The sequence below is a fragment of the Emydura macquarii genome, unplaced genomic scaffold (genome assembly GCF_026122565.2).
Source record: "Emydura macquarii macquarii isolate MOO-44397 ecotype Brisbane River unplaced genomic scaffold, CSIRO-AGI_Emac_v2 contig_1390, whole genome shotgun sequence".
In the NCBI taxonomy this organism is placed as follows: Eukaryota; Metazoa; Chordata; order Testudines; family Chelidae; genus Emydura; species Emydura macquarii.
Window position 1 is genome coordinate 17,934,801 of NW_027131527.1, and position 1,110,011 is coordinate 19,044,811.

General features: G+C 38.7%; 4 protein-coding genes and 1 long non-coding RNA gene across 10 annotated transcripts; 2 read left to right on the top strand and 3 right to left on the bottom strand.

The window, feature by feature from the left end:
* Window positions 1–99,499: 99,499 nt before the first annotated feature.
* Window positions 99,500–101,560, bottom strand: DKK1 (dickkopf WNT signaling pathway inhibitor 1). Its single transcript, XM_067552765.1, has 4 exons — window positions 101,075–101,560; window positions 100,806–100,974; window positions 100,440–100,583; window positions 99,500–100,103 (listed from the first exon to the last, which is right to left on the bottom strand). Exons 1-4 carry the CDS (start codon window positions 101,315–101,317, stop codon window positions 99,853–99,855), a joined length of 807 nt encoding a protein of 268 aa, XP_067408866.1. The 5' UTR covers window positions 101,318–101,560; the 3' UTR covers window positions 99,500–99,852.
* A 10,983-nt stretch (window positions 101,561–112,543) lies between these two features.
* Window positions 112,544–115,787, top strand: LOC137156110 (uncharacterized). The gene is made up of 3 exons (XR_010920668.1): window positions 112,544–112,672; window positions 113,488–113,538; window positions 114,603–115,787. It is a non-coding gene; the product is annotated as an uncharacterized lncRNA (long non-coding RNA).
* On the bottom strand, window positions 112,660–932,141 carry PRKG1 (protein kinase cGMP-dependent 1). 4 transcript variants are annotated; one of them, XM_067552762.1, is made up of 18 exons: window positions 931,876–932,141; window positions 815,852–816,018; window positions 601,462–601,575; window positions 401,703–401,808; window positions 346,891–346,954; window positions 286,437–286,514; window positions 280,324–280,418; window positions 222,441–222,506; window positions 212,809–212,883; window positions 158,890–158,986; window positions 136,462–136,601; window positions 131,963–132,052; window positions 126,177–126,318; window positions 121,779–121,942; window positions 116,463–116,585; window positions 116,308–116,370; window positions 115,071–115,137; window positions 112,660–113,651 (listed from the first exon to the last, which is right to left on the bottom strand). In XM_067552762.1, the coding sequence occupies exons 1-18, from the start codon at window positions 932,139–932,141 to the stop codon at window positions 113,553–113,555; spliced, it is 2,016 nt and encodes a 671-aa protein (XP_067408863.1). In that variant the 3' UTR covers window positions 112,660–113,552. The 4 variants fall into 4 exon arrangements, with proteins under 4 accessions (XP_067408863.1, XP_067408862.1, XP_067408864.1 ...); XM_067552761.1 differs by lacking the exon at window positions 931,876–932,141 and adding an exon at window positions 858,168–858,706; XM_067552763.1 differs by lacking the exons at window positions 815,852–816,018; window positions 931,876–932,141 and adding an exon at window positions 739,169–739,618.
* Window positions 932,142–999,116: 66,975 nt separating this feature from the next.
* Window positions 999,117–1,053,281, top strand: A1CF (APOBEC1 complementation factor). Of its 3 annotated transcripts, none has more exons than XM_067552767.1 (12): window positions 999,117–999,196; window positions 1,010,146–1,010,289; window positions 1,013,884–1,014,018; window positions 1,015,877–1,016,007; window positions 1,017,601–1,017,839; window positions 1,022,556–1,022,720; window positions 1,031,803–1,031,900; window positions 1,033,896–1,034,169; window positions 1,037,055–1,037,263; window positions 1,042,977–1,043,113; window positions 1,046,592–1,046,725; window positions 1,049,705–1,053,281. In XM_067552767.1, exons 2-12 carry the CDS (start codon window positions 1,010,191–1,010,193, stop codon window positions 1,049,854–1,049,856), a joined length of 1,773 nt encoding a protein of 590 aa, XP_067408868.1. In that variant the 5' UTR covers window positions 999,117–999,196; window positions 1,010,146–1,010,190; the 3' UTR covers window positions 1,049,857–1,053,281. The 3 variants fall into 3 exon arrangements, with proteins under 3 accessions (XP_067408868.1, XP_067408869.1, XP_067408870.1); XM_067552768.1 differs by having other exon boundaries at window positions 1,037,079–1,037,263; XM_067552769.1 differs by having other exon boundaries at window positions 1,046,592–1,046,735; window positions 1,049,705–1,049,825.
* Window positions 1,053,282–1,069,811: 16,530 nt separating this feature from the next.
* Window positions 1,069,812–1,104,513, bottom strand: LOC137156238 (putative neutral ceramidase C). Its single transcript, XM_067552959.1, has 20 exons — window positions 1,104,360–1,104,513; window positions 1,101,508–1,101,581; window positions 1,100,656–1,100,805; window positions 1,099,413–1,099,589; window positions 1,098,779–1,098,906; window positions 1,097,522–1,097,599; window positions 1,095,020–1,095,140; window positions 1,092,613–1,092,738; window positions 1,091,886–1,091,972; window positions 1,086,555–1,086,659; window positions 1,086,329–1,086,410; window positions 1,085,569–1,085,684; window positions 1,083,811–1,083,905; window positions 1,082,919–1,082,958; window positions 1,081,956–1,082,051; window positions 1,081,670–1,081,765; window positions 1,080,760–1,080,909; window positions 1,079,562–1,079,621; window positions 1,077,997–1,078,085; window positions 1,069,812–1,070,277 (listed from the first exon to the last, which is right to left on the bottom strand). The coding sequence occupies exons 1-20, from the start codon at window positions 1,104,511–1,104,513 to the stop codon at window positions 1,070,088–1,070,090; spliced, it is 2,214 nt and encodes a 737-aa protein (XP_067409060.1). The 3' UTR covers window positions 1,069,812–1,070,087.
* Window positions 1,104,514–1,110,011: the final 5,498 nt, after the last annotated feature.

A 1,110,011-nucleotide genomic window follows, 5' to 3' on the forward strand; every position in this document is an offset into this window, starting at 1 on the left:
TGTTTGCATCTTCATACGGTACAGGGAGGATTAATAAGTAGTGTGAAACTTGACAGTGTAGTGTTATATTAAGTGCTCTGCATTATTATGCATGACTTCAGTTGTTCCTCCACATGAAATCTATCATTTAAAAACAAACCTGTTGCTAATGGTGAAATTAGTAAAATTACAACAGGACAAAAGTAAATGTTTGCCTTGTTACATGTATTTGATTAAGAAGCCAAATCCCTTTTGTTCACAAAATATTGTTTTAATTGCACAGCTCTAGTAGTTGGAAGCATAGTTAGTATAGTAGTGTGTAAGCACTCCAGCATCAGCCATACATCAATATCTATTCAGATCTCTGTTTGGAAGCATTCAACTTATCTCAGTTTCTGCACAGATGCCTCTTTAACTTTAGAATTCAGACCATCATCTTTAGGGTTTTTTAGGAGTCTTTCAGATTTGATATAAAACCATAGATCTGACCCATATATATTATTGCATATATTCTTGGTTTTAAATAATAAAAAACTATTGTATTTTTCCTTAGAACATGTTTACATTTGGAATGTAAAGGAAATGGAGAGGAATTGTAGAAACTGCCTGAGAAAACGTTTGGCAAGGAATTGAACTGTATTTAAAAGCAGTAAGGCAGGATTATAAATATGTTCATACCCTACTACTTTAACATTGGAGATTTACTTTGTTCATAATTCTTAAACATTTATAAAGAAGTAACCCTTTTTCAGGTGAATTTTAAAGTTCTGTAAACTTTATAACCGTAACACACAGCTAACCAAAGCCAGGCAATGTAATGTTGTCCGGGAAAAACAAGAGATTTCTAGGTTTAGAAGACTGACTGGAGTGAACATTTAATGAAGGCCTATTTCATGGCAGGATGTAGGTCTGGATCCAGTATATGTATCCCAGACATTTCATGATATGAATAGAGAGAACTCATATGGTGAATATTGGGGTTTTTAACTGCCACATTTTGGGCCGATAAAATAATTATAAGAGTTAGTTTTCATCCACACACTCAAATTGCTAGTTCATATCAAAACTTCAGTCCCCTAATGCTACTTATACAAACACAATGTCACCACCAAAAAAGTAAAAACAGGAGGATATTCTAGGGGATAGCAATGGCAATTAAAACTAGCAGCAGGTGACTGGTTATGCCTTCCAGGAATGCACAGAGAAAATAGTTCATAGAAAGTACTGCCTCATAGCTCTTACAATTTTACCTCTTTGTCCTTTTTCTTTATTTTTTTTTCTTCTGATTATTCTGTTTCTCTTCTCTCCTATCCTGTTGCAGCCCAGAGAAGAACCAGCAAAGTTGAGGGGTATTGGCAACTAAAGTCATTTTAAGTCTTTTCAAAAGAGATCATATTTATAGGCAGGAAATATAGAAAATCGTTAATTATACCTTACTGTAATATTAAAATATGTAATTAGTTATCTCATGATCTGGTGATGATTAAAAGTAATTTATAACATTAATATGATCATGTTAAAATGGCAAGTGCCTAGAGCATAATAGAAGCAATGCAACAACAAACTGTATGAATATCATATCCTATACAAATTAAACATTTTTTAATCTTTCAGTTTAGTGGGAGTACATAATTGGCCTTACCTTTAGGTATTGCAAACAGAAATACCATCAAATATGTAGGTTGAGATTTTCAAAGCCACCTAAGGGACTTGGATATCCAAATACATTTAATGGAAATTAGGCAACCAAATCCCCTTATATGACTTTGAAAATTCTACTGTTTAGACTCTCTGTAAACTTCAGAAATTTTCTGTTTTGGCGCGTATTTTGCTTACTGAAAAGGATTGCAGGTTGTATGTAAAATCTGAACTAAGTAACAACTAAGTAAAGTTGGAGGGGAGAGTACAAATATTTAAGGAATGTTCTCTCCAATAAGGGAGGAATTATTTGCTGTGTTAAATTTACTTCAGGATATACAAGAGTCCTTTTTAAAAAGAAGAATTTAGGTTGAATATCAGGAAACACTTCCTGAGCATGAGGGATTAGATAGTGGAATAAGTCACCAAAAGCAAGTGCTGGGAACTCCCTGCTAAAGTGACTTCTTTGTAGGCAAAGCACTAGCAATTTAAAAGCTACACAGATTAAGCTTGGATTGAATAATTTAATATACCTTTTCTATTACTAAGATCTATGGTTCCATGTATACTCCCACAAAACCCTGCCAAGTCTAGAAGGGTTTTTAAACCCTTTTCTAAGGAGTTGAGAATGGCCAGAAAACAAACTGGTTTAAGGAAGATTAGCATCATTTAGCTAGCCAATAGCTTTCTCTCAGACTGCCGTTGTTTCTTAGTCTTTCCCAGACCTGTTGTCTACATCTAACATGGTACATAATTTTTTTTTAACAAAAAAACATTCTCACTATCCAGTTCATGTGCTGCATCCTTCCAGCTAATTCAGGCTGTAACTCAATGTACAGGCCATTAATGCAATTCCTTCATTGGCTGGAGGAATTGCTTTTGATCAATACCCAAATTGTCTTCATAATATTATTCCAGTGTCTTCTGGCTCATAAAAGACTAGTGTAACTTCAAACATGTTTCCTTATGGGCTACCTGGACCTAAGGTCTGAGCATGCATGCCCATGACTCCCCTAACCCAGAGAAGTAGGCATGGAGTAGTGGGGTCTTGGCTCCAAACCCTCTACCTTCCAATGCATCAGCCAGCAGAGCTGAATCACTACAGGGAAGTGATACTTTGCTACTAATAAAGGCCAGTAGCAAATTACTACCCCTCCACTCAGAGCATGGAAAAAGCAGCCCATAGTGAGAACTAAAAAGCCAGTCACAATTTCTGCATGGCACTTGACTGAGCCACACTTTTCAATGTTAAAAACAAGCATATTTCTCATAGCTGCAATACACTGTACACCACTATTCCCAGTTCATGCTGTTGGTATGTCTGCTTCCTATCCAGGTAGTTCTGTCTCCACTGAGGAGAAGACCTTAGGTTGATTGTCTGAAGTGCTGTGTAAGTGCAAAGCAGCTCTGGATTGCTGCAAGCATGGTATGTTTCTCGCTGCTCGCTCTTCTGTGTGATGTGTTGAAAGAATGTAACTGGCCATCTTTTTATGTATGTGACATCATTAAAACGAAATATATCACAGGAGCTATTGCTGCTGTTGAATCAGGGTTTGAATGAGATTTAACGTGGAAATAAATTGCCCCATTTTCCTTCCTGTGTTGACTTTGCTATGCACATTTCTATTTCTAGGTACAAGTCATTTTGCCAGCAAAAACTGCTGCTCAGTTACAGAAACTTCAAAAATTACAACTAAGCTACAAGTAACTCTTCATGCCTTAAGAAACTGGCCCAATAGACAAATAGACAATAGACAAATTTCACTGGTTTCAGTTCAAAGACCAAATTCTGTTCTTTGGATAAATGTGTGCAATCACCACTAGCGTTAACGGATGTCCTGCACATACATTTAAGGGTAGAATGTGTGTGTTCCTAAATATGGCTCATTTTTCACATATTTCTGGTTTTAACATAAATATTATGGCCTACTTGGGATCATACTAAGTGGTATGTTCATATTTTGGTATATGAAGGCTTGGTGCCACAAATGTTCATGGCATTTTACAAACCTACAGAAATCAACATTCTTTGGTTTTTTTCCCCCCAAGGTCTATAATTTTGCACCTACATCAAATTGCTGAAGCGAAATTGGATGCAAAAATAAATAAGTGAGTTTAGTGAGAGTTGTGGTCTAACAGCCAGCACATCACAATCTGAATATACCCTAAATTTAATACACAGTATAATCTATTTGTGGTTTCTTTGAGGTTTAGGGGCTATGTCCAGCCACTTTAAGAACTGAAATATTATCATCTGAGGTTTAGAACTCTTCCCTTTTGAAATGTGATCTATAGCAGACTAGTTTTCACTTAAGTGTGCAACAACACCGTTGAGTTAACTTTTACACCATTGTGGAAATAGGCAATTTATGCTGTTTAACTCTCAGCTTGAATCAATACTTTTGCATTTCATAGTTTTGGTTTGGAACTAGTTCTCTTGTGGCTTTAGTTTTCAAAGATTTTATTTTAGTTTTGATCAAAGCAACATACAAACAACCACTCTGAACTTAGCCAATATATCATGAATAAAACTAGTTTCCATAACTCATTTTGGTTTCCCCCTAAATCAAATTACAGTGGTTAACCTTATTGTGTGGTTTGCATGGTTGGAGGAGGCCTAAAAGTAAACTTCATCACCCAGCAAATTCATGATAATTCACTCTCAAACTTACTGAACTAAAACCAGCTAGAGCATGTTGAGCACGGGAGCCTGTTTGTTTTTAACAGAACACAGCTGACAGCCTTAGTTTAATGATTCATCTTAATAATTACCATGGTAAATTAAAAGATTTGGTCTGAATATAAAAGGCATCTTCACAGCATTTGATGTTTTCTTCTAAAGCAATACCGATTAATACAATGAAGTGAAATCTCAACCACAGTGAGAACCATTAAAACACTGGCTCAGGTCAGAGACAGATGATGATGTGAACTGAGCAAAATTAAAATCTATGTTGTTTGTTAGCCATAATAAAAAGGAAATGTTGGCTTCTGAGTTTTTGATAGTGATGTGTGTTGTTGTTCTACTGATTTCCACATTTGGGGTGAAAGTGTAACTAATTTAGACTTCAAGAGCCAATTTCTCCTATTAACTATGCTGGTATAAATCCAGGGTCTCATTTTGCAGATCAGTGTAACATCACTAATAGCAGCAGCATTACTATGGATTTACACCAGCATAACTGAGCAGAATTTGGTATGAGTGTATCTATTTTTCTGCTCTGATTTTTATTTTCACAGAAATGACGTGCAAATGCCTATTTGCCTGTCCTTTTGCAGATATAAAAACTTTCAATACACATTTTTCAAGGACGATATTGGAGGCTGTGATGAAGGCAACCTGAAAACTTGCCCTCCTTATTATACATATAAAATATAGGGTGTAGGAGGGAGAAAAACTAATTTGGACTAAAACAAATCTCATTTTAAACTATTTCCAATCTTAAAGATAATCTAGCAGGGAAATTCAGTGCTGTCACTGAATCTGGCTTTACCTTTTTTAATCAAATATGTACAGGTATTGTGATATCTCACTCAAAAAGTGATAGCTAGGTATTCAGTAATTGAAAATAATTCCAAATTAAGGCTCCAGATGGTTCTGGGTATTGAGCAAATGTTGTATCCATTTTAAGGGGTACATTGTCATCCTTAATCAGTCTATTGTGCAGCATGACAGAAAACCCATTTCAGTATAATGACACATCCTCCCATCTTTAAAGACATGGCCTCAACTATCTGCTCCTAATTCCCCCAAAGTTCTAAGGCATGTTTCTAATCCAAAATCCCAAGGTTCTACATTGAGTTCTTATTAATAATAATTGGGGTGGGGGGTGGGACAGAGACATACATGGACAAAACTACCCGCTTTTTGAAACATCATTCCTGGATATGGCTTCATGGGTTTTGCGAACACCTTTTCAAAAGGGGTAAAGAGGAGGAAGTCTATCAACCTGAAGCAGAGACCAAGTAAGGAAAATTTCAGTCAGAACCATTAAAGATTGGCAAAGTTTTATAAGCAATTATGAACAGGGTGAGGGGGGTGTTTATAAAGGGAACTGTTCAGTGACCTTAATTAGTTGAGCAAAGTTGAGGCCCTACAATCAAATCAGTCATTTCTCTGTCTGTTCATCTGGAATGTACCAATTTTTGAACATCACATCCAATCCATTCTGAAATTTCAGGGAAGGTTCTAGGGATCAATAGGCAGAACCCTCTTGATTTTGGTGGAAATTGGAAAACCAGAAAAGCCACATTTCCAGTAATAAGACCCATATAGTGCTGCAGGTACTGGCATCTCTAGCATTCCCTGATGCTGCATACACATCAGAGGCAACAGCTTAATAAACAGTTCTCTCGCCCTGGGTGTACAGCTTGGCCTACATAAACATTCAAGAGTAGGAGTCCAGCTGTGTGTGTGTGTGTGAGAGAGAGAGAGAGAGGGAGAGAGAGCTGTGCATGCAGTAAAAAGAATATTTTGGACTTTCCCCAGTATATAGCCACTTCAGAACTTCCAAAACTAAAATCGTTGAGGAAAAAATTCCCTTTTTATAGCCTACTGTCTAGCTGAAAGTGATTTATGTAATGAAAATTCCTGCCCACCCAGTGCACAGAGCAAATGCAGACAGTGCCTTGAAATAACTTCAGTACCATGCTATTTTCAGTAATGTTTAGCTCAGATGTAGTTACTAAGCACAGCAGACAAATATAAAAAGAAATTCTCTTTTTGCAATGGAGGTATGTGGGGAGTGTGTCTTTGACCTTTTTCCTCTTTTCTCTACTTGCACAGCTGCCTACCAAGTGCTTAAGTCCACCCCATTTGCGATAAGCATTTATCAGATGTATAACTTTAAGCATGCGAGCAGTTCCATTGCCTTAATTAGATTTAAGCATGCACTTTAAGGTGAAATCAAGTTACTTTTATTTCTTGTAGCTAGAGGCAACCTATTTTCTGCACTCAGTGACTTCAATAATAGAGAGAGAATTATTGTGGGTCTTTTTCAAATTGTATAATTGGGTCATTCTTAGTATATTATAATAATAGGAAATGTACTTACCCCTTTTTTGGGATGAATACGAGGAAGGGACTTTTGTTCTGATAGGATGATAATCCAACAATGAATATCATAGTATAATTAAGAAAGCTGTTTCATTTGATAGTATCTTGACATTTTTATTACCTTCAGTTCTTGATTGGGTTCACTCTGACCTCCCCTAGCTGCAGATAGTAAGACCTGCTGCCTCACCTTTGAGCAATGGCTCACTTAGGATCCAGTTTTACACCCCTTACTCATGTATATAGTCCATTACTCAAGTGAATGGTTCCATTGACATCAACGGAACTACTTGAATGAATGAATAAATGTTTACAAGATCAAGGCCTTACTTTCATCAAGTGGAGTGGCTATGTTTTCAGTTTATCTTGTAGTACAATCAGGTAATTTGTTTGGATACTCAGCATATTTATCAACCTTTTTACATACAGTATAGATCTAGTTGTTCAGATGTCTATTCAGTGGGATTTTGAAGACACCTGTATGTGACAGGCATTTCAACCTGCTGTATCTTTTAAATAAGACTTTGTCACAAGTTCAATATGATCTATTTACTCAAATTAAATTTAAAATCTTACACACTTCCCTATTCCTTGTCACTCCATTCACCAATTTTCCTGGCTTTTGTTGCTTTTATGTTAACCTGACTAAGCTGTGTGATGTAGTTAATGCTAAAGCTGAGATGTGCAGGACTACCAAGAGATTTCATAATGTATCTCTTCTAGTTCGAAACGCCATAAGAATGGTTTCTCTTCTTAGTGTTCCCAAGCTGTAAACATGTGGTTTTCTTCTTGTGGTTTACTTCCCAGATTAAAACCATGTGGTTGTAGTGGGAAATGCCATGAGAAGTACTTTTCTCATGATATTCTTCAAAAAAGAGATACAGTAGGATGAGCATGAAGAAAGTAGATCTCAAACAGATTCTCTTTTAATGATTTTTATTACATTGCCATGTCTTAGGAGAATGGCTCCCCTACAGTAATAGATCAATTTTAAGGACGAGGCCCTCAATGTTCCATTGTCATTCAAGCAAGCAAATTGCTGTATTTGTACACAGTCCCATTGAAATCTGTACAGGATGGTGATACAGGATGTTGGACTTAAAAATAAAAAGGGAGGGTTTTTTCAGTATTAATGATGTATCGTTTTCCTTAAAAGCATGTGGTCTCTTCATTAGCCAAATTATACTGTACACTAAATACGTTATCTATTTCCTGAGTGTTTATCTGCTAGCTAGAAAAAGTGCATGAATGTTTCATTTGCAACCAACCAGTTTTGGTAAACCAAAATGGCTAATCCTGAGGGTAAAATTTTCATAAATACCAACATGATTTAAGATCCTAACTCCCATCTTCAGAGTCATGCAGGAGCCTAAGTCTCATTGACTCTCTAGGTCACTTAAGTGCCTAAGTAACTCTTGAAAATTTTACCTTGAGCCTCAACAGCAACAAAAGGCTTGACTATTTATTGTAGAGAATGACAACAGTGTGTTCCATAATACCAGAGACAGACACATGATCAAAAATAATGGTGGTTTATCAAAACCATTAAATATGAGTTTGCAAACTTTTTTGTGCAATGCTACTTTAGCAGTCACTCCTCATGCTACATCTTTTGTATACTTTCTTTTCCTGTTGTCCCCCAGAAATTCAGGGGAGACTTCCACTCAGGATTTTCTGTCATGGCTTAGTAATCTTAAAACATGTGTTCTTCAATACATACAGACACTAGCTTTGCATCACTCTATGGCCCAGATATTTAAAAATATTTACACATTGAGGTGCTCAGCAAGGTAACACCTAACTGATTTAGGAGCCTATGTCTCATTTTCAAATGATCTGGCCACTTAGGAGTCTAAAAGCCTTTTGGGGTTTTGGCTCCCATATGCCTACATCCCTTTTGAAAATGAGATTGAGGTTCCTAAATCAGTTAGGCATTGCAATGCTGAGTGCAGGGCTTGTATGTCCAACACATATGACTTACAGTATGGTATGGGGGAAAGAACATCCAGTGTCCTTTGAGTGCTAGGCCTTTAACTCTTTGATCAAGAAAAGCCCACAACTGAATTAGCATAGAAATTGTTTGTTTTTCTTTTGCTTTCTTTTCTCACTCCTTGCATTTGTCAGTCTGCCACTTGATCTTTCAGATTGTTTGCTATTTTCTGAGTTGTAAATTGGTGGATGCAAGGCAAAGAAAGTAATGGGATAGCATTGTCCAGCCCTAAGAGAATGAACACTCTCATGGCACTACTGTTCTTCATTAATTCAGCTAGGAAATGAGTGTTATTCACACTGATTGCAAAACAAAGGGTTGCTGCTACACTTTGAAGTTTGTTAGCATGGGAACTCTATGTATCCTCATTGCTAGTGGGGATAGTGTATATTATAGCATAATAGTACAAACTATTGGTGAGGCAGTATGGGGAAACATAAACAGCCTATGTGTAGTTCACAGTCTTACCAACATGACCTATACAGATTTGCTTGCTTATTATCAGGAAAGATGTAAAGTATATGGCCTAGTTTGTTCTTTCAAGATAGTCCAGAAGAAAACATTTTTCACCCCACGATCATTCTCAGGTAAATTTTCCTGAGTTTCTGTTATACCTCTTTTCTGTCATTATGTCTAAAATGGAAAGAACAGCTCCAAGGGCTACTGTAAAATGGACTTCATTGCTGCTCTGTCAATCAGCAACAGACAGGCTGAAAATGCTATAAGGGATGGCTGTGGTGAGGACTCTTACTCGCATGTTGAGCACATTATATTCAAAAAGACTCTGGGCCAGAGCATACTTCCCTTGAATTTGGCAGGAATTTTACTGTTGACTTCAACAAAAGCAGAATTGGGCCCTTAGTTTTACTGAATGTGCCAGTTACTTTTTGTGTAGTATATCATTGGATATGCTACACATGTTTAATATAATGCTAATTAAACCCATCGTATGACAGATAAAAGCATGGCTTTTTATTGTGCCCAGTCTTTTGTCAAGTTAGCATTTTTTTTTTTTTTTTAAATCTGCAGCCATAAAGATCAAGAACCTTTACATTGCAAGCGAGTGACTGGCACATTTGTTAATATTTATAATATTGCATGATCGTTTCTGGCTCATGACATCATCAGCAGGTTTTATGTATTTTCCCCTTTGTTCTTTGCAAATTGAAATGCATTCCCATTCCCATTCTATAACATGTATTTTGTGCAGGATGACATTCATATTGCCATTTTATATAACTTTGTCCTTTTAGACAGAGTTTGGGGATAGCAAAAGCTAAAAGGCAGTTTTTCCCAGGAATCCATCCTTGTCAGTATTTTATGCTATTTGTAAATTCTACATATAATAAATATTTGTTATAGGATTACAGTTTTCAAGTACATAAAAGGTTGTTACAAGGAGGAGGGAGAAAAATTGTTCTCTTTAACGTCTAGGATAGGACAAGAAGCAATGGGCTTAAATTGCAGCAAGGGTGGGTTAGTTGGATATTAGGAAAAGATTCCTAACTAGCAGGGTAGTTAAACACTGGAATAAATTGCTTAGGGAGGTTGTGGAATCTCTATCATTGGAGATTTTTAAGAGCAGGTTAGACAAACACCTGTTGGGGATGGTCTATAGATAATATTTAGACCTGCCATAAGGCAACAGGACTAGATGACCTCTCATTGTCCCATCTGTCCCACGATTCCAATTCTATATTCTCTTTCCCTATATTTAAATTCTGAAGCTTATTATAAAACTGGCAGTGGGAAAAGCACAGAGCAATATAATTATTTTAGTTGGAAATTTCTATTAAGCTTCTTTTTATATTGTACCATCAATTTTTTCTGGTCAGATATAGCCTCCCTTTCTTACTCCTTCTGCTCTATTTTTTGTAAAGAGGTTATTTAAATTGTTAATTATTAGTATAACTACTTGAACCAATAAAAATTTAAGGATAAAAAATTTATTTCCACACTGTACCTTAGATTCTGTATATTTTCTTATATGCTTATTATTATTAGTTTATTATATTATTTATGATTTATGCAATTATATCTTGTTGCTATACAATAGAGTTCAGTGCGAACATTTAAAAACGGTTACTTACCAAGGTACCTCTTGTTCTGAGGTCAACTGGAGTCTTTTTATGGACTTCAGTGGGACATGGAGTTCAGACCCTGAATGTATTGCCTCCACAGTGCCACACTGTAGGAGCTGCAAGACTATCCACATAGCCACAGAACCTTTCTGAGGAGTAGTTATCACCGAGGACATAAATATGTCCCTTAATGTGACATTCCACAGACTGAGGGCATAACATCTCTTACTCCATAAGCCTTGTATGAAACTGGGCTCCAAAGCAGAGGGAAGAAGTGGCTTTGTGGCCCAATAGCTGCTATAGCTGGGCAGGGGAGGAGGGTCACTTTACTCCACGGGCTCCTGTGGCAGCATATTGTCAATATAGCAGTTCATATGCCCATCTGTGGCCAGCATATGGGATGTAGTGGGGGGGGAAGGGTGTAGCTAGGGCTCCCCTATCCCAGGGGATCCCTAACTGCCCTAAAGGGACTGTAGGGCCATAGGCACTTGGTGTAAATTAGAACTTCTTACAGGCTACTGTTACTTACAGCCAATATTTGCTGTATTATTTCTACCAACTGCATCTGAGGAAGTGAGCTGAAGCCCATGAAAGCTTATGCCTACTGAAATTAAATTTGTTAGTCTTTAAAGTGCTATAGAACTCTTGTTGTTTTTAATGAATGCAGAGAGATGCCTAAAAATGGAATTCATGAAAGCCAGCCAGTTGAGTGGGCAGCCACCTAAGCTTGCTAGTGGGAGATGCCAAGGAGAGGGTTGGGTCCTAATGCTGCTCCACTCAGGGAGTTTGGTGCCTCTCTCTGCATGGGATTCTGAGCTGTGGACCCTCTGTTGGAGTCAGGCACCGAAGAAGTTTCTTGCAAGAAGATGAAGGGGAAGGATGAGGACTTCTCTCAAAAGTTTTAGCCCAGTGGTTAGGGCACTTACCTGGGATGTGGGAAACCCCCAGTTTAAATTCCCCCTCTGCCTAATAAGGAGAAAATATTTGAATAGGGGACTCACCTCTAATGTCCATGCCCTAATCATTGGGCTATGTGCTAGTCTGATGTGAGGATCCCTCAATCTCTCTTGTTGAAGCTGTTCCACTTCGGATAAATAACTAAAGCATCATTGAAACAAAATCATTGGCTCTCCGCACCCTGGATGAGCATTAATCACCAGACTATAGATTCGTTCTCATGCATGAGTCATCTGTCTTGCGCTCTCTCATAATGTGGAACAGCTTCAATGAGAGAGATTGATGGAGACCCGCTTCAGACTATTGCATAACCCAGTGGTTCAGGGTACTTCCCTGGGAGGTGGTAGAGCCCTGTTCAAATACCTTCTATTCCTCAGAGCCCACTTAATGGATCAGGCCTTGCAGGCCAATTAAGTGGAAGAATGCTTTTCTTCCCCTGGTTTCTGAATTGCAGTGGGGCTTAGGCGTCTGAATGCCTGGAATGAGGCAACAGTACAGATGCCTAGAGGCAGAAACATCTGTACCCAAGGAATTTTTACTGTAAAAACCTAGGTACCATGTGAGTTTAGGTATCTACAGAGTTAGGCGGCAGCTGAATGAGGGTTTTGTGGACACCAGTGGTTCCTGATTCTGGGGTTTAGGGACCTAAAGTGGCAGTTAGTCACTTAAATCCCTTCGTGAATCTAGCCCTTAATGACTCCATTGGTTTCACTGAAGTTGTGCCACACTTATAGCAGAATAACTGAGGTCAGAATCTGGTTTGTTGTATTTTAATTATGAAGCATGGTGAACACTTTCTAATTAAATATGACTCTACACTGTAAACGAGTGTTAAATTTTTTTGTGATATGCAAATTAATATTAAAGAAATGCATAGATTCCATGACATCTGCAGGGAGCGGTCCAGGCATGTCTTTAATTATTTTATATGCCGCACACTTCACTTCCTTTTTCCTTAAAGCTGTCTCCTCCAGAGAATTGATAATTATAGTTCAGTGCCTAATTCTATGGTAGTTACAACAATTACAGGTATTATAACTACCATTAAGTTGCTTTAACATAAGCATGTGTCTGATAAGGGATACATAAATAGCATTTAATGTCAAAATGCCATGTCATATTATGGATCTAGTATGTGAAATGCACATATATATTATGAATGAGCAAAAAAGGAACTTTGCATTTCCTGTCTCTATAATTGATATATTTTATAACCAAAGAAATTGATAAGCTGTCAGTTCATATGCTAGTGAGCCCTTCTTTATCTGTGTTTCACAGTGTCTGATCAAAATAAGAATGTGAACTGGCTTAGGTTCAGTGGAAGTGACACTGAAAGACAGGAAAATATCCAGAGAAATGGCTATTGCCATGACACACCTTCTCTTTGAAGTGTTTGATCAAACTTTGCAAGTCTGATTTGTGGTCTTATGCTTTTATTAGATCCAGCGCTGCTGTTGTATTCCCAGGTGGCAAAGCTGGCACTTAATACTCTTTTCATCTAAGACTGGCTGAAAGGCTGTCGTCATTCCCCTCTAATGCTGATCTTGACACAATGATCTCTGTCTTGCAACTTCAAGGCTACATTACTGCAGTGTGCTCTGGTTGGGGCTATATCTTTACAAATGACCTAGATGCTTTGGCTAATACAGAAAGTAGTGGGTCACCACATGAATGAAGTGAGCTCCTGTATTCTACACTAGCTACCTGTCTGTTTCCAAATGCTGTTCAAAGTGCTGGTTATAGTCTATAAAGTCCTAAATGGTGTGTGATCCAGTTATCAGAAAGTTCTCTCTCCCTCTCACCCATCTCAGTGGTTACAGTTGGCTAGATTATTCTTTTTGTTAGCTCCTGGGATTGAATACTCTAGGATCAGCTTCAGGGCATTTGCTTGGAGCACATTCTCTCTGGCTGGCTGCCCAGATGCGGTGTGCTTCCTGAGCAGAATAAGATAAACCTGTTTCACTAGACCTTTACTTAGCTGGTGAGACTGCCACTACAGCAGGGTAGGAAGATACTGTTAGTTTTTGTAAATGTTGTTTGATGTAATCACTGTAAAATTCCCAGTTTGTGAGGTTATGGGTGTCAACTGCAAATCTTTAAATGCACATAACATGTAAATAATAATAATACGCGTTGCTTTTTACTTTATCTGATCCATATTTAACATATTATCTGCAGTTGCATTGAATGCATTATTACAATTAACTTTCTTCTTCTCCCACTAAAAGAGAGCTGTAATGGAAGTGCTTCATGCCAGGACTGAAGTGTGTTAAGGCAGAGCTGTATGTGAACTTGCACAGCACCTGCTTGCTCTGTGTGGTTAGAACTATTGATATGAGGTCCACATTTCAAAAGCGTAGAATTCAGTCCTCTCTCTTTAAATATATATATAAAAAATCAAGAATAAGATCAAATGAAGACTCTCCAAGCATATCACCTTAGCATCTCCTAGAAAATCCTCTTCTTCTGGTTGTTCATTTTGAGCTTTAAGGAAGAAACATCTGGTAGTCTTATCTGCTGTTTGAATTAGGAATTCCTTGCACAAAAGACTCACACCTCCCCTCTTCAAGATCTCTCCCCATGATATGGAGATGTACATATATGAGATTTGGAGAAAATGGCTATAGGAAACAGTACTTTGTAGAAATAAAAGTACTTTAGATTAAGAAAGGAACATCCAATAGGTACTGGAACTATATGTCTGGTTGTGAAGTTTTATTCCAAATCCCTATTATTTTTAAGAAATGAAGTCTCAGTTTGGGGTGTTAGGCATTTCATAGTTTTAGTGGTTGAGGGATGTGTAAACCTTTGGATTTTTATCTGATAGCATTATGAGTTCACCACTACTTATGCCATATTACATTTATATTACTACTATTTTTTTATCTTTATGAAAGAACATAGCATGCATCCTACATACTGTTCTAAAACTCCATAAAATTCACTCTCTCTGAATTCATCAAAGGAAATATGTATGAGAAACTGAACAGGTCAGCAGAGAAGCAGCATATGTTGTCAATTGCTCCTCAAATGGTGTGGTCCAGAAAGCAAAACAAGATTATCCCTTAAGATTACACAATTCCCTATGAAAGGCAAACATGGAAGATTAGCAGGCTTCGGTCAAAACTGAAAGTGTCATTGTACTACTGAGGTAATTTTTTGGGATATTTATGGTTCTGTATGTTCAAATGACCTTTTCAAATGACTGTTGCCCTGGCAATCTGTAAATCACAAAGTGTATTTTTCTTTTTTTTTAATGTCAGAAATAGTCCTATCCCACATCCTTTCCTGAAACACTTTGCATCCTGACATCTCACTGAATCTAAGCATTACTGTCATTTTGAAGATAGTTTTAAATGATACACACTACCCTGCCTGAGTTGTCACTCATTGCTTCAGGCCATAGTGTATTTGCCATACCAATGTTTTGATTTGCACAGAATGTCTTTCTGTGTGGTGTTGGACTAAAAATTCTAGGATTCCTGACCTAGAAGAGAAGAAAAATGAAGAAAAAAAATGAAAATAAATTCTGAAAGCTGTATTCATTCTTTCATAATTGCATACAGGAAAAATCCACACACTCCAATAGGCCCCAGTTTAGGAAAGCATCTCTGTTCAGGAAGAGTGCATAAGCTTCTGCATACATATCATTAAAGTAAATAGGATGTAGACATATGCTTAAGCACTCTTCCTGAATAGGGATATTTTTCTGTTTGTGGGCCTAGGTGCTGGGCTGAACAGGGATGAGCTGAAGCATATACTTGATGTTAAGCACGTGCTTATGAACATTGCTGAATCAGGGCCTAATGGCTCAACAAGCAGACCCTTTGTTCAGGGGACCAGTCCTTACTTACCCAAGTAGTCCCCTAATAATGGAAAGGCTCACATAAGTCAAGGTTTGCAGATTGTAAGCTATTTCTGCCATTTTCACTAAACTATTTTCTAAACCTTGGAACTGTGTCTGGGCCTCTTTTTTGTAAGATCAACAGCAGGTAATAAAGCACATTTCCCAACTCTCTGGGTGAGAACTAAGAAGCTTGTTGTTCTAGAATACACTGTTCTCACTCTTTTTGGGATCATGGAGGTGGCAAGTTAAAATGTGTACATGTTACACACATTAGACGCATAATTAGAGCTATGCAAATATGTGATTTTATTTTAGTTCAGTGGCAACTAAAAACATGTTTCAGGATGACTCGCAAAACTAAATTTTATTAATTTTTTGGGTGAATTGAAAAGTTGAAAAAATTACACATCCTGCTTTGTTTTGATTTTAAGTGTTTTTAACATTTTAACTTTTAAAATAAAATTGAAGGAAATATTGAACAGTCATTTTGAATTGAAATTAAAAATGTCAAAACAAACCATTTTGACTTTTTCAGATATTTTTAAATGAACAATTTGGCGAAACTGTTTCTCTTGTAGCCAAATCTGCATATATTTTTTTTTTGCCCCCCAAAAGTTTTTGGCCAAAAAAATTTCACCCAGCTTTATTACCAATATAATAATGACAATTTCTAGATTGGACATTTGCATACAGAGCTTGTGCATACTCAGCTATGGGTTTCCTATCAGGAATTCAAGATAACTATGTTTTGGGGGGAGAGAATGTCATCAGCACAAATAAAATAAAACTAAGACAACCCGAAACATCTGCAACAAACTACAAAAAAACAAAAAACAATGGTGAGGGTGACAGATGAGATTTTCTTTTCTGTTTCTGGTTTTGTATATATTCTTTAAAGGAACAAAATAGGGACACATGGTTATCATGGATTGCGAATAACATGGGAACAAGTACATGAACAATTTTCTTTTTTAAATGAAACACCATCCATTCCCCCAAGAAGATAAATGTTTAATCGACCTTTCGTTTTCATAATAATGCAAAGGGGGGGGGGGGTTAGGAGCTGTCCTGTCCTTCATGGTGGCAGCAATACCAGTCATACTTCAATTAGCGTGGATCACTCAATATTTTTGCTAAACTCCATATGTATTTTCTAAATAATTTTAGAAGACCAGTCCATCTTCCCTCTAAGTCATTCTTGCTGATCTCAGAGGCCATGTAACAAAGTCACTTTTTAGCACATTTTTGTTGTTCTCACCTTGACCAAAACAAAAAACAATCTCCACTAGTATTATCTAATCCCACTAGGATTCAGCTCAAGTTAGCAACAATTCCAGCATGTCTTTGATTAAGCATTGCAATTTGTTTCCCATATAATTTAACAACATCATAGTGCAAAGATCAACCCACAGGCTTTGAACTAAAACCCTTGAACCTGGTTACTTTCTCTTTTTCAAAATGATATGATGGCCACATGTGGAAAATATTCAATATGTAATCTAGGCTAGAAAGCAATGTGTCTACAAGAATGTGTTATAACAACAGTGTTTCTCAAGCTATTTTAGCAAGAGGTAAAGATTCTTTCAACCGACATTGAACTCCTTTGGGCATTGATAGGCATGAAAATATTGTTTACAGTTTTTAATAGTGGATATACAATTAGTGCCATTAAAATAATGAATGGAAAACTATTTTGGTGCGTATTCACATTAAAGTTCTTTTTATGAACAGTTTTATGAACTGATATTATAGTTAAGAATATGGTCCAAATTATTTATTCAGAAACACAGCTTGTACCTGAAGTCATTCTTCTGAAGTCAGTGGAGTCACTCCAGATTAACACTGGAGAACAGAGAACAGAATTTGGCCTATAGATTAAAGTTAGGGAGGAGAGCCCTATCTGAAAGCTTTCTTGTAATTGTTATTTAGGTTTCTGTGTATGTTTTTGTTAATTAAATGAATATCAAATATTGAGTATTAAAAGATGATGGCCTCTCCTGTATTAGGGCCACTTTATGTTCTCTACTGGGTGCAGAGCAGCATGGCCAGCCATGGAAAGATCACCCTTATATTGAGTGAATTCCCTGCCTCTCCACTTCCTTTGTACCCCAAAATGTACAAATATCACAGTCGGGACTTAAATTATTTGCAGGTCATATAACACTTAATACATTCAGCCAAATTCAGATCTGAATAAAACTGGTGTATGTCCAATGATTTCAACAAAACTGCACCCATTTGATCCATTTCTGAATTTAGCTCCTCATGCCTATGGTATTAACATGTTTATACTAGGTTATAATTAGTTTAGGTTGCAAAGAAACCAATGCTTTTTCAAAAATGAGAATAGCCTTCCAGGAAATGATCTGACCAACTGATTACACTGAGACTCCACAACTTAAAAGAGGATGAGGTGATTAGTGGTGAACCCTGCAGAATGTTTTAATTCTATTTTGTGGCCTTTGCCTTTATGAACTTTCAGAGTTATCTCGAGGAACTTACTTGTCTTACTGCTAGAATACTTATCATTTATTGATTGTGTTCCCTAGATTAAAGGAGTTGTTTCCACTAAGCAGAAGAATTCCCAGTTACATATGGAATCACTTCTGCAGACTGTCCCATTTTCTACATCTCTCCCCTGACTTTGGCAGGAGGTTATTTGAGTTGCACCCATAGTGAGTGTCACAGCCATAGATGAGTACTTGGAACCAGGAAATAAATGTTATGAATTATAGATCTCCACCAAGGTAGCCTTTAATGAGTTAAAACGTTGTCCTCAAACTATTAAAAGTTAGCCTTCATTTTTTTTTTTTCTGACTGACAGATTTTTTTGGACCACTTGCTTTAGTTAATTCTCCTTTACACATTTTATTAATAAAAGGTAAGAACTGATTAAATATTTAGACAATGAGAGAGGCTATAAATATATTAAGCTCTATTACACTAAAAGTTTTGCATGAGTCTATTTAGCACGGCTTACTACATATGAAGATACAAAAACTACTATTAAAAGTTGAGCTAGAAATAAGATCATACAATCATGGTATCACTTTAAATTCAAGCATATCATATTCATTGTCTCTTCCCCTTTATCTATCTCCAAGTGCCATGGAATATCAAATTCCCTTCCCATCTCTTTTGTATCGGAAAATATGTTCTAATGCTACAGTTTAAAATGGGTATGGGCTAGAACCAAACCCCTGTATCCAATCCCTGTCACACAAGGGAAACTTTCTACCTGGATCCAAATTGTGCACCCTAGACTCTTCTAGCTTATTACTATCCATATCAGTTGAAAGGCCTTGATCCTTGGTTGTAGCTGAGAAGTACACAGAGAGTGCTTTGAGTCACCTTTGCCCCTCCCTGTTCCCTATTCCTGGGCCAGTTAGACAACAGTTCACCTCTCCACCCCCCATCTTAAATTAGAGCAGCCTAAGGGACCATTATAGCAGCCAGTGCTTGCTGTGGAGGAAGAGAGACCTGGCCATGTCCTGTTTCCCCTTAGCCCTGAATCCCTACACCACTATTACGTTCAATGAATAGGAGTGTCAGTCACTGAAATGTAGAAAATGAAAGATCTGCACTCTGTATTGCTGAAGGAGAGCAGCTTGCTGCTGTTTGCAGACATAATGGGGAACTTATCCTGACTCCATAATTCCACCATGTTGTAACTACCTAGTGTAAGCCCACTAAGAAAAAATATTTCCTTCTTAATAAAAGTAATTTTCAAAGATGTTGGCCATGGACATGGGGGTTTGGATGAGCTGCACTTGGTGACAACTACATAAGGGGGAAATATGGCTGTATGCTAGATTTGCCACTTTAAATATAACTGTAATTTGTACCCTTTTCTAAGACCTCTATACGAGAACCATGTAAAGGAGCCTTAGGGAAGGTGTACACTGCAGCTGGGAGGTGTGATTCCCAGTGCAGGTAAATAGACACTTGCTAGCTCTGTCTCTTAAGCTAGCTTGCTAAAAATAGCAGTGTGGATGTTGCAGCACGGCCATAAGCAGCTAGGGCTAGCTGCCTGAGTCTAAGCCCCCACCAACACGCGGGGTCCAAACTTGCTTGGCTTGCCCAAGCCGCCATGTGTGCCACAATGTCCAGGCTGCTGTTGAGTCTGTCTATCTGTGCTGGGCATCACGCCTCCCACTGTAGATGTACCCTCTACGCAGAGCCATAGTGTGAAAGAGAGGGGTGTGAATTGTCAAGTGCTCTAACATGTTGCACTCTAGCTGACCTGTGTAGACCCTGCTGATGTGAGCTAAAAGGTGCACGCAGTTTGACGTGGGATAGGCAGAGCCACACATTAGAGTGTGCTACATTTAACACTCCACTCATTTGCACTGGAATGCTATGTAGACAAGCCCTTATGTAAATGAGGACCTTAGTCTTTATCTAAGCAGCTATTGTACTGGGCTTCTTTCCTTTCTCAGAATAGATACGTGTCAGGAAAAGAGACTATATTTTCTTAGTCTTGTTTAGTTACCGTTGTGACCTGTCTGTGCCTAGGGTAGCCCACCTGAAAATGCCAAGGTCAGGGAAAGCTGCAAAAGGAGAGCAAATTCTCCCAACCCGGTGGCTAACACTGTAGTTAGATTCACCAACCAGTCACAAACAGTGCTTCTGATCCCCACAGTAGTTATCAAGAAGCTAAAAACAAAAAGTTACACAGCTCCCTTTATTGCATATCAGTCTCTGGCTCCCAGTCAGCATTTAGGCCCAGTAAAGGGATAAGTTATTTAAAACTCTAGTCCCTTTACCAAAATGTTTTTCTGACCCCAAAGGGTTAGCCACATTGCCAAAACAATGTAAGTTTGGCTCTTACCCAAAATACCACGCTGCCAGCCAATCCTTTAGTAACTAAACTATAGGTTGATTATAAAAGGAAAGAAACAAATGACAAGAGAAATGTTAAATGATCAAAGCAATCAGCTACATACAAATGACTTTAAAATCCATATATAGCAAATTCTCAGCAGAATTGTGGAATTTTCAGGCTTGTACAGTTCCTCTGGTGCACATCAGATGACTGTACATCTGGTGAGACTTGGATGGGTCTCAGTCCTTTGTTTCACAGCTTCAGTTGTAAATGAGTTGATCCAGAACTAGGAAGCAGGAATGAAGACAAGATGGGAATGGTGCAGCTACCTTTTATGTCCCTTCGCCATGTGCCTTGCCCCCAATACAGCCACATAGTCAACGTCACAACTGTCATGTATCCACAAGATCAGTGCTAGGCCCCCACCTTTTGAAGTCACTTAGAGGCACCGTTTCAGTGTGCCACATCCCCAAGTGGTCTCACTCTTCCTTCAGGGAAAATAAATGGTCCCACCACCTCCAGTGGTGAATCTCTGGAGCTTCAGCACTGCTGCTTCACACCATGAGCTCTGTTCAGTGAATCCAACTGAAAGAGACTCCTGCTAGAGACTCTTACGCTAGTATTTACTAGTCAACAGGAACATAGCAGAGGACGTTCTTAGGGTTAAAGCACAGTCCATTCTGGTCATTCCAGAGTAATCCACAAGAGCAACTGTAGTGAACTCCATTTTCAGGTGCACTCTCTCACACTTCCTTCCTTAGCCAGTTCCCAGATGAGATCCCAGACTCCTTCCAGAAGCCAACCATTTATTCTCACACCTCTCAGCCCTCTGTTCTCAAGCTGGAGTCTCTGCTCAGCTTCCTTGCTGAAAGGCGTGGAAATACTGACTCATTGGAGCTTGCATTGTTTTTTTGGCCCCACTGATGAGCTGAGATGGTTTAAACCGCTTCCTTAACGACTTTCCATTCCACTCAGCAGGGAGGTGACCCCCTCACCCATGTGTCTTAATCTTATCTGAGAGCAAACATAATTCTTTTCCCCCCCAACATAGCAATGCAATATATAGGGGAAACTGAGGCACACATGTAACTCACAAAATACTACAGAAAAGTCTCACTTCATCACAGTTACTTAACCACTTCAACATTATCATTAAACAAAATATGTACATGTATAATGCTGCATAGTATCTTGCGGATGTTATTGGAGTTTCTGTATTCACTAATGCCATGCATCTCCGGATGTCATTTATCAAAAACAGATGTTCTTTGTATCAGTAGGGCTTGTAGCAATGTCTATTTAAAGTTAAACTGAGAGCAACTGAAGCCAGAGAGGCATGCTTTGATTTAAATAAATTGGCATTGGAATTAATAATCCAAGTCTAGAGAAAACATAAACAGTAGGAGAAATCTATTCAGAAAAGATTTTTAAATAATAGTGACATCAGTTTTTGATTCAAATATATTGGGTCACACAGAAACCACTCGGCAACTCTTGTTATTAAGAGCCCAAGGTTTTCCTGACTGAGCAAACAATATATAAATGAAGAATAGGGATTTTGAGTGTAATGGTTCTTATTTATGACAGCTAATGGAAAGCTATTCTTCACTTGACGTACAGTGGGTATCAAATGCAAAAACTCTGGCTAATGATATGAGAAAAGGTCTTGCAATGTAATAATGTATCGGCAGAAGTATTAATGAACCTAGGCTCAAAAAATTACAACTGGTAGAAGAAAGAGCATTGGTTTAAAAGTTAGACTTAAAATATTACTGAAAAAGGAAAGATAATGCCTGAACTTTTTCCATTGAAGTGAATCAGAGCTTTACCTTTGCCTTCAACTGAAGTAGGTCTCATTCCCTCTCAGCGCGGCATCAGACCATGGCACAGTCTTGACATGGATATATAAGACTAATAAGTACAGTATTAGTAATACACTAATCATATATTAGTGTAACAATCATCTTAACACTCCTGTTCCAAAGATGTAGTACCAGATTGCCAGTGGGGCTCCGTTGTCATCTTCTTGGGAAGATGATGAAAGTCTGCGTACACTTATGAAGCTCTGGTGACTAGTAAGGCACTGGTAAACAAAGTCAACAAGGAAATGGAAAACTGCCAAAAATATTCACGTTTAGATACCTGATTTGATGGGAAAGTCTCACTAAACTTTTCACCTCCTTCTGTTTGGAAGTCTACGTAGCAATATGGTAAAATATCAAATTTCCAATGAAAAGACAATGTGGCTTAAAAGAAAAAACTCATCTTGAAAGTGTGTGCGTTTTTTTTTTTTTTTTTTTTGGGGGGGGGGGGGGGGAGGGTGTTAAATCTAAAATAGGTATTCAGTTCTGCAGCATATTTCTGTGGGGGTCATTTTAAAACTTTGTCATAATCGTATATGCACTAGGGTGGTGGAAGAACTACACAAAGACACAATTGACATAATAGTAACAGGATAGTTGGATTCTAGATTACAAAAGGCATCATCCACTTAGGGCAAAATCCTGGCCTCTGCTGTAGTAATACAAGAAAGAAAGGAGAGTGCAAGAAACATCTTCTTTGAGCAGCAGGCAGGGTTCCAAACATAGTATTCTGGAGCACTAGAGAGGGGATAAGTTACTGCGGACACTTCCAATAACCAGGCCCTAGCCCTCTATATGTATGCTGCAGTTTGAAGCACGTATTAAAAGAGGTGACGCTCTGCTCCTATGCAAAGTAGCAGTAACGTGGGCTTATCCTCTCTAGCTCCCTTGAGCCATTTTGCCATGTGACAAAGTTGAAAAAATAGCTCAGACAAGAAGAAAATGAGATGCTTCTACATCATTGCAGTTTGAAAAGGGCACTTTGTAAATTACTTTTCCTAGTGAAAATAGGATGCACACTCTTGCTCTCTTTCTTTAAAGGCCAAATTTCAATGAGAATTTAGTCAGTTTAGCCAAATTCACATTTGGTCACTTGCAATTTTGTAATTTTCACATTTTATGACCCTGGTTTTATCTCACTCCTGCCTTGCTTTTTCTTTCTTAATTACCCGTGTTTTGTTTTGTTAATTCATTACCCTCATGTCTGAACTTAGGCCCTCATCCTGCAGTGAGCTCCAAGCAGGCTGTAATCTCTTCTGCGCAGGGACCACTTTTGTAGTTATATCTATAAAACACCTTGCATGCTTTTAACCACTTAAAAATAACAAATGATAACAGCCAAATCATCCCTGCCTGCATGAAAAGCTTCCAGAGGGACTTTTTTAATTTGGAAATCTTTGTGACTTTTAAGGAGTATTTGACTTCTGTAGCAAAGGCCATGGGGCTCAATCTCAAACCCGGTGGATCTGCTGGAACTAGGACGAGCCATGTGGAGACCCTGTGTTCTGCCTTCAGCTGTGAACTCCCAGCAGCACCGCCTCATTCCTTGACAGTTCCAGCCCCATAGGATCAGAGGACATAGTTTAAAACAGTTACATTCACTCCTTCACACCCATACCATGTTCCATTGTATATTTTCATTGTTTTTGTGTGCCTCTTATAGTTCCCCCTGCCCCAACCTAACAAAATGGGAGTAGGGATGTGTTAGTGTGTTTCAATGATGAGGTCCCAGTTGCACATGCACAGCTGTGGCATAATCATAACCATGATATCAAAAGCTGTGACATCATCCTACCTGTGAAACCATCAACATGCTATGACAATATTGAATGGATAATTAGATTTACAATACTTACATATCTGTAAACAGTCTGCACACTGCATGGCAAAGTTGAGTTCACTTGCACCTGACTGACTGAACTCTAGCTGGTCGTTAATGAGAGCTGCAAGTTCTCAGCACTTCACAAAATCAGGCCATAAGTGCCTGGAAATGCAATCACTGGCAAGCAGTGGAATCTGCTTGTCAAACATAAAATAGGACAAATTCATTTTCAGCAGGAAAAGTGACCTATAGTTTACCGCCAAAATGACACAGTTTTTCAGCCAGCAATTAGCCGTTTGCTTTCTGTGCAGAGAAACAAAATTTTTAACTCACATGCAGGTATGCCAGCCTGTGCTGTGATCCTCTCAGAGTCCATAAGGTAAGAGGGATCTACTGGTCTGGAGACCTCAAGAAACCTAGCTGTTCCTGGAAGTGAAGTTGATGGCTTAGTAGTAATACTATGGCGGGGTTGCCAACCTTTCATTTTAGTTTTTACTGACATGAAGATCTGAAGTCGGTTTTTTTTTGGTTTTTTTTTACTGACACGGTAAACTTTTTACTGACATCACTAAACAAGACAATAATGTCACAATATTATAATATCATAATATAATATCTGAGTGAGTGAGTGCTCAGAGCAGGGCCGGGACAGGCCTTGGGGCAGGCACCGGCTGAAGCAGAGGAACTCGAGGGAGCCGGTAGCAGGACTGTTCATGGGGCGGATGCTGGCCCTGGGAGACATGGCCTCCCATGACTCTGGGGTCAGGGCTGCTCCCAGGCGGGGTTAGCAGTGGGGCTGGTCCTGGCTCGGAGCTGGTGACTCGTGGGAGGAAGCATGGTGCAGTGCTGCCAGAACCACCCGAGTCACGTTCTCTGCTTGCATTGGAGATGTGGCGACTGCAGCGGGCTTCCAGGCTGGCAGCGGGGCAAGACGGAGTGCAGGCTGTGGTCAGGTGGTGGGCAAGTGCTGAGCCGCAGCAGGAGGAGGCAGTGGCAGTGGCAGCAACCGCCGGCACAGGGAGCTAGGCAGCACCGGCGGTCTCTAGGGGAGGCCAGCGGGGCCGAGAGAGCTTGGAGCTGCTGCTCTCTGTGGGCTGCTAGGATTCAGAGGTGAGAGACTTGAGGGGTGGCGCATCTTCATGGACCACAACACCTGGCAGACCTCTTGAATCGATCAGGGGGACCCCGGTTCTATTTTTACAGACATTTTTATTTCTTCATGGGTTTACAGACAGCAGTAAAATTGCACATATTTTACTGACTGTCTGTAAATTTAGGGCCGGTTGGCCTTTGAATCAGTATTCAATCAATATTCCAGTGGTGCTTTCATAGCTCCATTTCTTGTTGTTGGTTGAAAATAGTCCAAGTGTTTCCTCCTATATCATTACTTTTTCTGAGGCATGCAATCCCTTTTTTCTTCTCTACTGTTCTGCAGCATGGTATTGCAGGGGCTGGGAGAGGGGTCAATGTGCTCATGCAGGTGTCATCTTTTGGATGAGACATTAGACCAAGGACTTGAATCTTGTCCTCATGAAAGACCTGATGGTACTTTTTATAAGTGTAGAGGGTCCTGGCCATATTCTTTCTCAAATAATTACATCGTTGTATGTCTGCTCAAATCCCTGACATTTCACATAAATATGGTACCACAAAACCCCATTCCTTTGCTGTGTTTGCCACCAAAACATGTGCTCTGCTGAAGTCACTAATGCAGGGGGCTGTCCTAGCACATCCCACTACAGAACTGGGGCCAGACTGCATGATCTTGTTGACTGCAGTGGTGCAGATCAGACCCCAAATGAGCAGAATAAACAGTGCAAATTAAAATGAGTTTGTGGAATGCTTTTATTGTTTAATAATCTAAGGTGGCATAAGTAATGTGGTGTAGGAAAGGATATTTGTTTGTTTAAACTATAATAAGTTGATGTGTCTAACAAATAAAGTAGAAAATAAAATATTCCATAGAAACTTAAGTTACTATGGAAAGTTTCAATATTTGCCTTCAGTATCTAGTATTTAATTGCCTTTAAATTTAGTTTTAATTAGGCTTAAAAGGGCACATTTGAAGCATTTATATGGTACTTATTACAATCCAGCATGCAGTCCCAATTGAATTAGCAATAACTACTAGTCTACGGAACTTGTATGAATAGTTTCAGCCATACAGGAGCCACCGCTATGATGTTATGTCTCTTGTCACTAGCATGTGCCATTGTAAGTCTCAACTGGTGCACATGGTCTGTCTGCTTTCCAACAATAGCACAAACACCCTAGGGAATGGGGAAGCAGACAGCAGCTTTTCTCTTCTTTTCAACAGACACTTAGAGGTCTGTTACTTATTATCTTTTGAATAAAGAGCACAGGTTTCCACAAGCAACTTGAGCTTGTATCAGCTCTGAGATCGCAGCAGATGATGTAGCCACGTCACTTCAGAAAGACAAATTGGTTAAAAGATGAAAACTAAATGAATGCTTTGATATTTGGATAAACTACTTTCTGCCTCCATCAACAGAATCATTTCTAGTGTCAACATTAGGTTCACTAGACAATGTTTGGGATGCACAATGTGAAGAATAGTTTTAATAACATGAAAAGGAAAGGGGAAAGGCTTCCCCAGCTCCACAATAGAAGATGTAGTCCCACCTACCCTCATAACATGTTATACTGGATAACAGAACTATATGTAAAAACTAAATCCACCCAAATAAAACTAGGAGTCACATAAATGTCTCAAGGACATAAGAGTGAACTAGAGCGTGTTGGAAAATTTCAGATGGAACAGTTTTTCTTCTGAAAATGCTGATTTGACAGAATCTAAACATTCTGCAAGAATGCGTTGATTCTGTCAAAACTTTCAATGGAACCCAGTCAGAAAGTTTCCTGTTAATCTGCCAGGCTCCCCGGCACTCTTGTTTCCTCGTAACCCACTGGCTGGCTTGCTCCTCAGACTGCCCGGCTCCCCTGCTGACTCACTGTGGAGTTCGTCAGCATGGGGAGTCTGTGAACCTGAAAGCATATTTCATTTCAGTGTTTCTGAAATGAAATATCACAGAATTTTCAGTATTGCAAAAAAATCCCAGTTTTTTGATTTTTTGTTGAGGTTCAGGATGATATTTGTTTCAAAAACTTGTTTTTCACAGAATGGAAATTCCATTTCTTGGCTTACTGTAGAGCTATCACAAGATATAAGGGCAAACGTGCTCTGCTAGATTTCTCATAATTAAAGAATGATCACTATAAATTAGGCTACAGAAATTGCTGCTCAAAAAAAAATGTCTGTCACACAGTAGCTGGTCCCTGGGATCAGACTGGGACCCAGTCTGGTGCACTGGTGTCAGAGCAGGCAGGCCCAACTGAGTTAATTAAAGGGGGCAGGGCTACACCTGGGACTACAAAGACCTGTCAGAGGGTAGGAAGGGGAGGAGTTATTGTGACAGTCCGTGCCTGGGGAGAAGAGCCACGGCTAACTCCTGTGATTGGCTTCTGGAGCAAGGGACCAGGTGCCCAGAAGGGTAGATGTGGGGCCAGTGTTTCAGAAAGGGAGCAGAGCTGGCTGGGACTGGGAAGCTGCAAGAAACAGGATTACCAGAGACCCGGGAGAGGGGCAGCTGTGAAACCCTAGAACAAAGAGCAAACTAAGGAACAGTTTCTTGATTTTATTCACTTATATTTGAAAAATAAGTCTATTTAAAGGATACTGGGTGGGACAGTGAGTGTTTGGAAGCCGAGGAGAAGCTCTATCCTGTGACAATGAGCATTAGCTTTCATTTCTTATTCTCTTTATCTTCTGACCTTGCAAACATGATGTCTAAATACTCTGCTGTCAGAGGTATTTACGCTGGTGATTGATTGATATATTTTCATATAACACAAAGTTCTAAAAAGAAATTGGTCCAATGTCACAGTGGTGTAAATATGGATCAGTCCCACTATATGTGAAGCTAAATGTAGAAAGAACAATGTCATAGATTTTTAAAATATCATGCATGTTAGTGTAATTCTGCAGAAAGCAATCATTTTGCTATGTCTCCATAATTGAGGTAATGGACAACGCTGTTTCATGGTCATACTGGTTATTTTCAAAGAGCTTGTCATGCTGACTATTAGACCATAAAGAAATATATGGGGGAGAACCATGAGCGTAACACAGTCAGCCCTATCTGAGTTGTGGGAATTTGTTGCTTTTCACATTTTCATTACATGATTTTGATAAAAATATACCTTAAACTGTCTTACTGTAATAGTTGTTTTCTACATTATTCTTCAATGAGAAGTAATGTATAGGATCACTTTTATTAAGGCTGTGTGGAATATTTTCAAATTGCTAGCTCTGAAAATTTGAACTGAGGATAGGTGAACTCATTCTACCTAATTTTAAACCCACTCAGAGATGGGTTCAAAAGTTACTCATCAGCTGGTGCTAGGTTTGTGTTTCCCTTAGAACAAACTCTAAAAAAACAAGGAAGAAGGAAATATCCAGTCAAAAAGGATGTGAGAAGTGGAGCAGAGAATGGGCATAGTGGGAAAAACATGCAAGTCTGTATGTAGAAGGAGCAGGAGGGAAGCATATATACCACTCAAAAAGAGCACCCACTTATGCTTGCCTGCATTTTGAGTGGTGTTCTCCTTTCCCATTATATAGCACATGCTTCCCTTGGGGTAGAAAAACCATGTATGTTTCTTGTGTTTTTGTCCAAAGTGATTGAATCTGGGTTAAATGATAATTAAATAAGTTTTGTTAACTGAAATTAGCAAGCAAACCCTGTGAACTTGAAACATAATTTACAAAGTTCACAAAACCTCAAACACCACAATGTTTTCCCGTCTCTGATTTGAATTGCTGTGGACTCTGTGAAGGACATCTATTAACTTCATAACCTCAGTCAAAGGTCTTGTGGAAGGTATGAGAAACTTGAGTGTAGCGTTTGTAAGTTCCATGTGGTAAAATAGCTAAATTCAGATAGTAAAAGAGTTTTCCTTATAAGCATGATTTAGAAGTATAGGTATTTCTTTCAAAAACAAAATAACAAACAAACAAACTTTTGCCTGAATGTTGGCACATATGGCCTATTCTTACAAGAGGGGAGGGGGAAGCAGAAAGATCCCAGCAGTGAAAAGGGATCTCTGCTCCTCCCCGATCTTTGCAACATCCAGCATAAGAAGTGGGAGAAGGGACTTTGCTGCAGTCCCCTGAAGGCCTGGGGGGAGCAGATGAAGAACTGCAGAAGCTGCAGGAATAGCAGAGGGGAGCGGGGTATGGACGTGCAAACCAAATTGATGCAGGGGTGGGGAAGGCAGAAGTGATGTTATTTTCATTTCTGTAGAAAATAATAGACGCTCTTTTTTTTCCCCCCAGACTACTTGAACCATTGCTAGTTTGCCCTTTGATTTTCAGCAGGTTCACCTGTAGAAGTAAGTGGAGTTTTCTCCTGGCAGCCATGTCACTCCCAGGATATTAGAGAGACAAAATGGGTGAGGTAATATCTTTTACTGGGCCAACTACTTTTGGCGAAAGAGACAATCTTTTGCACTACACATAGCTTTTCATTTGTGTAGCTTGAAAGCTTGTCTCTCTCACCAACACAAGTTGATTCATTAAAAATATTACCTCACACACCTTGTCTCACTGTAGAGTCTTGACATTTAGCATTACAGCATGATTTTGAAGTGGTTAGGTTTTTCTTATGGTCTCACGAAAACACATCTAGTTAACAAGAGACCAAGTTTGTTGTTAGCCCAGAACTACTGCAAAATGAGTCACTTTATGGAAAATGACTTTACATAAAAACAGTTTTGGAAAATCTAGAGACTAAAATATGCCAGGTATTTAAAAGCTCATTAAAACTACAGCAATGCATGTCTAAACTGAAGTAATGGTTCCCTGAAGAAAAGCAAGCTCTTGATTCAATCCATTCAATTTTTCTGAAACAAGTCACCATATATGCAGACCCAATTTTGCAAATATGTTTCATAGAATAATTTCACAACATGTTTTAAATTCTTTCCAAATCATTGTAACCCATTGACTCAAAGATCCTAAGGATTTGTTCCAACATTAACATTTTTTTTTTAAGTTTTACAATTAAAAAAAACAACTTTACACAACTGTACACAACTAAACACAACTAAACTTTACACAACTAAACACATCTCAATGTGCATTGCAAAAGCCCGGCATTGTCTTAGATGCTGTGCTGTTGTCCCTGTCCATATCACACTTCTTTTTATACTTTTTTTAAACTGCTAACTCTGTTGCATTCCTGTGGCTCTCATTAAAGTCCCTGGATCTCAAGGGTGGGAATCATGAGGCTGGAGTCCTTTGCAATTTTTGTAAATGTACCCCAGGAAGTCTAACTCCAGTAATGCAAAACCAAATACATATGAATCCAGTTAGGAATAAGTCTTCAGAAATCCAGGAGATCACACAACATTCAGGGTGATGTAATCCTGCATCATGGCGGTTGGTGCGAGCTTTACCATTGATTTCAAAGAGCACAGGATCAAAAAATTGATCCTCAGCTGTGTCAGTCATCAGCTGAAGGAACATGCACTGGGGTATGGTGAGGAGGAGGAAAAAAGAGAGCAGGAGACTCACCTCAGGCTATGGCTAAACAGAGCTTACACTGATGCAGCTGTGTTTCTGTAGTGCTGTTATTGCAGATGCTCTAAGACCTCAGTGTTTCTTAACCTGGGGTTTTAGAGGGGTCGCAAGTGCAGAGCTGGTATTGGGTGTGGCAAGAAAGGCAATTGCCTGGAGCCACAGGGGCGCCATGAAACTAAGTTACATGCCTCAGCCCCGTGGGGGTGGGACTCAGGCTTCAGGGGTACAGTAGTTTGGAAAGGTTAAGAACCCTAAGTGGACTTAGAGAGTTCTCCCGTCAACTTAATTACTCCAGCTCCCACGAATGGTGCTAGCTGTCAGCGAGAGAAGCTCTGTGTGGACAAAGTGCTGTCCACACTGGTGCTTAGGTGTAACAGATGTTGCTCAAGGCTGTGGCTTATTCATCTCCCTGAATGACATAATTTATACCAACGTAAGCTGTATTGTGTACGTAGCCTGCGAAAGAGGAACATAACAAAGCTGGCTGAATGATGGCCCACGTTCCGTTAAATGTGACCCATATGCCCAAGGGAGAGTAAGTGTGATGTGATACTCAGATATTTAATGCTGCAAGTAATAACATACAAAAAATGTAGCTACATACATTCATTTCCTTCCTCTTGCCTTGGACACACATACATCAGTGACAAGACAACTGAAAGGGTATGAAACACCAATAGAGAAAATAAATTAATATCCAGTGTTTTGTATCACTGCTTTCAGTAGTGAAATAAATATATCAGTGATCTGATCTTGATAGGAATGTGCCAGAGTAAGGAAATAAATATGGACAGTTAATTTTTGTCACTTATCACAGTACTGAAATAAATATATTAATCTCGTGATACTTGAATGAGTCGATGTAAAAGAACATGCACAAACAATGTACTAAATAGTTTACAAATTAGAATCTGCAGAGGACTGTTTATATGTTGGATAGTGTGCAGAGAATAAGTTATGTTAGTGTCTCCAGCAGTGAAACATTTATGACAGCTAATTGATGACAATTCTAATATGTCAATATGTGCGATGGACAATTAATTCTGCATCAATGACTGTACAACAAATAAGCTATTTGTGAGCCACTATGGTGGTGCATTGAAAGTTTACTACTGATTTAATGAGAAATGCACTGTGTTTGTTATACAACTGTAAACATTAAATTAAATCATTAGACAGTTTAGACACCACTTCATTCTTCAAAATCCTAAACAAACAAACAAACAAAACCCCATTATCTTTAATGTTATTTCCTGGTTGCATAAACAGCTGTAAAATGTTGCAGTCAAAAAAACAGACAGGCAAAAGTTTAAGCTTGTTTATAAATATTAACTCTCTTATTTCTACCTAAAAAAAAATAAACCTCAAAATTTACCTATGAAAAAATTAAATATTGAGAGCCAAATTCAGCCTCATTGTAACTGGACTCCAAGTCTAGGGAAGTCACTGATGTTTCACTTACTTATACTAGGTCTGAATTTGAGTCACTGGGCCCAGTTGTGCCTAGTCTATTCAGGTGCATCTTCCATTGGTCTCAGTGTAAGTTGCATCTGTGTAATGGGAGATAGATTTGTCTCTAAGGTTCTGTTCTTCATTTTGTATCATGCAGAATATTACTTCATGGTTACAGAGGCTAAAAACATCTAAAGCACATTTGTGTGTGTGGTAATTCAATCTAGGTTCTGATGCCATGCCTGCTACCATGTATCTGAGCACCTTCCCAAGTTAGAAAATGAAACAAGGAAATTAATGTCTGACTTGTGGTCAAGAGGGGGAATGGAGGCTTCCTTCCCATCCCCTCTGCCAGACCAGGGAAAAAAATCATGTTTAGAGGACACCCTTGTAGTTCACATCTCAAACAGGAGTTGTGTTCTTTGGATCCAGTTAGTCATACACTGAAAAAGGCAACCTGAGCTCCTTTTGATATGCATTGTGTGATGTCAGTTTGCTAAAGAAGAGCACAGCAAACATAATTGTTGTAACACAAAATACTTTATGCAGACACCAAAATAACAATGTAAAATGTTTTCTAAGAAAAAAGCTTTATTTGTATGTATGAAGAATACGCCTACCTAATCAGGTGTGTGAGTTAGGGATGGGTACCTCCATTAGTCTGGCACAGTGATACTTAGACTGAGGCTCATGAGCTGCACCAGTGGCTCTTTAATGTGTCTCCTGCAGCTCTTTGCAGCACATATTAAGACACTATATGATTTAATTATTAACCAATCAGGATGTTTTTACCATGTTATTAACCAATTGTAGTTGATAAAATAATAATACTTGGTCAGTCATTTTGCTGTGAGAATAATATATAGAATATAAAAACTAAATATTTCCCCTGTCATACTGTTCAAATATGAATATATAGTACTGTAGTAAATGGAACAATGAATGCACACTACCGTGGCTCTTTTGGGTTATGTTGCTTGCTAATTTGGCCCCTGAACCACTGAGGTCTGAGTATCACTGTCCTATCCCACCCCCTTTGTTCTCTGGGTTGGAAAATGGGTGAATGCTTGCTATGCCCTCAAAGTGCAGGGAGCCATGGACCTGTAATGTGTGTGCCATTGAGCAGCTGTGCTGTGAGGAAGAGACATCATTCTACCTCTGTAAGAACAGTATATATTTTGGCCCATAAGTAGTATTAAAAGTTGGAGTAATCCCATAAAATCTGAGGTTGAAAAACGATCCTTAACCCACCTATTATGTTGTAAAGTTATCTAATATCCTTTGAAGACATTGCCAGTTCTTACAAACATAAACAATGTAAAAAAGATGGTGTTTCATCTTGAAGTGTGTTTGGGGGGGTAGGGGGGACTATTAATAGTATTTTAATATAGACCTTCAGGGCTAGATCCACAAAAAAATGTAAGTGAGTAACTCCCACAAGTCAGTGGGGTGTGTCTCCCTCAATCTCTGCTATGGAAGCTGTTCCACTGTATATAAATTAATTAAATATTTGCTGGAGCAGGGGAAGTGGAACCTGAATCTCCCACCTCCAATGTGAGTGCCCTAACCACTGGGCTACAGAGCCATGTTCATGCTCTCTCTCTCTCTCTCTCTCTCTCTGACCCAATGATTTATTCATTATTTATACATAGTGGGACAGCTGCAACAGGCAAGCTTGAGAGTGATATAGTCCAGTGGTTAGGGCCCTCTCCGGGGAGAGCTAAATTCAAATACCCACTCTACAACAGGCAGGAGGAATTGAACTGGGATCTCCCACATGCCGGGTGAGTGCTCTAACCACTGGGCTAAAAGGTATGGGTGAAGGACCACAGCTTCCTCCAGTGGAAGCACTTCTTGAAAAAAAAAAAAAAAAAAAAAAAACCTAAGTGCCTAACTCTTCCAGGAGGAGGTTCACAGCAGAGAATCCTAAGCACATATAGGGGTGCCTCCCTCCAGCCTGTATTTAAGCACCTATGTCCATCCACACTCCTCTCCTTGGTATTTCCTATTGGCTATCTTAGGCACCTCTCCATTCAGTGTGCTGGCTTTTGTGGATCCCATTCTTAGGCACCTAACTCTTCCCATGCATTGTACAGGGAATCTGAATGCCTTACTTGAGGCTGTGAATTCTGGTTGGTGGCAAAGACCCTAAAAGTTAAGCATTGCAACACATAAGTCTCTTTGTGAATTTAGTCCTTAGTGATTTTAGTATATCTACCAGCTTCAGGTATGGTATCTGTCATCCCCAGTGTGAGATTTATATGTTATAGGTTTCCCCAGGCATGCCCATAAACTTTGCAAGATTTTAGGAAACTTATTGTCTCCAGCGGAATTTCTTTCATTAAATAAGTCCATTATATAAACTGATGTGATAGTTAAAGCTGCTTGGACAAAGGAAATGAAATTATCAAGTAAAAAATCCTTTTCCTTGAGCACATCTGTTTGTAGTCATATTATTATATAGTATATGTCAGTGGTATTGCAAATTATGTATTATTCCAAGTGTTACAAGCTAAAAACAAACAAAAAAAACCTCACACTGAATTGTCACATACAATTCCTTTCTTACTTAATTTCTCTCTGGAGTTTAAAGCTGGATTATATAGTAGATAATTAAATGCATATTTTCTATGAGCTCTTAAACTGTATGGAATTTTTCCTTTGCCAAACACAAATGTCTATTGTGCTAATTAAGTAAGGATTATTTTTATCATCATTTAAAATAAAAATTCCACCTATTCCTAAAGAACTGGACAAGAGTAAAAAGCTATTTATACATATTGTATGATCTGCATTGAATATGCCAGGAAATGGTCTATATCATATCCTTCCTATAGCTCATTACTACAATATTTTGGAATGGTTCCAACTCCCTTCTGATGCACATTAAGAGATAGCCAAAAAAATTCAGTGATGTCTGAGTGTTGGTGAAATGGGATATTGTCCTTCCACACACTTCATTTTAAAAAAGTAAGCTCAAATTCCTTTATAATGGCCTTCAGCCTTCCAAAAACTTGGCTTCCAGTTTCGACAAAGCTTTTCATTAAGTCATCACCAAAGGAAGAAAACAATGTTTCTTTTTAAAGTTCTGTATTATTTTTTAAATAAGTAGGCTTAAAAGTGCTGTTTTACCACTTAAAATTGTCATATTTCCCATCATCAACTACCTCCATTCTAATGAAGCTGTCACAGTTTCAATTCCAAGGCAGTTTCATTTTGTAATTTAGCGATTTAAGTTAACCTTATAGCTAAAGGGTATATTATCTTTATGTTGCATCTAAAATTCAAACTGGATTTTGAATTTACAAAAGCATGACTCTTTTTTTCACATTGGGGATTTCATTCCATGTGTTGCATGTATTTTTTCTGGCATGTGTCCCATCAGTCTCTGAGCATAAATGCCGCTTTAGTGGTCAAAGATAAACAAGATTTACTTAAATTATTTTTATTTAGTTTGTTTTATGTTCTATCCAGAAGGATTATTTCCATGTAAACTACTGATAATTTCTCTCTCGCTCTTTCTCCTTACGTTACTACATTACGCACACTGTAATACTTCCCCTTCTCTGTGAAACATATTGTGATTCTTATTCCCCTCCATCAGATGGTGAAGCATAGCAGTTGCAGGAGAGGACACACTGAATGACTAGTTCCTTCCTTTGTCTACAATAAATCCTTTGTTCTGTAATGTAAAAATATCACATTACACAACTGAATTCTTAAACTATCATTCAGTTTTAGGGCTGCAGATCATTCAAGACCAATACAAGGGTTTATATTAATATAAAATCAATGTTGAGATTATGGGACATCCAACAAAATCCTACATTTGTAGGTAAGAATGGGACCTTCTCTAACTTGATACCCTTGTCTACACCATAATATTGCACTGCATATACTGTTGTTTGTGACATCATTCATTAATGTGAAATCAATCCACTACATATACGCACAAGTGGAAAAAATAAGCTTTAGGTTCATTTGTCTTGCATTTTGAGCTTGCATTGCAATCTTAAAGTTGGTTGACATTTTCCCTTTCCCTCCTTTCTTTATAAACATAATTTAAAAAGAGAAATAACTCTTAGAAATGTATGAGATTGGTGGATTACAGCAGGCATTATTGTGCAGCATATAAATGCATGTCTACTAAACTTTCAGAGACTGGTTGTACTTAAGGATCTTTAAAAATTCACATACTACAATGGAGTCTCTGGTCTATCAGGGTCTATTACATATCACATACTCAGGAATTTTTATATGCAGATTGGAATTATTAAATAATCCAGTCGACCCTAATAGATATATCAAACTTTAAAACTGCATGTTATTTGCCGTAACTTTTCCCTAAAATCAGCTGCTAAACATTAAATTGTTTGAGCATGCTGCTACTAGCAGATGTGTAAATAATACATTTCAATTAGTCATTTTCACCATAAAACTCTGTGAAAGTTGTCCTATGCTGATAACTTGACTTCTAGCTAAATTAAATGTATTAAAAATATAGGGTGGGATTTTCAAAAAACTCAGCATTGGCTAACTGCTCCTGCAGATGTTAGTGATAAAATTCCCATTGATTTCCATGGGAGCGGATTAGTTAAACTAATGCTGAGATTTTGAAAAATCCATTTATAATAAACAGAACTCCTGAAAGGGAGTCTCTGGCACAAACACAAGAGTCATAAGTGTTCCGTAGCACCAGGAAACGCAGAGTCATAGTTAAAGGCATGAGAGACCAACTGACATGCGGTGAAGCTGTGTGAAACTTTCATAACACAACCCAAAACTGGGTCAAAATTACCCAGTTTCAGCCTTTGCAAACTTTTCAAATGAACCTGAATGAGAATTGCATTGATGTAGGCCAAATTTCAAGCAAACTTCATGCTATTCACAGTTAGGAGAGATTTATGATTTAAGATTAAACTCAGCATTCTTTGAACCTAAAACTCAAAGGGGGCATTAACCCACTTGGACCAAAACAACACAAGTTTTCTAAACTCTGGGAACTGAAACCTATTACGTACATCTCTAGCTGGCAGTGTTCCACAGAGAGGGAATGGCATATCAAAAGGATGAAATTTTCAGTGGCAATGCACAATCCTAAAGAGACTGAGTCTCTGTCTGGAGGTAAGGTTGCAGGCTGGATTATATTAGGCTTTTGAAGAGGCAATAAAAGACATTTAGGAAATGAAGTCCCCAGTGTGCTGATTGTTTACTGCAAGGTAAGAGGGATAATGGGAAGGAAGAGATCCCTCAGTCTCAGCTGACTGACTAAACACTGCCTTTAAATCAATCATCCACCAAACACTTCCAACCGGATAGTCCTAGATATTGCTGCTTAATGAGACTGATGTGTATTTTTAATGTGGCTCATCTTCTTGCTCTGGCAGTTGTACAGATACAAAGGGGAAGGCTGGGGGACTACAAAAGAATTAAATCAATACAGTGAAGTGCTAAAGTAGGCTTCACATTGAAAATTGCTCTCTGCCACACGAGCCAAGACATTGCAAATAAACACTTCCAGGAAACTATTTTTTCTTCAATCACACCAGTATAGTGTGTCTAATTGTGAATTTAACACTTGGGATTTGTAGTAGAATAATAAATAATAATAATAATAAAGAATAATAAATGTGAAGGGCTGTATTATTATCCTCTGACCCCCTATGATAAGTGATGCCTGCTAATGAATATATTGTATAAGAAGTCCAGGTAATATATTCACGCATGCCACAGTAATATTTAATTTACTCTACCTCAGTGAACAACAAACTGGGCAGACCCGTCCAGAACTAATGTGCACAGGCACCTTCATTAAAAGTGGAATGCACATCTTCATATCAATGAAAACCAGTTGTGTTCCCATTTTCCTGTTAGTTCGTTGAGAATGGTATGGATTCAGGGCTTCTGCTTACGTTAAAATAGACATGAACTGAGCTAACCCTGAGGCTTTCCAAATGTGATGAAAGGAGTAGCAGAAAAAAAACCTGAACACTTAACGAGAAAGCACAATTGTATTGAAACAATAAGGTTCTCAAGGGAGCTCTAGGAATTTCAGAAGTAGAACTTTATATGAGGTCTTATTGACTTTAATCTGTGAACCTCTGTACAGATACAACTTCTGTTGTATCCTGAATATGCAGTAAAGGTGTTCTTTCACTGGCTGGTATAATAAAAGGTGTGACCTACAGGAACGCTGGTAGGAGACTAAACTATATTGCAACACGACTCTTAGATACTTTACTTTATCCTCTTTAGTCCCCATGCAGACTACATTACAAGGATTGGTCCAGTATTGCAATATGGATTTTTTTGTTTCCTTTTTCTGAGGTGAGTATCAAAAGAACATAATCAGAGTGGAGGGATTGAAAGTCTGCTCTGATGTGACATCTCTCATATTCAAGACTGAAATAGCTTTTTCAAACTTCTCAATAGTTGTTTTTCTTTTACATGTAGAAGTTCAATATCCACTGCAAATAACTCCAAATCTTTCACTTAAGGAGCTGATTCAAAATGTTCCTTCTTATAGTGTTACCATATTTCAGGTACCAAAAAGAGGACACTTCTGGAGAGGGAGGTACTATTTGGGAGTCTGGAAGGAGTATTTGGGGGTGCAGGGAGGGATGTGTGTATTGGGAGGGGTATTTGGGGGGTACTAGAGGTGGGGGACAGTGCTGCTCTCTGTCACAGTGGCAGGGTGACTGGTGCAAACCCAGGATGCAGTGCCAGCCATCTGTCAGCGCCTCCCTGTGGGATCCCCTCCCCGGGACTGGGAGCTGGTGCCTGGATGGGCCTTATCCAGCAGCTGTGGCTGCACGGGAATGGACCAATCAGCTGTGGATATAGGAAGGTACCAATCCAGAAGTGGACCAGCTGGGGCTCTTTGAACTGAAACATCTGCTTTGCAAAAATTCCGGACACTGCCTGTTGTTTGAAAAATCCACCCAGAGAGAAAGCAGAGGATCAAAAAAGAGGCAATGTCTGGGAAAACCCGAATACATGGTAACCCTACCTCCTTGTTTTCAACAACATCCATGTGTTTGCTTCTGCCTAGTCTTTGCTGGGTTGTTTCAGTAGCTTCTCCCCACTTCCTCTGCTTCTCTCACAGTGGTTTGCTCTGCCCAACTGCCCTCCACAATCTTGCCACTAGAAGTTCAAGCTGTCAGCTGGTGTCACTGTAAACTGGAACAGTTTCCCTGTATCTCTCTGCCTCTCTGGCCTTCCATCTGAAACATACTTATCTTGCCTGTCATGCTACTGACACTTGGAAAAGGAGCCCTGGTTCTTTGCAAACCACTCTCACCTGAGACCTAAGAAACTTGCTACATGAAACATTTCTTACAGGATATATACCCAGAAAGAATAACATGTAAGGTATCTACATAAAGCTTGTAATTTGTCAAGATTCATAATCATTGCAAGACGTACATACATGTAATATTTAAAGAATAATGTATTTATATTGAAAGTAAGCTTTATGGACCTGCAGTAAAAATCAATCACTGGGGTTATGACTCATTCAAGGAAGAGGAAGTTGTCACCCTGACTCAGCTGGTGAGGTAATGCAAGGTTCTGCGGTCTACCCTTGCCACATCCCAGTTTTCCACTGATTGTTCAATGAAAGACCAATGCAAACTAGCAATACTACATGGAGGTGAAAGGAACACTAGAACAGACAAGACATCGCCCTGGCTATTTAAAAAAAATGTTTCCCTAAAGGAATATAGGGAAAGGCACTCTGAGGAAACCCATTAAAGAGTAGGGGGGGAGGGGGGACTTTTTTGAATATTTAGCTCCTTGTCCTTGTGAAACCTGTCTGCTCTGTAACAGACTGAACTTTGAGGAGTGCAGGGGCTACCTATTTTAGGGAAGATAACTACTGAGAAGTGTAGGCCCAAGTTCATGTTTCATGGTTTGGTTTTGTGTTGTATCCATTTGCTTCCATCACTTTCTCTCATTTCTAGTTATACCTTTATTCTTTCCTAAATAAACCTACTTTTGTTTGATAAGAAATGCTCACAAGTGCTGTGAGGTTTACAGTTTCAGGTAAAACTAGTAAAATGGGGTACATTGTACCTTTGGGTGCAGAGGAACTGGAGTTCTGTGAGTTGTCAGGAGCTGGATCTCACAGGAGAATAATTCAAAGGGACTCAAGGATTGGGGTGCACCTATTGTTAACCTGAAAGGCGAAGTTAGGGCAGGCACAGAGCAGAGGAGAATGCATGAGTGGCTGAAAGGCTGGTGGTGTTAAGGAGATGACACCCAGTTACCACAGGAAAGACTCTCTCTCACTGGCTGAATCGGGTAACAAGATGACTCACAGTGCTGGGTGCCCTGAGAACCATCACACCTATACCTCACAATAACTCACATCCAGTGTGACTGTTTGTTGTTTAATCGTTCAATTGCGTAATTTACAGTATTTCTGGAAAGCATAGGTAAGATCATGTTAAAAATAAAGGTATGGTTTCATGGGTGTAAATTAAGTGCTCAGGTAATAGAAGTGGTAGATGTCCATCTTAAATCCCAGTAAATACTCTGGCACACTAATTAATATTTGTTTGTATGGCTCTCAGCATTAGCTGGCTAATGGCTTGTGCTACTATAATATAAATGTTAAATATATGAAATATTATACAGGTCTTGCCTAATTCGGACATCAATGGCATTCAGTATTTCTCAAAGATAAAAATAGTTTCTGAGGCTGATACATTCACCGAAACCAAAGGCAGAGTCAAGAAACTTTGATTTTAAACTCTGTGGGACAGCGGCTGTCTTTGTTTTTTCTTTGTATGACACCTAAAGCGATGGGGTCCTGGACATGACTGCACCTCCAAGGCACTGTGGTAATACTACTAATAATTAATAATACCTTTGCATTTTTATTAATCCGTTTTGCCTTTTGGACCATAGACTCTTGCTCCCATTATCAGGAACACACTTCATTGGAGAAAAGGCGAAGTCTGAGGTTTACCAGATGGGAGGTGGAATAGGCTTTTTAGGGGTAGTTTCCAAGTGTCCCAGCAATAGAATCCTTTGAGCAATAGAATCCAGTGAAGCTCCCTCTCTCCATCATTGGATAAAAGTGGTATTTAGGGGTTCAGGAGGTTTCTGCTTATGTGGTCTTTCCTCCCCTTCCCCATCAAGACGTAGCCTAGAAGTAAAGGGGCCAGACACCTGAGGTGAAATTCTGGCCCCATTGAAATAAATGACAAAGCTCCAATTCACTTTGGTGGGATCATGACTTCACCCCAAATTGTTTCCTCCTTTTGCTCCTTTCTTAACAGCAGACACTGTGTCCCTCTGGCTTCTGTCCCAGTGGGAGATGTCAGCCAGCTCTGCTTCCAGGCTGCAGACATAAAGGCTAGCTGGCTCCTCTCTCAGCAGCAGACATTAAAACTGGCTCCAAGCCCCAGAGACACTTAAGGTCACAGACTCCATCCTTGTGTTATGACATTTCCTGGGGAATTTTTTTTGAAGGTTCATAAATGTAATTCCTGTCTTGTATACAGCTCCATATTCCATTGCAGGATCAATCATGTGGAGAAACTGAAGATAAGATTACACAAATTGAGCTGCTTTTCTTCCTGAGGCTTCTGCTTCTCCACTGAAATGTTTTCCATTTTTACACGTTTACCAACTATTATATTTTCATAGCTTTAGTTGATATATTTAACCATTTTTACATGAGAAGCTTTCTTAAAACAAACCACCTCCCACCTCCACACACTCCATGAAGCTTATTTCCTTGGTTGTTTAAATTGTTTTTTTCCCCTGCCATTCACAAATGTGGGTTTTTTTCCTTTGTGTACCCACTGCCACTTCTAACCTATTTAGATAGCATATACCTCCTCACAACTATCATCCTGTATTCCTGACTGAAAGTCTTTCTTTCTTTCTTTCTTTCTTTCTTTCTTTCTTCACTGAACTCAATAAATCTTGTGTCCATTTTCGTTTCCATTTACTCAACTGAAAGTTTACTTATCCTAATGAGGTTGGTTGTTTTTTCTCACTTTTTTCATGCTTTTAAACTTTTAAGTGGTGTTCCTGTTCCTAATTTTATTTGATTATTGAATGAAATAATTGCTACTGACAAGACCATTTTCTGCTCCATACTGCTTGATTTGAATTCCTCTGATAGTTCAGTTCCAAAAAGTAAATCATAATAGTGAGGCAACAATGCCAGCCCAGACTGAGGGATTTACTTGGGGAAGACATACTTGAATTATTCCCACCAGATAACGTACCAAGAGAATATAGTGGTTTCCTATACGAAGGTTAGCATGCATTTGCAACATCTGTGATGGCATACAGCTCAGTGGAATTAGGAGCACTCTGTTGAGCCATCACTTAAAAATCAATTCATGGTGGTCTCAGGCTATGTTTTTGTTCTGGAACATTAAACAGAATGAAGACATATGTCTGAATTTAAGACATCCTTTTGGTTCTCTATACATATGAGCCAGCCGAGAAATTTGAACTATTTCAAAGCACTAAAAAAGGAATTGCAGGAACATCCTTTGTTTAGGCATATATTTTTAATTATCCTGCCTTTTAATATTCTTCTCCATTTGAGTATAATCAGATAAAATAGATCCTGCTGGGCATTGTCATGCTTAATATAAGTAAGATTGAACATCTGCAAATTTGGCGACACTGTGGCGCATATGATGCACCCGTGGCTGAGCTGCATTCTTATATAATTATAACACCACATGCGGCTGTAATAATGTAATTCTCTGTTTACATTAGTTCTACCACTGATGCTAAACTCTGCTGGGCTGAGGGCTAAGCATTTACACTGTCTGTAATGAAGAAAACCTAAGAGAAAGTGGGAGGGACAGAAAATATCCATCCAATATTATATTTTGTTTTATTGTACATGTAGACATTTAAAGTATATACTGTAGGGTCTGATTTTGATCACACTTACTCCATTGTAAATCAGGAGTAGCACTGTTGAAATCAGTAGAATTACACTAGTGTGAAACCAGTGAAAGTGAGATAAAATTTAGACTCATAATCTCTTTTCCTTCTGTTCTTTTTGTACCACAGGGGCCCAAAACAATGTCAGCCTCCAGTCCTGGAATGATTTGTGCATCTGCTTAACCTTATATCCTGTGAGTAGCTCCATTGATTTTCATGGAACTACTCACAGTGCAATCCTTTGCAAGATTGGGGCAAACTAGATTCTCTCTTATCCCACATAAACCTGATCAGGACCTATACCACACTTTCCAGAGGCCAGGACTAAAAGCCTGATCTGAAATGTGTGTGTAATGGGGAAAGGTCTTTTTCTTCTGGCCTACCATTTTCCCCTTTAACTCCAGTCACCATCAACCAAGCAATTTTTCACATTCTAGGGGAACATTTTATCCTTTCCTATTAGGATAGGAGATGCAAAAGTCATTTTCTTATATTCCCTTCCCAAGAGAATGAAAATCTCAAAATCTCTTTATAATCCTATGTTTCTTACTGGGTCAAATCTTGCATCACCAGTCACTCCTCATGTTCTCCAGAATGTTACTTGTCAGAGATGCAGAATAAGTAAAGAGCTAAATGTACTCTATCAGTTGAGTAAATGCCATGTGGCTTTTCAAATACATTCTTTTTTACCTCCAGAAACTTGGTTCGTATCAGGTTGATTTAAATCTAAATGATTTTGGCACCTGAATCTTCATGTCCAAATTCCATAGTTTTCTCATACTGCATGGAAGCTTTTCAAGAACAGGACCCTTTATCTTGACAGTAATTCACTTGACAAAAGACAAGTTGTGTATCACACAGCCTTCTTAAGATACAGGAAACATACATTTACCTCAGATCCAGCAAGCATGCCATAAGGGAACAAAAAGGTTTTGATGTTATGAAATCCTAATGTTCTTGTTCACACCTGATGATATGGGAAAAATGGATTTGCCATATTAGATACACATGAGCAATATAAACTATAGATTCAGAGGGGTATCTGTGTTAGTCTGTATACAGCAAAAACAATGAGAGTACTGTGGCACTTTAAAGACTAACAAATTTAATTTTTGTAGGCATAAGCTTTCGTGAGACAGCTCACTTCATCAGAAATTGAGTCTCACGAAAGCTTATGCCTACAAAAATTAAATCTGTTAGTCTTTAAAGTGCCACAGAACTCTCGTTGTATAAACTATAGAAATCTGAATCCCTAAAGTTAACCCCAAGTCACTGTGGTTTATAAAAAGGTAAAACCGTTAACTTAGATCAAAGTTCATTTAATTTTACTTTCTATTTATAATTAAGAAATGAATAGGACAGGTACATTTTCAAGTATTAAACAGCTATTTTCTGTGCTTTTTGGGGCAGTGACTATGATTTTTCTGTTTGGAAAGAACCCAGCACACTTTGGGCATTACTGCAATATAAATATTTAATGGAATTAATAATAAATAGTGAGAGCAAAAGAAGTTGCACTCAGCTCTTAAAATCTGTTTATGATAAAACAAAAAAAATACATTGTATCAATTACAAATATATATTTTAAAATATTATAAGCACTATACAAAACCCCCAAAAAAGATTTGGAGCCTGATTTTTGTTGGGATAAATATCCCAAAGTTTATAACTTAATCCAAAATTTCTCTTAACTAGCTAGTCTGCAAAATTTAACTAGAAATGTAATAAGAACAGTCATGATTGTGTGATCAGAAACTTCCTCCTCTGGGTAGGCACAATATTAATTCCTGGTTCTCAAACTTGCTGTGGTGGGGGTTGGTTTTTGTATTTATTTTTTATTGGGGAACAAAAAAATCAATTTGATCCACACTATTAGTGACTTTATGCCCCACTTTCCCAGGACAATTCTATGGTCCATTACAGAAATTTGGAGCCTTAAATGAGACACTTAAATAACCCATTTTATTCGCAGTGTCTCCCCTTATTCCTCCTCTGCAGCAGACCTAGCTGTGGTCTCAGAGAAACTATTCTCCCCAGCCTACTGGGGATAGTAGCAACATTAAGCAGCCAGCAGTAGCAACACCACTGGAACTCAAGCAGCTGTGCTCGCGTCAGTGCAACACCAACACTAAGCCTGCATGTGTAGGGCTCAGAGTGGAGGCAGCCTAAATCATCTAAGAATTTTATGATTTTCCAACTCAGTTATAACTCAGATGTAACTATTCCTACCAGAACTAATATAGTTTCAAATTGTAGTGCATATATTTCAGAAAATGTACTTTACAAATATTTTAAAAATATCTTTGGCATAATATAGATACAGCATGATAGATATCTATGAAAGCTGCACATTTAAATGTATTGAGCATTTTATTATACAAGAAATCTGCTTTAACACATGGCAAAAATTTGCCATTGCTGGCTTCAATTGCTCAGAGAAAGAGAAATTAGAAATGGAAAAGATCTATTAGATCACATCTAGGCTATTTCCCCTGCTAATGCTTCTGAAGGCAAACTTGCTGGCAACACTAAATTCTTCCACCACTGGCAACTTTTATGGTTCTCTTAAAAAAGAAAAGAAAAAAAATCAAATCAATTTTAATTCATAAGAAACTAAACAGCTAGGAAAGGTTATTCCTCAGTGCATCCATAGGTCCCAAACCCTGCAACTATTCATAGGCTTAATTTTTATGGGGTATCAATGGAACTGCGCCAGGAATAAAATTAAGCGTGTGTTTAAAGTATTTGTAGGGTTGGGGTCTTTATAGTATTGCCAACCCAAGTGTTCAAAAGTTGAGTTAGGCCCCAGAATTCATGAGATTGTATGTTTGTTTTAAAATCATGGTTTTAAAAAAAAATTAATTTGGGTGCTCATGGTTTGCCATCTGGCTTTTGAGTGTATTTTGGGGGGTGAAAGGGAATCAGGTCCTCAACTTTTCTCTGCATTCATGAGGGCTAGAAACTTACTCTTTTTAATGGTAGCTGAGATTCAAGTCTCAGCAGCCTAGTGAGTTAAGGAATATCATGAGACTCGGGACTAGAACTTAGTCTTCCTATGTGTTTTATTTAGTGCCTAACACAACAGGATCCTGAAACTGAGCAGTGCTATGATACAAACAATTAATGATCTTCATTACTAAAGCATTTAAAAATACTCCTGCAAAAATACATTCATACTACTGGGATATTTCAAAGGGAACATGAAAGAATTTTTTCTACATGTATGAGCTGGAATCTTCAGATATTAATCAAGAACAAATTAGGGAAATATAGAACTACTTTTCAGGCACCAGCTAGATACTTCTACAACCTCGCTTCCTCATTGTAGTTTAGCACCTAACTATGCTAATGATTGTCATTCACACCATTAAAACAGGCTGTCTGCATTGAAGAAGCATGCAAGAAGTGGAGAAAATGCACAGTATTGTCTAGATGTGCTGTCACACTGAGTAACCCAAGTAGTGCTTAGTTGCAATTTTTTGGTCTAAAGGGTTTTGGTATGATAAAAAGCTTTTTTTAAAAAAGGCCCACTGAAAAATAAGAGTGTCTGCAAAAAATATACAAAAATGGAGATGTGTGCCAAATATATACACCAAATAAGCTTAGAAAGATGAAATAGATCAAAGGTTTCAGACACTCAGTGCCAAAATTCACTCCTGTGCAGCGGGCCAGAAGATGGCCTGTGCATCACTTAAATCCATCCCACTTAAGATCTCAAATGAGGGATTCCAGTAAACCAAACCTGCTCTTCCCTTGTTTTTCCTGTTATGGTACATAATGAAAGATTCATAATTATCTCAACCTTTTGAGAGCAGTGAAGGAAAGCCAACACTGCATTTCAATCCTGTGATGGCAAAGGAGAGGATTTGGAAAGCATGCAGATTAGAGAAATGTTGAATATTTGATGCAGAGTGTTGCTCCTCCACTCTCTGTGAGGACAAATGAGGAACGCACCCAGTCAGCTCACGGATCCACGGGCCCAGCCCATCCCTAGTTTTGTGTCAGATTATTCTCTGTAAAAGCAAAAAAGAAACAAAACCAAAATATTTCAGCTCTGTTCATTCTTACTGACTAAGGGAGAGTCATGGGACTTCCAGATCTTGGAGTGCAATGATTTATTAGTTGTTTAAAGAATAACCATTATCATTATCACTCTCCCCACTCCAGCTCTGCTTTGGATAACAAATAATTTTGGTATTATTCTTTCCCCCAACTATTCATTGCCTCCCAAACTGTACATAACAAAACAATTATATGTCAAGTGCCTTATATTACTTTCAAAAGTTGACTCTGCATAGTGTCCTACCAGAATTCTCCAAGAATGCTGTTAAACAATCCTAGAGTAAATATTCCATTTCTCTAACATTTTTGTGGTGGCAAAGAACAGCTTCTGTGAATGGGGCTGCTCCCTGCAGGCCCACAACTAGTTGTTAGTGAATGGCCATAAATTAAAGGCAGCAAAGCTCAGGAACCACAAGTAAGAGAGACAAATAAATAAATAAAAAGTGAAGTACAGCACAGTTTTTGTTTCTGCCAGGAATGGAAGAGAACTAGGCATTTGATTTACAATGCCTACAATGGGCCAGCTCCTTAAATTTATGGTAGGGGAAGTCCCTGGTTCTAGGGGAATCCCAGCAGGCATTGACCCTGGAATGCTCCTGAAGGTGAGGTTCCATTGCAGTTTCCTCTCAGGAGTTGCAATCTCAGGCTGCATAAAGCAAGTACCAGGGGCAGGAGATGGCCGTTTACTCCCTCCAGAGGAAAAGAGCAAAACTCAGCACAGTTTTCTGTCAGGAGTTTCCTCTGATGTCTATTTTGAGGGGTGGTGATTGCCCCCCCCCCACGCAAAGTGGGGTTTGATATCCTAGCTGCATGGATTTGCCTCTGCACTGCCTCCATGTGGGCCCCAACTATACCTGAGTCCAATCTGGCTCTGCTAGAACAGCACTGGTAGGGCATTGATCCCTACCCTGGTCACACTCTTGAAATGTGAGGTTCCATTGCAAAGAGAAGTTCTACTCAGGAGTTACACATTCAGGCCATATGAGCTTCTGAGAACATTTTTTGTGGGTTGGGATGAAAACAATGTTCATCTTTTGACCCCTATATCCTCTGCTCCCTTTGTGCTTTAGCTCCTAAGTAGACCACATGCTTACGCAAACCACAAGTTACTTATCATTAGGAAATCAAATGCTGGCCCAGAATTTTAAAAGGCTTGCTTTTATTTGGAAATATGTTTCTAGGGGCTTTACAAGCATATTCATTATTCAGACCTATTTCTCACACTGGAAAGATTGTCGGGTCACCTCTTTCTCTAATAATGAAGGTCTTTAAAGTTATATAATCATGAGAACACACAAGCTCCAAGAAGTATTATTCACAGGTAGAAATTAGCAACATTGACATCATCAGTGTGTATTGGTAAACTGAAACCTTTTGACACTATGGTAGTGGGGGGTAAGGGCAATCAAGGCACTCCATGAATGGTACTGTAGGTGCTTACCTATTAAAGCTGGATAATGTACTGTTACAAATAGAAATGAGTGAAATATGAATTTTAATGGATTTTTAAATAGTTCTAATTAAAAAGTTTGAGAAACTATTAATTTATCTTTGAATTAAGTAAATATCAAGGAGATGATAAACAGGAAATGCAAGGTACTGTATAAAAAATTCCTAACCCTGAGGGGTCTGCATTTTAGCTGTTTCTTAAGAGTATAATTATAATTTTTGTGTTTCAAAATTTACAATATTGAAAGGTAATTAGCAGTTTTCAGATATGGATTTTCATCAGTGAGAAACCAGTTCAAATCCCTTCAATGCCCAATGTGCATTCTGATCTAGTCTTTATCTCTGGTCTCTTCTTTGCAAACTAAAAGGCTTTCTAATATGCCTATATGATATTTTCACAAGAAATAAATTAGCCAGGCCACATATTAGCCCGACTTTGTCTACAAGCTATATTAATCTACCTCAAAATACTTTAAACTGCAAATCTCCATGCATGTTAGAGAAAGAGTATAGCCTTATTCATACTGAGGGTATGTCTACACTGACGGTGGCAAATTCACTGCCATCAGGTCGATTTATCCAGATTGACTGAGTGGCAGTGAAGACATGCTCAGTCGAACCAGAAATCGATTTAATAAAACCATCTCCCCGAAAAGCATAGCACTGCGTTGACTGGTATGCATTTCTTGTCAGTGCAGCGCAGTGGAGATGGCGTGCTAAACAGAAGTTACGAAGTTGACGGGAGTTACGCAAGCTACTCTGTGTAGCTTGCGTAACTCCCATAAACTGCTGCTGAATTTCTCCAGCAGTGTAGTGTAGACCAGGCCTCAGTAATACCTCAACAAGAAAGGATGGTAGAACCTATCCTTTTGTTAGTACTCTACTGCCTAATCAAGCCTAGACATTTTACTACATAAGATATTGGACTTCAGAAAATATGCACTGTTTCAGAAGTAAAATATACTTTACCACTACGTGACAAAATAAAGTTCATATGGGGCACAGGAGGGAGGGGGAAAAGGGGTAGAGGGTAAGGTTGTCTGCTGAAGCCCATATTGTTACAGTAGAGATTACTTTTCCCTGTAAAATGATCCTCCACCCTTTATCTCCAACCAGACGCTGTGTTTGTATAAACAGCAGGTAACAAAGCGTCAAATGTTTTGTAGTTTTAAATCCACACATTTTTTTCTATTTCCTTTTAAAATATTGTTCCTTTTAAAATGTCCGAGATGAAAGTTACAAATCATTTAAAAAAAAACCACCCCACACAATTGAATTAAGTCCAGTTAAAAATTGTGGATGTGAAAGCTTTGTGTTTGCTAAGTGAACTAGTCTTTCATCTTCCAGCTGCAGTCTTATTACTCATTGTTTGTTGCTACTAAAGCAGTAAATGTTGTTTGTCTTCAGTGGAAAACCTAGGGCTGTGAAACTTTGAAGTGTTTTCTGTTACTTATTGTCACCTACTGTTCCTGTCAGCAAACTGAGATAAACCTGATGGACTCAAGGTGTCTGGTCTAATTCCTTTATTGACACGTAGTCTTGTCTTCAAACACTTGTGTAAATGAATAAGTGTTGAGATAGTAATGTGTCAGTAATAGCCTGCCAGATAAGTGCCATTGTTTATGTACTGATTCTTGCTTCCTAAGGTCCTAACAACCCAAAAATCTTACAAATTAGCACCTCACTGAGATCAAAGATTTTTGTTTCTGCAATTACCTACTTGTATGGCTGAGCAAATGAGACTCCCTTAAACCGTCTCTGCCCAGCTCAACTCTTATTGTTGCATAGAACAAATGGTAGAATTATGTCCACTATTGAGGAAGAAGTGATACCAAAGCATAACTTTTTTCTGTAATTAGCTATGCAGGTTGCTTTAAAAAACAAAAGGGAACTCCCTTAAATATCGGTTTTCTGCCCTTCCTTCTATTTTAAGAATAGCGGAAAGAAAAGTTCTATAATTGCTCTTAATAATGAACCTCTGTGATCCTTGAAAATGACAGTGGTATTGCTATATATGGAGACAGTCAGACTTCCAAAGCCTTTAATTTCATAATTAGTATGCCTAGCTCCACAGACTTAGTCTGATAAACCCTGTCAGCTAACTTCAGCCTTTCTTGCACAAAATTCTTTACTCTTGCACAGGTCCCCTTACTTTTTTCTCTAAGTGTGTTCCAGAAGCCCTATGAGACCTTAAATGATCAGAATTCCTAAGTATTTGGGTGGGGAGGGAAAAAGTATTGTCTCACAGGATGGAAATAACATTCCATTATATAATGCTGTTCATTTTTCTCCCTGCCTACATGAACATATTATGAGAGAGGTAAATAACTGCTCAAGCTTATGACTACAAATATATTAGCCTAATTACAATTTTAAAAGATTATAGTAACTAAACTGAATTATTAACATGAATGAGGGAATTTGCTTGGTATTCCATAGGGACATTCTGAAATGCCAATGACTGATAAGTGTGCTAGTCAACGTGCTAAAACCAAAATAGGAGCAGTTAAAATAATGATTACCATTCCCCCATAAAAAACATGACTTGTCTAAAATGGTATACACACACACATAAAGGCATCTTTTAACTTGTCGGTCTCTTTGCTTAATCCATATATTTTACACATTAGGGTACATTTGTGATCTTTCTTTTATATTGTGTTTAACTGCGTGCAAAACAAATCTAGGCAACCCAATAAAATGGAGGGAGAAATCAGTTCACTATATTGGAGAAATATGTAAGATACATAGAGAGAGAGGATACGTGCTAGAACTGAAATATCCAACTCACTCTCTGAATTCACTACCTGAATATCAAATTCTTGGAAAAATCTCAAATTCGGTGTTTTATTGCCTGAAGAAAAGAGCTGAAAAAATATGTCCTATGCAGTTGCAACATTCACACCTTTGTCATACTATCACATACACATGTATACACACACTCACATGCCATAGCAGTAAGAGGTATGTCTTTATTATGTGGAGGAGAAGGAATTTAAAAATAGCGACAACAATAATCTATTCCTTTATTATTAAGAACATTCTTTATATCTGTTTTTTGTAATGCTAGTGCTAACAAATTTTCAATATACTAGTTTTCCAGTAGGAATTACAATAGGGCATGGATAAGGAGTAAGCAGAATGTGCTATGTGTCTGTGTACTGTGTTGTGGTAGCCGTGTTGGTCCCATGATATTAGAGAGACAAAGTGGGTGAGTTAATATCTTTTATTTGAACTCCTTCTGTTGGTGTGTGAGACAAGCTTTCACACTTAGAGGTTTTCTTCAGATCACTTATGTAACTATAAGCAGTGCTATATACAAAGCATTATGGCCAAACCAAAGTTAGTATAATTTCCCTAGGCAGTGGTTCTTTCTAACACTAATCTATGATTCTATTAAATAAATGGTCAGTTTTCAGAATGGAGAGAGGTAAATAGTCTTCTAGAGGTCTGTACTGGAACCAGTACTGTTCAACATATTCATAAATGATCTGGGAAAAGGGGTAAACAGTGAGGTGGCAAAATTTGCAGATGAAACAAAACTACTCAAGGTAGTTAAGTCCAAAACAGACTGCGAAGAGTTACAAAGGGATCTCACCAAACTGGGTGACTGGGAAACAAAATGGCAGATTAAATTCAGTATTGATAAATGAAAAGTAATGCACAATGGAAAATATAACCCCAACGATACATATAAAATGAAGTGGTCTAAATTAGCTGTTACCACTCAAGAAAGAGATCTTGGAGTCATTGTGAATAGCTCTCTGAAAACATCCACTCAATGTGCAGCGATAGTCAAACAAGCTAACAGAATGTTGGGAATCATTAGGAAAGGGATAGATAATAAGACAGAAAATATCATATTGACTCTTTATAAACCCATGGTGTGCCCACATCTTGAATACTGTGTGCAGATCTGGTTGCCCGATCTCAAAAAAGATATATTGGCATTGGAAAAGATCTAGAAAAGGGCAACTAAAATGATTAGTGGTATGGAACAGCTTCCATATGAGGAGAGATTATTAAGACTGGGACTTTTCAGTTTGGAAAAGAGATGACTAAGGGGGGATATGATAGAGATCTATGAAATCATGACTGGTGTGGAGAAAGTAAATAAGGAAGTGTTATTTACTCCTTCTCATAACACAAGAACTAGGGGTCATCAAATGAAATTAATAGGCAGCAGGTTTAAAACAAACAAAAGGAAGTATTTCTTCCCACAACACACAGTCAATCTGTGGAACTCCTTGCCAGAGGATGCTGTGAAGGACAAGACTATTACAGGGTTTAAAAAGAACTAGATAGGTTCATGGAGGATAGGTCCATCAATGGCTATTAGCCAGGATGGGCAGGGATTGCTGTTTGCCAGAGACTGGAAATGGCCAACGGGATGGATCACTTGATGATTACCTGTTCTATTAATTCCTTCTGAAGCACCTGGCATTGGTCACTGTCAGAAGATGGGATACCGGGCTAGATGTATCATTGGTCTGACCCAGTGGCTGTTCTTATGCAATCTCCTTCATCATAGATATCCCCATTTCTTCACTGCCTCCCCCCCCAATCATGATCATATTTGAGACACTTTCTTCACTATGGTTTTTATTACATTTCTTGCCTTCATAGTAAGCAATATGAGCTATAGCACAAGCTATATGACTTATCTATCTGTCTCTGTATGTACCTGCCTTTATAAGCTAGAAAACTGTCCTGGAAGCTAAAGATGAAGTTGGAAAGATTTGTCATCATCAAATGCACGTGACTTTCCATAAACACTGGATTATTTTTGTGTGGTTTTTTTTTTCAGTGTATGTACTTTCCCTATTTAGAAAGTCATACAATATATTATTTTCTCAGCATATTTTCCTGTTCAGATTTTAGGATTTATCAGGAGGAAGTAACAGGGTCAGAAGAGTAAGGTCTTGCAAATCCCAAGAGTCTCCTAATCACTTCAGTAGGAAATCCCATAAGACTCACAAGATCTGTTCTGACATCCATGACATCTTGCTAGATTTTGAGTGGCCAGCACTAGCTGTATGTGTGGGACATCTGTTAAGAGGTATAGCAAAGACAGCAACACTTTTTTTCCTGAGACTAAACGTATATTTTTTCCAAAAGCCACTTTTATTTATTGTATACTTAAGATCTCTATGGTAACTTTGCTCTCGTTGCCAATTGTGAAGTAGCAGTGAAATAGAATCACTGTCAAATATGGCTAGAATATCTCAAATGTATCCCACATTCTTCTTTCACTATGAATATATAACTGCAGTCAATGTGGTTTGTGTTGTTGTAAAATGGTCAGAATGAAATCTGTGTTCAATGTGCCTAACTTCCAAAGCAACAACACCAAATATTTCTTTCTTCTTTTCTTCGTTTTAAGGTTATGAAATGACTTCAGGGAATCACTGTAGCAAATTGTGAGTGATGATGCATGAAATGAAAACCTCCTGCCCATTGTGAAGAAACTTTTGTAGAGATTGTGTTGTACTCCTTGCTGCATGTTATATAAACAAACATACATAAAAGATTTAACTCAGGTCCAGTAGACAGCTATTCATCTGAAGACCAAAATGCAAAGAAAATACTTTTAGGGATTTATTTTTATACTATTTTCCCCTACGTTCCTTTTTAGGTGCAAATAAATAGATGGCCAATGGGAAAAAGCCATTTACCTCATTAATTCCTCCTTCTATCTCCTTTATATTATTGCTAAAAATAATATTTAGGTCTTGATAAATGTCTTTACCGTGTTTCTTTTTCTTTTAAATGAGAGGATCTTTCCCCCCTAGTCCCATACAAGCAGTGTTGCCTGCCTCTCATTCTCATGGCTGCTTACCATATAAGGAAATCTGATTTAGCTGGAGAGGATCTGAAACAAGGGAAGGCCTTTAACTAAGGGCTTATCTACATGCTGGCACCATCCATGCTACAAGGATGTGATGTGTAAAGCGCACTAACAGGTTGTGCATTAATTGGTCCATATAGGCCAGGCTGTTGTACATTAAATGTTCCCTAGTGTGCTTTAACAGCATTACATTAAAGCACACTAGGAAATCTTTAGTGTGCACTAGCAGGGTCTACACAAACTAGTTACTGCACAACACATTAGTGAGATTTAAACATCACACCCCCATAGCATACATTACCCCACCATATAGGCGAGCACTAAGCTAAATGCCATCCAAATTGGTAAGGATGACTGCAGGCAAATCATGGTTATTTATTTAATTCATTTATTTATTTTGAAAATGCACCTGATGCTTAAACCAATCTCTAGCTATTAGTGATTAGCATGAGGCATTCAATGGGAGCAGATTATTGCACATTTGCTGTCGGGCATTTGCAACTTCCTCTAAAGCATTTAGTGCTGGCCACAGTCAGTCACAGAATAATGAACTAGATGAACCATGAGTCTGATCCCATATGGCATTTCCTGTGTTCTTGTGTATATCATCCCTATTTTTCTACCTGGAATATAGGAACATAGGTTCTGATCTGCAAAGGTATTTAGGTGCCTAATTCTCACTGATTTCAATGGGAGTTAGGCATTTAAATATCTTCGAGGATCTGGGCTATAGTATCCCACCATTATTTCCTCTAGAAACTTTTCTCAATGTGACACACTCCTAAAACTAATTATGGACATCTTTTTCTAAGATACATATCCTTTGAACCAAACAGTGAAAACCTCAGCGCTGATGAACTATCTAGTATATCTAGCTATCAATTTCTGATATACAAATCATCATCCTATCTAGAAATTATACAGATAGTAAGGAAAACAACATTTATCATTAATTGATATTATACAGAACCAAGAGTATGGGTGGTACTTAAAAAAAGAAAAAGTGAAGACAGTTTTTGTAAAAGCATCATATGCTCCCATCCATCCTTTGTTTGCACCAATTTCTTAAATGGGAATATTTGTTGTCTGTCTCATAAAGATATTCCTGGGTTACATTCTGACACCACCTTTATTAAGGGAAGGCTTGTGCAAAGAGATGGGTCACATATTAAGCTCTACATGACAAGGTTCAGGCACACTCTTATCTTTGTCAGATAGTTTCACAGCTGAGGGTCTTCCATTGAATACACACTGTCCCCAGCCCCTGAGAGCTTCACCATTGACCCACAGATTTCTCGATGAATGCAGTTTTTATGGTGGCCTCTGGAAGAGCCAGGATCTAATTAGAGATTAGAACCTGGGCTTTGGGGCAATGTGCTTTTGTCAGTTTGTCTAATCTAAGTGGAGGACTACTGCATGTGGCACACATTAGAGCTTCCATGTGACATATTAATCACAGAGACCCAGTGTAAATGGGCTGAAAATTTGTATATAATACCTAACAGTTAGACTGCATTGGAGGAGCTTCGCCAGTTAATGTTTCATAAGTAGACAAAAGTTACCAAACTTTTCTATACTACCTACATTAGCACCACTTTTAAAGTGAAATCCACCAGAATGCACTTTTGTATGCAAAATTGAAAATCAGTTTAGGTCAAATTCTGCTTCATTGGATTTAAGAAAAATGAGTGATTTCCCTTTGAACTCAGTCCATAAGAGAAAATTGATTGAAAATGGTTAAATCATTAAGTAAAATGATTAAGTATTCATATTTTGTCACTGTTGCATTCTGCAGTGTCTAGCATGTATGAATGATCTCACAACAATCCGTTATCTGACTTCAGGCCACAGTAATCAGCAAGTAGAACACCAGATGTGAGATTTTTCTATTTAATGTCCTGCTTCTTTTGAAGTGTGAGATTAATGACCATATCAGACTGTTGACTTTACAGAGGCTGCTGTCAGGGCTAACGTCATTGTGAGATACTTTGATACCAGGAGGATGATACTCATGTCTGATAAAAGTTACCAATACACAAAGATAAATTGAACATGCGTCTGTGTTATTAATCTCTACAAACAATAAGACAATATTTACTCAGCAGGATATAGTTTTACTTTGCCTAACAGCGTGCTGAAGTAACTAAACTAATCTTACCACAGTTACTTATATCTCAGATGCACACTGCAAGGGCAAATAAGAAATGGTCTGTGTTTTGAATTGTTAGGAAAACATATCAGCTACGAAATTTGTTTTCTCTCACATATGCAAAGAATGGAACATGGGTAGAAAGAAATTAAATATATTTTTTTTCTACAGTGAATTTAATGTCCCTGAAAGTGGCTCCATTAGAAAATAAAGTGCTCTGTTTATCCATCGAATAGGCACAACATGTATTAGTAATTCTCTAGTGTTTCTCATCTTCAAAGCACTTTACAAACAGTAACTCATTAACACTCAAGTGAGAAAAGTAAACAATTGGCACATGAATACTGACAGGTGAGCTTACCCACACTGCCCTGACAATGTTCCTTAACCATGATCTAGAGAGGGATAAAGGTGGTATTATGTCTTATTTCACATGGGTTAATAAGCAGATGTGGGAAAAAGGAACAGAAAAATAGTGGAAAGTTTGAGAGTTGTTGAAACTGCCAGTCACAGTGATTTTGATTACATTTTTCTGTTATTACTAATATAACTTTAATTGTATGTATTGCATTACTCTTTATGAGACTGATAACCTGGATTTTAAATGAGAAGGAAAGAAATTTTTTAACTGACCAAGGAATAGTTTGATACTGTGCAAATGAATTAATCCAATTTAGTAGTAAGAGAGAGCTCTGGCCCCAGTCTGACCACTAGAACTGTGAAGTCCTCAGCTCCCAGCCTCAAGATTGCTCACAAAGGGCCTTGATCTAGCAAAGCACTTGATCACATGCTAACTTCAAGCTCGTGATTATTCCCTTTGATGGGACTACTCACCTGCTGAAAGGTAAGAACACTCATAAGCACTTTGTTGGACAGGGGCCACGGAGAGTAGGAAAAGCCCCTTTATCTGCTGCTTGAGTCCTTAAGTACTACTGAATATGTCAAGGATGTTCACAGGGGAGTGGGGAATAAAGTCACCACTCTGTCCCCAGTGTGCCTGGTGCCATTGCCAAATCTGTGATGTCCTTGGGGTTCCTTTCAGATCTTTCCCATCTTATTTATGTATTTTTTTTTTAGTGAGAACCTGCACTCATATGGGCTTATTAAGTCCTTTGTGGAGCTATAGTTGTGTGTGTTTCAATTTACATAAGGGTTTTATTTTGTTTGGTACAGTGTATTTACATTTATTCAGTTAACTGCTTCATGCTGTTATATCGAACATATATAAATGTGCATGGGGACGTATATGTATGTGTACATTATAAAAACACACAGACATCAGTAATGATATAAGTGTGTGTGTGTGTGTGTGTGTGTGTGTGTGTGTGACACACACAGAGAATTTAATAGTTTTTCTAAATTAATAGTTAACATAATAGTTTTCTAAATTAAATTCTAGTGGTTGAGCAGGCCACGTTGGGGTTCATAATCTTTTTTTGTCTTGAAAATATGTTCATGTTATTTTACTGGCTTAAGGAGATACTGTCCTCATTTTTAGAAATCTCTATTATGCCTTCAAAGCACAGACAAAAAAATGACAATTTCAAGAATGCTTTATTGCTAGAAATACCCATGGACAGGTGGTAGAAGAGCAACCTTGGTACTTCAGTCTTACCATAATATTCTCTGTCTACCGTGACTCTAGAAGTTAGTCCAGTAACTACAGTCCAGTAACCACAAAGCCAACCATAATACTTAAAGTCTTATTAGAAATTATGGCCAGCTTCTGGACTGTGCCAGCTGCAGCGTGGGGCAAGAAGGTGAAAGGAGGGGCAAAGTCGCCTTTCCACATCCCAATCCAGGAGTGTCCAGCACCGATCCAGTGCCTCAAGATTACTCAGCTCTACATTCATAACAAAGTAACGATTATTCCTGTGAGCAAGGGTTGAAGTATTGAATCCATAGTGCTGTGGGCTTCAGACTATTCCTACTGACCTCGTCACAATACTCCCAGGTGAAAGCCGGAACACACTGAAGTCAGTGGCAAAATTACCATTGACTTCAATGGGTCCAAGATTTCACCCTCAGGATCTGAACTCATGTTACTGAATTTCAGCTGAATATTGTGGTTAACAGCAGAATCTACCGGCTGTCTTTCCACTCCCAATTCAATATTGCTTAGAAGATATCGGAACATATTTTTGGTCTAACACGATTCCAGCAGAATAAAGCCAAAGCAAAATGTGAAAAAGTTAGGAGTTCTGTGACAACCTGAAGTTAGACTAGTCAATTTTTCTATGACCCTCTCATAACACAATTTTAAAAAATATTAATATCAGTATATGGTACACGATACAAAAAAACTAACCCTCCCCTCCAGTGAGGTTGTATGGATAGTAAATGAGACCAATTTGGCCAATTACTTAGTGTTATTTCAGAAAAAACAAAGTTTCTTATAAATGTATCTGTGTCACAAAAAATACTTTCATTCCTCATTCCAAGGAGGTTAGTATTATCCAAAAAATTCTTATATGAAACTTGCAATAAGAAGGTGGGAGAGAGGGGAACAGATAAAAAGATAAGAAGGCATGGAGAGTTGTTGGAAGGCTAGTTTCTAAATTAATACAAGTAATATACCCTGTAAAAGGCATATCATTACAAATGTACAGAGGACAGCACTAAAAAGTATATCTGTAGCTCAGTTTTTCAGCTTTATAAAAACTATGAGTTTGATCTTCATTTACACTAAGGCCTTTGGTCTAATCCTCCTTTACATTAATGCCATTCTAGCAGGTAAAGGGGGCTTCAAGTGGGTGTAAATTGCATTTGGTATCATGTCAAAAAAGCATCGTATTCCCAACGTACAGTGCACAGCACTACAACCGTTCCAATGTTGCCTTTTTAATTAGATAACATGATTACAATATTACCTTCACTCTTCTTAATTTACATTTATACCCACTTCAAGGTCCCATTCCATTGCCAGATCAGCCTAAAGAGAACTTAGTGTGGTGTATCCAGCCCAGTATCTGCAGCATTCTATTGAACTAAGAAGAAGTAAGTGTATATAATATTCTGAGTGCTACATTTTGACATGTCATTTTCACTTCTTTAAATTATAGCTTCATAATCATCCATCACCTGCCAAAAGTCACGGTCTTTCACACTCCTGCATCTGCTTGTCTGAAGGTCATGTCAGAAGGTCACAAAGCAGGCACATGGAGATTTATGAGGCTTTACGTAGCATGTGATGGCTCTGAATAAGTTTGAACAGTCCAGCTGCGACATTTCATTCCATGGACAGTATGAGGGAGAAGAAGCAAGCATGCAGTTCAGTTGCCTTTGCAGAAATTGCTGAACTGAAAAACACTTCAGGCTATGTAATTGTGATCTCTGTGGTTGAGGATAAATTAAAGTTCTGTGCAGGGAAGTAATTTAGGGATTTTTATTTATTTATTAATTTTAAAAGACATAGGAAAAAAAATCAGGCTTTTTTATACGGTAGGTAAATTTCAGGTACCAGAGAATTAACTGCCGGTCATTTAAAGAGCTAGTGTCTTTATAGAAAAACATCCCAAATGGGACTAATGGAAATACTTCTGAGATGATAGCACATGAGAAACTTCCTTATGACATGCCATCAAGATTTTATTTTGAGTATTGACTAGCCAGCTTTTGTAGTTACTTGTGTACTGATCCTATCCACCTGTAGTCATTAGGAGTTTTGCCACTAGTGCAGTGGAAATAGTATTGGGCACTAAAGATTCAACTCTGCTATCTTTACTCTCATGAATAGCCCTCACACAAATGAGATATACCATTTAAATCAATTCATGTGATTTACAAGTGTGAGAAAGGAGGCCCTATGATTTTTAGACCCCAACTTCCCAGTTTACTAGGCCTTCATGAAGTCTCATTGAAGTAATGCAGTGAATTGTGGGATCAGGGGCTCTAAGACAACCCAAATAAAGCTAAAGAAAAATACAGCACCTTTTGTCTTCAGACTGAAGAATGTAAGTTGAATGCAGTTTTAATGTAAGTTAATTCCTTAAAAGTAGACCTGGAATTAATCTGAAAATACACTTTAATATTTTAAAGGTTTCCTTTTAACATTTTGGATGGATGCCAAGTTAAAAAGTGCCAAATCCTTCACTTTGCTACTGCTCTGTATTTATGTATCTATTGATCCACTATGGTTTAAGGAGACTGCCTTTAGTTTCACACTATGCAGGCATGTTCATGCTAAATGTCTGATAACCAAGCTGTACTATTTAAAGAAGAGCATACCTATGCTTTTCTAACTGTCATTTTTTCTAAGTAGTAAATAACAAAGAATTTAAAGGAAGGCTTTCTCCCTGGAATGCGGTTTGTTAAAGAGGATTAAATGTTACTTTCTCCAGGTTTAGATGAAAATATTGTAGGCTTTTTTGTTTTGTTTTTATTTACATGTTCTTAAAATATATAGTTTGTAAAGATCCATTCATAGAAAATAATTTTCTCTAAATTGTTTGAAACACAAAACTTTCTGCTGCAGAAAGTGGCAACTAAATCGAAAAGGTTTTTTTGGTGCACAGTTAAAATTAATATATTTTCATTATACAGAGAATAAGTGTGCAGTAAGTTCCAGAAACTTATATTCAAATGTTACATTGTTCAGTTTCCGATAAAGCGGAACCCCAATCTTGTTAGCTTCTAGGTCAGGAGTGGCCAACCAGTCAGAGATTAAGAGCCAAAAAATAGCTATAGATACCACAAAGAGCCACATTTACCTTTTATGTGTGTGTGTGTGTGTGTGTGTGTACAGTACAGTATAAACACACACATACATTGAAACAATAATTTAAAATAAGACAAAACAATCAAAATGTTTGTTTATTACCTCGTATGTTGCGATTTTTGACTCAGTGGGACTTTTGGCAATCCTTGCTTTCAACTTTCCTTGCTCCAGCAGCATCCTGGCACCCAAAGCATTGAGTGCGAGTATTCTGGGGGCAGCCCCGGGGTACTACTACTATTACCACACGCCCCACAGACCCTGCCCAGGAGCTGCAAAAACAAACAAAGGCCAGGCCCACTCTCTGCCCCAGGCAGCCCCCCATACAAAGGGGTGGAAGACACGAACATAGAAACGTGACTACTACACAAGGGTGTATCAGTTTCACCTGTTCCATGCCCTCACTACCTCCAGCCATTGCGTGACCCCTGGGCAGGGGGAGCCAGGACAGTGCGCACCCCTCCTCCTGCCTAGGTCAGACGCCCCGCATCAGGCCCAGGGGGGTGGGGGGAGGAACGCTCTCCCCTGGAATCCCCTTTGCAAGACACAGCTGGCATGGGGGAGGGGAGTGGGAATTTCCCATTTCCCCAGCGGAGGCCTCACAAATGAAAGTTAAAGTCCCTGGGGGGGGGGGGAGGGTGCCCCTGTTCTCGATGGTACCACAATGCAAATGTTAAATAACAATCATTTGGTACCTTGGACAAGGAAACAGCCAAAGCTAGGCAGTCACCTGATGAAGCAAAGTAAATTCAGGAGAAGGTGAACTTTTATATTAGTGCCTCACACTATAAAATCCATAGAAAGAAAATGTTAATGGCAAAATTACTAAATCTCATTTTTAAGTGGTAGACTTAACAATTAGGTGGTGCATGACTTGTTAAAGTGGCTGATGTGTAAGGTGTCCATGGCTACTCACCTTCCCTTCCTCCTCTCCTAAGCCCTAAAAGATGAATTTGGAGAAACAATGCTCATGCCTATTTTTTCTCTCAGGCAGGGCAGTTTCCACCTAGCTCACTAACAAGCTACCAGGAGCAATCTTAAAGGGCTGATACGACATATAGGACCCTGAAATAGAGTCGTCAGCCAGGAGAGGAGTTGTGACACTGAAAACCCTCCCCATGGAGCAACTGGGCTGGCACCTCTTCAGTATCTCACGGAATGAAACAGTCCCATTGACTTCAGTGGGCATTGGATCAAGTCCTAACTGAACAGTGACCACGTGAAGGGGGAGTGTGGAATTGGGAGTTTCTTTCACAGTCAGAATCATAATATGCAGAAACAGCAGGCAGAAAAGGAATTGTCTGCCCATCTACGTAAGAAATTCACAAACAATTAGAAAAGCTGGCCACAAATCTACTTGACAGGAGGATTTTATTCTTTTCAGCATGAGCCCATGGGACTTTTCAGGGTTTTAGAGGGCTTGCAGAATGCTAAAAGAGACTTTTTTTTTTCCGAATTGATACTCAATAGTAAGTTAGAACATCTGAGTTGTTATGGGATTGAGAGCTCAATAAAGGCTTTAAAAAATCCATTCCTTGAGGAAAGAAGAAAGAAAAACAAGCTTTATGGTCTTGAAATTCAAAGTGTCTTCTTATATTGAAACAGGAAGCATGATAACAGTAGCCATTCTTGCACTAGTTCATAGCAGTGTTTGGAGACAGTTAAAGGAAACGTTTGCAAGAGCCTTCCACAGCAAATCAAAATGTTCCAAAGACACAAAAAGCTTTGAAGGGACCACCTACTATAAACACTATTCCCAAAGACTCCACCATCCAAAGATTAAATGATAAACAGATGAATTTGCAAAATGATATTTTCTCAGCAGTATTGTAACTTTAACTTTCTTCATGTGTTCAACAAATATGCCTTTTAAAATAGCTATAGAGCTGTATAGTATTAACAATCAGTATATTCATTTATATAAAACCCAATGCAGTTCTGAGCCAGTGGTCAGATGCTTAGTGATCATGAATTTCTTGCTAAACCAATCTTCTATTTACCACATATATAATTGTTTTATTTTTGCTGATTACTGGTTTTTGCTTATATTATTATATATCATTGCCATACACATACACATACGATATATTATATCATTGCCATACACATACAACTTTTCACAACTTTTGAAGATCTGTACAACACATTTTGAGATGGACTGTATTTCAACTGGAAAAATGAGCTTTTGAGTCATATTACACAAATTATTAGAGAAAAGCATATAGCATCATTAATATAAATTGCAATATAATAAAAATTCGGGATCAAAGTTCCTACTATGTTCTAAGGAAAAAAAGTATATTGAGAAACATTTCATTTGTTTTGTATAAACCATTTCTACTTCCTCTGCATTTTTCTTCCCCCAGGAGCCCCACTATCATTGCTGGCTTCTGGGATGGGTGCATCACAGGTAGCAAGTGTATTGTGGCTTCTTGTGTTTGTAGCTCTGTTGAGCATGAGATTTCACAGGTCAGTAAGCTTCATCTTAAAGAGAAAAAGTGACTGGCCAGACTTGTAGGAAAAACAGTGCTATTTATAAGATAGAGTTGCAACTTGGGCTTACCAGAAACAAACATGGGCAAAACACCCAGCTACAGATTTAAATAAAAAACACAAGGAAACTCTGTGATCTGGAGCTTGGCTGCTCTCAAGCCAGACTCTGGCTTTACATGCACAGAAATGGTTTCTGAAGAGCAGCTTCACCAGGAGAGGTGTGGGCTTTGATGTATAGTACATAATGTGCATGTTGATTATGGCACTCAAATACTACAGGGATAGGTAGGTACAACAGGAGTGTGCATAGAGGTCCCCATTGTTCACTGTTTATTGTAATAACTATATAATAAAAACGTTTATTAAAAGATCGCTTGTTTAACTAGTCAAGTTAAACAAACCTAGTCAACTTGATCCTCATTTGTAAATTTAGAGCAACCTACTACATATGTGCAGCACTAGTGGGAGGGGAGGGGGGGGAACTGACTGCTCCCCCTTCTTTCTGTGTGTGCCTAGAGTGGGGAGAAGGCTTATGTTATCTGAAAGGTGCATGTTGAAGATGAAACCTGAGCTGGCAGCCCACTGAAAAAGCAATGGGGAGAGGAGTCAGCAGTTGTGCTCCCCTTCCTTAACAAAAAAAAACCCCCAAAAATGTGGTGGTGGTGGTGGGAAGGGGGGCCTAGGGAAGAAGATGAGACCTGTATTCCTAGAATACAGAAAGTGTTTGTGAGGGGCCTGGGGAATAGGAGAAAGATAGATGGAACAGAGCCTGGGCAAAGTAGTCCTCATTTGCACCTCCAAAAGCTGGAAGACTGTTTTACAGAATTTAGATCTAATTGGACTCCAAACCAGGAACACCTAATCCAGTGTTCTTGACCCATGTCCTCTGCCTTCTCTCCTTCCCTTACTTCCCTCCCTCCCAAAAAGGTTAGTTTGTAGCTGTAGTTCCAGAGTAGGCCTAATTCTAATTTCAGTCTATCACATCTATCTGAACAAGGTCAAATTTAATGAAGAATCTGGAGTGCTGCTTTGAAAATGCCAGAAATAAAACTTGGCACACTAATCATTTCAATATCCCATTAAAAATATCAAAGTAACATATACAGAGAAATGTTATAGCTGAAGTGAAAAACAAATACAAGTTGCATGAATTTTACCAACTGTCAGATCTTTGCATGAATTCTACAGCCAGCTAAAAAGACACAAGATATGGATCATGTCACAGCCCAAAAATACCCCAGGACCATTTTGAGAAATAACAGGTTTAGCAAATAAACTGCTTGTAATGCATAAGAGACTAATGTGCCAAAGAACTGAACTGAAGGAGATTTGGGGCTGAGTTCCCTGCCTTTGCTGGAGTCCATGCCCTTTCTTGATGCTGCTAAATCATCCCTTGGGCTCATAAATGTGCATCTGAAGAGTAAACATTTGCCTTTGATTGCACAAAATGCCACAAAAGAAAAAGTCTGCTGAGAAGACCCCCCTACAAGATCTATACAGACACCAGGATCAAATTACACAAATTCAGTACAGTCACTGGTAAAAATCTTTTTTTTTTTTGTTTAAATGGGAATATAAACTAGGAGGATCTCCAGTCTCTCACCCTTTCAACCTGCAGAACACACAGTTCTGGAACTGGATTTATTCTGGGTAGACTTGGTTTAGCACACGCTAAGGGGAAATATTTTGTGAGAGTCTTTGTTAAAACATTGGCAGCACGTTACTAGAAATAAAAAAAAAATCCCATCAAGCTAGAATTACGCTGTACTCTAGCTAGAAGATGTCTTCTTGTCACTTTGTCACAAAGTGTTAGTGACCCCTCCTGCATGCAGGTGGGCTTTTTTCAGGTCACTAAGGCCCAGATCTTCAAAGGTATTTAGATGGCCAATTCCAGTAGAAGTTAGGCACTTTAATATCTTTGAAGAACTGGGCCTAAATGTCAATCTATAGGCAGGCTACAGGACTATAACGCAGACCCTCCACGGCTCTAACTCAGCTCAGTCTCTGAAACAAGGCCACTGCCATTCCAGATTCCATATGGTATGTGGGGGTTTGGGTCACAGGATTCCAGTGCCTCTCTTCTGGGCCACCTACAACCTCTGTGAGCCTATTCTGGGCTTCCATGGATTTCCAGAGCAAAGCTCCCTCTGACTGGACATACAGTCCCACAATTACTCCTAAATTGCTGCAGAAGGCTTTGCTTTGGACCTCTGCACTTTGGGTGAAGGTCAGACACTGAATCAAAATCTGCATACATATCTGTCTTATAAGAACTCTTCACCCAAATACCATGTACCTATCTGTATATAGAAACTACAGCTACTTATAGAGTAACCATGTATAACCAAACTGTCCCCCAAAATCTCTATATTTGTCTGTTAGTCCTGTTCTGACAATATTCATGAAAAAAGTACCTAGATGGTCCTGTGTTCTTACTTGTGTATATCCAAACCACACCTAAAACCTGCATGTGTATTTTACATGTACATTTATCTATATACTTATACTTGCCTATAAAAATCCCTGTACAAATCCAAGATGAAACTTTTTCAAAACATATATTAATTCTTTTCCATCGATGCATTTATAATGTGATTAGTTTTACCAGTTTTCTAAAGCTGGCCTCCGAGAACACATTTCACATATAGAGATAGCCAAGTTAGGAAAAAGAACAGTCCAGCCATAATATGATGTGGGATTGTATCTATACAATTATATTTGGAATTGGTTACTTGTTTAAATAATGAAGTTAAGTTATGACACAATTAGTGCTAACTTGTTCTTCCCTTCACCAATCAAGTAGAATTCATAAAACCATTCATTGCAGCTATAAATTGACAGATGAGGACCAAGTTAACTGAGTTTGTTTAACCTGACCGTTTAAACAAGCAACCCTTTAATAAACATTATTTTTATAGTTATCACATTAAACAGTGAACAATAGGGCCCTGATGGGGCACTTTATGCACACACCTTTGTAATGAAAACCATAAGTAAGTATTATGTATATGGAACACACTGCTGAACCGTTCTTTTTCCAACTTGGCACTTTTAATATATGAAAGATCTTAGATCAGCTACAGATTAAAAATAAACTGTAAACTTCATAACATGGTGAGGAAATAACTTTTTTTTCCCTGCTGTGAGACCATACCTGTATTCCCGTTACCTAATCTCAGTGGCCTGTATTATGGTGAATTTTGAAGGTTTAAGTACATGATTGTGTGTCTGGTGTTAGTTATTGAAGGCAATGCTATCTAATATTGTATATATGTATACTTTCTGAGGATACAAGTACAAGACAGGTGCACTTCCATTATAGACCTGTACTAAAAAAATCAGGTTGAACAGGGAAATAATCAATGTTCCTCTGTCTTGTAAGTTTACAGGTCAACATAATCCTTTTTATCATGCTAGAGTTTAAAATACAGCAGGATGCTTTTATTATTTTTTAGTATTCTAGTAGCATCTAGAGTACCCAAACAGGAATCAGGGCCCCTTTGTGCTAGACACTGTAAACACATATAATGAAAAGAAAGTCCCCACCCCAAAGTGCTAACAATCTCAGGTTCGGATACTACAACATATAGCACACAGGCAGCCTGCTGAAGTCAGCAGGGCTCCACATGGGAATAGCATACTACCTGCAGACTCTGAATTGCAGGATCAGTGCCTATGAATGCCAAACATTCTGTGATGGTTTTTAAGGCTACGTCTTCACTGACGGTGTCAAATTTGCCGCCGTCAGATCAATTTCTCTGGATCGACTGGGCAGTCAGTGAAGAACTGCTCAGTCGATCCAGAAATCGACATATTAAGACCACCTTCTCCAGTGGCGTAGCACTGCATCAGCGCAGTGCTGTGAAGACGGCGCACAGAAGAGAAGCAGAGAAGTTGACGGGAGTTACGCAAGTTTTTTGTGTAGCTTGCGTAACTCCGGTCGACAGCCGCCAAATCTCGGAGGTAAGTGTAGACAAGCCCTAGTCTTCCTGCTGATTTGTGGAATTCACTCCAGACAAAGTCCATCACTGCTCCTACCATAAATTGGACAGAAAATTCTGAATGTCATTCTAGGCTGTAAATCTGGTATTGAAGCATCTATCTTATATGTAGGCCTTGACCTGCTTTTATACAGGACCAGTTGGTATTCTGCAAAGAAATTCCCAACTTTAATTGTTAGTGTTGTCTAAAGAGTCCTTTTAAAGAAAGGCATGTAGTGCATGAACCTGCCCAATGAAGTATTCTTCATGACTGTTTTCTTTTTTTCCCTGCAGAGGCTATGTGGTGTGGTACGCTGCACCACATCATAGGCATAATATATATATTTAAGGGTGTTACATAGTATATTTTCCCCCTTTGATCCCTGAAGATTAGCTCCTTTGATCTCAGAACAGGATATGCAAGGTTAACTTAATCAATGCTTTCTCTCTCTCTTTTTTTAAGTTTTATTCTTCAGATACACCCATAGTTCTAATCCTCTTTTGTGTTTATATTAAATGCATCCATTTTAAGATCTTCTTTTATTTTTATATTCATTAAGAAGATCTCTGGGTGTCACTTTTACATAGTGAGTATGGGGGGGGGGGGGGGGGGGGGAAACGGACTTTAATTCAGGTCTAGCCCACACAAGGACTTTTACAATGTTAACTACAACTGTGTTCACATACAATTGTCAAGCACCGTTTTGCCAGAATCTTACTTGTTTTGAAGGTGAGAAAAGAAAGCAATATTGTAACATTTCTGTTTTTACATTATATCACTCAATCTCTTCCTTCTCCTTGACAACTGAAGTGTCTTGTGAATTAACTATAGTTCTGTCACCCACTGTGCTTGAGAAAAGTGCAAGTTTCTGAAACTGAAGTTCTCTATTGTAGAACTGGTACAGCATGAGCAACGGGAATACCATCTTTACCACGGTAACCTTGATCAGTGTGCTATTCAGTCAACATAGACAATCACACCTCAGTCATAAGCAGGAACATGATAATTCCCATACTGGGTCAGAACAATGGGCCAGACCCTAACAGTGCTCACTGATTGTGCCCTATGCCTGATACTTTAAAATAAGTCATTGAAATCTTGATAAGGGATGATTATCAACAGTGTGCCCGTTTATAAATGTTTCTTCCCAGCCCTGGACAGCTATAATTGTGGTCTGACATTAGAAACAAGAAATTAAAAGGGCAGTCAGCTACACTGCTCTCAGTGACCCAATGTACCTTGTATGGTTCTTATACTGTTACATTGCACACATGCAACAAAATTTCTTCCTGCTGTGAACTTTCTTTTGTAGATTCCAAAACAACATCACAGCTAGGGGATAAAAGGTCAACCTGTATATTCAGGAAATTATTCTGTATATTTAGGAAAATCTTCCTTCATTGGCTCCTAGTTTTCTGTCCCAAATGTAGTCAATTTCTGATGATTAACATGGGAATTTATGCTGCTTTAAATTGTCATATATATATATATATATGTCATGTGTATATATATATTGCCCATTCCATTCCTTTTCTCCTTCATCCATTACTGAAAACCAGCTGCTTTTTGAGAAGTTTAAATATCCTTTCTAGCCAGTGGGATGCAGAAGAGGCTAACAGGAAAGTGAATGACGTAGCTAAGAACTTACTTTTGTAACTAAAATAAAATGATCTTTTTCTAATCATATTAATGTTGGAACTGACAGCTATAGGTGATAGCCTGACTTGTTTAGTTCAACTTTTCTTTTTTATCGGAATAGACTCATAATCTTCATGAAAGGGTTCGTTAAAACCAAGCCAGATTTTTTTTTAATTTGACAAACTGAGCTTCGTGTTCAGACAGCAGATGTAACATCCCAGGCTTTCATCCTTGGAGACAGTCTACGAGACAGATGGAAAATTTGTAAGTAGGCTTGTAAAATACTTAGGAGGAGGCAAAATTGCTTTGAAGATTTCAATGCTTCGTAATGGCTGGTGTGACAGGTATAGCACGTTAGTGACGTACAATCATTTATTTCAGAGACATATGACATTATCAAAGAAACCTCAGTACTGACCAGTGAATCTCAAGAAGATGAGCTGTTTGGTTTAGATAAGACCCCAAAAATTCCAATTCCCTGCTGCCAGGCTTACCTAAATGCATAGAATTTTTCTGCCTCTTTCCACATCCCATCTTCTCCCTTCCTTCCCATGCTCAGTTTGATTCTTTTCCATTCACATAAATGCATTTACAAATTATTTTAGCTTCCATAAATCTTATCTTACACTGCACCCTCACTGATCTTCTGGCTCACCCTACCCTGCAGTCATGCTTCAGCAACTCCTTTTCTGTCCTTTTCATCTTGCATCTCTCATCCTCCAAAATATTTTTGATGATATTTTACTGCACACGTTGCAGGACCTCAGCAAGCCTGGAAGTTTATGCTAGGCTGGCTTTTTCTTCAAGAATTCTTGCTTCCCTGGACTGGAAATACACCCACGCACATGATTTCTCCCCCCCAAACTATGCCATGAAATGAAAAAAGCAACTTAACTGACCCTCTTTAGACCAGCTCTGTAATTCAGCAAACTTTCTGGTATCTGTGATATCACAGAATGTTGCATTCTGGGCATCATACAACAGCTGGAGCTAACTGTTGTCACATTCAGAAACCTCAATAAAAATTAGTGGTAAATTTAGTATACACTCTCCCTACTGTGAATTGAATTTGGCCAAGATCCTCAAAGCTATTTAGGCACCAAACTACCATTGGTTTCAATGGGAATAAGGTGCCTAAATACCTCTGAGGGCTGGGTTCTTAGTTTCTATTAGAATCTTTCAGTTAGTCTTTGGTGTCCATTGGAGGCTAATAGATGTGCTGAGCCAAAAACTATTTGCCAAGTGGAACCAGTTAACCAGTGGTAATCAGTTAGAATTTCCAGTTGGGAAATTTGGCAGATGTTAACTTTTAGCGCTCTCTGTGTGTGGGCAGGGGACAGAAGCCTTTGTGGTCAGTCCTAATTATTTTCATCTTGTTTCGTGGTGGTGGTGAAACTCAAAGTTCAGAGGCTTAGTCGAATTAAATCCCTCAATATTTGTATGTTTCTCTAAATCTTCTTAGAATTTGTTGATGGTTTTCCTCCCTCCCTTTGTCACTTTCCAACCTTCTTTCAACCTAACCAGATCCTTCTCTCTGTCCTTATCCTTTGCTTTCCTGTTCCATCACTCCATGACTTAACTTTTTTCTTTTTGATTTCCATGAAGTTCTCTGCATTTGTCAATATTGCAGTATTTCACTAAGAGCTCTCATGAATGTGACCCTCTGCTGCAATCCACATACTCTGTTCAGATTTCATGGTTTAGGGTTATCCTGGATCATATTCATACTTCTCCTTGAAAGGACAGGGATTTAGGAACAGCAGCCAGTTCAGGTTATCATACCTTCAGGGGGGGAAATCAGCAAAAGTAGGAAGCCTACTAAGGATTGGGGAGATGAATAATGTGGATTCAATTTAGCTAAGTGTTGGACAGTGTATTTTTTCTTGCCCAAGTTGTTCATATTTCTCTGACTTTTGCTGAGCAAACAGTTCTTGAGGATTTTTGTTTCTGGTGTGAAAAACCAGGGCCCCTTTGCAGAGGACTTAACCTAAAAATGATTTCCTATCATAACTGCTCAGGGATTTACTCTCTGCAGTGTAAGAGTTAATGAACTCTCTAGCTGGATTTCTAAAGACAATGAGACTGTCAATACCTCATCATGGTTCATGGGGCCAAATGACTGGCTAAAATGTTTTCAGAATAAGAGTGTTGAACATAGAATTTTTGGCTGATTTTAAGGAACATTATCATGTGTGACCAAAATACAAAAGTGTTGACTACTAAGACCAGGGAAAGCATTGAGAAAATGAAAGTTAGGTTTCTGCATTACATTTTTAAGTGTTCAACAGCCTATACTGGATACTCTGACACACTGTCACAGTAGTAGCCCGAAGCTCACGTAACAATAAAATTGTGAGCCCTGCTGAAGTAGTTTGAGAACCATTTGGGAATCATTTACTTAGTTTGGGAACCATTTACCCCAAGAAGCCATTGATGGAACCTAGTTCAAATGTGTTCATGTCCAGAATTTAATGAAAGGATACCAAATACTTGGCTTGATCAGGTGTGTTCATTTCCACTCTCTCATTTATGTATTCCTAAATATACTGTGTATGCCTTAGAGAACCAGTAACCTACTATCAAGGGACTGATACTGCAACTCCTGTGAGGTGCTGAGCATCTTTAATTTGGAGGAAGTCATGGGTGCTTATAAGCTCATAGGAGATGCTCAGCACATTGCAATATCAGGCTCCAAATAGCAAGGAGAGTTATGTTGTCATTCCAAGTTCCATGAACTACAGTAAGGATCCATCCCAAACCAACTCTTACCCTATGTTATTTACATCATGCTAAGTTTAACTCCAGATCACCGTTTTTAGTTAACTAGACCAGAAAATATTCAAATAGGTTAGAATTTTGCTGACAGCTGGCAAACCTTGGGTAGCTATTTCCTGTTCCTGTTGTTTAGTTTCTTCTCTATGTGTCATAGCTAATGTAGTAGGTTTTCAGCAACTGGCATCTCATGTTCTATTTAAGTTAGAAGATCTATAAGAGAACATAATGCTGCCCTTTTGCTAATTGAAGCCATGGGATGGCTTTGTGATTAAGGCATTGAACTGGGACTCAGGAGCTCTGGATTTATTTCTTGTCTCTGCTACAGCCATTCTATGTGACCTTGGGCAAGTCACTTAATCTTTATATCAGTTCCCCATCTGTAAAACGAAGATAATTATCACCTTTTCTCAGTCCTGTCTATTTAGATTATAAACTTATTGAGATAGGAATGGTGTCATAGTATGAGTTTGTACAGTACCTAGCAAAATGGGGCTCTGACACTGGGTGGCACCTCTCAATTCTACTGTAATATACATGATAAAAATATTGCTGAGACATTATTTAACATATGGTAATAGAATACCTGTATTTATAAACTAGATCAAGAATAAGTATTACCAGTTAGAAGATGTACTTCCTAACATTTCTGCTTTTACTCAGTTTTTCTTTTCTGACTTGTCTGATTTAAAAAAAAACATTTGAAACTAGTAAGAAAATTCAAAACATTTGGTCTCGGTGCTTCTGCATTACCAGTAATAACTATTCCAGATATAAGAGTATGACTATCACCTCTTGTTCATTTTTTCTTTAGAGTTTTCATTTAAAAAATGCAAAGCATCGCTTAATGATTAGTTTAAGTATAATTATAATTTTAGTAACAGAAAATCACCTCTTTTGTAATGTTTTGTGTCCCTCATTGTCATTAGCAAAAACAGGTTGAAAAATTAGCCTAATTTCTATGCCAGTAAGTTGAAAGGTATAAAGTCTACGTGCCCTTGCCCTGTCAATTGAACAACACAGATAAATCATATTTTACAAAGACAGTGTTTTTACAGGAGGTTGAATTCATAGCACCAGTTTGAATTACTTAAATGTCTACTTCTGTAATACAGATTTGTCACATGGTGTTATTTGTATCTTGTGCAAATATCCAAGGATCATTTTCTCACAGCTGTTACTTTCACCTCACAATCACTTAGTCATTACTTAATGTGTGAATTATTAGCAGTTGAGTTGCTTGCCTTCACCTTTTATTAAGCACTATGACTCATTGCATACTTTTACTTTCAGTATAAGAATGCAAAACAAACATTACATAATAGTTTTCCTATTGTGTATGAAATGATTCGTTGTCCAAACACCTTTGAAAATGAGTCAGATAATTATAGGATTAATGTATATTGAATAATGAAACATTCAGAATATAATGGCTTTTGTAAGACTTCTTGTCTGAGTAAAAATTACTTACATAAGTAAGGCTTTCCTCCAAGATCTTGCCCTTATATGGGTTCAATTAGAGGGCTTGAATTTAATTTAATCCAACCACATACTGTTTTATTATGGGTTTTTTTCTTAATATAACGGAATAAACATTTTCTTGTAATCGTCCCACATTCATCTTTGTGAAAGTGCTCACATTTTCAGGACCACACTTTTCAAAGTATCTTGGAGACTTAAGCAGTGCCATTTACAGGCAAGTGCAGGACAGTGTGTTTTCACTGAATTAGTTGTATGCCTAGGCTGGCTGAAAATAAGACCAGAACTCTGTATGAGTAAAGTGTGGGTGTGCACACTGATTTCAGCATCATACACCAAGGGATTTCTTTGTGCTATCCAGATATATTGTCACTGCTTCCCTATATTCCAGAAAAGCCAGAGATCAGAATGGTACTGTATTGCTTTTGGTCCCACGGCAAGGATTACTGGAATAGGGTCTGGGCAATATGACCCAGGCCAGTGATCTTCACTATTTTTCAAGTGAGGTGCTTTGGCAAAAAAAAAAAACCTTCACTGTGGCAGCTGGTGACTCCTGCCCCACTCTGAGGCCCCGCCCACGCTCCACCCCAGCTCCCACATGGCCCCTCCCCCAAGATCCTCCCCCACGCCTCCTCCCCATTCCCTTCCCATTGTCTGCTTTCCTCTCTTGAGCCAAACCACAAAGCCTCCTGGTCCCAGCTGAGTCAGGCTGGTCCCTACCCAGCTCCGCTCAGCAACCCAGGCCCGGGCCGGGTCTTCCACTGTGCCAAGCGATCAGTCCAGCGCCCAGCCCAGGTCCGAGCCCTCCCAAGCAGCAGCCGGGGCTCTCCTGGGCTTAGTCCCCAGGCGGTTAGGGAGGGGTCACAGGAAACTTCCCCCTCTCACCTGGAAGGGAAGTTGGGGCGGGGTGGCCCCTCCACGCGAGGAGGACAGGAGCTGTGGGACACGGAGGGGCTCTCCACGTGGGCAGCGCAGCCCACTCTGCCGGGGAGAGGGAGAAGAGCCGCCCCGCCCCGTCCCGTCCTGTCCGCTCTCCGCCCCCTGCGAGGCGGTGACTGAGTCACTCACCGGCAGGTCAGCGCTGCGCGGGGCAGGGGAGCTGAGGCCAGCAGCTGAGGTACCGCTGGGAGCAGCGGCCGCAGGAGTGGGAGGGAAGCGCTCACCTCTGCCTCCAGGTGACTTGGGGAAGAGCAGGGCTGCAGCCGCACCCCCAGGGCAGCGGTGTTGCCTCCTGGTGGTCCCCCCCCCCCGCTGAGATTCCCCCCCATGAAGAGGGGTGAGCAGCAGGCAGGGGAGCCTCAGGGGGAGGCGGTGACACCACCAAAAGGCAACGCCACTGCCGGGGGTGGGGGCGACTGCAGCCCTGCTGCTCCCCCAGGTCACCGGGAGGCAAAGAGATGCCGGCTCCCGCTCCCGCGGCCGCTGCTCCCAGCAGTAACTCAGCTGATGGCCTTGGCTCCCCCCAGGCAAAGGTGGAAGAAACCAATATTCTGTTGCAGGTTCTGTGCTGGTGTGATGGGGTGTCCAGCCCACGCAAGACTTGAAGGGGTTAAGGTGGCCAGAGGGGCCAATAACTGTCCAAGATGCACGAGGAGGAGGAGGAGCCAGGAATGAATTAGATGAGACTCAGATGGATGGGAACAGGAGGGGCCTGTAGAAAGCCCAGAAGTTGAGCAGCTAGGGGCTGCAGGGAAGTGGTCCCTGGGAGAAGGGAGGTCGCCTGGGGCTATAGAAGGAAGTACTCTACAGTCTCTCCCTGGGAGGAGGGAGTTTGGGCTGGAAAGCCAGGAAAGGCTCAGGGGAAAAGCAGCAAGGGAGGGTGTCCTGAGTTGGAAGGAACCCAGGGTAGAGGGCAGGCCTAGGTTTCCATACCAACTACTTGGAAAGTGGCATAGACCAGGCAGTGGAGAGTGGACTGCCTGGGACAGATTGCTCCGGAAAGGCAAAACTCGCATAGTGACATGGCTGGAGGGCCAAGCTGTGAAAAGGAGCACCTGGAGTTGCAGAGACAGCTTGAGAGACTGCCAGAGAAGGGTGCAGCTCCTCGAAGGAGCTAATCCCTAGAGCAGCCAGGAGGTGGCAACCTAGTGGTGAGTGGTCCTGTGGTAGCTGGGTGATGAGAAGGAATTAAATCGGCTAGCTGGGCCATTCTACTCTCGGTTTTTTCCTGAATTCTTAAATTTTCCTCTGGGTAAGACCCCTCATTAGTAAACAATGTGACACAGTCACAGCACAAGGAAGCTTGTCAAAATATAGCAAATAGGATTTTTGGTCATTTTAATAAGAGTGCTGTGGGTATGGAGAGGCTAGTATGGGGATCAGTCCCAGGAAAGACTGTACATATTCCTCATTCCAGACAAACGATGTAACCATTATGGAGGCCAGCTGCCAGATGCTGTAGGTCTGACTATGCTGTGCTTGGCACATAAGCTGCTCTGCAATGTGACCTCAAGGTACCCAGAAAAGTTCAGACTGGTGTGCTTTTCTTTTTTCAAAAAATGGTGCCTACTATTAGAGCTATAGAGAAGATGCTTTACTTACAATAATGGCCATGGCACAATTACATTACTTTCTAGTCCTAGCGCAGAGTGAGAGTCCATTAGGAGAGTGCTCTGCCATCCTGACAAATAGCTATCATGGCAAAATGAAGGCTAAAATAAACTTTTACATGTGCTAGAAGTGCCGCTGCCAACTCCCCCCTTCTTATCCTCCCCACCAATGGCTGTATCTAGCTAATTCCACCAAGAAGCAAATACATGGGCAGTGGTCAGTGAGACCTGAAAGATAAGTACTGCTACACAATAAACAAATTTGGTTTTGATTTAAATCTTTTTGTCTCTGGTTTGAAAAATGGCCTGACTCGAATGAGCATAAGCCCCATTTTGTTGGCAACCTTCTGTCTGATGCTGTAGCAATAACAGAAAGCTTTTATGTACTCCAGCATGACAAATTATGCACAATGCAGGTTCCTGGATAGCTAAGGAGGCAATATCTGCTACTTAGCTTCCCAGGTCCTTTGGACTCCCCAGGGAGATGACTGATGAAGCTGAGTAGCAGATACCACCTCCTCAGCCACCTGGGAACCTGCATGGCACATAATAAATAAGCTTGGCTCAGGGTAGGGGCAGAGACCATGAGTGGTGGGGGCCTGGGGGAAGGAGGGATGTGGAGGAGAGGATACGTATCTCTCCTCCCATCTATTCTCATGGGCTTCTGGGCAATTTCCCCCTTGCCTTCACCCCTTCACACTTCCCCCCGTCAGCAGGCCTGACCACTTTAGTGTTTTATGGACTCAGTCTCAACCATTTTATTTTCATCGAACCCCCAAAGTAGGTGAGGAAAGCAAAGAGAGACCATAGAAACTGGCCTTGATGAATAGGAGATATAGAGTTGAATCCCACCCACAAAAATCAACATGCTCGAAACAGCTCCAGGTGAAAGATAGTCTACGTGAGATTTTTATATGAAATACATGTCTCTTTTGTCATTTGATCAGAATTTTGTCACAAAAAATGTGTTTCAGGTGCCTATTTTCATGTTTTCATAAAAGCTCTTTTAAAGTCAACAGGGTCAGTCCTTAATTGTGGAATAACTGCAAGACAATTAGAAGTTATATTGTTGAGCACCATGCATCTAACTGAAGTCTCTGCATGTTAACTGGTTTATTTTTAATGTTTGAACCAAGCTCCACATAGGGTATAATCATGTTTATTTAGAAGCAACGTGCACTTTAGTGAAAAAACTAAGACAAGATTGCTTTTAACAAATATACATGGATAGATAATACACAGTGTTTGCTTCAACTCTAGAATTTTGGTTTTCACTAGTTATCCAAATAATTTAAGTTATAATAAGCATTCAGGGCAAGATCCCAGAGCCAGAGAAGCTAATATGAGGGGGAAAGAAGTCCAAGAGAGCCGTCTGTATTTTAAAGAAATCGTATTGAGGGCAGATGTGCAGAAAGAATAGCAAAAATGACAGGCGACCAGCTTGGCTTAAAAAAGTCTTCAGTGAGCTTAAACACAAAAAGGAAGCTTACAAGAAGTGGAAACTTGGTCAGATGACTAGGGAGGAGTATAAAAATACTGCTCGAGCATGCAGGAGTGAAATCAGGAAGGCCAAAGCACAATTGGAGTTGCAGCTAGCAAGGGACAAGTTAGCAACAAGAAGGCGGCCAGGGAAAGTGTGGGCCCCCTACAGAATGGGGAGGCAACCTAGTGACAGATGATATGGAAAAAGCTGAAGTACTCAATGCTTTTTTTGCCTCTGTCTTCACAGACAAGGTCAGCTCCCAGACTACTGCACTGGACAGCACAGAATAGGGAGACGGTGAGCAACCCTCAGTGCTGAAAGAACAGATTCAGGGCTATTTAGAAAGGCTGGACATGCACAAGTCCATGGGACCAGATGCAGCGCATCCGAGGGTGTGGAGGGAGTTGGCTGATGTGATTGCACAGCCACTGGCCATTATCTTTGAAAACTCGTGGTGACTGGGGGATTGGAAAAAGGCAAATATAATGCCCATCTTCAAAAAAAGGGAAGGAGGAGGATCCCTAGAACTACAGAACTTACCTCAGTCCCTGGAAAAAATCATGGAGCAAGTCCTTAAGGAATCCATTTTGAGGCACTTGGAGGAGAGGAAGGTGATGAAGAACAGTCAGCATGGATTCATCAAGGGCAGGTGAGGCCTGACCAACCTGATTGCCTTCTATGATGGCTCTGTGGATGTGGGGAAAGTGGTAGATATGATATATCTTGACTTTAGCAAAGCTTTTGATACAGTATCTCACAGTATTCTTATCAGCAAGTTAAAGTAGTATAGGTTGGATGAATGGACTATAAGGTGGATAGAAAGCTGGCTATATCATCAGACTCAACAGGTAGTGATCAGTGGCTCAATGTCTAGTTGGCAGCTGATTATGAGTCAACAGTGTGTCCTTATTGCCAAGAAGGCTAACGACATATTGAACTGCATTAATAGGAGCACTGCCAGCAGATCAAGGGAAATGATTATTCCTCTCTATTTGGCACTGGTGAGGCCACATTTGGAGTATAGTGTCCAGTTTTGGGCCCCCCACTACAGAAAGGCATGTGGACAAATTGGAGCGAGTCCAGTGGAAGGCAACAAAAATTATTAGGGGGCTAGAGCATATGACTTATGAGGAGAGTCTGAGGAAAATATTCTAATAAAAAAATTGAAAAACCTATAAAATCTTAAATAATACATGATACGTAGGCTGATTTAGTCTGCAGAAGAGAAGAATGAGGGGGGATTTGATAGCAGCCTTTAACTACCTTCAAAGGGGGGTTCTAGGAAGGATGGAGCTAGGCTGTTCTCGGTGGTAGCAGATGACAGAACTAGAAGCAATGGTCTCCAGTTTCAATGTGGGAGGTCTCAGTTGGATATTAGGAAAACTTTTTCACTAGGAGGGCAGTGAAGCACTGGAATGGGTTACCTAGGGAAGTGGTGGAATCTCCATCCTTAGAGGTTTTTAAGGTGAGGCTTGACAAAGCCCTGGCTGGGATGATTTAGTTGGGGTTGGTCCAGCTTTGATTAGGGGGTTGGACTAGATGACCTCCTGAGGTCTCTTCCAAACCTAATATTCTATGATTCCATGCTCCCTTCCCATTTTCATCATTTAGGTGTGTGTGCGTGTGCATTCTTTAATCACTTAGTTTTGGACTTTCCCCTTTCTCTTTGACACTTTAGAAACACAAAACGTTTACATCATTATTTATTTGCATTGTGTTGGTGACTAGAGAGCCCAAGCCCTATTGCATTAGGCAATGTACAAACATATAACAAATAGATGGTTCCTGACCTGAAGAGCTTACAATTTAAGTATAAGAGATAACTGGTGGCTGCACCAAACAGATGGAGCGAGGGTAGCACAATGCAGTAGATGATTGTACTGATCAGCATGCTAAGCAGCAATCACAGCACAACAGTTGCCTAGCCATTGTCAAGGTGTTTTTGTTTGTCTGTTTATTTATTTTGTAACTGGTTTCATGGAAGAGGAGCATTTTAAGGAGAAATGTAAAGGATGACAATGAGATGGCTTTGTGGATTTTACTGGGGTGCTCTTCCCATGTATAAGGTGCAGTGTGGGAGAAAGCACCAAGATGCTTCTTTGAAAATGTGAAAAATAGACATGTAAGAGTGGCATCATTAGATGAGTATAGGTGGAGATGATCTCAGCTGGCAGATAGAATATGGATATGACATAATGGTCTTAAAAGTGAGGACAAGTTGTTTGTGTTTGTTATGCTAGAGAAAGCGGAGCCAGGGAAGGAATGCAAAGAGAAGGATGTGGTCAAAATGACAAATCAAAAAAATGATCTTTGCAGCAGCATTTTAAACAGATGTAAGTAAGATATGGGATATGTCAAGGCCAGAAAGTAGAAGGTTGCTGTAGTCAAGATACGTGTTGATGAGAGGATTAACTATGTGGACAGAGAGGAAAGGCCAGATTTTAAGAGATGATGTTCAAAAAGGAGCAGCAAGATTTAGTTACAGCCTGAATAAATGAATGAAAGAAAGAGAGGGCTAAGTCAAAAGCAATATGCAAGTTACAGGTTCTGAGTGACAGGAAGGATAGTGATGTTGTTCACAATGATGGGGAGGGCTAAAAGAAGTGATTAAAACTTGGCCACATTTAGCTTAAGATGATGGCTGGACATCCACAAGGAGATGTCAGAGATGGGCTGATATTTTAGTTTGGACAGAAGGAAACATGTCAAGAGTGGAGAGGTAGATCTGAGAATCATCAGCATACAGGTGATAGTTGAAATTGTTTTTTGTGAATGAGGTCACCCAGAGTCAGGTTGTAAAGGGAGAAGAGCAGGGGGACATGGACAGATCCTTGAGGGACCCTCACAGAAAGTTGGTGTAAGGATGAGGAAGATCCATTGAATGAAATGGTGACAATGTGATAGAAGGATAATCAGGAAAGGAAAGTCACAAAAGCTGAGGGAGGACAATGTTGAAAGCAGCGACAGGTCAAGGAGGATGGAGTACCAATTCTGAGCTTTGGCCAGGAAATGTCATCATTAGAGAGTTTGCTGAGAACCACTATCTGGAGTTCCTCTCCTTCAGTTCCTCTCTCCAAAACAACATCTGCCCTGTGAATGCCACTGAAATATGAATCTCTCTCTCCTTCTCTTTGTTACTCTAGTGAAGTCATGCCATCTACTATTAGGCTTGTTATCCACACACCAAGAAAAATGTCCCACTTCAGAAAGAGAGCATGTTGCTGCAATCTCATTCTGATATGGCTCAACAACAATTTTAGCTTTGTATTGTTTAAAAAAAAATTTGGTGATAACTTTGTATGATTTTTAGCACATTCCTGCTTGAGATAAAAAGCAGAAACCTAATGACGAAGGAGATAGCTTAAGAGCTTTAAGAAGCTTTCTAGACAGAGGTTACAGCCATAGTTGCTGATCTACTTAAATACCACATCAGTCGTCTTCATTCTACGAATGATAAGGATGGAGATATTGAGGTCATATTTGTACATTAAAAACCTGAAGATAGAATGAGACAGTCACTTCTTTAGCAGGTATGTATTTCAGTTATGGTCACATTCTTAGTCAGCATCTGTTTCCTTAAAAAACTTTAAGAACCTGAAAATCAGCAAAATACAACATGATGTTCCACACATCTTAGCAAAATCAGACCTGCTCTTTCCTGTTTACCTTAGATGTTTTTAAATGTACCCAACATGTTGTTTCCCCAAAATTTGGATCCAAGAAACCCTATAATGGCTTAGGTATGCTAATAGACCAATCACAAGTCTTAATTCTATAAGCGGGTAACAGGAGGTGTTCCACCCTAGGAGATTTACAAGGGTTTACCAGGGGGTTCCATTTAAATAATTGGAAAACTCCCTAGATCTACCTGCCTGGGTTTACTTTTGGGAGGACACGGATATAGCCTTCCGTTCTAAGCTTAGACACTCAGACAGCAATTTCTTCAAAAACAAGATGTCTCTTTATTAAATACTAATTCTAATACAATTTAAATAGAAAATCAACACAGTGTAAAATGAAATAAATGGCTTAAGACAATACAGAATGCTGTAACATAAACTATCAAACTGCAATGCAATACTCATAACACGTATAATCTTCCCTCAACACATATTAAAATGTTAAGACTACTTAACTGTGGTGCAGCATGACAAACATACGTTGCAACATGTAAAGAGAGAGAATCCTTCATATGTATAAAAGCCTAATACAATGTTGCATTAGGGTACCAAATGTATTACAATATAACATACAATTCCTTTATACATATGCCTAAAGTAACATAACCCATTCAATAATACTGCTACAAAACTAACATTCTATGAGTGTTGATCCAGCAGGGTAGGAGGTTATTCAAACGCAAGCATCCAACTTTATTTACAATCATGCGCATGCATTTCTTATCCTAAGAAAAGTTACTTACTTTCTTCCTTGATCAAATCCCTCCATCTCATGTTAGGTCCTTCTGTTCTGTCTGTGCTGCTGCTGCTGTCTTCTCCTAATCATCGGATCGCAACACTCAAGCCTGTCACCTCTCTGCCTTATACACAATTTTTGCCCTTTCCTGATTGGTTGCTTTCTTAATGTCAGTGAACAGCAATTTTCCCTCCCAGGAGTGATATAATTTTCAACCAATCAGTTGTCCAATATGCTAATTAGTTTCACTTGTTTACTTCAAACTGGACCTCCTTGAGATCCTCCTTCCTACCTAACTGACCCTTCCCTTTATTTCACCCAGTCCACCTTTCTACTATTGGTTAGTTTCTTAACTCTTCCATTTCATTTCTCTCTCTCGGCATGACATCATCGCGGCCACCATTTTAGGTTTGTAGCTAAAGTTACTCTAAACTATCATTATTTACTAATTATCAAAAGCCTTAATTCTAAAACTAACTATATTTTTATTCATGCCTAAATATGATATGATATTGTCATCATTTTTGTTATGCTAATTAGAACAGATAAAATCCACCATGTTTTCTCCTCCTCTCTGCCTGATTTTCAGCTGTGTGGCTAAATGCTGTCTCTGGTGCTGATCTCCTTACATGGACTAGAGCAGCTTAAAAATATCTTGTATCAACATAGTGTACAAGTGTATCAAGTGTCATTTGGAGAAAAATAACCTTATTTGGAATAATTTTTAGGAAGATGCTGAGGCCAGAAGGGACCATTATTATCTAGTCTCACCTCCTGTGTAGCACAAGCCACATAACATTGTTAGAATAATTCATAGTCTTTTAGAAAAACATCCAATCTGGATTTTAAAACTGTCAGTGATGGAGAATCCACCATGACTCTTGGCAAATTGTTCTAATGGTTGTTTACTCTTGTTAAATTTATGTCGTATTTCCAAATTATTTTCAAATGCCACCTCTTGTCATGAAGGATGTAACTGAGTGTTTTGAAGAGATGTTCATAAATTCTCTTTTAAATTTTCCATATTGAACTTGTCCCATCTGGTTGCTTCTGCAAAATATACAGCCAAGTTATAAATAAAATGCAATATCTTCAGATACAGTTTTACAGAGAGAGAAAGTTCTAGAATGGCGCTCTAGAAACTACTGAATTGTCCCTACCTTGTTTCAGCTTTCTTTTAATTGGTCATGCTCAATTAGGATTCTTTATATCATCCAGTGGATTTTTCTTATCTGCAACTAGCTTAGAGTTCAACTGAAATGATGTTTAAAAAGACAAAACATACCCAAATAAATACATCAGAATTTAACCTAAAAAAGATTAAATATAATAAAAATGACAAATGCTGGAGAACAAAATATTGGAAAAACATATTCTCCTTCACTCTCCTGGTGAGACGCTAGTTTAGAGATGTTGGTTCTCTTTTAGCCAATGACCTGACACAACCCCATTCCAGCTCTCAAATTCTCTTCCATTATGACATTCTTTACTCCCACAACCCTGAGTCACAAGCACCCAATCTGACTCTACCAACCATCTAACCATCCCACAATACCCTCATGAGAAGCACTCTCCCAATTCCTTTTGTAATTGCCAAACCCACTCAGCCTTCTCCCACAAATCCCTATACCCTCCCTAGCCTAGTGACGTATAACAAACTAGTAGAGTGTGTGATCACGTCCTCTAAGTGCAAGCTCCAGCAAAGATAATTTTGAATTTAGAAACTAGTGCTGAAGCCTTGCTAATAATCTGTGATAAGAGTCATTACTCTTGTGTTTTTCTTCCTGGGAGTTCTGTAGATTCCTCCATCACCTATGTCCTTTAGTGAACTGGAACAGACTACAGAATATCTTTTTTATGGTAAAATGGTGTGAGATACAATGTGGTCCATGCAAAGTGACGAACATAATGGCTGAATAGAAAAAATGAAAGAGAAAAATAGACTTTTAAGAAAGCCACTTGGCTGATATGAAATTAAGCTTCAGAAGATGTTAGAATGGATTAAGTTAGCAAAATGTTTGCCAACTATGTTTTAACTTCCTTTCACTCTATCGTTCCTGCTGTATTCCATCTGTCCCTATTATTCATCAGTGCTCATTCTGCCTCTTGGCACTAGACCCCTTATCCCTGCCAATATGTCATCTGCTCCATCACCTTTCTATCCCTGCCATTCCTGCCACTGCACTGTCTACCCCTTCCTTGGTAAACTCCATTATAACAGCTGACTCTTCCTCTATTATTGCTGTCATTGCACCATCTGCATCTGACTTGCTCTGCCTTTAAACAATGTTTTTGAAGGGGAGTGGGAGCTGCTGCTGATAGGCTTATCCCTCTCAGCCCTAGTTCCTCTACCTCTTCTTTGGCATTTTTCATTTTGTGAGCTTCTCACAGCTTCCTTCTCTAACTCATCTCCAAAATATAAAAAAGTTAAAATAGGAAAATAAATATAAAATATAAAATACACAAATCTAGGGAAAAAATTAAACTGGACAGAACCAATTATGATGGTGACTGCTAAAATAAGCACACGTGGTGTAAAACCCCTGTTCCAGCACAGCGTTTCTTATTAACATTCTTATACTGTGGTCATGAGTATGGTGTAAAGAGAGAGAAGTGTATCTCACAGTGAAAAGGGAAACATGCTCAGTTTGGGAACAGTGACACAAAAAGAGTGAGAAGGGCACAAAGAACTTTTCCCCCATTCACTTGTCCAGGAGTGAGATCAATCCCAGTCCATGTGTTCATGGAGGTAAAGGACCTGAGGACTTCAGTAAAGCTGACAGCATCAGAAAACCTGAATGTGATGGGATAAGTCATGACCCCACTAACATCTACTTTGCACCAAAAAGCAGAATTAAACTGACCAGCTGATGATTTCTCTAATTCCCTGATTTTCCCTAATGGAAGGGGAATTCTAAAATATAGGGGGCAGTGTAGAGGGCATGTTGGGTGTCATGCTATAGGCACATTGAAATAGGGGAAAGGTAGCTGAGTGGCTTTTTCCTCCTACCTTCAGGCCTGTGCTAAGTATAGTTTGCAGAACCTGAGGGTTGGGCCCTGTGTCTTTTAGTCACCTATGAAAACTTACTAGTACAGCAGTCTGCCATTCCCTACATTTAGTAGCACTGTTTTATGAAATGGATGGATCTTTAAAAGGTAGAAAATAATGTACAATAAAATGACATTTATACCGCAGAAGTGGAATATGTACAGTTGCTCTTTCGCAGAATATTCAGGAACTAGTACACAACTTTAAAATGTTAGTCAGAGGCATCTGATACCAATTTAGCAATATTTAGTTTATTAACTTGAATAATAAAGTCAAATGGATCAGCACACAATCAGAAGTTCAAGGTTATCATTAAATACATTGAAATCAGTGAGATTTAGAACATTTGCAACACAGATTGTGAATGTTTTTTCTGGCAGAATTACTGATGCATTTAAAAAATAGCTGTGGTATAGTACTAGTGCCTGTTTGGTAACAGGCTGTCATAATACAATTGAGACCAATAAACTTGCTTAGCTAAAAGACAAGAGATTTGATTAGATAATAAAGACCATAGTTTATTTTACAAGAATTACATGCCATAATAATCCTTTATCTCAAATTGTCTAGAAAAATCTGCCAACCTAAAAATAAGATCCAAACAAGGTTTAGCAGACTAGACAATATCTAAAGCTTTTTTTTTCCTTCTTCAAATAGCACTAATGATAGAATCATATTTTAAGAACCTACCATATAGCTAAGAACAACTGGTATAAGTGGTAAGTTATTTGCACTCTGGAAAGAGAATCTCATATCAAAGCAACTTGACTAGATACAGAAAGATTTTTCAATTAATGGATTTGCAGTTTTGTTTTGTGAATTTACTGGGTGCTTAAATACTGTAAATGAAAGATCAATCTTAATAGCTAGCATCAGATGTAGAACAGCTTGGTTCTGTACAGGGTTTTCCACACATCTCTGTTAATGCACCTCTGCTCTGGACTTCTGGAAAAACTGATACTGCCATTCATACTGCATTATTTGGGGATGTAAATGTGGGGACAGAGGGAAGGCTGGCAAAATTAAATTATTGCTATTGCTTCATCTCTCAAGAAGCCTACTTTTGATCCCAACACCCTTAATAACTTCTGTCCTACAACCAACCAACCATCTCTTGCACTTCAATACTTAACCTCCTAGACTTCAGTGAAACAGCTGATGTTTCTGAAAACAAAAAATGCTGGTGTTTATAGCTCTCTCTTATTAGTACTCTTGTAATGTAAATAAATTTATTTTAAAAGAATTAAAATCTCTTTAACTGCTCTTTGTTTGCCTCTAGGATGGAGTAAGGCTAGCTGAGGTCTCAATCCCTTCTGATGCTGCTCCACTTGTTGTGCAAAATGAAGCATTCGGGACTGTTTCAAGGGAAAAGTATGCCACATTTATTATCAAAAACTAAATTAACAACTACCTTAAGCCTATGCACACACACACATACATATGTGCCCAAACACACCAGAGGATGTTCTGTAGTTATATAGCTACCAGTCCTGATTGTGGCTTGAGGTCGTAGCTTGGGTCCATTGCTGGAGTTCGTGGCTCGTGGCAGCTACCTGGCCAGGGAAGCTGGGCACAAGGAGAGCGGGGTCTTTGTCGGGCGCGCACCTTTGGTGATGTACAGAACGTTATTCTTCCCCAAAGCCTTGCAATCTCACCCAGTCTTTTATAGGTTTTTGACTTTGGCTGTGTCACATCGCTTCTCTGTGACCGTTGATTGCCGGACAATAGCAGACATGACTTTCAGCTCGTTCTTGGTGTCTTGATTAAGTTTTCCTTTTGTTTTCTGGGGTGGATTCTTCTTTTGCTTTTTAGGGATGTGTTTGTACTCTTCAGCCGTTAGGGTGGACTCCACACTTCATCAGGATAAACTGGCAGTTTGGGTCTGGTTCACACATACATACACCCTCCATTCACACCTTGTTCAAATAAGGTTACCTATTCATCTAAAAGTTTAGAAAGAGTTTTGCACAAGATGGAGTACAGTTGGTCACAATGGGATTTTACATTTACAATGTGGAGTATGGCTGAGAGGAGTTCAAATGTTACAGACAGAATTGTGAGATGGTGATTATACATTCTAGGGAAATAATTAATAATAATACCATATAGAGGTTAACACAAATAAGGGTATGAATGAACAAAGATATGAATGAATCTACAGGGTTACAGAATGCATCTACAGGGTTACAATTTTATTCCTACACACTTCCAGACCTCCCTTGTAGGCCTTTCCTTCCCAGCCCAGCAGCTCCCCTGATCACATTCTTCCTTCCTCCCTAACTTGGCCTCCCATCTTCAAAAAAAATGTACCTCCCTGCATAGCTCTGCAGGTTCTCTCTCAACACCAATCACAGCAGGTTCTTAATCCATTTTTTCTGAAAACTGTCTTTTGGAATTGAGAATCAATCTCCTCTTGAGCCCCCCTACTCCTCTCCAGCCTTGGGGCCTGTCCAACAATGGAATAATATACAACTAAAAACAATTATTTTTTACAGCAGTGCTCCTATAAGGCTAGCAAACACACTCCCTTTCTCTCCCCTCATCCCAAGTATCAGGCTTCTCCATGGCCATGTCTTGGATTCACTGCACATCAGCCTTGCCCCTCATTAGAGCACTTACCTGAAGCCCCATCTTTCTTCTTCCCTTAGATCACTCATTCTTGGTTAAGACGGCATCATGATGTGACCTGGGAGAATATCTCTGCATCTCCTCTGGCAACCCTTCATGCTTCTCTTTGACAACTGTCCCTACCTTAGTGCAATATTGCCATTGTAACTTTTACTGCAGTGCATTCTGAGATATTTGCGTGTAGAAAACATCATCACATGAAACTATACTGTTTTCACTTATGAGTAACATAAAGCCAAACCTATGTTTCCAAAGATGAAAGACCAATCAATGTGCTACACCACTACAGGCCCACTTGAGCTGTGAGAAAATACACATTTTTACTTAGCAGCTTTCTGCTCACAGGGACTGTTTTATTTCCATGGAACATTATGGAAACAAAATTATTTTCCTTTGGTGTTGTTGCCATTACAGATTTTTTCACATTACCTTGCTAGCGCCACAGCACTCTTTATCTGTTTTTATTATAGAACAACTATATAAAATACGAAATAGTCAAAATCACTATGGAACTCCCCCTCCACTTGACAATCAAGCACAAGATGTTTTCCAGGCCTGTCATCCTTGTATTTTTACTAATAATTTTGATTTAAATTTTCCTTCTATTAATCCAGTAACATTAAAACAAAAGGTCAAGAGACAGATGTGTTTCACTGACAGAACAGAATGGCTTTACCATTTATTGTGTTGGATAGCTTTCAGTTTAAAATGTAATTCAGGCACCAGTAGACTGGTTGTAAAGTTACATAACTAAAAGATTGCCAGGGCTGGACTAATAGTGTATTAATATCAGTGAAATATAAAATACTTTAAAAAAAGAACTACACAACACACACTTCTTACCCATACTGAAACATTTGCTTTTTTCTGATGCGTTGTTCCTGTTGCTTGTTCACTGATTCTTATCCTTTCTGCTCTTCTCCAACACAAACTGCTTGTCTAGTAACTTCTTTGATGTAGAAAATACTTGAGTTACATAACATATAGAGACTTTTTCATTCCATAATTAATTTTTCATGGAGTTGGCATCTTTTAACTAATGCTTGGTCTGCAGCATTAAACACTGAAAATAGAAAACACAATATGTGTAGACATGCAGCTGCAATAAAGTTAAACTGGGTCAAATAAACTGCCCTGTCACAAGAATTCCTGCATGACATTACAGGATAGATAAAATTTCAGATTTGTTAATTCTATTGCCAACTATCAAAACAAACAACAATGAAACACACATTTAATATGGACTGAAGATCTGACAGTCAGACCAGGATTCAGCTCTAGATCAGAGTTAAGTTTCAGGGTTTCATTTCAAAGATGAATCAGGATTAGGATTTGAAATAGGATTCAAAGTCACCATTATCTATCAAGAGTTCTGCTGTAGTGAATGGTGGAAATCTTACACAATTCATTTTCCTTGTGAGATTTCCACCATCTTGAGAATTTTTTTTAATCTAGAGCCAAATGAAAAATAGGCCCTTTCCCCTTTCGAATCTGACTTGAGTCGTTCAGATCCTGGACTTGAAACTGGCATGCTTATCACCCCCCAAATTTACAGAGGTTAAATTTTGAGATTCTGGTTTTGGCCCATCTCTAATTGTCATATTTCACTGATGGCTCATTCATAGTTTGTCATTTTGTGGCATGCTGATAGATTTATCGTTTACTTGAATTGCCTGCTAATGTATTCATAACACACTCATGGATTTACTAACCTCGGTGATGGATTGGTATATCTTAGTGTTTTTTCATACTAGTTCTCTTAGCATTCAAACATGAACAAGTGTTTCCCTGCTTTTGCCATCATTCATTTTTATCCACTTTTATGTCTAGTCAAGAGGACACATCCTAATTAGACGTGCTGCAATTCTCTAAAAAGGGCCATATTTTTTTTATTTTAATGTACCCATCTCTACTTATGCCCACATTGTATATCACTTGAAAGCTTATTTTATGTACATTTACATGAGGTATGATGTGGAGCTGTAAAGCCATATAGTTGTAGGCAAGATGAAACAATATTACCCAAAATGAGGGTCAGTTTTTGTACAGTTCCAGAAACACTTCAACTATGAACAGGACTATGACTACAGTTTCCTGTTTACATTAATTTCAACACCTTAAAGTGGTGTTTATTGGTCAAAACTGCCAAATGTCAATGTATTATAAGATATTTATTGGTTTTGCATGGGCAAGCATGTGTGCGCGCGCGCACACACACACAAATAATGAAGCTGCTTAGCATATGGCAAAAATGATGAACATTTTGTATTATACTAACATGAAATGTTCCCCATCACATATTCTGAATTGTCAAAGTATCTCACAAGTGATTATAATAGTTTCTATATTTTCAGTTGAAATTTGCTGACAAGGTCTGTCTCACCCTGAAGGTTGTGCACCAGTAGCGTAGATTTCATGCCCATAGTTTGAACTATATAGTGGGTAGATATAAGTGTAAATTAATTCCTAATATAATGCTTTTCCATTTGTAAACTTTTGTACAGAAAACATAGAATTGAGTCTGCCTAGTAGAAGGTTTTGATTTGTAATTATGTACTAGCCTTTGAAATAGTCTAGAAACTAGCTTTTTATTTCAGTGACACTTATCCACAGGTCAGTATTAGCATTAGAGAGGACAATACACTGCCTCTTATTGGGCTTCAATCAAAGTGCATACTAAACAAAAATATCAATCTTGACTCTAAAATGTATATCTAATTTAACACAAGTCTGTATACTTATACAAATGAGAAGTGCTGCTGGTGGTAATGCTAACAATATACTTTGGGAATTTTACCTTTACAGGGAAGTTACAATATATGAAGACAGAAGATATACACTCCTTAAAGCTTACATCCAAGAGAAAAGGACTCTCCACAAATTTTGAAAAATGTATTATTTGTCAAGAAAAATCTAAAGAATATGAAATTGTCAAAAGTCACCAGTGCTGGAAAGAATTCTGTGATGCTAGCAGCAGAAGCTACGAGAGATGAATTATATTGGCTGCTGCTTGATGAGTGTTCTAGTTTAGGTGATGTGCAGCCAATGCTCTATCACAGGGGATGCTTTCAGAAATACACAACCAAGTTAAATTTGGCATATTGTCAGAGCTATATTGAGCCCAGTAAAAAAAAAACACTCTGAATCAGATCAGAGAACAATGTTCACCTGCTTTCATAGACACCAGAGCAAGCACATTCACCAGCACTAAGTGCATTGTTTGCTTGAGAAAATACACAAGAGAGATAGAAAACTTCATATAATAGAAATATTTGAGTGAGCAACCAACCTAAGGAGGCAGAACTCAAGTTGAGATGATGACATGTGCAGAATATCTGTGGAAGGCTTGATTGCAAAGGATGCAGTTTCATTCAATATGACTTTCTTCCTATTTGAGTAAAATGAATCTTAAAGCAAAGCCACCTAATTACACTGCAACAATCCAGTCATCTTATGATGCTGCATTTATCAGCTGATTGAAGAGACAGATCTTACATGCAAGGATGCTACAAAGATATAAAGCTCTACTTTATCTTTATCTATACAAAGATATAAAGCTCTACTTCCTTCTGATGTAGAAACTGCAAGTCATTGCAGTGGAAAAGCACAGGTGAAGTTAGAAAAACACTGTGGTTCTGCAATTTCATTCCATGCACAGCATGGACAAGGCAATTCTACCATTGTTATTGGGCTGCATTGACCCTTAGGTGATGCTATCCATGCTGTTAGTAATCTGGAGAAGGAACTTAATTTGTTTTGTGGATGTTCTTCGGGCGAGTGAGTCTGAAGAACAGCCTTCAAATAAACAAGTGGCTTTGTATGATGCTGCTTCAGTCTTTTGGTCTGAAATGGCCAAAATGAAAGCTTCAGACATTACCCAAAGCCAGGTGATTGTAGTTTGCTGAGGTCAGCTCCTATTGTGCCCCAATTAGTGCAGGAGTTTGACAGATAAAGAGGCACATAATTCAGCCAGAAACAGGTATCTTCCTTCAAAAGGCATTTAAAGCAGATGTCTTTCAGTTGTGTAGTGTATAGTATTCAACAGTTCCTAAATTATCACACCAATGCACATTATCCTTGCTACACAGTTATACCATGAGTCTGGGTATCACAATGATATTAACATACTACAGCTTCATGGATTCTGTATCAATTATTAGGAGCTGAGGCAGTTCATCACTTAATTCTTCAAAACCTGAAGAGAAGAGACTCCAGGAAGGTTTGTTCATTCCATATGGTACCACTTCATGCAGGTGGAAATCTCATCCATGAAGGAGATTATAATATAGACATCAATGTAGAAACCACTGGTGGAAAGAATGTCTTCCTTCAATACTAAAGTCATATTTCAAGAACAGCACGCCTATATTCCAGCTACACAAGAAATATATCACTGAAGCATGGGAAAGAAAAGTCACTTACTTTCCCTGGGCAATCACCCTCTTATGCAATGTGCAGCATTTTAAAAACCTAGAACACATCCAGAACTGACTTGCCATGAAAAATACTTGAGAAAATAAACTCGTCACCTACAAATGAATGCTTTCTGAGGTCTCTGCTCATGTCTTAAGACTACTACATCATGATGTCCTACCAATACCAAATGATGTTGATATTGTTGACACAAAGAGAACTTCAGAGAATTTGCCAAATTGGGAGAGTATGACAGACAAGCCGCAATTTCTGCAACAAGGAAGTTGGCAGCTATGTGACTAGAGCAAGAAAGAAAAGGAAACCCACAGAGACCTGAATAACTTATGCCTGCATCTAGTCATCAAAAAAGACAAGTCACTGGCTAAAATAGTTTTGAAGAAATGTCAAAAGAGCATCTTGACAAACAAAGATTTTGATGTCTTTGCACATAGATAAACCAGATATTGAATCACAATTGCAACATGGATGGAAAACTTCCTGTATTCAAAGGTTTTTTGTTCCATCTCTAAGCACACTCACACCTAGTATTATGTCTTTTACATTTTGGAGACATTCTCTTTTTGGTGCTTAAAACATAAGGGTCACTGTGCAATCAACTGTCTGTAGTCAGAACAATCTTCCGTGCACAGAACTGGGTACATGCCAAGGCAATGAAGACTGTGGTAACCCACGCACATTCAACAGAGATCATAATGTACAAGACAGTGATAATGACAGTTGGTTAGAAACATCACCAGCACTATTACATTTCAATGTAACTGTACAAATTTATTATTAGATTTTGTTTTACCCTTTAGTTTGTTGTGATTCTTGGAGGTCAGAAAGTAATCCAATTTTATGTCTTGAAATAAATCATTAACAGAAACAAATGCAAACATTTCAAAGTGGTCATTGTAACCTGTTGATTGTCCATGTTATATCGGTTTCTATGGTACAGGCACCACTTGAAAGATCCACATCATACCTCATCTTAAAGTAGTCATATAAGCTTTCAAATGATGTAAAAGGTATATTTGTGTAGTGAGATCACATTGCCAACAAAATCGATGGTGTCCACCGCTGCCTAAATGTAGCAAAGTCCTGTCAGTGCAGGTCCCCATGAGACTCTAGACCATTGCCAGCCTAAAACCTGGACCCAAACTTATCCTCAAAAGCAGGTGTAGCTTAAACAGTTCAGCTAACGTAAGTATTAACAGCTGAACTAGCTGAAGAAAGATAAGCCAATAAATGTTGATGTAAACTTTTATAAAAACAATAGGCCTGATTCTCCTTTCCAGTTCACAAATTTTGCACCGTGTGGGCCGGATGTGTACTTTCTATAGCGCAACCTGCCCAACACTGTGGTATTCCCTAATTTTGTATAACTGACACGCTCTCTTTTAAAACAGCTTGTACTCTCAACAAGTCTGCTTATCTTTAATAGAAAGCAACTAAAATAAACCACAAAGTCTGTGAAACAGAAGATCAAAGATCAGAAGACCTGCTGTCTAGAACTGCCTTGCCTATCAGTTTCCCAATTACCCTCAAGCACAATTATAAGCTTTAATTAGGGACACAAATCAGACACAGATAAAGATCAAGTACAAGAAACAGTACAAGGTAAAAGGAGCCACAAACATCACTTTGGATTACCAGAGATGTGGCTATTTTGTTTAAAGAACAAGCATGACTTACTGCACAACAAACAACTATACTTTTACACCTGTGCCTTTCATTAGGAATGAAATAATTAGAAGTTAGACCACCTGTATGAATTTTTCCCAATTCAAATGAGATCAAGGTTCAATTATACAGAGACCTGAATCCAATGAGTGAGGAGAGTAAAAAACAGCTTAAGCAGGTGGGATTTTTTTGGCATTAACAGCTTTCTCTGTAGCCTTACTTCCATGAAGCTTTTCACCTGCTCTCTCAGTTCAGTGCTTTCATGTTTTTGAAATAGTTGCATGCTGTGTGCTCTATAGGATCAACAAACTATTTCTATAAAAATAAATTAACTTTTCCCAACATCATTTTCTGAAATCTCTGTGGGTGGGACTGTGTCAGAAGCAAAAGTACAAAACACTGTTATTACTGTTTCTTCCACTACTGAAGTCTAGTGGAAGTTTTATTATTTTAGACAATAATGTTTTTAATTGTATGTCACACTATTTGTGATACTAACAGACATTAATAGTAATATTGATGCTTGTGCTCCTGATACACTGCTTTCTAACAATATAAATCCATCTGTTAAAGGAGGCAGTGTTGTCTAGTGGCTAGAGCTGTAGACTGGGAGACTGAATTCTGTGTACATCTGTTTAGTTTTTTATTCTTCTGTTCCTGCTTTGGGACTTTATCTCAGAAGATAAACCATTTTATATTTATTGAGATCCCAATAGGAGACACCCTAACTTTAAGTGTGAGTTTGTCCCACTAAAGTCAATGGAAAACATTTCAGTAATTTCCTGAGCAAGGATGCTTCCCTGTATTGGGGCCTAAAATACATCAGAAATAATGTTCTGAAATATAAAAAATAGGAGATGAGGGGATTTCATTATTGACCTATTTGTAAACACTTCTTGTTTATGTAAGCAGAGATTTATCTGGAAAGTAAAAGATTATAACTAGGGTCCTACCAAATTCATGACTATGAAAAAACATGTAACAGACCATGAAATAAATCCCTCCCTTGTGAAATCTAGCTATGGGAGGAAGAGGGAGAGACAGGGTTGTGTGCCCCAGTCGGGAGCTTCTACCATTCCCCAAGCTCCAGCTGCTTGTCCCCAGGGTGGGGAGAGATGGGACTTACTTACTCTTCCCCTACACAACCGCTCTTAGGGGGAGATCAGACCCACCTCCAGGTACTGCGCCAGAGAAGGTTCCCGGAGGTGGAGGTAGGTCCAATCTCCCCAGTGCTGCTGGAAGCGCCCTAGCTGGGGACTCCTAACTGCTAGTCCTGGCCCAGTTGGGGAGGAAAAGGACTTGTTCTTCCCCTGCACAGCCACTCTCGGAGGGAGATCAGACCGATCTCCAAGTAACTCCCTCTGCTGCAGAAAGCTCCCGGGATGCTAAAGTAGAGCCACAGAAGGGAGGGTTACAATCCCACAATCCCCGTACAACAGGTTTTTAGACACCCACCCACAGCCCCTTTTTGGGTCAGGACACCCACAGTTATAACACCATTTCAGATGTAAACATCTGAAAATGTGAAATTGACTAATTTTCAAATCTTATGGCTGTGAAATTGACCAGAATGGACTCTGAATTTGGTATGGCCCTAATTATAAACACTTCAAAAATAAATTCCAGCAGGAAACAAAAGGGGGGAAGGAGCATCAGAAAGACGTTTAGGAGAATGTTTTTATTAAAATTGTATATATCTTTACATTTTATAAGTTCTACTTAGTATACAGTCTGTATATCATGAACAGGGGAGGCAGTCTTTGTAGCGGTTAAACCACAAGACTGGAAATCAGGAATCCTGGAATTTTTCAATGTTGGGTCTGCAAATGATTCACTAGCAGTGAAAATCACCTCTGTGCTAAAAGTCAAGAACTGAAGTAGGACTTAAATGGCTCTTGGAGCTTCTGATGGCCCTCTGCACGGTGGTGAATTTCACCCTATTTGACTTGAACACAAATATATAAATCTCCCTGTGTCTCTGTTTAAAAATGTCTGTAAAGCACTTTGCATTTATATAGCATATTTCTTTTATGTTTCTCCATTATTTTTGCCAGCATATTTTTTGAAAGATAGTAGGTAAACAAAAGTAAAAGGGGGGGGGGGGGGCGACTCTCCTGCCCCCCCCCCAAGCATTGAGTGTTTTTAGCGCTAAAAAATAAATCTTCAAAATAGGAACTATATAACACCAGGTGTTAATATCCTGAGAAATAGAGCAAAAACTCTGAATGAAAAAATGACCCAAATTCATCACTGGTATAATTTGTAGAAGTCAGGGGTGAACCTTTTGGAGTTAGGTATCTTTTGGAGTTGGGTTAGGGAGAGAGGAGGACCTTCATCATAACTAGAAGTCTACTGAAATCGCACATTTTTCGGGGGTTGGTCATGGCATGAATAGCAAATTTTGCAGATGTGAAATGCTATTTATGCCATGACCAATCCATGAAAAGTGTGAGATTTCTCCACAGTGTTTCCCAAACTGGGGTCCCTGACCCAAAAGGGGGTGGCGGTATTGCCACCTTTACTTCTCTGCTGCTGCTGCTGGTGGTGGCACTGCTTGTAGCTGGATAGCGGGAGCATGGCGGCTGTGCCTGGGCGCCCAGCTCTCAAGGCAGTGCTGCCACCAGCGGCAGAAAAGAAGTAAGGGTAGCATGGTATTGCCACCCTTTCTTCTGTGCTTCAGAGCTTGGTGGCTGGAGACCAGATTTCACAGGTGAAACCAGATTTCATGGTCCATGATGTGATTTTCATGGCCGGGAATTTGATAAGACCTCCTACTCGTAACTTTTCATCATGGATCTGCCACCTCTCACATAAAGAGTCACTGGGCAGAATGAGAATGAGAGAACAAGCACACTAGCAACAGAATGCCTCTACAGCCTAGTGGTAAGAGCACAGTCTCAGGATGTGGGAGATGCAGGGTCTACTGCAGCTCTGCTCCACTGACTCTATTTTTAAAAAGTAACAAGAGGGATTGAGGGTGCCCTACATCAGGCTATACCATAGGCTATTGCTTTCACCTGAGAGTTGGCAAATCCTTTCTTCTTGGCCGGTGCAGGGGGAACTTGATGCGAGGGAGGTTTACCCCATCCCTGCTGATTACCCTAAGCACTGGGATAAAAGTTGAGGGAGGTCCTCCTCCCACATGCCCCAGCTGTTTTGTGTGAACCACTGAGCATGACTAAGGGATAAGATTCCACACACACAGGTTAGGCAGCCGAATGCCTATCTTTCTTGGGTTGTGAACTGTTCTGGGGCTTTGGTGGGAGACAGGCATCTAGCAGCAGCACTGTGCATACCCTGAGGCAAAAACAAAGGATCCAAGGGAACTTTTTACTGAAAAAATGTAGGTGCCAAGTGAGTTCAGGTGCCTTTAGGGTTCAGCAGAATTTTCAGTAATTGAAGCCTGAAACTGGGACTTTGGTACCTATGTAACTTTGTGAATCCAGACCTCTAATCCTACACTGATGGGTTCCCTTATAAAATAATAGCATCAAATAAATGCCAAAATCAGTGGGTAACTCATATCAATCTGCCTTGTACGAAGGACTATAGAAGACAGTTACAAGAGTGAGTATGCAAGGTAAAGTGTGCTGTGCCATGCCAATTCCATACACAATTTTCACTTGTACTTCCCTCAAAGTTACTTCAACATTGAGTTACTTTACCACTTACACCCATACTGTCTGAGCATTTTTAACCTACCAATAAAGTCGGTACTCAGTTGAGCCCAATCTGGATTGATTTTTGTACTCTCACCAAGTTATCTTTGTGGCTCAACTACCATTTAATATTACAGTGCATGAAAAAAAAATCCTAGCAACATAATTTAACTATGTTAAGCTCTAGACTGGAAATGCTGAGTTGCTTAGTGAGGCGTTTCAGATACATATTCTCACTGCAACAAATGTAAAAACTATTATTTTACACTAGTATCTTGCATGCTTTTGATGCTAATAAAGAAATACAAAATAACTAAAAATGCTGCCAGCATGCTTCTGAAATTTTGCTGCTGCAGAAATGTCTTTCCCTGGGTTACGATTTAGGTTATAGCAGTAGTAATCTAGATCACAACTGGATCATTTTGCACTCTAAACCACCCTGGATTATTCATAGACTGCTATAAAAGGCCTTAATCTTTCATCTGTATTTATTACTTTGTAAAACATCAAGATCTTGCCCTCCTACATGGAAATGCCCTTACCATTTTCCAGGTGAAACTGAAATCCCTGGGTGGGGTGGCTTGAAGAAGGATAATGTAAGTAAGTACCCAGCCCCCTTCAAAAATTGTCTGCTGTTTCCTCTGCTTCAGGATCCTCTTTCTTCACTCTGCAGCAAGTGGTTTCCTCTCTTCTATTGTATCTTCCTGGGACCCCAGCCTTACATCAGTGGGAACTGTATCTTCCTGATACTTAAAGCTCTGCAAAGGGAGAGAGTATTTCAGTTTCAGAGGTGAAATTTACTACTAAAAGGCAATGTCCTAACAATCCACTTTCCTGTGCTTTTATATGGCCCCATTGGTCACTGAATAATGATCCCTGATGCTATAGACATTATTGGCTGAAGCCCCTTGAGATGAAATTGAACTCACTTCAGTAACATTACAGCCATGTAGGGGAAAGGCTGCATTTCTGCATGTTTACGAGTGCACTTCATAGGACGTTAAAGCCCCTAAAGCTGCCTTCACATTTAATAATGTGTTGCTCCCACACATCCCTGGAGAGGCAGTCACCAAGATTTGGGCTGATTTAGGTTCAGGAGGCAAACAAAGCAAAACCATAACAGTGACCTGAGGGGGAGATTTCTCCTACAACACTTGCAGCCCAGACTCCTGAACACTTCTCACAGGCTGGCTTAAGTTCACAAAAGTAAGACACAGGAGGGAAAGTGATTTGGCACAGCAATTGTGTGTGTTTGGAAGGGTTAGAGAGTAGCTCAATGGTGCCAGTGGCACTCACACCAGCTAAGGCTCTATCACATGGATGTAGGGTTCCAGGAGGTACTTCCAGTTTCTTTGGTTTAATGACTGAGATGCAAACTCCTGAAAAAGACACTGGGAGCTGAACCTAACCAGCAGAACACATTACTCAAGTGAGTGAAGGGGTGATAGCAACAACCCCCCAGTCAGAAAGGAGATGGGGTTTAGCCTGCTCTGGCTTTCTTGAATGCCCTCTTAGTGTACTGATCCCCACAAACAGCTTTGTGATCTGACCCCACCTAGATGTAGAAGTTTATCAAATGAATTTTGCTTGAGGCAACAGGAATTGTTTGTTCATTAAGGCATAGAGCAAACACAGGCAGTGAACTTCAGATCACAAACAAATGCATGGGGGGGGGGGGGGGGACGGGGCGCCTCTACCCATTAACAGCACATACTGCTTAGAATTTATGGTTTCCCTAGCAGTAGAACTCTTGAGGGAAAGAGAATAGAGAACACCACCATTTAAAGAGCTCCCCAACTCATTTTTAACCAGCTCTGGACCGCTCCCTAGGCAGAACCTGAAAAGGTGACATCTCAGTTTATATGCATCTCATTGTTTCTAGAAAGTGCATACCCATTTGGGACATCATGCTGTAGAGCACACAAGATGTTAATGTTATTGAAACACTACTTCAGATAGGTAGTCACTTAGACTAGAGATAGGGAAAAGATCAGTAAGTGTCAGTTATGTTTTAAAAATTATTTATTTCATTTCCACATGGATAATATATAGACTCAGGAAGATATAGAACCAGTGTGTACAGAATGTGTCACAATAGCAGACTAAAGATCATGCAGCACCTTTAGAAAAATTAAAATTCTGGAATATGTACAGTTAAGTGCCACACTGAGTATTTACAACACAGTAATTTACTGCAATTAGTCAATGAAAGTAGTTCCCTAAAGAAACAAATCTTGTACTCCAGCTTTAGGAGGGGGAAATAGAGTACTTAGTGTAATTTCTGAATCTGTACATCCTTAGAGATGAGCTTCCAACAAAAGGCACTGCTCAGAAAACCTCTCCAAAGTCCATCATATTTAGTGTCTTTGGCAGGTATGCAGCCTGGAAGAGTTGGTGGTTGCATAATCTCTTTGTAGTTGACAGGACAGACCTTCTCCACAATAGCATCGCTGGAAGATCTCCAGGCCATGAGACCCTTTCCTTCGATGTTTGGTGCATACTTGGCCTTCCTTAAGGACAGGTTTACAGATCTTGGACCAGAAGTGACGAGCACAGCACAGTCCAGCAGCACAGTCCGAAGAGCGGAGGCAGGTGGTACTTTCCTGACCTGTGAGAAAGTGATTAAAAAGCCTGTCATATGTTGTCTAGACGGCAGAAGTCCAAGAGCAGCGAGTTTAACAAGAGACTGTTTTATATGAGGCAGACTTTGTCTAGGGCTTGTCAGAAAGAAGTAGTCAAGGGGGGGACAGCTGCAGACTCACCACTTCCTGGGCTGGTATTTCTGGCCGACACTTCCAGGTGGACGTGCCTCAGTTAGAGCTCCTTTACAAAGGAGTTTAGTAGATTGCAGGAAAAGGGGAAGCCTTGATTGGGGTTTGGGGCTAACCACTCCATCTTGTTTACACATGCCACTCTCAGAGCCAACAGCCCCCCGACCCCTTACCTTTCAGCTGGTGCAGCCGGGAAGGGGATGTGGTCCTCTTGGGATGCATGTCTGGGATGCCATGCTCATGACTGAAGCTCTCAATGATGATCTCCTCCATCTCCCCGGGTGGGAAGTGCCCGTGCTCGGAGGGCACACACATCCCTGAGAGAGCAGACGGGGGCAGGAGTCAGCACAGCCTAGGTAACGCAGCAGGGACACAGCGCCGCGGCCACTCAACCACGGCGCGGCCAGGCAGGGCGCGCACAGACGCCCCCGGGGACCCCTCTGACCACAGCTATTGCACCTGCACAAGGCCGAGCCGAGGCCAGGCTTCTCCCCCAGCGCGCCCGAGGCCCACACCCCACCCCGCCAGCCGTCGCTCACCGTTGTTGCAGTAGTTGCCCGGGCAGCACATGGCGTCGCGCAAGCAGCGCTTCCGGCGTTTCCTGCAGGCGAGGCAGAGCTGCGGCGCGCCCACACCGCCGGCCCCGCGCGCGGCACTGGAGCAGAACTCGTCCGGGGCGCAGTCCTCGTCCTCGACGCACGTGTAGGGCTGCAAGGGGGAGACACAGCGCCAGTGAGCCGGCGGGCGGGCGGGAGCCGGGCTCAGCGCGCGGCGAGGAGAGGAGCTCCCGCCCCGCTCGGGCACGTACCTGCTGCTGGTGGTTGTCGACGGGTGGGTGCTTGTTGCCCCCCTCGAGCAAGGTCGAGTCTCCGGGCGCGGCGCTAACCGAGGAGCCCCCCGCGCTGCCGCCTGGCGGCAGGTTCTTGATGGCGTTGGAGTTGAGGAGGCTGGAGCCAAGCGCTGCATTCGCCGCCCCCGCCCAGGGGGAGCAGCACAGAGCGGCCGCCAGCGCCACACACATGCGGGCCGCTCCCTCCGCCCACAGCAGCATCTTCCGAGTGGCGGCGGCAGCAGCAGTAGCAAGGAGCGGCTTCAGCCCAGAGGTCGGGTCAGATCCGCCCCGCACGAGGTAACGGCCCCCGCAGAGCAGCGGGGCCCGCGCAGTAGCTATACTCCTAGTAGGCGGGTGGGGGCGCCGCTTGAGAGCGCAGCCGGGAGCGAGAACAGGCGCCTCGGGGTGGCGCCCGGGGTAGGGCAGGACAGGACAGGTCACGTCCCGTACACAGCCCGCGAGTGGTAGCTACCTGCCTGGCTGTTGCTGCCTTTATACTCCTGGGGCTGGTTCGTGGTCCCGCCCCTGGAAGGGGGGGAGGCGCCACAATCAAGGCTGGGATTTCAAAGAGACCCGGGGGTTTGCACTGCTGCCCCCCCACAAAGGCTCCCTGATTGGCCGCGCTCCAAAATGGGGATTTCGCAATCGCCGTGGCAATCATCAATGACTTCCCAGGCAGCTGCTGCTTCCACACGGCTCTTTGCGCCGGCTGCGAGCTCCGAGGAGCGGCTCCCGCTGAGCTGCGCTGCGGGCGCCGGGGGGGGGAGGGGGTGTTGCCTGTTCTGTGGGCATCACGTAGACTTGGTGAATTAAATCCCTCCTTTGTCTCGTGGGCGCTGGGTGCCGTCTGTGCACGGGACACTCGGCCCGATAAGCGTGACCCGGAACCCCGCGTTGGAATTTTGTGTATTCCGCGGGGAAGCCGAACATCAATGGGCGGGGGTAGGTGTGAGTGTGGCGTTGAACGCGGCGCAATCTTTTCCCCTGAGGGCGCTGTTTGATTTGGCGTTTTTCACTGTAAATAATCTACTTTGAACAGAACAAAACCCTTAATTTCCACATCAAACGATGCGTAAGAATGGCGGCCCACGCTTTCTAATTACCCTTTGACGGGATAGTTAGTTGGAGGGAGACTGGCATCTGTCAGGTGCAAATGCGCGCAGGGCGGGTGCAGCCTGTACAAATGTAGGCCGGCGAGGTAGCGTCTTAAACTGTCTAGTTAGTCCCCATAGAAAGAGGTTTATTTTAACTTCCTTCAGCGGTTTGTTTCCCTCAGTTGGCTGCATTCGCCCCCTCACTGTTATGGGCGACGCTGAGCAAACATACAACGGCGATCAAAGGCCGGTAACCGCCGGAAACAGCCAAATAATCATCTGGTCCAAGCCTCTCCCCCCCCCCCCCCAAAAAAAAAATCTAGGTTGATTAGCACATCGTGTTAAGGCGCTGCTGCCGGCGCCTCTGAGCTGTGACTTAGGCACTGGGTAGCGCTCACGGTTCATCACAGCGTGACATAACTGAAAGGGTTAGCCTGGCTCTGGAGTGCGGCGCGAAGTTACACAATAATCCTGTGCGCTAAAGAGGCGCCAGCGCCTCCTTCCTGGGGAGACTTGAATAGTAGCGCTCCAGTGCTTCCCCCTCGCTCCCGCGCTCTAGCCAGATGTTGACTAGCCGCATCAGTGCTACTACGATTGAGTCCGAATGTCATAGCGCTGGTTCCTGAGAGCCTGCCGCCTCTGGTTTTTGGCGGCGTTGTGCATTTAAAAGCCCTGGCGCTGTGAGGTTTCCACCTGCCAGGCAGGCTTTGAGCTACCAAAGAAGCCCGGCCCTTTCCGCGCTTATTGGGCTAGTAGTGCTGTTTGGTGCTTTACAACTACATTGCGTCAGCCCCGTGAGGAATACGCAAGCCATGGTCCCGCTTTGCAGCCTTTCCTCGCACGTTGACGTCAATGGACCTAGTCGGTGCTGCAGGGTTACTGCTGTCATTGAAAGCGGCAGGGCCGCGTGCTGTGAAGTTAAACTTTGCAGGAAAGCTCATCAATAGGAACGAATGAAAGGAAGGTTTGCAATAGCGAGTTAGGGCTTTTCCACGGGGAAGAGAACCGTCTTTGAACAGGCGGCCATGGCTGAGGAACAAAGTGGTGGTGTAGCTGTGTGGTGCCCCAGGATATCAGTGCTCTCGGGGGCGGGGAGGGGGTAATATTGCACAGGCAGAGCTCTTCGCCAGGGCTGGATATTTAGCTACCCATGCTGCAGGCTGAGTAGACTTTTATACTGGAGAGCATAGGGACTCCGTGGTGCTGAGGTCTGAAGAGCAAAGTGGGATGCTGGCTGTATAGGTTGGGGGGCTCCCACTACAGGACTCAGTTCATCGAGTGTTACCGGGATCCCGGTGTTTCGGTAGGACGCTTTAAAGCCGCAAACACTGAACTCAGTGCCCAAGCTCACACAGCGTTGTCACTGCATTCCCAGTTAGTCCCGGCCCTGGCTGCGCGCTCCTTTACGCTAAAGGGCGGGTCATCCCGCCGCTCTGCGCTCATAGCGCAGGGTTTCCCTGCCGCTAGTAATAAAAGCTTCGTGGAAGTGCCCGAGAGACTGGGGCCACCCTGCGGCGCTTCCCGTGACTGGCCCAGCGAAGCGCTCTAACAGCTGGCTCCAAATCAATCACGCCAGTCAGCGCCCGGTTCCCTAAAAGCAGCGCGAGCCGCTGCTCACGCTGTCCGGGGCGCGCTCCATTGCTAAAAGACGCCCTGGCCTTGCACGTCAGTAACATTTCCGCCTCGCGCTTCATTAAGCCGGAGCTGCGCCGGCCCGCACGTTGTGCAGCACTGCAGGGTGGGCGCCGTGCCAGCCCGCACGTTGCACACAGGCCGCCCCCCCTCCGGCCCCACTGCAAGGTGGCCGATGCGAGCGACTGGGCGGGGGACAATGAGCCCTGCCTTAACGCTGCACCCCACCCCCCGCCCAGGGACCGTGAGCGCGACGCCACCTAGTCGTGCCCACGGGCGTAGGCGGTTTGGGTCGCAGCCCTCACGGACTGGCCAGCGCGTCCCGCACGGGGCTGCGTCCGGCGCACTGGCTCGGAAGCTGACAGGGCTCAGCGCCGTCTCGGGGGCCGGGGCTGTGTTTGCTCAGCGTGTCAAACGAGCTTTGCCGAGAGCGCGCTTTGATGAGCGGCGATCAAAGGCGCCGGGCTCCCCAGGTCTTAATCAGCCGTGAGCCTGGCTGGCGGGGGCAACCCGGCCGTTTCGCAGCCGCTGCGCTCAGCACAGCCTTTGGGACGCGCCTGCCTCGCCGCAGATCCGTTCACACGGCAATGAGCGCTGCTGACAGTCCCCGGGCAAACAGCGCCACAGCCCTCTGCCTGCATGAGACGGGAGGGGGCGGCGTGGCATGCCGCTTTTCCTGGGCACTGACAGGCTGGCGGGGAACTGTGGAACGTAACGTGCTCGGCGCCCTCCTGTGGCCGTTCAGGATCAGCTTGCAAACCACCGGGGCGGCTGGTTTCTTTGGAAGCGATGCTCACACTGCGTTGATCAAGGTGTAGCAAACGCCAAATGCTAATCTTCCGCGCTTTAGTAAGAATGAAACGCTCACGTGGCAGGTGCCACACGGTTTTCACCTCAGCACGGCCAGCCCTGAAGGTTTTGTTTTTTTAAAACTTCAAACTGAAGCGCTTGCCTCTCTCACTGGTGCTAATAAACTAAAAGGTGCATCCTAGGGCCCAACCTCTTTTTTTTTTTTAAGTGGCGCATCAGGACGCGTGGCATGGTGTACGTGCCAGTGGGGCGGGGGGGGGGGGGTTGGTAGTATGACCTATCACTGGAGATGAATATTCCTTAGTGTGCGAAGAGGCATAATTGAGGCTGAGAAGGTGGCTGCAAAGCTATCTTTGAAGGCCTGTATAACACCAAAAATCAAGCCTAGAAATGCTCTGTGAGCTTTAGGCTATGAAACAGTGCTAGGTGACCAACAGGATATATTTGACATTTGGGGGGGGGGGGGGGGGGAGGGATTTGGTCTCAATCATTTGTATATGTGAGCAGTTTACAGGTACAACTATTTTTTGTTGCATGTCCCAGTCTATCAACTGTATGCTGCCCCTAGGCGCCTCAGCCTAGCTCATGCACCACCAATAATTAGCATGCTGTCATTGGAATTAGTTTGGCAGGGTGCGCTAGTATCACCTCTGCAGGGCACACGATAATAAGAGTAAACATTTATTTTGTTCCTGCAGTCAGCAGCTCATACACACAGAGGTCAGATTGGTTGAGTAAGGAATTAGTTATCAGGGAGGTGAAAGATTTGCCAATCGCCCCTCCCCACCTTTCAGAAAGAAACTGGAAACCAGCAGGGGGACTGGGTCAAATTGGTATGGTCCCTAAGCATACAGAAAATCTGTTCTCTAACCCCATGTGCTAAAGCAGTTGTGAGGGACTGTTCAAGCAGAGCCAGGGGGCTGGTCCAAAGGCGGGGGCTTTTGTTGGCTCCTCGGATGTCAGTGTATCAGCTGCCATGATACTACTTATTTGTGCGTGGCAAGACTGGTGTTCTCTTTCACAGCTCTCACTAGCCATGCCTTTGTCATTAAGCGTTTGGATTATGTGTACGACTTATGTAAAGGAGACGCTCAGCCTGCCTTTTAACTATGGGGTAAGTTTCAAGTAATTTTTTTGTGTGGATATCCTTAAACTCACATTTACTCTTTATGGCTGAAAGGTGCAACATGCTGGGCTCCATTTGTTGGAGGGGGCAGTGAAGGAACGATCTAAAGCGCCTCCCACAAAAACAGTGAGTGGGAGGTTCAAAAATGCTTTTAAAAATCCCACCCTATATATGGAAAATGAATCAATTAAATTTGAAGACATTTGCCAATGAATCAAATATGGCTCAAAAGTTCAGGATGGTCTGATGTTGAGTGAAGGCAAAAAATTATGTCACAAGCTCACCCAAAGGGCCCATCTGTACTAAAATTTGAGTATTAGCTCCCTTTGAAAGTATTTAAAACAACAGGAGGCAGGACTTAGGATCATAATATGTTTGTCAGACATTTCCACCTGATAGGCATGAGGAAAAAATAAATCTGATACTTTTGTTGAGGAAGTATGCAGACCATTATAAGAAACATGAAAATGGGCAACAAAAAAGATACTGCAACTGATTTCCTGGGACCCTCCATGTGTGCTCTTCACTGGAGGTTACTTGGGATTCCATGTGCCTAACAACAGGGAAACTTTATTAGCATAATTCGGTCCACTGGCAGCAAAGGAGAAAGCCTAATATAGCATCTGAGAACCACAAGGGCTTTATATATTTACTGTTTAATCTATAAACACTGTCTTGAGGATGGTAGCAATAATGTTATGGACCTAGCAATTATGGGCTCCATACTTCAGAACAGTACTGCACATGGTTTCTCCTGACACTAATGTTCAGTGACTAGTGAGTTTCTCCAGCGATTTGAAGGGTCAGGATCCTTGGAGGTTTTCATAAGCTTCGTATAATGGCAGCTTTCCTGAGGGAGAGACATGAAACTAGGTAGTGAAAGACCAGTTTCTGTAACTATTCCTCATAGGATATTTGTCTCCTCTATCGAGAATGAATTTCTCTCTGAGATCCTTTTTTTTTCCACATCAGCAGACAGACTGTAGAAGAGTAAAAAAAGTGCTTGCATTTGGGTGATGCAAGCAACTGATGACGTGTGAAGGTAAGAACAGATTTTCTTACTGAGAATATATTTTGCTTCTGAAACTTGGAAAACCATGTAATAACATTGCTCAAGAGTGGCATCTTTATTGTAATGCAAATCTATTAGGGCCTGACTCCACTCCTATTGAAGTCACCTGCTAAACTCCTCTTGACTTCATTTGAAGTAGGGTTGGGCTTTATTGTGGGAATCACTCCAAGCTACAAAAGGGACTGACATCTTTAATGTGATGCAGGCAGACGTCTATTAAAAGAGAATGATATATCACAGTGGTGGTGGGATAAAATGCATTAGTAGCTGTAGGCAGAGAGTGAAGGGGAGGCTCCAGCAAGGTCTTAATTTTCCTTCCACCTGACCAATTTGCTTAATTTGATCAGATTCCTCTGAACACACTCTGTATTAAAGGAAGTACAATTCATTCATTTTACGCATTTCTGTTACTAAGGTTAGATAAAAATATCATTAACTATCATTAGCATGAAAATATATTAAAAGATGGTTTTGAAAGTAAAATGAGGCAAAAAATACTGCACCGATATCAATGTCATCAAAGCTTTGCAGATCATAAATGCTCATTCCCTTAAGGCTTGGATGTTTGCTTCAAAAGATACAATCATTTAATTAGCACTACAGTACTGACCACCCACACACAATGTTAAAGATACTGTTCTTACCTTGTGCTAGGGTATTGTCAGATCTTATAAACAAAGCAGGATCAGGCCAGGTCAGTACTTGGCTGGATATCCTTCAAAGATCACCTCAGTGCAAGTGTTGCAGGAAGAGGTATAGGTAAGACACTTCTCTCTGAGTCAGTGATGAACCATTGTTGGAGCATGGCCGCTGTTTTTCAGATGAGATGTGAAACCATGATCCTTACATTGGTATAGTCATTAGAGAACCCCTGACTTCATGTTATTTTTAGATTAGATTAGATATATTTAGATTGGAATTGCTAATCTCATCCCTGGCCAAATTCCAAGTCTGGTAATTACATGGCGGCACCCTAAATTTTCTTTGTAATTTTCAACTGAATTCATCTTTACGCCATTTCCTAAATTGTTACTGTAAAAGCAGCTGCTGCATTCTATGTCAGATGTGACTGCACATCAGTATTGAGTGAAGTGATTCTGTATATGGTATCCATTTCCTAGTTTATAGAGCTGTTGTGGTATATTATTAATTTTGTCAATTACTTGTAGCTATTTACATAAAAAAGGCCAGAGTGAAAGACTGTCTACAAACTGCAACATTTGTAGTTACCAGATCGAGAAAATCAGTAATGATATTTTCCCAGTAATTCTATATATATGAAGTTTTGAGGTGGGCTTTCCTTAGAGGGACCTAGAGGGCAGTTTCTCTCACTCAGATCTTGATTTCACTTTCTTCCGTATATGCTTCTTCTAGGCAGATTCAGCAAAGCATTTAAGCATATACCTGACTTTTATTTCAATGAGATTTAGACAGAGGCTGAAATGATTTGCTCAATAGGTATAGGCACATGCTCCTGAAAAGCAGCTATTGCACACATTAAGCTTTTAGCACACAAACTCAGGATCTAATCTTGATATTTTACAAGATCCACATTTACTACTGCGATGACGAGATCAGGCAGTAACACCTCACATCCTGAGCATTGCATGTCACATTTTATTTACAAAGCTGTCTGGTGGTAGGTTTGAAGTGATCCACATATCCCTAGCATATTGTCCATGGTTCATCAGTCACTGAACCTAGACATGTACCTTAGGGGATAGCCATAACAGACTATCTTTTTTCATTTTCCTAGCACATATACTATTTATGGCCAAACAGTATCCTTTGTGATTCAGTTTACTTCTCTGAGAAGTAAATATGTATATTACATGCATGCTGAAAACAAATATATGTAGACATACATAGAAAAGAAGAGGTAGATTACAACCTCTAATTATTGTACACACAGATAAACAGATGGTACCCATAAATACATTTCAGTATGCAATCTAACATATCTTTGATATTCAAATGAAACATCCATCTACAGTTATCAGGAACATCTCACTTCGTTAGCTTAGTTATCTTGTATATATTTTAGAGACATACATGACTGCATTAAGAGTACTCAATCTAGAAGTACTTTCTAACCATTCTTAGATAATGGGTCATCATGTATCATCCTAAAAATAATAAAATATGATTAGATTCTGATTTGAAGTACAATTTGTACAAATCTAGAAATCTGACATTGAAGAACACATCAAAACAGTGTTCAAAAGTAATTATTTTTATTTCAATTCTATAAAGTATACAACAGGCACTCGGCAATTACAGCTGCAGGGAAAATACAGAGCAAAACAAAAGCAGTTAAGTTTATGAAAAAAAGTTCTTAAATCTACATCAAAAGAGTGCAACTGGTCAATGACCATTTGATGACAGACATTGTATTTTGACAAACAAAAAACTCTTTCATGTAGAATCTATTGTAAGAAGAAAACAAAGAAATATAGCCATTAGAATACAAAAGAAACAACCAGTGTAAAAACAGCATACATTGGAATAAGTATGGTAGGCAACTCTGAATGAAATTTCCCTTTGCTAGTAAAGCCTGAAACATTTGAGAAATTGTCAAAGTCTCAGTGCTATGTCTGTTTATGTAGAAGACAGTTACGGAAGAAGAGAACTAATAACACACTTTCAATATTTAGCTTTCTAGGTGTGTTGAGAGCTTGCCTCAGAAATGATTTGCATATACAAGAGCTCATATAAAGCACTGGTCCTGTTTTGTTGAGTGGTGCAACAAGATATTTCTTTTGTAGTCATTGGTTTCACGTTGAGATGTGATTTTGTTTGGTGTAAATTACAGTTAATTGCTAATCATTTTTCTGTGTGGAACATTTGTAATGGAGTTTATAAAATATGATATGTTAGAACTTTACTGCACTATAGTTTAAATCTGCACAGCTTAGCAAAACAGGAATACCTGTATACAGACTGATAGTATGTCATATATTAATTTGACCTGCACGTACATTTATACATTTCACAGAAATGACGCTGTATCTCATTAACAGATTCACAGCTCCGGTACATTTAACAGAAATAAGAGAACAATTTCATCATTTCTGTAATTCATCAATATTATATAATAAAGGCTTATAAATTGTTAGCAGAAAGAACTGTAAAACGCAGCAAGCTAAGAAAGGACAACATTTTGAGGTGTGTTTGTCTTTGTCATGCAGCATAACACCAAATTTGTATTTTTATAGGATGCCATGAATTTAAGGCACTTGCAACAATGCCAAATAGCTAGGTCATGTTCTAAACTATGGGACAGATGAATAAGAGTACAGTTGACAAAGGTCAATAATACTGACAATTATGACATTAATTCAAGTCTACTTTGATCTAAAAACACATAAGAAAAATGAGCTAATAATGCCATGAAACTCTAAATAAAAAGTTATATGTGTACCACAAAGTATCAACACAAAAATATCTATTTACATAAATATTTGCTTGTGGTCCTATTGTTAAATAATAGTTTTATGTATAATGCAGCAGTGTAATGAGTTACAGATCATCTGTATCTTATGAACCCAATCCTAACACACTTGTTTTAAATATGGTAGCTGATTTCTCCTTATGTAAATACATCATCTTTCCATATATTATAAAGGAGGCATAAAGAATAAAATACAGTAAGTAGAAACACAGATGCAATCAATTGATGTGAATGTATATATGTAAATCAAGTATATTAATTATAAATGAAGGAGTGATTCATATACACATGGTAATTTAAGTTATCTAAAATATACTTGATAAAGAAGTTGAATGAAGATTTATATCAAAATAAATTTGTATTTATACACTGCATGCCACATGATTCAGATATTGTATGTAGCACAAGGACAAAACAGAAAGGAACAAACAAAAGTAATTGATAAGCTCATTTTGAAACATTCTTCCTGTAATGTTTTCAGTTCACCCAAAAAATATTGTGATGCTCTTTTCTCTTGGCAATTCTTCAGTTTATTGTAACTGATAGTTGAATCCCAAGTACTCATACCCTAATAACTATTTGGAATTGAGACAAATGATATAGTTTAACAAGAAAGTCAGTTAACAAATCAAACAAGTTTCACTGTCCAATATAGCCACATCACTCCATGTCAGAAAATGGGGGGCGGGGGGATCCAGCTTTAATGCAGAAATAAAATGAATACATTTTTCTTTTTTACTAAGATGACTATGTCATTGTTTTAGCCCTAGTATCTAGTGTCTGCTTTCAGACAGTATTTTAAATCCCTAAGTTAAATGTTTAAAATTAAGTATATGCTATACTTGTATATAAGTAGTTCCTGGTAGATGCAATTATTATTAATTTTTTATGATTGCTTCAAAGTGTACAAATTTTAATGCAATGCCACACATGATTAATGAATAGCAGAAGTAATCTGCAATTATGTTGTGCTGATGATGTTGCCTCATCTTGCAACTGTAAAAATCAGTGAACTAGACTTTTAAAAGGGGCCTCTGCAGTAAGTGAGGCTTTCTAGTCTGCTGGCAAATTGTAGACATGATGTTGATATATTTGTTATTCTACTTAATTGACAATGTTATCTTTAAAATGCTCTATTAAACCAACATATGTCCTTATGAATATGAAAACTTGCTAAAATGTATTCATGGTAGGCATTCCATTACTGATAATCCCATTGTTTGCTTCTCCTGTATTTACAGGTAAAGACAAAAATGCTTAATTAACCACAAAATCTTCAATGGGGGCTTCTCCTGTTGAAGTCAGTGGTGAAACACCCTTAGATTTCAATGGGATAAGATCAGATCATACATTGCTGTGCTTTGCGGTAACAGTTAGCAGATGTTAGTTTTTTGTGGTGACCACTGTGAGTGTCCTAATACATTAGCATTTTAATGGCATACATGATTTGTCACAGTGGTATTGGGATTATCATACTCTTCCCCTAAATTTAGAACAGAAGATATCCATAATAACCATGTGGTAGCAAATGTTGACCTTTTAATGGCATATATATAATAGAACACAACAAATTAAGTCACATATCTTGACTCTATAACATAGTATAATCAGACATGGAGGTCCTGATAAAATCTATGACAATCTCTGAAAACTAAGGCCTCTTATAGGTGTAAGGGGATAAACTGACATTCAGTCTAACACATCTCTGATTAGTCGGTAAATAAGGTTTGTATTTTTTCTCACACCCATGTAAATCAGGAGTGACTCCATTGACATCCTTGAGTTACAGTGGTGTAAGAACAGTGGAAATGAGAAGAGGATTCAGGCCTACAGTATTCTTTTCCCCTCTCTTTCTTATAGCAGTTTGTGGTGGCTTATCTCTATAGCCATCACAGCACCTCACTATAATCACTGAGGTGTCTGTGTACTGCAAATATGCATGCCAGGAGATCAGACAAATATCATGGATCTGTGCTGCTCTCACATTAATTTTCCACTTATGCAGTGTGCCATCAGAATCCCACCCATTATTCCAGACTGATGATTAGGATTCATTGTTATAATACTGTGTATTGACCAAAAATGTTTGTTTAGTTACAGTTTGAAATATAATGATAAAAATATAGCCAGGTAATCTGCAATCTGCCCCTCGGTACTGATATATTTTTAAAGAAGCAGAAAAAGCAAGAATACTATGATGGCTCCCAAATACTACAGAATAAAAGAGAAGATGAAAATGTGGAGACTTAAAGAGCATCACTAAAAATGATGTCTCTTGCTACATATCTCTGAAATGCTTGTTGATTGCTGAACATTCACAGATGAAAGACGTATATAGCACCTATACAGTACGTTACGGGTCTTAGATATTCCTCCTTGGGTTCTAAAGGTAAGAGTTATTTTAAGATCAGTTTTTATTTCTAATAGATAATTAATAAGACCAGTTGGTTGCTGTCATTCTATTTCTAGGACCGTTATTTAAGCACAATTTTTTTATATGTAAAATGAATTATGATTTTTTCATGCAAATATGTATCTGTACCAAAAGAAAAAAAAAAAGATGTTAGTTATATCATGTTCTCAGTTGTATGTGAGAACCGACCCATACCTGCCTTAACAGTTTTCAACAGAATCTGTAGCAGTTGTGCTTTTGTTATCAGTTTAAAAAAATCTGTCAGAAAGAAAAAGGAAAGGTAACATTCAGTCTTGTCATGAATGCTGCTTGAAAAAAAGGACAACTTTTAGCACTGCTTTGACATGAACTCATTGACCAATAGTTTTGTGGTCCTCCTTTGTATTCACACTGGCCTGCAGTAAAAGACCCTACAAACTCGCTTTGAAGTATGGGGGTACCCCAAGTTCTGTACCATAGATAACTACAGTACATAATAAATTATTGTTTGATCCTACTGATAATTTTAGCTGTAAAGTACTAGCTTTAAGTGTATCTTACACTATTATCTTTCAAATTATAATTAGAGCATAGCAAGATATTTGCAGTGATAGAAAACATATTTCTTTACTGGTGAAAAGGCTTTGCTTCAGGACCACCATGTCAACTGCTATTTTAAGTTCAAACATAAAACATGTGAAGAGCACTATTGTCATCTAAGCAATAAGTCCTAATGCCACTGTAGTTACTGTAGCAGCATCAATCAAGGCATCATGGTGACCCCGAGCACTAATCCTCCCCAGTTCCTTCAGTTTTGCTGGCAGCCATGTCTCAGGAAGCTGTCTTCAGCAAGGCAGAAGCAGGTAAGAGAAATACATTAAAAGTCTATATCCCATCCTGAGTTGTCATCAGGTGGTGGTTCATCACTGTCCTCAGGGAAACTGTCGAAATTGCTTGTGTCTGTCGGAGATGCAACCTGTGAAATGATCAGTTAATGTGTTTGCATTACTTGCTTTTGATTTTAACAAAAACTATGTTTTGGTCCTTTAGAAAGACCATTCTTCCAATCTCAAAACAATGCTCTTTCAACATCATTTACTAACCTAAAATATTTTATCTAATGAAAAGCTCACAAGTTTAAATATGACTAGTAAAACCTTTCAAAGAAAAAAGGAGAGCAAATACATTTGTCCCTTGGCAATATTGTCATCTTAATGCTTAGGCTATTTAGGGTGGGTTTTTTTTTTAAATGTATAAAAAAATTAAAATGACTATGCTGGGCTCTATGTGCATTTGATGTAATTAAAAAACTACGGTGATGACAAAAAAAAAGAAAAAAAAGAAAAAAAAAGTCCCACCCCAACAGTTTCCTCAAATCATGAAAATAACCAAAGATATACCATCAAATCATACCCCCACAGTACCCCACCACACCCCAAAACACCAACTATCATCATTCTCCTCCCATACAAAAAGATGTAAAAAGATGGACCTTGCAGCATACCCTGTAGGTCAACAGACAGGCCAATTTTAAACTACAGAGGGCTGTGAATTATAAAGCTGAGGGCCCACCACAAAAGTTCACAATGACAGCTGCCTTTCTTTTATAGGAAAAAAGTGCCAGTTCAAATGACATTTGTTGACGTCCCTGTGCTGCCCTGCTCTTTGGGTGAACGGAATAGCAAAGTGCAATTAAATAAGATTGTTAAATTTCACTCTGATGCTGATGTTGCTGTAGGTGAACAATGGGGAAAGGATTAAGTTGAGTATTCAGTTTCCTTGCAGACTCTGTAGGTAAAGAGCTCCCAGAAGGACATCAGCCTAAGAGCTGTGCTGCAAAAGGAAACTAACTAGTATTGTAGCCTGTTACTTCTGGAGTCCATTTCCCATTAACTGTAACTGACTTGTCTGCAAACTCTTTATACAGGACATGATGGCTGAAAAGAGAGGCACAAAGAGGGATGGAAGGGGAAATAGTGCATAGAGAAAAGCTAGCACAAGAAGAGAAGAGAAAATAGGAAGCAAAAAGGACAGCACAGAGAGGGAAGATGAAAAAAGACAGCAAATGCGGAGAGACCAAAAACTAAGAGAAAGAGGACTCAGTAGTTACATGCTCACCCCACTTCAACTGCTGGGAAGAACATTTCATCACAGGGCCTCCTGATGAAGACTCAGCCACAAGACAAAATGTATTTAACATTTAATAAAAGAAAATCTGTCTTCAGTGACCTTTTTTTTTTTTTAAACTGGTCTTTGGCAAGTATCTTCAGACAAATTTTTCTGTGTGTTACTGTTACCTTTACTAAGGTATAGGTATACTGGAACTTTACACAAGCGATACAAATCAAACCATTCCTGATTGACTAGCAAGGACAGAAGTAAGAAGTTTACTTACACTTGGTATTATAGGAGGCGTCAATGTACCTTTTCTTAACCCTTCCCAGTTAAAGCCCTCAAACCATCTAGAATGTTAGGACAAATCAAGATGTTAGATATACAGCTCAAAAGTCACTGTAACACACAAAACGGAATTAAAATTACTTAAAACAGATTTTTAATTCCTGTAGGCACTTTCTTCAATTTATAGTCATCATTATATTTCTGTTGATCTTATGAAATACATTGTTTAAGTTTTTTTTTTAAATCAAATTGAAGTATGTTCAGAAATCTCATGGTGATATCAAGAGTGATGTAAGCTACACATGATTAGAAAATGGCACTAGATGACATCTTCCTGACTGCTAAGGGTGTAGCCGAGTCAGTCTTCACTACAGCTGTCCTGACAGCTTCTTACCTCCTACAGGGTCTTTGTGGGTCCCACATTCCCAAGACTCTTTATTCAGATCCTCTGGGCCAGATTATAGCTCAGGCTGCTTGCCTGCACAGGATTATAAAGGAGAGTAGCACTGCCCCCCATGCCTGTGTGTGGCCTCCACAGACCTTGGGTCCAGCTGGGCAGGAGCAAAGTGTTGCTCAAACAGTTAAGCAGTGAGTGGCTAGAGCCGTGGCTTCACCACCCAAAATACTGGCCAGCACAGCTGAGCTGATTGAGGTGTGGGAGAACCTGCTCTTGGAGTAAGGAGGAAGCAGTGAAGGAATCATACCACTTATACAGGGCAGAGTGGAAAGGCAAAATCTTTCCCTCCAGTAGGTGCCAGGCACTCGGTGCTCTGTTTTACCAGCTATTTATATGTCAAGTGGAGTGGTGATGGCGCCTGTCACTTAACTACTGACACCAAGCAGAGCAAGTGAAATACCAATCAAAGGCTCTATACTATCAGTTCCAATGGAATGGGATCAGCAGGAACTGTAGTCTTAACCCCAGGGGCAGAGGCACAGTTAAAACCCAAAAGATGACTTTGGAAACTGGTGGCATATGCAAATGGGTTAAAATAGATGGTGACTAATTTTCCATATTGCAAAATGTCATTTGGATGTAAATAACATACCACCCTATTTGCCATCTAAGGAAGGATAGAATAGAGTCTAGAATATGAAAGAACTGCTGACAATGTAAAATAACCTAACATCCAAAGTACAAGTTAGAAGAGAACTGTTATGAAAAGTGTTTTGTGTTTGAAATGAATCATTTTTTCATATGAAAGTAATTGACAGTTGCGAAATACACTTACTTGTGCTTTTGGATATCTTTTACTCCATTTTTCAAGTTCCCTAATCTTTCTGATGGATTATCCCTATAAAGAGAGTGACAGTTGTTTAATATTTTTTTCAGAAATATTTATTTATTTACTCATAAGGTAAAGGTTATTGTATTTAAAGTATTTACCTGCATAGTTTTTTAATTAAATTAGCAGCATTTTTGGCAATCTTCTTTGGAAATTCAATCATGTCAATCCCCCTTAATATGATGTTATATGTCTTCATGGGGTCTGGGCCTGAGAAAGGTGGACTTCAGGAAGTGGGAGGGAGGAAAGTGAAAGTTAAAAGTATGTCTTTAAAAAAAAAAAACTCTCTTAACATCCTATATAAAACAAATCAGAGGAGCTAAATTACAGAAGTAATATTTCTCCTGTGGTCTCAGGAAAGTTGAAAGGCAGGACCATTAAAATTTGATTTTATATCCTTTAGGAAGTTCTCCAGGGTGTTTCCTGCCATCTCAAAAGGCCATGCCATGGTAATCCTTTCTATGGCCAAGAAGTTGTGAGCGTGGTTCTGTCTGGACTTACTCAATGATGCTCCAAGTGTTGGCTAGGAGAGGGCATTAAAGAGCAATTTAAGGCAGTCCTTCCTCTGTATGGCCTAAGCATCCTGTTTCACTAGTGGTCTCAGGTCCTGCCAGCCTAAGCAGCAAGGGGCTGAGCTCAGGTCCCCTGTTTCCTGATTTACTTTTGTATTTGACTTATTATATAATAGTTTTTCAAACAGTGCTGGATGGAGGATGGAATAAATAATCTCTCATTTAAAAACATCTCAGAGAATAGTGACAGATGAACAAAATGCCCTTAAATATGGATGGTACAGGTTGCTCACTTTAGGCTAGATTGTGACTTGGACTACAAACCCACACAAGGGAGTGAGAAATCCCCCTTTATATTTTAATGCAGGCTACCCAGGTCTTGGGTTCAGGTGCATAGCTGTAAATGGGGTTAACTCACCTGCTTCCTCCCTACTGGAAGCAAGTGGGGAGGGAATGTGAGAGGAGGGACTTGGAAAAGATGGAGCCCTTGCTCGATGGCCAGAACAGCTGAGCAAGCACAGAGTGAGGAGTAATTTACTGCTGGCTTATTACCCCCCAAGAACAAGAATGAAGCAAGGGGAGAACTGTGACTCCATGTGTGTGTCTGAGTGAGAATATTTTCCAAGGTTAGTGCACTTTATGTACCACTTAGGGTTGTGCCTGAAGTCACAATCTAGTTGTGTCTGGTGAGGGAAATTCATCCAACACCAGTGGTAGACCCAGACCCATCCTGATAGTTAAATTTTCACTATCCTACAGCAAAAAAGCATTTTATAAAGCTATAAAAAAACTGAAGGGATGTACAATTTATATCCTCGAAGATTCTCTTCTAGCTTAACTGCACATCTTTAGACTGTTAGATCCTCTATGCATGATAAATCTGAACAAGTATCAAAATAAACATCCATCCTTTTTTTGAATTTTATGAAGGAAAGGGCTTACTAAGGCTATTACGTATTTATGATAAATGTAACAAAGCTACGCTAGGGACAGTTCAGGGCATGGAGCCACATACAGAGGGACTTTGCCCTCTGAACCTCTATGATCCTTGGTGTCTATCTGTATATGAGGAGGCTGGGTGTATGGCAGTGTGTGTGTGTGTCAGTATGTGGATCCATTGGATAAAACCCGTTACATAGGCAGTGCACATGGACAGCAGACAATAGTACAGCTCCTGAGGACGAGAAGATTCTGCTCCTTCTAATCCCCTGGAGAGCCCATGTGGAAAGTCCATTAGCTGAGTTTTGTTCAGGAGACCAGGATTTGTTCCTGTGTATTATTTGATCACAGTTTTGTGAAATAAACAAAGAGCTTCAATTAAATAATAAACACAAATAAATAAATGGAAATAAAATGGACAAAGGTTAACACTCCAGCAATGTCTAAAAGAGTTACTAATTGGTAATAATGGGAGATAATTGGGGGGGGGAGGGGGGTTTACAAGATATGTGGAATGCAGAATTTATACATTATTTAAGGGAAGATTAAGGTTTGATATGTTGATAGAAGTATTTTATCAATATATTCAAACATAGGATGACATTTTCAGAATAGATTATGCATCACATCAAAAGAGAATGAATATAATTTATAAATGAAAAAGACTGCATATGGTTTGGAAAGTTAGAAAAAATTACAGAATTTTGGTCAAAAGCTAGCAAAATCTGAAAGATTGTGTGTTTTGAAATTATTTAATCCAGAGGTTTTGTATATTAATTATTTTGAAGTTACATTAAACAGCCTTCAAAGAAATGTATGAGAATAGTATTTTCAGTAGCAAGAACTTGACTAATGAAACATTATACAGAAATGTCTGTACCTTTAGTGCAGGAGTAATTTAAGAGACTAAATGCATGTAGTATTCCACTGATGTACAGTCATCTAAGGATATTTAAGACATAGGACTATTTAAGCTTCCATTTTCTATACTTTGTTTGTAAATGTGTAATATTGTGAAATAATATTTAGTTCTGCATAGATGTCTATATTATTGTATATTTATGGTGTATTTTCATAAGATATATATGTAAGAAAATATCAATTTATTTAAAAATGCAGTTGTTCTGTACAGAAATACAGTGGCTAAAAGTGAAATTCAAATTTGTTATATTTCTTTGAATTTAAAGTTTTACATGAGGACTGAATAAAGAAATTTGGATTGTCTCAATTTGGAATGAGTGAGAATAAGAGTAGACCTGATAGCGATTCTCCCAATAACAAATGGTCTAGTTAAGATGAAACAAGCACTTGCTTCTTCTTGTGTGTAATGCTATATCTGGAGCATTGAAAGGTGACAGGTAACAAAACTTAGAACTGATATGGAAATATATGTTTACATAATGTATGTGGAGAATTCATTTTAAAAAATTCATTCAAATAGCTTTGTGGTGTTTTAAAGGGAACTAGATTGGTACACAAATAACTGCAGCATAGATAGCTATACTAAAGGATACCCTTAATCTGTGTGCAAGAACACCATGTAGAATAGTGGAGATTTAACACACAGGCTGAGGGTAGTATGTGTATCTATGATGCCATATTAGTTCAAACTGGTGCCATGAGAAAGGGATTCTCATGCTTCCGACGTATCAGGAGTATATTCATGTACAACTTTTTTTTCACCTCTTGCTGAAGCCAAATGGCATAAGCCACTATCAGGATATCAGAATTAATTTACCATTATGGCAAATGCTATGTTCCTTCTGTGTGTACATACAATTAATTTTAAGGTATAGATGATGCCATTTTATACTATGGTGATGAAATCCATATAATATTTTGTGGGTTTTAAAAAAAAAAATCTATATATAATTAACAGCATCATATACAACATTTAAGAGAAAATGTTGTTAAATTATAAATAGACTTGGAAGGATTAGATTTTTTTATTGGTAAATGTTGGTGACTTCGATTTCACTATGCACACACAAGTCAACAAAAATATTTCCGTTGATATTTAAATCTATAGCTAGGCAAAACAAGAAAAATGCTGCTTGGGAACAGAGTTTGATTTAAGGAATTTACTTTTGTATATTTTGATGTGATGTGGACCTTTGTATTTTAATAGTTATAAAGCTTTAACTTTTTTAATCTCACACTCGTTATTAAATAATTATTGATGATTTCCCTATTATCTGACCCCCATTTTTTCCCCACAACTGTGAAAATTTAAAATCAATAAAAATAGAAAAACATCCTTACAAATAAACATTGATATTATCCATTGAAATTATAAAAAAAGAAATTATAGGTAACTGGAGTATGACTTAAGTTGACATTAAAAACCAAATTACTCAATGGGATGTTTGCTCTCTAAAGTTTGTTCTGATTGTATAATTTATTTCCTACATCCATTTACAGAACTCTGAAAAGATTCAGTTTGTTGTGTATTTTTAGCAACAAGTGCTGATGGGTGTATTTTCAGTTCTGAATGCCCATAGGGATTAGAAATTGAACCATTGAAAGTGGAGTCCGGGTATACCTTTTTAATGATCTTAGAGTTTTTAACAGAAACTTAATTTTGACCTCTTATCATAATTAAGGGATTTTACTATGCCAGAATTTGTGATGGCAACACTGAGTTTGTACCTAGCTTGTTGAATCTGTTCTGCACCTTCTATCCCAAACATGATTAATACATCATTGCTTGTGTTTTTAATACATTTTTTAGAACCTGTCGGGAACTCTATGTAAACTCTGTGGAAACATTTTAATATATTTCTGAATCATGGAAATAGTAACTTTTTATGTATATAACAGATGCTACATTAAACATTTTAAAATTGTTCAAATGATTCTGCAGAATGCACTAGATAAGCATATAAGTAGCCCCAGTTATACAGTTGAGACTTTCTTTGAAAAAGCTACATTATTTCAATATTAATGGCTCAATTCTCCCCTTATTCTGTGTGTGTAACTCCTATTGACAGCGATAGGCAAAGAAGGAGTAGTTTATGACTTCACACACCATATAAAATATTATAGTTTGTGTATTATAACTTTTGTGGAGCTACCTGTCCTTGATGCCACCCAGTGAACTGTTCTCAGGTCGGAGTGGAAGTAACATTAGCTGTTGACTCAGAATAGTGAAGGAAGACAAATTGCTGAGCATGCCTGTGTCCTGGCCAGCAGGAGGAAGCTAATTAGCTTAGGTATAGGGATGAGACAGGGCCATGTCCCTCTTCCCTCTGCTGCAGAGCTGGGCAGATGCATATGAGAGAGCCTGCTGTGTTCTCCTTTGCCCCTCCCACCCCCCCACTAGCATATATCTCAAATCTTATCCTGAACAACTAAGGAGCATCACTGCACTCTGACCATAGGTTGTGCTTGATGATTTGATGCCTCAGTGCAGACACACTCAGCTCCCTTGGCATTGCAGCCTTGCGTGCTTAATGAGTATGGACAAGAGCGGAGTCCAAGGGGAATGGGGTGACAACATTCATGTGTCACTCTGTTGTAAATTCTTACCTATAATATATATAATAGGAAAAAACTGAAGATGCTGCACTATATCAGGTTTGCCTACTCTCTTTCAGATGCTGCTAACTTCCACTGCCCTAGCATCTCACTGGCTGAATTGCAAGCCCTCCTCCCTACCTCCCATCAAATTCAGATCCACCTCTCTCATTAGGAATTGTGGGGGAGAAGAATGAGGGTAGAGTATAACCATGATTTTGGTGTCATTTTACAGGTGCTTCATGATAAAATGTCCCTTGAGATCTATATGAAAGCTGTCTGTGATTAAACTAATAATGATTAGGTTTAACAGTAAAGTTTTCAGACTGTTGTATCATCACAGATGCCAGCTCTGAGTCTTCCAGTGTTCTAATCAAAGTGACAACGGCAGAAATATTCTGTAATTTGCTGATCTATTTTTATCAGCAGTTACAGTTCCAATTCCCATACCTGCCAGTCAAGAGTTCATACATTAAGATTCCCAGTGACCAGTAGTCTGCTGAAATGTCGTGACCTTTGTTCAGAATGATCTCTGGGGCTACATACTCTGGAGTTCCACAAAAAGTCCATGTTTTTTTTCCAAATCCTATTTTCTTTGCAAAGCCGAAATCAACCTGTGAAAGGAAAGGAATTCCATCAATACAGAAAAATAAAGGACATTTCACTGATGTGTTATGTTCTTCTTAGAGTGAAGCAAAGCAGAAATAAAAGTCTCCTCATGGGAATATTATCATAAACCAGAGCATTCTAGGCTGTTAAAAATAAAACAGACAACCACAGTGTGACATTTTTCCTGAGTTAGCTTTCATAGTAAAAACTGAATTGCTTCTCTTGAGATGAGAAGAGAAAATGACAATGATTCGAACATATCTTGATAGGTGGCTAGTGGTTACTAGATCTGTTCTAATAAGTCCTTGCATCAATGTCGGCTCCATTAAAATGATGTTGGACATTTGCACATGGCTCACATTAAAAAAAAAACCCACCAAACTCCTGTCTGAGTAATGAATTGTTCATTTCAGGTTATTATCGTCGTTCAAAGGGTAGGCACCAGTTTAGAACAGCATGAACAGGTCCTGCTTTGCAATCTATGGTTGCTCTGCTCTTCCTATGGTAACTCATGCCATCTGAGCTACAATTTAAGCAGAGCAAACAATAAGAAAAAATAATCTTTGTTCGCCATATTTCTTCCCCTTTTGGTTAGCACATGGAACCACATCAATGGGGATTTGATCAGGGAGTGGAATATAGTTCAGTGTTTTGAAAATGAAAGTATCTAGGGAGACCCTCAAATTTCACTTTCAATAGAAAGGATAGTACAGTAAAGAAACAAGTTGTCACCCAAATTTACAGTGAAAAGCTAGGAGATGGCGGCACTGTGCTCCAGTTATTCTGCGCTTCTGCAACAACCCACAGAGTGTCACTGCAGCAGAGCATAAATGCTAGAGTAGCCCCAGCAACTGCTATAATTTAGACAGGGACCAGTGTGGTCCCTGACCATCTGTAGGTCACATAGGTAGCATACAGCCACCTGTTGCACCCTGAACTATGCCAAGCTAAACTGAGAATTGGACCCGTGTGTTTTTAACTGCTTCTGAGCATTTAGAAAATTTTGATTTGGAGATAAATCTAATATATAAATATAAGCAGACTAGAATTCATCTTTTTGTGTTACTGATTTGAATGATGGGGGCTGCACAGCAGCTGCCTACAGAGAGCTCCTGAATTCCATTTACATCTATGAGGTTTTGCCTATAAATCTGTTTCTTGTGAGTATCTTTCTGTACACATCTACTCCACCCCCTGACACAACCCATTTAACTCCTAATTACACGCCTGGCATGCCCCCTATCCCAGGGATTCTCAAGGAGGGGTACATGTAACTTTGGGGGTATGCAGAGGTCTTCTAGAAGTACATCAACTCATTTAATGTTTGCCTAGTTTTACAAGAGGCTACATAAAAAGCACTAGCAAAGTCAATACAAACTAAAATTTCATACAAGTTGTTTATACAGCTTCATAGACTATACACTGAAGTGTAAGTACAATATTTATATGCCAATTGATTTATTTTATATTTATATGGTAAAATGAGAAAGTAAGCAATTTCTGTTGTAGGGTGCTGTGACTTTTTTGTCTGATTTTGCAAGTAAGTGGTTTTTAAGTGAGGTGCTATCTGTGACAGGGTGGCAGAGAGTTGGGAGAATGACCCTACCCCACTTGGGAATATCCCTGATATACAGTGAAATCTCCAGAAGGAAGTATTCCAGTGTCATGGGACAGCTGGTTTACAGGGGCCATGGTCACAAACTTTAATCCAAAACATATCAAATGACAGTAAAAACAACCCCATAACACCATAAAGAACTTAATTTTTTGGCACATTTAGAATAAGCTCCACTTAATAAATCCCCTGTCCTGAAAAGGGCCCAGGAAAACAGGTGAGGTTTGAAGTGTGTTAAAAAGAGCACCAAGTCCTGACACAGCTGGATGAAGGACATTAATTTCTAATTTAAGGACCCCTGTCTGAGAATATTCTGCCATCTGTCCTTTCCTATTTACACTAAAGAGCTCAAGTAACTCAGGTGGTTACTACTGCAATGGTATCTGATGGCCTTTAAGGTAGTCAGGACAAAAAGTTTTGTTTCTAACCATAAATATAACGCCTTAAATTTCACCAGGAAAATCTTTGTGTAGCCTGTGCAATGGTGGTCTGTAGGTGCAAGGTACTTTTAGAAAGTAGGCTGCTGCTGCTTTCTGCCCTGACTGAAATGTCTGAATATTTTGAAGCCATAATCCCATTTTGAGAGCTCTGTATAATCCACTCTTGTAGTGACAAAGACATGGATAGAGAAGAGAAAAGGATGCCATCTTCTTACTGAAGAAATACAGAAAAATATTTTTCTGGAGATTCCTAGTGAAAAATGTGTGCTTCACAATTTGAAAAAGTGGCTGACAATGTGATATAAAGCTTGAAGCCACAAGCTGAAGGCATGACTGCAAGCTAGAGATCACCTTTTCTATTTAGATGACATTTTAAAATGGTTGTCATAAGAGGCAGCACTTTAGTTACCAACAGCTGAAACTTCTATTTCAATTCATGAGGTCCTATGACCCTCCCAACCAACAGGGGGAGAGCTCTAGCAGTAATTCAACAGAAGCATGTTGGCTAAGCAAGTGAAAAATATCCTCCATTCCCGTTACCTTCCCTCACAATCACCTGGAAATGTAGGGTTCACAAAATGTTGTGGACAAGAGTGTGGAGACGGAAAACCCAGGATCCAGTGAATTGCTATGTCCCGTTCTGCAAACATTGTGTGTTCCTGAATGATGGTTGCTTGGTTGGCCTACAACCTGAATCCACCATTATTTTTGTAGGTTCAGGGTGAATATTTTAACAATGCCACTGTGCAGGTATTTGCATATAGTGTTCTTGGTTCAAATCAATTTCTGACTAAAATAAAAGATTTTAAAAATACATACTCAGTTCAAACAAAAAAGATAAGCTGTGTATCTGACATGTAACTAAAATACAATATAATGTTTCGGCTAGCATCCCATCTCCCTCTGCACTGAGTGTCTGTAGCATTTTATGCTTACATCCTGTGTACAGGGCGGGGGGTGAGGGAGTGTTTTAAAATTAGGAAGGAAAGGCTTCCTGGGCCCTTTTCCTTTTAGCAAGATGTACATTTAGGGACTAATTCAGTCCTTAATATTTAGTACTCGTGTGTATGTCTGATACTTTTCAGAGAGCCAGTCAGATCTTCAGATCCAGGTTTGTCAGCCCAGCCTCTGCTTTTGCAGGAGCAAATAATGGCATTTAACTATTTAATTTCCTTGGTTGTAGGCACAATCAGGTAGCTAAAAATGTCTAGATATCCACTAAATTGTGAGCGCAAAACTGAAGGCCATCTTCATAAATCTGAGTTACATTTCTTCTGCCTATTAGTTGCCCAACATCGTTAAGCAAATCTATATGAAATCTAATACACATTGAATATGTAGAATTTCTCTGATGACCAATGTAAAGATTTCAAAAAAGGAGTAACAAGATCAGGTAACAAACATGCAAGAACTCTGGTAGAAACGATATTGTTTTACCTCTCTCTCAGATTACTTAGGGTCTGATCCTACAACCCCTTACAAAACCATGCTTAGCATTAGATGTGAGAGTCACTCTCCTGAACTCAGTTACAGACTAAGGGCATTACTTGAAATCAAGTGTATACTCCTGGCTTACACCTAAGCACACACAAGTGCTTGTAGGATTAGCGCCTTCATCTAGAAGCTTAGACTAAAAATATTTAAATATAATTAAATAGGAAAAGACTCATTAGAGCAATATTCTTTATTAGGTACATTTTACCAAGACAGGCCTGAGGATTCAAAACAATTAATGAGAGTAATCATGTCTTGAAATAACAAAATGTGATTAATAGCTCCATAAAACAAAACTCATTATTTCTTTAAATAAACAAAGCAACTTATTCACATCAGGCATTGGTAGCCTGCTAAAATTTGGCACCAGTTGTCTGTAAAAAAAATAAAAGTGATTAATGAGTGTCAGCCAAAAAAGGTTTTGAAATATCTACTGTAAACTTCTGTTTTCACCCTTGTATAGATCAAAATGGTTAGATGGATTTTTCCTAGTTCTCTTCTTTGACCAATTTGTTCTGGGATTGCAATTCTAAATGCCAAGTTTCAGCCAGAAGTACTAATGGCTGAGTTATAAACCCCTTAGAACAGGAGTTCCTGATGGAAAAGACGATGGAGCCTTAACTATACTGGTTTTTTTTTTTTTTTTTTTTTCTGCACAGCAAGAAAATACAAGACATTGTAAACACTCACTAGTTTGGCATAACCTCGGTGATCTAGAATGAGGTTTTCTGGCTTGAGGTCCCTATAAATTATTCCTTTGGAATGCAGATAGGCAAAAGCTTCCACCACACACGCTGTATAAAATCTGGTCGTAGAATCTTCAAATGAACCTCTATAGAAAAGAAAATGGAAAAAGATATGGCGGCCATTCAAACAATTTGCAATTAATGTTGTATATTTGGTTGTACCATTATTGCATATCACTATGATTACAGCAATGAAATAAAGTTTAACAAGAATCAAACTCTGCTATTCATGTAGGTAAGCAAGACCACAGATTTAATACTCTAGATTTTAAGGGCTCAATCTTGCAAAGATGCTAAGCACTCTGGCCCCACTCCAACAAAACTCTTAAACACCTGCTTAAACATATACATAGTCCCACTTCAGCTTGAAGGATCAAGCCCTAAAAAAAAAAAAACACAATTATACTTCAAAATGATTTCTCTGTGAAACCATATTTTTCAAAAAGTTTTGTCTAACTACATCAAGGGATTGTGATATCAAGTTCCACACACTTAATTATTTTACTATAGCCACTCGTTAGCTGCAAGAAGAAACCATACTGTGAATTAGCTATATGGGCATGATAGAGAAATGATTGGGTCTGCTTAGTTTATTGAAGGCAAGTTTATAATTTTGAGATAAATAAGAAAAGCTTCTTTGTTAATGTTGTGTTTATGTTTTATTCACGTGGGAAAAGAGAGGACCATCAGTATCTGAAACTGATCATGAGAATACCACCTATCCTACTGTAGATTAGTTATTTACTCTTTAGCTGCCAAACTAATCTTCTGTATTAACAATTAGGAATACCCAATTACTTCCTCACACAGACTGATTTACTCACTTCACTTGATCTAAATAATACAATTTCTACACCATTCTTTGGATGCCCTCAGCTAACAGGAAATAGCCATTAGCAAACTTGCTTTTATGGATAAAAGCAAACTCATTTCTATTTGGTTTCTACTCATGAGGTTAGCATTTTACCCAGTAGTTGAATTCATATGAAACATTGTTTGAAATCTAGGTTCCATACTTAATATTTATTAAGTTACATTAGACAATTAAACATGAAGTCATTACAAAAATAAATATTTAATTCAAAGGTGCATTTGTGTTATACATCTTTCATATTTACATATGTACAAATTTTGAACTAGATCTACTAAAATGGATCAAAGACTAATGTTAGATACTGTTCAGGACTGAGAAAAAATGAAAAATTATTTGGAATTTTAAATTTTAATTTCAAATTTAGCATAAAATACATTAATATCCTTTTACCACCACTTTGGATACTATTTAAATAAGTGAATACACAGTTATTTGAAATCAATTAGATTCTGACAGCAGAACTGTTTGAGCTCTAAGTGAAATGTGCTTCTAAGCTAGATGGCAGTAGAAGCCACAATTCAAAGAGAAAAGAATGAAAGAATTTCAGACTTCTGAAAAAAAAAAAAAAAAAAAGGAAAAAAAATAAATCCAGACACCCGATAACTTTGGAATTGTAATGCTTTTTAAATATATTGAGGGCAGATAGATTTTTAGAAGAAGCAGAGTTTAAAAAGAATTATAGTAACTTTAGAGATAAAACTAGTAATTTAATTGTAGTTGTTTTCTGCTCCATCTTTCTTTGATGTTTAAATTTCCTATTTACGCTGAGGACAACATTCACTTTACAAATTTAATCAGGTCACATTTCTAATTGTGTGCATAGAGTGTGCGTTCAATTTATCACACGGTTATCTTGCCCTCATATGTGATGTGCCTCTCTCTCTCTCTATATATATATATATACACACACACACACAAAAACACTAAGTTAAAAGAACATTAATGTTTGTAGCCATGCACCACCAGGGGCTTCTCTATCCTGGGCCTGCCTCCTCCTGGCTCACAAACCACTCAGAGACCCTCTAGTTCAGCAATCACTAGTGCAGTTAATTTACATGGTGCAGTCCCCCCACCTTCTAACTGCACACAGCATGGGCTAGCTGCCTCAGGAATGTCTCAGCTTTGGTTGGCTGGCTGGCTGGCTGAGCCCCTACTTACCTTCCACACTCTGGCTTCCCCCCCTTACTTTCTTCACCTAGGCCTATATACAGCCCCTGGCTAATTAGGCCAACAGCTGCTTCCCATTCACCAATCAGGTACAGGTGTTTCTAGCCAGCTCCAATTTACCTGCTTGATTGGGGCAGGCAGGACAGAGGGCTGACTAAAGAGTTCTTGCCCAGCACCCTGTCACATCTCTCTCCCCACCCCCAATCAAACCACCAAGTTCTTCCGTCCATTCTCTCCTCCCTCTACCAGAGGGCTCCCTAAGGGGGAGTAAATCTTCCTTCAGGTGACCCTTGGGGTCCTCCTTTTGGGGTTCAGTCATCCCACACCCACAGAAGTTATAGTGGGTGGGAGGCAGATGGCCCCATAGCTCCACTGCCACTCAGAGGTCTTCATACTATTCACAACCTCATTTCTCCCATCCCCTCCAGCCAGGGCTCAGGATTGATCTCTACCTCTCCGTGGGTACCCAGGGCTTTAGGCTTCTCAAAGCCATCAAGCAGGGCCCGGATCTCTCCCGCTAGGGATTGCATTTGGGGAGAGGGAGGAGGGCTCTGCTGGCTCTTCACTTCTGCTGAGGGGTTTAACCTGGGAATCTCCCTTGTACCTCTTTCCTTACTGCTTCTCCCTTCATTCATGGGCTCCTGGGGAAACTTAATTCCCACCTGACTCATCTTGGGTTTCCTTCCTTGCCTGTTTCCACTGAAACCTGCCCTGGACCTCCCGGGCCACCTGGGGCATCAGGCTCTGTTTCCTCTCATCGTGGACACATTCAAAGTCCAGCTTTTCTCTGGGAATTATCCAGTGAGGCTTCACCAGCCCCCTTTGGACAAGAGCGCAGACTGAGGCAGTGTCCACCAGGCCCTTCTGGGGTTTCCTCCCCACCATCACCAGAACAGTGGACAAGTTCCACCTTTCCCCCCCCTTCAACGTTAGTCCAACCGCAAAACTCCGCCAAGCCACACTCCACGTCCGGGCAGTTCCCTTTTTTATGTCCTGGTCGTCCACACTGCCAACGAACCATCAGTCGGGCTTCCATGAGAGCTCCTCAGCTGTCCTCCCTTCTCTGGCCCTTTTTCAAGGGTGGGATTCTCTGAGCTTTCCCCCCAGACCCTAAGTCCTTATATGGCAGTCCCTCCTTCCTGGAGGAGTTCGCTTCCGTATATTCCTCCAATAGTTTCACAGTGGCCTCCACCATGCTCCGCTGATGCCACCTAACCCAGACCCGTACGTTCTCAGGGAGGCCATTTAAAAACTGTTCTAGGATGAGCATATCCATGATCTCCCGCACAGTCTGGGCATCAGGCCTCAGCCATTGAGTGGCCCAGTCCATTCACTTTTGGGTGAATGCCCAGGGCTGCAAACCCCCATCCACCTTGCCAACCAAAATGTCTAATGGTACTTCTGAGGACAGCCCCACCCAATCCAGGATAGCTAACTTCACCACCTCATAATTCCTGACCTGTTCCTCACTCAGGACCTTATATGCTACTTGAGCTTCGCCCACCAGATAGGGAGCCAGCCACAGGGCCCAGGGCCCTATCTCATCCAGCCCCTATGGCTACCTGCTCAAAAGTGCAGAGGAAAGCATCGCTGTTATCTGCAGGGTCCATCTTGTACAATCTTAAACCCAGCACCAGGTGCCATCCTCCACCATGGGACCTTCTGCAGGAGCTGCTGTTGTATGCTGGCCTGCTCCCATATAAAGTCCTGCAAGCTTTTTCGCTGCTCAGCCTACAGGTAAGCAAGGCCTGCCACTCCATCTGGGGGGATTGCTGAAGGGCTTGCATGACTTTCAGCATCTCATCCTGCTGCTTCACCAGCTATTGCAGGGTCTCCTCGGTCTCTGGGCCACCAACTCTTGTGCTAACTCAGCAAATCCCCCCACATGTAGCTATGCATCACCAGGGGTTTCTCTGCCTCCTCCCAGGTCACAAACCAATCAGAGACCCTCCAGTTCAGCTATCATGGATTCAGTTTATTTACAGGGTGCAGTCCCCCCACCTTCTCACTGTACACAGCTTGGATTAGCTACCTCAGAGAATCCTCAGCTTCTGCACACAGGCAGAGGCTCTGCTTAATTTCCACTTCCTGGCTTCTCCCTTAGTGCCTTTGCCTGGGCCTGTATATAGCCCCACCGCGACTAGTTAGCTGACAGCTGCTTCACATTCACCAATCAGGTACAGCTGTCCCTAGGCAGTCCAATTTACTTACTGCTTAATTGGGGCTGGCATTACAGAGGGCTGGCTAAGGAGTTGCTGCCCAGCACTCTGTCACAGGTTGCAAAGTCAAGCAACCAAAAGTTAGGAAATGCCAGAATTAACATTTCCTGATCAGCTTGTGTATTCCTCATTGTTCATTGGCCTATGCCTTATTTACTACACACTATGCAAATCCTGATTTGATGAGAGAATTAATTAATCACCACATATCTGAGTGCTTCATAAGCATTTATGAATTTATCTATTCAACACCCCTGTGCAGTAAGGGGCTATTCTACTCCCAATTTTACAGATGAGGAGCTGAGACACAGAGGGAGGAATCCACAAAGGCTATGTCTACACAGCAAACACCTGCAGCTGGCCCTTACCAGCTAACTTGGGCTCACAGGGCTCCATCTGCAGGGCTGTAAAATTGTGGTGTAGACATTTGGGCTGAGAGCCTGGGCTGCGGGACCCTCTTGTAGGGTCCCAGAGCTCAGGCTCCAGCACAAGCCCAAATGTCCATGCCTTAATTAAACAGGCCTGCTGAATCAGCTGGCACAGGCCAGCTGTGGGTTTTGAATTGCAGTGTAGACATACCCCTTGAGGGAGGCAGCAGTTTGTGTTATCAGAGGCTGAAACAGGCAGTACTTATGGAACTTTTACTCTGAAAACTTAGGCGCTGAGTGTATTAAGGTGCCTACAGGATTTAGCAGGAATTTTGTGAATTACAGTTTTGTGAAGCCAAAACTGGGATTTAGGCACCTAAACCTAATTATGTCTCTTTAGTGCTTAAGAAGCTTTGTGGATTTGAGCCAGAGACACTAAGGTCAAAAATATCCAGTAACTCCAGGGCACTCATCTACAATGTGAGAGACCCAAGTTCAAATCCCAGCTTCACATCAGGGAGAGGGGAAATTGAACCCAGGTCTCCCACATCCTAGGTGCATGTACTTGCCCTTGGGTTAATCTAAAGGTTATATGGAAGGATACTGCCTCCTCTTGCTTGCTTTCTCCCTTTCCCCCCCACACTCCCAAATATTTTGGATGAAAGTTCAAATCTGAATACACTCTGCCATTTAGGACACGATGAATCAGATCTTGTCTCCTGGCTCTATTATGGATTCTAAGAGGCACAGGCTAAGTGGAAGGGTCTGTAAGGGGGTATGGTAAGGTGGCAGAGTAAAATCCTCAGCTGGTGGAGTAAAATCCTTCTAGTTAGTGTAATTTAGAACAGACCTTAGGCTATTCTAAGTTATGCCAAGGGTCACTTTGGTCCCCGGCCCTCTTCAGGATTGGGGAGAAAAGAAAAAAAAAGAGACCTTCCCCACCTTTTCTGGGTTCGTTGTTAAGCTCAACTTGGTGAGATCCAGGGATCTGGCCTTTAATGTGTGGTAGAGATTGTCTGCTAGGAATGAAGATCTACAATATCACAGTTCACTCTGCCAATTAATTTTCCTTTTCAGATATCAGGTTCCTAAAATTTCTTACCTGTCCCTGAGAATTGTCCAAAGCTCTCCACCTAGACAGGCTTCCATCAACATGTATAAATATTTGCTGTCCTTGAATGTCCTGTATAGCCTATTTTTTGCAAACAAAGAAATGCAATAAAAGTTAAAGCATTCTTTTGGTAGAAAATATTTGTGTGATACTTCATATTAACCATGAACATCACTTACTGTCTTCATTCTATTGTGTCATACTTGAAATATTTCAGCAGAACAGATGCAGTATTTTAGTGTTGAAGTGTATTAAAAGAGGATGATGTTGCTACTCTGGGAACTAAATTTAGGGCATGACATTTCTAACTACTTAGCCTGACATTGCTGCTTCCAAGATCACTTGAAAGAGAAGCAAGACAATATGTATACCAGTTCTTGTAATGAGTAGATCATTTATCCTTCAAAGTAAAGAGTCAATCTGTAGCTCTGAAGCCTTCTTTTCATTTAATAATTTCAAAAGAATGCCACTTCATTTTTGATTTATGTATCACAATTTGCTAATATATTTCATATATCTTAAATAAGAAATATTGAACATCTGGATATCCAAAGATGTTTGTTTCCCCATCCAAGGTGATTGAATATGTGGGAAAATGTGCCTAATGAGATATTGAGGCAGATAACTTGTATTCAGCATGTACTCTATGTCAGGCTTGACCTAAATTCTATGGGAAAACATTCCTTTCTGCAGATTTCTGCAACATTTTTGTGAAGCACACTGGAAATTGTGTACCAGATTCAGATAAATTAAATAAATGGAGTTTTTTATTTAATTAAATATGAAAATAATACAAGGAATTCTATGTTGTATTATTTCATTTGATATTAAACTAAATTAATTTTACTCTGCCCATATATTTTTCATTTTAAAGGTGCTTTGTACTGACAACATACAGCTTCCTCCCAGAGTCTTTCTGGGTGGAAGCTGTACATTTTGGCAGATGGGTAGAGGACCCTTGGGATTTTTGGTCCTGAGAAGGTAAGGTCTTGGAGACAGTTTGAGTTTCTTGGATAAGTACATTAGCTCCCAATGTTGACATTTAAATCACCATCATTAGAATTACCACAGCACTGAGATGAACCACTCTCAGAGCTATTGTTATGCTGGTGTTATTGTTTTGCTATTGTTAGCCTATCATTTCAGGCTCTCTGCAGAAAGAAGCACACTTTGCCATGTCTATTTACACTCAGTTCACACATTTAGAAGGTTTTCTGTGCAACCACATCATATAGAACATTGACTTTAAAAAAACCCAAAAGCTTAAATTCTGGAACACATTTCTTCAGCAATGAGTTGGTTCTTTGATATATCCTGAGACTGCAATTGCATCCATACACAGGCTCTGTATGTGTTAAGCATTATGGGCCTGATAGTCTCAAGTGACTACAATGAAAACAGAAGGTGTTGCAGAATCAAGCAATTCAAAGTAAACATACCTGGAAATAACCTCTCAAGAAGCTGTTGTGTGACACATGCCAAGAGCCAGGGATAGACTAGTTGGATGCTTGATTGATCATGATGCAGTTGTTTAATGCATTAATCTTATTTTTGGAGGCATTTGATTAAATACGAGCTTCGGTAATATGAAAATGTGTTGGTCTCAACATAGTCCCTGTTGGATGTTACATCACTACACCGAGCAGTTTTTCTTTGTTCTCTGTTTGCACAGTGCACAGCACAAATGTCACTTAGGGCAATAATGATAATAATAATAATAATAAAACAACCATCACACATTTTGGCATAACTTCTCATTTGTTTATTTCTACTGAAAAAGTCTGAGGAAAAGCAGTTATGATCTAGGTCACAACTGAGGAGCCCTTCTGACCTGTGTGAGGAAGCTTGCAAAATCTGCCTGTCAGTGCTACTTGTCTCTTGCTTTCATGAGTGCCATATAGAACCAATGTTCTATATGATGTGGTCGCAGAGAAAACCTAAACCTTCTATGAGTGCCAATAGCCACAAAAACCAATAAGTGCTTCTCTACTTGTGAAACATCAGTCTTGATTCACCATAGCTAAAATTTACCACATGTGGTCACAAAGATTAAAATAAAGAAAAATGAACCTCTCTTTTAGATCCTCACTTAAATATTGTAAAATTTTGCAACTTACTTTGACACTTATTAGCTTCAGTACAAACTTGTATAGTCAGTCAAAGTTAGAGTAATTTAGTTAACTACTTATTATGGTTAAGATCTGTGGAAAGGCTCCAGCAGCAGGACAATCTACTGCTAAAAATAGCAATGTAGGTGGGAGGCATGACTTGGGCAAATAGAAAGCCATGTAGGGTATGTATTTGGGTATGTCTTTATTGTACTCGCCTAAGCCATGCTTCATCAGCTACACTGATATTTATATCCGTGCTAGGGGGCCTATCTGAGTATATACTCTACATGCTGCTAAAAGAAGCATGCAGTGTAAATGTACCCAATGTAAATGTACCCAATTTCGGACCAATTTTAACATCTTTAGGTTTACCCATCCTTATAGCAGTCCTGCAAATGGCTCGTTACATGAGAAGCCTTATTTTAGTGCTTTCTTTTCTACTCTGCACTAGACCTGGAAATAAATAGAAATACTTTGCAGTATCTTATCTTATATGAGCATTAAATAAATACAAAAAAGGAAAAAAGTTGATTAGTATACATTTTATTAGCTATTGAGGTCCATGATATTATTCATGTAAAGGCTTTCAGGATCAGGCTTCTAATCTTTGGAATATGTTCTCTTTCAATTACATTAAAATGTCCTTCATGTTTTTAGTGGACATGTTCTGCTAGCTCTGCTGATAATGGCACCTTCATTACATTAGTATATTGATTCAGACAGTAGGTAACACATTCAAAATTTTAGAAAATAATTTGTATGCTGTAGTAGTCTACAAGGAGTACTTGCAATTTCAGTGCTGTCTGAAATCTAGGTAAGAGACATTCTTATGAATCAAATATGAAAGAAAATCAAAGTGTAAAGATAATTGAAGCATTACATAGTGCCACCCTGTTTACTTCATACAATAATTGTTGTGGGCAAATGAATCAAGCATAAGGTTGAAATAAACATATTACAAAGGCAATAACAGTCCATAATAAAATGCAAACATATACAATTTTCCTTTTAATGTATGAATTTAATGTTCATGTAAGATTAAGATACTAGAAAACATTTCCCTTTATCTGATGTCTAATGTAGAGTACAGGAAACGAAATCACTACTCATCAGAATATGCAGGTAATTCTTTGGCAAAGTTATTGTTCCACTTCATCTCAAAACTAGGAGAACCTATTTGCTGGTCTTATAAGTCTAGATCCAGGCACAGAGGAATCTTCTGTGTGCAGCTCTCCTTCCTCCAGAGAGGAAGTAGGGCTCAGTAGCCTCCTGTTCCCTGTTCTTTTAAACCTCACAGAGGCCCCTCTGCCATTCAGGGTCTGCGCAGAGGTAGGAAAGACTAGACAGCCAGAGGGAAAAAGGAGTATGTTAGAGGCACACATCATCTCTGCTCCAGCCCTGTGGAGTTTATCTGGGTAGATAATAAAGCCCCATGCTATATTTTCTGCTGAGCCGCCACCTCTAATGGAATTCAGCTGCCAGGGAGCGGGAGTTCTGCTAAAGGCCAGAGCTAGTGCAAAGGCACAGAGCCTTCCCATGAATCTGAGAGCATTTGCCATGTTTCAGATGGATGTTGCAGCATATTTTGCTGGGGAGGAGTTCTCTGTGAGGCTGTCCTATTGGAGATTTCCTCTCTGTATGAATTTTGCCACAGAGGAAACGATTTGGGCCATAGTTTTATTAATTTACCTAATATGCTAAAGAATATTGCCAATACCTTTGTAATATTTATTGAATGTCAGATTTTTCAACTTTCCAAGACTCTTATAATAAACTTGAATATATAAGAGAGCATCTCACCATGCTGGTTTCCCCTCCCCTCTCCAAATATTCACAATTTTTAAGAGATGTTAGGTGTCAGATAATATAAGTGTGATTATGGTCAGAAAAGTGACTGTGGCCTCTTCTTATGAATTCAGCATCACATCTGCTTATATTTCTGATAGACATTTGGTTTTACCACTTTTTACTTCTGCAGAGCCAATAGAGCTAAGGGATAATGAGCTAGATTCTGGTTTGGCATGTGCATAATCAAAAGACTTGCTGAATATTGTTGACTCTCTGCTACTGCTGTTGGCACATGATCCAAAAAGAGTACCGCTTGACTTCCAGAATCTAGGCTGAGTTTCCAGGGCTGAGAATTAAAAATACTGAGCAGACATGAAGAGTCAACTGAGAGAAAATAAACATGGAACACTATGGTGCCATACTTGCCAAGTTCCTTGACAAAGCTGAACTACAACTAAAAGGTATCTTACCTACAGTGCTTGCAGTACAATTCATGACTGCTACCATTTGGCACTGCAATTTTATAAGAAATAATAGCAAGACTGAGACATTTTCAATTTAAAATGAGTTTATAAAATGTAGCAACAGTACCTCACAATGAAGTCTGAATGAGCCCCCTGCATTATCTGTTTCTCTGAGCGTATGTGCTCCTGTTGTCTTGTGTCCACTATGTGACGTTTCTTCAGTATCTTCATTGCAAATGTTTTGGATTCTTCACTTTTCAATTGGACCTTGAATAAAAGTGGCAAATATATTCATTAGAAGCAGTGCTCGTAACTCCCTAAGAACTGACAATCCGGAATTTTGGATGGGCACATTTTAAAATAAACCAAAATATCTCCCCCCCTACATAGCTCCCTCCAAAAATGTTAGATCTTCTGGAGGATAGAAAATTTATTATATAGGGGATATAAACATAATTAAACAAACTAAAATAAAAATTAACCTTACTCTTAGAGCACTAAAGCTGACTGTTCTTCTCTTCAGTATTCTGCAACCTCAGAGGAACTGACAAAATGACCTTTCTTCAGTTCTTCCACCCATCACAACTATGCTCTATCCTTCTCCCACGTCCTTAACCATTTCTAATCTTATGACTGCACACCGGAACATCCTTTCCCCCAGTGAAATAGCTGCCTCATAATCCTTGAATGATTACCTTCATCAACTGACAGCCTCCTTGCACAGAATCACTCTGAATTTCATGCTCGATTTTCCCTGTTCCTAACATGACACTCCAGTGCAACCTATCTCCCACTCCTGATTTCTAGGGCAAGAGAAGGATTTGGCAGAATGGGTAGATGGGTTACATAAGAGGCCAAGCCCAGGGGAAGGACAGGAGGAGGGTTTGTAGCAGCAAGAATTTATTCAGGCATAAGTTATGACCCATTTCAGCTCCCAAGAGCTAGGAACCCTCCCTTCTTTCCAGCACAGTGCTCCCTAGCTTCTCCTTTAGGAAATTAACCTGCACCTAGAGGATAACCACTTGAAAATTAGCTAGTCCCTATGCCTTAAAATGATACAATTCAAAATAATACACACTTGTTTTAACTCAGTGAATCTGTTCACTGCAAATCAGATTTCTAAACGTGGCATATTGTTACAGAATATACACTGATACATTTGCTACTACATGCTATTGAATTGAAAAGCCATTAATGGCCACACCAGCATTATTTTTATACATATATTGTATTTTTTTCCCTCAAAGCATAAAGATGCTGGTTATAATTAACGTACAACTTTAATAAAATCTTTTTCTATAACTATTATATATCCACTAGGGAATATAGTCCTTGAAAAGTTTAAAAGCAAGAGCAAAGCTAGCTTTTCAGTGGTGCTGCTCTGGCATGTCTTTACTTTTAATCTTGACCTTCAACTAACCTATTTTTCTTGTTAAGAAAACAGATGTCTGTAAAGTTTAGGCATTTTTTTTCTTAGCCTAAGCACAGGAATCACTTAAGATCCCTCAAAACTTCTCCCTGTATACAGTGGGCCAAATTCTGCATTGACTTAACACCCTGTAAATTGATATCAGTATCCATTTGCAGACAATGGAGTTGAATGGTGTTTAAGTTAGAGAATTTGGCTGGATATATTCATCTGCTTTCTACAGAGAAGGACTTACTAGTATGGCATTTGAGGGGCTTTCAAGAATGCAGAATGAATAGAAAGGACCTAACCTGTCTTCTCCCTTTTCCACAAATTAGTAAGGTTTCTTGGAGCTGGCTAGGTGATATCTTATAGTCTAGCAGCCCAAGACAAGGACCAACCAAAAACCTCTCACACTGAACAAATGGAATATAATCATACTACCTGCAAGACAAACTGACATGCACTTAATTATCCTGGGTGCGGTAACTGATTCACATGATCTTTCAACTATGTAGTTGAAAAAGAAAATTGGCCTCCAACCGGTTTCCTTATAACTATCACCAAATAACAGAAGAAACTGATAATTTGCTCACCTGGCCTACTACTTTGCTAAATTCCTCCTCTGGTTACAGAAAGATAGTCATCACATCACATGTGAAGAGTACACATAGCTAATTAATTTTTTTTTCTATAGTGCAGTATGAGGTACAACTGATATTTGGCAATTTTTACAAAACCAGAGAGGAAGCCAGCTTTCATTTTCAGGTTTCATTTTACAACCTCTCTATCAATGCACCCAGGATTTTGAAATGTAGGCCATATCAGAACTCCAGTTTGTCTTTGAGGGAGGGACATAATGTGGCTGCAACACAGCCTAATTTTTATTTTTAAAAAAGTGGGACAACCACATATTCTTGAGAGAAAAGAAAAGTTCTAGGTTGGTCTAAGACAAGTCACCTTCAAAAATTTTTCTAGCCTGCCTTTGAAAACTATAATCTTTTAAATCCTTCCACTTTCTCATCAATCCTTGCTGAGCAGCCATCAAGACACTTTAAATGGTTCAGTTCATGCCAACTGTGTAATAACAGAGGGGAAAAATCTGTAGGTTGATTTACTCAGAATTGGAGCTTTTACTAGAAATTAAACTGACATAACACTCTCCTCTCTAAATCTAGGATAACACATATGGATATACTAAATTTAAACCAAAGGGGAGATCCTCAGCTGGTATAAATGTACACCAAATAGCACTACTTAAAGAGCAACACTTGCCCATATGATTCAGCAACAATGTTTAATAAATGACAATCCATTTTTATACACATAAAAATGTCATCATAAACTCTTGGATTTATTAATTCTACTTCAGAAGTTTTATCTAATGATGACCTGAAACACAGAGATTATAGTTTACATTTGTCATAGCCATAAATCACATTTGCTTGATGCCTCTTGGAAAAAGGCTACAGACTCATGACATGTAGTTTGTGTGACACACTTTAAGATTGATAAATTCTAATGAAATCAAGAAAATCTGAAGATGGATTGAATATCCTTGGATTGCTCAGACCCTTCTGATAACACTTATGAGGGTTTCACTTTTACAAATGTTTCTGTCAGTACTTGCGCTGGAAGCACCTTGTTGTTTCAGACTCTAATTTGCTGGCTTATATTTCTTGCTCTGGGCATACATGGATATGGTGATGTTCTGTAAGTATTCCCATTGCCACTGATACAAGTGGTTAGTTGTCGTGGCTTCGCAATAATTGGGATATATATCCTTAGGTGATTATAAATCTGTTATTAAATTTTGAACCATTCTTTTTTTTTTTAAACCTCTTGGTGTGTCTATACAATTTCAATCCTAGTGTTTGTGGTTTCTTATTTTTTCCCACAGTTTCAGTCCCACATGATACTTCTGGTTTTCCAGAGGAACAGTTCTGCTTCCCACACTGAGATTCGCAATTATTATTTTTACATGAAGCTTATGTTTGCCATCTCATCTTATGAGAGACTGGTATGGTATGGAGATCTATACAATCCACATAAAATGAAGAGAAACATTTCTCATAAAAATAGGGGTGAGGGGAATAGTTCTGGATTTACTGCATGTGGAAAATGAGGGAGTTATGTGTATTTTTTGCAGAGATGCCATATATATACACCACAGTTTAGCTATTTGATATTATTCCACCTGATTGCATAGAGTTAAATCAAAGGATGCTGTTAGTGGGGGAAGAAACAGGAAATGAAACAATGGCAAAGATAAGGTATAGCGTTGTCCAGAGAGTACCAATGGTCCTTGAGGAAACAATGGAGAAATTAATTGATGAACACTCCTAACTGGTTCTAAAGTTTACTTTTTCCAAACCTGAGCTTAGGATCAAAAGGGATATTAAAACCTTAATAATAGTATCCTGAAAGAAGGTGGATTTAGAGGATTGTCAGCCGCTTCTGAGGGAAAGATACTGACAAACACACAGAGAGAGAAATGCCAGCAAGCAGGGTCTCTCTCTCAATCCAGAGATGGAAGTGACTGGGCTGAATGGAACTTACCAAAGCATGCAATGAAACAGTAAGGTTTAGATAAGGGAAAATATGCACATAGGCCTTTTTTGTTTTACTCCTTTGTTGTGTACTATATACCTTTGGATAAATAAATTATGCTCTGTTTTGAAGAATTTGTTTTTGAGTGCCAAATGCAGTTGGTAAACAGGAGGGTTGTAGCCCAGAGATCCAATTTAAGAGAAGTAAGATTGCAGGGTTCCACCCAGACGGGGCAAAGGTAGTAAACCCTGTCCCTACAGGGGTGCACTGAAGAGTGACTAAACAGAATATAAAGCACAGTTTTCACTGTAACTGTGACATTGTGAAATCCAGTTTGCTCTGCCAGGTACCCAAATTGCTCAGTCTCCTCAGAATTATGCATTCAACAAAGAGAAAAACAGCTGCCAACATTAATGATTTCAAACAAAAGCCAGTGCACATCCATGGTGGCACTGCAGGCATTACAAATAGGACTGAAGAGTGACTAAATGGAATATAAAGCACAGTTTTCGCTGTAACTGTGATATTGCAAAATCCAGTTTGCTTTGCCAGGTACCCAAATTGCTCAGTCTCCTATTAGAATTATGCATTCAATAAAGAGAAAACAGCTGCCAACATTAATAATTTCAAACAAAAGGCAGTGCACATCTATGGTGGTACCTCAGGCATTACAAATAGGACTTGTTTTCTTTTGTCATTTATTTTTTACAGATAAAACAAACAACTAATATATAAACAATGGCATCAACAGAAAATCATTGGAAGATTCAATTCAAAAGCTCAAGTACCAGCAACCTCTCTGTCTAATCTGAATCACAGAATTTTGTAAGTTATTTTTAGTGTACCATTTCTTATATGTGAATCTTATTTGTAGGGCATTACTACTGCCTTCCTTCATTTTTAATTTTGACATGTAATAACATTTATAATGATCTGAGTGATTTTCAGATCAATAACTTAAAATTTTATGATGATTGGTAATAACAATAGTTCCTCTTCCTTTACTGGTATGTCATTCTAATAGCATGAACTTTTGCCAAGGGTTATGTCATTTATTTCAAAGACTGTTTCTTTTTTAATGACTGGCTTTAGTGATGCAAGTCACTTATTGAAGGTTCCAAGGAAATATGTGGTGCAAATGCAGTTACTTTGTGATAGAAAAAAAATCAGCAGTTTTCTTATTATCTAATAATCCAATCTCCACCGCCATACAGAACACACAAAAAGCAATAACTAATTAATGCAAGGATTGACCTAAAGCCACAAGACAATTCAGTCAAATTTTCCATTCACATTCCTATCTTACTTTAAATTGCATAGATATTGCAAGAGTTTGAAATCGGTGTGGGATAAATTTGTATTGTAGCTTGTTGAGACACCAAAACAAAACCAGTAAGTTACAGGCTCAGAAGCTTAAATTTGACTCTCCTTCCTTTCTATGGGTTTGCCAGACCTTTCGGAGATGAATCTAATGCTGGTTTTACAGACCTGGAAATGGAAATCCTGAGTTTGTTTACAGGTAAAGTACAGGTAGTGGCTCTGTAAACTTTCCCTCCCTCTTCAGGGAGCCTCAAACCTGACAAGTCTCCATGCCCATTCCATTTTTGGTGTTTCTGCTGTGACTGCCTAATAGTGCTAACGGTGCTGGTTGAGATTATGATATAAACTCCTGGATTGAGACCACCAGCTCATTTCTATTAACCCACTCAACAGTCATCATCTTATGATTTTCAGCCACTATGGAGTTTTCTTAAGCCCAGTGACTTAGGTGAGAAAATATTCATTTTTAATTAACAATACTCTGAATGATGTCATCCCCTAATTAAATCATACACTTAATAGGACTTTTATATATTTTTCAGATTTTATTTTCCTTTTTATTACAATTTTTGAAATGAAAAAACCCCCTCAAATCTCCATATAAAGATCACTCTTGACCAAATGAAACAAGGGTAGCCAAGAACATTTGCCCACAGTTTTGACAAGAAAATGCCACAAAAGACACAGAAGCCAAAAATGTCCATGTATCCCAACTCATCAAAATGCTGGTATACTCAGTAAAAGGTTCATCCTTCTGGAAACCTAGCACAAAAACCTGCCAAAACATTTTTGTAGTGGAATGTATGAAGCAAAATTGTTGGGGAATTTTGCAAATGAGCCATTCTTTTGATTTAATTGAATTTTAAAAACCCACCTTTAAAAACACATCAAATTTCAAAGGCCCTAGAGTAATTGCAGGTTTAGAGGGAGTCTGGCTGGGCAGAACCACATGAGTCAATCACCTGCTCCTGAGGGCATGAGAGTAGCTGAGAGTGTCTACATAAGTCAGCCAGTAGCTGCTATCTCCCTATCACTTCTTTACAGGTTGGAAAACAAATTGGTCATTTATCCTTCCTTCTGCCCTTTTATATTATTCTTTTCAGTCTTCTCTACACTTTTCCTTACACAGACCCTCTTTACACTTACCTCCAAGATTCGGCGGCAGTCGACCGGAGTTACGCAAGCTATGCAAGAAACTTGCGTAACTCCCGTTGACTTCTCTGCTCCTCTTCTGTGCACTGCCTTCACTGCACTGCACCACTTGTGAAGCTGGTCTCAGTACATGGATTTCTGGATCAACTGAGCAGGTCTTCACTGACCGCTCAGTCAATCCAGAGAAATCGATCTGACGGCGGCGACTTTGCCGCCGTCTGTGTAGCTGTAGCCACAGTCTCCACCCCTTCACTGATTAAAAAACATAATATTTAAAAGAATCTTTACACTGCTAGTGAGAGTTGGGATCCACTTCTGGAGACAAGTCCTTTGTTCAGGTCTATGCTGCTCTGAAAACTGAGAGATTAGAACCAAACTAAGCAATGACAATATTCAGAACTCACGTTCACTGACGGGCCCAGGAATCCTCATGAATAGAGTACGTGTGTATCCAGTCCAAGAAGCACTTCATACCTTCCAGTGTGTTCAAAGATCTCCATATTGCTCTGATATCTGGTTCACTACTGCAGTACTCCCTCTAATCTGCACAGACTGAGTAGTAGAATGCAATACAGACTGAACACTGGACCTGGTATTAGAGCAGTCTAGAGAGCTCCTAGTACGAGGAGGAGTGTGTGCACCTATTCTTATGTCTTGTTCAAGGGCCCTCTTGCACTGTGCTTGTTAAAAACACAAAGTCTAAAAGCTATTGTTGAGCACTGCTCCTTTTTCTCTGAGTAATCTCTGATCCCTCTGTTGCAAATGAAATTATTAAGCAGAATTCCTGTTTCTCTTTCTGCCACATTTTCAATAAATATAGTTGCAAACTAAAAACACTGCTGCATTCTACCTGAAATGCAAAGGAAAAGGAATAAGGCAGCGAGTGGAGATAGAACTCATGCTCATATTCCATGCTGAAGGGTGATGTATAAAAATCTAAACTGATAGACAAAATTAGATTAGACAGCTCTGAAGTACTTTTGATTTGTAAGTGAACTGCATCCCAATGACACAGAGTGAGGTGAAACCTAGTTTAAACGTAAAACAATTTACAATGGTAATAGAAATGCTATGAGAAAAATTGTTTCCATTTATTTTCCAAAGTGTATTAGCCCAAACACTACAGTGAATAGGACACCAAATATAGAGATTTGGTTAAAGTGGTAACTGCAACTTTAGTTAGCATACATGAATGTAACAGAACTAGGGAGAACAGTCAGGTGTTTCCTCCCTGCACAAACTACCTGTCAGATTAAGTCCAGGGCAATTCCCAAACAAACAAAAGTGAATTTTTAACACGAGGCTATCCCTTGGCTGCTCATATGAAATCTAACCCATGATCAGCATCAAGCAAGCCCCAGATCCTCATGTGTGTGGGTATGGGTTTAAGTGAAGGAAGTCTCTTTTTGCACCAGATAATGTAGCCCTCACTTTCTAGGCAATGTGCAGCAAGAGTCCAGCTAGATGTTACCCTGATAGTTCCTTGGACTGCAGCACTAAATCTGGCCCTCCTGCTACCTCAGTTAACTTGCATTGGACACCTCCTAGAGTTGCAATAAATAACTATCAATACTACTGTCCCTGTCCCTAGCCAAGCCGCCTGTGTACTTTGGGGAAGATAATTCCTTCCTCCCCGCATTGCAATGCAGGAAAAGTTTTAAAAGGGAGCTGGCTGAAATTCAGAGAAAGATGGAAAATCTAGCAGTAAAAAACAGGAAAGGAAAAACAGAACAAAACAAGGGAAGGACAGGTGGGGCAAAACAAACAAATGGTGCAAATGGTTGTGTATGCCTGGGAAGCACAATATAAGCTGCCCCACACTTGTGCAGGTGCCACTGGGCCAATGAGGTGTCCTCCAAATCCATGAATGGGCCAGTGGTGTGGACACTAAGAGCTGCTGTCCATGCATAAAACTGATACCACTACTCCTCCGCATGGCTGCCAGGCCTCCCTGCCAGTCCAGTCATGCCATGTTTCATTGTGATGAACCAAATCACATCATCATTCGTTTATAACAATATTTTGGGTCACTAATATTAAAGTTCAACACCTTTCTTTTAAGCAAACCTGAACAGACTGGTTACAATCTGAAAATCCATTCATGAGACAAGCTCTTTCAAAGAGAACTTGAGGACATTTCACTGAAATGGGCTTCACTTTGCTGCCAACAGTTATGAATTCACATGACAGCTTCTAACCTCTTAGCTTTGAGAAAATATTACTGTTCATAATGTCTTTATCAGCTTAAGGGTTTTGTGCTCTTTGGCTGTTGGAATGTTTAAAATGACAGTTCAGAGCCTGAGGATTAGAGCCAGAGCCTTGTAAAGATTTTTTGTTAAAATTCATTCAGAAAAAGGTCAAGAGATTTCAATAATTAGAGCAACATCCTTACAAAATTAGTTAGGCCAAGGTGCTAACATTTGGGAGAACAGAAGAAAACAGATCTAGCCTCTCTCACTCTTCTGAATTCTTATTTCATTAGACCTCAGTTGGCTTTTGCATGGCTTACTCAGCTTAACATGAAATGTTTCTCTCCTGGAACCACTCCAAAGTTGCTGCTCTGCTTATGATGTGTAAACTGCTTTAGCTTCCACCACAGTGCAGGCAAAGACTGATTTTTTTAAGGCAGTTATAATTCACACACATTTAAAATAAATATTTTAACCCTTAAAACATTTTTCAGACTTCCAGACAAATGAATGGTTAACATGGAGGGGGGAAAAGGTGGTGGTTGTGGTGGGTGGCAGACTTTATGGGAAAATAGTCAAAGAAACTCTATGATGTATTAGCAATTTGTATGGAATTTCAATGAGAGTTGTAGTGATAAAATGTTAGTCATCCTTCTGAATAATTAACCCTTAACAAATATTTATGAGAATATGGAATAAAGCAGGACCTGGAGTCCTCATGATGTTCTTGACTCTTGTCATAATCTGGTTTTATGGTATGTTACAGAAACTGCACTGGTTTCTTTAGTGAATCGTCTTCTTGGTGTGGATGAAAGTCAAGTAATGGTGCAATTTTCTTTTGCTATTAAACACCTTTGATACTTTTGAAATGCATGTGGACTGTGGCAGATTCACAAAGTTGTTCTTGAATGTCTCTGTTCTTTCTGAGGATTACTACAAATCATATCCTGTTGCTTTTGTTCCATGTGCAGATTATTAGTTGAGGGGGGATGGGCTATGGTGCCTTCAGTATACAGATGAGACTCAGCTCTATTTTTCTCTCATTACCCTGATGGTGAAGTTGCTCATCTTGTCCAGCATCAAGCTGAGATTCAGGCATAACTGAGACCTGGCAGCCTGAGGCCAAAAAGACAAGGCAAAGATAATGTTGCTTAGCTGGGTGAAACAATGAGAAATAATAGTGGAGGTTATATCAGCTTTCTTGAAAGAGGGAATTTGCTTGCCTTTTGTATTTCTGGTTCGCAGCTTGAGCTTGAGAATCAACTGCGACTATCTAGATAGAACCAGTGCTTTTTCCCATCTGCATTGGTAAGATGGCTGTGACCTTTCCTGTTGGATGTGGAGTTGGGCTTCCCTAAAATTATCTATGCCTCTGACACCTCCAGATTGGTGTAGAAACATATGTTTAATGACTGACGTGCCACTCATAGTAATTTGCCAGCTTTATTAATAGTGATATCTTTAGTGTTTAGAGTTTTGTATTCTGATATGAGATTTGCAATTTGAGTGTTTTTTTAAAAATTAAAATTTGAAAAGCCAGAGCTGGTTTTGATGCATGTAAAAGTATTTCCAAATGAAACTTCTAATTGTTTTTGTTCATCCACAACTTTTTATAAGCTACTCTCAGTAAAAAAAAAACTTGCTTAGTAGCTGCACCACTCCTAACTTACTAGCTGCAAACTCTGGAAAAAAAGAAATTATGAATAATAGATGTCCTGGTTTCTAGCTAAGTGAAGATACACAGTAAATTGAATTTGTTTAAGTAAAATGTACAGTTTACTCTAGGCTTTTTTTTTGGTAAACATTAGATCAGAGTGTATTTTTATGGATGTACAGAAAACTCAGTTGTAGTGTTGCACACATTAACTGTAAATGAGCTAGTTGATACTCCTTTAAGGTATCCCTTTAAAGTTGTCTGTATTAGCACAGGTGATACCTCTCAACAAAAAAGATGGGATCAGTTGACACTTAATTGTCTGGAGATATCTTTGTTATTCTGTAATACCGTTATCTTGATATAACAAATCTCAGAAAACTATGATTGCTGAAGATAGGAACAAATGAAATCTACATGCTCATCCTACCATAATAGTAATAACTCACTCAAAACCACCGTTCACCAATTAAAATACAAGTGCTTTTTCTCTCCTACCATCTACACTATTTCCTGCTTTCTGTGGTCTCCAAAATATATATGTTGGACCAGAATAGCAGCAGCTGTCACTGAGCATAGCATTTAGAATACAGACAGGCTAAAGAGAATGCAAGATGAGTTGTCTTAATCCTAACAGCTGACCTGCTGAATGAATGGGAGCAGCAAATATTTTTTCCAAGTAAAAGAGTACGTATTTTTAATTCCAAATGTATTCATGTTGTCTCAACGGGAAATAGTTTTCTCTATTAATAGTACTCATTTGCCTTACAAATTGTGCTAGCAAAATTTTGTGGGGCTACAAGAGGGAAGATATATGCCTCAAAGTATTTTTCTGTATTCACTATTTCAGAACTGTTGGTACAGTTACGTTTTGAAGGCACTCTACCTATTTATTTAAGGCCTGATTCCACACCTTTACTCAAATTGGCCCTAATCCAGCATGTATTTAAGCATGTTCTTAACTATAAATACATAAGTAGTCCCACTGGACTCAATGGGACTACTCATGTGAGTTACTATTAAAGTTAAGTACATGTTTAAGTGCTTTGCTGGATCAGGGACACTGAGCAGCACATTGTCTCAGGAGTAGTCCCATTAAACTGAGTTGGGCTATTCGCAGAGCAAGATATTACTTGGTGTGAGTAAGGAGAGGCAGAATCTGGCCCTTAGGGATTCTGGCTCTGCTTTAATTGTGTGATGATTGATTATAAAAGATAAGTCAGAATTAAGTTCCTGGTGGACAGCAGTATAAATCCAGGATTTGCAAATGGCTTTGTTTCCTTGTCACTGAAAAAGATTAGATTAAATTAAATGACAAACTTTTGTTGTGGAGAGCTCTAAATGTCATATTTTATGCAAGACAATTTAATTTTGAATGCTAAGGAATATGGTAGGAAATCACCTGTAAAATTACACATTGCACAGACATGTGTTCGTAAACACACACGCTAATGATCACATTAAAATTTAATTTAATTATTCATACCCACTTAATCAAATATTGCACTTTGCTAACAATCTTTAACAATGTATTTTGCTTCCAGTACTAAGAATTTATATTCAGACTTTTGATAACATGTGCAAATATGCTGTTACCAGAGGGTAGATATTTAATTTTTTTTCCCAGTATAAACCCTAGAGGCAAGTCTTATAGTCAAAGATGCTGGAAAGAACAGAAGAAAATATGTGAGGAATACATATTGTTCCATGCATAAAATCATTCTAATAAAGGTAACAAAATAAGTGTTATTTAGGTAATATATATTAAAGCAAATAAAAAAATCACATTACTGTGTTTCTTGAAAATAATGTGTTTCTACAATCATTCACACTCACATTTTTACTTCCCATTTTAATTAAGAAATCTAGATTTAAAACAAGTCCTCTTTCTACACACTGTTGTCAGAGCAAACTTTATAACACATTGACTCCCCTTGGAGGTCAATGGGAGTTTTGCCACTGAGACTCATGGAGCCAGGATTTCACTCATTATTTATATTTATTAGACTTATTACTTCCAAATATATTGTTAATTGCAAAAGTTCTCAAATAATTTTATTCATTAATCTGAAACAATTTTTTTTCCAACCTATCAAGGCCAATTGGCAAAAACCAAAAAAACAAATACAACAACAATCAAACTCTTTCTTTCTTATTCATTTTTTCCCTTCCATATACACTCTGGCAAGGCACCTCCTCTGTCTTGCCAGACTGAGCACTTCCCGCTCTGGCGGTCGCAGAGCTGGGGTAAATCAGTCCCTCCCTGGACAGTGTTTTCAAGGTAGGCCTCGGGGCAGGCCTAAGGAAGACTCTTCTACCAAACAAAAGAAACAAATTTACAAACACAGAACAGAGGGGGATACCTTTCCTGCCTCCATTGATGGGGGATGTTGTCCTGTCATTGGCCCCAGAGTATCAGTCCTTCTCCTAAGCCGGCATTCAGTTTTATTTTTTTCCCGTATGGAGAGGAGAGCAGCTTATCTCCCTGCTGCCAGTAGTCTTGCAACAGCTTCTCTCTTCCCTTTCTCTCACCAGAGGAGGGTTTTAAAGAGTATCAGATAGCCCTTAATTGGACTGAGGTATCCCTAATTGACCTAAGGCAATCCTTTCTCAGCTTGTAAGAAAAAAGGCCTTTATCATTCTAGCGCTAACACACCCTTCCACCACCCTCTTGCAACTGTCCAGTCTGACTTTATCACATCACTTACCCACTACAGTAGAGAAAATGAAGCATAAATGTTAGCTTTGAGAGATGTGCTACAGACGATATCTGATCTTTTCAAAAATCCATGTCATTCCTTCTGGGTAAGAGCTTTCATGTAAAAACTAATACCTGCAAAGTGTTTTAATACAACTTTTTCAATAAATATTAAAAACCAGAGAAAGAAAAAATGAAAATTCACTCTTTCTGTAGTATTCAAGCCTAATATGATAGTGTCACTCAAAGCCTTCAGAAATAATCATCCAGTCTGTTGTATAAATATATAAAAAAAAGAGTGACAACATTTTTTTCCAGCCTCACTTTGGGCAGGCTTTCCTTGTCAATTTTATGTGGAATTCTTACTCAGGTCTCTAATATTCAAGTTCTTCCACAGAGCATCATCTTCCTTGCTATTACAGCATTCAGAATGTCCATTCTTTTGAAGGCAGGGGTTCAGCACCTTCCCCGAAAGGGCCCTTAGCTCTTTCCTTACATATGTGTGCGCGCGCACACACACACACAAAGCTTGCTTTTTAAAAACCTTGTATTATTCCTTGAAAACTAAAAAAGTGGGAGGAAGAAAAGCCTGCTTATAGCAAAAACAGAGAGAATTTCTATGCACTTGGAAATATACCTAAATAAGTGTTAGAATCTCACATCTGTCATCCTGTTGGAGTAAAATTAGATTTTTCCCTAGCCAGCTAATTAATCGAGTAGAGCTTCTGGAAATCCATAAAAAGGCTTATTTACAAGAATGCCTAGAGGCTGCAGCAATTTTAATCGCAGTCTAGGAATAATTCCATGGTCAGCTATCTCTTAAAATGTAAATTAGCATGAAAAATGCCCATACTGTCTATTTAAAGCCTGTTTTTTATAGATCCAGTGCAGCAAAATGCTTAAGCACATGCATAACTTTAACCATATGCCTAAGTCCATCCCAACTCAGCAAAGAAGTTAAGCATGTGCTTAACTTTAAGTATGTGCTTTAGTTCAATTGACAGCAATGGAACTTTAGTACATGCACAGTGTTAAACACATCATTAAGTGCTTTGTTGAACTGAGACCTAAAAGACCAGACTAATTTATCCAGCTGTTCACAATTTGGTCTTTACAATCTCTTTGTCCATATGGCACCAGTAACAGGACCCTGTCCTGTTACTGGTGCCATATTGGCAGTGCTTTATACTTGAATATTAAGTATATCAACTGTTCACAACCAATTTATATATCCATGAAGACAGTGGGAAAGATGAGCTTTTCATAGTCAATAGTTTTGACTGACATACAGGACCTAAGAGTTGACTATAGTTTCAGAAATGACATCAAGGTGGATAAGGGTTTCAGTCATATCTGTGATTAGGTGTGGAGCAATTGTACTAATTTTGCAGCACAGCATTAGAAATTGAAGACCTTCTCTTTGTCATTCACCTGGCAAGGTCTCTCAGTGATAGTCCTGCATCTCTGAAGAGAACTGCAGAAATCAATTTACTGAAGATATGTGCTCAGCAAAGGAACTGATTTTTACTCTGTTTGTACTCAATGTCCCTTCATTTGAATCAGTTTTCTTGCAGCTGTGAATCTAGCTGTGTAGCTCTAGATAAACTGATATACTTATTCCAATGCTGGCAAGAATAATCTGCATTTAAGCCTAAAATATGCAAAGTTTGGGGCAGATGGATATAAAAAAGGACTGAAATTAGGAGGAAACCAGAGAGCAAGGATAACAGTAATAAATTAATGAGAAGATATGACCTATGAATGGTTAAGACCCATGATTCTGTATAACTGAAGTCAATGGAAACTTTTCTATCCTATTCCATATAGGTTTTTATACTACACTCATCATCATAGTATCTGAGCACATACTACACATATGTCATGTGTTTGTTCTCTTATCTTCTCCTCAGAAGGAGAAGTGTGTGCAGTGGAGTGAATCATGGTAGGGTGTTGTTTTAACACACAAATATAACCATTGCTATATTAGAGAAGGCAAGGTCAAAGAAATGAGCCTTGCACATGAAGCAGAAAGTGGTGAGATTTGTAATGGTCCTCTGGGGGAATTCATTCCACGGTCTTGGGCCACCTCCAAGAAAGTTCTGTCTCCCACACAGCCTAGCTTTACTCTTGTTATGACACTGTGTGAGAGAGGAATATTTGTTGGCCATGGTCTTCATCCCAAACCTTTTAGATATCCTGGGCCCAGGCCATGGAGTGTTTTAAAAATAAGGACCATGACCTTGAACTTGAATCAAAATCTCTGGGGGTGTTTTTGTCATTTGTGAATGGTGATATGAATACTAACCAACCTTCTGAGGTGTTGTGAGGCTGAATTCATTCAAGATTGTAATGTGCAATTGAGATATTTGGATGAAATGCCTTTAGAAGCACAAAAATATTGCTATCACTATCATCGTTATTTATTAGAGCAATGAGTGACAGAAGAGAAAGAGCAGAAGGCAGCATTATGGCAAAGACTCAAAATGAAATGCTAGTTACCACAGATTAACAGTAAAGTAAGTGAAGGCTTGGGAAAGATGCTGTTGGGGGACAGGTCAACATGTGGTAAACCTTAATGGAAAATGACATGCTATGGGTAATAACTTTCATTTAATTTTTAGGTCTTCCCAAAAGAATGAAAATGTGCAAGATATTTCTCAGAAAATAAGGCAACTATTGCTTTTCAGGAAAAAAAACACAAAAAGACATTTTTATTTTACATAATGTTTCTTTATATTACATATCAGTTTAATGTTCAGCAACTTGACTTCATACACCATATGAGCAGATTATTGACTCAATGGAAGATGCTCAGATACAACGGAGATGAATGGCATGTAAGTAAATGAGTCAACAGGATGATAGATAGATAAATAGCATTGAGGGATTTGCCATTGTAGACTGCAGCTACGCCTAGCCAAAAAGCTCCTTCTTTCCCCCAACAATGAAGTCCTATGAGAATCAACATCATTGTGTGAATGATTGTTTGTTTTTCTGTTAGGTCATATAATTAAAAATCAGAATACTTACTTATCTTTATTTACTTTTTGTTCTCACACCCTTGGACAGCTGTCCAAGGGCCTGGATACCAAGTTGAGGAAGATATTTCCTGGAGTAGTTTCTACCTATTTGGCAGACATTAGCAATTTCTGAATGTAGCTCTGGGAATGCTACAAGGTCTAATATATGTAGATTTTGGGCTGTCTGAACTGTCCTGTTTATCTTTGATATATTTTGGACTAGGAATACTAGACACAATTTCAACTCTTTGCAAATAAGATCCCTTGGCTTCCTATGTCTATTTTACGGTGAGATTTTATGGGTGTTCTATAAACTTGCTTCTGGTCCTATAAAGTCCTACATTCCATCAGGTAGCACATTTTTTGTTGTGAATTCATGGTAGCATCTAGTTATGTGCCTCTTTTGTCTCCCTTTACCATATGAAAAAAACCCCCCTATTATTTGCATGTTTCCATGTCAGTATTGCTCTGGGCATCCTTTCTTCAGCTGAGGGTACTACTACAATGTAAATACTGAATGGAATTAATGGTAATTAAACTTCGTAAACAATGCATGTCAATACAAAGTAAGTTTGAATGCATATATCTATTAAGTATTTTTCAAGAGTGAATGCTCCGGTTACAATTTTCATAGGTTATGACAAACAAAATCATTGTATTCTGTTGTTGCAGCTGCACAGGATTAAAACACTTCCACTTTCACTTTCAGTTTGATGTGAAACTCCAACTCTTTCTTTTCCACCTTAGTGAGGTCCCAGTGGTATCAATATCAAATGTCTATTACTTTGTTAGCTGTTCTTTGTCTTAGGTAGAGTGAGCACTAGTTTGATCACAAGTGTATTGCGCCATATTCTGGATGTACATATATCAGGCAGTGACTGCCAGAGCACTGAGTTCCTAAGTGAATGAGTCAAACAACGTAGAAGCCAACAAGACTGCCAGTAGAAGAGCAAGACAATTAGAATAAATGGAGAGTCCCTTTTACTAGTAAATGGTTCTATGAGGAAGGAAAGAGTTGGCATATGGTGTGTGCTTGATAGAAAAGCATGAGCTTAGTTTGGCTTTTGCTTGACTGAAATGTGCTATTTTTTTTATAACTAAAAATACTGTCAACAACTGGAATAGCAGTGACAACAACTTTGGAGACTTTCTGGTCTCTCTTTCCAATGGAAGTCTACGACAGATGCTGATTACAGAGGAAGTCTAGCTGGAGGCAAAGAAAAAGGACAAAAATGGGACCCATGATGATAAGAACAGTATGGAATAGAGGTCTGATATCCAACAAAAACTGTGCAAACCCCATGTATAACAACACAAGCCTACTGGAAATGTCTAATAACTTATACAGACAACAAAATTACACAGGAAAGACCCCATCACCATATTTAATGGCTAAGAGTTTTCATTGCAGAATATTTTATGTGCCTGCTAGATTTCAGCTTTTTGTTACAAAAGACTCCAAAAAATTGCACTCTAATCTCCATAGAACTGGCAATTAATAACTGACTGTCTCACCTAAGAGACATATACTTGCATCTAAACTTACTCAAGGGATGAACTCTCAAAAGTCTAAAATTCACAGAGGTGTTTGGAGTACCATCCTTATATTTATACAAACCACATCTGAAAGTTAAACTACAAGCGAATGGTAACATTCTTGATATTCAGCCAGGATTTGAATCCCAGACATTCCAATTTCTAACCTCATCACTGGGTGCATTATTGAAGAGCTTAAAGTCACACCTTGGGGATGGGAAAGCTATCACCACAAAAGTTGAGATTAAACTATAAACATTGTTATTTCCAGTCTAGTGCATTTTATTTGATCACTGTTATTCTGGAGAATCACAATAATTATAATGTTTTTGAGCAACAAATTTCATCACTGCTACATGATAACAAGGTTCTTTAACATTTTTACTACACTTACGTAATAAAAGATGGAAATAGATTTCCATGGTACACATAGCATCAGTGTTTTATAGGTTCATATTGTAAAATGTCATATCATATTTTTTTAGACAAGCTAGATTTCTCTGAAATAGACTCAGACTTTAAGGTCAGAAGATGCAATGTGATCATCTGGTTTGACCTCCTGCACAACGCAGGCCACAGAACCTCAACCATCCATTCCTGTAATAGACCCCAAACTGAGTTACTGAAGTCCTCAAATCATGGTTTAAAGACTTCAATGTACAGAGAATCCACCAGCAAGTGACCTGTGCCCCATGCTAAGGAGGGAGGCAAAAAAAAAACCCAGGGCCTCTGCCAATCTGTCCTGAGGGAAAATTCCTTCCTGACTCCAAATATGGAAATCGGCTAAACCCTGAGCATGTGGGCAAGACTCACCATGCAGACATTCAAGAAAGAATTTTCTGTAGTAATTCAGAACCCACCCCATCAAACATCCCATTTTGCCATTATGCCATTGGTCTATTTACCACTAGTAGTCAAAGATTAGTTAATTGCCAAATTTGGCTGTCCCATCATACCATCCCCTATCAAGCTCATTCTTGAAGTCAGCTAGGTTTTTTGCCCCCACTGCTCCCCTTGAAAGGCTATTCCAGAACTTCACTTCTCTGATGGTTAGAAACCTACATCTAATTTCAAGTCTAAACTTCTCGATGGCCGGTTTATATCTATTTGTTCTTGTGTCCACATTGGCGCTGAAACTAAAATAATTCCTCTTCCTCCCTGGTATTTATCCCTCTGATATATTTGTAGGGAGCAATCATATCACCCCTCTACCTTCTTTTGGTTAGGCTAAACAAGCCAAGCTCTTTGAGTCTCCTCTCATAAGGCAGGTTTTCCATTCTGCAGATCATCCTAATAGCCCTTCTCTGCACCTGTTCCAGTTTGAATTAATCTTTCTTAAACATGGGGAACCAGAACTGCCCACAATATTCCAGATGAGGTCTCACCAGCACCTTGTATAACGGTACTAATACCTCCCTATCTCTACTGGAAATATTTCGTCTGATGCATCCTAGGACTGCATTACCTTTTTTCATGGCCACATCACATTGGTGGCTCATAATCATCCTGTGATCAACCAATATGCTCAGGTTCTTCTCCTCCTCTGTCACTTCCAACTGATGTGTCCCCAGCTTATAGCAAAAATTCTTGTCATTAGTCCCTAAATGGATGACCTTGCACTTTCCACTATTAAATTTCATCCTATTTCTATTACTCCAGTTTACAAGGTCATCCAGATCTTCTTGTATGATATCCCGATCCTTCTCTGTATTGGAAATTCCACTCAACATTGTGTCATCCACAATGCTTGTGTCATAAGTGGCAATGCTAGATGATATGATATGCTTGGTCTTTGTGAGAAGGTTAATTAGTTATTCTTTTATAGCCAGCCCATCTAGCAGTATATGGGATAGTGATGACAACTTTTGAAAGGTTTTAAAACTTGAAAAAAACTAAATTAGTTCAAGAAAAATTGTATTACATATGTTCTAATGTGATGAAGAATGATATTAAATCACAAGCTACTATGGTATTTCAAAAGTACTAATCATAATCATGTCTTGGACCACTATGCAATATGCAAAGTGCTAATCATCTATCAAAAACAGTCTTGGTCACTTGTGTGGTTAGATACCTGTTGCAACACAGTACCTGATATGTCCACCTCTCACCCCCACCTAACCACCTGGTGCATCAGCAAAACCTCGACCTGACCTTATTAGGCCATTTCCTCGCCCCTCCTGAAACTGACCTTATTAGGCCATTTCCTCACCCCTCCTGAAACTGACCAGGTGACCGAGAGCAGCTGTCTACGTGACCTGTAGCACAGCCACCCTAACGGTCGGCTCATCACCCAGACAAAGGTTTGTCCTGGTTCAAATACCTCCCCTCCAATCCAGAGCAACCTTGGCTACCTGAAGCCCCTATTATAAAACCGGGGCATGCCCCAGGCTCCGGTTGAGAGAGCTCACCATCTGCCAGACTGATCATCTGGCCCGTCCCTATCTCTCCCACTCCCGACTGACTCCGAGCGCATATCGAATCGTACAAGCCATCTTTCTGTGTTTCTGCTGTTCAGCAAGCTTCTGGGTGTCATGTTGCAGCTCCTTCTGATGCTGGTAAGACGTTAACCCTTTCTCTCCTCTCTCCCTTTTAGCTTTTGTTTAAAACGTGCTCTAAAAGTAATAGCCGTACCCTCCCCCCCCAACCATATAAGTAAAAGGTAATCTAGTTTTTATATTCCTGTTGTTTTAATAAACCCTTAATTTCCAACCGACTCATTATTGTCTCTCAGGGATCATTAACCTGTCGGGTCAATACCATGACTATTCAATGATGTGATGCAACTTTTTTTTTTTTTTAAAGGCCAACTTTTTCAGAATTGGATACCTAAAGTTAGGCCCCTAGATAGCTATTTACAAGCTTATATAAAAATGTCCCGACTGCAGTTTTGAGCCACTGTTCATGCATTTTTGTCAGGACCAGATCTGTGGTTATGGCTAAAGAAGTCCCTTAGTATATGAAATTGGAAAGCTTTTAAATTTTCATGTATGTTTTCTATATTTCTTAATGATTGTTGATTATCAAGATACTTTGTGAAGAGAAAACATCTCTTTTCCAATCAGCCTCCTTCTCCTGGCTGGTTCAGTAAGTACTGAGACAACAATGTAAGTAACTGTAATTATATAGTGTCAATAATTTTGATGTTACAAACAGAGAAATGTGTCATCAGTGAACGAATCCAGAAACGGGCAGGTTGACTAGAAAATAGAAAGCTTCTTGTAGAATTCAGCAACACACTTAGAATTTATTCAGAAACAACTTTATCTTAAATGTTCTGCTGGTTAAGGTTAAATTCACCATCTGAAGAGGATGTCCATAAGGCCATGTGCACACTGAGCTTTCATTCAAGCCTTTAGCATGCTGCTTAGTGGTGAACAGGGTTTTTGCTCTCTGTACTAGGTGGTATTTCATCCACAGTGTATAATGTCCTAATATCAAATTTGTGGTGCTAAATGTAACAGGTTTCCTGATATTAAAGTAATCCTTATGGCATATACCTTAGACACTGAGGTTATAACACCAATGTTGCTGTGTATACTCTTGTTTCTCTATTTAGTCCTGTTTTGCATACTATAATAGGTATTGACTTAAGTCAGATATGTCTTCTGACAAATTTTGTAACCAGTTGGAGGCACAGGCATCATAACTGGCTATGAATAACACAGTTCAAGTTATGTCCTTTTCCATAAATCTTTACAGAATTAGGGTCGTAGAGACAATAATGCCTCAAAAAGATTCACCTATTACAAGCTCCCATTATGGATCATCTTTTGTTAATTTTGAATATAAATCAAAGGCCAAAAACAAAATAAAAACAAACCAAATACATCTTCTCAAAAATAAAACCAAACAAAGAAAACATATATCATTCAATACAAAATGCGGAGACAAAGTTAAGATTGCTAAACTAACAAAAGTCAGGAGAGTCAAAGTCCTCTAATTGACTTTACATAACAGATGAGCTATAATCAAAAGGCACAACTAACTGATGTAAAGGAGAGGGTCACAGTTTTAACATAGAACTTACTGGCTTTTAGCAATTTTCACAAAAATTCCAGTGTTATTTTTAAAATAATCAATAAGTAATAAAAATGCTGATTGATGGCGATACGTTTAACTGCTTTTTGATGATTTTCATGATCCCAGCGCTAAGGGGTTAGTGTAAAAAGAGTGCTTTATCTCTGTCCTTTTATGGAATGGGGACTCCCTTTCATTTTTGTGGCGGCAGCAATAACTCTGTTTACAGCACTGTACATAACTTATAAGATTTCCTAACATATTGAACTGGTGTCATATGTCACGGACTCCTTGCTCAGCATAGTGATATCAACTAACTTCCAGATACTAACATGTCACTTATTCAGTTGATATTACAAATGGATCACTCGACTGATAACATCTCATGTTCTTCCCTGCTTAATCTTTGCTTTTAATAAAAAACTATCCATACATATCAAAATGCAGATTTTGTCTCATTTACATTTCTTCTTTACACATTTTGCAAGCAAAAAACGTTGTGAATTTCTTTTATTAAAATTAAACTACATATTATGAAAAATCTACAAAATTCAGGTTTCTTGCTAATCAATGGCATTATTTGTCTCTGCTTCTGAATTGTAAAGGTCTTAAAACAGGAACAAGATATGTTATTTCAATTTTCACTAATTAAGATTTTAGATTTCTGCTTACATTTTAACATCTGTATGATCATCCATATCATATATTTTTTATAAAATGTAAGCACTGTTCATAGGTAACATAAGATTACACTGGAGGACAGAGACATAATGAATGCAGCCCTTGGTGACAAGATTTCTTTAAAGATAACTGCTTTCACTTTATTCATTCATATTCACTCTAAAATGTAATGCAGTTTTCTTCAGCTACTGGAAACTTTAGAATCCTATAAAGTAGTTAAGTTATAGTGATTCAAGTCCTTTAATGAGGAACAAGGCATTTATCCCAGAACAATACCATTATATAGACACTGAAGTTGTTTAAAAAAAAAAAAAAAAGGTTACCTACCAGTTCAACTCGTCCAAAACCTCCGACTCCAAGGGTGTCGATGATGTTGAAATCGGACAATTTCAGGTTGGCGAAGAAGGCAGCTTCGGCTTCATATCTGGATTTTTTTATGTGAAAAAATGGAAATTTCTTAGAGGTGCAAACATGAGTATTGCATAAGATTGTACCTGAATGGCATGAGTGTGGAACAGGGTTTACCTGTTTAACTTCCATCTTGTCTCTTAAAGTCTGTGTTTGTTCACACTTATAGTTTTGTTGGTCCCAATTTGTAAAGTATAACATCTATTTGCACCTTTTTTCCCCCAAGCAGGAAAACCAAAAGTATCTACAGCATGTCTATAAAAGAAATTTTTTGTATTGTAATTCAATTCCAGTTATCAATTGAATTCTACATTTTGACACTTCCTATTAATCTTCTGCTGAGGACTGTTTTGCATTTTAGTATTTTTGGAAGATAGTCTCGCATATGAGTTTCCCTTATCCACAGGCTGGCAGTCGTTTCTATAAATGTTTATTGAAAGTGGCAAGATCATTAAGGTCCCTGGAGAGAAATCACGGCCAACTTCTATGAAATCAGATCCGATAAGCTGAGGGCTGGTGTGCAAATGTCTGAAATGAGTGACTTCAGACACATACTAACATTCCTAAAAAAATCTCTGCTTCTTTTTACATTTATAAGCTTATTTAGAGCAGAAATTCCCACAGTCCAGAAGCTCTCTCTTTAGCCTGTGTACAAGTGGCTTGCAATAAAAGTTCATAAAGCACTAACTCTGCAAGCATGCAAATCTGACACATGCAAGCCTGCCAAAATAAGCTTCCCACGAATATACTTGTGAATATGAATCCTTTAAAATATCTCCTTGTTGAGGATTATGGTATTTTTAGAAAGGCTTAGAAGGCAGATGGATGAACAGGATCCACCTGCTAATAAACTTTGGACAGGGAGGTATTCAGCTGCCAAAAAAGTTCCCTGTGTATATGCATAGTCAAATGCAACCTTTGACTTTCAGGAACACAGAATTGTATTGAAAATAATGTTGACAGAATTATGAACACAAGCATGCTGGGTAGGAATTGTTTAGCAAGTTTACCAATATACAGTATTTAATTTTATGCTCATATTTTGCATGTAAAGGATCCAAATAGCTGTAAAGTACTATTTCACCATAACATAACAAGTGAGCATGGCTCACTACAGATAAGGTTTAACATTTTCTCATAAAAATACATTCATGATAAAATGTCATAGTGCTATTGATGATCATATATGCCCATCCATCCACCTATCTTTTTAATGTAGCTAATCTATCCATCTAACTGACAGGGCTGTCACTGTATAATCTAATCCAATTCAATAATGGAATATAACTGATTTACTTCCACCTTATTCCCCTCAAACCACTGTTCTTTATTCTTTTTAAAAGTGAAAGGACATTGTGAGGGCAGAGAAAGCAGCAGCCGACCTGTTCCAAGGTAACAGAGGAGCAGAAAAAGAGGCACAGAGGGGGAAAAAAGGAGTGACCATATATAACAAAGACCAAATTAAAATGTAATACAAGGGCAATCCTATCCTGTGGTTTCTGATAACAAATTAGTTGAGTTCTGCTTTATTATTTATAATGTTGTCTGATCCTCTCAGTAACCTTGTGGCTATGGCCATAGAAGTCTGACTGCATCTGCTATTGGGAGCTAATCATTGCTGAGTCTGTTTCGTACTTGGAATAACCTTGCGTGACATGGTTGCTTATTGATCATTTCATACTAGCCATGATGTGCATATTAAACTGATAACGTAAAAACTAAGAGCTCTTGGTAAATAAAAGATCTACTTATAAATCTCCTTATTTCTAAATAACAAAGTACAAATTGTATTAGCAGTTGCAATCCAGTAAGGAAAGATGTTATTTCAGTGTGGCTGCCTGGACCAATTTTAACTATAAAAATATTACAGTTTGTGACTTCTAATTTTCTGAGCCTTTTTGGCTGATTAGCTACATTTAATAGTTTCTAGAAGTAACAGCAGGGCTGAGATCCCGTCAGGATTTTCACCTCAGTGTTGAAACAACTGACAGAATACTTTCCCATTTCCAAGTCACAAAGCATCACATCAGCCATCCTAACTCTGTCCCGGACCTGTGGAAACCCATTTTGTGATGGTGGGGCTGGAAAGTGCAAGACAATGTGGTGACTGAGTTTGTCAAATGAGGAGCTGTATATGCACTAGGCCAAATCATTTATTCCACAACATAGGACACCTGATACAAACTTGGGGAGTGCCATGCTGGCCATTCCCTGATGTCAGAGAGGCATAAGATCAGATAGCCCAGTCCTCTTCCCCAGTCCTGGGAAACTTAATTGGATTTCCCAGTGCTGAGGAATCAAGGGATCTGACATGCCAAGTGCATTTTCCATTGTTGCTAAAGAACAGTTTTTTACAGAGGAAAGACGTGGAATAATATATTTCATTTCTATAATGCCTTTTATGCTGAAAGACGGCAAAGTACTGCATAAACTGTGTACAATTCATACAATTTCATGTACAAGGAGGAAGCCATCCCCAACATTCCAAAATAGCATATGGAGGAACAGAGTGCTCTTTCTAACTCTTGGATAGTCTACAAACTCTCTTTAAAACCCTCAGTACAAAAGAGCATTGTGCAGCAAGCACATACACTTCATCTTTCTGTGTAGGGAATCATAAAAACTGGATGTTCTACTGACACCTTTTAAATCGGGTTTTCTGTCTTAATAAAAAAAAAAGTTTGTTAGCTTAAAATTTTATTTTTAAGCATCTATAATGCAGTACTTTAATTTTTCTTCTTCTTTTTGGCTAATTTTGTTTGATAGCTAGCCTGTCTTCTATGGTCACTAGGTCAGTTCAATGATGGCTGCAAAGCAAATTTTGTACAGTTTCTCAGATACTTTGTGATGGGCATTATAGAAAAGAAAGAAATGAATAATATATATTCTGAAATAAAAATACATGTAAAAGAAAGTATACAAACCAGACAACAATCCTATTATGTCTAACAATGACAATTACACCCTAATTCTGTTTCATTCCTAAAAGTAAAGGTCAAACTCTAATACCATTCAATCTCCAACAAAAGCAGCAGATTCTCATCCTATTCTATTTCTTAAGGAAAATTATTTAGGACCAAATTCTGCCCTTGTACAAAAACTGAAGTCAGTCTGGAATAACTTCACTGAAGTCAGTTACTCCAGATTTCCTGGATGTCAGTAAAAATAATGTCCATGGAAAGCTTTTGGTACATATCTTGGGAGAAAATTTAGCCTCCACCTGTAACAATCAAAGATTTGCATTTGGTTTAGATGTACAGCTCCCATTAACTTTAGCAGGAGTCACATAGTTTAACACTGGGAAAACCTAGCAGTGAAACTCTAATATCATTTAAATAAAATATCACCATGAGAACATGTCTGTTCATCCCATAAATTAGAAATCAGTCCTTTATCCTAGATGCCCCTAATACCAAGGATGTGACTCCAATCTACTTTCTTCTCATACATTTTCATTAATTTGTGTGCCGCCTTCTAAACCAAAAACTGAGAGATATTGGAGTATGTGCTCTCTCAGAAATGGTTTCACTCACACTACTAATGGCAGACAATGGGCAAATATAGTACATTCAAACCATTCTGTCTACAAAGTTGAAACAGATTTCTCGATTTCATGTAAAAGAGAAGGAGCATCTTATAATTTTACCATATATATGTTACGTGAGATTTGTTTAATTCCAAAAATATTCTCCAAAGTGCATTTAGTCATAAAGGATTAGTGAATTAGTGAAGCAGTTCAATGAAATACAGATAAACGTGAAAGTTAAAGATTGTATGTACACAAGCATGTCTTGTTATGGGACGGTTCAAAGAACCAGCTGCTGTCGGGGACACCCAGGTCCTGGGGAACCCAGTTGAGCAGGGACAGGATGAAATGATAGTGGGATGTTTACTACTCATGCTCCAGTGATACCTGGTGTTTTGTACAATCTGAAATAACTTGAATCCTCTTGTGAAAAATATACAAACAAGTTCTGGTAAATATTTCTTAATGATTTCCATGACAGATTCTAAAACCTTTGTCCAGCTGGCAGAAGTGTCTGAGGTAGGTTGTGAGGAGGAGATTATACACTAGATATTTGGCCTTAGAGATGGGGCCTCCAGGTTTGTTTGAACTAGCCATGATCCTTTTTGACCTCTGGGAGGGTTGGTGACAGCCATAACAATAATCTTTAGTTATCTAATTTAATAAAGTAATTAATGTAAAGAGGTACAACGAACAAACCTCAGAAAAGTTCAGAAGTTTGGTTCAGTATCCAAAGATACAAATACTTATCTGAACCATATTCAAATGCTCTTAAATTCTCGGATCTGGATAGCTGCTCAGTGAATTTGAAAGAAATTGACTATACTAAGATTTCTGGTGCTTCTTTCCTTAGCTGGGCTAAGATATATTTCAAGAACAACCTTTCTCATGTTATTGTGCATTTCCATTTCTGGTCCTAGAACCACCAAACAGAGGGCCAGGAAAACGACAAGTGAGAATACAAAGGATAAAAAACCGTAACTGTCTTTTAATTCAAACAAGTTGATGTGTCAAATGTGTAAGTGGGGGTTAGCCTATTTCTTAGTGAACGTGGATTCTCACCAAAGTATTCAGCTGGTAGGAGGTAAAAAAAACATGCCTTACCCAAGTTATCCATGCAAATTAACCAAACTTCTTCTTTTAGAGTATTTTCAAGAATTTAGGCAAGGATTTTCAAAGGAGATGAAGGGAGTTAGGCAACCAACTCCTACTGAATTCTAGTGGGATCTGTCTGCCTAACTCCCTCAAGGTCTTTTGACCTTAGACAAAGATAATATCTCACTGTTTTAACTAGTATGAGAGATTCCCCTTGTCTTTGCAAACATTTAAGTGTATAATCTCCTTTTTCTTGTATGTTTAATGTCCATTTATTTTAGAGAGGGACAGAAAAGGAGGTATTCAGATCCAAATCAAACATAAAACTATAGGTCAGGTTTGATGGTGACAAAATCTCATGAGCTGTTCTACTAAGATTTTTTGCAAATCTGCATGGTAGCAATTTTGCCACCTTACTGTTCTGAAATTTCATGAAAATGGTTATCTTTTTGATATCTCAGAAAACAAAACAAATACCAGAATCAGGCTTCTACTGGTTCTCGTTGTGGCAGGCTCTGTTCTGGGGCTTGTATCCAAATCACTCCCTTCTCAAAATTCAAAAAGTTCTATCCAAGTCAGTGTCCTGATTTTATACCACATTTAGTGTTAACTGAAGTTATATGTTAAAAAAAAGTTGTCAAGGAGCCCTAACCTATAGCTGGTCACCGTGCAGAAATCCCGTTGCACAGAATTTCCCATTAGTTTCAAATAGCAATCACTGAATCAAAAGCTCTAAATATTTGTATAATGTATGTTATGCAGGGAGATTGTGGTGAGAAAAGTTTTTGGCCATTTGCGTAGTATGTTGGAATGTCTACTTTCCAACTATTTAACTAACAGATTGTTGCATAAAACACAAAGAATTACTTTGAAATACATTTCAAGCCCTATTTAAAATTATTTATCTAAAGAGTCACCACAATTTTAATCACTCAGGCTCTCAAAAGAGAAAGAAAATGACAGAAGAACAGAACTTTGTAATTACCCCACTATTTAGTTTTACTGAGCTAGCTAATAAATGGACTAAATGTGTTGGGAAACATTAGACATCTGTTACTAAGCAGTCATCTCCGATACAAAACTTGGCTTCATTCCATGTACACTGCCAACTAGATGTAAATTGTAACCACTTGGGAGCCAACAATAAACTCACTGCAATTAATAAAAATGACTTTAAAAAAAAGAATGTCTGTGCCTTTTTCAATGATATGAATTTGTTTATTCAATGGCTAATTTCTTGGATTTTACATTCCATTTTATTGGCTAGCCAAATTGCTTCCACACTGTAGCTAGTGACAGTGCATTTTTGCAGAAGAAATTTTGGACTCTTTGCAGAATGTTAGATAAATTAGATTTCTAGCATCTGGATGACTGTGTTCAAGTCTGGCCTATAGTAGGTCACATATATAATGTAATATGTAATAAGCTTTGTGATCTCCACATATGTAGTTGGCATAGAGCAATACCACCAAAGCAAAACATATTTCTAAACAATTAATATTGCTTGCTCAGGAAGAGTCTAGAACTGCAATAAGTTAGATAAGGAGTGAGGCACATTGGTAGGACTAGTGTAGAAGGCTGCACAGATCTTACTAATACTTTTTTCTGGCTCCAGGTTTCAACCTGTATCTTAATTAAAAATGACATTCAGGAACACAACCTTAATTTAAAAAAAAAAAAAAGATTTATTCTTAGTCTATCCCCCTCTTTCTAATGGTCAAAAATAATATTTCATCTCTCTATGAGCACTCTGCTTAAAGGATGTAATTTAAATAATCTAGGACAAAGTGAAACAAAAGTTTCTTTACTCTATGCATTGAGACGTTAACTATCTCAACTTTAACATCGTTGAACTTATTTTTATTATGTTGTGGTTTATCACTTCCTACTGATTTTCATGTGCTTTAAACAAAAGCTTTGTAAAGTGGCACACTTGCCACCTTTGATATTAGTTTTCTGCCTCTGAAATACTTATATATGTGTTGAGCAGAATTAGATGTACACTAGTATGATGTGTCTGATCCAAAAAGGGAATGACGCAACATGATTATGATTTATTTCAGAAAGCAAGTTACATCTAATCTCCTCCCTGGCTGAAATCCTGGCCTCACTGAAATTAATGGCAAAACTTTTGTTGATTTCATTGAGATCCGGATTTCATCTCTATAGAATCTTGTGTTTGTGTTATGCAGGGAGCACAAGGAAAGTCACTGCAACTTAGGGTCATTTCTAAGGCCCCAAGATACTTTAATGTGTGTAGGTGTAAATATGTGAATGGTTCCATTAATCACAATAGGACTTGTCATGTGCTTAAATTTACACATGTGCTTATGTAGTTGGGGACATTTTGTAATATGACAAAAACTTCTGTTGTTTTTGATTATATTAAAAATACAATGAATCAACTCCTGCACCAGAACAGTTTTAGGAGGAACTGTTATTCTGAACTGCGTAAAGAAAATTTGTTAGCAAGCAACAGATTCTTTACTGATGGTAATGAACCTGCTTTTTAGAATAAGTAAATTAAAGGCGATAAACTGGTTTAAATTACTGAAAGAATGAATTTCATCTAATGAAATTGCAACTTTGAACACTTAAGAACAAAGGCGATGAAAAAGAATGTATCATCATTTAGATAATACATTTTTTCCCCACTTTTTTGTTATTGGTATAACTGTGCTGTACCTGGTAAAATACACAAACTGCTGCCCTCTCATGGCTTCTGACGGCTATATAGGTAACCTGATACCCCAGTTCCAGGTACATTTTCTGGATTGGATTTGTGTACACCAACTGGTAAAGAGAAGTGCAATTGTATGCATTGGTGGAGTAAATTCAAGCAATGAGCATTCATATTTGTTAGCAATGTAAACATGAGCAACATGTGGTAAATGGTATTATTGTCTCCATTCCCACTGTATTATTGAAGGTCCAATTTTTTTTTGCAATGTAGATTAGGATATTTATTTAAAGGTCAAATTCCAAATACTTTATTTCTACTGTATGTAATTTACCCTTGGAGAATATGGAATTTATGAACGAACACATGGGCAAAAGCAAAAAATAAACTTCTCATATTAGTTTTGCATGAGATCCTTACCTTCAACTATGCCCTGTTTGTGTGGAACACAGACGATAAATCAACTTGCACACCTTAGCCACATTCAGGCAACAGAGAGAAGTACGGAAGATCGACAGAATATATTATAACCAGCATGATCCAGAGCCTGGAAATGCCTGTAAGCAGATTCTTGAGAGGCATTTACAGCAAATCTTTGTGTTTCTTTATAAGGCTGAACAGCTGCAGTGGTGTTGTCAGTCATCCTTTTAGAGCTCCCCACCCTATATGTGGACACCAGTGATCTTCTGACATATGCTTAGTGTGTTGGCCATCTATAATATGCATGCAGCGGGTGGTCTTGGGAATGGGGGAGATGTCCCTTAATGGACCATTGTAGTACAAAAAAATACGAAGATGATATTGATCTTTAAGGACTCAATCCTGCTAGGTGCTGATCATCCTCAACTCCCACTGGCTTCAATGAGAGTTGAAAGAGCTCAGCACGGCCCAGGATTGACACCCAAGTTATCACTAGGTGAACTTAGGGCTGAGGTGTTGAAGTCTGAGTACAACAAGCAACAGCAGTATACTGAATTTTTCCTGAGCGGAAAAAACCCTTGTATAGGTAATGCCTATGTTTTGTATCTCCTACCTCTAGGCACCTGTTAACTGACTTTTTAGTTGCTCGCTCATGACACAAAAATGTCTTTTCAGAAATGAACACTGCCATGAATAAGATTAAAATGTCAAGAAAGAGGCCTTTTCTTCAGTTATTTTACTGACAAATATATAGTAGTACAGAAAAACTGTATTCATTTTTATGGCCCATCAAATCATACTAGTAATATCCCATTACATCAGATTAGTTTATTAGTTCATTTATTTATACAGTATGACAAAAGAGTATTGGGACAAAGTGATTCTAACAAGACACCACACTGTAAGATAAAAATAATGACACACCAAGATTTTGACATCCCCTTATTGCAGGATTGTCATTTTTGTCCCCATCAGCTCCCAGTGCTAAGGGACTGGCCTGTTATTGCTGTGATTCTGAACAGGGCCTTTTGCCCTTTCCACATGCATATGGAACAGGAGGCATTCTAGTATGTCCATACAGCCCATTTTCTGCACTGCATTTGCTGTCATCATGGTAGCCCATATCTACAGGGGACATATATGACCAACACTTGGAATAAAAACAGGTCTTTACTTATTAAAACAGTAACAGACTGGTATTTGCTGCACTCCCAATATAGCACCAAAGAAGCTATATACTTCCTATAAGCTATACACCAATATATCACCCACAAAGAAGAAATCATATTAATATTTCACCTAATCTTACTTGTTCATAAATAATATTAAAAGAAAGGGGAAAATAATATATATTAGTAGGAAAAATATTCTAGAAGAAGAGGATATAAAACCGTTCCTTAGTTCAGGTCTCCTTCTTCCAGACCAAGATCCTTCTGAGGTCAGCAGTGCAGTGGCTTTAATTCCTGGTTTAGCTGCTACCACTTCATTTTACCTTTTTTACTTTCTACTGAAAATCCAAATCAGAGAGATTATATTTGGATTTTTAAAAGCAATGAACAATGAGCTTGTTGTGCTTGTGACAACTATGCAATTGAAAGTTACAGCTTCACAGACAATTGCATGAAAAAGAAAGGTGTTCTTTCTTTTCACGTTAATGTTGCTAAGCCTATGCATTTTGGTTTACCACTTTAAATTTACAGCATACTTGCCTTTAAGGTGTTCCAAATCAGGAGAAATAGCATACCTCCTAGTTTAGATTTTCTAACAGAAAGTGAACATTTGAGTTGCAGCTAAAAGAGACATTAAAGCTATGGCATCACTAACTTCCTCTGGAAGGGAAAGGAGATCTGAAATTAAAAACATAAAGTTAAAAACTAACAGAGAAGTTATTTTTCACTAGAAAAATACTTTATTTATTTTAAAACTACATTACTTAGTGGAATTATTAAGTAATATGCATTTAGTATCTAGGGTCATAATTGGTTGTAATAATTTTAACTTTTTTGAACCATTTTAATACTCAGACAAATAAAAAAGTCTGAATTCCAGGACACTGCAGAGCAGGTATTACAGTGGGGCCAGTTTTACATGGAACTGCCACTGAGTGCATTCAGATTTATATTCAATATAATAACTGAGAACCCTCATCTCCTATCATATACATGCAAAGTCATATCTTATTTCCAAGCTGATACAGTTGTATTTCTAAATGAAAAAGTAATAAAATAATAGCAGCTCCTTAGTAAAAGGATTACGCATATCAGTACTTTACACATATTATGACTAGAAGTTAGTAGGATTATATCAACAGGACCTTCTCTGGATAAACAATGTGTGGAGAGTACTTGATCAGCCTTAATTGAAAGATAAACCTGACAATCCTGCAAATTAAATGAGAAAAATACCCAGAAATGGCTCATCCTCATCATATTGTTTGCTAAGTCGATAACCTACTCTCCTCTGAAGTGAAAAAATACATTATTATTTTCAAAAAGCATCACTGTTTTTGCTTATGTCGGAGTCCAAAATCAACTTGTTGGCAGGAAAAAATGTGTATTAAAACTCTCAAACTCCTCACTGCAACAAGATGTGTTTAAGTTGCTCACACTCTGTTTATTGCAGTGTTACAAAATTCTACCTGCCCATTTGTCAGGAACAAATATGTTTTTTAATGGGCAAGTAAAATGTATTTTTCATTATCATCCTAATTGTAAAGCATGGGGAATGGATTTAGTGTCTGACCAATTTTCACGACAATTTTACAATTGGATAAAAAATAACAGGATTTCATTGGGTCAGTCTGACTGTAAAGATGGATAAGATAAATCCCATGCAAATCTTTGGACACAATATTAATGAGTTTACTTTCAGTCCTCTAATAAAATTGGTAACTTCCTGAAAATGTTAAGCTACACATTTGATCTGTCTGAGAACAAGGGAAATTTTAATTTAATCAGTTCAGACACCAAATATATTTGCAGTAAGAAAATCCTTATGGTACATGTGTTTAACATGTAACAGTATTCAAGTTCTACTCTAGGCTGAGATTTATTGTGCCAAATAAACAAGAGTTCACAAAAGATATTTCACATCAGTTGCTCCTGCTATAAATTCTATAGCTATCATATGGAATGCTATTGCCAGAGGATAGGATTTTCAAAATGCCTTAAGGGAGTTAGGCACCCAATTTCTATTGAAAACCAATGGAAACTTGATGTCTAACTCCCTTAGGTGCTTTTGAAAATGCCACCTGCATTAGTTATATCATGTACTTACAGCATTCAGTGCCAAATTCTGCCTTCAGTTACTCATATAGGCTGAAAAGCCCACCTTCTTTCTTGGGCATTTGGTGAGGAGATGGATTGCTGGGATGGAGAGGTAGTGGGATTGCTGATGGGTATTGATGGTAAGGTTTTTGTATTTTTTCTTGGCCAATTTATTGAGCCTATTGAACTCACTTAGCATGGGGATTCATCTCTCCAATGATGCGGAGTCCATTGAAGAGTTGAAGGGGAGGGTATCAGTCCCTGATTTTAGACTGCCAGAGCCAGTTTAATCTATGATAAATTTTAGGGCAGACTCAAGGGCTGTGTCCTGGCTATAACCAGACCTATGGCTACCACTAGAAATAGCTGGGCTTAGGAAAAACTCAGGGCTCTGCAAGGTGTGGTGTAGAATTGACTATAGTGACCTTTTGGGGAAATGCCTACATCAGAGATATTTTCCAAGGGGCAGTGTGCATACAGTTGCAATGGTGAAGTCTGTATGCAAGGGCTGCCGTGCCCACATGAATTCCCCATTGTGTGTAATGAAATATTATTTGCAGTTTAGTAAAGGCATGAAAACTGAAATTCCACTGGTTCAATGGAACTTTAAATGTCTAACTGAAAGAATACACTCAATAATGTTTATATATGTGTGTGTGTGTGTGTGTGACTGATTAAATAGTCAATATCTTTTCTCTTATTTGGTACTTTTATTTTCTTTAGCGCAAACTCCTAAATAAAATTGACACTGCATCCAATTCATTCATCCAACAGTTGCTTTATTACTTGCAGACTCCAGTATAACCCCTATTTCCAGCAATTTATAACTCAGCCATAAACACGTGATGTCAGCTGGAGTTTGTTTTGCTCTGGAGCCAATTCTTTTTTGCATGTCTATAATTTTTTAAAAGCATCGTGTTGATTTTTAAGAGTGCCAAGCAAGGCCTGGTCTGAGACTTTTGCCACTGGCTTCATAAGAAACTGGACTAGACCCAAAGAATTTAAAACAAAACAAGAAGTTTACAACAATTTCCAACATATTTTTGCACTTCTGATACAGCACAATTCTAGCCCTTACTATGAACTAGGGACTTTGATTATTTTTAACTAAAATTATTAAACAGATGAGCTAAGATTTGAAAATCACCTGTAACATGACATTTTTTTCATAACTTAATAAATACTTTTTTTTAACACTGTATCTTTCCATAATATGAATCAAGGAACATAATGGACATAGAACATCTTGTACACTCTAATGTGTCAATTTTATATACATACTTGTATATACACACCGACGAACATACAAAAACTCAATTTTTGGATGGTAAGGGAGTAAGGATGCTTCTGATAGAGTTCCTTCCTCTGATAAAGTTCTTTTCCCTTACTTGTACTGCTAAACCATCACTATGAAAGGTAATTTTTTACCCTGTCTCTGACTAGCTCTTAAAGCGTCTGATCCAAAGCCTATTGAAGTCAATGGGAAGATTTCCATTGATTGTGGATCAGAGTCCATTCTGGAGGTGTGCAGGTGTGGGTTGTGATAGAACAGTCCTTCGCAGGGTTACTGAGCATGTTGCTTTGATTTTCATGATTAGGGATGGTTAGGAGCTACCTGTTTTGTTTCTCAGGATTTTGAAATAAAATCTGTTCAGAAATGGAACAAAGCCAAACATTTTTTAAATTTCCTGTGAAACAAAATTCTGAAAAAATGTTGTTTGGGGTCAACTGGCATTTTTGTTTCAATAAAATCAATATGTTTCATTCTGATTTTGACTTTTCTCATTGTATATTATAAAATTTAAATAAATTTAAAGAAACATAATTTTGTAATGGAACACTGCAATGCATATTTTCAGTTTTGTCAAAATGGACACATTTCCATGAAACATTTTGCTTTCAATGAATCAGCAAAATTTCTGTTCAGCTTTACTCATGATACAGGAAATTAGTTGAGAGAAGTGGGGCCTGCAAACTGGCAAAGACACTGTGCCCAGGATACATCAACAGCAACTGGCTGGCAGAGATACTGCTTATTAGACACCTCAGACACATTCTGTGCCACTGTCTGGTCCTCAAAGCTGCCCCGCTATCACTTGCTTCTCAATGCTGGTGTTGAGCACTATCAAGTGAGCCATTAGTCCTGCTTGGCAGAAGTTAAAAAATGTCCACTATGCACATAATTTACTTTCACTGGATTACATTTAAGCCTCTGTGCCCTGGCCATAACTAGTCTCAACTCCCTAGAGAGATGTTTCTCCTCTTCCTCAGCCATGCTTGTTTCAACAGGGGTATAGACTCACATTGCAGAGAAATGTGTGGACGGATCAATGATATGCTAAGCCTGCCTGCACAGATGATCTGTACTAACTGAGAGTGCACTGCTACTGCTTTGGCTTTATGAACTTTTTAGCAGTGCACAGTGACCTACAATATCAAGCCTTTAATGGTCTTTCCTGCCTCTTCTCTCCTTTTACACACCAACACCAGAAATCTTTTTGTTTAAAATCTTTTTGTTAAACCCATCCTAATTGATTGCAGCAGAACAACTGACATTAAGAGCTGACACTATTTGAGTCACTTGCAGTTCACTGCAGATTTGTCAGGGGATAGCTTTGCCAGTACTTGTTGCTGAATATTGTTTGCAACTGCTGAATCCATTCCCACTCCTCTAACTGCAGTTAATGGAACACAACAAATATTAAATGCTGACTTAAACCCACAGGTTAAATTCCTTTCTTTTTTTTTTTAATCTCTTCACTTCTCAATGCTGCAGCTTGGCAGCAACTTCCTTTGGGGAGAGAGAAATCCAGGCTCACTAGGGAGGTAAATATGAAGAAGGGCAAGATAGAGATCGAAATAAACTGCATTAGCTAGGGCTTGGCTGATGGACATCATCATTAATATTCAGGGAGAGACATGATTTTAGAGTCCAGGTATTACTGCAGAGTCTTGTGCTCAAAATCTAATTTTTAAATTATTGGAATGAAGTTACATTCTAATACATTCCATTCCAGTTACATTACATCCAAGTATTAGGCTCACTTTTAACTGGTCCCACCTGTCCTCAAAAATCTCATACAAATAATACTGCAGGAAAGGGGGGTAATTCACTAAGCTCCCTTTACTCCTCCCCAGCTATTCATCGATTTTGTCTTTTCTATAATTGAGCGGGCATATGAAAAATAAAATGTTCAGAAGATAAGACCAAGTTTTCCCTCCACCCTCCCATTTCTATAGAAAAAAATCCATAGGAAACAGGTCTGAAGGAAATTAATATCATTTAGATGGATAAAGACATATCTGAAGACCACTATTATTTGCTGTTGCAATGCACCAAATGACATCTTAATTTAAAAGAAATTTCCAGGGAAAAGTACTAGAATCCCTTACAAAGGCAAATGCAAATTAAACGTATTTAACATTGTTACAAACTTTGAGACATCCACAGCCACTCTGAACTTTTGAGGAAAAACAAATCTCTTCCTATATCTTCAATCCTTGTCTTGTGGTTAAATAATATATTCTACCAACCAGTGGGAGTCAGGAAGAGGACCTACCTAAAACAGTGATCTATGAAAATGCTGCTGGGTAGAAGAACTATCCCCACATCTGATTCCTTTAGATGGTATGCCACCTAAGCCAATAGAATTCTAACCAGGGTTTGTGCCTATGAGTTCTGTGGATTTGAGGGAAAGGTGAACCTGATGCAATCTCTTTCTCTCTCTCCCTCTGTCACTGCTGAATCTACTGGAACAGAATTTCTGCTTCTCTGATAGCCTCCTTGCTGCACAACTGAAGTGACGATATAGCCTCTGGTCCATAAAGAATGGCTGTCTGCTATTTTCCCCCATAGCAAGTTTGCCTCCCAAAGACATTTTATTTGAAACTGCTTGAACATTTTCTTATACGTTTAATCTAATTCACCTGGTAAAAACTTCTGTTTCAGGCTGTGCTGAGAACCTGTTTGATCCTTGAAATTAAACCCTGAATACTATATGCCAGTGGTTCTCAACTAGCGTACACTTGCTCCTGGGGATACATACATAAGTCTTCCAGGGGATATATCAACTCATCTAGATATTTGCCTAGTTTTACAATAGGCTACATAAAAAGCACTAGCGAAGTCAGTACACACTAAAATTTCATACAGACAAAATGAGAAAGTTAGTAATTTTTTAGTAATAGTATGCTGTGACACCTTTGTATTTTTATGTCTGATTTTATAAGTAAGTAGTTTTTAAGTGAAGTGAAACTTGGGGTACATGAAACAGATCAGACTCCTGAAAGGAATACAATAGTCTGGAAAGGTTGAGAAACACTGCTATATGCCATGAATAATTCTTATAATTCTATATTATTCTCAATGGGAGATTGTTGTGTACAGACATGAGAGAATTGTGAATTTTGGCTTTAGTCGTGAGATATTTACTTTGATTATGACTCAAGTACTGTGCTCTTTAATGGCAAATCTATTACCTCAAGATTAAGATTAATAGATAAACTTAATGCAAGTGACTGACACCATACATGAAAGAAGAGCAAAAGACTTATTCAAAGGTAATTTGTAGCAGTTGGCAAGGAAAAGGTGCATCTGGTGTTAAAATATTAGCTAACTCCTCCTGAATAAGTAACTTGTAGTCTCAAGGAAAAAGCAGTATAATTACAGCTTCCAACTGGTCAAATCATAGTCATTTTGTTCAGTTAATTCTGTTCTTTTTTGTACTGCTTTACAAAATCTCATGAATTTATAAATGTATTGTATACAGCTAATTAGAGCCAGTGAACTTAAATCTGCTCCTCTAAGCATGTAAACACTTGATGACCCCCTTGTCTCTAATCTGAACATAAAAAGACTGCACTACTTGCATTAGTAAATGCTCACCATGGCAACAGCAATGCTCTGATGAAGAACTTAACTGCTTTTTAAAGAAAAAAATAAAAAAGGAAAGAGAAGAAAAGATCAGATGTCCTCTGCTTCCTTTTCCTGACCTCCTGACATTATATATACATGTCCAACTTACCATGGTCTTCATTAATTACTTATCGATTGAAGCCACACAGGTATCAAGTAATACTGCATGATTGAATTTCTGCTCTGGGAGTGTTATGTGAAACAGCCATATTAACCTGTTCATTGTTTAAAGGTTTTCCTTTACAGGGAAAGACTTACTTGCTAAGGATTGATTCAACATTTAGTAGTCAACCTCCAACCCAGGGTCCCACATCTCAAGAGGCTGAGAAGAGACATTACCATGGGTTGCATAATCTACTATAGATTCCTAAGGAGATCAGGGTTTATAATTTTACTTTAGCAGGTACAAAAATGTGGGTGGGAGTCTGTGGTTCCTGACAAGCTTCCACAGCTCATAAGAATTCCCAAAAGTGCACCAATGAGAATTCTTTGTTGTATTAGGATTTCAGAAGTTACCAAAACTTTATTTCCTACTTTTCAGTCCTTCATTCATTCCACAGATTTAGCAGCATTTCAGTCATTCTGGCCTTGCTGCTGAAGGCTCCAATGGCTGAAATATCAATAGATGCCTGGAATAAATGACATGTGTTTTAAATTTTGGAAACATTTTAAAACCCACAGGGACAGAGTAACACTCTCTCTAGTGAGCTTCTGCAACATCTTCTGAGATTATTAGGAAAACATGGTTTTCTAAAAGAGCTGTTGGTAGCGTTCTAAGTTTCAAAAGGTGAAGCAATTTAAAAAATCATTTAGTGGAGAACTGCAACTATTCAAATTATGACAAAAAGTTTGTATTATACAAATATTTTTGGACAGGCTTGAAATATCCTTTCTGAAGGTTAGGAAGGATATTTGCTGAAGGTATAATGAGAGTCAAACTCTTACTTATCAGTAGTGAGTTCACATGAATATTCACGATATAACATAATCTAATTCACGTGATGCCACACAGAAATCACATACCAGCACTAAATATTTTGCAAACAAAACACAACAAAACCAAAATGGGTGGGGAACATTGTCTGTATCATTTCAATGTTTCTATTTTTGTGTCCCTATTGGCAACAACAAAGTAACTGCGTAGTAAAGGGTAGATTGTTTCTATGGGACACAGTTATGAATCTGGGGTCATGTGGCACTGTGCTCCCTCCAGGAATGCTCATAGAGGGATTATGCTTCAAAAATAAAAATTCATCTTGGAACTTCCTTTAAAGTGGAATGTGCTCACCGCACCCTCCAGCTTGCTCCCTTCCCATGATGTAACCAGTCTCTTTGTAGGCAGATCCACAGAGGATGGTAGGGGGGCATGACATCTATTTCTCAAAGTGCTTTGCTCTTGGGGAAAAGGAGATGGAAGATTTTTCTGAAGTTAGGAGGACATGCCTGGACTCTCTTCCAGAGAGACCGAAAAACAAAAACAAATTGCTTCAGAGGCTGTGGATGCACTAGCGTGAGAATTCTCCTAAAAGTGCTTGGAAAATATATTTTTATTTTATTTTTTTAAAGATCTTTCAGAAGTACCTTCTGGGAGGGTGGGAGCTGGGAGGCAGCAGATTTTATTATATGGATGTACTGATATATAAAGTAGATTTATGTGGGAAGGGGCTTTTGTTTGTTTCATTTATTCTGACAGGGAGATGTGTGGGATGCATTAAACAAACATTATTAGATTCCATATATTTAGCCCTATTATGATACTATTGTGCTAAATCCTCTCAAGTTTATATGATGCTGTAATGATTTGGATACTTGCTATGTCATTATGTTTGTGAACCAATAACATGTCGTTTAGAAAACTAAAATGATGCATTGTGTCTATAGACTATAACATCAGAATCTCTGTTTTAGTTTTCCTTAGGAGTTACTCACTGCTAAATGAGATCACCGAAAGAGTTTTATTTCACCATATCAGAGGCCTAGTGTGGCTGTCTCATGTTTAACTCATATATGAGGATTAGAACAGAAGACTCAAACTCAGTCCTTCATTCTAGGCCTTGTCTTCACAAGGAAAAAAGTTTTTTGTTTTGTTTTTTAATCACATATTATCCAACAAACATGGTAAAATGTTAATGTGGACAAGAGAATTGTAGTTTTCACAAATGTTAGCTGGTTGAGGTAAGCCTAGGGATCCCTTCACCCTTATTCATGCTCCCCTGTGTACTTACCTTGATTTGCTAACATGTAAAAACTGCATACTTCCCTGGTAACTATCATGTGGTAACATTATGGTGTAGACAAGACACTTTATTGTTTTCACATGTTAGCATCTAGATAAGCGGTAGAGAGGAGCCTAGGGTTTACCTTAACCTGGTAACATACTTGAAAATTACAACTGCCTTGTCAACACTAGAATGTTACAAATGTTAGTTACCATGTGTTAGTTAACATGTAAAATTCCTCACCTTTTTCTCTAGCATGAACACACCCTTAAGGCAGAGAAGGGATGTGAGTGTCACAGAAACAAGTGTGCTCATTCTGGAAAGCAAGAAGAAGGGGTAGGGACAGAATGCCCTGTGTCATTGTACAGACAACTGGTTGGTTTGGGAGTCACCTTGATAATCTCCACCGTTGAGTCTTCCTCAGATGATGGTTGAGTAAAGCAAGACTGTCAGCATGTGATTTAGAGTACTGATGGGGTGAGCTAAAGGAAAGGTAAGGGGATCTTCTGAGAAGTATAAAGATGTACAGTAATCAATTTAATAACTCATTATTGTTCTGTGACAATAATTGCTTCTTTGCTGGTTCCCATTCATCAGTTTCCCAGAAACCAATAAAAGCTTCTGTCAGGTACTTTCCCATACTTCCACTGGAGGGCACAAGTGTATTATATCTTCACAAGTAAAATCTAAGCTCATGTCTACATATTTGTTTGTTTAAAATGCTTTAGTCTACTTCTTGCCTCCGGGAGATGTTCTTATATATGATGCAAGCTTTATTTTTGTGTTCTACATTTGCTAACAATTCAATTTTTGTAAACTATATTAGCACTGGCCTTCTAAAGGCATTTTTGTTCCCAACTCACTACTTTGACATTTTCAAGATTAACACAATACACTAAAACATTATTCTATCACAAAAAGAGTTTATTATTTCGGAAATACTTGTATTCATAGATACTATCTAGGAAAATAATGAATTTGTTCTTCTATAAAGAATTATTTTCCATATTTAAGTACATGTGAATATAGATGATGATACAGATAGTGTATTTTCAGAATGTACATACGATTTCTTGAGGAAAAATAAGTTCCACTCCTTTTGTATTTATAAGTTTTAAAATTTGCACTTTTAAGTCTATTTCTTTCACAGTTTAGCCCATTTCCTTTCTCCACCAGATTTTTTAATATTTTATGTTTGTCAGAATGTTCCCATATCAGTTTATCAACGTGGAAAGTACTTTTCATAGGTAACACTGATTTTTCCATTCCTTTGACAAAAAATATCTTCCCCATCTACAGTTAGCAACTACAAAGAGATCTGTGGTGTTAAATTGCTTAAAGTCCTAGAGTGAGGGGCAGCAGATAAGGTTCTATTTCTAACTGTGCCACAGACTTCCTGTGTGACCTTGGATACAACCTCTATGTATCTCAGTTTTTTCATTTGTAAAATAAAGAGAACACCTATAATATAGGGACATTATGAGGCTTAATTAATTAATTATCTGTAAACCATTGTGAGATGGAGCTATAGAATGGAAAATTATTAAATTATAAACTATATTTAGGGGAACCTTACATCCTCTTTGGGTTCTACCACCATCTGACTGCCCTAAAGATCACTGAGGGCTGATGATGCTTAAGGTAAAGCTGTTTGCTTTTTGGAACCTCAGATTTTATGAGGTCAAACTGTTCCACAGACTATGATTCTGGGATGTGTAATGCAGGAGAGGATACCAGTGGCAACTTAACAGATGGCACAAAAGGCAACTAGGCTTGGAAGTACGGTGACCAGACATCCCGATATTATTGGGACAATCCCAATATTAGGGCTTTGTCTTATATATGCAACTATACCCACCCCACCCTCCCAGAAAAAAAAAAGTGTCCCAATTTTTCACACTTGCTATGTAGTCACTTACTTGGAAGGATTAGATTTTTATCTGTGAATGTTGGTAAACACTGATTTCACTGTACATGAACGCTCCGCCCCCATGAAAAAATATTTCCATCTATATTAATTGAAATTTACAGATAGGCAAATTAAGAACAATGCTGCATAAGAACTAGAATTTGATTTAAGGAGTATATTTTGTGTATTTTGACATGTGATGTTGAGAGTTTGTGTTTCAATGGTTGGAAATTAGTTTTTTGAATCTCAACATATACAGTCATTAAATAATTATTGTTTGAGTCTCCTTCCCCACCTAATTTCCCACAATTGTGAAAATTTAAATCAATAATAACCAAAAGGAAATCTTAAATATAAACATCAATATTATCTGTCAAAATTATACAAAACTAAAAATTGAATCCTGCTAACCCTAATAACAACAGACAAGCTCAGCCAGATACTGAAGTAGAATATGAGAAGTTAAAGGAGCTAGCCAAGAGAGACAAAGCTCTACTGGATACTTTTTGATACATTTTAAATGTAGACAGACTGTATTGTAAAGCCTGAAATTCTAGTTTAGGAGAAGCAGGATTATTTTCAAAGAAATCAGTTTTGCTTGTGACATTCTTCCCCCCATTGGACAATATTGTCAGTTGGCCTAACTATAAATAACAGATGCAGCAGAGGGGCTGGACTGTCAGCTGTCAGTTACTGCTCTCTAATTCACTTCCAGACCCTAAATGGGGGTATGGGTCATCAGGTCCCAGGGGCTGCTCTAAACTATGCTAGCTGACTATGGTCCCCTGCCATATGGGGTTTGCCAGAATGCTTCATGTTCTGGCCACTGTGCCAGGGTTGAGAATCTGCCCACCACATTTTAGATATTATGGTGGTTATTATTTCTTTGATGGTTTTCTCTGAACTCCTTCTACATGTCTATGTTTCTCTGGTAATGAAGTCCCTGGAATTGGTTTTGCAAGAATAGTCTAACCAGTCATAGAGAGAGTATTACCTCCATATTCCAGTGATATTTCAGTATATGAAGACTCGAATCACAAGTCCTTTTTGCTCCAATATTTCATTATAAACTCCCATCTAACATACTGTCCAATATCATCTATAAGTCATTTTCAGCATTATTGTAAAAATACATTAAAGTATTTTAAAGTTGGCTCCACGGCTGCTTAAAATGAGGAACAAAACCACATACTCCCTGCCTCCCCACCCCCACACCTCACACACCATCACAGAACTGACCATGTGCATTCACTGATAAGTAAGGAACTTTTTTTTTTAAATATCTTCTTCAGTAAAACTACAACAATATACAAGGTCATTTTTCTACAGTTACTTCCAAGGGCATGAAGACACTTGATATACAGCAACATTTATTCTTTAGTGCAACAAAAACACTTATCAGCCAAAAGGAAAAAAATGACTTTTGGGAAAGAACTATTTAGCCTTACACCTGCCTTTCTTCTGAAGATCATCTTTCTACATTTCCTCTCCATTAATGGGCACGTTGTCACTTGAAACTCCCAGAAGAATTTTAATGGCTTCTACATTTCCTGGTATTAGTAACAGTGGCTTCAAATTAGCTCCTATTGCTACAAGGCAGAATTGAAAATGAATATAAAAAGGGCTGAACTCAGCTACATGTTGAACAAGTATAATTGTAGAATTTTACTGTAAAACATTTTACTGTAAAACACAGCTGACTCCTGATTAATATTAGGGAATACAATCATGTTGTAAAAGGAGCTACAGTCAAATTCAGATATAATTTTTAAGTAACACAAGGGAATTATAATGATACTGAATGTCTGCACTTAGCAAGGCTAAAAAGCACTTACTTTCTAAATAGATATTAATGTATTAGTGAATCTTAGAATAAATTTTTTTTTTCCCCTCAGAGGATGGAATTTATCCCTTTGAAGAGGACCCACATAAAACCCCCGTTCCCAAGGTTCCTATAATAGCCCTGTGTAGGAAGGAGTTTGCTGGCACAGTGACCAGGAAAGGGACTCCAACAATCTTTGAATTGAGCCGCCAGATCCAGTGGCCAGGAATCTCTGCATAGGGTACACAGAGGGACAGAGAATGCTATTGCAGTCCAATTCAAAGGCTGGGATGCAGTCCCTGGCCTTCCCAAGGCCTTTTCCTCTCATACCTTTGGCTTAGTTCCCAGCACAAATCACGTTTACTTATGCTTTGTATGGGTGGGAGTGGAGGTGAATTTCACCCATAACGAATAGCTAGAGTCAAGTGCTATTAAGCAGGCAAGGTCTCTCATTCATTTGTTCTGCACTACACCTACTGAACACACTTTGTTATCTTTCTTTTTATTATGTTTCTCTTCTCCCCTATTCTGTTTGTCTCCTGCTCAGCTGATATAGTGTTCTGCATTATTTCTAATGCTTTCTCAATGTCTCAAGCTAGTATACAATTATTTGTTTTTCTTTTGAATTAGAGTGTAATGCTGTCACAAAACATTTTTCTTTGTTTTTTTCTTGATAATGGCCGTCTAGAAAATGAAGTTCTTAGACAATATAAATACATGTTCCTCCAAATAACAGACTATTAAGTATTGTCATTATACATCCGCTGATACACACACTCAGCATCAAATTTGGAACCAGAAACCAGACTGGAACCTACTAGAAAGCAGTGAATGTTGGGGCCACAGATGCTCCTTTATGGTACTGAACATTTGGACCCAAGGTGATATACTGTAAGTTGTTGCAGATCCAACCCTTCTCCCCCGCAGTTCCTTCCAACTGCTAAAGCAATGCAATTGCAGCCTCTAATTATAGCCCTCTATTTTTTTGTGTTAATGTTTTGTTGAATAGCTTATACTCTCAAATTCATTTGGTTCTTGCTTCATTAGGTAAGATTTTCTTGTTTCTTTTTTTTGTTAGTATTTGTTTCATTGTTTGTCTCAGCATCACTGGGCTGTACCAGTTTTGTACCATCAGTTCCATGCCATTTTTTCATTTGATTCTGGTGATGCATTTTTACAGCCATTTTGGTTTTGGTTGAATATGAAAGAGAGACAAGTTTCAAGTGGATCCCTCATTGCAGAGATAAAATGTCAGTCAATAATCACCACTTGTTTTGATTGCATTTTCCGGGGTAGTGTCACTAGCTTGCTCTGTTTTATTTTTATCTCTGTGCTTGAAGGGACCATGAGTCCTGACTCTGGTCTATTTTGATGGAAGAAGCTTTGATTTTCATTTTGGTGCTTGATTGATATTGGTCCCAGTATCAGGAAAAGTCAGACTCCAGATGCTAGTAATGCCAGGAAGGACCAAGGAGACTAACAGACAAAGAATCTCACTGACTTGCCTCTATCTGCCTTTCCCTAGCTCTGAGGAGGAGTGGTAATGATAAGAGGAGACCACTCCCCATATCCTCATTCAAAATCCAAGAAAATAGCAGGAAGGCTTGGGTCTGAGGGGGGATTCAGCACTGACTGAGACTTTGAAACCAAGCAAACTGAATACTTCAGCAACGAGTTGTTGAGCCATTGGTTTGGAGGAAAGAAACATCTACCAATACCTTGCAGACGGCCATTCTGCATCAAAGTGCCATTAGGGTTCCAGACAGAAGAGTGTGCAAGGGGGGAGGCATGAAGGGGCACAGCTCCCCCAACTGGTGGGGACACAGAATTCCTCCGGATCCGGGGTGGGGAGAGCGAGCACCTCCTGTGGCCTGGGGCCATGGGGGAGAGGTGGAGAGCTTGCTTCATCAGCCACAGGGCCACAGCAGAGAAGGGAAAGAGACAGCTCCTCCGGCAGTAGGGGGCACAGAAAGTGCCCCTCCAACAGTGGCCTAACTTTTATTCCTGTGCATGCCCCTGGTTCCAGATAATGATTATGGGGTTTTTAAGACTGTCCAGCCTCCTTCTTCCAACTCTTCCTCTATATGTCTGAACAGAGATCCCTCACCTATTATTTTATTTTAGGTACAATAAATATTTCTGTTCTGTATTTGGGGGGGGGGGGGGAGGGGGGGAAACAGATGATGTAGTCATGTCATATGATAACACTCTTTCCATTCCACTAGTATCTCAGGAGGATTTTAAACAGAAGCTACTAAAATTAGACATTTTAAAATCAGCCGGTCCAGATAACTTGCATCCAAGAATTTTTAAAAAGCTGGCTGAGGAGCTTGCTGGACTGTTAATACTGATTTTCAATAAGTCTTGGAACACCAGGGATGCTCCAGAAACCTGGGAGAAAGCTTAAATTGTGTCAATATTTAAAAAGGGTAAACAGGATGACACAGCTAATATTAGGCCTGTCAGTCTGATATTAATCCCAGGCAAGATAATGGAGCAGCTGATAAGGTATTCGATTAATAAAGAATTAAAAGGGGGTAATATAATTAATGCCAATCAACATGAGTTTATGGAAAATAGATCCTGTCAAACTAATTTTTTTATCAGATTACAAGTTTGGCTCATAAAGGTAACAGTATTTATGTAATATACTTAGATTTTTGTAAGACATTTGAATTGTTACTGCACAATATTTTGATTTAAAAATTAGAACAATATAAAATGAACACAGCACACATTAAATTGAATAAAAACTGGCTAATTGATAGGTCTCAGATGAATTGTCACCAAGCAGGTGTGCTTCTAGTGGGAATCAGTTCTTGGTCCTGTGTTATTTTAGCATCTTTATTAATGACATAAAATAAAACATAAAATCCTCACTGAAAGTTTGCAGAAGACATAAATATGGGAGGAGTGATAAATAATGAAGAGGACAACTCACCGATAGCAAGTGATCTGGATTGCTTGGTAAACTGGGCACAAGCAACCAATGAGTTTTAATATGGCTAAAAGTAAATGTATCCGTCTAGGAACAAAGAATGTAGGCCATAATTATAGGATGGGGACTTTATCCTGGGAAGGAAGGGACTCTGAAAAAGATTTTGGGGTGGGAGTGGCATAGATAATCTGCTGAAAATGAGCTCCCAGTAAGATGCTGTTGCCAAAAGGGCTATTGTTATCCTTCGATGCATAAACTGAGGAATCACCAGTAGGACCTGAATGGTTATTTGACATCTGTATTTGGCACTGGTCCGACTGCTGCAGAAATACTGTGTCCAGTTCTGGTTTCCAAAATTCAAGAAGGATGTTGATAAATTAGAGAGGGTTCAGAGAAGTGCCATGGGAATGATGAAAGGATTAGAAAACAGGCCTTAAGTGATAAGCTACATAGAGTGAGCTCTCTGAGTCTAACAAAGAAAAGCTTAAAGGGTGACTTGATTACATTGTGTAAGTGGGAAACAAGCTTCTTTCCATTCCTAAGACCCTCAGACTGGCTTCGACTTCTTCCTGAAATATCACTAACTAAATTCCCTAGTAGTACCAACAGTTCACTGAGAAGGCTGGTCCGGACATAACCCATACATCTGCTCAAGGAAAGTAGGCTTTGCAACTTTGCAGACAGAAAATTATTATACTTTCTTAGCTCAATATGACTTTTTCTTATGGCACAAGACATATTAATTTCTTCTAATCCCCCTAATTTCCTGAGTCATCAGGAAAATAGAACAGATTTGAAGTTGTACTGATAGCCTCAAACTGATCTCATCTGGGATTCAGATATTCTAAACCTGACAGAGAGATTTCTTTCCTGCTCCCAGTTTTTCTAGATTTCTTCTCTAGAAGATGGTCAAATTCTCCTTCTAAATTTCACATCTCTAGAACTGGCTGCCTAGATCACATAACCCTGGCAGACTGAAACCGAGTATTTTTTCGAAGTGTAGAAAATCATATTGGAAAGTCACAGACTATGTACTATGCAGCAAAATGGAAATGGTTTTCTAGCTGGGCACTTCAAAGATATCTAAGTTCAGCCTTTCCCTCCATATCTGCTATTTTGGACTATTTGTTATCTTTAAATAAATCTTTCTTAATGCTGTATACAGTCAGAGTTCATCTAGCAATCACATCGCCTAACATTTATTTCAGGGATCTTCAGCATTCAGACATCCTGAGGCTACAAGATTTCTAAAATAACTGATTCACACTCAACATTTATAAATATCTTATCTGAGCATGAGCTACCTTCTTGGGAACTGTATCTATTTCTCAACAAATTGATGGAATCTCCCCTGGAAATTTTATGATAGTATTTACTGCATGACATATCCCTGAAGACTGCATTCTTCACAACAATAACATCAGCAAGGAAAGCCATCGTGGTGCAAGCCCTAATATAAAGTATTCCAGGATAATAAGATGTTTCTACACCCAAGCCCTGAATTCTTATATAAAGTAATCTTGAATTAGCACCAAATCAGTTTAACTGTGTTTTTTCCTAAACATGATACTCAACAAAATCTAAACAATTCATACAGCATTTCTGTCTTCTCCTGTGTTACACATCTGATATCCAGTTTAGGAGGGTAGTATTGCAATGTTTAGCTAAGTAGTTCTCCTTAGACTTGGAACATAGGGTATTATTACCCAAGAATGACAATACTTGAAGAAAAGACATTGCTTACCAGTAACCTTTTCCTCCCCAAATCAAAATACATATAAATCTTTTTGTCAAGTTGATTATAAAATTCCATCTTGCTCTAATTGACAAAGAGTTTAATTAGCAATCTAAAATCCGACAAGTGTTCCGAGCTTTCAGACATACTGTACAGCTTCTTTCCCAACGTATTTACTTTATACAATTCACAGAGCTTGACAATCAGTTCCTCAAATATCTAGAATGTAAAATGCTAGATACTATGGCACCAGAAATATAAAAATTCATATTTTTAAAAGTATAAATATATATACTTTTATATTGAGTCATAATAACCTGAACTTGTTCTTGGCTCATGAGAAGTACCAAATTGATACCACTGGAGCCGAAGTGCCCTGTTTAACCACAAGCAGGTCCAATACAGAGGGTTATAGTCAGTGTCATCAGGGTACCTGAAACCGAACAAGAATTTTTACAAAAGGATTTTCTTCATCTGGCCAGTTGCCATGCAACTCTTTTAGCTTTGCAACTGAAACTTAGCCCACCAACTCATTGAACAGAGATCACTAACTGGCTGTAACATAACTCAATTACTGTTGATCCAGGTGGGACCCAACCCAACCCTCTTAGTCTTGCTCAAGGTTCCCTTTGTCATCAGGATGTGAAGAATGGAAGAAGAGAAAGACCAAGGAAGAGATGAGAGTTGGGAATGGTGTTGGTCACAATTGCGATTATGATGAAAAACCTATAAGAAATAGCGGTCAAAAAACAATCTGTTATTTTCTTATTTTCTTTTTGAGATAATAGGAAAAAGACAGGAATGATGAATTGTTAAAGTAGCAGCAGCTAATATAGCTGTGCGGAGCAAAAAACCCTCTACTTTAACATGTGAGAAAAGAGCAGCTCTGCTATATGCTGCATCAGTGGAATAATGACTAGAACGGTCACCCAGGGCCCAAGAGAGACCCAGAAGTTGAAGAGGCTGGAGAAACCTCAAGTCAGGGTAAACAGGAACAAACAGTGCAAAGAACCAGCCCAGAGAGCAGAGGTTGAGGGAGGGTGAACTGGAGCAGGCCAACCATGAGAATCCAAGGCAGAGGAACACTCACAGGCATTAAGTTCAGAAGGGACTATTATGATCATCTAGTCTAGTCTGATCTCCTGCACATTGCAAATGGGACTGCTGAGGAAGACTGCATCAAATGTGAAGATGAAAGGTACCTCTATCCCGATGGAGAAACACCAGATCACCATCCAGACTGAGTGCCTAGAATAAGATCAGCATGGAGTGGGAGAGACTGCAGTGGGGGGAAAGAAGTTCACATAGGAGAAGGGGAAGGGAGAAGTGAACTAGAATGATTGCACAGCCAGAGGCCAGATAATCTGGTAAATGGAGACTGAAACTACACATCAAATTCCACAGACCACAGGGATAATATATAAAGAGGGGGATAATATAGATGTTTATTTAACTGTGCCTGAAAGGGGTGCACACTTAATCAGGTGGCTGGCATCAATAAAATGTGGTTTCTAGATCCTTTGTTGAATGGTAGGGCCCTGTACACTCATTCACCCATGAGTATTGTTTGGAATATAAGAAGTTTAAAATCACTTTGCTACAAACATTTGAAGTAACTCATGAAACATACAGAAAGAAAATTGAGGGAGCTCAGAAAAAGGGTCTTGAGAATTATTCTGAATTTGCAACTCATTTGGGAGAGTATATAAAGGAATAAATGTATGGGAAAGGGGTTACCATGGCAGAAGAGTGGAGAATCTGCTCTCTCTACACCAGCTTCAAATCAACTCCCTTAAGGATATCTGTCAAAAGCATGGTCATCTCACATATGGTTGCCCTGTCAAGGCACAGAAGTTAGGAGAAGAGCAGGAAATAAGCTGTGCTAGGCCTCCTCTAGAGGGTGAGTCGGAGGCAGTGGGGAAGGAGAGAAAGTTGGGGCAAAGCAATTAGCTGCCCGGGCAAAGCAATTAGCTGCCCATGCAAAGAGAACAGACACCTCAAACACCAGCACATGCATATATATAATTATATATAAGTTGTGCTGCTCATTGACAAGCACAGAGACACAACATCCCCAACATGAGCGGGAAGTACAAATTAATAGGAAACTGTTTGAGGGATGTCATGATACTCAGAAAAATATTTTTTTAAATGTATTAATGGAAATTAGTACAGACAAAAAGAGATCTTGTATGTCACATTGTAATCTAAATGAAGTTTGTATGATTTGAGTCATTACACCCTGAAAAACAGGCATTCAAAATGGAGGTGCTGAAATAGACTTGAATTTATTAATAAAATAATAATAATAAGATCTAGTGTTTTGTAGGCTGTTTTATTTTGAACGTGCTGTACACACACAATCAGTTCTAAGAGAACTACCTAAAGATGTGTTGGGAGACATTTTAAAATATTTAGGGACACTGATGGGAAATAGTGACCTTGATGCATGTGCACATTAAAAGCAAAACTAAATAGTACATGGAAATGTTTCAAGGACAGCTTTATAAATGTTGCTAGTAAGTGCCCCATCAAAGAATAATCATCAGCATCATTACATCCTTCTGCATGCATCCTCTTGAGAGATGCACCAAAAGACATGCAAATCCAGACCTGCTGACTGGTGTCATATTCCTCTTTGTACACCATGAGCTCATAAGAGTACCACTTTATTTGAAATGTGTATAGCTGATATACTCACATTGTTAAATTCACACTTATCCCAAAGTCACTTTGAAATATATGTAACCCTGGGATTTATTTATATAGCACAGAACTGTAAGAAGTGCTGTTAGGAGGTCTTTCTAGTTATTTCATATCAATTAGTTCAGCTAACCTTAGTTTGTGCTTTCCTCACCTTGATTCACATGGCAGATACTGTAGCAGCAGACACTAAATAATATAATTGGATTTTTTTTCTCACAAATTTAATATGTCCTTACCTGGATACAGTGTATTTTCAAGTAATAAGAGATTAATAGATACATAAAACAGTGGGAGAAATGATTATTTAAACCTTATTAGTGCACTGAAGTTTCTTCTAATGAAATAACAATAAAATCTGAAATTGATGATTTGTTTCTATGTTCCCCATATATTTCCTCATCACACAACTATTCTAACATGTAGATAAACATTATCAAAAGCAAAAATATGAAGCTAACCTATCACAAATTCAACTTTACTCATTACACTTACTCTTACATTTAATTTGCATGTATTTTTCTTTTCACAGTGTATACATCTCATGTGCTCATACTTAGATTGTTTCTGGCTGCTATATAATCCTGGGGATTCTGTACTGAGATTATTTATATCTTTGAAGAACTGTCTTCATTTCTTATTCTCTATTGTCATACCAATTCAGGTTTCCATAGAAACTGCGACTAAAGAGTGAAATCGTAAAATACAAATGAACAGGTTTAAACTGACAACGTTGTGTTTCATTAGATATATAAATGCAAACAGTAGGTACTATGTACGTACTGCATTCTAATGAGTAAGCCAGATAATGCTATAATTTACAAAATAAATTAGATACACATTCTCAAGTCTGAAATCACTGAATGCTTACTATTAGCAAAGTGATATTGTTTTTTACAGATTAAAAATTAGACATTTTTATTAATAAAACTTGCTTTCACAAATGAGGGACTGATCCTGCGTTCCTTGTGCACCCACTGACTGCAGTTTATTACAACTAAATATTTGGGTGTGCAGGATTGTGGCAATATATTATAATTTAAGATTTAATCTAGCGTTTTAGAGCCAGATTCTGATCTCACTTGCATTAGTGTAAGAAGTAACACCTGAATGCCAATAGAGTTGACTTCAGCAGAATTACTCTGGTTTACACCAGTCTAAATGAAATCAGAATCCGGGCCCTTTGAAAGAGATTGAACTCTGGAAAAAATGTGTATAAACATAGCATTGTTGGTTCCCTTTTTATTTTCTCTCAATGTCTTCTATATGTTCAGTTTACAATTAACTCCAGCCCTGTAAAATTATTCTAAGATGTGAAAGTCAAGCTGTGCTCTTCCTGGCTTGTGCATAAATCATCAGTAATGAAGATGCTGCACCTGTTCAACCTCATTGTCCTTAAACTCACCCTTTGGTATACTTTAGTAATCCCATTATCTTCATCTGGCTTGTACAAGCGAACTGAGGGCCAAATTTGACATGAAATTAGAACTGAGGCTTTGATGCTGTATATTTTCACTTACATGAATAGTCTTAGATCTGTAGAATTAGCCCTTCTACTCATGATGCACAAAACAAAAAATAATCCAGTTCACTCTCTCATAGTTGTCTTGGTTAGGCCATGCTAATAGAAATGGAATAATAAATTAGTCAATGCTAAACTGCCTTGCATTTAGGCTGGATTCAGGTGGGGAAGATGAACCGAAGATCAGGTTCTCTGTCTGTCTCAAGGTACAGAAAATGCATTTGAGTCAGGAAAGAAAGTTGGTGCAGTTCTTATTGATCTGACAGCAGCCTATGACACTGTGTGGCATATTGAACTGACTGCCATACTGCTGCATGTTATTCCCTGTAAGTAATAACATTCCTTACAAGGAATGTCTAGTTAATTCAAGAAATTAATTAGCAATCAAAGCCTTATCATGCAAGCTGAAAAGAAAATCAGTGACCTTAAACATCTCCACAACGGTCTTCCACCAGGGCCAGTTTTGGAATCCCTTTTATTCAATATATACATGTGACCTTCCTGAAAATGTATGTGAATGCTGATGACATCTGTATTACTGACACTGGAAACGACTTCCATAGGATTAAGGGGAATCTCAGGCCTGGTCTACACTGACCTGGCGATTCGGCGGTAGTCGACGGGAGTTACGCAAGCTACTCAGAGCAGCTTGCATAACTCCCATCAACTGCTTTATTTCCCTTCTGCACGGTGTCTTCACTGCACTACGCCGATGGGAACCACGTTCCCGTCGACGCAGCGCTATGCTACTTGAGGGGGTGGTTTTACTCAGTCAACTTCCTGATCGATTGAGCGGGTCTACACTGACCACTCAATCGATTCAGAAAGATCGATTTGGCGGAGGCGACTTTGCCACCGTCAGTACAGACATACCTTCAATCAAGATATGGATACTTTCAGAACTTACTTTCAGCAATGGAGACTCAGGGTATGTCTATACTGACGGCAGCAAAGTCGCTGCTGTCAGATCGATCTTTCTGGATCGATTCAGCGGTCAGTGTAGACCCACTCAATCAATCAGGAATTCAAGGCAGTAAATCCACCCCCTCAAGTGGCGTAGTGCTGCGCCGACGGGAACATGGTTCCCATTGGCACAGTGCAGTGAAGACAGAGCACAGAAGGGAAGCCTAGCAGTCGACGGGAGCTCTGCGTAGCTTGTGTAACTCCCATCGACTGCCGCTGAATTTTCAGGTAAATGTAGACCAGGGCTAATTCTCAATGAAACCAAGACAATGGTAATACGTTACATATAAACAAACATTTTGTCAATCATCCTGCCTCAACCCATGTCCAAGAACGGCTACTGCCATTCCATCCAATTGTCACATACTTGTGATTAGTACTCAACTCTACCCTGACATACTGACCTCAACTGGAACACATGAAATGAAGACCTCTTCCTGTACCACCTTTATGTGAAAACTATTGGGAATCTCCTGGAGAGCAGACCTTTGGTCCTTCATACTTCTGTATTGACCCTGATGTTTGTTCCAGCTGAATATTGCTCTGCAGTCTGTGGTGTAGCCAGCATACTCAGCTTGTTCTAATGGAGGTGAATTTGGCCACTCTTATTAGTGGCTGCTTGAATTATACACCAATCTCTAGTCCGTATGTGCTAGCAGATATAATTGTGCCAGACCTTTGAGGAGATGCCTTTACTGTTAAGTTTGCCTGGAAAGTTGTAACAGATGAAACCAACCTATTATATCTCCAGTTGACTGATGCCCCACTCTCCGACAGGAAACAATACGTAGTGCCAACTTAAAAGTCTGCTCATATTCAGAGAAGGAATCACACTCCTGTGCACCAGAGTTGACACCATGGCTGATCTCTCAAAACTCCTTTGCTATAGCAGCTCGCACACCCTTAGACTGGAATGCTACCTGTCCTTTACCATACATGGATGATCAGTGCTGCCAGGGAGCTAAAAACTACATCCTTACAGACTGAAAGCACCGGTAGGAAAGAGTTTAACATACAAAATAAATCCAGGAGTCCATTGCTGCACCTGTATCCTTGTCCATATGATCGCAGATCCTAGATCCTTAACAGGCTATTCTCTGGCTCATCCAGAGTTGCTGCAACTAGGCACCAGCATACAGTGACTGTGGAGCAGTGTTGCCAACAATAGGTCATGCAGTGAAAGAGTGCCCGCCTTGACATCTGGGGGAGTGCCTAGCCTTCCTTGATACAGAGGGCTGTCATCTGGCTATGGAACCTGGACATTGAGCTCTGATGTCTGCATATGAGGGAAGAATAGAAGTAGTCACAGGTTGGCTGCCCCTTTAAGAGTGGCCGTGCTCAGCCACACCTGTGCTAGATTAGCCATGCCTATACCCAATTGGCCTTATCAGTTGGGTGATTTCTTTAAAAGCACTGAATATTTTGTTTTTGAGTGAAACCACAGAGTGAGCAGACTTCTGTGGAGGGTCCTGAATGAGGGTCTGCAGAAGATTGTGAGGGAGGCAGAGAGACTGAGAGGTAACCCAGAAGGGAGTGGGAACTGAACCCAACGTGTGGGCTGACGAGGAGCCCAAGTAGGGAAAAACCTATAGGGAAAGTCTCCAGACCCAGCTGGATGAATAACCACCTCAAAAAGTTTATTAAGAGTAAGCAGAGAATCTAAAGGGACTCAAAAAGGGATTAATTAGTAAAGGTACATTGTGGAGGTTAGAAAATGTAGCAATAAAAGTGAGAAATGCTAGAAGTCAAGCTGAATTGGCTCTTGCCAAGGAAATTAAAATATATAGTGTGAAGATTTTTTTTATCTATATAAATACAAAGAGAATAAGGAAGGATGAGGTTGGACCACTGTGCACAGTGGAAGGAGAGGAGATTAAAGATAACCTAGATACAGTCACAAAACTAAATGAATACTTTGCCTCAATTTTCAGTAAAAATGATAATATGGAACATGATCATGAAGGCAGAATGACTGATGGACATAAGTGTATAGAAATGGGAATTACTACAGCTGAAGTGGAAGAGAAACTCAAAGAGCGCTTAATGTTCCCAACTCAGGGAAACTGGATAATTTCCATCCTGATATACTAAAAGAACTGGAACATGAGATTGCTAGTCTGGTAGCAAGGTTTTTAAATAAATCTATCTATTTGTGGGTAGCATTGTATGAATGGCGAATGGCTGACGTACCTATAGTTAAAAAAAGGGAAAAAAAGTGGTCCAGGCAGTTACAGACTTGTTATGTTAACTTCAGTAGTTTGAAAGGCTTTGGAACATATTGTGAAGGAAAGAATTTTTAGTGGTGAATGGAAAAGGGGATATAATGCAACATGGGTTTAACAAAGACAGATTGTGCCAGACTAACCTGATTTCCTTCTTTAGATAAAAGAAATGCAATAAATCTAATATATCTGGACTTCAACTAAAACATTTGACATGACAACAAATGGGAAATTATTAAATTACAGAAAATGGGGATTAGTACAAGAATTAGAAAGTGGATAAGGAACTGGCTAAAGGAGAGAAGGCAAGAGGTTGTGCTGAAAGGTGAATTATCTGACTGGAGGGAGGGTATTAGAGGAGTTCTTAAAGGATTGGTTTTGGGACCAATTTTATTTAATGTCTTTATTAATGGCATTGGAACAAAAGTAGGACTGTTGTAATGAAATTTGCTGATGATACAAAGTTGGGAGGCATTGTCAATACAGAGGAGGATTGGGATAGTATACTGGAAGATCTGGATGACACTGGAGTAACAGAAATGGGATGAAATTCAAGAGCACTAAACAGCCTCCCAATAGGATTTGTGGGGGAAACCAACTTAATTAGTTTTAAGAGAAAGCTGGACAAATTTATGAGTGGGATTTTATAATAGGGTTGCTTGTGATGGTAGGAGGCAGAGTTCAGCAACTCTGGGGGGGGGGGGGGGCGGGGTCGCTTCCAATGTATGTCTTATGTTCCTAAAGCTCATGTTTTATTATCCCAAAAGGAGATTGAAATCAGAGTCACCCAGCCAGAAAGCTGAGACACATAAATCCCGGGAAAGACAGAAAACACTGGGGAGGAGAAACTGAGGCAAGGCATGCCTACAGAGCCAAACTCTGCCAACAGGGGTGCTATAGGGCAGGCACATTCTTTTTCAGAAGCAAAAAATAGTAAAAGAGGAAATTAATATACTCATAATGGAGGGATTCCACTACTCGTGGATTAGAGTAATTCCACTGTTACAGGAAATAAGGTTTCTTCCCCCTTCTTTGAATAATGTCTCCCGCCGCTGAACTGCAGCTGCACCACGCTCTGACTCTATGCGGGGACTTACAAAATTTAAAAAAATCAATAGAATTAAAACTATAGGCCATGATTATCTGGTGCAATAGAGCACCTTTGTGCTTTTCCTCTGGCACAAAGCAGCACTAATCCCAGTGGATATGCTATAAGAGATTCTCCTCTGCATATGGGGATCCTTGAGTGATGCAAGGCATCAAAGGCAGATCTCTACACCACCATCCTCCTTGTGGCCAGTGCAGAGTGATAGACACCGAAAGGGGCATGGATGAGCCTCCCTATCCTCTAGTTATCATCAACAGCCAGAACCTCAGGCCACTGAAAGGTAATGCAGATTGTACGAGGATCAGAGGAGACCAAAGATGTCATAAAGCCATTTTTGACCACCCTCCTTGGTAACTGTGTAAATCGCTTTGTTCATAGCACAAAGCACAGGTCATACTTTGAGGTAACAGAGGCATAATCCCATATGGAGGAAACCCATGAGAAATTTCTTCTAGGTACCAGATAAATTAATCCTTTTATATGTGCTGGTCATGAAAAGATTCTTAGATTTTCATAGAAAGTTAATCAGCTTTTAGGAGTATTCTTACTGGAAGGAAGGACATTCCTGCAGCTAAGGAGGTGGAGTGGAACTCAGGAGAACTAGGTACAATTCCTGCCTCTGCTACAGCTTCCTGTGTGAAACCAATAATTAAGTTTTATGTTGATGAAGTGCACCAAAGCTATGGAGCTCAAAACTGACAACCTCAACTTGGGTATAGAGCACATTTGCCGCACAATTTTCCTTTGAAGCCACCACTCCAGTTTATGTACTACAATACATAGCTCATCCCTCCAATCTGATTGCATGGGGTGTTAGGGCCGTTGGATATATGTAACTGAAGATTCCATGCATAATTCCCTAACCTCCCCTTAATGCCACTTCTCATGTCAGTCTCCATGGCAACAGCACCATAGCACACACAGGATGCAGAAGTTCCCTGAATGGCTACTTAGACTCTTTGTATTGCCTTAGCACAGGGGTCATGTGGAATGGAAGAGTCCAGTGTGGGGCCTTCACCCGTCATTATTAGCACTCAGAGTGTTTTATGCTCTTCTGTTAAAAACTAGTAGAAAATAAAATAGATATTTATGCAGGTCAGGTGCGTGTAGAAACAGTCTTTTTGTTAAAGTCAAAACTTGACATCCAATGGCATAAAGGAAAGAATTAATTATTGACTTCTTGAGTGTTATGGCCCGTGGCATGCCCCAAACTGCTTTTTTTTATGTTAGGCTTTTCTGTTAAATGGCACAGCAGTTGCTGCAAGTCAAACAAACATTTGAATAAGTTTTTTCAAGTTCAAAACAATATCGCAAAATGCTGGAAGACATTCAAAAGGAGTGACTGTAAAAGTGCCCTTTACCCAGTAGGTTGTTCAGCTCTCCTCATGTCCACAGAGGCCATCAGCAACCTTTATGTAGTGCTGTAAGGGATGGGAAATTGCAGGATTTCTACTGTCAAAGACCTCATATCCAAATCGTTATCTATTCTTCTCTCTTTCTCTTGAGAAACTTAACTACTTTGTTCCCTTTCTAAAACCGTCAGACAGTGACTTCCCCAGCTAACAGGCTGAAGGTATATTTAATGTTTTCTTAAGAAAATGATTGATTCTTGTAGAGAAATAGAGAAAAAGTTCCCTTAACATTGCTTCTGTATTTAATAAATTCACATAAGCAACGTTAAAGTTCTTGGATATTTTTTTAAAACTAACTGGAAGAGAAGTTATGTTATGTATAAGACTGTTATGTCCTGTTATGTCCAGGGTGTTCAGCACCAAACAAATTGTCCTTAATTTGCAGAATCAGGTCCTTCATATTCTAATCAGAGACTTAGTCAAGATTGCGCCAATGAAACAATTTAAATGATTTTTTTCAGATGTCAACCTTAATTTGTAGGAAGGGAGCATTTGAAACAGCATGAATTTGCATGCAAGGCTTTCTTTTTCCTGAGACATGAACTTCAGAGCTTTATTTTCTTGCTGATAACATATTATGCAAAATAATGAAGAGTGAGCCTACTGAACATTGTTTCAGTGATTAAATGGTCACCTAAAACTAAACCAAAATATATAGCATTTCAGTTTTTACATACATTTTAAACATAATGTGTAGGCATCATAGGTTATTAGGACATAAAACATCTTTCAGTTAGCAAATCCTGAAATCATGAACTTGAGCCATTCATCTTCCTTATGTGCATGAAATTAGAATACAAGCTATGAAGATACTGAATTTTAAACAGCTGACAAAGAGCACCAAAAGTCAGGGTGAAATGTCTTTTCCCTCCAGCAATAGCATTTACAGGGACTGAGTCAAAACTTTAAAACAAGGACTGCTCCTCACTTTCTTAAATGTAAAAGTAGTCAAAGTCATCTTACCTGACATATTGGCAACACATTTCTAATTATTGGTTCCTAAATGAATTAAAAATACTTGATGAAGCACACAAACTAAATGATATCCTCTACACACACACAAAACCAATTTTCTAAATGAAATAAAGAGGACATGATCCTTTAAGATCACTGTGTGGAAGAAATGCGCCTTTATTAGAAGTCATCTTCTTAAAACAGAAAAGATTAGGAAATCTATCAAATCTTATGATTTAAATTAAATTGAGATATTTGAACATATTAAAATGCATCTGTGGTTTTGATGGAGTTGGTTGATGGTGTATTAATTCACAACACAGTAATTAGAAGTAGGAAATCAAAATTCAGTGAATCCATTTCTTGCCTTGGGTACACAAATGAAATTGATGTTGTTGCACTTATACATACTGTATACGGTTCAACATTTTAATAGGCTAAATAGGTAATTATTTTGGTAGCAATAAAATACATTACCTTTACGGTTTTATGCAAGAAAAGTTTTTTGGTATTGTGTGTTTACACCTGGAAATCTAATTTGAAAAAGGATCCATGGAATGGAAACATACAGTAAGTTAAAAATCAAAAGGTTAGAGTGTATGTGTGTGGGTACGAGGGAGGGAGGGAGAACTGATTAACTCCTTTGACTAAAGCAAAATTTATTTGAAATACAACTATGAACAAATTATCTCATCTTTTAATTTAGATACAATTAATAACTCTATTAAACTTTCAGGGAATTTTATGTTAACAGCCAAGCATATAGGGTAGATTAGATTTTGATGGATTTACTATAAATTCTGCATAAATTTGGTTTTCCTACAAACTCACATTTCATTTTATCTAGATTTTAAAAATAGTTCTAATCTCAGTCTACATACAAAAATTAAAAGTGTGATTAATTAAATTGTGAGCTCAATTTATTACCCTTTCAACAGCAGATGATGAGGAATTGTCAGAAGGAAAGCGAGAAATAGATGAATATAGTACTGTGTTTCATGAATAATGAATATATTTTCACAGCAACACTGTGAGATGAGCAGATTAGCCCTACTTTACAGAAAGGGAACTGAGACAGAGGGATTAAAAGTACCACTAATTTTGGGTGCCTCATCTAAGATAACTAGAATCTGATTTTTCAGCATTATATAATAATTCATATGTTCAAAGCAAAGCTCTCATTGTCCTCAGATGCAGCTAAGAAATCAGCACTTCTCAGATCAGGCCCCAGGGTCCCAAATTGGCCACCCAAAAATGAGGACCACACAATTAGTGATCACCTGTGAGAAGTGTGCAACCTCAATAATGTTCTTTTAGTGTAGCTTTTTTGTTGTAATTTCCTCAGGTTTTAAATAAGCAAACTGAAAAAAAGGCAATATATTGACATGCGCATGTGCCAGCAACAGAACTGGAAATTTTAGATCCACAGCACACATCTTTGCCACTTGAGCTAACTAATGAGGACCAGCACTAGAGAGGGATGGGACATTTGCCAGTGGGTTTCACAGATACTTGTTGACAGCAGATGATTGGTGTGTCTCAGGAATAGAGGTTCCATTCCAGGCTCTGGTGGTGAGTGTGCTCTTTGAGGCACATTCTCCCCAAGCTTCACACCTTCTGCCATGTCCCCTCCAACATGTGCATGTGTCCTAGTCCCGCCTCTTCCCCACATTTGGCTCCTTGTCCCAGTGCTATTCTCCTCACCTAGCCAGTCCCAGCCTTTGCTCCTCAGGCTTCTCATCTTAGTCACAATCTCTTCACCAAGCAAGTGCTAGTCTCATCTTCTGGACTCCTTGTCCCGAGTCCATTCTCCCCTCCCCCCCACAATCCCAGTCTCTTTGCCCAGTCATTATGAATCTGCCTTTATTCCTTAGTCTCCTTGCCCAGCTAGTTCTAGTTCCCTCCCCTCCACAGGCTCCTCATATGATCTGAGTGTCCTCACACATATTGTTTCTCAATCCTCACCAACCTTTTCCCCTCCCTGGCTCCCAGTCCCAGTATCCCTTGCCCCCCCCTTCCCCCCATTTCTGCATCCCAGGTCCCACTCTCAGTTTTTTCTCTCTCCCTTCCCCTCATTTTCCAGACTCAGTTTCTGCCCCCCCAACTCCTTGTCCCAATCTAGTCCCTTAATTGCCTCTTGTTCCCTTTGCATTCCAATCAAGCAGCTTCCATACTGGGGCCCTGTTGGGGGTTATTGAAAGTGCAGGAGAAACAGGCTCCCTGCAGTCAGGTCAAATGCCTGGACCCAGCACGGCTCACAGCAGCCCACAGCTGCAGGAGATGCCTGCTCAGTCCTTGGCTGAAACAATTCAGAAGATACATTCATGGAATTTAGCTGCTAAAAATCTAAGAAGTCCCTACTTCCATGTGCAAACTTCACCAAATTTGGGCAGCATTTTGTGGACATGACAAAAGTCACGTCCTTGACACAAAGGGCATTTCCCTGCCAAATTTCAAGTTCAAAGCATGGGTTGCTAGTGCTTTTTAAAAAAAGGTTGCAAGAAATTTTTAACATGGGCAAAACGACATACTTTTCCTTAGCCTTATTATCTTGGATATAGCTGAATCATTTTGGCTGAAATTTTCAAAAATAATTAACTATCAGCCTGCAGCAAGGACACATGACATGAAAAATTCAGCCCAAATGCTCAAAGTGTGGCAGAATTATAAGCAACTGTAAACAGGCTGTTATAATGTGAGATGTCTGGAACACTTAACAGACAGAGACACCAGCCCTACCTATATTTGATAAATTGCTAGAGATATTAGACAGGTAAAATTCCCACTGATGTCATCTCATTTTTAAATGCTTTAAGTAGACTGAAATTAGAACTACAGGGAAAAAAACTTTAATAAGATACAAAACATTGAAATTGTATTTGAGCTTTTAGGGGGGAAATATGTAAAAAGAAAGAAAAGGATAAACTAAGTTGACTTTGTGCCTTGGCTATTAGTATAATGAAGGTGTCAGTAGGACTCTGTAGTTAAGGTTGTGTTGAATTTTTCACTTAAAGCAGGATTAAAATCCTTCTATTTCACACTTCAGTGATAGAGTTAGTCTCCAAATTTAATGCAATTACCATTGAGGGTCAATTGAATTTGCTACACACTGTTTGGATAACATACTTACTAACTTTTCCAGAGAAAACAATTCATATTCATTCACTTTTAAAAGTTGGACCTAACATACTCACTTCATTCCCCTCCAGCTAAACAACCATGGACACCACAAACTCAAACACCACACACACAGATATAACTATCACACCAGTATTTTCTTTATTTGTTCTAACCTTTTTCACATGTGCTAAGAAAAGCCAATGGATATATGTCAACGTCCATCTGCCATGTACTTCCTCCTCTGATGCTGCACAATTTGCCTCCCCAGGTCTGCCCCTTACGTACAGTCCCAGCACCCTGAATGTACAGAAGATGTCTGGGCAACAAGAAGTCCTGTTCTATGTTTTTCTGCATTTTGATTTCCCAGCCCTGCTCACTAATTCTCCCTAACTCAGAATATGACTCCATTTCTTTGGCTGACTATTCCGATTTCAGGCTATTCATATAGACAGACTGACAGGTAACTCCTAGCTATAGTTTTCTTTCTCTCCTCTCTCAGCATTCTCTTTAATGTCCCCTTTCCCGGTTTTTGCTTGCAGATTTGGGGCCTGATCTAACTCCCATTGGTTTCAATAGCAGTTGGAGTCTTTATAAAGGGAAATAGCAAATGATCCAGGGAATATTTCTAGCACCCTAGCATGTCTTAAATCTGTAGATCCTAAAATGTAACTTGGAAGCATCAGTGAAAAGTTTTGATGATAATGTATTGACAGTTATTAGTATTTGTCATTTGCAGCACTATAGGTGAGCTTGCATTCTACAGAGAAAATAAATGGCCTCTAGCTAGGCTACTTTGTATCCCCTGTACTGCAGAATAAGTCCTAGTAGTGAGAGGGCATTCAGTTAGAATACTCAGCACCCCATTGATCCCTGATAGTGTAAGACCACCTTAGGGCTGATTACAAACTGGCGCAATTTAGAACAGCTTTGAGACTGCTCTAAATTGTTCTGGGGGGCCAACTATACAGCCCCAGAGATTGGGTGAATGAAAAAGTGGCTTAAAGCCTTCCTCAGAAGTGCTGAGCTGAGCTCTGGTATAGAAGAGAATTGCACTGAAGGTCCCTATTCTGAGCTACTATTTGCTCCCAAGATTGTTATGCAAAACTGTAAGTACCTTAACTGGATCAGTACAATATTCTTGGCATTAACCCATAGAAAAAATTGTTCCAGACATATTTTTATATTTATTTGTTTGTTTTTTTCTATTTTCTCCAGAATGCAATTCATGATCTTCACAATGAATGGACCTTGTGGTGGAGACACCTCAATATTGATGCAAAAATGATATTTTACAAACTTATCTGTGCCTTACTGAATATTAGCTACAAGTATGCATGTCAAGAAAAATACCTGCATACATTTTAGTTAGTTATGTTATAAGATATTCAGAAAAAATTGCAAAAGGCTTCTAATTTCTGTTACCCCAAAGACAAGATAACACCTCCTTGGCCTTAATACTATTTATGACATCTAGTGTGTGCTTATACAAACTTTAAAAGGCAGTTCTCCTAACTTTACTTTGCTTTAACGTCTATACTATTTTATTTTATGCTATGTTAAAAGATGAATTGGTTATTAAACTTTTTGCTTTGTACAAAATGTTGAATAAAAGTTTAATTGCTATAAAAATAGATTGTAGCTCTAAAGATCTTGGGTAAAGAGAGAAAAAAAACCTAAGAGAATGGCATCTAAATCAGGACATCTCCTTCTTGTACAGAAGGTATAGATATAATCCTTCATCTCAAGAAAACAAACTTTCTAAAGGAAAATGTTTTAGGAAAGACCTGGTCCTGCATGATAGGGCAGATAGTCCCCACACTAGCAACTAGAGGGTTAATGAGGCAGATTGGCAATGAGGGGGTTTATAAAGGCCTACGGACCCAACTGGCTCTGTCCTACTACACCTGCAACATATGTCAGATGCGGAGAGGGCTTTTTAAAAAAAGGGAGGACACCTAGACCAGTGCAGGGCTGAGCAGAAAGGAGAGCAGACTTCTTTATCTTTATTGGAGAGAAGCCTAGTTGCTGTCCAGATACTGGGTTAGGCTACTGGATGGACGAGTCCCTACTAAAAGGGACAAGCAGACCCTGGGGATTGGTGGAAGCATGGACTGTTCAGAAGCAAGCCTGGAATGGAAAGGTGGGTACCAAAGGTTTGTCAGGCGACCCTGTTTTTAGTTGTGCTTATTTTGTGTTCCTGGTTTCCTTTGAACCTTAACATCCCTGAAGGGGCAGGAGTGAAATGTTCCTTGGCTGGACGGCCAAAGCACTGCTATCTGGGACTTCACTGAGAAAAGCAACTTACTAACAGAGTGAGTTATACCTTGATAGGCCACAAGGGGTCACCGCAAAGGCAACCTGGTCACATCCTTTAAAGAATGTAAGGATGTTCTTTATGCATTAAATTGCAAAAGGACTGTAGAGATGTGTTATCAGAACAAGGAAACCTTCCAGCAAAGTGGGCTTCTAGCAACCCACTTTGCAAGCAAAAGCTTTGCTTGTGTCTTTAAAACTTTAGGAAAAATACATATTGTTGGAAATATTTTAAAAACCTTTTGTTTATTTCTTAAATGTTGAAATGGCAAAAATCTTTGTGAAATGCATACTTACAAATATGTTAGCTCCTAATATAGTTTCCTAAGAACATTGTAAATGATGTAAATGATGAAAATGCTTTATGTATTCACCTGAAATCTAATGACCTTGATAATCTGATTACTAGTACAAGAAGCCATGGAAGTATAGAATATGTATACGAATATGGAATTAAATGATACTGGCAGTGTTCAAGTAACTACCTCACCCAACTCAGGAAAACAAAAATCATCATCCCTCCAAAATTGTTATAGAGAATCAACAACTTCTTCCATAACAATTTACACTAAAGACTCGAAGAAATATTTAATTTTAAATGACTATTTTGAGAATTAAAAGCCTTTATATAAAGAACAGGAGTGTTTGGACTTTTTAAAAACCTTTTAAAGGCTAGTGAAATTAGAAAAATGTCTCAGAAAATTGACTGAATAAAAAGACAGCTCCTTAAATGGCTTCTTCAATGTAAATTACTTAAACACTTCTGATTTCCTAGGATTTATTTAAGGATTGTTTACTTTGCCCATTTATAAACTTGATAAACAATGATAACTGGACAGGATCCACCACCCCTTTAATTATTTTGCCCAATTATAAACAGTCTTAGTTTTCTAAAGATATACTAAGACTTGACTCTCAATAATTTGGGAAATAATACCTTTGTCTTCACTTACCAAGAGAAAAGCACCTCAGCACTGATTCACTCTGAGATGTAATCTCTGTTAAAAGCTCTCCACAGAGAGAAATACAGAAGAGACTGTAATGGAAGTAACCAGTTTATCAATTGTTTTCTGTCATTTGTGTTAGTTTGCTTAATGTTTTCTCTTTCTTTAATAATAAAATGAGCAAGGCTAATAATTGCGATTATTTTGCTTGGCTTTAATCATCGTATACCCTAACATACGTAAAACAACCCCTGTGACTAAAATAGGGGAAGTCACATACCTGTGTTGGCCTACCATTTCTTGTTTCGCTAAACTAAACATTGAGAAATTTTTGGTGTCCAACAATTTAAATTGACCCCTTTCTATTCTACAGCCTTAACCATATAAATCAGTGCAATAAAATATTAATATAGCATCCAGCTTCAAAGTCACTTTTATCTTCTGGTAGCTTTTCAGCCTAACTGATATCTGACACATCTCATTATGATAGCTAAAGCTCAAGATAGCAAGAGGAAAACAGACTGATTATTACAGGAATAGAAGTGTCCTGTTTTTATAAAACCAATTTCATATACACCTTGTGAGTTAAACAGAGCACTCTATCACTATAGAATCAAAGAAATGTAAGGCTGGAAGGAACCTCGAGAGGTCATCTAGTCCAGCCCCTGCACTGAGGAAGGAACAAGTTCACCTAGACCATCCCTGACAGGTGTTTGTCTAACTGTTCTTAAAAACCTCCAGTTAAAGGGCTTCCCTTGGAAGGCTAGTCCAGAGTTTAGCTACCTTTACATTTAGAAAGTTTTTCCTAATATCTAAATCTTTTTTGCTGCATATTAATCCCATTACTTTTTGTCCTACCTTCAGTGGAAATGGAGAACAGTTGATTACCATCCTCCTTAAAAACTACCATTAACATATTTGAAGACTGTTATCAGGTCCCCCCCTCAGACTCCTTTTCTCAGGACTAAACATATCCAATGCTTTAAGCTTTCCTCATAGGTCAGGTTTTTTAAACCTTTCATCATTTTTGTTGAGTTCCTCTGGACTCGCTCCAATTTGTCTATGTCTTTCTTAGGGTATGGCACCCAGAACTGAACACAGTACTGCAGCTGAGAACTCAACTGTGAAGAGTAGAGTGGGACAATTACCTCCTTTCTCTAACATACCACACTCCTTTTAATACACGCTAGAATGACATTAGCCTTTTTTGCAACTGCATCACAATGTTGACCCATATTCAATCTGTGATCCGCTATAGCCCCCAGATCCTTTTCAGCAGTACTATTGCTTAGCCAGTTATTCCATATTTTGTAGTTGCGGATTTTGATTTTTCCCTCCTAAGTGTAGTACTTTGCACTTGTCTTTATGAATTCATCTAGTTGATTCCAGACTAATTCTCCAATTTGTCAAGGCTATTTTGAATTCTAATCCAGTCTTCCAAAGTCTTCTTGCAACCTGTCCTAACTTGGTGTCATCTGCAAATTTTGTGAGCAAACTCTCTAGTTCATTATCCAAGTCATTAATGAAATTACTGAATAATACTGGACCGAAGACAGACCCCTGGTGGGTCCTCCCTAGACACAACTCCCCAGTTTGACAGCAAACTATTGATACCTACTGTTTGAGTACAGGCTTTCAACCAGTTTTGCATTCACCGTTTAGTACCACATTTCCCTAGTTTACTTATAAGAATGTCATGTGGGATAGTGTCAAAAACTTACTTAATTAAGATGTATCATGTCTTCTCCCCTCCTATATATTATGCCAGTAGACTGGTCAAAGAAGAAATGAGGTTGGTGTGTCATTTCTTCTTGACAAATCCATGCTGCTTGTTACTTATTATCCTATTATCACTTAATAATTTGTTCCAGAATCTTTCCCGGTATCTAAGGTACAACTGGTCTATAATTCCCCAGGTCCTCTTTGGTCCAGTTTTAAAGGTACTATTTCTCCAGTCCTCTAGGAGCTCATCTGTCCTCCATGAGTTCTCAAATATAATTGCTAACGGTTCTGAAATTGCTTCAGCTAGTTCCTTAAGTACCCTAGGATGAATTTCACCAGGACCTGCCGACTTGAATACATCTAACTTATCTTTAACCTGTTCTTTCCCTATTTTGATTTGCATTTCTTCTCCCTTGTTGTTAACATTAATTGTCTTGAGTATGTGGTCACAAATTACCTTTTAATGAAGACTGAAACAAAATTAAAATAACCAAGCGTTCTTGATTTCATCGTTTATTAGCTCTCCTTCCCCACTAACAGAGGCCCTATGTTTGTTTGTCTTGCTCGTAATGTATTTATAGAACTTCTTATCACCTTTTATGTCCTTTGCAAGGTGTAATTCATTTTGTGCTTTATCCTCTCTGATTTTGTCACTACTTGCTTGTACTATTCTTTTGTACTCATTCTTCACATTTTGTCCATGTTTCTACTTTTTCATAGTAGAAACTATAAAATACTAGGGTTGGAAGGGACCTCAGGAGGTCATCTAGTCCAACCCCTGCTCAAAGCAGGAACAACCCCAACTAAGGCCTGGTCTACACTTGTGGCTTAATTCGAATTAAAGTCCCTTAATTCGAATTAATTGCTCCCGTGTCTACACTTGCGCATTGTTAATTCAAATTAAGGAGCCTTTAAAATCGAATTAATAAAACCACCTCTGCAAGTGGATTAGTGCCTGAAGCGCATCAGTTAATTCGCATTAGTGTGAGTGTGGATGCAATGGGACTTAATTTGAATTAATTGGCCTCCAGACTATCCCATGATGCCCCATTTCAGTACCCTCCCCCAAAGCAGCCCCGGGAAGATTTAAATCTTCATTTCCTGTGGTGAATGGGTTTAAAATCCAAGCTGCGATCCCCCCCCCCCCCACAACAATCCCGTTGCAGTTTGTCTCTTTAAGGGTTTGAAAGATTTCACCCCCCTCTCCCTGCGTGGTGAATGCGTTTTAACTGCCCAGCAAGCCCTTTGCGGTTTGTCCCTTTAAGATTTGTCCCTTTGAAAGTTTACCCTTTAAAGTTTGTCCCTTTGAAAGATTTCACCACCCACCCCCTTTCCCGTGTGGTGAATGCATTTTAAATGCCAGCAGTGAGAGGAAATTCTTTGCTACATTGTTTCAGTGGCCAATCATAGAAATTGATACTTTCTTAAGAGTTTATTCACAGGGCTACATGTGGATACATTATATCATGCTTTCCATCAGTGAAATGGAAACATTTGTATCACTGTATTAATATACTAACTGACTCCATTGTTATTTATCTTACATTCTACAGACACATGTAGAATCAAAATCAAAGGCAAGCAATATACATGGGGTACTAGGGGGAGCATAAAAGGCAAACAGCATACAGGTGGGGGGGTTCATTTGGTGAAGGGAAAAATCAAAGGCAAGCAATATACAGGGGGTGCGGGGGGGGGGGGGAGGGGAGCATAAAAGGCAAACAGCATACAGTTCTAAAGTAATCCAGGATAAGCTGTGATGTATTTGTCACAGTCAAAATGAGAGCATAGTTCAGCTGGCTCCATGTGCCCTGCAGCAATGGCAATTGGGGGAGTAAAAAAACAGCATGAAAATCCCACATTGCACTGCTTTCTAATTCGAACTAAGGTTGGCCAGTGTAGACGCAAGAAACCAGCACAAACACTGTAGTTTGGACACTCTGCCGCGCTTTCTATAAATCGCTTTCTGTAATTCGAATTAGTGCTGCAGTGTAGACATAGCCTAAATCATCCCAACTGGGGCTTTGTCAAGCTGGCCCTTAAAAACCTCTACGGATGAAGATTCCACCCATTCCCAGTGCTTCATCACCCTCCTAGAGAAAATGTTTTTCCTAATATCCAACCTAGACCTCCCCCCACTGCAACTTGAGACCATTCATCCTAGTTCGGTCATCTTCTACCACTTTTCGTTAGGTTCCTTTTGATTTTCAGGTCAATAAAGAGGGCCAGATGGAGCCATACTGATCTCTTACTAGTCTTCCTATCTTTTCTTTGCATTGGAATAATTTGCTGTTGCACCATTATAATGCTCATGACCATTTAAGCACAATATAAATGGCGTAAGCCTTTTCATGAATAACAACAGCATTAAAATAAGCAACATCTTCTGATTTTAAAAGGAAACTTTATTTTGCAACCCTCAGTACATGCAGTCAGGAATGACCATTCTGCAATATATTCTGATATGGTCTCAGCTTTTAAAATAATTGGATAATTCCAGTCACTTTTTCTTGGTCTTCAATTATATGCCTATTTATTACAGCTATCTTAACAGGAAATCCTATGATATACTTGGACACAAACTAGAGTTAACGGTGGGCTGCAACATGAAAGCAACAAATAATTGAGATCCAGATCATCCCATTACACTCTAAGATCTCTAATGAAAGGAAAAAATCCCACAGTTTGCCAAATACTTTACAATCTATGGCTTACAAAACTGTATTCTATATGGATTTCAGAGTGTTAATATATTTAAACTGTAATAAAATTTTAAGTTAATAAAATGCCAGTAATATACGTCTGCTAACTGCTGAGGCCAAATGAGATTTCTTCTCCACTACAATAATTGATTAGGAGAGTTATGACCTGAAAGAGGAAACTGAAAATACTGTTTTTATAGCATTAACACTCTTTTTGCACTTGTAGGCTACCCTTGTATGTATGCAAATCCTGGCATTGACTTCAGCAAATTAAAAAAATGGCTTTCACATGCTCAAACTGCCCAAACATTTACACTGCCATAAGCCAGAAAATACTTTTCATTATAGAGAAATCCTGGATCTATGAGTAAACCTATTCTTTCAGAAAATACTGTACCTGCGGCTCAGTAAAAATGTCAGGTCCTAACTAAATTATAGTCCTTAATTGGCACATAGGAACTATTTTTAACATGATTTTAACAAGATGATTTCAGCCATGGCTAAAAAGGTTCCCAGACATATGTTTCTACAAAATACACAAAACCAAAGCCCTTTGTAATACATATTGTAGTTGATAACATCCTGATAATATTCACTGCAAAAATCCATGGATTGCCAGCACTTTATACTAAAAGGCCATATTTTCAAATGGTTTGGAGGAATGCTCTTGGTAACACAGGTTGTGTATGTAAGCCCTTCCAATTTGCACAAACAAACTAGGCACTTGCATGGACAGTTGCCCATTTGAGTCTAGGTTCTGCCCTACATGACCTCTTATGAATTGGTGGTGAGCAGATGGGCCCCACAGCAGTTGGAGTGCCCAGAAAGAATTCTCACTGACTTAACTGGAATGTTTCCTAGGTGCTCCCAGTCATTCATTCTGGCAGCCCATTCCACCACCACCACCACCTTCATCTGAGCAAAAAGGTGGAGACAGATTCCACCCTTTACCCATGTGTATAGGGTGTGGCTAGAATGTGCACCTTGGAATTCACAAATTCATTTGTGTACACAAACAGATGCACCAGATCACTGGCAGATCATTTATGAGGGACCTTTGATAATGTGTCCCAAAATGTCCCCAAGTACAATGCATTAAAGCCTACATTTTCAAAAAGCCTAAAGCTTTAAACTGTAAGTTTCCTGACATTCCATGAGTGAAAAACATCCTGTGAGCCTTAACCTTGAAATATTTGTCTACAGCTATTAACACAAACTAATAGCGTGACATTATTTAGGTTTAGTTGAATAGTATTGCGTTTTTTTTCCTCTGAAAAACATCATGTTTGCACATTTCACTGAACTATATTTAAACTATATAGAACTATATTTTAAATAACAATGCCAGAGTAATTATTATTAATAAAACCTAAAGGAAAGAGAAAACATAACATCAGGGAGACAATTAATTCTCAATAGTAAAATAGAACTATATCAGCAAAAATAATAAAAAAATCTTTCACTGAAACGTAAGTCTATAAGCTGCACACAATGAGATTTTGCTAGGAGTAAACTTCAGTGATGAAAGAGAAGCATGTTTGTCTCATGAAAGGAGGATTGCAGCTAAGCTTGGCTGAAAAGTGCTGCAAGGATTTTGGGTGAGCCAAATTCTACAAGACATGGGAGTATAGAGGTATTCTAGGCTCTGGAATGTATGTTATGATTTTGTTTTATATGTAACCATTTGTTCCCAGAATTTCCAATTATTATTACTTGACTTACATGCATTATTAAATAAACTTATGAAACTTTATACTTGAATTCACTATAAACTTATCTAAGTGCTATGTGTGAAGTGGAACAGTGATCTGAGGTGGAACTGGTAAGCTATATTATTTCCTCTGGAACTAGAGAATCTGAATACTGTCAGTGTCCAGTGGACTAGGGGTGGGACACTGCAAGGAGACACTCAAAGGGCTTGAGGGTCGGAGTGTGCCTGTGGTTAACCTGTACAATAACAGCAGGGCTGGTGAGATCTACAGTGGAGTGTTTATGTTGCCGGTGGCGGTAGGGAACTGACATTTGGCAGGCACACACATGGCTTCCGCATGCTAAAGGCAGGTGGTAATGAGGTGCCAAACAATCCTGGGTACCCACAGGGAAGCATCACACTCTGTTCTACTATTAATGGTGTAACAACATTAACATTGATGTAACTATAATATTGTTTTAGCTGATGAATTAGTCAAAGAATTGCTTTTAAAAACTTCTTATTAAAAGGATTATTATTATGCATTTCACTTAAGTAATGATATTTTTATTGATTATATTGTTAAATTTACATTGGCAAGATTAAGTTGTGTGATGAAAGATCTATCCTTTTTAATGAGATATTTTATTAAACTCTTAAGCATTTTGCTGAATCAGGGTAACATTAAGCATTAATTTTAAATGTGTGCTTAAGAAGAATTGCCAACACCAGGCTTACAAAAGTCAAGAGACAGTTTCCCCAAAAATCAAGAGGCTGTCTTCAAAATAATATGATTAAACATCATAAATAACTTTTTATGTTTGAACATTTAGGGTACATGTTTTCAAGCTTTTCCCTGCAAGCATGAGGGCTAGAAACTTACTTTTTCTTTTAGATGAAAACTGATATTCTCATAATCAAATGACTCCAAGACTTCGGGCTTCAAGAAAAACCACCAAATAATATAAGACTTGTGATAAAATCATGACTGTTGGCAACACTGCTTAAGGTCCGGTGACTTCAATAGGTTCAGCACATGCTGAGATGTTTTCTTTAAATATGAGTGCTTTCCTGAGTCAGGGCCTAAGTGTTTGCTGAAATGGGGCTTATAAAAGCATTAATATTTAGTTTAATACTAGTTTAATAATCAAGAGTCATTCTGATAGAATGGATAAATTTACAGATAAATAAAATGTGTTACCAGACCATCTCTACTACATCAGAAACCATATTTATATTTTTCACATTTTTTATTCTTCTTGGATCAATAAATATTTGCTAATTACATAAGGGCATAGTATACATATAAATAATAAAACACGGTGGTTAAAATATTAAAAACTGTTGGCTTTCTGAGTTGCTAAATTCCACTGTAATTTCTATAGCAAGTGATGGCAGACATCATTGTGATACAATATTCAGTTGAACTGAAATTATGGGTGGTCAGCACCTCAGAATAAGGTCCTTAGTATATATAGTTTACAGTGATGCTTGCTGAATTTTTGATCGTTTTAGTGGACCATCTTTGATAGCCCTGATACTTGATGATATAAGGTTATGTAGTAAATCATATTCATTCAAAGAACTGTTGCTTATATACCATAAGCAGTGGAAAATGGGGTGATTCCTACTACTAAGTGACAAAATACTATTATGCAATTTTCAGTTATTGCAAAGCACAGCACTTGCTAAAGCACAACTGTGTCTTATGCTCTCTATGCCAAGTTCTTTCAGATCACAATCTTAAACTTTGAAAAGATAAACCTTTGAAGGCAATTAGATGAAGTTAATTAAGAGCCATTTGAAAAATAATCCAGGTTAAAGTTTCTGCCAAGTAAATTTTTCTCCAAGAGTAATTTTATCTTGTCAGATACAGATATAATAACTGTTGAGTGACAATATTTCTCATTTTACTCACAGCTTTTCAGTCATTTCTATTGTTCTATTCATGCCTTTTCCAGGCAATTGCTTTCAAGAAGTCAAGCAAATCCATATATGGTATTTAATTAATAAATGCTACATCTTTTGAAAGAATAGTTCCTTTATTACCTTTGTAAAAGTAGACAGTAATGATGACTTCTGCTTTTCAAAGTCAAAATATCACTATGAGAAGGGTGGGGGCAGCAATAGCATGATTGATGCCTCTGGCACCATGGGATTGTATGCAGGTGCTAACCCCTGACTTGTAAAGCTGCATGTAAGAACCTAGAAGGTGTGATATCAGCTTGTCAGCTCTTTCTACTGGAAAAATGTCCACCTAATTAAGGTCTCTAACATTAGGAATCTTCTACCTCACCTTTCTTGTTGTGTGAAATATATAGAAGGCAAGCAAGGAAAAGCACCAGATAGAAGTTTAGCAGAATTGACTTTCTAGCTTCTAAAACAGGGGTTGCTCCACAAGAGGCCCAATTCTACACTGCTTTCTCAAGCAAAATATCTACTAAAGAGTTTTGCTAGGGCTAAACAAGCTAAGTGATTATAGGGCCTTAAAAGTGGGCAATAGATACTGAAAATACATTCTTGCATGACATTATGTTGACTTGCATATGGATGTAATTTAATCTCTTTAGGTTTTTAAACCACACCTACTCGAGTTCACCATGGCATCTGAGTAGCACATACTGCATCCCAATAACATGACTTAAAATGACATAAACCTGAGAGGATTTTCTATGAAATGGTGAAAAGAGTGCATCACTTTTTTTCAGCATATACTAGCTGCTAATGAATTAGAAAATGAAAGCTTTACACAAAGGCTGTGTATGCAATAATGGAGTTATAATACTAGGCAAATCCCCACTCCTACTACCATGTTTTCTCCTCACATCATCCCCCTGGAAATCTAAATAGTAGCACTGACATGGCATATTTGTAACTCTCTTTCCAAAGCAATGCTTAGTTGCCTGTGGTTAGTTTACTGGACTACACGTAACTTCCTAAAATTAGTCTTTGTATTAGCTGCTACTGACAATCATAATAAAATTAGGAGGTCTGCCTAGTTATCTGCTGCAAGGTGATCGCTTCTAGTCTGATTCAGCATTTTTTCTGTTCCCCAAATTCTCACTGAGATAAATGAGAGTTTTATTCATATAAGGAATCCAGGATGAAATCCTATGTTTTGTTAAGGAGCCATAATTCTGTACAATGAGAAGAAAAGCAACTTTGTGGAGAAGTGCAATAGGTTAAAAAAGGTGTTCAAAGTGATAAATAGAAAATGTCCCTTCATTCTATTGGTACACTTCAAATTACCTAAATTAATGCAAGACACTGAAAATGGGACACTGACTTATTATATGATAGTTTTACAAGAATTTAAAAATCAAAGTACTTCTAATAAGTATTTAGTTCCTTTCCATTTCTCTCCACAATAAAACCCTATATTCTTCATATAGACTTCTTTAAACCACTAAGGACTAAAGAGAAACCACTATGTATATTTTAGTAGTAGCCTGTTTGATTTTGAGAAGAATCCTAATGTCTAATCATTTCCCTTCCTTAATGTGGTAATGGTAAAGAGATCTGCAAAAGAGAAAACATCAGATTTTTAAACAGTGGCTTCAGTATCTCTTTAATAGATTGTTGACTTAGAACCACTTATGTGTAAAGTCAATATTAACCTTTATCTGAAAAAAAATTGATTTTATTCATTTATTCGGAAGTGTTAAGAGGGATATTCCAGACTTCACAGCTTAATATTTAGGATGAAATCCACAAAGCTAATTATTATGTGCCTAAATCCATTTTTTAGGTGACTAAGTCCCCTCCCGTGACCCACATAATTCCTGCTGAACCCTGTAGGTGCTTAAACTCAGTGCCTAAATTTTTTCCTCTGGGCATATGTACTTCTGGCTCATTCTAGGTATCTGGACACCTACATGGGGTACAGGCAGTACACTGAGATTAATAGATTAAAGCCAAAATCATTAGTTGTCACTTACTTTGCTTTTGCTTCTGCATCTTCATAGGCCTTATTGGAAACATCATCCAGACCTCCAATCAAATGTTTGAAAGAGCTGTAAGAATAAAGTGACATCTTTAAGAGATATGACATTTCCAATATGGAATTAAAATAACAAAAAACATGTTTATTCAGCAGCATGTCATCATCTTGACTTTGATCTATCAATAAGGACAGATGTGATCAGCAGAAGCTGGGAAAGTTCACAAAGAGAAAGGAGTAGAGAGCTAATAGTCTCACCTCACATTTTCAAAGTACTGTTTATAAATGTGTAAGAAGAAATAACAACAAAAATAAATTAAAAATGAGGCCCAATCTTCTTCTTCAAGCTATTTTAGGGACTGATCTGGTTGAACTCAGTGGCAAAATTCCAACTGACAGTAATGGTGCAGGGACAGGCCTCAACAGCAAAGTTCCTCATGAAGTATGAAACTGTCACCCTTTGTGGTGAATCCCATAATGGTATAAAGCCTGGCTTTCTCAGCAACTGTTCCAAGCTTTGAATCCCCTACCAAATAACCAAAATTCACTGCCTTCTAAGTGAAGTAGAAGACTCATTTCTTTGTCTTATCTTTCTCACAATCGCAAGAAAAACAGCAATGAAGAATGTAGGTGATGGAAGAAAAGGAAAAAGAGAAGACAGGAATGAAAGAGTAGACAGAAGAGAAGAGAAGAAAGAGAGAGAATAAAAGAACTTTCCCTTCATACCTACAATAGTCCCAGTTGCCTTAGTGAAGTTGGGAAGAAAAATGTACCTATTTTGGTTGTCTCTTTGCAATACACTTAGGGTGAAATCCTGGCCGCACTGAATCAATGAAATTTTTTCCATTGACTTCAGTGGGGACAGGATTTCTCTCCCATATTCTGTGATGATGGATGAGATATAAACACCTACAAATGATAAGAAAAAACAGATTTTTCAAAGTGTCTGATAGTTTGAGTTCTGCTGTCTTCTGTAAATATGCAGAGTGGCTTCAGCACCCCTACACAATTGTACTCCATCTGCTTCAAGAGAAACATTGAGATGTTTCATAAAGGTGCCAGAATCATCTATTTGTACTGTGAGATTTCATATTGATAGTGGCTCAGATAGGTGGAACTGACGAATTTCACTTTGTACTCTTTACTGAACTAATAAAAAAAATTAAGGATCATCACTGCTGTGTATTTTTTTGTGTTAGATGAATTTCAGAGACCTACATACTGAATATATTAATTAAATATAATGCAACTATGTGATAAGTATAATCGAAGGCACTCAACGTGAAAAACTAAATAGTATACGTCCTTATTACACATTTGCATCACTCCCTTTCCTTAATATGATTGTAATTCATAGAATTTTTAACAGAAAAATACATTTGAAAAATTAGAAAACTTCCACAATTATTTCTAAATGATTAATTAATGCATGTCAGAATTTTTGACTAATCAAGGGTGTTGTATGTCTTCTGGTGATGGCTCCACAAAGGAAATTGTTATAGTTATTCCACCTTAAAACTGAACATCCTGATACTCTTGTAAAAAAGTACATAGTAGCAACTGAGGTGATTATGAATTCTAAAATAAGACTTGAGGGGCAGATTTACAAAGTATTTATTTAGAAGTCTAAAGATGCCGATAGGCACCAATTAGGATTTACAGAAGTGCCTAAGCAGGTTAAATGCAAGTTGACATCTGTGAGAATTAGGTTCTTTTGTAAATTCCACTAGACATACCTTTGTAAATCTGCCCATCAGAAATTATGGTCCTGATTCAGCAAAACACTTAAAGCCAATGCTTAACTTTCAACATGTGCCAATGTCCCATTGGATGTTAATGGGATTTTAAGAAAGTGGCTTGCTGAATAGGGATGGCTTTAAGCACATGCTGTGCTTAAGAACTTTGCTGAATCAGAGATTATATAATCTTAAATAACAGTACACAGTGATATATGCTTCTTAATGCAACATGCTAGGAAGAGGACATACTTTCATACTAATCAATAAAAGAAAATAACTGACTAGAGTTTGCTCCTTGCAGATCTTGTATTTTGAAAAACAGTGTACCAAAACAGTCAAATATGAAGTGATACTGGCCATATTTTGCTCATAATTTCTATAAAATATTAGGCAAAAGGGTCATAATAATGAGAGTTATTTATACCTGTGTATACAGTGCTAATTACCATCAGATGCCCTTAGGCATGACCTTTTGCATAATAATAATCATGATCATAATCATATTACTGAAATATCACACAAACGTACATGAAACACAACTCTTTGGTTTTGCCACTCTGTTGAAGTCAGAATTTTTGAAATTACATGACCTACACCACCATTTACACACAGCTTTGTAAAAGCAAAAGGAACTCATTAACTAAAAACTGAAATGCAAGACTACCTTTGATCTTCCATGAAAATTATTTCCTCCTAAGAATTTTACCATGGAAAGGCCTCAGCAGACTATAATTTTAGCCATTAAGATGTGTCCATGATTAAGATAAAACCTCTTTTCACAAAGGAGCAGGATTACTCAGTAATGTTCCTAAAATATGTATAATTTTGTTCCATGGTTTAGACACACTCAGGTTTGTCTTTGGCAAAGAAATCTGGCCACATACATGGGTACAAACTCTTATCTGGGTAACAGTGAAATCAAAATACACATACACAAAATATTAACAAACATCTTATTAAACTTTCAGGCTATGACTCTAGATCTCAGACGAAATTTGCACAGCACGTTCACTTCTATAAAGATTTGGATGTAAGGTTAGACAAAGGACAGAAAGCTAAACCTACAGTGGATACAACTCGTCCATAATCTAACCCTGTGACATACCCAGAGGCAACTCTGGACCCACCAGCATTGCTGCTAGTGAAGCCTGCCAATCAACCAGATGCCTCTGGAAGTATACCTTTCACAGCTTGGCATCTGTGTCTTGTGCGTGCCAGCTTTATGCCATTAGGGGTTATGAGCACTGGCTAAACCCTTGAAAGAAGATAAGGAGAAAGAAAAGATGAATTTATGTATATTACTGTTTGCTTGCACCACCTATGAATATTTATCCAATAAGGAGCAAGAAGGTGGTGCTGTTGTAATGCCCCTGGTATGTTGTAACACCAACTGCCTGAGACTTACGATAGCCTAGATTGGCTTGACTGTAATTATGAAAATTATTTTTTGTAGTGTTCATGAATAAGTGTTTCCATAGCGAAACAGTAGGTAATAGAATAATAAGAAAATACAGAAGTATTACAAAAGTTAGTCTGCTATTATTAATATTCTATTGAAAAATTCAAACAACACAGCTGGATCCTAAGGTCCATAGGAATAATCTCTTTTTCTTCCATTCCAACCTTCCATCACTGCATCAAACTGTTCATAAGCTTCCGCAGGATTTCAGCAGTGGACCAGGATACTTATAATAATTTTCATCATCTCCTTACAGCCAATTGTCTCCATGAAGAAACCTCACCCCAGCCTTAGGTCTCCTGAAGGCTGAGAGAGGAATGGGCTTGAAAGGTCCTTGTAGAGTATGGTTACTTATTAATAAAACACACCAAAAAAGACCAGTGGTGCTAGGATAGTACCAAATCTGTTTTACTTTCCATCAGGCTTCAACTGTGAGTGAAACAACTCATCATATACAGAAATGGTACAGTCACCCTTTGCTGAAGACCACAAGTTCACAGCCATCCCATCAGAAGTTAAAACAAGAACTAAGGAGAAATCTGTGAAAACAAACACAACATCACCTCCCCCTTTCCTCTGAGCATTTTAATGCAGAGAGAAGCACATTTGGGCTCAGCTGCTGCATTGTTAAAGAGCGGTGGAGGGGACAGCATCGTCATCATGCGCTCCTGAATGCATTGTCTCAGTCGGGAAGTGCTCATACTGCAGTGAGAGGGGCAAGATATGCAGGCTGGCAGGAAGGGAAGGTCATAAGCTCACCCCCTTTTAGGATATGTAGCACCAGCAGCTCATTCCGAAAGCAGGGGCACAAGTGTGGTAGGATGCTTCCTGTACCCACTCCTTCCTCTAAGGCAATGATGCTTACTTTTTTTTTTTTTTTTTTTTTGCAACAATATTCTGTACTCCTCCACTGCTGATATTTATGTTTCAATATAAACTTTTAATCCAGGACAGAGCAGGAGAAACAGTAGAGACACGTAAACATGTTTGAGATATCAAAGTTTCAACAAAAATGACTGAGATTGTGCAAATGATGTTATAGCAGAATCAACTAAAGAAAAAGACAGTCAGCGGAGGAGACAGCTTCTGCTTAAATATAAATATGTCATGGTTCTGTATCTAAGTGTGTTAGGAAATCAAGTAAAATGGATTTATGCTTAAATTTGATACCATACGTTTGAAAATTTTCTCATTGTCACAATCTTCTTTTTGAAGGAAACAGTGCATAACTCTCTTTGCTTTCTTTGCCCAGCAGGTCAGCTTAGCTCTTAACAGATTTTGTTCTTCGATTTTCACAGATATGCGCATGGATTTGTGATGGAAGTTCCAATATTTGAGCTGCTGGACTATTAAAATGCAAAAATAAAGGGAATGCTATTAGCTTAAACCAGGGTCATCTGAGATGTTATTACCAGGACCCTTCCCTTCTACTCAGGGTGTGTCTTCATGCAGCCAGTCCTTTTGGTCAGTCTCCCTGGTTCTGGGTCATCCCATTCACCAGGATGCTCATCCGGGCAACAGGTTGTCTCAGACTCTTAGCTGAAACCAGACTTCACTTACTGAGGTAGAAGTAGAACTCTTCTCTCCTTCCTAGTCAGCCCTAAATTGAGCAGGGCTTCCTCCATTTAACTCCACTCTCCTCACCTGACATTTGCTATAGGTGGAGCAGGGTGAATCCATTTGGGTCCATAGGCCTTCATTAATCCCTTCCTTGCCAGCATGGTGCCTGTATGTCCCATCACAACCAGGGTCTCACTTTGAACTATTTAAGGCCTATTTTGTTAAGACATTTTGCTGCAACTGGCATGTGTAATTGAAGAAGACAGTGAAGAGAAACTGAAACATTTAACTATTCTCTTTGCTTCTTTCTTATTCAGACTCAGAAGAGTAAAATCAATGTCAGCAGAGAAAGTGGGTGAGAAAATATCTTTTATTGTACAGAAGTTGGTCTAATAAAAGATATTACACTTCACCCACTTCTCTCTCTAATATCCTGGGACCGACATGGCCACGACGACACTGCCTTATGTCAACACCCACTTTGTTATACCAGTCACTTAGAGCCAGAGTTGTGAACGTATTTAGGCACATAGAGATCAGGTAGGTGACTAGTGGATTTTCAAAAGTGTCTGGGAGCCTAATCCTCATTGCCTTTGCTTTTGAAAACCCCACTAGGCACTTATCTGCATCTTTAGGCACCCAAATGCCTTTTAAAAACTGCCCTCAGTCCGTCAAATGATTAAGCCTGCTAGTCATTTGGTTAAAGGGCTGACAATGAGGTTGAAGCATTTGACTAAATGCCTAACATTGCTCAACGAATTAACCAACAAAAGGAACAACGATATTATACTTTACTGCATGCTGTCAAATGTAAGGGAGCATCTATCATTCAGTAACTGCAAATGCCATGTAGTATTGTATCCCAAATAGGACTGAATGTTTAGGAGTAGCTGTGGCTCAAGTTTTATTGGCTGTCATATTCCAGCATCTCTTTGAAGCATTCACACCCGCTGATTTTGCAGTTCTTTCACCCTGAACATTACATTTAGTTAATCTTGGGACACCAGAAAGAGATCATTATAAATGTAAATGCAATATAAACAAAAGATGGGTTCATCATAACTTTGAATTCAAACACCCCTACAAATGACTCTTTATAAATAGTTTTTGCCCAGTTTCTGGGGTGGGGGGGGGAGGGGGGGAGCAGATGTCGAAATTCCCTCTCGGTATACCTGATGGGCAAAATATGGCAGAGTCATGATCCACTACATTCAAAAACATACCAAGAATGATTTTTGGATTTCTCACCCTTTCCCTTCTTGCATTTTTTCTACATCAGGATGGTCACAACTAAATCCTCTTCCTCTTCCTTTCTTTAATTTGATTTATAAGACACCTCTGTCCCATACTCAAAATGTCTGTATTATCTATACAATTTTTATACAAAACTTACTCATACAATTTCAAATTGTATCTTTCCAACCTACCCAGCTCATCAGCACTTGTAAGTCTTCTTTCTTAATGCATCCTCATTCCACAAAAAACCCTATATAATTATTTGCAGTGAGCCCTGAAATTTAACAAACTCAGGCTGTGTCAGACTAGGGGCGTAAAGATTTCTAAAGTCAAATTCCCTGCTACATTTAAATTGGATTAACTGTTGAAGTAACACAGGAGGAAAAATCTTATTTCTATTTGATTTAACACAGGACTTCACAAAACATTGGACAATATTCCCTTAGATATACACATGGTGCACCCTTGCAATTGTGGGTAGAATTTAGCCACAAAGAAAAATAAGCAAAGACATCCAACAACTAAAGGAGTACCATAAATGTGTGTTTACACCTAAGCCATACCTTTGATCACAAGAAAATGGAGTTCTTCCATATGACTTGTGGTGCTGAAAATCCCATGTCTAGGCTTTTCAGCAGTGCTGAAGGATTTTGCAAATTCAGAAAAGTGGTGATATAAGCTTTGCTATGTAGTTCACAATTCCCATGAACCTATGGATATCTCTACATCTTTTGGCTCCTGCAACTCTAATACGAGCTGTATATTATTTGGATAGTTTTCTTTCCCACAGGAACACATTTTATTTGTTTTGTTGTGAACTGGCAATTATCATTCAATGTCAAACCTGCTTGCTGAAGGTTTCCAGGACCACTATGTAACCATGCCAGCTGGGCCTGTATTTCACTGTTGGCAGAAAGAATCTCTCTTCTCCAGCAGACATTCTTGTCAGTTTTGCTAGATCAGCACGGATCTTTATGTTACCCATTAGGCAGAAGCACTAACAATATCTCAGCAACACAATCAGTGGTTTCCTTTATGCCGGCTGTTATGCTCATTTGCTCTGTTATTTCAAGTTCTCATTTTACTTTCCCCATCAGGATAATGGAAAGGTTGCCATGGTCTGGTGGGTGGGTTTTAAGGGTGTACTCTCAGTCCCTATTAAAAAAAATACTTTAAATGGCCAGCCTAACACACAGCCTCTCACAACTGAAGTCCTATCACTTGTCTTCTCGTGGAGGAGTAGTTACAAACGAAAAGTGGGAGTTTGACAGGTGAGTGTCTGAAGCCTTAAAGTCAGGCTGCTCAGGACAGGTGGGGCCCTTTAGCTGTTGACAGGTAACTCATGCAGGAGAAGGAAAAATCTGAATTATGTCCTCTCGGGACAGAAGAAATATCTTTAGCATACTGGGCAGCAGTCTTTTATGCTGAGACAAGCAGAAACAATGTATACACTCCAGAGAACCAACTGGATGCCATAGTACCCCATGAAGGGGGAAGCAGTAGCCAGGCTGTGTGTATTGTCAGGCCTCACCAGCCAGAGACTCAGATGTGACTCTAGGTGACATGCTAGATCTTTGTTCATTTTCACCTTGCACTTAAAGGATGGGAATAGTTACTGATTAAGGGTGGCTCATCCAACCTACACATAGCCCCACCAGGGACTCCCAAATTGTGGGGCGGCTGTTTAGCCTTAGTCTGGGAGTTTGCCTGCCTCAAACCTGGCAGGCCTGGAGATTGCAAGCCAAATAATTAACAAAACTTTGTGAGTTGCTACTCTCAGTTTGTCTTCCTTAACAGGTAAAGGCAAGGAGTTGGCCGAATTGATGGTCTGAAGAAAGAGACCAGATAGTCAGGAAACCCAACCCCAAAACTGGGTCTGAGTATAAATTGTACTACACAGATGGTATTGGAAGGAGAAATAGTGTAGGAGTGGTGATTCACAATGAATTTTATAAAATCCCCATCTTCCCAATTTGCCTTTGACAGAAAAAAAATGGAGTCCTCCTTTAATAGTAGGGGTACATTTTCAGAATTGAACATATTTTCAGCTGCATGAACTTAAATTATTTTAATGGAACGTGAATGGCTAACACTTTGCATGCTGGTCTCTGTGTTTCAGAATGTTAGGTTTCTATTATCTTGACCTATAGATCAAAAGAAGTTGCTGAAAATACATTGTTCAAAGACAAACTTTATATAAACATGTAAGCTAATAATCAGATCATGCTGGCCAAGTTAGTTGTTTTCATGCAGAGCACATGTTGCCAGTATTTTTTTGACACTGTGGACACTTTATTGCTTTACAAGGAAACCAAACAAAAGCTTTTTAAGATATGAAATAGAACTGAAGTTGTGAAAGTATGGTAATTCAAGCACAGTTACACAATACCATTTGGCCTAGTTCATGGTATGTTCACTCTCTAACTCTCTAGCACATAGAGCTGTGTTTCACTTGGTATTTTCAGTTCACAGAGGTTTCATACAAACCTTCTTTTGCACTTTGATTTCTTTAGGTCTGAAATAAGGTTGAAATGAACTAACCCTAAACTTGCTTGGTTTGGCCTGGTTTTGGACTTAAACCTTGCAAAACAAGACTTTTGAGTTATTTCCACCCAAACTCAAAAATCTCTCACCAATAGCTGAAACTTAGTCTGTTGTTTACTCTAAACTTGGTCCACATTCACAAACCTCACCAAAACTAATTGGAACATGGCTAGAGTGTAGGATTTGTAATGAAAACTGACAAACTGCCAGTTTTCTCTGGTTTGGGGTCCATGAATCCAGCAGGGTTGGGAAACTTCAAATTAACAGCACAGACCTGTACTACTTTAGCTAGTAGAGTAACTGGGAGCAACAGTAGGTTGTTATCCACAATCTTACCATTAGAGGGGGAAAAGATGCACATTTTGCAATGTCACAGCTATTTGCTAGACAACAGAGAACTATTGAGACTCAGGAATCTTGGGTTCTATTCCAGGGTCTGCAAGGGAAGGTGATCTGTTGGTTGTGGACCCTTCTACTATCACCATCACCCCGTAGCTCTGTCCCCACCATGCACTCTCCACCATTCTCTAATTGATTCAGTCTGTTTCCTCCTAGTACTCCATGCTGCCTAGGTGCCAGGAAGGGAGCATTCAGAGCACAGGAGAAACAATATCCTTGCTCTTACTTCTAGTACCTGGCAGATATAATGTGATAGTTGTTCCATAGTTTTCTTGATGAATATTTGCTAATATGACTGGGCATCATAATTTCCCTTTATACCCAGGAAATGATAAAGCATACTATTTTATGCAAAATATGCCTTGCTTGTGAATGTGTTAAGCTAGCTACTTAGCAGACAGTCCTAATATCCACCATTTGTGTATATTGGCTAGAACCCTGGTACTCTCTTAATTGGATATAAGTTAAATGGTATACAATATACGGGGTGGGGGTTGGTTTGAAAGCATTATTCATTTACAGTTTAATAATATATAATTTTATAAATGTATCACTCAAAGTCATTAATCAATGTTTTAAAATGAAAGTTAAATAACATCTCCCTGCATAATGATCAAAGTCACTAATTAAGAACTGTAATCAGTATCAATTGGAGATATTCAGTATCATATGCTAAGAAAACAATATACTTACTCTCTGTCTATGACAAGACAAGTTACTGCTTCAGCAGCAATGACATTGGCTGTTCTGACATCTTCCCTGAAAGAAAAACACATCTCTTAAGTAACATACAACTTTCTGGTAACAATCTTTATTCTTTAGAGTCATTATTAAAATGTCTCATAAATGAGATTTGTATGTTATAGTTTTATGTTTCATTGATCAGTTAAAAGTGTCCAACAAATTTTAAGCATATTCAAGTTTAAAAAATATTTCATACAAATGAAACAATGGAAATATAATCTCCCTTTGTAGATAAGATCAGATATTCAGTTAGGTATGTGCCATGTTTTTCACTTTCTTAGTGAGCTCTTTGTTCTTTATCAACTATTTACATAAGTAAGTTATCAGAAAATTAGACATTCACATAGATTTTTTTAAAAATACATATATTCAGGACTATAAATCATGTCTTCTTCCAATAAACTACATTTCATCTGCTCCTTACTTCACCTTACATGATCTCATTACTGAAATATAACTGAATTGTTCCAAAGAAGTAATGAATTTTAGGACTAGATTGTCCTGTTTTGTGCATGATATGGAGGTAGGGAGAAAAGGGTTCAGGGAGCTTTCAGTCTCGTGTGTCCTGTACAAGGGCTAAGGCCAATCACAGGCCAAGCATTTGAGTAAGTGCAGAGATTATTTCTTTAGTGAACCCTGAGGAACGGGCAATGCTTGGAATGGGTGCAAAATACAGCAGGCTACATCACACTCAAGGCATGGTTCTCCTCACTGCCCATTAGGGAGCTTGAGAAGGGATGGTGTCTTGTGGAAGGCATAAATTGGGTGGCATTTTCAAAAGCCCTCAGCCTTGGCCTAACTCTTGTACCATTGGTATTAATGGGAGTTTTACCATAGCTGTTAGTGGAATGAGGGTAAGGCCATTGCTGAGCATTTTTGGAAATCCCACTCTTATTTTTAAATCCTTCTTCAGAAACTAAAAATGTGTCATTTCAAACCATACATTCACCTAGAAATACATTCATCCAGTTTACTTTCTGAATCTTCACTAACAAACCCTTTGTATCTTCCCTTGTATATCATTCTGCAATACATGGCTATAGGTAATAACATTTAATTTCATTCAAAGAAGTCCATGACTTGGGTTAAATTCTTGGCTGTTAATTAATCCTCACTAAAGCTTGGAATAAATGTCACCCTAGATGCAATTTGTTTTTCCTTCACAAAAAGACAGTTGAAATATATTGACATTTACAAATTATGAAGTTGCAAAAATACAGATATTTTCATTTTACAGTGATTAACTAAGTCATCATTTTACAGATGAAAATTCATCGGCAACTGAGCTTGATGCTCTCCCTTGATACTGTGCACCCTGTGTAGTCTTTCTAATCTGTGCAAAGTGGATATAAAACTCATTTTTACTCATCAGAGTCTTTTTTTTTAAAGCACACTTTCACATGCACATAAATAATGACATAAAGCAGTGGCAAATCAGGCCCTTAAAAATAATGTATGCTTTACAGAACAGAATATTCATAATTTGGAAAAACTCAGTGTATTGAACAAGGAGATAAGTTTCTTGTCAATTAAAAAAAACCAAACACATGCAAAGTACATTTACATGGTGAATTCATATTCTAGCAGAAGCAGTGAAATTTATGCTGGTCTCTTTATAATACTGTTATGATCTACAATTAGGAAAGCAAAACAATATTAACAGTAGTTTATGAGGACTTAATTATGAAGCTGATTTTATATTAAATTTTAAATCTAAACAATTAAAATTCATGTAATTAGAGACACCTGTATCATTGCCATACTATGAAGCTACTACATTAGATAACTCTTGGGAAATCACACTTTCGTGCAAGTCTCCAGGGTATGGAACAATGCCATAACACTTTCATTATATGGGATTTCATAATGGAATAACTATTACTCTGTGCATCTTTGGAGACACTGCTCAGCCAAAGGGGATGCTGCGGAAGAAGAGCAAGTGCTCCCTTCCTGCAGAAACTGAAAAAGCTGCCTCAACAACACTCTGCTTCTGCTGATGAAGAACAGTTACTAAATAAAAATGAAACAATATCCATTCAGTTGTCTATATACCACTATGGCACGACTGTTTAAAAAAAAAGGAAATAATGCCATTAATATTATGTTAAAAATCTTAAGGTTCTGACCACACCACAACAGGAAGAAATTTCTGATTTATTGTTGCTGTAGCACCACTCATTGTATAATTTCTTTGCTTTTCAGCATTTTGTAAGAACCTTTACATTACTATATTGTAAGTTTTGTGCTTAATCATTTTATTACAGAGTTTATTAAACTGGTGATTCAGTAATCCTGTTCTAGGTAAGAGTAAAAGCCTTTTCAAACCTTCAAAAGCTGATGAAAAAAGTTTAAAATTTGTACTCTTAGAAACACAGAAACATTAGTATAAGTACAGTATAATATGCATACCAAGTTTAAAATACAGTACATATATTGTTCTATAACATATGTACAGATTCATCCCATTCTCTGACTTTCTATTATATTATTTAATGTTAAGATGATAAAAATTGCATTCACATCTACAAACATGCAACTGATTATTAATAAAACTTTAGACATATTAAAATAAAACAAATTCAGTCAATTTTTTTTAAAAGTCTGCCATTTAAAGGTAGCCATTAGTTACAGTGCAGAACAAGCAAACAATCCAACATGAAATTATTTTTAAGTATTGTTTGTGAACACTGACTCTGATATTTTTTCAGCTTCATCACTGGAATCGTCCTCACTAATTCCAGAGAAACAGCACTCTTCATCAGAAGAGTTACTTCTGCCCAGCTCCTGCATCTTGTCCTCTGGACTAGCTCTGGAACTTAAAACTTCTAGGCTTGGAAAAGGTCACAGCTGCTGTGAGGATATCTACTCTGTATCACTGGGAACTGTAAGCAGAGTATATTGCTGAGCCACAAAGAAGCATATAGTTAATGCAAGAAGGCTCCACTGGAACTCTCTCTTACAGCTCTGGTGCAATGTGCCTGCTGTCAACAGACATAGTAGCAAATCCTTTCTTAAGCACATACTTAAGCGGACACCTGTTAACTTGCACACAGGGACAAACTAATCTGCATGCCAAATCCTTTTATTATTTTTTTTAATCAAGCTCAGCAGTTTCATACAATGCCATAAACATATTTCTCTACTCACAAGATCATCAGGATTCGTCTCCAAATTAAGATACATGATAAAATGAACAGAAAATTCTAAAAGAATAAATATGATACAAGTTTCCTAGAACTGTATAAAAGTGTATTGTATCACTATAAAGCAGGGTACTACTGCTGAAATACATGTCAAGAGTCATTTTAGAGGAGAAAAAGAGTGCATCATATAGGTAGAATCCACCTTTTAGAACTGGGTGATAAATTCATTATGTATAGTTCAGTGAGTTTCATCCTTTTCCTGCTGACAAATTTCCTACAGACAATGATTTTTAAACATATCTGTGAATAGTTTCTATGACTAATTCTTGGTCTTCCAATGAATGGCTCATGAATTCAGTGAAGTATTTCATTTGTGAAATTTGCAGTTTTGATGGGAGACATACTTTACATGGTATATTTCTGTTCCCTGATTATATTTACTTATGGCTTGTCTACACTGCCCTGCCGTTCTGATGTCAGGGGTGTGAACAGCAATGAGCACCAAAGTGTGATGCTGTAACTTGCCAGGATAGATGCTGCAGGTTCTAAGAGGTTCCTAGTTCTCATTAATGTAATCCTGCAGGAATAGGGTTGCATTAGTGTGAATTAGGAACCTTTTAGCTTGTGCCTGCAGCCTCCGCACCAGGGAGTTACAGCATAGCACTTTGGTGCACACTGCTATTCACACTCCTGTATTCTGAATTGAATGGCAGTGTAGACATAGACTGTACATTTTTGGGGGGAGGGGCTGTCTCTTTATTCTGGGTTTGTACAGCACGCCTAGCACAAAGGGGTCCTGGCCCATGACTTGGCTCCTAGGTGCTACCATAGTACAAAATAATCAATTTAATGTAATCCTTAAAATAAATTGTACTGAAATGGAATATTTATTCAGTGAATAGTTTGCTTAAAATTTACTGTTGTGTTGCCAGTAAACTCAGTTCTAGAATATTTTCGGAAAGTGAACAGTAAAAATGGTGCAGACAGTTAAAATTCATTTACAAATGTGAAAATGTTCTTAAAATGTTCTGCAGTATTTACCATCACTAATAACTACCAGAGGATTCAAAATTCTCTCTCATTACAGAGAAAGTGAAAAGTGGGTACATGGAACATAAAAAGAGTGCATCTTCAACATATTGTCACACTAAGGGTATGTCTTCACTGCAGAGTTAACTTGAGTTATCCTTACGCAAGTTAACTCCTCTTGAGTTAGCCTAGCTTGAGTAAAAACAGCCACACCATGAAACAAAACTGGAGCTACACAGAGTGATGTGACTAGCAGCACAAAGTGACTGGATTAGCAGCTGATGAGTTGAGCTAACTCGAGCTGTAGCCTGCAGCTGTATCCTCACTGCATTACTAGCTTGGATATCAGAAGCATTAAGGTTTCAACACATACTCCACAACAGGCCAACTACTTGAGTTTCAAGCAGTACTTAACTGGAGATGGAGATTTTTGTATGTGGACGAGAGGTGGGTTAAGGGCAACACTTAAGTTATAACCCCAGCTAATAGTGAAGTGAAGACAAGTCCTGTAAAAAGCTACCTACTAACTAGAGCTGGGCAGGAAATGATTTTTCCCCCCTTCCTGCAGGAGCTTGAGATTTTTTTTTTTGGTCCTAAATTGGGGAACACAGTAGAAATCTTGAAAATTTTCATGCATCGATAATTTAATTTTTTTTCTCTAATTTCTATTTGCTTTGACTTATCTCAGATGACCCATTCTACAAACTTCAAATCAGGTATACTGAAAAGACCTTGATAAGAACTAGTGCAACAGAATCAGTGATGAAATAAGGAGATGTATATTTGAGAAGTTATGCACTAGCAGCTTAGGAACATCATTGTTCTTCCTGCAAATGACTAAATAAGTGCCCTATGACTGGTGAATACCAAAGTTTTCTTTCCTTTTTCGTTATTTAAAAAGTCTCTAAGGGTAAAATTTTCAAAATCAGCTAAGTGACTTAGGAGCCCAAGTTCCATTTTCAAAAGTCACTTAGGAGCTTGAAAATTTTACTTTGGATCTTTTGTATGTAGCAAGAGCTTTCAAAATACAAATCAATCACTAAGGGTCAGATTCTGATCCACCTACTCCAGGTAGTACCGTCCTCCTGGAATAGTCCTGCTGTGGAGAGGGTATCAGATTCTGACCCTAAGATGGTTGTCATTGTAATTTTTCTGAAAATAAAAGTGGAAAAATCACAGCTCATAAGATGGGCTCCTGCCTTTAGCTACTAAAGTTCCAGAAATCAGTTAACTGCTTCTGGCACCTTCTCTTTTTCCCATCCCAAACAAAGGGAGTAGGGATCACTGGAATCTTCATTCACTATAGGCTGTCCAGTGTCCTACGATTTTTGCTCTTAGCTTCAGTGCTAGCCGTGCCATCAGAAAAATGTGTCATTGGCCCTTCCCCAGTACAAAAGCCAATGTAGACTGCCACCACATCTCTTTGGGGAAATGAAGTCCGCTGAGAGTGATATCTCCTGAAGGTATTGCTGCCTGAAGGTTGTTGAAGATCCTAGGAAGTGAGCCTCCACTCCAAGCCCATCCATCACGCCATATTTGGGTAGTAGGGGGAAGAAAAAAGAGGAAATAAATCTAATTTACATTAAACCCAGTGAATATAATTTATGCTATCATATGCCTTATTTTCTAAAGAACTTTTTTATTCTTTGTCACTGAAATACACTTAAGCATAGATCTCCAACTGAACTGTAATGGAGGTAATGTAACTATTCTTTTGGAAACTATCTATGCATAACAAGCCACCACGTAATATTAGCAAAATTCAATTTGTATCCAACAAAGCAGAGCCTCATTAAATCTTGTATAACAGGCAATTACTGGTCACTGGTGTGTAATTCAAAGTCTCCAAGGGACTTGTAGTTTAGGTGCTTCTGAAATGCATCTAGGACTATTTAGTAATGTCCTCTCTTTCAATTCCTAAATGGTCTTTGATCCTCTTTTAAGCTGCTGCAGACTGCTAGACCACTTCCCAGATTACGCTGCAAATCAGGAGTAATTCAGTAGCTCCTAGTCAAATTCTTCCCTGGTTTTAGATGAATTGCGAAGATTGCACTTTTTGTGATTGATTACACTATTAAAAGTATTTCCCCCTATAAACTGGGTATAGGTTTCTAAATATTATAGTTTTCTGCAGACATAAAATGTTTTTTATTTTTTCCTGAATTTATCAAATTAAACCATGGAAGACCACGTTCTTTCACAATGTTGAAAAGAAAAATTTTTTATGATGTCTGCTTAAACCTGTAAAGTTATAATATCTGTCATGTATTCTCATAAAGTAATATATAGCAGTACAGATGCTGGTAAGGAAACCTTGGGGATACATTATCACCTTGATGCCAATGTCTGAGCATAACTCTCCCTTAGCCTAAATAATAGTTATACACATAAATCAGAATGTCATAAAATATGGAAATAAATGTTTATCTAAAACCAGTGAAATATGCAACTTGAAAAAGCTTCAACTGAAATGAAGTATGTTTTTTCTTTAAATCTAAGATACAGAATTAACGTGATTGCTGTAGAAGAAATGTATTCAATGAAATTACAACTTTTGGAAGATGACGAAAGAAATGCAATCCCAGAGACACTTTGGTATGAAACGCCATAAATTTGAAGGCACAGAGTGAAACAACGTTTGAGGCAGCACTATGTATACTGCTATATAATTAGCTCAGACAACAATTCATACCTGCTTTAGAAAAGGAAAACATTTCCTACAGCCCAGCATTTCAGTTCAGTTCCACAACAAAGTTTTAAAGGCATTATTTATAGCTTCCTTTCTTCTACTCATTAAAAATAAGCTTTATGATTCCCTGTATTGGCTGGAAAAATGTACCAACCGCTTACAGTAATTTAGAGCTCTATTCCATCTGGTAGCATATAAATAGTACTTACTCTGGATTGCTGTATCTAATATTTAGCTGCATTCACAATGGATTTCAACTGAAAAGGTTTAGCTCCAGGGAGGATTTTCAGGAAAGAGAGATAGCTGTTTGTGCTTCTTCTGACTGTTGTTATTTTAACACTTCTAAAGTTAAAGATTTGGGGGTCATATTGAAAGAGTTTTTCCAGGAACCCTGTTGGCCCAGCAAGATAACAGGTATTTCCATCAAAAAAAAATCTGCTCTTTCCCTTGCTTTTCTGGAGGTTTCTAAAATCATGCTGAGACATCAGACAGTAACTGCTAATATTACCGTGCATTTTAATTAAACAAAAACCCTACTACAAAGGATGCTCTGAAATCCTGCCAAGATTGTATGTAAGGTCTGTGAATTACCCTTTGTTTCATGACAGTTATGAATATTATTTCATAAAGAATGGATCAGAGGAAAATGCCAGGGTGCTTTTGTTTCTTTTGTTTTTGGTGAATAATGTAAATTAATTCTAGCCTACTAGAAATGTCTTATTTTAAATATTTTATACATAAGCTCTAAAAGAAAAATATGATGATGTTGATTGTATTCATTTTTAATTTGGAATTTATTTGGAAGGCAGTGTGGCCTTGTTGATAGAGCCCTGGACTGGGATTTAGGAGATAAGGGTCTATTTCCAGCTCTGACACTGGCTTGATGAGTGACCTTGGGCTTTTGCCTCAATTTCCCCATCTATGCAACAGGGATATTGTTTCTTATCTCCTTGGTAAAGCCCTTGGAGATCTATGGATGAAAAGCACTATATAAGAGCTAGGTATTATTTATTTATTTTTATTGTGCCCATCTTACATATAAAGGGAATTATACAAACAACTGTTAGCAGTAACTGGTAGAAATTAAACTGATCCTAACTTCTACAATCTGCATTTAGTGATGAGATATATACTTTTCTGAAACACAGGCTTAAAATGAAAAAAAAAGTCAACGTGAACAATATGTGTTGCAATGATTCCCTAAAACTGTTAATCATTGTTTGTGGTAAAAAGCAAGAGGGAGTAAATTTTACTTTCCACTGAAAATGCCCTGAAGCCAGGCCCCAGGAGTTCAGCCTTTGGGGACAGACAGCAAGACTTGCACAACATAATGTAACAGTCATAGCAGGGGAGAGTGGAAAAGGCAGTGGTTCAGATGCCTAGGATACAGGCTATTGAAGACTTTACAGATGATAACCAACAATTTAATTTATACTCAGTTGTAGACTGAGTGCTAATGCAGAGTGCTATGCACTGACTGAGAACTTAGCCGTTATGTGTTAGAAGCACCCAAGAGGCAGGAACACAGAAAGCAGATTGGGGCCTCTTTTCTGTCACCAAGACCTTGTCCTTACTAGGAGAAAAGGTGCAATTTTAACACAAGTTAAATAAATACAGAGAAAAATTTTAATAAAGACAAAGTTTTTTGTAGATTTCTCATGACTTCCCCACAGTTTTCAAACCAGCCTGCTAACCTGGGTGAAAACTACAAACTTCCTTGTTTTCACTAGAATTTTACGTTGTGTTAGTTAACAAGTTCTGAATACACCTTTTTCCCACTGAAGACAAAGCCTAAGAACTAACTCAGCAGCTGTACTTCCTGGGTCTGTTCCAGAAGGCAGCACAATTACCACCAATACATCTGAACATAGGCTGCATTTACCTTACCTACACCCCAAAAAAATCTGTGAATTAAAAAATAAACATGCTTCTCATTTGCAATCCTAATTTCCACTTCTCTGGAGTGAAGCTTCACTACTTCTACTTCTTCCCACAACACACCAACAGCTCAGTGCCCAGATATGTCAACTATACTTGCTGTACCATGGGCAGCTGGTACACCTCCAGATCTTCACTAACAGCTTATCATAACTCAGTCCAATTGGAACTTTAGCAATCTTGTCTCTACATACCTATCTTACCACTGCCAACTAGGCCAACAGAAATCTTGTATCTTCCCCTAGGAAGAAATAAATAGAGGAAATGCCAGCAAAATGCAGAAAACATGATCACCAAAAGCTATATCCAAACTCAGTTCAAACAGTAACCACCACAGTCCCATGGGCTTGCGACAGACAGGACCTGAGCCTCATGCAAACCATTACAAGATTTGGAGTCAATAAGCTTGTCCAGCCGCCTAGATTTGTATTTTCTCTCTCCCCTCATCCTCCTTTTTTTAGGACAGGTAGGTGAGGTTCACACTGAAAATGCTTAGACTAGGGATTTTTCTAATCTATTCCAGAAATTCCATAGTTTAGGATCAAGCACCAAAAATATCTTGCCTCCAACTCCTAAAACTTTTCTTCCTAGGCATTGATAGATACAGCTGTCTTGGTAGGATACAAATGGAAAAAACAATTGCTGATGTAACTTGGTGCCAAACTATTGAGGACCCTGAAGATTGGGATTGGGCCTTGATTTGGACCTGGTGGCCAATGGGAAACAGTTGAGGGCAAGGGGCACAGGCATGATGTATTCAAGAGGCTTTTTGTCTAAATTTGTACAAGCTAGAGTTTATGATTAACTTTGAATGACAGCCCTTGCTATGATACAGGATGTTACAGTAGTCCAGGCTTCTGCTGACAAATGAGGGACCACAGATGCCAGACACTATTCTGAGTGGAATGGGCATAGGTTCTTGGCGACTTGAAGTTACAAGGTGACGTGTCCAAGGTGATACAGCCACTAATTAGCAGAGCCAAAAATAGAACTGAGTTCAGGCTCCCAGGCTCTCTCTAACTATTATGTCATACTACCTTAACTGGGCCTAACTTATTCCCTACTTTCAGGGCTCACAAAGCCACACATCAAGGTGGGGATCAAGTTATTCCTAATTGTGTTTTATTTGTGTGTATATTATTGTCACCATTCAGACACCAATGCTACAAGTGGTAACCCTTACACCCACACAGAAGATGTTTTAAGAAAACTTCACATGGTTAAGTGTCTGTTCTCGTGTGTCTACTGTCTGCAAGATCAGAGCAACACAAGTTTTTCCTCAAAATGTTTATATGACTGATCTGTTATACCCTGGCTTTTTTACATGTTAAATGTTTTGGATCAGATATTTTTTACCACATCAAAGTGACAAACAGTGATTCCGTGTATTAAAATAAACACCTTCCTATACCAAAGCTAGCTGTATTCTTTGGAAAGAATCAAATATTTTCCAATAAAGCACATTTTTGTAACATTTTTTTCCTGAAATTAATTGATAGTTTTAAACTGAGATTATATATTTAAAACAATATTTCTGCTCAAGTGCTAGTTAAGGTAAAACAGTCGCAATAAGATATTGAAGTGTTATTTACAACTCCTTTATGGATGTCAATTACAGGACAAGTTGTGGAAGCTATTTTTTCTGCTAGTGACATCTGTCTCCTTGGCTCACATCAACAACAGCGCTAGTGGAAGGTTTTTTGGGGAGGAGGGAGAACTTTGAGTCTCTTACTGAGATAGGTTGCTGATTACATTCTATACGTCAAGATTTTTCTTCTGATAACTTTAAAAAAATCATTTATTTAATTATCCTTGGAGTTAAATCAATCAATAAATGAAACCACTAGATTCTTGAGTGATGATAGCTAGGCAGAGCTTATTGCACACACTCAGGGCTCCTTGCATTCCTCCATTTCCCCTGCACCTATTAAGGACTGTTGCACTAGCCAGAGTGACCAGGGATGATAGCACCGTACCAGGCATCATGCAGCACAGTTCCATTCCCTCCTCCTCCAACCCACAGTCTCCCTCTGTGCCACCTTCCCAACCATCTCATTTCAGGGATTCCCTGCAACTCCCCTCCCTCATGCCAGGGGTTCTATGTTCCCTCATGTCTCCTCTCCTCTTCCCATTGTCCCCCATTCTCTCTCCCTAATGGGAGAGTGTGAATGAGCCTGGTATTGGGAGGAAGAGGAGAATGTGGGACAGACAGAGCCTCTGGTATAGAAGGGGGGGGCATGAAAATAATAGGGGAACACAGAGGAGTGGGGATCTGAAGAGGGTCAGAAGGGGGTCACACAAACCTCCTGGTTAGGGGGAGACTGGAGATGGTTGTAGGGAGCTGCTGAAATAGAGGCGGATGGATGAGTGGCACACAGGGAGTTTGTGAGGTGGAATGGAGGGATGCAAGGAACCCTGGTGTGTGCCATAAGCTCAGCTGACAGAAGTTACCAACTGTGAAACCCCTTAGTAGTTAAAGACCATTTACAACCATAATCCTGGAGCCTGCTGATGCAGTTGTGCAGCAGATAGCAGTGCAGGAATAAAGATAGGAAAGCACTCACTGCTGCATTTCCTTCAGTGGCATTTTCCTTTCTCAGACTGCAGTTTTACTCAGACACGTCTCAAACCAGCTATGTAAGACCTGGGACTCTGATTTTTCACCCCGCCCCCCATTCCCAATCCAATAAAGCGGAAAATTCACCAGAGTCTTGAAACCGTCCCACTGACAGCAATAGCACTAACCAGGAGTTTGTACTCTCTTAGCCTCCTATGCAACTCAGGTTTTAATTTGGCAGCTCTTAAACCACATAGGTATTGTCTAATTTAGATTTATTTTCCTAAAATATCTCGTTTTCATTTCTTAATTTTTACTGCTTAATTTCTACTTTTCTACAGGTAACCTTAATTTAACTTTAGAGTGTTAATACCATGGCAAGTAAGTTCACAGGGAACAAAATGGGTATGAGGTTGCTTATCCTTTTCTTTATTAGATAAAACATACTTGGGGGGGGGAAGGGGGAGGTTATATTTTTTATCAAAATACTCAAGAAAACCATTGGACCACCACAGTGATTCAAAGTCTAAATGTAACAACTAAAAATCTATATTTCTGAAAAAATATGAATGTGAATGATCCCTTTAATGACTGAGAATTTAACTACTAATGCTTTAATTTCTTTGAGCTACAATTGCACTTCAAAACACAATGGCAACAGTATCCTGAGATTGGCCCAATTTCTATCTAATCATTAACAGTAAAACTTTCACTTTCATTAAACAAACAGAAAGTGGATTCTCCTATAAAGCCTTGGCAATATCTTAACTGATTTGTGAAATGTAAGAAATACATTTAAAAAGAGTCAGACTCAGATAATGAGTGCTGTTGAGTACCAAGTCTTCAGATCTTCATCAACAGATAGCATGATTTCATGAAACATTACTAGCCGCCTAATTTATATCTTTTCTTCTAGTTCAATCTAGAAGATGATGTGGTGGATTCTATGGTCTGGCTAAGCAAGCTGTGTTTGTCTAGTTGACACTCAGCCATAACAAAGCCCTTCCCAGACAAACCCACCCTCAGAGATCTTACAAAGGGGGACTCCTCTATTAGACTCTTAAGATGGCTTGAAGACTTCTTTGCAGTCTTTCCTGGTTTTGCTGGATGACCTCTGGGAACATTTCTATTGTGACGTCTGACTCTTACGTGAAGAGGTGAAGGTGCTGAATCTTTAACAGCAGCTTCCTTTATCCAAAAGAAATTTAAGTTAGACATTATTAACAACAAATGAAAAATCAAAGCATTTATGACTAAAAATCCCTTCTTCTTTAAATTGCTCAACTTTCATTCTCTTGGCTCTTGTGATTTCACTATTTAAATAGTTCTCCTGTCATCCCAGGATCTTCAAAGCCAAGATGGGACCTGGATTTTTAATATAAAATACAAGCAGAAAAATACTTAAACAACAAAAGGCAATCTTTCAGGCTGTTATACATCATAAAGAAGCAAAAGCAGGCAAAAGTTGTTTTTCCTTTGCAGGTCACCTTGAAAAGAAACATATTTTTGATTCACATTCTTTTTAAAGAAGTATTTTATCCTTATATGCACAATTGTGCTAGTTAGAAAAGCAATAACATGGCTCCATTTTACACAAGATGTTGCTTTAACAGCATTACAACGATATATGTGCTCTTATGTTTACTGGGAAGAATGGTTATGTGATATTTGGAGTATAACAGGTTAAAGTCTTTGGAAGTAAACAGAAAAATCTGAGAAAATCCATTTGCTGAAGACTGAAAAAGATACAAAATAGATTAAAAAAAAAATTGAAAGAACCGAAAGAGGTTTCTTATTTTGTTTGCATCAAAGCTAGAAAAGTAGAGGGAAGCTGTTTCTTTGCAGTACTTCCAGCCTTGAGCAACCGCCAGCAAAATAAATTGGAGCATATATGTATATATATATATATATATATATATATATATATCAGAAATTCCCTTATAGATCACCACTATGACCTCAAACCAGAGGCCAATTTATGGAGAAATGTAAAGCCTACCTGTACAGCAATTATTAAACTCCTTCACATTCTCTTAATGAAACAGCATACATACAGTAGATTGTAACATTTCATGCAAATGAAAAATACATGTAGATAATGGTATTAACCACAGAGCTATATTTTTTTAAAAACCCACCTCAGATTGACTCTATTAACATTTGTACAGTATATAGCATGATAGGTGTACATGGCACTTTATATAACAAATAAAGACTGTCCCAGTCCCAATGAATTTACAGTCTATACTGATCACCACAGGACATGTTGGGGGGTGATAACCTGGAAGGGGGAAGAATAAGATTATGGGTCTGTACACCATGTTAATTACAAGTTTAATTTTATAACTATTATTTTTATTTTAGATTACTGTTTAAGGAGAGTTAAAATGATTGTTGTCTGAGGGACCGTGACGGGAAAAATGTGGATTATGAGAAGGGATTTGGAGGAGTTGAAAGCTGCAAAGGATTGGGGAAAGTTACTCCAGGTATAAAAAGAAGGTAGAGGGGCAGGAGGGGACAAAGTGAAGCAGAATTGTCAGTGTGCAGGGTTAATGAGAGTGATGTGACGTAGGCAGGACTCAGGAACAGAGCTGGACAAAACCTTGGAAGCAAGGACAAGGAATTGAGGAGAAAGGGGCTTGTAAAAGGGAGTGATGTAGCAGGTGGAGGTGACTGTTAGTGTCATTTTGGATGAACTGGAAAGGAATAACAGGGTCAGAAAAGCCAAAAAGAATGAAGTTACAGTCATTCAAATGGGAGATAATCCAGATATGGACCAGATTTTGGCAGTATAGATGGAAAGCTACTTTGGGTTTTGGATATGTTGCGAAGGAAAAGGGTAATAAGACTATAATGAGTTGTGTCTGCTGATCATGGCACTGCAGGTGCTCCCTACCTCAATTTCTTTCATATGGGTTTTCTGTCTTTCCTTGGGAGTCACATGGCTCAGCCCTCTTATGGGTAACTCTGAATTCAATCACCTCTTGAGATAACAAAAATCCGAACAAAACCAAAAGTTCCTTTGCTCCACTTAGGTTCCTCATCACTCGCCTTTGGGCTTAGTTCCCAGTCTCTTCTGGCTAACTTTCAGTCTCTCTCTGGCTCTGAAATGGAGGTCTGATGTCCAGACTCCTTCCCTGGAGTCCCTTCACAGTCTCCTACAGACCCTCACTCAGAGCCTTCCATAGATGCCTAACTGCTCTCTGTGGCCCGCTCCCAAACTGAGCTTTCTCAGCCCTTTTATAAGGTTTAGGTGTTTCAAGCGATCACCTGACGCCAATTAGTCCAGCTCCCTCAAGCTGGGAAGCGGGAAAACTAATTGTGTCACAGGTGGGGCTAATTGAACAGCCTCAAGATTTTTGGCTCTTAAAGGGCAAACCGTCCTGTTTCATGGCCTGAGACTGGTCAGATCAATGCTTGGACAAGAGCATGCCAGAGAAAAGCTCAGTGTTGCATGAAGTAGTTTTGTTGATTTAGCAAATGGCACTCTTCTCTTTGGATCATGCAGAATAAAACAGATTCCCCAGCAAGGGGTAAGGAATGCAGAATTATGCCAATGGCTAAAGTTTGGAAGGAACTGAGTCTTGGTAAAGAGAATGTGGTTTCTCTTCTCAGTGAGAAAGAAATGATCAGATATCAGAAGAGGCTGCAAGATCATCCCTAGAATGACAGAGTATTAAGGCTTAAAAGAGAGCATTTTAAACTTAGGATATAGTAGAAATCTCTCCATATTACTTAGTGAGAAAGGCAGAGCTTCTAACAAGAGAATGGATGGAAGCTCCATTTCCTGAAGCGATTAGAAGGCCAGAAAACTAGGTGAGCTCTGGTGGCTTGATTCAGTATATCCTCAGGCATAAGCTTTGCTGGTAGTTATTATTGTACCTGTGTGACCAAGAACATGGAGATATGTGCCAAAACAAAACAACTTCACTGACAAGAAAGGTGTGTTTTATCCAAGCATGTATGTTAGTGGAGACAAGGCACTACAGCGAGGTCAACCACAGGCATGGGGTATAGTACTAACCTCATCTAGCTACCTCAAAGTAAATATTTTAGGTGCCTTTTCTTCATTTAGAATTTTACAGGAAGGTAATTTAAAAAAAACTGCTTTAAAAAAAAGAAAGCCCCTTTCTTCCCTTTTAGGGGCAGCAGAAGTGCAAACCCTTTTCTCTCTCATTACTTTGAGGGGAATGAGATTGTGAACCACATGGGTTGCATGCTATCTTACGGGCTATTATCTAAGAACCAGTTTGTAATGAGAATTACCATAACAGAGAAGGAAGTGACAACAACCCACAATAGTCAGAGGTTTGCTTCCAAACTGACTTCAACAGACCTTCCTTTTAAATTTAAAAAACAGCTACAAGATGAGAAATAGTGTACTAGAAAAAGTACCTCTTGAGGCAGAAATTGAGGTGAGGATTGAGTAATGGAAGATTTGGGGTGATGGTGAAATATTCAAAAAGAGAAAACATACGGGTGACTGAAGGACAGGTATCAAAGGTAGTTACAGTAATTGAACACTCCCATTAGGGTTTACTAGTTTCATATTGGTTTTGTTCATAGATATGGGTAGTTATATTTTTCTTTATTATCGTGTCTGTAAAATAAGCCATTCCTCCACCGAAGTTTCATAAACACATGCTTGAGATTACAGAATGGGTCTTGGTCAATGCTTTTCTAACATGGCTATTTAGGTCAATTCTTTATATGGCTGATCTGTTCTTTCTCTAATGACTTTTTCACATTAAATGTTTTGAATTAGACATTACTATTCTCTTCACGTTGTGGTCTTATAATGGAAAACTGCATTGCTGTCCAATAAAAGATCCTTCCAAAAATGCGCTCTTTGCATTTAACTTTGGAATCACTGTGTCTTTATTTATTAGAGTAATGGATAGTGATATGGAAAGTCTCTTTTCATTATAGTCAAGGATAATACATGTATCCATTTTTCAATTGTCTCAATTAGTAAACAGTATAGACCAGCTCAAACCAGAATCTCAAACTCAGAAACAAAATCCTTACAATTCAGGCAATGTGGATTTAACTCTCTGATTCCAGAATTTCCTCCAACAGTTTTGTTTTAAACAATTAATTTGAAGCTGGATGTGGACTCATTTCTGTTTCTGATTTGGATGCATCTGAAATCCCACAGGAACTAATTGTGATATTTTCTTCACCACTGAATACAATCCTAAATGCTGATTTGGTTTTAAGATTGAACCCTGAGCCCTAGCCTTAATCTAATCTAGATCTAAACATCACGTTTAGTAAACAACACTTACTGGGCCTGATCCAAAGCCCACTGAATCAAATGAAAAGAATCCTATTGATTAAAATAGGATTTGAATAAGGCCTATAATGGTTAAAAAACCTACGTTTCAAAAAGCACCAATAAATGCAGGTGGATGTAGAAACCTTGCATTAAAAACAACAAGTTTTCAATCAAAACCATAAAATGCATTATTATTTATTATTTTCATTACCATAGTGCCTAGAAACTCTAATAATGGAGCAGGACTCCACTGTGTTAGGAGCTATACAAATACAGAACACAAATTTCTTGTACTTGCTATTTTTATTTGAGTAGAGTTACCTATCTATTAAAATACTAGAAAGAAAGCAAATTATAAATAACTAAGAAAGATGTAGGCTATTCAAATCTGTTTTCTCCAAGTACTGTTGTTATTGTGGATACAAGAAAAGACAATTTTTTAAACTAGAACAGTAAAGAGGTGAGCGTTAAAGATGAACAACATGCTTTATCTTCATGATATTTACAACATGAGCCAAATCAGGAAATATTTGTAACCTTGTGAGAAAGTCCAATTCCACCCTGATTTCCAGATGAGGTATTCAGATAAGCAGCATCTGTTATTTTGTAACCTTATCCAAATTGAATGGAAACTGTGAACATTTAGTGGCTCCAGTTCACCTATATTGACTTTGCTTTATTATAATGTGCGTAAAACTAGCTCAGAAGGACTGATTAGCCAACACTTAGTTACCCCAAAGTAATGAAAAGCACAATCTTGGAGAAAGGGGGTGCACATATGTAAGTAATTCTGGACATTGCTGCAGCAATCAACTATGACATGATAAAGAGTAAGAGAGCAAACAGCTGACCGTTTAGTTTCAAAATAAACACTGCTCTGAATATCAGTCCTATACTTTTAAAGAGGGAATGCAAGAAATGAGACCTCCAGGTAAAGTGCCAAATCCCAATAATGTCACCAATATGTGCAGAACACATCCAACAACCAAGCAAATAAAGACTTTTGGTACACTATTGAAAATGTACTTTATTTTTCTTCTTTCAGCTACTGCAACATCCAGCCAGCAATGAAAGACTCCTGCCCTGAGGAGATGCCTCAGCATAAATTATTTTGTCATGTCACAACCACTGAGAAATCTAACAATGTAGGATTATGTAGACCCTATTTTAGAATGTATTGTAATTTATTTATTATTATACTCATAACATAAATAATAATGAAGAATTATGGAATTAATATGCAAATGCAAAATATTTGACTCCTTATCTGCCTCTTGCATACTCCAGTTGTACTCCGTAGTAGTTGTAGAAGAAAAAAATGACACTGGATTAAACACACATGGTTCAACAGAATTGTCCCTTATATTTATTAATCTAAAAAATCTCAGTTGCAAGAACTATTTTATGCTGATACAATTTATATGAGTTTTTTCTAATAATTAATATTTAATTCAATTTTACAACCAATTTTTCTAAAGTATCATAAAGACTGTATGTAACAGTTTTGGTCTCATCTTAAAAATCCTATCCAGGAAATAGAACTGACTTGAAAAGAAATGAACTAGTTTCTGGCTCCAACGGGAGTGCCATTCATTTGACCTACAGGAAATTACGTTGCTGAGAGCATGATATAAGTGTTAAGAGGGCAATTAGGGTTGTCACCTACCACATTCCCAGGAGGAAAATGATGGATTTTCACTCTTGGCCCCATGTCTTACAAACAATGTCTTGTTGATGAATATTATACTAAATTAACACTAACAAAGTAGGAACTTAAAGGAGCTCTTCTCCATTCTTTCAATTCCAAAATATAGGATTCCTTCAGTGCCCTGATATTCAGATTTCCAAACACTGCTAATTTTCCTTCAATCCCTTACCTAATTTGTCCCATTTCCCAATTTATTTTGTGTGGAAAACATTCCCAAGCAATTGTTTCGTAGAATTCTATCAAATTAGTCAAAAAACAAAAAAACAAAAAAGCAAAACTGGCAATTTGTGGAGACAAACATGCCTTGATTTCATTTATATATCTTGTTACACAACAGTGTACCATTATATTTTATCTTTTTAACATATTGGTTTTGGGCAAACTGATTAACAGTTATTTCACTTCTGAATTCATAGGCACTAAGCTCAATTCTGCCCCTGATAAGTGGGATTTTGTTGTGTCAGTAGCTAGCTTTACAAGACATGAATGGCCAAGCACCCATATATCAGGATACAGGATTCAGTGACTAACATGACATAACACACTGTTTTAAGTGGTTTTAAGTGGTTATCATATGTGCTACTGCTGTTTTAAACTATAATACCATTTCAGAAATTTAGTCTTTTTCACATCTGTATTTTAAAAGAGCCAAATAGGTCTTTTTCAATTTGCATTTTAAAATAGTGTCTGATATATTTCAGCCCGATGTGAATGTAAAGTGTTGAGTACTGAATCTACGGAAATAACGAATTTATACTCACAAATCAATTACTATAAGAATGCTAAATGTTGGTGCAGTGATAAGGAAGTCATCCTTCTGGGGTCATTTCAGATGAAAAGATCTTGCTCACTCCTCTCCCTGGCTGTTCACCCATGAACATTCTGCCTTCTACAGCCCCCCCAGGTTTCATTGATGTTTGTAAATAAAACTGGAACTCTGTTTAAACCACAGATGAACCTGAACTGAAACCCTGAATTTAAATACCTGTGCACTCTGAGGAGCTAGTGACTCACACTCAGATTGCTCTGATTATAATCTCTCTCTCTTTGATGGGAAGAATCAGAACTTCAAATAGGAATTGAAGCAGCTTTGAGAGAGCTTGAAAATCCGGACCTTCGTTTGAACCTGGATGTGAAATGTGTGGCTCAAGCCCATCTTTAGTTCAAAATAGATTCCAACTAACAGGTTTCAAAAATGGCTAGTTGATGAGTGTAGATAGGGACAAGCAAGGGGTCTATGCTTGAACAGTATTTTGGAAAAGGGTTTTAAAACAGGTTGGCCTCATCTACACTGGCCAGACCAAATATTTTTGAAAATGTTTTAGCTGAAGTTATGTTTCACCTAGATATACACTGAGTATGTGATATTCAGAGCTGAAGCAGCATTATGTTTTGGCTAAGGTTTAGAGTTTGGGTGTAAACCCCATTAAAAACAGTTTTTGGCTAAAATACAAAATGGAGGGGGGTTTGTGAGAGGACATCTCTTTAAGAGAGCCATCCTTAGGAGCAGGCTCCATCTAGTCTGATTGAGCACAGGAGGTGGAGAGACAAAGAGACTCTCAGAGAGTGCTCATATTTTGCAGATGGTCTAGGTCTTACTTTTAATAGCAAGCCATCTACTTCAGCTTTGTCTGAGTCTCCTTCATAAGAACTCATGAATATTTCATGGTACCAGGAATGGCTGAAGAGGACAAAGACAGCAAATGGAGAAGCTCAGAGACTCAGCAGAGCTCAAAACTCTTCATCAATGCAGCAGACAGAGTTTCAAGCAGCAATTCAGCCTCTCCGTGTTGCAGAGTGGAGCCACTGAGAATAGCAGATAAACAAAAGGTAGCTGTTTTCCTTAATGTAGCTGAACCAGATGCACTAGATGTATATAACAGTCTACAGTTAAACCAGGAAGAGTAGGCTAGTTATGAGACAGTGCTGCTAAAATTAGAGGAATAATGCACCCCGTGCAGAAAGAACAAGATTTTTGAAAGGTACAATATTCATATAAGAACTCAAAAAGACGGAGAAACTTTTTAAGAATTTGTGACTGTTCTCAGACAGCTGATCCAATCATGTCATTATGGAGAGCACACAGATTTCCTAATTAGAGACCAGATTGTTATGGAGATAGAGACATAATGCTTAGAAAGAGACTGATGGACAATCCAGACTTGAATTTAGAAAAGGCAATCAGAATTTGCCAGACATCTGAGGTTACTGAGGCCAAATGGAAGTTGTTGGAGGGAAACCAATACACTGAAACAGTGGACAAGATTAGAACTCCTCTAAGCTACAGAAAAGTGCAGAGGCAAAATAGTTTTGAGAGAGAAATCTGAAAAAAACAAAAACAAACAGAATGAATTTCCAGAAGGAAATATCAGGAGCTACACACGGTTGGTGGCAGAAATGTGCTTCAGCAATGTGGAAAATGCTGCAGCAACTGCAAAAAACTTAACCACTTCAAGAGTTTTCAAGCAGGAACAATGTATGCTTAAACAGAAACAAAGTGTGCACATCCTGTACCACAAAAAGAACACAGCACAAGCACTAGAGAAGAACAATTCTTCATAGGAACTATACATGAAACAGCATCTTAAAGTGGCTAGACTATTACTTTAGAAACAAATGGAACTTTTGTGACTTTTTAAGTTGGACACTGATGCACAAATAAATGTGGTGCCAGAATCTATTATATAGGCTTAAACAGGGGGAAGGGATAGAGGAGGTGTGGAAACAAGACTTATTGGAAAAAAAAAAAAAAGAGGTAAAAAAGATAAGCACTTAGAGTTGGGACCTGATTCCAACTGTTGGTGTGTATGAACTGGAAATAAAGGTAAAAGACATTTTAGAAAGGATAATGTTTGTAATTATGCAAGGTAAAAGAGTACAAATATTAGGGTTGAAAACGTGTCAGACCCTGAGCCTTATACAAAGGGTGTGTTCTTTAGATGGGCGGGGGATCACACACATTGAGGACTAGTTCCAAGGTGTCTTCAACCATCTGTTAATAGAGTGTAAGTTAGAGTTGAGTGAGCCTAAAAGTCCCCATCTTTCTTTATAAACACCAGTCTTATCAAACTTGACTAAGATATTGATTTAAAAAATTCTTACTTTCCACATGGAGATATTTTTTGCAAGTTAATATTACTGTACCTGAAACATCTTATTAAAAATATTTGATTTGAATCAGTCAGTACAGTTTTATCATGTTTATTAGGAACATACATTGTTACTAAATTAATACAAAAGCTAAAAACCAACAATGTCTTGCTAACTGTGCAGGACAAATATATTGAGCTAATTTATTATTGTTAATCATTTGATCAAATTTCATCTCAGTCTTTGTAATCCTACATCTCTATCACTGATTTATATTTAAGTGAGTCATGATGTAAAATTAAAGTCCAATTTTCAAAAATAGATTCCACACTTTCAAGCATCTGTTCCTTTGTGTGCACATTTAGGACACTTACATCTGTGCATGCAGGTGATGAACTTTGTGTGTGTATATGTGTAAATTCTATCACCTGTGCACACCAGTGATAAAATCTCTCAGTCATTCACATAAGTGTTAATGCTCAAATAGAGCATGTATAGATTTCAGTGGGTGCAAAGCTGCATTTGCTAAACAAAAATACGCGCACACCAGGAAGGTTGAGACCTCTCTGAAAAATTCTCTCTTTTCTTAATACTTAGAATATACACTTCTCTTTGGATTAATGCAGTAACTGTTTTCTGAGGTATGTATGAAATCAGATGTGTTGATAGTGGAATGCTGGGATATGGGGAACTTTCTGAAGATGAGACTGCTCAGGATTCTTATCTGAAGTGGTTCTGCTCTGCCCTGCTATGAGGAATATTCCTCAACACAACAAGGGCTCCTCATATGAACTCTGTCTACCTTCTTACATTCTTAGATGATTTATCAGGTCAGGAAGGAATGGCCCATAGAGATCAGCAAAGAGCACACAGTTAAGGAGCAGATAAACATCTTCTATATTCTTTGCTACTAACTCATGCATAGTAAATTATCTGATGTAAAACATAATTGCAAAGATCTCATAATGGTTCTAGTCACTTGCATCCCACTGAAGATTCTTCAGTAGATGTCTGTGACAATCACTTTATTAATTCAGTATCAAGTCTAAATCAAATACAATTCACAAGAAGATATTACTAGGTGAGGTTCTGCCATCTGTGTTATGCAGGAGGTCATATTTCATTATCATAACAGACCGTTTTATGGCCTTAAAAATCTTGGAAGAAGTGGATGTCAAAATATCATTTCATTTCTTTGTATTGTATTTAGTTCCACTCAACAGCAGTTTTAGAATCCAATTAGTTTACTCCTATTTTTAAAAGAGAAGAGATTTCCCAGAAGAAAAGAGTTCTTTAATGATAGCAGTTCCATGACCATCCTCTACTTTCCCTTGTGCTCCATGTTAGCTTTATGACTCGCCCCCCCTTCTCCTTACATTCCTTGGAATGAAGAGAGATCCCCCATATTTGTTTTTAAAGATCTTTCAATGTTCAATGCTATTTGTCACTATCTCAAACATATTTACTGTTCAATTCAATTGCTCAAAAGTATAATAGGAGGTACTCATTAGGAAAGAATTTAGTTTTGGTTAGGTGCATTTGCCACAAGTTATGTGTGAGAAGCATAACACATATTAATGACAAAGATTTATTTGCTAAATCTTAGATTTTTAAAATCTTTTCCTCTTATTTGTTTTCTGTTTGCCTAAAATTTTGAATTCAAGTTTGTATATCAAACCCCATTCCATATATTAATAGCTAGTATGTAGATTTCTTCCCCTTCCCCTTTCTCAGGACAATTAAAAACAATATGCTGAGTCTCAAGATTTTACTATCTGTTACATCAGATTTTACTATCTTTTACATCAGATTGTCAACGAAGGGATTGTAATTGCCTATAATCATGGAATAAAAAAATGCACATTTTCATAGGCATTATTGAGTGCAAGAGAATTCATATAGACCAAACTCATCAACAGCAAGTTCAGTCTCTGAGAGAGCAGTCTTGGCTCAAGCTCAGTGTAGCAAAATAGAATTATTTTTAAATTAATAAACTTTATAACTTCCTACAACATTTATGCTAAGTTTAAAATGCAGCAGTATTTCCATTTCAGTATTTTTGGCTAAATGAGCAGATTTAATGTGAGCATACTTTTATAAAACCATGTTTGCACTGTGGTTTAAGCATATTTTATATTTAATTACAGTCCTAATTTAAGTGGACTATAACTAAGGCCTTGATCCTGCAAGCTATGTGAGAAGTCAAAGGGGCTCTATATTGGCACTTGCGTGCCCATAGGGGTTCACTTGCGTGGTTTAGTTTTCAAGACTAGAGTCTAAACCTTAGTAAAAAGGTTCACACTGCTCTCTTTTTATTCAGGCGCATCCATACTTATAAGAATGGCTGGATAAAGAATGGGTCATATGGTCGGAGGATAAATCAATAATTTATAATTGAATTTCTGCACAAATTATCAGTCTCCCGGATATATTCAAAGGTTTCACAAACTCTAACATTTACATTTCACCACCTTGAGAAGTTACGGAACAATACCACACATTTACAATTTTTTTTCATTTGCTTTTCAGAAACATTTTTCTTTAAAATTTTAAAGAGATTTTAAACCTGATGCATGTTCTTAAATTTCTTACAAGCAGTATCACTTCGTGCTTTTCTTCACTTTATTGAAACAACTGTTTCTGCCTTCTGCTGCATAATTGCTATCACAGTCAAACGGCCCGTGTCCTGTTTCTTGAAGCTGACAGATAATTAGTGAAAAATCCTACATTTAAAGTAAATTCCTTTTGGAGCTCATGGCTTATTGATCATTTATGGGTCAAACTTTGAAAACAGTATCAGAAAAGTCTTATTTCATTAGCCCCCATTTTTCCACTTAGATAGCAGTCTCTACAGGAAGCGACATCCTACTCTGATTGTGCAGATGTGGAGAGCTGATATTGCAGAGGCTGGAATTAGGTTGTAATGAGGCAACTTCTATAATTATATGCAACAGACTTTACAGCTACCGCTTACAGCTGCCAAATTCTAAGTAGCTCTGCGAGTAACATTTCTGTGGTTGTGTGTGCATGAAATGATCAGGCTTTATTGAATTAAGCCTCACCCCCCTTTTCTAGTAATAATAATAATAATTATAATAATAAATTAATGATAAATACCATCCTTCCCCTATTTGTACCTGCAATGTTTTCTTTCCTTCCTTTCCCTCCTTCCATTCAAATATCTCTTCCTTCTTATTTTCTCATCACCATAGTCTCTCTCTCTCTCCCCTATTACCTGATTCTTCTCTCTCCCTTTTCCACTAATTCATTTTCCATGGTGGTTCAGTCTCCTTTCCCCAATTTCTCTCCCTGAATTTCTTTGTTACCCCTCTGCTCTTGCTACCTCTCACCATGGCCACTTCCTGAGGTGGAACGTGCTGTTGCTCAGGGCCAGGAAACAGCAGTATTGGGCACACGTCTCTGCCCACTTGCTGCACTATGCCCTTGCATTGAGAGCACAGTAAGTGATGAGGGAGCTAAAAGAGGAAGCAGTGAGAAGGGGAGAAGAAGAAGGAGGAAGACTGGGCTGTATGTTCAGAAGACCTGAGAGAATCCTGTACAAACCTGGAGGAAAAACTGAAGGGGAAAATCTTGCTCACTGTCTGCATTATCAGGACAGAGTCTCATTTTCACTGGTCTGAGTGACAGAAAGGTCAAATGTGTGCTTGATACTCCAGATGAATGACACTTGAGAGACCTGACTGTTATGGGCCAGATTCTCTTCTAACACCAACTTTATAGTTGTTTAGCTCACTGATTCAGTGGTATACAGTGATGTAAGATGAGAGGAGAACTGAACCCAATATTGAAATGTCCTATTTTCTATATAATCAATAATTTTTTAAAGTATTAATTGTGTCTGTTTGCTTAAAATATGGACAGCATTTTAGTTCATAAAATATTTAATGCTTTATTTTAGAAATGTAAAGAGTTGCATTTTGTAAAAAACCTGAGATTAAAGAGAAAGGGATCCCATTTCCACACGAGGAACAGGAATAGCTCCAAATAAAGCTTTAGCTGGGGCATTGTAACCGTTCTTCACATTAACCAATTCAATGTCTTTCAGTCTTTTGCTGCTAATTGACTATGTAGTCTTAGGAGAGGGAGGGATCCAACCATATAAACTCTAGAGCTCCTGAGCAATTGCCCCAATATTAATTCTTTAGAAGACGTTGAAGATTTGTAACACAAACAGTACCAGGGACCCCAACAGCTGGACTCACAGGTCTCATTAAGGAAGCAGAAGTTGTACTCAGAGATTCCTTTTGCACTGATAGCAAAACGGATCTCAATAGGCCAGATCCTGTCAGAACAGGTCCAATGCCTATAAAGAAATCACTGAAAAATACCTGCTGTACTTTGTACTAGAAAGGAAAGCAGACAGTTGGCTATAAGTATTTACAGCTTAACTCTTTTTTTCATTGGCAAAATATGAATTAGGATTTTAAATCGATATAATATATAGACAAATGGAGCTAAAGCTAACAGAGTAAAGCTAATTCTTTGATTTTAACACCAAATTATCCACAAAATCTCTTAACTATGTAAACCAATTACTCCTGCACGTTACTCTCAGTATTACTGCAATAAATTAGTAGTTCGTTGGAAATAAATGAATAATTCTCCCTATTTGAAACCACCCCAGGTACAAAATAATGCACTTTGCCCTAACCAAACTGTCTTTTAAAAATGTAAAACTACCATAACATATGCATCATACTAAAGATTTTCTAGCAGAAAGCTAGATTTAGAAAGAGTGATTTTGTTGTCCATCAGTTATCATTATTCAAGGACAAATGCACTGAAATTTGTGCCAGTCAGCACAGTTCTCCAAATTACAGCCTTAGGGCATCACTGTGCCTTCATAATCTATGTATGTTACTGGAATTTAAAAATTTACATAATTACATTATTTCCTTGATCAGATCACACAAAATTAGCAAAAGACCACAGGACATAAGGCATCCCTACAGAGGGGAACGTGCCCAAATATGTATATATTTCCTCAAAACAATTATTGAACTTGTTTCACTCAAAGATAGTGGTTGCATTACAGAGTAGCTATTGAACACTAGCGTGATCTCTTACATAGTATAGACATTTTTCAACTGAAGCCCTAATTCCCACTGAAGAGGCACAAATAAAATATGTAGGAACAAAGTTTATGTGAGGAAAACATTGTACATGTAGATTAACAAAGGCATGCTGTAATTTCTTTAGGTGTATTAATGAATGAAATCATAGGGACATTTGTTGCTATTCCTCCTGTCCTTACTCACATTGTAGACCAATATTTGATCAGAATAGAGAGCCAACAGATAGTCATGTCAGAACAGCTTTTGTAAAGGCAATCAAAAAAAGAGCGTGCTGCAAAAATATGCATATATCAAGAGCTACAGAATGGTAGATATAAAAATTATTGCAATGGAAACTGGTATACTATGCAACTTGAAATGGTGTTGCCAGCCCCTCACGGACAACAGTACAGTTACACTTCAACCTATATTTAACCAGAAAAGTCATCAGAGATTGTACATTGTAAGTGTATGAAAATTCAATCCCTTTTCTATAATTGCTTAGGTTTGAAATGCATTAATAACTAAATCTTATAAGAGATCAAAGACTTCGACTGGGAGGAAACTAAGTCCTATTATTGGAGAATCAATTAATTTGCCAAACATGTTAATGAACTGAGTTTCATCTAATTAAATAGCATGAGTAAAGTCTCACACCAAAGACTGGCAAAAGAAAAAATATGCTCTTCTGATTAATTTACAAAGAATTAAACAGCCAGATTAAGAAAAGTTTTGTTTGTTTTTTTTGCTTGGCATGAATTTAATTCTTTTTTAAACCTAGGAAGCTTGGAATAAATGTAAATGAATAAAATTACTACCTTAGGGTCAGATCCTTCACTTCTTACCCATGCAAAATTCTCACCGAAGAAAAAAGGAACAGGCTTCAAATTCTCAAAAAATGACAAAAATTAGGAACTACATGAAGGTAATGCATGCACTTATAGGAGCTAAATGCATGCAAAGACAATTTTTAAGCGCAACTTTTAAAATATTTATTTTATACATTTATAAGGCATGTGCCACATAACATCTGAATGCTAAATAAGTAAAGAATTTAAACATACCCCAGGATTTTACTCCATAAATTATATTTTAATCTTGACAGAGCTCAAGTCAGAGGTGTTTATGCAAAGGTGTCTTAAAAGTTACCCTTGCACTCCCCTCACAACCTCAAAGATCTTTGTCTGGACCAGAAAGAACAAAAAAGGGTAGTGGTTCCTATAAGGGTTTCCCCTCCCATTTTCAGTTGGTGAGCTGGCTGGAGTGGGTGGCCACTCAGGCAAGCCACTGACTCCTGTGCACCCAGGAGAGGGTATGAAAACCCTGTCTATCCAGCCTGAATCTCCAGGGTTAGCAGGTGTCCAGTGCAGATATTTATTCCATAGGGTGTCCAGTTTCCTGATGAGTTGAACCCAGAAGTGAATGTGGAGGAAGGTGTCCTGTGATAATCAGGTTCCACACATCCCAAGGGGACAGGAAAGGATTTGAACCACAAAGCATGAGCAATTGCATCAATGTGTGGTGTATAATGTTATTGTAAATAAAAATATTCCAAATAAGATCTTTTGTGAAAACTTGTAATTTTCTGAACTTGATGGTCATTATGAGATATGTATGCAGACTGTGGTTATGTATATCTAATAGTGTGCTAATGGTACTGCAATTTTAAGTACCCTTTAGAGCAGGAAAAGGCTTTGCTGAAGCCTGTTGAAATGAAACTGACTTCACATGTCCATCCACTGTCCAGCCAGGAAGAGACAATTGATAACTGATAAATGGGGGCAGGTTTCACTCCTTCGGGGGTGATGAACCAGAGGGGAAAAGTCCAAGGGTCTGATAGTTAAAAACTCAGGGTAGATGGACTTGGGAAGATGTGGAACTGAAAGAGACTGTTGGAGTCACCCTGCAAGGAATGGTGGAAGCCAAGGTGAGAACTTTATGCTTGCAGGCTGGCTACTAGTGTCAGGGCTCTGAGCCATAATGGCTAGCATTGAGGCACCAGGGAAAGTCCATGACAGAACCACTTACTGGTCCCCAAAACTTCATGCATCAAAGCTTGGGGCTCCCACTCTTTCCTCAGCCCTTTAAAAACCTCATATGAGGGGAGGATGGTGCAGTCCCAGTAATGGGCTGAGGACCAAGTCTAGAGACATGGGGAGCAGCCTACCACCTGAAGGAAATGATTACAGTAGGAAGGATGACCAGCACTGTATGAGTTACTGTCACAGTTCCCAGATGACTTAATAAAACTGCTTCTTAAATTAAACCGCATCCCTTTCACCTTGTCACTCTTTCTGCATGCCCAGGACAATGACTTTAATGACTTGCATTGCCATTGGAATATTATCCTAAAGGCCACACAACTCTGAAGGGTTTGGAACTTAAGTCAGAAAATTAAATTTAAAAGTTGTGGACAATAGTTAGGAGTCAGAAACCTGTAAAACTACTAACAAAACTGAACGTTAGTGAAGCACTGTCAAGGCTAGTAGGCCTATTATTAAACCTACCAAATTTGTTTTAAAATAAATGCATATTTATGACACCGTTTCCACTAATTAACCTGTCTATTTTGTTTTTGGTAAATAAGGAGAATAGTTGAATATATGAGACAAGCTGCATGCTCACTTCTAAGAACACAGGAAAAGAGAAAAGTATTAGAGTAGTAAATTTGTAAATCCTGCATGCATGCATAAAACAATAGAGCATTTGAGCATGGCATGCGGAGTGACACAACACGTCAGTGTACTGTGTTTAGTGTAAGATTGTTTAGCGGTGCATCAAAGAAAGATATTTAAGCATCTACTATGACAAAGAGATGTATTAAGGTATAGCCTTCTCTTCTACTTGTCTTAAACAGATGCAAACATGACACACTAAAATAGTACAGAAGTTGATCCGTCAAAAGATACCATCTCACCCACCTTGATAGACACAGTGCTCAAATTATATCCCATAAACTATGTACATTTTCTTTAGTGTACCAATAAAATCCTATATATCACTTTATTCAATTTAATGTTGAACTCCCTCGATTCTAATACTTTATAGCTCTGATATTTACTGATATCAAAAAGTTCTAAGAAATGTGTGGAATTTTTTCTAGCTAGGCTTCAAATTCAGAGATATAAGGTATGTTGTCCAAGACATGCACCAAAAACTCTGACTGAAGTCAATGGGAACTTCATACATTAGTTGAGAGCCTTTATAACGGTAAATTAAAGTAGTTTAAAAAATGGAGATGTATAAGGAAACAAAGTTCCTGTACTTCGGAGGCTGGAGAGGGCTGAAATCTGAATCCAAATTTTGTGGCTCGGACTCATCTTAGTTTTGTATTTATGTGCTGATAGGACCAGCTAGAAAATATGTCAAACAATACAAACTCTGAAATGGCCTAATCTACCATAGAGGCCTTGGGAGGTTTCTAGAGTCAGAGTGACAATGTTCCTGTATTAAGATTCAAGGTTTCAGATAATTGGGACAATTTTAGACAATTTCCCTTTCACTTTGATCTCCTTAATCCAGAATCTCCACAAGGGGAAACTATGTTCCACTTCCAAAAATGAGAAAATGAAAGAAGAATAATGTTGTCAAAGGTTAAGTAAGATGTTTCATAAAAAATTCCAACACGTACAGTGTTACAGCTACAAAACAGTTTTTAAAATTAATCTGTATTCCACTTTGACTCTTTGCCTAGAAATAAGATGCCTTTATCTGTAAAGTGTCAAATATCTCACAAAGACACACATTGGGATTAGTATAAAACCTAAACATTTTGTAATTTCTTTGTAGCAGCAGGGCAATAAACCAACAGTACAAAAGAGTCAGATTGTCTCAGTGTTCAAATGCTTTTGAGTCTCTTAGGTAGAATGTTCTCTTGCAAAATGCCAGATGATTAACGTCTCTCTCAGAGACTCTTGGAGCCACAAGCTGTCCATAGAGAGCACTTAGTGTATCTTTTAGTCCACAATTCTGTAGTGTGATTCAGGTGGATTAACCCCTTTGCCCCCCCACAAAGCCCTAGTGAAATCTGTAGGACTCCATGCATGTGCAGAGGTACACCCCTGCACATCACAGTGAAAAACTGGATCCTCAATATTGTAGCAGTTTATGTCTAAACATCCTTCTCTCTCAAATCCCAGACAGTTCTCTCCCTCTCTCTCTCTATATATATATTAAAGTAGTCATATTTTTCCAGTAACAGTATCATTTTGTGTAGGATCCAAAAGCACAAGTTGTACAGGAAGCACATTTTATATATTTTTTTAAAACTTGGAGGCTTTACAGCCGCTTATCTCTTCAAAATACTTGATTTTTGCATCCCATCAATATACCATGCTGTTATCTAACTTCTTGTTGTTTCCAGGTGAGACCAGTTGTGCTGTGAAGGACAGAGGGATAATAGCCTACCAATGTTCGTCAATGGCTCCAAGTGTCAACACAAACATGAATGCAGATAATTATTAAATGGAGTAGTTAAAACAACTAATTCACTTAAATATTGAAATTTATTTCTTTTACATGTTTAGCAGCAGTAGAATTCATTTCATATTTTGCAAGGTACAAGCTGTACAACTGTAAAGGTTTATAAGAGAATTTCTTAAGGAGCAGAGAAAGTCTCTATTCACTAGATCCTATAAGGTACATGTCACAGGCATTCTGGTGGCATCTAGCAAAATTGTTCCACAATATTTAAAAACAAACTTTCATTCTTTGATCATACTATTATATTTATCATATTTGTCTTTTATATATATAACAGATTTGTTAAAGGATGTGATTTTTTTTCTCTCCAAGGTATTTTAAGAGAGGGAGAAAGAGAGAGATGGACCATCTATTTTATACTATTTCTTTTCTGCCAGTAAAGCCTTCTTTAGGTGCAATTCTGTGGATAAGAAAATTAAGTATGAGGCTAAATTACCTGACAGCTAAATCTCTCTCAAAGACTTCCTTTATACTTGCCTGTTTATGAAGGATCCAGTAAACTAGCGAAGACAGCTGCCAGTATTGGGCAATTGGGCAATTAGCTTATGCACAAATTAGTAAATTCTGTGGATTTTTAGCTAGATTCTCTTGCCATCAATCCTCTACTAATATCCTAGCTCCTTCTCAGTCAACTGGGCAGAGTTCATTTCAATGGGACTTCTCACATGCTCAAAGATGAGCGTGTACATAAGTATATGAAGGGCAAATGAGATAGTTGAGAAGAGGTAGGCAGGAAATATAGTTCATGTTAGAAGCTAAACTCCACAATTCCCTACTGTTTTTTTTTACTCCCGCACTACTGTCATGATCTTTTTCACCTTTGTCTCCCACACCATTTCATTTTTTATATAGGCAGGTTTGGTGTTTTTTAAATAAACTACATGTAATTTTGCTAAGGTCATGCTGTACATGGAGTATTCCTCTAGCCTTCAGAGCATGTTAGGACAGCTGCCAACTTTCCTTTGCACACCTCCCATTCCCATATGAATCCTCCTCTTATGGAAAAGTGTCTTTGTTTTTCACCTTTAAAATCTACATTTTATTTTGAAAGAGAAACACTATTAAACATTCATAAACATTTGCATCTCCAGTTCAGGCAACTCAATAATTCAGAGGGAACTATCTGATTTTTTGTATACACATCAATAACCTATCAGCAGTTTTGGCAGTTCAAGTTCCACTGATATTTGGAATCCTGAGAGTCTTTTTGACTCATTAAAGACCTCAAGCAGGTAGTTTCAGAAAGCTGTATTCCACAGAAACAATGGTAGCAGGGAGTTTTAAGAAAATGTAGAGGGCAACTCAGGTGCAGTTTACTTACTGCAACAGAAATATGATTTTCTAAATAGTCTTTTTCATTTAGGAAAGACTGTCACTCCTTGATTAGTTTGTAATTATTGAAGTGGTAATTTATGATGTCTGTTAATAGTTCTCAGAGAACTCTACTCAAGAGGCCACTTTGTATATGAGATAGCCCTGCAAAACAATTTTTGTCAGCTCCTAAATGGGGGAGACAGTATTGGGTTCACAGCCTGCTTGAGGATTTTAATTAATTAATTAATTATATAACCTGATTGTGCTAGGTGCTATACAAAGACAGAGCTCCACCCAAGTGTGAGGTATCATATAGGAGAAAGCATCAGGGCGCTTTACTGAAAATTTAACAAGTGGGATATGGAGGTTGGCATCAATGGCCAATCAGAGGTGGGACTAAACCTTTCGATAGTGAATGATAGATGATATCTATAGATAGGTAGGGTGGGATAGGTCATGAAAGGCTTTGAAAATGAAGACAATCAGCTTGATTTTGTTGCAGCCAGTGGATACAAAGTGAGCAGTGACATGGTCAAAGTGATGGGCTAGGAAAATGATCTTTGCAGCAGCATTCTTAACTGATATGAGCAAGGCAAGACTGCATTTGTCAAGGCCAGAGAGAATGGATAAAGACTGCAGCTGACAGCTACTCTCCTCAGGCACAACAGAACTCTCAATAATCAGAGTAAAGCTCATCTGTGTGAGGGAGAAAACTTTCTCGGGAATGGCCCAAGACTGTGGAATGAACTTCCCCAGGAGCTAAGGACCATCACAAACCACACCACATTCCTCTGTATGTGCAAGATACATGTCTCTGATCTTGCCTTCTGTAACATAAACGCATAGCAACAGGTATAGTTATATAAAAACCCAAACAAATATAAAACAAAAAAAGCCAAGGCCCCCATGCACTACCAAAACAAGACACCCTACTGCATTTGCTGCTTCTCCTGTAGAGAGGATGAGAGAACAAAACACATGACAGATGTTAGTCACATTGCTTAACACACTACTGGAAGGCACTAAGATACTATGGTGATAAGCATGGTATAAGAACCTATATGGAATAGAACAGTAATCAAGATATGACATGATGAGAACCTAAATGAGCTATGCGGGTGGCTAGAAAAGGCTGCATCTTAGAGATGTTATGCAGAAAGAATCAGCAAGGTTTGGATGTAGTTGTGTGCAAGGACCTAGAGAGTGGTCTGTATTAAAGGTGATACACAGTGGTGTTGTCCACAGTGATTGAGAAGGAGATGGGGTGAGAAGCTGGTTGGAAACATTGCAAGCTCTGTTTTAGCCATGTTGAGCTTGCTCTAACAGCTAGACATCCACAAGGAGATGTCAGAAAGGCAGTGTTTGAAGTTGAGAACCAGAGATAAGGTTTAGAGAGAAAAGAAGGTGACCATGGACAGAGCTTTGGGGAACCACCACAGAAAATTGGAGAGGGGTAGAGAAGAGTCCTCCCAAAGGACATGCTGAAGGACAGTAAGAGTAGAAGGAGAACCAGGAGAGGATAGAGGCATGGAAGCCCAGGGAGGACAAGGTTTCAAAAAGAAGAGCATGATGAATTGTGTCAAAGGTGGATGACAGATCAAAGAAGATGAGGATGGAGTACTGGTTCTGTGCTTTAGTTATGAAGAGATCATTCGAGACTTTGACAAGAGCAGTTTCAGTTGAGTGTAAGGGTGGAAACCAGATTGGAAAGAGTCTAGGATGGAATTTAAGGAGACAAACTGTAAATAGTGATTATAGACAATGTGTTCAGCGGGCTTAGGTTGGTATTTAGACAGGTAAATGGGGTCAAGGATTTTTTTTAAGATGGGAGAGAGATTAGGAAATGTTTATATTTTGAGGGGGAGAGCTAGAGGAGAGCAAGAGGTTAAGAAGAAAAGTAGTGGAGGGGAGAGAGTGGGCACAAGGGAGATCAGGAGATGGGATGGGATGAGGATCACTGGAGGGTTTACAGGGGGAAAGCAGATGAGAAACATCTGTGTCTGTGACAAGGGAGAAGGAGGAGAGAATTGTAGGAAAGGAAAGAGTAAGAGAAGGTCTGTTGTAATAATTGGGTCTAGAAATTTACTCGAATTGTAAGCTCAACTGTGAAAAGTGAATAAAAGTTAATAAACTGTCACAATAATCTATAACAATAAATGTTGATTGGAAAAGATGCAAAGGAGAGACAGAGAGACTGAATTAGTCCAAAGAAAAAGGCCAATTGATATAACTCAGGGACTGTGTTAAGATCATGCCTGGTAAAGAGAAAAAGTGTGGTGCCAGAAATCAATGGATCAAATTGGTTCATTGGAAATCAAGCCTAATTGGTGGACAAAATAATGAGGTGATGGGCTATTCCACCCACCCCTCTCCTTTTGAAGTCCTCAGAAAGAGACTTTATGGGGGAAAGCTTGATATCATGAGGCTGTCTGACTGGAAAATGAGAGAAGGGGAAGGAGAGAGTGTCACCATCTTGGCTGCCATTCTCATTGTCTCGTGGAACCCTGGATTTTCCTTGTCCTAATCCTGAGAGATGTCCTTACCGGATAGGGTCAGAGAGAGGAAACCAGATGACATTGCCACCTTCACCAGCTCTGACTAAATCCTGAACTCTATCTGGTATATGAGAGTTTCTCTCTTCCTCCCCCATGTGTCCTTTTCTTTCCCTACCTTATTTCTTCTGTTTCCTACATCTTTCCCTTTTCCTTCTGTCTAATAAGAATCTGGTCTTACCCAGTTAAGATTGTCTTTTCTGCAACACTGGTGTAAACCTGTGACCAGAGGACAACTAAAAGCAATGCCCTAGTCAGCCCAATGCTAGTACAAGCGGCTAATAAGATATGTGCTGTCCCTATGTTTTTCCAGCAGTAAGGTTGCAAGTAAGAGTCAAAAACAGAGACAGAAGCTGAATTTTCAATCTTTGTTTTTGTTGTCTCGTCTCTTTTGTATGTGTTTGTCTTGTTTTGCCTTCTAGGAAATGGGATTGGACTTCAGCAATGACTACTCCAGGCCATCTCAATTAACTTCTGTTTTCCCCACAAGGACAGTTATATACCATCTTTAACAACATTTAAGAGACTGTCAGACAAGAGGTGTTTTTCTTCTTTCTAAAACCTCTTTCCAGCTAAAGGGAAAGGAACAAGGGATGCTGTTAAAATAGAAGTCTTACTTAATACTTTACATTTCAAATGCTTTAACTGTTTTCCCTTCTTTTATGTATCTTTAATAAAAGATAAAAAGGAATTGTAATGGTGTGTTTGCCTTGGTACTAAGCAGGCTGAGATCTCTGTATACCAAACCCTGAACCTTGTTTAAAATTGTTTAATTTTGAACAGTGACATGGTCATAGAATCATAGAAAGGTAGGACTGGAAGGGACCTCGCAAGGTCATCTAGTCCAGTCCCCTGCACTTATGGCAAGACCAAGTATTACCAAGGTCACCTTTATTTTGGGGCCCATATATTGTAGCTACATTAATACAACAGGTGACATCATATTTCCCCAGATTTCTCTTGGAATAAATCAATGAGATTGTGTGCCAAGAGAAAAGCAGAGGCAGGAAGAGAGGAGGGTCTGAGGAGTGAGTCAGAGGGGGTAAAAAGGCAGGTGGGTTTGCAGATGTGAGATTCAATGACGTTGGAGCCATATTGTTATTTTACTAGGAAAATGGCAGAATTTAAAGTGAAGAGAACAAATTTGTAGTGGAGGAAGTCACTGGGTTTCCACTAGACACACTTAGCAGGGCAGATGAAGTAGATAGTGAAGGTGAGCCAGGACTGGGTATTGGCAAGGCAGATCTTGTGATGGGAGAGAGGGGAAAAAGAGTTAAGGGTGGAGTAGAGTATAGAATGGAGAAAATTAACCACCATGCAATGCAAATAAGGGAAATAAAGAGAGGGAGGAGAGAGGGCTGACAGCAGATGAGGAGTCATCAACACTGGAAGCCATAGAAAAGCTGAGTGACAGGGTGAAAAGAAGGGAGACTGATAGGTGATGCTGAAAGAGATCTGGAGATAGTTGGAGGCAGAGGGAACTCAGCAACAGAGATCAGAGAGAGAGAGAGAGAGAAGTGCTTGATGAAGACTAAGTCAAGTTTTTTGGAGAGTGGGAACCAGGGCTGCAAGATGAATGAAGATGTGAGAGTGACGAAAAGTGTAGTTAACAAATTGGATGAGTGTGGGAGTGTGTAAGAAGAGGAAGAGAGAACAGGAAGCTGAAATCTGAGAGAAAGATAGATGGAGAGGATTTAGCTGCGAAAATATGGATTAGGTGCCTTATTTTTATAATTTTGAAAATTTGGACTAACTTTTCTGTGCCTTGGCACCCACATTTGCAACCACTAATGACTCTTCCTATTATTTTTAAATGTCTTTTTTTGTTTGTTCTGTGGGAATTCTCAAACTGAACAACTCTGCATAAATAATATTTCTCTTTACATTCTTCTGCATCTCAAAACCATGTCATCACATTTTTCCTATTTACTAAAATACTTGTTTGACAAGTTTCAGATCAGAAGGTATTTTCCCAACAAGTTAAAAATTTCTCATAATAAAGAATTACAAAAGAAAGCCTGAAAGACCCTGATCTGCAGTAGCACTACTGAGCACCGTTATAATAAACATTACTCTAGGTCATGTTACCAGGTTTCTCCCACAATTTAAGCTATGAAGGTTATAGCTGAACTTGGCAGTACAGCTTCCATTCCACAGACTGACTGATTTACAAAGTGTTCCAGACAATCTACGTAAATCCCACTCTGGTAAACAACAGTAGGTCTTAAAAGAGCAAAGATAAATTGGACTTTAAAATAGAAACCAAAAGCACTATTTGTGTATTTCTAATTATTATTGATAATTGTGTGTCTTCCTGTCAAATGTTAATGTTAATGTCGTAGGGTGACCAGATAGCAAATGTGAAAAATCGGGAAAGGGGATGGGGAGTAATAGGTGTCTATATAAGAAAAAGCCCTGAATATCAGGACTGTCCCTATAAAATCAGGACATTTGGTCACCCTGATTGATTGTCAAGTGTATACAGACATGGAATATTCCCAAATATTTGCAAGGTTTACCTACTTGGGTCTTTTGTGCTAATAAACTTTTGTGGGAGGATTTAAATGAACATTATACCCATGATATATTTATCTGAAAATCAATAAATAAAACCCAGTTGTAAAACATTATTTATTACATTAACTAGATTAAAGGTGACATGGCCTGTGCGCACTGAGTTCTGTTGCTGTTATAAGACCACTATAGAACATTTGGAAGGACATGCTCAGATTTCTTAATTGCTTAAAATAAAATCTGACTTTGTATACTAATAAAACAATTGATTTATTTTTAAACACCAAAACACTAAGGAGGAAATTTTCAGTCAGTCTCAAATTGGTTTCTAAGATCTGAAATGATTCCAGTGAAGACGGCCCGCACACCCTTGCAGAGTCCCACTGAAATTAATGGGGTGCCAGTTGTTGATAGGACACACATCTCTTTATGTTCACATATTGACAAATACCTCATGTATATAAATTGGACAGATATCTCAGGTATATAAATATTCGATGTGACTTTTTCAAGTTTAGAGACTGTAACTGAAAATTTAGCCCTTTACTTTTTTATGGACCAATGCCTCCAACTATCACTGACAAAAACAAGTATCATGAAAGGATAAGGAGAGAAGAATAGACCTGTTTTAGAGTCTTAAAAAGGTAATGACAAGAATTCACAGCAAAACTATATTTTAATATGCTCTTAGTTGTCAAGATATAGGGTGATTCACATTTGATTCAGGAAACCCTTCACTGGTATAGAGGTAGCCTTAAAAACCCATCTTAAAAAAGAGCATAGTACATGAAAGGTGCTGGAATGAAAATCCCGCTTCTCTTGTTCCTCACACCCCAAATAATATGCCTTAGTCCTGATAAGGAAAGGCCACTTTTAGGGATGAGAGGCTCTAAACCTGTCCTTGGCTTCTCTACCGAGAATGCAAACAAAGGTGCCTAAACAGGTGATTTTTTTTGTGATATGGACACCCTTGCCCACTGCTTATTTCAGACAGGCCACCAAGCACTCTTTAAATAGTTTGTGCCAGTCATTTGCAATCTGGGCTGGGTCAAACCATTGATTTAGAAGTGAAAGGCTCCTTTTTCTATTACCAATCACCTGCAAAATGGATATGAACCCATGAAAATTTGAAAGTAATCATTTATATTAAAGAAGATACATTAAATATAGGTGTGAGGAAACATTTATTTAGTCCATGTTAATTGCCATAACTATATTATTGTTTCAAAATGCTTTAGAAATGGAGTTTGCTATGCATTTGTTGTACTGTCAGTCAGTCATACTCCAGTCCCACAAGATAATTCTTTGTAAGACTAAAAGAAAATGATTCTGTTTCCTCAGTTTATAGGTTTCCTTTCTGGCATATGGCTTCTGATGGAAGAAACAATGAGTTATAAGTTGGGTAATCAGTGTAGCAAATCTATCATACAAACATCATCGGGAGATGTCAAGCACATCCATCCACCCACATGATAAGGAGGGCAGTCCATAACCAGATGGCAGGCTGTTTGTTTTTGAGCTCCACTGGGGCAGGACAGGGAGGTCAAGCAGCCTCAGTGATAAAGGATAAGAAAGATTTTTTGATTCATATAATTGTTCTGAAGAGCATACAAGAGCTGATCCAGAAAGATCAGGGGATTGAGATCTGAGTAGTCTATCTGCCAAGAAATGCGTCATCAATACAGTATTTTTTTAATGTGACTTTGAGATAAAATTGTGATATAAACTGTCACAGCAGTTGGCTGCATACATTAATGTGGCCATGGCCCACCCTTCACACCTAATCACTGGAGTACCAATGCCATCCAGGACTTGGAGGTTGGAGACTGGAATTGTCTGGGTTGCACCAGTGATGATATGAAGGGCAGAGTTCATCCCTGAGTTCAACTTGACACAATGATAATTGGAGCCCCGTGCTGCACCACAGAATTCAATGAGTGCAATAATTAGGGCATTGTTTATAGGTAAGATTGGTTCATATGGAACTAATACTTCTCTTTCTCTAGGACCCATAACCCACATAATCACATTTCAACTGTTTACCCCTGCATAATGAATTATGGTAAGTGTGCCCAACTCTAGAAAAAATGTCATTCGAACATATTCTAGGCAAAATACCCATCTCTTTAATAAAAAAAATGAGAATGTGTTGTCCTATTTTTTTATAAACACTTTTGTCCTTTAGCACACGTAGCACGTAGCATTTACATCCCACAATAGTAGATTTGCTTCCCCAATTTCCTTAGAGAGCAATCTCATGTTTGTGTTCTCAGAGCCATCAAGCTTTCCTACTTGCTTGCAGTGACCCAATACATCCCAGGCAGCTTTGACGATCTTTCACATGCCAGATGCAAATCTTTTTTGGGTGTCAGCACTAGATGGAAAAATACACAGGTTCAGGAGCTCTATGGAGATTACAATCCTACTTTGAATTTATTTGTTAAGTATTCCAGGCAGAAGCAAATTCTTAAAACAAGCGTTGTCAAAGGGGATTGTTATTTATAGGGGGTTTCATTACCAGAAATAATTATTTCTTGAAAGGGATGATCTTTTTATATAGACAGAGATCCTGAAATAAGCATTCAATTCGTGAGTAGCTCTTCCCTTCTATTTATATTAATGTTTCTATCCTACAGACACTTTCATATTTAACTTTAAACATGTGACTCTAAGCATGTCCCACTGAAGTCAATCATTGACCTAGGTATGTAGACAGAAGCCACTGTTTCTGAGAGAGAGCACATGCATGTCTATGTCTGGACCTGGTAAAAAATCTTAAAAAAAAAAAAAAAGGATATTTGTCATTAGGTACCATGAGTTGCTTATTAGTTTTGTTATCTGATACAAAATATAGCCAATATCCCCAATGTAATGTCATCAGACCACATCATTTTCCATTAAAATACGTGTTATATTTCTTAATATTGCGGAATTATAAAATGAATGGCAATTTTCTTTAGAGTTAAGTTTATTTAGTTTTATGCTTTCTGAAATTATTTCTTTGTATACTAATAACCTGGTACTTAAAATAAATACATTTGGATTCCAGGATATTGTATTAAGAACGTAATCTGAAGCTAATGTCTGATGCTTCAAATTCCAGGGTTGTGATCTTGACCTAGATGATAGCAGTTTAAAAAGAGAACTAGGTTGCTCAGGGACTGCATGTGCTCCAAGTGGTGTTACAGAAACATATACTTAAAAATATCAAGTCTGTGACTGTATTAACTCCTCTTCTCTGCAGAGTTATCTGGGAAAAACCTAAACAGTATTAAAATTACAAATGTTTCTTTAAAAATTGGATTTTACTGTAAACCTGTTTCATATTTGGTATCTTTTAATAACAAAAATGAGCATCATAGAAATATGGACAAAAAAAAAGAGAAAAAAAATAGAGATTGCTACCTGCTGTATTCCAAGTTTTGTTTTTCTCCATACCATACTCATGATCTTATTAAAATCATTGGTAAAATTTCAGGTATTTGCCCTATGAAAACAGACTCTTTATGTTAAAATGACTCTGTACTCACCTTTCTAAAACACCCAGTAGCTTTTATGAGATATGCTGTAGTAAGACCATACAAAAATAAATGTATCTGACTTTTTGGGGGATAAAGGGTTTATTTAAATTCAATAGAAGAAACAATTTAACATGCTTCTATAAGAAAGGTCCAATTATCTTTGAAACATTTATGTCAACATTCAAAATTCACATTTACATCTTATTCTTTTCATGCTATGTTAAAATAGTAGCAAGCTTGAAATATGGGCAAAATTCAGCCCTGGTGAAGAGAGAGCAAGTTTCCATTGACTGACAGCAGCTGCATCAACTTCTGCTGGGGCTGAGTTCTGTCTGTGAACTTTGGCCCCAATTCAGGAGGCCAACCTTATTTTTGAGCATGTGCTTAAGTAACATTGAATTCAATAGACCTAAGCATGAACTAACCTTTAAGCATATGCTTAAATGTTTACCTGAATCAAGGCCTGAGTGAATAATGACATGCAGAGTTACAACTTAATTCTTTTTCCATTGTGACACATATTGTGATACACATGGTATTGTAGTAAGGTCAAGAACCTGCTTCAAGTCAAATTCTTAACTCTGAGTTTCCTTGCTTCCATTGGTTTATTATTTATTTTCCTTCTATCTTCAACAGTGTGTACGTACGTACACACACACACACACTTTTAATCTACCCTGAAGGTCATTTGTTTCATTATTATACCTTCACCTTGTTTCTCAATGGCCTGATAAAGGTAATTAAATTGCACCCAGTTCATTAACCTTGTTCCTTGAAAAATTAGCATAAACTTACAAAGTCCTTTATTCTAAAAGAGAATCTTAAGGTTCCTTAACAAAAATGCACAATAATTTATTTTATAGAATCAAGTCTATAGAAAATTTTAAGTGATATAGGCTTTCATCTGTATTTTTGCATCATTGTGAAAGTATAATTTTCATAATGCTGATCACTTCCTTTTAGAAACAGAACAAAACAAAAGATAGTTTAATTTTAAGGACTAAAGTAATAAATATGCTTTTCAAGACTAAATTATCTATCTACTATCCAGGCAGTTCCTGTTGTTCTACCAAAGCAATATAACATCAGCTTCATTAGTAACAAAGGCAGAAAAAGCTCCAAGACTAAATTGCCTTGCATTCTTCCCACAGGAGACCAACTACAAAGCAGCCCAGGAAATCCAGAAATCCATCATGACTGCAGTACAACACGCTGCTGTCCTATCACATACAAATATTCTCTTAATTGTCCTAAAGATCTTCTATTTGTTTACTTTTGTAAATTACAAAATTTTAGTAAGAAAACCCTCCAGTGCTGATTATTTCAATTTTATTGATGAGAATAGAGGGTGAAATGCTGGTCCCACTAAAGTAAGTGGGAGTTCTGTCTATGAATTCAATGGGATCAGGATTTCACCTGCAGGATTTGGAGAACATTCAGAATATGTATGGTCTACCAGCTCCTTATTGTGCTACTATTTTGATGTTGCTATGGGATTGTATAATAAAATAGAATTTTGGAAAATTGTTTTTGTAGTCAACCATGTGTATTTCTCCTTCCACATACTATATTTGCAGTGGTGTCCTAATCTAAACATAATGGGCCAGATGATCAGGTGCTGTAAAGACGTAGCTTCACTGATTTCAACGAACATAGCTGATTTACAGCAGATGAGGCTCTCACCCTAAATTGTTAATCTTACACAACTACTATGTAGTCAGCATAGAAAAGAACGTTCAGCCATTCAAGACCAGAGGCTTGCTTATAATAGGACTTTTTAAAAAGAAATTCTATAGAACAATAAGAATATGTTGCATTCAAGTTTCACATGTTCTGGGATTTGTATAACAGAATGAAAGGTATCATTCAGAGTAGGAGCTGGCTGAAATTTTGAAAACCCAGAACATGAGGATTTGACAAAATAGACATTTTTCATGGGTAATTTTTTATTTCAACTAAAATTTCTGAAATTTTTCAACTGGAAAATTCTAAATGAAACATTTGATTTCAAATTAGCATTTCAGCATTTTGAAATGCCTAAAATCTCAAAACTGCATGTGTTCTGCATATATTTTGACTTTGTCCCATTTCTGGATCAAAACAAATACCAAAATACTGGAATTTGCTGCAGGATATAAAATCTATTTTCCAAACAGTTGTACTTCAGAATGCAAGAGATTTAAAATGGACATCCCAAAAGCCCAGTAGAAAGGCCTCACCTGCTCCCTTTCTGATGCCATTTGAAAGGCAGAGGGGAACAGTTATGAGGACTCACCCAGCACTGGCAAGAGACCAGCATATCTGGTGACCTTACTGATCTCCTTAGCTCTGCGTTGCCAGGTTGTCAATTTCATATTCTGCACACTGTGAAAGGCAAACTGCACTCTGGGGTGTGCATTCTCAGAGCACATGAAATTTAAAATTGACTATGTGATCTAATGATTGTGCATTTAAATAACCACACTCTTTTGTTTATTTAAACACACAAAAGCAGCCAGATATGGTTCCCCTAACAACAGACTGTCCTCACCTTATAGAGTTTCACATCCCAGGAAGGTGTCCATGACCCACTCCTAGCTGACAAACCCTCCAATATGTATATATGTTTTATATCCAGCACAAAAGCAGTCACCTTTTAAAACTTAGCAAATACTTCAGGTAACTAAATAACAGTACTTCAATATCTGCAATATTTCCTGGGTACTGACTAGATTAATGATAGGGTATATTGCAAATTCTGAAATAAATTAACTAAGGCAAAAAACCCTACCCCAAACCCAAAACAACCCCCCCACACAAGAGCAATGTTTTGTGAGGGGAATCACCGTACAGTATTTATTCAAATATAACAGTATATTCGTAATAATAAAATAATAGTAATATATGAGGATTCAATTCTGCAGTCTTTTCTCTGGCAAAATCTCAATGCCCACTGTTATATGTTGCTACTCCTACTCTAAAGTCAGTGTCAGTTTTTCTTGAGTAAATACTGTAGGACTGTGCCCTCTCGGTATAGCAATATATAATACCATCTTAAGTATCTGAAACTTTTAGTTCATGGGGTTTGATTTTGTTCAATCATATGTTCAATTAATATCCTGCCTTCTTATATTCTTGTAATATTCAAACTGACATGATTATTTGTTAGTTTCACTTGATTTATATTGTTTTTGAACATTACTTTATTGCAGAAATTAAATGCAGAGAGGCAACTTTATTTCTCTCCTTTTAACAAAACTATATAAATAAACTGTCCAGGCATTTTAAATAGACTGGTAATGGTCTTCTAATGGACTCCTGTCAAAAGGAAGTTTGCTATTTGATGGAATAAATTAAAAATCAGTGATTTTTCTTACAGCATACAGCAAACATTTTATTCACAGATTTTTTTTAACATGATTCTCTATTTTCCTTCAGTATCAAATTATTTTCATTATTATGTATTTTATGTAAACATGCTTTTGAAATGCAAAGTGTTTATTTGAAATTCGGCACAGAAGGCAGACGACTGATAAGACATAAAAGATTGCAGTTTTATCGTTCACTGAACTTCCAGCTCCAGTATATATTCATTTGTTCCTAACTCTTAGTGTAGTATTTACTAATGTTGTTGGACTGGAACACATTATTTTTACTCAGCTTTATTATAAAAGAAATCTACATCTAATTTCCTAGACAATTTCACATCAATCCAAGAAGTCTCGAAGCAAGGCATTTGGGGAAGATATATGTGGCAGCTGAAAAACAATCTCCTGCTTTATACTCACATCACATAAAATAATAGCTACTTGAGACCTTTTAGGTGCCCATCAGAACGGAGCTATTGAATAGGGCTCACTCAAATTATCATTTTCACCTGGTAATCACAGTTTTTCCACTTGAAAACATGGAGATGAAGCATGACAAAAATCCACTGCATCACTGTTAACTGGAGAAGTCACCCACAAGAAAGTTTCAATCAGTGAGGTGTGCCAAAAGCTGGTGGGACTGAAATCTAGGTGACTAAAAGCTATTACACTTAAATAACTTATCCAACACACTAAAAGAAACATGAGAAGGCAAGAACATTTTGTAACTGCTTTAAAGATATCTCTGCTTAGGAAAATTAATCTGCTTAATATCCATGTGGTGAGTCACTTTTATAAAGCAGGCGACATTAAAAAAGTGGTTCCTAAAGCCAAAAGGTAGAAACCCAAATGATTATAGGAGAAGATGTGAACTGGGACAATGGATCGTATGTGTTATTCTGATACTTGTAACTCATCGACATCTCATTGTTTTCCAATTGCTCTACTTGCCATATTCTTTTGTCCTGAGGAAACCTTTAGTATTTTTAGGCCTGGAAGAGAAACTACTCTGTTCTGTGCCAGCTGGCTCAAATCTAAAAAGTGGTACAGCTTTCAGATACAATTATGAAAGTCAACATCATCTGCAAACAGCAGTTGGGTATTAGCTTCATATATCACCAACATATGGATTAGCAAAACACAGATCACTGGTCAAACAATTATTTGTCAACAGAGTGATATTGAAATCAATTGTAGCTATTTTCAGAATACCTTTATAGAAAGGGTATTCTGTGACAAATTCATGGAAAAGTGAGATCTCAGTTTGGCAAATTTCAGTAAATCATTTAAGATGATGGCAATTTAAGCTCCAAATGGGGGAAAAAACCTCATTTACTTTATATCTCATACAAAAAACATTAAATAAGTTTTAACTTAAATAGATATTATCACGTGAGATGACTCTTCAGCTGCCTGCCTATGTAAGAGTAAATGTTTTTGAGAGAGAATGTGTTGACCACATTTTTGAATTTCCAAGATCCTTTTCAGATCTGAACTACATTCCCTTTATAATGATATGTTGATCAGCCGAAGGATATTCTTAAAATCCAAGCAATACAACTTGCTTTGTTCCTCTGACCCCTTTTTTTTGTACTCTGTTCACTGTTTGTTACAGTAGTGGCAACTTAAATAAAGGCACTACAAAGTGACTTTTCCTCTCAGTAACAAAACTATATTTAATTTCCTGCAATCATAAATAACACTGGGCCTGATCAAAAGTCCATGGAAGTCAGTGTGAGTCTTTCGCTTGACTTTAATGGGCTTTGGATGAGGACCTTAATTAAGAAAGCCATAGCCTGCCATATTTCACACAGCATTCAGAACATGAGGCGATGAACTGAAGAAGTTAAGAGCAAAATCCAATATCAGCAACATGTAACTTCAGAGTGCATTCTAGGAAGAATACAAATAGTGATGGATTAGTATTTGCAAAGACTGGAATAATGTTATTTAAGTAACCAATGTGCATTTGCAAAAATGAAAGAATACTAAATTAAAACAAATGGCAGAACACAGTTACTCTGCAGAGACCAGTATTCATTATAGAAACAGGTGATCATCTATTACATAAAAACATTCTGAATTTTGATATTACTAGTTATATACTGTACATGCAGTATTATTCTCCACTTATTAAGTGGACAGTGACGAACTGGGACTAAAAATCGGCCCTGGCATTTAAAGCACACCGGCCCAAGTTCAGGCTATGAGCTGTATGCTAACCCTCCCCCCTTCCCCGGCCAATAACACAGCAGCTCAAAGTAAAGTTAATTCGGTAGGGGGAGAGCTTGCGGTGTCCCATGCCGTGTGCGCGCCATGTACCGAGACCGGGCTGCCCGCAGGCTCCGTGCCACTGGCTGCGATCCCCTGTGCTAGCTTGGGGCAGCCCAGAGGGGCAGTTACACACCGACCTTGGGTGATCAGGCGCATGGGTCCCTGGCTGACTCCTCGGTGGGGAGCAATGACTGGGGAGGGAGAGAGGAGGACAAAGAGGCACACAGCGGGGGGAGATAGGGAGGAGAGGAGGAACCTGTCTGGCAAGCAGCAGCAGTGAGGCGGCTCAGGGAGTCAGGGACACCAGGAGCAGCAGCTGGGGCGGGGGGGAGGGCAAGTGAAGAATGTAATAGGAGAAAAGTTCATGATGGCGAAAATATACTGTAGATGGAAAGTCCTTACATGTTTATCCCTCATTTTGTTTACATGTTGCTTGTCCAAGTCTTCCAGACCTTATTTCACTGAGGGTTTTCTGAACAGGTACTATAGCCTCAGGCCCTGTATTTCATCTGTGCTAGATTTTTTTGTACCATAGTTTCCTCCTTTGAGAAGCCTGAGGTGAGAGTTGTAGGAGCCCTGCATTGATGGAAGTGGGTCCCTTGGCCCAGGCTCTGCAACACAACCAGGTTCCCTGATAGCATTAATAAATTTCTGATGGACTTGGGAGGAGGGGGGAGGGGAGGGGAGGGAAGGGAAGTATAGGAAAAGCCCTGAAAATGTATTTGGAGTAGGAGATAGAGATAGAGTGCCTGTTTATTGTTGGCTGATAAACCTAAACAAAAATGTTGCAATGTTAATAAAGAGGTTAATATATTTAAAATGTTTGCACAGCTCAAATGTGCTGTTTTGTCCAAAATCCAACCACCGTCCAAAAACTTGCTGCTGCTTCTATCAATTTTGTTTTTGTTAAAACTGTGTAGTTTTAACATTCCTTCTTCAGAAATTAAAGCATCTAGGTAAATGTTCCCACTCCTATAGGGCTTGAAGAAGGCATTAGGAGGATGGCCTTTTCCCAACACAATCTATTTGTTGTAGGCGTGGGGTTCTCCAATGATTTCATAATTTGGATCAACTCTTTAATTGGCCCATCGACACCTTCTCTCCTATTCAGGATTGTGTAGATTACCTTCCTTCCCATTTTTAATCATGAGGACCCCTTACAGTCTCATTTCACAGTTGTAAGGCCCACTTCCTTTCCCATTCATGATCATTTGACACCCTTGTGGCAACTGCAGCAATTGCTCACATAGAAAAGCAAATTTATGAAAGTTTAATTTATTTTTAGGTCTCTTTAACACAAATTTAGCAACTGGAAAAAAAGAGCGCCAGCACAAAGTGACCAGCTAGCTCTTCACAGGCCACAGTCTGAGAACTGCTATCATAGAGGGTAGGACTCTTGTGATTGCCAAATGGCTCAGAAGGACAGGGAGAAAGCTCCAGAAATGAACTGAACAATATTACAGCAGCCCAATACAGTGAGTGTTTAGTGTTACAGCTACATTATACAAGTTAATCCTGTCACTGATACTGTCAGTAAAGCAGGAAACAGATGGATTCAGCAATGTACTCTGTTCTGGTCAGGGGTCAGGACTCAGTTTTCCCAGCTAATATCTCCATGTGACAATAGGTAATTTTAACTGTCCACTGTGATCAAATTCCTCATTCTTAGTAAGTCAGAGGCTTCCCGCACCCTTTCCAATAATCTAAGTTCATAACATTGACCAAAGAAAATGTTTTTACTGAAAATAACAGGAGGTAAGGACAATATTAGCCCTGTCAAAGTGTAGCAAAGAACATCCCAGTGGAGAGAACCGGTATGCCATACAGCACACATTGTAGAAAAACAGAGAGGCTAGTTCATTCCTTTCCTTTCCCTTCCAGAATCATAAACCAAATGATATTGTCAAATAACCTGGTCTGAGCTTAGACTAGTGCTGGCCACATATGCACCTGCATGATGACTACTTCCTGGCTACTAGTACATATCAGACTATAATAAAACATTCCAGCAGCAATGTCAAAAATACACAACACCTAAAATAATCAGGTTAATAAGTCGTCAGTTTCTAAGATGTTAATGGAAGATCAAAGTGCAATCAAAGTGTCCAACTATAATTATACGTACTGATATTTAATTATAAGGTTAGTCAAGAACATTCACATGTCTTTATAACAATACAACTGTTCAGACATAACAGAGGCTAAGAGAAATGGCAATGAATTTAGTAAATTAAAACTTGAATTATCTGTCCCAAGAAGTGATTTGTAATAAGCTCCCAACTTGTTGAATTAACTGCCCCCAACGTCTGTGTGTTAAATGAAGGGGAAAATAGGAAATATTTGATAAATATGTGAGACAGAGAACATATGTCTTCTACTGTTAGATGGGAGATTGATCTAAATAGGAAATTGAATTTTATTTATTTTTTAAAAATACTCATTCCCCCACTTGTCTTTCTAGGACATGTTCAGGTCACATGTGAGGTGTTAAATTCACTAAATGGGGAGTTTTGTAAATTAGAAGAGGGATATGAACAATATAGCATTCAACTCAGTTTCACTGTACAAATGACCTCTTTTCTAAGCATTAAGAAACAAAAAAATAGTCAATCCAAGATCAGACAGTTAATTAAACCAAATCAAATAACCTCTGAAAGCTATATAGGATGTCAGTACAGGCAGGTAGGTATGTAAGGGCTTTGGGAAACTAAAGACTGAAGGAAAAGGATGCCAGGACGAAAGGAGTTCAGCTGAAGAGTGGGATAGGAAGAAAGCAAGATGGGAATCAGGTATCTCGAGTGGAAAAGATCACCTTGGGAAAAGGATCTGGTTGGTGTTGGAGAGGGAAAGGAGGTCTCAAAAGTCTTAAATACATTTAAGTTTTGGATAGACATCCACATTCTTTTAGTCTTATCAGAACCAAACTGCTTTGTTTTTTGAAGATTTCACATCTGTGTAAGGAACATGAAAAAGGCAGAAAATAAACAACATTAGAATTATAGTAGGGCTAAGCTCAGTTAGTTCTAGAAACATCCCTAGCAATATTCATGATGTGGGGGCAGATAAAATGAAAGTAAACGCTATTCTGGAATCTGATTCATAATATTGTCTACAGCAGGAGCAAACAAAAATATTATATTAAAAATGAGAATAGAAAAATCAATAGTGCTGTCAATGTTCTAATGCCTTATTGACGTTTCACATATTGATTTTGGTCATAGGTCTTTCATCTATTAGATATTCAGAAAACCTTTTAGGGAATATACGTGATTCTTACATTAATCCAGAAAAACAGCTTAAAGTTTTGATACTCTGTATAGACTATGCCTTTCAGATCTAAAGAAGCACTAATGTTTCTACATGCATTATTTTTAACTTCCCAAAGCAAATTATTCTCATTCCAGGGCAGCTTTATGATTTATTTCCTTCTCTTTTCAAAACACAGGTTCTTATATTTATAAAGATGAATAGGAGTAATTCTGATCACAGTGGTTTGAGTAAATTAAATTGAGGGTAGAAATTTGGCCTAAAAGTTTCTGGGCAATCAAAGAAGAGATTTACCACTGCTACATACATATAAATACTCTTAACATTAACATGAATTGCCCATGTGTACTGATGCGTAATACACTACAGAAATATTTGAGGTCACATAAGGTGGATGTTGCAGCACAAATAATCTTAAGAATGTAGCAGCATACTAAAGCAGGGTGTTGGGAAGGTGGAGATACACATGGAAAACAGTAACAGTTCTCTTGAAAAAAGAAGGTACGCCTACATCTTACAAAAAGACAGAACAAACACATTCACTAATCAAATGGTCTGTGAAATGATTGAATAAGCCAACTGGTTCAATTAGCAAAATAAAATATTTCTTTCACAAAATAGCCAACATCACACACACCAAAATGTCACACCACTAATATAAGTTCCCTGGCCCGGCCTTCTCTGTCAAAAACACAAAAGCAAATCCAGGGCACAAACAAAGACACATCAAAACCCAGTTTAACTGAGCTGAATGGTAGAAAAAGTATCATTATTATTACTATTTATATTATGGTAATATCTATAAACACCAACCAGAGAGAGGCCTCATTATGCAAGGCTCCATACAAACAGTTAAGATAGTAAGATACAGTCAGTGCTCTGAAGACTTTACAATCCAAATAGACCAGCCAGACAAGGTAGAGGAGAAAGATGGAGAGCTGAGAGAGATTAAGTGCTAGTCCAAGGTCACAGATGAAGCTTGTGGCATAACCAGGAACTGAACCCAGATCCCTTGAGTCTCAATTCAGTGCATTAACTACAAATCTAGCATTTCTCGCTCTCTGTTTTGTTTATCTAGATCTGATCTCTTTGTGGAAGGGAAAACACAACAGACAGGATACTATTTCGTAGAGCTTCCTATCTTAACTATGAGCTTCTAAATGGTGCAGCGATAAGCAGATATGGTTCGCCATCCAACTCTTTACATATATAAAAGACTTGTGCAGGGAGCCTTCGGTGTGGTTTTTCAATATGGCATGTCTTATAGTAATTCACAACATTTGCCAAAACTAGTCTCTTCAAATGGGTCATCACTGTACTATATTATGTTTGTAATCCAGTAAATTTAAAAGTATATTTCATTTTAATGTAACTAAACCACAAAAAGTATTTGCAGAAAAATACATATTTGAGTAGGTTTATAAACACCAAAAAAAAAATCATCATAATTGAAGAAGATAAGCTGTAATAGAAGCACAGAAGTGAAAACAAGATACATTCATTTCAAAGAAATATTAGATGGACAAATGAACAAATTATGTTTCTTCATGAGTAACATTTTGTTTTAATAAACCTGTTGGTTTTTTTAATCAGCAATATATACCTCAGTCACAGAACTAGCTACACCCTCTTGTGGTAACAGCATAAAAAATACTCCATTCAAAAGCAATCCACGGATCTATGTATTGATGCAAATATTAAAACAAGCTGTAATTTTCATCTTACGATCTCAAAGATATAATTGAAAAAACTGCATGTTTTTAAAAGTTAAATTCACATATGCTATTTATTTATTTATTTTGTTGCAGTAAGGTATTTGTGTTGATCAGACCAATAACATTCAGTAATTTAATAAGTCTTTTAATAAGTAAACAATAGGAGCTGTATTTTATTCCCAGTTTAAACTTTTAAAAACAGATGTTTCGGTGAGTAGTGGTTACTATTCCTGTTTTTGGTTTAGAGAACTAGCATTATTTTTCTGTTCCTAGAATCATTTGCTTATTGACGTGAATTTGAGAGTAACTGCAATGACTTGAGATTGGGGCTAACATCTAATACTGAAATAGCAGCTGTAGTGAAAAATTACAATTTAAAAAAAATAAGAAATTGTATCACAAATTAAAAAAAAAACCACAATCCAACTAATGACTACTATACCATTCATATTCAGTGTTTCCAGTATGAATAAACACAAAGGATGCTCTTTAATACAATTCTCATAGTATTAGGTAACAAAAATTAAAGTTGTGTATGTATGGCCTTCTTTTGAGAAATACTGATTGGCCCAAACTCCTCATGAAATAATGGGACATACAGGTGGTCAGCACCTCTGAGTACCAGGTTTCTAATTATTTATTTAACTGTGTTCCAATGTATTCTAAAATGTCTTCAGAAAGGCTCAGAAAGTGAGTTTACCTGATCAGTGATAAACTGTGTTTGCTAGAAAGCAGTTAGTTTGAGATAATGCTCTTGGCTCCTACTAATCTCTGAAGGATTTGGCCTGTTATGTTTCACACAAATACACAAAATAGATACTTAAAACTGTAGATCCAAAAAGACATAGTTTCACTAAAGAACCTGCTTTGAGTAGCCTGAATGTAAGCCTATATAACACAAACTTGAACAGTTTGCTAGGGAAGCCTCACTTTCACCTGTAAAGGCTTAAATGGATATAGCATCCATTTCATATATCCATTTCAAGGGTAAATTGCGGGTATGTCTACACTGCCAACTCCAAGGGGGTTGATGCAGCAGGATCTATTGAGCGGGCTGAGAAGACCCGCTCAATCGATCCAGAAGTGCTCTCCGGTCGACACGATTAATCCACCTCCCCGAAAGGAGTAAGGCTGCATCAACTGGAGAGCATCTCTCGTCAATGCAGTGCAGTGAAGACACTGTAGTACAGCAACATAAGTAAGTTGATGGGAGATACGCAAGCTACAGTACTTACACTCCTGTCGACAGCAGTGTAAACCAAGCCTGTAGCTTCAGTTCCATTGCCAGAAATGGGAAACGGTGGCCATTTTGGAGAGGGGGCAAAACTTTGTGAAATTAAAGGCAGAATTCAGAAATTAATGAGAATTTAAAAACTTTGACTTTCACTACAACCTCTATCTAGGTTCTGACACCCAGGCTAAATCTTGTCAATTCTTTCTGCATAACATCTCTAAAATATGCCTTTCTTATCCATCTACACAACTAAAACTCTCATCCAAGTGCTCATTAGACTGTGTCTCAATTACTGCAACATCCTGCTCTCTTACCTTAACAAATACAATCTTTCCTGACTCATATCTATTTAAAATGCTGCTGCAAAGATCGTTTTCCTACTCTGTTGCTTTGACCACATCACACCCCTGTTTGAATCCCTCTACTGGCTTCCCCTATCCTATTGCGTCAAATTTTAGATGCTTGTTTCACTTTCAAGGCCTGTCAAAGTCAATCCTCACTCTACCTGTCTCTCACTATCAAGATGTTAATGTTTGCCTCCATTCAGCCCATGATGCCAGTTTTCACTGCCTACTTCTTAACTTCTCATACAAAGACCTTTGTGCTTTCTCTCATGCTTCCCACAGGGTTGGGAGGCACTCCCGATAAACATCAGCAAAATTACCTCACCTTCAAAACCCTCCTTAACACTCTCCTTTACCATGATGCCTACAAAAAAACTTGTAAGATCCTTGTGGCAGAGGCTATCTTTTTGTTCTGCTTTTGTAGCAGGATAGGATCCTGGTCCATGATTCAGACTCGTAGGCACTATACATAATAATACAAATACATAGATAAATAAATAAAAACACTCAAATATTGTGAGACTTGCATTAAAAATCATGCAAATTGGCAATATTGAAACGTTAACTTAAATTCACAACATGGACATTTCAGGAATCAATAAGTCTGTCAGGCTCAAAATCCCTGGCTAAACAAATTGAGAGCCAAGTCCTTCCTCATCTACCCAGAAAAAGTGTAGCTCCTCACAATTTTTCGTCCCTCCATATAAAAGATTTAAAAGGAAAAATACGTCTTTTTACATGATTTCACTGGAATATTAAAATTAAGGCATGTCTTCCTTCCTCCTTCTTTCTCTCTCCTTCCATTATCTGCCAACCCCTTTTAAACTGAAATATATGGAAAATGAAAAGATGAAGTTGTATATTTTAAGGTACACTCTTTGGCAAGCTCCAAAGAAGAACAGCACAAAATACGTTAATGTCGTCAAACATCAAACAATGATGTTAAATAAGCCTTGATTTAGGAATCGCAGTTAATCTATAGAAATGACACAGCAGTAAAAAGAAAGAGTACAATGGGATATTTTGATTCACAGGTATTAATTGTAATAGGCTGTTACACTATCCTCACATTAGCTTATGGAATAACTATATTTATTCAGTCACTGAGAATTACACAAATATACTGCCTAGCTTCTGGAATAGTCATCAATGGTTATTAATTACCTGGCAGGCTATTGCATTGCCACATGGCATATGAGAATCTAAATGACTTTTGGGATCCTCAGTCAATAAGAGCTGGGAGCTTCAGTGAGATAACATTTTGAAGCTTGCAGGAGGAAGAGGAAGGGGGGTAACAAGGAAGAGAAGTTTAATAAGCATCATATTCTAGAATTACTGACATTTCTTAAAGGGGTAAACTAGTGCAGGGTTTCTCAACCTGTGGATTGGAATCCAAAACTGGGTGACCAGACTGTTTCAAAGGATCGCGTGGCAGCTCCTGTGGTTCCTGTCCCACAGGGCTGGTTGCTCTCACATCCCTGCTCCAGGCACTGCAACCTCTGAGGCCCCAGCACCACTCTGGTTTGGCCCAGCTGTCGTGACTTTGGGAGTCCAGGAGGCCAAATTTGAGTGAGTGGCACTGTAACCCCATAAGCCAGGTCACAAAATCACTTACAAAAATTTGGTCCATTCAGGGGGGTGAGGCCAAACCTGAGTATGCTGCAACCCCAGAGGTTGCAGCACCCAAAGCAAAGAGCCAAGGCCAGCTGGCCCCACAGCACAGGAGCTGCAGAAGCCACCACTGTGTGGGGTGAGTGCTGGACAGGATCTGATCAAAACTATCCCAGGACAGGAATATAACCAGGGCTGGGTGAGTGGGTCAGCTGCACAGGGCACAAAGCCGTGGGGGTGGCTTGGGCTGGTGATGCCTGGGGGCAGGGTGTGGCAGGGTTTGATGGGGGAGCACCATCTCCACCCTCAAAGTCCTCTCAGTGGGCCACCCAGTTTGTCTGGGCTGGGGAGGGCACAACCAAAAAATCTGGGAGGTGGGGAGGAGAGGCACATGACCCGTATGCTCCCCACACATCGTCTCTGGTAGGGGGTGCAAATATGCTTGCTCGGCCCAGGCGCTAAAATGCCTAGTTATGGCTGTGCCCCAGGGCCTCCACCCCCAGACTATTTACTGTGTCGCAACAGGTAATAAACATTTACAAATGGGTCCTGAGGCCAAAAAGTTTGAGAACCGCTAGTGTATCTACCTTATATACACTATGTTCACTAGTGTATCTATACTATAAATTAGAATCCCTTGTATCTTACACTTTTGGAAAATGCTAGAATTCAGCTGCAGATGCTATTTCCCATTGGTATGGTACAAAAAGAGCACAACAGAAAATATAAACTACTATAGAGCTGATTTTAGTGTAATAGATGTTGGCCAGGAAATTGCATTACATTATTTTCTTGCTCCCTGCTGGACTATGTAGATGAGTTCTGCCACCTGCCTGTTGCTAGAAATAATCAATATAAATTATTTGTTGACAAATTTTTAAACTACGAAATACAGCAAAAATTAATTTACAGTGACTATTTCTAGTCCTCTAGTATTTGGGAAGTTTAACTATTACCATAAAAACTATGGTAATTTTGTGACTTGTTTTGTTTCTTTTACTGTGAATGGGATAGTGTGAAATAATAAAGTGTATCATGTGTACTGCTTAGAAAAATAGGTTAATGCACGTCATCATAGGATTAGTATGTCAGCATACATATCTCCAAGCGATCACACAAAATACTTGTTATCCAAATTCCTGCTGTGCAGCAATATGCACAATGAAGACTGCAACTATTCAATATGGTTGAAACAGTAATATGCCCTACTGCTGTTAGTTGTAACTGGACATAATGCATATGAAATTACACAAGAGCCTCAGTTTTTTATTTTTAAACATATTATCCTGTCGGATATATTTTCATAGCACTGGATGAAGTTATTGCTGACCAATTCCCACTGAAGTCAATAGATGTCATATGACTAAAAATTCCAAAGAAAGCTTTAAAAAATTACCTTTAAATGCTAAACTGGTGCAAAGAAAATATCTACTGCTCATCTATTATCTATCTATATTAAATTAATATTCACAAACACGTTTCATAGAGACATGTATACACATCTTGCTTTGAAAACATTATTGAAAAGTGATGTCTACACATTTAATATATAAACATTTGTCAGCTATTTATCTAGCTGCAGATATACTTCCAAATTGTATCAAATTTAAGTCTAGCTACAGCATTATTGAGTTTCCTAGTAAACTGGACCTGCAGTATTGCAGATATGTACACTTTCATTCAAAAAGCATCTAGGTATTATCCTACCTCTAGAAACTGAAAAATATAATACCAATTATTGCAAGATTTCAGGTTAATTTCAGAAGATCAAAGCCATTTTATATTGAATATTTTAATATATACAATTGTTTAAATACCTATTCTAACTAACTAATTCATTTTAGTTTAAGACAGTGAACAAACACAACTGTATTTGGAAATATTTTCTGTTTAATGTGATTGAAAAATAAGAACCAACACTCTGGAGTAGTTGTATTATTAGAAGTTATTTGAGGAGGTGCATTGTAAGCCTCCTTCTATTTCCCAGATCCGTTTGCTTCCTAAAGCAGATTTATTTGGCCCATTGTTGCCAACTCTCAAAATTTTATTGCAAGTCTGATGATATCTGGTGTTTTCTTGAAGCCCATTTGAAAAAAGAAAAAAAAAAAAAAAAAAAAAAAAAAAGGGTTATAGCCCACATGGCTGCAACGAAAAAGCTTGGAAATATGTCCTAAGTGTACCCTAAAGATTAAAAAAAACAGAAGGCAAATTAAAACAACCTCAAATTTATTATTTAAGAGGTTCATGATTTTGGTGGGCTTGCCTCTGACTCATGAATTCTGTACACTTGATATGGGTAATTATGTTTGCTAATTCTCTCTAGATGTCAGAAGGTCCACAAAATTTGGCTTAAAAGGTTCTGGGGCTTTTTTGAGGAAGACTGACTTATGAATGATTGAATGTGGAGGTCTCAGTATGAAAAAGGTTGCCATACAGCTCATATGCAGAGGTAAATTTTCAGAATGAGATGTGGAGATTTAGCTGTATGGTGCCCACTAACATTAACATGCAACTAAATCGCTGTATGTTCTACAGTACATCTATACCTATAAAAAGTGTCTATCATTGCCTTTCCTATTTACCTTTACAATATCATTGAAGAAATGGAGTACTATATTTTCATACTCCTATACAGTATTAACTTGTATAGTGGACTACTATTTACATTTTTAAGTTTACCCCAAGTATTGTTATATCCCCCAAACAAAAAAACTTCATTCCAAACAGTTTAGGTTGCTCAAGTATGTACGCCATCAACATAACTGAAAAGAACAGGCAATCAGCTGTTATGTCCTCACCCAACGCATGAAACATAACACGAGATGGGAAATTTTAAAAATAAGAAAAGCTTATAAGACCTAAATTGCCTGGAAAAAGGGGCCACATTGCGAAGATGAATGAATATTCTCTTATGTTTACAAGTCTGAGGTCTAGATTCAGACATTTAAGTACAAAACAGGGATTTTATTACCAATTTAAGGCCAAATTCCAATTCACTACAGATTGGCTACCAGTGCCTCCAGGATAATGAGTGGGTAAGATTGTTTAGAATTCAGTTCTATCTTCTAGTTGCAAGAGCCCAATGATCTATTCCAGAATTCTATCTGCGGTGAATCACAGTTAAACAGCTCTGTAATTTGCAGCACTTACCCCTGAAGTGCTTTTTCTCCAAACCAATCTCCTTTCCCTAAAGTGCGGAGAAAGATTGGCTCTTCACTGGGTGAATCTTCACGAGTAACATTTACCTGTGGAAAAAACAAAACAAGGATTTATTAATAAAGCCTATTAATTTGGGAATGTCTGAGTCATCTTATGGCACTTTCAATTAATGCCCAGATTCAGGTTCCTATCTGGTTAACTTGATAATTCCTGTATCCTGAACTTCTTTAGAGGCTTGCCAATCACCATTTTAGTTCTGTGTAATCAAGCATACTACTGTAGTACTGTACTACGCGTCCAGTCCCCCATACAAGCCTCTTAGGCCATTCATGGAAATATATAATTATTTTTATTGGGGTATGTATTATTCTTGACAATACTAATATGAATTCTATCCTCTCATTTATATAGTGTTTTAGGCCCCAATCCTGCAACAGACTGTATGAGCACAGGGGTCTGTCTGTATGGGGTCAACTGTTGAACTGGAGGTCCAAATCTTTTGTGTGTGCAAGATGGATTTATTACAGTGTTTTAGGTTATTTTGTCTGGCAACATTCAGTAATTAGGAAACAAGTCTACAAGCTGAAATGAAGAAAGAACATTAGAGGATGACGAACCTCCCTCTTTCAGTCACTGAAAAGGACATGGTCATGGATCCCAAATGCCCATTGGAGCAGAAATAAAGAACTTCCATGCATGTTTAATTAAAAAAATGAAAATAAAAAGCAATGCAATAAAATAAAAAACCATAAACGTGGCTTAACAGCCTTTCCCAATTTAAGGAAAAATGAGGGTCTGCAGCTGTGCCTTGACATATTTTCCTTTGCTGTGAAAATAGAAAAGAATGTTTTGTAGATGCAAAGTTGATTTCCAGCCCAGCAAAAAAATGATGTGTAGTGTGAGCCTGCTGTTGGCACTGATTTTTTTAAAAAAATAGGGCAATAGGAGGTCTTCACATCCACTGGAGATGGAGTTCCAGCATTGGAGATCCTAATTCCTTTAATTTTTTTCTAAAATCTTCTAATTGCGCTTCTGAAGACCATTCCACATTGTATTAAGATAGTAAGAAACCCTGATTTCCTTGTAGTTTGTTGTCTGTCCAGGAGAAACTGGTAAACTCCTAGCAACCCCGGCAAGGCAAATCCTTCCTTGATATACCACTAGTATTAAGGATGATACGGCACACTCCATTAGTCCACCAAAGATTCAGAAGTCCCTTGAAAAGGTGATAGGTAGACCTGGAATCTATATGACCCTCATATGAGGAGCATTTCTTTTCTTTGGGCCTAGACTTACTAGGGTCAAATCTCAATAATGTTTTAAACTGGGCAGAGTGAAAGAGGATGCTGGTCTAAGTGCAACATCCAGTGCAACAAATTTGGTGGGCAGAGGAAAATGGTAACATTTCACCCTTAGATCAAATTTGCAAATCCCACTTGCATTTTGTGGACATCTCAAATTTTCCATATGCAAATTCACAAAGCAATTCAGGATTTCAAACCGTTTAATTTAGTTCTCATTTGGGGGATATGGAAAGCTTGCTAGTTTAATTTTATTGTTAAAACAAAAGAACATTTCCTCTATCTTCTCCTGTCTCTTGTTATGGATGCTCAATCATTAATGAGCACTCAGCCTACAATACACTTCTGCAGTGAGTCATCAAAGATCAGAGGAGGGTAGGGAAAGTCTAAACAGACTGAATAGAACTGTTTGCAGCAGATGGAAAAAAACCTGAGCAAGTAAAGAAAATCTTAATACCTTTTAATCTGTTTCTCTGTGATCCTCTGTGTCTCCCAGAAAAGAAATGCCAAGGGATTACAGAGCTGCCACACAGTTTAAAGTGATGATACACATTAATCACCAGATAATATGGCACCAATCATGCACCTGTTATGTGACATTGCTTTTTACAGGAAAAATGGCATGCAGCAGCATAGTATGGCACATGATCTCACTATACTGACTGAGCACTGAACAGTGCCAGACTACCAGCATGTTATGAGCAGAAGGAGGCAATCTATTGATAGTAAACAATTTATTCACCTCACAGGGTGTCCTAGAGGCTGGGCTCCAGCGTGAGCCCGAACATCTACATTGCTCCGTGGCCCAAGCTAAGTCCTGTGAACTGGAGTCAACTGGCACAGGCTGCAGATTTCTAATTGCAGTGCAGACATTCTCTGGGTGACCAAAGGAGTAAATTGGTGAGAGAAACGAGGCTGGCAGGATTAAGGAATTTTTAGGACCTTTATTGTTCATGTAAGCTAGGTTTTGCCCAAGTTATCACTGCTGGATACATTAAGCTATATGAATATCAGAAACTAGAAACAGCTTTACAACTAATGGTCTCTGATATTATTCAGACCAAGTAATTGCATGCAGCATATGCATGCCCAGGTACATGGCTGCGGTCAGATCCTGACTTGGTTTATTTACCTGTCTAGCCCAGTGTTCAGTTTGGGATGCTGTGTGGCCTTGTTTGTGAAAGGTACAAGTCACATACTTTAATTCATCTCATTTAACAGTTTTAATGCCTGGACTCTGGCACTGAGTTCTGGGAACACAGGCCTGTGCTGTATTGTTGTCATGGCACTGTTTTCACATACAGCAGAGATTTCATATACTTGCCAAATGAATGTATTAAATTTACTGATCTCCACTTTCTGCCAGCCATCACCTTTCACCACCGTCCTCTCTGGAAATCTGTAGTAGTGTGGTGGATGTGCGCACTTCTAGTTAAAAAGGGCACAGTGGGAATCCCTGTAACAGCCTCCATCTCCGATCTCTGATCAAGGGCCTGTGGCCCATTTCAACAAGCATTGTTTTATTTCAGCTGCCTTGGCTAGCCATCAGCTTTCACAATGAACATGGAAATAAGCAATAAAGGGAAAAAAGGGGTCTGCCAAACAGACATTTAGACCCCATGTAGATGTCTGTGTACCACCAGCACAGCTTCTCCATAATGTTCTGGCTTTGTTGTTACTGCAGTGCAGACTGTAGTGATTGGCTGCACAGAAATAGCCATCTGTTTTGCACTCTGACTGGTAAATCTATCAGTTAGGGACCTGGGGACCCTTAGGAATTCAGAGGATGGGGTGTAGCCTGTTTAGAGTACAGGATGATGCAGATTCGGCCAGTGTGTCTGGAGAGGAATGCTCATGTGGGGATCATTTGTGTCATGTTTTTCCTTCTTCAGAGAGGTAAGGAAAAGATTATGATGGTACCAGTTACTCCTGATCAGAAGAAGCTGGAAAAGCATGAGAGTATGATGAGAGAATTGATTGGGGGGAGGGGGAGCAGAGGACAGAGGACAAGAAGGAGGAAGATAACACCAAAGAACTTTCTGAGCACTCATAATAAACGTGTACCCCATGATGTGCTCCATTTAGAAAACCTGCCAGTGACAGACTTATTCACATGGAAAATACACACAGCTTTTTCCCCCTTCTAATGAACATTTGACTTCAGCTGATTGATAAAATATTGGTTAGAGAGACAGAGAGAGTGTGAGCAAGACAGAGTACTAGCTTCAGTACTTGGGAGCTGGCAAGGTCATATGCTCTCTCAGAAGATATCCTGGCATGTGTGGCAGTCATGTCAGAACTAACTAAACAACTCTCTCTTCCCCTCCCATATGTCTGGGCTTTTTGTTGCCTTTCATAATAAAATGCCTGCAATAACCTGTGACTTTGAACACATATAAGAACTGTAAATAGGAGATTGGGATTGACCCTGTTTTCCAATTTCTCTCTCCTCTTTAGATGTTATCTGTTTTTCAGTATGTATTCTCTGCAGTGGGAAACTGCAGTGTGTTCCCTTGAACATTTGCATCCTGCTGTGGCAAGGAGCAATGTGTTTGCCTCGCTTAACAGTATCACATTAAATAGAATGGAATTTTCAACTGGCAAGAAAGAACTGTCAGAAGCTACCAAGATTTTGAAGGAAAACAAAGAGGTTAAAAGCATTTTCCCCCCCTTGTAGATTGCTGAGTAGAGGCTTAGGCCTCAAAGCAGCCATCAAATTTTACTACATGTTCAATAAAAATATAGTACAATGTATTTTATTTTAGTTCAGAAAGACAGCTTAACAGTTCTGTGGGTCCCCATGATTTAAATCTTAACAAAAAAAGAAGTGTTTATTTGTTCTATCTACAGTGTATACATATAGGTGCTATGGCAATACAAATACTAAAAAATAATAATTATATTTAGAGCAAGGGATTAAAATATGTATTTCTGGTTCAAATCTAGCCCAACATGGTACTGACTAAATGTAATACAATAGCTGCTATCATATATTTCATTCCTAGGAGGTATATGTCCATGTTACAAGATGTACCAACATAACTGGCACTCATGTTGGCAGTCTTAGGTTATGTCTATACTAGAAATGCTACAGTGGCAGAGCTGCTGTGCTGCAGCTATAGCGAATACACATACTACAGCAGCGTAAGGGGTTCTTCCATTGCTGTAGTAAATTGACCTCTCCGCAAGGCCGTAACTAGGTCGATGGAAGAATTCTTCTGTCAACTTAGCACTTTCTACACTAGGGCTTAGATAGGCTTCCAGGGGGTGCAAATTTTTTAACACCCTTGAGGGACATAGCTGGGTCAATTTATCTTTCTAGTGTACACCAGCCCTTCATAGATAAGTCAACAGATGAAAGGGCCTGGCCACTCAACTGCCAGCAGGTATTTTAGTGAGGTAGTCTGCACTGTTGCTAAATACACTCTACCCATTCAGGGGATAGTCAGACAGAGTGACCAAACATCTGGGTTTACCCAGTTTGTCCTAGAATCCTGTCCGATTTTACTGCACGTGGCTTTCCTCACTCTCTCTCTTACAATATCTCTTAATGGTTTCTTGATCATTCTCCTACTCTCTTTCCTCTGCTTGATGATCCTCACCACCTCTCTTAATTCTGAATTCAAGTCCAGCTGGGCTTATGTGCAGATGATGTTCTACCGCCTACCTCTCTCTCTAGGTTATTATAGTGCATTTGTCATTATGGTAGCTGAATGTTTCTGAATGTCCCTGTCTGCTGTCAGCCACAATCATTTATCTGAAATCTAGCATGCCATTCAGTATGGGACATAATCTGTACATTATTCTTCTTTATAGCATTCTTAGACTTAAATAGGATGGAGAATGAGAAGATGGGTGCCAAGCAAAACACTAAATGTAGTACATGCCCAACAGGTTATGAAGTCAGCCTTAAGGTAGGGGATTGAGCATGGACGCACAAGCATAGGAATTGGAAATTGGAAGCAAGGGTGATGATAGAAGACTGGAGGGGAACTGTGACCCAAACACCCAGTGACATGGTTCTTCCAAGCATCTCCAAGCCACTTTTCACCCATCTTTTTCTATTTCCCTACTCTCTCATTTCCTGGGCGACAATCTTAAAGTAGGTGTTGAAGATTTTCTTTTTAAAAAATGTGGTGGCCTCATAGAGAAATTCAGTTTTCAGGGCTGTAAATCTGACACCTTTAGTAAGCACAAAATTCACTTACAATACATTATTAAAAGAGAGAAACATAATCTCCCCAAAAAACCAAATGTGCATTTCACCATATTATACCCTTATTTTCTATTGCCTACGACAGTTTTGAACAAAGGTTGTTACTACACGCAATGCATATTTGGAGCTACCTGTGAATTCTGCTTTTGAGAAGAATGCTGTTTAGAAGAACTCACATAAACAGAAATGAGACAAAACCAAAATCCTAGACCTAGATCTCCCTTTGCGGTTGGTCCCTATCTATACAATATACTAAAACAAAAATCCAAACAATCAAGCAAGCAAACAAACAATCCCAAAACTTGAGAAGTTTAGATTTGTATCTGAAGTTTACATCGGTTTTCATGAACCAGAAAGCGTTCATTGTGAGTACATGTAAAACAATGTGTGAGATTTATCTTTTGTGTGTGTGTGGTTTTTTTTTCTTTTGGCCATTCACCCCCACTGACACTGTGCCAAGAAGTTTAATTAAATGTGAAATGTGTAACCTTTGTGGCCCTGCAAGAAAAGCATTGGATGGCAACGTAATCCCAGAATTACATCATCATTGTGCATGACACTTGCTTTGAAGGGGAACAACAACTTACCTTTCCTTTGCTGATTATAAAGAAAGTGTCCCCTCGAGCACCTTGCCTGATAATGTACTCTCCGTTTTCATAGTGTGTCTGTAGAAAAATTAACAAGAACAAAAAGAATCAGACTGTCACTCAGTTTGCAGTCTAACAGTTTCACAAGATAACTCTTAGGGAAGCAGTAAGCCTGAATGAATTTTATCCAAGCCTAACATCTGTCACGATTTAAGAATTACCCTATGTCAAGAAATATAATAGTGAAAAAGAAATAATTTTTGTCTTGCCCATTTTTCTTATTATTTTATTAGTGCCAGCTTTTGTTTGGATGCATTATCCTCAATCTATGTATCCTAATTGAATGAGACACAGGAATTTTTCAGCAGAGCATTCAGTAAAAACAAAACCTATGGTAATAAACAGTTTATAACAATGGTCCTTTTCTGGGTCTTTTTATTTGTGTTTGTGGTGTTCATTCTATTTTATAAGTTGTTAGCGATGACTTTATTTAGCAGTTATTTTTACTTCAAATCAGTTGTATTATTAGTCTGGATTTGTTGACCCTGGTTTATTGAAAAAATTTCTGCAAATATTCTGTCCTATCCAGTCGGAGTGAGTGTCTAAACATGAGCTAGATGAAATTCCTTTTATTACACCAATCAATGTAATAATATCAGGGGTGAATTTAGACCAAGAAATAAAAGTCAGTATGTTAAAAGATAAGCCCCTAAATCCAGGCTCCTAAATAACTAGTCTGACTTTCAGAGGTATTGAGTATCAGCAGCACCAATCGATTACAGATCGATGCAGAGATATGTCAAGTTACAGCATCCCACCTAAAATGTTGACCTAGATCTCCCACTAGTTAAATAAATGGTGGTGGCCTTATCAAGCTTTTGTGATAAATGCAGTACTGATTGCTATCTTCAGATCTCTTGTGCTCCCCTAGAATGCAATATGAACCTTTGAAACAAATAAGCTCTAGTGAACGTGTTATTTGAAGACTGCAGCAAGTCCCAGAAAAGACTGCCAGATCACCTGGGTTCTGAAAGTAGTATATCAGCAGAAGCACAGGAGGAAAAGACCATGACTCAAGATGAAGGAATTTATTTGAAATACTCTAAACCTTCAAAATGGACTGGGATTTGGAACTGTCCTTATTTTTTCGAAAGCAGATTGTTGATCCATCATTTTCACCCTCAGTCTTTTTGATCTCACTTGAACTCAGATGAAAATACTTTACCATGAAAAGGGATATTTTAGGATTCACATAAAATGCTTAATACAGAGGAGAAAAAAAATCTTTGTTTTGGAAGTAATTGATTTAGGAGCTAATAAATATGAAGTAAAATAACTTTGTGGTAGGAAACGCAAGCATTCATGTCTAATTAAACAATAACTCAATTAACAAAGATATTTTATTCATTAAAAAGCAATTAAATTGAGTCTGCAGAGGTTTGTACAATGTTTGCATTGACTGAGCATGACAAAAATGCCAGAGGAAACTGAAAACTTCAGCAACAGAACTCCAATGTCTGAATATCCTTTACAATCTAAAGACAAAAATTAATAAAATGGACATTAATTTATGCTGAGTCATCAATGCTGAATAATTCTCATCACTCTTCACGAAGGAAAAGTCCATGGAAACATGACCCTGGATTCTCTGCAGATGGCCCTGACTTTTGGTGGGTCTCTCATGAGCCTCTGGATTTGGGAGCTGAACTCCCTTATTGCCCATGTGGCAAAGCAGGAAGAGCAACAATGTTCAAGTGGAAACCATGAAACTTTTCAAGAACAAACTCAGGAGTTTTGACTCTCTGATACAGGAATAATTTAAGATGAGGATTATGAGTGCATAAAGTTTGCATAACCAAAAGGGCCCAGTTTTAGAAAATGTTGAGCACCACTTTCTGAAAATCTAATCCCTTCATGGTGCCTCAAGATGGGCACCCAAAAATTGAGGAATGTCACTAATCATTGAAAATGTTGTCCAGAAAGTCTTCTGTTTGGGAAGCTGATCTTCACATTAAAACTGGGGCACTGGATCCTTGCTAAATCTATGAACAGAAAGACTTAAACAAGAGCACCAAGAGAGATGTGACCCTTCCTCAGCCTTTGAAAGGTGGTGGCAAAAGGTGACTGGGACAGTCACAGGACATCTAAACATGTAAGCTTATTGATTTTTTCTAAAAGAGCTTTTTACCTGCCACAAGGAAATATTTCTCTACTGAGCAATGCTCAATTACCAGGTGACATTCTAGTAGCACAGAGGGTACTGAACAATTGCATTTAATCCTAATGCTTCCTATTTATTGTGATCCTTCTAGCTGCCTCTAATCCTTCAACTATCTATTGATCATATCTCTTCAATCTCCTACCCCCCTTGCTCCCTCTCGTATCCCCTCATTGTCAACAAATCTCACTGATTTTATGCTCTTTATCATCTGTCCAACCTTTACTTGCCAGTCTGAGTGCATCATAGTTCATCTTGGATGCCTGACAAACATCTTAAACTCAATATGACAAAAGCTAAACTTAACTTTCCTTCCAAGTTCTTTTGTTTCACTCCTTTTTAATAAATAAATAAATACCTAACTCTTATATAGTGTTTTTATTCATAAATCTCAAAATATTCTACAAAAGAGGCCAGTATCATTATCCCCATGTGACAGATGGGGAAACTGAGGCACAGAGCAGTGAAGTGAATTGCCCAACGTCATCTAGCAGGTCAGTGGCAGAGCTAGACATAGAAGCTAGAACTCGAGACTCATAATCCTGTGGTTTGTCTATTCGGACACATTTGTTCAGTATCAACCTCCCCATTATCAAGACTCACAACTTAGTTGTCATATTTGACTCCTCCCTATTAATTACCCCCCACATTCAGGTTTTCACCAAATCCAGTCTCTTCAGGCTCTCTAAAATATTCTCCTTTCTTCCTTTCCCATCTGCTGAAACAGATGCCTTTTTTACAATAACTTCTTACTTTGCAACTTTGAAGCACTCCACTCTCTAGGCCATCCAAAATACTGTAGCTAAAAACCATCTTCCTCTCTTGATATTCCGATCATTGACTCCTCACTGAATTCCATCGTTCATTGGCCTATATCTTTCCACATCAGTTTCAGTCTTGTTGTTTACAACTTCATGGTTCTACATCACTTTCAGACTGCTTAATTTCATCCCTTTTTTTCCTTACTACAAGCTTTCTCCAGACCTACGCTCTCCCCAATATTTTCTCCCTATAAATTTTTGTGTCTTCTCCTCTCACTCGTGGCTCCATGTCTTTTATTCTTTGTGTTAGGGACCTGAACCAAGAATCCACTAATTTTTTCTCATAATTTCTCACTTTCTATCATTAATCAACTCTGCTCATTCTCATGCTTCATCCTTTTAATTTTACAGTTTCCATTTATTTAGACTGTGTGCTCCTTGGTGCAAGAATCTGTATAGCTATGAAGCTATATAAATAATAGAAGTAATAAATATCCTTCTAACCTTTCCTGTTTGTCAGGAAAGTTAGGATGGTAACATTTGCACATAAGTTAACATGACATGAATTAACCAACAAAACACTTTTTATAGCTGGTTCATAAATGTTACATTACCATTAGAGTTTCAGTTTCATCTACAGAAAACCAATCTAAGGCAGTATAAAAATAATGTTCTAAATGAAAAAGTATGAAAATAAAGTTCTGAAAGTTTTAATGGTAACACATGTAGAAGCAATGAAGTCTAAATTAAAACTGAAATAAAAAAGAGGAAGGAGAACAAGCAGGTTTAATGAGGCTGTCCTGTCCTTGTCACTTACTATGCACGTCAAAGACTTAACAGACTGACACTTCTGCTAGGATTGTTATTTGTCTAGACTTGCACTAAAGAATCTAATTTTAATGGGTCTTCTCTAGTAAAATTTTTAGAGCCAGTCTATTTGCAAAGGGGTCCTTTAAAAACAACAAACATTCTGCATTTATACAATTTTTTTGTCTTCAAAGTCCATTACACACATTAAGTAAACATTCCCAAAACACCACTATGAGGTATGTAAATAATATTAATATCCACATTTTACAGTTGGAAAATTGAAGCATAATGGTTATCTGACTTGTCCGAGACTGAGAAAGTCAACACCAAAGTCAAGATTAGAACTCCAAAGTTTTTGACTTCCAGACTAGGCCTTACTCCAGAAAAGAGTACTCTGCACGGAGACAAGAAAACTGGATCACAGAGAAGTAGTATAACAATTGTATTTTTCAGAGGGCACACCCAGGTTGAAGGAGAGAGCTAATTCACCCTCTTATGCATATTTCTATTAAACTGAGCATTACTTAGGAAAGTAAGGTATATCTCAGAGGAGAGAAAAGATTCCAAGAAACAAATTGATCAACAAATGAATTAAAAAATGTTACTAAGCAAGACATAGGAAGTAAATACATAAAACCTGTTCTTTAACAACACGGTCCAATTTCTGCAAACCCTTAGTCATACAAGTAACCTTTATTCCTGCAAGCAGTTCCAGAGACAAATGGGACTACTTGTGAGATCAAGCATCACTTGTATGACTAAGTGTTTGGAGGATCAAGTCCAGGGTTTATGTATTTTCCCAGATAATCTTCACAAGGCCAATCTGAAGAGAGAGAGCATGTGCATTCACTCAGCACCTCTTCCAGCCACTTCCCACATACTCACTTCCCACATCCAGCCAGCTCAGTCCCTGCCCTTCCTAATTGTAGGCAATCCAATGCCAGAATGCTCTCACAGAGTCTGGGAGAAAGGTCAAAATACTCTGGAGGCAGATGATGTCCCTTCTTTCCACAAAGAGAAAGTTAAAGGGATTACACTGTATACTTCATGCACTATTTCCAGGAGCTAGATAGTAGGTAGTCAGAACTAGACTCCAGTTTGGCAGGAAGCAGGAGAAACTAGAAATGTAGGCTGGTGAGGTAGGCTCTCTGGAGAACAGTACAGCAGCCCAGGTCCAGATAACTGAAGTTAGCTACAAGCTTCCCCTTTCCCTCGCACACATGGGGAAAGGAGAGTCTAAGCTGGGCCACCTAGACAAGTATGTGACAGCTTAGGCCCATGGAGACAGGTCGGCTGAAGAAAACAGCCAAAAGTTGAAAATAGGTCATTGCTGAAAATAATCATTGACTAACTTTACAAACCAAGAACCATGAATGTGCATTTTTGTATACATGAGACAATTGGGATGAAGGTTATTTCATGGAGATAGAATAAATTAAACATGGTTACATAACTGAAGGTGTTTTGCCACAGAAATTGGTCTGATGTTTCAGTGGAATACCTGGAGTTGACAGTCCATGAGTGGCAGAATTTAGCCCAACAAAGAAGAAGTTAAAGTGGAAGTGTGATTATCCCAAAGGATAGTAGAGGTATTACGTGAAAGTAATTGTGGCTCTTCAAAATGTTGTGCACATATGGACCCCACTCTTTGAGCTCATGCACCCCATGCACAGGAGGTCAGAGTCTTTTAATCAGCAGTGTCCACTGGGGCCATTATATACCATCGTGCTACTTGTTCTGAGGGTAAAAAGGGTAGAGAAATCCCAACTAAGTTCCTTCAAAACCCAGAATCCTTGTCTGAAGCCTCTGAGTTTTGAAGTTTTGAAGAAGGAACAGGAAACTTCAGAGTAAGATGACTCCTCTCATGGACTTTTTCATCAGGAACAGTTTTAAATGTGCCTGGCTGGCTTTCTGTGTGTGTTTTGAAAAATACTTTAAAACTGTACACTTGGGGGAGAGGGATATGGTCCTCCCCTAGGCAAAAAAAATACATGATGTGTCCATCATTCAAGGGGAGTGTCCATCATTCAAGGGGATAGCCATGTCACGTGATTCATAAGTTTTAAAACCTGGAAATTTTGATTCAGTCCCTAGAGTTGATTGCCCTAGTACTATGGCAACTAGCTAACAGAAGCCTAACACTATCTTTATTTATTTATTTATGTGCGTGTGCACACACACACGAGCACACATGCAGCAACAGGCTAGTACAAAAATATAAGAAATAAAAGAAAGTAAGTATAGTAACTACACTAACTACTGTATAATGAGAGACTACAGTAGCCAAGAAGACGCTGAGGCTGTTCAGTCTCCCTGATGATGATATGGCACACCTGGTAGCTGAACTTTGTGACTTTGTCCTGACCCAAAACTACTTCAGATTTGGAGACAATCTATACCTTCAAATCAGTGGCACAGCTATGGGCACCCGCATAGCCCCACAATATGCCAACATCTTTATGGCTGACTTAGAACATCGCTTCCTCGAAACTCGTCCCCGAACACCTCTTCTTTACCTATGCTACATTGATGACATTTTCATCATCTGGACCCATGAGAAAGAGTCCCTCGAAGAATTCCACTGGGATTTCAATAATTTCCACCCCATCATCAACCTCAGCCTGGACCAGTGCACACAAGAAATCCACTTCCTGAACACTACAATACAAATAAGTGATGGTCATATTAATACCACCCTATACCAAAAACCATCTGTCCACAATACATACCTTCATGCCTCCAGCTTCCACCCTGGACACATTACACGATCCATTGTCTACAGCCAAGCCCTAAGATACAACCGGATTTGCTCCGATCCCTCAGACAGAGACAAACACCTACAGGATCTCCATAAAACATTCTTAAAGATACAGTACCCATCTGGGGAGGTGAAGAAACAAACTGACAGAGCCAGACGGGTACCCAGAAGTCACCTACCACAGGACAGACCCAACAAAGAAAACAACAGAACACCATTGGACATCACCTACAGCTCACAGCTAAAATCTCTCCAACACATCATTAAGGATCTACAACCTATCCTAGCAGATGATCCCTCACTCGCTCAAGCCATGGGAGGCAGGCCTATCCTTGCTTACAGACAGCCCCCCAACCTGAAGCAAATACTCACCAGCAACCGTACACCATATCACAAGAACACTAACCCAGGAACCTATCTCTGAACAAACCCCATTGCCAACTCTGCCTGCACATCGATTCTAGTGACACCATCACAGGTCCTAACCACATCAGCCACAACATCAGGAGCTCATTCACCAGCACATCTACTAATGTAATGTATGCCATCATGTGCCAGCAATGCCCCTCTGCCATGTACATTGGTCAAACTGGACTGTCACTACACAAAAGAATAAATGGACACAGATCAGACATAAAAAATGGAAACATCCATAACCCAGTCAGAGAGCACTTCAATCTCCCAGGACACTCTGTAGCTGACTTGAAAGCTGCCATACTTCAATAAAAAAACTTCAAAAACAGACTTCAGCAAGCAACTGCAGAGCTGGAACTCATCTGCAAACTTGACACAATCAGACTGGGTCTGAATAGGGACTTGGAATGGTTATCTCATTACAAGAAGTAATTATCACTGTTCACACATTCTCACCTTCTAATCAATCATTGTGAATAGGCCTCATCTACTCTAACTGAATTGACTTTGTTAGCACTTGCCCTCCCCATTGTTGCTTCTTACCCTTGGATGTATATATATCTACTTCCTCCCTGTGATTTCCACTTCATGCATCTGACGAAGTGGGTTGCAGCCCACGAAAGCTTATGCTCCCAGAAATTTGTTAGTCTTTAAGGTGCTACAGGACTCTCGTTGTATACGGACTAACACGGCTACCCCTCTGGAACTTTTCAACCAAAGAGTGAAGTTTTCAGCTGCTTTGGATTCCACCAATAATGTTAGTGGTTTTTATTTTAAGTATTGTAGCATCCATTGCTTGAACCCTATTGTGACCAATGTGAGTCCTGGGAAGTGTAAGAAGTTCAAAAGAATATATTGAGATGTGCCAGATAAGCATGGACTTAAATGGGAGAATCCCTGGACAGTGTTAAGGTGAATTTCCATAACTCTGATTATGCAAAAAACCCAACTTTTTGAAGCTACACCCTGAAGAGAGGGCCATTAACTGCTGAATAGCTGTTCTTGGAGACTGGAGCTCAAAGATCCAAGCTGTATAAAAAAACAAGCCAAACTGGTCAGTCTGGGTTCTTGCTCCTGATTTTAAAACTGACACGAATCAGTAACTAAGTGGGCAAACCCAGTCATGGGGTTTGAAAGACTCGCATCTACCACAGCTCTAGGCTGGAGTTGAGGTGACCTCTGGTAAGCTTTTGGCATGTGTAAGTTATTTAATTTTTATAAATGTTTTTTTCTGTAATGCTTTTACTCTGAGAATGAATGCAGTGTACTTTATGAAGGCTGGCTGGGAACTGGTGTTACAGTTGCTGGACCCCTGTCAGACCTGCTGGGGAAATCACAGTGAAGTGCAGAGATGCAAGCCTAAACTCTTGGTATGGAGTGAGAGAGACATGGGTCTCTGCCCGAGAGAATTGACAGGTGGCCGACAGAAATCTTGAGAGTGTCTCAGAGGAAAACTGGGATGGGAGGTGTCAAAGGTGCAGTGAACCCTGAAACTGTGATACCTGTAAGTACATAACTAATATTTTTCATATTCACGAGAGAGAGAGAGAAGCTATGGACACTCAACTTTTACTTTCAAGGTCTGGAACATTTTTCAATAAGACACAAACGTAAAAGTGATTGAGTAAGTTAGAGGAGTACATTTACAAAAAGAAATATGTCAGGAAGAAAAATATACAGTAATAACTTTTCTCAATGACTGAATGTTCTTTAGAAAAGTTCCACAATCAAAGCTGATTTTTATGGGAAAAGATGAACAAAAATATGCATCTGAATATAATAAATAGTATGAACATATTACAAAAACCTCAAATTCCCATTTATTAGGGACCCTATCCAAAACCCACTGAAGTTAGCTGACTTTAGTGGGCTTTGAATCAGGTCTCTTAGGAGCATGGTAAGAGGAAAAGTAAAATGAAAATGTTAATCCAATACAATAATTAGCTGTTTAAAACTCTCTGGACCAGTTGCTCAGCTGTAGTAAGCCAGCATAGCTCCACCAATTTACACCACGTGAGAATCTACTGCTCTATCTTTATCTCTCTCTTCCTTTCAAATTCCATATCAGATAAACTACTTAATACTTTAATTCTTACTACTTGCCTCAGCCAAAGGTTATCCACATAAACATCAAGGCCCTGATCCTGCAAACACTATTAGATAACTGTAGTTACTGTTCTACATACGTGTTTTCAGGGTCAGTGCCCAAGATTTCACTTTTATAATTTTTTATCAATCTATAGAAACATTTGGAAACATTTTAATTTGGAATGAACACAAGATATTTCTGCTTAAATCCTAATAGGTGATGACCTAATAGCTTCATTTTAAGTAAATGAACATTTTTGCAAATATAATTGGCTTGTTAGAAATAACTGTACAGCATGCTAGAAAACGTTCCTGAAGACCTATCTAATCCAAATGTATTTAATTTATTTAGCCTTTTTATCCTCATATTATAAAAGAAAATAACAACATGCCTCCCTCTAGTAAACATGATTCTTGAGTTCAGAGGATATTATAACAACTTAATAGTACTGGAATGAACTAACAGAATTCAGCATGTGGGAACTATAGCCAGTCTAAGCAACTTTTTGCCATCAACACCTTTGCCACAAGATGTCATCCTCTGCTACTATCTTTGAACACAGATTTCATCTATGTGTTAGGCAGGATCAAAAAGGCAGCTTTACATATCACCCTCAATATAGTGGAGTTCCGTCAGTTTTGTCAATATAGTTAAGGTTGTGACTGAATTTCTGCTATGAAACCTATGGTTTAATTATAAAACACTGATATAAATACCAGTTCAGTCCAGGCTGCAACTTGTTATGCAAGATCTTGGACTGGAATCTTAATAAAAAAGAAAAAGCTCAAGATTTTTAGAGTAATAAAATGGTGGTGGTTGTTCTTAGTTTATAGAGAAAGATGTTAATCTAATGATGTTTAGCAGTAACATTGTACTTGCAACGTTTTAAAAGTGTCTTCTACTTTTTAAGAAAAAACCATCTGATAAAAAATTACTTAAAGAAAATGGCAGTTATATGTCTCAGAAAGTTGGTTTGTGCAGCTGTACTACCTTTCTTAACACTGTTAACAATGTATCTGACTCAGCACCATGCAGCCATATGTTGGGGTTGTGATGAGCCACACTGTATCAAAGGGAACACTGAGGGGGAGTCTGCAAGATTTCTCCCTAAGCTCCTGGATGGAAAGAGCTTGCCCGAGATTGTCTGTACTGCTAGCCAGCTCTCCTGGCTGAAACATGAGGTGTGTGTATTGTGAAAGGGGTGTCCTGAACCCCTCGAGGCCATTCTACTGACCCACAATAGCCAGAATTATAGTGCTATCTGGAAATGACTGGTTTTACCTCCGACATGTTTCCTATAAAAGGTATAAGGGGCAGCAACAGGTGTCATAGAACTAGAGAATCCCCAGTCAGCTAATTCATCCAATTTTCTAGCATCTTTTGCACTGCTGGAGTGGCACAAACAGGATGATGTGGTGTTCAGGATCTGGCTTTAAAACCAGAAAAAACTGCAGCACATAAATACTATTTTCAATGTTGTTATAATGAAGTCACTATTGCTAATATGTCTAACCAAATCATGGCTTTAAAATTAATCCTCACAGACATTGAAACTGCTTTTCTTTTTTTTCCCATGCAAACATATATATATAGATATAGATATATACAGACCTATTTTTAGCTAGGCTCCAACCTGGATTCCAATCTCACAAGCATAATTTTGCATCTCTAATAAAATGCAGACACAATTATGTACCCACACAATAATTTGAACCTGCAATTGCACACATTAAGAAGGCTATTTGACTGTATCGGAATAAATGGGTACAGTCAGATAGGCACCTAAATGGTGGACTTCAGCAGTGGGCACAATTAATTGAATCTGTAGTTCTACATCCACAATTAATTCTGGGGATAAAATTGTCCACAACAGTGGAGGCTCATCTCAAAATGTAGGCCATAAGTCAAAAGTACATAATTCAGAAGATGTATCTGAACCAAACCCACTGATCTGAATACCCTGGCTTTAGGGGAAACTTGAAATAGGATCCAGATCTGAATTCTGAGGTATGGTTCCATTCTTTAGTTCTCAAGTTTTTGATTAATATAATCTCTTTATATATTCAGCATTTAGGGTTAAATCCTAGACCCACTAAAGGAGTGGGAACTGTGCCACTGATTTCAACCTTAGTTTTGTGTAGCTCACATGCACACATTTACCTCTCTACATTCTACCTCCAAATTCTGAGAAGTAGCTTAGTTTTTCCTCTTGTTCCTGAGCCTGCATATCTATTATAAGATATTCTATTTGCAATCGATAGTTGTGAAAGTTATAGTATTTTCAAATATTTGTTTGCATATAGTAATAGAAAATATAATAAATGGACTTGCATACCAAAATGCTTCCTTATTTAGCTGAATTCCTGTCTTGCACCTTCAGTGGCCAAGAGTACACACATAATGCCAGGTGCTTACAGCATTGCCAAAGAAAAAACTCTTTTGCGGGGATGCTGAAAACTCACCCTCGTGATTACGTTTCTGTTCTGATGGAGGTTAGATTTGGTTCGCCTTTCAAAATTTTGGACTGCTTGTCCTTAGAAAACCTCAATAGCTGGTAACCCTGATTTACACAAATGATATCTAAGTATATTTCTAAATTTTCCAAAGAACAGCATAAGGACATGAGAGCTCAGAACACTTGTAAATGCAAAACACTACCAAAACCAGTCTAACGTTAATTCAGTGTTAACACTGCAGAATTAAAATAACGATGTTAGAAAATGCAAAAGGTAAGTCCACAATAGCAACTCGACTGCAAAACCATTGGACATCCTGTGCATGCTTTATGCCTGTTTGTTTTGAATTTAATTTTACAGGTAAAAAGAATAAAAAATGCTTATACTTAATGTCATCATTTAAATGGATGTTTTCAATTTCAGACAACTTTAGTGTTGCTGCTTGACTGGAAATATCCATCTGCAATCATTTTGCTAACAGGGCCATTGCAGATTGGTTACACTGTGATGGCTCTGCCTTCACAACAGAAAAATATAGAAAGTTAAGTTGGTTTTATATGAAAGCTCAGAGTTTGCAAAATATTGTAGACCTTAAATATACAAGATGAGATTTTTTTTTAATTCTCCTCATCCACAATTAGCTATCTCCTGTTCCTGCAGTTATTATTTGGATTTTGCTGAGTTTGTTTTAATGAGACAATTACAATCATCCTCATACAAATTGTACCAGCAGAAGCCCCTGTATCTGCTAGTTTAGGCAGAGATTGTGCAGTGACTTCACAAAGGGGGAGGTGGGAGGAGATTGGTTTTTTTAGAACTCTGTTAATATCTTGAAATGTTCAAGGGTATGCTCTGTGGCGCGGGCGGCTAGTTTAGCCCTCTCATGGGTACGGTGCTCTCTTCGGCCACGACCACGGTGCACCGGGGGGAGAACGGGGGGGGGCCCGGTCCCGCCCTCTGCCCCGGGCCCCGACCCAGGGACCCTATGTGGAGTAGTCTTCAAACATCCGGGATTTACTCCTTCCCTGGGTCGCCTCTCCTTGGCCCCACTGCTCGCCGTCTGCTCCCCGGAACTGGGTGGGGAGGGGTTCTCCCTCAGGCCTGCGTCTTGGGTCCCCGGCCGCAGCCAGACAGGTACCCCCCCCCCCGATCGTCTCTGGTACCTTTGGGGCCGTACTATGTGGCAGTGGTTGCTCCAAGTCCTGTAGCAGCTCCGCTCCGCTCCGCTCCGCTCTGCTCTGCTCCCTCTCCTAACTCCCTTCCAGCTGCCCCTGTCTGCCTGACAGGGAGTCTTTTAACTACTGGGGGCAAGCTCCTTGATTGGCCTCAGCTGGCTTAATTGGCCTAATTGCCCCAGAGTAGCCCCAGCTGGATCACCCAGGGAATAGGGATTTGCTCATTCTGGGGCTAATATAGACCCCCTCTACTACCCTCCTGTAGCCATCAGGTCTAACCCTGTCACACATCCTCCCCCCTGCTCAATCCCACCGGGTTGGGCAACATGGGACGACATGCAGTGAACCCGGGACAAGCCATCCGCATTTCCATGGCGTCTACCAGCCCTGTGTTGTATCGTGAACTGGAAGGGCTGGAGGGACAGGAACCACCGGGTCACGCGGGCATTCTTCTCTCTGTTCCGCTGCATCCACTGCAGGGGTGCGTGGTCGGTCACGAGGGTAAAGTGGCGCCCCAACAGGTAATAACGGAGGGCTTCCATAGCCCACTTGACGGCAAGGCATTCCCTTTCTACGACCGCATATTTCTGTTCTCTCGGGAGCAGTTTTCGGCTGAGGTACATTATCGGGTGCTCCTCATCCCCCACCATCTGTGACAAGACTGCCCCCAGGCCCACTTCGGAGGCATCTGTTTGCAAAATAAATTCCTTTGTAAAGTCTGGGGCGAGAAGGATGGGGTCACTGCAGAGGGCAGTCCGCAAATCCCTGAAGGCTTCCTCTGCCTTGGGGGTCCATCGCACCATGTCTGGGCCTTAGGCCTTTATCAGGTCAGTCAGCGGACTGGCTCGGGAGGCGAAGTGGGGGATAAACCGCCGGTAGTACCCCACCACCCCTAAGAAGGCCCGGACCTGTTTCTTTCGATTAGGCCGGGGCCAGCTCTGGATTGCTTCCAGCTTGCTTAGTTGAGGCCGTATCACACCCCGCCCTACGACGTATCCAAGATATCTAGGCTCGGCAAGTCCTATGGCACACTTGGAAGGATTTGCCGTAAAACCAGCCTGTCTCAGGGTGTTCAAGACTCCTTCCACCTTCCTTAGGTGGGTTTCCCAGTCTGGGGTGTGGATGACCACATCGTCCAGGTATGCCGCGGCGTACTCAGCATGGGGCCGTAGCAACTTGTCCATTAGGCGCTGGAAGGTGGCGGGGGCTCCATGTAGTCCGAAGGGGAGGACAGTGTATTGGAACAGCCCGTCTGGCGTGGAGAAAGCGGTTTTTGCCTTTGCCTCCTCGGCTGGAGGGATTTGCCAATACCCCTTGGTCAGATCGAGGGTGGTCAGGAACCGGGCCTTGCCCAATCGGTCCACGAGTTCATCTATGCGGGGCATGGGGTATGCATCGAACTGTGAAACCTCGTTCAGTCGGCGAAAGTCATTGCAGAACCGCGTAGTGCCATCAGGCTTAGGCACTAACACGATAGGGCTAGCCCACTGGCTATGAGATTCCTCTATGACCCCCAGCTCCAACATTTTTTCTACCTCTGCCTTAATTTCCTTCCTTTTAGCCTCTGGAACTCTGTAGGGCCTCATCGTGACCCTGACCCCGGGGGCTGTGATGATCTGGTGGAAAACCGCTGTTGTCCGACCCGGCTTAGTCGAAAAGACGTCTTGGTTCCGTTCTACCATCCCTGACGCCTCGGCCTTTTGATTCGGCGTTAGGTCAGGGGATATCCTCACTTGCTCGGGTAGTTCTACTGCCTGGGGTAGGGTCATATATGCTTCTCTGGCCTTCCAGGGTTTCAATAAGTTAACATGGTAGATTTGCTCCTCCTTGCAGCGCCCTGGTTGTCGTATCTTGTAGTTGGTTTCCCCCACGGGTTCGATCACTTCATAGGGCCCCTGCCATTGGGCCAGGAGCTTACTTTCCGCAGTGGGTACCAGTATCATCACCTGGTCTCCTGGCTGAAAGCGCCGAACCACTGGGTGGTGGTTATAGTGGACCCGCTGGTCCCCCTGGGCTTTCTCCAAATGTTCCCGTACAATGGGGGTGACTTGGGCTATTCGGTCCCTCATCTGGAGCACGTGGTCAATGATATTCCACCCTGGGGTGGTCTCCCCTTCCCAAATTTCCCTGGCGATGTCCAGGATACCCAGGGGGTGGCGTCCATACAGGAGTTCAAAGGGGGAGAACCCTGTGGAGGCCTGGGGAACCTCCCGGATGGCAAACATGAGATATGGTAGCAAGGCATCCCAGTCTTTGCCATCTCGACTCACCACCTTCCTTATCATGGCCTTGAGAGTCCTATTGAATCTTTCCACAAGGCCGTCGGTCTGTGGGTGGTAAACGGAAGTTCGCAGGGTCTGTACCTGAAGCAGAGTGCATAAGTCCTTCATCAGTCTGGACATAAATGGGGTCCCCTGGTCCGTCAATATTTCTTTGGGTAGCCCCACCCGGGCAAAAATCCTCACTAACTCTGTCGCGATCACCTTAGAGGTAGTATTCCGCAGGGGAATGGCTTCCGGATATCCGGTGGCATAGTCGAGGACAACGAGGATGTATTGGTGCCCCCAGGTCATCTTTTCCAAGGGACCCACCAGATCCATGGCGATCCGCTCGAACGGGACTTCGATGATGGGGAGGGGCACCAAAGGGGCCCTGAAGTGGGGTTGGGGGCTATGTAGCTGGCACTCGGGGCAGCTTGCACAATAGCGCCGAACTTCTTCGTGCACCCCGGGCCAAAAGAACCGCCTCAGGATCCGAGCCAGGGTTTTCTCCACGCCTAAATGTCCTCCAAAGAGGTGGCTGTGGGCCAAGTTCAGCACGGCCCATTGGTGCTTCTGGGACACCAGGAGCTGTGGTATCTTCTCTCCATTCACCTCTGTGACCCGATACAGCAAGTCCCCTCTCAACATGAAGTACGGCCCTGGCCCCCGTGTTTTTCCCTCTACGGGCACCCCCCTCTATCTCTGCCACTTCCGCTCGGGCATTGCTATATCTGGGGTCCTCGGCCTGGTCACGGCCGAAATTCCCTCGTACTGGGTTGAGTTGTCCCAGCTCTGGTAGGCCCGACTCCACCCTTTCCTCCGGGGCGGGGAGATCTAGCTCGGGGCCTGCTTTGGGCCCTTCCTCTCTTGGGTCAGCTTCTCTAACTGCGGCCCGGGTCCGCCTACCTACCAAGGCAGGTTTTATGCCCTGGGACAAGATCCTGGTACCCAGAGCCTTAGCGGCCCTCCTCTCCGCCCTGGTCTTTCGGCCCTTCCCAGGGGCCAGAAATAGATCCTGGGCGAACTCGGAGAATATCAGGGGTTTGCTATCAGGAGGAGCTAGTCCAGTAGTCCCAGGACCCTCCCCTTCTTCCGAGCCCTCCGGGGGAAGTAAAGTTCCAAACCCCGGAAAGTCTCTTCCTATGAGGACGGGATACGGGAGCCGGGGAACTACCCCTGCCATCACCCTTGTGACCTCTTTCTGAGCCTCAATATTCACTGGGACAGTTGGGTAATAGCTAACCGCCCCATGGACACACGTTACTCCCATGCGCTTGGCCTGCAATAGTTGACTACGCTTCACAAATTTCCCTGAAATGAGGGTGATGGCGCTCCCGGAGTCCACCAATGCCAGAGTCTCGACTCCGTTTACTTTTACGGGCCTTGTATACCTATGTGGGGTTAAGGCCACCCCCACAAGGTGAATCAGGCTGCAGGAGTCTGCCCAGTGCCCCAGGTTACACTGCATGGGCTCCTCTGCATTGGGACACTGGGCTGCTATGTGCCCCCACTCCCCACAGGCATAGCACCGGTAGGGGGCTCGGGGTACCACTTTGTCCTTAGGGGCTAGGGGGTTGTCCCCCATTTCCCCTGCCCAGGTGGTCCCCTTCCTTAGTAGCCCCCAGTGGGCCCTCCGTCTCCCTCGTCCTCCACCTGGTCTTCCCCAGGCTCTTGGGAGTCTGGGCTCCAGGAACTGGGATTGGTCGTTTGCCCTGGGGCAAGTCCTCTCTGGCTGCCCGAGAAAAGCCTCTGGCCGTTACCCATCGCTCCACTAGGGCAACTAACTCATCGTAGGATGAGGGGTCATTCTGCCCTACCCAAGCACGGAGGTCTGATGGCAGCGCCCTCGTGTATCGGTCGATCACGAGAATTTCTAGGATTTTCTCTGGTTGGTGAACCTCTGGCTGCAGCCACTTCTGGGCAAGGTGGGCGAGATCAAACAGCTGCGAGCGTGGGGCCTTGCCTTCCTGATACCTCCAGCTGTGGTACCTCTGGGCCCGCACCGCTGCAGTCACTCCTGATCGAGCCAGGATCTCCATTTTCAGTTGGTGATAGTCAGCTGCCGCTGCTGCAGGTAGGTCATAGTAGGCCTTTTGGGCTTCTCCACATAGAAAGGGGGCAAGAATACCAGCCCACTGGGCCAGGGGCCAAGCCTCACGCGCAGCTATCCTTTCAAAAGTAAGGAGGTAGGCCTCAATATCATCCTCAGCTGTCATCTTCTGTAAATACCTGGTGTCCCGTAGTGTGCATGTTCCCTCAGGTACTGGGGCCTGGGGGTTCAGGGTCTTCAGGTGGGCCACCACCTCTCGCAAGAGAGCCCGATCCTGGTTGGCCTGGTTGATCAGCAACTGGTTGGTCTCCTGCTGAAGCCGCACCGATTCCTGTAGGGTGGCCATCTGGGCCCTGGTGGCCTCTTGCTGGGCTGCCATGGCCTGTACGAGGGCCTTTACAACGTCTTCCATTGTGGTAAACAGAGGAAAAGAAATTTCCCCTCGCCCCTTGTGTCATTTGGCTTGGGTTTTTTTTTTTTTTTTTTGGTGTGTGTGTGTGTCTCTCGCTCAGCCGCTGGGCACCCAAAATCCCACTTCCGACACCACTGTGGCGCGGGCGGCTAGTTTAGCCCTCTCGTGGGTACGGTGCCCTCTTCGGCCACGACCACGGTGCACCGGGTGGGGGATGGGGGGTGGCCTGGTCCCGCCCTCTGCCCCGGGCCCCGACCCAGGGACCCTGTGTGGAGTAGTCTTCAAACGTCCGGGACTTACTCCTTCCCTGGGTCGCCTCTCCTTGGCCCCACTGCTCGCCGTCTGCTCCCCGGAACTGGGTGGGGAGGGGTTCTCCCTCAGGCCTGCGTCTTGGGTCCCCGGCCACAGCCAGACAGGTACCCCCCCCCCCGATCGTCTCTGGTACCTTTGGGGCCGTACTATGTGGCAGTGGTTGCTCCAAGTCCTGTAGCAGCTCAGCTCCGCTCCGCTCCGCTCTGCTCCCTCTCCTAACTCCCTTCCAGCTGCCCCTGTCTGCCTGACAGGGAGTCTTTTAACTACTGGGGGCAAGCTCCTTGATTGGCCTCAGCTGGCTTAATTGGCCTAATTGCCCCAGAGTAGCCCCAGCTGGATCACCCAGGGAATAGGGATTTGCTCATTCTGGGGCTAATATAGACCCCCTCTACTACCCTCCTGTAGCCATCAGGTCTAACCCTGTCACAGCTCAGAAATGATTTTTCAATCGCTTTTAATTCTTTTCCCCAAACCTAAAAAACACGCATTTCTTGTACAAAGTTATGTGTACTAAGTTTCAAACTTCAGCCGTTTTTAATGCTAAAAAGGGTGCAAGTCTTTGAGGGTTTTTTTAAATGTGTATTTTACTCTTCCAAAACTCCAAATTCTGAAAGGATTAAATAAAATGAAATAAAATAAAATAGTAAATGAATTTCATCTTTGTTCAAAGACAAAGCATACCATTCCCAGTCCAAAAGGTTCATGACTTGGTGGGCATAAGTATATGAAAAAAGGGATTATAATGGAAACTGTTTTGAAGTCTCAACTGTAAGTGGCCACACCCAACAATTACCATTGTATATGAGTAGATATATAGTTGTTTACAGCACATAAGACACATAAAAGATATTAATTAAGACCTCAAACACCGATATCTCAATAAAAGTAATGTTGACCACTGATCACTGTGCTCATCGCAAGGCTGATATCATCTCCGTACCAAAAAGGTCAAATGAAAAACCCATAACGAGGCTATTTCATTCCTCTTTTAAGAAAGAAAGAAATTGGGTCTCAGAAGAGCCTGATTTTTTTCCTCTCATGAGCGTGTTAGTCTATAAAACTCTTAAAGGGGTGGGTTGTGCTTAGGTTAAAATTAGCAGATGTACATTTATCTACTGAAATCTTTCATCAAATGGCTTTTGAGATCAATATTAACCTTTTGCAATGTAGAAGAACCATCAGCATAATTTACACATAGGTCATTACAAAATGATCCTTGGACCCAGCCTATCTATCCTAAGGTTTTGTATAGAGCCCATCACTGCAATATTTAAGTGCCTTTCTTCACAAAAAAACGAGTTTTCTTTAGGCCTGAATGTTGCAAATGTTTTACAGAGGAAATATTTTACAATCATTGGTCTTGATCTTGTGAGATACAGATATAGCTCCTCTGAAGTGCTCCAGACACTCCCCAGGCGTTCATGGTGCTGAACTCCCCATAGGAACAGTTTAGCACATCACAGGATGGAGTCCATTTGTATGCTAAAAATTTACTGTAATATATTTTGGAAAAGTAATGACATTTCAGTATGGGACTCCACTAAAGCACTCTTGGTGAAATTCACCCCGTGCAGAGTGCCAGCATATAGCCTATGATGCAACATACTTCACACTTGGTGATTAAATCTTTTCCGGGAAGTAGTTGGATTTTTGTGAGAATTATCTAATTTGCAGACTGACAGTCAGAAATAGTGCAGTTCTACTGTGTTATCTATAGTTTTAGTAGCAAGCTGCACCAAAGTTTGACAATAACTATTTTACTGAGGCCTGTATTAGCTTTTTGTGATTTCTGGGACTGAATCTTCAAGTCCTTAATCAGAGAAAACTCCAACTGAAACCTAACGAAGTGAAATAAAATGGCTTAAAAAAGTTGTATACAACACCTCAGCTTATTATGTCTAAGCACATCCGAGATTCTCAGTGAGTACACATTAGAGCACCCATGAGGGAAGGTAAAAGTTGGCACAATTTATTTCCTACATTAAAGAGAAATAAAATCTGACCTCACACTGACTTTCCTCTAACCATACTCTTTTTTTTCAGGGAGGGAGGGGGAAGGAATAGGATGAGCGCAAAGGAAAGGAGGAGACTGGGCACAGTGATCAACACTACTTTTATTAAGACCAGAGTATGAGGTCCAGATTTCTACTCTTGCCATATGTTATAGCAGCTACTCTCTGTGACTCTGTTTCGAAAAGAGTTTCCATTATAACCTCCCCTTTGCACACACTCATAGCTTATAGTTAATGGGAGTTTTCCCTGAGTAGGGCCAGCAGCATGAGGCAAGGTGAAGGACAATCCCACTGTCTTCTCATTGGAGAGACTTTAAGCCTGATTATTTCCCAGTTCTGTTCACACATGGCCAAATCCTGGTCCTACGTGGAAAATCAGAGTCAAAGGGGCTTTGAGCAAGGAACTGCATGAGACTATGGGGAAGGTGCAGAGCACCATTGCACCCACTCCACAACCGCTACCAGAATCTGTGTCATTATTCAGAGGATTGACCCACTTGGTCCACATAAGTTTGAGACTCACTAGCTTTGTCCTCTCAGCACATCTCTGTCCTCTGCCAAACTTTCCTTACACATTGCTGCTACTGAGTACTTATCCATGGCATGCAGGGTGACAACGTCACCTTGCAAAACCTGTTGGTGGCCTCTCTCAACTGTGTAGGAGAATTATGGTAGCTGAAGTATTTTTTCTAGCTCCAAACACCCGTTCTAGTGTGTATGGGAGGCAAAGGGAGCAACCTTTTGTCCATTATGATTATCTGACCCTATTTTGTCATTCAGCAACCTCAGTCAAACTTGTTGTTGCTGTACACTACATCACAAACTGAGAAGCTTTTAATACTCTGCCAATGCTGGGTGAAGCCTAAAGCAGAAGCCTTCACTCCTTAGACGGTCTGGATGATTAAACAAACATCTAAAAATACCTTGTTGTTCTCCAGCTGGATTATTTTTACTTTTGCATTTATATTCAGAACATTTTTAAAAGATGAAAAATAGGTTTTATGTTTAGAATTCCATGTCACACACATCAGCTGCATAGAGGGTGGGCCAAAAACATTAAAAGGTCATATAAGGGGACCAAAAATACAAAGCTAGTTTTGAAGTTATGAGCTTCACACACAGCAGCCAAGTGCTCTGCTAATAAGCCTCGGGTTTGCACCACATACACAGGTGACCATAATGTGGTTGTGATGACAGTTCTGTATGTGTAATTTATTATTCCCATGTTGTATATTTTATATATATATAAAAAAAAATGTTTTATGTTACTGGTGGCTTAAGAAATATTCAAAGGCACATTGACAGGGCGCCAAATCTAAGTAATTTTCAAAATACTTTGGTTTTAGTTCTGTACTTCTCATCACAAACAATTTATTAACTCTTCAGAATGACAACTGCATTACTGATAAAGTATCAAACTTTCTTTTCCTGAAGACTCCTCAAAAACAAGCTCAGAAACTGAGTGTCTTCACAGTTATATTCTTGAGGGATCACATTGCAAACACTCGCTCTTGGCTTTGACTGTGTTTCATTCTTGTGAGCCAAAAGGGTAGCAAAATATACAGGAAACCTAAACTTTGAAGCATTTGAAGGGCAAAATTGTTATAATATTTCACCGCCCTGCCCTGTAAACCAAATTGCAGCGGGTGGGTCTAATTTTTGACCTTACATACATGAGTGTCCCTTTAAACATCAGCTAAGTTTACCCCTTCCCTGCGCCCCAAAACAGAATAGACTAGAAAAGTAAAATATAAGCAGAGGATAGCTGGTATTTGGATAAATGTGGGCTCAATCATAGCCTTTAACATACCATATCAGGGGGCAGTTCAAAGCCTATGGCTGCAGAGAGAACTGTGGGTGGAAAAGTCATACCCACACCTCCTTAGCACACAGGTGAAGTATGCCAGCTATTACATTTCTTGAGGGTTTGGGAGGAGGGAAGTGCAGCATAGTACCTCTGTACACCTGAGCAGCTTAGTAGGCCATTCTGGGGAGACAGGAGGGGGGGGGGAGGGGAGGCCTCACAGCCTGCTCCCTCCATTGTGCCCCAAGGGATGTATGTTGAGGGCAATCCCTGCATTCTTGGAGTACAGTGACCACCTTAAAACTGCACAGAAGACAAAGTTGGTGGCTTCTTGAACCCCTTACTCCATGCACCCAGGTAGCAGCCAGGCACAGTCTGGCCCATGGTGAGGTATTATCATTATGGTTTGTATGAGGCATAAATATTAGGCACAATCTTGCCACTTCAAACTCTCATTAACTTCAGTGGGAATTCTGGTGCATGGAACAACAGCAACTTGGGACCGCAATCTGTCTGTCTGTCTCTCACAGTTGGCACTTATTGCGTTATATTATTGTCCAATAATTTTTTTGGCCATTCAAAGGATTACAAATCCACGGATCTTCCTTAAAAATCAGATTGGTAGCCCCACTAAGGAGGGCCTATGTGCACATTAAGATAAAGAACTATTTTATATTAAATTTTAGAGGACTCATTTTTGTGAAGCTTCCAAAGTAAACATTTTATTTTCATAGTGGTTATCCACGGTGGCTCTCTCGTGCCTTACAGCAAAACAGTGGAGCTAAAAATAATACACATACAGATATTCATCATTCCTACAGCAAGTGATATTAAAATATCAGCATTCACCACCTCAAGTACCTTTAGTAAGTGTGGTGTCTTCCTCAATTTAGGCCCCAATTCTGCACACTTTTACATTATTAAGTTATCTCTTGAATATCAATAGTTCCATTATACGTAATAGGACTATCTGTGGGTAAGTGCAGCATAAGAGCTTTTGAAGATATTGTAGTAATGCAAATGACTGCAGAGTGAAAAATGTTGAGTTTTTACTCGTCGCCACTGCAGTTGTTTTAGCATCTTTCCAAAGTGTGAGTCTGTAATTTAGGAAATGCTTATGTAATCCACAGAAACCGCCCCCAGTAAATGAGTGCTGCAAAAATCACTAACTGTAGTTCAAACAGCTAGTGGTAACTGGTACTCTAACAAATACCTTTTTATTGGAACAAAAGGAGTTGAATGCTCAGATCCTTACATTTGAGAAATAGCACACTTCTCATAATTTGATATCAGTGTTTCCAAGTAGACTAACAAATAGAATGACAACTTATTCATATTTTTCTTTTCTTTAGGTTTTAATGTGCAGGCCAACAAAAGTCTGATCAGAGAGGCATGTCCAAATATTACTCGTTTAAAAGGACTGCTGTGTACAGTGCAAAAAGTCCACCAGATACCAAACAAACAAACCCACAACAATCCCATCAAGTCTAACATTTAAAATACAATGAATGTTCCCAGTTTTACATTCTCACATTAAACATTGCTTTAATTGCATATTTACATCTTTTGGGGCTTGCCATGATACTTCTATAATTTAGGATTCTAACACTGCAACAAGAACCAACTGGATGCCCAGCATGGAGGGGAGTATGCTACACAATGATTGTTGGTGCACTTTTATAAGTATCAGAGCTGAGGCTGGTGTGACCCTAAAAGCACTCCAATGCCAGATGGCACACAGATGATATTTACCCAAAAGGTAGCATGCAGTATGTCATTGAAACACTAAAATCTCACTGATCATTAATATTCTTCTGTGGCATATGCATGGTTAACTCAAAAAAATTTACAGATGTGCTGGAAATATGTCACTAAAATGTGTTTAAACCAGCCATGTCAGAAGAAAGTGGAAAATAGGTTTTCTCCAGACAAAGAAAGAGGGCAACACCTCAGACCAGGTGTGGCCAAATTCAGTGGGCTATTCATTTGTATCAGAGGTTGGAGGAAATGATTATTTACATTGTAAAAATTACCAGCAGGGGAAGAATCAGCATGCAGTATACATACATACACTATGCTTCAGAAGAATACATTTCAGAGGTTTACTGGATTATACAGAAGGGGACCAAACCCCTAAGTTATCCATTTCTTGAAGGAACAAAGAACCCAGCACTTTGATTCTGTAAGGGTGGCTCCTGGCTAGAAAAGACAGACATGCTGAAGAAGTTGTCTGTAAGTAGGGAAACTATCTTGAACTATAGCTGATTAAGTTTCAGTCTCAGAAGCAAGTTTTACTTTTGTTTCTTTGTAACCATTTTTATCTTTATTCTTTCGACTTGGTCTCACTTAAACCTACACCCTTTTATTAATAAACTTGCTTTACTTTTACCATAAATCAACTTGGGTTTGTCAACTTCAGTTAAATTAACAAGTTGCTATGTACTTTCTCTTTAAAGGAGCAGCAAATATAATAAAGTTTTGTGAGTGCTACAGACAGAAGGGCTGAGCACTGCTGACAGATGTCTCTGAGGAACTCAGGAATTGGAGTTAACTGAGGTAAAGTTTGGACAGGAAGAGTCCTGAAGAGTTTGCTGGCAAGGCAGACAAGCTGGTGGGTCAGGGAGCTGATACATAGCTTAGTAACAGCAAAATTCTCTTGCTGAGGCTGAGAGGGATAAAACGATAGTTCACATACTAGGAGCCCAGCAGATTGTCACAGTTGGCAATTAGCTATTTCCCCTTGCTCTCCCCCTTCTTGACAATTATTTCTGATCTCTCTCCTCTTCCCCTCCCTCCAACAGTAATTTCTAATCTTTCAAACCACCACTACACTCCCACCACTACACCCCAGCTCCTGAAAGTGAGCAAGTAGCCCTCCTCTTTTCCACTTCCTGGCTCCTCCCTATCCCTCAGTCTAAGACCCCCCCCATGTGTCACCTTTCACCTTGCCAATCACAGGCTCCTCTTTTCCCTCTTTCACGCTCCACCCTCTTGGGTCACAGGCCCCCCTGTTCCCTATCCACTAGTCACAGGCCAGATGGTCTGTGAAATATCAGCAGACTGGACAGTTCTTCACTCCCTTCGATTCAGCTTTCCCTGGCATGGGTCCTTGGTGCTGCTCCATCTTGGAGAGGCTGCTCAGACTTTTTCAGAAAATCTCATTTATTCTTTGTTCAGGCTTTTTCTTGCTCAGACTTTTTCAGCAAATCTCATTTATTCTTTGTTCAGGCTTTTTCTTGCTCAGACTTTTTCCCCAAATCTCAGATAGGACTAAGAAGGCAGCCTGGGAGCATGCCCTTATCTCAGCTGGGCTTTCAGTGGAGGGAAGAGCATTCTTGGTAGCTGGTGGGGCCCCATGCTTATCCCTCCCCTGGCTGTAATCTATGGTGCCACTGAACTGAAGAGACTGCATAGTGTCAGCATTTCCCTCCCTTGACTGTATTCTATGGTGCTGAACTGAAGGAGACTAGAATCTGCCAGCCCATTCCACTTCCCATCCATCCCTGATGCTCCCCTCTATTGTGATGAAAGAGAGAAGGGAGAAAAGAAAGGCATGAAGTTCATATTCAAATACATTTTTCCCTCGTTCAAGTCTTGCTGTAAACTATAGGTAATGTTTGCATCTGACAGGTTGCATGCATTTTCCTGGGTTCCTGGTTCACTGGAACCAGAACTGAGGCTAGCAGTGATATTAGAAAATGTGAATTCCCTCATCTGATCTATACCAGTTAATCTGAGCTGAACTCAAAAGACATCATTAATAACAAAATGTCCAAGGAGGACAAAAAAGACTTAACTAAAAGAACGGTTTGATAGTAATGGACACAAGCAGTGTCCCAGTGTCCTACTGCTTCACAATTATAGGTCAGAATTTCACCAAGGCTGATTTCAAGTCTAAAACTTTGCACAGTTCTGGTGTAATTATTATAATAAATTTATAGTCATCTAGGTGCTTCTTAATTGTCACTGTTATGGCCATTTGGAATGTCATGGTGCCATTGGGAATAGAACTCAACTCTTCCCCTTCAAATACAGATGCCCCTTTCACTTGAGGAGAAAGAGATCTTGTGTATCGCTGTTAGTATCAAGGCATGTGAAGTACACCTGAGTAGTTCTGGGTCTCTCTATATAGAAATCACTGGTATACAAACAGAGCAGCCAAAACATTACAATATATTTTTGTCTATATGCAGTGTACAAATAGGAGTATTTTTGACTGTATGTTGTGTAAAACCTAATAGCAATAGGTTTTGGAAAGAAATAAGTACATTTTATTGAACAAGCACACTAAGCCAAATATTACTGAGCAAAAGAATGACTGCATTAAGTGTGTGTACACTTCAAGCTTATGGGAGTTGTAGATGGAATGGGCAAAAGGAAAAAGGTGGTGGAGATAGCAGTAGGAGAAAGTGGAAGGTTATGAGGGAGGAGACTCTGAAATGAGGAGAGGTGTGATATAAAACAAGGGTGAGGTAACGGCTAGGCTGGCTATTGACAGCAAGTTAGTTGGGTGTAAAGTGATGGTGGAATTAGGAAATCAAGTAATCAATTAATTGGGTTTGAATAATTTAATTATTGGAGTTAGCAGACAATCACTGTTTTGGATATAATCAACTAGATAGGTGGAGAGTCAAATGAGTGATTAAATTAATTAGGTGTGGAATTCACTGGCAGTAGACTCTAATTAATCAACTAGTTAACCTGATTTAAAAATAGCTGGGGATTAAATCAATAAGCAGACAATTAAGCAAGTGAAAAATAATTTATGAAATGAGACTGTTGCCACTTAGTGAACAAATTGTTTTGGTTGGTACTTGTTATCCATGTTGGAACAATGAGACATCGAGAAAGGCAATCAAGTTCCAATTGTGATTCCGAACAGTTACCAGGAGAAGAAAGTGCTTAACTTAATGCATGAAAATAGTCACAATGGCTTATGTTCTCAAAATTAAGCACAAGCCTTTCAGGATTGATACCTATATCTGTACATTTAATGTCCCATGCCTTCACAGTAAGCAATCAGATTACCCATTTTTAGTCTATTTCCAAATATTCATACACATGACTCAGGATTACAATTGATTAAATTGCTTCATTTTTATACTTTTTCCTACATGAGCTTCTTGCTTTGTTAAAAGTGCTCTACACTTACACTTAACTGATGAGAAAGGAAATTTGGTATTACATTGTATATATGGTACAAAAAATATTCGTAGTCTATATTACAGTTTATGGAGTCTGGGTTCCAGTTTGACTCATGATAGAACATCTCTGTTTTGAAGACCTACAATCTGAAGTCAGACTGCTCATATTTTGCTAGTATCACAGTACTTTCAAATATCCATAGAAGATTTTAGACACCTTTTAGAAATGCACAGCTTGTTTCATTTTTAACAGAAATACTGTCAAAATGCAAGAATGACACTATGACTTTTCTTCAAGCAATGTGTTTCTTCCTGAACTGTTTCCTGAATTTCTCTCATTTGTTTTTCTTTTTATAATGGAAAAATGAGAATGATGGATCACTAATTTTCCCTCCAGAAATCCATAGATCAGTTCCACAAGAATTAAATTGGCAATCAATTTCTTGCAAAGATTAAATCTGTAGTAAACAATGTAAATCAACATATTTTATTGCGTATATTTTCCCTAATTTGTAACAAATTTCTTATGCTTATTCAGACAAATTAGCTGCATTGCCAGGAGGAACAAAACTAATTTTCTAATTTATTACTGTGAATAAAAAAGCATCTTAATTGGAGATATTCAGAAACTCTTTCAATGTCCTGCAAAAAAACGTTTTCTTCTTAAGGTTGGAATCAACAGATATATTCTCCTATTCATATGCAAAAATAACTCCCTAAAATGTCAATGGAAGTTGACCTACAAACTGTTAGCAGCAGCGATACTGAATGGTTTATCCATTTTAAATCAGGTTTTACCTCAACCAATTAATCCTCCCAGTCTAAACAATAATTGCATCAGTTTCTTTTAGTTTTACAGTCCCTCTAGTTTTTTTAGAAGTAAAAACTGCTAGAACTTAATATCTGAAGCATAAGTAAACTTAACACCAGCTATTATGACATATAGGTCTCTTTATGCATCTATGGATTTCTATCAACTGATATAAAATAACATTTTAATTACAAATGTGTTCTGTCAACAAGTGTACAGTGAATAAACTGTAATGTAGGTTTAAATTTTGCTTCAGTTAGATCAATGTAAATCCAGAGTGTTTATTAATATTGATGCAGTTATATTGGTATATCCAAGAGCTGACTTTGGCCCAAAGTGTTTATATTTAATCTGTTACTACTGAGTTGTTTTTCTTTTGGCACCTCATTTGGAACAAAGAAAATTATTTTCATTACATTTCATTACATTTGTGATGCAAACTAAAAGCAGATAAGGTACCTACTAAACAGCAACATTTCTAAATGGAATAAAACATCTGAGGCTGTGTTACAACATTTTTACCAATGACAAAACTTTCAAAATTAATCTAAAAATTACATTACCACAGTTGAGTGAAAATGCAAAACATTCTTGATTCTCCTCTCAAAAAAACAAGAGAAAAATTATTTTTCACTAGAGTCAAATTGTCATTTTGCTATAAGAAGAATTTGCTTTGAATATCTGCTTGGGATAATATATGATTGTGCCTCCGGGGAAAAATTCAGTTTTACCATACAAAACTAAACACAAAATCACCACCAAATCCAAAAAAAAAGCCCATCCTATAGTCATTGACAAATGAATGTCAATCTTGGATTAAGTTAATGTATATTGACAAGTTTATAAATACAAAATACCGCATGAAGCAACAAATGGAAGTTTTATACAGTTTATACATGTCTTTCAGGAAGTGGCCATAATCTTATCGCAGAGCAAATTAAACTAAACCATGCCTCTGAAAATAACCTGTATCAGCCTTTTAGCCAAATGGCAATGAAACATGATATTAAAATAAAACCTTATTATGAATTAAGAACCATTTTCAGATTACTAAAATAGATTCAAGTAGAAAACACCAGCTATGCTATAATAATTAATTGCCCCTAATTGTCTCTTCCAATCTGTTAAACCAGTTAAATGACTACATAATTAATCAGCCCAACTACATGGTTTAAAACTACTCTTTGAGTACATATCCATATCAGATTTGAACAGAAAACAGAATAACAGCATGAAATGTATTCTGGACCCAATCCTGGCCCAAAGTACAATTTCACCAACACAAAGGGGCCATAAAACTACTCTTTACAGGCACCTAAAGATTTTTGTGGCATAGAGAATTCCAAGCCTGATATAAAATTCACTTAACTGCTCCTTTGCCTTCTAGCTATAGAAAGTCATATTTTCTTGTGAATTCCTTGTCATCCCATACATAAATATCTTTGAAATCTGTATGTCAATACTTGGGTCTACAAATATATATACATACAAAGTAAAATGCTGGCCTCATGACATCAATGGCAATATTCCCATTGACTGCAATGGAGCAAGGAATTCACCCACAATGTCACCAAGTAACCATTCCTATAGGTAGGAAAGATCATAAATATCCTTAACATTAGTAAAAGGACCTTACCAAACAATTAGGCACATTTAACGACATTGTTTTATTTACAATCTGCCATGTCCCCAGTAGAAAGGTGGCTCATACAGGTCACAGAAGTAGATGAAGGGGAAGGTACTAGTATGTCTCCCTGAAGTTGTCTACAGATCTCTGAACTGGGATATTGGCATTGTTTCCTTTGCAGCATTGTCAGGAGTTTTCCTAGCAATATCAAGCATTATAGTATCTTAAAGCAAAAATGGGCAAATATGTACATTTTAGGATATCTTTCTGTTAGGGAATAGAATATTAGATAAAATGAATCTTAAGTTCTCCTCAAAATCACATCAAACCTACATTGTTTTTGATCTTCAATATCATTCAGGTATTTTTTCTAAAGATTTCTGCAGCTAGGACTAGAGGCTAAAATACCAAATCATGGTCCTATTCTCAGACCCAAGAAATTAAACATCCAGACTTACCGATGTTAAGTCAAACCAAATCTCAACATTTAGAAGTCTGTTCATAACTAATCTTTTTACATAGCTGAACCTGTCACAGGCATTCTGGGGTATTTGGTCAGAAACAGCTATAGTGTTCAGTTGCTAACGGAAGTTTCTTAGTACAAACTAATGGTTTCTATCTAAACCAAATCACAAATTTTACCTATCTTAAGTACTCATATGTCCCTGTAACAACGTGGCACCTACCTCTCATGAGCACCTCTTCTGGTTGGATGTGAGTCTGCAGTCTTTAAACACTCATGGCTGTGGCATCGAGTTGTAGGCCCAGGGCTTCCTCTTTGGAGGCAATGGTTTCACCCCTTCTGGCCCCTGCTAGGCCATGAAGTATTCAGATCCCCTTGTGGGGGTATATCACTGCCCAATTGTAGGCCACTTTCCCAGTGGCCTATGGGGGAGACCCAGGCCTACTTACTACTGGGTCCCAGGGACCTTAAGAATAGCTACTACACGCCACCATGTCCCTTTCATAAAACTGCTTTCAGTTCCCTGGACCATTTTCCCATGGCCCCAGCCTTCACCCAATGCTTCATGCATAACTCAAGACTCTTGTGTGTTCAGGCTCAGCAGCCAGCCAGGAGCTCTTTCTTGCTCTCTTGGTCCCTGCCAGCACTGAGCTGTCCGTGGTGCTGCAGCTCCCTTTGGCCAGCCAGGAGCACCATCTGCTCTCCTCTGCCTTAAGCGAGGAACTCTGTCTGTCCCTGGCTCTGCAGATCCTTTTTATATGGCCCTACTGGGCCCTAAGTGGCTGCTCCCTGCAGCCTCTCTGATTGGCTAGCCCTTTGCAGACTCCCCCTTATTGGTGGCTTCCTGCAGTCTCTCTAGGCTACTCAGAGGATTTAGCTCCACTGCTCCTTTCCTGGGATGCGTGTGGCAGGACCATGAAGTCTCCACCAAAGGGCCTCTGGGCCTAGTCCATCAGATCACAGTCCCTCATTACTACATTAATGGGGGGGCCTAACAAATTTTAATGTATTTAATCTTCCAACATCCTTGTGAGGTTGGGAAATACTATTATCCACATTTTACAGATGGAGAAGTGAATCCACAGAAAGACTAAGGCCAAATTTTAAAAGATATTTAAGCATTGGTGAACACAGTATTGCAATGCCTAACTTATTTAGGAGACAGTCTAATTTTCAAAAATGATTTAGGCACTTAGTTAGGAGGCAAAATCCCACTGACATTCAGTCTGTAGCAGAGCAGGTACTTGAACCCCAGTCTCCTAAGTCTGAAATTAGTCCCTAGCCACTGGACAATCCTTCTCCAGTTATTACAACAATCTGAGTTATTTAACTGGCTAACAATATTTTAATTAGGTCAGATTTTACTTGCAAAACCATTTGCAAAATCGAAACTCATACAGAGGTGACAGTTTTTATTTAACTTTACTGGAAAATGTTTTTTAATTTTATTCAACCTCTTTCTAAAGTTATGGTCAATTCTACATCCTCTCGTACCTTTACAGACTACCCAAGTAGATCATGCTAAAAGTGGCCAAAATCTTGTCAACTGTGCCTACTCAAGATACAAAGATTTTCTCATTTTTTTCCCTTCCTAGAGGTACAGACACACTGTCTGCTGCATTGAGATCAAGAGCCTTCCTGATACTACAGCTGTGAATTCTGACCTAACTGTGGGAAATGTGAATATGAAAAATGAAGCAGGCTGTACATTATAGCCCCCAAGCATATGGAGTCATCATGGCAGCTAATATTTCATTTCTAATGCTAGACATCTGTTAACAAAGCTGTACACTGATGATGAAGAATCAAATAACTCAAGTCAGGGGATCAAAGTTCTCTTTACTGTGTATAATAAGAGGCCACAGAGAGAGGCTGAACATGATTCAGTCTACTCTGACCCTTGTCTTTGCATCTGGTGTATAACATGTAAGAATGACTAAGGGTTTTACACTGCACAGTTGGATTTTCTTGTCAAATACTAACCTTTTAGTTGACTACAATAAGGTACTAAGAAAATTATCTGTAGATCTCATCTCATTTTCTATTTTGCTTTCAAAATGTTCTCCATTGTTATAAGAACACTGTATATTATTATTTCCTTCTCCCACCAATAAGTTTGTGCCTAGAATTTTCATCTGTGTTTCCATTTGGTAGAGATTATTATAAGAATGACCTCAAGTCAGCTCAAAGTTACAAAGGTCATTGAGCATCTTTGTGATAATTTCAGATTGCGATTGGGTATTAGCGTTGCTCATTTGAGGTTTGACCCTCTTTCCTTCTATACCAAAAAACTTTCACTGGACTCTGTTGGTAGTTTAGGTAAGCAAGGATGCATGGCTGGCCATTTAGTTAGCTTCTCCATCTCCAGATCCTGGCAATTTAGTGACACAAAGCATTTGGGGAAAAAAAAAAAAAAGACAACTGGGATTACCCTACATCACTCCCACCCATCAGTGCCCCTTCATGCTTAGGCTAAAGGTCATGGCAGGGATGTGGTTGGGCACTGCAGCAATTTATGGATGCTGTAACATCCATTGGGTGTTGCTGAAGATTGACAAAGTTTGCAGAAGCCCTGAGGCATCTCTAAATTTTACTGGAAGCCACCCCTGCCAAAAATCAGTTCCAGAAGATAAAAATATCTGGCTTTTTAAAATGTCATGTTTTTTCAGTATTTAATTGAGTATAAAATATCCCTACATTAATTATCACATGTATTTATTTAGCAGGGTAACGTTTCAGCAGGAAAGGTAAATTCCATTTATGCACCGCTGGGAAAAGTTGAAAAGGAATTTTACAGTCTCCTTATTCAAAAGCATTGCCATTTCCTAGGAGTGACCGTTCATAAAGCATTCTAACCTTGCTCACTTAGGGCAAACATCAGTTTGCTTTAATTTTTTAAATTTTTGGTCCACATTTTATAGTGCCCAGGCATTGTTTATGCCTACAGCAATCATAAAGGCTACAAAGTGGGATAAAAAATGCTGAGAACACCCCTTATGGAAATGTCCTATACAATTTTATGAGAATTATATCTTTTGAATAGAGGTTTTAAACCAATCACAGGCATTGGTAGGCCAGGAAAGGGATAGAAAGCTTAATGCATAAGTCTTTTAAGGCCCTCTCCTTCACTGTCCACAAAACAAGAAAACAAATCAACTGGAAAACACTAGGCCACAATTTCCATAGGCTTTCCCTGATTTAACCAACCAGGAGGGGAGAGGGCACACCCTTCTCCTTAGTTCCCCTTTGATCCAGCTCTCTCTTCCTTTTATACCATTTCTTAAGCAGCCACATGACAGACGGGACCTATTAACCTTTTTCAGGCCATAATGAGCTCATCTTGTCACATGAACCAACAACACAGAATCATATAGTAAGGCTATACATATCTATTAAATGTATAGGTTGGCTTACATTTTTTATAGAAAAGATATCGTTTTCTATTACATTTTGCATATTTAAAGACTAATTTCTATAGTCATATTCTAATTGTATACGATGTTTTCATACGAGATAAATCGGATTCAACTGAGGCCAAAAATGGAGACAAGCAATTGTTTCCAGTACTGACATATCAAGTGATGAAAGAAGATGTCTGAATAAAGCAAGCACATTAGGATTCATATTTCATTCCACATGCCTGTGAACATTATTAATGCAAAGCATCCCCATAATGACTGGAATTTAAATAATAAAAAATACAGCTTGATAAGGTTGCTAACGCCAAGTGCAATGGAATAAATGGAACACCAGCAGGAAAAGACTTTGGGCTTTTTTTCTGACTTATATATTGACTGTATTTATGACAGAGTTTGTTAAAAACAATAGTTATAGCTCCTGTTAACTAAAACTATAATCAACCACTATCCACATACAAGTTGGGCTAACTAATTCTGCTGTTTTTTAAACAATGTAGTCAAATTACTGAAGAATGGCATGTATATCACCCACGGTGTGAGAAGTAAGAGAAATTAGGAAAAGCCTATGAAGAATTCCCAGAAAAATCCTATCTGATTTTTGTTAGAATGTCAGTGCAACTTTTGGCAGATCTCAAGAGATTTCTCTTGTTTTTAATAAGACAATTTATATCAGGTGAAAGTTTGGTTTTATTTACAATAAAATCACATCAAGACTTCATTAACACCACCGAATAGGTCAGATTTTCAATATTACTTTATAATTATGTACCTTAAATACATACAATAAAGTTTAGCTGAGGAATGCAAACAAGGCTACAGTACGTGGGTATTTCTACAGTACACCACTCCCATTTTAACAGTGTTTACTATTCAGCAGTGTATGAATAATCCTGTACATATGAACTGAAAATAAATGTCTTCTGTGATGGCAGCAGGCTCTATCTCAACACATCCTGAACAGCTGCCATTCTTATCACTAAAAACACCTAGAATAAATAGTGTACTTTTGAATGTGTCTTTCTAATTCAATTTTAACACAATTTACGTAGAATTAAAATAAACAATACAAAGTACATGAACAGGAAACTGAACTGACAGAATGCAAACAGACCTTATTGTATGGAACCTGCAAAGTTTTTTTTTTTCCCCAATATTTTTTATTTTCCATTAGTTCAACTCTTTTCTTTCAATTAAAAGAGGCTTTATTTTGTAAAGCAGAAACAAATATAAAAACTATTATTATATTTAATATTATATAAGACAATGTAAAGCCAACAATATACTTTTTCAAATGTAAATGTATTGTAAAGTTCATCCAATCCTAATACACCCAAAATTAATTTGCAAACTTTTAGTTGAAGTAACTGATGCTATAATATACAGTCAAATTTTGATTTTCTGTCAGTATATATACTTCCTTCATATTTTTAATATATGAGTATTTTCCAAAATGCATGTGTAATTTAATCAGTGTGGATCTTTGATTCTTTTCCCTTGTCTTCCTTTTGATGGGAAAGAAGGATATGTAATAATACATAAATATTTTAGGGAAGTTACACCCAAAAGATGAGTCTTGAATTTTGTTCCAGAGTTGATAAATTTCGTGGTCATTCTAATTAATTATGGATTAAAGCCATGCTCCAAAACATCTCTGTCTATTATATTCACAAGTCTAAATCCATTCAGCTAAAGCTTCCATTATCCCTGAAGATCATAACTGTCATAGAAGTTCATGAACCGGATGTGAAAGGAACAACCTGATGTAGCCTGGGCTCAGCTCATGGAAGGCTTTGAAGATCAGGATCAGATTCTATAATTTTGTGGATTTTTAAGGCCAGAAGGGTCCATTATCATCATTTAGTCTGATCTCCTCGATAACACAGACCACAGATTTCACACAGTGATTTCTGCATCTAACCCAGTGGTTGACTCGTTCCAGTGGTTGATTAATCTCAATGTTAAACATATATGTGTCTTATTTACAGTTTGAACCTTGCTTACTTTAACTTCTAGTCAAATATCTTACTGTGCATTTGTCTGTGCTAGATTAAAGAGCTATCAAGTATCAGATACCTTCTCCAAGATTCTAGACCTCCCCTCTTCAAACTAAATACATTGAGCTCCTTTAATCTCTGCCGGAAAGGAATATTTTCCAGCTCATTCTTGTAGCTCTTGTCTGAACCGTCTCCAATTTGACACATCACGGGGCTACTATAAGTTGCACCTGACTGCCAAAGAACCCCAGGGACCATTCTTGTAAATGGAGATCACCAGAGAACTTCTGTGCTTCAGTTGCTCCTCTCATTTCCCCTCAATTGTGGCTCTATGTAAACTTTCCCTTTGTTGAAGGCTGAAAGGAGGAGTGGAATCCCAGGTATTTGATGTGAAAAGATAAGAAAACAGGTGGCACGTGGGAACTACATAGGGGTTAGGAAAAAATCCTCCCACAAGCTGGCATGATATGAAGAACTGATACAGCCAGCTGCTCTGTGGCAGCCACTACCACATATGCATTTTGGCCAGGGGCCTCACATCATTGCAGACCCACCCCAATACATTGCATTCCAACCCAGAATTTGTTGTCACAGAGAGCTGATCCACAATGCACAGAGAATGTGAAGTCCCCCTTTATGGCTTCTTCCCACCCTGGGCAATGGAACTATGGTGAATCAGATGTTTTCTGTATTTGTGTACCCTTCACAAATTGGGGCCATGAGGTCAGGATTTGCTCACAGAGAGGTGGGAAAGCCATTTCAAGTGGAGTTTCACTAAAAGCTCTGTACAAACAAACAAACAAACCACCTTGACAAATTCAAAATTTTTACATAATGAAACCTATCTCAAGTACTCTTATGTTGCATAGTGTGAAATATGGAAATACAAAGATTTCAATTTTTGCCACATCACTAACTCCATTTCTAATGCCTTTTCTCCCTTCAGCTGTTTAGTTATGTGGCTATCTATTAAGATGTCCAGTATTTCAAGGATTAAGGGTGACAGTTATTTATGCTATCATAAAAGCACTTTTAAGTCACCACCATTAGTAGAACTATGACATATCAAAAACACTGGATCAGTGCTAGAAAATAAGATCCTATCACTTACACATTCTTAAGAAATTAATTGAATATTTAATATATGCAGGCATTGGTGGTGAGCAAATGGAAAGTTACTAAAATGAGAGCAAGTAAGGGTACTCATTTCCCAAGGCAATAATAAACTGTAAGCAGCAATATACCACCTGCCAGTTGTGGTATATTGTATCTGAACCACCTAATTCTCTGCAGCTGAATATCTAACCATTTTAAAAAGTCTGTTGCTTGATACAGTGCTGAGGCTTAACTTGTTGGAGCACTGCTCTTAAAATCCAATTAATTGCCCAGATAAGAGTTAAAGGTGGGCATCCTAGCATGGAGTGTATAACATCTTTCTGAGGTTTGGTGTGACAGTTGACAGCTATTTCTGGAATTGCTGCTTTTGTCTCCATGAACAGAGGAAAATCAAGGGGACAGTAACTAACTGTCTCACTGCAAAAAAAGTATATTATGGTAAAATCTGCAAGAGTGGTTTTGTTAAAGATACCAGTAGGTGTCACTGTGGGCAATGGTATTGAATGAACTCCATAAGAGAAATAGACGGCTGAGATAGACCACAAAATATACATTACAAATCAATTATTCCTTGTTTCTAATATAGTCACTAATTTTATTTTTCATATTAATGCTGGATTTTAAATACTAAAATGATTCACGTTTTCTTCAACTGCATACAGCATCAGGATGGTAATTTGCAGTAAAACAAATTTTCCACATAAACTTTATTGTTTCTAATAGCTTTGCAAAATAATAAATAATAATAATAATAACCAGGCAAGATGATTAAAAAAATAGCCTCATTTTATTTTCCAAGACATGTGAACAATAGATATTTAGGAACTGCTATTCAAACAAATCAGGTGGAAGAGCATTCTCTGAACAAAACAGGATCAAAGAAGGGTGTATTTCACACTTATTTTCATCTTTGGCATTCACGGATTGAAAATATGAATTAGATATCAAAGTAATAATCCATTCTCATAGGGATAAAATGACAAGACCTATAGAATGGAAACTTCTTAGGAAATGTTATGCACAAAATAAGCCAGGGAAAGTCTCCACAAAGAAGTGAGGGTGAGATAATAAATCGGAATAAGTACAAATGCCATTCTAAACCCTTTTTAGACTAAGATACAAACCAGCAATGGAGTGTTGTCTAAAGTTTACTGCAGGGAAATGGGCACCAAAATTCTTGGATTTTGTCCTGACTATCTCTGGCATATTGTATGATGATGTGTAAATTACATATGAATAGACCTGCAAGGTGTTGAGCAGCACCCTGTGAGGTTCTGAATGCTCTCCAACTCTCATTGACTACAGCAGGAGTTGAGAGCAATCAGCACCTTGCAGGGCCAAGATCTTAATCTCGTTGTGTTGCATTTCACCTAACATAAAGTAAATATAAATATTTACCTGGAGAAAAGACTTCATGTATTTTAAGGACTTTGAGCTCATTGGATGAATAGTGCTATGTATATAGCATAGTGTATATTATTACAAAAGATTTTGTAATTTTGAAAAAATCTGTAGTGGCGTAATCTAACCAGGGAGACTTGTTTGCATTATTAGCCTAAGGTTATTTTCCACAAGGTTATTCAGATGCTTCATTGAATCTTTTCACTAACCCAGCATGTCCAGGTTGAACTTTTCAACTTCATTTTCAAGGCCCTGCACCACATCTCAGATCGCATTTCTTTCTGTGTCCCATAGATTCCTTTATTCCTCTCACACAAACAAAGAAATTAATTTAAAAAGAGTAAGACATTTACTAGGTCTGAGGCTCATAGAATGGTTTTTGGTCTGCTAGTCATGTAGAAGACAGATTGCAACATTCATCTTGGGTTTACCGTTGACATTACCAGAGAAACTTCTTTTAGGAGAATTTGCTATCTTATTTTGGAAATCAGATGTTCTCTGGTGCAAGTCAAAGTGTATAAAGCCTTAGAGCTAAATGCTTGGCCCCAGTACAAAGCAGCTAGAATTTGGCCCTAACAGGACAGCTGGGACATCCCTTCTGTAGGCAACTCACTATGCAAGGAATTTATGTCAGCTGCTTCTGCTTCAGCATAGTGGGAATTCTGCGGCCATGCTAGAATTGGGAAGAGGCAGGAAGGATGAATAACTAGCTCATGCTGTCCTCTTCTGATTCTGGGTGAACAGAATGGCCCATCTTGGGTTGTTTCAGCCCTTTCATTGTAGAGAAGCCTTGAGGCTGCTTTATCTTGTGCTGGAAGCTCAAGTGGTTCGAGGCTGCTCAGAGTTGGGGAGGAAGATGGCAGAACACCAGCTGACCTTGATGATCTTTCCCTTTCAGTTATGCTTAACTGATAGTAATGACATCACTCTTTCCCAGTCACAGACAGATACCCTACCATCAACAAATGCTTCTTTTCCCTTCCGTTCTAATGTCAGGTCCTTTGAAGGGCCAATGAAAGGAAAATTTGCAATTGGAATGGGATGAGAAAGTGAGTGCATCCATCAGACATGATGAAACATGATACTTTGGTAGCAATTAGGGCTGTACAAAACTTTTAGGACAAAATCTGAAACTAGGTTTAATTCTAGAACTAGAGCTGATTTTCACTTAATGTGGAGCACTTTGGGATGTCTTGGTCTGAGCATAAAGGAAGAGGTCAGTGAAGAGGTAGCAGTGGGAGTGAAGTGCCCTTTATGGTGCTCCCCATTGATGCTCCCCACAGACAGGGGAAGTAGGTAGCTCACCTGCCACCCTTTGAGGAGGATGTAGTACTATACCTGGGATTTAGAGGTCAGTAGGCCAGTTGGCCATCCACTGAAAACACCAAAAATCAGAGTGGGATGGAGTTTAATGTGAAGAGAGGGCAAACTTGATTCTCCAAGTAAAACTCGGGAGTTATGAACCCCTGCAGACTGGTGCTTCTAGTTTTTCCTCTGCCAAAATGAAATGATCCAACACCTGACATTTTTGCAAAGATTGAGAATAATAGCTCCTGATGACTGGTGTCTGGAAACAGCAAGAATCCTAGACTCCTTTGGCAAGCAATTAAGAAACAGTTCATTCAGCCTGTGTGTTAGGGTGTTTGATATTTTTTATGATATTGTAGGAAGAATCGGAAAACACAATTTTTATTAACCTAAGTCTGCTCCTGGTGCTACGTTTACCTATGGCATCTAAAGTGTTAACCCTTCACTTGTGACATCATATGTTTTTCTGTCCCCCAATCAACTGTGATATCACAGTAGAGGATAATAATTTTATTTTTGAAATAAGCAGCCAGAGAAAAACTCAAAACAAAGATCCTGGGCCCAATTCTTGTGCTCTTAAATCTGCTCTGTGCATGAAAGGATTTCCCCAGTGTGGAGGAATCCTACACTCGTATAAATATGCCATAACAGCTCCTGGGCCAGTCCCACTCTCCTCAGAAGGTGCAAGGGCAGCCCAAGAGAAAGTGTACAACCCTGTGTCCAGGTGATTCCTGGATGGTTGAATAGAGTCAGGGGCTGTTGGCAACTAAAGTAAAACAAGGCAGCTTTTTTCTGTAATTTATACCAGGGACCAAAAGGTGCCTGTTAGCTCTTAATACCAGTTAGGCCCATCACTATTTGGTCTTGAGTCAAATCCAGTCAAGCTGCACCATAAAATCTGTCCTGCTTTTTTCCTACCAGTATACAGTCTGTAAACAGCAACAAAACTATAGAAATGTAAAAAATGACATAAGCCGAATTGATTCTAGGCAGAATATTTTTTACATTTCCCTGTGAGCCATTCTTAAGGGCCGTCTTCCAAGACCTAACTGTTTTTGCTCTGTTTGGAAGTCATCAGTTGCAGGTTACAGCCTGATGGTTTATGATTGGAAAGACTTTTCTGCTCTATAATCTTGTAATTACATGGCTGTCAGATGGGCTTTGCCACTCTCAGGTTCCCACCCAAGGGACTTGCCAGTGCTCAGCACACCCTCAGGATTAGGCCAAGCAGGAGTCGAGGGTTCTTCATATATTCAGCCCCCGTGGCAGGTAAATCTGAAACCAAACTCTGACTAAATATGACTGGACTCCCTTTGAATAGTTTTTTGTTTTTTTATGTCCCACTGTTTTCCCTTCCTCACACTGTCTGCTTTTTTGTTGCTTCTCTTCACTTGATAAACAGATTTGCTTATTGCTTCATTCCAGCTAAATGGATGTCTGCCTCATCATTAACATTCATTAGCCCTTGGATTTTGTTTCAAGAGTTGATACTATCAAAAGTAGCTCTTCTTTCTCAGTGACTGAGAGGAAAGTCTGCCTGTGATGGGATTGTCAGAAAACTGTAACAAACAGGATGGCCAATGGTAGAAATAAAGGACAGTTCTAGCCAGACAAATTTTGAACTGTCTGCAGAAAATGAGACAAATGTATGTACAACAAGGTATAATTCTTTATATGTTCTGCCTGAATAGAATAAAGAGCTGAAAAATTAACCATGTTAAAGTAATTTTAAATCAAACTACATTTCCATCCAAAGCACAGTTACTGGAGTAGCATGCCCACTTCGGCTGAAATGTGTGGTCATACTCTAAATGTATATTGAATTAGCAGAAAGATCTTAACCTATATAAAATAATTATTATGAGTAGCTAATAATAAATCCTTTAATGGTTACTTCAAGGAGATAATTGTCTGATACACATTGTACGATGTCTCCCTACTACCACCCATCCACATAAATGAGGGATTCCTGAATGTCAGACCTGTGGGAGATTAGAGAAATTTCAGATGATAAAACTGCAAATAATTAGCTAACCCAAGTATGGGGAAATAAAGTGCAAAGCTTGCTCATTGGGGACATATTTACTTAGATCATATGATCTATTCTATGATTATCTGTGACCTTCCTGTTCTGTATTCGCTGAAAAGTTCACATTTATCTTTCAAATTTGTGAAGAGATATCAGTCTGCAAGTATAAACACTAAGTTACAGATTTACATAAATCCCTCCTTCATATTTGTGAATCCCTAGGAACACATCTTCTGAGAATGGTAATAAAAAATAGCAACTTTGAAGATCTTTTTATAGCTGGGTTAGATAGCTTGGGAAAGATGTTTAAGTAAAACAACCAGACCACATCATACAGTAATATATTCCACAAATAGCCACAGTTTAATAAAATCCAGTCCATCAAATGGCAAACACGCATGTTTACAAAGTTGCTTAAACTGGACCTTGTGATCTTATTGTGGAAATTTTATAAATTAGTGTCTTATCACTGAAAAATAACAGAAGGGTTTTCAAATCTGTTCATTTGGTTTTTAATTACTATGTGTACACAATCCTGTTGTAAATATATTAATGAAAACTGAAATACTGCAACTCCTACCACTACAGCATTCATCTTTTTTTGTACTGATGGAAATTACAGCTGTGTCACTCCTGTAGCCTACTAGCTGATGGTCAGCACATAAAAATCTAATAAGTGCCTCTTTCCACCCACTGAGCAGGGAGAAAGGAAATAGGTAATGGGAGAAGGATTTTCTGTGCATGTTTAATGCAGCAGGATACTAATATAAATTGAAGAGCAGTGTGTTCCTAGAATGGACAGTTGAGGAATAGGTTATGCTAAAATACTTATAGACGATGCAAGAATTATTAAATATTAAAATTAAATACTGCAAAACATCCCATTTCTTGTGGTAGGTTTCCATTTTACGGAACTTCTTTTAAGCACTTGATGTTTGTTGTTAAGAGATTCCAAGGTTAGTACGATGCCCGCAATATTTCAATGTGGATTCAGAAAGGAATTTGGTATATTGATAGACTTTAAGGGCATTACTAATGCTGCATTTGATTGACCTTCACTAGGAGAATGGGAAGAAGGAGCAATAGGATCCTCTTGAGGCATCATGTCTCTGAAAGCCAGAAGCAGGAATAATGACTCCAAGTTTGCCGAGTGTGTTTACTTGTGAACTTATGGTTACCAGCTGCCCATGTGCTTCGCCAGTACTGTTCTTTGTGTTTGGCCCCACCCCTACCCAGCCTTTCGTCTTGAGCTCCCTCACACTTGCAATTAAACTATAGCTACATCTTGTACAGGTATGCTGTGAAGGGGCCTCCTGAGCCCTCATCTGCTCTTCTACAGCCAAGCCAGAGCAGCTAATTGTTTGCATTAACTGACTGGTTTCTATATTTGGTAAACATAATATTGTTGTACACATACCTTATGCTGGTTGGTTGTTCTAGCTCCATTTTATAGACTGCAGTTCCCTGCAAGGATGGTCAGACATTCATTGTATATTCTGGAACAACACAGTGAGTGATTGTGTTGCATTGACTGTGTTTGAGTAATCTCAGCTAAAAAATCCAGAGTGTGCCAGCCTTCTGAAAGAACACGTGTATTGGGGGGGAGGGAGGTCTTTCCTTGGATTTAAGATATTTCTCAATAAACTTCAAATGACAATGGAAGATGGAATTCTCTTTGAGTTTCCCTGGAATTTTATCATTCTGCTTCAATAGATTTTATAGTTTGCACTGGACAAATGGAACAAGTTTTCATCAACTAAAATAATAATAAAAAGTTCATTTGCTATGTAGTGGAAAGCTTCCTGAAGAGATCTATCTGGAATTTTCAATCTAAGGCAATCTAATTCCTGAGATATTTTAAAATTCACTCCATGAAAGTAAAGGATGGTATATCTACAGCTCAGTTCCTGGTAGCATTTTTTAAAATCAGCAGAGCCCTCTGATTTCAAGGAATATTTGGAAGAAGTTCTTCATGACCATACGTTTGCAACTTGCTTAAGAATCACATTGAGCGCAGACACTTATCTGAGGTTGATTCACACAAGAAAACACTTAATGCTATAAAGGAAACTGAAGTTGTTGAAAAACATATAGTGGAGATAAAAGTCGGGTTTATCTGTGATCAAAGTTGTTGAGTCTGGATATTTTCAATTGAGAAGTTACTTTCAATAAGAGGAGTAGTCACATTTGTGATCATTACAATAGCTGTAACATAGAGAAAGATGACACATTAATGTTTAACTACCTAAAACAGAGAAGAGGAGAAGCAAATGTATTGAAAACTTTGCAGAGAAGGAGCAAGAGAAAAGCCCAGCCTAACACAAAGTCAGCAGGGGAAGACGTACTAGCATTATCTAAAGAAGACAAACTCAGTCTCACTAAAATGGAGAAGGATAACAGTCAAGGTGATAAAGAACTGCCAATGTACTGCATATAGTTTGATGGAATTAAAACAATAGCTTTTATAAATGGAAAACACTTTGAGATCAAAATAGATACAGCAGCTTGTGTGATCCTGGCCTAAGAATGTTCGTAATGCAAGAGGTACCTTGAGCTGCAGTACAGCTCAACATATTCACCAGGGAGATTCAAACTTTTGGTCACACTGTGGCTTAAGTCCAGTCTGGGGATTATAAAAGCTGACTTGTCCCCTTTGATTGCTTCAGAAAGGGAGCTTCCAGCATTATGCCCAAGAAATATGAATGAATTGTAAAGAACTTAACATAAAATTAACTCTAATGCAGATTACTTGAAAAAACTGACAATATGAAGAGACTTCTAAAGAAGGCACTGGTGTAATTAATTTCAAACTAAACTAGTGTCTGACCTTGACATACTATTCCAAGGTTTTATAAGTCATATACTGATGCACATGATCTGTGTGAAAAATGTACTGATGGAGTATCTGGAACAATCAGAGATAATTAAAAGCAAACAATGAAGTGGTTAGCAGTAATAGTACCAATAATGGAGAAAGATAAATGTTTGGACTACAAAATTCACAATAACCCCATTCCGAGATACATACACATAGCTCCCTCTGATCAAGACATAGACCTCCTACCAGCTTTAAATATGGGAGCATGTTTACAAAATATCTATCACAAGCACTTTTGCAAATGCTTTGAGTACTGACTTGGAAATAAACAACTATTAAAACCCATAGAGGATTATGGATCAAATTCAGTTCACTGAACTCAAATAAATAGTCCTAATGAATTAGAAAAATATGAAAATAAACAAAAATAGCAACAATGTAGATGGCTAAAGCAGTGCCCTAAAACCAGGCAAAGTAAATCCAAAAAGTACTAGATTCAGCATAGTCTGGAGATGAAAATTTAGGGCAACATAATATCACTTGTGAGGTATCAAGTTCAGTGGAACTGAAATCAGAGGGCTCCTGTTCCCTGGAGGGACTGTAATTTACGGGACACCAGTAGAACAGGGAATGCAGGGAGTTAAGCTGGAAGCAATTCAGCTACATGGACAGAGCAGTGCACAGGGTTTAAAAAAGTTGCACTTGTTCAACTTAACTGCATTCAGCTTCTCTCTTTGTAACAAAACATGATGGCAGCATCAGAGCTGTGAGTTCTCTGAAGTGCAGCAGCTGGCAGTGTCAGCCATGAAACTCTGTCTGAAGCCCCGCCAGGGTCCTGGATTTTGCAGACATAAACATAGCCCAGCGATGGACCTGGTGGCAGGAGCAGTTCGAGCTGTACACAGAGCTGGCCGTGCAGGAGGACGACAACAGCTAGAAAGCAAAACTATTATTTTACCTTACTGCCGAACAAAACAGAGGAGTTTGCACCATTTTGAAGATCACCACTGCTTGAAACCTTACACCAGTCTTAGGAGTCCTGGGGAACTATTGCTCCCAAAAGCAGAAAAAAACTGTGGAGTGACACAGACTCAGAGACCAATCTGAAGGGGTGAGGATAGATTCCCATGTTACTGCCTTAGACACACATGCAAGTTTTGACAGACTTGAGTCGGAACAGGGTCATCTGTGGCACTGGGGATCACCACCTGTGGGAACAGCTACTCCGAGAAGGTGATCTCATACTAGACAGATGCTTAGACATGGGTTGTGCAGAGGAAGCCTCAAGATAAAAGCTCTAAGAAGCACAATCCCCCAGAAGTACATGCAGTGAGACAACAGCACAGGAGGGCAGGTGGTTAGGGTTCCATACCCATAGTCAGATACATTTCCTGTGGGAGACTGTATGAATGGATAAAGAAGAAGTGCCCTGCACTGGGACAGCATTGTAAAGAATCTGACAAGTTGAACCATTTTCACAGTGCATGCAAGAGCAGAAGAAGGTCTTAGGAAGATTCAGTCAGACTTGTACAAGGTGATGGCACATCGGACAGCAGTGTGGAACTCATGACTCTCTCCCTGAGTCTAAGAGTATATCAGGTTCAGGATGTCAGGAAAGGAAAACAACAGGGGACAATACCAACCTCCAGGCATGCAACAATGTTAATAAGGAAATGCTCTGTGTGATTGCAGCTTGATAGCAAGACCCCTTGCAATGTGATTCCTCAGGATGAATTGGACATGAACATACCCGTTAAAGAAAGCAGGCACAATCTAATATTGTACAATGAAAGCATAATGCGGCCTATAGGAAAATGTAACCTCATAGTAACTAACCTGAAAAATAACAGACAGTATCACCTGAAGTTTGTGGTGGTGGATGGTAAGCACCACAGACCCCTCTTGAAGAATACAGCAATACAAGCTATGGATCTGATAAGGATACAGCATCAGAATTCTATAGATGCAGTGCAAGAAGGAAAACAAGACATCCCACAGACAACAGAGATTATTTTAAAAGCACAAGAGGATGTTTTCAATGGTGACAGGTGCCTTGAAGGAAAGCTGTGACTGAAGTAAACTCCACAGTGGAACTTTCATGCTGATCATGAATGAAAATTCTAGTGGTACAATGTAGTCCAGTAAGTAAGGAGATCAGAAGTTTGAGAGCAGTTGTAGTATCTGTAGGTCAGTACAGTCTGGGAGGTGTGGCAAATTGCCAGCTTTGCTCGAATGGGTCCCGTGCTTTTTCTTCTTGTGGTAGATCAGGGTGCTGCCTTCAGTCCCCGTTTCTGGGGGCTGGCCACTTCGGTAATGCCTAGTGAGGGGGGAGCGGAAAAGAACCTGGGCCCACCCTCTACTCTGGGTCCCAACCAAGGGGCCCTATGAATAGCAGCTGTGTACTGCTGACAGTGCTCCAGGCTGAGATTCTTTCCCCTGGCCTACTTCCCCCCCGCCCCTTTCAGCTTCTTGGGTTCCCTACCTTCTCTCTTCATGGGCAGGGTCTCTTTCTTGGTCCTCCTGCCAGGGGAGTCTCTCAATCTCATTCCTCTTTTTTAGCAGGGTCCTTTTCCCACAGGCCTCTGTACCTGAGAGGTCCCTCCACCTGGCTTGGACAGGGTTTTCCCTCCTGGTCTTTGTACCTTCTGTGGCAGGTGTTTGGGAGGAAAGCCTCTCTCCCAGCATTCTCCTTCATCTGGTTCTCTGGTTCTCCAGTTAATCACAGAGCTCCTCCAACTCTACCAACAGCTGTCGTCACTCTCTCCTCTATCTGGCTGGAGCAGGGGTTTTTGTCAGGTTCCTAGCAGGGCCTTAATTGGCTCCAGGTGCTCTAATTAATTTGTAGTAACCTCTCCTCAGTCCACAGTGAACAAGGCCCTGATCATTCTGGGGCTGATATCTCTCCCTTTGATCACTCTCCTGGTGTCCTCTGACCCTACTGTAACACAGTGGGCAGCATGGTGGTGGTAAAAAAGCCATCAGGCAAATTATGCATCTGTACAGACTCAAAGCCATTGAGCCTGGCACTGAAAAGATGCCATTATCCACTGCCCACAATTGTTGACATTTTGCCAGAACTCTCCGAAGCCAGGATTTCTACTGCCTGTGATGTGAGGAATGGATTTTGGTACATATGCCTGGATAGAGACCAGCTCGCTGACAACTTTGCAACACTATTTGGTCACCACAGAGGTTGCACATGATGATATATTTAAGCCCAACACCTGGGGTGTTCCAGAAAAGACTTCCAGGAGCTGGAAGGCCAGCCTGGGGTGAAAATAACTGCAGACGATATCCTTATTTTGGTGAAGTGAGGAATGGTACAGAAACTGAATGAGACCATGACATACAACTATAAGCTTTTCTACAGCAATGCAGGGACAAGAAAGCAAAGCTCAACCCAGAAAAAATGTGATTCAAACAGAGTGAGGTGACATTGGACATTTGCTCACAGCAGAGGGACTGAAAGCAAATGCCAACAAGATCAAGGCAATCAGAGACATGTCAGCTGCAGTGGATATGAAAGGGATACAATGCCTCATAGGAATGATAATTTTTCTGTCCACATTCTGTTCACACCTGGCTGCGATAGCCAAACCCATACATCAGCTCAAAAGGCAGGATGTTGAGCGAGACCAGGCAGGTCTATAACAGCAAGCATTTGACCCACTGAAACAAAGGATAATGGATGACCCTGTCCTGGAGTACTACCAACCAGGAGAGCCACTGACACTTGAGAAAGGATGAGGTGTGGCTCCTTTGCAGGAGCAGTTGGTTGCTTACACCATGGAGCACTGGCAGAGACTGAACAGAACTATGCCTGAATAGAAAAATAGTTTCTGACTGGTATTTGGAGTGGAACAAGTCCTTCAGTACATCTATGGCCACACGGTAATAATGCAAACAGACCACAATCACCTAAAGATAGTCATGGCAAAACTTCTTCTTAGTAATCCAAAGCTACCAGTTAGAGATCAGATACTGTCCAGGATGATGACTGGGATTAGCCGATGTCCTGAGAAGGACATATATAATCAACATCAGAGAGCTGGGGGAAGTGAAATTGGGCTGAATCCATTAACATGCTGCACTATCTCCCAGTTTCAACAGTGAAGCTGATGGAAATTAAAGAGGCTACAGAAAACGACATCCAACTGCAGGCAGTCAAAAGAGTGATACTAGCAGAGCAGCCAGAAGACAAAACCAAAGTACCAGTAGGAGCAAAACCATATTTTCAAATTAAAGATGAACCGTGTGTGTAGGCTGGAATGATATTTTGCGGACAAAGAGCTGTTGTCCTAGCCTCATTACCTAAGGATGTCATGCAAAAAATACATGCCTCACACTTGGGAATTGACATCTGCCTTAGACAGGTTTAAGAGAGTATTTACTGGTGGGGAATGAGTACATAGCTCTGCTCCTCGACAAAAGGGTGTGACACCTGCCAGATGTACAATAACCACGAGCAAAAAAAGACACTTACCACATGAGCTGCCCAACCAATAATGGGAACAAGTGGATTTATTTACCTTCAACAGAAAGCAGTAATTGATTAGAGTGGACTAATATTCAAATTTTTGGGAGGTCCATGACCTGCCTGATAGAATAAATAAGTCAATGTTTGACACATTGAAGACCCACTTTACAAGATATGGCATTCCGGACACTATTCAATAAAAGCAACCCCATTTGCCTTAGGAGAAAATCCTACCATTATATCATAGATCAAAGATTTTGGAGATATTGGTTCACCCATTTATAGTTCCCTCACTGATTTCTCCACAGAAATCTACATCCTTTGCTGAGACACATCAGCTCATCCTCAATTTTTGGCTGCAAAATGTGATATCCACTCTTTTTGAAAAAAGCAATAAGGTTATCTCCTTTTCCTCCATCAGTAATCAAGGAATAAGACATAGCTTGACTTTCCAGCATCTCTATTGTAAATGGCAAATCTCTCCCTTATTGTTCTTCACCACACTATTAAATAAGTTAAGATAAATGTTTACCTTTATTTATCTTGGGTTTTCAGATCAGTTTCTCTTTTGTGAGGCATGCCGCTCCACGCTTTCAATCTCACCATCCAAACTATTCACCCAAGGCATTTACCTGTTTGTCATTCTGTGTCTAGAGTAGTGAGTGATGGTTGGGGCAAATCAGACTTTTCACTCAGTTCTCACAGAACAAAACAAGTACGCATGGGTACACTTTAGATAACCAATTCCTGAACGGCCAAAATAGTGTCCCTAAATCATTAACTCACTCAGTTTCTCTGGTTTTCATTTCCTCTGTGCTATGAGGGGCATAGCAATCCCTAAAATAGGAAAACAGCGAGAGTCCTGTGGCACCTTAAAGACTAACAAATTTATTTGGGCATAAGCTTTCTAAGGCAGAAACCCACTTCATCGGATGCATGAAGTGGAAACTTCAGTTTGGTAGGTATATATACACATGCAAAGATGGGTGAGTTAAATCAGAGTGAGGAGGGCAAGTGTTAAAGAGGTAAATTCAGTCAGGATGATGAGGCCATTCACAACAGTTGATGAGAAGGTGTGAATGTCAAAAGAAGGAACATTACTTTTTGTAGTGGGCTAGCCACTCCCAGTCTCTATTCAGACCTAGTCTGATAGTGTCAAGTTCACATATGAGTTCCAGCTCTGCAGTTTCAGGTTGGAGTTTGTTTTTGAAGTATTTTTGTTGAAGTATGACAACTTTCAAGTCTGTTACTGAGTGTCTAGGGAGATTGAAGTGCTCTCCTACTGGTTTTTGAATGTTACCATTCCTGATGTCTGATTTGTATCCATTTATTCTTTTGCGTAGAGACAGTTCGGTTTGGCTAATGTACATGGCAGAGGGGCATTGCTGGCACATGATGGCGTATATCACCTTAGTAGATGTGCAGGTGAATGAGCTCCTGATAGTATGGCTGATGTGGTTAGGACCTATGATGGTGTCAAAGTATATTATTGTATTCAAAGTATTTTATTGGATTATTGATCTTCAAATTTTTGTGACCATTCACCAAATTAACAAAATAAAACAAAACATTAACTGTGGGATAGATATGCATGATCAGATCCACATAACTGTGTGCTCTTTTCAGTGCTCTAGCCATGGACAAGAGAATATTTAAAGAAATCTGTCCCTCTGCTGTGCTAAGTAAGAATGGTTCTATTCCAGCGGCTCTCAACCTTTTTTTCAGTTGCATGCAAGTTCATGAAAGGCTATTAACAAAGGAGTGCAACCTGGCGAATTGAAATTTGTTTCAAAATATGACAAAACATTTAGGAATAATCTTTCCCACTAATAGCCCAGCTCCAGATATAATCCACAGCCTCCTTTGGCAATAAGAGTCCCCATAAACTACAGTAACTTTTTTTGAACAAATGCCATATTTTATCTTTTAGAATTAAAATGGAGAAATTATTTTTGCTGCTGCTGTTCCTAAAAAAGACCCATCCCCCTTATTTACTTGACATTTCTCTCACATCCTGTTTTTTCCTAAGGTCATTATTTAAATACGCTCAAGGCATCATTTTCTGCGCCATGCAGTCATATTAGTGGGTTCTAAATTTAGAAGGTAATTGTGACATGCTGCATTGAAGAGTATAGAACTACAGATATCTCAGATTTGATCCCTTATTCACAAAGAAAGATTATAGGCAGAGCAAGTGCTAAATATTTACAAAACCAGTGAAATACTAAGCACAAGCACTATGTATCTTTCTTGTTCTAATCTCTATTCATGTATAATTTTGTCTAGGAAGGGGACTATATTTAGAATTTCATGTTTCAGTTAAACAAATACTGGAATCATGAGAATTTGTGCTGCATATTAACATTACATAGTACAAAGGGGAAAAAACTGAAGGCTTGATACAAAAGTCTCATATTTACTTGGATCAGGCTCCTAATGAGGAAGAGCTAGGTGAGAACATTGAGCATCTGACAGGAATATCATTAAACTGAGCGATGTAGTTTTTTTCTCTTAACATTATAGCAAACTATGTCAGTAATTCAGAAGCATGGTCCATCTTCCGTAACAAAGACAGCTCACTATGTTTGCTCAATCATTTTCAGATCTTTTCCTGTGTCATTCAGTTCTATCAGCTTTTTTTTTTTTTTTTTTTTTTAAAAAGGGTTAACCAAAAACAACCACCAAAAATATTAACAAGATTTGAAATGAAGCAACTGAAGATAACTATTGTGATCCATGCCTTCAGTATCTTAAAATTAAAACACTGTGATGTTCTGTACATGGTAAGAGCATAAGAATGGTTATATTGATCCACCTAGCCAAGTATGTGGAGTGGACAGAACAGGGCAATTATCGATCTGATCCATCCCCTGTCATACAGTCCTAGTTTCTAGCAATCAGAGGTTTAGGGACAGCCAGAGCATGGGGTTGTGTTCCTGACCATCTTGGTTAATAGCCATTGATGGACCATCCTTTATGAACTTCTCTAATTTGTTTTTGAACCCAATTATACTTTTGGCTTTCACAACATCCCTGGGCAATGCATTCCACGGTTTGACTGTGCATTGTGTGAAAAAGTACTTTCCTACGTTTATTTTACATCTTCTGCCTATTAATTTCAGCGGGTGACCCTTTTTTTTTTTTGTGTTATGTGAAGGGGTAAATAACGCTTCCTAATGCACTTTCTCCACACTGTTCCTGATTTTATAAATCTCTATTATATCCTCAAGTCTCTTTTTTACACTGAACTGTCCCAGTCTGTTTGCTGTTCCATTTCCCTAATCCTTTTTGTTGCCTTTTTCCATTCTAATATATCTTTGGAATAGAGCAACCAGAACTGCATGCCGTATTCAGGGTGTTAACATACCCTGGATTTATAGTGCCATTATGATATTTTCTGTCCCTTTCCTAATGGTTCTGCTGGCTTTTTCTGACTGTCACTTCACACTGAGTGGATGTTTTCAGAGAACTATCCACAATGACTCCAAGATCTCTTTCTTGAGTGGTACCAGCTAATTTAGACCCCACCATTTCGTATATATAGTTGGGATTCTGTTTTCCACTGTGCATCACTTTGCATTTATCAATATGGAATTTCATCTGCCATTTTCTTACCCAGTCACCCAGTTTAATGAGATCCCTTTGTAACTCTTGGCAGTCTGTTTTGGGCTTAACTATCTTGAGTAGTTTTGTTTCATCTGCAAATTTTGCCACCCCACTGTTTACCCCCTTTTCCAGATCATTTACGAATATGTGGAACAGTACTGATTTCAGTAGAGATCTTTGGGGGACCTGCTATTTACCTCTCTACATTGTGAAAACTAACCAATTTGTTTCCTATATTTTAACCAGTTATTGGTTCATGAGGTCCCATCCCTCTTATCCCATGACTTCCTACTTTGCTTAAGAGCCTTTGGTAAGGGACCTTATCAAAGACTTTCTGAAAGTCCAGGTACATTATATTCACTGGATCACCTATGTTTACATGTTTGATGACTCCCTCAAAGAATTCAATAGATTAGTGAGGCATGGTTTCCCTTTACAAAGGCTGTATTCACTCTTCCCCAATATCATGTTCATCTATGTGTCTAATAATTCTATTGTTGTTTCAAACAATTTGTCTAGTACTGAAGTTTGGCTTACCTGCCTGTAATTGCCAGGATTGCCTCTGGTGTCTTTTTTAAAAATCAGCATCACATTAGCTATCCTTCAGTCATCTGGGACAGAGGCTGATTTAAGTGATAGGTTATATATCATAGTTAGTAGTTCTGCAATTTCACATTTGGGTTCCTTCAGAATCCTTGGGTGAATACCATCTGGTCCTAGTGACTTATTACTGTTTAATTTATCAATTTATTCCAAAACCTCATCTACTGACACCTCAATATGGCTCAGTTCCTCAGATTTCTCACAGGGAATGGGTTACTCAACAATTGCCCTGTTCTATACATTTCCTCTGAAGCTCAGGCATGGGTATCTCCTTCACATCCTCTGCAGTGAAGACCAATGCAAACAATTAATTTAGCTTCTCTGCAACAGCCTTGTCTTCTTTCCTTTCTCCTTTAGCACCTTGATTGTCCAGGGGCCCGACTGATTATTTGGCAGGCTTCCTACTTCTGATGTACTTAACAAATATTTGCTGTTAGTGTTTGTCTTTTGCTAGTTGCTCTTTAAATTCTTGTTTGGCCTGCCTAATTATACTTTTACACTTGACTTAACAGAGTTTATGTTCCTTTCTATTTTTCTCACTAGGATTTGACTTCCAATATTTAAAGATGCCTTTTGGTCTCCAGTTGCCTTTTTTACTCTATTGTGGCATTTTTTGGTCCTCTTACTGTTTATTTGGTTTGGGGTCAGAGATATACATTTAAGGTGAACCTCTATTATGGTATTTGAAAAAGTTTCCAAGCAGCTTGCAGGCATTTCATTCTTGTGATTATTCCTTTTAATTTCCCTTTAGACAGCTTCCTCATTTTAGTTTAGTTCCTTTTTTTGAAATTAAGTGTTTGTGGGATAGGTTTCTTTGGTATTCCCCCAGGATGTTAAATTTAATTACATTATGTCCCATTGATTATCATCATTCCACCATGTTTTTGTGATGCTTATTATATCAATATCTTCATTTAATACCAAGCACTCAAGTTCACCTATCTTAGTATTTAGACTTGCATTTGTATGCAAGCATTTTTAAAATTTGTCAGTATTAAGTTGTCTATCTTCATGTGATGTAATTGAATACGACTCTTTTTCACTTGACTGTTTCTCTTCTGTTCCCACCTGTACTTTATCAACATATATCCTATATATCCTATATATTATTAGGCTATAGATAATCCCCTTCAATAAATCCTCCCCTAAGGGTTGTCTCTGTCCAAATCATATGCTCCTCCGCACCTAACGGCTTTCTCTCAGCCCTTAGCTTAAAATCTCCTCTATGCCCTTTTTAATTTTACATGCCAGCAATCTGGTTCCATCTGGTTTACGTAGCGCTCATCCTTCCTGTATAATCTTCTCCTTTCTAATAGGGTTCCTCTGTTCCTAATAAACCTAAATCTCGCCTCCAAATACCATAATCTCACCCACACATTGAGACCCTGCAGTTCTGCCTATCTAACTGTTCCTGTGTGTGGAACTGGAAGAATATCAGAAAATGCGATCATGGAGTTTCTGAACGTTAATTTCTTACCCAGCAGCCTCAATTTCTACTCACTACTTTATGTCAATCTGAAGTGAACAAGAGTTATTCTATTGGTTTCAATATGCTTCATCCTTGTCTTTCCCAGCTGCCTACCACTAAGCATGCTTTCTTCTCCAGAATTCCCTGCCTGTTACTATATATACACAGATCATTAGAAAGCTGTGCTATTTTTTGACAGAAGTCCTTAGCCTTACATTTCTCCTTCTTAAAATAGATGGTGTGGATGGAAATACCACCTCGACCCCTTTCTAGATCAGTTAAGTGCACCACTTCTGTGGATTTGTTTTCACTATTAAAAAATGGTTTTTTTACAGCCTGGGAATTAATGTGTGATAGTTACCTTACTGTAAAATCCTGGAGTAGACAAGGCGCTTGTAGTTTTTACTGCAAGGAAGCTAAGTGACATGCTGACATTATATCCCATGACGAAGGTTGACTTTGTCCTAGTTTACTACAGTTCCTTGTCTTGTCTGGGTTTTTATAGCAGGATATCCTATGGTAAACACACACCTTTTTTGATGGTAAAGACATAACTTACATTGCTCCTTGTTATTGGACCCCTTTATTATCGCTTCCTAAGCAGCACTGAGTGTTCCTCAGGCAGGGTCAGTTTCCTCCTGTTGTCTCAGGGGGAAGTGAACTGATCAGTGCTCTTTTTCCCCTCCCTGTGGCATTTTCTTCCCTCCCTCTGGGAAAGCATTTATTTAAAAATAGCTCAAGCAAAAAAGACCCCTAACAGATATGTTAAAATTCCTTGTTTTTCATGGTCACATGAAAAATGGAAGTGGAAGCTACATCCTAGCAGTTAGAGGATCTGAAGTTTGGATAAAGTAAATTAGTATTTCTACATACTCAGTGATTATCTTTTCAATAACAAATGACTGTGCAGGCATGGAGGCTAAGCTCTGTTCCATAGGGATGTTTCTTTCTCAGTAGCATCTGTAGAACTCCCAGGAGCAGTCACAGATTCTACCAAGTAACCTGAACTAAACCAGCCAGGCTCATGGGAATAACACTTAGTTATCTAAATATATCTGCTTGAAGGGTGCAGGAGTGGGAGGTTGTTCTCTGTCTAATTGCCTCCCATCACTCCAGGCAAGAATTTTTAAAAGTCTGTGTGACCCAAAGATTATTTTTCTCTGGTGGCTGCACAGCTCAGCCAGAAAGTAGAGAGGAATTTGCTGAATCAAAGTTTCTCCCTGCTCTTTCCACTAAAACACATGAATATATAAGGCTAAAATTTCCACTGTCTTCAAGGTTGAAGCCCTCCCCGAAATGTACCTCTACTAAGAGGCCAAACAGACCTTATGGTTATAGGAATTCAGGTAACTTGGGTAGGCCTTGGCATGAGCTATATGGGAGGGTGTGGAAAGAAGGGACACAGAGATAAGATACTGAGTGGTGGTACGAAGTTGGCCTGCTCGACAAGAGATCATAGATAATTTCTGATAGATAGTTTTACTGGTATAATTAAGGGAGAAAGTGAAATTTTGATGTAGCAATAATTTTTCAAACACAGTTTCCCAGTTTACCATAATATGCGGGATGTTTTCATGCCATAAATATTTTGTGAATAGAATTCAAAATGTTGATAGTAGGCAACTCATTTACAGTTCATCACAGAGTCATTTTTTGTTTGCAAAGCACATCAATTGCAGTAAATTGCTAAGCATATTACATGGCTCTTCAAAGTACTTTCTGACATTTTCAAGAGAGCTGATTTAGAGCTCATCACAGATTCCTTTTCTGAATCCAAAGGGCATACATGGTTAAAAATTTCTATAAGACAAGAACTGGTTATGCGTATTATTAAATGAGAGCTGTTTAATACATTTCCTTTTGAAGTTTCCTAAATAGGAAAATACATCTATCTTCCTCATACATTAATTTAAGTGAGGTACTAACTATGCATGATGAGGAAAAAATAAGTGATGCTAACTTTTAATACACTAAGGAAAATGGAAACTCTTAAAACAAAGGCTTCCTATAAAAACATAAATCCCTCAAAAGGAAAAAAAAATGTTCCAGTGTATTTGCATGCTGTGTTTCAGCCATATATTGAAGGACTTTTAACATCTATCTTATCAATAGAACTATAGTGAACCATTTCCTTTTTAACTGAATTTCCCTCATTTTTATACATAATGTTTATGGTCAATCAATATTAATAGCAATTGAGTATTTATAGTTTTCTTGAGTGAAACAGAATTTATCTGGAAAGTAGATTTTATATTGATAGTGGTCAAACACAAGGCTATATAGCTGATGTAGTTAGGCAACCATGGAAAATCTTTACCTTTTCTCTATTCTCCTTCCCCTGACATCCAGGCTTTTGACAGATCCTGTCTCCATTTTTTCCCCCACATCTCTATAATCTGCCCATTCTAGTCTATTCCTACTGCTAAAATCTTGGTTCGTGCCTTGGTTTATCTGTCAATTTGGAGTGGGAAGGGTGGTAAGAAGTCATGGGCTGGCATCCCTATGGAAGTAGTGGTTAGACTGTGGTGGACTGTTTGTAGAGTACAGTTCATAAGCCAGTCTTTGGGTGCCATTTTGCAGGCATAGATCTTGCTAGACATGAGTAAAATTTAAGTGAAAGGTTAAACTGTAAACAAAAGTGGACAGACAGCTTGATTTGAATGAAACTGTAAACAAGGGTGTGATAGATTGAGTGCTGGAGACAGTCTCTCCAGGACTAGTTGAGATAAGTTGGATAACTGATAAACTTGAAATGTAGATAAGGTAAGGACATAAACAGCTGGTTCCTTCATGGTACGTACTATGTCCAAACCACTTAGATTAAAAAAATATAGATGTTCATAGCTAGGAAAAATGTATTAAACTGTATGGTGTGTGACATGAATTGGAACTGTGGCATCACCCTGTACATCTGGACCTGTCCAGCATGGGCATGGATCTGCTCCATGCCTAATAAAGTAACCTGAGTAATGAGCTGAAACTGAACTGAGTTTTTTGGGATCCCAGAGAACTAAATGAAATGTCCCCCAAGAACTGGAAAAGATGTTCTGGATAAGGTTCCTCAGAAGGAATCCCAACATATTTCAGGCTCACAATACACTTATGCAGCATATTTGGCATGTACTGGTCATATTAAAAAGTCAGCCATACTGCCTTTTTGACCATAGGAACTGCATTTTTCATTTAGAAAATATCTATATGTATTATATTTTATTATTACAGATAAACAACCACCAACTGGAAGATGATATGCACATCCACAACATAAAAAGAAAAAAATAGGTACAAGAATCATATAAGGCACAGAAACACATTACTCATCGACAGACTTAGCATGTTCGGCAAACCTAAGGACAAATAACCCAATAAAGCCCAAGACCAGAAAGATCTGCTCCAACACAGACAACCGTGACTTAGTTTAAAGCAACATAAATCAAACCCTGAAATCATAAAGGTACTCAGGTTTTGAAATAAATGAAAAAAAATTCATCTGTGACCAAACACTTTGAAAATGGTAATAAAAACTTCAGTCTCATACATTTTCAAAAATACATTAATATAATGAATTAAGCAAAATCCAGACCAGTTCCTGGTTCTGTTCTAGCCTCTTTTCATCACTTTGGCATCAGAAAAGGGCAGAAAGTTGGTGTGAGCCAGCTAGCTAAAATTCTCTCTCTTTAGGGAGATGCCTAGGGTGTGTCTAGAATGCAGTACCCTCTAATGATCCCCAGTTGTTATAATGGCCCTAGGGGCCCACTCCCAGTTGGTGCAGGTTAAACCTTTGAGGCTGCTCTAAACTATATTGGGTTAGTACCAGAGCAGAATTGACTCCAAGATCAGGGGTTAGGCCCAGCATTAGTAACCAAATTCAATCTGTGCAGATAAAGATAAAATTTACCTAGTTAATATGAATACTTTAGATGACAAAACTACAACAAAATTATTAACAGGGGCTCATATCTGCTCACATTCAAGTCAATGAGCCTGGTTTTGCTCTAACACTGGTGTAAATCACGAGTGACTCCAGTGATGTTACATTAACCTGCAACCACTAGAAGAGAGAAAATTACATGCATTATATTTTGTTAACTGACATTCAATTTCTCTCTGCTAAATAAGTCATTTACATTTTTCTATCAATTTTAAAGGTTTTCATACATGTTGTCATACATGGTCATTTTCTCACTGTCCTCATAACGTTTCCACAATTGCTTTGGATAATGGATAACAAATGCAGCTCCTTGGTTTCTGGGTTTTAACTAACGGTTCTTTTAGAAGCTGTCAGAAAAATGTAGTGCACCTGTGCTCCATTATTCACAGAGTTTCCTAAGAAATAGTGTATTAAATTGCAACATGAAGAGTGAGATTATTCCCTGCCTCACACAGTGCCACGTCAGTCACTTTCATTCAATTCTTGTTAGAATAACAGCTGAGATAAAATACAATTATTTTGCTAGTTCATTTACATATGTTTGATTTTGTTAAACATTAAATATATAGTATTGCAGTAAGTACTACTGGTGATTCTATAGTTTATGAAGAATTTGTTACATGAAAACAAAGACTAGCACAGTGAAAAGCAAAAATGTTTTCTGACCACTTAGGAAGCATGTACAAATTTCTGTTGGAAAGAACTCTAGTACAGACTAGATGTGATTAACTTCCATCACGATTACTTTGATAGAGGTATGTACAGTCTAGCCTTAAATAATTGGCTCCATGCAAGTGACACAAGGCAAACCACTTTAAAAAGATAAAGATATATTCTGCTACCAAAGCATTCATATTATTCCCATTAATGTTGTGCAATTTGTGTTTCTTTTATTTTTTCCAGTTAAGATTCACCTTATTTCTGTACTTCATCTTTTTCTTGATAGCTATTTTCTTATAGAGTGAGAGATCAACATAACATTAAAGAGCCAAATCTTGCTAGTTTTACTCACATATGTAAGATCAACAGAAGTAATCCTAGATAAGTATCCCCATGGATATTTACTTCTATAGTTTTGTGCCTCATTTGTTCATCTTGGGTTCTCCCCCCCACTGACAGTTAATGTGTAGCTAGAAAAATATTTTATTGACTTTACACATTTTCATTTAAAACTGATATATAGAGTTTAATATTGTTAACATGCTCCCAAATATATTAAACTATCTATTTCCAATTAAGCATGTATTTTTGATGTACGCAGCTTAATCTAGCACAGGTTTATTTATGGCATTATGAGTTATTATGGCTATTTTTCAAAATACAACAAACATTTCTCGGGCAGCAGCAAAGGAAATAAAAAGATCCCATAAGTACTTTATCTTTCTGTTTGACAAATATATGTTTTGCTTAGATTTCCAGTAGTAACAGAGGTTGCAGAATTTTCTCACATATTAAATAAAAGAAAGCTAAGGAAAAGCAACATCATATTAATGGAGGTTGCAAAACTAAAAAGTTGGTAAAAAGTCATCTTTTTTTCATGAATTTTTAAGTATTATGACTTCATTATTTTGCAACATGGTTATAAGATTGGCTTTTGTTGGTTAGGTGCTTGTGAAAAAAATCAATCTTTTTTCACATATTGATTTCATGTGTTTAAAGCATACAGATTAAAATTTTAATGGGTATCATTAACTGTGCCTACAATACTCAGAAGTGTGTAATTCTGACATGCAAAATGGGCAGTTGAGTAGGCAAATACAAACTATGCTATTATTTTAAATTAATTTTGTGAGCATAAACCGGAACCCACAAATGCTGTAAGTCCTGTTAAGGAGGCTCGTTAAAAGCATTTCACTAAAGACAACATATGTCTTCTTGCTAGATTTTATATAAAGACTAAATCAATATATAGTTTTTGTAGCCCATGTACAAAGCAGAAGGAAAGTGAAAACAAATTCACACACCAAAAGAGGACTGAAATGGCCTGATTCCTAGAATGTACTAACTGCTTTGGGAGTTGAAGACACTGTACAACTTGTATGCTAAGGCCCTAAATTAGCAGAGAAACTTCCAAGATCATTTTCCTAAATACTAACTGATCTCCTTCTCAGAGTGAGTCAAATCTGTATGCTAAGCCTGGTTTAGGCTATTGGCCCCTGGTGGTGGAAAGTCTGCCAGAGCTTGGGAGAAGTGGAGCAGACTACCCAGAATCCCCACACCATGGAGAGGGCCAGAGTCAGCCAACACTGACCAGAAAGATGTGAAGTGGGCAGTGGTAAAATCCTGACTCCACTGAAGTACCAAAAATCCTACTGACTTCAGCAGAGTCAGGATTTCATCTAGGAAATACATTAATTCAGGATAGCTCCTGGCAGCCCCTGCCAACAGGGCATCTGTTCTATCTGGACACGTCTGCCCTACCCTCCTGTAGTCTCAATGGGAGAGCAACGTACTGTTACCACCCTCCTTCAAGACTGATATTGTCCTCCAGTATTGCTGCCCCAATGAATGCAGAAAGATGGAAGTTTCACTCCATGCCCTTTGGGGGTTTAATGAAGCTCATTATGTTTAAATAATGGAACAGATAACCAGGATCTACAGCAAAACTGTGAAGTTATAAGATCTGAAGAGAGCCTAGAAGTTTTAATTACCAGAGGACCTACAGTCCCTGGACCTCATATTATCCCCAAGAACTAAAATCACTTACCTCTTCTAGGACATCAGCAAGCTTACTGAGTATCTCTTCAGGAAGGCTCTGGAATGTTGGAACACTGTAATATAAAATGGAAAAAAAAACTTTTGTTGAATTAATGAAGTTAGTTTGTTTCATAAAATTAGTTAATCTACAAGGTTCCAGAAGAGCAAAAACAACAACTTTATTATTTACGATCAATATGGACTCAATCTTGTACTGTAGTTCCTATCATCATGACCAGAATACCAATTTTAGCTTACCAAGCATAACTCTTCATGACTGATCATCATAAAAGCAGCATACACAATGCATTCTCATTTCTCTATGTCTCCTGCGGTATAATTTAAGTATTCAGTGGTTACAGGACAGCAAGCCACATGGAATAAACATTTTGCAGCTATGCCTTGCATGTATAAGGTGAAATGTGAATCTCTTCTTGAAAGCTCATATTGGGAATCAGCTAAATTAATCTATGCTATAAACTCTTCCAAGTGCCTTGTCTTTTTGGCTGCCTCTGCTCCTACTTTCTTCTAAGTGCAGCTCTTATGCACACTTGAATGAGTCACAACACCTGGGCCAATATTTCAAACATAGGAACTTAAATTTAGACTCCTAAATCTAAATTTTGGTTCCTAAATAACTAGGCTTATTTTCCAAATTGCTGATCACTCCCAATTTATTTCAGGGAGAGCTACTGAGTGCTCCAAACTTTTGAAAATTATCCCATTTATTTAGGAGCCAAAATCATTAGGAGATTAATGTTAGGCTCTTATTTATGTAAATCTTGGCTCTGACTGGCAGCAGGAGTAAATAAAAATCTTTAAAAAGTGGCACATACCCACTATCACTTGTAATCCTGGGGTCTTTGACATGACCTCTCTCTACTCCCATCACACTACTTTTCCTTTATGTTAATCCTGTTAATTACAGAGTGAGCACAGAGATGTGTTCATATTGGGATTGTGTTTTAAATTGTCTTTTAAACCACTAGAAATAATTTTCATATGATTTTTTAAAGTGTTACAATTAAAAAAACCCCCAGCTCTTTATTAACTTTGATTAACAGAATTTTCCAATGCTATTTTAGATTTAACAGTTAACACTATGGTAAAGGTTCACTGGTAATGATGTTATTTTTTCAATTAAATGCCAATAAAACATGTTAATAGTGATATTAGGTGATTATAAACCAATCATACAAAGTGACATATTAGGCATCTATGTCCTGTTAATTTTACCCACACTTGTATTATAGAGGGGTAACAGATGCAGTAAGTTATGAATAAAATTCATCCTGTGTAAAGGGCTTGCCCAAAGCCCACCACTTGCATTCCACATTAACCATCAAAAGAGAATGTATGTGGGAGATGAGTGGTGTATAGGCCTGGGTTGGGCCCTCTATCCATGGGTAAATTTCACCCTAATTGAATTAGCCATTTTTGCTTCTGTAGATATGTGTTCGGACCTTTTTTTTTTTTTTTAGGTCACATAAACAGAATCCATCCATAGTGTGGAGCACCAACAGAAGGCCCTCTGCACCACAGAAACCTTCCACAAGGACTGTCCTGGGCATTTGCTGTCAGGGAAGCCACACATAGGTGAGCGCATACCCACATGTGGGCACAGATCGTTTCCTAGCAGCCCCATATAGTCTAGTGCGGAAAACCCAGAGGTAAACCAGAGGCAGTCCAAGGAAGGACCAAAGATCCAAAAGTCCCAGTCCCCAATGAAACTGGTTTTGAGGTCTGTGGCCACTATTTCAGCTTGTAGCCTACAGTAGCAATCTGGGATAGGAATGAAAGAAGCAGTGCTGCAGTCCTGAACTCTGGACCTGAGTTGGATTTCTCCTCCCTAACTGTTCAATATTCCATCCATATAAAGTCTTGTTCTATGCAGGTGGTGTGGATACAGTCCAGAGAAGTGCTGGCTGTTTTTGTTACATATCAAAGGAGATACTCATCATCACAGAAATGGGCTCCTGCAAGTCCTCAGTCCTACAAGGGGATGAACCATCTGTAATTCCCATTGCTGTTTATGGGAGTTGTAGCTATACTGTGGACCAAAGTAAAGGGATGGGACAGAAATTACATATTTCCTTTATCTGTAAGTATTCCAGATGTTCAATATTCCAGCTCTACCATTCTCACAAGAAGAATCATAATAAATTGGTAAAGTAATATTTCCTACAAAAGATAGCTATTCCTACAAAAGATAGCAAAATTTTACATAGTAAAACAATCAGAATTAGGACAGAATTTAGTACACCGAATTTTTACTGAAAGTAATTTCCCAACCAGGACACAGAATCTTGTTAAAAAACTATCCTACAATAGAGGGTAATAGATCCATTACAGCCTAAATCATAGAGAAAAGACCTTTATGAAACCTGTCCCTTAAGCAGGTCAGAGAAACGGCTTTGTTTATGGTATATCAAACAAACAATCTCAATGAACTAAAAAGTCCTATTGTTGAAAGCTTAGGGTATTTAAATAAATTAAATTCACAACATAAAAAGATGAAAGGAGGAAGAAATGTTTAAAGCATTATCATTGCTTTATCATATCAATGGAGCAGGTAATTAGACAATTAGAAATGTTAACAAAGCACAAGTCCCAAATAGATTATATCCCAGAATTACAAAATTAATATCTTAGTGAATAGAAAGTCTTTAGAGAGGATTTATGATAGCTCAGAAAGGACGAGGATGCTTCTACATGACTGTAGGGTGGTAATATAGTTAGCTTGTATTTGCTTTGTTGAAGACGCTCAGATACCACACTGATGGACAAGCTTATAAAAACTTAGAATATATTTATGAAACAGGATACAATCAACAGTTATTTATCTGTTAGCCTGAATTTATGAGTATGGCAATGCGAAATGATGATTATGAAGATTATGAAGGTGAATATGATTATGAAGTGTACAACATTATAAATGTATAGTTCTGTATTGCATAGTTAACTTGATTCATAAAAAAATTGTGAATAACAACTCTTCCATAGTTATTATCAAATTGATAGATAGGAAAAAAATAGTTGGATTTCATGAAATTTTTGATACTATATTATATTACAGATTTACTTACAAAGAACAATATTTTCAAGTGTGAGCACCCTCAGTTAAGCACCTGAACCCATATTTAGCCAGCCATGTTTGAAAATTGTGTCTAAAATCAAAAAGAATAATATAGATGAGGACTATAGCATTAGCAAAGAAATAAGAAAAAAGTGATCATGACGAGATATATATATAGTGGAAAGATAGTAACTTGGGTGATACAAGGCTTAATATTAGGTTATTTTTCTAACTTTTTACATACAATGTTTATCAGAAGGCTGTAAGTAGAAAAAATCTATTCATTCTGATTGCTTAAAATTGGAGAAAACAAAGTCTGAAAATACATAAAAGAATAAACATTATTCTGGACATAATGTTAATTTATAAAGAAAGATCTGTTATCTTCAGGAAGAAAAAGAGGTTAGAATGCAAGTTCATAAAATAAGTTCTTAATCAATTCATGCTAATTAGAGGAATGATACCTTTGAGGTCAGGTCCTATTATTGACCACAAAATTCAACAGACTTGCAGCAGAACCTAAGCCCAACCTTTTCCACTGCCTGTTTTCTGTAGATATTCTCTCCAGAGAACAGAAGAAATTTAATATCCGTCTCCTTTTCCTCCAATGTCTGAGGAGCTTTTGAAGGCCAGCGATCTTCTGGACCAGCCACCTGGAAGCAAATGGTAGTGATTCTCCTTGGACTCCAGAGATGGTTTTATGGACCACAAGGTTCTTCTTGGCCAGCCATGCAGAAGCAGATGTAGTCTCACCTCCCACTTCATGGACTCCTCCAGCATGTGGTCTCATCATTTTAGCAGGCTGGCAATGCTTATTGAGGCACATCCATATTTTCATCTGAGCTATTTACAATGAACACTATTTTTTCCAGCTGCCTTAGATAATTATATCACATTTTGTCAATATTGATAAATATTACATAGGTATTTCCTGTCCTAAGAGCAGGAAACGCTGCAAGTAATGAGATGGTGCTACACAAGGCAAAGCTGGAATGCTCTTAAAGGTACTCCATCTATCCCTAATGAATGCTAATGCTCTGTTAGGTTGATCTTTTATTCCTTGCATACTCAAAAATCAAACTGAAATCACGGTTCAAAGAATGGAGATGGAGTCCTGCATAGTAACTATTTTTCAAACTAGTGGTTAAGAATTTGAGGAGTGAAATTGTACATAGCCAATTCAGATGTGATTTCTAAAGGTATGCAGCACACTGATAAAGACAGCAAGAGAAATACTTAATGTTTATCAGTTCAAAAATATCTATAACAAAGTTTGTAAGAGACTATGGATCAGAGCTACTAATTCCATTTTTATGTTAAGTTCATCAGTTTTAATTTCAAGGTTTTATAATGAAAACTGTGCGCTGGCTTCCATAGTTTTTACCTATTCCTCAATTTTTATATGCCAAGTCCTGTGGCCAAAAAAATCTTTTATATATCTTGTATAGGGCTTATAGATTAGAGATTTTGTCAAATTCCAGATCCAGATTGTCAGTTGCTGAGTACCTCCAGCTTCCTTTGGCATCAGTTGTAGAAGTGAGTGCACAGCACTTTTGAAAATATAGCCCCTAGTGTCTTCTCTACATGACATCAGTTCTGAACTGATGTAGGTAACCACAGCATGCACATAAATGACCTTCCTGAAAAGCTTTACACCAACCCCAAATTAACAGATGCCTTTAAGCTAAACATATAAAGCCAGTGGTGGTTTGTAATGAAGAGTTACAATTACAAAATTACAAATGAGTCTAGGAAGCTTGAGTAGGAAGAGCTGCGGCTTTTTAGTCAGAAATGTCAGCATATGAAATGTTGGCACTGATAAGATTTTACACCACTTCTGTAGGGATTTCTACCTGGTTAGTTGTTTGATCGTCCAAGACAGCATCAAGAAACTGAATTTTAACAAAAAAATGCCAATAAACTTTGGTCTTTTACCAATCTGCAGACTATGCTAAGCTTTGTCAAAAGGATGACTGAAAGAATAGATAGCAATTGCTGACATTATTGAAGCCATGATGAACACCAATACTTGAATTCCTTTGGTCTCCTTGATCCACGTGATTTTAGGTTTTAAGTCTGGGGATGGCACAGAGAACTGGATTGGTTGTGTTGGCTGATGATTTCCTTTTGGTGGTGAATGAAGTTCAAATGTTCATGAAGACTTCTGGTCCATCTGCTCTCTTCAGTACCATTAACCACAAAGTGTTGTTTGCTTGCCAATACACCGTGCAGAGTAGATGGGCTTCCCCTTTACCTGATCCTTTCTTTTTGAAAGATCCCAGAAGCAGTATTATGTTATCGTTCATCATCTCGGAGGGCTCATTTACATGGCATTCCATGGGTTTCTATTCTTTGGCCACATCTGTTTAACACATCTATACAAAGAAGTCTTGGATTAGTGCTGAGACACAATCCAGGGAAGGCTGAGAAAATGCATGTAGGCTGAGGAACAAACAGGAAGAATCAGAAAAGGCTGGTTTTGCTCCCCTATTTGTGACCTAGGGTTTATGTGGCTACCAAACTCCTGGATTTTCTGATATCAGCAATACCTAATATTACTTGTTTTAGTGTTACGTGCTTTGCATGGAAGAAAAGAATATAGAAGGCTGCTCACTTTGCAGTGCCTACTAGAGAAATCATACTACACCTTGCTCAGAGACTGGTTATGGCTTCCAATTCCTTCTGGGTGTAATTCAAAGTGCTATTTTTGACCTATAAAGCATTTAAATGGTTTCAATACCAAGAGGCCACCTATCTGCTTGTGTGGTGTCAAAGCAGTTGAGATTAGTTAAACTGAAGTAGGCTGGAAACAGGGTATTCTTAGTAAGGTGACTAATTCCCTTCTCAATTCAGGAAAGAAAAAGTCTATTGATATTCAAAAACGTGCGGCAAGACCTATCTTTTTTCCTATGCTTTTGAAACGTGAGTATGTATAGCATTAGAGTGTGTTACAGATTGTCTTAGTGGGTTAATTAGGAAAGTAAGACTTCATAATTTCTCATTAGTTTATATTTCAATGCATGCAATTGTTGTTACAGTTCGTTCACTTAGGCTACATGGTTAAGGACATTTTAAAACTTAAAATAAATGAATAAGGGAAATAAAATTGCAGTCTGTGTGCATTGCCTGAAACTAATTTTTGTATCAATACGCAGGAATGAGGATCAAAGAATCTTAAGGTGCTTACCCTTTCTTCACAACACTGCAAGTCCCCTCTCCACTATTACCAAAAAGGCAATGCCTTCTGAGCTTAAAGAACTCAAGATAAATATTGCCGAGTAGAATCTGACACTTGATTTAGGTTACTGGCAAAAAACTACATTCTAAAGAACTCAAGCTAGAAATGCCATCCAACTGGCAGCTGTCCAGTTGTCTGTAAGTAGTGTCAAGAAATAAATTGCTGGCGCAGTCATCCTCATGATAAATCATGGCCTTAAAATGAGAAGCAAATAACTTGAGATGAACCTTACTCACTGAAGTCTGAAAACATACATTTACTGTGATCTCCTCAGTCTAGTGTTCCCTCTGCCTTCTGGAACTAGTGGATCAAAGCACCACATCTCACACCATCCAGCTGGTGTCTGCACAGACCTAAAACTACCTTCTCCATTTTTACCTCTGTTCTTTTTAGATTTACTTTTTACTTGCTTACCAGATCTACTTGTAGAAAATACTTTTGAAAAATAATCAAGGAAGTAATCTGTAGAGTATTGGCACCACTTTCCATGGCAAATAGCCGTGTTGAGATTTAGCTTCTACTTTTATTTTAAGGGCCAGATTCTGTCACCGTTACACATACTGATTACACAACTGAAATAAGTGGGACTGCTTGTGGAGTAAAGTACAATCCAATACAAGAAAAGCTGATAGAATCAGGCCCTTACTTCCACAGCTGCCAAGTTCTGTGTTGTTCCATGTGGGACAATTATATATTTGTAAGTAATTTTCATGTAACTATAAACTTCAGATTATGATCAATACACTCTGCTCAAAGCCGGTGTGGGGGGTAGGATATGGAGTTGTACAAATCATTGCAGCTGTTTTTGATGGGAGGCTAGGTGGGTGCATGTGTGCAGGAGGCTGTTTGGAGGTGCTAGGTAGATGGGTGAGTGCTGAAAATTGTCTGGGAGATGCTAGAATGTATGGATTGGTAGGGGCTGCTGTCTGGAGCTTGTACCTAGTTGCTAGGGTTAAAGCAGGAGGCTTTTTCAGGAGGAATCCAGGTGAGGAGGGCTGGATGGTGACTGGGAGCCCAGTGGGGGTGTCCTCAGAGGGTAAGCTGGGGTTTGACCAGGGACTGGGTGCAGGTGTCTGGAAGGAGAATCTGGAAGGGTGGCGAGAACGGGGGCATCGGGATCCAGTAACAGTCCCTGCACATTCTGTCACCACTTGTGCTTGCTTTTGATGCTCCCGCTGCCCTCCACTTCTAGCTGCTCCTTCCCTGCTGTTACCCAGTAGGTGGAGCAGTGGTCCCTGGTATCTGGCAGTAGGAATTGCAGTCCATCCCTGCTGTCCCACTTATAGGTCAATATCTCAGTCAATATCTCAGCTGGGCTGTGGGAATGTGTGAAAGGGCTGCCAAGTGTGTGAGTATTACATTAGATATTTGACTCTTTGGCAGTGCTGTGTTGTGAAATGTCACACTGAAATACATAATGAAAACAATGAAACACGATTCCTCCTTTCAGTCAACGTCACAGATATTCTAGGAAAGGTGGAAGAGGGGAGGTAGTAAATGAGTGCATAATGGCAAAAACAACCCCACAAAAAGATGCATTAAGATTTGATCTGAGCTTTCCAGAGAATCTGTATTTACTCTATAACATTTATTATTGATAAGACAAGGCTAGTCTGCCTGCAACAATTCACAGTATATTTTACTTTGCTTATAAAGAAGCATAGAAAAAAGATGAAGAAATGTGGGGCTCCTAAGCTCATACATTAATTGCAGTTGCATCTGATTTGGGGATCAGTTCAATAATGCCACTTTTAGGAAAAGAGAATTTATTCATTCAGTGATTGTTGCAGATGACCTGCCTGCTGTGCTAAAGCTAAAAAGGCACTAAAATCACTCACAGTCATTCATCTTGAAGAGAATGAAAACGCAAAGGCTACAAAGCCTTTTAAGCTCTGCCAACCAGAACATAGACATTATCCTGATAAATAAACTACTTCCTTTACTGAAAATGGTTCATATTAACTTTTCTCTCCAAAAACAATTACCTAGGCATCCAATAAAGAGTGCAACATGTAGAAAAGTGTGAAGGATGCAATAAAGTAGATGAGCTGCTGCACTGATTTTTGTGGTTAGTAAGAGACTGATGAAAGAAAATAAGAGTGAAAGATGACATTCTTCTTCTTCCAACCATGAACAATTTGTACACCCTGTGGTGAAAATGCCTCCATTGACAGATGGATTACAGTGGCCAAAAGACAATGCTTTGAACAATTATTGATCATTTTCACCATTTGCAGCACACATCTTTTATTATGAAAGCAGTGTGCCTTGACTATCGAATAAACAAACATTGCTCCCCTTTTCACAGGAAAAGAGGGCCCTGATAGCAGTAGAACCGATGTGGGTCAGTTGTAGGTGTGTCATTGGAGCATTTAATTGTTGTGGAAGAGAGTTCGATGGGTGCTTCAAACATAGTGTTATTTTAACTGTACTGGGGGGTTAGGCAGACCAAGGGAAACGTCAATGGATTCACTGCTATGTCCATCCTGTAGTCATTTCACCAAATGAAAGGGACATACTGTAATCATGGGGCACTAGACTCTACTTTTCAACACATGAGTTAATGTAATTAAACACCCTATTTTGGTCAATAGGGTTCTAAGTTTTAATAGGCTGTTTAAGTATTCTCTTTTGTCGGAAGTTAATTTTGTTTTCCTTCTTAAGTCTGTCTTTTACTCTGTCTCCACCTGACAGTGGTTCATTATGAAAGACAGCCCTCTTTCTATATCTCATTTTTAAATCCTTGGGGAGGTAATGCAGTTTTTAAAAAATAGCTGCCATCGTGTCCAAAGGGGGAATAATAGGCAGGTATTATAAACTCATTAATTCATTTCCATGCATTTCCTCGCTAATAATCAAGAAAGACGATTTCTGAGTAACAGTTAGAAACTCTCAGGAGTGGTCTCATTAGTAAAAGGACAGCATTTTTCAAAAGTATCCAAAATTATTGAGTGCCTCAATTTTTGATACCCAATTTCAGACACCTAGGTGTCTCATTATATAGTATGCCTTTTATTTTCATGATCCCCACATTTTAGAGGTCACTCATAAACCAAATTTTCCTGTGGTCTAGTACAATTAGCTGCTACTGTATCAAGCTGGGTTTATCTTTTAAATGCTCCATAAATAATCATGGCTAACTAAAATATAGCCATGAGTAAGGTGGTTTTAAAAGATCATAAAGGAGTTAGGTGCTTAAATCTCACTGAGATCTAATGAACCTTGGGCATCTAACTACCTTAGGCACCCTTGAAAATCCTGACACAAATTGGTAAAATGAGGATACAAAATTGAACTAGATTAGCCAGAATTCCTTCTTATGAGATTCCAATGTACCAAAATGAAACAAAACAAATACCAAAAATGCTTCTTTGTAGCAATAGATTAGATAATGTCATGATGTGCTTTGATTTATCTCTTAGTGTCAGTGGATGTCAAAACTATAAAGGAAAGAAATATTCCTAGGATTATTTCTAAATTTTGTATCTAAAAAAATCATTAAAGAATGGTTAGTTTTTGGAGGCACAGTGCATATGAGTTTAAAGAAATGGTAAGTTAGATATGTATATGTGGCCCACTTGTTATGTTTCCCAAAATTATATGCTCAGTTTAAATTGGTTTAAGATAACATCAACATCTAATCTCAGTCTAACAGATATATCTACTGCACTTGACAGTAAATTGCCATAATAACATCTGTTTTGTAGAGACAATGACAATATTATTTCCACAGTGTACAGAGATGCTATTTGTCATGTTTTCACCGCTTTTATACTATCTCCTGTTTTTGTTGATATTGTTATGCTTTGCTTTTCTAATGTCATTAAAAGGATATTTTCCACCAGTTCACCATGCATTTTATATAGAATTATATATAGGAAAAATGTGTTGAAAAAGGAAAAAAAAAATTAATATTACAAATTCGCTATTGTAGACTCAGGCTCAAGTGCTGTAAATCCCATTGAAACCAAAGGGAGCTGCAGTTTGGTTCAACACTTCATAGAATCATGCTCCTCATTTGAAAAAAAAAAAAAAAAGTTATTTCCCCAGGAAGATCTGCTAAATTGACTGACTATATTATTGGTAAAGCATATTTCAGAAAAAAAAAAGTGTGTGCACGCATGTTAAAAATGACTGCAAGAATGGTCAGAACAGCATTCGTGTTGTAACAATGAATAAAAAGAAAACGATACTTTATAATACTTTTCACACTTGTAACTATTCTTATTGATGAACAACTCAGAACTTGTATGGATTACTCTCAGTTTACACAATTGTACTGTATGCTGAATTACCGGAGAACTAGTTTCACAAATGAACTTGAATTTCTCGCACACTGAACCAGTGCATCTTATGCTAATTAAATGCTGTGTGTAGGGTGACAATAGCAAGTCACATACGAACACAAGCACTGTTGATCTATGTAACATCACTGGTAATGGCCTTAGAGGAAGCTACTCCTCACCAGACAATAGATGGTTTTAAATAGCTATGAAGAAAAGAGGTGTAAAAAACAAGAATCTCTTTGTTCCTTTCCATTGCACTACCATAAAGCAACCAGATTTCTGTAGATGAATCCAAAAAAAAAAAAAAAAAAAAAAAAAGAGATGCTAGTATACAAGTTTGTTCTGAATCTCTAGAAAGTCTAACAGATATGATCATAGACTCATCTGACCACACACTGTCTTTGTGAAAACAATTAATATTTCAACTGGTGTTGCAAGATATCCAAAGTCATTGCTAGAATAATTACTATGCCATAAGACCATTTTAAACAGTGTATTTTAATAATTGATCCTTGTTTGGACACATAGAAGGAATACTGACTTCAAGATTTGCCAGAGGCAATAATATACCAGCAGCAAGTCCCTGACTATTTGAAGAAATGTCAATGTCTTCGCTGTGTGTGCTCATTTGCTGGTTTTAGAGGTAGTGATGGAGCAGATGTTACTGACTTTTAGATGTAATTCAGGACATTTATTTCTATGAACTTTTTAAAAACTAATCAACGGTTTCTCTTCTTAATTCACTGCATATAGCTGCTTTTACTATTAGGACAGATCATGCAAGCCATGGCCTTTAAACAGACAAAACTCCATCTGAAGTTAAAAAGATTTTTGCCTAGATGAAGACTGAGTAAGGACTGCTAGATTTGGTCCACTTTTTAAATAAATTTATGCTATATAACACCTTTTATAAGATTCACAGCACTTTACAGAATTACGAGCTATCACACAAATCATTCTCTTCTAAGGAAGGAGGAAAATTCTTGGGAAAACCAATTTATTCTCCTTGCAGAGAGAGGTTTGTAGGGCAGGCCTATGGTGTGTGGTCCTCCAACTACATCCCTTCTATTGCGAACTATTGCAAAATAGATAATCAAGAAGTAGTGCTGTCATTGATGTGATATGTGCGTCTGCACCCTCCCAAATATTGACAAAGAGCTCAGGAGTTAATGTTGAAATTGTAGCCAATAAATCATACCCAATAATCCAATAGAAATTCTGTAGCTGGTGCTGTTTAGGGAGGTTGACCCTCAGCTATGCACAACCCCTCTGGTTGGACACCACCTGCCAAATGCAAGGAGCCCCAATAATGCAGTGTTTGTGGTCATTTGGGGTATAGGAGGGAATTAGAGCTAGGCAGGCAATGGTTTTCCCATCTGGTGAAAATGTTTGTGATTTTAAATTTTCCAGTTCTGCATCAAACCAGAGACAAAGGCAACCCCCCGCCTCCAGAATAGCCAGTGCTACGGTGGTTAGAGCTTTACATTTTATTTCCAGTATAATAAATAAAAAAATAAACAAAATAACATCCAGCCTTTTAAGATTAGATCACAGTTTTCATTAAAGAAATAATTGGATAAGCTTAGGGCATTAAAATAAAGTTTGTAAATTCAATTGCTTTGAAAACACAATTTAAACACAGCTACAAAATATTACAAATAAATTCAAAGCAAATAAATTGTTAACTGGAAAAATATATGTAAGAATGCCTGAAATGCAATTTAAGTTATGAAATGAAACTCTCCATTCATCTGGTATCAATCACTTTTCCAAATGTTTACTTATTCATTGCTTTTAAAATGGATAATTTATTTAAAGGACATGAAGAACACCCATTCTCACTTGGGTGCATTGCATCCATTTTGCCTAGGCCAAGTCTGCAATTCTCCCCTTGAAAGGAAAAGATGTATATTTTTAAATTCTACCCAGTGCATGCTGTTTTTCCCTATTACCTCACCGACTTCGGCAATACAGATCTTTCAGTTAATATTACACAATTTTGATATTAACACATCAAAACCAAGCAACTGAGTACCATATATAACTGACTATGACAATTATTAGAGAAGCTTTTAAATCAAACAATTCTATTTCGAGTTAATGGATTGTTAGCCTACAGATTACAAAACATACATGTATTTCATAAATGGCTCTCAGCATATGCAACCACTATTTAAATCAATTTCTTTCTGGCTGAGCAGACTAAGAGAAGACTCTTTGATGTCCAATTATATTGCTTTCTCTTGGCTGACCCTGTAAAGTTATTGCTACTTGTTTGTTTCCAATGAGTGGTACAATATAAATGAGTGTTCTGGAATTTTTAATAGGTATTTCTTCAGTATGAATCAATAAGGCTGATATTTAGATAGAAATACAATAAACATAGGAGGTAGCAGTTTATTTAAAAAAACCCAAAACCCAATAAGCCTCCTGTTGCAGATGGGATGTAAACAGAATGCAATCTGATTCTGAAATTAGTCTCCAAGTGCTTGAATGAAGCATACATTACAGGGATATTGATTTACAAGGTATGAGGTAATTACATTCACTTTTCAACACTGATTTTCTGGCTTTGCATGGGTGCTTAGTGGTCTAATTTTTAATAGCCACTCAGGGTATTTATCAGGCTTTTTTATATGGGTTATGTAGTTTAGAAAAATGTTTCATATCCTAAAACATGAAAGATAGCAAGAAAAATGGTATGGCGCCTACAACTCAGACAACCATTCTAAGACTTCACCATTACTACTATTTATTTATTTACATGGCATGGGAGAAATGTTTTATGACCCTTTTCAGAATTAAAAAACAAAACACAGTCCCTGCACAAAAGAGCATATTACCTAATTGGGAAGATACAAGGCTTTTTTCTTATGCAGATTTACACAATACAGTTGCAGATTACTTTTTCATCCCACTCTTCATCTTGTCGGACCCTGGGCTGAATTCTGAAATCCCTCTTTAAGGTCATGTAATGATTACGAGCCACTCCCTCCTTGATCTATGGGATATTGTAAAGCATTGCACCTATTTGTACCTCTTTATATTATAAGCTTTTGGGGATAGGAATTTGGTTAGTTGTTCGACACATTCTACTTATTATAGTGGAGTGTGTACATTTATATTGCTATATAAATATTAAACAGTAATGTTAATATCATGATAAATGGCATGTAATGCAAAATATTAACTCGTTTCATAATAAAGTCTCATTATTATGGTAACAATATCTGAAAACAGCCATAGAGATAACACGTTAGCTAATTATAGTTCTAAATAAATTGGGCTCAACTGTGCCTTTCAGCCACTGACTTCTAATACGGAACGGTTTCTAGGAGGTATATTGCTTGAGGAAATCAAAATGTCTCCTGAAACTGCCAGACATGCAGGGAAAGCCCAGGTGAGCTAATATGCCTCAGAGCCTTTTCTCTTCCTCATCCCTTTTGGGATGTTAGCACTATTAAACAGTAGCAGTCCTTACACACAAGGGAGCACAAAGACTTCAGTTGTGGCTTGCCCCTGCATGGAGGAACAAGGAGGCAGAGAGATTCCTTATGGTCTTTCATCCTTGCACATACTGCATGGTGACAACAGCTGGGCTATAGGGGGTGGAAGGGATGTGCGTTCCTTCCAAACCTCAGTATGCAATCAACTTAAGTCCTGAGAAAGGACTTAATTTTGCAGAGGCATGTATTTACTTTAGTTTACAGAGCTGCAAATGTTATGCTCATAAAATTATGTTGGCAAATGCTCAGACCTTTCAAATACCCTGCTAAATTATTTATCTCAAATAGCCTTTTATGTCACTCCATTCCTGTGCTGGCATTACAAAAAGTATGTGTTTCAATTTGTTAATTTTAAATTTACTATTTACGTTTTAAGTCTCTCATAGTTTTTGTATTAAAAAAAGAGTAGTTTATTGATTTGTGCTATATCTCAGACAATAAGTTCTTCCTTAGCCATCTCTTTACTAGGAAAAATCATTTTATTCTTTGCAGTCACTTGTGATATGCAAAACCACTTAACCTTTAGCCATTTTCATTTCCTGTCTCTGGGTATTTTAATCTCAACTAGATCTTTCTTGATACAACTATAATTCAACAGTACTCCAGATAAGACTGTGCTGTAGCATGTTTTTTAAATAATTTTATCTTTTTTGTATTATTTTCCATACCTTCTTAGATGCAACCAACTATCCTACTTATTTTTTGAACTGCTGATGCACATTTTGTAGGAGCTATGAAAATTTCTTGATTTTTTTCCTGAGAGAATTCTTCTGGCTAGGAGCTCATCATCATCAGTGTATATAAGAAGTTTAAATTATTTTCTCAATTTGCACTACCTTGTATTTTTCTAAGTTACATATCATATGCTACCTGATCTCCCAATTTGATTAAGTCCTTCTGAAATTCTTTACTATCCTCCTTAATTTTCAATAAATTATGTGATTTACAGTTATTAGTAATATCAATAAATTCATTTTCCAAATACAATATTGTCCTCCATGTGTAAGACATACACAAAAGGGGTGCAAAGTGATGCAAAAGGGAGTGCACAGCAGTTGAACATGTGGGACAACCCTCCATGCTAGTTGTCAGCTCCTTTTGACTGCTGCTGCACACTGAGCGGTAGTTTTCAGAGAACTATACACAATGACACCAGGATCACTTTCTCGAGTGGTAAGAAACTAATTTAGACCCCATCATTTTGCATGTATAGTTGGGACTATGTTTTCCAATGTGCATTACCTTGCATTTATCTAAATTGCTGTGGTATGGTGCCAGATCGTTTGTTTAGAGCTGTGTTTTTGCACAGACTGCTATCTGTTCTGTGTTATAGGTGTGTGCTGTATGTTTATACTTAATGGATAATGAAGAATTCTGTGTTTACAACTGGCAGAATCTGCACTTTGAAGCATGTTACATTTGGTAAGCTACCCAGGAGTGCTCATAAGACCAAATGGAAAAAAATAGATTCACATGACCCCCAGGGTGTAATAAAGAGCGAGAGGGGCTGACTCTCAGCGCTCATGAATTCTTGATGGTAAGCCTTGCCCTAATCTTCCCACCCAAACCATCTAATACATCCTGTATACAGGGAGGGCATTGACTACTTAGCACTGTCTTTGATTCGGTTCTCAGTAGTCGATATAGAGCCATAAACTATTATCCTTCTTTTGCTCACAGACAACCAGTGAAAAGCAGAGAGAACTGGACATAATGACCTATCCATGGTTAAGTAGGTTTTGCAAATAGCAGAGGGAGGTACCACATAAGTAGGGACTGCTAGAGAACTGCTCTATCAAGGTTGGGAATTATGGAGCTATATGTATATTTTTACATTCTCAACCTGGTCTATGTCCTGACCATCCTTTGCAAAAGCCCTTGACTCCTGCTGTAGCATGCATGGGATGGCCTTCTGCTGCTCCTTAAGGTGATCAGGGTTAACCAATGGTAACCAGCCTAAGGCATTAAAATGGTGTGAATTCCCAGCTGCCTGATTTGACCTGGTATGATCATAACTAGGAACAGTGTTGCATCCAAATCTCTACATTTTGACCAGTCCCAGTTCAGGACTAGGGTGGTACTGGCAGTGGAATTACTGACTGAATCATTTGTAGCCATCTCTGCACTGTATGCTGCTGGAGTGTAACATCATGTTGGGTTGAATTACTGACGAGAATGCTGACTTTACATGATGATCACCATACCCTACACTGAGTAGTGTCTCTCACAGTTATAACCCTTCTGGACACTGAATCTGAATCCCTGGCTCAAAAATTGTTGGTACACCAGCAGAAAGCCAATTTATTAGTCAGACATTTCAAGTGCATCATGTGATCATGACCTCACATTTCCCTAATCAGACTATACCAAGTTTCCCGGACTTTATGCCTTTAGAAATCATACAATTTTTCCCCTCATGAATGTAGGGAAAAGCCATTTGTTTATACTGACTAAGATAATAAAGAATCCTGTGTTTTTGAAGGACAGAATCCATGTTTTGAAGCATGCTTGCAAATGCTTATAATAGGAATAAAACTGTCACTTGCTGGCTGAACATTAAAAAATCAGCTCTTAAAAGCAAAGGACAAACACGTAAAGTTACAATTTAGATTTGCAAATCTACTAGAAACAGGAAAACAAGACACTAGCCTCCAACTGGATATTCAGCTGTGCAAAAAAACATTTAGCAGGTTCTTCCTTCCCAAATTGGTCTCCTTATTGAAGCTTTTCAGAGTTCCCATAGCTCACTCTTGCTACTAACTATATATGAAGTCCAATTCTGCCCTCATTTTCACAGATGTAATTGCCATTGACTTCAGTAGGAGTTGTGCAGTGTATAAAAGAGTGTAATCAGATCCATAACATAAGGACTGAAGAGATACAAAATGTCAAATCCCACATACTTCTATGTAGCCAGTCAAACATTGCTTGAGTGTTTTCCTGATGACCATATAAAGCCAAACAGTTTTCCTGATTCAGAAAACCACAGAAGTATTTTCTTAAGTCCATCATCATTAGGACAGAACTTCAGAATGTGCTTTAACTTTAAGCATGCATTAAAGTCCCATGGGACATAAGAACAGACTTGAATTTTGCCCTTAATAATGTATTCAATAGAGTTCAACTTTATCCTCCGCAAACATGAAGTACGTAGGAATAGATTTTGCACATTTTTAGTACTTTTTATGCATACTATATTTGTGGGGAAGGGTTATTTTTTCCTGCACAAATAATTTCCCTTTTCCTATAGATGTGTATATCTTCATTTATAATAATAATATTTATGTCTTATATAGCACTTCTCATCAGCAGATGTTAGAGAACTTTACAAAGTAGGTTAGTATCATTATCCTTATTTTACAGATGAGGAAACCGAGGCAGAGAAGGTGAAGACTCTTGTCCTATGTCACCTAGCAGACCAGGTCACTGAGCCAGAAACAGAATCCAGGTCTCCTAAATGCCAATCCAAATACACTGTCCACTAGGATATACTGCATTTAATTTGAGCGTTTACATTTGACTTCATTTTATATTCACTGTAAGATGTGAACTGGGGATGGGTGAATCTCAAAATGTACAGAGGCAATATGTTTATTGCCAGAGCACTAGACTAGCTATCAGAAGACCAGGGTTTATTCCTGGCTCCTCCACTGAACTGCTGAATGGCTTTGGGAAAACCATTTCTCCTCTCTCCCAAGCCTAGTGCAATGATTGATCAGTGACACTGGGAACAATACCATCTGATCAGATTTAATTCTCACTGTGCTTTAGCTCAAGTTAAAAGCCTTCAGGAACATTGAGATTGTTCAGGATTGAAAATTCATATGCTCCATTAACTTCCTGGTGCTCATGGTCCATGTTTACTAAGATACATTGCTAGAAGTTCATATTAAGCACATTGTTAAAATAGTTTAAAACTTTAAAAATTGCTAATACTTTTAATTACACATTCTGGTGTCAGGCAGGTTCTATGGGGAAATAATTTATGATACCCAGCATGACACCACTTTGCAGATACATAATTCAAGTCTTAGCCAACTATTTTCTGATGGTTCCCACACCAGTAGGGACTTTATATAAAACTCTTAATATAAAAATATAATAGCATCAAGATGCAGCTGATATCTTAAAGATAAAAGCTGTCTAGGAGGCTTCTTTACCAATCCTGAAACATTTGAGCATGTGCATCAAGCAAAAGTCACAACTGTGGAAAACAAACTCAGCTCAATATTTTTATTAGCACTGAGTGTAAAGACAAAGACAAAAATATTTCACAATGGATGACATCATAAAGAAAGGGCAAGAAAAGCAAAATCATCATTTTATCAAATCTGTTGTGGGATGGTGAGTTAAGTCATCAAGACTGTATTTAATATATAGCTCCAAACAAGGTCACTCATTATAAATGCTTTCTGCAAGAGTTTATTTTCTGCTAATTATACTTTTCTATTTTTAAATAGATACTTTTTCCTACTTTATATCTTAGCTTGCTAAACCCTTTTAGAGCAAGCTCATTATGTGTAGTCTGTCAGGCAAATAGCCAGATACCAAGACAATTGTAAATCATAACTGAGAATGCATCTAAACATCTCTATCTAATCACAAAAAGCTTTATACTTAACCTTTCTTGTACTTTGCTAATAAAAAACTTAGAAATTAGCAGGTAAAGATGTTCACTTTCGTCAAAGACTTTAATGAAAAAATATGCTTTAGTAAAACAGCAAAAAGAGCAACTTCCTTAACTCTAAAGTCTGCAGTAATAAAAGCATGAACTTGTATTATTTAAGATGTTTTCATTCTGGAAAACAATGTAACAGATTTAAGTGCTATGTCATGCTACTAGTGCAATGACATGGCAGTATAATGCCATCTCCCAGTGCTTCTCTAAAAATCACCTTAGTTCTCTGCATGAATGCGCATCTTTCTCATAGCTGTGAATGGCAGTATCATTTTTTCCAGATAGCAGTATCTGAAAGCCAGCTACCAGATCACAATATATGTTGCTGGCTGCATTCCTTCACCTCAGTTATATTACTACCAGTGTCTCCTGTCGTGGGGAGAAAGAGCCCAAAGGGAATTCCCAGGGTCTTCTATACTGAAGCACATTCCATTACTCTTTTATCTTCTTGACTTTTGAACTGTTTGATATTCCTTCTTCAGTGGTCTTTTAAGAGTACATTAATGGATACAGTCTACATCCAAGGATGTTTCATACTTTGTACAAAAAATAGAAGATCAACATATTATTGCTGTACTAAAATCAAACACATAGAACATTCTCAGAAAGAAACCATGCCAGAGGCAAAGGCATTAAGTCAAGTTCACCTTGGGGTCAGCTACAATTACATGGAAAAAATCATGCACTACTTTCCATAACATTGAAGATAAATGCATGCACTTTCTAAATACGGATTTGAGATGGGAAAATGGACTTTATTATTCCATAATAAAAGGGGATCATAGATAATAACCAAATATATTTTAAAATATCAATTCATGACTACATATTAGAAAATGTTCCAAAAAGCTATATGTACAGTAGGGCAAGTTATATCAACCACCAAGCAGATCTATTTTACATTACATAGGTATTTATCCAAAAGTTTACTAACCGCTACTACTCATCTCAACATTTTGGGTAAAGCCCGGAAAATCCACTTCCAGGAAAATACAGAACAACAATTTGATCTGCCATTCACAATCATACTGACATCTCCAAAGACAATATTATCTATGAGAACTTTAACAGCAATGCAGACATCAGCTCAGCAGCTAAATATTTTGATATACAAGATGGAAAGAAACCTTTTAGCCAAAATGTTTAGATGTTAAATCAATCACATCCATGGTTGACCATCTTATGTAATGCATGATGGCTGGCAACCTTCTCTGAAATCTCACTGATAATTACATTTCTGAGTGACGTTGCCTCATAACATTATGGTGAATTTTAACCTTCTTTACAAGAGAGCTGGCAGTACCAAGAAAAAACTCATGCAGGTGAAATCTCAACTACACCTTTCCCTTCTGGATATATATCAGTATTTCTCAGTAATCCAGAGGTTTTTTGCTGACAAAGCCCAGAACAAGGCTGCTGTTTGGCATCTTTGTGTCTTAACTCCTCTGCAGATAGTCAGGCGAAGGTGTATTTTCAAATATGTTATATTCTGCTCTTTTCCTGCTGTTGCAGATCTAGTCAAGTGCCCCCTCTTGGCCACTCAGACTGCTGTAAGAGGATCCAACCACTGGATCCCAAGTGCTTTAAGCCTCCAGAGTCTGAACAAAGTCTGTGCACTGTCCTTAGCTTGGAATGCTTAGGAACACTCTCAGGGTGTGTACCCTCCATTTAGCATGTCTTCCTGAGACATGAAATCTCACAGCCCAAATGTCAGGCCTCTGGGATCAGTACTAACCCTTCACACACTTTCTGTAGCTTAAACACACCCTCACCCAGAACTTGGGCTGTGATGCATGTAATACAAAACAAAGAGACTTTGCATAGAATTCTACACATGAGAAACACACAGATCTATACAGAAATAAACCCTAAACACATTTCCCTTTCCTCACTTTCTTTACCACTCAAAAACATTCTTTACCACTCAAGGGCATTCTTTACACTGATCCAAGTCCTTTGGGGCCACCCAGAGTTGAAAGATAGCTTGTCTTCTCAATCATGGAGCCTCTCTCTCTCTCCTGGTCAGCTTGCTTTGAGCTTGGTTGGTTCTGTAGCTAAAACTAGGCCTCTCCTGGTATGAAAGCATGCCTGTGTTTTTCCCCTGTCTCATGCTCACATCTTCCTGGATGACTCTGAATCCCTCAACTTTGTAAGTCCTACCACCATAACCTGGTTCCTTTGTCCTAGTAATTTTCCACTCTCCAAACTATGGCTGTTATGGCTGCACTGTGGGTGGTTGGTGTGCCCTGGAAAGCTGCTAAGTTTTGATTGGGAGATGAGTAGCAGGGTTAGGAGTGAGCTGGGTCCGAATGCCAGGAAGTCAGCGTTGGGCACCAAGTTGCAGGCAGATAGCAAAGTTGGAATCAAGCCAGATGTCAGGGACCATAAGTTTGAACCCTGGTCCGTATGACTCTTTGATGCAAATAAACTCTAACATGACACCCAGTGATCTGCTAACTATTATCAGAGTAGGAGCTGAACTCTGACAGAACACCCCAGTCCTGGGTTCTCCCTGCTTAGGACTGCTTCCCCTACAGCACCTGTTCCCTGCTGCTGATCTTCCAGTGACTTGACTCTGCCTGTCTCCTGACTCTTGGTTTTGCCTTTTTGCCGCCTCAGACTCCAACCTCCTGATATTTGACCCAGCCTGACTCCCAACCCCTGCTCTGACTAGTAGGTCAGACCACCACATCCCAGTTGAGGATGCCAGGAAGTCAGGGTCATGCACCAAGTTGCAGGCAACAGGTGAATAGCAGAATTGGGGTAGAGCTGAATCAGAATATTAGGTTGTTGGGGTTGGGCGTCTGATTATAGACAGCAATCAAATAGCAAGGCCAAGAATGAACCAGGGTCAGACATCAGAGTCTAGGGTCTACCAAAAGCAGGGTCTGGAGAGAAGCAGGAATTCAGTTTGTGTTGTTGCTCAGACAGTTCCTCATGCTGGCTTCTTGGTTTAAATACTAGAATCAGCCAACCAGAAGGGTGTGAGGAACTGTCTTCATACTCAACCAATAAGCCTAAAAATGTGAAAAGATTTTTAAAAAATATGTATTATTATTACTATTATTATTATTATACACAGTATTTATATGATAATGGCAATAAAACATTGCCACAGTATTTCACTAAAACCAGGTAAATACACCACACACCAATTGTTCTTTCTCCAAGACTGAATCTTGGATGCAGAGTGCATCAGATCTCTAACTGTAGCTACAGCATCTTTATGTAACCTGGAAACCTGAGTTACACACAATATTCCCTGCTGAAATGTTTCAAAGAATTGTCTAATTGCTTACTTACTAACACACAACCAACTTCAGAGATAAGCTTAATTGTAATGAGAACAATCAGTTCTGCATTTGACCCTTAAACTTTTACAAACATATACAAGATATCTGGTGTCTTTTTTGTTATTCCCAGGCGTCTTTCAAAGACTTTGTGCTTATCTTCAGTCTCAATGTGTTTTTATTTTTCTTTGCAATCAACAATTATCTCCTATCAGATCTTCTATAAAGATTTTAAAATATCCCCTGAGAACAAAACTATCTGAATTGAATATGTTTGATTTCAATTTCCAGATGAAGTCACAATTATTTACACTGCAATCATAGGTTCTTATTGGTTTCACTATTTTAATTTTATTTGAAAGAAAGTAGATTGAGACATGAACTCATCCTTGCAGGGTCTCCATTACAGAAGCCATGACTACATTTTTCTTTGGCATAACAAACCCATCTTAAGTGTTTTCTGCATATTAACAATTGTTAATTCTTGAAATAATCAAACTCTAACACCTTACTTATTCTTTCATGTTTAACTGCTTTTAGCAGAGGTTTATCAAATGGCCCCTGAGGGACAAAGCACTCACCAATTAACATTTTTGCATTAGTATGTTTCCTCTCCAGGTGGGCTATTAGGAATGAATTTCCTCAAGTCTATTAATGGGCATACTGAGCTGTATGATGATCGTGAATAATCTATGATGAGTGATGAAAAAAGGATAAACACTTCTGTATGCAAGCTCACATAGAATACCAATAGTTCTCCTCATCACTAGCCTCCCACCCCCATGTTAAACAGTCTCTCCCAGGAGCAAAGAAAAAAATTGATCAAGTGACTTCCATACAGTCAACATGAATACACTTAGGGCATGTCTACACTACAGCCCTAAGTCAACCTATATTATATCGACTTACAGCCACCACAGTAATTACTGAACTACTGTGGTGGCTAATGTCCACACTATGGCCTCCTTCTGTTGGTGGTGCACGTCCTCACCAGGAGCGCTTCCACCGACTGAAGGGGGGCAGTGTAGGGAGCTGCGAACCACACATCTCCCAACCGGGAACCCAGCTGATCTCCAGCTCTTGGAGTAGAGTCCCAGCTGCTGGGGCTCCTGGTGACTCCACTCCCAGATGCCTGTGCTTCTCACCCCCTTCCACTTGCTCCCTGCCGGTAGCTGATAAGCCTTGAAAATTTCACAGCTCACTGAGTTGTGAAATTGACAAGGCTGCCTGCTCCCAGTGGGGTCCAAAGCCGCCTGGGCTTTTCTCCCAGCTGTGAGTGGGAGTAGGGGAGCAGATCTGAAGCCACCTGGCTTCTCACCCTTGTTCCTGACTGGGAGTGGGAGTGAGAAGCCCCCCCAGTTGTTTTGTCAGTTTCATGGCAGGAGCTGTGAAATTGGCAAGACAGCCAATGTAAGGGATCCAGTGTCTACACAGACACTGCATTGCCCTAACTCTCAAGAAGGTGGAATTATTATGTCGGTGTAGTAGGGCACTTACATCGGTGGCTGAAGGTTTGTAGTGTAGACACTGACATAATAAGGCAGCTTATGTCCACCTAATCGTGTAGTGTAGACCAGTTCTTACATTGTGCTTTCATTTGTGAATCCAGATATCCATATGCGCACTGTAATTCATCACGCTTACAGACAACTATAAATCAAGAAAATAAATTACACTGTGGACACCAACCGGGAAGTTATTCATTAACCCTCAGAAATGTAATTTAGAGCACTATTTCCTCTGGTTTTCCTTTCTTATCTAGACTTTCATCTTGATTGCATTAACAACTTTCATCTTGATTGCGTTAACAACTTTCATATTCACAGCCGGTGGCTAGTAGCGATTACAGATATCATTAGTATATCTTGATTATTTAGATCTCAGAACACAAACTGACTCAAAAATGTACTTACACAGACTTACTCTAAGGAACCACTCAAGAATCAGTTGCAACCAGATACTTAACACTATTAATATTAACAAGGGGGAAGGAATGCAAGCCAAAATACAGAAAGAACAGGTTAAAGATTATTTAGATAAATTAGATGTATTCAAGTCAGCAGAACTGGATGAAATTCACCCGAGGGTACTTAAGAACTATCTGAAGCAGTCTCTGAACTGTTAGTGGTTACCTCTGAGAACTCCTGGAGGACAGGTGAGGTCCAGATGACTGGGGAAAGGGCAAACACAGTACCAATCTTTTAAAAGGGGAATAAAGAAGACCCAGGGAATTGGAGACCAGTCAGCTTAATGTTGATACCTGGAATGATACTGGAACAAATTATTACACAATCAATTTGTAATCACCTGGAGGATAATAGAGTTATCAGGAATAACCAGCATGGATTTGTCAAGAATAAAGCTTGCCAAATTTCATTAATGAACCTAATTTCATTCTTTGACAGGGTTACTGGCCTAGTGGGTAAGAGGGAAACTGTAGACATGATATATTTGGGCTTTAGTAAGGCTTTTGACACAATCCCACATGACATTCTGATAAGTAAACTAGAGAAATGAGGTCTCAATAATGTACTATAAAGTGGGTGCAAAACTGGTTGCAAGACTGTATTAAGAGAGAAGTTATCAATGATCTGCTGTCAAACTGGGAGGATGTATCTAAGGTGATCCTGAAGAGGGCTGTCCTGGGTTTGGTACTATTCAATATTTTCATTAATGACTTAGATAATGGAGTGGAAATTATGCTTACAAAATTTGCAGATGATGCCAAGCTGGGAGGGGTTCTGGCACTTTGGAGGACAGGATTAGAATTCAAATGAGTTTGATAAATTGGAGAATTGGTCTGAAATCAACAAGTTGAAATTTAATAAAGGCAAGTGAAAAGTACTATATTTAGGAAGGAAAAAATCAAATGCATAATTATAAAATGAGGATTAATTGTCTAGGTGGCAGTTCTGCTGAAAAGAATCTGGGGTCATAGTGGATCAAAAACTGAACATGAAACAACAAGGCAGTTGTGAAAAGGGCTAATATTGAGGGGTGTATTAACAGGGCGTGTTGTATGTAAGACATACGAGGTAACTGTCCTGCTCTATGTGGACTAGTGAGGCCTCAACAAGAGTACTACGTCCAGTTCTGGGTGCCACACTTTAAGAAAGAAGTAGACAAATTGGAGACAGGTTTTGAAAACCTTTGAGACAAGATTGAAAAAAATGGGCATATTTAGTCTTGAGAATAGACAACTGAGAGGGGGACTTGATAACAGTCTTCAAATACGTTAAGGGCTGATATAATGAGGATGGTAATCAGCTGTTCTCCATGTCCACGGAAGGCAGGAGAAGATGTAATCAGCTTACTCTGCAGCACTGGAGATTTAGGTTAGATATCAGGGAAAACATTCTAACCATAAGGAGAGTTGAGCACTGGAATAGTCTTTCAAAGGAGACTGTGGCACCCGTCTTTGGAAGTTTTTAAGAACTGAGTTAGACAAACACCTGCCAGCAGTTGTCTAGGAATACGTGGTCTTGGCTCAGCACATGGGGTTGGACTAGATCAGTGTTTCTCAACCTTTCAAGTAGCAAGTACCCCCTAACTTCTGAAAATTTTAATAAGTACCCCAACACTCAATTTTCCACATTGAGAAATACATTTTTCCCCTTTACTGCTGGACGACTGTATTTCTCGTAAAACAGGAGAGTTCTGAGTTCTGCAGTGCTGTGTGGCTGTGGCAGATCACAATACCCTCTGTTGTTTCTCCCCTCCTTCCTCATCCCCTTCCTTCATATAGGAGCAAAGGTCAATGCCAGCCAAACACTATGGCCTGACGGCAGGATCATGTGGTGTTCTCTTCACACAGGCGGGAACTTGTGAGGTGTTAGCAGGCAGTAGCAGCCCATCAGAGCAGATTGCAGCGCTCCCCATGGCTGTCCTTGGGGGGTGCAGGCCTGGGGCAAATCACACTGTGTGGACCCCTCTTAAGATTTTTATACTGGTAAAATCTGGGGCAGTATTAGTTGCTCAGCTAGAGCAGTGAAATTGACAAGCAAACCTGTGGGTAGAGCCCAGCTCCTGGACCGGGCAAGCCACTGGGCTCTCTGTCTGGCTTTCTGGGCACCGGGCTTTGAGCCGGGGAGGGGAGCTGCCACCTGGGCAAGTTACAGGTGGCTGCCGCCTGGCTGCCAGCCTGGGAGGTGGGCGACTGCCACCTGCTCGGGCGGAGGAGACTTCTGTACAGGCTGGGACCTGAGGATGTGGGCAGGCGGCAGGCCCATCTTCAAGCCAGGACATGGGAAGCTGTCTCTTGGCCCAGAGCCGGGGCATGGGTGGCAGCCACCCAGCTGCGAGCCCCGCTCAAAGGGCGCAGTAGGTTGCCGCCGGGCTCCCACCTGGGAGCTGGGACTGGGCAGGAGTGGGGCAGCTGCCGCTCGGCTTCCCAGACTGGGGTGGCTGCCGCCTGGCTTCCAGCTAAGAGGTGGGACCTGGTGAAACCAGCAGCTGCTGCCTTCTTCCCAGCTGGGGTCTGGAAGCCACGGGCGGCTGTCACCTGGCCCCCAGAAACCAGCAGCTGCTGCCTGCCTCCCTTCACAGGGTTTTTTGCTGCGTACCCCCTGCCTGTGTCTCGCGTGCCCCCAGGGGTATGCATACCACAGGTTGAGAAACTATGGACTAGATGATCTCTCAAGGTCCCTATTAGCCCTACATTTCTATGATTCGATCTTCCTACCATTGTTACCCCATCCTACCTCCTCTACTCTTTGAGTGTGTGACCCACCTGTTCTGGCTTGTTTTAGATTTTAAACTCTTCCGTGTAGGGATTGTCTTTTATGATGTGCTTGCACAGTTTCCAACACAACAGGACCCAAATCCTGATTGTGTTTTCTGCGCTATACTATACCACTACTACTAACAACACTGCTAAAACAAATTGGTGGGTGCAGACTTTATTTAGAGCAACCTACTAAAACAGCAACAGTAGCCAACTTGGCCTTCCACATTGCAAAAATGTTCACTAAAACTCCATCGCTTTTGTAGCGTGTTCAAACGAACACGTTGTATAAATGTAATTCTCAAAATAAAGAGATGCTAATATTTTATCACCATTATGAGGCCTGCAAAAGGCTGACATCTCAGTCAATCCAAACTCTTTGATCAGACTTTCTGCACATTTTTGGCCAGTACATTGCACTGTCAAAACAGACATAAAAGACACAGTGGCTATGTCTCATGGCCTTTTAAATCCCTAATCCTTTATTTTACAACAATACCTTTAATCATACTTCAATATTATTTCTTCCCCTCTCAATTCTTAACTCTTCCTTTTTCTTTTTCAACCCATTCTGGGTGCTGAGGACCAGCTGCTGTATCAAATTCCATAAGAAAAGCAAACACCATGCCATATCTCCCTAAAGCATCTTGTGTCTGTCAGCTCTGTCGTAACAGGTCAATTGAGAAAATGAATGCAGATTTCTCTCTTACAATGTCTGTGGAAGTTGCACATAAAGGCCCTCTTCACATTTTCATCAAAAACACTTGGCTAGTTTTGAAAAATAAAAGATTTCCTGTAGTAACTGCAAAGTGCTCAAAATCTCGGACAGAACATTCTCACAAAGATTCACTATAGTTTTAAGAATCTTATTGCATCCTTTCACTGCAAATAGAAGGATAAAAAGGCAACAAATGTGTTCTGTCCCTACTGTGACTATTCCAGGGATACCAGAGTTCTGCTTCTATGTTCACCTTCTAGGATGTCATTTTGAAATGTGAGATGGATTTATGAATCTGAAGCAAGCATAGTGCTATAGAAAACGAGTCAGATCCATAAATTAGTGAAGATACAAAGAGACATAGTTTAAGATTCCCTTAAGGCAATGACAATGTAACCACTGGTGACAGGAGAAAACCCCCCAGCCACAATAGATCATTCAAACTCAATTGTAGCCTGTAGTTTAGTAAGTTCTAAAAAGAGAATGATATCAAACCACAAAAGGAGGATTAGAGAATTACAATATTGACCCCTGCCAGGTCTTCATAAAAATAATCTATTTGATTTAAGCCCTGATGTTGGATTGTATACCTAACCTAGCACTTTTGCAGTAAGTCACCCACATCCCCTTTTCAACTGGATACTAAATGGTCACCATGGCAACAAAGCTCCTTTGGCTTGACCTACTTTGTTTCTTGTGGTGGGCATCAACTGCAGTATTACTTCCCACTGTGGTATTTTGCCTGAACAGCTAATCTTGAAAGGAGAGATCATGTTTTTAATTGCTTCAGGGTAAACAAAGGTACTTTTCCCATCATAGCATCAGGTTGAAAAATTTGTGGCTGCATTTAATAAAACAATTTTTATAATTTGGTTTATATTTTAATAACTATTTTAAATTTTGGGTAACAATAATAAACGTAAAAGTTTGGCATCAATGGGAGTTATGAGTTCTCATCACCTTGGAAAACCAAGCTATACATGCACAGAGAACAACGATGGCTTTTAATGCAGGTGTTAACACAGACACTGCGTATGACAAGCACATTAAATAAGTAAAACAGATGCTATGCATCATCTAAATGAAATGACTTGACAATTTTTATTACACAGGGCCATGTAAGGAACCTTAACCAACTTTAATCCTTTAATTCCTGAGCTTTTTTTAAGGAATGAAAGTTGAATGAAATAAGTTGCTGCTAAGGAGGTGTGGAGAACCAGAGAAGTTGTTCCGCTCATAGTGTAGGATTGTCATATTCCATGTAATTTTATTTAGACCTTTAATTTGTTCAGTTTCAGAGACGAAGTGTTTGGTTTGTAAATACTGGGACAAAGAAATCCCAGCACATGGGAAACTTTTCTGGATGTTATCTAAAGATAAACACTTACTAATTCCAAGGAGGCGGCTCACTAGCATGCCTCCCTCCATTTCCAGCCATTATAACAATGAGAGTCACACACTAGAGGAAAGAACTTAAAGGTCTGATGATATCATCAAAGAGTGGAAAGTTTTGAATCAAAACATTTAATTTATTTTATCCCATTTATGTAGAGTATGTTTAGTAAGGATAGTGCAATACAATTGTTTGTTTCTTTCAACTTTAGATATGCAGATTGTGTAATTTGTAAACTGCCAGCACCCACTGATGTCTCTGCATTGCGTTCCTTTTTAGGTCTTACACGATGGCTCCGCAACCATGTGGAGAATTTTGCCTTAAAGGCACAGCCACTGTATCAACTACTGAGGAAGGGAGTACCCTGAAAGTGGGGCCCAGAACAGAATCAGGCCCTATTAAAACTGAAGCAAGCGGTAATCTCCGCCTCTGTACTAGCATACCCAGATAATACTAAACCATTTGTGTTGCAGTTAGCTCATTCCCCAATGGGAATAGGGAATTTTAAGCCAGGAGGGGACTTCCGGTCAAAAGTCAGTGGCATTTGCCTCTCAACTACTGGAAGGGCAAGAGATTATTTTTACCCCTTGTGAAAAAAAAATGTTGGCATTGGTATGGGCCTTGGGGCACTGGCAATACCTTACTGGTTCTGCCCCAATTATTTTGCAAACGACCCACACCCCTTTTAAGTACATAGTGTCTGGGAAAATTAAAAAAAGGGCATGTATCCAGCCCTACATTGGCTAAATGGACCATAGCTTTAATAAATAGAAATGTGGAAGTCCAGTCACCTACAGCTTCCAACCAGGCCCCATATGCTTTGATTACTGAGGGTGCTGAGCATAATTGCCCTCTCCCTCCAATGGAACCAGCCCTTCCCAATCCTTTTCAGTCTGTAAGTGGATGGGAAGCCATAGAAATTCTACATGGAAAGCCAGAGGTTTAGTTTGTGGATGGATCCTCTTACATGATACAACAATCTCCCAAAACAGGGTACGCAGCAATTCGCTATCCGGATGGAATCCTTATGGCATGAAGCTGCACGCCACACTCTGCACAAGCAGCTGAACTTGTTGCTGTGCATGCTGCATTAATGGGTGCTGAGACTAATACCCCTGTAGTTATAGCCTCAGACTCTGACTGAGCTATAAGAGCATTCTTAGATTGGATGCCCATATGGAAGAAAAAAAAACATGCATAGCTTAGATGGTAAACCCATCTGTCATGCTGGAAAAATTGAAGCATTATGGGAAGCCGGACTGCAACACCAAGCTCCAATCTGGCTACTAAAAGTACCTGCCCATAAGAAATTAGGAGTAATGGAACAATAAGGCAGACAAAGCAGCCAAGGAGGGGGCACAAACAGGTGCAGAATGGCAATCACTCCAATAGCTGTTGCTCGGGAAATTCAAAAGGAATCTGTACCCATTATAGATTTAACAGTTTTGCAGAAAAGTGATGCTACCCTACAACAGTTACTGCAACAAGGGGAGGTGAAGGAGTGGAAAATTGAACAGAATTCAAGTGGTTTGCTTATGGCCAAACAGGGGGATCAAGAAATACCAGTATGGATTGTTCCAACAGGACAACAAGATGATTTAATACAAGCAGTGCATGAAAATGGCCATTTTGGAATAGAAAAAACTTTGAGCCACTTAAAAACAGTAAGATGGTGGCCCGAGATGAAACGAGGTGTGGAACGCTGGGTAAACAATTGCCTAGCTTGTTCAGTAAACAACCCAGATGTTCCTAAAAAGAAAGGCTCACTAGGCCACCAGAGGCTTGAAGGACACTGGAGTCGCATCCAGATGAATTATATGGAGTTACCTCCCAGTAAAATAGGCCATCGTTATTGTTTAGTAATTATTAATCCATTTACCAAATGGGTCAAGGACTTTCCCACTCGAAACAACACTGCCCATGCCACAGCTAAAATACTGGTAAATCACGTTTTCTCCAGATGGGGGCTACCAAAGGAGATTAATAGTAATAATGGTCCTCATTTTATTGGTAAGATTTTAAAATACACCTGTGAAGCCTTAGGCATAAAACAAAAATGGCATATACCATATCATCCTCAAAGTTCAGGAGCAGTAGAACGCACTAATCAAATTTTGAAATTGCTTTGAAAAAAATAATCAATGCTCAAGGCAGAGATTGGGATGCCAAATTGCCCTTGATACTCATGGCTTTGAGAGTAACAAAAGCAGCCTATGGGTATTCCCCCTTTGAAGTTATAACAGGACTTAAGGTGAGATCCTTGGAGCACTGGTGGACAAATGGTCCTCCAGATGAGCTCCAACACAAATTGTCGCAGTTGCTACAAAATATTACACACATACATCAGCAAGTGGCCAATGCACTTGGTATAAATATTAGGAAAATGGATCAGCAATTTGGTCCCATATTAAAACCCCAAGAATGGCAAATTGGAGATTGAGTGCTGTATAGAGTTACAAAGAAATTTGCACATGCTTTAAGCCCACAATGGATGGGACCTGTGTTTATAGTGGATAAAGCCAGTCCCACTGTATATCAGGTAGAAATTAAAAATAAAAAAACCAACATTATATTGGTTTCATTCTTCACAGCTCAAGGCATGGAAAGGCAACACCTAAATTGAGTGTAATGATGGCCAACTCATGTGGTTCTCAGCAGGACCAATAAAGTTTATAAGTAAGGGGAATTATAAAATACCACAGTACAATTCCTCTATTATGCCATATGGTTTGGTAGGCCGCTGAACAACAGCAGATATGAAGATTAAATATATCTTGTAAATAATTGATACTAATTGGGGTCTATAGATCCCGCTTTTGTTTTGTGTTTTGTTTGTAGACAAATCCAAGACAGCACACGAAAGCACAAAATTAAGATATGCAATATAAAAAAAAGTTGTATGGTGTTCTTGCTATTGTTTTATTGTGTGTGTTTCACAGAATCATAGAATAGAATATTAGAGTTGGAAGGGACCTCAGAAGGTCATCTAGTCCAACCCCCTGCTCAAAGCAGGACTAACCTCAGCTATATCATCCCAACCAGGGCTTTGTCAAGCCTCAGCTGTGCTATGTTGGTGTAAATGGAAAAGATGGTGCAATCTCAGACAAATGTTGTGGGATGCTACCCCTGCCCACTACCGTGTGGCTGGGGAAAGATGCTTTGGAGCTTAAGATAATGACTTTTTGTAATTTTGAGGGGCAACTCATAATTAATGTCACCAAAATGAGTACCCCCCCGAGAAAAAGCTGGTTCAGATAATTTGATTTATTTACACAAAGTAAATTGGACCAGAGAGGAACAGAGCAACATACTGTTATGGTGTCAAAATCGGTCTAAAGTAATTTATAATAAAGCTGATTTTAGCTATTACTACATGGGGATATTCCACCTACTAAAGGAAAAGACACCTGTTACTGAAGTAAAGATATACTATCCACAATTGGTTTTAGTTAATCCCTCTGCAAGTGCAGTGATGTTCATAAACACCTACCTGAGTGTAGTTGTACATTGTGCTCCTAAGCCCAAAAAATACAATGTTGGGAACTTGGTGTTAAAAAAATATTATAAGAGCCAAGTACTGGAGACTCCAAAGGTACACCTTGTAAAAGTACATGTAGGCATTCAAAATATGAACATATCCCACCTACATCCCCATTGCGCACCATTTGTAACACCCTTAGTACAAGAATGGCTGCACTGAATGAACATCTGGGTAACACACAATGCTAACACACATGCACGTTCCAAGCGAGACATTGAAGAAAATATTTTGGGAGGTATAGAAGCATCAGCAGAAGTGCTGAATGCAATTAATAAAAAAGTTTTGACAAACAAATTAAGCATCCTAGGCAAAAGCCTTGGAGCCCTATCAGATCCCATAGTACACACACATTCAGTTTTGGGATATGAAAAGAAGTTACTTGAAAATATATTAGTACCCTGGGAAATAAATAATAAAAAAGCATGCCTAAGCCTATTAAATCTCACAAAAATTATAATAAATGCTACCTCCAAAGCTTTAGGTTACATACAAGCACAACTTTGGGATCAAGGAATACGCCAAGGTCTCATCGGACAAGGACTTAGTGGAGTGTTATGGCCTATTAAACACCTAACATGGGGATTAAAAAAAAAAAATGAAACTCAATTGGTTAGTTTACAAAGCTGCACACGTAAAGCCGTGTTGGGATCAAAATCGGAATATATTTGTAAAAAAACTTACACAATTTACATACCCTTGTAAAAAAAATAAATTGAATATATGAAATTGTCAATATGCTTTGTTACCCAATAATAGCATTAATTCTACCATTGTGTACATTGGACAAGATTGTGTTTGTGTACACATGCAATGTACCCAAGTTGTAATTAATGAAATTTATTAAAAAAGGTTAATCCTGCCCAAAACAAATGTTATTGCAATGTTGCTGTATTGGAATTGTGTAATGTAGTTTATAAAGTATCAAAAATATATATTTCAGTTATTAATAGTAAATATTAATGTTGTAAAATATGTTCAACCTGTGATATTGGAAGTCAATACTAATTTGGTACAACGCATGCTAACATATTCAAACATAATAACCCTGCTTTAACACATTCAGGAACAATTAAAGACTGTAAATTTAATAGTTAAACATGATGGGACTAAAGTAATCGAAGTCCTAAATGCTGCAAAAGCTGCCACAAAGCACAGTTGGTGGGAAACCCTATTGGGGTGGTCCCCCACTGCCACTGGGATTTTTAATCTAGCCCTGCATCCCATTGTGCTCGTGTGTGTATTGCAGATAGTTTCTATGATGACTGCAGTGGGACTCTTTTGGTGGACTAAAAGATCCCTAAAGCGACTCAAGGGCCTAAAAGACCCCAGCATACAAGTAAGGCGGCGCTCTGCGATATACCCTGCCAACAAGAAAACACTAATCGTTCGGACCCCGGTTGGGGTGCCTTAAACCATAGTTGAAGGTGTGTATCAAAAAGTCATTGTGGTGGCCTATTAAGTTATGACAGCCACCAAGGAGGGGAATGTTAGAGGCCCAATACAATTTGAGTTGCTTGACCTCTGTCCTACAGGCTTAGCATAGCATTCAATTGCTTGCTTGGCTATTCTGAACCCTGTAGCATGACATCTTTCAGTTGGCAGAGACTGAATAACAGTAGAGATGTTTCAGTTTCTGCATCGCATGGCACATAAAACAAAATACAGATACTGTATGCTTGCAGCTGCACATAGATAACGGTGATAGGAACAAGAAGCTATCCTTGAATGTCTGGGGTACATTGTTTTATTGCCAAGGGGCATACTTTTACTCCACCCCCTCCTATCACCAGATGTTGTTTTGATCACCCCAATTATTATGGTAAAAATGGAATGTAGTTAAGGGTGGAAACCCAATGTAGGTAATTAGCATATATGATAATTAGGTGAAGGTTGTTTATGGAAGGGTATAAGTAGTTACCACTTAGACAAAGGGGGGCGCTCCATCAACACCTGACTCTGCAGGGGGTGCTGCCAGTTGGATCAGAGGCCACTGACTCCCTGGCGGGGCCCCTGAAGAAAGCCATTCCTGTATACAGCCTTCTGAGTGACTGCTTAGCTCTCCAGGCTTAGTGAGTATGATATATTGTAGTTAATTTTAGGCTTTGTATCTAACTAGTATAATTTAAAAAAAGCCTTGCACATTAAACCTTATTGATCTGCAAATTGGGCGTACCGTGTCTCACTGGTATCCACACTGATCACAAAGTGTCCAGAACCAACACAGATGGCATTGTCATTTGAAAAACTACAGATTTAACTTTGCTCTGTATCCACCTTTGATCGGGTACACAAACCTCACAGTGGGGCCAGGTGGTTCCACGCTGCAGCACCTGCAAAACCTGCACAAGCTAGAGACAGAGCTTAAAAAGGAAAACAGCAGCTCAGCATGAAGGCAGACAGTGGGTGGGGGTGGACCTATGATCTTGCTGCTTGAAGCTTGGAGATACTGATCCAACCAAGCCTGCATAGCACCCCAAAAAGCAGGTGCCCATCTGGATCAGAGCCCGGTGGAGATTGTGGGCCCAGGCTGCCCTATCAACTTCTAAAGAGGGGACAATGACAGAAATTTATCCTTCAGCAGGGAACCTAGCTGGGGAAGATCCTGAAGGTGCAAGAGTCCAGACTCTAAGACCCCAACCTAGAAGACAAGTTGTGAAGCCCTTGCTGATTTCAGAAGACATCCACATTTATATGTACCCTGAAGGGGTGGATTTGAACATGTTACCCAGCTGGAGGGCTGAGTTGCTAAAAGGACAGAGCCCCACACAGTGAAGCTATCGTGAGAAAGGTAACGCCACAGTGGAAGCTATAATGAGAAAGACAACCTTAGCTTGACCAGTAGGATGCACTGCCAGTGAGTGTTCCCCTTCACACCACCCAAAGTTTATCCACTGGATTCCAAATCTTATACCCCAGTTCCCAACTGTGGACAACACTGCTCAGGCGTGACTAACTGCCTTTGCACATTTTATTTTATTGGGTTATTTTAAGGTTTTACAATGAAAAATAATGTTATTTTGTTCAGAAATAACAGAGCAATGCAATAAAACTGAGAACACAGAAGAGCTATCACAACATAATAACAGGAAAATAACATTCACACATATATATGCCAAAAAGAACAAAAAGAGAAGATAGCACAGACAAAAAGAAGCCCCAAATGTGACAAGAGGAGACCATACCTATGTAACAATAATCCAGCTGGCTCCAGTGCCTATTTTACTATCACTGCAAGACCAAAACCGAAGCAAATTATGCATTGATATAGAATTTCTTGATTCATGAAAAATAAATAATTTAAGAAAATCTGGAGTTAGATTAAAGCACAGTTTTACGTATCTATTGCTTCAATGGGAGAAGGTTGGTTAACTATACTATTTGGTACTCTTTAAGAATCTATTTAGTTGTCTCACGTGTAGCTTTTTGACATAAGGATCATTTGAACAAAATCTGTTGTCTGCTGCATTGGAATATTATTTTTGCAAGGTGTTTATCAGAATTAATCAGAACAGTGTTAAATAAAGTTTGTACCAGAAAGCAATAAAAATACAAATCTGTAGAATAAACTCCTGACATGTGAAAAATGTGTCTAGGCACAATTCTTCTAATAAGCTAGGGGCCTGAGTGTCATCAGAGTGATTTGTACACGTTCTGGCAAAGTTTAGTTATTTACTTCTTAAAAGCGGGGGGAGGGAAACAAAAATAGAGAGAAAATAAGCTAAATTTTACCAGAATACACACAATACCCTTAAGCAGCCCTAGCCTCCCATTTTATTTGGAAAAGAAGTCATCCTGTGACATAGAATCTCTATCAATGATTGATAATTAGCATAGAATAGACTGCTGTGAAAACAGGCTTTTGAAAGTCCATGAGCTACATCTCTAACAAGAGACAAAGGGATGTGAAATGGATATCACTTAGCAGGCCAAGAGCTGTCTGCCTAGCCAGAAAATAAAACTTTTAAAAGCAGACAATCCAGCATATCTAACAGACATTCCCTTGCCCTCCCCACTGGATGATCTCCTTGATGGGGGAATGCAAATATCTTCAGATATTTATCGTGGATATCTACCTTCAAAGGATGACTTGGGCATAAGAAGGGCATGGTAGGAGCTGTTGGGTGCGGTAATACACCACTGGATAAATAGCTGTTGCACGAGATTGTGAGTGTTGTTGTTGTCGTCATGTTGGTCCCAGGATACAAGAGACACAAGTCAATAAAGACAAGTGTTCCATAAAATGGATTTAAAAATGGTATGTGCATGTATGATTATAAGATTTTATGGGCCAATTTGTATGGAATATGAATTGTGTGGCAGGTGTGGTGATATCTTTTATTGGACCAAATTCTGGTGGATGGGAGGTACAAAAGATGTCAAATATAACAATGAGCTCTGAAACCCCTTTGATTATCAACAAACTGTAGAGTAACCAAGGGCTTGGAAAGCAGATCTTAGGACTGAAAGACAAGAGACCTGGGAGGACTGGGAAAGGAAATGGATCACAGTCAACCTGTCTATGACCAGAGAGGGGTCAGAAAATGAATGCTGCTTTCAGAAAGTATCAGATATTGCCTGTGCTCTTCACTGCAATTACACGAAGGTCAGATTACCCCACTGAAATTTAAAGAATATTCTGATATGAAACGGCTTCTTTGTTTTAATATGATTTTCTCCCTGTTTTTCATTTGACTTTTAATAAGACTAATGATTCATGGATTAGAGCATGGATCATTTTATGCATGCCACCCCAGAAGAGATCAAAGTCTTTTAACTCTAAGGGAGTGCCTGCAGATTTAACACCATTAAGACATCTTTATAAAAGGCATGATCTCATAAAGTGCATCATCGGTGGATCTGTGGTCAGGATAACAAACAGGGAACCACCTATAGGCCAAGAAGGGGATACAAGTTGGAGGTGTTGCCAATGACAAAACCCTTGTCAAATTTTGGCTCCCATTACTTCCCCCATGGTTCTCCCTTCTCCACCATGGCTCACTTCTGTATACCTTTTTCCCATGGCTCTGACTTCTGCCCACACTTTCAGTCCACGTTCCTTCTGCTGTTCCTCTTCTGCCTGTATGTAGCACAGGTTCCTCATCCACTCCCAGCACTCTGTTTCAGGTGAGGGGTGGCAGCAGGTGGGGCTGGCTGCTTGCATTGCAAGCTACAGGTGGGAAAGGCATTTGGCAAAGGGTGGGGAATAGGCTACTTGTCTGACAGCATAGACACTGCCGTGCTCAGAGCACAGCTGCACTACAACCACTTCCTTGCTACTGGTGTTCTGGGTCATTATTCTGGACTCATACCTGTGTAACTGAGTGCAGAATCTGGCCTTGATTGTTTTCAAATAATTATAAAAAAGACCTTGAGAGGGGAAAAAAACAGTCCTTACAATAGTCTTATGAGGAATGTTAGCAAATCGTACCAGCCCCATTTTACCCATAGAAAAGATGATATTGTCAATGGGAGCTTTGTCAGAATGAAGACTGCTCTGTACCAGTTTCTCTAATATTAATATTTAATTATCTACTGAGGGGTGTGGTGAGAGGATTAATTCACCGAATTGATACTAGTTTACCTGAAGTCAGTGAGACTTTTCTTACTAAAGGTTGTACATTGGAGCCTGCTGAACATAATTAAGTCAGCCAATGCCACGCAGCAAGTGACCTGCAAAGCCAGGACCAGAACTCAAGAATTCCTAGGTCGTAATATACTCTGCCTTACCGCAGTAGATTTAGGGCATATTAAAGTTATCTTCAAACATCATCGATTTGTATGTGAATTCATCCTTTCATCTTTCTAGTTAAAGAAACAAAGCCCAAAACCTTTACTAAATTTAATTGTCAATTGAAAAGATAATCTCCCTGTTATATGCAACAGATGTCCACATAACATTATCAGAATTTGGACTATAGTGTCAGCTTGTTTAGTACAATTACTAGAAATACAATCTAACATTATCATCACATTTGCACGTATGGCCAACGTTTCATGGCGACCTATGATTAGATTTAATTTCTTATTTACTAGTATGTCTGTAAATACTCCAGAAACTTACCTGGTTTTGCAGCTCAGACTATTCAGCTGTTCACTGAATCATGACTCTAGCACTGAGAAAACAAAGACAGTATCTTTTTCCGACCCACAAATTCTTGACAACAGCGTTCCTTCTCTAGACATCCCATTAATGATGGGCTTGAAGAGCCATTAAAATAGAGCCCTGGGGCCAGATTCTGTTTTCATTTATGTCAGCATGAGGCCAGAGTAATACCAGCGATGTCAATGAATTACTCCATGCTTACGGCATCAGAAATGAGATCCAGAATTTATATACATTGAAAAGTGAAAATGTTGATATTCAGCATGAAAAGAAGCCATAACTAATGAGAAATAAAAAGATGGCATTGGATTGAACAAAGGCTGAACGTGAGTTGGGGAACAAATAATAATAATAAAAAAACTTCTTGTATAGGATCATGCCCACACATCTGAAAGAAGCCAAAAGCTTGAGTTAATACCCAGATGTACTGCAGTCAGAGCCCTGAGCCCATTTTTCTTGGAAACAAGATGAGTTGGGTCGCTTGATTGCTCACAGCCATTCTTATGTTTTAGCAGATACTCCAAAAGAACTGATATTCATAGTTTTAGCCTTGGTCTACAGCCTTAAAATCCTCTGTGCAAAACTACCACCATTGGTGCTAACACCACAAGAAGGAACATACCTGATAATTTACCATATGGAGCTACTTTGATTTGGTGAAAATTCTGTCTTAATTCTGACTCTGCTTTAGCTGCTTGCTAGGCAGACATGTTCCTCTGTGCACCTCTTTCTAACAGTCTGTGTTACAGAGCTATATTCTGATTACATTTGAACATTTTATGTAGTAATGTCAATCTGACTAAAGATCAAACCTAGTATTTTTACATTCCATATAAATTTGTCCATAAATTCTTCATAGTCATAGATGCACATACTATTTTTAAATCCATTTTATTGAACATCTGTCTTTATTGACTTGTAACCTGTAAAATAAGACAATCTAAAATAGGATACAAATGAGTTCATACATAAACAAAATATTGTGTCTAGCTGGATCATGTTGAGTTTTTTCATATCAGCTGATACAAGAACTCTGATAGGGGAAAATGTACTTGCATGTTAAAAAGAAAAGATTTTTGGTTTGTTTTCCTTTGAAATGTGATGTTGTGTCTTATAATACAACAGTCCCCCTAGTAAATTAGATCTTATCTCAGCGAGAAAACTTGTGGTTGAATAAAGAAAGAACAGTCAAAAAAAAAAAAAGAGTCAAATACTTCAAAATCCTTAAGATTCAGAGATGCCTTATTACCAACTACCACCTGTGGCCTTTGTTGCACAGGCTCTAGTTTCCATTTATATACTCTGAAGTTCTGTATAACAAGCTGTTTTCTACCAGACATAGCTATTCATCATTTTATCAAAGCCCCAAATTGCCCCACTGATGGACATTAGGAAGAAAAGTAACTATCTACCACCTACTTTTTGTAAATTATTTACTGCTTAATTGCGATCATAATTTTAACTATCATTGTCAGACGTGTGTGTAATGGAGCAGGGTCCCAATCCTTTACTGTATACTTGTTAAGAGGCAATGAGTATATATGGAATACAAAGTATTGAATCCTTTGTCTGAAGCAGACTAAATATATATGCAGAGCAACATAAAAAAAAAGAAAGTCAGTCCATGTTAATGGTATTCTTAGCAACAGATAGAGAATCTATAATCAGGCAACAGCAGTAAACACTCAATTACATTAGAATACAAACAATCTGATTTTGTCAGCCAACAGCAGTAATAAAAGTGGAATCATGGGACACCTCAACTAGATTCTGAGATCTCAATATTCAGGGATTCATGTATGTAACTGCCAGTAACATTAAAGTCAGTTATGCACTGAAGTCCCTCCACATTAGGATGAGAATGTAGATCCACCTAAATCTATTAATCAGCCTGTCAAACACAAGGCATACCTAATTCATAGTCAGATTGCCACCTCTAGGTAGGCATGCAATGTGTTACATACATCCCTGAAGATTTAACAGACTTTTTTTAAAATTATTTTTATATAAAATATAAACACATAACAAAACATATAACACACACACACACACACACACACACACCACATTCACAAAATGGAAATACCACACAAAAAACAAAATTCAGTGATCGTTATTTGTAAAACCTGGGGGGGGAAAAAACACAAAACTGAACCTGTAGAGGTCATGCAGGGCATCAATTATTAAAGTGACTAAACAGATAAATAAGAGAGAGCTTAACCTAGGAGCATTGGGGTCTAAAATACACTAAAATGCAAAAGGATGTAATAATTCCATATGTGACCAGACATCCTCATATTTTTTCCAAGCTATTTCTATTAGAGTCATTTTTTTCCATTGATGCAGTAGTAGAGAGCTCACTAAACCAGTCTGTATATGAGGGAGGAATTGCAGATTTCCATTTTCTCAAAATAACTGTTTTGGCCACTAAAAAAGTTCTAGCAATCAATTTCTTAATATTAACTGGTAATACCAACTCATACAGCACCTCTAAAATACACAAGCTTGGAGAAGGAAAGATAGCAACGCTTAAAGTTTTTGAGAGAGTACTGAATATGGTGTTCCAGAACATATGCTTTCTTTGAGAGGTATAGAGAATGTGTGAAAGGTTGACATGTGTTTGCATCTCCAACATTGACAGTGTGTTACCAAACTAGCCTTAAACAAACATTCTGGAGCCCAATAGTAACTGTTGAATATCTTGTTCTGGAAGAACTTCAAGAATAAAGAACATGAAATATCTTTGTCCAGCTATATTCAAAGAAGAACAGGAGACATTTGATATGGTTTTAATCAGCCCACAACTTTATTATTAGATGTCTGGGACTACCCAGTAGATAAAAGTGTGCAGTGCAGGTAACCCCATGTTCATTCAATAACTTCCCGGGGGGCTTTCACCAGCCCCCCCCCTTCCAAACAAGTTCCCACATCCAGTCCATTGCTGGGACCTTATTTATCATCCACTACCCTCGCAGGAGGGTTATAGTGGGCTATAAGAAAGGGGGGCTAGCTCCCTGCTGTACCATTCATAGAAGCCCCAACATCTCTCCCCATTTCCATTCCTTTAACAAGTACCTCCTTTTTAAGTCCTTTATCAATCCATTTCTTAATGTTAACCTATGGAGTACCTGCACTGAACATCTAGCCTATACTTATAGAATGAGCTGCAACATATAGCTTACCTCCCTTCATGCCATGCATGAACAATGCCATCCCTTAACCCGCTGTGGAGAAGGAAAAAAAACCAAACCAAAACAAAAAACAACTCCAGCTAGGCCAAACTGGTGGTAAGAGAAAAATTCCTTCCCAGCCCCCCTAAAAAGGGGTGGCTAGTGCAATGCCCACAGCAGGTTTTGACCAAACCTGGTGTTTCACCACCTAAAGGGGAGGGAGGTGGGTGCTACTTCAGCCTACACCATGTGAAAGGGGGTTTCACCACATGGGTTGCACCTCTTAAACTCTTTCCCCATCCCGATTCCAGGAGATGAGTCACTGTTGCCCCTTGTCTCCTTTTGTAGCAGTTTGACCTCTCTCCCCACCTGCACCCCCACCCCTAAAGCACTGTTCCCTTCATTCAGTGTCCCCTTTCCCCTCCTTGCTTAAAGATGCGGCGCGGTCATTCACATTAAGCCAGCTATTCGCCCAGGTTTTTGCTGTGATAGCAAGATTCCTTTCTTTTTTCCTATTTTTCTTTGAGACTGGGATAGAGAGGGTAATGCAATGCATTAAGCCACCTATAAGTAATTCCTACAAAGTGATTTTTGTTTCCATATTTCTTAGCATGTTCTTCTAGAGGTGAGGGAGGTGACACAGACCAATTGTTCCCTATCATTCTATGAAACCTTGAGCATAGTCGGTGATAGAAGGAAGTGTGAGAAAGCGGTTTCTGATATTAGTTACACAGGTAATCGAAGGAGTTACAGTTACATGCCTGAATCCCTGAATATTGAGATCTCAGAATTTAGGTGTTCTGTGATTCCACTTTTATCACTGCTGTTTGTTGACAAAATCAAATTGTTTATATACTAGTGTAACTGAGTGTTTACTGCTGTTGCCTGTTTATATATTCTACATCTGTTGCTATCATCCTGTATTATCACTCTAATTTTTATTAATCCTTTTTTCTATCCAAACTGTTTAAGAGTGGAGTTGTCTTTGATTCTAAGGTGCAGGTTATCCCATAGTAGTACTAGAAGAGAATTAGTAAAACCAGACGTTGTAATCATCTTAATATGGTGCATGATGTCCAATGTAGATGCAAAGACTGGATTTTTCCTTAGGGGTTTGGGTAGCCTCTTAAGGTATAGAAAAAAAGAGAGGCATAACTAAGCTTTTTTCCTATCTCAAACCAGGCCAATGTGTATACTGAGCTCCTGGAGGGAAATCACCTTATAACAGGAGCATTTGGAAAGCTGGATAATATAGATACAAATCTGGCAAGCCCATACCTCCAGTTGTCCAGTTGTGATAAGCAAGGCTGTTTTTATCTCATATAAATTGCATGATAAGCTTATTTATTCAAGCAAAGAGTGAGGGAGCAGCCTTGAAAGCAACAGGCTAATGACATAAAATATTCTTGGGCAGATATTCATTTTGGCTATTTCCATTCTCCCCAGTAAGGCTAGAGGGAGGAAAGAATTAAGACTTGCTATGAAAATTTGTTAACTTTCTTTATTCAAATTTCTGTGTATGAGAAATCAGTGATTTTTTAAAAATAAAACAGGAACACACAATCCCTTCCCTTCTCCTCACCTCCTCCCCCTTTTGCTGGTGACATATGGGCATTACTGGAGCGTCCCATAAGACTAAATGTTGAAATCATGCTCAGTCAGTATTGACCTTCCACACTTAAAAAAAGAAAAAAAGGTGACACCAACTACTGTACCTCCTCTTTTAATACTGACTTGCGATTAAGAGAACTGGATTATGGCTAGAAGAGATGCTCACTATAAGCACGATTAAGAAATTCTTTACCTGACCACCCTATTCCCACAAGGGAAAAAGAAAACAGAAAAAAAAAATTATTTAAAAGGGCAGTATGAAATTGACAGTTTGATACTCTTTCACAACATTTCAGTTCCACGCCACTGGCTGACTTGCTCTGCGGTTTAGTGAAAACCACCTTAGTACATTCAGCTGCTTGCAAACATAAAATTCCTTCAAAATATCCTCATGTGTACTGACTGCAAACTGATTTAAAGTAACACAGTAAAAACAAACAGAACAGTAAGGCAGGATTTTGTGTGCTCTCTATTTCAGAAATATTTCCTTTCCCACACTTAGACCCAACTTACCCACCACAAAACACATATCATGGTCTCTCTTCAAACTATCCTATAAGGACCTGAACCGGCAAAGTGCTGAGCAAATCCTGAGAGGTTTTGTGGGCTCAGTGGGAGCGGAGAACCTCGCACCTCACAGAATCAGGCCTTTAAACTAAACATAGGTATAGACACAAACATCCCCTACAGAGGTCTGCTTCACACAAATCCTACTCCCAAACTCCCATTTTCCCACTAGGATGGCACAGCCTTCTCTCTCCTTCCCACCAGCAGCCCAACACTTGTAGCCCTTTCTAACAGACATCCAAATCAATCTCAGTCTCCACTCTTACAGGCTCCCTTTCTGTCTCCCCCACATTATGACAACTCATTAACATCCTCCCCTTAAACATCCACCTCAGTCAGTTGCCTATCTCACTCTCACTGTGCTCACTTCTCTCACCAAGACTGGGGCTCAGCAGATCTGGCAGCCTCTTAGCTGAAGCCTGTCAGCACACTCATTACATATTTGCTGTTTGAATTTCAGGCTCAGATGCAGTCTGGCATATATACCGTGTACACAGTAGGTTGTAGGGCTGCTAATAGCAGGTCAGGCTCCTGCACCAGATGTGAAATGGCTACAGAGCTTTCTTCCCAATCAGATACACCAGATATATTCACTATAAGATCCTTAAATACACTGCCAGGAATGGCTGTTGTGGGCTATGGTATACTTGGCACCATCTAGTGGCTCAACTGTATAATACAGTTTAGCATTCCATTACATGGCTTTAAGCTTTACATTCCTACCATTTACAAAATTTTCACTATTATGCTATCTTTAAAATTCAGCATGGAACAGTCCATTAAGTGTCTCTGAATCATACTGGTTTCTAATTACACAACCCGAACAACTTATCTGGCTATCCATTAGTTGCAAGAACTGGCTGTGTTTAGTTTGGAAATATTGAGCCCTCTTCCTATTCTGCATCTGCCATTTGTAGAGTTTCCTCTGTTGATTGTTCTTTCTTAGGAACAAACTGCAGATGTTGATGGTTTCTTTTGAACTAGTGTCAGCCTCAATCACGTATGATTTGGGAGATTAATTCTTTTTCTTTATGACATCTGGAGTTCTCCATCTAGTTTAACATAAATGTTGTCACTGATTCTAGACTTGGCAGTTCTCTAACTGAATGACATCTGTTATAAAAGTGGGGTTTTTTTTGGTAAGGCCTTTTTGTCTTTTTATCTGATTTGGCTACTCTTTTCATGTCTGATCACTTTGGAAATTGGAAAACAATCTAAGTCAGAATAGTAGTTCAGAGTTATCTTCCCCTTCGGAGTTGTGTTGGACTATATCCCGTAGCTGTTAATGATGTTGATCTGTAACTCAGAAGAGCCAGGGATGGATCTTCCAGCTCTAAGATTTTCTTGACTGTCTGTACAACTCTCTCAGTCTCTCTATTTGCTTGTGGGTAATGTGTGTTGCTTTTGATATAATCAAAATCATATTTCATTGGAATGACAAATTCTGCTGCAGTAAATTGTGGTTCATTGTCCATCACTAATTGTTCCGGAATACCAAAGTGAGGAAAAGTACACTTCAGTTTCTCAATAACACTGCACATGTTATATGAAAAATAGTCCACTACAACCAGGTAATGATGTCCTCTGAATTCACATAAATCTGCAGCTAATGTTTTCCAAGATCTGATTCGTAGAGGTGTTCATATCCTGTATGGTTCACCATGGTCTCAAGTTTATTTATACTGGATCTCCTTTCCAAAGTCCCATATCATCAAGTACTCTTAAATTCTTCCAACCTTCTCACTCATACCTTCATGACTTCCATGCTGTTGTTGTTGGTCTTTGATCACAGGCATGCTGAATGCAGAGCTTTTGTCTTTGTAAGCTGTTTCTATGGAGAACTGGCCTATGCAGTTCAGAATACCTCCAGAGCTAATCAAGGCTGGGTTAGGTGATTTCAGCTCTGGGAGAGGATGAAGGTAATTGTAAGTCCCTTTTGAGATGGCAATCACATCTGCTTTTAAGTCAATTTTAAAGTCAATAGTCTTTTCATGAATATTTAGTTTCACTCTCCAGGCAAGCTCTTTATCACTATGTCATTAAACATGATAGGCCCTAGAAACAATGACTCTTGATTGTCTGTAATATTAGTCCACTCCCTGACAGCCTGGGTACGGCAAACAGCTGTAAAATGTCCATATTTTGTAGATTTATTACATCCTGTGCCTTCAGCTATGAATTTTTCCATATTTTCAATATTTATCCTGAAAGGTTTTGTAGTTTGCCTGAAATTTCTTCATAGCCTCATGGCTTTGATGGTAACTTTTAGCACTCATGCTATATCATTTGGCAGATTCTAAACTAATTTAATGTTTTTCAAATTGTTCCTGCCTTTTCTGCTGTGTCACAAGTTCAGACTGCTTTGCCATTTGGATAGTTATGGCTAGGGTTATATCTGTCTTTAATTGGAGTTGTTGTGAAAGGCTCTTATTTGTTAACCTAATAACCAGCCTCCCTATGACATTTTCATGTTTTGCTGTCCCAAAATCAGTGTTCTGACAATACATGCAAAGCTCTTATAAAAGATTCAGCATTTTCACTTGGTTCCTGAATTTTCTAGTGAAAACATGCTCTTTCATAACTCACATCTCTGAGGTATAAAGTATGTATCAAACATACCCAGAACACTTTCACAACCACCTTTATGACTGTCTTCTTTAAAGTCAGAGGATTTAAACATATACTCTGCCTGCTTCCCCATAGCATACATTAAAGGTACCTGAATATCACCAGTTTCCTGGTGACATTTTGTAGCAATGCAAAATCTTGCAAAATACTGCTTTCATGCTGTCTGCGCTAAAAGTCTAGCAAGGCTGAAGTTCTCTGGCATACTGAAGAGTTGTCTGACACAATGATGAGATCCTGCAACCTTTGTTGCATCTGTCCCCAGCCCACTCTTCTGTCTGCAACCTCTTGCTGTTTTTCTTCTCTGGCACTAGTTCTGACAACATGTCATGTACAGCTTGTCATGTAGGTTGGAGGACCTCTACTAGCATGTCAAGCTTCTTTACCAGAGTTTCTTTCCCAGTGAGATACAACAGACATGTTCACTGTAAGGTCCTTTAATGCAGTGCCAGGAATGCTTATTTGTTGATAGTTTAAGGTATGTTACACACATCACCACCTAGTGGCTGAACAATATAATATGGTTTAGCATTCCATTACACAATCCCATGTGGACTTCTCGTACCAGTAAAAACCTAATTTCAGAAATACAAAACTAATATGGGTGCATCTTCCCTTGTAACATTTTCAGTAACAGTAGCTGAAATATATATGAATTATCTAACAGAAAAATAAAGGACTAAGGTCTGCAAAGACATACATCTATGCTTAACTTTACACACTGTGAAGTTACTGGGATTCCTCTTTGTGTGAAAAGTTTTGCATGTACTTAAGTCTTTGAAGCACCAGTGCCTAAATCATATTTTCAGTTTACCTAAGTAAAGTAACATTGAAGTTTGATACAGAAGAAACCAATACTACTTTGAAATACTTGGTCACCCACTTGAAACTGATACTTCAATTTGCTGTACATGAATCACTAACTTTTTCTTCTGAGATTTGCTGACGGCTACACATTTTAGGGCAACAAATTCAGGCTATGAACAATTCTAGTCGATTTCTCTCTTTATTTAATCTATGACCCAAATCCTCTCTCACTTAGGGTCACCATTTCCTTTTTATAGTTTAATGGCATTTAGTTAATAAATTTATGTTTATTTTACATGATTATTCATTTTGTGGTCTTGTGCGTGTGTGTGTACAGTTTTAATTAAAATAAATATGCACAGAACACACAACACAGTTTCACTGGCGATACTTGCTTTTCACTTATGGTGATAATGAGCAAAACAGCATCAGCAGAAATTCATTTTTTTCACTTTCACAAAATTTTGTTGAAAAGGCAATTTTTCCAATTTATGTGCAGAATTTTTCATGCTACTGTAGTCATTAATTTGGCTAAGGTACTTCTGATTCAAATTGGCTTCAATTAGGTTGGTATATATAATAAGTGAATATACTTTAATTGCTAGTACCTCAGTGACTATGTAGATTTCTGTTTGCAATGTTGTTGTAGCCATGTTGGTCCCAGGATATAAAAGACGTAAGGTGGGTGAGATAATATCTTTTACTGGACCAACTTCTGTTGGTGAGAGAGAGAAATTTTTGAGCTACACAGAGCTCTTCTTCAGGTCTTGGAAAGATACTCAGCGTGTCACAGCTAAATACAGGATGGAACAGACTGTTTAGCATAAGTAATTAATAAATATTTTAAGAGACCATTCAAGGTGAAGCACCTCACTAACACTTCTGCAGTCAAAGAACAAAAAAAGGGAGCTTAATGGATTACATTAACAAAAAAGGCAGGTTGTTGTAATAAGCCATAAATTAAGTCTTTATTAATACCATGATTGTTAATGTCTAGCAAAGTTATGAATTTAAGCTTCTAGACTGACCTTTTGAAGGTGTTGTGCAGGTTTCCTTTGAGGATGAGGACAGAGGTCAGATACAGACTGATCATTTTGTGAAAAAAGTGTTCGCCCACAGATGATAAGATGTTTTTGCATTTTATCATTTTTCTGTGAGAGTTCATTCAAAAGTGTAGTGTTTATCTGGTTTCACCCATGTAGTGCACTGGATAAGGTACACCATCTGTTGTGATAGACTCACGTAGGACACATGGATCCGCATCTCTATTGACTAGCTTAGATGGTCCCTGCCTAGCATGGATCACATTCTTAGGCACCTATCATTCTCCATTCATTGTACAGGAAGCGTAGATGCCTAACCTGTGCTTTATGGATTGTGTTGTTGCTGTCCCAGTGATTTTTCTAAAGGTTAGATGTTGCAACATTCTGTGTTGCAAGACCTTGTGTAGATCTGGGCTTAAGTGAATATTTCCTTGTTACTGAAAATCTGCTCAATCCTGCAGTCCTTTCGGAGATCAAGCTTCCAATTGAATTAAATTTGGCCTGAGAAAGGACTGCAAGACTGGGATAAATATCAAGAGAGAGTGCTATAACAGAGTAATAAATATTAAAAAGACATTGCTTTAGTAACATTACAGTGGCGACATTAATGTAGCAAAGCCAGGATATTAAAACTTCTGAATGACATGACATTTCTGAGTTTAATTTTATTTTCTATACTCTGTTAGCATTATACCTTGGGGTTTATTTATGAGAAATCAAGGTTTCGAGTACAACTTCCTTTAACCTTCCTGTCCTAAAGTCAGACTCCTTCCTTTAAAGGCTATAGAGAACATGTATAGTTTATTCTTAGCATCTGTTCCAAACTCTTGGATGACTCAATGTTTACACAATGAACCAGGATATTTAGGCATCTTTCATGGAACATTTAGGCAGTTTTTATAAAAGTACAATATTTACACTTTTGAGACATTCTAGTAAATTGGGACATAGATATTTGTACTACTCTTTAAAATTTGTTTAATTTGACTTTTAACTACTGTAGTCTGTATTAGTTTTTATAAAAGAAGCTGAGTATTCCTGCTATAGTTCAATTTCCATTGTAATCTTCTGTTTTCTCAAGAAAATAATTTTCAGAAATATTTACCTTTTGAACAGAAGTGTCCTCTACTTGGTTCCTGCCTAAAAATAACTTTTTCTTACAGCTGTTTGTAAGTGTTGAGATAATAGAGAAATACGCTTTTACTTTTTAGACACATCCGTAAAAAAATGTTTTAAACTTGATTTTGGTATAGATGTAGTCCTCACTGAGGATAATTATATTAACTTAGTCAATGGGGAATTATATAACTACAAATAAAATATAATATACAGTACGTTTTACTAAATTTCACAAATTAAATATGAAAGAATAAAATCCTTAGCAGACGAATTATAAGAGAAGTTATTGCTGCATATGCACAACTGTCAAAGTCAAAAGAAACCATTTTTGTTATATATATTTTAAACATTAATTAGATTTCTGTTACGTACTTTGGCCCTGATCCTCTTATGAGGCAAGTAGTTTGAGGCTAGGATCTGCACAGAACTCTGACATCACACACAGCAAGCTGCAAACTCAGGGCCAGTGGGGCAGAGCTTTACCTGGTATATGGTCATAGCTCTATTGAAGTCAAGCTGAGAACCTGTCCCTTAGTTTTGAAAATCCATTCCGTGACCACATTTTTATAGACAGACTGTGAACTGCCGTAAACCTATGTTTATAAATGAATAACTGATATAACTTTTACTCTTGCATATTTGCAAATATGAAAATATAGGCTTGATCAAGCCATCCTACTCCCACAGAAATTAACAGTAAACTTCCCATTGACTTCAGAGAGGTCAAAAAGAACAGATTCACAGCATAGTTTCTCATAAATAGCCATCAATTATGAAAGAGAGAGAGACTATTGATTTCTTACCCAATGTATTCTGTAGCTGATATATACAAAATCAAATAAGTTACCCAAACTTTATTTTTAAAATGCACACATACTATGCCCTTCATACATGGTTTCACTACAGTAACTCAAAATGGTACTATTATTAATATTTCTGAGTCATTGGTGTATTTTGTATCTCTTCTTTGTGAAAACCAACAACAAATCATCAAAAAAAGGAAAAAAAAAAAAAAAAAACCACAGAACACAAAACCTTCCCACCATCAGCACTGCAAAAAAGATTATAAATAACATTTATGTCCATGCTGATTTTTTCCTTTTCATTCGGTAAGCATTTATTTTCCCCTTCCTTTTTGGTGATATAGAAACCAGTATGGGTTCGTATTATCTCCTTCTTAGATGCACACAATTTAGGGAAACAGTATGTGTTCATTACTACAGTTTAGAAGGATAAGACTCACAAATGAGCAGAAAAATCTTTCTATATATATATATTCCTATATAATATTTGCTATTTTAAAAAGTTATCATCTGAATAGCATATTACTGTTATACTGGGAGGTGTTAATGGTTGCCATCAATCACAGACCTGATTAAAGTTGATGGTTGTTAGTAAGCACCTTTCATTTAGGCTAAATGAAAGAAGAAATGAAATGCCTGATTTGTGTGGTGATAACTGAAACTATAAAAGCCACCACTCAAGTCCTCAGCAGCATGGTGAGGCCTGAGTAGAAGCTAAACCACATGGTCTGAGGGGTTTCCTGGGGACTGATTGCAAATCCAGTTTAGGGGATGGTGGATTGATTAGTTGCAGCTATGTGCACGAGAGGCAGAAAGCAACTAGAAAGCGAAGGGAAAGTGAGAAGAAAGAGAAAAAATGGTGAGTGTGCCTCTGGTAGAAAGTCAAAAGAAAGAGCTTCTTTTGGGCATAATACTTTCTGGAACTTAATACTTGGATTTCTGAACAAACTTTTGTTTGTTCCTATGGTATTCAGGAAAACAAGACTTTATGTTCATTCTTTGTAAATAAATAGGATTGCACCAAAGAAATATCTGGCTCATATCACCTAATGGAAACACCTGGCAAGGCTCCAGATATTGGCCAACCGCCTGAGGCAGTATGGTTTAAAGTGGGCAATGTTATTTACAGAAAAAGTCTGGAACCCAGTGGACCTGGTGCACCAAATTGTAATAATTTTCAAGTAGGTCAAATTGTGAGTAAAATACTTTCATTTCATCACAAAAGCAAAATGTCTATTACATTTTTCTGCTAAGTCAAACTATGTTAATTAAGATGAAGACTTTCACATTTCATGGCTGTAATGTCACAGCAATGAACTGTAACTTTCTGATAACACTAAACCATAAAATAATACTTTATTACTGAGTTCATGTGAACAGGTTCCACTTGAAAATTTGAATCAGAAGGCTTGCCATTGTGTTTTTTAATTAAAGTTTTTTTTACAATCCATTTAGTAACAAAAGCTATACAAATGAAACCTGCTGAGGATGCCTTCATACCTTCATCTCGGAGATTTAAAGTAAAGTTTCCTTCATTTAAAAAAACGAGGATTGATAAAGCTTGAAACATAATGTTCTATGTGTTTCATTAAAAATAAAAAACTGACAAGTTTATTTGTGTTCAGCTTGAGATGAAAGTGGGAAATGAGTAGAATTTTATGATGTGTGCAAATATCTTATCTCATGCTATAAAAGATAAACATATAGAAACAGCTGCAAAAATGCTAAATATGAACTTTTAAAGAAAAATATATTTTCCTGCTTTTAGCATCATCCCTTAGAAGAATGAAAACACCACCAAAGTCCACCAAACCATAATGGTTCAGAAAGAAGTTTAGAAATAGTATGAGAAAGCTCTTCTCAATTTCTGTCACACACGGTTTGCCATCAAATTAAAGCTGGGCAAGCTCTGTAAAACCTGCATCCAAATTAATCTTGACAATCTTTTAGAAAAAGCTCTATTAAAGCTCAAAGCTTAACAGCTTAACATGTGTAGCTTCTGCTTTGAAAAAAAATAAAAAAGCCCTAACTTTAAAACAGATCTTATAGTCATCTGTTTTTGTAATCCACTAGAATACATAAAGTGCAACATTTAACATCTGGGTTCATGATTTTAGAAAAATCTTCAATATAGTGACAAGTTAGATATTTTGTTTTCTCTCTCAAATAAACTTTTGTAAAGATGATTACATTCCATGCATGGGAAAACCTTACAAAGGAGATGAAGCCTCATGAAGCATAATGAAATGAAGAGATGAATGACACCATGTTTGTAGAAAGAAAAGACAGAAATATACTAAGTGGAAATGTTGAGAGACTTTGTAAATGTTTGTACAATAGAAAGATTAGGAAAGCAGAGAGTTAATTCCCAAAACAAGTATATTATTGAGAAATTAGAGGGTTGTAAGTTAGAGCTATCCACACAGTAAATCAGAAAGAGAACCAAGAAAGTGGGGCAATGAAAAACCTACTGGCTAGACTTTCAGGTAGTTCTTAGGAAGCTGACAACTCCCAGTGTACTCGCAATTCCCTTTTGCTACATATTTTGTCCTACTTAGGAGTTGTATAGCCCAGTTAATTGGTTTTTGATTCCCAATAGAAGATGACTATGGGGGAGATTTTCAAATGCACACATAGCAGTTAGGTGCCTTTTCAGTAGGAGGTAGGTGCCTAGCCGCCATTTGTGCCTCTGAAAATTGCCCCCAGTGAGCTTAATTACAATTATTTCACTCCCTGTCCTTCATGGAACTGTCCCACGTCAAATTTATTGTTAAACTGAGGCACTCTGAATACACCATAAACTTTCTCCAACCTTCTCACTGTGACAACTTTCCTTGTTTGTCTTAAGTCATGCTGAAATATTTCTGTTTCTTTGCCATTGTCTGTGCAACCTTAATTTGGCCCCATTATGGTACAGTCTTTAACTAAATAATCACATACTATTTTTCCACACAGGACTCCTTCTTTCAGAGTCTTTGTTTTTATTTTCCAGAATAAATTCAGTTTACCTCTACACATGTTATGTTGTTGAAATAAAAGGTAAATGTATTGAGTATAGTTTTATAATTGTACACATTTTTTAAAAATGAAAATACATGAAATGTAGGTCAAAAACAAAGTAAATTAACCACATGAAACTGTATAATATAAAATATTAGTGATCTCAATTTTAGCAAGCCCTACTATGGTACAGTATCAAGAAGTACAACTCTTGGCAGATATACCTTTCATCTTAGAAGGAAAGGAAAGGAAAGGAAAGCAGAAAGGCTTTATTTGATATGGTTAAATAGGATAATGTCAATAAAAATGTCTATTCATCAGAAACATTGTTTAGTATCTATTGCATTAATCTTTTCTATTTCTAACACTTTGCATCATATAGGGCATTTCATTAAAAGGATATATTAGAACAAAGATATAAATTATGGTTTATAAATACACTGTAAATAAATTTAACCATAAAATTACTGAAAGGAAACTGAAAAAAATAAAAATTATATAAAATTCATTTATTTTTGGAACAGGCCAAATCCAAGAGTCCATTCTTGCCCAAAACTTTATGTGGAGGACAGAGTACTGATGATTCCACCATATATTTATTCAGCACCTCAGTCAGGGCATCCACTCTCTCACCAGCTCTTTGTATGTGACACAGTGACTGGGACCAGGATTGGAATGGAAATGATTCTGTAGCATTAAAGTTTAATGGGAAAGGTTGTTGTCTGGGAAAAACGTGCAATGAAGTTGTCAGTGATTATGGTGTTACCTGCAATCTGATATTTACCTCAAGTGGTAATTTTTCCAGAAAAAGGACTGCAGGTTTTCGGCCTTTTAAAATTTATTTCATCAACATAAAACTGACTTTATTCTTTATTGCCATAATATACTTAGTTGTTGGGGCATTGTGCATTACTAAGGTAAGGCAGATTTATGATTCTGAGAAATAGATGCAGGAATTGAATCTAATTTGTAAGATTAAATTCGGGTTTGAAGGATAAGACATCTCTTTATGACTCCCTTATGTTAATCAACTGACTCATATACCATAGAAGCCTATACAACGAGCCTTTGTTTCACTTTAGTCTTGCCTTTTGCCTGTGTTTGACAGAAGAACAAAAATGCACTTTAAATGGAAAGATTTCCTAAACAGCATATAAACTAGATAATTTTTCCCTGGGAAGTTAGAATTAATGTATTTTATATGTATTTTCTTTAATGAGGTAGTTTTGAACGACTCATAGAAATGTTCAGTCTTTTAAAATGCAAACTGTGTTTTGATGCAGTTATGATGTGGTCCTCTTTGCAAATGATCATGCAAACTAATAACTTACAATGAGGAGAAATGAACAGTAATGAGACTACTATCTGCAATGTTCCTCCTTCTGTACGATATGGCTTATAGGTGGTTTAGCGACAAATTAGAAGAGATGAGAAGAGGAAACAATCAATACACTGCACTCACAAAAAAACATAAGTGAGGACAGCAGTTTTCATGTATTTTTCAAAAAGTAAACAAGTGCCATACCTTTTTAAAAATTCCATATACTCAGTATGCTTGATGAGGCCTGTCCTCATCATTATTGTTTGAAAACATTGCCGATCAATAGCCCAAAGTTTCACATTTACGAGAGCTGGAAAAAACAAGACAAGGGGAAAATTTAATTAGCAAATCTCAAATGTGAAAAACCTTTTGCGAACTGCAGAGGAAATTAATTATTCATGAACGCATGGAAATTACTAGCTTTTACAAACTTAAGCTATTAACATAAAAGTAATCTACTGGGCAATGGTCTGAACATGCATGATCCAAAAATATATCTAATTGTACTCAAAGATCTCATCATAATATGTGGGTTTTAGGGAAACCTTAGGAAAAACTGTGCCATAGGAAAGTGTTGGAGTAAATGCACATACAAAGTTTTTACAGTGTGTGATGAAAAAAAGGAACAAAAAGGGCTCCATTAATTGCTGTAATAGATTATTTCATACACACTATTACTGACGCCACATGATTTGAGAACTTGTTTCAGATTTATCCATGATGTAGAGGGAGCAAAGTTAAGTAGGATTTGATGCTACTGCCATCAAAGTAAATGATAAAATTTCCATTGGCCTCAAAGGGTTTTTCAAGAACTGTGTCCTACTAGACCTTGATGTTAGAACCCTGTGCCTGTTTTAAAGGGGGAATGTGCTTTGATGAGGAAATTCCCCCAACTTTGATTTCAGTGTTTATAACAAATTTCAATATTTCTCAATCATGGATTATTAAAACACATGATATCTTTTATTGCAGAAGTCCCCAACTAGGGAATGTGAACCATTTGTGGTCCACAAAGCACTTTCATTGGTCCACAAAGAGCTGGCTGGTCTCATGGTGCTGAATCTCTTTCTTATTCTCATCTGTCAAATTGCATTATGAGGCAGTTAAAACTGAATTAAATACTTTTCTTCATATGCAAATGCTGTAGTTGCCACAGGGATGTCCTATAGTAATAAATGAGAGGGGAGAAGGTCTACACAATTGCAAATAGAAGCTGAGGTGACTGTACTATGGCCATGAGACAACATCTGTATTAAAAAGCAGCCAACACTATGTCATTTTTTAAAATCCCTGCTGTAAACAGATTAAATGACCCTTTGCAGAAATTATTTGTGAAAGATTAATAGTGATTTCAGAAAATGTTTACTGAAATGAAAAGTATTATTGTTGTTGCATATTCAGACAACTGTATTGTCCTATGAAATAGGAGTGCTCAGAGTGAGAGAGGAAAAGAAGTTGTCATATTAAAGTTGTATTCTCACTTGAAGTGAAAGCACAGAAACAGGCTCCAAAATGGTTCTGTGAGAGTATCACCTCTGAATTAGTTTAGACAATATGCTGAAATTCCATTTCACATACATTAATTTAGAAACTTGGTTATACAAAAATTTCTAATGGTGCTGCACTTAAATAAGAATACCTAGGTAAGCAGAATTCCAAGTTAAGAGCACCACTTCTACTTTTGCTTTTATGGAGTAACTCAAGCAAACTTCATATCCAGTAGAGAGAGGCTATAGGAAATGGAATTAGGCAAATACAGCAAAAAAGTATTCACAAACATTCTCGTGAATAAAATCCATCAAATCACTCAGCTGGTATTCACACCTCCTTTAATTCACAAACATTCACGTTTGCGAGTTTTATCCACTATAACATTTGTAGAAAGCAAAAGCACCACAAATACTAGCTCAAATATTTATGAGAATATATACTCCTGCAGTGCTGTAGTGGTCATGTTATTTTTTTTTATTATTATTTGCACATTAGATTAATTCAACAAGTATGGAGGTGTGCAGGTAATCTGTGATCAGAAAAAGGGGCTCAAGTCTTCATATAAAGGATAGGTCATCTAACCATCATGAGGGTGAAAAGATTGTATCTAATTTAATTGAATCTAATCTGGCAGCACACACTAAGTTCCTTCATCATAATTATGTGGTCATTGCATAGTGTCATTATGGAGCAAAGTTAAGGTTGTTTGGACGTCCTAACTGCGTACTTCCATATCTGAACATTTTGGATTTTTTTTAAGTTTAAGCTTAACTCTGAATTTCCTTGGTTTATAATGCCTCTGTTTTGAGATAATTACAACTTTCCTGTAATATATTTTGTGTACTTTAAACCATTAGGCCGATTTTATTTAGTTTTTGTTGGAGTTCTCAAAGTAATTTCCGATGTGCTCCAAATTCTCAATTTGGAAGTCTAGTCAAATTTAGCTGAGAATGTGATATGCCTATCTGCTAGGCATTGTTTCTGTTCCTAAAAAAATGCACATTGCTTTCATTCAAAGGCAGAATTGTCAACCATCAATAAGAATATAAAGAGACACTAAAAAATTATAGTGAGCTGCTCAAATAGAGAAATTCTAAAGGAAAGAGATATTGCCAAAACCATATGATGACTCAGAGTCTCAAGAATCAAAATCAAATAGTAATGTGAACAAGAAGCGAGTGTGCTCACTCATGATTTTGTAAGTGCATAGTTCTGTGGACCTCATCTTCAGAGGTGCAGAGCATCCACAATTCCTATGACTTGTGAAAAGAAGACCCTGTATGTTTAGGGTAACCAGGTGTCCCTGAAAACCATCAATACTCCAAAGTTAGGCATTAAAAGGCTTTAGATAAGTGCAAAATAAAATAAATTAAAGTCTCACGTAGACAGAAGCAATTGCTTTATCTGGTCATATTTATTAACAAATACAATAAAACTGCGTCATAATTGCCATTTGCATTCACAGAGTCTGAATAAATCCTGCCCAGACAGCGCACAAAACTGAGAACCTTTGTCTTTATATCAGCCTGAATTTTATGTGTGTGTTCCCTAGGTCATGTCAACAGTAGTGGCTGATTCATCTACTTTTTGGGTGTTTGATTCAGCTAAAAAACAGAAGTAATATAACTCATTTTTGTGGGGGTTACTTGCCTCCTACAGGAAAAAGGGAGGGAATGATTCATAAGGGACTGGGCCCCGGCTGTTTAGCAAATCAACAGAAAAATCTGAAGAATGCCTCCCTCCCTATTCTCCATTCTTTGATTTTATAGTCACTTTATTTCATGCTCTCTATTCAGCAGAATCCTGCTAGGAAACTCATGAGAACCAGAAAGAGGGGTCCTTCTAAAACAGTCACTTTCTTTCAGAAATGAAAAAGTAGAAATCCAAAAATTTAAGTGATTGTCTGGCAATTTCAAAATTGTTTGTATTTGGCATATTGCAAGGCTGTCATTTGTTTTTCATGCTGAGATTTTCAGTTCTTTCATTGAATGAATAGATACTGGTATGGTCCTGAATAGTAAAAATAGTGATAGAGTGGATATGGAATTAATGGATGGACTGTTTTCATACATTTTACATTGGATTAAGAAGTGACTTCAAATTTGGCATTAAGTTTTCCATATTTTCTATTAGAGAGTTAAAAACATTCACCCTCATACCTGTTCCTCAGAAACAACTAGAATTCTTATAAGTGAAGCTATTTTAAGGTGTAGATAAAATGCAAATTAAAGAAAATTAAAATGTTCTGCTATGATAAAATTGTTTGCTGTCAAGCTCTTCAATAATTTGTTGGGGTTTTTTTTCTCTAAAACATAGGCTCCAGGAATTGGTTTGGGGGAAGTTCCATGGCCTGTGTTACACAAAGGTCAGATTATATCATCACAATGGTCCCTTCAGGCCTTAGAATCTACGAAAAACCACTCGTCAGTTCTCAAAATTAAATCGTAGATGAATTTTCATCTATATTTCTTTTATAAAACTTCCATTCCAAATCTTAATTCTTAGAGTGACATGATTGCTAAATTAAAATCAAGCTGAAAAAGTTTTGAAGATAGTAAGGAAAACATTTAAGCAAAATCAAATTTTATACTCAATTGTTAATGTTAAATTACAAGACACACTATTATATAAACAGTATTAAATTACAATCTATTCAACCACCCTCTTTCTCTTTTCCCTTTCCCAAACTTTGGTTTCTGGCTCTTAATTACTTGAACATCAAGACTAGACCAACTGACAACGTCTTCCTTCTGACAACGACAATAGTACTTTGATTATATTAGTTAAGAAAAGCTTTCTTTTTCCAGGTTTTATTGTTGAGGATGAGAAAGAAAAAACAAGTGAACATAACCAAAAACACTGAGAAACTCCCCATCTTAGAGTATAATTAAAGCTGATGTTTAGTGGGTGTACAGCTCTGCCTTCTGAAAGACAATCCATCCATCTGTTAAGAAACTGTTTCTTTTTATACATTCCCTCTCAGAACTTGATTGGGTGTTCAGGCATAATCCTATCTTGCTATTATTCCCTGTACAACTGTGGACATTCAGGCACTAACCCTGCCTTGATATTATAACTGTGGGCAATCTAAGCAGAGAGCAGCTGGAACCAATAGAGCCTCCAGAACATGTTATAGACCTTCATATCACAAGCACAGCTGGCAATACATTTTCATAGATACATAGATTTAAGGCCAGCAGGGACCATTATGATCATCTTGTCTGATCACTTGTATAACACAGGCCATAGAACATCCCTATAATAATTCCTAGAGTATATCTTTTAGAAAAACGTTCAATATAGATTTAAAAATTGGCAGTGATGGAAAATCCAACACGACCCTTGATAAATTGTTCCAATGGTTAATTACCTTCACTGTTAAAAATGTATACATTATTTCCAATCTGAATCTGTCTAGTTTCAACTTCCAACCATCAAATTGTGTTATACCTTTGTCTGCTAGACTGAAGAGCTCATTATTAAATATTTGTTCCCCATATTGATACTTATAGACTGTAATCACATCATCCCTTAACCTTCTCTTTGTTAAACTAAATAGATTGGGCTCTCTAAGTCTATCACTATAAAGCAAGTTTTCTACTCGTTTGATCATTCTCATGGCTCTTCTCTGAACCCTCTTCCATTTATCAATAGTTTTCTTGAATTATGGGCACCAGAACTGGAGACAGTATTCCAAGTTAAAAGTTATCGTGATTCTAGGTTGCAGAATGTCAAAGTACTTTTGAAATTCATATGTCATATAAAGCAATTTTACTTGTAAAACAATGAAAATACTTTCATTTTCTTAGCAGCTTGCTATTCATTTTAAAGTCAATATAGCTTTCTCATTTCAGCATTGAACTAAACAACTGAAGTTTTCTATTCATAATGGAGATAAACTATAATCATGGAGAGGTTAGACTAATCAAGTGTTCCATTGGTGAACTTTCTTCCACTTGAGATAAAAGTAAATCTGTCCAGTAGAAATTTTGTATTTGTGATTAATGTTAGGGTGAACTTTTCCTGGAAAGCATAGGCAAATTGGGCTAGGCTTTTTGTAAGATATGAGTGTACAAAAATGTTAGTTCCTTCACCTTTGGAAATTTTACTAATGTTTCTGTGGCTTGTAGTACCTCAGGAACAATTTAATTAGAAACTCAAAATGTTTCAGTCTGTTGACTTTACTAAGAATTTAGAGCCTCTGAATAATTTTCAGGGGATTGGAGGTTATTCATTTTTAAATGCTCCAGAGAGTTTCCTAAAGGGTGCGTGACAGCCAGAACTATTTGTTTCTTCAAAAGTAACTTTAAAAAAAAAACTTTTTAATTTTATTTTTAATTTTTTAAATGTATTGATGCTTTTAACAAACCTTGGAAATGCATCATGTTTAAGGAAAGAATCCACAATAAAAAGAAAGGCAAAAAACACCATCTTTCATCAGTTTTCTTAATGTCCAAATAACAGCACACTTCCAGAGAGCAATGTAATGGTCTGTGACATTATATACATATGTTCAGAGACATTAGTTTTGTGAATCAAAGAGTTAAAATGTGAGGAAAAGATCCTGTGCCAATAAGCATGCAAGTTGACCTCAGCACCTGTATGAAGACCAAGTGAAGCAAATAAGTACAAACTTAAGGCTCCCAGTGCAGGATCAGGCCCTATCATATTGCATTATTGTAAAACATACAGGATGAAATCCATAGCCCAGCTCAATCAATAGGAATTTTGCCATTGACATCAACCGAGTAAGGATTTCACCCACAGCCTTAAGCTAAAAGAAGGTAATACTATTACACAGGCTTTTGGGTCTTAGTCAGTTTGATTATGACTTTTCTTGGTCTCTTCACCCTTTGCCCTCAGATGTAATTGGCACAATCCAGAATAAAGGATTAGTAAGGGAAAAACTCTGATGGCTGGGTGTAGAGCACAAAGAAGTGTAGGAGGGGGGAAATATGAGGTTGCCAGTAATAAGTCCACAAGGTTGATTTTCCTCTTCTTACTCTTACAGTATGAAAGACTAGAGTTAAAACTTACCTTTGTTTTATGTATCTTGGTCTTCCAAATGAATACATAGCATTTCAAAGATATGGTTGTTGGACAAATGTTATTTGATAGTTATTGTTCAACTGTTACTACTACTATTCTTTGGATATCAGTATGGATATAAAATATATTTCCAGAGATTACATAACCATTTCAGAGAAATTTAGTGTTAAACTATAAATTAATTAATTTAATATTGATCTGTAACTAATGGGATGGACTCTCTTTGGGCCAGATGTGGCACTGAAGGTGAGCCCTAATTTACCTTCCCCCAAATAGGTGTCAACCAATTTACTTGCACAGATCAGGGAAATGAAAAGTCAAAAAAACTAGTCAAAAGAAATATTTCTCCTTTAACGAAGCCCAGGCAAGGAGCACATGTAATAAAAAATCAAAGGCCCAGGGCCCAAGTCCAGATCTCCCAAAGTAAAAGTCTAAAACAAAGTCTCTGTGCTTGGTCAGGTTAACCTTCCAGAGCTAGAAAGAAATCACCATGGCTTGCAGACTTGGCCTGGGCTTCATTCCTTTCTCCTTCCTGTTTAAATAGGTCACTAGGACAGAGCAAGGAGTTGCCTTAATTGCACCCAGACTGTTCTATTTATGAGTTACAGGCTGGCCTTTTAAGTACACTCCTTCACAGTAACTTGTATTTCTGAGCCTTTTCAAGCCTCATTTCTTCTGGTTTAAATCATGCTTCTGATTTTGCCCCTTTGTCTGAAATAATCGCAGCCGAGGGGAGATAGGTAGAATTCTGCCTTTACTCTCATGGACTTGTGACAGAAAAGTCTGGCTGAACATGTTAAAAACAAAGGTGAAATCCCTAATTTTCACTGTTGGATCTGGACTACAGTTCTCCTGAAAGGGTATGTCTACACTCTGAGCTAGGGGAGTGATTCCCAGCTCAAGGAGACATATTCAGTCTAGCTCCAATTGAACTGGCGCACTGAGAATAGAATGTAGCCACAGGCTGTGGGATAGACTAGCCGCTCCAGTATGTGTCCATCAAATACTCTAAGCACATATTCATGGTGGCTAGCTCATCCTTCATGTGTTTCATAGCAGCTATTGTTTATTTGTAGCTAGCTAGTGCTAGTTTGATCAGAGCTACTTTAATATCAACTCAAGCTAGAAATCACACACCCAACTCAAAATGTAGACATAGCCTAAGTCTTACAGACGTAAATGCAAGGAAAGAAGATAAAATGGTGGAGCTAACTGAAAAGATCAAATGACAATGTGCTATGCTAGTGTCTGTCTAAATTACTTCATGTCCTGATAAACTCCCTTTATTGAAACACTGAAATGCATATGAAGAGAAATGTGATGTTTATATTGTTTTTTGGTGAAACTTTCTTAAAAAGGGTATTTTTCTGCCAAAGTCAAAGTCAAATCTCAGAAGGCTCTTTAAGCCCAGTGGGTAGAACATCACAAGATTGAGGACTTGTCTACATGGGGAAACAGCCCAAAATAGCTCTTGGGATGTCCTAAACCCCAAAAAAGCACCCTTAGATGACATCTACACTGCAGCTGGGAATGTACTTCCAGCTTGGGTAAACGGATGTGAGCTAGCTCTGTTCACACTAGCATACTAAAAATGGTAGCGTAGCAGGGGTAGCACAGGGATTTGCTTAGGCTAGCTGCTAAGTACATAGCTGAGGTCCAGTCAGGTTTGTACTCAGATGGCTAGCTGTTACCCTCAGCTACACTGTTATTTTTAGTGTGCCAACTTGAGCAGAGCTAGTGCACATCTGTCCACTTGAGCTGGGAAGCACACTCCTAGCTGCAGCGCAGACATAGCCTTTGCACAAAATAAGAGTGTCCACATGAGGCGCTAGTGCAGAATAATTATTGTACTTTAAATTCACACCCTAGTTTATTTTGCAATAGCTTCCCCATGCAGACGAACCCTTACTGATAAAATACTAATCAGCTGCAATATTTTAAAAGAAACTAAATTCTTGAGGCTGCTCATATAGTACTTACAATCTCTTCTCTATTCCAGTTTTCATTTGCTTAGTGAAGCCTTCAGTTTTTTCAAGGATCACTGAGTGAGTCAATCACAAATAAATCATTACACTAGCTGAATATTTTATTGGAATTGAAACGTTTTCATTGCCTGGGATAGTATATGGGGTTCATGCTCTCAATGCAGCTTTTAGCCTACTGTGACACACAGGCCCATTTATGGATCACTGTTGGGTGTCAGCAGCTCTTGTCAGCCCTGACATACTCACTGCATCTAACACACTGTTGTCATAATCTGCATCTAAAAGGTGGCATGTCATTGGAATACTAATAACTCGCTGATCATTAATATTCTTCTGTGATATATGCACAGGATATATACAAAAAGTCATGAATATGTGCTAGAATTATGTTTTTAAAATGTGTTTGGCAAGCAATGCATAAGCCAGTCTGCTGTAGACAAAGGAATATGAGGGAATAGACAGCATAGCATCTACACCTCAGCAGGAGAGAGAAATTTTTACTGGGGTATAGAAACTGGAGGTCTGAACCTCAAATGATAAGTAATTGAATCAACTGCCTGTGTACAATATTACTGTATTATAAAAGGGTACCAAGTAAGGTGTTTTCTGAAAACTAATACCACACTGGAGATTAATATTGTTGTAAAATGTATGTATGTACCAACAGTACATGAGGAAATATGGATACCTAATGCTTTAAAGTCAATGACCAAAAACAATGGCAGCCCCATTTACACACTAATCAACTGGGGGATGGGAAGTCCACAGGAAGGGAAGAACAGCATGATGATATCCTGATCTGGGGACAAAACAGTAAGTTTGGGAAGATATAAGGAGAGAGGAGAAACCATCTTGACATCCATCACGGGACATACTTCAGTGGCCAGAGCTTTTGCAAGCTGAGAAAGATGGGTTCTTTAATCATGGGGGTTGAAGTCTCTGGGAATGGAAGATTCATAAGGACCTTGAACAAAGACTGTAGCTTCTTAAGTTAGGTTTTAGCCATTCGAAAGCATATTTTTGCTTCTGTTTCTTTAGAATTCTTTCTAACTTTATTCCTTCTAGTTGGTATTACTTAACTTTTCCTTGTTAATGAACTTGTTTTATTTTTTTACCATAAGCCAACTAAGTACTGTACATGAAACAAAGAGTATATTTGCTCCAGTTAATAAGCTCTGATATGCCTCTGTCTCTTTAAAAAGAGCAAACAAACTGTATTATTATTTCTTTGAGTATTCCAGGACACTTCAGAGCTGACAATATAGGGAAAATTCAGGGTTGGGAGCATGTTGGTGTAATTCCTGCATAAGGTAACTGGGTGATAGAGACTTAAGTGGGGATGTTGTGATGTAGTCATGCTGCTGGGGTCAGAGCGCTGAACGAGGGCTGCATAGCACACAGACACTCAGGATACTGTGTGCTTGTATACTATGCTGAAAGTGTCCTTAAAAAGAACCACAGCAGTAGAGTATTTTGAGGCACTAAGGATTAGAGGGTAAGTAGTGACACCACCCCTCACTGGTCTGGACTAAGCCCTTGCACGTGACACCTTCTACATCCAAATAGTTGTTTAAATGATCTCTGAGTGGTGTGAGTAAGGCTATTTAGATAAACAATAGGCAAAATATATATTGAAATCTTCAGGGTCTTTTGGAAGCAGCAAGTTGTAAAACTTTCTGACAGCAATTTAAGCAATTCTCCCCCTCCCCCCCCCCCTTTTTTTTATCCAAGGAATTATTGTGAAATTACTTTGATCTAGGAGAGCTTGGTTTTCAGCTACTCATGTTATATAGTTCCAGAGGGGTAGCCGTGTTAGGCTGTATACAGCAAAAACGAGAGTTCTGTAGCACTTTAAAGACTAACAAATTTAATTTCTGCAGGCATAAGCAAGTGGGTTACAGCCCACGAAAGCTTATGCCTGCAGAAATTAATTTGTTAGTCTTTAAAGTGCTACAGAACTCTCGTTGTTCTTTCATGTTATATAGTTTATATCTTATAAAATAATGATGAAAAATATATGCACCTCTAACTAAATAGAAGCACCATATTAAATTCTTCTGCTTTCCATGTATCTCATGAATGAGTCACCAGAAGACTCTGGATATTGCAGAGTGCTATGGAGGTAATGTACTTGATTGGAGCAGAAAAAGATAAGTAACTACACCCTGAAACATTTATATTCCAATTTCTAATAATGGTGAAAGTAAGAAGATAAGTTTATTCTAATAAGAAATCTGTAGTAGTAAATTGTCATTCAGTATTCTGTAAACAATTTTAATTTGGACAACTAAAGATAAAACTATACTGCAGAGACCCAGGAAAACATTAATGCCCATTTTTTTTTCAGTCATTCAGAATCTACAGTTGACCTTGGACTAAATAAACCAAGAATCTGCTTTTTCATTGTTTCTGCTATTATTAAGAAACATTAATTGTCAGTAACCAAAACTGATAAAATTCACAGAAAGCTATGAAAACAATATACTTATTGCATTCCAGGTACGGAACCTTGCCTCTTAGAGCACATCTACACTGCAGCTGGGAATGTGCTTCACAGCATGAATAAATAGATGTGCTAGCTCTGCTCAAGCTAGAGTGCTAAAAATAGAAGTGTAGCCATCCAAGTACGTATCCAGAGGGTCTGTATTCAGGTGGCTAACCCAAGCTGACACCTGTCCTGCCCCCAGATATGCTCCCAGCTGTAGTTAGATGTCCCTGTACATGTTCAAACCTCTCTAAGCAAAGAGGGGATAAGAGGAAAGGAGAAGGGGAGAGAATTAGACCACCACTGACCTTTCAGTGGGTCCAAAAGCCATTCTGCCAATGGAGGACAGGATGGTCAGGCAGAATCTCACTAAATGATGCACCTCCATATTGCTTCTAAAACGAGGAATTGTTCACGTCAGGCTAGCGTGTGTTGCCAATACTTGGTATATGTGCTGGTATGACTGTGGTGCCTAACCAGCAGATACCCTATCTAACTGCAGCAACACCAGTGGGATTTTTAGCTTCTCTAACAACTGCTGTGCTGGAATTCTATCCCACTTATGCACATTTGCACTGGGGGCTAGGTCAACATCAAATCCCATTATTACTATGCAGCAAAGGGCAGGATTTAGCCTTTTCATTGTAAAGACTTTGCAATAATCATCAAGCCTTCTGAAAGATTAAGCAGATAATCAAGACCTAGATTAGGTTGATCTGGGTTAGTTTATGAGTTATCTTTTTACCCTACCTTTCCATTTTCTCCCTTGAAACTTTAACCCTGTTTGTTTAGTTCTATGAGATAAACGTTATCTCCGGATAGCTGAGTTCAAATATGTCAAAAATGTTCATTACAAAACCATGATACACTTTGACCAGGCGTATCAAAAGAGCAACATTGCTCACTTGGAGCAGTGATGGTAATTGCTGTTCAAACAAGCAAAATGTTTTGTCTATTTTGAGTTGTGCACTTTTTTCAAAAAAGAAATGAAAGCCTATCTTTTGTTGTAGGCACAGCACTGTTAGCTATACTAGGAGCTGTGCAGAGAAGCAAGCACCATGTCTGTCTCTAGGCTTCGTTCTCGATAGTGCTAATGGGCTCATTTTCTTATGGTCTACCTATATTATCCAATCCACTTAAAAAAAGAATTAAAACAACATCCATTTTTAAAAAGCAATTGTGTTTGTCTAATATCTTATTTGTACAAAAAGCTGCCACTTCCAAAACACTGAGAATAAAAAGAGGAAAAAATGAAAAGGGGAAAAATATCTTAAGGCCTTAGCAGTGTCTTGGAAAACCCTACAGAGGAAAAAGAGAAGTGAGTCCTAAACTTGGACTCTAATCCCAATCTCGCTTGTGGCAGCATGTTAGGCTACAACTGAGCACATACTTTTACACATACATGTGCAAATTGCTTGAGGGTTGTTTTAAGCGATGACAGGAGCACTAGCATGCACTTTATATTAATGCATCATGCTACCCTTTTAGGGCTCAGTTTTGCCCTTTTTTTAAAAAAAAAGTACTATTCTGCACTCTAAAGAGGCTCAAAATCACTGTCTTTTGTGTCTTGGCAAATTTGTTTGTGTCAATGTGGCTGTGAACAGAGTTTCTATATTCTTCTTTTGTGCAACTGAGGTCAGTATTTAACCCATATATATATACCCATCTATGAGTAATTATTTAAAGGTTAGTATAGTTGTATTTACTAAGTAAATAGGGGCAGATCCTCAGCTGGTGTAAGTTCTCAAAGCTCCATTGAAGTGACAATTTATATGAGTTGAGGGTCTGCCCCCTGTCTGCTGCTTCCTATTAATTTATCTATCCACTTTAACACAGAGTAGGCCAGATCAATTTTTCATGAGGAATCATGGAAATAGTTTGGCCAGAAATACTGCAGGTATGGTCAGGAAATACAAACATACATACTAAAGACAGAGCTGATAGCTCTGTCTATTATTAATCACTCAACACTTCCCATAATAACATTCTATTTTTAGTTGCTTATAACTTTGCCAAACATTAACCCATTGGGCTTAAATTTTCCATGCTAGGTCTCTGCCTCAGGGTACCTTTTCTTTTGAAAAGTTCAGCTAAAACAGTTCCGCCATTTCTGAGAACCAGGTTGGGGAAAAATACATTGCTTTGCCTGATCCTGTTTATATATATATATAAATTAAAATCTTTACAACTTTTTTCTTGAGAAACTCTGGCACTGCCATGCTTTGGAGAAGGTACATGAAATATGATAGGGATTCTTCTTGGTATCAGATGTTCTTTTCACTGTCCCCATGAAATTAACCTAAATTTGGCTAACTTATAAGTCTAAAAAAAATCATAGTTTTCACATGCTCAGTAGAGACTCGCTAGAGTTTGTTAGCTAATTTCAGGGGATTCTCTTTCTATTGAATGTTCTCCATCCTCTCAGAGTTTCTAAAGGCCAAAGGGACCCCACAAAGAAACTGAGCTTGCTCCATTCCAAGGCCTACAGGAGCTGAACAAGACTTTCTCCACAATTGTTCCTCCTGGCTGTTATGGAACTGGAAACAAGAACTGAGAGCATGGAGACTAGACTGCATCTTCTATACTATCACTGATACTTCCAGGCAATGTCAAGGAGGAACAGGAAGCAGCCACACTGGGATACAGAGATGTAAACAATGGGGTGGGGTTGGGTAGGATATGGGGAAAGTAGGGTAGAAGGAGCTAGGGAGCTAGGAAGACAGGAGCAGGGAGGGCTATATAAATAGAGGGGGAGGGGGCTACAGTAGGGGTTGGAGATGTTGGGTAGAAGGCAATTGGTGGACAGAAACCAAGAAGAATCCCTAATATACTGCACTTGTCCTTGTTGAACTTCATCAAATTTCTTTTGGCCCAATCCCCAATTTGTCTAGGTCACTCTGTATCCTGTCCCTACATTCTAGAGTATCTATCACTCCCCCCACAGCTTAGTGTCATCTGCAAACTTGCTGAGGGTGCAAATCTACTCCATCCTCCAAATCATTAATCAAGATGTTGAATAAAACCGGCCTCAGCACCGACTACTGGGGAAATTCCCTTGTTACTGGCTGTTAACTAGACACCGAGCTGTTGATCACTACCCGTTGAGTTGGATGATCTACCCAACTTTCTATCCATCTTATAGTCCCATTCATCCAACCCATACTTCTTTAACTTGTTGATAAGAATACTGTGGGAAACTGTATCAAAAGCTTTGCTAAAGTCATGGTATATCATGTCTGCTGCTTTCCCACATCCATAGAGCCAATCATCTCATCATAGAAGGCAATCAAGTTGGTCAGGCAAGACTTGCCCTTGGTGAATCCATGCTGACTGCTCCTGATCACCTTCTTCTCTTCTAAGTACTTCAAAAGGGATTCCCTGAGGATCTGCTCCATGATTTTCCCGGGGACTGAGGTGAGACTGACTGGTCTGTAGTTCCCCAGATCCTCCTTCTTCCTTTTTTTGAAGATGGGCACTATATTTGCCTTGTTCCAATCATCCAGGACCTCCCCAATCGCCATGCGTTTTCAAAGATAATGGCCAATGGCTCTACAATCACACCAACCAACTTCTTCAGCACCCTCGGATGCATTGTATCTGGCCCCATGGAGTTGTGCATGTCCAGTTTTTCTAAATAGTCCTGAACCTGTTCCTTCATCACTGAGCGCTGCTCACCTCCTCTCATTCTGTGCTGCCCAGTGGTCTGGGAGCTGACCTAGTCAAAAATCAAGGTTTCTTTAACTCAGTGTCTCCTCTAAAGGAGTCTCTCATAAATGTTTACTTAATTAATGCATTATTGTATTTAAGTCTCTTTTACAAGTGTTTCAATTAAAGTATTTTTATCAGATCAGGCTTTAACACAAGTGGCCTTATGTGATGAGCTAGTTTGCCCCCTTAAGGGGAGTAGTGGCTAGTGGACAGTTGCATTAATTTTTTATGAAAGCTTTCTTTTAACTATTGAGGTTTGAATCTCCATGCTTGCTAATGGTGCTGACACCACATACAATTTAGATGGGATGGAAAGAGATCAGACGAAACATAAAAAGACACTGTTTTAGATATTGTCCTTTCTCTGAGATAAAATACGAGGTCGGAAGAGGTCCCATGGCCTTGGATGCATAGCTATGTTAACAAACTAAATATGGATTAATCTAATCTGACTGCCAAAAAGATAAATTGATAAAAATAAATATTAATAAAAAACTAAAATAAAACATTTTATGTAAGCAGATTTAACACAAAACAGCTTTTTTGCTAGAACCTCTTTGGTCAAAGGGATAGGATATGACTTTGAAGAAATGTATTAAATAAAAAGATTTGTTGCGTAACAGGAAGAATACACAGAAAGCACAAAATCCTCTTGACAAGGTTTTAGCAAATCCAGTTCAAGTATTTTTCTTTGATACAGTGTCAAATGTACAGTTCTGTACAAACATTTTTGTCTGATTTACTAATATTAACTCTAGCCCACATCTTCTTATATTCTTTTTTCATCATCCTTTTTCTTAAGATAAAATTATGTATAGTTTTTTTTTAAAAACTCTATTTCAGTTCTGTAGCCTTATAACTGGCTACAAAAACATCATAAAGCTTGGAAAAGGCAAAGAGGTCTGGAATGAAGTATTGGAGTTGTCTTTGGAGAAATGATTCAGGATTCAAATTAAGGTCAGAATTTCAGTTTGTCTTTCATAATAAATAAATAAGTAAATAAATAGCATAACGCAGTTGATATTTAATTATAATTAATATAATTCATTATTAGACTTATTTTATTCCCTTCACATTAACCACTCTGAAAAATTTGAGCCAGCTCCTCCCATTGAAATCAGTAGGTCTCTGTGTACCATTGAGATAATAAAATGATTATTTAAAGAAAGAAAATAAACTTCAAAAACAAAAACAAAACATACAATCCATCATGTAACTCTACGTATTCTTTAAAGAAAAAATTCTGCCCTCAGTCATACTATAGAACCCAACTGACTTCAGTTGCACAGGTGTAACTGAGGGAAGAATTTGGTCCTGTATCTACAACACATTCTCTGGTTGTATAGGGATGGTGGTGCCAGTTGGCAAAGGGTTCAATGCCCTGTTTCAGCAACTCCTAACAGGCCTGACTAAGTCACTATGCCTAGCACATTGCTTTCATAATATTTATCCATAAAGAATATCATGTAAGGTATAAAATAAAACCTTATGTCACATAATCATTGGATGGATATTTAAGGAGTTGTGTATATGTACAGGAAATATATTTTAGAGTCTGTGTCCCAGGCAAGGTTTGCCTAGGTTCATATATAGATTAAGCATTGTAACTGAACACAGCAGAAGCCCGTTTTGCATATGGAGTCAACACAAGTATGTGAAGACAACTTGGAGCCAGCACACTAGGAAAGGAACCACAGGGGTCATCCTGCCTCTGGGGACAAAACATATAAGAATATATAAGAAATATAAGAAGCAGCACAAGAACATTTTGTTGTCCATCAGTGAGTGAAGAAAAGGGACAGTGCTTCTTGCATTCCTGAAAGGTGAATCCCAGCCCTATTCGTTGGTGATGCTGGGAGATTGCTTTAGGGGAGGAACAACTTTCAACAAGGATTTTATCCTGTTAAAGTTATACTTTTGTTTTATATGTAATTATTTCTGTTTCCAATATCCTTACTTAATATCTCTTGAATCTTTATCTTTGATAATAAACTTACGATTGCTGTGATATTATAAAGAACCTGATCCCGAGTCAAGCTGTACATATGCTGTTCCCTTGGGAACAGCAAACCTGGTGATTTCTGTGAGAATCCAGTGATGGGTTGGATATTACAGGGAGATGTTTTCAGAGGGAATTGAGTGATACGAGTACACCTATTGTTAACCTGAAAGTTAAAGTAAGGGCTGGCAGATCCCTGAGGAGATTGCTAGTATCATGGAGCTGACACTCAATTAAACACAAGCAAATATTCCTCTCGCTGAAGACAATGGGGTAACCCTGAGAAGCCATCACAATGCTGTATTGGGCATTATTTTTGACTCAGAGGAAAGAGGTCCAGCTAGTGAATCACAACTTTCTTCAGTATCTAGATGTTCAGCGAAAGTCCCGCAACTGTGTGTTGACCAGACTCGATCCCCCTTAGCTTCTAAAAACTCTGGACTTCAGAACAGAAGGTGGAATACCTATGGAAAGAATGCAATTGAAGTGCAATTGACTGATGGAAACACTGCAGCTACAGTGAAGTCAATGGCAAAACTCCCATTGACTTCAGGGAGACTGGATTTCATGCATAGTCATGCAGGGTGCAACTCATTATTTAAAAAATAATTTATGAGGACAATTTTGGATTGGTTCATTTCTATGCTGTAAGTATTCAGTACAGGTTTTTTGTTCCATGTTACTTAGGGTCATAGAAGTTGCCTTGCCAGATCAAAGCAATTATTCATGTAATCTAGTATTCTTTCACCAACAATAGTCAATACCAAATGCTTCAAAGACAGGGTCAAGAAATTTCACAATGGGTGGTTATGGAATAATCTGGCCACTGGAAAATCTCAATTCGTGGTTGATTTAGGTCCTCACAGCAGGAGGATTTGTACCCCTTATAAAATGTTAATCTTTCATAATGTGGATGTTCTTACTATCCATATAAATGTCTAAGTCCTTTTTTCAATCCTGCTAACCTCTTGGCTTTAATGATAGTTTGTGATAGTCAGTTATGCAGGTTAATTATACAAATATATATCTTTTATCTGTTTACAGTTTGTTTCTTTTTAATTTCAGTATGTGTCCCTGAGATTTTATGTTGGTAATATGGTATAATTAGAGTATCCCAATTTCCCATCTTTAAATTGATTCTTATTTTACATACCACCAGCCTGTCACCTCATTCATCTCCTCTTTAAAATATATGTCGTTAATCTTTTTTTATTTCCTTCTTATGGAAATCTTTCCATGTTTTTAATTAAACTTCCTTTAAACTGAAAAAATATTTAAGAAATTGTATGTGTGTGTAAAAGATAAACTGAAATAATGACAGTGTAATTAACTAATTAGTAAAGGATCTGTAATGCTCTGTATTACAATACATTACATTAATGCTGCTGTATACTACATTTTGGCTATTCAAAGTGGTGTAAAACCACAAAGAGTATCATAAAAATGCAATTTTAAGCTTATGTAAACTAGTATGGATGGTACCAGAGATACATTAGTAAATGAGAACTCTGCCTCTAGCTTTGTCTAACAACAAATTTTGTAATACTACTGAGAATATATGCTGTGTGCATAGTTGTTTTTTCAAACTTCAGGCTGCACAAATCATTTGTGCAAGTGTTGTTGAAAGAGTAGATTTTTTCCATACTTTATATGAAAATTATGCAAATCTTGTACTTCAGGAAATGATCTCTGGAGATAGAGTAGGTTAGCTAGTAAAACAGTAAAAAGAACAAGGCAAGTACAGTGGATGAACATGGTCTTGAGTCTCTGTTTCATAACCCATGAGTCACTGCTGCCAAGGACTGAGAATAATAAAGTTGATTGAATGTACATTTGGTACCATTAAAATTTTGACACCCTTAGTTAAATTTTCCACAGTATTTGGGGTATTACTTATTCAAAGTATAGGAAATACTTGAAAGAATACCACAGGTAAATTAAACACAGTATTGAGGTATGGTAAACAACAGGAATGAATTCCTGGCCCCACTGAAGGAAACCATTGACTTCAGTTGGCCATGATTTCACTCAAAGACTTTAAAAGCATTCAGTGTAGCTGAATAATTTTGAAAATTCTTTAAGTGATGATGCTTTTGAGCGGAGATATGGATATACTGTAAAACTGTTTCTTTGCTTTCTTCTCTGGTCCCTGCCTCCCAAAGTCTGAATCAACCAAGACAGTCATATTTTACAAAAAATAAAATAAAAATAAATATTCTTTCAAAAAGCAAGAAAACAAAAAATGACTCAGTATCAAATAGGACTTTCTAAACAAGTAGCAGGACACTAAATGATGGCAGGGAACTTGGGGCGAATTTTCAGGAGGTCATTGCATAGACTCATAACTAGTTTGTTTCATATTAGAGTGAAATTAAGTTTTTAAAACATTGTAGTAAAGTAAGTATAGCTCTTTCTCTTAAAGTAACTGTTACTGTTACCCTTGAAACACATAATAGTGTTGAATATTTAAAAGAATAATTGGAAAATACATGGGAGCACACTTTTGTATGAAAGATCATTTTACTCTGTATTGGATTTAAGATAGGAGGAATCAGTCTACTAACTGGATAATGGCCGCTATTACTACTACTGCATTTCACATGGATCACTTTCCTCTAAGGTTGTTAAAGCAATTTATAAACATTAATTATGCCTCACAATACAAGTATTATACCCATTTCATTGAAGGGGAAATAGGCACAGAAATCTTAAGTGTCTTATCTATTGTCATACAGGCACTATGAACAGAACTCAAATTTCCTTACTCTTAGTTCCCTGCTCCATCAACCAGACATGCTTCCCCTCTCATATCAACAAGATGTCCCACCTCATTTAGTATATGCTGTTTTGTAACTCTCATATTATACAACATAGCACTGCTACTTAGAAATGTGTTTGGTGGAAATTACCCCCTCATTTCTTCCTCAAAATAATTACCAGCATTTCATATAATCCCTGCAGAATTGGCATGAAATAGGTTTAATAATTAGTAATTAGGGGTTATATCTGGCCATTTTAATGCTGATCCCATTTCAGCGTACTTAAGCATATGCGTAGACATTCTGACTTCAGTGAGACTTCTTGTGTGCTTAAAGTTAAGCATGTGCTGAAGAATGTGACGTGCTGGGATCTTTGTGACATTCTGAATTTCCTCAATACTGAATCAAGAGTGCTGGGCAACTCAGAGTATCCCTCCCTCAATCCTTACTCAGACAAATCTCTCATTGACTTTAGTGACAGTTTTGTGTCTCCATCATGACTGAATAGAGAATTCACCCATGAATAAATACTGAGAGGACTTTGCTTTGGGATTTGATTAGTGAAGGCAAAACAAGAACATATATGACTAGAAAATATATTTTCCATTTATAATCACCAAAAATGTCTATAAAAAGATCTGGAACATAAAAATAATTATTCAGTTTAACAAAATAGGAAAAAGCAAAATTAATTATATAAACATGCATCAAAAATAATTTCACTGTCCTTTTCAATTCCAAAGGCACTATTTCTGTGATATTTCATCATTGGTTGGGCACTTATTAAAATGAATGACTTGTACAGCCCACTTCCTACACAGCTTATTGAAGCAGATAGACCAGCATGAAGCCATGCGGAAATCCATTTACACAGTTAGACACTTTCTCTTACAATTCTGCTCTGCAGGATACTTTAATTCATGAATAACAACAACAACAAAAAAGCCCCAAAACAAAGGTCTGGTATGACTTCAATATGTATGAGAAACTGACAACTAGCACTTTCTGACAAGGCACTTTTTATTGTTACATCGCTTAAAATACCTCCATTCTAATTAGAGCTGCAAAGATTTATGAAGCCAGGAAAAGAAAGAAAAACTCATTTATTATACACTCTAACAAGCACCAAAACATCATTTTAGTACCTCTCTCAGTTATGGTATGAAAACACTTGACATTACCAGCATACAAAATTTACTACAGGAACTACACAGCTCCCCAGAGTCTCATTCATATTTCCAGTACTTTCTCTTCTAAAATTGTCAATCTTGATGTTACAACAAAGTTAAGATCTGATAGTGTAGTATATGTAATGAGTTTGGCTTTCTAGCCTCCGAAAATCTGATAAAGGCACCAGTCTGAGAAATCACTTTGTAATTGCAAGATTTAAGAAAGGCCTCTGTCCAACAGACTTATTTTCTAATGTTGTGGAATACTGCAGATTTTTAAAAAAAAAAATTTTCATATTAAACAAACATCTACTATGAAGATCGAGTGTTCACTAGGATATGCTCCTATACAGAGATGATCTTTATGTACAAATATAAAAATATGAGAGGAAATATTAACTTCATTGTCAACTTCAAGGAGGAAGTTTTTCTAGCACTTCAACAAAATTAAATCGATTTGATGTTAAAGAAATCTTTTTCTGCAAAGCAAAATGACAAGCACATAAATTAAAGATGAAGTCTTGGCCTGGATGTTAAATGTGGAAAAATTCTATTATATTTGGCAATTTGATGGGATAACCCTCGAGAGTAATCGTAACTTCCGTGTAGTTTAAAAAACAACCATGATATAAAAAACACAGGTAATGTTTGACATTCTAACAACAGGTCCATTTTGATCATGCTGCACTCTTACGGTGTTCCCCAAGCCATGGAACAGCTGGAGAGGGACTTTGAAACAGACAATGAAGGACCTCCATTAGGACAAAACAGCTAGGATGGAAGGGATCACTGTTCTTTTAGCTAATGTTAGCTAACCTAAAGGAAGAACTTTATTTATTGTCATGACGACATACGCTTACAGACTCTGGGCAATCTGTAGAGCATAAATGAGTAAAAATCTCGCATGCTCTCTGTACCTGGCTTTGCTATCAATCTTGTTATACTCAATAAATATCTTATACTCAGGGTAGAACCCCATGTTTTTCACAAATGTGACAAAATTAAAATCAACAGGTAAAATGAAAGAAAATTAAAAAATTGGTATATAACAAACACAAGAAGAACATTAAAAATTATTTGGGTTTTCTTGCAAAGATATTTAAAGAGTAAATAAAAGTTTGTGATTATTGTTGTCTAGGCGCCGTAGTTACCATAGATACGGTCTGGAAGGAAACAGAAGTGTCTCTAGGTGGGTTTGACACCTTATGAAAAGTCACAGATTTTGCCATCAGAGAAAAATGGTTTTAAAATACCTAAACCACCTATTAAACACTGTAGTGAGGAATTTGAGCATGAGAGGGTGTATGTTGCCAACAGCAACATCCTTTAATCTAAGAGTTATTGAATTGTCATGTACAGGAGGAGTCAATGTTACTTTTTTTTTCTGAAACCCATTTATTAAACGAATATGAAAGAATTAGAAATGTCAACTTATCCAATACCGTTAATTTGTGTCTCATGTACCCTGTGGTTAGTGTGGACAGTGAACTTTTTTATAAAGTAAACATTGATTGTAAGCGACAGAACCATGAAAAAAGAAAATGTACAGTATTATTGTATGCTTACTTTTAGTTCTTAAAACTTTTTAAATATCATGGAATAATGCCTAATAAAATATATGTAGTGCCAAATAAAAATGTATAGATAAACTGGAATTTATACCGCTTATATATATATATAGTAATTTGAGGTATTTTATTAATGTAAATGTAATAAAAAGAACAAAATGAAAAAAGAAAATCATGAAATTCCTGAAAAACAAAACAAAATTATAAAAATTAAAAAGAATAAAAAGAAATATTGTCTGTTTGGATGGTATGGCATTCACACCAAAATTACTCAGACCTGGTCCTAGCTACTAGTTAATTATCAGTTTAGGCAGTTAGCCTAAATAATGTTAGAAATGTCATCTCTAAGAAATCAGAAATAAAATGTTAAAAGGTGTCACTACAAATAACCAATTCGTGCTGATACTTAATTGAAAACAAAAGATATAGAAGATTTTGTTTAAATACTACAAGCTCGGAAAGCAACTTCCCTTCAGACCATTACCTGACAGGATGTCATGCTCCCAAATAATGGACACATGCAGAAAGGTGTTTTTTGTCTGCGGGAGAGGGAAACAAGATGGACTAAATTTTCTCTGACTTTCAGAAATTTTTGTCAGAATCTGTTTCTCATCACAGTATATAAACCATTTTGAACCCATCTTTCTTATCACCAGTTCCCCCTTTATCTGCCATCTGTCTCATTGCAGTGCTGAAATAATCGTGCCTTATAAATGGTTCCAAAGTTTAGCTACAAGTCTAATTGATCCTAGCTGGAAATGAAATATCTTATAACAGGAAAAAACATAGGTTTTAAAGTTACAAGGGTACTAGTTGCTGTCATGTAACAGATTCTGGAAAACATTGTTCTTTTTCCATTTCAGTTCAAGCTGACTCAGGAGTTTCTTTGACTGAAAGGCAAATAAGCTTCAATGTGCTCAAATGGTATGAGACTCACCCAAAAATAGCACTATCAAGCGAAGACATTTAATTTCTTTAAATACAAAATTTGTGTCATTTTCAGAAAATTGTTTTCAACAAAATACTCCATATTTTTCTTAAATTTAGATTATCTTTAGTAGAGAGTTTTTAACTCCTTAACCATTGCCATATGAAAAAGGTTTTCCCATTTCCTAAATTGTAGACATCTTTTTAAATGACACAATTTTACACGATTTCAAAAATACGATCTCAAACTTTGTGGCATGATTGTATTTCCCAACAATAAAAAAACGTACTAACTAGAAGCTGCAACTCTCAGTGATAGGAAAAAGAAATATTTTAGTGTTTGTATTTTACAGTATTTCCTTTTCTACCAGCCACTTTGGATTTTTTTTAACATTTCCTTTTCATTTCAAAACAATATTTTGTATAGAGCAGTTCAATAACTTTGTTAGACCTACTTCCTGCAGTCTCAGCTAATAGAGGTTAAAAGTTTTTGCTTCTTTACTCCATCTAAATACATCAATTCTTAAGTCTCACACAAACAACACTATATTAAGGCAGAAGATTTTTCTCCTGAGAATATTTACTGTTTGTAGTAAACACAGGTTTTATTAAAAATACCCCCAAAATACTAGGAACATTTCCTTTAAAATATATAATAAATTGATTTACTTTGCCATTTCTTTAAAATTGTGAGATTTTTAATGATCCCATTAAATCTCCCACCATGGTATTTGAAAAGTCCATTGCCTATGGCAGTCACTTTAGGTTGCCTTAGAAAATGTAATCTAACAGGCCACTCTTGAATATTTAAAGGCTTTGAACTCCTCTCACCTCTTCATTTTCACCTACATCCATGAAAACCTACATCCATGAATTGGGATTGGGTACTGTCAGAAATGGGATGCTATCCCTTTGCAAGCCCCTCCCTCCCCCAAAACACACGCCTTCCAGAAGACCCAGCAGCCTTTCAGCTGGTAATCTGGTAAAAATCAGGCTCATGGGTGTCAAGGAGGTAATGCTGAGGGTCTGCCCATTTTTTGAAGCACAGTTCCACTGCCTAAACCCACAGGGCAAGTTACTGCAGACAAAGTCTGGAAAAATGTACTTTATTTTATGGTGGTGCAAACTTTTCCAGGCTAGTTCCATTGTAAATACAGATCTAGGAGAATCCTTCAGCAATGAGTAACCAATGTGCTGCTACACACCAACCCTTACGTGTATGATGCAATCAAATTCCACAGACTATAAAGGGATGCTTTGTCTGCTTGGGGGAGATGAAAGAACTCTTAAATTACTGCCAGGACACTCTACCCAAAAGAAATTTAGGATGACTTCATGGGACAGAGCAGAAGATACAAATGAAGGTCAACAGTGATACTGTTTAAAACATGATGTTCACGCATAAACTAAGATGGAAACCAAGGAATGGACAATAGATTAAAAAACTCAGCACTAGGTTTTACTGTATTTGGGGTCAAAGCATGCTTCTCATGAAACAGAGTTGGTTTTCATTGTTAAAAAATGTACACTATAAAGGATATAGTTTATAAGGAATACATTGATCATGCTGAAAGAGATAAAGAACTACACCATGAGTACAAAACCACCTTATCTCCTCCATTGGAGAGGCTAAGATCAACCATTCTTTCTTCTCACTCACACATTCACCTACTTCTTATCTCTACTTTCCTATCACCTCAGTTCTTAGCTCTTCTTCACCCATCCTGACAAACCAGAGATGCAAGAACTTTAAGCACTATATGATAGGAGAATTGATGTGGGTTTAATGCTTGGCTGAGGAAAAAAAAAATCACAAAACCTGGAAGTACAAGGCCGGAAATTTACCATTCTCAATATTCATAGACAAATTAATATTTGCATTAAGACTGCAGAGTAAGATACAGCCATGTAGTGACTGTAATGCTTTCAAATAAAGTGGATTATGCTGTGGTGTGCTGAAAACTGTGTAAAAATTACAAGCTGTCCCTTTAAGTTCTAAGAGGTTTCCTGGTCCTACTTGCAGCAGACTCTGAGGAAAGCATGCAAACTGGGTCCTGTGCAGTCAGTCGGCAAAGAGCCAGCCTAGCACAACCACAAGGGAGCAGGCTGTTTTCTCCCTCTCTGTTTTTGGTATTTGTGTGTTAGAGTACTAGACTCTAAGAAATACAGTGGTGCTACATTGCAACCTTCTAGAAAGATAAAAACATAACATGCTCTGATTTCTTTGTGCGTATGCTGGGAACATATACATTTTGAGATAAACTTGTGCCATGTTACTGGTTTTGCCTTCATCTTGTTTGTTTTCTTTGTAACTTGTTTTCTGTTTCAAACACTGGTTAATAAATAGAATATTAAAAATGGTGACTCCCATCTCTTCACACTCACATACACACATTCTCTATCTCACATGCATACTAGCTATGTAAGCATAATTGTGAAAAAGAGCAATGTCAGTTTTAAACCAACTGGGCAAATACAAAGCAGCAAACACTATGACAAACTAACCTGTCAATAAATAGAGGGAAAATGTTTCAGCTTCTTTTTTTTTTTGTAAATCACACTTCACATCACATAGTACTGTTAAGCTTCTAAAAATTAATAATGAATTAAAGTGCAAATGCAAGTATTTGCAGCATATGCTGAACATAATGCTTATTAAAATGGGAAACACAAAAGGAACATCACTCAGTATACCTCTTCAGAAAAAGCACAGTGAGAGGCTGAAGCTTCTGATGAGTACAATAATAGACAGTAGCCCTTTAGAATGGAACAGCTGGTGCGAGTACGATACACAATCTGCCCATTAAAAAAGGCTAAACTAAAACATTGTACATTTTTCTTTCCAGAGAGAGACAGCTGCTGTTAGATACACTTTCCATTGGTAGCCATGTTCATAACATTCAATTGTTTTTCTTATTCCTTTGTTTATTTTACTATTACATGATTTGACAGCATTAACAAGCAACTACATTCAGAAGTCTATATTAAAATATACTCAACAAAATACATTAATATTTTGAGGTAACAACATTAAATAGATAATTGCTTCATTGATAACTACATAATTCAATCCAAGAGTAGTTAAAGTGGATGTGAACTCTTCTGTTGTTTTAAGAAACCATTTCAGTACAACAACTGAAATTGTACTATATTACTGTTTAAACATTTAGTTATTTATTAATGGGAAGATTGTCACTTCTGTGCGGTGGGGTAAGTGGGTGTAAATTTCCTCTGTATCCCTACATCACCTATTCAATGAGTGGGTCCCAGCATGGATGGAAGAAGCTGCTATTCCTCCTCCCAAGCAGGGAGGGAGTCAAGGGCAAGGAAAATGGACAGAACTTTGACTCTACCTCCCCCCAACAAAATATCACTCAAATGAAACTGAACTGGTGCAAAGGAAGAAGTGATCTGTGACTGAAACAGACCAGTAGCTGATTAATTCCCCATTGCATCAAGGGAGGCAGTGAGAGAGAGAGAAATGGGATCTAGTCATTATTCCCTCCCTGGTCTACTCCTGAGGAAGCACAGCTACTTGCTGCTTTTACATAGGTCAGATATTAAATTTATAATTCAGCCATATGACAGAGTTTCTGTATTTCCACTGCATTAATAAGCAAATACATCAAAGGAAAGGCAGTACGTTAGAACGTCATGGAAAGATAGCTTCTTGTGACTCATACATTATGACAGAATAGAGCCGAGTGAAACAGAAGTAGAGAGTAAGGGTTCAAATATACATCTGGTTTAGGTGGGAACAACAGTAGTTAAGGCAAAAGAGTTAGGTTCTCTAAACCAGGCTGAATTTGAACCTCATGCCTAATAGTAAAATTTTTCTTTCTTCATAATAGTGACCATGGTCAAATTCCAGGCAAGGACTATTGCTAAAACAGCTGTGTTTAAGGGAGAAATATGTCTCTTTCAAACTATACAAGCAGACATGTTCCAGATGTGTCTGATGATAACTGATAATGGCAGGTGATAAGAATGATTTTGCAATTATTCCCATGTGAAATCAAACCAACAGGAGTGATGCAACAGAGTGTTCATCTGTGAGTTTCTCTCATTCTGAACTGTTTTCTCAGTCAAGAATTCCTATTTGTCAGCAGACTGGATGTTTGAAGGATTGGAAATAGAATACAAAGCTTTTCTCCTCTAGGTCAATGCTTTAAATCCAACAAGGTCAACGGGGACTGAAACGCATCACCACATCTTGGCTGTTAGCTGGCTTGTGTGAAAAGAGTCGGTGGCCTCCGTTCAGTTGCTGGAGAATGATTGTGCCCACACAACAAAAAAACTCTTTGACTGGTAGAACCCTTATTTATTATTATCATGCATAACCCCAAAGTGTCCTACTTCAGAAGTATTCTGAATTTAACAAAAAGACCATAGATTAAATTGTGAAAGTTGAACTGGCCTACAGGCTGTTTTCTAGGTCAAAATCAAGATGCTTTGCTTGGGCGGTGTTGAGAAGATTTGACCACTGCTACCCACAATGTACAGATTCTGTGGATAAACAAAGTCTGTCAATCAAGCACTTTTCATGTATGCTAACATTCACTTAACACTTTTTTTTTTTCAGAAAAGGAAGATATCTAAAAAAATAATACTTTAAATAAATTACTGATCATTCTGTTGTAGCACAATACAGGAAATTTGCAAATGGCCAAATGTCAAATAGTGATTCTGATGGTATGTTTTGATTTCCTGTCATCCTGTGTTTGTTTTGGTCTTCTAAGAACGTATGTTCTTTGGATTATACTTTCTTTTGTGTTTGAAAAAAGGCTAGTATGCAGTTGACACTACTGCAATCTAAATAAAATATAAATCATACAATAATAAAACAGTCTGGCATAGAAAGAGTCTTAACAGTGCTGAGTAGAGTGGAAGAATTACTTCTTGTGTCTTGCTTAAAAAACTCCTGCTAATACATCCCAGAGGATGTTTGCTTTTTTTTCCCCCCTAACAGTATTACATTGTGGACTTATACTGTAAATTTGTGATCCACTATCAGCTCCAGATCTTTTTCTGCAGTATTCATTCCTAGGCACTCATTTCCCATTTTGTATTTGTGCAGTGATTATTCTTTACTAAGTGGAGTACTTTTCATATCTCCTTATTGAATTTCATCTTATTTATTTCAGACCCTTTCTCCAGTTTGTCAAGATCACTCCGAACTGTATCCTCAAAAGCTCTTGCAATCCCTCCCAGTTTGGTATCATCTGCAAACTTTATAAGTGTACTCACTATGCCATTATTAAAATCATTTATGACATTAAATAAGATATTAAATAGAACTGGACCCAGGACAGATCCCTGCAGGACCCCATTCAAAATTCCCTTCCAGCTTGACTGTGAACCATTGATAACTATTCTCTTAGTACTGTTATCCAGCCAGTTGTCCGCCTACCTTATAATAGGTTAGTCTAGGTTATGTTTCCCTAGTTTGCTTATGAGAAGGTCATGTGAGACAGTATCAAAAGCCTTACTAAAGTTGAGATATATCACATCTACTGATTCCCCCCCATCCACAAGGCCCTGTCAAAAAAGGAATATGTCATATCCCCTTTAAATAAGTCATGTAGGAAAAAACTCTTAATAATTTGATCATTGCACAGTATTGCAATATTTTTTCTTAATGCAGAGGGATATTACTGTGAACCCTAAGAGTTCAAAGTGTACTTAAGCAAGAATGATTCTGAAAAGAAAAGAAAAGAAAAGAAAAGACAAGAAACGAAAAGAAAAGACAAGACAAGAAAAGAAAAGAAAAGGATTTGCATAGGCCTGAAATTGACAGTATACTCATGAATGGAAATAAGAGATTAACCAAAATACTTGTTAGAGCATAGTACTGGGAGTTGTGAGACCTGGGGTAGAGAGGCACTAGCAGCTTTCGCCAGAATCCAAGCAGAGAGCATAAGAAAACTGGTAAACGGACATGACGCATGGCATGATCTTTTGGGGTACTGGAAAATAATCTTTGAGTTATCTGAAAAATAGTAAAAATGTCTGAAGAACCTTAACCACAAGATGTTCCAAACACCTAAACAATAAGCCTGAACCACATAACATTAGACAAGTTGTGGCTGACTTCAGAACAATCAAAATGTCAAGGCAGCAGGTGTGTGGGATGTGGACAAGGTGTGCTGTCTCCTTCCTCCCCCTCCCTTTGCCAATGACCTGCTTGCAAAAAGGAAATGGATTGCTATTGTTGCTGCAAGTGTTAATGAAAAGATAGCGTATAAATATTGGCCAGTCTGATTGTGGAAGAAGAGAAGAGAACCTTCTGAAGTCCGAAGACTGACCTCATCCTGTACTGAAGGAAGTTACAGAGCAGAAGACCCCTCTGGAGCGGAACCTTGACTGCCCATCAAGATCCATCTGGAGATTGTAACACCAGTTTGGTGAACTATAATTTTTGCTGCTGTATTATCATTTATCTAATCTAGGCTTAGCAACTGTAATACCATAGGTTAATAAAGTGTGATCTCTGTATCAGACAGATGTGCTGTGCTCTCGTAAAACCCATTAACGCCTTTTGAACCTTTTTAAACCTAAGTCAGCGAGCTCCCAGGGATTGGAGGAATGGACAGGTTTTTTTTTGTTTTCCTCAGAGTTGGGGAAACCAAGGAAAATACCTGAGCCTAATTCAGTGAGCCCTCAGGTTGGGGAATTTGAAACTGCAGGCAGTGAGCGCTCAGGGTTGGGGAATCTCACCTGCTAACCCAAGGCCAGGGTAACACTGGGTTCCATTCTTTTACAAAACACTATGGCTAGATTGTACCCAGCCCTATGCAGGTACAAGGAGTTTTGTTTACTTCCAACCAGCATGGCTGCCAGACATAATCACAGCCATTGTGCTCCAGAAACCAGTTCCCTCTGCATGCTAGTGCCACTGGCAGCATTAGCCATTCCAAAGTGAGTGGGTGTGATGACTCCCTTCTGTGTCAGCCAGCAGAGCCCAGCCCCACAATGGGGGTATGGGAGGCTTTACTCTATTGAAAAGCTGGTGCAGCAGCCCCATTTTCTTTGTGCTCCAGGAAGCAAAGGGCCTGTCTGCAACACATCATCTTCTGGAGTTCCAGTGGGTAACAGGGCTCTGCACGAACCCTTGATACAAGCTGTGAATTGAGCCACAACCTCTTTGTGCCTCTGTTTGTGTGTATGTAACGTAGGACAACTACTATCCGCCTTTATAAAGAGTTCCAAGATCCTTGGATATAAGATTCTATATAAGTACAAAGTAAAATTATTAATGCTTATTTTGAACAATGAAATCTTGCTACTATACCATCAAATCTAGATTTTAAGAACATTTTATTTAAGTAGAAATAGCTGCTTCTTTTCTTTTGGAAGTCAACGTGTGAAATATGATTTATGAAGAGTTATTTTCTAAGCTGTTAGGTACATATCATATAAATCATAATCGTGTACATTTCATTAGACAAAACTATAACTTTTCATAACATGCAGCAGGAAGTCATTCAGAAAAAATGCAGCTCCTTCTGCTTTCTTTATGGCTGTATGGACTGCACATACACCAACAGCTGCTGATAAAATGCACATGCTCAATAGAAATCTTTTGCTGTTTTATAAAAGCATTATCCCATCCTTACAAATATTTTTTATTTTGATGAAAAAAGCTGCTTACTTAAAATTGGTGGTTGGAGCCTGGAATCCTACTGTACAGAAGCTAATGAAGCAGTTTAATAACCAGTAAGTCCTTTTAAAAGAAAACATTTTAAGCTGCATTTTCAAGAAAACTTTATTCTTTCTAGAATATTTTATTAGTTATTTTCAAATCTCTCCAGTCCTACTCCATCCTCTGACAAACCTACAGTGAGTTTAAATAATTCACATATCACTTGAAGCTGGATCCCAAATGGCACCCATTGAATGAGGTTAACTGTTCACTGGAGATGATTAACCCAGATAAGATGTATATCTTAGTGTCTTAATAATTCTCATTTTTATCATTTAGAATTTGTTGACTGCCAACAGAGTGCTTGCTACTGTATGAAACTGGCAGAGAGACAGCCAGCTAGAATGGGCTAACAAGTACAGAAGCAAATAATACGAATCAGACTTTGTCTAACTGAACTGCACTTCGCATAGGCCTCAAGGTAGGGAAAGGGGAACTAGACACAGATGATGGAGGTGGGAAAACAAAGGTGGCTTTATGTTTCTGGTTTGTCACGAGAATAATTACAGCAGATTCAGGGTCATTATGGTAACCAGGAATAGCCAGGACATGGATATGCTCTGATCCTCTGCCAATGCCAGGGACTACAAGATGAGGAAGGTGTTGAGCTACTATGTCACCCAGGCATTACTCCTACATAGGAAATTGGCAGCTGTTCAGATGCATAAAGTTTCTGGCCCTTTTGCATCATTGGAGTAGTGCAAAGGTTCCTCAACACAGTGAAAAATCAGGCTCAAGATGCTGTGGTTGGCCAGAGAATGGATTTAGTAAAGAAGGATTTTTTTTTTTTTTTTTTTTTAATGATGAAAGAAGAGTGACCTGCTTCTGAGTCTGCTGGATTAAAGCTGACGGTTTGGGAAGAACTGAATTTTAAGTGGCCATTTGAAAGAAGAAAGGCAGAAAGTTTGGTGTTAAAAAGTATTTGTACAGGGTGGCTCTTTTAAATCCAATTTCTAAAAGCTCACATACTTCAGACTATGTGTCCAAGCAAGTCCTGGAGGAGTTCTAGGTCTATTTGTTCCACAACAATATATTGGAGATTGAACTCTTTGTTCAAGATGGAGAGAAGGTATCTTACTTTTTTTAACTGCCTCAGAAGCCAGATAAAACTAAGACCGCTCAGGCTTCTGGAACATCTACTTCACCCGGGCCATGCTCAGTAGATTTATTAATACAGACACTTTTATGCAAACATTAAATGATATCTATGCTTATACAAACTGCAGATTTTGGAATCCCATTTAACTGGCTATGATTGCCTTGTCTCAGGTCCTGTCACAGTGGGCGACTTTTTGATACATGGAGTTGCAATGTGTTTGTTCCCTAAGGGATTAGTCCTGTAAAATGCTGAGGTCGCTGAGCACTCTAAACCTGATCCAATGAAACACTTTGGCATGTGATAACTTAAGGGTGCAAGTGACTTCAATAGTACTATGTACACATTTAAAGTAAAGCACATGCTCATGTGCTTCACTGGATTGGAAACTGCATGGGCTTGGCAATGGGAGTTTAGTTTTGCCAAAAGGATCAGGTCTGGCATGGGGGAGAAGGAGGATTTTCTTAATCTGTGTTTTAAAATGCAGCCAGAGAGTACAGTGAAAACACATTAATAATTAATAACTATGTTTACTAACGACGCCAAACTTGTTCCTCAACATCTCATTTACTTATACAATAAAGGGCTAAATCCTAACCTGTATTTCACTGCTGAATCTTCGTTATGTTGGCCAGGGAGAATTTAATCCCTAGAGTTTATTTTTATTGTTTTCTGAAAGTGTAAATTTGTTTTCTGCTCGCTAAGGCAGCTTGCAAGCGTATTTAGGATGATTTACAATATATATTAAAATGGGGAGCTGGAGTGGCGGGTATTTCTGGTTTTATTTTGATAACATATTACATTTAAATGGTAGACGGATCTACAGTTTATCCAAGGGCTAAGTGTCTTGAGCAGCTGCATTCAATTTATATCATACGGTTTTATCAATTTCTCTTCTATTTTCCTTGTAAAAAATTGTTTAAGGGCATTATTTGATTGACAGCAAACAATATAGGTTACTGAAATCCAATGCAAATTTTCTGTGAATAAGCGAGAACCCCGAGTCATTCTTACTGGGGGAAAAAATACAGCAAATATTGTTCTACCCACACATTTAGTTATTCTAGCCTCTCAGTTTACTGGTTTTCTGCAGTTACACTAGCACAAAAAGCTAAAACCATATTGTTCTGGACACAGCTTGCTTTTGTCTTGTTATTCCAGAAATCTGCTCTTCTTTATCTATAAACTGTAGAATGTATTGGATATCAATGACAGTGGCCTTAGCAGTTTAATTTTGACCTGTTCACTTCATAGTTGTCCAGATTCAACAATATTTTATATTTCCTTGAAAAAGCAAACATAATTGAGATGTGGACTCCTGGTTTTACCTGATTTCATATCTGTGTGTCACATGGAATTAAGAGACAATGCTATTTTTATTTCTTCCTGCAAACAATATGATAGCCATCTTGTTGTCCAAAGGCACAGTCATTTTACAAGAGGTCACATTCAGCCTTCAGTTTACCAAACTTTGGGCCCAATCTTGCAGGAATTCCACACAGAACATGTGCAGAACTGGGCCATGTCTTACTGATTAATGTCAAACTAGTTAATCCAGAGAGACATAACATTTATGCATGTGTATGTTTTCACATGAAACATTCACAAATAGTAGTAGTACAATGGTAGTATGGAGAGAAGCTTGCTTTCTGTTTAGAAAAAAAAAAAGGGGGACAAATTATAGTACCCCAAAAAATTGCAGATTGTTTTCACCATGTGATTCTTATTGAGTAATTGTTGAGAGCGCTAAAATCTTGCAATTACAAATTTCAAAGGAAAATATTCAAACAAAGAAAACAATTTTACTGAGCATTATTGCTATACTAAACCTCAAACAACACACAATGTAGCAAAATAGAAGCCAGTGTTTCTACTGACATCACATATTCCTGTACTGTTCTATAAAAACAAAGTACCTGAATTTGACAGAAGGTAAGAGAGAAGAATCTGTAAGACATGGAATGTAACAATATTTTTTCAGTGAGCTAACTCTCAAGAATAAATCATATGCAAATAAATCAGAATGACAGCTGTTTTGCATTTTAAAGCCTAGAAATTATTTGAACTGTGAAAAGATAGAGACTAACAGAAAGCACATCCTTCCTATTACATAGCAGTATACAGCTAATGCCCCTCCCAATATTTCAGTTGGGAAGATACAGCAGTTTTTCAAAGCCACTTTAACATGTCATGAGCAGATAGCTTTTCTCTGCTCCAAATAACATCTACACAACATTGTAAAATGTCAAATGTACACGCTCCCTGACGTTTGACTTTACTGGTAATTTGAATAATAATAATAAAAGAATAAAAACCTCAGCCTTTGTTTTCCCACCCATGCCACGCTTTTTCTAGAAACCCCTCCCTATTTTTATTCCTAGTTCCTGTTACAACAAAAGCCATGCCACACCACACTTTTTATATTCTGGAGAAATTAACAACTGCACCTGCAAGAATGTGTCATTCAGAAGAATGCAACAGCTTTACAAAGGGTTCTCACTGCTGCTAACAGGGTGGATCAACAGAAGACCCTGGCAATCCTTTTGCGGGAAACCGTAAATCCTGCCACACCATTACAAATGTTTAACGCTAAAACAATGCAGGATTGTTTCTGTTAGTTGATGGACTAGATAACCTAATCTCGCTAACTTCTGATTCTGATATATACATAATCATAATGAGTGTGTCATGTAGATAATTTAAGACCAGCATGGAAAGAACATTTTCAACCGTTTGTTTTCACTTATAGATTCCTTGAAATTGACTACTTTCTCACCTCCTCTGCTGTTGGCATAATTGCACATTTTTTATGTAATGAGGTGAAAAGGATATATTCTGAATCTTTGCCTGGCAAGATGAGAAAAATCTATTTCCTGCCAACAAAGACAGATAAATACTGTAAAAATATCAACAATTTCCCGTTTTTAAAGAAGCCTAAAAAGACTTTCCAAAAACAAGACGTGTTTGGAACAAAGTCTTCTGTCGCAGGACCCTGGTGTTATGCTGTTGTATATTGCCTGGGGAGTTGAGAGAACAATTGTATTTACGTTACTCAGTCTCATTATTTAATATTTATATCATGACAATACAGCAGGTCTGAGCAGTGTTGAGGCCACAGTGTGAGAGGCACAACTGCAATGAAGTCAGTGAGGCTCTGAGTGGGGGCATGGGTCTGTCGATGTGAAGTTTGTTAGAGATTTAGTGTCATAGAAGCAGGCACTCCGCTTGCCTTTGAAGAGCTTACAGTCTAAAAATAAATGTAATAAATGTTTGATAATGAGCAAAACTAGTAGAAAATAAATATACAAGACCAAATTCTGCTCTTACTATAAGCCAGTGGAAATCCAGAGTAACAACTGTCTTCAGTGGAGCTACTCCAGATTTATACGACCGTAACTAAGGGCAGAATTTGGCCCACTGTATGAAGTGAAATTGATTTACATGTTCCAGGTATTCAATGTTTACTATTTCTTAAAACCTTGTTAGAGCGATCTGACCCCATTGAAGTAAATGTCAAAACTTCCATTGGCTTCAATGGGACAAGATTACAGCTTGTAGTTATAATTAAAGTATTTATTTACTTCTCAGTTATTTTCCCTTTTTAACAATTTATTTACATAAAAGGGAATCTTGAATTTCAAAATAACCATTGAAGTTCCATACAGAATATAACTACAGAACTGTCTCTAATGGCAACACTATTATTTTCATGGCATAATAGATGCTGTAGGATGTACAGCTGTGAGATTTATTCTTATTTTGTTTGGTTTATGCTGTACAGAATGTTAAGATACATTTTTGTTCATTTACTGGAAATCAAAGGTATTAGTGAAAGTCATTTTAGTTTAAATGACCCCATGCAGTCCAACTTCTTATTTCTTATAAAACATGTATGGGTCCCTGCTGTCAGATAGCAGATGATTCTTTCTTCAAATGAAATTAATATTGTACTCCTCCAGCAGAGTGTAAAAATGGTGTTAAATTGTGTATGCCAGAATTTTTTATAATAAAGGATGCTGTCATTTCCATGCTTACTTTACTTCATAGTTAGATTTGACCCATACAGCTACTCCCTTATCTTCAGAATTGTTCATTCTTACTTTGCCCAATAACCTTCCATCTGGAAAACATGGGGCACGGTGCAGCATGGGAACCATCAGCCTCATTATTTTCAATGTCTGACATTCACTCTAGAAACCTGTATTTAAACTTGAATTGTGCCCATTAAATTACTAATAATTCAACTATATTTTAAAGTCAATTGCAATTCATAGATTCTTAGCATTGAAGGCCAGAAGGAACCATTAGATCATCTAGTTTGACCTCGAAGTAGTATATCATAGACAATGAAATTTCATGTACTGTTTTTTTCATGTTGAACTTATAATTTGTGTTTGACTGTACAATAACTTGTGTTTTGCTAAAGGATATTTCCCCAAAAGGCATCCAGGCATCAAAAGCAAGAGGTTCTACCAATTCACTTGGTAGTTTGTTCCAATTATTAATAATCCACACAATTAAAAAGTGATGCCCCTAATTTTTAATTTGAATTTGTCTGGTTTCCAGCCATTGGTTCTTGCTATATCTTTCTCTGCTAGATTAAAGAACCCTTTAGTACACTGTATTTTCTCCCCATGGAATTACTTAAACAGTAATCAGTCATATCTCAGTGTTGTTAAAAAAACTAAATAGATTGAGCTCCTTCAGTCTCTTATTGTAAGGCATTTTCTCCAGCCCCAGAGTCATTTTGTGGCTCTCTTCTTCATCCTCTCTTCTTTTTCAACCTCCTTTTCAAAATGTGGATAAATTGTGGGAATGTGGGAACAGTGCTCCAGTATCAGTCTCACCAATGCCACATACCGAGGTAAAATCATCTCTCTATTACTGCTCACTACTCCCCTATTTATACATCCCAGGATCACATTAGCCCCTTTGCCACAGAGTTGCACTGGGAGCCCATATTCAATTTCTTCTCCCCTGTGATCCCTAAATCTTTTTATGGATCACTACTTTCAAGGATACAGACTTCCATTCTGGATGTATAGCTTGCTTCTTTGTTCCTAGATATATAACTTTGCATTTGGCTGTATTAAAATACATTTTGTTTAAATGGGACCAACTTAGCCAAGCAATCTAGATTGTTTCATGTACTCCATGCTTGGTAATAACATGAGAGGACTCCCTCTTTGTAAAACTAAATTGGCTTTTTATTAAGAGAACTACTTCCAGAGATGCTGCACCTGTAGCTAGCATTCAAGATATGTGCAACAGACTGACTTCTTGGTGCTTTTTCCAAACTGTTCCTTCCTGCAATCTATATTTCTACTTCCAAATTTCATGTCAGTTGCTACATCTTTCTTTCCAATAATTGTTGTCAGGTCTTTTGTGCAAGAATTTGCTGGAGCCAAAGGTTATTAATCCATAGCTGATTCTGCCTTCCTATTGCCTTGTGCACACCCAATGGAAGATGTTGCATACTCAAATTCCCACTTGGTGCTGAATTCTGCTGCAGTACACTATGACCCACTGTCTGAACAGTGTGTCAGGTATACTATACCTTGCAAAATGCTCCTTCATTTGCCTGATCATTGTTTTTTACTGAGTGTTCTCCAAATAATCCACCACCCTGAAACTGGAATAGTAATCTACTATGACCACAACGGTAGCTGTGTTGGTTCCAGGATGAGAGAAAGACAGTGTAGGTGAGGCAATATCTTTTATTGGACTAACTTCTGTTGGTAGAAGGAACAAGCTTCAGAGTTTCACGGAACTCTTCAGATCTGGGGAAGGTACCAGCGCGTCTGAGCTAAATACAAATTGGGACAGATAGTTTAACATCAGGGATTCACACATGCTATAGGAGACCACTTAAATTGAAGCGGGCAATCAAAGGCTAGCAGTCAGTAGAGTATGTTACAAATTGCTGTAATGAGCCATAAAACCATGGTCTCTATTTAACCTATGGTTTTTATTGGCCAGCACAGTTATGAATTTAAGTGTGAAGTCTTGTGTAGATTTCCTTTGAGGACAAGGACTGAGAGGTCAGATATGGAATGACCACTTGATAGGATGTTTTTATATTTTATTATTTTTCTGTGAGAGTTCATTTGAGAGGATAGTGATTATCCGGTATCACCACGTTGTGATAGGCATGTGTAGGACCTATGGATCTTGAAAGGTACGTTGTGCAGGGTATCGATCATTGTAGTAGTGGAGATATATCTGCAGGTTTTGCATCTGTTGTTCTGCCAGGGTCTGATGCTGTTTTGAGTTGGTCTGTCCTGGACTGTGGGGAACTTGCTTTAGATGATGAACTTAGCAAGGATGAAGGGTTGTTTGAAAACCAGAAGAGGCGGGTTCAGGAAATATTTCTTTCAGTGTGTTGTCCCCATGGAGCATGGGTTGTAATTGTTTGATGAGACCTCATATGGGTTCCACTGTGGGGTAGGTGGTGACAACTAGATGTACACAGTCAGTGCTGTATTTTTTGTAATGATCCAGGTTCTCCTAGGGTATTTGGGTGGCCTGTTCCACATTGCTAACCAATATTCTGGTGGAGTATCCTTGTTTAGTGAAGGAAGTTTTAAATGTGTTTAGGTGTATATCTCAAACTTTCTCTTTGGAGCAAATTCTGTGGTATATCAGTGCCTTGTTGTAGATAACAGATTTCTTGGTATGTCTGGGGTATTTCTGGATCTGTGGTGATAAGTATGGTGATCCATGGGTTTCTTCTTGTATGTAGTCATTTGCAGTGTTTGATTCTTGAAGCTGATCCTGATATCCAGGAAGTTGATGCTGGTGTAGGAGCATTCTAGAGAGAGTTTGATGGATGGATGGTGGTTGATGAAGTTGTGGTGGAAATCTATGAGGCAATTTAGATTGTCTGTCCAGAGGATGAAAATATCATCCATGTATCTCAGATATATCATTGGCATTTTTCCAGAAATTCTTCCTCGAGGAAGCCAAGAAAGAGGTTAGCATACTGGGGAACCATCCTTATACCCTTAGCTGCTCCCATGGTTTGCACGTTTGTTGCTAAATATAATGTTCTTGTGGGTAAGGAAGAAATGGATGAATTCGACAAAGTGATTGTCTTTGAGGCAGGCAGCGTCAATGGGACACTCATGACTGGCCAGTAAATACACTCCCTGGCTTGTCTTAGGCAAGGCTCAATTCTCAGGACTGAGGCATGTATCCCTCCCTCTTGATATCAATTCTTAAATCTTCTGGGGATTAGTGCTTAATATCATTTAAACAAAATCCCATTTTGCACATACAGCTCAACCTTCAACTGTTAGTAAAGGGCACTTGCTCCTTTCAATCTGACCAACCTTGGAGCATGAATCATTTCACTTCCTATAGCAACCCATCCTATTTGGTGTTTTGTTAGGTTGCCGGGGACCTCGCATCAGATGCAATGGTATTATAGCATATTGATAGGCCCTATCTCCAGTTCCATAGAGCCATCTGCGTTGGCAACTGGGCACATCCCCTTTCTGTGTCTGTCAAGGTTCTACCAGAAAATGCTTTGGGCTGCTGGCTTTGTATCAGTGCTTCTTCTTCTGTCCTTTAGGACTGATGCCTTTTTTATGATTTTCTTTACTCTTTCAAAGGCCTGTTCTTGGGACTCTGACCATTCCCATGCTGCACCACTGAGCGTTAATTATCACAGGCTTGTGATAGGTGTCTACAGGATTTGGAAAGATAGTTGGCCATCCCTATAAATCACTGGACTCCCTTCACATCTTTTAGTCTGGGCATTTCCTTTGTAGTTCAGTTTCTCTGGGTCCAGCTAGAATCCCACAGAAGTCAACAGATGTCTGATGTAGGGAACCTCAATTCTCCTCAGCTTCAACTCATTTACTTTCAGCCCAATATTCCATTCCCATCACCTGTTCAAGAGTTGTTGCAGCTTGGTACCATGCTCTTGTGTTGCCTTTTCCTTGACATTTCCTTCTACTACAATAAGAATCTCATTAGCTACAATATTTATGCCTGAGAGAGTCTGTAGTGCTTGTTTCAGTTTACACTGGAATACCTCTGGCCCTGGTCATTTATATCCCATGGTACCTGCCAAAAGGTATGACAAAAGTTGTTAGGTGGGAGGATGGCTCATCGAGCCCAATATGCCAGAACCCATTATTGATATCACAAACAGTGAACACTTTTGACCTGGAGAGATGAGGTAGTATGTTCTCAGTCACAGGTAATGAATAGTGACTTCTTTTCAATTCTCTGTTCAGTGATTTTGAATCAGTACAGATCTTCAATTTACTTGACAGTTTTCTCCATCCTAATATTGCGACTTTTCAGTATTGCTAGGATTGTGGAGCCAGGTGCAATGTAATTCTAGTAACACTGATAAGCAGCAATATTAGAATGGAGAAATGTGACCAAGTGCTAGCGATAGACAATATTACTATTCTGTGACCAAGTGCTGACTGAGGACATAGAGGCTTTGAATGAAGAGAAAGAGGTCTACAGAATGACTCAATCTATTAAAGACAGAAAGATGCCAGCCAATTGGTCATTGATTTAATAGCAAAGTTACAAATTTGGCAGTTGAATGGCTGGTAGCTTTCTTCTGCAGTATATTTTGACAGTCTTTGGCTCTATTAAAGTCACACTGCAGACATCTTCCTCTTCATTTGAAGTCTCCACATCCTCAGTCATTTCACTTTTTCTTCATAGGGTAGCTGCAACATTGGGATATAAAGGGTTCTGTTTCCCACACCCCTTGTGCCATCACCCACAGGCTGGGTTTTCTTTCTGTCTTTCATGTCATGGGGACTATATCTTCATTCTTAGTTGCTTTGTCTCTGTCCTGTCTTCTGGGTTCCTTAAGTATGACCCTGTGTACTTGTTCCGCACTAGTGGCTGTCACTGTTTTGATCCTTTCCCTGGACAGTTCAGTTGACGATGGTATTTGGAGGCATTTTTCTAGGGTTAGATCTGTTTCTCTCAACAATCTGTCCTGTAAGTGGAATCAAATGTCCCACAAATGATCCTGTCTCTAAATAGTGAGTCTTTTATGTCTCCAAAGGTACACATTGATATTAGAGTTCACAGCTCTGTAACATATTTATTCCCTTTTCTGTTTCTTGATTTCAGGTAAAAAATGCTATATCTAAACAGCCTCTTTCTTCCTGGGATCACAGTACTTACTAAACACCTTTATCATTTGTTCAAGTGTTTCTGCCATAATTCATGGCAATAGTGTCTCATTCACTTCTTATCCTTTTTCATCAATGAGATCATTTGTAAAAAATGCTTGACCTTCATTGTTTCATGTTTGCCCCCCTAGTCAGTGTTGTATGCACAATCCATTTTTGCTTCCCTGCTTGTGCAAAATTATTTGGCTGCAAATCTAGCTTTCCCAGCAGTCTGAGTGCCTCCATGCTGCCTGTTTGCTCTTTTATAGGCTGCTTTGTTTGCCTGTTAATCACACTCTCTTCCTTGCTGTGAATCTCACTAGATTGACGGCCGCTTCCATGTTTCATGTACTAGGTAATAATATCAAAGGACTTCATATTTGTAAAACTAAATTGGCTCTTTATTAAGAGAACCATTTACAGAGGTGTTTCAACTGCAGCTAGCATTCAAGCCTTGTGAATACAGACTAATTTCCTTATGCATCTTCCAAACTCTTCCCTCCTGCCACCTGTCTCTCTCCCTCCAAGTACCATGCAGGGTACTACACAGATCATTCTGTATGACTGCCCCATCCTCCTCCTCATTTACTGTTCTGCCAATCTTTGTGTCATCCGCAAATTTTATCAGCAGTGACTATATGTTTACTTCCAGATCATTGATGAAAACATTGAACAGTATTGGGACTAGCACCCATTGCTGCAAAATTCCACTAGAAACATCCCCATTTGATGATGATCCCTATATATAACTACAATTCGAGACGTCAGTCTGTTCTTGATGCATTGTGTAGTGCTAATTTTTTAATCAGAATGTAATGCGGTACTAGGTCAAATGTCTTACAGTATATTACATCTGCAAAGTTACCTTTATCATACAAACTTGTAATTTTATCAAAGAATGAAATCATGCTTGTTTGAGGTCATAAATGCCATAAAACCATATTGACTGGCATTAATTATATTCCTATCCTTAAATTCTTTATCAACTGAATCCTGTATCAACTTGTCCATTATTTTGCCTGTGATTGTCAGGCTAACTATCCTACACTTAACCCAAGTCATCGTGTTTGCTCTTTTTGAATATTGACAAAACATTATCAGTCTTTCCGTCGCCTAGAATATCCCCAGTATTTCAAGATTTAGTAAAAATTAACATTAGCAGGCCAGAGATCACTTCTGCCAACTCTTTTAGGACTCTTGGGCATATGTTATCTGAGTCCACTGATTTAAAAATGTTTAATTTTAGTAGATGTTTAATATTCTTCCTAATTCCCAGTAATTATCCAGTTCCAAGTAGGGTAATCGCTGTGAAGAGATGTTTAAAATGAGTCAATAGCTTGCTTTTACTGCAAATATTGAGTAAAATATTGAGCTCTTTGGCTGTGAAAATGAGCATGGTAATTATCTTTCACTACCAAGTTTTTCTTATTATATTTTCAGTGTTTGTTTTCCCTTTGTCAGTAGCAGTGGGTTAGATAGGTAACAACCTTAATATGCAGCACCGATCAATCTATTTAGGTGAACATCTCTGCAGAAATTTCAGACCAAAACTAGAATACTGGTATTTGAAGTCTTTTGAAAAGAGCAATATTATTTAATTGGTAGAGGTGCCAAAGTTCAAACAATCACATTTGCAGTGACTACAGATTCAAAAATATCAGTCCTGACTGTTGGCAGCTGCACCATTTCTCAAGCAACCATATCCAGTTTTGGATGAGATTAGTATTGATTTGTTTGCAGTTCCTTATTCCAGTAATATAAATATCTTTATTTAACAAGACTTTTATTGGAAACTCTTTATAAATCACTGCAGATGTTAGCTTTTGGATTCTCAGACTGTTTTCAAGCCATATTACTTTGTCCTTCTTCAGTGTATCTTATTCTATAATTATCAGTATTGACAAGAGAAGTTATTTTTTCCTTAATGCAGTATTTGGAAAATATTTTGTGCCAACGTTATATATAAACTCAGGCAAAATATGCAACAGGAAAAAATAGAACACTACAGTTCTTCTATCCATACTGTTTACAAGTATGAGAAAGGTTCCTAAACTTTTAGGGAGAAAAGCCTCAAAAGGTCTCTTTCAATGTGCTATAAATTACAATTTTTGTTTTAATAATCATATCTTCTAGATCAAGTTCCACCATTGCCCTCTTTCTCTATTTATTTAATACTGATTTCTTTCCAGTTGCACTCATCAGGTTCTCCTAACACATAACACCCACTAAAAATGCAAATTTTAAACAACACAAGCAGATCTTACAAATCTTAGTCCCAAAATACAACCTTGGCTACCATGAGAAAAGTTTGAGATAACAACAGGTGAGTTTTGCAGTTCGCCAAATGTAGGGTCTGGTAAACCAAGGCAAACCAAAGAAAGATGAATTTTAGAGAGAATATATTGTCACAAACCCTTCTAATTAAACCAGAGGGTTGTTAACTCAAGCACTTTGCACAAATGCAGCTGCTGCCATATCACGCAGTTAAGATGCAAACCATTAAAAGCTTTACAGGTCAAAACCAACATCACCAAATTTCACCCCGGATTTAGTTGGTACCCAGTTTAGCTCACGGAGCTAGAGGAGGAAAGAGGTTTGAAGGATAGAACCCTACAAAGCTCATTGTCCCAGACATGTGGGAAGAAAGATAGGATGCAAGGAATGTAGTTTAATTAGACTACAACTTTATTAGCTTAAATCATCTGGGAACTATCCCGCAATAACAAGATTCCTTCCTTAATCATTTCCACCTGGTAGAAGGCTGCCATCAGCCCCCTCAACCCCTCCACAACTGCTCCCAGACTATTGCTATAAACTACCACTCTCCCCTCATAGGAGGGGGGTTAAGGTATTGGGGAAAAGGGGTTCTCTCTTCCCTGTACTAGACATTAGGAGCCCCATCTGATTTCCCAGATTTTTAGAGAATACCTTCCCCGTAAGTCCATTTCCAATACTAGTTTATCAGGGAACAGGTTTCACTATGAAATGAGTATCTGCACTGGATACTTGTCACCTCCTAACCTACCCCACCAGATCCCTGAGCTCCTGATATTGGATGGGGATCAGACTGGAGGAACAGGGTGTATATACCCTCTCCCAGGTGTGCAGGGGCCAATGGTTTTCTTGACCCTCACTGACTCACCCACCCACTAAGGTGATTCCTCTTCCCACCTCTGCCAGCCACCCACCCTCCCAAACTCCAAGGGAACCTTAAAGGAACCACTATCCTTCCCCCCCGCCCTTCCCAATCCAAACACATCTTTGAGGCTGTGTGCACATGCAGGGGGAATCATTCTGATAATCCAAACTGGAGATGACAGATGCACGGGTAACCATGTGGAGGTCCACATCTGCAAGAAAAAGTATTCAGTCTCTTGCAAACTGCAGATGGTAAGAAATGCTCTTCGCAACTACCCAACAAGACCCTTGATTTCAAATTTTAAAACAAGCAGTAGAGAGTCCATTAATCAAACATTATTTATATGTTTAGATACAATTCCTGCCATTTCTTTAAAATATAATTTCTTCACTTACGGGGGTGGGGAGGGAGGGAGGGGAGAGGAGTTATTGATAAAAAGTTTTCCACTGTAATTGTAGCTGTGACAGTCCCAGAATATTAGAGAGACAAGGTGAGTGAGGTAATATCTTTAATAGCACCAATTTCTGTTGGTGAGAGAGACAAGATTTCGAGTCACATAGAGCACCCCTTCAGGTCAGGTCTAGGAAAACTATTCTGAGCATCACAGCTAAATGCAAGATAAAACAGATTGTTTAGCATCTTGCATTTAGCTGCGATGCTAAGAGTACTTTTCCCAGACCTGAGGAAAAGCTTTGTGTAGTGGAATAGCTTGTCTCTCTCACAAACAAAAGTTGGTCCTATAAAAGATATTACCTCCCTCATCTTGTTTCTGGATTAATGAAGTCATCATTAATAGTTTTGTTTATCAAGATTTTGCAGGTGATATGGTAGAGACAGGAAAACTTTTCTCCAACTCCTGCATAGGCACACCACACGTTTCAAAACCTCTTTCTGCCACAGCTGATCCAATTCAGAAGAAGAATTCCACCACTGCTGTTCTAGCAGTCTTCTTTCCCAATTCAATTAATAACAGATCAGCTGAATATTGTAGTCACATATTAGGACAAAGCTAATATGGCAATGATAACGGAGAACAAATGAGTGGGAGTGGTCAGTCTATTTTGATTATTGTATTTCCATTATAAGCCACCATTTCTGTAGGAAGATCATTTCTGCTGAATGCACTAGTTTCAATGAACCATCAGTAGTTTTTGGATGTGTATTTTTGTCCAAATGCCCACTGGGTATAATAAACTGTTAGAGCTCTTCTGAGATAATGCTCTGCAGCAAAACTTGCTACTGCTTGGGCTTCATTGTTTTCTTCAGATTTCTCCTCCTACATTATTTTCTGTAACAGACCATGATACTGCCTGCTGTGTGCAATATTATTTTGGCTGTTCATAGGTTGCCTAAAGAAAGGGCTACAGAATGTAACTGTATTGACTAAGATTTGTTTTCAGAGCTGTGGGCAGAATTTTTAGTTTCAGTCAGTGACTAATTTAAATGAAAATTTAAAACAAAAATGTTTTAACTGCTTCTATTTAACTGTTTTTCCTTACCACTGTTAGTTTTAAATTATCTTTGTTCTAACTTTTTTTAGTGTCAATGTATAGGACAGTAAATTCTGTATGCAAATTGTTAGGAAGTGTTATTATCAGAGTACAAAATTTGACTATAAGGATTAATAGCATAGAAATCCATTCTATGAATAATTTAATTCCATTATTTGCATTGAAATTATTCCAGTATAATATACGATGCTACCTTGGAGAAAACAATGCACAGAAAACACCACATGTACATTTTGTTTGCATAGAGTAAAAAGTATATTCACCCTGGAGAAATTTCCCCTTATCAAAACACAAGTCTACAAAGCTAAATATGTATGTGTGGTCATTTGAAGCTCTGCATCTGAGTAGATTAAAATGCAGAGGGGATCAAATTGTTGTTTTTACATTTACAACCTCTGCCAACACATGAGTAAAAAGTCAAAACTTTTGGTCCAAGAATATTTGCTACTTTTAAGAAGCAAAAACAGATTGAATACAGAAACAGATAACATAAAATTGTATTGTTTATACAACGAAATAAAACTTCTTGTTAGTTTCTAAGGGTTTGTCTACATCGCAATAAAATGCCTGTGGCTGGCCCATGTCAGCTGATTGAGCTCACAGGGTTCAGCTGCAGGGCTATAAAACTGCAGTGTAGAGTTTCGGTCTCAGGCTGGAGCATGTGTTCTGGGCTAACCGTAGATGTTTTACTGCAGTGTAAACATGCAGTCCCTCTCTGTAAAAGCAGCTATGGTGCAATCTATTTTCATATTTCACCTGCTAAGAAATATTTGGCATAAGCATGTCAAACAATAGGGTTTCCTATACTTTCTAGCTACTTTAGATTACTTCATACATTGTAGCATTTCTGATTTTTAAATTCTTCTATGGCTTGTATTTTTCACAATACTCCCCAAATTGCTGGCAGAATTTTTAGCAATTCTATTAGGTAACAAATCAAACTTTTGTAGGACTATTTCAGCATTTATTCATGTGGCTACAGATTCCAAAATTTCTTGCTGTCAGCTATGTGTTGCCTCTCAGAGAACTGACAAGTAGCCAGGCAGAAATGACAAGGAAAGGCAGAAAAATACACTAGCCATTTGAGTTATACAGCATTCTTTAAATAAAACATTTTCACTAATGCAGCAGGGAAAGACATGATTCAGTGGGGTTTTGTAATGTGTTCGACATCTAATTAATAATGAGAGTCCATCTGGGTGCAGTTCAATATTGTCAAATGAAAAAAGAAGCTAAGCAGCTGCACATTGTTCCAGATATTCATTAAAGCAAAAGTGAAACCAGGGAAACTCCATCTACCAAAACATTATCAGACACACTTATAAAATGCTAATATCAGTGTTAGTAGGCTTAGGCGCACTAGAGGAAGAAACTCCTTCAGCATGTGATATAAGGATAATTTATCGACAGTAGTCTAGGCACTGATGGCTGCTCCCCAAACCCAGATTATTTCAGGATGCAACATGAGTGTAGCATACAGTGTAGTACAACATGTAGGCTCAGAAAATACTGACTGTAAATACCAGGGGACCAGCTGGCTGACCCACATATATAGGTATTGCCATAGGTGCAGAACCTATTTTTGCAGACTCTTATCCTTCTATTGCTGGACATATAGGGAGAGCTAGTAGAAAGATGCAATGGTTGCCATTAAAAAGTCAGCATTTGCCAACAGTTATCACATACTGGTAAGTAAGAAATTAGTTCTTCTCTATAAAACTCAGAAGTAATTGTAGTCTTTTAGATACTATCATATAGTATTCATTGTTTAAAGTTTAACTTGTGAATACCTTTATTTTATTAAAGATAAACTGAATTGTTAGAGGTTACAAATTATTTTCTTGCATAAGTATAAAAAAGAGGGTGTCAGGTGTTCAATATAAGAATATTCAACAGCAACGAAGAAGTAGATGTCCTGAGTTACAGCGATTACACATATTGGTGTTGCAAAAGTTACAATAATGCTTTTTAATTAGTTTATTCTATGTGGTCCATCCTTCACAACTCAAAGGAGGCAGTAAATCTTTCATTTTTTCTCAACTGTCTTATAAGTGAGGTTACCCAGGAGCACCTGTAGCTTTCCTCTGTGCAATTCAGTTTGAGGTCATGTCTGTGATAAAGTGGTCATGCATAAACAATTAACCACCATATGGTGTCTAATATCCCAGAGTTCTTTGCTTTTCTAATCTCATAAAATAACTGCAGTATACTGGAAATAGTATGAAACAGTAACTGTTTATGGACGTTGACATTTCAATAGGATGTTCTATAAGCTATTCATGATGGAAAGCTATTTTCTCATACCATACTTACATTATTGCTCTTCAGCTGTGGGGGACAGCACATTAGTGATTACATAAATTTTAAATAGTCTTGAGCCTCCAACAAGCAAGACTGATGACAGTGTCCTACACACAGTGCCTATTGCTTCAGTACTTTAGTAAAATGAGTAACTATTTACTTTACATATATTGCCCACTCCATAACACATGATGACGACAAAGACGGGGAATAATGGAAAGGGAGCCAGACTTGTTCTGCCCAGACTCTCTTGTCTAGCTGAGACTACTTCCTCCAGCCTGTGTACTATATAAGGGTATGAGTAACAAAGAAGTGACTATGGAATGTTTTCAGAAGAACTGCACAGTTGCCCTGCTCTAGGAAACCTTCACTGTCATGTAGGGTTCCATATTATCATCATATTGCTTAACACCCATATGCTTCAGTAGCAATTTTTTTAACTTTTAATGACCGTAATCCACAGTCAAACAAAATGTTTGACCCTTCAATAGTTTGTATTTGTATTTTCACATTAAAAAGTTGAAAAGTTGCTTAAAAATCCATCTCCAGCTCAGGTGCCATCATGGCCCTAAGGCAACCCTGTGTTTGCTGAGTTTAGTAAGCAGAGTGAACCTACTTCAGTCAGTTGTCTGTCAAGTTGCTAAACAAAGTAACTGATAAAAGTGCTAAACACTCCCTTGCGGTTATGCCTCAGAGCATATTTTCATCTTCAGTCAAACAAAGAATACTGTCTAAACCTAAAAACTTTTCTGAACTCTACTCTTTTCTGACATTTTATTCCCTTTCCACTAGGAAAGGAATGAAAAAATATACTGAAGAAATTATTCTCTTAAATGGGCAGCAATGTGACCCCATCTTTCAACCATTTTATGATTCAGCCACAAAACCCATGATTATTATATGGAAAATTTAACATTTTATTAGCAAAGCAATGCATCTCTGGATTATAATTTCCTTGAAACCTGTAAAGAATGAATCCATACAACAGCTAGAAAACCCGGAACTTTTGTGTTTTTCTGTAGTTTGGCTGAGTTCATGCTTAGAAAAAAAAAATAAACAGTATCTTATAATTTTGCATGCATTAAATGGTATTATTAGGTCTGGGAAGGCTCATATTTTTTCCAGACTGATATAGTTCACCATTCATCTTAATCTATTCAACAATTAAAAAGGATTTAAATCCTGAACTGAAATGGAGCAAACGATATATCCAGTGCTATCCTGCAGTACTACGTGTGTACATATATTTACAATCTAATGTGCAGTATATATTTAATAATTAGTCAAACTTTAGCTATTCTACTATGCAAGCCAGCTATCACTGCCATCTGAAATGAAATGGCAAAATGACATCAGATAGCTTCTACTCACTGTTTCTTCAACAGAAAATTAAAATTCATTACTTTAACAAGTGATGGAAAAATAGTTTTCAAATACATCCTAAATTTTCACATTAAGACAATTAGAAATATATACATGGTGAGCATGGTATGGAAACTATGTAAAAAAGTACAGTCCAATAAAGACTATTCCTCACTTTAAAAAAAAGTCCACTCATTTTAAACTAACGTTAGTGTTTGTGAAAGGTGCCAAGTGACAGTGCTGGACACTGAAGTTCTCTGTTTCTCCAGCTTCTGCACCTGCAGCAGGATTGCCCTGTTTCTCTGAGACTTAGACTTTGGGTATGTCTAGAATGCAATAAAACACCTGTGGCTAGCCCATATCAGCTGACTTAGGCTCAGGCTGTGGGGCTATAAAATTGCAGTTTAGACTTTGGGGCTCAGGTTGGAGAAAACTACTAGAAGTTGAATGTATATATGTTTTGCAAAAGCATTTTACCTTTGAGTTCAGTTTTAGCATCTTTCATCAGATTTTTACAACCTGTTTTCTTCCATGCATTAGTGTTATTTTCTGATGACAGAAGACACTCCCTGTCTGTTTGGATATAGCTATTGCAATAGTAATTCTTCTCTTTTATGTGCATGATATATGTAATTAATATTTATACCAAAACCTAGCTTGATTCCTTTGAAGCTAGTGTAGCAATACCAAATTGTTCACTATAGAATTCCAAGTTTAAAGACTTAGATCAAATTAACCTTTAGAAATTTAGCCAAAACTACTTATTTCTATTAATTTTGTGCTAAGATATATAACAGCTTGTCTAGAATGCCAAAGAGCTACCTAAGAAATATTTTTATTTAATAGACTGAATAGAACTTCTAGGTTATCTTTGCTTTAATACATCTGTTTGACTGTTTAATGTGTATATAGTTTGTGTGGTGAAACAAGAAGATATTCCTGATAAGGGGGGTAAAATGAAAAGATTCACCTGAATTTTATTGTTTCAATCTAGCACTTTTTCTACCATTTGGTCTCAAATACAGTAATCACAACTTGCAGCTTCATAAGTAGAAGTGAAGTTAGGGACCTGGGAGACCAGGGCCCACCTTTCTGCAGTTATAGTTTCACATTTAATATTTGCATCATATTTCCTGTTTTATTATTTATCATAATTCTGTATTAATTTACAACAAACTTTAATTCTGTGGCATAACTGACTATTTGAACATCAGTGTTCTTATAATCACAGTAGTTTTGACCTCACTGTTGTAGTGCTATAAAAATAAATAGAATGTCATTAATGTCAGTATTTTTACATAACAAATTCATAATGGCACACTGATGATATATTTTATATAACACTGAAGAACAAATGCTAGTAAAAATAATCCAAGAGAATAAAATTCTGCATAAAATCTGAAGTCGCTGCTTAATTCTTTGTCTCTTCAATGTTCAACTGATACTTTCCACATTCAGTTGCTGTATACCTACAGTAATTTCTATTCAATTATGTTGTCATATTATGTCCTGACTGAGATTAACATAACATAACATGTCCTGACTGAGATTAATTGGAGCAAGATAAGCCTAATGGTTAAACTCCGTTGACTTCTGTGAGAGGCCCTTGATGAGTTAAATATATTTTAGGCAATTTAAGTAACAGAACAGAAATCAAGGACTGAAAATAAACTCCAAGAAAACTACTAACTACATCATTTGAATTTTTCTTTGTGTTTTTAATGAGTTAGTCTTGCTAGAAACCACTGATAAAACATCAAGCATTCAGTATACTAGTGAATAATAATAATAATAATAATAAAAAATCATTCTCACAGTTTGAATGATAATCATTTTGGTCTGTCAGAATGTATCAATACAGACCTTACATCATATTCCAGCCTCCCAAAAATACCTCTTGTGGAAAAGTCATATAGAATTTAATTGAGAATAACACTTTTACATAATTTAAATCAGTTTGTAGAATGCTATTGTAAGAATGTAATTCTCTATGCAATTTGAAGAGCAATTTCTATGTGTTTTCTGTCATTTCTGGCTTCTCATCCATTGGTATCCATCAGGTATTGAATACAGAGATTGATAGTGAAGCTGCAGCAGTATACAGACTGGGAAAGGAAGTCGACTGCAATTGAGAGAGGGAATGCAGCTGAGGAGGTTGGCAAGAGGGTGCATCAATAGGAAGGAGCTCTTAGCACACTATCCCTGGGGTCAGGTTAGGCAGATGTGCTGTGTTTGATATAGCCAGCAGCTGCCATTTTAAAGTATCCAATATTGGTGAATAACTAGTTAGTCTTGTTTCTGTGTTCACTGTCTCAACACCACCATCACTACTCCATTGTTTAGTTGCCTCGTTTGCACTACTTGTTCCTTCACTGCCCTGTTAATAGACTGATACAAGGCCTAAAGAAATCAAGATGAAAAAGCATTCAAGAATATACTTAACTTTAAATGTGAGTAAATCCCACTGAAGTCAATGATACTTCTCGTGTTTAAAGGCTTTGCTGGATTAGGGCCAGAGACCTCAGCACTTTGCAGTAGTGAATCCTAAATGTCAGAATAAGACTTACATGAAGATGAATTGGGTATAACTGCTTGATTCGTGTACAACATGATTCATGTACAAATATAATTATTTGAATTAACAAGACAACTCAAAGCACTTGAAGAAAGCTTCCATTCTATATACATATATATCCAGGTAAAACCATTGTTCCTAACTCTGACACAGAAGGCCATCCTGGGTCAGACCAATGGGCCATCTAGCCCAGTATCCCATCTTAAGGCAGAGAAATGCATCCCACTAAAAATATTTTTAAAATTCCAGGCATCCTTTTGCACTGAAAACAGCTGCACTGCCTACCTGCCAGTTCACATTAGACAGTACATGAATAACATAACAATAATCCCACTCCAAGACCACTAGTAAGGAATGAAGAGACAAGTGACCGTCATCAAACAAAACTATTAATTATAATGTCCCTCCCAAACTCTTTTATTCTGGAAGGAACACATCCACAGCACACTTATGAGGAGGCAACTTTAATTACTACAGTTTGTACTAGCAAATCCCCTCCTGGAGTTCTTCAGCTAGTGAACAGGGGCAGGGAGCCTTTTCTGTTTTGGAGGTCATCTTTTTGCTAACAAGGTTATAGATGCCTTACAGATACCATAGATCTGAGGAAGGATAGATTAAATAACTAGCTAGCTAAAGACAGCTCACACACGCTGGATTTGGTTCAGTCAATAGTGGGGGCTCAATCCCGGAAAACGTATTTACCTTTGTGATTACCTGGATCTGCTCACGTAAGGACAAATCATGGAGTAAGGGATTGCAGAATTGGGGCCTGATTATGATTTATGGCAACATCAGTTATAGACTAACCCAACTTGATTATCTCCAATATTCTACCCTTTCTTTAGAAAGTTTGAATAAAAAATGAGCAACTTTTTTTGTTCATTGTGATTGGGACACTAAGGTCCGATCCAAAGACCACCATAATCAGTAGGAGACATTTCATTGACTTATTGGGCTCCAGGTCAGAAATTCAACACTGTTTGAATTGTCAAACAGGTATTTAGCCAGGACAAGTGGAGTTGCATAACACTCCTGTGTAAAGAGTTATGAAAAAAAGCATATTAGGCTCTACACATATGAAAATGTGTAAATTCTTTGGCTATATTCTTGATTTTAAATAGAAATATGAATCTTTTAAGAATGGAAAAGGAAAAAAAGCATTTTTCCACAAACAAAATTAATAGGTGATTATTATTTCCATTTGATATCTTGAGTAGTCAAGATGTGTAGTACTCAAATTACTTTGCTGATGAGATAGTTATGTAAGTGTTGATCTTGACAACATAGACAGCACAGAAAAGACTAGGTCTCTTCATATAGCCAAGACACTATTGCTGTTGACAGATTATTAAAGTCTAAAAACAAATCTGTGCAATGCATTGAATTTTCTTTATGACTGATTCTATGTAGGACAGTTTAAAAATTGTGATTCAGTGAAATCTCTTTAACCAGAAATGACTACCTAGATTAGTTCTATCAAGAGAGACAAACACACAAAAATTGGCTTCCCAGAATTAGAATTTCACACAGGCAGATCTGAAAAATCTTCCCTGATTGCCTGCCATGTGTGAAAACAGTAGAGAACCGTGCATTCCACATGCACCAGATACTGCATTTCTCACTGCCAGCCAACAATTGTTTTCATTTAACAGTAAGATGAAGAGCAATGCTTAAGGAACAGGAAGACGAGACAAGAAAAAGATAAGGCAATAGATGAGGAAGGTGGGAGAGACTTGTTTTAAAAATCAAGTCTTCTGAGTGACAACCTCCAACACTACTTACAAGGTACTGGGCCAGCTTGCAAACCAGATCTAAACAGAAAAGATTTAACAGTATAACTGTGATATTTTCCCCCACACTTCACAGAACGTCACAGGCCCTTAAAGAACTCTTAATAGTTGTCTTGTTTAAACACAAAATAGACAAAAATGTAAGACCTTGAAAATGGTAAACTCAATTGTATAAAAAAGGATCTGATTTGTGCTAGTTCTTAAATCCAGTTTTCAAAAGATTTATTGAAAATGATATCTAGATAACAGCTTTCTTTTGTTTCAGCTAACTTTTGTTTCTTTTATGCCATTTTTGAACCTTGTTATAGTCAAGTAGGGTGACCAGATGTCCTGATTTTATAGGGACAATCCAGATATTCAGGGCTTTTTCTTATATAAGCGCCTATTACCCCCCAACCCTTGTCCCGATTTCTCACACTTGCTATCTGGTCATAATCAAGTATTGCAAATTAGTCAAATCAATCTCTGTACATTAAGCAAATTACTTTCCTCTTTAGACGAATATTAGTTTAAAATAATTTTTCTTACAAAAATTTTCAGCAAACTATTTAATAGAAAAATCAAGACTTTCAACTGGTTTCATCAAGGCATTACTGAACAACAGTAAACAATGTATTGAAAACACACTTGCCATTTCAGCACGTGGTCTCTTTCAGTCTTTTATGGTCCTAATTTAGGTGTTGGTATTTTTTTGTTTAGAAAAGAAAGTAAATTTGCATAATTGGAATCTTTTATGAAAGGCTGAGGGATGATTTGAGATCCTTTGAATTTTCAACAAACAAAGATGTGTATCTTTTTTCCCCTTCTCCATGGTTTTACATCAAAATAAGCTCAGTCACATTTACTAAAGTCTCACATTATCAAGAGTCAAACACCATACCTCTGAGGAAAACAGGATTTTTGCCATAGGTGTCAATCAGAGCAGGAGTAGATGCCAATTAATGTAGGAGTCCGGACCTGCTTTTGCAGCCCCTACTCAGGCAGAACTAACTTTGGAATAAATAGATTTGCATGTACAGTAGGCTTTTGGATCAGGTCCTTAGAGGAAGACATATCTGAGCTTTAGGGATTCAAAGACAATACATACAGATTTCTTTAACCACTTTATAAACCAAGATACCTTGGATGAAGTTAAACAATCTAGGCATGTTAAACCTGTTTTCTATATAGCCATCTAAACCCAAAAAGGTACATTATTACCAACAAGCAGTTGAGAATTTCTATATTTTCTACAGTTTGTAGGACAGTTCAAAAGAATTATACTTTTTGGGGTGAGAGGGAGGGAGTTACCACATGGCACCATGGGTTAATAACTAGGCCTTAATCTGAAAATGGACTCCACTGCACCCACATAGAGCCCATGGTGAAATGTGGCTCCATATGGGCACAAGGGGCTGCCCAAATGGTGTCTGTTGCAAGATGAGGGCCCTGGTCTTTTGACTTCAATCTATATAGGACACCCTTGAAAACAAATGCATTAGTGTCATCATAATCCCAAGAAAAACATAAAATTCACCATGATTGGAAGTATTTGCTCCAGAGACGCTCTGGACTGCAATAGAAGGGTACTACAAAGTCAATACTAAGATGGGTAGCATTTCAATGTAAAGAAACTGTCACAGCATCCATCTCCACTAATTTTTTATTCTAGCCAGTGTTGCTAGCCCCTCCCTTTTATGAGTACCAAAATTCAAAAGAACTAAATAAAGAGAAGAGGGTCTTGATTTGACAAACAAGCAGTTTAACAGTTGCTGAAAAAGTAGAATGAACTCTGAAAGGGATCTGCTTTTGCACACTAATTTCCATCTATTTTTGAAGTAGATTGTGGAATGGTAAGAAGTTTACTGAATGAATCTCTTTTTGGCGTATATTTATTTTGTATTAATTTATCAAACATGGTGAAAGCCAGAAAAATACATTTTAAAAAAAAACAACTTTTGCTTTTCGGTGGTTGTCAAATTCCATTTATTAAGAGTAAATTAAAATAATCTAATTATTATATATGTTTAATTATATTCAGCTAGTGTCAGAACTGGCAATGACACTGGGAAATTTAGAAACAAATCAATGCCAGCTAACTGCACTCAGATTTTTAACCTTCAATTCTTATACAGCAGGAAATGTGTCCTTCCTTGAAATTGAATCATCTATGTCAAGATACTGTGACATTAATGTCATTATTAAAGAACTCAACTCGTTAGACTTTATTTGCCATGGAATAGAGTAAGGTCACATTTTCCTGTCTTTAAATACAAGAAATTGCTGTTTTCTTTTCAAAGACAATAGTTGCATTCAGATATTTAGATAAGTGCTATCCTGACTATATTGAAGCAGCGTGCCAATGTAGTAATAAAATAGTTTCCCAGTCTCCTAGACTGAAATGGATCTATTTTCAAAAGAAGGACACTTGGCCAATGTGTCAGAAAAACAAAGATCTAAGACATAGTGTCCTACTGAAGAAAGAAAGGTTAAGTTTTTCATAGCAAGAAGAAGAATATTAGATACAAAAATCATTATTGTGTTTCACAGCATCAACTCTAGGTCAGAATTTTTAGCTGTGGCATCACATACCAGATTGATACAAAAGATTTTGAGCTGCTCTATACTGTTTCCTAAGTGAAGCACTGATAAACATTGCTTTGCCACTAATTGAAAATTGGAAAAGAACTAAAATAAAATTAACTAAATTGGTAAGAAATGGAGTAGCAACAGTAGACCTCAATGTTAAGGTGCATGGGTTAAAAAAAAGTATATATTAAAGAAAGAAATTAATTATTCATAGTTTAAAAGTTTGGTAATTTAAGTGTGCGTACAATGTTGGTACATAGCCAAGGACAGTGAGCTGGCCGTTTTAAGCAGTTTGACATATGACTAGTGTGTTGGTAGGCGGCGGAAGTGGACTGAGGTTAGGAAAGGGTCACTCAAAAAACTGAAGGAAGGAGTGAGTCAGACATGCTTAGTCAAAAACTAGGTTGGGTCACCAGACCATAATAGAAATAAACAATATATGGCCAAGAACTGGAAAGAAATCACCATCCCTTGAAAACTAGATGATTTTTAGTCTCTTTTCCCCTGCTCAGTTTCCTATTCCCGTTTAAATAGATCCAACCTAGGGCAAAGGAGGGAGTCTCTGATTATTCCCAGGCTGTTCTGATTGCAAGCTCCATGCTGAATTCACTCCTTTACATAGAGTAGCATTCTACTCCAGCTTAGTTAATTCATCTTGTCCTTTTTGCCAGTTTGGAAACTCTATAAACTTGGAGGCTTAGCAAATTTCCCTGGCAGGCTGCTAATCCAGATGCTAGTGCTAGTTTTCTGCAGTTCACACAGCTCTGAGTATGATAATACTTGAGAACTACCAGTATCAGTTTTCCTTTCATTTCCTAGTGGATTCCTGAGTACTGAAGCTGAGTCTCAGGATCACTGATAACAATGAAAACAAAACATACAGGCAAAAAAAATCAAAACTGTGATTTTTAGTGGAACTACAGAACGTTCTGAACATATTTTCCACAGCCGTATCTGTTATATGTGAAAGGGGATAGAGGGCAGGGAGAGGGAGAAAACAAAAACCCTCTAACCTTTAGGGAAAAAAGTCCTTAAGATTTTTCTTCTCAAATATATGTACCAGCAATCCTTCAGTTAATTTAATATAGAAAGCCAGCATTAAGAAATTTCACATTTCAAGAAACCATTTGAAACTTCACATTTATTTTCTTTAAGAGCTCTTGGATTCAATAGCCTCTTATTATCTAGCTACTTGCTCACAGCAATCTAAGCTCCTTGATATTGTAATACTGTTGAAGTAAATGATGTTTAAAGAATGATATAAAGCACTTATAAAAATGTATTATGTCCTTACATTCCTGGTTCTTACATCATCTGATGTTTGTGGATCTAATAAATGAGTAAATTAATCTAATGTAGTAATTAAAAAGGTGGAAGTAAAATGTGTTACTGAATTATTGGAAAATGGACACTAGATATGAACTCCATAATTAGACAGTAACTCCATAAAAAGGGTTAAAGCTAAGTGAGCCTTGTCAAATACCTGAAGGCATTTGACTGGACAGCTAGGCTGGCTTCTGCTGTCAAAAAGTTGACCTGCATTGGGAAAAGCTCTCTCAAATTTTGCTATTTTTTGCCTTCTTTACTTCATGTAAACAGGTCTTTTGAATAAAATACTGTAATGGGAAATATCCTGAGTCTGGGTCATCAGTTTCTCTCGAGCAAGGAGTTGATGCATTCTAAAGACAACACTACTTATTTGGCAGAAAGGATAAAATTCTGTAACAGGACACATATAAAAGAAGGGAATGGGGGAGGGAGTCCACTGTAACCAACCAGAACCAAAGTGGAGGGTTTGAAGACCAAAAATATTCTGTCTCAGAAATTAGAAGATTCCACAGAAAATATCTGCAAATTTGTAATAGAGAGAAATTTTGAACTGATACATTCTCTGTTCTGTTCCTGAATACCAAGACATGTCAGATATAGAAGGAAAATATGGAATTTTTCACTTCAGTTAAGTCCTACTTACAGGTGTAGGAAATGTCATAAGCATAGGTCATGTATAGTGAATGAATTTCGATGGTCCAAGTAATATTTATGGTAGGCTAGCTGGCTTCAGCCTAGTCTTTGCTTGACATGATGTAGCTTTACTAAAATGTACTAACATGAACTTGTTTAATAATGCTTATAGTTGTTGTGCAGGACAAAGGTAATATTTTGTTTAGGGAACGTACTGTGTTGAAGGACACAGATAAGAAGTTAATTAGTACAACAATACGAAGTGTTCTGCCAAAAAGTCCCTGTATAAGAAAAAAAAAAACAAGACAGTCCCTAAATTGAGTAAGACAATATGATCAGTGTCTGATCAATAGAAATAAGTAATTGGAAATAAGACATGATGACATGAAAATAGCAAAAGTTATGTAAACTGAAACGTCCGCATGCATATTGTATAGCTTATGTAAGAGACAATGCTTAACGTTGACTGGATGATCATATACTAAGGAAAGATATAAATATGCTAGAGCGTAAGGGGATAGGTGGAGCCTTATAGGAGAAGTTCATTGTAACCCACCTATGGAGGAAATAATTTATTAAGACATTTTTTCTGTGTCTATGCCACTCATTGCTTTTATAGTAATTATTGTAATTATAAGCATAAACCCATGCTTTTGGTTCAAATATAGGTTTGAATTGATAAAACTGAATTTCTTGGTGTTGAGTGCGTGGTACTCCTCACCCACCAGGGGAAGCTCATTTGCAGATACTGACAGAAGTGACAATAAAGCTACTGTGACAAAAATCATTTCCAAGAAAAGAAATTTGACCAAATCTCAGGTAGTGTAAATGAGGATGGCTCCAATGAAGGTAACAGAGCTATCCTAATTTATACCAGTGAACTAAAACTTCATAATACTTCAATTTATCTTCTGTTTCTTGGAATAAGTAAAATCTACATAGTCTTGACACAGTTTGAGCTAAGGGATTTAGCTAATCAAAGTTCTTGTTACAGGCATGCTGGCACAAATAGCACTTCACAGGTTATTAAACATATAACCACAGAATCCATATCTTCTTGGTGTTCTCTCCTCTTTATCCATATGAGTCTGGTCCTTATTCTCCACTGTGTTGCATCTTGTGCAGTCATTTGCATCTCAGACTCAGATTCATAGACTATAAGGTCAGAAGTGACCATAATGATCATCTAGTCTGACCTCCTGCACAACACAGGCCACAGAACTTCACCCACTCACTCCTGTAATAGATCCCTAACCTAAGACTAAGTTACTGAAGTCCTCAAATAATGATTTAAAGACTTCAAGATACAAAGAATCGACCAGCAAGTGACCCGTGCCCCATGCTGCAGAGGAAGGCAAAAAAACCCCAGGGCCTATGCCGATCTATCCTGGGGGAAAATTCCTTCCCGACCCCAAATATGGCAATCAGCTAAACCCTGAGCATGTGGGCAAGACTCACCAGCCAGACACCCAGTAAGAATTCTCTGTAGTAACTCAGAACCCACCCATCACAGGCCATTGGTCATATTTACCGCTAGTAGAAAAAGATCAGTCAATTGCCAAATTAGGCTGTCCCATCATACCATCCCCTCCATAAACTTATCAAGCTCAGTCTTGAAGCCAGCTATGTTTCTTGCCCCCACTGCTCTCCTTGGAAGGCTGTTCCAGAACTTCACTCTTCCGATGGTTAGAAATCTTCATCTAATTCCTGATGACCAGTTTATATCCATTTGTTCTTGTGTCCACATTGATGCTGAAGTTAAATAACTCCTGTCCTTCCCTGGTAGGTATGCCTCTGAAGTATTTATAGCAAGCAATCATATCTCCCCTCAGCTTTGTTTTGGTTAAACACCTGTCACATTAAGTGGGGAAAAGAGCATAAAATGCTATCACTATGATTTGATAGCATTTTACACTTACTTTGCATTCACTTTATACAAGAATAAATGACTATCTAAGGTGTAAGACAGTAGAGAATCAGATCCAGTGACTTCAGCATCACTTAAAGTAGGTCACAAAATGGCTCCTGTATATTTCATTTCTAGAATTCAGGACATAGCCTCTATTTAGGAAAATACTTCAGCATCTGCTTCAGTCCAACCCTATTTAGCAAAATATTTCAGATTTGATCTTCCACCAGTGAACCAATGACTTTTGACAATGACCTTTGACTTCAGTGGGAGCTGGATCAGACCCTTAAGCACATGTTTTGTCCCATTGATTTAAAAAGCTTTTCTGAATAAGGATGGTTTTAAGCACATGCTTACATTTAATCATAGGCTTAAAAACTTTACTGAATTTGGGTGTTATTGTCTTTATTTAAACACAGCCACTGAGAATATGGCAAAAATGTATTATTTAAAGCACACATACAATTACAAAAACTAAAATTCTTATAGCATTACTAGTTTTGAACTGGACAGAACATTATCTATGGTTGACAGCAGTTGTTTATAAGAAATCAGAAAGTAGTCACAACAACTTCATTTCTTTTAGGAATTGACATAAATCTGGAGAAGATTTGGTTTGGAATACCAGACAGATAAATGTTAGTAGCTCTAATGTAAATTTGATATATTATATAGTATTTTTAATAAACATCAAAGACATAAGTGCAGTTATAAAGTGGGAAATTAAATGGATAATAGGTTTTGAAAAGTATAGGTGTATGTGGGTTTTGTGAGAGGAAGATTTTATTTAAGAATGTGACTTAGTACCTAAAAAACTTTTCAATTAATATTCAATTCAAATATATTTGATAATAGCTGATTAATTTAACAGCAAATCTTTTAAAATAGAGATTCTGATTTTTTTTTAAATTGGTATTAATGTATTTGTGTGAAAACACAAATGCCATTCCAGCTTAGGAAATTGTTGTGACAGATATGGCAATTTCCTGCAATATCCTTAAAAAACCTTATTGAATTTAGTTTCTTTGGACTCAGTTGTATTAAATACAAAAGCTTATGAATTATTGTGGATGATCAGAGGACAATTTTGAACAATGTGGCAGACAAGAATGGTTTTTAAGGACAACACACGTGAAATAGATTTCCCAGGAAATATCTAGGGGGAGATTAATGCAACATCCCCACCCATGCTTATGCAAAAAAAGCTTCGCCTGGCGGGAAGGGTCTTTGCCTGCTTATCACTTATTGGAGGAGGACAAGATCAAAGGCCCACGCTGTATAAAGGAAAGAATGAACTGTTCGTGGTTGTTCTGGTTCTGAGCTAAGGCCATTATGAATTTATAACCACAAAAAAACCTCTTTGTGGGATTGGAAGGATTGACTCCTACCAGAACTCTTGTGGGAGTGGGGGGTGATCTCTGGAAAGCTCATTAGTATGTGTGCACATTCTTTTATTTTTTTTAATACATTTCCTCTGAAATGCTTTCATTTTAAGAATAAATGTTCTTGCTTAGAAAGTGGTATATGGTAAATTAACTGTGGGAAATTACACTCTTTATAATCTCCGGAGAGAAAGCAAAGCACAGACGTTGGCTTGTTTAGGCAGACTGGCTTGCTGGGAATATCACAGTGTAGGCAGGGAACTGTGTTGCCTGGGAAAAATCATGGTCAGAGGGAAGAGAGACACAGGTTTCGGCCTTAGAAAGTTGATGACTGAGGAACTGGGATCCTAGAGTGGGTCCCCTTGAGGTACCATGGAAAGGGAACACAGACACAGTTTTCCAGAGTTGTGAGAGCTGTCACTAAGACACAACTTATTTAGATCCACCATAGCAATTTTACTCTTCAGTCAGCAAGATAAAAGGAAATGATTACACCAAAGGGTAATGTCTGTTGCAGTGCAGATGTTATCACTAGGATGACACTGTCCATGCTTTCGTTTTGTTCACTGAGAAATTTAACATAATAGGAGTGTTCACTTATACATACAAATTAAAAATGAGGACCACTTGGACAACTCCATACACTGTGTTTTGCTCCTCCATACCAGCTTCATGCATGTGACTTTTCTCCAAGAAGTATCCTTACAGTGGTATAAGTACCAAACTTAACTGCTGCTGTGATAGAAATCATGGTGAAGGAGTTGCTGGTCATTGGTATTACAGAATGGGGCTAAAAATGAAAGTGTGAAAAAGACTCTAAAGCTCCTCAGCTGAACACAAAAGCTGAAATCCTTGATCCATTCAAGTCATAACAAAACTTCAATTGATTTCAATGGGGTCAGGAATTCACCCAATGTTTTCATCTACCTTGCACTGCTCTGTTCACAAAGGTTGATGAATAAAAAGAAACACATCTTGAATCCCGGGAGCCCTATTGCTTCAAAATAAATAAATACGAGTCCTAACTCCTACATTTGAAATTTTACCTCTAGCAATGCGTGGACTATAATCCAACAAGGAAGTATTAAAAAAACTGGAGGCTTGGGTTTTCTGAATTATTATTTATGTAGCCAAGCAACATTAACATTTTGTTACTAAATCATAGCAAAACCAAAAGCTGACAGATATATAAGGAAAAATGTTTTGCTAGACAACATTGTCATGAAGTCACAGAAGCATAACTGTTAGTTTAAAACTGAAGGATTCTGAAACACTAGCATACCTGATTTCCATTTATTTTATACTCTATGAGGAAGCAAGATGCAACAGCTGGAAAATCAGTTGTACAGACTTCTTTGTGACAATATTGCTATGTTACAATTTTCTTTTCACTAGAACTGGATCAATATTTGGAAAGATATTTCCATTAGGTATCACCTGCAAGGACTCACTTGTCAGCTGTGGTATCTAAATTCCAGTGTCTTATATACAAAGCCTACTGAAAATAGATAGGATTTTGACTCTAGATCCATACCACAAGTTTGGATTATAAAGTAATTAATTCAGGACCATTTTTAGGGAATCCACCAAAATCACTCAATAGTTGCAAGATTTCTAATTTCATATTCCTCACCAAAATTAAGCCCCTTTACTGGATTTAAATCAGTTGAACCCTGACAACTATAATCTAGTCTGAAATTTGAAAAGCCTACAGTATTTAACCTCAACACATGAAAAAGTATATTTTATGACAGTTTCAGTAAAACATATACCTCATTTACATAGTCTCTGTTGAAAGCCTGAGGCTTATAATATTCTGAATGGTCTTGAATACTAGCTATGAATACGAATCTTAGAACAAAACAAAGACTAAAAACTTCAGAGTAGAAATATTTTGCTACTTATAAAATTGCATTTTATTATTCATTGATCAAAGTTAAGAATATTAATTCATGCTTTCATCAAAGCATGCAATACAAATGACATGTTAATCTTTGCAACATTCTCATTAAAATATAACATTAGCTCATAATATAGGGAGCACTATCTGTGCATAAATGGAAGTGGTTTCGGTTCTAAATTATATATTTATAGTTTTCATGCACTCTTGATTTTCTTATTAGGCCACAGACACAGTTCAAAAGCCACCTAATAGTAGGTAAAGTCTATAACCTACAACTCCCTGCAAGATCACAGTTAAAATGTGATGTGAAGTTAAAAAAACATGCTTATTTATTGTAAAATCCCTTCATTATCCCCTTTAAACGGTTTCTTGCTAGCTATCAAGTGTTTCAATATTTTTTTATTTTTATATTTTTTAACAATTATATGTCAATGTCCCAAATACTTAATTTTCTTATGTTCTGTGGTTTTCCTTTTCTTTCTGAATATTTCATGGTAACCTACAGGTTTTATACATTTCCAGAAGATATGCTAAGAACTTCCAGCTAAGAACAACAACATTCATTTAATTGTACCTTTCATTCCAAATGGTCCTGAAAATATTTACATACTATACATAGTAAACTTCATGTGTTTTTTGTGTAGAATACAAACAGTCATATCATCACTATGCCTATGCAGGTAAAGGGAAATGAGAGCACCTGCCCCCTCACACATTGGTGTGGTCTACTGACTCCTTGGGAAAAGGCATGCAGGGGCACAGGTGCTGCATGCCTGCTCCCCATCATTGAAGAAGGGCAATGAGGGGCAGGGAAGAGGGCAAATATATCCCAGCATAGCAGTCCGATGTGGGAAATGTCACAATCTGTTGTTGATACAGCCCAGAAGAAAATCAACTCCTTCCTTTCCAGAACAACAGAGAAAAATAAGCCCCATAATTGTCTTCCCAACCAGGAATGCTTGCAGGATAGCACAATTAACATAACAGCCCTTGCTTGAGGTAGTGCACAAAGGCACAATCTAACTCAAAGAGAAGCCCTCTAAAGTCTGGAAATAGAACAGTCGAGATTATCTGTTCAACTTGATACAGTCTTTAATTATATAATCACATAGCATTTTTAACCCCACAAGAATGGTCTTTCATTCACTGTTTAGGAGGAACAATGCTCAGTGAATACAACAGCTATTCAATAATAGTTTTGTTCATATCTTTCAAACTATCACACTGTACTTTGATTCACTGCACACTATATAGTCTTTCTACAAATCCCATTGAAGTCAACAGTGGGCAAACCCTGAATGAGGCATTGGTCTCAGTGACATAGGCCCATTTGCTACACAACCATGATTCATTCACTGTCAAGCAACTTTTCTATTTTACTTTCATTTTGTGAGAAAAACCAAAATATTCCCCCCTCTTCCCTAAAATAGGCTTAAATTGAAAAGGAAATACATTTTCAAGTCTTCTAGTAAGTCTCCACAAAGGTAAAACCAATGGATATTATTTGTATTATTAAACTATGCATATTTAACTATTCATAAAAAATCATCTCTAAACAGTCTGATGAAAATGGGATTAAAATATTTCTACCTGTTGCACACTGGAATAGAATTTTGTCCACAGATAAAGAATCTATACAATGGTAAAAGAAAAACAAAAACTATTTCTCATAAAATTTCCACTAAATTGTATTTGAAAAGAGATGACATTTTTTTAAAAATATTTTGTATAGAAATCATAAGATGCCTGGCTGAGAAACTAACTAAGTCAATTTCCCTTTGAAGAGACTTCTGCATCTGGGATTTAATCCTGTGATATGCTTAGCATTCCTCAACCCATATTGAAATCAACAGCAGTTCAAGAGGCTCATCACCACTCAGGAGGGTCTCAGTGGCTCACATCATGAGATCGTTAATATGTGGTGAATTAGTTTACAAAATATTGTCCTTATAAGCACTGATTTAAGAATCTGACTTTTAGTCTAGAGTTACATTCTTAGTAAATTATTGCAATGTAGTGTTCCTTCACAAACAAATCAAAATGGACTATCCTTAAAGAATCTACTGAGCAAGTTAACCATAGTAGAAAGAAAGAGGCCATGTTTGTATATCAAATTTCGTCAAACTAAAGTATTAACTCTCTGCAGGACTCTCAAATCACAAAAGAAAATAATATTATAATTCATATACAATGTGACACCTTCTTCCCTCCTCCCCATCTCTCTCTATAAAGAAATCAACGAGTCTGCAACTTGATCCCATTAATGATTTATACTATCTAGTGTTTACAAGTATTTGCTTAATTTCCTGCCAACAACTTTTTTTTGGTTTCTGAATTTCTCTTTTAAATCTCCTGACTCCTGAACCAGTTGAACTGTTTCTTGGAGATTCTGGTCTTCATCAACATAAACATCCTTTATTTAATAACAGATATCCCTGGACTAGTAAGATCCATAGCCCACTCACTCTATTAGCTCCCGGTTTTGGATGAAGGAAATGTTACTGGGGCCTAAGCCAAAACTCTCCTAAACCATTAAAAAAGCCTTCCACATACTGCAAAGGATAGGAGTAGCTGATATAAATCATATTCTCTACTGGCAAAATGCCAGCATATAGGATTCCATTATGATTAATAGTGCTAAATTAATATTTTAATAATTAAAAAGTTATATAAACCCAGAGAGACTCCTAAAATTCTCACTTATGTACAAATATTTGAATTTTTACTGTTTATAGTTTTTATGATAGAGAAGCCCAAAAGATTTTGAAACTCACAATGTGAAGAGCTTTAGGCTTATTTTTAACTGATTAGAACTCAGAAACTAACTAACAGAATCACTTGAAAATCTTCAGAAATTCAAGGTGGCCTCAGATTATAAATTGAAAATTTGGGATAGATACACGTGTTCTTCATATAAAAAACAGAGGTTGAATTCTAATGTCATTGAAACTGATTTTTATAAATTTAATTAATTCAGTTATTTTCAAGCTTTGGACCTCAAAAGAGAAACAAGTCATATAAACAATAGTACAGGTTCCAATTTTCTATGATTTCTGCTTACAGTACATTTAAAAAGTGATTATTGAAATCAATCATGTCTACAAATATCACATTTATTAATATTCAAGCCAACTTGAGTGTAAGCCCCTAATTTAGGCAAAACTTTTCACTGAAGTATCGACTCATACGTAAGCTTGAGGAGTTTACTCATATATGGTACTAGAGAGCCCCTGCTAGGATGATGCTGGTTCCACCTCGGCTGCTTATTATCATCTGGGTAAACAAGGGGCCCACCCTGATATAACAGTTGTGCTTCCGATGGCTTGTCTTTACTCACCTAGCTGACGGTTGGATACCTCAGCAGGAATAGGATCTTGTTAGAACTGACTCTCATTTTTCATCTAAGGGTTGGGCACTACAGATGGGATGGACTCGTATAAAAAATGATCCTCCTTGCACCAAAATTAATCAGCCCACTGGATCTTTATTTGTAAAAGCATAAATAGTAGCTGAAGCTTATTCTGTAATTACTACAGACTAGCGTATCAGTACTGTCAACATTTTGTGGATCTCAAATTAATGTTTTTAAATCCATATCGTGAAATATTTTAAATTAAAACAAGACTCTGTTTGAGCTGATAAGAATTATAGAAACATAGAAGGCAATCAGAAAGGACCAAACTTCACCAATGTCTATTGTCCTTTCTGCTAACACAGGAAACTGTTCATTGGCTTGATTCCTTGACCACCCCAAACTGTGAAATTACACAGTTGGGGGCACAATGAATATAGAATTGGGCCCCGAGCGAGCAAAGCCCACCTGATCCTGATCCTTTCGAATGGTATCCATTCAATACTTCCAGGAAAAGGCAAAGTCTCCCCAAGAGTCTCATTGAATCTGTCCAGCAGGAAAATTCTTACTCAGGGTGTATACATAGGATTAGATTGCTAAATTTGGGGGCAGACTAAAAACATTGAATCCTAAATAACTGTCCATTTTTCTTTTGAATGTCATTAAGGGGGATGGCGGTATCAATAACACTTTAGGATATCATCACTTGTGACATTAGATTATTTGAGTAAAATGGGCTCCATTCTCTCCCAACTCAATGTTAGGTAAATTCTTGTTTAACCTGTATGTAAGGCATACACGAAAGGGAAAGCCCAGTGGTTCTGGACAAACCTTTCTATTCCCCTGCAGTGGAAATTCCTGGACACTTCTTATCTTTGCTTATTGAGTGGGAAGAGGAAGCAGAAATTTTCATTTGAGCCTTGTTCCATACACACCACTGAATCTCTGTTCACTCTGTGCTACAGGTATATTAGTACTAACTGAAATAAAGAATTCTGTGCTATCAAATATCAGAATCTGTGTGCAGAACGGCGTTATTTGTGTAACTCAGTTTCAGTGGAGTTGATCCTGATTTACACCACTGTAAGTGAAAGAAGGGAGAATCATGCACTATATTCTTAGAAACTGGCATGAATTTTAGTAATAGCTTCCTCCAGCTGTAGTGTGTATGTTGCATATGATGGTGTGGTGGCCACAAGTGCTAGCAATTAAGTGCTTTCGTATGAATTACTTTCCACATCTATTTTCTTGTCCATATTTACTGTAGTTTTTTGTAATAATCAGGTACCTTGCTTTAGAATACACTCCAAAGTTTCCACATTCCCTACCATTCTCTGAGTTAAAAAAAACTTATGGAAACAGGAGAACAGTTGCTGACAGCACGAGCTTGTAGAAGCCACAAAGAGGATTGTGTTTCATCCTGCTATGCCTGGCATATGGAGCCATCATCACCATTCAACTGTTCTCTAGAAATAAGGCTTCAAACATAGGTGGCCTACATTTCCACATGTACAAGATGAGGCATAATAAAGGAAAAATCACCTCAAAAAGTTTTCCATACTGTCATTATTCTAATGAGTATAAATTAATGAAGGTAGCAAAAGATATTGAACAAATGCACCAGTAAAAAGTCACAACTCTGTAGAATTTGCATACTTTAAAACTAAACTGTGTGCTTCAGTTACCTTTCAAAGATGTATTATGTTTTTAACAAATATTAAACACCTGGAGTAACAGAATGCCACAAACATTATTTGATTGAACACAACATTTAGATTACAATATTAATATTTTGAATTAAATTGACATAAGCAAATCAACCCACAGTTTAGGTCTATACTTTACGCACTGTGTTGTGCCAACATAATGCAGTGCCTGTATTTCTCAGAAGATTTCTGCAGTCTGAGCAGAGATGAACAGGCTGTCTCTTCTTGGACAAGCTATTGTACTGAGCAAAAAACAGCCTGGGTTTTTATTTTATGGAGGAGATGATAGCATTTGAACAGACTGTGTTGGCACCATACTTTCCAAACTGAAGTTAATGTTTCCATTAGGCAGAACAGATTGGTTTATGGGACAAGTGACATACTTTTATTAATTTAAGCAAGAACTGCAATGCAATTTTAATGTAGTTTTTATTACAACCAACCAAGTTACCAGCCTCCAGCCTCAAAGACTGTGTAACTTGTTGGAGGTGCAACCACTCATGCATCAGTATTATAGAATCATAGAAGATTAGGGTTGGAAGGGACCTCAGGAGGTCATCTAGTCCAACCTGTTGCTCAAAGCATAAAGATATCATACAATTTTTGTTCCTTTGCAGGCTTAGGCTTGCACTTTAAAAAAAAATCAAAGGAAAACATAGAAATTGAAATAACCAAATGATCCTCAAAAGCAATGCCCATTAAAGCATATCTTCCTGCAAATTTCATGAAATGACAGGATTTGTGGTAAATTCAAGTCAGTGATGGAAAGCGCTGCCTAGAGTTTTGCTTTCAAAAGGCAAGAACACCCAGAAATGGTTTGCAGGTACTGCACTATGATTCTTAACAACTTCTTTCTACAAAAAAAAATAACAAGAGACTGAACCTCCCTGGTGACCTAATCAGTTGAAATACCAAGAAAAAAATAAAGACTGCAACAAGTAATTCTGTCTCCCTTCCTTTCCCGTTTGTCTGTTCAGGGTTCTGTTGCACTCTGTCTAAATCCTAGATTGAGAGCTCTCTGAAGCAGGGACTGTCTTTCGGTGATTTGTACAATACCCTAATGAATATAAAGAAATAGCACTTTTACCTGGTCTCAGCAAAAGGAGACTCCCCCTACAAAATCATCTTAATCTGCATACAGATGGTCACATGACTGTTTTGACCTGTGTATCTTGTGTTAGATGCAGAGAAATAAAAGAAATAGTCCTGTACACAGGGCTGCCATTTATTGAGTACCCCCTCATAGTCAGAGGTCATTCTATGGTGCCTTGCTAACAATTCCTCCTCTTTTTGGAGCTCTTCTGTTCTATTCACACCAAACAAACAGTCTCACAAGCCCTTCTGATTGGGCCTCAGTCTCCAGGCCCTTCTGGCCAGGCTTTTATTCTATTTTCATTTTCCTACCACAGTAAACCAAAATTGAAAACAACTTAACAATTACCCTGCTGGTCCTGAGTTCTGTCCCCAAAGATCTCTCCTTCCACAGCTTACTGCCTCAGGCAGTCTTAGCAACTCTCACAGCACCCTAACAAGGCAAGGCATCACTCCCGCCAGCTTTTGCCTCATTGTAGTTTCCTGCCACTCTTGCAGTGATCCAACCCAGTTGTGGCTCCTTCATATTCAGGGTTGGCTAGCCCTAGGCCCTCATGCCCTTCAGGGCAAGCCATCTTGTTACAAGCCCCATTGCAATTTTTACAAATTTTAAAAAGATCTCATATAGCTTTCGTTGTATCATATGATGGCACAGTTTAGTGAAAAAGTTTTATTGGCAGTTACTTAGGACATACGCATGAGAATAGATATAGAATACATAAAGAGATAATGTGATGTGGTATAAAGGCTTTATCAACATGAATTTTTTATTGATGGATAATTCTAATGCTGGGTACTTTCTTTACCTTTAGCACAAATATATAGGTCACAATGTAAGCAGTAGAGTCCTAATGACCCAAAATAGCTTTTCTATGCATATAAATGTCATGCATATATGTGCCATGATTTCACATTTCTGTATCTCAAGATGTTTTAGAGTTCGAAGGTGAATAATGACTTGGCCATGATGATCCACTTCGTAGTGACCTCCAGAGTGGATTATTGCTTTTCACTATAGAAATATACACACACACATATACAGACTATATATGAAAAATTAAAAATATTTATCCTTTTAGTCTCACATATAAACGATATATATTTCAGTGTTTTGGATGTTGCTTTAATAGTGATATGACTCAAAGCATACTGTAGAAGAAGGCCAAAATTATCTGTCTCCAGTTATGCTCTGCTGAAACCAGGTATCTCAATTTTCCTGTCCCTAAGCCTTAGAACATCACAACAACTTGACATTTCATAATCTGAGCCGGTTTTCCAGGTCAGCTATTCAATTTCTCAAATCTTTAGTTTCGCATTCTCAGTTAGATTAATGTCTTGTACATTGATCATTATCAGCACATCTTCAATTTTCAATCAAAGCCTTCAAACTTACTGTATTATCTTCTGTAAATATTGTATCCTAAATCACATCCAATTTTCACAGCGTTCTTAAATAACACAGTTTGACAAGTCAAATCCCTACCTCTCACTGATAAAGAGCAATCATGTCATTGTCTTGGCTAGTTGAAGAGGCAAAATAAAGCAACAAAATGTAGCAGACACTGGTGTAAATAAAAGTTCACCCTATGTTCCTAATAAGCAAATGTCATAAAAAATTGCCAAAGACTACTTCTTCCTAATAATAAGAGTATGCAAGGAACCCTCTGCCCTGAATTCTCCAGTTTCATGCCTGTATCAGCTCTGCTGCCTCTATTTCACCTCACCATCCTCCATAAATATAACTCTGGCCTCCTGCAAACCCCAGGGATTTGTGATATTTGAAGGCCTACCCATTGATAATTGTTCCCTGCCAGCAGAATAATCAGATGAAAACTTCATGAAAGGATTGTACGGAGTCTTCCGACCTTCCACTGCCTCCTTCTGTAGTTTTTCCTGCAAGAAGGGGCAATAGAACTGAAACATAGGATACTTCAAGCCTACCAAGTAGCACAAGAAACCTGATACAAAGTCCTTTTGAAGTCTATGTGAGTCCTTCCTTTCACTTCAATGGCTTTTGGATAAGGCCTTATGCTACTACAAGGAGTTTACTATGTTTCTGGCCATCATCATTTTCCATAATGCTATTTGCACAGAATATTTCTGCTTTTCTCATGGTTAACTGTCTCTTTCCCTTTAAATATGGTTTTGGTCCTCTTAGATGTATGATAAATACTGGAAAATGCCCCCCTCCGACCTCTCTGTCAAAGCCCCAAATATTTCAATTCAGAAATACCTTCACAGTGCCTCATGGAAGTTTTCACTCGGGGAGCCTTATGCTCCCATTCTCTTTTACATGCCAGGCTCTTTTCTTAGTGAGCCAAGTGGTGCATCATGGCAGTTCTATGGCCACAGTGCATCATAAAAGATTAATCTTGTTTGGGAAGCTCATAGAGAATGGGGGCACAAAGCACCCAAAACTATAGCTCCCAGGAGGCACCCCATGGCAGCATTTCCAAATACAAACCTTTCCCCTTTTTTTAAAACAAAAAGTCAAAATTTTCTATGGAAAGCAGATATGTTTTTATGAAAACGTGTTTAGTCAGAAGCTAAATTTTCTGTCAAAAACAGATTTGATGGAGAATTTTTATTAGCCCTAATGATAAATCGTCTTAACAGAGCAGAACAAAATGCAGAAAATACCAAAGTACTTAGGAATGTCTTTAATTTCTATGGGCTACATTCCAATACCATAACTCACAATGTGCAGCACCTTACTCCACCAGATCAGTGGAATCACTTGTGGAGTAAGGTACTACCCAACATGAATAGAGTATCAGAATCTGGCTCTATGCATTAAGAGTCTACCTACCTAAGTCAGGATTCATGATCATTTTCTTTTACTACAATAAACATCCTTTGTAATTTAGTCCCTATTTTTATTTAGTTTTTTACAAAAATCAGAGTAAAGCTAATTACTATTGGTGAAACATATAAATATAATGTAAACATAACCTTTATGTTTTTTATTTCTATTCCTCAAAACGTTTTCTTTTTTTCTGAGAATTCTTCTTTTAATATAAACATAAAGGGGAGTGGATTATTTTAGTGTATGAACATTTTTATTTTGTATCCTTTAATGAAAGGTCTTTTTACTCTGAAGTGATAAATACATTTTTAAAGAAACTTAGCATCTTTATAAAAACTGTACAAAAGATGCACAACTAATAAAAAAAATACCCTGGTTTTCCTCATTTTGCTGTGAGCTCAAAAAATAGGCCTAAGTCTCACGTTTTTAAAGCATAAATGTCTCCATTTTTGAGAAAAAAAGTTTTACATCAAAATCATGCAGGTATTTAACTTTACATATTTCTGTCATTTTACATTAAGGAAGCTGTCATTTTACATTAAGGAAAATTTGTGGAGAAACTACCTAACCTAAAAAGCCAAAATACTTTATGTGAAATTAGGATGTTACAGTTGGTATGGCCTCAGCTCAAACTCTGGTAGACACAGGTTCAATTCCTGCTGTGCCACAGACATCCTATGTGATGCTAGTCAAGTCACTTAGTCTCTCTGTGCCTCAGTTCCCCTCTATAAAAAGTGGGAATCATAGAGCCTCCTCATCTCTTAAAGGTGTTGGTAGGATAAACACATTAAAGACTGTGAGGTGCTCAGCTACTATGGTGATGGAGGCCATATAAGTACCTAAAGGTGATAGAAATTCTATAAAACAAAAACTTTGAATTTTGCATAGCTCTAATACATATGAAGTTGTAGGATATTTATATCCCACCTACGTAATAGAGCCCAAAAACATGGGATATTTGAAAGTAATTTTATTGTGCGCAGTCTGTTTCAAACTCTTAAAGAGAATGATGATTGACTTAGGCTCAAATTCGGTCAGTAGAATTTGTTATCTTATAACAGAATATACATGTGGTAATCTAAATTATGGGATTCTCAGTCCCAGAAGTTAAATATAGTTTAATTTTGCTGACATATGCTGCTACTTGGTTCTAAATTTAAAAATTCCAAACAGATTGCTCTATAAGATGTGCACTTTGTGGTGCAAAGTAATTAGACTGGTTTATAATAACCGTTTCCAGACATAGTGAACAAAAATATGCCTGGTCCCAGTGTACCACAGTAGTAGAAGCAATATTGGTTACAGGGAAATTAACTGGGCCATACACTAGCATCTTATATTTCTCAACAAATAGATTTTACAGTTTTATTCAGCTTTATCTAGCCAGAATCCCTGTTTTTATTAGCCAAATTTTATAGGTAATTGTTTAGCCACAGCTTTGTACATTGTGTTACTTCACTGTGATGTGAGTAGTATAATCTATTATTTATCTAAATACAACTTGATTATGATCAATTTTTTATCTACTGGGATGGTGATATCCCTGGGAACAGAGAAAACAACTTTTCCTGCAAATAGCTAGAAAATATGGTTGTAAGGAAATATATACTTATCCCATTATGCATGTGAGAATACTGCCTAAAGAGGGGTGTATATTCTTGCTGATATAAATCTCAGACAGATTTTTTTTAAATAGGGGTTTACATGAACTGTAATAGGGAAATACTTATGTATTTCCTCCTTGTGTAATACCTCCTGAGGGTTACCTAGATCCTGGATGTCAGGTCTGAGACTCTAAGGGCCCTACCACAAGGTCTACAATTAAGATGGTGACCAAAGCCCATGTTATACTTTTATTTTTAATGTGTCATTTCTTTGCTGGCACTTACTTTATTGTCCCGTGTACTGGGCTTTACATTATTTGCCAGCTATTAGTATTATCACTGATGTCTCAAGGGAGGGCACTTTTGGGTCACTCTGAATGGAGACACAAGGCATCAAAAAACAGGATTCAAGAGTCACAAGGAGAGGTGAGAAGCTGCTCCAAATACTGGTGATACCACCTCCTGGGAGAGAAGAAGAGGCTTAAGCCACAGCTCTGGAGAGGATCTACACTTAGATGTCATATTGTTCAGTATAACTGATGAACTTTTAACTCCAAAATAAAGGAGTTTTTTCAATTTTTGTAGGCCTTAGGGTAAATTTATATTATTATTATTCCACTCATCTAATAAATGTTTTATAGAATATACATAATCTCTCTCTGCAATTGCAACTTGTGATGCCTCCAGTAAATACAAAGTTACATAATACTGGATTTAAAGGCCACTGAATACAACTTTAATTTGCAATCAGATATACAGTAAACTGGTATTTTTAGTCTCCACAGTATTGCTAATCTCCATAGAGGACCCACTACACATCCAAAGCCTCGATCCCATCAAAGGAATAGTTGTAATTCATAACTCAGTCCTGAAAACAAACTATTTCCAAAAGATTACATTTACCGTGATGTCTGAGCCAGAGCCTAAGGCATGTCCCCTATGTCTATTCCCTCTTTTCCTATATCTTATGCCACTGCCCAACATCTAGGGAAAAAGCAAAACAACTTCACTCCATAGAATCCTGCTGAGAGTCACACCAAAAAACCCCCACTAAAACACAAGCTGATTCCCCAACTGAAATCATCCTGACCTTAACACAGGAGTTAACCATTCTCATTTTTAATTGTCATCTAAACAACTCATAAGGGAATTCTAAAAGTCAAACTTGCTGTTTAACTTCTAAATCAACATTCTTATGGTATACACATAGGTGTTATATTACTAACATTGAATTGGCTATGGAAGGTAGATTATATGATTTTAGAAAGGCAGTGATTATGCTAATGTAAATGTTAATCTTCCAAGTATGCCCACTATTAACTAGATGTTTCCAGAAGTCCAGGAAGTGTAGTGCAGATAATAAAAAGTATAGTGCCTTCTCTCCAATCTGGATTTGAGAAGATTTGAATTCTCTACTTTACCCTGTAAGAAAAAGGAGAAAACTAAGTCTGGAAATCTTAAATTTCATATTATAATGTTGCCCCAGTGTATTTTTGCCCAGGGTTTCATGTTGTTGTGGTGGCAGAGTGGGGTATGTCTGTATCAAATTGTGAATTCTAATTTGTATTTCAACTTCCATTTTGGATTCTAACCTTCATTTCATAGTATACCTTCTACTGGGGATTAGAACATCTCTTTTGTAGTAGAATCTTGGCACCCAGCTGAATGACCATGGCTGAAAAAGCCATCATAGAGCAATCTAGAGTCATCAACTTTGATTCTCTCTCAATCACTGGCCCATCACAGTAGGACAGTGGAACAAGCCTGACTGGAGGGTCTGGAATTTTATAGATGGAGCATGTAGGCAACAAGGCGAGGGAGGGCTTTTGTGAACAAGACTGGCCATCTACCACCATAGGCTAGAAGATTGGGCTGGAGAGAGAGAAGGCAGAAGGGACTTTGCCTTGCCTGAAAGGCAGACCAGATCTCAGATTCACAGAAGTGGTATCAGTCTGTCTCTCTCTCTCTCTCTCCCTCCCTGGACTGTTTGCTATTTTGCACAGATCTATTTTAATTCTGTAATGCCTTCTAGTAAAAGTGACTGTGTTTAAGAACTTCCTGGCTTGCCTGTTAAGTCTGTAAAGGAATTGATTGAGAAGCCCAGATCACCCACAGCAAAGTGCAACACTGAGGAAGCATGTTTAAGCTTAGGAAGGTTGAGGCACTAGTTAGGGGATTTAAGGTGGGATGCAGAGCTCCACATGCCAAAGAAGGGTGGCAGATATAGGGTCTTCACCTGAGAGTGTGCTTTACAGACACAGTGACCTGGTTCTACCCAGAGCCAGGGAGCTGAGAGGCACATGGGATCCAGTGGTTAGGTCCACTCATAACAGACTGGTAACTGTCTCAGCCACAACACACTGGGCTAGGTTTTGAGAGTTGTACTGCTTGAAGATTAATGGTGTTCTGTTTTTGGAAATTATATGAAATGGTACATATTTTTGTCCTTTATCCATTGTTCTTTTTTCATTCTTTCAGTCAGTTTTCTGTCCACATAATTTTCTTGACCAGGCTAATGTGAATTAGCTTGGAGATTAAGACTACTTGCAACACATCATCATCTTCTTTACTAAAAGCCAGATATACTGCATCTGCTTTGTTTCTTTCCTCCACTAAATAAACCTCTGCCTTCTTATTCTTGCTATAGCATTACAGCTTATTGATCACAGATCCATTAACCTCTAGATGTTTAAGAGCAAAACTGAGGCTGGAACTTCATGGAGGCAGTCAAGTCAGCAGAAGGCACAAAGATCCCCTTCCTCTAGCACACTTGTACAAGGGAAAAAAAACACAATTTGACTGTCAATGCTGGGAACCTGAAGGGTGAAGGACTAGATAGCAACAAGGAGATAGGAAGTGTCTAGGCAATGTGAGTGGTCTTGAGATCCTCATCAGCAAGTGTGAGAAGGGGATCACAGGATCCCAACAGTGTACCCTTCTCCTTCAGGTGTAACAAAATCTGTTGCTTAACATCTTGGAAAAATCATGGCCCGGGTTCTAGGGTGGGTTCAAAATGTTCCATTGAAACTGTTTTTTAGTGGAAAATTGGGTTTTCATCAAAATGAACATTTTTGTGGAAATTATCTACATTTTCAATGGAAAGCAGATTTTCTTTTCTTTTCTTAAAATTAAAATTCCCCAAACCAAAAATATTTATGGCTGGAAAGTGAAAACCTTTTGGTTTTTATATTCAAATATTCTCAAAAAGGCTTTAGTACCTTGCTGAATTGGGGCTGATGACTTCCAGTCATAATGCTGCCTTCTATTACCGTTAGGGTGCACAAGGCCACTCTTATAGTATTCAAAGCAATAGTCTACCGGCTAGTAATTTTCCTTCCAAAAATACTGTTCTTTCTTTTAGTTAAGGGAGAAATTAAACTATGAAGCAATCATTCCCATGGTTACTATTCTTTGCTTTTTTGAAAATTGCTCCATAATTTTTCAAACACTATTGTATGTGATACAGTAAATCCATCAGAAAATTCCCTTAATATCATAGCATGTACATAATCTTGACTGGCTGATTTGTATAAATTCACAATTTCTAATGATTCCCTTACTGATCAGTTATCAAAAGTTATTTTTATACCATCATTTTTCATAGTTGTCTAAACTTCTCTTATTTGAGTTTCATGTTAAATACAGATTTTAATCATCATCAGCTGGATTTGAGTCATCAATCCTTTTAATCTTCCTCATCATTTAATAATGACCTACTCTACTCTCCTTCTAGTGCCTCTGTTTTCCCTCATAACATTACAAAATCCCTTCTTATTTTCTTTGACTCCTTTGGATAGTGTTAATTCATTCTGCTGTTTTTGTTTTAAACATTTCCCTTATCTTTCCCCTGCAAGCCTTTAGTGCCTCTGTTTTATTGTTTAGTAGCTTCTCCCACTGATAAATATCCTCCTTCATACTCTGAGCGGTAGGATTTTGATCAGTTTAACAGTTACATAAGCAAAACTGCTTGAAATGTAATTCTTTTTGTGAATCTCACTTTACCAAAGGGATGAGTTTTTTCAGTGGGTTGTGGGAGATCAATGCTTGTGATTCCAAAGGGGATTTACTACTTTGCTGTGATGTTGGCAGTTGCTACACAGATTCACGCATATTGCAGGCATTGATTTTTTTTAATTGAAAAGTCTAAAGGACAGCGTTTAATACAATCAATTTTAAACTTTTGCTAAGGGAATTGGAATAAACTATAAAACTATTTATGCTTTTCGGTAGTGGTCAACTTCATAACAATTTGTATTAAATTAATATTTGATTACAATATAGAATCACAATATACTATATTAGCTACTAATATGCTGTGGATTTCTAAGAATTTTCTCATGGGGGTTGAGGAAATGCTGTTATTTGCAGAGAAGCAACAGGGCTTTAAAATTTTTGTTTAATGCATAGATGCACAATATATTTTCCACTGTGCAGGATCCTTCTACCTGCTGGGCTTCATTTCAGTTGTGCACAGAGATATCCGGTTGCTCTTGCTCTTACACCACATTGCACCAATTTTGTTCCAAAATATTTTAAACCTGCTGTAAATTGGCCTTTCACTTACAATTTGACACGTTCAAGACTTGTGCTGCTTTCACTCAGAGCAATGCAACTGAACCCTCTCTCTTCTGCTCTTGGCTCTGGTTCACCCCACACTGGCTGCACACTTCCACTACCTTGCATCTTCCCCCATGCTGATACTTTTCCTGCACTGCTCAGGAACACAACCTGTTTCACTGCCCACCGACTCTTCAAGCAACTGCCATCAATGATGCCTATGATTCCACATCCCCTTCCACCTCCAATACGCACACTTACTTTTTCCTGAATTTTCTGAAAGGAAGGAGTTAACATCTGAAATGAACAGATGAAAAGGCAATGAAGAGATGAGAAAAATGTCAGTTAGAGACACAAGATGGGTGAGGCCAACTTCTGTTGGTGAGAAAAACAAGCCTGTGAGTTTAGACAGAGCTCTTCTTCAGGTGTGAGAAATGTACTCAGAGTGTCACAGATAAATACAAGGTAGAACAAATTGTTTAGTTGTAGTTAACACATATTTCAAGGGACCATTCAAGACAAAATAGCCAGTTAAAGCCTGTCTAGTCTCAGGGAAGAAAGGAGGGGAAAATAAACTGGTAGGGGGGATTAGTGGGTTATAGATTGTTTATTTCACTTGACTGTCATCACCAACTGTTATTCTTATGAAATATGTATTCAACAGATTTTAAGACCTTCAGACAAAGAGGGACAATTTTTTGCACCAATACTAAGGTAGCATCCTGCTTGAATATATTTATTGAATGTTTATGGCAACTTCAGAAGCTAAGAAATATTTATATGATCTTTTATGTTCCATGAACTTTCTTGTGGGCTGTATGACAAGGCAACATGCTCATCTGCAACAGCAGATAAAATGCTATGAGAAAAAAAACTAGACTAACAGCAGAAGTCATATTGTAAGTCACTCTGTTCATTGAAAACTGCTGCAACCTACCTAATAACAAATATTATTAGGAGAACCTGACATCTGTAGAAACAATAAACAGAAAAAAATAAGGAAAATAAATATTTATATAATAAAAGTTGTATTCAAATTCCAAATTAATGGCATTATTTTCAACAACAATAACAAGAATTTATTGTTCTGGGCAAATGTAAAGTGAGTGCGTAGCATTTTGCTGAGACTTCTATAAGTGTTGTACTTTTTAACTGAACTTTGACATTCATTGTATTGGAGATTAAATAATAACAAATAGAATGTCAGTAACACTTAGCTATATGGCTATCAATTGGAATCTTTGAAACCAACCAAGAAGAAATCCTCTAAAGCATAAATATGATTTTAGACAAAGTCTAATTATTTATTAGTTGAAATGCACTATTACCAGTCCCAAACAGTCAAAATCATGTCACATCTAAAGAAGCATGATATTAGTTTAATAATTAAAAGACTAAAACATGATAAATCTTTAACTCTATTTTTGTTTGAGTCGTTCAGGTTCACATTTTCTGGGTTTTCTCCACAACTATGAAGGTTAGAACCTTTTCTTTCTCTTTTTAATGAAAGCTGAACTTCTCACAATCTAGGAGCTGTGGGTCTAAGAAACATGCTAAATATCATACAACTTGTGAGAAAATTGAAAGAATTGGTAATATTGGAAGCATAATATGAAAAAGCAGATAAAAGTGAGAAATATCATTCACTTATGTTAGAAACCTTTGTAACAACACACACTATTATACACCCTGGACCAGATTCTGAGTTCTCCAGTTACAGCAGCATAAGTGAGAACAGAACCTGGCTCCTATATCTTTCAGGTCCATTAAAATACTGAATCTTACTAATTTTAAAGAGAAAATGTAAATATGTCATGACATTTAAAAGAAATTAAATGAAAGCACCTTTTAAAATCATTTATACATCTCCCTACAATATTTGTGGCATTGCTAATGCATAAGAACAAGAAAAGGAAACTGATTATGAATAGTGAAAATGACCATCTGAGAGCAAAGTACATTAAATGATTAATGTAAAATTAAATGTATTAAATCATTTCATTTTGCCTTATCTAAAGTATAACAAATGGATATAGGTTAATTTTTAATACACAATTTTTAACTTGAAAGCAAAACCATTACTGTACCATATCAGCCCTCCAAAGATGTTGTGATATGATTGTAAAGCTAATGGATATATATCTTAATGTTTGTACAGCTACATACCAATTGTAATAATTGGAAATAACTCTTTATCTCTCTAGAGATCTAAGATACTTTTATGATCCTTCTCCGCCCCTGCCAAATCCCATATTTTCTGAGCACCTCACAATCTAATATATTTACCTTCCAAATACCTCAAAAGGCAGAGAAGTACTATTATCTCCATTTTACAGGTGGGGAACTGAGGCACACGAAGGGGAGAGGGGAAATAAAAAGCCCTTGGTCCCTTTAAGGATTGCAACTCCCTTCCCCTCCTGGTGGGCACTCAACCTCCTTATGGCCTCTAGGGCTGATTGGTTGGACAGAAAAGTGCAGAGCTCTGTTGGCTCTGGCACACCCAGGCAGAAGGCTTAGATATTCCATCCTCTTGCCTGGGACACCATTCTGCTCTGAGATTTAAAACTCTTCCCACTTACCCACTTTGGGGCTAGAGTAGGACCAGATTTGGGGGCCCTGCTGTAGGTGGTTTAATAGTTGCCTTTTTAGGTCTAGAAAGAATTTTTTCTCCACATTCCCAGAAAGACCTGGAAAGTGTTTTGTTTTGTTTCTTTTTTTTTTTTTGTCTTCCTCTCAACAATCCAGGATCCCAGGGGGTAGATTAGTTGTAAAATTAATTTAATCACAACTTGGCACATTCCCAGAGCTGGTAGACTTTCAACAGCAGTCCCATTCCCTGATGAACCAGAACTGGAAGCAGATTAAGAAAAGGCATTTCCTAAAGGTGGTGAGGAATGGTGGTGGCCTTCCTAATTTCTGGTACAGTGAGGAGACAACCCCTCCTCCTCATCCAATTAACAATTGTACAAGGAAAACCGTGGAATCAGAATCAGGCCTTTTAACAGATCCTCTAAATAACTAGTATTACACACTGTAATTAAACTCTTGTGCATGCCAATAAATTCACATGACTAGTCCCATTGAGATAAATGTTATTAGTCATGTGTGCAAGTGTCTGCAGGATCAAGAACATATGTGTAATTCATCATACATTTATATTAATTATGTATGCACCATCATTTTATCACCACATATCTCCAACACAAATCTATTTTCTAAACATAACTTTCATAAAAAAACCAGCAGGGATATTAATGCAACAGAAGGAAAATACACTGCCGAAACCTTATGTGATAAATCCTCATGTGTACTTGATAAATTTGGATGATCCTGGTTCTCGACCAACAAGCAGTGCCTGTCTTACCTAATGTTTTTGGAATATTTGAAATGGCTTTCTGCTTATTTGCTGCTGAAAGAAAATCATGCTATTTTAAGCACGTGTCAAACCAAGATGTTGCTTTATATTTTCAAATAAAATCCTTTTGGGAATCATCTTTTTCTTTTTTTTCTTTCTTTTGGTCAATAGCACTTAAATGTGCCTGAGAATTACTTCCACACCAAAGAAAGCATTCATTAATTGAAGCACTCATCAGGAAGTCCTTAGCTGGTTGGACAGTTAGCTGTCTCTGCACTAGTCAGTTAAATCTTCTGTCACCTTTGTCAATTTTAAAATGTGAAAGCTACTGTTTTTTTTTTTTTTTAATTTAGCATGAAACAAAAAAAAGTAAGCTGCCACCAACATTTAAAAGTTGTGCAGAATATTTCTGTTGAAATTTGGTTAGAAGTAAATCAGTAACTTTTCTAAAGGAATTAGGTTTTATGAATCCTTGATTAAAAGAGAGATTCTTATGTAATAAGTTAGCAGAGGTTCTGAAAGGGGTCACATAATACTTCTTGCATTTCCCATGTTTAACCTCCTCTTTAAAATGTTGGCACTTGAAAACCTCTTATATTCACATTGAATAGTTAATATAACAACTTGTTTTACTTAGATATAATAAATTTGAGCCAGAACTGCATGGTACTAGACATGCTATAACTGTTCCAGTCAAAGGGAACTGAAAGACAGTAGGTACCAATAAAAAGTGACAATTTAGCCAGTTACCACATGGTAACTGCTCACCTTTGCCTTCTGGCAAAATGAGACACATGTAGGGTTTGCAGAGTCCCCACATGTTGGTACTCTATTACCTGGCCCCTCTAAGCAAAGGAAATAGAGCACTTCACTTGCATTTGGCATCCTGTTGCACAGCTAGGGGACTTTGAAGTGAACTAAACCAAATTAAAGCCACTTTAATTCTGAGTGAGAGTGTCCACAAAGAGGCTTAATGCAGTTCAACTAATGTGCTTTAAATTTACACCTTTTGTTAATTTGGATTAATTTTCCTAAGTGTCCAAGTGTAGACGAGCCCTTTAGAGCAGTCTCAGAGCTGTTGTCAACAGCCCTAGAGCAGTATTTCTCAACAACCAGTCCATGGACTAGCACCGGTCCCTGAGATCTCCCTGACACAGTATAGGAAGCTGGTCCCTGGTATCAAAAAGGTTGAGAAACACTGCCCTAGAATATCATTCCAGACACTGGAGGGATGATTGCCTAGGTATAGGAACACCCTATTTCATATAATCATAGCAATGTGGGGCTGAACAAAACCTCAAGAAGTCCCTTCCCAAATAGAATCTATAGGGGAATGAATCTTCTAGCTTTATGGCTGCCAGAATAGTCTCTTTTCTGTTCTTAAAAAATAACAGTTCAACCACATAATATAGGATTAAAAACATGGGCTACTGAGAAAAACATGATTTTAAGTATTTCTGGAATAGTTATGGAAACTCTCATCAAAAGTATTTAATTCATTCAATAGGAGAGGGGCAATAGTCTTGGTATTAGAGCTGCTTGAAACTCATTTTCCTTGTCTGTGGAAATTCTTATATTTGAAAACAAAACAAAAAATGTTCCTCAATCAGAGCAAAAAGTCAACATTTTCAAACTTCCTGTGAAATTGAAATTGCTACATTTAATTTAACAGTCAAAAATGATTTGGGATCAACCAAAACATATTATTTTAATAAAAATGTAACATTTTAATTCAGTCTTGACTTTTTAATTTTTTTTTTACTTTTAATTTTATTTGATAGTACTTTTTATTTTAAGTATATATTATTTTAAAATAGGATTTATTATTTTAATATTATAATATGCAAAACAATGTAAAATAATTTGGGACTGGTTTCATAATTGATAATTAGTATAATAATTGGTAGAATATAAGAATAAATATATTGTAAGTTAAACATTCAACACAGTCCATTCCAATAAGGTCAAATTTTAAGGTTGAATGAAACATTTTGACCTTGTCAAAACATTTGATTTCTACTTTTTTGCCTAAAACAATGTTTTGTTAAAATCAACATGCTTCCACAGGGCATTTAGATTCTGATGAATTGGCATTTTTCAACAGAAAAATATTCCATCCAAAATTTTTTTGACTAGCTCTAATCAGTATCAAACATCATTCCAACAACTTATATGAAAACACCAAAGTAGATGCTTATCTTCCATTGAACTAACTTATTAAAATATTATCTAACAGGCTATTTTTCAAACAGTATAACCAGCAGACACGTTGTGGTAAGGAATTATAGCATACTGTTGTGGCAAGTTTACTTTCAAAAATTATTTTAAATAGCTTAATATTAAAAAGAAATTTTTATGCTCAGATTTTATATAGGTTGCCTTTATATATACACCATTGTGAAAAAATGCATCTGCCACATAACTGCTAACAGAAATTTTGGATATGTGACATACATGCAAAGCAATACATCAAGTGGCTAATACAATTAGGTGTGCGTAATAACTTATACAGATGATTCACCTCCCCCATTTTTTTTTTAAATTTCTATAGTATTTCTGTTGGGTAAGATTATATTACCATGAAAATCCAGAATTGATATTTGATACACTGACCATTCGGGGTCGTTGGTCACCAATTTACAGGAAAAGTTGGGATCATTTTCTTATCTCTGATGGAGTTCACCCCCTGCTAACAATCCCAGTAGCAGATGATTTATCTCTGGAACTCATAAAATTCTTCAGAGATCTAAGTTATGCTTCTGATTGGACCTGATTACACAAAATGGCAAGTATTACAAAACAAAAATCCTGGTGGAAGATATCCCCAGATTCCTCCTCTTCTCTACATCACATTCACCCCAGGGACACATGGTTTATCGCAGACTAAAGGGGGAACATTTTTGTGGAAGCTCAGTGTTAAAATATTTGTAGCATATCCTAGGTCTAAACACTTCCGGTGCACTGACTCAGCTGGGCTGACCAATGTATTGAGGGTGAGGTGTTTAGCCACAGTTCTGCCAACTCCTTGCCCTGGCTTATGCTGATCCACTAATGAGAGAGAGGGAGCATCAGCCTGTGGTGACTGAATTCCCTGCTATGCTGCTACCCACAATGTACCTAGCTCAAGCAGGGGCATGAAGGGGCTCCTTTACCCATCTGCCTCAGAGCACAGTCAAGGTGACCCTAAAGCATCAGCTTACTTTAAAGTAACATTATGCGTAACTTCTTTAAAATTAGAAGCAACTTTAATCCCTTTTATGACATTGAATTATTTTATAAAACTGCAAAAGTCAGTACTAGCAATATTCGCCAGAACAAAATCTTTGATCTGAGAATCTGGGAGAATCAGATTAATCAATTTCTTCATTTTGAGTCACTTTTCTAAGTGTTTGCTTCTTTTCATATCAAAACAGAAAATAAATCTTTATGCTCCTGGGGAAAGTCGCAAGGCAGTGCATTTTAGAGTGGCTCCCAGCCTACTGTAATCTGTGCTGGATCCGGCATCACAGAATTTGGATCTCTGTATCTAAATAAGACTTTAATCTACTGGATTTACTGGAATTGCTGTTTATTATGTTCTTTTTTAAACTGTGTGTAAAAAACCCCTCAGATATCTTAACATATATTGCTTCCAGCTGAAATTTAAGTATATTTTAAAAGCAGAAGCAAACACAAATACCAAAAAATTCTGCTAAACCAGTGCCCTCCTGTAGTTTCATTTCTGAAAATATTTGCATAAAAAGGGTAATTTCATGATAATGATAACACAACTGAGAAATATTATCTTTTCCCACATTTTGGATGTGAACAACAGGACCATGCTTATATACATGCTAACTATAATGTGTTATGTAAGCATAAAACATTTTTGCTTATTTTCACCTCCAAGTCTGGGTCTATTACTTGCTTCCAAAAATGGTATTGTTTTGATTTTTCCACTATGATGGAAACAATATAATGTAGTACCATGCCAATTGCTTTCAGCCATGAGCTCTATCGCTTAAAGCAGAAAAGACTTCCATGCCTCCATGCTTCCATGACACAAAAAGAAGTGGGTTTTTGCTTGTCTTTGTATATTAATTTTAAAATAGTGTTACAGAATTAAACCTTAAACCCTACGCAACTGGCACTTTTAAGCAGTTTTTAAAATAACATTACTAGACCAACAGGAAGATAATTCAGTCACATTGTATCTTCACTTTAGATGACTGAAATGTAAAGTAGAAAGCTTTTCTATGAACACTTAGTGAAAAAAAAATAGAACGATTGACATCTCAGAACATCAGTGGAGTTATGATCCAGTGCTTCAATTTAAATGTTTCATACTTCTATAAAATGCTTTTCATCCTGTTATCCTACTGGGCTATTGTTTCTATTGGTAAATCATCAAAACACGAGCAAAGGAAACATAGCATTTTCCATCTCCAGCTATCAATGAAGGAAATAACATTAGGTCAAGTTAGTAAAACATCAGTGTAGTTTGGAGAATGTATTTCATTCTAAATAATCTTTACTCACTTGTATTCTTACTTAGTGAAATTATCTCTTACGTTGCATAACTATTTTTGTATCTTCATATCACTGAATGTTATTTGTGAGAAGTATGAATCTATATTAAACTTCCGTTAACATTTCATAGTCAATCACAGCCATCAGTGCTCTATTAGTATCAGATTTACAAATCCTGGCACATGGAAAAAGGAGAGATTTTTACCTGTGGTGTCTGATCTTTGCAGAACATTAATCAAATGAACCAAACTAGAAAAATACCCAATCAGTGGGTGGAACTGAAAACATCCCAGAACAAAATGTGGCTACATCACAATCTGTTATAGCAGTCTGGCCACCATCTTCTCCCGTTCCCTGCATTCAATCCTCCTAGGGACTTTTTAAAGCAATAATAAAAACAGAAGCCATTACTATTCTGTTTACAGTAAATATGTCTCTTGCTATACCATTTATTTTTGGATCTAAAATTTATGCGTTCCGAAGTTGAGAAAAACATTTCTAAAAATTATGTAGACATTACATTGAACTACTTTTACTAAAGCTTGATTCTGTATTTCACTCGATAATGAGGATTAATGTAAATATCAAAATGAAATGACTGACCGTGAATGCCCTTCTTCACTTATGCATAGCTGATCATCTGGCTCATTGAGACATTCCTAAATTACCTAAACCAATTAGGTGCTCAAATATTTTGGTGAGGTGCTCTGATACCACAGGAAAGAGTGTGGCATAAGAGCCTAGATAAAATAGGACAGCATTTCTGCAAGGTTTTCTGCAGCTTGATTAGAGGGAATATGCAAAGTGATTTTCCTCCTCTAGGCTCAGAGGTGGTCATCCTGTCACATCTAGGATGTTAATGTAATAATTCTTTAAAAAACACAAGTTGCCTTAATTACATCTTTGCATAAGGTCTCCCAAGGTGTTTGAGAGGCCAAATACATTAGCTCATGCTCTCCACACCATCCAGTCCCCGGGATCATAAGAATGGATGTGACAGGAAGACAAACAAGGAACAGTGACTCACATACTCTTTTGCAGTTGCAACAAATGCAGTCCCATGTCTTGTTTCTGCTGCTGGGTCACTTGGCTTAGGAGTTGGGGTATTATTGGTCTCATTCTGGAAGTCTAAGTAGCTATTTTCCACTCTCAACAGAACATTTTTTAAAATCCTATGTTTTGAGGATTGGTCTATTTGGAGCCCATGATTCATTAACACATTCCTTTCAGATAAAAGTTAGGCTGCCATATGTCTATGTCAAGGAGTATGATCGCAAAGAAACTAATATTTGCATTTTAGGTTAAACTTGTCAGCCACATATTAGCTAATATGCCTATAAAAGCTGAAGTAAATCAGTGAAATATTTAGAAGAACATCAAGAAAATGACAGGGACAAATACAGGGTCGTGATCATTATGCAGAGCACAAACACTGTTCGTGCCCTGCACCATCAGAAGAATCAAAATACACCGAATACTTAATGAGAAAGGGCAACAATGAGGGTCAACAGAATAGATGGTGAGAAATGAACTTTTCTAGACAACAGATAAATTTGTGATCAAACTGAGATATGTGGAACTAGAATTTGATATTTATAGCCCTCCCATATCATTGACTGCATTAAAAAAAAGCAGAAATATGTGCTGTCTAACAGTGAGCAAAAATGTTCACAATAAAATAAAATTATAGAATTTGTTCTTCTATATATAGATGAGTAACAGGAAGATAAAGCTTCTCGAATGCACTAGCTTAAATCAGAACAGATAGACTAGTATTTGTTACTCATTGTAGCATTTAGAATTTTGGCATTAATATATTCGATCTTCTATATTCTTCTAATTCTTCACAATAAAAACATTATTCCATGGAGTGAAAAGAATTAGAGCAATTGAATAGCATAAGCTCAAATAGTGTGAAATGCATAGTTTATACACATTGTAAGAAAACAATGGCTGGCAAACCTGAATGAGTGAATCTACAAATCCAGTTGGTCACATGAGTTAGGTTGCTATTTATTGTACAGTATTTAGACATATTACATTGCTGTATATTTCAAAACATTTATATATTTATATTTTGTAACGATAAGTTTATTCCAGAGCTACTTTTAGAGACAGAAGGTTAGCAACCTTAATTAATTTTCCCCCCAATTTAAACAAAAACATGAGTTTTTATCATCTCAATATATCTTTAATGTTGTGTGTCCAAAGTATTAAAAGTGGAGAAGAAGATAATCCATGTACTTGGGCATTTTTGGATGGATTTTTTTTCTTTAAAGCTAAATAAATACAGTGCAACGCAACGCAATGCAATGCAATACAATACAGCTTAAAATGGTCACTTGGACAAGGCAAAAGTTCACCAGCCAGGCCAGGAGTAATTTATTACTCTCCCATGCATGTTGTCTAGTCCAAGGGAATGTGTCGGAGGAGAAGTAGTAATACATGTACCCTAGAACAAATCAGCTTAAATATTTGCTGGGAGAGGAGGGGTTAACTGGAACTGGCACTGAATGGGGGACAACATGTGTCTGCATGGGGAAAAGTTGATGGGGTACATATGATCTGTTAATGAAGACATTACACAAGTTGGTGAGCGAATAGGAGATAAATGGATGCTGAGTGTGGTTGGGGTTATAGGATCTATGAACGCTTTTTCAAGAGGTAGCAGAAACTGTCATTTGGGTCAGGTCTAGTTTGGTGATAGGATCCAGTATAGATTCTGCAATAGGCTGCCTTATTTCTAATGTATATTGCAAAAGCCAGCTCCACCTTTAATCCCTTTTATCACCAGTTCATCACATACCTTCTAGCACTTACAAATTTTCCATTGCTGGGGTGCTGGCATATAAAATATGCTATTTATTTACAGGAGGAGTGGGTAACTACTTAATTCATGAGAAAATATTTATTTCAAAGTAGCTCCTGATGCAAGAATTAGAAATATAAGTTTCAAGTTCTAAAAATCAAGTAGGTTTTGAATAATATGAGTAGCCAGAAAGTCAGATATATGTTATATTTTGATTAAAAAAAACACCCAGTAACTCAATCAACCTTGCTGATTAATTTCATACTTCACAAAGAAAGAGACATCAGAGGAAATATGAACATTTTCATTGAAAAAAAATGTTTTTAAAGCAAAAACATGATCATGCCAATATACCCTCCCACAATGATGATACTTGCATTTTTGGGGTCTTTACATCAAAACTGGCCAGACTGTGATGCGCTGGGTTGCTTTGTGAAAATGTTCAAGTTTAAAATCAGGCTTGTAAAATGTACATTCTTATTTCTTAAAAAGTGTAACAGTCTACAGCCGTTTATCCAAACCCCTTCCTTGTCCCTCATGTATCTCATGCTGAGGGACAAGGAAGGGATTCAAATAATGCAGAGGTTCAAATAATAAAGATAAAACTCCTAGGTAGGACTAGAAGGAGGAAGAGGATGAGGAGTCATGGGGGAGGCCACCCTGCTGCTGACTGGCCACTGGGACAGCACAGGGAGCTGTCTGTGGCCCCACTCACCCATTCCTATGATATCGGGGCTGCAGAGGGTTCCCTGTGCTGCTGCAGGACTAGTGACACCCTATTCCTGCAGGTGCAAAGTGCAGGGAAGGCTGCGGTCCTAGCAAGGCAGAGCAAAGTCCTGGCCAAGGGACCTGCATCTTGCACCTACAGGTACTGGGTGTCACTGGCCCTGCAGCAGCACGGGGAGCTCTCTGAAACCCTGTTGTCACAAGAGTGAATAAGCAGTGGAAAGCAGAGACCCCTGGCCAGGACTGCGAGGAAGAGGATGGTGACCCATCAGCTGTGGGGACTACCACCCTCTGCTGCTGAATGGCTCCTGCTGTCTTGATTATCTGAAATCCCAATTTTCTGTATAAAATCTGTGTCTTCCCTGCCCTTTTGATAATCGGCAATATCTGTAAACATGAATGCAAAAATAAAAATGGCAAACAAACTATCCAACTGAACAATCATATTTTGCAAACCTTGAATCAGCAGGTCTTAAATGTTTTACATTATGGTTCTATGTATTTATGCTACATTACCACACCATAGCGTTAAAAGTGTGACTTTCGGGTCTACTGAACACTAAATCTTGTCAATATATCATAATTACAGCAACACCTGTGCTACATAATTTGTATTTATTCAGAGTGACAATTTTCAGAATTTCTTATTACTTATCTGTGGTGCATTGGATCCCTTAGCTACTCGATGGGCCACAGTATAAACAATGAAGAGAAACCAAATCAACACCTTTTATAGGATTTTTGTGTTTGTGTTTCCCACAATTTACTTGAAATCTTGACTGTCAGCCTCTGGCATTTATTTCCATCTTATTAACATTTCTCAACTAAAGAATATAAAAAAAAAGAGTATCATGCTGAACAATTGACTGAGATTGAAGAATAATTGAACTGAAAATCTAAACTGAAACAAGACATAATTAATGAGTATAACAAAGATAATAGGGTAAGGGGGAGGTGAGAGGATGACTATTATGATAGTATCACATTGTTACTTACAATGGTTATGGTTTGATATGATAAAAGCACAGTGTTGAGGGTAGGATGTGTTGGTTTGTGTGGGTGGGTGGAAGGGTCAGTAAAAAAAAAGGAGAAAAATTCAAAACAATCTGCACAGAGGATCTCCTGAAAATACTTTGTACTGTAACTAAAGAAAAACCCAAGATACAAGCCACCACAAACTTTGGTATCCAAATCTAGACACTGTGTCTTGGGCCCATATGTAATTTGCTATTATAACTAAGAATCCCCTCAATATAGTATATTAGAAGATGGAATTTGTGTCTGTGATATATTCAACTGCAAATTTTTTTCCATAGACTTTAAGGTCAGAAGGGACCATTATGATCATCTAGTCTGACCTCCAACACAAGGCAGGCCACTGAACCTCACCCACCCACTCCTATAACAGACCCCTAACCTATGACTGAATTACTGAAGTCCTCAAACAATGGTTTAAAGTCTTCAAGGTACATAGAAGCCACCAGCAAGTGACCCATGCCCCATACTGCAGAAGAAATATACGCAGTATCTTTTTTATATAATGATTTTTAGTTTCCCCTTCAGTTCCTTTATCTATCTTGTTTATTTAGAACGCAATCTCTTAGGAACATGTACTGTTTCTTACTAGGTGTGCCTACGGTGACCAGCACAATAAGGTCCTAATCTCAGCTCGGGCCTCTAATCACTACCAGAATACAAATAAGATGAATTACCGCACAAATAAAATGGAAAAGGGAAACAAAGAACAGCACTGACCCCTTAAGTTTAAATTATCAGCATTATGAAGGTGCAGTTTATAAATGAATGTGCTTTTTTTTTTTTTTAAATCCTCATTCTCAACTTCTAAGGAGTTTTGGTTAAGGTAGCAAAAATACTTATTGGACTATTTTTTGAGGTTTATTTTAGTGCCCAGTAATGTTCATTATCATAGTATTTCAAGTATTAGAGTAGATAGCTCCTCCTCCAGTAGATGGTGCTGTATCTTCATCTTACTGTTAAGTCCTTATCTTGTTATTATATTGTATCTGATGGGGGGGGAGGGGGGAGGAGTAGCGGGAAGTTCAGTCATGCCTGTGTGTACAGGACTTGATACTTGAAGTGTCCCAATATATTTCTGTGCTTCTACAAGTGAGCATTACAACTGGTGACAGAGGCTTCAAGATGGCAAAATCACCAGATAACATTTGCAGGCGATGTGAGGCTAAGGTTACTGGAGACAGAATTGCCAAAGCAGAGGAAAACCACACCAAGAGGAAAATTAGGAGTTGCTGATGCAGTGTAAGGTCACAATTAGCAACCATTTGAATATTGCCCAAATACCTGGTGATATCAATGGCAGAAAAAACACAATGTTGTTGGACTCAGGATCTGAAATAAGTCTGATCTATGGTGAACACCCAGTGCTGAAAGGGAAGAAAATATGTACTACAGAGTTAAATTGGTCACGATCATCAGTCTGAAGACAGCTGGACAATTCCAGCTCCCAATGAACATGGGGGTCTCTGCATACTAAATGGAATGTTGTTGTGGTGACCAGTATTTCTAGTGCTGTTGTATTGGGAGTGGATTTCATCCGAGGGCACCACAAGAACTCCTGGAGTTTTGACAGAACACGTGTTACTGGAAAATATTCAGATACTCCTGCTGCATGTGGGTAGGATAAAGTGTGGATCCTGGTGAGTAATTCTGGGGGCCTAAGAGGTCCCTCTATCTTGCCTACAAGGTAACAGAGAGGACCTGTTCCCTGTGGTAACTCAGAATTAAATTTGGTGAAGTCAGGTCATCACGCAATAATACGCTTAAATAGAAAACACTGCTGAAGTGAACCTGTAGGAGTGTTTGAACCAATCAATATCCAGTCAGGACTGTTGGTTAGCAGACTTCTGTTTCCTGATGGACCAAAGGGGGAGTTTTGGGTAAGAGCAATTAATGTGACTGGTCAGGAAGTGAAGTTAGTGAAAAAAAATCAGACTATGGGTACTGTGTCCTCTGTAGGTAGCCGGTGTCTTAAAGCCTCTCACAGTGGCAGAGATCTGGAGCCATTAAGCAACCCAGTCAGTAAAAGAGCTGGGGTTGATTTGACAGAAGGAGCAGTAGAATGCAATGAAAGCAAATTATTACAACAGCTGTTGTTACGATATGCTACTGTGTTCTAAAGGAATAATGAAGAGCTTGGAAGATACAATCAGGTGCAACATCAGATTGTGCTTTAGCCAGAGTGTGTTCCTGTGAGCCAGTCCTCACATTGGATTGCCCTGACATATCAGGTCACAACGAAAGGAAAATAAGTCACATGCTGGAGGATGTCTGACTGAGCAATCTACATCAGCTTGGGCATCCTGAATTGGAATTGTAAAAAAGCCCAATAGAGACTTGACGATATCTGTTGACTACAGAAAACTAAATTCACAGCCAGTTCAAGATAGCTAGCACTTCTCCACTCAACAGACACACTGCCATGTCAGGGATAAATATTTTAGTAGTTTTAATTTGGAATCTAGATACCATCAGATCAAAGTGGTAGCTGCCTTTGTGACACCTTATGGGCTGTTTCATGTCTGCCTCATGAATGCACCAGGGCCATTTCAGAGGGCAGTAAATGATCTAAGCCAAATTTTGAGATCTGAAGTTCTCCTCACATATTTAGAGGACTTCATTTGTTTCAACAACTGGTTGAAAGACCATACTCAGAATAGTTAGCTTGTTGTCAAATTGGGAGGATGTATGTGATGGAGAGTATGCTTATAAAATTTGAGGTTGACACGAAGCTGGGAAAGGTTGCAGCACTTTGGAGGGCAGGATTAGAATCCAAAATGACCATGACAAATTGGAAAATTGGTCTCAAATAAACAAAATGAAATTCAATAAAGACAAGTGCAAACTGCTTCATTTAGAAGGAAAAATAAAATGCACAGCTACACAGTGGAAAATAACTATGTAGGTGTTAGTACTGCTGAAGAGGATCTGGGAATCATTGCAGATCACAACCTGAGTATCCATCAACAATGTGACGTAGTTGCAAAAAGGTTAATGTCACTCTGTTAAGTTTTGAGTTTGCTATTGACCCTATTGGGAAGTGCCCAAGACCATAGGCAAAGAACAGGTCTCTGTTGGGTGAAAGAACCTAGGCAGGGTTAAAAAGGAGTGTCTTTCTAGTGGTCAGGACTCTGTTGAGTCCTAGTATCCATGATCCTTCTTTAAAGAGCTGAACTGGAACAACCACAAAACAGTGGACAATGCAGAGCTGAGGCAACTTCCAAGCAATGGATGGCACAGAGTCGAGGCAAATTTGAGGTGACAGATGGCACAGAGCTGAGGCAGCCTGGGCTGAGGATGCAAAGAGTGCAACAGCTTACTTAAAGGACTCTTGTGCAGGCCTCCCTTTAAAGCTGAAATCACTTCACCTGGGTCCAGTGGTATAGACTCTGGAGCAGCCCAAGCAGCACTGACTTGCCAGAATCATTGAATTCCACCAACCCAAGACAACAAACTTAGTGGGAAAGCTGGGGAGGATGGAAGAGAGGAGTACATATTAGCCACTCACAACTGTCAGAGGAGGACTGAGGTTTGGACCATTGTTAAGATTCTTGGGGAAGGGGAGAGTATTACCTCATATAAACAACAAAAGATCATCCCAGGCCCCTTTCTATTTCTAAAATAACAATAATGAAAAATGACAGTCAGTAAAAAAGAATGCAGAAACTTCCTTCTTTGTACATGCAACAACAATCACACTGCACACACTGACCTGGCATCTTGAAAATAAGAAATGGCAGATAGGGAAAGGAGTGACGGATGTGATAAGAAAACCTAGACAAGTCAATGATGTGATAGCAACATCACATTGCACAGTTAAACCAAAACAACTTAAAAGAATTATTTATTTACTATGTTTCTTTGGATAACTCAAATGGCTGTAAAATCAATGTTACAGAGTAATACTACATGTACTTATTCTGCAATGTTATCAAATGTATATGTCTCTAATTTTAAAAATAGAGAAAAATTATACAAGTGTTTCTTCCACTTTTGAACAGGAAAAGATGGCCTTTTGTAGTAGTATTTAAAATGTGGTACTTAAAACTAATCTGAGATCTTACCACTGAAAAATGTTGCCCTGGCTGTGATTGATTGCAATAATTCTTTAGAAACTTATATAACATAGATTTAGATCACTTTAAAATTTGAGGACACAAAAAATATGAACCCTGACATCCATAGAACCAATATCAAATACAAAGAACAGCAATATCAAAATGATTTTTGACATCCATGTTAATACAGACACAGTTTTTGTGGTGTAATAAAATGTATAGTAATAAAAATTAGTTATGTAAAAAAATATTACTGACTTTTTCATATTATTGGACAGAGACCAAATTGTTTATGCTAAAAAAAACTGAAGACAACATAAAGAAAATCTAATAAAAGAAAGATGAAGAATGTGTCATTGTACAGTTAATTCTCCCTGAACTCAAAGTGGCTCAGACTGAACATTTACCACTTGCCATAGTTAAATATAAGCAGTATTGTTAGCATTTCCCATCCCAACTATGTAAATGCACTGTGATAATGGTAAATACTGCAGTATTTTACATTATCCAATTTTATTGCACCCACTCTATTGTCCTCCAGCCTTTAAATTCAACTTCCCTGAAAAGTATTTCTGGCCTTACATGTACATATTTACTGTAATACTGTTCATTATTGTAAATAACCATAAACAATCATTATTGTAAATAACCATTGTAAATAACACGGTTAAATGTATTCATTGCTATGCATTCCACTGGAGCATCTGAACATTAACTACATTGTAGTGTGTGCTCCTAAGCATGCTGGCTTTTGTGCTTTTTAAAAGAAATCCAAGACAGACATTTGGTAAAAAGCCAAAAGTATTGGTTACCAAAAATAAAAACAGATTCTGTTGTTATGGCAACTTAACTTTTTTAAAACATTAAGGGAAACTCATCAAGAGTAGCATCTCGTTGTTATAGCAACCAGAATTTTCAAAGTAATTGTATTTTAAGATTTTTCTCTTTTCCCCTCAAGTTTTGCAAAACATTATAATACAATGTTTAACAGGCTCTTATTAAAATGATTGAATATTTTTTGCTTTGGACTATTACAAATGTACAAAATTAGGTCCCAACTGCATAACTCTGTTGGAGTAAATTTTTAATATGTAACCCATATGTACAGTATGTTAATGGAGCAATTATTTCTGATATTTAAGTCTTGCACTAGACCGTTAACTATTCATCCATGTAGAGATAAAGGCTTGATATATCAGTTCTTAACTGATGCTATAACAATCAGCAATGAGTAACTAAGCAAATTACTGGAATCCTGAGATCAGGGGCATTGGAATATGACAGATTAGATACATAAACCAAATTTGTAATGTATACTGGGGATGCAACTAGGAGATGGCCCAGAGGGCCGAGAGCCCCCCTTTGACCAGAGATGTTACCACAAATTCACTGTTTTTCCTGGTTTCTGGTGGGAGAGTCAGGGTGGGAGGGAGAGTTCCATGCCAGTCTCTCTCAAGGGCTAGTTGCAGGAGATGATGAAGAACCTGTGACTGAAGTTGTCAGACACTGTTTGGATTGCAGGATGCTGCTCCTCTGGCCCCCAGCACCTCCCAGACCCAGTTCCCTACTTCCCAGAACCCTAAGCTGTCATATTCTCACGCTACTTCCTTCATCTCTTCTGCTTCCAGGCCTACTCCAGAAAGAGAGATCAGAGCTCGGTGAGAAACTGGCAGGTAATCTTGGCCTGTTCCTTATGAAAGTTCTGGTTGTACCTCTAGCACAGACTCCATTTGCTATAATAAATATCTTACTTCAATTATGTAGCATTAATCCTGAAGGATCCTGAAATTCATAGAATATAACTTCATTAAATTGCTGAGACACAGATTAGAATTTGCTGGATTTTTTAAGTGAATAAACAATCAAAAACAAGAATAATGGATCACAAAATGTACTTTGTCCATTTATGTTGTTTAATTTTAATTATTAACATTAACACACTTCTTAAGCACAGTACTATTAAGGTTTATTGTAGTATATTTTATAAAAATAACAGCAGAATCATAGAAATATAGGGCTGGAAGGGATTTCCATTTCCTGGGCCCACATTGAGGCAAGATTAAATATATCTAGACTATCCCTGACATGTGTTTGTCTAATCTGTTTTTAAAAACCTCTAATGATGCGGATACCACACCCTCCTTTCCAGTGTTTAAGTATCCTTATAGTTAGAAAGTTTTTTTTCCTAATATCTAAGCTGATCTCCCCTGCCGCCAACTGAACAGATTACCTTTTTCCCTAGCCTCAATGGACACGGAGAACAATTGTTCACTGTCCTCTTTATATCAACCTTTTATATAGTTGAAGACTTATGTCCTCTTTCAGTCTTCTCTTCTCTAGAATAAACATGCATAATTCTTCCTTATAGGTAATGTTTTCTAAACCTATTATTATATTTGTTACTCTCCTCTGGTCTCTTTCTGTTTATTCACTTCTTCTTAAAATGTAACTGGACACAGTACTCCAGCTGAGGCCACATCAAAACCAAGTAGAGCATAACAATTATCTCCTATGTCACATACAACACTCCTGTGAATACACCTCAGAATGACATTTGTCTTTTTGCCGCAGCATCACACTGTTTACTCATATTCAATTTGTGATCCACTATAGCCTCCGGATCCTTTTCTGCTGTACTGCCACTTAGCCAGTTATTCCCCATTATGTATTTGTTTATTTGATTTTTCCTTCCTAAGCACAGTACTCCGCATTCATCTTCTTCTGAATTTCATCTTATTGATTTCAGACCAATTCTCCAATTTATCAAGATCATTCTGAATTCTGATCCTGTCCACCAAAGTGCTTGAAATGGTTCCCAGCTTGTTATCCACAAATTTTATAAGCATACTCTCCACTCCATCATCCAAGTAATTAATAAAAAAAATATTGACTACCAATCCCAAAAGAGACCCCTGTGGGACCCATTTGATATATCTTCCCAACTGATAGCAAACTATTGATAACTACTCTGATTACTGTCTTCCAACCAGTTGTGCACCCCCACATACAGTAATTTAATCTAGACCATATTTCCCTTGTTTGCCTATGAGAATGTCATTTGGGACAGTTTCAAAAACCTTACTAAAGTCTAGATATACTATATGTACTGTTTCTCCCCCTATTCACTAGGACAGTCAAGGAAGGAAGGCTTAGCAACAGAAAACTTTTCAGCAAAGATATAATAGCAAAGTGTTATAGCTCGTGGGAAGATACCATCATTATTCAGGATAATTATAAAAAGGGTTCAGATTAGTGAGGGTCTATTGAGTTACATCTGTATAGTCTATCGCACAAGAATAGTTATTTTGCACTTTGATAAGAAAAAACAACATCCCCAAAAAGAAGTATACAAGTCATTGGCATTAAAATGTATTATAATGCCGAAAGAATTTCACATACTCCAATTAAAAAACAAATCAAAACAACAGTATACAAATACATTCCCAAATTTCTATATTCAGCTGTACAATACCTTTTCTACTAACATCATTACTTATCAATTAATGCTTAATACAAGCCAAAGTGGAAATGTCATCATAGATACCAGTGGGTGATGTCTACAGCTGATATTCAGAGGTAATAAAGCACAACATGAAAGTTTCATCACTGGAACTGCATATTTCTTCTAACAAGAGATTTGATGTATTGTCATCAAATAGGCTCCTAATGATTCTTGGCCATAACTCAACATCAAAACTTCTTGAGTATCTTTGAGAATATGCTTTTCTACTTCCCACAACTTCAGTTGTTGATGGTGTTCACTCACTTCAACAATTGTAGCAGGTTATTTTCAACAACTGGATTATCAAAATTTCAGATCCCATCTTATTGCATATTGTACTGTATACAGTTCTCAAACTTGTGCACAACTCTGCAATTAACTGGGTCTTATATGCATATAATTCCCCTTTCTGTTTCTCCTGTTGAAATTCCCTGCCTTTGTTAGTTTCTGAAGATCACAATGCACAATCATGGACCTAGACAGATTCTATTCAGTTAGCATAATGTTTAATAAGCACTCAGGAGGCAAGAACTCACATTTTTCCATATCATTGGAAGCCAATGGAGCTTCTCTTTGTGGCTGGATCACAGCAGTCACAGATTTGTTTATCTTAAGCCAATATTCTTCTTACAGACATGTTAGGCCTTGGCAGACATCTGAAAATTCTCCTACTGGGTTGTCTGTTTACTCTTTATGTGACTATGTAATTTCCAACAAATATATATTTTTAAAACAACTTCATGGCTTGGAAGGTTTTTTAATCCTAATACAGCTGCATTTACTATTTGGAAAGTTAAGTGAGACTTTGTAACATTTATTTTTACTCTGGTTCTGAACAAGGGACATTATATTACAATATAGCACAAATAAAACACTGCAATGTGCACACTGGGACATTAAACCAAAAATCCAGAATGAAAAGTTAAAGCAAAAATTATCCTTAACAGTTGCCTTTTCAATATGGTGAGAAGTTAGCCATATTTTTTAGATTTTTCATTACTTGTTCTCTTTCTGAGTAACTGGTGAAGGGCTGCCAGGTGCAAGTTGTAATACTTAATTATCTTTGTATTTGTATATTTTTCCTCAGTACGAAACAGTTTGACTTAGATTTCTGTACAGTTCCTTTAGCTGGTATATTATGTATTTTCCTTGGAATAACATATAATTGTACTTCAGTTTAAATGACTCTGCCATTAACAAGGGGCCATATTTGCCATTCTGAAGGAGTTTGCTACGGAGCAACTTTAACTATAAAAAGATCTGTGTCAATACCTTGGTGCTCTACAGGCACATACACAGCCTGGATGTTAACTGGGTGACCTACCTTTGAATAAAAGTATTTTTCCATTTCTTTTATGACATATTTGGTCAGATGGTGAACAATGGGGAAGAGGATGTTGCAAAGAGCCTGTCTTTCCTCAGACTTCTTGAGCAGTGCTTAGATGCAATTGCAGTTCCCATCTAGCACCCGCTGGAGGAAGGAAAAGGAAAGAGGCAAGATCATTGCCCACTCACTCTGCACTGGCTGGATTGCTGGCTGGCCATGGAATAGAGTGTATGCTTCATGTAAAGCAATGCCATTCCTTGAACAGCAAGTACATTCTCTGCAGCCCAATGGCAAAAAAAAAAAAAAAAAAAAAGCATTTCAAACACTTGTTTATGCTGACTTTTTCTTGGAAGTTTTTCTAGGAAAATTTAGTGGACTTGGAGGAAGTACTTACTCAGTCTTTGGTTTAATATAATTTTGACATCCTGTAGCATTTAGTAAATACTGAGGAGTCACATTTTTCAGTGAAGAAGGCACAATAATTTTTATTAACTGTATAAGCATTCAATTCAGTTTGCTCAGACCCATTGAAACATCAAGTTCACGCTGCATATGTTCAGATGTTTACATAGGTATTAGCTTACTTATTCCAGTATTAGCATTACAACATCTCATTTAAATTACTCCCATCCAAATAACTTGTGATCTGCCTTTACAGCCACTATCCTTACTTTCCTGCAGTACCATTCTCTGCTGGCTTATACATTTTTTGTTAAAAATTACTATTGGAATAAAAAAAAACCCTCTTCTTTCTTCTCTATCACACTATATTAAAAAAACTACTCCCTAACTCATACACTTAACCGTCTAAGGTTCTTACACTCTAATTTCACATGCTATAATCACTGGCAGAATGCACTGGCATTTAATTGTATAGATCTGAGAGAAACAGGCTACACTGACTAGAAAAGTAGCAAAGCCCTTCTGATTATTTCATAATATTTTTAGTCTTTACATTTATTTTTCTACCTACTGAACATAATCTTGGAAACAATTATTTCATTTTTTTCCTTAATGTCAATCTCTTGTGAAACTTAAGGACATTTTACTTTAGCAGCCAAAAATTCTCGTTAAGTCTTACTTAAAGATTTGAGCATTCATCTTTTTCCTTTATAAAGTTGGAATACAGTATCTTATTGGTCTCACGGGTTATTAGAAAGGAAACTGCTTCCGTAGTTTAAAATATCAGTTTTTTAAAGTAGTTAAACACATATGCCACACTTAAGCAAAGTTGTGTTATGTAAGGAAGCAATGTCATTAACTGTAGTGTTCTTTATCTGGCACACAGTATCATTCAATACAAAGCACTCAACAGCAATTTAAGCCAAATCCAGTGAAGTTCTGAGTGCTTGCAATTCCCAGTGAAGTCAACAGGAATGAAGGGCCTTCAGGCATCATGCAGTAGGTGCTTAGCAATTTACAAGACCCAGCCTTTAAAGAAAAGTGGATACCAAAGTGTTATAAAGGGCTCTGATTGTGAACCTGGCTGCACATTTACACTGGGAAGTAAAGGGGTATAAAGAGCCTTCTTGCACTCTTACGCTTTCGACTTGTATCTTCGGAAGCAACATGGGACAGGGGAACAACTATTGCTGGACTGCTACTCCACCTTCTGCACAGGAGAAGAGGGAGCAGGCAGGCAGGGGCAAGGAGTAGGTGGAGTCTCCACTCTGCCTTACCAGCCCCAACAAATGTACCAGCCAGGGCAGGTAAGGTAGCACACTGCAGGAAGTAAACTGAGTCAGCAAAAGGCTGGAAAAGGGTTCATGGAGAAAAGGGGTAATAAGGACCAAACTGCGAATGAATAAAAAATCTGTTTCTGGGGCAGTACAGTTATAGGATTTCTCTTACTAATGGCAGATTGTAACATTACAGTTTAGCCTGACATATTTATGATGCTATTCAAGTACCCCACTATTTGAAGATGGAGCATTTCATATTATGTAAGCACAATGCTTAGAGGACAACATTGTAGAAATATTGTTTTAAAATACTAAAAAGAATCTATTAAATATCACTATTTCACAAATTAGGAAATTAAGGATAATTTCTGAATAGCATGGTGGCCTATACAGATACAGCAATGGCTTTTAATTAATTTTTTACACTGTATTCCTTACCCATAATTTAAAGATCTATTTTAATCTTAAGCAAAGATCAAAATATATACCACAGTAAACAATATTTTTCTTAAAATCTTTCTTTTTACCAGACCGCAATAAGCCCAATAAAAATGTTTGATTTAAGGAGAACTCTCTAAAACCAGAAAAGTAGCCACAGATGCGGAATCTCCCTGAGGTCATATAAGTCAGCAACACATTAGCCAGCCTATATAAGGCATTATTTTATTTTCTTAAAAGCTCTATCAATTGAAAGCTATGTAGGATGTTGGACAGTCATGAGGGATAAGGTATAGTTGCAGACGAATACTTCATTCATCTCCACACACCGTTAATCCTTCCTTAATAGAATTTAAATTCTTCTTCAGTTGGGATAGTCCCCTCATGTACTTAAAACATTACATAAAGGAGGTGTTTCTGAAAGATATGCTCTAACTCAATGAAAAGTTATGGGTTGGATGCAAGAATTACTGGATGAAATTCTATGGCTTATGCTGTGCCAGAGGTCAGAGTAGTTAATCATAATGATCCCTTCAAACCTTCAAATCTATGAATCCATAACTGGTTATGAACAATACTGAGGGAAGGGAGTCTCCTTCCTATGAAACTCAAATATTAGCCATTGCCAAGTGAGGACAGAAAAAAATCATGTATAAATAGATCTAGATATTGTAATAAGAATGCATTATTATGTCCTGTTGAAGTATGGAAGTTCTATGTTCCCTCCACTGGCCATATAGTTTTCAGGGAAGCAGGCAAAATAACACAAGCATAAAAATTTATGGTGAAAAGTGTTCTCATTCTAAGAGGACAGGTAGATCCTCATTCTATTTTTGTTGTTTTATTCCATTTTATATATACAATATCTTCTGTCTTTAAATGTCTTCCTGGCCAATTCCCAAAAACAGTCATGGACCTGATTATATAACCATGGCCACATTAGACACAGAGATATGGAAGCTAGAAATTATAAAATAAATAAATAAATAAAAAATTAAGCCTATGTTAAGTGGAAAGAAGTAGGTTACTTGAGACTTTTTTCTCATACTCCTTTTTTTCTTTTGACAAGACATCCCTTATTACATTATGGGTTTTAAGAGAGAAGGAATCACATATTCCAGTGTCTTGGACCAAGTCTGATTTAATTGAGGTTCCACAGGATGAAAGTAAGATCAGAATTTGCCTCTGAGTCCCAACTTACTCCTTTGGATTCTGCACATACTCTCATTGAATCCACAGTTCTAACCACATGGCAAGTCAAGTGCTGATCATTTCCCACAATAGGTTATACATGCAAAACTGAATAAAAAGCACTACAAAAATATAATGAATTTGTCAGGATTTCTTCTGTCTTTTCCAGCAAACAGGAAGGGTGTGGTAAAAAGATAAAATATTGTGTCAATTGGAATAGCAGAGAGACACAAAATAATAGCAGTCCTGACACTGGTCAGAAATGTTTTCATTCTTGCTTTGAGTAATGATGACATTTTAATCAATGCAATGTCAGAATGTTGGCCATGATTATTTTATGGTTTTCTGTAGCTCCATTCAGTGACTAATTGGCTGTTCAACTGTTCAAGGTTGAATCACACTGTTCTAAAATGTACAAGCAATTGCATAGATTATTGTAGTCCATATAACATGAGGGTTATTTTTTTTTTAAATACGTGCAGATAGCACACGTTCAGGATCATTAACATTATAACATACATTTATACCACAAACGCTCTCTTGCAAAGAGTTCTTCCTACTCTGTTTCATCCAAACAATAGAATCTGAAAAGAAAATTTGAAAGATCAGTAGTAAGTAAAAGTCAGATTTTACTCATGATTGGACTAAACTGTTTAAATGACAGACTGAAAAAATAAAGATGTCCTTCTTGTCTATGAATGTCCTTTTTTTTAACTGTTCTAAAAAGCTGGGTAAGATTTTCAGCAAGGTTTGAATGTTTCTTCTAAATGTTCATACTGAAATTTTGCACATATGCTCAGGCAACTGCACATCAAATAAACTGATCTATGCATGCAAATGGATGCTCACATAATAACCCAGAAGAAACAGCAACAGGACAGTGAAAGCCACATTGTGTCTGCGTTGCATTGAGGTGATGAGAGAAGGGCAAAAGGGCCATGCCATCCCCCAGCACACACATCCACATACAGTAGAGCTGGTCAGGAATTATTTGTCAAAATGATTTTTCAATGCAGTTCCAACAAACAAAATAGCTTGATTTGGTTCAATACACCAAAATGAAAAGTTTCAATTTGTGAATGTCAGGATGTTTTTTTAAAGAAACATTTAGACATTTCCAAATCAAAATTTTTCTGAACTATTTTCCACAAAAAATTCTATATCTTGACGTTTTCCTTCTTTGAGATGAAAATAAATGACAATATATCAGAATTTCCAATGGGACAGAAATTCCAATTTTCACTCAGCTCTACATACAGGACGCTGACCAAATGCTGAAGCTTGAGCTCTCTGAACAAAACAGAAGGGCTGAAGAGCATGTCCAGCAATATTGTACATGCCAAACATGGTATTACTAGCTGAGTTGATGCTATAACTATGTCATCATCCACCAGTGCACGTGGACCACCTACCACTCAGAGGTTATGCTAAAGACAGTTCATCATGCATGTTCTAAATGTGCAGTAAGTTCTACTTCTGAACACATTCCACTCACGTCTCCCTGAGGCATTTCGGCCTCTGCAATTTGCAGACAAAATGCCTCCACCAATCACTGATAAAACACCACACTTATGTACTCCTGTTAACATTCACACACACAGTGTTCTTCTGGCTGAAAAGAGTAGAATTTAGCCGTAAATCTAGTCTGAACCTATTAAAGCTGAAAAAACTGTTTTGCTGCTTATTTTAATCTGCTCCGCTCAACTACTTTTTAAAAGGTATATAACTGGATAAACTAAATGTCTCTTGTAGGAGATTTTGTATGACAAAATTTAGCCCTCGGTTAATTTTGATGATCAAGTTTTAAGCTACTGAGAATATCAATGCTCCAATTACATACCAAGCAAAATAGACAAAGGACAAGAAATATTTAGATATTTGGTTGCCATTCATTCAATACTCCAGCAAAGTACATTGATGTGCAAAAATAACTCAGTACACCTGTTGAATGTTCTTGTTAATATTGTTTTTGTATATTTTTAACATTTAATAGACATGCCTAGTTTGATAAATATATGTAATCAGAAGTTTCACTCAATATAATCACGAGAAACATCATGTCTCATGTAGCATAAAAAGGTTCACTTTGTAAAATGGTAACACCTTGTTAAATAGAGATATCTGATGATTTTATTACTGTATAATGGTTCTCTAAACAAAAGCTCACTGTTGTTGTAATGATTACCATTTTGTCTCTGATACTTACATGGCGATGATTTGCAAACCTGTTAAAACTTCCTAAATAAATAAATATATTTAAAAAGGGTGACAATATCACAACTATAATGACAAGCCTGAATATCACTATAATGATATAAACTTTGTTCAGACTTCCTGCATGAGAAACAACACAGAGTTCTTATATTAAGCAATGAGTACACCTCAGGTTTAGCTTTGTCAAGTAAAAGGAGTCATTTCCTTTGTGACATAACAATTTTCTCCTCTAAAGAGGAAATGTTGTTTTTAGAAATCTATACATATGGGGAAGATATAATGCAAAGAAGTGACCTTTTATGTTGTATCTTAACATAACTGCTTTTTTCCTGTGTGGTATCACTTTTGTTATTTCTACACTAATATTTTCCAGAATTTTATTTTTAACATGTTGGCTGGCAAAAGATTAGGAAAGAATTCTGGTTTTGCTGGCTAGACATTTAAAAAACAAAAAGAGAGAGAGAGAGAGAGAGAAAATGGAGAGTTCTCAGCTAGCTCCTCTCCCTCGACAAGAAGTACATCCTCTTTGCATTATACATAGTTTTCAGTAACCCAAGAAGCTAAAGTTTCATGGCTGTTCTCAAGCTTTGGTTTCTCACACAACAGCTCAAAATGCTATCTGTTCATTGTGCCAGTGACCAAGCCAGGATTAATATGTTTGGGTAAGAAGGATACTTCATTTTGTGGTGATTGTATTTCTCCAAAAACATACCAACAGACTGATAATATAAATATATTTTTATTGGAGAATTTTGCAATAGATTCTTCACATGTAAGTAAGGTGTAGACAATATATGTATGAGTTATAAAGCAAAAAGGACTACATCCATACCAGCGAGCAAGCTTTAGATGAGACATGTAGAATTTTATGCAGGCATGAGAATGTATTTTCTAGCATTTATGATATTAGCCCAATTTCTTCTGACAAACTGCATGGCGAGGTGGTTTTTTTGTTTGTTTGTTTGGTTGGTTGGGGTTTTTTTGGTATACATCAAAAGAATTGCTATTTAACCATACAACTGCATTAAGTATCAAACACTATTCTCACATGCTGCTATTTCTTTCCATGCTGTATCTGAAGAGAGAAAGATACTTATTCAAATAGGTTTTTAGCACAATTTTGGCATGATGCTTAGCTAAATGACACACCGAGACTTGCACCTCCTGGTCAATGGTTTAAAATCGTTGAGATCATGGAGCTCTTGAATGCTAATTATGACTCTGCCACTGACTTGTTGTGTGGCTTTAATAAGTCACTTAGATTCTGTGTATTTCATTTTCCTCATATGAAACAGGAATATCAATATTTATCAAGCTCAACTGTCAGCATTAATTAGATACTGTTCATACTGTACTTCACAAAAAAAGAAAGCACCAAACAAATGACAGCTATGATTAAATCTATAGTAAGAAAGGGCAAATCTGTTAGAATAAAAGAAGAACCAACTCAAAGCTTAATTCAAACACTGAACTAGACCTTGTGAGGTTGAAAAATGTATTATAATTACTACATTTTGATTATGATTATTATGACTATTACATATTACTTATCACTACACTCCCTATTCCATGTAGTCCTGAACTGCATATGCTGCAATACATTTAAATTGTTCACAAAGCATTTCTAGCCAGAGAAGAAAAGAAGAAACCCTGTCCTCATCAGATTTCCAGCCTAATTTCTGAGGGTGAGGAATTTCAGATTCTTTCAATAAGATATGGATAGGTGTCCAGAGTTTGATTGATTATGAAAACTGAATCTATAAACTTTTTGTGGCTTGCCATATGTTATTATTGATACCATGTGATGGCTGTTTGGTAACTTGTGTGAAATAGGTTAGTTCCTCAATTCCAGTTCTTAGAGGGCCGGTATACTATATTACAAACAATTCCAGCATAACTTACACCGATTTTTATCTATGTTGGTAGTCTCAAAGACAGACCAGGATGTGCGTGGAGAGTCATTTTCATGCAGAAAACAGATCTTAGGTACTTTGGCATAACAATGTGAAGAATCTTGCACTTCCATTACTCAAAGTGGTTTTGTAGAGATCTAACATTAGGAGCTGAGGAAAACAGAACGTAATCCTGTCACTTAACTGGTGATCGATCAATCATAGGTCTTTCTAAAGCTACTTTTTCTTATGACTTCATCTGAACACCGAATTGAAAACCTGAAGAGCACTGACATTCTATATAATTTTGAATGTAAATGATGTTCTAATGCAAAAAACAAACAGTTATGGTGATCTTTCAGAAGCATGATTTGTCTGTAAATGTGCTGTCATTTGGATCAGGTTGATTAGCATTAACACATTAAGTCAACTCACTTGACAGTCTAATCTTTATGTCATTCCACAATGACAAACATTTCCTCTTGGTAATTTGTTTACACTGCAAAAGTTCATACAGAGAAAGGAAACAATGATGCAATAATTCAAACACAGCACTTGAATTTAATATAGAACCAATGATTTTATGTAAAGTATGGAAAATGATCAAAACCCAGAGAAGAGTTTTAACATAAATGAGACAAATGGATCATCTATTTCCCCCAAAATTTGGTAAATATTCCACAGGGAAGTACAAAGAATATATTGGGGTGTTGCTTTCTTATGTTATATTTATGGGATTAAAAAGAAATGGTTAATTCTTTCAACAAAGAAATAACAATATCAAAATAGGAGAATTTCTCTTGGAATATGTTATAGATTTCTTGATATAAAGAGTGCTTGTCTACATAATGAATGCCACTGAATTACTGTAGAAATTTCTGGAAAGACATTTTTGTGCTATTATAAATATGGAAATACTACAATGTAATTAATGGATATATACATAAATATTAAATATTCCATTAATATACAAATGGAATACTACAATTTAATTAATGCTAAAACAAGAAATATACCTTATCAAGCATCTGTAAAATAGTTCACAGAAATCCTCACATGGTTGTCTGACTTATGAATACGAGCTTCATCTTTCTTTCCCAATATTCAGTATCTGATCAGGGGATAGGGAAGAGAAAACCCCATCCCTCAAATTCACACTACCCATATTGCTGAATGACAATGAGACAGTCCACTGTATAAGCTCTGTTCTATCAGGCTGCTCTTCTGAAGTAGATCCTGTGCTCTCCCCACCTAATTTTATCTTGGCACCCATAGGAATGTTATATTCTGAGAGCAGGAACTGAGACCAAAGGAGAAAAGAGAGGAGACATCTTAGCCACATCAGAAGAGTATCCCTCACTACAGAAACAAAAACCAACAAAAACAATTACTGCAGTAATTGGGGAGAAAGAGCTGCTGCCAGAAGTTGCCATAGGATCAGAGTTGAAGAAGAGAAGAATACTGTAAAAAAAGATGCATATATAAAACTGCAGAGGAACCTCTGTAGCCTTCTCAGATACCCTTAAATGAGCATGGATTAGAGTTGTATGAATAGCTGATTTTTTTTCCCAACGGCCATTCTAAATAAATAAAATAACAGTAATAAAATGCTGTAGGTCACCCCAAAACTAAATTTTTTCAAAAATTTTGGTGACCTGAAAAGTCAAAAAGATTTTAATTTTGAGTAAAACAAAATCTTTTGTTCAACCAAAACAAGATTTTTTAAAATGTTTTTATATTTTTAAATGAAATTGAAGTATATTTTGAAATGAAAAGTCACTCAAAATTTTAAAAAATGTTTAATTTAGAAAGTATCCAAATGGAACCTTTCAACTTTTTTGATTTCCCCTCCTTTGCCTTCACCCCCCAATCCAAAACAATTTGGTAAATTCAACATGAATTTACAAAATATTTCAGTCAATTTTAATCCACATTTATTTTGGAGGAAAACAGTTCAGGCCAAAAAATTTCACCAGTTCCTGCCGGGATCTCCTCTGTAAAGAATGTCATTGCTATGTGAAGCCACATGAGTATTCTGGTTACTAAAATCAGAGAGATGGGGAATGGGACTTAACAATAAGGAGGTAGTAGCGACATGTGAAAAAAGTGAGGCATAAGGATATATTAGGGATAAAATTTAACTACAACAACTTTCTTTCCCACCCATATTGTTTAAACCTCACTATAGCCTTTTACCTTACCATAATTTCAAGATGACTGACACCAGCCTCTCTCTGGGAACTGGTATTAGAAAAGGGAGAAAATGGTTTGTAGATGGAAAAATCCAGTTTTGTAAAATATTTTGAAAGGCTTTCATTTGCATGACTAAGTAGTAAGGACAAAACTATGTACACTGCAGCACTTCCAAAATCATATTAATAGTATCTCTATTTATGTCAAAATTCTAAGAAACCTATACCACCCATGAGCATTACATGGGACTCCTAAAACATTAACACAAGTTCCAGGCACTGGTTGAGATCGGGATACCCTGTTCTGTGTCTGTGATTATAGATGTTGTCTTCAAAGTAGTGTTGTTATAGCTGTGTCAGTCCCAGGATATTAGAGAAACAAAGTCGGTGAGGTAATATCTATTATTGGATAACCTTCTATTGGTGAGAGACACAAGCTTTCAAGCTTAGACAAAGCTCTCCTTCAGGTCTGGAAGTTTTCTCCACAACACACCTTCCAAGATCTACAGGCCCTATATATGCCTATCACACCATGTGGTGTACATCATCCAGTGCACTAAATGTCCCAATAGCAACTACATGAGTGAAACCAGACAATCATTATGCTCTTGATTGGATTCACATAGGAAAATGATAAAAAACAAAAACACTGCATCGCCTATGGGTGAACACTTTTCACAAAGCGATCACTCTATATCTGATCTCTCAGTTTTCATCCTCAAAAGAAACCTTCACAATGCTTTCAAAAGATGAGCCTGGGACCTTAAATTCATAATTTTCATAGACACTAAAAATCATGGACAGAATAGAGACACTGGATTTATGGATTTTTACAACAATCTATAACCCATTATCAATCCCCTCAGCTGCCTTTCCCCCCTATGACTGGAAGGGTGTTAATGGGTCACTTTACTTTGAATGGTCCCTTGAAATATGTGTTAACTACGTATGCTAAACAATTTGTTCCACCTTGTATTTAGCTGTGACACTCTAAATAAGTTTCCCAGATGTGAAGAAGAGTTCTATGTAAGCTCAAAAGCTTGCCTCTTTCATCAACGGAAGTTGGTCCAATAAGAGACAAGGTGGAGAGGTAATATATTTTCCAATAGGTGAATGTAGGATAACAGGAGAAAGAAGCCTGCTGTTTTGCTACAGGCTATTGCAGAGATAACTGGAAATTTGATCCTTGGTTATTTAACTTCTGACTTAAAAGCAATACAAGTCTCCTACGATAAAAAAGATTTACATTCTGCTTTTTCATTTAAACCTTGCTTTCTTCTTTGAAAAATAAAAATATTGATCCCAATTATAGTACAGATTTTAAGAAAGGATTGACAGTGTCCAGGTTCATGTCTGTAAAGCTAGGATGTTATAGCATGATAAGACACAGTACAAGATGAAGTTGTTTTACATTCAAAATAAGGAAAGGAAAAATATCAACATTTGTCAAATGGAAAAGGTGAAAATTAGTATGGAAAACATTATGTTAGAGAGAGAAAAGAAACACAACATTAAACACATACCTGAACAGCATCCCATAAAAATACACATAAATTAAGCTTTTTAACCCAAATTACTTTCATACTGCAACTATTAGTTAAGCCGTAGGCTAAATAATGTTGCCAGCTTGGCAGGAGGAGAAACTTTTGATTTATGTAAATGCAGATGCTGTAGAGGCACAATTCTTAGCAACTACAGAGCAGATTTCTTTTATATTTGCTCGAAAGTCATTTTCAAAAACATTTGTTGAGTAAAAACAGCATTAAAATGAAGCATTGGAAAAACCTCTCTATCAATCTCCACTGCCAACAACCAACCTTATACTAGGGGTTCTATTATAGGAACTTTCCTGCCTATCCATGTCAAATCATCTGAATGTTCAGGATTGACAGTAGATCAAGAATTGTGATAGTGATGCAGGGATTTAGTGCTGTTTCATTTTATACAAGGAAATGAGGAGGAAAAAAACAAAAAAACCTCCATAATGCTGAAATTCTTCAATTGCAGAATACCAGTAACTCTAACTCAAGTGGTAGAAACTCCATGACTTCAGATATTTAAAACTTGACATATTTCCTTAATAAATGAAAACAGTTTGATGAGGGCTTTAAATTAAAAAAATTCCCTAAGATCTTAGCAATAGTTAGTTTTGGTAAATCCCATGAAGATCCTAAAACAGCAAATGCTACATGTAAAGGTAAATTTTTCACTGGGGAACACAGGCTGCTTTTTCCACTTTGATATAAATGCAAGATAATCTTTTGTATTTAAGAGTCAATATTACTTTATTCTTCCGTAACCAAAATAATTTAATTTTCAGTTCATATTGCTTGTATTCAGAAAGCATTAATAATTTATCAAGTAATCTTCTAAAATTAAAACACCTTTCAAGATCTGCTAATTAGTTGTCTAGCTATAGCCTCTCAGAAAAAGCTAATAGTTTCTGCTCTTCTAATCTGTGCACTAACAAATACTAATGATTGGCAACATCATAACAGTATGATTACAGCAAGCATGCAGACGACTTTCTCAAATATTAATCTTTGAATGAATTTATAGGCTTTTGTATTATTGTTATCAGCTACATAGGACACGAGGAACATCAATTGATCTCTACTAATTGCTTCATAAGAAAAAAAGACTAAACTTTAGTCCCATAAACTTATCTGTTTGGGGTTGGTAGGAGTGAATTCTCTCATCAACATGCATATAATTTACATTTATATACACAGATATTTGAGGGAGAATAGAATCCCTCCCACCTTGTTAGTTAGCAAGACTTTGCCTTTGAGAGAGAGGCAACTTCCAGCCCCATACTTTTGGGAGCTTAAGCACAACCCAGAAGCGTTGAGGGGTAAGCTCCCACAGGTCTGAAGACACAGACTTCATTTCCTTATGCAAAAATGCAAGCTGTGCAGATGTATTCATTAAGCAAATCACAATTATAAAATGTTACAATACAAAAAAGTTAATTAAAATGTTAGCAATCTGGTATCAAGTGACAAAAGTCACACATATATCCAACACTTAGAACCCTTGCCTTACTATATCACCTCATATTCTGAAGCCTTCAGATCTTATAAATTAATCAGGATCAAGCCAAATTAGTCCTTGGGATGGCAGCTCTCTAACGAATACTGAGATGATACCGAAAGTTTTTGTTTACTCAACAGGTAGCATTCTTTCTTCTGAGTAACTATTCAAGCTATTCCCCAATAGGATATTAAGGAGGAACAGTGCTGCTATATTTCTAGGGAGATGGACAACTGAAGTCTGGCAAAATATGGTCATTAAAGTTTCAATGGTACTCTTTGCAAGAGTACACATTTAGCCATGGTATTCTCACAAAATTCCAATGGAGGTAGCTAAATTCTGCCTACATAAAATCCACTAGTATTCCCAGCCGGACTCATCTTAAAATCTATCTTAATATTCTCCTGTAGGATTGCTGTGCACTGTTAAACAGATGTTATATTTTACCTTAGATTTGACTGAATGGCAATGATGGATGAAGCAATGTTTGTGTATAATTTGCAGATGCTCTTTTACAATATTTTGAGTTCCTTTTATATTAAAATTGATATACATACTGTAAGTGTAACATTAATTTTACAAAATTCTAGATTTCACTGAATTAATGTGAAAGCAGAATGAATGATCTGCAGTTTCCACAAGGGTTCGTGATCTCTTTATGCTCAAGTTTCTTTTCTGAAATGTACATGGGATTTTTGAGTTCTACCTGCAACAAAAAGTTGCCCAAATTCAAAGTAATTTAAAATAGCTAGATTTCAGTTTAAAACAGATTTTTACCAACCGGCTACAAACCTCTGAAAATAGGAATTAGTAATCAAAATGCTCACAGACATTTAATTATAAACCAGATTCCATCAGCGCTATCTAACATCCCTTCATTTTGATTATGCATTCAAAGAATTAACTTTTGTCACTGTCGTGTATACCTCTTTCCTCCTGATGAATACTAATAGAGACATCAAAACCTGGTAAAATTTTTAAATCAGCAGTGCAAGTAAGGAATATTTAAGATCTAGTGAACACACAGGGTTTCTCCGAAACAAAGACGACTCACGTTTAATTGACGTGCAAGAGAATTCAAAATTCTAAAATTATACATTTATTTTCTATAAATAGCAATAGGTTTGGTTCAGATAAGCATCTAAAATTTCAAATGACTATCAAAAGCTTATCTTGACCTCTGCAGTTTAGAAATTAGGCTAGAAGTCTCATGAGAACAGGCTTTTTGAAGAGATTACAGATACTTTCTGGGCAGCTCAATTAGAATTACTGTGAGAATATCTTCTCAATTCATTTTGATGCTTCTGATCTTGACTAAATGCAAAAAATGAACAGGCACATGAAAATGAAAATAAAAATGAATTTAAAACAACATGAAAAAGTTAAAATGTTATGTCTCAGTTTGAGATTTTGGTGAGGGATTGAGTCCATCATTTTACAAAACCAGTTCCCTCATCACTACTAGAAACAGAGTGTGGTGAAAATTTTAAGCAAAAAAATGCAGATTTGATGACAAAGAAATGATTTACAAATTCATGTCATTTCTGCCAAATCATAAAAAGGAAAAAAAAAATTTTTTTGACATTTTTTTAAATGGGACATTGACTTTTTGGTTGAAAATCACTTTTTGGTTCACAATCTCCTTTAATTTTATTTTAATAACCAAAACATTTTTTTTCAAAATAAAACATTTAATTCAATCCAAAATTAAATGTTTGGATACTTTTCAATTCATTGAATATTTTGAAAATATGTATTTTTGTTCAATCTGAAACTTTTTTTTTAGAATTACAAGTGAATAAAAAAATCCAATATTTACATAGCTCTAACTAGGAACCCCCCAATTTTTTTTATTTATTTTTTTCCTGTATCTGTGCAGGAAGTTTAGTATTGTACTTTATTTAAATACAGCACATCAGGACATCTCTTCATTAAATATCATTTATGCATACTTCATTTGCAGTATTGTAGCCATATTTGTCCTAGGATGTGACAGAGACAAGGTAGGTGAGATAATATATTTTATTTACCCAACTTGTGTGGGTGGAAGGAACAAGCTTTCAAACTTCACAAAGCTCTTCTTTAGGTCTGGGGAAGGTAACTGGAGAATCTAAGCTAAATACAAAATGGGACAGATTATTAAACAAAAGGGATTCACATATGCTGTAGGAGACCACTTTGAAGTGGGCAATTAAGGGTTAGCAGGCTGTAGAATGTGTTACAAATTGTTGTAATGAGCCAAAGAACCGGTGTATCTGTTAAATCCATGGTTTTTAGTGTTCAGTTATGAATTTAAGTCCCCAGGTTCATTTTTTGAAGATGTTGTGCAGGTTTCTTTTAAGGACGAGATCTGAGAGGTCAGATATGGAGTCATCACTTTGTGACATGTTTTTGTCCTCAGGTGATTCTCCTTTCCTAGAGTAATTTACACAATGCATCTGTTACTGAAATTAGAAGGGGACTCATACTGAAAAACTATTGAAGGCACTAATAGTCATGTAATAACTGAATATGAGGGACATTCTTTCCTAGCTGACCAAACGTCTTTCATCTGAAAGAAGAATTAATGAGCTGTATTCTCAAAATGATAATCTGCCCCCCTTCCACCTATAGCTATGTAGAGCAACTTTAGACTACAGCTTGATTACTCTTGTTTTGTGGGCACAGGTGAAGGCCCAGATGCTAAGGCACATCAGAGCTCCCCGATCCCTAAGGACAGCCATGTCACAACCATCACAGGTTAGAAAGCCTCAACATTGCTCAAACTGCCATCATTTTGCAACAGTTCTCGAAGAGCAATCACCCCTGCAGGGATTGTCAGGGGGTACTCCAGCCATGTCCCTTTCCATCCCCCATGTCAGGACAGGGTAGCATAGTGATATGCAATGCACATTTCTGCACTGTTAGGCAGTTTTCTGGTCTCTTTGTGGTGCAAAAGGGCTGAAGCAGGGATTGAAGATCTGGTCTGAAAAGATGAAAGGTAACAGAGTGTCTGACATCGAGAAAAAAGTTTGAATGAAGCCTCTTTCACCTGTAGAGCTCCAAAACTTGAGACTTTAGCTTCACAGAAAGGATTTGCTCAGACTAACATTTTCTTCCAAATAGGTTAGCCTAGCACAAAACCAAGATGCAAGAAGGCTACAAGATATTTTTTGCTTGAATACACTGAATAGTTAAAATACATACAAAAAGTCATCAGTAAAATGAAGGGCAATTGAGCAGATGTCTATATTTTTGAAGACAGATTGTTTCACCTCTCTGTTGTGTTTCTGAGAGCAACTTTATGTCTGAACAAGGGCCCCATACACACAAACATTCTTTCCCCCATGTTGCCAAATAAATTAATCTAGGATTTTATTTATTTATTTATTATAAATGCATGAATGTGAGGAATTAGGAGGACTCTGTCAAGTATTTCACATCTTTGTAAAGTCAAACTTCCAGCTCACCAGCTCAGTCAATGACTTTTCTAACCACAATAACCAGATGGTCTTTTAAATAAAGAACCAAAACAAAAAAATTATTGGACTATATTATAGGGTAATTGCTTGCCAATTTTTAATTTCGTTCAATACTTTTTGGCTGGTCTGACTTCATACAAAATAAATATTTTTCAAAACTGGTAAACAAATCCACTATCTGCTGAGATTTGACATGCTATAATTTCAGCCCTGAGATATTGTTTGCGAGAGGCTTTATGCATTCTTAAGGCTTGATCTTCCACTCCAATAGGCAGAGCAAATCCCAATTTATCTAGAAAATAACGTAAAGTAAGCAAGCATAATAGATGATTTTTGAAAAAGATATTAAGTGATGCATTCCCACATATTTCAAGAACTAAGGTAATGCCCCAGACACTAGACCATTGGGCCTTTTATAAAAAAGAACAGGCTCACGATGCTGTCAAAGCAGCAGCACTTCATTGGGGCAGCACAGGGACAGAAGCTACACCAACTACCACAGTGGGGAAGAAAAATGAACTCGGCTCACTCAACCCTGGGCCCAGCTCATAGTGCCCAGAAGCCTCATTTAGCTGTGATAACAACCTTCCCCTAACATCAACTAATGTAGTTAGTCCTATAGCTCAAGTGGTAGCAGTCTGTGTTGCACTGCTGAAGTTTCAGGGCCCAAACCTTTCTGACAATACATGATGAATGCTGGGGAGGATTTATTACAGTAGTATATAATGGAATTTTTTTTTTTTTTTTTTAAAAGTGTAAAATTACATGCAAAAAAAAAAAGTGCAAATTATTAGGTGCAAAGACAAGCACTCAAAAGTAAGCAAATGTCAGATTCTACAGGTTACCCACACAATATTAATTCTATCCTCCTTGTCTGTATGCATTATGATACAGTATTTAATTACATCATCATAGGCTACATTTTCCACAGGACACCTTGCTTCATTCATTGCACAAACTGGACGCACAAAGAGGCAGAATTAAAATAGCACAGGTAACCATAAATCTGGCCTTGTGTGTGCATGATTTGTCAACCTAAATTATTTTCTTTTAATATAGATTTTTGGGTAAATATTTTAAAAACTGGTAATATGAATTGATCAAGAGCAAGTTTACAATGACCTACAAATAAGCTATGATAATCTAGAAATTTAAACCTGGAAAGCAATTGTAATTTGATTTTTTTTTTTTTAATTCACCTGGCATTTCCAGACATCTTAATATGATACAAAATTATTTCCATTGTATTTCTATTTTGAAAATTAAAAAAATCATCAAAAATGACTGAAAATGGACACAAACGTTAAATCCAAAACCACTGACTACTGTCAAAGGGTTATGAAAAAAACTTCTACTGATTTAAAGAATGCTACAAGTACTCATCATGGATCATGGTTCATTTAACAAACGGTTCATTTTCAGCATACAAAATGATTTTGCCTTATGATACACCAACACTCCTCAAAAGAAACTTTTTTCTAAAGCGAGTTAAGTCCACTGAACAAGTGTTCATGAAACACCAGTAGCTCATCTGTTTGCAGAAGGAACTGCTACTACATTTATTTTATAAGAAAATGTCAATGAATATAACTAAGTCAATTGTCAAGATAATTTACATTCACTACAAAGTTCAATAGCAGCAATAAACTTGCAGTGATTAAATACTGTTCAACATGTATTAACTCGTATTTGTTCTATAGTCAGAATCCATTTAATTTTCAGTGCTATCTTCATGGACGACTCTATGGATATATGAGCCCTTAATACATGAGAGTAATTGTGGAGAGATGAGGATGGAAGATTGTGTTGAAAGCTTTCTGAAAAATATCTCACCAATAAAGGTTTTATTTCATATTACAAAAATCAAATAATAATAATAAATGATATTTAGAATTTATATAGGGTCTGACCCAAAACTGAGTAAACTCAATGGGAGTCTTTCCATAGTACCTTCTGTACATGGATCCCAAAGCATTTACTGAAATAGGCACTGATTTTGCGAAGAGATGCTTTATGGCCCCATAAAGTCTCATTGATTTATTGGGATTCTCAGCAGCTGTAAAGGTGTTCCCATTTTTTTCCCACCAACACACAAAGATTTGGGTTGACAGAAATGGTTCATGAATTCATGTAGAATTTGCTGAATTGTTTCCGTAAATATATATTTTATATATATATAGTCTCATTTAGTCAACACATTTCATTTGGACACTTTCTAAATGAAAAAGCTTCAACTCGTTGTTTTGAAAGAATTTTTAATTTAGAATTTGACTTCATTTTTATTAAAAATTGTTTTTAAAAAGGTAAAACTCAAAACCCACCCAACGTATTTTATTTTGGTCGAACAAAACCTTTTGTTTGATATCCCTCCTCTGCAATGTTTTTTTATTTTTTCAGTTTGCCAAAAAAATATTTGTTTCAGATTGATGTGAAATGATTCTGTAATTCACACTGCTCTAATCATAATGCACATGCACCCAAATTAAGGTGGCACAGACTACCTTAAGTCTGTCATTTCCTAATTTTTGTGTACTTCACTTTGTAATGTTAATAATGGTCTTTTCACAAAGATTTTTGTGTCTAATATATATTATGTTTACAACTTGCTATTCCCAGTTGTTACATAGCTGTCTTAATACTACAGTTACACATTCACCATGCTTCTATTCCTCACCCGGCAAAGGGGAATGGGAGGAGATGCAGAGAAAGGAGCTAGCTGGCTAGGAATACAAAATGCGTATTTCCCAAGGACACCCTAAAAAAAGAAAAAAAAGAAAAAAAGGCCGGATTACAGGAAAGACAACTCAGTTAAAATGGAAGGGAGACATCACATTGCAGCCAAACCAACACTAACTGAAGAAGAGAAAAGGTCCAAGAGAATTTGAAAGGAACTGTTATACTAATTAAAAGAGCTGTGTGTTTGTCTTTAGGGATTTCAATTATCAGTGGTTATTTTGAAGAAGCTCTTTTACCCTTGTGGAATGATAAATGTACTGTATATTTATCAAACAGTTGAAATTAGAGATTTTACTTTTTTTGTTAATATAACGTTTTTGTGACTAGGTGAAAGTTATTTCAAACCAAAAAGAACATAGAAGTGCATGTCGGAGTGGATGAGGAAGTTTCTCTCCAGATACTTCAAAGAGAATGATATTAAAGGGGAAAAGAGTAATTTCATATCTTGAAGTTACTGTTCATTATCAATTATCAAACAAGCTGCAGGTACTCATAGTATTCTTGTGAAAATAATAAAAAAGCAGGACACACAATTAAGTTTAATATTTTAATGTAAATTCAGTTCTACAAAATTTAGGAAGAATGACAATTAACATCTTCAAAGTGCTGTACAAATATCAAATAATGAACTAATCTTTACTACACCCATGCAGTGTAGGCAAATGTTTATTCTCTTTTGCACAGTGAAAGCCAATGCACAGAGAAATTAAATAGCTTGCCCAAGCCACACAGTGATCATGTGGCAAAGAGCCATGATTGGAACTTAGGAGTTCTTGGACCTAACTTATGTATTCAGTGTATTAGGACCACACTGTTTCTCTAGTATTGTCTTTAAATAACCCACACCAGTACTTTATATACTGTTAACAACTAAACTGAAAATCATAAAACTTGCCTGTCTGGTTTCAGATGTCATTTTAAACTTGAAGTTCACACCATATAAACAGAGACGCTCTAAAAATTGCTAGGCTTTTGAGAAAACTGCACACAATTGGGAATGAATTTGACCTGATCTGTGGTTTTGCACCAAAATCATAAAGCAGTCAAAACCATCAAATTTCTCCTGAGTTTCATTCTGAGATTTAGGGTTTTTCAAGCAAACCTTATGGGATATGAAACCTAAAGGATTCACACAACCCATCTGAAATAGATCACTTGAGTTTTACACAGCTCAGTAACATATATGCAAGGTAACTGCTTAGATATGAAGTCTGTGTTACATTTTTTTTCCAGCTTTTTGATCTCTAATAGCATATAAATTTGGATACCATTTCCACATCTCATGTACATTATGAATAGCTCGGCAGAAGAGCTCCTCTTGAGAAGAATGAAAAATCCTGACATAATCAAAGCTTATTAGAATTTTTGACATTTATAAACCTGTAGCACTGAGCTATGACCACATTATTCCTTCGATAAAACTACCAACTACTGAATATAACACTGCTTTAACAATGAGCAAAATTGATTGAAGTGACAGCTTTTAACTATGAATCTCACTTGGCCAGCTAATGCAAAGATGACAAAATTTTCAATCCCAGTAATCAGGATTATATATCAAATACTAAGGGCAGTGAGTAGCTTTCAAGTGTGAAGAGATAGCTTACATTTTATACCTGAAGAAGTGCTTCAGTTGCTACCATTGGGCAACCCTTGATTCCTCCAAAAAGTGGGCCTATTTGCTTCCTGCACTTTACCTGCTGCTTGAAAATAAGCAATTGTCTTATTTACATCCTCCCGAGTATCATTTTTATTTTGTCAAGTATTCAAAAACTTTAGCAGTTGAATTGCAATACTATGGTTTAGGGTATTTGATAGGGAAGCCATATATGACATGAAAATTTCTACAGTAGTTTCTCAACCTCTTTAATGTATTTTTCTTCTTAAACTTTCATTATATTACATTGTTAACCATATAGAATATACAGTACCTCAGACTAATTTCTATTTCAATTTACTTTGATACATGAGAGCTAATTGGTCTGATGTGATAATTTTTCAGGTTAGCTACTGTCATGGACTAAAAAATAAATATTTGGTAAAAAGTATAGTGTCCTTTAGAACATCTGATTCAATTTTCAGTTTAAATAAAGAAGTCTTTTCCTTAGTTTTTCTGAAATAATATAATATTGCTAGATATTAGAAGTGGTTGGAACATTATCGCCAAAATATGCTATTTGGTTGAAGCTGAAACATTTTGCAGAGATATACTGGCTTTCACAACAATTTCATTGAAAAGGTTTTTTTGGGTCCAATGTTTCTCTGGTCAATTGTGAATGGTTAGGGGAAGATGGATGAGAATGACCGCACCAAATCTTTAAGTGGAGGGAATAATTCTGGCTGGCCGAATGAAGGGAACAGTCCTTTATGGCTGGGGGGGATGGGGAGGAGAGGTCAAACTGCTGCAAAAGGGGACAAGGGGCAACACTGACTCATCCCCTGGAATCTGGATGGGTGGAAGATTTTGAAAGGGGCAGCCTATGTGGTGAAGCCCCTTCTTACATGGAGCACTGAAAACTGTGTTCTCTCCGTTCATTGTAACAAGCCACAGGCAGTGGCTCGGGCTAGCCTCCTGAGTACAATTTCTTTCCAACCCCTATATTCCATATTGATATTTGTATGTGCTAGGTCGAGCTAAGCTGACACATCTGTTTATCCATGATGGGAAGCACTCTCCTAGCTGCTGTTTAGACACACCCTACGATATAATACATAAAAACTCCTACAGAGTTACATTTACCATGCAAGAAGTAAGAATGCTTACGAGATCAATTCCTAAACCATTGCTAACTCCCACAATTTGATCATGAGTCTCATGATATTTAGTGCTTTTTCTTACAGCCCCAATTCCTGGAGTTTTGTGATTATATGAGAATCTCAGCTTTCATTTTTCAAAAAGAAAAGGTTTCTAGCCCTCATGACTGTGGAGAAAATCTTGAAAACATTAATCCTAAAGGCTTAAAAAAATAGAAGGCAAATAGAAGGAAGCAATTTTTTTTTTTTAAATCCCATGATGTTGGGTGCCTGACTCTTCTTTTTAAATGCTTAGGGCTGGCAATACTGCAATCAAGAACCCAATATTGCAGTTTTTACTCTGGCAAAACCATTGTTGAAATCAATGAGAGTTTTGCCTCAGTAAGAACTCCTGAATAGGGCCCTAAAAATAAAATGACTGTAGTTATTTCTACTACTATTTAAAGAAAGAAATACTATGTGAAAAGTAAAAGCTAATTATTTAAAGGTAGCATATTACAGAGTCTAAATGTATTTTCTACCTAGAAAATGTTCTTGCCATTGTCTTCTATGAGACTATTCCCTGATATACTCTCAGCGCTAGAATCTTAGAAACCACAAAGCATAAAATGAAACATGACAAAAACTCACCTGTTTCTATAGCAACAAGACACTCATGGGAGTACCCACAAAAAAACTAAAAGGAACAATTTACTTTAGGGATTCTTTCTAACACCATACATACTTTGAAAAAACCTCATAGCATTACATCACATGCATTGCACACATGAAAATAGCTATTTTGAGTGGAGATTGTCCTTCCAGAAATGTTGCCCTTAAATTTATAAAATTCCAGTTAGCAGTCTGAATTGAGGGGTTCTGTAATAAAATGGATCCAGAGTATATGGAATCTTAAACTAGATTATTTTCATATACATGTCCATAAACGAAGCAATTAAATTGACCTTAAAGGTTACGCTGCTGCACAGTAACTTCAGTCAAAGGAATTAACATGGAAATTAAGTTACTTTTTATCTTCATTAAGTGTCAGACAGTTTATATAATCCATTATTTCTTTTGCTCATTATAAAGTAATACAAATAATGAATTAAGCTCACAATACATAATTGAGATTCTTGCCAAAAGATTTTAAATGTCAGAATTTGGTGCAATGAAATGACTGACTTCAAACAAAGAACAGACATAGCTGAATGCCAAATGTGCCTTTAATGAAAACGATAAGATTAAATACTAAATTAAGACTTCAGTAACAACATTTTTACTTTTATTGTTACATTGTTATTGTGGATTGTGGTTATAACATGCCCTAGTTGGTAAACTATGGATTTTTTCCCTTAATTATGACATACTCAATATTGTAGCTAAGGTACATCTAGAGGTAACAAGACATAGTTGAAATCCATGAGACTGCTCACAGAGTAACATAAGAATAGTCATACTGGCTCAGACCAATGTTCCATCTAGCCCACTATCCTGTCTCTGACAGTGGCCAGTACCAGAGCTTCAGGGGTATTGTACAGAATAGAGCAGTTTGAAGAGATCCACCCTGTCTTCCCTCCTGGCAGAGGTTTAGGGTTGCACTCAAGTGTGGGGTTACATCCCTGACCATCTTGGCTAATATTTTTCATTGTTAACTTTTTTGACTGCTGCTGGGCACTTGAGCTGAAGTTTTCAGAGCACTATCCATGGCAACTCCAAGATCTCTTTCTTGGGTGGTGTAGGGGGGTGGCATGGTCTGGCTGGGGCATTGCAACCCTTCCTTGGTCCCAGGCTCCGAGGAAGGCCACAGCGCCTCTGCTGCGGAGAATTAGCAGCCGGTTTAGGAGTCTATAGCCCCAGCCTTCCCACAGGAGGGCTGTTTACACAGTCTGTCACCCCAGGCCCGTAGGCAGGGCGGGCAAGCAGTCAGTCTATTGCCCCGGCCCTTAGGCAGGGTGGGCAAGTAGGGTCCTCGGGCCTATAGAACCGGGGACGGTAAGCACTCCCTGGGTAGCGAGGGAAGGGGGGAGGGGGACATAGGCATTTACCACTAAGTCAGTGGGGCTCCCGCCGCAACACGCTGATGGTGGGGTTTTGCCCCTGACTTAGCCATTTCCTATGGCCGTCTCTGGGCCACTTCCTCCCACCCAATCCCAGGATACCTGCTGTCACGCTGTCTGGATAAGGAGCTCTGATTACTCCTTTCTACACCAGTCTCGTGTTGGGGGTGTCAGGTGGGCTGGCTTGAGTGGGGGGGCATTTAGTATATTGTGTGACATCAGTATGTCAGAATCATGATGATTCGTGTGAGATATATCATGTCTGGTACAGTTAGAAGGGATATATTGTGCTGAGTAAGATAATACTTATGTTTATGTATTATATGTAAAATGGAAGTTATGGACGTATTTAATATTTCTGTTTGTGAATTTGGGCTGGCTGGGACACAACCCAGACAGAGAGGAGGCAAGAAAATAGCCTGCTTAATGGCCCATTAAGACACTCACAGTGGCAAGGGACCCAGGAAGAAACCCCAGGCATACGTGAAAAGTTACCAGGATTGGCCCATGTGACTCTGGACTCCATTTTAGTTCTTGTGACTTTCCCCAGGCCGCATGGCCCAGGACAGAGGGTATATAAGATCAAACCACAGAATCTATTTGGTCTATGTTCCTGTCCAGCTGCAGACACACACCTACCTCTGGATCAATTCATCTTGCCACTGAATCAAAGGACTTAGACCCATCCAGATACTGGATGTGTACCAGAGGGAACTATACAAGCCTGCAGCTCCACATTTCTTCCACAAACCTGATGTATATGGACTTTTAATCATTTGTATATCCGTGATTGCTCTAATCCTTTAACATTTCTCTCATGGTTTACGTCTTTCTTTTTCCAATAAACCTTTAGTTTTAGTTACTAAAGGATTGGCTAGCAGCGTGGTATTTTAGGTAAGATCCAAACTTATATTGAACTGGTACTGTGGCTGACCCTTTGGGGTCAGAGGGAACCTTTTTATTAAAGAGCATAGAGTTTAAATAACTGGTCTCTTTACTGGACCTAGTGCTCATTTGGGAGCCTTGAGCTGAAATGCAGTAAAGGGGGCTTTGGGCATTTGTGGACTGACTTCTTGATAACCAGTGTGGGGGAATCAGAAGCAGTTACTGGCTGGTTGGGAAGCCGGGCTTCAGTTTCACCCACCAGCACTGGGAGAATCTACTCTCCTTTTGCAGCCTGCCCTGATCTTGGCATTCTCAGGTGGCTACCCTGGGCATGGAGGGCTCACACCTGCATCCATGTATCTTCCTCTGGGTCACTGGGGGAGGTGGTGAGAGGGCGATGAGCGAGGCCCTCACCATTGATTAGAGGCAGGTCTGGAAACACCTGAGGGTTGTCAGTGAGCGGTAGCTCCTCCAGGTTGCAGGGCCCCAGGGGTTCCTCCGGTCTGCTAGGGACAATCCCCGCCGGTGGGTCTGCCACACCAGACAGCTCCTCCAGGTCAGGGCTGGCCTAGGGGATTTCTCCCATCCGGTGGGTAGCTTTTCCCAGCTACGAGGGTCCGGCATCCCTTCCCCGTCAACAGGGCCCAGTGGCCCTACCCAGTCCTCCGGGCCCAGCGGCCCCCTCCAGTCACTCGGGCCTGGCAGATCCGGCCAGGGTTGGAGGCTCCGGTTGGCGGGGCGTCTCTGCCAAACAGCTGTGGGCCTGGGTCAGGCCTAGGCAGCAGCCTCCAGAAAGACACATCTGCCTCCCACGGCAGCCTCCTCCCCACTGAGCTGCTGGGCTTGTCTTTTATACTGCCTGCCCTGGGCCTGGCTCCACCCCTCTGCTTCTGGGTGACAGGGCCTGCAGGGCCTGGTTCTGTCCAGCGGGGGCAGAGCGACCCTTCCTCGGGCTCAGGCTCCGCGGAAGGCCACAGCACCTTGCTACAGGTGGTAACAGCTAATTTAGAACCTATCAGTATATAAAGTGTAGTTGAGACTATTTGTTTCAATGTGTTTACTTTGATTTACCAACACTGAATTTCATCTGCTATTTTATTGCCTAGCCACCCTATAACTCCCTATAATTCTTTGCTTTGGACTTAACTATTTTGTAATAATTTTGTAGCATCTGCAAACTTTGCCACTTCAGTGTTCATTCACTTTTCCAGATCATTAATGAGTATGTTGAACACTCAGATTCCAGTACAGATCTTATGGGGATCATGCTGTTTACCTCACTCCATTGTGAAAACTAATTAACTGTTTATTCCTAGCCTTTGTGTCCTATCTTTTAACCAGTTACTGATACACGAGAGGACCGTCCCGCTTATCCCATGACTGCTTACTTTGCTTAAGAGTCTCCGGTGAGGGATCTTGTCAAAGGCTTTCTGAAAAATCCAAGTATGCTATATCCATTGGAGCACTTTGTCCACATTCTTCTTGACACCCTCAAAGAGTTCTAATAGATTGGTGAGGCATGGCTTCCCTTTACAAAAGCTGTGTTTACGGTTCCCCTCAAATTGTGTTCATCTATGTGTTTGATGATTCTATTCTTTACTATTGATTCCACTAATTTACTTAGTACTGAAGATAAGCTTACCAGCCTGTGATTGCCAGGATTCCCTCTTGAGCAGTTTTTAAAAACCAGTGTTACATTAGCTACCTTCCAGTCACCTGGTACAGAGGATTGTTTCAATGATAAGTTACATACTACAGTTAGTAGCTCCAGAAATTCATATTTGAGTTCCTTCAGAGTTCTTGACTGAATACCATTTGATCCTGGTCACTTATTACTGTTTAATTTATCAATTTGTTTCAAATCTCCCTCTACTTAATACCTCACTCTGGGACCTTTCTTCAGATTTGTCATCTAAAAAGATGTCTCAGGTGTGGGAATCTCACTCACATCCTCTGCAGTGAAGGTCAATACAAATAATTAATTTAGCTTCTTTGCAATGACCTTGTCTTCCCTGAATGCTCCTTTAGCATTTTTGATTGTCCAGTGGCCCCACTGATTATTTGGCAGCCTTCCTGCTTCTGATGTACCTAATAAAATTTTTACTGTTTGTTTTTGTGTCATTAGCAAGTTGTTCTCAAATTCTCTCTTAGCTTACTTTATTATACTTTTACATTTTTACTACCTGCCAGAGTTTGTGCTCCTTCCTATTATCCTCACTAGGTTTTGACTTTCAAATTTTAAAGGATGCCTTTTTGTTTCTAAGGGCCTCTATTAGTTAGCCATGGTTAGCCATGGTGGCATTTTCTTGATCCTTTTATAGTCTTTTCTGATTTGAGGTATATATTTAGTCTGAGACTCTATTATGGTGTTTTATGCTGCATGCTGGCATTTACTGCATGTGACAGCGCCTTTAATTTCCATCTAACTAGTATCCTCATTTTTGGGTAGCTCCCCTTTTTAAAGTTAAATATTGCCATGGGTGTTCTTATTGTTTTTGGTATTATCCCTCTTACAATGATGTTAAATTTAATTACATTACGGTCACTATTACTGAGTGGTTCAGCCATAGTTACCTCTTGGACCAATTCCTGTGCTCCATTTAGGATTAAATCAAGAATTGCCTCTTCTCTTTCAGGTTCCAGGATTAGCTGCTGCAAGAAGCAGTTGTTTATAGTCTCTAGAAGTTTTACCTCTGCATCATGTCCTCAGGTGACACATACCCAGTCAATATGAAATCAACCATTACTACTACACTTTCTGCTTTTGTAGCGCCTATAACCTCCTTTAACATTTCAGAATCACTGTCACCGTCCTGGCCAGGTGGCTGGTAGTATATTCCTATTGCTATATTCTTTTTAATCAAGCATGGAATTTCTATCCATAAAGATTCTGTGATACAGTTTGTTTCATTTAACATTTTTATCTTATTTCACTATGCTTTCTTTTACATATGATGATAATCCCCCACGAGCATGACCTACTCTGTCGTTCATATATATTTTTTACCCTAATTATTCTCATTCCATGTAGTTTCCATGATGCCTATTGTACTAATATCCTGATTTAATGCCAGGCACTCTGAGTCACCAATCTTAGTATTTAGATGTCTAACATTTGAGTATAAGCGTTTGTACATTTTGTCAATATTCAGTTTTATGCATTCAAGGTGTCATTAGTGAGGTAGAACTTGAATATGGAGAATGAGACCCAGAGTAGATTAATCAAAGCCAAAACCAAACTCCTTTAGCTTTACAGTGTAAAAATAAGTGATTGCCTGTTAATATATTCTACTACTCCGAGAAATTGTTACTTTTTACCTAATGATATTTAATTTTGAATTTCAAAAGCACTGAAGAGCAATATTTGAAGTTATTTAGAACATTTCCCCAAAATATCTTCTTAGATCATCTATATATGTATGCTCTTTCAGGTAAATTGACTATTCTCTTTTAAAACACTAAAAAAGTATCCTGTTATTCAGCTACACAGATTCTTTTAAAAAGTTTTTACAGTGACTGCAGAGCTTTTGAAATGTACTATTTTGTGGTTACTCCTAAAAATATTATTTCAAACAATTATATTGATATGCTGTGGTTGTGATTTAGGATAAAATATGCTTACCTGTATATGTTTCCTAATCTTTATCTTTTCAGATATTGTGTCAACTAATTCTACACCTACCACTGTCTAACAGAAAAAATCAGTGAAAGCAAGCAAACACTGATATGGAGTGAAAATGGAATATGATGAACAACCAAAGAAATATAACATAAAGCAATCAAAAGAAAATATATAAACAATCTGACACTAATACAATTTTGTGAGAGAACATCTATGGAACAAGCATTTTATGAGATAAATTTTGGTAAAAATTTATTTTCCTTAAGTAATAAATATTTAAAGAACTAGATTTTGCTTTTAGAAGCTGTCCCCTACAAGACATGGTACCTAAATTTCACACCCCTAGATGTAGCTCCAGCAGGCACTGTGCCTCAGACATCTTGATTCATAATATTTCACCTGGTTCCTCCTTGCCTGAGGGAGGAGAGGTAGCAATTGTTACTATGCTAGCAACAAATTATGAATCCCCCTGCCTTCCCATGCTGGCTCATCATTCCATCAACCATTTACTCCTGGGATGGATGCAGCACATATCATCTACCTACTTGTGTGTTCCTCAGCTCATTCTCCAGGTAGCCCATGTAGCAATGGAAAGGAGTTTTTACTCCCCCTTAGACATGCATGGGCTTAAAATTCCACTCAGAATCTAGCCCTGAATGTTTTAAGAATACACAGTAATAAACCACACAAGCAAAAGAAACAAGATTCTTTAGAACTACAATGTAGTAACATTGTAGAAAATGAAGTGCCTTTGAAAAGGCTAATGAGAAAGTAATTTGCAAAGTTAAGACAATACAAAGATGGATTCTTGAGACAGAGAAGCAGTCAAAAGGCAGCATGCCATACCAAGGAGGAAGTAGATTTCTTTCAGGAAAGCATGAGCATAGGATGAAATTTTACAAAATAATGTAGATAAATACTTGTAGACTGAACAGAAAAAGTTTACTCACAGTGAAATAGTAGACTGTAGAAAAAGACTTCTAAGGGAAGTGGTATAAAAATTCATTGCCAAAACTTTTACAAAAAAGACTACAACTGTAGAAAATTCACAGTAAGGAAAAATTCTGCCTGCAGGGTGATGAACTAATGCAGATGATGTAACTGATTCCCCCCCGCCCCAGTTTTTTAATATCTATGATCAGGCTGTGCCTCAGAAAAGAACAAACTTTGCAGCTTAACCAATGTTATCATTATGCAGATCAGTAAGTAAATATATCAAAAGGACTGGAAGAGTATGGTAATCATCTTAATAGTAAACGTTTGAGCTATTCTTCCTTACACAAAGAATTGACACAAAGCCAGTCAAGCAAACTTAAAGGGACAGGTTAACTAGAGATTTTGTGTATATATTTTATGCCACATATTAACATGACCTGCGTATAACTCCAGTTGACATGCTGACAGTCTCACTGTAGATCAAGAATATATATAGTATTCTATGTTCCTTAATGAACTCCTGAGAAAAATGAGAAAACACAGCCAGTCTTTCTATTTGATTTTCATTTATCTAGATGTTTGAGATTCGTGAATAATCAAGATATTGACATAATTTATATTTCAAAGAAACTTTGTTGAACAGACAAAGAACTTGGGAAAATCAACCCATGAGAAAGCAAAAAAGGACAGAAGAGTCTTGCTAAATTAGTTCACACCTTTTTTTAAAATCTTAATAGTATAGATTAAAGCTCCTGTGCAAAATGAGTTATCAAATCATTTAGGATTTGTAAATGAAACTTCCTTTGTAAAAATAGGCAAAGATAAACTGGAATTTTGATTTGAAAGCACAAAAATGAAAAACAAAGAAGTCTCTTGATATGCCAAATGATGTACAGTGTTTGCTGAGACACCAACAGGGATGTACAGTTATGGATGCTTTAGGCTGATGTTTCTCCTTTGTCAACCTTTTAATAAAGTCAGCGCTTTTAACAGATGTTAGAGCAGCAACTGTGAAAAACAAAGTCCTTTCTTCTGAACAGGAACAAATATGAGTAGCAGTGATACAATCTTACCCTGGCAGTTTACCTCAACCCTGAACTGAAGAGAGAATAGTTCAATCTTCATGATTCTTCAATCCTTGACATTTCTGTTGAGTTACTGAAAGGCCAGTTGGTAAAGACCAGTCTAGCCTGTAGCCATACCAGCTTCAATTGTATGATCTTGTCAGGTCTCATAAGCTAAAATGGATCAGGCGAGGTCAGCACTAGATTTGAGATTACTAAGGAAAAAGCTCAAGTGCTAGGAAGTGCTGGTGAATTTAAAAGTTAAAATCTTCTCTCTCATTTATTTCTGAAGCTGTGCTGCAAACATGGTGCAAGGAGCTCTGTGCTCTTGAGGCAATGACTTGCAGATTAGATGTAAACTCAAAATCCAGATCAGTTGGGGTCATTAGTGGTCTCCAAGAATACTAGCCAATTTTCTGACCAAAGAGGTTTAGATAAGTGGTAGACCTTCTACTAAAACACCTATTTTCTATCACTTAGCAAATGTAAAATATATACTAAAATCCACAATAAAGTTGTTCAGGCTGCGCATGTGCCACCATCTTTGGGCAAAAAAGGTGTAGATTTAAAAATTTGCATAAAATGTGTCTGAGTGGAGATGCTAATGGTGCAGTGTCCTTCAGTCTAGTGGAAAAGTAGATGCTATGTACATCTCATACCCTTAGAGCCCCCATCCACATCAAAGAAACAGAGATGGAATCCTTAAGTAATCTAATTCTGCTTTAGGCACGTGGGATGGGTGTTGCAGAAGCATACTAACTTCCCCTCCCTCTTCTTACTCCTTCTAATCTTATCCTTCACATTATAAAATGGGGTAAAAAAGAAAGAAAATGGGTTGAATAGAAAAAAAGGAACAGTCTGTATAGAGAATAGAAGAGTAGAATTGGGCAGAAATGGTGAGGTGGATTTTAAATGGGAGAGTTTGAGGGAGTTGGGGAAGGGGGTGCAGATTTCCTCTCTCTCTCTTTGCACACTCCCTCATCTTCCTCCAAAGCACTAACAATTTATTTTACCCCATTAAACGGTCAGTTTGGCACTTCCTTGTGGTCCCTGATTTTTGTTAAGAGGCAGCAGTTCTTCATTAATTCTGTAAGACAGGGTGCATGTATGTTTTCATGACTTAGTAACAGGTTTTGTGGTTAGACTTATTAAAGATACAAAAAATACGAAGCATAGGTTCCTGCCTGTAACAGGATGGCCTGGCCCCTTTTAGGGACAGTCAGCCCTATTTGATTATCAGACCCATCTGGGAAAAGGGTCAGGTAACCCTATAAAGATCTGAGAGAGCTCAGTTGAAGAGGGAGCTGTGGGAACCTGGTGAACTTTGTTGTTGTTGTTGGCCCTGTAGTGGGAATGAGGTGCAAGGCAAAGGCTTTTAAGCCCCTACAGCCTGCTTTGGTCAGGGAAATAGATTTGTTTGTGTTATTTTGTGAGTTTTTTGTTTGAACAGTAAAACTGTGCCCTGAAAGAAAGACCTGAAAAGACTTTGGACATGATGTCAGGGGAATATAAAATAGATATGTCTTGAATGATTAATAAAATACTGATTTTTTCTGGCCCTCCAAAAAAAAAATTAGAAAACTTATCCCTACCTCTGCTTTTCCCAAAATAGTATCCACCTAGGCAGTAAAGACAATAAGAAAATGGTTCACATCACGAGACACTTTATCTACAGACCACAGATCAGCCAAGGCTGGGAGCCCCTATCCGCAAGAATAGAAACTAAAATGGCTAAAAATGAGAGTATTGCTAATCACCAGTCAAGAATCTTTCATATGGATGAAATCTCTTTTCCTCCCTTCCAAACTAGATAAAAAGAACTCCAAGTATCTAAGCAAGAGTGACACCCTGCTTTTCTATACAAAGTGGACCATTGCACATTGTGAGTGGATCAAGAGATTGATGGGAAAGCTTCAAGTAGAGCAAATTAGCAATGACTGGCTGTAAAATTGAAGGCCAAACTAACTGTTACCCCAAGACACGTTTTCACCCCCAAATTATAAACTATACATTTATTTTCATTGTAAGTGAAATATACCACAGATAATCTGTCTTTCACCCAACATTAGAAACTACACATCTGCTCACTTTTTGAGTCAGATCTACATCCTTTTGTATGCGGAAAATGTCTCACTTCATTGTAAGTCCCAAATAATATGAAATGCTTATGTACAATCAAAGAGTATATGGTGTATTTCCTCCAAATATAGAAGATTATAAACCATTATGCAATGATTTTCATTGTAAATAGTTGTTGTGCTCTAGAAGTAATAGGAATTGTCTGGCACAAGGAAGAAGGAATGTTGAATGATGTTAATTAGGGCGCAACATTAGAATATTAAGAGGTTTAAAAGGGGAATCCCAATTGATGGGTAGGGTCTAATAATAAACACAATCCTTGAAATGCATCAAACATAAAAAGCCTCTGATAAAAAAAAAAAGATTGAAGAAATTTGCTATACATCATCATCATCTACTGGATACCAATGGAAGCAGTAGGGAACCAGAGCAGAAATCTGAGCACTCACTTGGCACATGTCCAATGGAAATAGAGGCCAAACCCTGGAAAAGCCATGTGGAAATAACTCTCCCTCATCCCAGGGTCAGGAGGCGGAGAAGTAGTGGTGAAGTTTTAGTTCAAATATTGTATTTCCCCTTCCATTTTTAATATAAATAACTGCAGGTTATCTTGCTGAGTCTCAGTCTCTATTGCAACGCCAAGTAAACATACTTTAGATTTTAACTCCTTTTGTAAATCCAAACAAACTGGCCTAGGAGAGATTGAATACAAAATATTTAAGCAATTGCTTTTGATATTCTAAGCTTCTCCCTGTCAGACCAATCATTCAAACAGTAGTAACTACATTCTTAAAAGTTCCTTAAAGACAAGCTCGTCCTTGGACATTTGATAAATATTAGGCACTGACGAACTGATGATCATAACTAAGTGTAATAAGAACTCATGGTAATTTGTATTGTTCCTTGATGTTACTGCTGAGCCTTGACTCTAGTCTGTGATAATTACTTGCAAGACTGTATTATGACTGTAGTACACACCTTGAACATTGGTTGTGTCTACACTGGAGTGGTGAACTGTTGATAATATATTAATGCGGTTCTGGGCAAATTAATAAATTGTTGGTTGGTTCAGAATAAGCAAGTGTCCTGATTAGAGAAATATTGATCAAGTCAAAAGTTGACCTGAAAAGAATTCAGTGTCAAAATTAGTATGCTCAGACCTCCTGCACTCAATAAAAAGGAGTTATCCTATTAAATTCTATTCTATATTGGTTATAACATTTATCCAATTGGCAAACCTAGTTTGTTAGAATTCAATTTTTAAAATCTAACTGGGATCATGACAAATTAATAAAAATTGACCCCTTTCACACTTGGAATGGCATTTGAACTCCCTAAGATTGGGAGACAGGCTCAGAGGCCTATGCTGTGCTTTGTTTTTCTAAGGTAGAATGATACTTTACAACAGATACAATGTACTGGTTCCTTGTACTATTATCTCTCTCATTTCTTCTTCTGTCTTGACACATTTCATTGTGCAAACACAGAATGAGAAAGAACTATTATAGAGGATACAATACTAACACACATTTCACTTATAAACTTATGTAATGAGAAAATTTATGTTTGGAAGTAACGAGAAACCTGCCATAAAGAGTGTCTTGTTTTCTTTTAGATATTCAGATATTTATCCAACATAATGTATAATACATGACTGTCTCAGGCTGGGAGCTCTTGGAAGCCAGGACTGTCTCTCCCTGTGTGTGTGTGTGTGGACATTGTGTACCTCATTATGGGCTTTAGCAGAATATAAAGAAAGCAATCACCATTTAAAAATATAGCAGTGTGATGTATTACATATTTAAATTGGTTTGGTGCTAACATGTTTGACTACAGTAGATATGAACTGTTAAAAATTACTAATCCAAAGCAGTTTGTAAAATCTCTTTTCTTTTTCTTTCTTTTTTTTTTTGAATTAAAAACCAATCAATTTTCAGATTGCCCATTCAGTACTGATGAATATACTTGATTGCAATACCCACAAACCTTTTATCCATCTAAATATATGGCTTCAAAAGCATGATTTAGCTAGTTCTAGTAGTATGTATACTCCACACTACGTATTCATGGAAAACGCACTGAATGAGGAGAGAGGTATTGTGGTTTACTTAAGTTACCCCTGTGCTCCCAACTCCCTTGGAAGCAGGTTTATGAACAATTTGGGCAGAAAGATGCAATTTAAACAGAAGGTGTTTAAAAAAGCCAGTAAAGGTCCACAAATACAGGAGAATCCATGGAATAAATTAGGAGCATTTATGGGAAAAAACATGGTATTTTTCATAGTGACTACTTTCATAAATCAAGTCTGTCTGTCTCTCTTAGCACAATGAGTCATTGTCCTCTAGTGAAATATCAAACACTTGGGTGATCACATTGCTCCCAAATGGCTAAATTTCCAGGACTGCTGGAAATTCTTAATTTAGTGTGTGGAATTTCAAGTGACTATTTGACATTTTGTTTCACAATCGCAGATTTTATTTTTTTGTATCATAAATTAAATACTTTTCCCCCTGTGAAAATAGTAATTTTCTCATGTTTTTTATGCAAAAATCATCTTTGCTTGAAAAATGGGGTTATTTTTACCTGGAAGTGGACCTGGTTTTGCTTGAAAGATGACTTATCTAACAATTTTGTAATGAAGTATTTCTCACTTTATAAATATTCATGATAAGTTTAGTAATGTGCAAGCTACAGCAGTGGCTCCTAGGCCTGGTCTACACTACAGAATTACTTTGATGTAAGCTGCTTTGCATCGACCTAGTCATGCATCTGCCTACACTTTAATTTGTCCCCCACCAACGTAAGTGCCCCATTACACTGACATAGTAACATCACCTTCCTGAGCGACACTGAGCCATGGTCGATGTATTTAGGTCGATGCAGTATGAGGGTAAACACTCTGTTACTTATACTAACCCTAACAGTCTTCCAGATGCTGTGCCACAATGCCCCCACACTGACCACTCTGGTCACCATTGTGAACTGCACAGGGGTCACGTAGACCAGAAGCCCTACTGACCCATAAAGCCTTGTGAAATTTTTTTAATTCCTTTTCCCAACTGCCCGGCTTTGCAAGCACACCCAGCAGCTCTCCATTATTGAGTGCAGCTGCCCAACTGGCCATGCTGGCTACACACTCCAAATGCACTCCTGCCTGGAGCAGACAAGAGATTGGATCTCCTGGGCCTGAGGGGTGAAGATGCTGTGAAAGCACAGCTCTGAACCAGCTGTAAAAACATCTAAGACCAGGTTGTTTAGGGGATGCAGGAAAAGAGCTATGATGGGGACCAGCATCAGTGCTGCTTGAAAGCCAAGAAGCTGAGGCAGGCATACCTGAAGGCCAGGGAGGTCACAATCGATCCAGTGCTGAGTCACAGACCTGCTGCTTTTACAATACGCTGAATGCCATGCTCAGCGGAGACCCCACCACTGCACCCCACAAAGCCATGGACAGCTCTGAGGATCCTGAATCACAGGCTCCTGTCGTGAACAGTGAGGAGGAGTATGGGGAACAGGCGACTGGGAAAATCCAGCTGTGCAGTGAGCCAGGACCTGTTTTTTGAGTCCACTGTAGTTCAGCCAGTCCCAGCAGTCAAGCATGGGCGGGCCTGATATAGGAGAAGGAACCTCAGGTAAGTGTGTAGACAAATTTTCTATTAGAGGTATGGAACTCCCAAAATAACAGGATACAGCTTTTGACTGTTCCTTAATTTACTCGTGCTAAAAGAGATAGGGTACAACTAAAAGAGGTAGAGTTGCTATCTGCTTTTCATTTTCCTCTAAAGTTAGGCAGTGGGGGCCATGTGGAGGGATGTCCCTTGAATCCTCCTGAGAGATTTCAATGAAACTTTCATGGAGGTACTCTGCAATCCTCTGGCAAAGGTTTCCTAGGGAGGGTTGCCTTATTCTTCTTCCATGGTAGGACACGTTCCCACACCAGTTAATGACAACTTCAGCAGGCACCATTTTGGTACATAGGCTAGCAGCATATGGACATGTGCAGCTTTGGGATGCCAGGAGCAGCTGGGCTCTCTCTCTTTGTCACCCTCGTGGGTGAGACATCAGCTAAAATCACCACTGCTGTGGAAAACGGTGCCAGCATTCAGTGTAATTGCCCTATACTTCTAGATTCATGCAACTGAGCAATTCCCTCCTCATTTCCCTAACTCCTGGCAGGTCATACTCCTCATGGCTGGTTCTGTAAATGGCACTGTGGAGAAGCAATCCAGAAGTGAGAATGTAGTGCTTAAAACTTTAGGGGGGCTAGGGAACTGAGTTCTGCATCCTAAATTTTGCTTTGAGAGTGAATAGACTGCTAACAGTAATTGTATGTGTTTTATCTGCAGCTGCTGCCATTCAAGCCTTCAGAGTCTCCGCCTTCACACCCACAGAAAGCCTGGCCCAGAGAAGGAGGAGAAAGAAGGGGACTTGGGATGACCTGTTCAATGAGATCCTGCAAGCCAGTGGTGCATCAGGGTCTGGAGGATGAACACTGCAGACATCCTGGAGAAGGAAAGAGCGGAGAGGAGAAAGACTCAGGAATTCCAGCAGGAAATGGAGAGGGAGATGCACCAGGACATAATGGGGCTTCTTAGGCAGCAAACACAGATGCTGCAAACTCTGGTGGGCATGCAGATTCAATAAACCGGGGCTCGCTCTAGAGCCCACTGAGAACTCAATATCAGGATTACTGCAGCACAATCCAGACTAGTGGGGCACTGTATCATCCCTGCCTTACAACCTTGGCTGCTTTACCGTGCCTTGCTGTAGTAGCTCCCATCTGGGCCTCTCTCGAACAGCCTTCCAGCATGCAAGCCACACCCCGAGTGTGTGTGTGTAAATGCAGCCTGTCAGTTACACTGTGGCTCTCACCAGCCTTGAAGAATGACCCCAGCACATCCCAGTCCCAGATTACCCTCCAGAAAAACGTACATCCTGTACTGCCCAGTCCTCTCCTGGACAGTACAACTATATTACGTCTGTTATTCCTTTAAGGGAATAAAATGTCATCTTATTTTAAATAGCGTTACCTCGACACTTCTATTTAAACACATTGCATTAGATAAAACAATAAAACAAATGTATTAACTACAAAGACATGGATTTTAAATGAGTACAAGTAATGAGGCATAAAAGTTAGAAATGGTTACAAGGAAAATAAAACTAAAATGCTTACTAGTATCTACTTAAGAAACTATCTTAATTGCAAAGCAAAACTTTCTCCAGCACCAGTTTGGGGCTATGTGAGACTTTTGAACATGCACTCTCATCATCATACAGGGAAATCTTATAACTCCATATAACAACTGACAACTTCCTGGAGGTCATCATGGCTTGAACATCATTGATGACAACAATGTGGCTTGATTTGACCAGATTGCATATGCCAAATAAATGAATACTTCACATACAATGTTGCACATATATTTTATCAGGACAACACTGACCAGCAAATTATCAGTTTTCAAATGATACCTTAAAAAGGCATACCTTGCACAAAGATTATTACAATAGTGTGTAGGGAGTGAATATAGGAGTGTATTCTGTCACAACCCTCCCCATCAGCATTCCACATAGCATCCAGGGTCACTGCACTATCCTTATCACTCTACTCCAGGGGACACTGAAGACAATCACAGTTACACATACACTGACCCATGAAAGCCATGATTGGTGTATATATATATATAGCTGAATCTTCTTTTCCCGTCATAAATTCTGTTCTCTTAATTTATTAAGTTTTATTACATTTTAAATATATTTGTTTTAAAATTTGTTTCTTTTTTTCTACTGAATTATTTTACGAAATAAATGTTTATTATTTAAAACATAACTTATCTTTATTAGTTTGCAACATCTGCTACTGAGTGCTTAGCAGATCTGAAAGCAACCAATTACTTGTTACTGACAATGTGACAACTGAAACGATAAGCCACAAACAAAATTAATAGACGTATTTACAATGTTATATTCCTGGATGTACAGCAATCCCCACAAAATTCCTAACATGCCACGAAAGAGCCAGGCCAGGTAGAGCACACTACAACAAAACACATTACTGTGACTCACTGTTAAAATGGTCCTTCAAAGCCTCCCTGAGCTGTGGAGATCTGCCTTGAGCTCTTTTAATAGCCTTTTTGTCTGGCTGTTCAAACTCAAAAGACAGCCTCCCCCCCCCTTGCTTCACAGATATTATACAGGATACAGCAGGCAGTGATAACCATTGGGATATTTTTCTCACTGACATCTGATCTTGTGAGTAAACAGTGCCAGCATCCCTCCAATGACCAAAAGCACATTCAACTGTCATTTCATCCATCTGGCATTGTAAGTTTCCACAGTGCGATCACCACTGTCTTCTTCATTGTCCGTGCAGCTCTCATTTTTAGTGTCCCTGAACGGAAGACACCACAGAAGACATGGGGCGAGCATGGCACACAGATCCAGGAATATGCCCTATCACATCCAAAAGTTCTTCAGCCACAGCTCATCATCCCAAACCTGCATTACAATGTGATGCCACCAGTCAATACTCATTTCTCAGGCCCAGAAGCGGTATTCTACATCTGCAGCTGCTCCATGAATGCCACAAAAAACCTTGATTTAGTTCTCGCTATGTCCCACAGTGATCTGTTCTCCAAGAAATCATCATGTTCCTCACTGATTCGGTTCTTCTTGCTGCTCTGCAAATACTGCAGATTCATGTGTCCTGTGATTGCAATGCTCATGACAGTGGGATTTTTGGGGGGGAAAAAAAGTACAAAAATTGTGGGATACAGTTGACATTATGGGATGGACATAGTTGCAAAGTGGGAAGTAGACCCCATGTTCTAGTCATCCAGTGTGACTCTTTTCAGCCCCATTATGCATTGCCAAAACTTCCCAAAAGGTAGCGCTTTTGGTGGCAACTCGCACATTAGGATACCTATCAATGGCGCACCATGCTGTGCATCGATAAAAGCACACCCAGGGAGTATGAGCACTGTCGACACAAGGAGCCAAGTATATGTAAGCCAGGTCTGAGTGTCTCAGTGACACTCTCCCTGCTCAGCAGCTGCAAGGGGGGCACTTTATTTGCATGGGCTTTGTATCTGCATGAGTACAATTAAGTATTTAGCATAACTTACCTAGGTGCTGAGCATAATGGGAAATGGTTAGCAGGGCTGGTTTTGGGCTACAAACCACTTTTGTGTTAACTACTGGGGTAATGAAATGTTGTCCTTCAATTGTATGAACAGATGTCAGCAAAACTGTGCTTAGTCTGTTATGATAGAATCTGCACCCTAAACTAAACAGAGCTCCACAAGGGTGGCAGACAGATGTTTCAGCCTTGAAAGGGAGAGGGGGAGAAGTCTCCTGTTGGGAGCACAATGGCCCTGGTAAAGAGCTGCCCCAGGCATGGAGTGATTCTCTCTCCCCATTGTTAAAAGATAGAATCAATGACTCATCTTGGAGTCTTTTGTTTCTTGAAAGCAGGGACATTACCTATATGTCAGCAGAAAGTTTACCCATGAGCTGAAATCACTAAGAGCTGAACCAGTAGAGGATCTGGGAAACCTTGCCTGACAACTAACAGAGCTGAGTGAGCACCAGGCTACTCTGGTGAAAGGCTGGCACAGTCGGTGCCAGCCTGATGCGGTTGGTGGAGAGGCCGGCACAATCGGTGCCGGTGCAGTCAGCGGAGAGGCTGGCACAGTCAGTGCCAGCTGGGTCAGCGATTGGCAGAGGGGTGGGCACAGTCGGTGCCAGCCCAGTGCAGTCAGCGGGAACCCGGTGCGGTCGGAGCCAGCGGTCGGTGGGAAACAGGCGTGGTCGCTGCCAGCGGTCGGGGACTCAGCGAGGCCTGAAGGCGGCAGGAGACAGCAGCAGAGGGGGCCTGGTCAAGCCCATGTCGGACAGGAGCGGCATAGGGGGTGAAGCCAACCCCACAAGGTGGACATTGCAACCGACGCTGGTCAGTACAGGGGGAAGAAGGAAGGGAGAGGCGAAGGACACGCCCCGTACTCTGGGAGGGGTTTGGTTCATTGAGTTCATGAACTCTGTTTGCACTGTTCCCCAAACCAGTGCTGTGTTACCTCTCTTTTCCTATTAAAAGGTTTCTTTCTACACTCAGACTCTGTGCTTGCGAGAGAGGAAGTATTGCCCTTTGGGGGCGCCCAGGGAATAGTGTGTAATTTCCCAGGTGACTGGGTGGGGGCTCGAGCCAGTTTGGTGTTGTATCATTGAGAGGGACCCCTAGATATGGAACCCGGCCCTTGCTGCTGCCGACGCGGTCTGGCAGAAGGGTTACATATACATGCGTATAAACGATGTAATAACTGCAGCAGCTTTATGCTGGTATAACTTATATTAACATAAGCTTGAAGCCAAGACATGGCCCTAGTCTTTTCAAAGCTGAGTCCCCCTTCAGGAAATTGAAATCATTCACACACCCATTGCAATTTCACCATTTGCTGTTAAAAGCCTATCCACCTTATTCTATGCATCTTTCATACATGCCTGTGTGTCCCCAGAAGTGTGTGCCCCACACTTAGAAAAACACAGAGTTATAGTATCAGTCTCTCTAAAGGGCATGTTCCCATGCTCCCGTCTTGTGACAGTAGCTTACAGAGCTTATGCCTTTCTCGTAATAGCTGCAATATAACATGAATATTACATGGGTTAACAATAGTATACAGTAAATCCCTAGGCAATTCAAAGGCCATATGGAAATAAATTAAGAATTTATCAGAATGGAATGTTTATTGTGAGGGAATCTGTAGTACTAGCTGCACAGGCCTTCATTTTCCAGTAGCTTGGGTAATGTGCAGTTCATGAATTGTACCAGCACCTCATTATAAAATTAAATTACTCATTTTTAACAAAGAAATGCAGAAATGGGAATTATTAGGTTAATTATTAATTCTTGGCTCCTCATAAACGAAATAGCGTTACAATTAATTTAAGAAGGCTTGCATGGCTTTTTAGCTTCTCAGCACAATTACGGCAAGCTGCATCATGAGTTTGCAGTTGTTTTTTTTTAATTATTTTGTTAATTAAAAATACAAAAAATGCACCCCAAGAAGTTAAGATGCATTGACAGAAGTAGTATATCAGATTTTTTTCTTTCAAGAAAACAAACCAAAAAGATTAGTTTGTAGAGAATTCTTTTTATGGTCAATCATGAAAGAGAATTTTTTTTCTAGTAGACCTACTACCTATTTTGTCCCTTTGTGAAAAATATTAAATTTAACCCCATGAATTGTTAAATGTAATGAAAGTTTACTTATTTAAGTATCATTTAAAGAGTTACTTTCCTGACATTAACCTGTGAACTGCATTTTACAATCATATCTTTTTACTGCTCAGTATGAAACGTTTGTCAATCATGGTATCTTTTTGGAATTTTCTATCGACTGCATTGAGTTTACTTTTCTAGATCAGTATGTTTCAAAATCATATCAGTGCTTCTTTACTATTTTTAGTAAATTATTCTCCTTGCTTTTACTATTGGCTTTCTAACTCTCCCTCTCTTTTCTAGTCTTAAATCATATTGCCTCTCTTTCAATGCTTCCAAGATCAGCATTGCCCACTCTTGCAATTTATCATGAGTCTCCAGATATTTGGTATTTTTCTTAAAGTTCCATCTCCTGGAGGCATGTGATTGCATGAGCATCTGGGCTCCCCCCATTAAAGAAGGAATTTTCACCTCCTGATTGTTGCAGAGAAAAGCTCAAAAATGTGACCCTTCTTTAAGGTTTAGAAATCAGAAGCCAAAACAAAAAACTCAGTTTATTTATGTATTTATTAAATCTCATGATTTAAGCCAAACTTATGATGTTGGGGCCTGACTCAGGATTTTTGAGTGCTTGTAGTTGGCAATAATGCAATATTATTACTTCATGTCTATCTTTTTCTCCTTTTTTCTAAGCTGTTTTCTGCATAGTATCTATACAATTTTCTTTTTAAAAGGCCCTCAGTCGGAGTTTATGGGTCAGATTTTGGCTCTCCCTTTGCATTTGCAGAAAGGTTGGTGAAAGCCCTGGTGCACATGTGCTGTGAATGTAAAGGAGGTGAAAGTTAAAGCTGCTAGCAGCACCCCAATTACTATAGCATTTGTTATGTTGAAGCTATTTAAGACTATGCTTTAAAATCCTTCCAAAAATGATGATGGTGCAGAATGCGACAGTCTACCTGGTAAGTGACATATCTTACCAAGAGCATATAAAACGGAATTTATAGTGGCTGCTTGCCTTTTCAGCTAGTGTTTGATGTATTTTTTTCCCCTCTATAAAGCCCCAAATGGCCTGTGACCTGCCTATTTGGAAGGCTGTCTTTCTCTACCTGCTTTACTGTCTAGAGCTGTTTGCAGGATGATAACTCCATTTTGTAGCAACTTTCAATATTTCAGAATTGGTTTTCATTCTACCTCGGAACAAAACCAAAATTTTTGAGCATTTTCATGAACATGGAAATGTGCCTAGTGAGTGTGTCACACTCTGTAGTCTGGTGGATGGGCTACCACCCTTGAACATGCAAGACCCAGGTCCAAGTCCCTGCTGTGCCTATATCAGAGCAGAGGTTTTCATCGCAGGAAGATCAGGGATTTCAACTTGAAGCTCCCACTTCTTAAGCCAATATCATAACAACCCAGCAATCAAGTCTCTCTCCCCCCCCCTCCCCCCCCCAAAAACCTGCCCAACGAACGTGTCATGAAAACCCCCCTACATCTGCATTAAACATTCACACTTTGATGACACCGCATATTTTCTTTCTTATGAAAGTGTTCCAACCAGCTCTACTACTGCCACGGCTGTGGTGGCAGAGGAGCACAAGCCTGATCCCCCAGGAGTTAACAGAGGAGGTTGAGAGACCATTCACCGTGAGAGGCCCTCAGCTGTGGATCAAGCTTCTTTATGCTGTTGGGTTGGTGGGGGTGACTGTTTATAGGGGATGGAGATTTGTTGGGGGTAAATCCCACTTACTGGGTTTTGCTAGCAATGGAGTTTTATTGGGCATTGCCACTGATTTTGTTTTTTGTTGTATTGTGTTTTTAAAAATGTCAGAGGCACTTGGTATGGTAAATGGGTGCCTTCGTATATGAGATTAATCACAATAAATAAATAATTAGACTGATTATCCAGAGCCTGCACTGCAGGGAAAGGTGTAGCAGCTGTTGCTTCTGTGTACATTCTGCAGGTATCCCTAGAGGTGTTCTGCATGGATGTTTTCTGCACAAGCTGAATGCCTCCAGCCACTGCTGAATGCCTCCCATAAACCCACTACTTGTCAGTGGCTTTAAACAGTCATAACAGAGTCTTATCATTGAAGTATAATGGACTATTATTAAAGAGGCCTATTATTGCCTCAGCACAGACAATGATTCATAACAAATATGTGTCATGGGAGTACAGCTTTTGGAGGGAGACACTGTATACTGCAGACAAAAGGTCTTAAATGTTAGTGTAATAACTGGAAGGAGGTCCAGTGTTATTGAGATCTTTTGCATTTTGTTATCAAATCGATATCTGCATAACTGATAAATCTCCTGAAGTGTCCTGTGATTTCAAGAATTGGTCCAATAGCTTTCCATTCTCTTCTTTGCTCTTAACGGCCTGTCATTTCTCCTCTGTATTTCGTTCTGTGTAATCTTTCTCAATAAAATTTCACAGCCACACACCTCCATTGTCAAACTATACTCACTAGCACTTGTGAATACATTTAACCTAATTCTACCCCTTCCATCCCATATTCTTGTTCTTTTTTCCTTAGGCAGATTGTGTCCAGTTACAATATCATGGAAATAATTTTACTAGTCTTAAATTATTCCAAGTAGATCAGAATATCTGTGTTCAGTAATATTTCCAGTTCTTGCTTGTTTCCCCATCTTCCTCACATTTGTGCATAGACTATATAGTACATAAACACTGTTCTTCTTCATCTTCTGTTTCCAAACAGTTCCATCTTTTGTCTTATATTTTATATATTGGAAGCTTCGGTGAGAAAATCTGAGGTAGGCAAAAGCTTTTCTGTCCTTCCCTCTTTACTTTGTTAGGCAAGTTGTAAATTGACTCCATCCAGAACCAAGATTAGTATTTAGCCGTTCAAATGTAGACCATCTAATCCAAACAAGCTTTCATCACAGAAGGCACTTCAACCCTATGTCAAGTCCAAATCATTCTCTCTACACCATCTGTACATCCATTAGCTACTCTCCCGATTCTGTGTTCTTTCACTGCTAAGAGAAAAAAAGAAGTCTCTCTCATCACTTGTACCAGATTTCCAGTTTGCCTCCATGTTCCTGAGATAATTCTTGATGATTCCAGGGCCTCAGAATTTGGCATTTCTCTAAAATGCCATTTTTTGTAGCCAGGCACCTCACATTTCGTTTTCTGTGTCTCTGCCTTGCTGAGACCTATCTGCGGAGACCTTGCTGCAGCTATCTTTTGCTCTCCAGCTTTCCCAAGAAGGGGGAGTTAAAGTGGATTACAGAGAATGTCCCAGGCACTGTAATCTGGAGCAAGACAATAAGGGGTCAAAGAATCAGAGCTAGAGCCCAGCATGCAGCCAGGTAACGAGGAGGAATCAAAAATGTAGGCTGATGACAGGAACTGTCTGGGGCGTGGGGAGCCAGGGAAATGGGTCATAGAAGCTGGCTAAATGCTCCCATCTTCTCTACCACGCAGGCTGCCAGGACTACATTGTGACTGCTAATGAAGCCTCAGGAGACATACTGTCTAGAGACCATAACCACTCCCTCTTCCTCTTCCCCAATAAGGATTGGCTTGTTTCATGTTCTACTGTGTGTTTTTGTAGAATGAGGGGGCTGGGGATTTCATGAAGATAGAATAAATTAACATTGCCACAGGGGTGCATGCCAAGGAATTTACTTCTATTGCGCTATAGACTAACTGGGGTCCTGATTATAGATGACGTCATTGTGGACAATAGTCAGTGAGAATTTCACAGAATTCTTCATGATACCTGAAACTCTTATTGGCGTGTCTTTTTTCTAGCAACCAGAAAATGACATCATGCTGTTTATTAGGGTCAAGACGTCTTGAGCTGCTTTTCTTTACTGTCAGGCATATTGTGTCATTTTCTTACTAGCACTTCTCTTTCGGGTCTTGTCTCTTGGTCACTGTGCAAGCTCACAATCTTTTCTCACTCTGTCTTAACAAGGGCTGAATACCTACTGCAGGTATCAAGGTTAAGAGGATCCATATAGCTTTCCCTTCTGCTCTTGTTACAGTTTATTACTCTACCTTGATTACCATTTCTCCATTTATCTTCACTTTCCATTCAAGTGTTATAATTAGGTACTGAGGCCTAATCCTGGTAATAGCAAAACTCCCACTGACTTTGAAAGGACCAGGATATGGCTTTATGTTTTCAGATGTAAAACTGCACTGAGAGTTAATACAATAATAATACTTGACATTTAAGAGTGCCTTGCATTTCTTTCTTTTTTTCCTAAGGGATATTCATGCCTTGTGACTTTACTCAATAGTTTGACCTGGAGTATATCCAACATTAAATGAACCACCCCACCAATAGGGTGAAAAAAGGAGACGAATATCATTAACTGACTCCTACTTCCAGCAATAAAATTCTAAGGTATTTCATATTATTGTTTTGGCTGTTGAACAGAATAATACTGAGCTTGATAAAACCTACCTGTTGCAATACAGTACCTGGTATGTCCACCTCTCGCCCCCACCTAACCACCTGGTGCATCAGCAAAACCTCGACCTGACCTTATTAGGCCATTTCCTCGCCCCTCCCGAAACTGACCAGGTGACTGAGAGCAGCTGCCTCATCACCCAGCCAAAGGTTTGTCCTGGTTCAAATATCTCCCCTCCAATCCGGAGCAACCTTGGCTACCTGAAGCCCCTAGTATAAAACTGGGGCACGCTCCAGGCTCCGGTTGAGAGAGCTCACCGTCCGCCAGACTCATCATCTGGCCTGTCCCTATCTCTCCCGCTCCCGACTGACTCCGAGCGTGTATCGTACAAGCCGTCTTTCTGTGTTTCTGCTGTTCAGCAAGCTTCTGGGTGTCATGTTGCAGCTCTTTCTGATGCTGGTAAGACGTTAACCCTTTCTCTCCTCTCTCCCTTTTAGCTTTCATTTAAAACTTGCTCTAAAAGTAATAGCTGTACCCCCCCCCCCCCCAATCTAATTTTTATATTTCTGTTGTTTTAATAAACCCTTAACTTCCAACCAACTCATTATTGTCTCTCGGGGATCATTAACCTGTCGGGTCACTACCCAAAAGTACATGCACACACATACACACAACGTACACCCTCCACAACTCTCAGCTATAGTTTTCCTTGATCAAAAAAAGCCTTCACTTGTTTCAGTGAGAGGAATTTTTTTTTTTTAATCCCACAGCTAAGGAGCATTTGTTATTTGAACTTTTAATGCCTTCCATGAGTAGCAATGACAGGAAACCATTATAGTGTATGTCTGCTGTGAAAGTGAAAATTAAATCCACAGGTGAAGCATACTCATGGACCAATCATTCTTTGTGGGCTAAAAAAGTGGCATGTCAGACAGGTTAGAATTTTACCTCACCAGCAGCAATGGGCCAGTAATAGTGAAAGCTGATCTTAAGAAACAGTATGTCATTGTAAAAGTTGCTAAATGGCCATTTAAGTTAGAAAAGTGTAACTTGATGTCAGACAGGTAGAGCTGATTTCCCTGACATCCATCATCTATCTTAAGCTTTTAAAATCGGCTTGCCAGTTCAAAGCAAAATGATTTTTGTATTCACTTCACATTTGTGTTCACACTTGTCAGACCCATGATGCATTAACACTGTCTTTTTTCATACATCCAACCAATTAATTTCATTATCTGAGTTGAAACATTTGGAAATGGATCTAGAATGCATTTAATGTTCATAGAAGATAGTAAATAGTAAAAAAGATGTCCCCCCCCAAGAAAATAATCTGCTCATGTGAATTTTAATAAACAAAACGCAACTTATAAAGTATTACCACTATTAATAGGTAATTAAACTATCATTTAAGGTGATAAATGAATCAAGGCTAAGACAAAAACAGTTAGACAAGAAATCAAACAAATTTGGTATTGAGAATTATTTATGATTCAGTACTTTTGGGGAATGCCCAATTAACTCTTTCCCTCTCTCTCTTCCTGGTGGCCCACTACTACTGCTTCTACACTCTGGCTATTATTAAACAGTCACAATCCAAAAAGCACAATGCTCATGTGAAGTTCCGATTCCACACCATTTTCAATTGCAATTTTCCTGAGTTATGGGATTTCAGCCAGGGCTGGAACCAGTCTTGTGATGACACAAGAAGGTCCAGTGCTCTCATGAATTTCAGCCCCATCTCGGAGGAAAACCATCTCTGGATTGGCTGTTTTCTCCACTTGCCTGCCTCCTGGGGAACAGCATCCCTGATGTGGAAGTAGGCAGAGCACTATCCTCCTCCCCACAGAAGCTGATGACATTCTCACGGGAAGAGAAAGTAGATAAGGGAGCAGAAAGAAAAAGTCCAGTAGCTCAGGGTGGCTTGCACCTTCCCTCCCAGCCCATCCTGTGAGAAGCAAGATGGCTCCTCTGTTTCTCCCTTCTCCCTTTCTGTAACACAAAGCTTGGGAAGGGCAAGAAAGGACAAAGGAAATGCAGTAGATTTAATCTACCTGGATTTCAGTAATGCATTTGTTACAGTTCCACATGGGAAATTATTAAATTGGAGGAGATTGCAATTAATATGAATTGAAAGATAGATAAGGAACTGGTTAAAGGGAAGACTACAATGGGTCCTACTGAAAGGTAAACTGTCAGGCTAGAGGGAGGTTACCAGTGAAGTTGTTAAGGATTTGGTCTTGAGATCAAATCTTATTTAACATATTTTATTAATAACCTTGGCACAAAGAGTGGGAGTGTGCTAATAAAATCTGTGGATGACGTAAAGTTGGGAGGTATTGCCTATGGAGGAGGACCAGAATATCATACAAGAAGATCTGGATGACCTTGAAAACTGGAGTAATAGGAAATGGATGAAATGTAATAATTCAAAGTGCCAGGCCATGTACTTAGGGACTAACAAGAATTTTTGCTATAAGCTGGGGACTTATCAGTTGAATGAGACAGGAGGAGAATGACCTGGGTGTATTGGTTGATCACAGGATGACTATGATTTGCCAATGTGATGTGGCAGTGAAAAAGGCTAATGTAGTCCCAGGATGCATCAGGTGAAGTATTTCCAATAGCAATAGGGAAATGTTAGTAGTGTTATATAAGGTGTTGGTGAGACTTCGTCTGGAATACTGCATGCAGTTCTGGTCTCCCATATTTAAGAAAGATGAATTCAAACTGGAATAGACGTAGGTAGTAGGATGATCTGAGAAATGGAAATCTATCTTATAAGAGGAGACTCAAAGAGCTTGGCTTGTTCAATCTAACCAAAAGAAGGCTGAGAGGGAGACATGATTGTTCTCTATAAATACATCAGAGGGATAAATAGCAGGGAGTAAGAGGAGTTATTTAAATTAAGTGCTGAGGTACACACAAGCACAAATGGATATAAACTAGCCATCAGAAAGTTTAGACTTGAAATTATATAAAGGTTTCTAACCATCAGAGTAGTAAAGTTTTGGAACCACCTTCCAAGGGGAGCAGTGGGGGCAAAAAACCTAACTGGCTTCAAGACTGAGCTTGATAAGTTTATGGAAGGGAAGGTATGATAAGACCCCTCCAATGGTACGTAGCCAATCTGTGACGGCTAGCAGCAAATATCTCCAATGGCCTGTGATGGGACACTAGATGGGGAGAGCTCTGAGTTACTACAGAGACTTCTTTCCCAGGTGACTGGCTGGTGGGTTTTGCCCACATGTTCAGAGTCAAACTGATCACCATATTTGGGGTCAGGAAGGAACTTCCCCCTGGGTCAAATTGGCAGAGATCCTGTGAAGTTTTCACTTTCCTCTGCAGCATGAGGCATGGGTCACTTGCAGGTTTAAACTAGTGTAAATGGTGGATTCTCTATAATTTGAACTTTAAATCATGATTTGAGGACTTCAATAATTCAGCCAGAGGTTATGGGTCTATTACAAGACAGCTGGGTGAGGTTCTGCAATGTACGGGTGGTCAGACTAGATGATTATCCCATCTGGCCTTAAAGTCTATAAGAAAGGGACCCTGAGGCAGACCTGGAAGGCAGGTGAAGACTTCTTGCAGATATGTGGGCTCGGGGGGGGGGAGGGAGGAGGGGGGACGATGACAGAAATGACAGAGGGGCAATATTGATTGGGGTGGGAAGAACTGATATGGAGGTTGAGGGTCAGACAGGGAGTTTGCTGGACAGGGATTGGGCACATGTAGGGGTGAGAGATCCTGTATTAGTGGCCAAAATCACCTTACCCAATAATTTGGGATAGTGGTCAAAACATTAATCATCACATACACACACTCAGGATGGGTAGGGAAAGTTCAGCAAAATCAAGAGACTGACCAAAAACCAATATAATCGTAAAAAATATCATCATGATTTTTTGGGGAAATGTCATGTTTTTATAGTGACAGCCTCATGGTTTTTGAGCCTTTGGAGTTGACTATACTGTACACAGTATGGTGGTACAAGGAGCAGATCTGGAGGTGAGTGAGAGAGAGATTGTCTCCCCTAAGAAGAGGGGTATAGGAAGGTCATAAATCTGTAAGAGGATACCTCCAGTGTGTAGAGCTCAACTATACATCAACAAGATATATAACATTTCTCATTAACTCCTTTAGTAATATGTTCATTTTCATTTGGAAAACTACGTGTAACAAATTAGGATGTTAATTTTTATCATTCTAAGTAGTGATTGAAGAAGATTGAAAGAAGAAAGGAGGCTCTCATTACATCAGCCAAAATGGAAATGTTGTTCCCTCAAGCCAGGGAGAGGAGGAGGAGGAGTTTTCTTTCTGCATATTAAAAGAAGGTGGTGGGTTGTACTTCTCCTTCCCCCAACTTTCCTTATTTTACCTCCAACAATAAACACAACACACTGATTTTCCTTTCATGTTAGACTACATTCCAAATAAGTCAAAGACACTAAGTTTGTCCTTTCAAAACTATAACCATTAAAAAAGGGAACCCATATACCCTCAGGGACATGGGAAAACTGGATTCTAGTTCCTACTCTGCCACAGACTTCCTCTGTGACTTTGGGAAAGTCACTAAATCGCTCTGTTCCTCATTTGCCAGTCTGTAAAATGGGCCTAGACTTGAGATGGATGGCATGCTAGGTACTTACCTAAGCCAAGAATCCAACAGAAGTCATCTCTACCCAACCTTGGCATTGGAAACAGGAGATAGTGATGATGACATATACACTTAGAGTTGTATTGTTCTTAAACATTCAGTTTATTCATTTCAGCTCAAATTACAGCATATCTGTAGCAGTAACCACTGCATCCTGCCTATACCACTGCTTTTGATGGAAATCCCATGCATTTCCAGGTCTGAGGAGTAAGTGGTCTGTCTACTCACTGCTGCTCACTTACACATTTGTGATCTCCTTCCCCAGCCCCTGTCTTGGTTTCCAAGTACAATGTCCCTGTGGGATGGATCAGGATGTTTGTATCTGTAATCTTTTTAATATGATCTTATATCTCCTGCCAGTATATGGTCACACTGGGGCATGACTACATTACATGAATCAGTGTTCCAAACAGATTTAATTCTCACTAATGTTTGTCAGAGGAAAAACTAGAGTTTAGCAGTCTTAAGTGGAATTAAGTGTGCTCTCAGAAAGGACTTCACACAAGCTTCACTGCAATAACTGATGCAGCAGATCAGACTTTTACAGACTGTGTTACACCATACCCTTTGCTCCAGTTTACTAACAACCCTTCCCTTACAGGTTGTCATAAAGGGTACTTATTAAAATATAGTAGGAAATATTACTGTTCTGTAAATTGATCTCAATCAGCCATTTGTTAAAAAGCAATCCAGAACTAACTGCTCTACAAAATAGTTTGTTAGGTCAATTCTTGCCAAGTTAGAACATGGAAAATGAGGAGTGCAATTATATGATCAACACCTGAGGAAAGGCAGCCTAAACAAATCACTAATAAACTGGAGAAAACAAAAGGGAGAGAGAGACAAACATGTCAGATTGTTTCATTACAACACAAACCAGACACACTTGGATCCAGAAAATTAAAAAAAAAAGTTTCAAACAGTATTAAATACCAGCTGCCTTAATGATTTTAAGAATAAAATAAAATATTTCAACTACTGTCATTATGATATCGGTAGTAATACTAATACAAGAAATAATGTAAAAATATAAAATAAAAATAATATTTGAAACAAAATTTAGAATATCCCGAAATAAATTTTTTCCCAAACAAATTTTTATTTCAAAATATTTTTCTGTGGGAATATTGGTCAAAATAAACATTTTTTCAAACATTTCTATTTTGACAGAAGCAGCATTTTCCATTGAAAAAAAAGAAGAAAAAATAATTGTATGTTTTACTAGTAGTATTGGCTGGAAATTTTTCCTGTCCCTACTAAAGACAATGAGAGTTTTGCCATTGACTATAATGAAACCAGGATTTCTTTGCTTATCTTTATACTGGTCTGTAACATGCTAACATGCTGTTTATGCTATACAGATAAATACTTTCAGCTTCTAAACTGATTAGTTGTGAACGTTTAATGCCAAAATTCAAATTGCCTCATAAAAATATGCTATTTCTGTTGAAATTTTGCATGAATGACAAGAAAAAAATGTACTTTAAATATGTTCTTTCACATTGAAGCACATCTGCATTGATTCATTAGTTCTTCAGTTCAAAACAAACATTAGAACAGTAGAACAACAGCACAACATATGTATATTTAAGTAATTTCCTTTTTAAAACAAAGTCAAGCCATTCCACCATTGTGAAATATGACATTTCTTTTGAGGATGGTAAACATGGCGTTCCAATGGCAATACAATATTTTTTTTCTTCCTTAAGTCTTGGACAAAATAGGTTGACATCTGCTATGATACAAGGCATTTTAAATGAATGAATGACAGTAGCTATTTGCCTGGCATTGAAACTAACTAAGTAAACGTAAATTTTCCCATTGTGTTTTTTTAAAGGAGATTAATAGAGAACACACACTAGTGCACTGTGGTATAAAGGTTTTATTGGCATGAGTGGGGGTTGGTTATAATGCCTTATGTTGGTGAAGCCATGAATGATATGCAGTTCACACCAGATAAAAGTCATTAAAAACTTTATACAATACTGCACTGTTGTATGTTCTTTACAAGCCATATATTTTACAGAAAACACCAAAAAACATTTATTTACAAAGGTTTTAGGCCATTTTTTGTATCCCTCCATCAGTAAAGCCAAATTCTTTTAGTATCATGAATCTAACTGTGAAGGGAACAGAAAATAGTAATTTAAAAACCTCTTAAAATGATCTAAAGTCTTTATCTATAAATAAGAGAAAGTCTTTATAAAATTATGTCAAGGGACAGAAGGAAATGTTGGGTTCCATAGGAAAGCTGAGAATCTTCCCTTTCCAAAAGCATAAAGATGACAAGATATTAGATCTTAAATCTGTCAATGAGGCAGGAGTGAAAATGGTCTGTAATAGGCCTCACTCTAGTATTATTTTACATTTGGAGAAAAGAGGGAAACATTTTTGTAGTAGGCCTTTTGTGTTTGCACATTTACTTCAGGATTTGAGATGTTAAAAGAAGTCCAGAGGGAAATGGATCATTGGACAGAGTGAACATGTGGCCATCAAAGGTACATAATAAATGCATCACAAGGCTGTCATCACCATAAATGCAGTTTGTATGTGTTCCACATAAAAAAAAATCTAAGAAAAATAAAATTGCTAAGCCAAATACTCAAAAGTTTGGAAATTTCAGAATTAAATTAGTCTTTACATCCATAATTCTGCCCTTTGTGCACATCCATTATGAGACAATCTTTAGGTACAGGACCACATACTGTTTTTTCCACAGGATCTCATTCAGATGCACCCAGAAAATGAGAAACACGCCATTAGGTCTTGTGTAGATTGGGGAAAAGGAGGTGTGTTTTAAAACTTGTGTTAGTCAGGCCTCAATGATGACTTCTGATTGATTCTTCTCTCCCCCTCCCCCCCCGGCGCACCTGTTTTTACTTTGGGGCTCAGGACGAAAATACATTTATTGCATCTGTCATTTTCTACTATATAAATAATTATAATATATTAACTGCATTACCCTTTCCTGCATATTGTTATTCACCAGAAGAGGATAGAATATGAATCACTTCACTTTCTATTGTCTGAAACACTGGCATGATTATATTAAACTTCACAAGTGAGATTTTCAAAGCTGGATACAGGATTTGGATGCCCAATTCCCATTAAAATTTAATTTATTTGCAAACGTAGGAGTGAGTTTAATATTTGTTCTTGGAAAGTTAAACAAGTCTGCATGGCACAAACAATCACAGGCTAATTTTTCCAAAGCGCAAAAAAGTAAGAAGTTCTCTTTTAGCTTGCTATTCATAACAACAAAGAGATGGTCCATTTAAATGAGCAAATACACCATGATCATCCATGTTCTTTGAACTCTTGGCTGGCATGGATACTGATTTACAAGAATCTTCCATTTATGGTACATTTATAAAACATTAAGAAGTCAGCTGTATCATGATTATCAGCTCTCTGCATTCCAAATAGCACAGTTTGTAGTTTATTTCCCCTATATTCTCCAGATCAAAGGTTAATTTGTATAATATCAGGCAACACATTTGCTTGGTTCTAGTCCTAATGGAAATATTTTTCTTTAGTTTCTGTCTTGTATGGCTGAATATTATATAATGTAATGTATTATAGTTACATTCAACAGTGCTGCTATCAGTGACAATCTGGTCTGGATTTTCATTATACATCCTATTTGAAGTGGTTTATAATTTTGACATCAAACCTTCCTCTGTACTTGGATTTTCCATATGAATGCTCAGTACAAGAGGGATTAATTTTATAATTAAAAAATCATGTTTACTGTTTAACAAAATATCATATCAGAAACCTTTTTGTACTTATACCATTTTTAAAGTAATAATATAAATCAGATGTGTCAAAGGTGATTGTTGCCTTTTGTCCATTAAAATCAGAAGAGGTTTTAAAACAACTGATGTAAAAACCTAATATATACCATTCTGTTTGGATAGGTTGTATCTATTGCTGTTGGGTGATGTGATGTGATGTGGTGTGATGTGTGTGTGTGTCAAACCCGTGGTCGTGCTTAAAACATTTAGGCATGTAAAAACTATTAAGAATTTTGGTTTTCTTTTTTACAGTTATAGAATCTGTGTTTTTCAGGAAATACTTTCTGCTTATATGACCTTCTTCACCATAGCATCTTGTAGCCTCACAAATATTAATCAGAGGGATCCTTAGATGGTAAAGAGTGACATAGCTCCATTGAAGTTCATAGGGCTACAATGCTTTCTACTATCTGAGAATCTGACCTCACAAAACCCTTTAAACATAGGGAAGTATCATTATCCCCATTTTACAGATGGGAAACTGAGGTGCACAGAGATTAAGTGACACGCAATGTTCATATAGGAAGTTAGTAGCATAGCTGGACCATTTTCAGATCTTTTTTACTTTTACATTATGAATAACTCTCTCTATGGAACAGGGATTCAGCATGGAAGGACTATCAGCATAATACTCTGAATTGATCTGATCCATTGGAGTGTTTTCACTAAATTCCCTCTTATTCTTTATCCCCCCAAACTGTCTAATGAAAGGAAAACCATGTTTAAAAAGTAAGTACTTTTACACATCCTTTGACTTTCTCTTGGGAAATCTCATTCTGTGAAGCAATATTTTTAATCACAGGACTAATAATAGGATTTTGTAGTCTAACTATGAATCCTAGATATACAATATAACCTTTTCAGGATGCTAACAGAATGTATCCATCAACAAGTGGTTTGTGAACAGCTATTCAGTGAAATTGAGTCATCTTTCTTGTGTAGCATGGATTATTTGAGGGATCTATAAACTTGATAAATTACTTGATAAACTGTATTAGGGACATGGAAAGGTTAAAAATGCAGCATCTGTCAAAAATTCAGGTGGGGTACCAGGAATTTATTAAATGAGAACATTGATACTTTGTACACATGCCCTATATTTATAGGTTGAAGTGAGGATGTGTGTGCTGGCTTATCACCTATGAAAAAAGCAAAGGCTTGCTTTACCAGAATTCTGCGTGGGTTAACTGGCTCAGAAAAAATTCATGCCTCTCTGACACACTGAACTGTTTAAGAGAACTGAGGAGTGTCTACGTTTAAAAGAGCCACAATTGATTGCCTTCGCTACTTTGACTTAAATGGTTTTTGTCAGTGTTTATGATTAGAATCTGGCCCAATGCCTCAGTCAAACTTCCAGCAACTCTCAAAGCCAGTTTCCAGGGAAGCACCTATTATTATTATTAATAGTAATTTGTTAAGCACTGACTGTGTGCTTAACCACATTTAAGAAGTAAACAAAAACAGTCACTTCCCTGGGGACCTTACAACACAAGGGCTACATCTTTCCAACTGATCACCCAGATGCACCTCTGACTTCAGCAGGGTTCCATGCAGGCCCAGAGATGCATGAAGATGTAGCCATCTGCAGTCTATAAGCCTAAAATACAAAGATTAGGTAAATATACATTGGGAGGCCCAGAGGATAGAATTAACAGACTATCAACATTTTAAAAACATTAATATTGGGGAGGAGACATTTATGTTGGGATTTATGCTGATGTGGGTTTGAATTTGTGGGCCTCTCAGGAAACATCAGTTTTCAGGAGGGATTTAAATAAAAAGTAAAAAGAGCCCAGAACACTGGGAGAGAAAGTGGTTATTCCAGGTATATGGAGCAATGGAGAAAGAAATGATGGGAATAGTGAAGCTGAAATCCTTGGCACAGTGGAAGAAGTGAACTGATTTAGGAAATGAAGGGAATCCAGTGGATGAATTTGGAGATAGGAGCTACATGGTCCAAGTGGGACATGAAGAGGATAATATTAATTCAGCACAAGCAGAAAATTCTAATCTGAGATTTAATAGCAACTGTACACGAATGAAATGCACTAGAGGAGTTTGCAGTAGTCTCACAAGAAATGGACTTATTGCAGCCAGTCATTTCCTTGCAAGAATTCATTAGGGAATGTGTGTCCCCTGGGAGATTTAATAATCACAGATTATTTTTATTGTTATTATTCAAGATGTGAGTTTCTTGCCCACTATGGCTTGATCTACACTACAAAGTTAAGTTGATGTAAGTCACTTTGTGTCAGCCTAGTTACGTATGTGTCTACATTAAATTTGTCTCCCAATGATGTAAACTACCCGTTACAGTGACACAGTAATGGGTTGCTTGGAGGGCTCCGACCTACTGTGGTCAACATAGTGCAAGTGTAGACACTGGTTGATCCTATGCCAACCCTAACAGTTCTCCTACAACTATCCCACAATGCCCAACACTGTCCATGCTGGTCACAATTATGAACACTGCCCAGGCACAAAGCCATCCCACCTTTAAAAATCCCACATATTTTTGAAATGCCTCTTCCTGATTGCACATCTTGCAAGCATGCCCTTGTTGTGTGCAACCCAACTGGCCATGACAACTGCACACTCCAGATGTGCTCCTGCCTGGAGTAAGCAGGAGATATTGGATCTCTTGGACCTGTGAGAAGAAGAAGCAGTGCAGGCACAGCTACAGAGCAATCATGGGAAATGCAGACATCTACAAGATGATCGCATGAGGGATTCTGGTGCAGGAATATGATGGGGATCAGAAGCAGTGCTCCGTGAAACCACATGAACTTCAGCCAGCATACCAGAAGGCCAGGGAAGCTAAGAATCAACCTGGTGCTGACATGCTGCTCTTACTTGGAAGAGACCCCTCGTGCACTCTTCAGAGCACCACGGTCACCTCTAAGAAGCCTGAAAGGCAGATGCCTGACATGAACAGCAAGGAGCAGGAGGAGGATGGAAGACATGCAGCCAAGGGGTCCAATCTATGGCTCAAGGCAGGATCTGTTTGAGACTCCCCCACAGCCTAGCCAGTCGAACATGGGCCACCCCACTGCAGAGGAAGAAATCTTGGGTAAGTGTGTGAATGCATTTCCCATTCCTTTTAAACGTTCAGATGGCTCCCAACGCAGTAGGACACGGGTATCAATTTTTCATTAATTTACTTGTACTAGAAGAGATAGCGGTACAACAAACAGAAGTAGAGTTGTCAGCTGCTTTTCATTCCCCTGTAGAATTAGCCCAGGGTGGGAGGGATGGGAGTAGTTTATGTACACAGGGATGTCCCTGGAATCCTCAAGAGAGATCTCAATGAAATTGTCATGTATGTTTGTGGCAACCCTCTCCGATTCTTTCTAGGACCAGCTATATTATTCCTTCCTCTGCGGTAGGACACTTTCCAATGCCAGTCTGCAATGACTTCGGCAGGCAGCATTGCAGTGCACAGGCTAGCAGCATACAGGCCCACCAGCAGCTGCTGTGCTCTCTGTGCCATTTTTACCCACAGGAGCAAGATAGCTAAAAAAACTACTTCCTGTGGAAAATAGCACCAGTGTTCAGTGCCTTTGCCCTGCACAGATATCCATGGAAATAAGGACTGAAAATGTATTGTTTCGCACAACCAAACAATTCCCTTTGGTCCAACCCCTCCCCCGATGCCCCTGCTGGGCCATGCTCAGCATGGCTGTGGATGGAGAACAGTGCTGCACAATAAAGCATTCCAAGGTTGAAGTGTCAATAAGCATGTCTTGTTTAAAATTTTAAAGTAAGGGAAGGGAGTTCTGAAACTTAACTTTTGCTTTGTATCGTGACCATACAGACAGATCACATCTCTGTGTTTTATTTGCAGCTGCTGCCTTTGTGGCCTTGAGGGGCCCCCACTCCACACCCATGGAATGCATGACCCTGATGAAGAGAAAGAAGGGGACATGGGAGAGTTCAGCAAGATCCTGCATGCCAATGCAACATCAGACTGTGAAGAGAAGGCCTGGAGAGTTAATACTGCAGCCAGTATGGAGAGGGAAATAGACAGGAGAAAGCCACAAATGGCTACAGACTCTTGTTGAATTATGGGTTCAACAATCATGTGCTTGCTTCCTTTGCAGTCAACGGAGAACTCCATTTTAGCATCTCTCTATACCCCTCAATATTCCACAAGGCATTGGGGCTGCATCCCTACCCCCTACCATTGAAATGGACATGAATATTCTTCCCCTTTTTAAGTTCTGCTCCATTAATATATTTCCAAAGCTTCTATTGTATTTATTTTTTTAATTGCAATTTGAATTTTGCACTGATTTTGGTATGCAATACACATTTATGTTTTGGTAAATAGTTAATCTTTGTTACTACACAACATATGCAGCAGAATGCCTATCGCTACAGGAAGCACCCTTATTTGTTGTTGTACAGGGTGGCAGAACTCATAGGATCAGTGACAAATACAGCATAAATGTAAATGCACAGAAAAAGGAACCCAAAAATTGTTGGCGCATTAACAGACAGCATTATATTCATAAACTTACACCAAGCTCCACACAATTCTTAACAGCCCACAGAACTTCAAGACCCGGTAGAGTATATTACACCACACCACATTACTGTGGCTGACTGTTAAAGTGATTTTTCAAGGCCTTCCTCATCCACATATTGAGCTCTTCTCAGAGCCTTCTGACTCGCTGTTCGAACTCAGCAGACAGCCACGCCACCTTCACCCTGGCAGCAACTTTTCCCCCTTTGCCTGAAGGATAATATACAGAACACAATAGGCATCTATAACTAATGGGATATTTTTCTCACTGAGATCCGATCTTGTGAGTAAACAATGCCAGCATCCCTTTAATCCACCAAAACCACATTCAATCATCATTCAGCACCTGCTGACCTAGTAAATAAACCTTTCCTTGGTGCTGTTCAGGTGGCCAGCATACTGCTTCATGAGCCAGGGCAGCAATAGCAGGTCCCCCAGGATCACTATTGGTATTTTGACATCGCCAGTGGCAATCTGCTGGTTGGGAAAGAAATATTCCTGCTTGCAGGTTCCTGGACAGTCTTGTGTTCTTAAAGATCTGAGCATCATGAAACTTCCCTGACCAGCCAACTCTTAAGTCAGTGAAGCATCCCTGGTGTTCCACCTTTTTCATAACCATAGAAAAATAGCCCTGCCTGGTTGAAGTACTCTCTGACAAGGTTGACTGGTGCCAAAATAAAGATATGCATACCGTCTACCACCACACTGCAGTTCGTGAGCCTCATTGCGGCAAATCCAGCCACTATGTCCTACATGTTACCAAGAGTCACAATCCTGTGTGAACACTTGCATGAAAATGACTCCCACGGTGCATTGTCCAACTCCAAGATGATTTCCCACTGACTGGCAGCAATCCTGCACTGCAAGCTTCCACAGACTGATCACCACTAATTTCTTCACTGTCAGTGAAGTTTTCATTCTGGTGTCATGGGCTGGAAGGCTAAGGCAAGCTTCGCACACAGATCTAAGACTGTGGCCTTCTGTATCTGAAAGTTCTGCAGCCATTGTTCGTAGTCCCAAACCTGCATTACATTATGATCCCAACAGTCAGTGCTCATTTCATGGGCCCAAAAGTGGCACTCCACCATTAGCAACTGCTCTATGAAAACCACCAATCTTGAAATAGTTTTTTTCTATATCCCACAGCAATGTGTCCTTCAGGAAATCACGCAGTTCTCCTGCTGCAGTTCTCTCTGTGGCTCTGCAATTATTGGAAGATTGTTCATCCTGTGTTTCCAACATTCATAAGAGTGCAGAAGTATATGAGGTCCATGTTCATCTCAGAGACCACCAAGATCAAGAAGTGAAAAAATTATGGGATATGGTGGCATTATGGGATGGAGAAAGTTGCACGATGAGAACTTGACCCATTGCCCCCAGTCACATCTGTGCAGCTCATTTCTGCCCCACCATGCATCGCCAAAATTTCTCAAAAAAGACCATGGCAAGTTGCTCACTGGGATATCTACCCATGGTGCAGCACACTGTGCATTGACAAGCACTCTTGGTTTGTCCATACAGCACTGACACAAGGAGGCATGCGAACAGATGAGCAACCAACTAACTGCAATGGCTTTATGGCAACAACATGTATCAATCAAAGTTTGTAGTACAGATATGGCCTATGTGCTAAAAAGGGTCAAGTTACTCTTCTCCTCTTCTGCATACCAATAGCTTCAGCTAAAAGTAGGATATTTAAAAACTAATGGATCTCAGGAAGATTTCAGTTTCCACAGATGCAGTTTTGTTTTGTTTTTTTTAAATCAACAGTTTTTGTAGTTTTCAAATCTTAAAATCCTGGTTCGTGGTTTGATCAAGCTTTTTAATGAAAAAAATATCCTCGTTTCTTAAAACTGTATTTCCCCTAGCGTCAGGTCGGTTTCAAAAGCACATATAGTCAAAGCTGCTGATGCTGCTAATATACAAATAGCAGCTGCATATTAGGACTAACCATAAGAGAGTTTGCAATAATATAAATGCTTCCTAGCTCGCTTTAGTCTATCATATTGGTGACAGCATATCTCCTGAGCACGCCTCCCACATGAGATAGAAACACATTTTTATCTAACTGAATTTAAAAGGCCAGTATGGGAAAAGAAACAACCAACCTTCAGATCCTGCAGGTTTTTAAATGATATGTTAAAATGAACTGAAAATTAAAAATAAAAAAAAAATAAAATAAAAAAAAAGAATATCTTGAAGTGTGGTTACATTATGAAAAATGTCTGTTCAAATGACATCATCTTCCATATTAGTTATCTCTTATTGATTCCATATCATGTTTTATCCATTTGCAAGTAAAATATGGTTCTTTTGTCAGCTCTGTAAAACCACCGTGGGATCTGAAAGTCAAACTAGGTTCTTTCTCCATTGTGTATCATTGATTGAAATGTCCTTACAATATGGTGAGAAAATTATTTTCTTAGTTGATTATATTTGGTTTGGATTGTTTATCTTAAAAATGTAGACTGAGGAATTGTTTGATTTCAGCATGTTTATGCACATTTAAATAAATCTAAACAAAATCTACAGGTGTGCACTAATTTAATTAAAAACACCATTGATTAAAATGAAACTGATTACTTTCCATGGAACTGATTGCTACCACAGTGGGTTGTTTGAATTAATATATGAACTTATATTCTAAAACTCTTGTTTTCTCCAAATGCAAGAAAGCTCATTCCAAAATACATTAAAAATTCTTTGGAATGAAGACTAGCCTTATGGATAAGATACACATACATTGCATATGTATTCATTTTGGGTATCTGGACAGTTCACATAAAAATGTACATTAGGAAAAATTATTAGGAGCTGGGTTTAAATGTATTTTTGGTACTTTCTGGCTTGTTTGCATTCAAGAGAATATAATTCTCCTTTAAAAAGAATCATGTGTATTTGGCTACCTCTGAGAAGAGGTAAGAAAAAACCTCTCTCTCTCCTTGCATTTTCCCTTTTAAAATGGTTAGACATATGGTGGGATTAACATAACTTGAGAATTTTTAAACATTGAATTTAGTCTAAAGAAAAGAATTAGAAAGCACTTGATTGAGTGTCTGACAATCACAGAAACTACAGTAAAAACTGATCAATCCTTCATTTGAATTCTCCTATACATATATGAACTAAAGGGCATTTGATAAATTTAAAGGGCAAAAAAAGCAGAACTGGAAAAGAGAAATTATCAGGTTTTAGAGTGCAAGAGATAGGAAGCTTCTCCACACTTGATATACAGCATTGAGCAATTGGTTAGGTCAAGAGTTCTTAATTTTTTCCATAGAATCAACTACATCTTAATAAAAAGTTTGTCTGGTAGACTCTTGCCCTTCTCCATTTGTGGCTGCATAGACCACCTTCCTTCCCATTGGCAATAAAATAACTTACATGTGTTAACTACAGTGACTCGTTGACTAATTACATAGAAAGTGTGGAGAGTGAGGGAAACATCTGTATTTTTTTTTAATATTAATATCATGTGTATCACAGTTTACCTGTGTGACTGACTGCATAGTGTTAAATCAAAAGAGGCTATAAAAAGGAAACAATGGCAAAGATACAGTACTATGATAGAGAAAGCCAAGTGTTCTTGCAGAAACAATGGGAAAGCTATTAATTGGGGAATACCTATGGCCTGATTTACTAGGCTGGCAACATTTACTCTTTTCAGACCAAACCTGAAACCAAAGGGATACTAAAACCTTAAAGATGCTAGGCAGAAAGGTAAGGTTAGACGGTTCATCAGCAGCTGCTGTATTTGAGTCTTTAACACAGAGGGAAAAAATGCTGCTGCAATACAATCTGCTTTTCCCACCCTAGATATGGAGGCAACTGGGCTGACAGGGTTAGACAAGAGGAAACAGCAGTATAGGGATTTATTGTTTTAACAGTTTGCTCTGCATGCTATATACCTTTGAGTGAATAAATACTGCTTTATTTTGTGGAAGCTGTTTTGAATCACTTTAATCAGCTGCTAGTCACAGGTCCCAAGAGGTAAAAGATTTACAGGTTCCAAACTCTTTTGGGCCTGTTGTGTTAATACAGTTGGGAAATAGGGTGGCTGCCACCCAGAGATCCAATCTAAGAGTGGTTGGACCACACAGTTCTACCTTTGAGAGAAGTGCAGGAAACCAGGCCTGTCAGTGGAGGGTGCAGTCAAGAGGGTCTGAAGGGGGGTCTAAAATGCAGCTTACTCTGTAACCATGATAGATAGTAAATGTTTTAGCTGTCTTTTAAGGCAATTTAGCTGGTGGAAAAAAGAGATGACAAGTCAGTACTATGTGATCAGCCACCTCATCATAGACTACCAGCAAACACTCCATGGACCATTGGTGGTCCATAGATCCCATTTTGGGCACTACTGGCTTAGGTGCATTATGGAAGTTTTTCACGATCCTCTGGAAGGAAGACATCAAGTTAAATGGACAAATGGAATGATAAAGTACGGGATTTCTAATAAAACCTAGTTAAGTGAAATACGTATGCAAACTAGCAAGATTAGTTTTTTCTTTTTTAAACAATGAAAAATAAAATACAACAATTTCTTATAATATTATATTTCTGTAGAATGGAAATCTGAGCAAAAGCACCAATATAATTAATACAGCTATGAAGCAGTTATTACATCTCTTTTGCCCTTCTGCACGCAAACTTTTACCAGGATATATTTTTCCCTAACAGTAATAGCTGTGGATGTTTGGTATATTAGTTGGCTGTGTTATGAAAGGGTGGTTTGGTAAATGGTTTTGTATAGAAGAGCAGTTAAAGAGAGTGGATAGAAACCTGGCATCCCTTATCGTTCAGGCTGGGGTGAGCAGTCTGTGCTATATGATAATGGTTGTGTGGTAACGCTAAGACTTGTATCTGTGGATGGAAAAGAGTGCATGTACTCTTAGGTGGCTAAACTTTTCATTTCCTTCCTTGTGTGGTTTTCTGTCAGATACGTTGTGTATGTAGCAACCCTAATGGCTTCCAACCAAAGCTTTTTGTTTACTAATTTCCTGTGTTTTTAATGCTTTGTGATGGGGTTAAAGGAGGAGGTGAACTTGTGGGAGGGTGGGGGTAAAAAAGTGGCTGATGGAAAATAATTTATCCAAGAGCAGCTGCACATCACCCTCAGACGTGAGAAGCTGTGTATGATCCCTTCTGCCATAAAATACAATCTGACAAAAAAAAAGCGTAGCTCCTGACGGAGAAGTTTGTGTGCGCTTTCAGACCCATCAATCTGGCTTGTGTGCATTCGGCCTCCATTAACATCAATCAGACTTATATGTGCCTGCTCCCTGTCCATCAGGCTAATGCACTCCTGGCTTGCATCAGGGGGTTTGTGTGCACTATGCATAAACTTTCAGTTATAACATGACTGACAACTGAAAATGACTCTAAATCCAACATAAACCTATCCATTGTATGAGTTCTACTGAGAATCCATCTTTGCCAACTTTTGTGGTGACAATGTTTGTCAAGAGGTATCAGTTAATACTGGAAGGTATGATTGCCAAGGAAAAACTTCAGCCAGAGTCCAAATTCAAAGATTTTCTATTAAAAAAAATTGAGGAGAAACAACAAAAATCTAAAGGATATGAACATAAATTCTGTATGAAACTTTACAGTAATTGGACACCTTCTTGTAGAGAAAAATAGGAATTTTAGAACATAACCATAATCATGGACTTTTTACTAAGCATCTCCATAATTTCATTGCAAATATAAAAAGTTGGCTTCATGAATAAATCTGTTGTAAAAAGCAGAAAAAAGAATTTTGTTCTTCTTAAAACAATCAGTACATTCAGTATGCATTCACCATCTGAAAATGCACAGGGTAAAACAAAAAAGTATTTGCTTAAATTCCATAATTGTATATTGGAAAACAATACGCACAAAAGTTGCTGGTTTCCTTAAAAAAAACAAACAAACAAACAAAAAATTCCATTATTAGTGATTTCAGATATGCTGTAGCTAAACTCTGTGTAAAGTAGAATAAAAGTCCTGAGTGTTTCAAGGCATTACAACGTACACATTGCAATTCCACATACAGTGGAATCTCTGCTTTTATAGTGAAGTGCTTCACTGACAAAAATGACTTCACAATAAAAAGTTTCCTTTAAAATGCTTTTAAAGTCCTGTTGACTAAAATTGTAGGTGCGCTATCTTGTACGTGACAGAAAATTAAAGTATTAATATATTTTCTTCATTCATCAATTGCTTTCAGTACAGTTCTTGCTTAATGTTCTTCCTCATACTTATCTCAATCCAATATTGTTTGTTATCCATATTAGTTCATCTAAATTTTTATCTTTGATCTTTCGTGTTAAATCTTAGATTAGTTTGCACATGCAGCACATTAGTCCTTTTACCTTTATACGTTGGCAGTACAGCTAAAAAGTCCTCAAAGTTATGCTTAGACCTAATAAAATTATGATAATGGGGACTTAAGTATGTTCCCTTAATAATGCTGTTAGAAAGTAATTACATGCTTCCAAGTTACAAAATTAAGCTCTAATTATTGTTTATTACACACAACGCCTATGTAAATTCATGTAATACATAGAAGAAAATGGTGCAATTGGCACATGAAATGCTATAATTAAAAATTGGCATATTTCACAAAGTTTGTGGATTAGCGAGAATGTAGACTTACAAAAAGAACTCCTATTTTACTTTCTGATCATGTTACTGTATTTTTGAATATATATATTGTAAATACACGATGTAGACTAAGTAACAGTATCACATTTTGCATTTTATGCATAATTCATTTGCTTCCATAGAAAGTAAAAATCTTCTTTAGTTACAAATCAAAAAAATGAAAAACAAGCACAGATTCAGTGCTATCTTAAATTATGGAAAAGTTGTTTCTAAGATGCATGTACAGTAAAGTCTTCTCAACTCTATTTTTACATATATATTTTAAATTGAAGTCATTTTTTCAGTATTTAAATTTGTGTATTTAAAGTACACTAGAGTTTTGACAGATGTATTTGTACAATGGAAGTACAATAATAGAAAAGCATAATAAGGAGTTTGCACAAAATTTCTGGAAAATTAGAAAGTTGGCTTTACAATGGTTAAATAATTATTGCAGTAGGCTTTTAATGAGAATTCCCCCTACTCAGTCCTGACTACATTTGTTAATGTCTATGGACCACTGAGGCATCAATCATATTGGCAGGGAAAATAGAGACTTATTTAACAGGGATATGAATTGATATTTCCCTTTTTTGCTTGTTTTTCGTGAAGTCTTGCCAATAGTGATAGCATCATAAACTGAGGAGTTTTTCTAGTATGCTCAAATTATGAAGGCCAAGTCTAATCCTTGGATGCACATCTACAATTGTCCTCATGCATATATAAGGAGCTCTATCTGTGCAAGTTTTGCTTCAAGTGCAAGGCCCAAAATATCAAAGGAATGCACAAATGGTACACTTGAAAAGACACACACCTAACTGGTTTGCCTTAAAAAAAAACAAACCAAAACACATTTGTACATCAAAACTTCTGCATACAAATCAGGTAATTATGTAGCTAACTAAATTACTCAATGTATAGACAAAAATGCTTGTCTGCATCAATAAATGCCTGCAGCCTGCTTTGAAACACTAATCTGTACTGTGCCTAAGTAATTTATAAATTCATAGATTATAACACCAGAAGGGACCACTGTGATCATATATAACAGAGGCCTATACAAACTTCATATACAAACTACTAAATTCATTCGGCAAATATCTCAATATTCTGTAACTTTACTTTTCTGTTTTTTAAAAAAATTGGTAGATTTTAATGTTAATGGAAGTGAGACAAATAAGAGTGCAAGCAGACAATGCCAAACCTTGCCTACACAGAACTTCATCTTGATCTATAGAACCATTGCTCTTTGAAACATTCACAACTCTTTTAAACAGATAATGCCAATCAAAATTAATTGTAGACTACTTCTGCAATGTGTATGAATGCCTACTCAGAAATAGGATGATGCTATCCATTCTAAGTGATTTTTGCTTGCTAAATTAATTAATTAATGCCTAGTTCCACATATGGAAAGGAGCGTGTCAAACTGCTTTGTTTTTCCACTCAGTATTACTTTATCCAAAAACTAAAAAAGTTTACAGTATCATTAGACATGTATAATCAAGCCATAACACTTTTGTTAAACTAGCTGCAACATCAATAATTAATATTAATATCCTTTAATGGCCTTTTGATTTTAGAATGATAGCATTTATGATGTACTGGTTCAACAAAAAAAAAAAAAAAAAACCCAAACCCATACATACATACATACATGGTCAAACTAATTCTCTGTGTAACTCCATTCAAATTAATTTTAGCCACAGAAGTTGGAGTTACAACAGCAGGAATGAATTTGCCCAAAACCTCTTGATTATTTTTGTATTGTTTATACAGTTGCAACATCAGAAGTGGTAAATAAAGGTTAACATCAATATTACTAAAGAAATATTATATATAAAGCTTAATGGCAATTGTTTTGGGGGACCAAGGGGAGCAATAATCTTGGATAGTTTCTAAGTCTCCATAATAAAATGCAACTAATTAACAAGGTCTTCTAATCTGGATATTTTCCTCATGAGGGCTCTAAGAAGTTGAACATTAATAACTAACTTATTTGCCATCTATAAAATCAAAAATATTAAAGAATAATGAGGAAAGTTAAATCAATAAATGAGGAAAGTTAAAATGTCAGAGCATAGTGCAATTTTCTTCTGAGAAACATTTATTTCAGAATCAGATGAAATCTATATGAAAGAGCCACAAGAATTAATCAAATTTTGAACAGCTGTAGAACATTTAAGTCATAGGGAAAAACTGGAGTCACGATATAGAATCAGCACGTTAAAGTAACTTTTGAGGAGCATCCTATATAATGTAGTATATATGTCCTTTGGCACTGAGCAGCAGAACCCTTCTGGGATACAGATATCCTGCCTCTCTTTAAACATGGGAGTAAGTATATACAGACTACCAATAGTGGTTTAGGAAACCAATGGCTGGGGGTATCATGGCCTTTTCTAGAGTGCTTCCTAATGCCTGTGGTCTAGGCTTGGCTTGACATATAACATTATAATACGTTTCACTGAGAGGTGGAATTGGTTCTAGACAGACAGCAAAAATTAAAAGCATATCAAGTCTTTGCTGCTATGTTTCTGTCAGTCTGAAGCCAGACTAGCAGAAATCTGTCCTACACAATCCAATTACATAATGCATTCCAATTAGAGATGGAATTATTACTTGTGGATTTTTTTTTTTTAAAAGGAAAGAAAAAATATTCTTCCTTCCTTTCATTTCATCCACTAGCTACACAAAGAGTAACTATCTGTGAATACATCTAAGAGTAGTTGAACTGTGGGTTCCACCTTTGAGGGAGGTACTTGAAGTCAGGTCTGTCACCAGAGAGGAGCACTTAAAGAGGAACTGAAAGGGGTCTAAAGTGCAGCTCACCTTTTAATCGTGATACCTACACCTTTCAACCTTTTGCAGCAAACCTGAAATGTTGGTAATAGTACTTATTTTACAATTATATAACAGTATATTTAATAAGACGGCTTAGATAAAAACCATGAGAAGTTGAGTGCCTTGGGTTAATAGTTAACTTCAATAGTTAACTGACTAAGTCTATGTTCACTTTATAAGCTAGAGGTGTAATTCCCAGCTCATGTATATTTATTCTTGTAGCTTTTCTCTGAGCTAGCACACTAAAGAGAGAGTAGAGTAGCCATAGCAGCACAGGAAATGGAAGCAGTGGTACAGGCTAGTTGCTCCAAGTATGTACCCACAAGGTTCAGGCAGGTCTGTACTCTGGGCAGCTAGCCTTATCCGCCCCTGCCATTGCTACACTATTATTGTTAGTGCACTAGCTCAGATGAGAGTTATTGTATGTGTATGTGAGCAGGGAATCACACCTCTAGCTCACAGTGTAGACATACCCTTAGTTAATGAGCTAAGAATGTTGCATAGAAGTGTCAGAAACATGGTCGTGACGGTTTTCTTGAATGTGAAATCATATCAACCTGAAGTTTCAAAAATATTAGCGCCTATTCATTTCTCGTTTAAACCAAGATCAATTCCTACACTGTGTGTTAATCAAAAATATATGGAGACTAGTGTTCAAAGTTGGCAGCACTTTCCCTCTCTCATCACTATAAATTGGGTAGGTTTTTAAAAAAAAATCATTGTTCCATAATGTATTTTTATTGTTCTACTTTTCTCAGAGCCAATGTGACTAACACGGAGTACGCCACAGGAATAGATAACCCTTGCAGGGAAAACATGGGAAAGGAGGACATCTTTTCTGTGGGATTTCTGCTCAACCCTCTGTTATTGGAACTTTGCTTCTCTTTGCCAATTTGTCAAATTAAAAAAAAACAAAAAAAACCCACCACCACATGATTACAAAAAACAGATTCTAGTTATCTGAAGGGAATAAAGACAAGACAACTTTTCAGTTGCAGGTGTTTACCTAATCCTTTACATCCATGTCAACTGGGGAGAACTCACTTCCATGTCAGACTTTCTTAAATCAGTGGAAAACCAAGGCTAAGACTGATGCATGTCACTTAGTTGTGGATTTCCAGAGCCACATTCTGAATGATGCGTAGTGGTATAAATTAAACCACTTTACATTCAGTAAAACTCTCTTCACACATACTTAGCCAGATGCTATACACATATAAGGGAGTCTAAGGGCATGTGTGCACAGGGACACTCAAAAAAGTTAAGACAAGTTAACAAACTCTGGATTATTCTACGGTGAACTAAGGCGATTTTAACTACCAAATGAGAACATCCACATAAGGGCTTAAGGGGCTTTAACCAATGTGCTTTTACTTAAATTAACTCATCTTAACTTTCCAGATAGTCCCCATGAAGTCAAGCTCTGCCATGGTGTAAGAGGGTATAAATTAAAGTTGCCTTTAAACTACTTTTACCTCTGCTTTTTTCCAGTTCTTGGCACATAAATTAGATTCAATTAGACTCCCATACATATGGTACAGCAAGTAGATCTAGAGATGTTGGAGTATAAAGAAGTATAGTTAGTGTGAGAGGCATCAATCCTGAATTTTGATCACTATCTGCCCTTTTCTTCTTTTCTTTTCTTTTCCTTTTTTTTTTTTTTTGGGGGGGGGGGGGGGGGGGGGGGGGGGGGGAGTGGACCAAGAAGTACATGATTAAAGGCTTAATTCCTGACAAGGAAGTTTTATTCCTTGGCTCTGATTTGGTCTATACAACAAAAACTTGGTATAGCTAGGCATAAAAGTTGTTAGGCCTTCCAAACGGAAAGCAGCAAAATGACAGTTTCAATTAAATGGAACTTTTAAGATTCCGTTATCACTTTTAGTTCCAGATAAGGATTTCTATTGCACTAGGGCTTGGAGTATCCAGATCTAGGTTTTTTAACTGGAACAACCTGTACTAAAAACTGTTAGAGTGACATGCTGAATTCTTCCATATATAGTACGTACGTATATAGTACGTACGTACACACACACACACACACACACACACACACACACTATTCAATATGGGGCGGGGGGGGAGTGTGGCAAGACAGCACAATTTGAAACTGGTAATTTTAGCAGACTTATTTGCAGAGCCTGTATCACAAAAAGTGTAAGCATGAGCTACTATAATGAAATGAAGAAATAAGTATGGTCATGGTTCCTAACTATAATTAATTTTTCAATAGAATATATTTCTTAAATTCAAATCAGACTATAATTACAAACATTTGATATGAAGTAAAAATGAACATCAGCATTTGACATCCAGTATTTAGAAGTGATAGAGCAGATCTTCAGGTGATGTAAATGATCTGACAATGGAGCTAAGCTGATTCACACTCCATCTGCACTCTGGCCTAGCATCTATTAAAATTCTAATAGTTATATTGGTGTCAGGGTGTTAACAGATGTGAGGTATTTGAAGTATTAATCTGTGTTGGATTTTATTACTGTAAGAGATAAGTGGACAAGTACTTTTATTAAAAAAAAATCCCACTATGGAACAAAACAAACTTCACTCTTCCCACAGAATGTCTCACAGCAATAAGACTATTCCAGGATGCTTACAAGGATGGGTAGGTGGAGATGAGGCAAGGGAAATAAAAAATTAAAACCTCACTGACCATTTGAAAAGGATAAAAACATTAAAAATGCCTAGACAAAAAACTTGGACACCAGACTCAAAGGAAAAGAAAATCTTCAAAAAATCAACTAAAGAGATTTACCACATTAAAAATACATTTAAAGTACTGACTGATTTAACTGGAAGTTTGATAGAATGGATCTGACTGGATGGGACGTGATCCAGAAAGTTAGGAGATTCATATTCTAGCTCTGTCTGTACCACTGACTGACTGTGTAACCTTTGGACAGATGACTCAGCCCCTCTAATATACGGATGATAATGCCTACTCATCCAGAGAGAAAGTTCTGTTCTCCTGAAGAATTTAAAAGGAACACTAATACAAAGCACTGTATTTTTGGAGCAACTTACTATGCATTTGAGGTTGATACTCAGATTATTTAAATAAGAGCACCTGTAGTACTCTTAATAGTTTGGTTTCATATATGTAATTTTCATTCTCACACATCAGGGAAATAATTTCTAGAGAGCTTCAACCAGAAGATCTCTCTTTAAGGAAATAAAAACAGTCACTGAGTGTCTCAATGCACACTCTACTGTACTCTAAACACTCCAACTTGATTCTCTGCCATGACAGGAATCACTCTGCTTCAATTTCTAGTAAATTCTCAGATGACAACTTGTTGAACAGATATCATGCCATGAAATGGTTGCTTCCCCTTCCCTCTTCCATCTAAGAGAAAATAAATTTTTAAAAAAGAGAATCTGAGTGGGTCTCTTATGGATTTTTCAATGTAGATATGCGAGGTATAAGAAAAGAACACAGATAAACAAATATAGACTAAAACAATTATATCACTCTCTCAACAGGTAACAATTTCTATCAGAAGTATGAACTATTAACTGAACTGACTTCAAACATTAAGTTTCATTCAAATTCCATGAAAACAGCAGCAATTTGGGTCATATCAAAGTCAGGAGATACATCTTTACATTTCTAGTGCACTCCCCACTGTGCCACCTGCACTTTACGTTATTGTCAGATACACAGTTTGCAAACAACCAGAAAACTAGAGAATTATCAAAGCATGTGTCTGATGCTCCCTCTTCACTCTATCTGCCTTTTCTTTTCATGATCGTAATCACAATGTTTTATCATCATCTCATTCTACTTGAAATTTTGTAGAAGCTACAGAGATTAGAATTGTTAAACACATTTCAGATCATGATTACATTTCAACTCAAAAGCAACACCATGAAGTAAATACAGTTGTCAAAATCTATTGTCTGGATGGTTTCCAGTGCTGTCGTAAGACAAATAAAATGTTTCCATGCTAATTAAATTCACAGAGAAGATGTAATTCATTAAATTTAAAAGTTTTTCACTTTTGTAATATTAAGAACTCATATTTTATTTAAAAGTCTGATGAATTTAGCCTGGTCATAGGCCCTGACACCGTGCCATGCTTCAATTCCCTCTTTTTGTCATATAAATCAACCTCAACTTAGGCTTTGCCTCTATCAGTCCTCCATTCAGGGGAAATTTTATCTATCAGCAATCGCTATACCAACATAACAAAATAGTCCAAGACTTGTGTTGCTTCCTTACCAGCATCTTAGTCTTCTCCTTACCTCTTCTTATCAATATATTGCCAGCAGTCCCTCTTGCCTCTCACACTGTGATTCAGTCTCTGGTTCATCTCCTTGGAGAGCTAACTTCTACATTATTTACCCCGCCGCCCCCCCGGGAGGCGGATAGGGGTCTCTTTCTCTTTACAGCATATTCTTCAGCCTTCCAACTCCCTTCACTGGAGCCAGGCTCACGTTGCTCTACATGCAGACATCACCCCCTGATTCCTGGAGCTTATTGAAAGGATCTCTCTTCCCCCAGGGACTCTGATGATTTTCTCGGACGGTGGTTTTATTGCTGACCCTAACCCTTCTTCGGGGCATGTTTCCCCAACTCCTGTGAGTTCCTACAGTAATCACAGACCTTGCCTGGAAAGAGTTCCCCCTTTCCCTAGGGCAACTTCCTCTTTATACTATTCTAGCAACTTCCTCCTAACTCAGCTGCTCCCATTCTAATTAGTTAAAGGGGCATCACCTGGTTCACTTGACTGTTCCCAAGTCTAGCCTACAGGATCATCATGGGCCAATTAGGACCTAGTTCTCCTGGAGGGCCATTTCAAAGATTGGTCATTAAAGAATTTTAAATCCAGTCTTGCCAGGAACCTTTTCAGACTCTATTACAAACATTACATATTTATTTTACAGAGTGACAGTATTCAGATACTAATAGCTAAGTACCATTGTGGTTGCCAACTAGAATAGAAACCAATACAATTTTCTTTGACTACAAATCAACTGTTGATTATGGGTTTATAGTTAGAATATTATTGTAATAAAGAAGATTTCAGCTTTTTCTCATCCAATATCTGGGTTCAGTGTCTGAATATGTAAACAAAGTGAAATAAGCATAACAAATTATTTTAAAGGCAAATGCTCTCCATTCCTACCAGAAAATCTCTCTTCTTTAGCAACTGCAACTGGGATAAATCACTAATTACTGTTTCTAAACTGATATATCATTGCAGCAACACAATGGCATCTCAAAAGAAATCTTGCTAACAAAGTCTCTAGTTTTCCCCAATAACTTCTTCCTAAATTTAAAAAAATGTTTTCTGCAGACCCTTGTTTATAGAAGAACCACCCAAAACAGACACTCAAACAAAAACCAAAAGAATGATTAATTCCTGGTGTAAACATAATTTGTATAAATGGAATTTTATCATGGATGAACCTGGGCCAATGAATATTAAATAATGCACAGATACATTTCTGTTTGAATTAAGCACAAAATTTTTTAAAGCATCTAAATGATTTAGGAGTCAAAGTTCAATTTTCAGAGGTGACTTAGGGCTTGATCCTGTTTCACTGAAATCAATGGGAGTTTCAAAATGGGAGTTTTGAAAAATGTACCCAGAACTTTTAGGTCTTTAGAAAATATAGCTTATCAAGCGTGAGATTAACAATGGCTTTTATTTCTGAAAGTGTAGACTGGATTCTATAAAATCTGGAAAATTAGCTTTCAAACATGACAAAAAAAAGTCTCCTTTTTCTTTTTAGATTTTTTCACAACTTCATACAGTATTCAAAAAGTTAACTCCTAGCAGTTTGTAGGAACCAAAGCTCCTGAAAGATTGGTCCATATTTAGGAAGGTTTGTTTTAAAAACTAACTTCTCCTGTCTTCACAAACTAATTCTCTGCTACACACCAGCATAGTCACGTACTCTGCTACCATTGCTATCATTATATTAAATTGAAGAAACAAAACTGATACCAACTCTTCAAGACAGTCTGAAATTCAGAGGGCCCTCATAATTTAACTATCCATAAAGCATACACCATTTAAGCACTGTGTAAGATTTTACAACACATTAAGAGCTTTCTAGGGGTAGTCATTTCAGTTCTGTGTCTAGACCTCTGAGTGTGTTCATAGTTCTCAAACCTGATCTACATTCGGTGATGGGCTGGTATTTTATTATTGGAAAAAAACTTGACATTGTGTCACATTCTAGCTGTTTGTGGGAAGGGATAATGTTATGTTACAACTCGTCCATAATAAGTGCATTCTACCTTTTGGTCATTTGCACAGAAGAATGAAGCTTTTCTTATTGTGCTCCTGGGCCGATAGACTGTTGCCTCACTTTGCTTGAGGTAATTTTGTAATTTATCAAAGCTTAAAAGGAAAAGGAAAAACTAGCAACTGCTTTCATCTGCTCAAAAATGCTAGATGAGGAACTTGAGTGTATATGATATACATTTCCTGTACTACAGCAGATTGCAAATAATTTGTATGGTAGGGGACATTTGTGTGTTTTGGGAGATGGTGAAAAGCAACATTGTCTCAGTTCAACGCTATGTCCCCAAACATACAGTCGATATACAGGCATATGGGACTACACAGTGTGACCGTTTGGGGTTCAACCCAGACCAGTGAGGGGCTTGCAACTCTGGGTGCCGTAATTGCTATGCTGCTGTGACTCAGAGTCCTGACACTGACGGCAAGCATATAAGCGTGCACGACACACCTTGCTTCTTCCTCCCAGTTACTTTTTGCAACCCCAGCACCCTCACAAATCCTGAACTTCCCCCAAATTGTCTGCCAATATGACAATCTGCTGAGGTTTCCAGAATTATAAATTACTGTGTTACCCCCTCAGCCTCAAGAAGTGAGAGTTTTGCTACTACTAAACTGTGTGACAGTTTCCTGACACACCAGCTTATCTGCCAGTCCAGCAAACTCTCCAGGATTCTGCCAGTCCAAACCTTGCCTTGTAGATAAACAGTGAACTCAACAACCAAGCTCCCCAGAGATGTCTCCTTGTAGCATCCAGCCCTCTTCTGGAATATTCACAGAAATTATTAAATTCATTGCTCTTTTAAAGAAACAATATACTGCAGCTCATTAATTTAACCAGGGTTTAACAAACACTCTGATTTCAATCACAGCACGGAATTGGTTTATACCAAAAGTATAACAAGGTTATTTGTCAAAAGGATATAGGAGTGTGACCTCATACTTCTCTAGAAAAACATCTTTAGCAAGTCTGTCTTCCTCAATCCCCTTGCTCTTTGTACTCACTCACTTGTTCTGTAATTATTTTCAGTCCTGAGGTGAGGTGGTTCTTCCCCTTTTGTACAATGTTCTCCTTCAAGTGGTAATCTCTCTTCAAAGCAAAATTAATATGCAACACTTGTATTCTTTTCTCAGCATTGGTTAAAGGGCATCACTGGAGCTATAAAAGCATTTAAAGAGCACACACGAGATGTCAAAAGTGCATTCATTGACAGGTTGGCATAGTTTGTTGCATTATATCATGCTTTACAAAGGGGAAGAAGAGACAGGAAGTGTTTCTAGTGCAGTCTAAAGAGATGCTCCAATGTACCTGTACCATTCAACAAAATCCAAATTTTAGTGCAATAATGAAAAATCAATATATTCACAATGTTAAGGAGGTTACAAGTTTCCCTTACTGCCCATACAAAAGACAAATTGGCTGGATATAGTAGAGTTGCCAGTTGGAAACTACACTTTTCATTACTATGGACATTCAAATGGACAAGCAAAGCATACAGATGGGGTCGCTTCAGTCAACAGCTGGCAAATCAGCATCTGAGCAGATTGTCATAGAAAGGTTTTACTTCTACCTACAATAAACAATGTATAACTCATCTACTGTTATTCACCAACAGAAGCAGCAGAAGAGGAAGAAGCAGCTGATATTATGAACAGCTGGCTAGCATTAAAAATTAAATTCCTCATCATATGATTTTGATAATGAGAGATATGAATGCAAAGGTTGATAGCAGACCTGGTAAGCAAATGAATAGTGTTGGACCATATTGTATCAGGACAGCAAATGATAATGAGGAAAGATTAAGAATTTGCTGAAAGATGCACTATCTGATTATTGACAGTACTTGGTTTCCTCACAAAAATGTGCACAAGGTTACATTGAACTCATCAGATGGTCAAAACCAAGATTCACCATGTTATTATCAGAAAAAGGCATAGGTGGTCACTGTTGGATGTTAGTCTGTAAAAGTGCTCAGTGTGTCAGTGATCACAATCTACTAATGGGAAAGATTAAGTGAAAGTCCAAGAAAAATATGAGTGCAAGTGCAACTAGAGCCAGATTTGATCTTGATAAATTAAAGATTAGCTCTGTGGGGGTGACATACAATGTGATGCTTGGAGAGAAGTACCAGATGATTAGCTAAAAGCAACAGTTGTACCAATCTTTAAGAAAGGAGATCTTGATGATCCAAATAATTATAACTGTATAAGCATATTGCCAGTACCCGGAAAAATCATGATGAAATAATTAACAAATTAAGGCCAATTTAGGGGACAGAAATAGTGCAGTTTCAGATGAGGCTATAGTTGCATTGATCAGATATTCATGCTGTAATACTTGATGGAAAAAAGTGATAATGGGGATTAAAAATGTTTGCTGTTTTCACGGATTTAACAAAGACATTTGGTAAAGTTTGGAGAGAGGCATTACAGAAACTAGAAAAATCATATGGAGTTCCAGATAAGATAACTGCAATTATAAAAGCTATGTACGAAGACTCCTGCAGTGGCATAAGAATTTATGGGAAATTAAATATCTGGTTCAAGTCAAAGTTTGGCAAGGGGTTACTTTTCATCATGTTCTTAAACTGGACATTAAGAATTTAGACGAGTTGGAGGATGTGAAATTAAATGATCTAGAGTACATCATCTACATAAGCTAAAGATTTGAACAAGTGGCAGACTTTTGAATTAATGATGATACTCTTCAGAACCTTGGAAAATTGGTGTAGCTGGCTTAGATTTAAAATAAATGCCAGAGACACAAATGGGTTGCATCTTGGAAAAGGGACAATAAATAAAATGTTGAAATGGAGCAGCTGTGAAGCCGTAGAACAAGTAGAATCTTATGTGTACCTAGAAAACTTGATGGATCCTTCAAGGATGTGGTTAAAAGGAGATGTGCCTTAGCCACAAGGGCTGCACAGAAATAGATGAAATTATGGATTGATAAAAAAATTACATTTAGTACCAAAGTGAACATTTATTAAACCAGCGTATTGATAGTATTACTCTTTGTGGTCTGTAAACTGCTTTAATTGAAATAGACATCAGAAGGCTGGAGGCAGTAGAGATGAGATTTCTTTGGAAGATGTCAGGTGTAAAGTAGAAAAATTTTAAGGAAAATGAAGTTAGGAGAATAGGATGTGAAATCTGGGTATGGGATTGTCTACAGATCAAAAAGATTATGATAGCGGGGACACTGCAAAAAAGACAGGAGGCAAAAGAAAATAATGCAAACACAACCAAGGTCAGCCCAAGCTAGAAGCTGGCCACCAACTAGAAGGTGGGACATTGTATGTACGAACATGACCAGGCTGGGCTTAATGGAGGAACAAGCCATGGACAAAATAAATGCCAGTTCTGTACTTCTCCCTGTATTTGCAAAGAGGCTCTAGGATGAAATGGATAAAATATGTATGCAGAAAGTTTTGGCAAGAAGTATTCCTTCTTAAACATCCGCTTGCATCATTCAGGTTATTGTTTCCTTAATTCAAATTCTTGTTTCACATTCATTGTTGTCCCCTAAATAGTTTAAATCAATTCCTGGGAAGTATAGTGTTTTATTCCAGAAATTCTGATTTCCAGTGCGGTGTAATTAAATATGAAGTAAATTATATTTCAGTTTGAATAGTTAGTTTCCAGAAGAAAACAATCGAGACTTCTCAGTTATTTCAGCAACATGCAACTGACCCAGTCATGGATATTTGGATTTGTGGATGATCTCAAAATTGCCATCCAAGCAAGCACTTTTACCCATGTGTAATACATCCTCTCCAGAAATCTGGGGGAAAAAAAAAAAACCTGGAGGAGTACTACTGGTTATGGTGACTCTGACCAAACCCTCAAAAAACAGCTCTCTTTACATTCCACCAGAATAACCAACATGCAAAGAAATGCCCAAACGTCACTTTTTGCAACCAAACTCAGGTATACTGCCAACACCTGATGAAGATTGCTGCCAAGATAAAGGCTAGGAACAATATCATCTACAAACTATCTGGGATTAGTTGGAGAGCAGATGTTCACGCTTTGTGGACAGCCAATTTGGCCATATCATCTCAGCAGCTTAATATCACATTCCAATATGGCCAGGCAACGTACATACGAAACTTGGTTACTTGCAATTAAACACTGCTATGAGAATTGTCACAGGAGTGCTGAAGTCAACACCGACAATCTGGCTTCTCATCCTTGTGCACATTTTACCACCATCTCTCTGAAGATAAACGGTAATAATACGAAAATATAACCATGAGATAAACCCAGACTTGCCCATTTATGAAGATCTCCAACCCCTCATGAGATGCTACTTTAAGTCCAGGAACATCACCTGATTAGTGGCCAATACTCTTAAAACCTCAAGACTGTCACCAAAAGACAAGTGTGGAAGCTGAGGGAAAATAGCAGGGTCAAGAATCAAGACCGGATTATGGCACCTACAGATCAACCATCTGACTTCACCATGACATGTAAATATGGATCAGTGAACAGCATCAAAACCTCACATGGGCATTGCAATTACCTACTTACACAAATGGAAAACTGAAGGATAACACAAGATGTGAATGTGGAGAAGACATCCAAAACATGGTACATCAGGTGAACCCCTGATCCCTAAGATCCTTTTCCAGAGGGACAGCCTTGATTCATTCCATGTCACTGGAAGCCATAGATTGGGTGACAGACTTGGATGTTGACATTTACTGTTCCTTTTCAAGTTCCCATATGAAAGAAGTTGTTTCAACAATCACAAGATATACTGTGACTTTCTACTGTCCACTGATGATGAATCTCATTGGAGCAGTCTATGCACATCAGTACAATGATTAAACAGATAAAGTTTTATGCAGGTTTAATGGTGGATGCATTATGCCTGATCCCAAGGACCAGTTTTTCCCCCTGTGAATATGAATTTTGTGTGTGTGTGAAACTATACAGATTGTTCATTGAAATTAATTTTGCCTTACTAGAAAGAACTAACAATTGCTAGTTACAAGGTCAGTTGTGTGTTCTTGTATTTGTTTCTTTAATATATGGAAAAACAAAAACAAATCATGGCATGAACAAAGCATGTGCTAGCTACCACTCTCGCTATTTTGCTGCTGTGTTTTTTTGCCATTCCATCTTTCAATTTTTTGCCCCCCCCCCCTTTTTTTTTTTTAATTGTAAACTCTTTGGGACAGGGACTGTGTGTACAGAGGCCCATTGGCAAGTCACTACTCTGTGTGTAATTCACCTAACACACTGGTGTCATAATATGTATCTAACAGGTGTCATATAAGATACCATATATAAACTGGTAACACACTGGTCCCAAAAATCATTGAGTGAGGCATATACAGGATGTGTATGAAAGTTTATAAGTATGAGCTTAGAATTATGTTCTTAAAATGTGTGCCAGGCAGGATATAAGGAATGTGGTATAAATGTGTGTCTGATGTAATTTAGGCAAGGTGTGACCAAAGACAGAGAAAAGCACATTTACGTGCAAGGTAAACAAAGCCATCAGGAGAGCAAGTGGGGGAAAGATGAATACTTAACCGCTACAGGGGATGGAGACTGCACTGCCAAGGAGCCTGCCTGCCTGCCTCTTGAAGCAGGGTCAGTGAACTTTAGGAAGACAGCATAGCATATACATCCCGTAAGGATGGAGAAGCTTGGCTTGGGTCTACTTTTCAAAGAATAAATTTCAAAAGTTTACTGGTCTATAAAGACAGGAGATCTGAACACCAAACGATAAGCAATTGAATCAACTGATTTTATATAGTAGTATTGTTTTATAAACTGTATCGAGTACGGTCTTTTATGAAAGCCTGTGGCACACTGGTACTTAATATCATTGAAAACCATATGCATTAGCACTAATGAAGAATTATGGATACCCAATGATATTATGCTTTACAGTCTGTGATCAAACACAGAGAGAAAACAGGTTATCTCCCAGACAGGAGGGAAAGCAGCTATCTACAAGTCTCCAATATAAATTAAGCAGTGTGGAATCAAAATAAAGGGAGCCCAATTTACATATAAATCAGCAGAGAGATGGGAAGTCCACAGGAAGGGAAGAACAGCAGAAAGTATTCCTGGCTCTTGAAACAGAGACAATGAACTTTGGGGTGATGGGAGTCAAAAAAGACATTTGTGTTATCCTTCCCTTGGGCGGGATTCATGGGTCCAGAGCTCTTGAAATCACAGAATGTTGGATCCTTCAACCCAAGAGACTGAAGTCTCTGGAAACTGAATATAGATGAGAAACCTGATTAGGCAAAACTTTAACTTGATGAAATTGTTTTAGTCATAGAAGCATGCTATGACTTTTGTTTTCTTGTAACATTTAACATTACTCTTAACATTGAGTAATCCCTTTCTCCACAGTGAGCAACAGTGATTTCAATAGGCATACTAGGAGCATAAAATGCAACTTAAGGTTAGTGGCGACAGAATTGGAGCCATATAATCATAAAATGATCTCATTCTTCTATATTTTCATCTGGATTAAAAACAATGTGTTGCTGACAATGTAAGTGAACGTTCAGTGAAAATCATATTATAGTATTTCCGGTGTGTCAAATCCTGCTCAAAGCAAAGGTTTTATATCATTAGCAAAGTTCAATCATCTCATTTATCAAAACTATTCTAGCATTATTTCATGCACCAATAATGTTTTAGAGGCATGAATAAAAGAAGATGAAAATTAAGCTCTTGTGAAGTAATTATTTTACAGCTGCTGTTAATATTCACCACTTCTTCATGGGTTGAATGACAAAGGTCATAATATACTTCTAAATATGCTTAACTGTATTAGTTTCCCAGGTTATCTAAAACTACAATTAAAAAAGAAGAAAAATATTTTCAGAAGTATTTAAAAAGCAATTGAAATGCTTAAATTCCCTTAAATGGCAATGATACCTTCCTGATATCAGACAATGAATTTTGATCTATTCTGGAGATAGCTAGAGAGAGGGTTCAGTATCGTTCTTTAACCTGGATTTATATTGAAAGTTTCCAGTAGTCTTCTTTATTGAAGGGAAACAAAACAATTTCATGCCTTTAAGATTATGGGGATTAAAATTATTTTAAATGTAATTGAAAAGAAAAAGGTTTCTCCTCTGCCATAGGATAACATCAGACTGTAGGTTACATGTTTACTACAGGAGAATATTTATAAAAATGCATGTGAATTCCAAATCTCCAGATACATATTCTACAGTAACTGCATTTACAGGAAAACTTTGATTTATGCTCTTCAAGAATTTTAATGGTCTGAATTTTTTTGCAGTGTTCTATTTTCCTAGATGCTTTAAAATCATTACAAGATAAAATTAGTAAACATGTTCAGTTCCTCAATGATCCATTTTAAAATGCTAACCACAACAAATATAGTTAGTATTCATTAAGCTGGTGTTCCTTATTTAAATAATCAATTAAATTAAATAATTTAAAGGTACTCTTTCTAAGGCCTAAAAAGCAGATACTGAAGGAAAGATATAGATAGTGAATAATGGGGGGAGGGGGTGAGGATGGGGGTGGTAAATCCCTCTTCAATAAATCTTACAATTATCCAGAAAACAATCTTCAACATATATTGAAAAGTAGCATATGCACTAAATCAAATAAGATGCCTAACATACTGCTGGTTTATTGCTCCATTACTTACATATTTTTGGCAGAAGTATGAGTACCACATGATCTAAATGAAGTTATTCCTGATTTTCATGAGCATAAGGGAAGGGAGAATCAGGCCTGATATATTCATGGATGGAAAGTAACTATAATGCCAACAGCTATTTAAGCAGACTCATAACTATAATAAATACCATGCTGCAAAAAAGCAAAGATGATCATGCAAACCATCACCAGTACAGAGTTGGAATGACTAAAGACTCAATGAAAGCTCTCACAGAAACGATTTTTATAGATTATTTCTTCTGCGGTTCTATATCACCTTTTCAGACTCTTTTGCCATGGAGGATATGTTATAAAACAGACATTTTTATTAGGGTCTTTTTCATTAAAAACCTCTTCAAACAACAGGAAATATTCTCATATGACTGCAACCCTAGACTGCATCGCAATCCATTTAAACCATTACTGAAGTGTAGAGAGAACATTCAGCAGCTAGATTCTCCATCTCTTAAGGATTTCCCTTGCCACAGAGGCATTCCCAAGGCAGCATAGGAATAGCATAACAGGTCAGGGAGCATGTTAGGAGTGCTCAGTGTGGCCAAATTGTTCTGCAGTTCTGCTATCCCAGGCTGCCTGACAGTCTCTGGGGACCACTGCCGTCCAGATGAAGCTGTTCTGTATTACAGGGAGTTCCAAATCAGACCCTCGCAGAAGGTGAAATAAAGCCCCCCTCTTGCTCCCCTCTTTCCCTCCCCTAGGATTCACATCTCTTGAGAGATGCAGCTCAGAATTACTATCAAAGAGCCACTACTGATGGTAAGTCAGACTTTGCCACTTTGCTGCAGAAATAGTATTGGAAGTGGAGGCAAAAATCAGACTGGAGCATGCATACTGAAAACAAACGTGCATTTTTAATACAACAAGAGCCAAAATTTCCATTAATTTATTAAGTTAAATATCTGGTGGGTGACAAAGTGATCAAAAATGACTGACAGAAACCATGGGCCAAATCTTGCATGTGGTTACTACTGTGCTTTTTTACTTCCTTGTGTGGTCTTACAAAATCAATGTAACTACATACATTGACACATATTGTAAAATACTCTTGATAATAATGTTTTACAGGATTGCCATTTTGTCAATTGGAAATGTAGCAATTAATCTTGTTGATGTCCGTAATTATAAACTTCAGAAAGACACTCAGCAAACTCTGGGGATTCTCAGGGATTTCTGCATTATGATCCACTATGAGATACCATTGCAGTTTTATCATACTACTCTCTGCCCTAACCTTCATGATACCAATTCATCCCAACAGATGATATGTTGATAAAGCTAAAAGAAGGGCATTAGGGTAGGGGGAAAGCCCCTGTATTGAACTGACTCCTAAGCTCTATGGCGCAGTACACAATAAAAAAAAATCAAAAGAGATGTAATAATATATATCCAAATATGGAAATTTCTGTGAATGTTAACTGTTAACCTATGGTGGTGGAATTTAAGGAATTAATAGTGGGCTATTTATTCTATCAAAGAAATATATAACAATCCAATGGTGACACTAGACAAATTCAGATTGAAAATAAGGCATAAATATTTACCAGTGAGCATAATTAACCATTGGAACAACTTACGAAAGGTCATGGTGGACTCTCCATCATTGACAATTTTCAAATCAAGATTATATTTTTTCTAAAAAATATGCTCTAGAAATTTTTGAGGGGACTTTCTATGGTCTTTGTTATACAGGAGGTCAGACTAGATGGTCATAGTGGTCCCTTCCAGGCTTGGAATCTATAAATCTGAGTTTTTTTAACAAAGAACTTCAGGAATGTTTAAAACAAAAATGGAGAGAAACTACAAAAGTTGTGAGTTATCATGTGCAAACAGCACATGCAAAAGCCCACTTAAAGTCCCCAATTCAACAAGGTATTTATGCATGTACCTAAGTTTAACTGTGAATTGACTTCAACAGGGCTCATATGCTTAAGTACCTTGCTGAAGCAGGGCCTAATGCTCCAATTCTCTGCTGCAGAAAGTCCTCTGAATTTTGCAAACAACTTTAATTGCATCATACATTCCCTATAAGCCAGACAAAAACACCCCTAGGCATCTTCCTTCAAGTAAGAACTTAATATCTTCACTCAGTCAAACAACTCGTCCAGCTCCAAAAACAATCACTACTTCCTCCTCCAATCTAATGAGCGCTGCTAATAGAGAACACACACATAATAGCTCCCACTCCAAAGTATACATAACTGATCTAATAAAGGTAATAACAGTATTAACACACATCATCAACTAGAAGGGCCAAGGGGAAAACTTTGAGCAGCGTGTGCAAAGCAGGTAATCAGTATAAAAAACTAATCCAGAAGAAGTTTAATGGCAGTGAGAGGAAGGCAAACAATTCAGACAAAAAACAAACAATGAAGGAAAAAATAAGCTATGCAAAGGGAACTAATAAAATCAAGTCACAAGACTCCTACCATCATGACACAAGCTAGGAAAAGACAAAAGAAAAAAACCTAGCTGCACGTCAACAAAATAAATCATGGCATTAAAAACTGAAGAACAATAACAAATAAAGTTAAAAAATTAAAATATTTAAAAGATCGAAGGAAGTAAACAGAGCCTTAAGATAAAAAAAAATCAGAATTTTGCTAAGCAAAAAGATACTCAGCTACCTTAGCTGCAAAATTCTTTAAAGAGAAAAAAAGTAGTTTTAGGAATTTTTTAGAAGATTAAATTGAAAAATCAAACAACCAAAATATCCACAGTGAAAACTCACCACATACTTCCATTTATCTATATCTACAAAAGTTCATAAACTTGCGATTAAAGTGCCTTTTCTTTCCACTTTCTTGGAGTTATAAGTTCAATGGCATTATAAATGAGGAAGGCCATTCCATAGAAGAAAGTGTCAAATACAGTGTTGCCAACTCTTGCAATTTTATTGTGAGTCATGTGATAACTAGTGTTTTTCTTAAAGCACTGGCAGTTGGATTCAAGTCAATAATGAGAGTGTGGGCTTCTTTTTAAAAAAAGTAATTTCTAGTCCCTATGTGACATGAAAACAGTGCAAAAAATAACAACCCCCCAAAATTTATTTATTTTTAATTTCATGAGTTTTAAGCCAATCTCTTGATTTTGAGGGCCTGATTCATTTTTAACTAGGATGGTAATACTGCAGACAAATAAACTTTCTCCCTCTCCCTCGTATTTTACTCGGTGATGAGGCATTGGTTCCACATGGCCTCTATAGGTTCCACATGGCCTCTATATTAGCATGCCCCTTCTGCCGTGTCTCCTCATGATTGCTTTACTACTGAGGCTCAGCTGTGAACCTCCAGACAACCCGGAAGCCTGCCTATGTACACATTAAACAATACCATGTCCACATAGCCACACCACCATCCACAATTGATTGAAATAGAAACACAAGAAAAAATTTCTCTGATTTCCAGCCATATATCCTCTATGCATTAGAACTCCAACTCCCAATTTCCTGAATTGCCCTAGACCTAGCCATGCTGCTGGTATCTCTGCCCTGGTCCAGAATGAGTGGGAACCAAATGCACTTGCTGGAAACCCCAAACTCATCAGCCCCCTATCTTAAAACTGTAGCAAACTGGCATGTTGTGATGAGGCTTCTGTCACTGTGAATGCTGAGGGGCCCAACCGTAACTGGTCTCATGTCCATATATCGCCTTATGGCCCCCAAAGGGCAGATCCCTGCCTCGTTGCCTGCCAGTAGCACAATAGATGGACTCTGGTCCCTCTGATCTGTCTTTGAAATCCTCAAGGTTAAGATTACCGATAGGCCCTCCCAATGTAAATCCCTCAATTCCCAAGCCCTTTCCAAAGTATCCCTTTATGGCCCAGGAACTAGTTTGCTGATCCTAAAAGCCTCGCAAAATGCTCCCAGGAATGCTGCCCTGAACAGGGCTGCCTCATGTCTACAATGACATATGGGATTGAGAATTCACAACAAATCCCTAAGCATATTAACCGTGATGGAATGATATGTATTGTTTCTAGGGCTAGTGGTTTGCAATCACCCCATTAAGAATCTCCAAACTAAAAACCTCCCACAATCATCCAGATAACCATTCAGCCTACTGATAAACTCACGCAGGAGTTCTGAAGGAAGTCAGATACGAAACTGCAGAACTGTTGTATGTAACTTATCACTTAAACCTGCCTCTGTACCTGATGACTGAAAGGTGGCCAATGTAATGCTGATTTTTTTTAAAAAGGCTCTAGAGGCAGTCCTGACCATTACAGGTTGGTAAGACTAACTTCAGTACCAAGCAAATTGGATGAAGCTATAATAAAGAACAGAATTATCAGGCACATATATGAAAACAATTTGTTGAAAAAAGTCAGCAAGGGAAATCAAGCCTCACCAATCTATTGGAATTCTTTCAAGGAGCCAACAAACATGTGGACAGGGTGATCCAGTGGCTATAATATACTTGGACTTTCAGAGAGCCTTTGACAAAGTTCCTCACCAAAATCTCTTAAGCAAAGTGAGCAGTCATGGAATAAGGGGGAAGGTCCTCTCATGGATCAGTAACTGGTTAAAAGTCCAGAAACAAAAGCTAGGAATAAATGGTCAGTTTTACCAGTAGAGAGGTAAATAGTGCGACCCCCCCCCAAGGATCTGTGCTGGGAACAGTGCTGTTCAGCATATTCATAAATGATCTCAAAAAAGTGGTAAACAGTGAGGTGGCAAAATTTGCACATGATACTAAATTACTCAAGATAGTTAAGTTCAAGGCAGACTCTGAAGAGTTACAAAGGGATCTCACAACACTGTGTGATGGAACAAAAAAAAACGCCAGATAAAATTCAATGTTGATAAGTGCAAAGTAATGCACATTGGAAAAAATAATCCCAACTATCCCATACAAAATAATGGGGTCTAAATTAGCTGTTATTACCCAATAAAGGAATCTTGGAGTCATTGTACAGCAGCTGTGAAAAAAAAGCTAACAGAATGATAGGAACCATTAGGAAACCATTATTGGATTCAGAGGGTGTCATTAAGGTGTAAGCAGGAGTAGAGAGCAGTGCACACAATGCATACCAGAGTTTCTGGGGTGTGCAGCAATATCCCTTATGTGGGTGTTCTACAGCTCACCAGCACAAGAAAGACATGGCCCCCACCTTGTCTTCATCCATTTTGGAGAATAATGCTGAGGAGATACTATCTCTGCACAGCCCTTGCACTCGGGGGAGCTCAAGGGTCGAAACTGTGGCTATCCACAGCACAAAAGCGAATAGATGAAAGAGAGAGAAATTCTGGTGCCTCCCTCACTTGTGCACCAGCATGGGGAAAGTCAAAATTTGGCCCTTAGTATCAGACTCAGGTGTTTCTGAAAGTGGGAGAGAAATCTACAAAAGCGTGTTAAATATATGTAAAATTTGGAAGTCTGCCTCAAAAACTGATAGGAAAAAGGGAAGCTGCAAGTGTCACTGTCCAAAGATATGGCGTGCCACAAATGACTGTTTCAAGGAGAAGTGTGTGAGGTTTAAAAGCACTTTCTTTGGGCATATTCACACTTACCCATCATGAAGCACATAAAGGGACAGTCATACTTTTACAATAAAAAATGTATTGAGACCTGATCTCCATGGCTGGCTTGGCAAGTTTTATTCTTTGACAATTGTAAGTAATACTCAATAGGTTTTAACCGAGGGTCTGAATATCTATAATACATTACTTTTTTTTTTTTTTTTTTTTTTACAGCAATTTGATTGTTTTAATGAGCATTAAATAAACTTTGCACAATAGGTTTGTATAACACACACAGTAAAAGATAGCCTCCCATCACTAAGGCTTTAAAATTGTTCTTACTCTGAGTAGCTGCATTTGTTTTCATCAACAACTGGAAGTCTTATCTTAGTTTTTTCAGCAAATTATCACAGGTCTCAAACTCTTTGTAAATGTAATGTCGTTCTCTCTAAATGTAACTGGCTATTGTGCTGCAGATGGATATCCAGAGGGCTCAATAAACAATACTTCAAGAAAACTAAAACTTATCCAAGTTTGCAGCAAAACAGAAAAATTGTTTCCCCTACATATGCTGTGTAAAGATGATAGCTGGACTTTCTAATTCTGGAGCAACTTTTGTTTATGGAGAGGCATTTTTAGTTTTAACAAAGACTTGCATAACTTATAGTTTAACATACTTTGTTTGTGCTTCTCTATTTTATTAAAGTTCTTAAAAATATGTTTCTCAGTTCAGGCTAAGTGTAGCTCTACTGAATTCAGTAGAGTTACAGCAGCATGTTTTTGGTTCATGAAGAAGCAAGGGGGAAAAAAGGTGGGTTTTTTTTTTAGAATTCTGCTGCTAAAAGTGTAATTTGGTTACAGAGGACATCTCTTAAATTTACACAATATCTTTTGCGCCTGGGTACTCTATTCCATTCTTAAAATTATTCTGTCCTCGGTGTTTACTTAATTGAGTTTTAAAGCTATTAACGGGATTATTCTTTAAAAGTCATAACAACTATTGCATGTTATTAACATGAAGCAAATTTTCATTTGCTAAGCAAGTTACTTCTTTATCAAATACTGATGGGAAAAAAAGCCTGATTGTACATACAATTTGACTTTTTCACTCTAACACTATGAGGCAGTAGGTAGTGAGTCAATGTGCCCTGATTAATAGAATCAACCTCAAATTTTTTTTTATATCTTTCTGCTTCCTTCCTTCAAGTTCTTCCAGTGGCAAATAAGGCTCTGCTTATAGAGGAATAAGCAGAACAAAGTTTTCCTTTACTTAGTTCCCTATCAGGATGCAAAGAAAGTTCTCAGTTAACAGGGTTTTATCTATTAACCTCATTCTTCCTCTGTGGTGGTGGAAGGAATATGACAGTGCAGCATCACTCTTCCACATTACAACTAGTGATAATAACTGCATTTATAATTAATTGTTTTCTCTGTCAGTTGCCTGGAATATATGTTGTTTCAATGTCTTATTTAGAAGTATCTATATATCATAAAATATTATGCCTATATAATCTGTCAATTAGTATGCTGAATTAGAAGTAAAGCACCTGCCTTGGCTTTTACTTTTCTCCCGAACTAATAGTATTTTTCTAAGATTTTTTAGCTTTCCTCACTTTTTGCACTGAGTTCTCATTCAGCAACTAGATCTTAATTTTTCACTTTCACAAAATATTTGTTGCTGTTAAATTTTGCATTAACAAAATGTCACATGTATCACAGCTTATTTGTTTGTAGGCCTTAGAGGCCAAGACCTAAATAACTTAGTAAAAAAATCTGTTCCAGAGAATGACAAGAGGGAGCCTGTCTTTTTCTTACATATACTCCATCCCCTTCATGGGTCCTACCTTGCATGTATTTAAAGTTCCTAACTCTGTAATGGGGTAGTGGATTCTTCTATGCTGTCCTTCCAACTGCTTGTCAGAGTGACATTGAACTATGTAGCTCAGCATGTTGATTGGATTGGGAGCAACTGGGGCTGAATGTGTAGCCAAGGTGTGTCTATATGTCACTTTCTACGTTACTTTCTACATTACTTTCCCAGCATCCCTTTCATTCAAACCACATTCTTTTGCTTAGGCCTAGATTAACTAAGGTGCACTTGGTGTTCTCGCACAGGTTCCCGTCTCAGGAGGCCCCAATGACTGGGGAAAGGGGGACAACTAAACAAAACAAAAGCAAATGAAAAAACCTGATTGGTGCTGCAACACCAGGTACCAGGTTGCAACATCACTCACTCAAATTTGACTCAGTTCGGTTGTCATAATGGAGGAGCAGCCAGGGCAAACCTGAGCAGCCCTGTGATCCCTTGCACTGGGTTGCAACACCACTCATTCAAATTTGGCCCAGCTGCTCCTCCACCATGATGGGGGCAACTGTGCCAAACCTGAGTAGCTTGGGGCCATGAGAGTGCAGGGTGGGTGATGGGAGAAAATGGAGTCACTATAGCCTGGGGCAGGAGCAGATCTCTGAGCAGAGAGGCCAGGAAGGTCCTGGGTGTGGGTGAGGGGGTGAGAATGAATTGTTGATGGGGTAAGTGGCAAATGTTGGAGGGCTGCAGGATGAGGGGATGAGGGACAGTGAGCAGGATGTATGTCAGGGCAGCTGGGATGTGTGTGTGGGCCGTCAGGATGAGTGGGGGCTGGTGGAGAGTTGTTGGGGTATTTATGTGGTGGGAGGGGCATTTGGCAGTCTGGGGAGTGGGATATATGTGGGGCAAGGGTACACTGCTGTCTAGTTTATGTGAAGTGTGTTTGGGGGGGTCATCTCCATAATGCACTGGGCCCCAAAATTCTTTAATCTGGGCCTGCTTCTGCTAATAGCTGCAAATACTGCTGATGCTGGAAGGGCAATGGAATCTCTCACTGAACAACTGAATTTTGACTTCCGGCTTTCTTCCAACACTCAGCTGATGAACAGTGTTCGGAGATGCTTAAATGTTCAGCCAGTTAGTAGCTCTTAGCCTCATACAACCAGGACCCATGCATAATTTTTTTGGATCCAGTACAAACTTGTAACACAGGCCCCCTTTCACACACATACCACAATCCCTGCAGCCTGGGCCAGGCTCCCCTCCCCATGTGAGGCTCCTGCATACAACAACTTAGTTTATAAGATTAGGTGCAAACTGAAGCAATTATCTGTAGGCAGAAATACCTTGGAGGAAGTAGGGCTATCAAAGGAAATGAAGAAAACAGCATTGTAAACAGTCTCTGGTCCAACCAGAAATCAAAAGTCATAAAGCAAGTACAACATTGGCAGTGCAAGCTACTGCACATATTTGCTTTCTCCTGACTTGGACAAGCTACTTATGGAGATTCATACCTATGAATAGCCATCCCCTGTCATTGTCCTCTGGTCAATCTGCCAGCAAGATTGCGAATTAGTGTTTGTTTCAATGGGATTTTTGCCATGTAGACACCTGTTGACCAGCACATTCTGAAGAGTCTCTAGGAGGCAATACCTCTTAGTCACTACCGCAATCCGTCACATTTGAGCCAGTGATTCTGGAGTGGAAGAGTAAGAATCCTATTGCTATCTGGATCCTTAAGATGCATTTATTTTGCATAAGTATTGTAGAAACAAACAAAACAAAAACACAACCCCATGCGCTATGTAGAATACTAATATAAATACTAAAATGCTCTTTTTAGAATTATACCTGCCACACTGAATCAACTGTGTGGTTTCCGAGTGACCTGAAACTACAGTTTTTAACTGTTACTATTTTAAGAAGTTAAAGTAGTTTCCCTGTAGATGATGCAATAATAGTTTGGGATATACAGGTGATCAGATGTATATCTGTGGAGATGTTGCTCCATGCAAAGGGTTTAAGTAACTACCAAATATAGAGCTGACAACAATTTCTCTGCAGGGCATATCTGCAGGAACTGAAGACCAGAACTATTTTCTCTTTATTATAGCATCCTGCTAGGATCAGGTTGGTAAATTTGACACAATGATTTCTCATGATTTCAGGCCACAGGGAGAGAAGGCAAACACTGTTGAAATATCAGACCTTTTTACTATGTTTCTACTTTCAGCTGTCAGCAGCTTCAAGTTTTATATTTTGGCCTTCAAAGAAGAACCTTGAGTGATAAACACAATACAAGAATAGTAGTTAGCTTTGCTTTAGAGGTGCTTGTGGTGAAAGTGAAATCATGGGCCACAGCAGTATTTTGGAAAAACACGATAATGACACACTTGCAGACATATAAAGCAGACTTTCCATCAGAAATGCATCCTTTTTTCTCTAGTATTTGAAAACCAAAAGAAAAACTTCAAAATTATGAGCATAAAATTAGGGTTCCAAAATCATATTTAGGTATTTAAATAAGTGGCCAGATTTTCAAAAATGCAGAGCATTGAGGTCAATGGGAACTGTTGGTTACTCAACGCTTCAATCTGGACACTTATTAAGTGCTTAGGTATGGATATAGGAGCTTAAAAGTTTATGCTTCTATTTTTAAAAGTCTTGGCATCATTTCCTTTACTTTAAGAAGAGTTTATGGTGTCATTGCCACCTCACCTAATTTCTAACAAATTTGGAACTGTAGGTTTTGAGAACAAGTAATTTTTTTTCCCCAATAAAACTGGCTAATTTGGCCAACATCTTCCCTGAAGTCAAAATGGATTTGGCACATTAAATTCAATAGACCAGATCCTCTAATACATCCAGACTATATAGAACATAAATCATGGGGTCATGGACAAAAGTAGTTTAAGTCTCTCCTTAGCACTCCCCAGATTCTGACGGTGCTGGGTGCCAGTCATTACTCCTGCATCATTTCTGAGTAATTGCAGGATGCTCTAACTTATGCTAGGCTACAAGGGACCACACTGCATCTGAAGACTGGAGTAACACAGGATATCTTGATTCAACTCCCTTTTCTCTGCTTCACTGGAAACAGAGAGGTTGAGGGATGTAAGACCCCTACTCTAGCTCAATACCACCGAAAGGCAATTCACCCTTACATTGGGGTGAACTTTCCTGGGCTGGTTAAATTACTGTTACAGCCAGTTTATGCTGGTGGAGTGCAAAAGACCCTATTTCTTCTCTAATCCTTCAGACTAAAACCTACCCTCCTTTAAACTTTCACAATATTGTGCTAAATATTAATCTAATAAAGTAATATCCTGTAGTAGTTTTCTTAGAATAGTTTTCCCAATATGTGGGTAGTGACCACCAAAAAAGTGTCATAGGTAGGTAGGGAGTTTCATAGACGTCTGTACCAAAAAATATAAATTCAATGCATCTTAAACTATTTTTAAAAAGATACATAAATCCTGTAATGGTTTATCCCTTTAAGGCCATTATATTGTAAACTGAGAAACCTTGCTAGTGGATCAGTGTAGATTAACAAAGAATGTAGCCCCATTAAAAAAAAATTACTTACAAACTGGAAGTACCTATATAACTGGAATATTCAAACTGGAAGTACCAATATAAACAAACATGACAAGATTGTTCAAATTTAGTGACCTATCAACACATGAGCCATAATCATTGCAGCCCAAAGGCACTGTTGAGCATTACAGGACTGTATTGCATATGCGATTGAGTATTTTTTGGAGCTTCAAATCTCATTCAAACGCTATAGGACATTTTGTGAAAAGAATAGTGGCAGCTTGTTCCAATGCCAGCTCAAAGAGGAAAAAAAAAAAAAAGAAAAATATTGCAATACAATGTATAATCAGTTTTCAACAATTGATTTGAACCCATAGCTTGTTCTGAACTGCTGGATGCCAAAAGTAGGAAGCCTTCAAAGATATTGTGATATTTAGAAACCAAAACATCTGTCATGGAAAACATTGGAGGAAAAAAAAGACTGGATTCCTTAAATTGGAAATGTCAACATTCACAGCTGAGCCGGTATCGCTACAAATAGCCTGCAACATAAGGTACACACATCTCAGAAACTTTTATCCTTTACTGCACAATAGATATTGTGACACTTCTGTGCCTAGGGCAGCCACCTGATAATGCCAAAGTCAGGGCAGGCTGTGAAAAGAGAGCAGATTTTCCCAGCGCTGGTGGGTGGCACTGAAGCCAGGCTTTCCAAACAGCCACAAACAGTGCTTCTGACTTCCGACACTGGTTATCAAGAAGCCCAAAATACAAATACACACAGCGCCCTTTACTGCATTTCAGTCTCCGGCTCCCAATCAGCCACTAGGTCCAGTAAAGAGACCAGTTGGTTAAACTCTATGCTCTTTACTAAAAAGGTTCCCTCTGACCCCAAAGGGTCAGCCACAGTACCAGTTCAATATAAGTTTGGATCTTATCTAAAATATCTCGCTGCCAGCCAATCCTTTAGTAACTAAAACTAAAGGTTTATTATAAAAGAAAGAAACAAACCATAAGAGAAATGTTAAAGGTTTAAAGCAATCAGATACATACAAATGATTAAGAGTCCATATACATCAGGTTTCTAGAAGAATTGTGGAGTTTGCAGGTTTGTAAAGTTCCTCTGGTGCACATCCAGTAATTGGATGGGTTTCAGTCCTTTGTTTCACAGCTTCAGTTCAGTTGTAGAGGAGCTGATCCAGAGGTAAGTTGGTAGCTGAAGCTGAATCCCGACAAAGACAAAATGGTTTTCCAGGCCTTTGCCTTATATGCCCTCTGGCACTAGCCACACAGTCAGTGGAATTTTATAGGAATCAAAATGAAGTTCAGAGTCACATGAGCAAGTCCTGGTGACTCATCAGATATACTTCTGGCTTTTCCCCTGGGCCTCTTGCACCTGGGAATGTCTTAATGGGTCATCAAGCAGTCTATTGCCCTGCCACCATCCAGTCTGGGGTGTTGCCCAGGCAGCACAATTTGAAATACAGCTATCTCAAATATGTCCATAACTTCCATTACACATATCACACATGAACATAGGTATTATCATCTTACTTAGCATGTTATAACCTTTCTAACCATACTTGACATGGCATATCTTACATGAATTATTATATTTTTGACATACTGATGTTGAACCATATAAATGCCCCCTTCTCTCCCCCCCCCAATCCAGCCAGCGTGACAGATATGACTTTAAAAGCTACAGGGGACATGAAACATCTACCAATCTGAAAACACTTACTTTGTTGAATATAGTTTCATGTCTTATTAATAAGACAGAGTGTTTAACAACAACTACTTGCAATTCTCAGAAAAAGTTACTTTTCAGCAAATTATCTTGATAAGTCAACTGAAGCCTCTGGTGCTGATCCTGCCCTTGTGAGGTATGTTTCTGTTGTTTCAAATGAAGACAATATCTTCTTTTATGGAACTGTGCCAGGACACCCAACAGGTAAATGCTGATTCAGAATATTTCAGGGAGTAGTCAAAGATTCCCACTTTCAGTAGGAGTGGTGCAGTGCAGTGCCCATGGATGGTGTCAATGCAACAACTAACAACAAAAACCTTATTACACCGATACAAAACATTGTACCTATGTCTCATAGCTTCTCTGCTTCATAAACCATTAAGCTTGTGCTGCTAAGAAAGTGTTTAAAAATTTGTGCTAATAGTGAACTTCAATAACAGTCATCCAATGAATTCTGGACTGTTTAAATTGCTTCGCAATAAGTTTCCTTCAGCTGCAACTCCTGTTGTTAATGTAATGCTAATGTAAGGTGGCTCTTATTAGGTGAAGTACCAGTTTGACTCTGAATTCAGAGTTCACATGCAGGTTTCTCTGAATGATCAGCTATCACCCCTTTCTAAAACCTTCAATAATTCATCCCGGTGGCACGCTTAGCTTACCTTGATGACATCTTTTGGCAACTAATGAGCTGAGCTCTTCTCCTGGGGCAGAATATGAATGATCTGTCCATGCATGACACGGTAGAAGGATTCATCAGAAAACTTTGAAATTGGTAATATTGAGCGCAAGGAAGAAATGGAGTTATTTCTTCTTGCTTCATACTTCATGAAGGAACTGGATAACCAGTCAGGAAAGAGATCAGCATCCCAAGGAACTTCAGACCCTGCTTAGGACTATTACCAAGTGAATCACAGAGAAGATCACCAACACCTTCATTCAATATGATGATCACTCAGCCGCACTGACTATATATTTCTAGTGGGGGCCCACAAAGACCGGTGCTATGCTATTTAACATTTTTGTTAATGACCTGGATGGGAAAAAAACCATTAATGATAAATTTTGCAGATGGCACAAAGATTGTAAATAATCTAGTATGTAGTACGTAATAAAAGGACAGGTCATTCATACAGAGCCATCTTGGCTGCTTGGTAACAATGTGTGGGTTTTTATATGGTTAAATAAAGTTATACATGTAAGAACAAAGAATTTAGGTTTGTAGGATGGGGGAACTAACATAGGAAACAGTGACTCTGAAAAGGACTTGGTGGTCATGGTGGATAATCAGCTGAACATGAGCTCCCAGGGCAAATCCATAGCCAAAAGAGCTAATGTGATTCTTGGATGTATAAACAGAAGAATCTTGAGTAAGGAGGTTATACTACCTCTGTATTTGGGACTGGTTTGACCACTGATTGAACACCTTGTCCAGTTCTGGTGTCCACAATTCAAGAAGGATGCTGATAAGAAGAGCCACGAGAATGATTAAAGGAATAGAAAATAGGCATTACTATGATAAAGAAGTTGAGCTCCTGGAGTCTATTTAAACAAAGAGAAGATTAAGGGGTAGCTTGACCTTGCCCTACACAAGGAACAAAAATCTGAGTGCAGAGGATCCTTCATTCCAGCAGACAAAGTTATAACAAGATCCAATGGCTAGAAATTGAAGCTAAACAAGCTCAGACTAGAAGTAAACAGTGAAAAGTTTAACAATGAGGTTAGCTAGCCATTGGAAAAACTTAAACATTGTGATAAAGATTTCCAGTAGTGGATAATTTAAGTCACTGTTTTTCCAAAAGATATGCTATAGTGCAAACAGGAATTAATTCAGGGAAGTTCTATAGCCTGCATTATACAGGAGGTCAGTCTAGATGACCATAGTGGTCTCTTCTGGCTTTATAATTTAAGATTGGGCATTGCAAGGCAAAATGTCGGATCTATTCTGTCAGAGCACCCTGTAATTCTCTACCTAGCTAGGAAATCAGAAGATTTTGGCTGTTGCTGAAGGAATGCCCACATTACTTGTCAGAGTCTTGAACATTTTCATCACAATTTCTTTCTTGTATCTCATGAGTCAGGTTGCTGTTAAATGGAAGTGATATAAAAAAAAAAAAAAAAGTTGATCACTAGTGACTTAAATCTGTTTATTTCCCAATTTTAATCAGGTGTGGAACACCTTTCTTTAGTAAGATAGGTTCATTCATCACATTCATGTGAGAGTGTATTTAAATGTTGTACTCATTAAAATGTGCTTTTAGAAACTGTATAATTAGTTATTTCTGGTATGGTTATGATTGCCAGATGTAATCTGCTCATGGTTAAGTTCAAGGTAGGGTAGAATGTGAAGGGGATCTGAAATAGGTATCCTTCTGGATTGGGACATCCTGGATTAGAGTCTTATTTACTACGGAGTATTTTTTATTTTACATTTTTTTCATAAAAGACAAAATATATGCCTTGGCACAATTTATAATCACCATCAGTAAAATCAGATGAATGTTTACTTTCAGCACAGTCATTCAGTCAATCGATTTCCACAAATAAAGAATTGGCACCTTACTCTCCTAGGTACTTGTTTCTGCTGAATCATTGCCCTCAGACTTATCATTCTTACTAGCCCTTGACTTTTTAGAGTTTTAACTAGTAAGTTTACTTATTGTTTAGACATAGAAAAAATAAAAAATACATAGATGTTTTAAAAAGATTGTCAGTGGCTATTGTACTAATTTATGTTTATTAGTCAGTAATGTCTTCAAAATTGTTCTATGCGACTCAAAATTCTGGATATGTACGTGTAGATCCAGCCAAATTAGCTCCAAAAAAGTTAAATGGTGACCTCACATGTCACTAGACTTGAAAGGACACAGAGTTGATTACAGTCTTGACTGCCGCTAACTTACTTGTGCAATAATAAGAGAGAGAAATTGCATTAAAGTCACTTGTTAGCATTCTAAATGAGATTACGTTCACAACAGCTGCCTACAGAAGAAGGTGCATAATTACTACCATTTTAATATTCTAGTGGGAAAGCAAGAGAGTGCTTAATAATAAATGCTGCTGACTTCTTTCTTAAGGAAAAGATTTTTCAGGGTGGCAATAGTACTGACCTTACTAGTGCCCCTTAATTTAATAAGGAAAGAAAGATGCAGTTAAAGCTAGGCACCAATCCACCATTTGGAAGAAGGCTAATGAGAAAGGACAGAGTGAGAAATAATAAGTATAATAAAACTAAACAATGACTAGCAATACAGTCACTGTTTTCTTGTCTTTTCATTTGCTGGCTGGAAATGAACAGCATACAAAAACAACCAATAGAACAAACGAACAACTATCCCCTTATTTTCTATTCTAGACATTCATTGTCTCCTTCTCATTCCCATTCTCTTGCAATGTCATAACACTGGTATTACTTGGGCCACATTCTTTGTGACTCTGAAAAGCTTTGGTTTTCCACGACATTTAACTACCTATAATACCCTTCTGTTATTTCTGCTCTAATTCCTTCTTTTACGTCTCTTTTGAAAAGTTAGGCATTTTAGTATTTTTTTTCTTCAGCACAGAGTCTGACATGTATCATTGGTTTTATATTCTTTTTTTCCCTCCATAGTCTTCCCATTACCTATCTAGTCTGGCTGCCTCTAAGATAGTCTTGAAAAAAAAGGTTTCTTTATTTGTTATCTCTTATAGAAATCTTTAGAGTCTGTGCTACACAGGTCACCACCATCCTCTTATTTTCAAGGCCAGAAAGGACTATCAGTGCATTTTACTATCCCCAGTTTTGAATATGTGAACACAAGTCAGAATGCCTTCCTTTACATAACAGACTTTTTTAAAAAAAATTCTCTTATATATGAAGTAAAAATTTCCCTTACACCTTTCACATAACACATTTTTGCACAGCACATCCTTAGAACACATTGTTTTACAGGGGAACAATAGAAAATGACAACTGGATTTAACGCGAAGATGAGCACTATCCAGGTGCTCGTCAGCTTGTGTTGCAAAATGGCTTTTAGAATCAGCGTCATTCCAATATGCATAAACCAGCAATTTAACAGAGTGGAAGTGGCCTGTCCAGAAAAATACGTATCTCCAATTCTTAAAGAGTTCCTTCTGAAGGCTAAACATGTAAGCTATTGGACATTTTCTTATCTGTACATCTACATTTGAAGTTCCAGCATCCTCCTCACATAATACGTCACCATGGAGTGGGGAAAACAGAAAGACAGGAACTTACCATTCTACACCCGCCCATACCAAAGTACCCTTTGATTCCACACTGTGGAATGTTGGCAGAGAATGTGTCTTGTGTGCAACGGGTCTGGAGTGCAATGGGAGACTAAGGAGATATTAAACCCTAAAGGCAACCTTAGGAAGAAAACTACCCACTTTTCCAAGACCTGAGCTCATGTGGTAGGATGATCTCAGTCTTTTCCTTCTTGACCAGACTCATCATTGTCAAACTTTTGATCCTGAGGACCCCCACTTAGCCCTCAGAATATAGCAAGAAAGGCACTGAACTAGCCACAGGCTGCTCTCTTGGGTGAGACAAGTGAGACATTTTCTTCCTTTCTTCTTCAAATCCATAGTGCACAGAATAATCATCATAAAAAGACTTACATTAATGCATAAAACAAGCAGCTACCTCAGGGGCTACCAAGGAGCTACCTCAGCCACAAAGAAATGACATCACTGTGTGAAACTCCTTGTCTAACTCTACTAGCAGAAGTAGGAAGTGAAACAAATGGAGCAATAGAGTAGACAGTGTCAAAACAGTTAGCATCTGTTAGCTGCCACTAGCCTCTCCAACATACAGAAGAAGAATCATCCATTCTACTTTGGGGACAGCTGTGTTACTGAAGTTCCTTTTGTTTAATATGTGAAAATATGCTGTTTCTCATTGTCATGAGGTTACAGAGTTTGAGTGAGGGAAAATTCATTGCAGACAACACAACTTAAAAATATAGAAACTTGGCTTTTTTTTTTTTTTCTTCATGAATTCCTTCCAGCAAAGAAAATGTCAACTCTGCTAAAATGCAAAGAATGAAACACATTCCAGGGTACAACACATCTGTGCTACAATATCCAAGACAAATTTGGAAAAAGGTGACTGATTTAATAAAGCTAAAATATTTTAATAATGTTTTTCAATCAAGAATCCCCTATGAACTGATAACTGACCTAAGTGTACTCAAGCTGAGTATTAACACCCACATAAATATTTCGAAGCTTAAATTCTAAAATTGTCTTACTTTTGACGGTTGCTGTCCGGGTGCAATTGTAAAGGATGGCTAGCTCCCCAAATACTTTGCCAGGTCCCATGGTGCACAGTTTCACACCTTCTTTTGTCACTTCAACCTTTCCATCTGTGGGGAAAAAAATACTGTTTTAAGTTGCAAGCTTCTTTCCCAGCTCTCTTCTGAAATTTTGTTCTAGATAGAATGTTGTAATTAAGAGTACCAGAACCCTTTAATTTTAAGACAAATTTAAACGTATCCCACAGAAAGGGAATTATATCACCGTAATCCTTAGAAACAATTATTTTATAAATAAATAAAGCTTATAAAGAGGTATTGATTATTTGAAGTTTCTTAATGGAGACAAAATCTTAATGGCACGCTAGAACAACATGTAATTTATTTTTCATAAGACAGTTGAGTGAAATTCTTTCAGATTTTTTGTATTAAAAATCAGGAGATTTGCATTTAACATTACACATGAACAGCAAACTGACTAATCTTGCTCTTTTTTAAAACAGAAAAACTAATCCTTAGGAACATTCATCCATGAATAAGGAAGCTATTATCAAAAGGAAAATTACTTTGACTCATGGCCATTATTTAATTCATGTCTTAGAGTATCTTTTCTTTTTCAGCATTTTATCATACTTGGGCAAGTCTGTTTTATCTGCTTACCAACACTGCACGTATAGTAAGACTATACAGGGTATTTAAAAGCAAGGGCTGTGGGGAAAGAAAAGAGGTCAGTGCCAATTTATAGTCTTCAAATAATTTTAGAGAAAAGACTGCCAGAGAAGGGAAATGGAAAGAAAACAGCCACACCACCTACTATATGCACACTGGTTTAAAAATAGTGTTGAAGTGTGATTCCTAAGGGACAACATGAAAAGTAAGTATAGTACAAATGTAGGGGAATGCATGGTTATTTATAGTGAGACAAAAGATCACAAGAAGGAAAAATGAGATACCAGTGAATAATCTAAATTGACCCACCCCCAAAACAAACAAACAAAAAAGAATATGACCCACTAGTCAAAAAACCCAGCCATACCTACTCACACATATACAGCTTAACTATTGATCTATTTCTGGAATAGGATTCTACAAATGAAGCTCTCTTCCCACCAATTCTATAGGCAAAAAAACATTTCTACAGAATGTCTGCTGACAAAGATTGAAATTTCACGTGTGTTATGAAAATTCTGGTGAAAAAGGTGAAAATGGCATCATGAACTATATTCATATGAGAAGCTAAAGCTCATCCTTCCTACCCCAAAACAAAAAACCCCACAAAAACAAAAGCAAAAACAAAACCAGTCATTAAAACATAGTTAAGATTGAATGTGAATTTTATGGGAATGCATATACCAGTACCCTGGCAAAAAATATAATACAGTTTACAAAACTTCTAAACCTTTAAAAATAGTTAGGAAATTATTATTATTGCCAGGATTATTTGGGTAGCTCACTTAATCATTTCCCTGCCTTTGTGGGGGCCTGGGCATTTATGAACTGTGGTCCCTCCTCTTCTCTGCCTGTGGCACATAATAGTTTAGTCTTCCGTAGGTGATAATACCTTGGTCTAATTTTGGTTGCTGGGTTAAGTGCTCAAGTGCTGGGTGGTGTTGGTGGCCTGTGATATGTAGGAGCCGAAGTCGATCTAGTGGTCCCTTCTGCCCTTAAACTCTATGAATCTATGAATGAACAATCAATTATTCATCACCATACAACTCTTCATCACTCACAAATTACTGAATGAAATTCTCTAGCCTGTGTTTTGGAGAAGGTCAGACCAGATGATCTTAATGGTCACTTCTGACCTTAAAAAGGTATGAACCCATCATGTCACAAAATTTACACTGGCTACTTTTAACTGTGGAACCTAAAGTTTCAACAAAAACAAAAGAATCTAACAAAAATAAGTTGCTAGATTATAAAATTTCATTTCATAATCAAAGAATCCAAATATTACTTTACTAAAAAAAAATTATACTAGTTGCTACACAATATAAGTTAATGTTAAAAAAAAGTTACCTACTGTTGTTCTTCAAGATGTGATGCAGACATGTATTCTCTTAGGTGCGTGCGAGTGCAGCACACTGGGGCTGCAGAACTTCACTGAGCAGTACCCATAGGGGCATCGCTCACACCCTGAAGCCCTATCCCCTCTCCTGGCTATGGAAGGGTGGTGGCCCCCCAACCCCCTCAGTTTCTTCGCACCCAAATATCAGAAGTACTGACTTTGATGCAGAAGGAGCAGAGGGTGGGTTGTGGAATACACATCTACATCGCATCTTGGAGAACAACAATACAGGTAGGTAACAGGTTTTTTTCTTCGAGTAGATGCAACCGTCGAGGAGGCAAAGCCCAAGCTACTTCATATGCTGTTGTGATACAGGAAATTATCCACCTGGAGACAGTCTGCAAAGAGACTGCTTGACACTTTATTTGATATGCACAACAAACAAACAAATGAAATGAGGAGTGGAAAGGTTTGGTCCTATCCAAATAAGAAATTAAATATTTCCTGACATCCGGTGTGTGAAGATGTTGCTTCTCTAGGTCTGAATGAGACTTAGGGAAGAACACTGGTAAATATATAGCTTGGTTCAAGTGAAACTGGGAAACCAACCAGGGTTTGACCCTGGGTTTAGTTTGACTTCAGAAAATTGCATGTAAGAGGGCTCCACTATCAAAGCCTGTGACTCAACCCTCTTCTTGTAAACATTATCACAAGGGAGGCAGTTTTCTGGCATGGAAAGGAGACCAAAGTTTTTGTCAGAGGCTCAAACAGAGATGCCATAAAAGTTGCTAAGACAATAGTAAGGTCCCAAAAAAGAACCAACTTTAACTGGTGGGTGGAGACCAGTGACTCCTTTCAAGAACCTAACTGCTGCAGAGTTTGAAAACACTGACTTCCCATGTATGGGCAGAGGAAACACTAAAAGCATCTCCAGGTTGACATGCAATGAACTAAGTGCAAGACCAGAAGACTGAAGATGTAACAGGTATTCCAAGATATCCTGGATGCAAGCTAGCTTCAGTTGGATTCCCTGGGCTAACAACCATATTGAGAACAGTTTCCACTTGGCTGAATAGGCCACTCTGGTGGAGGGCTCCCTAATATTAAGCAAGATTTGCCAGACAGCCTCTGAACATCATTCCTTTTCCTCATCTAGCCATGCAGCTTCCATACTGTGAGATGCAGAGAGCCGAATACTGGATGCAAAAACCTGACTGTGATAGTAAGTTAGGAAGCTGGGATAAAGACAAAGGGGATATTGGAGCGGAACTGATAGCATGAGGAAGTCAGAGAACCAACATTGTCTGAGCCATGCTGGAGCAATTAAAATGAGCTTGACATGGTCCAAGTTCAGCTTGAGAATTGCCTGTGGAATGACCAGAATGGGAGGAAAAAAATACTGTTGTACTGATTCTCAGCTCAGGTGAAAAGAATCATCAAGGATCCTGGACTGAGAACCCTTCAGGAGCAAAACAGCAGCATTTCTTGTTGTCTCTTGTGGTGAACAAGTCAATCACTGGAATTCCCCAGACTGTGAAAATGATCTGCAGGACACTGGGCTTCTGAGACTAGTAGTGATTCAGGAAGAAATTTCTCCCGGTGATTCTGAATGTCCAGTAAGCAATTAGCCAAGAAGGTAATGTTTTCCCTGAAGCAAGGAAGGCAGTTCTGATCATCTCTTGAGGTAGCACATTGGAGTCTGCTCACCCAGTCTGTTCATATAATACACCATAATAGTATTGTCAGTGAGTAAAAAAACTGCTGACTCCCGATGTGTTCTTCAAATGTCTGACAGGCACTGTAGGTAACACAAAGCTCCAAGACCTGTTCCAATCACAGCCTTGAACTTTCAGTAATCCCAGATTCACTCCCCAACCTCGTAAGGAGGCATCAGTGACTATAGTCCTGGTCAGTGGGGACTGACTGAAAGGAATGCCTTTGCACACATTGTCGTCAGTTGTCAACCACCGTAAGGAGTGCAGGATTGGCAAGGGGAGTGGACCAGCTGTCCAAGGGATGACAAATCGGATGATAGACTGACTTCAGCCACATCTGAAGAGGAGCAGACTCAGCATGGCTACCTGTGTGCATGCAGTCTTATGACCTAGCAGCATCAGATATGCCCAGCCTGTGGTTGAGGACTGAGACTGCAGCTCTAGACATAGGTGGCAAATTACATGGAATCGCTCAGTCCATAGAACTCATTAAGTCTAGTAGGCCTCAGTGAACTCTCTTCTTCAAGTTGGAAACAATGTTGACTTCCCACTGTTTAGGTGAGATGATCAAGTAGGCATAGATTGAAGAGAACATGACAGAAGACTTCCTCTTTGTACTTGCCCCTCACCTAAATGTGGGAAGATATGAATTTTCCTCTTCCTCAGATATGCTGTTATCACAATCAGTCACTTGATAAAAAAACAGGAGGTGGAAGACAGAGTGAAAGGCAGCACAATGTACTGCTAGTGTTGGCCAGCCATGACAAATATGAGTAACTGCCTGTGACTCAGAAGGATTGCTATCTGGAAATAAGCATCCTGAAGGTTCAGTGCAGCAAACAAGTTGTCATAATTTGAGAAAGGGAGGATTGTTGCTTGGGTGATGTATCTGATGTATTTGTTGAGATTGCGGAGGTCCAGGATTGGTCTCATCCCTCCCCTGGATTTTGGGATCAGAAAATACCAGGAGAAGAACCCGTCCCCACTGCTGAAGGGGGACCTTCTCTACAGCCCCCAGCATCAGTAGAGACTGACCCTGCTCAAGGAGCAGTGTCTTGTGAGAGGGGTCCCTGAAGAGGGATGGGGAAGGAGGGTAGAGAGGAGCGATAGAGAGGAACTATATGGCATAACCCAATCCGACTGTACTTAGGACCCAGTCATCCATGGTAATCAAAACCCAAGCACCATAAAAATGAATTAGTCTCTCCCCAAAGAGAAGGATCAGAGAAGGAGAGGTAACCACCGGATTGCCGTCCAGGACATGAGTCAAAATGGGCCCTTAATAGATGCCAGAGGGTGGGGGGTGTGTGTGTGGGGGGGGGTGTGGGTGTGTGTGTGGGGGGGGGGGGGGGGACCAGCTGGTTAAACCCAGAACCAGAGGACCTATTCCTTTGGGATCTGTGGCCCTTCCTGGAATAGTCACACTGCCTTACAGGAAGGGAGGCCTGTCCAAAGAAATGCTGCAAGAGGAATTGCTGCTATTGCTCCTGACCACTATAGTGGCTCTCTTCACAGCTGGAGTAGATACTCCCAAAGAATGTAAAGTAGCTCAGGAGTCTTTACAAGAGTGCACTGTTTCATCTTTTTTTCTGAAAACAAAGCTCGTCCATCAAAAGTCCTCAGAGGTCTGCTGCACCTCGGGAGCAATGCTTGAATTCTGCAGCAATGAGGCCCTCCTCACGGACACAGCCAATGTCTTATTTCTGGCTGAGGCATCCACCATGTCCAGAGCCCACTGCAATGAGTTCTTGGCCACCATACAGCCTTCTACAATGAAATCCCTAAACCCATCACTGGAAGTTTCCGACAACTTGTCCACAAACTTAGATATGTCCACCCAATTAACAAAGCCATATGTAGAGACCAATGCCTGCAGATTCACAAAGCACATCTAAAGGGAAGAGGAGGTATAAATATTTCTTCCCATCAAGTCCATCCTCTTTCTCTCTTCATCTTTAAGTGTAGATTTATACTTTCCTGGCCATGCTCTGTCTGCAGTTACCACTAGAGTGTTAAGGGGCAGGTGGGAGTAGAAACACTTAAAATCCTTCATGGGAACACTTCTCTGAACATTTCACTGTGGGAGGCAATGAGGCTGGAGTATTCCAGAGGGCCTTTCCAGTTGCCAAGAGATCCTCATTTATTGGGAGGGCTACTCTTCCCAGAGCGGATGATTTGAGAATATCTAAAAGCTTATGCATATTCTCCTGCAGGAATTCTACCTGGATGCCCAAGGTACTGGCCACACACATCAGGAGATCCTGACATCCCTTTAAGTCCACAGACATTGACAGAGGGGAAGATTCTGGCACAGTAGACTTGGAGAGGGAGAGGATGAAGAGACACTTTGCTGTACCAGCAATGGGTCCTTTTCTTGCACCACAGGAGCCAGTCAGAATTAACCCTGGAGGTCCAGAGGGAACAGGCTCAGTGGTCAATTCCAGGTGAGGTGGTTTGGAAGTGGAAGCCATTGTTGGGAGCAATAATCTCGCCTTGGAAAGAGTTGAAGGATGGGACCTCGGGGACTGAGGATCATCCCAAGGAGGCCACTGGGCATACAGGTAAGGCATTTGTGGCTAGTAGGCATTGGGCCAAGAGCTCCTGCCCTAGCCACATACGAATAGCGATCCAAGGATGATCTCTGGTGCCTAGTGGGTGACAAAGGGGAGGATGATCCCAACCTGGATCTTCAGGAGTACTGGAGGTTCTCTGGTGACAAATGGTCGGAATCCTCTGAAGCCCAATACAGGGTAGCAACAAAGTCAAAGTGGAACGGAGGATCAACACTGGCGATACCAAATGGGACAGTCATTTGGTACTGGTAGTGGAAGAGGTGCCAGCACTGAGGCTAAGGGCAGTACTGAACTCAGTGAAAAGGGCAGTACTGAACTCTGCTGCCAAGACAATGATAGTGCTCAGGGATGCATCAGTGTCGAGAGGGCCTTCACTGCTGGACCTGGCATAGGCCTCAACTCCACAATCTGAGCCCCTGGCGATCTGAGCTGTGGCAGTAATGAAACTGGCACTTGCTGGATTCAAAGACAACTGCAGATCAGATAAGAGCCTTGGTGCCAAATCAGGCTTCATAGCCTGCTCTTCAGGTGCTGCTTCAGCTGCAAATATCTCTCCATATGAGTCCTCTTTGTGAACGACTTGCAGATGGAGCATTGGTCTTTAATGCGTCCTTCACCAAGACAAACGCCTCATGTGAGGAAACTCTGTTGGGGATTGCCCACCCTCAATATGATGCACAATGCTTGAATCCTAGTGAGGGCACCACACAGGGCAGCCAAGTACTTTAACTAATGCTGTATTAACACTAAGCTTAACCTAAGGTTCTACGAACGACTATATACATTAAAAAATTCCCAGAAAATAGACCAAAAGTATAAGGTGAAAACACCACACAGAGTACCAACTCTAGCCATGGGTGATGACAAAGAAATGAGGAGGTTGGGCTGGTGCCGCCCTTAGAGGGCCAGGGGAGGGGCTAGGGCCCTAGCGCATGAGTGCGTCCCCTAGAGGTACTGCTAGGCAAAGTTCTCCAGCTCCGATGCGTGAGATACACTGGCATGTTAGTAGAATATATTGCTACATCTACTTGAAGAAGAATGCAAAGTCTACATTCACTTACATATACTCATGCCACCATATAATAAATGCATTTCAGAACAAGAAGAAAAGTCATTTCAATACTACCATATTATTATTCTGTTCTATCAACAAATCACACTTATGAGAAAACATATAGAACTCTGACATTACTTAATATAACATGTCCTTTCTTGATATTTAACAAACAATAAACATCAATCAAATATTTCTATTATGGAACAAAATGCGGTGGGGGAGGGAGAGGGTTGACATTAAATTGGGGTGGACAGTACAAATTGAGTGGTTTATAGTGACCAATGAAGGGGGAATCTGTTCTTTTTCAGACTTTAATGTGTGACTGGTTTTTAAAGGCGTGCAAAAAGTTACTTTGGGTGATTGGTATGTTAGCTGGATTTCAATTAATTGTAATTTCAACCCTATGTTTTTAAAACACAGGTTTTTTATTTGAGAAAAATGCTTTTTTATTTCTATCATTTCAAAATTAATTTAAAAACAAATAATGGATGTATATCTACCTACAGTGCATGGTCATTTTCCAAGGCCCTGATTCAGCAAGGTACTTAGCTCATGCCTAAACTTAAGTCATGAGAGTAATCTCATTGACATCAATGAAACTACTCACATGTTTAAAGTTAAGCACTTGCTAAAGTACCTACTGAATTGTTTTGTTTTTTGCACTTGCACTCAAGTTTGGTATTTAGAATTCATGTAAAGTCAAAATTGGCAAAGGTGCTCAGTTTATTACACCTCTTTTGTTCATTTGTTTGTTTTTGTTATTGTTTGATAGGAGTCATACTTGAGTGGAGTTTGGATCATAAAGTATGACTATGGGCAGTGGGGGGTGTGGGGAATTTGACTTTAGAGTTTTCATTTAGGAGAGTGGAAGGAATTTCAATTTCCAACATGTTTAACTTTTAATCAATATTCAACAAAAACATAGGCCCCCAGGTAAAATGCACTGAATCTATTCTGCAACCTAACCATTGGCAAAACCCTGCTTTATTAAACTAAAAATTATGATCTCCCAACAAAAATATAGTAGTCACATAGCCAGTACTGAAAATATTTAGTACAATCTCAGGCACTGCAGATGCATCCTTTAATTTGTTATTCATTCTAAATAAACAGCAGTAGACGGTGCTTAATTTAAGTGAGGCAAAAAGTTAGAACAAATAAGTAGATCAATGGGTAGTGCAAAATACTCTTCAAGCCAGTGGAGATTTGGAGCAACACAGAGGTTGTCATCACTGAGAGAGAGGAATATCATACATTGCACTCTAGTACTATTAAATAGCTAGTTAGAAAGTACAGTTTCCATCATGCTTATTCTCAAAGGTTCTGAGAGACTGAAGTTGAAGGACATAAGAAGAAATGGAATATATGGATGACAAATGTGGTCTTAAATGAAGTAGATTAAACCAACATTTAAACAATTTAATATATTGAGAGGTTCTATGATCCTATGGCAAAATGTAACACTTTGTAGCTTACATTAAATCATTGGTCTCCACTGTGTCACTCATGAGTTAAATGGCCATGTCAAGCAAGTCTGTTCACACTCGTTTGTGCACAGATTGTGTGTTGATTTGATGGACACATACACGCATACCTTGAATAGATCAACCTTCTAGTCCACAGATGAATACAATGGAGGTTGTGTTTAATGAAAAGCCAACATATCCTTCATGATGCTTTGAAAAATTAAAGGAAAACTGTGTAAAAACACATCTACTTTTAAAGGGTTGAATGTAGGAGAGGTGCATGTAGCTCATTGGATACATTGCTCACGTGCTTGCGTATTGGCTGCCTGCATGTGTGTATTTATATATATATAAATCTTTAAGCTACAAATCAATCTTGCAGTTGATAAGGTGGAACTCATATCGAAATCTCAGTAGTGTATTTATTTCTGTGCTATTCAAATAAATTATAAGTAGTAAAACTCAAACAAATATTGCAAGAAACGACTTGTCTCCAGGATCTGTTTGAAACTGCAATATGTCAAAGTGAACTACAAAACTACAAAACTTTTAACGCACGGTAGCACGGTACATGAAAATTCAGCTTCATATTTGAGAAAAGGTATTGAAACAATTATCTTAAAATCATAGTTTGGGTCTCGTTTGTTCATTTTATTATGTATTTTACATGCTTTGTGTAGATTGCATTAACAATGAGATACCAGCGTCAAACACACATATTAAATAGGGGGCAAAAGATAAACTGTTACAGCTTCCTGATGTTAAAAGGGTCATTTGAATTAAGAAAAACAAAATAAAACAATTCTTGCATATCATTGCGTCTTCACAACAGAAATTATGTAAAGATGCAGCAGCCCTGAGGCTTGGCTTTGCTTCTAATGCACTACTGAGAGACTCCTGAAAGCAGCTGTTCTCGATAGGGAAGCAAAAAAAAAAAAAAAAACAATGGCATGGTGCCAGATTATGTATCTAGGATTATGTTGAATGAAGGAAATTAAAGCTCCACAGGAAGGCCAAAACAGACGAAGCTTACACATGCCGTTCACATTTACCACATATTTTATTTATAGGAAAGCAATGAATTGACAAAAACAGACCTTCCTTGTGATAAGTGCTTATACACGGAGTAAATACCACAAAGAGCAGTATCAAAACCTAATCTGCATTTGTCTCAGGTTCTCATAAACAATCTGTCTTCTCTTTAATTTTAACAGTTTTATCTGTAATCTAATTTCATTTAAGACAGCTATCACACACTTAAGCCGCCTGCCATTGGAGAGAAGAGTGGTTGCAGAGTAGAGCTTTAGAAGATTAAAAACAACCTGTCCTAAAGAGAAACACAATCTTACATGTCCCTTTTGTGGAAAAGTAGTTTAATACTGATTGAACCACTATGGAGAGAGACACACTTCCTTCAAAAAAACCTGCCCCAATGGCCCACATATGTATAAAATAATCCTGGGTAGTAGAATAAACCTGCAATACTGAGTCCAAATACTTCACCATCACCGCAAAAGAAACCCTAATCTACAATCAACAGCAGTCTCAAGCATTATCATCCATGTTATCAGCAGACAACACAGTCACATCCGTATAGGAAGGCTCCAAGGAATTCCCTTGGGAAGCTGTTTTCCAGTTAATGTGGATCAGTACAACATGAGGTGTACAGTTTTGCAGTTCCTAACATGACAGCAGGAAATAAATTGTATGTCATTGTGGTAAATGTGAAAGGGGCAAATGAAAGTCTAAAGATACCATAAAAATGAGAGTCCTGTAGCACCTTAAAGACTAACAAATTTCTGAGGGCAAAAGCTTTCGTGGGCTGCAACCCACTTTGTGAGATGCATGAAGTGCAAATCACACACACACACACACACACACTCAAGGGTAAGAAACAACAATGGGGAGGGCAAGTGCTAAAGTCAATTCAGTTAGAAGAGATAAGGCCTATTCACGACCGTTGATTAGAGGGTGAGAATGTGTGAACAGTGACAATTACTTCTTGTAATGAGAGAACCATTCCAAGTCCCTATTCAGACCTAGTCTGATAGTGTCAAGTTTGCATATGAGTTCCAGCTCTGCAGTTTCTCGCTGAAGTCTGTTTTGAAGTTTTTTTGTTGAAGTATGGCAACTTTCAAGTCAGCTACAGAGTGTCCTGGGTGCTCTCCTGCTGGCTTATGGATGTTACCATAAAGATTCCGTAAAGATACTGTGTTACTCAAACCAGATATTAATACTTGCCCTGTCAAGCATCCCACTGCCAAATACCCAGGAAATAATGGGTTCCATCAACATACATCATAAAGAGGGATGAGTGGAAATCTTAGAATGTGTAGCAGCATACATCAGAATGCATAAAGTCCCAGCCTTACAGAAATGACTATGTTTTCCCACTGACTTCAAATGGGTTAGAATTTCACTCTTGGTATTTCATTGTCTATGCCTTAGGCACACAGCTTATGGAAATTTTTCATTTAATAACTGCATTAAAATATTTATTCCAAGATCTATTTTATTTTAGTATGTTGGAATGGTTTAAGTCAATATACTGTTATCCCACCTGATCAATTAACAGATATAACAATTTCCAGTGCATCTCCAAAAGATTTCCAAATTAAGTACATACTTGGGACACCCTTGCAAAGTTTTTCAGGATTATTTGAGGATTTTGCCAAGCTATGTCATAGATATTTCCACAGAGTACTCTGCAGAAAGGATAATTGTAAATATTTGTCAAGTGAATGAGTTTGCCACACTTTTTATAGCTCACAAATGGTTTCAGAGAAAATAAAGCCACCAAAATTCGTGCAACAATAATGGTTAAAGAGATTACATTATTTGAAAGCACTCTAAATTCTGTCATAATGTCCCAGATGTCATCTCCTGCTTAAAAAAGCAGGATGTTTATAATCAATAGAAAATCCCATTTATTTTCTTTAAAAAAGTGCTTAGAAATATATATCCAGATTCTAATCTTAATAGGAATGGTGTACAAATTAGATCAGAACCTAATCTTTACCTGCTTTTACATTTTAGGGTTCTCTGTGTGAGTACCACTGCTCTGTTCCCATTTGGAAAATATGAGTTCAGTTCTAATGTATAAATATGCTTCTCAATATTATTAAAGAGGGAGTAGCAGAAGCTAGGGTTAGCTTGCTTAGTAATTCCATTATCAAAAATAATTTTTTGAAGAGTTTCAAGTCTCCATGGCTTGCAAAGACTCTTGAAGTCTGGCAGAAAAATAGTCTGGGATCAAGACTTTTGCTGGCCCTACAGGCACCAGTTCAGATTTGGCCAAGTTACAAGCTGTGGAAAAGTGCTACCTCTTATTTGTTGTATTCCTTGTACATTTTGTTTAGGGCATGTTCTAAAAGCAACACCCCAAAAACCCAATGTTCACCACTGTCATATAATTATTGTGTGTTCTGTACAAAATAGGCTTTCTGAGGTATTATTTTAAAAGTCTTGATGTGCTAAACGTTAATATCCTGGTAAAATAGTATGTGCTATCATTGCATGTGAATTTATAAAATATTGCTGAAAATGCTACTAGAACATGTTGTAAGGTGGGAAACACCCACAAACCAGCTTTCCAGGTACAACAGTGAAGTGACCAGACGTGCTAATAGCCCATCAAGGAGCGAACCTATTATCCATAGCCAGTATACAATTGGGATTTCACAGAAAGAGGCACATAGGCAATGGATTGCTTGACCAGTGGTGGGCAGCCCCCATGTCACATGCATGGACCTTTCCAACCTACATACTGAAGATTTGTAGTCTGTTTGTACTATCCCTCAGGGTGAGACATTTCTGGATTCAAATATCGTTAGTGTGTAGAATTTAGACTGCAATCTTATTTTTATTTCTTTGGTAACTACTTCTAGTCTCTTTATGCTTACCACTTATAATCACTTAAAATCTATTTTTTCTATAGTTAATAAACTTGTTTAATGTTTTATCTTAACCAGTGTGTTTTTTAGTGAAGTGTTTAGGCAATCTCAGCTCGGGTTAACAGGGGCGTGTATATATTCTCCCCACATTGAGAGGGGACGGACTTATTAATGAGCTTGTACTGAACAAATCGTTGTCCAGTGCAAGACGGTATAATCTCAGGCTGCACTCCTGTAGTGAAGAGCATGGGGACTGTGGGGGGTTACTTTACAGTGGGTACATGAGTGACTCAGGCAGAGAATTCATGTGATTCAGTTGGGTGTGTGGTATCACCCAACATGACAGCAGGTGGCAACTGGGCCTGGAGGGGCTGGCTGTATCATCAGCAGAAGCATGGTTGGAGGTCAGCCCACACTGCAAGGATAAGAAAGCTCAGGGGTTCCCCAGATTCAAGCTGCATCAGAGTGCAGATGGCAACATATTCCCAACACCCTCCATCATTATAGAACATAGTATATGCATCACCCAATGCTTTATTCCAACATTTCACACAGAGTTTAAGATCTGAATGGGACTGTACTAGAGTCACCATAACCCACTGGATCATGGCTAACATGTCTGCACCTCAGTTTCCACTCCAATTCTTCAAACAATTTCCACAGACCCTGGAGTTTTGATCAACAGTCCTCTTCTTGGAGTCTGCTTTAAGACATTTGGTTCTGCAACAAAAAGCTCTGTTAGCCATTCCAGGCACAGGCAATCTTCACAAGTTCCCTTTAGCACACATTCCCTCTCTATTTTTCTACTTCAGGCTCAGCAGGGCAAGGTTACAGGTTCCATCCCTGATCCTGCTGTCGCTTGGCTCTTCTCTGAGCACAGTAAGATCTCTTTAACCCTCAGACAGTTCTTTTGGCCCAAATATCATGGTGCACCTGAGGGCTCACTGGTCCAGTATGCTTCTCAACGCTTTCTGCCCCAGCAGATCTCCCCACAGCTCTCACTCTACAAGGATAGCTTGAATCGTGACAAGCCATCACCCCAGCTATACTGCAAGAGAACCTTCCTCTTCCCTCCCACTCTCATCACTGTGTAAAACAGGCAGCTCATCTCAAAAGAGGCCCCACCTCCTTGATGAACCTGGGTCACCTAACTCAAGCACCTAACAAGCAAGTTTGGGGCCTTAACTCCTCCCAGGCCCAGCTCATGAAGAGACACTGACATAGAAGGGAAAAGGATGAAAATTATCCCATTCCCATCAAAATACTCTTTGGGCCAGGGGAACATGAACTAAGCCAAGAGCCAGGAAACCTGGCACTCTGGACTCACTTCTACTGACTGGTAATATTATGTACCCTTCATAACCCTTATTATTAAGCAGCATATCATACCCCAGTAAGAGGTTATACCCCAGTAAGAGGAATAGAACCCAGATTTCAAATACAACATAGCCAAATCCTCCTCACTTAGCCACTGCTAGAAAGAACCAGCTATATCTACATCCTTGATTACTCTTTGCAAAATGGGACCACTAAGGCAGAGTGCTATGAATCTTCCTTTAATGGCTAGTCCACATGAAACAACAGCTTGTGTAGTCAGTCCTGAAGCTCTAGTGGTAACTGAGGTGTATTTCTGAAGCTTCCGGGTTCAAATCCTGTTGATGCATTACAAATGCACATAATAAAATTCTTTTTATGCCTTTAAAAAACAAAAGGAATTTACATACAAAAAGCTACAACTGAGGAAGTCAAGCACTTCCTAAGTTAGGAAATGCCAGGTTTACAGATCATCAAGCAACCTTAGTTCTGGCATTTTCTAATTTTCAAGTACATGCCTTTGCAACCTTAACATCATTACAGTTTACTCTTTTTGTATGTAGTATATTCTCCAGAAAGGATACACTTTAGTTGGAATGAATTATTAATTGGAATGAACTTTAATTGGAATGAACTACTGGTTTAAAAACTAATAGTGCAATATGACCCCAAATGATTTTTGGGAATCCCACATCCATCTTCACTATTCTGTTATTTCATTAGCCTTTTCTACCAATATGCAAGAGGAAGAGTTGACTCCGAGGGGCTGAATTTATTTTTAAAACTAAATGGATAATAGAGGAGGTTTTCTCCTCCACAGACGGGTTTTGATGAATTATCTTATGCATTAGAATTCAGAAGCAGAGCTAAGAGAAACTGACCAGCTTCACTTCCTAGGTGGTGGGAATGACAAAATTTGGCACTATTATTTTGTTGTGTGTGTATTTATACCAACCACATTCCACTATGAGTTTCAAGTAGAAACTGTAGAGATTAGCATAAACTCATAGGCTTCCTAAAACCCCTGGGAAGGCAGGAACTTGCTCAGGACAGTTTCAGGTTCATACCAAAATGAAAAGTCAGTAACTTAAGAAAATTTCACACAGCTCTATTCAACAAATGAGAATTTTAACAATAGAAAACTGGCCTGGACTTTGGCTAGTCACTGAAAGACAGATATGGATTTCTTATATAACCAGCAGATACATAGATAAATACAGAATTTAAAATGTGCAATGGCTGTAAAGGGTGGCATATTTGAGGGACAAAATTCAGGTTTTTGTATGTGCCTATGGAAACAGCTAATCCATTGCCCGTGCTTTGGATGTGCTCCTCAGAGAGGATCAATCTCTCTCTCTCTCTCACAGGTGACAATTTTAAATTATTGAAAATAACACCACCTCAAACAACATTTACATGCAAAATAAAGTTGTTGGTTTTATTAACAATGACCATAGGACATGTTCCACCTAAGGAAAGAATTGAAAATGCTGACTAGAAAGCTGTTGTGTAGGACTCCTTGTGATACAAATACCCGAAGGGCCTTTGCATCTCTGAAATTTACCAAGTGACAGTTGTCTTCTATAAATATATTAAAAATTTGTTATTTAAATTGTAACAAGTGAGAATCCCATCTGTTCATTAGTTCACACAAAGTTTTCCACTCATTATCATTTTGATGAAAGTGGCCTTTGGGTTTCAGTGTTTGTTCTGTTATATTTCATTTTACACTGATATTAACACACACAGTTTTGTAAGTCAACTCTTATTACAAAAATATATCACTCTTTCCTGTGACATAATCACAATTTTTTTGCTCCTGACTAGTTCAATTCATAAATCAAATAACACTAACTTTATTTTTCACTGCCACTAATGTGAGCTTGATGTTAGGAGGTACTTCACTAAACTCCTGAGCATCTAACCAAATGGATGGAGGAGGAGGAATTTAGCAGAACTAGGCTCTTTAAAAGGAACAGGTTAGAAGGAAGGTTGGCAGTATACTATCCATGTAATAACATGGGTTCAACCACTGAAACTAACAGCCAAACTTTCATTGACTTAAATAGAAGACTGGGATCTTTGTTAGGAAAGAAAGCTTTCTCCGTTTAATTTACACAATCCACATCTACAGTAAGGAATATGAGAAAGGACAAACTAGAACATATGTATTTTGCAACTTCTGTATTTAAGACTTTTTACAGATCTTGCCTTTTTGAACTCAGCATTTTCATTTTGGATGCCTTCTTTTATTTCTGGAAACCACAATTTCACCAGTGAATATTAACACCTTTGTGAACTATCAATATTATTAGTAAAACTTCACATTTTCATAGCACTTTTATCTGAGAGTTTTAAAGAGCTTTACAAACATTAGTCTTCACAGAGCTATTGAATAGGAACGTGTTATCTTCTCCATTTACAATAGGTGAGAAAATGGAGGCATACATGTTAATTTGATGTCCAAAGTCACTCAAGCTAGTGGCACAGCCAGTGTGAGTTCTCCAATTTTTTATTAAGCAGTTCTGTGCTCTAAACACTCAACACCTCTTCCCTCAATTATGACCTGGGCGGATCTCCCCATATTATTTTAAGGACAGGAGAGAAGAAAGGCCAAATTTTATCACAAGCCTTTGCCCAGAAAAACTAGATACTAGGCTGTGAAAGGGAAGAGGTCAGAAATGATAAAAAGTTTAATAATATTACTGATACAGAAGGGATCTACAACTCCCACCAGAATAATCCTTAAGTGGAAAGCAAGTGTATGTACAGAATATAATCAAAATATGAGAAGATACAGTAAATGGTCTCCTCATACTTGGGTTGTCACAGACATTCATTCACTCATACATTTCAAAATACCATGTGATATCAGAACTCACCTGGGGCACTCTGCCACTAAAATTCCAGCACCACCACTCACTGGGGACCTAAATACGATCACTACAATGGGTTTTTGCTTTTTTAACCTAAAAGTAAATCCTGTCCATGAGTCCAGTGTGAACAGTCACCTTAACCATTATCCTGTTCCACACCTGGTCCAATACCTAGACCTTGCACTGCTGTTTCTGTTCTGCTCCTTGTTTATATCCCTTGCACATAACAGAGCAGCAAGAGCAGAATTTCTGTCATATTATCAGCGGTCTGATAATATTCAATGGCCCACATCGTCAGCATTGCTCAACTGGCCCCATGCGTGTTGCGATTGTGAGATGAATTGTCTTTTTCATATAGATTATCTACAAAAGAGAACACTGGTAATCAAATGTCAGCATTTTTGACAGTTTGGCATTAAACAAAAAGAACGTTAAGGTGAGAATGATTGAATTTAGGCAAAGCAGGAAGGGAACAGAGATCAAGAGCATCACATCACATGAAACGACAGCAGCAGCAGGATCATAAGAGCAGGCATAATTTAAACCAAGTGCTATATATGCACATGCACACAGGGCACTGCTGCTGCAGTATTATCATGCGGAACCCTGTTGTCCCAAAGAGCAGAATTCCTCTGGTATTCATCTAAGCGGCATTGAATCTGATCTATACGCTTCACTCAGTTACAGGACCAAAGACATTGCAGAACTCCTATATGAAAAAGCTTTACACCATAACCAGAATGACATTCACAATGTCTTGTCTTGCCATACTCTTCCAGCTAGCACACCTACCTCACTTTGAGGAATGTCTCTCACATTAGTCCCTAAGTTACTTGCACTTCACACAGATTTAGTGTCTCCTCATTTATATTGTTGAAAATTTACATCAGAAATAAAGAATCATGAAATTAAGATTGTAAAAAAGAATCAGAAGCGTTAATGAAATGAATCCCACCTCATATTAAATTTCCTGCATGAACAAAGTATTTTTCCTTCCTTTTAGGTCTGTCACACATTGTGTTCCAAATTTGGGTGTTGTCAGGAGGAGCGGTATGCCAACTCACACCACAACACTTCAGAAGATACGGTAATTTTAAAAGTAAGAACAGTAGTTTGGTGCATATCTGCTGCTGGAGCTGCTGCTCTGCTTCCTGGGTACTAGAGAGACAGTCTCTGGCAGCGCACTGGGATAAGGTGGATTGCTCTCCTCCTAGCCATCTCTTACATTTTAATATTGGTTTTCCACTCCTCAGTTGTCTGCTGCTGTTCCTCATCATGTACTCCATGGCAGCATGTTCATCTATTTTCAGATGAACTGACAAGAAGAAACCTCCTTTCCAAATTTACCAGCAACAGCTGTCACCTCCTCCTCATTTTCTCCATAGGCGATCTGAACACCAGTCTGTCTCTGGAAAGTGCTTCCTTGACAAAAGGACCCCCCTTGTTGGGTTTTAAAAATTAGACTGAGATTTTTGGATATCAACTCCCAGAGGTCAAGAGGCAGAATTGTCTAGTTTGAGAGAAGCTAATGCTTAAGAAGCTATTTAAGTAGCTTCCAAGCTTGATCCTCAGCATCCTACTACAATTTTTTTCTAGTAGTATCTGTTTAGAGAAGAGACTGATTTTGTCAGTGGAGGACCTGCTCTGCTTTGGCTTCTCTTCTTCAGCCTTTTCATTTTGTAGGAATGCCTCTGGTTCCAGAACATAATTCCAATTCCTCTCAGGGAACTGTGTTCTCTTACAGAGCAATATACTAATAAACATGAGGCTTAACCCCCAGTAGTGAAAAGAATCTATTCCTAGTGTGTGTAAGTGAAGGATTGAACAGGACAATAGCCTACGGGAGGGCAGGAATCAATAAACAGACAGATACACTGGTGCTCTGATACCACAGCAAATAAAGAGATTTTCAGGGGTTGTTCCACTTGTAATATGATATAATAAATGTGCAGCTTAATTAGAATTTCATATACTGGAAAAAGAACTCAGTTCCCAAGCTGTACAGTTAAAGAATTTGAAATGTCAAATACTAGAGAAAAGACAATGGGCCAAATTCATCTGCTAAAAAGTCAATAATGCAGTACAGGTGTAAATAAGAGAATTAATTTGATCACCTTGTTAGAAAATTTCTGACTAGCTAAGTACTCCAAAAAATAAATATAGTTTTTATTAAAAAAATTATAAAAAATAAAAAGTTTTTAGCAGAACCCATTGAACTATCCTCCTCTTCCAAAAGAAAATAACCTTTAATATACAGTTGAGATTGCCAAGTACAATTCAAAAGGAAACATCCCATGAAGACAATAACTTAAATGAAAACCTATTAAAAATTATGGAAATCACAAACTGAAATGATTTGGACAACCTGGCACCAGCACTCGCACCCAATTCAGATCTGTCAGTTGCTGAAGGCAGCTCCATGAAAGCTTGTAGCCTCTTATTCCTCTGTTATTTTTGTTTATAAAGTTTATTAGTTTATGATAGTTCTAGGGACCAATCAAGAGTGGGACCCCAATGTGCTAGGCACGGTACAAAAATAGAATAGTAGACCATCTATGCCTTAAAGTGTTTATACACTGAATAGAGATCATTATTCTACCTCCTCCTCATACTGAACCCGATCCCAAACCAGGCTCAGGCTCACTGCTCCCCACCCTGCTCCATGAGGTACTTTGCTTTGCTTCCCAAATCCCTGGTAGTGCTGGACTGCAGTTAAGCATTTGTAACTTAAAATTGTAAGCGCAAATTGCTTTGTGATGACAAATTTAATTGCTAGGCAATTAAAACTTTAATTGCATTGTGGCTGGCCAAGATGAAGTCTAGTCTGATTAAGATTGTTAATATTTTTGTTCATTTGTTTCAAAAGCAGAATTTTAATAGCCTGTATCATGCACAGGAGTGTGCCAAAATCTATCTACTGTATGTCTTAACTGTGGTGTTTTAAAGTATTTTATTGTACAGTTAAAAGAATTAAAGTAAAATGTTAACCTTATTTTCACTTCTCAAATGGGCTCATGTTTGAATACTTTCCACTTGAACAATTTTTATCAGACTCTTTTGAAGATCTGTGTCATCAAACATAAAGGTGTGAAGCATACAGAGGTGGCCATGAGATGCATATTTCTGAACCAGAACCCTTGACAATTATTGAGGGTCTTCCCAAGAAGGAACATGGTTTGGCAAACTTTCAGGGGAAGCCTGGGTTAATGCAGAATTCATATAGCATTGAAAAGATATTTTCTGGTTATGTATCAGGATGAATTTGTTCCTGTTTGTCCATAGTCATCTGTCCTGAAATATAGCATAGATCACTATCAGTGGTTCTTCCAGTTTTTCCATGCGTGGACCTGAACCACCCAGTTGTCTAGGGTCGGACACACATGGATGCTGAAGGAGGCAGACCTCAATATTGATGCTAAGATGTTTATTAAAAATATTTATTCTTATAATTTTAGATTATAATAATCTTAGCTTTACATTTACTGAATTTTAGGAGATACTTGCATTTATTTTCACACATGATGACTGGAGAATAGGTCACATGCTTGTGTTTGTGGTTGGTTACTTAATTAAATGAACTGTTCATACTAACTGAGTAAGTTCTTAGGAAACCTTTGCTTTCCGTCAACCAACTGTCACGGAGAATGACATCTCCTTAGCAATAAAATTATATTTATTACCTACAAGTGTGTTCACACTGATTCTGGGATGCAGCATTACCACTTCTATTTTGTTTTAATATTTTTATACTGTTCTCATACTATGTTTTTGAAGATGTATATGAATTATAGTTATTGTGAATTGTGCCTTGTACAGAATATTTGATAGGCATGTTCAGTTGCAAATTGTAAATGTACTACAAATGGAATGTTGTAAAGTTAAGAATTACTTGGTTAAAAGTTAAATAAGAACATCTTCTCAAAGAAGAGACCTCCCCCATTTTATAGAAGGTACTATTTTGGTATAGACAATCTTGAGATAAAAAATTGGCAAGATATTCATGTTTTAGAAAAAGGCATGTTTGTGTAAAAGATTGTGAGCATGATCTTTATTTAACATACGCCAAAAGAAGTGATGATTAGGATGTCTTATCACAGCTATAAACTAAGTCATAAAAATGAGTCTCTTTAGGCTGCTTCTTTGCAAACAAAGTTTTAAAGCCACTCAAACAATTCTAGAAATATGCTTACTGATTAATAAAATAAATCCATTTGAATAAAGTTTGCATTCTTCAGATGTTAAGGAGAACATTTGTATTAATGGATTATATTAGTTATGTCCAACTCATGTTTCCACCTAAAAGTGAAACTTCTACTGTCTCTCAAATGCTTAAGATGGTATAAGATTCCTTTGATATGTATATTTGAAAATATTTTGTTTCTAAATGTAAGTATTCATATAATAGTAAATGCCTGTTAATAGTCAGATGTTTTATGTACAAAAATAGCAAGGTCATTTGATGCTGTAACTAGCTACTAAAGTAAGAAGCAATCGGAGTATAAAAATTATTTATATTAATTGGGAAGTTAATTATCTGGGAAATTAATTATCTGGCAATGCTTATGCAACTCCTTACTAAACTCAAAGACAAGATCTTCTCCAAGGATGCTAAAAAAATATAATATTCTTCTTTGATGACCAATTACATTTAAAGACTCTGTCTATAGGAATCATTTGAGTTTAAAAAGAGCTATTTTAGGAGCTTTATATAGGAAATAAGAGTGTTTGGATTAATTTGAAACATAATTTCAATTACTACTACTCCCTGATGGAATTAAAGGGATCTCTCAAAATATTAACTGAAAAAAGAAAAAAAGAGTTAATACTCCAACTTTAAAGGTGTTCTGAGAATTTCCCACCACAAAAAGACAAAAATAATATAACCATAAAGTTAAAAAAAATTAAACTGATGCATATGCAGTACAGATAGCATATTTATGAGCTGAAGATACCATCAGCACGATCTCATGAAGGTGCAGAGCCAAAGAAAGATGACAGCAGCTAATATTTGAATCCAGCCAAGTGCCTGAAGAAGGCATGCCTTCCATCTTCAAAGACACTATGGGAAAGTGAAGAATATAAATTCCTTTGAATTGACACACAAACTTTTATGCTCTTGCTTATTCTTACCTTAAGGCACTCCTATAAATGCTTACTCTCTTACACTCTTAGTACTTCTATCTCACTTGAGGATTATCTCTATCAGCAAACAGCAAAAGCAAAAAGACAGCTAAGAACAAAAAAAGCCACCAAGCAATATCAGAATGCATCTTTCCAGCCGAGCACTGCTTCCCCAACAATACAACTGTGATGCTGGCAAACCAGATACCAGCTCCTGCCAAGGCTTTAGGCCTCAGCCAAGTACTGACAAATTCATTGCTGGAAACCAGTCCATTTCACCTGTATGTTAATATGGTTAAGATGGGTATTGAACTTGTGTGTTCAGTGTTTATAGCTTATAAAATGCTTTTAAGTTGCTGCATGGATTAATTTCACTTATAGTATCTTTATAACATGCTATAAGACAATATAACTTTTTGCTTTATAACTGTAAAATATGTTTCCTTTGAACCTGTCAGAAGAGAGAGTCTCCTGATCATTAAGAAGGCTACCAAAATTAAATAGGCCATTGTGAGACATCTTAATAGAAAGACTGTTAATTGCCCCTTTACACCCATGAAGAGGTTAACTGCAGAAGGGCTCATCCCATCAGCTTGAATTCTGAAAGAAGGAAATAAAGATAGTGAACAAGAAAAATTGTATTCTGTTTTGCTGTTTAAACTCTCACAGGGCTGGAACTATGAGAGAGGAAAGACCGCACAGTCCACCTGAGTTAGCCCTAAAAGACATTAAATGCTGACAGATTACTATAGCTCTGTCATCTTTTGGAATCATAGACTAACTCATTTGTTTATATATGTTTGCCTGCTTTAACCTATAAATAACTGATTTATTTTTGCTAGTTAATCAATCCTTAATTAGTTTACTATAGGATTGGCTACAAGTGTCATTTTTGGTGTGAGTTTGAGGTACAAACTGACTGGAGTGACTGGTCTCTTGGAACTGGAAGCAACCTGAATCTTTTATGATCTTTGGTGTATAGTAACCAACTAACATGAATTCCAGCTTGCCTGGGTGGCAAGATAGACCTGGAATACCCAAGAGGACTGTCTGTGAGTCCGTGGTAAGATTGTTCTACTGCTTCAGGAATTCACATTTGTTACTGGGTTGTTGAAATCTAATCATAGAATCAAAGAATATTAGAGTTGGAAGGGACCTCAGGAGGTCATCTAGTCCAACCCCCTGCTCAAAGCAGGACTAACCTCAGCTAAATAATCTCAGCCAGGTCTTTGTCAAGCCTCAGCTTAAAAACCTCTAAAGATGGAGATTCCACCACCTCCCTAGGTAACCCCAATCCAGTGCTTCACCACCCTCCTAGTGAAAATCTTTTTCCTAATGTCCAACCTAGATCTCCCCAACTACAACTTGAGACCATTGCTCCTTGTTCTGTCATCTGCCGCCACCAAGAACAGCCTAGCCCCATCCTCCCTGGAACCCCCTTTCAGGTAGTTAAAGGCTGCTATCAAATCTCCCCTCATTCTTCTCTTTTACAAACTAAACAAACCCAGTTTCCTTAGCCTCTCCTCATAAGTCCTGTGCTCCAGCCCCCTAATCATTTTTGTTGCCCTCCGATGTACTCTCTCCAACTTGTCTACATCCTTTTTGTAGTGGGGGGCCCAAAACTGGACACAATACTCTAAATGCAGCCTTACCAATGCGAAAATATACAACCAGTTTGGGGTCTCTGCCCTGCTTTTTGACAGTCTGTCCTTAAGTTCGCATTCACAGTCGTGAACCACTCCAGGAAGCACAACAATGACATTACTGAGACCTCAGCATTATTGATAAAATGGAGTTTGCAAGAACAATGCAAGGGATTAAATTTCAATGTTTCTTGTAATACTTATAATAGACTGTCAAAATGCTATAGTAAATTAATATTCAACAGCTTCTCCTGTTAAATACCAAATTGTTTTTACTATGTTTTTCTGGAAAGACAACATAAGATAACCTCAGTTAACAGAAAAAAATAGTGGGATTTAATTTGAATTTAAAATTCCTAATACTCAATTTGCCTGTTTCAAGACCATGCCTTGAATGGCTTCTTTTAAATAACTGAGTTAAAAAATTCTTTGGTTTCAAAGGTCTTAGATAAGTGTACTCACCTTTGTCCATTTATAAAACGTTCAGGTTATACAAAAAGGATTCACTGACCCTTAAATGAAGTGCCTTTGCCCATCTATAGACATCTATCATCTTTGGTTCCCTAAGATAGTCCCAAAATCAGAGCGAGCCCTAATACACTTAAGTTTCAATTTAACTAGAACCAGTATCCTCAGCAGGGCAGACCCACTCCCAAACTGTGTAATTTCTGTTGAAAACTCTGTAGAGAGCTGAAGCAAATTATTTCTACCTGAAGCAGCTATTCTTTATTGTTTGTGTTCTATTTTGTTTTGTTTAAATATTTTCCTTTTTTTAATAATAAAATATAAGTTAATAATAGTGGTTATTCTGCTTGTCTTTAATTGTGGTGTCCCTTAAAACATGGTGACAAGAACCCCAAGTAACTAAAATAATGGGAGTCACACCTCTGAACTGGCAATCATGAAAAGTAAGAAAGACAATCATTAAGATTTGGCCTACCATTTCTTGTTTCACTAGCCTATATATTTCAAGTAAATGTTTGGGTGAAAATTATTTGGTGCTCAACACCTTAAAACACCAGTTTCTGCCCAGAAATCCTTTGACACTCAAGGCATGCTGTAATCACTGCCTCGCATTATATTCAGCTACTGCCTATGCACTTGGTGCTAAAGCAAAGGCAAAGAATAGGACTTTGTACTAGTAATGACTGTTGTCTACACAAAAGTAAAGGTATTTTTGAGGAGTCAGATTGATTCCAATATAAAAAGAGGCATTTGCCATGACTGTGCCAGTCCTTTTTGAATAATTTCCTGGTACCAGTGAAAGTTTTTAGCACTGATGGAGCTCTAGAATTGAGCACACTCCTCTCTGGCTCTGTTTCTCTCCTCATTACCAGTTACCAACTGTAGAGAGACTGGAACAGAGATAATCCTATCTCCAACCAAGAATCTTGCATCCACAGAGGGCGATGGGTTGCTAAGCAATTCAAGGCAAGAAGGACCTAACTGGCTGAGGAGAGGTGGGAGTCTCATCCACAAGGCCTGCTCACCCTGCCAGCTGACCAGAATTTGGATACCCCAATGAGGAGGGCAGGGAGCAAGTGAGAAAGAAAGGACCTGGAAGGCAAAGCAAGTCTGGTTCCTCATGAAAAGAAGAAAGAACAAATTCCCTTACTGCCATCCTTTAGAACTTAGGGAAACACTGTGGTGGAAAGTAATGGAGGCAGGAGCATGGAGAAATAGAAACAGAGATGGGATTAGATATAGGAGAGGAAAGAAAAAGCACCTGTAGACTCAACTGCATGTTCTTTACTTCTGTGATAAACTGATATGTACTGTTGTTGTGAGATGTTCATCAGTCACTACAGTTCAACTCAAAAGTTGCATTTCAGTGGTAGATAAAGTGATCCCTGGCAATATTTTAAATTTGAAATAAACTTTGCAATCCTATAGGATGAAAGAATGAATCATCATGATAATCAAGCAAAGTGATTCACAGAATTACAGAGAAATATGGGAGGGATGAGACAGTTATGGGCAAGTCTGGATAAATTTTGAGTAAATTTCCAAATGTTTGAGTTCTAATGAAACTGGATCAAACCTTGATCTTTTGACCCATTATTAGTTACACACACACACACACACACACACACATATACTTTTGCATAAAGTGTGGCACAGTACTTGCTGGGAAAATTTCCATCTAAGAAAATCCAGTTTTACTATGGAAAAGTACATTCCTTGTCCTCTAGAATAAAATAATAAAAAAACAGGCTAAAGATTTTTTTTTTTAATTATGATGGGAACATTTGGTACTTTAGCATACTAAGTCCATCCAATTAAAAATTAAACAGCATCTTTAGCTGAATTGCATTCAAGTTTTGGAAATAAATCGGACTATAAACTAAATAGGCCTAATGTAACTATCTCAATTAGCAAGATATTTTTTTCTTCTGATAATTAAATGGTCATTTTCTCTTTCCTGTGCAGAAGAAAACAGATTAACTTCACTTCAAGAATGTGTCAGCCTGCATGTAATTCATATAATGACCAATAAGCTGGTAGTATATTATTGGCTTTCACTTTTTCTCCTTTTAATTTAAAGAAGTGTATCAAAAACTACCTGAGGCTATTTTAATTCAAAGAACATCTTCTACAATTTACCAGCAGACAACAGCCTCTCACCCTAACTCTTTTTGCTTTTAGACAGTCTCTAAGATATTCCTTTAGTTTCAGAAGTTTGCTTATGTACCAGTATGAAGTTGCTATATTGTGGTAATATTCTTCTATCTTACTGTAAAACCTTTAAGGTCAGGAAAATATTATGTTTAAAGTTTGTTTTTTCTCCTGCAGGAAAAAATATTAGGTGACTGAGTGTTTGGGATCTTTTCTTCATATTCAGTTTGGTATTTTGAGAAAACATAAAAGATTATATCTATCAACATTGTCAGTATTTAAATTATTGTTCATCTTTTAGATCTTTCACCTTTTCAGACAATGAGTTATCCCAAGAAGTGAGAGTGATCATGGTTGCCTATTTCTTTCCAAAGACATTAAAAACTTTATTTAGGCTGCAAAGTCATGTACCCAAAAGTTGGAAATACAGAATTAAGGTTTCCTGTACAACTTTAATTCCGTATCCTTGTGCATATGCATTGCATTACAGCCTTTAGTTACATGATCACATACTATTTTTCCAACAGGTGTCCCCCCTCATTCTGTGAACAAAATGGACTGTGCTCATTGAATAAACATCTATTCAATATGTTGTGTTCTCCTCATTGTTCATTGGCCCATGCTTTATTTACTGGACACTCTTCAAATCCTTCTGTTAAAACAGAATTAATAATTTTTCATCAGACATTGAATGGTGGTCATCATAAAGAATCGGAGTGCTTCACAAACATTAATAAATGTATTTTCACAACACCCCCATCAGGGAAACAGGTGTTATTACCCCCATTTTACTAATGGGCAATTGAGGCACAAAGACTACGGTCCAAGTATCTACTAATTTTGGGTGTCCAATTTGAGACACCCTGGACCTGATTTTTCAGAGTGCATAGCATTATATAGTACTTCATATGTTCAAAGAGCAACTCCCATTAAGTTTAGTTGCAGGAATAAGTAGAGCTGGTCAAAACTTGGAAATTCCATTTAGCAGAAAATATTGGCATTCCAAACTGCCTATTATATGCTACTGCTGACATATCATGAAATAATGTAAAAATATTGAAAAATTAAAAACCCATAGAATTTTAAACAAAAATTTGAAATTCCTAAACAAAAACTTCTGAAATGTTTTCTAATAAATTTCACAAAATGAAATTGTTTTGATTTCTAAATAATTTTTCCCCACGGGAATTTTTATCAAACACAAATCATTTCATTTTAGACAAAAAAAAAAAAAATCCAAAGAACTTTCAACAAAAGATTTCTGTCCAGCTCTAGAGAAGAGTGCTCAGCAGTTCTGCAAATAAGACTTCAGGATCTCAAGTCAGGCACCCAGGAACTGAGGAACACACAGTTAGTGACCACCAGTGAAAAGTCTGGTTTAAGTGATTTGCTCAGAATCATACAGGAACACTGATAAAGGCAAGAAAAGAATTTAATTCTCCAGGGCAACAACTGAAGTTGCCTTCACCAAGAAACTATCCTTTCTCTTTCTGCAATCCTGTCTCATTCACTATATATCTTCCAACTTCTGCAAGAAATGGAAATGGGGTCCTACAGACAACCACGCCTCTCCTGCAACCCTGATTCATTTCCTGAGAAGATCCACCCTGTGAACTGAATGAAGCAGGGGTCCCATGGAAAAATAGTATGTGACTATGTAATGACAGACATATGCACAAGAAAGCCAAACTAAATTTGCACAGACAACCTTCATTCAGGTATTTCCTAACTTTTGAGTGTTTGACTTTGCAACCTAAATGTTCTTTTAATATAGTTTGTGTGTGTAATTTTCTAGGTTTCTAAAAAAGCAAACTGAAAAAAACCCCAGACATTCTATCACATGGCATCATCTTGACAACAACATGGGTCATCAGAAAGGTTGGACAGGAGAGAGCACAGGAGAGAGGCTCCGTGCTGTCAGTTCCAGATTCTGTATACAGACCTGGCAAGACCTGCACAAGCCCATATCTGCAATTGCAGGGAAAGTGCTGTTCAGCAGAGACTGGAGCATGCCCAGTGCAAATGGAATCTTCAGGCAATTTAGTTGCTAAAACCTAAGAATTTTCTATTGAATATGTGCAAACGGATTTTTGAAAAGTATGTAACTAGTTCAGATTCGGGTGACAAAATTCAAGTCCTTGTTCCAAAGCATGAGGGCATTAGAGTTCTCAAATAAAAGGTTATCAGAATTTTTTTAACATTGGAAAACAATGTATTTTTTCCTAGCCTCATTCATGGAAATGATTGAACCATGCTGGCTGTAATTTTGCCCCGAAAAAAGTAATCTTGAGGCAGACACTCAGCCAGGAAAATTTCAGCCCCAAACAGTTAAAGTTTGGCACAATTACAAGCCATTAAAACCAAAGTTTTAGAGTGGGAAATGTTGAGCAACCTGTATAATATGCTGTGCTACCAGTCTTACCTATAATATTTGAAAGAAAAGCTTTTATGTAAAATTAAAACTGGCACCTCTTAGCAGGTGCAAAAGAACGCAAAGCCCATTTCTTTGGCAGACTCTCTTATGTGCAATTTTACACATTTTTTGAAATTCTTTTATTTGTCACGGCCAGAGGCAGGATACCAAATTTGATGGCCCAGTGGTGATATCCAATATGGTAAAATTCAATGTTCCAGTGGAAATCTTGGGCACGTTTTAAGATACTCCAAATGAGAAGTTAAAAACATACACAGGGATATCCCAGTAAATAAATATCTACTGCAGAGTTCCTGGATCACCTCTGTTTGTTGTTTAAAATTTACTGCCAACATAGAGCTGTCTCCCCCTAGGGCTTGCCTACAAGGATACTGTGCTGCAAGCCGGAGTGTGACTCTACTAGCTTGCCACACTGTAACCTTCATGTGGGCACTGCTACAGTGTGCTAAAAGCTCCATGGTGCACATTGTCATACTACTATTTCAAACAGAATTATGCCAAAGTGCACTGCAAAACTTTTAGTGTGCTGTAGCAGTGCCTGCAAAGGATGTTACTATGCCAGCATCTGATGTGCTGTAGGATTCACAATGTGACTTGCCATGTAGTAACATTTCATGCAGACATGCCCTTACTATTTGCTTGAGTTTGATTCTTTCAGGACAGCGAGAGTCCTATGGCACCTTAAAGGCGAACACATTTATTTGGGCATAAGCTTTCTTGGGCAGAAACGTTCCGACGAAGTGGGTTTCTGCCCACGAAAGCTTCTGCCCAAATAAATGTGTTCATCTTTAAGGTGCTACAGGACTCGCACTGTTTTGCTAAAAACAGACTGACACGGCTACCCCTCTGGAACTCATTCTTTCAAGAGTGATAGATAAATGTTTCTTTCCCTCCCTTTTTTACAAGTTCTTTCAAAATAATTTAAATGAAAATCTTTTTATAATGAATGAACATCTGGTAACTTTCAAGCAGTCTAAGCACATAATTCAGTAGTACATAGCACTTAAATAACATTTTCTTGCACTGGTGACTGTAGTGGTCTTTTGGTATTGAATGAGTTGACTTTTGAAATGGTGAATTAACATGTAGAATCTCGGAGATCTGAAACATTTAAAAAATAACAACAGTTCTTAGATTTAAACCAAGAATTACTCTAGAGGAAAGGATTTCTGAAGATAGGAACAGATTTGAACCTAAGTTTCTGAGAGGTCTGGGAAAAATCTCTTTAAAATACAGAAAGGAAATAAAGGAACTGATCACCAAAATTTGTGAGCAAGAGCCTAGAGGGAGAGAGTGACCTTGGAGGAATAAGAGTACCTGAAAAAAATATAAAGACTGTTACTGTGGGCCTTAATGATAAGAATGTTAGTGCAAAAATCTAAATGGGAGGAATCCATTCACTTAGAGGGAAGGTGAAGGAAAGCCCAATAGCACATAAAGTGGGTATGCTGTGTAACACTGTTTAAAATAAAAGCTGGACTGAGACAAATAAGCTAAGAAAAGTTATTTCAGGAGAAGTGGGTTAATCATGTGGATTAAAACTTGAAGCACTGTAATAGCTATATTCGCTACTGAATGTAAACGTATCTTTGGCAACGTTACATTACAGAATGGATTATATAGAATAGAACAAACAAGACTGCTGGCCATAGAAATTGGGTGAGAGCCTCAGTTACAAAAATGAAAAATCTGTGTGAAGTCATTCAGGGTCAGAAACTGATTTCAGCTACACCATTCCTTGTAAATCCAGAGAATGATAACTCCATTGACTTCATTGGCCTTCAGACAGATATTGGTGTAACTGTGATAGACTCTGGCCCACACCTTCTATAATTTCTTTCCTCCAATTAAATTGCCTGTAAACATTATCATTTCACTATGACATTGCTACCTGAAACAAACTATTTGTAAAGCATTCATGCTAATTAAGGGGAGTGACTAGCATTCCTTTTTAAAAGGACAAGCAATTTAACTGTGATTATCATGGGTGAACCCAGCTGGCTAATGAATTATTCCAGGAGAATAGATAGACTGAAAGAGTTCTCTACCTGTGCCTATATAGTGCAGAAGTAATTAGCAACAGTCACAAGTAAATCCTGAACTAGATTCTCTAGTTTAAATTATATTAAATCTAAATTATAATATTTTTTTGTTTATAGACAACCCTGGTACTGTCTGAAGGATCCAAAAATTATTATTAATAAACATTTAAAAACTTACATTAGCACCCAAAGGTCCCAATCAGGATTGAGGGCCATTATGCTGGGGTACTGTACATACACAAATGAGAGAGAGAATACTTGCTCCAGAATCTAAAAGTCTTATAAACAAAACAAAAGTCTTACTATAATCTACTTCTCTGGTATAAAATTCAGTTCCCTGTTTAGTCTATAGAAGATATACTCTTCATATTTTGCAACTTTGCCAACTGCACTAATACACATACATTGAGCTAGTTTGTAATATGAGTGTAGCATAAGGTTAAAATCAATAGGACAATGCTCTGAGAATAAAGCCACCAGAAGTGTGTATCTTAAAACAGGGTGTTAAATGGGGAATAAGAGAACAAATGAGCAAGCACAAAAGGGAGATATTCTAAACCTTCCTAATAAAGACAATTTGAAATGCATCTATTATGCTTATTGCTGCAGTCTTTTACATAATATTCCTGAACACCATTCAACAGATAAAAAAAAGTCTTCTTTAAAGAACAAGGAAATAGCTTGAAACCTTTTAGCACAGATACATTTCAAGACATATTTGTGACAATAAGTGAGAAATACTTATGAAGCGTTCACTAAAGCCATATAGGTGATTTTTGAGGCCCTCAACCTCTTCACTTTTTTGACATAATTCATTAACAAACATTTTTCATCTGTGACAACACAGTTAAAGCTCAGAATGAATTTCTTACCTAGGCTACATGAATTCTAGTTACTCCTTTGATTGTTTAAGGAATCTAGCAAAGAATAAAAATTGAGTTGGGACCAATTCTTTCTAGTCATAAAAATGGATTAATAAAATCTTTTTAAAATTAGTGTGGTTAAAGGACACTGTCATCTTAATACTTACATTCCCATCTTAAAATGTTGAAGCTGCTATTGTTTCAGGTTACCCTTGAAATTATTGTAACTGACATGAGATTTCAATTTGTGCATTTGACAGTACTTCTTGTACTGCCAGTTTTGCAATTTTGTTGGTGGTGCACCTATAAGAAGCTGTGAATAGGCAACAGCAACTGCAGAGTTGACAATAAACCTGCCGCCCGCATCAGACAGGTGTGGGCAAGGAGACAAGAGGCAGGGAAGGAGGAGAATTGGTGGGCCTGAGGCGTGATTGGGGTTGTTGCTCTTAGACCTGATCAGTTTTCCTTTTAAAATATTTAAAAAAGGAAACAAAATATCTGCTTTTCTGGAAATGTTTTCCTAAATGTGCTAATAATTACACTAAATAAGGCAATCTCAATCTCATATAAGCAACTAAAATCAAACTAACATTTTCATAGCTGATAAAAGGCTGAAGGATTATGGATTTACAATTTAGATTTATATTTAGACAATCTCAAAACTTCTTGGTTAATATTTCTCACTTTTGAGAATCTCAAACAGATAAGATTAAATCCAAGGAAAGTAATTATTTTCCTAAAATCACTGGAGTGAGGTGAAGGATATAAAACAGATTTATTCTCTCAGCTCACTCGTACTGCTACTAAGTTGGTGCTGAACCTTCTATAGTGAAATAAAGAAAATCATATAATAGAAATGAAGAGTATCACATACACTGTTGATAGATAAAATACTGACTTGTCTGAATATTTGCAAACTTTTTAACATTTCACTGTGTCTTATCTAGAGAAATACTAAATTTCAACCTCAATGAAAAAATCAACAGAATAAAAAAATTCCCCATCTCCCCCCAAACTAGATGGTTTACTGCAGCAGAAACTCCTCTCTAGCTAGCTTCTGTATTCATTTAAAATTCATGTTTTAGTTGACTGATCCTTAACCTAGAATCATTTACACTGTCTGCTGACTGGCACCAAATACCTTAAATCAATGCCAGCAAGTACTCTTCCCAACAGGTGCAGTTTGCCCTTCTTTCAATACTGAGTCATTGGACTCTGGTGAACCCGACACATCAGTACATACATATGTTGATTGATCACTATGAACAGGGCTTCACCATAATGTAAAATGTGCTGGAACTTGACGGGACTGTTAAACACACCAAAATGGGTAATTTAATACTCTCATGTGCAACTCACATTTGCAATGCACAGTGTGGCAAAGAACTCTAGAAGCCAACAATTTTCAGATTTTTCTGTGCTTTTGCACCAGTGCCATCAAACGACAATGTCACATAAAATGATGCTTTAACTCCTGTCTACCTTGGATGTTTTTGATGTGTAACCTTGTTTCTCCAAAGTTGAACCATGCATGTTGTCCCTACTCTCTGGGCCAGATTCAACCATACCCTTAAGTGGATTTCAGTGCAGGAACTGTGGGAGGTGCCACTGCGCTAAAAGAAAAAATATCAAATGCACACACAAAAATGGGGAATAATTGGCTAGCCTGCACTGTTGTGGGAAAGGATCTGGGGTTTATAATGCATAACAAATTGAATATGAATCAATGTGATGCATTTGCAAAGACAAATGTCATTCTGGGATATACTAACAGGAGGGTTGTATTTAAGTCACGGGAGGTAATTGTTCCGCTCTACTTGTCACTGCTGAGGCCTCAGATGTAGTCCTGCGTCCAGTATTTGGCACAATACTTTTTAAGAAAGATGTGAACAAACTGGAAAGTGTCCAGAGGAAAGCAACACAAATTATAAGAGATTTGGAAAACCTACAAGGAAAGATTGAAAGAAATGGGCATGGTTAGCCTAGAGAAGGGAAGGCTCAGGGAGGCAGGAGTGATGTGATAGGTCTTCAAATATGTCAAAGATTGTTATTAAGAGGATAGTGATAAATTATTCTTTATGTAGAACAAAAAGTAATCTGCCTACTTGGCAGCAATGGAGACTAAGGTTAAATATTATAGTTAGCAGATTTTTTCTAAAAATAGTTTACCACTCAGACAGACTACCTAGAGAGACTGTGGAATCCCCATTACTGGAGATTTTTAAGAACAGAATAGACAAACATCTGTCAAGTATTCTTAATCCTGCTTCAGTGTGGGGGGCTGGACTAAGTGGCTTCTTAGGGTCACTTACAAATCATAGTAATGTAGGCTGTATCTCCCTCATTCTGAAACTCTTACCCATAAAATGGTCATAGGACAACAATGTAAGATGGTTTTAACCCCATACTTTGATGTTTTATGAATAAATGTTAAAAGGGACTATGAATATGTGAGGGATAAGACTTTTTATTATAGAATAGGGTGGGGACAGAAGGAATTGACAGGTATGGAGAAGATATTTGGACTGGGCATTGGATAGGGTAATTAATTGGCTAGCCACAAGGCTGGACAGGAATGGACAGTGAGGGCCATGCAGTTAACTGTCAGGTTCATGCCACTTCAGAATTCTTTCACCTTGAAGAATTCTCAGCTGTCTGTTTATGGCAGCTCTATGGCAACATACAACAAAATTTAGTCTAGGGTGCCTAAAATTGCATCAGTCTTAATTCTTCAGAAAAATAAGGCAGTTGATATGTTGTCTTTACAGTTTTGGGGTTTCAGTAAATAAACTCTGTGTAACTGAAGGATCTTTGAACACTAACATATTCTCACTTTTTTCATAACCTTCCAGAAGCTTTGTGCCACTTCAGTGATCTGACATATTTCCCAATACTGTGTTGTTTTCTTTTAAATTCACTAGGACACAAGATACATTTTGTTCATCTGCCTTAAACAGCTGGTAGTCTATGCTGTTCAAATTAATTTTTTAACCATATTTTTCTTCCCCTATTCTTCAGCATTCTGTTTTTTCATTTCCTGGCTTTTGCAAATATTTAAGAAGTATTTCAGGACCTTATCTAAAATCAGACATTAGAAACTATAATACTGTGAAATATTAGAATTGACCAACCAGAGGAATTGTAATTAATTCTTTTTGTTAAAATGAAAAACATTTAGTATGTACTATACTAAATAGTAAAGAGAAGCACATATTGCAATGTCTCATTATTGCAGGTATTGAAACATGACCAGAGGTTGAGGTTATCCCTTTGAGAAGCAGAACACAGTCTCTTTTCATTCAGGATTCACCATTATCTATTAATTACTGGTAAGTGGGCAGACACGGTCCTACACAACAAAAAGTCAGCCCTATTTGTGGAACAGTGCATGCTGGCTATAGTAGATACATATTAGTGCACCCAACCTTTTGTAATATATTTTATATAAATATCTCTTATTACACTAGAGAGGCACAATATAGGATACTAACAGCTCCACAAAACTAAGAAGCATAAAATCTCAAAATGGATGTGTGAGAGAAAGTATGCTTGTAGTATTACAATTGTTTGTAGCTGTAGGTGTACGTGTGCGCGCGCACACACACACACACACACACACACACGCCCCTATACATACATCAAATTCATCCCAGATATAACAACTGATTTCTTGTGAAACGTATCAGTCATCGGAGACCAAGAAGAGAGTTGTCATCTCAAGTAGCTAGATGACATAGGTAACATGTTATCTCAGGTGGCACAGAGGATGTTAAATATCAGCACAGATACCTTGAACTGGTCCCTACTAAGTGGAGCTCAGCTCAGAGATGACAAAATAGCCATAAACCCAGGAGATCTGGACTCCTGAATCAGAGTCCAAAGCCTAAAGGGACCACCAGATCATCCAGTCTCATCTCCTGACCTATAGTATATCACAGGCCACCAGAACCATCCACACACCAAGCTCGACAATCAGAATTATACCAAAGTATTACAACCTTCAGAAGACTATTGTGTGCCACAAGCAGAGAAAATGAAGGATTTCCTATCTAGGGGAATCCTTGGATAGAATACAGTCCTTCAGCAACTCTTACCAAACTCCTCCTTTTCAGCACCTGGAAACATGTTCACCCTTACAGTGTAACTGTATATTGTAGCGGACTTGAAATTTGCAATATTTCTACCAAAAAAACCTTCAAAAACAGACTTCAGCGAGAAACTGCAGAGCTGGAACTCATATGCAAACTTGACACAATCAGACTGGGTCTGAACAGGGACTTGGAATGGTTCTCTCATTACAAGAAGTAATTGTCACTGTTCAGACATTCTCACCTTCTCATCAACGGTTGTGAATAGGCTAATTTACTCTAACTGAATTGACTTTGTTAGCACCTGCCCTCCCCATTGTTGTTTCTTACCTTTGGATGTATATATATATACACACACACACACACACACACACACACACACACACACACCTCCTATCTGTGATTTCCATTTCATGCATCTGACAAAGTGGGTTTCAGCCCACAAAAGCTTATGCCCGCAGAAATTTCTTGATCTTTAAGGTGCTACAGGATTCTTGTTATTTTTGTGTATTGTCTGATGCAAAGTATGTAATGTAAGATGTTTCTGGAATGCTCATGAGATACCAAACATTATTGTTATTGTAACATGTTTCCTGCAATGCCATACATATGTACGGATATGAAACTCTGCATATCCCCAAATGTCTCTCACATTACTTGAATAGATGCCGACAAACACAAAGCTGAAGGTACATGCCCTGCAGAGGCATGCATCCAGGAACAATGGACTGGCCTAAGCACCTTTGAGCAGTTTGGCTCAAGAGGGAAAAATCACACTCATTGCTGGACCTAGACAATCACCTGAACCCAGGTGGTGTCAAGGAAATTTGTTAAAAGGAAGAGGCATCTTTGTCTCAGGGCACTCCTTGGAATCCATCTTCTAAGCAACACCAAAGATTGGGAATCTGCCCACAGGGCGGGGAGAAGGGGGAGAGCCTGGTTGCTAGAGGCATTGCAGCCAGCCAGTGTGGTAAACTAACGTCAGACTGAAAGTAACTGAAATATTAATCTTAGTTTGGTATGCGAGTTATCTTTTATTTAATTGTGACCTACTCCTTGACTCATTATTAATCTCTTGATTTATATTCACTTAAAAGCTTGCTGTAGTCAATAAATGTATTTGTTTGTTTTACTTAAAACAATGCATGTGGATTGAGTGTGTGCAGAGATCTCACTTAGAGTGACAGAGCTGGTGCACATCAATTTTTTGATAAATTGACAGACAAACATAAATAAGCTTGCCAGGTGCAGTGTACAGCACTGAACCCTGTGAGACAGCAGTTCCAGGAGTTGCATCTGGGATTGGAGGTGTTTGCCGAGAGTCTATCCCATGAGTGGATGGCCAGAAGCACTCTTTCACTAAGTCAGGGACCGATTACTCACAGGGGGCTGGGCGTGGGCTGACCCAGGAGTGGGTGGGTCACGCAGCAAAGTGGAGTAAATGGGGGCCCAGGAGTGAGGAATTGGGGTGACACACCAGTCCAGATTGCAGGGGGGAAGTCAAAACCTGGTACTGGCAACATAGCTGAGGGATAGCCAGCATGGCCAGTGCATCTTTCCACTCTATTAATTCATGGCTTTTGGAATGGTCCATTTGGCTCAAAGACAACTGTGTAAAAAATCAGAGAATCACTGCCAGAGAGTATTCTGGCCTCAGAATTGGGAGAGCACAAGAAGTGGCTGAAACTCAGTTTTGCTTCCACCTTCTGATCTTTTGCCATGGATGAATGAACTGTAATAAGCCTAGAGGTCATGTATCCATGGGTCATAGTAACCAGATCTGGTGTCTTATAGGATAAGATACCATCTTTTGGCTAGCTGCAGAAGGAAATGGGCACCGAGCAGTCAAAAAGGCTGCCAAGGTTGTGAACAGATTTAACAAACTGAACACAGATACCCTTGATTTTGGGGGATGACCTGGAGGAGGCAAGTTCTTCAAAAAACTTCTCTTCCTACCAGTATCACCTCAGCATTTTCTGAATTCAGTTTTAGCTAACTGAATTCTATATTCAGGTGCCAGTTTTTTCCAGGCTCAGAGAATTGGGAAATGGTGCTGATTATGTTTCACAAAAAGATGATAAAAAACTGGGTGCCTCCTGCATGCGGCTGACACTTCAGAGCATGTTGTCTCACTAGGTCTCCCATCGGTTTTATATAGATATGAAATAATATGGAGGCTAGGGTCTTGGGACACAAAACATGAGGGTTTTGTAGGTGGAGGAACAGTTCCTTGTAACAACCCACAAGGGTTGGTCAGAGAGAAGTCTGGAGCCATTTTAGGGTGTTTCCATGTCTGATCTCTCCAACTTCTTGGTGGTGAAACAGGTTTGTTTGGTGATCATTAGTATCAAAATACTGCAAAGAAATTCTGCCTGATGAGTACAGATATATTCCTTTGTCTATGGAAAGGAGATGGTTATCCTACCTGAACAACAGATGTTGTGTTGTCTCTGTACCAGAAAAACCTCTCTATATATCATCTTTATAGGAACTATTTTTGTTTGAAGATTTATTATTAATATTTTTGGTGTTCTTGGTATTTCCACTATTATAATATTTGGAATGTGGTTGATAACACATTACCTGGTTTTCAAGTAGTGAATAGTAATAAAAACTAAACAAAACACTAACCAATGTTTAAAGCACAATTTCTCTTTGTATAGTTTGGAAACAACATAGACCTCTTAAATACTAATAAGCCAGTTATAGGTCCTTAGATTTCTGTGCTGAAGTCCCATCAGTATTTCTACTGAAAAAGTTCTTCCTCTTATCTCCAATTTAAGTCAGTCAAACCTCTCAGATAAAAAAAGTGTTTTACAGAATATTTAAACTGTTGGAGTCATGTAAAGGACCACCGCTGTTCTTTCTTAAGATAAGGGCAGAGAGGGAATCATTGTCTGCCTGGCTAGTTGCCAGTATCTACTGACAGCATTGGATAGTTATCGTTTCCACCTACATTTTTCTTCTGGAAAGAAAAAAATAGGCTGACTTCAGTGAGAATCGTGTGTGTGAAGGGATTTGGGCCCTTAATCTTCAGTTATTTATAAAGTAAATCTCATCAAGTTTTTTTGCACTATTTCTCCTCACTTTCTCTTCAGTAATATTATTAGCAGACTCTTCAGGGAAAAGACTGTCTTCATTTTTGTGTTTGTTAACTTATTAATAAAGCACTGAAAATGCTCTTGGCAAATTTTCAGTGCTTTATTAATAAGTTAACAAGTTTAACTAAACTAATCAAGTTTACATAGATCCTTTGGGTCTGGGAATTAGGGTGGGAAACATGGGCTCAGTCCTGACCCCATTCAGATCAATGGCAAAACTTCCATTAATTTCAATGATGCAGAAAATGACCGCCTGTAAACTTAGATTTTCCTTTGAGATTCAGAGCGTGCCCAGGTTTCTGATGAGTTACAGTCAGTGGCATTTCAGTATTTCCACTTGCTGTCCCAGATGAAGTCAGGAAGTGCAGAACTAGGAGAATGTTTAAAATAGAGCTAGTCAGAAAATAATTCTTCTCCCTGTGAAAAATTTCAATAAAAACACAAAAATGTTTTTGTCAAAAGTTACTTTGGAATGTTTTTGGGAGTCGTTAAAGTGAAAACATTTCAATGAAAACAGACAGATATTTTCCATTTCATTGAAAAAAAAATTCAGTTGGAGAAAAAGAAAAAGTGGAAAATTTCCAACCAGCTCTAATTCTAAACAAAACAAAAACAAAAAAAATGTGATAACTGAACTTTTCCATGTTTCCAAAAAGATTTTGATTGGCTCAGTTTGGGTCATGTGTTATTTTAGGCACTTCACTCCTTCCTAATAATTCACCGTACATTTATCCAATTTAAAAACGGGAAAACTGTCACTGCAAAGCAGCATCTATCTTGAACAAAGTTGGATTGGTGGTTAGCACAGTACACTCTTACCTGCTTTCATTTACCAGATTAGAAAACTAGTCTGCTATCATTGCAATTTATTCCTCTCAAGGAATCCTTGAAGGTAACCAAATAGGTTTCCCCCTTTTTATGTCCTATCAGTGCTACCCTCCACTGGAAGCAAATACTGTAGTAATTTCGCTGTCTTCAAACTGTTAATATGCATAATCTGAGCTGGATTCTTCTCTGCCACCCAAGTGACTGAACACAGTAATGAATGAAAGATAATAGAACAGTTTTATATCCTGGCAGGTGAAAATATCATCTCTGCACCTCAGGCTGGTTTTCATTGCTATACAGAAAGTGTAAAGTGATCTATGAACTCCCTATTGATCTCAGGCATAAATATGTGCTAAAGACAAAATAAATGTTAGGTGCTAAATACAGCAAAGGCAGAGGAGAGATTGCAGCTAATCAGAATTGCTGCACATACCTAACAGAACACTTAGCATCACTGACACAGCAGAAAAATCACACAGAGACAACACAGAGAATCTTCCCTGGAAGATGAGCACATCATAGAATTGTAAACAGGGAAAAAATTAACAAGGAGTCTAGAGAAATGCTACATTTATACTGTCTATTATTTATTTCCAAACTGACAGAAGAAAAACAAAAAGCAGGCTGCCTTTTCAGGATGCTATTATTCTACTACTTTTAAATCCATTGAAATGACTACCAAACCTGGCTTAACACCTAAAAGCATTCTGAGATGAAGGAAGGACAGTTTACAACTTTGCCGGCTAGCAAGAGACTGGGGAAAGCAGTGTGCCTCTTTCAGTACAAATTAATATATTAGATGTCAGGTATGTCAAAACCCATCTAGAAGCAATCAAGATGAGAACCAAGAATATGAAACAGCTGTCAACAGCAGCCAAATATCTGAATCCTCATGGTAATCCATGTACTTGATATGCAGAGAGCACACATCTGATGACTCTTATTTGTTTAACCCAATTAGTTTATGTATCTTTCCAGCAATATTTTTTTCAAAATTTACCCCCAGAAGTCAAATCAAATAGACATAACTCCCAAACCTCCAAGACAATTTGGATGAGTCAAGCTAGCAATCAGCTCTTTTGTCCACTACCCAAGTATAATTCTAAAAGAGTAAAGTTAATTGATTAATGAAAAAATGATACAAGATGAATAGGTTAGATTAAATAGAGATTTTCTTACTGTGCTAGTCTGAAAAAGAAACTAATGATAGCCAAGCAAGGAAACTCAGCTGTAATTTCTAAAATATGAAAGATTCAGCAATTGGCATTTCCAGATCCTCCCAAACAAAGCTGAAATCCCTTTTCTGAAGAATGCCAGGTGGACAACAGATCTCCCCAGAAAGTTGCAGAGAAAGGAGATATGAACATAAAATGTGTGCATAGAGTTCTGGAAAAATTAGAGTTAGTACACCAACTACAATGTCAGAACCAAAACCTACCAACATTTTCATACCACAAAACATCTAAATCTCACGCTCCATTGGGGTTGCACAGAATGATGTGATGAATATGGAGGTGTTTTTTACTAATTATTAGCAACATATTTCAATCTGTGGCAACTTGGGGTTTCTACATGATAAACCAGATGCATATCCTGCTCCAGGGGTAGCTGGGTTCTCTGAGCCAGAACTAAAGAGCAGGAGGGAGGTTGTTCTTTTAGAGAGGCATCTAACAGTTTCATCTTAAAGGTCATTATGAAATACCTGGAGCCATCAGCTTTAATGGCTCATCTGGGCTAGGAAAAAACAAAACAAAAACAGTTTTGTCCAGGTGACAATGCCCCTAAGCAGGGAGAACATGTAGGCGGAGTGAAACAGTTAAAGATGAATCAACTGAAGGTATGAAGTCAACATACATACATTAAAGCACATTAACTCCCCAAGGATGTTTCCATTCAGGAGTGAAGTGGCCTTAATTCACAGTAATTTAATTCTCAGTCTGCCTGATTTTCATCAAACATTTTGATGGAATCAACATGTTCCCACAGAACATTTTGATTCAGTCAAATCAGCATTTTTAGATGGAAATCTGTCTCACTGGAAAGTTTTCTACCACCCATGTTTTGGTCTGGAATAGTTAGACTGTTGACTCTACCCCATGAATGGAAGGGCTGGGAGGACAAGGAGAAACAGATGGTGCAGGTGGCCTGCCTTGTAAAACCAAGAGCAAGAAATCAGCAATAGTACTTTTATGCACAGTGGGAGATGTTGGTGGGGGATGTTACTGCGGGAGGGGCCTTGCTGCCAGGACTGTTGGGATGCCAGGAGTGAGGGTTAGAGATGTGAGGAGTATGAGGTAGGAGTGAAAAAAGGTTTGCTTGGACTGAGTGAGAAGGCTAGGTTTGCAGCTGGAGAAGTAGAGTCCGCTGAAGGGAGGCATGTGGAAGTGCTGGTTCTGGATTCGGAGCTGCTGGGTTGCTGAATGGGAGTTTGCGGGCTACTGGCTGTGCTGAGTTCGCTGGTGCTTGTATGGGTATAGATTGTGCTTGCCTAGTTGATACAAGTTTCTGGGTGCCTCTCTCTTCTATCACCTCCTACCCATCCCATGTGGATGTGAGGAGAGAGAATGACTTTGTCGTTGGGTTCAGGGTGAAATGAGATCCAAAGTTTTTCCCAGCAGTATGCATTTTATAAACTGTCTGCTTTACGGATCAGTGTCTCGGTCATGATTCTGCAGTGAAGTCCTAAACTTGGGTTTATGTCGTCATCACAGTCTATTGCCATATATATGAAGTTATAAGCTGACCATTTTGATTGTTTCAGTATCCAACAGAGAAGTAAGTAAAACCCATTGATTCATTTCTGAATATTAGTGACATCATAGCAGATATTTTAGAAACCTTCTCAATGCCTCTCTAGTTTTAATTTCTCAGCAGTTGATCACCCAGCAATCTGAGGCACACCATCTATTCATCTCCCTACTGCTCACCTCCTGCCAGGGGCATGGATGATAGGTGGGGGGGTGGGGGGAACCCAGGGCATGCCCTCCCCAATCTCCCTGTGTTCCTAGAGCTCGGGGAGGAAGAAAGCAGCAGGGCAGCTGGATGGCAGCTGAGCTACTCCTTCCACCCCTACAGCTGCTCCTCCTCCCCTTACCCCTACTGCTGCTCCTTCCCTGCTGCTGGAGTCCCACACATTGCTTAAGTGAGGTGAGGGGGAAGGGAGTGTGGTGTGGAGGCTAAGGCAGACAGTCTGTAAAGCAGGCAGCAGTGCTGGGACTCCAGCAGCAGGGAAGGAGCAGCAGTAGGGGTAAGGGGAGGAGGAGCTCAGATGGTAGCCAGCCACCCTGCAGCTTCCTCCCTCCCCGGTCTGCAAGGAAACAAAGAGTGCCACTGCCAGGAGGAGCTGCTGCCTCCTCACTGCGCGGCATCCCTGCCAGAGGAGCCTGAGAAATCGTGTGCGCGCGCACGTGCCTGTGTGTTTTTAAGGTGCCCTTTCAAAAAAGTGTTCAAATTTAAATTCCTGCACACTCCTATCTCCTACTACAATGACCTGCCACCATTTCTTCCATGAGAACTTTCTCAAGGTTATTTCCATCTGTATGCCAGCTGTGACCAAAGTACATAAGTTTGCATCTGTCTGAATGAATACAGTGGTCATTCAAAATCTTTACAAAATTACTGTGATACTCCCTCTGCTTGGTATAGACAACACATAAGGAACAGTGGATGAAATTCACTCCTGGGAAGAGGGCCAGCACGCAGCTGTATAACACTTGAGTCCTTGCCACTGTAAACAGAGGTAACATTCTTTAGTTATAAAAGCAACTGAAGAGTGTTCTGGGTTAACACTGTAGAAGAAGGTAGCCTGGATGGAAGAAACCCTTGTTTAAAAACAGACTTGATAAATAGAAAGAGGCAACCTCACTTTTAAAAAAATTGAGAAACATTTATGGTGTAAAAGGACGCAACTTTTCAGTCAGGGGTATTTGAAAAGTCTCTCCTGCAACCAAGAGCAAACATTCTTAATAATTTGTGTGCATCAAGTATTCATTGGGTAACTTTCAATAAGCAACCCAATAAAGCTGCAATTTGCAATATTAAGCCAATATCTTAGACTTAATATCTAAAATGTGTACTTTACTAGATGTTACTTAATATTTACAAATAAGAATGTTGACTCAGTTCAGCCACATGATTTATTTTTGGGCACACCTTAGAAAGGCAGAAATCTGACATTAAGCGATGGCGGTAATATAGACTGGCAAGTCATATTTTGTTTCTGTATTATCAAATCAGCCTCCTGACCACGGGGGCAGAGGGGGTAATCAGATAGTATATAGTACAAGAAATAACTTTCAGAAAACACAGGTGCAGATCTGATGATCTGCATACAAGCAATTGTTCCAGCTCACAGTCAATTATTTCATGCTAAGTGGTGCCATAAAACGCTGTCTTCTTCAGTGAGCCAAAAGAAAGTTCAATTATTCATGTTTGCATTAGACAGGCTGCAACAGAATACATGGGGATTTTAAAACCAAACATTTAAAATATTGGCACACAGGTAAACATATACATTTTAAAATTCAGAATAGCAGGTGGCAACTGAAAACCAAAAAGAGTGGCTTCGCAACTTTTATTTTCAGATTTATTTTCAGTTGTCCATACTGGCGAGGACTTGCCTTCTGTCTACATTCTAGACTGACATCTTACAAGAGACGATATGTATTTAAACAGAGGTGGTGCTAGCAGGATTGCTATTAATCTAGATTCCACTGGAAGGAAATTCATAAGATACACAGAAGTTCATAAATAGGGCTGCTGCTGCTGAGCTATAGTAATTCATGTTCCTCCCATTGGCCAATATCCTGGCCATTCTGCATCCTGATCCCTTTCTTTTTCTCACCCCTGCACCTCTCCTTCCGATCCTGAGTGCCCTACCTCTCACCTGTATATTCATCTCTGAATTTATTTTCTCCTTAAAATCTGAGCAGCTAAGTGTTCATTTTGAATATTTTCCTTTGTTATTGCAAAAATACATAGCTAAGATTTGCCCTTTCCTCTGCAGAAATGCCAGACATATAGTTTAGAGGCATAAATGGCAGAACTGATATAATCTTCATCTGGATGAATTTCAGATTTACAACCTATGAGTCCTGTTGGATCCCCAGAAGCTTGTGGGTGACCAGAAGACAGCCATGAATACAAGGGTTTGGGTTTTTTTAAATCATTTGCTCTTAGCCAAAAGGTTTCAAACTTTTCCTTTCAGATGTGGATTTCACCATTTGGATCCAAGTTTTTGTCCCCACAATTACTGTACTGAATCCTACATAGAGCTAAACTTTAAGACCATTTAGATATTTCAGCTGGGTCTGAATGCAATGGTCTATTTGTTAGAAGAAGTTTCTTACCGGGAGCACATTCCATAATGTAAATGGGACTGCCAATGTATCCACTTCCAGGTGCAATTTAAAGCGTGGATTTTAATTTAATGGGATGGTTTCTGGTTACCTCAGAAACAGTGTTTATCCTCATCCCTTGACAAAGTAGCTCAAGTGCCTGAGGCAGAGCATTTGCTCCTCCTCATTGGTTTGCCAAAGCCCATAATTGTTTACCAGCAGCTCAGGCTGCTGTTCTTTTGTTCTTCTTGTCCGGGGGAATAGGGAAGAATGAATTAATGGATGGAGTAATAAGAGCTTTGGGTGTGGCGATCCAAGAGACTTGGAAGAATCAAGTTCTAATTATTATTTATAGTCAGTCTACATGAGACGAGCACCGTGTGAGCAGATATTTATAAATTGAAATAAATCAGTGCAACAGTATTAGGTGTACAGGCTACAGATTAGGTCCTTGAACTGGACATTACTTGAAGAATAAAAAGGTAAAAGATGGATTGGTGATGGAGGTGAGGAGAGCTGAGAAGAAGCAAAGGGGAGCATGTAACTATCCACAAAAGATTCTTTTCCCAGACTAACTATAATTTATATATAGCCATTGTTGGTGAGGCGGGGGTCAATGATTGGACTTAAACAAGGATCCTCTTGAGATGGATGCTATATAAATACACTTGAAATAAGAATAATATTCATTTACACGGCTTTGTTCTTATTTTTCAAGATACTACACTAATTACTCCCAGTTTCTCTGGGTGATTTGAATAAAGCATATTTCTGCCACATTTATGAATGGTTGCCTTTCCCCTCAGTTGCATAACTGGCCTTTGGGGTTTCCCCATATTTTCCTAAATCAGTAGAGAACATTGTATCCTATACTACAGCACAGTCAGATTGTACCCTATGCTTCCTAGTAAGATCCCTTAAGAGCAATATCTCTGCCCCATAAAAAGAGTAGCTGATTCTATCTGGTGACCTAATGAACCAAAACTTTTGTCTTGTGTACTCAAACAATTTCCCCTCCTAAAATAAAACTCAAAACTGTAATCCTTAAATATTCAGCCATCTTTGAGGAGCAGTGACCATGAAATGCATTGTAAAGAATGCTGACAGCCTTTAAAGCAGCTAAAGCTGAGGAACCTGCTGCTTGATAAGATAGTTTAGATAAAGTTGTAATTAGATATTAAGGTCTGTCACTGTGCCTCAATGGGTCACAACTAAGGATAGCCAAATTCAGGACAGACTTCTGAGAAATAGGGTAGACTCACCCCCAAACTGGTGGTTATTCTATCCTTAGATTAAACCAAGCCAGTAACAAAAGTAAATTTCTGTCTCACCACATTGGTTAAGAAGAAGAAATAAATGCAGTCTCCTTTGGCATTCCAGCCTTTGCTGCACTGGTCAAACACTGGATTTTATGATGAGTAGTTACTGAAAAACAATTTCTTTAAACAAAGGGTTCTTCTGATCTCAAAAGATCAGCCACATAGCCAGGTCAACATATAACTCAGATTTTACCCAATAATCACGCTGCTGCCATTCCTTTAGTAACTAAAATCTAAAGATTTGTTCATAAAAGAAAAGATGAGAGTTAAAATGGTTAAGGAAATGATATACATACAGTCATTGCAAAATGCTTATGCGAGTTTGTAGCAGTGATGAAATAAACTAGTTTGCAAAAGTCTCTCTGGAAATTTACCCAAACAGTTTAGGAATCCATCAGTCCGTGTTCAGAGCTTCCTTGTTAGAAATTTAGTCCAGAGAAATGAGGCAGGAAATGAAGACAAAGTAGAGATATTTCCAGAGTCTTTTTATACACTCTCCCATGTGGATGGAATTTTACTGTCCCAAACACAGCCTAGTTTGTAGAAGAGTACAGGCACAAGATGGAGACCAGGGTCACATGTGCAAGTCACATGCCTTTACATGGCTTGCTGACTCATAGGGGCAAGCCATTGGCCACTTGGAGGCTAAGGTGTCTGCAGGAAGAACCATCAGGATGGAATGAGTTTCTTTTATGGCCCACTGTGAGAGTCAATTGCCTTTGATAGGTCATCAACACAAAACTGTCTGGCTTCAATGTTGATTTTTCCAGGAATACAGAACATACATAGGATTCCAGTACATGGTCAATATTTATAACTTCAGATACAAACATGATACATACATACAAACAGGATAATCACACTCAGCAAATCGTAACTTTTCCATTGACATCTTTACATGACCAACTTTGTACAAGATTTCTTGCAATTGTCTAACAGTGGCAACAGCAATGATATACGTGACCATATTTCAATCATACAGCACCAGAAGGCCCCAGTCCCTTTCTGGGATACAAAGTAAAGTAAAGTAAAGGGTGCATGTCTGTAAAGCAGATGCTCCATGATTCTGGCGCATAAGCCAGTTAATCAGGGGAGCAATCCATGTTCCACATCCATGCCAGTTGCATATCATTTGGCACACCAATAGGAAGCTCCTCTACACACAGTACCTGCTACAGCCCGCTTAAGCCCCAAAGGGGTATGTTAAGGGACAGAACAGAATAGGGCTGGTGCACCAGGGGAGTAGAGCAGGGGTTCTCAAACTTTTTTTGCTGGGATTCCCTTTGAAAATATTTCAGGCTGTGATGATCTCCCACCCCCAAATGACAACCTCCTCATGCCATCCCACCCTCCCTTATGTCATGCCACCCCTACTTCTGCACTGCTGCTTGGGGTGGCACTGCCTTCGGAGCCCCTGGCCAGCAGCCGCTCTTCTTTGGCCATCCAGCTGTGAAGGGCTCTGGCTGTCAGCCATGCACTGGGGGGGCTGCCAGCTCACGACCCCCTCCATAATAACCTTGTGACCCTTGAAGGGACCCAACCCCCAGTTTAAGAACCTATGCAGCAGCAGAGTCTCCTCTCAGTACGAAAGGCTATAGGGAGAAAGAGATCACTTCATAAAAGGCAATCAAACACTAGGACTAAAGCAAGTCCTTTCATACACACTTGTCTCCAAGTAAGACTTAACACACAGAGGAAGATCACCTGAGCATATCAGATCAAGCCATTCCATATGGATTCATGGCTGTTCAGTGGCAATCTCAGCTCACCAGACAGCACACGTACATTTTTGTGCAACAATAGACCTGGCACACTCATGCTGGCATCCAGCTACAGAAAGCACCTACTGTCAGAAAAGGCTGGGGAACAAGTGTGCATTTACAATGGCCAGATAATGGTACAGACAGCTGACAAGGCAGCACAGCAACAATTCCAAGGAATGTCCTCTTTGTGGGTATCAGAAAAATTGTGCAAAAACCAAATAGCAGAACCAAAGCCAGAAAAGGTGCTCACAGAAGACTGTAGGACAGTCCAAGAGCAGATCGACTTGCCAAATTTCCCTTGCCATCCTCCAAAACAGAGTCCTGAAAAACTTAGCAACATATGTATGGAGAGAGAAAGCAAAAGCAAAACAGAAGCTGCACTAACCCTCATTGTTAGGAAACTGCAAAGGACAGCAAAAGGGAGAGATATCTCTAGGGAAAAGGTGCTATTCTCACACAGTTGTGCAGAATACAACCTGACCTTCACATACAGTGAACCCAAGAAAATTGTCGGGAAAATTACATATACAACACTGATTTCTGAACAGCAGGTTCAGTGTGGTTGAAGTGAAACATCACGCATGGGAAGCTGTGGCTGGCATCCTGGCGCTAGTCTCGGCCACAGACAGCTCCAATGACTCAGACATGTCTGGGGGAGGGGAGCAGGTGAATAGGGTGCTTTTAATTTCTTGCACAGTGTAAGTAGTACACAAAAGAGAAAGTCAATGACCCTGCATACAATGCAGGATTTGAGCCCAAATGGGTATTAATCACACTTTCCAGCTGTAAATAAGAAAGGAACTGTGCCAATTGAATTGCAGGGAAGTAGCTCATTGTGCTGCCAACTAAAACATGAGGTTGGTAACTGAATAAGAGACATCATATTCAATAATAAAGAAAGAGAGTTGGGTGTCCAAAGCAAAATTACTCTCATCAGCCCTTTGAGAGGACCCCGCGCTCCACCGTTAGCAGTGGGGCTATGAATCGGAGCTACCACACCAACATGTCTTTGGCTAGCCTGTTTTCCCTTTGGCCATGAACTGTTGATAGGATGAGGGAGGATTTAAGATCAGAACCTTCCCATTTAGGTTGGTCTCGGGGCGTTTATAGGAGATTGCTGGGATAAAGATTATCTGTTGGGTACAGTATGTAGTTTGACTTGTTTTCACAAACCCAACTAAAGAAATAAAATTAAATATTGCTCAGAGAGACTATAACAGAGAGAGACAGGTGAAGGGATCAGAGGGGTTTATATACCAAGTACTTCATTTGTGTCATCATTTCCAACATATCAATACCAAAATAAAACACAAAACATTTCCTTTGAATACTTCCTAGTTTTGTCAGTTTTGAAGCAGGTTAACAAAAAAGGAAATATTCCAATGAAAGTTTTCTGACATAGTGTAAGAATTCAAAGGATTCAAAAGGGGACAAGAATGCAAAGGAAAATCAAGTACATAAATCTGTACAAATGACCCAGTTAGTAGGCCGCAGAAGGACATGCTATTAAAAATACATGAAGAGAAATGTTAATCTATGCACCTTGTCACTGTAAATGTCATCCAACAATTTCCTCATTCATACATAATTTTAATGTAGTACTTTGTAACAAGGTTTGCTATGCTGTTTCAGCCACAAATAAAGAGTGGCTTGCCTCAGCTTTGTTTTGTTTTTCGAGTGGAGGGCTTATTTTCTTAATTCAAAGCAGCATTCAACAGGCTATAGATAAAGCAGCTATGAAATAATATTTTCTTTTGGTCAGGGAAACTTTTTACAGTACAAATAACCCTTCTGAATTTCACCTCCAAGATCAAAGAGAGGATGTTCTTATAATCAGTATTAAAAACAAACGGTATATTCCATACCACTCTACAGGGATCTACTATTAGGGCTGGTGTGCTGTTACACAACATCCCTTGAACTTGCTGTGCACTGGATACAGGAAGGTAGATTAAGCCTGCAGCAGCATTGATAGCAGCAACTCATCTGTGTGGCCTGCATTGTTACCGAGGACCTGCTCAAGCACAAGGACTCTGAGCAGGAACTCCACCACATGTAGTGGGCCCTTCAAAAGACAGATAACTCCCTCTCCTTCACAGTAGGAGGGAGCAGAGGGTCCTTGCTGCTTTCTTCCTTCCTGCCACAGAAGGCAGGGAGCAAAGAACACACACCTAATACACCACCTTCCTGCTCACCTGTGCAAGTGAGAAACACTCCCCCAACTTGCCTTTCCTTGCTCTTTAATAGGGGAATCAGGCTGGAGAGGCTCCGCCCATTTGTTCCCCTATCCCAAGAGAATGGAGAGAAGCTACAGTTCTTCTTCCTACTTTCATCTTTTCAAGGAAGAAATAGGGCATCTGATGGCGTGTTATCTCTACAGAGAAAATAAGAGGAAAGCAGGAGTGAGCTAATGGCTTGAAACTAGAAGGAAATAGGAGGAGCAACACTAGTAGAGAGAGGGACTGAGGAAGGGATTAATTTCAGCCTGAAACTAGGTTCATGGGGGCAGGTGTGGAAGAGTAGAGAGGCATTAATTTGGACCAAGAAAACAAGAGATGGAAGAGGACTGTACAAAAGTAAGCACCATTTTATATTTAGAAAATGGTCAGTTTATTCATACTGTTAAAAAATTATATGGTCAGTTCTTTTGAAACAATATGGGCTGAATTCTGTCCTTGGTTCCACCCATGCAACCATATTTACATAGGAGCAAAACTTGGCCTTGTGATTACAACTGATTGTGTACCACAGACTGATTCATTAATCCTTAGCTTCTGATGAGCAGTTGAAATGATAGAATACATCCATACTCTAATGTGTAGATTCTAGACTGTAATGTCCAATGAACCTGGTTTATAGCCAGCCACCCTAAATTGCTTAGACTCTAGATATGTTGTCTAACAGAGAAAGTAAGACATTAATACTATTCAAATGTCCAATAAAAGTGAATACAATAATGAGCTGATCCTTGTGGAAAAGAATAAAAAGATGGGGGAGGGGCGGCAAAATTTTAACTTGAGAACAATCTACCCAATATTTGGATCAAGAATTCACTTTCACCATTTGCTCATTGAAGCCTGGAAGATGCATCTGTTTTTCCTTCCTTCCCCCAAGTATAAGAAGAGTTAATTGGTGAACAGAAAGGGTTGATGGGAGAGATTTTACTCTGTGTTTAAACAATCTTTATTCTCAGGAGATTATTGTTCTATACAGGGCTCACCCTTAGACCGAATGGCGTCCCAGGCGAGGAGCATCTTCGGTGCCTCCTCACCTCCATTTGTTAAATTTTTGAATATTTAATTCTTTGGTGATAGGACTTCCATCATTTATCAGTTGCTACTTACATTCTTCAAGTCTTAAAACACAAGTAGACTTCCACAATTACTCAGTAAAACAAGCTTCAAAATATCACAGCTGGGCTCTCACTTCACTTCAGTTGGTTCCTGTATCTCACTGACTGACTGGTGACGCCCTGTCTCTTATACACTCATGAGTGCACGGTTGACAACATTCTAGAAGATTTGAGGAAAATGCCATTCTCAGAAAGTCCGAAAGTTTCCATGAGATTCTACAAAGGTCCAGGACATTCTAGGAGGTTAGTGAAAAATAAATCCACATATGGAATACCTGAAACATTTTAAATTTTCTCTTTTGACACTAACAACAAAAACAGCACCCAGAGCCTGATGCCTCCCTAAATCTGGCCCTTGTTCTACAGTTAATTTGTTATGTTCTAGATTTTGTATTTTAAATGTTTCTGATGTGCCTACAGCATTAGATGGGGGCTACTGGAAAAAAAGTTGGAATAACTAGATAAGTAAATAAATATAACAGCGATGCATCCGACAAAGTGGGTTTCTGCCCATGAAAGCTTATGCCCAAATAAATGTGTTAGTCTTTAAGGCGCCACAGGACTCTCACTGTTTTGCTAAAAACAGACTAACATGGCTACCCCTCTGGAACTCAAATAAATATAGTAGATTTCAGGAAATGGTGAAACTGAAATCTTTTATAAAGTCAAATTATAAACCTGATTGGGTTACAGAAATAGTAATTCTGAAGAGCTGTGAATACTGCACACCAAAATTGAAAACACATCAATTACTGTCTGAAAACAATTTTCTTCAACCTATGTACTAAAGATTCAAATTCTTCTCTCTGGTGGCTTAAAGCATGTTGATGACAGGTGAAGCCACTTAATATTTGTTATGTAAGCTTGTCACTGCAACAAGCTTTACATTTTCTTAAGAAAGAATATAAAATATGATGGGAAATTCAGATTAGATACCATCTATTCTCCTCTACACATGGGCAACTCGTGTTAATTTTAAGGAGAGCAATGTTTGTAAAAGGAAAGGAAAGCAGACCCTCAAGACTTCAACTACAAAATGCACTGCAGACAATATAAGTTATGAAAACAGAGGTTGTTTAAATAGCTGTGTTTTCAAATGATTGGCAAAATTCTTCCCTCTGATGTTCACATGACTCCCACTGAAGTAGCACACTGTTGTTTACACACCCATTATTCTGCTTATCATGTTTGGCAAATAAGAGCCTGCAATAGAAATAAAGCTTTTTAGCATGTGTTTAGTTTTACATGTCAGTTTTATAAAGACTTCTTGCACAGGACAAAATGGAAATGCTTCCCAATATTGTACCCTTAGTGATTTCAATAAAATGGCAATGGTACCTTTATTACCACAAATCATTTTATTTTTATTCTCTGTGTGACCTGCATCTATTAATGTTGATGTAAACATTTAAATCAAATTCAGTTTAGTGGAGGAAAGTCAGGAGAGAAAAAGGAAATAAAATAGTTTATCAAAAAGATTTTAAACACTACATATTAAAATGTTGATACTGACATAACACCATGAAAGATTTTCATATTAACCCCTTTCCTTTTTGTTCTTATTCTGGATCATTTTTGTACTGAAAGGAAGTCATGGAAGATTTACTGCTCTTTCTTCATGAACCCTTATCTTCTCCCCACACACATCCAGCAAAGGCACTGCACTGCAATTCAGCAGATAATTAAAACTGAAGTACAAAACAGAACTACAACTGCATGCGTGGCATCAAGATGTGTACCCCATTAATTGTGAAACTCTGCATCCATCCTGAGTTTTCAATGCATCCTGAGTTTTCAATGCAGTTTATTTCTCTTGGCTTTAAAACATCTCTCTTATATTCTCAGTACTTTCGTGGGAAATACTAATAGAACAATCCATGGATTTAAACAGAGAACATTGTATGTTGCCTTTGTACATCCCCATCTCACTGACTCTCTCTTGGTATATTCTGCAACCTTTACTCACAATGAATAGCACTTGCTTGTGTAGGCCTTGCTGGAGCTCTAGGCATAACTAACAGTATGAACCAAAGGCTGTAAACCAGATTAGTCCTGGCCTTGGCAGAATAGCAACACACTAGGTAGTATTCAACTGAATAGATACATTCCTGACCTGAGAAAATGATACAGAAACTGAGAGATCTCAAGTAACTGCTTAAACACATTCCTAGCAGATGGTACAATGACACACAGACCCCGCATAAAACAAGGAGGGAAGGACAGGATAATGGGTGAGGATGTTTTGTTCAAACTAGCTGGTACAAAGTACAGAATAATAACAGAAAGCATATGGAATGTAATATGTATCTTGTTTATATCAATGCATAAAAGGAAAGTCATATGAAGGGCATCTTTGTATCGAATGAGGGGACAGCATCCCATTATGTTTACCTTGTCACAGGTGCACATGTGTTAGTATCCCTGGGACCCATTGTACAGGGTGCTAGTGCTGTGCTTTGCTGACAGTAAACCTGGCCAAGCACCTTCACCACCAAACTTAACCTGTGGTCTAACCACAGCACTAACCACTCCCATTGATATCAGATTTGAGCTAATAAATCACAGTGAATACTTTATACAATCTGAGTCGATGATTCCTTCACATTTTTTTGCTAATTTCTTTACTCATTGGACTGACTATGAATCATTTGCTAGAGGTACTGGATACTTGGAACAGCAGCGTGTTAATTGCATAGCAAAACAAAACAAAAATATATTATCTTAAGGCATAAGTCTATTTTAAACTCAATATTCTCAAATAGTTGGGTTTTTAGATTTCCTCTCAACAAGTGCTTTACAGTGTACCTGAATTTAATAAAATCAGTAGAATATATCTTGCCAAGAATTTTCTCAACAAGAATAATTCATTTCATATTATTTTTTTCATCTTAAATTTAAAAAAAGTAATCTTACCACAGTGAAATACAGCTTGTATTTGTTTATATCAAATTATGATATTTTAATCACACAACTGACATGGTGGTGTTTCTGATGTCTGGTTGGGTAAGTGTAACTCTGGAAAGGATCGGTCCAACTACAAGTCCACAGGAGTTTACATTAACTTCCAAGGGAAGTAGATTGGAACTGTAGGAGATAAGAGCATTTGAAGAATCCACTCGGGCTTTGAAATTAGGGAGAGGCAGCAGATAAACAGGATTAGGAAATTTTAGAAAGTGTTCACACTTCTCCTTGCCTGCCCCTGCAACTCCTAGTAAGATTAGTCTACTGTAAGCCTACCTCATAGTTCAAATTTTCTCTCATTTCTCACAGGTCCACCGATGGGCAGAGGGGGGCGTGAGGCAATTGCCCAAGGGCCCACAATTTAAAAGGGGCTTTTATATCTGCGGCCCCACCCACACTCCATCACTGTTCCCAACCAGCCCCACTACTCACTGCATTACTCCTCCCCTTCCTCCCACTTGGCCTTCCTGCTGTCAGTTGCTGCTTGCGTCCCTCCTCTTCTCTGCCGCTTGCCTCACCTGCTGCTGCTCATTGCATCCATCTTCCCACCCCACTTAGCCCCATGGCTATCGCTCTCTGCCTGGGAGAAGAGGGAGTGTGCAAGAGAGGAGGGGGACCAAGCGGGAGAGGGGAGGGACGCAGTGGCAAGTGAGCTGAGCAGGGGACGGGACGAGGCCTGGCGAGGGCACAGTTCTACTGTGGGTGGGGCTGCAGGTGGAAGAGGCAGGACAGGCCCACGGACAGCAATTCGTATATATGAACGACCATCAGAAGGGGGCTGTTATGATTGTTGATAGAGATATCACTGATTAGTACATTTCTAAGACACTCATCATAGCTTCTTGACATCACAACTAGCTAAATTCATTGCTCAATTTGTTTTAATGGTAATAATAGAAAAAGTATATCAGTAAGGATGACCAAACAAAGGCAACATTTCAGCAATACAAAAATATAATAGGTCCAGCTGATATGCTAAACACCAAAAGAACAGTCACGGTTGCATGATTTTATATACCTGGAGTTCTCACTTGCCACAATAAAGTCAACTCAAACATTTCAGTGCATAGCACTGAATTGCCATTTCCTTGTATTTACATTGCTCAAATGACAAGCCATTGAAATTCAACCCAAACACACTATTACTATCTTTGATAAGCCCTATAATATAGATTCAAAACTTTTTCCTCCATAACTTTAAATATCAGCCTGGCATGATTTGTTATAATTAAACTAATATATCATTATTTTTTATATAGCTCCCAATGTGATAGACACAGTGAAGTGTGGTATGATTGCTTTTACACAGTCCAGACCAGACCAGCCAAGTGCAGTGATTCCAAGCTTTGGAAAGTGAAGAATGAGTTACACAGCAGCTGCATTACCATACTTAGATAGGATAAACAACAGCCAAACAGCGTACCCAAAACCATTCTGAAACCACACTTTTCAGGGTCCAGGACAAACTACAGGGCAAACAAGCATGGTACAAAAAGTTCACTAAGTCTGAAACAATCCCTCGCACACAACTTCTAGAAAGGGGTTCCCTGCTACAGTCTCATTAAGCCTCTCAGACCTCTCCCAGCCAGAACAGACAGCCCAGTGGTCTCTTTATAATATGGCAAAGAAAGAGTCCAATGAAGAAAACAAACCCAGTAGCCCTGAATCAGGACAACCTTCCTTTGGTGGGGCTTTGGCAGTCAGCAGTCTCTGCAGTGGGTCTGGGATGGTCTTTCCCAGGTGGCACAGACTGCCCAATAGTCCTTCTATTCTAACGCAAAGAAAGAGTCCCAAGCAGAAAACAAACGTAATAGCCTTGTGCCATGCCTACCTTCTGCCAAAAGGCAGTGGCAGTCAGCAGTCTTTGCAGACACTGGGCTGATCATTTCCTCATGGAGCAAGAGATCACTTTCCAGTCAGTAATAATTCTCTTCCCTTTTTGGTGGCCCTTTCATTACCTGACAGCATGTGCAAGTGTAGCACATTGGGTATGAGTGGGCCCACAGCAGCTTGTTAATCCTTGCAGGCTCAGTGTGGGGTTGGTATACACCATCCCACCCTGTCAGACAGTCCATGATGCTCTAGACAAAGCTGCGCACTTCAACCTGAAAGCTGCCATGACTGGGTAATAAAATCAGGGGAAAAGGAAATTAAAGAATTCTTCACTTTATCTCTAAGTTTTTCATTTTCCATCTGATCAGAATGTTGCCTGACTGCTGCTTTTATTACTGGAGATATAAACATTGACTCTGTTCAGAATTTCCCATCATATGATAATACTCAAACTTGGAGCTCCTGTATCATTAAAAAAAAAAAAAACCTTTTAAAATGTTAAGCACTCAAACTCCAAAAAAACAAAACAAAACAAAAAATCCCCAACTATATATTACTGGTTTTATTCAGGAAGAACCGATTATTCAGGAAGAGCCAATTTTCCTATGCAAATTAAGGCTCTTTAGATGCCAAAGATTTTATTTTTTTTTGCATTATTCAGATAAAACAGAAATGTTTTCAGTGCTTTTACTCAGTGTTTACTATTTTTGAAATCCTCTCAATTGCAAGTGAATAAGCACTAGAAAGGCTGATTTGCTGCAAAGTGTCAGATACCAAGGTCATGAACTAAGAGGCCACTCTCTGGATTCAGAAAGGAATGAAATAATAGAAAATAAGTTTTGCTGCTATCTTCTGCACTAGTCACTAGTAAATTGAAGTCAGCAAATGAACTCACCATTTCAAAACCGAATTTCACTGTCACTGCTCCAGTAAAAGCTGCTGTTACACCAGATACCATTTCCATGTGACAGCTTCTACAGGGAAAGACAACTGAATAATGTACTCTCTTTCCACTAACCATCCCAAACAATTTGCAAACGGGAAACTAATGATATTTCACTACCTAACAGAGTGCTGTGTTAGTGAAGTGCTTTGAAAATGTAAAGCACCAGGTAAATATTAAAATCTAATGAATAAAATTAAAATTAAATTAAATTAAAGACATGTCCCTGAGAACCAGGGTTTGGTGGTGTTCAACAGGTGTTTTTTATTCAAGTCTCTTTCTAATAATAAATTGTAATTACAATGTTACTTCTTTTGACCCAAGAGCTTAGCCAACAGCTGGAGTCTTGCCAGTTGTTTCTATTGGGGGAGAAATTGATGATGGAGTCAGGTATTTCTTTGATGCAATCCTGTTTTAAAAAAAAAAACAGGAGACAGTTCCTTTGTTCACAGTTCCTAGTCTGCTTCCAGCTAGAACTCTACCCAAAAAACATGTGCACCCTCAGCTTTTTCTCAGGATCGTGCTACAAGTGCTGCTCTGGCTATCTCTGTCAGCTTCTCCTGTGCTTATTCTGTTGCTTCTCCTCACACAAAACCAGCTCCAACCAAATGACATGTATTCCCTTGCATTTGCATCTAGCCCCCAATGAAACCTCTTCTGCCCACATAGTTCAGAATCCTGACCAGGTTTGCATGCGTCTCATGTTTTGTATAGAGGCCTGTATTGTTTCAGCTATCTTATTCCACAATGAGCTTAATGACTTCTTACATTTATCCTGAATAAAGACTGGCTGTTATGCCCATCATCTTCAGTGAGATTTCCTCCTTATACCCAGCATTACAGTAAATGTGAAGTTTGACACCCATTCCTCTAGTTTCTGCTGTAGGATTTGTTCATCTGCTGTTGACAACTGTAAACCATTTTTGAACCTCCAAAGGAAGCTGCAGAATATTATCTTTCAGGTGTACAACATTCTTTCCATTATTGTTATTATGACTTCTATCCTCCACTTTCTATTTAATATTTATTCAAGCAGACATCACATTTAAATCAACAAAAGTTGATTAAGAATAAAGAGTGAGGACTTCAGGTTAATCTCTTACTGAGAGTGGATGGTTGGCATTGTACCAAGATACCCTATTCTCTGTCTAAATTAGGGTCTTAATGAGTGTTGACAGTGTACTCAGATCTTTACAGATATGTTGAAAACCATAGTCTATACTCCAAGAAGCTTACAATCTAAATCAAAGACAGACATGTCAGTACAGATAGAAGAAACTAATAGAAACATTCAAGCTCCAACTTTTTCTCTTCTAGAATAGCTTTCATTCTGTATATGAGAGTAAGATGGAAAGTTCTGTATAATATTGACTAGGACACATAAATCAGTACTAATAGTTCTCTTGCATTTTAGTTTTGCAGTGCAACTCTTTTAGTGTTAAATATGCCATAGGTACTGTATCCAATATGTTTAAAGCTACTGCAAAGAAAGAAACTTTAAAGAAAAATAGACGAATTTCTTCAGGATATAGGGAATAAATAATCAAAGCACTCTTTGTTAAATGTATGCATGTGTCCTATATCCATGGAATTCAGTGGTATGTACAACTTCTTTTCATTGTTTTTAACTAAAGTTGGGCCTGAACCAGTCCCTCAAGTTAGAAACTTTTGATCTGGCAAGGCTGGAGGCTGAGTGTGTTTAGATTCAAATCCCAAAGCCAAATTTCACCTTCAGTTTTGGCTTGGGATCAGATTTGAAACCAAAAGGAATCCATTTTCCCCGATTCAGTTTTAAACACTACCTCCTGAGCTTATCTCTACTTTAAAAATGTAATCCAAAAATATATGCAGGCACAAAAGGCTCTTTAAAGCCCCATGGACACGTGGCATGTATAATTCTATTCCATTTATTATTCTTCACCACCTTAAATGGGCATTCCTGAGAGAAGATAAAGATGGACTCTTGAAAGGGTTGAAAATTCAAGAATTTACGTTAGCTATTGCTAATTGACTTATGTATTGTGTTTGCTGGTATGACACTAAATAGAGCAGAGCTCATGTTCCGGGAGATCGAGCTTCACACTCTTTCCTAGTAGCGTTTTGCATGAATTATTCATCCCTACAAATGATAATGTAGCTAATTGCTCCACTAGTATTCTACAGTATGTAATAATAGTAAATGAGTAGGTGAAAAATTGCCCACTGTTTCAAACTAACTATTTCTCACTCTTAAATTGGAAAGAATCCAGAGAGCCTTGATGTTGCTTACAGCAGGAATCTCTTTTCAGCTGAGCTGTGACAGCTGGCATCTTACATGCTCGGATACACTACAGGATCTTTTTCACCTGTATGTGCAGGGTTTAAAAGGAGGGGTCACATGTTTCAAAGCTCTTGGTCTCTTTAGCAGCTGCTGTCTGACAACAGGTGAGGAGCTATGACAAAAGAACCACAGAAGAGGGAGGGCAAGGAAGGAGTAGGAATTATTGACAGGACAGGTAAATACGCTACTCAAAAATTACAATACTTTACAAATTTTAACTTTTCTTACTATTACAGTGGAATTTCCTATACTTAATATAACATAGGGAATACTGTGAATTGCATTGTAAGGTTAATTACCTGCCAAATGGCCGCTGTAAAGATTTTACTCACAGTACTATTGTTTACCTAGAAGTTGAGGTTAGTGTTCTTCACCAAGCATCACGGTTCTTGACATTTATATATATAAAAAAAATAAATCACAAAATAACACAATACCAATCTTTCAGCTCAAAGAACACCACTAAATACCAATACTACTATTAAATCAAACCAATTCTTTCAAAGACTTGATCAAACAAGGAGTAAATTGTGCTTTGAAGTGAATTAAACTATGTTATGGCAGACCACTGGCATGGACTTTCAGTGAGAACCCTCTGCCACCAGCTGACACATAAACCTAGCAATAGATAGTAGCAGTCCAGTGAATTGTAACATCTATGACAGGGCAAAGGGGGGGGACCGACAAGATCTCAGACAACTGCTCCAAGACTCAGGAAATCTTTATAAAATACAACCAGTACTTTGAATTGAAATTGCAAATAAGCAACTGGACAGTGAAGAGTGTAAATCACTGCTATTATTTGCTCACAGCACTTCATCGGATTCAAGTGAGCCACCGGCACTTAAGTGCTTTTGAAAATTTTGCCCCTAAACATTATCTGGATATTGGTGATGCTGAGAGCCAAAATATTTCACTGTCTTCCACGGGGGCCATAAATACACACATAACAAGGAGGAATGGCTAGCACAGCTTGCACTTCCTCGGCACTGGCACCCTGGTGAAGTACACATTACCACCTTCTCTTTGCCCAAAAAGAACAAAATCATATAGGGGCCTTGCCACCCATTCCTCCAATGTTCTGTAAAAGAGTAAATAAAAAAACACGGTCAATGGAACTGAAGGCTGCTGACAGATCTAACAAATCAGCAGAGACACTTTATGTGAGTTCATCTCCAGAACCAGTTTGTATACCATAGATAACAGCCACTATCTCCATGATATACACATTTCAGCAGCCAGACTGATAAGGACTAAGGCCCCCCAGGAAATCAAGATGCAAGTAAATGTGCTCCAGTACCACTTTCAGATATCTTCCTTTTAATGATAAGTTAGAGAGTGAGCAACAAATAATGATGTTTTAATGACATGGCAACTACTTAAGCAGTTGCTTCACCTCCTGTTTACAGGTGCCTGGCACCCTGCCTCTACAAGAAGCAGCATTAATAAACCCCAAATCCTCCCCCCCACATCCACATATCCATCCCCTCGCATGGTCTTCATTAATGATGTGGGTAAAGTCCCGTCTCGAACACATATAGTTGCATCTCCCCCAATACATCTTATGCCTCACTGGATAAAAACTCCACCATAAAAGACAGTTCATTTATAACCTCCTGCTGTTATACTCCTCCCAGAGGACTGGCCAAACCAGTCTGGATCTAATCAGTCTTTTCCTCAAAGTAAATAGAGTTCACAATGAGAAAAACTGTGACTCTGTAACCGTGCTAAGGCAAGTTGGATTTCACTAGATTGCCCAGCACTCTGTGCTGTTCTACTGGCTGTGACATCACATGAGTACACAATAACTTCTTTGTCTCTGTCTCACTCACAGCACTGGAATGCAAAAACTCTTATGCTGCAATCAATTTGGCTTCAAGTGCATTTTCCACCATCATCACTCTAGATTTCCTCCTTGTCACTTCACTGGTTGCATGGTAACCTTTGAAAACCATGCAAAAGTAAGGATCATATAGGTTTCAGGCTGTCAGCATCCACAGATAAATGATTGATATAATATTTCACTAAAAGATCAACAGAGCAGTTCAATAACATGAAGCCGCATCCCTTAGACATGCTAAACCTTAATCGGATCCACTAGCTTCTTTAGACAGACCATCAAGAAATGTCTTTCACCTTGACAGAGAATGAGTACACCCTGATTTTTGACCTGGAGGACTTGACCTGCCCAATACGAAAAGGTGTTACCTTCACACTTCCAGCAACACATACCACCTGGAAAATAAGATCAAAAGTGTAGGAGTTAAGCCTGAACACATTTTGGATTATTTCATAGTTTTAATGGAAGCAATGAGAAAATGAGTGAATGTACTAAAGTCACTGCCATTGACTATTTAAATAGCCCAGCATAGTAAGCCTTGAAAATTCAAGTACCAGGTCCAAAGAGAACCTGGGAAGGATTCTAGGGACAGAAGTATGCTGTAGGTTTCAGTTACACAAGAGAAATGCTGGGCATCTCATTCAAAAGTGTGGATGGTAAAATTATTTACAAATGACAATGCACTGAACAACACAAGCTGTCGATGAGAACTTCCACTAACCACTGCTCAAGAGCCACAAAATAAGCCTTTAGGTAAGACCAGATAAAGTACTACCATCTGCTGTGCCCCTAATTACTAGTATTTCCAAGACTTGTTTCCCTTTGTGTTAAACAGGCATATTGCTATAGCACCTAGAGAACACGGTGATAATCATCATGGAAATAGTTAGATATACCTGTCATGACAAATTTGGAGTTTCCCATTTCATGAATGAGTCTTCTAAATACCACCTATCCCCTGAACAAACAGTAAATAGAGGTCAGTGGTATAATACTCTTCTCCTCACTGGTGTCTGAGTCATGAACCACCATGAACCACTAAAGATAGCAATCCTACTTCCATCTGTTTTGTAATTTTCTTCAATATTCACATACTTTATAATATTTTTAGCAAATGGGAAACGATGCAAGTATTTTAAATTCTTTCTTTCTGTAACTGTATTGGTTACCTAGGAAACAGCTGTAGGATGGAATTTAATTGACTGTGTTCTCAAACTGTTTGCCAGAGTTTTGAGTGGTTGAGATATATGTTTATATGAGAGCGAGAAATTCCCTCAAACATAGCCCAGACAATTAAAGAATTTTTATTTGGGGATGACAAATAGAACATGTTTAGCTTTTTGTACTCCCACTATTGATAAGAGTTTGCTCACCCAATCAGGCAACAGAAATAATATTATGTGACCAATCACAATTTGCCAGCATGACTCGAATCTCAAATATTGAGCATCTGGTACTCTATGAACTGGGCATAAATGATACATAAAATAAAATATGGCCAAAACATTGAGTAAATGTGACTAATGAACTAATTGCAGTGTGCTCAGACACATTCTGTAAGAAAAAAGACAGGGTAAATTCATGAAGTTCACTACTTGCTTTTCATACACAGTATAAATTATGTGATTCAGAACATCCAGGACTCCTATTAGGGTCTCTAACTGGTGAAGGGACTCTTTTCAGCTCGTTGTCACATTTCAGCTGCTCTGTCATCTGATCTCCCTCTTCCATGATCTCACTTCAAGTTCTGATGCAAGATGAGTTTAACATCTGGATCCTTTCCTCCCTAATTCCCATTTGGGACATCAGGACCCAGGCAGTGCCTTCTCATTCCCCCAACAAGTAGCCTCTTGAAACACTGCAGACAGGAACCGGCCGGAGACTCCAGCCACAGGAGCATCTGCAGAACTTGAAATAACCTGAGCAGAGACTGACTTTTGTAGTGGGGCAAGGAGGTAAAATGGGGCCCCCATCCATAGCCATCCCTCCTACTCAGTAGTCTCCCTGTACCCAAAACTGTGCAGGGGAGACCCCGTATACACACTTTGGAGTCACTAGGACACAGGTGGTGCCTTCCCTCCTCACTAACACATGGAATTGGGGAGAAACAGTAGAAAGGAAACAGGAGGAGACTCCAGCCAGTATGACCAACTACAGAAGTAGCCAAAGCAGGGACATTCAGAGACTTTGTGTACTGATTGGCTGTTTGCGCCAAACCTTTCCCACGCCATCTCAGTCTCTTCATACCTGCCCTTTACCCTCTTTCTCCCATCCTGTCACCCTCACTCCTTTCCTTTTAACGTCCCCTCTTCCTTCACTTTTCTTTCCCCTCCACCACCTCCAAAATTGTGGAACTAACATGATTACATTGTTCACTCTGCTTATGTGTTATAACCCTTCCACTCCCCCCCCCCCCCATCATATTTCTGTCTTGTCTATTTTGTTTGTAAGCACTTTGGGATAGAGACTGTCTGCAACTATGTATTGGTACAGGGCCTAGCATAACGGGGCCCCATTCTTGGTTGATTCTTAGACACCACTGCAATAAAGGTGATTGATAATAATAGTTCCTTCATCTTGTCAATCAAAATAAAAGAATGGAGCAGGCAACCTTTCCGCCTCTTTAGGGAAGTCAGCCTACCACACCTAGCCCCAGGTAGGTAAATTCCAAATCAAAAGTGACACATGGTGAATGTTAAAATCCAGGGGCTAAGAAACCCATTGAGCTAGAGTTGAGAGACTAGCTCATGAAGAGAAATGAACATATATATTGCTTGAGTATAAGACATATCACAGGGACTGCAAAATCAAATTTCATACAGTACCAAAACTAGTAATGAGCGAACTCCAAAAGGTGTGTTGGTTTGGTTCAGATAAGCATCACATCTTTCCCTGAATTATTTTACCAAAAAACTGCAGCTGTTGCACTACCTAAAAGCAAAAGCCAATTCTTCTTGCAGGAAAATCTCTCGTACTCCCATGAACATCTGAGCAAAAGCACCACTTCAGTGCTATGGTAACATTTTACAGTGAGTAGAGAAAAGGTCTTTATAGCTATCTGTATGCTTTCTAATACAACTATTAATAAAGGCAACCACAAAGAGCATTTATCAACAATTAACTAACCACTTGAGAGAGAGAGGCCTAGTGAATTGAAGGAGTAGAGAAAGGCAAAGAAAATAAAGCTGTAACCAAGTCACTGCAATAGAAAATGTCAGACTAAAATTTCTTCTCATGCGGTCCTCTTCCAGCTGCTAATCTTCTTCTAAAAACAAAACATACAACAGTAGCTGGATTTTGAATACTAGAACTTCTTTCAGCAGACAGCACAATGCTCTGCCTGGATCCTTAGGTGCTGGGGTCCCTGCTGGAGCCAGAGGGAGGAGAGCATTGATCTTTCGTCTCCCTGGCTTCAAAAGGGAGCTACTGTCTAGGGACCCAGGGCAACAGGACACAAGCGGTGTCCCTGCTGCAGCCAGGGAGACAAGAAATCAGCAAGGAGGCAGCCTCCATCTGGCTTCAGTGGGGGGAGGAGGGGAGAGGGCGGGAGGAGCCTGCTGGTGGACACTGGTGGCCCTTCAGGGTTGTAAAAATGTATCTGTGGACCTCAAGCCAAAAAGGCTGGGAACCACTGCAATAACTAGTAGCAGGAATTAAATGTAACATCTTTTTGTAGTTGGAATTGATGGATTAAAATGACAGATGGAAATAACAATTTTCATTATGATAAATCATATGAACAGGCCACTACTTCTAAGTGTTTGCTATAACAGCACATCCAACACAAATTATACTTATTTTGCTATGGAAAACCTTCATGAGAAGGAAGAAATTCTAGAAGAAGGTAAGTGAAAAAGAAAAAGTTCTGCTATCTAATGTGTTGAAAAGAAGTGCTACATAAAAGGATTTCATTTCCTTTTTTAACACTAGACATATGTGGATCCCCAGTTTCATAGCTCTGCTCCAATATCAGAATGGAAAAGGCTATAACAGATTTGGCATAAGAGGGACAAATGACCAATTACTCACATTTCTTTGTATATTGCTTTTTCTACAACTTTCACTTTTTAACACAGAGATTTATAGATGTATCTGGATTTAGTAGAAGAGCACCATGAGCATGCACCATTTGCTGACTGAACACTCCCAAGAGAATCTTTAAAGCTGTTATAACCTTATAGAATCCTATATAATTCAGAACCCTACCATACCATACCTTTTGGCCCAAGCACCTACCCATAAATTTGGCATCTCTTAGATTATTCCAGTTAGGAGAAGAAATTAATTATGAAGTCAGGTACCTTCCATGCAATCTTATTTACAAAGAATGTACAAAGTCATATTCCCTTGGACACAGGAGAAAAAATAAACAGGAAAGAGTTTCCTTGCTTACAACACGTTTTGTCAACACCTGACCCCCACCCCTTTCTTTAGGCTTCTCTTAGGGCCATATGCCTTTCTTGTCCAGGCTGTGTTTGGGGCTTCCTTCTCTGTTTCTTTCTTGGTGCTTCTTTGCTAGTCTCACCACCCTGTTCAAACAAAACCCAGTAAAGCCCCTCCACCACATAGTTCAAATGTTTTAATTGTCTTGCTTTGGGCCGAGATGGCTGTTATTTCATAAAGGAGCTTAACTGTCTATCATCTTAAAGGGAGCACAGTGAGTACACTCCTCAACTTCAAGGAGGTTTAACTTAACCTATCTCAATACTCAGCCAAAAGACTCAGAACCTAGCCTTTACATTTGGCAGGCTACCCCATATTATTTAAGCTACACTTGCTAACTTTTAGTCTTAACTAAAACACTGGATCCACAGTCTAATGTATACAATCCACACAATAGTCCAGTACAGTCTAAGTTCAACGATATACTTAAACACAAACTGTTTTCTTTTTAAAAGAAAATCACAAAAAATATATATTGTTTTTAGAGGTAATGATATTTAGTTATATTTTCATACCAATACGGACAAATTTCTCAAGCAAAATTCCAAATACAAATAGCTTTCATATACAGTATGTACCAAAGGGAGAAAGACTGTGCATGATATGTTTTCTGAATAACGAAACTCTAAATTTCTAGCACTCTCCTGTGAAAAGTTCAGCAACCATTTTGTTCTCAGTGCTCAGTACACATAACTAGGGGAAACAAACACCCCGTGCTCTCTCATGGAGACCTGGCTTCATTTCATTCTTATTTAGTTTTTCTCTTGATATCAAAGGAAGCTTAATATGACAATGTATCAGTTTGCTCTTTGGGTGTGAAAAAAAATTAACTACATTACCAGATGTTTTGTTTGCAAGTGTCAATCCAAAGCTTTAAAGTTTAATGCATTGCAGTGAGTAGGTAACTTAGTATGTACACATGACATCTCTCAGAGCATTCATTTCAAAGGGAATTCATTTTTTATTTATATTTCTGTTGATATTACACAGAAGTGCTGTCTGACTCAAAGATAAAAATGAATTAAAATAGCTATGCTCAAGATAGGAAGCAGAAGTTAGAGGAGGACAATTTTTAGTCAAGAAGTTTATTAATAAAAAGGCCATTTCAACACAATCAAAACTATTTATAAATATTTTCAACAGAATAAAAAATGAAACATTGTTTCAAAGTGAAAAGTCAAAATGTTTTGTTTCAAAATGTAAAAAAACTATTGAGTTCTAAAAAAAGGCATTTCAAAATTTAGCTAAATATGTTTATTTTTTTAAAAAAAACTGTAAGACACCTGCAAATGTAACAAAGTGAAAAAAACAATTTCAGATCAAACAAAATATTTAGTTTGACCTGAAATTATTTTTTTATTTTTTTTTATTTTTCGGTTTGGCCACCAAACCAAAAAAATCCATTATTCACTCAGGTCTACTAAAGATATCTAAAAGAACATATTTCTGAGGAAGTACAGTCCTCATTTTACTTTTATGGCCGATTTTAGATATGTAAGTATCCTGACTGTGACACTGGCAGATCTGGTGCCACCTCATGCCAAAGGCCTAGGGCCTCACTAAACACTGACAAATGCATAGCTGGAAACCAGTTTGGCTCAGCTACGAGTTAGTATAGTTCTGATAGATATGAGTGTTCTAAGAATGTGTTTAGACTTTATGGAATGTTAATAGGGCGCTGCATGTATTAATGCTGTTTATATCTGTATCCCAATGTATAAAGTTATATTGAGTGTTTGCATTGGAAACCTCTAATTGTGTAACTCACCAAACAAGAAAAGCAGCATTAATTAAGGTAAAGTGCTCATCCAGCACACAAGATGGCACTGAAGGCAAATGAGCCACTGTGTAGCATCAAAGGACAGAGACCTTGTTGATGGCATTCCTCACTCCCTCCAAGAAGGGAAGACTACACAAACTCATCCCATTTGGATTCTGGGATGAGGTGGGATAAAAATCCCTGAACAAGGAGAAATTGATATCTTTATGATCTCTGGATTCTGAGGGGCAAAGATTCCTAAACATAAGCAAGAAATCCCTGTGCTACTGGGCATGTGTCAGTCCTAAGGAACAAATAGAGCTGCTTATTATAGAAGCTTACATTAGATTTAAAAAGGTAAGACAACTAATTTGTTATACTATGTTTCCTGTTTTAACCTTGTAAATAACTTTCTTATTTCTTTTCTTAGTTAAAAAAATCTTTAGTTGTGATGTTTGGTGTAAAGTGATCATCACAGTCCAGCATACCTAATTGGCGAGATAGACTGGAATGGCCAAGGAGACTCACTGTGGACTCCATGGTAAGACTGTTACAGTGTTTTAGGAGTTCACACTTGTTACTGGGTTGGTGAAATCTAATTATAAACATACAACCAGTGTGGTCTTTCTGCCCTGCTTTCTGACAGTCTGCCCTGAGGTTGGCACTCGCAGTTGTGAGCCACTCCAGACAGCATGACAGGTTTGTTGCAGTATATTTCAGTGACAGCTACAAATGGTTTGGACAGAGTGTACACTAGCATAGTTTTGGTAGTAACAGGATATTTTTTGCATAGAGGTGGTTGGTACTGAACATAAAAAATCTGCTCCTCTATGTAGCAGCCATAGTTACTAAGTGGCAATTCAACCCAACATATCATCAAATAAGCTAAGCAAAGGCAGGTCAGATTCAGACAGCCTTCTAAGAAAATCTCACTTGCTGTAGGATATGGATATAAATGGATCAGCAAGTTGAATGTGTCCCTCTTTACAAAAACATTGCCCCAGGGTGAGGTAATGGACTACTGTGGTATTGGGAGATGTTGATTGGTAAATGCTGTTTGTAGGATGAGTATTTGGTATTTTTTTTGCAAGATAGGAGTATTAACTCTAATGCCCTAGCTAATTCTAATTTGATTAACTATGAGGCCTGGCCAACATTTTTCATTCTTTTGTCAAATGGAAAATTTCCATGGAAAATGTCTGATCTTGGTGAAGTTTTTCAAGTTTTTAATCAAAGAACCTGAAACCTCGAAACCTGAAAATTCTGAAGAAAAATTTCTACAGAAACACACACCTTTTCATTTTCATTGAATATTTTTACTGGAACAAAAATATTTTCCCAACTTGCTCTAGTAATTTCATCCTGCCTAATTAAAAGTCCCTTGTAGCTGCAGTGGATAGATCATACTAACAAAAAGAAAATGTCGTATAGGCTGCTGATGCAGAAAAATAGCTGACATGTTCCTTATCAGAAATGGCTCATGAGCTCATGTGCTTGCACCACAATGAAAGCCTTCTCTATACTAGAAAAAAAAATTGGCAAGTCTGAACTGGTGCTGAACATTCTTTAGTTGCAATTATAGGCAAGGATAAACCATGTGAATTGGTTTGTGACTTGCAACTAAATTGTGTTTTGCACTAATTCAGGTGTGGATCTGGATGAGGGGCAGTTTCTCTAGTTGAGGTTCCTTTGTGCTGCTATAAAGCAAATAAATAAGAATAATAAAAGTAGGAAAAAAGTTACCAGTAAAGGAAATTTTATCCTTTTATACACATTAGGACTATTTTTTTAAACAAATCCATTCTGACTGGTACATCTCAGTTATGTGGCAATGGTGCGCCATGCATCTGAGACAGAAATTCCATGTCATACTTGTTAATATGCTGCATACATCCTTTTAGAGTGACATTTTGATAATTTTCTCAGAGTAAATGGGAAAATGCCTAAAAATAATACTTTCTATTTCCAGTATCTCATACTTTTCACTTGCAAAGTGGTTTGCATCTAATTATGCCATACTACTCCTTTGTGAAATTTGTATGCAAGTGTTATGTTCATTTTACAGGTTAGAAAACTGAGGCTGAGTGAGTTGCCCAAAACTACTGAGCTCTGGGTCAGCATCAGCATCAGCACTGGAGTCAAAACTTGTAAGTTCATGGCTTCCAGCCTGTGCCGAGACCACATGTCTAACATGCTTTAATTATTGAAGATCTAGCCCATAACTTTTCACTATCAACTTTTTGGAATTTGGAAAATTCTCAGGTGGATGGGACTCAAACGGATTCCTAATTTTGTTTTTTATTTAACCATTGGGTGTTGGTGAATCATGTAGTGAACAAAGGGGAGGGACCCCTTGGGAAGCAGGATTCATTTGAAATTTAAAATTAACTAACTAACCTAACTTGACCTGGGACCAAGGGAACAGGTTAGAACTGAATCTTTGACCTAAGGGAGGTGGAGCTGGGACATGGGTCTATGGGAGTGGAGTTACTCTACTGTACAAAGATTACTTCACAAAAGGCTCAGACAGTACACTGGAAAAGAAAGGGAGGAGGCAGCTGGTGAGAGGGAAGGTTACTTTTTGAGGTGGGTGGAAAAGAGGAGAAGCTGATGATGAGATTACTTAGTGATGAGGACACTCAGTGTTCTAAGTGTTAGTGTCTTTGTGATTTTTAAGACACAGAGGAAACAGCTTCATCTAGTGAGGAAAATGTGATTTAGGACTTCTTATGATTTCAAAAGAGTTTTGTGGGATTTATCCACATGATTCCCATTGACGCCCATAGGAGTTAAGTAGCTTAATATCATATAATTCTTGGGAAAATGTTGGGGTCACAGCTGAATCCTTAAAACTGAAGCATGCATCAAATGCTTACATATGCTAACAATAATCTCTGAAGACAAAAATCACAGCCTAATCTCAAAGTTCATTCTATTGCTAGTCATTCTGATCTGTGAATTCCACCAACACACATTATAAACTCATAAAATCATTAACTATGCTCGCTAGCCACCTGATGGCCAACTTTTCAAACTTCCATATTTATTCATATGACAGAGCCAGTTTACGCCTCCATACAAGCATATGTAAATGTGTGTGGGTTAGATATATTTTTAGAACAAACAACAGAAATATCCAAAAACAAGACCTGGTAGTAATGGGGAATTTTAACTACCCAGACATCTGTTGGAAAAGTAATATAGCAAAACACAAAATTTCCCAATAAGTTCTTGGAATGTATTGGGAACAACCTTTTTCCCCCTCCAGAAAGTAAAGGAAGTAACCAGGGGGGTAGTGATTTTAGGCTTAATTCTGACCAACAGGGAGGAATTGGTTGTGAATCCAAATGTAAAAGGCAATTTGGATGGAAATGATTGTAAAATGACAGATGTCATGATTCTAAAGAAAGGAGTGAGAGCAGCAGAATAAGGACAATACACTTCAAAAAAGCAGACAAAGTCAAAGAGCTGCTAAGTAAGGTTCCATGGGGAGAAAAATCTAAGGGAAAAAGGAGTTCAGGAAAGCTGGCAGTTTCTCAAGGAGACAATACTGAAGACACAACTGCAAACTATTCTCATGCAAAGGAAAGATAGGAAGAATAGCAAGTTAGTTAATATCACTGCATCAGGAGCTCTTGAATAACCTGATAATCAAAAAGAAATCCTACAGAAGGAATACCACTAACATGTAGGAACACAATCAGAAAAAATAAGGCACAAAATGAGTTACATCTAGCAAGGGACAAAGAAGGAAATAAGAAGAGGTTCTATAAATATATTAAGATCAAGAGAAAGATGAAGGGAAGTGTAGGTCCTCTACTTAGTGGGGAAGAAGAGCTAATAATCAAGGAAGATGAGGGTTTTAATGCCCATTTTGCTTTAGTCTTCATTAACAAGGTTATTGGTGATGAGATACTCAACGAAATTTATACTAACAAAAAGCGGGAAGGAATCCAGGTCAAAATAGGGAAATCAGGATAATAAACGTTTAGATGTATTCAAGATGGCAGGTCCTGATGAAATTCATCCTGTGATACTTAAACTAGCTGAATCAATCTTGGAACCATCAGCAATTATTTCTGAGAGCTCGTGAGGGTGGATGAGGTCCTAGAAGTCTGGAGACGGCTCAACATAGTACCTATCTTTAAAAAGGGGAACAAAGAGGAGCTGGTCTAGTCTAACTTCAGACAAACTTGGATACCTGGAAAGGTGCTGGAACAAATAATCAGACAATCAATTTGTAAGTAACTGGAGGATAATAGAGTTACAAGGAATAGCCAGCATGGACTTTTCAAGAACAATCATACCAAACCAACATAATTTCATTCTTTGATAGGGTTACTGGCCTGGTGCATGGGAGGAAACATTAGCCATGATGTACCTTGTAAGGCCCACATGACAGTCTCATAAGCAAAGTAGGGAAATGTGGTCTAGACAAAATTACTATAAGGTGGGTGCACAACTGGTTGAAAGACCATATTCAAAGAGTAGTTATCAAAGGTTTGCTGACCAACTGGGGGGGGGGGGGAGCTTATCTAGCAGGATCCCACAGGGGTCAGTCCTGGGTCTAGTACTAGTCAATATTTTCATTAATGACTTAGATAATGGAGTGGGGAGTAAGCTTATAAAATGTGTACAAAGTACGACACTTAGGAAGGGAAAATCAAATGTGCAACTGCAACAGAGCATAACTGAAAAGTATCAGAGGGCTATAGTGGATCAAAAATTGAATGCAAGTCAACAATATGATGCAACTTCAAAAAAAAGGCTACTATCATTCAGGGATGCATTAATAGGAGAGTTATATGTAAGGCATGGGAGGTAATTGTTATGCTTTCTTAGGCACTGGTGAGGCCTCAACTGGAGTAGTGTGTACAGTTCTGGGCACGACACTGTAAGGTAGATGTGAACAAATTAGAGAGACCAGAAGAGAGTGCAACAACTGTGATAAAAGGTTTAGAAAACCTCACCTATGAGGAAAGGTTAAAAAAAAAAGACTGGGCATGTTTAGTCTTGAGAAAAGATGACTAAGGAGGCACCTGATAAAAGTCTTCAAATTTGTTAAGGGCCGTTATAAAGAAGACAGTGATCCATTGTTCTCCATGTCCACAAGAAGTAATGGGCTTAATTTGCAGCAAGGAAGATTTAGGTTAAATATTAAAAAACACTTTCTAACAATAAGGGTAGGATGAGCTCTAGAACAGAGTTCTAAGGGAGGTTGTGGAATCCCCATCATTGGAGATTTTTAAGAACAGGTTGGAAGGAATGGTTTATGGTAGCTTGGTCCTGCTACAGCACAAGGGGCTGGACTTGACTTCTCAGGTCCCTTGCAACCTTATGTTTCTATGATTGTTTAAAGGAGGAGCTACTGGAGCAGAAATTCAGATATATATTAGATTTTCACTGGGCCAACATTACCTAACTGGTTTCACAAATCACCAAAAGGCTCAATATGTGCTGAAAATAGAAGCCTTCATGCTACAAACTATAGAACTAAAATGTCTAATAGTGTCCTTGCAGGTTTTTACTAACTGGCCATTGTTTTCAGCCCCACCCCTCCACCAAAATAGTTTTAAATTTTGTACATGCACTTGGGGCTAGCCCAAACTCAGTGAAGTCAGTGGAAATCTCCATCAACTTAGTAGTCTTTGAGTAAAGCACTTAGGTATCAATTCATTTCAGAAATATAAATAAATAAATAGAAAAAAGAATGATTCCTGAGTAAGGCCTCTTTTAACCAGATGAAATAAACAATGCTTTCCCGAGTCTTTTATAACAATGATTGAGCAATTTGTGAAGGACTATAACCATAACACTTACTGTACTGAGTGTGAGGAGAGACTGAGAAGGCACTGTCTTGTTTACATGCAGTTTGCACCATATTTTGCAAAAGAACACTTTTGGCTTGTAGTGTCTTGGAGTGGTTCTGCCCTATCTGCATCAGAGGGAGGCCACGCTTCCTCGCTACATGGCTCTTCACAGTTTTATGTGGCAGTATAATTTTATGTTTACTGGCCTAGTGCATGAGAGGAAGCAGTAGATGTGATAATGAGAACGACTGATGAGTACAGAATAACTTGAATACAGAAAACAACAACATTATCTGCTAATTGAACACATACCTTTTAAAAATATTTGCTGAACACTTACTTTCATTAGCTATTATATTCAGCAAAGTATTTATTTGTGAAATCTGCATTTTTATAAGTGGTTTAGTTTTCTTTTCCTGTTGTGTTTTGAAGCAAATCTCATATAGAGCTCTGGAGCTTTATAGAGCATCCAAAGGAAAAAAACCCATGCAAATAGGATTGTATTATTTAGACAAGATGTTCATGCTGTATTGAAAATGGGGGGAAATATCCTAAGATTTAGCATTAATGCTATATAAAGAAGTTTTAATATTAACTGCTATATCTTTTGAGCCTTCTCTATCACACACAGTCCTTGTTCTTTCTGAAAAGCAGGCAAGAGGAAAATCCTATTTCAAATATGACTGATCACTGCATCTGCTCTAAAAGCAATTCCTATCATTATTATGTAGTGAAAAGAACAATAGCCTGCAAACAGCGTATTGTAGGCATCACCATATGAAATTCTTTATTCTTCTTTAGCTAATACTATCTTTTTCTAAGACCAGGCTTTAAGTATTATTCTTTTTTCTGACTACAATGAGGCAGTAACATAATAAAGAAAACATTCCATAGGGTTTGTTAGAAATGGAATTGTACAAAAAGTCTGCTATGAATATGCTGCCTTGAGCTGTCTACTTTAAAAAAAAATCAGTAACTTTCTTCTTGTTGCTGAGTTCCCACCTCCAACCTTCTCCTGGTCTCTTTCAGAATCACCCCCGCCCCATGTCCTGTCATTTAGTCTTTCTGTGACTTCCAAACCATAAGTGTCGCTAACTCCTTGTCTGCTATGAGCCCCCTCCTCCCTGCCTTTTCTTCCATTAATGTGGTTGTTGACTCTCTCCATGATTCACTCTTGCCTCTCTCTTTTATTGCAAGGTCCACCCTGCCAACCCCAGCCATGGCTCACCCCCAACATCCACATCCTTGGCTCCTGTTCTCATGCTGTAAAAGGCATTTGATGAAGCCATGTCCAGGCTGACTTCCTCCTTGCAAATTAATTCTCTCCTCCTTTATTCCTGCCATTTTGCTAGCTAAATCATTCTACTTCTCCAACTCAGTTGAATCCCATGCATGTAATCCCAGCCATTTTTTCAACAGGTTTCACTCACTCTTCAAACCTTCTCTGCCTCCTGACTCCACTTATCTCTCTGCATATGATCTTGCTGATTTCTTCGAAGAGAAAACTGACAATACAATGACCTTCCCCCTTCCCTCCAGCTTCTTCCCCTTCCCGCAAACGTTTCTTCCTTCTCCTCTGCTACAGATTAAGGAATTTCTCACTATTTTCCTCTTCTAATCCCTCCATTTTCGGCAGTGACCCCATTTTATCCTGATCTCCTCTTCAATCTTCTCCTAAATTTCTCATTCTTCTATGGTTCTTTTCCCTCACAATACAAACAAGACTTAGGATTTATCTACACTCGCACTTACGTTGGCAAAACTTCAGTGGCTCAGGGGTGTGAAAAAAAACACCCCACTGAGTGACAAATTTTGCCAGCATATGTGCAAGAGGAGCTGCATTATGTCAGCATGAGAGAGATCTCCCAACAACATAATAAAACCATCTTAACAAGAGGTGGTAGCTATGTTGGTGGGAGATAGTGTTGTCTACACTCATGCTTTTGCTGGCAAAATGTATGTCATTCAGCAGGTTTTTTTCTTCCACACTTTTGAGTGACAAAATTTTTGCTGGCATAAATGAGAGAGTAAACAAGCCTTAAGTCTCTTGCATCTTAAAAACCCATCCTTGACCTCACTGCCTCCCCTTCTCACTTTCATTTCTAAGATAATTAAATGCACTGTCTACAATCACTTTCTGCATTTTCTCTCCTCCACCCCAAAGCCTCTCCAATCTGCCTTCCACACTTTGCATTACACTGAAACTTTTTCAAAGTTTCTAATAACCTTTTCATCGCTAAAGCTTTGAATCAGTACTCCACCCTCAACCTTCTTGACCTCTCAGATGCCTTTGATATAGTTGACATGATCTTCATGATCTTCTACTGGTTCTCCTTTCCCAATTGCAACAAACTGCTTGTATGGACCTTCAAGTACTTTCAAGGACCTTCATGGCCAATCCTCACTCTACCTATCATCTCTCATTTGCTATCAGGCTGTTGATGCTCATCTCCAAATCAGCCGATGATGCCAGAGTACGATGTCTGTGTGTCAATTTTTCTTCGATGCTGATCCACACACACATTAGTTGCTTCCCATAAATATCTGCAAATTTACCTCATTATGGTCTTTTAAATACCTCCTCAAAACTCTCCTTTGCTGTGATGCCTACAAAAAAAAAAAAAACACACACACACACACACACACACACACACATTGGTGCACAGAGACCACTGCCTACTACGCTGATCAATATTGTCTCATTGTTTCTTTTGTAGCCTCCCCATATGTCTGGATCCATTTGTTGTTTTTTGCCTTATACCTGGATTGTAAATTCTTTGGGACTGTTTTTTTGTTCTGTGTTTGTACCTCCAGTATTGAGGACAGGGGATAGAAAATTGCTAAAACATCACCTACATCCTCCTGATTAGACCCTCTGCTGAATTTTCCTTGCACATACTCACACCATCTACCAAAAAACCAGCAGTTTAATCAGATTTACATTTTCCTAAATTCACTTTACTTTGTTAATTTATTAATTTTGATTTTTTTGGGTACAAAAAAGGCAAATAATATTTACGGCATTTTATAACAGGATTTTAAAAACAAGCTACTAAAAATCACTGAAAAATAGCTGTTTTGTGTCTGGAAATGTATTTTGTGGTTAGTTAGCTTTGTATTCTGATTTAAGATAAACATATAACTTCAGTGGTCGCCTCATACCTGTAACCAAAGCCAGACTATGGTTTTACAAATGTGGATTATAGTATGAATTATAAAAACCTGGGGATGTGTCTGTATTTATACACTTACAATGGTACTGTATGGTACAGCATATCAGAAGCTACCAAGGCAACACAAACTTGGATACATACTTTTTATAAATATTGCAACACATTATTCTGGCCCTTCAATTCATCAGGAATAATCATCTCTAAGCTTTTGCTTTATTTTTTTCCTGAGATCTGAAAGTATTTCTCACTCTACACACCACTGTAATAATCCTTCTACAAAATATGCCTCATGAGGTAGCCTTTGAAACTAATATCTCATTGGTCAATAATATCCTAGTGAAAATGCATGTAGTGACATCAAATATAAAGTTGTGAATATAAGATCAAGTTATGAGTGAAATGTATTTACCAGACAAGTCTAGGGACGAAATAAACCAGTTTCTTGAAGACAAAGGACAGATGACACCTCTAACTAGGTGTCAAAGTTAATTAGCAATCACCAGTCAAGTGGCCATTCTTTGGCAGTGAAGGGGACAGGAAAAAATCTATTTGCATTTTAACTAACAAAAACCATGGAACCTGTTTCACCATGAGACCCTTTTTTCTCTCCATGCTCATAGCTGGAAAAGACTTTATCTAGGGGTAACCCTCAGGAGAATGCATTTCAAAGTATGAATTCTCTCTTTCACCAAAAAAGACAAAAGAAACCAGCCTTGTGGACTTTGAGGGCAGATCTTGACTTAAGAATTTGGTCAACTATGTTGTTGGAGCATGTGGTAAGAATTTTACCTCGAACCAATTCTAGTTTGTTAAAACACTTTCTAGTAACTAAATTTATCTTTATTTCTCTCGTAACCAATTCTGACTCTAATGCCTTATACTTGCATTCACTGAAACTCTCTTTGTAATTAAATGCACTTGTTTTTGTTCTTTAATCAAAACTAATCCAGTGTTGTGTTTAAACTGAACTGTGTGGGTAATGCCATATAAGATAGCAAACTGTTGAATATTGCCCCTCATGGGGGCAACAGACCTAAAATATCTGAACTGGCCAGAAGATGGCTGGAGAGTGTAGAACACATCCTTTTGGGGAAAATCCAGGACTGGGAGTGTGCTGGGGTCACCCTGCAAGTGGTAACCAAGTACACGCAGATAAGCAGGGTGTGACCTGTCTGCTTTTTGACTGTTTGTGAGGGGCCCAGTTTGGAGTGACAGCAACAAATAATTTTCAGGCACCCAGGGTTACAGGGCAGGTGGTGACACAGCCCTTCACGAGTCTGGATTGCACCCTGGACTGTGATAACCATCCTGGCCAAAGTGTTTCTCACAATCTGAAAGTAGGCTAATAGAAAATTGGCTGTAAAAGCCTTCAGTGTTTGTGTGTCTGTAGCTTGGCTAGGAACCTGTGTGAAGATCTTTATCCCAACCTTCCCCAGCAAAAAACTCAGTAAACCCAAAGGAAAACAAACATAATTTAAGACATTTTTGTCCATCCCAGGTTGAAATTTTTGCTCCTGGTTCCTCTCCCAGAACAGCAACCCACAGATCTACCTCCCTGGAGCCTTTCTGCTATTTCAGGGCCCATTGGACTATATCTGCTTGAGGAGTTTTGACGTGGTTCCTTTTCCAGAGAGAGGAACCCTCAGGCCCCTTCTCTCCTAAGGCCTATTTACACTGCAGAGTTAGGTCAACATAAAGCAGCTTATGTCGACTTAACTCTCTAAGCATCTACACTAAAATGTTGCTCCAACTGCTGTAACTCACCCACTACATCAACTTAACTCCACCTCCATGAGAGATGTAGCACTTAGGTTGATGTAGTTAAGTCAACATAGTGTCAGTATAGAGACTGAGCTGCTTACATCAACTGTTGCTGACTTTCAGAAGCCGTCCCACAATGCCCCATACTGGCAGATAAACCAGCACTCATGGTGAAGATGCAAACTGTTGACACAAGGAGAGTAGTGTGGACATGCAAAAGCCATTTAATTACTGTGGTGGCTGATCATCGACATAACTTAGGTTGACAGTTTTGTAACTTGCCCTAAAAGTGTCCACCCTCCTGGGTCTCTTCCTCTGAGCAAATTTCTTTTTGAAGAAGGCCTAAGTCCTGGATCTGATAACAAACAGTCTGACAGACTCTCCAGCTGTGTAACCAGGTGAACTAATTGACCCCTCATTAACCCTTTGACTACCAAGGTGGGATTTATATTCCCTACCACATGCACATACTCAAATACTTGCAGAATAGCAGCTCTCTCTATTTGCAAGTCATTCAAGTCCATTCTGAACAGGTTTGTTATAACAACATGAGAAGAATAACAGAATCCAAAGTGCTCCTTGACTTTATGAGGCTGTGTATACAGTTTATGGTTTAACAGAACACACATCACAGTCTACTAAGATAGATCAAACCTGGACTCAGGTAATTTTCAGATCTAATGTCCTTGTTGAAAAATTGGACTAAAAAGAAGACTGGATATTTTGGTTTATTTCTTGGAGCTCAGTAACCAGAACAAATAAAGTGTTAAAAAAAAATACTCTCTATGTTCTTCAGCACACTTATTACACACAGCACTAGCACCGAGATTTGACTTTCAGCATCACTGGTTGGTTTTAAAACTATGAGCCTGATTTCACTTCTACCAGCGTAAATCAGAAGCAACTCTATTGAAGTCAATGGACTCAAGAGTGGCATGAAACCAGCCCTATAAGTTAAAGATTAGAAAATAATTTACAGTTTTTGCTTTGCCAGTGAACTAACAACTATTATTCACACCTATAAAGGTGGTGGTGTTTAGAATCTGACTAATCACGAAGTGTTCTAGTAGAGTTGGTATGCATAGTATTGCTACTTACAATATTGAAACACATTGAAATAAATGCTTCATGAATATTAGTCAAAAAAGTAAATATGAAGAGAAGCTGAAAAAAATATTAAATGTAATTCAATGTGTTTTTGAGGAGCATTACGAGGAATCTAGAGAAAAGGTTTCCTTAGCCTGTTTTCCTTAGGTTTCCTTAGCCTGAAACAAAAAAAACAAACAAACAAACCTCAGTTTGGTATGATCTCAAAGTATTACTTTGCATAAGCTTAAGAAAAACTACTGACTTTGCTTTCACAGAGGAGAGAAAAGGCACTTAACTGGATACTATTGCAAAACCAGTATGAGACTTCGAAACCCCATTCTGTTCCCATTGAAGCATTGAGCAAGATCAGGCCTTTGTGTATTTATAGGTCTTGTGTTAATAAATTCCATATCAATTTACTGCAAATGAACACAAGTTAAAGAGTAGTATATGATTGCTGATAGAACAAATGTGTGTGTTGGCAGACAGCTTACATTTTTGAGGGAAGACAGGAAAACACAGCAGAGAAATTCACAGACCTTAAATGTTTCCACCTTGACAAAAGCATCAGTCAGACATAAAATTAAATGTAAAATGTTTCATTACATATAAAAACAACAGAGCAGATCTGCCCCAGTAGTCTCTTGTGCTCATCTAAAGTGGTTTAAGAAAACTAACCAAATGGAATATTTAATGTAATGTATTTTATTTCTGCCTTCATCAAAGGCATTCTAGCTTCTGCTGCTACAAGTGGAAAATGAATTTTGAAAGAAAAGGATGTGGGTAGTCCAGTGTGGGTAGTCCACATAAAATTATAAGAAGTTACATTAAAAAAATCCAACATATGATCCAAAGAAAATGACAAATCATTGTCAATGAGAGACTGATGGGATACATTTCCAAACTGCTAACTGCTGTGCAGCATTTGTTGAACCCAGGAAAGGTAGCTGAGTAGGAAATAAAGGAAGATAATCATAAATAACACCACAATCATCTTTTAGCTGCAATATACACAAAGGATTTTGATTTCTAATAAATTCCTATAAGCCTCTGCTGAAGAAAAAAAGGAACAAAATAAAGCAGCAAAATGTATTCCTGCTAGTAGATCTCACTGACCATATAAAAAAGGAAACAAAATATATTTTTTTGTTTCTGCTCATGGCAAGTATTGCACTAGAAACAGACAATCCCACCATATTCCATTATAAACCAGAGTTCCTTTTCATTTAGGAATGTTATTGTAATACTAAAGAGCAGGTTTGAAACACAGCTCTATTTGATCATGGTGTGCCATGGGGTCGTCTGTGATTTGTTGCAGTGTTATTAAAAGAGACTATGCCAATTTCCTACATATCTAACAGTTTAAAGCACATTTTTCTTACTGTTCTGGATTATTTAAAAAGTATCAACATTGGTTTTAATTTAAAGTACAGACTACTGCACAGAAACATACAGAGTATAATTCAAACAAAACTACCAAGAAGTGTGCTAGTATAATGTGTTGTCGTTATCAAGATTCCAAGATAAGTAGAAAACTGTATCTAAAAATGTATTTCATCTGCCTGTCAGGTGTTTTTATGTTCACTATAGCTGAACATACAACAAAAGTTATTTCAAAGCAAAGTACAAAAATGTAAAACAAAGAATTTTAACCAGAAGAATTCTGGTGCCAGTGATTTAAAAAAAAAATCCCATGAGAGATTATATTAACCATGTTCTTAAATGATTCTGCAATTTTCAGACATAACACATTAGTAATTTAGTAATTTTAGTCTAGTCTATTTCAAACAAGGCAAAATTATGTCCTTTAAAAAATGGAAATACTAACAAATCTCATACTCAGACCTGATCTGGATATTATAAAGAAGCTCCCTGAGCAACATTTACATTAAAGCCTATAATATATACTAAATAATTTACCAAAGATAAATTTTGCAATGAACACTAGCTTTCAGGCTTTTAATTCATATTCTCCACAAGCTTTAACTTCAGGCATCCTGTAATACAAGAAGTTACAGTGATGAATTAATATTACTAAACCATCAATTTAAAAGACAAGCTAAAAAATAAACAATCAAAATAGCAATGGATAAGACAAATAAATGCCTTGGACACACACTCATAAGGATCCGAATAAGATGCAGAACTCATATACAGTAACATCATTATTTGGATAACTTAAATTTTTTAATTGATATCCCACAGAGAGATCCTCATTTTCTCCATACTGAAATGAGACCTACAATTTTCCAGAGTAAGCTGAATTCCACAAAAAAGTGGGCAGTGAGCAACTCATCATCTATATCTTATATAAGATAGAAATACTGTGCATTCCAGTGACTAGTTTGTGACCCTAAGGGATTCAGCTTTCCCATCTTCCTGAGATTTATTCATTGTCCGGCTATACCAGGAGGAGTTCAAGAGTCACTGGGTATGGTTTAATTAGGCTACAACTTTATTAATGGCCTGAGAGTACCTGGCAGATAAAAGTGTACAGTGCAGCTAAATTCATGATCATTTCAATATCAACTCAGGGGGCTTCTGTCAGCCCCCTTTCCCACTTTTCTTTCCTGGTCACCAGCCATCCTGCTGCTGGGACCTTACGTGCCCCCACCTCCCGAATGAGGGTTAAGGGGGGCTATAAAGGAAGGGATGGGTTGGTTCTCTGTTGTGCCAGTCATGGGAGTTCCCGTTTCCGCTCCTTTAACAAATATCTGCTTTAAATTCTTCACCAATCCATTTATCTGGTCACTGTATTCCCTTCCTATGGAGTCCAGGGCATCTGTCCCATGCTTACATAATGAGTTGTGACATCATAGTTAACTCCTGTCCCAGGCTCACCCCAACTACACCCCTTGAACCCGCTGTGAGGAAAGCGAAACAAACCCCAGTTTGCCTTGGCCAATGTGGTAGGGAGTGAAAAATTCCTTCCCAGTCCTATTTCCCTCCCTCCCCCTTTCAGAGAAAGTTGCAGCTAACACAGTGGATCCTGACCAAACCTCGATTTTCGCCACTTCGAAGGGAAGGAGATTGGGTGCTGCTCTATTTGGCCTGGTGGGGGCTTTTCCGACCTGGTTTATTCCTACATACTCTCCCCCTTCCTTTTCTGGACAGGTCATCGGGGGGGGGAGGGAGGTGGACGAATCAGTATCCCAACACTGACCCGCTTTATGGTTTCACCAGCATCTGTGCTTCTCTGCTTCTAAAAGAGGTACACCCTTTCCCCCTAGAAAATCCCCCCCCCCCCCCTCACTTAAGGTTCAGTGCGGTCAATCAATTTAGAAAGCTATTCTGTTGGCATCGAGTGCACTTTATTTCACCAAATAATGCATGAGTATCTTGTCCCCAAATTACACAGTGTTACTGCTGACAGGTAAACTCAGAAATGCTTCTCTGACCCACTCAACAAGATCCATAACTTGTCCCACCTCTCACATGCCAAAACACTCTTGAAATATCACTGATGCACAACCCAGACTCCTCCCAGTTATTTAATATACTCCCGTAGAATGTTCAACAATGCCCAGGCCCCAATACCAGGCTCTTAAGTCTTCTGCAATTCTCCCCTCCTCCAACCACCACAGCCTGATATCCTTCCCAACTAGCATACAGTCCCATTATTCTCATGTGGGTAAGCTTTCCCTCAGCTGTCAAACCTTTCCAATTATTCTATGTGCCGTGATGGGGAGGTGGTGTGATATCGTGAAGAGGGTACAGAACGGGGTTGTAGGAGACCTGGACTCTATTTCTGGTTTTGCTGCAGGATGACCTTCAGCAAGCCATGTCACCTCTTTGTGTCTCTATCAGACAGCTAAGGGTCATCAGCCATGGCAGGCAATCCACCTTAGAGAAGGAAACCACTGATTTCAAACCAAGAGCATTGGACCAGGCCAGCTGATCTACAAAAATTATACCAATCATACATGCTCTTGTGTGTCCGCAATGCAGGCCACAGCTATTTGGGCAAAGTATTCTTTGTGTCTTAGTGCATTTAGTGAAGAAGATAAACGACTGACTGATCTAACAAAATTTTATACAGAGCTGGTCAGAAACCAAAGTTTTGAAACCAGAAATATTGGGGGAAAAAATTCTAGATCAGAACTAAAAGCTGTAATTTGAAATTTCCTATGAAATTAAAATGCCAAAAAAAAAATATATATATATATATATATTTTTTTTTTTTTGAAATACAGACAAGGTAGGTGAGGTAATGTCTTTTTTTTGGACCAACTTCCGTTGGTGGAAGGGACAAGTTTCTGAGCATCACAGTGCTCTTCTTCTGGTCAGTCTGGGGAAGGTAACTAGTGTCCAAGTTAAATACAAAGTGGGACAGATTGTTAAGCATGGGGGTTCACATATATTGTAGGAGACCACTTAAAATGAAGTGGGTAATTAACCCCTCCGCAGTCATAGGACAATAGAGGGTTAGAGCAGGCACTAGGGTGTGTTACAAATTGTTATAAAGAGGCATAAAACCAGGGCCTCTGTCACATGCATGGTTTTTAGTGTTCAGCAAAGTTAAGCAATTAAGTTCCCAGACTTCTCTTTTGAAGCTGATATGCACATATCCTTTGAGGATGAGGAACTGAGAGGTCAGATATGGAGTGATCACTTTGTGAAAAATGTTCACCCATGGGCAGGGTGTTTGTCTTTGTGAATCTTTTCCAAACAAAGGAAACCTGCACAACACCTTCATAACTCTGCTGAACACAAAAAAACCCATGGATTTAACAGAAACACTGGTTTTATGGCTCCTTACAATATTTGTAACACACCTTGTTAACCCTCTTTAGTCCTACTACTGGAGAAGTGTTAACTGCCCACTTCATTTTAAGTAGCCTCCTACAATGTGTTAAATCTGTCCCATCTTGTAGCTTGGACACTCTGGTTACTTTCCCCCCAAACCTTTAGAACAGCTCTGTGAAGCTCAAAAGCTTGTCCCTTCCACCAACAGGAGCTGGTCCAGTAAAAGGCTATGTCTTCACTAGCACTTTTGTCATTATAACTTATGTCGCTCAGGGATGTGAAAAAAAACACACCCGAGTGACATAAGTTGCACCCACAGAAGCGCCGCTTTGGACAGTGCTATGTTGGCATGAGAATGTCTACCGACATAGCTACCACCATTCCCTGAAGATGGTTTAATTATGTCGATGGGAGAGCTCTCTCCCTTCAGCATAGAGTGACTACATGGTTGATCTTACCATGATACAGCTGCATCCGTACAACCGCGCCTCTGCAAGATCTCTAGTGTCAACATGGCCAAAGATATTACCTCACCTACTTTGTCTCACTTGTAAGCTTGAGACCAACATGGCTACAACAACACTGCAACAAAAACATTTCAATTCAGGTTCCCTCGAAACATTTTGTTTTGAAAATGTCTAGACATTCATTTCAATAAGATAAAAAGATTGTTTTGATAATATTGACTCATTTCATTTAGACTTTAATATTAAAATATTAAATATAATGTGTGTACTAAATATAAACATTAAAGTATTTAGTATAGTATAAAAATCTAAAGAAAATGAATCAAAATGATGCACCCAAAACAAAAATCTTTTACCTCATTGAAATTAAATGGAAAAGTTTGAAGTTGTTCATATCATTTCACATTTTACCATTGAAAATGTTGAAATGAATATGTTGCTGTGAAACATTTCAATGTAGACAACTATTTTTTTATGGAAAACTGTTCCACCAAAAGAAAAAACAAAAAATTGACCAGTTAGAGCTTTATGTACCTTCTTTGATTATCCTGCACAAGATGAGCAAACCGTCCCAACACAAGATATGTTAATAGTCACTTTGTTTACAAATTTAGCAATAGTCTTGCAATAAATAAGGCAATGGGTTTAACTAACCTCTGTGGAATAAGGAACTGTCAATTCATCTACAAGGAGTTGGATACATAGTAAGAGAAGAGGAAGGTTTTTCTAGCCTAATAAAGTTTTGTTGTCAAACTATAATATACCATTAATTTGGGGGGACTTTATGTAACATCAGGGACTGTGGTATGATGAAGAGAGTGTCAAAGAAGTGCACTGTGCAGCATGAGCCCCTCAAAAACTATCTAGGTTGTCAGCAGAGGGTGTTATTTTTCCTCAGAGCAACACTAACATCTATTCACCAAAAAGGAATGAGGAGCATTTGTCATGGCAAAAAACCAATGGCAGTGTAGCTCACACAAAGATAGTATACTTAGCCAATCATGACCAATGGAGGTAAAGGAGACTGGAAACTGTACAAAGGAGCAGAAACTCCTGGAGAATGACCCAATAGATTGGGATAGATGCCCTGCAGATTCTCTCGCCACATGTGGATAACAGGTCCTTCTCAGAACCAACTTTCACAAATGTATGACACAAGTAACAGGATTTTGGTCCTACTGCAGTAAGGGTCACAATTATGCAAAAGGCTCCAGCAATTTTGGTGATGCAAAACATACACATGAGAGACTCTCCCCTCAACTATGCCCCACTATCTTGGGGAAGGTACACTAAACTGCAAACCCAGAGGCAAAGTATTTTTCAGCTCTTCCACAGAGATTGCTATTAATATTTCTGAGCCTTTATAATAAGTCAAAGTGTCATACCTTGAGGAAAGGGGTAAATATAATTCTCCCATTTCACAGATAAGGGAGAACTTGTACAAGGACACTTCAGGTAGAAATGGGAATAGAACCTAGGCCATTGATAGAATAGAACCCAGTCTCATCCATTTTGCCATAAAGTCTTTCAGAAAGACCATGACAAATCAGGTGCTTCTGTAACTCACAAAGACACACCGTGTTCTGTGTCACCCTGTAGCAATGGGACCACCTATAGAGGTTTATGATTCTGCCACTGCTTCTTTGCAAACAGATCTGATTCTTTTTAATCAAGTGGTAAAGGTTCTGCTTTTACATCCAAAGGCCCAAGGTTCAGCACCCACAAATGATCAAAGCACGAGCATGTACATCTACCCAAGATGAAAATTACACCTTCAACTGCAATGTAGACAGAACTTTGAATCTCTTGCTTTTTGGGTAAGATTTCATGGGCAATAATTTCACAAAAACATACATATGACCTGCAGTATCTGGGCATTTTATGTCAAGGTTAGAATGTGCTTGTTCTAGAAACATTAAAGGAACACAGCCAATTAGTTTAGGCTGAACTTCACATGAACAGTTTTATAAGAGTCTCCTTTAATTAAAGCCAACCAACCAAATGACTAGCTCTCTTATGAAAGTGGTCAGGAATGGTAAGGATTCTTGTAGGGCTGATGCAATTTCAACCTAAGTCTATAAAAACCATTGTCACTGAATCATTATGGCACTCTTACTGAGAGAGTATTATATATGCCAAAGATATTTAAAATTGCATTGATATACACCAAACAGTGCACACCAATCCATACTCTTAAATCATACTCTGAACACAGCTGCAAGGATCTAAAAGTTTTGGTTGAAAATTGCATATTACCCCATTATTTTCAGTTCACTTACAACAGACAGTAGTGGCTCCAATATAGTGGGAGTGTCTAATCATTGTGAAACAACAATGCATACAACCTTTCTAGAAAAAGATGCATATGCATTAATTAGAAGTAAATGTTACACAGTCACACTATTCACCTAGGAATGTTAGGTTAGAATAACAGCCTTAACTAAAGTAATGCTAGCAGCTATTAACTCTATATTTATTCTTTTCCTCAGTACATATTGTCAGACCTCACTACCTCCTGTAAAATAATCTCATTTCCACTTTGTATTATTGTATGTTTCATATGTCTGTCTTTCTAATAAATTGTTATGATTTGGAGTGCCATTCTGGAATGAACAGTTCCTCTTGCGTTTGTCAAAGGAACCTATGTGATAGAATTAGGCATTGTCATTTATTTAGTTTATGATCAAGCACCAACTGGCTTACTAAAAGTCCTGTTACAAGTTAGAAAATCTATTTAAGGGACTATTTCATTTAGGGTCCAGTCCTGCTAGCACATGCATGTTTAACTGTACTGCCATGAGTTGTCCAAATCCTCATGGCTGTATAGTTAAACACATGCGTTAAAGTTTGCACGATCAGGGCATTAAAGCACAATGAGTTTATATATCTTTTTCCCCCCTAGATAAACCTTAATAGCATTTTATTTTAATATTTATCAGAAAATTAAAACTTGATACACACTTTGCTAGGAACATACAGAATTTGTAATCAACTTTTATATAAAATATTGAGACTCTACAGAATTCACCAAATTCTAAAAATGCTATGAAGAGAGTTCATTAATATTTAGGGCTTAAACAGATTGCTGGAATTAGTTCAATTCACTCCTGATTACCATCTTCGCAGGATTTTATTCTTCATTACATTTTCCTTATAATACAATCTATTTACTTACTTATAACTAGGAAATAGATACAGTATACAAGAACATTGACAATAAATATTCCATCTAACAACATAGATGGATGGCATCCTGAACTAGCCATACAGTTTTTACTTTTTATAGTTACAATTATATACCTAAATTATATTATTTGGATGATACTGTTACTAAAATCAAGCTTTTTCCTGAATTTCTATCTGCAAGGAAAGCATTCAAGCCGAGTTTTATACAACGTTACTCATCTGCAGACATGAACGGTTCATCAGAGAATCATGCAGTAGTTTAGCTTTCACAGGGTTTTAAAAGATAGCACACAAAAAATCAAGTTTTTGCTCTAAAAACCTAAAGATAACAATTTTGTAAAATGGAAGAAACATAGCTCACTGAATTCACTTGTCCAGATTACACACTGCCCGTGGCAACTGCTCCTGCAGAAATAAGAGGATGATTCACTGATTTCAGTCAGTAGGAAATGCCATATTTTTTCCCTCTATGGGTTGTTGCTTGAGGTGTCCATTCTCTTGCATGCATAAAAACCCAAAGGAACTGCATAACAAAATATTATAATTCAGCACTATACTTAATTGTAAAAATGCATCTGCTACGTTCACCTGAATCATATATAATTAAATGGCAAAAAAATTCATTAGCACTGAGAATGTTTCCAAAGGATAGTTTGTGCCCTTCTAAAATCATACATGCCCATGTAACCTTAATTCTGTGCCCTTGGAGCCAGCAATAGCCACTGGCAATTAATTATCTGTACTCTAACTATATTCACGGTGTTAGCTGTAACTATAATGAGGTGGAGGCAGTCAGTGGGGCAGGTGGTAAAGGTATGTATGTGACTGTAGGAGATGGAATTAGTTTGAGTAGTGTCACAAAATTGATTCTGTATCAAGAGATCAAGGTTTGCACCCACCCAGTGTGTGAACGTGAAGGAAAGGGGAACACGCACAGCTTGAGCTATTGCAAATGTGTGCAGGTTGTCGCTGTAGCAAGCGGGGAGAAAGAAGGTCTTGCCAGCAATCTATGGGTTCTATGATGGATAAGAGAAAGTGCAGGTTTACTCATAGGTTTAGATGGTATCCTATGAGTTAGTGTTAAAAGGTTGTTAAATTTTGTAAGTGTGGTCTTCTAGCAAGAGAATAGGCTAAAGGCTTATCAACACTCAAAAAGCGCTTCAGCGATGACACTACCTACACCAATGGGAGGGCTTCTCCCATTGGTGTAGGTCATCCACTTCCTGAGCAGCAGTAGTTAGGATGACGTGAGAATTCTCCCGCCAACCTAGCACTGTCTACACCAGGGCTTAGGTCAGTTAAGTGCGTAGTTCAGGGGTGTAGATTTTTCACTGCCCAATGTGACATTATACCAACCTAATTTCTTAGTGTTAACCAGATCTAAGTATTGAGTGCAGGCCAGGTGTAGATATCTTCTTTCCTTTACAGCGAAAAGGCAGAGTGTGAATGTGTGTTATGGATGCTGTGGGTCATTGCTCACAGAGGGTACAGTTAAGGTTACATGTGCATATGCCTTAACACTGTCTTCTGAAGTTGAAGTTTTCCTAAACAACATTCTGGAAGGACATGAGCTGTCAGCAGGAAACCTTAACATTAGTTACATTTTGTGTTATTTAATTTCCGATTATTTTTTAACGGAATGAAAACCTATTAGTAGGAATTAGTGGTAATTGCAGCAGTTATAGGTAGCATACAGGCCAAGAGGACTATCAGTCCTGGACCTACTCCCCAGCTCCCCATTGTCGCTTCGCCACATCAGCCAGCCTTTTCCCTTCTAGTACAGCCATTACTACACTACTTTATTCAGGCTTCCTTTGCCCCAGGTTTCGGGATGTGTCCCTGATGCATCTGTGTGACTGGTATATCCAGGTTTGCAACTGGATCTGGCCATTGGAATTCAACTTTCCCCTATGGATGATGAGAGGACCCCAAAGCTCTTTTCTGACCCACCACAGTTTTCTGAACAGAAGCTGTATTCTGTGCACTGCCTGGCCAGTCTGGGTTAGCATCACCCCCAGCCAGTTACTCTGGCTATGTCTACACTACCACTTATGTCAGCATAATTTACGTTGCCCAGGGGTATGAATAAACCAGCCCCCTGAGCAACATAGGTTACACCGACAAATGCCAGTGTCGACAGTGCTATGTCTGTGGGAGAGCTTCTCCCACCACTCATCGGGGGTTGATTAATTATGTCAATGGGAGAGCTCCTTCCTATCAATTTAGAGCAGCTACCCAGCTGTTGTAGACTCTCTAGTATGGACATGGACTCTGGGTAGTTGCAGCACATGGCTCTACACATCCAGGAGGCTCAGAGCAGTGTGAAGTGGCCCATTCATATGAATGAGATTCTCAGATGAAAGAATATCTAATGAATACAGACTATGAATTAGACTATGACTATTAGACGATGAATATCTAATGAGACTATAGGTCTGAGAGCTTGTCTTCATTTACCTCAGCGATTTGGCGGCAGTCGACAGTAATTAGGCAAACTACGCAAAAAACTTGCGTAACTCCCGTCAACTTCTGTGCTTCTGTTCTGTGTGCCGTCTTCACTGCACCGCACCAATGGGAACCGCATTCTCGTCAATGTAGCGCTATGCCTCTTGAGAAGGTGGTCTTAATATGTCGATTTCTGGATCGACTGAGCAGGTCTTCACTGATCGCTCAGTCGATCCAGATAAGTCGATCTGACGATGGCAAATTTGAGACGTGTGAACTGCTTTATTCATAACAGTGGATTTCAGCATCCCCCCACTTCAGTCCTAAAGATTTTCTGATATATATCAAACATGCCTGTTTTCAGCTCTTCATCCCTGTGTCAGCAGTGTGTTCTTGGTGTACGCTACAAGCATGCCTGTTCTCAGCTCCCCAAATAAAAACCCGCGGCTGGCCCATGCCAGTTGACTGAGGCTCCCAGGGCTTAGGCTAAAGGCTTGTTTAATTGCAGTGTAGAATTTCAGATTTAGGCTGCAGCCCAAGTTTTGGGACCCTCCCATTGAGCCAGCTGCGTGCAGTGTAGGCATATCCATGGAGGCCAGTCCAGGGTGGGTGGGTATAGGAGATGACTCAAACACCCCTTAGAAAGACAAGGGACTCCAAATACCGGCTCACATGAGGAGGACAGAGTAGGGCTCTCATACTTCCAGTAAGAAAAGTTCGCCCAAACTTGGTTCATGTGAAGGGGATGCCAGACCACCCCAGATTTTAGCAAAAACACAGGAGGGACAAAGAATAGGATACAAGAACACCTTCATGGGCAGGGACCCACAAATCCTAGCTTGCCACCAAGTCCCGGAACAGAGGGTTGGGAGAAGGGCTCAGTCCCCCAGATCCTGGCACGCATACACTGAAGGAGAGAATGCAAGGCAGACAGGGGACCCTGCCCTTATTTTTCTCAATTCCCCCTGACACTCAACCCATATTCCCTTCTGAGTGTCCTGTCAATCCCTCTCACCTCCTGTAACACCCAATTCGTTTTATCTCCCTCCCCAAAATGCATCCCCAAACTCCTCTGACCCCAATTTCCTCACCCACAAAACTGCACCTCTTCCCCTTCCAGTAAGCATTTACATGTCTGTTTTTTATAAAAAATCAATTTACATTCCCCTAAAATAAATACAGTAAAACCTGCCAACAGCAACCACTCCTGGGAGTCAGCAGAAGTGGTCTCTTGTAAGACGTGATCTCTCTTCAAAAGGTTTGCACACCAGAGAGCAGTGGTGTCCCATGGCCTCGGCAAGTAGTCACTCATAACAGGTGGTCTCTCTTCCAAAGTGGTCACTAAGGCAGGTTTTACTGTAAATAAAAGCCTTATAGAAACAACTTTTTGCAATATGCCCTTGAACCTTTGCCAAATTTCTGCCCAAGGAGGGATTCAAACTGAGACTATCTGGGTGGGTCAGATTCAAAGGACTACAGTTCATCCCCTTCAGAGATCCAGCTCGTGTGGAACTTTGAAGACGAAAAACCCTGTTAAATCCTCTATCCACATGTGTTCAGTGTAATTCGTTAGGAACTTGAACGGGTGCCTAAGCCCTTAGCTTGACTAACTGGCAAAGCAAATTCCTTTTCAAACATTTAAATTTAATTTCCCTCAATGGAATAATGGGTACCATGCATTCTGTTGGGCTAATCCCTGAGTGCTGGAAATGGTGGTGTGATAATCTGAGCCCTGTTCTGATCTGTATGCATCAGTAACCAAAGGAGCATTTCCAGAATAGCTAAAAAAGTGGGTTTTTTCCTGGGGGCTGTGTCTCAGGATCCCCTTGGTCAAATGACAGCATATTTGGATCACTGACTGTACTCTGCACCCCCCATGAGGCACATCAGATTGCCTTGAAATCTAATTAACCAAATTGGTTTTAGAGCCCTTAGAACAGTTGCGATTTAGAAAAAAAAATCCCTGGTCATAACCTTAACTATAGCAAAGCTGTCACTCTGCTATAAATGTATTAGTAGACAGACACACAGATATTCACAAGAGTTACTCATACTTAAGGTATGTTCCATATACAACACAAGTGTTTGCACATGCACACATATGGCCAAATTATGTCCTGGACGAACAGGATGAAATTCAGCTCTTAAATAAGGCATATGTGCCAGCTAATTTTCACTTTTACTTCAGTTATTCTAAATTGCAGTATGTTGTCTGTGTTCATTTTGGACTTTCTGGCAAACAGTATCTAAAGTTCCAAAAAACATTATTTGGGTGGAAAAAACTTAAGTCTGATCATGTAATTAAAATCTCATTACACACATGCACAAGGGAGCAAAATTAAGTTTTGTGTAACACCTTAGCTTTGGGATTTCTTAGCTAGCATGCTTATTCAAACATTCCTAGTGCTCTATTTACATTTATTTTAATACTTTTCTTAAGTGTTTGTTTAAAGAAAAACAATTTTAATAGTAGGAACATCACTCTTCAGGACCTTAAGTTGCTTTCCTAGTTTGCAAAACACTGACAAGATCATTAGTTGGTTAATTGGTATAGCTCCATGTCTTTAGTGGAGCTATGCCAAATTAGTAGGAATGAGAATTGCATGGATTCCATAATCACAAACTACATGGATAGACATTACCAGAATGCCCTGATAAATGTGCCCTACATCTTCCCATGTCTGTGAACGTCACTAAACTTTGTTCAAATTTCTATCAGCCCCAGACAAAATGGGGACAGGGAAAAAAAGGCAGAATCACAAAAATTAATTTACAGGGATAAAAATGTATTTTCCCACTGTTCATACTCAATTTAAAAAAAAAAAAAATCACCTTTCTGCAGAGCAAGACTGGAAGATTTCTGACTGGCTGACAGGTGCAAGTTTAAAAAAAAAAAAGTTATGAACACTGTGAACAGGAGAAACCAGTATATTCAGACAGATGCTGCCATTCCTGCTACAATCACACACATATTCATGACTAAACTATGCAAAGAGAAACGTTGTGACAATAAACTCGGTTATAGCAAAACCGCCTCAAGGATGTCATCTTAACCCCTACCCGCATTGTGTGGGTATGCATGTCCTGAAATTCAGTAGTTACCATGGGTGAAATCCTGGTCCCACTTAAGTGAATGTCAAAACTCCCATCGACTTAAAGCGACCAATATTTCTCCCCGTATTTCTTCATCAGGGAGGAAGGACAGGGCATAGACAAAGAAATACTACTATCTCCTGCACACTATAGAGGACATCTAGGCCATTTCTTTGCCCATGACATCACTGAAGGGCATAAAGGGCTGTCAGTGTGCCAGTGGCTCCCTTAACAAAAACCAGTGGAGAAAGAATTTTGGTAATATGACATGGGACAGAGGAATAAAAAGATGAATCTTCAACGATTTTCATTCACTATGAATGAATGACTAAGTAGCCAATGCAGTCTTGCTGTACCAGGTTTCAGTAGAGAATGAAGAGGAACGAACACACACACACACACACACACAGTCAGCGTCTCCCGCAACTGCAGGGAATGAAGAGAGGCGAAGGAAGGGGAACATTTTGTCACAGGTCTTTTCTGTTAGAAAAAAACTTTTTAGAGGACAAAAGACTTTACAAGAAGTGGATTCCATTGAATACAGAATTGATATTCAGGAAGTAGGGGTGACCTACCCAGTCCTGAGTGGCATAGTTATGAGTAGATAATGATGACATCCCATCAAGCGAGGATAATATCCAAATCCTTAGCATAGCTATTACATACCCAATTTATATAAATACAGTTGTAAAACTGTCCTTTGATTTTACATGCTCTCACAGAGGTAGCTGTTGTGGCCAAAGATTTAAGCTGGGTCCACATGGAGCTGATCCTTCAAAAACAATGTATGCTGACAGTGAGTATAAGAAAAGAGAAGAATAAATGTAAAGAATAAAAAATGGAAGGTGGAGGGGAGCAGAATCTGACAAGAACATTTTATTAACCAACATAAAAGATACAAAAAACCCAACTACCAATTAAGTGTACCACATTATCTATCTTGTGCCCTTATTCTCAAGGACTAGTATGGCTGCAAACATTTTCTGCATACAAATTGAAAAGGGAACTCTCAAGGCTGTAGGACAATGTGTGTAGTGTGCTTTGTCTAGTGGGTTTTTGTTTTGATTTTTGGGTTTTTTTTTTTTAAAAACACAACAATGAAGGAATAAATCCTCCTTGCCTTGAACTCACCTAGGTTTAGAGGACAATTAATGCAATCCTGATTGGAGACTCCAAGACCAATTAGAAATTCAGAGGATGTTCAGTAAATACTATAAAGACACCCATTTCATAGTGAGAAGACATTAGACACAGCAGATTCACACACAGTTGTTGTAGGGAATGTCTGAGTGAAGTATTTTTTCTTCTTTTGTGTTTGTTGTGCTGCCCTTGTCCCACTGATTACCAGCTTCTTCCTCATGTATTTTTCCCTTTCCTCTAGCCTGAGGCTACCCTTGACAGATGTCTTCACATGTACACATTTTAAATATTCATGAACATAAACTGACCTGTTGCATCTGCTGCGCAGGGAAGAAAGACAGATGGGGAAAGTAGGAGACAACCGATAAGTGGAGGGGTAGGAATCTAGAAGGACAAGAGAGAAGCAAGTGCAAGGGCAAGACAGGCGTAGGAATAGTGGCGTGAAGCCGTGCTCTCCAGTCCTACAAGGGGGAGACAGAAGTTCCTCCATTCAGCTTCAGTCCAACAGTTTGCTAGAGACAAAAACTGTAAATGTACAATGAAGAAGAAAAGAAATAATCTCCATATAAGAAAAAGGTGAACAACTTCTGGGATGCCTACACGAGAAGTGAGGATTAAAATAAAATTCTTAAAGACTATTTCACACAGTTGTCCTGGCTGGCCATTACACAGAATCCTTTTAGCCACATCTACTTCCCACCCACCCCAAACAAAAACAAAAAAATAAAAATACCCCCCCCCCCCCCCATTTGGGCCAGGTTGTTGGGGTTTTTAAAGATGTTTAGGTGTTCAAAGATGCAATGGAATTTTTGAAAGAACCTAGGTTTCCAGTGGAAGTTAGGTTCCGAGGTCCTTTGCACTAGGAGCCTGTTTGCATCTTTAAACACCTAAATAGCTTTGAAAATCTGGCATTTAGTTTGCCTGAATGAAGTTTTGCTACATGGAAGCAGCTCAATGCAACAGCATGCTATTTTAGTAAGTCACTAATAAATACTGTTCAAAACATCCAATTCTATTTTCCAAACAAATGAGATTTTTATTTATAAATTGGTTCATTTTAAATATAAACGTATCCATTTCAAACTGTGCTTTTGAAAAAGCTTATGTTTATCATTTTATGACCAACTTCATAAATAATTCAAATGAACAGAATGAGCATAATAATCAGGAATGGAAACTTTGCCCTCTGACACAGATTTAATGGGAAAGCAAGGTCAGCTAATTAGACATGAAAGATCGAGCTATTTTCATGAGCTGTACATTGGATGAGAATTGAACAAAGGTACAAAGACATGAACTGAAAAAAAACAAGGCAATGTCATGTGACTTTCAGCATGCAAAGCAACAAGATTTGATCTTCAGTTCTTATTAGTTCAAACCACACGTTCTTGCTCAGGGGATTTTAGCAAAGATGCTATTGTTTTCATTCAAAAGTATATGAAATATATAATTGCAACTTTTAAAGTCCTACGGCTAAAACTATTTTACGCCGGAATAAAATCATAATTTTAGTCTTCTTTGGATTTTATGGTTTATTCTTTGTAACAGACACTTCACCCAGTTCATAGGAAGAGCTTAATTTTTTTTTTATCTGCTTCAAGCATGCACCACGGTGGGTAATGCCTGGCACAATTTAGGCAAACAAAATTGCTGGAGTAACATCCCTCTCTATTCACTGAACATTTGATTACAATATAAATACTAAATGTGATTACTTTCACATTGAGGTTGCTTTGTACATTTATAGGCTGTTCAAAAATTGTAGGGTTTTTTTAATTCTCTCTTTAATACACAAGAAATAAACATCAAGAGAACTGACAAAAATAGTCGATGACCAAGGAGTTATGTAACTACTAATGAAGCCCAAAGTGGGGACTAGCCTTCAGGCGGCCGAACAGGGAAGTAAAAGGGATTAAAGGACCTCCGCCCCCGTCAACTCTGTTCATGCCTGCATTAGGACTAACCAAGTCAAGGTCTGGGTCCTATGCATACCACAGACCGTGTGTTCCAGATGGTTTCCCAAATGGAAGGAAGGGGACAAAGTAAGATGGGGAGTGAGTTCCAACCACACTTCTATAGCAAAGTTAGCTGGAGGCATATGGGAGTCAATGAACTGCACCCCCTTTCATGGAGGCACCTAGGCATTGAGAGAGTTCTCACTAGAATCTTCTCATTAACCTTATGCAGAAAAGGAAGTTACACTCAAAGTTTACAAGCACTTTCCCTCATTTTCCAAACAGAAGCTTAAGATGCCTAATATTTTTGGTGTTTCCTGTATCCCTAGTAAAATTACTTCATATCTGATTCCTTATGTTCTACTGATCACGTACCAGTGCTTCCCTGATGCGCTCAATGGGAGTTGTGTCTGGGTAAGCACTGCAGGCTCTGTCTTAATGTGAGCAAATCAAATGCATTTTCTATCCTCACAATTCATTGTTTTTCAAATGGCAGATTGGGACCTCCCTGCAGGAATGTAATAGGTCTCCAAAAGGGAGTGGGTGAAGGAATGCTAGCAAAAAGTGAGAACTTTTTGTAACAATTCCTGAGGATAGATACAGCTTATCTGAACTCCTGTAGTTTTAACTCATAGCAAACAGGCAAGTTTTGCAACCACATGCACTAGCTAAGAACCTATTGGCAATGATTTTCTTTTATGTCAGTGATGACTACAACTGCAGGCAAAAGATACATTAACTCTGCCATTTCACATCAGGTTACTTTCTTCTATTTAACCATAATTTTGAAGGTACAATTGATGAGTTTAAGTATGATAAGTATACATTCCTTCCACATGCTGAGAACAGAATGGTTTCATAAAGGTACATTAACTACATTGTAATTGTTTGACAGCCATAACCATACTGATGTACCACATAATTATTTGATTGGCTAATAACTATTTACATTTTCATAAGTATCATGAGTGCTAGTTAAATAATCATAAGGATTCTCAAGCTTTTAGAAGTGGATGATAATGTTGCTTTTCAGGCAGAACTATCAGCTGATTCATCATTCAGAATTCTGGTGACCAATATATGCAAATAAAACAAATTTCAGCTAGCAAGAAAACAATTTCTAAGTAGAAAAGAAAATTATGGGCTAAATTAATTTATTAATGCACATTTTACAATTTGCATTTGTTAATAAGTCATAGCCAAAGATGGAAACAGAATTAAGATTCTGTAATGTACAAAGAATAAAACAAGAAATACATAGTTCTGTGTATACTGAAAAAGGGGACCCACAATACTATGGCTGACAAGCCAATCTTTTCAGTTACATGTCACAGAGGTGAAACGTAAAGAGTTCCAGAGTGACAGTTATAGTTTTTACTTAATGCTTCATTGGCATATGTTAAATTGCTTTGCTTCTAATCACTATTTTGTAGTTATATTTTAACTTGCATCCAACTACAAATTTACTCCATTATAAATCAACAACTTTTTTTGCCCAATGTGTCTAAACAAAGGATTTTGATCATTCTTGCCTCCAGTGGGAGTGGGAAGGATAGTCCATGGGAGAAGGAGCAGTAGAGCAATACAGAAGTAAGGACTGGATAAAGGAATAAGCCTGATTCATTTTCCTTATGCAATTAGCCTACAAAAGTAAAACGCAAAAATGAATTTTACCTAAACAGCATTTACCACAATATTATCCAGTGAATAAAATCTGCCACCATAGAAAATCACAAAATTAAAAAGATTTCACAGACAAGTTAAAAACCATGCCTTCTGGCTAAACTGTTCCTTTATTCCAATTGCTGAGCATGAATCGTCCATAATGTGCAAAACCAGTTTCCTCCTCCACAGTAAAACACTAAAGAAGAGTGACAGAGTGATGACAGATTAGATCAACTTCATCTTGCCATGGAGTTTCCAATAAAAGGCAGTGAAAAGTGTATTAGAAAACTTTTAACAAATGGTGACTTTAACAGTCAGAACAAGTGCTATCAAAAACATGCCACATTACCAATGATAGCAGCACAAGGAAAATAGTTTGGTTGAATACCCACAGGAAGAAACATATCCATCTGTGATAGAGGCCTACAATTGCCTACAAATATAATGATATAGCTCTGAACAACAGTGTCAGCTTCTCTGGTAGGCGCTTGTCCATTTGACAGTCCAGCAGTGAAGTGCTAAAACAGCCAAAATGTACAAATGATAAATAGGAGTTCAAACAAAAATTAATTTCTGCCAAGTTGAAGCCATGCACTTTACAGGTTCATAAAGGAGATTTACACACACACACACACACACACACACACACACACACACACACACACACACACACACACACACACACAGTTTCTGCAAATAACTGAGTGCTCCAGTTTTGAAAGCCTTAGTCTTCAAGGGAGGTAGAGTGATTTCAAATTAATGAAGTGTTCTAAAAATGTTCCTAGTTCCTAACTGTTCTGAGTAATTTAACAAGAATTCCAATTCACAGTCTCTATATTCAAAGTGGTACACTGAGTTTTATTTCGCCTAATTAAGGGAAGGAGGAATTAGGCCCTGATCTTGCAAATCATGTATGTCTGTGTTCAACTCTAAGCATGAGCATCATCTTATTGAAGTCAATGTGACGACACATGCTTAAATTTAGGCATATGTGCAGGTGTTTGCCTGACTGGAGCCTAAATCATCCTAAAGCTTTTTCTTTATCAGTATATTTCAAATCATGCAAACAATGATAAAACCTACCAGATTAAAAAAGCACATTGTGGGCCAATTACACTACAATTACACCATTAAAACAGTTTTACTCCTTAAAACAAAGTTTAAAAATATAATTAAAATGTTTCAAACTAAACTCTAATTGATACTATAGTTAATTAAAATAGCTTTATTCCTAATTTTTTGTTATCAATGCAAGTTCCAGATTAAATAAAATGATGAAGCAGAACTAGAATTCAATTAAAATCCATGCCAAAAACAGCACTAAGACCACCACCTTAGGTCTGAAATCATGGAAGAAATCTACAAATCATCTTTGTGAGCAATGTAAAGGAATGTAAACACCTCAAATTCGGTAGTGTGAAGTTTTACACACAGGAAGCTATTCATAAAGCATTAACTGATGTATAAACAAACTCTGATATTACTTCATGGGCTAACATGAAGTGACTTCAAGTCTCATGATCTCCACATGGGCAAAATACCACACATCTCCTATCATCCAGATTGCCTTTTCTCTCAAGAAACTTCACCTAACCTCAGACTTCTACACGTAAATTGCAGTGCAATTTTTTTTCCCCACTTGATAGATTACAGTTAATTTTGCTTGAATGGGGTGGACAGCTGACATGCCCCAAAATGAATACCTGAATTAATAAGTGATGTAATTTAATTCTTCCTGGTTTATTTTGTCATATGAAAGAAGAAGTAGTTCATTTTACAAGTGTCCAGTATTTTTGGCCGAAAGTGGTTTTACTGAAGTACTAAATCTAACTCTAAACTCCACTGTTCTGAATTAGGCATTTGCTAGAGTAAACGATTAACGTAGGCATTTGGTAAGTTTAATATCAAACAGCACTATTGCAATTACAGTCAAAATGACATTAGGCTATTATATTTTGTCCTTGCCAAATACACCACCATTAAACAATGTTTTTAATAAAAGGTTTTGGGTTCTTTTTATACACATTCAGGCCTTGAAAGAAAAAAAAAAAATCCAACTGTCCAGGTTGCCCAGGTGAATCGTTGAGTGAGGCCTGGGAGAAGCTACCTTACCATGAAGGGAAAGGAAGAAGAGATATTGAAGCTCAAGAGCAGAACACTGTTCCTTTAGGAAGAGGGGAAAGGGACAACCAAATGGCACAGTTGCCCCTGTGCCACTTGCGTCATCAGGAGAGGAGAGCAATAAGGAAAGTGGCACAGGCATGGCCTTTTTATCACTTCTTTTATCAGAAGAGAGGAAAAAGCAGAGATTCTGAAGCCCCTGCTGCTTTTCCCAGGAGGTGAGGGTAGCAATCAACAGAGTAGCCCATATGGGTCTTGATCTTGCACCATTAAAGATAATGGGAGCTCTTCCATTGATTTAAACGGAAACAAGATCAAGCACAGAGCAATATTGCCAACCCTAGCATTCAAAAACATTGAGTCAGACCCTCAGAATCTTGAAATTGGCTTAAACTTCATGAGATTTAAAAAATAAAGTCTGAATTCTCATTTGCTGTTTTGGTTTTGAGCCTTTAGTGTTTCCAGCATTAACCCCACAAACACAAAAGCTAAAAACTTACTTTTAACAATGAAAACGAGGTTTTCTCCAGCACCTGAGGGCTGCTGCAAAGAGGCCTACAATTAATTTGAATAGAAGAGCAGTGAGGACAACCATAAAGAAAAGCATATCAGAAATGCTCAGAAATCATGTATCTAGCAGAAGATGTGAATTTTATTGATCAAGAGAGGGCACATCTTGGAATTAATTCATTGGGGCTCCAAAACTGACTTGTCTGGTAACTGGTGTATGTGTCAGAATTGGTTTTTAACTGCAGTCACAGAACTGACTAATTAGTGTGGGGAGGGTGAAAATGGGGCAACAAGAACTGTTGGAAATGTTTCCAATAGAACGCTTTTCCACTGAAAAAAGTTCAGTCAAGAAAGAGTTTTCCACAACAATGTCTTGATTTTAAAGAAATTTTGTTTTGGAAAAAATTTGAAAGCCTTTCAATAACGGTAAAACATTCCATTTGAACATTTTCAGAAAGGAACATTTCCATTTTTTTCCATTCTGAAATGGCTTTTCATTTAAAAATTTTTATAAAAAAAAGTGTTTTAAAAATTAAAAGTCAATCAAAATGAAGCTTTTCAGTTGACCCAGAACAATTTTACCAACCTTTATGAAAAGTTCTTCTCTCTCTCTCTCACACACACACACACACACACACACACACACACACACACGCTTAACTGCAGATCGAAAATGTGCTGTTTTTCAGTGCCATTACTGTGTTTCTTCCCTTGAGTAAATTATTGTTACTAGGCAGCACTATTATCATCTAGCATCTTGTCACTTAATGTTTCCTTATTAGCATCCAAATCCACATAGGCACATTGAGATCTATAACCAGTTAGATTTCTTTGGTCAAATCACTGCATAGTAAAGACCAAAATAAGAGAATGACATCTTTTCTCCATAAGGAATAATCTTGAATGAACATAACTGATCAACAATTTTACATTATGAAAAAATTGATAACCGTAGACCCACAGAGATACTGAACATTCATTGCTTTACCAATGCATTGCAGAACTAAAACTATTCTTAAAAATCCATTTACATGTTACAGAAATAGAAGTAACCCTAATACTTTATTCAGATATTGTACAGAACTTAACTGAAGATCCTAGTAATTTTGTGTCCTTTAACCATCAGAGTCAGTGTCTGAGAAAAATGTCCTGTATAAGTTTTTCACTTTTTTTAAATGTGAGGAAGGGCTTTCAGGTTCTCAGCACAACAAAAACTTTTGTAACCAAAGATATTTGCAGGTGAAATTTTAAGATGGTGGCACATGCAGCACAGAGATTACAAATATTGTTTTAACAATGTCATTGGAAATAGTTTGATCTCAATTTAAATTGTAACCTAACAGCAGCTTATTAACAGAAGTTGTTATAATTATTTATGAGTGCACCGTGACAGACGGGGTACAATCCACATCAGGGCTGGGGGGAGGCCTGTGTCACCCTGCCTTGCAACCTTGGGTGCCTTACAATGACTTGATGAAGTAGCTCCCACCTGGGCTGCTCACAAACAGCCTTCCAGAATGTGAGCCACACTAAGCATTTGTATGTAACTACACCCTGCCAGACACACTTGGGTTATACTCTGTCTCTCACCAATCTTGGTTATACTACCCCAGTACTCCCACATCTCCGCCCTCCCCCCACAGAATTCATGTCTTGTACTGCCCAGCCCTCTTCTAGACAATCCATTTCTATTTAAAATCTGTTATTCCTATAAAGGAATAATATACACTAGCTTGTTACCTTAAATAGTGTTACCCAGAAACTAACTTAGATTGTTGTATGCGGTGTAATTGTAGCTGTGTTGGTTCCAGGATATTGGATTAAAAAAAGTGGGTGAGGTAATATCTTTTATTGGACCAACTTCTGTTGGTGAGGGACAAGCTTCTGAGCTACACAGAACTTGACCTGAAGAAGAACTCTGTGTAGCTTGAAAGCTTGTCTCTCTCACCAAGTCCAATAAAAGATATTACCTCACCCACTTGGTTGCTTTAACTTAAACACACTGGAATAGATAAAACAAAAATAGATTTTTAAATAGATGAATACAAGCAATCTTTATAGTTAATTTAAAAATCTATGGTGCATAGAGTCAGAAATGGTTACAAGAAAAATAAAGGTAAAACACTTTCTAGTGCCTAACAAATTGTATTAGATTCAAAGCAAAGTTTCTCACCATATGCTTCTAGCAGAATTTCTGACCAAACATTCAGGTTAGAACCCCTCCCCCAGAATCCAACAGCTGTTTCTTTTGCCTTCACAACTGCAGAGAATGAAATGAGCTGGGGGACAGGGAGAGGGGTGTCTTGGCATGTTTGCCCCTCCTTTTTGTAGTTTTGGTCCCTCTCTTGAAAAACACTTCCAACTGAGAACCAGGAGACAGTCTGTGTGGAAGGATGTTCCCTGCTGTTTTTTTCAGTTGTGTGAACTTCCTTTTTTTTTTTTTTCTCTGCCCCCTTTCGGTCTGATGACTCTTTACTGCTTAAATGCAAATTAAGACAATCACACACACCTTTGTTCAAGACACATCTGTTTGACCAGTTTGGTGCTACATGAATCTGTATATGTATTTTTAACATTTTTCAGTGTAAATGTATAAGTTTACACATAAAGCTGCTACACACATTTTACCATGATATTACTGATCAGCAAGTTGTGAGTCATGTGATACCTCACAAGACATGCCTTGTACAAACATTATTACAATAGTGTGTAGTTTGTGAACAAAGGGGTGCATTCTGTCATGCATGCACATAGCTTGCCCTGTTTTCCTTATAAAACAGTAATAAATTAATTGGGGGCATGTGCATGGAGTATAAGTGGCAGCATGCGGTACTACGACTGATGGCATTTTGCAATGCACCTGGAGAAAATGTACTAAGGGAAAAAAAGGAAAATGAAGGAAGAACTTAAAGTCATGTTATGTGGTTAGACAAGTCTTATGGATTCCCTAGGTATTACACAAGAAGCTCAGCTCAATGTTCTGACAACCTTGTCAGACACACTAGAGTACAGAGTAACAGAAAAACACAAGCAGAAAAGCCAAGAGGAGAAAAGAAAGTAAAGTGAAAAAATGTTAGATAGATAACCAAATCAGAGATGAGGCATATTTATAAGGAAGACAGAGAATAAGCAGAGAAGACAAAGTGACAAGAAAAGGAATAATGATAGAGGATACAGAAAGAAGAGAAAAAATGTGATGAGGAGATTATATAATGAAAAGAGAATTGAAAGTGCTGGGCTGACAAACAATGAAAGATTTTACAAGTAAGGAAACAAAGAATCACAGAGGAACTACTGTGCTCTTGACGAATAGCGTCAGAAACTTGATGAGGAGAATCTGGAGAAAATTCTCATCTGAGGAAGTGGAGGATGCAGAAAAACACACCAGAAAGTGAAACTGGCTATGGAAGTGTAACATTTTAAAGAGCACTGAAAATGCAGATGTAATAAAAGTATTTGAGAGGGTAACAGTTTCAAACACACAAGGGTATCAATTTAAAAAGACTAAGAAAAGCCTTAGACAGAAGGAAATTAATGTGTTCTGTGTATACACCAAGGCATCAATAGAAGCTGTAACCATTAACTCAAGAACCTGGAAAGTAAACGTGGAACAAACAGACAAATGTTGAGGGGCCAGGTGTCCTCATGTGATCTTGAACATTATTACATACTTCCTCTACTTTACTTCTCTCTCCTCTTTTGGATATTCTAGTGTAGAATATTTTCACTGTTCTACAGGAATACTGATAACAGTAAAGTCACTAAGTTCTCCTGTTTAAGTCTAATCCTGAAACATTATTTCATTAGATGGATTTTAACTGATTTTCAACAAATTAATTTTAACCTAACTTTAATTTTAAAGCTGCTGTAAAGCAGTGTTTCTCAACCTGAAGTAGCAAGAACCCCCTAACTTCTGAAACTTTTAACAAGTACCCCAACACTTAATTATCCACTCTGAGAAATTAAATCTTTTCCCCCTTTACCACTGGACGACTGTATTTCTCATAAAGCAGGAGAATTCTGAGTTCCGCAATGCTGTGTGGCTATGGCAGATCACAAAACCCCCTGCTCTTTCTCCCCTCCTTCTTCCTCCCTTTCCTTGATATAGGAGCAAAGGCCAACATCAGCCAATCAACATCAGCCAATCCCACCATCAGGCCATAGTGATCACACTGTGCACTCCCCATGGCCGTCCCTAGGGGGGTGCGGGCCTGGGGCAAATCACACTGTGTGGGCCCCTCTTAACATTTTTATATTGGTAAGATCTGGGGCTGTCAGTTTCACTGTACAACTAGAGCAGTGAATTTTACAAGTAAGCCTGTGGGTAGAGCCCGGCTCCAGGACTGGGCAAGCCACTGGGCTCCCTGCCTGGCTTTCTGGGCACCGGGCTTTGAGCTGGGGAGGGGAGCTGCCACCTGGGCAGGTTGCAGGCAGCTGCCGCCTGGCTGCCAGCCTGGGAGATGGGCAACTCCCACCTGCTCCAAATTGGGGCGGAGGAGACTTCAGCGCAGGCTGGAACCTGGGGATGTGGGCAGGCGGCTGCTGCCCGTCTTCAAGCCAGGGCGTGAGAGGCTCTCTCTCAGCTGAGAGCCAGGGGTGCAGGTGGCAGCCACCCAGCTGTGAACCCAGCTTGCAGGATGCAGGAGGCTGCCACCAGGCTCCCACCTGGAAGCTAGAACCAGGCAAGATGTGGGCGGCTGCTGCCTGGCTTTCCAAAAAGCCAGCAGCTGCCGTCCACTGTCCCAAAAAGCCAGCGGCTGCCGCCCTGCTTCCCTGAACTGGGGCAGCTGCTATCTACCTCCCAGCTAGGAGGTGGGACTGGGCAGGAAGCTGGCGGCTGCCGTTGCTGGCCTCCTCCAGAAGCCAGCAGTTGTCGCCTGCCTCCTGGCTTCCCCAGAAGTTGGCGGCTGCCGCTTGCCTCCCTTCACTAGGTTTTTCGCCACGTACCCCCTGCCTGTGTCTTGCGTATCCCCAGGGGTACGAGTACCATAAGTTGAGAAACTATGTAAAGTGCTTTGTGGTACTTCAGCAATTTTAAATGATATAAAGCTTTCTGTGGCTGTTAAAAATGTTTCATTCTAAAATGGAACCACACACATCTCCTACTCTGTTCCTGTTTTTCAACTATCTATATCCCAGTAGGCAACTAATCAGGAATAATACTTTCTAATCTATATGGCATCTTATCAAATCCATACAAAATATAAACAATATTTTATGCTGGAATGTTTTCATTCTAACTATTTGGAACACTTTCATTTGATATCACTTTTCTTATTTAATAATGGGAAAGGCTTATGTTGATAGATTTTTATTTGTCATTTCAAAATTACATAAATGTTATTTCAGAAGAGCCTTCTAAAATTTAAAAATTGACAGAGTAAAAAATATTGATGTCAGTCATTGCCTCACAAGGAAAAATAGGTGATCGCATACCCACATTGAAATGCATAAATGTACCACAATCTCTCAAGTGCAAATCAAACCGGTAACATCACATCCCCAATTTGCTCTGCATAATAGTAGAATTGACAGCATCCAATGTACAACAATGAAAATATCCTGAGATACAGACATCATAGGGAAAGGGCAAATTGAGTCCTTGAATCATCATTGGATCTTAGACATTGATCCTTCCAACTCTTATTCTTATCAGTGATCCTTATACAAAAGAGTGATCTTATAGATACCTGAGTAAGGGAATGCAGAATCAGATACTTATATGGTGTCTAAAACTACACTAGCAAAAGATGAACATGGAATAGACACACAAAAAGTAGTCCATTTGCTTCATGTCCATCCCTGTGTTTTAAGCAGCACAGATTATAAGTGAGACAAAGATAGGGAAAACTGTTTTCTCAAAAAGAATTACTGTTATTAACTGTATTTCATCTCAATTTTATCTACTTTTATTGTAACTGAAAAGCTGTCAAGCTGCTCCCCTTGAGCGGAACACAAATCATTGTTTTCATTGTTTAACCTGACAATATCTCACTCTTCAGTTTTAGTGTTCCTACCAAGGAAAATCTTCTGGATCTGCGTGTTGTAATTTGCTGTTTAAAATCCTGAATAAAATTTTACATTAAATTAATTCAGCCACTCATGGAAATTATACTTTTTTTTAAAAAACAAGAACAGCTAGCTTTCGATTTATAGGCTTGTTAAAATTCTTTTTATAGTATAATACAATTATGCATGGTAATTAACCTAACGTTTCTATTCAATATAGCTTTTTAAATTAGTTACATGACAAAAAGCATGTACATATTCTATAATATGTTCCTGGTTGTTTCCTAGCCTATGCTTCACTTAAAATTTAGCATGGTGTTCTAAAGCTATAAAATGTACAGAGCTATTTTATAATACAATATAAAAGAGTCTTATTTCTTAGAACTTCTGTGTTTTATAGATTAGAAGCTACTGATCTGCATATTAGTTTCTTTGAAATACCTTTATCTTTTATATTTGTGCAGAAATCCAGAACCACTATCATATAATCAGGCTAAGTGGATACAGTTGCCATGGGAAAATCTTGTGTGTAGTGTTTAGGAGAAAAAGAAAAAAAGAAAAAACACAACCCTTTTACTATCTGATAGTTTCTAAATGACACTTTGGCCAAATGACTCTTTAAACTTACATGAATACTTCATTACCTGTGTATAATAACATGAGTGAATTTTTAAATTTTCAGATTCAAATTTTGGCAACTATTTACAGCCTACATTTTACTACTATTTTAAGAAGCTATTGCTCTCACTGAATATCTCAATACAAAATTTCTCCAGAAATTGTTAACCTACTTAACAAAACATGCACAAAGCCCTGCCTGAATGATTCCTTTCGCTATATTACAAAAACATATTCCCAATCACTATTTTACATGTATGCACTGCGATATTTCCCATTACCACCACTCAGGACAACAACAGTCTATAGTCAAAGGATATCCATGAATTCCAAGGCTTTGTAGAAAGGAGTCTAAACCAAAATCCAGGATACAGATACTTCTGAACTTTAGGATGCCTGAACTTTAGTGTGTTTGAAATCACAGGCTGGATGTTGTGTCTTTAGCTCATCTCTAAAAATTTCTGCCATATATGAAGTTATTCATGTATCTATGTATTTGCAGGACCATGGCCTAAGAATTTCAGAGAGTTATTTTGGACAAATTTTGATAGAGTCTCATAGGGTTGCCAATTTTGGCTGGACATATTCTTGGAGGTTTCATTATGACAATCTTTAATTTAAGATTAATCTTTAATTCCTGGAGACTCCAGGACAATCGTGGAGGGCTGGCAACCCTAAGGTTTTACTAAAATAAAGTGGCTAACCTTCTGGTTGCTAAGATCTCTACAATGTAAAATGATGCATTAGTTTGAGTTTTTCCTCAAGGGGTGGAGGGAGGGGACATGAGACACATTTGGGATTGAGAGTTGCTTTAGTGGTATTCATGGAGGAAAAGAGAAATTTGAATTTGCAGCTAAAATGTGAACAATAGCATGAAAAGACTTGTGCTCTCCTCTCAGTCTTTTTAATGAGGTGTTATAACTTTGCATCTACCGTAATTATGGTTGCTGACATATAAACATCCAACTGAAATGTTTGTCCATGCGACAACTCCTAGGAAGAAGGAACAACAAAAGTCAAATGTTCTTCAGAGTATTCAGATAATTGCCAGGCTTGCTACTGTCCTTGTAGGAGTCTAGCACTGTAAACACCAGTTACATTACAGTTTGTCGAATTATAAAGTTGGACTCAGCAGCAGCAAGAGTAATTTAATTTAATAAACCAAGACATTTGAGCTCCTGTCCCAACAGCACATTTGGGAACTTAGAGGTTGGATTCTATTACTGGAGAGGACTTGACTGTGTAACTCACTCCCTCTAGCTAGTCATCTACTGATTTGAACTATGGTTGCTCACCAATTTATAAATGGGTGTCTCAAGGAGTTTATAGGGTGGGGAGCTGTTCATCTATCCACTGTAGACAGTTTGATTTAAATGTTATGCTGAATTTACGCAATGCATTGAAATGCTAACACAATGGGTGTATTAAGAGAATCAATATAGAATAATAATTCAAACAAAACATTTTATTGAATTACTCTTCTTGTACACATGATAGAGGGTAATAAAATATAGGAAATAGAAAATACAGAAACCCACTGCAAAAGCTTTGACTAACAGTAGATACGATTTCCTGGTCAGTGAAAACAGGAATATAAAATATATGAATAAAAAACAAACAAGCCCTCAGTGCCAGAATGTTTAACACATCTAAGATTTTTGCATATTTTGAATGTTTGCTGATTTTGTGCTGTGTGTTGATCGATCATATTTAATATGTTGGGCTACATTTTGTATTTATTTACATTTAAGTGTTGGATATATGCCTGAGGGCTCTTTTAAAACACTCTTATAAATAATTGGTGTACTAGTCCAATCTCAAAACCACATGGAAACAGAATTCATAAAGATTTGTCATCTTGCATTACTTGATAGTGGATTCTCGCTATCACAGATTCACAACCTCGCAAGTTTATGAAGAAATCTCACCTTTTGTCACTGCTGTCTGTGTGCACCATCATAATCAAAAGTAATCCACCCTATTTATCACTCTGGTTGAAAATAAGAATTTGAAAAATCCATTTGACATTGGCAAATGGGAAGTTTTCCATGGAGAATATGGGGAGCCTATCAACAAAATTTAAACTTTCATGTGGGGGGAAGAGTTTCTAGCTCTTATTTGAGAAGATAAACTTCAAAATATAACAGACCAAATACAAACAGCTGCAATATTGTCTGCATGTGTCTGCAACAGTTTAAGTGCCTCTGCTGCTGCTCATAGCTCTGCTAAGCAGAATGCAGAGTGAAATCTTGTCTGTTTCCGTTGTTATTCAGAACCCTGTGGGCAGCACTTACAGTTACAAACCATGTTATTCAACCAACTCTACCTATTTCAACTTCACTAGTCATAACAACAACCAACAACAACAAACAGTACAAAGTTCAACATTAGAAAGGAACTACTCAAAAACTGGAGAGTTCAGATGCAGGAATTTGGTTTGCACTCATCTCTACTTTAATCTTCAAAGCGCTTTACAATGTGTACCTAATTACACAAAGCACAGAGAGCTACATAGTCATGCAGTATTCCTAAAGCCAAAAATTAGAGTACTGGATTCACACCACCACCACCACACTGTATTTTTGCTTGGTCAGTAGACGAAATCCTGCTTACCTAGACCGCATATATAATGGCTCCAACATCTTCTTTGCATTTTTTTTAAATTAAGTGTTGGTGAGCTTTCAAGTTGTCATCTTGTAGTTTTCTTTACTAATGATAACTCATCTCTAACCAGTAGTTGACCATTGCCTTGCTGGCAGAATAAGCCCTAGAAATGCCCAAAGAATAAAAAAAGCCATCTAATCCATTTAGCTGTATCACTTTTCTTTATGCTGCCATACCGTGTACTCAGGATGGATAAACAAATCACATTAAGGGTTTGTGTTAGTCACCAATGCTCTTCAGGACATCACCACTGACTTTCCGATCAACAATGGATCAGGACCCAAATTCACCAGAATTCCATGTTTCCTCCATAGCTTTGCCATCCTCCCACATAGATACTTCGAATCATATAAAAAAAAGTCTTGAAGAATCAAAATATTGTAGGCTGGGGTTATAATAGAGGCTTATGGACAGTTAAGTAGCCAGTTCCTCTCCTAAAATTAATTGGGATTTAGGCACCTAGCTTACTTAGACGCCTTTTCAAAACAAAACAAAAAAAATCATCCATTAGAGCAAATCATCATCATAAAGAAAAGAAATAGGAAAACCATACCACCCCCAAATTATTACCAAGCTATCTGAAGGCAGATAGCCATACTGAAAGGTACAGGGGGGGAAAAATCTCCATTTAAAGAAAGAATGGACTATGAGACGAAACTCATGAAAATGCCTCCATTGAACATAACAAAATCTCCCCAATTCTAATGTTAATACATTTGATCCAAATCCTCCTTCAGTTACATTCTCAAATATCATTGGCTTCAGTGGGTATGCAAGATTGTAGGGAAGGTCAGAATGTAACCCACAGAATGTAAGATTTGTACATTTGTTCTCATAGTGTAGATTAATATTTAAGATCTAACAGCAAAATTTCAAATTACTACAGCCTAAAGCTGTAAATAATTGAAACGTTAAAATAAAATAAAATAAAATAAAAATAAAATGTACAGAAACAAAGAAAAGCTGAGTTTAATGGCCCTACAGTACGTAAACTATCATGAAGCACCTTACTGACAGAATGAGCCAGCCTGAAACAATCTTTCCAGTTGCACGCAAAAAAGAAGCATGCACCACACCACACCTTGGGTGAGCCCACTCAGCGAGATGAGATTTGGCAGGTTTGACATTAGATGTGTGCCTGGGGAGTTCACTTTACTATGTAAATTGTCACTTGGTTTCAGCAATTACATTCAATATTGTTCATAATTGACACCACATTTGTCTGATCGTTATTTCAAAATATAAGTATCTTTGCAACTTTGATTCTAGCAGGAAAGGAAAATACATAGTAAGGAAGAGGAGATTTGTATTCACAATGCTGCTAGAATTTCACATCTAGGATTAAGCTAGAATCCCCAGCTTGTGTTGGTAAAGAAAGATATTCTGCAGCAGATGCTGGCTCTGCTTTGGTTTTAGAATTTTCTGAGCTCTAGTACCACCAAAGCTTTTAAGAATTATTTTTACATGCTCCATGCTTTTCATGACATGAGTGAAATATGATGATCATTGTCTGAGTATGGACCAAAAGATTAAAATGAAAGATTCAGAAGCAAATGGGGGGAAATACTTGCTAGCAATCTCAAACATGCTCTGCAGGTTTGTTTAAAGCCCTTTTTTTGAAGTCCAAAAGAAAAATACTTCACATATATTATCTTGAATAATTGTCAGCAATTTTCCAATCACTTCAAAACTGTTCTTAGAGGAACATTCACAACATCTTAAAGGTTTGCTTATATGCTGGTTACAATAAACCACATATATTCTGAGTTTCATGTTCTAAAGAAGACTATAATCCTTATCTCTTAAGAGAAAGGACAATAGAGTCTTGTCTCACACACAATATGAGTTTTTAAAATCACTTATCTTAGTAGCCTTAGTCATAATAATAGGAAACTATCATCATTATGGCTATACCTTAACTTAAAAATTCACAAATCTCTCTCACTCACACACACTCACTCACTCGTTTAGGGGAAAAAAGCCTATTACATTGATGAAGCCCTGTAACTGGTGTTAATCTTCAGTATACTTTTATTAAGTGCTAAATTAATCTCTAATGCTGTATATACATTTGTTAAAGCAAAATTCCCTCCAGAGTTGGATTTGGAAGGGAATTAGGACAAACTGTATTTCAATACACTATAACAGAGCAAGAAAGAGAGAACGCGCGCATGCGCACAGGAGATCAAGAGAACACAATACATTTCTCAGCTATCACCACTGCGTAGCATCTCACGTCTGTGCATATATACTTGCGCACACATATACAGATGTTCGTGTAGATGTGACTAAATATACATTTTGCAGACAATTCTGCAATACAACACAGGTTATACTACACTGCAGATTTATTTTCTTCTAAGAAATAGCAAAATTAGTTGACATGTTCTAATCTGCTGTTTAGGCAATAGAAGGTTTCTTATGGGCTTGCTTCACTTCACGCCAGCAAAATCACCAGAATACTATATGTACAAATATTATTTTATATTGATTAAATTGCATGCAAGTAAAAATAACATTGATTGCCCTGAAAAGTCACATACAAAACTGCAAAGAACTGGACAACATAGCTCCATGGAGTAGTCCTCTTACTCGTGTGATTAGCTGCTTCAGTCGGATCATTGCAAATGATGAGAATTTAATTTCTGCGCGGTTATAAACCAGTAAAGGAGTAATGCGGTAGCTCTTTACAGCTTTTCCAAGTTGCTACTTTTCAGTAAGGGTTTGGTGTCACCTGAAAAAACCCATTTCTCCTTATAAAACCTTCACAGTATACTACCCTGACAATGTAAAACACCTCACACCTCTGTTAGTCTCACAGCTAGAGCAGCTACAGGACTTCAATAATGTCAGAAGCACCTGCAAAGGCTGCAATTACCATTTCTAGGGGCTTTCCTAGCTGATCTTATGTGCCTCTACCTTTCTGAGACTCAAAGTTTCAAGGTATAGAAACAAAGATGTCTAGGGACTAATCAAAGAAGCCAGATGTCTAGGGAAGGTTTCAAACTATCAGAAAGTTGCCCCGTGGAGCTGTGTGTGTGATGGCCTGAGACAAACCAAAGTGGAAAGTTCTCCAGAGTTAAACAACTGAAAACAATCACCAGCTACTGATAGGATTTGTAGTATCCAACTTAATATATACCTGAGAGAAGCAGCATTTCACCCACCCCATATCCCCTGCAGTAGCACTTGTCCTCATCATTCTCTCTTGGCCAAACCAACTAATTTCTGCCTCTGCAAAGGAATATTGTGATCAGCTTTATTCTCTGTGCATTCTAAGGACTGGCACAGAGACAAACACATTACAAGAATGGGCAATGGAGGTGGACTGGTGCTATTATCTTTGCTGTTACCTGACCTGCTTTACTTAGTACACCAGGATTTGAATAAATTCCTATTAAAATCACACAAAGTTCTGTACAGCATGGACAGACTAGCACAATGCAAGTAACTCATGCAAAAAGACAGACCACAGCCTATGGAAAACCACAAGTATAAGCTTTCTAAAGTGGAATTCATGATACGGTAACTGAGTCCATGGCACAAGACACTAATTGAGCGAAATCACAAGAAAAAAGCAAAACCAAGATATTTAATCTGCATGGGACAAGTTTTGCCCACTATAAGTTACATGTGCCAAAGAAGAAATAGTTACTCACCTTGCACAGTAACGATGGTTCTTCGAAATGTGGGTTCAATGGGTACTCCACTGTAGGTGCGCATGCATCTCTATGCTGCTGATCAGAGAACTTTGGTAGCAATGTTCATCAGGCCTGCATATGCACGGTCTCTCCTGGTGCTGCTCCAGTTCCTTCTCTCCCACAGAGTCACTGACAAGAATTGTAAAGTAGATGGGAGCAGGGTGGAGCACCCATAGGGACACACATTTCGAAGAACCATCATTACTGCACAAGGTGATCATCTTCTTCGAGTAGTCTCTCTACAGGTGCTCCACTGTGGGTGACTCCCAAGCAGTACTCTTTCCAGAGGACTGGAACTTTGGAGTCGGGTCAATTACCAATGACAGCACTGTGGCGCCAAAGACAGCATTGGAAGTGGAGTCTCCAGTGAGCACGTAGCGTTCTGCAAAAAGGCGGACTGACACCCATGTTTACACTCTATGGATCTTTGAGATAGGGACATTCTTGAAGATGACGAATAAGGAGATCAATTTTGTGGAGAGTGCATGAATAGAGTCTGTAGGGGCACATTGCAAACTTGATAACACTGTCTGATACAATTCAAGACCCATTTGTAGAGCCTTTAGGCTGATATTGCTGAGCCCTTGGATCTTTCTGCAATGGAGAGGAAAGCCTAGGGGACTTACTGAAGATCTTTATCCAGTGCAGGTAGAAGGCCAGGGCTCTCCTGAAATCTGTTGTCTTAGTGAGGCTTGGGGTAAAAGTTTGGAAGGTGAATCAATTGATTCATGTGAAACGGGGAAGTTACCTTAGGGATGAATTTTGGATGTGGCCTGAACGTAACTTGTCTAGAAAGAATAGTGGGGGGGGGGGGGGAGGGGAGAAATGCACCATCAGAGGCACTCTCTCTCTGCTATTCTCCTGGAGGAGGCAATCGTTATCAGAAAGGCTGTTTTCATTGATAAATACATCAGCGAACTGATGGCCATACATTCGAAGGGAGGCCTAGTCAGTCCTTTCAGTACCAGTTTTAGGTCCGTTGAGGGAGTAGAAAGTCGAGGTGGTAGGAAGAGATTTACTGTACCCTTGAGGAACCTTTTAGTAGTTGGGTGTGACAGCACTGAGTATCTCTCTAGAGGTTGGTGGAAAGCTGTTATAGCCACTAGGTGAACCTTGAGAGAGTTTAAAGATTAACCCTAAAGAGATTGGGACTATGCATAATCTAGGATACATGGAAGAGTAATGGATGTTGGTGAGATTTGTTAGGATGTACACCAAGTCTGAAACCTGGATCATTTTTTCACATCAGTATGTCCTGTTTAAGACTCTCTACTTGGTAACAGAACCTCTTCTACCTCTCTTGATCAGATTTCTAGATGTTGGAACCAAGCAGGAGCTATGCTTTGAGGCAAAGAATCCCCAACTTCTGATGTAGGGTATGTCCTCTGTTCTGTGAAAGGAGGTGCAGAATGGCCGGGAGAGGGACCAGCGGGCACATCAGGAGCTGTGACAGGTAAGTGTACCCGATCTTTTCCGGACAAGTAGGAGCAATCAGAATAACATGAGCTCTGTCCCTTTATTTTCAAAAGGAGTAGGAAAAAAGGTAGAGACCCCACTTTTGCTAGATGTGGCTTTCCCCAAGGCATCGAATGCACTGAGTGAGCTGGTCTTGAATCGGGATTGCCTCCTTGCAAGTGAAGCACTTCTTGAAGCCCCCAGTGATTCAGTCATGCCCCTGTTGGAGGGGAGGGAAGGATCCCCAATGAGGAAGAAGTGGGAAAAATAAATGTGGGGGGCTTTTGTGAGAAACAAAATAGAGGTTAAAGAATAAACTACAGCTACACTATGCTAAGAGGTTAACTAACTATATAAATGCAAATAAAACAATGAAGCTAATGGACTACAAGGACCTCCATTTCTAGTCAGATGCTGTTGAGAAGGAACTGAAGGGGGTTAGCCCACACGTGCTGGCTAGCCTTGTAGTACAGCACAAGGAGACAGCGCATGTGCAAGCCTAACGGACACTACTACTGAAGATCTTCAATCAGCAGCGCAAGGACACAAGCACACCTACCGTGGAGCACCCATACGGACACTACTCGAAGAATGGATACATTTTATATACTTTAAGATGTATTCTTTCTAAAAACCTTATCTTGCTTTTACTCATTTGATATGGATTTTGAATGTTTACTAAATTAGACACTTGTGTTTGAGATAGTATTCAAAATGGCATCTATAATAGTCTATCCAAAAGAAATTCAGCTTCAGTACTGCACACACACCTTATTACCCTGCTTGTAGTGTTTATGAATTTTGTCATGTAATTGTTCATTTGGTTAATTTTTATTTTTGGTCTACAGAAAAGTAATGAATTGGCTCCTTTATGTCTATCTAAAATGATTTTGCATTTAAATTCCTCATCCAGCATTACTCACATATGCAGCTCTCATTTTTGTCCTGTTAGAATAAAAATACCAGAAATAATCAAAAATAAGATTTATGGCTTGTCCTTCTGCTTACACCAAGAAGAGAGGCATTCGAGAGAGGAACCACAAGGTGTGACTGTGGCACACCTAACGCTTTGCTAATAACTGACTAAGTAGATTTTTCCTTGCACTGACTTGATTGAACACACATTTTTTGCCTATCATGTTAGCTTAACGTGACTGAAAGGCCCCACAATTGAAATACCATGTTAGAAGCCATGTTGTAACCTATGCTCTCCCCAGGCTACAACTCGGCCAGCTAATAGATCTTTAAAACATCTTTACTTGCATCTTAACAAGCACTGAGGGCTTTTTAGTCAGGTTGAGATAATTCAACTGAGCAAACATAAATGAGTGCCCCCTCCCACCACCACCACCACTTTTGCTCATCAAGAAAAGGACCACGTTTTCCATGCAATACTGGCAGAGAGACATTTCATGGTGACATTTATGGATAAGGAGCATTGTCTGTGTATTTAAAAGCACAGCTACGAGATCTATCCCCAGCTCAAATTATTTCTATGAATGGCACCAGTCATTTGTACATGGCACTGCATGAAGATTGTGCTTAGTTGCATGGTAGGCCAAAATATGAATGGTAACAAAAGCTGCATTTTTAACATCAATTTACATTCACATTGAGATTGACAACAAAGAGTCTGAATTTGTCTCTAGGGGAGAGATTTTTGAAAATGTCTAAGGGCTACAAGAGCACAAGTCCCACTTATTTCCAATGGGAATTGTACACCATATTACATTTTGTTAGGAATGTACATGCATATCACATTTGAAAGAAAATATTACTTAAGAAAGCATATTTCAAATATTGTCCTAAAGATATTTGCAATTTAAAGAATACCTGCACCTTCAAATATTTTACTCCAAGTTCTTATAAGAAGTTTCAAAACAAAGGGTTATTTTCATTTTCTTTGTTAGTTTCCCTCCTTTGTAAATCAGTCAGCAGACCAGGGCACGAGTCAGAGACATGTTAACTTCAGCCATTCGGTATCTACTCATGGCAATAGAGAAGGTCAGAGGTCCTTTCTAATACTACAAGATCTTCAGCAGCAGCAACACCATGAAATAACAGAGACCCTGAAGAGATGGAATGTCTTAAGAATGGTTCTACTCATTGCCATATGACAGATACCAAAGGGTATTGATGGATATTTGCTCCCCTTCCCTTAGGGCTTCCCTTGCACAGGGCTCAATCACGTTATCTCTTCAAGCTGTATACAAAGCCACATGGTAAGTTTAGGAGGTAACATGAGCTGAATAACCACTATCATTTATTTTGTGGAAGGCATTCAGCTACTACAGTGATGCAGTATAAAAACCTCCACCACAGATAGATAAACAAATATGCTAATGAAACTTGCTTTTGTCTACTTTTTAATGGGATTTGATGAACAGGGAAAGAGAGCTGGATGAAAACCAACTGGTTTAAGTTCAGTCCAAAAAACAAAGGATACTGACAAATAGGGAGAATACGACAACGTAGGATGTTTGCGCATTTATTATCAGCATATTATGCAGTCTCAGGGCCTTACTAAATCTATCTGTGCTTTTAGATTCACAGATGACAACAATGGACAGAAATCAATTTTCCCACCTTTATCTGGCCAGAAGATTTCATCCTTCTCACATCCAGGGTAAAATTTCAAAAGGTTTCTATGTCATTAAGGTGCCAAGTCTCACTGAAAGCCAACGTCAAGCCTAAGTCACTTTTAAAAGTTGGCTTTAGCCTCCTAACTCACATAGGTGCTTTGGAAATTTTGACCCCAAGTCTTCTCAGACATGCATAGTTTGTTATTTGCAGGCACAAATCTAAAATCCCAGCTGGACCTGGACTTCAGCTAATTAGGAGAGAGGCAAGCTAGCTAGAATATACATATATTTACCTTTGTTCCACACTACATTGACTACCAGTGAATTCTTGTGTGAAATTCAGGGTACTAGTTACTGTCTAAGATTCACATGCTTCAAGCATCACTTCCCACACTGGTAAGTAATAAAAGGAAAAATGAGTGTGTGTGTGTTTATTTCATTTGCACTATTTCAGGCCTCTGTTGAGACCAAAGGTAGAATGTAGAACCTTGTAGAATGTAGAACCTGGATGTAGAACCTTGGGTCTGCACACTCCTCCTCAGCTCTTCTATTTAATATTTGGGGGGGCTCATTTCCCTTGACTGCAGCACCACAACTCATTATATGACTGCCATAGCTCTCTCTTCCCCAAGTTTGAGACTGAAATTGAAGCCCTGGAGAGAGCTGAGCACCTTTAAGAATGGAACAATAAATGACCTTTTCTCCGGATGTTAGAAGTTACTCGATATGTAGCTTCATAGTTACACATCATTTGATAAACACCAAAATAAGGCAAGCATCCTGCTACAAGACAGTTTCACAATCTAATAAAAAATTTAAACTACAATTAAATAAGATTTTTTTAAAGATTATTCCAGGGGCCGAAGCTAACAAGTCTGTAGGAATTGAAACTGCTCGTCAGAGAGAGAAAAAAAGACAAGGCCCCTAACAAGTAAAAGATTTGTTTCCCGCCATCAGCAGAGAGCTCATTACCTAGAGTAGGTGCCATTCACATTTCTGAAGACACTATCACTCATTGGTAACTGTGCTACCTAGATATATTGATGATATTGATTCGTGTGTCAGACATTTATAAAGCCTATAGCTTGCTTATGAAAGATTCCCAAAGTGCTCAAAGTGAAAAGAAAAAATACTAGTCTACTAAGAATCACCAGAAAGATGTAACCTTTACCAGTATTGTTAAGAAAGGACATCACTAAAAAAAAAAAAAAAATCCTATCAAACAAGCACAAACACTTAAGTCAACAAAAAGCTGATGCATCAGACAGATAAATAGATATTTAAATATACTGAAAATTTGTGTAAAATAAGTTGTTTGTCTGTGGAAAGAGGAAATAAAGTAAAATTATATGCAACCTTATTATTGTACCAAATTGTAAGCTAACTTCGGAACTGGACCAAAGAAAAGAGCAAGCTGTTCATGAGCTTGTTGCAAAGGGGTTTTTCAGACTGTGATATGTATATGCCTTTCTGTTATGCACTAGCATCACCTAATAATAAGCTAATCGAGCAGGCTCTGAGCACTTTGTGGCAAATGGCTGACTCTGCCCTCGTTGGTCCTGCACTTTTCCCTCTTGTAGTGGGTCAAGGTGACACCTGTTGCCTGTTTCTGGGCATTGGCCATCCAGTAGAGTACAGTGGGGGAAGGAGGGTAGAGAGGGACCCAGGCTCACCTTCTACTCTGGGCCCCAGCCCAGGGGCCCTGTGCGCTATGTGCTGCCAACAGTATGAAGCTGTGACTCTTCCCCCTGGGCTATTTCCCTCTCTACCCCTTTAGCTTTTTGGGCTTCCTTCTGCCTGAACTCCAGTCCCCCTGCCTGAGGAGTCCCCCAGTCTCATCCCCTGTCTCGCAGGGTCCTTTTTCTCTGTGCTTGAGAAGTCTCTGCTCAAGCAGGTTTCCCCTCCCCAGTCTCTGTACCTTCAAGCCAGAGGGCTTGGGGGGGAAAGCCTCCCTCCCAGTGTTCCTCTTCCTCTGGTTCTCGGGTACTCCAGTCAATTGCAACACTTCTCCCAGTCCTACTGCCAGCTCTCCTCACTCTCCTCTGTTTGAAAGAGGTCTCTGACAGAGACCTAATTGGCCTCAGGTGCTCTTAACTGACCTGTAGTAACCTCTGCTCAGCCAAAAGGGAGGGAGGCTTTGATCATTCTGGGGCTTATATATCTCCCCTGGAGACTGAAGATGAAGCTGTGCGACAGATGCATGCTGCTGTCCGGCATCCCGCACCTTGACCTCTCTGAAGACCAGATGCTGGACAAGCTGGAGAAAGCGGAAGAACGGGGGTGGTGAGGTGGAGCAGAGGGAGCTCCTGAGTGGCTCTGGGCATGTGGTCCTGGCCTTTGTGCATGATGGAGTGGCGGAGCAGCTAACGAGGAAAGGACACATCCAAGTCCCCTTTGGAAAGGAGATGTATGAGCTCAAAGTGATGCCCTACATGAGTGGAGAGATCACAGACCTGCAGGTCCTTCTGTCTGTGCTAAGACCGCGCTCCTGGCAGGGATCCTGGACATTTTGGATGAGGAGTCCATGAGGGACGCCCTGGAGATTCACTTCCAGAAGCCCAGCCGAGGTGGAGGCGAGGTGGATGCCCTGGGCCACGTGCCGGTGGGGAAGCGTGGGCTCACTGTCTTCGAGGAGGACACGGACTGAAGCTCCTCCGCTCCATGGCCACGAACCAGAACATGAAACAATTGGTGCCTGGAGACTGGGCCTGAGATGGCCACAGGCTCAGAGCCCCCACACCTGGAGAGAGCACAGTGTAGATTACTCAGACGTTGATTGCCATCTCCCTTGTTCTGGAATTAAAGTGTTGGGGAAGCTGGGGGGACACCAAGCCTATCCTAAAGATAGGTTGTGCCTATCACAAATACAAGGCAAAGTGAAACTGATGGCCACGTGTCCGTGGTATGGCTATGAAACCTGTAGAACATCCCTTTGGTAGTGGTAACCATCAGTATATTGGTAAACCTTCAACCATTAGGAGAGATGCTCCAGCTGGTTGCAAGGTTGGTCTCATTGCTGCCCTTTGTACTGGTAGATTGCATGGAACCAAGACTGTGCAGGAGGAGGAGAAATCATGTCTTTCAATACAGTTTCCACAATAAAAAGACCACCATCCCACTGCCTTCTGACCCTGCTGTATCACACCTTGTTCATAACAAAGGTAAGAGAAAACCTGAGTGCAAATTATTGGGACTTGCAATTATCATAGTTTCTTGTTGTCCTATGGAAAATATGAACATTATTTGTGCGCTATTTGATTTGTAGTGCCTCACAAATCCAAAATGCATTAAACTATCACTTTAACACAAGAATGGCCATACTGGGTCAGACCAATGGTCCACCTAGCTCAGTATCCGGTCATCTCACAGTGGCTAATGCCAGGTGCTTCAGAGGGAATGAAGAGAATGGGTAATCATCAAGTGATCCGTCCTCTGTCACCCATTTACAGCTTCTGGCAAATAGAGGCTGGGGACACTTCAGAGTATGCACTTTTGGCATTCCTGTCCATCCTGACTAAAACCATTGATGGACCTTTCATCCATGAATTTATCTAGGTCTTTAAAAGAACCAGATAAGTTCATGGAGGATAGTAAGCAGAAACAGAAATAATGGTTTTAAATGTTTCAAAGTTAATATGAACTATACAATGACTTTCTCTTGCCCAGTTCTGCTTTATTCTAGGCTTGAATAAATAGCTAACAAGTGGGGGTGGGGGGTAAATATGCACATAATTGATTTATAATAATTGTGGGGGATAAAAAAGAAAAAAAAAGGAAAATATGAATTCTTTATGTAGCTTGCAAGCTTATACCTGCCACCAACAGAAATTGGTCCAATAAAAAGTTATTACCTCACCTACCTCATCTGTTTTAGTGCAGACTGTCATTTTTATGCCCATAGAGTGTGTACATTTTTTGAAAAACAGAGATTTAAGTAAACTATAGGGGGTTATTTTAGGGACAACAACAAACATTTCCTGTGAATTCGTGTTTTGAAAATCTCAAAAGGTTAAGAGGTTCCATTTTTGTTCAGATAAGCATTCAAAAGTTCAAGTGCATATCAAGACTCCTTTGATGTAGAAACCAGGCTGGAAGTCTCAAAGGAACAGATTGTCTTGAAAGATTTCCTGTACTCCTCACTTTTTGCCAGAGTGGAAATAGCTAAATTCTTTTTTTGAAGCAATTTAGTGCTTCTGCTTCCAGCCCATCGGCAAATAACTGGGAAACAAGAGGCATGGGGTGATAAATTAAGGGACTAATGCTGCGAAGGGATCTGCTTGCGTGTGTCTTACTGTAGTTGATGGCATTCTGCACAAGAAAATGTTTTTGAAGAAGAGGTCTCTAAGTAAATTTTCTCAGTGTATAAAATAGATTTCAGCTCAGTTCAAGCGTTGGGCCAAAGTCAAGTTCGCTTTTTTATTTAACTTGAACTGGAACACCTAGCTCAACTGTAAGCCTATTTTAAAGTTAACAGAGAACGGGCAAAAGTGTGTCGTCCCCCCCTATTAATTATACCAGAGTGTTAATAATTTAAGAAATATTGTTTCATTCAAAATATTATCCCCTTACTCTAATTACTACATGAGTGCACAAAGGAAGAAGAGTTTTGGCAAGAGGACTCCCTTTCTTCCTGAGCAGCAGTGCTGGCCGGCAGCTTCATTAGTGGTGGCTCCTGGCTTCCCAGGTGGTGAGTTGCTGCGGCTGAGTTTGAGAGATCAATTGGGATGCACTGCATTCCTGTTCTCCTAGCCCCAAGATGTGGCAGACCTGGGCTGCGGCTACTTGACCTACCATTTGGGAGCATTGGGAGGAGGCAGCAGCAGTCCAGGCAACTTGGCACGGGGGCAGAAGTAGTGGAAAGTGAGCAGTGACTGACTGGGTGGACTTGATGGGAGAAAGAAGAGGTCACATCCTGTGATCTCGGTAGGGATTTGTAGTGGTTGGATCTGTCCATGGCATGGACCTATATCCAGCAGACTAACCCCAGAAGGGATAGTTATCACTAGATACCAAATCAAAAGTTCAGGCCATGTGGCTGCCTGGATACTACGCTGGAGTTTCCTGCCTGTACTTTCACTTCAGGCCGAACCAACCTGAAGACTATCTCCCCAATTAAAAATTTTACAGGAATTTATACACCAGCTTCCACTCAGTTACTTTTGGGCAAGTCTTATGGAAAATAAGATTCACCAATGATTCACCAGTACTACTATCAGATACTTGTCCCAGCCCCAGTCTGAGTTTTCTGGCTGAGTGTTCGGCTACCAGTAACGAACAAGGATTAGGTAATGTTTCAGTAATGTGTCCATTAGATAGCTGGACTTCCTTTTATATTTACCATGGGAATGTTTGCTCCCCCAGTTTTCCACAGGGATTAGCACTGCCCCTCCTTTAGGCTTTATCAATAAAGTGATTTTTAAAGATGTTTCAGGTACTCAGAGAAACCTTTTTTTGACTTTAAGGTTACGTTGGGGAGATTGTAGCATGTTTGGCAAGAGTCTAAAAATCTTAAGAGTTATTACCCTAACACCCCCATTTGTAACCGCTACCTCAAATAAGGGGTTTTTATTCCCTTTGATGTGAAACAGCCGAACCATTTTAACCACAGTTCTAAGCCTAATAATATAGAGTTGAGTATATGTCAGAAGGGTATTGCCGGTACCCAAACCGTTTCTGCAGTTCTGACAGAGAGCAGTGCTATGGTCCTTTACAAGTTATTCCAACCTCTCAACCTTATTAAACTGAAAGTATATCAGATTTAAGACTAAGAAATCTGAAGCATAAGTGGCTGTGGCTCTGTTTTTTTTGTAATGTTTCTAGGGAAAAAGGTAAGCCACAGGCCTGACTGCAACACCATATATACATAGTATTAGAGACAGTGTTTTTTTCTTTACTCAGAAATCAAATTCAAGAGATAGTAAGTGTTTCCAGCATAGGATTACAAGAGTGGAGACAGAATTTAAGGACTGGGGGGATGTTAAGCAAATCTGGAGCTTGAGAGCTAAAGGCTATTTAATTGAAAGAGTTAATGGGAAACAGCTTAAAAGCATTCAGAATTTCTGCAGCACATAATAAAATAAATGACCAGTTATTCATGTAAATCCTGTCATTTGGTGAAACTAAATGGCTCAGATTTAGGCCTTATTGCTCAAGACCCACCAGTCAATCATAGGGTTACAGATCATAATTCTGGGAGAAACAGATCTAACTGTAGAGCCAATTAAACCGTTTACTAAGAAAATCTTTCAGTAAAGGCCCTAGAGATGGAATTGAAGTGACTAGATGGGCCTGACTGAGATTGTATAAAAACTTTTATCAAGATTATCTCATGGCTTATTGATGGCCTTAAAATAAACCTCAATTTGGATTGTAGAAATTATTTATTCCAGTCTGACTTAATCTCCCTTCAAGGGGCTTTGAATCTTTTTTAGAAAGGGTGTTAAGCAAGATAAGAGAGGCAGACCAGCAAATGGTCTGGCGCTCTTTGTCCCCACTAAATTAAATGTCATAACTATCAGTTAACATCAGTTAACCACTATTTTCAGGTCTTTAAGCATTATTTTTCCAGATAAATCTCTCTCTATTAGCCCTTAATGTTTATTTTCTCCCCTTGGCCTCTCCTTTTTATTGGTTTCTCTGGGTAGTATTTGAAACTCTCAGTGACTCACTTATGGAAAAGTATCCATTATCTAACTTTATTGTTTTGGATGCTTTTAATGCATGACTTGGTCATGGGATAGGGGAATTCTTCATCTGTCTTTTCACTTAGTAAAAGGAGCTTTCCTCTAACTGCCCCTAAACTATCTCTGGAGAAGGTGAAAAATACCCAAGGTTGTAATTTTCAGAACTTTAAAATAGAATTTGGTTGGAGGTGCTGAATGGCGATGATGTAGAGCGCCACTTTACTTTCACTTCATCTAGAGGGGGCAGTATTAGAGACTATATTGCATTCCCAACTGTAAATTGAACCTGCTTTTCTAATTTTATTACGGCTTTTAAAAGCAGATAGTGGTCACCAGGGCCAGATTAATGCAGGGGCTTTAGGGGCTGAAGTCCAGGGCCTCTGGCTAAGGGGGGGGGGACCCTGCAAAAATAAATACAGATGAATGGTGAATTGCCCGTTCTGCCTCTTTCACCCGAAACCATGCCCCTTCCACTCCTCTCCTGTCAAAGCCCTGCCCTAGGTGGCCCAAGCACCAGTCAGGCTGGCCAGGTGGCCCCAGTGCAGGAGCTCCCCAAGCGCCCCCAAAGTCCGTGCCCCAGCGCTGTCCTGCCCCAACCTACTCCAGCCATCCTGCACCCCAGCAGCTCCACTCCCCCACTGCCCCAGCACCAGGCACAGACGCAACCCAGCCCCAGGCTGCCCAGTCCACCCCAGCCCCTGAAGTGCCACCAGCCCATGCCACGCCACACCACAAAGTCAACCCCCCTGCCCCCAGGCTGGCCAGTCTCTCCCAGGCCAGTCTGAGTGCTCCCAGCCCCCAGAGCACCGCTGTTCCAGCCCATAAGAGGCCCCACAAAAACTAATAATGTTGGGTCCACAGGAGAGTTAATCTGGCCCTGGTGGTCACTAACTTCTTTCAGGTAAATTTTTGTTTGTCTGACACCTTTTTATGTGGGGAGATTGGGAGAAGGATGGAGAATATGGGTTCAGGCAGATTTTGCCCCATTTCTGACATAAATTTGAGGTGAGTTAAATGGAATCCCTTAATTAAATCCAAAATCAAAGAGAAACTTGCATCCAGTGATCTGTTAGTTTTGGAGAACCAACTATCAGACCTTAAGGATGAATTCTGTACAGTATTTACTGTCATTGTTAAAAAAAACTGCAGAATAATTTTTCTATCAAGAAGGATAGTTTCATTCTGTAAAAAATTAAACAATCTAGCATGATTTGGAAAATGCTTCAATTATAGGAAATGACTTCAGACTGTTAGAAAACAAAGGCTTTTTGAAATAATGGTTAACTGGATTCCATTAGAAAAAATTAGTTATTTTAAAATTTAAATTAGTTAAATAAGAAAAATCTTATCACCAAAGGGCCCTTTTAGAAAGAATTTGAACTAGCTGCTGTCAAGAAAAATTCATTTATTTTATTTTTGAAGTTATGGAAATGGGCTATGATAATGTTAATATAAATACTGAAACACTTATCCCTAAATATGCACGGGAGGGATTTTTTTTCTTCTTTACAATGATATACCAACTATTAATTCTCTGGCATAGTGTGTCCCAATAGACTATACCCATTGTCCTCTACCAGAATGTCCACCAGTTTCCATTAAGGAAGTTAAAAATCTTAATAATCAATGCCATAATGAAGCTCCTGGCGATTTTTTATCTCAGCAAGTCTATAAGGATAATATCAATTGGTTGGATCCTATTTTAGCAAAATGATTTACTAATATAAAAAACCCATCAATTTTCCCTGCAGGTTCTCTTTTTTAAATGTATTGCTATATATAAAGTTACAGAAATGACCCTGGGAATTACTGACCAATCAGCCACTTAGACATGGTCTTTAAAATCTATGCCAGATAGCTGATGGAGAGGTTAGAAGAGTGGGCTGAAAGATGTGATCTTTTTGTAGAGAAACAAGCTGGCTTTAGTCATGGACTCTGAACCACAAATAATTGTTTGATGTTCGTAAATTTTATATGGTCTTCGTTGATTTGAAATCTGCTTTTGCCCTACATGGCCAAACTATGGCTTGAGTTAGGATAGGGCTAAAAGACAAGCTAACCAATCCTAACTTATTACAAAGAATGTTTACTGGCCTCCTCTCTTTTTAATTGTTATATCAGTGAAGCTGAGGGGCTGGGAGGGGAGGTATTTCCCCCCTGAAAAAATTGAACCAACCTGTGTTGGTCTTCCTGTGCACAGGCAATATAGTTTTAGTGGGTTAGAAGCATTTAAGAGATTTTATGGTTGGTTTGTTGTATTTTTTCCTTCATGTAGGCGTGTTAATAAGCGATCAGAAAACTAAATAATTACTTTTGGACATAGACCAAAGTTGCACCAATGGATTATTGATAACCACTGTATTGAACAGGTTAGGTCCTTTTCTTGTTAGGGGATTTGTTTTCCATAGAATTGTCAATGGGACTAACAGGAGATAAAGGGGCAAGCCTTGAGCCAAGCAGTTTTTCCATTTCTCTTGTTTAAGGATAATTAAATTGTACCAGCTCTAGAGTCTTTAGGGCTAACATTTATGCTCAAATATTATACGGTGCAGTAATCTGGAGAGATCTTAGGCTGTTCTAATTAATGAAAAATAAACTAGTGAGGCAAATGTTTGATCTCCTTAACTCTACCCCATCTGCTTTACTTAGAAGAGAGATGTGTAAATGCTCTAGTTCAGCCAAAGCACAGTGCCTCTACAGTTCAGAATATGAACTTGTCATCTTCTAAAGTTATGTTTGCAGAAACAGCTTAAGAAGTTTAGAACTCCAAAATTTGTCCTGGTTTTTGCAAGTCCATTGATCTCTACATTCTTGGGGAATAAGAGCATGACTACTCTAATTAAACTTAAATCTGAAGATATCTGTAAACAACTGGATATGGAGGGCATTAATACAACAAATGAGTTTTCCTGGCTCCCTTATTTAAAATCCATCTATGGATTCAAAAAAATATTTGGAAACTTTAAATAAAATAAAAAGGGCCTTTATGGTTTTTTAGATCTTAATTGATTTTATTCATATGGGTCAGGTCGGAAACTTGGCACATTATCTTCTGAAGACCTTTATTAGCCATTTATTTCTCAAATGGCTCTCTCCTATGTTGGCTCAGAGGACTTTCCTGATTGGCTCAAAAATTGGAACATTTGTTATGCAGCAATGTTTCATTTACATGGGCAGGTGCCCTTTTCACCTGTTTGATGGCAAAATAAGAAAATTATTTTGAAACGAACTAAGTTTATATGGATTAATTTATTCCCAATTTCTGTAATTTTATTTTGATGTATTTTTCTACAGAATCTCTGCTTTCTATTTTTGCAGTGTGAGGATTTTAATATTTGTATGCATTTTGACTATTTGCTAAAATGCTGTTAATCAATTTGACTTGCATAAAGGAAGAAAAGAAAGAAGAAAATGCCACTAACAATGTCTGTGCACTATGTTCCAACTAGAACTGTGCACAACTTCTTAGTTTTAGCTTGCAGAGAATGCTGTGAACTTTATTCAGTTTTAGTGTTGGATTCACACCAACTGAAGTTTCCTTTGGGTTTTGGCTCAAATGAATATCCAGAAATTGAACTGAAACCAATCTGGACAGTCATTATGAGCATCAGAGCTGCAGTGCTGCAGAGGGGAAGCAAATTAAATAGGAGCTGGAAACTATGCAAGGTCATCATGTTCAGTCACTTATAGAAAGGAGCATCTACGGTCATTCTCCAAGATCCTTCTGGCTGAAGAGCTGAGAGAGAGAGAGACTCTCCATGATGTAGGCCCTTTGCAAATGGGGAAGTAAAAGGGATAAACGTGAAAATCCTGAAGGCCTCCAATCCTAAACAATAAGGGCTTTGTTTCTACCTAACTAAGAGGTGTGTGCATTTTCAACCCCTCTTAGCTTAAGCAACGTCTTGTACATAATGTTATTTTGCTTTAAATTAATTCAGCAAAATATTATCAACTGCTTGTTCAGCAGCTTGCTTTGTTTAACAAATAAGTTAACTTTGCTTATCCTGAACAATATGTGAAAGAAATCTCACTCTCCCAAGATGTAATCCACTAAAAAAATAACCATGACAACACATTAAACTAGAAATCCAGAGATGAGTTCTGAAGGTATAGGATTCTACTGTCCTTTATTAGGTTGATATGTAACTTGAAGCCATGTCTAATTTGTCCATTTTCAATTAAAATTACAGACTTTCTCCATTTTGGATTTAATTCAATAAAATTGTAGTTTGTAATTATGATTTATAGTTGTTTATTCCTGTGAAAGCACTTTATCATCATTAGTAGATTAAATGTTCGTTAGTATTGACCATCAACAATTAACATTGACATTTCTGATCAGTCCCTTGACCAATAATATTTCTTCACATAAAATGGGGAGCTTTGCTTTCAAATTTTCATCTTTAACATATTTAATATAACTGATCTTTTATATTATGGCTAGAATTTCTTATTGCTTTTATCATTAATCCATTAAAGCCAGAAGGAGCTTTGCCTGAGACATGGAGATGTATCTAATCTACATTTTTAGGGAAAACTGACATTCAATCTACTAAAGTCAACTGTTCACCTTTCTAATAGTTTTATTAGACTTTCTTCTGATAACAAGTACCTTATTTTTACTATTAAAATACCAAAAAAGGAAAAGTTCAACATTTGGGGAAAATTTACTTCACCTAGGATTGGATTGACCTTTCTGTGAATATACCTATGGTCTGGGACTCTGGCAACAGAAATGAGAACTAGGAGATTACCAAAGCCAGCACCTGAACATGCCTGCCTCAGTTTCCCCTATTAGTGATATGGTTTGGCAGACCAGCTAAACAAATAAAGTCTACCTCTTCCTGGGCAAGTCAACAGCCACACAAAAGCCCCGCAAAACAAACAATCCATCCCTTGGCCCTGGTCTACACTGCCAACTTATGTCGGTATAGCTATATTGTTCAGTTATACTGACCAAACTCCCCATGTAGACAGCGCTCCCATCAACGTAGTCACTGCCTCTCGGAGGTGGAGCATCTATGCAGATGGGAGAATCTCTCCTGTCTATGTAGGCAGTGTCTACACTAAATGCTACAGCTGTGCCACTAAAGCACTGTAAATGTAGATACGCCCTCAACCTTTTCTTCCAGGGTCAAGCAGCCCTCAAGTCTTTCATCAGGCTTTAGGAAATCTTACAGCTCCTATTACATATCTCCTTCAGTCTTCCAGGAGCTGTGTTCTTATACAGAGTGTAAAGCTATTTCCACCACTTTCTGAGTATCTTTGCACTCAGTGTTAATAGCTATAACTCTGCCAAGGTCAAGATAGTTCACTCTTTTCACCCCATGTGCACACCCTGTCACATACCACTCTCTTCAAGTGTGGATATCAGAACATGTGGCAGAAGTCCAGCTTTTTGCCAACCCAGGGGCAGGGTCTGTACTCCCTATCACAGAATCCTTTCACAAAGACTTTTTGGGATCATCCTGGGAGTGGGGTTTAAAGCACTTCTTCCTTACACCCAAAGATGCCCAGGGATTTAAAGAGCAGGGCTATCTGCATAGCATGACTCTGCAGATCTCTAGCACCCTACTTCACCCGCTCCCGTCCTATGGAACTACTCTATCAAGGAAGTCTCCATCATGGAAATGGCTATGGGAAAGTTAATTCAGCCTAAGCTTCTCCAAGAGGGCTGGAGAGCAAGACAGACAGCAATGTGAGTCACCCATGGCCAATCTCCTTCTAAGCCATAGATCCTCAACCTTCCTAAGGGCTTTCCTGTGTGAAGCTATGCCAGGGTGGTATTGTTGCAGAAGTAGCTGACCCCTCCTTCTCTGGGCAGGATAGGGTGAAAGTCCCCTGAATAAACCTTCATTTGGGGGCCCAAAAGAAGGTATTCTTGCTTATAAAGTGAGGCTAGAGTCAGTGGAATTGGGTTACATTTGTTGCAGAAGAATATCTAATAAAAGCACCAGGAAGGTAAACAATTGGCTTGAATAGATGATATATGACATTCTTGCTTAAAAAAAAAAAAGATTAGATATGCTTCCAGGTCTCATGCAGAGCTACTTCTAGCCTTATTGGAGTAGTTATAATGTAAATCATAGTCCTTTAAGTATGGTTATCAGTTGTGCTCTAAAACGTGGCTGTAGCATGGCTGATATTGCGGAAACAATGGGATAACAAAACTTCAGTCTTGATAAATAAAAGGTATATGTGATATCCCATAATGAAGGTATCTTATTTCGTACTTTACACTAACAGGAATTTACAACCCAGTAGAGTAACACTACCTGAAATGGCAAAAAAAATGTTCAATTTTCTGGCAGCTGATGAACATTAGCTATAAAGTGCCTCTACATATTTTCATTTCAGAAGTCAACACAGTTGGAACCTTTACAATGATTCTTGCCACATTGTTTTGCTGCTTAATTCTTTTCAAGCAGAAAGCTGATTTATTACTCTCATATAATAGAAAACATTTTCTGTTGCATAAAATCATCTTGAACTAAATCCTGCTCTCATTTATACCAGGAGGCAGTAGCCGCATAGTGATCCAGGAGTTGCAAAATAGCCAGCTAGAAAGAAATCCTCAGGAACATATGCAGAGGCATGTGTGGAACAACTGGCAATCACAGCCTGTTACATCAGAATGCAGGTCTGTGTAGATCTATAGGAGTCAGTGTAGAGGGGTGCCAATGAGAGCAACTAACTGAGCCTGGCCTAGAAACCCACAAGGTCCTCTTTGCTTGAATAGAGACTGAACTGGAGACATCAACCTCTCAGTTGGAGTTCCTCCAAGGCCTAGATAAGAACTGCTATTTCTTACTTTGAACTGTTTAAGTTACTGTACCTAGGATATTTGCAATCTTTCCCTTTCCTGCCAGCCCCAGTAAAATATCCTTTCAATTAGTCATGTGGCTGAGTGGTTATTAGGACCCATTAGGGTTAGCACCTACAATACTTGCCTTTAAGTAATGGTACACTTGACATGCTACTGGCACCCTGGAGGTTTGGTGTACTCAGGCCCTGACCAACTCCAATTACATCCTTCTAATATACTAAAATGAAAGGGGAATTTCTAAACTATTCTTAGAAGGGATATTAAGAGCTGACACCTCATGGAAAACTTAGAAAAAACAGCCTACTACACATTAAAATATATCATAGTATCCTGTCGTTATCTTCTATTGTTCTGTATCAGAGACATTTAAATATGTGGAAGATCTTTGTTTCTGAAATGTTCAATTACTTGTGTGGCTTTTCTCCCTGGTGCAGTGAAAAAAAGGCTGAAACCTGATGTATCATTAACTAAAAGAGGCAACTTTAAAAAACAAATGAACACCACAAGAAAATAAATAGTCCTTGCCATATGAACTATAGAAACAATGAAGCTTTTGTGCAGATGGCCAAACATCATTAGCCTTCAAAGCCCCTCCTAGTGACTGAGCCCTACTGAAACAGCTAGTCTCACCACAGGGATAGAACGTGAACATGGATGAGTGGAGTCCATGTACTCTCCTAACAGGGAAGCCCAGTTTTATGCAGAACAAGTGCATTTGCCATGATTTGCCTGATCAAGCCTCATCTTGTGAAATTGTTGCAGTGAGCCCAGGGTCTGTGGGGCTGGGAGATGAACAACCTGCCCTCAACTTTGCAATCCTAGAAGAAAGAAAACAGATGCGTCTCCCAAGAGCTTATATGAGCGCACAACCAAGGTATGCACACACCCTAACTGAGCTACACGAAAAAAAATGCAATATAAATAAAGTCATCTCAAAAGGATACTTAATGAATATAGCCAGTTATCTGAATGAATGGCTCCAGAGAATTCAGTACCAAAATGCTGCCTCTGATTGATTCCTGAGTGATATGGGGCATGGTTGGAAACCTGACAGGCCACCAAACCAGGATGCTGTGTAGAGAGGAGATGGTATAGCTCAAAAAAACCAAGACAATGAGGGAGGCGGGAACCTCCTGGCAAGCATGCCACTTTATAGTTCCAATCAGAGAGGGATCACAGAAGGATTACCTGACAGAAATGAGCCTCAGGATAATCATAATGGCTCAGGCATTGGGCTTGCTATTAGCAGGGCTGTAGGAGGGCAGTCACCTCCCACTTTGATTTTCAGTCCACTGGCAGAGGCATAGACCCATCAGAATGTGATCTCCCCGGACTGACATGCAGTAATCTGCAATCAGCCAGACAGACAATGCAGCTGAAAATCACCTACATGTGCACAATATTCAATATATAGGAATTTTTTTTTAAATTAATGAAGGAGAATATTTTTATTCATTGTCAGAAAATGTTCAACTAGAAGTGTGAAAATCATTTGTATCATAAAACCTCTGCTGAAAGCCACATTTCCTGTATTTCACCAAACACAACATTTAGAGTTCAGACTTCCACTTAGCTAATTTAAAGATAAAATGAAAATGAATCAGTATATGAACTTTGACCATTTTTTTAAACCAGAGAAACTGACCTATTATTCCTTCAACAATATAGCTAATTGCTTCAAAAATACAGACCAGTATTCACGAACAGCTCAATTTTTTTTCCTATCTGCAATGAAAGCCATCTGTTCCGCCTGGCAGATTTCATGAATTTTCAGGTCCATTTTTATATTGAATTGATGTTTTAATGAGGAAAAATGTGGGAAAGTGCTGCATACTTCATTAAATCATATTATTTTTGCTTGCAGGCAGAAGAGAGGTTTGACAAGGAGATAAATTTTTATAAGACTTACCATGCCTTGTTTGTCTCTATTGTTGATCTTTCTAGGTATTAGAATGATTCAGGTATTAACCAGTCTCATTCTGTGTAGGCCAATGATGTGTTAAATATGATTTATTTTTATTCTAATAAAAATAGAGTTTGCAAACTGATTCAAATTACCCAAACTGATTCAAATGTAAAAGGCACAACAGTATTTTGTGTATTTTATGTTAAGTTTCAATGCATAATTACTACTAATGCCAAGGAGTATTGTACATTTGAAACAGGTATAACAAACAGGTTCTGGTTTATTCTAAAACTAAATAAATTTTTGTCAACTATACTGTATTTTAAAAAGTATAATTTCCTACCAACATATGGACATGAGGAACTAGCACACTGTAAACAAAATGTTAACTACTATCTGTCTAATAAATGTAGAATGTTTTTCCATAAAATATTTCTTACTATATATGCCAATTATTTTGATTTAATAAAAAAAGTGTTTGCTCAGGCTTAGAAAAACAATAAATGTATAAGCATGGCTTACTTTTGTGTTCATGCAATTTATTAAGCCAAGATGACATTCCTGCACTGCATGAAATTGAAAGAAATGGGAGTTAAGTCAAAAGTGAACTTGACATTTGCTCGGAATTCTCAGTTCCTAACTGAATTGAGTTGAAGGTGCTTAGCACCCTGCAGAAATGGGCCTTAAGGCCAAGTCTTTCAAAAGTCACTATTGCATGGATCAGTTTCTGGTTTCCCAAATTGAGATACCTTCACCTTATTTTCAGAGGATGGGTGCTGAAAATCAGGTACCCTCAGGATGTCTGAAGCTGGGTACCCAAAAATCACTAGGCTCTTCTGATATCGTGTCTTCAGTTTGTCTACTTTAAATCCTCAATAGGGATTATTTAATTGTAATGGCCTTCACCAAGTAGATCAAACAGAGTCAGCTTTGAGCTGACTGATTACATTTTGGGCATAACACTGCAAAGCAACTTGTAGAAGGTGATGAGCACACACAGAATCTCATTCTTCAGTTGGCGATTTCCAAAGGGCCAAATTCAGGGTGATGTGTCTCTCCCTTATACTACCTTAGACTTCTTTATCCCCAGTTGGATGTTAACATCGAATCACATATACCTCTGCCAGTGTCACAGCAAGTCTTACTTTGGTTATCCCAGCTGCTGGGCCAAACCCTCAGAGCCCTGGGGTTTCTTTAATTTATATCAAGCATTGCATTATTTCCTGACTGGCCCAGCATCAAAAGACCATAAAGATAGGTTAAAACTATATTTTTGTTTTCCTCCTTTGATCTTGTGCATGCACATCACAGCCAGACAGGAGGATCCAACCCACAGCCAACACCAAAATTAGGATAACATTTTCTTCTTAACACACAGGTTCAAATGTGTGACCTTCACTAGATTTAATAAGAACTGTTCATTGGTGCAGAAAGTTGAGACTGTACCACCATTCTAAATTCTGGAATATTGTGTAGTCATACTAGGGAAATTTTTTTAAATGGCAAAGCACATAGAAACGGCATGAAGCATCAATGCTGTTTAAACTACTTAACCAAGCAAGGGAAAAATATTAATTGAGAGTACACAATGCTGAAAAAATGCATTTTAATTATACTTCAATACTAGCAGTAAAACTTGATTTAATTTAGAAAAGATGAGACCATCAATAAAAATGGAACTAAAAGGAATATTTAAATCTACCTGAGTTTCTCTATAGGCTGTGCAAACAAAGGATCAAAGAGATAAGCGGTATGTAGTAACAGTAGAGACTGTGATCAGCCTAGAACTAAGTACATTTTAAAGTAACCGTGCTTTGCTCCCTCACAGCCTGCCTTTTCTTCATAAAATGATTTTACACTGAAATCATAGTATTGCATCTGTGACATCATAAAAGTCTTGGAACCTATATGTGTAGGACAAAATAGAAGTAGGGTGCCTCTTCCTAGCTCATTCTTCTCTTATTTCCTCCCATCCAGTTAATCCCAGCTTTAAAATTTTCCATTAATTGTATGTTGTTCTAATTGCCACTGTTAACAGTTTCAGTTGGTGCCATGCTTTACTCAGAGCTGGCCATTGCTCTCTTTAGTGACAAGTAGGGCTGTTTATAGAAGGCCAATACAGCATACCAGTAGATACAAAGGGGTACAACATTCAATGATTTTTTTTTAAATCAGATTATTTAAAAGCAGCAACTGGGACTTCAATTAGTCAATTTCAAAAAATTCAAACTGACAGTGTCCTTTTAACAGCAGAAACCAAACCATTACTTTTAATGCAAGCCAATAGAGTTCTCACCACTTCCCCCCTCTGGTTCAAGCTCTGGAAAGTATGATGGTTTCATCTTTGCCACTAATAAGCAAAACACCCACAAAAAGCATTTACTTTAAACATACTATTTACCATGACCACAAAAGGAAGGTCATGAGTTGATATATCATGAGTATTGAAAATACTTTCATCATTATGAAAAATATTATGGCAAGGGTGTGCATTATTGCCAAAGGCAATGAACAATATGCCATCTGATTCCTGTGAGCTGAGCGGTGTGGCGCCTTGGAGCCAGTTTTGGCACCAATATAAAACATATTTCTGTTGGTTCAAGGAACCAGTGGCAACAATGTAAATGTAACTTTTGAACAGAAATAGAAGTACTTTTAGGAAAGCATCTGATTAGTATTAATATACCACTCTGCCAGCTAAGCAATAGATCATTCTCCAGATGACTCCAGGAATATATACTCTCTGCATAAAGATAATATTGTAGCATCTCAATCATTTATAAAACAGTCTTTGTGTTTAGTTTGGAGTAAGTCCTTAAAAATATTATTAGTTCTAAAATAGTTTAAAAAAGAAGATTTGGAGACAAACTGGATACAATGTTTTTTAGCATGCTCCATATATAATGCCCACTTAGAGCTGAGACAGAAGAGCAGGGAAAGTTCTTGTGTGTGTATAACTTGAGAGAGAAGCTGGGATTCAGAAGCAGTTCTGCTACCCAATAGCTGGAAGAAAACAAAAGGAAATTCTAAGAAATGAGGGTGAAAGACGAAGTACAAGAAATCTCACAGATCCCAGAAAGCACTGAATTACGGAAGAATTAAGAAAGAACTTAGAAAGTTCATAGATGCTTCAGTAACTTGAAATAAATAGATGAAGTTTCATCTATCTGAACCTTTAAGCACCTTCAAGTCTTTTTAACAAGACAGACACTCAACTGGATCGTCTTCAAAATCTCTTTCTCAAAAAAAACAAAATAAACCTATCTTCCACCCTATCATAAATAAAATTCTTCCCCATTCAGGCCCAAAGTCAACCTACTCTCATAGGGCAAGCCTGGGAAAATACTGTATAGAGGCCTTGTAGGGGACCAGAGGATAGAGGGGTATATGCAAGTTCCAAAATCATGGGCCCCTATCTGAGTTAACAGTATCAGGTCTTTTTTGTTTAAAGCCTGAGGACCATAAACCTGAACAGAAAAGTTAATCATAACTGCTGTGGGATCACATGGAGAAAGAGGAAGCCTAAGGTAGCCAGGATCCATTTACAGCTTTATAAATCAAACCTGACTCCTTAAACAAAGACTTCCTGGACATCCAGTAGTAGCTATGAGCCCAATATGACATCCAAGTTGCAGGTATACTCCCTCAAATGAGGAAGAAAATTTGTTTCAACTACACTGAACTTTGATTTAGAGATCAGTTGTGAAAAGATGTGGACTATCAAACTCCTAGGGAAATCTGACATCCATAAAGTCTCCTTGCTGAGTTTAGAAGTCAAAAGCAGTTCTGTGCAGAAGCATATCTCCTGGAGGAAGCTCACCCCCCAAAATGTGATACAACGTCACTATTTTCTAAATAGCTGTGGAGGGTATTTCTCTACATGGAGGACAGTGATAACATAATCATTTAAAGGACTGCTAGCCATTACCTAAATAAGTCTTCTTCTGACGGCCTGACTAGGATAATCCAACGGGAAGGATTTCTTATTAAATCCAGTGATATGGAGTTTTCATATTTCTCAGCCAGAGTTTGATTTGACTGGGAAGCTCTACTGTAACAAAGACTCATTACTACTCTTGTACTTCAACAATGTCTCTCTCCACCTTTACACTAGAACATAAGAATTTGAGAATATGATGATATTAGGCAGAAAGAAAGCTGCAGACTTCTGAACCAATTGCAGCAAAATTTTAAGTCACCCCAGGACCAGATTTCTAAAGGTAATTAGGCACCAAAAATGCAAACAGACACCTACTGGGATTTATAAAAGCACCTCAGAGTTCAACTTTCATTTATTTAAAAAATAGCGAGGTGCCTAAAGTCCCACAAGTGCCTCTCTGCATCTTTGGGTGATTAAACATCTATAAAAATCCAGCTGTTATAGCATTATGCTTGGTTCACTGGTAAGGGATCGAAAGCCTTCAATCTGGAAGAGTAAATGCAATTTCACAGGAACTCAACCTCAGTTTTCACCTTGTTAATTCAGGAGCAAAAATATTTAAACAGAAAAAGTTTAAACCATCTAATCACAGTTGTTTGAAATAATTATGATGCACTCTCTAGCTATTCCAGATGGCAGAGGGTTTACTTACCACTGGGGCACCTCCTTGTGGCTGCATCTGGGGATTAGTTTCCCAGAAGCCTGATGCCCTTGCTCACCTGGTGGCCGCCCTGGCTCACCAGTAGTGCTCTCTTTCTGGGACTCAGGGTGCTCCTTCTTCATGACAGCCCTTTAGCCAGGTCACTACATCCTTCCCTTCCGGGGTATCCCAGTCTTACTGGCTCAACTGTCCTCATACACTTCAATCCATGGCAAAATCCTGTGACACTTTCCCAGCAGATGGTAGGGGAACCTGGTCCTGCCAATAGTCCAGGAACCCTACATCCAGCAGCTATGGTCTGTTTGCTCTCAGACCCCATTCCTATTTCCCTGAAGTCCTTCCCTGCTCTGTCTTCTGGTCTCCTCACCCTCTGGGTTTACCAACCCAAACTCCCTCCTCCAAATGAGTACCTGTAGATTACCCAGTTCTAAAGCCCCAAACACACCTCCCTTCTCTCTGGGAGTCACCGTAGATTAATTCCCCATGCAGGCCCAGGCTGCTCTCAGCTTGCTGACTTTATACACGCTCAGTTTGCCCCTGCCCAGCTGGGCTTCATCATCTGTTAGCCTTTCAAGCCCTGGCTCTCCCTCAGGTGCAGCCTATCAGGTTAATTAACCTGCTCTACCTTGTGTGGGATGGACAACCCTTCACAGCAGATAATGCTTTTTTTCAAATGATTTACATGGAACAGATTATACAGAAGTTGCATTAAGAATAAATCAGAGATCAGTAAATTATCAGTTTGTTTTAAACTGATAAAAATGAATCCTTTCAGCTTGTGTGATTTTAGGTTTACATATAAAAATGAAATTTCCCACTAAGATTTTTTATTATTTTTTATTAAGTAGTTCTACACTGAATAGGAAACATTGAACTGTTTCCATCACAGAAAAAAAGTGTCTGGTGATGTAGAAAGATCGGCATTGTCCCAGTACATGGGCTGTCAATGGAAGCGGTGTTTTACAGTAATTCTAAAAACAGAAAAAAAGTTAACTATGGTGTTTTGATCATGAGACCTTCGACAAAAACATTTCTTGCATTCAATGATGAAAACAGAAAGAACATATAAAGTTTGCAACAACAGATTACTCTCCAGGCTATTGTCAAAATATTGCTACATTTTTATTTTAGGATGAATTTAAAAGAAACTCATTGCTTCATTTCCTCATAAGCTGTGCTTAAAACAAAAAACATATTTACTTAGAAAGACTTGATATATGTGTACATAATATTACTAAGCTATAAATAGTATAAGATGGTGTATAACGTATTCAGGTAAAGGGTATATAAATAATTTCTAATGCAGTATACACTGTCAGAGTCTAAAACCAGGTGCACTAATTGTGCTGCAGAGTGGCACTTTACTTTGCAAGTAGCTTCACTAAACTCAGTGTGACACTTGTGGAATAAGGTTCTGCACACCATGGATAAAGGCATCAGACTGGTCTACAGAGCATGAGGGTGATACCACATCTTTTCACCTGTCCTAAGGATAACAAATTACATTGAGACTTACACCTTTACAAGGGAGCCTCAGAGGAAGTAAGTGTCCAAATAATTCTATTTAACTGCATTATTATCCATTGGTTTTGTAACCCTATTTCTATAGTCACTTCTCCTATGGGAATGCAATGGGAATTGCAGAAGTTACTTTTTTGGACTCTATATATATCTCTGTTAATGATCTCCTTTGGGTGTGTGGGCTTTGATTTTGTCTATGTAATTTCTATTACTATTTGTTATTCCATTCCATGATAGATTTTGTATGTGACTTGGTCTGCTGCATTTTTTTTTCTTTTAAAATTCCATTATTTATTTATTTATTTAAGTGTTGAGTTTGTAATAATTGATTCATTTCATAACAAGGGTTTTTTTTTCTTTGCTTTTTTTTTTTTTTTTTTGCAAAGGCAGTAGGTGAAAGTGGAGCTATTTTTCCATTTAGAGATTGTGTTCTAAATGCAAATATATAAAGCTTTTTTTCTGACTCGTTTGTATTTAAAACCTTCAGGTGACCATACTCATTTTAATACTTAACAAAGCACGTTTTTAAGCTAACCAATCATGTGCCTACCTCCTATTTTCACAGGTTTGTGACAAGAACATTTTTCTTTAAAAAAATGATCTTGAGTGAGCTCAATGATGAAAACACTTGTTCACATTCTCTCTATCACACACACACACACACACACACAATTTTAGCACCCCTCACTGTGGGAGAAGAGATACATACAGAGGATAAGCTAATAGAGTAAATACTCCTAATGATAAACATTCGATCTGGTTTTTCCCATCCCGAGCCCAATGGCATTTGACATATTAGTATTTTGTGCAGTTTTTGAGATTCTGAATCTCTGAAAACTTCAAAAGTGTAGAATGCTTTAGCCTGAAACACCTAATATCTGGACATAATATTTGAAGGCTCTAAATTGATGCTACACAAGGCAGGTGAGAAAGTTAAAGAAAAGATTTTGATCAACAAATTTGATGACATTATGACTGAATGCCAATGAAATCATGTCAGTGACCTTAAAAATAACTTGAGATTTAAGAAAATAAAGTTGGTAAGGGTCCCTGGAGGCATGGAGTCAAGAAAAGAGGCACTTTTCTGTGAATGGATTAAAATGTATAATAATGGTTGGAAATAGGTCTTTTTCTTTCCTTTATTAGACAATTAAAGCCAGTTGGGACATAATTCGAGAATACGCTTTTCTACAGGTAATGGCCATCTTTTACTCCAGTAGTAAGACTCTTTAGTGCTGTCAAGCCAGAAATAAAGGAGGTAGCTTTGAATTGTGCTTTACTTGATCTATTTGTATTCAGTGTTCTGTTTAATGTTCATGTGTGTATATTTCTCCCTTCACCTAGGGAGCGCAATTGTTTTTAGATGACAAATATTGACAGTATCCAAATTTTGGAAAAAAATACCTACAGAAGATACATAGGGAATCTTTTCCCTTTTTTCTTTGCTATTTTACTTGTATCATTTTAAGATTTATTCTAAGGAACTTTATTTTCTGTATAAGGGATTAGACAGATAAACAGACTATATAATGTTGATACTTTCAATAAATCTTCTTTTATAAGTGCAATGGTTTTTGTTTCCTTCTCATGGTACAGGAATTGCTATCCTATAGCTTTAGTGCTGTCCAAGTCAAGCATCTTGTCAGATATGTGTATGGGAGTATTCTTCTAATCTTTGTTTGGAATGCCTTTAGTATGGGCAATGGTTTTGTATTGAACTTCTAGAGCTAGCTAGAAAATGGTTCTCTGTCCCATGACATTGTTTTTAATTGCCCATGCCACAACAGGATGAACCCAGGCCTCTCTCTCTCTCTCTCTCTCACACACACACACACACACTATTGAATAGCCAATAGCCCATTGGTTAGGACACTATGGAAGACCCAAGTTCAAGTCACTGCTCTTTCTGTTTCAGAACAGAGCCCTAACTATCAAGGCATCTTCTATGGAGGACACTATCAGTAGGGAACCGCCTGAACAAAAGTAGTTTTTGACTCTTTTTTGAAAGACATTTGATGCTGTTCAGGGAAGAATGGGGATTTGTGCAATGAACAAGTGGGTCCTACTGATTACGAGAATACTGTAAATTGTGAGAGGTACTACTCTATTGTTGGTCCCGGGTAAAGTATTCATTGCTCCATGGTTAACCAGATATTTATCTTGAGACAGCTTTTTGAGAAGACAAATGAATTTGATAAACTGTGTGCAGCACTTTGTATAGTCTTCTGTCAGAACTTTGATTCAGTGCATCAAGCAAGTTAGTAGGATCTGTGTCCCTGGGAAAACAGTGTCACTGATAGAACAGCTCTTAATGGAACAGAAAGCAGTTTTCAAGTCAATGCAGATACAGGGCACAGTTTCCTATCTCCCCTAGAGTTCAGCAAGGCTGCATTCTGGCACCATCGTTGTTCATCGTTGGCACTGACTGGTTAATGGGTAAGCTTGAGGAGGCAGTTGTTGGCTGAACTACCATTCTGCTTTGAGGTCTTGAATACACTAATGACATTATCTTGTTGGCTCACTTTGGTGAATCGCTGCAGCTGATGGCCAATTAAGGTTGGGCATGAAAGAGTGTGCACTGGTCTAGTTATTCATCTGGATAAACCTAATTCCCTGACAATTACCATCAAATGGCCTCTAGCTCCAGATTACAACCATCTTAGTATTAGTGTGTCCAGACAGGACATCAAGCAGGTGCCAGCTTTCGAATATTTGGGCTGCATCATAGACCGTGCTGGAGGATGCTCAAAAGATGTGGATTCTTTTATAGCAGCAGCTGCTGCAATATTTTGACTTCTTCAGCGGCCTCTGTGGGACATCATGACAACAGGCTTGCTACAAGACCTCCTATCTCTAGAATCACAGTTCTACCAACTCTGGTGTATGGAAATCAAATGTGGGCACCGAGGAAGACTGAAAAACACTGGATTGATGTTTTCAATTTTCATCGTCTCCACTAGATGTTTCATATTCGGCATTGGTGAGGCCGCATTTGGAATATTGTGTCCAGTTTTGGGCCCCCCACTACAAAAAGGATGTGGACAAGTTGGAGAGAGTGCAGCGGAGGGCAACAAAAATGATTAGGGGTCTGGAGCACAGGACTTATGAGGAGAGGCTGAGGGAACTGGGCTTGTTTAGTCTGCAAAAGAGAAGAGTGAGGGGGGATTTGATAGCGGCCTTTAACTACCTGAAAGGGGGTTCCAGGGAGGATGGGGCTAGGCTGTTCTCGGTGGTGGCAGATGACAGAACAAGGAGCAACGGTCTCAAGTTGCAGGGCGGGAGGTCTAGGTTGGACATTAGGAAAAAGTTTTTTACTAGGAGGGTGGTGAAGCACTGGAATGGGTTACCTAGGGAGGTGGTGGAATCTCCATCCTTAGAGGTTTTTAAGCTGAGGCTTGACAAAGCCCTGGTTGGGATGATATAGCTGAGGTTTGTCCTGCTTTGAGCAGGGGGTTGGACTAGATGACCTCCTGAGGTCCCTTCCAACTCTAATATTCTATGATTCTATGATATTAAGTGGCAGGACAAGATCAGAAACAAGGATATTTGAAGCCAAAACCAGCAACCATTTCCATCAGCACTGGTTCACTTTTGGTAGCTTTCTTGGTATGGACATATAAGAATGGAAGATCACAGAATGCCACTTCACAGCTGGCGATCACACGGGTGCCAAAAGCTTCAGTGGCACAACAAGGCTTCCAGTTATGGTGGTCTGACTGTATATTCAATTTATGTACATAAATAAGGTACACCTTGCCAGAGATTGAACTGGGTGACACTTGAATTGCAAAGAGGTCATGTCCTTTTGGGATTTGCCATGCTGATGATGAACTATGCACCATCCTTTGCCAATCCTCCCAGGAATCTTTCCTCTCCCCTTTCCAAAAATTCTGTGAAGAAGAAGAGAACCTCTAAAATAATATCAGCATTACTGGTGAAATCAGGGATTAGGTAAGGGCTGATGGCCTGTAAACTAGGTAGAAATAAAACGGCTTTCTTCTCTGCTTCAAAGAAAGTCATGTAGTTGTTGTGTGGTCTTTTAATCTAAAGCAAAGAATATATCTGTTGTTCTGCAATACCTTGTAGACTTCCCCCTCTCCCTCCCTTCCCCCCCCTCCCCCCCCCCAAATCAATCCTATCATTTGTGAATTGTTACTAACTTTTTTGAAAACAGGAATAAAAACTACAAAATAAAATTCATGTAGGGAAGGGACTTTGCAGATTGCCACTTATAAGAGGCTCTGTCTGGCTGCAAGAAATTCCAGAGCTTTTCAGGTCTGTTCTCCCCATGAGTGAGAACTAGTGGAGGTGGTGATTGTGCTATGGAGAGGAAAGGAAGTCTTCTCTTATTCGACATAATGCTGAGGCCTGGATTCAGAGGTCCAATGGCCAGGGTCTGGAAGTGAATTGTGATATTTTGTACAGCTTACATCATTACCATAGGGCTACTCTTCCTTCTGTGCTCAGCTAATTTATGCCTCCCGGATTTCTGAATACGTACTGGGGTTGGAAGGAAAGAAGCTGATGATGTGCAGTTCTTCTCAGTAGCAGAGTTTGGGATCCTTGTTCTATCTTCTCATGCATACAGTGGGTAGGTTGTCGATAGATGGAGAAGTTAAAAATCAGATAAAGCATTCAGACTGTTCTGCTGGCTTTTGCACACCACACAGATTGGTCCCACAGCTGGCTTCAAGGGAAAACCACAGATCTGGGCAATTGTTGCCTCTTTTGAGGTTGTACTCCATCATAGTTTTTCAGAGCTGCCAGGATCAATATCTGGTGAAACACAGCTGAGGAAACAAGTGTGATGAGCAAAAATAAAAAGGGAGGAAAATCTCTGGTCACTGACTGGCTATTCTGACTATCTGATACGAGGAGCAATCCACAATATCCTAATCATTATCCAAAACTACTATCACATTTTTGTTTTCATTTGTCCTTTGAAACTACAGCATTTTTTCCAAGATAGGAATTGCTTGCACATTCTTATGGATTGCCTCTACACCTATGCCAGCGCTAATAAACATCATTATAAAATAGCAAACACTGTGTCATATTCATCTCATTAACACACTTTACCATAGTCTACTGCATTCATGCGTCACTATTTCAGACAGCAGTATTACAGACCTAGCATACAGCTATTTCATAAGCAATTAGTTATCATTCTCTATTAGAAGAGAAGGCTGTGCACAGTCAATTGCTCTGCTGCATTATTTATCTCTGAATTCGTTAATGTGATTCATTATGAGGCTGTATGTTGGATTTTATCTGTAAGGCTAGTTTAGAGGTTCAACTGAAATGTGTTGTCACCTGTAAATCACAACATTTCACCTTTTGAAGGCTGTTCATTTGGATACAGTCTCTACATTTTCCTTACAGAAAATGGCACACCTGTCCTTGAAAATTGTTCCCTTGCATTCATAACTGCAACCCCATTCCTGTATCATTCAGGTGCCAAGCAAAAATTATTCAATCAAAATTACTTGTCAGCATTTGGCAGCTGGAAAAGCAGTTTGTGGAAGTATGTAGGAGTATAACTGGATTACAGCTATGCAGTTACTTTCCAGACCAGAAGAAGCAAAAATAAGATTGATGCGGAGAGTAACCCAGTCAACTAGACACTCATTGTCAACTATGTACTTACGCCAATTAAGGAGAGCAACCATTTAATTTTCGTAAAAGGATGATAATGGCTTTCGTAAAGGATGATAGGTCTTAGTGTGTTGGGTGACTCATATTCACAGTCTGAATCATGGCTAACTAAATAGACTAATATTATCAACACCTGAATAAAGTGCCCTACTGAGGGCGGCTGCTGAATGGCTTTGTGGACCCCTCACCCTCATTATGAACATTTGTTTAAAATTGATGATGCTGGAGTTCACTGATCCATTTGCATGTATTCCTCTATTTATGGTTTTGAAATGAAACATTAAAGGGCTCTGTGAACCATCCAAATAATCTGGGAGGAGGCTATTCAAATACTTTTCCCTCTTCCCTAGTTTCAAACATACAAGTTTATTTAGAACAAATGTGCTTAAATTACAGTTATCTAAACGTTGTACATACATGTTCCGACAATGTCAGCAATTATCAAAATAACTTCAGGGTTCAGGAAAAAAAGGGAGACTAGCAATTTGAAGTTTTTCTGCAATAATTTAGCCAGAGATAGTGACTTTTGTTTAAATCTTCTGAAGAAAAAGTCATTTTGAAACAAAGGTAATTTACCAGTTTAATTAAAATACTATTGAGAGGATTATTAAATGTCTAAATGAAGGAAAAATTCTAGAGGAACACAGTCTAGATTTCTATTTAGCAAATCAAAACCCCAGTTACAAAAGTAGATATTTTTGTATATTAATTGGGTCCAGATTCTGCATTTCTTCTGCATTTAAAACACCCACTTAAAGAAATTTAAAGTTTGGGTGTGTCACCAAAGCATAAGCCCACCCTTAAAAGTTAGATTTTTAAAAAAACATAAAAATGTATTTACTGCTTCCTCACATTAATATGAAGATGGTCATTTTCATGCACCACTGAAATTCTGTATTTTATCCTATTACTACCTACATTGTTTGCCTCCTCTTCTACTCTTACTTGAGAATTATAATAGAAAATAAGGCAAAACATTTTGAGCTTCTTATCATGGGCCTGCTCCTGAGAAATGCTTAACATTCTCAACTCTCCCTGAAGTCAACGGGGATGGAGGGCACCCAGCACCTCACCCTTATTTTGAAGGTCTATTTTTAAGCCAAATATCAATATCCACTTATATTAATGTTCTCTGTGTGCTTCACGGGTCAGATAAAATAGAAATCCATTTAAAGTATCCACAATATAACTATATTTTAAGCTTATGTTTCCTGACTTGGGGATTCCAAAAGCCTAAAATATGAGTGGTGGGAAGATGCAAAATGAGCAAAGGTCCAAGGACCAAACAAGAATAGACAGATGCTCAAAACTATAAAGATGGACTGTATAAGACAATTATATCACAAAGATAAGAACAAGCAAGTCAATATAAGGTTTTACATACACAAGATAATCTTGGACTGCTTGACTGGAAGCCAGAGAAAATATTTCAGTATATTTACATCAGGCAGTAATTTTCTGGACTGAAAATATTGCTTTTTTAGATTTCCATAGAAAGGGGGCAGAAAATGATTTCTCATACTACTATTGTCAGCAGAAATGTACATAGGTCTGCCTTCTAATTCAGTGTGTCTGCTGTTCTTCTATATGAAGATCAGAACATCATGCTTGTGCTTTAGTGATCTTCCCTGAAATGCAGATCATTTACTTCCATAGTTATTAATAAATGAAGGTTTGTTGAAAAAGAAAGATGCAAGTTTCAGGGCAGACCAAAATACGTCACTGCTTCATCTAGTAAATTGAGGAAGATTGAAAAAATTCCACCAAGGAAAGAAAATATGCAGTTGCAACTCCATAACTGTATTATACATTTAAATAAATCATTTCAATGAGTCAAGGTGATAACTCTGAAAATGTGCAGGAACCTTCAGAGCTTTCTTCTGTTGCTAAAAAACGCTTAGGCATATTGTCAATTTAACACAATATGTATGGAAAGCACAACCAAATCTTAGAAACAAACAAATTATTGGTGATAAATGAAGGAGGAAATAGAAGTTTCCCGATTAATACAGCACTGAAGTTTTCACCAATAATAAAGATACAATGAAAACAAACACTTGGTTCTAAATAAAAATCAAACAAGTTTTGAGTCATAATTTTGCTTTGTCTCATAATTAAATATTCCTTGACTTCAGTGGTTTCTTTTTAATTTTAATGACAATGTTTTCTTCTCAATCCTCTACTCTTTGCATATGCGACTTCACACTGGTACATGGCAGCATGTTCAATTCAAGCACCTCTCCCCCACTCCTCAAATTAAGGCATATAGATAACCTGAAGTGGTTTAGCATAGTTACTGTATTATTAAACTGATGTATTTTTTAAGTTAAATACATTTGTTAAATTATTTTAAAATGGAAAATAGATTTGTCACATACCTGTGCAAATGCTGTTGAGTCATAATTATACACCTAATTAGCCAATTGGGTAATTCAGGTTCACAATGCCTTTTTATTTTTCCCTTTTTAAAAATATTGACTTGGTTTTAGACATTATTCAGTAGTGATATAAAGAAATGTATCGGTTTCACTCATGGTAAATTCAAAGCATGATAAATGCAGGACTGAGGGATTTAGTTGCAGTAAATGTTTTCAACTATAAAAAGGTATTGGGATGAAATATATCACTATAACTTAAAATGCATTAGAGCTGAAACAAAAATATTGATTTCTGACAAATGCTGATACTCCTAGTAAATCACATTCCTTTGAATGAAAATCTATTCATAAATAAAATCTATTTATTCTGAAAGTGTAGAAAATGTTCCAGTTAATTTTTTCACAAAGTATTAAATTCAGTGAGATTATTCTTTTCACTTTGGGCGGGATCCTCACCTACTGTAAATTGAAATATCTGGCCCTACATTTGTGTGTTTCAGTGAAAACACATTAATTAAAAATCATTAGGGAGACTCATTACATATTTTCATAAGCTAAGATACTGGTGTAATCAGACCAGGGTGTATAGTCCAGCATTCTAGATATATTTAGTTGCCATAAACTTCTGGCAAGTAGTTGGAAACGTATGGTTATGATGTCTTATAAAAGAATGGCGTCAAACTGGTTCTAAATTATATAACTTGTATTTTAAGCAAACAGTCTTTTTTTTTTTTTTTTTAATATTTAAAATCCTAAGTAAATATTTTTATCTTGTTACTTTTCCCTGCATTTATCAGCATGACAAGGACATCAGCAAAATATTGAAAGGCATGGCTGTATGTTTTACTATAATTAGATTCTTTTTTCCTTGGAACAACTGGATGATATGTACACAAACAAGAATTTTAGTTCTGAGCTCTACTTTGACCTTCTTATAAAACTTAGACCACTATCAACTACAGACTGGTTCATTTGTGGATACAATAATAAGTAAGTACATCTATTTATTCATGTCTGAATATCAGTGACATCAAAACAAAATTTTCAGAAACCTTTAAGATGCATCGCTAACTTTGAGTACTCAGCAGCTGACCCTCCAGTGATCTGCTGCACTCCATCCATCCATGACCTCTCTGGTCATCCCCTATTATATGACTCTTGACCTTTCCTTCCATAATAACTTTCCATCTCTGTGTCTAATGTGACCAAAGTACATAAGTACTAAGGTCTGCTTCTCTCCAATAATATTTCTAACCACCATTCATTTTTTTCCATCCAGGAGATATGCAAGAGTCTTTGCCAGCACCACATTTCAAAAAAAAAAAAATATATATATATATATATATATTTTTTTTTCTTGTCAGCAGCATTAACTTCATACAATTCACATCCATAAATCATTATGGAAAAAAATTTAGACTTTTCACCAGTTGCACTTCCCTACATCTTGAAATGCCACGGGTTTTCCACACTTTCTTAAGGGAGGCCCTAGTTGAGCAAGAAATCCCTAGTCATTTTTTTATTTCTTTGGAACAGCCTTCTCGGCTGGATATATATGACCCCAGAAACTTAAATTCATCTACTGCCTCTACAGCTTTTCCATTAATCATGATGACCACCTACACACTGTTTTTGATAGTCATGTCAATAAACATGCATTTTGTTTTGTGTCACATTCAGAAACAGTTCATATTCGTCACTAAATGTTTTTATAGACTCCATAATTTGCTGCATTGCACAGGTGGTTGTAGCAAAGAGCATTGTGTCATCAAAATTATATACAATACAATAAGAGTCATCACAAAATTCTTGGAGCTTTTAATGCCTAGTAAAAGCTATTCTCTGTCCTGTAGTTCCTACTGTTTTCAAAATGTTATGTTCCATTTGGCTGGGAACTTCACTTTCTAGAACACTGAATGACAGAGTAGACATCTGTAGAGAAAAACATTATAAATGTAATGTTCTGGGGTCAATCCTTTACCTTTTGTTACATATTGCACTGTAATGAGTTAACCCTCCTTTGAGAATATCAATTAGGCTTTGAGGGAGAATTAATTTAAAAAGTTTAGCAACTAATCAGGATACCATATTTGACTAGGGGTACTATAAGCAATACTTTAGCCAGATACTTTACAGTCTAAAGTAGATATCCAATTCTGGTATTTTGCAGTCCTATGCCAATAGTATATATTTCCTATTGGACTTGAGGGTTTTTTTTTTTCCTCTGTTGCACTTTCCAGAGTTTTCACTTTTATCAATTTCAGGATTTAAACTTGATCCTTTGGTAAAACAGAAGATACTAGGATTATGAGAACTTTATCGCTATATCTGCTGAACTGATCCTTCAGGGATCCAGGTATTTGAAAGAAAGAAAGAAAAGAAAGAGGAAAATGCAAACCTTCCACTATTTTTGGATGGAACTTTCATGAAGAATATGGGCTAGGAAGCGTATGTTGGAGGTGAGGGAAAGATTAATGCATATGCAGTATACTCCTGATTATTCAAATAGAATGGAGGACACTGATTTTATTCTGAGAAGCATGAGTTGGAATAATTAAGAAGGCAAGAGTGGCAGCACACGGACCCCTCTGCAGCTCTGCTGTCATGGCCCACTCACTCACTCCCATGGTACAGTGAGACTTCAAAGGGCTCCCTGTGCTGCTGCAGAGCCAGTATACCTTGTGCCTGCAGGGACTGGGTATCACCGACCCTGGACCCTCTGCAGCCATTATCACATCCCCAATCGCTCAATTCTGTGACAGCGGGCAGAGGACCTCTCCCACAGCTGTGGGTCTCTGATCCATTATCCAAACCTCTGCATTATCCAAAACCCTTCCTTGTCCCCCAGCATCCAGAAGTATAATATATTGATACAGGAAAATATTGTTATTTATTTGTTTTGCAGTAGCACTCAAAGACCCTAACCATCATCAGACTCTACTGTGTTGTGCACTGTTCAGACATAAGGCATTTCCTGCACCAAGAAGCTTACAATTTAAACAGGAAATAGACAACAGGAGGGGGGTGGGTAAAACACAACAGACAATGACAGTAAGAGAAACACAAAACAACAAATTAGTTAGGTCAGAAGGGCTTGTTTTTTTTCAGTGAGATGAGTGAACAAAAGTTAATAGTGAATCAATAAACAGGCAAGCTATCTGGATATTATCTGGACGTTATCATTAGGTAGAAGAGTTCCAGAGGGGTAGCCGTGTTAGTCTGTATACAGCAAAAACAACGAGCGTTCCGTAGCACTTCAAAGACTAACAAATTTAATTTCCTCAGGCATAAGCTTTTATGGGCTTCATCCCACTTCCTCAGATGCAGTTGGTAGAAATAATACACAGCAAATATTGGCAACATATATAGGAGACAACATATACATATATGCCTCCTATATACGTTGTCAATATTTGCTGTATTATTTCTACCAACTGCATCTGAGGAACTGGGCTGAAGCCCACGAAAGCTTATGCCTGCTGAAATTAAATTTGTTAGTCTTTGAAATGCTACGGAACTCTCGTTGTTTTATCATTGGGTAGTTTATTATGACTATCAAGGTTGAAGGGGGTCTAAAGAAGGAAAAACAGAATTGTGTCTGTGCAAAGTGATTTGGAGCTGGAATTTCTATGATTTCTATTTGGTGCCGATGGGAGACTGCCATTATTGTCAGAGCCAAGAGGTGGGTCAAAAAGCAGTGACATAAGAGATCAAAAAAATAAGAATGACCTAAACTGTGAAAGGATTTGAAGGGAAGGACCAGCAGTTTGTGTTTAATGCAATAAAGAAGGAGCGCGTGAGACATGATAAGAGCAATGGACTGGGAAGGTGATTTTATCAGTGGCATTTTGAAAGGATTTGAGTAGGCAGTGATCCAGGTCAAGCAGGAAAAGATTACAGTCATCAATTTGCAAGAGAATGAAGGCCTCAATGAAAAAGTGACTCGTTATTTAAGAGGGCTGAGCTTATGTTACAAACAGGTATTACATAGTTTCATGTAAACATAGAGTCAATGCAATCTTAACTATGTAGCCATAACCAGCAGCTCCAGAATAATATAACTATCAGCCACCTAGTCACTGCTTTCCAGACAACTAAAATATTATTCAGGGACCAGGAAGAGCAAGTCTGATCCACTCCACCTTGATATCAGGAGGAGATTCTATTGGTGACCAGGGGCATGCACAAAGGGAGACAAGTAGGGTGACGGGCCCCCTCAATAATTGTTGGAGGCACAGAACTCCTCCAGCCTGCATGGAGGTGGGAGGTAAAGCAAGCTCCTGCCAGGGCTGGGGGAGGGGAAGAGCGAGCTTCTGCCAGGGCTGAGGGAGATCGAGCTCCTCTGAGGGCAGGAGCGCAGAATGTGCCCCTGCAAAAGGGCTCAAATTTAAATTCCTGCATACACTCCTGTGGGTGACTAATCCCCTTTGTCCCACTCGAGCACTTTCTGAGGTTTAGAAGCCACCAAACCCAAGAGTTTGCAAAATAGCAACCACCAATTCAATTTGCAAACCAAAATCATCACAATTAAGGAGTAAAAAAAGGTATTTGTTTTGTGGTTGGACTGGGGAGAGGGAAAAAGAAAGCTAAGATCTTCATGCCTCCCAGGAATTTCATACCATTTTGCCCTTATTTTCAACCTTGCATCTAATATTTTGTACAACCCTCTTCCCCCCTTCACTCTCATTACATGGTAAGTGTGTGTTTCAAGCTAAGTATCATTCAAGGCCAAAGCATGCCATATCCTATCAGGCAACAGCACAACACACACATCTACTGACTCAAGCCAGGTCCATCTGTACAAGCACCCTGCTCTGTGCCCTGATGAGAGCTGGGCAATGTGGGGAACACATGGTTGCTCTTCTGTCCCTCACTTCCCTCATTTATATGGTACATAGATTACATATGATTTCATATCACAGTTTCATAGTTCGGACACCATGTCATATCCATCTGAAATCACATTACATATGGTTTCAAATAATGAATTCAAATAGATTTCATGACCCTAAAACATATTCCCACCAAAACATCCCATTATCTGATTTTGAAAAGATAAGGACGGTAGTATATATATACCAAAGCTACTATTGATCTTGTGTGAGGCCCCTGGAACAGATGTTTTAGTAAAACGTTTATATCATTAATATTTAGTAATAATTTTGAATATTTGTTTGTTATTGTATATATTTTTGTTAGAGATATAAATATGAGAAATGGGAGCTGCCCTTGTAAGAACAACATGGATACACACTGAATGAGCTACCATAGAGGCTAGAGCATTCAGTATGTGTGCGCTGCAGTAAAGAGGAGGCTGGCCTGTAGCTGGGCACGAAGGAGGTCTCTATCTGGAAGAAGCTCCTAAAGCAAAAGGTTTGGATTCCCAGAATAAGCAATGTTCTCTTTGAAAAGCTGAGTCTTGTGATTAAGGGGGTAACAAATTTGGAAGCCCCACTGAGATTATTTTTTCTGAGCCCTTTTGAAGGAGTGCATTTGAACAGACCACAAAATGGTGGTGACTAAAATCTTGCTGCTTGAGACTAAAAGGTGTCTGTGCCTCCTTAGTAGAGCAGAATCTCCAGAGTATGACTGAAGGGCTGCAAATCAAAGAGAATGATCAAACAAACGTAAGGGGCAAAAGCCACAGAGATTTGACCAAGTATATTATTTAGAGAGTGAATCTGTTAGCTCAATGGAGGTTGAAGGAATGTCCATGTTACTCCATCTGAGTGATCATTTTCAGGATCTGACTTAGAAAGGGAAAGACAAATCAGAGCCAGAAAAGGCTAAACAAGAAAACACCTCTCAGGAGTGGAAAATAGCTTTGCTAGTTTGTCAGAACATGGAACAGGTAGTGCTGCAGCATCAAAAGACAATAGAGCAACTGATGAGAGAGAATTAATGAAAAAGAGGATGAGAAATGAACGAGTGCAGCCTATTAAAAATGACAGTAATAGGGAAACCGCCTCCGAACCATCAAAACCTGCTATTAGTATTTAGGAAAGATTCCTGAATTATAGGGCAGATTGGTGATGCCACACAAAAGGACAAGTTAAATTTAGTAATCTGGAATACCAAACTGAAAATGGATTAAAGAAGAGCTTATCCAGAGCCAGAAATTATAGAAGGTGTGATTTGTGCAGTCAGCTCAGGATTAAAACTCCAAAGTTATCTGGAGGGCAAGAGTGATCTCACATTTCCCAAACTATGTCAGATCCTTATTACAAACACATTATTCTGAAGAAAATGCCACATATCTCTATCAAAAGTTATCTGAAGCAATTCAAGAACCCAAAGAGACTCCATTGGATTTTCTGGTGTGTGCAATGGATGTTCATCAAAAAATTATCTTTGCATCAGAGAAGACAGGAGTCTACACTAATGTATTAGCCTGACTTGGTCCAAAGTCAATTTCTACAGTCTATTTTGTCTAGGTTACATAATGAGACTATTAGAGCCGGCCTAAAACCATACTTGCAGGACTTAAATGTAGCTGATGAACTTTTGTTGGAAAAATTGAATACTGCCTATAACATTGAAATGGAGCACCAGAAAAAACTAAGAGCATTAGGGCAACAAAGGCTATTACGAATAAATACTATGCAATCTATTTTGGAAGAAGATGAAACTAAAATCTGACCACTGTCAAAAAAAACCCTGTCAAATCCAACTTCATTAGCTACTCAGATGGAATAGAATAGTGAAGCAATCAAAAATTTCACAAAGACCATGAGTTCAGGGAAGACCTATAGTAATTCCCCAAATTATGCTAACCAGAAAGGACAAATGCCAAAGAGTTACCAGAAACACTGTCAAAACTGCAAATGAAAAAAACAATTAAAAGATGCAATAACTGCTACAAGTGTGGTAGCAGTGCACACTGGACAAGAGGATGTTTGGTATGAGGTCAATACAACTGGGAAATGAGAGATCAATCATTTTGTCAACAAAGAGGAGATGAAGGACAATGTATGCAGTATTCAAGTTGTCTTCAGGAAGTGTATTGTTCAAGGAATTGTCAGCTGCAGCACTGGAGAAAACATAAAACTATCTGCCAAATCCAGTAAGACTCCATAGAGAACGGTAATAAATTACCTAATCCTGCGGCTCATCAAAGCTTTAAATGTAAGTGCTCCGAGACAACAAGGAAAAGTTACCAAGCGAGTTGAAATAAAGTATTTAGAGTGGTATAACTTCAATAATAGAAAAATAACAGCATCATGGGACACAGATGCCAAGGTATCAGTGATTGATAAACAATGGAAAGATGACTATCTTCCAGAGCTGGACGTAAGACCCACTGAAGAAGTGTTAGATATTGAAAGAAGACTAGATATAAACAGTGAATAGCACTACAGTTCCTTTTGACGGTTGAGTTGAAATAGAATTCTACTTATCACAGCCTAATGCCAATCATATTATTAAGATATGTGTCCCTATTCTGGTGAGTTGTGGGGAGACAAAACAATCTTTAATACGCTTCAACATCATTGAAGAAATTATTATGACTCAAGGAACGACTAACCTTAATTATGACTCAAGGAACGACCCCTTCCTTAACTGCAGCACTTCACAGAGGTAAATCAAGCAAACATAATTAATTTAATATAGCAGAAGAGCAAAAGGACAGAGGATATTTGCACAGTCAAGACAGGAACAAGAGAGATCACTATTCCAATAGGACAAACCATTAAAATGAAGTGTATAGCAAAAAACAATTCCACAGAGGGAGACATACTATTTATTCCAAATGAAACAGTGCCATGGTTTCAAGGTCTGGACATTACAAAATACTTAATAAGCCTCCTAAAAGGAAAATCTCATCATATTGGAGTCACTGAACATGATGCCACCTTGATTATAGCTGGTTGCAGCTATCTATCCAATGCAATTACCACAGAAGCCAGAAAGTGGGAATCCAATGAAAGGAAATTAATATTACAATAACCAGTCAATATTGCTGGCTGAACATAAAGACACAGCACAAACCTACAGTGAAATATGGGACCCTCCTGCAACATTTCAGAGGACAAACATGAAGTCAGAGAAATGCTGAGCAAAGAATGCAACACTTTTGCTTGGGATGATTCAGATGTAAGGTGTATTGAAACTATGAAAATAGACAAACTGACTGACAAAACTCCTGTATATAATGCCATCCCCTAACCATTGTATGAGGAAGTGAAGAGCTACACAAAACATTTTCTTGCCAGAGGGTGGATAAAAAGATGTAAGTCACCATATTCCCCACCCATGGTTTCTGTGAGAAAGAAAGATGTCATCTTATGACTAAGTATGGACTATAGAGTTAAGCAAACAAACAAAAACTATTCCAGATGGAAATCCTATACCCAGAATTCTAGAGATCCAGCTTAGGTGGAAATTCATGGTACTCTGTCCTTGATCAAGGTACAGTTTATCATTCAGGAGTTCATTAATGAAGGAAGTGCACACTTGACTGCCTTCATCATAACCTGGGGATTGTACCAATGGGTTCAAATTCCTTTTGGACTCATGATGCCTTTGCATCATTCCAATGCTGCATGGAAGAATGTCTAGAATATTTAGAGGTAAAATTTGTATACCCTACCTTGATGAAGTGCTCATCTACAGCAAAGATTTCAGTACAATATGAAGGATGTTAGGAAAGTTCTCAAAAGTCTACAGAAAAATGGTATAGAACTACAACCAAATAAATGAGATTTGTTCAAGAAGGACGTATGCTATTGTGAAAGGATGGTGTCAGCTGAAGGATCCAAAAGCCACAACTGCTGCCCAGGTTTTGAAAGAAAGGATTCCTTCCATGGTGAGGGAAATGGGGGGGGGGGGGGGGAAGGTTGGGTTCCTTAGCTATTAGAGAAGATTTATAAATGATTTTTCAAGGGTGGAAAAACACTGCACAATTTCCTTTCCAGTACCAAACACCCTGGCTTCCAAAACAGAAAGACAAAAATGTAAAGGAAACAAGCTCTCTGGTAGTAAAGGCTATCACCCACCTAACCAGTCATATGGATGGAACCTCATCAAAGAGTTTTAGAACAATCCTCAGATCCTCCTCTGTCCAATCCTCAGAACATGACATACCCAGATTTCCAGAAAGCATTCACGTTGCACACTGATGCCTCAAATGAAGACCTGGGGGCAGTCCTGTACCAGCAGCAAGAAGGAAAATTCTGGGTGATTGCCTACAGATCCAAAACTCTGACACCTACAAAGAACTACTACCACTTGCATTCTGGGAAACTCAAGTTTCTAGTTCTAAAGTGGGTTACACACAGAAGAGGTAATTGCTGAACCTTTTTAATCAACTTCATTTACAGTCTATAGTGATAACAACCTTGTAACATATGTGATGACATTGGCTAAACTAAATGTTTCTAGTTATAGCTCCAGTCTGTTTTCATTTGTCTCCTATCAAGTTGGTTGACACAAAGCTACACTCAATCATGTGTATCAAATTTGATGATGGACTGAGTGCTCTGCACTTCACTGATGAGGCTGCTGCGAATTGGCTTGCGAATTCCACATCCAATAAGGTAGGACTACATCCTTGTGACTGTGCATAATCTCATAAAATTTATTCATGCATACCCTACTACAAATAAATCTGGCAGAACTGCTGCTGAGAATATCTCCAATGACTTCACAATGCAATTTATATTTCCTTCAAAATTATACCATGACCAAAGAAAGGAGTTTGAGAAGCTGCTATTTAAAAAAAACTGCAGGAATACACACAAATTCTGAAACAACTCCTTGCCATCCTCAAGTAAATCCAGCCGAGTGCTTTACCTGAACATGGAGCTGAACTCTGCATGCTCAGAACTCTAGAGGAAGACATGAAATCAAACTGGAAGGAGTATCTAAACAAAGTGGTGCATGCCTAATTGCACAACTAGTGAAGTGACAGGTTGATCACCTTTCTTACTTTTTGTAAGGGAAACACCCAAAAATACCTAATGACTTATTATTTGGACTGAGTCCAGGTCAAGAAAAAAGTGACACATGTGAGAGAAATACTGAGCGCTGGAAGAGGCAGATGAAAGAAGCTTACTAGATTGTACAAAATAAAGTATTCAGAAATCAGTTGCTAGTGGGAAAAATACTATGACAGAAAAGTGCAAGGACCTGAGCTTCAGCCTGGTGACTGCATGTTGGTGAGGAATCCGTCAGAGAAGGGAGGATCAGGAAAATGTTGAGCATTTGGGAGGATCAGGTTCATATAGTCACTAAGAGACAAGGAGAAGATAGCCTCATGTATGAGGTTAAACCCAAGTGGAGCAGGGAGAAGTAGCATCATCCATCGCAACTTGCTCATGCCTTGACTGCATTATTTCTGAACAGGCTAGTCAAGAGCCTCCAACAACAAAGGTGTTTCCAAAGTAAAGGGAGTGTCTTTGCATAAAGACTGAAGGAATCACAGACTGTTCTAGAAGACACTGAAATCTCAGAAAGAGAAGATTTTTGGAACTGAACCAGTTTCATCAGTTGACCCATCTTATTATCCTGCTGGTACAAGACAAGAAAAAAATATTCTGCACAGAGAAACAAGGACAACTGAATCCTGAAGCAACAGCTCCAGCCATTTCCAGAGGGACTAGGGCTCCCTGATCTTGAACTGCATGTTGACAACTCCATTTCAGAACATTTGGAAGAAGACATAACTCAGACAGAGTCAGCAACAGATGAGACTACATCAGTAGAAGAAGAGGTACTACTGTCTACAGGAAAACCGCAAAGATAATCAGAATACAATGGCCAAAGGAGATACTGACATATGATCATTTGGGACAACCCTTTTACAAGTCTACAGTTTGGTGGACATGGTTAGCTACCAAAGCTAAGCTGCAGTTTAAGGGGGAAAAATAGAAATATATGTAATATAGTAGTTGTTGAATGCTGGAACATTTGTTTAACCCAGAGAGAGTCAGAGGTCCCTGGAATATATGTTTTAGAAATAAATGTTATTTATATTTAGTAACTATTTTGAATATTTGTTTATTATTGTATATTTTTTGTTAATGGTGATATAAATTATATAATGAGAAATGGAAGCTGCCCCTTTATGAACAGGGTGGGAGCACACTGAGAAAATTACTATAGAAGCTAGAGTGTTCGGGGAGAAGGGGTGCTGGTGCAAAAGAAAGTTGGCTTGTAACTGGGCACTGAACAGGTTTCTGTCTGCAAGAAGCTCCTAAAGCAAAAGGTTTGAATTCCCCAAAACAGACAAATCAATGTTCTCTTTGATTAAGGGTTTAAAATATGCAGTTTAGAGCACCTAAAAATTCAGTGCTATTTTAACATCCAGCCATACTACAATACTACATCCTACAAGCAGTTGGAAAAATGTGTTTTTCTGGACAGACAAAATCTCTTTTTACTTTCAAGATCATTCAGAATGCTAATTTAATAGACTCATAAGTGTCTTTGTAATTGCTTTCACTTACTGTAGGCAGCAGACTTATCCATGGACAAATAGAAAGAATTCTGTCACACAAGGAAAAGGCAACTTCTAAGTTGGCTTTGTGGAAGGATCCAATATTTCTGAAATAGCGTCCTGACAGCTTGTATTATTTTATGGCCACAGATTAGTCTATTCAGCAGATTACCATTTGGAACATGTAAAATATATTTTGTAAATACTTTAGAACAAAGTTAAAGAGATAAAACTACACAATTGTATATAAATTTTATATAGTCACTTTTTTCTAGATGTGCCAAACAAACAATATTTTGAACTACTAAAATGAACTTCTTCTGGTAGTACAATATAATGCTCCTCATGTTCGAAAAAAAATTGTACAAATACTGGGTCTGTTTGTTTTCACCTGCTGTTTACCACTAATAAAATAGGAACAAGACAGTGTAAATTGGCAGTCTGCATTTCATACCTTCTCTTCTATTGCCTGAAAAAAGTTCTGCTCACATATTAAAGAATAATAGAACACCAAGTCACTATGAAGGAAATTCCAAAGCAAACCACCACATATAAACCCCATAACTCTTGTGCAATATTATCTTCATGGATGACTACAAGGAAAACAGAATGAAAGCCTGCATTTGCTGCAGTCTAGTTACAATAAGGACCTGACTTGCCACATTTAATATGCTTGCAATTCCTGTAACACTTATTTAGACAGTGAGCAAACTAAAATCTGTGGGGGTTTTTAATATGAGAACGGGCTCAGTTTTCTATCAGTAGGCAGAAGTGGTGCATCTATTAATTTATTATCCATATGGATTAAATCTTAGGTAATAAAGAGGCATCAGATTCTGGTAGATGAGAAACTTTGCAAATATTAAACTATATCAGGTTCAGTTCCAAACATTCTGATTGCTTGAAGAGGGTGTGTGCAACCCATCATATCAAATTCCCCCCTTCATTTCTTTTTCTGTATAAACCAATATATTTCTTCCAAAAGACTTTATTCTGAACTCCTTGTGGTGTTTTGCCTGAATGAGGACTCCCAGATCTAGCCCAAAATAAATAGTTCTTGTCTGAATAAACAAATTGCTAGGCCTGTATAGTACTAGTGCTAGTACTGTGTCATAACTACCTCATAGAAGCAGGTAGTTTGGCCTTCTAATCCCATGGATCACAGAAATTCATGGGGAAGGAAACTCAAGTTTTATGCACCACCCATTTAACTGCATGGCTCTTGTGCCACTTTGTCAGTGATTGCCCACTCCATGTAAAACACCTTCCTGAGAATGATGCAGCCCCAAAGCTTCGACTGATGCTACTTTTAGTACCATTAGTGTAAATGAAGATCAACGCTTAACTATCTGCCACCTCTGGAGAAAAGCATGTGATGGAGATCAGCAGCTCTCCAGCTCTACTCTTTCCCAATTTTACTATCCAAAATGCCATGGAGATCCAGTACAGGGACTCACTCTATAAGAAGAGTCAGTTTTGCAATTCTATTGTTTTATGCCTTTTGTGACAGATATGAGAGAGTGTGCATGTACACACAAATGATTACCTTCCACTAGATGGAATACATCAGACTCCAATCTCAAACAGGTCTATAATGTAGGCAACTCCTTTCTCCCATCCACTATGTCTTCCCCTCATCTACCACCTTCAGCAGCATCTCCCCCAGGACCTGTTCTCTAGTTGTCTCTCTTCCTAGTCTTCTCCACCACAGTCCTTTTTTTGTTTTTTGTCAGCATCCCTACAGAATTGTATTGTGTTTTACCAAGTTTCACTTTTCTAGTCACACTGCATCATTCCCTGTCCCCTATCTGAGCACAGTAAATTTCCCAAACTGGCCACATTTCACTTTGAAATCTACTAGGTAAAGACACAAATTAAAGGAACTTGTGCTGTAAAACAGGAGATACTGCTTCAGATGGTTAGAAACAAAACAAAGAAACAAGGAATAACGTTTCATAAAAATAGGAGACAAAAATGACCACCTCAACAGATGCTCTGGTTCTGAGAGTAAGGCACAGTGCCAGTCTATTCCTTTCACTCAGTTACTCCAGCATGGATTAGATAAATGCTCCTCTGCTTGGTGCTCAACACCTTTTCTTCCTATCTTTCAGGTGAGGGAGCTGATATAGGAAACTAGGAAGGAAAGCACACTTTGTAGCCTCATCACTAGCAAAGTCCAGGTGAGGAGAGATGAAGACGGGTAGGATTGTGAAATGGTTTGGGAAATAAAAAAGAGGACAAAAAAACCCCCCAAAAAACAAAGGGAAAGTAAAAGCAGAAGGCAAAATGACATGGGGAGAAGCAAAATCAAGCTCTCCCAAAAGAAACATTGGCTGGAAGTCAATGTTTGTTTATACAAACTGTTTCCTCCATCAGCTGAGCTAACCTGTGGCACATGAACCAAGTCCTGTATGATCTATTCCCAGTGCCTTGTGTTTACAGTTGGCTAACAAATATGGCAACTGTATAGTCATCATATAATCACAGATGATCACAGTACATAATTTAAATTTTGCTTATGATTTTTACTCATAGTGATGGCATAGTCACATCTGTGGATCTGCCAGCTGTTTGGATCATTGCACATGCTACGATGGAGCAGAACATCTTCTTAGCCAGAAAACAGCTTCTTGGATGCCAACATTGGCCAAACATCATCTTTGTTTCCTGAAAATATGTAACAGAACATATGTAAACTGAAAACTTCTCTCCTTTCAATGAGCTGACTAAATGAACTGGTCTTTTAACTGTACTCAACACATTTGGCAGCACTTTTAAGTGGACTCATAAGACAGGAGGTTGACTAATACTGTGGCGTATTGTTTTGCTGTGTGCGTGTAACAGTCTCATAACAAAAAACTCAATTTTCACTGCTGGAAGGAGGGATTTTTGATATTTCAACAGGTAGGTTGCATATACATTTCCACCCCTACTACACTATACTCACAAAGGGTATATATTTCTCAAAAGTCAACCGTCAGGAAGCACTGCATGTGGGAAAGAGATGTTTTTGTGGACACAACAGGACAGCTGGATTAGCTTTGCCAAGATTTAAGAGAAGTAGACATATCTTTTAAAAATCATTTCTCTGTGTTTTGAGGTGACAGGATTAAGAGGGTCAGATCAGAAAAGAAAGGGAACAACAGCTGACCTCACACACATGCAAGCATGAAACAAAGAAAAAACAATTTTTTCTCCTAATTACTATGTGAAATTTTAGCAGCTGGGGGCTAAATGTGAAGGAAACAAAAGTGCAAACAATTACATTGTAAGAATTATAGAGGTTGCTGAAAATGTGGCTTCAAAACTATTCAATAGCATTTATCTTCTCTTGCTTTGATTTACTGATTGCTTGAGTTAATTGGCTATCAATATGAGAGCTCAAAGCTGCTGGATGGTCATTTTTTGTGTTTTAAACCAAAAAAATAAATTAAACAAAATGATTGCTCATGTTCTAGCTAAGTTCTTCCTATTTGCACTCTCACCCTCCTCCCTGCCCATCTAAAGCAGGAGATCTGCATTTCTCATTTTTCCATAAACCAAATCAGGACAGATTGATTTACAGGACAGACAATTCAAGCAGTTTCTTCTTATAAACTACCATGAAAATGAACCCTCTGCTACTGAGCTCTACTGTAACAAATATTTCTCAAGTGGCTCAAATACTGGTAAATGGATTTTATTTGCTTCTTCCATGAACAATGACCCCTTTCTCTAGTTTGTTGCCATTTTTCTGATGAGAAAATAGGTTATTAAGTAAACCTAAAATAATAAACTTGAATAATGACAGGAAATGATGTACTATCTTTTAATCCTGTTGTGTCAATGTACTGTAAATATGTAGCTTGTCTACCATGTTTGTAATCTAACAAAGTGATTCAACTAAATGATCATATATAGCTCTCTGCCAAAGTGTTAAAGCAATATTCACATGTTTCTGGCTTGATATATTGCTACCAATTTATAAAAAGGTTTTCCAGCAAGAAAAAAAAAAAAAACACCGCAGCAAAGTGGAATGCAGCAAACATTAGAGGTCTGTGAACTTTTCCCTACTGTTCCCCAGTCAGACACAAACATGCACTGTAGGAGACTGGAATATTTCTGGTTTATACTCTGCAGGATGCCTGACAATTGTATGCCACTCTTGTTCTGTGAGGACAAAAAGCATTAAGTGAATCCACTGCATCTTCTCTGTAAGGTTCTCTGTTATGTATTAACTCAAATATATAATTACTGCTCTTTGGCTACCCTCCATACTGATGAGTAACAAACATCTGTTTGATTCACTCTCAGTATAAGTGGGTGCATTTCATCTGTCCTTCCTACAAGCGTAAAGAGGGAGATGTACACAGATCGTCAGAAACCACATATATTCAATACACTGTTTTAAGATTATAAAAAAAGCAATCTTGTCATTTTTAGGAGATCTACTTTTTGACCCTTCTGAGTTAAAGTAAAAAGCACAACAAGCAAAAAAAAATGGATGAGTAGCTGTTTCTGTACTTTGTTTCTTTCTTAAATTGGGAAATTTAAAACTTGGCTATCAGCTGCTTCATTTGAAATATATTAATTAGCTTTTTTTCAGATAGAATACTTTGAAGAAGGTTTCATCAGGAATGAAGATATATGCAAAGTAACATGATAAGGAGATTTTTTTAACTAGTTAAACCTTTTATCTGCCTTCCCTCTCATTAGACATTTGGAGTATGTCTACACTGCAATTAAAAACCTGCATCTAGCCCATGTCAGCTGACTCAGGTTCCAGGGCTGATTAATTGTGGTGTAGATGCTAAGGCTTGTTGGAGGGAGGGACCCAGACATCGGGCTACAGCCCAAGTCCCAACATCTACGCCGTCATTAAACAGCCCTGTAGCCTGAGTCCAGTGAGCCTGAGTCAGCTACATGGGCCAGCTGTGGGTGTTTAATTACAGTGTAGACATACCCTCATTTAAATCATAAACTTTTACTTTTATTGTCGTACTTGAAGAAATTCATGTTTTCATAAATGATCCCAGTTTCAGGTCCAAAGGGAAATTAATTTAGAACCGATTGGAAAATATTTTGGTTCTAGTGGAATATTTAGATGAAAACTAAAAAGTTGACTTTTTTCTGCAGAAGTTCTAGGGTTTTCATCAAAATTCTGAAAAATCATAATAGCCAAACAATTTTTAGTTAAGTTTATGAACAAAAATCTAAAAAAATGCTGTCAAAAACAGACATGTCCAGCAGAAATCTGTTTTGACAAAAACAAAAGCATTTTCCATCAAAAGGTTTTGGAATGAAAAACTCTGACCGGCTATAGAATCAAAGGTGACCCATAAATGGTTCAGGACTGTTCCACATCAATGTTTACATTATCACAAATATTAATTTCCAAGCTAAATATGTTTTACAGTTTGTAATCTACATTTTTAAACTGCTATATGGGGTTTTAGTCACATAATTTCCACTGACTAATTTATTGCTGGAAGGCAAGCTGAGATATGATAAATGACCCTTGCAAACCCATGTGATTATACAACTTGAATCCTGAGACAAGCTAGAGCTGAAAATTGAACTGTGTCCTTTGTAAGACAGGAAAGGTTTAGGAATACAAGTACCGTATTTGTGTTTTAATTCTCCAGTTCTTGACTACCCGTGCTGTGGAAATTTGCAGTGTTGTTGTAGCAGTGTTGGTCCCAGGATATTAGAGAGAGAAAGTGGTTGAGGTAATATCTTTTATTGGACCAACTTCTGTTGGTGAAAGAGACAAGAATTTGAGCTACACAGAATTTTTCTTCAGGTCTGGGAAAGGTACTGGGAAGGGAAAGCGTCACAGATAAATACAAAGTAGAATATATTGTTTAGCATAAGTAGTTAACACATACTGTAAAGGTGCAGAGTTGTTGTAGCTATGTCAGACCGAGGATATTAGAGAGAGAAAGTGGGTGAGGTAATCTCTTTTTTTGGACCAACTTCTATTGGTAAGAGACATGTTTTCGAGCTACACCAAGCTCTTCTTCTTTGTAGCTTGAAAGCGTGTCTCTCTCACCAATAGAAGTTGGTCCAAAAAAAAAAAAAAGGTTACCTCACCCACCTTGTCTCTCACATATTGTAAGAGACCATTCAAAGTCCATGCTGGTGTGGGAGTAGTCTAAGAAGAGTGTGATCCATAAACTTCCTGGACACCATAATCCGCTTCAACAATGGAACTCTAGAGACAACTATACACAAGAAACCCACAGATTGCCACACCTTCCTTCATAGATTCAGTAACCAGCCAAAACACATCAAGAAATCTGTTATCTGCAGCCATATCACAGAATACGCTCCAAGGAGAAAGTCTGGCATACAAACCTTAGCACTCTTAAACCACCCTCATCAAACCAGGACACTCCAGAGAAGTACATTGCATCATAGAATGGACCACCCAAATTTCCAAGAGAATCTGCTTCAATATCAGGGGGAAAGCCTCCTTCAACCATACACCCTTAGTTCTTACCTATCACCAACACTGGAATCCATATGGGCTATAATTAAACAATTGGATGGGGACTACACTCTGAAAGAAATCTTTCCTGAAGCCCCTCTTCTGGCCTTCAAACAACTCTTCAACCTCTCCAAGCTCATCATTAGAAACAAGCTCCCCAGGGCCAACTCAGAGAAGAACCAGGCCCGACCAGAACATATGCAAAACCTGCAGACATCTCTCCACTCTACAATGATCAATACCCACCACAACATATCTTTCAAGATCTGTTGTTTCCTACACTTGCCTGTAACAACATATGGTGTACATCCAGCACACTAAATGCCCCAACAAAAACGATGTGGATGAAACCAGACAATTGTTATCTTCTCAAGTGAACTCACACAGAAAAATGATGAAAGACAAAAACACCCTATCACCTGAGGGTAAACACTTTTCAGAAAATGAGCACTCCATAGCTGACTTCTCAGTCAAAGAAATGACAAGCCTGGGAGTGCAAATTCATACCTTTGCTAGACACTAAAAATCAGTCTATTTAAAGAAACTGAATTTATGTCTTATAACAACTATCTGTAACCCACTAATCCCTCCCCCCCACTTTTTCTCCTGACAGCAGAGGGATTAACTAGCCACTTCACCTTGAATGATCCCTTGAAATGTGTGTTAGCTACTTATGCTCAAAAAGCTGTTCGACCTTGTGTTTAAATGTGACACTCTGAGCACCTTTCGCAGACCTGAAGAAGAGCTCTGTGTAGCTCAAGATCTTATGTCTTTCATCAACAGAAGTTGGTCCAATAAATGAATTACTCACCCACTTTGTCTCTGTGTTGTGGAAACTCATTTTGGTTCCCCAAAAGTTTTTAATAAATATGTAAGATAAATATACTACATTTAATTTAAGATTTGCATTGGTCTGTAGCTCTGAATCTCTGATTCACTTCAGGTTGTTCCTTAAGAGGCCACACAACTTCTTGTAGCGCCTAACAAACAAAGCTGTGCACATGCTCTATGATAATTCACATTGTACACAAGTACAGCTTTCTTATAGGATCTATAAGAAGCTAGGTTGTTGAAAAAAAAAAGTCTTACTGCTGAAATAACCAATTTTTAAAGGCAGAAGTAATGTAGAGGCAATCTAGAGGCTAAGACTGTATCTTTACAAAATATATAATAGCCACAGTCAGTATACACTGCATATATGTATGTCTGTACTCATTCTTTCGCTGGCTTGCCTTATAACCAACAGATTTGTGTATTCAAAGTGAGTGAAGAGGAGTAAAAAGAGAAGATGATGGCTGATGATATCACCTCTGGTGTCACTTAATAATGAACTGCGCTGTTCACTATTCACTGTCATATTTTATTCCTTAATTAACAGGGATATAAATGAATTAGGAAGTGTCACCTTAAAAGAATGAAGGGTTAGAAGAAGACATATCCCCACATAACCTCTGAAATGATCAACTTAACAGGAATAAGCCTATGACAAATGCACAAATAATTCTATTTGCTAGAAAAGAAGGATTTGAATGGGAAGTTATTTGATCAATACACATTTACCAAGGAAAAACAAAGCAGTAAGTCACTTTGAATAATGGAAAGTTAACACACACAGTCATTTAAAACATTCAGGAAAATGTATCAATAAAACTATAACCCACCTGTGCTGTTTGGGGGGTTTGCCCAGACCAGTAAGCAGCTTGTGACACTGCCTGCCCTGTAACCCTGGGTGCTTTTGTGGTGCGCAGCTTTGGCTTACAGCAATGATACTAGCAGCACAATGACTTCACCCTGGCTTTCTCAAGCCTGCTTACTCATTGGTAGGGTGACACTAGCAGCCATTCCAGTCCTGAGTCTCCCCAAAACCATCCCCTCTCCTGTCCTCAGCTCCTCTCGCTCACAAACTTTAGTAAGTTTGCTGCTCCTTTAAAGAGACGGTACACAGCATCAGACTGTTAGTTTGGCTGACAGTTTTACTCTTCAGTTTCAAACACTGCACTGAGTTGTTTGTGCAATAAAACAAGATTAAGTTTAACAACAAAAATAGATACTTATGTGATATCAAGGAGAAGGAATTGGGAAAGAAATAGTTACAAACAAAAACAAACATGCTTCTAAGATCAAAACTTAAGATAACAAACTAGAACCTTTTGTTCACAATAGTTTTATCAACGCAGTCATTCTTCCACCATGGCTGGCCAGTCTTTAGCGATAGTCCAAAACAGAGCCCAGAGCACTTGGTTTCTTTGTCTCCTCCAGTGAAGGATGCCAAAACGGCTCTCTCGCTCTGCTTATATTTTCAGTTTATCTTGGTTTTCATAGTCAGGAAGCTCTTCTGGGGGCTCAGCTTGTAGTGTCAGGGAGCCCCCATGGAGCTGATGTCATCTTAATTTTTTCAGCTCCTCTCCCTGTCATAATAGTTAAGTGGTTATTTTCCCTGCTAGTTGGATGGCTTTGTTTACCTTTTATGTAAATATACTTCCATTGTCTCTTCTTGGTCAATTTACATTGGAGACACATTCAAACAGGCAAAACCACATTCCTTTGTCCAGATCAGGGTGCCTTACATCCTACCTGCCAAATGCCATTTTCAGAACATATTTCCAGCACGTATTTCTAATTCTTCATATGTTAACTGTACATACATCACACACAAATATTAATGATCAGTGAGTTACTAGTTTTTCAATGATATATTTGTACACCCTGTACCCCATGTTCACCACTTTTATGTGGTTATGATATATTTTGTACAAAGTATGCTTTGTGAGGTATCATTTGCGATCTCAATCTACTGAACATCATTGTCCTGTTAAAATGTGTGTATCAATCTTGTATATGGAGTTATGAGATTTTACTTATGATTGTTACTGAAATATGCTGTAGTTCTGTGTAACACACTCAGACCATTTTCTCAAAGACAAAGGTACACTGGCATGCCAGCTAGATGCTAAACATAATTGCAGATTCACCACCAGGGGAATTATAAGCCAAGTATTTACAATTCACCTGAAGGACAGCTTGCAGAGCATATATGCAATAGAACTGCTGATCCCATGACCCAGCAAAGACTTTTCCAGTACAAAAGGCCAGAATATACGAAGGGGGGGAGGGAAGGGAAAGGCCTCTGGCCACCTCTCTTCTCCACCTCCCATGACATCAACAAATACCTAAAGAACACTGAACTAAGGGAAGTGACCCCAGGCTGGAAAAAGAAGCAGCCTATGAAATGTATTGCAGCTAATGAGGAGACAACCTATTTTGGTTTTAGAACTATTAGCCTTGGTAAAGTTTAGAAATTAAATTGTAGTTTTATCTTTTTATTTCTTTTGTAACTAGTTCTGACTTTAATGCATTATTACTTGTGAATCACTTAAAATTTCTTCTTCTAGTTAATAAACTTGTTTTACTGTTTTATCTAAACCAGTGTGTTTGATTGAAGTGTTTGGGAAGCCTCCACTTGACACAACAAAGCTAATACATATTCATTACCCTTTGTTGGAATGACAGACTAATTTATGAGCTTGTACGGTCCAGTGGGCTATTGAATGGTACAAGACGCACATTTCTGGGGGGCAAAGCTGAGGGTGAGGTATATGAGGATGTCACCCTTTATCTATTCCTGGATGGCTGGGCACTGCATTCATGTAATCAGCTGGGAGTGACTTTGCATGCTGTGGCTGTGAGTGAACAGAGTCTGGAGGGGTTTGCTGTTCAGTAGCAAGCAGTGTAAAAAAGATCCCAGGCTGGAGGTCTAAGGGGACATAGCAGTTTGGGTTGCACCCTGGGGAATGTCAAAAATTACAGGACATCTTTTAAATAAATATGACGACAGTGTGTAGGGTGCACTGAGCTGGTCATGCCAGCTAAGATTCTTGGTAAACACCAGGTAGTCCCCTGCCTTCTGGCACTGAGGTGCTCTTGGGGTCACACTGACTCAGTAATGATGGCCATGCTGGTTGTTACAGACTGGATTACCATTACTGAATCAAATTACTGATTGGTGTATTGAATTTGCATCATCACTGACTGTACTTGACCAATAAATTATGTAATAAGGGGAACAAATACCAAATTCTGGTGCATATTCTTATTTTTAGTATGCTAACTTTAAGCTAGACAGCCACTTATAGTCCTATTTCCTTGTGAAGTAAAGATATTTTGTGTGTGTAATCAGGGTACATTTTTCTTTCATCATGTACTTAATCAATGATTGAGTGATACTGTAGGCTGCAGCATATACATGCATTAGGGACTGTCTGATTTTACTTCACTTTATTCTCAAGGTTCGACATCATCTATGTAGGAGGAAGCTCATGTCACCCAGTCAATGTAATCAGAAACCTCTACCTGACCCTTCAGTTTACCAAAGGCACATTCCACAGGCATCCTGCAGTTACTCTGGGTGAAGTTAAAGTAGTTCCAGGCCCCAGCCAAGATTCCCAGTAAGCCAGGGAAGCAGAGTTGGTACATTCACCCTATTAATATCGACAGTACATAAGAAAAGAGAGTTTCTTGTTTCATTCTTGTAAATAAAACTGAACTACTGAAGATCTTGGCATGGGGACGTTTGGCAACCAGCCAACATTAACATTGGTGAACTGGTCTAAGCTGTACAACCATGAAGCAGTACCTTTCTGGTTGATAAACTCTGAAGCTTGGTGGGCAGGAGGTCAAAGAAGAGGCATATGGAGTTAATCAATTATCCCTACAAAATTGGGAATCGTATCCATGAATGATGTCCTGCATATTGTCCATTTTGATTGCACAAAGCATCAAAACAAACAAAGTAAGTCCTGCACACCTCCAGCACAATAGTCTCAGTTATGGATCTCCCAATACAGAATTTGTTTCTCATTAAGGTGTAGCAATCAATGGTTGGCCAGCTTCCAAATGTCTACCTCCACTCACTTCTCCATCTTGAGGGTGACACTAATCCTGTTCCTACAGTTCTGCAGGGTCAGGGCAAGTTTAGCACACAGCTCTACATCTTCAAGTTTTGTATCCAGTTATAGTAATCCCAGGTCTCCAGAACACTCTGATCTCACTGCTCTGTGCTCATTGGCCTGACCCAAAAGCATGGTTCCACTAAGTGCAAGTCATCAGAAAGTTAATCAGAGAAAATCACCTGGGATTTGATCAGATGATGAGAATTCAATCTCTAGATCTTCTCGTTTCCACTATCTCCACTTGAGTAAATGCAAAATCTCCCATTATCTCCTGATTCCTGCCATGGACACCACATTGCAAGATCTCAAATTCACCACAATTTGCTTTTCTAACTCAGTAATGGATAGGATCACAGCTTACCTCCAGGCCTCCTCCATGATGACAGATTAATTTGGGAATGCCACTAGCACCAGGTGAGCTCTGGGATACATTGGGATATAATAGGAGTTATGCCCACACTTCCTGTGGCCTCTAGGAGGTATCCCACAATCTGGTGTGAAAACTGACAAAAATGGAATGGACTTGGGAATAGTCCCAAGAACCCCAGGATACTGACCAATCTGACAAGGCACTATAACTGTGCCTGGTGTAGACACATGGCCCAAATGCACAGTGCAACCTCAACAGAGTAAACACAAAATCTGAGCATGCTTAATTATATTAATGTACATTATATCAGGGGAAATGCTAAACACAGAAAAATGTACAGCTCCCCATCACTGTAGCAAGAGAGTCTTCCACATGAAGATGACTGCCAACAGCAAAGCGCTTAGTAGACTTCATGGAATCTCTACCTTTTCTCCCTTTCTCCCTAAAAATCTCTGTTTGGGGTAGATTTGGGCCTTTTCCCACCCCCTCCATTTTCTTATGCATTAAGTAGTAAATTTTTTATTGAAAACTATTTCTTGAATCTCTTGTCTATTTAACAGCAATACACAGTACACCTATATTAAACATTGCATTAGGTGTCATGCATTAGCTTATTGCACTGTCACTAATTCATTGCAGTTCTCCAGTTTTCAAAAGAATCCCTCTGCCCAAAATATGGAAGAGCTCATATTTCTGGTAATATGGAAAACAAGAAGAAGAAAAAAAGACTTTTGAAACAATCTGTATAAGACCATCTTTTAAAAGAAGCAATAAAGGGCACAAATGTTTCTATAATTTGTGAATCATCTTTAACATCGATAAGTAAAGCATATATTTCCTGCTTGATAATATTCAATGTACAGATCCTTTTTCAATAAACATAAGATTTCTCTTTGCTATGAGATTTCTCAAAATCCACTCATTTTTGGAGGGAGCACAATCCAAGCAAAACTAAATACCTTCTGAGAGGATGGAATTGCTGCTAAGTCAGATCTGAATCAGGTATTCAACATCTCTCTGTAAATTACCTCAATGTGCACAGAAAACAACAACATGATAAAACATTCAAATGACAGCCTCGGACATTGGAAAATACATCATGTATCATGGTAGTAACTCTATTGTTCTTCTTGAGGAGTGAGAATCATTATTATCCTCCATTATCAAATATCTGGTACAGTATTACATAGTACTACTGGTATTACTAGTACTGTTACATAGCAGGTGAAGGAAAGCTAGCTGGTTTTGAATTACAAAAGTGTGGGAAAAGTTGTTTTTCATATCTAAAATTTTTAGAGTGTTTTGTGATTAAGTAATGAACTGCTTTGTTTTAAATTAGAGAGACAAGGTGGGTGACATACCATCTTTTATTGGATCAACCTGTAGTGGTAAAACGAACTAAAATGAAGAGCTCTGTAGAGCTCAAAAGCTTGTCTCTTTCACCAACAGAAGTCAGTCCATTAAAAGCTAATACCTCATCTACCTTGTTTCACCCATATCTTGGGACCAATGTGGTACAACAACTCTTCAAACAATGGAAGATGACGAATTTTGTCTTTAAATCTCATGCACGGAAATCCTCTATGAAAAACGCATGTTTTGTCCTGTTTTTTAAATGTAGACAATAAGAAACTGTTGAAGAAAACATAGTCTTCACTTCCGTTTGGGTGGGAAAGGAAAAGACCTTTATTAACCTGGGGCAACAGCTTTAGCTGAATTGCGCCCCCAATTTATGTTGTGTGAGGGTTTTTATATAGCCTTATTACCAAGTCATTGTTATACAGCAAAATGCATTAAGCATGCGTAAAAAGAGTGAGTTTGCACAAACAGTGTCACGTATACAAGGAACTTTCCGTATTTGGTTTCAAAGGAAGGCATGCACATAGCTTATTGTTAAAATGGAAAAATACAACTTCAGTTAAAAGAAAGAGACAGTTCGGCAGTTTACTTATCTCATTTTACTTCAGAGAAAACTTTTGCCCATGCCTTGTTGACCATGCCTATCGGTCAAGTACATTCCTAACTGCCTCGTAGCTTTCAGCTACATGCTCAAACTGTCTTTGTGACAAACTTCATGTTTCCACAAAACCAATACTAATTCTTAACCTTTTCTAGTGTTTCTTCAGAATGTTGTGATGTTAACTAACTAATCCTCACATCACCATGCAAGTAAGTATTATTTTCTCCCTTTTGCAAATAGGAAACCCATGATGATGTGTTGCCTTGCTCAGTCACTTTTGTCAGTACTATAGTTAGAATACATTTCATGATCTTATCACAAATCTCACAATAATTATTTTATTTAAAACTCTAGCTTCTACAATCATGTTATAGTTAAGAATCTCAGTTTTCATTTTTTAAAAGTAAATTTCTAGCCTTAATAGTTACAGAGAAAAGTTTGAAAACCTACCTCTAAAGGCTCAAATACCAAAAGGCAAATAAAAAGAATTCTAAATATATTAAATTAAAAAAAAAAAATCTAATTCTTAAGCTAATTTCTCAATTTCTGGGGCCCTAATTAATTATTTTTTAGCACTCAGAGTGGATAATATTGGATTCACCATAGCACATAACTTCCCTTAACATAGGTACATAGAGCATATGTTGGGAGCAGTTTTAAGCAGTACCCCCTATTGACTCTACGGATATCATCATTTTGGGTATGATCTGGTGCAATGTTAATACAATATTATGACAGAGAGATCAGAACCAAGATGGACCAAATTCAGAAAATTCAAAAATATGTTTCCTACAGACACTGTAACTTATCCCCATTTTTCTTAAGGTTAACAGTATATTCAATAATATAGACTACTGTGTGCAATGTTAATGAATTACACTTGCTTTGAGAATTATAGCTTTATTATGTAACTATTTCTTGGCTTTTGTACATTTAAATTTTCAAACAAAACATATATTTTATATTAAACATAAAGCTATTCATGAACTAATGGCTATTCTGAATTACCTATAGAGAATTATGAGAATTTTTATTTGAATAAAACAAAGCATTTCCCATCTTTCTCCATCATTGATACCATAGAAATTTCTTTTGTTTTTTCCCCACAGACCCTTTCAGTGGTGTTATTTTATCTAACATTGCATGTAAAGAGGTGGTTATTTACCTATAACTGGAGGTTCTTTGAGATATGTGGTCCCTATTTGTATTCCAAATATGGGTGTGCATGTGTGCCATGCACTGGAGCAAGAAGCTTTTCAGCAGCAACGTCCATTGACCTGCAAGGCCGCCTCACTCCAGGAGATAATCTAGGATAATGGGCACAGAGATAGCATGGGGCAAGAGGTGATGGCATTGCACCCAGGAGGTGAAGCGCTTCCATTTTGTGGCATAGCATGCCCTCAGACTCTTGCCTGCTGTATGTAAGAACATGGCAGGTGGGTGATGAACAGGCATTGTCTACACCTGAACCCCATCCAAAAATCTGGCCATCAGTTGGAACGGGCCCAAGGAACGGTGGCAAACCCTGCTGTAGTCCTGGGTGAGAAGGTCCAGACGAGTAGATAGGCTGATTGGTGGGCAGGATGACAGTCTGAAGTAGCTCGGGAAACCAGAACCGTTAGGGTCAGCACAGAGCTATCAGGATGATTCTAGCATGATCTTGGAGGATCTTGTGGAGGACTTGGGGGAGGAGGGAGACTGGGGGGAAAAGCATATTGAAGGCCGCCACACCATGAAAGAAGGAGGGTGTCGCTCTTAGAGTCCTGACCTTTTCATGGGTGGCAAAGAGGTCCCAGAGGGTGCCCCAGGCCCAGTGATGGAGTGGAACATGGATTCATGGAGTTCCCATTCGTGGTTGAGGTACCAGGTTCTGCTGAATGAGTCTGCCAGGGAGCTCTGTACCCCCAGTGGGTACGCCACATGGGGCATGATGTTGTGGCAGAGATACCAGAACCAGATGCAGATGACCTCTGTGCAGAGTAACTGGGATCTGGTACCACCCTGTCTGTTTATGTACAGTAAGGTGGTGTGTTGTCTGAGAAGACCTGAACATGCCAGTCACAGAAAGGGGTCAGCAATGCATGGCAGGCCTGATGCAGACCGCATGCAGCTCCAGTGTGTTGATGTGCATGTACACTTCTCTGTGATTCCACCTCCTCTCCATGGAGCAGTCTACCAAGTGTGTGCCCCACCCCACCAGGGAGGCATCTGTGGTGAGGGTGGCCATGGGGATGGAGGTGGCAAACAGGGTGTTTCAGAGCACACTGGTATGATCAGTCCACCAGGTAAGTAATGAGCGGACCTAGATGGGAATGGTCAAGGCCAAGTCCAGGTGGTTGAGATGGGGTCTGCAGATTGAGAGGAGCCACAGGTGTAGACAGAATATTTGGAGGCACATGTGTGGCATCACACAGGTGCAGGTCACCATGTGGCTAAGGAGGCAGAGTCAACGGCGCACTGTCATGAACAGGTTGCAGTGCAGGATCTTCTCGAGGGCCATGAGGGTGGCGAAGTGTGGTCTGCTGGGAGGAAGGCTCGTGCTGCAACTGAGTCTAGGTATGCTCCGATGAAGTGGATCATCTGCATCAGGAGGAACATGGATTTTTCCACATTGACACAGATGCCCAGCAAGGCAAGAAGTGAGCAGAGGGCCGCAACTGCTGTCACTGCCTTGGTGAGGGATGAAGCCATCAGCAGCCAGTCGACCGTAAAGACTTTGGTGAAGACTGGAGGTTGTGGTGGTGCTAAATAGAAGGACTTTAAATTGATAGTGGTTGTTGCCCACATGGAACTGGAGGAACTTGCAGTAGCCTGGGTGGATGTCGATATGTAAATATTTCTCTCTCATGTCAAGGGCTGTGAACTACATCCCTTGGGGGAGGGAGGGAATGATGGAAGTGAGCGTCATCTTATGGAAATTGGTCCTTCTGAAGAAAATATTGAGTAAGCGGAGATCAAGAATACGGCGGAGGCTCCTGTTTTCCTTCAGGATGGGAAAGTATAGGGAGTAGAAGCCACTGCTGATGAAGGGAGCAGGCATGGGTTCGATAGCATCCTTTCTGAAGATGGTATGCACTTCATGTTGAAGAAATGTGTTGTGGGTAGAGCTCCCCGGACAGAGCCGGGAGTGGGAGGGCCCCAGGTGAAGTGGGAAAGTGAGGAATTCTATTGAGTAGCCATATTGTATGCATTGATCCATGGTGATCTTGCCCCAGTGGTGGGAAAATAACCCCCAAACATTGCACCGGGGGCTGCAGGTAGTGACATGGGGGGCTTCACATCTCTCGACCATCGCGTCAAGACTGGGCCTTCTGCTGGTGGCGAGGCAGTGGAGGTGGGTTGGTATGGAGGGTATGGGTGCTGCCAGAATTGCGGCTTAAATTGTCGGCAGCAGGGGTGTAGATCCCACAGGCGACCCTACAATTCCTTGAGTCCTTCAGTGAATACAGGGACTCATCCATTTTTGCAGAGAACAGTTTGTCCTCATCGAAAGGGGGGCCTTGAATGGTGGATTGGACCTATCTTGGAAAAGCTGGAAGACTAGAGCCCTGTGTTGCATCTCACCACCATTGCTGTGGCCAGGAAGGGAGGACGTGTCCACTGCATACACCACGGCCTGGAGGCTGACCTTGGCTATCAGATGGCCTCTTCCAGGAAGGCCTGGAACGGCTGTTGCTTATCCTGCAGGATGTCCTCCAACAACTTTGCCAGCTTGGTATAACTGTTAAAAACATACTAGGGATGTAAAAGTTTAAAACATCTGATTACGTTTAAATTGGGGGGGGGAAGGGAGCAGCATCTGGGCTGACTCCCCGCTAGCAAGAGCAGCTGGGCAGCTCTCGCTGGCAGGGAAGCCTGGAGCTCAGCACAGAATAGCCACATCTGGACTCTGCTCCCCATGAGCGGGTGGAGGTGTGGAGCCCAGCACACGGGGGGGAGGTAGCTACAGCTGGGCTCGGCTCAGCTCCCCACAAGTGACAGCTGCCCAGCTACTGCTGCAGCTAGGCAGCTCTCACTTGGTAGTGCGGAGCCAAGCCCATCACCGCTTCCTCCCCCAGCGTTAAACTGTTTAAATATTCTATTTTTAGATCATTTAAATGGATTTTGAATTAAACTAATTTTTACATCCCTAAAACATACTTCACCATTAGCGTTTGATCATTAGAAATGTTGAATTGAAGGGCCACAGAGTAATAGAGTTTGTGGCCCATGAGGTCCAGGCATTTTTCTGCCTTATCTGGGAGGTAGGAAGTGATGGAGTGCTGGTGCACCTATTCCCTGGTGTCATGCACAACTAGCAGCTACGCACCTCAGGGCTGGAGAAAGTCCAACACTTAGTCCGGTTAGTCGTGGACCTCCTCCATGGGAATAACCAAGTCAAGGGCCACGCTCTGTAGCAGCTCCTGGTGCTGTTGGTGATCATCAGATGGTTAGAGGGTCAATGGGATCAGGGCATCGTCTGGAGAGGAAGAGGCTGCCGTTGGGCTGTGGGGCTAGTACGATGTAGCAGTAAACGTCCCACGTGAGCAAGTGGTGCCATGAGGATAGGTCCTAATGGTACTCTGGCTGCATGGATACAGGCCCAGACAATAGTGAGCCGGAAAAAATGGGCATCCCTGGGAGTTTGCACTATGCCAGGAGACCAGGGAGAAGGACAGCTCTTCTGCCAAGCCCTCCCAGTCCAAGGAAGCCTCCGGAACTGGCAGAGCTGTTGGTGCAGGAGGTACAGTGACCAGTGGAGGTGGATCACAGATGAGGAGTAGCAGCTCATCTGCCGGTGTAGGTGGCCGGGGGGCCAAAAGAAGTGGCAAGGATGGGTATAGTAGCTCAAGTTGGGACATGGGGACTATTGGATCCATCCAGCCCGGTGTCAAGGGCAGATCCTGCTGTTTGCCATTCCGAAGAGGGATATGCAGAGTGGATCCCAGAGAATTCTGCTGTGGCTGAGGAATGTAAACCAGCTATCAGGATCCTCAGTCATGGCGGGTGCCAGGGGGTTTTGCTTCCGCTTTGCCTTGTCCCCTATCTTAGGGGGTGGCCCTTCAGGGTCATTGCACAACATCTCATCTGGCCAAGCATGGCTCAGGGAGGAAACATGATGTGCCGTGATGGTTTATGATGGGGACCTGCTGCGGTGTTTGTGAGAGCACTTGTGACTGTCCTTATGCACCTTCTCACATCTCAGTGGTGCCGATGGAGCCAGGCGTGAAACCAAAGACAGAGCGTTCACCACTCTTGTTGGGCGGTGCACCGTCAGCTCTGACCGTCCAGGATCGAACTCCACAAGAGACTGGAGTGCGTCCAACCATGAGGAACTTGTGGATACACAGAAGTTGAGCATCACGGGTCCTTGATGGGAAGGACTTGCAGATATTATTGCAGGTGACAAGGTGTCTCACTGAGGCAGTAAAGACAACACATGTGCTCATCAATCATGGAGAATGAGTGAGGACATGAAACAGTTCTTGAACCCTGGAACGTGGGGCATAATCCCCAGAAGGGGTCAGGAGAGGCCTCATATGGGGCTAACTAACTAACATCTTTACAGAAGTAAGAAGAAAAAAGAAAACAGAACCAACTATCTACACTGGACAGTCGTTCTTGTAGAGCATATGAGCAGGAAGAGAAGATTCTGACTCCAACAATACGGTAAAAGGGAACTGAGGGCACGTCACCCAACATGGCCTCTTATAACCTCCCATGGAGCACAAGGTGATGTAAGGCGGCCTGGCAAGTCAACGGACACTGTTGCTGAAAAACTTCCAGCGCATGGTGCACATGCATAGCCATGTTGGAATACATTTAGGGACCATCACTTGAACAAGAACCAAAATTTGTCATTAAAATTACATTACTGAAAAACATTCTTGTTTGGATTAGGATTGCCTATCTGCTTTTAAAAAAATTTTCCTGAAGAAAAATCTGTGATTCAAAAATATAGATGATCCTGATGAAGACAAATAAAAACAACTTTTAAAAATCTTAGTTAACAACAGGCAGATCTCAAAAGATTCAGATCAGTTCAGATAAGCAAACAGAAATGTGGAGGATTATCTGAACCTACTGAATTTGCAAGACTGGGTTGCAAATCTCATGAGAACATGCTGTCTCATGGGATTTCTCATATTTAAACTCTCTGATTAGGACTAAAAGAATTTGGAAATACATTGCCACATTTGAAAGAATATTTTTCTCCACACAAATTGCCAGAGGAAATTAAACTCTGGTTTATCTCCCTATTAACAGAAAGGTTTTTAAATTTTAGGGTTTATGTTATTTAAAAGTTCAAAGTCAGGTCTTCTTTTTCACATACAGAAGGTGGAAATATTTTTAAGCATTTCTACACTTTCAAAACAAGTCTTCCACTTTGCTTTCAAATAGCCTGAAGTGAAATATCTTCCTGCCCCTCTGTTTTTTTTTTTTTTTTTGGTCACAGAAAAAGAAAGTCATCGCAAAAACAGTTCACAGAAGCATAAACATTTATGAATCAATTAAACAAAGGGTTTCAGAATACTTAGAAAACAGGGATCAACATATAGATCCTTTGTAAAGAACAGAATGTTTTCAATTTTTTGTGTGGACAAAAAGAATGTTAACTGATTTTAACTGTTCTTGAAAAGGGACTAAGTTACTAATTAAAAATCATCTCATTTAAGCTATGGGCCAGATCTTGCTGTCCAGTCTCTCCCACATACAAAGACACCTCTGTGGAACTGTTCCCCTTCCCAGTCTCTGCAGAGGGCTGTCTGGACAACCTAGGTTCCATGCAGGGGAGTGGTGGACCCAGGGTGAACTAGAAGAAAGAGGGGTTGGGTCAGAGTTGGACACACATCATCCTGCCCTCCCTATTTTCTTTCCTGCTAATTTTTATTGCCATTTTTTCTCTTTCTTAAAGTGTATTATTTCATATGATCCTTTCTGTCAAGTCAAATCCTGGCTCAAGCTATGCACATCATAAAGAGCCCTCTACAGAACTGCCAGCTGGTAAAGCTGCAGATGTGTTGGGAATCCTTCCTCCAAGGTGACTGCCAAGAATTTACAGAACTCCTCTTGACCCTCAGGAGCAGTGTGATCCTCAGGAGCCTCCCTCTCAGCCAGATTGCCAGTCAAGAGTTGGAGAATGACATCAGGGAGGTAGTGCATCCCCAGTGTATCAGCTGTGGATGACGGAAATTGTTCTCCAGCTGATTGAATGAGTCATGCAGCCCAAGACCCTGTGGAAACTTTAATAGGGCCCACCAGGAACAGGGCCAGGAGGCCCTCAATAGTCCTGCCTGACACAGAGACCCCATTCCTGACCCCTTTCTCCTCCATCAAATCCTGCACAAGGCAGGATAACAGTCTTAGGGCTGATATCAAGCTGAGTAAACATGAGATCTCTAACCCATCCAGGACTTTTTGGAGGTGGGTGGGAGAAAGGAAGCTTGTAGCTTATTTACATGCAGCTCTTCATATTCCACCTGCAGAGCAGATGTGTATTTATTCAATACTATACTCTGGCCTCGTGTACAGCTGATTTACTTAGGCAGATGGGTTTATGAGCCTCTTAGTGTAACATAAACCAGGCTCAAGACATAGCCTGTAATGCATAAAAGTTCATTAGAATAATGGACTCGAATTTTAAAATACAGGTGAAAAATAAAAAGAGCTCAGAAAATTTAAAATAAAATATTCAACCTTTCAAGCCTTAGCTAGAACTCAGCAAATAATTCATTACAAGCAAATTGAACAATTTCACCTTCCTGTTCTGTTTGGGAACTGTTGGTGAACAGATTATCAAACTGTCTACTATATGTGTTATTTAAAATTATTCACAATTTTCTCCATTGAGCAATTTTTGCCTGCAGGTCATTCAGGAGCATTTTGTTTTGAATACTCACAGTCCATAATATAGTCTTTCAGCTACACACAAAATCATTTCTGTTCCATAAATTCATGTCTCCTTTAAACTAACCCACACAATGCAAACTGATTTTTATCAACAAATATAAAGGTTTCTGATTATGTAAGAGAGAGGTTATTGTGCTCTCTGGGCAGACTTGTTTCATTGCTGCTCATATACTGGATTTATGGCAAACCTCCTCATTCACTTTGGCTTGCTCATCATTTTGCTGTGGCACTTCATCAGTCTTCTGAATGGTCATCAGTGTTTCCTCAATTTGTCAACTCACGGCTACTCACACCACTGTTAGTCATTCATCCTGCTTATTGTTTACTCAATTCTTACTGATTTCTTTGCTTGCACGTTCATTTATTTAGATTTCTTACTAAGGGGTTATTACTAGGAGGTGCTGAGCAGCAGCAGCACTTCCCCGTCAAGTCAATGCCGCAGGTGCCCAGTGCCTCTCAGCATCAGACCATCATTTTGGGCCATTGCAGCTCTTCTTGGCATGTAATTTCCATTATAGTCAATGGGAGAGATGTGTGTGCAGGAACATGTCCTGATTAACTTTCTTCATTTACTTATTCTTTCCATCACAGTATTTGTTCATACCATTTTTTTCTCTTATTTGCCATTTTCTCAATGGACTTCCTCTGTTTACTAACATTTTTCCATTCACTTAGAGGGCATGAACATAGCAGAATCCTACTTTTCTGTACACTCCCACAGATCAATAACATATTTTGAAAGAAGCTAGAGAGGCTTTTTGTCATTTTTGCATTACATTCTGTATAGGAATTCATTACACTTTATTTCAACCCTTAGACACACTGGCTGCAAGTCAAAATCATTTATCAGAGTTATTAACTTGTGATATGTGGCTGATAGAAAGATTTTGCACATCTTTCTAAAATGGATCCTCTAGTTCACACATAATTGTCTAAACTATTGCTCACTGACATTATCAATAACTTTTCTATGGTAGACTGTTTTAGATTCATGCCAGTTTTAGTATATAATATTTTGTATACTGATGCTGTTCTTTAATTTAAATTGTTTCAGAAATAGAAAGCTGCCCTGAAATACATATACTTCAGGCAGGTTTCAAACAGCAGTTAAAGGTGGAATTACCATGTGTTGAAGAAATCAAGAGGGGGAAATATAGCAGGTGAATTATTGGTTAGATGTTGCTGTTATCTTGCAACTTTAATGTTTCAAGAAATATGCTTTATTTTGGTAAGCATAATGGAAAAGGGATATAGAAACCAAAATGGTTGCTAATGAAATAAGCCCTTTTTTCTTATCTCTAACTTTATGATCCTATACACACCCCTTTTGAGTCTTCCTTACAAAGAAATGTAAATGTGCCTGTTTAAGTGGCAACTTTATACAAGGACACAGTTATGTATAGGGAAGACTTCTGTAATGATGCTAAAGACAATGGACCATTATGTATTAGTGACAAAACAGAAAAAGTTATCTAGTGGCAGCTACAATTTTTAAGTATTAAATTAAATAGAACCTTTATTCTGTCCAATTCTTGCACTTTTTCTCTCTTCTGCTATATAGAATCACAGAAACCTATGGTTGGAAGGGACCTTAAGAAGTCATCAAGTACAGATCCTTGCACTGTGGCAGGACCAAGTAAAGCCAGACCATCCCTGACAGGTATTTCTCCAACCTCCAGTGATGGCGATTCCACAACCTCTCTCGGAAGCCTCGTTCAGAACCTAAAGTTGGAAAGTTTTTTCTAATACCTAACTTAAATGTCCCTTGCTGCAGATTAAACCCATTACTTCTTGTCCTACCTTCAGCAGCCATGCAAAACAATTGGCCATCATCCTATTTCTAAATAGCCCTTAACATACTTGAAGACTCAGGTCTCCTTCTCAGTCTTCTTTCTCAAGACTATACATGCCAAGTTTTTTTTAACCTGTCCTCATAGGTCAGGTTTTTTAAATCTTTTATCATTTTTGCAGTTATCCTCTGGGCCCTCTGCAGTTTTTCCACAACTTGCTAAAAGTGTGGGCACAGTCCTCCAACTGAGGCCTCACAAATGCCAACTAGAGCAGGACAATTTATCTCCCCTATCTCACATCTGACACTAGTTAAAATGCCCCAGAATTATATTAGCCTTTACTGCAGCTGCATTACATTGTTGACTCATGCACAGTTCGTAATCCATTATAAACTTCAGATGCTTTTCAGCAATACCACCAAGCCAGTTTTCCCAATTTTGTGGTTGTTTATTTGATTTTTCCCCTTAATTAAAGTAATTTGCCCTTATCTTTATTGAATTTCATCTTGTTCAGTTCAGACCAATTCTCCAACTCATCAAGATTGTTCTGAATTCTAATCCTGTCCTCCAAAGTGCTTGGTGTCATCTGCAAATTTTATAAGCGTATTCTCCACTCCATTATCCAAGTCATTAATGAAAGAATTGATTAGCACTGGACCTACGGCTTACCCTGTGGAACTCCACTAGATATGCCTGCCCAGTTCGATAGAGAACCCTTGATAACTACTCCAAGTATGGTCATTCAACCAGTTGTGTATGAACTTATAGCAATTTCTTCTAGACCACATTTCCCTAGTTTGCTTATGGAAATATCACGTGGGACTGTGTCAAAAGCTGTACTAAAATGAGGATATATAATACCTGGTGTTTCTCCCTCATCCACTAGGCCAATAACCATATCAAGAAGAAAGCTAGGTTGGTTTGGCATGATTCATTCATGACAAATCCATTCTGGCTATTCTTTATAACCCTATTATTCTCCAGGTATTTAAACTGATTGCTTCATAATTGGTTACAGTCTGTTTCCATGTAACAAAGTTATGCTGACCAGTCTGTAATTCCCCAGGTCCTCTTTGTTCCCCTTTTTAAAGATTGGAGGAGGCCAAACATAGCACCTGTCTTCTGGGATCTCACCCATCCTCCATGATTTCTCAGAGCTAATTGCTAATGGTTCCAGGATGGCTTCAGCTACTTTCCTAATGCCCTAGAATGAATTTCATGAGGCCCTGCTAATTTGAATATATCTAATTTATCTAAATAATCTGTAAACTGATCTTTCCCTATTTTGGCTTGCATTCTTTCCTCTTTGTTGTTAATGATAATTGAGTTAACATCTGGTCACCATTGACTTTTTTAATGAAGACTAAAGCAAAATAGACATTAAACACCTCAGCTTCCTTGAGGTCATTAGTTATATATTAGTTCAACATCATACCAGGCAGTCAAAAATACATCATTATTAGTTATTTGCACTGTGATATCAACTAAACACCCCTATTGGGATCAGGTATATACTACGTGTTGTACTAATACCCAGGTAGAAATTCTCTCTGCCATACTATGAGCTTACAATTTAAGAGTTTGTTTATATACTTAGGCCAAAATTTTCAAACCTGGTTGATTCATGTCCACCTCTTAAATCCATACCGAGGCATTTCAGTAAAAGTGGCTTGATTTTCAGACGTGCTGAAGGCCTGTAAATCTCAATAAAGTCTAAGAGTTAGCACAAATGTGAAGTTGGTGGTAGCAGCAGGTGCTCAGTACCTCTGAAAAGCAGGCCATTTTTACTGGGAAGCCTATGCGTGAATTTAGGCACTCAACTTTAGACATTCAGACTTGACAACTGTGGGAGAAATCAACTAAGACCTTATAATGTCAAATCTTTATTCAAATTGTACCACAACTAGAGTAACTAGCATGAGGAATATATGTGGAATAAATCTTACTGTAACAGGTATTACAAACTAAAAATAAAGCATACTTAAACATTATGAGGCAAATCTTCAGAGTACACAGCCAAAGTAAATGGACTATGTACTCCAGAAAATACAAAAGCAAGACTCAGGAATAGAGTCCTTGGTGTGTAGAGTCACTGCCACAACTGCAGGCAATTGGAGTAGCAGATGTGGCAAACTGTTCCCACTGCACCCTCCCTCCCAAAATCTGGGGCTCAATGGATCACGACATCCAGGCCTGTGGAGGAGTATGGAGGGTTTTGCCCTTCAAACCCAATAGATAGTTTCCTTCAAATTAAAGCTCTGCATTCATAAAATATCTAATTGAAAATTCCACTAAGCAGTGGCATTAATTTGAGTTGGACATCCCTGAAGAAAGTACTAGTCCTGTTCATTTTTATTATCTGCAAATATTTTTAATCATCTCCTCAGCATTCGGGTTACTATAAAAAAGTTAAATTGAAGATTTTTGTTACATCTGAAGTTGTGCATTTCCAAAAGCATAGGGATTATATGTGAAGTGCTAGGATCATCATTAGCAATTTTTATAATATTAACCTTTTCATCTCTAATCAGATATATTTAATGAAATTGTGTTAGTGTGCGCTTTTGAAAATGATATTAAAGTCTTATACATTAGCCATGTTTCAGATGTATTTTATACTGAGTACAAGATGTTTGTATCACATTACTGACAATGAATGCTAATGTACTCTGATAGTAATATGAAAATAGGGGAAGACTGAAATACAATTATTACAGAAACAAATCCTGTGTTATTTATTGTTTTTACTGCAAACTTTCACTGAGCACACCCTAAGTTAGGAGAAAAACTAATATCCACTAATAGTTGTGAGGCAATAAGATACCAAAGTGTGGGCTGTATAAGTACGTAGACAGACAGAATAATTTATAAGACTTAGGAACTGGCAAACCAGTACCTTTCTTGAACACTTATTTGACTTTAAAATATGTTGCCTGCGAGGTGGCCAAGCAGAGGAAAGATCAAAACCTCATCATATTTGTTGTATGGCTATTATTTCAGACACTGAAATAGTCCAAGTAAGAGAAACATCCTTCAATTTGACTTATACAAGAGAAAATATGTGATGTAATACACTATGGTAGATATTATAGCCCTAGCAAGCAGCACAATCCTCCTTATGGATATCAGAAAAATATAAATAATATTGCTTACACAGAAACACATGAAAACAGCATTCAGTTATAAAACAGAAGTATGTTACTCCTTTTCACAATGCTAATCTATTTGACTTCATGACATGTAGAACCATGTCTACCATGACACTACTAGGCAAAAGGTAATTTTCATACACCTCCATTCCTGAATAGATGACAGAATGCTTTTAAAATAAGGCAACCTTCAGGTACTAGCAATAGCGTTTCAGCATTCCAACAACCATCTATTTTCAGAGCAGTTAATTTTCTTTCCTTACAGCCAGGAGATTAAATTTAGGAGTTGAATAGTCAGGTTCCATCTCTGCACTCAGTACTCTTTTTAGTCAAGAGTATCTGGAAACACTAACCTTTGGGGGGATGGAACTAAAATGTTAAGTATTTTTCAAACAAATTACAATATTTAGAGATGTACAACTATGCCTCTTGACTTATGAAAAGCATCATTCTTGTGTTCCTTAAACATTACTTATTGCACAAAGCTACATTCCTTGTGATAGAGGAACAAGCAGCAAGTGATTGTATGCTAAGTTAGAAAAGAGCACTTTAAATATTTCTGCATGCAGTAGAAATATCTAAACAATTTCCATATAAGAAACTAAGTCATATGACTGTACTCTAAGAATAGCTATCAGTGGTTCACTATTAAGCTGGGAGGATGTAACAAGTGGGGTCCAGCATGGGTCTGTGTTGAGTCCAGTACTATTCAATATTTTCATTAACAACTTGGATGATGGCGTGGAGAGTACACCTGTCAGGGATGGTCTAGGTATATTTAATCCTGTCTCCATGTAGGGAGAATGGACTACTAGATGATCTCTTGAGGTCTCTTCCAATCCTACATTTCTAGGAGTATTAGCCCATAGAATAATGTAATTTTCTGGGACATCAGTTTAGTATCTCCTTAGAATAGCACATGCATGTGTGTCTGCAGCACCCGGAAAACTGCTTTTATATTTTATAACATTTTACGTAAGAGTAATTTGTGCCAGGATTTTATTAGTCTCTCTGCACCCACAGGACAAATTTTACCTGTTAGAGAAATCAGTATAACAAACTAATTTCTCTCTCTCTTTTTATATATAATATGGTCAGTATAAAAGTTTCCATTGTATTCATGAAACTGAGTGCACTTTGTCTGAAGACAGTGGCTCATTCCTACAAATTCCCACTTTTAGAATTTCTGTTAATATTTTTCTCTAAATTAGATTGATTCTTACCAGGTTCTTAGGGTCCAAATCCATTCATACTTCAGAAAGACCAAATAAATGGGCTTTGAGTAAGGGAAATTCACAGGAATATGGGGAAGTAAATATTTCCCCCAGATAGCTGCTCCACATTTGTCATTATAGCCAAGAAGCTATAGTAATGTCCACTGAATTGCATATACAGTCAGTTTACAATTGATGACATAAATGTCCACTCAGAGGGACAATGTGAATTTCCACAGAGGAGTTTTCCACAGCCCACTGGATGTAAGTTTTTGAGTTCTGTTCTTCATGGTCTACCCCCTCCTTATGGTAAAGCTGCGCTGGTTTTGTTGCCTTTGGGACCCTATGAGTGAAATCTAGGCCCCATTTAAGTTAATGGCAAAATTACCATTGACTTCAATAAGGCCAGGATTTCATCCTATGAGCCAACTTGTGGGAGCAAGATATTGTCTTACTGCTAAAAAAAAACAAACAAACAAACCCACAAACAAACAAAAAAACAAAAATGATAATGTATCAAAATATTTCACATGTATTTGTTTTATATATAAAGCTAAGTTTATATTCACAGACGATATTGAGATAAACAAGCAACATTAACCAGGAACTCAGTGTCTCATGTGCAGTTACACTCTGACAAGTGACACGCACTCCCAGATTTATTCTCTCAGTGGCTCACATAAAGTAAACTTGCTCAGTTTACACTTAATATTTTGCTAACTGCCAGCACTACCTACACATTCAGTCTGGGATCTGGAAAAAGAATCAGGATCTCTGGCTTTCACATTGTCACCAGTAATAAAGGTTCTACAATGAGAACTTAGCTGAGAGCTTTGTTGATGCCACAGAAGATGAAATAGGAACCAGCTCATTCTCTGCTTATATTAGCTCAGTTATTCTAACGGAAGAAAACTTATTTTTGTCAGTAGAGTAGCCGACAGGTGTGGAGGAGCATATGGTTCAGACAGAGGATCTATTAATGGAGATTCTCTATAGCCTAATAAGGAAGAAAGGATGGAAGATAATAAAATATAGGTAGGATCTGATGAGAAACAGTCAAATGAAATTCAATTAAATCACATAATGGCAGACAACTAAATAATAACAATTTTAAGTGCTTATATACAAATGCTAGAAGTCACAATACTAAGATGGATGACCTTGAGTGCCTAGCATTAAATGGGGATATTGATATAATAGGCATCACAGAAACTTGGTGAAATGAGGATAATCAATGGGACACAGTAATACCAGGGCACAAAATATAACAGAAGGCCACAAAATATATCAGAAGGCCAGACTTGGTCATACTGGTGGGGCGTGGCACTATATGTGAAAGAAAGCATAGAGTCAAATGAAATAAAAATCTTAAATGAACCAAACTGAGCCATAGAATCTCTGTGGTTAGTAATTCCAGGCTTGAATAATAAGAATATAGCAGTAGGGATATACTATCAATCCCCTGACCAAGATGGTGATAGTGACTGAAATGCTGAGGGAGATTAGAGAGGCTATAAAAATAAGACTCAATAATAATGGGGTTTTCAGCTATCCCCATATTGCCTGGGTACATGTCACCTCAGGACAGGATGCAGAGATCAAGTTTCTTGACACCTTAAATGATTGTTTCTTGGAGCACCTAGTCCTGGAACCCACCAGAGGAGAAGCAATTTTTGATTCAGTACGAAGTGGAGCACAGGATCTGGTCCAAGAGGTGAATATAGCTGAACCGCTTGGTAATAGTGACTATAACATAATAAAAATTAACATCCCTGTAGGGAGGGTGGGGGAAGAGAAGGGGAAAACACCAAAGCAGCCCACCATGGTTGCCTTTAATGTCAGAAAGGGGAACTATGCAAAAATGAGGAAATTAGTTAAACAGAAATTAAAAAGGTACAGTGCCAAAAGTGAAATCCCTGCAAGCTACATGGAAACATTTTAAAGACACCATAAAATAAAGGCTCAATTTAAATGTATACCCCAAATTAAAAAATGTAATTAGAGGACCTAAAAATGGCACCATGGCTAAACAACAAAGTAAAAAGTAGTTAGAGGCAAAAAGGCATACTTTAAAAAAATAGACATTAAATACTATTGAGTAGAATAGAAAGGGTCATACACTCTGGCAAATGAAGTATAAACATTTAATTAGGAAGGCCAAAAAAGAACTGGAAGACCAGCTAGCCAAAGACTCAAAAAATAACAGCAAAAAAACGTTTTAAGTACATCAGAAGAAGGAAGCCTGCTAAACAACCAGGGGACCCACTGGACGATCAAAATACTCCAGGAGCAGTCTAAGAAAATAAGGCTAATTTTGGAGAAACTAAATTAATTCCTTGCATCGGTCTTCACTGCAGAGGATGTGAGGGAGATTCCCAAACCTGAGTCATTCTTTTTAGATGACAAATCTGAGGAACTGTCCCAGATTAAGAGGTCATTAGAGGTGGTCTTGGAACAAATTGATAAATGGAATAGTAATATTTCACCAGAACCCAGGAGTTCTGAAGGAACTCAAATGGGAAATTACAGAACTACTAACTGTGGTATGCAACCTATCATTTAAATCAGCTTCAGTACCAGATGACTGGAGGATAGCTAATGTGATGCCAATTTTTTAAAAAGGCTCTGGAAGCAATCCCGGCAATTACAGGCCGGTAAACCTAACTTCAGTACCAGGCACATTGGTTGAAACTATGCTAAAGAACAGAATTATCAAACACATAGATGAAAATGATTTGTTGGGGAAGAGTCAATATGGTTTTTGTAAAGGGAAATCATGCCTCACCAATCCGCTAGAATTCTTTGAGGGAGTCAACAAGCATGCGGACAAGGGTGATCCAGTGGATATAGCGTATTGGACTTTCAGAAAGCCTTTGACAAGGTCCCTCACCAAAGGCTCTTAAGCAAAATAAGCAGTCATGGGATAAGAAGTAAGGTCCTCTCCTGAATCAGTAACTCGTTAAAAGATAGGAAGCAAAGGGTAGGAATAAATGGTCAATTTTCAGAATGGATAGAGGTAAATAGTGGTGCCCCCAGGGGTCTGAACTGGGACTAGTACTGTTCAACATATTTATAAATGATCTGGAAAAAGGGGTAAACAGTGAGGTGCAAAATTTGCAGATGATGCAAAACTACTCAAGATAGTTAGGTCCAAAGCAGACTGCAAAGAGTTACAAAGGGATCTCATAAAATTGGGTGACTGGGCAATGAAATGGCAAATGAAATTCAATGTTGATAAATGCAAATTAATAAACACATTGGAAAACATAATCCCAACTATACATATAAAATGAAGGGGTCTAAATTAGTAGTTACCACTCAAGAAAGAGATCTTGGAATCACTGTGAATAGTTCTCTGAAAATATCCATTCAATGTGCAGCGGCAGTCAAAAAAGCTAATGAAAAGTTGGGAGTCATTAGGAAAGGGATAGATAATAAGAAAGAAAATATCATATTGCCTCTTTATAAATCCATGGTATGCCCACATCTTGAATACTACATGCAGATCTGGTTGCTCCATTTCAAAAAAGATATTGGAATTAGAAAAGATACAGAAAAGGGCGACAGAAATTATGTGGGGTATGGAAAACTTCCATATGAGAAGAGATTAATAAGACTAGGACTTTTCTGCTTGGAAAACAGATGACTAAGGAGGAATGATAAAGATCTACAAAATCATGACTGGTGTGGAGAAATTAAATAAGGAAGTGTTATTTACTGCTTCTCATAGCACAAGAACTAGAGTTCACCAAATGAAATTAATAGGCAGTAGGTTTAAATGAACAAAAGGAAGTAGTTCTTCACACAATGCACAGACAACCTGTGGAACTCCTTGCCAGAGGATGTTGTGAAGGCCAAGACTACAACAGGGTTCAAAAAAGAACTAGACACATTCATGGAATATAGGTCCATCAATGGTTATTAGCCAGGAGGGGCAGTGATTGCTGTTTGCCAGAAGCTGGGAATGGGTGACAGGATGGATCATTTGATAATTACCTGTTCTGTTTATTTCTTTTGAAGCACCTGGCATTGGCCGCTATCGGAAGACAGGATACTGGGCTAGATGGACCATTGGTCTAACCCAGTATGGCCATTCTTATGTTATTAAATGACCCTAAGACACACAAGGGAGCAGATATTAAGTAAAAGGTGTCATTTTTACATTAAAGCCTACATAATTAGTCTGTTATGATACAGTTCTTATATTAAAACATTGACTTACTTCTCTCCCCTGTTATGAGGTTCTTTGTATTAATTTATGAATCCTAAAGATAAGGAACAAATTAGCCACAGCTATGCCTGTTTTAACCTGACCTGGTTTAAATAATAATTTGTTTTAATATGGTCATTTTTAATCACTAACACAGCTTTAAACAGTAGAAATGTCCTTCTAACTTGGTTATTTGTAAATGTGATGTGTTTTTGATCAGATTAATGAACTCCTGCAGAGATATTCATGAATAGATGGGGGATTGAAATGCATTATTTATTTTCACTATTTAAACAACAAATAACAGAAACATGATGATTGTGGCCACTGGAACTTCAGTATGTGCCCTACCAGAATAGTATTTACCTGGGAAGACTCTGTAGATGAAAGGAATTATAGCTGTCGTCATAGCACAGGAGTGGGAGTGACATCTATGTAATTCAGAGAGCAGAACACCACCGCTTTCAACTTTCATATCATTGTCTAATACATGCTGTAAATGTTGTTACTTAAAGATATATTAACATAAGAATAGTAGTTTGCTAATTGAGTAACACTGTGGGTTGAATTTCCATATGTAGAGTAGTGCACCTTAAAAATAGAGTTATATTTGAAAGACAAGGTATGGGTCTCTGATAGCAAGATTACAAATATTAAAAACTTTTTTACTACAAGCAACTTCATGTGAAAGCCATGAAGCAAGTATTTAATATTTACTTTTTACAACCCCCTTTGTATTATGACGTTGTGCACCATGGATTTATGGTAATACTTTCACATTTTCCTGCATGCCAGATAACTTAGCTCCTTAATCTTTATGTCACCTTTTCAAGAGGTCAATTGTTTCAGGTAAGCATCCTGCTCTCTGATGTATGCACGTATTACTATGTATCTTGAAAATTACAACTATTGCAAAATGTACTAATTTGTCAATGTATTAGGTGATGCTCCACATGAATTGGAGGTGAGATATTAGATTTGTTTTGCATTTCCTGATATATTTTTCAGTGTGGTGAATTTGAGCTTCTTAATGGTTCTGGAAATAATGAGAATATTTGCAGGAAAGTTTCTAAAAACTAATGTAAATTTATTCTCAGGGAAATAAAGTTTGCAAAGCATGCAGCAATCAATCTACTAAACAAGACAAAGATAAGAACATATCAGGCCAGTGCTTCAAAGTTTACCTATACAGTTCTGAGTCCAATTCAAACTCTTTGTTTAAAAATGGGCTGAGAACCAGGTATTTCTGTGCCCAAAGCATGAGTGGAGTCAGCTGGAGCAGTACAGTGTATAGAGTGCAGAGTACATGTTTCAGGAGCCAAGAATCAAGCTGACTTGTTTGAGGATCTGTTGCCGTGGAACAAGCTCCTGCTAGAACTTAGGCAGAGACCAACTCTTACCACCTTCAAGAAACAGTGCAAGTATTACATCTTTGTGGAGTCATTTAGTTAATTAATGTGCGAGTCCATCCTCATACTAAGCAGCTGTGTAGTAAGAGGGGGTGATGAAGGAAACCCTTCTATGTACAAGACAAATGTACGTAGGGATGCCCCGATAATTCTGCGAAAATGATGGGCACTTCATTCATATTACTGTGTTTTTTCTAATTGCCAGAAATCCAAAGCAAAACTAAATTATTGTTTAAGGATAAAATTTTACTTGAAACTATATATGTTTATTCCATCCAGTTCTTCTGGAATTTCAAATCACACCACACTTTTTTCTTTTATTCAACACAAAAGACCATCTGATACTTGACTGGTTTCTATCCTCAAACCAGCATGTTTCTGAAACTCACAGCTCCCATGTAACAGCCTTAGTTTGACAGACAATCAGCATATTATAGAACATATTGTCATAACAAATGAAAAGTCAGAAATAATTTATCTTTAGCAGAGCTAATACTCACAAATATTTATGGGAATGGCACAATAGAAGCCAGTATTAAATTAAAGTTGTGGAAAATTTTGAACAATACTTTTAAGAATAGCAACACTGGCATTTCCTCAGGGTCAATGATGAACTGGGAGAGTTTCTAGTCATTAATCCTATCCAGTCATTAATTACATAGGAAATGCCATGGGCCTCAAATGTTATTGCTTAATTTAATATCTTGTTTCTATTTTATAGTGATTGTGTCAGATTTTATATTGAAAAATTGCCTCGAAATGTCCCTGCATATGTATACTGTTCCTCAATTCCCATTCTCCTCAACACTGTCTGTGCCCATTGACCATCCTCTGTTACAAGAGCTGCTTGTTTTGGTGGATTTTTCTTCTTTTTAGTTTTTTTTCCCCCATTGACAGTGTACAATGTAAATAGGTTTAATGTAACGATCTTCTTGCCATGATAAATAATTCAATATTAAGATCACATGTAAAATACACAGGGCCAGATCTTCAGCCAACATAAATGAGTATAGCTACCTTTACTTCAGTGGAACTTTGCCGATATATACTACCTGAGCATGTGGCTCATCTTATTTATTCACAACAATGGTTTGACCACTAAGAAGACTACTTAAAAGTCACTAGTAAAGAAGCTTGGGAAAATTGATCAGATTTCCATGTGACATTGTTATGGTTAGTCTTAGGGATATTAGAAAGACCAGCAAGATGGTGGTTTGGTACCCTTCCTGCCCAAAAATGTACTCATTGTAGGGTTTGAAGATAATCATGAATAGAAGAATGTTAGAAAGATTCTGGACTCTCTGTCCAGAGACATGTTTATATTTTAAAGATTTGGTGCAAAAATCTTCCTGTGATACATCAGCATTTGTTGGGGGTGGAGAGAAGAATTTATTTTCTCCTCATCCCCAGTGCACTTGTGTACGAGTCATTCAGAATGTTGCTCTAGCACTAGTCAGTGATCCACCTGGCGCTCCATAGACCCAATGGGTTGTGGCCCATCAGTTTGGAGTCACAGTCAGGGCCTTGAAGGAGTTTCCCCATGCCCACATGGTGCCTGCGACCATGAAGAATTAGCCCTTAGGAAGAATGCACACTGTACATATCTGCAGTACCAGTAATGACCACTGCTAAACCCCAACCATCCTCCCTCTCCTCCCCACCTCCAACATCCTGGCCTCCTCAGGAAGAGTGGTTTCTAAAACCTCCACTGACTACTGCAGCTTCACAGCCTCAACCCCGCAGGACTAGACAATTCAGTTTTATCTTTGCAGTGAAATGGGTTTTCAATTTACTTTACAAAATAAAGATGTAAAGAAAGTTGAAATTACCATTAACATTTAATAAGGCCCAAAAGCCAAGGAATCTATGGGCATCACAGCCCCTTCTAATCCTTTCCCCCATGGCCCCCAAAAGTCCTGAGTACTGCCAATCAGGAAACTTCTAATCAACACAAAATGAGTCTAATAATAACAAATGCTATGAGTTGAGTTTAACGGTGAGCATGGCCAATTTTGCAATGTTGTTATATATTTGCAAGTAGGGGGTGCTGTGAAGGTAACTGCAGACAAGCTCATACTGTGAGGAAAGAAAAAGTATTTAAAATTATTTTAGCTGATCAATGACAATGAACAGGAACAAGCTATAATGAAGGATTAAGTTTTGGTAGTTTAATCAAGTGAGGAATTTGGTTCTTGAATTCCTGAGGCCCAAGTGTTCTCTCAAAATGATCAACACAGAGGGATCCTCCACGCTTTCTACGTCCTGTACTGATCGGGCACAATCACCTACCTTGGCAGAAACATTCCTCTTCCATCAACTTAGAACTAGATTCCCTATTAATACAGTCCAAAGCTGCCTTGACTTCTGCATGAAGAACTCCTATTTAAAGGAGATCTCTGGAGGTCATTACCATCTTGGAATTCTATCAGCATACCTTTCTGTTGCTCAACTGTCCAGAGAAGCACCTCATCCATTGCATCTGGATCCCTTGTCCTAGCACTGGTCACCCCTCAAGGTTCCTTTTCTCAACCAAGAGGGCTAGGAACCCACATAAGCCTCCACGTGTCACAGAGCACCTCTTCAACTACCCAGTGACCAGCTCTGCCTAGCCAGTTTTTGTGGTCTCACTCTCACTGTTTCCCTTTCACCACATGTATATTTATGCTTCAGTCCCCAAGCAAAATAGAATATGAGAGGTATACCACAGGACACTTATATGTAGCCTGCTCACCTCCTCCAGCTCAACCTCTGAGCTTCTTGTTCCTCCCAATTATATATCCTCCCAGTTAATGAGCCAATTGCCTCATTAACCCACCATTTGCCACCCAGATGTCAGTAATCTCCACTCCCCACCTCAACAGAAACTGCTTAATTGGTTCCATATTACGACTGCAGCTTTCTCTGTGCTGCTGCAACCTTAGTGACCAGAGTGCTACAGCTAGCCCTCTGACAGAGGACCATATTGTATTCAGTGTATGAATGGATTATGTATCACTGTGGATCAGTGATTGTATGCAACTCGGGACAGGTGGAGTAGGGTTACCAAAACTCCAAGAATCAAAGCAGTGGGGGACAGTTACACTGATTTTGTAAACACCCTGCAGAAAGACACCATCTCAGAAGCTTGCATATGCTCATTTAAACTGTTTTTTCAAAGACCCGCAGACAAAGAAAGGGTTTTTGGCATAAAAAGGCTTCATTTAAATTGACCCAGGGCCCTCTTCCTGATCCAGCAAATGGACAGCACCTTTTGTCCAGAGGCCCAACCCTTGTGGAAAGAGAGGGAAAACTTGAGCCTACTAGAGTCCCAGGAGATTGATGGGTGATCTTGAGTAAGCTTTTAGCATATGTATAGCAATGTTCATTGTTTGTATGTTTTCTCTGTAATGCTTTTACCTTAATAATAAAAGTACTTGTTTAGAAAGAAAACTGTGTAATAACTTGCAACTGCTGACAATACACTGTTCATAGCCATCTAAGAAAAAGCAAAGCACAGATTGTGAGCTATAGGCAGACTAACTTGGTGGGGATATCAGGAGCTGTGTAGCCTTAAAAAAACCCATTCAGAAGGAAGGGGGACATGGGTCTCTATCCAGGGACAGGTGATGCTGGAGATCTGACTGGAACTCCTGAAGTGAAGCACGAAGAGGGGAAACACAGGTGCAGTCACCCTGAAACTGTGATAATACAGCTGAAAGCTGATCTACTTAGAGATGTATGTATGTCCTTCTAATTATTTCCCTAGGATCTGAGCAAAGATGTGCTGGGATGAAGTAACTCTGTAAGTATGGAGTCAGATAAATTGATAATAATTCAAAGAGTGGGATAGGAGGTCTCTACCGAGATCCAAAAGCCCACTGGTCGTCATAACCATTACAAAGTATGTGTATAGATCATATTAAAGGAATTATATGATAAAAATTATATTCTTAAGGTTTGGAAGTTAAGGGAGGCCAGCAGGACATGTTCCTTTCAGACAGGAGTTAACAGCTGTTTATCTCTCTGTCTGGCCATTAGAATATCATGTGCCTCACAATGGATGCATCCTGGCTTAGATACCAGTTGAAAGGTTGCTAAATCTGCAAGAGAAAATCTACAGGGGGGAAAAAAGGAATCAGCACAGGGATGTCCTGTTTATGACTAAGATCAAAGAATTAGTCTGGTATATAGCGGAATGCAAAGAAACAAGGATCCTCCATTGACAGTGTGGCTTGTCTCATGAAAAGAGGGTCATAGCCAGTCTGGCTATAAAGCACTGGTGAAAAACTTTAAGAGACATGAGAGTATCTTGTTAATTAAATCTAGGTTCTGGAACGTGTGTTATAATTTTATGTGTAACCATTTGTTTCCAATACTATTGCTATTATTTTGAATCTCTATGCTTGGTTAAATAAACCTATTCTTGATTTCACTATAAACGTATCAATGCTGTGTGCCAAGCAGAGCAGTGAGCTGCAGTGGAATGGGTAAGCTGGGGTGTTCTGTTTCTTTGGAAACAGTGAATCTGTTTTCTGGTCCACACTCACCTGGCGATTTGGCGGCAGTCGACAGGAGTTACGCAGACTACACAGAGTAGCTTGCGTAACTCACGTCAACTGCTCTGCTTCCCTTCTGCGCGCTGTCTACACTGCGCTGCGCTACTTGAGGGGGTGGTTTTACTCAGTTGACTTCCTGATCGATTGAGTGGGTCTACACTGATTGCTCAAACGATCCAGAAAGATTGATCTGGCGGTGGCGAATTTGCCGCCATCAGTATAGACATGGCCTGTGAATATGCTACATGCCCAGTGGAATAGGGAAATACTTAGAAGGCTCAAGGGTTGGAATGTGCCTACCACTAACCTAGGGAAAGACAGGGGAGCCTGCATAGGCCTAAAGGGAAATGTTTGTTTTGACTATGGACAGAAGAGTTGGGGCACTGACCCCTGAGAGGCAGAGCCGAGGTTTCCTCATGTGAAGGGCCAGTGGTAGCAAGGAGCCTTATTACCCTGGGTATCTCCACGAAGTGCCGCAGATGACCATGATTGAAGTTTTGAGAATGAGGATCACTTCAGCAGACATAATCCATTCATAATTCTAATTCCTTCCTGGAATCATTTGAACATTTCTCATTATTGATTCTTCAGGAGTCACTCATTTATCACCAATTAAGAATTTTGTTTAGTTGGGAGTGTATTTTTTCAATTCATTTGTTAAATTAATCCAGTCTTTCTAGTTTCCTGCCTATCTGAATTAAAGTCATTATCTCAGACATATTGTTTAAGAGATGAGAAGCCATATCAGAAACATGACTTAAAAGAAACTATGGTGGGATAAATTACACACATGCAGTGTGTCCACAAGCAGTACAGAGATGCACCACCTCAGTAGCAGCATGGGGAGAGACAATTCCATCCCTCCTCCCCACTTGCTCCAGTGGGGTAGTAATCTCCTACCAGCCTTCACGAGTAGAAAATTACTCGACCTCCCCTATGGCAGCTCAGTTGTTTTAGCTAGTTCATTGTGGGATATTGGATACTTCACCCACTACCCAGCCACTTACTCACAGAGGGGAAGCACAGACCTCACAGTGTTTACCTAATCTTTCCCCTATGAATGCAGACCTAAGTCTGCAGACATCACAAAGGGGCAAAAGAGGAAGTATTAAATCCATCTTACACCCATATGCAGGCACAAAAGCCAGGTGGCCCTTTACCATTAAATTAGAGAGAAGTTTCTCAATAGTGTACACATTATTAGCATCAAAGGCCCCTATAGAGTATGTGACATATATTGTTAATGCTACATTAAGAATGACACACACACAAAAAAAACCGTATCTTTGCTTACAGAACTGGAAAATTTTATGCTCTGAAATCTAACAATGTATTCATTCTTTATGCAACATTTTAATGACCTCTGAAATTTATTAACAAAAAAGTTGCCACTTGTCATTCCATCAGACCCATATGGTTTTGTGCCATTGAAACCGATAGAGTTTTCCACTGACTTCTCCTTATTTCCCATTATAGAGAATGTGCACCACTTTATCATCTTATAGTAAGTCCTCTGTGTGTCTATATTTTCAGATGGCTATAAAGACCTTTAAAAAAAATGATCACAGTGAAAAGTAGAGTCATGTATTGTTCTAAACACCTTGAGCATGACCCTTAAATTAAATACAACAAACAAAAAATAAAAACTCACAACTCAAATGCCCAGAGAGCACTTAGTTGTATAAAGTATGAACTGAATTTTGGGAAGAACTTTCTAAATTATTTTAACTAATCCTAAGAAAACTTCCTTTTTAAGTTACTGGAAGTCATTGTCTCTAGAGAATACTAGAATTATAAAACATTGAATATAGTTGTTGTGTTGCAAGAGACAGCATAAATGTGGCTAATCTGAAAGCTTCTTCTTCTTAAGGCTCTTAACGTGTTCTTTTTAATTAAAGACAAGACAGATGTGAGAAACATGTGAAGTCGTTATAAAGCTTTTCATTATTTAAAAAAAATGGTTTTCTTATTTTCTCCTTCTCCAATATAAAAAGAGTTTATTTCATTTAGGCATTGATAAAGTAGCTTGTGGATCAACATTGGAATGATGTGGATGTACAACTATAATAGGCTTACATATTGCTTTTTCAAAATCTGCACCATCAAACACATCTACAGCTGCCTTATTTTTAATATTAGAATATATTTCCAATGTTATTTCATGAAATTGCTTTCCTAAACCAGAGCCAGAAGGGTATTTTCCATAATAAGAAACTTTAGCAACAGGATTACAAACTTCTTAATATCTCTTTAGTTTCTAAATCACAATTCCCACAAGTTTAGTTTAAAATATTTTACATCACAAGACTTAGAGAGCATAATATGGAAGATGCTCTGAAAGGGATTGCCAGTCATAAAAAAGTTCAATTGGTAGATACATTTTCAAATTTTTAACAGTACAGTATTAAGTAGGACTTAATAATTATCTGCAGCTGAATTTTAAACAGCTGTACTGATATATTTTACGTTTCATTTTTATTGGAAAAATGCAGTGCAAAATATAGATAACACATTTTGATATTTATGAAGTATTTGTTTCCTGGAACCATCATTCAAATTCCTCCCAAAGGTTCACTCACGCAGTGAAGCCTACAAGAATTGAATATATCAAATGAAAACCAAGAGAAAAAAACTTGCCCACTAACCAGTGTATATAAATAAATCTATGCATAATTGTATTCACAACCCATGTCCAACCCACTGTATTACCTCTTGTTTGTACTCACTCTCCATTTATGCCATGTCTAAATTCTAGAGTGTAAGGACTTGATCCTTCACCATTCAGGTCAATGGGAGTTGATTTGAATGGGAGCCACAGCTAGTCCTAAATACCTTGGGGCAGATATCTGTAATCTGTTAACTCTATTCTGTGAGGCACCAAGCTCACCTATGTGTTTAGTACAAATAAAAAACATCAACAAAATGAAAGGTTTGAAGGAGCACATATAAGCACTAAGTTCTTGCCATTGTGCTTTGCAAACAAAAATTGTTGTAGCCTTTCCCCATTTTAGCCTCTGTTCCTTTATTCAGTGCAGCACTAAATAGTGAAGATGAGTTACCACTAAAACTAGATCCAGGCCAACTAGCAATCACCAAAGATCCAAGAGTAGCATGCGTGTGCATATGCAGTTAAACGCCGAAAAGTGGTATTAGCTCTTTAGAGATCACTAGTATAACTGGGCCTCAGTTTTATGCTTCCAATGTATGAGGGACTGAACCAGCACACTACACATCACTGTCCCAGATTCAGAGGAACAGTATTAAAGTCCCAACTCACTGCCCATTCCTACTGACTTGTGCTGTGCACTCCTAAGAGGCAGCCACGGCCTGGAGTCCACAGTTTTAAACTGCCTAACTAAAAACCCCTTGCCTTCTCAATTGCTCAGTTTTCATTCTCTCCTCCTTTTATTAATTCTCTAGTCATAAAAGTGTCCTTCAAGATGCACAGGACCTGAACTTCCATTGTATAGAACGGGGTGGCCAAACTGTGGCTCATGAGCCAAGTACAGCTCTTTTACAGGTAAAGTGTGACTCATGGAGCCCCGTATGCCTCCCCACCCCCATTCTCCGCCTACTAGATTGTGGTGGGGAACTCAGAGCTTCTGTCCTGCAGCAGGGTGGTGGGGTTAGAGGAGGGAGGTCTCAAAAAGTCAGCAAGTTTGGTCACCCCTGGTATAGAAGAAGCAGAAAAAGAACATACCCATATTTTAAGCGTTTATGCATTATAAATCAGCAAAAAATGGGCACAGGCCCAATTATTTTTGTAGATCACCTTTAATAATCAAAACACCAACAAAAACTATACAACAGATATAAAATCATAAAATAAAAAGATATACATTTAAAAACATTCCTTGAATAAAGGCTTTGGATTCTAGCATTATATTCCTTCCATTGACATACACAGAATAAATTATACATTCATACACTTTAATGGGAAGAATTAAAGAACAAGCTCTTTTATGTATAATATTACAATAAAAATTCCTTTTATTTTAATTTTCAGTTGTGGGCGTTTTAAATTAAAAGGGAGTCATGCAATTCTGTGGGGAAGGGAGTGACAGTAAGCAAGGGAGAAAGACATATTTGTGTTCCCCTTTTCATCTGCCACTAAAATGAATTAGGTCTTTATTTAAATAATTCATTTTGTAAAAGAAATCATTCAAGACCAAAAGTGTATTTTGCATAATTGCTGAAAAACAGAACTAAATGACACAGAACATCAGTCATGCCCTTATATAAAGAAAACAAATACATTTACTCTCTTTCTCATAGCTCCTTATGGCTGACATTAATGTTTGTGAGAACCAGAACTCCTTTAGGAGGAAGCCATAGCTACACATATTCTTTGCTAGAAAGGTAGAATATGAGGAGAAATGCACATCACATCTAAGTGTTACCTCTCTCAGAGGAAAGAAACAAGTAACATATTTCCAAGAACCCGGAGACATGTTAGGCAAAATGTTAAGAATAATCAAATAAATCTGAATAAGAGCAAGCCCCAGAGGAAACCATACATCATTTGGAAAATATTCATATTTTGCCAAAATTTGCAGGTCATAGAATCATAGAAATGTAGGGCTGGAAAGGAACTCAAAGTCATCAAGTCCAACCCACTGAACTGAGCAGGACCATGTAAACTTAGACCATCGCTGACAGGTGCTTGTTTAACTTGTTTTTAAAAACCTCCAGTGACAGTGATTTCACAACCTCCTTTGGGAGCCTAGTCCAGAGATTAACTCCTCAGATATTTAGAAAGTTTTCCCCAATATCTAACCTAAATCTCCCTTGCTGCAGATTAAGTTAAATATTACTTCCACTAAACATGAGAACAATTTATCACAGTCCTCTTTATAACAGCCCTTAACATTTTTCAAGACTTAGGTTCCCTCAGTCTTCTTTTCTCAAAACTAAACTCATGCCCAGATTTTTTAAAGCCTTTCATCATCGCTCAGGTTTTCCTAAACCTTTTATCATTTTAGTTGCTTTCCTGTGGACTCACTTCAATTTCTCCATGTCTTTCTTAAAGCATGGCACCCAGAATTGGACCAGGACACAGCTGAGGCCTCACTAGTGCCAACTTGAGTGAGAAAGTAATTTCCCATATCTTGCATACAATACTCCTTTTAATACACTCCCAGAAAGATATTAGGCTTTTTCTCAATTTCATCACATTGTTAACTCATATTCAATTTGTGCTTCACTCTAAACTCCAGCAGCTGTACTATCACCTCCACAGTTATTCCTCATTTTGCAGTTGTGCATTTTCTTTTTCCTTCTAAGCAAAATACTCTGCCTTTATCATTATTTAATTTCATCTTGTTGAATTGAGACCAATTCTCCAATTTGTGAAGGTCCTTTTGAATTCTAATCTTATCCTCCAAAACTGTTGGTGTCATCCACAAATTTTATAAGCATATTTTCCATTCCATTGTCAAAGTCATTAATAAAAATATTGATTAGTACTAGACCTAGGACACACCCCTTTGTAACTCCACTAAATATGCCTTCCCAGTTTGACAGCAAACCATTGATAACTAGTTTCAGAATCGTCATTCAACCAGTTGTGAACCCACCTTATCGTAATTTCATTGAGACCCCATTTTCCTAGTTTGCTCACTATAAAGTCATATGGGACTGTGTCAAAAGCCATACTAAAATCAAGATATCACATCTACTGCTTCTTCCCTACACACAAGGCCAGTAACCCTGTCAAAGAAGGAAGTTAGGTTGGTTTGGCATGATTTGTTTTTGACAAATCTATGCTGGCTATTCCTTATAACCCGATTATCCTTTATGTGCTTATAAATAGATTGTTTAAAATATTTGTTCAAATATTCCAGGTATCAAAATTAGGTTGACTGATCTATAAGTCCCTGGATCCTCCTTTTTTTCAAAGATAGGTATTACATTTTCTCCAGTTTTCTGGGACCTCACCTATCCTCCATGAGTTCTCAAAGATAATTGCTAATGATTCTGAGATTGCTTTTACTAGTTCCTTAGGAATTTCATTAAGCCCGGCCAACTTGAATATATCTAACATTTAAATATTCTTTAAACTGTTCTTTCCCTATTTTGGCTTGCATTCCTTTCCCCCTTGTTGTTAATATTACTTGTGTTGAGTATCTCGTCACCATTAACATTTTTAGTGAAGACTGAAGCAAAACAGGCATTAAACACCTCAGATTTCTTGATGTCATGAGTTATTAGCGCTACTTCTTTGCTAAGTAGAGGGCCTACATTTTCCTTCTTTCTCTTGCTCCTATTGTATTTATAAAGCTTCTCACTGCCTTTTATTCCAAACTTTCTTATTATCACTTGCTAGATGTAACTCATATTATGCCTTTGCCTTTCTGGTTTTGCCCCTACATGTTTGAGCTATTCTCTTGTACTGCTCCTTAGCAATTCCTCCATATTTTCACTTTTTGTAGGATTCCTTTTTGATTTTCTGGTCATTAAATAGCTCTTGATGGAGCCATATTAGCTTCTTACTATTCTTCCCATCTTTCCTTCCCATCAGGATAATTTGCTGTTGTGCCTTTAACATTATCCTCTTGAAAAACTGCCAGCTTTCCTGAACACCTTTATCCCTTAGATTTTCTTCCCATGGGACCTTACACACCAGTTCTCAGTTTGTTAAAGACTGCTTTTTGAAGTCCATTGTCTTCATTCTGCTGCTCTCACGCCTTCCTTTCCTTAGAATCATGAAATCTATTTTGTGATCACTTTCATCCAAATTGCCTTCCACCTTCAGTTTTAGAACAAATTCCTCATCTTAGTACAAGAATAAAAAAAAGATTTTATGAAAAGCTGACCATTTATATTTTCATGCCAACCTAATGAGTAAGCTAGAGATCACAAATCAACCTTGGGAACAGATGAGATATTTCACACTTATGTATAACACAATAGGTACCTAAAAGCACTCTATCAATATTTCATTCTTCTATTGCTTATAATTTGTGAGTTCTCTTGAGATGTTTAATTAATGTAGAAATTGTTTTATTAATAATTAAATATGGTTACAAGGAAATACTTTGTAATATCAAATTAATTAGCTTATGTTTGAATTGCTTTCTCCAGTATTGAACTGTTGAACTTTACATGAACCACAGTATGTTCATTGAAACATACATACATCTGATCAGACTGGATTAGCTATCAAACAGAGGTTGTCTCAGGGTTTAAAACATATCTTTCTTGCTATTACTTAAAATGTAAAGTCTAAGGCCTGAATTTAAATAGATGTTAAAGCACAGTATTATCATAAATGGCTACAGAAGTTTATTTGCTCTATTTTTTACTGAAGTGTTTAAATTACTATATTTCCCGATTGCTCTCCCAGAAGACAATGCGCCCCAATTGTGCTCCACCGACCTTCATGCATAGATCTACTTCTTTCGTGAGGAAAAGGGATCCTCCTACATCCATGGCATCACTTTTCTTTTGCCTGAACCCCAAATATAGCAAGGGACAGACAATGGAGGGACATTTCCATATTGGCCCTGAAGTTTTCCATAGTAAAATGATACAGCGTACTCCACTTATATTCTTCTCTTTCTATGCCCAACCCCTGTTCCATTTTGAGGAGGAACTTGTGAGGGCTGAAGAATCCCAGTCAATGAGGTTTCCACTGGAGACACATGGACAGGAAGGGTGATAGGGAGCTCTGGGGGCACAGGTCAGGCAAAGAGCTTCTGCTAAATAGCCCTGGCTTCCCATTGAACCTTCAGGATTTGTGGGGAGGGGTTGTCTGGCTCATCAGCTTGTTCCAAAGAGGAAACACCCCTGTCCAGCCTAAACAATTTAGGAGAAAACTCAACATGGAAAATCTGACAATTTTTCTCTCTCTGTCCTTCCCACAGATTTTTTCTTTGGAAAGTGCAAAAGGCTCAGTTATTTAATTTAAATATTGCTGTGGTTAAATGAAGTAATTATTAAACATATAAAACCACACCAGAAAGTAACTAATACTCTGTTCACATCCAATAAGCCATCTTGCTCAGTACTATGTCCTAACATCAGCTAATGCTAGATACTTAGATGAAGATGCAAAAAATGCTCTATAATAACAATTATGGAATAACTTGCCCATTATTTCTTCCTCCCCCCTCCCACTAGTTAGTAATTAGCTAACGTCCTGAACTGTGTGAGTTTTGTAATTTTTGTTTTTAATCCTGTCAAATGTAATTGTGGATAGTCTCGTTTTCTCTAATAATGTCTAATGATTTTTTTTTATTCTGCTAAGTCTGACTAAATGCTCTCTTATGGCAACAAAGTTACACAGTTTAATGATATGTTATGAAAAGTATTTCCATTTCAGTTTTAAATATGCAGTCTTACAGTTTCATTGGATTTCTTCTCATCTTGTATTATGAGAAAGAGTAAATTGAAACACTCAATGTAACATCGCTGAATGGTATTCTTCATTATTTTGTACCTCTCTAACACAGCACTTTAAACAACAGGTAAGAGAGGATAAGTATTAGTGTGTGAGTTTTAGAAAACTACTGATGGGGGGAAAAAGACTTTTTTTTGCTATACAGAACAAATAAAACAAATTTACTTGACCTGTAACTCAGACTGGCCAGAAAACAAAATTTCAGTTCACGAAAAAACATTTTGAGGTTTTGGAATTTGTTTTAGCTCCACCTCGCTCTTCCCCAATGAATATTTATTTATACAAAGTGGAATAACTCCAACAGAAGAGATTGAAAGAGAGACAGAGACTCTATAGCCTGATGGGCACTTACTGGGGATGACCAGTTTCAAGTCCCTGATCTGAATCAGGCATCTCCTACGTCCTAGGTGAATACCATATCAACTAGGCCACTGGATATTTCTGGGTGTGGGTTGTGTTTGTTCGTTCGCTCGCTCCCTCCTTTCCTCTCCCTCTCCGGAACTGAGAAACCTCTCCAAAAAGAGTTTAGTCAAAATGTTTTGTTTCTGCAAAAAGTTTGATGAATTGAGATTTTCCACCAAAAATATGTTTCATTGACAATTTCCAGACCAGCTCTACTTGTAACTATTGTCATTCTGTATATACATGTATACTCATTACATAAGGCGCCCTATCACCACCAACAAATACAATTTTTCATTAGTAACATTAGAATAATGTGACCATGTAATTTACAAATTAATATCCACAGGAAGTAGAATAATATATCTCTAGCATTAGGGAATAAAAAATTCTTTTCAAGAATAATTGTTAAGGTAGCTTGAAATTGAAAGAAAATGTTACACTAAGTAGATATGCAGTTATGGAAGACTTTGATCTTTACTATGCTAAATATAAAAACAACAGCACACAAATGCAACAGAAAAACTGTTTTTCCTAAGAGTTTGACCACCTTCAACAGATGCTCGAATTTTACCTTGATATGGAAAAAGTGAGCAGAGTAATTGAACATTCAATAACACCCGTTAAACTCTCAAGATTGCTAGAAGCAGGTTGAAAGTTAACATACTGGTTCAAAACCATTTGTTCCCATATCATTCTAATGGTGGTCACATATACCTAGTTTTTAATACTCAAATCAATACATTTTAATAGAGGGTTATACAGTAAATGCATGGAAAAGACAGCACATAGATTATTAATGTATGTATACTTAGTAATACCTTCTTGTTATTTTGAAAAAAAGCATCTCAAAGTGTCATGATTTTCAATTGTAATAATGCTAAAGTTAAGCAATTGTAACAATTCCAGATTTTTTCCAATGATATTTAAGAAGTCTTCAGCTACAAAACTCAGCAACAGGCTCCATCTGTGTCTGTACACTGATGGATTTTGCATTTTTAAAATTCACAAAAACTATTTAGATGCATAAGGCCTTCAATTAAATGTCCAAATAGGTTGCTCATGCTAAATCTCAAAGACTACTGCAGGAACTATATAGCTACTTTTTTGATTCAGTGTATAATTTATGGTGATTTTCGTGTGTTGCAAGCCTTTTCACACTGCATTAATAAAAAGCCTATGGTTTCTAGCTTGTGGAAGACTTTTTTTAAAAAATTGTGCTTTTGTTGTCAACTTAAGCACGTTTTCAGAGTATTAATGTCATTTAAGAAACACTAATCAAATTATGTTTTATTTCTCTCCTTTTATACAAATATATTCATATACATTTTTGTATATACAAATATATGCACAATGGTGCTTGCTCTCCCATATGCCTGTGCATGGTCATTGATATCTGGTCAATAGTTCAAACAAACACTGAGACTGTGGAATTATGGGTAAGCAACACAAAGTACCATTACTAAACAACAGTTATAGAAATAGCAGAACTGTTTACTTGAACATTTTTTGAGAAATGTGCTTTTTGTAACTAAAGTCTGAGAATAACAAAATATAACATAACACATCTGAGGCCACAGTTAAGACTAGAGATGGAACATAATCTCAAAGTGTGGATCTGATATTATATTTCAATCTGAACATCTTCAAAGGTTGAGGAGGGATGGAGACAGAGTTCAGAACCTCAATTCTGTATCGGAGATATGAAAAGCATTGACTGTGCAGAGTAATATTCAATATCCATTGCTATGGTAATAAAAAATTAAAAATGAAAAAAATGGTAAAAATTCAGATATGAAATCTTCAGGTATGGGAATAAATAATGTATATTGTCTTCCCAGTTAAATAAACTTTTTCTTCCATACTTAAAGAAGCTGCAACATGAAAGAATTTCTCTTTAGACATATTAATGCAGTTTTAAAAAATGTAAGAACAATTGTTTTAGAATGTCGTATCTGATAGTCACATGAGAGCCTGTAATATGAACATCATCATCTGATTTATCTATTACACTTGCTGACAGTAACAGTCTATACTATTATGATCACCACTTTTACAAGACTATGATGAATTTTGTACAAAGTATGCTTTGTGAGGTATCATTTGAAAACTCGTTATTATCCTGAATATTATTGTCCGGGTAAAATATGTTTATCAATATTGTATGTAAAGTTTCTACTGTATAACATTGCTGTAAAATGTTCCAGAGTTAGAAAGGCAGGCTTAGCCCAGTTCTTCAGAGACAAAGAGACATTGGTTCCCCCAGCCAGGTATCAGCATAATCAATTGGACATTCACCTAGTTAAATGACTATTTCTTGCCAAGAAGGAAGGTGTGACTAAGAAATTTACATTGCATCACAGAAACATTTCAAACCTCACATCCACAAGAGAATGCTTATCCCCTGCACCCCAGTTGGGAGTAACCCTCAAGGAGAGGAGGATGGTTTGAGAGAGACAGTGGCCTCCATTTCACCTCTCCTTCCATCACTCTGTTCATGACATCAACAACTCTCAAAGAACTGAATTAATGGGGAATGGTCTCAGGCTGGAAGGAGACCCAGCCTGTGAAATTTACAACAGCATATAATGAGACAAAACCTTTGCTTTTAAAGTTCACTTTGCTTGTTAAATTAGGTATTAGATTGCATATTACTCTTATTTTCTTTTTTGTAACCAATCTTGACTTTTATGCATCAATACTTGTAATCACTTAAAATCTGTCTTTCTGTAGTTAATAAACTTATCTTATTGTTTTATCTTAACTAGTGTGTTTGGATTAAAGTGTGCAGGAAACTTCATTTGGGATAAACGAGGCTGGTGCATATATCGTTTTTCTTTGATAAAGTGACAGACTTTCTATGAGCTTGCATTGTTCAGTAGCATTCTGGACAATACAATACACACATTTCTGGTGGAACAAAGCTGGGACTAGAGATCTTGCAAGTGTCATCCTGTATGTAGTACATGAGTGACTGGTAAGAGTGCTCAAGTGTTTAGCTGGAGTAAATTTTCATGCTGAAGGTTGTGTGTGCGCATGCCAGGGGTGGCTTCTCTGACAGCAAAGTAGTGTAAAAGGCAACCCAGGTTACAGATTTAAGGGGACACCTCTGTTCAACAGCACAGATTGTACCCTGGGTAATGTCACACTGACAAACTTTTCTTTTGTAATCAAACCATCAGATATAACACACTGATGTAGATAAATTCAGAGAAGGAGCACCAGAGGAAACATCTCGTTTTAGACATGGCATATATCACACAACTTCATTAGTGAGAAGTAACTACCACACAACTCAAAACTGTCAGTACAAAGCAGAGCTGGATATGTGAAAATGCTACACATTCTTCTCACATATACCTTTTCAAATTTTTACATCGTGTTAAAAATGTTTTTAGTAAGTTCCAGCAATATTTTGACTAAAGAAGGGATACAAGCCAACAAATAACTTCATTGGGCCTCCCTCTTCCTCATATCTGAGCTTGAACTGTTTATTTTGTTTTTATCTTACACTAAGTTTAAGGTGGTGGGGATTTAGAGAAATATTGAGACAGAAAGTGACTGTCGGATGAAGACCACCGCTTCTTAGGCTTTGAGGGAAACCATGGCTCTCAAGCAGGAATCAAAGAGCTTATTCAACTGCACTTAGAAGTAAAACATATACTCCATATGATTTTAAAAATCAAATCACAAATGTAACATTTCTGCTAAATTTATTCAATTCTCAAATTATTCTTTAGTGGTACAGAATAGGACACAACAGACTCTTCTTGAGGAAAACAGCCTTACAAGCCATGGATGTGATCAGAGTACTGCATCAGAATTTTGTAGCTGCAGTGCAAGAAGCAAAAAGAGGTGTCCCATGCACAACAGAGAATTTTAAAAGCATATGGGAATATTTACAAAGGCAATGAATGTCTCAAGGGAAAACTGTAGTTGGAAGTAGACCCCACATGCTTAACACAAAGGAAAATTCCTGTGGCATTATGTAATCTGATAAGCAAGGAGCTAAAAAATCTTCAGAGCAGGGGGTATCCTAGCACCTCTACAGGCCAGTTCAGCCTGTGTAGGCAGCACGGTGATGGTAAAGAAGCCATCAGGCAAATTACACATCTGCATAGTAGACCCAAAGCCACTGAACTGGGCATTGAAAAGATGCCACTGTCCACACCTGATGGCCTCTTGCTCGAGCTCTCCAAAGCCAGAATCTCCACTGTCTGTGATGTGAGGAATGGGTTTTGGCACAAAAATCTGGATAAAGGGTCCAGTTTGCTGGCCATCTTTGCAATACCATTTGGTCACTACAGAAGGTTGAACATGCTAGTGGGCATAAGCCCTGCACCAGAGAAGTTCCAAAGAAAACTCACCCAAGTGCTGGAAGGCTTGCCTGGGGTGAAAATTATTGCAGATGATATCCTCATCAATGATACAGAAACTGAACAAAAGGATGACAGAAAACTATAAGCTTTTCTACAGCAATGAACAGACAAGAATGTAAAACTCAACCCAGAAAAAATGTGACAGGGTGAAGACAAATATACTGGACGTCTGCTCACAGCAGGGGGACTGAAAGCAGATTCCAACAAAAGCAGGCAGTCAGAGACATGCCTACTCCAGTGGATGTGAAAGGGATACATTGCTTCATAGGAATGATAAGTTTTCTCTCCAAGTTCTGTCCACACTTGGCTGCAATAGCAGAACCTATACATCACCTCACAAGGCAAGATGTTGAGTGGAAGTGGGCAGGTCCTCAAAAGCAAGCATTTGAGCTGCTTAAACAAATAATAATAAATGACACTATCCTGAAGTACTACCAGCCGGGACAGCAACTGACACTCCAATGTGATACCGTGGAGAAAGGACTGGGTGTGGCTCTTCTGCAGGAGCAAGGAGTTGCTTGTATCAGCAGAGTGCTGTCAGAGACCAAACAAGGGTATGCCCAAATAGAAAAAGAAATTCTGGCTGTGGTACTTGGAGTAGAGTGATTCCATTAATACACATATGGCCACATATTAGTACTGCAAATCAGACCACAAACATCCTCAAGCCAATCATGGCAAAGCTCTTTTTAGTTCCCACAGAGTCTGCAGTGTATGGCAGGTGGAGATCAGATATTCTCCAGGATGATTCCTGGTATTAGCTGACACACTGAACAGGGCATAGAAATCCAGCATCAGCAAGAAGGGGACTGGGACACTGAAGCCATTAACATGCTGCTCTCTCCCTGAGCTTCAACAGCCAAAGCTGATGGAAATCAAAGGGGATATAGAAAGGGACTTCCAGCTACAGGTAGTCAAAAGAGTGATACTAGCAGGGAGGCCAAGTATGAGTAGGAGCAGAACCCTATTTTCAAATCAAAGAGGTGCTGAGTGTTCAGGATGGAATGATATTTCAAGGCTGGAGAGCTGTTGTCCCTGCCTTTTTACATAAAGTTGTCATACAAAAAATGCATGTCTCAAGCCTGGATGTTGACAGCCGTCTTAGACAGCTTGCATGTGTGTTTACTGGCTGGGAATAAATAGTCTTCTATCAAGGAATGGCGCGCTGTATGACACTTGCCCTGATGCCAGTCATATGATAACTGTCAACAGAAAGTCTTACCACATGAGCTACCTACTCAACCATGGAAAAAGATGGGAGCAGATTTATTTAACTTCAAGAGAACGCAGTACTTGATTACAGTGGGCTACTATTCAAACTTCTGGGACGTTGATGCCTTGCCTGACACAAGAAGCAAGTCAGCGATTGGCAAACTGAAGGCCCTCTTTGAGAGATATGGCATTCTGGACATGGTATTCACTAACAATGGTCCCCAGTTTGCCGCAGAAGAATTCAAGTGATTTGCACACAAATGGGATTTTCACCACCACAACTCCTCCCCAGATTCCCACAGAATAATAGTAAGGTGGAATCAGCTGTGAAAACATCTAAGGGACTCTTACACAAAGCTGTTTTTTCTGATTCACAGCCCTTAACATTTTCGGCACATAGGAATACCTCATTAAGAGGATGCCAAACCAGTCAAGCACAGGCACCGATGGGACAAGGACCAAAATAGGACAGAAATAGGTCACTCCTGGTGTCATCATCTGTTGAGGAGAACCAAGCTGTCTCAGACTATGTAACCAGCTGTGTTTGCGGTAAAGATAAAACTAATTTGGCTACGTGCTAGCAATCTCTGACTGAAGGGACATGGGAGGGGGTCTGGGCACCAATTATTTGTTTTTAATGTTCACATTAAAATGTTTGTAAAATAGGAAAGATGTATTATGAGCGGTGGAACTACAGTCAGAAGGCCAATGTTCCCTGGAGGGACCGTTATTGACAGAATACCAGGACAACAGCGACTGTGAGAAGTTGGTCTGGAAACAGTGCAACCACATGGACAGGGTAGTGCACAAGGTTTAATTAAGTTCAGCTTAATTTGCATTCAGCTTCACGCTTTGCTAATGAAATAGGGAGAACAGGTTCTGCATGGCCATTAGTCCTGCCATCCATAAAGTTGGGTGAAGGATGGCATGCAAGGGTGCGGAATGGACAGACTTTGACTCCCAGTACACCAGCTAGCACAGATGGGAAAGTAATCTGGTATTGGTATAGGCCAACAGCAGATTACTTCTCCACTGGAGCTAGTGGGGAACCAAGGGAGGAATTGTAACTCAGAGTCACAATCCCTTCCCAGGGCTGCTCTTGGAAAGGGACAGCTATGTGCTGCCCTTTACCGAGGGTCAGTGGTAAAACTACAGTCTAGCCTAAGGAATCTAGCAGATCTGGAATGATCACAAAGTGTAGAAAAACCATAGTGGTCAAACCAGAGTTTAGGAGATGTATAATTATCAAGATTCTCAGATCTACAGTGTTCACTCAGGAATTCTGCAAACATATATAGATTTTTAACTGTTCATGGAAAAGGAACTAAAGAAAAATTAGGAACTCAAAAATTACAGGACACAGGGACCTTAACTGTAAAACCTCCATTAGCTCCAGTGGAGCTAGCATGTTTTATAAGCTTACATGGATGAAGAAGAAATTGTTTTCAGTCTTAATCATGGAATCACTATTGTTCCTCCATGATAATCAGATAACAATGCAACATGTGAGCAATGTAGGGTTATCACAGCATCCATGAAATGGATAGTATAATGTGTAGAGAAGAAAGTGACAACAAAAGTGATGTGTTTTTCACTACACAGTGTTTAGACTGATTGAAAATTAAGATATCTAAAGAAACAGCACAGATGTCTAATTCACACTTATATAAAAGTCTGAATGTTGAATTACAAGCTAGAAATAGGCACTGTATTACCTGTTACCTAGTGCTGTTCATGAATAACTTCCATTAACATACATGGGTGTTACAGGCACAAGAGAAGAACAGAATCCATTAAAAAAATGTTTTCAACATAATTTGAGAAAATAGAGTATGGATATTACATTAATGAAAGATTTCTCCAGTGAAACTAACACCTTAAAACTAAAGTTTATAACCAAAAACTTTAAAAAGCATAACATTAAGATGCATATATATATATATATATACATATAGCCAAGGTAAGCAAATGATCTTGTGATCATAATCTTGTTCTGACCCACTGTATAAAATCTTCTTCCCCCTGCACTGTTTTTGTTGTGACTCACTACATTATGTCTAAGCACAGATTGTAAGCATTTCATGATTTTATTTGTTTATGAAGTGCTATGCGCATTTACGGAGCTACCTAAATATTAAATTGAGTTACAAAATCAGCCAAAGACAAACAGAGACTTGTTGAGGGCCAAAGTCACGCTCTCCTACACAAAAGCTGCAGGAGAGAAAAATCTGAGCTGAAAACCACACAGCATGGAAGCACCTCAGCATCATTAGCACTTCTGGTAGGTGAATGCAGCACTAAGTGTGGGCAGGGCTATAGCCCCCAAACCCTGCAGCCATAGTTAGAGAAGTTCTATAACTCTCGTGGAGTAATGTAGGCCCAGGTCTTCCATTAAAGAGTCAAATCTGTTTAATATTTCCCAGCCAGATTCTAATGGCAAAATGGCAACCTGAGGAATCCTTTCTTTTGCATTCCTACCTGAATCTTGGCCACAAAATTCCTCTCCGAAGCACATAGCAGGAACCAACAGATATTAATTCTAACAGAGTCAACCTTGGTTCCTGTAGTTATTTCCTCTCAGGTTTGCCAAGGGATAATGCATCATAGAATGGCTGCCACCAGCCATGCTCCTGGCATATATTAGCAACATTGTGATAGCACAGGTTTGGATTTTGAGCATTTTGGAAATCTTTTGAATTGAGACATGAAATTAAACAATGCATACAAAAGTTATATGGTTCTCTGGTTCTAGACGCTCTCAAAAACAGGATGCTCTATGAACCTTAACTTACCACACTGCTAAAAAAAGAAACAAACTGGTCATTCAAAACATATGCATTCGTTTCCAGTGAGTATGTTTTATGTTAAGTCAAGATGACTATTTCTGACATCTCATACAATCAACAACTGACATTGAAAAAAAAATTACTTGTGTTTCATATAATATGGGATTATTATACATTCTACAGTCAGCTCTTCTGAGTCCCAGTCCTGTGCGTTATGCGCAAGGCCATCCTTCTTTCGTTATGCTCTGAGCTTACACCGGGATCCATTGACATAAACTCAAAGGACTTTAACACAGGTTCAGGTTAGTGCTAGTGGATCTCAAGGTACTGTCAGTGCCTTAGCTCACACTGAATTCTAGTATTAACATTGCAAAAAACAAATAGCCCATGCAGTCATTCGGTAACCATACCTAAGTGGTATTTCACCTCTTTTTCAAACACTTTCCCTACAGACAAAAATAGACCTGTGCCATGAAATACACTTTAATTCAGGGTGCAGGCTGATAAGATGAAAAGGAAATATTTAAAAGGTCAAAGTGTCAGTGTTACAAACCATACCTTCCATGACATACACCAATGAACCCACATCTCCTTCTTTGATGATGCAACTGTCTTTGCCATATTCCACTGGGTACATACAATCCACAATCTCCTGGATCTGAGATAGTTCTAGATTCTTCATGAAGTCATTGTCAAGGATTGCCTCCTTTATTAGATCCTTGGACCTATGGCAAGAAAGGCAAGATTTATCCACTTGTCTGACAATTTAGTTCATTAACAGTATGTGAAGTTTAGCACATTCACACAGTGCCCTGGTGCGCTGATGGATGATTTGCTTGTAAAGATTCCAATACTTTCCCAAAAAATCTGAAAGCAAAGTCCATCTGTGAAGAAATGAAAAAATACAGAGAGGTATGTGTGTGTGTGTTAATTTGTTAGCTTATCATAAATAGAAGATTAGATATATCAAGTTTTGAAGAGTAGAATTAAATGCTTATAATTTTGTCATCTCTTTTAGCTAGATTTCATTTTTATACAGATGTCATGAGAGTAACGTAACTACTCCAGATGTTCTCCACAGTATTTATTCTCCATATACAAAACACCAAAAGAGAAATTTAAGACTTTGTGACTTGTAGTTTATTATGTTTGTATAATAACGACACAAAATAGAGAATACAAAAAATTGCAATAATGTACATGTTGGGCATTCTTTCTGTAGTATTAAGAATATTCCAAAGGTTCATTAAATACAATATAGAAAACATCATTAATACAGAAATAAGACTTAATTTCTTTGGTTACACATTAGTTCATTCTTCAAGGAATTATTTTATTAGCATGTACAAAGATATACACTTATTTAGGGTGTTTTGCATGCAATTGCTTTAGAAGTCAGAGGTTCTCAGTTTAAGTAGAAGCTTTTGATAGGGTTAGCAGAAAAGCAGTTGATTGTCAATATAGAAAATTGTAAAAAGGTATAAATTGTTAACCAGTTATTTTAACATCCTTATTCTTATACTATTCTGGAATGTACAGCTGAATGTACAGTATAACCTGCTTTTTCAGAAGTACTTCAGTATGTCTGCCACTGCAGAACATGTATTTTCTATGACCAACAAAATTGTTTCTAAATGTTTTACAAAGTTTTTCTGAGGTATCATCAATTCTTGAAGGATCATCTCCTACATTGAGTCACTCTGGTGTGACTGTTAAATAGTATACTATTCTTCATGCTCAATGTATTTCCCCTCAGATTGTCTATCAAGTCCATCCTAATCCATCTGTTAGTACAAAGAGTAATGATAAGATTACTACACAATTTTTTTAAAGCTTCTTAAAGGACTTTGTACAAAAGATGATATATGTGTACAAACTAGGGCTTAAAAAGGATAATTTAAATATGGATAATTTGAAGTGATATCTTTGTCAGGAACCCATCTCTGTTTGATACCTTTCTCTTTAGCATTCATGGGATCACAGATGTATACACTGACTCCACATGCTGGCTTTATATAAATCATTTGCACTCTAATGTTTTTTACTTTTTAAAGAGTAGATATTAACAAAACAAAACCAAACTGCATTTACAAGAAACTGGGATTTTTAAAAAGGAGTATTAATCTTCAGTAAGTCAATCACTATCTGGTGTTAGGAAGAGTTATTTTCCCCAATACCATCTCATATTATATTAGAAAATATGGCAGGTCCATGGGGTGAGGAGTTTCCTTCCATAGACACATATGTGGCAAAATAGAGGACATTGACCTGTTCCAGGATGACAATGCCTGTAGGAATATGAATGTTAAAAAAAATTCATTTCAAAGCCCATCTACAGTAAAGAAGATTAAAAGGCATCTTATTGTATTGACGAAGTCTGACTTGATTAATTTGATTAGTGTCTCTTTGGTTCTATTTCTGATTTCACTTACACCAGATGATTACTTGATTTAAATGAAGTTTCAGAATTTCCCCCATCAAAATCAGGGCCCTCATCTAAAAGTCTCAGATGTTCATGTCTGGGTAGTCTGTTTACTTATACGGTACGTCACCAGCTAGTCTGTCACGACTATATTTGACGGTCAGATAGAACGGCATGTTTTAATCCCACTCAGTATAGGGCAGATTTTCTATCGGTGTAAATTGTCATTGCTCTACTGAAGTCAATATACTTCAATGAAGCAATGACAATTGACACCGGCCAAAGGATCTGCCCTTTGGAATTAAATTCATCCTAATGCTGAGGACGTTCACAAAGCTGTATGCATTACTTAAGCTCCATGTAAAGTTGGAGCAAGATATGTGGGTAATATGGAGGAATCACACACTCTTGGCACGATGCCAATCTCAGCTTCTCAGTGGCTATTTGCACACCAACATGCTGGCAGTGGGCTGTGGGTGAATGATTCGCTGCTACCCAGATCCTCCCATTCTCCCTATCTATGAGGATTATGCGTGGTCCTAAATCAGCAGCGTAGCTTCCACCTTTTCCTCCTGCATATCTCCTCAATGTCCAGTCCAGCTATGAAGGCTAGGTGTTGTGGGCTGGATTTGGGTTTAGAAGTTTAAGTGGCGAGTCAGGCCATGTACAAAGCCTTTGCACTGGGGTGATGTCTACTATATGAGAATATAATCTCTGCTATATAAACATATAATTTATTTCAAGAGACAGCCACATTTTCTTGAATAAGAGCCAAGTTGTGGCTCCAGAAACTTAAAACAAAAATGAAATATAGAAAATATGCAGTTAAAAATACACTTGTTTTGCTTGCATTATAGAAGTTGTAAATGAAATCTTCCAAAGTAAATCTTGTGGCTATTATTCCATACAATATGTGTTTCAAGTGTATTTGGAAAATACGTCAACATCTTGTTAGGCATAGACTTTATTGTTTAATGCCCAATATGGCTTTCATTCTTCTATTTCATTGAAATATTCTAAACACAATGCTTTAGATCAAACACAAACAGCACTGTCCTAATGATGTAGAGCATACTAGCCTGTTCAGTATGACTTAGAAAACTAGCTAGACTAACTTCGTTGAAAACTTTTTACTTTCATGAAATCTATTCAAAATTAAAATATAATCATTACAATTACTAGAGCAAGCAAATAAAAACAATCCAAAACACAACTATTCTTTTATTGCTCTTGTTCAAAGTAATGAAAAGACTATGGACATTTACAAGGATGAAGAAATGATGGATATTCAGCTTCCTCCTATTTGGCTCTTTTGTGTTAAGCAAGACTGTGCCTTTGTTATGCGCTCAGAAGCGCAGTTTTTATACTGTGGCTTGTCTAAGGAGTGGTCTGTTGGTGTTTCCTGCACATACACCTCAAAAAACAAAACAAAAAAACCCGTTCATAACAAGAGCAGTCATCATTAACATTCAAACAAACTGCTGAGGAAAAAAAGTATAACTGAAGCCTCCATGTTAATCATATCAACTAACATTACATTTACTGACATTTATTTCAGTTTCAAGTCTCAAAATGAGTCTCTCCTTGATGAAAAAATAAGGTCCAATTCTTAAAGTGTCCATAATGAATAATAATATCCACCAAATAACTGTAGGGAATTAAGACACAGAGTGAGAGCCAAATCTGACCTATCAGTTAAGGCGGCAACAGAAAAACCATGTAAGTTATTGCAGAGACATTGAACAATAGCAAACTCTCAGGAGCTCCATAAAGGGCCTCAGAAAGTCTGAATAATAAAGCGAGAGTGGCAGAGGGAGCGAGAAAACCATTAAGAATTCTCTTTTGGGAATAGAAGCAGCAGAGCAAGTATGACCCATTCCTGTAGTTTGCTTATGTAATATTTTCACGCAGACTTCCTATCACCATGTAAGAAAACCTCAGATGTAGCACATTCATAGCACATGAAGGCCCTACCTATCACAGAAATTAAGGATGAAGATGACCCACTAAATCACTGAGACCATTTCCCTGCCAGTACAGGACACTCTCGAGACAAAGGATATGCCAATTGTATTGATAGTACACTTCATCTTAGCCAAAAGTGAAAAATCATAGAAATAAATGTCTCCACAGAATACTGTGGATAATATTTATTTTAATCACATTTACCCAACATCATTCCATAAAAAATAATCATGTTTAGAAGTAGTTATGCTTAGACAGGTATTTTTAGTAGAAGCCAGCAACTACAGTGATGAGCACCATATAAATGTCTATAAACAAACAGTCTTCCTCTTTGTACAGGCAAATCACATGTGAATGAATCCCCCAGTGCTTATATTGGTAAGTTTATGCCAGTTTTCACATCATATCACCAATCTGAAAAAATAGCTTAAGCAATTTCATCAATGACTTTTTTTTGCATCTATCCTACAAAATAATGCTCATCTTGAACTAATCCAAAATTTGGTGCAAATATATTGTCATTATTACAGTAAGATTTAGTCTGTTGTTCCAAGTGGGTAGCTATTTGTCAGCCTGGTAATACAAAAAATTACCCATGCAAATCCAATACCATTCCTAGATACTTGCAGAGCACAGACCATTAACTTACTCTAGATTGTCTAATAAATACAGTTTTCATCCAATAGATTTCATTAGGAAGTATTTCAGATAAAAATGTATTTTACATAGATATGCACCCAAACATATGAAATTCAGACAGTATAATAAACTCATATTTACATCACACATAATTTCTTAATTTTTAGTTTTATAAAACTGCATCAATCTCTGAATGGACAAAAGTATGCATCTAAACTTAAAGATAAAGATAGGATAAACAGTCCAAAAGTGTGTGCTTTCAATCAAGAGTAAGTGGTTTAACAATGGACCGTTATTGCATTTCTCCATTTACGTTTGAAGGGGACTTGCTATTTCATTTATATTTTCTGATTCACGATCCTAATGGAGGTCATCTGTAAGTAAAATAAACCTACAATATTTTAAATGGAACAAGTTATCTCCAGATGACCCCATTGGAACTCGAGTGGCTTTTCATTAATATTTATTTAGTACTGAGTTTAATGGTTCCTAATACAGAGGGACATCAGAGTAGAAAGTAGCACTTATCCATTTTCTTATTACTTTCTAAAGATGGTACAAGAATAGATAGGAACCCCAACAATAAGCAGTCATTGTTTTCTGAGGAAGTTAAATGATAAATTTTAATGCAGAAAGTATAAGGAATAAAGAGGGAAAATAATAGCTCTCAACTCCCTGGACTACATTCTCTTCCAAGTCAATTTTAATACCATCAAGATAATCAATAAGGCAGTAGGACGGCCACCAAACTAATTATATTGGGATTCACAGGATTTAAGACAGTATCTTAAGAAAAAAGTTTAAATATTTTTACTAGATAAAGGCCCAGATCTTCAACTGTGGCCTCCTCTCAGGAGAAGATTCAATAGTGACTTTAAACCACCTGAGCACTTCCCAATCCTGGACTGACCATGTGTCAGACCAGTTCTCCAGTGCGCGTTAGAACACCTCTAGCTTGTATTGTTGCCAAAGGTTCCAAGGAGCCAATAAAACAGTTGAAGATTGCCAGAACGCATGGCAGATGCAGCCTCACTGCCTACATCAGCAAATGGGGGACTTAGCTCAGAAACTGCTACTCTAGCTATATGCCAACAGAGGTGCTCTCTCTGTAGACAGGGGCGATCCATCAATGACCATCTATGCCAGGTGCAGAGCTGCATTTTGGTAGTGGCCACCTGGCCATGCAGAATCTGGCCCAATGAGCTAACAAGCTGTGGTGCTAACACCTGCATAAATGTGAGAAGTTTCAATAAAATAGAAAGATTTACTGTAGTGGGAGATTCAAAATAGCACGAAGCAATATACAGTCGTAGATTGCAAGAGACATTAATGCTACCATAATTAGCAATGTACCGAAACCTTAATCTGTCAATAATTCACATTTTAGAGAGACCAGAACTAATGTTAAGAATTATATGAGCCTAATCTCTTGAAACACTGGGCCAAAGCGGGCAATTAACCCCGTATGTTAGAACAACACTTTCAGTCATGTACAATAAATACTAGAACAAAGTTTAATTAGCATCCCAAAAGGACTTCTTTAAACATCAGACAATCACCCAAAGGGTGGGGAAAGGAAAAATGAAAATATGGACGGAAAGACTCTGGGCCTGCATATCATCAGGAAAATTTGCACTGGTGTAACTACATCCATCCAGAGCCCTAATGCAGATATGCTACACTGGTGTAAACAGGAGCATGCAATATGGATTTACTCTGTACTGGGGGAAGGGGGGCGGGATTTTGCACCAGTGCAGTTATATTAGTGTCAATTTCCCTAATTTAGACAGGCTGTCATTTGGATGGTTTTACCTTCAAAAGGAACATTTGGAAAAACAAAGGTGGACCAAGCAAATGGGAAGGGAAACAGTTCAGCTACAGCATTGTAGGCAATCCAGAACAATATACAGCCGTAGATTGCAAGAGACATTAATGCTACCAGTAAAGCTTCCCCAAATGGGAAGGGAAACAGTTCAGCTACAGCATTGTAGGCAATCCAGAACAATATACAGCCGTAGATTGCAAGAGACATTAATGCTACCATTAATGCTTCCCCAAATGGGAAGGGAAACAGTTCAGCTACAGCATTGTAGGCAATCCAGAACAATATACAATTTAGTAACAGGTCTCAGGGACATAACTTTTGGGGCATCCTGTATAACACACCAGCTACACCAGAGTCACCTGAAGGGAGACAGCTGAGGGCAAAACTAGAGGGAAATATATCAGGCAGACCAGCTGGCTTAGAGAATTAAATAAAAGAAAGTGGTACATCAGAAGGTAACGTATTTTGTATTCAGTTCCCCTTAGGTGTAATTGAAATATCTGGTAGAGCTTTTCCAGAGAACCAGAATAGTTATGTTATAAAGTACAAGTGTTGTTTCCAACTCAAACTCTCTCTATACTTAATAAATCTTATTTTTAATTGAACTACTTGACCCTTCAATATAGAAATTTCATGCAGAACACCACAGAGGAAAAACAAGCTTGCCTTGAGCCTCCCCATTCAAAATTCTCAGTTAGTGGCTCACAGACTAAGTACCGCATATAAAGGGGAAAGGATTTGCAGGGCTCTGGGTTACCAGACACATGATGAATACCTACTGATAAGAATGGAGTTTAAGAAAGTAAAAGTGAAATCCTAAGGTTGGTGAGGTCTCCTTATCTCTTGTAAACTCACCCCCAAGAGCCATCAGTAGTATCTACCTTTCTTGTGTTATATCACTGCCATGGCGGTGGAGGGGAGAAACACTTCTATGAGCCAAATACATTTCATTTCATTACATCCAAATAAATCCAGTAAGTGTGTTTAAAATGTATGGTCAAACTCTGCCTTTTTGGAACTGTCTGCAAATACCTTCAGATCAGGTGCTGGCACTACAGTCCTTCTTCACTCAGAGTGCAACAGACTTAAATAAGAGAGACGCATGCTGCAGGATCTGGCCCTAGAGTGTAAGTAATGCAGATATCCAGAGGACTACCATAGCATTCTCCTATTTAAATCCATGGCACATTACGTTTAAAAGTGAGGCCATGCTTTGCTACATAATTAAAATATGGCAACAGAGAACACAATTTCTATTTACAGTAAGGGAGCAAGTACCAGCAAGTGTTGCCTATTCTAGCTTTCCATTAGCTATTCAATGGAACTCAAACTGTCTGTAAAAGTTTCAAAAGCAATTTTTAAAAAGTAGAGAAATTTTTATTTAAATGATATCTTGAGTTATTTCCTTTCCTTAAGGTAGTATCCATAACACAGACTAATACATTCCAAGGGCAAAGGTTGGAATTCAGGATGTGACTATTACCAAATTTACAGGGTACTCTCAAGTTATTGTTATAGCAGTTTGCCTACCTGTGTCCCGCTGATTTAAGTCACATCATCTCCAAAGCTTTCACCTATCAGACTGAAGTTTGAGCAAAAGCCCTTCCCTCATTCAAGCCCTGATTCAGGAAAGCACTTAAGCATATGTGTTAAGTCCTTTTCTATGCAATACACTCTTAAATTTAATCACATTAAATCTTAATATTAAATCACACTCTTAAATTTATGCTTGCTGTCCTGAAACAGAGCCTACCTACAAAAGATGAGGAGTTCTGGTAGTGACTGGCCAAATGGTTACAGATTATGCATTTTTTTCTCTTCAAAAACAAAAAGAACTAAGAAAATCCACTATGTTAAAAAAGTGCAATGTTAACCTATCAAAAGAAAGAAAGAAAAACCAGGAAATGTTAAGGTTTCACGTGTATAAAAAGAAAGAAAGATGTTTAAAGGTTCTAGCTAGAAGTAGACTTTCTGAGCATGTAAGTAATTTGTTCTTTCAGGGGAAGAGTTCATAAGAATCTGATTATCAAACTGATATTATTCAATCCAGAGAGGGTTGCTGTATACCAGATTGACTCATGCATATTGATTGATTAACATATGGTATCTTCTTTTTTGGTTTGTAAATGATGTTTGCTTATGCAACTAAATGATGAGAGTTGTAAGCTGCTACTCACCCTGAATGATCAAAGATGCAGAAGTTATGGAGAGATCTAGAGTGAAAATGCTTCAGTCTGATAGCCATATCAAAATGATCACCACCAGAACAGCAAAAAGTTGAGGGGAACCTGTTCCCCACACACTCATCCTTCCCAGTGGTTGTACCTATATATCCCATGTGTGGTTTGGATCTTCCTGTATAGGAGACGTAGGCAGAAGAGACTCCATGTGCTTGAGAAGGTAATTTGATCTCTGATTTTAGGCGTATTGCCTGTGTGAGATGTAGTTCTGTTACAGAGTGGCAATTTTGTTACAGGAAATATTGTTTGTGGGAGGTTAATTAAAAATGTGTTTTTACCATCGGAATTTTGCATTAAGGAGTGGTGGGGGTGCATTAAAGTATATTTGTAGCATATGAGTGTTATATTTTTTTTCTTTGTAGGGGAACAATGTGGTTGAAGATTTTAATTCTTTTGGATAGGGAATTCTGGGTAATGTCCCTCTATAAAGAAGTCTTAGCTGAACAACCAGTGGATTCCTATTCTTCTAGATATTAAAATCTCTTGGAATAATCTTTTAGGGTAAATTGAAACACCCAATGTAACATCGCTGAATGTTAGTATTAGAGCTGAATGGGTCTAATATTTATTTAATGTTCTTTCTTTATATTGGAATTAGATACAGTGCTCCTGTCATATAATTTATAAGTTATTATCTGCAAAAAATACCTAGAGTTTTCAGGTACCTAAGTAGCCCCTGGAATTACGATTAAAGTTGTCTCTCCTCCAACAAAATATGAAATGGCACCCCTACTTTTGTGTTTCCTCAAACATCTCAACTAAAAAAGAAAATAGAAGCATTTGCCAAAAGGACAATTTCTAAGCCTCATAATCGTGTAAATAATAGAGTGAATTTTTAAAGTGTTCATTGACACAAAATGTAACAGTTCACACGCAAGAATGGTATCCAGCAACAGGATGGGCATACCACTTTTTTAGACTAATACACATCTTTGAAATTGAGTATTTGGAACTGAATAAACCTAAATCCTAGGGAAATTAAATGTGCCTTTGACCCAAGCTTTTGAAAAATAAAACACTGTGGTCTTTTTTTTTTTTTTCCCCCCTTCCAAAGGAGTATTTTTCACACTTTTTTAAAAGTTTTATTATTTACCTCCTTATGGCAAAGAGTTTCCAAATTAGAAGCAGCGCTGAACACGCAACACCAGTGTGAATATCTAAATATGCTATAAATGTATTTTACTGCTATTGGCTGAAATTATTTTCTTCATTCAAATTAAAAAGAACTGTGCAATCCCCTGCAGTTTTCCTCCCTATATCATGTTTTAGCTTTCCTCTTTAAAGTGCAAAACAGAATTACAAGGAAGAATGTCAAAACAATGCCAAAATCATCCAAGCTAAAGTGCATCTTTAGCCTAAAATTTAGTTATGTCTTTCAAAGCCCATCCAGCTAGACAATAGAAAACCATATTATTTGGAATCATTTTACTGTAGCTATAGGGACATCCTTTAAATTTAAAAATTGTGAAGGCTAGTGTTATACTGATATAAACCTGGAACAACTGTGAGAAGCAAAGTTATACATATGTCAAATTCTGTTCTCATTTACTTCAAGTAACTCCAGTTAAATCACTGGAGTTACCACTTGAGTGGATTTTTACCCAGGGATTTCACCTCACTGTCACAAGACTAGCTAGAACTTGCCTAGATCTAAAAGATTTGGGGGTCTCAGATCCACTGCTAAGTAGGGATGTAAGCTGCTAAACGTTTAAAAAGTGAGCAGCAGTCTTACCATTTAATGGTTTAATTAAACCCGTGGGCAGCTCCCTAGGTCCCAGTCAGGAGCCACTGTGGGGGACTTCTCTTCTCCCTATCCCAGCTGAGAGCCGAGGACAGCTGTGTGAGGACTTCTCCCCTCCCCGTCCTAGCCGGGAGCTGGGCTGCTGCCACACGGGGACTTCTTCCTGCCCCTCCCCTGTGCTCCCGATCCCAACCCGGAGCCGGGCTGCAGCCGTGCAGGGACTTCTTCCCTCCCCTCCCCACTCCCAGGTCCCAGCTGGGAGCTGGGTTACAGCCCTGCAGGACTTCTCCCTTTCCCTCCCCAGCCAGGAGGCTGCAGCCTCCCCAATCCCAGCAACTGCAAGGTAAGTTAACGTTTAACCATTTAAACATTGTTTTTAGAAGTTTAAATGGTTAATTCATTAAATGATTTTTTACATCCCTACTGCTCAGTGAGCTTCATTTTGAGGAGCACCTCTTAGTGCCTCTGTAAACCCCTGAATGTGGCATTTTAGTTCCTTGTTTAGCTAAACAAATAGCTCCCCAAAGTAATAGATGCCCAAAGAGTATTTATCACAGGACAATATAAAAAAATCAGTTATGAAAATAACTTGGTACAGACAGTTAAGTAGGAATCTTGCAAAGTGATTCTGACAGAGAAATGGGTAACTATCCATAGCTTATACTTCTTGGGGATGACAAACATCGATAAAAGGGATTTACAGTATAACACACACACACATTTAAGAGAGACAATGAGTTTACAAGGTTAACACCTGTGTTTAGACACAGTTAAATATTTGAAAAATTAATTGGCATCCCTAAAGAACTTCCTCCCTCAACAGACCTGAGTGTGAAGGGAAATACATTTTTTAAAGATACTTATTGTGTGTGTTCATCTGCCTTCAAAAAGGGCTATTTCAGGATAAAATGAAACAGGCAGTCTAGTAATGAATACAATCCTGAATGGATTTGGGGAGCATGATTTTGTGGAGGCTGTCCGATATGATAATATGCCAGAACAGCTGAGTAAATACCTTTTGTGAAACATGCCAGATACGATAGTGAATTCTGTAAACAACTTAAATATCAAATTATATGACGACAAGATTTAACTGGGGAAAGAACAAATGCAGCAAAGTCTTGGGCCACAATAATAAAGGTGTGTGTTGATACAAGAACAATGGGCCTGAAAGTCAGAAACAAAAGAGGAACTGCTGACTGCATTTCTCTGACCAAAGCAAGGTGGGAAAAGGATAATGTTTTATAGAAATACATTTTCCTTTATATTCACTGTAATTATGTTTAGTGCACCTACCTTGGTGAGCTTTGCAAAGTATCCAGACTAGGTACATCAGACTTCTCTTTTGCTGGAATATGAGGTTCTCTCTCTACTCAAAGAGGAACAAGCTCTATCCAAGAGAGAAAACAGTACTCAACACAGATGGGGTCTGAAGCCTCACCAACTTAGAGGTCTCAGTCAAAAGGTAATTGATCAATAGCTCTTCTGTAATAAGGTATGTTGCATATGACAGACAGTGGAGAATGCATAAAGACTTTAGGGGAGACATGAAAATAACGGGGGGGGGGGAGGTGAAATGAAAATGATATATTTAGTGAAGTAAAATTACAGATTAGTAATTATCCCTTCTCTAAAGATAATATACTTGGCACATAACTCACAATATCTCTTCTTACCCTACAATATCTTAGAGCCCCATTGCCAGTGACTGTCTAAATTTGGCACATTCAATCAGTGAACACAAACAATAGAAAAGCAAGGATACTGTATGAATGTATTTTGTTGAGCAATGTTAATGTTTCTTAGTTTTAATTACTCAGTGGTATACCAAAATATACTAATTAATTGTAGAATACTCTAATAATTCTTAGTAGCGTGAAACTTCAAAACAGCTGTCTGCTGTTAGGTATTTGTTGATAAGTAGGAAGAAACTTTTTTGTGCAAACTATGAAGTGTACAGATCAGCAAGGAGTGGATTAATGAGCTTCTACTTTGGTGACAGTGTGTGTGAAATCCTGACTCTAAATCAAGTCAATTGAAAAACTCCTATGGATTTTAGTGGAGCCAGGATTTCACCCCATATGTTTTGTGTGCATTTCTGCAATGGTTTAGCAGTGTTCTGGTAGGAATCCAAAAAGATCTGAGTGCTATAAGGTGCCACTGAGGGCCTTGTGATGAAGTATACAAACCTCACACTGGGCAACACAGGGTTAATAAACTGTTGTGGGCTCAGCTGGCTCTATCACACCAAACCTCAGAGATGTCAAACCTGGAGAAAGGACCTTAAAAAGGGAAAACACAACACAGTTTGTGGCAGATGAGAAGAAAAAGCACACCTCCAGTCTCTCTCTCCTGGAAAGAGGGCTGGCTTTAGGCAAGAGCTCCTTGGATGACTGCTGCTCAATGGCCCCTCCCTGAAGGAAGGGTGGAACACTGCTGTTTTATCTTCGATAGGACTATTTCTTCATATTAGCCTCAGAGCCTTATAGGGGCCATATCTTAACAGATGGCTCTCTGAAAGTGACCATTTGTTTCTGTGTTTATTGACAAATGCAGATGAGATTAATTATTTGGGGCTCAGCCTTTTCTGACTGGACTGGTGTAGTGGAATATCCAAACATTGCAGACCAGAGGCCCGTGTGAGTGCAGGGACCTGTGTCAGAGCCTAGGGAGTGCTGTGGGGAACTAAAAGGGAACACAGCAAATCAATGAAAGGACACAGAAATACCATCCAAATCAAAGCCCAACTCAGTGTTGGAGACTGGAACTGGCTTCAGTAAATGAAGTAGGATGACCAACTTTTTAAAATGCAAAAACAAGACACATGCAGGAGCCCCACCCCCTGAGGCCCTGCCCGCCCGTTGGCCAGAAGCCAGAGCCGGGAAGTGGTAAGAACTGCCCAGGGAACCAGGACCACTGTAGGGAGCCCCGAACCCTCCACCTGCCCTGGCCAGGAGACTGGGGTGCCCAAGAACAGCCCCCAGCCTGTGTCCCCGCCCTCAGAGTGTACTTCCCAGGGCAGGTGAAGGGTCCAGGGCTCCCCACAGTGGCCCAGTATCCCTGGGAGGCTCTTACTACTGCCTGGCTCCAGCTTCTGGTCTGGCCAAGGGATGGGGCTTCAGAGGGAGGAGGGGCAGCAGGGGGTAGGGCCTAAGGCCCATCTCATCCCCCCCACCATGAAGAGTCTGGTGCCACCACAAGCCTCTGGCAGGTGTGGAGTGACACCACAGGAAATCTGGGACAAATGCTGTCCTGGAGTCATTCCACCCAGGACTGCAACTTGAAATGTACATTTCGGGACTGTCCCACCCAATTAGGGATGGGTGGTCACCCTAGAAGGAAGCCATAATATGGGGGAAATACCTTAGCTGACTATGTCAGGAGGTTAAATGTTCAAGAAGAGGAGCTCAGAACGAGGTTCACCTGCCAGTGCCTCAAAGGACTAAGGTATGTTTGAGAGCAGAGTTCTATCCTGTCTTGTGCTAAGGAACCAAGATCAAATAGGAATGCAGTCAAGATGGTCTAATTAGAGACTGGCCTATTCTCCTCTCAAAACATATGCATCTCTTACAAGTCAATGGGAGTTGTTATCCACACATAGCAAGAGGTGACTAAACCTGAGCTGTTTGAACCTCCTGGAGATCATTCTTAGATATTAATATTGAATCCATCTTTGCTGTATTCCTAACTTTCAACTTTTGGTCTGGGACTTTGGCTTTTGTATGATTCCTCAGGAATGCCTTTAAATCCTCAGAACTTTCAGTGGTGACACTGTTGTGCTGAGAAAGGTGCCACAGCTGTAACTGCCACAATCATGAAAGTGAGGTTGAATGGAACAGAGAAGGAATAGCGAGGCTAGGCGGGCCATAAAGAAGGCAGTAAATCTAGAGTCCCACTCCAGACACTTCCATTGTCCGGATTCACCGACAGTTGGAGAGTATTATCTTCATGTAATTTTTTTTTTTAAATGAATTGTCGTCATTTTCCCAAAGCAGTACAGAGATATCTAGGGGTCAGAGAAAGTTAAGAAATTAACCAAGAGAATAGTTTCCAGGGGAATCAATTTATCTCCTCCATCAGGTATGCCCAGGATGCCCACTTGGGGCCAAAAGGTTTTTTCTGTATGTTTTACAAATAATGAACATTAAGTGTTATTTATATGCTATTTCCCTTTTGTGCATGTATTTGTGTGTTTTGTTTTGTTTTGCGTTTATATAAAGACAAAGGCAGAAATCGCAGGTGGCCAACTATATATCTTCCAATAGTCCTACCCTCCCAAGTGTGTTTTCTAAAGACTATAGCTGAAATGGAGCTAGGAAATAAACTGTCCGATACAAGTGGGGGTGTTCAGATCCACCAGTTCTAGTCTGAATAGCTTCTCACACCAACACAAAAGATATTCTGGATACAGAGGTTCTGCGCTCTAAATATGATGAAATTATTATGGAGTTTGTTGTATGAATTATTCTCAGTTCCTGCTGCTTCATTTAGTAAAAGAAATCACTCTTATTAAACAGGAATTTAGGTTTGTTATATTGGCTGAAGACTATCGAATAATCAATGCTCATTAGCTCATAGCTTGACAGATAAATTAATATTGAATTTTCTAACTGGCAGAGGTGTGTGTTTGGCTTTTTAAAGAGACTCAGCCTTGTAGTTTGCCATTTAAGAAGATATAAATCTAACTTCTAATCACCGAATACTTCACTGCAATTACTCAGGAAGTACAATACAGTTTCAAGGAAATTTTTAAAAAATAGGATTTTTCAAAAACCTAGTAATCAGCATTGCAAACCAGATGAATTAGATTTAGATCTGTATAACCTACTGTAAGTACGGATAAAACCAACTCTTCTGGCCAGTACACTGTTCACCTCAGATATCACAGGCTTACTGTCTTTTTTCTAATTTGACAAATTAGAAGTTAAAATTTATTAAAAACATTAACCGGTCAGAGCAAAGAAATAAGGCGGCAGTTTGAATAATTTAATACTGAACTTCGGTCACCTGTATATAGTAAGAAATATTTTATGCGGTTATTATAGAATACTCTTCTTCCAATGTATAGGTTAAAATAATTTTTTTTTCCAAGATGAACCCCATTCCTACAACTGGTTGGGCAGACATTTAAACGGATTGTGCTTTTAGGAAGGAAGAATAGTATTTTGCACTTGTAACTGGAAGGCGCTAAAACAGATAACACCTAATGCCAGCACTACTGTAACTGAAATAAATAGGTGAAAGAACAAAATCTTGAATTTTTGTTTACGAAAAGACTTAAAAAAAAAAAAAAAAAAAAAAAAAAGCCAGACATAGCAAAAGACTAATTACCACCATTATTTTAGGACTTTCTGTAGCAGAAATTATAAGGGGCAAAATAAGCGGCATCTATGGTCACAGGGAGAAGAGCCTGTAGACTTGGCTTCTTAATGTAACCCAGCTACTCAGTTAAAAGTTTTGCTATGCCATGCACCATTTTTACTAAGATTTTAGGTTTTGTGGATGATGAGTCAACTGCATTATAACAATTTTCATGTGTCCTAATTGTGATTCTTCAGAGGCAATATTTGCCTTAAATGGCCATGAAAGCTATTTTGAGATTTACTGTACACAATCCAGATTTCAGCTAGAGTCCTAGTAATAACATGCGCTCAGTCTTAACCTTATATGAGGAAGCTCTGAACAGACTGCTGCTTCGTCATGCTTGGACGTGAATAGAGCCTCCAATAATCAAAGTAAATGCACATAGTGTATTACTTTTCTGTAACACCTACAGTCAATCTGGGTATTTATTTCATATTTTGCTCTATTATTCTATATTCAACAAGACAGATTAAAAATCAAAGATCATTTTAGATTCGAATGATAGCATTCAGAACAGAGGTGCTGATAGAAGTCTCTTCAGTTAACACTGGGTCAGCATCTTGAAATCCTTGAATGAAAAGCACTATGTAGCTGCAAAATATTTTTGATTCATTAAATGTGTCTATACTCAATGGATACTTGTGGGGGTGGAGAGGTGTCCCAGGGACCCTTGATGCCACCTGGCAGAGGGCACAGGGATGCAAAGGATACACTGGGTCTTGTATCGACATACTTACACACCAAAGAGTGGCAGGTGAGGTCTCTGCTGAAAGTTTGTGCCACAGTGGTCTTCCTACTCACTGTGAAATGCATACACAGATATGTCAGGAGTTACGTCCATATACGCTGAAAATTATTTTCTTAAGGTCTGTGACTTGGGGTGGGTGAGAAAACAGGTTTCTTTTGCACAAAAGATATTTGTTTAATCGATCTGCTGCATGTAAATTGAGTATCATATATTTCACAATGTACACCTATTTCCAGTCTGAGCAAAATGCTAATCAAGTGACTGCAAAGGCTCTGGGGAGATCCTAAACAGGAAAACATAAGCAGCAGGGGTTATTCTGTTTGCACATGAAGACAATGGATTTGTGGACTATAACTGTAGAGAGACAAGGTAGATGAGGTCATATCTTTTATTGGATCAAAACTTCTGTTGGTGGATGGTACACATTTTCGAGCTACACATAGGTCTCTGTCATGTCTGTAGAAGGAAGCAGAGACAGAGCTGAAGAAAAGCTCTGTGTAGCTCAAAAGCTTGTACCTTCCACTAAGAGAAGCTGGGCCAATAAAATGAATTACCTCACCCGCCTTTTCTCTTTCATAACCTGAGACCAATACAGCTACTACAACACTGTATATAACTGGAGAGAGATAAATTCTGGAACCTTCCACTGAGAACTCAAGAGGACAGCATGCTTGTCTCATGAATGGAAGATCACAGCCAAGCCTGGCTGCAATATGGTGGAAGGATTTTGGATGAGCTTTGCTCTATATGATGTGAATGTCTTGTCAGTTAATTTAGACTCTAGTATGTATGTTATGATTTTATTTTCTATGTAAACCCTTTGTTTCCAATATTTCAGCTTGCTAGCATTTGAATCTCTGTTCTTTGTTAAATAAACTTATACTTGATTTTTCTATAGGCAAATCGAAGCGCTGTGTGTTCAGTATGGAGTTCTACTGTGGTGTACTATCCCTTTGGAAACAGAGGACTTTGAAATTCTGTGAGAAATTCCAATGGATCAGGGACTGGTCCAGGGACACAGATAGAGGACTTGGGGTTTGGAGTGTGCCTATCATTATCATATAAAAAGAAAGCAGGGCCTGCAGAGATTTGGAAGGCAGTGCTTATGTTACCACAGGCTGGTGGTGTTAGGGAACTGACCCACAGCAGGTACAGCAGGTTTCCTCATGCTAAGAGCAGGTGGTAGCGAGGCACCTCATAACACTGTTGACCCATGGGCAGCGTCACAGGATGGATCTCCTTCCCCCTTCCTCCTCCCGCACACCTGTATTCTCCATTCAGACTTATTTCTATTTTTACACATGATGTTATATATGCATCTTGTTAAATGGAAAAAATTAATTTCATGCCTTTTATGGCTAATCACCTAAATTAAAGATTAATCCTCAAACTGTAGAAGTTTCACAGCATAGATGGACCTTAGTCACCTTTAGGGTGTGATTTATCTTTTGAGAAAAGTGCAGAAAGTGGTTATGCAACCAGACAATTGATTGAATTTCCAGGAATTACTTTGGAGAAACTCCACAAGTAACCTGTCTTTTCTAATGATACCTACTGACAAAACACAAAGCACCCTTTTAAGCTCTTGCAACTTTATCAAGCCTAGAAGGTGAGAGACGATATAATTATGGCACAGTAGACACAGTTATGTTAAAAATAAAAAAAAAAAAGACATACAAGAGACAAAGAAGTGCCTTTTTGCTAATTGCCCCACCCTTTTAAAAAAATCTGAAATGTTGCCAATATTTTACATCCATTTGCTGAGGTAGCTACTCTTATTCTCTGTATGGGCACTGCTTGAAAGTGCAGTTGATACTAGAAAGGGATCCTCCAAAAAAAACAAAAAAAAGGCAATAAAGGAGCTCAATATTTATTGTCTCTCAGTGACCTCTGTATTACCTTTAGCAATAAAGAGCTAAAAGGACATTTTCTCTGATCTCCTAAAGCCTTAAGTAGTGCAGCCTTAAAACAGCCAGAGACCCCAGCAGAGAATTCTACCCGTGTAAAGGGAACCTCCATTGGCACAGAGCTGGCAGAGGCAGTGCAGCTGACCTCCCAACCTCTGACTTAAGGGGAATGAGGGCGTGTCAGTGGCATGTATGACAGGGATTTGGCAAAGCTGACCTATGCTACATTGGATCCTTTCTTAACATGAGGGACATTACACCAGCTGTCCCAGAAGTTGAGTAGGCCCCGTCCTGGAACAAGGTGGCCCTGAATTAGGGAGCCACATCTGGGTCCCTGTGTCAGCTCTGTCAACTATGTGTGAATGGAGAATTAGGACAACAGGTTTCTAACTAGCTGCACAGTGAACAACATGGGCTCTTGAAATCAAGTGGGTTTTCTGGCTTGCATAGTACCACCAGTTTCAGTGATATTTCAGCTAGAACTTATTAAATGACTCTACTGATGAGGTGTGGTCCTGAAAAGAATGCAGCATACTCTGTAGTAGCTATATTAGCTCCACACTGCTAACAAAGGTCAAAAATTATTTTTGTCAACAGTAAGCTTGGATCCAGAATACATACAGGGAACAAGTTTATAAAAATGCCATATTTAGTCACTTTGACTCTAAGCACAATCAAAGCATTAGAATTTAGGTCTTTAAGGCTGGCCCTAGACCTATTTAAACAAATATCTTTGAAGATTCTCTCTTTCCTTGGGTATTACTGCCCCTCCAGGTCCTACATGGTTCTCTCAGTCATTCCTGGAGACCTATGTACTGTTGCAATTTGCAAGTCAGCCAGTTCTCCATCTACTGTACACGTGCTACTAGTTTCCACACACTCCAAATGCCATAGGCTAGTAGATTTATGAAAGTGTTCAATTATTTGCCAAGGTTTTCCTCAAAAAAACTGGTTTATCCAGTTGCACCAGTTGGTGACAATGTTACCACTACAACCTTTTCCAGAAATTTCATGCTCAGCAAGTACTATTAATCACTACGAAATGTAATTATACAGTCATCTTCGGATCACTGTCTTGTGGCAAAACAAAATTCTCACTGCTTACAGGTTCTTTGCCGTAGCATAGAATGTTTTCAAATGTGTTACAATCAAGTGATATAGTTCTTAATTACAATGACTGTCCATTACTGTGATGATCTGTACCCCTGTATTCACCCCTTGCACACTATTATGATAATTATTGTGCAAATGTGGCTTGTGAGGTATCATTTGAAACTCATAGCTTGCAGGTCAATAGTGTCCTAATAATGTGTGTGGCAATATTGTACGTAAAGTTATAAGATTCCACTGTAGGATGTTACTAAAACATAGTTTGAGTTTGGGGAGCAACCAAATCAGTTCCCCAGAGACAAAGGATAAACTGATGCCTCAGCCAAGTGTAAACAGGCCAAATGGACCATCATCTGCTTAGGTGGCTATTCATTGGCAGGAAAAGGGACACGGGCAAAGAAAATCACATCTTAAAAAGAAATAGCATGGAGTTCTCATCCACACCGACTTTTTGTTTCCTGAACCTCAGCTGGAGATGCTTCTTGAATTATGAGAGAGGGCAGATGCTCCAAATCATTCCTTCCTTTCTCCCTGCCCATGGCACCCATGACACCTGAAGAACAAAGGAAGCAGCACTGGACTGGGGGAGAGATCCTGAATGAAAGAAATTCAGCCAGTAGGGCTGCTGAAACATGTGGTGAGAAACCTTTGATTGAATTCATTCTGGTTTGTTAAGTTAGGCATTCACTGCATTTTACTTGTAACCAATTCTGACTTCTATGAGTCATTACTTGTATTCACTTAAATCTATCCTTTTGGAGTTGGTAAACTTATTTTATTGTTTAATCTACATCCATGTGTTTGAATTGAAGTGTTTGGGAAACTCCACTTGAGATGGCAAGATTTGTGCATATCATTTTCTATTAATAAAATGATGGAATTTATAAGAGCTTATATTGTCCAGGAGAGAGCTAGGCAATACAAGACATATATTTCTGGGGAAAATCTACAACTGGAAATTTGCTGGTGTCTGCTCTGCAGTGTAATTCAAAAGTGGCTGGTTATAGCACTCATACAATGTAACTGGGAGTAACTTCCAGATGGGAGGCTGACTATGAACGGACCAGGCGTGGTAGTCTCAGAGCAAAGTAGTGTAAAAGGCAGCAGGTTAGAGAGCTGTGGGGACACACCTGTTCCGCATTCCAGATTGTAGCCTGGTATGTCACACTTACCCTGAGTGATTTTACAAAATATTTTGCTACACGAACACTTCTATGCTATGATATGCTATGCATGTGGTATCACACCAAGGCTGATGGTTTAGAGATAATCGCACAGATATAATTTAGTTTCATGACAGGCCTTTTATATTTGCTTTACCCTTGCCACTTGTATGGTTGTTGATTTGAGGAAGCACAATTTTGTATATCACATTAGGAGTGACTGAATCTTTAAGAAAAGATTGCAGAATGTTTTGCATTTGATGAGGAAGTGTTAATGTGTTCCTGGACAACAGATGTACCTGCCAGGATGGTTGATGGGAAGATAATGATACTTGTAAAGCAGAAGGTACAGCAGATGTTCTTGCATAGTAGGAACAGAGGTCTGGCACTATGAAGAATCAAAGCTAGTTTTCCCCTGTGCCCGATATCTAACAAACAATGGCATATAAACCTGGCTTGTGATTATTGGCCATAATATTATGGTATTCAGACTTGCCCTATTTCCAAAAATGCTTTCATACCCCATATCCCATCCCTTTCTGCAAGCAGATTAATAACTCTAGTAAATATATGGAGAAAAGTGACAGAGATGTTGCATTCCCCAGTGACTACTCTAGAGAAAGATTGCTTTGCTGTAGGATAATAGAAACCACACAAGGGAATATTATGCTGTCCCCAAAGAAGACATGTGATCTGACCCTGCCAATGCAATCTGTGAGCATGAATGCCATGTGAGAGCAGTTAACAAGTAACAAAAATTTGCACCACCTGCGCTCCCCAAAATATGGAAGTCCATAAAGGAGTAATTATATTCCCACAGTAACAAGCCTAACTCCAAGTGGCAAAGCACAGTCTTTGCTTTTCATTCTTGAATGGCAAGCAGTGGTCTGAACTAAGGCAAGACCAAATAAAATAGAATCTACTCTACTTAAATTCTTACACCACGCACAGCATCATGGTTTACGAGTGCCTTATTCAGAGTCGCTCCATAAATAAGAGTAACTTGACACACCGGTTTTGGATATTCTATATGTAGAAAAAGCTTCTGTATCTGGTCTGCATTTCTTCCTATTGTTTGTCTAGTCTTCCATTGCGGAAAGTGAATCAACCAAATATCTGACTAATATGGGGAATCTGTTCTTCCCTCAATACATGTCACGCCCCTGGTATTAATGGGAGTTAAGCCTGCATAGGTACATGCTGAAAATAAAGCCAACAGGCTTTAATTCCGCACATTTTTAATAAGTGGCTAACAAAGCACCATTGGACTATTCATCTGCTAAAAGTTAGACACGTGCTTATGTACCTTGCTATACGTGTGAAGTTAGACAATGCCTACTTATGTGTTTGTACAGTGCCTAGCACAGTGGGGCTCCTGTCATGGCTGGTTCTTAGACATCAGTGTGATCACCAAGATTCATAATAATAAAGCTGTGGTTTGCATCCTTGAAGAGCTTTTATCATCAAAGACAGTCAGAGAAACATCAAATAATCACAACATGACATACTGTCATTGAATTGCTTGAATTGTGATGCTTTGTCAATATAGCTCAATGTCATCATGAATTAGTGCATTGTTACAAGGCAAAGTGTCCTGTCTCTTATTTTGTGTCCTTTACATTGTAAGTTCATGATCTGCTTTTTTGGCCAAGCAAAATAAGATCTAACAACTTGATGGCATTTTTCAGTTTGTCTGTAATGCGATAACTTTGGAATGTTACAGCTAATCAATTCCAAGCCTGTTTATTCTGGTGGCAAAACAAAACACCAAGAAAAGTCATTTCCCAGGACTGCCTGGTGCTGCAGGCAGAGGGATCTCTCTGCTACCCCCTGCTGATGACTACAGATATCAGAGGCACCAAGAAGTGGAAGTCAAGATGCAAAGGAAAAAACTGACTGGAGGAGAAATGGAGATGGGGAAAGTGAGGCCCTGGAGGGAAGGATGGAAATAGGAAGGGGGGGGAGGAAACAGCGAGAACACAGAGATCCTGCCATGGGGAGAAGGAATGGAGGGTGCACAGAAACACTGGCATAATGGGAGAAAATGCAGGACCTTGTATTGGGAGAGGTGAAATGAGGACAGAGAGCCCCTGCCAAGGGAGTGGGGAGGAAGGAATGGGGAGCCATAGGAGGCCACAGATGGGACAATGGTGTGAGAGAGGAACATGAGGGACACACCCCTGGAACATGGCAGAGGGGGAAATGGGAGACTTGCAAAAAGTCCCTGAAATAGAGGAGGATGAGAAGATAGCATACAAGGAGCTTGTGAGGTGGAAGGGAGGAATGTAAGGATCCCTTCGTGGGTGCAATGCACTCAGCCTTCAGAAGCTGGGAAGCATGTGACCACTTAGGTTTTCCTTCTGACAAAGCAAAACCTATCAGCCTGTGGTGCTGTGCGTGTTTTGTGGATCTCTGCATAGAGTCAATCTCATTGCATTCCTCCTGCCCCCATTTCATCTTCTTGTTCCCAAATACTGGGAAGGTTTGTTAGATTCCTCTCCCCTTCCTTTCTGGCTCTTGGGAAAGAGAAGAAAATGTTATTTTTCTTCTCTCCCCCTCCCTCCACCTCACCAACTCCTTGCTGTTTTGAAGGACAGTTCACTTCACTTGCTCAGCACTCCTCCGTAGCCTCACATGTCAGTTCTTAAACCTGACACTTTGATCAGTCTAGCCAAGGCCAGGCAAAAGCAAGAAGAGCTGTAATCAGACATGGGTTCCACAAAAGGTATATTGATCTCAAAAGCCACAAGTTGAGTACCATTAGCTTAAATAAATTTTTCTTTACACCACTGCAAAACATGAAAAAGGATCTTCTCAGAGCACAATTTTTTTAATTAAAAAAAGTTATTAATCTCTTGAATTTCTGATTGAGTATCAACTACCCATCAAAAACTTCAGATTGACACACATTCCCTTACAAAATCATGCTGTCACAGATTTAAACAATAGTGAAAATTATGAAAAACTACCAAACCATCACAAAAGTAAATGTTATATTTGTTTGTAAAGAACAACAAAGGGAGGTGCATATGTTTGATGAAAGAAATATTCTTAAATTTTTAGTGAAGGGATTTTTTCAAGATGTTAAAAGTTCAATATTTTCAAAACATCTCCACAGCAATTCTGATTGTCAGTGTTATGAACCCATTTAACTTTATTGCTTAACTGCATTCTTTCATGTATCACACATGGTGATTGATTTGTTTAATTACAAATTCATTGAGAACATAGGTTTAAAACATACTATACTGACTGATCTTGAGCCTCTCCTGTCTGTGCCACAGAATTAATCAGAAAGGCGGTCCATCTCATGAAATTCATTTTTTTCATTTATATTTGGACCACAAAGACACTAACGAATTCTTCTCCCCTGGTGGATTTTTGCACCAAATTCACATCAGACAGACAGTTTAAATAGTAATAAGCATTGGCTGATCCTAGAGACTGTGTTACGGGGGACTGGGGAGAGGGGAGAGAATAGGATGGGATGAAAGTCTAAAGCCAATGTTCCACGTCTGAAATTATTTTTTAAGCTATTGAATCAGAATTAGACTGTGGCTGCCAAGCTGCAGAAACGAATGGAGATTGTGTACCCACAAAGCTTAATTTCTTTTGGACAGAATCCTATATATACACTGTTTAATATTGGAATCTACTGTTGTTTTTTTTGTAGTTTTTGATAAAAATCAGCATCTGTGCCATTTTAAAATCAGTGTAAATAATAGTGTGCCAGTGTAAAGATACAGTTATAAATATTTTTATAGCTAAAATATGATATTTTAGGTTACAAGAAAAATATGTATTAGTTATCCAAGATCAAGGTTTCAGGTTTGAACAACAGACAGATGTTAGGTATTTCTCCTATTTGTTCAGCTTTTCATTCAGCTCACAGAAAATTAAATATTTGAACAAAATGAACTGCCCTGACAGTGTAATCTTCAAATCCATTTCTTGTAAGCACCCTGATCTGGTCTGAGACTCATATGTCACAACAGTTTTGTAAATTCTGAAGAGAGGCATCTCTAAGAGATATGCTTGAAAACCTAATCAAAGCTAGATTTCTGAAAAAAAGAAATGCAGCCGCAGACAGAAAAAAAACCCAGTTATTACAATCTGGCTAGGCCAGTTTTTTTAAGTGAGCAATATTTTATTTCAAGATATTTGCTAACATAAACAAGCACTACACAGAGTCCAATAATTTGAATCCTAATTTCTCTGTCCTAAAGTCTGAGATGATTTTCTACTGATACACTTTAAAACCAACCACCAATGGTAAAGTTTTGCTGTATGTGCTTAGGCACTAGTTTCCTAGGAAACCGGTGACTGCATGAACACTATAAATGTAAGTCTTGTGCTTGCTGTTATACCACAAGTATGCTGTTATTTCCAGGATACAAACCCTACTATGGAGAAGTTAGATATGTGCTCTGCCATTGTAGCTAATGGACATTAATGCAATTTCAGAGATGTTGGTAATCATCATACAAAGTACATATGCACCCATCTTTTACACTCGTATTACCAATGCATCTGATTTGCCTCTAGATAGATAACAATGAACCATCACTGCTGTTAAAGATGGGGGGAAGGGAAGAATTGTGTGATAAAAATAAAAGAGTAATAACCTTTACTGTACTAAATGTTGTCTTCTTCCTCTGTTCCACCAACTTTTAAAATAAACACAAAGATATAAAAAACATGATAGTGGTATGGATTTCTCTAAATGCATATATACCCTAAGTTGATTTCTTCCAAATGAAAAGCCTTTTAAAAAAAGGTACAGATTTATACAACATTTCCAGACAATGTTTATCTTTTAAACAGTAACAATTTTAGAAATTTTAATAGGAATCATGCATAACAAAAAGCCAGAGGACTGGACGTAACAATGACACAGGGCATTGACGGCGTCCAGTGACATTAAACAGAGTGGTAACATGGGTCTAGCATCTGAACTACCAACAGCTACAATTTAAAGAAAGAAGGTTTCAGTATCTTCATTACCCTTAAGGCATAAGGTATGTGGATAAGTTGGATAAGGCATGGTATGTGACTGTGCTTCTGGAATACTAGAATCATACAGTATCTATACCAAAGAGGACAAGAGTCAAAGAAGCAGCTACATATCAAGTCAGTGTGTCCAATATTCTCTAAAAAGACAAAATTCCTCATCAATATACGATTCAGGACAAATTTTCCTTTGACCTCATGAAATCACCTCAAAAACAGAGAACATTATGTTTTGCGCAATAGGCATGTATGCATTTTGCCATCCTCTTAAGCATCCAGTGTAGGTTACGGCTGGAAACTAGATGTGCCATTGCCCTGTTCTGGTATGGCAATTCCTGTGTAATACTAGCATATTCGCCCATTTTTCTGGGTAATTATTCACATGTAAGGTGCACAATGCTTTTAGGAATACAAGCTGCTAAAACTTAATTGTACTTTCACAATAAGCAGGTCACAATAAAGCTATTCACTTTGGGGAACAAACTGAAGACTGTTCAATTTAATTTACTTAAACATAGGAAAAGCTTCTTCCCACAAAATCTTAAAAGAGCACCAGCAAGATCCTGAGGTTTGGCGGAGCACAGGTCAGAGTATATGTGAAAAGGTGGCTTTAAATCTCACCTTTGCACTCTGAGCCCTGTGTCAGGCTGCACCCTGTGCACCAAGTAAAAGCATCCTAATGATTGCTCTAATTTATGCCTAATACAAACAGCCTCAAGGGGCCAAAAACCTGTTGGGGATTATTGTGACAAAGGCTCAACCTGACCATGCCTGTACTATCCCCAGCCAAGCAGGCAGATTGAGGGGCACAAAAGCCTGTTTGTCACCATTATGCCACTGAGGGATCACACTTACACATCGATGACCCTCTCTCATCCAATTACACCAGCTTTAGGGCCATTTTGCTCCAGTGCTGTGGCTGCAACTCACCAGCGAATATGGTGCCTTTGTTCCTAAGTATCATAGAAATGCAGGGTTAGAAAGAACCTTGAGAAATCATTGTGCCCAGCCCCCTGAGTTATAAACCTAGACCATCCCTTGCAGGTGTTTGCTCAACCTGTTTTTAACAGCTTCCAATGATGGGAATTCCATAACCTCCCTGAAAGCCTATTCCAGAGTTTAACTACCCCTATAGTTAGAAAGTTTTCCCGAATATCTAACCTACATCTCCCTCGCTGCAAATTAACTCCATTATTTCTAGTCCTACCTTCAGTGGACATGGAGAATAATCGATCTCATAACATATTTGAAGAAATTGGGTCCCCCTTCAGTCTTTACTCAGAACTAAACAATCTTTTTATTTAAATCTTCCTCATAGGTCAGGTTTTCTAAACTTAATAAGTTTTGTTGCTCTCCTCTGGACTCACTCCAGTTTCTCCGTGTCTTTCTTAAAGTGTGGCACCCAGAACAGGACACAGTACCCTAGCTGAAGCTTTACCAGTGCTGAATAGAGAAGGACAATTACCTCCCATATCTTACAATGAACATTCCTGTTAATACACCCCAAAATATTAGCCTTTTTCTCAGCAGTCTCACAATGTTGTCTCATATTCAATTTGTGATTCACTATTCCCCCAGATCCTTTTCACAATACCACCTAGCCCGTTATTCCCCATTTTATAGTTGTGCCTTTGATTTTGCCTTCCTAAATGAAGTACTTTGCACTTGTCTTCATTGAATTTTCTCTTATTGAATTCAGACCAGTTTGTCCAGGTCATTGTGAATTCTCATCCTGTCCTCCAAGCTTGGGGTCATCTGCAAATTTTATAAGCATACTCTCCACTCCATTATCCAAGTCATAAATGACAATATTAACTAGTACCAGACCCAGGACAGACCCCTTCGGGGCCTCACTAGATACATCCTTCTAGTTTGACAGCAAACCCTCGATAACTATTCTGAGTACAATTTTTCAATCAGTTGTGCACTCACCTTACAGTAATTTCATCAAGACCTCATTTCACCCATCCTCCAAGAATTCTCAAAGATAATTGCTAATGGTTCCGGTATTACTTCAGCTAGTTCCTTAAGTATCCTAGGATAAATTTCATCAGGCCTGCTAACTTGAATATATCTAATTTATCTAAACATTCTTTAGCCTGATCTTTCCCTATGTTGGCTTGCATTCCTTCCCCCCCCCCCCCTTGTTGTTATTAATAATTGTTTTGAGTATCTGCTCATCCTTAACCTTTTTAAATGAAGACTGAAGCAAAACAGGCATTGAACACCTCAGTTTTCTTGATGCCATCAGTTATCTCCTCTGCTTTCTTTAGTTTTCTTCTTGTTCCTAATGTATTTAAAGAACTGATTATCGCCTTTTATGTCCTTGCTAAGTGTAACTCATTCTGTGCCTTAGCCTGATTTTGTTCCTACATGCTTGTGCTATTCTTTTGTACTCCTTAGCAATTTGTCCACACTTCCACTTTTGTAGACTTCCTTTTTCATTTTCACATCATTAAAGAGCTCCTGATGGAGCCACATTGGCATCTTACTATTCTTCCTCACATACCTTCACATCAGGATAGTGGATGGACATTCTCAGCTAAGCACCAGATCCTGGCCATTTTATATAGCCTTAGTGGCACAAAGTGGCCAGAACAACAGGAGAGACTCTTGCCTGGTATCTTTAACTTCCCCCTGGACAGCCACAAAAACAGGCAGAAATGACTTCTGTTTAGTATCACGTCTGAAAGCTGACATTTCTAACAGTGCATCATTGCATTGGTATTACACTGCAGTGTCAGCATTTAATTAAAATCCAACTGCCTGGAACCCACAACCTTTTGCTACCAGCAGAACCTTACTGACAGTGAATTTCACTGTCTAATTGAGAATTAACAGATTTTCCTGTGCACATAAATTGTTTGTTTGTTTTTTACCAAGATAAACTGGATTCAATCAGTTTAACATTGTATCCCTTTCCCACTGTGGTTACTTTTATATGCTAATTACTGTCAAAAGAATGACAAATGCATTTTTCATACGATCCTATTTATATTGTATTACTTGGATATATGCCAAATTAAATTATCTTGTAACTTCCATTCTCATTAATACCCCCACTGTCAGGTGATATGATACCTTTAGTACACCTTGCAAGGTGCTAAAATGACTGTGGCCAGTGTTTTTAATTATGACATTGTTCTTGATGTCATTTTCTGCAGTGCATACACTGAAGCCACAATGTAATATAACAAGTATAAATGCTAGTATTACTTGTCAACTTTGACAGCTTTTCTCTCCCTCCGTTTTAGATAGCAATAATTTAAGTTGTATTTTGGGGATTATGTAGTTCTCAATTAGAGCTCCCTAAACAATTTTAATTTCTAATGATTTAATCATGCCTTTTACTGGGCTAATTTAAAAATAGTAGGTATGGGTTTCAAGCAATGCTCTTAGACCTACATTTTGTGAATTTAATTAATGCAAGGCTCCCAGGAATGGCAGCATGGACTGTTGTGATAACTGGGCCTATAAACTTACCTCACTTGTGAGCCTAGCTGTGGGAAAGTTGATGAAAGTTCATAAAATGCCACGGCAACCTATAATAATAAATGTTGATGGAAAAAGGTGCAAAAGGGAGACAGACAGACTGAATTAGTCCAAACAAAAAGGCCTACTATAATAGCTCATGGACTGTGTTAAGATCATGCCTAGTAAACAAGAAAAGCATGTCAGGAACCCAGCTGGCTTTGGATGAGGTCACCTGGCAACCCAATGAACTTTTCTGGGCCCAATAAGCTCTCACTAAGAAACTGTGCTCCCTGCTTGGACCAGAAAGTCAGCAGATCAACATTTAAGCTTTGTAGCAACAGCAGTACAGCAGCTGCTCCTTGATATGTTCTATGCCTGCAGCTGCACCAGAGCTGCTTCCTGTACCAGTCCTTACTCCAACCTGCACCAGTTCCTGCTCCAACCGCAGTCTGTACCTTCCTCCAGACTCCCAGCTCCAACCCGATTTGTTTCCTGACCACATCTCTGGTTCTGTTCTGACTCCAACCATTGGCTTGTCTTGTGACCATGACTCCAGTTCTGCCTTCTGGCTGTGCTCTCACTGCTAGGCCTGACTCCTGTTCTCACCAATAGGTTGCACCACTTAAGTGAAAAAGTGTGGGACCAGAAATCAATTAATCAAAATTGGCATGTTGGAAATTAGGCCTAATTGGTTACCCAGAAAATGAGGGGATAAGTTATTCCACCCATCACTCCCTTTTGGTGTCCTTAAAAGGAAAGGCTTTTAGGAGGCAAGGGAAGGCAATGATTAATCACTAAAACAAGAGGAAGAAGTGAGCTTTACCACCATGACTGCCACCTCTGTTGTCTCCTGGAACCCTGGACTCTACCATAACACCATCAGACCTTCTTCATACCGATCCCAAGCCATGTCCTGCCATGACATTACCACCTCCACTCCACTGGCTTTGGCTAACCACCATCTGGACTGGGAGACTCCGGCCTGGTCTACACTAGAAAATTAGGTCATCTTAACGACATCGCTCAAAGGTGTAATAAAAAAGTCTACCCCCATGAGTGACATAGATAAGCTAACCTAAGTGCCAGTGTAGACAGTGCTAGGTTAACAGAAGAATTCTTCCACCAATCTAACTACCGTCTCTCGGGGAGGCAGATAACACCTTCCATCGGTGTAGGTAGTGTCTACACTAAAGTCCTGCAGGTGTGTCACCTTCTCCTGGTCCCCCTCGTACATACTTTCTCTTCCCATTTTATTTCCTTGTTCCTATCCTTCTTGTTTTGCCTTCTATCTAATAAGCCTTTGGCAATGCTGCTGTTAGTCTGTGATCAGAGGCAGATAAAATGAATGTCCAAAACAGTATAATGCTGATACAAGTTTGTCAGGTCTCTGAGTAGCTAATAAAACTGTGTGCCAGGGACATGTTTTTCCAAACAGTAAGGTTGTAAGGGAGTCAACAGCAGAGACAGAGCTGCATTTTCTATCTTTGTTATTATTTTCCCTTCCCTTTTGTGTCCATTTCTTTTTTGTCTTCCAGAAAATAGGATCAGACTTCAACAACAGCTCCAGCCCATCTCTACTAACGTCTTCTCTTCTTCCCAAAAAGGACAGTTATTTCCATCTTTAATACCATGTTAGAAACAGTCCAATATGGGAGGTTTCCTTCTAAAAACTCTACAGCTAAAGGGAAAAGGATTGGGAAGAAGAGCTATTGTTAAAATGAAAGTCTTATTTAATACTTCACACTTGAAACACTTGAACTGTTTTTCCTTCTTTTACAGTACCTTTAATAAAATATTTTAAAGGATTTTTAATAGCGGTTGCATTGGTACTAAGCAGACTAAGTTCTCTGTATATCAAACCTTGTTTAAAGTTGGACAGTTACAGGGTCACCTTTGACTCTTTGGGCCCATATGTTCCATCATAATTGACAGAAAGGTACCATTTACAAAATTAGTAGATTGCTTTATGCAAACACTCTAAACTAGAAAGAGTACATCATTCTAAATATTTCTGATTTTATTATTATAATCACTTAAAAATATGCCTCTGGTCCACAAAAGATGTGTGTATTTGCCTTCAAAGTACCAATTTAGCTTTCTAAGGGATTCAACTAAATCTCTTGTATGTATGTTGTATTTTCCCCAAGGCTGTGCAACCAGTTTTCTTTTTTTTTTTTTTTTAAGCATAACTCTTGTAGATATAAATGACTTGTAGAATTTTCTCTTTATAGAAAATGAATTTGTGGTTTTTTGGAAGATTTCCGAACTTCATAGTCACAGCATAAAAGTAAGTCACTTTCCTTCTTACCGGATTGTTTTCTGTAAATTACACAGTACTCTCCCAAAACACTTTTTATACACATGATCCCAACCCTATTCTCACTGAAGACAATGGCAGAATGCCCATTGAGTTTGATGGGAACATGATTGGGCCCAATATATACCACACGCCCATTAGCTGTTTACTTTGTTTCATGCAAAGTTTGTATTCCCAGCATATTTTACGATTTCCACAGGGACAAAGTGTACAGTCTTCAGAAAGCAATATAAAACTATTTTTGTTTCTGACTGACAACTTTAAAAAAAACATGGCTATTTTCTCATAGTAAAAACAAACAATAGCCTGCATAACATTTAACAGTTGTTAAAAGAACACTCTTAAATCACATTCCCTGATTTGTTTCCAATGAAATAACTTCTGTGATATAAATAGCATCTTTAATAATCAAAGCTGAGTGAATTTTTTGGCCAAAGCTGAGTGAAGTAAGGTCTAACACAACTAAATGGCACTTCTCTGTGTAGGAATAAAATTGTAATTGTAACCCTGTAGCTTAATTCATAGCTTTTAATTGTAATTGTAACCAATTCATATCTTTTAATTCATACCCTTATTTGTGTCAACCTCTATATGGTTATTATTGATATCATGTAACATTTGAACTTCTCTCAGTCATACTCCATATTGTGAATGTAAAACCCCATTTTGACCTATGTACTCCATCTTGTGTAAAAACCCCATTTTGACCCTATGTACTCCATCTTGTGTCAAACCCTTTCTAAACCTTTAGATGAATAAGATAGTTATCTGAACAAGGTATGAATGGAGGGTGTATGTGTGTGTGAGTCAGACCCAAACTGCCAGCTTGTCTTGATGAAGTTGTCCTGATGAAGTGTGAAGTCCATCCTAGGCTGAAGAGTGTGAACATAGCCCCAAAAAGCAAAGAAGGATCCACCCCAGAAAAACTTAATCAAACTTAATCAAAGACATCAAAGAACAAGCTGAAAGTCACGTCTGCTATTGTACCAGCAATCAAGGGTCACAGAGAAGCGACGTGACACAGCAGAACTGAAAAACCTATAAAAGACTGGGTGAGATTTCAAGGCTTTGGGGGAAAAACAGCGTTCTACATATCATCTAAAGAAGAGCGTCGGTGCGCGCCCGACAAGGACCCTGCTCTCCTCGTGCCCAGCTTCCCTGGCCAGGTAGCTGCCACGAGCCACGAATTCCAGCAACGAACCCTAGCTACGATCTCAAGCCACAATCAGGACTGGTAGCTATATATAACTATAGAACGCTTTCTGGTATGTTTGGGCATGTGTGTGTGTGTGTGTGTGTGTAGGTTTAAGTTAGTTATTACTTTAGTTTCTGTCAATAAATGTGGCATACTGCCTTTTCCCCTTGAAAAAGTCCCGAGTGCTTAATTTTGCACAACATCTGTAAACTTTGGAACACCACATCTGATCAATTGAAAATTTTCAGAGAATGCTCTAGGCATCAAGCGGCACAAACCTATTGATTTTGGTGCAAATTAGAACGCCAGAAAAGCCCGATTTATGGGAGAAGTCACAACTCTCAGATTGCTTCGTTATGGAAACTCCTTTATTGGTCTTGGGTTTCATCATTTTTAAAAAAAATAAATCTCAGTTTTGGCCTAAATTTGGTCTAACAGAATCCTTTTAATGCCGCTATTTTATATATCAGAATGCAACCTGTGGGAGATCAAACTGGAGGAAGGTAGGATTTGGGGGAAGAAGGGGGGTGGGGAATGAAAAACAGAGAAAACTTTCAGATAGGAAAAAAGACTTGTTACAGCATTTGCTGAACTATTTTTCTACTATGAAAAACCGGTCCGCTTTTTCCAAAATCTTTACCAACTATTTAAACTTCTTTTAAACTATTCAGTTTGGGGGCAAGCAGGAGCACAGGCCCCTCCAATCGATGGGGACACAGAACTCCGGGGTTTTTAGGCTGCCATTGCTTTTAATTATAAATCTTTGTGTTCTAACAAACCTATGGCTATATTCTGCTCACTGTTCTCATGCAAGTAGTCCAATTGAAATTAACATCACTGTTTATCTGACTAAAGCAAACAAAATGTGACCCTTGATCTGTTACCTAACCATTGTGATCCAGCTATGGGACAAACAGTTAGGAATGAGTGGGTTTTAATCCCAGCTCTGACAGAACTGCTGTGTGACCTTAGGCAAGCCATTTAACTTCTCTGTGACTCAACTTTCTCATCTGCAGAAAATCCTCAGAGGGTTGTTGTAGCTAGTTATTGTACACAGCTTTTCATATGTAACTAGGACGACCACCTTTTCAAAAGACAAAAGCGGGACACTGGCAGGAGCCCTGGCCCTTCAGGCTCCACTCCCACCCCTCATTCCTTCCCCTCCCCCCCCAGGCCTCACCCCGTTCCTCCTCTCCCCTTCAAGGCCCAACCCTTGGCCAGGCTGGAAGCTCGAGCCAAGCCATGGTAAAATCTGTCCAGGGAGCCCAGACAGCTTTGGGGAGCCCCAGACCTTCCACCTGCCCTGGTGGGGGGATGGGTGCCAGAGAGTGTGCTCTGTCCAGGACAGGTGGAAGGTCTGGGGCTCCTCATTGCAGCCCAGGCTCCCCTGAGCATCTCTTACTACTCCCTAGCTCCAGCTTCTGGCCTGGCCAGTGAATGGGATCTCAGGGGGAGAAGAGGAGCTGAGGCTTGGGCCTTATGGTGAGTGGGGGCTAGGCCCACCTCAGCCCACCCCCCACCGGGAAAAGGTTGGTGCCATCTCTGTGCTTCAGGCAGGTCCAGAGCAGCACCGCAGGGAATCCAGGACAAATGCTTTCACAGAATCATTCAGCCTGGGACCAGAACTTGAACTCTGCATTTCAGGACTGTCCTGCCCAATTTGGGTCAGGTGGTCACTGTATGTGCTCAGTATTATTACTAGCCCCCAAAATCTGGACTTCAAGATCTTAGAATTATAATAGGACCAAATCCTGTCAATGTTACTCAGATGACTAGTCTCATTCATGTGAGTAAAGTTAACAGCCCCAGGGTTAACTCATACACAAAAAGTCTTCTAGATGGCTTAGTTCCAGTACTATTCATCCATACAAGTAACAGCATAGTGCCTCTAAAATGCCACAGGATCACTTTTCCTAATCCTTATGATGCACTTTAAGGGTCCAGATTTATTAACTATTACTGATTCAATTAGTCCTCACTCATTTTAGCAGGGCCAGATCCTGCACCATTTCCATATCACAAAAAAAAAAAAATGCTATAAAAGGTGTATTAAGTGGTCATCAGAAGATTTGTGCTTCTCCCCTTTGAAGCCACAGCACACCAGCTGGGAAAAATGGACACAGCCAGGTATTGCTGCACTCCAGTGACCTTCAAAGCTCCTCTAAATTGCAAGTTTGACTCATTGCGTCAATGGTACTACTTGCATGGGTAAATCAAGATCAGGGCCTTACTGCATATGTTACTGCTTGTAATGCATATTTTGAGTTATTTTCTGTTCTGTATCCAGCTTTCCCCCACACCCACTGCTGCCATAAATTGTTTCATAGAACATCACAAACTATCCCAATGTTTTTATGTCTCCTAGTTTGACTTCAGTTATATAATCAAAAAGACATGTTTTCCTGTCAAACCCACGTAAACCCAATATAAGATTTTCTTTGCATATATATATATGTGAAACTTGTAATTCAGTCATTAATGTTTTCAATAAACTAAATCTGAAAATGACAACAGCATCGGTTGTGCCTCCTCATACAGTGCATTATCCATGCACATGCACAACTAGCAGAGTGTGACTAATCTATGTTATATTCTATCATAAACAATAACTCCAGAGGGGCAAAACTCACAGTTCTCATTTTTCTTCTTTGGCATGATAGTACTCTCTTCTCTCTCTCAGAGGCTCAAGTTAGAAATGCTATCAAAACTGTAACTTACAGAATTGGCTGGATAGTTAGGATGATGTACAGTATACCCTCCAGAAGACTTCACATTATCTCAAAAGGTATTCTCCTTAGGCAGGCTTGCTGCCACTGTGGAATGACTGTTGTAGAAAATATCAAATATTTTTCTCAAGCAAGGTGTATTTATCATCTGCAGAATTGTGGACAATTAAAATAGAAATCACCCTCTTTTACTGTAATAGTTATATTGTGAAATAATATGTTAATTTAGAATAAAAGCATTATTTGAAAGTAACTGTATAAAACTTCAATATTAAATACAGCCCAGTGCACTACATAATGCAATTATCACCGGTGTTTTTTCTGTACACAAGTGTTTCCTGGGATGAGAAAGTAAGCTTAAATTATTAGACACATTAGATATTTTAAGACTTCACCAGGTTCTCTCTATATTTTATGGTACCCTTCACAAATTCAGAACTTGTTTTGCTTCAAGTCACATCACTTCCACAAGATTTACAGGCAATTTATTGACCATGCAGTTTAATGTGAGAATTCCTAAATCTGGTAATATTTCCACTGGAAATCGCTAGGCAGGGTCCTGTGGATTTTCCAGTGCTTTGGCAATCATTCAGATTCCTTCACATCAAATTACTGGAGAATAAAATGTTAACATATTAAAGTAGGCTTACCTACCCCAATTCATGTCATTTTACCCATGACATTTAGGTACAATAAGCAAATGTGTGACATGAACATGTATTCTTAATAAAAAGTTTATTTTTCCTTATGATTAACTTCACTCTGTAATTAATGCCCCTCTTCCTTCAGATATCCTTATTACATCTGCTGTGCTTTATGTGCTATATGTCTGCTGTTTTCATGTTACAGAGAGAAGAAAACACTTTGCTATTGACACTGATTAGATGAAGCTTATTTTCAATCAGAGGTATTTGCAATTATATTAAACATTCATCTTGCATATAAAGTCTTTCCTTTTGCCATTCTTAGCCCTAGGAAATAATTATTAAATTACACATTTAAATGGGCCCTATCAGAAACAATTAGAAGTGTCTAACCATTTATCAAAGGGTTTACAGCAACAGTCAGGGGGAGAAATAAGCTACCAGTACCCTCCATCAGGCTGAATCCAGACAGGAGGAGGACTGGAGAGGTGGTGGCAACTGGACCAGAGCTTCAGTGGAAGTGTGGGGGAAGAAAAGATGGATATAGCTGGATTCTGCCAGTTTTTGGCCTCAATTCCCTAAATTCTATGGGATAGAGAATAAGAGTCGCTCCTACTGTACCAGAAGAAACTGGTCCTTGGTGCTTCCAGCACAAGAGTGCTGCCAAAACTCCTATCCAGAACCTGGATCTGACCAATTTTTCCCCCAACCCTCAAATTATGCAAGCTAAATAATAAACAAATGTAGCCACTCTTACTTCACTAGAAAAATCCGAACCCTAACACATCCTGTGGAATGTGGGAGGCACAGCTTGCCTTAGCCTGTGAGCACCAGGGTTGAAAACATGTTTTTTGTGCAATGGGAATGGCTGTACAGGTTTTCTAAACACACTGTGGAACTTGACCAGAGACATGGGGTTAGGGGGAAGGGGCTCGAAGGGGGGTGTGAGTGTGTGTGGAGGGGGGGGGTTGCTTTTCTCACTACTGATGCAGTCTGTTTCAATTCGAGAGCTAGTGTTGAGCTCCGGCTATTTGCCTTAAAAGGACAAAATATCTGTGGAAAAAACTTCAGCTGGCTGGGAAGACAGAGCGGAGGGAGGGAGGGAGGCTGCTACAGCCTGAAGCTGCAAGGGCTGGACGTCTTTCTCCGCTGCAACCTACACACTATCGCAAATACCCAGGGAAGGGGAACCGCGGCCCCCCGCAGCAAAGAGGGGAGTTAACCCTTTCAGGACACTGATGCATGACTGACTTGCAAACGAGGGGTCAGGTCTTGTAGCTGACAGGAGCCTTCTCCCCCCAAACTTCCCCCCAGAACAGCTCAGGGCTCCTGAACCCTGGGCATCCCCACCCTCGGCCTTCCACTTCATACCACCCCGGGTGTCCAAGCTGAGGCGGTGGGGGGTGGCAATCCTAGCTCTGGGAACTCTGCTCTGCATCCTCAGCCTCTCCCCCTTCTACACAGGGAGTGCGGGGCGACGGGCGCAGCAGGAGAGGCTGGGATCCGCCGCCCCCCGCCCCGACAGCTCCACCAATTCCACTTGCGTCTGAACTAGCCCCGCCCCGCCCCGCCGCGCTAGAGCCGCACCGCGCAGGCAGACAAAGGGGCCCTTCCCGCCGCTCTCGCGCTAGGCGGGGGAGGAGGCGGCAAATCCCACGCGCCGCCCATTAGCCCGAATAGTTGAAATATTTCGCCGGCAGCCGAGCCCCATCCGAGCGGACACAGACAGGAGGGGAGAAGCACCGCTACGCCGCTCGGACGGGAATCTGAAACGCCAGCGCTAGGCTCGCGTAACTGGCTCTCCTCGGGGCGTCTGACGCTGGCTCAGGGGCCAATGAGAGTGGCTGGGCTGACGGGCGAACGTGGGCCCGGCCAGGCACCTAGAGGAGAGACGGCGCAAAGAGCGGCGGCCGAGCGTTTGCGCGCGGTTGCTAGGAGACCGTGGAGCGCCTCCATTGCTAAGCAGCCCAGGCAAAAAATGTGCCCAGGCCCGAGCAGTCAACAGCGACAATAGCAACAGAATCTGCTTCCTTCCCCCTCTGCCCAGCCCCATTAGGGCAGCAAATCCTAACAACACGGAACACAAGCCTGGCAATGGTGCCCAACCGACTGAGGCAGCTGCCATTTGTATTCTAGTGGCAGCAGCCAGTGCTTCTGGGTTTAAGGCTCTCTTAGTGTTTCTCTTATAAACGCCCTTTTCGGCCCTGCAGAACTTGGCTGCCCCTCAAACTAGCCCTAAAGCACCTTAAGCTACCTCCTTCCAACGGAGCCCATTGACGTCTTAATTGTTCTAGTGCCCATGGAAGCACTGAAAGGATGTGCATGGTTTTCTCCTAAATGACTATTAATGATTAAGTAAATTAAACACATAACTACACTTCTGCCTAGAGCTGCAGGGAAATACACTAACTGCAGCAAACCTTGAGCGAAACCGTGTGAATCGAAGAGAGCAGGCTGCCCTTCACCTAATGTTAATGAGTCTTGGGTTTTACTAAAGCAGTGTGATCTCAACTAATTGTAGGAGGGCCAAGCATGTCCTACAAGGGTTATACAGCACTGAAACAATTAATAGGATGCGATGTACAAGGTTTGAAAATGGAATTAGATCTCTCTGTGGAATGATACATTTTCAAATAAACCCCCGTTTCACGTAAAGAGACATAAAAATCATCCCCCAGTGGAATGTTACAGTCACTCAAAACCACACATTACAGTTACATTCTTGAACTATTGAAGAATTGCAACCAATCAGCTGCAGTATGAAATCACTCCCCTGCCTCCCACCCTTACCTTACTAAAAGGGGCCTGAAAGGATTAGAAGCGCACTCTTGCAAATGCGTTCTCTCAATAAAAGATTGCCAGCAAAATACCCTATTTTGATGTTATTACATGAACCCGTCAGTATTTGGGGAACACAGTGAATTAAATCTCTATTTCTGACTCACAACTGGATCTGAATTGCCCGTGCGCTTGCATGGAAAGTGGTTCTTATGTACTAATATGAAAATATTTTTGCCAACTCCAAATAGCGCTTTCTATATCACCGTATTTTTTTCTAAAAAAAATCATAGCCACAACTACTACATTTGACATTTTACACAGGGCCTACAGACTTCGAATTAACGTTTTAAAAGCGTTGTGTTGATGTATTAGATTTAGACATAAAGGTATGCAACATATGATATTTTAAAGTATCACCAAATAAGAGGAGGTCACACTCACTTGTTCACATGGGTTTAAATAACCACCTTTTATGTAAAACAATAGGAATATCCACAATCCATAATCCAAATCTTTAATCAGATTCCATTATGTGGGATTCCATTATGTCACTTTCCAAGAAGAATCACTTCTGTGAATTTATAACTCAAACTTCAAATCTGTTACCACCGCGTGCACTCACTCAATCTGGCTGCTGAGAAAAACAGACATACTATTCCGTGCTTATTCTCGGTTTCATGGACACAGAGTCTTCTAGGGCTTTTCTATGTGCAAGAACATACAAACTGGAATGAATACAATGGCCACGTGTCATAAACTGCAGGAGTGCCCTGCTTCATACTGCCCACATGGGAAAAGGAGCTAGTACAAGAATGGTCTTAGCAACTCTTTATAAGCCATGTTGTGAGAAATCCCTCCCTCCTTTCACCAGCCGCTCATACCGTAAGGAAAATGTCAGCTATAAACATTAGACAGATTTGACTTAATGAGGTCTCTCTCGCCTTCCAGCCTCTGACAAGCTGGAGTGACTGCAGGCATAATAAAAGGCATCCCAAAAGCAGGGAATCTAAATTTTAGCTCTTAATGAGACAAGTCTGATGGCTACAGACAAGAAATATGTTTGGGCACGTCAAATAATTAAACAGAATATTAGACAGGCTGTGATCCGAATCAAATAGAAAGAGGATAGACAATTACTTGTTCAAGATACTAGCTATATGGGTATGTATTTTACTTAGCAGATTTTTCATATACCACACTTGCCCCACCTACACACATTCCTACTCATCTTATGGTCTATGAGAATATTCTAAGTTAGCATATTGAACTCTAAACCTTTTGATATCAAAATGAAAAACATTTCCAAAATGAGTCTTAAATAAGCATGTAGATAATAAATGAAACGGTATGTGATGTTTTAATATAAGCCATACATTAAAAAGTATACAAGCTTTTTTGTGATTATGGGACCCAAAATCACCAAGATGTATTGGGTAGTCAAAAAGACTCCACTGTATGGAGGATGTTTCTCCCTTAAACCAAGTTTAGTTATAGTTTCTCACTTAAACCAATTTGCATAGTCTGTGACGGCAAGTGTGAAACAAGGATAGATGATCTCCCAGTTTTATTTAAAGCTCGAAAGAGATTTATTGCAACTTTCCCTTCATCTGCTTTGTTGACAGTGGAGAAAGCCAATGGAGTAGCTTCTCGCCCCCCCCCGAAAAAACTCACAAGCGCAGGGAGAAGTAATATCAAGAAAGGCAGGGTATTACTCAGAACGTGAGTCTGGAAACCTGCGCATTGTTTTCAATCTCAGGGTCTTCCCTGTTTTTCTCGTAGTTGGACAGAATGTCAGACAAGGAATTTCTCATATCTGTCAGTCACTCACCAACTACTCACCTTTCACTCTACATTACGCGCCACAAAGCTTTAGATCAGCTTTGATTTTCATTGTCAAGAGATACCTTGTTTGTGTTGATCGTTGTTCACACTTAACTATTTCATCTTTGAATGAATTTAATTGCTTGATGTTTATTTCTCCAAAGCCCCCCATAAAACCCAATGAAATGCCACAGAACTGTAAACTGTCCAAAGAACTGTCAGTTTATGACTTTTTCCTTACCCAAATGTGCACAAGTAGACAAGGCCACATACCTCATTAGATACACAAGCATGTCTGCCAATAAATAAAATTCATCTACAAGACTAACATAGAAGTAGGGGTCGCCGGTATTTCCAAGTAAGCGTTCTTGTTACTGTTCTTTTAACTCAAAAATCAGCGGCCCCTCTATTATAAACAACATCCGCGATTACTTACATTCCCTGCCCCATTAAACCATTAACACCTTCTTTCACCTCAGACTGAAGGGGAAATATGCAGAGGCTGCATTACCAGCACCAAGGAAAATACTTTCTTACACACCCGAACTAAGGACGACTGCCAAGTTTTCAGCAGCCCACTTACAGCACTAATGCACAGAACGATGTAGACAAAGACTACTGAGGATGGAAATAAATTAACAAGAGTAAGAAAACACTCTCTCTTTCCCTGAGCCCTTCACTCCTGTTGCGCATAGACAGTGCAGGAGTTTCCGAGCAGCGCCTAGTAACATGTGCTGCAATACTTAAATATAATTGGCTGAGTGTGTAAATGCAACGCAACTTTTAACCTCGGAATTTCCTTGGTTTTGTCAGTTGTATCACCACCTCACTGATTACTGAAATGCACTTTAGTGGGTGTTGTGTGTTGGATTGATATTTTGAATCTCCTTTAGTAGTCCGGTAGGCTTGGCTGCTAAACTACAACCAAGAGCCAATTTTTATATCCAAGTTAGGCGTACCGAAGGGCGATGATTAAAATCTGAAATGTGCGAACTTAGCTGCCTCTCGGAACCCAAATAATAAGAGTGCAAATCTTCCCAGCTTAGATACATCCTTGAACCCCGGAAACGTGCAAAGCAGTTATGCAGAGCGCTGTGGAAATAGTAACACTATGGATCTGCGTCAGGTAAGACCTTTTAAAAAACCCACACTTCTGATGCAATATGGGGGGGGGGGGGGGAAGAAATCAAGAGATTTAGCATCCAGAAAGGCAAATTCAATGAAATCAGCTCTGGAATTAGCAATACCTTTATCATCGGTGGTCGATAAGAGGACACCTTAATCATGATAGCAAATTCTATTTTGCTTCCTATAGTTCAAACGTCGATCACTCAGCAATGCGGATAAATTCAAGGCAGAAACCATGAGCACAACAAAAAAAAGACAAACGTACCACATTGGAAAAGACAGTCTGATGAAGCTGCAGTTAGTGGGGCAGGGGCGGTTTGGGGGGGGAGGAGGGGTTTGGATGGGCAATTTTACCACGGTAATGGGGAGAATGCGCTTTCCCCCTTCACGGTCTAGGAACTCTGCTCACAGGGGCTCGGAAGCGCCTTGACATCTGACAAAGACACAGCGGAACACGGATGCGTGCAGTTACTGTGGCTGAAGAAATGTGGGCAGCCCAAGAGAAGCGTTAAGGGAAATATTTCTGAGGATGAGAACATAAATGGAAAGCAGAAGGTGCAGGACTCGTCTAAACAAGTGGATGACAGACAATACAGAGACCATTCAACTACCAGACAGGATGCCATATGTACACAACGCTTAAACCCTGCTTACTGTGGGCTCTTGGGGTAGAAAGGAAGGGTGACATGGCTGAGATCCTGGATGTCAAATGCGGTGGGCTCGGCTGAAATTGCCTGCCTCTTGGTCCTCTGTTCCCCATGCAGGGTGCTGGAGCTTTGCTGCTGCGCCTGCTGGGTGGCGGGCCGGATCACCGAGCGGTACTTGTCCAGCTCGTTTTGTAGTTTCTGGATCAGTTCGTCCTTCTGATCCAACTCCAGCTCCAGTTCGTCTATGAGCGCATCCCGCTGCCTCAGCTCCTCGATTTTCTCCTGCAGCGCGTATTGTAAATCCCGCAAAGTGCCCATACTCCTCCTCTGGCCAGGGGCTCCTTCCTCCGGAGCCTGCGTCTCCTCCGCTCCCAGCAACTTTCCCCGAAGTAGCCGCAGCTTCCCACTTCAGCCAACTTTGCCGATCGCTCCCGATCGACCTGCCGCCGGCAGATTCCGCTCGCCCTTTAAACACGCCTCCAGCCTGCGCGGTGGCTGGGTGATTTGGCAAAGAGGAGCGCGGAGCTACGGAAGGAGGATTAGAGACATAATCTTAAACGGAACCCCACCGGCACCAAGCTACCGGAGGCTGGGTTGTTAAGGGTGATTTCGATCTGCCTGCGTCAGGCTCGACTGGAGAGAGGGAGAGACACAGACAGAGGGAGTGAGGGGGGGGAGAGAGAGAGAGAGAGAAAGGGGCGTCTGCAGGATGCCGTAGCTCATGCACTTTCCCTATGACAGTGTCACGGTGAGGGCTACTTTAAGGATAACGAGTTTTCCGATCCTCCCTCTCGGACTCTGTTTTGGAAGCGGGGGCACCAGAAGGAGATGTTGCATTCCAGACCCTTCACATTTTCCCATGCCACGTTTTCAGGGCACGTCCAACCTCCACCGCGGGTGCAGTTCGCTCTACACTTGCAGTTGCTCCCCCCTCCCAGTAAATAAATAATGCTGCCAAAACGACTCAAACTGCAAAAAATAACCTTCGTGATTTTCTCTCTGCCTCCACTCAGTGAAGTTACATTGTGGGATCTCTTTACTTCCCCCTTTCCTAGGCAACAGTTTGTTTATTTTTGACAGCCAACAGTTTGCTTATTCATTAATTCACTATCATTAAAACTATTGGAAAGAGGAGCTACAGTTAATGTTTTACACACGAGTAAGCCAGTTTTAAATTTGGAAGAAGCCTGAACTCTCCTTTAACCTAAAACGGCGCTGAGCGCAAGCTTTGTTCATGGTTGTTGCTGAGGGTTCCTAGGATCTTGCCGAATTGCACAGCATGAATACAGAATAGGTAGAGCCTCTCCTACTGCACATTCCTCCACTCCCCCCTCCCCCCGCACCCAAGCGTGTACTCTGGCACATTCAAAAACCGTGGCTGTCACTTGCATCCTGGTGGAGCCTGCCACGTTCAGGCAGCAATCCCCAAAAAATCCACTACATGAATAGAGAACAAGCATAGCCCTCCTAGTAAAATGTCTAGACTCAGATGCATTCTAGTAGAATAAGAGCATACAAATTGGTTCCAGTAGCTGGATCCAGTCCGTTTTTATCCCCCATGTTCCACAGCATTAATAGAAAAAGAGCACCATTTTGCTGCACCAAGAAAGTCCAGACCCAACCAAATTCCATCAGAATAGTGCAAAGAACCTGGCACCTTGATCCTGCCAATTTCCACTGTGCAATAGAAAAGTCACAAAATCCTTTGGCCATAAATCTCCATACTGTATAATCCAAACAAACAAGTGTAGCTGCTCCTACCTCGCTAGGAGCATCTAGATACTGATACACTGGCCCAAGAGCAATGGAAAAAGCATATCTAAAAATATGGTTACATTTGATTTTTATCTAGAAGGTAAAACATTAAGGATGCAAGTGAAAAAATTGGCTATACTCTGCTGGATCCAGGTCCCAAGGCATATTTGGATTTTTCACCTGTTTGTGTGCCAGAATGTATCAGTATCCAGATTTTTATAATGGAATGGGAGCAGACACATTTGGCTTCTATTCATGCAATAGAATTTAGAAGTTTGTGGCCAAAAATTTTCTGGATCCAGCAAGACCCAGGCATCAAATGTGTGTTTTAGCTTGTCTTGCAAATGATGTTTTGGAGCATAGATTTTCTGGTCTAGTAGGAGCAGTAATACATGTTTGAGAAGTATAATTTGGGGCCTTGGTACCAAAAAAAATGGTAGGATCCAGCAGGGCCCATGCACTGGCTGTACTTGCTCAACTTTTATACAGTTTGGTGGTTTAAGGATAGAAGTTGCCAAGTTGCAGGTGGATCCAGATGCTGGATCTGGTTTTTGCAGCACTCATATACCATGCGGTGTTATGGTTCTGGGGTTATTTTCAGTGCAGTACAAGTGGTTACATCTGGTCTCCCTTTAGGTATTAGAATTTGGGGGAAGAGCCAAAAATTGGCAGAAGGTAACAGATGTAGGATGCCAGAAATGGGTGTTCGCAGCCCTCATCTGCTAGGATGTATCAGGGCCCAAACTCTTTTTGGACAATAAGAGTGGCTAGATTGTTCCCCATTTTGAAAGTATAATTTGAAAATTATACTTGTGATTGAAAATAGGCAAGATGCTGCAGAATGCAGATAGATCCAGCTTTATCTTTTTCCTGTTGTTGATTACTGCCACTTGACTATCTCCACCACAGTCCCAGCTTTTCCACATGCTGAGGGTCTCTATAATATTAAGAATGAATAGCTGAAAAAACACTTTGCAAATCCCTTATGCAAAACTATTGTTTTAAAGAGGCTGGACACTTTGTGAGCTTCTGTGGCTTCGTGAGTGTATTTGGTTCCCCCTATATTTTTCAAGAAAATGTTGGGTTACACTCAATGTTTAAATGCTATTTCAAATAAATATGCAGCAGCTTAAATCTTTTGGCTGCATTTGTGTTAAATTCAAGAGTGATACAATTTCATTTCTTTTCAAAATGTGGACAATTTCTAAAGTGCTTTAACTTCTGAACCCATTCTTGCTGCATATTTTCCCCCACTTAAATAAAACCTGCACAATTTACTAAGATTCACAACACCAAATACTATCACACTATTTCTATTTTAAAGATGAGTCAAGCAAATGCACCCTTGCTGTTTAGAAACTGGAAATCAATGTTAAAACAGATGTTCTATAATTTCCTTTCTTTCAATCAAGGTTTAATTTTTCATTTTTTTCTCTTTCAGATAGGACACTGACACCTAGATAAGGCTGTTAACAATTGTTTTGAAGTCTGATGGGCTTAAGTTACACAAGATGGAAATTATAAAATATAAACTTTTGAGTAACAAACAAAGCTATATAATTCTTTTATTTAGATTTCATTAACAATGCATAACCTACAGTCTAGATATCTGTTTATTACTTGTAAAAGAAAAGGCATCCCTGAAATTACACTAGATCAATAATGCTGGCAAAGTTGTAGAAGGTCAGGACTGATGTGTATTATGAAGCATCATACACATGATGCTGAAATAGGTTGGCAGAAATGGTTTTAAAAGTCTACACATCTTCTGCTTACTCTGTCCCTTAAGGCATTGCTTTTGGCATTTTTATGACCAATAAAACTGATCACGTTACTCTAACTTATTTCTAAAATAAAATACATAATTATGGATAAAAAGACAGGCTCTTATGGTACCCATGGAAACCGTGAGATCCAAATGAAGTGAGAAGTTACAACAAACAAAAAGAATACAAACAAACAATAAATGAGGTTAATTTTTTTTAATACAACTTTTAGCCCAAAGGATCCCAAAGCACTTTACCAATTATCAGTCAAATCCTGCCAAGTTATCAACTCTGAAGACTGTTGACAGTAGCTTAAAAGCATTTGTTTTCTGATGTCTGTAGGACACCACAGTGCAATTGTGAAATCAGTATGGATCTCCTTTCTTGCATCTCATGTGTCAGTGTTCTGGTAACACCAACCAGTTTGTGTTCTCAGTGACAGTTCTGTCTGTGAGGGAGCTGGAGCACTGTCTCACTCAAAAATAATTTTAAAAAAATTCTACAAGAAAAGTACTTGTCATAAGGCCGCTCCACCTAGAGCACCCTCCACTGGCAGGCTGCAGCATGACAGACACACTTTACTTCAGTTTCCCTCCACCAGAGTCCCCACAAATAGTCTGAAGAGTCTTTTCTAAGTACAAGGAGCCCTTGTGGGGCTAATTTATTAGAAGAGAAAGCCTTGTGCATGTCAAGTCCCACCATCATAATCCAGGCAACACAGCTAATACAGCCCCAAAGTCCCTGTCCACAACTGCTCTCTGATGCAGTCCCAGAAGCCCTCACCCATGCCCCAACTCACCCTTCACAGTGCTCTCCCATCCTTATACCAGGACAGCTACTCCAGCCCTTCCAATTGGAGCACAACCCTGCTCTTCCCAGCAAGAACCCACACAGCCTCTCTGCTGGGAGCATCCCTCACTCACTCTGGCTCTCTGATGGTTCCTTTGAGTCCAGCTCCCCAGCCTTGGAGATGTCAATGGGTAAGTTCCTTCGCTGCTGCCCTGCCTTCAGCCCTACGGGGCCCTTGGCTCCAGCATAAAGCCAACAAGAATCACCCTTCGTTACTTTCAGACTTCAGCCCTTCCCAGCCTTTTGCTTTCTCTGGCTCAGGAAGATCAACAGGCTACCCTTTCAATAATGTCTTAGTCCAGAGCCCTTTTCAGCCTCCTAGCACTAGCTTTGGCACTTGAAAGTCAGCAAGCTAGCCCCTCCACTGGCTTCCTCCTAGCCCCTCCACTGGCTTCCTCCTAGCCCCTCCACTGGCTTCCTGATTATTTCCCTTCTTTCTACAGAGGGCCTGGAGAGAGCTTTTCTGCACTCTGCAGTTTTCCACAAAGACTTCCTCTACTCTCCTGGTTTTTCCTGACAGACTCATCAAGATTTTCACTCACTGGGTCACACCTTGATCTTTTATAGCCTACAGGTGCTACCCCAGCCAGACCCACTTCATTTACAGGAGCCAGCCTCCTTGTCACAGTACTTCAATCCCAATTCTCAGTGCTTTTCATAGGTATTAATAGAATAATTTAATGCTTCGCTCCCAGCTGAGGAATCCTTATGAGGCACCTATTTCAGAGCTCCAAAGTGTACAACAAACCACAGCAGAAGAATGAGGCTCACAAACAAAAGGACCCCTCAGTTCATGTACTGCTGAGTACCCCAAGGTAGAATTCTGATTTTAAAGTAGCCACTTAGTTTTCTTTAACTATCTGCTCTAGAAGCTACACACACAAAAAGCTGCTGCACACTCGTGATTAAATAAATGAAAACAAAAGGGTATTTTATACACAAGAAGGTGACAACTTCTTTGAGGAACAGAATCAATTCTAGTTGTAATCTAACTGAAATTTTTGGCAGAGTAAATCTTTGTAATAGTGAGCCTTCTTGTGGCCTCCAAAGTCTATTTCAGATCATGCAGCTGGAATTCTGTTCCCCACCTGGTCCAAAAGGTCCAACACACTGACACATACCCATCATCTGTCAAGACCTCCAATCTCTGGCCAGAAAGAAAGAATGAGCCCACCACAGACGACACACACATCTGTGCCTGAAAATAGGAATCTTATGCTGTCCCTTTAAAGGTAGATGGTCCTTATTTTCCTAAACCTGCACACAGATTCAAAATATTCCTATATTCCTAGCTTCTGTATTTTAAATGGCATTGCTACTAAATCCTTCTGCAAGGATCATCTGTCAACAGACGCAGCCAGCACTTCCACTTAACTGCCATCCTCCAATTTGAAAACAGGTATCTCAAAGCCCTCCAGTCAAAATGAAAATGCCTCTCTCAATGATCAGCTTTGACTCCATCAGGCTGGAACAAGCCAGGGTAGCTGTAAGGTACCCCAGTGACCCAGGGATGCATGATTGTGTGCATTCCTAAATCTACTCCTCCAGCTGGAGGAATTTTTTCTGGTTTAATCTACTACAGCCCTGTTACTGGCTCCTCTCCAATCTATCTGTAGGAGGAGATCAGACTACAGTTTTAAACAGGAAACAGGGTTCATGAGATCTGAACTGCTGGGAGTTTACAGGACATTTTCCCGTGAGCAGTAGAAATACACATACACATTAATGTCAGGGTTCTGTAAATAAATATCACATGTATTTCTATCTACCAATAGAATAGAACCACTTATGGGGTGAAATACATTGCTATTTAATAGTGTACAGCAACACTACATGATAGTTTAACTCAGAAAGTGAAGAGCAAACCCTATTAAAACTACAGATAGAAATTCAGATAAGTAATATGTAAGTAAACTGGAATTTGAATCACATGTGCATTTAGCAAAAACTGCTATATTACCTTTAGTGACAAGTGGTTCTTAGTTTTACATTTCATCTGAAAAGTGGCATTGTGTCCTATCTGAGAAATAATACCTTCAGCTGCACAGCGCTCCCCTTATATCATTATTTTGGGGTACTGACTCAGAGCAAAGAGTGCCACCTACTGAAACACCAACACTATTTTCCTGCATGTGAGTTTTTCCTTGAGTCTCAAAGCAGGGACTAATCAGATTTGACCTTGTTTAGTTTAGTTTTAGTTTGTGATCTGAGAAGATCACAGTTCAAGATGTTATGTCTGCAAATTATCATTACATCCTTAAATTAATAAAGCTTACAAATGTTAGATTCTGGCTGGCCTGCACTGATATACAAGTAGGAGAAAGAAAACAGGTAGCTCTCTCTCCCTTTGGTGCACCAACACAGGGGGTATCCAGAATGTCTGTGTTTTCCCTCCTTCAGCCCAAGAGGTGGGGGGGACAGCAAGGTCATGGGCACTCCAGAACCCAGAAGAGGCTTGGTCAGGTGGGTTTGGCTCTGTTCCTTGTGCACATTTTCTCATAACTGGAGACAGTGCAGGAGGGAAGGGAGGGAAAGAGGGTGAGGTACACATTATACCTTTTAAAAGTGGTGCAGCATTGTCATTTCTGAGCATATTTCCCAGTGATCTCAGAAGCATTCTACCTGCTCGTGTCCTTCCAGGGATACTTCCCACAATTCCCATTCAGGCTCTATACCTCCTCTCAAAGGCATAAGAGTGCCCTACATAGTGAATCAGATAAATGAATGGGGTCTTCTGTAGTTACTGATTCATAGACATTGACCTTACCAAGATTAAGTTATAACAACTCTCACTCTTTTTAATGACGACGTGCAGTGTATTCTTCCTTTTTCTCTCTGAAAAAAAAAAACATTACTAGCTCATGCTATTTATGATTCAACATTTAGGAAGTTTCTAGACTTCCTTCCTTTTCCCAGTGGAGCCCTATTAATGAATATATGTCCAATACAAAAACATAACTAAAGCCCACTCCCTCCTCCCCTTGGTGGAACAAAAGAGAGGGAACACAGCTGTCCAGAAGAGCTAGAATCTTTTGCACTGAAAACAGCACTTAAAATGCCAATGATTCTTAAGTGACAGAAGTCATGTCAATGTGTCTCATGATCCCCATTATCTCATGGGGATGGCGGGATTCAAGGTCTTTAAGTATGCAGATTCTTTCAATTAACAGAAAGGAATATTTAGAGGCAATACTTGTAAAGAACAGCAGATGTTCCAGTCTGCCTGTCCAGGAAAGTCACCTGAACAGGTAAAACCAGACAATACTCAAAGATCTATTAAATTTTAAAAAATTGGAACAAAAAAGCTTGCTGATGAGACAAGGAAAATAATGCACTATATTATGATTTGTAACATATGTAGCTTTTTATATCACACTGCGGACATAACAGCAAAAACGAATGCCCAGTATCATGTAAGCCAAAAGGAGAAGACATTACTACTACATAATAGCATAGAATGATCTGCATAATATAATGGATTCTTCTTTCTCCTCGCCCTATCCCACAAAAAATCATCAGATTTAGATTTCTTGTATTCTTTTATGGATGTTTGGCCCATAGAGGTTAGAAGCATGAATAACAGAAAGCATCCAAGAGGAAATTACTTCATTGGAGAGGTTTTTGTTGTTGTTTAAAAAAAAAAAAAAAAGACTAAATGCCCCCCCTCACTTTTATGGATGGAGGTGAGCCTGCATCTGCAAATACTGGTGTGGGGAGGAGACAAAACAGGAGACAAGGAACACTACAAATACTGAGGCAAAACTGGCAAGTTTCCTGAGGCATAAAATGTTCAAATTTTTATCATAGTATTAAAATATGTAAAATATTTTGTGAGGTGCCTGATGAAGCATCTTTAGACATGGATCCTACCAAAACTTATTATCCAGTCCTCCTCACAGAGCACCATAATTGTTTGGTCTCTTACTAATAAAAAGGCTCTAATCCACCTGTGTGACTACAGAAGCCACAGATCCTCTACAATCCACTTCACCTCTGCAGTCACATGGGCTGTTTGCTACTCCCAGAGGCTCCTTCCACTGCAGAAATACTCGTGTAATACAACCAACACACTTTTCCACCAGTGTCCCCTAATCCCTCCCACTTTTACCAGGGGCATTGTCTATATCTCTACCTATAGAATACCAACTAGGAAAATGTTAAGTATACTCCGTACATGTTCAGAGTCCCATAATGAGTCTTCCCTGACCAACAGTCTGCTATTGAAGGTCACTAAAGGACCAATCAGCCTAAAATACTACCTACTAAATACTCTGAGAAGGGGCTAGAGATATCCTAGGGACAGAAAGGAAGACGCCCTTTCATTGGAAGATTTTTCTATACATCACATTAACAATAAGAGTAAGAAAAAGTAGAAGAAAAAAAAGAGAGCCCCTTTAATTGGGAGAGTCTGCTGGAGAATAATAGGTCCCCCACCTCCTCATCTGAGTGGAATTAGGAGTTTCCATTCTGTCCCCTGTAGTTGTCAGCAGAGTAGAAGGCCTTATCCACGTTTGCTGCTATTATGTTGTGTGTCAAACTGGTAACATCTCTTCTTTCTCCACAGCCCCAGAGGGATGGAACATTTGGAAGAGAATAATTCCCATTCCCTGCATAGCCACCTCATGGAGGCACAGGTTAAACTGAAAATAGGGAGGAGAATTATCACCCCTTTAAGTGTCAAAGAATTCTACAGCCAACCAGCCCTGTTCCATAATCAGACCCAGCATGGAAGGGATCAAGTGATACCTATAGAGGGCTGGGATGAGGGGCACTGCTGTAGGAGAGAGATAGGCTCCTGTGGTAGGCACTGAAGCAGGGAGAATGAAGGGACTGAGCACTGAGACAGGTGGGTTACATTTCCTAGAGTCATTTCCCCTTACAATGGGCAGAATAGCAGCTGTGTTTTGATGTTTTGCTCAGGCCTGCGGTTGACGGGAGACATGTAAGCTACATAAAGTAGCTTGCGTATCTCCAGTCGATTTACTTATGTTGCTGTACTGCAGCGTCTTCACTGTGCTGTGTCAACCGGAGACACCCTCCAGTTGACACGGCCTTACTCCTTTTGGGGAAGCGGATTAATCGCGTCAACCGGCGAGCACTTCCGGGATCGAGTGAGCGGGTCTCCACAAGTTCCCAAGTCGTCGGCAGCATAGACATACCCTTACATTTAATGTGTGAAGAAAAACAAAAAAACAAAAAAAACACCTGTGCTCAGAAGGAAAGACCCAAAAAAACTCCGGGCATGACTTTAGTCCTTCTTAGGCTCTGGAGGTAGGCCAGCAGCCTATGCTTGCTGGTGAAGCAGGAGCACAGTTGAGTTTCTTGTTGCTGAGCAACTCTATTCCTGGCACACCGCTGAGCTGCAGTTTAATTTATTTCCCACCCCTTCCTCCACCAACACTCATCCCCCAACACATAGAACTGACCACGTGAATAAGTCAGTCCAGTATAGAGTATAAGATACTCATAGGCATCTTCAAAATGAGTGGGGAATCAGATACCTTATGTAATCCCTTTGGGTGCATGTTAAGCAACTACTCATTCTGAAAACTCTCAAAACAAATTCTTATGGCTGTTTTCCACTTTACTGCAGTCAGACATTGACTATATCCCAGCACAGATAAGTTCTTCTAAGTAGTCCCAAGGCAGAAACTGCTTACAGCAAAAGCACCACTTAAATAAGGAAAACCCTGTAAATGCAGCTTCCTTTTTTCTTCCAGGCAAAGTCAGATTAACCTAGGGATTGATTAAATTAAATATAAGACAAGTATGTATCAATCTGATCCTCATATACTGTCCTTTACAAGAGATGGGGACATATGGGTGGATGCAAAATTTGAAGGGCCCTTGAACGTGCAGGATCTGTGATAAGGGTAGGGGAGCTAGGCCCGCTCCTTGAATTTGGATGCCCTGCCTCATTCAGGTCCCAATCCAACACTCACATTCCATTTACTTTAATTCAGCCATCAGTGTGCAGGACAGACAGTGCTCAATTAATTTTTTATCTTCAGTATTCAGTGTTTGACCCTCTTCCTCATTCACTGTAATCATCCAGCTCCCACAAGGAACCAGGAAGGGGTTCCCCATAACTCAGTTCTTACAACACTGCCTCATTTACTATCCACTCTGTATGCAAAATATGACAGAGTTCTTGAGAAACAATAATATGTGATCACGGAACTAAGACATGATCATAATGGCCTATAGAGCTCGCTGTCATTTAGTGTCCGTATTAATACATAGATAATATAGAATGAGGCATGGCTTTTTGATAGAACACAAATTCCCTTGGAGCACTGCCTCATTCCATACTCACTTTACAGAGTGTATGAAATGAGGCTTCTGACTGCGTGTCATGGTTCAAAGGGCAGTACACTGGGTAGACTTCTACCCACCCACTCTTTAGAGCATGGAACAGCTCTAGTCAGGTTAGCTGATCTATTCCTTGCACTCTAAACACAATCACTGCCATTCTAGCAGTCCCTACACAAGCCCAGTAGGGGGGAGGCTCCCTGTGTCTTCTCCCCCCTCATTTGCATTTCCACACTGTGGACACTTGATTCTTAGCCCTTAATTATTTTTTTCACCAAAATGAAAACTGGAAAATTAGTAACTCTATAGTTTGCATTTTAAATAAGAAATGTGAAAGATAAAGATCAACACACAGTAGATGGGGGCAAGTGTAAGTGAAAGCTGCATACAGATTGCAAAATTTTCCTTTGCAGAGATGAAAGAATCCTTACAGACAGGTAATGGCTTTGGCTCAGGAGATAATTAAGTTAACAATGAAGCTCACACAGCCAGTAATCTTTTGACATTCTAAAATAGCATATTTTTAAATATTTTTATTAGGCTGTTCAGTGAAAAGATTTTGGCACCATACAGTTCTGAGATTCTTATATATGATCCAGATGAGAGGGCACTGGACTAGGAATTAGGACATCTGGGTTTTATTCCTTTCTTGGTCACAGTCCTATATCTATGCCTCTGTTTCCTATTCCATTCTTTGTCTTGTCTATTTAGATTGTAAACTCTTCAGGGCGGGATTGTTTCTCACTCTGTATATAGAGTAAGAAATTTGGGTCCTCTACACTACTGTAATACAACTAAAAACATTTTTGATGCGATATTTAATGAATGGTGATTTGTTGCACCAGTACTCCATCTTATCTTGACAAAAATTACTATATAGAGTGTAATATGGTTTGAGTGGAAATATCAACTCTCTTTATTTTACAAGTTAATCTAAAATTTACTATTGTGGCATACCGCTTTTAAAACATTATTTGGTACCTCAGCTAAACTCTCCAACATCTATGAACAGTTCCACTCAAATCTCAATGTTCTGGGGGTGCCATCTTTCATTTACCAAAGTCTCTATTCAGCCTTTCCAATGTGTTTTTTTATTGTTCTCAGATAGTAAAACTGTTGATAGTAACATAATGTTTTTAAAAGGTACATCAGGAAATAGTAAGATGCTCATTGTTATTATCCAAGTCATTTTTTCTCCAAAACCTTTTTTGTTTTACACTGCTTGTTTTTAAAGCTTTTTGGTGGTATTTTATAACTTCTAGTACTAACAGTTTTAGCTCTGCTGTCAGTAGTTCTGGGCTGTCCCTCTGATGGCACTTTGTCTTACCTCCTTTTGCTAGTAATGTACCATTTAACTATCATAGATAGCTAAATCTAGAACTAGATATGTTGTATTAATCTAGCCAATCTTCAAAATAACTAAATTATATCTGAAATTGGAAAGTAATAAATGTGTTCTACTTTACCAATATTAAAATACTCTACTTTTTTAAAGTTATGTTTATGATAGGTGCATAAGCAAATATATAGCCTAACCAAATTTACTCTGATGTTTATTAAATTTTTTCCATACCTACATACACTGTAAGTGCAAATACATATATATTTGTTTCTATTGTAAGTAGGTACACTATCTGTAACTAGATACAAGTTTTTCTGGCAGATCAGTTTTGGTGCAATTTGCATTTTCTTCCTTTTTAGAGGCTGATTAATAAAGTGAGATAATGTATTTTAAAGCCTTTTTATAATATCTGTGTGCCCTATGCAACTATAAAACTTTTACGTAGGTAGGGTTTCTCAATAGGATCTAGAAATCCATAAAGTTTTCCATGAAGATTTTATACCCAGAATTAGAACAGATTCCCATTAATGTTAAGCCTGTCTTTCAAAAGACAATTCCAAATGGGGGGTAACTTTAAAAAGCTGGTTTCCATCATTTGCTGCCCTCTCCCACTGAAGTCATAATTGCTTCATCCCCTAATATTTCTTAATGCTAAAATAGAGTGATGTAGTCTCCAGAGATTATCCGAACAAAATTTAAAGGCCAACAACCCAATTCTGATCTCACAGATTCTATACTACTGTTACTCCATTGACTTAAATGGAGTTATTTCTGATTTGCACTGGAGTAAGATAGATCAGGATCAGCCCCTGGAGTGTGCAAAATTGTTTATAAAGATCAAAAGAAACCTTCCCTTCGTTAATGCTTTTAATAAGTGACTGCTGTAATCATCAAAACACAATAGGTCTACTTTTGTCAGATTTAGCAGTAAGCATTCCTGTTTTTTATTTAATTTATTTATTAGGTGCAGGAGCTTGACTGTCCTGGCATTCTAATGTAACTCAGGAGATTAACAGCACTCTTGCTTTTTTCACCTTCACAAAACTCCAATACCAAATTTGCAACACAACAGCATTCTTATGTATGCATATGAAGGAATACCCACCTGGGTTTTGAGGACTGGGGTTGAATTTTATCCCCACCAACAGGCTGACTATTTCACTATTTGTATGGCCACTACTCTATCCTAGGAGTTGAAGTTATTACAATGGTCTGATCATATCCTCTACACAATGCCCCCAAATGGGGGAGAGGGAGGAGGATATATTTTACCAGGGCCCAGGGGGGCCTGGCCCAGACTGCAACCCACATTACCATGAGGAAAAATTGAGGCTAAATTGTAGATCATGCCTGAGAATATTTATAAAAATGTATTGCCCTGTATCTATTGTCCAGATCTTGGGAGATTTGCTGGAGCCAATCAGAAGCAGTGTTAGAGCAGTCTCAAGCAACATTCTGAACAGTGAGTTACTGCTGGCCCAGCTCAGGCCCTTCTCTAGAATAGAAAGTGTGTGTGGTTGTGCAGTTAAACTAGGATTCTTTGTTTGACAAAGAGAGATTTGTGCTCCTCTTTGTGACGTGGTCTATCATATCAAGATCAAGAACTATCAGTCCCAGAGTTCCTTGTGCATAGGCAGGAGGGAGGGACAGCTAGTGGGAGGGACAAATCAAAGTACCATAAGACAGTGGGAGCCAGTGCTGCTGCTTCTTTTGGTAGGATTTGCAGGCCCAAAATATATGTGAGTAAGTGTCTAATTCACTCACAGTCACACACACACCCCCTGTACCGCCATGTCTGGTGGTAGCTATAAATACAAATCAGGCAAAGAAAGGGAAACTAAAAGAAGCTAAAGGACATCAATCTATCCTCCAGTTTTTCAGATCAAACAAGGCCTTTCTGAATTAGGCAATATACTAACTAGGGAAGCAGATGAACAAAATCAAGATGAAAATTATTTCAGTATAGAAACTGTGTCTGTGGCACTGGCAATTGATGACAAAGAAAAGCTGCCAGAAAATGTATCATGTGTCTCCCATCTAATGCTTGAAGATAGTCAGGTAGTATCACCATTAGCATCACCACATTCAGAAGGTTTACAAGAATCAGGAGAAAGTAGTGCTATACTATCTGATTCTTGTGTTTTCAAAGATCCAGGCTTGTGGCCGGAAAACATAACAGATTCTATCCGTCAAAAAATTGTTCTATGTGGCATCCTGACTTTTGAAAAAATAAAGAAGCTAGCAAAGTCAATCCCAAAAGATGTTGATGGGCATAATTTTCCTGAATTTCTTCTCAAATGTAAAACTTCCAACAAGATAGAAAGGATACCAAGAGATTGGCTTGTTTGGAGTGCTACCAACCAATCACTATATTGTTTTTCATGTCGGCTGTTTCCTGAAGGGAGGCTTAAACAACGCAGTAGGCTGGCAAAAAACGAAGGGTATTCACCACTTGTGAAAAAATGGCGTAAACTATATACTAAACTTCCTGAACAGGAAAAGACCATAGAACATAAAACTTGCTACTGCCAGTGGCAGCAATTACAGCAGTCACTGGCAGGAGTAGACAGTGAGATTCAAAAAATATATATATTAACAGAAGCTACAAGATGGAAAGAAATATTGGAAAGATTGTTGAATGTTACCTTATTTCTTGCTTCACGAAGTTTAGCATTCCAAGGAGATAATAATCTGATAGGTGACCCACACAATGGTAACTTTCTTGCAACTCTTGAGATTATAGCTCATTATGACAGCATCATTTGTGACCATTTGGCTAAAGTCAAACAGAAGCAAACAGAGGGCAGAACAGTTAAAGGACAGGCTCATTATCTCTCATGGGAGAGTCAGAATGAGTTTATTGAATTATGTGGTAAGAGTGTGCAGAAGGCCATCCTTCCAGAGAGAGAAAAGGCCATTTATTATTCTATCATATGTAATGTTACTCATGATGCCTCTCACCATCAACATGTTTTGATATTGCAATTTGTAGTTCACAACAAAGACAATGGTACATTTAACATTAAAGAAAGGTTTCTTGAGTTTATCAACTTTGATTTTAAAAAAGGAGAACAGACAGCTGAAATGCTAATTGGTAGCTTGAAGCGTCATAACATTCCTCTGGATGACTGTAGAGGTCAAGGATTTGATAATGGCTCTAATATGTCAGGAAAAATAAAAGGTGTTCAGGCCTGCATTACATCCAAAAATGAACTTGCTGTGCAGTCTCCTTGTGGTTCCCATTCACTAAATCTTGTAGGGGTTAATGCTGCTGCAGCCTGTACTGAAACATTAACATTTCTTCATTGTGGTCAGCAACTTTTTGTGTTTTTCAGTGCTAGCCCAGTGAGGTGGAAGATTATAATAGATAGGACACACTCCACTCTCAGTCAGACACGCTGGAATGCACATGCTGTCTGTCCACTCACAAAGCATCTTCCAGGTATTCTGGAATGTGCTCTTGAATTAAATTTGACACATGAAGCTCAATCATAAGTAGAAGCACTGAAAACGTACTTCAACTCATTTTTATGCCTTTTGATGGCTAGTTTCTGGTACAAAATTCTTTCAAGTATTGAGGACAGAAACAAGATTTTACAAGCCAGAGGAATCTCTCTTGAAACAGAGGTAGCTCTTATTGCTAATATTACTGAAGAAATAAAAACTTCACCAAGGGCAAGTCATGCCTGACCAACCTGATTGCTTTCTAAGAAGAGATGACTGGCTCTGTGGATGTGGGGAAAGCAGTGGACGGGATATACCTTGACTTTAGCAAAGGTTTTGATACAGTCTCCCACAGTATTCTTATCAGTAAATTAAAGAAACATGGGTTGGATGAATGGACTATAAAATGGATAGAGAGCTGGCTAAATCATCGGGCTCAACGGGTAGTAATCAGTGGCTCCATGTCTAGCTGATAGCCGGTCACAAGGAGTGCCCCAGGGGTTGGTCCTGGGGCCAGTTTGGTTCAACATCTTCATTAATGATCTGGAGGATGGGGTAGATTGCACCCTCGGCAAGTTTGCAGATGACACTAAGCTAGGGGGAGTGGTAGATACCCTGGAAGGTAGGGATAGGATACAGAAGGACCTAGACAAATTGGCAGATTGGGCCAAAATAAATCTGATGAGGTTCAACAAGGACCAGTGCAGAGTCCTGCACTTAGAATGGAAGAATCCCATTCACAGCTACAGATGAGGGATCAACTGGCTAGGCAGCAGTTCTGCAGAAAAGGACCTGAGGGTTACAGTGGATAAGAAGCTGGATATGAGTCAGCAGTGTGCCCTGATTGCCAAGAAGGCTAATAGCATAATGGGCTGCATTAGTAGGAGCATTGCCAGCAGATCAAAGGACGTGATTATCCCCCTCTATTCAGCAGTGGTGAGACCACATTTGGAGTACTGTGTCCAGTTTTGGGCCCCCCACTACAGAAAGGACGTGGACAAGTTGGAGAGAGTCCAGCAGAGGGCAACAAAAATTATTAGGGGGCTGGAGCACAAGACTTATGGGGAGAGGCTGAGGGAACTAGGCTTGTTTAGCCTGCACAAGAGAAGAATGAGGGGGGATTTGATAGCAGCTTTTAACTACCTGAAAGGGGTTTCCATGGCTGTTCTCAATGGTAGTAGATGACAGAACAAGGAGCAACGGTCTCAAGTTGCAGTGAGAGAGGTCTAGGTGGGATATTAGGAAAAACTTTTTCACTGGGAAAGTGGTGAAGCACTGGAATGGGTTACCTAGGGAGGTGGTGGAATCTCCAGCCTTAGAGGTTTTTAAGATGCTGCTTGACAAAGCCCTGGCTGGGATGATTTAGCTGAGGTTAGTCCTGCTTTGAGAAGGTGGTTGGATTAGATGACCTCCTTAGGTCCCTTCCAACTCTAATATTCTATGATTCTATGAACTTAGAGATCAGTGGCCCAAAATTCTACAGGAAGCAAGTCTTGTAGCAGAAGGCATGGGAATTTTGGCACAATTGCCAAAAAAGAGAGGAATGAAACAGAAAAGATTTCATGAGACATCTGAGCCTGAGGAATCATGTTCTACCATCTCTGAAAATGAATCAGAGTCTTTATTCAGAAGGAACGTTTTTGATGTCATCTTCAAATTAGAGCACAGATTCAAAGCAACCAATAACATTTGTTTGACATTCCATTGAGTCCTAAAATATGTGACACTAGAGCCTGGGGAACTGGAAGAAGCTTCTAAATGTCTACTTCACAAATATCCTACAGATCTTTCTGAGAATTTTCCTTGAGAAATGTTGCACCTGGAAAAAGTCTTCAGGTCTACTTTTGGAAAAGAATGTGAACTACCCCCACTTATCTTATTAAATGAGATTTACGAAAAACTACAACTAATTTTCAGTAAAGTGTGCGTAGCCTTATGGATTTTTTCACACTGCCAGTGACTGTGGCAGAAGTTGAAAGAAGTTTCAGCAAGCTAGCACTCATCAAAAACTGCAGACGTTCTACAATGGGGCAAGAACGACTAAGCCACCTAGCTATCTTGTCTATTGAGTGTGAACTTGCAAGAGAAATTGACTTTGGGGTGCTAATTCATAACTTTGTAATGAAAAAGGCCAGAAAAATAAAGCTTTAAAGTTAATTGGCCTAATTATAAAATGTTTGCAGTCACACTAGTCCATTAGAATAAAAAACCCAAAAACAAAAACAAAAAACAAAAAACACACAAGACACAGACAGGATATAATACCTTTATAATGACCAAAAAGTTACAGAATAGTCAGCAAACTTGTAGGACTCTCAGGCTGGGCATTATGTCAAATAAAAATAGCAAGGGGGCGAGGGGGCATTTTTCAGAAATGTAGAATATATAACAGTAATTTCAGAATTCAAACTTTTTTCATGGCTCATGAGATTGTATGTATGGGATGAGGGATTGTGGTATGTGTGGGGGAGGGAGCCCATGTTGCAAGTTTGTACTGAGTCTGAAAAAATTATGCTTGGGCCCTGCCTCTATACGGGAATTTGTAGCAAGCAGATCTATGCAATCACTGGGCCAGTAACCACTCATCTGAGCCCACCTCCACAATCCCCGCTAACTCCAAGCTTTCTTGATCCAACATGAAATCCTCCCTGTAGTATTCAAATATTCCACTGCATGACAGCTTCACCTATGTCCCTTCTCCTTCATATCTGCTCTTTGGTGAGGCATGAGATGAATTTAATCTCAAGAGAACAATGATATAAACTCATTAGGAACTCTCTCAAATGCACAGTAAAAATATCTTTGCAAATGGTCATTCTTAAGAGGAAAAACACAGAGACCTTGGTTCTGCTTGTCTGTGCTTTACTAACAAATATTTCCAAGCTCAAGCATATGATGGTAGAAACTTTTCATGCTCGACCTGTATCTATGCAAGAACTGATTTTGGTTAAACCTAGTGCTTTATCTTCTGTGTTCTTATTGGTACCTCTGCCCCAAAGAATCATAACTTTTCAGACAGAATCCATCCATGCAAAATCCATTCTCAGTCTCACATTAAAAGCATTAGACACTGTGTTAATGGATGTACTGCTGCTATAATATAAATGATTAATATTATCCATCATTGCCAGAACACAGGTATTTAATAATGTTAAATAAAGAATTTATTCTGTGTCCTCTATTTAGAGCCAAGATTATTAATTCAAGACAATTTTGTACAATTCAAGACAATGTCACTGTTTTTACAAATACAGTCGTGGATTTTATAATAAAGGATAGGTATCTAGTAATTGGATTGTTTCCAACTCTCGTTTGGCATTATGTAATTTGAACCTTCATTTCACATGTCCCCTTTCTATGGGTATTCAAGCCTTCAATATGTTCCCTTAAATGATATATAGCTTTATATTCTTCAGATTTTTTCCCTGTTATTTAATGTTAGTTTTTTCTAAAGATAAAATACAAAACTTAAGGTACAATTGCACCCTCTAGTGTCCAGATTCTCCAATTTGATAACAACCAGAATCACTCATAGTAGACCCTTTTTAACCACTGAAAAACAAAACACTTAAATATCAATATGAAAACAAAACTTTGAAAGTGAAAATCCAACTAGATGCAGTTACATTAAGAAACACAATCCAAACTCAAGCATCTATCAATATGAAGTTAATATTTAGTAGAGTTTTATATTTGGTTCTTTGGCTTACTGTTAGAATTCAAAACAACATAGCATTTTTAGAAAGTCATTTATATTTAGAATAATACATTTTCTTTAAATAACATCTCACCCTGCAATGACTGCTTTTCATCATAGCAAACATTTAAACCTGAATTAAGGAATCAATGACTGGATCTGGCAGGGTGTAGCAATATTCAGAAGAGACCCCAAACACTGATTTAAAATGCCCCTCCACAGAACTTTGTTGTGCCCTACACTTTCCATTCCAATCTGTAGTTTGGGGGCAGGATGCTTTACCTTTGATTTACACTGATCCCAACATGTGCAGGTGGATAGGAAATCAGTGTGAATGTGCCTATTCATACACAGGCACTTGCAGATTGTGTGCACTTATTTCTTTCCTCCAAATCCATCCACCATAATCTTTGAACTCTAGTTGGACTTCCTGATAATACTTAGCACTCTTAAATGTTTCAAAATGCTGTACAAACATTAATTAATGAATTCCCCCAAACACTAAGAACAATTTAGAATAGATTAAGACATAAAGAGGGACAAATTCATCCCTAGTTTAATGACATTGAACCCAATGCCATTACACCAAATATAACTAGTTGAGATGTGTGAAATGCTGGCTCCACATTTCTATTCACAAACAAAAACCTTTGTTTAATGTTAGTTAACATTGCTCTCATCAATCAACTAAAGCAGAAGAAAAAAAGGGAATACAAAGTTAAGGATTAAAACACTGCAACATCAAGCACTCAAATTACGAAATGCTAAAATGAACACTGTCCATACAACCTTCATTCAGCCCTGTAACAGGGCATAGCTCCATTCCTGTCTTCTTCTCTGCAGAAACTGCATCAAATCCACTAGATGTGCACTCAGTGATCTTTTATTTCAAGTTCCCTCCACCAATATCACTGGACACCATGCAATAGTCTATTTACTATATCTACAGTGCTTCTGGCCCTCTCCTCAGGACCTGAAGGGAACAGAGATCTCCCTTCTCTGAGACCTCTATATGACCTAGCTCAGCTAACCCTATTTCCCTTCCCTCTTAATTTCTCTTCCACCCTCCTCTGAGCACTTCCTTCCTGTGCCTCTATCAGACTTGGGTGGATGGGCTAATTGAATCTTTATCCCACCCACCCAATCCACCAGCCTGATTAGATAATTACCACAATCAGCTTCCTCTGGGGAATTAAGTAGCATAAATGATCAGACTTCAGGCTCACCTGTTCATTCCCTGCACACTGTCACAAGCCCCCTTATGCATATACATTTGAGACCATTTTTAATTACATAATTCCATGTTTTCTGTAGGACTTCCGCCTAATTTGTTGCAGAAGTCAGAAGGTTTATAGTGAATGAGACAGGGGGCTGCAGGAAGTAAAAAAGGATGGTCTCATGGTTAAGGCAATTGAATGCCACCCTGGAGACCTGGATTCTATTGCTGCCTCTTTCTTTGATTTCCTATTTGATACTGGGCAATTCACCCCAAACTTTCTGCAGGGAGTCACTTCTGCATATAAATAAATGCTGTATCATACATACCTACACATAAGCGGGAGCAAAATAAGAGTGCATGGATAATATTAATTCCTAGTTTGAGTGCTTGATTTCGCTATTTTATAATTCTTGTTAATCCTTAACACTGTATTTCCTAATTTTTTATAGTTGAGTTTAATGATTACCTTAATATTAAAGAACGTTTGTTTTGTGAATTTCCTTAACTATTCTTTTAAAAATAAAGCACGTACACATTTGTTGTCTCAACATAGGTAAGTAATTAAATTGAACTGTATTCAAACAAAATATTTTTAAATGTAACATCTAAGTGACTTTAATTGTTTAGCAGAAAATTAAGCAGGGGCTCAGCTATAATTTCCCATTATTTTTTAAAAAGGTAAATATTCAGAAAGTCATAGCCCTCAAGACAGAAAATTCTGATGCAACCTAAACTATGGTCTTGCTGCTGTGAAACCATAATTACATACAAGAACTGTGCAAAAAGACCATTTTTAAAAGGCTATTGTCAGTAGGAAACTGCTTGGTTTGTTGCAAAAGTTGGAAAATGTGCAGTTAAAAAGTCATGGAACTGCAGAAAGAAAAAGGATGTTCTCATGATTAAGGTAGTTGAATGCTGTGCAGGAAAATTGTATTCTATCCCTACCTGAGCCACAAAGTTCCTGTGTGATGCTAATCAAGCCATTTAAGCCAAACTTTTTACTGATAGTCATTATGTGTTCTTCATTTTTCTCAGTACTCAACTTCAGACCACAGAGTCTGATTTGCAGAAGTGCTGAGAATTCATAGCTGCAACTGAAGTCAATGGAAGCTGTGCTTGATTGTATAAAGTGCTATATGATGCTAAGCACTCCGAAAAAGCAGGTTCTAGTCATCTCAAATTGGGCACCCAAAATTAGTTGTTATATTTATCATTTATTTCTATGCCTCTGTGCCTCATCTGCAAAATGGAGAGAGAGAATATTACAGTCTTACCTCATAGGAGCTTTGAAGATAAATTCATTAATGTTTGTGAAGCGCACAAATATTATAGTGATGAGCACCATCGAAATGCCCATATACGAAGAGAAAACAATCCCATGGATTTTCTATTTCACCACAGGAAACTAAAAAAGTAATGGTACATTAAATGGTATTAAATAGTATTAAAACTCAAGAATAAATAAAAATTACCTTTATAAGCAAAAGCATCATATATTAATATCTTAACTGAGCAGGAGCAGAAAATCAGTTTTAATTCTAAGTGATATATTTTCAAAATCCAATACAAACTTCTTGAGATCTGCCTAAGGCTCTGATTTTGCAAAAACTTAAGCATGTACACAACTTTATTCATAGGAGTAGTGCCATTAAAATCAATGTGACTACTCATGTGAGTAAGAAGTTATACATATGATTAAATTTACAGGATCAGGCCCTTAGTCTGAGCACACAGAAAATGCCAAAGGGGGAGGGGAAAAGGAAAAACAGCCCTATGAGCATCTATTTTTATATATATATATAAAGAGTCATCATGGGAATATTTCCACAGGAAAGACTATATACCATTCTAGAAAACCATCATTCCATCCATTAATACATACAAGTTCATCTTGTTTGAAAAAATTCTCTGCTTCCATGAAAAACTCAGATTATTTGTCTGCAACAGGGTATGATGCAGATAAAGCACCGAAGATTTGGTCATAGACCATTAGTAAATTCTAAAACATCAATTAATATCAATTAATTGAATTCTAGGATGACAAATTAATTTTATGGTTTTGCTTTTTTATTAAGCTCTCTTACGCATTCTACTGGAGAAGCCTTATACAGTGCTTCAAGATCTTGATCATTTTTCCAGTGTTGCAAATTTAACTTGGGCCTCATTCTTCAAACACTTACCCATGTGAGTAAATTTACACAAGTTGTTCTATTGGACTCAATGGGACTACTCCATAATATACAGTTACTCACTCATACAAGTGTTTGCAAAAGTGGAACTTTGTTTTGTACATTATTTATTGTTCTTGTGGAACTGGGGCTTTTCTTACAAAAATAAGTATGTTTTATTAAGTACATTTTCAGTTTCCTATCTCCATAGGATACATTACATTAGGGTGGAGAACATTTTTCAATTTTTTGAGTTTGTGGACTTTGTAGAAGAAGTGAATTTTTAGGAAGGATTTGAAAGAACAGGAAGAAAAGGGGAATCAGCTATTTAAAAGATAGCTTTCCCTTCCTTCTTCCATCACGATGTTAGCAAAATTTTGAAACACTGTCATGTTTTTAAAGCTACCAGTAACAATTATTTTTAAAAGATGTATTAAAAATAAAATAAATTTCAAAAGGAAAAAAAAATGTGTTAGGTATTTCATTTTGGACACAATCATATCTGAATAAAGTTTGCCTTTTTATAGTTTTATCTTACAGTTCAACCCATATTTTTAAATCTGTTTTTTTTCCTCCAGTATGTGGTTTATCTCAGTTCCTCCAAATGTAAATCATAAATGGGAACTTACTGAAGATCCCACTATTGAGTAATTATCTTTCTTAACCCATAAAACATGTGCTTATCAAGTTCAGCCTGCTAAGCTCATGTACTGTATTTCATCCTGAATTATTTAATGGGTATTAATTATTTATACTTTAGATTTCTTTTAAAAGTTATAAAGGAACTAGCTCCAATTGTTAGACTTGCAGATGGAGCAAAGTGCTGCCCCATGGGGGCAAATTCCACACTTATATTGCCTTATTCACTGAAGCTACCACAGGAATCGCAGGAGGGAAGTGGAAGGCAATGCTTTTAGCCTCTACTGGTTGATTTATGGAGGACACCAGTAAGTTCAAAGGAAATGGATGAATAGATTTTCCTGTTATACACGAGTGTTTTGGCTAGTCATTCTACTATACATTAAGGTGACAGACTTCAGTGCAGAAATCTCTCTTACCAGTTACTATCTTTATTGAGCTGTCTGCACAGGCATCTCCAAATCCCCAGCATATGAACCAGGAAACTAGCAGAGTTTCCTAGAAATCATGCACTGTGGAATATAAAGTACCTTCACTAGCATTTTTAGGATTATGGAGGGATCACTGCTGCTAGTTCAGTAGAACTGGTATCAGGAGCATTTCTCTGGGTTAAAGGGGAAGATAAAGAGATGCCTCTTGCCTTGATGAAGAACCTGGAGCACAGGCCTTAGCAAGCAGTTGCCTGGAAGTCCCTACTTAGGAAAGAGCTACTCGGCTTCCCTTCAAGACCTGGAGGAGAGCAAAAGGTGACACCTCCCCCCAGGCACAGAAGAATGTCACAAAGTAAGGTGGTGGCCTCAAGCAGCCTTTTAAAGCATCCAACTTAAGTACTTGGGGGTTTTGGCGAACACCACCAGTCCAGGTTTGACCTGTTCTTGAATCCGGACTGGAGTTCACAATACAGGACAGAAGCCAAATCCATTCTTATCTTGTGAGAGTTTTCATTTCTATGAAAACTTTTTTTCGGAGCTTTCATCTCCATTTTTAAACCTGGGTGGGTCTCAGGAGGAGTGAGAGACACAAATAATCTTTCTTGCCCTTACTGAGGCAAATTAGGAACCATTTTCTTGAATATAACTTATTTCCTATCCTTGCTGGAAGAAAGGGAGGTGAACAAAAGAGGAAATAGGCAGCAGATTGGGAACAGTCTATCTACCTGTGATTTTACTCATCTTTCAGTTAACTCCTAGATTTAAATGCAAAAATCTGGCATTCAGGGAAAATGTGGATTTTTGACACTCCTGGAAATCTTTGCCTCCATAAACCAATGAACAGGTAACACTCCTAAATAATTTTTCCACCACCAACTGATACAAGATGGATACTATTTACTTCATAAGAACCCCCAGGATAAGTCAATGCAAATAAATAATATTAGCAGAAATAACCTTCTGTTTTAGAACTAAGTGGTAAAAACAGTGCAGAATAGAAATGATTAACAATGGGGTCTGATCCAGCAAGACTTATTCACATTGAGACATACTTGTTGGGTCACCATTGGATTTACTCACAAGTAAATACTATTCATTGTGACTAAGGGCTGCTGCACTATCAGGCCCTTCAGTGCAGGGAAAAGCATCTCTCATTCACATACTCGCTTTTCTGTGACGGTATAAGGGATACCATTCCTCTGGGGTCAGAGGCCTGCAACTGGCTGATTAACCCTGTTCACTGAACCTAGGAAAAGAGCTGGACCTGAACTGACTGATCTTCATAACATAGGGCAGCAGGAAATGGAGGAGGGAGTCTGCAATACCCTCCAGAAAGCTTAGGTGCTTTGCACCCAATGGACTGCTACTGGAGCAACTGCAGAGAGGAATTGCTCCAGAAACCAAATAGAAGGGAGACTTTGTGAAATCCTTTATGACGGAGGTTTTGAGGTATAAGCCAGGAAATTTTGAGTTGCTGAATTTACTGGTGTGAGATGCAGAATTGGGGAAGAGACGATTCAGCCTGCACAGACTCTGAGGGAGGAGTTTGTGAGATTTTGATTGGTTTTGATAAGAAGGCTTGAAATAAAAACAGCAAACCCTGCTAGAAACTGCTTCCCAGGATTCTGTGAGAGTGCTTCAGGTAGAATTACCGACAGAGCAAGCTGGTTCAGCAGGAGCAAAACCCAGCCCAGTCAGAGAAGGGTGGTATGAGATAAGTCCCAATCCTTTACACACACCAAGAAATTAGGTAACAGCTAGTGACCAATCCATTGTATTGCTAGGCTTTATGTATATTTTGTGAAGAACAAAATATGAGAAACAGCGACCTTTCTATATAGTTCCTTTCATCTAAGGGTCATATAATTATTCCCTGGATAAGCTTTTAAGTGTAGATTCTGCAGTGAAAGACAACCATCAGGATTATGGGAGTGTGACACTGTCTGGATTAGAGGTGGCCATTTATAATATTATTGATCTCAATATTGCAAAATTACAATAATTCGTACGAGATACGCCATGTCAGGTACCATTGGAAAGGTTATAATTTGCTAAGCTTGATAAGCACATTTATATGTATGTATCAGTTTTGTACCATGAGTTCTAAATATGTTTGACACTTTTGTACTAGGTTTCTGACACCCAGACAGGCTGGCAGCAGCACTAAGCCTGCATAATGGCCCATCAAGGGAACTCAATGGATCCAGTGAAAAGAACTCAGGGGTTACACTTTATGAGCCACCAAGACATGTAAGAACATGCCCAGGGACTTTTCCAGGCCATGTGCTGTGCGGCTGCATTTGGGGCAAGGCACATGGTGAAGGGACATAAGACAACTGTACCTTTCCCATCTTGTTTTCATTCCTGCTTCCTATCTCTGGATCAACTCATCCACAACTGAAGCTGTGAAACAAAGGACTGAGACCCATCCAGGTACTGGATGTACACCAAAGAAACTGTACAAGCCTGCAAATGCCACAACTCTACTGATAATCTGATACATATGGACTTTCAAGTCATTTGTATGTATCTGATTGCTTTGACTATTTAATGTTTCTCATCATTGCTTTCCTTTTATAATCAACCTTTAGTATAGTTGTTAAAGGATTGGCTCGCAGCACGGTGTTTTGAGTAAGATCCAAATTTACATTGCTAGATCAATACGACTGACCCTTTGGGGGTCAGGAGAACATTTTGGTAAAGAAAATAGAGTTTTAATAACTTCTCTCTTTAAGGCACCTAGTTGCTAATTGGTGGCCAGAGACTGAAATGCAATAAAGGTGGCTGTGTAACTTCTTGTTTATAGCTTCTTGATAACCAGTGTGGGGGATCAGAGGCACTGTTTGGGGAATCTAACTTAAGTGTTAGCCACCAATTTGTGAGAATCTGCTCTCCTTTTTTCAGTCTGCCCTGACCTTGGCATTTTCAGGTGAGCTACCCTAGGCACAGACTAGTCACAGGTAGAAAGAGACAATCATGGTTACTATGTTTATCTACTGTATATTAAGTAACTAAATGGCTAGGAATATTGGATGGCCAGAAAAAAGCATGATACTATACTGTAAATAGACACCAATACAGAAACATAAATATGGGTGAGACACCAACCATATTTGCCGGAAGCATGGCTCTGGAAATCTTGCTGATAGTGAGATTTACATATAAAAAGATTTGCTGAAAAAAGAAAGGATGTAAAAGTTCTGTTGCCATTTAGGTACTGCTTTGGCTAACATAAGAAGTCAAAGATGCATGATTAACCAGGAGAACCAGGAGAAGATATTTTTAATGCATTTTATTAAATATACTTCCAGTTACTCCAAATCACCACTTTGTAAGCCTGCCCTTGTCACTCAGATGTTAGTCAAAAGACTCAAAATACACAGCTTAAAGGTTGATAGCATCCAAAACTCTGCCCTCTTGCTTCTGACAATCATCCCCATGAAACCTTCAGCTACAGGCTACAGACCTCCTCCCCTTCACCTGCATAGAAAACAAGATCGTAGTCCATAAACTGTAAACTCACACCCTAACTAGAAAACAAAGACTAGACACAGCCCTTTCCTCATGATACATCCCACGGGCCACAATATCCCTTGCAATATTAGCCTTGCACGTAGTTCTCACAGGATTCTACCTTCTTCTATCATCCTGCCAATCACCTGGATTCACCACTCTACATCATTCATCCCCTTATTAAGTAATCGTTAGTGGAGAATCAGCACTCAGTGGGAGTGCTTTAGTGGGGGGTCAATAGGGATAGATTCTAAGCATGATGCTATTCAACATTTGCAATAATCTAGAGGTAAATATAACATCATTGCTGATAAAATTTGCAGGTGACCCAAAGATCAGCAGAGTGGTAAATACTGATGATGAAGATAAGGCAGTCATAGAGAATGACCTAGATTGCTTGGTAACCTGGTCCCAGTCAAACAATGTGTTTTAATAATGCATTTCAATACAACCAAATGCAAAGTTATATATTTAGGGAGAAGGAATTCAAGCTATACCTACAAAATGAGGGACTGTATCTTGGAAAAAAGTGACTCTGAACATTATTTAGGGGTCACCGTAGGCAAACAACTCAACATGAGCTCCCAGAGAGATACCGTTCCAAAAAGAGTTAATGCAATCCTTGGATGTATAAATGGGAATAATGAGTAGCAGCAGGGAGGTGATTTCACCTCTGCACCGATATTGGTGAAACCAATACTGGAACACTGGGTACAATTCTGGTGTTCAATTTTTCAACATCCTTTTAAAAATGTGGAGAGGGAACAGAAGAGCCACAAATTATCCAAAGGCTGGATAAAATGTCTTACAGTGAGACTTGAGGAACTCAATTTGCCTAGTTTATTAAAAAGAAAATTGAGAAGCGACTTGACTGCAGCATATAAATACCGTCACTGGGAGAAAATAGGAGGTACTAAAAGGGCTCTTTAATCTGGCAAAAAAAAGCATAACAAACCAATAGCTGGAAACTGCAGTCAGACAAATTCAAATTAGAAATAAGGCACATTTTTAACAGTGAGAGTGATTAACCAGGAGAACAAACTCCTAAGAGTAGTGGCAGCATATATTGGTGTTTTCAAATGAAGACTGGATGCCTTTCTGGAAAACACTTTAGCCAAACGTAAGTTATGCTTCAGTCAAACAAGTTTTTGGGTGTAATATGGGGTCACTGGGTGAAATGTCACAGAATCATAGCAATATAGGGCTGGAAGGGACCACCAGAGGTCATCTAGTTCACACACACAGATAATCCTGCACTGAGGCAGGATTAAGTATTCCTAGACCATTTTTGACAGGTGTTTGTCAAACCTGTTCTTAAAAGTCTCCATTGATGGGGATTCCGCAATCTCCCCAGGTAACCTGTTCCAGCGCTAAACCATCCTTATCATTAGCGCTAAACCATCCTTATCATTAGCGCTAAACCATCCTTATCATTTTCTGAATATCTAACCTAAATCTCCCTTGTTCCAAACTAAGCCTATTACTTCTTGTCTTACAGTCCGTGAATATGGAGAACAACTGATCATCATCCTTTTTATAACAACTTTTTGCATATTTGAAGACTTATGTCCCACCTCAGCGTTCTCTTCTCTAGACTGAACATGCCCAATTCTGTCAACTTTTCCTCATACGTCATGTTTTCTAAGCCTCTTATTTTTGTTGTTCTCTTCTGGACTCTCTCCAATTTGTTCACATCTTTCTTAAAGTGTGGTGCACTAAAATGGGACATATTACTCCAGCTGAGGCCTCACTTGTGCTGAGTAGAACAATTATCTCCCATATCTTACGCATGACATTCTTCTTAACCACCCCAGAACATCATTTGACTTTTTTGCAACAGCACCACACTGACTCATTCAGTTCGTGATCCACTATTAACTCCAGATGTTTTTTCAGCAGTACTACTGCCTAGCTACTTATTCCCCATTTTGTAGCTGTGCATTTGATTTTTCCTTCCTATATCTAGTTCTTCACACTAATCTTCACTGAATTTCATCTTGTTGATTTCAGACCAATTCTCCAATTTGTCTAGGTCATTTTGAATTCTAATCCTATCCTTCAAAGTGCTAGCAATCCTCCCAGCTTTGTGTTATCTGAAAATTTTATAAAGCATACTCTTCACTCCACCAGCCAAGTCATTAATCAAAATATTGAATAGTACTAGACCCAATACAAACCCCTGTGGGACACCACTCAATACATCCTTCCAGTTTGACAGCATGCCATTGATAACTACTCTGAATTTGTTTTTTCAACCAGTTTTGCATCCACCTTACAGTAATTTCATCTGACTATGTTTTCCTAGTTTGCTCATGAGAATGCTATGTGGGACTGTGTAAAAAGCCTTACTGAAGATCAAAATATAACATCTACTGCTCCTCCCCACCCCCTCTCTGGGCCAGAAACCCTGTCAAAGAAGTTAGATTGGTTTGGCATGATTTGTTCTTGACAAATCCCTGTTGGCTATTACTTATCACCTCACTATCCTCCAAATTTGAACAAATTGATTGTTTAATAATTTGTTCCAGTATCTTTCTAGGTATTAGTTAGACTTACTGGTCTATAATTTCCTGGGTCCTCCTTTTCACCCTTTTTGGAGATAGCTACTAAGTTTGCCCTTCTTCAGTACTCCAGGACCTCACCTGTCCTCCATGAGTTTTCAAAGATAATTGCCAAAGGTTCAGAGATTACTTTGGTTAATGTCTTAAGTACTCTAGGGTGAATTTCATCAGGCCCTGATGACTTGAATACATCTAACTTAGATAAGTATTCTTCAACCTGTTCTTTCCCCAGTTCTGACCTGAAATCCTTCTGCCTTGTTAATATTAATTGTGTTCATCATCTGATGTACAATTAGCCTTTTTACTGATGACAAATAAAAAAACCTTAAGCATGTCAGTCTTCTGTTTTGTCTGGTATTTGCTTTCCTTCCCAGTTAAGTAATGAACCTACACTTTCTTTTGTCATTCCCTTACTTCTAATGTATTTATAGAACCTCTTATTGCCTTATGTCCCTTGATAGTAGTATCTCGTTTTGTGCCTTAGCATTTCTGATTTTGTTCCTACATCCTTGTGCTAGTCTTTTAACATTCATTCTTAGAAATATTTCCTCAGTCTTCTTTTTATAGGATTCCTTTTTTGATTTTCTGGTAGTTAATGAGCTCCTGATTAAGCCATATTGGCCTCTTACTATTTTTTGTATCTTTCCTCTGCACCATGATAGTTTGCTGTTGTGCCTTCAATATAGTCTGAGAAACTGCCAGATCTCTATCTCCATTAGATACCTTTCACCTAGGAGCTACCAATTCCCTGAGTTTGCTGAGGTCTGCTTTTTTGAAATCTTTACTCTGCTGTTCTGACTCTTTCCTTTCTTTAGAAATCAAGACTCATTCTTAATTCATGGTCGTTTTCACTGAAATTACCTTCCACTTTCAAATTTTCAGCCACTTTCTTCTGATTTGTCAGAACCAGTTCTAAAATAGCCAGCCCTCTAGTAACATCCTTCACCTTCTGAAACAAAACCTGATCTCCAGTACATAGTATGAACTTGCTCAATGGTCTGTATCCTGCCGTATTATTTTTCCCCACAGATATCAGGATAATTGAAGTCCCCCATTACCACCACATCCTGTGCTTTGGCTACCTTTTCAATCTGTTCTAAAAAATGCCTCATCTGTTTCCTCCTTTTGATTTGGTGGCCAGTAGAAGACCCCACGTATGACAATCACCCTTGTTTCTCCTTTATATCTACACCCAGAGACCTGACACATGATACACAGGAGGTCAAACTAAATGATCAAATAATCCCTTCTGGCCTTAAACTCCATGAATCTATAATCAGTCAAAAACCACAATCTTGAAATATAAGCCAGAGATCAGCATTATCTATATTTGCCTTGAACATAGGGGGGCCACAGAATGCCAAGCCTCACATGCCCTAGCAAGAGAGGACAGAAATAATATCAGTGCCAGAGTAGAAGCAGGGGCTAATATAATGAAGGTATGGCAAGTGTAATTCCCAGTCCCCTGATAACAGCGGAAAGAAATCCCCTTTCTTCCTTGGTTGGTATTTCTGGAAGCATAGTGAGAGCTCCCCTTCCTGTTTTAATCTACTTTGACCATTGCTTGGAATGTTGTAGCTTACAATCACTGCATTGCAAAAGACCACAATATTGTCAAACATACTGTGGTGTACAGCAGGGCAGACAAATCACTTCCAGTAACTATTAATAGCATTCTTTTCTGTATAAAGTGTTTGTTTTTTCTATAGAGCTCCTTGTTATGGTATCTATGTGCTGCGTTCTCCCAGCAGTGGAACCCGTACGGTAAATAAAGATAAGGAGAGCAGAGCTCATGTCAGAACATTCATTATTTCCTGACGTTTTGGTGTTTAGCTGTTTAATTTAGAAGCTGTAAGGATAGTTTCCAGACTTTCAAACAGTGGGGGTTATCATAAAAAAATTAGTAGATCATTTACAAACTTTGCTCTATGTTAATGAAGATTTTTGTCTGTGACCATTCCAGTCATCTAAATGGATCTTCCATTTATAGCTGCTGCCAATAGCCATGTCTTCTTGCCAGCGGTGAAAATATTTAATATGGTCAAATTTTGTGTGCCAGCAAACCACAGAGGCTTCACCCTACCTAACATTTGTATGTTTTGTTTTTCAGATAAAAATACCAGTGACTGAACACTGAGGCTTTTCACTTCTCCTTGGTTTTCCTGGACCAAATTCTGCCCTCAGTTAGATCTGTGTTAGCCCACTGAAGCCAGCGGGGTTTCCTGGATGTAACTGAGGGCAGAGTTTGGCCCACTGTTTGTGTTTACCGTACCTTGCTTAAACCATCTATTTAAAGAATTCTGTCTTTGAAGAGATTCTAAGACTCCTTTCTTTGAAAGCACAAGGTATGGACCCAAATTTAAAAGTATTTTGCAGGCACTAGAAAGATTTGGCTATGTGCAGCCCTTCAACAAATATAACACTTGTCTGCCTGACACTGCCCTCTCTTTCATTCACTGTCAAAGATTATTTTTTATATATAATTTTTCAACAAACCATCCTAATATCATGCCAGTTGCTGTCTTCTGGATTTCACTTCCCTCACCAGGTTTTGTATCTGCTATCTCAAGGGATGTGATACTTGAACTCAAAGCTGTTAGCCATGGAACTTCCAGCACCTTCTTCCATAACACATTTTATTTTCTCTGAAAAATAATCGATGAAGTAATCACTTTATTTTACTCTTTGGTAGTAAACACTAATTTTGAAGAAAAATAGTCTTAAGTTTTTAGACATTCTCATCAATTATTTTGCAGTAGGTGTAGAAAGAATCTCACATATTTTGAATCTATCATTCCTTTCTTTCTCTTCTCCTCCCCAAGACTTCCTCCCCTACTACATGAACACTGAGAAATCATAAAATCTCAGCTCTTACCTCAATATCTGTTTTATTCATATGGCCAGATTTTCCCCTCTCCTACTCCACTGTCAATTAGATGTAACTGCATTGACGTTAATGTTAAATCAATGTAAGTGAGAAGAAAATGAGGACCGCAGTATTTTAGTAAAATGATTAGATTTTAGTATTTGGTAGTCAGATTTACGATGATGATGATGAGATATTAGAATTTAATTCATGACTTGGTGTGATGGGGGTGCTCTCCTCTCATGAGTGCCTCCTGTTGGCTGGATATGGTGCTGCAAACTTTTTTCCTCCTGGGACCCACTATAGATGGTCAATCTCACTAGGCAGTCTTCAGTGGCTCAGTCCTCTGGCCAAGCCACACAGTCAAATGGATGAACCTCTTCTGGGTAGCAAAGGGTTCAACACACTGACAGCACTCGCCAGGGTCATTAGCCCCATATTTGGGCCTTTTAACTCTCTGGCTTCTCACCAAGCTTTGTCACATTCTCAGGGCTTAGGCCACTTTCCCAGTGCCTGGTGGGGGAACTTGGACCCCACCCACTAGTCCAGTCCCTACCTAGGAACCCTGTAAACAGCAGCCACTTACCGTTACCTCCAGTTCACTGCTGCTGTTCCCTGAGCCTTTTCCCATGTAGACTCTTTCCTTACAGCCATTATTTTAAGGTTACAGTACTCAGGTCTTCTTGTTCCCAGGTCAGTAAATCAGTCTGTTGATCTCCTCTGGAAAGAGCAGAGCACTCTTCTTTACACCTCTTATCCCAGCCAGGAACTGGCCTGTTCAGAACCTGCAGCTCCTTTTATCTGAGCCTGCTGGACTAATTGGCTGCTTCTATGCAGCATCTCTAGGCAGGCCGGGAGGACCTCCCATCGCTGCTCCTCTCCTGGGGCAGGGTGAAGTGAGGTAGGGTCACAGACCCTGGGACCTTGAAGAGCCAGGTACATCCTGTCACACTTGGCCATTCTTTGTTGCCCCACAATTTTATCCTCTATCAGATTCCATCAGTTAGAACAATATTTATTGGCTTATATTAAGTCTTACAATTGAAACCTACCATGTTAGAGTCCAGCAACTCCTTATTCATGTGAGTAGTCCAAATTACGTCACATAAGTAAGGAGTTATAGGATCAAGCCATTGGAAAATACTGATGTTTCCCTCCTTTAAAATAAAAGGCTAATTCATGGCATTTATGGCACAGCCCTTAGTGGAGAGCCACATTGCCCCAGAAGGAGTACCAGGTATATAAGCCAAGAACTCTGCCTCTGTGGGTTTCTCCATGCAAACAGGGCTGGGCAATTGCTTCATACAGGTGAGAGAAAGACTACTCCCTTCTTGGATGCTAGCTCCTCTTAGCAGTCTGGGGTGGAAGGGGTGGTGTCAGCTTGACCCTATTCCTCCCATGCGGTATCTTATTCCTGAGGAAACACAGGACCAAAAGAATCCCTGCTCTTGCCAGTGCACAGGGACTGCTATTGTAGCGGGCATTCAAACAGCTGTGCAAGGAGGAGTCAGGGAAGTTTCTTGCATACCCCCTCTGCCTTTGTGTACCTGGGCAAGGGTCCCTTATAGTCGGTCTCTTAGTTTAAAAAAACAACGGTTTTCAAAATCAAAGTATTTGTGATCTCCCTACCCCAACTACCCTGGGTATTTTGGAGCTAAAATTTCCGATGACTACTAATGAGGTATGTTTCCATTTTTGGGTGCCCAGCTTGAGGTCCTGTAAAGGGGTCTTCTTTAAAAAAAACAAAACACTAACACTCTGAAAATCAGGCTGCCTTAAAGACTTCTCAAGTCAAAAAAGTAAAATTTGAGAAACCCCCAAGTCACAAGTTTGAAAATTTTGACAAAACATTTCTGTGAGTGGCTATTTAGTATTTAGGATTTTATATTACTGATGATCTTTCTGATCTGTGTTACTTGAGGTATAGGCCTCTTGCTTCTGACCAAAAATTTTAATAGATTTAGTGGGAGAGATCCTCAGGTCAGTCCATGGTGCACTTAGCACAGCTTGAGGGGCTGAGGGGCAAAGAAACCTTAATCTATCTTTGCTTTCCATCAATCTTAAATTCAGATTGCTCCAGAATGTCTCCAGCACAACATAAAGCAGCTTTCAGGTTGTTATAATTTATACTGCCTGCTCATAGAGTCAAGGAGCCATTCCAGCAACTCAAGATTGCTGATACATAGGGGTGGCCTTGGGCATTCCCCCCTTTCCTACATCCTGCCCATACACCAGCAGCCAGGAGACAAATTGGTGTAGTAGCCGCTATAGCAGTTTTATGCTACCCAGATTTCCCTAGGTAGAAGAATCCTCAAAATGGTATAAATTAATATTTTTATCCTAACAATTTAATCCACCACATAGCTGTCTGACCTCATGGCACCCGTTGTGGAAAAGTTTACCGGGTGAGGGATTTCTGGTAGAGGATGCATGGTGAGTTTCATGGTCTACAGAGAAAGTGACAAATAATTATCTTGTCTTGGATCCCATTCAAACTATATCCAGATTTGATTTGCCACATGGGCAATAGAGCCTTCTGAACTGGTTTCGTACCGGAAATAGAATTTGTGCCAAAGTGGAATTTCAGTGGCATTTTAGAGACAGTCCACTATGTCAATGTGGGCAGCTGCAAAATCATGATATATGTTGTTGAGGACTGCAAAATGACAACTTCTTGGAGGTCTTGAACATTGCTGATAAGAACGTTTGTGCCTTGAACATTGTTGATAAAAACACATGGCTTGGCTTGACCAGCTTGCATATGCCAAATAATAAATAAATTGGTTTCATTCTTCGCCAGTGGTACCAGGATCTTTTTCTTCCCCTTGAAAACACTTACTAAAACATTCTATAAAGTTAATTGACGCTAAAAGACGCTGCCAAAGGAAAGAAAAGGCAACCTGCTTTACCATACTTTTATCATCAGCACTGAACAACCTAAGCCAAAATTCTTTTTATTTTCAGTGCTCCAACCCCATGTTCTTGCTTAGTAAAGCATAGTGTTCTGGGGTTCAGCCCAGATCAGGAAGGAGCTGAATCAATGCCTGCCCTGCAACCCTCGGTGCTTTAAATGCTGTGCTGTTGTGGCTTACAACAGCCAACGTACGAGCATCCAGGTCACATCCTGGCTTCCACTGCCCAGTTACCCTGCAAAAAGTAACACTCCCCCAAATACCAATTTTCCACAAAACCATCTTCCCTCTAGTGTCCAGTCCTCTCACTGAACACTTGCAGATGTTATTATGTTCACTGCTCCCTTAAAAGAGACAGTACCCAGAAGCTTACTACCTTAACTGGGGTTAACACACTATTTTAATCACAGTACTGAATTAGATTATAGTAAAAGTAAAATAACCTATGACCTTTTTTTAATAAACGTAAGTGATACCAGTGTAAGGAAAAAAGATAGAAAGGATTACAAGCAAGCAAAGTAAAAATATGTTTCCAAGACAAAAACTTAATTTCAGCAAGTTACAATCTTTGCCAAAGCAGGTTTCTCATCTATACTTAGTTCCCAGAGACTTCATCCCCCCTGGTTGAAGGATCCAACATTTGGTGTTTCAAGAGCTTTGACCCTTTTAGTCCCTCAAGTGATGGATGCCACAATAACTCTCCTTCTTCCTCTCTCTCTCTCTCTCATTTATCTTCCTAAAGTCCACTGACACCACTTTAAGAGACAGGAAGGCTTCCTGGAGGTGTAGACTTCACCCCCCGTCAAGACTGTTAAATTGTCATCTTTCCCCACTGGTTCTCCCAGTGACTTTGTTTACCTTGCACGTAAGTGGGCTTTTCTTTGTCTTTAGTCACACCTGGCTTAGTTTACATTGAAGACACATACAAGCAGGTGGAATCACATTCCTTTGTGTGAAACAGTCAAGACTTAGAGACAATGCTTGCCAAATATGTTTTAAGAATGTATTAGTAATACATATCTATGAAGTCTTTGTGGGTTTACTGGACATACATTACCCAAAAATATTAATGAAGAGTGAGGAGTTAGTTTTCTAATGATCTATTACATGCCTCTTTTTGGGTATATAACATGACAGCAGCATGCCAACTGTCATTGGAGCGCTCTTAGGGTCACAGCAATATATTCCAACATCACACAACTCTGTACATGCTCTGAACACATGGAAAAGATTAACTACATTACTAAAAAGTTTCTTGTTCTCTCTCCCCTCTAACCCAAATCCAGGCTCATCTCTTCTCTAAATCTGTCATCTGATCTTAATTAGTGTAATGTGTGAAGCATATTCCAGTTTTGTCATTCAGTTGCAAAAGAGCCAAATCATTACACTAGACCAGATTTCAGAAAGTATCCAATTGGTAAACTCCCACTTATACTATGTTTTAAGGTCAGACATTTTGCTTTCAAAAACAAAAAGGCATTTTAAAGCCCTTAATTGAACTCTAAAGTATCATGCATTTTCACTCCTGTCCAAAAGGCTTCCTACATTATATTTAGTTTATTTTTGCCCTCCAATCTCTCCCTCCAATTGGTAGTTCCTATGCCATGGCCTGGTAGAGGTATTTTAATTTCCCTTATACTGAAGAATAGTAGTTTAAAATCCACAAGGATATCAGTGATATTTACAGCCATAAATCATTTAATTACCAATTTAAAAAATTATAGAATTTACATTAGCTGTCAATAAAACTGTTTTAATATGGGTAATTCTGATTGATGCATTTTGGAGAAGGCATGCAGTATGTGGCAGTTTTGCTATATTATCAAGCTTTTATTGCTTTTTGGGAAAGTGTCTTTCCACCACTCTTGCATGACTAGCGATTGATGAACAAATTAAAGTTACTCAAGCTCTTCTCCAGCTACTATAACTGGCCACTAAGATGATCAGAGCAGCAGAATAGAAGATTCAATACGGTCTACTAACTGGTAATTGGTTTGTGAACCTGCAGGATTCCTTAGCAATGAAAAATCCTCACCCTAGGAAAGAAACTATTTATACACATGGTTTCACTGCATGTGATAGTTCTTTTATATTAGCACTAAAAATGCCTAATAATTTATACATGCCCAAATTCTTAAATAACTTTTCTACTTGCTGAATTGGTCTTCTGCTTCTATATGCACACTTAATTTTGTAGTATTATCTGTATATGATTGTGGACCTTAAATTCTGTACATTTGTCATCACTGCAGTAATCTATCTGCTTTAATTTAACAATAAGTTTCTTTGTATGTAAAGCTCTAAAAATATTCCAGCTGGAGAAGCCAGTTAATATTCAAGAAAATTCATGGTGTCCATTCCCCCTCCCACACACACACACATACCCATCTCCTAATAGCCACGCACTGCAGTTCTTCTGCCTGCAAATATCCCTCGGACTTGAATGAGAATCATGCCTGTTCACATACTGTAGAATTTGGCCTTGATCCTAATCTGTGCCAGTAGCTGCAGGAAGGATGGCATAACAACTGGCTTTGCTGGGTATCTGCCTACTAGAATGCCTCCATGTCACAGCCCCATTTTAGGGGAATGTGGCCAATCGTTGCTCCCTTTGAACCACCTAAGCAGTGCAAAGTGAGTGGAATGGGCCAGAGAATCTGGCTCTTAACTTTTTGCTTTGGTGCTCTCTCAAAAGGTGAATCTGTTTTCGTTTATTTCTCCTTTAACTTGGCTTCATTGGGATTACACTAACTCACAAAAAAAAAATCCGATCCTGTATGTTTCGTTTAAAATTTTTACCTTGATTTGGTTCTGTTTTATTTGAAGGAAAGCTCTAAAATCTGCTTTTAATCCTTTATATGCTGAAATAATGTTTTTGCATTTAAAATAATGTTACCAGTGCTATTTATTTTCACGCTGTGCCAGGCATCTCTTTGGACATGTTGCTTTACTGATGAACAGGGCTGATTTTGTCATTTTATTTCATCTTAATGTATAGTATAAGCCTTTAATGGATTTGAGTACATGGCTTTTTAAAAACAAACAAAAAAAATGTGGGGCTGGGGGACATAAGCCCAGCCAAGGATTCTAAATGAAAACCAGTATTACAATTACTTTTCAGTTTTTCAGGATTTATTTTTCTAAAATGGGCACATTTTCTAAAATCATATAATGGAGTCATAATGATTCTGTCAGCCGTATATGGGACTGAAGACTATGAAAAACAATGTAATGTCCATACAAAATGTCTCAGATACTATGAACTCATGAATGCAATGGTTTCATTAACCAGATATTAGGCTCAAACAGCATCTGAAGTGAACAAACACCACATTTTCCCCATCAGAAACAATGTCCCAAGTGTTCCCCTTAACTGTTTTTAAAAAAGTGTTCTTTACTATTACACTTAAAGGGGGAGGAAGGGGGAAGAATCAAAGATCAAAGAGTGAAATAGATAAAAAGTATCTAAAATTGGGGCGGCGGGAGAGAGGACAAAAAGAAAGAATCATTAATCTGGGTTTCTGATTAAAATAGTCCTACTTTTCCAAATACCCTCTCCATCTCTTGTTTTGTGAATCAGACACATACATTCATAACTGTTAGACGGCCCCCATTTCAGTGCTGATTCACTACTGGATTGTTCCAGTCTTACACAGATGTATCTCCATTGATTGTGCCCAGCAACAGATGTGTCATGTTCTCTTTCCTGCTGGAAGCCAGAAAGGATTTCTGTATGAAGTACAAGCTGGTAACTATGTTGGAAGAAGAGATCTGTGAAAACTGCAGATGCTACGGAGCATCAGAGAGGCTGAGGAATTCTTAGACAACCGGATTCAGGATGCCTCATCTTCACACATTCAAGAAAGAAGGAAGCAGATAATGGAAACCAGAGAGGAAGCTTGTTAGTACATAACCACTAGAGGCAAGAGGATCAGGCAGCATTCCACACAGTTGGTGGAGGTACATGAGGATAGGCAGGCTGTGACCACCATACAGAAGACCACCACATAGCTAGAAGTACCCAATTACTATGTTCTCTGCTTGGAAACTGCAGAAAATATCTGATGACCGAGCTCATCAAATAGAATGGAGAGCTATACATGACATACCTGTGGATAGCTGCTCAGCCAAATCTGCAAGACAATAAAACTTGCCCACAAGGAGATCTCCAGGTATCCATGGAAGACAGATGATCCTTGTCAGAGAGATTCTATACTAAGAAGGAAGGAAAACGTTCTGTAAGGGACTAGTGGACAACAAGACTATGTGCTGTATTCCTGGAGCCAATACACATGATGTTATTAAGACTGGATGGGCTTCTGAAGTCAGTGAGCAAAGATCCATTAGTGATGGTGCATGTTGGCACTAATGGCATTGCTTCACAGAATTCCTCACAGATTATAGATGACTTCAGGGAATTGCAGAAGAACAATATTCAAGTGATCTTCTCAGACATCTTTCCTGTCCTGCAATTGAAGGAAGACAAAAGGCAGAAGATTCTGGAAATGAACAACTGGTTAAGTAAGTGGTACTAGACAAAGGGTTTTGGTTTTGTGGAACATTAGTCCACCTTCTATGAGAAAAAGGGACCATCCAGTTTGGCTGGCCTCCAGCTAGAAATATCCAACTGTTATGTTCTCCAGGTAGCCAAATTCTCACTTCCACTAAGGCCACTTTACAGTTACATTTGCACCTACTTTAAAGCCCCTTTATTCTACCAGATCGTTGAAAAGTAGCCTTAATGTAAGTAAAAATTAGGCTCCAGTTTCCAAAAATGCTGTAGATCCAATATACTGGAAATATCTCTCTTTCTCCATCAATCCACAGGAATGTGTGCAGAGTCTCTATTAACATCAATGAGAGTTATGCCTGTTAATGTGAATACGAAACTTTAGCACAATTGACTTCCGAAATCTACACTGAAGTTGCTTACAAGTCTCAAAGAGTCACAGAACCAGGGTGGTTTCAATGGAGGATAACTGGAGGGAGGGAAAGTGTATAAAACTGACATTTCAAACACTCGTTTTGATATAACTACTCCAAAGTTACTGGGATAATTACAGAAATGCTGGATACGAGATTGTACATTTTAACTTTATATCATTTATTTCCATTGAAACTATTACGGTTATAAGAATTTCAATAAATTTATTCTAAAATTTCAAAAGGAGTTAAATGAATTTTAATAACTATTGAAACAAAAATAAAAAAAATGTAAAAAGGTAAAAAATGTATATTTTTAAGAAAGATCATCACTTACTCATCACTTGACTTTCACATAAATGATGTAAAACAGAAGTAACAACTGAAGTCAGTGGAGTGAAACTGGCACAACACTGATGTAAATGAGATCAGAATCAGCCCCTATGCGTTTAACTCATTCTATTGTGCCTGAGCAGGGCAGCACATATAACATGTAAGACTATCCACTGTCAGAAAGGCCTTTAAAAGACACAATAGAAAGTTGGATACAACATGACTGAAGCAAGTCCACATTTTCTTGCTTTCGTTACTTTAAAGTAAATCCTTATCAGCCTTAGGACACCCTCCCTCTTGACAGTGAATTTAGTATTTTTCAAAGGTGTTTGACTTAAAACACTGGAAACTGCACTCTTTATACATGGAGTAGGTACAACATGGGGAGTAGCAAGTTTCTCCACAGCAGTCTGTTATTCACCAATCTAGAATAACACTATTCTAAAGATATTAGTCTTGATTTGTCATGCGGGCACTTGGCAAAAGGTGCAAATTGCACCCTGCTCATCACATCCTCCACCCTCTACCCCTCAATCCATGCCTGCAGCAGCACCAGAAAAGATGTACTCCTGGGCAAAACAGATGGCAAAATATCACTTGTGGAGGATACATGCAAAAGGACAGCTTTAATTCATGGCCTGCGTCCTATAAGGCCATGAAAATGAAGGCTGCCCAGGAGAAGGTCTGAGTAGTGAGTGCATCTCCTGCGTGTCCTGGGTCGCATCTCTTCGCCAGCCAATCCTATCCACTTTTAGGATTGTGCTGCCTGGCTCCAGGCTACAATGGGAGCAAGGACTATTATATGGTACTTGCATAGCTGCCTCCTTTCCAGATCATTTTCCCCAGCAAGGACCCTGCATTAATCAGACCTATAATCTCTAAAATACTCACCCACCCATAGTCTCCATGATGATTCACAGATTTGAAGGCCAGAAGAGACCACTGTGATCATACAGCCTGACCTGTATGGCACAGGTCATATAACTCCCCCAAAGCAATTCATGGAACAGATCTTTCCGAAAAACATCCAATCTGGTTTAAAAAATGGTCAGTGAAGGAGAATCTACCACAATCCATGGTAAATTGTTTCGATGATTAATTACCATCAGTGTTAAAATATTACATCTTATTTCCCTGTCTGAATTTGTCTAACTTCAACTTCCAGCCCTTGGATCATGTTATACTTTTCCCTGCTAGACTGACAAGCCCATTGTTAAATATTTGTTCTCCATATAGGGACTTCAGACTGATCAAGTCGCCTCTTAATCTTCTCTTGGTTAAACTAAATAGATTGAGTCTATCACTATAAGGTAGGTTTTCTAATCCTTTAATGGTTCTCATGGCTCTTCTCTGAACCCTCTCCAATTTATCAACATCCTTCTTGAATTATGGACACAAGAACTGCACACAGCATTCCTCAGGTCACACCAGTGCCAAATACAGAGGTAAAATAACCTCTCTACTCTACTCAAGATTGCCATTTATGCATGCAAGGATTGCATTAGCCCTGTTGGCCACATCATCACACTGGAGCTCATGTTCAGCTGACTAGCTACCTGCCTTTCCCCCAAAAAACCTTTTCCAGGGTCAGTACTTCACAGGATAGAGTCTCCCATCCTGTAGTACGGCTTACAGTCTTTGTTCCTAGATGTATACATTTACCATTATTATAATGCATAGTTTGCTTGCACCTAGTTTACCAAATGATCCAGATAGCTATGAATCAATTATTTGTTCTCTTCCTTATTTACAATTCCCCCAGTTTTTGTGTCATTTGCAAACTTTATCAGTGATGATTTTATGTTTTCTTCCAGGTCATTGATTAAAAATGTAAAATAGCAACAGGTCAAGAACCAATCCCTGTGAAATCCCCCTGGAAATTGACCCACTCAATGAAATTCCCCCTTTATAATTACATTTTGAGACCTATTAGTTGCCAAATTTTTAATCCACTTAATGTTTCACGTGTTAATTTTATATTGTTCTAGATTTTATATTGTTCCAGTCAAATCTCTTACAGAAGTCTAAGATTATGACATCAACCCTGTTACCATCATCAACCAAATTTATAATCCCATCAAAAAAGATATCAAGTTAGTTTGACAAGATTTATTTTCCATAAACTAATGTTGATTTGAATGAATTACCCTCTAATTCTTGATTAATTGAGTCTCATATCAGTTGCTCCATGATCTTGCCCAGGATCAATGTCAGGATGACAGGCCTGTAATTATGTGGATCATCCTGTTTACCCTCTTTAAAAATTGGCATACTATTTGCTTTCTTCCAGTCTAGTGGAAATTCCCCCGTCTCCAAAACTTCTTGAAAAATTAACATTAAAGGTCCAGCGAGCTCATCAGCCAACTCTTTTATAACTCCCAGATGCAAGTTATCTGGAACTGCTATTTAAAAGTCTCTAACTTTAGTAGCTTCTGTTAAGCATCCTCCAGAGAGTCTAGTGGAATGTAAAGAGTGTTAACCTTATCCTATGATGAAACTATATCACCTGTTTTTCGCCAGATGCAGAACACAACTATTTGTGGAACTTTTGCCTTTTCTGCATTATTCAATAATTCTACCATTTCCATGCCATTGGAATCAATTGGAATTGTAATCAATTCCATCCCATTGGATCAATGCCATTGTCAGGATTTTTTTTGTTCCTAATATATTTTTAAAACTCCTCAATGCTGCTGGCCATAGATTTCTCCTCGTGTTGCTTTGCTTCCCTTATAAATTTCCTACAATTCCTAACTTCTGATTTATATTCATTACTACCAACTTCCCCTTTCTTCTATTTGTTTTTTAATATAATTATTTATATATATGAATGTCAATGATTGTGCCTTTTTGGACATCTAGTAAAGTGTCCGTAAATGATTCCCAATTATCATTCACATTTTTATGCTTAAATTCTTCCTCCCAGCTGATTTGGCTCAATCGTTTTCACCTTTGTGAACTGTCCCTATTAAAGAACCATGTATATATATCTACATCTTATAAATGTGTTCAGGTAATGATCAATTGTGCCTAAGCTACTATTAATTTTTAGTTCTGTGATCAGTTACTCTATCTGTTAGGACAAGGTCTAAAAGAATTCCCCCGTGTTGTCTGCAGCATTTTTTGTGTTAGCAAATTTTCATCTATAAATGTTTAAAAATTCCGAGGCTGTTTTAATACAGTCAACATGAAACTCCAGCATATGTGTCACTCAAATTGAAGTCCCCTATGATCATGAAGCTTTCTTCCCCCCTGCATATTACAGGTAAGTGTGTAAGGAGACAGTGATTCTTTTTCCTAGTATGATTTGGTGATCAACAGCAGACATTAACTACTACCCCATCTTGTGCTTTATCTGTTAGCATTCAAGATCATTTTATTTTCAAGTTACCAGTGACTCGGAAACAGATAATGCTATTTTTTGACAGAGTGCCATTCCCCCTCCCTCTTGCCCACTTGGCCTTTCCTAAATAGGGTTATGACCATTAATTTTAACATCCCACCAAGTTTCAGTAATACCAACTAGACTGAATTTATGTTCTTAATGAGCAATTTAAATTCCTCGTTTATTACACACGCTCCTAACATTGGTGTATAAGCAACTGAATTTCTTCTTTTCATGTCTAAGATTTCCTTGATTAATTTTGTTCTCAACATCTTGATCTTGTGTTAACGGAGTACTCATATCTTCTCCTTTTACCCTTTTCTTTTGCTATGAGTTTAATGCTTTCCTGATTATTCCACAGCTCCTTGTCCGCAATGCACCACAAAACTAAAACTCTCCACCCTATACCTCTTACTTAGCCAGCGTTTCACTTACATAATCTTCTGTCTTCTGTTTTTCTGCACCCATGGGACAGGAATGATCTCAGAGAACTTTGCTTGGACATTATTCTTCAGCACACTTCCAAGTTCCCTGAAGTAATCTATAATCAGAGAGATATCCCTTGATGCAGTGTCATTAGTGCCATTATGAACCAACAAATGGTTCTATGCCTGTCGAATTCAGAACCCTATACTGTCGTAGAGTGATGTTCTGTGTCTCGGCACTGTGAAGGCAGCACACTGTCCTGTTGTCTGCCTGTCCCCTGCAGAAAGTTCCTTTGAATCTTCTGAGCACTGAATCTCCAACACAGATCTTTGTCTTCCTTGGACAGTTGGAGAACTTTGTGGGAAAGCTTGATTTTCTTATAGGTTGGGCTGAGCTGCCATCCACATGTGTCCTGTACATATCTCTGTTCCCTGGGACCTGCCAGATCTTGAGATCTCAGTTTCCATGTTGCAGACCTGGTATCAATTTGAAATTTCTAGCTGTGTGAAATTCCTCCTGCTTCTCTTCTCTCTGTTGGACATAGCCTGCCTATCCTCATCTCTCTCCAACCATGTAGAATGAATGCCACAGTGACCTCTTGCTTCTGGTGGTTATAAACCATCTGGCCTCCTCTGAATTCCTCCTTTTCTGATTCCTTGGTGGCCAGCTCCATTCTTCTTTGAAGCTTGAGTACTTGTGTTTCCCATACCTGGCTGTCAAAGAACTCCTTAGCTTTTCTGTTGGTCAGGAGTATCTCAGTTTGCCCCTCCAATCCAAGAATCTTTTCCTCCAGCACAGCCACCAACTTGCACTTAATGCACAGGAAATCCCTCCCGGCTTCAGGCAGGAAGGAGAACATGGCACCACCATTGCAGGTCACCACCACTGTTCCATTACTGGCCTTCTTGATACACAACACACAGTGCTGAACCTCGAAAGAAAACCTCTCGCACTCCGTCTTTCTACTCCCTCCAAAACTCTCCTGTTAGCTGCCTCTGTCCACAACTCCTGAGTTTGCCTAGCAAGTGACTTTTTATGCCAAGTCTTCCATGCTTAGCTCAGGTCAGCCCCCCACCACTGGGGAGCGATTAATGACTCTGACTTCAAACTCCTGGGATGATCAAAGCTTGAGAGTTAGAGCCTCACAGCTTTTAACACGGCACCAATCCTTGGCTTTTTGTTTAGATTGTCAAGAAAGATGCCAATTAACATTATAGGGTTACTTTGCTTTCTGAAGGGCTTTTTTGAGTGCACACATGGTAACTGATATGAAATCACCAATTTACTTGTATAGGCCAATGAAGGAACTGTAGCCTTTTGGACACAGCCAACTCATAGAAGGATTAATAAAAAGACACACTGAGATTAAATGTTCTCTGGGACAGTACAAATCCCCTGCCCTATCCAATCTCCTCCTCTGAGCACTACATTTGCCCTGCTATTTCGTTATTGATATAATTATATAAAGCCTCCAGTGTGCATATCACTTTACAGATTTATTCTTACGGGGCACTTATTTTTGCCATTTAAATCCTATGAAACATACACTTAGTACATCATCTGCAGCTGACAAAAAAAGCCCAAAAAGGTTTACAGAAGTGGTACTGAGTTATCTGCTCTCAACAGCTACAATTAATTTATTCATTGTAAATAGAGCTAGCTGAAGAGACAGGCTTTTCAAACAATCTTGCACATTTTTGAAACTCATATTTTGTTGCAGTACCCTTACAATTTCAAACTAAAATATAGACAGGACCGAAAAAACACCCCACTAGGTATCTTTATCTGCATGATAAAAAAACCCAATGATAATTCTTCAAAGAATAAAATCACCATTTTTAAATTACATTTTATAGCCTCCTAGTATATGGTGAGTGAAATTCTGGTTCTATTGAAACAAATGGCAAAATTCCTACTGACTCCTTTGGAGCAAGGATTTCTGATTCTTACCACTGATCTAGCCACAGGCCAATCCTCTCCCCCTGTGTAATCTTCCCCTGTGTAATCCCAGATCACTGAAGGCCCTCTTGAAAGTCTAAGAGAAAAAAGAGCTGCCATGGAAGAAGCAGATTTTCTTTTCCAGATCTCAAAATAGGAAGGTCCCCATCATATCTGGATCAGGGTCCCAGTAATGAGGCATTCAGGCCTAATAAACGTATGCTGTTCTCAGAGCTTTATTGTTAAAGCATTAGTTTAATGCACCAGCCAAATGCTGTTTGAAAGCCTATGTAATAAAAGCAAATATATAGATTTCATCCTTTAGCTTAAGATGGACATTTTTCCCTTAATGTACCATGAAAAAAAATCAATAGAAAAACCTTTTATGCTACTTTGGTATTCATTTTTAAAATATTCATTAGTCTTTCCTGAGCTATAAAGCCAGCCAAATTCAGAGAAAAGGTAGCTAGGAACTTTGAACATGAATGGCATTTGAGCCACCCTTTTTTATTAAACCAAAAAAACCAAAAACGTTTATTTAAATTTTGTATGTCATCTACCAATTCTTTGAAGACATGACTCCTTGACCACTAGCTGCACAGCAGCAATAGTCATCATTGGAGCTCCTTCTCTCAGAGAGACCCATGCAAGAATTAAAAAACACACAAGTGTCTGGCACTGTGGATCTACACTTCACTTCATGGAACTTAAATATTAGATCAGAAACAGTCATTTCATAGGACATAAGCAATGTATTACAGAAGATATTTAAAATGTATCTAATGTAATAGATTTTAAACCAGACACCCGAGAACTAAAAAGTAATACAGCATTAGCAATTACTTGGATATATTTAAAACAGATGGAGATTGTAAGGTTATTTAAAGTTCATAGATATATTTCCAGTTGCCCTGTTGGAAAATAGTAATTCATGGTCATAAAGACTGCTGTGTTGTCTTATAAGCATAATGTAGAGAAGACATTAAGAAAAAAAGAGACCATTTGGGAATGAAGGTTGAAAGTCTACACCCTCCTGCCATAAATTTCTCACTGGTGCTATCAATGCAACTTCACTAGCAATGACAGTGGGAGCACTTGCATAGACATACCACTGTCAGCATTTTAGCTGTATCTTGTAATGCTGCTCAGAGCAAGGTCAGATGACACAGATGTTGAACCATTGCTAATCACTCAACATTAGTATTCTCATAATTGTCATCAGTAGTGGAACTGTACCAATGATAGCTGCAGTGGGAAATCTCATGAGATAAGTCTAATGCAGACAACCTAAAGAACTTCATGCAACCCCTGACTTTTAGCAAGGTTAGAAAAGGTACAGAAATAGTGCACTCCACCCTGTGACAAAGATTCTGCAAATGTTTCATTAAATTCTACTTAGATTTCACTTCAACCACATTTACATCCTTCTGTATTTATCATGAACATTTGTGCTAAGTAGGTTTTGTTCACCTCCAGGTTCACGGGAAGCTTATAGTCACATAAATGCATGTGTTTGCAAACTCATTCATAGTGGAAGCGCTCACAGAGCCATCTCAGATTATGTTCATGCATTTGGTGTGAGCACATTTGGAGGGAGAGAGGAGAAAAAGTCAAAGATTTAAATAAAAAACTGTGTTTGTTCTGTGCAGCAGTGAGGAGAGAGGTCTAGGAGGCATTCCACCTGGAAACTTGACTCTAAATCCCTGCAAATTTCAGCAAGGTTAGGATTCAAATTCACAGGCCTGACCCCTCCCACTCCAGCATCTTTGACTCCAGATTGGATCCAAAACTCAGAAAAAGTTTGTTTTTCCTGGTCTGGTTTGGATGCAGCTGAAATCTCATGAGAATGTCTGTTCTCATGAGATTTCTGTCTATGAAGTGACTAGACCACTGGACAGGGACTCAGCTCTTCTCCTAGCCTGCTGGTGACCTTGATCAAGTCACTTCCCCTCAGTTTCTCCATGTGTAATATTGCGATAATGATACTGACCTCCTTTGCACAGCATTTTGAGATCAACTGATGAAACACACTGTACAAGTGCTAGGTATTTATTACTCTAAGAGCAACTGACTGTGCAGGTTTTCCACAGTACAAGCTGATTTTACAAAAACTTCATAATTCATAATTCTGGGCTGAAATCTCATGAGAACCATTTGCAAGATTTGTTGACGCTATGCCTAAACCATAGCCCTGATTTTGCCTTAAACCCAAACTTCCAGTCTAACCCCAATCCAGAACTGAACATCACTTCCTCAGCCATCTCTGTAGTATTTGCAAGTAAAAACAGATTGCATCTGAAATGTTTTATTTCACATTGATGCATCAAAAGTCCTCCATTTGTCCTTATATACCAATTTTGTACATTTTATTCTAGTTTCCACTGTGAAGTTGACACTAATAAACTATTCTTTAGCTAGTTATAATTTAATGCCTCAAATGTAATTAACAAAACAGGTGATCAACCAACCACTGACAATGTGTATAAATACTAAAATTTGTCATAATTAAATCATTATAAATATATGTATTCATTACCTTGTTAAAAGTTATATTAATTAATTGCTCTGCTGTGATTCATAGCTATTGCTCTTTAAGCATGAACAGCATATTTCTTCCTCTGCATATATCAAATATTTCCATCTCCATGTTACTGAATTAGGAAATTGCCCTGAGTTTCTACTCATTTGGTCCACCAATTATACTTCAATTTATTTGGATTTATTTTGAAACATATAGTGTATATCTATGGATTTGTCTTGCTAGCTTGCTTCACCTTGTTACATTAGCTGTGGTCAGTAGTGCAACCCATAGAGCATGTGTGATTGGCACAACTTTTGCAAACCGGCTGGCCACACCTGACAGTCTGGGTTTGAGGTCTGGTGGACTGAGGTAGGTGGACTGTCTGCCACAGCTCACAAGACCACCTGCTCAGAGGCACAGAGAGGTTAAGTGTCTTGCCCAGGGTCACCTTCTGCGCTGTACCATGATGTTTCCCATCCATGAGCTTGCCTACATGAGGACACTGACTGGCATAGCTATAGTAGAATAATTATATTAGGGCAGTATTCTGAAATAAGTCAATTCCTGCATAATTATTCTGCTTCCAAAGTGGATTTACCTGTGTTTGAGTGTAAAAGTGTGTGTACTATTTGCCAATTTAATACGACATTTTAAAGTTATAAGAACAGCCCAGTATGGGATATAGTATTAAACCGCATCACACTGCGAAAGAAAGTCTCAAGAATTTCAGGTACACATCAGTAGTCACAGTACCCACCTTTTATGAGAGCACCAGTAAGATATTTCTCTTAACCTGCAACATCCCACTGGACTTTATTTAAAAGACTAGCTATGACTACTATCTTAATATGGCTGTTTACAAGTCCAACTCAAGATTACAAAAGCGGACACAGCAAAATGAGCAGAAAAGAACAAAGAACCATGATGTTGTTATCTCAGAGCTCTCCAAGATAACAGACTAGACTTCTGTTCCCTGTTATGATGGAAAGGTGGAGATGTTTACAGCAGCGTTCATGCAAATTGCACATGACTAAGTAAACATAATATATCTCAAACTCATAAAGCACTTTTTGCTTCTAGTTCTATTTTCTCTCAATATATAGCACTCACTACTTCTTCCATTCTAAATCAAACACTATTTAGGTTAACCAGTTGCAGTGTGTTGTTATCTGCTAGTTAAAATCTGCTTCTTTGTATGCTCTGTGTATCCTGGAGTTTTTACATCTATCTTAAAACAGTGCTGAAGTTCATATCCGAGAGTCCAAAGTTTCAGTAGCTGATTGTAGAATACACAACGTTCCATGCATTATTCTTCTAGGGAGGAAGATACTACATGACCCCTTTCCTGTCTCCTCAATGATTACTTAAAGATCATATTTAGGGCAGCTCCTACTTGAGGCACTCTCCTGTGGCAGATTGTGGCAGAACAAGCATGCTCACCTTAGTTTCCCTCCTTCAGAGTCCCCAGTAACCCTACACAAGTTTTCTTTCCTCAATATCACCCCTCCTTGGGACTGGATTGATACAAAAAGCCAGTGCAAACAGTCCATAACAAAAGTCCCAAAACAGTCCATTTGTCACCCTAGTGCATGAAGTCCTCAAAAATCCCACATTATCTACTCTGTCAATGCAGCACATACCACACTCTGGCATCTTCCACCATAGCCGGGATCGTCTTTGGTCCTCTGACCGTTTTGCTAGGACAGCCACTCTAGCCCTTCCAGCAGCAGCACAACCCCACTCTTTCCAGCAGGAGCCCCCAGAGCCTCTCTCCTAGGAGATCATCCTCACCAGGGGAACATCCCTAACTTCCCCTAGCCCTCAGCCCTCTCTGGCTCCAGCTCACCATCATGGAGTCATTAGTGAGTAAGACCCTCTGCTGCTCTCCCCACCACCTTCAGCCCTCCAGCTTTGAAGTCAGCAGGCAGCTCTCTCTGCTGTTCCCTGGCCTTCAACCATCTCCAGTCCTGGCTCTCCAGCTTGAGGCAGTCAGCTGGCAAACCACTGCTGCTGCTCTTTGGCCTTCAACTTTCTCTTAGGAACCAGCTACAGCTTCTCTCGGGGATCTCCCACAGTCGGCTGGTCTCTGGCACCTCCCACCTGCTGCTCTCACTCCCAGGCAGTTCTCACCTCCCTGTTTTTTCTGATTAACTCTACACTATCTCAGTCTCTTTCCATTTATATGGCCCACATGACTTCTCTTCAGAGGACCTGGGAAGCAGCTGATGAGTTTCTTCTTAAAGGGCTAGTGCCACCATGTGGCATCACTTAGCTCACACAGTCTTTGCAAAAATGTGCAATAACAGCAAAGTCTGTAGTCAAAGGCATACTCCCCAGACACCAGAAAGATAAAAGCCACACTCATATGCCAAACTGACTGAATTCTACAATGGAAACTGCACAAAGAGAGAAACTCAAAAGCTACATGGTAAGGGTGAAGTGTGCCATACCGGCTCAAGTCTGAGATGGTGGCAGTTCATGGTGACACTGCCCAGAAGGGAGCTCTAGAAGCATAATTGTGTCATCTGGACATGGCAGCTACCAAGTGAGCTGTTTATTTGCTTTTTGTTCCTTTTCTCTCCTGCCTACCCTGTCTCTATTTTTTTTCTTCCCTATTTTAGAGTGTAAGCCCTTTGGGACAGGGACTTTAAAGTTCATAACAAAGCTTTCCCAGCACTGCCAGGATTTCAGCAAGTGATACCACCCAAAACTTGAGCAAAGAACATATAGTATTTGTCCCCTGTAGCTGTTGCTTTGCCATGACACAGTGGACAGCTTAGTTTTGATACTTTGTGCCAGTCCTCCATATGTGATATTTAACATGCAATCATTAAAACATGCAAAGAGATGTCATGTTCTCTTCAAGAAACTATGCAAAAAACCTACAGTACATACTGACTTATGAATTCATAGGCATCAATGAATTTCATCAAAACAACTTATGGCAGTACCTGACCTTTAAGATATAACAATAATATTAAAAATGTATATAAGCTCAAAGAAAAAAATTAAATAATTATTTTAACATTGTAGATTGCTGTGGATTATTGATTTGCCAGCTTGCCACTTGCAGATTCCAAGGTAACAGTTTGTAGACCACACTAGAAATAAAGATAACTTTTCCAGAGTCAGTGATTTTTACAACAAAATTTACTCCTAGGCTTTCTTATAGCACACTTGAGTGACGTGTTTGTGATCTAAAGCACAGCCACATTCTACACCAGTTTAAGTTTTGGAATGGCCTTAATAAGGTAACTCATTAGGGGTGTACAAAGAAAGTGCTTTTCATTACAGCTGTTGACTGAGCATCTATGATCAGCCCAACAATTTAATTAGGTTGCTAAACGGTGAATCTATGTTACACATGGTGGACGTACTCTCAATTCAGAGTGCGAATATAATCTTTGCCAACTCTTCTGTTGCTTCCCTCAGTACCTCAGTGCTGTGCGAGCTGAGCCTCGGCCAGCTAGCTGTTGTGCAAGTCACAATCTTATTCAGGTACAAGGTCACTTGTTCCACTGCACAAGTTGAGTGTAAGAGATGGAGATGTAGAGAGGTTACAGAGGATAAAGACACCTCAGCCCACAGCTCCCTACCAGCCTTCCTATATAAATGTTGAGAAGGAGAGGTGAAGAGATAGAACTTTGCTATACCTGACATACAAGCACAGAAAAGCACTTCCCCAAAATTACCCTTTGGGATCTCCCGCAAAGAAAAGAACACAGCAACTGAAGAGTGATTCTATCAGCTCTTGCTAAGAATCACAAATGTCCCAGCACCTCATGGCCAATGAAATCAAAGTCAGGCACTAACAAAAATCAGATCCCCATCCATAGCTGCTAGGAAGAGATGATTAAACATGTGCATTAGGCCCATATTCAGGCCTGAAACCTAAATTTGCCAAGTTCAAGGATTTCTCAGGCCTCAGTTACTGCTAGAATTATTCTTTCTCCACTTTCTCAGTTGCCTTTCCAAGAAAAGCAATACCCGATACAATTGTTAACTAATCTTGACATCGAACATCCTGCTGACACTGTAGTTAACAAAACAAAAGGCTCTTTTCCAACATTTTTCCCAAATATAAAGTAAATACAAATATCTATAAAAAGAGAATCCAATCCCTATTACTAGAATTCAGTTTAATTTTATAATATGAAAGACTAAGAATTGTACAGAGAAAACTGGGCCAAGTGAATGGGAAATCCACACTCAAAAGTGAGTCCTGCTGAGAACTGGCTATTCCTAACTTTCAATTTAGGCACTCTGGAATGAAATTCCTTAATTGGACAATTATACCTACTGATTTTGACAACTATTTGTTCTTCCAAATATCACACTGCTAAGCAGTGTTCCCTTTTGTAATTATAACGTAAGTTTCTTGTTAGTAGATAAATGCCTTTTCTTTGCCTAGGCATTTATCAAAGATAAACATTGAGGCCAAGCTGACACTTAAAATAAATGGGATATTTATCTCATACAGCAGTTCTATGCCAAACAACTTTATTTCTACTATATGTAACGATTGAAGTATAACAGGATGATATGTACTTTGGTGTAGAAAAGACATTGTTCCACTATTAAAAAGCTGCATTGTGGTCAATGTAAAGAATGGGCCCTTCAAAGAAGCACAGGCAAGCTTGTTTGTTAAACTGCTGTGGTTTTAAGCATAAGATGTGCTTTTTTTGGTATTATTTTGAAAGAAAAAAAATCTCCAGAATTGTCAAAAAAAGTTTCAAAATTATCTTGCATATAAAAACTATTTTTTTTTAGTTTAAAATATCAGTTTAAAAAGTATTATTCCAGTGAAACTGCCATTTTCCTGCTAGCAGGCAGCAAGTAACAGACATTAGAATGGATTAATTTATACTGCATTCACAGCAATGGGAAAGCACTGGATTTTGGATGCCTGTTTAATGAGACTACACATGTTTTTAAAAGTTTTCAGTTAAATCAAATTACACCTATTTTATTGCCAGACAATGTCCATGGATAAAAATAAACTACATCCTTCCCAAGAAAAATGGTGCGCCTTCTGTCTCTGTCCTTTCTCTCCATCTCAACAGACTCAGACCAGCCCATTCACCTACACAATCTTTTTCTCCTGGAATGCACTGACTTGAACATGTGGGGGTATATTACACACACACACACACACACACACACACACACACCCCTGCATATGTGCAATTTTGCCTTTGATGGCTGGTCCACAATAAATACTAATATTACCATCTAAGGACAATCTCTTTTAGCTCGTGTTGTAGAGGACTATCTGTCTCTCTTTTGGAGTTGATGTCCACAGTGGGTTGTGTGATTTACTAGTAACTCTGGATTTGCAGATGGATTTATTGCCTACCCTACAGTCCAACCAAGACACAGATAAAGAATCATCAAACATCAAAGAATAGAAGTGCAGTATTTCCAGCTCCGTCACTGACTTTTTACGAGACCTTGGACAAGTCAATTCATCATCTGTACCTTGGTTTCCCCTCTCACTCTTCTTCTGTCTTGTCTATTTAGATTGTAAACTCCTTGAGTCAGAAGCTGTCATTGTGTGTGTGTACAGAGCCTGGCATACTGGTGACCCAATCTTGGTTGCTACTATAATACAAGTAAAAGATAATCCTAAATATAAAGAACACAATTTTCAAACTTGCTTGACTAAAGTGAGGCACCCAAAGCCATTTAAGATTCTAGTCATGATCTATTGAGATAGTCCTTCATTTGTTTAATGTGTAATTGAATGCAATTGAGTGTTGTACAGTAACCTGCAAAACAAGATAGGACTGTAGGATATCTGCTGAATTTAGTGCTGAAAATCTCCAGATGCCAAAAATTAACACTGTTACTGAGGAAGCTGACATTCTAGTTAGATGGAATTCTGTTTTCTATATAAAGAAATATCTGAAAAAGAGAGCTATATACTTTTGCAGCACTACAGAAATATCAAGAGCAAAGGTGTTTATCTCACCCATTCCCTGAAGATTTATACAAGACTCATGCCCCACTTGTAAACCACTTAAGCAGCAATTGTTGATGCTAATGGTATCAACTACATAATCCATTCCATCCATCTGTTTACTGATAACTTTCCTGAAGATGAAACAAATTTTTAAAGCCACAGTAGCCTAAGAAGGTGATATTCTAGTCTTCTCAATGCCTGCCTTCTTCTAAATTAAGAATTGCCATTTAGCCTGCTATAGTGGAATGCAAATAATATATCATATTCACCTTATCATCCTTCTTGCTATTCTATGACTTTGGCAAAGCTGCACTTATTTACAGTCAAGACATTGCGATCTAGTAACTCTTCAGAGACCAAGTACATTTGAATGGTCTTAGAACAAAATAGGAAAGCAATAAGACATGGATAAATAAGGAGAAGTTTTCCTGGGAAATAACAGTAACTAGCCACACAATTTAGCAACACCAAAGCTTTCCACATTTCTTTCCTTGGCTTTTTGTCTTCCTCCAGAACAAATACTGCAAGTAAAAAAAAGAGACATTAGTAGTTCAAATTCCTGAGCTATGTACTTGTGGTAAGTTCAAAGTATTTCAATTGCACTGAAAGATTTTGGGGAAAAATACCAAGCTTTTCTGCAGCTAGAAATGTCCTGGCAAAGGAAAGGTACTGTACTGACCATATTAAATGAGTTGTGGCTAGGTAATACTGAATTGCCCAATGTTCAAAGTAAAAAAGAAAATCTCCAAGTGCATATTTACCACTATTACAACTGAAATGAAAGGTTTCTGTACAAATGGATTGTGCTGAATGGTTGGGACAGTATGATACAAAGTAACAGTTTCGTACTGTATTAAAATGAACAAATTCATGTTTACAATGTAAAGATCTTTTTCTTATGTGGAAATTGATTCTGGAAATCTTTGGCCTTGGCTTCTTCCTCCCGTCTGTTGGTCTTCTCTAGCCACACAAGGGAATGAAGAAAGCACTGTCTGCCTGCACTGAGACACCAACAGCCCCATATCAGTCTCCATGAGCAGTAAAAGGGACAGGAAAGAGCCAAAAAGTTGAGCAGGGAGGTGGCAGGGGGTGAGTATAGGCAGGTGAACTGGAGGTAGAGGAGCAGGATCTAAATTAGTGGAGGAACAAAAGCTTAGTTGGGTGGATGGTAGGTGTTGTGTGTGTTTAAGAATAACTAGTTATCAAGATCAGTTTTAGCATGCTTTGAAAAAAGAACGAATGCTTCTAAATTCTGAATACTTTTATAATATAATAAAATAAAATGAAACTGTAGTATAATTAGACAATGGATTTATTTAGCCTCCATAGGAGTATGTCTGTTTCTGCAAACTTATGTCAGTTGTATTGTTGAACTGCACCAACTAAGAGCATAATCTTTGTGGTACACGAAATCTGGATTCTGGTCTGGGGATAAGGATGACTATTATTGCAAGAACAAAAAGAAAGACACTGAAGCAAGACAGTGTTTCCATAAAATATCTGGAAATCAGCTTCAATTCTACGGATACATGAGACGTCACCGTCAGCAACAACGCAGTATGCCCAAGAGCTCTTCAAGTCATTTTTGCTGTTGGTTGTTCATCATTTATCACTGGGGGGGGGCACAAAGCCAGTAATTCCACCATCACCTGTTACCTCAAAGTATAAAATCTGAAGATGAAAAAATGTTCACATTTCTATATTTTTATAGCAGAAATCTAAACTAATTGTTCAGTTCAGCAATTCTCACTCAGGCCAAACACCAGGATCTGGCTCCATAGTTGTTAAAATGCCCCCATTTCTATTATCTAATTCTGTACTATTTTCACTTCAAGGGACTCGTCAAAGCAATAAAAAAATATCCAAACTGGAAACCTTCCTTTAAGACACGTTTAAAATGTGTCATTTCTTATGGGACCTGTCATTCTCACAGCCACTGATTGATTCCAATTACCATAATTGTACTTCTGCATTACAATTAGTCCTGTTCAATGGCATATGCTGTGTATGTCAAAGTTCTGCATGAATTCCAGGTCATTTAGAAACCTTTGGGGAATCCATTTTGGATCTCTGAATATTACATACTCAATTTCTTTTCCTTCTAGTAATCAAGACAATAGATACGTCATAAGATAAATAATAAGGTAGGAAAAGAAGTAAATATTCCTATTGTACCAATACTCACTATGCAAAACAAAAAAAAATTAAAAATTAAATTGTGGACATGGGGTATGCATGCATATAAATGGTAAAAACAGAAGCTAGCATTGGATGACTGGATGGATCACTTGATCGTTGCTCTGTTTTGTTCGTTCCCTCTGAAGCATCTGGTACCGCCCACTGTCAGAAAAAAGGATACTGGGCTAGATGGACCATCGGTCAGACGCAGTGTGGCCATTCTTATGTTCTTAAAAAAAGAATTTGGTTCTGAGTCATATAATTCTGTTAAAGGAAAATAAACTATTTTAAATAGAAATATAGTGATTTCCCAGTTAAAATGCAATGATCCTTGCAATAATCATTGTTTTCTTCTCTGAGCTACTCCATTGATACAGCAGCTTAAGAACGGCAGCAAAAAAAAAACCACACCCACACACCTCACCACACTTTCCCACACAATTTGTAAACCTGTTATCAATTTTCTTTATGTACAAACTCTAAATTCTTTTTACTCTATACTATAAATCCAGTACAGCTGGAGTGACCTCCTGGGTGTCATATGCCATACTACCTCCATCCTTGGCTCCAAATACCCCCTCAAATCCTCTTTTTCAAATGGCTTGTCAGAGGAAACCCACAATTCCATGCCAAAATTAGCTACAATAAATAAATCTTTATTTAAAACATATATATGGAAATCAAGAAACCTGAAGGCCTTATTATTGTATAAATCTTAGAGCTGAATGAACAGTTCATAATTAATTTGTTTGAAGATTTTATTTTTTTTAAACCAGTGCATATCATGATATCTAACATTGTGATTCAGTGGTTGAATTTATTCAACAATTTAAAGCAATGTATTTTCATTTTAGAGATTGTGACCAGTTAATTGAGAATATTCAATACAATAGTTCAATGAGGATATTCAATATCCTCCTTACATGTCCTTCAAAATGCCTTCTTAAAAATGGTATTGTGACTTTTAAAAATATGTATTTCCTGTTCTACTTCAAATTTAGAGCAAGAGAAACATGTTAGTCAATTCAGTTGTAAGCGAATGAGTTGAATTGCATTGTGAAGTCAAAAGTTAACTAATAGGCCCATTTATTGTAAAGCCAGGCCTAATAAAAGGGAAATTATTTATTCAATTAAAGTATTTATTTGGCTTGGTACTACTTGAGTAGCTAATTTTGGTTACAAGAAAACCATTATGCTAGCCCCAAGTCTGATTCACTTTTTTCTAACCTTTTTTAGAAAACTATCCTCAAAATAGAAAATCGTTGAGCTGACACAAACAGACATCATGGATCAAATCTGCAACTGTTAATGAGGCCGCCAATGCACATTGTGCCTGTGTCTCTGGGGGCAGAATTGTGCTCACTGAGTGTAACTACAAAGAAAACCCCAACAGAGCAGCATCTAAAAATATATACAACTAGAAATCAGGCAAATTGCCTCCTCCTGCACCAGAAAGGGCCACTGCCAGCTTTGATCTGTCAGGAGCTCTATAGTAATCCTATAAGTGGATTCTCACTAAAGACTCTACTGAATCAAAACACCCTACTGCTGCCATGCCCAGGCCCATTCCCAAGTCACCAACTTTGCATTGGTTAAGTGTGATCACACCTGATGGTAGGGAGATTGGGTGGAGTGGGGCTTGACCCCCCCCAATCACCCTCCTAACAAATTTTTCACCATCAGGGCTCTCCGCTAAGCACTACGCCAGCAGAACTAAGAGAGGGTAACCAGATAGCAAGTGTGAAAAAAAAATCAGGACAGGAGTTTGGGGGGGGTGGGAGAAGGAGGGGCTAACAGGTGCCTATATAAGACCAAGCCCTAAATATCAGGACTGTCCCTATAAAATCAGGACATCTGGTCCCCTTAAACTAAGGTAATAGGTGTCTTGGAAATATAGATTAGATAGATGTTGGTGCAAGAAGAATCAGATGTAGAAATAAATCTCAGGAATTCTACTTCTCTATTCTAGTACACAGTCCACTACACCAGGCCTCTCTCTCATTCAGATTTGAATTCAAGAGTCCCAATGTGCAGTGAAGAGCGGAGTCAGTGAACACAGTGGAAGACGGTCTTAGAATACATCATAATTGCCATACCTACACACTACGTAAGAGTGGCCGTGGCCTGCCCATGGCTTGAGGCAGTGAATTCCACCCTTCCGTCCACAACCCTGGTGCAGTAACCATCACAAAGTCTATTTGCTCAGGTTATACATGGCTGGTGAATTTTAACCTCAAATACAAAGCTAAAATTGTGCTAATGAATCCTTGTGTGTGCAAGCAACGATACCTGATATGACAATGTATTAGCTTCTTCTGCTAAAATGGACTTTTTAAAATTTGATTAAGAATTTTCTTTTCACTTTATTGTCTTATTGCTTTCATTAATTATTCCATTTCTACTGTCCACCTATTTTAATTACACTCCCCTGCAAAAATTGTTTAATACAAAGGGGAAAAATATGTTTTTATAACTTCCATGAATGGAACATTAAAAAGCTAAATAATAAAATGTTGAAACAATCCTTTTTCTTTTGCAGCAACGAGGTCAACATGCATCACAATGTTCTCACAAACCCCGATGTGTGCAAGATATTTTCCAGGAGCAACATCTAACTGCAGCTCTTACTGAATAGGCATCTTCGGTTTTTCCTAGGTCTCTCATTAGTTAGGCTGCAAAGTGAGTTTATTTGGTTATTTTAGCCCTTTGAATATATTTTACTTTGCTACACTTTATCTGAAAGGTAATATTATAACAAAATATTCTCAGGGTGATAATGTAGACTAAAGTTATGAGAACTACACTATGTGCCTAAAAGAAGAGCCCCTCTGTAGCTGAGTAGGTTACAATACCATATATGTCTAAATCTATGCACTGCTCTGAAAAATACAACAGCAAGTGAGAGATTAATTTTTTCCTTTCCAAACTCCACAGTGAACTTCTATCATATCCCAATGTTATTTTGAAAGGTAATATTCCTCACTTACTACAGAACTTTCCTCTTTTATTTTTAAAATGAGATCAAATATTTGAGAGACAAAAACAGTTTAAAATTATAGAGGTGGTTCCTGGCAATGCTATGATAAAGTTTATATATAAACAACACTTTTAGGTTTTCATAACCTAACCAGGAAAATTTTCTCCAGACTAAAGTTACATTATACTGTAATCTCTCAACTTCAGTGAAGTCTATTTGACTGGGTTAGTCTCCCTAGGGAAGCAGTAGTGAAAGTCCTATGACTTGAATAATTTAAAAGTAGGCAGAACAAAGCATTCAAGAATACACTACTGGGAACAACTCTGTATTGGCAGGGGGACAGACAAGATGACCTTTTCTGTTTCTAAACCCAATCCTATAATTATTACTCATGAGTAGTCACACGGAAGTGTTGTGCTGATAAGCGGGTATCTTGGGCCCAACCAGGGATAAGATGTTAATAAAACCCTTGTTCACTGTTGTATCATTAAACAGTTGTGTGTGCTCCAGGGTTTTGTGTCCCCATTAGAACAACTATCATTAAATATCTTTTTAGCTTTTTACTAAAGACAGAAAATAGAAAACAGTTAAAGCATTTGGAGTGTAAAACATTAAGTAAAACTTTCATTTTATTGATACCTTATTCTTTTCTCTTTAGCTGTGTAAGGAAGGTCTGAGTGGCACTCCCTCTGCTCAGTCAGCTGAAAGGGGTGGGCACTTTATTTGCATGGGCTTTGTATTTGCATAAGTACAATTAAGTATTTAGCATAATGTCACTGTATATGGATAAGCACACCTAGGTGCTGAGCACAATGGGAAATGGTTAGCAGGGCTGCTTTTGGGCTACAAACCACTTTTGTGTTAACTGCTGGGGTAATGAAATGTTGTCCTTCAATTGTATGAACAGATGTCAGCAGAACTGTGCTTAGCCTGTTATGATAAAATACTTTACCCTAAACTAAATGGAGTCCCACAAGGGTGGCAGACAGATGTTTCAGCCTTGTAAAGGGGGAGGGGAGGAGGAGTCTGCTATTGGGATTGCACTGGCCCTGGCAAAGGGACACGCCCACGCATGGAGTAACTCTCTCCTCCCATTGTTAAAAGGTAGAATTAATGACTCCTCTTGGAGTCTTTTGTTTCTTGAAAGCAGGGATATTGCCTCTGTGTCAGCAGAAGGATTACCCATGAACTGAAATTCACTAAAAGCTGAATCATTAAAGAGCTGAAATTCACTAAGGGCTGAATCAGTAGAGGCCCTGGGAAACCTTGCCTGACAACTGACAGAGCTGAGTCAGCAACAGTCAACTCCAGTGGGAGGCTGGCACAGTTGGTGCTGGTTGGTTGGTGTTTGCGGGAGCCAGATGTGGTCAGTGCCGTGGTTGGTAGGAGCCAGGCGGGTGGCTGCCAGTGGTCGGGGACTCAGCGGAGCCCGAAGGCAGTAGGAGACAGCAGTGGAGGGGGCCTGGTCAAGCCTGTGTTGGACAGGAGCCTGCATAGGGGGACGGGCGGAGCCACAACCAAGAGGTGGACATTGCAACTACAGGAAAGACGGAAGGGAGAGGTGAAGGACATGCCCCGTACTCTGGGATGGGTTTGGCTCATTGAATTCACAAATTCTGTTTGCACTGTTTCCCAAACCAGTGCTGTGTTAAACCTTTTAATAGCAGAAAAAGGTCTTTCTACACTCAGACTCTGTGCTTGCAAGAGGGGAAGTATCGCCCTTTGGGGCGCCCAGGGGATAGTGTATGATATCCCAGGTGACTGGGTGGGGGCTCGAGCCAGTTTGGGGTTGTATCAATAACAGGGACACCTAGGCATAGAACCGGGCCCTTGCTGCTGCCGATTCTGTCTGGCAGAAGGGTTACAGCTGTATAGTCTTGCACAGAGAAAATCTGTTTGACAACCTTTTAAATGGAACTAAAGTAGTATTAACTGTTGGGTCTTTTTGTGGTGGAAAGAGAATACATTAGTTTAGATGGTGAAACTGTTGGTCCAGTTCAATTCTGTTTCCTTTAAGGAGAAGGACACACAAACAAAAGGGGAGAGAAAAGAATAGCAAAGATAGAAAATGCAACTTCTATCTCTGCTGCTGATTCTCACTTGCAACCTCACTTCTGGATAAACAGCCCCAGCCCACAATCTAATCAGCCACTCCAAGCCCTAATAAAAACTTCTGCCAGAATCACACAGTCTAAGGCTTTGCTTAGCTTGCCTGTCTGGTCACAGGGCCAAAGCAGCGTTGCACAGGTGGAGTTGTCTCAGCTGGCTATGCCAAATGCTTATTAGACGGGGGCGGAAAGAGAAAGGTAGGAAGGAATATGGGGAAGAAAACAGTGACATGTGAGGGAAAGGGTGACAGCAAGAACCTCAGGTGGTGTTCAGACTTTAGCTGAAGCTGTTGGAGGTGGTGATGTCATCTGATTTCCTCTCACTGGCTTGGTCTGGTTAACTGCCTTTCAGCATCAGGACCACAAAAGACAATACAGTGTTACAGCTCCTCTCAGAGTCCCAGAAGATGGTGGGGTTAGTAGATACGATAGTGAAGCTCGCTCCTTGGAGTCCAACCATCCCACTGTCCTTATCAGTGTTCTTCACATAAAAGCAATGTCCAAAAAGAGATAGCAACCTCATCCCATTAAAATTAATCAATCACACCACATTTCAGTGATTTTAAGCTATACACTCCTTTCTTTTTAGAATCTTTCAGCTCATTGTAATGCCAACCCATGGGTGTACTTAGAGCACTGAAGACCTTGTCACAGTTCTTTTTACTTAAGTGATCCAGTTTGTAGCTTTCTACTTGTCTGCAACTCTTGCTTACTTTTCTAAACACATTTCTGAAATGAACTGAGTTAGCGCTTTAAAAAAAAAAAAAAAAAAAAAAAACACCTTGGACAACTTAAAGCCTAGACCGCTGCACAATAGAATTAAATAGGACAACTTGCATGAGAAAGGATTTGTCGAGAAAGAAATATTTCCAGGACCAGGCATAGATTCAGCTATTCTTTTCAGAATGTTCCTATAGATTTTAAACTTACATAGAGTCTCTTACAGAAACTATCTTCTCTCTAGGCCTACAAGATGCTAGGGCTTCTAATGAAATAAAAGTAATTGCTGCACATACATGCAAGCTGCTTTTTAAAGATGATGACACCCATCACCTCGCAAGACCAGGCTCTCTGCATTAGCAAAAGGAACTCTCTTTTTGCAGGAAGTGAGTCAAAGGTAGAGTTATGCTTCTGTATTTATTATTTAAATACAATGGCAAATGAGTGATTTAACTTATAGATGTAGCAGCTGCACACGTACAACAATTAGTTTGCATAAAAAATCTCTTAAGGGTTTTTAGCATACTACATTACTTTCTATGAAAGGATCCGTGGGATAAAGCCTCCTTAAAGTGTATTGACATAATAAAGCCTAATGAGTCTAACGAAGCCATTGTGATCTTTTGTGTCAATCAGCCATGGACTAAGTATTTAAAGTATGCCCTGTCACAACAGCCTGAAGTCAGATGGTATTGTATCAGTGATCTGTGGGATGACTAAAACAGATTTTCTTTTTAATCTGTACATTTAAAACAATTATACTCTTCCTGAATGTGTTATTGGGGCTGACCTAGACAAAGGATATTCTTTGGTTATCTATCTTGTTGACTATTAACCACTTATAACTGTTTTCTGCGCACTGTTGTTACCTAGAAGCGTGATGAGGCTTGGCCTGTTGCGACACATCCCGAAGCACCTTGGACAGAGTCTCAGGCACAAAGATGTTAAAATCTTTGACAAAGTTTTACAATCTCAAAAGAGATGCTGCAGTAATTATTTCGCAAATAGAGTTCCATATACACTTACAGTAATCTTTACACAATTTTGATTTTAGTAAAGTTTTAAAGCCAAATGGAAATAGTAAACACGAAAAAAAATTATTCAAGACAGTTTATTAATTAACTTTAACATTACAAAAATCAAGAAAATACTGTTTTAAGGGTAGCCACTCCATCTCTATCAGCACATGAACCTGAGTCCTGGAAATAAAATGCATGACACAATGAAAGTCTTAGCTCCAATTCTCCTTCCTTTCTTTAAAGATTTAACCTTAGCATAATTCAAGTTTTACTTTCTATATGCATTAATATACTGTACTATGTCTGTATCAAGGGTATAACACACACACACACATACACACACACACAAGCCATAGCACCAGAATGATTACTTCATTTCCAGCCTCTTGGCTGTTCTCTTGAGTATAGCCACAGGTACAGCTGAATTAAATAGGTTTTGTACAAGAAGGCTGAACGGTATTCTCCAAGGGAGCACTGATGCAGCATATTGCAGTCAATTAGACATGACCTCATTAATTCATCCCCTACTGTGGTAGCTCAGTGGGGGGAAATGAATTCTTTCTACCTTAACGGAGGATGTAAAAAAATAATCATATGACAAGATGCTGATGCACAAGGAAGTAAAAAAGGTCTTTAAGAAGGCTTCTGATACTTTGGATTCAGGCACATAGGAATAAGTGGTGCTATTCACCTGCTTACTCCTTACCAGGGCAAGTGAGATGGAGGGGAGCAGGGAATTGACAAATATCTTGGCTACACCTCTACTCTCTGGCAATAGTAGCCAAGCCAGCATGAGCAATCATAATTTATTGCTCGTAATAAAGGCCAGCAGTAAGTAACTAGCCATGGGGAGCAAGAGGAATTATGACTCAGTGGTGTGTTTCTCCGAGACACAATAGCTCCTGGGACTGCCTCTAGAGTGGTGCAATTTACTCACCACCACTGCTTGCCCGGGGCTGTATCAAAATTCAGAATCTAGACCTTAAATTATATTTGATTAAATATTGCTAGAATAATTAGATACTAATTTATTCCAAAAACATTATTGATATGGAGCTATGTGGAGTTCATCAACAATGTTCACTGAAAACATATTTGCAGAATCAAATCTTAGCATTATATTGACAAATTACTGCATCCATAAGCTTTCATGGCCTGCAACCCACTTCATCAGATGTTTTTGCTGTATACAGACTAACATGGCTACCCCTCTGGAACTTTTAGCATTATATTGGATGCATCATACAAGTGTATCTTGAAATCTAACAGTATCTGAAGAGAGTTAAGTAACACTGTTTTCTTTACACATATTCTCCTGTAGTTTGACATATTAGACAATGTCAAAGATATAAAAATTAAGATATTGTACGGTTTATTGATTCTAGAAAGCTGAACTATGTCTGTTTGTCAGGAGAACAAGCAGATGCACAATGAATAAAAATAGCATTTTTGACTGAAACCAAAATACACCCCAAAATTGTATTAAACATTAACCCCCACTGCCATCTTGTGGCAAATACTACAACTCTTCTTTTTTAACTTAAAAGAAAAACCTTTGAATAGTTTGGGATAAACTCCTTGCACCAAAATTACAGTGATCAGGTCACTTCAGTTTTGCTACTTTGTTGGGCGAACAGTAAAATAGGAGTTTTTAAATCCCACTAAGCACCAAAATACTTTAAAATTCTGCAGAGAGCTTTGTACATGAGAAGTGCTCAGTGTTTACATAGTGCCTAAGAGTTTTCCTTAACAACCAGGAATACTATACTATCTCTCTCAGAAATTACTGATGTGCCCATACTACTTAGTTGTGAAATATATAGCTTTGAGAAGAAGTTATTTAGGGGATTACTTCTCACTTTATGTTCTGATAACCAGCAACTAGGTGATGGATCTTTTAGACTTAATCTAGTAGTTTCTATCTATATACATAAATATTTAAACATAACCCATGGTATATGAATATAAAAAGCAAAAATAGAATAAATGCTATTACCGCTGGAGTGGTGTTAATTATTTTTTCTACCAATTGAGTTCCCCCTCCCCCCGTCCACAAATTGCTAAGTAAATTTCAAACTTAAAAGGCAGCATGACCCCTTCCTCAAAAGTTTTCTGAGATTTATAAACAAGCACATTTATTTCTTCAACATAATTACTTAGTCACACACAAACCCCTCCCAAAATTAGAAAGAATTGTACTTTTTAAAAGAACTCTCTCTCTCTCTCACAAACACACACACACACACACACACACACACACACACACACACACACACACAATCTGCTATCATGGGTAGGATGGCTATTTGGAAAGTTTGCAAGGTTTTGGTTTATACCAGAATATTCACTAATCTATAGAAGTACACAAGAATGCTTTCCTTCTCATTCTTCCTCCTGGAAGGTAGGGATAGGATACAGAGTGACCTAGAGAAATTGGAGAATTGGGCCAAAAGAAATCTGATGAGGTTCAACAAGGAAGGACAAGTGCAGAGTCCTCCACTTAGGACGGAAGAATCCCATACACAGCTACAGACTGGGGACTGACGAGCTTGGCAGCAGTTTGCAGAAAAGGACTTGGGGATTACTGTGGATAAGAAGCTGGATACGAGTCAGCAGTGTGCCCTGGTTGCCAAGAAGGCTAATAGCATATTGGGCTGCATTAGTAGGAGCATTGCCAGCAGATCGAGGGAAGTGATTATTCCCCTCTATTCGGCATTGGTGAGGCCGCATTTGGAGTATTGTGTCCAGTTTTGGGCCCCCCACTACAGAAAGGATGTGGACAAGTTGGAGAGACTCCAGAGGAGGGCAACAAAAATGGAGCACAAGACTTATGAGGAGGCTGAGGAAACTAGGCTTGTTTAGTTTGCAAAAGAGAAGAATGAGGGGGGATTTGATAGCAGCCTTTAACTACCTGAAAGGGGGTTCCATGGAGGATGGAGCTAGGCTGTTCTCAATGGTAGTAGATGACAGAACAAGGAGCAATGGTCTCAAGCTGCAGTCGGGGAGGTCTAGCTTGTACATTAGGAAAACCTTTTCGCTAGGAGAGTGGTGAAGCACTGGAATGGGTTACCTAGGGAGGTGGTGGAATCTCCATCTTTAGAGGTTTTTAAGCTGCATCTTGACAAAGCCCTGCCTGGGATGATTTAGATGAGGTTAGTCCTGCTTTCAGCAAAGGGTTGGACTAGATGAACTCCTGAGGTCCCTTCCAACTCTAATATTCTATGATTCTATAACTAACTCGCATTATTCAATAAAGATACTAGCTTGGAACGGTATACTTAAGAGTCTTCACAGGATGTCTGCATATGACACTAATTCTGTTATGTGAAGAAAATTACTCCTCAATAGTGACCTTTAAAAAACAGCCATCTTATGGGTGCAAATCTTTAATGCACACATGTGATTAAGGCAAAAAAGAAAAGTACAACTACAGAAAAAATACTTGCATATAAAAAGGGAAAATAGTAATGCATATCTATTTTAATACAGTTTTCTTCAGTGAATCTTTAAAATGATTACTCATTAAATTGTGCATGAAATATAACAGAACACATTACAATATTAACATTCTACAAAATACATTCCATAGCTCCAATCTATTCTGTTTTCTGCTCAGCAAGATTTAATTGTTTTTCAAAATTTCTATCATGTTTAATATTGTTTAGTATGAGGATTTCTGATTCATTTGTATATATTACAATGATATTTTCTATAAAAGTAAATTCATGGTAGTTAATTATCAGTGTTCTTTTGGCAAGCAAATGGACTAAGAGTTTAATGCAAAGCCCAGTGGTATCAACAGAAAGACTCTCACTGACATGAATGAACTTTGGATACAGCCCTAATGGATTAAATTAAAAACAACTCAAAATTTAAGGGTAGAATGTCGTCAATATTGGTCTAAATATCTTACTGGCTTCTATTACATGGAAGTTGTCTCCAGATTTAGAGAAGAGCCTCATGCTGTACTCTGCAAATTAATTGCAGCTCTAAAGAACTACAACAAGGACAACACGGTCAGTAGCTATTGCTAAAATGCAGATAGAGGAGTATTTGTAAACTATTTCCATTTGTAAAATAGAAATCCTTTCTGAGATTAGCGCACCTCACACACAAACACATAGAGTGTGTGTGTCCGTCCATCCATCCCCTGGGATCCCAAAGCAAATCGTTAATGAAGATACTGAACCATCAGAAATTGTAGGTGAAAAGTCAGAGAATCATAGAGATACCTAAAACAAAAGTGGCACCACATCTACCTGGCAATTATTATCCAACAACTCTAACTTTTAATCCTAGTAAAATATTAGAACAAAATTCTGCATGCAGTTTTTAAACATGTAGGAACATAAGTGTAATGTGTTTATAAGCATACCATTTCACACAAACAGGATCAGATTTTTGGTCAGCTGCAGGGCTTAGGCTTCATGGACGAACAGAACATAATAGTTGGAGTCATGCAATATGCCTAAAGTTCAACAAAACATAGTAGCATTTTGCTACGTTGTTTACTTGAAAGATCAAATTGGACTTGATGCAACTCATGCCAGCTAAAAACTCATGAACCAAATATATTATTGGAATGATGCACTAATTTTCAACATATTAATTTGATCGGCATGAGAGGAGGAAGGAAAGAATCTGCTTCTCGGATTCAGAGCATCGCTAGCGCATGCATGTGCCCTAATGAGGGCCGGACTGTCACTCATGCATCAGACACAGCAGCCATCAAGGAACTCATCAGCACATACACTACGTTCTGTAAAGAGCGACGGTGCCATTGAATTTGGGGGTAAATGGAGGAGAGAGGAGAAGAAGGTTGGTCAGTGAATGCTGCAAGGATCATTATTGAGCCCAGTTTTGTTTAATAACGTCATTAATTATATGGAACAAGAACTCAAAGCCTTAATTAAACTCTCAGATACTAAATTGAAAAGTGTTGCAACCACCAGTAAGGACCCAGTAAGGGCATAGGAATTATACAATTAATTATCATTAACAATGGAAAAATTCTGCAGTATATATTACAAGTTAGCAATAGGCGCAAGAAATAAAAAGTATCTGATCCTGTGAGACACTGAGCACCTGCAAGTCCTACAGAAGACAGAAGCACTCTGGAAATATGCAAGCATACACATGTGGTACAAACTGTCTGAAAACACAGGTAATTTATGTGAGTGAGATATTTGGAAACTAGAAATACTGAAAGAGACTAAGGGGCAATAGACAGTAAAGTGGATGCGAACTTGAAGTGTGATGCAAAAATATGAAAAGTCACTGAGATTTTTGGAATGCCCATGCAGAGGCATCACCGAACAAGGAAAGAATAACTCTCCCCCTATGGCATTGCAAGATTGTACCTAGAACCCTGTATCCCTTTTTGGGCACCTCCATGGAGAGAATTTTAAAAAGAGAAACAAAAATTATTAAGGACATGAAAGTATTAACTCATTAAGGGGCATTAACAGGCATTTTGCTGGTGGAAAAGAAAAGATTCCCACTGTAATACTGCCTAAAGGCCTTAATCAGATTGGGCCCAATTGGGCTAAGCACTGTGTAAAAATATAACAAACAACAGTCTCTGTCCCAAAATGCACAGTCTAAAAGACAAAAAAAACAAAAAACAAAACAAAAACAGGTGGATGAAACAAATAGAGTCAGGTGGGATGGAAGAGACAAGGCAACAAATATAATAGAATGTGTGTAACTCTTAGCCAGTCCACAGTAGTGATCACAGCTTGTCACCTTTCTGACCATTATCAGGTTGTAGATTTCTACATGTTTTACAAGACTAGAGAGGAGACAGTTACTGTAGACAAGGCACAAGATGATCAGGGCTTGGACAAAAGTTTTGGCAACATGGGGAGAAAGCAGAAGTTGAATCTTGAGTTACTTGGGAGTTACTGTGCCAAGATTTCAATACGGTCTGGATGCATGGGTCAAATTAAAAGGCCAAGTTAAAGATGACTAAGATTGCAGGTTTGAGCCACAGTGAGAATGGTAATGTTGGTCACCGTTACAGGGAAAGAAGAGGGCAGGAGAGGCATTTGGAGGGAAAGATCAGGAGCTTGGTTTTGGCCATGTTAAGTTATATTTTATAACACTATGTCCAGTTCAGAGCAATTTTCTGAAGTGACAGCTGCAAATCTTGACCAAAATAGTCTCTGATCCAAGATGATTTTATTATGGATAACTTGGCCAAATTAAAAAAAAAATTTCAAGTCTTCAGTGAAAGAAAGAAACAGGATGAATTTGCTTTAATTGAAAGAAAAGGAGTTCACTTCCAATGCCGGTCTTAGCTTTCTATTTTTTTTTTAAATGGACAGCTGTCTCATTCACTAAATATCAGGTTAGGGCAATTCATAGTATAGATTCAGATAATGCTGTACATTTCAGCAGTCTGTTCAATAATATGAATTTCCAAAAGTCCACAGGCCTTATTCAATGAGTTGGATTTTTATATATTTTCACTGATGTTATCATATGCTTGAAATATGCTAAGAGCCCAGACCTCTTTCTCCCTGTTCTCACTGGATGTCATATGCATTTTGCAAAGATTATTTATGGAGTTCTTAATATTATATACTCAACTGATGCGAGTAAATCTGGATAATGTATCATAAGGCATTTGAGTGGCAACGATAGTTTGAAGTTAGAGAAGTTTGTTTGAATTTTGTGGCAATAAATATTTCAAAATCTATTTTCCTGTAGCCGATTCAAATATTTTGAATGAAATTTCAGTAACAATAATATTAACATATATAGTTTTTATTGTATAGTGTTCAGGTTCTAAATAGGAAGTCAGCATTCACAGTACATTTATTTTGCAGTTGATGAGAAAGCTCCAAGTTGTCCAGCAATTAACCCTTAAAGAGGATGCTATAACTTTAACAGCAGTCACTGGGCACAATGCTAGAGGCTCTGTTATTGTAGGCTCAGTCAACTCAATAGAACTGTCTCTTTTAGCTCCAAAAAACCTATCAACATTATTTCAACTTTTAGCAAGGGAACCCAGGGACAGGACAAACATTTTAGAAGCAAAATACTTAAACTGGAATGTCAGAAATTTGAGGGGCGCTCCCTTATTTCAGCAATACCTGCTTTCAGAATGAGCCAATCAGCCATACTTTTCTGACAGAAAAAAGGCGTTCTTGTTTTGTATTGCTATCAACCACATACTGCTCCTTTAAATGTTCTGATGCATCCCCCACCTCCCAATTCCAACCATTGCTATGTCCATATATTATACTTGTCATAACTCTTTATACTATAGTGAGTCAGCCTGCTGAAAATAAACTTTATGGTTTCCATTCTAAAGCATGAGCCCGGATACTGAGTGGAAAAGTTTACCCTCTGTCCTAGTGTAAACCAGAAAGAGGAGGAAATGGGGACATACTTGCAAAGCACATTGCGAGAAAAATATGTTCTTTGACACATCTAATGAAATGAATAATCTGTCTGCAGCTAGAGAATCCCTCCACATATCGAGCTTTTCTCGACTTTGGACACACCAGGAGGGGCTGTTGGCAGCCACTTCCATACCAGGTCTCTTTTTAAAGGCTTTTCCAGTGGGAATGTCACACACTTGACAATTATCACTCGAAATGCCATATTGCAAGCCCAAATGAATTTTAATTTGAGATCCACAGTGCTCTCTTTCAAGCCCTGGTGGAACCCCCTCCAGTCTGAAAAGCAGGACTGTCAGACTGCGAGGAATTTAAAAATAAACCCAGTCGTCAAGTAGCAATTAAAAAGCCGCGGTGAAATGTAGCAAAGGAACCATTGAATGAAAAAAAAAAAAAAAAAAAAAACCAGGCTTACACCCAAATCAATCTTTAGGGAACTGAGTTTCTTAAAGAGGCAGACAGGCAGAAGTAGTCTGGGTCTGGTAGAAGAAAAAAAAAAGGAGGCGAGTAAGTCACCCAAACCAGCTGGGAAATAGTCAGTCAATTTCCACATCAAACACAGAGAGAGAGAGAGAGAGAGAGGCAGGAGTTGACGCTGTGACGAAGCCAACTTTTAATCACACCCTTCTGGCTCTTTCAAATGGGCTGGGTCTGTAGCACAGGCTCACAGACGTTTCTCACACAGGCCAACTGGTAACTCTGCTGCTCTCTCACACGAACAATTCCCCACTGTTCCCATGCAACCTCCTCGCCTCCCATAGACTTGCTCTCTGCGAGTTGCTATCTGAACTCAGCCCAGCGCTTCTCAGGGATGGCAGGAAGCGGGGTAATCAGCTACAATAATCCTCACAGATAACAACAGGGAAGGAGAATGTGATCCTCCAGGGCAGCAGTGGGGCCCTAATATCCACTCTCCAGAGGGGTGCGTCCGCTCCCGCGGATGTAGGCTAGGAAGGCTGAAAGTTTCCACCACTGGATGGAGGAGAGGAGCGGACATTTGTGCCAGTTTGGCCGGGCTGGAGCTGTGGCCACTGGCCTCTCGCCTCCGCTGCCCTGGAGGGGCAGGCCCACGTTCCACCAGACCCGCCGGTGTCCAGAGCAGAGGGGCCCCGGACGATTAGGGGCAGCTGCGAAGGGAGCCGGGCAGGGAGAGGGGCTGCTTTGGGGCAGCAGAGACCGGGCTACCGGGGCCGGCCGAGCCCCTGACGGGCTCCCCAGCCCAGCGTAGGCGCTGCCGGAACGCTTTGTATAGGCGAGTGCTGAAAGCCAGCGAACCAAACCGTACATCTTGGATCGGATGGAAACCGCTTCAAGCCGGGTGGGGCGGGGGGCTGCTGCACCCCCAGTCCCCGCACCGCTGCAGCAGAGGGGCGCCCCCAGCAACTTCGCACTAGCCCATTGCTAAGAGCCTTCCCCCAACTTTCCCGCTCGCGTGACTGCACCGCGGCTCCCCACTAGCCTCCCCCGAGAGAGGAGCAGGCGGGGGGGGGGGGGTTAATGGGATATTCAATATCCCGCAGCCTGCATTTCGTGCTCTGCACTTCCAGCGCCTAAAAGCCCCTAATGCGCTCTCGACTTCCTCTCGCTAATGTCCGTGGGGGCTTTAATGCTGGAACCGATCGATGGGGCTTCTCCGGTGTCCGGGAGTCTCACAGCAGCAGCAGCCGCCAGGCAGGAGGGGGCCGGGTTTTGCCTCTCGGCCGCTCCCTGCCCGCTCCGCTTTGGTCTCCAGTCTGGACACCCCCTTTCCCCCCCCCCTCCATTTTGTTGAGGGAGCAAGTTGTGGAGGGCAGCGGGTCCAATGGTGGTTACCGAGCATGCCCACCCCGCGGCTCAGGCACGCACAGCCAGGGAGCAGCCGCGGGTGGGGAGGGGGCCGTGACACGGCACATCCCGGACACGCTGCCCGCTGGGGGGGAGGAAGGGAGGCAAGTCGCCAGCAGAAGACTGGGGAGCGCGGGGCGGCGGCGGCCGCCCGTGGCTGCGAGCGGGGCAGGCTCGGAATCAGCCCCCGCTATACAGAGGAGCCCGCCGAGGAACTTTGGGAGGCTCTCCTGCTCCGGCTACCCCGCGCAGCGGATCCCGCCTCCGCCCCCGCCTCGCCCGGGGATCTCTCCCTTCCACAGCCTGCCAACATCATGTGAGAGGCCCCTTCGTCTTCCGACCATTGCCACCTTGTCCCCTTAACCCCAGGTGCGAGGAGCTCCCAGGAGGGGACAGGATTTAGGCACCCCACCCCCTAGAAACCATCCCCCAAGGGCCGTAGGCTTCCAACGCGATGCTGGCTACAAGGGGAGGGGGGTGGGCAGAGGGCGCCTGCCCATGCCCCCAGCAGCTGGTCCTACCTTTCAGATTTGGTGAATTTCCTAAACGCCTGTCTGAGATCGTGGAAAGACCGGTAGGTCTGGGGCTCGGCCGAGATGCCCTGTGCCCTGGTGGTGCGGGGTCCGATGTGGGTGGTGGGCACGGGCAGCACCGACTGGCATTTGTGCAGTTTTCTTTTCAGCTCCTGGATCTCCTCTTCCTTCTCTGACAATCGCTTCTCCAACTCTTTAATTCGCTCTTCCTTCAGCTGCAAAATCTTGGCAAAGTCCCCTTCCAGATCGCTCATTTTCCACCCTTCGCTAACTTTGTTATCCCGCAGCAGCAACGGGGAAGGCGAGCGCTGAGTGAATGAAGCGTCCAACTAAGTGAGTGAGGAGGGAGATCTGCTGCCACTAATGGGTGGTGAACAGCTTTCTTCGATCCACTTACTGCTGAATGGGCTGTAAACGGAGGCAGAGAAATCTGAAATCAGTGGAGAGAGGAGATGCTGAGTGCTAATCCGAACCCTCTCCGGGGAATAGGTGATTATCTTTCATTGAGAAACCAATTAGAGCTGCCCTTCCTCCCTTGATATCCGCCAGATTCACTCCATGAGAGTGAGGGGGGGGGGGAAGCACACTCAGTCCACTGAGCTCCTAAACTGCGTTTGATCAGAGCAGGAGCTCTCCCTCCATCATACGATAATCACTGTCCAACACTAAGTGGTACAAAAGAAGGGGGGGGGAAAGGAGGGCTTTGTGCCACTCTCCAAGACTTGATCCTTGAAATAGCAACAATTACCATGTGATCTAGAGGGTGACGCAGCTCCCTGTAACTGGATCCTAAGACTTTGGATTAAAAAAAAAAAAAAAAAAAACACTTCATAAATATTAAAGCGTCTTCAGCTAATAACCTACATGAATCCATTCTCTCTCTCTCCACCTCCTCACCTTTTACCACTGCTCATCTGGGTTTCATGACCAGGCTCCTATGCTCCAGTTCGTTGTACAAGAACAATATGGTTCTGGTGACTTGCAATTAGACTTTGACACAATCAGAGTCAGACTTTTTCCACAACATAACTTCAGTTTTTTACTAAATCGTTCAGCAGGAATAGATCTGTACTGTTTTACATTAATGAACTGAAAAGTGACAAACTCTAAGTGTTGGTTGCAAATGACACCTACAAAAAAATCTATGGGCTTCGTTGTGTTGTCTGCAGTTTGATTCTTTCTATGTACACAGAAGTTCAGTGTGCAGAATTGTTCTTCTGTTTTCAATCTTATGACACTTTAGACCCTCCTCCACTCATACTTCACCAATTTATGAGAAGCGCTGTTAGCTGATATAGCACCATTTTCACTGTACTTTTTAAGAAGTATTTCTCTGATAGTAGATACTATTTATCTGTTGGAAAAGAGGATTATCTATAAAGGCATCAGAACTGCTACACCAAACTACAAAAATTTAATCACTGGCTGCTTAAAGCAGCTTAGTTTTGCACTATCATAACCCAACTAATGTAACTAAAAAAACCAAGCACCTTAATCACCTACAACACTGAATAAATTATAGCAACTTCAAAAAATAGCCTCTGCTTGCATTACAGTTTACTATTAGCACAGCCTCTTATCAAATTATGTTTTTGCATCCCATCTGAAATGCACGTACAGTATTTCTTTATTATAATACTAAATGTTCAACAATTTACACTCATTTGAAAATAAGGCACTAATACCAGATGTAAAGCCATCATCACTTCCAAGTACTTTCTTGTTACTCTTCTTGTAAACAATGCCCCTTTATAATACTAAAAAAAGTGATTCTCACCAAATGGTGATAGAAAGGGCTTTCACTACCTCTGAAAATTTAGATTTTATTGGGTGAAAATTCTAAATTTGTAGCAAGTTTATTGATAAGCAAAATATAAAGTGTCACACAAGTCAATAGGCCACTACATGGTGCAATTTTCAGGATGGGATTCACAGCACATGGAAATGGATTTCAAGTTCTTACCTTCTCTTACGCCCTGGGCCAAATCTGGTTCTCACATGATCTGGTGCAAGTGCTAAGTAGCTATACTGATATCAGTGGGATTTCTTAGGATTAGCATAGATGAAATGAGAATCTGATCTATTAGAAGTGCAATAGGCTTTATCAGTAGAACATCTCTATGATACCAAACAGCGATACCTCATATATACATTCAGGGTAAAATCCCAGCCCCATTGAAGTCTAATGAGACTTTTGCCCTTGACCTAAACTGGGCCAGGATTTCACCTGTAGGGTATTTATTAGAAATAGACCACCACACATGATTTTTATGAAAACTTTAAAGATACGCCATTCAACTTGACTATCACATTCTCACCCAAAAACTGTGTTACAGTAAGCCCCTCAGATTCAATACTCCCCACCCCCATCGCTTGAAGAGATAAAAGGGAAAATATATTTAGCTCTTTTTAGTTTCTTATCTTTAGGCACATGACAGCAGCATGGTCATTGTCAGTTTCACAGTTTAATAAAGGATGCTTCAAGCTAAAAGGTGCTTTTCCTAGTAATAGCAACAGCAGGGATGAAACAGTCAAAAGACTGCAAGCCTCAGGCATGTGTGTGCATGAAAAGAAAGGAGAAGGAGTGAGTCTGAGCATGTCTGGTGCTTTCCTCTCAGGTCCATCCAAAAAATCCTTTAAAAATGTGAACACAGGAGGAAGGTGGGAAACATACACACGCACAGGTACACACCTTTCCTTTTGTTGAAAGAACACTCTCAAAAGAGCTATATCTTTTTTTAAACCAAGTTGGTTGCCTCCATTTAACTATTTTAAATTATTTTTTTAATTCTCTTGAGAAATTACTTTTGCTTCCTTGCCCCAAAAAAATCTCTAATGAAATACAAGTATTTAAACAGTTTGAAAAATCCTCAGCTACAGGATTTGTGGACACCACCTTTATTTATTAAAAAGCATTCATGGAGGAAATAAGTTTGATAACAGAGTTCTTCAAAGAGTCTAGTTTCAACATATGTGAATCAAATGTGAATAATACCGTAAATCAGTGGCAGATAGCTGAAGCCTTAGTTTTGTTGTACACTTCTCATTGAAAAGGAAAACAGTGCCATCTTGTGTACAAAAATGACATTTTAGCACAAAGGCAAACGTTTTCAAAATCTATAAATCACATCATTCAAGACTGAAAAAACCTAGCAGATGCAAAGTTCAGCTATGCTCTGATCTCAAATAGTTCATTTACCAATTCATTTGTTTTATGCTACACAGGCCCGACTGCTGTTTTCAGGGACAGTTCCAGAGCACTTTAGCAAATGATGGAAAGACGCATACGGATCATAAATGATATAATGATTGCTCCCATACTCTTACTGAAAAGAGTAAAATGAAAGAAAAATGTTTTAAATGCTTTAAAAACAAATTTAGGGTCTAGTCCTGTAGTCCTTGCATTGGATTATGGATCAGGTATGTAACAATGGAGAATTCAACACACTTTAATGCTGCAGAAAGCCTTATTTTCCCACTTCTGAATTTCTATGAAACATTTCCCCCCTTAAACTCTTGTTTGAGAAAAAATTATAAAAAGTATGTGTTTATTTTTAAATAGACACCTGTGCTACTCAGATTCTTGTTTGATTCTTCTCCAACTTCTAGGGCTTCCAGGAAAATAAAACAAAAACACAAAAGAAAAAGACATGCAGTAGTCTATAAATTCAGGATTTGCCATAGTCAAATGAAACTTTAGTCTCGACTTTTAGTTCTTTTCAAAATCTATTATTCATTATTTGTATTCCAGTGGCATTTGAAGGCTCCAACTTCCCATTGGTCTAGACACTTCCCACAAAGTCAGTCCCTGCCCTGAAGGTCTTACAAAATAGGAGGCAAGACAGATACACACAAACAACTCACAGTTAGCAAAACAAGTTCTCCAATTTCTATCTTACAGTTGTCTGTATTCCTATTATGGGATTTTACATAGTGGTGTTAGTTTCAAGATTAGAGAGAAATATTATTGTTGACTGACTGCTAGTGGTTAAGTCTAAAATTTATCAAGCTAACTACATACATATTTCCCATGGTATTTTTCAGAAGAACGTTTGGTAGTTCAGGCTTTCTGATTCGAATCTCTGGTTTGAGAAGAAACAGTCTTCTCAAAAAAAAAAAGAACCAACAATATATTTTTTCCAGGATTTCCAGAACACTGAAGTTCAAAGTTTCTGTTCAGCATTGCCATTCAAAAGAATTATGAGCTAATCTTAGGAATGCAATTTATCCCCACATAGTATTACTTTGTCTAATAAATAACCTATACTATATTAATATTAATTTACAACATGCATCTGCTTGAGAACTCCTTTGTCCAACAACTATTTGATTCTATTTTGCTCCCATTGTAGTGAATGGGAGTTTTGCCAGTGACTTCAGTGGGAACAGGATCAAGCCCATTGTTATTTTGGGGCGCCCACAGCATAATAGATCATTACAAGTTGCCCCTTTAGCTCCACACTGACTGATGCTGTACAATCTGCTAAATAATGCATGCTCACTTTAAATTTTATTTTTGAGGCTGGATATTGTGTGCATAATTCCAATCTTATTAGGTCACATTAACCCCTGTGCAAAGATTGACCCAGTTTTTTTAATTTAAAAAGTATTACACTCCACTCAGACTGGAAATTGAAAATCGATATGGAGTGGTCTCTTGTTCTCATTTAAGTTATGTTAAGCATAAAGTCAAGAAAGGAAGGAAAGTTTCCTGATCCTAGAAATCTTCATTTACATGAGTGGGTCCCAGTGAAGTAAATTAAACTGTTTACATGAGTGGAGATCCATGTAAGTATGGGCTCATCCTGCAGCTCCATTATGTATGGGACACCCACTGACTACCATTGACCCATGGAAACATCAAGATGAATGTATGCTTAAAATGAGTAAAGCGTGACTTCATTACTGTAATCTTTGGCCTTGCCCACCCTAACGTCTCCTGCTGTTCATTATTCTCCTTGTGCCCACCCACATATATACAGTTATATAGTAATCTTTTGGGGACAGGCTCAAGTCCTATTTTTTAATCTGTTTTATAAAGCACCTAATGCACATTTGGACATTGCAAAAAAGATCAACAGCAAGAGATGTTCTGAGTATGGATCACGATTGGCCTCTTATAATTTAAACTTTATCAATACTTTGAACTTAAAGTATTACAAAAACTTTCTTCTAACAAGGAACGTGTGCTTTAAAGATTAATATCTGCACTTTTTTAATAAGCCAACAGAATTAACTACAGCAGGAGCTTTCAGACTAAGGCTTTCAACCCTTAGGTGGGTCACCAGGGAAAGTCAGAGATCACAGCAATATATACAGTGTATGGAGGCTGCTAGGACCCAGTGGAGTGAACTCAAGGCCCTGAGCTGCAGGCTCTTGCCTCTACTTTATCCCTCCCTCCCCATTCTTCACTACAAGTTCTATTTAAGTGAGGTGAGAAGCTAGTTGCTTTAACTCCTGCCCGCAGTGCTGAGCCAGCTCCTTCCCACATCTATGCAGCACAGTGTGTTGAGAGGAAGACAGAAGCTGAAACACCACCTTCTTCTAACCCCCAGTTATTTCGCATCTCTACACGAGACCCCATATCCTCCATCCACTGCCATGCAAAATGACTTGTGCACCTAAAGTGCCTGCTGGACTTTATGAATTCCCCAGCTGACCTTTGTTATTTTGGAGGAACATAGAGGAAGACAGTCACTGGACTACATTGTTACCAATTTTGCAATTGCTACAGCTTCAAAGTCAATTTCAGCAGAAGCCCAAATAAGAGTGGACTTTAATATGGGCTTCAGTGCTGAGAGAGTAATTCACCAGGACCACTAAACTGCAGACCTGTCTGATGTAAGTCAGTCTCACTCCTAGAGTAATGTGCATGCACATGCTACCTGCATTTCACAGAATTACTACATTTTCCCCACCTATGAACATTCTTACCATCTTATCCTGGTTAAGTTTAAAGCAACTGTATCTTATCTAAACATAAGTGTCTGCCAGATAGTCACTGTGACACTGGCTGGATTAGGGGGGCCCTTGAGGTGTATTCAGGAGCTCTGATTACTCCCTTCTACACCAATCTCATGTTGGGGGTGTCACGCTGGCTAGATTGGGAGGGGCATTTATTATGTTGTTTGACATCAATGTCAAAATCATAGTAATTAATGTGAGATATGCCATGTCAGGTACTGTTAGAAAGGCTATAATGTGCTAAGTAAGATGATGATATTTATGTTCATGTGTTATTATATATATATATATATATATATGTAATGGAAGTTATGGATATGTTTGAGATATCTGTATTTCAAATTGTGCTGTGTCTGGGCCACACCCCAGACAGGATGGCTGCAGCAATAGCCTGCTTAATGGCCCATTAAGAGATTCACAGGTGCAAGGGGCCAGGGGAAGAAGCCAGGGATATACCTGATGAGTCACCAGGACTTACTCATGTGACTCGGGACTCCATTTTATTCCTGTAAAATTCCACAAGCAGCATGGCATACACCAAAGAACATAAAAGGCAGCTTCACAACATCCATTTTGTCTTCGGTCTTTCAGTGTGTCATCTACCTCTAGATCAACTCATCTACAACTGAACTAAAGCTGTGAAACAAAGGACTGAGACCCATCCAGGTACTGAATGTATACCAGAGGGATTATACAAGCCTGCAAACTCCACAATTCTACTGGAAATCTGATGTATACAGACTTTCAAATCATTTGTATGTGTCTGATTGCTTTAATCCTTTAACATTTCTCTTATAGTTTGTTTCTTTCTTTTTATAATAAACCTTTAATTTTCGTTACTAAAGGATTGGCTGGCAGCATGGTATTTTGGGTAAGATCCAAACTTATATTGATCTGGTACTGATCCCTTTGGGGTCAGGAGAAACCTTTTTGGTAAACAGCATAGCCTTTTAAATAACTGGTCTCTTTACTAGACCTAGTGGCTGATTGGGAGCCAGAGACTGGAATGCAGTACAGGGGTTGTGTATATTTTATTTTGACTTCTTGATAACCAGTGTGGGGAATCAGAAGCAATGTTTGTGGCTGGTTGGGAAGTCTGACTTCAGTGTCACCCACCAGTGCTGGGAGAATCTGCTCTCCTTTTACAGCCTGCCCTGACCTTGGCATTTTCAGGTGGCTACCCTAGGCACGGTGTTGGGTCACAGTCACAAAGAGAGTCTACAACACAACAGCGGTAAAAAGGATCAAAGCACTATGTACAATCATCCACTTTCAGTGACATGTAGGCTTACGCCCTCTTACACCTTCTAATGGGAGGGGCAAGATAGAACTCTTCATAACCCCAAATGGGAAGTGTTTGAGCAACTCAATCAAGTACCCATCACCAGCTTTTGAGACTTCAGTTCTATTAAAGAGACATTTTAACTTAATTAGCCATTCCATTGATTTACTGTGTTAAAAGTTGGTCACAAGAACTACCATTATCAGCAAGGATAGATGTCCTTTGTCCATTGCTAGAAGAACATGATCTACCAAATTGATTGGAGTTGTTTCTATACAATGTTCTCAGTTCCACACTAAAAGAGATAATAAAAGCTAACCTGATCCAAATGGGTTGAAGCTGCCTAGTCACAGTCTTGTCAATAACCAACCTCAAGAGGAGATGACATAATACATTCTGTCTTGTCATTAAATTTGAAACACACTTTTACATGTTTACAGATAAATGAGATCCTGCCTTCCTGGAGAGAAGCAATATATCTTCACAAGCCATAGGATTTGCATTTCTCCATTAGCTTCAAATAGGTGGAAAGGACACAAGTCTGTGTCTCAGTCATCTTGAGCCCACCAAGCACCACCTGCATTTAGGACAGCTCAAAGTCTGAGAGATAGCCAGGACAGACTGGGGATTCTTTACCTCCTGCTTTCATTGTGCCATAGTGAACATCGAGCTACTTCTAATTTGATTCCTCTATTTCCCAACGAACAAAAATGTTATCACAGCAAGAACCATTTGTGCCTACTATAGGTTTCAGGCAGATCATGTTCATCATGCTACCAACACACCCATAAACCCCAAAAAAGTTCCATACAGATAATTCCCTGTCCTTGCTATAGAAGAGCCTTAAAACAAACCCCTTCTAGCCTCCACTGCACCACACAATTAACAGAATACATAAATTTCCAAATGTCTTGTCTAGCCCCTCATTAAATGAAGATGAGCCATGACGGTTATGAAAAGGTCATAGAAGTATTTATGTTGATGGTGTTAGCAAAGAATTCTACTGCTGAAGTATAGAAACAATGTTTTATGCACTTTTGAACACAAATGGCTGTCATTATACCTTTGCTAATAATTGCTGGACAATTATAGTTATTTCTCATGGTAAGTATAGCAAAAAAACCTGTAGTATCTCAGACACCTCCTAGTAGCAGCTTTTGACAAATTCTGACTTTGGAATGGCATCACTGATCTACAGCTGCATTTTTATTCTAAATGTCTATAATTTTAAGACCAATTTGTAATACCCAAAGCAATTATAATTCAGACCCTACTTTGAGATATTGCAGAAATTGTGGATCCTGCAATATTAGGCTGCCACTGCAATTTTGATTTTAATTAGTTTACTTTGCACAGTTCTCAAAATGTACGCAAAACTGTGGTTTGCAAACACACTTTTTCCCCCACTAGTACAGTAGAACCCCATTTATCCAAACTAATAGTAGCTAGGTCTCTGGCTGTCAGCCCCACACATTACTGACTAAATATAGTGGCAGCAAAATGTCTGGTTGTCAACAAAAATTAGCAGGCATAACAAACTTGAGTGTTTATATTGTGCCAGCAAATTTCTCTTAAACAAATAGGTCTTCTCTGGCTTTTCCAAATTACCGCAATAAAGGTCCATTATTACTTTTTCATGATTTTCCATGTCTTGTCTGCAACTCAGCCACAATTATTTGACAAATCATAGTGCTATCCAAGTTGGGCCTTAATTATAATTATCCACTATATCTGCAAAAAAGGATCTTGCACCAGACTTTAATATTATTTCTGGGAAATTGCCAATCTATATTAGAGTCTCCACAGGTGATGTTTGGAATAAGCATGTTTCATGGTCAGAATCACTAAATCCAAGTTACATAGGAGCAATCACAGTGATAAAGAAAGGTTACTCACAGTAACTGAAGTTCAAGACACGAATCCCAATCAGTGCTTCACTTCAGGTGCACAACACCCTCCATGTGCCTTTGATCAGAGATTTTCAGTAGCAGTACCCATTTTCCAAGTGCACATGCTCTAGTCCTCCTTGCACCTGGTACCAGAACTATCTACAGCCGCACAGGCAAACTGTTCTCAGTTTCTTCTCCATGGCAAAGCCCTGATACAAAGGATTCTGAAGCAGAAGGGAGGGGGACAGGTGCAGGGATAGCGGAACACCCTTAGCGGCACATCTCAAAGAATTCCAGTTATTGCACAAAGATGAGTAACCTCTCCTTCAAGTAGTTTTCTTTTGGATGCTCCACTTCAGGTAAGTCCAGAACAGCATTCCTTGAAGGATGTGAGTGATTCAGAGTTGGATCTGACAGTGAAGACCAGACTTCATTGCCAACCACAGCATTTCTTCTAGAAGCAGGATGCAAAGCATTATGTTTGGAAAACATATGCATTGAAGTTCACGTAGAAGTTCTGCAAATTTCAACATCAAGAACATCCTTCAGTAGGGCCATGTAAGTAAATTAGGATCTTGTAGAATAGGCTACTACTCTAGAAAGAGTTTGAACATTAGCAGCATCCTAACAAAGTGGATCTCTGGGTCTATTATCCCTTGAGAATCTTTGAGATGAAACTGCAGCTCCTCCAATTTGTCGGCAGCTGAGTCAAAGAGCCTAGGAGACTTTCTAAAATGCTTAGTTCTGTCTAAATAGCAATCAGAAGAGCTGTGGACATCCAAATAATATAAGGTGGCTTCATCACTGGGTCAGTGGCGTTTTCAGAAAAAAAACTAGTAGATGAACATGGTTAATATGGAATTCGGAAGACTCATTAGGTAGAAATCTAGGAGGACGACACAATGGAACTTGGTCCCTGAAGAATGCTATAAAGGGAGGGTTGTCATCAGAGCTACCATTTCTCCAACACTTTGGACAAAAATGATGGCCACCAAGAAGGCCATCTTCAGAGAGAGAAAATAGTGAACAGGTATCCAGTTGTTCAAAAGGGAGCATTATAAGACAATTAAGGAACAAGTTTAGCTTTCATACTAGGCTAGGTTCCTTAATTTGTGGGAAGAGATTCATCAATCCTTGAGAAATCTTGCCATCACAGGGTGAGCAAAAACTGAAGAGCCCACCACATGAGAATAAAAGCCTTTGATAGTTTCCAAGTGAATCCTTACAGTGCTCATAGAAAGATCTGGCTTTAATCCCAACAAGCAGTCAAGGACAACGGAAAGGGAAGAGTAAGCAGATGAAGTCTGTCGTTGGACACACTAATGCTGAAATTCCTTATATTTCTGAAAGTAAATATTTTGCTTAGTCTTTGCTTTTTAACAGTACCTGTTGTATTTCTGTCAAAAAAAGAAAAAAAAAAAAAAGGAAGTTTCTGTCCCTGAGAACCATAGGAGATGTGCCTTAAATCAAAGAATTCACAGGTTGGGATGAAGAATTCGACTGGCATCCTGGGACAACAAGATGGGGAACAAGTGAAAGGACCTGAGATGCACAAGAAAGAAGTAAGATGAATCAGGTAAGGGCTTGTCTAAGCTAAGTCAGTACAAGTGAAATGACCCTGGCTTTTTCTTGTTTGATCCAGATCAGCACCCTCAGGAGTAATTGTGTTAGTTGATGTCTGTAGAGAAGGCCTTTCATCCAAGGAAGGAAAGCATCCCCTCGCCTCCAGGAAAAGAGGACCCAGATCCCCTCTTGAACAGAAGTTCCTGCACTTTTTGTTGAAAGTGGTAGCAAAGAGGTCCACCACTTCTCGGAGCTCCCAGGTTAGAAAAATATGATGAAGAATTCTCGAGTCTCGTGCCCTCTTGTAATCTTGGGAGAAATGCCTGCTGGGATTGTCAGCTGTAGTGTTTTGTATTTCTGGTAAGAAAAGCTGAGATCAGGATTTGACTGTGAATGCACCAGTTGCATAGTTTTATGGCTTCTGCACAAGAAGAAGGGGCCCTCTCTCCTCCCCGGCAATTGATGTAAGACATACAAGCTATATTGGCTATCATGATCTTGATGGACTTTCCTCAGTTAGGAAAAGGAAAAGGAAAAGAGTACTGGCATTCCTGGTTGCTCTCAGTTCTAGAATGTTGATGTATAAAAGATCTTGAGCAGACCACATGCACTATATGATAAGAGATCTTAGATGCATTGACTATCTCACCAAGGATACATCCAGTATTAAAGTGATAGCGGGAGAAGGCTGAGAAACTTCAGACCGGTCCTTCCACCAATTGAGTGAATCCAATACACGGTGAGAGACAGATACCAGCTTGTTTAAACAATATTTGGTCACGATATGGAGTTTTCTGAGCTATCTTTGGAAGCACCAAAGATGTACTTCAGTAATCCAACTCACCTGATGAGAAGCTGTTACACATCTTAGCAGTTGAAGACAATTTCTCACAGCTGTTTGGGGACTTATTTAAACCTTGCAAATGAGGTTTGTTAGTATCTTAAACTTATTCACAGGTAGGTAAGCCCAGGTTGTTATCCAGAGAAGCCCTTATGAAATCTGTTGTTCTGGGGTCAAAATTGACTTTTTGATGCTGAGCTGAAGACCTAACCTCTGGAACCGGGACATGGTTGCCTGAGCTGCAGAAAGATGTACCTAGCCTTTATAGGTGGGTGGCTACTGCTGTTATAATCTTTGAGAACACCCTTGGGACAGAGGAAAGCACTTAATTCTGGAAGTGATCCTGATAGACCATAAAACAAAAGAAACCTCTTGTGAGAAATAAATTACAACATGAAAATGTTTGTGTCCTGAAAGTTAAGGGCCGTGAACCAGAGTCTAATGATTTGCAATCCTGAACTTCTGTGATTTTACAAATGCATTTAGAAGTCTGAGATCTAGTCTCAGTCTCCATCCACATTCTCTTTTGGAACCAGAAAATACTTGGAGTAGAAACCCTTCCTCTTACATGGCTTATGATGTTTCTCTGGCAGGAGTTCAATGAAGGCTATTAAGTTTATTGGACATAGTACTTTGACATCAGAGTTTGATAATTTGTGATCCTGAACTTCAGAGTTGCTAAACAGTAGTTCTTGCGACTGGAGATCAAATCATTTTTGGTCTTTATCATAAGGTGCAGACTTTATATGGTGTTGTCTATCATGCTCATTAATTGCCTCTACCACCAAATCATTTGATGGAGAACAGGAACATAAAATTGAGATTATGATGGAACATTATACTTTTTGTTGGCTCATTTACAAGTAGGTGGTGCCATAGCTGGATTCTGCCAAATGACTTTTGCAGGTTCCAGTAGAGCATCATTTACAGATAAAGCCCATGTACAGAGCAGATTGTGTGTAGGATATCCAGAAGTTTATGCTGTAACTCTTGGACCCACTTTAATGGAATTTGGAGTGAGTTAGCAATGTATTTCAGAAGCTCCTGAAACTGCTTGAATCATCAGCCAAAGAAAATAGTGGACGCTTCACAGCCTTAACCGGTGACAATGAAATATTCATCTGAGGTGTCAACTCCTCGTCTGCTCTTGCGCCTCAAAAGTCTCCTCCATATGTTCAGGTTATTGAGGAGGAAGTACTGGATCAGATAAATGTCTCTCTCTAATGTTCCCCAGAGGAAAAATTAGGAGCTCTTGAACTCTTGGTGATATTGAGCCCACAGATTCAAATAAGGCCATTGAGGGGGCTCATAGGATACAGAAGAAGGAATCCACTATTAGTTAAACCAGTGAAGTGGGACTTGAGATCATATTTCCCTCAGTTTCTCTTTCAGGGTAGGTGAGAGAAGAGTAGTGTCTTGTCTGGTAGACAGGAGATCCCTGGACAGAAATCTGAGAATCAAAGGAATCCTTCTCAACTTACTCCAAAGTAGCACAGATAATGAAAATAAGGACTGTTAAGCACTTGGGAGAACATCAGGGGGAAAAAAACAAACAGTTTCAGTGAGCCAGAAGATTTCAGTACCTCTAAACATTAAGTACCAGCTAGCCATGGGGATTCTGGCATCTCCAAAACAACTAGATCTATGGAATATCTGAACTCCCACAGTACTAGTCATAGGTGAGCTGAAACTGGATAGGATTCATAGATGATCAATGTCTGTACCAAGGACAACGGTACCTGCCAAGATGGCATTGGTACAGAGTACATTGAATGCTTTTGGTGGTACATTTTTGCTGGACAAAGATGGTACTTTAGAAGCTCTCGTCTTCTGGTGCACTGGTATAAGAGCCCGGGGCAGCAGTTTGGGTACCAGGGTTAGTATGGGGGAGTCTGATGGTGTAGACCGTTTCAGAATATGATCTCTGCTGGAATGGCCATGTCTGGTCAGTACTGAGGGATGTTTCAATATAGACACATGGTTGGTATTGTGGTTCCTGAAGAAGTTGATGTCTTCAACAACATTTCCTGTACTGGAATTACTTGGAGCCTCAACAGTGATCACTTTGTTACCGGAGGTTTCTGAAAATGGTCATTTTGACAGATTTATTTTAAGGCTGTCTGGTGGGAGATCTAGAATTTCAATTTGTAGATGTTTTATCAGTACCACCATTCTTATACCACAAACATCTTGGTGACAGGAACACAGAGGTTGATAGGGGGCTAAGTGTGCTCTAAGGTTGTTGCACAGCAAAATTCTCTGAGCCTAGATTGGAGGCCAGTCTCAGAGCCTGCTTCATCATAAGCAACCTGAACCTTGTTTCTCCTAGATCTGCTTTTGAAAGATGCACAGATCTTACGCTTGGCTGATGAACAAACAGTGAAGGCACCAAGTGTTCTGGTTGCTAACTGGGAGGGATTCCTAGCAGGAAAGGGAGTGCTGAAAGCTTGGAGAATCCCAAAGATAAACCCTCACAAAAGGGAAAGTGGGGAGGGGGGAGGGAAGGAGAGTTTTTACTTGGGTTTTTCTATCAAATATTAAAATTACTATGTAAACTCGAGTAAAACTAAAACTACTGTAAAGTGGGCACACTAGATGCTCTGTTTCAGGTCAAAGAGTATTTGAGAAGGACCTGAGGGCAATTCACCCATGCAATTTTATTTATCCTTGGTATGAGGCTTGAGGAGGACTAGAGAATGCATATTTGGGCTAAATGGGCACTGTTACTGCAAATCTCTGATCAAAGGCACATGGAGTGTGCATGAACCTGAGGTGGGGTACCAAGGGGAACACTATTCATAAAACACCACATGTTTATAAAAAAAGGCAACATTAAGTTTCCTTGAAAGTAACTAGTGGGCTGGGCTAGCATTTCCAACGCATACTTTTGGTCCTAAACTGCATCACTGTTACTCAGCACTATAGAAAATAGACTACAGAAAACAGAGATGCAAAAGATGCCAGGTATTGAACGAGGAAGAGCCAGTGCCTCTATTTTTCATTCAAAACTCCCTCTAATAATAGGAGATCACTTTACAAGACAAAAAGCATGCAGACATTACTCAGACTGTGGCTGTAATTACCCAATTAGAAACCATGCCAGGAAACCTTTAATGTAACTCTAACAGAATGTCAAAAGATGATGCTGGATTTCATAAAACCGATACAGTTGCTTTAATTTTGAATCCTCTATTCCCTGCATCAGATCCCCACTATTTTTCTTTTAAGTTCTCTTGTGCAAATTAGGAGCCTGTGTAACAGAATTAAGGACTCAAATTTGAACTATGATTTTTAAGAAAAGTTTGGAGCTAAGTGGACTCAGTAAATGCTTTGAATCTGCCCACATCTATACCATTATCTATTACATAATTCAAGAGTGATAAAATTACAGGTTTACATTTGTTTAAATTTACAGCTAAAATTATACTTTTATCCAAATAACAAATGGTCAACAGGCAATAAAGAAGAGACCTAATAGCAAGAAAGAACTATTCCATTTTATATTTTTACTTTAGTTGAAATCATAAATCTATATTCTTTTCTGTTTGTGTGTTGAATATTGTGCCAAAAGCTGCATGATTGACTTTTAGCCATGGAAACTGAACTATTTTATCCTCTGTACAGGTAGTGAATGGCCATGAGAATGCAAGCTACCTCTAACTGCTTCCTTAAAGTTCAGCAACCCTTTTTTTGGATGGCTCCAGTCTTCATAATTATTCATTCCTTAGCTTTCAGCGATTGCCAGTTGTGGAAGTGATTTTTTGCAGTACAGAAAACTGATCAAGGGGAGGTCACCAACTACTTTACATACGCCCGTGAACAATCACCATATGGCAGTGACTTATGGTCAGTGTTTACCTGGGCCATATTCAAAACTAGTGAACTAGAGGTAAATGATGCTAATGATGTACCCCAACACTAGTGGGCTAGGCCAGCCAGCATCCTGCTTTAATCTACATCTATCAAATAGACTTTTTTCCTTCTTAAGAGAACCTCAAACCGAGTTCATTCTTTCATTGCAACAGTTAAAGTCTCCATTGCAATTACATAATTTCTTATTTTAGGGTTTAGCTTTATTGTGATGATGTGATAATGGACATCTTGGCAGTAGGTTCAATTATAATAAATTATATTCAAAATTATATGACATATGAATAAAAATGCAATAGTGGGTCTTCTTTATGTCTGCTACTGACATTTTACTGATAAGCATAGTCCTTATTATGTCCTAGGCTTAGGGAGTGTGCAAATGTTTCATGTATTAGCAGCTGCATGTGGAATAAAGCAGATGTCATAATAAAACCAAAACAGTGATTAATCAGGACTGCAAACTGTTTGCAACTGAGAGACTAAGTGACTCACAAAACAACATGTGATTTGTTAGACTATGACGTTACTAGTTGTAATATCATAATAGAAAGAAGGCATTGCCTAGTATTTACAGTGCGTAGGTAAACTATGCAGTTTTAATAATATGCTCTTAGTTCCACTTTTTTTTTTTTTAGTTTCATATTGCTTCCCCAATTTCTTATAGCATTCAAGATCACTTACCATAAGACCACAGCTAGAATGAATTCGTTTTGTGGCATTGTCTTTCCTAATTACTATCATTGTCAATAGAATCAGGCCTGAGTATGTAATATTTCACATTTTATTATGGTGATATACTGTAGAACCTTTTCAATATATAGTTTAAAGCTAGTTAGCTAGGGCTTCTTTCCCCCATAAGTTAGTTTGTAAAGATGTGAACAAAAAAACAATCATCTTGGAAAGACATAGGATGATTTTTAAGCAGTTAAGCTATGTGTGTATGGATTTTGCAGAGTATCTGATGAAAATTTTTTTATTATTATAGCAAAACATTAATCAAGACCATTATAATTAAGGTTGCATTAGTCTCCATTTTAAGCCCCATTTTTAGTCAATCATACCTTTCTGAAACCTAATGTAAGAGGCATCTGCCTGAAAGTGATTTCTGTTAAGTTTGAGCAAACCTAGTTAAGTATTTTTTGGGATTGAAAGTGAAAACAATTTCCCAATTCTAGAACAACGTATTGCAATTTGGTTTTAAAAAGCTCTATCACTAAAATTACCCTAGGCAAAGAGTTTAAATTTGTGTGGCTAACACAATGGCAGAGTGCACCGGAAGTATGTAGAGGAGCTCTTTCCCAAGTCACTGACCATTAACACCAGCTAGCAAAGGAATCACTATTATATAACAGCAACTCCTATCAGGCCTGACAAACTCACTACACTTAGCACACTGCTTTCATAGATCAATATTATGAAGAATGTCATGTGAGATCTTAATGAAAGCCAGGATTACACTGGTCATTATAGTCACTGTGAAACGTATGTACAGACAATATGTATATATACACACTGAACATATGTTTAAAATCTGGATCAAAGCAGGGCTGACAAAGGATGTATATTCACCTCTGCCTCAGTTCACACACAAATTAAGCATAGTAAACCAACCCAGTGGAAGCCCCACTTTCATATGAAGTCAACATGAGAATGTGTAGTCAGCATAAAGTCAGCACACTGTGGGATAGACCTTGCAGGGAGGGGATGGCCTCTGACCCTGGGAACAAACAATAGATTTTTGGGGAGATGAGATAGGAGGTAAAAGGACAACTTTTTGTCCACCTTTGAGGAAGCAAAAAGGACAGAGCTTTTTGCATTCATTACAGAGGAATCCCACTGAGGCTGGAGACATTGTCTAAAGTCATTTCTCACCTAAAGCAATCTCAAAGTTTAGACTCTAGTAAACATGTTATACACAAAACAAAAGTATAACAGTTTCCATTATTACCCTCTCTCAAATCTTAGCTTTTGATAGTAATCTTGTGATTGTTTTTACTGTATCTCAGTGCTTTGATGTGGTCGTCTAGGAGCTGACCCTAAATTGAATAACAGAAATTAGCATGTACATAGTCCCCTGGTGGATAGCAAATGTGGTATTTGTAAGTAGCCAGTGACAGGGGCTGAATATCACAGGAGAATACTTCAAAGGGGCTCAAGAATTGGGGTTCACCTATTAACCTGCAAAGGATAGTGAGGGCTAGCTTTGCTCTGCAGACATTGTTTGGGTGGCTAACAGACTGGTGATGTCAGGGAGCTGACACCCAGCTAAGCACAAGCAATTCTTCCTCTAGCGTGGGGGCAAGGAGGTAAAACAAGGTGACTCAGTCTTGAGCACCCTGAGAAAGTGTCTCAAGTTGTTAATTGTGCAGCTCCTAACATGTGCAAAAGAAGTGTTCATTTCTGTGGATTATGGAGGCATTGTCACAATGTTTCTACACTATCCCTCTTCTCTATTAGGGAAAAAGCTCTAGAAAATTCCATTAAAATTATGTTAAAGGGACATTGAAGCTGCACACCTGAGCTGTCAAAAGTCAAGAAGGGATCATATAAGGTTGCATGCATAAAATTTACCTCTGCCCCATATGCTTGTGCACTACAATACAGACTTGATTTATGTGATCCCCAGCTAGAATAAAATTCTGATCATCTATCCATGAGCAGCTAATGCTTAGTATTTGATTGGCTGAAAAGAAAAACTTCCCACTTCCCAGTCTCCCTCTCTCAAGTAAATATAGCTGCTAATGTGGTTGCATTTCTTTGCATGCTGCTTGTTCTAGTTTGGGCTGGTTTTTTTATTACTATTTTTTTTTTTAAATGGAGTACAACTCTTCCTTGGTCCTATATGTTTAGTTTATCCTCGTTTTAATATAAAACTAAAGTGTCACTGCCATCACAAGCGGAGACAGAATTGGAATGGACATCAATACATTTTAAAGTAAAGTAACTAAAATGGCTTAATACTATAATGTCCATCTTGTCTGAAATCTAGACATCATATGCAATAGCATTACTTTCAGTCATCCATTAGAGCTGCCTGCTTTTGCTGTTCAGTGCTCACAATGACTGTATTAGCATGTTGCTCCTGCTCCCCCTTCAAGCCAGTAGAGAATAACCAGATAGGTCTGGAAAGTATCTATACTTTGGGGTAAAATCCTGGCTCCACTGAAGTTACTGGACAAATTCCCTTTGACTTCTATTGGGTCAGGATTTCACTGTGGGTTTTATTCACTGAAAATTTATTCACTGATTCACTGAAATCAAGTCCTGGTGTGTGCTTTGCCATTGAACATGATTAGACAGACAGACCAACTGATCTATTAGGACAACATATAAATTAGTAACTTGCTGTACCACTTTACCCAGGTTTCGAATGGAGAAGGAAGAGGAGAGGGAGCTCTATATCAGTAGTTACACAGAAAATTACACCTACACTCATTTGTGTAATTGGTGTTTAAATGTGGGTGTGCAGAGCAGCCTTGAGAATATTTTCTTCAGATATTATTAATTGCATCAACCACAACTTTGAGCTTGCTTTTCTAGACTTCACACAAGATCATCCTGATCTTTGAAAAATGTAAAATACATTGAAAAAGAAGTTTTAAAATATTATTTACGTTTCAAAAGTCAAAGGCAGCTTCAAGTTCTCTTCTCCCCATTTTAAATAGAAAACAAAATTAGTTACCTTCTGACAGAGGGTTTCTATTTCTACCCTTATGACTGTCTAGTTGACAATGGGTGGAAGTCTGGTCATATTAAAATACTTTAAGCAGCTACATTCTTAAGAGGTCTAAACTGAAACAAAATTTGCATCAATAGCAAATATTCATTATAAATTGGACTGACAACCACTCACAGGAAAATAAAGACAAATTCCACTGCAACTGTCCTCTATTACTTCATTTTCTTCTACAGGAACTTTGGGTAAAAGAGCTAGATTTAAGTACCTATCTAACTTTAAGTACTTCAAGGGGAAGACTTCTCACGTGCAAATATTCCAGTAGCCTAATGAAAAAGGACAAACTGATCATTTTCTTACCTCATTTGGTTGGGGAGGGGGTGCAAATTTGCTTTTAAGCTTTTGCTTCTCTGTTAACCATGTCACAAAAGGGATAACATTTCCAAATCTAAAATGTGACTGTTCACTAAGACTGCATATCCCATGTATGACTTGATAGTCATTTAAAAGGTGGGTCCATAAGAAACTACTGTCAACAAAAAAAAGCAGTTCTTACAAAGAAAGCAATAGGGTTAATAGAAGATCAACTTAACTGTAGTTAGGGTTAACAGCTCTCCTGTATCAGGGATTGTCAATAGGTAACATATTACATTGGATTGTTATTTTGTATCATAAAAATATGGCATTCACAAAACTGAAGTGCAGCATGAAGTATAGGATGTATTAATAGGTCTCAAAGTTTACTTTCATATCCCAACAATTACCATAGAAGGATTCATTCTCATTAATTCCTTTTTCCAAGATCTTATTGATATGGACTATAAATAGACTCAAGTTGAATTCATCTGGGTTCTTAGATTCCTCAGACAAAACTTCATAATTCAGACAAAGTAATAAATTATATCCATTGCCTAGATAAATTCATTGATTATTTTTTAAGTGTCCAGGGTACTGATGACCAAATATTACCTTTTGATCCATCTGTCTTTCCTATATTATATCATAACTTTCAGTGACCTCATCTGATAATGACTGAAGAAAACACTTTTCAATGAAGTAGAAAGTTTAAGGTTCTCTTCAGGGAAGGTGGCACAGACAGGTAAAGTTGAATACGTAATTTCTCCTAAAAGACCATCCCTTTTAGGGAAGGGAAGAGCTAGCAGACAGCTCAGAAGCGATATCCCTTTACATGGCCAAAATTATAATTCTCCACTAAAGAGTAATACTGAGCATGTTACCAGCAAGCCTAATGGAATCCTGGCCATTATCATGAATTCTATTGATCGAACAGGTCTAGGATAGGAAAGAACAGAAAACCTTTGTTTTATTGATATTCATAACTAACCTGGATACAAACGTAGGAGCCTAAAATTAGATCTCCTAAACAGATGTTTAGGGTGGATTTTCAAAAGAGCCTAAGTGATTTTCGAAGACAAGTCCATATGACTTTCAGTGGAACTTCTACTCCCAGTTCATTTGGGAACTTTTGAAAATTCCATACCATGGCAGCTAAATAAGTGGTCTGATTTTCAAAAAGTGCTGAGCATTCAACAGCTTCTATTCTGGACAGTAGATCTCAACATGGGTCAACACTGACATATTTGCATCCTAAAGGAAGGGATTTAAGCCATAACTTTGGGTTTTCTTGCTTAAACTGGCATCTCCCTTTTAACAGATTTCAACGTGCAACCATTTGCCTGCAATTATAATATAGATTTTTAGACACACCTTCCTCCTTATATTTTGTTGTGCTGAATAATGTATGTGTTAGATTACAATTTCCAGCAGCACCACACAGCTGCTAGCTACCACCTGGCTAACCACAAATACATTAAGCCAGAGAAGCGCTATTTGGAGAATGAAATGTTTCTCTAAAAGGCTCACCATCTCATCTGTGACAAATCCAAAAGGCCTTTTACCCCTTATAATTAAATTCAAGAGCCAAAATAAAACCAACATACTTAGTAGGACAACTGAGGATTATTTTGGGAAAATGACACCAGGCATGGCTGAAATAGACTGTTTGTGAACGCCACTCAGTGTTTATATTTGATCAGTTTTGAAAACAGATTGCATTATTAGCAACAGTATTTGTGGCAGTCTACTTAAAGGTATAATCTATTTTTTCATAAGTGAGATCAGTTAATCCACTGCATTTGAACACCAGTACTAAATATACTGGCCCAAATGTAATAAGGAACAGGCAACTCTCCTTTAAATATCAAATATCGCTCTTTAAAATTAGACAGGTGACAGAACTAATGGAAAATAACCACAATCTGGTTTGCCAAATAAGGAATGTTCAGCAGAGGCTGTACCAAAAGCAACCTGATAGGATGTCAAAAATGGGTCTGCGGGACTGGGTAATTTGAAAGAAACTACCTTAAAAATGTAATTTGAATTTCCATATTTGTTTTCCTCCAATGCCTTTTGTATTAAGCTGCTTTAATTTACAAAACAAAAATAAAGGATCTTTTACTAAGGAGTAACACTTATGGTCAGTCTGGTATATCAAGTTGTCACAAAAACATTCACAAAATTTCTGGAATCCTAATTTAGCTAATAATTTTGCTTTTTTACTGCTTCCAGGAGGTGGAATAGATTCTTGCCAAATACAGATTCCTCTATAGTTCTTACAGTGGTAAATTTTTGTTTCCATCAAAATAGTGAGCAGGTGTGACATGCTGCATCAGTCATACCCAGTAATTTACGAAATCACTTATGATAATTACACATTAATACATAACTGCTAATTTAGATGTTATCTGAAAAGGACTTGAGAATGAAACATGGGAACATATACATACATCATTTTGAAAAAAGGACTTGGCATTTATCTGTTTAAACACCTGCTGAAATTAATCTATCAGATTGTTTGCTGCAAACTTCCTTTTTACAGCCATCATGATTTAGTTGATGTGACTTTTGCTAGCCGCTTAATTCTGGGTCCCTTGAGAGAGCAAAATCTGAACAATGAAAAGGATGATAATTTAAGTGACAATTCTGTTGAATTATTGTGTGTTTAGTAGTCCTAAAATATGGTTGTTTTTCCTTCTAAATTAAATTGATAACTGATCCCATATAACTGAAAGGGGAGGGCTGACACTCAGTAAGAGATTAAACTGTTTCCACTTTCAAATCACCCTGCTTCTGATGAAGTAAAGTTCATTTTCTCCATAGAAATGGATGAGTCACTGGAGTTCATTAATATTAATTTTGACTGCTAATTGATTCATTAATGATAGAACACAACCCCCTTAAATACCATGTATTTTCACATTAGAAAGCGTTTGAGGGAAAGAAATAATTAGGCATAGCTTTAATATAAAATGCCAATGCTCACTCTAGCAAAGCAGGTCTTCCCTAGTGAACCCTTCATTTGTGTGCAACATGTAAGTGTTTCCAGAACTAAAAAAATTCTCTTTGAAACATTATTCCTATTTCAGCATCATGGATTAAATCCTGGAAAAGATACATTTTATGGACATAATTTTTTTGGACTTCAACAGGATCAAGATTTGGCCCATAATCCCAAGTAAGGCCTTTCTTTGAAACCAACCTTTCAGAAGTGCCTTGAGGCCTAGAACACTTGGGATTTAGCTTAACACTAATTAAGCGTTGTTCATCCAGAGATCAAGAAAGTGGAAAATTCTTGCTTCTACAAGAAAAAACTTTTGAGCCCTTTCTCCAAAAGAAAATCTTCAAAATGTAGCACTCATAAGGGAATATCAGGGTTAATTTACCTGTGAATTGTCCCTTCCAGGGTTTGGAGCACTGCTGAAGAAGGGAAAGGGTACAAGTGGGGAAACAAGGTGTAGTCCTAGTAGGATGGTGGTGGTCATGTTCCAGTCAGACTGAACTGAGGTAAGGTTTATGCAGGCTGCCTGGAATATATTAAAGTTTACTAAAACCTCAGTTTTAAACTTACTCTTGGATTGGGAGGTAACAAACAGTATCCTCCTCCAAACCTTTTTTCAGGTCTCAACTTCATCATGATAATATGCCAGAATTTTGTTGGAGGACCTCTAGTGCTCAAATTGTTCTAATCATAGGAACGAATACAAAAAAGTTCAATTGGTTCACTGGACTGGCTGGCCATTCCTAGCTCATCTGCTTTATAATCTGTACATATAGACTTTGTAAAACCATTCAGGTAACTATCACGTTTTCAAACCCAGCATAGTTTCAGCAAGTTTTCCCCATGAACAATATACATACATTCCCTGTAAGAGCCATTGTACCCAGTCAAGTAGTCTATAGCTTACTTTTATTACAGATTCTCAGAAAAACAAATCAATCTATTGTTCTGGGAAACCATGCAAGAACCATTCATGTGTTTCAATTAAGTGTGTGTGCAGGGCCACACTGACTCTCTCATGTTGTGGCACTGACTGCTTTTGTGTTGTTCCACTGTAACTATTGTCTGTTCCATTTTACAGACATTAGAAAGCCTTCTTACTTTTAATAGGTCAACTTTTATTTTGGTGCTTTACATTAAATGTCTGAGTCTCAGAGGATGCCCTGGAGTGGCATTTTAGGGTTTACTAGTCTTTGTCTGGGTTTCAACTGTATTTAGCAGCCTTAATGTAGTTTTCTTGCACAGTCCTTTCAGTGAATCAATATAGCATCATAAAAAACTACCACAACACTGATTAAAATCAATGGGTCTCTTCACTGTTGCAAAAGCTAGTTTTGTTTTAAAATGTATTTTTTCCTATAAACTCAACGTACTACACAATTCCATTTTGATATTCTCAGGCACTCAATCATCTGCTGTCCACTACAATTCAGTAAACTGCTGACCTGACAACTGTTTGGAGAATGAAGGCAATTATTTAGCTACCTACAGATTTTTTTCTCAACAATAGCTTGTATGTATAATCAAAAGCTGCCAATTACAAACTCGTTTAAGAATAAGTACCTCTCTGACTAAGGAATAACAATGACCATAGTACAGTATAGCACAGCACAGATGTTCACTGTTTTGAGGAGCTTTGCCTCCAAGGGAGCATGGAGAAAAATCTAATTTTGTGTCACAAAGTAACACACAAAGCCTATGGGCCCAATCCTGCTCCCACTGAAGTTAATTGCAAAAGTCCCAGTATTTCAGTGGGAACAGGTCAGACGCGGCAGTTTTAATAAGTGGTTGTCTGATTAGGTTCAAATATATCAATATTTAAAGGCTAAGGTTTTAGACGGGACATATGGTTTTTGTTTCTTAAAACTGCCAGAGCACAGGGCTAGACTTATGGGTGTGTGACATGGGCAACCGTCCAGGGCACAGTGGTCAAGAGGCTGCAGAAGGGCCGTGCCTACCTGGGAGGCAAGGGGAGGGGATAGAGTGTGAACATGCTCTTGTGACCTCAAGATTACAATGTGCTCTATATAAGTCTACACTTTAAATCAAATTTGAAAACTGAGGCTGGTCAGAAGGCAACACCCTGCATATTGAGTAGTAGAGCCATGGGGACAGGATGCCAGTGCTACAGGATTTTCAGGGACTGCTGATTTCCAAAAGAAATTTACAGTATTGGTTACAACTTAAAGGCCTGAATGGCCTGGGAGCTGCCTACCTGAGAGACGGCCTCTCCCCCGGTGCAACGCTGCTACAGAGGATATCAGCAGAAGCTCTCAAGCAAGAATTATGCTGGTATAACAGAGAAATGGGTGCTGGCAGGCTGTTTTCTGTCAGGCTATGTCTATACCGATGGCGGCAAATTCACCCCTGCCAGATCAATCTTTCTGGATCGATTGAGCGGTCAGTGTAGACCCGCTCAATCGATCAGGAAGTCAACGCTGGTAAACCACCCCCTCAAGTAGCGTAGTGCTGCATTGATGGGAACACTGTTCCCATTGGCACGGCACAGTGTAGACAGCGCGCAGAGGGAAGCAGAGCAGTCGACATGAGTTACGCAAGCTATTCTGCTTAGTTTGCGTAACTCCCGTCGACTGCCGCCGAATCTTCACATAAGTGTAGACCAGGGCTCAGAAACCCTTTGACCTTGGGCTACTTCTGACAATACGACAGGTGTGAAGTTCAGAGTTGTGGCCATTAAGTCTATTGTAATTAGAATGTACCCTATAGTTCAGTCTGCCATCTTACCTTCTCCAAGAGCCTTCCTGATTATGGTTCTTCCTCTAGTTCAAGGTTTCAAGTGCCAGCTGTAAAATTAGCATCTTTAAGTGACTTCTTGAAGAGGGTCTTTAAAATGGAGATATTAGGTCCCATGCTTTTGGGAATCCTCTTATTGTTGATAGTACAAGACTGAGGGGGTGAGTGTTAAGCACCTGACCAACGTTTTTCTCTTACCGTGGGACCTTTCAAAATGAGCAGTTCTCTTGCAACTGAATTTTGATAGTTTATTTCATAATCTAGAGGTTATTCAATATTTGTCTTTATATTATATCAATACACTTGAAATTATTTGCAGTTCTTTAGCCAACAAATGCTTAAAAGTAGCCCCTTACCATACTGATGGGACCTTCTTTGAAATCTGTGCTTGAATTTGCCAGCTATTGTGTGAAATTCACAATCCAAAGGGGTAAAAAAAGTCACAGTTTTAAAACTGCACTACATTATATCTCAATAGCAAAAATGTTCTGGGCATCATTGCTGACCTTAAGAAAATTTATAATCTCTGGCTCCAGCAGCAATTCTCTTAATGCCTGCTTGAATTATGAACTTTATAAAGTTTGTGTTGGATTATAGATACTGATTTACTGTACCAAGCACAATCTAAACGTGAAATTCTTACTGATGGATATCAAATCTTCAAAAGTGACTCAATGTATATTTTTGAATCACAGAGTAGCCAAAACACAAATTTTTGAAAAAAAATCCAGCATAATTTTATTGAACTCCACATCATATTTTAAAGGGGTTTTTAGGACAGTGACTCATTGGCATGAATGAATTAGCAAACATGAATGACTTTACAGAATACAAAACTTTCAGTTACATACCAACTATGTTTAAAAAGTAATACCTGCATTAGCAGATTAGGGATTAACCAAGATACAGTTTGTGCTTAGAGCATTAGAAAAGAAAAAAAAATTGTTTTAGTCATACTTGTCATTTTTGTTGTAATCAAAAGTATAGTAGAGATGAACAATGAAAAATTCTAGAATAAGTGTTTCCTTAAAATGATATCTGGCCTATGCTAAATGTGAGCATATTGAGATCATTACAAAAAAAGGTAGCATCCATAAAACCATTCTGCACTACAAATAACTTTGCCAGAATAATTTTTATGTTGACATGAAATTTGAGACATATTTTATGAGACACTTAGTCTTGAATCAACTCCATTGCAATAAGCAATTCCTAATACCAATTTTGGAATAGCTTTTTAGTGTAGTAACTCACAGGCAGAAAATAGTGTCCTGAACACGACTTACAGTTTGAGTCACAGCTGATCAAAGTAGTAGTAATTTTGTTTAATCAAAGTTTCTAGTGGCTGAGCAACAATGTTTATAAAATGAAAAGTTAAGCACAATTAATCCAAATTCAGGACTCCTGACCTTCATCTACAAAAATGAGTAAGAAATATCATATGGGTATATCATCATTTTAGGACATACACAAGGGAGTGCACACTTGACACCTTTCATCCTGAAGAATCTCCAAGCTGTTCACAAACTATGTAATTTATAACAATTAATGGAATGCACCCACTTTTGGGGTGAAAGGTGAACTACAACAGGCCAAGTACTCTGCCCAATGGCTCTTTGAATCAATCAATCAATCTTCTTACATGATTCTTTGAGGGAGTGTTTCAATGACTATGACCCTTCCAACAGAAAGTAGACCTGGTCAAAAACACTAAAAAAAAGTTTCCATTAAATATTTTGCAGAAAGATTCCATTTTCTAATAAAAATTACTATATTTTGGGGATAATCCATGTGAGCTAAACCACATACACAAATGTTAGATAAACACCACAAAGCTGGATAACTAAAATTAGAATCTTAGTTCTTCAACTCAAAAAATAAATTTTAATACCACTTGAGGCTGAAGGAGATTTCCCTTAGTTGGTAGTAGAAGTAGCAAGTCCTTTATCTTGTGTGGACTAGCTGCTAGAGGACATTACTCACACGCACTCACACTGCCTTTATAGTACAAAACCTTTATCATGGAGCCTGTTAAAGATGCAAACTTCCCATCAATATCTGGTCAAGAAGACAGACTCTCCTCAGATAGTTCTGAAGTCATCTTTCAGTCTTGACTCTTGCTTACTGGCCAGGATCTCTCTTCATCTGGCTTCCTGTTCAATATGCTGTATGGGGACGTCTGAAAATAGCAATCATGCCTTTTTCTCCAATTATTTGAAACAAACAAACAAAAATCTTGTTTATGCAGAAGTTTTAGAATTCAACTGATCACCAAAGTTATTGGCTTCTCAAAGAAACCAGCTTCTGTTTCCTCAGTTGCACAGCAGATTAAACCCTGGTCTACTCTACAAATTTACGTCAGAATAACTGTCACTCAGGATGTAGAAAATCCAGAGTCTTCACTAAGTTCTACTGCTGTAATGCTTTAAGTGTAGACAAGCCTTAAGAGTTCATGTACTCTTTGATAAGGAGTGTGAATGGATTTTGCCTCTGCAGCACCCCCTTGTGGTCCATAGGGCACAACTTACCCAGTCACAGCTCTGCTGGCAGGTTGCAGTCTCTGCAACATGAAAGCTAGTAGTGCTTTGTCTCTCTAGCACAAGAGTGTTTCAGTGCTAGCCCTGCCAGGGTGTTCAGGTCCAAAAGAAATCAAAACCAAACCCCCACCACTCATAACAGGATCACGGAATGAACCCTTTAGTGAGACCCTCCTTTCTATTCAGGGCTTGTCTCCAAACAGTCCATAGTTCAGCTGGTTGACTAGGTTCTGATAGTCCCTTCTAGCAACAGGCTCATCCAGCCAGTAAACTAGCTCAGTCTTTGAGTTGTAATCAGACTTCTCTCACAACAGGAGAAGTGGAGCCTTCCTCGCCTTCCTGGACTGCCCTGAACTGGGCTAGGTCTTCTACTGTTAACTCCCCTATTTCACGTCCAACATCTGCCGCAGATTCAGCAGGGCAGCGCCAATTGGGTCCAGAGACTTTCATTAACCCTGTCATCACCCATGTGGGATCTGTCACATCACAATGAGCAGATGAACAAGAAAGAGAAACAGCTTTAGCTCAGCTCTTTTCAAAATCACAGACTACAAAGTATTAATTTGGTTCCAGTGTAATCAGAAGTTATTACTTCACTGAAGTTCAAACTTGCAACCCTGGCCAGTGGAAATCAAATTCCTTAGAACACCGGAAAATGTGAAAGAAACCTGGGTAAAGTATTCTTTAGTACAACAGCACGTGTACATGTAGGTGCCAGATCTCAGAGGGGAGGGGAGTCGTCTATGAATGCTATCATGTTCAGATAAAGGAAGGATTACCTTCTGATAATGAGATTACTTGCATCAAAGCAGGCAAACCCAAGTAGAAGGGGTTTAATTCAGGCTACATTTTATTACTGCCACCAAATAAAAATCAGAATGTTCTATTACCTCAGGGTAAAATCCTAAACGCCGCTGAAGTCAATGGGAGTTTTGCCATTGACTTCAGTGCCAGGGTTTCATCCTATACATTTAAAAAAGGAACAAATCATTATGAGTAAGTCGCTCGTATGTTATCTAGCACTAACAGCTGGATTCAGGTTGGTTTGTCACATTGTTTTTTAAAGTAATTACAAAGAGATGAGCCACTGCTAAATGAGACTGAAATTTTCTTTGAGAACTTGCTACATTAATTGTAGAGTTTTACAAATTCAAGTTAAAATATACACAAAATTTTCCTTTCTCCACAACAAACAAAATCTCCCTTTTATCTTTAAAAATAAATTTTAAATGACAATTCTATAGAAATATGAAAAAATAAGATGCTAATATAAGTTTTGCCTGAGTAAGGAACTCAAAATTTGGCTCTGATTAGGTGATAAAAACAATTCAGTCATGAGATCTGAAGATGTCAAAAAGACTAAATATCCGAATAAAGGAACTAATCCTGCCAATGCTTATATACAAATAGCCTCATTGAACACCAGTTACATACATGCATAAGGCCAGAGTTTGTACAGCAAATAAGACAGGCATAGTTCTTATCACTTTGTTTAGTTCACTAACTAGAAATTCATCCTCATACACAGGGCAAACACGCCCAAACTTCATACAAGCCTTAATGTAAGTTTTTATTGGGCCTTGTGTATGCTTTCTGCATGGGGAAGAATTTCATCCCAACAGGTTTGTAATGATGGGGAAAAAAAACAACCTTCTGTCTCTAAAGCTCAGAATCAGTGTGCACTTACATTACATCATGCCCACAAAGAGAAACAGAGCTCTTTGCTGTAAGGCTAGAAAGTAAACTGTAAAAGTCTGCTGTATCAGAAAACTACCAAATACCTTATTCATTGTTTACCAGTGTTTAAGTAGGGCAGTTTGGTCCTTTGTAATCTGTTACAGCATTATCTAGTTCCCTCGACAACTCACTGGAGTTCTTTTTATCTGGTTTGCTAAAAGGCAATGTTGGTAACTAGACTGACCTCAGCACAACGATGATTTGAATTTTAAATTCAAAGCTTTATAATCATCTGTGTATACAAATATGTCGATTGTAATCTAAATCTGGTAAAGAATACAGTAGTTTTAAATTATTCCTGCAAAAAAGATATGTTTAAATCTAACTGATATCCTTAGGAATACAAATGAATGAAAACTAAAACACCAGAGATACAAGTGCATTTTCATAGCTCCTAATGCTTAATATGATCAAAAAATTTTAAAGCCATTCCTCAATGTGATTTAATTAGTTACAACCCCTTACTCACATCACCTGAAGCTGTCATGAAATATGAGCAGTTAGGTCTCCCAATGTGCTTTTGGGTGATCTTTCTGCAATTCAGTGGAACAATATGCAGTAAAAATCTGTAGTAGTTGATTCCTTTACAGAACTCCTACCGTATCTAACTGATGAAAATTGATGGTCCTAAAGATAACAGCAATTTACATTTTTACAGGACTTTATAATCTGGTGTCAACCAACAGGAAAAAAGGCAAAGCATTTCCAAATTATTTTTTCCCTTCCGTTTTTTTGTTTCTTTGTTATTCTGCCTTCAAATAAGACCCCATCATGATATTTAACTTCTGTCTTACCAGGTGACAAAAATGTTCTGAAGTCTAATGAAAAGCCCTCCCAAGAAAGAAATGTAAATAGGTTACTGGTCCTAAGAAACAAAGGAAAAGAAGAATGCAATATTGTTATATTGGGGAGATGGATGAAACTTCATTTGAAGCTGGTGGGTGTAGCTGCCAGCATTCATTCAAGATCAAAATAAAGCAATTGAGCTCTTTTGTAGATAGACAGCTAAAACAATTAGGGCCTCCACCCAAAACAGAGGCCACATGCAAGGCTTGAGTAGAGGTTGAGCCATGTGACCTAAAGGATTTCCCACAGGTCTGACAGGGGCAGAGGACAGCACATGTGTGTGTGTGGGAAGAAGGAGTGGAGAAATACCCTAGAAACAGAAGGAGGCAGCAGAAAACTCAACCAGAGAATAACCTGACAGAAAAAGTAAAAGAGTTTTGCATCAATTGCTGGCTGGAAAGGGTCTTTGAACTGTGCAGGAAGAAACTGTCTCCTGCTGTTCGATTCTACTGTGCTCAGGGAAATAGGAGTTTATGTAAATAAAACATGGATTGAATCAGGGAAGTATTTGACTCCATCATTAAATTTCTCCTCTTAATGGAAACCACCTACAGGACCTCAAATTTTGGCTAATCATTCTGATCAAAAGGGGTAACAATAAAATAGCATTAGGGATCAATTGGGACATAATTTGAATCCTCTAACAATTTAGTACTGTATAACATGTGATAAACAATAAATTACAGTATTTTCACAGACTAGGACACACACACACACACACACACACACACACACAATCCCCAGGAAAACACTACTGCAGCACACATACAGGGCACCTGAATACTGCAGAAGAACAGGGAAATAAATTCCCAAAGATCCTAATAAAAAAAACAGCAAAATGCAAATCTCTCTAGCCACTATACTACAGCCTTATGACCCAGAGGTATCTAGAAAAGAGCAGTTCAGGCTCAGTATTCATTCAATCCTTGGAACCAAGGACCTGATCCAAAGTGTACTAAAAGATCAATAAGCGTGTTTCCATTGACTTCAATGAGCTTTAGCACAGGCCCTAATCAGTGCCAATTTTAGTGGATTTGTGCAGTGATTAGTTTGTAATGAAAGAAGTGTCAGTGCTCAAGCAATTCTTCTTTACACTCATAACTGATGCGGCAAGCCCAGAGGTACCAGGGCTATGAACTGCCAAGCTTAGAGGTGCCGGGGCTCAGCCCTGGCATAAATTAAGCCCTGCACTTGCAGTAAAATGGCTAGTAGGTTTTGAGATGAAATGACTACTAGGAAAAGCACATTGTCATCCATTAAGGGAGAATTGATTAGAGGGGATATCTATATCTGAATAGAGAGTAGAAGGTAATAAAGTACAGGTAGGAACAGAAAAGAAACAGTCAAATGAAAAAATCCTATTTAAATCACATCACAAGACAACAACTAAATAGACAAATTTTATAAGTGCTTGTGTACAAATGCTAGAAGTCTAAACACTAGAATGGGTGAACTTGAGTGCCTGGTATTAAAAAATAGACATTGTAGAAACTTGGAATGATGATCATGAGTAAGGAAAGAATGCAATACTATGTCAGATCAGTGATCCATCTAGCCCAATATCCTGTCTCCAACAGTGTCTGGGCCAGACGCTTAAGAGGGAAATTAACAGAACAGGACAATTATCAAGTGATCCATCCCCTGTCATCCAGTCTCATCTTCTGTCGGTCAGAGGCTTAGGGACACCCAGAGCATAGGGTTGTGTCTATGACCTTGTCGGCCAATAGCCATTGATGGACCTATCCTCCATGCACTTATCCAGCTCTTTTTTCTGAACCCCCATTATAATTCCCCTGGCAATGAGTTCCACAGATTGACTTTACATTGTGTGAAGAAGTACTTGCTTATATTTGTTTTAAATTTGCTGCATATTAATTTCATTGGGTGATCCCTAGTTCTTGTGTTATGTGAAAAGGTAAACAACACGTCATTATTTACTTTCTCCACACCATTCATGTTTACACAGGGAAATAGAGCACAAAATATATAGCAATGACAGTAGGTCACACTGGTGGGGGAGTAGCCCTATATGTGAAAGAATGCAGAGAGTCAACTGAAATAAAAATCTTAAATCAAACTGTACCACAGAATCTCTATGGATAGAAATTCCATATTTGAGTAATGAGAGGATAACCGCAGGAATATAATCCCCACCTCCTGATCAGAATGGCAACAGTGTTGTGAAGTGCTCAGAGATTAGAGAGGCTACAAAAAAAAAAAAAAAAAAGAACACTCAATAATATTGAGGGATTTGAACTATCTCCATATTGACTGGGTACATCACCTCAGAACAGGATGCAGAGATAACATTTCTAGACACCATTAATGACTGCTTCTTAGAGTAGCTAGTCCTGGAATCCACAAGGGGAGAAGCAATTCCTGACAGTCTTAAGTGGAGCACAGGATCTGGTCCAAGAGGTGAATTTAGCTACACCGCTCAGTAATAGCAACCATAATGTAATTAAGTTTAACATTCTTGTAGGAGGAAAACACCAGAGAAACCCACCTCAGTAGCATTTAACTTCACAAAGGGGAATTACACAAAAATTAGGAAACTATTAAAAAGACAGGCTAAAAGGAACAGTTGCAATAGTCCTGCAAGATGCATGGAAAATTAAAAAACACCATAGAGGTTCAAATTAAATGTATACCCCCAAACGATTTGCCCTACACCTACACACACACACACACACACACACACACACACGACCATATAAATGTCACTATGGCTCAACAGCAGAGTAAGAAAGGCAGTTAGAAGCAAAAGACATCCTTTAAAAATTGGAAGTCAAATCCTACTGAGGAAAAACAAAGGAGCATAAACTGATAAGTATAATCAGGTGGCCCAAAATCCCAAACCCTCTCTTCCCTGCCTCTTAATTCAGATCGGTCTCTTAATGGGGCTTCAAGAAGAAGGATAACCCAGAGCAGACAGCTGGGAGAAACAGACCAGGCTATTGTCTCTCAGCTCTCTCTACCCTCGCTGCTCGCTCCTCTTTGTCCCCTGGCTCTCGCTCTGCTTCTTCCCATTGATGGGGTAGGAAGTGAGAGCAAGGAAGTACTGCTTGGGGGAGGAATTGAGAAAGAAACAGCTTTCATGCTGAGGGTCACTAGAATGGATCATTCCCTGCAGGAACAAGCAGCAGATGGACAAGGACCTCATGGGAGGGAGCCAAGGCAGAGCAGGGGCTGGGCCTCAGGGGTGGAGCCAGCCTCCTCAAACGCAAAAAGCACGTGCTGCCTATGGACAAATCTGAGGATTTGTCCCAGATTGAGGTATCCATAGATGTATTTTTGGAACAACTGATAAATTAAAACAGTAATAAGTCACCAGGACCAGACCATATTCACCCAAGACCTCAGAAGACACTCAAATACGGAATTGCAGAACTACCACCTGTGAGATGTAACCTATCATTTAAATCAGCATCCATACCAGATGACTGGAGGATACTTAATTTGACACCAATTTTTTATTTATTTATTTACTTATTTTTTAAAAAAGTCTCCAGAGGCAATTCTGGCAAATACAGGCCAATCAACCTAACTTCAGTACCAGGCAAATTGGTTGAAATTACAGTGAACAGAATTTAGACATAAATGAATATGATTTGGTGGGGGACGAGTCAACACAGCTTTTGTAAAGGAAATTCATTCCTCAAACTATTAGAATTTGAGAGTGTCAACAAGCATATGGACAAGGGTGATCCAGTTGATCTAGTGTACTTGGACTCAGCAAGCCATTGATCAGGTCCTTCACCAAAGGCTCTTATCCCATGACTGCTTAAGATGGAAGGTCCTCTCCTGGATCAATAACCAGTTAAAATGCAAGAAACAAATGGTAGGAATCAATAGTCAGCTTTCACAATGGAGAGAGATAAATAGTAGGGTAACCAAGGATCTATACTAGGACCTGTGCTGTTCTACACATTATCAAGCAGAAGCAATGGAACTCATGATGGGTAAAAACTAAACAACCCCCTCAACAGTTGCTCATATTCACTTGCAATTGTCAGTTTTTTGGGGGAAGGAGTAAATTTGGTATAGTATCTGCATATGGGAATCCCCACCATGCTTAATGAAGAGACCAGGATATATAATTTTTTGTTGTTGTTGAAATGTGCTGCTATCTATGGCATTTAAAAGAAAAAGTGTCAAATGCAATACTGGCAACTTACTAACAGGAAAATAGCTACTCTTATACCAAGCCTAGGTTTACATGTTTGATTTCCTCTTTATTCCAGTTGCTGTAAATTTAGGCTGTTGCTATTTTAGCTTTGGACTGTCAAGTCTGATTTTCTTTCAGCCTAGTTCTCTGGTTATATCTACTTTAATTTTGAAATTCAATATTTGTCCCCATTTACTGCATATATTTTAAAGACTGCTTCTCATCAAGGGAAAGTGGCTGGAGTCAATCCCAGAGTTACATTTGGCTCTGCAGCAGAAGTCAAGAAAAGATAATGGCAGGTAGCTACTAGAATAGCTCTCTGCCTCTCAGCAGCATCATACAGATAGATTATTTGTGCTAGCAGTACTGTGTTTTCTTCATTATGGGATGAGTACCTCCATTGTGGAGCTGTTACTAGAAGAAATACAGATTCTCCACCGTGTGACATGAATATTCATTTGATTACCAGTGAAGAAAGAAGTGGAGAGAGGAGTAGTATAGTACAAGGAAAACTTGCATTCATGAAAAACTTTTGCTAAGGTTATGTTTACACTACAGTTTGTGTCGGCATCACTTATGCTGCTCAGGAATAAACCATCCTCGAGCAACCTAAGTTACACAGAGATAAGCGCTATGTTGGCAGGAGAGCTTCTCTCTCACACAGAGATGATTTTATTATGCAGACGAGACAGCTCTCCCCCAACAGCGTAGAGCGTCTTCCCCAGACACAATGCAGTGGTGCAGCTGCATCGGTACACAAGTCACAGGAAAGCCAGCCCCGCCAGCATAAGGAGGATTTACCGGTGCCTTAGGCCATATGCTGCCCTGTTTATATCATCGCAGAACAGAAGAAAGAGGGGCAGAAGAAAAGGGTGTGGCTGGGTGAGGTGTGCTCCGATTATTCTGGGCTCCTGGAGTGGGTTTCACTTATGTTGGGGGCTGGACCAATCCCCGGCTAGTCCCAAAAAACCCAAGAAGGTGCAAAGTGGTATGTTTAATGGTAATGTTTAGTGCTATATTTAAATAAATGTGTAGCAGCCATACAGGCACAGCAGAGTTGTGTTTACCAAACATAGACAACATGCAGGTATGTTATATCTTATACAGTATGCCTACAGTGCATGCTAAGCCTGAACTCTGACACAGATTTGATCCCAAGCCCCTGCTTCTGGCCACACACAAATCAGTCTAACGGGGATCGGCAAATAGTCAGGACCCCGGTCCTAGAATCCTGCGAGGGGGGCGGGTCAGAGCCTGATTCCCTCTCTGACTTGGGCCAAAGTCCTATAATTCTACAGTGTGGACACAGAGCAAGCTGCAAACCTGAGTCAGAAGGCCTGTGTAGTGCAGTATGGACTTATTAGCAGAGCAGGGAGACCCAGGTCCAGCAGTTGTGAACCTGGGTTTACAATGCCAGGTGGACACTCAAGCATAGGGTTGGAAAAACCAAGTCCACGATATGGAGACCCACAGACCTGGGTATACAAAGTAGTGTAGACACACACTACTGCTTTGTCTGGTTTCTGAGCACCCCAGATGGTCCCAACTATTTAACATGCTACTATCCAGTTCCTATATGCTATATGGTGCCAATCCCCTCCATTCCTGTGCGAAGCAGAGTGTCATTGCAACAGAGAATCAGGGCCCTGGACTTCAAAAAGGTTTTACTGTGGCCCATATAAGGCATTTCATGGAAGAAGCAATAGCACACTTACAAGAAAGTTACTTCAAACAATTCTTTCATATTCTCAAAGTGAAACAGAACAAAATAGTAAATATATAACCTTGCATTATGGTTCTAGATGGCACATGGTGAAAAAGAATCTGATTTTACACAGTTTACAGAATGGGCCTATGTTCGGACTACAGTCTCCCTGAGAATCTGGAACATAAAGAGGGATTGTCAGCAGTAATTCAGTTGGGGAGTTACTTCAGTCATTCCTGTTCCTCACCCCACCCGTCCCAGTTTGGAATTGCAGCATACATGGATGCAGTTTAGCCTCCTTTCCTATTCATTAGCTTTTAGTTCTGTACATAGGAATTTGTTTTTGATGGACTAAAGTAAAACAAAAAAAACAGTGCAAATAAAGGGTTTAACTACCTACTGAAGAGATTGTTCAGATTAAAATAGCCCATTGGTCCCTGTTTGGGAAGGTTGTGCTCAACAAGAAGTAACACTAGTATTTTGTTGTTGTGAGAGAAGAATGGCTAAATCTCAACAGTTACGTCATCTGTGATATTTTGACTGGCCTCATGCATAGCAGAATAAATCAGCATCTAAACTTAACACTGAACTATTGTTCCATCACTAATAGTAAATAGAGCAAAATTAAAGACTCCAGGAAACGTTTTTACATGATTCAAAATGTACATATTTTTCTCAATCTTTGAGTAGCTAAGCATAATGTCAATGAACCTCAAATAAGGAATTTGAGTATTTGAAATATGTGGCTTTAGAGGTCACGGAGAAATATTTCCATTTGTAAAGCTGAAATTAACCGTCATTAAATATTGTATAAAATTTTTAAAAAGTTACTAGCTGTGGAAAAAAAATGGTCTGTAAGAAACTGTCAAATTTGATCCTGTGCCATTTTCCACAGAGAAGCAGAAGAGTGACATGTTTTGTAAATCTTGCTACAATCAAAATAAAGCAGTTTACCCACTAAATATTGCCTTTTACAAACAGAAAATGGGGACAAGAGTGAGGAATGCAGGCTTCACAGCAGAGGGGCAAGGGCAAGGGCAAGAGGATAAATTCTGTTTCTTTGTACCACTGGTTACGGAGCATGAGCGTGATATACAGCGCTCACACTTGCAATGGGCAGAATTGTTAGGAGAAAAGAGGAAGGCAAAATAAAAGGTTTTTTGTTTGTTTCTTTTTAAAAAAAAATAGTCATGATATCAGGAAATATAACCTAAACTCAGGGATTCGCAACATCCCTCAACTACTTCAGAAGGAGACAGTTTCTTAGCATAACTCCAGTCCTACGGTCATATTTGTGTCACTATCATGTAATTTGCAATGGATTTCATGTTGAGACATCTACTCAGAGATTAGGATAGATGGACTTTTTATAAATCTAAAATACAATCTAACCACAAAAGTAGTGAGGAGTAAATGGTCACGGAATATTCGTTTGAATTTGAAAGTGAATTTAAGTTCTTCCCTTTTCATGAGACTTGCATTAGTTTGCAGAAAATGAACATGGAACTACACAGGAAAAGCCAAGTTTTAGCTTCAAAGTTTGCTAAAAATGAATGTCAAATTTGCTGATTCAGCTGTAATGTTTGCAATTTGTTATGGAGCTAACTAGACAAGCAATCACCCCATCAAGAAACAGAAAACAACACTTATTCTGGCTGTAATGACCTGCTACAAGCTGTCCACCAGCTGAAAACAACCAAAGAACATAACAGTGCCACTGATAGGGTTATGTCCACTCCCACCTTTCATATACCCCTACACAGGGGGTCATGGTGGCTAACAAAGCCATTCCAGCAGCTCTGCTCTGGGCAAGAGATCACCCTACCATAGGGGTTTTCCCTGGGGGTCATTTCCACCCAGTTTACAGCCTCTTTATAGTACCAGAATGGCATAATTGGGCCCTAAGGACAACCTAGAATTGGGGCTCTGGTTACTAACCATGGCTAGATATGTAGTTCAATAAGTGTTTTTTGCCCTCTTCTTAGCATATACTGGTCATTGAGATCCAAATCTCCAGCTACACTAACTAACATTAAAGTCATTTTCCTTTTAGATCTCTCCCAAATGCAGCTGGTACATTTAAAAACCAGTAAGATGAGATGGGGCTAGAAGTATTCTTCATTTTGTGTTGTGTGTGCACAAGACATCTATAAAATATTACCCATTCATGCCAGCAATATGTTTCCTACCAGCAAAATGTAGGGAAAATTAAATTATATCATCATAACGTCATTCTCTCCAGGCTCCTATACCATGCCCATCTCTGTGGTATTATGGAACTATGATAAGTGTTACAATGAAGTGTACACTGGCACCAAAAAGAGACCCCAAGACTGAACATCAATAGTACAGAGCAGCTCGCTCCTTCAATCACAGGGGCAAATATTCTCTACCATCCTCTGCAAGCTGCTTTTCTCAGTATCATTTAGCCAGCATCTTATCCAGGCTGGAGTTAGCTGGCTGAAGTTCAGTCTTGTCTAGAAATTTCTAAAGCCAGATACACGTTTGTCAACACCACACACATCTCGGCAAAAAAAGTTTGACATGATTTGTACTCTCTGCTTAGCAGAGGCTTAAGATTGGACTAGTGAGAGCACCTGGGGGTTAGGACTCAGGTATATTAAAATGGTTTAGAAAAATTTGCCCTGATTTTGCCTCAGTCACTCTGATCACTTTATTTAGTTTCACTAACAAACCTAAATATAAAAAAAAGTGTCACTAATCTTCTCAACATTCCTTTCTCCCCCTACTCCACCCCAAAAGTAACTTGTGACAAACATTTAATTTTAAATGAAATAGAAACTGAACTGATATGTATGACTGTTCCTCTACCGTAGTTTGGAAGGAAGAGTGGAAAAGGACAACCAGAGAAATGGTGCTTGGTTTTTTGGGTTTTTTTTAATTATTTAAACTGCCACCATTTTTCTATTCAGGGAAACTTTTAAGGTCTAACCCTGGCTCAATTAGAAAATAAATGGTTTGTCTAAACCATCATGTCAAAAAGGCTACATTTCCCCACACATTAGTATGCCAGGTCAGTGAGGGTGCTGGCAAAACACCAATTATTGGAGTTCACATTAAAAAGAGAGAAATCTTAAGGCTCCTAAGGCTAATAGGTTTTCATATTTATTCAAAAAAGAAAATATTTGTTAAAAGTAAGAAAACCTTGGTTTCCTTTTACAGCAGCAAATGACAGGTTGGAAAAAGGGAATGATCTAACTAGTCTGGGCAAACCCTACTATACTACATACTTACTGCCTTAGTGGTTTGCACGCACACACACACACCTCTAAAAATGTACACCACTACCCTTGCATCACAAACAATTTTTTGTTAGAATTGGACACAATCCAGAACACCAACCCAATCAACCCTCCCATCTCTGGAAAAGTTTAGATTCTCATCTGAATAGTAACTTTGTGACTTGGGCTTCTATTAACAGCCTGAACCTGAAAACCAAAGCCCTGGGGAAGTTCACTTTTGGATGAGCCTCTGGGTCCAAACAATAATTTGGAACCATCATTACTTTTCATATCTCCTTTATAAGCCACAGGGTAGAAATAAAGCTTTCCACTTCTTTGCAGAGTGGAAATTGGATCTCAGATAAATAAACTGGAGATATTTGTTTTGATGTATGTGCCACTGTAGCTTGTAACTCTCAAGTCCGAGACTTCTAAAGATCAACAACATATCAAACTCAATGGGGGAAAAAGAAGATACTGAGGAGAAGTCAGATTTCCTAGTAACCCTTGTGCCTACTCTTGGCAATTTCTTAAAAGGCCTCAGCTATTTCACATTGTGAGCTAGCCTGTGGGCCTACACAGAGGTGTAAGAGGTCTTAATATACCCCCAAATGGGGTACCTGGATGGCAAGTCACATCAAGGCAGGGTAGAATAGCTAGCATTGCAACTCCACTGCCTATAGAAGTAGCCAGGAGGTGGGCAGGCAGAAGCAGGTTGTGGATGGAGCCTTGGCTCTGCCCACATGCCAGGCAGCTGATTGTGGGAGTAAGTTGCACCAGGAAGAGGGCTGAACTGCTTAATTCCCCTCAGAGCAAGGACCAAATTAGGTCTGAGAGGTCTGCCCCTGGGTCAGTGCAACCTTATACCGCCCCTTACTTGATTCCAGTTTAGTCCTGTAAAGGTCCAGGTAGCTAATAAGCTAAGGCCAGTAAAATAAAGGAGGCAGCCACTTAGCCTTGAAGTTAGCATAAACATGACCACACAAGCCTGAGATTAGAGGGGAACCTTTACATTTTCTTTTATTTCCTTTTTCTGATTTCCCCCACTGCATCTCAAATCTGTTTATACATTTCATACTTACTAAAATATACACATGCATAAGGCAAGCGCTGGCAGACCATAGACTTGTGTTCTGTCAGAGAATCTCATTTAGATAGCTTCAAGGATTTACATTATTTGTTACAAAACATTTCATTTGGCTGGAGAAGTTGGCATCAATCCATGTTGTGCCTGCGAGACACTAATTTTTCAAGCTTTATAAAAAGTCACATGCTTAATATTTTAATCTTCTTATATTGTTTTGTTGTGGTTTATTTTTTTTTTAAACAAAAATAGCATTGTATTCATGCCAACATTTCTTCCAGTTCACATCACTTTTCATATCCATAGGGTAACAGGAATATTCCCTTTCACTTTTATAGTACTTTCTCCCCCTAAAGCCAGGCAAAGTGAGCTCCCAACAAAGACTAAGGCAGTTCATGCAGTCTTCACTTATTCCAGTGGCAGTTCTGCTTGAGTAAGAACTACAGAATTTACACACACCCTCCCTGATATTTTGTTCTGCATCTGGGAAATCAGTTGTAGGATGAAGATGTTAAGAAGGCAGCACAAAACCCACCACTGAGACAAGGGGTCAAGAGTAACCTGCTGTAAGTGAAAAGAGTTAAAAGAGGTCACAGTGAGTCCAAAAATCCTTATCACAAAATTGCTCGTAATTAAGTAGTCATTAAGTAACAGAAACCACCAATTACCTTGTAAATACTCTCCTCTAACAAGTAAATGCGTTATAGTTATATTTACTACATTGGAACTTGCACTTTGTGAATAAGGATTTACCATTTTAAGATGGACATTGTTGGGGAGAAATATGTGGTCATTGAGTTGGCAAGTTCAGTTTTAAAGCCCCCCAAGAAACTCCAACAGAGTAGCACTATCAGGGCAGGGGTAGTCATGTTCCATTTTCGTTTGTCTACATTTGACATTTGTTGTGGGTTAATTTTGCCTCTAAGCGTCTTGCATCCACACACATTTGTGGCGAATGAGCTGACATTTAACATGCCTTGTTAAACACATTTTGAAGCAGGTTTGTTAAGATGTGGGATGATTTTATCCACAACAAAGTGTAGATGCATCCCCATCTCAAAACAAGTCCTTCTACTGGTATCGCACACTGCTTTGCTCACTACCTGGGTCACCTGTCTGCTTGTGTGACTTATATTTCTCAAAGATCATACTGACCAGATAATACCTTGTTTAAATGCTGACACTCAGCCAGGTTCTGTTTTCTTTGATTCCAACTCTTGTGGCATACCCAAAATTGTAAGAACTCCAAATTATTGATCATTTATGCTTCACCATGGTCTCATACAAAGATCCTGGACTTCATTGTTCTCTAGGCTGAGGAGTGGGAGGTGGTTGAAAGGAAGTGGGGAAGAAAAGGCCTATAAGTCCCATCAGGGGTCCAACACAACTCAGGAACCCCAACTGGCAAATCCATTAATAAAACCTCCTGTTTATTGACCAGTCATGATCCACAGGGACAGAACCTTTTCGATAGCTGCACACACCTCCATGACAAAGGCCCTGACAGATGATCTACTAACACCAAACTGGTTGTCTACTGACTAGTAGCACTTGGGGGATGGTGAGCTTTCAGCTAGTAATGGCTATTTGCTTCTTGAAACTGAGGGCAGATGTTCTGCTGCTGCAGCTCCAGGGGGAGCACAGCATAGATTCAGAGGTCATCCCAGCTATGCACACTACATGGTCCCACCTACTTGGTCAAGCATAAAAGTAGAGCTTCATCAAGAGCAACTGCTCTCTAAGTCTTTACTTGATTTTAGCCTCCTCCTCCTTAGGGGCCTTTATCGCCCTGGATCTGAAGTCATTGCACATCTTTAGCAATGTTAGCAGCAGCCTGTTTATATTCACCATAGCAAAGATTGCAACGATCACCAACGTTTCCTCCAAGCTGCCTGACAATTTGGAGACGGTGCTGGCTGGCTTGCAAAATCCAGGTGCGTGATGGGATGAAACAAGAGGAATAACGGGAATTAAATCTGACCTCAAGACCCAGAATTCCTATTGCCTTCTGACAGATTTCTCAATGCACAGCCTGAAAAATCCCAGAAGACATCCAACACTGTGGCGGAGCAATACGCCATGAGATGTCTGACCAGAATGTGAGCACTCACATTGAAATGTCACTGTGCTGAATAGATGCCATGACGCAAAGTACCTTAATTGTAGGATAACAACGTGGTGTACACAATCTGCTTGTGCAACTGTTGACAGGGAGAGTCACGCTGAACGTGGATACACAAAACCCACAGCAAGTCTAGACATGCCATGTCTCTGTTCCTCAGATCAGCTAGGACTGCTCACAGACACTTGGTCTCAACAGCCACATGGGCCACACGTCACTACTAGAACCAGACTTCAAGCGCCAGAGCCTTAAAGTTTCCAACAGCCACAGTAGAAAAACAGTGAGGAGGCACCTTCAACTGCAATGACAACCTTTACTGTTATCTACTTGTTCCACCTTACCACCTGCTCCTCTCAGCCTTCTGTCCTGTACCTTTAACCCTTCTCAATTCATTTTTACCATTACCCTGTCCTGCCATGCCTTCATCCTCATATCCCCCTTCACCCTAATTTCATTGGGCCTACCACACTACTGAACCAAAACCCTTCACCCCAGTCATCGTAAGAAGTAGGCATAGGTTTCCACACAATACACACAGAGGCCGTTCTGTTTTTTAAACAGAGAGCGGCTATTAACACTTGTGTAATTCCCTGGGAGTCTAGAGAGCCACCCCGATTTACACCAGCTGGAAATCCAGCTATATTTCTGAAATATTGGGAACTATTGTATAGCGCACATTGGTTCACTTTGTAATGGTTTCCTTTTATTGCTAATCTCACCTCCCCGCCCACCCCACAGTGATCTCCTATTGTTCTTTATTCATTTGCTGTAATTTGTCTTTCAGCTATTCAGGGCAAGGCCTGCATAACAGGCTGGAAGCATTTGCTGGATATGCTCCATCCTGTCAGCCGGTGTCGATTCCTACATTCATTACAGCTGTGACACTTAGTGCAAATTCAAGGGGGCCACAATTTGCTAGAGCATCATGAGAAAGGTTAAGATTCAGTCACGGGTATTTTTTTTAGTAAAAGTCAGGGTCAGGTCATGGGCAACAAAAAAAATGCATAGAAGCCCGTGACCTGTCTCTGATTTCACTAAAAATGCCCTAGGGGAGGTGGAACAAACAAAGCTCTGCCAGGGCTTGCAGCTGCTCCAACCCTGCCACTGTTCAGTGGCCCAGGATTCTGGCCGCTGCTCAGATGTTTCAGCAGCTGCTGCCCTAGCAGCCCCGGGGCTGAGAACTACTCCAGCCCTACCCCAGAAGTCAGAGGTCCCAGAATCCATGACCTTCATGACAGAATCGGATCCTTAACCATGACATGCTTTGTCACATGCTTTGTAATATGCTTTGCAAACCCCTCTGAAATGAAGCCACCACATTTCTACCCAACTGTAATCTTTAGTTCATACGCAACAGTTAATTAATTACAGGAAAGTAGGGTGAGTAAATGTGTATTGTGAAATGAATCCCACATGGGATTCTTGCTGATGGAACCATATTTCTATATCTGGAAGTTATTCCAACAGAAGCAATAAAGACTGAATTCCTAAAGAATAAATACTTGCAGAGGCTGAATCCCTGGAAACTATAGACGTGGTCAGTACATAAGAAATAGGATTCCTCTGGTGCTGCTTTTCCTACTGATTAGATCGTGGATGGCCTACCAAGATGAAGCCATTCAGTACATTGTCTTCGTTGTCTATTCTCAAGTTTTACTTACTCTCTTTTAAATAGACTAAAAGCCATGTTATTCAACTGCAAATGGACATGAGTCTTCATCCTATTACCCTCAAGCTGAATGAATCACTGCTTTCATGTGTTTTAGAAGCACTCTTTAATCCCCTGAAAGTGAAAAAAGGTTCCTTATTAATAGCAATGACTGACATAAGCAAATTGTAAACTGAATGATGATTTTTACACATCTAATACAATAAAGATATCTTATTAACGACAGATGGGAAAAGAGGGAGAGATTTTACTGGTACCCAGAACATGAACAGAGCATTAGTTAAGTGTCAGATACTGGCCATGCTAAGCTAGTTCAATCCATAACACGCTCATGTTTCTATTCCTGTCCTATCCTAGCTGCAGCCTGCTACACGGAACACATGCAGAAGGGACAAAAATCATCATCATCCCTATCCCTGGTCTGGGATACCCGTCCACCTTCTTAGCTGCCTTGTTGCCTCTAACAGCACCACAAGACACAGGCGTACCACGTGGAGCCAGAGCAGGCTGGCAGCAGCTGCCACCTGCATTCTCATCTTCTTGGCCAGCTGTCTGTCCTTTTGCAGGCTCATTGGTGAGTTTAAGTGTAATCTGCTGCCCACATGGCTCCTGGATTGGCCACAGCAGCTGCTTCGACATGGCTCTCCCTACTTCAGCATGCAGATCTCAGAGGAACAGATCAGGCAGAATGTGGTTTTTGGGAATGACGCCTAAAGAGCAATGCTTTGTTTGTTTTATGGCATCAAGCAAGAATTCCCCACTCTCAACACCTCTAATACTTAGACAGGGAGTGAAAGTAAAGTTACAGGAATGGAAAGGAAGCAAATTGCCTGGCTATAAAAGTAAACCAGATTCAGTCCTCTGCCTTTTCAATATTTTTTATAACAAACCAAATACTCAAGTGATGACATGGGCAGGAGAAAAATGCCTGAATTAAAAAGCATTTTGTCTTGTAACTGGATGAATTTTTTTGGCTTATGTGCCTGTTGATAGAATAAGGCCACTGGGCTACACTCTACTCATCTCCATACTAGCATATGGTACTAGCATATCAGTAGGGATGTACATAGGTTATGGCAGTACTTTAGGATAACAGATGTAGAAATAAGCAAATTGTAAACTGAATGCTTTTTTGCGCATCTGAGATGGTTAGATAGTCACTAATACAATAGTAAAAATATCTTGTTTAAAAAAAGATGGGAAGACTTAGAAATATATATTTCAGATGTAGGTCTTTGGTTTGGGCCCATCCCTAATTAGATGAAGATGGTCTCATATGTGGCCAAGTAAATAGTCTTCACCAGCATAATTAGTCCACACCCACAGGCTATAAAAAAAAAGTTAAGTATCTTTTTGATCATTGCTCTGTTTTCAGTAATTCTGCTACACAGTTTATTTCTTCTCTGTGAACTTAAAGCAATGACGTGCATTCCTTATAACCCTGAGGGGTAAGAAAACCTAACTAAATTATGAATTAATTGGAACACTTTTGGTAACAATTCTACATTCATCGCATAATATTTTAGTAATTTTAGAGCATTTAAAAACATTTAATAGGAAATTCTGAATTCATTGCTTATGTTTTTTAAAATCACATTGTCAGTGTTACTCATTCAGCTGTGCTAAGGACAGAAAAAAAACGTGGAAACATGGAAAGCGTGTCCAAAGTAATCATTAAGTATTTCTCTAGTCGAGTGGTAGTTCGATTACACTATCAAAACACCATAAAAATAAAATGAGATTAAAAAAGGAATTTATGGTTAAGTTTAGTGTTTGATGGTTTCCCATATTACAAATAATAAATCCAACTCAAGTCCTTCCCACTTCACTTAATGTTCTCCCAAGCCTGTTCCCCAGTCCTACACCCAGCTTTCTCTGCTACTTCACCTGAAAGAAACTACTGTCCTGCTTCATAATGCCGTTCTCCACCCCTCAACTCCCTCTCACACAACGTCTTTTTACCCTAGATTACACATCTGCAGTTCTGCTCTTTCATAATCACTATTTCTTCCCCCAGAAGTCAAAGTCGTGCCGCTAGGCTCTCCCCTCTCCAATTTTGCATACCAAATATCCCTACTATAAGATGATCTCCTGCTCACCTACTGTTATTCCTTATATGCTGAAATTTTGGTGTCAGTGCTGTTATGGTCCTCAGCTCCATATTGGCTCCTGAAGTCTTGGATATTCTCCCTATACCCCATAAAAGACAGTGTTCCTGTACCAATGGCATAAAAGGCACAGAAGCAGCTGACAACACCAGAATTTATAAGAGACTAATATTTTTTCTGCTCCAGCACTAGTAGGCCAATCAGCCCAATGATAAGCATTAATTTCAATGAATTACAAGCACATAATTCCAGTACATCATATCACTATTACTGAAAATTAGTTTATTTGCAAACGTAAGTTTGAGAACATCACCCAATCATGGGGCCTCAATCCCTAGCTAAGCCCCTGCCAAGAAAAGAAAAAGAAAAACGAAAGCTTATTGAAATGGCTTCTGATACAAGAACAGAAGCAAAACCTCTGATCTAGGCCTACCAAGTCTCGGATATCTGCTAAATCTTATTAAACGGCTGGGTCAAACATGAAAAATTCCATTATATCTCTCAACCGTTTTCTGAAAGAAGTTGATTTTATACTAGTACAGACAGATATAACATTTTTAAAATTAGCAGTGAGCTGAAAAGGAGTTCACTGGCCACCATTTTAAAAAAAATATGAATAGATCAAAGTCACAATGTCTATATAGCACATACAGAATGACTGTTTGCTTTGAAAAAAGGAATAAAAACAAAGGAGATCTTAACAAGTCTCTGCGTACTATTCTTCTTTACATGTTTTGTAATACTAACATCTGGAGCTGGTCAAACTGTACATTGCAAACAATGTATTCATTCTAGTCTATTTAGTTTCTTATGGTGATGAGTTCAGTACATCCAAGAGCATTAAGCAATGCTTACCAACATATGTCATGTTTATTCTCTCCTGCCCCTAAGTGAAATTGTGAGGGGGGAGGGGGAGGGAAAGAGCTGTGCTACATGTTTGGGAAGATCAAAGAAGTGACGGAAAATGGTGATGTTTGAGTTCGTTCTTCGTTCCTGAGGGATTTTGTTCCAGTGTCATCAACTCATTGGATTTAGTCTTTTTTATTTTTGAAAATTGTCTGCAGAGAATGATTTTAGATTTGCAGTTGTTTGAACCACTTTTACAAAAACAACATGCACCTATGTGCAGAGGGTCTTCTCCTCCCCAATTGAAATGCGTTCTCTTGTGTGTTCAACATTTGAGATGGTCGTGTGACAGTGTTTCCCGTTTGAATGACCTAATTTAACAGGAGGAGTGCCTGAAAAAGGGATTGGGGCACTAAATCTCTCAGACATGCACATTACAGACACTAGAGGAAACCTTCTGCCATGTGGAGTCAGCAGTGATAATGGCTGGGTTCAACATTTAAGGAAGCGATGTTCAGACTGCAGCTCATGAGACACAAGTAGCTCTTTAATGTGTCTCCTACAGCTCGCTGCAGCACGTGATATTAAAATGCTATAATTTAGCCAACCAGTCAGGATGTTTTTATTGGTTATTAGCCAATTAAGTTACTAACTTGCACTAAGTTAATTATTTTCACAGCAAAGTTATGTAACACTAAATATTTCTCATCATACTGTTTAAAAATGGATAGTACTATAGTAAATGAAACAATGAATTCACACTTCTGTGGCTCTTTTGGGTAATATTGATCGCTGGACCAGTGAGGTTTGAGTATTGCTTATCTAAGGGTTCCTCTCAACAATGCAAAATGAACCAACTTGAGCCCCCAAGTAATCTGGGAAAATTAACCACCATTCTAGGCACATCTAAGAGGCAATACTTCCACTCTCACAAGCACTGAGTCTGTATAGCAAAGGCAACTTGGGAAAAGGAACCCAGTATTAATTCTTTGCCCCAGTTTCTCTTCGTGTGGTGTGAAAATCCAAACAAATGTTTCTTTAATACACACTCTTCTCTCCCTCCATTGCTCCCATTCACTGTCCTTGGTCAGCAAAGACACAGAATTCAGAGGTGTATTCACCTAAGTTCACCTCTCCCACCGGGGGAGAAAGCGGGGGAGAAGATGTCAAGCAATACCTCATCTGCTGCAGTAGCGTCTGCAACTGGTGCCCAGTGACCACTGTTCACTCTGCCACATGGGCTCTTTCACGCCAACACTGTCCCACATCAGGTGCTGACCCTTAAAGCTGTGGTGGGACAGTGTTGTAGTGAAAGAGACTGCACTAGCAGTGAGGTTCCCCACTACCTACTGAACTCACTGAGAGATGGATTAACTCAACAAAACAAGGACTCTCTAGTGAGTCTAATCAGCTATCTGTCAGTGGAGAGGAGAGGGTCAAGTTGTGTCTAGGCCTTCAGCAAAGCCCACACCACCAGGTAGGAACAGCTGTCCTCACCCTCTCACTGGGATTTGACATCCCTTCCCCCTGCTTAGCAAGTGAGGTTGAGTTTAGGGTGACCCCCTCAGTCAAGGCTGGCTACGTTAAGCTCTGCTGCCCTTTACTTATAATAAAGGATAATATTTCATTACCCATGCACTCAGAACTAAAATGATTTGTAACCCATCACCATCCAAAATTGATCACTTTGGTAAAGCAGCTACATCTGTTGAATTTGGAGGTAGAATAAGGGCTGGTTTACACTTACCGCATGATTCGATGGCAGTCGACGGGAGTTACGCAAACTATGCAGAGTAGTTTGCGTAACTGACGTCGACTGCTCTGCTTCCCTTTTGCGCACTGTCTACATTGCGCTGAGCCGACGGGAACGCAGCACTATGCTACTTGAGGCGGTAGAATTAGTCGACTTCCTGATCGATTGAGCGGGTCTCACTGACCATTCAATCAATCCTGAAAGATCTATCTGGCCGCAGCGATTTTGCCGCCGTCAGTATAAATGTAGCCTAAGTTTGTTTAATAAATACAGTGTGTTCCTGAAGTATTTTCCCTTCAGTGCATCACTAGATGGCAGGGGAGAGTTCATTCAGACCCTGCTTACACATTAATACTCATGAAACAATGCAATTCAGTGAGTATCTTTCAGTATACTTCTAGGATCACATGGCCTCTCTCCCCCATCAGAAAGGCACTTCAGGAGATAAAGAGCATGGAGTCTAAATATCAGATACATTAATTCAACATATTGCAGTAGAGGTAATATTGTACGTTCAATTCCAGACCCAGAATCAGTTGACTCCTTCCCCATGTCCCTTTTATTATTAAAATAAATAAATACTAAGAAATAAAAGACATCTGTGGGTCAAGCTCCTTATTAGTATAACTATGTGGTCTTCAATTTCAGCCATCAAAAATTTTTGCCCAATATTAAACATTTCTTATCACTACATAAGAACAGCCATATTTGGTCAAACCAGTGGTCCATCTAACCCAATATCCTCTCTGACAGTGACCAGTGCAAGATGCTTCAGAGGGAATGAACAGAAGAGGTAATCATCAAGTGATCCGTTCCCTGCCATCCATTCCCATCTTCTGGAAATGAGAGGCTAGGACCACCCAGAGGATGGGATTGCATACCTGATCATCTTGTCTAATAGCCATTGATTAATTTATCTAATTTTTGAACCCCATTGTAGTTCATTCTCTGGCAATGAGTTCCACAACATCCCCTGGCAATTAGTTACACAGGTATTCTGTGTATTGTGTTAAGTAGTATTTTCTTTTGCTTGGTTTAAGCATGCTGCCTATTAATGTTATTGGCTGACCCCAGGTTCTTGGGTTGTTTACTCCTTCACATAATACTTGCTTATTCACACTCTTTGCACCATTCATGATTTTACAAACCTCTATCGTATCCCCTCTTAGTCATCGTTTTTCCAAGTTGAAAAGTCCCCATTTTTAACCTCATTTGAAAGCTGTTCCATATGCTTAATCAATATGTTTCCCTTCTTTGAACCTTTTCCAATTCTAATATATCTTTTTTGACATGGGATGACCAGACTGCACACATTCTTCAAGGTGCGGGCATAATACGGATTTATATAGTGAAATTATGATCTTCTCTGTCTTATCTATCATAGGTCCTAATGGTTCTTAACATTGTTAGCTTTTTTGACTGCTGCTCTTGATGTTTTCAGAGAATTATCCACAGTGACTCCAAGATCTTTCTTGAGCAGTAACAACTAATTTAGATCCCATCATATTGTACGTATAATTGGGATTATATGCATTACTCTGTATTGATCAACATTTAATTTCATCTGCCATTTTGTTACCCAGTCACCCAGTTTATTGACATCCTTTTGTAACTCTTTGCAGTCTACTTTTGACTTAACTATTTTGAATAATTTAGTATCTTTTTGCCACTTCACTGTTTACCCCTTTTTCTAGATCCTTTGTGAATATGTTGAACAGCATTGATCTCAGTACAAATCCCTGGGGGACACCGCTACCTACCTCTCTCCATTGTGAAAAACTGACCATTTATTCTTAACTCTTGGTTGCCTGTCTTTTAATCAGTTACTGATCCAGGAGAGGACCTTCCCTCTTATCACATGACTGCTTTCTTTGCTTAATAGCTTATGGTGAGGGGCCTTGTCAAAGGCTTTCAGAAAAAGTCCAAGTACAGTATAATCTACTAGATCACCCTTGTCCACATGTTAGTTGACCTCTTTAAAGAATTCTAATAAACTGGGGAGGCATGAGTTCACTTTACAAAAGCCATGTTGACTCTTCCCCAACAAATCATATTCATTGAGGTGTCTGAGAATTCTTTTCTTTACAGTAGTTTCAATCAGTTTACCTGGTACTATAGTTTGGCTTACTTGCTTGTAATTGCCAGAATTGCCTCTGAATACTATTTTATTAAATTCGTGTCACATTAAGTATCCTCCAGTCATCTGGTACAAAAACTGATTTAAATGGTAGGTTACATACCACAGTTGGTAGTTCTGCAATTTCATAGTTGAGTTCTATCCGAATCCTTCACCATCTGATCCTGGTGAATTACTTATTAACAATAAGTATCTATTTGTTCCAAAACCACCTTTATTGATAACTATATCTGGGACAGCTCCTCATATTGATAACCTAAAAAGAATGTCTCAGGTGTGGGAGTCTCCCTCACGTCCTCTGCAGTCTTTTAAAAGAACTACAGTAAAACTAGTAATTTTGGCACTATTCTGACAGCAGACTTTTGGGCTAGCTTTAAGAAATCACAGATTGAAGACAACCTATATGCTAAGTTATCTGATCAGTTTATTCTTATAAAAAAAAACCCAAAAAACTGAAAATGCAGAGATTGTGATTTAGCTAGACTCATACTTCATACTATCCTGCTGCATGGCAAGATTATGCCACGTCCTCCGACATAGCAAAACTTTTCCATTCTGTCTATAAAATATTCCCCCTGGCCCTGTTTGCATTTGCTGTTTGGTTAATATTACATTTAGAATTAGAACTAGGTTCCTGGGAAGCTATAGTCATACCTGGAACTTCACTCCCATCAGATACAGAAGAACTCATTTTTAATTTAATTATGAAGACATGGTGACATCTCCATAGTAAATTTTGCAGCCAGTTTCCATCATTAAGCCATATTTTTTTCGCAATTCAATTTTGACACGGATTTTAGAAGCTAATATTTTGTTAGCCATCCAAGTTACAAATTAATGTTTTGTACTGTTTAGCAGATGGAGTTACCCCGTTTCAAGTGGCAGAAACATCAGCTCCTAATTCAGGCTATTTTCATGACAGTGACCACTAAAATAGTACTAGATTGTAAATGGGAGGGGAAGGAAGAAAAATGGTAACCAAAAGGACATCTTTGAAGTCTGTTGTCTCATGATCCATCAGTGCTACTAATGAACATCACATAGCACTGGAGAGCTGGTAATCACAGTTGTCTGATCGTATCCAGTTTTAGTCATAGGTATGAAGGCTCATGAAAGATAACAGACTTTAAAAGCGTAACCCTCAGTATTGAACTGAATATAGCAAGTTTTAGTTATTGGACAAGTGTAATTGTAATGCTTCCACCTTGCTTAATATATTACTCATTGCACAAAATATTAAATGTTGAATATTTTGTAAGAATATAGCCTCATCTTGAAAACACAAATCCTATTTATTTTACTCCATTTGCCAACAAATGACAACTCCATATTTTACAAGGTGGTATACAGTGCTGTGTTGACAGTTACTAATATCTGTTACACAACTTCAGCTGATCCAAAAAAAAAAAAATCGATTAAACTAATTCCCTTTATCAAAAAACGTCATTTTGTAAAAACCAAAACATTTCACAGAAACATAAAATGAAACCAGGAATGCCAAGTTATTTGGGCTCTCACCTAGAAAATAGGACACCCAAGTTCTAGTTCTAGCTCTGTCTTATTTGGGGGCAGGGACTTTATGGCCCTGAAGTCAATCTCTCTCTCCCAAACCCTATAAATATTTAGTTATAAAACGTGAAACAGTCACAATGAGAGATTGAGACAGAATGACACGCACACAGGATGGGGGAAACTTGCATGGGAGTTTCTGCTCTGAATCAGGCAGAGCAGAGGCTTGAAGCTGGATCTCCCCACATCCCAGTTAAGTCGCCTAATCAAAGGGCTATTTGTTATTGAGGGTGGGGATCACGCTGAAAACTCCCTCCCCCATAAAGCTTCTAAAGGTCTCATTTTTGTTCTTCATTGGAAATTTTCAACTCTCCACACTTTTTTGCGTTAATCAGAATTGTTACTTGGTCAGCCCTAATCACCATTGCTATTCTTGTGTCCAAATTATATGTGCCATTAATCTCAGCATCCACTTCCAACAAACATGCCTTTCTAGGTCATGAATAATCCTTGGCTTTGGCCACTTCTTGGACTTTGAAATGTGGGAACTACTTCCGACGCCCATTGGACATTTGAGTTTTATCTTTTGTGGTTGTAGAATGGAATAGTATGCCTGTTTTATGTCTGGACATTTTCTGAGTGCGCCAATGTATAATTCATAGGAAAGAGTCTAAATAAATATATAATTCTTGCTCCTTAAAACCAGGCTGCTTAGCAACACAGGTTGCCAGGAACATAAAAGACATTGCCTTACCCTGTCTGTTCAGGCTTCCCTTTGAATACAACGTTCAGCTCAAGGCTTCTTTGTTGATATTCAAAGCCCTTTTTGGGTTTGGCCACCTCTCTCTTCATGGTCACAACAGCCACCACAGTAAGACTGTCAACCAGTAGATGGAGGCTTGCGAGTGCAGGGACAGGGTTCACAGGAACTGGAGCTAAATAATAATAATAATAATAATAATAATAATAGGACTTTCAGAAATATAGAATTCATTTCCAATATTGCTAACCCTTGAGGGTTCAGAAGTCCTGAGTGAGGCTGCCCAAAAAGTTATGTGATATGTTTAAAAATCATGGGATAGTTTTTGAACAATTTGGCGCTGTTTTTATTTCCCTATTTGAGCCTGTAGAATGCACTTGGGTTTTATCAGGATTTTCTTCAATGTATGCACTACTCTCAGAAACTTAGCTGCATGTGCAGCTCCCTGAACCTAAGGCTAGTTCTAAATTGGTGAGAATTACACTGAGAACTGCTCTACTCTATCCTAGCTGGCCATGTGACACCCTCACTGCTTTTGCCACCATCTGGAGATTGACAGGACTTGCTGGGCACACTGGCCACCCTTCCTCTCATCCCCCAGCAGACTATGTGTATGCTTGTGGGGGTGGTAGCACAGGAATTGGCTATGTTGGCTCTATGCTCATTGAGAACTCCCTCATACTAGAGGACTCCCAAGCAGGGGAGATCTAGATGCTGTCTTCTCCCTTTATGCTGCAAGAGCCTGGAACAGGGAGCAGAGGGAGGGTCAGGAATGAGCCTGCTGTGCCCACCCCTCAGGCATAATGCGTCCAGAACTTCCATCAGGGCCCCCTCCCTCCAATGCAAACAGCTGCTTAAAGTCACAGTCCAGCCCTTAGCCAATAAATAAGGCTCGGCTGAAAGTAGTACAGTCTTTTCTTCAATTAATATTCACTATTGGCTATGAGACAAAAGAAAGCAATGGGAAAACTTGAGTCTATCTTGCGAAGCTTTTCTTCAATAGTTAAATAGAATATAATAGACTCAAGCTTTGACAGACATACAAGAGTTTCCCATGTGTTTCCCACTATTGCTCAAAATGACAGCATACCATAGATGATTCAGTTGCTAGATAAAAAGCATTAGAGGAATGGCCTGTCTGTAAGTATCACTTGCACTTCCCGGACTCATTACAAGAGGTGGTGTCTCCCTTAGTGGGCTATCTACTCTTGACATACTCAAGGCATAAATTCCCAGAAGCTGCCACTAACATTGGGTGCTAAGCTTGAAATGCAGTGGATCAGATTTTCAGAAGCACTGAGCCCTTATACTTCCAGCTGACTCAATGAGAGCAATGAATGCCACAGCACCACTCAGCAATTGGGTCTAATGTTTTAAGCCAGGCTTCCAAAAGTCACTGCCTATTTGTGGAAGTGTAGGCCTTAATTCCCATGCATCACAGGATGCACTACTCACCCCTGGACTGGCGCCTCCTGTGAGTCATCTGGGGATTAGCTCCAGGCCGACACCCACATCTGCAGTCTGTGCATCGTCACTCTGTCTTCCAGTTCACCTGTAAGCTTCAGGACTCACACCATCTTATTTGTGGCTCAGTCCTCTGGCCAAGAGGTAGTCCATATTCGCCCTTTACAGGAGAGTTTTGGCTCCTCAGTAGTCCAACCTCTTTCCCTAGCAGCTACTACAGCATCTTGTCCAGCCACTTCCTCAGTGGCACCTGCAGCAACTTGTTCTGCCACTTCCTCACTAGCAGGAGTGGAGGAGGAGGAGGGGCAGGAGAGACAGGGACCTGGCCCCATCCACCAATCCAGATCTCAGGCCCACCCACTACTCCAGATCCTGGCCCAGTGCGCCTGTGGATCACAGCCTCCTACTATATCTCAAATTTTTCTCCCTGCTGCTGTCTCCCTGTGCCACTTCTCCACAGCCCTAGCAACTTCTTCACCTGCCCAGGACCTGCTACTACCCACTCAGCAGCAACTCAGCAACCAGCCAGGAGCTCCTCTAGCTCCCCTGCTCACTGCCAGCAGTAGCTCTGTCTCTGGTGCTGCAGGCCTCTCAATCTACAAGAGAGACTCCCTTCCTTGAACTTCAAACAGTAACTCCTCTGCTTTGCCCTGCAGCAGCTTTTATATGGGCTTGCTGGACCATGATTGGCTGTTCCTCCCACCCCCCTCTCCTATTGGTCACTTCCCACACAGCCTCCCTAGACTGCTTTTAACCCCTTCAGTGCCAGTGTGGGGCAGACACCCCATCAACCTAGTGACAGAAGATGTGGAGAAAGCTGAGGTACTCAATGCCTTTTTTGCCTCTGTCTTCACAGACAAGGTCAGCTCCCAGACTGCTGCACTGGGCGGCACAGAATGGGAAGGAGGTGAACATCCCACAGTGCTGAAGGAACAGGTCCAAGACTATTTAGAAAGATTGGACATACACAAGTCCATGGGGCCAGATGCAATGCACCCGAGGGTGCTGAGGGAGTTAGTTGATGTGATTTCAGAACCATTGGCTATTATCTTTGAAAGCTCGTGGCAGTTGGGGGAGGTCCCTGATGACTGGAAAAAAGCAAATATAGTGCCCATCTTCAAGAAAGGGAGGAAAGAGGATCCAGGGAACTACAGACCAGTCAGCCTCACCTCAATCCCTGGAAAAATCATGGAGCAGGTCCTCAAGAAATCCATTTTAAGGGACTTGGAAGACAGGAAGGTGATCAGGAACAGTCAACGTGGATTCACCAAGAGAAAGACATGCCTGACCAACCTGATTGCTTTCTATGAAGAGGTGACTGGCTCTGTGGATGTAGGGAAGGCGGTGGACATGATATACCTTGACTTTAGCAAAACTCTTGATACTGTCTCTCACAGTATTCTTATCAGCAAGTTAAAGAAGTATGGGTTGGATGAATGGACTATAAAATGGATAGAGAACTGGCTAGAGCATAGGGCTCAACGAGTAGTGATCAATGGCTTCATGTCTAGCTGACAGCCGGTCACAAGTGGAGTGCCCCAGGGGTCGGTGCTAGGGCCGGTTTTGTTCAACATCTTCATCAATGATCTAGAGGATGGGGTAGATTGCACTCTCAGCAAGTTTGCAGATGACACTAAGCTAGGGGGAGTGTTAGATACCCTGGAAGGTAGGGATAGGATACAGAAGGACCTAAACAAACTGGAGGAATGGGCCAAAAGAAATCGGATGAGGTTCAGCAAAGACAAGTGCAGAGTCCTGCACTTTGGACGGAAGAATCCCATACACAGCTACAGACTGGGGACCGATGACCTAGGCAGCAGTTCTTCAGAAAAGGATCTGGGGGTTACAGTGGATAAGAAGCTGGATGTGAGTCAACAGTGTGCCCTGATTGCCAAGAAGGCTAATAGCATATTGGGCTGCATTAGTAGGAGCATTGCCAGCAGATCGTGGGAAGTAATTATTCCCCTCTATTCAGCATTGGTGAGGCCGCATTTGGAGTATTGTGTCCAGTTTTGGGCCCCCCACTACAAAAAGAATGTGGACAAGTTGGAGAGAGTCCAGTGGAGGGCAACAAAAATGATTAGGGGTCTGAAGCACAAGACTTATGAGGAGAGGCTGAGGAAACTAGGCTTATTTAGTCTGCAGAAGAGAAGAATGAGGGGAGATTTGATAGCAGCCTTTAACTACCTGAAAGGCGGTTCCAGGGAGGATGGAGCTAGACTGTTCTCAGTGGTGGCAGATGGCAGAACAAGGAGCAACGGTCTCAAATTGCAGTGGGGGAGATCTAGGTTGAACATTAGGAAAACATTTTTCACTAGGAGGGTGGTGAATCATTGGAATGGGTTACCTAGAGAGGTGGTGGAATCTCCATCTTTAGAGATTTTTATGATGCGGCTTGACAAAACCCTCTCTGGGATTATTTAGCTGAGGTTAGTCCTCTTTTGAGCAGGGGGTTGGACTAGATAACCTCCTGAGGTCCCTTCCAACTCTATGATTCTATCACACCATGCTTCTTTATTTCACCCCCCAATATTAATTCTAATATGCCTTTTTCTACCCACCATTGCATGGGTAGAGTTATTTTCAAGGGAATCAGGTGTGCAATAGAGTATATTGAGTGCTTAGTTTTAGCTGCTTTGGAAATCTGGGGCACTTCCAAAGAGGAGATAGTTAGTGCTAAAATTGTGAAGTTAGCGGCTGTGCTCTGGGTGTCTGAGCTGCCCAAATACTTTGCCATTAGATGTGTCTGCCACCTCGGAGATTTTCAGTAAGGAAGTTGTCAACTTCTGGTGCCCAGCAACTGCTGGGAACAACAAATACCAAATACAAAGAACTGTTCCTTCATGTCTCTTGGACCCTAGCACCCAGCAGAAAGCCATACAGAATGCTAGCAGTGACTAACAGCAACCGCAGAAAACCTAAAAGATCTCTAGCAGTTGCTGGGACAAGATACTGCAACAGCCCACCTCTCTCCTTCCTCCCTCCCCCAATCCTGTGTAGCCATAAGCACCAACAAATGAAGACTCACTCTCCCGCAACATCCCTGGGCTGCAGGAACATCTAGCTTTCCCTTCCCCATCCTCCCTATGAACACACTCTAATCTCACAGGCAGATGGACTTTTTGCTTTGTCCACAAGCACCACAATATTCTGAAGGAACATGAGCCACATTTTCATGGGTAAGATGAATAATTTCATATCTATTCATTCTTTCTGCTCTGTCACCTGGAAAAAATTTTTAGCACTCATTCTGCCCTAGTAGTCCTGGGAGTCAGCCTGGCCAGATGCTGCTTGTAGGCGCCACTTCCCCAGGTTTGTGTGGATCTTGAGCCCCCTCCAAACCAATCCTCGGCTTCCCTAGGTGGTTTCATTGATTTGTGTATCTTTCTCTTCAGACATATTAACTTTCTAATGTGCATCTTGTAATGTGCCACCAGTCTGTTGCAGACACCTGAATCTTATTTTAGAAAAGGTATTGGGCTTGTCTATTGCTATTCCGATGGAACTGTGGACAGCTATACCTATACTCTGTCCTTGTGAGGGCTTACCACGAGGTTCCCAAGAGGAGACAGTCCTAAACAATGAATTTTCTATTACAACTTATGATTGTTCTTCTGCAACTCTGCATCGTGTATTTATATACTATTTGCCATCACTATGGCTAGTGCTGATGAAAGGTGGCGCTCATAAAATTTCTCTATTAGCTCTAGTTGTTTATTTTATCAGTGGGTGAAATTGCATATTGTGTTGTATCACCGTGGCCTTAAGGAAATCTTCCAAGCACAGGGAGGCAGTAAATTAACTAACTAATACCAGTGGTGTCTGCAGGGATCCTCTGGAATTATGCCAAAAGTGGTGTTGGGCCTGACAGGTCCTACATGTGGCCATCTCCAGCTTATGCCTCAGCTCATCATTTAGATGTTTGATGGTCTCCACAGTTAGCTTCTACTGCTGGACTCTCAGAACCTTGATGAGGCAAGGAAGGGCCTCCTTTGAGAACATCATTGGCACAACCCCTATCTGTAAGCCAAAAACAGACTTGTACTCGCTCACACCCCCTCTTCTCTCCTCCCTCACTCCAACTGTACACCCCTTGCACGGTCATGTGTTGTGCTGCACGTGTAGCCCCCACGCAGAATCACAAAACCTAAGATATACCGGCCCCCAGGCTCATCCTTCTTCCTTCATACTGTCCCTGGCTGGATTTCTACCCCCACTTTGGCTCAGCTGTAGTACTTAAGCCCCTTATCAATGCTAGCTCCAAGTATTAACATGGCTTCCCTCCCCTTCCACCTCTTCTACTCCCTCTAAATTATTTAGGAGTGGGATTCCTGGTGTGCAGAGCAAACAGTGAGTGGCTGGTGCTTGAATGGCTTAATCTAAATGTCCTGGCTCAGTTGTGTCAATGACATTCCTAAGGCAGGAGCACCTGGTTTAAAAAAAAAAGGGGGGGAGGGGGGGAGCGCCCTCTAAATCATTTTGACACAACAAGCTGATGGGAAAATTCCGTGAGCAGCCAAACCTGTGCTTCACCTGCACATAACAGGCAACTTGTACCAGCACAAACTTTTGAAATTTCTGGCAATTTCTGGAAATTTCTGACATAAAATGCAATTGTGCAGTCATTAACTAAACATCTACTGCTAACCGTCTATTTATAATAGAAAAAGGTGTCTAGTGCTGACAATTAGAAATCCCAGGAAATACAAATAATTGGAACAGAGTCTGAACTGGAATTATCTATTCTATAGCCTAAAGTTTTCACAGTCTTGTGGTTCTTGAACCTTTTTGAAGAGTGAAATCCTGATCTTTTTGAAAGTTTGGGGAAGGATGCAAAGGTAGGATGCAGGATACCTGCATAGCCAGGACATGGGAGCTACTACTGCCTATTCACACTCATAACCACAGACTACTGTGTCCTTGGTTTTTGTTTCAGACAATATTTGGCCATATCTTCCTGCTCACTCAACCTCCCTTATGCATTCCTACAGAGTGCAGTCACCAGGAACCACAGCTGTGTGGCATGCAAGGAGTTGCTGAATCTCCCTTCCCCACCCCCATGTAGCCTTTTTTTGCTTCTCTCATCCTGATGGTTTCGCTGTAGAAAGACCAGGAGCACTTTGCCTTGAGTACTGGAACTTTTATTTCTTGTAAGTCAGTAAAAGTGGTGCTGCATATGTAGCACACATGCACATATAAAATGGGAAATGATTGCCTCTGAAGGCGTACTGGGGAAAAGGAACTTGGGTTATAGCAGATTGCAAGCAAAATATGAGTCAACAGCGTACCACTGCTGCAAAAAAACAAAAAAACAAAACACAAAACACACCACCACCAACATTCTGGGATGTGTTAGCAGGAATGTAGTAAGCAAGACACAAGAAGTAATTCTTCCACTCTGCTCCGTGCTGATACGGCTTCATCTAAAGTATTGTGTCCAGTTCTGGGAGCCACAGTTCAGGAAAGTTGTGGACAAACTGGAGAAAGTCCAGAGAAAAGCAACAAAAATGATTAAAAGGTCTAGAAAACCATGACCTATGAGGGAAGATTGAAAAAAAAATGGGTTTGTTTAGTCTGGAGACAAGAAGACTGAGCAGGGACATGATAACAGTTTTCAAGTACATAGAAGGTTGTTACAAAGAGGAGAGTGAAAAATTGTACTCCATAACCTCAGAGGATTGGACTGGGTTTAAATTGCAGCAAGGGAGGTTCAGGTTGGACATTAAGAAAAACTTCCTAACTGTCAGGGTAGTTAAGCACTGGAACAAATTGCCTAGGGATGCTGTGGACTCTCCATCGTGGAGGTTGTTAAGAACAAACACCTGTCAGGGATGGTCTGGTTATGATTTAGTCCTGCCTTGAGTGCAGGGGAGTGGACTAGATGGCTTACTGGGGTCCCTTCCAGTCCTACACTTCTATAATTCTCCATGCATCATATCTGCCTTCAATCTGTACTCTGCTAGTACTTGTACACCAAGGCTGAATTCATCTTACCAAGCACAAAACCTGAGGAACCAGTAACCAAGGCAGTCCATCCTCAACTGTTACTTCAGCCAGTGGGTTGGAATAGTAGCTGCTGCCCTACCAGCCATCTTTTAGCAGGGGCTTTGGGTCTGGATTCTATGGCTCCTTCCCAGTCCATCCAATAGCTCCCCCTGCACCAGCTTATTTGTATCCAAAACAGACTGATCCACCATAGCAGAGGAAGCAGGTATGAGGCCCCTTAGCATGACCACTCTGCTCACCATGCTGCAGAGTTCAAGTAGTGTGGAGACACTTGCTGGATCCCTCACACATGGGTGAATTTCACCCCCTTATATTAAGACTGTAGGAAATAATCAGCTCTTTGCTTTATTTTCTTCAAATGTCAATGTCAGGAAAATATTGAGTCATGCTTCAGTGCAAGGATATCAGGGAAAAGAGATGGATTTATTTTTCTATTTCCATTAGCAAGGTAAAAATTAGGTATCATAAAAGTAGTTTAAACATTAAAAAATGAATATCACAAACTGGCAGCTTCAAGGACAGGTTCCTGTTTAAAAACAATATGTAGATAGCAGGAGTGTTTTGGAGACAACACTCAGATAAGGTACAGTGAGCCTTCTGTGTCTCATCAATTGAGAGGTAGCCATATTCTTTGTATAGTGTAAGGAGTCTGCCCCCTTTGGCTTTTACAGTGCCTCCAAAAATAGATTTTTCCTCCCTGAGGCACAGGGTATTTCAATCCCCATGAAAATAAGCACAATTCTTCTGTCTGCTTACCTATTTCCAGATGTGTCTACAACCAGGAAGCGCAAGCACCATGAAATCAACAAGCACCACACGACCAGCCAGGTCAGTGCAGAACATGTCATGGCAGCTTATGAATTGCTGATACACAACTAACACAGGGGGAGCAAAATCAAAGATTTTGATTTTACATGATTTCGATTTTACGTGATTTCATTATTGTGCTAGTAGCTATTTGTGGCTTCGTAACTAAACCCTTACTGTATATTTCACACAGATATTTGTAATCACTTAATTGGGAGGCTGGAGTTCTTCTTACCTTCTTCATTATGCTTTTACGATTGCAGTGGCACACGACTAAACATTAAAATATCAAGGATATATGTTCATTAAAATTTAATTTTAAAAAAGTTAGAAGCATTTTTACTTTAAATTTTTATTCCACGTAGCAATCAGAGAAATGAAACCTCAAGCAAGCTGTACAATTTTTACCAGTAATGTGGTATTAAAAATAGTGATTATATTTTATTGCTGAACATGGAACTAAAAAAAAAAAAAAAAAGACAGGAAAAGTCTTTAAAGAAAGAAGAAATACATGCCAAAATATTGACAAGATGGGGAAAAGTCTGCAGAGAATCTGATACACTCTCTCTTCTAAAGAGGTGAGGTTTTGTGGCTGCACAGGGGTGGGGACATTCTGGCCCCCAAAAGGTTGAACACCTCCACAAAGTCAGTCTGAACCTCAGGAGTTCATAGGGCATCCCTCCTCAGTGCTATTTCTCTGCTTCCCCCATTTGGCAACATGGCTCAATCAAAAGGAGGAGCCAATGGCAGCACAACCAATTTTACTCAAAAAGCTGTACCGGGAGCTGTTTCCAAACTTTCTAATTTAGGTTCCCATGCTTCCTTCACCTTCCCAGAGAACACGGCACAAGTTAACGTAGCCAGAGACTATAACAATTCCTGATGCTTCCCCTCTATATTGTGGAATCCTCGCTATAATGGAGCCAATAGGGCTTTTCATGGTAGCATGGACTAGTGGCAGCTCAAAAGCACAGGGCATCTGTGTACCTATCCCCTACACATCTCAATTTAAAACAGTGGAATTCCAGAGTTCTCTTGTCACACATGGAGGAAGGAATTCAAAGGAAACTCCTTCAGTGGAAATTTGTAGTTCCCTTCACCCTGTGAGGTTGATTCCCACTTAAATAGCAGTAAAAATTCAAAAGACTTCAATTGTCTGAAAATTCAAATAACTGTGCCAGAGAAGGGCATGTAAGGATAGCATAGGTTGTGGCTGCCATTGTCATTAATAGGTCAGATCCTCAGAGGGTGTATGATCGCCCCATTGATTTATCCCAATTTAAATGGGCTTCATTAGGAGGTACACCAGCTGAGCAACTGGTTCTATGTCTCTGTAATACTTTACTTCAGCAATGTCAATTTAAACTTTAAAATATATGCTGAGTTTACAGAACGAGTGTATTTTCCTCTGGTAATGAAGTTCCCTCTGTGCACTCCTGGACAATATTGCTCACCTTCACAGAGGTGCAATTGACTCCTCGGGTCATGACTTTGAACAAATCTAGTCGCCAGTGAAGTGATGTTAGAGAAAAATGTTTCCAGCTTGGAGAGATTTTAAGATTAAAGGGGCTATTTTCAATGGGCAATCATTTCTATTCTTGATCATAACTCAACTGATCTGTAATTTGTTAGTGTCAATGACAACTAATGTTAACTTTTTAAACATATCTAGCAACTTCTATTTGATAAAATGTAATTTTATCCCCCCTTCCCCATGTTTTGCGCAACTTAAATTAATAGAGATACATGAAGATGAATGAAGCTGAAGGCTCTGTGATGGACACCAGCTTTGTTTTTCTGCCCCCGTTGTGACGGTTTGCTCTTAAGTGAGCAGCATGTATTTGAACCCATGATTATTTAGAAAGCCTTTTAGCTTAATGACTGAATTTGTTTTGCGGTGCTCCAAAACAAACTACACTGGAGCATCCTGACTCCAGGCTAACCCTGTAACTTTTCATGAGGAAAAAAATACAGATAGCTTTTAAAGGATACCATGCTGCACATTCCTTTTATAATCAGAAAATGTGTGTTTTAACTTAAGTCCAAATTCTCTCTTTCAATGAACATGCACTCACCGCTTTTCAACTTGAATTACCACATGTGTGGGGTGGTAGATGTTACAAATTCCGAAAAGCATAACAGGATATCACAAGACAGTACACGACCTGTACACGTGCCTGTGTTGCTAGAAGTGAGGTAGTGTCTACTTCTTACAAGTAGGCACCCGAAGATTCAATGATCAGTCAACAAATACTACAACAACATGTACCTGTATTGTTCTGGTTTCCTGGGCTGTGTGCCAAGGATTTTGCAAACTAAAATAGTTTGAACTCTGAATGTCCTGGCTTTTTTCCCAGTTATAATGCTTTTTTAAAACAAATTTTCTATTTTATTGGCAACTTTTGTGCCATTGCAACACCATCAAATTGATAAATATAATGCAGCATCAGGGAGATTTGTTTGGCTTATTAACATGACTCTCAGCTCCAATATTTAGAAAATAGATTCTTCTCACTTTGAGCAAACCCCTCTGTTATCTAACCTCACTGTAAAGATAGCTAGTTCCTCTAAAAACAAGAAAAAACAGTGATATGGTACTTTTCCAATTCTAAAGTATCAGCGTAATCTTATCATAAATGTTTATTTAAAATTCCTGAAACATACCCTAGATATTTTAGTTTAATACTAGTTCAGTGCAATGGCATGAAAGAAACCTTGTCTAAGTTCAGAATTCTTAGTAGGGTCAAAACTTGCTAACATTGATACCAATTGTAATGCTACTACCCTGAGTAGTCTCATTGATGTAATACAGAATACTGACAGCAGCGAACATGTGCAAGATTAGATCTTCAGCATTATATGTGCAGTAAAGTTTAAATATGAGAGTCACATTAGAGCACTCTGCCAAGTTAAGTACATTGAATCCACACTATTAAAATTGTGCTAAAAAGATTTGAAATGGAAATAAAATATTTTCCATTATACAGTAACTTCATTCATAAATTTCAGAGGATCTAAGGGAAATTTTCCCTTAGAGATCTTTTATGCCAGCCCCAATGCTTAGCCATAGACCCTCCCTGACATTGGATGGAAACTATACTCGGAGAATTTTCTGTTGGACTTCATAATCACATCTCCTTGCACTCTCCTCCAATTGTGGCATATTCACTCAAAAGCAATGTGTTGATTTCCCACTCTTCCAGAAATATTTACGATCTGCTCAACTGATCAAATGTACTGCCTATTTCAGCTACATGAAGAACAGATAGGGATGGTTCCGATTTGTCTATACCAGTGGTTTTCAACCTTTTTTCATTTGCAGACCCCTACAAAGATTCAAATGGAGGTGCAGCCCTCTTTGGAGATTTTAGACAGTCTGCAGACTCCTAAGCACCACAGGTTAAAAACCACTGGTCTATACCATAAGTACAAGACTGGTCTATACCATAAGTACAAGTTATTTTACTTAAGAAAGCAAGTTTTTAGCAAATTGTGTGACATTGCTTTTCTTATTGAGTTTCTTGTGGGGAGTGACTGATCATGGGTGACAAGAAGCAAAGGAAGTTGTTCTCTCCCTTAATCTACTTAGAGTTAATTTTCAAAGGTAGAATCAGGTGTTTGGATTTGAGCTGAGATCCCTGAAAGAAGGAATTTCTTGCATGCTGTTCATGGCCACCTCTGGTCCAGGACCAGTGAATGTGTAAATAAGACAAGTTGCATGAAGAATATACCCAGCCTCTGCATCATTAATTTCTCTTCCATTGGGAAGCCATCATGCGAGTCTCCAAAATATGCTATTGCACATTAAAGGGGCAATATTTTTTCTAACTGGTTTATATATGTGATGGTGTTTGCATTGTCTAACTATTCTCACTGAGGCATTTTAGCCTGGTCAATGTGTAGAAAATTAAGTGACCAATTTCATCTAGAAATAATTGATCAGCCACTTCCTATTTTGTCCGTGACTCAGTATTCCGCCTATATAGGGAGGATTTCATGGGGGCATGTTGGTGGTGGGGGCATGTTGGTGGTAGGGGCAATAAAGGAGGCGCTCATGGGGATTTCTAACGAGCTTTTAATCTTTCCACTTTTAATCAGAGGAAGTATGGCAGACTGGCATAGAACTACTCATTTCTGGAAATCCTTGGAGAATGGCTTCCTATAAGAGGAAATCTTAAAAACCAATCACCACCATTTCAAAATGCAGGCAATAAAACATTTAAAAAAAACTATAGCCCCTGAATAGCCTGCATTCACCATTCTCGCATCAGTGGGTATTTCCTCATTGTTCCCCTGGTCTTGCTCATCACTGTGGATTCCCTGGAGGGTCCCTTATTCCCAAAATACTTCCCATTGTGACAAAAATAATGCAAGATCTTTTGGAATAGGACAGCTGCTCACCTGAGGTTATAAGAAGAGGAGGATGGATTGGCTCCTGGAAGCAGAAACCGCAGTTTGTTAGCATAGTAAGTTACAGTCTGGACTGAGGTGCACCAACAGAACTCTGAAGCAACTTACCAAGCTGTAGCCAATTCCCCCCTCACATTAAGGAGCACATAACTGAAAAATTGTTTTAGCGGATTAAGATTTGAGCACAGTTGGGTTTTGGTTTTTTTAGGTCTTTAACACCAGAATACAATGCATCCTCCCTAATCCCCCACCCGTCTTTCTTGCTTGAAATAAAATGTTTTATTGCTTGCATTTTAAAGTTATGTACTTAGTCTATTAGCAACAGAGATTTACTTTTTGGATGAATTTTGTCCATCCACGTTCCTCTTTCTGCATCTACCAATGACATTTTTATATGCAAACTGAGAGCTCTACTTGGGATTTCCAAAATATATGTTTCCATACACGCTGGCTGTATGTTCATGTGTATTATTCAGGGAAAGACATAATTAGTTTTGAGATTTCTTTGCAATCGTCTATGTGTTTTTGTCCTATTTCCACTGTAGCTATTATACTGTTTATATGGAGAACAGGCACAGTCATGTGAAGCTCATGAATTTTAAGACCCTATTCAGTTTATGGACCAGACGCTTGTGTTATGTAATATGGACAAAGTTTTTATTCAGATACATACTACACTTAAATATTGAACAGATAGTCTAAATACTTGAACAAAACAGTATGTAAGACAGGGTAGGTACCATACAGATGAGATAGGACTATCTTTCTATGTTCCCTAAAGAGTTACATTAGAACCATGTTCAGAGAACAAAGTTAAAGAAATCTGATTTTTAAAGTGATGAGTTAGCCAGGAAGTTAGACACAAAAATGGAACAGTAATCGATTTCAAAACAATATTACATTTCCAGTTTATATACTTCTATTCAAGTATAATTTTGACTTAGTCTTTTGAATTTTGTAAACAAATGCATTTTATGTAGATATTGTCTGAGCTGCAGTGACCCAATTATCTGGTCAAAGGGCTGCATGGAACTGAGAGATAGGGTAAGTTAACGTTTAACCTGCAGGGACTGTAAACCAACCTGAGGCTGCTGAACCTTTGGAGTTTGATATGATGATTAGAGAATAACCAGAGTGACACGTCGCAAATTCCCCATAATCAAGGAGAACTTTTCCGGGTGGTGATCTCTGAAATTGCTCAGGTACAGTCCATCTGTTTGGTTTTTCCATCTTAAGTCTCTGAAAAAAGGTAATAGTGTTATCTAGCTAAAAGCAGCTTTCATCACTATCTGCTTTACTAGGATTTGTAAGGAGTGTTTTAATTACAGCTTGCTTGCTTTCTACAAAGGAGGCACTGGAAAATTTTAATGCATGTTAGAGAATATAGGAAGCACCCGAGTTCCCAATTTTTACATGTTCTGTTTATGTCTTGAGTTAAATTTCTCTAACTCAAACACTGAGGGTATGAGTACTCTGAAAAACGGTATTGCCACTGAACAACACAGGCTGTGGTAGATTGTTCATTGTTCTGTCAGACAGAAAAGTGCTGAAGCAGACATAGAAGTGACAACAACTAAAAACTGTGCTTCTTGCTCTGGATCAGATTTCACGCCAACTTGCAGTCTTTATTCTCCAGGCTCCTCAGCTGGTGCTCCCAAAGCTTTTTCAAGCCCCAGAAAGCAAGATGAGGCATACAAAAAACTCCAGTTGCCCAATGTTGCTATCATTTCTTTATGGATAGTGAAAAACCAAAGCCTTTTTTAGCTGATCCCTTTTCTGAGTGGGAACAAGATGTGGTTGGTCTCTGTCATCTATTAAGAAATTAGACTGACAGGGAGGGAAGGGGGATTTTACCCGAGCCAATTAACTTTTGATTTATTAAATCACAACTTTCCATTGCTAATCATTAGAGACATTGGATCTTTTCACCAACCGCCTGTGTATAACTCCCAAGATTTATTTTTACAATATTTCTTCATTCCTTTATAAAATGTTTGCCTACAAAACAGTGTATCAAAATACACAAGTGCATATACAAAACCTCATCAAAACAGAAAAATGTTTACTATATTAAGCTTCTCTTAAATAGTTCTCTCCCTCCCCACTCCCCCCCCCCCCCGATACATACAAAACTTAAAAGGCCACACATGTGAGGTTGACTTCTCTATTAAATGAATCAGAACTTCCTAGATTTTTTTGATGTTTCAAATAAAGGGGGGGGAGGGGGGAATTCACCTTGAGAGGGAATTTTTTGGCATGTTTATGATTTCTATAATAGAGTTGTGTTGATTGGGACTTTTGAACTGAAACAACATGTCATGAACAGAAACTGAAACAATTGGAAATGAAAAAAATGTTTAATTATGTGGTCTAAGAATTTTTAAACGTTATACATAAGCTATGTTTCAAGAGTAAATAAGATATAAGAAGAGTGTGCACAAGCTTTTAGTTTTATATTAATATTCATCTCGTAAAGAACCTTTGTATTGTAATTACTACCCACCAAATCTGTAGCTCTTTTGAATAGCTTAAATGTAATTTAGCTCTCGGGATCCCCATTTTGCGATCCACATTGACACTGAGTAGTAATCATTTTTTATTATGACTGCTTGAAGTATAAGGGTGTCAGAATTGAGCTCTGTGGTTGTACTGCTAATACAGGGTACAGTTCTGCAAACACAACGAAGCAAAGTGCTTTGTACCCTAACGTTTTCATGACTGGTATCATAGACCAGGGAAAAAGTGAAACGTTTCTTCTCTCTGGATTAATTGAAAAAAAATATTAGTTTAAGAAAGAATACTTTGAAGATGAAGAATCTTAGCTGAAGCCTTAAAAGGGCATTTTAAAAGGATCCTTAAAATTCCAGTAAAGAACTGAATGGTTTCTCAAGCAAATACATTATTTTCATTAAGAGACAAAATGTAATGAATTCAAGAGCTATTTTCAAATAATGTTATTCTTCACAAGAAGTGGTAATGCTGTGGGTACTACAGCAAGATGGCCTTCATTAGATGTGTCTTTGAATGACTCAATATGTTCAAACAAGACACTATATTGATCTACACAGGATAAACACCATTTTGTTATCTTATTCATGGAAACAGTAACTAGGTTTCTCCAAAGAGCATTGCTAATAAGCAAGACCTGAATGCAAAAGCAACTGGGAAAAGTAGTATATTGGAAATGGAAATTTCCATTTGAGTAAGAAATTTCAAGGTATCTTTATACAATGCATATTGAAGTGTCCACAGATAATTTGGGTATTGAGAACCTCTCTATTCACAACACACTGAACACTATAAACTTATCCTATTTCTCTGTTCAGTGCAACAGAGACGAGCCACATGACAAACTAAATCCTGATTGATGCTGAGCAGTTGCAGGTTTTGTAACTAAAAGGAGCTGGGAGAGAAAAGGGGTAGGATGAGTAATTGGTAGCCATTTTTCAACTGGAAAATGTACTTGAAAAAGCACTGTGCATACACCTAAAGGGAGCAGGGTGGGAGAATGGAGATCACCCGCTTTGCCCGCAGGGGTTCTGCCACTGCAGTTGCTGCTCCCACTGACTTGCCTATGTTCAGCTCATCCCAGGACTTGGCTCACTAAAATTTGATTTTTGAGATAGCAACATTTAACATAGTGCCTTTCATCCTGAAGGATTACAAAGTGTTTTATGAATGCTGCCTCTCTCTTTCAAAACTCATCCCTTCATCTACCGAACTGCACTGATTTCTGTAGTAAAAAAAAAAAAAAAACAACACACAAGAAGAGCTACACAACATTTTAGGAAAGGAAGTAAAGAATACCGCACTAACTGAAGTTGCAGGGGGTTTAAGTAGGCAGAACACAACTACTCATATTAGGATTTGGTATTTAACAATCCCAGTCTAACAAGAAAATACCTCTCATGACCATGAGTGGTCAGAAACTCATTGTCACACTTAATCTGAAATACAGCTCTCTTCCTTTAAAATGAAGCATAGTGTTCAGCAGAACTTCCCCACACCATCATCACTACAACAACAAAATTGTACTCAAGGAACAAGTGTTCCTGAACACTTATCACCTCAGGAAACACAGAAGATGAAAGATTCATAGTTTGTACATAGATACTGTAGACAATGAGAGTAAAATGACATAAGTAAAATCAAAATTTATTATAGTACTATTTTGCTTATGTCTATACTTACATTTTCTTTGCAAGATATTTTAACCTAGTAAAGTAAAAGAAAATCATTTAGGAAAGAAAAAAAATATTAGAGCACTGGCCAAATGGGGGTGGAATCAGTCCGGTGTTCCTGGCTCTGATCTAGTGATAACTATGTAGAACATTTTTAACAGTGTGCTGTCAGAAATGTAACTTAACTAACAGCATTTTCAGCAAGTTCCATAGCTTTCCAAGCACGGGTAGTATCCTAATGTTAATATATACCAAGAACTCAGTTAATTGTTGTTTCCACTTTCTTGCTTAATAATCAACAGCTGATTTTTTAAAAAAACAGTCTATGAAAAATTATTGCATTGAACTACTTGAGTGATCACTATTCATTAATATGTATCTCTAAATACACTCATTGATTTAAATGCTGTCATTAACAACCTTTTAAACAATGAGTACTGAAATAAGTTTCCCCAGCACAATGTCCATTTCTTAATTGTTTCTCGCTGAAGCCAATAATCAAGAGGGAAAGTAATAATTACCCCCCTCAAGTTCTGTGGCAGCAATTCTCCTTGCTGCTGTCATGTTACTGAGCAGAAGTTAGGGAAGATTGTAGTTGCACAGGCAAGCTGCAGTGGTGAGACTGTATTCCTAGTATTGTAGGAGTGACAACACCAAATAGTTATAAATCCATACTATGTGCATTTTTGGTATCATACAGTCAGAGTAAGGTCTTCCCACCAGATAAGTATTTCCAAAGAGAAGCTGAAATGACTGGACTTTAGTAAATCATTTACTTCCAACTGCTATAGTCAACAAAAAGCAAGTTACACACAAGCTGGTTTGCTTCTGCTACCTTAGGAGAAATAGCAAATTTCAGTATTGGGTATCTGATATCTGTTAGTTTACAATTTTAGTTGTAAATATAATTTTTAAATTGATAAGGGATAGATGAGTGTTCTCAGAGCACAGCACAAAAGGTCATAATCAAGAAGCAAATGCCATGAAAAAAGGTAATAAACTACTCCTGGTTGATAGATTCCTAGAAGTTTTGAAAACTGATTGTCACATGTACCATATCCTAGGAAGATAAATATAGTAATTTGTATAATATTTAACAACACTCAAAGAAAGAAAGGGTATTTATCAGACACCAATAAAAGAACTAACAGTAACAATTTCATTGCTCTGTACATTTTAAGGGAATAAATAATGATGATTAATTGGATCTCCTGTCTAGCACAGCCCAATGAATTTCACCCAGAAATTTCTGCCATATTTTATGATTGAGCTATAGCATATTTTTGTAGATATACATCTAATTTTCATTTAAAGGCTTCAAGTGATGAGTAATCAACTGCATCCCTTGATAAGTTGTTCCAATAGTTAATTAACCTCACTGTTAAAAATGTAACACCTTAATTTAAGATTAGACAGATCTTCACCTTCCAGCCATTAGATCCTGTTAAGCCTTTGCCTGCTAAATTGAAGAGTGCTCTACTGTCAGAAATCTCCTCACGTAGGTGCCTCTAAACAAAGGGAGAAGTCATGTCTTCACCCTTTCTTTCATAGGAAATTCTATCTATTTGACTTAAGTCCTTCACTGTAAAGCAACTTTTCCAGACCTCAAAATCATTCTCCTAACTCTTTTCTGAAGCCATTCAAAAGTTATCAACATCTTTTTTTGGCATGTTGACACCAGAACTAGACAATATTTTAGTAACTGTCTCCAGTGCTGCATGCACCTCTCCTTCTTATTATTCCCCTGCTTATACATCCAAATATTGCATCACTTGTCCTAACCAGAGCATTGCACTTTAAGCTCACGTTCAGTTGGTTATCTACCACGACTCCTACATGAAATGATCAAGTTATCTGCAAAATGTTTGTGAGAAAATGGTGAAAAGGATGCATACAGGAAAGTACTTACAGCATTCTAGATACCTGGATTCAATATATGTATTAATTCATGCCTGAGCAGAAGACTTACGCAGAATTTAAGTGGACAAATATGAATTCATTTATGGGAACATACATGGAGTTTGCTGAGATGTGTAGATCAGGAGCTGGGGCTATCTCATGCCATATTAAACTGAAAGAAGGCTGTTACAGTTGTTCTCTATCTAGGTCACTGCAGAGGACAGAAACAAAACTAAAGTAATAACCTGAAAAATTCAGCTGCTATGGAAACACACTTGTGGAAGTGACTCATTAGAATGCAACAATTTAGCTTGCATTACTCACACACTGGCTCAGATTTCAGTAGGCCTACTTATGCAAGTAAGGATTTGACCTGCGATCTTTACCTCTAGATAAATAGATTTCCCAATGTAGTTTATGATACACAGTATAAAAAGATGATGATCCAGATACTCCCCACAGGAAAGGAGTACCTAGTGCAATTTCTGTGCCAAGGTAGCCTTTGTTGTCCCCAGTACTCATTTGTCTACATTCCAGGTCAGTTCCCTGGCATAAATTACACTGGCCTCTTGCTAGTGGTCTCAAAGGACTAATGCTAGATTGGAATCAACTGAGTATAAGAAATCCCTAGCCATATTCTTTACATCATCATCAGGGAGTCAAGCTAGGAAATAATCTATTATATAACCTCTCTGCCACTGGCTGATTCCCCTGCACAAAACGTTGTTTGCTTTTTTAAATCTTTCATTAGACTGCACTGGATGTATATGATGAACTTTACAATGATTTAGGGCAAAAAACTGAGCTATTTATCACAGTGGACAGTAGAGGCCTTATACTGTGAGATGTATCAGTAGCATTTGATATTATTAGTAATGGTGTTTTGCTGTGTGATCAGTTGGGTATGGATGGGAATGTTGCTCAACTGATTTTGGTCATATCCCATAGTCTTCCACTGGTTTCATCTCTGCTGCTCTTCAGTTTTTATATATATATTCCTTAATGAAATTTTGGGTCTAGGGTATTGCTGTTATGCTAATGATACCTGTCTATCTATGTCACTGTCTCCAGACAGGGAAATTAGTGGTCATGGCACCTGCAGCATAGAAATCCATGATTTGATGACTCAATTAGTGCGTAAGAACATAAACAAGATCAAAATTGGGTTAACTGGACTGGGCAAGAACTTTGATTTGAGTACTATTTCCTTAGCCTGCACTGTCTTTGAGATGTCACTTGCATAGCCTGAAGTCTGAGCATAACTTTTCACCAGTGGCTGATGCGAGGCAATCAGGTGTCAGGCATGACATGGGCTCAGGTAAATTCTTTTATACTTAGAAAAAAATCAAACTGTCAACAACTAGTGGAATCTGATTTAAAGCTTTTAGTCAACATTAGATTTTATTTTGCAGCTTTATTTTCTGTGCTATGCTATTCTCTGCTTATTTACCACAAATGGAATTCAGCCCAAATTAAGTTGGGACCAATCACTTATGAGGCACCTCAGACAGGAGCAGAAGTCAGACAAAGCTTCTCAGAAGTGATTAAGAGTTTAAGATCTGATTAAGAGCAAAAGGGAGTTGTGATTCCCATCTCCAAACCGCACCTGAATCATGGGTATGGGAGGAGCCCTGACTCAGCGGGGGCAAAGACAGCTGTAGTAATGCATAGATAACTATTCAGGGAAATATTCAGCCTTAGCAACTGTAAGATAACTTTTCATGAACAGAATATATGTATAGGATATCCCAGTATATCATTGGCCAAGCCCAGTCCTGTAAGGTACCGCCTATTTTTGATGGTAGTTGGGGCCCTTGACATCTCATGTGTGTGGGTGTTTTCTAACAATATAATTTGTTCCTTTGTGGAAAGAAAATGCAATAGTAGAACCATAAGAAGTGACAGGAGGACTCCAGTGCAGCATCTGGTTTTTTTTAAAATTGTATTCCTTTAAGTGGTCATTGATTAGCTGTTAACTTTTGAAGCAAGAGATTACACACGACTTTAGGTTCTTCATATTTAGAACAAAATCATCAGAGCATCTAATTTATTTCTCCTTTTCAACTTTATAAATCAAAAGTTCTATTCTTCTGACAGGTCTGATACACATATTGGTAAGCAAGGACAGAAGTTTAAAGAGGTTTGAAAGCTAAAGTTCTTGCATTACAATTGTATTTAATATGTGCTAAGGAGATGTCCATAAAAGTGAAATTTCTGATGGCAGGAGTTCTAATGGAGTTTTGCCATTGACTTCAATGAAAACAGAATCAGGGCTTAGAGCGGCATAACAAAGTTGTGAAGTCAGGTCATGCATGGGCTATATTGGCAACTAATGAGCAGCCGTTGGGCCTCAGCTATGAAATACATTATACATTTCCTTGTAGTTTTCACAAAGAATATTTCACAGCAAGTTCATTGTAATTCAGAAAACTATTTAAGAATCAAAGCAATAAATATCAGCTCCTATAAAAATAGTATGTGCCTATAAAATAAAGCAATAATTAGGCTTTAGCTGATTTAAAAGAAATTCATTCTGTAATTAGAGATGGAAAAGACTTGTTAGACTGTCGAGTCCATCATTCAGCCAGTGCACGTTAGTGGTAACTGGAGGGAATCAGAATAGATATCCCAGTGGCCCAGCACTATGGGATATAGTTCAAGTGTACAGCATTACAGGGACTATTATGTTAAAGTTATACTGTAAATAATGAAATTTGTAAATTAATCTGACAGCAAACCAACAGCTAAAAAAACCCAATAAGATCTGAAAATAAAGCTAACTGTACACACCTGTGAAGATCTGAGAGCAAAGTAGCTTTGAATGCCTTTTATCTACAGCTTAAAGAAGAAGAATCCATTTACCTAAACAATCAACAGATGACAAAAACTGATCATAAGTTCTTTATAACTCAGATCAGTACAATTATATAACCCAATTCCTATCAAAAAATCCTCCATGCCAAAATGTGCCATTAGATATAGAGAGTTTACTTGCATTCAGTTATTTCAACAGGAATGTCACACATGCATTTGATAACAGAATTTGGCCACTAAACTTACATAAAAAACCCCAACACTTCAGATAATTCATGATGCAATTTCCTTTAGTTTAACAGTTAGAGAATTAAATAAAACTGAATATAGCTCAGCATGTGTAACAATGTCGTGAGGCAGCTGCCACTCGGACCACTTTAAAGGACAATTTTAAAGGCATTAAAATAAAAGCCCACCCTCTAAAAGCTTAACAGATCAATTCAGCATGGCAGGAAAAAGGGGAGGGGGGGAGAGCAAAGATTAGAAATACAGAAGTGACAAAACTAAAGAGTGAATAAACAGAAGTACCACTTTGGAATAAAAAGGTTACTTTTAGACAAATACATAGCTATATACACATATACTTAGCTATAGCGACTACATTTGCATATGATTAAGTTTCACACTGAAGGACAGACACACACTAGCAAAGATCCAGTTACATAACAATTTAGGCCTCAATCCTGTGCAATTACATGCATGCATTTGACTTTATGCACTAAGAGACATCCCATTGATTTCAAATTAAGCATATGCCCATATCTTTGCATCTCCAGACTCTGATCCTGTAATAATGGGAGCCTTATCTAGCAGGCTATGTCCAAGTACTGATATTTATCAAGTAGCAGCTCAGGGAAGAGATGTCAGCTATAACCATTCACATACCATAAGTAACTTTTAAAAGAAAAAAGGAGTACTAGCCTAGAATAAATACAATACTTCATAGTTGTTCACTGTGAAGTATGAGAGACAAAACTAGTATTAGTAGGATAACTCAGACTAGAAAGAACACATGCTTCTGTCTGGTGACTGGGATAATTACAATGGTAAAGCACCCAGAGCACTATTTCAGTCCTAACATTAGTGAATTTTAATTCTCCCTAAGTGCTCTCAGTTCTACTGCAGCTCCAGTCACCTGCAAATGGCCAAGAAGCCTCGTAGCTATTCCCTAGTTCAAAACTGTGGTCCTGCTCAGTGAATCCCAAAACACAACACAGTACAGCAAGTACAAATCAAATAACTTTGGCATTAAAGAGCTAGTTAATGGATACAGGTTTATTTTTCATGTATATAGGACCAAAGTGTGCTAAGCACAATTTCTTCTGGTTTGTTCTTAGCCCTACAAAAGTCCTCTTCTTTCTCTACCCTAATTTCTCTGGCCTTGTTTGGTGCTCAAGACGTGTATAATGCAATGCTTCATACAAACAGTTCTGGTATACTGAAAGACAGTACAGTAGAATTTCATGGGGCATTCCAAAATGGCACATTTGTATCTTTCATACAACTATGCCTTTTACAGTGCTTTGAGATTACACATTCTTAATTAAAGTAATAAACTTACAAAGTGGTCTTTGCATTTTTTGCCCTTCCTTCTGCTGCTTTTTTCTTTCTATTGTAGTAGTATTATTTTCCTCTCTCTTTTTCCATGCCTGTTTTTCCACAGGCCACTTTCTCCTTTGCTTTCTATTCCTCTCTAGTCTTTCATTCTGTTCCCTCCCTATTCCCTGTGCTCATCATTCATATGCCCACTCAGGTGTGGCCAGTCATGGCACTCACTCACTCCTACAGGTGACCTCACTTTCTCATTCCCACACATTCATTCTGGTGCTTTCTGTCAGACAAATGTGCTCACTTTAAAGCAACAGCACTAGGTTGGTGGGTCTCTGCTGCTTTTTCTGGTATTTCTATTATATGTTACAGTGATGACAGCAGTAACTTTCAGCAAAATATGGGGCTTTTAAAGAAAGAATAAAGGTTGAAGCAATAGGGACCCCCCAAAATACCATCAATGCTTTTTTAAAGACTAATCATTGCTTTCCTGAAAAATGGGGTTGAAGCTATTATTTCAGCCCTGCCTTAAAAAAATATTAAGGAGTAAACAGATGCAAAAGGAGGCTACTGTGTGACATTTTAGTGTTTAGCTGACAATTGAAACTAATACTGTAAATGATTTTAAGTGTCCGGGCTGGGTTATTTTACACTTCATGTGCTGTATTAACTTTTTAGTAAACAAACCTGATTATTGGTCTTTTTGGACTTGGTTATGGTGTGCATATATACTTAGACACTTTGTTTTCTGAAGTTTTCACAACTTTTCACAAGGACCCTGATCCCACAAACACATTAACAAATGCTAAACTTTAAATATGTGATTTAGAGTCATTTAGTTCAATGGGATTATTCACATACATAAAGCAAAGTGATTGCAGAATCAGCACCTTCATTTGGCAGGATACACAATGGCACACAATAGCATTGGGTCATGTGCTATTGAGTATTGGACAACTGAATTTTTGCAAGTCATAACACTCAGCATCGTATCCGCAGATCCTCTTTGCATGTTCAAATACTATCAGCATACTTTTGGGCACACAAGCTTTGTCATTAAAAATTGTTCAGCATAGAATTGCAACCTGAAATTTGGGATACACAAATGTATAGGCCAGTGAAGCCACTTTAAAAATTTGGCCCTTTGCCAGTATGTGACCCAATTCAAAGTGGTTAAAAACTAAATTTTACAGATAATTTAACCAAAAAACTGCTACATTGTCAAATAGTTCTTAATATTTCAGATGTCTCAGAGCTAAAATTCGGAACACAAGCCTCCCTGCACTCTGAGCTTGTTCAAAATCTTAACTGGGGTACAGATCTGAGTCCTCTAATGGTCCAGATCCCATCTATATGTGCAGACCTCTGAACTCGTGCAGCATCTCATTGGGTTTGATACGGCTTAACGGTTGTGTGAGGGTACACCTGCCCAGAGCAGTTTAGAGCGTTGAGGCCCAAAATGCCATGTTTACAACCCTCGGTGCTGGGCTGTTCAAAAGCTAGATCTGGATCTAAATGTTGTGTTTTGTCCCTTCTCTGCTTAAATGTAAAGGGGGAGGTCACTTTCCTTTTTGACCCGTTATTTTTCTGACAAAGTTATCTAAACTAACTTATTTAGGGAGAATGAGTCATGTAAATATCCTTAATAAAATAGACTTTCTCCTCCTAGAAACATTAATTTACTTAATTTATCTTAAATTTGATTTCAGTGAGCACCCCTAATTAACCTGATTTTTTGCTGATAATCACTCACAATGGAATCAAATCAAAAATCCGGGGATGGATTGACCGGCACACAGAAAGAAGCTGCTCTCCGTGCATTAATTCAGCGCACAGGATATAGTTTGATCCAGGTAGGAACTTGTGATCACATACTTGAGTGCTATTTTATGCATAGTGTCTAATTTTAGCTTTATTTAACTAGTTTTATCAAGGACTTGAATGGTAAATATTTAACAAGGGAACTTTCCTTATCTGGTGGTTCTCTTTTCTTCTTTCTGTAGTTTATGTATGAAAGATACTTTATTTTAATAAGTCGGACTGAATTCTTCCATTGATTTTTGGTTACACTGTAGCCAATCATGAGAAGTCAACCGAAAACCCAGAAATGAATGCCTCTGAATCTCAGGAAAGTTTTGGATTGCAATCTGAACTTCACAGCTGCACTTTATAATATACCAAAGCAAACCCACTATTGCCATGTCTACACTGAGGGGACTGCAATGGCATAGCTGAGGTGTTGTAGCTATACTTGTTTAACCCTATAGCCTACAGCAATTGAAGGGGTTTTTCCATCACTGTAGGAACCCCAACTCCCCAAGCAATGGTAGTAGGTCAACAGAAGCATGCTTCTGTCAGCCTATTTGCGTTTACATTGAGGTTAGGTGGGCATAGCTACAGCGCTTGGAAATGTAGATTTTTCACACCCCTGAACCCTGTAGCTATGTCAACCTAACTTTTAAGTGTAGACCAGGCCTGAATCATATACCCTTTGTACTTTAAAAATGTTTAGATCCAGGTCTGAATTTGACATCCTCAGACCATTTTTAGTCTCTGTAGTTTAAATATTTCATTTATCTGACATACGAGAAAGAGATTCTTTATCAGCCTTAATAACCAGAGGTTTGTTTAAAGTCTGTTTTAGAAAGTCTGAAAATGGGAGATATTTTTGTTTATTTTTACTAAATTTGTAGCAGACTGGAACCCTTCAAAAGTCAAATTATCCAGCTGTTTACTGAATTTTGGACTCTTTCTCAAAACAAACATGGCCTCAATGTATTTCATTTTCAAAAGTTATAGGAAATTAGGCAGTGCTATGAAATAATGTGGTAAATTCTAAGGAAATTCAAGTGGTAATGAGAGTGAGCTGTATGGAGTTTATCAAGGCTCAGCTCTTGTCCCTTGTTTCGGGACAGAAGTACGGTAAGCATCACAGTAGCCTGAAGAGGCAGTTTTTGATTAAAAGGAACCTGCAAATACGAAAACTACAGGGCAGACAATTAAAATATAAAAAAACCCCAAACACCAGAATGTTTATATAGCATATAAAACTACACACTACAGGTAAGCAAGCATTTGAGTTTCCTGCATTTTAACATTATCTACTAAACTGTACACAAAGTGAGATAAAAATAATGTGCTATGTCTGCTGTAGTTATGTTCTGCATTTCTTTCTTTATCCTAGCCTTCTTTTCTCTTTCTACCTTCATCTGTAATTTTCAGCATCTGATTTCCCCTCATTTTCAGTTTCTTCATCTCTTCTTTCTCTGACACCTTTCTATTTCTCTTTGCTTCCCAGGTTCTTCCTTTCTCCCCACTATTTTCTTTCTTCTTTCACCCCCATATTTCCTTGCCTCATGTTCTCTGGAGTTTTATATCAAACTCATCACCAAACTGTCTTAGTCTGCCCCTTATCCCACACTCACTTTCCCCACTACCCACTCACTCAACTGCAAAAAGGGAAGAGGTCTTAGGAAAACAGTTCTTACTCCTTCCACGTAATCTGTGGCAAGCCAAGAGTTGGGTTGGGGTCCTTTTTCCTTCTTTCAACCCATGAGGTGAGGACCTTGCTGACTGAAATAGGTTTTTATTTTCTGCTGAGTCATCCCATTCACTTACAAATACATTAACTCAATGAACTAATTAAAAGGAAAGATTTTGTTTCTCCAATACTTTGTTTTGCGGTGGCATGGTAAATTTTCATATGCCTTTCTCATCTGAATCTACTTTGGATCAAAAGGCTTTTGGGTTTGTTTTTTTTCAAATTCCTTTCACTTAGCCTTTCTTGAATGGATCCCACAGGATCCACAGGGACGCATTAGTAATCACAGTTAGCAATGTGACAAAACTGAACAGTTTTATCACACCTTGGCTATACATAATGAATCTGCAGATGTTCATGGAATTTTTCTGTGTCAACAGTCACTTGTACAGCATGCCAGCAGAACTGCACCTTCGGGGGCAGGGAAATGGTGTTTAATGATGCCAGCTTCAGTGTTTGAAAATGATACTGCAGGAGCTCACTCCTGAATGAAAGCTCTGTTATGACTCTGCCAAGATGATGAAAATATTTACAGTATGAAGAACGATAATGGATAATTCACTACTACATCTACCCAACTGATGATTCATAGGAAATAGACTGTAAGAGATTTCTTGCTCCCTCTTCACTTATATTTCTTGCAGTTTCCCTCTAAGATTTTAATCAGTTGCATTTTGCTGTGCTCACTCTACCTACAGAGCTCAAAATGTTTTCCCGCTTTATTAAATAGTTTAGGGTTGGAATGACTTCAGAGGGCAAATGACTAAAGAACTGGGGCGTGTCTACACAGTAAGTGAGTACACAGCAAACCAGGGTGTGAATCTACAGTGCACTAGCTTGTCATACATTAACTCACCATGTGGACTTCCTGAAGCACAGTAAAAGTCCCACTCTCTCTCCTCTTCCAAATATCTCCTGGAAACATAATTCCTCCAGGAGCAGATGTGTAAGCTTGTCTCTTCTTTGTTCTGTATAGTAAGAAGCTCACCATTAACTACTGAAATCCAGTATAAATTTAATAATAAATGTTTCTGACCAGTCGGAGGATTGTGAAAACTTGTACTTTTACTGAATGCATTACTAGGCGACAACCAAAACGAACACATGTTCTACTGAGTGCACCTGTCATACCAAGTTTAGAAAAGCTATCTGACGTTGACTTTTTAATCCAGTTCAAACATTTGAAAATGTGTTACCTGAAATAACTGAAGCCAAGATGCTCATCTCTCCAATACTCTACTATGTCACTTGTGACCCTCAGAGAAACTCTCTGCAGTACAAACTGGTTATCTCTCAAGGACATCAGGAAGCTGCCATTAGGCACTGTAGAAGGCAAACTTAGGAGCTGATCTTGTTGTTTCTGAAACTGATGATTTTTTTTTATTGACTTCAATGGGAGCTGGATTAGGACACCTGCTTGCTTTCTAACACTCAGAAAGCACTAGTAAACTATAAACTTTGACTCTGTAAAGTGTGTTTGATGCTAGGCAGGCAGTGGTTTAGCCTCTGGTAGGTTGGCATTCTTTTCCAATACATCATGTTATATTCAACACGGCAGCATCAGAAAGGTAGCATTTGACTGGGGTCTACCCACATAGTGCAACAAGAAGTAAAGAAAGATAGATAACATTTTGGCAAATATTGAGTGACTTCACTGGGCACTGCACCAGGCCTTAATGTCAGGAGAGATGCACAGAGACATTGTTTCAGATGGCAGGAGCTGAAGAGAAGTCATTGTATCAGGAGTTTATGAAGGAACAGAAAGGATGCAGAGATGAGCAGAGGGGCCAGGAGAGGATGAGGAGAGAGAAATACATGGAGAGTTATAGAAACAAGAAAGGCAATTTTGCTAGATTTCTGTTGATACTACATATTTTAAAATACATGTTTATTTTCTTTGATGCAGGAAAATGGACAAAGAAAGTATGGAGGTCCGCCACCTGGTTGGGATGCCCTGCCACCAGAGAGGGGCTGTGAGATTTTCATTGGGAAATTACCCCGAGACCTTTTTGAAGATGAACTTATCCCACTATGTGAAAAAGTAATGTTTTACATTAAAGAGATTTTCCTCTTCTTGTACCATATCACATGTTCCTGATAAAAGCGGTGTTCAGAAAGAAGGCAGCATTTACTTACAATGCATTAAACAGGAAAAATTTCAAACAGAATTTTAAGTCAAAGGAATGGCCAATGAGTTAAAATAATATTTGCCTTGTACATGAAATAACAAATGGAAAAATTGAAATGCATATCATTCTAATGCACAAACATTAGCAACTATTCTTGTGTGTGTGAACAATCCCTAGGGTATAACCCTGCTAATAAAGTTTCCCTAAATGTCCATGTAGGATTCTTCTGTGCTTGGTGAGGCTACTGTGAGATTGCTCTGTTACCTAAAACTGTTCTGAGTCTCACTTTCTATTACAGGGCTAAGCTGTATGCTTATACTTGGCTGGAGCTACGGAAATGTGGGGGTATAGAGCAGAAGCAGCTGAGCAGAGGTGCTCTGATGCATGCTATCTGCAGAGGTGCTCTGACACATGCTGTCTGCACAGGGCTGATACAAGCAGAATACCTCCTGGAGCACCTGGCAGAGAAAGTGTGATATAGCATTCCTTCCACCTGATTTTTGGGAGGAGCAGCTTGCTCCTTCAATGACTCCTTCCAGATCCTAACAGGTGTGTAGGGCCCTTAATGTGCCCCATCCTGTCTAATTACCCCTACTGGGACCATGAAACATGACAGGGTATATCTAGCCTTCACAGATATGCACATGCAACTGCTGTAATTGTGTGTGTGAATTGGCGTGCAGTCACTTACATATTTTTGCACACACAAGAAGGGAGTAGTTTAAAAACATGAAAGCAGTATCGGCAACATAATCATTTGATTAACCTAAGTAACCACATACTTATATTATTGTAACTCTTCTGCCTTCCCCCCTCCATTTTTTTTATCCCTACGCTTCATTGCATCAGTTCCAAAATTAAATTGTATGTTCCTTGAGACAACGACAAAATGTAAAATCCTGACTCCAGTGAAGTCAGTGGTAAAACGCCTATTGACTTCAGTGGGGCCAGGATTTCACTCCATGTCTTATTTTTTGTAAAGTGCTTAGCACTCTTTAGGTACTGGATAATAATAATTATATCAGGGCGTGCACATATTGTGCCCTCCCCTTATCATTAATTGTAATCATGTTCCCAGCTATGGAAGCCTTCCAAAAGTTTTGCCTGATCCTCCTGCAGCATTCCTGTCTTCTCAGTAGTCTTTACTGCCATCCTTAATTCAATATGAAAAGAAAAAAATTCCACCAAAAGTGGAGCAGAAGAAAGATTAGTCAAGTGAGGTGCACGTGTTGAATCAGTGTCTCTTTCTTTTACTTTGAGAACAAGCTGTGTGGTTCTGGAACTTCAGATCTGGTTCACAGATACTGTGTGGTTTTGGAACTTCCAGTCCTTTTCTTTCCAGGCACAGACGGAAATTAAATATTTTAAAACAAAGAGAAAATCAGTGCAAGACATCATTTTACTGTGACAAATGCACATTAAGGTTCTTGAGGCACACATTGTAACTGCGGTACTGTGTTACATGGTGTACTGTGTTGAATGGAGGTCGTTTACCTTGCTAAAGAGAGCTGCAGTGCTAAGTCAGCCCTAACTGTCACTTAAACATATGTTGCCTTTATTTATTTGGACTTCATTCATGGGTCAGAAAACAGTTCTTAAGTTAAACAGGTTCTGGTTGATGATCACATTGATGGATATGTTCAAACAACTCCGAGGTGATGTGTACACAAGACAGAGTCAGCGAAATAACCAGCTTTGTGTAAATAGCTTCTGTGCTGTTGGTGAAAGTTTCCTTCAGAATGGGTTATTAATTTTTCTTTTCATTTACAGATTGGTAAAATCTATGAAATGAGAATGATGATGGACTTCAATGGAAACAATAGGGGATATGCCTTTGTAACATTCTCTAATAAACAGGAGGCTAAGAATGCAATCAAGCAACTCAATAATTATGAAATTAGGTAAGCATGTTCATATAAAGTTGAAATCAAATGATGCATTAGTCTGTTTTATTATACTCTGGCTATTCGTTCTGTGACCTGCAAAAGAGTTGTATAATTAGCTAAACCTTAAAATCACATGATCCACTGTTCCTTTGTACAGTCAATCGGTCACTTTCCCATTAATGAAAAGACACTTATAATAAGCTAACTGGAAATTTCTGGTTGAAGTGTTTTTTCAACAGAAAATGCAATTTCCATAAAATCAAAATTTCCACAGGAAATTTTCCCAAGGAACAAAAAACTTTCATGAGCTAAAATGAATAAAATAAACAATTTTGTTTTAAAATGGTTCAGGTCAATTGAAATGTTTTGTTTAGGCAACTTCAACCCTTTTTTTTATTTTGACCACTTTTCATTTTTTTTAAAATTATAATTAACTTAAATGTCAAAATTAAAAGTCATTTCAAACCTGAAAAATTGACATTTTCATTAACGAAGTGTGAACATGTAATGTTTTAAGAATTTCAAACATTTTTTTTTTAGTTGAAAACTGTCAAAACCAACTCTCTCCTGCAAAGTTTCCATTTTAATAAATCTGCATTTTCTGAAAAATGTGTTTTGTCAAAAAATTCCTGATCGGCTCTACTGGCAACCCTATTTTGGCTCCTGGGGAGGCAGGAAGAGCTGCTGACTAGCCCCTGCCTTTGAGGGGAGTTGCCAACTGGCGGGAAGGGATCCTTCTTAAATTCACAGAGTATGAGTGGCATGAGCATGAACAGGCTGAGGCCCATGAGGGATTGGATTTTCTGATATTATTTAGGGCTGGCAGGGGATGAAACTGGGAGGCTGTGCAGGAAATGAAGAGCCTTTTAAGGCTTGTGGGGAAGGAAGCTGTAACTGTTCTCCAGCCCCTCTGGAGGGGTTGTGAAGAAGAGGAGGTAAAATGGGAATGAATGCAAGAATCTTCACTCCCTGAGGCTCTGCATGGAACACAGAGAAAAGCAGGAAGCACCCAGAGAGAACAGGGATTAGTATTCCCTATAGCCTGAATCATGCAGGTTGGTGAACAAGAGGAGGTAGAGAGAGGTTGTCTCCCCTGACCCCTAATTATGCTGAGCCACAGGCAGACTGTGATTTCACAGTTAGCTGACACAACGGTGAACACGATTTGTCCTCATCTACAGTGACTGTGAGGCATGGTCATCATCATATGAGCTAAACACAATTTTTTACCATTGTGTTCCTCAATGGTACAGTTCTGGGGTAAAGACAACCCTCAATGGCCACTTGTGGAAATAAACACCCCGGAAATTAAAGACTGAAATTTATTTTTCCCAAAGTCTCAAATGATTTCAAAGCAATATATTCTCAAAATACTGATACTTGCCTGCAGCCCCAATTTTTGTGGGTGTGTGAACATTCAAAACCAATTCTGAATATATTCCTTTTTGTCTGGCAAGATTGCTGACTGAGTATTGGATGGGATATACTGCTCAAATGGAGTGACATGATAGATATGTTTTAATCTGTGTTTTTGGGAAGATGGAGCTTGTGATTTCTCAAAGAACCGAGCCCGATAAATTACAAACTGGAACTGTTGTTTGTATGCAGGAACGGACGACTACTAGGGGTTTGCGCCAGTGTAGACAACTGCCGTTTGTTTGTAGGAGGAATCCCAAAAAACAAGAAGAGAGAAGAAATTCTAGCAGAGATGAGGAAGGTAACAGATGGAGTCATCGATGTCATTGTGTATCCCAGTGCAGCAGACAAAGCAAAAAACCGTGGCTTTGCTTTTGTGGAATACGAAAGTCATCGAGCAGCAGCAATGGCAAGAAGAAAACTACTACCAGGTTTGTCTGCAGTGCTGGTCATATTGCTTCCTTCACTACGGCACTTCACGAGGTCATTTAGCATTAAAGAAATCAACAGCAAATGCTGCCATTTTTCAGCTTTCCAACTGCTTGCCAGCCCAGCTGGGGGAGAGGCAGAAAGCCCAGCTACTCAACTCCTTCACTTCCCCCCAGCTCCGGGGCCAACCAGGTAGAGAGATGAGTTGCTTAGCCTCTCCAGCCCCCCCAGTGGGGAGGAGGTGGATATGGTGAGTCCCCAGCTGGCTGCATGTCCGGTCTCAGAACTTGGGGGTAGACAGAGAGGCAAAGTCAGGGAGCTCAGTCTCAGTTGCCCTCCCCCGGCAAAGCATTGTCAATTGGGGAAAAGCCTTCCTAGTGGGCAGCTGAAGAGCTGAAATTTTGAGGCAAAAGTGAAATTTTCCCATGGAAAGTTTTGATTTTGGGAGAAGGGCATTTTCAGTCATAAATATCATTCCAACAAAAATTTCCCAACCAATTCTACTCTCTAATGCAAAGCATAACATGATGTTACACCTCTTTCCCCTTCCTATGTATGCCCTGTCTATTTATATGAAAGCTGTTAGAGGCAGGGACTGTTTACTACTTGGTGTTTGTACAGTGCCTAGTACAATTGGGCCCCACTCTTGGTTGGTTCCTTGGCTCTACCATAATAAACATGATAAATAATCATCAGTAGGCACTCATGCAGCACTCACTGCTTCAGGAGTTCCACTGATGGAGATTGACCTTTCCCCGTCCACTGCCACCCTCTCTTGGGGCAGCGCTGACTGCTTATAGGCCCCTGAAAGAGGGAAAAGGTGTGCCTGCTGGACTTTCAACTGCCAACGCTCCAACTCAGTGTCTATGCCATCTTTTATTTGCAGTCTCTTGAACTGCATCTGACCCCATAAATTATTATTACACCTGAATATTACACTTTTGCACCACTGTAGTCCCTTTTATTTATGTGTTTTATAGAACATTAAGTGATTTGCCCAAGGTCAGATCAGTTATTTACTGAGACAGGAATTTAACTCTGTAGTCCTGACTTAATTCCTGTCTAATTACAGACATCAATTTTAAGAAATTACCTTTATATAATACAGAGACATCCAACTCATGCACATGCATGTACTTTATTATATGCATCAAAATCATCTTCAAAGGACAATACTTTTCAAGTTAATACAGGCCAAATTAGCCTCTGCAATACAGCAGATTGTTTAGTGTGAATTCAGTGGAATTAGCCTTGATAGGCCATTTTCTTAGTCCAAAATGATTTGCTAGGCTCCTTTCAGGAAAAGAAATGCTCAATCTCTGCTGAAATTAGAAATGAATCTCTAATAAGAAATTAGAAATGAATCTCATTTATCATTATTTGTACTGGCTCAGTTTAATAAGTTTAAAATAGAGTTGCTACAGATTTTCAAGATTTAAAGTTGCATATTTTCTTCCCAGGATGGTGGGGGAGATGGCAAGATTCTGAATGTGGGAATATTTATGGGCCCTAATCCAGGAATTTGGGTACTCTCATAAACTAAGTGGGAATCAATGGTACTCAATACCTTGCAGGATTTGGAGTATATGATATGAGGCCATTATTCAGGAAAGCAGTTAAGAACATAGTTAACTTTAAGAATGTACTTGAGCATTTTCCTGAATAGGGACAGTTTCCTAACTGGAGCCGAAGGAAGAAATATCTAATGAGGAATTGCATTTACGGCTAGACTTAAATTATATAAAGAATATCTCTGAATAAGAATATACTACATGTTACATTTGAAGACTCTCACCAAGATGATAGAAGAAAAGTTTAATAGTAATTAGACTTAAGATCTGATTAATTTTAAGTAGGCTTGTACAGGTATCACTGAGGAGGTAATATGAATACAGTAGGGTTACATAGGGTATGTCTATACTGACAGTGGCAAAGTTGCCACCGTCGGATCGACCTATCTGGATCAATTGAGCGGTCAGTGAAGACCTGCTCAGTCGATCCAGAAGTCAACACCGGTAAACCACCCCCTTAAATGGCATAGCGCTGCATGGACAGGAACACAGTTCCCATTGGCACAGTGCAGTGAAGGCACTGCACAGAAGGGAAGCACAGCAGTCGATGGGAGTTATGCAGGCTACTCTGCATAGCTTGCATAACTCCCGTTGACTGCCGCTGAATCGCCAGGTAAGTGTAGACCAGGGCATAGGTAACTTATAATTGGCCTAAAGAACCTCTAGCACTTGTGATAATGATCAAGGTGAAAAAAAAAAAAACTTGACTGTCAGATCCCAAGATGAGTTTACAGAGCTGACCATTAGAAGATCAGCTTCCATAACACACACATCCTGTGAAAGGCACCATGAATTATTAATAATCAATATTAGATCTTCAAATTGTGTGCAATGAAAGTCAGAAAAGAGAACTAGATCTTGGTACTATCACTCTTACAACACATCTAGTATTACAAAAGTTCCACGTTTACACTGAACTTTACATACTGGGCAGAAGTGTGGAATAGTGACAAAAGCATGGAGATAGGGGTTAAGAGTTCAAGATTCTTTAAGCAGCTCTACCAGTCACTGTGTGACTTTGGCCAAATCCTACTTCTTCAGTTTTCCCCATTTGTCAGATAGGAATAATACTTCACAGAAGTGCTGTCAGAATCAAATAATGTTTGTAAAGTACTCCTAGGTCTTCCTCCGAAGTCTGTTGCTAGATAGACATTTTTGATTACTCTACATTCATCTTAGCATATGAGCATAATTTAAGATCATATACTGTGGGCTAAATTAATATCACTCAAAGATTTTAAAATAAAGTCCAATGGGATACCACCACTTGATGCAGTGGGCAAAGTCTTCAGATATATTTTGCTTTAAGGTAGATTTAAGCTGTTAGAAAAGCTTCTATTGTTCTGTGGATATATAGAATTCAGGCAGTTGCAGAGCAAGCTACATCACTCTTCTTTGATTATGAGCCTAACTGCTCCCTGAGGGACTATTTTTAAGGGTAGTTTAGTGTAAGAGGTAGAGAGTGTCAAAAATAGAAACACACATTTTGAAGAAAAAACTTTGTCTCTTCTCCCCTCCCCCAATGCAATTTTTTTATCTAGTTAAAGTATGAGGGAACTTCAGTGTTCAAGTTTATTTATTCCTTGAAGAGACCAGCAGCAAAATCAGTCAGTTACTTCCACTAATGATTTGAACACTGAGAACTGGCCCAAAACCATATATTTTACATAGGTTAACAATTACCTACCAAATGACTACTTTTAGTCATTACCAGTTTAAGCCAACTTTAGGCAGCACTGAAAGGATATAGAACTAGAGTTGGTCAAACTCACTTCAGATTTATTCTGAACAGAAAATATCTTATTTTTAAAGGAAACTTTTTTTTATTAATTGTTCAACTTTTTCAACAATAAAAATGTTTCCCAATTCCTTCCCTCCCTATTTTCTTCCCCTTTTTCTCCCTGGTATCCTCCTCCCTTGGAAAAAGGAGGAGAACCCCTAAAATTTGTTTCCATTTTGTCAAAAGTAAAAAAATATATATATATATCATAGAAAGACAAGATAAAAGAACTGCACTGATAACCTCCATTGTTATCTGGATGCAAATGCATCATCTGGAGAAAACTTGTTTGCTGAACTCATTAAAATTGCCAGTGAGAAAGCACCGACTCTGTCACAAGATCTATGATAGTATTGAGTGAATCCAAGACACGACTGAGCAAGAAATAAGGTCCTGAGATTTTTGTGGCTGAGCTAAGCTTCAGTTACTGTTGGAAGAGGAGGATTTCCCTATAAGGTGTGCAGGAATGGAAGGAAAGCTGAACAAAGCCATTACTGTTGCCATCTGGAGGAGACAGCAGGTGGCAGAGAGGTGCCTCTGCACAAGGCTGCTTGCCAGTACTCGTTAGCATAATTTGCATGACCTCCAGACCAGCTCTATGGCCGTATGCAGAGTTATGCCAACACTCTGGATGAATTTAAAAGCAGTGATTAATTAACCCAACATAAATTATTGCTATGGATATGAGATTCATGCTACCATATCACTGATTTCTAGTCATCCAATTTTTTCCCTTTTTGTCCCTTTAGAACTCCCCAAATCAGTTACAATTTCTCCCTGAGGAACTCCTCCAATACACACTGAAATCAGTTAAATTTCTTTCCCCCACAGAAGGCCCTTCTTATAATGATGTATTTACCTTTCATTGCTCTATTTTCTATAGGGACCAAACTACTGCACAGAAATCAAATTTCCGAGAACGGCTTACTTAAACTTATTAGAATCACAGTGTCTGTCGCACAGTAGTCTGTGGAGCCCTTTCCAATCAGCTGCAGAAAGAAACATTTTCCAGCCAAGGGAGGGAAGGGATTTTTGGAAGAGAAACGGGTTCATTAAGAGATCTCTCAAAGTGGTTCATAAAATGAAAATTTTTTAGGACTGTACCGTATTTTCTCTTCATCCTTGCTGGATGCTGCATCTCTGCAGTGTATCTAGGTGTTAGCAGAATAAAATCTGGACATCTGATTGTCTGTTTCTGGATACACATGGTCTATGTGCTACTGTTTTGAGAGTGAAATTTTAGACCTTCTTTATGATTAATCCATTCTGCTACTTCTAATACTACAGCATAATTTTATACAAAATATCAGCATGTCTAGAAACCAATTGAACAATGGCACTTTCAATTATGTATGTGTTTTTTACAGGAAGGATACAGCTATGGGGACATCCTATTGCTGTAGACTGGGCAGAACCAGAAGTTGAAGTTGATGAAGATACAATGTCATCAGTTAAAATACTCTATGTGCGAAACCTTATGCTGTCAACCACCGAAGAGACAATTGAGAAAGAATTCAACAATATTAAACCAGGTAGGAAATGACATGAAGCAGGCTTTTATATGTTGCAGGTTTAAGTCCGTTGAGTTGGTAGATCTTGTACAGTTATAGTAAACTAATAGTAGTTGGTCTTTTTCTCTGAAACATTAAATTGGTGGAACACCAGCATAAAGGATAAAACAGCTGGTTTTTTCCCCTGTAAAACTTTCAAGTACTGAAACAATTTTCACCCAGTTTAAGTTCCTAAACAAGCACTGCTGGCATTAGATCATCCAGTAAGCTGCTTGTTTTCTAATTGACAGCACTACTGACATTTTCAGGGCTGGTTGGCAAGTCAAATAGCTGCAGTCCAAAATGGCCTATGGAAAGTCCGAAGGATTCTATTTTAGTAAAAATTACTTCTGTGGTGAAATGTTTTTGTATCTATGTTCTCCAGTAACTTTATTTCTGCAGAGAGGGTTATTTTGTTTAGTTGTTTTTTTAAAAACATTAGCTTTGTTTCCAGGGCAGATTTTACTTCCGAGAGAGACTGTTAGTGGGGTAGACAGCACTTTTCAGTATTCGTCTATGAAAAAGAATAATGTTAAATAGAGAGGCACTCAGGAGAGCTGCTTCACTTCTGCCAACAATGATTGATTGTGAAAATTGCACACTCTTTTAAAAAGTGATTTTACGTAATACACATGGCCATAAATCTTGCACACTGAAGAATCACAATGCTCTTAGATTTTTTAAACCCATATTTAACTTGAACAGGACATGCAGATGAATTAAGACAGGCAAAGGGGTGGATTTAAGTGGCAGGCCACAACTTTATTAACACTGGGGAGGGTGCTATATGCCCCACCCCTTCCATCACTCAGTTCCAGACACTGAAGAGGGTTCAGTGTGGGGTTACAGGGCTCCCACTATATAACCCACAACTCAGGATAGACTGTCCTCAGCCTACTCATAGTACTCAGCTCAATCTTCTGAATCCTCTCTGCAACCCCCCAACAGGAGTGGGACACAGGGTACCAAAGGGGGACTTCAGTCTGTGAAGACTTCAATCCTCTCTCATCCCAGAAAGGCATGGTCCATCAGCAAAATCCCAGTGAATTACCTATGAGCCTTTTGGCGTTTCAACCACACTGGACTCTGGTTGCAAATTGTAACAACTAAACATTCCTACAACTGTCTAATATTAATTTCTACGTTCTACAACTATTTAACCAAACTATGCCTCCATGATGCTGCAAGGAAGGCAAAACACCCTATGGGCCTCTGCCAATTTTGCCCCAAAGGGAAAAATTTCTTCCTGATCCCAAAATAGGCAATTGGTCAGATTTGCAATACCCCAAAAAACCTGCTTCTATACTACAACTACAGGGAGGGAGAGCAGCTTTTTGGAGCAAGAGGCTCCAGAAAGACCAAGCAGATGTTCAAATAATGAAGAGTTGTAGTGGCGAGGGGCCACTCAGATCCCATCTCCCTCTGGCTGGCTAATGGGAGGAGTGGGGAGACCCACTCCTAAATTCCCAAGCATGTGTTCCCCACCCCCTCCCAGCTATCTACCACATTGCAGGTCCAATCATGTTTCCCACTGAGTGAGATGCATGGGTGGCACTGGATTTAATTCACCTGTGTTCTACATTCTGGAACTCACATCAACCACAACTCTTGAAAATGTATAATTCCCCATCAGAGAAATGAATAAAATGCACAAACTTTTATAAAAATACAAATAACTGATATTTATAATTTCATTCATAAATTACCTTGTGGCTTCCATTACCTATGAGTATGTAGGGTGGGATTTTCAAAAGTGTCTACATGAGTTGAGAGCACAAGTTCCATTGATTTTTAAATGGGGGTGTTGCTCCTAAATCATTCCGAAGCTTTAGAAAATCCCAATCTATATAACAAAGTGCATTTTGGCACTCCAAGAAATGCAGTAATCTCTGCACTACTTTCTTGTGCTCAGCACTAGGAAATCATTCATGATTGACCTCACTTCTATTAACTTTCTCCTATAAAGTTTAAAGATGTATTACTGAGCATCTTAACTCTCCTGCTTTGTCTCTGCTCCATAAATTTCTTTTTCACATTAGGCTGCAGCCGAAAGATCTATTAGAAATTCCTTTATGAGTCATTCCTGTCTTTTTAATACCTCAGCATGAAACTTTTAGCAATCATGAAGTTGTTAGATGAACCATTTTACTTTCAGCTTCTTCCTCCCATTATTAATCCCATTTTGTTCCAGAACATTCCAATCTATTAGCACTCCCTAAAAAATATGTTTATAGTCACCCTAAAGTGTCAATAAAATTCCATCATTTATCACTTAAGCAAAATTTGCCTAAAGGAAATGGACTCCAAAACAGTTTATGGAAGCTTTTAAACTGCATTTGCTTTAATGATATATTTTTGCAGTTTTATCATTTTCCTCTCCCACAGATTTTGATCTTATTCAGGGATGAAAACTGGAAATTTCTCTCTCTCTGTCTTTCTCTCTTTTATTATTAATTATTATTATTATTTTAGATGGATGAGAACTCGTTTTTGAGGTTGTTGCATGTTTTAAAAAATGTGTATATAGTAGCAAAAATCTGAGTTTTGGGGAAATAAACACAGCTGTAGGTTAGAGTGAGATTATAATCAGAAATGACAGCAACAGTCTCAAATTATTTTTCCCCTCTCCTGATCCTCTTGCATTGGACATTATGCTCTGTTGCAACACCTTGGGACTGAAATATACATTTGACCCAGTGATCCTGTATCTGGAAAGCATTTTGACAGTAATCTTGACAGTAATACAGCATCCAGTAAAAATTTGTTCTGTTTAGAGGAGTAAAAATCTGTGGATCAGATTACCCAAAGAGCCTCTTAAATCCACATTTCCCAGAGACTTTAGTGGGAATGTTGTGAATGTATTCAAGGGCAAAATAAAGCATGAAGAATATTACCCTTTATAAAATTGCAGTGCCAAATTCAACACTTGCTTTGAGGTTATTTTGTGCCATCAGAATGGCACAAATAGTCTACAGCACTCTGGACAATTAGGGCCAGAGCATCAAGACTGAGGACTAGTCTACACTTAAAACTTACAGTGGCACAGCTGTATTGGTACAACTGTGCCGCTGTAAGAATGCTTGTGTAGCCGCATTATGTCGATGGGAGAGAACTCTCCTTCCAACATAATAAAACCACCTAAATGAGCAGTGGTAGCTATGGTGGCGCAAGAGCATCTCCCACAGACATAGTGTTGTCCACATAAGAACTTATGCTGGCAAAACTTATGTTGCTCGGAGGGGGGGTTTCCCACACCCCTGAGCGACAAAAGTTTTGCCAGTATAAGTGCTAGCACAGAGAAGGTCTGAGAGGCCCATTACTGAATTTAACTTTTCAAATTTATGCACACAGTCCTAAGCCTAGAAAAAGGATGTTTGTTCTCCAGAGTGCACCAATATGTGAAATGGAAGTTAATGTCAGGTGACTTAAAACCAACAGAGCTAAAGAAGAGAGTTTCTCTGTGAATGTGGGCATATGAGACAAGAATGAATATTAGGATGTAGTCACTTCTGCCTGTCTGCTCCATTCTTGTGAAGGAATTAGTGGTCATAAGCAATAGTTCTGCTCAAGAAACCCCAGGCAAAGGGTTAAATTAATGATTATGGGGAGCAAGGAGTCCGTTGGCTCCTATCGTTCCCTCGCTGGCTGATGAGCAGACTGCTCAGATATGTTTCCCCTTTCATTCTAAAGGTCTCTGTCACATTGCAGTCTCAATCAAGTCTCACATGGTGTTAGAAAAGCTCCAGCTACACACCCAGAAGCAAACCACTCCTCCTTCCTCCCCACCCCCATACAGGTATAATTTTGGAAATATCAACCTGAGTGTCATTTTGAAGTAGTGCACCCAGCTTGCATTGCTAGCTCTGATACCTTCTTGTTCCACAGTCAGTGATACTTTGCTTCTAACACCTGCCCCCACTCCAAAAACTGTTGCTGCAACTGTTTCAGTAAATTCTGCTTACTGCAATAACACAATTCCCTGTGTTGAAGTTCAGCATAGAAGCAGGAGAAACCATTGCAAGATTAAGGTTTGATCTACTCTAGAAAATTAGGTTGATTTAACTGCATTGGGCAGGAGTGTGAAAAATCCACTCCTTTGAGCCACATAATAAAGCCCACCTATGTCCCCATGTAGACAGTGCGAGGGTGACAGAAGAATTCCTCTGATGACCTAGCTATTGCCTCTGGGGAGGTGAATTACCTACCCTGATGGGAGAATCCCTCCCATCAGTATAAATAGTGTCTACACTGAAGCACTACAGCAGCACAGCTGTAGTAGTGGTGCAGCTGTGCTGCTGTAGCATTTTAAGTGTAGACAAGCCCTAATTTAGCATTCATATGCCACTTATTTTTCCAGCATCTGTATCTCTGATAGTAGATGTCTCAGTAGCAGTAGAGGATGGAAATGCACTTCCAGCAAGTGGGAAAGGAAAAGACACTGTCATTAGAAAAAATAAGGGAGATAAATTCTTAAATCTTTGACCACAGGAAATAGAATCAGCTCATTTCTTTTTTGGCAGGAAAATCAATTACTCATGTTGGTGTTGAACGTCATAGTTCCCAAAAAAATGATACTAGCAGCACAGTAAATAAAGATGAAGAAAAACTACAGCAGAAGTAACCTCAAAAAGAACAGAAAACTTTGAATTGGATTCCAGATGAGTAATGCTGTGAAGAATGGCCCTTTTGTTTTCTGAGAGTTGCCTCACACACACCCCCATCATAAAGTCATCTACACTAAATTAATTGTGGAATTCAATTAACCACTAAGCCAGTGATCACCTGGGTCTCTGTATCAAAAAACTAACCAGAGACAGGTGTGGTAAACTAACCAAAGACAGGTGTGGTAATGTTGCTAAATGTCCAGCAGTTTAAAGAGATCTCTGATAGTAAATTTATCATACAGGATGGACAGAGCCCTTCCAATTCTAACTCTAGACCAAGGCACTGGGAAAAAAAGAAAACCCAAACTGGGTTCATGGAAATTGACGGACATTTAGCCCCAAACACAAATTTCCTGCTTGGGTTCAAGTTGCAATATTGAAGCAATGAGCATTTTTGCACATTGTCTTCTTTTATAGGTTTATACACTGCAAGTGGGGATTGACCACAGGCCTTACAGAAGACAGGTTTCCCCAACAGGTGGATCAGATGGGCAAAAATGGGAGAAAGAAGTGTCCCAGCAAAAGGGAAGGACAGAACACACACCTCTCCCTTCAGGGAAAAGAGCAGAGTAGAGCATATGTTTTAGTACACTAAAATTTTCACCATTCAGTTTTCATGTATGGCTTTAACTGCAGCACACTGTACAATAGGGACCACATCCTCAGCAGGTGTAAATTGTCATAGTACCATTGGTTTCAGTTGCGCTACATCAATTACGTAAACATTATACATTGCAATTTAGTAACTTCAGCAGTGTTGAACAGTCATCATGGGGGGGATTCTATATTAGACATTGTCCTAAAAGATAAAGAGTCACTGATCACAGCACTAAAAATTAATGGCAGCTTAGGTACAGCTGCTCATGACGTGATCACATTTATAATATGCAAGCAGATTAAAGTCCAGACCAGCAATATATATACTTGGTGTCTAAATAGGGCCAATTTCACAAGGCGGAAAACAATTATGAGCCAAATCAGCTGTGAGAAAGAATTTAATCAGAAAAAATATGAATGATAATTGGGAATCGTTTAAGAATACCTTATTAAATGCACCAAAAGCCAGAATACTACAATTGAGGAAAAAGGCTATGCTGGTTAAAAAAACAACCTGCTTTAAAGGGAAACTGAAGGCAGCTATAAAAAAAAATTAAAAGTAATATATAACTTATTTAAAATGCTAGTGGAATGGAAAACATTATCATAATCTTATCATATGGTGATGATAACATTCTTTCCACTGCACTATCATCTCTGGAGGCTATTAAACAGAAGCTACTAAAGTTAGATTTTTTAAATCAGCAGGTCTAGATAACTTTCATCCAAGATTTTTAAAAGAGCTGGATGAGAAGCTGGCTGGACCGTTAATGTTGATTTTCAATAAAATCTGGAGCACTGGGGAAGTTCTAGAAGACTGAAAGAAAGCTAACGTTGTGCCAATTTTTAAAAAGGATAAACAGGATGATCAGGGTAATTATACACTGTCAGCTTGACATCAATCGCAAAGAAACAGCTGAGACGGAACTCAATTAATAAAGAAATAGATGGTAATATAATTAATGCAAATCATCATGGGTTTATGGAAAATAGATCCTGTCAAACTAACTTGATATCTTTTTTTGATGAGATTTACAAGTTTGTATATAGTGTTGATATAATATACTTTAGACTTCCGTGAGGTATTTGACTTGGTACTGCACAACATTTTGATTTAAAAACTAGAACAATATAAAATTAACATGGCACACATTATGTAAATTAAAAGCTAGCTAAATGATAAGTCTCAAAATGTAATTTGTAAATGGAGAATCATTGTTGAGCATGTGTTTTCAGGGGAGTCCCACAGGGAGCAGTTATTAATTAATTATTATAATTATAATTAATTAATTATATTTATTATTTTATAAGGCCTTGAGTTATTTAACATTTTTATCAGTGACCAGCAAGAAAACATAAAACTATCACTGATAAAGTTTACAGATGGCACAAGAATTGGGGAGCGCTAAATAATGAAGAGGGACACAAACAATGTGTTTTAATATGGCTAAATGTAAATATATAGTAGGAACAAAGAATGTGGGCCTTACTTATACAATGAGGGATTCTATCATGGGAAGCAGTGACTCTGAAAAAGTTGGGGGTTGTGATGCATAATCAGTTAATGTGAGTTCCCACTGTGATGCTGTGGGCAAAAGAGCTAATGTGATCTTGGGATGCATAAAAATACAGGAATATTGAATAGAAGTAGAGAAGTTATTTTACCTCTGTATTTTGCACTGGTGCGACTGCTGCTAGAATACTGTGTCCAGTTCTAGTACTCATAATTCAAGAAATTCAAGAAAGATATTGATAAATTGGAGAGGATTCAGAGAAGAACTATGAGAATGATTAAAGGAGAAAACGTGCCGTAGTGATAGACTCAAGGAGCTCAATCTATTTAGATGAACAAAGAGTAGGGTAAGGGGTGACTTGTTTACAATCGATAAGTATCTACATGGGGAACAAATGTGTAATAATGGGATCTTCAATCTAGCAGAGAAAGGTATAACATGGTCTAATAGCTGGAAGTTAAAGCTAGACAAAGTCAGACTGAAAATAAGGCATACCTTTTTGACAGTGAGGATAAGTAACAGCTGGAAATATCTACCAAGAATTATGCTGGATTCTACATCACTAACAATTTTTAAATCAAGATTGGATGTTTTCTAAAAGAAATGCTGTAGGGATTATTATGGAGAAGTTCTATGGCCTTGGAATCTATGAATTTACAACAGTTGAGGATTTGGCCCAATTTTGGCTATAGCATAATGCAGTCCATTCTTTATCTGCCTGACCATACCATACTGCAAAAGAAAAGGCTTATTTTAGAGCAGACTTGGACAGCTCGAGTTACATTTTTTAGATGCAAAGGTTTCCAAAGAGTGTGAGGGAAATTGACATATACTCCTGGTCTGTTCCATGACCATCTTTCCTTTGGCATGCCCATTTTTGTTCCTGAGCCTGCAGGTGCTTATTGTGCATGTTTACTGCCAACTCTGCTCTTTGTGCTTGGGCAGAATCACAGAGCAGGTTCTCTCATGATAGTTCTCTTCACAGGCAGTGCAAATTGCACTTGTTTGCATAAATGTACCTTGCAGCAGATCCAACAGAACCTGTTGTATTGATAAAAAAGTCCTACATTTCCACTGAAGAGCTGTACACTGATGCATACTCAATACACCATTGATGATAAACTAATTGGATTTAGAGTAACGCTTCTCTCTCTGACTCTTGTTCCCCCCACCACAGCTGTCTGGGTGATGTGTCTGTATATTCACATGTTCTGCAAAAAGGCTTGGAGATCAGCAGGCAGAACAAATATTCAGAAATCAGGATTGCCTTGTATTCTTCAGGCCAGGTGGCAAAAGTGTTCATTGACTTTATAATGGCTGCTGACACGCACATCACTTCTCATGTAGCCAGTGGTGGGAAACAAAAGAAAAGGTTCTGATGTAAAGTGAGAAAGAGGCAAATTTTTGTAAAAGGAAGCTAGTGCTTCTGAAATTGCTGGCTCTGCTGAGGCTGCATGGATGTAAAAGTCAGGACATAATTGAAAAATATATTACATAATCAGCAGACAGTTGTATTCAGCCATCATAGTGGAGACTACCAGACATAAAAATTCCTGAGTTGAAATGCACTTGAATGCACTTCCTCACGGTATTTTTTTTAAATCATAAATCTAGTTTTAGAATACTCAAGAACTTCACTCAAAAGCCAAGATCATGGTTCTGTCACACTCTGTGAAGGTTGTTTCTCTATTTCCATTTACTGCACATGGTTTTCTTCTCAATCCTGATTTTTTACAGAGTCTGATCTAGCTGAATTGATATATCTGAAAATAGGGCTGCAAAAGTAGCTTTGACTTGTTAATTAGGAAAGGGTTACTCTTATTTTAGTGTGAGTTAATATCACATTTACTTTTTCTATTAAATTAACTATTTTTCTGTAACCATATATGAAAAACTAAACCAATATAGTTTTTGAAAGTACTTGGCAATTCCAGACCTCTAGAATGCTTAATTAACTTAGTCTGTTCAAACTTTTAAACTCTAAGAAGTATAACATTCTGAGCTGGGTAATCAGACCAAGTTAAAACTATAGCATGACAGGTACAATAACTACTCATTTTCATTATGACCCTACAATCATTTATGCACAAGCTTAGCTTTACACACAAGTAATTTTACTGAGTTCAGTGGAATACTCACATGCATAAAGTTAACCACATGCATAAGCATCTGCAGATCAGAATCTTGGTTTGTAAAACTGAGTGCTAAAAACACAATCCAGAACGTTAATTCAAATCTGTATTCCTTTGAAAAGACAGTTGCAGAACTAATTCCCAACATTTTTTGTAGGTGCAGTTGAAAGAATAAAGAAAATCAGAGACTATGCATTTGTACACTTTAATAACAGAAATGATGCAGTTGAAGCTATGAAAGCCTTAAACGGGAAGGTAATGCTGGACTAGTAGCATTTATAGTATATTAGTGTCATACAAATGTATTTGCTTCTTGTAATTTATGTAATCAAGTGTCAGACTGTTGGGTTTTCACAATCTGTTCATTTTGACTATTTGTTATATATTTGCATAGTGTGAAAGTGGTTAACTAAGTCACATAGTATTGTTCTGCAAGAAACAGAATAATAAACAAATGACTGATACTAAGTAATAGGTCATAAAGTCTCATGCTTGCACCTGAATACCCTTTCCTCGTGTGTCAACAAAAAACAAGGCAGCATGTAAATAGTAAATGATGACTGCAAACATGGTCAAACCAAAATAGCAGTTCAAAATTCAAACCAAGATCTACAAAATCTGTTTTTTCAGAATTCATCCAGTTTTAATGTTGTATGTAATTTATGGCATTATAATGCCATAACCATGTCTTAAGAGTTAACTATTTTATTATTTTCATATATGTTACAAATATTATCTATATATTATGTATAATATTATGTAATAGTATTACATATTAATCATGGGATGATATTCATCCCTCCTTTATTTCTGCTTATACCGAGGAATCACTTCAAATGTGCCAAATCCTTTCCAAACACATAGGAATAGCCCCTGATCTGAAGAATGTACAGTCTAAAAATAGTGTGCTAACATCACCTCCAATTACATTAATATGAGCTACGCACACATTAAGAATATATTCCTGTACAGAGAACATGAGAGCAGGCAGAGAAATTCAGGGTTTATGAATTCAGATATATGGGATATTTAATCCACACCCTCTATTGGCTCTGCATTGCAACTGAATACATGCTTGCTAAGAAACTTAATCCATTTGCCTCTGGTAAAACAAACAGGCATTGGTCAGGTATAATACAGTTCAAAAACTCTCTTTAGCGAGACTATATTTCCTGTAATTGCAGTGCTTTTCCATCTAAAAGCTGTCTGAAGTTATATAAAGCCATTAGTGCAGGTAAAAGTGTACTCCTCATATTCTGAGTTGGTTTGCCATAAGGCAATCACTACCTTGAACATCTGCCTTGGGAAAATAGGTAATGCAGTCACTTTTCCATTGAAGGGTGCTGTATGGCAGTGCCTCATTGAAAAATTGCATCAAGCCAATTGGCAGCACATTTTGCATCACCTGTTGGAATCAACACTGAAGATGCAGGGCTTATAATTCACATCACAATGAAAACTGGATTCCATTTTCATGTGCTTATTATCATTGTCAGGTTAATATAACTGGTAATGTTTGGATCAGGGAAGGGGCAAACGGATTTTTTTGTCTAATTTTGAACCTCCCCAAACAGTGTCATTTTAAAATGAGCACTGGAGCATGATTGAATTCACACATTGCTGCGGGAAGATGAGGAGGGTCTCTAAGGCTATGACTAAACTTGGAGTTAGGGGTGTGATTCCCAGCTCATGCAGACATACTCATGCCAGCTCTCATTGAGCTAAAAACAGTGGAGTAGCCATGGCAGTACAGGCGGCAGCAGTAGCTCAGGCCAGGCATCCTAAGTACATTCCCACAAGGTCCCGGAGGATTTGCACATGGGGAAGCTAGCCCTTGCTGCTGCTCACCACTGCCTGTGCCACTGCAGCTACACTACTATTTTTAGCACACTCGCTCCATGAGAGCTAGCACGAGTATGTCACTGGAGCTAGGGGTGTGATCCTCAGCTCCCAAGTGTAGACATAGCCCAACTTCCCCTAAGCTCACAGAAGCAGTAGGCAGAAGAGGAGCAGACTGCCATGGTTCACATATTTTGTAATGGCAGCCAGTATTCCTCTTCTCTTCCAACCTGGGAACATGGCCTCGCCTGAGAAGGGTCTCAGTCTCTTTCAGCCACCCCACCTAAGTAATTGTGGTTAGCAAAAACGCAGACCGTGGCTGGGTTTATGCAAAACAATCACTATGATGTGGGATATTGTACTGCATTTGTACGTCTTGCATTTCTCCATGCATGTCTCCTTGTTTTAAAGGTGCTGGATGGTTCCCCTATCGAAGTGACATTAGCGAAACCAGTAGACAAAGACAGTTACGTTAGATACACCAGAGGCACAGGGGGACGAGGTACTGTGCTACAAGGAGAATATACTTACACGTTTGGACACGTGTATGACCCTGCCACCACCTACCTGGGAGCTCCAGTTTTCTATGCACCTCAGGCCTACGCTGCTATTCCTAACCTTCATTTCCCTGCCACCAAAGGTCACCTCAGTAATAGGGGCATTCTCCGACCGCCATCCATTAGAGGTAATTCCAGCAGCTTTGTCTATGGCAATACAGAAATCTAACAAGATATAACACCTGTATTCAGGTGTCTTTCTTTGAAATAGCTTCATAGCTAGAGTAGGGCTAAATTTATGAAATCAAATATCCATTATGTTTTTCAGTGCATCCATGCATCACATTAAAGCTGGTTCCACTAAAAATTTAAAACAAAGCCTGACACATGCACCAATTTTAACTAAATGGAGAAATTAGCTTGAAGCATACTCCCCCATCGGTCCTACACTTTAGAGTCCTTCAGATAGGACCTTAAGCTGGGGCTGCTCCTGTGTCTTTAATGATCTAAGGAATGTCCCATGGTTATCATCTCATGGTTCCTCACTACCAAGAAACCCCAGCCCACCCTGTTCTTAGGCATTCCAACTGCTAGCACTGAAACATTCAATAATCTTCCTGGAATACACAATAGTCTCCCAAATTTCCTGATCTTCTCAGCTACTTCCTCTTCCCTATACCCACCACAGTCTCCATTTGCTAGGACAGACCTATCTATATAGCCCAGCATTCTATAATTCTGCATAGAGTCAATTCATGCATCCTTTTGAGAGAGCAAAAGCCTTCACACACTGGAAAATAGCCACAGTCTTTAGAACTTCTCCTTTAAAGGGGGATGAGAACCTTCAGGCAGGCCGAGCAAACAAAAAAATAAATATACTCCCTCATAACCTAAGGAGCCAGCCAAAACACAGTCTTTTAACAGTCTCTGAATTACTCTTGCTCCAAAGTAAACAAACCAAAAATCCTCCATTTTATCCCAGGAGGGAAAAAAACAAACAAAACAAGAGTTTTTCCACTCACAACAGAACTCCTTGCCCGTAGCTGGCTGTTGATTCAGTCCCAGAAGCCCTAGCAGTTGATTTTTTTTTCTTCTTTTAATGGCTTGAGGCTGGGTTTCAGGAAAGCTAACCAGCCCCAGAAGCTTCATTGTTCTGTGTGTTGACTCTTACCTTCCCAGAACCATTAGTTTTCCAGAGAGACCATAATCCTAGCCATCCTGGGGCCCTAAGCATCATTACAGGGAATGACAAATGAACCTCCAAAACAGAGATGAAAACAAGAAGTGTTTTTTACAGTGTGCTCCAACAAATGGCCATAAGCACTAGCAGGTTACACTGTCGACATTAAGTATCTTTTCAACTATGTAGACTACAGAAATCAAAACTGGGGATGGTTTTGTTGCAATATCTTGTTGGTTGGGTTTTAATTTTGCAATGACCAACCAGTTGCTAGTTCAGTGTGGGGTCCTACGGTATCTGACCGCCACAGATTTAGATATATAGCTCCAATTTTGATTTATCACAGTGTAGGCAAATCATTAAATATTTAACATGATAAAATGTCATGCTTCTTAGCAGATGTTCTGCTTTGTTTTGTTTTTTTGTTTCCTGTAACAAAACAATTTTTTTTTAAAAACTGTCAATTGGAATAGATAGTATCAGGATTTGGTAAAGTTAATTTTGAAATTACTGGTGCAAATTTGCCATAAGTTAGCAGTGACTAGAGATGGGACTGAACCAAACCTTATGTTCAAAACTCAGATTTGGATTTTACACATGCCCACTAACATTATAATGGGCTGAATTAAGTTTTGCAGTGTTCAAAATCCAGATCTTCTCATTCATTTCTAGTAGTGACAGAGTCATTACTGACAGCAGATTGATGTCCTAAATTAAATTAGATTGTGTGCTCAGCCCATTTCCAGGTAGAAAGATGTCCTAAAAAACACAATATTAAAACTTCCATTTTCAAAGCCTCAGTGGAGTTGATGAGGACTGAATTAATTAACCTAATCTTTCACCCCCTAGAAGTGATCCCTTCAGAGAGGGATCAAGACACACTAGCAGGATGATATGGTATGGGAAATTTGCACTGCTGTTACCCATGCTTTATCTTTACTGTGCATATATACATCTAGCACTCACTAAAATTACATTAGAAAAATGTGTCAAAACTGACAAATCACTCCGTTCACTTTTCCTTAATATGCTCTCACTTATCAATCTCCTAAATTCCCAAACAATTCTTCTGAAAGGAACCAGTTGTAATGTGAGAAAATGGCCATTAGTTCAATGGAGGGGAAAAAACCTATATATTCTAAATTATTTTAAAAGTTTAAATCATACCAATGAACAGTAATCAAGCTAATTTTAGCTGTCCCTGCTATTCTTAAAGTGTAAATCAGGTTACAAACATGGCAAAAAATCAAAAGTAATCTGTGCATGAATTCAATGGAAAGTTAAGCCTCATGTTGACTGAACAGAAAAGAGAAGATGGGAAAGTCAGTCAGAAAGAATTACGACATTCCTTCTAACTAAAATATTTCACGGCACATTAGGAAAAACAGTTAAAAGATGATGGGATTGAGATTTGTTTTACATTGACAAAATTACTGATAGAATCCAATACAGAAGTGATAGTATAGGGATAAGGACAGTCTTACAGTTATATACTGTAATATATTAGAATTTCCTAGTTCACCATGTCTTCTAATTGGCAATGAATTTTCTAAGGAGACTGTGCTGCTCAGAGTTTGCAGCCTGAAATCACAGGCACTAAACATAAATAACCCCCCAGGAGGTATTACAAAAGCTAGAATGATACAGGTGTGTAGGTACTAGCTTTATATTTATGGTGGTATTATATTTTCCTCCAAAGGTAATAAACTCCCTATTGTGAGTTCTAGTTCATAGTGGATAAACTGATATGAATCTGAAGCAGTTCTCAGTCAGTCAGTGTTCCTACCCATCTTCTTATCAGAAATCAGTGAATGGGGCTAACTTTTCCATTACAGTAAGAATCAGGGCGATTTCCGGTGATTTGATTCAGTTTAATACTTCTTACATTCCTAGAAATTTACATGAATGTACCTGTAGGGGCTGCGGGAGTTAGAGGACTAGGAGGACGTGGATACTTGGCTTACACTGGCCTGGGTCGAGGATACCAGGTCAAGGGAGAAAAGAGGGGAGAAGACAAACTCTACGATCTTTTGCCTGGAATGGAGCTTACCCCAATGAATCACATTGCTTTAAAACCACATGGAATTAAACTTGCTCCTCAGGTAGGTCCAACAAATTAGGAAAAAGCGCTCTGGCCAGACCCATACTAGTCTTCTTCATTTTAATGCTTTCTGAACAATACAATAGATTTAGTTCCTGTTTGAATGGTTACTTGTTTTGAAAATGCTGATAGTTGATCATAGGTTGGGTCACACAGAGATCTGCTCCCCTTTCAAAGAGACATTTCAGAGAATAACTACAAGTTACAACATATTAACATTGTTCTATCTAAAGAAGGGTTTGCTGTTTTAGGGTCAGTTCCATCTATCCTTGAAGACTGCACATGTTGGATTGAAGTTACTTTTACTATCACTTCAGTCCCAGCATATCCCTGGGAGGTGCACAAATAAAGAGATTAATGTTCAGAAATTATTACTGATATGTTTGCTTTAAAAAAAACACATTTATTTTAGGAAGCAATGAAAAAGAACTCTTTTGAACAGAAAAAATAAAGAATTGGGTCATATTAAAAAAAGTTTCTGCTTTCCATAGCATAATATATCACAATATTAACACTACTGAATCTGAGGCCTCAGCATGTGATAATCATTCCAATATGGTAACAGAAGAAAAAATTATCAACTTAAACATGCCCTCAGATCTCAGCATGTTAGCTCCCATTGACTTTCCTGATTTCCATGAGAGTTACATGCCAGATCCAAGGGCAGAACTTTATGCACACTGTGTAATCTAACATGAAAGATTAATGTATAGAACCTGAATATTTTCTCAGTGACCCCCCTTTAAAGTTAATGTGAAAAGGGGCTACTGATCTACTCATTCAATCCTTGACAAAAGCATAACGCCTATGGAAGTCACAAAGTTATTTATAGACAAAACATGCAGGACTGGTCTTAAGACAGAAAACAAATTTGTTGAAATTACAGATAGGCCCAAAACAGAACCCCAGACCAGAAAAAAATTCCCTGGAATTTTGTGGATCTGGACTTCATAATGTGTTCTCTCTTTCTTTTTCTTTAACTGGGCAAAGCAAAATTCTAAATTCAGACCATCCTGAATTTTGGGGAAGTCTGGATTGGATGTAAACTTATTGTTACTAATACTTACATTACAGTAGTACCTACAGACTAAGGTTAGTCACAAATTTTCAGTGGAAAATTGGATTTTTGACTAAAGTTTTTTTGCAAAAAGTTCCTATTCTCCACAGAAAATTTTGATATTTCATCAAAATATAGAATACCTGAAACCTAAACATTTCAATTGGAAAATAGCACCACAGTGCCTGATGGAAGGTGTAGTTCAAGTGCCTTATGCTCTCATTTGCTATTGTAGATTGGGCTCCCCAGTTGGACGACATCTTCCACGATGCACCACTTAATCCCACATGGTGGGATTTATGCTCCTAAATCACTCAGATGTTTTTGAAAATGTTGCCTTTGGTATTTAAATGTACCACTACTCATTATAAAAGAGGCCTGTTAATTAGCACAAGAAACATGTAGTAGAATGCATATTACCTTTAAAATATGATTGAAATCTTCTCTCTCGCCAATCACAAGTATGACTGTGTGAGTCTTCTGAGAATCCTGTGTCCCTGTGCCCAGAGGCTATTCTTTGACGGTTATAGCCGAATTATCTCTAAAGAGTTTAAGGATATACAAGAGACAATCTGAAATAGAACTGATAATGACATTTATTTAATATGAAACTCTTCTTGATAAAGCTGTTTCCTTAGGAACATACAAAATGTTCTCTTAGTTCACAAACATACAGGACAAATTCAGAGGTGGGTTTAAGTGAATTTAAGGGACACTATTCTGGTGTCATTCATACTTTCTTCCAATATATAAATTATACCAGCTTAAATACAGACTCACTGAGCACATGCCATGTCCAAACACAGAATTTCCACTCTCTTTCACATCACTTCTGCATTTGGCCTACTGAATCTAAAAGAGTCTAGGGCATTGTAGCTGACAGGTTAAAGAGTAAAAAAGATTGTTTAGAAGGAAAAACAACTAATACACAGATATAAATTAAAATTCCCCTCCCCCCATACACCTACACAAGATGGCAGGATAGAAGAAGGTATAAATTACAGTATCTTAGATTCACCTTTTAATCTGGCCAATACTATTCATTCACTTTGGTCCATTTCAGAGAGGTTTTAATGTCAGACATTTTCAAATTCTGTTTTCTTTCTCCAGCTAAGTTTTTATATATACATGTAAATGTATCACAGGGGATTTCAATACTGATAGGACAGCCTAAAATGAAGCTATCCAGCTATTCATAAACTAGCTTTGGACAATGGCTGGCTAAATATTTTAAAAACAGCTTCTAAAATGTTGCCAGCAATTTTTCATATCTAAGTTTTGCACACACAAACATTTGCCCTTTTGTACACAAGCTACATTTATATGTGAGAATCAGATAGATGCCTAACTTACCAAGTTTATGTACAGCTACCATTTGCAAACTCAGATCTGATGTTTTTTATGCAAATAAGAATTTTAAAATGAAATTCAACATATGTAAAATTTTAATTGTGAAAAATCACTGACAAATTTTTAATGGATGGATTGTGACGCCTTGAAAAACATAACTTGAGTGTCCAGAGCAGTTAAGCATGAATAGCCTGCACACAATTATAAACCAAAGATAAGGGCTATCACATTAGAAGAGGGATGTTCATGTGGATAAAGCAGATAACTGACAGTCAGGAGACCTTCTTGTGTGACTTTGTGAAGCTTATTTACTGCCCTGTGCCTCAATTTCCCCATTTATAAAGAATGGAATTAGTACTTTCCCAGCTAAGAGGAGAGCAGTGAGTTAAATTTACTAATGTTTGTAAAGCACTTTGAGCAAATTTAAGTGCAAATCATTACCACACTGAACAAACAGGTTAGAGGAGGTAGCCTTGATGAAAATTTAACTGGAAAACTCATGATACATTACTGCACAAAAGACTGTTTCCATTTTAAAGTCACTGAATGTGGTATATGGTAGAACTACTTGATCAGGATACACAAGTGAATGAGGACAGACACAGGGATGGATTTTAGGTAGCAGGCTGCAACTTTGCTCTTCTCCAATGTTAAATTTTCACCAGTCTTGTCCAACGTCTCCCAACAATAGGCATTAGGTGGGTTCAGGGTGGGGTTTACACAGCTCCTATCATATAGCCCATAACTCAGGCCCGGTCTACACTGGTGGCTTAATTCGAATTAAAGTCCCTTAATTCGAATTAATTACTCCTGTGTCTACACTTGCGCATTGTTAATTTGAATTAAGTAGCCTTTAAAATCGATTTAATAAAACCACTTCTGCAAGTGGATTAGCACCTGAAGCGCATCAGTTAATTCACATTAGTGTGAGTGTGGATGCAATGGGACTTAATTTGAATTAATTGGCCTCCAGACTGTATCCCATGATGCCCCATTTCAGTACCTTCCCCCAAAACAGCCCCAGGAAGATTTAAATCTTCATTTCCTGCGGTGAATGGGTTTAAAATCCAAGATGCGCTCACCCTCCCCCCCCACACACACACATAACAAGCCCTTTGCACTTTGTCTCTTTAAGGGTTTGAAAGATTTCACCACCCACCTCCCTCCCCGCATGGTGAATGCCTTTTAAATGCCTGCAGTGAGAGGAAATTCTTTGCTACATTGTTTCAGTAGCCAGTCATGGAAATTGATTCTTTCTTAAGAGTTTATTCACAGCGCTACATGTGGATACATTATATCATGCTTTCCATCAGTGAAATGGAAACATTTGTATCACTGTATTAATGTACGAACTGACTCCGTTCTTATTTATCTTACATTCTACAGACACCTGTAGAATCAAAATCAAAGGCAAGCAATATACAGGGGGTGGTGTGGGGAGCATAAAAGGCAAACAGCATACAGTGCTAAAGTAACCCAGGATAAGCTGCGATGTATTTGTCACAGTCAAAATGAGAGCATAGTTCAGCTGGCTCCATGTGCCTGCAGCAATGGCGATCAGGGGAGTAAAAAAACAGCATGAAAATCCTTTTCCTGTTTGTTTCGGGGTGGGGGAAGAAGCACTGCATCCTGGGATGATGACACTCGTCACAACAGCCTCTATGGTTAGTTGCACTGTGGGATAGCTTCCCACATTGCACTGCTTTCTAATTTGAATTAAGGCTGGCCAGTGTGGATGCAAGAAACCAGCACAAACACTGTAGTGTGGACAGTCTGCAGCGCTTTCTATAAATCGCTTTCTGTAATTCGAATTAAGTTAATTCGAATTAGTGCTGCAGTGTAGACACAGCCTCAGAGTAGACTCTCCACTGCCTACCCCAAGTATTCAGCTTGCTCCACTGAACCTTCTCATTCCCCCACCCTCCTTGCAAAGGCGACAGAGGGTATCAAATTGGAAATCAGGGTCTGCACAGACGCCATTTGCAAACTCAAATCTGAGTCTCCCTTTTGCCCATAGCCCTGGGGTCCACAAGCAAAAGGCTATGTCTCTCACCTTCCAGTTGCTGTCCCTTTGGTCTTCTGTCCACACTGGACCCTGTCCTCAAGTTGCGATGAAATAACATTAATAAAATTCCTCAGATTAAATTCCTAAATCCTACACCTATTTAACCTAAATTTGTCTTCATGATGCTATGAGGAAGGCAAAAAAGCCCACGAGGCCACAGCCAACTTGACCCCAATGAGAAAGATTCCTTCCTGATCCCATAAACAAGCAATTAGTCTGACCCAAAGCAACATAAAAACAGTTTCTATATACTATATATACTTTAAGGAGGGAAGATAGGTGAGTTCAGGTAAAAATGGGGCAAGAGGCCTGATAAATCCTGGACAGGGGTTTAAGTAAATGATTGTGGGAAGCAAGAGCCAATCACCTTGCATCTCCCTAGCTGGCCAATGGGCAGCAGAGCACCCAGGGGAAGATGGGGCCTACCCCTGTATACACTCCCTCTTTAATCCAAAAGCCATCTGGCACCTTGACGATCCAGTCAAGTTTCCCACCCATAAAATCTGTGGGTTGCATCATCTGAACAAACAACTGGCTTGGGCATCACTAATAGAGAGCTATGGAGAATGATGAGCCCCTAGTGAAGCTTTGAATTATCTGAATTAAGGTCAAGTTGGGACATTCTATATACTCTGTGATTTGGAAGAAGGAATATGAAGTAGGGTGATAACATTTGAGGACAATGATTTATTTGTGTGGAACAATCAATGCAAAAGCAGAGGGCAATGCCACTCAGCATTTCTGTTACAGACCATGAGCATCAGCAAGCAAGTAGCCTTTGCAATAAATTGGACAGAAATGTAAGTTAATTATATTTTAGACAAATAGTTTGGAAAGGGAACACACCCCCACTATTCGTTCAGTACACATCACTAAGCAGGAAAGGAATCAGAGAGATGTGAGGGATAATACAGTTGCAATTCTTTAGCAGCCATTGAAAATGCAGAATTCTGGAGTGCATAAATGGATTAATTAATAGAAGGCAAAGGAAATTATTCCAGTGCTGCATCAAAGTAAAACACTTAATGGGTTATATTGAAAATACATCAGATTCAGAGATGTGACAATTATCTTCATGAATTAATTGATGTTTGAATGTTTAAGTTGTTTACTAAGAGTTGGCGCATATAATCTACAGATGAAAACTCGTGGAAAGTAATGTATTTTGCAGCAGGTAGGGCTGAGATGGGCCAGAACATTAAAATGTTCCTGTAACTGGTGTAAATAATTTTTATCTTATAGATTTTAGAAGAAGTCTGCCAGAAAAATAACTGGGGACAGCCTGTTTATCAGCTTCATTCTGCAATTGGCCAAGACCAAAGACAACTATTCCTATACAAAATCACTATTCCTGCCCTTGCCAGCCAGAATCCTACTATGTATGTAACTAATCCATTTTGTATGTTTTTAATCAGTTTTTTAAATTTCAGTTTACTTAGCATCATTGCTAGAAACAACCACATAGGCCACTATTTATATTTATTTTAGATTTGGGGAAGAAGGATAAAGTTCTACATTGAACAAGGAGTATAAAACAAAATATTAAATAGCTGCTTATTCAGTGTGCACCAGCCACCCTGGCCACTGAATGAGGCAGGAGTCCTGTGGAGAAAATGGTATATGATCAGGTAATTAAAGGCTGTATCGAAGTAGATGCACAAGGAAAACAATTAAGGTTACACAGACAACCTTAATTCTGGCATTTCTTAACTTTTAAGTGCTTGACTTGCCAACTTTAATAATGTTAATTTAGTTAATATAGTTTTTGGTGAGTAATTCCCTAGGATTTTAAGAAAGCAAACTGAATAAACAAATTTTCAATAAAGTAGTATCATATTGACACCCACATGGGTCACCAGTAGGTTTGGAACCCTTAGACTCATCACACGGACTTCTGTCACTTGAGCTAATAGCAGTAGTGGGCTGTTATCCTCTGCATGAACCGCCATTAGAGAAGGATTTGGCACACACTCTGCCAGTGGGTTTCACAGGTATTTGCTGACAGCAGAGGAATGGTGAGACTCAAGAATCTTGGGTTCCATTCCACGGTCTGCAGGGGAATGTGCTATAGATGACACAAATTCTTCTGCCCATTCTCCTCAAGCTAGACTTTTTCTGCCCTGTCCCCTCCAATTTGCCCATCCAAGACTTGTCTCTTCCCCATTCTGGATACTCAGCTTAGTCCCATTCTCCTTACCTACCCTGTCCCCATCTCCAAGCCTCTGGCTTCTCATCCCAGTCCCTTTGCCCCGATAACTCTAGTCTTCCCCCTACCAGTCTCAATCTCCCCCAGCTTCTTGTTCCCAGACCTTTGTCCAGCCAGACCCATTCCCTTCCTCCTAGTTCCTCATCCAATCTGTCTCTCTCCCCTCAGCCCCTGGCCTCCAGTCACCACCCTACCCTTATCTACCTTCCTCATCCCACTGTCTCACAGACCTTGTGCTCCTCATCCAAACTCAGCATCCACCCACCACTGGCTACTAGCTCCAGTCTGTTTGCCTAGTCAATGCCAGATCTCCCCCTGCACCCCAGCTCCTTGTCAAATCTGTCCCTCCCTCCCCACAGCTCTCAGTCCCAGTTTCTCTCTCCCTCTGCTGCCAGCTTCCGGTTCCAGTGTCCCACACAGTTCCTTGTCCCATTCTGTGCCCCCTGGTCCACTCCTTGACCTCTCTGCATTCAAATGAGGAAGCCTCTTCCTCCTTATTGCCTGGAACCATTGGTGTTGGGGGGGCACTGAGAGCACAGATGAGACAGGATCCAGGCTCAAATACAGCTTGGCCCTGCCCAGGCCAGTCCTCATCAGACCAGAGTTGCAATTACAGAAATAGTTATGCTCATCTTCTGACTGGAGCATTCCTAATGTAGACAGAATCTTTGGTGAATTTAGCTGCAAAACTCTAAAAAGTCTCTGCTGAGCATGTGTGAACTGCAGTTTTTCAAAGGCTTTTAATTTAGCCAAATTTTGGCAGATTTTTTCACAGCATTGACAAAAGTCATATCCCTGACACCCTCTGCCAAATTTCAAGTCTCTGCTCCAAAGCATTGGGGCACTAGAGCTGTTCAAAGAAAAGATCTCCAGAAATTTTTTAACAATTAGCAACAACAATATATTTTTCCATGGCCTCACTTTTGGAAATGGCCCAACCATTTTGGCTGAAATTTTCCAAATTAAAAAAAAAAAATCAGTCTGAGGCAGACACACAACTTGGAAAATTTCAGTCAAAACAATTAAAATTTAGCAAAGTATAATCAACTGAAAACAGGGTCTTATGATGGGAAGTGTCAGGCAACCTTAATAATAGGCCATGCTACTAGCCCTGTTTATAATTATAACAGCTAGGAATCAAGTATTTCCACTGCTAACCAATAACGATATTTTGAATACATTTCTTGGGGGTCACACCACTTCATGTAATCAAAAAAAATTGCTAATGAATCATATTTGGCAAATATCCATTCTATATTTAAAGGTTACACCTCCAGTTGGAGGGAGTTAGCAAAAACAAACAGAAATATGTGAGTTTTCAAAATACTTGTCCTTTTTCCTGCATAGACAGTGCCGTTCATGCTGCTAACATTTATGTACTAGTACATACATTGATATTAAGTAAGTGTTTTTGCTTTTATCGTAGTGTTTTCTCATTTACGTGTTCTCTCACAGAATATCAGTAATGCACCATGTTTTTCTATTTGCTCAAAACGCTTGATAGGAGGTACATAGTGTCATGCGGTCATCCTTAGACTAGTGTGCAGCGTTGTTGTAGCCCTTTTGGTCCCAGGATATTAGAGAGACAAGATGGTTGAGGTAATAGCTTGTATTGGACTAGCTTCTGTGGGTGAGAAAGACAAGCATTTGAGCTTACACAGAGCTCTTCTTCAGGGCTGGGAAATGTCCTCTGAGGGTTAGTCTACACTGCAATTAAAAAATGGCATCTGGCCCGTGTCAGCTGACTCAGATGTAAGGGCTCAGGCTCAGGGGCTGTTGAACTGCAGCATAGACATCTGGGCTCAAGCTCGACCCTCGGCTCTGGGGTCCTGCAAAGTGGGAGGGCCCCAGAGCTCAGGCTCCAGCCTAAGCCCAAACAGCTACATTCCAGTTCAAGAGCCCATTAGCCTGAGCTCCGCGTGCCCATGTCAGCTGGCCTGTGTCTAATTGCAGTGTAGACGTACCAAGAGTGTCACAGCAAATAACACGTGGAACAGACTGTTTAGCATAAGTAGTTAACGTATATTTCAAAGGACCATTCTCGATGAAGTAGCCCGTTAACACCCCTCCAGTCAGAGGAGGAAAAGGAAGGGAGGAGGGAAACAAAGGCAGCTCTGGGGCGAGAGGGGGTTAGTGGGATATAGATGGTTGTAATAAGCCATAAATCTGGTCTCTCTGGTCAGTCCATGATTTTTAGAGTCTTGCAAAGTTATGAACTGAAGCTCCCAGGCTCGTCTTTTGATGGTGTTCAGATTTCCTTTGAGGTCGAAAACTGAAAGGTCAGACATGGAATGATCCTTTTGTGAAAAGGGTTCACCCATGGGTGATACAGTGTTTTTGTCTTTTATCATTTTTCCTTGAGAGTTCATTCAAGCACAGTCATTGTCTGGTTTCACTGACCTAGTGGTTATTGGGGCATTTAGTGCACTGGAGGAGGTACACCACATATAATGGTAGGCATATGTAGGACTCATGGATATGTTGACGGGGGTTTAGATCATTGTAGCAGTGGAGATAAGTCTGTAGGGTTTGCATCTGTTGTTATGGCAGGGTCTGGGGCCACTTTGAGTTGGTGTTTCTGCTCTGTGAGGAGTTTGTGTCTGATCCTTAGAAATAGTAAAACCAATTAATATTTTGTTTCTGGTTCATAGACATCCCTTCACACCGCCTAAGCTTAGTGCATATGTTGATGAAGCCAAGACATATGCTGCAGAATATACCCTTCAGACCTTGGGCATTCCCACAGAGGGAGCAGAGAATTCTGTTACAGCTCCCGCTTTTCCAGGTATGTGAAGGTCTGTACTGAGATGCACTTCTGAAGATATATATTTTTGTTAGCTACTTGATTACATATAGTAGGACTGCAGGAGTGTTCAGACTCAAATCTACTGAATGGAAATGCACATATTGTCTATCTGTCCACATAGCCATGCATCCGTTCCTGTCCCCCATTTTTGGAGAACATAATATTATACTCTGGGTTATGATCATTTGCTGGCATAAGAATGCATGTATTTTCAAATGATTTACTAGGACTTCACTGTCCACTATAGGACAGGAGATGGGAGAAGAAAACGTGTTTAAATAAGTATGGAGATGGGCCTGAGTTGTGAAGTTTGGATCTGGATCTGCAACAGAACTTCCCCAAAGTCTGGGCATGTTTGGAGCTACCATTTTGATTTAGCTCACTAGAGAAATGAGGGCAGCCACTAAGTTTAGGTCCTGATCCAAACTTGCCCAAAGTTCAAAGGCATTAGGACTCATTGTTCCAGTTTGGGGACCCACATCTAGTAAAAAGCTTTAATTACTAGCCAAAATAGCTAGGAAAATTATGGAAAATAAGGCAGAAACACAAATCTAATGTATAGACATTGCATTTATATTATTCTCTGATATGAATGTGCTTCTGAAATCCTGGGAATGCCTTGAGCTAAACTGCACACAAAGCATGCATTAATCATACTACTGAATTGTTTGCAGTGTCTCATAGACAGATTCAATAATATATATATATCTATATCTATATCCATCTTCCTGCCACAGAAGTCTGCAAAAGCCACAGAAAAAAATCAATTTGTCTGGGTTTGTGAAGGCTTCCGCAGCATGTAAGCCAAATGGACTTTTTATTGAATCCAGTCCCCACTTCCTGCTTAATTATAATCTCTCTCTTTCTTTCATCCACCCTTTTTTATTTTTCTTGGAAGCTTGACAAATATAGGTACATTAACTTTTCAGCCTGCAACATATATGACTTTCTTTGATATTTACATAATTTTCTGATTACTAAGTTAGTCATATGAGGACAAAAATCTTGTCTTTAAATTCACGTGCATAAAAAGGAGCATGAAGTATTGCTAGTGGCCAAAGAACCTTAGTCAATGATGGCTGTAACCCTGCAGATCTCAATCCATGTGCATGTATCAGCTCTACTTCTGGCATGGATATGGACTTTTATTCCCATGCTGCCATCGGTGGCTGCATCCATGTGACCCCATTCAATGGCATTCACAATGAATGGAGTGGGAATTGATATTGACATAATGAGTATACACCTAGGCAGTAAAACTGAGCAAAAATTAGAATTTCCATCACATTTTATTCTGTCCTCAATCAGATCAAAAACTTGAAAAATCAGCATTTTTTATTAAATAAAAAGTTAGAAACATTTCAATTCATAAATTAATGTTTGGCATTTTTGATCAAAAACAAAAATATTCAACACTCGCAAATTGAAATATTTCCTTTTGGTTTGTTGAACTGACCCAAAACTCTTCATTTTGAGTGAGTTCAACATTAAACTGTTTTCCCATTGTGGTGCACGGGAGTTGTGATTCTGTTTGCCTGATCCTCTCCATTGTCCCCTATGGACCAGGCTCCCTGGTGGGCCTACATCTTCCATGATGCACCACACCATTTGGTCAGAGTGGAAACAGTGCTGCATCATGGGAGATGTAGAGAGTGCAGTTGAACTCTAAACAAAATGTTTCATGTCAGTTCAACAAACTCAAATATTTTGACTCTGGTCAAACCAAGCCAAAATGAAATATTATTTTGTATCAGTTTTCATGATGAGCAATCAAACAAATGTCAGAAAATCAAAAATTTTACACAGAAAATATCAATTTTTGGAAACTACTTTCTATTGAGTTCCAGAGTTCCATTTTAGTCTGTTTTTAGCAAAATAGCGAGAGTTCTGTGGCACCTTAAAGACTAAGAAATGTATTTGGGCATAAGCTTTCGTCGGATCCACTTCGTCGGATGCAATGAAAGCTTATACCCAAATAAATTTGTTAGTCTTTAAGCTGCCACAGAACTCTCACTATTTTCTATTGAAAAATCATTCAGATGGAAAATTCTCTGTACCAGACCTCCCAACTGTCCCAGCTTTTGCAAGACTATCCCACTTTGACCCCCAAAAGACTATCTCCTTGTCCTGGCTGAAGAAGCTCCAGTCCTATTGGACTGGCTGGGCTCAGCTCTCCACTCCAGGCATTGCAACCTGGCCCCTCATGCATGGGGTTGCAACGCGGCCCACATTTGACCAAGCACTCCCAATAAGCTTGCTGTTCAACTACCCCCCTGCCCCCCGGGGCCGCACTCAAGCCCCCTCCAGGGCCTCCCACCTCACCCCCAGGGACAACACCTGAACCCTTCCCAAGGAACTCCTGCCCCAGAGCCAACCACTTTAGCCCATCCCACTTGAGACACTTGGGGAGGTGTGCTATATAGCTATATAAAGTATAACTTCCACTATTTTGCCAAGATTGCCTATTGGAAATATCTCCCCTCTGTACATGATGTTCCTTACACAACCATATTTGGTGAAGAGAGTGGTAATGATTGTGTGACTGAATGGTGGTATGCAATTCCACCATTTATACAGATTTCTCCTCCACAAAACCTGACCAGGAACATCCTCGTGTTACAGATAATGTGTCTTATTCTTTGGATGCCAAGTGTGAAGTAGAGTATATAAGCCTATAGTGACACCCTTACTAGTTTAGAAATAACCAAATAATATATGAAAACGCTTCTAAAAAGCTACACCAAAGGAAATGAGAATTATGATTTATGATAACAGCTGATAAACACTGATGGCAGAACAAGTAAGTACATTTAATCTAACAAATATACTGTTACCATTGACAATGAAATCTCCACTTGTTTATGTAATCATATAGACAAAAGGATGATTATCAGCTATATCATACCCTGCAGGTACATTTCCATTAAAATGCATTTTTCTGTCTGTTTTTAACTGCAGGATACACTATAGCTAATGCAGCTGCTACTGTAACAGCTTCGCAACTAAAACAAGCAGTGACGCTGGGACAAGATTTAGCAACTTACACAACGTATGAAGCCTACCCTACCTTTGCAGTGGCTACTCGTAGTGATGGTTATGGAACATTTTGAGAGACATGTTCTGTTTTATTAAAATCACTATTTTCTTTTAATCATCAAGTTCAGCAAAAGGTTAGCTCAGTCTGATAATTATTGTGACCCCATGATTTTAAACTAACCTATTGTCCAAAATTAGATTTAGCGATAGTTTTATACTTCTAGTTTGATAGTTTTACAATGGAACACATACCCAAAAGAATTTTAAAATCAGTTAAAAATCAACTTTTCACACTGGAAAAAAACAATAACAAATTACCTTAGCCCAGAAAAAAGTTCTTAAAGGTTCTCAGGTATATATTACTTTGTGTGTTTACAAACAATAATCCATGCTGAAAACAGAAATGTTCCCAATTATGTAGTGACTTCAGAGCAATTAGAAGCAATTAGACTTTAGAGCAATTAGAAGCAATTAGACTTCTCAGATTAGCTAGCTTATGTTAACCTACCCATGTTCATAGTGTACAGCAAGACTTAAAAGCACAAAGGGAGCAGATCAGCACGAAAGGCCCATTTTTTTTCCAATCTCTCCCCTGCTGCGTGACATGAAGGAATGGCTGGTTGGTGGGATCGCTCTCCTTCCTCTTGGGACGCACAGCAAACCTCTCACCCCCTTCTACAAAACAATTCACTTCCTCCACAGAGCAAAGCCCTCATGCGATCCCCAAACCAAACATGTATGCCTTAACTACCACCCCAGCCCAGTACCTAATTGCCTGGATCTCACTAAACCAGCCATGCTAAGTCTCTGTTTTCTTTTCTTCCACTCAGCTGTGTGTGTATGAATAGAAGGGACTTTTTGAGTCATTGGATGCCTCTTTTTGTACCTATGCCTCATTCACAGAAGCCAAAGGGGAATTGATTCTCTGCCTGCTCATCCACCCAGGCCTAATGAGTTAGATGTGCCCTGACCACACCTAACTTTCATGAGCCTATGTTGGCCCATGTACACCCTCACCCAGCTAAAAAATCCTACTATGTCCTTGGCCAAACAAACAATGTGTGGAATTTAAGGCAACCCTGCGCACACCTTTGCTTTGAAAAATCATATATGGGCACCATATAAGCATTCAGTTAGAGGCATACATGCTCATTTAGGTATCTAAAATGTTTTGAAAACTCTGGCCACTATATTAAAGGCCAGGTCACTACAGAGAGCAAAGATGGTTTTCATAAATTTTGCATATCTAAGAGATGAATAAGAAAGCTTAACCTATGCGCCTGGATTTCTAGTTTTTCCTTATTAGGTGAAATGTAGATCATACTCTAATAATATGAAATCAAGAAAAATGTGTCCTGACCTAAATTGCTCTTCCTTTAAAAATTATATATTTTATTGCTTAATTAGGAGCCTGAAGCAATTATAAGTTCAAAACTAGCAGAGTCCAAAATACAGAGAGAGAGAGAGAGAGAGCAGTATGTTTTATTCAAAATAATTCGGTACTAATCTCTTTTTAGTGCCAAAATGTTGTGCGTGTTAATAAATGGTTATTAAGATCCCCATAGATAATATCTTTTAGTACAGAGAAAATTAAATCTTACAATATCTCATTCTATATCTCAACATTATCCACAAACATCTTCAGTTATTGATGGGGAGGAGTGACAGTATCAGATTTTCATTTTGTAGTCACAGGTCATTTTTTTTTTTTTTTAATTCCACTATTTCAACAATGCATCTTCTCCATTAAAGAGCAAAACAAGCACTTTCCCCACCTTCCACCCGCTGACACACTGGTCATGAGAGGTACTCAATGCTAAAAAAATTATCTGATCCTGTCTGCACCCAGTGTAGTTAAGAGTGTTGCCTTGATTTCAATGAGAAATGGATCAGGCCCCAAATTTGTAAACCAGTATATGTGAAACAATGACACTGTGAAAGTTATTTTGCTTTTCTAAGTAGAGTTTAGCACATTGGTATATGAAATAGTGTTTACTAGATTAGTAACAGTTAACTATTTGCATTTACTTTTTTCTCATATTTTTGTTGACTTGCTTGTAGTAGTAATGGAACAAATGTAGAAGCTGTATAGTCTCTAATGCTATTAGTCTACCTATCCTTACTATGTATTGTTATAGAGAGACAGGGATCGCCCTTTTAAATCCACCAGTAAATATATATGCTCGTTGGAATTTACATAGGAAACTTAAATGGACACTGTCAACTTATTTGTAATCATTTTTAAAACTCTCACTTTTTCTTTTTAGTTCATTATTCTCTCTAACCCACTGGAGGCTTGAGAGTAAACTCTGTGTCTTTAACATTGGGCCTGCTACAGTCCCACTGAAATCCATTGCCCTTGACTATAATGGTAGCATAATCAGGCCTATTTTCTCTCCACCCCTCACACCCATGCCCTGGTTTGGCATCATAAGATTGCTTATGCATGCTCAGTTTCCAGCTTTTGGGTGGTTTGTCCATTTTAGGCTTTAAAACATTTGCTTATATATATACATATGGTCCGATTCTTTTTTCACTTGCACAGTTATATGCCCATTTAGTTCCACTGAGTTCAGTGGCATTAGCCTTGATTTAGGCCAGCATGAAAGGAGAATCTAGCCCGTTGGCTTTACAAAGTTATAGGAAGAAGGATGGTTTTATGACCTGGAATCAGAAACCCTGCTTTTGGCAAGTCACTTAATTCCTTGGCACTCACTTTCTTTATCTGTAAAACTTGTCTAATAAGACTGTCCCTTCCCCTTCTTCATTAATGTCTATTCATTAATGTCTACAAAGCACATGAGTATCTTCAGACAGAGAGTAGTAGCTAAGTGCAAAGTATTCATATATAAAAGGGGACAAATAATCATTTGGGATTTATCCATCTTGACAGTGTCCCTTTAAGGATTTTTGGAAAACTCAATAATAATAGGGAAATTACATTAAATGTCTATTCTTTGGTGTCCCGTAGTCTCTAGAGTGTTATATTAATTTAGTTCATTGTTGTATTGTCTAAAGCTTATTCACATATCAGAGCCACTGAAACGAAATGGGCCTTGGTCCTGCTCTTCTTAAGTGAAGTAAAACTCCCATTAACTTCAATGGATGTTTTGCCTGAATAAGGAGTGCAAAATCTGGCTACATTTGTGAAAGTTCAGTACTTCTGTAACTGCTGGAGCTAATGGAGCTTATTTCTATTTATACACTTTCCACGCTGTCTCATTAAGGTGATTAAAAAATAACATGATATTCTCCTCTACAATTGCTACAGTATTGTTATGCTTGCAGAGAATAACAGCACTGCAGGGAAACCATTTAAATCCATCAATTGTTCTCAGAGGTTTAAATAATTAATAGTATTATTGGTGTTTTAGCTCAATTTTCCCTTATACATATCCGTTTTAAATCATTTTTAGCAATGATACACTAGTGAAAATTGCCAAGAACTAATGTATCCATACATCTACTGTAAAAGAAAAAGGCTGCTGTCAGTAGAAAATGTTTCTCACTTTCATTTGTTAAATAACTATATACTGTTTTTTCCAGCTATTTATATAAGGTAAGTTAAAGCAGGTGCCAAAGCAAAGAGACAGGAACAGTATTAAAAAGTGTGTGCATAAAGCACTTATTTTTGTACTTTTAGTACAATACTTGTACAGAGTTCTAACATTGTGAAATGTAGTAAAAATCACACCATCTATTTACTGGAAAGGCAATCATCTGTTTTGAAGAAATAAAATCAAATTGCCATCTGAGAATCGTGAATTCAAGGGAAATTATTAATTGGATTAAATACTGTGAAACAATTTTGTAATTCTAGGCTCATCAAAGGGCATTAACTGGACTTTGCAATATCATTAAACTTTCTAAACTAACATGAAAGTTTGTCTGGATTGCTTTTTGTTTTGTTTTGTTTTTGGTCAGTTGGCCTGAGCTTCATCTAGATGGGTCATTCTGTGTATATTACATAAGAAAACACTTCAGGTTCTGTTGAACTTAATATTGAGTGTATATCTCTTAAACAATCAGCCAACTTTTTATATATGCCAAGATTTTCTGAATGCAATTGCCTTCCTACATACACTTTGGTACCATACTTTTTCTGTTGTACACTAAATTATGCCATAAACAAACTATGCAAATAAAAAAGTTTATTATTATTAAATTGTGTCTTGAAAACAAAGATCAAGGGTGGTTTTTGGTTTTGTGTCCCATTTATAAGTAATCACTGAAATTAAACTTTGACTCTGCCACCTAGTGGAAAAAATAAACAAGTACATTTGCTTTTTTAAATTGTTACAATAGAAATAGTTATGTAATAATTCTGTATCTGACCAGATCATTCACACCAGCCTCATAAAGAAAAAAGTACTAGGGATCTCTATGGGAGCTCCACCAACAGTAGGCATTGAGGCTTCTGCTGATTCTCACTTCCGATTATATGGATTCTATAGAGAGAGATATATAATATCGTGAATTTAAGAAACTCCCTAGGATTTCAGAAGGACATTCCACAAGGACACTTATATTTGAAAAGCACATATAATGAAATCAAGATCCAGAGGTCCTGGTATTTTCTTGGAATGGGAACTAAATTGTTTATTTAATTTTAAGGAAAACATGCATCTTCTAAACTGAAAATTGAACAGTTGGAAGTGGAAGAGGATTGGAATTCACGGTGGATTGTGTATAAAACAGGCAGAAGAGCCTAGATATTATTCTACAAGCAAGACAGAATATTGCCTGCAAATTGCAAAAACTCCAGTATGAGTTCGGAGTCCTCTCTCCTGCTTTAGGGTGAGCTATAGCACACACAGCATAATAGTTCAGAGTTTACAGAACTAACACACTTTCAAAACAATCTGTGCCTTCTGCACAACTGCAGTCCATCACGGTAGACAGCACTAAATTGTTTTGTACAGTCAAGGTCATTCCAGTGCTCCAGATAACAGCATTTGTTTGAAAGCTGGCCAGCCTAGAACTATTAGAAAAACAACAACTTTTCAATTGCTCGTTGCTTTTTTTTTTTTTTTTTTTTTCTTCTTTCCCTTTATGGAATGTCTCATGTCCAAATTCCCAAGCTTCAAATTAAAAAATCCATATACATGTGGGCCTTTGATAAATGTAAAATCATATATAAAATACAAGAAAAATATTGTAAGTTCCATTAAATCTAAGAATATGTGAATGATATATATAAGACCTGAATCAGAGCTATAGGAAGGATGGGTTTGGGAGTTTGGTTAAATAAGCATTTAAAATTCTGGATGATTATTTGAATCTTTTCCAAACTACCTGTGCCTCTTCGATCTGTAAAACTGAACAAGGACTCTTGCAAGAAGAGAATTTCTCATGATATTTCTAGTACTTGCAGGATACCAGAATTTTATTCTTGTTCTCAATTAGATTGCTGGACCCAGATTTAATAAAATTCCATGGAATGGATGAAGATAACTCAATATATTACATAAATATATTTAAAGAAACATACAGCAATACCACTAAGACATTCCTCATCATGAATCTAAGTAACCCCATAATTTATTATCAATCTCTTGCCCTTCTTTCACCTTATTTCAGCCAGGGTTGAATCATTTCTTAAATTAGATTATAAACTCCTCAGTGCAAGGACCATGTTTTAATATTTGTTTAGCAAAGAGCCCTGCACTCTTTGGGCATTGTCAAAAGAAAGAAAATAAATAAGCTTAATTTATCAGTTCCTGGCAAGTGGTTTGCAAGAAAAAGATTGGAGGAAGGTAAATTCTGTTATGCTAAGTGTACTGGTGACCCTATGAATCACAAACCTCTTTGAGATGGGTATGAATACATCCTTCAATAACATAACTGACAGGGTGAGTTAATCACAAGCTCCCTAACGAGAAAAGGGGGTTGTAAGCCCACCCATGAGTTTGGACTGTGGGGTGGAGGGCTTTTGCTGAGTTGTGTGTGAGAGAGAGAAAGAATTGAGAGAAACTGAGAACAGACAGAGACAGGCAAAGGGAAAAAGCAAGAAAGACAAGTAGTAGCCAGTAAACACAGTGACACCCTGGAAAAAGCTAGAGAGAGAACATTGAGATCTGTTGGCTAAAAAGACTTGGCTTTATAAGCTAAGAAACTGCTCCTTTCTTCAAGATTCCTCCTGCTTTCAGAGAAGCAGGACTTTGTACATTCTTTGTAAATAAACAAGACTGCATCAAAGAAAATACCAGACTCCATTAATTTCTTCTCCCACCTAGAACATCCCAGGGCATCAAACTTTGACTCAGGTCAAAAAAGGAGGTATCAGTACAAACCCTCTCCAGGACTGCTAAAGCAGGTGTCAATTGAAATTGGATTTGTGGCAATAAATATCAGACCAAATTCTCTGAGGGTTTAAGCGGGCGAGTCTTCATTAAAGTCTGTGGAGCTGCATTCATACACCAGCACACCATTTGGTCCAAAGAACACAAACTTGTTCACTAACATTTGAAAAGGTGCTATTTATTGAAAATACATTTTTGCAAAAGTTCAGATTTTGTGTAATTTTCATTTCTTCTGTTAATGCGGTGGCTATCTCGAGTAAAATGATCCCAAATGTAAATTACAGTGTTGACAAATGGACATAGTGTCACTATCTAAAAATATCACCAAGCTATAAATGCATTTTGATGCAGCATGCTTAACTTCGGCACAGGCAACGATTTCCATTGGGTATAACGACCAACTCTCAAAGTGTCTTGGCCTGTGCAGTGAATTTCCCCTCAGGGTCCCAAGAGAACAGGGTATTTGCTGGGTTGTCTAGGTCCCCCATGATAGGCACAGGCATGACAGGCTTTCTCAGCCCATTCACTGTTAACTTAGAGCTGGCTCTTTCAGGGAACAAGGCACAAGGGAAAAGTGCTAGCAGAGAAGTAAATGGAATGCTCAGACAAGACAAGAGGCAGCCTTTCGCTGGATAAGATATTGTAGGTTATACTTGTTGAAGGCAACAAAGAAATATATCTGGATGGTGCATTATCTGGATATTTTTTCCTCTTGTTCTGTGAGGTGCAATCAAACAGCATTGGTATCAATATCAACAAGGAGGAAGCAAAATGTCTGAGAAATGCCACTATACTGGACAGCTAGACAGCAGCATTTTTCCATACACTACCCTTCTATTCAAGAAACATCCTAACTGATGCTTTGTTATATTCAGGTATCATGTAATACAGAGGTATATACAGCAGTGAGATGTCAATCCAGACTCCTGTACAAGTAAGTATGGCTCAGGACTGATGAGGACATAAGTTTCTGCTTTGTGTCTAAGACATGTCCCCAACTGTGGTCTGCAGTTTAAGTCCCCTTCCAATTGCAGAGCCCACAGGCTGACAGATAAAAACAATAGGTCAGCTGAGTGTTTAACAGGGAGAATGTTTTTGCCCCTGATATACATTCAGACCCAAGTACCTGACAGGTGTGGGACTGCATAGAACACAGGCGGGATGAGTTAAGAATATTCAAAGTAACAAGTGGGCAGTCTGCCAGAAGGGACCTCAGGCGAATGGTGAGGACTCAGAAGGAAAAGACTCCATCACCAGTTAGTTTAGATCCTGGGGAATTTGTTGGGTAACCTCCCTTTGGAAGCCTCAATTCCTTTCAAGAGGAAAAGACAAGGTGAGATGAGCAGTTTGGAGGAGACCATCTCCTAATTGCTTAGAAGGATGTGGCCTATCTTCACGGCCAAAATTTGAGTTGATCGACTGGAAGGACAGGGTGAGTGGGTAGCCAATTAACTCTTGCAATAGAAAAATTAAATTCAATCAAGTTTTCAAAACAAAAATTTGGCCAAGACCTTTATCCATTGTACCATGTCAATGAATTCATTTTGGGACAGTGGCGGAGGGGGTACAGAGGAGGTGACACTCAGCAATGATGCTTTTATTGGTAACTTGCTAGAATTGCAAGCCCTGGGACTTGTGTGAGCAGAAGTTATAATGTAGTTGCCAGTGAGCTTGCCTAAGAATAGAGCGATGGGGGACTTGTTCTTTACAAAACCTGCACATGTATATTTACATTTTTTTCTGCTCTACATTAACTCTGAATTCTACCTGTTCCACTAAATTGGGCCGGAGTGTCCAGAGTTCCCAGTACTAGGCCAGGTAGCATTACAATTTGCTTTGTTCCTGTATTCTTCAATATCTTTATTTATGGAAGTGCTAAATCCTAATGATTAGAGAGGTTTCAACATTCTACTATTAATTATATATATGAGATAATGTTCACTAAGCAGATGTGTAATCAGGGGAAAAAACAGCCAAGGAAGAACTGAAAAATAGCCTTAAAATACCCCGAAGCAATTTTTAAAGAATTTTAAGGAGGTCAGTTGTATTCTGAGCTTTACTCCATCAAGAAGAATTTGTTCTGCCAGTTCTATTCTTCTACCTCATTTACTTTACTAATTTTCTGCTCTACCTCATTTAACTCCACTATTTCCTGCTTTCATTTTGTTTTAAAATTATGGCAAACACAGAACCCAGTTTTTCTTCTTCCTTAAAAAGGATCCTTAGAGTTCTCAGAAACCGCAATTCGCTTTGTTTTCTCACCTGCTAGATAATAAATCAAGCAGCAACCAGATTTTCTTTGTGAATACCTGTGACTGAAATTCAAAAACCCCAAAGAAGATCAGAGAAATAATACTTCCCTAACTTAAAGCGATATGCTCATGTTGAACAATAAGAAGCAGCTGAAAATGATATCTGTGCTTTGAAACAGGACACATATTATGGAGAATTGAAATGTTCAGAGAGAAGACTGAAGACCTGGAAAACCTGAAAATGGCCATAGGTACGTAAATACATATTACAGAAAGGTTCCACTTTTCTGGGACTGCCCTCACCCTCTGGTGCTGTCAGAACTTTTCAGGAAATATCTCTGACAGAAGGCTTCACCTCTGAGGTATTGAAGCAAAAGCAAACCTTGCCTGCAGATCCCATATTTGGAGCCAGGTATATATCAGACAGGGAGTAGAACATTTGCTATTTCACTAAGACACTGAAAATAAGTCAGATGACCTAAAGTCTCCTCTAAAAGCTGCTTTCCCTCAGCTATAGCATAGTATATATTATGTAGCACTTGCAAAGACAGTTTCAGTGGAGTAATTGTGCCTAAAAAGTGGGCAGTCAGGGACAAATCTCCCTCCCCTTTCCACAGGGCCACCAGGTCTCAGTCCCAGCAATGTAACTTCCCTCCCCCAAACTTCACATTCCCAGTATCGCCAGTTCCAAAGTAGAGCATATTCCAGGCAGTCATGTCTAGCAGTCAAAGTCTGAATGCCAGAGCCCAAAGTCAAAGCAGAGTCAGAATCAAAGTCAGAGTCCAAATGCCAGAGCCAAGGGTCGAGAGAGAGGCTGAGCCAGGAATCAGAACTGAGGGTCAGAACCAGATTACCTGAAGGCAGGAGCAGAGCTGGGACAGGACTGGAACAAGACTGGGTGCAGGGCAGGATCTCGGCTGAAACAGCGGAGAAGCAGAGCGTGGAGTGAGGTGACCAGAGGGAAGAGTTCTTTCAGGGCTGGAAAATCACCTCTCCCTCCCCATTACTGGACTTCACCTCATGGTGCTACAACTGCAGTCATATCTCTAGACATTTCCTTCTTTTGAACACTGCACTCCAAGGGTTAGAGCAGTCCCTGTCATAAAAGCCCTTCATCTACTCCATCTCCACCACCTCTGCCCCGCCGCCATCGGCATCAAGAGAGAAGCTATCTAGCAGAAAGTTGGTGGGAGACGGGGCAGTTTAAGAAAACAAAAGAGGGAAAGGGTTGGTGGGACTTCACACCATTAGCTGCTCATGACTGCAATACCTGCTCATCTCCACAAACAGGCACGTATACATTTAACTTGCTTTAACACCAATGTAAATTATGCATGTAAACTGCCAGACATGGAAATGATCATTCATAAATGAATGAGAAGCAGCTACTTGTCCAAAGATAGTGAATCACAGAAATGGTCTTAACCAGGCAGAGCAACAGCATAGGAATTGTTCAGGCTGGTAATGATGTGTTCATGTAAAGCGCCGAAGTGCCTTCACGTTGCTGACCTGTGACATGGAAACATTTAAACGCTACACCAGGTTATCAGTAGGCAGATTTTTAATCCATACCTTTGCTAGCAACTAACAATATGATTTAAAGCCAATGGGAGGCTTTCCATTTACTTTCATAGGGATTTGGATCAGGCCCTAATTTAGCATATCTTTATGGTAACTAACAAGGATTCATAATAATCCTAGAAAGATAAGGTTGTTTAAGTGATGAATAGAAAACCCATGTTATCAGCTGAAACTAGCACTTTTCTAATGAATAATATTTCAGTGGACTCTTAAGCATAACAGGGGTCATAACAGACTAAAAGAGTGTTTGTTTGACAGTTTAAAGAGTGTATTATATCATGTCCTATAATGAAAAATGGAACTGTAGACTGCTGACTGTACAAATATGTGCTTTTAAAGGACAGAAATTTTAAAGAAATTTTAAATTGTAGCTGTGTTGGTACCAGGATATTAGAAAGATAAGGTGGGTGAGTTAATAGCTTTTACAGAACCAGCTTCTGTTGGTGTGAGACAAAAGCTTTCGAGCTCTTCTTCAGGTCAATTTTAAAGAAAGATAGAAGCATCTCTAACTAGTAATTCTAAATCTGGAGATCTGACACATTAGCTAACCGTTCTCACTGATTTTTGCATACATCAATTTATTTAGTGCTGGCCTTGTTTTTGTGTAGAACAACGCTGTCACCCAGTGGCTGGTGAAATTAATGACAGTTCAGTGTTCTGAATAGACCTGGTGATATAGCTCAGACTTTTTATTCTGTTTACTCTGCTAAACTGGGTTCAAGAACCAATTAAAGTTAAGTCTATTCTGCAAACTTTTGTTAGCATCGCTATGTCAGTCAGGTGTGTAATGAACTGAGATTTGTAACCAACACACTTATGCTGGCAAAAGCTCCTATCCAGATGCAGATACACCAGTGAAACTGTGGTTTTGCTGGTATGGTTTATTTAGCTCAAGGAGGGCTGTAATAAGCTGTACTAGCAAAGGTACATTTGTGACAGTATAAGCTGTGTCCACTGGGAGGACTTTGCTGGTAACGCTATACTGGAAAAACATTCCTAGCATAGACCTGGGCTGACTGCCACATTCTCTTCTCTACTAAAATTTCTCATTCATTATTAATACTTAGTAGGGGCTATAACTGATTCACTAGCTGCTAATCACAGAGACCTAACTTTTCATGCATCAGCCATCATCCACAATGCAGTTCTTTTGTCAACGAGAACCCAGATATAAACAAGAGTTGTGTTAAATAACTTGTAAGCTACCAGGAGTTCCCAATCCAAAAACCTTTCCATTGCTTTCAGATGAGCCACATGCAGGCTGTCCACTTCTCTTTCAGAATGAGCCTGAAGTCCACATCCTCCTACAACAAGCAACTGAGGCAATTTACCTACCTATAATTCTAGTGGCACTCTTTCAGTTTTGGTATGCTAGACCTACCTAGCCTGAAGGCTAACTCTGATTGTCTCCTGCTATGTCAGCTACTAAACTAACTAGCTCACACCACACTATCACTGACTTCTGGGAGCAGTATCACCAGGTCAGCAAGAGAAAGAGTAAGAGGCACTGCTTCTTGACTACTATATGTTCATGGTTGACAAGGTACAAAATAGAAAGAGCACCCAAGGCAGGATGGAAAATGTGGATAAACACTTTTAAAATGTGCTATTGTAATATATCAAACGTCTTTGAAACCTGAGTGTAATTTCCTGGCCTGTATTATGCAAGAATTCAGACAATCATAATGGACCCTTCTGGCCCTACAGTCTGTGAAATGGACATCCATGTGTTGCCTTTTTAGATCCCTTGTGAAAGAAGCTTTGAATTTGAAATAAGAAGGTGTCCAGGGGTCTGCTTAATCTTTGAGTGTATAAAATTTAAATTCTATCTGTGCTAGATTTATATAGAGCAGGGCCTTGAGTTATGGGTTCTTTGTGTGCTGACTTTCTCTGTTCTCTGGATTATGTTACACCACTTGCTTAGAGTTAAGCCCCTTTAGCTTTTCCTTTTTTATTTCTGCAGTTTTTACATGGTGGACAACAGAGAAAAGGTGACTTGAATCCCAATCTTTGACTCATCTGCCCAGAGCATTTCAAGTAAGATTCAAATTACTTTCACTCCAAACCAATTATTACTATTAATAATTTGCACTTATTTACACTAGCACCTTTTGTATAAAGACCTCAAGAGTGCTTTACAAAGGTGGCAGTAGTTAGCCCATTATTTGTAGCACACAAGTAATGGTACTCTTGATATTTAACATTTCCAGCAAAGCTGATCGGGAACCACAATTTCCATTCTATGGGAAATTCCAGCGTTTGGGGGGAGGGAATCGGCCTGAATCAGAAGGAAAAGCCAAAATTTGCAAAATGGAAATTCTAAAAAAATTTTGCTTCAGTAGTATCACTCCAATTCATTTCATTTCAACTTTTATATGATATTAAAATATTAACTATAATATAGTGTTTATGCATATTTAAATTATTTTCATATAAGAGAAAAGCCAAGACAAAATGAACTGAAATAGTGCTATTGAAATAAAACTTTTTAACATTTCCTTTAAAAAAACTTTCATTTAAATCCACACATTCCCATGAAATGTTTCACTTCCAACAAAACTGCATTTTCAGGACAACTGTAAAAAAAATGTGGCCAGTTCTGGTTTTTATAGAGTAAGAAGTATTGTCAATAGAAGGGGGCTCAGAGACATGACAAGGAGTGAGGTGTTTTGGGTTTTGTTTTGTTTTTTTCTTTCCATTGTTAAGGTGGTAATCACTAGATGGTGCTGTTACGCATGGTTTTCCAAGTTTCTTGGCATGAGACCTGTGTTCAGTCCTTGAAGATGTGCTAAATTGTTGATGGTTTTGTGAAATGGTTCTAGGGGCAACTGTTGCAAGCAGCAGGAGAATGTGTTCTCTGTGTTAATTTCTCTAACAATTATTGAGGCACAGTTGCTCCCTAGAAACTGAGCATTGGTGTTTTGGCTCAGATTACTAAAAAAGGAAGTTGTCTATGTGACCCTTTTTGTCAATAAAGATCGCAGCATCAAAGGCCAGGTTCAATACATTTAGGGGACCATTTATAAAATAAATAAAACATGAGCCTCAAGCCCCCACCCAGAGGCAGGTATCCTCATCTCAACTGGCAAATAAACACCCTCATTGCCAATCTCCTGACGGAATATCTATGCTGAAATCCCAGGGTGTATATTACAATCACAGGGGGTGACTGCAGCTCAGGTAGACATATCAGTGCTACCTTTACTCTAGTTAACCTGGGTCCCAGGGAAGGGAAACTGTGGCAGCACACACTTCAGCACAGGGTGTGCAAGCCTACCCAGACCCCTGGATAACTACCTGCACGGCTATTCCACGCTGAAGTGCACTGTTGCAGCTTCACTGCTCCGTGACCCGTGCTAGCTTGATTATCCCAAACTTGGATATGTCTAAATCTCTGTCACAGCTTGTGATTGCAATATAGACATACCCAGAGACCAAAGATTGAATGAGCATGGAGAGCAAACTAGCCTATTATTCTGGGCCTGAGCTAGCGATGTCAGTGAAAAGACGCCCATTAATTTAATTGGCTTTCCATCAAGCTTTTTGAAAGGGGTCTTTCTCTGTCAGAACTGAGGGGAAAATAACAGAGAACTGTAGAGGCAACTCCCACTCTAAAATGAATGTAGAACTTATTTACAGGAGCTGTCTATTACAGATGAAACCAAACTCTCACGCAATCTAGTTCATGTCTAGATGCAATAGAGAAGTGATGGTTTTTGCCCTCCTCCCAGCATTCTCAATTGGGTTTATTGGGATTTGATTTAGTGCTAGGGATCTATTCATCAATCTGGTCAGGGTATGTCCGTACTTAAACTGCTACGTTGGCACAATTGCTATGCAGCAGTGCTTCAGTGAAGACACTAGCTACACCGATAAGAGGGGTTGTCCCATCCACAAAGGTAATCCACCTCCCTGAGAGGCGGTAGCTAGGTCAAAGGAAGAATTCTTCCATTAACCTTGCACTGTCTACACCAGGGGTTAGGTTGGTATTGCTCTATCTTACAGGGGTGTGGATTTTTCACACTACCTATGTAAATTCCCCATATGGACCAGCCCTCAGTTTTTCTTGCTGAATTTTGAATTTCAGTGCTTGGCTTTAACTTCTGTACCATCCCTTTATTTATACCTCTGTAACTTGTAATCGCTCCCTCTCCGCCCCCCACCTCATCTCAGGTACAGACAGTGAAACTCTGACAAAGCACTGCTTGGATCCTTCCCAAATTTAATATCAACGCCTACTACTCTAAGGAATTAATAAAGTGTTTATTCCACCACACTGTTCTCCTCCTTGCCCGGTGGGGCTGTGAAGGGTGATATTGGGGATCTCATCAGTGGACAAGGGACACATTTAATACCCTGCCTCAGTTTCCCCCTTCCTTTCCAGTCTCCCTTGGCTCAGTTCCCTTTGCTCAATATCACCCTGCACACCCATGCTGGGCAAGGAGGAGAGCAGTATGGTGGATTAATCACTTTATCCATTCCTTCCAGCTCTCCTCCGGAGCCTGGTTTGCTGGTTTTATAGCTGGTATTTAGTTCCCTCTGAAATTATCATTTAAAGAAATTTCTTGCTCCATTATCAGTCCCCTTGCTGGGACAAAAAGCCCTTCCTCTCCTGCTCCTTGGTATGGTGCAATGGAAGGATGTGTGTATGAGCGAGGGCAAGGAACAAGAATGAACCAGTCTGAAACACTTCCCCCACATGCCCCCTTTCCAGTCAACTCTCCCCTTTTTCACTTTGATTTACGAAATTTGTAACAAGGTGTTTACTGAATAAATGAACAAAAAATGGAAAAAAATGTCCCTAGCAATCCTCCACTCCTCTGTCAGTAAATAGTGTGCATTAGACACCAGGAAGGTCAATTTGCTGCCTTCTACTGTCAACATCTATTGTTAAAATTAGTTCTTTTGTATTTATTTTAAATCTACTTTTAAATTAAAAATCTCTTTTTTTATATTTATTATTTTAGATTATTAAAAAAAAACCTCTCTCTCAAGAATCAAGTACAATATGTCATGTCACTTATGGGTTTGGATGAACCCTCCATTGTACCATCCACGTGTTTAGACACCAGCAGGGGTTTTATGACTGCACAATGTGGAATCTAAATACAATGGTATTGCTTAACAAGATTTAGCTATAAAACTGAGCCTCGGTTTCAGATAAAACTGTTTTACTGCACATTTACCAGCCTGAATCAATAGAAATGTTCTCAGATAATGCACAGTGAGCAAACACTGCTTCCTGTCCTTGAAACTTTTTCTTTCTTCCCCAGTAGGTGGGGCTGCAGATGTGATATATTTGTAAATGTTAATTACATTTTTTCCCTTATGTTGTTTTTAGGGGTAATTTAAAGCTTCAGTTCCTGTTGCTCTGTAACGTATTAAAGCTCAAATCAAAATTTTAGTCCCTGTTACAGAAGCGATAAATTATAGTACTGCTTTTCCAGCACTTAAAGTGTCACTTCTCATCACCTCTCATTGAAACTTGATATGGCCTTCCTTAGTGGGGTCCTGGTATATTCTGTTGAATTGTAATTGACTGTTTTGATTGGTATATGAAGGCTTAGAAGGATAAGATTATCAGTAATGTCAGTAAACATTGACTTCACTGTACACACACAAACCAACAAAAATATTTCCCTCAATAATAATTGAAACTTACAAATAGGCAAAGTAAGAAAAGTGCTGCTTGAGAACTTGTTAGAATTTAATGTACGGGTATTTACTTTGAATATTTTAACCTGTACTGTTGAGAATTTGTGTTTTAATAGTTATAAAGCTTTAACTTTTTGCATTGCAATTTTACTGTCAGTGAATCACTATTGTCTGACCCCCGTCCCCCACATAACTTCCCCTAACTATAAAAGTTCTAATCAATTAAAAAAAAAATGCTTAACTCAATTTTGTCCAACTGTGAACATTTAAATAAACAGAAAAAAGTGCTTAAAATAAACATCAGTGTTATCCATCAGTTATAAACAAATAAAAATCACATTCTGCCCCAGATGCCAATAGCAGAAGTACCCAAAGAAGAGCTGTATGTCACTTAAAAGCTTGTCTCTCTCACCAACAGAAGCTGGTCCAATAAAAGATATTACCTCACCCACCTTGTCTCTCTAATAGCAGAAGTAGGTATTTCTAAATAAATAAATGCACCTTCCAGCTACCATCCATATGTCTGATCAGATTGTGTAATATCTAATTTGAATGATTAGTTATTGCATGGTAGGCAAGTTTTCTGCTTAATTTTCAGAATAAGCAACTGCTACTCACTATCGCAAATATACTCAAAGTCCCCTGTCTAATTATACACAATCCTGTAGGAAGGTAGACTGCATATTTTGAAAAACAGGGCGCTTCCCTATTTTGCAAAAGAATCAGAACAAAGCTTCAAAATAACTTCCCGTAACATAACGAATCCAAAAATTTCCATAGTCAGCGTTCTGTACAAAGCAACTGTCTTTTCATGAAATTAATCTGATGTTGTAAATCATAAGTACAAAGCTCCAGTGAAGTGTACAGTGCACTAGTATCCCAAAATAAAATATTAAAAACGACCCTGTTGTAATGTGTGTCACTAGGGCATCCTATTATACAGTCTTCCAAGTTCTGTTTCTTAACAAGTGAGCAATTCTTTTATTGTTGTTAGTTTTGGTTATATAAGGTTCTATGTTTAAAGAACTGTGTAAGCTGCAGAAGAGCTTGCTTTCTACCCAGGGGTGAAACCCTGGCCCCACTGAAGTGAATGGGAGTTTTTTCATTGATTTCAGTGGAATCAGGATTTCACCCTTGGTAGCTGATTGAAGTCAATTCTTTAGGCACAGTTGACTCCTGGGAACTGGGCATTAGTTTGGGGATGAGACTCCTGAAAGAAGGTATTGCTTGCATGATGGCCATGACCACCTCTGTTCCAGGGCTGGTTACATATTTGTAAATAAATCAAGTTACACTTAGAATATTCCCAGATTCTGTGTCACTGAATTCCCCTGGGAAGGCAACCTACAAGACCAGGACATCTGCTACCTCTTGGCAGCGGGTCAACAATACTCTGTGGTTTCTGTGAAAACACAAAATATTACTGGTTTGTGGGTTCCTTATTCAGAAAAGCATTTTTCTTGTAATGTTTTCATTTTATAAAAATAAGGTAGGATTTTCTTATACTTTAAAGCATAGTGGCGTTAACTCTTTGTTTTCTATGAGGAAACATGCAAGGTAATGTTTATCCAGCACCCTCTATTTCCTAAATCTGTATTAAAATTTCTTCGTACACCTTATGTGAGCGTAGGAGTGTCTGACACCTACTTGAAGATAGATTTTAAATGAAGAATTCCTTCTCTCCGACTTATTTTGATAAAGGCAGAATAATTTGGATAATGTGTCTATAGACCTCCTCAGATTGAATAAAAATGTATACATGTTGCTATATATTATATAAAATTTTAAGAATTGTTTAGATAATACTCTAAAAGAAGCTCTTAATGTACAACAGGAAAACAGAGAATAGTCATCTTAAATACATATATGTAGTCTGTAATTTGTGCTTTTTGCAATTAGGACAAATCCAAATCAGCAAACAAGTTTCAGTTTGCTACAAGATGATCTACTCCATCCTCGTGCACCTGGAGCCCTCAAGGGTCTTAGACACCTTTGAGCACTCCAAATTTTTTGAAATCCTGTCAGCTATTGGCTTTCACAACTTCATTCCCTCATGGCTCCCTTCCTGCCTCTCTGATGGTACCTTCAGTTTCTGGTTTGTTGGATCCTGGTCTCAGCTCTTCCTCTTCATTCACAGACATTTTACATGGCTCTGTTCTTGGCTCCCTTGTCTTCTGCCTCTATAAACTCTCTCTCTCTCTAGATTATTTTAGCCCCTTTCATGTCTTTGATTACTATGTCTATGCTGACCTTCATCTAGTCCTGCAGTTCATTTGTCTCTCCCACATCTCTTTGTGGATGTCCTGTCAGCTGCTTAAACTAAATATTCCTGAAGGCCATTCAAACAGTTGCCAAAAATCTTCCTTTCTTGTTGGTTTAATTATGTGTTCCCTATCTGAACTTTCTCCCTTCTTGACCCCATAAAATAGATATTTCTTTCCTTTTTTTTTTTTTTTTTGTTTGTTTAGATTCTGACAAAATGTAGCCCCACTCCACCTCTCATATCAATCATCTTATGGTGTCACTGACTGTCAGTTTTGCTTCACCAACATTGCCAGCCTGTTAGGCCACAAGAACGTTGAGGCTGTTTCCATGTCATCTTTCATGTGTGTTATCAACTCCCCAAAGAAATTTGTAAAGATGCCACCTTTATTCTTCTTCAGCTGTCTCTTTAAAACTCATTTTGGCTATGATGGCTACAGAAACTTGCCAGTTTAGGCAGGCTAGGCAGGTGGTGAGCTACACTGTGAACACTCTGTGCAAAAACATGCTTGATCTACTGTAATCTACTCCCCACAACACACATCTCCGTTTGTCTCATCCACCTGTTGTACTTATTTATTGTAAGCTCTTTGCAGATGATCATTCTACTATATGTTTGTACAATGCCTAACAAACTAGGGCCCTGATGGGAGGGCCTGTAAGAGCTGCTGCAATACTAATGAATAACAATAATAATCAGGCTTCCTTTGATTTGGTCGGACAGTCAGTTCAAAATACCTCTTTTTTGAACTGCACCTTAACTGACAAGTTTAGCCTACTAAAGTAAAACTGTTATTCCTTGCCAAATCAGACCTGCATACACCCCAGGGGGAGCCTGGGTGCAACTGGAGGACAGTACTGAGACTACATGGTATATTCAGCTGTTGAGAAGCTACATTTCTGGAAGATAATGTGGTAGTTCTTTAAAAAGTACGAGTGTTTTATTGTATATGATAATTTATTTAGGGTTATTGACCCTTGCTTCCTGCTTTAGAGGCCATTGGCTGGCTATTAAAAATTGGATTCTGTAAAAAATCTAGTCAAAACAAAAATCTCTTCCAAGTTCAGAGTACTGAATTATGGAATCACTAGGCCCGAGTCACATCTTATTTACACAGGTTTAAGGGTTTTACCCCACTGTAATTTCATTTATTTCAATGGAGTTAATCATGATTTGGAATGGTTTTAACTGAGAGAATTAAGCCTTCTATTTATCCATAAAAAATAATCCTACTGCTTTGGTACAGCCTCATCAAGAAGAAAATCACCAATCTCCTCGAGCTCTGTGATGAGGAAATATATCATACTGTTTCCCTCAGAGTCTCCCTTGAAATCAACTTTTCCAGTTGTTTGCAACATGTGATTGTGGATTAGGTTCATTTCCTTTTCTTTCTTTTTTTTTTTTTTTTTAATTAACTGTGAGTTTTGGAAGTTCTCTTTAATAACATGTGGTAGTGACCTGGGTTAAACCTTGTTATGGGTTGAGTTAAAACCTCATTCAAACTGTTGTGTGAACACACTCTTCTCTTAAAATAGTTGTAATGAACACTCAAGGGACAACACCTAAAACAAGGTCTAACAGAGTTCGCCCAGAAACTAGCACCATGTGGGAAGGGGATTCCACTGGATATTGTGACCAGGTGGGTGGGGGGAGGGAGGAAAAATACACAGAAATTAAAAGCATACGAAAAAGAGAAAGAGGAAGTAACAAAAAGCAAGCCAGCTAGTGCTTACAGCTTGGGGAACAGGATTTCAGCACAGCCACCCCTAAATATGAAAATATAACTATAGATGCTGAGGCTGGGAAAGATTCTGCTCATTCTGTTCAAGTGGGGGATTAACTATTGTCACAACAAGGTTTCATGCAGCTCATAACTGTATTATATGGACTGGATTGTCTGAAATAACCCACATTAGGAAACAGCTCTTTCTGAGTGCTATATATTGAACAAGGAATGAAAATTCAAGTGCAATCGATGACTTTAAAAAGATAGTGAATCATTTATTGGAGTGGGAGTTTACTGCAATGATAACAGGACTGGGTATGAGCAACCAGAATGGAACTACATCAGACCAGCCAAGGAGGACGGATTATCAAATAATAAAAACATGCCAAAGAACAAGAACTAGAATATGTAGCACTGAATTGCTGGTACTCTTAACAACAATTCCCAGCTATATATTTGTATAACATCAGTACCGTACACACAATTCCTGTGAAGCAACTTTTTTTTCCCCCTAAGGAGAAAGTAGCTACAGTTTTACAACTTGAAATGCTGAAGATATGCCATTGAATGGATAGAACTGAGCTGGCTTCAGAAATGGTTGAACTTTGTAGTGCCCACTGTATTGTATTCTGTAGAGCCCTGGTTCAGCAGTTTTTGGAATATGCCATTCTACTTTAGCCGTGCTGCAACCAAGTAACCCTTTGGTCCAGTAAAATCTAATGGAAAAAATAAACTACAGGTTAAAAAATATAATCCACTTTAATGTGTATTTTAATAATCCCTCTAAGATCTCTAATTGGCTGAACTAAACACATCTGAATGGCAAATCATTATGGAACAGAAAGATTTTTACTACAAGTTAAGTGTCATATCTGCTAAAATAATCACTCCAGCTCAATTTGTCCCAAGAGGATTTTATTTCTGTGATTTTATAATAACTTTGTTTTATTTTTGTTACTTTGTTAATAGCACAATGAACAGCACTGAAATACACCTGGGAACATTAAACAACAAATAAGTGGTTATTTCTGTAGATAAGAAATATTTCTGTCTAAGTAATTATATAGCTCCCATCACTGTATTAAATGAGCACCTCACAATATCATTATCATGCTTATTAAAAATTAATGAATTTACCCTCAACTCCCCTGTGAGATAAGAAAATATTATTCCCATTTAACAGAAGTGGAACTGAGATACAGATAGATCAAGTAAATTGTGAAAGGTCACACAAAATCTGTGGAAGAGCTGGAAATTGAACCTAACTTATCCACGTTCCAATCCTGTGTTAGAACCACATCCTTCCTCATATTTATTGTGCAATCACTAAAAATGTTCTCGGGAAACTGAATTGCCTTAGACCACTATAACTGGAGCCTGACATTTTACTATGGGCCAACTCTAGAACAGCCTTCACATGCTTCCGGGGCACCAAGAGTTGTTCTACTTCCTCCCCGCATATTGGGGCCACACGGTACAGCAGGTCACGCTTCAGGACGTAGTAGGGTCCTGGGCCCTTGGTCTTCCCCTCCACAGGAACGCCATCAATCTCTGCTATCTCCTCCCTCACATTCAGGTATAATGGGTTCTGGGCCTGGTCCTGTCCAAAATTCCCCTGTAGGGGTCCTAACTGACCTACCTCTAGGGGCCCAGCCTCACTTTCATCCCTGGGGTTGCCCCTACTAGTGCTGGGGACTGCCCCTGGGTCCTCACTAGTCTGAGTGGCCTCCTGGCTTCCCGAACGGGTTCGCCTACCAACCAGGGCAGCTTTCTGGTTTCCAGCCACTATTCGGGTTCCTAATCTTTTGTCCGCCCTCCTTTCCCTCTTGGACTTCTGGTGTCTTCTGGGAAGTGAAAATAGCTCCTGGCCAAATTCAGCAAACACAGGGGCAGCGCTGGTTGCCTGTGTCTCAGCCTCAGTCCGGGTTTTGCCGACGGCCTTGGCCTCTACAGAGGGGAGTAGATTCTCGAACCCGGGAAAATCCCTACCAACCAAGACCAGGTAGGGAAGCCTAGGGACAACCCCTGCTGTCACCTGGGTGGTCTTCCCCTGGATCTCAATCTGTACCGGGATTGAGGGGTAGAAATTTACCGTTCCATGCATGCAGGTTACCTCCGTGTGTTTGGCCCAGGTCAGCTGGTCTCACCCCACCAATTTTCCAGAGATCAACATGACCGCACTCCCAGAATCTACCAGGGCCGTGGTCGCAATGCCATTCATCTTTACTGGCCTCACATATCCATGGGGGGCCATAACAACCCCTACAGAGCTAATGAGACCACAGCACTCCCTGTGACCTCCCAGGTTGCACTGCATGGGCTCCTCCCAATTGGAGCACTGGGCTGCTATGTGACCCAGTTCCCCGCATTCATAGCACCGGTATTTTAGGCTAGCGGCCCCCCTCTGCCTTGGGCTGTTTGGTGGGGTCCCCCAACCCTCACCCCCCCGAGCTCCCAGGTCCCTTCCTGTCCTCGGGCTGTTCCCCAGCATCCTGGTGCCCGGTCTCTGTTCCCCTGGGTCTCCTGATAGTCCAGGAACCGGGGTTGGGGGCCGGCCTCCGTGCCCGACATGTCTTCTCCTAGGGGGTTGGGGACAATTCACGGGACACAAGCTGCGTCTCCACCAAGGCGACCAACTCATCGTAGGTAGAGAGGTCATTCTGTCCAACCCAGGCTCGGAGGTCCAATGGTAACCCCCACGTATATCGGTCCATCACCATGAGCTCCAACATCCTCTCGGTGCTGAGGGCCTCCGGATGCAGCCACTTCCGGGTCAGGTGGATTAGGTTGAACAGCTGCGATCGTGGTTCTGTCTTCCCTGTACCTCCACTCATGAAACCTCTGGGCTCGTACTGCTACCGTCACTCCGGACCTGGCCAGGATTTCGGCCCTCAGCTGGTGGGTAGTTTGCAGCAGTTTCTGCCGCCATATCATAATAGGCCTTCTGGGCCTCTCCTCCCAGGAAAGGGGCAAGAATACTGGCCCATTGATTTCGGGGCCAGGCCTCCTGTAGGGCTGTTCTTTCAAACGCCAGGAGGTATGCCCTACATCGTCCTCCCGGGTCATTTTTTGTAGGTAGTGGCTGGCCCGTCTTGGCCATCTTGGCCGCTGCCTGGCCCCACCAGGACTTTCAATTGGCCTACCACCTCCTGAAGTAGGGCTCGGTCCTGGGCAGCCTGGTTCATCAGCAGGCGGTTGGTCTCTTGCTGTATCCGTACAGCTTCCTGCTGGGCAGCTGCCTGGACCCAGGTAGCTTCCTGCTGGGCGGCTGTGGCTTGCACCAGGGCTTTGACCACGTCCTCCATCTTGGGAGTGGGGTGGGTTAGGACCGCCCTGATTTAAGTCCACTGCGTGATTATCCCATTTCTGACATCACGTGTGGCAAACAGCCAGCTCCACCCTAGTGGGTCTCACGCTCCTGTTGCTTGTAGTGGGCCAGGGCATCTTTAGTCCCTCCATCCTCCCTGGGGCTATGTGCTGCTGGCACTGTGTTCCCAACTGCAATTCTCTTCCCCTGGGCTAATTTCCCCCCCTCCTTCTGGCCTTCTGGCTTTTTGAGCTTGGTACCTTCCTCTGGTGTGCTCCTCCACAGAACTCTGCACTCGTCTGCTCCTCCACACAACTCAGCTCTCCTGCCCACAGCACAGCACAGCACAGCACAGCACAGCACAGCACAGCACAGCACAGCACAGTACCTCCTCCCAGCTCATGCCTGACTGTTTGGAGCATAGGGCTTTTATGAAGCACCTGGCTGGTCCTTAATTGGCCTCAGCTGCTCCTAATTGCCCCCTAATGGCTCTTAGCTAGTCAGCAGGGAACAGAGCCCTGAGCATTCTGAGGCTCACATACCTCCCTTCTTGCCCTGTCATCACAAGCCCTCCTGATGCTGCAGGAATTGAGATACTCCAGGGATTTATTCATTTCAGATTAGCTGGAGTCTCCCCTGCTAGTGGGTACCAAATGTTCATTAGTACTGAGAAAGACATGGTCCCCAAGATTGGACTTTTCCCAGTACCATTTGACTCTCCACCACCTTCTGAGTTTGGTAGGCTCTCCCTTAGGATGAGGAGTTCTCCAGCTCTCACACCTCAGCAGAGTTCCCCTACTGTTCAGCCAAGGGACTTTCATACTGATACTTTTGAGGGGAGAGAGAAGTTACATGCACGATGAGCTCATCCCTGCCTGCTCCCCACCCCCAACTTGGTTCAAGCACCAATGGATGCTATGTCTGATGCTTTATGGACTGCCTCAGTGGATCCTTGGGCTTCATATTGCCAGCAATTCTCTCAAGTGCTTAGTCTTTCTTGTGGGGACCACAGAAGAAAATATTTTCCAACTCCATCTGTTCCTCCTCCACTACCTCCTCCACTCCACAGGAATCATGCGGTGAGCAGGAGGCCAGGACAGATAAGGAGGTTACATCACAGATGAATATTTCCTCATCTTCTCCAGGTGAGGCAATTGATGCCTCCCTGACCTCCTCTGGTTGATGATTTCAGACTGTTCAAGGATTTAATGAAACAGTGCAGACACCTCACAGATCCCCACAGAGTAGACCAGAAAGTCAAGACATAAGCTCCTGGATATTCTTCAGTGGACACCCTCTGTTTGAGTTGCGCTGCCAGACAATGAGGCCTTGTTGGACCCTGCTATGACTGTTACCTGGGATTTTCTTGACCTAAAGCTTTTGATAACTTTACTCTTTTTGTGAGGCAGTGTCAGGAATAAATCAATGGAGATGCAGCATGTCTGTCTGCTACTTGGTTGACACAAACCGTTCAAAGTCAAGAGCTTTCACTTAGTCTATTAGTCTCCATCCGTCCCACAGGAATGCCTTTACTCAAAGCTTCTACTTTATTTAGTCTCAAGCAAATACAAACCACTCTCCTACTGCCCTCGCTATATCACACCATGTGTTGTGTTTTGTTTTGTACTTAGATTGTAATCTCTTTGGGGCAGGAATCATGTTTTTGTCCTGTTTGTACAGCACCTAGCAGAGTGGGATCCTGGTCCATGATTAGAGCTCCTCGGTGACAGTAATGCCAATAAACAATAATAATACACATCTACCCAGTGATCTGGTATCCTAAATTGTGTGGATGTCAGAAATATGTGCACGATGTCAGAATGTTTGATTAAACAGGACCCTTATGTTGAAATACCATAACTGGAATGTAATTGGGATCCAACTGGGAAAATGCTTCCCTTAAATATACATGGAGACCACAATGGTTTACAGCATCTTACCTCCTTAAAGTAAATATATAAACCCTATTGTGTTTATTCAAGTGCAGTGATGCAAAGAGTTTTCTACTTTCATTGCACTCTATGAAAGGCAACACAGCCTTCCACTAAGCCATACGTATGTAAAACAACACACTTGGCATCAGGCTTGTAAAAGTAAAATTCTCTCTCTCTTTCCTTTCAGTAGATATATTTAGGGAGGACATTGTCAGACTGGGATAGACCCAAAGTTTGAGCTCCTTTAACATTTTCTACTTCGAAGTTTCTTTAGAAAAAAAGGGTGTAATAGTTTCCAGTCTTTTCAATATTGTAACAGTATGTTAGTGAAGTTTCTCTTTCAAGTTCTTTGTGGTAGTTTTCACAGGAATTATATTAAATGTTTTAACCTTTGCTATTCAAGAAGAAGAGAAATTCCTTGTTTGTAGCATTACTTGCTTTTTGGAGTATTATTAGGCTGCTAAGCATAGACATACTGCACATTAATATTTCCAAGTAATGAAACACAACACTACCTTGATCTGAGCATATTACATTAGAAGGAAAATTTACAGAAATTGGGATTCTAATATACTGCAACAACACAAGAGGGCAACAGTTAACTTTCCTTACTCACCCATCCCCTATCTCTCCCCAAAATACGTAACTACACTGGAAAAGGCCAGAATAACATCTGGTAGAAAAGGGCATGTCTGTTTGTATTCCACAAACACAGGCATGATACCCATCTCCTAAAACGCCAAGCTTAGTGCTGTTATATATGCTACTAAAGTGTGTCAGAAACTCTCAGGAGACAGTGGATTTATTTCAGTGTCCTTTGTCTACCAGATCAGATTCAGAAGCAATTGGTTGCACTGAGGCAGAGAAAATTATGCACTCTCAGAAAGGAGCCATCATAAATTCAGAGAAATAGAATCTACTGATGCAAGTCTGTTACACTGGGAACGTTGTCTCTCCTTTTGTAGTGTAAGGTGTTTTTATTGGAATACCTCTAACATCACAGGGTCCTGAAATGGACCTTTTAGGGATCCATTCTTTTGCTGATATTTAGGAGACTGAGGTAAATAAAGTCATTGGTTTTTATTCAGATTAGGCAATAACTTCTTTGAACAAGGATCTGACAAATAACCCCTTTGCATTCTTGTATTTATATGTATCTTGACATTATTAACTCTACTGATTATAGCTCTCAAAAACCAGGTTGTCTATCGGGCTGGCAACCCTACCACACGTTTGATTTCTACTGCCCCCCCCCCTTTTTTTTTTTTTTTTTTTTAATGAAACCTCTCCATAAAGATGGACATAAATCAAAGCCACTAAATAGTTTCCCTGAAAATAAGTGTTGGTGGAAGTGTTTATATCCTCCTTTTATTTTTCAGCTATTAAGCAACTTGGTCCAGTGGATGGGGCACTAGCCTAGGAATTGGGTGCTATCGGGTCTAGTCCTGGCTCTGCCACTGACCTACTGAGTGACCTTGGGCAAGTCACTTCTCCAGTTGTAAAATGGGCATGATAAAACTTGCCTGTTTTTGCAAATCACTTTGAGATTTATGGATGAAAAGCTCCATATGAGAGCCAGGTAGTATTATCTCCATGGAATTTTCATACATTAAATAAAAATTGTTTAGAAAATGTAATAAAAATATTTTAACAAAAATGGGTTTTGTCAGATTGGTTCATACCACCATTTTCCTTAAGACGAAATAAGATTTAGTTGTACATTCTCTATTCTATGTGAAAGCCGTGCATAAGGTTGTACAAAATCACAAAGGCTGATTCTTTTAAAATGTCATTTTAAATATTTCTTTTCAACTCAGCTTGAGCCAAATGTCACTGAAATCACATACAACACACTTTCCCACACAGATCAGAGTATTCAAAAAACAAAAGTTTTGGCTTGAGCAGAGTTGGCTCTTGTTACATTTCTACTGTTGAAAAGGACATGGTAAAACCAAAATGGAGTGATTCCCACTGCCTAGCTCTGTATAGTGTGTTACTATTCTGCAGTGTACAGGGGGTGGTAAGGGGAATGTTAGAATATATCTCAGGCAGAAATTTACAATATCAAAAGCCCTACTTCTGTTGCCATATCTCAAGACTCCTCAGGCCCAATTGTTTATCATGTTATGGCCTGTTTGCATCACTTCACCAGATACAAAAAAGACTGTAAAGTTTGTGGATCTTGCCACTGGGAATTTCCGTGGCAAAAGAGGAATCCTAAAGTTGGCATAGGAATACTATGCAACCCCCCTCCACTTTACATTACCTGGTGCAGAGGCTATTGCCAGAGGGTAGGTGATGGGGCCAAAAACTTTATGATTCAAGATATGCCCAGTTGTAACAACATCCTCATATAGTTAAAGCAGCCCTGAGGTTGCTCTAATTTATGCCTTGGGCCACCTGGTCTACAGGCAGCCCCAGAACATGAGAACTGCAAAAGCTGCATAAAGTCACCCCTAAACCAGGTCCTGTGCAGAGAACAAAGAATTTTGGCTTTTTAATGAACCAACATCTTGCATCTCACTGGCTCTGGGCTTGCGGCAATCTTTTTAGTCAATATAAGTTACTTTACAAGTATTATACTGCAAAATGCAGTATTTAATAACAAATTATTAAAACAATGAACTGTATTCTGCAGAAGGAGGTATTTCTACCTATTGTTCTTACAGTAATTATCCATTTATCTCACATTCCACAATAGTTCTGTTGATAGTAATTGTGGGTAATTCATCCTGGTTATATAGCTTCTTTAAATACTAGAATCTGCCTCCTGATTATGAACACTAAAGGAAAGTTACAACCAGATAAGGAATCACATAGCAGAATGGTTCCAACTCTGATTCTGCCCCCCACCCTCCAACCTAAAAATAGGCTGCTTCACAGACCTTCTGCTGATCTTCAAAGGCAGGTCTAGGCTGTCATATGAGAATTTTACCAACACAGCCATAGCCCAAGTGTCCCCAAAGAGTGCAGGTACTCTTTTTTACAAGGGTAAGAATAAACTACATTGTGGTGCTGTGCTAGTCAGAATGTGTCTGGGCAATTAACACTTTTGCAGTGTTAGTGTACACCTTTTTGAGGAAAATCCAAAGAGTGTCAGAACCTGGTCCCTGGGGTTTTTATTAGCAGCTCACTGATTCCTTCATACTCAGTGGAATTTGTAAAATAGCTTCAGTCCTGAGGGAGTTACTCACCTAGTATCCCAGGAGGCGTCATTATACATTACATGCCAATTTCCTGAAATGTTCTCATATTTCTCTACGGTAAGGAAGGTTTGATGAGTCTGGAATAAAATGAATACAACTAGTCAGATAGTGAATGACCTAACATGTAAGCTTCTTAGTGCTTACTTTTAAATCGGAGATCAGGTGCTTTTTCTTTGTTTTAATTTTTTATTGGCAAAACATAACAAGACTAAGCTGTACATATAATGTAGGGTACATGTAAAGGACACACTCATTCCAAGTAGGCTGCAAAATATATGGTATTTAACATAGATTCCAACAAAAAATAACCAATATGACATGCCAGTTCTTTATTTTTAAAAACGTTACTATTTTAAATAAAAACTTAACAGTTTGAACTTACTTTGGCTCTGAGAATGGAAGCTTGGACTTGCATTAAATCGCACCAGAGTATAGAGAAAAGGTTTCTGCATGGCTCGTATGTGCAATTTTGACTCATGTGGTATGAAGAGGTTATGAATTATCTAAGACTGAACTCTGTGCAGTTTCCTATTCAGTGCTCAAAATCCACTTAATAACTGGACAAACTTCCAAGTTGGGACTTCACAATCAAAGAACTTCTGGTAATGTAAAGCTCCAAAAAAGGTGCTGAAATCAGTAACTCACATAAGTATGAACTGGGTGAACATGTTTTTGTATGCACTAATGGGGATATCCAATGAATATTTATTTACAGGGAGTTAGTAAATTATATTTAGAAGACTTTACCTATACCCTTGGTTGTGATGTATAAACATTCTAAAATGATATATTATTTTAATGTGCAGTATTCATCCTAGTGTAAGTGTATAGTTATAGAATGATAGTTTTAGTGTAATATGCAAGAATCTTTGTTTATAAACTTATAGTAGCTTATATCTGTCTTCAGTGACTCTTCCCTGCAGTTTACAACTAATTCAATTGGCCACAGAAATAATATAAAATAATAGAACTCAAATAATATTTCCTTCCTTGAGAGTTGTGTGTGTTTATTTGTTTCTAAGAGTATGTCTACACTTAAAACACTACAGCAGCACAGTGGCACTGCTATAGCTGGGCAGCTGTAGCACTTCAGTGTAGACACTACCTACGCCAAAGGGAGGGGCCATCCCATCGCTGTAGGTAATACACCTCCCCGAGAGGCGGTAGCTACGTCAATGCAAGAACTCTTCCGTCATCCTAATGCTTTCTACACAGGGTCTTAGGTCAGTTTAATTACGCCAATCAAGGGCGTGGATTTTCCACACCCCTGAGTGACATACTTATGCCAATCTAATTTTCTAATTTAGACCAGGCCTAACATCTATACCTCTTTTTCTCTTTCCATGTCTGACCTATTCAACCTATCTCCAGACCATTTGCTTTTTTTCTAATTTCCCTCTACTTCTCTACTTCCTTTGTTTTACTCTTTCTTTTCTCCTTCTTTCTTTAGAAAGGTGCATCTCAAAGTCCTCCATGCAAGCAAGCAAAACAATAATTAGACATTAACCATTGTGAACGAATAGAAAAAGCTAACATCATTTAATTATACTTACAGTGTTCTCAGCCGAATTCCTGGGGTTCGCAGCAACAAAAGTTACTTCAGCAACTTCTCCCTGAGGAAATGTTATAATTTATTTTGAGAGTAGACTTATGTTATATATTAAAATCAATCTTTTAAGACATCTTTATTAATGTCTGTATTATTTTAATTGTTGCTATTGGATTGAAGAGTTTATATAGTGAAGTCCACTATGTACAGTGCCTTAACATTCCACCTTTCCTGTCTGCAGGATGAATTCCATTATGTGAAATTAAATTCCTGTATTAAAAAAGAGAAAGGCAGGACAGGTGGGATTTTAAGGTTACTGGACTACATTGTAGCTGCTTCTCCACCTGCTTTTATTGCACCCAATTGCGCATGTAAGAGGACACTGCTCTTGTTCTGAATATCTTATTATCTAATTTTGCCAAGTATTTAAAATAATTAATCCTTGTGACATTTTTATCTGATTCAGATTCCAAAGCAGGTATATCAAAGGACAACCAGGTTTCTGCTTCACAACATTATAACACAACAGTTGCTACTTCATAGTGAATCCTCATTTTATGTATAGAAATAAAGATTTTCCTTCATGGAGAGATGGCAAAGGCTTCTTTTTTTTTATTCATTGATTTTAACTACATTCAGTATACAAACCTTGAAGGATAGGATATCTGCATCTATGTTATTGCTCTAAATTAAGGACAAATAACCTTCATATAAAAACACTGATGTGGTTATCCATTTCTGAGAAGCACATTCTTTTCTCAGTAATTCATTTATTTGTGAGTTTCAGATTCAAAGGGCATGTTTGATTTACTGCCATAAAGAATAAGGAAGAAAAAGAGCATTTTGAAATTCATGTCAGCTATATAAACATCTGAATACCTATTAAATTCTCATTTGTTTTTATTATAATTTTATTTCAGTTTCACTTTTTCTTGCAACCCATGCAAAGTTAAACTGAGTTGTTATCACAACCAGGCCTCAGACTACTTAATCTACATATCATGGGTCAGATTCTGCTCTTATATATCCTGATGTAAATCTATTAAAATTAATGAAGGCTTTTGATTTACATGAATGTAAGCTAAAGCACAACTTGGCCCTATGTCTCTCTAGAAACCCCACACTAATTAGGAGTATGGTTAAGAATCTGACAAGTATTCAGAATAGTAGTTAGTAAATGATATTTCCCCAAATAGTCTTACCACTCTGTATTGTGGTTGTACTTCCTGTAACACATCCCCAAAATTCTTATTGCTTGGTGTGACATCAGCAAGAACAATAGGTAACAAAGTCAATTTGGTTATATTGATGAATGGTGGCTCTGGACCATTTGGCAAATCCTGAACTGTATTCTAGAAAAAAGAGCATTTGTTTAACAAGCAGAAATACTGTTTGTCAATTCTACTACGGTACAATTGTGACAAAATGACATATACAGATGCAGTTGTATTTCACAAAATCCAAGAAGCCAAATGTGCCTTTTTATACTTTTTATACAATGACTATCATTGGCTGTAATGCCAAAAATAATAAAGTGAGCAAAAAAAAAAAAAAAGCACTGTGAGAGGGTCCTTGTTTATATGCTACTTTCAGCACCATTTCATTCTTGGATCTAATCTCCATGTGACTTTACACCAATTTGCAGCTCCTCAATTCTTGCTCTAGCTACCATCCTGTTCATCCCCAAGCAAAAGCTGTAACAATTTTAAGAGCTGATTTAACATACATACAGCTGCCCACGGATCAACAGGGTTGTTTTAGCAGCCAGGAATTGTCAGAATGCAGAGGCTTTTCCAGCTACACAGGACATCACCCTCCTGGCAAAGCCAAGAGCTAGGAGACACAGAGCTACTATGCTGCTTCTATACCACCTGGAAGTTCTGTTTACTGAAGGGAAATTCCCAGGGAGCTGGTTAGGCGGGTTTCTGGTGATTTTGCATTGCCAGAGCAATACAGGCAGTTAGATCAGAACAGAGAATCAGGGCCACAGCATTCAAAATAATAGGATGGAAAAATTATGTAAACCTCACTTCTAAGGAATACGTAGATATAAAAGTGTGTGCTGAATTCAAACTATCTTAGCAGCATATAGTATATAATTTGTTTGATTACCGTAGCAATAGCCCTGGCCAGTCCTCTGAACAATTGAATATAAGCAGAGAGTGTGTGTGGCCCATAAATGGTGGATGCTGCCTCATATCGTTGAACCTACAAAAGAGATGAAAAGATCTCTGCATTTTTTTCACAGATGTTGTTGTTGCTGTTTTCACTTCTTTGTGATAAAGAAAAATTATTCCACAAGCTTATAAACACCCACCAACTATCACTGAAAAGTAAAAACACAGGATAAAAATGTTCTGTGAACATCTTTGTCCTGTATAAGAGCTATTTTGTTTACCTGGTATTCTTCATAGGTAGTAACGTAATGAGTATAAACATTGCACAAGCCTGCAATTACAACGTTCATTCCCTGGGTCCCATAGGATTCAAATTCCTAAGATGGGTACAAATACATAATTACTTTAATAAATATTAAACATACAATTATATACATCTCATGTCATATCGTTTATCTAGTGTTGTTGTAACAATGTTGGTTCCAGAAAAAGTTATTAACTTTTTTCTGGTGAGTAAAAAGATGAATAGAAATAATGTTCAGTATAATGGATGGATAAGGTTATGATTGTCACACTGTTTCCAATCATTCTCATGGTGGCACCACACCAATAGAGTTAATGGGTGAAATCTTGGCTCCACTTAAGTCAATGGCAAAATTCCCATTAATTTCAGTGGTGCCAGGATTTCACCACTGTTTGTTTGGGTGGCCTTGTTTATTGACATCTTGGGAGGCAGGGTTTGCTGATGGATGGATAGATATCAGATACACAACTAGATTTAAAAAAAAAAAAACTTTGCAATAAAATATGAGACCAAATGTATGTGTATACTGGAGCTGGAGGTGGAAGTTCCTGCTTGAGGAGACACATCTATGCTAGCTCAATCAGATCTAGCATGCTAAACACAGAAAAGTAGCTACCGTGTTGCTAGCGGCAGGAAGGGCCACCCCCCTGAGTACAATCCCATCTGAAACTCTAGGTAAATACTCGGGCAGTTAGCCCATTCCACTGCTCATGCTGCTGCAGCTACGTTTCTATTTTTTGCACACTAGCTCAATCGAAGCTTGAGCAGCTACATCTACTCAAGCAGGAAATTACACCTTCCAAGGGACATCCCCACCACCCCGCCCAAGGAATAATATCAGTAGGAGGCAAGAGAAAGATAACAGACTCAAGCAAACAAAGGTTCTATAGACTCTGCTGTCTAGAAAAGTTCTCTTCAAGTTTTTAAGCTAGTAACTTACTCTTTTAACAGCGTCTCGTAGTCTCCGTCCAGACATTGTCCTGTGAGGCATTATGATAGTAATGTTAAACTCCAGTCATGCAAAGAAAATGGGATATACTGAAGTGCAAGGTGACTTTGAATCACTGATGGACGAGCACCAGTAGGTATGGTTTGGATCACACAAAGCTCCCAAAACCTGGATGACTCAGCTGAATCTCACCTGAATTACCTGAATATTTACAGCCAGTACAAGAACCCTCTCCTTTAGAAGAGTTTGGCATTTAGAAATCTCTATCACTATGTGAAAAAGTGGAAAGAAGACTATAAATAATTTATCAGCCATATGCGATGTAACACAGGTACTGGCTGAGGTCTAGCTGTTTCCTCATTTTGTCCATTGAATTGAAGTACCCAGCAATTCTTCATATTGGTATTAGCTGGTTTACCCCATGTTGAAACTGATAGGTGTGAAAATGCCCTCCATTTAAATGTTTTAATATAATATTTGACCTTAATGAAATGTTTTGATATTACAGAAATGAAATGAGAAAGTCAAAATTATTTGTTTAGACTTTTCTCCACAGAAAATTTTGTCAAAAATTTTGTCGTATCACCATGAAACATTCTGATTTCAATGATACTGCATTTTCAGACGGAAAAATGGTTCTGTGGGGAAAAAATTGATCAGCTATAGTAATGGGAAGCTAATTCCAATCTCACCTCCAGATCAGCAACTGCTGGTTTATAAATAGGGAAGAGGGAATTCTCATATATCCAATTAAAGACTGTATATATATATTCACACATATATAAAAATTCACCTGCATTAGAACATTAGAATGAGCATTGACATACAGTGGCTGCATATCACATTGTACCAGTGAAAAGGTTGTTTCTGGCATAATACATACGTAAGCTCTCCTGGAAAAGCAGCTATTACCAAGGACCCAATAGTAGCAAGTTGAACATCAACTATTTGAGGGTGCCATAAGTAAGGCAATGAAAGCTTAACAAAAGGGAAAAAAAAGAAATATAGAGTTACATTTCTATAAGCTTCACTACAATCCTGGTTTTTTTCTTTCCTATTCATAAGATTAGTGATGCAAATAACATTTATTTTTATAACACATTTGCAGTGGCAATGGGAAATTAATGTTTTGTCTCACTTTATCTCTTATACCATCCATGCATTAAGTCATTCAACCAGAACTATATTAATTAGGGATGGAAGAAACCGATTGTGTCTGTCTCCATGCCAATGCAACACTGTTCCTCATACTATGTTCTTAAATGATTTCTTCTGTTCAGTTCAAAATGACTGAAGCAATGGGTTTTCTTTCCCTTCCCTTGGGACATTATTCCACAGTTTCCCAGATGTCACCATTAAAAATGATTTGACCCCCTAAGTTTTCCTCTGTTTAACACTTCATCCCATTACTCCTGATTTACATATTTGACCTATTTTAAATAATTCCTCTCTTTCACATACTTGTAGGCAGCTGTCATATCACTCCTCGGTCAGCATTTGGCTGCTCTATAGTTAGTTCTTTTACATTTTGCCCCTTGGATCCATGCCTCCATGGATTTAATCACTTTGTTAATATCTTTCTGGCAGTGAAGTGCCTGGAAGTGAATGAAACATTCTTGGTGCAGGCTAACAAGCACTGGAGAGAAAGGAGCTATCAGCACTCTGATACCTAGGAACATGCTAGGTACATGATGCCTAGGAACTTGCAGCTCAAAAAACTATTGCTTACTAAAACCCCACCAAATAAATATTTCAAGCTCATGGGTAAAATTTTCAAAAGCACCTAAGTGACTTAGGCTTTCAATAAGACTTTGGCTCCTAGATACCTAAATCTCTTTGAAAATGGGATTAAGTCTCCTAAATTACTCAGGAACTTTTGAAATCTTTCCCCATCTTTAATTTGATGTCCATTCTCATTCCATCTCTAAGACTCCTTCCTTGTCATTACAGTACAGAGGGACTCATTTTAGATTGAATTTTCCAGTTTACATTTTTCAGAACAAATTCCATATTGTTATTTTCTATCCATATTTCTAATTGGAGCTACAACATATATTTATATCATTAAGTATTCCAGAAATTTGGTATACTAGTCAAGCCAGAAGGTTTGAAATTCTAATGTCACTGTCCTTTTAGTCCAAAATTTCTCATCGGACATTTCCACAAGTCAAAAACTCTTCTACCATAAAATTATATAATTTGGCAGGTAACCAAAGGTCTAACTGACCTTTATAGCATCACAGTAGTAATCTTTATTTAAGGGCAAACATTTCTGAACATTTTCTGCACTGTATATTATCACAAAGGCACTCTTTGTGAGGCGGGCATGTCTTTTCCTCCTTTTAAAACTTCTATAACAAGCATATATTGAAAAACATGCTTCTTTTTTTATTAGACTCCCCATATCTTTTACTGCTTTTTCAGAATATTGATAAGCATAGATTTATGTTCCTTTTTCATGTCTTTTAAGGTAAGATTTCCTTTGAAATATGAGTGTCATACAACCATTCACGTCCTTTACTTCTGCATCATTAGTTTAATTATGGTGGGAATTTAAATGGATATCTTTCATCTTGGCAGGAAAATCCAGCATAGTTGAGTGATAGCTGTGCTCACAATGATATACACCAACACACTCTACCTCTCCAGAATTTAAAAGAATTGGCTTTGGTTTGTGGCACTCTTTTGTTTCATTGGATGGCTCTCCAAGCAGCTGGTTATGAACAATTTCCCAGAATGGCTCCCCCTCTAGTGAACCTGTAAGTAGAAACCTCTTTTAATACAATTTCTTCAGTTTTTCTCAGCGTATATTTGACAAAGTCTAATTCCTCACCTGCATTTTCTAAAAGCATCTATGTATCTAGGCAGGGATTTTCAGGGGAGTTTAGGAGATTTGAATCCATTCATTTTAAAATGGGATTTAGGGCACCTAATTCTCGTAGGTTCCTTTAAAAATCTCAGTTCTTACCAATCAGTATTTTTAACATGGCTGTGACTGTAGTAACTGAGTAGAGAACAAGAATTACACAGATAGAAAGGACCGTCCTCCTCACTAGATCTGGAACTAATAGCAAGAAGGAGCAAATAAAGAGAGGTTTTAAAAATATAAAATAAAGGCACTAACAATAGTTAGGTAGAGGGGCAATTAGAGATAGGTTTGTAAATAAAGAATGAACTAACAAGACTTGTTCCAATCCACACCTGCACCACTTTCCTTATACATTGTATCCCTATCACCCACTCTTCATCTGCTTTATATTTTAAGAGTGTAAGCTAATTGAGGCAGGGACTGTGTCTTCCTGTGTTTGCACAGTTCCATGTGAACATGACTGAGGGCACTACTGCCATTTAAATAATAATCCTCAGTGAATGAGGTCTGCAGACTTTGTTCTCCTACTTACCTTGTGTGAAATTGAAGAATCCCACTCCATCAATAGTACCGGCTGCAAAGCTGTAGCCCAAGGCTGGTTTACATGTTTTAACCTTCATAAAAGTATTTTAAAATTAGATTACATACAGCACATCATACAACACATCAGACAGCATATCATAAAACCATAACAATTCTGCCGTGAATATTCTAATGAGTATTCCCTAGCTGCAGCCCAGGGAATTCCCAGTACTTACTGAATGAGTGGCATTGAGCCGAACAGTGACATTAGTCATATTCACCCACTGGTGAGCTGAATGGAGAGGTCCTGTCACCTCCTGGGAAGCAAGGGTATACAATTCCTAAAACACAGACACGTATCATATTGATTAACACTGGATGCAAAAATGAAACAATATATTTTAATGAAAGAGCACCGCAAAGAACCTGCTAAAAACCGATGCAAGACAAATATGAACCATTTTAATACAATCGCAGCTCTCTTTGGAGAAGGTGGAAGCCATTAGTCCTTCAGGTAAAAGAAATGATGTGTCAAAATCTTTGAGAACATATCCTTGTGGTGTGAGTCAGTTACAGATACTCGGGCTTTATTAGTCAAGTCCTTCCCAAGCCGTCAGACATCGCTTAGGGCATGAACAATGCTCCACCCTCCCTATCTATCTGGGGCCTCTCTTTGCACATCCTCTGTATTGTTAAGTTTTCTCTCTCTGAGTAGTATTCGACAGAGCGATTCCTTCCGTGGGACCCTTTTGTGTGTTCATTTCTTTTCAACTAAAATATTAATTTTATTCTGCTGAGATCACAGCTATTACTTTCAAGTCTTTTTGCTTCTCTAGGATCTCTCAGCATCATCAGGCTTTCTCTGACCTGTAAGCGGAGGTTCCATCAGTTTCTTTGCCTATAAGCAGGAACCAGATGGTCACTCAGACCAGCCTCACTTTCCTCGTCCATGAATGAGTAACACAAAAGGGTATCAGACAGCAACTGGTCCAAAAATAAATCAACTAGAGCTGGAGTTCTCCAATTTTTCTACAGTGTGGGCCATATCTCAATAGAGAAAGAGAGAGTTCTTGAGAACCACCTCCCCTTTTTTTTCCCAGTTGTAGAGACCATCTCTTTTCCCATTCCTCAGCACATAACACCTCTGTGGCAACTATGGCTATTGCTTACATGGAAGAATAATATTGGGAAATTATAGAATATATTTGTATTCTGTCTTGAATGGCATTGAGCAGTGGAAATAAGGAGGAAAATTAGCACCATGTGTGCAACAAATTCTCCGTGGACCTTCAGCAGTCCACAAATCCAGTACCTCTGAATTACCGTATCAAAATTAAATTAGGCTTTGAACATCAGATAGGGAGTAGAGAAAGATTATACAAAATGAAACAAGTTGTACAGCTCACTCAAGTACCTAGCAAAGCTCTTGTAAAGATAATCTATAATATTAGTAACAAAAAGGAATGACTAAACTTAAAGAACAGCAGTTGCCTCATCAAATTTTATAGAAGAAATATCTTTGTTTTGCTCATCTTAACACCAAGCTGAACGACCCTCTCCTTGGCGGAAACTTGCCAACACCTTTACCAATTCCTCAGTTCTAGTTTGATAATTAGACATTCACAATTCAAAAATATGATTTCCTTTTTTTTAAATTCAGAATTCATTTATAACTGTTAATTAAAAGGTATCTTCCATAATGAATGATTTTCATAGTTCACAGAACTAGCACATACCAAGTATAATAGAAGTTACACAGATTTGGTAACATTTTATGTGAAGTATCATTTTACTATGATATGTATACATTGAAATCCAAAAGTAACACCACCCACCATAGTTATATATGGTAAAGATCATTTCCTTCTAAATGAGATACACATGCAAGTTCCTAATGTACAATTAGACTAGAATATTCACTAACCTACAAATCACTGTCATTTTAGAGCAATTCTATTGCAAACACTCAAAATGGCAATTAAAAAGAAAACTGCTATAATCAAGCCTACTGTTGTCATTCATTTATTGAATCTGTTCCAGTTCCTGCAAGCTGCTGACACTGAAATCACCAAGTGCAAGGGTACTGCACTTCCTCCTCTGCTGCACTTGACAAACCTTAGAATATGTAGTACAGTACGAATAAAGTAGGATCCATTGAGGTTAGAAGAAAAGCTTTCTTGGGTAGCTCCTTCAGGAAAGAACAGCATTTTAGGCATGCCTAGCTATGAAGTGGAGAAAAGCCTATATTTATTGTGGTTTGACATATTACAGTGCACAGCATGGTTCTCATCTATATATTCTATTCTATATAAATTCTTATACCACTCCCATCATCTAGTGTCATGGTGCAGCCTCTGTCTTGTCTGGGCCTTTGAGCATTACTGTGATTCTTCCCAGGGGCACCCAGGGCTCTGAGGCACATTGCTGCCACCTGCCCTTAGAATGAGGAAGCTTTGTCTCTGCCTGCCACGAGTCAGCGCTCAGACTCCACTGGCTACAGGCAACCCAAGCACCCCCTCTAGGTCTACACAGACCCCACTCACTCACTCACTACAGGTTATGGTGAGGCACTCTCCAAATGCCCGAGCATCTCCCTGGAACATGGAGCCCCTGTTCCACTGGGCATTCCCAGTATTCACAGAGCAGCTGTTCCCAGAGGAACGGTATGTCCCAGCTTACCAGTTACACCTCAGGTCACTGTTCTACGTAATACACAGCACTTAGATAAGTGTATAGTGAAAGCAAGTAAAAGTTTATTTAACAAAGCACAGAGATTCAAGGGAGAGCAAGAAGTGGTATTGGAAATAGCTGGTTACATATAAAATAAAACCATAGCACAGATTCTAAAACCTAGGCTTAATTAACAAGATACTCTTATGTCCAATCAATAAGGGTAAGATTTTGTCATGGTTATCTGTAGAAAAAGTTATGGACAGATCACAGGCAATAAACAAAAATTCATGGGAGCCTGTGACCTCTCTGTGACTTTTACTAAAAATAACCAAGGGGAGAGGGGATAGATGACAGCTGAAGCCCCGCCGCAGGGGGTAGGAGGGATTGACAGCCAGAACCTCACCACCAGGGAGGGGGCACAGCTCTGCAGCCCGGTGCAAAGCCCCAGTCCTGGGGGCATAACTCTGGCCCCAGTCACAGGTGGTGATGGGGGAAGACACAGCCGAAGTCACAGCCGAAGCCGTGGGGGGAGCACGCAGTCCTGGCTACAGCCACAGGCAAGGAAGACACACTGCTCTGGCCTCGGCTGCAGCCGCTGGTGTGGGTCTCACCAGCCACTGACAGCTGAAACCAAAGAAGTCATGGAATCTGTGACTCCCCTGACCTCTGTGACTAAATCATATCCTTCCTAATAAAGTATTGCTCACGCACGCTTTTCAGCCAAGCAGGCTGTGATTTCTTTTTTAGGAGACAAGACACACTCTCAGCTTGTCCCCTAGATGAAGGATTCCAGGTGTCTCTTGGTAGGTACCCTTAGATATATCAGAACAATCCACTGTTCTGATTCATAAACAGGATCTCCCCCTCCCCACTGGTTGTTCTTTTCCTTTGGCTTTCCTCTCCTGTCAATATCATAATCTTTTGATTATCCCTCAGGCTCAATATGCAAATTAGCATGCACTGTGAAGCAGATAATACCCACTACACAATTACCAGACAGGTGGATAAGTGCCTGTTACCACCTGCCTGAAAAGAACACTGGTTACCAGCCTCAAGAACATACTTTTCAGTACAGACACATACCTTCCTACACAATATATACATGCATCCTTTTTGCAGTGATTGTGATGACTAGTGAACTACTATTTCTTTCTACTCTTTAGTGAATTATTACGCAGATTTCTGTCCCAAGGGATACTTGTACAACCCTGTGCAAACTCCTGTGCTCTCTGCAAGTTGGCACCAAGAGGTTCTCGGGTCACAGCTACCACAATGCAACTAACAAACAATAATAACAACACTGTAATTCCTATAGGGAAAGGTTTGCCTCTACCAGCTGATGTTACAATAATCATAATAATAATGTATGTAACGTGTGGGGAAAGGTAAACCTTTTGGTTCTGTTCCCTAGCCTGCTGTGGTTTTGTTCAACATCTTTATTAATGATCTGGAGGATGGGGTAGATTGCACCCTCAGCAAGTTTGCGGACGACACTAAGCTGGGGGGAGTGGTAGATACCCTGCAAGGTAGGGATAGGATACAGAGTGACCTAAACAAATTGGAGGATTGGGCCAAAAGAAATCTAATGAGGTTCAACAAAGAAAAGTGCAGAGTCCTCCACTTAGGAAGGAAGAATCCCATGCACAGCTATAGACTGGGGACCGACGAGCTGGGCAGCAGCTCAGCAGAAAAGGACCTGGGGGTAACAGTGGATAAAAAGCTGGATATGAGTCAGCAGTGCACTCTGGTTGTCAAGAAGGCTAATAGCATATTGGGCTGCATTAGGAGGGGCATTGCCAGCAGGTCACGGGAAGTGATTATTCCCCTCTATTCGGCATTGGTGAGGCCGCATTTAGAATATTGTGTCCAGTTTTGGGCCCCCCACTACAAAAAGGATGTGGACAAGTTGGAGAGAGTCCAGCGGAGGGCAACAAAAATGATTAGGGGGGCTGGAGCACAGGACTTATGAGGAGAGGCTGAGGGAACTGGGCTTGTTTAGTCTGCAAAAGAGAAGAATGAGGGGGGATTTGATAGCGGCCTTCAACTACCTGAAAGGGGGTTCCAGGGAGGATGGGACTAGGCTGTTCTCGGTGGTGGCAGATGACAGAACAAGGAGCAACGGTCTCAAGTTGCAGGGGGAGGTCTAGGTTGGACATTAGGAAAAAGTTTTTCACTAGGAGGGTGGTGAAGCACTGGAATGGGTTACTTAGGGAGGTGGTGGAATCTCCATCCTTAGAGGTTTTTAAGGTGAGGCTTGACAAAGCCCTGGCTGGGATGATATAGCTGAGGTTAGTCCTGCTTTGAGCAGGGGGTTGGACTAGATGACCTCCTGAGGTCCCTTCCAACTCTAATATTCTATGATTCTATGATACTTATGATGACATATGTGCCCAATTGCCAGATTTTGGAAGAGTTTTGCCAGAAATGATATTCCAGATAAACTGGGATTCTGGGGAACCTGAGGCACTGAAGGGCTATGTGAAAGTGTCATGTGTACCTTCTTGTGAGTTTGGGGACTTAGATCTTTACAAACATTAGCTACTTAACTGTCACACCTCACCTGTGTGGTGGGTAAGTATCGTCCACATTCTACAGGAATGTTACAATGAGGAACAGAGGCGCTAAGATCAAAAGACAACATTTTCAAACTTTGGTGCCTAAAATTAGACACCTAAATAAGTGTGACTGCTTTGAAAATCAGACGGCTTTTACTTAGGCACACAAGTATGGATCTAAATGCATAGCTTTAGGCCTACAACCTTGGCACACATGTTTTGAGAATATCTCTATGAAAAATACATTTCAGAAGCTCACTTGTTAAAAAGAAAATGTTTACTGACTTTTCTAATAAATGCATTTGAATGCACAAGTAAAAAGAGTCCAGTTTAACTTACCTTTGCTTTCAAATAGAGATTTTGTCCTATAATTTTTGTACTGTCAAACATATCAGTGCCAGGACCTGCAGCCATGCACATTTTAGCCTGTTAAGGATATTTTTAAAGCAAATAATTAAAATATGTAAATGGATAAGACATCCTTCTAGCAATATAAAGTTTTTATTGTGCACTTTCATGCAGAAATATTTGCTTCTAATAAATAAAGTGATAATCCATGCACCGGGGGCTGTCTCAAACTGGGACTAAATTCTGTGGCAAGATCTATAGCTTCTGAGCACACCAGAGCTGAATTTCATGGAAGATTGGAACCTCTTGGCCACTTGCAGTAAGTTCAGAAATGAAGGCTTTTGCTCTCAGTACAGTATCCTCTGTGTTATTTTCTGTAACGTTATACTGATTTTATGCTGTACACAAACTTCCCACAGATTTTGTATTACAGTCCAGCTGCATATTGAAATTCATAATCTGCCTTCCAGTTTCCCACTCCATCCAGCACTTTACTCTTGGCACAGCATACATCACCCAACATGCTGGCAACACTGTGTGGGAGGAATAAGTGGCAGCTCCAATAGACTGCCTATATGGGTAATCGGTACAGGAGAGCATAGGGGTACCTTACATCTCTTTACAGCAGGGTGGACCACAATCTGGCCCTATATTTACAATTTCATACTTATAAATCTACCTTAAAACTTGAAATGCAGCTAAAATAATATATACCTACCCCGCCCACTGGACAGTAACTATGGGGGTTATCACATGATTTTCCTGTGTTTATACAGTGTGGGCCTTTGATATTGGGTGACACATCTCCCAGGTTGGATGATGCAAAGGCTGCTACAAAGGATCCCTGCCAAAAGAAAACAATGTTACGTCTTTTTCAGTCTCTTGCAATGATTGCCATCAACATGCAGACATCCGATATATACTGGTGTTTCAATAAAGAAACCCTGTCATGTAATCCGACCATGTGAAATAAACATGAACTGTCTATATAATGTACTGCTTGTATAAATTCACCCAGGACTGCAGACAACATGTGCAAAATCATACCATCACTGATATCACATACAATTGGTAGTGATATGACGGTGCAGTTTTCAAAAGTGACTAGTGGTTCTGGATGCCTGAATTTTTGGGTGCATAACCTGACTTACATTAAAGGGGCCTGATTCACAGCATGTGCTGGGCACCTAACCCCTAACTCAGTATGCTACAAGGTGCCTCAAGTTGGTCATTCAAAACCTTCAGCACCCAAAAATAACAACTCACTTTTGAAAATATAGGCCATAAGATTTTTGCAGTAAGGAATTTTTAAATATTTCACGTAGAAACTTAAAATCAGTACCTTGAATTTATATATCTCCTTTGGCCTGAGCACCTCAAAGCACTTTATATTAATCTTCCACACCTCACAGCAATTTAGAGATAATTAAGTATTGATATTCCCATTTTATAGATGGGGAAACCGAGGCACAAAGTGGTGAAGTGACTTAGTCCAGTGTCATGTAGTGAATCGATGACAAGGCTAGGAATAAAAGCTTCCGAGCCATTACTTCTGTTTTATCTCTTTTCATTATATAAAATAAATTACATTCCTTCCATCCTCTCCCAATTCAGTAACCTTCCTTTCCCACAGTTTCTAATTCTTAATGATTGACATTCAATTCTAGCAATCTTTGCTGAAACTTTTGCTTGATTTTCCCACTCTACTTCATTTTTCACTATTATTTCTAGTGACAGATTTAGCTGACACTTAGCTAAGAACATTCTTTGTTCATGTGATTTGTGTGAACCACTGAGAACAGAAGCTGACAGATGAAGTTAGCATTAAAGACAGCAAACTGAATGGCTGACCATGGCCACGATACACATTTATGCACTATAACACTAGTTCATCCCATGCAGTACTCACCTATTAGTTAGGGAAGTTAAGATGAATTAACTAAAGTTATGAAGTTAAAGTGAATAATTCAAATGCATTAAAATTCTGGGTGGAAGTTTTCATTCAAGGCCACTTTACTTTAGAATGAGAGCATTCACACAGCGTTTTAATGTGCTTTAACTTCACAGCTTCATCTTAACTTTTCTGATAAGCCATTACAGATGACATATCACACCATCCATAACGTGTAAATTTAGGATATGTCTACACTGCAATCAGAAGTAGCACATACCCACAATAGCTTTGGTCTAGCTAGTTTGAGTAATAATAGCAATGAAGCCATGGCAGTAAGATTAGGATCCTGGTTTTAATAAAAGTATTTTTAAAATCTAACATCAAAAGAAAAGCTTCCATGGAGATATGAGTAAACTTTTTGTCTAATTTCCAACTCATTCAAAAGTCTTTGGTTTGAAAGTTGGACTCCATCTAATAGGTAATAGGCTTGCATTCCGCTTGTGAGAGGGAAAAATGTAGGAGAGTGGAAAAATTCTAAGTGAATTAATTTTCTGTGCTGGATTAAATAGGGCATCACTTCTGTCAGGTTTGGTTTTTAAGAATGTTCACCTATTAAAAAAAACTTTAAAAAGAGTTCCAAAGGGCTTTCAACACTTGCACTTCATGAGGTTCACACATTTCTATTTTAAATATATATTTACGTTTCAATTAAAACATTGTCTTTTCAAAGGAATAATATGGTCCTACAGTGTTTGCATTCCGAATACTGTAGAATCTCAAGAACCTACGAAAGTGGAACTGCATAGCAACTGATGATAAAGTGAAAATGACTAAAAACCACAATCCTAAAAACACTTATCCATGTGCTTAACTTTATGCACGTGAGTAGTTCCCATTGAACCAAATGTCATTAGAAAATTAGATATTTTCTTAATCTAGATCAAATTTTGGATTTTAACAAATCAGCAGTGTCCCTTGAAATCTAAATAAATGTTGCCAATTACTATTTTGGGAAGCAATAAATATACAGTAGTTTCCTTATAATTTCTCTTTTCTATAATTGGAAAAAGTAGATGATAAAATGTATGGTACGTCTTTATTGTGCATCTGCAGTATTTGTCTGCGATCACTGTTTGAATGAGACTGCATCTCTCCATAAAACACATTTTATTGGCCCTTTTTGTATTTATGTTTTATCACACTCCTCACGGTAGCCATAACATAGTCCAACCTCTCCAGGAAGCAGTCCTTTGTTCTTCTCTTGTTCAAACAGGTAAGATGCATAGCCAACGTTGTCACTATTTACGAGATGGTTTGTGTTGTTCATGCTGACTGGATGAATTGCAAACCAGCTAATAAATAATCAGAAAATAGGAAATGCAGGAAATACAGAAAATGCATTCACTAATATTAGTTATAGCTGACCTAAGGTATCTCTCCTCTGGGGGAAAAGAACCAAAGTTACTTATTTGGAGCTGAAATTGCTGTCCCTTCTTCCCTTCTCCATCTCTCAACCTCTACCTGAATACAGACATCTGATCAAAATCTTCCTACAGCCAGATGTCATCCTAAAAAGCTTGGAAAATTCCATTCTTTCCCTGCTACCAAAGACTACTTCAGATTCATGAGACCTTGTGGACCACTGCAGCTGTCCCAGATTAAGGCTGTTGTGAGTTGCTTCTCAGGCATATATCAGATCCTGATAGCCTGAGGATCAGAGCGTAGTGTGGCCCCAGTCCCCAAGCTGCAGGCTACTGGGGATATAGCCTAATATCATTTCTAACTAGGTTTGATATACTAGTAACTAAAATAATCTGTGCTCACACACAGTAATATGACTATCCTCAAATGTACCAACAACGAGGCAGAATTAAGTTTGTTGCTTCGTCCTGAAATTGTGTCTTTCCTGGCTTTTGTGAAATTAGAAGTGCATCATTTAGTGGGTGTTTTGCATTTCATTTCCTTTTCTTTTTTAAGGAAAAATATAGTGGTGTAAAAAAGAAAAACTTCCTGTTCAATAACAGTTGTCAGTTTATCAAAGATTAGAATGACAGACTAAAAGTCTCAACCAAAGCCCATTGCAGTCAATGGGAGTTTTTCCATTGACCTCAATGGGCTTTGGATCACACAGTAAGTGTACAGATGACATGTATATTGCATTATTCTGATTGTACATGATTTTGATTGTTTTCCGATGGAAGCTTAAAGCTCCATGTTCCATTCATTGACACAGCTTGCCACCCTCTTTCTCCAGAGCAAATCAGCTTGCCCTTGCTTAAAAGTTAATGGGCCTCTTGTACTGCCATATGTATTTCACTACCTATGGTCGTGTGCTCAATGCAGGTCTTTGAACGTTTGACTGCACATGCTTACTTCTGCATTTTCAAATGTACCTAATTTTGTTAGTTTCAATTTTTCCCCCCAAACTTAAAGCATATAGTGGTCATCAAGCTCTGTTTACATGCCAACTTTTGAAGCTATTCCCACAAAAAAAAAGGTGGTCACAGTGGGAAAGAGCATTTTGTCCCCATTTGTCACTTAAAAAGTGGCTGAAGCAATTTTGCACATGCAAAAAGAGAAAAAGCAGGACCAAGCATGGAAATGTTCAGCTCTAAAGGTAAAAGCTTTGAAAAATGTTGAGAACTATAAAACAGAAGTTTGTAATGCAAACTGTTTTGCAGTTTTATGTTTAGCAATTGCCACCAGTTTCACGTCATAAAGATGTATGCATTATAAATTAGCAATGTTTATTAATATGCCTGTGTGATGGTTAATGTAAGATGTGTTATGGCACCTTGTGATATGTGATGTGAATGCACACAAAATCTTGCAAAATAACAAGGCTTCTTCCATGTTACAAATTGCCTAAGCAACAAACCTTTCCCCCTCACCTGTAGAGTATATAACAGTGTGCAGCAGGGTGAAAAAAGATGTGCAAAAATCCCCCTGTACAATAAAGCTTCAGGTTTCTTGTGACACAGCTTGACCCCACCCAGATGTTCATGCCCTGAGCTAAATGAAGAAGTTCAAATATTGGGTAAGTATTGCGAGTTTTGTCATTTGTTTGCCTGGCCTTGAGTTCTGAACTTTGTACAGCCAAATACTCGCCTTCAAATCTCAAATAGAAAATGAGTTACTAACGCGCACCATTTTACATGCTATCTCAGCATATGAAGTGAGGGCCCTAGTGAAACAACGGCATAATTTACATGATATATGGGGCATTTCATAGAATGAGGCACTAGAAGAGAGATCCTCACCCTGGCTCTGGGCCCCTTTACCCTTGGGTAAAAGGGTTGGAGGAGTAGTGTAAAGTGACCCTAAAAGCCCTGTATCCAGCTAGGGGAGGATTCCCTTTGTTGCTATGGAAGACAGCTGTAGACCTGCTTTCCAAGAACTCCCTCACAAGCCCTGGTAGAGGGAGTGTGCCATAGGCAGGACCACAGCACATGTGCTGTGGAGAGCCGAGACAGTGCTACAGCCCATAAGGCAGCCTGGGGAATTGGCCATAACCTAGACAGCCCCCCAGGTAGGGTGCAAAGGTGACTTAAAGCTACCTTAGCCCCCACTGCCCGTAGTCTATGGGAAGGATTTGAATGAATGACCTCAAGATGAAAGGTTAATATGGACATTTTTGATGCCTACAAAGAATGCAATCGATAGAAAAGACATATTTGGGGGCATAGTTTATGTTACAATGTTTAGAAGAGAATTTTGCTTTAGGATTCAGTACCTGATAAGGCCTAGCTCCTGTCCATTTACATCTACCATCTTCAGTACCACCATTTCTTTATCTGTATTTGATGAATACCTGGAGAACAAAACAGAGAAATCACTTCAGTGCCACAGCCAGTGTCACACTCTGTAAATATACCAAACAAGAAAATGAACTGAGGTCATCAGCTTCCAACTTTTATATTTACAAGGAGCTACTATATAAAGCTGCTAAATTCAGTGACAAAAGTTACATCCTGTAGTATATCCTGCTGCTTGTCCGAAGAAAACTGAGCTTTCGTTTTGCTGTGATATAAAACTATTTGTTTTTTACAAGAACTGTTGATGCTGCTTTCCATTTTGTCACACTCTAACCAAAATTTGAATTTATAGCAGTGACATATTTTCTACATGAAACATAAAGGCCAGATTCTCAATTACTCTTTTTCTGCGCTTAGGGCAGGGATGGAATGAGCAGTGACAAAAATGACTTGTAGGTCCCTTTGGGCAACCCATATTCTGTGGCAATTGTGTGTGTGTGTGGTGGGGGCAGCCCCCAGTACAACATTAGAATAGCCCTGAGCCTTCTGTAACTTATGTTTTGCATTCCAAAGGCTTCCTATGGACCATGGGAAGCAGAGAACAGGTGTAGTGTAGTGTGACCCAATGCCCCTTAGACATGCCAGGGGTGGAGAGTGGGGCTGATTTAGAATCCCTTCACCAGTCAGGAAGGCCCTTCCCAGGGGATATTATACACTGACAGGGGGCATTAAAAAGGCTTGTTAACTGAGAATCAGATGCAGTAACTCTATTTAGTCTCTCATCTGTAAGCAATTGTGCCCAAATGTTTCTTTTAAACATAGTAGTGTTTCCAATGGGAAGAGGCTGTATCTGACCGAAATGTTAACCTTGGAATGCTTTATTTAATTTAAAAAACCCAGCACAAGGCCAGCTAGAGTAGAAGATTCCCTACACAGAAATATAAAAAAGATACCAGCACACATGCTCAGGAGCATGGTAAAAAAGTGAAGCATGAGCCACCTGGGTGGGTTGGCTACCATCAGCCAACTAGTGCATGAAGTTGTGGGGTTTAGCCCTTTATTATTGCTAAAAGCTCCCATACCTCACCATCAACTGGTAAGGGAAAAGTTGGGATCTAGACTTCGCTTTTGATGACATAAGGAAATATAGTTCTTCAACACTGTCTCCCCAGAACATTTTTTGACAACAGTTCATGCTTGTTTTTAAGAGCTATAGCATCTCCCTTCTTCTTCACCTGTTTCTTTCAGACTCTGGATTCTGAAGGTAGGAGTAAGGACTTCTGTTGATTTGGCTATTTTCTATCAAACCTTTATTAATAAAAATTCTTCCTTTTTTCATATTCTGGTGTGCTATATCAATGCTCTGAAAAGCAAAAAGGCAAGGAACATCAGTGCAGTAACAGTGAAGAGGTGCTATGTAGAAAGCAAGTATGTGTCTTCTGTGTCTAAGAACCTTACTGAAAGTCCAGATAAAGAAAGGTGAATCATTACACCTACAACAGATAAATCTGGGGCTATTCTTTGTTGCATTTTCTTCCCTTTTTTACATTTGATGTGGTGTTATACTTTAGAAATTAAAATAGCTAGTATCAATCAAACTTAATTTACATTTTAAAGTAATATTAAATCGTATCTTGCTAAAGAAATAATGCAGCAGTTTGTATGCTGATTTGATCAAATTGGTCACTGTGAATCTAAAATATTTCAACAAATAGGATGATGATGTCATGAAACACTGAAATTGATGTCCCCTTGACCGTTCTGGGCTACTCCTATACTCATAAAAAAAAATTTAAAAAACCCACAAAGGTTGTCCCTGCTGTGTACATTCATATATTTTAGGGAGAAAATTTAACTGAAAACACCTACCTTTATAATCCCATTTACAATGGCATTAAAGGATGGTTTGATAAATCCCTTGCTACTTATCAAAAAGATAGTATATTGGAAATAGCCTGCAGGTCCTGAATGGGTGTGAGTGCCACTCAGTATAACATTGTCTTGTCTGTATAGCTCCCCATATTTACTCTTCAATTGCTTCATTACCTAAAAGGAAGGAGGTAGTTATTACAAATGGTGTTTCTAACATGCCTGAAAGGCCAGAGAGTGTTAGGTCAGTCCTCGCACCAAGACAATAATAGATATGTATAATCCTGGATTTCTTTCTTTTTTTATTTTTGTGGTAATAGCACAGTTCTCCTTTCCCACATCCCCCCCAAACACACATACTAATGACTGAGTAACTAGAAGCGTATCTGAACACTCAGTAAAGAACCCTTGAAGTTGTTAAATGCAGTAAATAAAGGCTACTGTGGTTTATTTACAGCCAGTCTTATTTATTATTACAAGACATATGAAAATTACGTAGAGGATTCCCATTTCTTCCCACCATTCACCCTTTCTTGACACTCTCACCAGTTTGATCTTCTAAGAATTTAAATCAGAAACACTTATTTGCTGATATTCACCGCACACTAACTATCTGGTACCAAGAAAGCACTACAGGCAAGAAAACCTTATGTGCCACTTGACCACCAAATGTGCATCACAGACAAGAATAAGAATCATACATACCCCTAGGACCAATTCTGGGTGAATAGGACATGAGTGAGCTTAAAATACTTGATTTTAATTTCTGGCTGAAATGAGGCTCATCATAATTAAATTTCCTGAGGTTGTGTAATCTGCCCTGAAACATCATCTAGAAGCCACCTATTCTGTTCTCTAAACAGAAAATAATTAAACACATTTTTGCTTTACAAGTTTTTATTCTAAATAACATTTTTTAGAATTTGTTGACACCTGTTAGCTCCTCATACTAGTACTTGAAATCAGACATTACAGGGGACCCAATATCGGGCATGCTCTGTTGGTAAGTTTTCCACTAATACAAACAGAATAAAAGCCCTCTTTGTAAATCAAATGATTGTCAGCTCTTTGGGACCAGGGTTGCCTCCACCTACATGTTTGTACAACATCTAAAACAATGAGGCTGCAAACCTGATTGGGGTAAGTGTGACAATATTTGTTATTTTTATTAACAAACAAAAACATGGAATCATTTTTTAAAATTAACACAAAAAGTAAAGACCAATTGATGTTATTCACATACCTCCAGCCTCAGTCTTTGAGACACCATTCCTATGTCAGCACTAACAAACACCACTCTTTTGGAATCATCAGGCTCTGCCACAATGAAAGCTCTACTATACAGACGTGAGAGAATTCCACCAGCCAGCTGGTCAGGGTTGGCATAGCCCATCTGCAGCAGAATACAGCATTAGGCCAATCCCGCACTGACTTAATACATATTTTCACTTGCATATATTTCTCCAAACAAAATCACTACAGGACCAAATTACAGCTAACCATTCAAAAAAGAATGATCTAGGTTCCATATTAAGTATCCTATAACTCGTGCATAGAATCAAGGCCAACTTGTAGTTGCTTGACTTTTTTGTTCTTTTTTGTTTTTGAGAGAGAGGTAAATCAGAATAGTATGCAGTAAGAAAATTGCCACTGTATATACATACCCTGTAACACATATTACATTTACTCAGCCTGCCTATATGTTCACTAATTTTCATAATATAGTTATGTAAATTTTTAAGTAAAAAGCAATTTCTCATCTAATTTTTCCCTTTTCTGTTTAGCAAACAATGATTAATATAAAGACTTGGTGATTCAGTATTCAAATATCTGTGCAGCAGCTAGATGCGAAAAAAAGATCAACTAAGGCACATTTTCTGAAGAACAGTTAGTTGAGACTTTCATTCTATGCAGTTTGACAGACTGCAAACAAAGGGTGATCATGCCTCATGTAATGTCAGAAGAAAGTTCTATCTGTTCATTAAAGAAAGCAAATATCTTGCATAGCTGTGCTACGCAAGCCATTGGATTTGGTACATGAAAGAATACTAAGATAACGTGTTTCACAGACACGTTATGAAGTTCCTGTACATACCAAAGGGACTTCTGCAACTGGTCCAGTGCAGTCAGCTCGGCCAACACCAATTAGGTAGTTAGAGTCAGCAGCTGAAAGGTTTTGAGTTCCTATATAGAACAGATATGAGTGAAAACATTAAAAGCAATGAACATATCAGATTTGAACAGAGACATTTTTCTCAGAAAATTGAGCAAGGAGGAACTTGATTATCAGGTAAAATTTCTGTTATTTATAAACGCTGTGTATGGTGAGCAGTCCCATTTATTATGGTTGCCAAATGCCTGTGGAATTTATCATCTTTGAACCTGATATCAAAATTAGCTTCCTGTTGCATAAGTAGAGTGACCAGATGTCCTTGTTTTATAAGGACAGTCTCGATATTCAGGGCTTTGTCTTACATTACCCACCACATCCAGTCCCAATTTTTCATACTTGCTATCTGGTCACCCTAAGCATAAGTGGGATTTCAGAATTCAGAGCAGGCAACCCATGGCCCTGCTTATAGCCTGAATCATTGTACACCAAACCTTGAAACAAGTCCTATATAATCCATCAGTATTCTGCTCGTGTCAGTGTAGTTCATTGCTATGTGCACACAGAACTTCTGCCAGCTTCTGGAGAGATGTGGCCCTAGCCTACAAGAGACCCACTGACTTGGCTTTTTAAATTGATGTTGCTGAAAAATATGTTCCATGCCTATGTATACAGTTCAACTCACTAGCCATAATGGGATAGTTTCTTTTTCAGTGATGCTTCATCAATATGCCAAACTTACAGCTTTATCCCTGACAATTTCTACGCTGCAGTTCTGCATTGTCAGGGCAAAACTTTCATAAATATCAAAACTGAAAATGTGGGGAAGGTGTAAATTAAATTGATTTTAACATCAAAATAAATAACTCAGAGATTATTCTGCTGAGTGCCTTACTCAATTTCATATTCATCCTCACAAGAAACAGACAGGAGCCCAAGTAGTTTTGTAAAGACCCAAAAATAGGTAGTGGCAGTCAATGTTTCATGCCTTCTGATAGGTGTTTGAATCAGAAAAACCAAACCACCAAATTTGGAGGACCACTATGAAACAAATAAAAATGAAAAAAAAGAACATTAAACCCTGGGCCTATTCAAAACTTTACTTTTAATATTCTGGGTCAGATTTTCATCCCCATTCCAGCTCCTCTATGCCAGGTAAAAGGGCTGGAGCAGCACGAAAGGGCTCTACAAACTCCAGTACTACTGAGGGAGGATTTCTTGGTGCAGATGCTGAGGGCAGCAGCCGTAAGGCTACCTTCCAAGGCCTCCTTAGAAATACCTTCAGTAAGGGGTGGTGCTGGGGGTGAGAGGTGAGTTGTCAGAGTGGGACACAGCCTACAATTCTGCAAAGATTTCAGGCACACAGTGGCCTCCAGGACAGCTCAAGAAGGTGCTGTAGCTTATGCCCCCAATACTATTTAAATTATGCTGGAGCCCTTTGTAGCCTCTGTAGCAGTCAAAGATGAGGGGGCTGCAAAGGCTGCTTAAAGCCTCCGTAGCCCATCCTCCCTTTAGGCTGTGAATGTGCTGCTTTGAGGTGCAGCAAAGAATCTCACCCTCTAGTTGTTATGCTTCCACATGCAAAGGAGCTTTATACAGAGACTGAGACGGAGCAGGTGAGAGACAACAGGCGGGTAACTCTGGAAGGTTCTAGGTCCTTGGACAGAAGGCAGTTATTTCTGCTGACTCAAGTTACCAAGTAGCTAAAACCCAGGATACAAAAGTAGTTGGAGTGGCCCGCAGAAGTGGAAGAAATTATAGGCAGGAACAAACCCTAGGAGTAACCAAGGTCAGGAGAAAGTGTACACGGAGGTTTATGTTGCATTATTGCAGGAAAGGGTTTCACGCCCATACTCCTGAAATTTCAGCCAGCATGGGCAATTGTGTGGATGGGGTGGAGAAAGGATTGCAAATCTGAACATAACCAACATGATGACAGCTGTATCATAATTCTCTTTGGTTCACTAATTGGAATAACCATGCAGGGGAAGAGGATCAATGACAATGCCATGCATATTGCTAAGGAAATGCAGAGAACGATGGACAGTTTTGAAGGTGAGAGTTCCACTCAAGTCTCATTTCTCTGGAAGGGAGGGTACTGATGGGGAGATCATCTTCACGTTACTTTTCTTCTAATATGTATTTTTATTTTCTTGAAAGAACAAAATGTCCAAGAAGAAAAAACATCTAGTTCTATCTGTTCAGATTATACAAACAAATTTTGCTCACACAAATTTTCAGGTGCACATTGAGACTCCTTACAAAAACTGGCCTCAGTCATGTGTATAACACTTACATTGGATGACATAGTTAATTCAAAGATCGATCTTACTATGAAAAAAATGCAGTTGTAGGGGCCTAAGTTCCCAGTGACCTATGGGCAAGAGCCTTTTCATACTATGTTTACTGTGATTCGATTGTGAAGCAATGTATGGCAGGCAGCATGGTCTAGTTCGAAGGGCAATGGACAGAAAGTCATGAGACAAGGTTTTTTTATTCCTGTGTCTGCTGAGTAACTCTGGGTAAGTCCCTTCGCTTCTCTGTGTCTATTTCCTTTCCCATGCTAGTCTATCATGTCTGTTTACACCGTAAAATCCTCAGGGCAGGGACTCTCACACACTATGTGTTTGTACAGTGCACTGCACAATGTGACCTAATCCTAGCTGAAGCCTCTAACTAAACATTGACATCATAGAAATAAGTATAATAAATTCACAGACTTCCAATGAGTTCATAACAAATTCATTTTCAGACTTTGTTCATGAAGCTTTACCAGGTCCCAATAAACCCTCTAGATCAAGACAATTACATGGCTTCTGATAATGGTATCAAAATAACTTTAAGTAACTTGCCATTTTTCCTTGTAGTCGGGCTTTTTTTAGAAATAAAGAGAAGAACTAGAAGGGTCAAAGCAATTATTGTAATCAGCACCAAGAGGACAATGAGGACCACTTCCAGGCATGAGAAATGGGTTTTGCACTTTTTACCCATTGCAGGAACAGAATCTACAAAAAAGAAGAGAAACTGTAAGAAATTCAAATAGAAGTTAGCACACTGACTCCAATTACAATGTGTCCAAAGCAAGTTTAGGCCATGTCCTTAGGCATCACAGCAAACTTCAGATCATACCAAATTCCTTCCCTTTAGGGACCTCCTCAATCTCTGGATAGGGAGAGAAGCAGATGTAGGAGGATCTCTTTTACACAGCCTGGAGTTTCCAGAATATGTTCTTGACTTTTAAATAATCCCTAGCTGTTTTGAAGCTCTTCAGTGGATGAAACATCCTCCATTCACAGAGCATCTGAGATTAATATAGCAGCTTGAAACCTGACAATATTTCCTACAGTGCATACATCAGAACACATTTGAAAACACACAGAATTCATTGTACTAATGACTTTTTTTAAAACTTAGCAAACACAAACTATTCAGTAGCAACTGCACACAGGGCAAAATTCAAGTGCGGTTCAGCAACATTTTTTTCCAGTTGGAAAATGTAGTGCTTGTGTGACATTTTCACCCTCCCTTTATTACAAAGCCCTAAATAAGTTTTACACAGCTCTCTAAAACAATGTGAAGAGGCCAACTGTGCAAAATGTTTAAAAAATGTACGGACATGTGAAAACAGAGGGTTTATAATAGAAAATACTTTGCTACTTTAGCTGTTACACAACATGAATTGTATGACTTTTTAAAAAACTATCTGTGAAACTACTATATATTGTACTGTATATTGTACTTTTTGTTCACATTCTATATAAACATTTGCTTCATCAAGTCTTTCAGCCATACCATGATCTTTTATAAATTAAAAATGAAGTAGAGTTGATTTTCATTTACTAACTGATAGGTGAATGGGCAGAGTTCATTCTTTGGTAGTGGCTGAAAGAAATGGACAGATTTAACCAACAGTTACCTCAGCTATATACATGTTCTTTTCTAGGTGTGAACTTTAAAAATGTGTCACCACTCTCTCTTAACCATGTATCTTCTTGGGATTGCAGATGTAGCATCAGTAATGTTTTCCTTAATGAGAACTTTGATTTCGCCCCAGCATCTTTAACATTGCTATTAAGCATCCTTAGGCTATTTTACGAGCGTATCGACAATACATCAAACCACACAGATGGAAGCAGAATGCTAAAAGCTGTGCTGTGAATTTTTCAAGTGTACTATAAGCAGGACTGATAGCATGGCAATGGTTGCCCAACCCTTCACTCTCTTTTCAGTTGTTTATAACTAGGGCCAGTGATTTCCAGCAATGAAAACAAAGTAATTTTGGATTTTCTAAGCTGTATATTTTGGAAATTTCAGATATGTATTATATTAATACAAAAAATAGACGTCTCGACAAACATGAGCAATATGTAATCCCTTACAGCATGAAAATGCAGGGCACTGAGGGCTAGAGCCAGCTGTGCAGGGAAGGTGGGGGACTGACACTGGGCACTGACAGCCAAAACCAGGCAAGCTGTGTGCAAGAGGAGGGGGCAGGAGTCAGCGGAGCTGTGAGGGTGGAGAATATATTAGAGGTCTACAAATCATGAATGGTGTGGAGAAAATGAATAGTAAAGTGTTTTTTTTACCCTTTCACATAACACAAGAACCAAGCGTCATCCAATCAAATTAATAGGCAGCAGGTTTAAAACAAACATAAAAGTACTTCCTCTCACAATGCACCATCAACCTGAGGAACTCATTGCCAGGGGATGTTGTGAAGGCCAAAAATATAATTGGGTTCAAAAGAGGGTCAGGGCTGCAACCCCATGCTCTGGGCGTCCCTTACACATCTGACTGGCTGAAGCTGGAACTGGATGACGGGGAAAAGATCATTCAATAATTGCCCAGTTCTGTTCATTCCCTCTGAAGCATTTGGCACTGGCCATTGCTGGAAGACAGAATACTGAGCTAGCTGGATCATAGTTCTGACCCAGTATGGCCATTCTATTTTCTTATGTTGTTTTGCCCACGCTACAAATTTCTGGTGACCTTTTCTTTGAACAGCTCTAGTGCCCACATGGCTCTGGAGCAGGGTCTTGAAATTTGGTAGGGAATGGCCTTTGTGTCAGGGACAGCAAAAGGTACATCCCTATGAAAATCCTGCCCTGATTTAGCAAAGTTATAATCCTTTGAAAAAAATCTCAGTTCATACATGCAGAGAAGAGACTTCTTTGATTTTAGAAGCTAACATTGCCAAGGATTACATACCTACAGAGCATGCTCCATCACCTCACAGCTCCTCTCAGTGACTGGACTGCACATGCATTATACCCACAGGGCAACCAAGAATGTTCTATCCAGCCCAGGGTTACAGTGAGGAAGCCAGACTTTCCCCATAATGTCTTCTCCCAGCTGCTGTGGGCTGAGAAGGGACAGGCATGGGAGCAGACAGGGAATCTGTCTTTCCTGTGCTCTCGGTGATCCCAGGCAATGTGGAGGAAGAAACTGTATGATTCAAATGGAGAGGAGAAAAAAGACAGCCAGGGAGAAGAAAAAGAGGAGATGGGACAAAGAGTCCAGTGAGAGAAATTGTGGCTGGGACTGGCTGAACAAGAAGACTTAGACTGGGAGCCTGGGTGAGGAAAGGGGAGACTGGGACTGGAACTGGAGCTGGATGGAAAGAGGGGATCCTGGGACTGGTTAGGCAAGTAGGCTCGGATAGTGAGACAGGTGAGGGGGGGAACTGGGACTGGAAGCCAGTGAGGAGAATGGAAGGGGACTGGGAGCAAACTGCATTGCCAGAAAAACTCCACATTTTAAAGAGATGTTTTCTTTTCTCTTCATTAATCTAGGATCTCTATTACTGTAGTATCCAGAGGCATTTCCATGCCGCATATCATGGAATTAGTACGAGTATGTTGTCAACATGTCCCTGTGCTATTGCATAGTTTGTATAGGTTTCATATGTTATTACATTTTACTCTAAAACACAGTGGTTGTTCTCTACAAAAGAAGTCTATAGCCTTATCTCATGCCATTTTTCTAATATGCACAGAGGATACACACACCCTAGAAACAACTGACTGAAAGGCGATAAGCTCTTTGGAGAAGGTGCCATGTGGTTTTAAAAGATATCAATTATAAATAACATATCAAAAAAAGATCTGTGTGTCAAACCAACTTGCTATATAAAATATTTTTGTTTGTTTTATCCTCCATTTGTAAAATAAAAGCAAACCTATTTCATCACTATGATTCACAAAGGTCTGAAAGTAGGAGAAAGGGTCCTAATTTTAAAGGGTTTGTTTTTATTTTTTGCTTTTACAACCTGGTTTACAAACTCAGACTTAAAACCTGGCATCCAATTCCATAGTACTACAAATCACCAAAATCTATTGAATCAGTACTTCTAAAACCCAATAGTATTAAATGTTTATATGTTGGGGGGGGGGGGGGGTGGAGGGAGAGGAGTTAATCACACATTTTTAAGGTGGTTAGAAGCAAAGTGCGAAAAAAACAATAGTATTGGAAAAATATTAACTACCAAACCTGATAACAGAGAATCTTACCTGACGGTACACTTTGTTAAAGATTTCAGAATTCTGGAAACTCAATTAATCCCTTGGTAAAATGTACAGCTTTTGTATCCCACTTCTCTTTGGTCATGAACTTTTGTAGGTCTGAAGGAAAGTCAGGTTAACATGAAAGCTTTCTAGATTTATTGCAATTATTATTATTCCCCTGTGAGTCAGGAAGACTACAAGATAAGAAGCTCATACATCCATATAGGAGCTGTAAAATATATTTTTTATGATGAGGCAAGCTTTAAGCAACATGTCTATCAAAACTTTCATTTTATGGAAGCTCAGTTGTAAATCATTCTATATTGATCACGACATGATGGCCAAGCACAACTTCAGGACGTCTATGGCTTGTCAAAACATTGGTCTTTTAATCTTTGCATTATTATTGTGCAAAGGCTGCAAAGTTCAGAAGTTCAGTTCTAAGAGTGAATATCCCTGTACAATATAAACAGCGATATCAAAATAGGGGCTAATTTTTCCATGGCACTACAAAAGCTTATTTTGAAATAGCACATATCTTATCACTGCTGTTATTAACAAAGAACTAATAGATTCTAAATGCACTATAAACCCTACCTTGTAATACAACCTTAGTACTTTATTCAATGGCAACAAACTCTGTTGCCGCAGTGTTAAGTTTGCTGGTTAATAGCTTGTGCCCTTCCAGAACAACAAGATCGACAAAATTCAAACACTAGAAAATTAGGTTGGTTTAATTGCGTTGGTCAGGGGTGTGAAAAATCCACACCCTTAAGCAGCAGAGTTGAAATGACCAAAATCCCCATGTAGACAGTGCAAAGTTGATGGAAGAATTCTTCTGTCAACCTAGGTAGTGGCTACACTGAAGCAATATAGCAGTACAGCCATGCCATGGTAGCGTTTTACGTGTAGATGAGCCCATAGAGTTAAGACTAGGGCAGAGCTGGTGCTGCAGAATATTTTATGAAATTAGAGGGAGAATGGAGGGAAGGGGCTCTTCACATCCATCATCAGCAGGGTATGACATCAGCAGGTTCAGAGAGGTGTGAAGTGGCCTGTTCATCTCAACGAATGGTTCCCAGATGAAATAGAATACCTGCTGCAGATGACTACAGTCTGAAACAATAGCTATGAGATGTGTGGACTGCTTTGTTCACGTCAGTGGGTGTTCCCCTTCCTCAATGCTGGAGAATTTCTGATAAGTATCAAACATGCCCATTTTCAGCTCTTCACCCCCATGTCAGCAGTGTGTTCTTGGTGCATGCGCTGAGCATTCCAGTTCTAAGTTCCCATCCTCACCCAGAGGTGCAGGACGTTCCCAGATCCTGTCTCACACGGGGGGAGGAAGATTGGCTCAGACACCTACCCCCAGAAAAGCAAGCCCCTCAGAATCTGGCTCCTGTGACGGAGGCAGGCAGGCAGTTCACAGCCCTGTGGATGGTCATGGCACACACATTGGAGGGGAATGAGGGCTAACAGGTGCTCTTGTCATTCTTCTCAGCCCCATGTTTCCTTTCCCGGTGTCCCAACTGACCCTACTCCTCCCCTCTCACTCCTCCAATCTTTATCCCCGCCCCATCATCTGAGTCCACACCCATGAAGCACACCAAATTTCAAGACAATCCGATTGACCAAATGGATTTTAAATGACTTAGAACAGTTGAGCTTTAAATAGAAAGCTGGTCTTAAATATATCAGAGCTGTCACTCTGATATACTGAAGCAACAGTCTCATCCAGGCAAGTGCTATAGTTGATGCATTAACCGCTGCTGCATATTGGTGTGGTATGTCCCAAAATGGATAACTGTAGAAAGATGCAGCCATTACCCTCCACAAATATGCACCTACTGCATATCTTCAAAGAAATGCAAACATTAAAAGGTGAATTGCAGAGATTTTATGCAAACAATTTAAAAACCAGTTTAAGATTTCTAATCATGAACAGAACATGGAATTAAAACTTGCAAATAGATTTATATTTTAAAG

What these genes read in the sequence shown, in the direction of transcription:
- A1CF (XM_067552767.1), top strand. Translation starts at nt 1,010,191, where the DNA reads ATGGAATCAAATCAAAAATCCGGGGATGGATTGACCGGCACACAGAAA. An exon ending in CAGGATATAGTTTGATCCAG is followed by an intron (nt 1,010,290 to 1,013,883) that starts GTAGGAACTTGT and finishes TCTTTGATGCAG; the next exon opens with GAAAATGGACAAAGAAAGTA. An exon ending in TGAAAGCCTTAAACGGGAAG is followed by an intron (nt 1,031,901 to 1,033,895) that starts GTAATGCTGGAC and finishes CTTGTTTTAAAG; the next exon opens with GTGCTGGATGGTTCCCCTAT.
- LOC137156238 (XM_067552959.1), bottom strand. Translation starts at nt 1,104,513, where the DNA reads ATGGGTAAAAAGTGCAAAACCCATTTCTCATGCCTGGAAGTGGTCCTC. An exon ending in ATCTCTATTTGAAAGCAAAG is followed by an intron (nt 1,086,660 to 1,091,885) that starts GTAAGTTAAACT and finishes TCTGTGTTTTAG; the next exon opens with GAATTGTATACCCTTGCTTC. An exon ending in GACGCCTCCTGGGATACTAG is followed by an intron (nt 1,070,278 to 1,077,996) that starts GTGAGTAACTCC and finishes TTTTTCCATTAG; the next exon opens with ATTTTACTGGACCAAAGGGT.
- PRKG1 (XM_067552761.1), bottom strand. Translation starts at nt 858,478, where the DNA reads ATGGGCACTTTGCGGGATTTACAATACGCGCTGCAGGAGAAAATCGAG. An exon ending in AAAGATATCCAAAAGCACAA is followed by an intron (nt 115,138 to 116,307) that starts GTAAGTGTATTT and finishes CTAACATTCTAG; the next exon opens with ATGGTTTGAGGGCTTTAACT. An exon ending in CGCCTCCTATAATACCAAGT is followed by an intron (nt 113,652 to 115,070) that starts GTAAGTAAACTT and finishes ATCATTTCACAG; the next exon opens with GTTGCATCTCCGACAGACAC.
- DKK1 (XM_067552765.1), bottom strand. Translation starts at nt 101,317, where the DNA reads ATGCTGCTGTGGGCGGAGGGAGCGGCCCGCATGTGTGTGGCGCTGGCG. An exon ending in GGGCAACTACTGCAACAACG is followed by an intron (nt 100,584 to 100,805) that starts GTGAGCGACGGC and finishes CTGCTCTCTCAG; the next exon opens with GGATGTGTGTGCCCTCCGAG. An exon ending in CCGGCTGCACCAGCTGAAAG is followed by an intron (nt 100,104 to 100,439) that starts GTAAGGGGTCGG and finishes ACTTTCTCACAG; the next exon opens with GTCAGGAAAGTACCACCTGC.